General features: G+C 32.3%; 20 protein-coding genes and 4 long non-coding RNA genes across 34 annotated transcripts; 11 read left to right on the top strand and 13 right to left on the bottom strand.

Annotated features, from left to right (window-relative positions):
• Positions 1-509: 509 nt before the first annotated feature.
• On the top strand, positions 510-35,969 carry LOC126740809 (eukaryotic translation initiation factor 4H-like). The gene is made up of 5 exons (XM_050446993.1): positions 510-778; positions 17,540-17,823; positions 17,879-18,042; positions 18,100-18,316; positions 23,382-35,969. Exons 1-5 carry the CDS (start codon positions 741-743, stop codon positions 23,522-23,524), a joined length of 846 nt encoding a protein of 281 aa, XP_050302950.1. The 5' UTR covers positions 510-740; the 3' UTR covers positions 23,525-35,969.
• LOC126740810 (CDGSH iron-sulfur domain-containing protein 3, mitochondrial) lies at positions 35,966-58,921 on the bottom strand. Its single transcript, XM_050446994.1, has 4 exons — positions 58,667-58,921; positions 58,476-58,602; positions 46,184-46,277; positions 35,966-36,180 (listed from the first exon to the last, which is right to left on the bottom strand). The coding sequence occupies exons 1-4, from the start codon at positions 58,730-58,732 to the stop codon at positions 36,045-36,047; spliced, it is 423 nt and encodes a 140-aa protein (XP_050302951.1). The 5' UTR covers positions 58,733-58,921; the 3' UTR covers positions 35,966-36,044.
• Positions 58,922-62,708: 3,787 nt separating this feature from the next.
• Positions 62,709-195,700, top strand: LOC126740150 (sperm-associated antigen 6-like). The gene is made up of 10 exons (XM_050446080.1): positions 62,709-62,911; positions 63,902-64,059; positions 64,154-64,285; positions 64,339-64,618; positions 64,677-64,862; positions 64,918-65,016; positions 65,074-65,254; positions 67,923-68,091; positions 195,057-195,216; positions 195,444-195,700. The coding sequence occupies exons 1-10, from the start codon at positions 62,782-62,784 to the stop codon at positions 195,620-195,622; spliced, it is 1,674 nt and encodes a 557-aa protein (XP_050302037.1). The 5' UTR covers positions 62,709-62,781; the 3' UTR covers positions 195,623-195,700.
• On the top strand, positions 182,613-183,499 carry LOC126740152 (putative nuclease HARBI1). Its single transcript, XM_050446082.1, has 3 exons — positions 182,613-182,978; positions 183,060-183,261; positions 183,401-183,499. The coding sequence occupies exons 1-3, from the start codon at positions 182,648-182,650 to the stop codon at positions 183,402-183,404; spliced, it is 537 nt and encodes a 178-aa protein (XP_050302039.1). The 5' UTR covers positions 182,613-182,647; the 3' UTR covers positions 183,405-183,499.
• On the bottom strand, positions 195,626-203,636 carry LOC126740151 (NAD-dependent protein deacylase Sirt4). The gene is made up of 6 exons (XM_050446081.1): positions 203,341-203,636; positions 203,146-203,281; positions 196,856-197,011; positions 196,666-196,798; positions 195,896-196,070; positions 195,626-195,842 (listed from the first exon to the last, which is right to left on the bottom strand). Exons 1-6 carry the CDS (start codon positions 203,534-203,536, stop codon positions 195,703-195,705), a joined length of 936 nt encoding a protein of 311 aa, XP_050302038.1. The 5' UTR covers positions 203,537-203,636; the 3' UTR covers positions 195,626-195,702.
• Positions 203,637-211,575: 7,939 nt separating this feature from the next.
• Positions 211,576-246,832, bottom strand: LOC126740632 (uncharacterized). Of its 3 annotated transcripts, none has more exons than XM_050446735.1 (8): positions 246,674-246,832; positions 215,260-215,379; positions 215,012-215,207; positions 214,696-214,822; positions 214,472-214,618; positions 212,335-212,561; positions 212,041-212,277; positions 211,576-211,952 (listed from the first exon to the last, which is right to left on the bottom strand). In XM_050446735.1, the coding sequence occupies exons 2-8, from the start codon at positions 215,374-215,376 to the stop codon at positions 211,711-211,713; spliced, it is 1,293 nt and encodes a 430-aa protein (XP_050302692.1). In that variant the 5' UTR covers positions 215,377-215,379; positions 246,674-246,832; the 3' UTR covers positions 211,576-211,710. The 3 variants fall into 3 exon arrangements, with proteins under 3 accessions (XP_050302692.1, XP_050302694.1, XP_050302691.1); XM_050446737.1 differs by lacking the exon at positions 246,674-246,832 and adding an exon at positions 239,419-239,437; XM_050446734.1 differs by lacking the exon at positions 246,674-246,832 and adding an exon at positions 238,355-238,537.
• On the top strand, positions 219,782-220,828 carry LOC126740633 (uncharacterized). Its single transcript, XR_007661963.1, has 3 exons — positions 219,782-220,373; positions 220,430-220,665; positions 220,720-220,828. It is a non-coding gene; the product is annotated as an uncharacterized LOC126740633 (long non-coding RNA).
• Positions 246,833-254,646: 7,814 nt separating the features above from the next.
• Positions 254,647-285,466, bottom strand: LOC126740288 (uncharacterized). The gene is made up of 19 exons (XM_050446247.1): positions 285,300-285,466; positions 285,063-285,235; positions 278,672-278,845; positions 278,444-278,607; positions 275,733-278,384; positions 275,527-275,673; positions 273,115-273,551; positions 272,883-273,061; positions 272,637-272,807; positions 269,743-269,858; positions 269,536-269,640; positions 269,337-269,476; positions 265,473-265,625; positions 265,164-265,350; positions 264,356-264,559; positions 264,133-264,263; positions 259,402-259,783; positions 255,569-255,745; positions 254,647-254,977 (listed from the first exon to the last, which is right to left on the bottom strand). Exons 1-19 carry the CDS (start codon positions 285,369-285,371, stop codon positions 254,850-254,852), a joined length of 5,892 nt encoding a protein of 1,963 aa, XP_050302204.1. The 5' UTR covers positions 285,372-285,466; the 3' UTR covers positions 254,647-254,849.
• Positions 285,467-287,965: 2,499 nt separating this feature from the next.
• Positions 287,966-297,122, bottom strand: LOC126740555 (transmembrane protein 248-like). The gene is made up of 5 exons (XM_050446639.1): positions 296,835-297,122; positions 288,678-288,873; positions 288,421-288,620; positions 288,228-288,353; positions 287,966-288,171 (listed from the first exon to the last, which is right to left on the bottom strand). Exons 1-5 carry the CDS (start codon positions 296,991-296,993, stop codon positions 288,031-288,033), a joined length of 822 nt encoding a protein of 273 aa, XP_050302596.1. The 5' UTR covers positions 296,994-297,122; the 3' UTR covers positions 287,966-288,030.
• A 12,155-nt stretch (positions 297,123-309,277) lies between these two features.
• On the top strand, positions 309,278-310,762 carry LOC126740309 (vacuolar protein sorting-associated protein 37B). Its single transcript, XM_050446272.1, has 3 exons — positions 309,278-309,535; positions 309,618-309,795; positions 309,858-310,762. The coding sequence occupies exons 1-3, from the start codon at positions 309,404-309,406 to the stop codon at positions 310,253-310,255; spliced, it is 708 nt and encodes a 235-aa protein (XP_050302229.1). The 5' UTR covers positions 309,278-309,403; the 3' UTR covers positions 310,256-310,762.
• A 10,268-nt stretch (positions 310,763-321,030) lies between these two features.
• Positions 321,031-329,963, bottom strand: LOC126740458 (dnaJ homolog subfamily C member 30, mitochondrial-like). 2 transcript variants are annotated; one of them, XM_050446490.1, is made up of 4 exons: positions 329,890-329,963; positions 329,482-329,827; positions 323,655-323,945; positions 321,031-321,198 (listed from the first exon to the last, which is right to left on the bottom strand). In XM_050446490.1, exons 2-4 carry the CDS (start codon positions 329,762-329,764, stop codon positions 321,080-321,082), a joined length of 693 nt encoding a protein of 230 aa, XP_050302447.1. In that variant the 5' UTR covers positions 329,765-329,827; positions 329,890-329,963; the 3' UTR covers positions 321,031-321,079. The 2 variants fall into 2 exon arrangements, with proteins under 2 accessions (XP_050302447.1, XP_050302446.1); XM_050446489.1 differs by having other exon boundaries at positions 329,482-329,931.
• A 4,115-nt stretch (positions 329,964-334,078) lies between these two features.
• Positions 334,079-335,857, bottom strand: LOC126740457 (regucalcin-like). Its single transcript, XM_050446488.1, has 5 exons — positions 335,556-335,857; positions 335,302-335,502; positions 334,884-335,096; positions 334,648-334,826; positions 334,079-334,318 (listed from the first exon to the last, which is right to left on the bottom strand). The coding sequence occupies exons 1-5, from the start codon at positions 335,716-335,718 to the stop codon at positions 334,154-334,156; spliced, it is 921 nt and encodes a 306-aa protein (XP_050302445.1). The 5' UTR covers positions 335,719-335,857; the 3' UTR covers positions 334,079-334,153.
• A 19,712-nt stretch (positions 335,858-355,569) lies between these two features.
• Positions 355,570-386,758, top strand: LOC126740339 (protein O-mannosyl-transferase TMTC4-like). The gene is made up of 12 exons (XM_050446313.1): positions 355,570-355,776; positions 378,055-378,290; positions 378,344-378,551; positions 378,607-378,771; positions 378,825-379,037; positions 379,093-379,295; positions 379,352-379,532; positions 379,585-379,734; positions 379,788-379,949; positions 380,009-380,179; positions 386,165-386,438; positions 386,492-386,758. The coding sequence occupies exons 1-12, from the start codon at positions 355,774-355,776 to the stop codon at positions 386,668-386,670; spliced, it is 2,145 nt and encodes a 714-aa protein (XP_050302270.1). The 5' UTR covers positions 355,570-355,773; the 3' UTR covers positions 386,671-386,758.
• LOC126740337 (uncharacterized) lies at positions 355,778-370,690 on the bottom strand. 3 transcript variants are annotated; one of them, XM_050446310.1, is made up of 11 exons: positions 369,943-370,689; positions 369,543-369,892; positions 369,050-369,481; positions 367,515-367,888; positions 367,089-367,458; positions 363,834-364,067; positions 363,432-363,773; positions 363,141-363,380; positions 362,502-362,738; positions 356,308-356,509; positions 355,778-356,244 (listed from the first exon to the last, which is right to left on the bottom strand). In XM_050446310.1, the coding sequence occupies exons 1-11, from the start codon at positions 370,622-370,624 to the stop codon at positions 355,844-355,846; spliced, it is 3,864 nt and encodes a 1,287-aa protein (XP_050302267.1). In that variant the 5' UTR covers positions 370,625-370,689; the 3' UTR covers positions 355,778-355,843. The 3 variants fall into 3 exon arrangements, with proteins under 3 accessions (XP_050302267.1, XP_050302269.1, XP_050302268.1); XM_050446311.1 differs by lacking the exons at positions 355,778-356,244; positions 356,308-356,509 and adding an exon at positions 359,225-359,362 and having other exon boundaries at positions 369,943-370,690; XM_050446312.1 differs by lacking the exons at positions 367,089-367,458; positions 367,515-367,888.
• A 9,018-nt stretch (positions 386,759-395,776) lies between the features above and the next one.
• On the bottom strand, positions 395,777-402,133 carry LOC126740621 (acyl carrier protein, mitochondrial). 2 transcript variants are annotated; one of them, XM_050446724.1, is made up of 4 exons: positions 401,890-402,133; positions 396,373-396,489; positions 396,069-396,214; positions 395,777-396,005 (listed from the first exon to the last, which is right to left on the bottom strand). In XM_050446724.1, exons 1-4 carry the CDS (start codon positions 402,037-402,039, stop codon positions 395,972-395,974), a joined length of 447 nt encoding a protein of 148 aa, XP_050302681.1. In that variant the 5' UTR covers positions 402,040-402,133; the 3' UTR covers positions 395,777-395,971. The 2 variants fall into 2 exon arrangements, with proteins under 2 accessions (XP_050302681.1, XP_050302682.1); XM_050446725.1 differs by lacking the exon at positions 396,373-396,489 and adding an exon at positions 396,525-396,632.
• A 464-nt stretch (positions 402,134-402,597) lies between these two features.
• LOC126740574 (uncharacterized) lies at positions 402,598-402,898 on the top strand. The gene is made up of 2 exons (XR_007661949.1): positions 402,598-402,789; positions 402,829-402,898. It is a non-coding gene; the product is annotated as an uncharacterized LOC126740574 (long non-coding RNA).
• A 2,821-nt stretch (positions 402,899-405,719) lies between these two features.
• LOC126740236 (E3 ubiquitin-protein ligase ZNF598) lies at positions 405,720-442,346 on the top strand. 2 transcript variants are annotated; one of them, XM_050446170.1, is made up of 8 exons: positions 405,720-405,990; positions 410,506-410,852; positions 410,933-411,171; positions 416,036-416,177; positions 416,243-416,463; positions 424,297-424,492; positions 424,604-425,052; positions 440,472-442,346. In XM_050446170.1, exons 1-8 carry the CDS (start codon positions 405,811-405,813, stop codon positions 441,398-441,400), a joined length of 2,703 nt encoding a protein of 900 aa, XP_050302127.1. In that variant the 5' UTR covers positions 405,720-405,810; the 3' UTR covers positions 441,401-442,346. The 2 variants fall into 2 exon arrangements, with proteins under 2 accessions (XP_050302127.1, XP_050302128.1); XM_050446171.1 differs by having other exon boundaries at positions 424,607-425,052.
• A 12,384-nt stretch (positions 442,347-454,730) lies between these two features.
• On the top strand, positions 454,731-463,102 carry LOC126740520 (cysteine-rich with EGF-like domain protein 2). Its single transcript, XM_050446594.1, has 4 exons — positions 454,731-455,202; positions 455,320-455,493; positions 461,521-462,097; positions 462,478-463,102. The coding sequence occupies exons 1-4, from the start codon at positions 455,035-455,037 to the stop codon at positions 462,717-462,719; spliced, it is 1,161 nt and encodes a 386-aa protein (XP_050302551.1). The 5' UTR covers positions 454,731-455,034; the 3' UTR covers positions 462,720-463,102.
• A 184-nt stretch (positions 463,103-463,286) lies between these two features.
• LOC126740521 (uncharacterized) lies at positions 463,287-466,188 on the bottom strand. The gene is made up of 2 exons (XR_007661934.1): positions 466,071-466,188; positions 463,287-465,943 (listed from the first exon to the last, which is right to left on the bottom strand). It is a non-coding gene; the product is annotated as an uncharacterized LOC126740521 (long non-coding RNA).
• A 19,362-nt stretch (positions 466,189-485,550) lies between these two features.
• LOC126740302 (cyclic nucleotide-gated cation channel alpha-3) lies at positions 485,551-923,968 on the top strand. 2 transcript variants are annotated; one of them, XM_050446263.1, is made up of 17 exons: positions 485,551-485,823; positions 532,587-532,821; positions 553,939-554,122; positions 666,838-667,000; positions 667,060-667,231; positions 667,293-667,457; positions 747,322-747,503; positions 758,293-758,534; positions 758,591-758,789; positions 758,846-758,964; positions 759,021-759,111; positions 863,244-863,537; positions 892,576-892,725; positions 893,415-893,582; positions 913,503-913,754; positions 913,833-914,022; positions 919,273-923,968. In XM_050446263.1, the coding sequence occupies exons 3-17, from the start codon at positions 554,102-554,104 to the stop codon at positions 919,367-919,369; spliced, it is 2,505 nt and encodes an 834-aa protein (XP_050302220.1). In that variant the 5' UTR covers positions 485,551-485,823; positions 532,587-532,821; positions 553,939-554,101; the 3' UTR covers positions 919,370-923,968. The 2 variants fall into 2 exon arrangements, with proteins under 2 accessions (XP_050302220.1, XP_050302221.1); XM_050446264.1 differs by having other exon boundaries at positions 892,576-892,713.
• Positions 923,969-929,341: 5,373 nt separating this feature from the next.
• LOC126740512 (ATP-binding cassette sub-family C member 4-like) lies at positions 929,342-938,638 on the bottom strand. Its single transcript, XM_050446576.1, has 13 exons — positions 938,621-938,638; positions 937,817-937,996; positions 937,530-937,763; positions 937,226-937,476; positions 936,992-937,171; positions 936,780-936,936; positions 932,394-932,653; positions 931,343-932,333; positions 931,101-931,286; positions 930,896-931,046; positions 930,692-930,842; positions 930,402-930,632; positions 929,342-930,349 (listed from the first exon to the last, which is right to left on the bottom strand). The coding sequence occupies exons 2-13, from the start codon at positions 937,894-937,896 to the stop codon at positions 929,451-929,453; spliced, it is 3,771 nt and encodes a 1,256-aa protein (XP_050302533.1). The 5' UTR covers positions 937,897-937,996; positions 938,621-938,638; the 3' UTR covers positions 929,342-929,450.
• Positions 938,639-972,085: 33,447 nt separating this feature from the next.
• On the top strand, positions 972,086-1,104,028 carry LOC126740403 (ATP-binding cassette sub-family D member). Of its 3 annotated transcripts, none has more exons than XM_050446418.1 (13): positions 972,086-972,242; positions 1,060,021-1,060,503; positions 1,060,563-1,060,783; positions 1,068,712-1,068,851; positions 1,068,912-1,069,092; positions 1,083,704-1,083,954; positions 1,084,011-1,084,265; positions 1,084,368-1,084,526; positions 1,101,020-1,101,148; positions 1,101,209-1,101,337; positions 1,101,395-1,101,605; positions 1,101,709-1,101,834; positions 1,103,267-1,104,028. In XM_050446418.1, exons 2-13 carry the CDS (start codon positions 1,060,150-1,060,152, stop codon positions 1,103,454-1,103,456), a joined length of 2,346 nt encoding a protein of 781 aa, XP_050302375.1. In that variant the 5' UTR covers positions 972,086-972,242; positions 1,060,021-1,060,149; the 3' UTR covers positions 1,103,457-1,104,028. The 3 variants fall into 3 exon arrangements, with proteins under 3 accessions (XP_050302375.1, XP_050302373.1, XP_050302374.1); XM_050446416.1 differs by lacking the exon at positions 972,086-972,242 and adding an exon at positions 1,022,567-1,023,046; XM_050446417.1 differs by lacking the exon at positions 972,086-972,242 and adding an exon at positions 1,053,128-1,053,290.
• LOC126740405 (uncharacterized) lies at positions 1,005,342-1,007,251 on the bottom strand. The gene is made up of 3 exons (XR_007661898.1): positions 1,006,594-1,007,251; positions 1,005,579-1,005,740; positions 1,005,342-1,005,520 (listed from the first exon to the last, which is right to left on the bottom strand). It is a non-coding gene; the product is annotated as an uncharacterized LOC126740405 (long non-coding RNA).
• A 4,499-nt stretch (positions 1,104,029-1,108,527) lies between the features above and the next one.
• LOC126740404 (choline/ethanolamine kinase) lies at positions 1,108,528-1,150,221 on the bottom strand. Its single transcript, XM_050446419.1, has 9 exons — positions 1,149,876-1,150,221; positions 1,149,411-1,149,523; positions 1,131,131-1,131,321; positions 1,125,326-1,125,471; positions 1,121,645-1,121,799; positions 1,117,570-1,117,694; positions 1,117,357-1,117,507; positions 1,117,155-1,117,299; positions 1,108,528-1,109,695 (listed from the first exon to the last, which is right to left on the bottom strand). Exons 1-9 carry the CDS (start codon positions 1,149,897-1,149,899, stop codon positions 1,109,594-1,109,596), a joined length of 1,152 nt encoding a protein of 383 aa, XP_050302376.1. The 5' UTR covers positions 1,149,900-1,150,221; the 3' UTR covers positions 1,108,528-1,109,593.
• Between the last annotated feature and the right edge of the window lie 3,212 nt (positions 1,150,222-1,153,433).

A 1,153,433-nucleotide genomic window follows, 5' to 3' on the forward strand; every position in this document is an offset into this window, starting at 1 on the left:
TAATGTAATGTGCATTTAATACCAAATAAAGATATATTTATTAACTTGTTAAGAAAAGATGGGGCTTGGAAATGCAGCCAGAAGAATCATTATTCGGTTGGAAATTTTTACCATAAAAGTTTAGAGTAAAATTCAACTTTTTATTAACCCGTGTATAACAACAAATCAGTTGGAAATGTTTGCGTCGATATGAAAAAATCATGGCAATAAAAAAACCCAAAACTCGGAAAAAAATTATCAAAATCGATGCTTTATTGAAAAAGTTATTAGGGATTGAATTTGAACCAAATTTTCGTTGTCTGGTTAATTTTGCGGGCCAATGTATTTGTATTAACTTATGTACATACATCTTGTAATATTTTTTCTTCAAAATAAACTTAATTCGATATTTTTATTATGGTAAATTTCCTAATAATTCCAAATGCGGCCCTGGTGAAAAAGCCTGAACAGTTAGGTTAGCCAACCAAATAAAACAAAAATCCCCAAGAATCTAATTTTTGTTCTGTTAAACAAATTTTCAAAAGAAAACTATTTTGACGTTTCCTTTCCAGTGTGTTTTTCACTGTCTTTCTGCATTTTTCGAGGATAATATTAACTGATCCAGGTTCCGAGCTGCGCTTAAACCAATAAAACCCAAATTCTCGTAAAAATCAAGAAAAGCCCACCATGAAATGATTAGTTGGCCATTTTATCCGCGCCGCTTGTCATCCATTTGCGCACTCGCATAATCAGTATAAAACATGGCCGGGAGAAGTTCACTGGATGACCGGGATAATAGGTAATATTTTTGCATAATTTGCAGTAAATAACGATAATAATATTAGGAAAGTTATACAAAATGAATCTTTAGTAACGTCCGATTGTGTCAGTATACCTCTAAGTCACCAACATAAGGTTTTATGTGATCAAAATCTCTAGTGAAGTTCAAAAGGGCACACATGCTTTCATTCTGATAAAAAGGGACATTTTGTTGTTATTAGTGATAGTTGAGTGTTTTTGGCATGTTAAATCCATTTTAGGCTAACTAGTCCATCCAAAGACAACTAATTTAACATAGTGGTATTTTTTAATTTAACAGTGATATGCTACTTAGTCAACCTATATTGGCTCCTTTTTATAGCCTGTCTTCAAAAACAGGGTTAATTGAGGTGTAGGCAGTTTTGCAGATATCATTAGAACATAGATAAGATATAATTACTAATTTTTGTAGATAGGGCAGTTTTAAGTCCTTAAATAAGATATTAACTAATAATTTGTAATCACTTCTGATGCTAATCACAAAACTCATTAAGCATTGAGCCCTAGTTGTTGGCAACCGTGTTACCTATTTCTTAAGATTTAATGTATTGTGAAATATGAGCTCTGACAAGTTCAGAATGTTTGGATCAGCAGATAATAAAATATTTTATGAATATGTTTTTACATCATATTTACAGTAAGTCTGATGAACTATTACCTAGTATTCAAATATTAACTAACATTGCTTATGGGATTTAGTATAATAACCATAACTCTGTATTTTGTTGATCTCATAACATACACTATGGGGTGAATGAAATATAATGTTAAATAATTCCTTTGATTTAAACATGAAAATATACCAATTGTATATAAATGACTGATTAGCGTAATAACGCTAGTAGTCGACCACTTTGGCAGACTTGACTTTTGCTTGTGTTGTTTTATATACAGTTAATTAATAAAATCTTCTACGGTAGATTCCTTCATGAACTTGTATATTTATATTTCTACGTAAAATACATAACCCGACGATAGAGGTTGCTGGAATAGAAAGGATAATTTTAATTTGAATCTGGCCTAATTTCACTAGTAGTCGACCGAGGAAATCCAGTAGTCGGACGGACATCTTCCTAGTAGTCGACCAGGAAGATCGAGTACTAGACGCCAATCTTCCAATAGTCGACCTAATGTAATTGTTCGAAAATAATATGCTAGTATTAATCTTTTTATTATTTTTATTGTTTAAAATCATAAAAAAATTCTTTGGTATGGTAAAGTTGGTACTTTACTTAACTTAAAATGCATTCTAAAACTAATAGATAGGTATACAAATTATCAGTAAAACTTTTGAACGGGATTCATATAATAATAATAATAATAAGCCTTTATTTCCAACAGGCAACTTGCCCAATAACAGGAAACAGTTGCAAAACAATGAAAAATATAGTTAAAAAAAAAACACACACAAACAAACCTAAAAGAATGAAAAGAAAAGAAAAAGAGTAAAGTAAAGTCACATTCTCAAAAGTTATCCAAAGAATTAGAACAAATAACTATTAATATGATATAAAAACCCAATTATAAAAGTTTAACAAGATAATCACATATTCAACAAAATTAAATTAAATTAAATTAACTGCAATATACCTACTAACTATAACTTAAACACATGGGCCTTAATCCCAAGAGTAATGATCCACCAAGATATCGACAATCACATGAACCGGAGAGAAATTTATATCGCACATGTGACAGATCCGATTAAATATAGCGCATATTGTATATAGTGGCGATTTCAACAGGATGTTAGTATGAGGCCTTGGCAGAAAGAATGTTAGGGGATGTCCAGCATTAAGCCTAGGCACCATGAAACGTACACCGGAAAGAAGTACAGGACTATCAATGAATCCATTCAGTAACCCATGCAGGAATTTTACAGAGAAGATCATTCTTCTGAGTTGTAATGGATGTAGATTGAAGCGTTCCAATAGTTGCCGATGATATATGCCATCCTGCCTGAAGGCCAAAAACTTAGCAAATCTACGCTGAACAGATTCAAGGAGACCAACATGATTCTGATAGAGCGGGTTCCATATAACGCAGCCAAACTCCAGTTTTGATCTCACAAAGCAACAGAAAAGCAGTTTTAATGTAGACTCCAAAGTAAAACTCTGAGAACTTCTAATTATGAACCCAAGCCTTCTCAGGGCTGACTTGACTATGTTATTGAAGTGTAAAACGAATGTAAATTCAGAGTCAAAGGTTATACCAAGATCAGTAATTTGCTCTAATCTACTCAAAATAGTATCATTAATAAAGTAATTAAAATTTAAGGGTGTTTTTGATCTAGAGTAACTGACCACACTACAGTTAGCCGCATTCAAGCCTAACCTGTTAACAGCGCACCATACCTCCAATGTATTTAGACAGTTCTGAAGAAAAACACAATCCTCCAAGCCATATACATTTAAATATAGCTTCAAATCATCGGCAAAAGCCAGTCTATGACAAGTGAGTGACTCAATCAAGTCATTTATAAAAAAACTAAACAGGAGCGGACCCAGGTTCGAGCCCTGTGGCACACCCGACGTTACGTTAAAAAGTTTCGATTCAAAGCCCTCATATTCGACATATTGAGATCTACCAATCAAGTAGGAATGAAATAAATTAAATAATCTCCCTGAAAAACCATACTGAGTTAATTTATACAGCAAAATATAGTGATCTATCCGATCAAAGGCTTTTTGGAAGTCGGTATAAATAACATCGACTTGAGTATTAACATCTAGTGATTCACAGATGTGACTAGACAGACAGGATAAGTTAGTAACACAAGATCGCCCGCTAAAAAATCCATGCTGGTCTACAGAGATGAGTTCTTTTGCGTGACTAAATAGCGACCGATTCAGGATAATTTCGAAAAGTTTTGAAGTTACAGAGTAATGAGATTGGCCTGTAGTTCACGATTAAATCAGAGTCCTCAGCTTTTAAAATAGGTATTATTTTGGCAGTCTTCCAAATTTCAGGGATTTGTTCTGTTGACAGTATTAAGTTGAAAATGTAGGTCAGCGGATCTGCCAGGACACCAATGCAATCTTTAACCAAGAAGCTAGGCACACCGTCTACACCAGATGTTAACTTATTTTTGAGTTTTTTACTGGCCAAAATAATCTGGGAAGCATCAACGTTGGCAATGTCAAAGTGGGGCACATTATCAGACGTCGACGAATGGTTAATGAAATTTGATTGTATAAATGCCTCACCAAAGAACAGTGCAAAAGCATCAACTATGTCTTGTGGGTCTTTAATTACCACGTCATCGGGTAGCCTGATCATACCAGGAATCCTGGTGCCAGCCTTCTTAGAACCAATAAAATTCCAAAAGCTAGATGGGTCCAAAGAAATATTCCTTTCGGTGTTTGATATATACAACTTATATTCATTGCGTATTTGTAGTTTGGTAAGGCGTCTAAGAGAATGGAATTTATTTTGAAAGAATGGAGAATTGTACATTTTAAAGTCCTTGAAAGCCTTTTCTTTCCTATAAATGTTCCTAATCAATTCTCGAGAATAATAATTTGGAAATCTTCTTTTACGTTGCTGCTTAAGAGGAATGTGTGCGGCAAATATGCCATTCAATATATCATATAAGGCTCCACATGCATCATTAACGTTAGAGAATAAATACACAGTAGACCAGTCAGCTTCAAGGATAGAGTCATAAAGGAGATGGAAGTTGGCCTTTCTAAAATTAAAAGAATGAGATAAGTTTTTATTAAGCTGAAAATTATGGACATGTTGGCCTGAGACGGTAAAATCAATTTCATATTTAAAACTTACAGAGTACAATGAGGACAGTTAAAATCTTTTCCTATAATGTCTTCATATAAATTTTCACTAAAAATTGAGCATTTCAAGTGGTACCATCGAGTACACTTATCACATCCGATATTCTTTAGATCTTTTTCTTCGGTGTTGCTTATGAGGTCATTGTCACACAAGTCGCATTAGAAAGAAGAAAGAAAATGTGCTATATTATGTAAGACAACAAAATCTTGTGTACAAGCATCCTAAAAACTAAAAAATTCCAAATTCACTTTAAATTTCAAATTTCAAACAAACATAACATCTAAAACACTTTACCATAAAATTTACACACATTACCAAAATTAATCATAACAAAACAGATTGAGAAAAAAAAAGCATCTTTTTGATAAATTTCATTAAAAAATAAGTAAAGCTGTCAATAAAACAGAATTTAGAACAAGTAAATTAAATTATTTAACAGGAAACAAAACTAAAACACTAAAATGATGTCAGAGCACAGGTTAAAAGGTATCATTAAAAAAATCGTCAAGGCTATAATATGCCCTGGATAATAAAAGTGATTTTAATTCCTTTTTGAATCTCTTAACTTCTAAAATTTGTCTGATACATAGAGGAACATGGTTGTAAATTTTTTTGCTAAGGTATATAAGTGAGTTCTTGGTGAGGGAGGATGTAGGGATTGGTAAGGGAAAATCGTTAACCTGGCGAGTCATATGACCAGTGTTAGAGGGAGGTTTAGGACATTTATGAATAAGAGTAGCTGTTTCTAAGATAAAAAGAGAAAAAAGAGTTAGGATTTTTTGAGATATAAAGAGAGGTTTACAAGAATCTCTTAACCCAGCGGAACATAGGTATCTAATTAATAGAATTTTTCATTTTTCATTTAATAGAAATTTTCTGAAATGAACTCTGTGGTGGTCTCTGGTCCTGGTCAACTGTTTGTTTTGTTGGTCCATTACTTTTTTTATTCACTCATCTCTTTTTTATAGAATTCATTCTTTTTTTTTCATTTTTTTCTGATTCTGTTTTCCGTTTCTGAATAGCTATAATTTTAATTTCTTTGGCACTTTTCTTTTCTGCTTCTAGCTGTCTCCACAATTTGGATGAAATAGCACTTGGTTGCTTTGGTGTTGCCTTACTTTTTTTGCTTTTTTGGATTGGCTTCGGTTAATAAAGTATTTTGTGGATGCTACTGTCCAACGGAGGAATGATTGTGATATTTGAAATTAGATTTAATTTACCGAGAGACCTATCACCATTCAATTTATGTACGTTTTCTGTGCCTACATCATGTACAGAGTCTTCAATTTTTTCTATGGGAATAAGTGAGCCATCAGTTGAAGCAATTTCATTAGGAATTGTTGGTGACTTAATATTCTTTGCAGTATTTTCTTGGACGTTCCCAATATTTTGAACTTCCTCAGGCAACAAAATTGATAAAATATTAGATGAGTTATTCAGTAAAGATTCATCAGTAACTTCATCACTTTTTGTTTGGGGTGGTAGATTCAATGAATTATTTGACAAGACAGTTTTAGGACTACTATTTATAATATAACAGTCATTATTCTCAAAAGCATTTGTCTTGTGTTGAATTTCTTGAGAGAGGAGAGGATCTGAAGCATAGTCTAGTGCAATTTGTGAAACCTGCGTATCTTGAAATAATGGCATTACGGCATCATCGCTTAAAAATCGCTTAAAGTATCTTTAATTTCTGATAAATTAAAGTTTTGTGGTTGCTCTAACTCTTGAAGAACTAGGTTACCCGCTGTATCAATATCATATCATTGGCCATCATTTAATAAAGCAAAAGGTGGTAGGCCATCCAAAGGTTCATGCTCAGGTTGATGTGGATCTGTAGGTTGAACTGTCGGTATCACATTTGAAATTTTATTGTTGTAAAAGGTTTGCACTTTCTAACACCACGCTCCTCTAAATTATTCTGAATACTTTTGATTGTATCCTCAGTGATCTTATATACTAGATCAGTCGCAGGTCGGGAGATTTCTTCTGGTTCTACAGTTCCTTCCAAATCTTCAAGTATATTTTGGACACATTTAGAATAGTCAACCATATTTGGATCGAAAGGAAAAAGGCCGCATTTACGGAAACCGTTCTTAATTGTTTGCGGCAAGTTGTTCTTTTCGAAATTTTTTAGTTTTTAGGATGTTTGTACACAAGATTTTGTTGTCTTACGTAATATAGCACATTTTCTTTCTTTCTTCTTTCTTTCTAAAACCTTTTTTAAAAGTGGACAAAACTTTGATTTTTTTAAGGTCTGGTTTGTGTTTTCTTCCAGCATTTGCCATTCCCGAACTGCTTTATTCCACTCCGTGCGATGTCAGTGTTTTCAAACCACTGACATCGCACGGCTGCATAATATGGGAAGCATTCGGTGGCAGCGCATAAAGAATTATTCCATTTGCTGAACAGAACTGACTTAAGCTTAAAGTTAAATGGCTTTTATGGCCGTCAATGAAAAACAAAACAGGTTTCTTAACCTCATGGGATATTAACCACAACACCAAAACCACCGTACAAGCAACACCGTCAATGCTTCCTTTTCTTTCCCCTTGACTACTTGATAAACGTTTTTATATCCTCTCTGAGCTACAATTTTCCCAGACTTGGGGCACAACGTGAAACTCGTTTCATCTCCATTCAAAATCCTGGTGGAGTCTAACAGGATATCCTCGGCATCTTCACTCTTTAAATATTCTTTTAACTCGCGAAACCATTTCCTGATACTCTCTTCAGTAAGCACTGCACGTCCTTGGACGTTTACCGCCTTTTTTAATGTTTTTTTTTCTGCTCTGAAGCTCTGTTTACTTTCACCATTTTTTGAAAAAAAATGTAAAAAAGCAAGATTTAAAAAAAAACTTCATTAATAATGTAATAAACTTAAAACAATCAGACAATAGGGCATGTGCACGTGACGTCAGCTTTTAGGTAAAACAAAAAATTTGAAAAAATAAAAAGCTTAAAAAGTGCAAAAGGTCAACATTTTTCAAAAGATTTTCTTGCTGTTAACGTTTTTTGTTGTTTCACATGTATGGTTGGTTCTATGATTTTAATGTGTACCTATTTTGTATTATTTTTTATTTTTGAAAATTGTTTTACCTACAAGCATTTGTCATTACTGTCAAAATTAGCGTCATCAGTGTCAATTTTCATTTTCATGCACACGCCCTATAGAGGTAAAAAGACAGTAATAAACACGGTCGACAACTGGTAAAATGACAAAGAATTACTGATAAGTTATTAAAAAAATATAGCTGTTAATTTTCTATTCATTTCTATATGAAATCTGTCTTAAAGCTTCTAAAAACACTTTATACCGGTAGTCGACCGAAGCGGTCGACTACTGGTATAAAATGTGCCGGTTTTTTGCAGATTTTTGTATATCCAGAAGTCGACCTCCTAAAATTAATCGTATTTAGACTAGTTTTTTCATTTTTTTCGTTAAAAATGTGGAAAAAAGCTAATATTTAATAATCACAAGTGGATGTACAAACTCTATCTCAACAAATTCGTTCCTGGTGAAGTAATAAAATAGTGCAAATACTTACCAAATTTGTATATGAGATGCACAAAAAGGTATTACCATTGACTACGCCACATTGATACTAAACTTTGGTTATGTCTCTCCAGAGTAATGCTTCTTTCCGATTGGTCAAATTTGGCGCGAAACCTTCTGATTGCTGGAGAAACGGCGCGCGTTTTAAAATATATAATATTAACCTATTTATTATCAAATATGTCATGAAGTGGCCGACTACTGGAGCCGGTCGACTTTGGGGGACTACCCTATATTAAAATTTAAGACATATGATATTTCTGCAAATAAAAACTTAGCTTTATTTTATTGCATAACTTGGGTTTTTATTTTGTGACATGGAGTCTAATAATTTGGTATAGCGGGTTGGGAAGGACGGGAAGACTTTTCTTCACAAATGAAAATAAATTTTAGAGTCTGATGATGATGAGTGAACTCATCGAAATGCATAACTCTTGACAAAAGATTGGCATTTTCATTTGTGGAGGAAAGTCTTCCTGCCCTTCCCAACCAGCTATATTATAGCCACTCCACTTCAAGAATGTACTACTTACTAATAATTTGATGTTATTATCAATTTCAATTTCAGCTTGGTATAATGCATCAAATACTGCATTACCATTTTCCAAAAATTTCAGGGCAATTAAATGATAATTATATTAAATTAAATTAATATTAAAATTAAAAATTCTTTTAAATAGATAAAATTAAACTATACTTTAAACAAATAGGGTTCAGCCTATTCTATGATGGAATTTTGGAAAGATTTATAGAAAGATTCCATATGTTACTAAAATCCATTTCTACCGTGGACCTGTTTGTTTATTTTGAACACAAGATTAACATCCACATTTTGCTTTATTACTGTCGCATCAGGTAGAGGTTGGCTTCATTTTGTTTTTCTTAAGTACTACTAGTAACATATACCTATATGTTGTATACCATTTTTTTTAAATGGTGTTGTTGCTTTGACAAGTAAGTTGATTTGAAGTTTATATTGATTTGTATATTTGTATCATGTCTTATGTTTTTTCAACCCATTTTGTGACCTTTTTTGTTTTTTTTTTTGTGGCTTATAACAATTTATATTTTAATGATGTTTGTCTAATTCTAAAAATGTTCCTTCCTGTTCTAATTTAAAGTCAAAGTCAAAAAGTAGCTTTATTTGTAACTAACAAAATAATGTTGTGTACAAAGCCTTATCTCTTAATCCTTAATTTCTAAGTTAGTCAATACGCAAAGCACATTCATTATTATTTTATTTTTAAGTTGCATATAAAAAAATAGAGGGTAAACTTCATTTAAACCAATGTAGGACATACAAAGATTTAATCAAATCACGTAAAAAACATTTGAACAAAACTACAAAAAAAGCATCATTCAAACCTTTTAACTAATTGAGAGAGTCATTAAAATATTCCTGCAACGAATAATATGATATTGTTAATAATAGTTTTTTTAATGTTTTTCGAAATTTCCTAGCACAGTATTGTTTTCTTAATGAGAGGGGAAGATGATTAAATAGTTTTTTTTCTGTTATAAATTATGGACTTTTTCACTTGCTCAGACCTCAGTATAGGTAAAGATAGCAAAAAAATCTGTCACATATTATATGGATGAGTAAAATGCAGTGCCTCTCTGAACTTTTTGTCAACAAGGCACACAGTCTCCATAATTAAAATACATTAGAATGTTAGGACAGAGTGATGGAAGGACAACGGACAAACACTCACCCAGTGCCCGTTTTTGTAATAAGAATACTGAGTGAAACAAGTATTCTGAACAAAACCATAATGAAGATGTGATTCGATTAGTTAGAGAAATATGCCATAAGGGCCACTGCTAATACCAGGCTAAATGATATAATTTGAAGAGCATGGCAACCAGAAGAAAGTTTTCTGTTCAACTGAATTATGTGACTTTCAAATTTTAAGGAATCGCCAATGTACAGGTCCAGGAACTTTGCAGTACATGAATGGAAAAATGTTTTATTATTTTAAGAATATGTATGTCACCTAAGTCACACTTAAATTTCAGAATATTAGTTTTGGAAATATTGAGCACAAGACTATTGGAATTACACCATTCCTCCAGACACTGCATATTGCGAACAATTGCACATTTCAACCTTTAAGGACCTTGTAATAATGCTTAAAAAAGGTGTGTTCTTTTTCTATGAAAGAATGGTTATAATAAAAAAAGTTAAAGAACATATTACATTCTCTAGGATGGGATGCAATAGATGATGGTGGGTTAATTCTTAGCTTTTTTTTTAGTTAGTAAATAAATATCCTTATATAACACACAAGAGTGGGCAATATACATCCTGATTAGTATAAAAGTAAACAATTTGTGTAATGATGGTATTTGGTGTTTCTGTATTTTTGTTTAAGCAGAGTAGTCCTTTTGACAAAGTTGAAGCCCTGATGATGCCCTATGGCTGGAAGCGCTAGACAGATGTTACTATATTTCTGATGCTGAATATATGTTTTTGTTCTATTCAACTTTTCCAATAGTCAATTACAGTGTACAACTGATGAAATTTATTATTATTTCAGAGCTAAAGTTTTAAATAATAGCAATGATGAACAAAATTTGTTCACATGTTAATATCCTGGCAACTGGCCTAAAATCTTTTTATGCTCAGAGGTCTGTACAATTATGTTTCTAAGAAGGTTTTAAGATCTTTAGTCTAATTCATTCCCAATTAACTGCACTCTTAATATGAGAACTTGTCATGCATATAAGATTATCAGATGCAGAGATGAGCCCTTAGACTTGTGGATTGAGGATTGGGTTATAGCAAATTAGGGATCATTGCATCTTCACACTAGCATCCATTTGCGTCTTGGAAAACTTGATTCCTGTAAAAAAGGATCAGTCCTTTTAAGTTTCTCATCGTGATGTTTACTCAAATGATATGCGACTTAAATCTAACCTGCTCTTAAACTTCTGTCATAAAGATCTCAAGATGGAAAGCACTCCTTAAGATCTAAATTCTTTAACAAGTGCTGTTAGGTAGTTTCTGTGGAATTAAAAACTACACGAATTTCTCAGAAAAACTTCAACCAAATTACATTCCTGATGTGGCCAATAATAAAAGCCTACTGGGATCACCTTTAAATAATATCTGTTAATGATATGTTAACATTGAGAATGATGCAGATATATTTAATCTTCATTATAATAAATTTGTGTCAAAACTGTCAAATATAAAAACTTTTTGTGTTAATAATTATAGTATACTTTTTTACTATTAATACTTAATACAATTACTTTTACAATGTGATTGCCATTACTACAATACTCTGCTTTAAGATTAAATAAATTCTGGGTCAAAATTCTTTAATAAATTGCCTAGTCAGGTTAGGTATTTTTTTGCTAGATTTTTTGAAGTTTATATGACTTTTTTAAAGGTTTTCTTTGCATAAGTACAAATCAGCAATTCAGTATACTCTCAACAGTGGGAATAGCTCTTAGCAATGAGCAGGTTTAGTCAAACTTGTTACCTTAACTCCACATAGAAGGATCAAGTTTTATTTATTTATTTGTTGAATATATGGAACCTCCATTAAATGTTACAACCTTATATATAGTAAACTTATATATGGTTAATAGTAGTTATCATACAATACAAAGTACTAAATTGAAAATAAGAGAACACTAACAATAAAAAAAATTATAATATGACAACACAATTACTTATCATAATGCAAGCAAGAGATCTTTTCATCTAATTGATACTGAAATTTTTAAATGTTAATATCCAGATGCTTATTTAGAAAACTCATATAATGATTGAGGGCTATGAATATAGCAATATGAGACCTATAAGCACAATGTATCAAAAATGTATGTCAGACCCTTTTAAGGGTATTAATATGAATTGGTTATAAGAACTGTATTTTACCAGAATATTGATATAAGATTGATCTGACCAATAAATGAATCTAGTTTCCCTACCTGAAAGATCATTACAATTTCTAATAACAAAACCCAGCAACTTTGGTCTGCTTGGAAGCCCTCACAGCATTATTAATGTGCTCCACAAAAGACAACCTCACATCAGAAGTGACACCCAGGTCTTTTATAGAAGAGAAATATTTAGTAGGGTGGTTATTGTGTACTTGGTATTGACTGGATTTAATTTGGGAGTCAAGCTGATGTAACAAAATTAATTGAGATTTAGACCAAGCCTATTTATGTTGCACCAAGTGAAAAGGCTATTAGGGTCATCCTGTAAAAGCTTTTGATTAGTAACACTACTTGATGAATTGTGCTTTGCTTGCATTTTAATGGTGTAATAAGAAATTCTAATAATTTGGTTGTAATTTTTACATTCCCTCTCAAGATACCCTCTTATATAGCAAGAAAATTTCCAGAACTATACCTATTTTATAAAAAAAATATGAATTTTTTGGGGTTTTATTATAAAGATTAAACTTAATAGTAGTGACAATATAGCATAGTTCTGCTATTTTTTTTTGTACTTCATTTTTTACATATTGTTTGTAGAACAGATAAAGTTACACTGTACTCATTATATCTATTAACAATTTAAAATATGTAATTTATAGTATAAAAAAAATCAGAAAGATCTGGTTCTCTTGTAAAACATAAAGAACCACCTTACATCTTGGTATTTCTCAAAATATTCCAAATTCTATATTTCACCTGCTATATTGATAATGTATGTTCATATATATATTGAATGTTTATTGCAAAACCATAATAAATCAAATCATAAAATTGAAGCCCATTAACTAAATTAAAAAAAAAGTTATTAATAACAGGTTAACATTTAGATAATGCAAATACTATTAGATATGTTAAACAACCATTTTAAATTCTTGCTTATCTCAATGATTTAACTGTGTGTTTCTGGAATCACCAATATCATTGTTTTATTTAATTGTTTAATTTTAAATTGAATAATGGTGTATTGTTAAAACTCAAAAAAAAGCAATGCAGTTGGTAATGATAATATATCACTAAGAATGATAAAATTGTGAATCCTTTTTTATCTTTTACGAAAACAAACCTAATAAAGTTTAGTTTTGAAACAAGTGTTGTGCCTGAACTATAGAAAAGGGTTCTAATAACACTTATTCCAAAGAAAACTAACCCTACTAGTTAAATATCTCTGTACAATTCGCCCTGTTTGCGGACGACATATCGATATTATGGCCATATTAGGTCATGGAGGGGTTGCAGCAAGCCGTGGAGAATGGTATGAAGATTGTTACTGAAAGGTTCATGACTAATCGTCTTTGTTTAAATCAAAGCAAAACACATATTGTTGGATTTAGGTGTGACAAGCAATTCTGATCATAAATGCTAACCCTTTGCAGAAGGTTGAAGTAACTAAGTTTCTGGTCATTCTGATTGATCAAGAATTATGCTTTTAAAGACCATATACTAACCTAAGTATAAAGTTTTTATCAGGATTGTTTGCTATGCGATTTCTGTAATTCAACATATTATGCTCAAAACTTACATCTGAAGCCCAAGACACGCAAATGAAATCCAGTGAAATCCAGAGTCATGATTTTTGCATGCGACGCATGCGCAAAACGTATTGCTGATTTTAAAAAAGATCCAGTTGCTTTTAAAAATGACCAGGTCCAAAACCTTAATTTAGAAAAGGTTATTGGCATCATTTATCGCACTGTTAACTAAAAAAACTTAATAAAAATGTATCTACTGAACTTTTATTAATCAAAACCGAGGTAGCCAAAACTAGTGATCAACTACAGCAGACGCTGAGGAATGATATAAATATTATTACGAAAACAAATTTGGAACTCAAAAGGTCTTTTTTAAGGGAAGGATCTTTATCCTCAAACAACCAACCCTACTATAGAAACTCTAAACCACAAAAAAAGAATAGGTGAGCTTGAATCGGCAAATAAAAACCAATCAAGAAGATGAAATAATAGCTCTAAGAAGCTTAGTCTCTAAACCTCCATCAAATTTACCCCATGCTTGACACGACGAGCATCGATGCGCATCAATCAACATTGAATATGAGTAAAAATAACAAGTAACAAAAAATAACAAAGTACAGCTTGCAAGTCACTTAAGCAATCCTTCTATTCCTAATAAACCTGGAAGTCTTTCCACTCCAGTCTATCCTAGAAAACAAGACAAACAGTTAGTTATTGACACTGGCCTCAAGAATAGTAATTTAATTGCCGGTGAAGGCAAACAATGGCTGTATCTAGGCAGAGGCAAACCCCTGTAATACAAAAGAGCAGGTTGTTGACTGCATGCAAAATAGCCTCTGTATAAGCAATGTAGTGTCATATTCTTGACGAAAACGAAGATGTAGTTTTCTTTAAAATCGGCGTTAAGGAATCTCTTTTAAGAAGGTTGCTTGAACCTGGCCTGAAGGGTCTTCCTTGCTCAGTAGGACATAACGTGCCTAAGTCACAAAATTTTCAGCAACGACCAACAATGCATCTCAATCAATAGAACCCATTACTATTTTCTACTAAAATGTTAGAGGTCTAAAAACAAAAGTGAAAGACCTTTTCACCTCTGCTCAAGTTGAGTCGAATATTATAATAATCTTAACTGAGACTTGACTGGATTTATAAATTAGTAATGCTGAACTTTTAAGACTCTTATTACACCATATATAGAGCGGACAGGAATTCTACGTCCAGTACCAAACACCATAGAGGAGAAGTACTAATTGCTGTAAATTGTTCTTTTAAATCAACTCTTTTGTGTCTTAGTAATCTCACTGCAGAAGAAATACGGATATCTGTGAAAATTAGAATTTGCACATACTGTATTGGTTCAGTTTATATTCCTCCACTTATGGATATGGCAGTTTATGAAGCCCACCCCACATGGTGACTGTTTCTAACGCCCGTGAGGCATTTGAGAATGTCAAATGTAATGGGTGACTATAACCTTCCAAACATTGTGATGCAATTCTGAAAATATTCTGGGATTCTGGCTTACAAATGTAGGTATTTAAATGTAACTTTATTCTGTGACACTTTTGCATCCCTAGGTTTAGTCCAATATAATGGTACAGTTAACCATAAAAACAACATTCTTGATGTTTATTTTGCTTACTTTGTTTGTCTTAGCTCCATAGTAAAGAGTGTTGATTTGGTAAACATTGATAATTTTCATCCAACTCTGAACATATTATTTTACAGCAATAGCTCTAGTAATCTGAAAACAAATGAATGCCTTTATTCTGATTTTAGAAATGCAAATTATGACTTAATCAATCATTATTTTTTAAGTTTTAACTAGTTGTCTATTATTAGGAGTAAGCTTCTCATAAATTCATACAGTGGTTTTCTAAGAAACCTAATAATTTAATTTATCGAAATAAGATATTACATAAAAATACAAACAGACCAATAGTGACTATAACCACTTTAGCAACCTGAGAATCAGTTATTAAAACATTGCTTTGTACTTTGTACACAATGATGTTCAGATTTATTTGTCTTTCACTACTACAGGTATTATTAAAACTGTAGGCAAAATCAATGATGACTTAATGGTCATGTGTTGGTGGGCAGAGCATAACTCCTTGTTAATTAATTCACAAAATGCAAGCTCTTATTTTTATTCTCAAAAAATCTTATAGAAACTAATAACCTTCATATAAACATTAATGTCAATAAGTACATTGGAGAGAAAAAATACATTACCTACAATAAGTTACAACAAAACTAGATTAAAATGTAAAACATAAAGATTGATTAACTGCTAATCATTTAAAAATTCCATTAAACTATAGTAAGCATTACTGGGGAAAAAATCCTTTGTTTTTTGTATGTAGACTTTTTTCAGTTTTCTTATTTCTAGTGGAAGATCATTAATTAACTTTTTACCTCCATTAGAATAGAGCCACATATAAGTTAGAGTGAGGAATCGGTAGCCTTAGCAGGTAATTTTGTTGAGTCTTGTACTAATTACCTAATTCTAAGTCATTCTTATATTTTTTGAAAACTAAACAAACTGTTTCCAGAATAAAAAGACAATAAAGAGTTAAAATATTATCAGGAACAGAGGGCGATAAGAGTCACAAAATTTAGCTCGACATAATATACCCTGTTCTTTTCAGCAAAACAAATGGTGAATTAAAAAGGTAACTTGAGTATGCACCCCAGAAGTAGATTTCATATCGAAGATGGGACTCAATAAGGGCAAAATATGTTATAATTATCACAGGTTGAAAACCAGTTGAGACAAAACAGTTCATGCTGCTCAGGACGAATAACACAGTAATTTTTAACAGCATATCTCCAATCTCATAGACAGCATGGGCAGGCGTTTCTAAGCTTGCATAATCATAAACGCTAGAGGCGGAAATACACGGTATTAAAAAGTTTTCCAATACCTTTAGTAAGAAAAACTATAATTTGTTGATTTTAATTGGCATTAAAAAATAACATTATATTAAAAAATATATTTTAAGAGTAATCTAGGTTTTTGCAACCATTTTAGTTGTCTTCTTTCTTAAAACTGATCAGTTAATAAGTTTCTAATCTGTTTGTGCCGATAAAAAAAACTTTCGGAAATGTAGGTTGATGCAAAACATTGGAATCTATGATTATTGTAAAATACCTGAAAATTTAAAAAGTTAAGCTGTTCATGGCTTAAGAAGAACCTAAAAGACTTACATGAACAGGAAAACCAATGAAACCTAGTCACTAAGAAATAAAACAGTATTATATTATTGTTGAAAATATTAATTTTATTATTATTGCATTTCTTCTGTTCTCCGTTTAATATTTGGTAATTCGTAAAAACCGCTATGCGGGTCTATTACCTAATGTCTTCTGTATGAGTCAATAAAAGGTTTATTATATCGTTTCTAATAATGGGTTTAGGAATCAACAAAATAAAAGTCCAATCCTATTTAAACTTGTCGACATTTCGCAAGAAATATTTGCATCTTCAGGACGAATTTAACATTGTGGACTTTGGTCAAAAAACAGATTTTAAATGAACGTTTATACCGAAAACATTTAGATACGAGACCAATATACATGAATACAGACAATACTATTAAAATAAAATTTATCACAGTAAAATAATTCAGCTTCTTCTGTGTAAGAAGTGCATTATATACCTAGACACTTATCAGTAGATGTTCTTTCTCTGTCTGTATTCATGTGTTGCATATATTGGTCCTGTACGTAAAAGTTTTCTGTATGAATGTTGATTTTAAATCTCTTGTTTGACTTAAGTCCAAAATTTTAAATTCGCCTTGAAGATGCAAATATATTTTGCGAAATGTCGGCAAGTTTAAATAGGATTGGACCTATTTAAACTTGACCCATTAAACTAAACCCAACAACATTACAAACGATATAACCTTATTTGTTTAACCTTATTTCTACTAAAAGATTTATGATTATCATTTATTTTCAACAGAGACTATGGTGGTCGTCGAGGCGGCAGGAAGCCTCTACCCACCGAGCCTCCTTTTACCGCCTACGTAGGGAACTTGCCCACCGGCGTTGTCCAAGGCGACGTTAACAAAATGTTTAGCGAATTACAAATTAAAAATGTCCGCCTGGTTATGGATAAAGAAACGGACCGCTTTAAGGGATTCTGCTATGTCGAGTTCGATACTTTACAAGATTTGGAAAGGGCTATTGCAATGAACGGAGAAATCGAGGTCGACGGAAACATGATCAAAATTGATGTTGCAGAAGGTTCATAGCTTTAATTGATTTAGTGGTAATTTCTTCACCAACTTTATTTTTCCAGGTAAAAGAAACGATAGAGGAGGCGGGTTTGACAGGGGCGGACGTGCAGGCGGAAACAGAGGCCGAGGAGGTTTTAGGGGAGACCGACCGCAACACGGAGGCTTCAACGATGGTGACTTCGACAGAAGGGGCGGTCAACCAAGGGGTGGCCCCGGGGGTTTTCAAGTAAAGTATTCTTCAAATACATTTAAAATTAGTTATTAATAAGTTGACTTAATTTAGGATCGCGGTGGAAATCGCGGAAACTACGGCAACTTCGCTGGCGAAGATGCTGCTTCCTGGGGCGGTGGCGGCATGAAACAGGGCGCTCCGAGAGGTGGTGGACCGGGAGGCTTTGGAGGTCACTTGGGAGGCGGCGGAAGACCACGGGGAGGTGGTCCCGGCAGTGGACCTCCACCAGACAGGAAGTACACTGAAGACTTACCTAGTGGTAATCCAGGTAAGAGATTATCATTATTTATTTTCAAAATATACTCGACGTTAATACGCACAACGGCCATTTCAAGCATGTGGACGGGACAAATCACAAAATAGGATATGCGAAAAAAAATTTTGCCAATTTGTTAGGTAATATTTCTTCACCAAAATTAGCAAATATATTCTTTATTAATTAGACAATATTTTAAAAAATATAAATGCAAGCAACATGTTTTTATAGTAGAGATAATAGCAATAAACGACGGTTGTGGACGGGACCGGAAAATTCCGTATCATTTATGTTACATAAAAAAAACAACCAGAATTTCTGAAATGGTTGTTTTAAGAAAAAAGATATCGTTTTTAATTTTCAACAAAATACTAGTAAATCACAGTAAATGATTAAGAAAGATTTTTTCTTTAAGAATTCGTAACTAAAAAATGATATTTATTGGTTGTGGACGAGACGGTTGTGGACCGGACAAAAAACCTTAATAACTTTAGAATATTTTTTTATAATTTATTTTAGTATAAATAACAATATACTATGTAATACAACTAAATTAAAGGGAATCATAACGACGAATTAGTTCAACAATAAATAATTAATGATTATAATGTTTTGTTACAGATATCTTTCTTATATTGTTTTGATAGGTCTGACCAATTTCCAATATTTTTTCGGACACAGGCCTAAAAAAGTGGCATGATTGGAGCCCTGCAATGGGCCTGACACTTTCCCATCGAGCGGTTAACATGTTTTTGTTATCCTGAATCTTTTGGCTTGAAACGTAGATAAGATTTATATTGGTTTTACCATTAAGTGCATTAAAAAAGTCTCTACTTTTCACCATTTCCCAGGCTACTCTTTTAAGCTTCCCTCCTACTCCGTCTACAGCCCCCTTCCCGTGAGAAGTGGCAAAGAAATTCTAAAAGCCAGATATATCGAAATCTTCATGAAAATGACATAAATTCGATAGAGTAAACTTATTTTTAAACTGTGCTGCCCAGCCATCAGAACATATCGATACAGTTCTCAAAGTACTATAGGCATTTCTTAACCAATGAACTATTTCTTTTAGAAATGCCCAGACTGCAAACTTATGTGATAACTCATCACTGATGATAGCGAAACGAATGATGGGTATTTTTAGTCCAGGGTACTGCCGTAAATATTGTGACCTGTCTGTGGCTCCAGTGCGCACTTTGTACCTCGTCCTGACTTATAAATGAGTAATTTTCTGCGACGTCTACTTGCAGGACAACTTTTTCTTCATTTATATTGTTTTTTTCTTTCTCAAAATTGCGTTCTTGTGTGGTTTTTACAAAGCAATGAACTTTAAATTTCTCCATAGATTCTTGCAGTTATTAATATCATAAATTTTATAATATCAGAAATTAATATTCACCACAAAAAACTTGAAACCACTGACATTTACTCTGCCATGACAGCGTCTCAATGTATCACTTGTTTTAATCCATGACCGACTATACAAAGTTAACCATTTTTTCCTAAAACAGCCTTCTAATACAAACCTGAAAGTAATGAGTGTCCCATTTTTTTCGGATGTTATTTTTTAAATATTTTTATAAGTTTCTATGACAATTAAATGACATTCAGTAAATATATGGTTTAATAATATACTTTAATGCATTTTCGTATTTTATTAAAAAAATCCAAATCGCTTGAAATGGCCGACAAGGCATGTGGTTTCTAAATGAGCCATATTAATTCGATCCTTCTTTTTATATTTTGGTATTTATTTTTTACGAAGAGTGAATTCAAAACGTTTTTCAAGGGTTTTTCCGCCACTATTAAAACTACAGGGTGTCCGGAAAAAGGAGGCCAATCCGCCGATCACATCTAGGATGGACCAAAATAATGCGACTTTCGTTATGCCATCTTTTAATTGGGCGCTCGGTATTCAACATACAGGGCGTCGAAATGAGAAATATAAAATCGTTTTTTTTTTAAGTATGTCGAGTATTTCATAAGATATTAAATTAAAATTTGGTGTGAGGGGGTTTTTTGGAACGCAAAATGGAAATCCGTTCACGGATTCGCTATACCTTGCAGAGGGCGTCACCTGAGGTATATTGCATGTGTTAAAAATACCAAAACTTTTTGTTTTTAATTGTATAAGGTTATTTTTAATTATAATAAGGTGTAATTGTGGTTTTCGGGGACCAGTATGACAACTTTGCTTTAAAACTTTTAATAGATATGGCATGCCCCATAAATTCCTTTTCGAGACATAGATAAAGTTGTCGAAGTATAATAGATATACTAATTAATAATTAAAGAGAAATTGTTGCCGCCACTGAATTTTTTTCCCTCTTCCCTTGCCTCATTTTATTTTGTTGAAAATTTATTTATTTTTATTTATTTATTTATTTATTTATTCATCAACGTATATAACATTTCAAGTACTTATTAATAATTAACAGTAGTCTTAAGTAAAAACTATAATACTAATAAACAATACTGTGCTAAACATAATCCAAAGATTGGGAGTAGGGCACTATCTCAAGATAGTTGCCCTAGCTGACGACTTAAATTTATTTAAAGATGTACTGAAAAAATCAAGATCTTTTGCAAATCTATTCACTGTAGAAGCTATTCTATTTATAGGACTGTTTAGTAGATAGGATGTTCTGCAAAAGGGAATGTGGAGAAGCGCCTGACCTCGTGTTGTGTAAGAAGATACATGCAAAGAGAAAAGGCACAGACATTCCGGACTTCTAACAATACCATTCAGAACCTTAAACGCAAAGCAAACATCAAAGAACTGCCTTCTCCTTGATAAGGAGTTTATGCTCAGGTAGGACATGGTCTCTGAACAGGTAAGATCCAGGCCTGACTTCATAAGAGTATATCTGGCAAACCTGATAAACTTGTGCTGGATATTTTCAAGCCTCTCAATGTGAATCAGAAAATGAGGTGACCAAACAATATTGGAGAATTCGAGAAGAGATCTCACCAGGCAAATATATAGTGTCTTCAATGCTGACACATTAGTAAAGTCTTTGCAAGATCTTTTGATAAAACCAAGCAGTTTATTAGCTCTATTTACAGTATTTTCGAAGTGGTGGGAGAAAGTAAGACTCGGGTCCAGAAAGACACCCAAATCCTTGACTGAGTCAAGCTCCTTCAAGGGGATACCATCAATAACATATTGACAAGGAGGGGAGACCCTTAAACGAGTAAACCTCATAAACCCACATTTCTCAACATTCAATGACATTTCATTCGACTTACACCAGGAAAACACTCTGTTTATATCTCTCTGAAGCACCAACTGATCCTGAGAGGAGGAAATCCGCCGAAAAATTTTCAAATCATCAGAGCAAAAACTCAGACTCCAGTAGGGAGCCGAGGTGATTGATAAAGAGACTGAATAACAATGGTCCCAAATGGGAGCCCTGAGGGACCCCTGAAGTTGTCAAAAATGGGTTGGACAAAAAACCACCAATTTTAACACGCTGCTCTCTATCCATCAGATAAGACTTGATCCAAAGTAAAAGAGATCCGCTGATGCCGAGATCTGAAATATGAGAGATAAGAATATTATGGTTGACCCTATCGAAGGCCTTACTAAAGTCCGTGTATATCGCATGTGTTTCATTACCGTCGGCAAAAGATTTGAAGATATAGTTGCTAAAAACAAACAAGTTTGTATCCACAGAACGACCTCTGGTGAATCCATGCTGTTGATCTCCAATTATTTCCTGAAATGTGCCAGATAGAACCACCTCTACACAGTGCCCGAACAGCTTAGGAATTGCAGAGAGGATACTAATGGGACGATAGTTAGTTATGTCACTCTTATTCCCAGATTTATAAATAGGACATACATGAGATAGCTTCCAGTTCTCTGGAAAAGTTCCAGAAGTTAGGGACAAATTGAAAATATGAAAAAGTGGAAGGAAAAGGGAATGGCTGCATTCTTTCAAAAGCCTGTTTGGAATTCCATCGGGACCCGCTCCCTTTCTGCTGTCCAGTTTAGCTAATGCTGTTTCAATTGTAGTAGCATTAAGGAACACGTGGTTGATATGGTTAAATTTACATGAGGTATCGAGACCGTCAGAGGCATTAGAAGGGTTAGTATTCTTGTTAAATACAGATAAAAAGTGGGCGGCAAAGAGATTTGCAATAGAAATACCAGTATCGGCCCTGAGATCATGAAGGAACATCTCATCTGGAACGGTAGAATCGCTTTGATTGGACTGAAGTCTTACAAATTGCCAAAAGGTCTTGCTATCGTTCTCTATTGCATTTTCGGCTCTTTCAATGTAATGTCTGTAGCATTCACTAGATAATGAACGGCATTCTGAGCGCAGAACACTAAAACTTAAGTAATCAGTATTTGATCCTGACTGTCTGTACTTTCTATGTGCTATTTTTTTCTGAATAACTAGACTTTTTAGTTCTCTAGAAAACCATGGTGGATAATGTTTCTTGGGAGAGTGTTTTTTTATTGGCACAAACAGATTCAAACAATCATAAACAACAGAATAGAAGTTTGCAACAGTGGTATTTAAGTTATCGTTAACAATTATAGACATCCAGTTGTATGTAGAAAAGTAGTTATTTATAGACACAAAATCTGCTTGATTAAAGTTGTAAAAATATGTTATAGGTAGTTCCAGGTAATTGGACTTACTATTGGGTAGTTGCAGCTCAAGAGCAGGATGGTAAGGATCTGACCCGACTAAACCATTACATTTAGTTGTTAAAGTGGAATGAAAAGTTGTAAAGCAAAGGTCAAGAATTGTTTCATGATCATTAACCACTGCATTGAGCTGCATTAAACCTAGAAAAGTGAATGTGTCACATAAAAGATTTTCTTTATCAGATGTAACATTATTTGGGGTTAAGCCATAATGATCATCACTAGGTAACCATGAAATATTAGAAAGGTTAAAGTCACCAACAATAAGAACATTATTAAAGCTCCCGCAAGCTTTGGTAACAGAGGCACAAAATAAAACCAAAATAAACCAAATTTATTCAGGGCTGTGGCTTTTTAATATTCTATGATAGAGCCGAATGGACTTTGATATTCACTCAAGTATTTCTGTTTCAGATACAACGGGCAGGCCGAAACTTAAATTGCTACCGCGTACAGTCAAAGATCCGGTGAACAGCGTGGCAGATTCGTCGCGGAACGCGGCTATTTTCGGTGGTGCGAAGCCCCGCGAAGAAAACTTGGCGGAATCGCGTGAATGAGACAGACTCAAACTGGCGCAGTCTCTTTCCGCTCTGGCCGCAGCTAAAAAGTAAAAAAATGGCGGCGGTTAAGGGGCCAGAGACTTTTCTGCGCATGCTAAGTGTTTTGGAAATAGTAGTGATGACGGGGTGCACCCGAGGGAGTGGCAAGCTAGGAATAGGCTACAAACGTTTTGAACGACGACCGGCTAAGTTGCGGCTATTTCGGTTTGATTTTACACATTTTTAGAGCGGCAAAGGTAATCACACTGAATGTACGGGGTTATATTTATTATATTTGTGCCTATAACTTGAAGGGGTTACCATAAGTACTAGAGAAGAAAATTCTAAGATATAAGGATTGACTTCTCGTTTATCTGTAGGACTTATTAAAAAAAGACATGAAGATAGCATTTTTTTTGAAGGGTGTATATTTTTGCCTGTTTAATAGGGGGCTATTAGTTCACCATTACAGTAGAGCCTTGTTAATCCGAACTAATTAAAACCAGGGTGATTCGGATTAGTAAAAAAATCGGACTAGTTTATTTTTAACAATTTATAGAAGATGTGATATATACAACTACTGTTTATTAAATAAACACGTACAACTAATATTTCTTGTAAAACTTGAAATTTTTGTTTTTTCTTCAATTTTTTTGCTTTTACAAAAAAGCACTCTCTTTTATTCTTTGCAGAACTAAAATATCCCAGGACCACATTTAAAGTATTACTCGCGTTTTCATTTTTTATAATCTTTAAATGACTAATTTTTTGTCCTTCCAGTGTACCTTCTTCAAGCGGCAATAAAGATTTATAATTTTCAATCCAAACCTTAATTTCTTCGTCATGCAAGGATTCTTGTGATAAAGAACATATAGCATATATGAGATAATGATAAAAAAAAATATAATGATAAATAGAAAAAGATAATGTTAAATAAACCGTAATTTCTTGTTGAATTTTCAACATTTTTCGCCTCACCAAACTCAACGGTATCAAATCACCAGGATCGTCGTCTAATTTCAACATATTCGCGGGTTCACTGAGTAGAATTTTGATCTAGCATTTTTTGCAAAACGTGTAGGGAAACTTTCCAGGTGTTATGTAGCGGGCACATTGCATATTTCTGAGTAATATTCCTGGGTAACTTACCAACGTCTTGTTGATCACTGGAAAGAGTGTGTCCTACTAAACTCTTTCTATAAAATAGCTTTTACTTTTTTAAGCGAATAGCGTTTTGATTAAATGGCTGAATATGAGCTATGCAGTTCAGCGGCAAAAAAAAGTGTTGTAATATATTCATTTTTACTAACAAGTTTCTCTCGACTTCCATGGTTGGTGGAGTTGTCGACAAGTAGGACTTGTGCGGGTACATTTTTTTCTTTTAAATATGTTTTAAGACACATATTTAGGTACCTGAGGCAGGAATTTGTGGTGGAATATGAATATTTCATGAATTTCATTCATATTCACATAAAATATACTAGAAGTCATTCATGCGTTGCACGTTTTCCTTCCTGATGCTGATTTTTCATAAAAGCCTGCTAATGTTTGATCTGACAGGAGTTTTCTCTCCAGTACAAAGCTGAGTTATTCATTTATATATTTGAGAGGAAAAAATTTTCAATTCCCAACTTTCTCCGACGTCAGTATGAAAGGGTCAATAGCGCTTTCATTGCAGGATAATTTTCTCCGCAAATTTGTAATGCTCTTACCAAGCCCGCTTCTTAACTTCGCAATTCAACCTCTACTAATGAGCCATAAAATGATCTTTTCCATAACTTTGGGTATAGAATTGCTTTCTTTTTGACGCCAAGATTTCGTATGACATAAAAATATGCCTCGATCTTTGCCTACATGTTTCTACATTTTTCTATTTCAGGATACTCGGCGAAGCACATGCATAAAAAATTACAAAAAATACTTACAGCCCGATTTTTTATTTGCGCTTATTGATGTCACTCATAATCGATGCACCGACTCTGTACTCGGCAGCTACAACTTTTCTACTGAAGTTGTAGCTGTATTCTTGTAATCAACCTGTTGGGACTACCATTGTATGTAGTTTAAGCTGGTTAAATCTGGCTAAGACATTCGGATTAGCGCATACATAAAAATTGGGATTACAAGATACATTATTAGTTTTTTTCAATTCTGATTATTGTGTTCGTATTAACGAGGCTCTACTGTATTATGTTTTATTTTTAAAATATATATATTCTTTAAAAATAGGTACTTTAAAAATGTAATTTACGAAATCCATGGCTAACTCACTATAATAAACTCAAATACAAGACTATAAAGGTTTCGAAAGTAATTCAAAATATAGTGTTTAATAGCTTTAATATTATATTTGCAATAAAGGAAACTACAAGAATCAAGGTTTTAGAAGCATGCAATTAAACTGTTTGGCTCATCTGGGTATAAAGTTTGTTTGTTGCCCATTAAAACTTAATCCAAAAGATGGTATAATGTACGAGTCCAAAGCCCATCATTTTCCAGATATTTACTTTTTTGTTATTTTTTATAAAGTCTTAGATTAACCCTTAATATTAAAAAAAATTTAGATACAAATTTATTTCAAAAAATGTTTGTATTGTTTTACCTAATAAAACTCTATTTCAAAACTGTACAAGCTAGAAAAAACATTTACCATCATTTTCGATGAAAATTGATCATTATTTTAAAAAACTAGTCCCGAACTTAAGGTGCGTAACATTTTAAAAACATCTACACCTTACTAGCTATCTAATGAAATATAAAAATCAACATGTAAAGAAAATTCTTTATGAACAAATTATAAATACCTTTACAATTGATGTTCGATATGAGAGCCTATATTTCTTAGACAAAGTCGCATTCTTTCTTGGTGGCTTTTTACAACACTGCTAGTCACTTGACGGTGAATAACGTTTGCAGTATTTATTAAGCGACTTCTTAAGTCTTCAACATTTACCACAGGATCCACGTCAAACACTAGACTTTTCATATGCCCCCAACGATAAAAATCCATAGGCGTGAGGTCTGGACTTCTTGCTGGCCAAAAAATGGGTCCACTTCTTCCAGTGCATCGATCAGGAGATTGGGCATCTAACCACTTAGTTACCACTAGACTTACTGTAATATTAAATGTGCAGGACACCCATTTTATTGCCCGAGGCACATCTTTAAGACGTTCAAACAAATGTTCTCGTAAAATTCTCCATTAAAATTGTCGGGGGAGAAAATGTGGGCTAATTAAATGATTGTTGCTAATTACCATCCATACGTTTAATGAAAGTGGCCGCTGTGAATTTGGTCGTTATTTATTAAGATTTTCTAACTCTTTGATTATTTGTTATACTAGTTATGGTATATTGTTATACCTTCTGGATCAAACTTTGATTCACACGTTGTAAAAAACCATTTAACCCATATTTTACCAGGGCATGAAAAAACAACAATTTTTCGAATAGCAATATTTATTTTGTATTAAAATAGGTTAGAAAAGAAGATTATGAGACAAAAAAAAAGTTACATTCAAAAACTTCCAAAAAAGGGCATGTTGCGTTTTCGCATCATTGGCTAAATATATGAACAAAAAAACGTAATTCAATCGGTATGGAGGGGCACGTTGCATTTTTTACATAAAAATACCGTTTGACTACATATTTTGCATCTACGTCTGGAGTGGAGCGATTTAGTGATAATATGACCGATATTATCATATCTTTGCTCAAGAACTGCCTGAGGGGTAGTAATAGATGTACGAATGGAAGATTCAGTTTTTATCAGGCGAAGAGCAATGTACGATTTAAAGTCTAGTTGACTAATATTTTTGTCACTGACAATGTTATAAACCTTCCAACAATTGACTAAAGTGCTATCACCACTTTTTTCCAGATATCCCTATTCTATAATTGGCTATCCCGTTATCGTGGAGATCTACTCCCCCCATGGATTTGTTGTACATCTTGATAACATTAGGTTGCTGAATAGGATTGTCTTTTTTTTGCTTTACGGTCATACCTTTTAGCTCTGTATAATGGTTCGTCATTGTAATGGTTACTTATTACTATGACCACTGAATTATCGTTCCATCTAACTAATGAGACCCCACTGACAGTGTCATGTGCCGAAATGTAGTAGTCGCGTTTTTGTTTAGAAACACTTTTGGTCCCTTCTAAAGGACAGCGGAGGCACAGCATAAAGAAACCAGCAGTCGCACTTCAATAAAAATACATTGGCTTGAATAAGCGAGTTCGGTGGATGTGTACTAACGCAGGCGCGGCATATTTGCTTATAGTAGGGATGCCGCTGACACTCGCTACGGTCCACGCGGCTTTTGCCTTGGGTAGAGCCGGACTTAAACATTTTTTTAGATATTATTATCTTGTAAAATAAAAATACCTACATAGTACAAATATTTATTTTTTAATATTAATAAAGTTCATACATTAACAAAATATTTAAATAAAAATAAACATCGCATTTCTACATCTAACAACGACGATATAGAAGAATACGTGCAGGAAGTTAATTAGGTATGTACCATAAATTTAAGAGACCATTCTTTAAGTAGTTTTAAAACAAAAAGTTCATTTAAACATATGTCCAGAAATTCTTCGTTCTCAATATACAGGGTGTTAAAATTTAACAACAACTAAAATATACGCCACTGACTTTAGTGCAATTATTATTATGTTCTGTGGATTATACAAATAAAACTTTTTTGTCTCTTGAATTTTTTTCGTATCTTGCTTAGTTAATAATAAATTCCAAAAGAAACTTTTCCCCAAATTCCGTGTGTGATCCAGGGATATGCAATTAAGTGGCCTTTTTTTTTTCTCGAAAAATAAGCAAGATACGAAAAAGTTGTATTTTTATTTGAGTAAATCAAATAAGATATTAAAAATGGCACAAAATTCAGGTGCCCCAATTTTTTTGCCACAAATATTTCTTCAGGTCCCGTTCGAGATTACGCTGAACCTCATAAATTTAATCATGTTAGGGGTAAATTAGCTCCTTAATGTTATAAATAACACCGCCAGAGAACTTGCGGACCAAGTACCAATACCCTGAAGTACCAACTAAAGTGAAAGTATACAATTTTGCAAATCTTTTAAATATGGCAACACTGTTAAAATCACCCTGTATAGATCTGTTTTTTCTCTATTATATAATACGAAGTAATTATTATAAATTATAATAATCATGATATTCAAGATAACTTATTGCTATGTACTTACCTTTCTGATTCTCTCGGAAATCTAAAAAAACTCAAATCACAATTATTTGAATTGTTCTTACATAAAACAGCCGCACAACGACCCATTCCCCGCGATTCTGCTATACCGGAGTGCGACTGCTGGTTTCTTTATGCTGTGGCGGAGGGTTCTGTTTTCCCTTATAGTTCCGCTCGCAAAATAACCTTTATCGGTAAGATATGAAAATAATTGAAACGAAGAAAAATAATTATCAAAAAATACTTGATGCTTCATTGGGTCATTCACTATAAACAATAAATCAACAACAACTTGCCCACCCAGATACCTATATACAGATTTTTGTTTATTTGGATTTGCTCCGGCGTATGGAATGAACTGATATAAATAACCGTCAGACGAACAAATACACCATAATTTAAAACCAAATCTAACGGGTTTATCCCTAATAACATTTTGCAGGAGTGCCTGCCAAAGTAAGGAACCATTTGTTCGTCAATGGACAGACAGTGTGAAAATATACCAAACTGCAACATTTTCTGATTTATGAGATCAAAAAATGGCCTAAGCTTACAAAACTTTATCATTTTTATCTAATTGTGCGTTATCTGACAAATGGAGATTTTTTTTAATATTGTAAAATTTATTTCGACTCATACATTTTTTCACAATGTCTATCCCCTTGTCTTCATCAGTTGACCAATATAGTTGTGTTTGTGGTAGCTTATTATTATATTATATATTATATTATTATTACCTGTAAATATTAGCAGTCCTATAAACTTTAGTAATTCATATTTATCCAACTCAAAGTCATGTCGATTATTATCTTTTGCATATTTTTCCGAAAATGTTACAATAAGATTTAATACTTGGTCATCAAAGAACAAAAAGAAAATGTCTAAAGGTGACTTTCCGTGGAGTAAATCTACCAATTTCTCAAGCGAAGGGCCTTCATTCGAAATAGGCTGGGACATCATAGGAATTGAACCCTTTTTCCATTTTGGTTCCCTACTTTGAAATTGGCTGGTGTTAGACCTTTTCCGTTTCTTTTCTGCCAAACTCTCATCATCAGACGAATCCCAGTCAAATTCATTGTCCTGTCTTATCTGTAATTCAAATATGCCCGCTATGTCCACATCATTTTGGCTATTTTTTTCGTTTACAGCAATTACATCGTCATCTATATTTTCTTCGTCAGTCAAGCTATCTGGTTCTGGAGGAATATAAACAGCATCAATTTCAACTAAAATAATTTCCGTCTACATAACAGGCCTAACAAAAATACTTAGTAGATCTTACCAACATCTCCGAAATGTTCTGCTTCCAATTCATCTACTACTTCATATAAAGCACACTCTCCAGCTCTTTTTGCGTAAAAAATTTAGGCATGTTTTTAGAAAATACACATACACTTAGCACCGATTAAAATTCAATATCACTAACAACTTTCTTAAACACAAACACACAGACAAGCCTAGACCGCAATATCTCTAGCTGATACCGTTGGCAACTCGAGCGCTATTTCGACCAAAATACAGATAACGTATTTTGCCAGTGATGCGTTTTCGCAACATTTACAATTTGGAGTCAAGTATTTTGGAATTTGTAAAATTTTTGTGTTGTCAGTAAAAAAAAGGTAAATACACACATGTGTTAGCAATACGATTCAGCTAAACAAATCTCGCCTGTATTATGCTTACCAATAATAAACAATAATATTCGAAAGTATGTTTAGGCATTAAAATTTTGCTTGAATTGGAATAAAAATTTAAAAATCAAAACACTGGTTTATTTATTGAGTGTTTTAAAAATCTTTTTAGTTCAACCTTAGTAAATACTATAGTAACGTTAGATATTTCATTTTTTATTTTGTTTATATTATGAAAAAAAAATTAATATGACTGTTGCGTTTTCGTATCATTGGTAAAAAATGGGTTAAGGAATAAAATGCGACTTTATGTAAAGGTATGTAGAACGTTTTATTTCTTTCATTTATACTATATGGATATTAGAATCCGTTCTTATAGATTATTTTTTCATAGTTCTTCAAATTTTGGTTCGATTTTTATATCTCATTAGATAGCTAGTAAGTTGTAGATGTTTGTAAAGTATTACGCAGATTAAATTCCGTTCAGATTAATTTTCATTGAAAATTATGGTCAACATTTTCTTTTTTAACTTGTGCAGTTTTGAAGCTCTAATTGTCAAATGTTTAGAGTTTTTTTTTGTTTTTCAGAGTTTTATTGGGTAAACTAATACCAATACTTTTTAAATACATTTGAATAATAATTTTTTTAACTTTAGGGATGTCAATCTAATTATAAGAGTTTAAAAAAATAATAACAATATAAATATCTTGAAAACCGTAGACTTTGGACCCATACATTATTAAGCAATTTATTTGCTTATGACTTCTCCTAAGACCCCTTAAAAGGATCCTGACCTGTATGTAAGGAAACTTCTACGCCTACATTGCAAAAATGAAGCTATGTAAGTTTGAAGGCAGTTAAAATCACTTATATTAACACTTAATTTAATCACTAATATTTAAGGATATATTTATTCATCTGATGATACCCAAATGGGTGATTAAACTACGACTTTGTAAACCCTGGAAATATAGGTACAAATATGAAAAATAATTCTGTATCTTGCAGCATTGTTAAAACCTTGGTTGATTGACATATTAGAAGAAAGATCGAATGTCTATAAATATTAATATTTTTTAGTGGAAGAAACCTCACAAAAATACTTGCAGGTTTGTTTTTAATCAGATTTTTTCCTGAGCAACCTGTGACATAAAGTTTGTCGGAACGTATCATATACTTAATTTATTTATCAAAACGAAACATCAAAATAAAAGCAATATTTTACAATATCATTTATTCCAATTTTACACGACTTTTAATGTGTGAATTAAATTTTTTATCGAGTCTACGAACATATTCATAACAAATATAATTCTTACTTAGTGTATAGTTTTTAGCTCATTTCTTGCTTTCCACTCCCTCGACAGTACAAAAAAATTTAACCCGGTAGTGCGAATGCGACGAACTGCCATAGAAAACCAGGTGAAAGTGACAAGTTAAATTGGAACTCTTAAAATGATTGTTGTATCGCACACACCCATACATTTGTAAACATAATACTAGTAGTTTTTTTTTGTTTTATTCCGTGTTTATTATTAAAGGTTTATTCGGTTTTTGTAAATTATATTGTGAAGGAGCGTAACGGATATTTGCTATGCTGTGCGTATGATTTTATTAATTAATTTTTAGTTCAGTTTATTGCCACATTTTTTTTTAGCTATTAACGATTATTGCGGCGTAAGAAAATTTTTACTAACGAAATTTTACAGAGTGTCCATTAAGATGAACCAAATGCAAGAACTTGTTATTTCAACTCTGAGTCTACTTTAAATGTTTAAACATAGCAACTTTTTTTTTAAAGCGGGCAAAAATGGAAATTATATATTGATTCTTGTGTCGCTGTTTAAATATTTTAAGTAACTCAATATACAGGGTGGCTATTTGAAAACGAAACAGAGCCTATTTTGGGTCCCTCAGAACATTTGCGAAAAAATCCTCGGACCCGTCGATTTTTGATTCAAGGGGGAAACATTTTTTTGCTAGTTTCGCCCCTCTGAGGGCAAAGCCCTAACGGGGGTGACAAGGGCCCCCAAAATTTTAAATAGAACGGGGGGTCGAGTGATACCTTATTTTGAAGGTATTTTTTATGTGGATTATAACCCTAAAGTTTTAAATCGTTACTATTTGCCTAGTCGATACAGGGGCTAATAGAAGTTACAAAAAAATGTTAAAAAGTATAATTTTAAATAAAGGGCTTAAAGATAAAGTCAATTAAGTAAATGTTCAAAATGTTGGCCTTCGACTTCCATACAATAATACAGGTTTTGTTCAAACCTTTCCCGTACATTTTGCAAAATTTCTGGGGTGATTGATTTGCGACATTCATCAATTATTCTTTGTCGCAAATGGTCTAGCGATGTTGGCTGACTAGCATAAATTTTAGTTTTTAAATGGCCCCATAAAAAAAAATCTAACGGGCTTAAGTCCGGGGAACGAGGAGGCCATTCAATAGCTCCTCTTCTTCCAATCCATTGTCCTGGAAACGTTTGGTCCAAATATTGACGAACCCTTGCAGCATAGTGGGGTGGCGCCTTATCTTGCTGAAATACTAGACGATTTTCCAAGTACTCGTTGTTATTTTCTAGTATCTCCACTAATGCTGGATGAATTGTATTTTTTAATAACTCCAGGTACATCTCTCCTGTTAAATCGCCAGGTAAAAAAAAGGGGCCTACGGTATGTTTACCAAAAATGCCAGCCTCACGTGAGGTGTATGCACCTCTCGAAATATTCTGGGATTTGAATCAGCCCAATAGCGACAGTTGTGACGATTCACAGTACCGTTTAGGAAAAAGGAGCATTCGTCAGAAAAAACATACATTAAATAGAAAGTATAGATCATTGGCGGCTTGTTCAGATATAGTTTCACAAAATTGTACTCGCCTATCAAAATCGTCTTCGTTTAGTTCTTGTACGAGATGCATTTTGTACGGATGAAACTTGTTTTTTTTTAATATCTTCTGAATGCTGCTTCTCTTAATACCAGACACGGTTGATAACTTCCTTGTGCTCAGTGTAGGTACTTGCACAATATGGCCTAAAATAGCTACTTCTGAAGCTTCATTCACCATCCATTTCGCGCTTTTTATTAGCCACAGACCCAGTTTCCCTAAATTTTTGAACCAATTCCAAAATGTTGGAACTTGCGATGGACCTGTCGATTAGGGTGTTGTAGTGTGTTAAAGAGCTGGGCAGTTCTATTAGCATTTTCATTGTTCGCAAAGAAAAGAGAAATTATTTCAACTCTTTCAGCAAGTGAATAAACCATTATCACACTCAATGTTGTAACTAACTAACTTTAAAGAGCTATTTGTTTGACACACTATGATCTGACAGCAGTAATTGACAACCACTATTAAACTTCAAAATGTTGCTATAATAACAGTCTCAACAATAACCAAGAGTTCCCTTGCAGAATTCGCATAGATACCTACGGGTATTAAAAAAAAAACAACAGAAAGTACGCTTCACAATGTAGGAGAACAAAATTTTTTGTATTTATTTAACTGCTAAATTTAAAAGCATTTTTTTTCATAAAAAATGTTGACATGTTTTTGTAACTTTTATTAGCCCCTCTATCGACTAGGCAAATAGTAACGATTTAAAACTTTAGGGTTATAATCCACATAAAAATACCTTCAAAATAAGGTATCACTCGACCCACCGTTCCATTTAAAATTTTGGGGGCCCTTGTCACCCCCGCTAGGGCTTTGCCCTCAGGGGGGCGAAACTAGCAAAAAAATGGTTCCCCCTTGAATAAAAAATTGACGGGTCCGAGAATTTTTTCGCAAATGTTCTGAGGGACCCAAATTAGGCTCTGCTTCATTTTCAAATGGCCACCCTGTATATAACACTCAATATATTTAAAATCAAAACGACAAATATAGAGGTTTAGTATTACGTTATTCCACTCTAAGAACTTATTTTTACTATTCAAATCATCTTATATTTTTGTCTATTCTGTTGAACGGTATGTATGTAGGTTTTAATTTTCTATTTTTAAAATGTATCGGATGATGCGCAATTTTTTTTTTGTTATTGCCATTGTTTACTTAAGCTTATGTGACTACGAATATTCTGTAAGACTTATCGTTTATACTTGTCGCATAAGTCCTACTCACATTTAGGTAATAATTTTTAGTATGTACTTTTTTACATAACTACTCGAAAAATAAAAGAAACTAAAAAATAGTAAAAATAATAAAAACCTTATAAAATATACTATCGCTGCTGTGTGATAAATGTATTGGACGCTGCTTCTTTTTTTAAATTTTATTAGTTATAAAATAAATGCATTTTAAGGAATAAATAATTATTTATTTTACACGGTTAATTTTAAGTAGGTTCATTTTTGTGAGGTAGGGTCAAGTTACTTGGCATGGACATTTCTCAAATTTAAATTTGCATCCGTTTAAGCTTGCAATTTATTAAAGAATCAAAATCAAGTTTAGTTAGGTGTCAATTAAATAACATGGTTTGCCTATTTTGAAAATGTTAAACATTTTTAGTGAAACAGCAATTTTCACTTAGGTCTATTCTTTAATTTCTAAATAATTTTGTCATGTATAAACCTGTTCATACATACTCTTCTCAAATACTTAACCGGGTGTCCCTCAAAAAAAGTATGTTTGATGAGAAGGTTGCTAAATTAGCATATATTAAACAATTGAATACCATTTCCGGTTTGACCGGAAGTGATATGAACTTGGTTTTTATAATGAAACCCTTTTTCAGAAGAATCTAAATAAGAGATTCAAGTTTTGTTATCTGTACAAGTTTTAAAGGCAAAGTGCTTTGAATATTTACTTTTTGATTTTTATAAGAAAATTTTTTTATTCGTAATTTCCCAATATTTTTTTTAATTAAATGAAATTCATGTCTAATCGATAAGTCGGCACCTATCAAAAGATGCGGCGATACCGTGGGAGTTTTAATGCGAAATATCTCGTAAAAAAATTGAAGATATAAGGAAAGTTTTCGAATAAAAATTATTTATAATCGAATGGAGATTAACCTCAAGCGGTTAAGACTAGTTTGCATTAAAAGTTTTCGAGCCTTCTGGTCAAAATAGCCCCCTCTTAACCATAAAACATCGAATTTTAAAATTATCGCTTGGCTAGTAATATCCGATTGACACCCGGTATATATTTGAGATTGCAATAAAGTTAATGTTCGTAAAATTATTAACCATATAAGAAATACCCAAATTATGGTATTTTCAATCATCCTTTCCCTGTTTAGAAGTTTATCGGTTTATGTTATATCTAGTAGACATTTTATCCAGGGTGGGTTTTTCGGCAATAAATGCAAAATTTGTCTTGTAAATCACTATATGATCCAACAAAGTGCTTATGAAACTCTCAAAATCACTTTTTTGGACGGCTGTAGGGGTGAATGTAAAGTTTTTGTATTTTTAAATTCTACTTTCTCCAGATTTAATTGAATTAAGGAAAACGGGGCTTCGTTGCAAAGTTCCGTTCATTTTTTATTGTAACTAAAACATGTATAGTAAGTTCGGAATTTTGCAATTTGACGCCAAGGGACATAGTTACACATATTGTGTAGTTGTCTGGTTGTATAATATATTAATAATAAAAATGTCTGACTCAATTTAGCATTTTTTTTAATACATTACAGTTGTTTTTTTTTTACTACCTTATATTTACACGTATAAAATAACTAGCTTTATTGCCTAACTATAGATGTAGCATCCTGAACCCTTTGTGATTTGTGTGAACCATCGCAAAAAGGTCTGTTATTTGTTTGTTTGCAGTTGCAGAGCCAATATTCCTTGGTTTCTTCCACCATAAATCTAATAGGCCTAAAAATATGAGAAATATAAAAAATATTGTTTTTTTTTTTAAATTTCCTAATTCAAACAAAAATAATAAAAAAAAGTCGATTCAAAAACATAAAAAAAATAATGTGAATTATTTCTCGTGACCTCAGTTTGAAAACTTGATTAATTTGTTTTTGTTGGATTAAGGTCAGAAAAAACTAATTCAGACGATCGATTTATATATTTTCTATGATCTCTATCAGATTATCTGCAGGACTAAAAGATACACGAAAACACAGATAAAATACATTCTGGCATATTTACAAAGGCTAATGTTCGCACACAGTATGATTGATACTTAATTAAAAGTAAGTTTTCTTCAGCCTAATTTAAGTATTTTGCACAAAATTAATTTTTTTGAAAAATTCATTATTAAGGTGCAAATCACAACTAAAATTTAAAAAAAAAGTTTTTAACAGAATTTCTAATTTTTTTAAATTTAAAAGCCAAAAAGTTTCAACAAATATGAGAATCCTTACATACAGGGTGTCCCGGTTCATGTGGGAAATCTCTCGGATTCAGGTAGAACATCGAAAAATAATACCGAACGTTCCTAAAAAAAAAAATCCTACAGGCCTTCTTTACGAAGATACAGCCTCCTAAAGGACGCTGCTGGAAATTGGTTTTTCATAAATTACTTTTAAACTACCCGGTAGAATTTAATAAAAATTTTAGGTGATGAACACTATTAGGGATCTCTTAAAATAACATCCTTAAAATACATTTACCTTGTTTACTTTACCAGTTGCGGACTAGGTTGTACACTTTAGTGCGTATATTTTTAACACCCTGTATGTTAAAGTCTAAAAAAAAATAAATTTGGATACCTTGAACCCTAGGCTAAAAAAAGGTACTCTTGTTCATTATCGATAAAATGAACCGTTTTGGAGAAAAAAAATAATAATAAAGCCAATGTTTTTTTTTAAATGAGATAAGTACGCTAGTTATTTAAATAACAGAGAAATTTCGATATAAGTCATTTAATTTAAAATAATACATGTTCCCAAAAATACAGTGGTGTCCTAAAAAATACTTTTACAAAATAATAAAAAAAAACCTATGATGAGTATATGTTTTTAACTTAGAAAAAACAACTTACAAAAAAATTTCAAAAACCAAATATGTAAACAAAAGTTAAATTCTTCAATACGAGCAATAAACAATTAATTATTAAAAACTTCATAAGTAGGTTAGATGTGGGCTCCGTGAACTCGTAACACATCCGCGGGCACGACGAATCGAGGACTGCTACACTCGCCACAATAACCCAAGATTGTTTTTTATATTATCACAATGAAATGTAATTCTTTGGGGCAGTTCTTCCCGAGTATCGACTGGGGTGGAATACACCAAGGTTTTGAGGTGACCCCATAGATAAAAATCTAATGGCGTTAGATCGGGAGACCGAGGAGGCCAAGCAACAGGTCCTCCTCTACCTATCCAACGGTTTTCAAAAGTATTATTTAAGTGGTGTCTTACAACAAGGCTAAAATGGGGTGGGGCTCCATCATGCATAAAATACATATCTCGGCAGGTTGCAAGGGGCAAATCTTCGAATAAATCTGGAAGATTGTTCTGGAGGAACTCCAAATAAAGTTCTCTGTTTAAACGTGGTGGCAGTTCAAATGGCCCAATCAAAAAATTGTGAATAATTCCTGCCCAGATATTTATTGATTGGAATTGATGATGAGAAATAATGATATCACGGGGATTTTCATCAGCCCATACATGCGAGTTATGTAAGTTTTCAATTCCATTTTTGGTAAACCCTGCTTCATCCGTAAAAAGAATCGTGCTGATAAAGTTAGGGTTATTTCGCTGCTTATCTAACAGCCAGTTTGCGAAGTGTATTCTAGGAGCAAAATCTCTGGGCAGTAGTTCATGCACTTTTTGTAAGTGATATGGGTACAACAGTTGTTCTTGAAGTACCATATGGACAATTGTTTTGGACGAATGAAGCTGGGCGGCAAATTTTCGGGTACTCGTTGTAGGAGTGTCAGCTACAGCGTCTAAAATATTTTCTTCCAATTGCACTGTACTGCACTGTTCTCCTCCGACCACCATTATTCTTTTTTTTTCAAAACATCCTAAAATTGCATTAAGGGAATTTAACAGTATTACCTTAATGAGTGGAAAACAGAAACCTACCAGTTTCCCTTAGACGTTGATCAACACGTTGAAATGTTTTCTGATCCGGAATAATGCTAATTGGGAAATCTTTCTTCGTACAATCTTTTTGCTTCCAATGCATTGCAAGACGCCACACCATACATAAGATGCATATCTGCATACTCAATAAAAGTAAACTCCATATTTTGACGTAATTTAAATTAAAAGTTAAAATACAAGTAATGTTAATTACAAAAATTAAAAAAATATTATCAAATAAAGGATGAATATGTTGAGAAAGATTAGGTTTAAATGATAGGTATTTGCTAAATTTGGGGTATAGCAACGTTTGTAACAATAATGCGTTCAAAAATGCAAAAATTCCGATAAATAAGTCAGGTACAATACAATTGGTTTACATTATTTTTTTAGTTTTTTTTTATGTTTAGTTTTTATCTTAAGAATAACAAAAAAGAAATAAACGTATAATAAATAAGAAATATTTTGTAAGGACTAACATTTATATAGGAATAATATAAAGGAATAATATTTTTTAGGACACCACTGTATTTTTAGGAACATGTATTATTTTAAATTCAATGACTTACCAAATATGACCAAGAGTACCTTTTTTTAGCCTAGGGTTCAAGGTATCTAAATTTATTTTATTTATTTTTATCAACGATACGCCTCATAATGTATGTGTATGTACACACTCAAATTATATTAACCTTCTTCTCTCAATTTCAAAATATGCAACAGACTTCCCAAAAGCACACCGAGAACTGCTGAACCAGGTATCATGTAGTGTGGATAATGAAGATTGCATGTCCAACAGTTGCGATGTTTGCAAGGAATCAAACATTTGGGATATTACCGTAGATTCAAATCCTAGTGTTAATTGGAAAGCATGGATTTTTCTGCGCCAGAGACCAAAACAGATCGTAGTTAGCAAACTTTTTGATGCAGCCCTAGATGAACTACGTGATAACACCGCTAAATTCAAGCTGCATTTTTTCGTTAAAAATGTTCAGTTCGAGTATTTTCAAAATGCAAAACAAAACATAACCAGCGAGAAAGCCGTTGTACAAATAGACTTTGCCGAGAACTATGGGCTTGTCAGTCAAGACGAAATACAATCAGCACATTGGACTCATGGGCAAGTCACGCTTTTTACGTGCTGTATTTGGACTTTCGACAAACTTCATTCCGTGGTCATAGTAAGTGATGAATTAAACCATAGTAAATACACAGTGTATCTCTTTCTACAGAAAATTTTTGAGTGCATCAAGTCAAATAACGACAATATTAAATCTATATATATCTTCAGCGATAATTGCGCAGCTCAATTCAAGAATCGGTATGTAATGGCAAGCTTAAATACACTCAAAGTAGAACATGGATTCACTCCCAAGAATTCTATGACCTTGCGCGCAGTCTCTCTACCAACCTTTATTTTATATTTGTATCTAAGGAACAAGTTGAAGCTAAAAAGGCTATGTTAGATAAGAGTTGGGAAGGGCTGAAGAATATACCAGGCATTCAATCAAAACATTTCTTCAAATCTAAAGAGGGCAACAGCATAACTGTGTCGCGAACTTCTCAGTCTCTTGTCCAGGACACACTGGTTTTAAAATCTGTCTCAGAAAGGGAAAGTGATTTGGAGGATGAAGATTTAGAGCCTACACTTCTACTTTCAGCAGACAAAGAAACTCTGTGCTCTGATGTTTCTGCTACTACTACAGAAATTGATTGGGACGATGAAGATTTAGAACCACTCATACGTTTGGTTCCCGACAAAAAATTGTGTCCTAATGTATCTGTGCCTTCAGCATCTGATCAGACAACATGCTTCACATAGGACAAAACTTAGCGTTTCCGATGTTTATAGTGAGTCCGATGAGGAATCTTGGGAAGATGAAGCTCCGACCACGTCTGTTGCCTCGAGATTACCAGCAGAAACATTTCCTGAAAGTACGAGTAGTGCTATCACTGGTCTCTCATCAAAAGACATTTGCGCTGTTTCGTATATACTGGTACATCTGCCTTGTAAGTCTGGCAAAAATGTTATACAATATCGCTATGTGGGTGTGTGCCAGAGCGATATAGATGAAGATGGAGACGTTAGAGTACAATTTCTAAAGACGATTGATGGCAAACGCTTCAGTGAAGTCGTAAATGACATAGCAGACGTTCAATTGAAAGACATTATCGCAAAATTAGAAGTGCCAGAAAAGAAGCTTGATGGCAATGACATTTTAATAAAATTTTCGACGAATATTGACGTATTTGAAAAGAAGTAGATACGCGTAAGTGTGCTAGGTGGTAATATATATTATTCTTATGTTATAATCCTGCCATATATATAATTATAATAAGGTTTATGTTCACTTATGCCACAGAATAAACGATCTCACAGAAGCGAAGGCTAGCGCTTTTTACCGAACCGGTTTTTCGTTCAGGCTCCTCCCATTTACCCCCATTCTAACGGGTACAACTGTCGTCGCCCACGTGGGGTATCGGGTCATAATTAGTGTATTAGTACGAGCGTTAGTGTGTATATTTGCGATATTTTGTAATTTGCCGTTTTTTATTTTATTTTTGTTAATTAGGTATTACACATTACCTTGTTTTGGAGTTTAACTCTGTGACTTTGTTTTTTCTTTCATTTGTGTTGTGCTAAAAACTTAAAAAAAAAAAACTAAAATGCCAACTTTTTGTGCGTATAGGGGTCACATTGTTTTGCCAAAAGCGTCGCTGGAAAAAGTTTATTTTCGTTTCCTAGGGATATTAGAAGGTGAGCAATAACAATAATAAAAGAAAGTAGGTATAGAAAAGTTACATTATTTTGTATTATTAATTATTAATTATGGTTGTTTAAAAGCTTTGAAAAGTTCAGAATATTCCCTAATTAATTTGTCGTGTCATGCAAATAAATACAGAATAAACATTATTTAATTTAATAAACATATATGTATATACCTAAACCATATGTATCTATGTATGTGTACATACGTGCAGGTACATAACATTGTACATAGATAAAAATATTAAGGTTGATTTAGGTATACAGTATTTTTATGTGACAAAGAATAATGACTTTAATTTTCAATTATCTGTCTTTTCATGGACTGGTTTACCCATGCAAGTGCATAATATGGTAGTAGTAAAACCCTTAAATATCTTATATTTTATTCCAGACTATCATAATGGACGGCGACTATACTACGTATAATACCTTTATAAAATATGGACGTATGTGTGGTACCTACATATGTATATAATAATACATACATATATCTTTTTATATATAAATATATAAAAGCCGATGACACCTACTCTTAAATGTGTTGTGTTTAAAACATACGAGAAAACATACCTGCGTATAAACCTTCCAGCTAAAATTTAATTTAAAAATACCTACCTATGTACATATGTATATGTATCTTGTTAACATATTAACATCACACAAATAGCAGACTTTTTCTCAGCTAGTACCTTACTAAGGGCAAATATTATTTACCATTATCATAAAACAACTAAGACAAAAATTCCATTCCAAAACAAATTAAAAGTAAACTAACCTACACCTCTATCGTGTATCAAAACTGTCAAATAACAATTTTTATAAAAATAATAATTATTATAATTATTCTAAAAAGCAAGGACCAATATAAGCCTTAACAAAAAAAAATCCTATTTGAAATGTAACTAAATTTTGTAGTTTGTTCCCATATTATATGAATATAACCATTTTGATTTTAAAAATAAAAGCACTTCGTTCAGTGTATGCGTTTACTACAACTTTACGAGATATCTCAGTGTATTTGCGCCGGGTGCATCTGTCAGTTGGGCTTATAAAAAACTGGTTCACGGATATCAAAGGAGCCGACGCAAGCCTTCGCTTCTGTGAGATCGTTTATTCTGTGCTTATGCTAGACATGTTGCACCCGCGATAATTTAAGGTTGCACCCGCGACCGCTTTAAAATTAAAAAATTTCTTGCTAATTTAAGTTTTGTATCATTTCAATGATTAGTTTGGTTAATTATTGTATTGACTTTAAAATATGAAGGCATAATATAATAAAAGTTTAATATTTAACAGAAATTTGTGTTTTTGTTCAGAATCTTGAAAATGGTGGGCCAATTTGGTTGCACCCGCGATAGCTTTTTAAAAATTCCTAGTAATTATTTATGTATTTCAATTGAATTCTTATTAACAAATCAAAATAAAACAGGTTAAAATGTTATACTTTAAAGAAGGCCTCATATCAACTAACACAAAAAAAAATTTTAAACATTAAAAATGTTCATTTAAATAATGACTATCCACATAAATCAATTAAGAAAATATGATTTAAAACTAATCAAAAAAGCTCAAAAACGAATCTAAAAAGTTGAAAAAAAAATCTTTAAAATACCCTATATCAGTAATATCTGAAAAAATTGCAAGAGAACTAAATGACGATGGTGTCTACATCGTTCAAACGTCAAGAAATTTAACAGCTAGAATACTGAGCATAAAAGAAAAAAACCTCAGGTACTTATTAACAATAATTCAAGAACAACTTGAGCTCTTTGAAACGTTTCAACATCCATTTGGTTAAAGAAAAATTATCTAGACAGCAAAATTATAAAAAGAAACTAAATAAAATGATTGAGAATAAAAAACACCCAAGTAACATAAATAAAAAACAGGACGTTGACAATCTCAGTAATGCTTATTTCAACTTAATTAGCAACATAAAAACAAAAAAAAACTAAGAACACTGTACATAGCAACATTCTAGATGATAAAAAATTATACTAGCTAAAGATCTTTAGCAATCAAAAAATAGGCAAGAGCCAGAAAGGCTAGGCAAATTAAAAGACAGTATAGTATAAGGTAGATGGTTAAAAATTAAAAAAAAACCGTAGACCACGAAAATCCTATAAATCTTTGTACTTATTATGGTTTTACAATTATTATTAGCCAAAATGATATAAATAAGTGTATCTGCAGTCTTTTCATTTTGATAAAATGTTTCTCATATTATCTTTTGTAACCTTTTGGCTTTTAAATCTTAAAACTTTAGAAATTGTCAGTCAACTGTGTTCCATCGAACACAGGGGCTCCTTTACTACTGCTGAATAATAACGGAAAATTTGTTAAAGAATTTTTGGCTATTTAAATGTAATTTAAATCAGTTGTTAACTTTCAAAGCTTGTTTTGGCAACAGTGTAAAGAAAATGGAGCCAACGAAACAAATGTTAGAATTCATTTTGATTGAAAACTATTCATCGTGCACTAGCTTCTCAGAAATAATAACTGCGTGTTACATGTTTCTGACTATTCCAGTTACTATTGCGAAAGCAGAAAGATCATTTTCGAAACTTAAAATTATAAAAAAATTATTAAGGTCTACAATGGTACAAGAAAGATTAAGTTCATTAAGTGAACATTGAAAATGAAACTGCACGAAACCTTGATATTTGTCAGTTGATAAAGGCATTTGCAGTAGCCAAAGCAGGAAAGAAACATTTTTAATGAATAAGTTTATTTGTACCTACTGTCAAATTGAATTAATTAAGACAATCATCTTCGGTATTTTTGATTAATACATTAAAACCTATGTAATTATCATTATAAAAACATTTTTATTTAATAAACTATTTTAAGATTAATAAATTATTGTATTTTTAATTTATGATTTGCAAGGGTCAAAAAAACAGGGGGAGGCCGTAAGGGTAGGGAGCTCCGTACGATTTTTCGAACACAGCAAATTTCAGTGTTGTTACGCCACTGGCCAGAATTTATGTTTGTGTTTTTGTGTATATTTTAGAGTTGCCAAAATCAAAACATCGACCAAATTATAAAGATCGATCAGCTGAAGTTGTATTTTTTACCTATATTCAACAAAAAAAATTAACCAAGTTAAGAATATAATAATTATTACCATTAATATTATTACCATCTATTTCTTCAGTACAACACATACCGGATGCCGGAAATAATGAGACACTATACTTTCATTGCTTTTTAAGAGAAATAAATTGACCCAGGGCTCCGACCAAAAGACCGAATATACAACAGAGTGTTAATTAATGTTAGGCAGTTATTTCATGAACTAATAGAACTCATCAAAATAAAAAAAAATAGTCAAATTGAAATATCGAATCTGCGGCTGCGAAAAGAATTCGGACAAAATTTTTCGATGTATGGGTGGAAAATTATTTTATAAAAAAATGTAACATGGTCTTTTAATTTTTATCAAAGTCGTTCTGCTTAGTGTTGTTTTAAGTTATTTTTTTTTTTAAATTTTATAACTATCCAGTAGTTATAAAATATTTATAAGTTTTCTCAAGTACATACATTTTTTCTCTGTTTCCTCAAAATATTTTATGCGGTGTAAAGTATGATAATTAAAGAGTATTCTATTAAAATAATGTATAAGTTCTCAATAATAATAAAAATTATTCCAATAAAAAAAAAACTTTAAACTTAAATAATAAACATAACGCAACAAAAATTGTCCAAAATGGCAACCATCTTGCTGAAATGGAAGCAATTCCAAATATACAATTTGGGGGAAATTTGTACCTCAGGAAGAAATGGGTTTCGTAGTAGGACTAGATATTTTTGGGCATTCAGAGAACCATCAATGAAGAATGATTCTATAACAATAACATACTCTCCTAGGCCCAAGTTTTTGAGGATACTGGGTACTATATTCAAAGAACCTATGCTAATTTTTCTGTGACCAATAACGAACAGTGGAAGGATTTATCTTATAATGGGAAAAATGATTCATCTGTAAAGAAAATGTTTCAAAAAAGTTCATCAGTATTAGCTTTTTCTATAATGATTTCGCAAAATTCCATTCTATGCCACTGTCATCAGGAAATATCTCCAGAGTTTTGAAGTAGTTAAAATATTTGTAACTATGTTTTTCCAAAATTTTAGGCCGACGTTCGACGCGCTGTTATCATTTCCGTCGTCCTATAACTGATCCGAAATATATCTTTGATATTTTAAACACACAAACAAAGAGGCCTGTCTTAATAATTACATGGAATGTACCTTTCTTCATCTACACAAAAAAGTTGAAAAGAGTGAGGCAGGCTTCATGATAGAACCTACATTTGGCTAAACTTTGGGCTATCTGGGAGGCTTTATGATACAATTATTTTAAGACTTATTAGAATCTTAGAACCTCAATATTTTTGTTTTAAATTCACTGGCAGTAAAAGCATTTTAGAAGTCTTAATTAATTGTAATTTAAAAATTCCAGCAAATAATACAACAAAAAATAAAAATTTATCAAAATTCTAAAGAAGTCGCCTTAATCTGTACTATAAAGTCGACATTGGCAGAAACCAAACAAATTTTTAGTGATATTTCTTAACAAAAACAAAGGTATTAATTTAATAATTAGGGATCGCCACTCAGGGGTTGCTTAGAAGCTTTCTTAGGGCGCTCGATATTTTGGATACATTTTTAAATATGATTTATATTGAAAGTTTATTATAGCAAATATATATTATTCATTTATTCTTATTATATAATATTTATCTAAGCCTACAAATCGTAAATACCAAAACCTTCCTCACACATAGGAATGCTCTTGCATGCAAAATAAACTACTTAAGTCATTATTTGCGTATTATGTAAATTATAAATATTTGTTGAATTATTTATATCCCAAGAGAGTAAGTGCGCATCAATTTGATGAAATTTAGTAAAAATTTGAAAAGAAGCTATCCAGAGGTCTACTAGGTGCTCTGTTAAGCTCCAGCACCCCCTCACTGCCATCTAACTATGACCCTGCTCTTAGCACTTTTTAAGAGCCAATCAGATTTCTTTTTTGTCAATTAGTATGTAATCTTTACCACTTACTTTTGTTTTATTTTTAGTTGTTCACCTCTATGGGTTCCATCACAAAGTGGCTGTTTGTGGCTCCTACCACATAAACACCATGAGTATTTTTTACCTGGAATAGTAACATGTAATATGATGAGAAAATAAAGGTGCACTAAACAGGTATACATATAATAAATACATTGGATATTTTTCTACCTCTCTTTGATATTAAGTATTTTAAAATCTTTTACAGAAATTTAACACAAGAAATTTATTAATTAATATTAGTGGTTAAATGTAAAAATATTGAGAAATGTTGAGAAATTACACAAGTAGGTACATTATAATAACATCATACCATAATTAACTAAATCACACTAGTGATCAAATCACATCATTTCAATAATCAAATTAATATTTCAATCATAAATCTCTCATATTCATAATAATTTTAAAGAGCACATTTGCATCTCAAGCCATATCAATTTATTCAAAATTAAAGTTGTCAGAATAGAGTTTGAAACCCAATTTTGATTCTCTACTTGTAAGTGAGAACTTTATACTAAATTTAAATTTTCTACTTAATTTTTTAAATATCTTAAAAAAAGAATTCAAATTATTATTCCATAAACACATCATAATGATTATTTTCATAATCGTTAGCATCTAATCTAGCTTTAAAATCATTAGGATTGAGTGATTTTTAATTTCAATTATCCCATCACTACCCAATATAGAAATGTGAGAATTAAGTGTTGTTAAAATACTTTAAACTTCATAAATATCCATTACAAAATTATATCTTGAATTTAGCGATCCATATGGGGTTAATGCGCTAGTTCTCGACCAGTTTAGTAAAATTTTCACTTTCAAATGTTGTGAAAATTGAAATATTAATCTATCACTTACCATAGTGACTTTTTCTAAATCTCTAAACAGTTTTAAATTACTTTAAATAAATATTTTTAATTGTGGTGTATTCTAAATATTATTTTTTTTACTAAAATAGTAAAAAAGTGCCATTTCGCTAGTTCTCGACCATCCCACATGATTCGCGACCATTTAAATGTTAGTTCTCGACCACTCATTTTTAAACAACTTTAAGGCGATTGGATTGCATAGTATAGACAACCTTAATAAACAAGCCTTAACCAAAAATAACACAAAAACAAATATTTATTTATTTAAAAAAAAACACAAAACAAATAAAAATGCTCTATATAATTAAAAAAAAACCAGATAGGAAATAGGAACAAAAAAGTTAAAGAAAAAAACACGTGGGTTGGCTTAAAAAAAAAAAAATTAGCGCTTACAAATAAAGTAAAAAGTTAAAACTAAATTTGAAAATAACGTACTTTAACATTCATCACATTTGTAGTCTTGAATTGCGGCAATATTATATGGGGTATCAATGAATTTGGTGCATTTTTTGTGATACCATTTTTCACAATAGTCGCATCCTATATTTTTCTTATCATCGTCGTCCGTATCACTGTTAAGTTCTTCGAAGCATGTTGCACATGGTATCTTACTTTGCTCTATCAAGCTTTCAGGATTTTCACCATTTTTTTTTTGTTTTTTCTTCAAAGCCTTTAAAGGTTTTTGCTTTTCTCCCTTTAATTTTTCTCCTTCTTCTTTTTTCTGAATTGTTTTAAGTTTCTTTTCTGTTTTCTCATTTTCTTTTTCCTCATAATATTTCCTCCACTCACTAGATGAAATCGCGCTAGGTGTTTTCAAGAACGGTTTTTTTCTGTTAGTGTTACTACTTCGCTTGATTGGCTCAGGGTATACCAAATGATTGTCAAATGCTTTTGTAAAAGAACATGATGGTTTATTTGATGTTTGCAGCGGTAAGCTGTTGGTAACAGCTGATAATTTTAAGACTTTAACCTTTAGAACATCATCACTATCATTATCAATTATTTGCAAGTCAGGTTTACTTGAGCAAGAGGGTTTTATTTCTACTTCATGAGGCGTAGCTACTTGATTAGAGGGTTGATAATCATCTAGAGCTTTTGGTGCTTCTATTACAGCATTTTTCATAATACTATTGCGTTTTTATGGACTTTGTTTTTCAATATTCTCTTGCAAAAGTTGTATTTCATTTAGAATTACATCAGGGTTAATTCCATAAGATTGTAAATTTTCTTTAATTGTTAGAATTACTTTTTTTGCTGATGTTAAGCCTCTTTGTGAGATCCTTCCCTCACTTGATCGCCTTTGCCTGGGTAATTTGTTTGTTGAAAGAGCTTCAGCTATATCCTTGGCACATTTTGTATAATCAACAGAATCGGCATCTAACGGAAACAACTCACATTTCCGAAACCCATTTTTGATACTCGCTTGAAATTCTTCTACATTGTTCGACAATACTTCATTGAAAATACTGCAGAAATTTATTTTGCTTACTGGACAATTAATATTCTCTGGTCTACTTTGCCAGTTGCGAGCCGTTTTTTCCAATCGGTTTTCATTGGTTTGAACAAACTTACATCTGCAGGTTGCATTATATGGGTTGTATTGGGGGGTCGCGCATATAAAATAACTTGGTTTTCATCACACCATTTACTTATCGACATAGTCATGTGCGATTTATGACCATCAATAAAAATAATTAGTGGTTTAGGAATATTGTTTTCCAATGTCCATTTATGAAAATCATTCACGATTTATTCAAAAAAAACATCTGAAGTCATCCATCCTTTCTCAGATTTCCCTAACACCCATCCTTGTGGCATATTTTCGACAAGAGCTCTTGGGGGTCTCACATATGGAAATAATACTAAAGGTGAGGAAATGTTTCCACTTGCATTAAACATCATAAGAACAGTTACATTTTCCTTTTCATTTCCAAGTTTAATGTCGTAAAGATTTTTGTAACCTTTAGGTCCCAGAACTTTTCCTGATTTAGGGCATAAACAAAACCCGGATTCGTCACAAGTGAAGATTCTTGTGGGCTCACTAAATATTTGCATAAGGTTGTTTTTAGTTAAATATTCTCGCAAATCTAAAAACCACTTTCGTATTGAAGTCTCACTGACCACTGCCCTAGCCTTATTAACGTTTTTCGCTTCTCTTAGAGATATCTCCGGATTCATTTTTAAAAATCCTAAATACCAGCTTTGTCCTGGTGTGTTGTCCTTAAATAATTCCTGGCCAGATTCTTTCGCTATCAGTGACACCGTCTCTATAAAAGTATCTTTTTGTATTGGAAACCCGCATTTAGCAATATTTATAATCCAATTCCTAATACGTTTTTCCCCTTCCTCAGTTAGGAGGGGAGCAGGTCCAGGTTTTTTAAGTTCTTCAGGCCTTCTTCCTGATAACCGATCAAGTAGTGTCGTCTTCGGTACCAGATATTTTCTACTGGCCTCACGAATTTTAAGTCCATTCTCTCTAATGTCTTTTAAAGCCGTTTTTAATTTTTCTTGTGAATACGTAAACATCTTTCTTTTTGGAGCAGCATTTTTTGAGCGAGTGCGAGAAGAATTTTTATTATTACGTGCCACTGGAAAAATAAAACATTTGCAATCAAGATAGAGGACAGTTCCGAACGAGCGGACGTGCCTGAGGCATTCCTTAGAGTTCAACAGTATTATACATTTTTTCTGATATAGTGTGACATACTACAACATAACTGTAAGTACAGACCATTTGCACAAACGACCCTGTTTTTTTCCGCAGGCGAGGCAGTTTAACGCTCCAGAAACACATAGAATCGAGCATAGAATTCATCAAAAAGATGGGTGGTCGAGAACTAAATTGAAGTTTTGGAGTTCTCGACCATCAAACTTTAGCAGTAAATTTATAATTTATATGTTTTGAAAAAGGTGGTAGCGAACTAAACTAATGGAAATATCATATTTTTCTTACAAGATATAAGAACTACCACCACATTTAATTGAAATGAATATTTTAATATTAACGATTTAACAATGGTCGTAAAACTTTAGTTCTCGACCACCCGGCCGAAAACTAAAAATGACTATTATTTTGAATTCAGTTCGCGACCACCTAATATTTAGTATAAAAAAATATATTTTGAGCAAAATTTTGGTGAAAAAGTTATCAAAAAGTCTTTATAAAGCATACAGTGGCGGCCAGCAAATTAAAAACGATACAATTTTTAATATTTTATGCTAAAATCATATGGTATATTTTCTATTTGCACATAAATGTTTTTATCACTTCATGTTAAGCTTGCACATGCATAAATATTTGGATTTGAAACAGGTTTGGAATCTGATATTTTAACAATTTAGAAATACCTTGGACAGCTAAATAAAAACGATTCATCTTTTGTTTTTTTTTATCAATTTTTGTCGAATATGAATGTGTAGCATTTATTTATCATTTAGTTGGTGTCTCACTTAAGTAATACAAGGTCAATATAAAACAAACGTTATGGGTAAAAAAAAGAGTTGTGACCCTGAAAAAAGACAAGTAATTTTAAATTTGATTCAAGAAGGGCATTCATACAGTAAAGTTGCAGCAATGCAAAAATGTTCTAAATTTATGGTTCATAATGCTATTAAACATTATAAAACTCACGGCACGGTTAGAAATGTACCTAGGAAGAAAAGGCCTAGAATAACAACCGCAAGAGAGGATAAAATTATGGTACGTTTAGCAAAAAAGTCGCCCCATTTAACAGCAGTAGATATCAGACGTGAAATGTATGCACAAAACGATCCGAAGCCATCGGTAAGAACAATTCGCCGCCGACTTAATGAGTTTCAACTATTTGGAAGAGTTTCCCGAAAGAAGCCACTTGTCTCAAAGAAGAATCGTAAACTCCGATTGCAGTTCGCACGCGATCATTTGAGTTGGACCCTTACCCAATGGAAAAATATACTTTGGTCGGATGAAACAAAACTTAATCGCATCGGATCGGATGGTCGTACTTACGAAGACCACCTGGTGAGGAATTAAATCCAAGATTCACAAAATTAACTGTTAAACATGGAGGTGGTTCAATCATGATGTGGGGCTGCATGTCATGGTATGGAGTTGGACCAATTTATAAAATAGATGGAATTATGGATCAGGAGAAATACAAATCAATATTAGAAAATGTGATGCTTCCATATGCAGAAGAAAAATTACCTATTACCTGGAAATTTCAACAGGATAATGATCCCAAGCATACAGCACGTTCACTAAAAAGGTGGTTTGAACGAAACGTCGTTGATGTAATTGAATGGCCCTCGTGTAGTCCAGACCTCAACCCGATAGAGAATCTGTGGAATGATCTTAAAAGAATAATTCAGCCAAAGCAATTTAAAAACATGGACGAACTAGTGAAAGGTGTTCAAGAAGCTTGGTATTCCATCCCAATTACTTGCTGTCAAACTTTAATAGAATCTATGCAAAGAAGATGTCTAGCAATAAAAGAAGCTAAAGGATATCCTACCAAATACTGATTTTTTTTGGTGTAAAATTAAAATATTTGCAGAGCTTAAAACAGAAATGACTTCTGTTAAAATATCACTTGAACAGCACAAACCACCATCTTCTGAATCATCAGATATGGATACCTTACTTACTGAGATAAATGACCGGGCTGAGAGGGCCAGCAATATTATTGTTCATAATGTGTGTGAATCAAATTCAAACATGATTCGTGACAGGATTGAGGAAGACAAAAGGAAAGTGGCGGAGATGTTGGTATCGATCAAAGAAGAGGGAGCAGCTAGGGACATTGTTAAAGTTGTTCGACTGGGGAAACAAGTGGATAACAGGACCCGTCCACTAAAGGTAATATTCTCCAATAACAAGATCGCTAAGGATGTCTTGAAGGCTCCGAACATATCTTCTGGGCATGCATTCAAAGTTAAAAGTGACCTTACAACCCCCCTACAACGAAAGTGTTCGGCTATGATTTTTGATGAGCTTAACAAGCGCAAAAGCGATGGCGAAGAAAACTTAACAATCAGATACAGAAACAATATGCCTTATATTACAACTAACAGACATGCTCAGAATCATCGAAAAAACTTGAAGTAACCCCATTACAAGTTTTTTGTTTTAATGTAGGTGCCTTACGTACTAAACTTCAGGAATTACATAATAATATTATATGTTCTAACTATGATATCTTAATATTTGTTGAGAGTTGGCTCTCTGATGATTTTTCGGATGCTGAATTGGCTGTAAAATCTTTCAATCTGTTTCGCTGTGATAGAACGTCTCTTACAAGCAATAAGCGCAGAGGTGGAGGTGTATTAATTTACATTAGATACTTTATAAATGCCAAAAAACTCAGATTACAGTACAATTCAGTTGAGCAGTTGTTTTTAGCTTGTAATGTGGGCGGGAGTAGTTTTGTAATTGGAGGGTTGTATATCCCACCTGGGTCCAATACGGATTCTTATGAAGGACATTGTCAGTCAGTTGATATTCTCAGGCAACAATTTTCAAACTATGACTTTATTATTTTTGGTGATTTTAATGTTCCGGATGCTCTTTGGGAAAATGATGAGTTTGGAACTGTTGTTAGATGCCCACCTAACTCATGTGGATTAATACTTGGGGAGTTTTATTCTTACCTTAACTTTTTTCAAAGGAATTTTGTGCCAAATGATAGAAATGCCTTTCTTGATCTCACTTTTACAAATAGGAATGATCTAGTGGTGAGTGAAGCTGTTGACTGTGTTTTTGATAAATCTGTCTATCATAAGCCTTATCATTTTGAATTAACTTTTAACAATGGTAAAGAAAAAACTTTAAATTTTGTACAGTTCTTCTATGACTTTAGAAATGCAAATTATTTGGGTGTTAATAGTTATTTGTGTGGAGTTGATTGGGACCATGTTTTGAATGTAATTAAAATTGATGATGCGGTTTCAGAGTTCTATCATATATTGAATATGGCTATAGCTTTGTTTGTGCCTCTTAAGAGATTCAAAACCTCGTCTTTTCCCAGTTGGTTTTCAGGGGAGTTAAAGTACTTGATCCAGCAAAAGAAAATTTCACATAAAAAATATCAGTCTAGTCATACTGTTGCAGACTACGAAGTCTTTTCAGATCTTAGAGCTAGGTGCAAAACTCTAACGGAGACTTGTTACCAGAACTTTATTTCAAATTTGGACCAGTTACTTTATACAAACCCCAAAAGTTTTTGGTATAAGTTTAATAACAGGAGAGCAACGAATAGGCTTCCTGATTTGATGACCTATAATGATGGGGAGTTTGCAGGTTGTGAACAAATTGCAGAGGGGTTTGCCAGGTTTTTTTCTACTGTCTATAATGGAGATAATAATGTCTTACCTTCTCGGCAGGCTGGTGTAAACATGACTATACCAAATCTTGTAATAATTTTTCTTGCAAAGAACTTCTGTTAAATGAACAGCATGGCTTCAGTCATGGCAAGTCTGCTATTACAAACTTATTGCTGTATCAGGGTGCTCTGTTAAGTGCTTTGGAGAGGGGTAAACAGGTAGATGTAATATATACAGACTTTTCCAAGGCATTTGACAGTGTCAACCATAGCTTATTATCAGAAAAATAGAGACTTTTTGGTTTTTCAGATTGTTTGGTGGCCTGGTTTGCGAGTTTTCTTTCTGACAGATTTCAGCAGGTACAAATTGGGGATGCTAGGTCGCATCTTATCAGTGTGACCTCTGGGGTTCCACAGGGTGGTCATTGTTCTCCCCTGTTGTTCAATATTTTCATTAATGATATTTTGGTTTGCTTTAAAAATAGTAATTTTTTGTTATTTGCCGATGATTTAAAGTTTTATAAGGTGATCAGTTCAGAACAAGACATGGTTCTCTTGCAAGATGATCTGAATAGATTGTGTGAATGGTGTGTTGGTAACAGTTTGGCTCTGAATGTGGGTAAATGCAGTTACATTAGTTTCTACAAAAGAAACAAACGGGTAACTTCCTCCTATACTATTGATAATGTTAATCTTAGGTACACTGAAGTAGTAAAGGACCTTGGTATCTTTTTTGATGAACAATTGAATTTTAAAACCCATGTAAATACTATTATAACTAAAGCATCTAAGGTCCTTGGTTTTGTCCTGCGCAATTGTAAGGATCTGTCGGTTGAAACTTGCAAAAGGTTGTACATATCACTTGTTGTCTCTTTGTTGGAGTATGAATCAATAATTTGGTCTCCTCTGTACATGAATAATTGTATGGCACTGGAGAGGGTTCAAAATAAATTTCTACGATTCTGCCTTTATAAACTTCGCATTCCAGTTCCTAATGACTATTGTTATGATGAAGCAATGAACTTGCTGAATATGCGGAGTTTACTTAAGAGACGCACTGAGAATGATTTGGTGTTTATTTATAAACTTTTGAATGGCCTTGTGATTTGTCCCGAACTACTTAATAGGATTTCATTTAATATTCCATACCGTAATCTGAGGGCAAATCGATTGTTTTTTTTTTTTTTTTTTTTTTCAAGTACTTTATTGTCGAAAATTTGGTACATGTACACGAATTTTATTGACAAAGCTTCAGAAAATAAATACAATCAAATCAGATTTTACAAAACAAATATAAAAAATTTATACAACATATAAAATGCCTAAAAAAAAAATGCAAGAGAAAATGTTACAAACAAAATCTTTATAAAATAAAATACATGCATGTAGACAAAGGTAGCAGAGATAAAGGGACACATAAAGGTATGTTCAAAATTAAAATTAACAGATTAAAAGCTTAGCATCTACTACACAACATCCTCAGCCTTAAAAAAGTCTTCAATCGAATAAAAGGCTTTTAGAAGCAAATATGACTTCAGTTTACAACGAAACTGGCGCAAAGACTGAACACTTCTTAATTCCACGCTAATGTGATTATAAATCATTAAACCGCGATATATAAATGAATCTTTGATAGATGTAAAATGAGGAATAGGAAGGGGAATATTATTAATCTGTCTGGTAGGATAACTGTGATGTCGGATTGGAAAACTGTTCTTATTTTTGAATATTAAACATGCAGTTTCCAAAATAAATAATGATGGTAGGGTCAAAATACGGCTCTCTTTGAAAAGATTACCACAATGCATTCTAGAATGGGCCCTAAATAAACTTCTGACAGCCCTCTTTTGCAGCACAAAAACAGACTGAAACAGATAATTTGAACATGCACCCCAAAATGGAAGAGCATACCTTAAATGCGACTCGAACAAAGCAAAGTACACATCACGAGCAACATCTCTCCCCAGTTCATGAACGGTTGCCCTAACAGAGAAGCAGCCAGAAGCAAGTTTTTTATTTAACTTTATTATATGGTCAGAAAACTTTAAATCTTTATCAATGACTAAACCAAGAAATGCAGAATTGTCTACCATGTCCAATGCGTTCTCACCAAAATCCAGACTCTCAGCTTGAAAATTGAAACCAATAATGTGGGACTTTGACATATTTAAGCAAAGTTGATTGGAATCACACCATTGCTTTAATTTCAGGAGATCGGCTGCAACATCTCTGACAAGCTGCTTGGGATCTTTATTCGACCATAAAACCGTTGTGTCGTCAGCAAACAATGTAAAATGTCCACATATGCTAAGAGTAATAAGATCATTAATGTATACAAGAAATAGAAGGGGACCAAGAACTGACCCCTGTGGAACACCACAATCCACAGACTCCCTACCAGAAAAGTCACCATTAAGGTATACAGACTGCTCGCGACCAGACAAATAGCACTCAAACCACTTCAGTGCAACACCCCTAACTCCATAAGCAGAAAGCTTCTGAAGCAGTATCCTATGACTCACACAATCAAAAGCTTTGGACAAGTCACAGAACACCGCCGCAGTCGCCTCTCTTCCATTAACACCCTGGAGAAGTTTGGACAAGAAATCAAACATAGCGTCAGAGGTGCTTTTCCCTGATAGAAAACCAAATTGTTCATCTCGAAGAACCCCTTCCCCCAGAAGAAACTTTAAAAGACGATCCTTCATAAGTCTTTCAATTAACTTAGATAAAGTAGACAAAATTGAAATCGGCCTATAGTTGGATGGACTAGAACGATCACCACCCTTATAAAGAGGCAAAATTTTTGCTAATTTTAGGCAAAGAGGAAATGTGCCCAACTGAAATGAAATATTAATAGCATCAGAAAGAGCCTGAATAGCACTCAAAGGAAGTTTTCCCAATAAATTCACTGAAATACCATCGTCACTAGATGCCCTTTTCTTTTTCATCGATCCTATAGTGCAAAAAATCTCCCTGGGAGTAGTGGGGCTGAGGTAAAATGAGTTTCCACTAGTGGTAGGTAAAAATTTGAGAGGGTCATAAGTGAAAGAGAGACCCTTTGTGAGGATATCAGCAACCGAACAAAAGTACTTATTTAATATGTCAGAATCAATCCGCACTTCTTGAGAGCCATTACTCTTGGACACAACCTCATTAACAATTGACCACGCTTCGCGTTGCTCATTGGAGGAATATTTCAAACGTTTGGAATAATAGAGTCTTTTCGCTTCACACACAACTTTCCGGTAAACTTTTCGATATCTCGAGAATAGCGACAATACAAAATTATTTATCGGGTAGAACTTTTTTAAAATACCAAAAAATCTAAGATTACGACCGGAAATGCGAATACCAGGAGTTAACCATCTTTTCCGGTCCCTAAATCGATTTTTTAATGGGTGAACGGGAAAGTATCTATCAACTAACTTTGAAAGAGATGCGTGAAATGAAGCAAGAGCATCCTGCTCACAAAATATTGAGTCCCAATTAAAAGATCGACATCCTGCGTCAAAAGACCGGAAGTTCCTTGTGCTGTAAATTCTACCCAAACCTCTGGATTTGTATCTTTTTCTGAATGGCACCTGAGCCAGGATGGCATTATGATCAGACAAAGCTGGATCAAATACATTACAAATTACATTCTCCTGTATATTGGAGGCAACATAGTCAATGGTTGTTGATGTACCTGTTACACGCATAGGGCTGTTAACATGCATAGAAATATTAAAAGAGGAAAGCAAATTAATTAAATCCAATGTAGCCCTATTCTCCCCATCTTCAAAAGCTATATTAAGATCTCCAGCAAGAATTATAGTATTTTTAGGAGAAAATTTTAAAAGGAATTATTCAAGCCTATCTAAAAAAGTACTTATACTACAATTTGGGGAACGATACATACACACAATATAATTATTGGCTTTACCAGAATAAACAATTGAGAATTCAAACTCCTTTTCGACACTAAAATCATCAAAATCGCCAAAACCAACAAAGTTCCAAACCAACAATTCTTTGCCTTATCATCGTACCAACTATGCTATGCACTCGCCTGTCGAAAGGACCTTGAGGCTGGTAAACTCTACTGGAATTGAAGTTTTAGGAATTTCCTTATTGCATTTTAGGAGTCTTATTAAGAGTTTGTAGGATTTTGTTTTTTGAATTAATTTTGCTCCATGATTAATGATTTGAAATACATTTGATCATTGTCATTGATAATAATATATTTTGTTTTTTCTTAGCTAATTTTGCATTGTTAATTGTTCTGATTTTGAGAGAATATTGTTACTACTTGTAAAACGGTTTAATTATCCTTGGTATTAAGATTAAGTCTGATAATTATTGTTAATTAGTAATTAGTGGTTAGGTAGTATAGCTTTTATTTCTTTTTCAGAAATATATATATTTTTTGTAATGGGGTTGATCCCGTGTATAAATAAATAAAAATATTGAATTCGTTTTTAATTTGTTGTCCATTAATTTTGTAAACATTTTTTTTTCCCTAGATTTTTGAATAGATTACTATTGATTTATGGTAGAATGTGTTTAATATGTCTAACCCTTTTAAATAAATATCATTCGTAAAACTGCATAAAATGGTTTTCCAAAAAAATTAAATTTTGTGTCGTTTTTAATTAGCTGGCCGCCACTGTATATAATAAAGACACACAATTTTTTTTAAAAATCTGTTCACTTACTCGCTATTTTCTGTTGCAACATGCTTTACAACTTTTTTTCAAATATACAGAATAATGCTAATGCTTTTGTGGCACGATGTCAACTGATTTTTTGAGGTAATCCTTTTAGTATCATGTAGGGGGTGCTAAGTGTTACCGATTGATTTTGGCGCGAATAATCTGATTGTTTTCTTATTATTAATGTTTAAACGCTCAAGTGGTCGAGAACTAGCGCATGGTCGCGAACTAGCGCATTAACCCTAAATCACCAAGTCCAATAGCTCTTGTGCTATTAAGGCTAATTAATTACATTAAACACAGTACCTACTACTTGTTAAAAAATATTTAATCACAGTTCTAATACTTTGATAGGATTTCATACCACTTTTATTTAACCTAAGTATGACAGAACTGTGCATTCAAACATACATACCTGCTTCTAGAAGCATCCGAAAAGGTTTCTTATCATAAACAACACCATTCTCTTGTTGTGTATGGGCGGAGATCAAGGGCTCCAACTTATTTTTTGGTATTTCTGGTGTGGGTTTGGAACTGAAAGACTTTCAAGAGTTTATATATTAATAAGCATCATATTCAACGCTTCTCAAGGAAATTAGGGCTTACCATATTTATTGAACTAAGATGCCATGTCCTATTTTTCAGCATAAGATTTGAAAGTTTTAGAGCCATATTTGTAAAGACGAATGTTTTTTATTAAAGAGAAAAACTTGCTTATCTGGGTAATGACTTTAAATACAAACTAAATACTTCATAAGAAAACAAGGTTAATATTCAATATTATCTGTTTACTCTTAAATTATATTTTTTTATTCGCCTTCACAAAGTTTAAATCCAAGACTGTGTGAATTGTGAAAGCAAGGTTATATTTCTTAATTTTTTTTGCTATATAGAGATGTTCTAAAATATCGATATTTAATTTTGAAAAACAGAGGCTCACGGAAGATTTAAATTACTAACAAAATATAGTGAGTACAAATATTACAAAAAGATCATTTACGTCTTTATTTATGAAAAAGATCACGGAAACTAATTTTAAAAAATTAATTGAGACCCAAGGTCATTAAATATGATGAGAAAAATAATATCAAAGGAAATGAAAAACGGTAAAGCCTTATACAGTAACTCTAAAGATATTGTAAATGTTTTTCCGTAGCACTTTTATGAAAAACACAAACACAACCTAAACTGTAGTGAAAGTACATTTAACTTCTTTTAAATAACAAAAATAAACATTATAAATACTATAAAAAGGTCAAACCGAAAAAGTCAGGAGCACATGATAATATTCTTGCCTAGAGAAAGGGTTGACAATTCATCTAAAATATTTTCAAGATGGCGGCATTTCAGGTTACACCGGAAGTAGGTGTCAACCTATTTATTTTACACTATACAGGGTGTCCCAAAAGTGATGGATCAAACTCAAACAGAGGATAGAGGGAGTCATGTTCAATCAAAATCACCCCCTATGTTGTTATGCAATTGTGAATAGTTTAAAAGTTATAGCCATTTTTATGTATTTTTTAAATTCAAGCACACTGTCAAATAAAAGCTTATAAAAAAATTATACAGTGGATTAAACAATGCGTTTTTTTGTTTGTTTTTACCTAGAAGTGATGTACCTTTCTAATAAAAATATTTTTTTAAATATTACTTTTCGAAAGAGCTAAAAAAAGATTCTTTTTGGACTTTTTACAACTTTAAAAATTAGTACCCTTAACTTTGATGCCATTTTTTTCTCAAAAATGTAAGACATAAGAGTGACCCTGTAGCTTAAAAACTTCTACGTTTCATACCGATTCCAGCAAGGCATGACTTAAATACATTATTTCTTATTGGCTAATTAAATTTTGAGTTTTTCAAAAAAGAGGCAAAAAAGAATTTTATGGCTAAATCAGTATTTACCAATTTTTTAAAATAAATAATTGTGTTTTGTTGGGTTGGTGGATTGCAATAAGGTACAAAAAACATTAGAAAATGGTTTATTGTTTTGAATGATAGTTTTGCTATCATTTACACTAAGTGTTCAAAATGTCTGCCGCGAAATCTAATGCATAACCTACATCGGCGTATAAAATTTCTCTTAATCATTCTGAATGAACGTTCATTTTGGGTAATTAATCTAGTTGGTGTAATTATTTGGTGGCGTAGCTCTTCCTCATTACGATTTTCCCTGGCGTATACCAACTCCTTAAAGTACCTTCATAGAAAAAAATCAATTGGATTGAGGTCGGGGGAGCGCGGTGGCCAACGAATTGTAACTCCCCGTCCAATCCAACGACCAACGTAGGTCTCATTTAAATACTGTCTCACCTGAAGGCTGTAATGGGCGGGCGCTCCATCGTGCTGCAGCCACATTGATTGACGAATATTTAATGGAATATCCTGAAGTAAAACAGGTAAGTTTTCTTCCAAAAATCTCCTATAAATTTCACCATTTAATCTGGCTGGTAGTTCAAACGGCCCAATTAATGAACCGTTAAGAATGCCACTCCACATGTTCACACTAAATTGATGTTGAAAGCGGTCATTTCTAACAATTCTGGGGTTAAATTATGCCCAGTGGTGTAAATTGTGAATATTAAATATTCCCGCCCTCTGAAAACTAGATTCGTCTGACCATAAAATTTTGTTAAAAAATTGTGGATCCTGCCTATTACGATGAAGCATTTCTCTACAAAATCCCTCCCTCTTGTCATAATCACCCGGTAATAGATCTTGAACCCGTTGTACATGATAGGGATGCACTTGGTTTCTTCGTAGAATGCGGTGTACTGTTGTTCTCGGAATACCAGACCGTCTTGATATGCGGCGAACACTAGTTGAAGGTTTCTCTAATGCCATTTCAATGATGTCATCTTCTGCCTCAGCATTTTCATCAGGTCTTCCTATTCTGCGAGGATTTCTAGGAATCTGCCCCTCCACGTATGCGTTATGCACTCGTTGAAACACCCTGTAGTCAGGATATCGTTCACGATATTCCCTTTCAGCCGCTCGAGCGTTTCCATTACAAAATCCATAAACATGATGCATTTCTGCATACTCACGGACGGTATAAGGCATTATGTGTTCAGTTGTATAAATAATAGAAAATTGTATGTACTTAGCCAGTACCTGGACAACACAACACTACCTATTTTAAATTATTTTTAAATTTTGTTTACGACAAAAAACACGACAAATCAACATTCTTCAAAATCACCGCAGATAAATTGGTTAGTATTAGAAGTCGACATACTTATGTATTTTTAAACATTTTTGAGACACTTCTAACGAGACACTTCTAACTGAGACACTATCTTAATTTTATTATTTTTTCGTAAAATAATAAAGCAAAATATTGATTTAGCCATGGAATATTTTTTTTGCTTATTTCTTAAAAAAATAAAAATTTAATTAGACAATAAGAAATTTTAATAATCCAAATAACCAGCAAAGTTGTACTTTGCTGGAATCAGTATGATTTAAAGAAGTTTTTAAGGTTCAGGGTTACTCGCATGTCTTATATTTTCTTCGCAAGAAAATGGCATCAAAGTTAAGTACTTATTTTTAAACTTGTAAAAAGTCCAAAAAAATTGTTTTTCTAGTGCTCTTAAAAAGTAATGTTTAAGAAACATATATTTTTGTTGGAGAGGCACATCATTTCTAGGTACAATAAAAAAAAATAGATTGTTTAATCAACTGTATAATTTTTTTAAAAGCTTTTGTTTGACAAAGGTGCTGGAATTAAAAAAATACACATATGGCTATAACTTTTAACCTATTCACAATTGCATAACAACATAAGGGGTGATTTTGATTGTAAATGACTCCCTCTATCTCCTGTTTGAGTTTGATCCATCACTTTTGGGACACCCTGTATATTAAAGCATTTTTGGATTCCATAAAAGAGGAGGGGCTAAATACTGTTTGTGTATAATGTCCTAGATCTAAATCTAATCGACATATTTTTGACATATTTAAGTTTTTATGTCTATAATGTTATTTGCCAACCATACAATCATTTCCCATTTTTCATATAAGGAAACCTTTATTAAGGCTCTATATACAGGGTGTCCGGAAGCTAGATGCAATCCTTTAAGGGGGTGATAGCTGACTTAATTTCAAACATTTTAAGCTAAATAAATGTAGGTCAAAATTTGTTTATAAATTTTTTATGGCAGTTTTTGCATTTTTCTCAAGTAATACCAAAATTTCACACTTAAACGGTAATAGAACGCAAGTTACAATTAGTATCGGAGTTTCAAAGTTTATTTTGTTTTGTCTAATGTGTATTAATAAAAATACGATTAATTTCAAGCTTCTGTGTAAACTTATTAGAAAAAATAGAGATATTGAAACGTAAAAAATAATATAGTATAAATTAAATTCGAAGATTTTTCTAAATAAATGTTTTAGATAGGTCTAAATCTAAAGATGTCTATGCGAAACACGTACACCTTTTTTCCCACCACATTTTTCCCATATACATAAAATTATTATCTTAAGATCGTATTATTTATTAACGTTGACTTTCCGTAGAACAATTATTAGTGGTTTAGTTTTTTAATCTAGTTCAACTCCATTAAACACAAGTTTCTTCAAAACATAAAATAATATTTTCTTAACGCATTGCTTGTCCGTCATTTTAAAATATTACAATACTAATGTCAATACAAAATAATTATGATTAGTGTCAAAAAAATGATCATTGGCTTTGTAGGTGCTTTGCATATCGAAAAATGACTAGCCGAACCATTTTACAAGTTTTCGAAAATTACCAAAAGTCTCGTCTCGTGTTCGCTCAAACCGTAAGCGATTTAGCGTCAAGGCAGCAAAACGTAGAGCTTATGAAAAGTGCGCATGTTTTAGGTAAGAATAGTCATTGCGTTTAATTTCAAAAATATATTCTTTCACACTTAAACTAGCAAGTATCAACCAAAAAACAAAGTTCGTTACCACCAAAACCCATGATATTGATAACCCTGATTTTTTCCTTAGTGGATGCTTTTATTATAAAATAGTTAACATGGAAAAGTCATTTAAAAACATTAAAAAAAATCTATTGGAAAAACTACTGAAAATTTTTTCTGAATGTATAGAGCTACAATCAGTTTTAGGGAATTAAGGTCTATGAAATAAATTTAATCCTCACCATCAATTAATTTTTCAGCTCAAGTTTACCTGGTATAAAAATGGTAAGATAAATTTTTAAGGCTATAAAGAATGTAAAGATATATACTATAAGATGATACGGTAAAGTACAATACTGCAGAGCAGTACATTTTCTAGGTGTCACACTTGATCCTAAACTATCTTGGTATGACTATGTAAATACCAAGAAGGCCACCTGAGTGCTTTGAGCCTTTAGGAGATCTGATCTACTCACCTATCTTACATATATCCTCTTCTCATGTACCGAACTGTCGTTTGGTGATTTTGTAGGCAGAAAGCAATAATTCAAGTACCACTGGATCGAGTCTAATGTCTCACAAGGTCTATGCGAATGATCTTAATTAGTATCCTTAAGAATTTTGAACCTTCCACCCTGGACTTTACGATACAATTCGAGGCTATGAGGATAGATATCCGTAATGCTAAGTAAATGGGTTTTGGTTAAAAATGTAAACACCAACCAAACTAATTTTTAAACAAAGGCCATTTACTTAACGATGGTCTACCATTTTGTTTCCGTTTAAGTAGTCGTCGTTAATTCTGACAAAGTCATGATGATGGCCTGCGACCGAAACCACTAGGCAGATACAATTGACTCCTTCTTACACTGGATAAAAAATCACGTCAAGTCAAGTGACTTTGTGTTTTTTTCACCTGCTTAGTCTATATAAGTTTACCTTATTTTAGATTTATTAAAGCCCCTTATTATCGATGTTTGTCCGCAAATAAAGCAATGCGCGTCTATAGCTCTAGGCAGGCTCGTTCACCACGATCCCCAAATAGCCGAAGAACTCATGGATGTTGGAGTTTTAGGTATTTTACTTCACAATGCGGGAACTGGAAATGTAAGAAACTTACAATAGCATTTATTCCTAAAATAACAAATATAATAACAACTGAGGGACCATATCAATGGTAACATTATTTTTTGGTTTACAGAAATTTCAAAAGACCGCAGTTTTATTCGTCGTAAGATCCATATGCAAGCACAGCGAAAAAATGGCTGAAATGGTAATAAAAAATGGTGGTCTACAAACTTTAATTTTCTGCTTAGAAGATTTCGAACCAGCTGTAAGTTAAAATCAGGAAAAAAATTCATAAGTCTTAAAATTTTTTTAAAAAAGGTAAAAGAATCAGCTGCTTGGGGAATTGGTTATATAGCACGCCACAGCAAAAAATTAGCCCAAGAATGTGTAAATGGTGGGGTTTTGCCACTTTTGATGCTTTGCTTACAAGAACCAGAACTAAGCTTAAAACAAATAGCTACAAGCGCAATAACGGATATAGCCAAACATGGTGAAGACTTGGCTACTGCAGTGGTGGATGCTGGGATTGTAGCTTATCTTGCGAAAAACTTACATAATAGCGATGAGAAGTTGAAGAGGCAATGCTTAGCTGCTTTAAGTAAGTTAATAAGGATAGTTATAATAAGTTTTTCTAATTTCCTTGAGTTCTTTATCAGGTTCTGTAGCAAAACATTCCCCAGAACTAGCAGAGGTAGTGGTAGAAGCAGAGGTTTTCCCTTCGGTATCTCAGCATCTTTCGCATCCCTGCGCAGCTATAAGAAGGAATGCAGCTTGTCTTATAAGGGATGTTGCAAAACAGTCATTAGAGTTAACTCAGCTGATAGTAAATACTGGAGGGGTCGGTAAGAATGTTTAGAAACGCAAATCTTTGTGTTTGCTGTAGATAAATATTATTAGGTGCTTTATTAGAAGTTTTATTTTCTTACCCCTCAAAAGAAGTCGAATCCTCAAATGATGCTCGAATCCCCTGTGTTAGTGCAATAGGATTTATTGCAGGTAAAAGTGCTTTTTTATGATTGAGACTTAATAAAAGAGCTGACACTGCGTATGCAGGCCAGTCTTCTCAGCTAGCAATGACAGTTCTTGGCTGCAGGACAATTCAGGTACTAGCCCGGATTTTAAGTGAATCAAGTAACGATGATCTTCTAACAGTGACTGTTTGGACTATTGGACGAATTGGGAGACATAGTCCAGAACATTCGTCAGCTGTTGCTAGCGCTAACATATTTCCCAGGTAATCATTTACAAATTAATTTTTGTATAACATGTTGAACTATTACAATTAACATTTTAAGATCACAGAAGATCAAAGTACGTGTTATAGTTAGTGTAATAGTGTATAACGGGTTAATGGTTTTTGTTTAGAGACCATATTAGAGAAAATACATCCAGTTTTAGTTACTGGATTTGTTGGATAATTTACAGGATTGTTAGAAAACTGTACAACTTAAATACAACTAATGAATTTTATGGTCGCTTAGATCCCAAATCTTATACTAGTAGACTGCATTTTGTAGGACCATTTTGAATCAGCCATATGAATAGATTCGACAATTTGAAAACAAATGTTAGGATCTCGAGTGAGATATTATGAAGAAGTTTTAGTTCTGGATATATTTTTGTTAAGAAAGTTATTAAATACTCATTGAGCTGTAGTTTCTCTAAAGTTGAGAAATGACGTTTGGAATAAGACTAAGAGAATTTAAATATTGCAACGGTATTGACAACACCGCGAGCATCGATCTAAAGCTGGACCAAAGAAGGAGGCTGAGATATTTGATCCATAGATATGAAGATGTTGTTGATACTAAGAAGAAAGCAAGCTTAAAGAAATGTCTTCTGTTTCAAAGATCCGTGCAGTATCTGAGGCACGTCGTTTCTAGTCAAGGAGTTGCGGTTAACAAGGTAAAGGTCCATACTGGTAAAGATTGTCCAGTTCCCAAACAAGTATGACCTATGGAACTCCTTGGGATTATGCACTTACTACAACGTACATTCATCGTACGATCATCTAAAAGAGGCTCTGATAAGCACACCAATCCTGAGCTATCAGCTACCTAAAGGAAAATTTTCACTGGACACTGACAGGACTGGACCAGGCATCTTTAAAAATCCAGAGGGCAAGTGGCAGGATGGATAGAACGGCTGCAGGAATTTGACTTTGACATCGAATACATGTTCTTACTGGCTTATCGATTGGCCATCCATGAAAGCACATTTTAAGCAATTTCGTCTCCCATGAGATCTGAAATTTGGTTGCCCGCCAGCAACCGATGTTGCCGGGGAGGACTACGTCAGCGAGCTGACTAGAAGAATGGATGTCATTCAAGAGCACATTTCTATTCAAGATGCCAGCTATCGGATGAAGGACGCATATGATGCAATCAATGCCAAAGATCAGTGGTACAACAACTGTGACTTGGTTTGGCTTTACGACTCTAAGAGACGAAAGGGTCTGTCACTAAAACTTCAAACATCCTGGGATCGGCATATAAAGTTCTGAAAGTCATCAACGATGTTCTTTACAGAATACAAAAGCTGCCGCGGGGTAAAGCTCGAGTCATTCACTTAAACCGATTGGCTCCTTATTATGGAAACCACGAAGACGCTGAGCTCCGGCAAATCGAACCAGATCCGGATCTGATATTCGATGAATTCGTGGCCCATCATTCTAATGGCGAAAAGAGTCAGTACGGCGGGAGGTGTAAAGTGCAGCAAAACCTATTTACTGCTCTAACTGAGTATGCTTTGACACATTATTAAGGATTTTCAAATGTCTAGAGAAATAGCTGAGGTTTTCCGTAGAAAGTCCGGAAAAAAATTCACGAGCTGTGTCGGTGTAACCCCAGAGTTGAGCAAGCACTCAATATAACTGATAGAAAGACTAATGAGGAAAGATTCTTCTACTTGGTTATCAAAGAGGCGTCACGTCAGAAACCAACCTATAAATGTTTGGGACGATGTGAGCTCTCTAAAAGACGAGTTACTTGCCGAGGATGTGAGACGCCTAGCCCTCGCAATATGTTAAAGGTGGGTTTCAGTTTTACAGGCGTCTAAGCGCTAGTGTGCTATTATGATAGCAATGTTGTTCTCTGCAGAAAAGCGTGGATTATTATTCTTACGAGAGATCCTATTGCAAGAGGGGAACCTTACGCCGATATCGAGATCTGCCAACCATCTTTGAGATTATTTTGTGATGCTCAGCTGAAATGAGCTTAATGAGGGGGCAGTGTAATGATATTGACAACGCCGTGAATATATCAGATGTTCTCTCTCATTCCGGAATCATCGCGATGACATGGCGCAGGCCGGCACACCGCATGACATCTCTGGAGGCACGTGGAAGTTAAGCGAATCTTCTGAAGCAATGGTCTGGCTGGTATGTAAGGAGCTGTCGTTTCTAGGGGGCCAGTTCGAATTGGAATATTGACGAGACTTTTAAATTTACATAAATAGTAGTGAATAAATACAGTATAAATAAATATTTCTAGTAGTCTTAAGTGATCGTGTTTAAGTTTGTACCTCTAAAATCAATTTCTTGACTATTTTTGTGCATCGAGCGTTTAAATTCACACCTTAACGAACGGTAAAAACGCTACAATTTTACCACAACATCTCTTGTTTTATTTCAATAAATTGACTGAGGGCTTGGGAGGTAAAGCTGTCCACCATAGTGATACTCTTTGATGCTATAGCGCGTTTTTTTCCTATGTATGCAAATATCTATTTATAGTGAATTTTTCGATTCAGAAATCTCATATCACCCAACTAATTATGTGTTAAACTGGGTATAAACGAGATTCAAAATAAATTAAATATAAAAGATAAAATTTAAGAACAGTTATAAGGAAAGTTTACTAATTTAAAAACGAAAATACTTTTAAAGGTCGTATCCATTTTAGGTTGGTTCAGTTATACGAAAGTCCAGATTCATCGCTAGATCTAAAAAACAAAATCCATGCCACATTGAAAGAGTGTCTGCAGAACTGTCTAGTTATATCTGCCTTAGAGCCGTTACTAGCAACAGCCCCTCCAGATATACTGAAATATGTACTTGGTCAGTACAGTAAGGTAAGTCCCAAATATTCATATTTCCGCGGAGCAAGGTCCAGAAAAATAAAAAACATCAGGTACGGGCCAAAAAACTTATACCAGGATATACAGAATTACTTAGTTTTTTTTTAAATTTTGTAATACAGTACTTTTTTAAATAACATTTTATACTAGATATTCTGATTTTATTTTCAATGTTCTAACCGACTGGGCCAAAAATTAAAAATATCTCTGAAATCTTAAAGGTCACTATCTGTGTTGCACGGTTTGACTTTGCACGCCACTTGTATTTACAGCAGTGTGTCTATAAAAAATCATTCCCTAATGAAACAATATATGTATTTAATAAAATTCCCGAATATTTACATAGAATTTTTATAGATGTTTTCAAAAATCTGTACATTCCAGGAACATTTGATTAGTCAATTGTCGTATATTAATCTACCACCGTTGTTGGTTCGATGTTAAAATTTGGTACTTATACATGTATCAAATACATCCACGCCTTCTTTCTGTGAATCTGTTATTAATATCAAGCTAGTATCTAAAAAATAAGTATTTCAGGAAATTTTTGAGAAAGCGTTAATTTCTTAATATGGTTTGTTTTAAAATTAATTAAATAAATATTCATTTGCCCTTAAAATTAGGAACTTGGGTATTCCCCAACCTAATCGATCCTAAGTACTATTATAACAGTTTTTATTACCAAGTTTATATGGTCATATCAGGAATTTATTAGGAAGTGATGTGCATTCGTGATCAAACAATTGCTAACTCTAAAAATATTTCAGGTTTAAGAAATTTCTTGTTTAAAACTAGTGGATAAAAATTACTTGCTTTAGAAGTCCTAAATCCATAACCACTTAAAATCATGTTTTTACTCTTGAGATATATTTTCGAGAAATAAAAAAAAAACAAAAAAATTCAACATGCCATTCAAAACTTCAAATTTGGTAGCCCTTAGCCATCAAACTTGCCTTAAACTTAAATTTTTCAACTTATAATACATTATTGAAAAAATGCCCTTTCTCCTTCTTTCTTTGCACAAATATATTTAGAAATATTCTAGCTTTTTCGTGAAAATATGACTTTTATGTCCCAACCATCCATATAATTTTTAAGTTTAATGCGGTTCTACACTTTTTAATAACAGGATCTAGTGTAATGTGTTGCCTTTTCCATTCAAATGAGTTTATTTTGACGACTGACACAGTGACGTCAAAATAAACTCAACTTCTTTGAATTTGTAATAAAAATGTACGCAGAAAACTAAAACATTGAGCGAATGTGAATAAAGTACTAAAATATTGGCAGAACTTTGGTGGTATGTTCCTTGAACAATGTATATATACATATATCAGGGTTCGTAAGCCAATTCGCAATACTGAGTTTTTTATTACCTTATTTGAGATATGAGGCTAATAATATATTGGGTAGGTAAACTTATTTTGAAGAGCAGAGTCTCATATTTTTAAAATTGTGTGCGTTAACATCAGATTGCTAAATAAAGTCGCGAGAAAAGTAAAATTATGCTTGTGAGTTACGTTGCGAAATAAACTACAAATACCCAAATATGGTATGGTATACACACAAAAAAATCCTATTCTATATTTAAAACTAAAGCCACTCTTGAAAAAATCATCTTTAACTAACTGTAATTATGTTTAAATCTAATGTAACAACATTGAGATAAGAATACCTTAATCTTATTTTCAAATGTATGCTTGTCTTAAAATTTAAAGTAAATCTTATTTTCAATCAAAATAAATTTGTAAGGGCTCAAGAACAAGCTATATTTAACAATAGGGAAAATATTGCCGTTAAATCAACTGTAAGTTCCTGTTATTATAATTACATATAATGTTCTCACAAATATATTTTCAGTGCCTTCACACTAATATTTATTTTTCTTAAATCAAGAATTAAATTTTTTCAAGCGGGAATAATTTACCTTTCTTGAAATGCACAACAGATTAATTAAATTATATCTTCATTCTCTGCAAAATGCCAAATTATATACCCGATATTTGCTATACTTGGATCCAGTTAAAGATACCACGGAAACGTGGTAACACTTGCTTCGAACTTCGACCAATAGCAGAAGCGAGTAAATAAATTTCATTTAGGTTCGATTCGATAGCTTCTCATTTTCCTTTTCAAATTGTTTGTTTAATGATTTGCCTTAAACGTAGTTTGTGATTTGTGATTTCCACGAGTTTTATTTGATCCCGTCAATGCAATTGATCCTTCAAGGTATGTGATAAAAATTAACCCAGTTTTGATTTCTCCATTTACATTATTCTGGTTCTCTGTTCAAAGTGCTTAGTGTATGGGTCACCGGTGTCGGGTACACGTTGCATGGCTGCGATTGCTATCAATCAAAATGGAGGATATTTTAATTGTGTTTCATATATATTAGTCCATTATTTAATAGCAAGTCTATAGATACTATTTTTTTGATAAAATCAGTTTGTTGGAAAAATACCGGGTGTTCTGAAATTTTAAACTGTTTTAATGCAAATTCATTCTCAAAACCCTAGAATAGAATAAATTTTTTTTTGTTATGAATTATTCAGTCGACATATATAGTATACCTACTGTATAAAAAAGAATAAATATTTTTTTAATGTTAATATGAGTTTTTGTTACATAGACTTACGTTGTTATATGCTTTTATTCCATAATGAAATAAGAAGCTTGACCTACATGTTATTTTATTAATGTAAGGATGGAGACCAAATTATGGGGTAAAATTAAATTATAATTAACCAAATTACCTGAATTATAAATTACAGCTAACGTTATCATTTGTATTAATGACTTGTTGACAAAAAAACTTAAATAAAAGGCATAATATTTGAGCTTTTTTTACGTAACCTAATTCATTAATGAATCTATTGAAAAACTGTTGAAAATTAGATAGTGCAGGGCAAAAGTACCTTTTGTTTTTGGGTAGTATTTAATCGAACATCAGTTTTTATACTTTTTAGCACGTTTAAAAACTGGTTGGAGCAACAAAAATACTTATTGTGCATCTAATCTTTAGCATCTAATAAAGTTAATATTGTCAACTGTTTTATACTAATCTGAATAGCTATTTAAATAATAAAGCTTCTAAAAACTGTTCGAACTTATACTATCACTGTTCATACTTTATAATATGACAAAAGCTAGTGAGCATAAAATAAAACAAAAATAGGCATCACAAATATAGTTTATTGTCTTCTATTTATAAAACAAAAAGAACAAAAAATGCCATTTTTAAAACAGTATTTGAACCACAAAACAAAAAAGAGTGAACATTAAATAAATTATTAATAAGACTTCAATAAATTAAAAACATCACTGAATTACCAAAGCAGGTGTGGATTTTGATGGACGTCCACGCTTTCTTTTTTGTCCAATATGGATATTTTTTGCCTCTACAGGCGGAACTGTATATTTTAATCTAATTGCTAGGCCCAGAAGATGTTTGCACATATACATCTTAAAAAACTGTAGACAATTGCAGCTACCATTCATCCAATCATCTTTTTCTTTGGGAATTGTTATATTTTTTTCCACTCTCCAAGTGGAAAAAAAATTCTTTGAATTCATCAAAAGTTTCCCAAGGTTTTTCAGCCTGAACATCCAATACTTGACCTCCTAGTACTATATAGACATTGTTCTTCTTGTCAGCATCTAACACCTTTATTTTTTTGTCTAATTTTGCCCGTTGATATGCTTTTGTCCAATCAGGAAGTTTAATAAGCGGAGTAATTGAAAAGGACTTCTCTGTAGTTCTGCAGGACCATTCGTTAACCATCTCCGATGCGATAACCGGAATACGAGACAAAAGAAATCTTTCGCGTAATGTATTGCTATCTTTTATGGTTCTATTAAACGAATCCAGTGCGTTGGGTTTTCCATTTCCTCATAAAAAGCTGTGTAAAATGTTCAAGAGAAGTAACGGACTGTAAAGCATCAATATCTTGCAATCTATTGTTTCGGGCGTTTTTGTCTGAGCAAGTTTGTTCAAGCCTTATTTGCATTTTTGTTTTTGCATGTGCCCAACACATTCTCACAATGGGTTCAGGACCAAAGACTTCTGTAAAAGCATTTTGGATGCTCTTTGCGGCATCACAAACTAATACCGACGGTTGTAGAGATGTTCCGTAATCAGAACGAATTCCAATCGACTCGTGGTTATGGGCAGCCTCTACACGATAGAGCAAAACAGCATTTGATGTAGCTTCAAACAGTAAATAAATTTGTGCCGCACACTGAGGGCCACGACGTTTTACTTTGTTACAGCGATAAAACCTTATCTTTCCTTCTTCAGTCATATGTGTTATTAAAATAAAACAAGTATTTTCTGCACGAACAACTTCCTCCGCTTCTTTAACACATGCAAATTTTCTTACAAAGAGCCACTGCTTACTCTCGCCACGCTTTTTTTTTTGTTTCTAATTCTTCAATCTCCGAATCACTGTCCGAACGATATGAACGAATTTTATATTTTATTCTCCATTTGAATATTATCATCAGAACTATTCCCGGGTAAAACAGTATCGAGTTCCATGATTATTTAATGTTTAAAACGAATAAAAATAAAAGTAAAAATAAAAACCCTAGCGTTTTGTGTGAAGATGCGTATTTTAAATCAAAAATTATAGTTCCATTCGACTTAAGAATAACACATTATTAATGAAGTATAAGCTATACTTGTTTCAAGTGTAGTTACTTCTAACTAACAATGCAATTAAAAAAATGTATCAAAATATTGCTATTTTTAAATAAAGCTTTTATCCTATTGTAATAATATTTGCAAACGTGTTCTGCCGATTATTGCTATACTAAGACAAAGATTATTAATATTTAAATAAAATTTAATTTTTGCATTGGATTAACACCAATACATTTTCTGGAATAAAATTAGTTATTATTGCGTATATATGAATCTAAGTTTATCTTCAGTCAAGATTATTAGTCTTAGTTATAGTGGGTTTTTTTTTCCGTGTATAGTCAAGGTCGCTTGGTACCCTTTGCCCTTCTACACGTCGATCAGTATTCATCTTTCGTGTATACCCTTGTTCTATGATCCAAAAAATCCAATCGCCCCTGTGATCGATAGAACATTCTGAAAACTGAGTTTTCTTTGAAATCTCTGCTTAAAATTTAAATTCTCTGGTTCAATAAACCCGTTTTCAATCTTTGACAAATCAGTAACTGATACTCGCAGAGTATGTCGCAGACTAGTTTTCCCCATTTTCTTGTGACCTTCATGTACATTCTTGTAAGGAAGTCAACGACTTTTTATGTTAATCTCATTTTTCTATAGATTAAGAACCTTTTTTTGTATATTCCGTTGCTTTCTTGGTAGGGGAGACCGGGGACAATTGAAACAGGGGACGGTTGAAACAGTCGCCATTTTTTTTAGACGCGAAGGTAAAAACTCGTGTACGCAGCCTCACAACGTTTGACTAATTCTACATTTCTGCTCGACAGTGTGAAACTAGCAGTTGAGCAAAGTGGGTGTGTTTGCACTCGGCTCTCTTAATTTATGTCAACAAAGTAATTTTTACGTTTCATCTAAAAAGTGTGGAAACGAGAAATTTAAGTGTAATTACACCACTTTTTTGTTTTTAATAAATTTTTTTATATTTTTGCTTAGATTTAGTAGCCTAAACTTGTTAGTTTTAATTAAAGAGTTTAAAGAAAAATAATATTTTGCCAAAAAAAAAACTGAAGGGGACAATTGAAACAAGATGTAAATAATTTTACGGGGACGGTTGAAACATAATTTATAGAAGGCTTTTGGTATTATTTTTGTATAAACTGATTAAGTGATTGTAACAAACTCATTGAGGGCTATTATTTTGTTATAGAATGCCACGTGAAAGGGTCAGGGAAACAAATAGAGGTACCAAATCCAACTTGGTTTACGAAAATGCGTATAGGGAGGTTATTGAAAATGGAGCATCCGTAAGGTCTGCGATAGATTTGTTTGAACTGAATTATGTTACATTAGGCAGATTTATTAAGAAAAAGAAAAAAATTATTGAACAAGGGTCCACTGAAACTATAACAATGGGATATAGGTGCGTACGACGAGTATTTAACGTTGAGCAGGAAAAACCCATTGTTAAATACATAATAAAGGCATCTCAAATATTTTACGGTCTATCGCCAAAAGAAATACGTAAACTGGCCTACCAAATAGCCGTAAAATATTCATTGAATATGCCGAATACATGGACTAAAAACTCATTGGCAGGAGAAGATTGGTTTTCCGGGTTTATGAGACGTAATCCTGAACTATCAATCTGTTGTCCCCAGGCTACAAGCCTTTCAAAAGCGACCAGTTTTAACCCAGCAAATGTAAAACTTTGCTTTGACAATCTTGCAACGTTAATAGACAGATATAAATTCCAAGCGAAGGACATTTATAATATAGACAAAACCGGTGTTACGACGGTACAAAAACCTGCTAAAATCGTAGCAGAAAAGGGACGCAAACAGGCAGGGGCACTTACATTAGGAGAACGTGGCACTTTGGTTACAGTGAAATAGCATCCCTCCAATCTTTATCTTTCCAAGATTAAGACATCAGGATCATTTCGTTCGTGACGGTCCACCTAGGTGCATTGGAGCAGGAAATGCTAGTGGATGGATGCAAGAAGATGAATTCTTGCTATACTTAAGACACTTTCAAAAACATACCAACAGTTAAAATTGAAAATAAAGTTTTGTTTTTAATAGATAACCATCAATCTCATGTAAGCATACCATGCTTGGACTTTTGCAAAGAAAACGGCATTGTTGTCCTCTCATTTCCCCCACACTGTTCACATAAACTACAACCTTTGGATCGATCGATTTATGGTCCATTTAAAAAAGCTGTAAATTCAACTTGCGATTCTTGGATGAGAAACAACCCAGGCAAAACGATGACAATTTATGACATCCCCAGCATCGTTAAACAGAGTCTCTCTATGGTTTTAACACAATCTAATATTGTTGCTGGATTCCAGTGCACTGGTATATGGCCGTTTAATCGAGATATTTTTACGGCTTTAGATTTTGCTCCACCATATGTAACTGACAGACCTGATCCGGAAAATTTGCAGTTAAATATCCCCCAAGAAGTCCAGGCAGTAGGTTCAAGAGAGAATAAAGATTTAAGCAGCACTGATTCTTTCCCAAAATTAGTAAATTCTAACTCTACGTAAGACTCTTACTCTAAGAGCGTCAACGAGCGATACTGTTTCGTTAGAGCCACCAAGCACCCCGCCTCCAATTGCATCTACAAGTGTCCAGTCAGCCTCTAACCTCTCTTTGGATGTGTTTTCACCTGAGGTAATAAGGCCGTTACCAAAAGCTCTTCCTCGGAAAACTACAGGAAAACGCAACAGTAGAAAATCCACCATTTATACGGACACACCAGAAAAAGATGCTATTCAACAAGAATATGAAGCAAAAAAAAGAAGAAAGTGAAAAAAAAAATTGGTGATCCAAAAAATACATCAAAAACACCAGTGTCTAAAAAAACTCGTCAACAGAACAGTCAGGACGATAGCAGCAGTGACAATGAAGACTGTTTTTGTCTAGTATGTTTGGAATCGTATAGAAATAGCCGTTCAGGGGAAAAATGGGTGCAATGCATTGATTGCCACCAATGGTCACATGTAGAATGCACTCGTCAAGAAGATTTGTATATCTGTCATAACTGCATGTCAGAATAAATATTCTTCTTTGCTAATTTATCTTTATTTCAGCATTAGGATAATTTTTACGTTGTTTAAAACTTTTGAATAAAAAATTTATTTTTAAAAGTTTTATTTAAGTGTAAAAATTATATGTATCATTTTTTTTCTTCGTATTTCTAAATTAAATGTTATTTCAGTATTAAAATAAATATTTTGTTTATTCTTAATGGTGTTTCAAATGTCCCTGGTATGTGTTTAAACTGTCTCCGTCTCCGGGACAATTAAAACAATATACAAGGCTATATGTTTCCTTTAATATCTTACAGGCATTATATAATAAGTAAAATAACCTGATTTAAAATATACAAGGCATTAATAAATGTTCTTGTAAAAAATTTTTTAGCTATGATTTTCTCTGAGAGAAAAAAATAAATATTTGAAAATTGTTTCAATTGTCCCCAGTCACCCCTAGTTGTTTCTATACGGGAGTTCCAAGTTAGTTTCTGGTCAAGAATGATAACACTTGACCTCTTTTGGAAGCTCTACTTTTTAGGATTGGTGTTGTTCTCGTATACCTAGATCATTTACCTAACCTTGGACTTTAAAGCCTGTTTCAGTCAATCTTACCCCTAGGTTATAGACAACTAGGGACCAGAGTAGAGGTGATAGAGCTCTAATTTTAGGACGTCCTTTTGTAACCCTGACTGAGGCGTTTATCTTGCTTGTCTTGGTAGATTAACACTCAATTCCTCTAAATTTATCAATCAGTATACTTTCAATCAATGAAATCAATATTTCAATAATTAAATAAAATCTTTGACAAAATAAAACTAAATGTTTTTTTCTAGTAAAGTTATATTTAAAATAAAAAAAATGTGAAAATAGAGTTATAAAAGTAATGTTTCATTATAATGATTAGGCGTTATAGCTATCCACAATAATGGTTTTATTTTTTTATGCGAATTTTTGCGATGCAACCGTGCATCAGGTGAAAAATTACCTAGAGACCAGATATGCGCTAAAAGAAATAAATAATTCAAAACTATTTTTTATTACAAGAAAAACCAGTGGCGTACCAAGGCCAATGGTGAATATAAAAATTTAAATCCTGTATAGGAAAAACGCTATGGATGCTTAGAAACTGCGTACCAATTTTCAGAAAAATATCTAGAGGGGTATCAAATTTAGCAAAAAAAGGAAGTGTTTTTTCCTACAACTTTACCACCCTGTTCATAGGAACTTTTTTGCTTGATTTCGTCCAAGGAACAAACCCCTGTATTTTTTTCGCAATATTAAAAAACACCCTGTATAATTAGAGCAGAGTATCATGTTTTTCAAATTTATGTAGTTTAAATTGTAGTATTTAATTCAAATTTTCTTCAAAGATTATTCTAATTGCAATCTTATAAGAATTGATATGTAATTTGCTAAATTTCTAAATTTAATATCCTTAATAGAAAATTAATCGATCCGGAAAAGTTATTGATGAAACTATTATTTTGTCGCCTCTCTCTCGTGCTAATTTTCAGAGCACACATTGAGAACTTTTAATTAGGCAGAATCTAATTAGTAGGCAAAATATGGCAGGGTATAAACTGAAAACAAAAGCCTAATGCTGTTTTAGTCAATTGGACACCATCGACGCGAGATTTTAGCTTCGGTTTCAATTTGTAATAAATTATTAATATTTTTGGATACAAGGGGTGAATAATAGTAAGAATGATTTGTAAAATATATTGGCCAGGCAATTAAAGGATTAAAAACTGTTACCAAGTATCTAAAAAAAGGTATGCGTTGATCATCCAAGACATTCAATTAAATAGTAAATAAAATATACTGAAAATAGATTTTTCGAAATACTTTGTTTATCAGAAAGCATAATAAATAAAGGCGGTACTTTTTACATAATAAATAAAAGCAATACGTGATTCTGTTTATTGCCTTGAAGGCAATCAGAAAACCAAAGAAAAGAGAAAAAACATAAAGGGAACGATTTGTGCCATCAGCTTTAATATTTCCGGTTTTGAAATATGAATATACTACGTGTTTACACTTGATAAATATTTTTATTATTATTCTTAAATTTAACACTGACCAGTTAACTTTATAAAGAGTTGGTGAGATATCTTTTGATTTTTAACAAATCGTCTTAGCAATGCTTTCTATGTAATAATAAGTGAATCAAGAATATATTCAAATATAGGTTTTTAAATTCAAATACCATAATTAAGAATAAATATTGCCATCAGAGATTTATAGACAGACAATATATTTATTTTATTAATCCATCCCAGTACCGTAATTTTCATTACTTTATATTGCTCAGATAATACTAAATTATATTTTTTTATAAACTTATTAAGGCCAGTTTATTGTTTCCATTTCCAATACCTATCTTTTTTATTTCTTTCATGTAGTTGAAGTCAGTCATCTTTACGTCTTCTTTGACAGCCTAAGAAAATATGAACTGTCTGGAAAAATTTCCTTAGATATATGAAAAATTACAAAAAATGCTTTAATTAGCCAAAAAAAAATGCAAAAGAAATTGCCAGAGAAACTCAGTGTAAATTATTTTCGGCTGTGTAAAGAAAAATAAGTAACTCTTTTTTCCGAAAGAGTTGAAAGTGCTGTACATAAGATATGTCTGAAATATTCTAAGGATACACCCCTTTAAGGATAATCATCTTATTCTAAAATACCTTCTATAAATACTTAATAGTTATCACAGTAGTTGTAATTATTACCCTAACAATAATGTAAGATTAATAAGGATGTGCTTAAATCCAGGCTTAAGTTAACGTAATTTCTTTGCAAATGGATCAAGTTTATACTGATTATACAATCTTAGAGTTCTAGTACGGGGGGAATAAAGACCGCATAATTAGCATGATGGAAAGGAATGCGGAACAAGCAGGTCTGTGAGCTTTTAATTAATTTAAAATAAAACATAATATCAGAATGCATTCTCCTCAATTATAAGCTGTTAATATTTAATACCTCACTAAATAAATAGGTAATTCATACGATAGTTATTATAATGTAATATAAAACCATACCTCTATTTTTCAATAAAATACAATACAATATCTCTATTTTTTCAGGTTCCACTGTAGTGTATGGACAAGGTAAATTTTTGATAGTGATATGTGTTTTAAAGCTTAATGCAGATAACCCAGGGCTATTACGAAACACAATTCCTATAGGGTTGAGGATGCCAAGAATATCAACACTAAATCTTGGCATCATTAAAATATGCCTCAAAGGTTAATTTAGTATCAAATGACAGGTTTTCCAATAATACAGCGGCAAAAGCTAGATGTTAAGTATTTGAAACTAAAATACTAAAATGTTAAATCAACTAAAAAACACTGGCCCAATATATTGTAGCGTTTTCCCGTTTATTTGGTGTGAATTAAAACAATCGAAATGGTAAAATAATTTATTGACACTCTTCGCTATGAAAACACAATCACTCACGACTACTAGAGATATTTATTTTTGCTGTATTTATTTACAACTATTTAAATCTCGCGCCAATATTTCATTGAACTGACTACTCTCGGCAATGCGGCTCTTTATATATTCGGCGGAAGGCTGTTCTCGTTTACAACTTTCGCCAACTTTCTAGACATCGTGCCATGTGCCACTTGTCATTCCGAAATGACGGAAGATCAGCTGTACAAATGATCCCTGATGCAAGCCAGCAAATAGTTTTAATATCTTTAAAATATACTAAGTTATTTACATAAATATGTATAAATATAAATATACGTAAATATAAATATGTTGAATGCAATCTGTTTGGAAGGTTTGACAGAAATGAATGGGATTAAACCCTGTCACAAGATCTATATAAATGAGAATTTGAAATTATTTTTGAATTCCTCAGAAATTAAATTTGAATTTCTTATCCCCATAGGATAATCTTGATTATTGCGTTCAAACTTGATGCAATTTAAATCGGCTTTATTTAATTGTTAACAAATTGTTATGTCTTTCTTTAAAAAACGTCCAACTATGTCAAACATATAGCAAAAGTTGTTTCTGATTCTGCTAGACTGTTTGGCTTTATTCTCTGGCATTGTCTACACTTTGACCATTTATATACTTTAAAATTATTTTTCTTCTTTTGCATATGTTTTAAACTAGAAGTAATACTGTCAAACGCTTTTGGAAAGTCACCGTACAAGCTATCCACGTATGGATGCTGATATGGCTGCTGAGTCTCGATTTATTTAAATTAAATAAGCATAATCTATAGGATGGTGCTAAGTTTAAATCCGGGGATGCATTGATAGAAACTTCATTGGGAGTCTATAGTGTGACACTCAAATCCCAAAACAATTTTGCCACTAACCAAAACTATTTATTTCATCTAATTGGTTTTACTCATCTATCTGACATCTTTTTCTATCTACTCCTACAACGTGGCCACTATTTGACTTTTCAACCTTCCACACTCCACGTGAGCTACATGTTTTTTTTGGTATATGTATTGCTTATCACAATCGTTACAATAGATCCAGGACTTTTCATGTTACCTTCTGGGATTTCTTAACTTGGCTGAACTTTGATTGACCATTCGACAACTTTGATTCTGTGGGACGAGCAAAGTTAATCACTGTTCAAAGTAGCGTGTAAAAATTATTAGAGAGTTAGATTATAGAGTTTTCATTGCCTCTTCAGGTTAACTAAGAAACTAGAAAATAGTACGCAAATACAAAAAGTAACCAGGTACCAGAGAGTATCAAAATTAGATACAGGAGGCTTTAGATGAAGCACTTACGAAAATTGTCCTTAGTATACAAAAAGCAGCTACTGAATTAGAAATTCTGAATAATAAATTGGGACATATTATTCAGTTATCAGTATTATTCTTATATGCCGCGTATTAAAAGATAGCTTTGCAACAATGGGGCTATATTATTTAAATAAACCATCGATTATACCTATATTATTAAATTGTTATTATTAAATTAATAAATTTATTATTAAATTAAATTAAAAAGTTATTATTAAATTAAAATGTTCTGAAGATACATTTTTTGATGATTTATATTTTTAAACTCACAATTGCCTCTTTAACATCTTATTTATTTTGTAGCTAAATTTTTAATAGTTTTAGGAAATTTATGGCGCGATCCTTGGTCTTTAAAGATCCATTAATTTCATTGTCCCAATATTTGAGGTTAGGAACGAGATTTTAAAAAACAGTTTTGACTGGCTTCTTTGGATGCTATTTGGCTATTTGGAATTTGATTTTAAATTTTTTTTTTTAAATTTTGGATCATGAAGTTCAAAATAGCCCCCTGGTGGAGAAGGATACAACTAAATTAACTATATTTTGGTTGATTATTATTGCCAAAAGAATGCTCTCTTCAACGATACCAAATTAAGATCGGTCAAGCCGTTAAAAAGTTAAAGCAGCTTATTGCAAAAACAATTGAACGCCCACCACGATCTTTATTTTTGGAATAACTGATTTTTTTATGAAAATGATAGATAGACTAGTTCCTTTTTATGCAAAATTTAAAGAAAATGCAATTTTTAAATTTAAGATAGCAGTTACGGTGGTCAAATTCAAATTCAAAACAAATTTATTCATCATGAAGGTAATTAAATAATCATATACAAAATTCTAGCATAATAATATACATATGTTGTACAACCTACCAAATACATAATAAATAGGACCATGCCTCGATTATAGAGAACCGTTTACACAGGTTCATCATAAGATAGAACTTGTGTGGCATAGCCCTTCAAAAACCTTAAAAGTAAAAAAAAAGATTTTCTTAATTAATCGAGACATGCATGTGTTGAGTATCATATTTAAGTATTTAAGTAAGGCGAAGCAGGCGGGGGTTCTGGATATGCAGAAAAGGTAAATTAATTAATATTTATAACAATAATAAGTAGACAGCAATAGAAGATCGAGCGGCTCAGCTCTTTTGATTTTTATTATAGATTAAGTATTGTTTTTTTGAGAATCAAGCAGTTTATTACGAATATATTTTTTAAATGCAGTAAACGGAAAACTTTTGCAATTAGCCGGAAGCAATTCTCCAAAGTTGAGAGGCGACAAAAACAAAAGATTTTTGAAAATTTGCTGTTCTATGTTGTGGTATTCTAAATAAATTTATAAATCTAGTGTTATGCTCATGAAGAAAATTTGTAAAATTGTTAGCTAAATATAATGGCTCCCTAGTTTTTATAACTTTATACACGAAGGAATACATGTGATATTTTCTACGATTTTTCATATTTAGAATTAAGTTATTGTTTAAATAAGGAGAAATGTGACTTCTAGATGGAATTTTGTAAGAAAAACGCATACAACAATTCTGAAGTTTTTGTAGTGAGTAAGCGGAGTCTTCAGTCAATGAATCGGAATATACCACATCACAATAATCAAATAAGGATAAAACAAGTGTGTTACATAAAAAATATTTAGTTTTAGGAGGTAAATGATTTTTTAAGCCGTAAAGTTTTCTTAAGCGCATTTATGCAATTTTGAGCTTATTCTTTATATGTGTTTGAAATGAATTACCGCTATCAAGCTATACTCCTAAGCTTTTGACCTCTCGTACTACTGGTAGCTGCTCATTACGAATTTTTGCATTTAAAGTTGTTGCTGCATTAAGGGCGTTCTTTTCACCACCCAGAAAAATTACACATGATTTAGACGAATTTAATTTCAAATTATGGTCGCAGGAAAAGTTATCTATATTTTCTAAATCCTTATTAAATTGTTCTTCTATTATGTTGTAATTTTATTATGTTGTAACATTGAGTACTTTATGCCGGATTTCATATTTGCAACATACAATGAAAAAAGCAACGGCCTCAAAATAGAACCCTGGGGAACACCGGTAGATACAGGATAATAACTTGATTTTTCAGTTATAGAAGCCTTGTTTATTACTACGCAATTCGCTCTATTATTAAGATATGACTTAAAGAAATCAATCGCGTTATTCGAAAAACCAAAATAATAAAGCTTTTGATAAAGCTTTGAAACCGAAAAAAAAACACCATTTCAAGTTGTTAACTTTCTTTGATAAATTCAACACATTTAGACTTTGAACCTAAGTTAAAAATAAAAACACTGGTCATCTTTGGAACTTTTTTTTTAATATAAAATTTTTATTTTTAAATATTTTTCATCGATTCTTCATGACCGATTTACTCCTCCAATTTTCCTTGTCCTTTCGTCATATGACGAATGGTTCACGAGATATGGCCGAGAAACAGTCTTCTTGGGTCACCCGGTATATCTGTAACATCTTAGCGACCTGAGAAAAATTTCATGGAAGTTGAAACGTTGATGTAATATAAAAGAATGGTTGTCTAAGAACATTTCATTTTTGGTAATATGTTTCCCGAACGATTTATTCTAGCAGGGTAATGAAACTCTTATTTTTATACATATTCTCCATTAAGTCCCTCTGGAAACATTCTTACAAATGATATTACCCGGATACGTATGTCAGCCAATAGATAAAATTTTATTATTCAGAAAAAATAAACGAAGCAAACACCTACCCAAGCCGTGAATTACGCCCCATTACGCCCTCTTAAAGATAAGTGGTCGAAAAAAAAACGGAAACGATTTTTCCGGCCCTAGGCTGACTCTGGAACGAGCACAGGTCAACGTTTTAAGAAATTAAATCTACTTTTCCACATTCTGGGTCTTGGCAATAACACAGCACAGACGGGACGGTCGCTATACACAAAATTAAATAAAATATTCATTGCACTAAGTACAACGGCCTTTCGTGCCAGTTTCTCATTATTTCTCAATTGTTCGGTGGATCGACAAAGCGAGCTGTTGGTCAGCTGTCCCGCCTTCCTGTCCGGTGAAAGTTTGTAGTTTCTAAATCGATCAAATATGCATTTTCCGGTGTCCTGAAGCGGTCGTGAACTTTTGTTGGAAATGTGGAATTGAGTATTGGAAGAAAAAATGCATGAGAACATTCATTTGTTGGGTTTAGGACAATGTCAAAGTATATTTGCTTCATTTTTTTTTAAATAAAAACCTTTTCAGAACTGTTGAATTCAATTATACATCAATTCAGTTCGTGAAGGCTTATAATGTTTATTATCAAACAAGTATTTCTTATGAAAAATTCTTTACTAAATAAATACTGTTAGGTATTATTATAATTTTAAGCCATTCGATTTGCACTCCCTCGAAAGAGAACATTCTCTCTTTTCAGATACTATCAAAAGGATTAAGCAGTGTGTACTAAATACTGGATTGCTAAAATTTTCAGACAGTTTCAGGCTGTTCATAGTTAGGCAGCCTTTTCTAACTTAACATTCTCTTTTAGTGTAGGTCAAGTCCTAGTTCTTTCATGTAGTCTGGCAGGTACAACTCCCGTGGTCGACTTTATAATTAGTATTATTTGGACTGTTTTCATTTCTCATTGTCGCTGTAGTCCTTTTCTATGTTTCTATATTTTATGATTTTCGCTATGTGCTTTTGGTGTTTAGGATGGCAATTTCGATAACGGTAGTGAATGACTTCACCTTAAATCTTAGAACATTGAAAGGCTAGCTATTTGAAAGGCTAGCTTGCTATTTAGCTAAAGCTATTTGAGTTTAACATGTGCACAGGGGCAAGAGGGGTGTTTTTTTACAAACATATTCATGGATTCTCTGTTGTCAAGTTTACACACATTTTCAAAAGAGGAAATTTTTCAGCTGTATATCAACACACATAAAAATGTTAATTTAACTTATTGATGTTAGATTTTGGATTAAAAATAAAAAGTAAAAATAGATATACAGGGTGTTTCAGAACTATGGGATCAAACTTCTGGGGGTTGTTCAGTGCAACAGAAGAATCGATTTGAGTATAGGAACCCATGTCCGGAATTGCGTCACTACGCCACTACGGCCCTAAGACGCGTTAAAATTTATAAAAAACATTAATTACCTAAATAGGATTTGCTGCATTTATTTTTACCTTTTGTACATGATACCATAACAACAATTGTTTAAAATCAACGCTTATCAATGTCATGTTTAAAAATTTTATAGCTTACAATTTTTAAAAATTTATTGCTAATGGAAAACTTTACCAATCAAGAATTAGCGGATATGCATTTGGCATACGGAGCAACATACTGCAAAGCATGAGCAGCATCGCGGTTGTATCATGAACGTTATCCCGAACGACAGCATCCTGGATACAAAAAGTTTATTGCGGTTCATCGGCGCCTCGCTGAGGCAGGCATGTTTAAGACCAAGATGCATGATACTGGTGTTGCTCAAACCGTAAGAACTGTCGAATTTGAAGAAGAGGTGCTTCAGCGAGTTGCCGACGAAAAATAGCACACGTGACGTCGCTAAGAATATGAATACGAGTAATGCTTCTGTCTGGCGGGTACTACACGAGCAACAACTCTATCCTCACCACTTCCAGAAAGTTCAAGCTATGACTGCAGCCGATTATCATCCTAGAGTTCAATTTTTTCGATGGCTTCTGGATCACATCATTGCACAACCAAATTTTTTACGATATGTTTTGTGGACCGATGAAGCCTCTTTCACAAGAGACGGTATTTTTAATAGTAGGAATAGCCATGTTTGGGACGAAGAAAATGCTTATGCAATTTTTCCAAGAAAACATCAGAATCGTTGGTCTGTCAACGTATGGGCAGGCATTGTTGATGATTATTTAATTGGGCCATACCTTCTACCGGAACGGTTAACAGGACCTATTTATCTGCGTTTCTTGGAGGAAGTTCTCCCAGAACTCATTGAAAATGTTCCACTAAACGTTAGACAGCAAATGTGGTTTCAGCATGATGGAGCGCCGGCTCACTTTGCTGTACAAGTACGCGAGTATTTGGCTCAGCGGTTTGGGCACCGTTGGATTGCCAGAGATGGAGCAGTTTCTTGGCCTCCTAGGTCACCCGATTTAACGTCGCTCGATTTTTTCTTGTGGGGACATGTAAAGTCTTTAGTCTACGAAACTCCAGTAACTACGAGCTAGACTTAATTGGACGAATAACAGCAGCATTTGAAATCATTCAAAACGAGGATCAAATTTTTAGTGTAGTCCGCCAAAATCATGTGCGGCGTTTAAATCGGTGTATTGAGGTTGGAGGAAGACATTTTGAACAATTGTTGTGATGGTATCATATACAAAAGGTAATAATAAACGCATCAGATCCTATTTGGGTAATTAATATTTTTTCTAAATTTATACGCGTCTTAGGGCCGTAGTGGTGTAGTGATATATTTCCGGACATGGGTTCCTATACTCAAATGGATTCTACTGTTGCACTGAACAACCCCTAGAAGTTTGATCCCATAATTCCGAAACACCCTGTATGTCATTCTAAACACAAAAATTACATCTTCAAATACGTTATCTACATTCATTTAACATTGAATGTTTACTTCTTTATGGGAGTATCTCATCATATTTTATTAAAGAGGAATAGTATTGTTTTGCGCCTGTCAAAATAAGTGGCAAATTTTTATGATATTATAAAGTGTGTTTTTTTTCCAATTCTACAAGCATTTGGCATCATCGTATCAGAGACGCTGCAAGCAAACAAACTGCTCATAGTTCCACCGCAATGCTAATTCTAGCCTTTCAATGTTCTAAGCCTTAAATGGCTAAACAGCGAACCTTTTTTTCCAAAAAGCATCTGTTTTCAGACTAGCCAATAACTTAGTCCGTATTCTCAACGGACCATAGGGGGCTATATCTTGTCATCAACATCCTAATTTTAATAATAATTTTCTTTTACTGCTTTACCCAGTACATACCTGACTAAGGTTTTTATTGCGTTTTTAGCAGTGTTCAACAGATTCATGCAGTCAGCTACTGTACCGTTATACAAGGTGTTCTATTTACTATGTGTAACTATTGCTATTTCCGAAACTATAGGAGATACGAAGGCGGTTAAATTAGAAAAAAGTTGCCAATTTTTGATGCTTATTCTAAGTCCTTTTACAGCGTTGCAAAATGTTTATTATTTTGTGAATTACAGGCTGATCTATGAAAAACGCCAAATTTTATTTTAATTATTATTTACAAAAATATTGGTCTTAGAAACTTACTTTTAACTACAAAGTTTTATAATTTTTTGTGCTCTACAAAACTTCACCTAATAATTTTTTTATGGCGTTTGGTATCTTGGCAATGGTTAACAACTTCTTTTTTTTTTTAATACGGACTTGCATTTTTTATAACATATTTTAAAAGCTTAAGGGAACATAATTTTAATGAGAAGTACATTGTAAACATATTGCGTGTCCCGTTCTTAGCATTTAAAAAGATGGATAGTGAGCAATAATGTGGTTACGAAAATATTTAGAAATTGTTATTGCTTTGTTGAAACATGCAATCTTTGACTGAAAAGTATACTTTCCATTTTTAATTAGTTTTGCCGCAGTGTTTTGTGCATTTCCCCTTTTATAATTTACAAAGACGTTCATGTGGTTGTCGTTGCGTAATGTTATATACAATTTGAATAGCAAATATTTTAATTTTTTTTAGATATGACGGAAGAACGTGAATTTTATAAGTCTTTCTTTTTTACCATAAGAAACCCACTTGCCTTTATCATTATAAAAAAATAACATGTTTAAGACATAATACCTGGTGGCAGGAAATCAACAGACTTAGCTGTAACAAACTTTGTTACCAATATCAGGAGATCTCTGATGGACTTCCTTGTAAGTGACAGCCATCTTAGACATAGAGGAAGAGATACAACAATGCCCTACAAAACTCCTTCTAGAAAAACCTACATGAAAGAGGGCTCCTTTATCCTCTGCTGTAGTTACTACTTGTTGAGGACCTGCTTGTCGTAATTTAATTATGGGAGGAAGTCCAAGGCTGATGATCTGGAAATCCTTATAAAGGGAGACAATGAAAAAAAAATAATGTTAGAAGAGGTATATAGAACTGGGCATCATACTTAAAGGGTGCACAAGGAAAAAACCAGTCGGCAAAAAATATTCTTCTTGGGGTCACCCTGGATAATGTGCTAAATTGGAAGTGTTATCATGAGAAGAACATCAAAAAAGCAAAATTATCACTCTGAAATTATTGCTGAAAATCGTGAAGAGTAAACTCAAAATAGATACTTTGGCTTAAGTCTCAAGATTATGCCTTATTTTTATGTGATTTGGTGGAGCAACGTTTCTCAACAACTTACTAGAATAAGAGTGAACTGGCTTCGAAGACTGGACTGGACTCAGTGCCGGATTTACAAATATTCGGCCTTACGCCCTGTGTGAAATGTCGCCCTAAATGAAAAATTATGAAAAAAAAAATAGAAAAAAAATTACGGAAATAAAATTCCGTGCCACGCTCTATTTTAACTCCAAAAACGTCACTGAAACTACCATTATTTGTAGTACAGATCAAGGCTTAACTGAGTCAAAACGGTCTTAGCATACTATATTATACCTAAATTAGAAAATCGAGATCTGAAGTAATAATTATATTTTGTTTAAATTTGATACCTATTAGTAATTTTAAGACTGTTTTTTTAAACTTTTTGGGTAGACAATGCATTTAATATGGGATATGTGTAAGGGAATCTGCATGACCCTTTCCCTTGTTCCGGTTTATTCGGGAAATATATAATAAAAAACTAGAGGAATTTGTTATTTATTTGTAATTAAAACCACACTTTACAGTATTTTTCGCCTGGATTTAACAGCAGCAAATGAGTTTATAATCGTACTAAAATCTAAACTGTTGGATAATTCAGATTCTACTGTTAAAATTGTCAGAGCATTCGACCGCTTTTGTTCCATAATTGATATTGGTACGTTTTTAAACGTTTAAGGGTAGAATATGAGCGTTCTGCTGAACAAACTGTGACCGCCATTTAGGCAAGGACTTACGTACGAAATTCGCCAAATAATTCTAGATATGATTCGTAATGTCAAGAATGAATTTTCAAGTCAAAAGAGGGTAAATTTCATAAAGAGGCAAAAAAAAATGTGCCAAACTGAAAATAAAGAGACCTGTGTTCCTTTATTTTTTCAACAAATAAATAGGGTCCCTAATACTGAATTTATTCCAGTTAAAAATTTCTTCCTTAATCGTTACAGTCATAAAACTGTAAATTTAACCTATAGATGTGCTGATGAAACTATAAATTTATATAGATTTTTGTGGATTGTTTTTTTATAACACAAACTTACTTACAAATAGAGAAAAAATTCACAATAAACGCGACTGAAACACATATTCATATAAACTCTTCTAAATATATAAGCGATATATACTCTCTAAGAGTTTACAGATATAAGGAAACACAATGCTCACAGTTAATCATATCGGCAAAGTCGATAATATGGTCGCTGTAAGCTTTGATACATATTCTTTGATGAATATTCGACGTGACTGGCAACTAAAAGGATATAAAATTGATTTTGATGCTGTAGATGACTTTGCTATAAACCTTGTGTAATGCATAATGCATTGTTGCCAAGTAATAAAAAATCTGAGTTTTAATCTTCTCCCGAAGATGCTAACGTCGTTAGCGAAACACGTGTCAAGAGCAAAATAGTAAAAGTTTTGGTCAGTGGTAAAACTGTGTCGTAATTTCAATATAATTCTTATTTTTACGCTTGAATAAGCTTAGCTACTTGATAATAATTATTTAATTAGTAGAATTTATAAATATCTTAATATGAAAAGCGAACTGTCTTCTTTAGGTTTGCCTTTTCACTCAAGACGGGAAAACCTCCAAAATATTGATGAGGACTATTACTGTAGGTATAGCAAAAATGTATAATTAAAACTTAAAGTATAAATAAAAACCTTAGTTATTTTTATAAAAACAATATATATTTTTTATAAAATGACAAAATATACACAAACAAGGCTGGTATATAGTATTATAAATTTTCTAGATATGGCGTGAGTACATATTTTTTTTTGTTAACTGCCTAATATTATACAGGGTATCAAAAACTAGCCTAAATTATATATACAAACAGTTAAAGCATTTTGTAATATGAGATACATGAGCTTAACTACGGCAAATTAATTAAAAATGTAGCAACTTTTTGAAAATAATTTTTAGCAAGTACAAAAGCATAAAATAGACTAATAACAAAGATAACCATTATCATCAATATCACAAGAAAAAACAATAGATTTAAAAAAAAAAAAAAAAACTAACCTACTAAATGATTTTACTGTAATTTTTAAAGGTCCTGTATTTACTATTAACGTCACATAGTCGCTATTTATATGCTCACAGCATCATTTCCTAACCGTTATACAATTACAATAATTACCCAATTGAAAGTCCTTTTATTATTTAGGTTAAAGGTTAGGTACGTATATCCATAAGCACTTAATTTGCAGTGCAGTTGGTGCATGTTATGAGATTTTTTCCTATTATTTCAATAATTAACTGCAAGCTATCTAGTGATGTGTAAAAAATGCTTTAAAAATTGAAAACTTAATTTAAAATTTTTCGAAATGTATTTATGCCTTGGTTATTTAGGCCTTGAATTCAAGTTATTTAATGACCTATAAGTTTAAAATGAAATCGATGATTTTGATGACATGTATGCTTGCCACTGCCAAATAAAATATTAATAAAAATCACTAGTCTAGGAAACCTTGGAGGCAAATAATTTTATAGGTAGAAAATAGGTACATATAAAAAATATTCATCGAATATAAAAGGAAACACATAACGCTTATATGGCTAAGTTGGCCTATGCTAAAATCCTAAACTTAATTAATCTGTAAACGATGTCCCAAATGCTTTTTGTTGGTGACGTTTTCTCAGTGGGACTTAACCAATCTGAAAAAAATAAGATTTAAAAATAAATATCACAGGTAGAATACAATATTTATATTTAACACAATATAGATACATAAAATATAATGAATAACAACAATAAAATTAAAAATAAATGTTGAAAAGATTAAGTTAAGAATTTCATTTTTAATACACTCTAAGCCTAAATACTTTTAAATTAATGAATAAATAAATAATAACTCATCAATTTAGATATACAAGGGGACGTTTAATTTTATATTTGACAAAGTTCTGTCAATCACCTCCTCACCTCAACAACCTTACTTTGATATGTCAAATGGGAACCCCATCGTGTCACACATCATTGTAAGCAGCATTAAAACGTCTATTCAACAGTGCCAAAAAAAATTTAATCGGTTGACATACCAGCAAATAGTGACCAAAAATGTTTGGGAATAATGGATAATTTATTCACCTCAACTACACTAAGATGCATCATTTTAAAGAGCATACCATCTCATATCAAATTGAACTGACAAAAACAAAATCAGTTGATGTATAAACGAATAGCAAGCAAAAATGTGTGGTAATAAAAGACATTTTATCAATATAAACTTTGGTAGGTCAAATGGTTGCTTCATAGTGTCACACATTATTTTAAATGGCAAACAATTTTTCATCTTACTTTACAATCTTTCAACTTTTTAATATTTCAACAGGTTCTGTACAAGAAATTTTGAAAAAAAATATGTTTTTTCCCTACAAAATTCAAATCCTTTAACAACTAGGAGAGGACGATTTTGATTTTTTTTTATGTGAATTTTGAAAACTGATATGCAAGCGTATTGACAAGGAACTCCATTTAGTAAAGAACATCTGCTCCAGTGACGAGTCAACTTTTTTTCTAAATGAACTGCTAAATCATCTAACAAAACTAACTGTAGTACTGAGATAATGAAAATCCACACCTTTTTCGAGAGGATCATAATCAGTATCCTGAAAAAATTTATGTGTGGGCAGGAATTTATGGTATTTATAGAAGAAAATATAACTGGACAAATTTATTTAGACCTCCTCGAAAATACAATATATCCTTCAATCGTCCAATCTTTGGAAAACAAAGGGGATGAAAATGGTGTTGAGATACTATACGAAAATAATTTGTATTTCCAACAAGATGGAGCTCCCCGGACTACGCTTTGACAATTCGAGAGTGGCGTAATAAACAGTTTCCAGGGAGATGGTTTGGCAGGCGTGGCGCAGTTGAATGGCCTGCACGGTCGCCAGACTTAACAACACTAGATTTTTTCCTTTCTTACCTAAAAATATTAATGATTTGAAGAATCGATTTACTTGCGAATGTAGATATATTAGCGGACAAACACTTGTCAATGTTCGTGAGGAATTTGAAAACTTTGACTTTATTATTGCAAGCACATTTTGAGCACTTGTTAAAATAAATTCTGTGAACTGATTAAATTGTTTATTTTTTAAATCACATTTTTTACACCCCTGCTGTTTATAAGTCTATAAACTTACATTTTTTAAACACCGTTGGGTGGTAGATTGTTTGCCCTTTAAAATGATGTCAATCACACTATAGGATAGCTATTTGACATTTGACAAAGTATGACGTCGATAAAATATTTATTATTACCAGACATTTTAGCTCACTATTCGCTGGTACGTCAACTGACTTAATTTTTTTGGCACTGTTGAATATACATTTTAATGCTGCTTACACATCATTGTCATACGATGGCGTTTCCTATTTGACATATCAAAGTGGGGTTAGCTGGAAGTTAGGAGGTGATTGACAGAACTTTGTCAAATATAAAATTAAATATCCCTCTGTATATCTAGATTGACGTGTTTTTTTTGTCAAGAAGAAGTTATTCAAGAATGGTTCGTTTTGAAATGAAAGCACTGTATGTTATATACACATAAAGGTCTAATTGCCAGAGTTTAGGCTTTGACGCATCCTCCGCTCAACTAAGCAGAGGTAAACATGCAAAAATTAAGAGATTGGTAAAGTATAATTCCATATGTCTTATATAACTATTTCTAAATCACAAAAGATAGTAAATATAAAATAATATTATTAGATAATGAATTTGAGGTTTTTTCCAACTCTCTGCGATCGATGTAGTAAATGTAATAAGAAAAAAATAATAAAAAGGCAACTTAGCACACAATAAATCATAATCGATAACATCAAAAGCTTTAGAGCAATCCGATGGCTGCCATTTACTAGCCATTAAGGAGATTTATTGATCTCAAATTAACAGGATTTTGTACTTTAGATAGTAGAGTAACAAGGGATTGTTTCCATTAATTTAGAAAATATCCATGTCCACTGGTAAAATATATGTGTAATATACAGGGTTGTGAATTAATAATGGATATAAATTCATTAAACGGAGGGGTATATTTTTAAAAAATACCTCGGATACGTCGATTTCACTTTTTGATCGGGCATATTTTGACATTAAATGTAAAAGTACAGAGTGTGGCCAAAAAAAGTGACAATAAATTTTTTTTTCTTAAATTGCGTTTTTAGATTTTTCAGAACATTGTGGACATGTTTTATATGTAATCTCCTATACCTTTTTTCAACTGTTCACGAAATAATTACGTTTAAATAATAATTATAACACTTTATTGCAACATAAATAAATTACATTTTACATTCTTTAGTTTATTTTATTAAATACTGAGAGTGGCCTCCATTTAACAGTATTAGAAACCACTTATAACTAGTCATTTCAATGATCTACACCTCTGTGAATATTTGACATAGTATTCAAATAAGTGTCAATTATTTAAAAGTTTCAATTGTATTGTTCATTGAAGATATTTGCAATGGATTTAATACAGACTCAGAGAAATAAAATATTAATTATGATTGGATGTGTTGAGGAAACATACAATGAAGTTCGAATGATCTTCAACAATAAATATCCGAATAAAAAACCTGTAAGTCAGTCTAGTAGGGTTAATGCTTAGTGTAGCGCTAAAGAGAGCCACTGGAACTATTAAGGATCTTTGTAAACCCGAAAGGACGTTCATAATCATAAATAATTGATATCCTGGTTTTATTACACTAAAATCCAAAGTACTGAGCTCACTTTGGATAACACGCTTCATAGTGCGACTGTATCAAAATTATTAAAGAAGGAAAAATTATTCTTATAAAATTTGACTACTTCAAGAGCTGCTAGAAGATGATTCAGATCGCAGAAACGAGTTTTAACAGACCGCTACTAAAAAAACTAAAAACAACCCTAGACTAGTGAAACAGCTTATGCTTTCCAGATGAAGCAACCCTTTGTTTAAATGGACAAGTGAAGAGGCATAATTTTGGGTACTGGTCATTTTCTTGTAATAGTTTCGTCTTTAGGTTATCATGACTTTTTAGTAGATGACTTGATTCCAGCACTGGGAACATTGTATCCTGATGAAAATAACCCCGATGTGCCAAACCAAACATCATGGTTGCAACAGGATGGGGCACTATGATCAATAAAGTGGCTAGAGTTAGGTCACCCGACTTTGTTTGTTGTTTTTGTTTTGTTCAATTGATGGCTCTGCTACGAGGCAATTTGCCAGCATGATTTGGAGATTCGGGAAAACCGTCGGGTATGGACCATGTTCCCCGAATCGACACATTCACTATATTAAATTATCAATCACAATCGAAACTTTTCAATGCACGATGTCGCCTCCTCCACGATGCATCCGGCATCATCCGACCTGGTTACCGGCGTGAATAGGATCGGCTACCATCGGCAAGAGGTTGGGAAGGGTCTGAGAAAGGGATTTAATGGATAGGAAGGACGAACAACGATGTGTTTGATAACGCGGAAGTGGGATAGAAACTTTCACAAAGTTTAACGTTGTACTAACGGCAAGGGGTAGAAAAGGGTCAAGGAAAGGAATGCATAGGATAGGAAAGGACGAGAACAACCACGTGTTGACTGGGTGAAGGATGACGCGGAAGTGGGTCACCCGACTTGATCCATTGGACTATTTTATTTAAGGTTATGTCGAAAAAGAAGTATACAGAGATAAGGCACATGCTTATATACGTATATTTCTCCAGAACAGTTGAAAAACTACAGCAAGAATTTATCGATTATCTGGGTACTGTAGAGTTGGTAATAACGGCCATTTCCAGCATTTGATAAAATAAATTTTAAGAGTGTAAAATGTAATTTATCAATTTATATTGCAATACAGTGTTTTAATTAATATTTAAATTATCTTGTAAGCAGTTAAACTTATTTTTAAGGATATTATACATAAAATATACAGAAATTTTACACACAGAAAATTTAAAAATACAGAAAAATTAAAAATATACAGGAGATTCCATTCAAGAAAAAAATATTTTGTCTGTCTTTTTTGCGAGACCCTGCATATTTACATTTGATGTCAAAATATCCTTATCCAAAAATAAATTCAACGTGTGCAAGGATTAAAAAACCATTATATTGAATTTATCCGTTATTAAATTACAACCCTGTATGTACAGGTACAGTATCATTTAAGGCTTAGCCATTAATACTTTAAACTTAATACAATTTTAATTCATTGCATTCTTTTATTTTATTATTCCTTTATCTATTTTGGAAATGATAAACATTAAGATCTCTCACATTATCATTATATTAAAGATAAGCTAACTTTTCTCTAGGAATAGAGGTTTTATTGAGATTTTCAAATATTTTATAGCCTTGCCTTAGCTCTCTTACTCACAAAACATCTTATTCCATAATGCATGTTATTAAGTCACTCTAATAATAACTCTAATCTTAAAGGAGCATGTTTATTAAACAAGTTTAATATGAGTTGATTGGTAACTTTAGTATCTATGTATATCTTGATTCTTGAAGTATCATTCCACTACATAGTTGCAATTAAAAGAAATGTGAATATCAAAATAGTTAAATTTTTCTAGAGGTTAAAACTATTATTGAAAAAAATATGTCCAAACCATGGAATAATAAAGTGCAATAACGGAGTTTATATTTAAAAAGCCTTAAAAAAAGGCCAAGAGATCCCAAACTGTATCAAGTTAAGTTAGTTCTGGATCACATAATTAAATCGAAACAGATTTTGTCGGAATTATTTATACAAGAAAATTTTTCTTAAAATCTTCCGCATATAGGTAAAAAAAGGGGCTTAGCATATAATTACTAATATCGTTAATGAAACAGTTGGATAAAATTGTTGAAATATGGCTGCTCCAAGGCACATCGGTTGAATTGGAGAGAGTACCTGGAGTAATTAAATTTACTATTTCTTTTTTACTTTTTAAGAAGCTGATTAGTCAATTCAGTAAATACATATGTTATGACGTGTAAACTTTTTAGCAAGTGACATGGTATGATAAACTCGATCGAACGCTTTAGAGAAGAAGATGTAAATCGTTAGAATGCCTCTGATACAAAGTCTCATATATCAAAAGATTAGAAATTGTTGATGTTTTTCTAGAAAAGCCGTTTTTTAATAATAATATTGTTCTAAATTTAGGTGTTATCTATTTTACAAAGATTTTACAAAAAGTGATGGTTTAGAAATATTTAATAATTTTTTAGAGTTGGTGCAATGTATTTCCATATTCTATAGGAAAGTGGATGCGACCTAGTGTATGCGACTTTAGTAAGGAATATTATTAGCAGAATAAATGCAAAAATAAATGTATAATAAAAAATATATTTCTGGGTAAAGCATCAGGCCCATCAGGATATCAGGAGATAAAGCGGTTAACTACATTAAAAATGTCCATTAAGGAATATCAAGACATCCAAGATTTACTGATTTTGAGAAATTAAATATTAAATAGTTTAGAAATTATTCTCAGAGTATGCTGACACAACTATTTTTATGTTCAGAAAATGTAAATTCTATTAATTATCTTAAAAACCATTACAGCAATGCCACACTAAAAAATAAAATCGCAACAAAAAATCATTGTTATTAAAATAAACTATATACCAAATTTATTTTAAAACCAAATTTTGATTTTGCTAAAATTTTGTCTAAATAAATGCAATATTTTCCTATGTATGAATATTTTTAATAATTAATTTTAATACTAAATTCATATACATAGTAGTATATTAAATATTAATATTTAGATGAAACTTGTCAAGTAGGTACCTAATTGCAAATTTCACATATCGTAGCCTAATGTTTTGATTAAAGCCCAAGCCTGAAATGATGAAACGAAAATCTAATTTCCAATCCATGTCATGCTGGAAATTTCATTACCAGTTACACGCGTATTTGCAGTCATAATTTAATGTGCGCGCTTTACTATCATTTAATTCTATTGCAGGATGCTGAGAATATTATAATAAATATCACATTGATCTATATATTATTTGTAAGATTCGAACTTAATATAAATCAATTATTGTTAGTCTTCATATTTTGTTTTCACCTCTCTGAATAAAAAAGCTATTTTCCCGAAATGGCTCACTATTCCATTTCGGCAACATATCGACCGCAATATTTTGCCACAGTCGTTTTGAATAAACCCATTCTGAAATGTTCCATCTCATCTTTATTACAACTTGAAATGTATTCATTTGGGAAACATTTGTCTGGGGCTATAAAGGATATACGTTTTTCTATTTGTGAGAAATATGGTAAATATATTATTGAAAAATATCGTTTTTAACAAATGAAAAAACGATAAATTCCTAATTGTTTTTAAGATAACAGACATTGTCAAGGAAATCCGCTTTTCCAGCGTGTTGCAACTAGAAAAATGAAAATAATATTGATCTGCCCTAAGTGTATTGGCTCAGATTAATATATATTTTTCATCTCTTTCTTCCGGGTGTTCTATATAAAGAAGGAGAGGCAAATAAATAATGAAAAACTTATCAAACTGAGTAGACAGATGAAAAACAGGGCTTAAAGTTATTGGTGGGCCTAAAGCCTAATTTAGTAATGGAATATTTCAGAATAAATGTTGGTTCGTAATAGCGTGAATTCTTGGGTGATATAAAGAAAAGCTGAAATTCTACAGGGTGGTAAAATTTTATGAAAGAATTTGTTTACGCCATCATTATAATACCTAATATAAAAATATTTATTCACTATAGGGCAAATTTAATTTCTTGACATTTTTTAGCCGAGAGATGATTTTTGCATAAAAAAATTATAAAAATTTATAAAATAGTATATGTATATGCAAAACCAGACCTAGAAAAATCGTTTTTCGGATAAAAAATTATTTTTTAATTTCACCAGTAGCGTCGTAGTAGACATAATTGCAGTGATGTAGGGAAAAAATAGGCGGTTAAGTCAGGAAGGCGGCTGAGCCAATTTATTAATTTTTTTTAGTAATTAAGGATGAGTATTTCAGGACATCCTTGATATTTTTCTCCGGATGCTCAAAATTAAATAATTTCGCTCTTGGCAAAAAAGCACAAGATACTACGGAGTTTCTTTTAATATGATTTGAGCCATTAATAGCAAATATTTGAAATTGTTCGATATATTAAAGTAAAAAGAATATGTCCAGGTAAAGAAATGATTTATCGACTTTGACAAAAACTAAGAATGCCGAAAAAATTACTAATGTAATCTGGGTTTTTAAGCGTCTAAGAACGATGGTTTTAATATACATAATTATAGAGGTCAAGCATATGCGATAACCAATCTGGCTAGTATACATACAGAAGTAGAGAAGCAAATTTCAAATAACAATACACTTTTTAGCCGATTTTACTTCATGTTACATTCATTTGCCAAATTTATTAGTTCATGTGGCTAATGTCAATCTACAAATTATTACTTTCTTGGAACAGTAGAGCGAATCAGTTAACAGTTTATTAATTCAGCTCGATAAAATACTGTTGACTCTTGAATAACTACGCCAACTGAAATACTAAAAGAAAGGAGAGCCTTATTGATAATGATTGTTACTATACAATAGCTTATGCAGATCACTTAGTTATTCCGTAAACAGGTAAATAAGAGCTCGCTTTCCGAAAACTTAAAGTGGGTCTGCAAATAATAGAGTAATCAAATAATGGGGCATACTTTCTATCCATTAACCCTAAAAAGGTGCGTGGAAGTTGCACTTTGGAAGTCAACTATACATTTTATATGAAATGTGTACGCGCACAATTGGTGGGACCTGGAGCTTCTCAGGTATATAAGACCTATGCTAACTGGCGCTATTGCCTGAGCCCATAAAGAAAGTGGGGTCACAATTGATCGGAAACTTGACCATGTTCAAAGAATGGCATGCCCCAACATACCATTCTTAAAATATTTGCTTTATCAATTTTTGCATTCAAAAAACCCTACACAAGTGTTCTTCGAATATAACTATACATACCATAACCCTGGCAGCAGACAGGCGACTGTGCAGATGACGCATAAGAGACACAATCACAACAAGACTAATCGGACCGCAGAACGATTAACGGCTGTAATGGCTGTAATGGAGCCAGGATAAGCCTTTCATGAGTTTGATAGCGAATATCAAAGTGCTAACAGAAATTTTAAAAAGTGGTATCATGATATATCGTAAATTGTCTCTGACTAGAAGGGAGCCTTGTAACAGGTCTCCTCACTAGTCACTGTCAATCTCGGGGATTCGTTGGCTGGTGAAGGTGGCTCCTCTCCTCTTTCATCAGAGGCGTATATTGAGTCTACTGAGGCCTAATTGCAGTGGTGTTTGTACCACCTTGTGCATGTTACAGATACAGATTAATAACATTTTATGTAAAATCAACTATAAGCCAAGAAGACTGTCAAATTGAGAAATTCTTTTAAATGAAAGCGAAGTAGCACTATAGATTATCATGATACTACTAAAGTATATTTTAACATATTGTATATTTTAACATGGTACTACCAAACCACTTAGTACCTACCTACCTATAGTGGGGAAGCCAAAGCGGGGATTTTGCACGTTACTCGAGCGCGTCAGAAAATTATATGGGAAGAAACATTGTACCTTGTAATGTACCCCGACTTATATGTATCCTTATCCTATTAATATTATAAAATTGTCGTTAAGAGCAGTTCGTCAGATTAGTAAAAAAAATCGATTCTCAGAAAAACTGGAGCGCATCAGATTACGACAAGGTAAGTTAAGTACAAGAACAATGTCAGTGTATATTTCAATAATCTGACGATATGAGCGTGTCGTAAGAAAATGGGTCAGTCAGAAAGTTGTAAACAGAAAACGTAATCTTGAAATACTCTTTGAGTTATTTTTTATTTTGAAGGAAATCCTTTAATAATTACGGAAAAAAAATTCATTCTAAAGCCATAAATATAGCGTGGAGCGTATAGCTACTGAAAACTGTATTTCGAGTCTCTCTTTCCTTCTGAAACTTTCTCTATGTCTTACTCTCTTGCGTTAATCCCACTCTATCGCCTGCCGCCATGATGCTATTTCAGCTTATCACAATAGTAACGTGTTTGACGCTCCCGTTTGTTTGTTGTGACAAAACAATTATGTTAATCTAATGCAATAAGTTTTATATGCATTACAATAATGAGTGATGTAAGTATGAAATGTGTATTTTGTGGAGAAAAAACTTAGTTTGGTTACCGACTTGGTTCATTGGTAACCAACTTCTAGAGGCATACGAAGCTATACCTGATATTTTCGGAGATACTTTACATTCAGGTACGTTTTCCTTTTGATACTATAATATAAAATAAATAAAAAATTGTAAAGTGCATAGCCATGTTTACTTACAGAAACACAAGAAGACGAAGAAATTGACCAAGTCGAAACCAACTTTGTAAAGGAATCCAGTGAGAATAAAGATTAACATACTTATTTTTATATCAATAAGTGATTAGAATTATACATATAAGTGTATATTCTTTTATTATATCGAGAAATAAAAAAATATATTTTTTTCTAATTGACAGATTACAAAATATGTTCCTCCATATAATTGTCAGATTATTATTTAGGACGACCAGGACATCAAGTTGAACCGTCTGTAGAAAAATCTGCCGCCCTCGAGTATATGAAGATCACATTTTTTTACATCTTCAAAAATCAGTCATGACTTTTGGTCCTGTTCAAATCGTCATTTCAATAAAACACTTTTTTGAGTTCCCTTAATGTTTCCTCTGAATATCTGACACGCTCGAATAACTTTTTCTTTCTTTTTTTTCCTATCTCTTTTTACGACAACGTTCCGCTCATTACTTGTCAGATTAATATCTCTCGGTTATCCGAAGGACATAGCGCGTACACACCATATGAATGTCTGACGCGCTCGAATATTTCCATGTGACTGTTTTTTTTACATTTTTGAAGATTTGTACATTTTGGAAGATTCCCCACTAAAATGGTAAACTTAACATAAACTTTTTTTCGTTGTAGCAACTAATCTTCACAATCCAATGGTCCCCATGACGCTTTAATAACTGCGAATTTAGCATCCCAGGCTCCCCTACTATTACTACTATCATAATACTACCAAAGTCTAAATTTATAAAATTATAATTAAATAGCAATATTGCAATTATACATTTACATTACAAAGCGTTAAGGAATTTGTACAAACAAAAAAATCAGTAAACATAAACATTCAATAACTATTTTTGCAAACTCAATTTTCAAATTATCATCAAGGCATTTTTGCTATGCTATAGTGCTTTAGTTAATCAGTGTCAAAAGTAGAGAACAGTGACAAAAATGCCTAGAGCTGAGATTTTGTTTACAAAGCCACAAATTATTACTTTACGCCAAGAAAGTTTATTGCGGCATCAGATTGCTGTTCGTTTAAATATTGTTAAGACTACTGTTAGTAAAACGATTCAATGATTTGAAGAAACTGGCGATGTTGCTTGGCGACCTATAAGTGGTCGAAGACGAGTTACCAGTGAGCGAGAAGATCGTTATCTTGCTCAATGTGCACGTAGAAACCACTCAATTCCAATTAGAGCCCTAAAATTACAATTTCAATACACATACAATCGTGTTATATCAAGTCGTATGATTTCCAGAAAACTTTTTAATGTTGGACTTCATCGCAGGCGGCCGAAGGCTGAGAGTTCCACTATGAAATCACCAATCAAGCCTGGTTGCTGCCACAGTGGAGATACGTCATTTTTACAGACAAAACAAGAAACGGTTTAATCAGTGACCATTATCGTCAAAGAGTTTGGAGGTAGGTATTAAGACAGAATCATCTTAATACTGCCCGTGAAGTTGCTCCATATTAAGGCGATAGTGAAATGTTTTGGGGGAGAAATTTTTACAATGGAAAAACAGAACTCATTCAAGTTCCACAAACAATGAAAGCGCATTTTTTACTTAGAAAATGTCATCTAGCCTCTTACTTATCCATTAAGGCCAGAGATTGGCAACGATTTTGTCTTGGTGGACGATAACGCCCGCCCGCATATGGCTAGAATAGTTCAAATGGCGCTAAATAAAGCTGAAATTAGCAGATTAGATTGGCCGCCACTGTCGCCTAATATGAATCCAATTGAACATGTTTTGGGACTACCTCTCTAGAGCCATAAACCGCAGAAATAACACCTCCAAGATACCTCCAAGCGCTTTTTTAGCAGCTTAAGAAGAATGGGTCACTTTGCCACGGGACACTATTAATAACCTTATAATTGCCATGCATCGTAGAGTTGGGGCATTAATTAGCCGAGGAGGCAATATTAGCTATTGATTGGACAATGTTTACATTAAGTTGACTTTTCTAAGAATTTATTGCTTTTCTGCTTTCTTTAAATATGTATTTTTTTATTGTAATAATAATTACTTTATCCAAAAACATTTTGCTGAGCTTTTTTCACGTACGTCCAATAATATTTCAAGTTTCTTTTTGCAAAAGTATTGAAATAAAAGTTTCTATGAGTTAAGCGATATTTACCAATATTTTTAAAAACTTTATTTAGGTTTTCGATGAAAAAAATAATAAACTTTCAATGCATATATTTGTATATAAATTCTAAAAAGGATGCTACAGGAATATTTTGATCTGAGGAAAGAATGCGGTTATAATAAGAGAATATCTTAGAATATTTTACCAGTAAATTATTTAAAATTATTCATGCTTCAGCTCCTTATTTCATACATCTCAAGCCCCTTTGAAAAATTGTTGGTATATTTCTGGAGATTTATGAAAATAATATAACTAATTCTTTGAAGTATCGGTTGCTTTCAACAAATAATTAAGTTCACATGAAGTAGTAATGCCTTCTTTTACGAAATCATTTTTTTCAGTTACTTTATAGAACTTGCAAACATAGACTGTACTTTAGGAAATAATGGATTTAGGTAAATAAATTTGTTTGATATTTGACATTTAAATATTGTCAGAATTATCAAAAAAAAAATTATGAAATTATTTTATTTTCATTTTATTTTATTATGATTTTTACGCTGCGATAAAGAGATAATCAGTAAATTAAATTATCTCAGGTAATAGGCAGAAAGAAATGTGCAAACGCGTAAAAACTATCGATTTTATCTAGATACCGTGTTAAAGCTGCTGTTAGAAAAGTGTATATACATATATAACAGAACCGAGTTAAAAGTATACTTTATTATTTTGATAGATGGGAACATTTTTGAGTATTTTTCAGATGATTCCCTAAATAAAGACTAGTTATGATGATTTGTAGAATATCAAAAAAACACTCAACCAGCCCAAAAAGTGTTCTTGTTGCCTAACCAACTTAGGCCTACTTTCCAAATAGCAAGAGAGTATCAGCTCCAATAAGAGTTGATGGCCAATTGTCGGAAGAAGTTCGAACAAGGAGAGGTGCCCACCCGGCTTGTCTCCGCTGTTGTTTAATAGCTACAGTAATAAAATAATAGAAACTGCACTTCAAACCTGAGACGAGAATCTCACTATTAACGGTATACAAATCAACAACCTTAGATATGCTGATGACACTGTACTAATTTCAGACTCGCTGGCAACTCTTCAAGAGCTACTAAATCAAGTTGCACTTAAAACTTCAATTTGAGTTTAGTTCTGAATGTTGGCAAGGCAAAATTAATAACGTGTCGATTCATTCAAATATCTTTCTGCATATTTCTATTTTCTTCGTTGCTATGTGTTTAGTATTTTGTATTACGTTATAAGGGCCTGGACACTAACTGACTAGAATCCTAAAGATACCTTGGATTGATAGAAGATATCTTGATTGATGTTCTACATAGAATTGAGAAAGACCTTTAAATTTTATTCAATGTTAAAAAACGTCAAAACATTTAAAGCTTATAATAAAATGCAAAATCTAAGGAAAAAGAGGCCCAGTTCGTGGGCGTTTTTCATGGTTAAAAAATCTGAGGTAATGGTTAAATGTTAGACAACATCACTTTCAGAAAAGCAGTAGATAAGGTGCGAAATTCGAAGAGAACATAGTACTTAAAGAAGAAGAAATTATTGTTCTCACATAATGAGCTTTGCACCCAAACATACTTTGAAGCTGCTTGATTCTATCCAGCAGCTTCAGACGTATGGCCCTTTTCATCCAGAAGAGGGCCATACGTCTTATAGGAGATCCAGAGATCACTAGAATCTTGGACAGCTTGGCACGTAGAAGGAAGGTGGCGGACATTAGTCTGCTTTATCGAAACCATCACGGTAAATGCTCTTCCGAACTGGCCCATATCATTCCATCTAGAGCTATACATGCAAGATGTAGTCGACAGGCAGATGCGACTCATGAACGAGTAGAACGTTGCTATATCGGGACTTTTTTTAATGGAAAAGTGCAATTATGTGGAGTCAACTTCTAAAGCACGTCTTTCCCGAATACTACAACTTGTCACCTACGTAGCACTGGCGCTACTCATGATACTAGAGTACCGTAGGGTTTGCCCTTTTGTGGCAGTGTATTCCGAAAAAAAAAAGTACATAATTATGATGTAGTTTTAACTCAAATAAGGCACCAGAGGGTACCTGAGAGCTATTGAATCTAAAGTGATTGCTCAGAGGCCATCTGCAAATTTCACTTAGTTTCAAAGGTATATAACGTGGTCTGTTAAAAACAGTTGTTTTTATTCAATAAAATATATTAAATTGCATGCCAAAATTATTATAAATAAATACCAATACTTAAAACATGTTGAAGTTGCCCATTGAATATTTCAAGCAAATCTTGATAAATTTCCATCAAATTTCTATAAAAGTTTAAATATATTTTAAAACAATTATACACATACTATTGCCGCATCTCCATCAAAAAACTAGCGTCATATTTAAAATTTATTTACTTGGATTCATATTATCGACACAAATAAAGAAAAATTAGTCATTTAATGTAAAATATTGAAAATGGTTGTTTACTCATAAAAACTTGTTTAATAAATTAACGATGCATAAATTAATAATTAAAAACAACATTTTATTTGCTTTAATTTTTAATAATTTTTTGCCCTAGTTTACGATCATTTATTTTTTAATTGCGCAAATGAACAACAGTTTTCTATAGTTAATTTAGAACAAATAGCCATACAAGCATACATAAATATTTCCGTATCTGATAATTGGATGTTTATAAAATAATAAATAAGAAAATAAAGATATTTAAAATTAGTATAATTTAATTTCAAGATGCATTATCTTAAATAGATGAAAAAAATGCAAATATATAAAAAATAAAAACAAATTAATTTATATTCATGCCAATTCATGTATGTCACCAACAAATATATTATGATAGAGAGCTTTTTTATTAATATTACGACAAAATTTAGGGATAAATGATATCAAGCAAAAAATTTGCTATGAACATCTGCTCTAAACATTCGATTTTTTAATACACGGTGATAATGTTGAAACAAAAAGTAATTCATTTTTTGATAAGTTTGATACCGTGTAGATATTTTTCTGAAAATTTAAATGCATTTTTCTATCAGTAATTTAAATTTATATATTCGCTATTGGAGTTCATGTAGGCTTTGAATTGGATATTTTCGAAGAAGAAAACGGTACGCCACTGGATTTTCTTACAATAAAACTTATTTTTAAATTCTTTATTTTTATAGTACGTTTCTTGATCTTTTTTCTTTTAATGCACTGTTTCCACATAAAAAAAGTTTTTCTTACAACTTTTTCACCCTGTTAGGAATAAGAAATAGGAACTTTCTTGCTTCATTTCGTCCAAGAAATGCGTTTATGAATTTTGCTTGAGTGTTGTTTGTTAAAAAAACACCTTATATATAAGTAACAGCAAATTACAAAAATGTTCCTATAAACATAGGAACCTGAACGTCTTAGATTTTAGACTACAGGGTGGTAAACTTGAAAGACATTCTCTACAAGCTCCTAATCCTCCTAAGTTAATTCCTTTATCAGTTTCTGTTGGACATTCATGACAAAAAGGATTGTTTTTAAAAATTTATCAGTCATTAATTGTTCGAAATGTTTAACTTGCTATAAAGTATTAGATCTAGAAAATGCAGGTATTTTTGATAGTACAATAATATGACTGAGGTTTTATCTGACAGAAAGATCAAAGAGAGTAAGAGAGGGACATAATAATTACAATAAGTAAGTGTATTTCTATTTCTTAAGGTATGTCCCAAGGATTTGTTTTAGTATTCCTTCTGTTATTGGTCTAATTAAACTGTTTAAAGCTATTAGGATTGCCTTTATAAGAAAAAATATTTTTTCCTGGATATTTTGGGTTTGATATTTTCATATTCCTCCCTTTTTCACTCACCTTCTTGTGAAATTACTACCAGAAACACTACTTGTAAAGATTCAAATTTAAGTCTTTTTTATTAAGGCAGGCCTCAGAACCTACTAAAATAACATTCGATATTTGTATAGGTCAGATAAAGAGAAAATAAAAAATTTACATTACAATTTATAATACTATAAGCGATATAGATAAAGTTTGTATATATTTGCTGTTTGTATATATTGTTTGTAAATATTTGCTATAATTAAAATTGCAAATTACTTTTAAGAAAGTGATTTTATGTAGAAACGTTATGAGACCTTTGTAGAGCATTACATTTCCTTTAGGAATCCGTAATGTTCTGTTCTATATATTTATTTGTATGTTAGTTACAAAATTCCAAAATAAAAAAGATAAATCTAAAAAATATATCTTCTATCAAGCTTGAAACATATAAAGCTTATATGTTTCAAGCTTGATTATTCGGAAACGACAATCAAACTTTTGTGCGCACTAGTGCTTAAAATGTTTTAAAATTCTTGCTTGTGTGTAAAAGTTCCTTTCTTTTAATAGAAATAATGGCCTCATTCATAAGGGTTATTTTATACACTTTATTTAATAAAATAACTAACTTAATCTTTTTGGGGTTGGAGTGATTTAAATGCCTCTTTTTTCAACTTTAGGCCTTAAGTTTAACCTAAGTTTAAGTTAGTTTTTTACTATGAAAATCAATTAAAAATTTCTCTTGTTTTTTTTTTGTCATTTTCGGGTTTCTTATTCTAAAGAATTCTAGCACAGAAATCTTAAAAAATAGTTATTTATGTAACAAGTGTGTAAAATGATCCTTTTTTATGAATGGGAAATTTGTTCGCCTACATTCGCCTATGGCTCATGCGACAATTCCCATGAATAAATAAAAGGGATTTTGCTCACATGTAGATAAAGTTCTACTTTTTAAGCACTAATGTGGGAAGTGTGTAATGTGAGTACTTTACGCATGGTAGTAGAAAAAATAATATAAAGAAAAGGCAAATTATTAATTATAATTGGTTTTAAATGATAATCAATTAATATTTATTATTATTCAAGATATTCATTACTAAAAAAACTTGATATTATAAAATATAAATTAGAAAACCATACATTTTTTGTATAAAACCTTCATTATTTTTTTAACTTATTATTTTGAGTTAAAGTAACCCGACAATTTAAGGTTCTAAAGTTCTACCCTATTATTTTAACTTCTCGCTTCACTATAACTTGGGCGGGCAATACAGCAAATAAAAAGGGAAGTGCCTATATAACAAAATAGGGGGTTAAAGTTTAAGAACTTATATGTATAAAATTTACAAAGTTATGGCAAAGCGAAAAGTTTCGGTTTGTAACTTTTACTTGCGGAAATGTTACGTAACTAAAAAATTGAGTTAATTTCTCATCAGGATTTGTAACGGCATGTATGACATGAATGCATTTTTTAGTGAAGAATTTGTGATTAAAGGTAAATAGTTAGAGTATAGCAAGTTTATAGAAAAATAAATAGTAATTTAAGAAATACTTTACTATTTACACGTATGTAAACGATTAACTGTAGAAAGCGAAAATATAAATCGTCTGACTAATGACAACAGGAATACGTTGTAGGTCATCCAGTTTACAAATTCATGTATAAGTAGTTATTTTCGGATACTTGGACCTTGCACTTTCATTAACTCTTTACCATATTCGGAGAGTAATAAATGTTTAAACTTTCCGTATTGCGTTAAATTAAAGGGAAATATTTTATAGGTATGTATATAAATGCTATAGAAAAAACACTAGTTCATGAATCATTATTTAAATGTAAGTCGTAATGGAGCTTATATTGAGAGGTTCAAATTCGCTTGATGTTAAATTAATTTTTCTATATTTTTATTTGTGACTTGTAATAGAACATTAAGAGTTATTGTAAATATAATTTGATTACAAACGTCTTCTAAAAAGCATTTGTAATTTGAATAGAATGCAGTTGATTTGTAAAATATAATTTGTTGATATATTTTATGTAATGGATTTGAAGAGGAAAGAATATTGATCATCTCTATTTTATTATTTTTCTATGCGATTATAAATCTCTTTTAAATGAAGTGAAAGAAAATGGTATGTTTAGATGAATCCTATCAACAGATCTGGATGAAACATTGTACATGGTTGGCATCTTATACTTCTCATTCTTTTTCAAGAATTTTAAAATAATTTTAACATATAATAGGCCGACTATAATTAGATTAATTTCATTAAATAGGAATATAAATTTAAGACTTAATGAACATGAACTAATTAATTTACTCAAATCATGCATTAAAATCGATGATTATGTATTTTTCCAATAACATATTAAATATGACTTTGTATCGTAAATTATTATCAACCAGAGCTTTCAAATATTTTACGTGCTTTCCATCATTCATGTATCGGTTTATTTCTAATTGAGATTGGAACATACAGAGGATTTATAACCTTTTTTTATCTAAAGGTTTTAATCCATCCACAAGTGAACCTTGAACTTGAAACATTCAACTTTCGGGAATGTACTGTTCCAACATGTATCATTTGCCAAAATAAAAATATCTGCGTAGCAGACAAACTGACAATCCATGACATGTAGTGCAGAGAAAATGTCATTAATAAAGAGGGTAAATAGAGTTTACACAACAGTATCCTACTGTTGTTGTTGCAAGAAAAATAGAAAAGTATATTTCATTTCTTATATAAAAATATTAAAAGTGATCTCAATGAGCTAAAAACTATAATCATCGAAGATCCCTATCTTCAGGCTATCAATTTGATTCATCCTGTGAGCTGATAACAACATATCATATTAAATATTTTACTTTAAGATTTTGTCCATAATATAGTTAAATTGTTATTTTATATTAATCTGCTTTTTCTGGTTTATATTAATTCCAAAATAGGTGCTCCTAGGTATGGTAATTAAGATACAACATCAAGATCGAACAATATTGACCAAACCCATCGTTGTTAATGTTGCATTTCCGTATTTGGTTAAAGCTATTCGGGTTATGTAAAACTTGATTTCAGAACGGTTTTTTTTTTTGGAATTTTAGCATGGTTTTGCTTATAAACAAGTGGACATTATTTAATTTAAATCGCATTCAATAATATCAGTGGAGAATCTGGAGCTATTAGATATACTAATTTTACTCATTTATTTAATAATTCTATTTTTAATTGGGCCAACAGTACCAAAGTGTACAAGCTAGATCCACTTCTTTTTAATCACAATCCTTTGGCGTATTAATTATGAGAAAGACTATTTGTTTTTCCTAGGGTGTTTTCTTTTGAAGGAAGAAGTCTAAATGTCTCATCGAGGTACCGAGGAGAAGGATTGAAGAAAACGAGGATCCTCTTTTTCATTTAAAATTTTAGGGGCTATGTTATTCTGTCTTAGAGGATTGCGAATATGAGTCTGAATATTGTGATTAGTAAGAGTCGTTTAAAAATTAAAATTAACGTAACTTGTTTCGATATCAATTCACTACCTCGTATATTTTCGTTCCCGCGGAAAATTATGATGCATATTATGTAAATCCAATCAGACTATATCTTTTTCCATATTTATGGTGATTTTTTTTTAATAATATTTTAACTTATTTCTTAAATACTTAGATTATTTATCCTAATATTTTTTTTAATGGAGCGAGTAATTTTTTTCATAATTATTATACAATATTATCATCTTACTTTTCCTTCATTTTCCAATAAAAATGCAAAACATTTCGAAAACATATAATTCGTTATAAACTTCGTATTGATATTGATTTTGTAACTTAATCACTAAATAATGCAAAGGAAATACAATAAAAAGTTTTCGACTTAGAAAGAAAATATTATTTCGATGTATACCATTGGATTTGGATAAAATATGTAATTGTATGTATATTTAAAATAAGCTTTCTTATTTCCTTAATTTTTAAGTTTTGACCTACTAAGAGAAAATAAGCCGCTTTTACATTTTTACTAAAATAATACTTCTGCTTCTTAGTCGCTAATTTAACACAGGTATCGTGATATCATGAATTCCTCTTGCCAATGCCTCTGCATTTTTCCCGGTCTTACGTCAATCTTGCAGATTCTGATAGTGAAACGCCAATTATTATCACAAGGTGATCAGCGTATCTTGCCGCGGCCTCTTTTACCCTCCACGCCTCTCTGAATCGCAAGCTTCTTTCAAGACTGTTTCTTCGAAAGACATCTTCCAAATGGGGCTATTCTTTACTCTATTCTGCATTCTTCGTCTTTTCTTAATATTTAATTGTTCTAATAATAACACATTTGTTCTGCGAGATGTGTAACGAATTCTGAAAATACGTATCCAGCAAAACATCTCAAATACATCTATGCTCTTTTTGTTATTTTCCTTAAGAGTCCAACACTTTGCTGCATAGAGAAAAATTGGGAACACCTGGCATCTGACCTTTTTTCGTCGCTAAGGTGATTTCGTGACTTTTTCAGCTTTTAGTCAGTTTAGCCATAGCATTTTTTGCAATAGCTGATCTACGTTTAATATCCTTAGTACATCCGTCAAAATTGGTTATTGCAGATCATAGGTATACAAGCTGACTTACAACGACGATATTATATATTTCCGTTAGTTGCTTTTGGCTGTTGGCTCTATCTATTACCATGATCCTTGTCTTTGTTCTGTTTACCTTGACCTGTCTCCATGCTGCTGATTTCTCTTTAATCTAATAGTTGACACATTTCCTCTTCAGACTTTGCTAAAATGGTAGTGTCATCTGCATATCTCAGATTAAAAATATTCCCTCCGCCAATAGTGATATTGCCATTTTACCCATTAGTGGCCTTTTCGCATATTTAATTTGGGATATATATTGAATAGTATTGGAGTTAGTATGCAGCCTTGCCTCACTCCCTTAGTAACACAAAAATTTCCAGTTAGTTCCTCGTTCACTCTGACTCAAGCACAGCCATCGTTATATAGATTTCTGATAAGTAAAATCAGGTGGAATAGCCATTTGGAGACTCCCATTTTGGAGAGTCTTGTCAGAACTTGTCAGAACTCCCTCCAAATTACCAGATCAAAGGTTTTACTTTAATGAATAAGGCACATGTATGTTATTATCTTAAATTCCCTGGATTTTTCTGATTGATCTGATTGATCTGATTATGTTCAATATTTGCTCTCTAGTGCCGCGTCTTGAGACAAGACCTGTTCTTCTAGAATTTCAGGCAGTAGAAATAATTTTATCCTTGCTAGTATTATTTGTAGCATGATTTTATTGTAATGTGTGATCACTGCTATTGTACGATAATTGCTGTATAAGTTCCTTGAGCATTTTTTTATAAAGTGGAACATAGAATATTGAAAGGATAGAATTAGCATTGCTGGGAAACTATGGGCTGTTTGTTTGCTTGCAACATCTCTGATGCCACGATGCCAAATGCTTATGTAGTAGTCGCAAAAAATGCACTTCACAATATCATAAAAATTTGTCTCATGTTTTATTCCTCAATCTTTTGTTCTATTTCTGAGGCTTGTAGTTATTTTTTTACTTGTATTCTGTCCCAAGTAACATCTGTTACCATTGCTTCCACTTTCCTTTCGTGTCGTAATTTTGTTCCTATCGAAATAATGTTAAGCATTTCTTGTGATTCTGCGGCTTGTTTAGGTCTATGAAACTCCAGTATCATAATCTAGGACGTTTATTTATTGTATTTTTGTACTTCCGTAGTTTCGTCCATAGTTCCGCTGATAGTAATTGATGATCGCTGTTGCAATGCATACCCAGACAGGTCTTAACATCTTAAGCTATATCTTCCTGTTTCTGTTGCTAGGTGATATTGTGGATATAAATTCGGAGGGTGATTAGAAAAAATATTATGATGTATATCATTGGATTCGGCCAAATTATGTAATTGTATGTATATTTAGACTAAGATTTCGTGCTTCCTTAATTCCTAACTTATGACCTACTTAGACGAGAAACCAAGGCGCGTTTAATTTTTTACTAAAACAATACTTCAAACCAAATTTAAGAGTTTTTGTTTTTTTAATAATAAATATTTTAAATCGACCAAGCAATCTAAAATGTGCTTACTTCATTTTAAGGTACTATTTACAATATTTTTCTTACTTTACCAGCTACATTAGTATTGAAAAATAAATAAAAAATACTATTGCACTAGCAGTATACATTTTCCACAATTTTTACATTTTGAGTTTCGCCATTTTTCTAAGTGTATAAGTTAAGTCGAATGATAAGAAAAAGTCAATGAAGATTATCCACCGGGAAAACACTATCTCACTCCTCTGAAGATTAGTAGTTGATAAGACTTTTTAGAGGTAAGCTTGTAGTTTGTTGAAGGTAATACAAAAGAAGGATTGAAAAACAGGTTATCTACTATGGGCAAAGAATCCATATGCAAAAGAGATAAAATATCTAGAGACGTACCTATGCATTAGCGTACTTAACTGAAATGAGCCTCTTAAGATGCAAAGCAGAAAGGTGATAAGAAACATATTTATATAATATAGAACAGGAATTGCTGTAAGTTGGGGATTTCTACCTCAAAAGACTTTATGCTACATCGGTATTATGGAAAATAACTGAACACAAATAATGCTCCTAGATCATATACAGACCGTGATTCTGAGACGAATTAAAAAGCACACCCAAAGCTGCAGTTAAGATGATGCTTGAACTAGACCTTTGTATCAAGGGATGTGCCATCAAGACATCATATACACTGATTTGTATTTAATGAGTAAATGAGGAATGGGGTTGAGCTTACTGTTTTCGAGAGGGTTAACTAAAACTTAGAAGAGTTCAAAAGGTTTTTTCTCCTCGTAAAATACATCAAAAAGAAAATACCAGATTGAGATTACAAAAATAATAAAGCTTTTGGACATTTATTTATTTATTTATTAACGGTATCCACCAATTTTACAAAAAAAATTATACAAAAAATACTAATATTAATATAAGACATAAATCAATGTTACAAATTAATTTACAGAAACCTGTTAAAGTCACGAGTCACTAATTAATTTGAGAGAACTCCTAAAACTGCTAAAAGAAACGTGCAAGTCAAGACTATACCTATCGAAAGAACGTTGCATTCTAGTTATAGGATTGTGCGGTCAATAAGAACTACTATCAAAATCTACATGCAAGAGTTTTTTCAGTCTAGTCAATTTTTGCACCCGAAAATTCAAAATCACAATCAGTCATGCTAGATATAAATTTAAAAATAAAACACAAGTCTGAATTATTACGCCTTAACTCAAGTGGGTCCAAAGAGAGAACTGACATGACCGACTTGTAATCAGTATGACCATTAGCTAATGGAACCTTAAGTTTAAAAGAACAATTTCTTATAAGAATTTATTTTGGACTTTCTCAATATTTTCAATATGCGCTTTATAAAATGGGGACCATACGGAACTAGCATACTCCAAACTAGAACGGACTAACGAACAGTACAAAACTCTATAAACAGAGCATGAGAAGTCTTGACTGCATCTAGTTATAAATCCTAGATTTCTATACGCTTTCTGAACTAACTTTTCAGCATGAGACACAAATGTCAACTTAGAATCGATAATTACTCCAATATCCCTAACATTCGCTACCCTTTTTAAAATAGTGGAACCTATACTATAATCAAACAATGTAAGATTGTGAATTCTTCCAAAAGTTATTAAATAACACTTCGGAACATTTAAATCTAAACCATTAAGGTTGCACCATTCATAGAGATTATGCAAGTCATCCTGTAACAATTGACATTTGACATTATAATCAATAGACAAAAACAATTTTAAATCATCAGCGAATAATAAAAATTCACAATTTCTTACAAATAATCCTATATCATTAACAAAGATTGTAAAAAGCAACGGACCCACCCACATGTGGCCCCTGAGGAACGCCAGAAAACCTGCTAGATAAGAAGTTATCAAGCCGTATACATTGCGATCTACCCAGTAGATAGTCCCTTAGCCAACAAATAACATTTGATCCAAAACCCAAAGCTTGAAGCTTTGCCAGTAGAAGCGCATGATTAACTCTGTCAAACGCCTTCGAAAAATCCGAATAAACAGCATCAACTTGTAAACAAAAGCATTAAACAGATAATCTTCATAACATATTTAGTTAGTAACAGTGAAACGACTTTTTTGAAAACCATGTTGATTGTTAATAATAAGGCTTTTACATTGCCATGACAATTGCTTGGTTACAAGTGCATCCGAAAGTTTAGGCAGGTTTGACTGTATACAAACTCCCCGATAATTACTGGCATCACTAGTATTATCAGACTTAAATATCGGCGTAATATATGAATTCTTCCAAAAAGAAGGAAATACTCCCGACTTTAAAGACCAATTCCTTACCGACGAATCCAAAACCAACAAAAGAAACGGTGCTGTAGACCTTAGCGAAGTGCGGTTGCACCGCACAGTCTGAAAACATTTAGTAACGGAAAACGCGGGCTGCAAGGTCATAGGAATCTGCACTGACAGTTAGACATTAGTTTATAAAATCTAGGAAAACTCGATTATTACATTAGTCTTAAACAAGGAGGCTTAACATACTCGGAACGAACCCGCTCTAAGCAAGCCTATAAACTTGCTAAGCAAGAATCAAACGCACAATCAGAAAGAGAACTTATAATGTTATCGCAAGAAGATTGCAACATTATAAGTAAAGTTACAGGATTCATCCTAGGAGTTACTAGAGACAGGTCATATTAAAAATTAGACCAGTGAGAATATAAATATGAAAAGACATGAAGCATGCTTTGTTTTAGGGGGGTTTGTTTCAATGGGCAGAGAAAATTGCGATGTTAAGCATAAAAGACACAGATGCAATAAGAGAGAGAGAAAGAGGAAACACCAACACACTTTTTCTATAGTTAGCTTTAATCGCACAACTCAAAAGATGGAGGAGCTGGGGAATCTTCTCTCTCCAATTGCTATTCTCTCCAGCTTTCTATAAGGCAGCGGCGTCATGCATCCCACGTGAAATCAAGATGGAAGAATAGAGATTCAATAATGAAAACTCTATGTTAAAAGTTTCTCTGAGCTATACTTACTACTGAATAAGTTAATGAAAGTTTGAATCGTTTTTGCTGAGGAAGCTAATATTAAACCAAAGAGACTGAAGGTAAGGAGACTGATATGTGCGATTCCCAAATGAGGTGACACATATGCAAAATTAAACAATAACTGGGTTCGCAAAGTAGCCACTCCGGCGCTGTTGGTCAGAAGTGTACCTCGCTCTGATTGGCTACTCTGCACATGGCAGTTTTCTATCCTTGTAATTAATATTGCTGTTTTGCAAACAATAACACTATCAACTGTTAAAACGTGGATCGAGCCAATTAGAGACTTCTGACCATCAGCGCCTGGTCGTGGCTACTTTCTGAAACTAGTAATCCTTCATTTTTGGGTACGCACGTTTGGCATACAGATCAGTCTCCTTACATGTAGTCTCCTTGTATTTAACGAAACATGTTAAGGAATAACATTTTATTCGAAATTTTTAGTTTAGCTTTTCTTTCTATTTTTTGTCCTCGTTTAAAATTGAGTTTCATTATTAGTACAGTCGTGCTGTATGAGAATGGATCCAAAAATTAGATTTGAATTTTTTGAAAGTCGAAAAATTCTTACCCGAAGAGATAACTCGAAAAAACTGGTTTCTAATATGCGCCCCTTAATTTTACAGCCCTTAAAATGCAATTTATCACCTCTTTACTGAGGATGAAATGATAGCTTAGACTTTTTGCTTCCATTTCTTGCGTACAAGCAACATCGTACAGTCGATAGTTTCTCCAAAAAAGGTTTTCAAAATTTTCACCCCTCGTAATAGTGGCTTACGTACGGAGTTGAGGGTTGCTTTTACTATTAAATTGAAAGCAAAATTTTTCTCCACCTTCTGTACATCCAACACTTTTTTCTTTGATGTATATTTTTCGAGTTATATCAAAATGAAAATGTTTTGGATTTATGGTAATTTTTTTGGGGGTATCAAAAATTTTTTGCATAATCGATATATATATCAATGTACGCATCTTTTTGAGAGCTATAACTTTGCTATTTGAACAAAATTCGTGGGATTTTTTCCAAGAAAGCTTTTAATTTAAAACCAATTTTTCAAAATTTCACCCACCTTTTTACACCCTCTAAATCAACTCGGATGAATTCGGCTCCGTGGAAGAAAAGGTAGCTCTGATTTTTCTGAACAATTTATCTCATGGAGTCAAAGTTGTAAGTGCAAAGGGGTAGCGCCAATCCAAGACCATTCCCAATCATCCCCTAAAAAAAATGTCCTCGGAATTTTTGTTCGCATTTTTGGTTTTTGCACTCTCTAAACCCATACAACTTATTGTCAAAATTTCATCCTCTATCTAATTTTTGCATCCATTCGACCATTTCTAATGACAGCACGACTGTACTATAAGTACAATTTTGTAATATTTAAGAGAATAAAAGAGAATAGCCGGCAATTTAAATACTGTTTGTTAGGTTCGGATATAGATAACATTAGTTGTTTATTTCTTTTTACGATTATTTGCAAATATGTCTAATTGCGGCATTTAACGTCTGCTGGTTATCATACATTTGCATATAAAGCACCATAAAACTGATGAATATGCTTGATGGAGATTGCAAGTATTGATCATAAAGCTTAAATGTACAAAATACCTACTATAACTCACTATATAAATAGATTAGAACTTTTTTATGTCTTATCGTGTTTGTTTATGGTAAACGTATATTACAGAGGCAACATGTATGTCGCAACATAATCATTAAACTAAATTATGATAATATTAATATATTTATATCAACGTTATGTTGTTAACAAAACATAATAAACAATATCTCTTGTCCATTCGTTAGTTTAAGATATTTAATAAGACTATTATAAATGTATTATCGAGAATTTATTAGATGCGTATTTGTTATTCATTATGATCGTTTAACTTAACGACCCAGTTCCTAACTTGTTTTTCCACCTTATATGCGAGACTTTTATATAAGTTATTATTCATAACTTTTGTGTGAAGTTTTAGGAAGATTTATCACTTATGGAATCTAGATTTATCAAAAAAACTTATATACAGAGTATTTTAGTGCGGAAGGGACGTATTTTAAACGTAAATAGAAGTTTAAAAAATTTAAAAAACCTATAATTGAAACACAGGGTAAAAAAAACCTATAATTGAAACACAGGGTTTAAAAAACCTATAATTGAAACACAAGTTTAGCAAAAATATCATTCTTTTTAATTCACCTATAACTTCTGAACAACCCGGTATCTTTTTTCCACACTTGGTGTACTAAGTTATGGTCGCCTACCTGAAATTTGAAATAACCAATTAAAAATATACTATACTCTATTTCAGAAGTGTGTAGAGCAATAAAACCTCATTAGGTTTGCAAAAGTGGTACCTGGTGATCCACCAATATTTTATGCCACTACCTTAGTTGGGTATTAGTTTCAATGTAAAATTCTTTCTTTTCGTTGATTGCAGGTAGTGCCACCCGGTTTTGGGTCAATTTATGAGTTTTGCCCATTGTTACCCACTGATAAACATTGAAAACGGTTCGCCAAAGGCGTGCAACTGGGACTTGTTTTTTACCTTATAATTAATGTACTTAAATGCTATTTTATTTTAGAAAGTTACTTTTGTTTAAATGGAATAATATATTTTTTTCACAAATTTATTGAACATAATATGTAGAGTAAAACAGTTGAAAATGTCACTTTTGGATCTGGCACTTTTTGAACAGTGTATAACAATTTTAAATTATAATAGATTGTAGTCTTCTTCGTCATCTGACGAACTGTCATCACCTCTTGACATTATAATTAAAGGATCGACTGTCTGATCGATGAGGTTCTTTCAAGGTTCATCAAGATCCCACATTTTGTCCTCTTGCTTAATTACATGCTGGACTGCTTTTCGCCAATTCTCTGGTGTCGCTTCCGTAATGGCTTGATCAAACAGTAGCTTAACATCTTTCATTTTAAAAGTCGTGTTTTGTCTTGCTACAAATCCTTTTACCTGCGCCCATATCAGTTCTATAGGATTTAGTTCGCAATGATATGGCGGTAAGCGCAGTACAGTTATATTATATTTTTCGGCTATATCTTCCACGGCGTATTTCATGAAACGAGTTTTGTGTAAGATTGCTATTGCCAGCAGTTCTTTTTTTATCAAATTTGCTTCAAACGCCATACCTTTTGCAGTCAGCCAATCGATAATTTCTTGCTTTCTCCAACTTGAAGTTGGCGTCTTCTCTATTCGCCGTGAATGATAGCTTGCGTTATCCATAACCACCACCGAATTAGCCGGAAGAAATTTTATCATTTCACCAAAATAGTCCTCGAAAACGTCTGAGTTCATGTCTTCATGGTAATCTCCTGTGCGAGTCGACTCAAAGGTTAGCAGACCTTCTTTTAAAAATCCCTCTTCGCTTCCAATATGTGTGATTATAAGTCTTTTTCCTTTTCCTGAAGGTACTTTAATACCCGTAGACAGGCCTTCTATGAAAGCTTGGCGAGCACTGGTTATATTTTTGTCTTGCCACATTTTTTGGACTATATAACCTTGGTTAATCCACGTCTCATCAAGATAAAAAACTTTCTTTTGCTCCCTGCGGTACTGCTTGATACTTCTCAAGTATTGTCGTCTCCAACAAACAATTTCGTCGCTCTCCAGTAAAAGTGGTTTGCGGTTATGCTTTTCCCAGGCAAAATCCATATTTTTTAAAGTTTTCCATAAAAGTTTTCTACTTATCAACGGAATACTGTCATCTCGGCCAAGCTCCATTCAAATTTTGTCTAGGGTGGGTATTTCCTTTTTAAAATAAAAAGAGTGAACTTTTCTTCGAATTATACATTTAGCATTTTCATCAAGGACTTTTGTAGGTCGTCCTGGCTTTTGCTTGGGAGATTCCACTTGACCTGCTACTTTTCTTTCCCGCAACAATTTGAAAATGGTGGACTTTCCAATTCCACTCATTCGAGAACATTTTTCAACAATTTATTGCACAGTAAAACTAGGGTAATCGTGTTTTATGCAATCATGTACATTTAAAATAATAACTTTTTCACTAAGCGATAGTGGAGAATTTTTAGTACATCTTTTCGTTGGACTGAATACCTCCATTTTTTAAATATTGGGATAATAATATTCTGATTACACTACAGCGTAGCAGTGACTACTAACGTTTAAAATATGATTTAAAAGTATTTATAGTCTGTATATATTACCTGACCCCATTTTTGCATGTTACAAAGCGTTAAAAGATAACCTATACAAAAGGATTAAAAGTATTTATTTAGTATTTAATCTCTTTCAAAATAAAGGCATTTAATCCGTGAAAATTAAATTCATAAATATTATAAGTACCTGCGCCTATGAACTACCACGAAATGTAGCCAAACAGAACGGAATTCCCCAGTTTATTGCTCTATACACTTCTGAAATAGAGTATAGCAAATAAACTTAATATATATATTTTAAATTTGTTTATTTTTCCAAAATAAAAAATGTAGGTCAGGCTTTGGAAACTTTTGAGGGTAAAATAATACCCTAAAAAGTCACCATGTATATTTCAAATTTTAAAATTTTCCTTTGAATAGGCTATTTTTCGGCAGAAAACTTTCGTATGAAAATTTTAGGTTGAATTAATGAATCCGAAAATTTTAAGGGCGGAAAATAATTCAGAAAAATCTATATTTACTGTGCTAAAATAAGTTGTTTAAAGATCATACTTTAAAATATTTCTCAAAAAAAATTAATGTAATTGTTTCATTAATGATTTGTAATCAAAAATAGGTAATGAGAAACATCGACAATGAAAGAATGTAAATTACTTAACTAATAGAAGGGATAAAACAAGAGAATTAATAATTAGGTTCGAAATAGTATTTGCTGTTTACACTTAATTAAATACTGGACAAGAACGTAAAAAAATGACAACTGCTAAATATGTCCACTATTTTGCTCTATGCGTTTCCCAGCTCTTAACTCAAGTTTCGACAAAACCTTAACATATTTCGAAATTCATTAGAAGCATTCTCTATTCGGTAAAAAAACTGCTCCTGACTCGTAATACCTATAAGCGCTCTATAAGCTTTGAATTTTAGATGGCCCAAAGCGAATAGCTCAGGATTAAAATCAGACGAGCCAAAAGGCTTGGAAAATTATCACTCAAAAAGTCTGTTAAAGTTTGTCTGAAATGTGGTGGAGCACTATCATATTGAAAGTACATACCTGCAAATGTTTATATCTACATTATATAACTAAATTGGTAAAACATTTTGAATAAAATTAAAAGAAACTTCGACAGTTAGTCTAGTAAAATATGGAAAATATGGGGTCCAACAAGTTAGCTTTTCATATAGTCTACACCATACCTTAGCAAAAAATTTATGTTCTAAATCGTGTAGTTCTTGGATTTCTATTTTTAGTTCAAGAAACATTCATATTTGGGCTACTCAAATATGCATGTTTCTTGAATTGTACACTCCACCTCTTGTAAACTGAGTCTTATCCGTAAATAAACAATGCCTAAATATTCTTTCATGCTTCGAATCCAGTGCTGCCAACCGTACGGTAATTACCGTACTTGTACGCTATTTTCAGCTAAAATACGGTATACGGTCCAAACATGCTTACCGTACGCAGTTGTACGGTAATTTAACACTATAAAAAATGTACCTATATTTTAACTATTTATTTATAATTTTATACAATATCAAAATGACAAAAAAAATCTTTTTAGGCCATGAAACCAAAAATTATTTTTAAGTAATTATTTTTCCTTATAAATTATAAATATGACAACAGCAATTTAATGTGGCAACATATTGTTTGTTTCTGACGCTCACGTATAATGTTGATGACTTCGGGGAAATACCAAAACCAAACCTAATAAAGAGAACTTGACCCTTTAAGTTTTCGGCGCATATAAGGTCTTAGTAGTTAGTCTGGTTTGTCATAGTTGTGTGTTACCTCTTTTTATTTATAATTTCTGATAGTGATGGAAGTGAATCTATCCAACCAAAAAAGCCGAAAACTCAACACCGTGCTCAGGTACATTTAAAAATAAAAATTAATTTAGTGTGTAGTATTAAAATGTCATGTTTTTTGTTATAGCAATTTAAAAACTCGTGGATTGCATTGCCTGAGTTTAGTTCTTGGCTTCGTTCTGTACAGGGTAATACCTTTAAGGGTTAATGTGTTTTATGCAATGTGCAATTCGTTAGTGAACTGTCCACCATTAAAAAACATAAAAAATCTGCCAAACATAAAAGTAATACTTTAATTAAAAATAAATCTAGTGCAAACATTTTAACCCAGTTTGTACAGTCAGCCAGAACATCATCAACTCATGAAAATATTGTTAAAAGTGCAGAAATTCAGCTTTGTGGGTTTTTAGCTGAGCATAATATTTCTTTTGCAAATTACATCTAGGGCAATTATAACAAATGTTGTTAGTTCAAGCCACAAAAGTATATTATCAAATAAATTAAAAACAGTAAAATTTAGCATTTTAGCCGATGAATCAACCGATATTGCAGCTGTAAAATCGGCATGTGTAGTAGTTCGGTATTTTAATAAGGAGGGTGGAAAAATTATAACATCATTATGGGAACTAACTTCTGTATTTAATAACAAAACAGAACCACAGTCTCAAGGCAATGCAGAACACTTATTCAGCACAATAATGGACACATTTTATAAATATGAAATACCGCCAAGTAACATTAGTGGATTTGGCATCAGATGGTTATAATGTTATGATGGGCCAATACAACTCGGCTGCATCAAGATTTAAAGAACTCTGTCCAGGAATTTTCGTTTCCAAATGTATATGCCATTCTCTGCATTTGTGCAGCAGCGAAGCATGCAAAAGTTTACCAAGATCGGTTGAGGATCTTGCCCGCTTTTTTTAAGGTAGGACAGGTCTTTTACAATACTCTTTTTACAAGTTGTATTTATACATTTATTCTTTATAGTCGAGCAGCAAACGACAGTGTGAATTCAGGCAATTTCAGATCTTTGCCGAAGTTAATGTACATAAAATTTTGCATCCTTCACAAACCCGATGGCTTTCGGTTGCCGCAGTAGTGCAAAGAATGTTAGAACAATGGTCAGCTCTTAAATTGTTTTTTACATCGAAGCTATTAGATCAACGTTTACTGGCAGTCGAGCAAGTACACTAGGCTCTGCATGATCCATTTACAAAATTGTATTTTATGTTTTTAAACCATGTTTTGCCCAAAGTTAATACTTTAAACCAATACTTTCAGTCCGAAAAAGTGTTGGTATATAAAATACATGAAGTTATGACTAACACTTATAAAGAATTCCTGCTTTGTTTTATGGTACGTCGTTACGTCACAACAACCGATCTTAAAAAAAAAAAGATACGATGGCGATGATTCAATCCTATCAAAAATGTATATCTTTTCTCCAAATAATGCCATATCCAATAAAATTCGGGAACAATTTCCATCCTTAGCAGGCATATTAACACAAATGCCACGATTTTTTTCTCCCGAGGCTGCAATAGATGATGAATGGAGGATTCTACCTAATTACAATTTTCCGCCGAAATTCATAACTTTAGATAATGAAATCGATATTTTTTGGGGAAAACTTTATACATATAAAGATGAGGCAGACATTTCAGTTTTCATCAATTTGGCACGTTTTGTTTTAAACATATTATCTTTGCCCCATTCAAACGCAGCTTACGAAAGAATTTTTAGTAAAGTTAATTTGGTTAAAACAAAAACTAGAAATTCATTAATTATAAACACAGTCAATGGCTGTCTTCTGACAAGCCAATGTGTAAAGGAAGAAGGAAGCTGTGTAAACTTTTCCCCAAGCAAGGACATGGTTTCTAGAATGACCAAAAAAAATATGTATCCTCCCAAGACTGAAGAAGTATCGTCTAATGAGGCCGAAAACGAGGACGAATTTTCAATAGAAAATGAATATTAGCACCACGTTTAACTTAATTTTATTTGTTTTTATATTTCTTCTATATTTTTTTGCCATATTAAATATTTTTAGGGCTATTACTAAAAAGGAATATCTATATTTTGTTACTATTTTGTTATTTGTATTTGTTAGCATTAGTTTGAGTTTTGGTATTAGTTTATGTTTATGTTATTTGTGTTTAATTTTGATAAATTAAAGTGTTGAATGAAAATTTGTTTATTATTTTAATTTTTTTGACCATAAGTGCAACTCAAAACACATAAAACTGTATATTACCCAATATTGTAAATTTATTTCAAGTACGGTAATTCTGCTTCAAATACGGTAATTACGGGTTACAAGTACGGTAATACAAAACTCTAAGGTTGGCAGCACTGTTCGAATCTCGTCACCATTTTTTAAGCTTTGAACTTGTTGCATGTGATATGGATAAAGTTTATGTTTTTGTAAACCTTGCTAAATCGTAATATAGGATACATTTAGGGCATAAATCATGTAGGAGCTCTGATTTCTGGATTGTAAGAACAATATCTAAACCATATCCATGATATTTTCTTCAACATCTAAATGATGCCTTTTTTGACGTACATTCAATTTTACTTTGAAAAATGTAGCCTGTTATTTAAAGTATCCAAGCGCTTTTGGAAATTTTTTAGTTTAGTGACTTAATAAATAATGTCAAATAATAAAATTGGTTGATAGTTATTGTGAAAATTAAAAGAGCCACTTTAATTTCTACTTTTTATGTACCTAACTAAAAATTAATGATAAGATGTCTTGACCTGACCAGGATATTTTTTTTTGGCAGTATCAAGTTTTTTAGGTAGGCCACCCAAATTTAAAAAATTTTGATTATAAAGGGCTAGAGACCCATAAACTATAGAATCTCGTTATATAACTTCTATTTGGGTTTAAAATAGGCCTATTTTCAAATAAAACAGCCTGTATATTTAACAATCAAATAATAAACTTTTGTTTAAATAATATTATTTGGTTAAAAGTTACATATGTATACAAGTATTTATCATATCAGTTATTCAATAACTGTACTACATTTAGTATAACACAAGAATTTGCTAACCTTCACTTGTTCGAGATAAACTAAATGGTTATACCAACAAATTAAAAAAAAATATTTGGTAGCAGCACGTGTTTTTTTACTACGTCTTAATTCCTAAGATTCGTAATTTTCTATGAAAAATATAAAAGAAAAAAATTTGATTCCTCTCAATATTCGTTTTCAATTAAAATGCTTACTCTTTATGTTACTGCAAGATATCAATTAAAAAAAATATATTTGATTTTTTATACCCGGTTGTTGACACGGAATTGTCTAACTTCAGAGATCTCTTGCATGTTCATGGTTATGAACATCGTTTGAGGTCGTTTATCGCGGGTATAATTTTCAGGTTTGGTCTAGGTTTGGTTCCATTTTCATGTATCTTAATTCGTTTTAACCTTTTGACCTTGTCGAAGGCACTATATCTATAAGATGTATTAATGAAACCATTTAATTTGTTATCCCTGATGATGCACATGTTATATGTCCGAAACATGTCGGATTAATAATTTTTAAATAAATTTAGTGGAGGATGACCGAAGTATTTTTAGTTACCCATTATCATTTCCAGTTGTATTATTTATTCTAGATATTTGAAGTAACTTTTGCATCTTTCAAGTATTTTTGGCATGAATTTTTAATATCTTTTAGGGAACATTTTTAATATATGGATGTATCTGTCATATAAATCATGTCCTATATATTCTATGCTTTGGAGTCATTATTTTATTCCGAACATTTTAAGTAAATTTTGCATCTGATTCCTCTTTGGTTGTTGAATCACTCTAGTGTTTTTGGATAGAAAGAAATTGGTTTTAAATTCATTATTTGGTGCAATTATTCATATCGTCCAGGCATTTGAAGCGATCTTCGCTAATTTATTTAAAATACTTTGAATGTTTATTTTGTATTAGCTCATTGAGAAGGCGGCACTGCATAAAACATACTTATTGTTTTTAAAGGAGTAATTTGCAATCAATATTTATTATATTTAATTTGTGTTATTTACAGTACCGTGAAACGGGGTTAAATTGATCATTGCGTTTGTAAATTTGCTTGTAACTCTTTTGATAACTGCGTATCGATATTAAAATTAATTATAAATGATTGTGTATGGATACCGTAAAAGGATTTTGCAATCGTATCTGCTCTAAATTTAAAGTTGTTTAAAAAAATGCCAAAATAAGGTGTGATCAATTTCATACCAAAAGGAGGGTGACTTTGATCAGTGCCATATAATTGTATTCTTCTTGCAATGCCTTAAAATGCATTATGAACAATTTAACCCCCGCTTAAGTTCATCACTCCGTTTAAAAGTTACAGATAATTCTAGGTTTTGGGGTGAAATTGATCACTTAGGGGGAAATTGATCAGTCATAAAATTCCACTAATTGGTTATTTTTTTAGGTAAAATAAAAAAGAAACATTGCAGTTTTTTAATACTTTATTAAAAACACTTGTTCAAAAATACAAAAACTTATAAAATTAAAAGTAAAGAAACAAATCTTCAATTAATAGATAGAAGCAGTAATGCGTATAGTAAGGATTTACATCTCCTTAATATCTACTGCTTTTTTGAATTGATAAATGATTTGACCTTTGACGCATTCAGCGGCAGGTTCTGGCAAAATAGCAATTATATCTGCCAACTCTATGGAAAACTCGTCGCCTTCTTGTGGTTTAAAAACAGTTTTTCTTCCGTCGACAGATTTTAGTCCCAGAACTTCGAATTCATTTTCATTTAAATTTTGAACTGTAGCTATGTAACGATAGCTAACACTTTTTCGCATGCCCCCCAACACTTTAACCAATAAAAATATCCCAATTTTGATCTCACTTTGACTCACTTCCAAATATTCAATTTCTTCGTTTTCCTGCCTTCGTCGCTGTCTGAACTGTTGGAATCATTTTGGGCTGTCACACTTTTCCCTGGCTGAACATCAAGTTTTGTTCTCTCTGTTTATCTTTGGATAGTTTACTATCCATTGTCACCAAGGTTTTTTGCAATAAATGTGGGAAATCCTTTTTGTCAATTGATGAATGTGTCGGATACGTATTTTTCCATTCTAGCAAGACTTCTCTCCAGGCCATTTTAAATGGCCTGAAAAACCCTACGTCCAACGGCTGACATAAATGTGTCGCGTTCTTTGGCAGGCATACAAATCCAATGTTATGTTCTTCACATAGTCTAATAACTTCTTCTGTGAAATGTGAGGCTAAGTTATCGCCTATTAGAATTTTTCGCCCTTACTGTCTTTTGGCATGTGGAAGAAACGCAGACTTAAACCAGTCATTAAAAGTTTCGGCGTCCATCCACCCATGTGACGTTCGGTTGTATCGTGATCCAGCTGCACAGCATCTATCTATGCAACAGGGTTCTAATTTTGGTCCTTATTCAGTCCACTGCGCCCACATTTTTTCTGCTCGATAAATTACATATGGTGGCAAAAGAACTCCTGCTGCAGAACCACACATCATCACTGCACACTCGTTCAGGGTTTGCGCCCAGGGTCGTCAAGCAAATTAGTTTCATCATAATTATATACGTTGCACGACGGAATACCATTTAAAGTTAATTTAAGGTTTTCAAAATATTCAGTTAATGTTTGCCTGGAAACATCAGCACGTGCCCTTTTGATATTAGCTGCAAGCTTTTAAGTTATTACATTGTTATGTCTTTTTAACAGCGAAAATACCCAATCGGTACCGGGTAAATTGTCCTTAAATTTTGCCACTGAACGACCTTGGGTATCTAGCAGGTTTTTTGCCATATGCCTTAAATCTGTTAAATTAAGAGGAAACCCCCATTTGCCACAAATAGCAACACAGTTAAGAATTGATTGCTCTTCATTGGAGCTAAAAACGGTTTGCCCGCCGTTACTTTTAACATGACGCCCATCGTATCTATTATTTAAGGTCCCGTAAGAAATCTTGAACCATTTTGCAGCTTTGCGTAAACTCCACCCTTCATTTATGACCTTTTCTAACGCTTTTTCTATGGACTCTTGACCGTAGTCTTTGTACCTTCGTGCTCCAACTTTTCTCTTATAAACTCTCGACATTATGTCAATATTCTAAAACCCAAAATATTATTATTACTAGTAGTACTATACCCTAAAAATTATATAAGCTTTACAATCTGCTGATCAATTTCACCCCATTCAGTTGATCAATTTGACCACATCCAAGAAATCTTAAAATTTGACAAAATCCGGCAACGCCGCAAACTTCATTTTGAGGTTATAAAAATACAAGATATTCAGGATACTAAATATATCACGCACATATCCACAATTTGCATGTATTTTTAAATAGCAGTCAAATTTTGGAAGGTTTTATTTTTGTCTAAATATTACTTACATGTTTGAGAGCCGAAAACTCCAAAAAAAAAACGTTTAACTGACAAAAAACGCGCACATGCACCACTAGCTACACCATTACTGAATACGATTTTTTACCGAACGGAAAAAATCGGCACTTAATATGCGCGGGAAATTTAAATGTAAAATATTTTGATATGGTGATCAAAGTCGCCCCGCGAAATCAAATTCACCCCATTTCACGGTAAATCATTATCACATCATGTTTGATTTATGTACTTAACTTACGTATGTCAACAAAAAGCCTTTTAGAATTAAATGAATATTTTTAAATAAGAGATTATTTGTTATGAAATCGGAACTGTGTTATCTAGAGTTAAATAATGATTTTTAATAATATAAGGGTAAATATGTAATTTTGTTTTAAATACAATGAACAATTGTATCTTTTGCTACAAACTTTTTTATGTACATATTTACCTATGTATAATCTTGTCTTCATGGAAAATTTAATTGCAATTGTAAGAAATTAAATGGAATTTACTAGCTATTATAAATATATATTAAATGTAAGCTTTGTAATAAATGCAATACTTTTTTTATAATTTAAAATTTAAGAGAAAGTAATATTGTAGTCTGCCCATTGGCGACTTAAAAATGTTATCAGTTTTAAAAAGATCTTAAGAACCGCTAAGCGAAAATATTATTATGATTTTTGCAAGATCACTATTTTATAATAAATATCTATACCCTAGTTCTACAACTGTTATGGGCTTTAACTTAACGTTATTTTTGACTTTGCTATTTAATTTTGACTTTTTAATTTACCCGCGCGTCGCATTAATGTAAATGTAATGCAAAAATTACGTAATGTCAAGTGGTCTTCGACACAACGTTTTTCTGTATAAATAGGTTCTGTATAATTTCCTATTTAAAGATCCGTAATTCATTAAAGACTATGAAAAAAGTCATCAAAAGAAAAATTGCAATTACAATTCAGAAAATCGCAAAAGTTGATTGAGCAAAAATTGGCAAATAACTTTAAATGAGTTTCCTGGTAATAATATCTGCCCAAGACCATTCAGAGAGGGCTAAGGAAGGAATAACAGAGATAATTTTTTTGGCCTTAATAAGAACCAGAAAGCTCTATACCAGAGCAAATAATTTTTTACACTGGTCAAATAAAAGTAAATTTAATATATTTAGATCTAATTGAATATCATGGGTACGGTTTTCGTACGAAACGTAAGAAGCGATTAACCTTTTGGACTTAAATATAAATAGAAAATCTATTAGTGATAAAATAAAATAATTAATAAAAGAGATCCGATACAAAATTGTATTGGTAAAATTGTACGCAAAACGTAATTATTTCCTGGAAATAAATAGTTTAAATTTCTTTGAAATATTAAGTTTATATTATGTATCTTTGAGTATGTAACACTATTTGGCTACGCTAATAATAAAAAAATCTTTGTTATTATTATTAAAAAAAAATTGTAATTTTATATATCTTCCACCAGGCGTGAATAACCCAAAATATCCTACAAATAACATAATCACGAGAAATTGGAATATCCATAGAAGTAGGTAACGACTTTTACAAGTCAACAGAACCACTTTTATCCAACTCTTGAAAATAAAATAAATTTCCGTGTAAAGCTAATAGAGTTTAGACTTTTTTTTAAACATCCTGTAAATTCGGAACAAAGGTATAGGTTTCTAATAAAACCACTCTGCTACCATCTTGTACAAATACACAATATACATATTAGAAACAAGTATGATAAATGGAATTAACACAGAACTCACACTTTAAAAGTAATTCGAAGAACAAATACACAGGATAAAGAGTTGAAAGATTAACAATGCAACATTTAAACCGCATTATTAAAATATTTTAATAAAGTTGTGTCGTTATATACAAGTACTTGTATATTGGTGTATATACAGGGTGTTATGTACACATATTTTCAGAGCGGATTATTGGAGTCAAAATAAGTCTTTTTTTTCCACAGCCCGCGCAAGTTATGCGTCAAATCTCCTGAAAATTTGCAAGTCTCAATTTTTTAAGGTGTATTTTCATTTTCCGTTGTTATGTAAGATGATGTAAAATTGGTTTTACATCAAGTTCTTGACATAGTTAACTCTTTTTGAGAAAATCGCTGATTAACGAAAGAGAAGCATTATTAAACCCGATTAAACTACCAAATTAGAAAAAAACGAAGTTTTGTCAAATCAAATTAATTGTAACAAAAAATGCAAGAAACGATAATTTTACGTTTTTTAATTGCTAGTGTGTAATTAGTAAGCTAGTAAGTAATAGTGTTTTAAATTTTCAAAATTCTTATTGGTAACCTAAAATATGGGCTAACATATCACAAACTTAAGCTATCACAAAGGTAAGCCCCCTGAATCAGGGTTTACACGTCTGGGACGAAAAATGTCAAAAGTACTTAAAAAACTAAAAAAATGACTTTTAAATTTTCAAGAGATTTTACGGATAACTGTAGTCACATTTCTAAACAATTGATTTTCTTAAAACAATTTGTACGGGCTGTAAGTCTGAGGAGAAGAATTTTAGGACACATGACTCTAACAATACACTCTTAAAAGACTTTTAAGTATAAGACTTTGGGACAAATAAAATAAATGTAACAATTTTTACCTTTCCATTTGATATTTTTAAGGTGACACCGATTTTTCAAAATAATTGGAGAAAGTTATTGTATACTCGTAAATGTATTAAACACTTTTTCTTTCCTATACCATTAATATGTTTTTTAAATTTTGTTAAATTCCGTTTTTAAACCTTTGTATCTTACCTCGATAAATGTTACACATACAAGTAATTTTATAACGAGCTGATTTTTATCTAGCTAATATATAATTCGTTTAAATTATACTCTGCGACACGATTTTAAAATATCCAGGGTTATAATTTAAAACTTACTTACTTACTACAAACTTATTTTAAGGAATAACTAGATACTTTATCTAAGAAATAAAAAAAATAAATAATCATCGCTGATAACAATTTCTATACTAGAGAGGGAGAAACAAAACATTGCAATATCTTGGTTTCATTTATCTTTTCATTATAGTAGTTTTTTTGTTTATTATAACTGAATTAAATTAAAATTGTATTTTATATTATTAATTTAACAAATATTCAAAATGATTTCCATTGCTTTCAAGACAATAATAGAGTCAGCTGCTCTGTTAGGTCTGGTTGCGTCTTAAGGACAACATATTTTAGGTGGTATCAGAGGAAGGAATCAACAAGCACAAGAGATACGCCTGGAGATCTAGGAGGGCATTCAACAGGCCCTCTTCCAATTCATTGATTAGGATAATTATTTTTGAAAATGTAATAAATTCTCTTCTAAAGATGAATAGCCGCTCAGATTCTTTAATTCAGAAACTAACAAAGGTTCGATAGATCTTTTTAACATGCCAGCAAACATTTGGCCAATTAAATTCCCTGCTATAAATAACGGACTAATCATTGCTCTCAACCCAAACATTAACTTCGTCGAGTTATTACGTTTAATATCTTCATTTAAATAGACCCACAAGTATCCGTCATTCCAGCAACGACAGTTTTGTCTATTTATGTGCCTATTTAAATAATAAGTGTACTTAACACTAAAGCAACTATTTTTGAAAAGAGCCGAGGTTCTGCAGTAGCTCTAGATGTCACATTTTCACAAAATTCAATTCTTCTGAGGAGGCCATCGTCGCCACGTTTTTAAAGGGTTTGCATTTTAAGGATGAAATTTATCTCATTTACTTCATAATTTAAGAGAGCTATGATGCGACACTCAAATCACAAAACAATTTTACCACTAATCAAAACTCTTTATTTTATTCTCGACACGTGTTTCGCTAACGATATTAGCATCTTCGAAGGAATATTAAAGCTGAAGTCAGCGAAACACGTGTTGAGAATAAAATTAAAAACTCTTAATTATTGGTAAATTTGTTTTGTGCTTTTATAATTTAATGCTTAATATAGTCTTAATCTTGATTCATACCTTTTTTATTTACGATAGTACCATTACCGTTTCTTTTCAGAAATTTCGCCACTAGTTGGCTAATTTACTTGTGCCTTATATTTCTCTCAGGGTGTCTCTGGCTGGTTAATGTACGTATAAGCCATTCTTAACAAACACTATCTTCTTTAACATAAATAAAAATCCTTTCTACACAGTCAGCTATGCTGTATACCATTGTTGCAGGCAGCTAAATGCTATTTCTCGTGCAAGTAGTTTTGATGTAAAAATCAAACGTAATAATTGTAATAACAGTAACGTTTCGCCTCAGTAAAAATTGGAATACAATAAAATTAAAAATGGGAATGCAAATGCCTTTTAAAACCGAATATATAAAACATCACTGCTTTTGTAAACTCTACATTTTTTATGTCTTAGCAGAGATCAATATTTTGTCAATTTTTTCAGGTGCGTATAAATTAAAAATTACATTTATTAAATTAATAAAGAAAAATACAATATTAATTTAACTAAATAAAGTTTTATTTATTAAACAAAAAAATTACTATATCAAAGGTATATTTGTAGGCTATCATTGAAAAGGCTTTTTTTAAGAGCTTTCACAGTGACCTTTAAGAGTTTCCGTTTTTCACAAGGAGGAGGTTAGCTTTGAAGATAGCATTAATTATAGTAGATTCACAAAACAAAGAGAAAGCAATAAAAACAAAAAATTTTAGATTTAAAAACTAAGGTTTAAATTGCAAAAATAAAACTTCTACTAAATGGTTCAGAAGATAAAAATAAAATGTAAGACATAAAAGTAAAAACATACATTTAAGGTATTTGCTACTAATTGTAACTTAACTTATATTAAAACTCGGTTTAAATAAATATAAAATGGTATAAATAAAATAGAAAATAACTGCTTACAAAAATATTACATTAAAACTTCAGGTGCAAAAAAATATCTTTTAAAACCATATAAAAAACTTAATCTGACGAGTGAAAATAAAAAAAAACAATTAAAAACACCAATAAAAGGTAAAAAATAAAACCAAAAACTAATGAAAACTTTACAAATAAAAATTTAAAAAATCGTAAAAATAAATTTAAAAAGAACTGCTGCGAAAATAAACTTTTATGACAATAATTAAATGGGTATTTATGTAACAAGTGTGTAAAATGATGCTTTTATTATAAATAGAAAACGTCGATAATTCCCATAAATAAAAAAGGGGATTTTACACACATGTAAGATACAAACTTTTTTCTACTAACGAAGAAAACATTAAAAAAAAATCAAAAATACCAAACTACTTTACGCTCTTTACGACTTCATGAAAGACTTTTTTAGGCACTAGTGCGTAAAAAGTGAAACTTTATATACCCTGGGAAGTGTGTAAAGTGAGTACTTTACGCACGGTAGTAGAAAAAGTATTTTCACTGTCATTCTTCTTTTATTTCAAGAAAATATAAATAAGCCAAAAAATAAATATTTGTAATGACTTTTTAAAAAACCTAAAATTCAAATAAATGTTAAATTAGACAAAATATAATCAATTTTTTTTAATTTCTAGTAAAAACGAAAGATAAGCTTAACTGCTAACAAAAACTAAAATTGAGAGGACAATTAAAAAGATTTAAAAAAAAATTAGTTAAATTTTTGTCTGAGAGAAAATACTAATAAAAATATTTTATTAAACTAATTATAATATATATTATCAAAAAGTAATACGTTTAAAATAAAGAAATAAAATAGGCACAATTTAAAAAAGCATAAAATTTATTATTAAAGAAAAAATGAATTTAAGTTTCAAAAAATAAGAAGTGGTAATAAATAGTAAAAATGACTAGAAGTTCTTTTAACTGTATATAAGTTATCATGGAAATCAAGTTAAATTCTGTAAAAAAATTTCGAAAAATTGTAATTTGCTTAAAAAAAATGAAAGATTAGTAGAATATGAAAATAAATGATAATAATAAAAATGATATTGACCGACTAATAAGAAATACTGACTTTGCCTATATAAAGATAATAAATGATAACGAAAATTAAAAACTATTATCAGCAATTTCTTTTGCCCACTTTAATTATTCGTTGCGTTGATTGTACCTAGCCACCCTTAATGAATCACCCTCTACATACTTTTGTATTACTTAATTCATCAAACTAGTAGTCATCAAAAGCATTAACTTAATATGTATAAGGTACCAAATGTGAAGTAATGTAAAAGGACTTAGTATATTATTTTAATTGCAAATAGGCTGAAAATATTTGAATTTTTTTGACTTCCTTTGAATTTGTATTTTTATTTACTTTTGTACGAGGTCCTTTAAAAAATATATATAAATTTTAATAAAGCCTGGACATTATATCAATTTTAAATCATTATTCACATCTGCAAATTAAAATTTATAATTGTATACTATAGAAACGTTACCAATATACCTAAGACATGCAATTTTTTGACCTACATATTTCACCTAGTTGTAAATCTATTTAATTTTTAAATGTTTTATTTAGACCTTTAAAAATATTTTACTACGAATTTAAAAAAGCTTTTAAATTAAATATTCACCGCTTTTTAATGACTTTTTCATAAAAAATATTAGATATATAGATGAATGCTATTTCTCGTGCAAATAGTTTTGATATAAAAATCAAACGTAATAATTGTAATAACAGTAACGTTTCGCCTCAGTAAAAATTGGAATACAATAAAATTAAAAATGGGAATGCAAATGCCTCTGAATATATAAAACATCACTGCTTTTGTAGACTCCTACACTTTTTATGTCTGAGCGGAGATAAATATTTTGTCAATTTTTTTAGGTGCGTATAAATTACATTTATTAAATTAATACAGAGAAATGCAATATTAATTTAACTAAATGATGTTTTATTTATTAAACAAAAAAATTACTATATCAAACGTAAATTTGTAGGCTATCATTGAAAAGGCTTTTTTTAAGAGCTTTCACAGTGACCTTTAAGAGTTTCCTTTTTTCACAAGGAGGAGGTTACCATTGAAAAAAAAATAGTTTTTACTTGCTAGCTTTGAAGATAACATTAATTATAGTAGATTCACAAAACAAAGGAAAAGCATTAAAAACAAAAAATTTAAGAGATTTTAAAACTAAGGTTCAAATTGCAAAAATAAAACTTCTACTAAATGGTTCAGAAGATAAAAATAAAATGTAAGATTTAAAAGTAAAAACACACATTTAAGGTATTTGCTATTAATTGTAACTTAACTTATATTAAAACTCGGTTTAAATAAATACAAAATGGTATAAATAAAATAGAACTAAAATAACTGCTTAGAAAAATATTACATAAAAACTTCAGGTGCAAAAAAATACAAACTTTTTTCTCCTACCGAAGAAAACATTAAAAAAAACCAAATTACTTTACGCCCTTTACGACTTTATGGTAAAAAAAACGCATTACTGCGTAAAAAGACTTTTTTAGGCACTAGTGCGTAAAAAGTGAAACTTTATACACCTTGGGAAGTGTGTAAAGTGAGTACTTTACTCACGGTAGTAGAAAAAAGTATTTTCACTGTCATTCTTCTTTTATTTCAAGAAAATATAAATAGGCCAAAAAACAAATATTTGTAGTGACTCTTCAAAAAACCTAAAGTTTAAATAAATAAGAAAAATTGTTAAATTAGACAAAATATAATATTTTTTTTTTAATTTCTAGTAATAATGAAAGATAAGCTTCACTGCTAACAAAAACTAAAATTGAGTCCTCTCAATTAAAAAGATTAAAAAAAAAATTAGTTAAATTTTTGTCTGAGAGTAAATACTAACAAAAATATTTTATTAAACTAATTATAATATGTATTATCAAAAAGTAATACGTTTACAATAAAGAAATAAAATAGGCACAATTTAAAAAAAGCATAAAATTTATTATTAAAGAAAAAATGGATTTAAGTTTCAAAAAATAAGAAGTGGTAATAAATAGTAAAAATGACTAGAAGTTCTTTTAACTGTATATAAATTATCATGGAAATCAAGTTAAATTCTATAAAAAAAAATTCGAAAAATTATAATTTGCTTAAAAAAAATGAAAGATTAGTGGTGATTTTATTATTATCATTTATATGGAAACAAATGATAATAATAAAAATGACATTGACCGACTAATAAGAAACACTGACTTTGCCTATATAAAGATAATAAATGATAACGAAAATTAAAAACTATGTCAAAAATCAGCAATTTCTTTTGGCCACTTTAATTCGTTGCGTCGATTGTACCTAGCCACCCTTAATGAATCACCCTCTACATACTTCTGTATTACTTAATTCATCAAAATAGTAGTTATCAAAAGCATTTACTTAATATTTATAAGAACCAAATGTAAGGTACCAAATGTGAGGTAACGTAAAAGGGCTTAATAAATGTGCATGCATCCAGAGCTAGTTGGGCTTTCATGAATTTTAATTTGTATATTATTTTAATTGCAAATAGGCTGAAAATATTTGAATTTTTTTGACTTCTTTTGAATTTGTATTTTTTATACTTTTTTATTTACGAGGGCCTGGATATTATGTCAATTTTAAATCATTATTCACATCTGCAATTTAAAATTTATAATTGTATACTATAGAAACGTTACCAATATATCTAAGACATGCAATTTTTTGACCTACATATTTCACCTAGTTGTAAACCTATTTAATGTTTTATTTAGACCTCTAAAAATATTTAACTGCGAAATTCATTATTTCATAAAGTGGCAGCGGCCTCTAATCCTTAGAATAATCTTAAAAAAATATTCCAAGCTGAATGATTGAACAAAAAAATGTTACTTACCAAATTCACTTGTCCCTCACTCATAAGCAAATGCTATTCCGTTTCAGACTCCCCATCTTGCTTTATCACGTTGTAATTCGACTTTTTAGATTTAAGCATCCTCAAAAAGGACCCCAGCGCAAAAATGCTCCTACGGTGCCTCTCGAAAATTTCCGAATACAGAGTTTGCCTTAACACCCTTCGGTCCAACTCCCTGGACTGGATCTGTGGAGGACTGGAGGCCAGCGGTGGTACCCGGCACTCCATTCTCGGTTGACTGGGAGCCGTTTTGGTCGAAATGGTGAAAACTTTAACTTTTAATGGGTTTTCAAAACGATTCACTTTTTATATTAGCGCGTGTTAACAACAGTATAGTCTCTCACCATATAAATGTAGTACCGAACTGATCGCAGAACGCTCGTGCGTGTAAGCGGTACCGAAACGTCGCGGCTTCCACCACTCCAAAAACTGTATAAAAATCGAGTGTTTTTTTTAAAATTGAAACACCCTGTAAATATCACAGAAGTTTAATTTTAAATGCAAGCAAGGCGGCTGATCTTGAAGGCAAGTTGGATACGTATTTTAATAATTATTACGGTTCGGCGATTGGTTGAGCTTAATAATAAATTATGAAATTTGATTGGCAGCTCTGGCCCCACTAACGATGCTTTCTAAATAGTCAAAGTGCTTCCCGAAGAATTCTTCGAATAGGTCCTCACTTTCCAGAATTTCCAGCACAGTTTCCCTTTTGTTTATGTAACGACGACCGGCCTTAAAAAAATTATCGTTCTGGCATAAGTTTTGCAGAATCCTTTCAAAATCTTCCACTTTTGAGGTTTCCCTGATTTGTTTCAGCACCTTATTTGAAACGTCACTATTAGTATATTCCTTTACCGGTGTGTTAAGATATTTCTTACACGTGATTTTGGGTAGCTCAGAATTATGGTGCAATTGGCACGGTTTTTTACTGCTATACAGCTCCTCCTGTTCCAGCGAGTCTATTTTTATGGTCTTCTTAGTTTTTTGCTGGTTTTTCTTGAGCCTCTCTGGTTGCAGCAGTGTTATCTTATCACCTGTCACCTCTAAACTATTAGGATTGTAGAACTTGTTGCTCTTGGTGCTTAGGGCACTTTTTCTCATCTCCCTGATGCTAAAATCTGGTCCAGGTTTAGTCTCTTAATTTACTAAAAACTAGGACATTCTTATACCAAAATGCTTTGTAACATGTGTGGTATTTATAATTCAATAGAACCTTGTCACTTTTTTTTCACTTAAAACGTTTTTTCTCACAAAACTGCCGAAAAGAAAGTGTAAACAAGACATAAGAAATCTTGGCGTGGCGATTGGAACAAAGTTCAGTCGGTTACTGGTGTGGATATTCCAGCTGATCGATACACGGCTGTCTTGGTCTGGATGTGGAACGCAGACACGGACTCGGGGGGAGAAAAGGATTATTATTTATCCAGGAAGAGCGAGCGGGAAACAGCTTGTTGGATTTCTGGAATTTGTGTAAATGGAAATTGGGTTTTTTTTTCGTAGAATATACTGGCTTTATGTGGGTTGAGATTCTCTGAGTATGATTGTATTATGAAGCAATTTTTAAGTGCAATTCAGGATGATGTATGAAAATCGTTGTGAGTCAATGATACTTTGAAAGAAAAATAATTGTTTAAAATTAGCTCATACATACATTACTGGCAATTTGAAACCTTATAAGAGTTTGGAGATAATTTAAAATATTATTTTACTGAAATACTGCTAAAGTATTATTAAAACGTTTATACGTGAAAAACAAAGTTTTTAAAACTATGTATCTTTAAATATGGCAGAACACATCATTATACTACTGCATTAATCCTAATATATTGAAGTTAAATATAATATACAAAAAGAAAATCACCAAGTTAAATGATTTAAATATCATGAAAAACCGAAAAAGTGTATAATGGAAATACTATAACTATAGCAATAAGTCATTTTACTAAAATGCTAACATAAAACACAAATAAAAACACACCGTTTCAAAAACAAGAAAAAATACATCAAAAGAAAAGTGGATAACCAAAAAAAACTCAAGCTAATTAAACAAAAGAACAAGAATATCTAAGATAACAATAAAAAATTAACAAAACGGCAAAATAAATGAAAAATTCAAAAAAACCCTAAATTACTTTTATTAATCAGATAACAATATTTTTACACTTTTTTTAAACAACTTGTTTAGTTCCCACTTGGGGTAATCTAGCTAATAGCTACATTACTAAGCCAAGAAGAAAAAATTAAATAAGTATATTATGGTGCAACCATCACAAAAGCATATAATCTCCAATCTATTAAATTAAATTTAAAGAAACAAATCATAAAATTATATAGAAAATTAAAGTAATAAGAAATTCCTGAGCAAAAATTGTTTGTATTTAGCCCGAAACTACCTATTAATAAGCGAGGTAAAATCAGCAGACAGGACATTGTATTATTTGACAGCATTATATGAAAAACTTCTCTGAAACATGCCCGTTCGGTGAAGAGGCATAGACAACTCAGAGCCATTCCGCAGAATCCTATTATAAACTTCATCTCTAAATATAAGGCGGTTCCTTAGTGAAGCTGGCAACGGATTCCTAATAATCTTTATGAAGAAATTGCAAGAATGCAAATTCCTCCGATCATCTATTTTCAACCATTTTAGTCCTTTATACCACGGTGTAATGCGTTAATATTTTCTAACATCATATATTAACCGAACACGAATTCTGAACTCTCTGCATACGAGATTTACTTTCTTGATCTAAAGAAAAACCATAAATATTATCGCAATAATTAAAATTACTAAGTACAAGATATTCGCATAATTCCTTTCTAAGCTTGCGATTTAAAAATTATTTAGCATCATATAACGTTTTTAATGAAAAATGCATTTTAAAATAAAGTTTTTAGATAATCTTTAAAACGTAAATTAATGTCTAAAATTAGACTAAATTTTTTTATTTTATCCACCATATCAACCTTATTATCAACAAAGATGTTCAAATGATATTTCAAAACTTCTACTTGGTTTTTATTACAAGAAAACATAAGTAAAGACTTTGTACATTAAATTTTAAATTTAGATTTAAAATTAAATTATGGCCCTTAGATAATAAATTAAGAGTCATAAGACCCTCATTTATAGGAGCTTGAGTTTCCACAAACATAACAGCATCAAAACAACAGTATAACTGAGTGTTATCAGCAAAAACTTGAACTTTACAATACTCCAGTGATCTTAAAATATCTGACGTATATACGAGAAAAAGTAACGGTCCCAAAATCGAGCCTTGTGATAGTCCAGATAAAATTTGAGATGAATTTGATATACTTGTCTATAAAGGGACTACAATATTTAAGCATAAATGGTGATATCTCATCAATACCAGTTGCATTGGATTTTAAGTTTTTTAAATACCAACATCCTCCACTATAGTTAATTGAAAAGAAAATAAATCATTATTAAATTTGTGACCTTTATAGAAATTTACCCTTTTACTGCAATCAGAAACATTTTGAAAAAAAGAGGCAAATTAGCTATTAATTTCATCTGGATCAGAGAGGTTCAGTGGTATCGTATTATATTTATTTGAGCAAATATTAAAATTTTTTAAAGCTTTTCAGGTCTTTCTTAAATGTTGTTCTAGACATAGTAAATCTAAGTAGGTTTTTTCAATCCTCTATATCCTTTGTTTGCTTAAATTTTCTCAATCTCGTTGTTTCATAAATATTTTTACATTTTCAGTCAGCCAAGGTGCTTCTGGTTTGGTAATCCGTGATTCTCGGTAGGGAGTATGAGCATCAAAGAGTGTTATTAGTAAATTATTAGGAATTTTCATATCTATACTACCCTCATAAAGTATGTCATACCATGGAAGGGCATAGGAAATCATTACAATTAAAATTGCGAAGGTTCTTACATCTTATAACCCTTGGCACGCAGGAAACTTTGAAAGATTTAACTCAGAAAATATTATTTTACGGTCTGAAATCAAATCTGCAGACAAAACTCCAGATTTTGTAACAACTGAAGCATTAGATAAAAATATAGCATCAATTAGAGAACTTCGAGATTTAGATATGCTTATTGGTTAATCTATGATTTTTATCATATTGTAATTTTCAGAAAAGTCAATTAAAAGGCAAAATTTGGAGGCCTATGTTATAGTCCTCCATAGATATTACTTTATCAACCATAGGAATTAAACTAAAGAATATATTGTGTAAATCACTCACCATATTATTAAATTTTAAAGTTGGGGGTTTATAAAAGACGCAAAAAGCATATTGCTTATTATGAATTTTAGTCTTAAAAATAAGAAATTCTAAACAAGGATTAAAATTAAAGTCAAGATCTATCAGTTCAACCTTTAGCTCTTTTTTTATATAAGCTGCTCCCGTATCTCCTCTCCCCACTTTATCGTTTCTAATGAATTCAAAGTCGGGAATGCAAAACAAATCCGAGCTGTCACCTTCCGAAAACCATGTCTCTGATAATAGAAATATATCAAATCAATTAGTTATACATAGCTGTATTTTTAACTTCATTTAAGCCAGTAAACATTAATCTAATATTGAAATGCCATACTTTAAAATTACCATCAGCCATAATAAGACAACCAAATACGACCAATAATAAAACTCTAACTTGAAAATAAGTTCTAAGTGAAGTTGTAATTAACTATATCACATACCTACAAACCCATCAGTCGTAGAAAAACTATATCCTCGCTAAAATCTAAAAAACGCACCGGTTCTATTAGTCACCATTATCATTTTAGATCTATTTGGCTAATTTTTAACGTTTCCAAGCTGAGAAAATTTTAAAATACCGATTAGCTGGTTTTCCAACAAAATGTAAGGTACGTTCTAAAAATCAATTCGGTTTTATTTAAAAAAAGATGTTATTCTTAATCTAAATTATATGATTCCCTGAACGAAAATATACCAACTTTCTAGTTTCGTGGATTGCTCAAAAGCTTTCGACGTAGTAAATACTTAGATTTTACTCAAGTAACTAAGCATTTACGAAATTAGGGGGTAATAAAAACACTAATCGAAAGTTACTTGTCCAATAGAAATCAAACTATTAAGGTAAATGTAGTAAAAAGTGCTAACGATAGAGTTTTCCAAGGGACGGGAAATCCTTTTTTTATAATTTCCGTAAATAGCCTTTTAAATATAACAATTGTCGGTAAGATTAGTAGTTATTGTTATGATAGCATTATACAGCGGATTCTTGTGAAAGCCTAAAAACTATCATCGAGAGAGATTATTTCAAAATATTGAAAATTTAAAATTATAAGCTTTTCTAACATCTGATAATAATCTACCCCAAATGAGGCCATTCGCAAAATAAAAGTTTCAAAAAATATTTTACCATTATGATCGACCAAAATTTAAAATGGAATTTGCAAAGTAAGCTAAAAAATTAAATAAAAAACGAATTGAAATCCTATTTATTCATAAAACATAACTTTTTTAGGGTGTATAGGGTTTAAATAAAATTCCGTAAAATTTTGATTAATTTTGTACAGTTTTGTAATTTTGCGTAGTAAAATTTTATGTATGTTTGTGGATCTAAATAAAGAAACATGTACATAATTTATTAATTTTAGCAAAGGAATACGAAAAAACAAAAGTTTAGTAATTTGTTGAGAAAATTTATTTATGATGCAAAAGAAAAGATAAAATGTGCATTCCTTTAGGTTAAATTATATTTACTGATTAAGAGTCAACATCTGACTACAAGTAAGCCATTATGCCTTCAAATTAACAACAGCATTTTATTGACATTAATATTGTATTATGTATATTGTATATTTCTTAAGAATAATTATAGAGTTACAAATATATTACTACCATGGAAATGTCAATATTTCATCACGGTAGTTGTGGTTTTCTACGACTGGGCGTATTTTTATAGTATTTTATAATTATACTGGCTGTCTGCGATGAAACCAGGCATTTCGGTAAAAAACAAGCAATTTTGTTTTTTTTACTCAGACATCAATGTTTCCCCCAAGAGAAACCCTTATTGATTAAAGATTTACCTTTTTACCTGCAACCCCTTTATGATTGGGTGAAATCATTGCTAAAATCATAAATAAGTAATCCAAAGGAAATGCTAGAAATAAGGTGGATTAACAATTCACAAAATCGCATTCGTCTGTCGTAATCGTCTTCATTCAATGAAGGATGCAGTTTGTCTTTGTTGAGTATGAACTTTTGCCTATTTACTTTTGCCTACTCCTGTACTTGTCTCCACTTTTCTGACTCTTTCGGCATAAAGGTGATGTAGAACAGTTACTTGCATCTCCTCACTAGAAAAAAGAGTTTATTGATGCTTTTACTTTTTATTTAGAATAATATCAATTTATCCAAATTGTTGTTTTGTCAATCAATTGTTTGTACCAATAATGCTAATGCAAGTAACAAAGTAAGTGATTAAAAAAATAGTTTTTAATAGATAATGCGGCTATTTTATCTTCGCTGGAAGACCTTGTATAAATTACCCCAATACCTGCTTATATTACATTTTATAATAGACTTTTCACATATTCCTACTGTATACTTAATAGTAAAAATATGCAAATTTGGATTACCTACTTGAACTAATAATTACTGTGAGCACGTGTATGATGTGGTTGAAAACTGTTTAATTGCATTAGCTTTTAGACATCTAGACATTAATATTGATATCGCATAAATTTAAGCGTACCACATATAATTATTGCTTTAGCCGGAGTATGTTTTGCTGAGCTTTTAGATGACGGATTTCGACTTTGAGATGCATCTATCTAAAAAGTGTGAAATATTGATAAATGAACTAACACATACCTGGTCGAGTGGTTGATTTTGTACTAAGGGTAATTTAAGATCTGGATATCTAATAAAATAACGGGACTCCACTTTGCCTGATATTATTGCTAACTATAGTTACGGCAAATTCAAGTACATTTATCGACATGTTGGTCACTTCAAACGTTGACATTATCAGTGATGCAAAGGTTATAGATATCAAATATTTGCTGACCATAAATTTGTTTAATTGAAACTCTTCCTTGGACTTATTTTATGCGTATATTTTTATTCACTTAGTTTTCAGGATCTTTTAGTTTATTCACTTTACTACGACGAAAGGAAAGCAGTTCTTTTAATCTTAAATGGCAGAAAGCTTCTCCTTTAACATTCCGATTCTTAATTTCATGATATGCTGTTCTTATTTGATAGCTGCCAAGTTTCCATATTTAATTTATAAGTAAAGTGGTAGCCATTTACCTGGCTCTTTTTGACCAATCCATCACCCTAGGATATATTCAGCTATCTACTCTTTATATAACTACGCGAAAATAGTGATGTGGAGCTCCATACTCTTGATACTGAATAAGATATTCTTGCAAAATCATATGGTCAGGCATATCTAGTTGATTTTCTGTTATTAATTGATTACTGCTAAAAGCAAATTAGAATATAGCTCACCAACTTTCTTTATTGAATATAGTCCCATTAATAGCATTCTCATGAATACCGGCACAAACATTGCACTGATGTACACATACAATTATGAAGATTAAAATATAAATAATACGGTAAAAAAACTGTCCAGCTCAAACCAATACATTTTTCCTACCTATAAATAGGCTATGTATCAGATTTTAAATGAAAATTATAATTAAATACGAGTGAAACTGAAAATCGAGTACTTATTAGATGACATCTGGTCTGGTTGCGATCAAAATTGGTTTTATTTTTTTTTTGACTTCCGCATCATAAAAACTATTTGATGTTGGCAACTTTTTCTGATGTTGGCAACTGGATTAAATTAAAGTAGATTAACCAAAGGTGAAATAAATGCACTCAATAAGCTCTATTGTACCATATATGTCACACATGGCGTGTTGATGCTGTCAGTATATACATAACGGCATATATACATGTTTGTTCCTTTATCAATAAGATATTTTTTTATTGATATAATGCGACTCAAACCACCTCCAAAAACATTAATTTTAATGCAATTATCTATATTTAAAATTTTTCCCTTGCCTTTAAGAGGAATGATGTAAGACTTCAAAAAGTTTCAAGATTTGGTATCAGTCCCATCTTTTTCCTATTTTTGGTGCGAAGTTTACTTTTACCTTACTTCATCTACTTAAAATGTATTCTGACTTTAGACTGGTTCTAGCTTCTCTAAGTAGATGAAGAGTTACTTTCTTTATAGTATAACAGGAAATATTCCTTTCACTCCTGTTGGGAGGTACTTCTTTAACCTCGCAGCTGCAAAGATGGATTGGACCGGTAGAACCTGCTGAGGCCATTCATATTGGTACGCTGCCTGGAAAGTGAGTGGACCAATACCATTGCTTATTCTTCTTCTTCTTAATTTCTCATATAGCCGCCATCTGGCTTCTTAAGCGTCATTATTGGGTTGTTTTTTAACTGTTGTTAACAATGTTTTTCACAAAAGATTTTGATTCTTACAGCGCTTCTTACAGATTATATAGGTAGCTTAATGACTCTAAAATTAAAACAAAACCGTGCCTCAAATTAAACTTTGCATCTTGAATTTATATTTAATAGTCTAATAGATATCCAATTATTTGATCATTGTCGTCGAGATTGAATGAGTTCTGTGTCAGAAAAATAGCTTTTTTATTACTATCTTCCTTCAGGCGTATCAGTATTCTTCCTGCAATATCCGCAGTTGTTAAAAAACATTATTTCGGATGAACACTAAAACTTTTCGAAAAAGTATACGAGAGGAAATAAATAAGGGTTAATGAGTTGTGAAATCTCCAAAATTATTACAAAGAATATTATTTATATTGTAAAATCACGTTAAAATAGGCTAGTGTATGACTTTCAACTTAAAACTTTTAATTGGCAAAGATCTGATGTGAAGTGGGGATTTGCTTGGCCTCATAAAATGTTCCAGATTTCAGGCGATTTTTCTATAAAAATAAATGTATTTATTATTATTGTAATTAGTTAAGTGATCATGAACATTTTTTGAAAAGGGTTTGTAACTACCAATAGGCATTCTTCCAAAGTTATTACGGTAGGAACTATGAAGATTCTCAATCTGAACAAATATATTTATATATCTGCTCTACAGGACAACCCTTGAACAATTCGGACTTCTTTTTTCTAAATAGTGAAGGCTTGGCAAAGGTATTTCCCTAGAGTCAATGTATGTTTCGGATTCTTAAGATATCCTAAAATGGACACATGAAAATAAGCTAACCGAGCCATAACTGCAGATAAAAACTATATAATGGTTAATGTTAGATTTCCATAGCGAAATATAATAAATGATTATTTATTTAATCATAGTCGTTACATTTTCTCAACGTGCAGTACCGTTTTCCTGTATCTGGATCACATGCGCAGAAATTATAACAATTGCTTTGGTAACGTTTACCCGGGATGCTCACTTTAGGCAATTCATCCTCTGGATAACCTAAAATAAACATAATCAGAGTTTAATTTACGACGAATAATTAGACTCTTAATCACCAATAAGACCAAATAATTTACATTTCCATAAAAAAAACATTTTTTCTGCTACCGTGCGTAAAGTACTCACTTTACACACTGCCCAGGGTTTATAAAGTTTCACTTTTTGCACACTAGTGCCTTTTTTTACTAAGACTTTTTCTGGTGCGTAAAAATTAATTTGGGGTTTATTTGACATTTATTTTATAATTTTTTAAAAATTTGACGTTTTTGCGCACTAACTGGTAAAGTAATTTGGTATTTTTAATTTTTGTTAATGTTTTCTTCGGTAGTAGAAACAATTTTGTATGTTACACGTGTGTAAAATCCCCTTTTTTTAAAAGAAAAGCATTGCATAGACATGGCTTGGTAACATGCCTCAGACAGTCCTTTAAGCCATTTACAAAAATCATCTGAAAACCAAGAGGATCAATATGTAGCACTCTAAACCACTAATTTTAAGAAAACTAAATAGCCACCACAGAAGCCTCAAATTTATTGGATATAAGAAATGCAATATTTGTTGTTTACTGACAAGAGTAAACTATATTAAATAATACACATTTGGATAAAAAAAAAACATTGCATAAACATGCTTAGCAACATGTCTCAGACAGTCCTTTGAGCCGTTCACAAATAGACTAAAAACCAATTTATTGGCAATAACCAGGCATTAATATAAACTGAAAAAACCTAAGATAACAATAGCTTTAAGAAAACTAAACAATCACCCCAGAAGCTACAAATTTGTTGAATATAAGAAATGCAATATTCGTTGTTTACCAACAAGATTAAATCAAACACATTTTAATAAAAAAACATTGTATGGACATGGCTTAGCAACATGGCTCACACAGTTTTTTAAGTCATTTACAAATAAACTAAAAACCAAGGGCATCAATATGGACTAAGGCAATAAGAAATGAAATATTTGTTGTTTCCAGTCTTTTAAATCTTTAATAAATAAACTGAAAAAACATTTTATGGACATGGCTTAGCAACATAGCTTAGACAGTCCTTTAAGTCGTCAGTGGCGAAGCGTGAACTTTTCTTTCGGGTAGACAAACAATAAAAATTGTTAATTAGAAAAAAATGTGTATTCAATATTATTCACTTTAATGAAATAGAGAATGAAAGCGCATGAAATATTAACTCAAAGAGAAAAATATGTAGTGATATAAAAAAGAAAAAAAATATTACTACTAGCATAAAAAGATAGATAGATAAAAATAAATACTACTTACAAAAAAAAACACAACATAGGTATAACCATAACTTATAAATCCATAATATCCATTATTTTAAAATTATTTAAAGACAAATAAAAACACAACTAAAATACAATTGCCAATATCAAACAGTCGTTTATAAATAACCCCTAAAATATCCATTAAAAAAATCTTTTCTATACACCCAAAAATAAAAATACTAATTATTAAATTACAATAGCACGCGCCCGCACCAAATGCCAAATGCAGATTCATCAAAAAACAAAACTGAAGATGTATTGCGGCCGACCAGATCAAGCGTGTCCATAAACAATAACCCTCAAGAGCATAAGAAAATAGCTGGTCGACTTCGATAGACAAAAACTCAAATGTCTTTCCCGCGAGTAAATTTTGTATACGTATAATAGGCTAAATACTGATGCGGCTGGACCTCTGTCATCTGCTTGATGCGTATATGGTTCGATTAGATGCTCCAAATTTCGGAAGACAAATATAATGTGTCTTCCTGGGGCTCGTATACATTAATTGGGTATCAGCCCTGCATTTTTATTTTAATTGGTGCGTCAGGCGGGGCGCGCCTTAGATATTATAGATAGATAGATATTATAGCCGCTTAGATACTATATAATAATAGTAAGGAGAGCGACTACATTCTGTGTTATTTTTTTTTTATTTGAATTTAACAATTACATGAAATAATTACGTAATAAATTAATGAGAAATAACTGGATAATTTTGGGTAGACAGTGTCTACCTTGTCTACTCGTACGCTTCGCCACTGTAAGTCGTTCACAAATAGACCTGAAAGCAAAGGTAAGCAATATGAATTGAACCAACTTGAGCCGGCACTAACTTTAAGATCACTAAACAGCCAGCCCAGAAGTCTTTCACCTTTAATCTGATAACAGGCCAAAAATTTGCAACCAGACCCATTTAGAGCTAAGGCTGTTCCAGTATAATGAAACTATTGGAGTCATTACATATTGGAAGTGGTGAAGAGAGCTTCAATTGTGGTATGGTATATAATAGAGGGCGAAAGAATGGCAAGGCTAAGGGAAGCCATTTTGAGATCTAATTGCTTTTACTAGAATGAAGGGCCACCTGGATATTAGGGTACTATTTGCAGGGAGTGGTAGAAATCGACTTTAAGGTCATTACCGCTACTACTATATATATCGTACTTATAGTATGTCGTTAACTAAATGTATTGAAATTTTTTGCCGTAAAATTTGTACTCGTATTATAGCTATTCAAATTTAGGTCACTTCTTATATAAATCAGCTTGCATCCTTTGTTTCAATAAGATGCCCTTAAAGTAATTAAAACTTTATTATGGCTAAAGTTAGGCTTAACTAAAAATTTTCTATTTACCCAAACTTTTAATTTATGTATATTATGTTTACTCCACAGACATTTTTTTGTAGTGAACTTTTTCTAAAGATTTTAGATATTAATTTTATTACTGCGATAGCTTAAAAAATTTTTATAACAAAAATTTATGAAACAAATTATAAAGTTATATTATAAAAACTGTCTAAAAAGTCTGAAAAAATACCTTTTACAGGTCAACGAATTACCTGGTTGATACGTTAATTCTCTTTTATTCTTTTGCATGTTTCAGATTTCTGAAAAATATACAGGGTACGTCAAGAAGACTGGGTAGCTGTTAACTTTATTATCTTAAATAAAGCACTCCATTTATTAATGCATTTTTGGATTCTATGATAATTTCTAAACATTTAATGTATAATACCCTATATCAATATTGAACTGTTTTCGAAATATAAACAATTGAAAATGAAAATTTTTAAAAACTTTACCAAGCTTTAAAATTTAAATTATTTAACTCTCGGTACTTTTTTGTTTTTCGTTGCTTCACAGCTGGCAGGTGCAGCAATACTTTGACTTTGATTAATAGGTTTGACGTCTTCGCTAAGTGGAACATTATCTGAAATGGCTCAATTAAATGAAAGAAAAAAATTACATTAATAAGGTTAATGGTTTATGGAGATCGTGTTAGACCATACGAAGAGTTGTCGCCAATTTATTTAATGATTTATTTCCAAACCGAAATCCAATTACTTTATCAGCTGCTCAGAAAATAGTAAAGAGGTTTGACGAAACTAGCAGCATTAAAGAAAGGAGGGTCTAATTTCGTGAAACAATCATGGCAAAACTTATTAAATAACATTCTGTATATGCCCGAATGAAGCTACGTTTATGCTTCATGGCATTTTAAACCTCCAAAATTGTGGGTACTGGACCGATGAAAATCTACACTAGATGCGGGAAGTGCGTACCCAGTATCCCCAAAAAGTTAATGTGCGGGCTGCGATATTTGGAATTCACATAATTGGCCTACTTTATTGAGGGAAACCTGACTTCCGTAAAGTATTTAGAAATGCTTCAAAACCGCATTGTTCCTGAAATTAAACGTTTGGTTACGTTGGTAAATTAAACTACAGACAAGTATGGTTCCAACAAGATGGAGCTCCTCCGCACTGTAGTTGAGAGGTGCATGATTATTTCAGTTTTACTTTTCCAAATAGATGGATAGGCAGAAGGGTACCATAGAATGGTCAGCTAGACCCCCAGCCCTTTACCCGGTAGATTACTTTTTTAGGACCATTTAAAAAATAGAGTATTTGTGTCACTAAATCTGAAGATATAAAGGACTTATAAACAACGCACTATAATAAATAAAGCTGCCCAAATTATACAAGAAATGATCGAAAACGTTATTGACAAGTTTTATTTTAACCTTGCGTATTGTAAGGAAGTGCAAGTTATTGTTAACCTATGAAAAGCTTATGAAAGACCAAGATAGGAAAGTGCAACCCGTATTTCTTCAAGTTAAATCATTTATATTTTACAGCCTGGTAAAGTTTTCTTAAACTTTGCTTTTCAATTGTTGATATATCAAAAACAGTTCAAGATTGGTATTATACATGAAATGTGTTTAGAATTTATCATAAAATCCAAAAATGCAATAATAAATGGGGTATTCTATTTAAAATAATAAAGTTAACAGCGGCCCAGTCTTCTTGCCGCACCATGTATATTTTGCAAAAATCTGAAAACATGCAAAAATGTAAAAGAGAATAGAAGTGTCCGAGCGTTTTTCAACTAGGTAATTTGTTTACCTGTAAAAGCGAATTTTCCAGACTTTCTGGACACACTGTATAAAATATATTCTTAAGCAATCAAGCCGAAGTAAGTAAATAAATACCCAACAACTTAGTTGAGCCAAATTTAAAATTTGCCTCCTTTTTATTATAAATATTGCTATAACCAACGCATGAACTCGTCACGAATTGTAAAACTAAAAAACCGCCAATTTACAACCGCGGCTTGCAAGTGGCCCTCAAAATCTCGATGAGGTCAGTGCAATTAACATTCCGCAAATCTCAAATAATATAAAACAGCACAGCTCAAGAAAGCCCTGAATTTTTCTTTGTTGTAGTGTGGCGGCTATTTTTAACCTAGAAGTCAATAACAATTTATAGGGGCGTATGGTATAAAACATTTAGGCAAACTGACGCACTTGGTGCCGTCTAAAATTAGCCGATTTTCATATTTTTTATACTAATATCGAAAGTTGTTCTCCTGTCTCTTAATGAAAAATCAAACCGATATCGACTTATTTATAGATACTTCATTCAACTTGACGTATTATATTAATCTACTCTAAGCTTTTAAGTGTTTTCATATGTTTGAGGAGGATTTTTGGCAACGGATGTCGTCGATCGTACCATCTAAAATAGAAATTACGAGTTTGGAAACCAGTAAAGAATTTGTTTCTAATCTCTTTTCCTGAAAAACTAAATTAAATAACAGAGATTATATATTTGTATTAAAATTGTCACTAATATTAAAAAGATAAAAATAAAAACTTCACATAATTAATTCTACTTTAATTCTAAAAAAGAGCTAAAAAAAGCATTTGCAGGACCATCCCATGCGTTTCTATAATAATACTACATTAATAAATTACGTTTTATACCTTTCTTTCACCTTTCAATATTACCAGGAGGCACCTGAAAGTTCCCTGTTTACAAAAAAGTCGCTAAAGGTTTAAAGGTGTTTAAAGTTTAAAGGTGCTATATTTAAATTGAACATTAGTAACAGCACTTGGTTAACAGTAATTACTTCAGGTATACGCCTAGTACTTCAAAGTAGAATGTTTTTGCATTTATAATATTTAATGAGGTTCGGGTTATTTAAGGTCAATTTTTTTTCTGAATTATAGGTTCTCTTTACAGAGTATTTTTTTGTGAGACTGTCTTGATTGGTAAATTTTAACTGCGTATTTATGACATACATTTCAAGATGTCATACATGACAGCTAGCATAAGATTAGTGCAAAAATCTTCTAAATCATGTTCATGGAAGTCTTACAGTCTGAAGTCGACCAGCAGCGAGCTTTTTGGATTGTGTTATTCAACAAAAGTAAATTTTAAAAGTCGCTTAATTATGATTTAAGAGTCTTTCAGTTTGCCACGATAGAGTCAAAAATTGCGGAAAAACTTGTTAATGGCTTGAAAGATGGCTTTTTCATTTGTAATGCCCTTGGTTAAGATGAAATTAATATAACAACGATAAATTTATTAACTATAATTCAATTTACATTTTACATGAATTACAGACAACTTTACAACATACCTTACCTATGCCAAAAAGGTATTTTCCAACAAATACTTTCAGATTTAATCTAAGTTTAATAATTTTTAAATAAAATAATTAACTTTAAGTTAATTATTGTAACTTAAATAAGTATAATCAATTTTTTTATTTACCCAGAACTTAATGTTTCATCTATCGATCTCTGAGCTCATTTCTTTTTTTCAATATCCTATTTATAGAATATAAAAAGCTAATTTGAACCAACGTTTTAGTAGTCAAATCTTCTATCGTGATCAAGATAAATAATATTAAATTACTTATCCTGTTTGTATCTTTTTAATTCTATTGAAACCCCTCAAAGTAAAATAAAAATTTTATATATTACATTTTTATTTAATTCATTTGCATTAAAATGTTTAGTTTTTGTTACAAGATATCGTAATGTATTTTGCAATAAATAAAATTTGTGGTAAATTTGATTTTATACGCGGATTATCAAAATCTTTAGTCATGTTCAAAAAATTATGTTGTATTGAGATATTTTTATTAAAATCTTTTTTAGTTGATTAATACAAATAATTTTTGCACGATGATATAAACTTTTTACCACTCCTCTCCTTACCATTATCGGATAGGGTCAACCGCGGTAATTCTATGATAACTACCTCGCATCACAAGATAATTGTGATTTATGACACAGGTCTCAATAATCATTGTTAACAAAAGATGGTTTATTATTGCAACAATCAATTTTCGCATTAGTTAATATATTTATAACTTTCAAGACACAGAATTGAAGCGTTAGATTTAAGATTTAACAAATGGCGTACTGCTAAATTTCCACTTTGGTATTTTGTATCACAATTACCCCGATTGACCCTATTTAGAATTAAAATTAAGATATCTATTACTATAAGCTGGTTTACAGTGAATTCTCATGTTAATATTTTGCAAATTTTTTTTAATTACAATATTAAGGAAAAGAACTGGAAAGTGATCAGCCTCCTTTTCAAAAGTAAATTTTATAGTACACTCTTTGGAGCTAAAATAAATTAAATAATTATTAGAGAAAATATCTTTAATATATCGCCACCGTATTAGAGGGCTTTTATCAATTGTATTAAAAATTTCAGATTCAAAATTTTCTATAAATATTTTATTTAAAGTTTGTGAAGAGGATAAAATCTATAGCCATACCAAAATAACTTACACACGAAATATCACATCAGCTATATATCAACACATATCGTTTTTGACAACACATATGATATATGTTAATTTAACTTATTGATGTTAGATTTTGGATTAAAAATAAAAAGTAAAAATAGAAATAATAATAAATAAATATTTAATTTCCATAAAAATGCTTTTTATGGGATAAGTACTTTTACTCAAATGAAGTACAAAAAGAACGCATAAAAAGTTCATAAACAGTAATATTGTGTATAATTTAAAGCGTAATCTATTAATAATAAATATTTATCATGTAAATAATTTTTCACGACGTCACTGGTAGAGATTACTTGTGTCAGTGGAATCAGCAATGCGACGAGCAGCGTTGCAACGTTCTTGCCTTTTTCTCTAATATACGTTATCTACGTTCATTTTACTTTGAAAGTTGAATTCTTTATAGAGTATTTTAGCATATTTTACAAAAAATGGTTCATATTTTATTAAAGAGGAATAGGGTAAAAGGATGGGAGATGGACCAGGAGGGTAGACGGTCCACTCAAAATGTCCGACAAGGTTAGGCAACAGAGCAAGACTAACCTGTCCCGTTCTGTTTCTTAGCGTTAGTCACGTGTATGAAGCTTGTATGGTGAAAATCGGAATCGTCTGTCGGCCATCTTGCTTGGCAAAATTGACAGGGAGCTGACAGACAGTTATTGACATTGACTAATAGAACATCATTTGTCATTGTCAAACTATTTGAGTTTGTTTTTCATTTCAATGAATGCAAGCGTGGGTTGAGTTTGCTATTTGTTTTAAGGATGTTATTTTAAATTCATGACTTTTTTTCTAAAAAGTTCTCTTTCAATATTGAGAGTAATGTTTTAATTGATTTGCAGCAAGCAATTCCAGGTTTCTGATAAGAAAATCTGATTTTATTTATTACTATTATATTTTTGTATTGTCAATCTTTAGTCTTTAATAAAATCAAATTCAGTTGATTTCAATGAAGAAGTTTCACTTTTCAAGTATTTAATTTTTTACTTGATTATTATAATTTTTCCACAATTAATAATTAATTCCACAACAATAATAATATGTTGTTTTTTTTGAAAAACTTTGAAAATCTGTTTAATTTTTCTTTGGGAAACTGATACAAGTACATATTAAATAAGGATAATTCATCCTTCATTGAATCTATGTGTACAGAAAATGAGGATATTATTAATCTAATGGGAATGCCTTTAGATGTATGATGAGAAAATAGCACAAAAATGTTGACAACCTTTTCTAATCTAGGGTAGTTCAGTGTTAACAAAATACTTTAAAACATTTTCAGATTAATTCTAATTTATATAAGGTCTGTTATAATAAATTATTGTATATTATGTATATCATTTTTCAAGAAATTTTTTTCAGGAAAATTAAATAATGAATATATTGTTTATATTATTTATTATTATTTTTAAAGAAAAACATTGTTTTATTTTCATTTGTTCAATTGGTGATATGTCGTACACTATTGTTAATTTCTTGCAGTAAATTAACTCATTTAGATATGTAAAATAAAGCTGAAAAGTTTTATTTTTATTCAGATCAATATCTGATGCTAACACCAAATCAAAATAGCTATTTTCTTTATGAGTACCCTTTTTGATTTGGCGTTTGCTTTAGATATTACGATTAAATGATAAGATTGTCAGATTAAATGAAATTTGATTTCCCGCCTTAATTTGGCAACGCCTTTCTACCATTTTGATTGGTCCAATTAGGCACGTCAAACTGTCAAGTTAGTTACAACAGTTTCCGTTGCCAAGCGAGAGGACGCTAACTGACTTGTCAGAAGAATTTCTATCAGTTTGTATGCAACCACCACTTCTCTATATATTTGTGTTCTGTTGCGTCAGTTGCCTTTGAGACGGCGACTGGAACGCATTATAACGCGAATGTTATTTACGATAGTTGAAATCACCACGTGCAAAAATTTTATATCAGTTTTGAGAATCTTATTTTTTTTTAATAAGGTAAGTTTAACCGATTTTTGTTGGATTAGTGTTTAGATACCATATACAATGTGTACTAGAGAGCACCAATCGTAGCTCTAATAGGAATATTTTAGAAGCTAGACACTGGTCCATCTATCCTCCTATTTAAGGATAGATGGCCCACTTAAGTGGAGGAGAGTTGGACCAGCCTATTTTGTTTTAGGATTATGCCCAACAAATATATCCGAAAACAAAACGCACCTAAAAGAGGTTCTTGGATGGCTAGAGCATTAGGTGATGCAGTTGATGCTGTGAAGAATGGCGGTATGGGCATTAACGAAGCCGCGAAAGCATTTGGGATCCCAAAAACAACTTTTAAGCACAGATTAAAAGCGAATAACATCGATAGTTGTAATCGTCTGGGGCCAGATTGTTCTTTGGGCTCGAACGTCGAAACAAAAATAGTCAGTCACATAAAAAAACTGTAAAAGGCAGGCTTTGCACCCACCAGAACGATTGGAGATTCCAAATAAATTTAATAAAAAAGAAGGTATATTAAAAAAAAATAAACACTTCAATTGCGCGAGCTTTGGGAATGTCAAGAGAAACCGTTAATAATTACTTTTCGGATCTACAGAGAATTATGACTGAACACAATTTTTATGATAAACACGGGCATATATTCAATACAGACGAAACAGGATTACAGCTGAACACTAGGGCTGGTCAGGTACTAGCCGAAAAAGGATCAAAATGTGTTCCAAGCGTAAGCCCTGGGGAAAAGGGTGAGACAATTAGTGTCATAGCATGTTCTAGCGCAGAAGGCACTTTTATTCCCCCATATTGTATTTTCAAAGGAAAAAATAAAAAAGAAGACTGGCATGAAGGTATGCCACTGGGTTCTAAAATTAGAGTGTCGGAAAAATCTGCTTACGTTAATAGCGAGATTGTTTTAGAATGGTTACGAACACATTTTCTACCAAGAAAGCCCTCGGGTAAAACTTTACTAATAGTAGATGGCCACACATCCCATACGACCAACCTGGACCTACTAGAATTTGCTGAGCAAAATGATATAATTTTGTTTTGTTTATCACCGCATACTACTCACTACCTGAAGCCTCTTGATCGCGCCTTCTTTAAATCTCTTAAAAGCAACTTCTATGCTGAATGCCGTTTTATGGTTCAAAATAACCCAAACAGGGTCCTTATTCGTCTTCAATTTGGTAAGCTGTTAGGTCGAGCATAAGGAAACTCAGCAACTGTTCAAAATGCGGCCTCTGCATTTAAATCCACTGGGATTTATCCATTTAGTCCGTTAGTTATCCCGGAATATGCTTTTTTAACACAGACACCCCTTGAAAGTCCTGAAACAGAAACATTACAGACGGCCCAGACTGATAACTTATCAGTTAGAGCTGAGTCTCCTTAACCAGGCCCCTCCGGAATTCAAAATCTAAAAGCCTTACCCATCAACCCTAACAAGTCATCAGTACCTGATGAAGATATAATAAAGATATAACTCCCGGAAAGGCTCTTGATAAAGTAACGCCTGTACCTGTTTTATCTGCAGCAGTGAAAAGAGTTCGTAAAAAAATATCCGGAGAGATAACAGGTAAAAAATTTATAAAAAATAAGAAAGATGCACAACTCAAAAAGAACTTAAAACCTGTAAGATAATTAAAAAGTAAGAGAAAGGTGAGTGAATCTTCAGTGTCTGAAGATGACGTTACTCTTGATGACAGTTCCAGTGGTGAAGAAAACTTTAGTGATTTAGAAAAAGAATGTGTCGGTTGCAAGGAGGACTATAACCAAACGTCTAAAAAAGACGAATGGCTGCAATGTATCATTTGTGAACGTTGGTTACATGAAACTTGTTCTGGCTTCGTTAACCTTTGCAATAAGTGTGGAAAGACTGTAGCCACCAAAAAAAAGAAAGTATAGCATGGTCCGTCTATCCTACCCCTAGTGGTCCATCTCATCTCCACAGAGCAGGATAGATGGACCAATGGCATACCTGTCATTATTTATATTTTTTAGTGCCTAGAATTATTATTTTTAATTCCTAATTATACCAAAAGAAATATCAATGTTATGTTATGTTGTTATATATATTTTTTCCAATTTTGTTATTTTTTTTATTAAAGAAGCACGTTTAATTTTTTTAAATGTGGTCCATCTCTCCTCCTTTTACCCTAGTATTATTTTGCGCCTATCAAAATAAGTGGCAAATTTTTATAATATTATAAAGTGTGTTTTTTTGCCATTTCTACATAAGCATTTAACATCATTGCATCAGAGATGTTGGAAGCAAACGAACTGCGTTCCACGGCAATGCTAATTCTAGCCTTTTAATGCTTTAAGGTTTTTACCTTTTTAAAAATTCTAAAATTGATATGTCATCGGCTGGCTTTTTGTCCTTAAAAATGGCTCTCTACATATTACTGATAATCCTTTAACAGCTTAGGATAAGAGTAAGTTGCTGTCTTATACTCTCTGGTTGTAGTAAGGCCTTTGGCAGCACAGATTACTCAGTCTTGAAAATAAAGCGTAAATATTGGTTTTAGTTGATTATAACTCTTGCACTTAAAGAGTCGTTCTTGCTGATAGTAAAGCTGATTTTCTACAAGTAGGATTGGCTCAACCTCTCATTTATTCTTTAATCATTTCGTATCTTCATTTCGTATTAATTCAACGATATCAATGCTTTCAAGGGGCATACTTTTAATGCTTTCAATCTCGCTAGTTGTTTTTGAAAAAAATTAAAATGATTTGTAACATTTTACTTAGTCCTACTGAACAACGTAAAAATCTTTGTCTAATTATTGATAGTGACCTAGGATTTTGTTCGTTCATTGGCACAGAAGACCTTTGGTTACCTTCGTCTCCTAAATAAATATAATATACATATAGAAATGTATTTGGCATTGCTACTTAGACTCGTTTATGAGAATCTTTAGTGTTCTCTCACCTTACTATACCTTAATAAATGGCTAACCTAAATAGAGGTGGTATAAGCATGAAAAACTTAGTTCATTATAAGTTAAATGCAGCTATGTAATATTACTAATTATGACTGTATGTACATATAAGCTAAATTCCAAACATTTCCTACGTATTTACTTGACGACCGAACATCTAACATCGTTTTTACTACGATCCAATAAAAATTAAAAACAAATGTCGTCGGCCTACCTATATTTATCCAAAGTTCTAATGCGTATCACCGATAAATCACCAGGGAAAATCCAAAACGCATTATTTTTTCGTTCTCTATAAAATTCCAGCGGGCAATTTTTGGACATGATCCAATTCCGAAACGCATTCGGAATATCAAAAAAGCATCCCGTATTGACTCCGATTCGCTAAAATTAGGCTTTTGAAAACAGAAGACGCCTATAAAAATATTTAGTCGGACGGATTTAGATTTTATGTTGTTCTAGGTCATTATATGATCCCACGGATTTTTGATCATAGCTCATTAAAAATTATATGCGAACTAGCTTAAAAATTAATTTTCATCCTTATAACCATTTACAGACGATTATTAATATCAATTTGTATCCAAAAAGAATAAATTGTTATTTAATAATTAATAATTATTAAAATTATAGTTAAAAAGCTTCTATGTAGTTTAATCCAATTTTTTGCTACTTCTTTTTTCACAAAGAAAGCTTAATGCATATACTTACGTCTGACTTACTGTGAGACAATTCTATAATACCCCATTGACCCATTTCTCTAAATACTTTATCCGTTTGATTTAAACCTTTAAACTAGTCTCGAGTCTGGCACTGTAATATATCTGGAAGTTTGTCATTGTTGTATGATTTATAAAGCGAGACAAAAAAGTAGTAAGACTTTTTCGAAATTATAATTTTTGTTAGAGTTACAATATGTGAATTTCAATATAATTCAGTACAAGTATCTAATAAAGGGATTGGTTATGCTACTTATAGAGAAACACGTTTATTGATAATCATTAAAAGGACTCAATTAAGTTCTCAGTCTAAACTTGAAATTATATTTAAATTATGAGCTATCCTTTAATGTTGAATGCCACTGTATCACATCCAGAAGAATATGACAATCCTTAAAAAGATGCATAACAGCAGCATTAACCAAAACTCAAAAAAACAACAATATCATTTGAAAACAACGATGGTTGACACCTAAAACCCTTGCAGTTACTAAACAGTGCAGAGCTCTAAACATCTTAAATACAATTCCCGTCTTAAAAATAGCTAAATATAATGATTTGACGTTTTTAGAGACTCTGTAAACGAGATAAAATAATTACATCCAGGAAATATATAGCGAAATAGAATATCATGCAAACAATCACATTTCAAACACTTGTTTCAGAGACTACTTACCAAAAAATTAAACCATAAATTTGGTCAGTCACACCTAGCGAAGTCAAAAGTCAAAATCAAGCTTATTGTGCATTAATATAGCATATTTACCCAAAAGGTGTTATTCGCGTACCACGATCTTCATAACCCCATACATTATATGTACAATAGCGGTACTGCTAAAAAAAACAATGATAAGAAGCAAACAGTTAAATAAAAATAAATATACAGACAACTTAAGACTACTAACGTATTTTAGTACGTATTGGATACGTATTTTACAAACAACTTTATTTGACATATCTCCATCCTAATAATGACTATGTAAAAAGTCATCAAATCGCCTTTAGCCGGAACTAGACCTTATGTTATCTAAAATACAACCTACCACAAATAATTGCTATTCCGAGTTCAAATAAGTAGATGAAAGATTTTTATAAGCACTTGGTTGCGTTTTCCCCATTTGGTGCATCTTGTATCTTTAACGGTTTCCGATATCCCCGTGCACATCATTTTAAACTGGACACCCAGTATATGCCCTATACGTTTAGGTAGGTATATCCCGATTCTGCCTCACACTTTTACAACAGATTCACCCGACAGACAGTTTGTCCCATTTTATGTTCTTGAATGCTGTGATCTTAATTGACCAAAGAATAGGTATGTGAAGATACATATATTATTCTCTTAATTTTTCCAATAGCTACTAACATTCAGGACTTGCTCTCTTATACCTTTGGCCAACAAAACTTGGGTGCTCAGGTAATATCTCCCAAAGAACATAGTGTCCGAAGTATATATGTTACGGTTAATGTAGTAAAGTGGTTGTATATATATTTTCCAGTTAATAAATATATATACTTAATCAGTAAACACAGTAGTAAATTTGAAAAATGTCAATACATTTATTATTTTCACCGGTCATTCTACATATCTTCCAAGGGGTATTAGAGACCGGTTAATGTAGCAAATTTATATTAATACAAACAAATTTACTACATTCACCGAACTTGCTGGCTATTATGAATATTTACCGGTTATTATATACAATATCCGGATTAATTACATTAGCCGTAACATATATAATATATAAGAAAATAAAATTACTTTTGCTTTGCTGGCAATACGGTTACATATGTACATACTAAAGTATGTCTAGAACATAAGAATTTTATCAGTTTTTATTACCCTTCACAAGAAGGTTAATCTTACGAAGAGGAATAAAAATTCATGTTGAAACTTTTAATCTTCTAGCCATACTCTAGTCAACGGATTTCTCACAATATGGCTGACTAAAATATGGGCACAATACTTCTTTCAAGAGTTCTTCATCGCCTTAATTATTTCAGCAGTGTACCATCCTTTCTAGGAGTTGTGTTGGATATTGACTTTAATGAATCTACAGGGAAAAAAAGAAAAAAAAGTGCATTTTATAAAATTCTTTTAGGATATAATAGGATAGGATACAATAACAAAATTTTCAGGCAGGGGGTAATTAATGAGCAAAAATTTGAAAATAAAGTAGAAAATAATTGAGGCTTACCACGTTGAAAGTCAACTTTTTTTTTTCTTATAAGCGCCATATTGAATTTTTGCATTTTAAATTCCGCTTTAGAAATGCTCTTTAACCATGCATAAGATGTTTATGGTCGGTCACAATAAATAGGTTAACTGTCAAAGTAAAATTTATGATCAGTGTCAAGTGTGTGAAACTAATCGTGAGTTTCACAATGAATAGCTTTTGAAATTATGAACAAAAATACGATATATTGGAGTGTTTTAGTCCTTGTCATCGAAATGAAGCGGAAGCTGAAGAAACGTTTTTAAATAAATATCCAGAAAGACGATAACCTGATAGAGCTATTTTTAGCTGTCTGAAGGATAACCTTATAGCTTACAGGAGTTTTGCTACGCGAAAGCAAAACACACTTCCAGACGAAAATAAAGAAAATTTTGTAATGCAAAGCTTGGTTGTTCTAAAGGGAAATTTGAAAATACAAGAATTAAATATGGCGCCCTTAAGAACAATTAAGTTGACTTCGGCCTCATTATAGTGGACCTAGATTATTTTTTATTTTTTTTTCAAATTCACGCTAATTTTTTACTATTACTCAAATTTTGTCATTATTCTATTTTTTATAATAAGCAAGATTTAAAGGATTTTGTAAAATGCACTTTTTTCTTTTTTTCCCTGTATATCCGTTGCTATTCCGATTTCAAAAAAGTAAATGACATATTATTGATAGGTACTTAATTGCGCAACTTTTGCCCTATTTCTTCCACCCTGTATGTAACGGTTTCCGATATCGCCATGTATATCATTTTAAACTGGACATCCTCTATTGTCAAATGCAAGATCAATAATCAAATCTCATCAAATGATGCGATTTGATTATTGCTTCGAGGGAAGAAATTGACCTTCTGGGGAGACTTATTATTAGAGAGATATTATTGCTCAATATAGTCTGAAAATAAATTATAATGAAACCAGACTCCATAAAATAGGATCCACATCAATATATATATATATATCACTATATATCAATATTGGTGACTGTCAAGCGGTAAGCAATTTCGTTTATCTAAGAGATATAATGAAAAACCCCGAAGGATGTAACGATGAAATAAGTTGATGCACTCAATGTGCCAGAAGAAATCTGTTAACAGGTTACGACTGTGATGTTAAATTCAAACAAATAATTAATTAGTTCCTTTAATTAAATGAATTTGCATTCCTTCGAATCATTAAAGAATAATTGTTCATATATTTTATATACATATAAGATAGCAGATTGTTGTCTTTAATACTAAGCAAATAGTCAAATAGATACATATCACAGGTATCAATATTTAATACCAGTAATATCAGTAAATCTGATTAACAAATAATAAATTAATTAAATAAACTATTTTTAAAATTGTTTTTTTTAGATCTAAAAATTTTTTTGCAAAAAACAAGATTGTGTTTGATACTAGTCATTCTAACACTACCAGCCTACAGCCTGTCCAGAATTCCATTATCATATATAACTGGTAACAAATTAGGTAAATTAGAAAGTTACTTAATTGATCTCCTTTAAATTGAACCTACTTCCTTGGGGAACAGGGCCTACCATAGAACTTATAAAAATACCATCCCATATAGTCAACTTCTAGAGGTGGTATACATTCATCTCGTAGAAAATCCTTTGATTGGTTTTATCCCAGTAACGACATTAAGTGTGGAGATTCACCAACCGTTCGAGAAGACAGTTCACTACTATAAAAAACATATTTAAATGGGAACTTAATAATTAACTGTTCAATCAGAATTTGGAAAAAATTACGATGGCAGGAACTTGTTTTACTTTCAATACTCATTGCAACTTACTGCTATTAATTAGGACTTACCGGATTTTTAGACACCTTGCTTTTTTGTTGTTGACAAAATCCGTTTCGCAACCGATACATAACAGTTAAGTCCGTTTGTCATCAATTGGCAATAATTTCCCCACAATCATGAATTAATCAGGATATTATTTAGGTAACAAGGATAATAATTCCGCGACCCGATTTCTGGATTGTTTTTGAAAAAAAACTAAATAATTTCTTCTTTTTCTAGAAGTGAGTAACCATACGTATTATTGAATTGAAAAGGTTCAACAATTCCAACATGCTTCAACCACAACCGCAAGTCACAAACAGATTTGTAGCAAGTACCTCACCGATCTAAACGTGAAGCAAAAATCTGATCACACTCAGTTCATAGAAACATTGCTTTTAAAATAATATGAAGGACCAAAAATTAATTCGATGATTAGTTGGTTAGAGACTCTCTAGTTCTTTAATTTTTTTTCCAACTACGCCCCATATGTTCACTTCCTCTTTCGGGTTCTAGTCGCCTTTTCTTCATATTTTTTTTGTCTTTCGCACATTTTTATTGCAAACGACGCCTAATCTAACCAGAGAAAAATTATTAAGTAAACTGATATGTATAAATAATCCTTACAGATATATAAATTATCTGAATGAGACTATAAGGTCGACTACGTGACTACATGCAATTATCACTTATATCAAATGGATATATATAAAAATATACTGATGTATATGGATGTATAATAAAAATATACTCTTACCTGTTATCTGAAATTGGAAAATCTGGGTTTGGAAACTTCTTCCCATGCCTTATCTCGAATATTTATCACTCGAATACATTCTTTTCACTATTGAATTAGATAATACTTATCCAAATAACAAACTTTGACTAATCTGAAACTGCCTATTTTGTTCCAAGCTGCTTTTAACAGACAAGTCTTGAACGTATCGTACTAATCTGTGTGATGTGATAAAAATGAACGAAAGTCACTCAACAGTCAGATTAAATCAAGATCACAGATTAGGAATCTACAAATAAGTAAAAAAGACCATTTATTTTTTTAATGGAAATTAGCTTAATAATACAGTTAGTTTTTTGAAGCAAAATTAAATCTCTTTCTGCATTTTTGTCACAAATATTGTTCCAGTGATTCAAAGCTTCATATTTTTTGAAAGACTTTATCGATTTTCAAAAATTAGGCAACAATATATTAGGAATGAAAAGCCTCTTTTATTAAGTATTTGAAAACATTTGAGGAGTTGCAACCCATTTTTCGATTGATTGACTTTAAGTCGCATTGATTTAGTTTACAAAACAAGTTCGAACCTAGAAAATATTGAATGAAATTAGTTGTATCACTTCACAAAAACATTTTATTTATATATTTATAGTTGTAACCCAAATTTTTAGTTCTAATCTTCTCCTAAAAATGTTAATATAAATTACATAGTAAAACGCCTATAACATAAAATGGTTTGGTGACATGGTAAAACTATTTTGTAAGAGTTTCCACCAATGGTTCCAGTCTCATAAAAAAAATCATCTCTTTAAACTGAATTTAACCCGTTTCAAACAAAAAAAATGTAATCTATTAAATAGAAATATTTTTTCAGTAAGCAACCCAAATTAGGTAAAAAGTTAAGCAACCTACATCCGTAAGCCTCCACATTCATTTTTTTAAATAATTTATTAACGTTGTTTCAAAACGAGTTCCAGATAACCGCTGGAATTGGATTCGCTCCAATTTCGTCGGTTTCTCGTTTAAAAAAACAATCCTTCAGCGTGACTGCTTAAACCTGATTACTAAGTATTTCTTAAAATAAAATTATTGGAAGAATCCAAATTAATGAGAAATATTAAATTTTAAACCCATTTAAATTATAAAGCAGTTAAGCGAGTTACCGCTCACCCCTCGCTATTCAATGTAATTAATTTCACTATTTGTTGAATCTATATCTACATCCATTACAGTTCAAATCAGCGTCGTTGTAAATTTAACCAACAGTATAACAATTACAGTGCCATGGTACGTAATACATTTTCATCGATTCCAACATTAAATGGATTTTCACTATCTTCGGTTTATATCGGAATTATTAAGTTACATAATGCGGCGACAATAACGTCTGGTTTAGGGATGTCCAGCATTAAATGAACAAAGCCTGCTAAATTGCATAGAGGGATTATAAACTAAATCTAGTTCGTGTTACAGATAAGATTAATTAATGAGGTCCATCGATAATAGGGATAACGGTATTGAAAGTTAATTATCGTGCCATTCTTAGCGGTTTATAATTTGTGTGTGCGTAAATATCCTTAAGATTTTCTGGTGCAGTCAGTAGGATTGTGAGCTAAATAGTAAAATGTACATTTTGTACATTTCCACCTTACTATACTAGGTCACATGTTAGTTACTGACGATCTGATCTACAATATATATATGGATAACAAAACATAGCCCAATTACACTACGGAAATGGATCCTATATTTTCATATCTTTTTATTGCCCTCCAAAGAATTTGTACCTGCCATTTTTTTCTGGCTCTACAGTAAAAATTTAATTTCTGACTACTAGCAAAAATTTCACTAGACTGCACAATTTTTGTATACATGGGCCATTTTTTCTTCATTAAGATAATTACCTTGATTGATTGGGTATTACATTGTTTCATGTAATTGCATATTTGCCTAATCAGCTGCATAAGAAATACTTCGTAAGGAGCCGATACAATAGTGTCATTTGCAAGTTTACTATAGATCCTTGGTTATAAGTATGGATTCTTAGGGTTTCCAACGCTAACTTCATAGGAATTAATCGATTGAATCTCGTTCACATTAACTAACATTTTTCGTGTAGAAAAGACATAACATTTAAACAATTGCTCTTAGATGGTATAGTTTAGATGGTGTAGACGTCTGTAAATGCCAAAGTAAGGGTTTCAAAAGCCCCAGAGAGTGAAAACCATTTTTTCGTGTTGAAAACCACGTTGCTTTTACCCCTTAATCCTCAAAAATCTTCCAAAGGATCCTATCGCTTTGAAGATTTTTGAGAATACTTATTAATGTGTATCAATGGGATATATATTTAATATTTTTAGATGGCTTTTCTACAATGTTGTGGGATTCAATAGAATTCCTTAAATAAATGTTGACTTTGATGACTTTGAAATGATTTGATATGAATTGCCCATCAGATGACCCCCTATTGATCAGTTGATAGACTTGTAGTTTTTGGTCCTCTCCCATTTTATCATTAAGCTTTTCTTTAATAGAATAATGCTTTTTTATATTCTTTCTGCGTTATTCTACAAAGCTAGAAAAGCTTAGGTTATCTTTTTGTTTCTGTAATTTTGACATGCAATGGGTATTTCCTCCTGGACGATTGTCACTATACAGAAATCTGTATCACTGAATACATGCAACATTGTTCAAAAGTGCCTAAATCTACCATAGAAAAATTCAGGCCGATGAAATTGACAACACCGCTATCAGGGAGCTAAAACAGAATAATAATAATAATAATAATAATAATAATAATAATAATAATAATAATAATAATAATAAAAGACTTGATAGACAAATAAGAAAATTACTCAATTTATATGGTGCTTTACAACCTAGGGCTAATATTGGTCAATTATATCTGCCAAGAAAGAGTAAAGGAAGACGGCTAGTAAACATAGAAACCAGTCACACTATTTATATTCAGTAATATCTTTAACTAAAAATAGGTATATTAGGATGGTCTACAGATAGATTGAAAAGATTAAAGAATTAAGTCGAAGAGCTGAGAGTTCCACCAATCCCACTGGATTTGAAACAAAAATAGTAAAATAGTTTAAAGAAAAGCTAAAAAACACAAATAAACAAAAGTAAATGATCAGATGGAAAGGAGAAGAATTTGGACAAATAATAAAAGAGGCTGACAAACAAATCATTATAATTCAGAACAATAATGAAAGTGGCTTACTAATGCAAATTTTAAGTATTAATAGCAGCATATGCAGAGCAAGCCATAGCAACTAACTACATGAGGGCTAGAATTATAAGAACCGGTATTGACCCTAGATGTAGACTTTGCCGTGATGTGGCCCTAAATGTAGACACCATTATATAAGATACCTTAGTCCAAACAGCTCAAATAATAGCTGGAAATAAACCAGACATAATTATAAAAATAAAAAGATAAAAACTTGTTTACTACTTCAATTTACTAGACTTGCAAATTGAAGTTCAGAGATTGTAGCATATACAGACTTCACTAGTTTTCAATTTGATCGGTGCAACTGGATTGATTTCTAAAAATACTTGCGAGATCGCAAACACTGCACATATATTTGAATCATGCTGTGGAGTATTGAAATACTAAAAGCCAGAATACATATATTAAAAACTATGCTAATTTTAACGGATTTTTAAAGGAGTTTTTTTGCTTAACATTTCTAAAGAAATGATTTCCGTCTCCTGTTATTTTTCCTTATTATGGAAACAGTTATTCCGTGGAATATGTGTTACGATTTTGTATAAACATTTCACAAACACCCTGTAACGCAAATGGTTAATAAATGCGAAAACTCGTTATTTGCGTTTTTATCTCCCCTTGTATAACTTATACTGCTCTGGAAAAAATTCAATTATGGAGGCAAAACATTTACCTGTCTCTTCGCTTCTACCCCTTAAAGTTACCTTGAAATCTATTTTTATATGTCTGGTATGAATGTGATTTGTGACTTTTTAAGAAATAAAAGCATATTGAAACATGGAAAGTGCTAAGAGAAATAAAAATGATTGTCAATGCTTTATAGAAACCTTTATTTTTAGCCTTACAGATCTGAAGATCGCAAACATCTACTTGACAACAAAGTTATCAAAAAGAAAAATATTTTTTTTAATATTCTGTATTTTGCTTATATACTTACAAATGAAATCTAAATTTTAGCGATTCGTATATTTTTCATCGCTAACGTACGATTTACCTAAGGAAAATAAACGTGAATTTTAAATAACTTTTGGGAGGTTTGTTTATTTGAGGAAATGTCTCGGTTGTCCTTTAAATTAATCGGTGAGGCGTAGTATGATATTTACAGATTAAAGTTTGCCCCAACATTAGATCAGAGATGGATTAAGGATACATTTGAAATCTGATACACATTTCATAAGGTTATTGGTTGGAGTATTTTTGATTTGCTCATTTTGAGGAATTTTTGACGTATATTTACCCAGTTACGAATAAAAATATTTTGTTATATATCTTAGGCTTATAAATCATAATTAACTTGAAGTTATAAGACTTTTCACGTATTATTGTAAAAAGTCTTTTACTGAACTTGAACTTACATTTTACTTTTTTTCAAGTGAACTTATAGAAAACGAAGTAGACATTTCTAATGATAAAAAAAGCTAAAAGCTACTATAAAAGACTGTAACAAATGTTAATCATTCATAAAAATGGAGGTAATTTATCAGAATATCAAATTTCAATCATCGCAAATTACGAAATTAGTGGGAACTACTGCAGTTAAAAGCCAATTTTAAGAAATAAGTATTATAAGTTGGTCGTAAAAGTGCAATATCATTTATTCTTGACTAGCGAAATCTCATAAAATCGAATTTAATAGTCATATCTTAGATTGAACCATATAGGATTTTTTTATGAATTTTATAACCTTTGGCATCACGCAAACACAAACAGGGTGATTAATAACTTGATTTTGGCAAACCAAGAAACGATACTACATTATTCGTTTCCTTTGGTGCCTTTTCGTGTTTATATTTTACAAATTGATGTTTAACACGTTTTTCATAATCTTCTGACTCAAAATATTTTGAACAAATCCTCGAGGTGTTACTTTTAAAATGATCCTTATGACAACAGGGAGTAAAGTATTATTTTTAACAATATTAACTTTGGGAAAAACCATGAAATCTGTTATATTTATTATCATTTGTTGTCTGATTACCATTAAGTCAGTCAGCCACAGCGCAACGCATTTTTAATATGTGGTGATTATTTATTGTGTATGTAATAGGTATAACTCCGAAAAAGCACTAAAAACCAAGATTAATACACTTTTACTTCTCTTTGGTTTAATAGCCTTCAGATGCCAGCTCTATTGGGCCGAATTCGGGAATTCTCTGAATCAGTTCAACATAATACTAAGATAGGAGTCCTTAATTAAGTGAATCTAAGACCTATATGTTCCTATCCCTGTGTCATCTAAATTATACTGATATGATATGAGTTGAACAAAAGAAATGCGGAGATGCAGACTTATGAAAATCCAGAAAACGACTATTAAACTCTAATGCCGCATAAGTTCAAATACTCTAGTACTAATGAAGAAGTTGTACCAGATGAAAGAATGATATCTGAAAGAATTGGTTTTAGGCTACCTACAGGTCTTCACATTCACAGTTGGGGGTTAGGTGTGAAAGAAGCATCACTTCTAATCGGTGACATTATTGTGCATTCCTTCCTATGTGAGTTTTTATTGTCAAAGAACCATGGTAATTTTTAGGGTGTGTAGTGATAATTTTCCCTGCCCTTAGTCCGTGGTAGTTTTTAAACATGTTCTTTCAAACTTTGTAGCTTTTTTATTTTTTTTAAATTAAAATCTCTATAGTTCATCTTCAAGTCCTTCACGTAGTCATGTTGTCTGTCGTTAGCAAGGCGGTTAGCCTTTTTGTTTTCTTCAATTTGGGTATCTGGGAAAATCCACGTCGAAATTCCGACTGACAAGATTCAGTGCTTTCGCTTTTGTAGCGACCACTATATCGCAGTCTGTATGACAATGTAGCCTTACGAAAGAATAGAAAAACCTATCTCACCTACTACAAATATCTCAAAAAATCACAGTTTAGCATACTGCGATTTTCCACTCAATCCAGATATAGCTGGCAAAAACCTTTGCCGTATGGTCATGACGTTTGGGAGCCTTAATGAAATCTCGACTTCAGGGCAACTTATCCCTATGCCTACCGGGGCATCTCTTGGGGGAACCTGTGTTAAGCACCTGAGTCAGAGCATAAAAGAATCTGAAGTTATCAGCGTCATTCTTTAAAAACAAAATAACATAGATCTTTTCCCTATGCAATGGAGAGTCTTAAAAATATCATATTGTCGGTTTACAATTCAAAAAGTCCACCAAGTGCCACAAAGAAACCTGAGCTTATAAAATCCAAAAATCTCATCTATTCTTCTTCCAGCATTATGTGAAATCATCAACCTTAGGTATTATGTAAAAACGTCTAGTATATTACTACTACATATGTTACAATGGCTACATACATTAAAAAAAAATTACTAAACAAACTAAGCAAACCTCGTTCTAAATCACTCTCTATCAACGTTAAAACTGTACGAAAGCCTAAATAACTCTGATCTGACACCTCTTAATTTTTATTTATGAAGAAATATAAAGCAAAAAAGTTAAAGCAACATCAGTGCATAGTAAAGAAATTTGTTGACATTGATTTAAAAAACTTGATGTCAATGAGATAAGAAAAGCTACCAGTAGATGATATAAAAGATTTTTTTTACTTGTTTAGAAAACGGTTAAGAAATAGTGGTAATTTTGAATTTTGACTGTGATTTTGAATACGTTTTCCATTTTTGTAACCTAATAATAGATTTATGAAACGAATTATAGGAAAAGGGTTAAATGAAACAAAGGCCATATTTAAATATCGAGGTTAATAATAACTTACGACGTTAATTAAGTCGTATGAATCCAAACTGTTTTGTTCAAAAATTTCTTGTAGTGTCCTGAGCTTTTTGTTTCATTTGTACCACTTTCCAACAATCTTTATAAATTCCTTTGTTTAATTAAAAATGTACACACCAGGTAAGTCTCAAACAAATTTTGTGATGTACAACTTTTGTATCAAACAAGCTGTCTTCTTTCCATTATTGGTAAATTGGGATATATTTTAATAAATATTGTAAATGTTCTTGGTATAATATGATTACACATCCCTTGAAGAGAAAATAAATTCATCAAGAGTTCAATTACTTTCTAAGGTCTTCGGAAAGGGTATAAGAACACAGTAGAGTTTATAATTTAAGAGCTGTGAGTTTGACCTAAAAATCATTATGACATTTTATAATTACCTGATTTATGACAGACAATTCCAATTTTACCTGAAATTATATCAATTTTTCAAACTGAGATACTCAAGCTAAACAAATATAATATATATTTGATTGGCTTTATTTGCTTATCTTAATATCTAATTAATGCCACCATAATTAACAAAGGTTTTGCACATGTATTTATACTCTTAAAATATATAATATACTATATAGGTTGTAGAACTGAAGATTACGATTGTCCAAAATAACGGCAAAATCGTTACCTCTCATTAATGAGCGGCTGTCTCCAGTCGTTTGCTATTTCTATTTTTTACAGAATAATAATAATAATAATGGGATGCCTCCTTTAAAGCGCTATAATTTTTTGCTCAACTTAAACGGCTTTCTAGAGACAATTAGAATGTAGAGATTTGATTTCAATTATACGAGTATATGAAAACAGATCGGTTCCTTGTGAAAAAACAATTTTAAATGTGGTTTCCAATTTTGAGATAACCTTTTGTCTTCAAGATTATCATATATGCCACATTGAACTGCAAAGATTTTCTATCAAAAGAGTTCAAGAGCGACTGGAAGAAATGGTTGTTAGTGTTCTTAAAGTGGATTCAATACGATCAAGTAAAAGTGCTGGAGAGAAACTGGGTATGGACCATAAAACTATTACTAGTATTTTAAAAAGATATGAGTATAGATGTTTCAAACCTTCCCTAAGTAAATATTTCCTGAAGACCACCAGTGGCGAAAAATGAAATTTTATGAGACCATGAACGCGTAAAAATACCTTAAGTGCTGCAAGCCCAAGTTCTTTCAGCCTATATAGATTCCTTCTAGCCTGATTTAGACCTGGGATCGCTAAATTTATAACAAGACGCCTCCTGCTCATAATGCGGTTATGGTAAAAGAATTTTTAACAAACATTTTTCCTAACCGTCTAGTTGCGAGAGAAAATTGTTGAATGTGCCAATTCCATTTTACCAGAAACTTTTTTTTACGTACGAAATAGCTTTTATCATAGCTTATCATTTTATTGTTTGGCCGAAAAAGGATGTCTGTTTGAGCCTTAAAAGCAACGACGTAGACGGCGAGTAGCAGAGCGCATGAAATGCATGCGTGCGCGTTGGCATATTTTGCCATTAAGCGCCCCTTTACGCGTGATAATCGATTCCCCAACCTGTATACCGGGTGACACAGGAAAAAGGAAACACTTAATAACTTACTTTTAAGGATCAAAATGAAATTTGCTATATGGATATAATATTATCTTTTTACATACTCAGTTGTGTGCCATCAGTTTCGGTTTAACTCGAGCCTAACTTTCTTATTTTAAATAGGACACCTATTACATATTTCGATAGAAAATTATATTCTGAGAATAATGACACTGTATTTATTTTCTGTTTTAGAAAATCATTTTTTTATTTAAATTTTAAAATAAGGTGCTATGAGCACTTCATAGGAAAGAATATTCACTTCAATCTTTTACAGGCCTATTTAAAATATCCAAGCTAAAATTTTTTTAAATAGCACGTTATTCGGAACTACTTTTACAATACAGTTTTTTTCCAATAATTTAATATGATTAGTTTTTATATGGGTTAATAAATAAGCCTATAGAAATAAAAAACCACGTACGTAAGCACGCATTTAATTAATAAATTAAATTTAATAAAAATAGCATAGAAGTCTTTGATTAACTCAATAGCGGGGGCTTAGTAATGACACGACTGTCTATTTTTTTTATCTACAACATAATACATCATATTTTTTTAAACGACATTTCTATTTGAGAATAAAACAACAATTTTTTCGAGGCAATACTTTTTTACAATATTTTAATACTACATTATTAATTTAATTAATTTTAAAATAAAAATAGTATTCTATTAACATTTACCTAGCATAACATAGGTACACACAAGCGGTAAACAAACAGGAAAAAGATGTGGTAAATGCTATTTAATGGATATTTTTAATCTAAATGCATAATAAAGTGAGGAAAAAAGTAGTACTTCTTTTCAATTATACTAATATAAAACTATTTACATAAACTGTCGTTCGAAATTACCGCTTTCTTGGCTAATGCACTGTCTGGCTCTGTGAATTACGTTTCCTGTCACCCTTTCTATTATTCCTGGCGTTAAGCTTTGAAAAGCTCTCGAAATTCTTCGTTGTAACTCATGCAGGTCAAGCGCGGAGTAGCACATACACGGTCTTTTACGTACCCCCACACGAAAATATCTACAAATTTTAGTCCGGTGACCTTGGGGGCAAAGGGATCCGAACCATTCTTAAAACTGCCCAGGACGAACAATTCTTTGATTTTCTTGAGACCAATATCTATAATTTTGTTAACTTTTAAAGGTTAATTTGGATGTGGGATCAATAAAAATCCAAGCGGTTCAAAACTTTTTTTCTTTTATTGCCAACATTTCGGCCTTATTACGTCTTCTTCAGGCTGAACAGAAAAATTAAAGCTTCTCGTCAGAAGTGGAACATAGCTATATTTTTTCGATGAGTCCGATTCTTAGTGAGTGTGTAATATCACGCTGGGGAATCGATCATTACGCATAGAGAGGTGCTTAAAGGCGAAAAATGGCCACGCGCACGCATACATTTTGTGTGATTAAGAGAGGCAGTATGTGGTGGAATTATGTACTCAATTCAGATATTAATTATTTCACAAAATTTGATGCTAATCACATCTGAATGTATTAGTTTAAGGAGGTCTTAAATGTTAGTATTAGTTTCAGTTTGTAAGCCTCCATTGTAAGTTTACAAAGTTAAGAAAATAAAGAGTGAAATGATGCTCGAAAGCTTTCATCAGTAGAAGTCTACTGTGGACCACCCGGTTCGAAGTGAAGACCATAAACTTTGTCTATAAAGTATTCAAATACCCTCTTTTTGACACAGACTAGTGAGAGAAAAGAAGAGAAGAAGTAAGAGAGAGTCTTATCATTTTGACGTGTTATAAAAGCTAATGTTGTATCTACAAAAAGGATTATATAGCAGTATTTAATCGAAAAAGTATAAACACCAAAAAGATAATGGGACCACTCCGAGGAACTCCGATCCCGAGCTTTTCCAAGCGCAGAGTTTAGTTTGACTCGTTTTAATCTAACAGCCTACCTTCTACCAAAAAAAATATAATTACTATACAATTTGGAAAAAAATTTCTAGTCACTTTTCAATTAGAAAAATTGGGAACTGTATTTACAATATTTCATGATATTTACTTAATGTTATAAGTCATTTTTTTTAAATAATATGAGGCTTATTTTGCTAATAAAATATTTTTTTATAAAATTTTAACCTAAGGAAATCAAGTAGGAGAAAATTAGTCCCGTCTGTCATAAAATTTCATTTTGATATGCAGACGTCTGAACTATTTAAGTATTTCTATTCTTTACTCATTTAAGACATTATTAATAAACTAGAATTCATCAAAGAGGGTTATATTTAGTAACTTATGAAAATAAAGGTCATGTTCGACATACGAGGGTGGTCCCAGAAGTACCCGGTTTGACCTAGAGATGTCGGTAGTAATTTGAAAAATATCAGTATATTAAAAAGTATACAATCTATAAAGCATATGTTTCAAGGGGCCACGTTGTTGAAAATGGAGAAAATTGGTCATCGTTATGTGATACAATACTTTTATTTTAAAGGCCTCAGCCCAACCAATATAAAAGCTGAACTGGATTCTACTCTGGGTGAGTCTGCTCCTTCGTTAACAACAGTAAAATATTGGGTAGCAGAGTTTAAACCAGGCCGTACGAGCTGCCAAGACGAGCATCGCAGTGGTCTACCAAATAAGCTGACGACTCCAGAAAATTTAAAGAAAATTCACAAAGCGGTACTGGATGATCGTTGACTGAAAGTGCGCGAGCTAGCGGACATAGTAGGCATTTTAAAAAGTGCGGTACATCGCATATTAACTGAAAACTTTGACATGAGAAAGGACTCAAAAGGGAGAACCGGCTCCAAAGAAGGCGAAAACCGTTTCATCTGCAGGCAAGGTCATGACGTCGGTTTTATGGGATGCGCGAGGGATAATTTTCATTGACTATCTTGAAAAAGGTAAAACTATCAACGGCGAGTAATATATGAACTTATTGCAACGTTTGAGCGAAGAAATCAAGCAAAAACGGCCGCATTTGGTTAAGAAGAAAGTGTTGTTTCATCAAGACAATGCAGCAGCTCACAAATCCGTTATTGCAATGGCCAAAATTAACGAATTAAAGTTTGAATTGCTACCTCATGCACCCTATTCGCCAGATTTAATCCCCTCAGATTATTTTCTGTTTCCAAACTTAAAAAACTAGCTCAGTGGTCAAAGATTTTCCAAATGAAGAAGTGATATATGCAGTTAATGGCTATTTCGAAGCGCAAGACAGTTCTTATTATGAAAAGTGTATAGAGCTGAAAGGAGATTATGTTGAAAAATAAATAATTTTTTTTTCAAAATTTTCGTGTTTTCTTTCTTGGGTCGGGTACTTCTGGGACCACTCTCGTACTTTAAAAAGTATTAAAGAAATAAATATGTGCACGATGGCGAGTAAAAGCTAATTTCATGTGCTTATTAAAAAAAACATTAACCATTAGAGCGCGGTATAACTTTTTATCTTCAGGAGCTAAATGTATTAACAGTGGAATTGCTTTTCCAGATCTAGAACGAAAATGGTAATTTAATTCACTGCAAAGAACACTAAACTACATTTATATAAAAAACACTCAATAACCTGTCAAGATATACCCTTAAGCTTAAAACATCAAAGCTAGAAGGACTTTCCACCCAACAAAATAAATTTAGAGTTTTTACCGTGGAAGCAGCTTAATTAAAGTGATTTTATAATGAGAAGTCTTAATAACGTACCGACAAGAGGGATTAGAATTATTATAATTGAGTCAAAGGGTTTTTAAGGGTTCGAAACTGAAGAGGAAACCAGAAAATATGTTTTTAAAAGTAAATGTTTTATTTTTTTTCAGAAGCCTTCAGAAATATGATATCAAAGAATGTAATGAATTTTAAGATGCTATCGCTTTTCTGTAATGTTTTTCTATAAAAATGATGCTAATCAAAAATGAATTAATCCACCTTGCCCTCATTAAAATTAATCTTGTTCTGTGAATACCGCCCAAATTCACAGACATAACAAGACGTTAAAAAATCATAACTAATAATTCCTTTTGAACCTAAAAAGAAAATTTATTTTTCCACTTTCTAAAATCATATTCGGATATTTTTTGATCTAACCCTATTCTTATTAAAAAAAAATGCTTTTTTTATACAATTGAAAATTCAGTTATTTAAAAAACATATATATGTGGATTATTTACGCAGGGTTACCTTATAAATATAGCTATATTTTCCGATTATAAGTAACTTTGAGACTTTGTTCTTTCTGTACATGAACACATGGTGAAACATCAAATGACTTTACGAAAATGTCGCTTTTCCGTAATATTTTTCTTTCATATCGATGTTGATCACTAGTAAATAGTTATGCTCTATTTTATAAAATATCTTATACTACATAAATGCGCAAATATACAGACGAAAAAAATATAATTCAAGTTTGCTTTATTTGAAAAGTTTAGTCAAAATTTTTAGCTCCAAATGTATCAACGTGTAGTTTATAAAAAACGAACTTTTACTAAAGAATTCTTAACATATAAATACATATTCCAGTGGCATATTGCAATAACATCGGTATTTTAAAATTTACAATGTTTAATAGTTTTTTAATAGCTATTTAGAAAAAATCCAGAGATTTATGGATCTATGTAGAGTAATATTTAGCAACTATTCATAACATAGTATATCAATATATATACGTGTTTATTAATGTCATAGAATCTGGAGGAAAGATAGCAATGCGATGATCAGGATTGTAAATAAGTATTTTATCTTAAAACCCCCAAGGCTGTGATTTCTGATTCCATGAGGCATGCTATTCTAAATTTGGACACTTTATATGACACCATTATATGTATACAAATGCTATCACGGCTGCACGATCACATCATCACATATTCAATGGAGCAAATCAATGGAAACCGGTGGTTTTTAGCGATGAATCAAAGTTTAAATTATTTCGAAGCTATGAGCCTTCTTATGTTCGACGTTCTATAGTGCCATCAATAAAAAATTCATTACTCCTACTGTAAAACATGGTGGAGGTTTCATAATGGTATGGAGATCTTTTTTAGCTTGTGGAGTGGTGCCTCTCCATTGGATAGAAGATCATATGTACCGGCAAATTGCTCTCATATCTCGATAAAGTAATGCATTTAAGAAATATTCTTCAACAAGATAACGACCTAAAACATAAATCCAAACTTATCACTGAATGGTTAAGGGATAATAAAATAAATTAAATGCATTTTCTTTATAAACTTAATAATTTTCTTTTCTCTTATCATAAATAACAATATTCTATAAGTAATATAATATTACGATGTTAATCTGATTAAAATGGTTGTTGCCAAATTATTTAATATGTTTAAAAGTTATTATATTTTAGGCCACTACTGTACCTTCTTAATAAGTTGGTGGGCACTGTGATAGATTCTTATTAGTGCAAATATTTTTTCCCTAATTTCATATATGTAAGGCTGCTATGACAATATTTCATCAACGTAGCATTTTTATAATAACAACGTAGTATCAAGTGAGTATTTATTTTTCTAGAATACTTTTGACCCAAGAACCCTGAGGTACGCTGTGATCACTGATTCTGAACTTGTACCATGGCACCTTACGATTTTCTTACAATCCTTTAAATATTCTGAAAACCAAATATATGGTATCCCTCTGACTTTCATACATTCCAACTTACCCAATACAATATCATCGTTAACAGTGTCAAATGCCTTCCGCAGGTCAAGAGACACCACAACAGCCTTTTCACCATGATCTATTTTGAAGAAGATTTTGAAGTTCTGTTATTGCATCAGCAGTTTCTACAGCGGTATCACTTCACAATTACATGTATCATCTTGAACAATCATCATCAACATTCTTTTTTTTATGGGCGTCATTTTGAATTTGTCTATTTTTAATGGCCCTTCTCCATTTAAAAAAAAAATGATAAAATCCAAAATAGTTCAATAAGTAAATGTAAAGTTGATGATGGATTATCAAATAACAAAAAACTTTTAATGACAGTATGTAAACTACTACTACTAAATACGTAGTAGAGCAAAAGCAGCTTGTAAAACGAAAGCTTTTTCTGAAATTGAATTTTGACAATTTCGGATATCTGGGCACTACAGTAATCCCAATAATGAGGCCAAATTGAATACCCGGTATTAAAATTAACTATTTCATTACCTCTATGCGTAAGCGTTTAATATTATTCATACTAAGTATTTAAATGGTTATCAATAAACTACTATGTATGTGCGACAAAAAATGTATCTGGTATATCGCAAAGAAGAAGATGACCGCAGTTCATTCAGTGTTGCAATTTGCAATATATGGAGTAAATTGTGTACCCAAAAAATGCAAAATGCATTTGTCAATGAAAACTACTAAAACCCTTTGATTTTCCATATTTCAAATTTCAGTGTAGTCAAAATCAAAAATATTAATAAAATTGATGGGTGTATCGTTAAAAAAAAAGTTATATCTTGTGGAATTTTCAGTAATATAGTTATAAATATATTTATTAACTATAGATGATATGGTATAGTAAATATTTATTTTATTGGTAATTTGCCTTCTTTAGAGGAAAATCATTTATTTTTCCTCGAGTGTTTGTTGGCTTAAACCGTAAAGCAAAATTTCCTTAATAGAGCGTCTAAAAGAATGAAAAATAAATTTTATCTCACAGTATAAACAGAGAAAAACGATTTTCATGGGTATCGGAATCCGCGACATATTAATGTCCCGGGCATATTTTCCGCCACACAAATAACCAGATCGTAACTTTAACTCGAAAATAAAAATGTGTTTATTTATTATAAATACTTTCTAGAAAATTTGGCAAATTTATGGTTTTCCTGTACCAAGTTTGTATTTTTTTGTAAACAATATTATGTAACTATGTATTACATACAGAGTTTATTATTAAATTTTTAATTATTGTACTACTATGAATATATAATGTTTCCTGTCTAAGTGACAAAAGATATTTTCTAATCTCTATATATTTCTAATACAATCTCAGACCATTATTTGGTTTATTCCACTTTCAATATGATATTACATAAAGATAAAATTAAATATCTAAGGTATAGAAACTATAATATTATTGGCGATTCTTTTATTGAACAAGAAGCTTCTCAGTTATCATGGGAAATGTTGTATCACAAAAATAAAATGAATATTATTATATATCTTTGTAATACTAATATCGAAAATCTAATTAATAAATATGAACCATTCATCATACTTACATATACTTCATGAATTACCAGTCATATTAAATTAACTCCTTTGCTTATTGTAATAATTTACCTAATAGCACTTCAAATGACTTCATTCATTTTCATAACAATAATATTAACTCTAACATTATAGATAACTATAATATTAACGCTAACGTCTAATAATAAGCTTAATTTTAGATTAATGAATGAATCAACTCTGAACTAGTGAAATAATGATTTTAATCAGTTCCAACTCTGTGTTGGAGAAGATGATCTTTTTATAAAATATTTAATCTCATGTACTTTCAAAACCGCATTTATGTAAATATTATTCGTACCTGTATTTTGGGAAATTCATTTGCTTGTGGAAAAAACATATAATCAAGTCACTATACAACGTGTCCAAGATAAGGAGGACCAGTACAAGGATCTCCGTAACCATGAGATATAGAAAGTTGGTTAAATGGAAAGAATTTTGCTGCTTTGGGTGTTCAATAACATGCCACTTTGAAATCTAAAAAATTCCGATTAGTTTCCGAAATATCTGAAAAAAAAACCTTCAGTACAAAAGATTTTTGAAAATAAATGACTTTTTTCGCTCTTTAAGATGCCGTTATTAAATTTCAGATCGGACGTTTCGTCTTCGGGCCACCATCATCAATTTTTTTTTCAAATACGGACTTGGTTTTTCCATATGAAATATTAAAAGTGCTTTTAATTCCAAATTTAACGGTGTATCACAAGTTATCGTTCAATTATGTCTTAGACCTGTTTTAAGCATTATTAAATATCTTCATTAAGCAGATATCTGTATTATAGAGAGTTAGATATAAGTTTTTATATAATTAAGTGAACCAATGAGTTTTTCTAATTTGTTTGAGACACAGGTATATAGGTGGCTGTGAGATAAGAGCCATCATATAACATGAGTACCTTATCCACTAACCGTTATTCCACTCGGAACTTGTGGCTAAATGTGCTCGACACAAGGCCAATAAAAAAATATATCTTCGATATCTCAGAAGAAAGTAATTTAAAACTCAATACAACTAATTTAATGTTGGCTAATAAATTAATTCAACAACATTAACAAACAATAGCAATACAATAATTTTCAACATATTCCCAAAAAAAAATCTAAAGTAGTAATGTCGGGGAAACATGCTGGCCATGGCGTTCTGGAATATGTGCTGATGTGCCTTTTTAGAAATCTAGTTGATCGATATTCCCTAACTACTCTGGCATTAAGAGCAGGTGCTCCATCTTGTTGAAACCAATGGTTTCGAATTTCTGCAACAGGTAAATTATCTTAAGCTTCCTCTAAATCGTTTGGCAGTAATTCAAGGTAACGCTCAGAATTTAAATTATGATGGTAAATGAAAGTACCTAAAATTCTTCCCACAATACTAGCCCACATATTGAATCCAAAATGCACTCTTTGTCAACAAGTCCTTGACAAAGTCTATAGTTATACGGATGAAATTTAAAATAAATTGGTCCGTGGATTTGCTCACGCCTACGTTATTTTCAATTTCCCATGTTGTAATACCAGGGTTTTCAGGAACAGCTAATAATACGTTCGTCCTTTTGTCTTCGTTACTTGGTTTTTGTCGCGAATCCACAGGTTTTTTAAATGCACCGTATTCTTTCAGAAGGTTCTTCTGTTTGGCTGCCGTCTGTCGGGATATTTATTCAAATAAATTTGCTCCGCGTTATAACAATTTCGATAACTTAAAATGTAACAAGCTAGCATATCAAATTTTTGTTCACTCGAAAACATTTTTACATAATAAATTAATATGTAATATATAAAATGTAGAGCGAAATAATTCATAAGTTATTGTCAAACCTCAAGCATCTTAAAGGAAAATCCAACAAGGGGAAAAATTGGCTCTAGTAGCTATAAACTCAGCAGAAAATAGTAAATTTTTTTCGATAATTCGTTTTTTTTTTGGATATCTTCGAAACTACTCGAAATTTTTTAGATTGCAAAGCGGCATAATATTGAGCAACTAAAGCCGCTAAATTTTTCCCATAACGGTGTATAGCTAAAGTTCCCGAATCTAAGAAGGTTAAAGATTTAAGGCCTAGTAGTATTTCACCGGTTGTTTTAAAGACGTAGACAAAATGTAAGTTCCAAAAACTCTTTTATATGATGGCGAATTGAACGACATTGGGTGGTTTTTGATAAAAAAAATAACTTGGTCCAGCGGTCAAAAAAGGTCAAACGGTAGTCAGAAGTTTCTTTTTCCGCTCTAGAGATTGATGCACCTTTAGCCACTGTCAGTTCTTTGACATCTTGGTCATTACTCCCCGGTCTTTTGAACACTTGTAATGGTAGGTTGTCGATATCTGGATCTTAAACTGTTTTTGTCTTAAAAAAATTTCTTTAAATTGAGTAGTTTTTGTGAAAAATAGAATCCAAAAAATTTTTGAGTAAACCAAAAATCATCCAAGAATGATGGAATGATACACAATTTTTTTGGTAAATTACATGCTGTGGGAACGTTAATTGAAACAAAACAGCCTCAGTAAATTATTACGTGCCATTCATATTGATATAATGCGATTTTTGGAAAATAAACGCGCCGTAGCTCGATAACGAGATATTCAAAGAAATGCATACATCATTTTTGTCGTTTTTTTTTTGAGTTCTACGCGTTAAAAATGATTGAAACACCGAAAAAAAGTAATTTCAGTACGAAATTTTGTAATGTTAGCTGACTGATGAGGCAGCCTCTACCTTCTGCGCATTGGATTTTACAGAAAAGATCCTGGAATTAAAATTGTAGGCAATTTAAACATTTTTTGTTTCGGACACTTTTCCCTAAAACCCACAAAAAATCGATTACAAAAAAATTGTACGGAGGGAGGGATCGCAACTTTTTGTTTTTGGGCTCTTTATAAGAAACACTAACTTTTGTCAAATTATCAATATTTCGCCTACTCTTGCCGAAGTTGACACTTTTCAGATGACAAATTGACTGTACTATTAACGCCCGTATGCACCGTATATACTTAATCTGGATTATGGGTTTAAGCTCGCTTAGTTCAAAAATTTGTGATGCACCGTATGAAAAGAATCGTTTAAGCTTTCGATTACAAGATCCATGGAAGAGGAAGGTTTAGTCCCGCGATTAACTGGTTTTCTAACCTAACTTATGTTTTATTGTGGTTTCCTGGTTTGTTCTCAGTTTGCTTGAATTGAAAATATTGTTAATAAAATTGGTGGCATACCGCATGTCCTTTTAGTTTACTGTCTACCCATATCACTTTTATAAAATGGATTTAGAAGATGAACTCTTTGTGGATGATGACCAAGAAATGCTAGATATTATCAATTTCGGTTTTCCCCGACGAAACTATGAAAGAAGTGAATATTTCGACAGCATGGACAATTTTTCATTTTTTCGTCGATTTCGCTTACCTAAACAGACTGTTTTAAGTGAAATTGAAGATCAGATTGAGTACAACAATGACCTGTAAGTTGTTTAGATAAAAAAAAATTGTCCCAGAAATGCTTCAAAGTGTTCTTATGACTATTATTTGTTTCTCTTGTAGCAACAATAGTTTAACACCAATAAATCAGTTGCTAACAACATTACGATTGTATTCTTGTGGCAACCATCAAACGGCAATATCAGATTTTATTGAATGTCATCAAACAACAGTTTCAAGGACTTTCAGGAGGGTTACAAGAGCAATTTGCCTCACAAGGCCACATCACATGAGAATGCCACAAAATGAGCATGAAAAGTTAAGAATTTCAACAGACTATTACAATATTTCCAGGTTTCCTAAGGTGATTGGTTGTGTCGATGGTACTTACATTAGAATTCAGTCGCCTGGTAAGGAGTGCCTTTTATTTTTAAACTTCATCCATTTTAATACCTTTATAGTCTCGAAATGATAATAAATCATGATTTTAGGAGGAGATGATGCCGAGGTATTTAGGAATAGAAAGGGATATTTTTCTATTAACACCCAGGTTGTTGGGGATTCACAGCTAAAAATTCAAGATATTGTGGCAAGATGGCCTGGTTCTGCACATGATTTAACTGTTTTTAATAATAGCAGGATACGTGCAAGATTTGAGGGACAAGAATTCCAAGATTCTGTTTTACTAGGCAGGTATAACAGTTATAAAACATCTTTCCATTATATAAATTTAAAATTACTGGTTAATATTACTTTATAATTTCATTTCTAGTACTCTATGTACGACTTGAATTGTTGTAATACATACTTATATATTGGTTGATAATTTTAGGTGATAGTGGATATGCTAACCGCAATTACCTGTTAGTACCCTTGTTAAATCCCTCAAACCATGCAGAGGAGTTATACAATGAGGCTCATATTAGGACACGCAATATTATAGAAAGGTTGTTTGGTGTTTGGAAAAGGAGGTTTCCTATTTTGGCTTATGGATTGCGATACAAGCCAGAATTAGCCAGTGACATAATAGTGGCCACTGGAATATTGCATAATGTTGCAAAAGAAAACAATGAAGATGAACCACCTCAGCAGAAAATATAAATGCAGAAGAGCTTAATTATTTAATTGAGCTTGGAAATATTCCTGATGTCATTGAAAGAAGAAACCCAGAAAACCGTAATGCTTTTGACCAACGCAGACATTTAATTGAACATTATTTTATACATCTTTAGGCATTAAAAAATAATTTAGTCTATAATAAAACAAAAAATATATAAAGATTTTTTATTAGAATATTTCCCAACAAATTTTATACTTCAAAAATCAAATAAGTTAATAACCAAAATTGCACTTATGCTATAGGATTAAACTTGCTTAACTTTATTAAACTTGTACTTTTGCAAAACCCTAATATTAATGATATATAATTAGTGAGATTATAAGAAATAAATATCCAAATAAACATAAAACTAAGCATTTTTGGTAAATATTAAATTTTGTTAAAACAAGTCCAAAAATATTTAGATGGTTGAGGTCACTGTATTAAACAGTGATTGTTTATATGTAATTTCTGTCTTTAATAGCTCTATTTTCAGTAGCTTTTCTTGCTTTTGCAAGCTCAAATTATCTTCTTCTAACTTTAAATTTATAATTTTTTGTTTATGTTCCTCTTGAGCAAATTGTTTGGCCTCAATTGCCTGTTCAATTTGTTTTTCTATTAAAACTAATCTTCTGTCCAATAAGATATTATACTTTTCACTGACATCAGATGATGTTAAAGCATGCAGGCCTCCAACGGGTCTTCTTCTATTTGATTGAGGGATTTTATTTTTTCTTCTTTCATTTCCAGGAGTGCTCACTATTGTACTACTGGTAGTAGCTTCACTAGTTTCTCTATGAGGTATGAGTTTTGAATTAATAGGTTTTTGTAGTACTGCTGGAGGACACCTAGTACTTTGATTATAATAGATTGACTCAGGTATTATAGCCTAAAATCTTTTTAATTAAACTATTTGTTATGCCTAAAGATATATTGTCCTTACCTTATTGCCATTGTCAGTAACATCTGTTGGAACAAATTCAAAAATGTTAACATCTTCAACATTATTAGATGTGTCCTGAATGTCAGTCTTCTTTTTCTTGGGAATTGGTTCAAAATTTTCTTTTTGTGTTATTGTCAAGCTGTCATCCTGGTTAAAATACTTGTCAGAATCAAATTCAGAACTAAACCCTTTCACAGATTTTTCATTTAGAACTTGTAACAATAGATTGTCTACTCTATTGAGAACTATGTCAGGGGGTGCAGGTCCCCCTCCAGTTAAATAAATCTCCTTCTTGTGTTCTGCCAATTTTTTCCTAATATCCTTTTTTTTATTGTCATACAACCTTTTGAGTTGGTCATGACTTCTAAATGCCAAAACAGGGGTTGAATTGTTAACAATTTTTTTCCATATTTCAGCTTTCTCTTCAATGCTAGTTCTATTGGTTCTTTTATCTTCTAAGACTGAAGCGTATTTCATGACAATGTTCATTAAAGATTCTTTCTCCGCGGGTGAAAATTTGGGGATTCTTGCCACCTTTTTTTCTGCCATTATAAGCAAAAAAATTGACAAAATCACTTAATTTTTACTACAACTTATGTTACAGTTATAATAATAAGTTTTTTTTTGTTTATAATATCGACTTTTATTTTCTTTTTGTAACCTCAAAATCTCATAAATCCATCTGATATGCTTTTTTTTGAAAGCTAACAGTGTTGCCATATCATAAATTTAGATTAGATAATTCCCGTACGATGCATCATAAACAAAGAAGATTAATGTAATCTCAATTAGCTAAGTACGTTTAGGTTTTAAAACGGTGCATACGGGCATAAGAGAGGTAAATATATTATATTAGATGAATAATTACCACGAGTATAGCTAAACTAAAGTTTCAAGATGCCGAGGCATAAGGTTGGCTTTACGGAAGTACGAAGTTCAAATAAATGATTAATACAAGAATAGGGCCAATTAAATGTAAAATTAAACTAATTGTCCTTACACTGCGTCTATTTCAAAAGTTTGATTAGTTGGTAGTTTACGTAATGGAATAATCAATTAATTGAAATTGAACTCGATCTGGGTGGCTTCAAATTGCTTTGTTTGTTTGTGCGGTCGTTTTAAAGGTATTATAGTCCTGCATCAAGATTTACGTAACCGTATATTGCACGCGCAAATTTTATTCAGTAGCGTCGCATATATTTATTTTATTGAAGCAAAATTGGATTGTCCGGACAAATTTGTCGAAAAGATTAAGATCTAATTATTATCGCATTAATGTGTTAAAAACGTAGTCTGGCAAATGAAGTAGCTTAATAAGCAATGGTGGTGTGTGGGCTAATACTGTGGGGGTGTTTATCCACAATAACTACAATACGCCGCAAATAAATTTGCGGTAGGAGGTGAATAAACTTTCAATACTAAATTTAAAAAAAATTTTATGTTGGATCTTAATAATAATGATTATATTATAAAAAGTAATATTTATTAAACATCTGCTACGATAGTGTTTAAAGTAACACACGTGATAATATTCTTATCTTAGAAGTTCTATATTCATTTTTATTAAAAAAATCTTATTTTTTAAATTTAATGGAGAAATTTAACATCTTACTGGAAAATAGTGGCAATAGCCAATAACAAACGAAGTGAATGTTTCGCTAACTTTCTTCAGAAACAATATTAGTTATAATAATAATTAACGTTGGCCTAATATAAATATCTGTATTATCTTATAGCCGAATCAATAAAAAACCAGATACCAAATGATAAAAACCCAGTATCAGATGAAATAAAATTGCAAGGTTATGGAATTTTATATTCAGACGCAATGTCTGAAGGCAAAATTGTGACCTATAATGAGACGGATAATAATGGATCACAAATACTGGGCAAGTTACGGTGGCTTTTGTTCTACTGGCCCAGACAACATTTTAGTATTGAGTCACCAACTTCTTTGGCATTATAATTACATTATAATGGCCAATGAATATTGGAAGTATTTGCACAATAGTTTTTAACCACCATTTTGCCATCATTGAATATGAATTCGCGTTTGAACATGAATTTGAAAAGAGCCATCTCTTGAAAATGGTTTTCGTCAAAAGCCATATGTACGCGCCGATCTACTAAAACCTAGTGTAGTGTTTTTCCCGTTCGTTAGGTTTGAATTAAAATCGAAAAAAGTCAACTAGTTTATTTACACATTATACTACGAAAACACGATCACTCGCTACTACTAGAAATATTTATTTTTACTGGACTGACAGCCGACAACTATCGGCGATGCGGTTCCTCATATACTCGGCAGAACGCTGTTCCGGAAGATTCCCGCTAACCTTCGGGACGTCGTGCGGTGCTCACAATATCGTTACCCTAATATAGGTATTGGAAATTTGTAACTAATTGGAAATTTGACCATCGATGATGAATGGGCATACCTTAAAGAGTATAAACTTGAAAAATCTTCATAAACACTTTTTGAGCTTATGTAATCACCGATCTGGTTAGAATATAGTTAAAGTTGGGCGATTCGCATCTTTATTGAGATTTGTATAATACGAATGGTACTAACTTAAAGATTCTTATAAGTACTAAATCTAAATCATAGAGGACGACAAACTATTGTATCTATGGCTATTAGGTCCCTAAATATAATTTATTTTTACATACAAATTTATAATATTTACAATATTTACATTTCACTAGTGTTGTGTCTGGGCAATTGACTGCGAGAAATTGACCGAGATTTTGACCGGAATCGACCATCTCAAAATCGGTTAATCATTTAATGTTTCGAATATAAAGCAGATGTCGACCATCTGAATGCATTTTATGAAAAATTAAAAAACCAAGTAAAATCTCAAATTGACACTGAAATAGGAAACTATAGTTTCATGAGCGATAGGTGGTCAAACATTAGAAGTGAGAGTAGTATTTACTACATAGTTCACACAAATAAAGATCCATTGTGACAGATAACGCGGTTAATATTAGAGCTGCTTGGGCTAAAGATTAGTAACCAGGTATTCCGTGGATGTGCTTCTCATGGGAAAAATTTGCTTATGAAGGAGAGTTCAGAAAGACGCTTCGGATGTAAACAAAATGTTAATTTTTTAAATTTAAAACAAATATAGTTTTGAAAGAAAAACAATGTGGCAATAGTAAATCGCTAAATATGCCTGTAGAAATCAGATAGGGCAGTACAGCATTCAGGCTAACAAACATTGTCTCAGAGAGTCAATCATGTTGATGCAGAGTATTGCTCGTGCTAAAATCAAGACTTCAATCTTATCCATCGATGTGTCTATTTGTGACAATAAAAATGCGACAAGCTGTACATGTTTCCTTCTCAAATGTCAGTAAGTCCATTTTTGAATGAAGCAGAAGTATCACATATGAAAAATTTAAGACAGTGAATTGAAATAATTTGTACCGATACTAGGAACGCGGCCTATGTGCTAGATCCGAGGTACATAACGAAAACTTGCAGCATGAGGAATTTAAAAAGCTATTGCTCTCTTAGTTGATACCTCTTCAGTAGATCTCAAGGTAATAGAGGAAATCACCAACTGCAGAAGAGGACAAAACCAATTTGATAAACCAAATATTTGGATCGCATCAAAGGGTGTTTCCTCTTTATATAAAACATCATCCGATGTAATGCCCGTTACTTACGCCAGCGGAAGAATTGGATGTCAAATTGCGCATTAAAGGATGTGGCTGTGAAAATGTTAAGCATACACAATTAACAAAAGCACATGCTGATAAAAAAACCATCCGTTCAGGAAAGCTTGTTTATTTTAAATATAACTTGAAGCTATTGAGTTGTCAAGATAAGAAATTTGGACAGTTTTCACAGAACTTCAGCAGTAAGGATGAACATGTCAAATCTGAAGATAGCGAGGAAGATGGATTGAGTGGTGAGGATGATGTGTCATTATCTTCAGTTGCCACCTATCATTAGCCTTTTTTAATTTGTTTTGTATGCTAAGAAAGGCTTGTCTTTCTTAGCCTCATTTGCCCCAAAATTATTGCAATGTGTAAAAAATCGACGTAAATTTATTAAGGTGGGCAAAAATCGGCGTTAGTTTTTGGCACGTGTAAAAATTGGCGTGAAAATTTTTGAAACAGGCAAAAATTGGCTTTAAAAGTTTTGGAGGGTAAAAATTGGCGCTAAAATTTTTGACGCGTGTAAAAATTTGCGTTAACGTTTCCGGCGCGTGTAAAAATTGGCGTCAAACTATTTAAAGCGTGAAAAAATGGACGTGAAATATTTTGGAACGTGTGAAAATTGCCGTAAAAATTTTTGAGGCGTCTAAAAATTGCCTTGAGACATTTTGACGCGCGAAGTTTTGCTACGAGCAACATTTAAATGAATATTTATAGTCTAAAAGCCGTGGTCGAAATTTATTCCTATTTGGCGACAGCTAATCTGGGAAAAAGGTGATTATTTCTGTCGTCTTCGAAGAGTAATTAAAAGACGTGCCACTTAATTTTTTCCAGTAGCTGTATATTACTTGAAACATTTTTTTAAAAAATTCAATTTTTTTCACATTTACACAATACGATGCCGAACCAATATGTCAATACAAAAATACAGATACGAGTTGCGATCGCCGATTTAACAAAACGCAGTTGGTAAAACTGTTGCATGCGATACGAATTTATTCGGAATTCGAAAAAGTTTGTAGGACTCGTATGAATCGACAAACAAGTGAGATTCGTATCATTGGTACGAATCATACGGACGACCCACCTCTACAATAATTGCGAATTACAAGTAACTATTTTATCATTATCTTAGAAAAGTTATAGTACAGGGTCCGGCAATTTTTTGAAGAAGGAGGGGTAACGGTTACCGTCACTGCTGATCGATATGTCGACATGCTACGTAATTTTTTGGAACCAAAACTTAGGGAAACTTAGGGAACTTGAACATCCGAATGTGTGGTTTCAACAGGATGGGGCTACAGCTCATACGGCAAGAAGGACAATGGACCTGTTAAGGGAAATGTTTCCAGGACGCGTAATCTCGTTACGTGGATGTATTGAAAACAGCCATACGCCAAGAAGTTACAGGAATATCGCCTCAAATTACTGCTCGAGTAATGGAAACTTTCAGAAATCAGCTTCGAATGTGTGTCGAAAGAAATGGTCGCCACTTGGACTCTGTAATTTTCAAAACTTAATAAAAGCAAAATGGCATACCATATAATTTTAGTTAATAAAAATAAAATATAAATAGCATTTACATTGGCGTTTTTATTAAAAATCAAAATGTGGGAGATCATTTTGCCGGACCCTGTATAATTAAGATAGAAATATGGACTGGTTAGTATACATGTAGAATGCAATATTTTGGGAAAAAAATATGAATAATACTAGTATTTAATTTATGACAAAATTACCATGAGTTATGCCAAATAGCCTGAGTAGTCGACGCGCCAAATAATACCAGCGCCTTGAGTCACTATTTGGAGATTACACTTATCTAAGGAATAATCTTTCGCGTTTTCTATGGTTTAGGAGTGACGCTTCCTTTCATTTAGATTTTGGATTATTATATTTCATCTAGATTTTAATTTTATTTGGCCATTATTTTAATAACGCTTTCTTAATTTACATATCGTTCCTTTAGTACTACAACTAGGTAATTCGAAATTTGTTAGGAAAGCTATTTTAAATGTTAAAAATTTTGTATTAAAGCATATTTAAATATTTCTTTGGATATACCTCACGGACATAAGATCAATGTATATACTCAATATTTTTAGGAAATGTAAGCCATTGTTTTAGTTTTTTTGTTATTAAAAAATGACACATATAGTTTTGACATTTAAAAAGAAAAATGCAAATATCTAGTGGTTGACAAACTAGTAAAAACAAGATTTTAATATTAAAAACACCTTTAAAAAAATGAACAACTTAAAAAGTAATGTAACTTATGTACTAATCTGTCACTCACCCTCACTTAAATCGGATTCAGGAACAACTCTGCCTGTTTCCTTAAATAAAAGGTTTTCAAAAAAGGCTTTATTTATAATCAGTATTGCGGGAGGTTTACTGTTAAAAAATTTCAAAAGATCTTAGTTATAAGTATTCCGCTATATTTCAAAGACTTAGGCATTTTCTTTTTGACTAGAGATGATTTTGTTTTCCTTTGGCAATTTAAACTCCTAAATTCATCATCAAAATTTTCTTTGAATTTTGATATGAACGGTTCTGATTTAGAAAAGAGCATACAACACATTTTCTGCCAAGCACTCTTAATGCTTTCCACTTTTGCCCTTGCCTTTAAAGATTAAAACTTTATTTTTGACTTTTCCAATTAAATATTTGTTTGTAAGTAATGTCATGAACTATTTAAGGTTTATCACCTTTCCGTCGGGCACATCTAGCAATTGTTTTCCTATCTTTTGATTTAGAGTTTTGCCTACCCTTTTAAATTCTGTCGAAATGGCGGAGTGGATGGAATCACAATCCATTTCGCTATGACCCGAAAGTAAGAAATTAAGTTCAATTTTTTCCAAATTCGCAATATTTTGGACGGCTGTTAAACACATGCTAGCTACGAATTTATTTAAATTTTGCCCACCACTAATCACTAAAACACTGAACCTGATTTGTTGTTTTAGGCAAAGATTCAAAGTATTTATATAAACAGGTCGCAATCTCACAGCTGCCTCGTTTGCCTTCAACTTCTGCCCACATAATCACCTTGGTTGGAGACAATATTGTAAATGGCAAAATTAAATAATTTAAATCTTTGCCTATAAAATAAAGCATTATTATTGGGATCATTTGGCACCAAACGCTCGTGTTACAATTCAAAATTGCAACTTATGAGCTTTTCATTTGAATTTTCCGCCAACTGTCTGCTCAATCGCTTTTCATCACGCGCTCTATCCTTAGCTGCTATATAAGCTAAATACTCAGTTTCTATAGATGGTTTATCACTTAAAGGGGAGTTATAGGCCATACAAATCCGACACTGATCTTTGCGAGGTCGATAAAAACCAAGGTCATACTCCTCTTAAAACAACTCTATATAAATTGCAAGGCTAGCTGGCGCTTGATTTTTTTCATTGCATTATTTTTTATAAAGAGAGTACATAATTGTTTTGTTTAGATCGGAGGCCAAATATTTACGTTGCGTCTTTGAGCAACATTAATGTCAGCTGACTACAGGGAATTTTTTGCACTATTTAATATTTCAGAAGCTTTAAACTTTTTTTATATTTACCTCGCTCGTCTCCCACACAACTTGTGTTTTCTTCAATTCTCTGTTTTATAGGAATATCCACAACTCCCTTTCGTATTCCTAGGGTATTGATTAACATCGTTTTACACACCTGAATTATATTTGAATTTTTTGACAGAAAGGAAAAAATGGTGTTTAGTATTTAGTAGAATTAGTTTTTTTACTTTAGTATGCCACTTTTTATCTTTTTTTCCTGTATGACCATGATTAAAGTTCCGCTTTTTTTCGTACGATTCTAACTGATAATATCTCCGAAAAATCGCCTATCGTTCATCATAGGAGAAAAATTCTCTGCATCTTCGTTTGCAGGTAGCTAAACAAGGATCTTTCATTGTTATGGCCGAAACGTGTTTACCTCTAGATTATATGTATAGTGGCCCACGTTGCCTTTTTAATTTTGCGGCATTTCGTCTCCATCTTTGTTCATTTCTCTTTCATTTTCTCGACTTCTCTGTCCTAACAGGCAACTCTTCTATATCAAGCAAATAAAAAAAATGCAAATAATAAAATTAAACATTATACTTAATTAAAAATGACTTAAAAAGATTATCTTTAAAAAAAAATCTTAATAATAATATTACCAATCGAGTATAAGACTTAAAATAAGGTTTTAAAATTTAATTTTTAAAGAGTATTCTTACCGTTAAAACTTTCATTTCCTAAAGTAACTTCTTGTAGGCCAACAGTAGTGGCATCACAATATGTGGTAATGAAGAAACTCTTTAAAAAAACAAAGGTTATTTATTAGTACCTAGGTACTTGCCGATAGATTTGTCCGGTATACCCTTTTTTGGCACATATTCGTTGCAAAATTTTACAGCTGACGACATGTCATCATTGGCTATTGAAACTAAAAATAAGTTTAAAAATACTCCTACAAAATTACAGTAATACTTTGAAATTATGATAGATTTCTAAATAATACCAGCGGACATTATTTTTAACTTAAATTTAAGAAAATAATTAGTTAATTAATACGTAACATACACTACCGGCCAAAAGTGAAGAAACATTTACAAATTTAACAATAACATCTTAACATACAATATATTATTGTACATTTTTAGTAGAAAATATTTAGCTCTATTATTGCAGCATAAAAACACATCCTTCTTGTTTGTATTGACCTTATCAGTTGATCAAAAAATTATTTATGCTATTTTATGCGGACAAAAGTGAATAAACATTCCAAACAAATCTTATTTGGTATTTAAAGTGATTATTTATCATTAGTTTGATCTTAACGTTGAGTGTTAAACTGTTATTTACGATTTGTGCAAAATGCCTCGCGGAAATTGATCTCCGAAAATTAATTGTTTTAAAATTTCAAGCTGGTGTAAAACAAAGTGAAATTGCTAGGCAAATTAATCGTAATAGATCAGTAGTTTCAAAAACTATTGCTGCTTTTAAAAAATATAATAGTGTGACTACCCGTCCAAGGTATGGACGGCCAAGGAAAACGAATAGTTATTGAGAGAAAAATAAAAATGTTGGGAACAGAACATCCCTTTATGCCCGCCACAGAAATTTATAATGAAATACCTGGGGTTTCGGTATCTGTGCGTACTATTCGTCGTCGTTTAACTGAATTTGGACTTTATAGCCGTCGTCCAGCCAAAAACCCATTCATTTCTAAAAAGAATAGATTGGCTAGACTCCAATTTGCACAGGAACATCTTGATTGGACAACCCAAAAGTGGAAAACGGTTCTATTTTCTGATGAAAGTAAGTTTTGCCTATTCGGATATGATGGAATGAAATGGGTTCGTCGTCCTGCCAATACTAGACTTAATCCAAAGTACACCAGGGCAACTGTGAAACATGGAGGAGGCAATATCATGGTTTGGGGTTGCTTTTCCAGATCAGGAGTAGGACCATTAAGAAAAGTTGAAGGAAAAATGGACAGATTTCAATTTTTAAGAATTCTTCAGGATCATATGCTTCCATACGCAGAAGAAAATATGCCGCTTCGATGGTCGTTTCAGCAGGATAACGATCCGAAGCATACCGCAAAAGTAGTAAAGAAATGGTTTGAAGACAACAATGTGCCCCTTATGAAATGGCCCGCACAAAGTCCGGATCTAAACCCGATAGAAAACCTATGGGACCATTTAGATAGGAAAATCAGACAAAAAAATAAAGATAAATTTAGAAACCAGGATGATTTCTTCACAGCTCTTCAAGAGGAGTGGAATTCCATTTCAGCAGATTATATTGACAGCCTAATGAACCCTATGCGAAGTCGGTGTGCTGAAGTTATAAAAAATAATGGTTTTGCTACACATTATTAGTCTTTGTATGTACAACTAACTAATACATTGGGTATAAAAAATAAATAAAAATTGTGTTTCTCCACTTTTGTCCCCTGTAAAAACAAGAATAAAATATATTATAAATAAATATATAAAAATATATTATAAATATAATTATAAAATATATTATATATTATAGTTGTCACTTGTTTTTTTTTAAATTTTTTATTGAGGTACTGAAGACTAGAAACAAAATTATATTTAAAAAAAATTAAAAATTAATGATCAAATACACTAATATAAAAATAAATACAAAAGACACTTTGTTTCTCCACTTTTGTCCGGTAGTGTATATATAAACAGTCGTACTGTTTTAATAATATTTTATGCATAAATTGTATTTAAATTCACCTTTAGTCTCTGTCAACTGTTACGTTAATATATGCTTCATTCTTGAAAACATTTTTACTCTATTTCCATAAAAAATTACTAGAACTAGAAAAACATAATATCAACAACAATAATATCACACGCAACATACACACTAATAGATATCTTGAAAAATGTCTGTAAGGGGCAGCCGTCAAGTCAAGTTTCCTAAGCGCACAACTAGGTATCTCAAACTAAACACTTGTCCTACAAATCTTTGGGATCGCAGATGCACAGTTAGATAAATCAAGCTGACTAGTTTAACAGGCAAAGTTTTTTTTAAACTATAGACATAACTACATTTTGCCACTGAATTTTCGTGGATTAAACGAAAGTAGGACTTATCTAGTTATAGCATCAAAAAAAGCGTGAAAAATTCTGTAGGAAAAAATTGATAACTTAAAACCGTAAAATTTCGAGTTAGCTAGTTGTCGTATTAAGGGGACGATATTGAAACTTTGTATTCGTGCATATATTTTGTTCTAATCCAGTGTTTTTTTGTAGGTACTTCCAAATGATCCTAAAGCTAGAAGATTGTTCGTTACCTCCGGTGGCCTTAAAAAGGTCCAATTAATCGAAGCTAAGCCTGGTAGTACCTTGATGGAATACATCACTGTAATAAACTCCTGCTTTCCAGAAGAAATTGTCAGATTTTATTCTCCAGGTAAAACTAAAACTAAAACAATTAGAGAAATTAAGATAAGAAAACTGGATATTGAACGAGCTATAGACTCAAAAATACATGTTAAATAGCTTTGCCTGGTAATAATACAAAATGTATAAAGAGAATCGAAAAACAAAACATTTATATCCTTATATCAACCTTTATTCTTTCCTAGATGACATGTATGCTTAGTTAAGAAAATTCTAACTCTTTAAATTTAATTCAAGGTTATCCAGACACTCTCCTAGATAGAGTAGAACAATATGCTCCTCAACTTATGACAGTACTTCGTGAAACTGGTCAGACGAGTGAAGAAATGCAGACTGAAATTGTAAAGTCGGTAGCTAGAGATGATATGAGTTCCGAGTCTGGATCAACCCAAGCTACAGATGTTGCGGAAAAATAAATCTTATACAAATTTTAATATTCATTTATTATTGATTTTCAAAAAATAATGGTTTTAATTAAACTATATAAAATATAATGTTATCTCTTAAATTTAGGTAAAATATCACCACATTTCGCTTCGATTTTTAATTTAATTAGTTTATCGGCCCTGGTGGGCCCTATATTAATTATACACACGTTTTTACTCTCGTCTAGGGCTTGCAAAACTATCCTATAACCTAGAAAGCAAAATAACAATTCAGCATTTTAAAGGAATTTCTTATATATTTACCTGAAAAAACAGATAGGCTAGATCCTAAAACAAGCAAGCTATCACTCTCTGACATCTTTTCCTTTACAAGGTCTACCGTTGCTCTTGGTACATTGTCACCAAAAAAGGTTATATGGGGTTTTAAAATACCATTGCAAGATTCACAGCTTGGTGGTGTGAAGCCTTTTATAAAATCCTAAAAGAATTTTATATATTGCCATTACACTACAATAAAACATTAGTGCTGTGGTTATGCAAAAAATAGTTTTCTTCTTATAAAGAAAACTAAGGAAAAGGTCCATTCTGAAGATGAGTCAATATAACATTGAAAAGTTAGTAGTTTCTCCACAATTTTATTTGTGGAGAAAGAAAAAAGAGAAAGAAAGTTTTTGTTTGCTAATCCTCTAATTTCAAGAGTGATGCATTTCGGCAAGTGTTCTCGCCATCAGACTTTTTAAAATTAAAAAAATAAATCACTCAATCACGAAATGCATCACTCCTGAAATTATTAGGTATTAGCATTTTATTTGCGTGTATAATAATTAAGGATTAGCATTTTATTTGTGGAGAAAACACTTTCTCTACTAACTTTTCAAAGTTTTCTTTCGTATACGTTTCTATTAAGAAATACTAAATTTAGGTATTTTGGATACCCTTATATAATGTTATTATAGTTTTTTTATACACACATGTTATTTGACATGTTTTAAAACTCAACTTATTATTACTTAACTTATAATAAAAATTACTTAATATATACTACTCTTAATGAAAAAAACTAGCATTCTTACCATAGGAATCTCAACATCTCCATCTGGTCTGATCATGTTTGCAGTATCTTCAAAATTAACATTATTATACTCAAGAAGTTTATTTTGAATATAATGTCTATCATATGTTGCTTCACAATTTAAGCATATAACTCTAGAAAATATAAGTTGACAATATTTTAGCAGAAACCTGGTAATTTATTAGGCTTACCGGTAAGCGGTTCCATGGAGCTCAATCACGTTTTTACTGCCAGCCTTAAAATGCAGACTATCAACATTTTGAGTTACTACGAAATGGACCTTTTTATCCTCTATTTCTAAATCTCTTATAAAAACGTGTACCGGATTTGGCTTACTTTTAGAGAACCTGAAGATAACATAACGGTAGGTAATTGACAAATGTAGTGGAAGAACCTTTAAAAATGATACATGGCATAAATTCCAACAATGATCACATTTGCATATTCAACATTTATTTCAGTGGTCATAAGAAATTGTTTATTATTAGAACTGATCTGTGTTTATTGGTTTAATAACTGAGTATGTGAAAAGACTGGTAAAATAAATTAAAAGTTTATTTATAAAATAAACTATTTTACAATTACATTAATTTGGCATTGCAACTTTTTCACTATTTCAGAAAACCAAATGAACGTAACTTAAGATGTATCTAAGGATTTTTCACAGACCTAAAGTTAGTGGTAGTATTCAAAAAAGGTAATTTGACCATTATAAGTTAGTAGGTTCTCACTGCAATCCCCATTTAATTTATAAACGAGAAAAAAATTGAATTGGTACTCATTTGCTGCTAACAATAAGTGCCAATATACAAACTTATAAAATTAGAACTACAAAAAAAACTAACAACCTATTAGTCTGTAATACAATTTCAAGGTGTATGACAATTACAATTTCCAAGACAGGTAGGCTTTAAGTGTCAAATAATAATAAAGTATATGAAATTTTTCATAGTAAAGCATTGAAAATTCGACCCTAGCCCATAATATTTGTGTTTTAACATAACCGCAAAATAAAAGAAAAGAGCGATCTACGTCGTCCCAATTAGCGAATAATCACTCCAAGTCTAAGTTTTTTCGTGATTTGTTTTTTTTCAACTTTCTATACTTTTAAATACTGACTATAGTTATGATGATGTGTATTTTTTTCTATTTGGTGTCTCGGTTTATATGGTAATATTATTATTTTTTAAAATGGAATCCATAGTGGTTGAACGCCTTAAGACTTTAAAAACCACCAATGATAAGAAAAGTGAGAAGGTATTTGATAAGAAATTGTAGAAAGATGAGAAATTTACAAAATAAGCTCACGTAAAAAATGTACTATAAGTCACCACTGTACAAAACAGTGAGGATACCATTGAATTGCGGACATTAAAATTATTATTATTTTTAATATTACTGCCATGTCTAATAGTGTCATTCTCAAACAAGTGATGACATGACATCTAAGTCTTGTGGTTGTGTAAAGAATGTTCGAAACAATGCGTTTGAAACAGGAAATCCTTGTATAGCTGAAAAAATCGTTGTTTTCAAGAATTTAGTGACATGAAAAAAATTGTAATAAAGTTAAATTTATTAGAAAATAGGCTTTCACAGAATATTAAGTTCACTTTTAACTCAATTAATTTCTATGTTCACAATTAGAAGCCATCAGACATGAATGAGTGAAGATAGTACCAATTTGAGATTCAATGCATTTAATTTTAACTTTTGTCTAATTAACCAACAAAGGAAAGTTTATAACCAAGATACAAATCAAGGCAATTTAATGTTTTGTAAGCAGGAAATCTTTCTCGCCTGCCCAATTTTCTAGCACCAATTTATAAGAAGTGCCCATTTTTCAAGAGAAACTTGCATAATACATAATCATCCAAGAACAATAATAATAAGAGAAAATTATAGTGGAGTAACACAAAACTTCTTTATTTCTTGGACAAACTCCTGGATAACTTAGAGCTAAAGAAATTTGTTGTTGATGAATATCAAAATAACTACTTGGAGTTGCTGATCAAAACTACTAGGACATTTTTCTCTTTCTTGCAGAATTTTCAAAGAAACAACACTCAGCCTCACATCTTAATCATCAATCTGTCATTTTGACAGTCTAATAGATAATATGTTCAAAAACCAGTCGCAAATATGCAGTGGAAATGCAAATTTGGAAAAAGTCACAGTGGACATTTTTATTCACTTGAGATCTTAAACATTCGTTTTGAATCACTTTTCTATATTTTTATTAATTAATAATTACGTATTTGTAGATTTTTTTTAATTTAAAAAAATAACTTGGTAATAATTAGGAGATAAATGAGTATTTTGATTCATTTAGCATGTAGTAATAAAGACTGACTGTCTAAAAGACTGTAAGTGGTTAAATATGGCGAAGAGACGCAAATTACATTCTTTGGTCTTATTTCATAAAATTATAATTAATAAGTGGCCTCCTTAAAATTTCGATTAAATACCGAACAGATGTTTATAACTTGAATTTAAGATTTAAGGGGTTAATTACCCCACCTCCTCACAAGACCAGTTTTTTTAGCCATCTTTCTCTTATAACTTCTTTTAAAAGAAAGGTAAAATTACTGCTTTAGTAGCATGGTGTTTGGTTACATCTTATGTGATGCTTTGATCAAGGTTTATAATATGTCAAAGTCAAAATATACTTTATTTGCTAAGTTTACAAACTTGTGCTAAAAGCTTCCTAATCCTAGAATTTATAATACTAGGTATTTATTTGGTTATACAGGATACAGGACAAAAACAGAATATAGAATCGATTTTGATTCTACATAGAAACATATTTTATATAATCAAAGAAAAAAACCAAAAAAGAAGAAAATAAAAGGCAAGAACCAACATAAAACAAGAATAATACAAAATAAATAAAATAAATCTGATCAACAGATATATAATTAATTTTAAATATTAAAATGAGTCGTTAAAATACTCTTCAATGCTGTAGTAAGCTTTTGGTAAGATTAATTGCTTTAGTTCTCTCCTAAACTTTTTAAGGTCTGTAACAGTCCTAATCAAAAAAGGAACATGATTAAATATTTTACGACTAATAAATATAAGAGAGTTTCTCGTAAGTGAGGAGGTGGGGATTGGAAGAGATAAGTTGCCCACTTTTTTTTTTCAAGTACTTTATTGTCGAAAATTTGGTACAAGTACACGAATTTTATTGACAAAGCTTCAGAAAATAAATACAATCAAATCAGATTTTACAAAACAAATATAAAACATTTATACAACATATAAAATGCCTAAAAAAAAATGCAAGAGAAAAATGTTACAAACAAAATCTTTATAAAACAAAATATATGCATGTAGACAAAGGTAGCAGAGATAAAGGGACACATAAAGGTATGTTCAAAATTAAAATTAACAGATTAAAAGCTTAGCATCTACTACACAACATCCTCAGCCTTAAAAAAGTCTTCAATCGAATAAAAGGCTTTTAGAAGCAAATACAGACATCAGTTTACAACGAAACTGGCGCAAAGACTGAACACTTCTTAATTCCACGCTAATGTGATTATAAATCATTAAACCGCGATATATAAATGAATCTTTGATAGATGTAAAATGAGGAATAGGAAGGGGAATATTAATAATCTGTCTGGTAGGATAACTGTGATGTCGGATTGGAAAACTGTTCTTATTTTTGAATATTAAACATGCAATTTCCAAAATAAATAATGATGGTAGGGTCAAAATACGGCTCTGTTTGAAAAGATTACCACAATGCATTCTAGAATGGGCCTTAAATAAACTTGTGACAGCCGTCTTTTGCAGCACAAAAACATACTGAAACAGATAATTTGAACATGCACCCCAAAATGGAAGAGCATACCTTAAATGCGACTCGAACAAAGCAAAGTACACATCACGAGCAACATCTCTCCCCAGTTCATGAACGGTTGCCCTAACAGAGAAGCAGCCAGAAGCAAGTTTTTTATTTAACTTTATTATATGGTCAGAAAACTTTAAATCTTTATCAATGACTAAACCAAGAAATGCAGAATTGTCTACCATGTCCAATGCGTTCTCACTTGACGAGTATTATGACTGGTGCAGGATGGTGGACTTACTGACTTATGTATGAGTGTTGCAGTTTCCAATATAAAGAGTGAGAAAACGGTTAAAATTCTTTCGCTACAAAAAGAGGTTTACAAGAGACTCTCAGACCAATACTACACAGATACCTTAATGCTTTTTTCTGAATAGTAAAAATTATGTTAAGGAGTCCCTTGGAGCACAAACCCCAAAATGGCAACCCATAACGGATATGAGAGTCTATTAAGGCGAAATAAACTGAACGAGCAAACAACCCCCCCAACTCATGCCTGGCAACCCTGACTGCAAAATAACCAGAAGAAAGTTTAGCAGCGAGGCCCAAAATGTGGTTGTCAAACCTTAAACTCTCATCAATGAAGAGGCCGAGAAATCGACAATAATCCCTACCATGTAGTGGGCTCTGCTCATCAAACAAAAAACCCTCTACATTACACTTAAAGCCCAGAACAAAAGTCTTATCAACATTGAATTCAATCCGATTGCAGATGCACCACTCTTTAATTTTGTGAAGGTCCTCTACTATGAGAGATCTGACTACTTTTTGATCTTTGTTATGACACAGAATTGTAGTATCATCATCATCAACTGTGGTAGTATATAATATTTTTTTGTTTTTTTATTTTTTATAATTTGTTTTTGAATTCTTTTTTTTTGTTTTCAGTGTCAGACTTGATCTTTGTTTTGTTTTTGGCTCCCTTTTGTAAATCAACAACAAAATAATATTATATATATTTATGATTAGGATTGTTTTATATGATTTATAAAATAAACACATTATTATTATTATTATTATTATTATTACTATTATTATTAATAAGACACTTCCAAACTTCAAAAACTGATCATTTTCTCCTATGCTCTTCTCTCACAAACACTACTGACACCTTCTCTCTGTATTGCTTTAAATTTTATAGTGTCAAATTTTATTCTTAGAGTGTTTTAAGGCAGACCGAGGAGAATTATATAGGCTATTATTTTTTACCCCTTGTATCCTTTTTGTTTAAATTTTATTTCTACTACTTCCTTGAAAAATAATCATTTCATATAGGTAAAATGCCTTCATTCCTAATTTCATATGGTAAAATTCGCGAAGGAATATTGACTTTACTTTTTATCTTAATGACTGCAAATATGGTTTACAAAAAATATAAAGTATCACTAAATAGCAGAACAGTGCCATTGATAGTAACAAGATTTGGAAATAATAATTTGAGAATACCCATTCCAAAAATTTCCTTGACTAAAAGTTCAATTATATATGAGGGAATAAAAATATTTAACCCTCTGCCTCTGGAAATCAAAAATTCAGATATTGAGAGACTTTTTAATAAACAGGTCAAGAAAGTATTGTTAAGCAAGGCTTTTATTTTCTTGAGAAATTGTATCATGAAGGATTGTATCTTCTTATCTTCTAAGATCAATTTACTGTCTTGTCAGAGTTTACTGTTTGCGGATGATATAAAATTGTTCACAAAAATAGATACTGAAGACGATTGCGAATTCCTTCAGGTAAATCTTAACAAAGTAGAGAATTGGTGCAATATCAATAGACTATATTTAAATGTTAATAAATGCTCTATTCTCTCATTTTCTAGAAAACTGTTGCCAATCAATTTTGACTATAGAGCAAATAATGTTATGTTGGCCAGAGTGGATGAGGCGATTGATCTGGGAATTACTTATGATACAAAATTAAGAAAGAAAGAAAGAAAGAAAATGTGCTATATTACGTAAGACAACAAAATAGCCTGATAGATGATATTGAGCGCATTCAGCGCAAGTTTATGAAGTATCTCTGGTTTAGAGAGGAAGATGTCTTTACAGCCAGAGGTTTGGATAGTCAATTATACTTAAATAAATTTAATATTATACCCTTAGCAAAAAAAAGAGAAATTCTTTCCATAAAATTCTTAAATAACCTTATTCATAAGAAGATTGACTGTCCCACCCTTTTGGCTGGAATAAATTTTAGGGTACCAAGAATAAACTCTAGGCATTTAAGATTATTTTATGTAAATCCTGCTAGGACTAATATTTTGTTTAAATCCCCTATTAATATAATGTGTCAGAATTATATTAATAATAATTTACATGAACAGTTCGATATTTTTGTTGACAGTTTAATGTCCATTATAGAAGGTATTAAGTAAATGGGTGATGCAGAGTCTTTCTAGTATGTATATAGATAGTCTGTTTAAGTGCATAGAATGTTAAGCATTTTGATTTTTCATTTTTACTTATTTTGGTAAATATTTTTTTTTATTTTTTTTTCCTTTTATTCCTGTAATTGGGTAACAAACCTGTTGGAAATAAATTTCCTCTTTTTAACAACTTTGTTAATACAGGAGTGTTAGCTCCTCATACAATAAAGCATAATTGATTGATCAATTTATTGCTTTACCTGAACCACCCAACAAAGTTTCTGGCCCAATACCGTTGTCTCACGGAAGCCGATTTGATGAATTCAATATGCTGAATTGGCTTATGGTTTGTCCGAGCATAAAGTCCAACTCCTTCTGAGCGATAGTCAGGAATACCTTTTAAAAAATTTTTGAAAATAATATTTATTTATTTTCATATTTTTATCAATTATTACCAGATTCTGTTGAGATCCCTGCTCCAGTTAGTACCAGTACTTTTTTCGAATGATCAAGAAAATCTTGTAAAATGTTAACATCAGTTTCACAACAGGGATTATGTTTTGGTACGAATTGTTGGAGCTGCGTTGAATACTGTCTTGCAAGTAGTAGATTCCTTAAAATAGCAATTTTTTGTATAATTTTAACAGACATTTTTTTTTAAATCGTAATGCAAGGTACAAATGTGCAAAAGGGCATTTTGGATGTTTACATAATAAAGATTCAAAAATCAAAACAATAATCATCTAACCTCAAATATATTTCAGAGTATAATGATGGCAGTGGTTCCGCCACAGTCAAACGAACAACATATTTCTGTTTAGCCCTCCGTGAACGTACGATGTATACAGGTTGTGTCGAGAACGATTACGCATTAGATAAAAATAATTAATAGTTATAATACTAATACTTTTTATTTGTGAATAAAATAAATACAATATCAGCATTTATTAAAGTCATAGCGAGATCTGGTTAGGGCTACTCTATCTAACCGTGCTAATTAAAATTAAACGCTAAATGGAAGTCAGAGCAACTTAATTAAAGGTAAGATAAATATATAAATACTAAATGAATCATACTTAACTATATCACGCAAGTAAAAAAATAACATATTTAATTTCAGCAAATTATTGCTAAAAGTTAACAGGAATTTTAATTAATGTATACTCAATACTCAATACTGAATACTCAAATATTTATTTCCATAGACTCATACAAATAAGTATCGGATAATGTCAAAAAATAAAACTAAGTATAAGACCTAAACCATGCTTTAAGAAAAAACAATAAAAAATCTACAATTAACCAAAGGCTAAGAATATAAGAAAACTACAGCTTTTAACAAACAAACAAATACAAATTATGGGAGTTGCAATTTAAATATTCATAGCTTTTACCGCATAAAAGGAATTTTTAATTAAAATTCTTTTCAATGAAGCTTTGAAATTATTAACCTCAATTTTTTTTATTTCAATGGAAAGATTATTGTATAATTTAAATGGTAAAACAACTGGGCTGTTTGCCACTTTGGTTATTTTATGTTTGGGTAAATCCAAATTTAAGTTAACCCTGAGTTCCTAGTGGGTACCTCTAGACAAAGAATAGTCAGACAGGTTACGCTTTATATGCATAACCGAGTTGAAAATAAATAGGCAAGGAAATGGCATAATTTTCAAGTCTGGAAAGAGTGTTCTACAAGAAAATGTATAAGGCTTAAAAAAATACTTCTAATTTTTTTTTGGGCCGTAAGAACTTTACCATTTCTAGAACAGTTACCCCAACACATTATGCCATATGACAAACATGACTGGACATAACCATATTAATAAAGAAGTATCAGGCCAATATCGATTTTATTACGTAACTGCCAGATCACAGGCATAAATTGATAATTTCTTTAAAACTAAGATGTTCATTAATTAATATTCCTAAGTACTTGACAACCTTATTTTGTTCTATAGTTCTGTTAGGCATTTTAACAAGCAAGCTTTTATGCAAATCGGTAAGACAAAAAAATATCATTTCAGTTTTTGACTCATTAAGCACTAGGCTGTTCCTACTACTGATACTTATCATTCGTTCAACTACCCCGGTTGAACCTGTAGATAGTTCTTCTAAGTCACCACTCGACGTTAATATAACAACATCATCTGCAAACGCAGCTATATGGTTGCCAGGAAATTCGTCCAAGATGCCATCAAAAAATATAACAAATAATAGTGGCCCCAAAATGCTACCCTGTGGGACACCACTAACAAGTGGTAGGGACTCAGACGCAACTGAAACATTTCCATTTTTTAATATTGTTTTTTGATATCTACCGGTCAGGTTGGATTTAATCCATTTATGGGCAAGACCACGCATACCACAGTCATTAAATCTATCCAACATTAGGTTAATATTTATTATATTATTGTTTAATTCCAAATTAGACAAAACATATGAGCATAGGGACAAAATTGCATCTTGTGTAGAGCGATCCATCCTGAAACCAAACTGCTATTTACTAAAAAAATTTTCTTTGAGTAGAAAAGAACTTTCGAAAATACCGATAAGAGTGAAATTCCTCAATAATTGGATATCAAATGCTTATCACCTCCTTTATGGATAGGAACAACAAGAGAGTTCTTCAGAGCCGATGGAAATGACCCCTCCTGAAATGACAGATTAACAAGATATGTAATCGGTGTCACCAAAAATTCAAGGACGTGTTTAATAAGAGAGCAGGGAATTCCATCATCACTAGCCGAGTGTTTGTTAGTGACAGATAAGATAATTTTACGTATTTCACTTTCATCATCATCATACGAACATAAAAATAATGAATTTAAAATTATTTTATTATTTAATGTTTTTGGCGACTTATTTGTTAAGGCAAAAAATTCCTATTATTTACGATTTTGTTTTCAGACTCAAAAAAAATGGTTAAAAAGTTCAGTGGCTTCCTGCATATCGTTAAAATTAGAACCGTTTTCGTTAATAAAATATTCCGGTTGTTTGGAATATTTCGAATTGTTGGTATTATTCTTAATCACTTGCCATGCTGTCTTCGAGATATTATTAGATTTAGCAAAAAGTATACGATTTATTAAAAGTACCAAATGACCAAAAAAGAAAAAAAATTACATTTCTTCAACTTAAAATAATGGTTCAAACTTTTTTTTGTACAGGTTGCTACGGAGGAGGATGACTTTAGTGCAGGCGAAAACACTGAGAAGAGCGAAGGTATGACTGTTTCTAGTATCCCTACCACGAACACTAAGGTTTTATGTTTTTTATAACCCCCCGAACAGTTCAGAGAGCCATAGATAGACTCATGAAAATGTATAATCCCCAGCACAACGTGCCAATAAAAGCATACTAAAATGATGTTTGTGAGTAAAATATTGGGAGTTTATTATCCTATAAATAATGGTATAATAAATAATAATATTGGATATTAATATCCTTCCTATCACTAGCTCCCAAGGTATTTGGAAAATTCCATCTGCTTATTTCATTTCCATAGAATTGCTAAACGTATTTCTACGCTGATCTCTGAAAAAATTCTTCTCTCCTGTTTTAACTTAGATATAATATTGTCAAACTGTGCAGGTTACATTCTCCTATATTTTAAAATATATTTCATGGTCCTGTGTTTTAGGTGCTGAAATAAGTTTATAAAGGCATCCTTTTCACTCATTTCTTGAAAGAGTTAGGCCACTTTTTCAAGAACCCAGCCCAACTCATCACCTAGAAAATATTTAAAAAAAGTTACAAGCTTAAAAACCTATACATTTTTTAGTGATATTATAGAGCACTCTATTATAGTAGGTAAGTTTTCTTCTAATTCTCGAATTTTACATATCTTCTATTTATTTGCAGTATATAACATAATAACAGCTAAATAAAAAGTTATAAAGTATAATCATCAGCATCATCATTTACGTAATGCATTTACAAAATATTTAAGAGATATACCGGAAAGCTTTGGCAAAAAAGAAAACAAAAACAAAAAAAAAATCCTAGATACACAAAAATCCTTATTATTGACGATTCATTACCATTCATTGATGAAGAATTTTGTTTCTCGTTTCCATTCTCATTCCTGGGCAATTATGCAGCGACTCAAGGGTCCCCAATTTTGATTCCACAGTACACATGCCCCGCGTAAACAAATCTGCCAGTACCAGTAGCCGTAACATTTCAATAGACAGATTCAGTCAATATTAGGTTGAGTTTCAGCAGGAGAGCGCAGATATATTTGTTTATTATTAAAACACTTGCAAACTTCATAGTAAAACATTAGAAGTTTATTAGAATACTGCCACTAGTAATTTCGATGTAGAGCCTTAACGGTTTTTTCATCTAAATTTATCTAATGGCAGAAAATTTTCAGACGAGGCGTATTAATATCTGTTATTCGCAAGTTTGAATCTTCTGGCTTAAATTTAACTACAGAGGATCTTTCACTGAAAATTGATATTTTGGAGGTTAAAATTCAAAAGTAAATATTTCGCGAATTATCCGTTTGTGGTAAAAATTCCTCCGTCAGTGTTACTGAATTCATTACATTGGAGGATGCTCTTCATCATGCGTTAGTGTTAAATTTAGGATTTAAAATGGGTAATAATGCTAAAAATATTGTGGAGATAATTTTTTCCAAGCGAATTTTCTTATTCTCTATAACTTTGTGTTGAAAGAGTAGCAGTCGGGTATATTTTAAAGGAATTTTGTCAAAAGTAAACAAGAGATTGTACAGTGCATCCGTAAAGTAGCGGATAAATTCAATAAAAATGAAATTGACCGTTTCTGAAAAAAATGCCCGAACCCGTCGATTTTAGTATTGAGTTTAGGGTTTTTCTACGTGGAAATTAAATATATAGGGTGATTCAAAAATAAGATATGACGTCATTAATATATTTTTTAAATGGAAACCACCATTGTTGTATTATTGCAGAATCAGAAAGAACGCATTTTTTTACAAAGGATATGGTATAAATGAATAGTGGTTACATGAGCAATTTTGAACGAAAAATAATGATAAAATGTAAAATTAAAGAAATACCTATTTAAATTAAATGTTCGAATTGTGCACCGTTAACAACCTGACAATAACCAAGGCGATTTAAAACTTCATTTTGAACGTTGTTAATGACATCTGGAGTAATTTGTAATTTCCTGGCGTATTTGTTCTTTTGAACCTTCTTAACTTGCTGTTTTAGTGATATACACTTTACTTTTTAAGTATCCCCATAAAAAATAATCGAGGGGAGTTAAATCTGGCGATCTGGGTGGCCATTCAATAAACCCTCGTCTACCTATCCAACGATTTGGAAAAACTTCATCTAGATAATTGCGAACGGGTAAAGCATAGTGTGGCGGGTTCCAACTTGCTGAAAAAAAGATCACGTTGGTGCATGTCGGGTTCTTCCAAATCTGGATACAAAGTTATCACAGAGGGGATAAAATCATAACTGGGCTTCAATGAAAAAATACACAGCCACGAGGGACCTTCAGACCCCAGCCCTTCTATCTTGGATCCTCTACTGTTTAATATATTTGTTAATGACATAGGCAGGTCGCTGTTTATCTTATGTTGTGTCTTAGTCAAGGAAAAACAAAAAAATGCTCTATTACTATAACTTATATTTAGAACTACTGGTACTTACCCGCTCTGATAAATTTAGGAACAGTAACGTGTCTTTTATACAACACTATCGTATATCAGGGAATGTCGATCTATTGAAACTAGTATTCCGCAATCCTAGTTTTAGAAAAACAAATGTAAATGGATTGTATTAGTATGTATTTACCTATTATTAAAAGAAATTGTTTGTCATTGTTAATCTGTCATCATTAATTGAATCTTGTTGGAATTTATTGTAATTTTGTTGAAATTTTTTTACTTCGGTTTGTACCTATAAGGTAGTGTTTTTTTTAAAATAAATATTGATATATTTATAGTAATATTCATGAGCCCAAAGTAGTGCAAACCCAACATCACCCACAATGAGGAAGTTTCTGATGGGACTGGAATTTTCCAAAGTTAAGAATAAACAACTTTTCGAAAATATAAATAGGCTTGAAAGATATCTGACCAATGTAACTTTGTCTGTTTGTTGACCAGTGTAATTTTGAAAAAAAAATTATACAAGCGACTAGAGCTTCCATAAAAATAATTTTTTTTAAAAAAGTATTCTGATTTGTCGAATATTCATTTTATGGTAATAAATTTAAATTTATAATAAGTATATTATTACTCTATAGTTAGTAAATATAGGATTTGCAATATATTTTTAATAATATTTAACAGAACGTTACAAAATTTTATTGTTATCAATTAGAGACAGTGGAGCTCTATTAACAAACATAGCTAGTTACATTACGTAATCCCTTTATAAGTTTCTCTGATGTTATAGATCGTTATCATAGAACATACAACCAAAGTTAGACAATGTTTGAATGTTGAGAATGAGCAAACATGAAAAGAGATAATCTAGAAACTATTTAAATGTATTTAAGTTCCCTTAAAACAAATTAGAAAGATTTTGGAGGATTAAGATTAGGGTGAAAACCTAGGTTAAGATTTATTAGGACGGTTTAGTTTGGGTGTTTGGTTAATTTTACGGACCAGACGAAAAAATTATTAATAAAGCAAAATAATAGAAATTCTCAAAAATGTCTTGTAATTCTTATTTTTCTGATAAAAAGTTCATCAGCAATTCCGAAAATTTGATATTAAATAGTCACAAATTCATAGGCATGTGATACGAGAATACATAGAATAGGCAACAATGGATTTTTATATTTCTGATGTATATCCTTTTCTGAATTTTTTACTTCTACTTTTACTACTACTTACTACTTTTACTTTTACTTCATATTTCAGAAGATTTACAAAACGTTATTTTATATGAATATTCGGTATACAGTGTGGTGACTTTAACTGGAATAAATTCAGTTAAAACTAATCAAATTTTATCTCGCAAAATTCCTGAGACCCGTCGATTTTTGTTTATTTTTTTTCACATTTCAGGATATTTTTTGTATTTTTTCACCTACAGGGGGGTCCAAATTAACCCAAACTTTTTTTTTCTCAAATGGAAAGCTACTTTTTTTAAACTCTCAATAAAAAGAGCCCTTTTTCCTGATTAAATTGCCCTATTTACTTTTGTGATTATCTAAAGGAAAAATACGAAAAAAAAATAAAAACCATTAAATTATTAAAAGTCTCGAAATATTTTGTGGTGGTAAATTTTTGGCCTGTTTAAAAATGCCTTATTTAATATTTATCCGAATCAGGCAGATTCAGGCAGAAATATCCAGATTTGCCACCTATTAACCAAGGTACGGTTAGTAAAATCGAAAGCAGATTTCGAGAAGTTGGGCACGTGAGGGATGTTTCAAGACAAAGGTCTTCTAAAATCGATAAAAACACCCAATTAAATGTATTGTTAGCGATGGAAGAAAATCCGGTAACTGCAGCCAGAAGAGTAGCTCGCGAAAACTCTATTCATCATAAACCTGTGCTAAAAATTTTAAAAAGTGCAAACAAACGATCTTATAAAATGCAACCCGTTCAAGAGTTATTGGAAGACGATCCAGATTGCAGAGTTTAGTTCTGTGAATTAATGATGAACGCCATTGACGAAAATCGCATATCTTCGGAGTGGATCCTTTTTTCTGATGAGGCTACATTCACCCTAAATGGCCATGTTAATAATCAGAACTGTCGCTACTGGTCTGACGAGAACCCATACTGGGTAAGGGAAACTAATACACAATATCCCCAGAAAACTAATGTTTGGGCTGGCATAATTGGCAGGCAATTTATAGAGCCCATATTCTTCAATGATACTTTAACTGGGGAAAGATATCTAGAATTTCTTGAACATGAACTAGTTCCAGTCTTACGTGCCTTATATCCGAGTCAGTTCGATCCAGATTTGTATGATGAAAGAAACTGGATGCAACAAGATGGTGCTTCCCCACATTATGCCCGTAATGTACGCCAATATTTAGATGACAATTTTCTAAACAGATAGATTGGTAGAAGGGGTGCAATCGAGTGGCCGGCACCTTCTCCCGATCTTACCCCACTTGATTTTTTTCTGTGGGGACATTTGAAAAGTCAAATTTATATGAGCAAACCAGGAAACCTAGACGAACTCAAAGAACGTATTAGGCAAGAAATCCGACAAATATCTCCAGTGTTAGAAAATGTCAGAAACGAATTTTATTATCGTCTTGGGCTTTGCCAACAAGTAAATGGTGCTCATTTTGAGCATCTTATACATTAAACTCAACTTTTAATAATTTAATGGTTTTTATTTTTTTTTTTGTATTTTTCCTTTAGATAATCACAAAAGTAAATAGAGCAATTGAAAAAAAAAGTTGGGGTTAATTTGGACCCCCCCTGTAGGTGAAAAAATACAAAAACTATCTTGAAATGTGAAAAAAAATAAACAAAAATCGACGGGTCTCAGGAATTTTGCGAGATAAATTTTGATTAGTTTTAACTGAATTTATTCCAGTTAAAGTCACCACACTGTATATCTCTCATAGTTAATTTGTGTTGAAACGACAAAACTAAGAATGTTTTGTTCCCCATGTATGATAGGTAAGGACTATCGGTTTATTTATTTCATCAACATATTAGACCTCTGCTTTTGTTGCTTTTTAGCCATTTTTTTATAAAAAAAAATTAAAACTTGTTTACTTAAAGCTCTATATTCGCTAATAAATTATTATCATAAATATCTATACTTAACACTGCAAAAGGCATTAAAGAAGGTAACCAAAGATCTCTTTGAGCTTATTAGAACTGTCCCAGACTCTTTCTATCCTTATATCGTCCTTAGCAACCAACCAATCACAACTGAAAAAGTCATCACTCTAAGAATATCAACTCTACTCCTGCAACTATTATTTTTAGGCTTTCTTAGGCCCAACTGATTGGGTTCATCAACATCGTTGTTCAGCTGGTTTCCTGCCGCAGGATACCAAGTGTCTGGTTCTGGAAGAGTTGAATAGATATATGACGTCGCATCTGTTGAAGAATGATCTGTTGGTCTAAAGGGTGGCGAGGCTAAAATAAGTTTCTTAACTTTTATACCTATGGTCTCTACGTACTTTTTTTACGTTTGAGCAGCTAGAGAATATTTTTTTTTACCCACCTGACACACTTTTTTCCTCAACCTTATTGTTATATCCGGCATTAATATCGTACGACATAGCAGTAGAAAATGTATGTTCTCTAATGCTTCCTGGAGTAGAAGATAAACTGGGAAAATTGGGTAATGTATTGGAAGATAAAGTAGTGCTTAATAATGCATCTGGAAACCAGCTGCTAGCTCTTCCATAGGAGGCGGGACGTGAACGCGTACCAAGGTGCTGAGTTGGAAAGATAGATCCTAAGGAGAAGTACACATTTTTTTACCATAATTTTTTATCTGATCATGACTACGTACCTGATATAGCATTGTTTTCTGGATCTGCTCTAGTAGTAGTACTAGAAGGTAGCCACGAGCTACTTGTAGATAACTTAGGTATTCTCGAAGCTGATAATTCCTTAGCTTCATGTTTTATAGTACTCCATGGATAAACCTCACTAGAGGAGGGGCTCGCGGAAGAAGGTTCTGACCGATCCGAATATGAGGTTTGTGTATCTGAGGCAACACAATCTCCAGAATTGGGACTTGAAATAAAAAAGATAGGTTATAGTTGTTGCCAAACGTCTGCGATTGACCTGTCACAAGTATGATGCAATCAATAAATTAATAGAATAGAAATATAAATTTACCTCACTGGATAATATAAATTACACTTGTGGTGGAATTATCCAAAATGAATTACAATATCAACAAAAATTACAATATACGGAAGATTTAGTTATTAGATAATCCATAGAGATGTGTAGGTTTGACGTAATGAGGAGTTATGTAGTTTGATGGGCGTGATATGAGGCAAATAAGATAAAAATATTTTATGTGCTCTCTAAATTCGTTGTGACCGGATCTTATTCAATATTTTATATTTGACTTTATTCAAAACTTTTTTAATCCTAGTAGCAGATGACTTGTGAGAACTAAACGATATTATTTGAAAGCCATAATTACCCTATTATATAGAATCGCTTTTTTATTGTCTATAAGGGACGTATTTTTAAGACGTCATATTAGATAACACGTGTTTACGCTATTCTAAGATCGTTAAACTCGTTAATTTAGCCGTAAACTTCTATAGTGATGTCTTCAAGGTGTTTTGAAGTCTCTGGTCTAACTTTGGTGCTGCTGACCTTTTCAAGATCATAAACAGCACTAAAGAGAATCATAACATTGGAATAGAAATAAATGTAATCAGTATCCAAGAATACTAGTAAGTACCACCATTGCGATAGTAAAACTGACAGGAAGAGAAAACATATATTCTGATGATTCTATGAGATTTAGTAAAGGCAATTTTAAAAAATCAAAGAACAGTAAAAGTGAAAGAAGATGTTTCTAGATTAGAATTAAAAGATCGACAATGTTTACTCAATCAAAGAATAAAAGCAATTTACATCACATAAAATCAAGGGATATTAAAATATTAATCAAATGTGGATGTTTTTAACATTTGGAGATCTCTACAGGCACTAAAAATACTATATAGACAACCCGTGACTTGAATTTATATACAAGGACTACATACATACAGGGTGTTCATTTGAAAACTTCCCACAACGGATTTATCTAAAACCACGGTTTAAAAAAAAAAACGCCGAAATACGTCAAAAGGTTTGTCAAGGGGGACAACTTTCTAACCTAAAATTACTTCAGCCCCTTTCACCCTCTGCTCCCCAGGGTCATCCCCTTACAAATTTTAAATGGCAAGGGGTATCGAGTAATAGCTTGTTTAAAAGGTCTTTCGAAGTCTTTTATTTTGACGTTCGATTTTTTAAATCGAACGAATCGGTCGATTCGGTTTCGAGAAAATTAGAAAAATCTTTGTTTATCTTAATTTGTTCAGATAGAAAACAAAAACATGAAAATATCAGTTTTTATTTCAATAAGTGTTCAAAATGTTGCCCGTTTTTGGCCAAACAATGATATAGGCGAAGTTCAAATTCCTGACGGACATTTTCAAAAACATGTGGGATATCATGGCAGCTGTCGATGATGCGTTGACGAAGTTCATCCAAACTTTCAGGTTCATCCAAACTAGTAAATACAATAGATTTCAAATGACCCCATAGAAAAAAGTCTAACGGCTTTATATCAGGAGATCTAGCAGGCCATTCTATAGGCCCCCTTCGCCCTATCCATTTATCTGGAAACTCGTCATCTAGCCATTGCCGAACGGTAAGAACATAGTGACGAGGAGCGCCGTCTTGCTGGAAATATATTTCAGACGACGAGTTTCCAGATGGGTTTCAGAAAATCCGTGGTGGGAAGTTTTCAATGAACACCCTGTATATATTAGCCTGTATAATTTTTTTTTTCTTAATTTTAACCTAATGTCCTTAGTCACCTTCGTAGAAATATTATTTATGGATATTTAATGCTGATTTACTACTATGAATGCTTCACTATATGCGCTGCCTGGAATAAACGTAATTTTACTTACATGTAATTGATGCATTGATCTTGCAAAAACTTAAATGCTTTATCGATGAACTGACTGGCAAATCTAGTAGCTTGACCATCACTAATGCCTCTATCGCATAGTCGTTTAGTTTCTTTAAGAACACATTGCCTAAATCTCTCATGTGAACTAAAAATGTTTAGTTAATTAAGTAAAACTATTGAATTTATTTTGAGAGTTTATTTTCTAGATTTGCTTTAACTTACCAACAAAGTGTAGATTTTGATATGATATCGCCTTGCTCTACCTGGTCAACTAGTAAGTTGTAATGTGTTCCGCAATGGATTCTTTTGATCATTGTATTTTTAATACAAGGCGCATATTGTAGATATTCTGTGAATAAAGTTAAATAATATTCATCAATTAATTAAGTTAAAATATTTTAATAAAACAAAAGAGATTGAAGTAAAAAGACTAAACTGAGAAATCTTAAAGTTGAAAGATTAAAAATCTAATCAATAAGGTAGCAAAAAAATAAAAAGCAATTAAAACGTCAATTTATTTCTGGCTTTTATTATAAACCTTTCTGATATCCAGGCTGCATACACATTTGATGAACACTCTCGATTGGGCTCTCAACAGCTCTATTAAATTGTCTCCTTTCTTGATCAGTAAAACAGTGTTCAGTATATGTTTTCAGACAATCTACCAGTTTGTTCCACGTCCTACATACCAAATCAATATCATTCAGGTTGTCTGGAAATACTAAATGAGCTTCCTGAAAATGTTTTTTTTTAAATTTTTATTCCTGTAAGCATATAAACGATTACCTTTACTAAAGGGTCAGCTATTCTGACACATCTATCATGTTCATCTGTTGAACAATCTTTTTGCAGCAGGGCAAAATTTGGTAGTAATAATAATGATACTAAAATATTCCACCACATTTTCTGCAAAAAAAAGATTTATTATGACAAAAAAAATTTATGATTCATATATCCCACTTCTGATTTACATGCTTTCTTAGCAATAACTTTATCTTACATAAACCTGCCTGGCCTTGAATACACAAAAGAATTGCTTTTCGTCAGGGTTTTTAAATATTAAATTGCACGAACTTACTACCCTTTTATCAAAATTAAAGGATTAAAAATGCATACTTTAATTGAATTGAGGTTTGAAGTAGGGTAGGATTTCTTTTTATATAAGAAATGAGTATTCATAATGTTAGTTAGTTCATGTTAGTTATTACAGTGTAAACATGAACGCAAGCATTCACACCACCACGTGACACCGCGGTAATTACTGTAATAATTGTATGTCAGTGTCTTCGTGAAAAAAAGGATGATTTTTTCGATTGCGGGAGTAAGGAAATAAAAATTTTAATCTGATATACTCATATGTCTAAAACGCAATGACCTTTAACTAATCTATTATATGACACTAACAATCAGGTGATAAAAACCCAAAGAGGTATGACCTTTTCAGCGGTAGGTAGTATTTTATCGCGCTCCAGTGCTCTCATTAGCGGAAGCACGGGGCTCGTCATTGTGAGTGATTTATCTAGGTGCCAATTTCCGGAATTTGCACATAGCGCATCACTGAAAATACTTTATTGACTAATGGTATTGTACTAACTAAGAATCTAAAACATGCAAGCAACCTTTTGTTTTTCCAACAATGAAGAATAAAATTGGTTTTCTGTAGAAGTGTTTGTTATCTGTTTTTAATAAATACTTCCCAACTAAATATAACGATTTATTCAAGATGGAAGGACGTTGTTAATGAAATGAAAATGAAATACATTCGTTAATGAAATACAGTTTTCCAGTAGTAAAAGGGCAAAGATTATAAAAGTATTTTATACATTTCTTTGAGAAAAATACCAAATTTAAAGAAACTAATATCAAAAATAAAAATTAGTTTTTTTACCGATAATATTTATTTAATAAATGAAAAATGTAAATTTTCTTTCTAAACATTTTTAGAGTTTTCTAGAAAAGAGCTTGTTAGTAAAATGGATATTTAAATTACACAATTTTAAACAATCTTTCTCTTGAAAATTTAAAAAGGTGGCTATTAAATAATTTTAAATGCATTTTTTTCACGAATTTAAGATAATGATGTATTAAAATGAAGTTGCTTTCATAAGTTAAATTGAAATTGTTTATTCATATCTAGGCTTCCGTCAAAGATGTATCCTATCACCGACTCTTCAATGCCTACGGTGAATTCATAAGGAGACGAGCCCTGGAAAATTTTGAAGGAGGTGTTTCAATCAATGGTAGAAAGATATGTAATCTCAGATACGCGGACGACACTACCCTAATAAAAAGAGATGAAGATGAGATGGTTACACTTATTGATCAGGTCGCTATTGAAAGCCGAGCTCTAGGCCTCGAAATAAATCTAGACAAGACCAAGTTAATGGTCATTGACAGGAGCAACACCATACAGTTAAGAAATCTGCAAAATAGAATTGAAGTAGTAGAGGAATTCATCTACTTAGGGTCCCTAATAAACAGCAAGGGAGGGTGTGAAACAGAAATAAGAAGGCGGATAACATTAGCGAGGACAGCAATGTCAAACTTATCCAAGATATGGAAACCGATCGATTGTCCTTCAGCTGCCGACGCCGCATTCTGGGTTACTTCGGACACATCACCAGGAGAGACCAAGACAATCTAGAAAAACTTATCGTGCAGGGCAAAGTAGAAGGTAAAAGATCAACAGGAAGATCTCCATCACGGTGGATAGACCAAATTAAAGAAATTATAGGGCAAGCCTTGCAGACAAAATATAAGAGTAGCAGAAGATCGACAACAGTGGAGACAATCGACCTATCAGTGTTCATAGACATGACGTCACAACTCTTCAGGAATGAAGATATGACTAAGAAGAAGAATTCATATCTAATAGAAAAGAGCTCAATAAGATTTGAATAAGATTTAAAATTTACTTTACTACTACTAACGAGAATAACGCTACCACTAACCAAACTAAGAAAACGACTACTTATTATTTACTTATATTCAGAATTCATCTACTGGTTGAAATGCCTTTCTAAAAAAAACACTTTTGATCGTACCCTTAAAAGATATGGCAGATAGTTGTTTTTTGTCTTTGGGCATTTTGTAATAAAAAGGGATTCCTAATATGTAACTGAGTAAAACTAGAAAGAAACTGGGTACAGTTGTACAATTATGATCCATCCATAGAAGAAACCATCAACATCGCCAATTGCCGACAGCTGTTTTAAAAAAATATTACTGTTTACTATAATAATCTGTATTATTACTTTTTATTTACTATAATATTCTCTTTTATACAATATCAAAGGCCGTTGATAGGTCTGTGTAAATATAGCCAAATTGATATACAGCCAGTAGTAATTGAAATATTTTTCCCATTTAGATGTGTTAAAGAAGAAAATTTTTAAACAATAAAAAAAGATAATATTATCCTTTCTTCAGAACTAATATATTCCCTCTTTTTCGTATAACTCTTAATAACTGACTATTGTTAAAATCTAAACAGGAATTTTGTAATAATTATTCGCTTGGTATACTCATAGTTTTTAAATTACTTTCGCGAGAACTGAGTATCGAACTGTTAGGCTACTACTAGATTTAAACAGTTTCTTCAGAAATCAGTTGATCAGTGAACGAGGGGTCTACGTTTTTTAGAGAGCTGATCTGTGTATGTATCCAGAATGCTCAAGAACTGTACAGACGGTACAAAGCCTACCTCATAAAATGCTTTTTGTCAGTAGATACTTGTCATTTTAATATCATAAGAAAAAATATATTTAAGATGATTGAGCTAACCATAATTCAGTAATCTCCCTTGCTTCCCGTGACTGCAAGTATCGTCTGCAAATATAGTGTATTGAGATGTAACGTCATTATCTAGCAGACCGTTAATATAAGTTAAAATAATAGAAGCCTATCCTACTTCAGGAACGTCAGTCGTTATACTGCAATAAGCAGATTCAACATTATATACCTCCACTCTTTGAGTTTTATCTCTTAGACAGGTCTTAATAAGATCAAGATGTTAAAGTTGTACCTGCGAGTCATAAAAGTTGAGATAAAGTCTAATGCCTTGTTCAGGTTAGAAGACAAATTCGATCTACGTGAATTCATCAAAACCATCTACAAAGAAGCATCTACGTTCAAACCATGTAATACCCAAAGTGCTGTTTAAGCACTTCCTATAAAGTTAAACTGACTGTTAACAATTTATACGTTTTACACTCTGAATGTATGTTCTAGATCAATACGTTCACAGCACCTCTTTAATGCGAATTATCAAAAAAACAATTATGGTGAGCAAAGCTTTCTTGATAGACTTAAGAAAAATTATAACTCTAACTTTCATAGAATAGATTTATTTGGTGATAGTTTAATTAATTTTATTGAATTAAAATTTGATGTTTGTTGACCGTTTGATTTGCTTTTATAACGTAATAATGAAAATAGTACTGATCGCGACATCTAGTGGTGTAAAATGGATTAACGACCTTGTAAAAAATAACATATCTAGATGGCGCTAGCTGGTCTTCGTTTTGAATTTTAAGAAATTTATTGGAATCAGGTTATTTTTCTCTCTCTCTCCGACTAAAGTGATCTGTCTATCCTTTGTCATTGGTCACACGTACGCCATGATCAATTTTTTTGGTATTGGCATTTTCTATTCTATTTAAAATATAGACAAGACGGAGGAATGTCCGGTAAGTAATTACCCTAATTTTATTTGTCTCTGGGAAGTGCAGGAACTACTAACTGATTCATAATTTGTCATTTTATTTAAGACAATTATAAATAATTGTTTTGCTGAAAGAATATTTTATTTTTTTTCTTAAAATAGCTCTATAGTTGTTCCAATTTGATTGGTTCAATCAATTGACATTTAAACTTTTAAGGACGGAGATCTAAAGCTTTAATTAAAATTTATTTTGACAACTACTGATTTGCCCTTTTGTACCTACTTTGTAAATTAGGAATGTACCATTTGGAATCTTATTTCTGTGAAGTGTACTTATACAATAAATAAATAAAGAAACTTCTATTATATCAAAAGATACTAGAAGATGGTCCAAATTGCGGGAACAAATTTTACCATATCATGATGAGAGAAAGAACTGATAATAACCCCTGACAATGAAACATATTTATATAAGTTTTTGAAATTCAAAATATTCCAGATATGCCAAATAGACTGACTTTACCACCGTCTATAGATTACAAATGTTGTAATTGATAGACGGTGACTACTTTATTTATCTCAAAAATGAAGTGTACAAAGATATACACACACGCTTAAATGATGAATTATTTTCTTGTACGATGACGAAACACTTGTTCGAGTGGGTTTAGGTAAAGTGTTAATAATTTTCAAGTGAAACTGCCGTTAAAATGCCCCTTTCACCCGCAAAGGGACATTTTTTATCCGCAACAAGCGATGAAAAAACAACACAGATCTTCACAATGGACCTGCGGTATATGCGGCAAATAATTTTTCGAAGAAAAATTGCTAGACATGCATTTCGATAATCGGCATGAAGAGAAAATTAACCTGGTAAGTGTCTTAATTTAACCTTGATAACTAATGATGTTTAATTGAAATTTAAATTGAAAAGTGACTAAACTATTGCCTAATATTCCAGGCCGAAAATGCCGTATGTCTGGCAGATTACTGTGATATAATGCGTTGCGACGTATTTGGTCTCAACGACCTCAAATCGGAAACTTCGAAACCAGAGAACACCGACATTGAAATTTGGAGGGAGGCCTCGGCTTACTCAAAAGCCGCCCAGGGACCACGCGAAATTGCCAAATACGTATTGGACACTTGGGTTTGCAACGGAGTGAAAAGAAATGCGCCATTTCTGGAACCCTAAAGTGCCAAAAGGTTAAGGATAAGGAGACTGCAAGTGTAAAGGGTATGACCTATAATTGAGGAAACAAATCGTTAGAGACAGATGATTGTTTTTTTAAGGCGGCACAAACGACGAGGACGTTTTTCAGCAAAATTTCAGCAGCAATAACAATCAGGTTTGTCAAAGCGATCTCGTCGACTCGGCCTTACGAGCACCGGACGAACGACAGCAGCGCATCGATAAAATTCAAAAACTGAAAGCCGACTGTAAACCTGAGGAATACCTCTTTTGAATATGTTTCAGAGTATGGGTAAAAGCGAGTAAATGAATTAATTAAATCCTACGGTTGTAAAAGGTGGATTTTATTTTTAAAGAGTCTTTAACATCCAGTTAGCCAATATTATTTCAGCAAAGATGAGGGCATGTACAGGCAGATAAGGAAGGATATACAGGCTAAGCTACAATTTGAGCCAAGTCAAAATTTAGTGATTCTACTCTCGATTTGATGAACTTCGTCCAGGAAAATTTTTTTAAATATATATCAGGATGTATACTTACATCTTGATTCCTATACTACTACTATCCCACGATGTTCATTAATTATAATCCGCAACACATTGTTTTTTGTGCATTGTTTTTTTTTCAGGCAACGACTTCAAAAGAGTTTCAAAGAGAAAATCAGTAAATACGGTAAACCTAATATCTCAGTTAATATTTTGGTGTCGTTTAATAAGCGATATTACAGTATTGTTGCAAAAATGAAATTTACCACTTTGCTAGACTATTAGCTAGAAGAAGAGAGGTTTTTTAAAAAGGTGCGGATTGAAATAGCTGGATGGGTATAGTCACCCATAAACATAATTTATCTTGGTCACCTATTAAAGAGGCTGCTTGAACCTGACAAAAAATGTAAATAGCAGGTGGCCACATAGATGTGACAAGTAAAGTAGATATAGTTTACTTGCTACATCAGTAGATTTGACAGGTATCAAAATGCATTACTCTAGCGGCGATGCATCTCTATAAGCGAACAATGCGGCTATTTTAATTATTTCAATTCCAACCTTTTTAAAAATTTGCTGGTAAAATATTCGCTTAAATATGTGAAAAAAATTGGAATAAAAAACGTTAATAATTTAATTCAATATTTCTTTGAACCTTGGACATTTGAACCTAAATAAGTAACTATAATCAATTTGCAAATTAAAATAAAACAACAACTAAAAACAACATAAGAGATCATAAATTTAAACAGAAAGTTAATAATTCCTCTCAAAATGTACCTGTACTATTAATTTGATATTCCCGTGAGCAGGATAATAAAAAAGATAATAAGTTTAAGAAAGAAAACCCTTTGCCTCTTGTCCGGCGGTTTCTCTGAAGACCTGGACTAATCTAGAAGGACTTTTACCAGGTTCAATAAAAAATAGCTAGGGACAATTTAATGGCGTTAACTAGCAATAATTTATTGAGGACTAAATTTTAATCGATAATTTTGTTTTTAAGTATATGTGCGAGAATGCAGTTTCAGTGCCAACAAAATATCGCTAGTTACGGGTACCAACCCGCCACCTTATGCCGACCCTGCATACTTTATTTAGAATAGCTTATTTTATATTGTCATCATTTTTAGAACCTATAAATATAATGTAATAGACAAGAGCAATAATTATTATAGTAATCGATGTAGGTAGTCATTATCTATCAATCAAGTTAGTTGAAAGTTAGTGCCTGTTCTCAATAAAATTGTTTTTTAAAAAAGCAAATGCTGGTCGTTGTCCTATAACTCGCTTGAACTTTAACGAAAAGAGAAATTGGCAAGTTTTAAGAATACCTATATGAATAATTCTCTTTTTTTTTATAAAAATTGTTAAATATTTTATAAATACAATAATAAAATAAATATATCAAAACTTAAAAGCATATTATGCAAAATGTAAGCATATTTCAAAAAGTGCAACACACTCAAGATAATTTGTCTGCTACTTTTAGATAATTTCATATTCTAAGGATCTCTCAAATTTTATAACAATCAAGACTGAACTGAAACAAAAAACGAAGAAGAAGCGAATGAATTTATCAAAAAACTAAGATTAAATCAAAAAGAACTTTAAAATAATATTATAGAAGCAAAATTTAATACTGTTTTATAAGCATTTTATTATGCTAGCTAATTTTTTATTAAAAATAACTCCAACTCCATTAATAAGGAAATTATTTGTGACACGGCAATAAAATAATTTACATTTGCCTATTCTCACTTTTTTATGAAGATTTAAGGATATTCAATCATCCACCATGCAACATTAAACAGGTAAAAGATAAACTTAAAAAGTATTTGACAGGAAGGAAATACGCATTCTACGAAAGATCTTTATTGGTAAATTGTATAATAGCAATAAGGTTTGAATTTTAATCAATTTCTTTTTTGTTCCTTCAAAATGATATTCAAACTAAACTACTTACAAGTGGCCTTATAGACGACAAAAGATCTAACTAAAAGAGCAAAGAACCCAATGAAGCATGACTGAACAAAGTTTAAACACTAACTAAACTATACAACTGACTATAAAAGACTGAACCTGTATCCCTATTTAAAATGGTTTTTTTATTTTTGAATATTGCTAAATGTTCTGACTGTTGCTAACTGGCTTAAGTAATATTAAGTTGCCTATACCTACAAAGTGGCCAGTATTTAAAACCTGTTCTGTCAAACTTGATCTTTCAACTCTTCCATATTTCACAAGAACTACATGTTCTTTAAATTAGTTAATCTTCTTATTTGCCCTATTTTCTTGTTATCACAGGCGTTACAATTCATCTCCAGGTTAACCAGATTAAAGGAGATAACAAATTAAATTATAAATTCACTTAACATTTCTAAACCCAAATAAGAAACTACAACCAATCAACCAATATGAGTAAGATCTGTAACAAACAAAGGCTACAATTAAAAAAAAAATCGTGCTATTGATACGATGTACATATCTCTCCTAAAGATAAAAATAGTAAAAAAATTAACAAGAAAGCTAAAAATCTCTTTATAAATGCACTTACATACAAATAGGTTAATCTCCAGCTTTACTACAAGGATAGATAAAAGAGATTTTGATATTTGGATAATCAAGATCAGCGAATCGAAAGTTGCTGAAAACAATGTGAAGGGTAGAGGTGGATTTATGAGTGCCTCCTATATATGACATACCCAATATGTAAAGAGTTTCACCCTTATAAATTAGTCATACGCCATTTTAATAAGAAAGTTGTATTTTTTCGTTTTATTAAAAAGTGCTGGTGAATGAACCCTACGATTGCCAAGATTAATATTAATACTGTTGTTCTAAAAAATGAAAAAAGAAAGTTGCGTGACCTCTTTGCTACAAATTTATTTAGAAATAAAAAAGACGTATGATCTGACCTTTGATAAGGTATAAATTTGCTTGCGAAAAAAGGGCCTATATAATTGTTTTATATATTTTATAAGTCTTAGCGAAATACTAAATTTGTATATAAAACGCCATTAAAAAAATCAAATTGCTTTCAAGTTTTCAGTTGTTTAAGAAAGACTCTTTTATATTTTAAATTCTAAAAAGATATATTCAGCGAAAATTCGTGCCGTCCACTGATAAGAAAAACGTGAAGTTATTCTTGGGACAATAAAACAAAAATAATTAATTTCTTTTCCAGCTTTTCGTGTTTCCCTTCTAATTTATTCATAAAGTCTTTTTATGAAAAGCATTTAAAGACTTTGTAATATCAAGCAATAATTTAAGCCGTCACCAAAAAAGTTATAAATTAAATCGCTATAAAATTTAGGATTATCATGTTTCCGACATTATTTAAGAATGTAAAATAATTAACACTTTTTCATGGCAACTTTTTTTGCCCTTAGAATGCCGATTTAAAATGTATCATACGACTTTTCGTATTTTAACGACTTATAAATAATATTTGTTTTATACAGGGTGTTTCAGAACTATGGGATCAAACTTCTGAGGGTTGTTCAGTGCAACAGAAGAATCCATTTGAGTATGGAAAGTCAATAGATGTCCGGAAATGCGTCACTACGCCACTACGGCCCTAAGACGCGTTAAAATCTATAAAAAACATTAATTACCTAAATAGGATCTGCTGCATTTATTTTTACCTTTTGTACATGATACTACAACAACAATTGTTTAAGATCAACGCTTATCAATGTCAATTCTCAATGTCATGTTTAAAAATTTTATAGCTTACAATTTTTAAATATTTATTGCTAATGGAAAACTTTACCAATCAAGAATTGGCGGATATGCATTTGGCATACGGAGCAACAAACTGCAATGCACGAGCAGCATCGCGGTTGTATCATGAACGTTATCCCGAACGACAACATCCTGGATACAAAAAGTTTATTGCGGTTCATCGGCGGCTCGCTGAGATAGGCATGTTTAAGACCAAGATGCATGATACTGGTGTTGCTCGAACCGTAAGAACATTCGAATTTGAAGAGGTGCTTTAGCGAGTTGCCGATGAACCATCAAATAGCACACGTGACGTCGCTAAGAATATGAATACGAGTAACGCTTCTGTCTGGCGGGTACTACACGAGCAACAACTCCATCCTTACCAATTCCAGAAAGTTCAAGGTATGACTGCAGCCGATTATCTTCCTAGAGTTCAATTTTGTCGATGGCTTCTGGATCACATCATTGCACTACCAAATTTTTTACGATATATTTTGTGGACCGATGAAGCCTCTAAGACGGTATTTTTAATAGTAGGAATAGCCATGTTTGGGACGAAGAAAATCCTTATGCAATTTTTCCAAGAAAACATCAGAATCGTTGGTCTGTCAACGTATGGGCAGGCATTGTTGATGATTATTTAATTGGGCCATACCTTCTACCGGAACGGTTAACAGGACCTATTTATCTGCGTTTCTTGGAGGAAGTTCTCCAAGAACTCCTTGAAAATGTTCCACTAAACGTTAGACAGCAAATGTGGTTTCAGCCTGATGAAACGCCGGCTCACTTACAGCAAAGTGAGCCGGCGCTTGTACAAGTACGCAAGTATTTGGCTCAGCGGTTTGGGCACCGTTGGATTGCCAGAGAAGTCTTTAGTCTACGAAACTCCAGAAGAATCAGAGCTAGACTTAATTGGACGAATAATAGCAGCAGTTTGAATTTAAAATAATTCAAAACGAGGATCAAATTTTTAGTGTATAATTTATATATTATAGTCCAATTATAGTCCGCCGATATCATGTGCAGCGTTTAAATCGGTGTATTAAAGTTGGAGGAAGACATTTTGAACAATTGTTGTGATGGTATCATATACAAAAGGTAAAAATAAATGCATCAGATTCTATTTAGGTAATTAATATTTTTTCTAAATTTAAGCGTGTCTTAGGGCCGTAGTGGGGTAGTGACACATTTCCGGACATGGGTTTCTATACTCAAATGGATTCTAGTGTTGCACTGAACAACCCCTAGAAGTTTGATCCCATAGTTCTGAAACACCCTGTATTTACTACTCGTATTTTATCTGCTTAATATTTCGAATATAATTTAGATTTATGGAAAAATTGGGGGTATGGTATATTATCCCTTATTTTATTATGAACATTTATTTATGACGTGGTTGTGTACTTAATATATTTGTCTCTTAGAAAGGTTAAATTGCTTCTCGAGGGAATTTAAGTAATTTGACGCTATATTTGGAGTCTTCATCCTATTTTTCTTAATGGAAAAAGGGTTATAAGAGCAATAGAAGATAAGGTTTAGGAACAGAAACACTTACTTTGTAAATAAGAAATTAAATTTTGTGAATGTGTTTCTTGCTTTCATCATCTTAATTAGAAAAACGAACATTTTCGAAAAAATTGATCTAATTGAACTTCCCTTGGAACCATCAGTGATTCTGCTACATAATTGATCTTCGTTTATTAAAGAAAACAAGTACACAAAGTCTCCAAAAACTTATATCCAAAAGATTAAGGTCACAAAAATATGGTGGCCGGTGAATAGGTGCATCTTAGGTCCTACCAATCTTTCGGTTATTTTTCTTTTTAGTATTTGAACTATTAAATTTGTTATTCTAAGTCTTTTTTTATTGCCTTCTAGATTAATGATATGTCAAAATTTAACAACCTATGTATTAAAAGGAAAGCGCCAACAATGAAAAGTGACTTAGAGTAAATCATATTTTCATAGAAATAATTTGGTCAACTACTTTGTAACAACCTGTAGAAAAAATTTAAATCTGATATCGCAATACTATTTATATGTAGTATATATGGCGCAATTTAAAAACAATCATTCATATTGCTACAGCAGTATAGTCTTGGCGAAAATAATTGCGGCGCATAATTATTATGTAATAATAATAATAATAAAAAAGGTAATTACTTTTCCTTTTAACGCAATTTGCAAAAACCCCATTATCATGATTTTTGTCAAATTTAATGCATTTTTAGTTTAATTTGTTAATATATGTAATATTATTTATATTTATTATTTGCATCAAACTTATACTTATACATTACCGTCCTCAAAATAACTAATAAAAGACATTTATATAAAAAAACTTAAAACAAAAATACTTAACTTAATTACTATAAGAAAGAAACATATATGGTAAAATTAACCATTAAAGTCTAAAAATGTACAGCCAATTGACTGTAGCAAACGTTGCAGATTTCTTTCAAAATTTCTTAATGTTTTCTGCTTCTAAAAGTCGATAGGCACCTATCCTTTAGTATTGTTTTTTTTTACAACTTGATGGTAAACATAGGCATTTCGGGTGGTCCTTGCTATTTCAGGTGCATGCCATTATTATTTGTAAAAAAGAACGACGGCTTATTTTTAACATAAGTGAACAAATTCACCAATAAATAAAGACTTATAGCACTGTCAGCAACCCCAAAATGGTTTACATGATGTCTGAGGGCATAAATGCCGCATGCCACACCATTCTGCTTTATCCCCCACTGCACAGCAGCCCTATGGCAGGACAGGGATAAAAAAATCTACCAATATGACTGATGCCTATTAGTTTGTCAGCATCTTCAAGATGAACCAACCCAATAACGAGCCATCAGTTATCAGGTTGTGAGTCAGGCAGATCATATATATCACAGTATAGGAAAAGAAGAGCTATTAGTATTAAACCTTATGGTATACTTCTGCATAATACAGCCTGAGAAATAATTGTGGAAAATGGTCTAGGAGACATGGAAAAAACTGTTTTTATTTTTAGGCGAAAAAGTTTGTTTCCAAGATAAATTCTGCTTATTATTTGTCAGACATTCCTTTAAACATACCTTAGCATATTCATCATACTTATTCATACATCATATATTCATATTAAATATTTCTTATTCATTTATGATAAATATTTTAAATTCTTCAAGGCGGTAAACTGAAAAATGTATTCAGTACAATTGGTGCGAATACCTTGCAACACGTCTCTCTTGCAAACCATTCAGGAAGTTAGGCGGTACCCAGGAGGTTTTCGGACTTATTTTTTTTTTCGTTCCAGAAAGGGGAAGACTTGCTGAACTGTATGCAAGAACAATGACTACAAACTGAGCAAATCGACATTGAAAATCTAATTAGGAACATTCCAAGCAGATGTTGAGCTGTTAACAATATTAATATATTATAATATATTAGGACCTTTTCTTTCCTAACAACTTTTTTCAATTTGATTTTCAGTAAGAATATTGCATTGCAGAAATTAATGATATTGCAAGAAAAGTTAAAAGACTAGTGTATATTCATCACTCAAAGATATTTGACACTAATGACAAAAGAGGCAGAAGTTTATAACTGTCATTCATGTTTATCCCCTTTTTTGAAAATTTGCGTCAGGTATAAGCTTTTTTCAGAGAATATGGAAAAATTGTTATTAAAAAGCAATTGATTAATATAAATGCTAGGCTGTGTAGTTTATTTAGCAATGTCAAATTAACTCTAACTGAGTCATGTTCATTATTAATTCAATTATTTACGATTTGACCATTATTGAATTATCAGTTCAAGTTAGTACGATATTTTTTTACTTCTAGTTGTTAATTAATTCATCGTTGTAGATATTCCACATAAGATGATTTTTTGTATTTGCTACATTTTATTTTCATTTTACCTAAATTTGAAATAAGATAGTTCATAATTGTTCATAATTTTTTTCCATTTTGTTCCGGTTTAAAATATTTTATTGTTAGTATGCCTATATAAACTATATAAATCTTTAATCTTATTGGCATAACCTTTTTTTCTGTACTGACCAAAGTAGGTCAGTCACTTTTGATTCTTATTATATTATACTCTTGGATATACTGTGCTAGTGTGCTAAATATATTATAAAATTAAAACTAATAAAAGGTTCTAGGACATTTCTACTTGGCATTAAGAACTTCGACTTTATTGGAATAAAATTTTATAGGATCCCATCCTATTCAAATTTATTTGGATCATAGATTTCATCTAAAACAACAATAAAACCAAGAAAATAATAAAAGTCAGTTCTCATAGTGATTATCCACAGCTAAAATAATAATAAACTTGCATGAAGTGTGTTAAATAGTTAACTACGAGGGTGGTCCCAGAAGTACCCGGCCTGACCTAGAGATGTCGGTAGTAGTTTGAAAAATATCAGTGTATTAGAAAGTATACAATCTATAAAGCATATGTTTCAAGTTTGAAGACGCCACGTTGTTTAGTATTTGTTTGGCAGCCATCAATAGTGAACGTTTTCAGTCAATTTGTGAAAATGGAGAAAATTGGTCATCGTTATGTGATACAATACTTTTATTTGAAAGGCCTCAGCCCAACCAATATAAAAGCTGAACTGGATTCTACTCTGGGTGAGTATGCTCCTTCGTTAACAACAGTAAAATATTGGGTAGCAGAGTTTAAACGAGGCCGTACGAGCTGGCAAGACGAGCATCGCAGTGGTCGACCAAATAAAAATGAGCTGACGACTCCAGAAATTTTAAAGAAAATTCACAAAGCGGTACTGGATGATCGTCGACTGAAAGTGCCCGAGCTAGCGGACATAGTAGGCATTTCAAAAAGTGCGGTACATCGCATACTAACTGAAAATTTTGACATGAGAAAGCTGTGTACAAGATGGGTGCCGCGTTTGCTCACACTCGAGCAAAAACAGTGTCGTGAAGATGTTTTAGTTGAGTGTTTAGCGAAATTTAATAAAGCAGAATTTTTGCGTCGTTTCATAACCATGGATAAAACATGGGTCCATCACTTCACACCTGAGACAACAGAACAATCAAAACAATGGACTCAAAAGGGAGAACCGGCTCCAAAGAAGCCGAAAACCGTTTCAACTTTCATCTGCAGGCAAGGTCATGGCAAATTTTCGTGTTTTCTTTCTTGGGTCGGGTACTTCTGGGACCACCCTTGTATACTGGTAGTCACACTTTGGCTTTTAAAATCCTCTCCTGCATAAATTGCAATTCCTATTTTCCTTCATGTTTAAAAGAGGCAGTGGTTATCCCTCTTCATAAGGGAGGAGATTTGGATCAGCCTTGTAGTTTCCGTCCCATTTCTATTTTGTCTACCCTCTCTAAGATAGTTGAAAAACTTGCAAAAAGTAGAATTTTGTCCTTTTTACATCATAATGGCATTTTGTCTGCAAATCAGTTTGGATTTCAAGCCGGTAAAGGGACTCATGATGCTGATTTTAGCTTTTTGGAGAGCGTCTATGTGTCCTTGAATTCTGGAGAGTCATCGGCGGCAGTGTTTTGTGATCTATCCAAAGCATTTGATTGTGTGGATCATGGAATACTGTTATCTAGGCTCGATAAATATGGTTTTAGGGGCGTAGCGTTGCGATGGCTTGAGTCCTATCTATCAAATCGTACTCAGAAGGTTACAGTGTCTGGACGTTTGTCTGCTTCTAGATCCCTAAAATGCGGCGTTCCCCAGGGTTCAGTGTTGGGACCACTGTTATTTTTACTGTATGTGGATGACTTGAGTTCATTGAAACTGCAGGGCAAGGTGGTTCAGTTTGCTGATGATACCACCATACTATGGAGCCATAAAAATTCTGATTATATTAAGACTTGTATCCTTGAAGACCTTCAGATTTTATCAGGGTGGTGTGCTTCCAACAGACTCGTGTTTAATGTAAGAAAGACGTCTATTATGGGGTTTAAGTGCAATGTAAGTGTGTTATGTTTGACGACAATTCCCTCTTGTAGAATAAAGAGTGCTGCAAGTTCCTAGGAATTACCATTGATAGTCGCCTTCGGTTTGAAGATCATATTTTACATTTAGCTGTGAAATTATCTTCTGGATGTTTTGGAGTAAGAATGGCAAAGAGCTGGGAGGGGTGGTTGCACGTTCAGTGTACTTTTCACTTATTGAATCTCATATTCGGTATGGCTTGCCTTTTTGGGGTTTAACCAATAAGGGGCTACTTAACATTGTCTTTGTTATTAAAAAAAAAGCAGTTAGATACCTGTGTTCTGCTAAGTTAAGAGATTCTTGCAAACCACTCTTCATTTCTGAAAAAATCCTCTTCTTGAAATATGAAAAAACTCTTTTTTCACTCTTTATTTTAGAAACACCTGCTCTTATTCACCAAATTCCCAAACTACCCTCTGACACTGGCCATTTGATTCGTCGTGTAAATGATGTTCATTAATTTACATAAGTAAAAAAATTTACAATCATGTTCCTCTATGTGTTAGACATATATCGGATGTTAATAAATTTAAAAGAGAATTAAAGACGCTTTTTTTACGCTAAGGCATATTATAACCTGGATGACTTAATGATAGGTTTTAACCTTGGACATGTTGGGAAGTTTTTTTTTTCCTTTTTTCTTCTCTAGTTTTGTCAACAAGTTTACCTTTATTTAGTAATTAATTGTTTTATTTAGTTATCTTTAATTCAAGTATGTCCAAAAAGTTTTGTCTTCTTGTGTTTAATTTTGTTCATTGTTTTGTCAATTTTTGAAATTGTATTTTTGTTTTGTTTTTTTTAGCTTGTAGTATGCTTGTACACAAGATTATTCTTACGTAATATAGCACATTTTCTTTTTTTCTTTCTTTCTTTCTATCACATTCTAAAAATATACTCAGAATTAGGACCTTCATTTCTGTCATGACAATTACAAAACGTAATACGTTCGCCATACAAAATGATTTTTCTTCAAGGAAACAAAAGCAAATATTGTATAGCCACACAAAGGGGCTTTTTTTATCCCGACTTTCAATCATTAGGTCATTTCCTGTACTTTTGGCGAGACCTTGTCACGCAAACCTTAAGGGTCGTTACGGCCCTTGGGTATCTAGGACGCATTACAAACAGCCAGTTTTAGAATATGTGTTATAGGTATTTTTAAATAATATTTCATGATAGATTTGAAATAAGTGAAACAAATTAAATGGCCTGCTCATATATTTTAAATTGCAATAGACTTTACCAAATTCCAAGAAACTACTAATGATTAATATCGCACAGATAAATGCATGCAATAGTGTTCGTGATTAAGTCTAATTAAATTTACAATGTATTTTGTGTTTGGCCATATAACTCAGACGGCTCGGTTTACTCAATAAGTGATTCAGCCCTTTATACAGATTCAAGTAGATTAGGGTCAATTTTACATGAAAATCGCCTTAGGAGCCTTATCTTAACCTAGATCTTTAAATCTATAAATCATTGTTAAAGAACTAGATTCCAACGGTCTGAAGTATCTCTTTTGATACAAAATATAAAAAATAAAAGCTAAGCTATTTTTGAAGTCATCTGGTTGGGCGGCTTGAAGGAAAACACAAAAGGCTGTAATTTGGATTAGAAGTGTTGTCAAGAAGGTCGTTGATATATAATAGAAAGAGGGTAGGGGACAAGATGCACCACTGAGGAATACCAGCGTTAGTTAGAAACCTCTGCGAGGTGTGTCCATCAACGACAACCTGGAAGAATTGAAGGAAGCTTCCCAGCCAAGCAATGAAAGGTAGTGGCAAACCATAAGAATATAGTTTGATTAAGAGGTTTTCATGTCAGACCTTATCGAATGCCATTGAAATATCCAGAGCTATTTCACGGGATTCACCATATTTTTCGATATCCTCGGTCCAAACATGCGTGACAATAGACCTATGTTTTCGAAATCTATGCTGACGGTCGCTAATGATGTTGGTGGTCTCCAGGTATTTCAAAGTTTGCTGGTTAAAAAGATTATCCATTACCTTGGAGATTGCCGGGACTAAAGCGATAGGACGATAATTAATGGATACCGTCTTTTTTTCTTTTAGTAGAGTATTGGCTGGAACCGTGCGATCCGTTTCCACTCTGCAGGGAAGAGACCTCTTTTGTATTAAAGAGAAAACAGTCACAGCACAACGGGGGTATCAGCACGACCGCACACTATTTTAGTAATATTGATGGTGTTCCATCAGGGCCGGTGGCCTTGTTAGTGTTCAAGCCCTTTTTTGCCATCTCTGGCACCGAAGAAGGCTTTCTTGATTGGTGGTGTTTTGCATTGTGGGTCTACATTAGATTTTGATGCGAACATCTTACCCAGCAAGTCTGCCTTTTCTATTGCGGTCGTTGCGATGGAACCATCTTCCTTAGTCAACGGTGGAATTTTTGACCTAAAAATATCCCGACCAACATTTTTTTGCTATAGACCCGAATGATTTTGATCCATTAAGATAACTGAGAAGTTTGTTTTTCACTCCCTCATTATATTTTTCTTTGCAGGTATCGATCATCTGCTTGCCCCCATTTTCTAAGGCAACAAAGTTGACTCAATTTGCAGAGCTTTGGTTTTGACGCCATTTGCGATAAGCAGCATTTTTGTTGTTGACTATCTTGGTGCAACTTTTATCAAACCACGGTTTGCTGTCTGAAGAGCTTAGTAGAGTACTATAAAAGGTGTTCGGAATATCAGTTTCCATACATGCCAAAATCACCCCTGAAATCTCGCTCGCCCACGCTGAAGCATCATTGGTCCTGAAAAAGGATTAATCCAAAAAAAACAAAGCGAGAGACTGTTTTAAATGTTTCCAGATATATAGTGCTAAAGTCTACGAGGCCATGATCCTGAGTCTGATTCTAAGAGGATTTTCATACATTAAGATTTACCTTCAAGAGGGGAATATACTCTAGACCCCAGCCTATTCTCATTTTTTTGTATTCGTCAGTGTAGATGTTTATTATATTATAGCTGGTCATGGAACTAGTCCTAATCCTATTCGCCGCTATATTAGGCGAGGTTGAGTTAATTTTAGCTTCAATAGTCGAAAGGAAGTGACAGTTTTTAAGTAGAAACTAAATTGCAAATAACTCAGGGAAGTTAAAGACACTTAATATCAAAAATCAATGGTAATATAGGTGCTGAAGAAGCTATCATTAATGCTGAATAAGTCCGTTCCGCCGACAAAAAGGCGACTCTATAAATTATATTTTGCATTTATGCCATTTAATGGAAAACATTTACAAGAAATTGAACTGAAGATTTTTATTGGAACTTGTTTAAAACTAAAACTTTTAGATGTTCTGCCTGCGTTATTACCTTTTGGACTTATAAGAGAGAACCGCCTCGTTTTAACTTAGAAAGATATATAGTTAGGAAATCGAGTATATCATATAAAATCCTAAGAGTTTAAAATTTAGTAACATCGATCAAGTATAAAAATATATCTACTAAAAATATTTTCAATAATGCGGAATTGCCGTTCTACATAAAACCAATATCTTTGTTTTGTTTTAAATTAAACACTCTGTGAATTATATTTGTTCTTACATTCTACATAAAGTTCTAAATATATTTTAAGTATGTATGGACATCTTTATATATATTTATCGTTAATATTAACTCGAAATACAACATAATGAAAAAATGGATTTTTCGAGGTTCTGCCTTTGAAAGTTCTTAAGTTAATTATTAACTACCCTGAATTTATTAGTTGTCATAAGTCAAAATATTAACACCAACATTTAGTTTTTAGTTTTTTAGATCCTGTGACTAGGCCAAAAATTTATATTTTGATCGTAAATGGAATTTGTTAAAAAAAATTAAATAGGGGATGTTTTAGCAAAAAGACCACACTGAAATTAAAGGAACATCAAGAAAAGTGTCACCTACATGTTGATTTACATATCATGGATTTGGTTTATTAGAACCTACAAATTAGTACCAGAAGAGTGTATAATGCCTTAGATGCGTCCATAGACTCTTGACATAGACTTTATTCATATCACATCCAATAAGTTCAAAGGTTAGAAGCTGCGGTCATAAAAATCGCAGAATGAATTTTAGCACCTGAATCATATAAAATCAAAGAATATGTATGCGCTGTTTGTTTACGGATGAGGCTCAATTTACAAGAGATGAAGTGTACAATTCAAGAAGCATGCACATTTTCGCAACCAAAAAACGAAGAGCTAAACGAGAAATATCAATCTTCTGTTACTGGATGGTTTGGACTCAAACCACTTGGACCACTTGGACTTAAACCAATAAGCATGTTAGATCTCATATTTTTCCAAATAGAATATGTTTCCATATAAAATATGGGGATAGGCAGAGGCAGTTCTAATCAATGGCCTTCTCGGTCGCCTGATTTTTAATCCTATTGACATGATATTCGAGGATATCTAAAATTTATAGTGCAGATATCATGAGTCACGAGCAGCTTTTCACCGAACAGAGAATGCTAGTGAATGGTGATTTTCCGATCAGTAAAACAAATTGTTTTGAAAGCCAGAAAATACATAACATTTTGACCAATTGTTGTGATTTTTTGTAGGTTTTCGACCAGTACTTAAATAAGTACAGTGTAAGGAGCTCATGTGATTAGGAACCTAAATATTAGTGTTCTTAAGCTTTTCGCGTTTGAAACACTAAAGTACATACACCAAATGTGGAAAAAGGTCGGGTTATTCAAATGTTTATTCAAATGCTAAGCCTCCTGTATTTCGGTTTTAAAAAGCGATAGAAAAATCGTGAATTGTTGGCTGTTTGGAACCTGTATAGCTTTTATTTGCGTTTAAAATAAATATGTCTCTTTCCCAATGAAAGACCTTGTACCATATTGTATATTTCTACGATTGGAGTAGAAATTCAATTGTTAATACTAAAACCCAGTTATCTATATGAATTAATTCAAATTAATAATAATTAATAAGCTATAAAAAAATATGAAATGTGGTTACCGAATTTATTTTTTACAAAATAAGCTGTTTTTAATTTTCTAACCCTAACTTAATTTTTTAAACCCTATATTGTGAATCTGGGAGATTATCTACATATAAAGGGTGTAAATAAATAGATGCGAAAAAGTTCAAGGGCTGATTCTTGGGTACATTTTAAGAAAAAACTGTATGTAAACGTATGACCTAAAAGTCCTAACTTTTGAGATACCGGGTGATAAAGATTGAAGACAAATATATGTTTTTTTACAATACCTGTGAAATCCCTATAGATATTTTAGTAATATTTGGTATTTTTTTTATGCATTTTATGCATTTTGTATGCATTAAAAGGCATTTTCTGAGGCTCACTATTTTTTTTATTTGTATCAGTGACGTTCGTGCAAGGTTTAAAGTAAATATATAGACTACGAGAAACTGAAACTTTTCAACCAAGAAAGCATGATTGTGGTCGCCAAAGCGACATTAGAACACCGGAATTGGAAGAGGCAGTACTTAATTTAATTGATGAACAATCTGACACCAGTACTATAAAGTCTGCAGCTACATGTCAATCATATGATGGTACGGACTATTTTATAGGATCAATTATTATATCCACATCACATACAACGAGTCCAGACTCTATTACCACGAGATTTTCCTAGGCGTCTTAAATATTCTAGTTGGATGTTAGAAGTCATTGAGCAAAACCCTCAGTTTTTAAGGCAGATTCTGTTTACCAACAAAGCTAATTTTTTCAGAGAGGCACTTGGACCACTTGGACTTAAACCAATAAGCATGTTAGATCTCATATTTTTCCAAATAGAATATGTTTCCATTTAAAATATGGGGATAGGCAGAGGCAGTTCTAATCAATGGCCTTCTCGGTCGCCTGATTTTTAATCCTATTGACATGATATTCGAGGATATAAATGCTAAGCCTCCTGTATTTCGGTTTTAAAAAGCGATAGAAAAATCGTGAATTGTTGGCTGTTTGGAACCTGTATAGCTTTTATTTGCGTTTAAAATAAATATGTCTCTTTCCCATTGAAAGACCTTGTACCATATTGTATATTTCTACGATTGAAGTAGAAATTCAATTGTTAATACTAAAACCCAGTTATCTATACGAATTAATTCAAATTAATAATAATTAATAAGCTATAAAAAAATATGAAATTTGGTTACCAAATTTATTTTTTACAAAATAAGCTGTTTTTAATTTTCTAACCCTAACTTAATTTTTTAAACCCTATATTGTGAATCTGGGAGATTATCTACATATAAAGGGTGTAAATATAATAAATATAAAAGTAATAAACTGTATATAAACGTATGACCTAGAAGTCCTAACTTTTGAGATACCGGGTGATAAAGATTGAAGACAAATATATATGTTTTTTTTTACAATACCTGTGAAATCCCTATAGATATTTTAGTAATATTTGGTATTTTTTTTATGCATTTTATGCATTTTCTATGCATTAAAAGGCATTTTCTGAGGCTCACTATTTTTTTAATTTATATCAGTGACGTTCGTGCAAGGTTTAAAGTAAATATATAGACTACGAGAAACTGAAACTTTTCAACCATGAAAGCATGATTGTGGTCGCCAAAGCGACATTAGAACACCGGAATTGGAAGAGGCAGTACTTAATTTAATTCATGAACAACCTGACACCAGTACTATAAAGTCTGCAGCTACATGTCAATCATATGATAGTACGGACTATTTTATAGGATCAATTATTATATCCACATCACATACAACGAGTCCAGACTCTATTACCACGAGATTTTCCTAGGCGTCTTAAATATTCTAGTTGGATGTTAGAAGTCATTGAGCAAAACCCTCAGTTTTTAAGGCAGATTCTGTTTACCAACAAAGCTAATTTTTCCAGAGAGGCAATCATTAACCACCATAATAACCACATTTGGGCAGATGCAAATCCCACGTCATAGTTGAAGCTTATTACCAACAACAATTTTGTTTAAATGTATGGGTTGGAAATCCATCTAAAGAAAATTGTAGTTGAATCATTAGAGACCACCTTATTGGCCCACATTTTTTACTACAGAGATTGAATGGGGAAACATACACTCGTTTTCTCCAAAACATACTTCCAGGACTTCTAGGTGTTTAGTTCATTAGAATGTCGTTATTTAGACAAAACATAGCATATCCAAATCGTTGGATAGGCCGAGGCAGTCCTCAGTTTTGGCCACCTTGGTCACCAGATATGAATCTACTACTAGATTTTACCACATTGGACTCTTGCATAATGGCAGAGGGTGGTCATTTTCAAAAAATATTTAATTTCTTTTTCTTTCATTTGGTTTAAAGAAAAATTAGAATCACATCTAAACATTAATAATAAACGTAATATATTTAGGTAGATGGATTTTATTTTTTTAATCGAATACGCAACCTCGGAAAAAAGAAAGTCAAGGGTTCAAATTTGCTCAGAAATAAATGAAAATTACGAAAACAAAAAAAAAATAAAAAAAAGTGGCGTACCATATTTTTCATCAAAAATATTTAGTTTAAACCTTACACGAACGTCACTGGTACAAATAAAAAAAATCAGTGAGCCTCAGAAAATGCCTTTTGATGCATCGAAAATGCATATCAAATTTTGCATATAGGTTTTACAGGTATTATAAAAATTTTCTTCAATCGTTACCACCCCTCAAAAGTTACGCCTTTTAGGACATACGTTCATATAAAGTTTTTTTCTTAAAATTTACCGAAGAATCAGCCCCTGAATTTTTTCGCATCTATTTATTAACACCCCGTATAATCACGTCGTATTTTTATATTGATATATCAAGGAAACTAAGATAAATATTTACGGTTTGAAATTTTGTTTTAGTATTAACTCTCTGTACCTTATTTATTCCATAGAAGTCACTTTTTTTTTCTTTTATAACTGTTTGCACATATAAACAATTAATCACGAGTTATAATAAAATAAAATTAACAAAAAAAAACACAAACCGAACAACGAAATAGTACCATCAACTTTTACTTTCAGATGCGAATGCCGTATATTCGTTTCTGAAAATGCTGAACATAAGCCGTGATCAACAAACCAAAACCAGTCGAAAACAAAAGAGTAAAATTTCCGGTTAATGGACGATGGTATATTTGATAGGTTTTGCAGGACATTCGTGGAAAAATTGTACGGTACACTGATTAAATATAAATAAATGAATAATAGTCTTACATGCTATTAAAAAAATACCAGAAAAGACATATGCTACATTTTCCACTAATTACTCTAGAAATATCATAATGTAACAACCACTGTTAATTTTCAATCAGTAAATTATTTTTCTTGGGCATTCAATGGTTTAAATTTATAAGCTAATAAATTTTAAATGTCCAGGAAAATATTTCAAGTAAAGGAATGTGAGATGACTTGCATGCACTAGAACATTTTAACGGTCGTCGAGCCTACTAAAGACTCAATTACATCTAAACCGAAAATTTATTTTCTTTATCAATGAGAACTTTTTGGATGCATTTAAGAATAAATTCAGCAAAACGTTTGGAAAAAGATGATTATAATTTATTTTTAATCCTGTGACCAAGGATCGTGCAGATTTAATTGATGTACTTAAAATTTACGGTTTCATACAATATAATCAACTGACAAATGACTCCAATAATAGACTTGACTTAATTAGTTTTAATTCTGAATGTATGCACTGTTATGTGATATCCCCTTGTAGTGGAGTACTCATACACCTACCAATTTATTGAACTCCATTTTCAAATACTCAAAATTCACAATCTGAAAATCAATCATCATATTGTTTTTATTTTACAAAAGCAGATTACGCAGAGGTAAACAATGATTTAAGTAAACTATCCTGCTTTTGTTTCTTAAATCAAACTCAAAATACAAGCACATTTTATGATTTTATAACTAAAATTGTAAATAAGATACCTGTTTTGCGGAAGAACGCTTTTCCTGTTAACTGCACACGAGCCACTTGAGAAATAGACCCAGAAGACTTGCAGAATAAGATTTTAAAAAATATATCGAATATGTAGATGAATTCAGTATGGCAGTAAACAATTCTAGCAGCTGATATCAATGAAAGAATGTTTCAGATATTCCCGCTAAAATGAAATACTTAGGTAGGGAGTAAATTTCTATAGGTTTGCTGAATATTTTGAGCGTGTACTTGTCAGGAGTATATGTAAAGTTCATGCTAATGTATCAAACATAAATAATGATCTCTGGTCTTAGCAAAAAATTAAATTTTGGATAATCTTAATTAAAAAAAAGTGCAGCTCCGGATCATCTCCCGTATTTGATCTGATTAACTGATCATTTAAAGTTAATCTATCTACTTTTTAATTTAAAATACTTTGACTGAAGACATGCCAGAGATATCCAGGCAGAACCCTTAAGAAATTGAAAAACAAAAAGATGAAGAAGAATTACATGCGAAACGCTAAAAATAGAACGAGCAGTCATTGATCATTTTCTGCAAATTCTTCTAAACAAATGTCTGCAAAAAGGCGAAAATTCAGACGAGTGGCAAAACGCACAAGTTATTCTGTTATTTAAGTTTTATACTTTGATGTCTGGTCATAGTCAGTCTCCTCAGGAAGCTAGAACTTGAAGGATTCTATGCACAAACATACGCGGACGATGGATTAGTGATGACGGGCAAATTCGTGAATACAGTCTCTGAGCGCATGGGATTTAAAAACCCCCATGTTCTCCAGTGGCTTCATACTGCAGTCATACGACTGAGGGTCTCATACGGATCCGTGGTATGGTGGTTAGCGGCTTTAAAGGTTACCAACGTCCAAAAACTGGCTAGAATCCAACGACTGGTTCGTTTGGGAATTACTGAAGCCATGAGAATAACACATGCGGCACTTCTAAATATTCTTCTTGGGATACCGTAACTCCCAGTCTGGAAAGGGAGGCCATGGCGGCGCATAAGCGGATGAAGGATAACGGAAAATCATGCAATGTTCACTTAGGACAAGGTTTGATCTTGTCATCCTTATATTGTACCAAGGTTGCCTAATTGGCAAGGAAAGGATTTTAGTTTCTTTTGGAAGAGTTCATAGCATACAAATTAATGTAAAGGTCTTGTGACCAGGTACTTAACTTCGGAGTATTAACGGTTAATTTAGAAATTGGCCACTGGCGCCCCTATTCTATTTCAGCTCTAAAATTATTTGAATAATTCTTGTCATATTTGTTTTTTTGATTACGAAATTGAACGACCACTCTCCGGTAAGCAGCTAGCCTAGCAATCTTATAAACCACCTTAATTTTTTTGTTGAAGCTTTAAATTAAGGGTGTAGTAGATACGAAGGCTTCAACTTTTAGATTTGCACCCACCAAGATCTTGATGTTGAAAAAATCAATATTTTTCTGTTTCACCCTTATCAGATCCAAGTAAACAAATAAAAAAATTAATGAAATAATTTGTTTATTTGTGTACTTTAATTTCTTGTACGCCAAATAGACAAATTAATGAAATATTTATAACAAAATACTGAGAAAATTACTTACAAATATACATTTAGGTGTCAGATTCCAGTACCTATTTTAAGCATTAGTAGTATCGAGATTAATTAGATAACTTATCTTATCGGTGCATTCTGGAACTACTGGAAGCATGAAGTTCTTCGAATATAACATTCTTTTAGTAACAGATCCAGAGAACGTGTATCTAAGATTTTAAAAATATCATTGGAAATTCTCTGAATAAAGTCTTTAGTTGATTTGTGAGTTTCCATTTAATGATTTTGATATTATGAACTTTACCAAAATCTATCATAAGGGTTGTTTTAAATTCAGTACTATCGTCACAAGTGATTAATTGAAGTATTCCTTGGTGACTAATAAATATCGATAGATTGTCCAAAACAGTTATTGCATTATAGATAGGCTTCAGTGGGTATGCTTGTGCATATCGTGAAAATACATCAATTATTGTTAAGAATTTAATATTGGATAGCCATATGACGGTCGTTCTCAGAATGTGTAAGAACATATCAATTCTGACATCCAGATGTACTACAGCGAGTGGTAAACTAAGGTTAAAGAAACTAAAAAAGACTTTCCGGTAGAAATTCTGACCAGATTCGGATGGGTCATGAATGGAATGCACCAAGTCAGCCTGGCCGGAGTGTACTGGATGGGAACGAACACAGGAGGATTCTTTCCGCTAGGGAAACATACCACAGTTTTCCAAGCAAAGGTGTTTACTCTATAGCAAACACCTCTGCTTGGAAATAAGCGGGAAACCTTGAAAGGTAACCAAAAGACTTGTACCTACTTTGATAGTCAAGCTCCCTCAAATCGATCCAAGAATCCAAAGCCAGCTCAGCGCTAGTCCAGGAGTGCAAGACGCATGGAAAAGACTGGCAGTAAGAAACAAATTTCCCAGGAACTTAATAATTGGACCTAGAAAAAAAACAAGGAGAACTGGAGAAGAATAGAAGAATGTAAACAGGCTAAGAAGATGATACCAGATCATGATGGCTCTAAAGTAAGGCGAAGAGCCAACCAGAGATCAAAGACTTGGTGGGAAGTCTAACCGGGCATAACTGCCTAAACAGGCATCTACACCTTCTTGGCATAAGAGAAAGTCCGCTCTGTCCAAAATACCACTCTGCAGTAACTCTGAAAAAACTTCAATCCATATATTAGGAATTTGCGCTAGCTGGAGTCGCCTGAGAAGGCAAATTTTTGAATTTACGACACTCCAACGGAAAGGTCTTAAAGATCTGGACTGAGACAGCGGATAAGCCTTTACTAAGAGAACGGGCCGACTCAGTATTGCCCGGATTACACGAGGCTAGTTTTTCAAGCTAGGATAGCAAGCTAGATATTCCGGTGTCCTAACCTGAGTTACTGTCCTGGCTTGGCGCATGCTAGAACGGTTTACATGTGGCTAGGAAATTTTAAGCCATTAGCTAGTACTATTGCGAGATCAATAGAGCAACAAATTCGCTGAAAATGGTAAATATTTCTAAAAAAAACAATGTACGACTAAAAAAGTTACTTCGAAAACTGTGTCAAATTGCATTGGATGAACTAACAGAAGTTTTATTGGAAAAACGCGTTTGGACAAGACCATGGATTTTAAAATGGAATGAACGTGGATCATCCGCACTGGTTTTAGAAGAACTTCGCAATGAAGACTTAAAAGAGTATATCAGTATTTTACCAATGGTGCCAGATGAGTTTGATATTCTGTTGAGTCTTGTGATGCCAAAAATTCAACGACATATTATGAGAGAGGCTTTACCAGCAAGAGTAAAGTTGGAGATCACATTAGATTTTCTTTTATCCGGCATTAGTTACAGAATACTGAGTCACTTTTATCGGGTTTCAAGGTGTTCCATATCTAAATTCATACCAGAGGTATGTGAAGAAATCTTTAAGGCATTGAAAGAAAACATAAAGGTTAGTACTAATAATAACTTTATATTTGTATTTATCATAATATTACAAATACCTAAGGTAATAAAAAAATTATGCATTGGAGAATGCTATAGCAATAGGATTCTCATTGTCCTGGCGTAAAAAATCTAAATTAATCTCGTCGATTGGATTTTATCGTTAATTATTAGCTTCATTTTCTGTAATTATTGACAAATCCGACTCTCCTGATGTAAGTGGTAATGGTACAGTATTAATTGTTGTGTATGAATCTGAAGAGCAATGACTACTAGGCGTCTGGTATGTAAATGTTGTGTTTACGCGGTTCAGATCTTCCATGCAAGACTGAGATAATATGGCATTGATTTTGTCCCGAGCCATAATAGCTCGTGCAGTAGATAACATTTTCAGTTGGCTACTCACAAAAGTTTCAAAAATATTATGATCATTTTGTTGTGCTGTAGAATGCTCACTCGTATGTGTACTATTTAAATTATCCTTTATCGACTTTATTTATGCCACTTCTGCAATTTTTTTCTTTTTCGGAGTCGGAATTTTATCATTTGATTTACTAGTAGTGTTCGCAGTTGGCATCGCAGACTCGTTGCGTTGGTATTACGTGTCGCAGATGTAGATGACCGTGATGAACAATTTTCAGAATTTGAAACATCTTCACTGTCATCACTATTATCATTGCAGCAGTTGTTAATATTATTTTCTTTGCTAGTTTCAATGTTGGCTTGGCTCACTTGGCTGTTATCTTGCTCTTCATCTATTGCTGATTCTTGACTGTCTTACAGCAACAAAAAAAGAAACACTTTAGTAATAATTATTATAATAAATAGGTATATTATTATTTTTTGCAGATACCAAATAATGCTGAAGAATGGGCGGAAATAGAAAATGGATTTAGAAAGAGATGGAACTTTCCTTTGTGCTATGGTGCCATTGATGGAAAACATATTCAAATAATTGCTCCTGGTAATAGTGGAAGTATGTACTTCAATTATAAAAAACTGTTCAGTATTTTTCTTATGGCGTTAATAGATGATGACTATTGCCTTCGTTAAGTTGATGTTGGGGCTTGTGGAATGGCATCAGATGGAAGTGTATTTAAAAATTACTCCATATATAATGAACTAGAGAATAATCTTTTACCAGAGGGTGGAGTGATTGTTGCGGATGCCGCATTTCCATTAAAAACCTATATTATGAAACCTTACCCTGGTGACAATTTAACACTGGAACAGAAAGTTTACAACTACCGACTATCTAGAGCGAGACGAATAGTGGAAAATGCCTTTGGTATATTGGTAAGCCGATTTCGTGTATTCCAGAAACCAATTGCAACCAATGTAGAAACAGTCGACAAAGTTGTATTGGCAGCATGCGCTTTACACAATTGGTTGAGAAAAGAAAATCGAAAATATTTAATCAGCAGTGATGTCAACCGCGAAGATATTGATGCAGGAAACACCTCCCATGACTCTTGGAGAACAGAAACTGCAGGACTTGAAGGCTTATGTCAACAAGAGAGTAATCATTCTTCGATGTCAACAATGGCGAGAAGAGAGACTTTTAAAACCTACTTTAACAATGATGGTGCGGTGCCTTGGCTTACCATTGTTTTCCTTTTCATTGGTACACATTTAATAAAACTGTGCATTTCATCGAACCAGTTTAATTTTGACTTATACTCGTCCTTAGAACCTGCTCCAGACCTGGTTGATTTTTCAATTTCTGACAGTCCCTGACAGTAAGTGGCTCGTAAATTTTTTATCTTCATTTTTAAGTCTTTGATAGACATTTCTATGCCGAGTTCTAATAATCTACCACTTATTTTTTGTAGTGCTGAATCACGAATAGACTTATCTTTATGTGATGGAATAGTGACGTTCCACAGACTTTCTTCCTCACGATACATTTGTACAAATTTTAAATTAATCTCGGCACTTAATTTTGGCATGTTAGTATTAGAAGCACGCGGTTATCTCTTTAAAAAAATAAAGCAGGTCGACACTACGCACTTGCCGTTCGAAAACACTAGCTTTGCCGGCCAGACGAGGGTGGTACAGAAGCCAGGATGTAAAACCAGTAGAGGAAGACGCTAGTAGCTTAACAAAATAGAACTCTATGCTATTAAACTATCCTAGCTTAAGACACTAGCTTACTGTCTTTCTCACTAACTTACTAGTCTACTTCTTCCTAGTCTCTAGCTTCCCTACCCTTACTACTATTAGAAGCAATATAGAAAATGATTACCCCCAATAAGTCTTCTGTCTCAAGTAAAAACTGCTCACCAAGATCATTACCATTAGATTGACCGACAACTGCCTGCAAGGGTGGTTTTGCAAGGGGTTTAGTACAATCGATCATCTGCAGTCCATAAGAACATTAATAGAAGGAACAACAGAATACAATACACCTTTCCTTCTGGAATTTATAGACTTTCATAAGACGTTTGACTTAATTGAGATGTGGGCATTCATCCAAGCAATGGATGATGTGGGAATAGATTGTCGCTATAAAAACCTATTGAAAAATATATACCTAAAAAAATGCCACTATGCATCTCAAAATGAACGGAAATCTAAAGACAGATAAAATCAAAATAAATAGAGTAAGTCAAGGCTATATCATATTCCCAAAATGTCACCTTAGAGCTGAAAATGCCTTTAAATTACTACAATAAGAAACTTAAGGCATAAATATTAACAGGTCGTTTTTGAACCATCTTCGAATTGCCCATGACTTCATCCTAATAAGCAGCAACATGCAACAACTGAGTCCTATGCTGAAAGAACTTAATAAACTAATGATGCGAATGTCGGATTAGAAATAAAAATTTGTGAGGACCATATTTATCTGGGGCATACAGTAAGTTTAAGCAAGGAATACCAAACCACGGGGATAACACAAAGAGTAAGACTGACTTGGATGGTTTCGGGAATATGAAGTATATATTTAAAAATAGTGAAGTCTCTTTAAATTTTAAAGCAAAGTTTTTGATACAGTAGCGACATGTGGCCTGGAAAACAGCTAGGGATGCAAAGAGCGATGGAGTCAATGTTACTTAGCATCAGTGAACAGGACAGGAAAAGGAACGAAGGAATTCGACAACGAACCAAAGTCATAAATTGTAGTGGATTGGTGGCAAAAAAACATCTCTAAAAATTTGTTAAGCAAAATTGAATGTTGCACCAAGTGATTTATGATGTATTTATTTATTTAAGGTACTATTGATATTGGGTTTTGCGCAAAGTTCTCCGCAAGCGGCACCTTTATCAAATAGGCGCAGGCAACTTTACCCTTTTTGTTATCAAAGAATTAATTTTTGCATTCAGGCAATACATACAGGCTAGCAGAAAGAAAGTTGGGCTTTTAAAAGCAAAAAAAATTCTTACATCCCAAAAAAAATTTGTCAGTTTTGATAAAATACTCAAAAAATATAAAAAGACTAACTGATAATTAACTTTTGAACATAGGTATATTGAGGTTGGATATAAGGATTATGTATATTAAAATTACAAATATTTTGACTCAACGAATCTGTTGTTGTGTACCATTAATAAATAAATATCCTGTGACCCGTATATTAATAAGTCTATTTCTAATAAATAGTTATATTGATGAAAAATATAATACAAATTATATTGCAAATTATAATAATTTAAAAAAATCTTCCGTTTGTATTTTAATAAATTAATGCAAAAAAAGCTATATATAAGCTAAAGATAATATTAAGCATTCATAATATTTAGAAATGTTAAATGAAACTTACTTTTTGATTCAATGAATCTTAAACGTCAAAATCCAGTCCACCACAACCGGTTGGCGCCAGTTCAAAAAACCATTAAACGAATTTTCCTGTGACAATAAAGCTCTAATTTAACTTCTGCGCCCTACATTGAACACTACTACACCGCCAAAGAGTAAATGACCCTTTCACAGGTGAATAAGAAACACACAGGTGGATTCTATGCATTTTGTTTGGCAAGAAAGGGGAAAACCGCCATCGTGGGCGCCAATGGGGGTAAATCGCTCTCCTACCCTCGAGTTTTAGCGTAGAATAGCGTGCAAGGGTGGCAAGGAGACAATTACAATTATCGGTTTTTAGATAATTTGATTAGTGTTTGTATTTCTTAATTACTAAAGCATATCGGTAAATGATAGTAATAAAGTTATCACATACTTGTTAAATCAGCTTTTGGCACGCTTAATATTTAAATATATTTTTATGTAAATTACGAGATTCTTTATTTTTGCTCTCGACACGTATTTCGCTAAATTTGTTAGCATCTTCGGGAATGACGTAACTAATAGAGCGGAAAATGCAATGAAGCATGACCGAACAAATCTTAAACACTAACTAAACTATATAATTGACTTTAGGGATTGGACCTTTATCCCTGTTGTAAATGTTCTTTTTTTATTTTTGTATATAGCTAAAGTTTCGTATGCATCTAATTTTCTATTGGTATTAACTGGTTTAAGTAATTTTAAGTTGTCTATCTCTACAAAGTGACCAGTATTTAAAACATGTAGCTCATGTTTCACATGAGCTACATGTTCTTTAAATCTGACATTAATTGATCTTCTAGTTTATCCTATGTATTTTTTATTACAGTCGTTGCAATTAATCTTATAGATCCCGGATTTTTCATTAGTCTTTATTTTATCTTATGGGTTTCCTAAAAGATTTCGTAACTTGTCCGAACTTTGATAGACCTAGGTCTTTGAAAACCCTATCAAAGATAAAGACTTAATCCAAGACCTTTCATAAGGCCATTTGTAAGTATTTTTATCATCTTCTCTTGGAGATGCTAACATCGTTAGCGAAGTGTGTTATCGGAGACAACGGAATCGACTACAGCGGTGTTCAGTGAGTTATCTAAGACCTTTGGCTGGATGAATTAAAATTCTTCTGCAGAATCTTTCTGTATATGATGTTAGATGGGTTACACTAAAGTAATTTAAGAGTTATTTATCTGGTCGGGAACAAACTGTGCAGAGTGGCGTATCTTCTGGCAGGTAGCTTGTGGTGTTGTGCAGAGATCTGAGAAAGCTAACCAAATTTAAAATACGTAGAAAATTTACTAGCGCACAACTGATTTTTCATCTGGGTATCCAAATACGGTGCAGTAAAGCTTCTCAAGAGATCGCATCTGACCTTTCTAAAATCAAGTAATGAGTGCTATTACTCAAATTATCCTTGCAATCGTATGTGAAAAACTCTTTTCTTTTAACTTAAATTTTTATAAAAAATCTTTTTTCGAACGTCTGAATAGGTTAGACAGCAGAAAATTCTAACGTTTTAATTCTTGGTTCGGTCACCGTCCACCGAAATTCGTGTCGACCGTTTATGGTTGGAACCTCAAATTACGAGACAGTTTTACAACTAACCAAGACTCTTTATTTTACTCTCCATCCTGACTACTAACTGAAGAGTTTTAACCTTCTCCCGAAGATGCTCACATCCAGGGCCGTTCCTAGAGGTGAGGGCGCCTTCGTGCAAGATAATTATTGGCGCCCCTCGCCACCACTAAAATAATGACAAAAATTTTTTTCGTATAACAGTTTATTGCACACAGCATATATAGCGTTTATTTTAATAAGCGCACATTAACATAGCATAAACAAAAAAACAACATTCAGTCATAATACATTAACATAAAATATTACAAAACTAAATAAAAAAAAATTTCTAGGAACACTTATTAATAATAAAAGCAGTAAAAAAAATAACAAGTCCCTATAACATAAAAGAAAATAAGGAAACATATGCAGACATATATAGGTTTTAAAAAATACTGAATTAAAATGTTGCCTTTCTTGCCTTTTTCCATGCAAAATCCGATATTAATTCACAATAGCTAATTTTTTCGCCTATGTCTTGTTCAATTGCGATTGTTGCAAGACCACTCAATCTTTCCTGTGACATAGTAGAGCGCAAATAGTTTTTTATTAATTTTAACCTTGAAAAGCTACGCTCTCCTGATGCCACAGTTAAAGGTAAAGTCAGAAATAATCTTATAACAATTGCAATATTGGGAAATAATGAAACAAGATTATTCTTGCAAATATAATTCAAAATTTGTAATGGTGTTAATTTTTCTGTCAAAAATGGTTTTAAAGCTATAATTTCGTTATATAATTCAACACCATCAAAATCACAAGATTGATCTGTCGCATTAACGTATAATGCATATAGATCATTTACATAGGCTTGCAGAATATTGTCATCTAGTGATTGTATATTAAATAAAAAACGAAAGTTGCTGTACTGTTCTCTTAAACTTACAAATCGCTCATCTACAGAATTTATACAAACATCTAGTACAGAGTAATAAAAATTAATTTTAAATTGTTCCTTATGGTCGATAATTGCTTCATCATTATGTTCATACGAGAACTGGTTTTTTACTTTTCTTTGACGAACTTGGGGAAATGCTATATTAATGCTTAGGTCATTTGATAAGTTGACCGCAATGCTATAAAACCTATTAAAATTTTCTTCGTCGCGTAAGTCTTTTAAAAAACTAAGCAACTTCTCTAAAGCGTCAATACCCGAATTTAAGTCCACATTTGAAGTTTGTAAGACTTTACTTACCACATTGACTTTAGAAAGAATTTCATACCAGATGACAGTAGAAATAATAAAATGAAAAGTTTGAATTTTCCAAGTAAAGCAGCAGCTTGATGTTTTGTGCTTAAATCTCTTGAGGTATCATTTTGTAGAAAAGAGAGGGACTCTAATATTTCCTTTAAATTAAACCTTAGGGGTTTAATTGCATTAATTCGGCTCTCCCAGCGTGTTTCGCTAACAGATTTCAGAACTAAATTTTTGACATAATTTTTCAAAACATCCCATCTATAAGTAGAGCTTGAAAAAAAAACAAACAACTCCTGAATTAAGCCAAAATAATTAATAGTTTCATGATTAATTTTTGCCGCATTGTTGATAACCAAATTTAATGTATGTGCGGCGCAGGGCACAAAAAAAGCTTTAGGGTAAATATTTAAAATTCTTTTTTGGAGACCGATGTGCTTTACTTTCATATTTGCGCCATTATCATAACTTTGGCCACGTAAATCTCGTAAATCTAATCCCAGTTTAGGTATTTCTACTTGGATTAAGTTAAAAAATCCTTGACCAGTAGTGTCTAGAATTAAAAAAAACCCAGAAAGTGTTCTTCTATTACGAATGCATTTTCTACTTCATTTAGAAACCTAATAACAATAGTTATTTGTTCTGTATGACTGGAATCTGGAGTGCTATCAACAATTATAGAGAAATATTTGGAAATCTTTGCTTTATCGATAATGGTTTTAATAATTTTTTGTGCCATTAAAGAAATTATTTCATTTTGAAATTTGTTGCTTAGATAATGAGCAGTATGGTAAGTTTTTTGGTTTTTTGACAATTGTATCCTTCTTAAGTGCTCAGCCATGACAGCATCAAATTTTGCCACCATTTCCACTGCCTTTAAGAAGTTGCCATTATTATTTACATATAGCTCATTAGAATCTCCACGAAATGGCAAGGAACAACTTGCCAAATACTGAATAATAGCAATTAGCCTTTCAATTACTGCATACCAATGTTTCTTTTCCATTTCGAAGAGAGTCTGATGAGTGCCATCAATGGTGGTTTTATTTTTTATTGACATTTCGGTCGACTTCCAAGTTTTAAAATTGTTTAAATGGGTTGCAGATTTTTCGTGCTTGGACAACTTGTCACTTATGTGTCGCCAATCAGAAAAGCCGCTATCATTTATTAATGACGACATGTTTTGTGAAGACTGACCAAAAACTTTGCAACAAAAGCAGAAAACACTATTTAACTTTATTGAATATCTTAGCCATTCACTTAAAATTTCCTCCCCGTTCTTTAATTTCCTTTTAAAATAGGCCAACGAAAAACTTCTGCCGTTTGAATTTTTAGGAAACACAAAATTTTTTAAAGTTAAGTCATGGGTTTTATATTGAGCAATTAAAAAATCTATGTATTTTACGGTAAGGGGTGAAGGCCAATTTGCTGGATCACTCAAATCATCGGTATCGCTCACACATTGTTGTGCTATTGTAGCGTTGCAACCAAGTTCAATCTCTTCATCGGATGAATTGGATTCATGGGGATATTCTTTTTCCGTACTTATATCACTTCTGTCGCTCCCACTCGAACTATTATTTAAAGCATTGTCTACCTGGTTCTTGTTTGAACTACACGAAGGAAAGCTGAGTTCATCACTAGCACTGGTACTATCGAGATTAGAAAAATTAACTTTAGACGTACTGGATTCATTTTTGCCAATTTCTTTGGGTTTTAAAAATTTTTGTATGGCACCTTCCATTTTTTTTTCTTCCGACTGCCGCATCTGCTTTCTCTTTTTAAATTCACTTCCGGATAGTTTTTTTCTCTTTGGGAACATTGTAAATTACTAAAAAAAAGTATAATTACAAAAAAGTAGTAACAATAAGAGGTATGCACGTTAAGTATAGGTATACAGGGTAATATTTAATAATTTTTATTTTGTTTGACGTATATTTTAGTGCTCTTTATTTATTTAAATATTTTAAGTAATTAACACTGTAATTAAATATTATTTAATTTAATTTAAAAATAATTAAAGACGTCTATATCAAAAAAATTTATGAGTCTTGCCTAGCTATGCAATGCAAAATGCAATATCCGGTATAATACATTTTACCTATAACTAAAATAAATAAAAATAAACATACCTTATATCAGATCAGACTAGGAGGAGAGGCGTTTTTATTAACTTATTTAACAGTTTTGTAACAAACAAATAAACCAAATTAACAAACTACCGAGTATTAATAAATGATAATGAAGTCATAGTCTGAATCGATCCAATTGCCAACCAAGTCGGGATAAAACACTAGACAGCAAAAATCAAAACAAACAGAAAACAGGCGAGCCGGAGTACGCCAAAAAGGCCAACTAACTTCTGCAGCATACCGTACCGGACAGTATCAGGAGCGAGAAGGTGCGCCGCGCGCTATTTTGGCTAATCCGTTATCAATTTATACCAAAGACAATAGACAGCAAGGATCACTGTCGTCTTGTCGGAACGCTAGCGCCCAAATAGGAAAAGTCATTGTCAGCAAAACACATGGCATACGTTATAATCCCAATAGCAATTACAAATTAATCATGCTTAGTCATTTTTTCTAAAACTGTATAGTGTATAAAAAGCAAAATAATTTTTAAAATAAATTTAAACTTAATTTATAGTTACCAATATTGGAATAATTTTTTTGCGAACGATTTGCTTGGATTTTGGATAATATATGTATTCGCAAATGCATGTTGCTTGTGTCGTTTTTTTTTTGTTTTTTTTATAATTTTTTATTTTTGATTCTTCATTTTGGCGCCCCTGTCGCATGGCGCCTTCGTGCGGGCCACGAACCAGCCACCCCCTAGGCACGGCCCTGCTCACATCGTTAGCGAAACACGAGCCGAGAGTAAAATAAAGAGTTTTGGTTAGTGCGTTGATTGAAAAGGGAAAAAAAGGACTAAATGGATTTGTTAATAAGCATAACTGTAGATATTGGAGCAGTGAAAATTCTCATGCATTTGTAGAAGGGCATACCCAGTACCCTCAAAAAATTAATGTATGGGCAGGCATTTTAGGAAATAAAGTGATTGGACCATTATTTATTTACGGAAATTTAAATGGAGACATTTATGTTGGAAAATACCATCAATCCGCTTATCACTGAATCCATTGAAAACCAAATCGATGATGATGGAAACCCTATACTTGATAAGGCTGAAATATATTTCCAGCAAGACGGCGCTCCTCCTTACTATGTTCTTCCCGTTCGGCAATGGCTAGACGACGAGTTTTCAGATAAATGGATAGGGCGAAGGGGGCCTATAGAATGGCCTGCTAGATCTCCTGATATAACACCGTTAGACTTTTTTCTATGGGGTCATTTGAAATCTATTGTGTTTACTCCCCAACCTGAAAGTTTGAATGAACTTCGTCAACGCATCATCGACAGCTGCCATGATATCCTACAACATGTTTTTGAAAATGTCCGTCAGGATATTTATTATCGCCTATATCATTGTTTAGCCAAAATGGGCAACATTTTGAACACTTATTGAAAATAAAAACTGATATTTTCATGTTTTTGTTTTCTATCTGAACAAATTAAGATAAACAAAGATTTTTCTAATTTTCTCGAAAACGAATCGACCAATTTAAAAAAATCAAACGTCAAAATAAAAGACTTTAAAAGACCTTTTAAACAAGCTATTACTCGATACCCCTTTCCGTTTAAAATTTTTAAAAACGCAAAGCAAAAACTGACCGACTGGTTGCACAAATTTATAGACCATTTAAGTAGAAAATAAATATATTGTTGACGTAAGGAACTAGGGAAAATTCATGATTTTTCAGGGTTTTTGTGCAATTTAGGAATGACTACCCTCTTACAGTTTTACCAATAAAGAATATAAATGTAACCACGCGGCTTTCACAATATTAATTTTAAAAAACTTCGAAATATTGAAATAAATAAATAAGATTTGAAGTAATTAAACGCGGGATTGTAAATAAGTATTGTTGTTAAAATATGTTTTACATACCTAATAAATTTATAGAAATTAAGTTTATAGCTTTTTTTTAAATTTTTACCGGAATATATTCAATACAATAATTTGTTTGGATCCTACCAGCTACTCAGGAAAATACCGAATCGTGTTAAAAAGGGCTTAGGTGGCCACAATTTAAAGATTGGGACTTTTGACAAAATGGCAACCTACCTTGTGGAACCACTGCCACTGCAGATCTCTCGAAAATTTTTAAACTCATACGACATTCGAGAACCTGAATCACCTCGCGTCGATGTTGAAATATGTAGCATAAAATTGGATGCTATTATTACTATATTTTTTTTGGATGTGTATGTATGGTACCGGCATATCAAAGTGAGGTTAGCTGAACGTAAGGAGTGATTGACAGAACTTTGTCAAATATAAAAGTAAACGTTCCCCTGCATAACTAAATTGACATGTTTTTTTTTAAAGAAGTTATTAAGCGTGGCTCGTTTTGGAATGAAAGGCAATATATTTGTATTTTTAGACTAAGGATACCATTTTCGTACGTTAATTATATTTTATATTTCAAAATTTATTGCATACATCTTTTTGTCAAGATTTAAATACTTGCTTTAAATTTTGGACAAATAGGACGCTCATTCATCTATAGTTTAATGTAAAATAAATACTGTTACAGTAAAATTATCTGAAATAATGTGAATTCATGTTATTTCGAATAGAAAATATCTAAGACTGATAATACGTGTATTTATAAATTTCTACTCGTTTTTCGCAATCTTTTTCCATTCTGAAAAGGTACTTAACATCCAAATTACTTGCTATCTTTTTAAGCAATTTACTTCTATCTAAACATCTAATTCCTCAAACGCGCTTGGAAAATTGCATACAGCCAATGCAGCAACGCACTCAACAAAAACTTATATTTCGGATAATACGTAGGACTTTCCGAATCATTTCATAAAAACGGAAAATATATTTGATCTGACCTGGAAATACGGATTTCGGATAATCGCGATTCCGGGCTAATCCGCGATAATCGGGGTTCTACTGTAATTTTCTGTTCACATTTTCGTTGAAAACAAAATTAACCATCGATTAATTGAGTAAACAATAATTAAAAGCTGTTAATTTTGAATATTAGCAATGAAATAAAACCAATATAACGTAAAATATATTTATTTCATTATTTTTAGCAGGCGCAATGGTAGAATCCTCGACTATCTATAAATATCACAGACCTTCAAAATTTCTATAATTTTGTTAAATTGTGTTTAATAAATTACACTCGAAACTTAATTAAGAAATTATGAAAAACTAAACAAGTAAAAGTAATTAAAAGAGTAAGTAAGATAACAAGTTTGTTTTAAGAATGCATTTTCATAATATTTTCGATCCATTTTTTATAATAAGACACTTTAACATAAACTCCTGGCTTATTGGCATAACCGCAACGCTGACCCCATGAGGTTAATCCATACAAAGTAAAAACACCTAAAAAGGAAAAATGTTTAGTACGTGATTTTTGCATGCAATAATTTGCGACTGCGCTTTCGAGTCGACAACATCGAATTGCAGTCAGTCACACGATAGTGCTGTGAGGGGTAAATGTGGTCAGTGAATTGTCATTAGCATATGCATGCTATTTACAAGAAAGCAATTCTCCAGAAATTTTCGACGGATAAGCTAAAATAAATATGGATACCTGAGAAAAACCAGATTTCCTTAGATTAGATTAGAGCTTAATCATTTAAGATTTATGAAACTCGTATCAAAAACTTTGCTAAAGTGTACAGGTACCTACTGGACTTTGTACTTTTTAAAATTTGTACTTAACCCAAGGGGTACTACAGCCCTTTTTGAAGTTAGACCATAGATATTCATCTGGGTAATCTTAAAGTTATTTAAAACAAAAACAGTGGATACATGAATGAACCTGAGAAATTATTTTAAATTATTAAATTATAGGAGAATAATAATACCGAATCATATGTCGATAAATAAGAGACGTTTATTTAACCCTCCCTAACTAAATGAAAAGTTAATTTCCAATGTATGTTGTAAACAAATACAAATTTTGCTTACCATCTTCTAAACACGCGAGTGGTCCACCACTATCACCATCGCACGCATCCACTCCCCCGCTTAAATCACCCGCGCAGATCATGCCTTCTCCAATGTTTTCACCGTAAATATGCGCCATTTTACATATATCCATGCGTTGAACCGGGACCCAGGACGCTCTTAGTTTGTGAGAATAAGCTGAAACAAATACTATTATTAATATAACTATATTGGACTTTACAATGGTCGTCTTAGCACCGGGTCTTTTGACGGATTAGCGCGCACTCTTAGAACATTGAAAGACTAGAATTAGTAAACAACTTTGTTTGAGTTCAACATGTGCTCAGGGGCAAGAGGGGTGTTTTGCTTACAAACATATTCACCGATTCTCTGTTGTTATAACAACAGAGATATATATTAACACATATGATAATGTTAATTTAACTTATTGGTATTAGATTTTGGATTAAAAATAAAAAGTAGCAATAGATATATCTAATTCTAAGCGCAAAAATAACAACACCTTTAAAGCAAAAAAAAAATTAAAATTCTCATTCCTACCGTTACTAAAAAATTAACTAAAACTAAAAAACACCGTAAGCAAAAGCTGATGTCATCTTGCGAAATACCATCTCATCAAACAGCTTTGTGCTTACATTTGACATTTGTGAAGTTCTGTATTTTTTCTTTAGTTTTTGGTTGAAAAAGGTCTCATTTGAGTATTTTTTTAAACTGTTATCATGGAAAAACTTATCCCACAGCATGGCAAAAATGCAATTAAAGTCGATCTTATCACAAGAAAATATCGATATTTTCATAACATCACCTTATGAGGGAAGCATCTTCATCAACGTAGAATAGGGGATCATAGAAATAAACCTAAAATAAACAAAATATTATAAATAAGCAAAACTTTATAAATAAAAACTTCTCGATTTCTTGTGCCATTGGAATCAACAATGCGATCGAGCGGCATTGCGATGTTTTTACCTTTTTCTCTAATATTCATTATCTGCATTCATTTAACTTTGAACATTGACTTTTTTATACAGGGTGTTAGTAAATAAGTGCGACAAACTTCATGGGATGATTCTACATGGAAAACTAATGGCAGCTTGCTATATAAACGTATTTCCGCAAATGCTTCGATGCTTTGCTCTAAAATTACTCTTAAAAATTGCCGATTTATTTATTGCTCTGAAACCGATCGAGATATACAAATGAAATTTAGAAGGTTTTAAGAGGTAGTTATCGCGCATTTTTTGTCATGCAATTAAGAATTGTATGTTCACCATTGGCGCGCATACGGGTCATGATCTTAATTTTTTTTAAGAAAAAAATGGTACGCCAGTCAGATATTTTAAATTAAAAATAATTTTTGAATTCCTCGTTCAATTTGTGACAAAAAACCTTTCTCACCTTTTTTTCGTAAGTGGCGCCGTTTTTACGCAAAAAAAAATCTTGAAGCGTATTTTGCTTATTTTTTTTTATTGTTGGGTACCTGTCAAAATAAGTGACAAATTTTTATGATATTATAAAGTGTTTTCTTCCCATTTCTACATAAGCATTTGACATTATTGCATGAGAGACGTTGCAAGCAAACAAACTGCCCATAGTTCCACGGAAATACTAATTCTAGCCTTATTATTGTTGACCGTCAGAAAAAATTAAATTTTTAAAGATAAAGGATGTGTCCAATAACGGTATTTTTGCCTTTCTTTTTCAATTTTTCCTAATAATCACATAACCAATTCTTGTTCTTATTTATGAAAAAAATGCACTACTAACGTCTTCGTCCTGATATTTTTTTTCAACGATTTATCGGAGTTTATTTATATGTGTCCTTAAGTTGCTTAATTAAGATTTTTGAGATGTAAAAATAAGTAACCAGAGAGAAAAACGATATTACAAGCGCCTTTTATTTAATTCGCTGATCAACATTCAATCGATGGAAAAAATTCAAAGTTCGGCAATTATGCACCCGGTAAATATTAAATTATAATTTACAATCCAGATACTAAGGATGAATGTTAATATTATAGTGTCCTTCAATATTAGTTGGCCCAGAGTTGTGGAAGATGTTTTGCATAGTATTACCTTTATCAAATGGAAATAACCGCTATTAACTCAATGATCTTAGATAAATTAGTCTATTTTGTGAGTGGCCAAGGCCGTTAAAAAATACTGGACGACCAAATCCGATCAACTTTTCTAAGGTTTTTGACTCCATCAATCATGATCTTATTGCAGCACTTTTATACTGTTTGATGAGATTTAATTAATTTATTTAATTCATAATTATCTGCTATGTAGGAACACCTAAAGGCTTTTCCAACTTTAAAGTTTTAAAGTTTTAAAATTACGCATGCAAACTTTTTCTCAGAATTATTAGCTTTTCATCTAATGGATAACCCGAGGTAGCAATAAAAAATTTTGGTTTAAAGCATTCATATTTGACAAAATAGGTTCTAATAGGCTAATATGAAGGTAATAATCCTACTAACCCCGCTAAAAGCCCATATTGACACAATTTCTTCAAACTTAATTAATATTTTCTCTTCGATTAAAAGCTTTGTGAAAGTATAAATGATATTGACCTAATATGTTGATCAATTGATTCACCACTATAATTAGAGAAACAAAACAAATTTGTTGTAAATATAGTTAAACATTGACTGATATAAAATAATTTAATAAATTATAAAATAGTTTAGCATATTTTTGAAAAGTAATATTATTTTTGGCCTGTAATTGATTTCCCGATCAGAATCCCCGACTTTCAATACAGTTTGCTCGATGGACAGGATTAAGTTAAAAACAATAGGCTGGGGTTAATATAATCCCTAACAAAAAGACTATGCCATCGAAGCCAGATGTCAGTTTAGTCTTAAACTCGAAAAATTCATCCATTATCCCAAAGATGCTGGTCATACACTTTTATAAAAGGTAAAAACACGAAATCTACAGCATTGTTTACTTATATGTCAGGTGTTTTGTGTATGTTATGGTCTGATGATGCTCTAGTCGAGCGAAACATGTAACCTTTGTAATTTTATTAAATGTATTTGTGATGCTGTAGATTTCGTGTTTTTACCTTTTATAAAAGTTTAGTCTTAAGACTTCTACCTGTCGAAATTTCTTATGAAATATCAATCCTAAAACATAAAACATTAATATCAACGTGAGGTGAATTACCGGGAGTTGAGACAGATATCGGGCAGGTTTGTGTTTGTTTTTAAATTCTTAAAGATTTTTAAGAAAAACGCTTTCCTTCTTATATATATTATTAATAAACTGTCGGAAATAATAAATTATAAAGTAGTTGTCGTTTGCCAAGGTATATTGCTGGGACCGCCTTTATATACCATGTGCGTTTATATATGTAATAAGATGAAAATAATATTAGCACTTACAAATGAGTCGTACTTATTTGAAAAAATTAGCTGTTGAAAAATCTTTACCGTCTTAGTACAAGGAATGAACTCTTAAAATTCCAAAATACAAGACATCTTTTTTAAATGTTTCTGACACTTGCAATAAACTGCTATGTATATAAGCATCTCGGTATTGTCACCTTTAAAAACGAGGTCAAAAACTGCTTGTCAACATAATCTTAAGTAAATAAGAGAATACAATCTAATGAATTGTTACGCCAGGTGAGTACGAACTGTGCTTTGTCATATATATAAGCAAAGTTCTTTTTTTATTTACTTGTTTTTATATTCTGTATACTTGATAATAAAGCACTTAATATTATTATTCATAATAATAATAATCACTTTGATCTATAGATCTTAAATAGGCTTGGCCTATATTTTGATGACAAATTTTGCAAAAAAAGACATTATGCTTACCACTTTTTCCAGTTTGTATAGTACCAAATCCAGATATCGTACAATTTAAATCCCTCTCATAATCAGCATCTTCATCTGGTAAACAAATAGGCTGAATATCCTGATTCAGCTTGAACCCCTTCCCTTTAAGACGAATCATTGCAATATCGTTGCCCATTTTGTGTCCTTTTCTAAAGTTCTCGTGCAGATAATATTCTTCGATAAAGGCTTGTTGTTCGGTACCTTCATTTTCATCTATGTTGTATTCGCCTGCAACGACTACATATGCCCCTTTAGGATACCCTTCCAGGCAATGAGCAGCGGTTAGAACCCATATAGAATTAATAACTACGGCACCGCACCAATGGGCAGATTTTTCTTGGCCTTTTATTCTTAGGGCAGCCTAAAATTAAAGCGGAATATTCAATTTAATACAAATTATTAATAACTAATATAAATTTTTTTAAATATTTCCACATATACACACAGGAGCTACCATAAGTATTAGAACAACATTTAAAATAAAATTTATTTAGCTTCTCCTCATAATAAAAAAAATAAATGCGCATCGTGAAATCGAAAAACCTCGTATGATTTTGCTTAAAATGAAAAATGTTTTTATTTTAATTTTAAAAACATATATCCGCATTAAATTCTATAGTTTTTAAAATATTTAACAAACATTTCTAATATTTCAACACTTCAAATACATTTTAAATAGTTGTTTGCCTAGTTTTCCTTCCTTCCTCCCTTATTTTCTTATGATTCATATTTGAAATAAAATCTGGATGATCTCTAACTTTGTTATTTTCAACTAACTATAACTTTTTTGTTTAGAAAAATATTTCATATGAAACGATGTTATACAGTTTGAAAAATACATATTTTAAACAATATATTTTTTTGAATAACTTAAAAGTGCAAAATTCAACGGTTTTTCTGCTTCGACTATGTTAATCAGCAGAGAAAATGCCTTACTATCAATCATTACAATCGTCAATAACAATCTTCAAAAATAAAGAAATTAACAATAGTATAGATTTAGGTTTAAAATCCGGAAAGGAAATTTTTAAATTGTGGACACCGCAACAATGTAATTTCTATCTGCTCTGGCTCGGTATAAAGGTCCTAGAGAAACTGGTAAAGGAGAGCTACAGGGTTCCGTTTATCTGGGTGCCTGGCCCCTCAGTTAATGGTACTTACCCTTGGTAGTCTAGGATCCGCGAAACTGTCAGTAGACCCCGAACTTACAATCGACACAGCTAAATGTGTAGCTGTAGAGTCAATAAAGAGAATGTTTAATAGCAAGATACTCCGTGGATGCATGGAAGCACTTAAGACAGGCTATAGCAAAAGCTGGGTACTCTGCCCGTATCATCAGAAAACTAATAGGTCTAAAGAGACGCAGAATCAAGCTAGTGAGGCGTTCTTTTAACTGATACTTAAGACACTATCTCCACATCCTAGGTATTGAGGACAACCTGGTGTGCCATTGGCGTTGGGGGTACTAAGAAATTGTAACCATTGAGAGTACCCAGCTATATAGCCTGTCTCATGCCAAGTGCTTCCACCCATCTAATGCTACGCCTGACAAAAGTCGAAAAAAAAACGAAATCCATAAAACTGGACTAAAACAAAAAGTAAAGTCGAAAAGTAATGTGGTTAATGTATATTTGTAAATTTGCATGTTTGTTAAAAGTATTGTTTTCTTTAGGTATAGACCTAATACTTTACCTACTTATCCAAGGTGTAACCATAAAAAAGTAATTTTGCATGTGAAAATTTATCCATGCATAACATTTGAAGATTTCATCAAAAATTTTACAAAATAAATGCTACTAAAATAGAACAAAATAACTTTATCCTTAAATATACATTACAGAATATTCCAAAAAGACGACGTGCTATAAAAGGACCGAATGAATGAATGTATGAAAGGACGAAATAATTCGGTTTCAATGACACATTTTATCAAAAGTGAAGATGGAACTTTATCGACCTGAAGTAAGGTCTTTTTAACAATTTTGGAAAATTCAAGGTTTGGGGTTTAAAATATTACAAAACCTTATTTTTCGCATAATGTACCACCCAAAGAAGATAGAGGAGGTGATAGGAAAAGTAAGAATTGCATGGATAAAAAAGAAAAAGTAAAGGCGTTTATTCTGAAACTAAAATGTGTCCAATTTCATTATTGTAGGAAAAAATCAGAACAGCAATACCTGCCTACTGACCTTATAAATAAAATAAATATGAATTAAAACAACACGCCTACAAACAAATTACACCTGAACAGGCGTAGTAAAGAAAGTAAAAAATGCGAATAAGATTTTGAAAGGCTGCGATTTTACGATGGTTAGAAGTAATGGCTAATATTCTGGGACCATAAATCATTCAGTGGGAGCTTTCAAACGATGTATCGCGTGACCTCTCTTTCTCTTTCATTTTATTTTTCAAAATGGCGTACCCCGCCATTTTGAAGTTTTGCAAAATAAGGGGGCGGGGGAAAATTAAGAGCGGCACTGTATAAGACAACTATGGATAATAAATACACTATGATGAAAACAAAAACTTGACAGTAAAGTATGCCTATTTTTGGGAAATATATACAAAAGATTTTAACATAGTCGCCAACATAGTAAACCAACAAACTTAAAACATATTCACAAACTTAAGGCAAGGGAATTTTATAAAGTTTTAAAACTAAAACGACTGAAAGAATACACATTAAAATTTTCCTTTGACTTGCCAAAAAAAAATATGATGTTGTTTCGAGTCTCAAATCACTCAGCAGCTTTACCTTTTTAATTTTACAATATGTGAAGGAAATTCAATTGACAAACAATCCAAGGACAGTATCACTTCATATACATGCACAGAAAATGTGGGCGCCAAGGGATCCAATGAAATCTCGTGATACTATCGTAAGCTCTGCATGATAGACTTCACTAATAAAACATTAACTAACTACTATTTTACGATGGATGTCCCGGTCAAAATAAAAATGTAACAATGATGGGTATGCTTATGTACTGGTTATATAACACGAACTCTAGGGTAAATGAAATCACTGTAACTTTTCCCATAATGGGGAATTCATTTTTACCAACAGACCGCGTTTTTGGAAGAATAGAAAAAAAAGTCAAGAAAAGAGAAATCATAATTCATTCTGAGTATAGAAAGAGATTTGCCGAGTTCGCAACTGTTCTTAATTTAGAAAAAGATTATACAGTTGTTTACTTGAAAAATGTTCTCGAATCAATTATAAAGCCTCCTGGATAATGGCATTTCCGATTTGCAGCATCAAAAAGAATTATTATTTAAAAAAAATTAATTTAAAAGGATCAGCTGCAATATTTGTAAAGGGAGTAGTAAATTACAAAAGTGACGTCGGTGCGTACAAACTGTTTTAAAGAAACGAAAGACTTTTTCTAATTTAAATTTGGAACCTATCCTGAAGTAATGCATTGTTAAACCAGCAAAATTAAAAGATGTAAATGTCTTGTTACAGAAACATTTTGGTCTAGATTGGAAAAATATAAAATATTTAGATTTATCTTATAAAAAATGGTCATGTCACTGGTTCATCTGATGAAGTAGAAGTTAAGGAGATTAAGTATCTGGAGGAAAGCGATGGTCTTAGAAAGTTTTAATAATTGTATTCAGAAGAAAATAAAAGCATTTTCTAATTTTTTTTTTAATTTTAATTTTTCAAAACTTTTTAAATCCCACATGTGCTGACACAACACTTTAATACCATAGTTCGGAAATAAAACTCATTAATTCCGTATTATTTTTACAAAAAACTATCTTTTCTACTACTGTGCGTAAAGTACTCACTTTACACACTACCCAGGGTTTATAAAGTTTGACTTTTTACTCACTAGTGCCTAAAAAATAGTTTTTTAGGCACTAGTGCGTAAAAAACAAGTATTTTTAGGCACTAATGCGTAAAGTAATTTGGTATTTTTAATATTTTATATATATATTAAAAATATATATTTTAATTTTTATTTATAATATTTTCTTCGGTAGTAGAAAAATATTTGTATGTTACACGTGTGTAAAATCCCCATTTTCTATTCATGGGAATTCTTGTTCCCATTCACAAAAAAACGATCATCTTACACACTTGTTACATAAATAACTATTTTTTACAGTCGATTTATTATTTAGTAGGAAATATTTAATTAGTAAGATAACAAAATAAATTATTTATTTTTATTGTTATTATTGTTGATTAAAATAAAGAATTTATTTTAATCAACACTTTTTTTTGGTTAAAGGTATACTAATGTTTTTTGCTTCTGCTGTAAAATTTGCATGCAAGGATTGATTCACTGCATTTGAAGAATTTTGGAATTGGGCGCCTCAAATGATAATTACAAGTACTATTTAACGATTTTAGTATAATTTAATATGGGGTTCATAAGAAAAAAAAGGTGTTGATGGATGCTAAAAGATGTAACGTTGTATCATAACGTCATGTATTTTGCTGAACAGCTTTAAATTATCGTCAGAAAGAATATAGGACATTTTCAATTTTATAAAATATTCGGTTAATTCAAAAATGATAAATGACCCTTTAATAATAATACTAAATTGCCCAATTATGTCATAATTTAACCGACCTTGTTTTCTGTGATACCAGTACATATGACTCATAAATAAACATTACAAAACAATAAACAATTTAAATAAAAACGTATATACCAATAAAAGGTACTTATTTTGGTAAAATTATAAATATTTTACCTGCCAAGGATAGTCACCAGGTTTTGCTACTGACCCTTGAACCACCCTGAAATGAACGTCGTCCGATTGCAAGAAAATATTGTCTTTACGGTATCCGCAACTAACAGGTTCTGGTGAATAATTTGAATGAGCTAAAAAATAAAAATTTTGAATTAAAATCGTAATATTTATACTTAAGTACGATATTAAGTACGATTTAAGATTAACGTAAGATTTTACGTACTCGTCTGGCTTTGGTAATCACTCCATTCTCCAGAGTTTTGAGTATTTCTTTTCGGGTCAACTTCAATATAAGACTCGGAACATTCAATTCCAACATCTTCGCTATGATCGCAGTTAGTTTCACCCCAATCCCAATGAGTACATTTTTCTAAGGTAGTTTCGTTGCCTTTACACGAAACTTGGTCAAGCCATATTGGACCAGTGCCTAGAAAATTTAAGAACTCGTATCAATAACGTTAATATAAGCAATACCACTATAATTAAAATCTTTAAGAAAAATTATGAGAATTGTTAAATTTGAAAACGTACTTTCTCAGCTGAGGAATATACCAATATATTTTTTTATTAAGATCTTTAATCGTATGATCTATTTTGTTCTTCAAGTATGTTCTCAATAAACTTTATCACTTTAACACATTTTAAACGTCTAGCACAAAACTGAACTATTGCGTTTTTTTTTCTTATTTGGTACCTATAGCCATTTAAAATTCATATAATTCAAACTTTAAGTTATGAGTTATTTAAGCAAGAGTTTAAAAAACAGTTATTAAACCAGAATTAGGATATCTGCTCTTCTACTTGTCCACCTAACATTTTTTAAGAAATTCTTTTTTTAATTTTTGTTATTTAATTCTCTTTTCTTTTTTTCAACTTAAAATTGAATGTTTCTCTATTTATGTTTTTGGTATATATAATCCGAATATATTCTTTTAACTTATAGTATGCCATTCTTACTTAATGTTGCCAATATTGTACATTTTATATAAAAAAAAAACATTTTTAGAAAGCAATAGAATAGATGATCTTACTCTGTCCATAAAAAGCCTCCTTCCTCACAGAAGTTCTTCCATTAAATCCTAGAGACCTACAAGCAATTTTTGCCGCATCTTCATTAAAATCATCGTCGCATATCGAGCCCCATATGCCATTATGTCTGATTTCTAATCGACCATTTGAGCTGTTGGTGCCGTTGACCAGTCTTAAAGCTGTTGGTAACTAGGAGAAAAAAGTGGTTTATAACAAAATTGTTAAATAAAGACGTTCAAATATATTTTTTAAATTTTTTCTCACAAGTTTTATTCACATAATGATAGTACTGAAATACAATTCCTACTTACATTACAGTGATGAGCAGCTTCATCAGAATTATCACTACAGTCGAATAGTTCGTCACACACAAACGGTAGTTTTACACATTCATTTCCAGTATCACATTTCCAATATCCTTCTTGACAGGATTCTTGTGGGGTTTTGCAGACTACTCCTACAATCTTAAAACAGAACTTTTAGTAATTATAGTAGTATTTTAGGCCAGTTAAATTTGCTGAGTAATTTTATTCATGTTCACAATCTCTTTAGGCAACTCCAGCTTCCTAATCATGAGTAAGTTAGATTTAATTCTTTCAAACATATAAAATGCCTTGGGAACCTTAGTAAATACAGTAACCCATATGCGAAAAAAGACTATTGGTTATATATTGCAATTTTTTCACAACAATGCTATGGTCAAGCAAGTAATATCAGTGTGTCTCTTCTAATTGTGCTATGCAGTTTAAGTATTGTTTGTAGTTATATTTGTTTTAATTTTTTTTTAATCTGATGATGCTTTGTTCTTAAGTGAAATATGTAAGATGTTTGTTTTAAATGTTACTTTTATTATAACTTTTCATGAGACCGAGACTAAGTGTTTCATTTTCAAAGGCCTAGCAATTTTTAATCCAAAAAAAAATTTAGAACTTGCTCTATAATGGCATTCTTCCTGTTCAAAATAACAATCACAAAATAAGTCCACTGTCCCATACCTACATGTATTTAATAAATTATCAGGAGAGGCTATTATGAAGCTCATGTGGAAGTTATTATCACTGACTATACAAGCCTCCATTAGTGAACAGAGTACAACACAACTGTGTCGTGGGATAAGGGTCCATATAATAGCAAGGCCTACATTCGGGGAGAGCATACTTTAAGCACTGTCTACCCGGCTGAAGTCTTCGCTATTTAAAAAAGCGGATAGAAGTTTTAAATTGCGGACACCACAATACAGCACTATCTGCTCGTACAGCAGAGCCGCCATTAAAGCTGCACGATCATGAACAGAAAGTGAACTTTAAGCTAGTACCGGACTGCAGAAAGGTCTTAGAGGTACTGGCGAAGAAAGATTCAGCTTGTTTGGGTACCTATAGCCATTTAAGTAATGCCGGTAACGAGAAAGCGGACACTCTTGCTAGATTCGGATCTTCGAAACTACCGGTAGCTTCGAACCTATATTCGATATAGCCAAATGTAGCTATCAGATTAATAATGAAAAATTGGTACTTTGGAGGGTCTTTCTATCTGCCCTACTAGAGATACCCTCCGAAGATAGAAGGAAGCACATGATATTAGGTATGACATAAAGTTCTTCTAGTGACAGATCTTTTAACTATACAAGGGCACTTAAGATGGCATTTCTACACTTTTAAGTATTGGTTAGGATATGCACTAATATTTTTTCATGATAACCGAAGAGACAACATGGAAACCTTGCATAATCAAATGAGCGATCCAACGATCATAAGGTCCGTAGTGAAGCAAGCTGTAGGACTGTTGAAGAATGGTAAAAATCCAGGACATGATAACATATATGCTGAAGTGCATATGCACCATTTGACACGACTATTTAACAAAATATATGACTCCCACAAACTAACGGAGGATTGCCTTAGATCGACTTTTTAGAAAAGTACCCCCAAACAGTATGAGGAATAATTCATCGTAATCATAATAGTTCTGAAGAAATGAGCGGTAAGACGCAGTTCGGTTTCATTAGAGGAACAAGAGAAGCTTTGTTTTTGCTAAAATTTCTGGTACAAAAGAGCTATGATCAACAACAAGATGACGTCTCTATTTTACTGATTACCAAAGAGCTTCCGATAATGTCAAATAAATATGAATTACTTCTAGAAAGACTACGAGAAATCGGAATAAATGAGAATGATATTCAAATCATAAAACATATTGAAACCAGAAGGCCGAGGTGAAGATAAACGACACAGTATCAACCGAGGCTTTCGATGTAACCAAGGGAATACAACAGCGCTGTAATTTGTCCGCGATGCTTCAATAAATATATAAATCATAAATAATATCAGATATGCTGACGACAACATGGTATTGGCCTCCACTTTGGAGGATCTATTAAATAAGATAAATGACATCAATCGGCAATACGGCGAACGAAATCCATGGTTACCATTAGACGAATCCGAGAGGTTACTCTCGAGGTAGAGGACAAAAACATCAAACAAGTGAAGAGATTTAGGTAACCCAGATCTGTTATTAACAGCGAGTAGGACTTTAACGAGGAATTTAAGGCTCGAATCGGCATAGCCAAAACGGCATATCGACGACTTCAGGATGTTCTTTAACAGCAATGCATGCTCCTGGACCTCTGACTTAGAGGGATGAAATTCTTTGTGTGGCGTGTCCTATTGTACGGGGCTGAAAGATCACTCAACCGCATTGAAAAGTTTGAGATTCTTCGCAGACTATTTAAAATCTCATATATAGAACACATTACAAACGAGGAAGGCGATATAAAGAGGCAACTTCTAAATATAGTTAAAAACCGGAAATTGTCATACCTGGGATACATCCTGAGAGGGCCTCGCTACACTATCCCGAAGCTGATCTTACCGGACAAGATGCAAGGCCGAAGGGGACCCACGTGAAAACAGCATGAAACAGCACACGTGCCTCTGAAACATCAGGAATTGGAGCGAGATGCCAGATGTGGAACCTCGTCGGACTTCGTCAGACAGAAGACAACACCCTTGCAATCATTTGAGGAATGTGCGGCAAATCGCCAACGTTCAGGATGCATATGAGACCGGAAGAAGAAGAAGAAGAAGAAGGTTTTGCGGACAACAAACCATGTCATCGGGAATTTCCCAGCACTCACGCGCGCTAGGTTTAAATAACTGGACACGACTAGCAGTTTTCCCAGCTACTTAAAATTTCTCAGACCAGAGAGCTTTATTCAGTAAGGTATGATCATCAGGAGACTTACTACAAGAGCCCCCTTGACTACCACTAGCCCACAATTCACTACAATATAAAAGCCTTTGATAAAATTAATTATCACAAGCTAGCAGCTCTTCTCTGTGCCATATTCATTAATAGTTAGCCTGAGTGTGTTAAACATTCAAATAGTTTCTTTTACATTGTAGCATTCATGGAAGCCGCAATGTAATTTAAATTCAGCCAGCCAATGGTTCCAAGATAATAAAATTTTATTAATATATGTACGTCTTTTTATGATTACGGAACTGTCGTAAAATTAGAAACAATTAATAATTATAAAGACCCAACAAAATAAAAAATTTGGCATTATATTTAGCACACAAAATTGATTCTATATGCCATTCGAGTAATCAGGTTATTACTCTAAAGGCATAATAGAATCAATTTTATTATGCTCACCTCAAAGGTTTTTTAAGAAATTGACAGCCCTATTTCCCCAGTAAGACTTTATTGCAGCTGTCATATAGCCGCCACAAGCTGATAGTAGTCTGCTATAAAATTCCAAGGGCATACCATAAAGTTTAATTTTAACCCATTAATTACGATCTATAAAGTGTTTTAAAATTCAAAGAACATCTGAGCATCAGACTTAAGGTTATTACATAGTATTCTTTGTATAAGAGTATTCCTTGATAAATACTTTTAAATTAAGTACGCTTAAGAATAAAGTTTGAGATGTTTTTTACTAACAGATCTAATTTTCAACACTTAAGAAAATATTGGAAGAACGTAACACTGGAATAAAAATTTTGAAAGACTTTTCTTAGGTTGGCCATAAGGCAAATTAAGTCTTGAATTAAGAAATGTTTAATTAAATTTAGTGTTTGTTATTTTAAATTTTACTATTTGTTATTTTAAAATTAATTTTTATATAAATAAATTAAATATAACCTTTTTATAAATATAAAAATATTTACCTCTTTATCTGCACAATTATGGATACCCCAGCCAGCAAAGTCGCATTCCATAAGGCTAGTTTCATTGCCAATACATGTTATATCATCCATCATATATTGTGTATTATTTTCTAATAGATCTTTGGCGAAATAGGAATTACCTAGAGAAAAATAAGTATTTGTCTAGACTGTTAGTATATTAGTATTTAATGAATCCTACCTTTAACCTCAAGGGCGCCAAGTTTGAAGCCCAATTCTTTACAAAGAACTTCAGCATTAGTAAGGCTGAATTGATCATCGCAGATGTAGCCGGTTTTTCCAAACACTATAAAAATAAACGTTTACAAAAGTAAGAAGCAATTATTGGCTTTAATTTATGCTTTTTTTCTCTACTAATATTATAATAAATTTCAAATATTAAATATACCTGTTACTTCTATTCGACCTTCATGAGGTGCCACACCAGCAGCCAAATTCACGCTGTATCCGAAATCTTCGGCTCTACACCCTTTTTCGTCTTGTCTGTCACCACAGTCATCGTAGCTTTATGAAGAAGCAAACAAATTTTGATTACTTTATCACATGTTCAAATTCAAAACATTTTTATTTGTATTGTGATAGTTAGATAATAATGACAAGAAGATGACAAATAAGGGCTACCTGGCGATTAAATAACCGAAGCACAAGTCTCGTTTACCCACAATTCTGTTTGAAGTGGCCTTTATATTTATATTAATATAAAATATTAGAATCAAGTTAACATATAAAATAAAGTTAAATATAATTGTGACATAATAATACTAATAATAGATGTTTTTTTATTAGAACCATAATTATCTATAGAGAGCTAAAAAATAAAAATATTACTCAAAATACATTTCTCACACTGGGAACTCAAATTCAAGCAAAATAAACAAGAAACTAATTAAAAATTAACCTTATTAAATTGCAACGTTAGTAGATATTTCTTAAATTTAGTCTTAAAGACATTAATTGGTAAATTTATTCTATACTACTGCTGCGTTATATGAAAAAAATATTTGAAATATAGCACTCTGATAAAGTGGTACCTGTCGGGAAATCTAACATTTAAATTATGAATATGTTTATGGAAGGTCAATTTTTCTTGAAAAGTGGTAGGAGAAGATTAATAATTTTTATTATAAAAACGCGAAAATGCAACAACCTTCGAAAATCCATTCTAAGCCACTTAATATCTTGATATAAGTGAAATATATGGTCGAACTTTCTTAAACCATACACAAAACGTAGACAAGCTTTTTGAATTCGTAATTTATTTTCAAGATCCAAAGAGAATCCATAAACCGAATCACAGTAATTAATATATATAATATATAATATATAATAAGGTGTGATAGCACAACAGATTCATATAGTTGTAACGTCTAATATGTATCTATTGTAAAGTGCTATCTTAAGTGCCAAAAACATTTTGAAAACTATTATTTATGTGTTCTTTAAATCTTAATTGATCATCCAAAATGATTTCCAATTGTATTTTTTTATTAGTAATTAGTAATTTATATTAATAAGTTTTTTTAATTCAATATAAGTGTAAGGTAGACGAAAAACAGTATACATCCTAAAGGTAAGAGGCGCAAAGTGGAGTAAGAAAAAGGATAGAAAGTGTGCAAAGGGGGACGAAAGAAGGATACCGAGTACCGAGTACAAAAAAGCAATGAAATATAAATATCTGTTTTTAAAGAAAACGTTAGATATGCCTAAAGTAGGCGAACATGACATGACAACAAAAAAATAAATAGTGTATAGCATAATAATGCCATAAATTTCTCCAGGGTGAAGTACCATTATGCAAAGCAAAATAATAGATGAAGGGTCCTCTTTACTTCACAATCTTTATTTCAAGAATCCCGACGCGTTTCAGTTGTTAAACCATCGTCAAAGAAAAACTATGTAAGTAAAATATAAAAGAGTGTTATTAAACTAATAAATTAATTTAAAAATCCGTTATTGTTTGTAAATACGGTGTGATAACATGTTTTTAGATTAATGTATTGTAATGTTATGTGTGTCCGTTTTTTTAACCTTTTTATGGACATTTTGTGATAATATCATGTAAGTTTTACTATGTTTTGAATTAATCTATTAGTTTAATAACACCCTTTTATATTTTACTTACATAGTTTTCCATTGACAATGGTTTAACAACTGAAACGCGTTGGGATTCTTGAAATAAGGATTGTGAAGTAAACAGGAGCCTTCGTCTATTATTTTGCTTTGTATAGCATAATAATTTAAATTATAAGGAGAATATACATAACAATGCTGACATATATAATATTGTTAACATTATTTTCTTGTATGTGGCTTTTGATGACCCAATATTTCGTTTCTTTAATAGTTGAGTTGGATTTAAAGTCAAACAAAACTTAACCCTTCATATTATTAACGTTTCGGCTCATATTAGTCTATCCTTAGCAATCAATGATTTATTTATCAGGATTCAAATTATAATATAGGATTTAAATATACACTTAATTTTTTATTAAATTCAAATATTACAAAGTAACATTCAACCCAAATGGGGTATGGATCTTGTTACTATATATTTTTTCCTAACCTAATTTAAATTGTAAATAGATATATAATAAAATTCAATTAAAAGAAAAAAATCACTTTTTATCAGACTACCTAGTATCTCATTATTAGTGCGATCTTCAAAAAAATTAGTTAAATTTAAATTGCTTTAAACAAGAAAAAGAGCATTATCTAAATTTATGGTCTTCAGAATGTTAAAAATTACATTTGGCTCAGGATGTAAAGACCATACAAAGTAAGTATACTAGTTTTCTTAACCAACCCTCTGTAGTAAATCCCCAGCATAATACGCACACATTTCCACCGGAAAACCAAATATTATATTTGATTCCACCGATCTTTCTTAAAATATTATACAATATGAAACTGGCTCCACCCAATATTAAAACTCGGCCTCACGAAAATTTTACTTTACTTTTTACGTTTCATTTTACTTTAATTACAAAAAGAGGTTTGAAAAATTATTATTGCTATTTTACCAGGCATTGGCATATGAAACATCGGCAACTTAGTCCTCTTCTGTCGTTTGTCTGAGTGTGTTACATATGTTAAGTCCTAATTATGTGGTATCTTGTTTTTGTTAAGTTTCTATGCTTTTTTATGTTAATTATTTCGAGATTAATCGTTTTTTTTTAAATTGATTGGTCGCATCATATTGTAAATTTTATGAATCCCTAAGTACATAATAAATGTTTTGAAACTACTTAAATGTAAAAAAACATATCCAAGCTCTGCCCTTACCCATCACAAATCTGCTCTGAGGTCAGGCACTTTCCATTTGGACATATGTGCATATCCGAGCAGTCCATAGATAGTGTCTTTCTTTCATAATAATTGCATGGATAGAACTCCTTTAAGGCTCCGCTTTTCCCAATGTTTCTATCAGTAAGGAAACATGCCTTATCCATTCGCCTGAAAGCATGTTATTCAGAAAACTTTTTCCAAACACATTAATCAGAATTAGATCTTTTTTTTCCATTTTAATACCTATAATTAAATGACTGGCATTCAAAATTTGGATTATTGATACAAAGTAGAGCACAAGTGGCAAGCGACACATTGTTCCACCTTTCCTTTTCTAGTACGTCTAATCGTTGATTCTTATACTCTTTGAATTGGTCTATATATGTTTGGCAGTACAGTTCATCTTTTCCATCCTTACAATCCTAAAAAAAAAACATTTTATCGCAACCATATTCCAAATTCCACATCTTATTACCTCTACTCCATCACATACAAAACTTCTTTCAATACAGCTCCTCTTATCACACATAAAATCATTTTCACCGCACTTAATCTTCTTCTTCTTCTCCACCTGGTAATTTTGAGGAGCCAAGGTAACAGGTTCGCCATTTTCGTACTCAAAAATATAATCAACCTCTGATTCAGTAGGCTTCAAATCTGGAAACGGCGGAGGCCAAATTTGTTTCTGTGGCGTTCTTTGAGTTGTGGTAGCGTAACCATATCCCCTGTTTTCACTAGGGTCAAAAATATCTACATAATCAGGAGACCTATGGTTGTTAAACCCGTTTGTAGTAGCTCGGTCTGATTTATTAATTGGTTGAACTTGCTTATAGCTGGTGACATGTTGAGTATGAAGGTTTGGTATTGTCATTATGTGGCTGGTATCTGAGGAGGCTGTTGGAGTTGGAAAGCCTAAAAAATAACGTCTAATTATTATATTACGGTTATTCGCTCGCAAAATGTTCTTAAATGTTTTAATTTCATTAAAATAGCACTCTTCCATCGATATTGATTGAAGCATAAATTAGTCTACCAAGATGCAAAAGGTCCGAACTGGTATGTATCTCATTTCTACGTCGCATCCCCACTTTTGTAATTTTAGCACCCGATCTCAATGATTATCATTAATTTATCACATAAATTCCATTAATATATGTTATGGCTATTCAATCAAAGCGGGTGTAGGTCTGGTTCGCGTCCGTAGTAGAATACTACACGTGCACCCTGAGTGTGTACACCGAGTGATTACCAGTATAACCAGTCCCTCACTTGCCAGGGAACATCTTCGGGTGGATGAGCCAGTAAGAGCAAGGGCACACTTCTTGTCCTAGGCATAGGAAATCGTGCCTAAAGGCAAACGAATTAAAAAATGGTCAACGGTGTGAAGATCCATAAGGCAACGGGAAACCAATGCATTAAAGGCTCAAAAGGAGCATCGTAGTTTAATTACCATGGCTACAAGAAGTAAAAACTCTACTGATTGAAATTGGATACCAAGGAGGAAGAAAAACTTCAAGGCGGCAAAGCCTCCTCTGCCGTCAATCTGCGAAAACCTTGCAACATAGTGACTTGGAATGTTAGGAGTTTATACCAATCTGAAAAACATAAAAAACGCAATCAGGGAAACGGACCCACTAAATTTAGATATACTAGGCATTAGCTACGTACAATGGCTTGATGCCAGAAAGCTAATCGCAGATAATAAGACTATATACTATACAGAAAGTCAAGACGATTCACATCGACATCGAGTGGGTATAATGCAAGCAAAACGTCAACCCATCACTTATATATCTCGCTCCATATTCAAACTGAATTTTAATGAGACAACTAAACACAAGTAATACAAAAGTGAATATCATAAAAGTTCGGTTGACAAACTAGATAACGAGCTTTTACGAAGATTTAGATAACACCTTCAAACCCACCAAACAAAAAAAATGTGCCAATTATAATAGGAAACTAATGAAAAGTGAGGTGGAGAAAGCAAACGAATGCACTGGTGGTTATGGACTGGGAGTTAGGAATGACAGGGCTGATAGACTTATTAAATTCTGCCAAGACAACAAATTTATAGTAACAAATACATTGTGCAAATTATCCAAATGCATATTTTATACATGGAGATCACCAGCAGATAAAGAGAGACAGATCTTAAGAAACCAAATTGACTACGTGTTGATGAGACAAAGATATAAAGGAATACTGAAGTGCTGACATAGGGTCAGACCATAGTGCCGTAGTGACTAAAATTAGCTTTAGAATGAATACTATGGATCTATATGCATGGATACTATCAGGCAAATAGATACAAACACAAAACAATGTTTGACAGAGGAACTCAACAAAGAACTAATGAATATAAAAAAAGAAATTCTTCAAAACACTGATATACAAAATAAATGGCTTCTAATGAGTACAAAAATAACTAAAACTCAAAAGGAAGTGTTAAAACCAAAAACATACAAAAAGAAACAATGGATGACAGACGAAAACCTGGAATTAATGGACGAAAGACGACACTTCTAAAACAGAGATGGTATAAAATATATAGATACAAACAAGCAAATGAAACATAAAACAGAGCAAGCAAAGGAAAAATCGCCTATTCCACTTAAAACAAAAAATGGTACCTACTCATCATCTATACGAATTGTCTGCAGCCCCTTACACGATTTACCCAGACTACTTTCTCAAGTTCAAAGTAATGGCTTGGCATTTTTACACGACTTCTCCCTCTGGTTTAGAATAATTTGTAATAAAGTTAAGGCTTTTCGTCAAAAAATGTAATATGCCAAAACCAATAATCATAGCGTAAATATGATAAATTTCGACTAAGGTAAAAAACCTATGTTTTTTCTTTACACATTTCTATTTAAAAACTTACCTTTAACTCCATAATTTTGCCTCCTGGTAGTAAAAATATAAGGCTTTGTAGTGGAAGAAGTTCGACCTTCATAGCCAACTGATGTTTGACCTTGATCGCCACATTGATGGCCTCTACATCGATTTGAAGTGCCTGGATACCTACCAGCTAAAATTAATGATCAGATTTATAAATCATTGTTTGTAATTTATTTTGTTTTAATTCACCTTGGCTTTGTGATGAGGGCGTAGTGAATTCTGGATTATTCTGCCCATAAGAACCTTGTTCTTCATAGCCTACTTGTCCTGAACTACATTGCTGACCTACGCAACCGCTTTGGCTATAAGAAGTCTGTCCTCCATGTTGGTTTTGTCCTGTTGTCTGTCCTTGATACCCTGCTTGTCCAAAAGAACCTTGTCTTCCATATTGGCTTTGACCACTTGGCTGTTCTTGATACCCTCCTTGCCCTGGAGGACATGCTTGGTCTTGACAACCAATTTGCCCATAAGAACTTTGTCCTTTATACTGATCTTGCCCTTTTGTTTGTACTTGATATCCTGTCTCACCTGCAGGACATGGCTGGCCTACACAACCAGTTTTTCCATACCCTGCTTGTCCAAAAGAACCTTGTCCTCCATATTGGCCTTGTCCCTTTGGTTGTCCTTGATATTCTGTTTGCCCTGGACGACAAGTCTGGCCTTCGCATCCGGTTTGCCCATGAGAGCTTTGTGCCGGATATTGGCCTTGCCCTTGATACCCTGCTTGTCCTGGAGTACATTGCGAACCTTGACAACCCGTTGGACCGTATGATCCTTGAGGCTCACCTTGAGAATGCCCATAAGAATATCCTTGCCATGTACCTCCTGAGGAACATTGTTGGCCTTGGCAGTCACTCTTTCTATTATAACTTTGACCTCCTCCATATTGGCCTTGAGTTGACGAGGCTCCTTGGGGATTTTGCCCAGAAACTCGTTGTCCTGGCGCACAGTGTTGACCTTGACATTCAGTGTGACCATATAAACCCGGTTTTCCAAACTGCCCAAACTGTTGTCTGCCTCCATAGCCTTCAGTAGTTGTTTGATGTAGAGAATCTTTACAATCTACATTATAGGGATGATCACATACATTAGCAATGGGATTAAATAAGGTCCCAGGTCCACAGTCCTGTATAAAAGTTTGTCCATTTGCGCAATTTAAAAATTTTGAACAATCTGTCGGATGTTTTGTGACCCCAGTAAGTCCATCTGGGCATGTTATTAAATACTCAGATCTACTAAGATTTATCATCTTATTACAATCAACATTAGAAGCATGATCGCATACTTTCAAAACGGGGTTAAACAAAGTACCAGGGCCACATCCTTCAACAGACGTTATTCCATTGGCACAATTTAAAAATTTCGCACAGTCTGTAGGATGTGTGGTAATGCCTTGAAATCCCTCTGGGCATTTTACATCGAAAGAGTTTTCTGAGGTTCCGTGAATGTTTTGATAGCATTCCTCATCTCCTGCAGAACATATTTTGTTATGGTTGACGGAAGATCCAGAATCATATTCATATCCTTGTTTTCGATCCCTTGGTACTTTTGGAGTGGAAAAATCATAGGAGGGAGCTTCGGGTTTATTTTTGGTTTGAGTACAGTCCTGGAATTGTGGATTACAGTTATTGGAGAAACTCTGTGTAGAATGAAAGTGTGTTGTGGCACTTGCAGGACTATAATATCCAGGACTACATTGCTGATATTGAGGGTTGCAAGGGGTTCCTTGACCTTTACTAGAATATGATCCAGTTTGGAACCCAGTTGTAGTGCCCCCGAAAGAAGATTGTTTATTTTGTGTTTCAAGATTAGTTTCAGGATTACATTGCTGATACTGAGGGTTACAAGGAGTTTGATTCACAGGCACAAATATGGAGCTGCTAGAAGAGGGGACAGTAGGACTCCCAGGGCTACATTGTTGAAACTGAGGGTTGCAAGGCTGGCCAGATTTGCCATGTCCTCCAGACACTATTGGACCTAATGGATTTGGCTCAGATTCTTGCACAGGATGAGCACCAATAAGCGTGCCAGGTACTCCATAGGAAGCCTCTACAACATGTTGGGGATATCTGGAGCAGTCCTCTTGACACATAATATATTTTATGAAATAGGTGCCAATTTCAGGATTAGATTGTCCACTAAAAGCTGTCATCTTACTGCTAGGAATATGGTAATATCCTTGTCCACACTGTTGAGTAACTGGATCACATAAAGCCCCTTTGGGACCTAACATATAAGTACCTTGTTGAAAAGTCGCACAATCTTCTTGTGCTGGATTACAAAGGACATATTGTATATATACTCGTCTTGTTTGTCCGGGACAGTTTGGATTTGCTGGGTCGCATGGTTGCCAATTATTTTGGTATGAATTTAAGTTATACAGATCATGTCCTGAGACGACGTAACCTCCAGAGCTGCAATAGGGATTAGCAGGGTCACAAGAGGAGGCCTCTTGAATTAATGATCCTGTTTGTCCACTAGTATAAAAGTTCTGGCTTCCTTTTTGTCCCCCATACTGGCTACCAAAAGCCCCATTTCTTATACCACGAACATCAGTACTACCCCCATACTCTTCTTTCTGTATATGACTATCATAATAACTCGCCTCTCTGCCAGAAAAGCAAGTGACTTTCTCAGCAAAGTTGCACATATTTAAGTTACAATCGAATAAAGTTCCTGGTGGACACTCTTTGGACGTCTGATGTCCATTATTGCAGTCCAAAAATCTAGCGCAGTCCGTGTAATTCGGCATAAGGCCAACAAAGTCTTCTGGACATTTTGCTTGTTCGAAATTTTGGATTTTAGCTGATCTTTGTAAAATTAGGGTACTTCCAGTGGGACCTAAACTCAAAACAAGACGTGAGCTACTTTAGGATAATTTCTGAAAAAAAAATTGTTACCTGTAATGCATTCGACTTTATTAGGGAAATCACATTCCAACGTTTTTGGATTAAATAAAGTCCCTGGGGCGCAGTTTCTTGGACCACCCCTGCCATTCCAACAGTCCAAATATTGATTGCAAGAAAGGTCGTAGACAAATTGACCAGTGAGACCTTTTGGACACCTAATTTGATAGAACGAATATTAATGAGAATTTGTAATACAAAATTCGTTAACTGTTAGCTTACTTGTTGAATACTGCAATATTTTTGGTTTTCTCAATTTTTCGTTTAAAAACAACTTTATCGTTTAGAGTGTCCTTATCTACAATATTGGTATTATATTCCTCTAGGACATTTTTTATTTTATTCCTTTTTTCCTCCGATATGTATACAGGATGAAGTTCGGATTGGTAAGTTGGGCTAAAAATATTAAGATGTGTTTTGTTGTCTTTTTAATTTTCTATTTTCTTGTGATAATATTATACACGGTGTTTAAAATAAATTTGGCACAATTTCTAACTCTTTAAAATATGTCTTTTTTTACTCTAATTACCATGGAGAAACCAGAACAAAAAACAGGAAAATTTTTTTCTTACCGAACTCATTATATCTCAATAAAAGTAAAAAAAACGCTTTCCTATTAACATACGGTATTGTTGACGAAGCTGTAATGAAAAAAGTTTTTCAAGTATAATCGTATACTTCTGGCCTATCTTTGGTATTAGCATAGAAAACTTGAAAAAAAATTATGTCAATTCAAATGAGTCGGCAGTGAAATTTAGGTTTTTATTTACACCGAGTATTTTTATACATTTTCTGGGTGTAGTTATAATGTATCTAGTTTTTTTTTTGTTAGTAGGCTTTTCTTATTTTTATAAAGCTATTCTATAATAGTATAGATTATGTATGTATTGTCATACATATAGATACTTAACTTACGCGGGTGTAGAATAGACATTAATTCTAATGTCGCTACTCTTATGTATCTTGATTACCTATATATCTAGAAGGTAAACCAATGAATAGGATAGTTGATAATTGAAAATATTATTTTTTTTAATTATTTTGTTTTGGTTCACATAGTTAAAGACCAGAATCTCCACTGCAGAAATATTAATGTTTTGCTCCTTTCCTAGTTTGTATTTTATTTGCAATTCTTTTATAGATTGTACTTTTGTAAAAAAAAATTATACTTATTATACAGTTATACTAATTATACATTTAAATTAAAATATGCAGAGAGAAATAACAACTCATTAAGACTGTAAAAGATCTGTGGATATTTGTCTCAGTTCTTGGAGTGCAAGAGTAAAAAAGTTTCTAGAAAAAGATGATATTCAGATGGAAGATTAGTTTGATGCTTACATTTTTCCAAGCCGTTTCGAGATTAAATAAGGAAGCCAGAGTGAAAACAGAAAATAATGGGCAAAAAGGAGTATGAAGTGGAAGTCGGTACATATAGCGGCTAGCAGAATAATAGGAAATTAAATAGATAGGCATTCAAATTTTAGTTCTTTATCTGTTGTTAGATCTAGGGCTTTTATCTGAAAGACTGATAACCACATTTTGAACAGTAATTTTGTTTTTTGACGATTTCCTTTCGTTTTTTTTCGGTAACATTAGCCTTACACATTGTGTTTTAGCCACGAAATATTTGCATAAATATAGGAAATTAAAGGATTATATCTTTAAAGAGAAGTAGGAACATTATAGCTAAGGGTGCTATTAAGGCATTTATTTACATATAATATTGACACCACAGGGGGCCCCAGATAAAAGGAAAAAAATACTATGGTAAACCAAAGAACAGGAAAAACACATATTACTATACTTAATTCATTTATGGGTTTTTTTTAATTTGTTGTTGTTGATCCATCATCAAGTGCCAAAAGAAATTGTATGTTATAAGGAGCTGAAATACTTTTGCTATAAAGGAATTGACACTAAAAAGAACGTGATTTATATCACCATATTCTCCAGAAAAACAGTTTGGATTATCTAAAATTTCAATTTTATGCAAATGTTAAATAAACTTTAATATACACAAAAACTAAACTTTATATTGATATATCCTATCCTATCGCTCTATTTATATTACCACTTTCATACCAGTATTGGCGGTAAAGTCCAGTGCAACGATATATTAGAACGATCACCCGTCAAAACACCAGCATTTTACTTGTCAAACAATGTAAATAGAAGGTGGATGACATTGTTTGGCAAGTGGAATGCTGGTGTTTTGACGGGTGACCATTCTAATATATCGTTGCACTGGACTTTATATTTTTGTGAATTTAATAATACTTCATGTGTGATAATTGCCCAAATCTTTCCCAATCATTTTTTCATTTCTCATGTGAAATATTTTTAATTTTAATTACACTGTCCAATAATATAGGTCTTTCAATAAATTGAACTTTTTAAGACTCGGCAGCATTAACTATTTTATAAACTTTATTGTTTTCTGTTATATCGCTATGTATCTTTACCCAAATAAATTTAATATTACAGAAAGGTTTGATATTTAACATATAGTGTTATTTATATGGTGGAATCGCTCCCTTTCGGTAATCAAAATTCTCCATCTTTCGCAATACCAAAAGAAGAATCTATCAGTACAAGTACATGTACGTGTTTGTATCTATTGGATATTGCCCATTCTAGTGAGTAATATATGGTAGAGACCTCTACAGTAAAAATAGACAATTTTTTTTAATTGTAAAAGTATAATAATAACTTACTGAGGGTACCTAAAAAGCCCCATCCACAATATTGTTACTTTTTGTACCATTTTCACCCCAGAAAGAAAGAATATCTCTCCAAATATTCTCTGAAAATTAGTGAACATTCCCTTCACATGTGTGTTATGGAATCCTTTGTAATATATAATGTTCGTCTTAAAGATATTAAATGTCAACATCTTATACTCTCATGACTTTACCACAATAAGATCTCTATCATTAGTAGTCTCTATCCTGATCGGATCCAAATTTTTGATAAAATGGCACGTTCGTGAATTACTAAGGGATTCTTCGGACTTTTTGCATAGATATTTAGTATATTGTATCCTAAAAGGGATGCTAACTGAACTGTAAGTACGCCGATCAACATGCATAGTCAGCTGAATACATATAAGTGTCCTAACAAACCATAATTTAGTTAAAGAATTATTAATCGAAAATTAGTAGAGTATAAGAAATGCATCCACAGAAATTTCACCTAATATGCATTCGATTTCTAGGCAAAGAGAGAGAGTTCATCGACTTCACATGTTATACAGGTTGGCAAATTGAAGATTTCGCATTATCCAAAATAATCGCAACATCGTTTCCTCTCGCTTCCAGTTTTCTGAGACGTATCTGGTGTGTTTATTTTTCACAGAATTACAAAAATAATATCGACATGCCTCATTTGGCTGTGTGACTGCACGCTGCACTGTTAAATTTTAAAGCGGCAATATCTTTCTCTCAATTTTTAGCTGTGTATACTCCTTCCGAAAGAGTTCAATTTATTAATAAAATTATAAATCAAACTATTGTTTTCAAGTCGATTTTTTCGATTCCTTGCGAAAAAAAATCATTTCAAATATGATTTCGAATTTTGAGATATCCTTTTGTCTCTAAGGTCGTCATAAATGCAACACTTAAGTCCAAGAACCTTGTATCGAAAAGGTCCAGGAGCAACAACGACTGGAAGAAATGATTTGTAGTCCCTGGAAGTGTGATTCAACACGTCTTAAGTAGAAGTGTGTAAGAGGAAATGGGTATGGACCATAAAACTATTAACAACTAGTATTTGGAAAAAACATGGGTACAAATGTTTGAAATATTCAAAAACTTAGAGATATTTCCCAAAGACCATTGGCGAAGAATGGAATTTTGTGAAACCATGATGGAAAAAGAAAATTGTTTATGAAATATTCTATTTTCTGATTCATATTCTTTTCCGTTACATGAGACAACACAATCCTTGTTCGATATTGGCCTTGGGAAAATAAACATATATTCCTCGTACTCAGTACCCTAAACAATTGGATGTTTGGGCTGGAATTTTGGGCGACCGTATTATAGGGCCATTTATTATTGATGGTACTTTAAACACTGAAAAATACCTTGAGTTAGTGCAAAACCATGTTCTTCCTGCAATTTAAATCCTCCCTGATTTAGACCTGGGATCGGTCTATTTTCAATAAGGTGACTGTTCAGCTTATAATGCGGTAATGGCAAAAGAATTGTTAACAAATACTTTTCTTAACCATTTTACTAGAGAGAGTTATGATATTAAATGATATAAAACTTTTATTTTTTTGGTCATCTTAAGCAGACCATTTATAATTACGAATTTAGTAGGACAACAAATTTAGAGTTGCAAGAGAAAATTGTTGAATGCTCCAATTCCATTTCACCAGAAACTCTTTTGGGAGTACGAAATGGTTTTTATGGTAGGTTAACTCATTGTTTAGCCAAATAAAAACATCTATTTGAGCCTTTTATTTAAAGAATTAATTTTTGTTAAGTTTATTTTTAAGAGTTTTAATGTTATTTTTTTAAGAACTTGAATTTTCAATATGCAATACGCAGCATAATAAAGATTTCAAGATTACGATTCTATCTGGGTTGTACAATGATCAAGAAAACTCTAGACAGAAGAGGTCACTCCCTAGATATAAGATGCAGCCAATTCCATAGGCGTGCAATACACGTAGAGCTTCTGCGGTTACTAACACAATCATTGTCTTTTAAACAAGCCTGCCTGAATCAGAAAAATATTTTAGAAATGCCTGAACTTTTACGTAATAGTAATAAGTAATACAGTTACTCCCATGAAAGTCAGAAGCTTACTAAAACCGTAGTCGCACTGAAAAACAACCACCGTGCGTGTTACTATATTTCGCCTTTAAACACCTCTCTATGCGTAATGATCGATTCCCCAACCTATATAGTGACTTATTAAAATTGATATGTCTAATATAAGAACATGACATACCAAATTAGTACTCTAAGTTCCCAAAGTATAATTCCTCTTTTAATTCGTTATGGCTCTAATTATATACAGGGTGCAAATAAATAGATGCGAAAAAATTCAGGAGCTGATTCTTGGGTGAATTTCAAGAAAAAACGTATTCGATTAAAAAACTAAAATCCATCTACCTAAATGTATCACGTTTATTATTAATGTTGAGATGTGATTCTAATCCTGTACACCAAAGTTTTTAAATGACCCCATGTGGTAAAATCTAGTAGATTCATATTTGGTGACCGAGGTGGCCAAAACTGAGGACCACCTCGACCTAGCCAACGATTTGGATATGTTATATTTTGTCTAAATAACGACATTTTAATAAACTAAAATGAGCAGGAGCCCCATCGTGTATAAACCACATTACTCTTCTAACACCTAGAAGTCCTGAAAGTATGTCTTGGAGAAAACGAGTGTTATGTTTATATATGTTTCCCCCATTAATCTCTGTAGTAAAAAATGTGGGCCAATAAGGTGGTCTCCAATGATTCAACAACAATTTTCTTTAAATGTATTTCCAACCCATAAACTTAAAGAAAATTATTGTTGGTGATGAGCTTCAACTATGGGGTGGGGATTTTCATCTATCCAAATGTGGTTATTATGGTAGTTAATGATTGCCTGTTTGGAAAAATTAGCTTCGTCCGTAAACAGAATCTGCCTTAAAAACTGAGTATTTTGCTCAATGACTTCGAACATCCAACGAGAAAATTCAAGACGCCTAGGAAAATCTCGTGGTAATAGAGCCTGGACTCGTTGTACGTGACATGGCTATAATAATTGATCCTTTAAAATAGTCCATACCATCATATGATTGACATGTAGCTGCAAACTTTCTGGTACTGGTGTCAGGTTGTTCAACAATTAAATTAAGTACTGCTTCTTCCAATTCCGGTGTTCTAATATCGCGTTGGCGACCACAATCATGCTTTCTTGGTTGAAAAGTTCCAGTTTCTCGTGGTCTATAGGTATATTTACTTTAAACCTTGCACGAACGTAACTGATACAAATAAAAAAATTAGTGAGCCTCAGAAAATGCCTTTTGATGCATAGAAAATGCATACTAAATATTACTAAAATATCTACAGGAGTTTCACAGGTATTATAAAAAAACATTACTTTTCTTCAATCTTTACCACCCGGTATCTCAAAAGTTAGGACTTTTAGGACATACATTCATATAAAGTTTTTGTCTTAAAATTTACCCAAAAATCAGCCCCTGAATTTTTTCGCATCTATTTATTTACACCCTCTATAATTAATAATTTTTTTATTAATAATTAATAATTAAAGTGTTGCTGATATTCAAAATATTTTAGAAATTTTAAGATATAAATCCTTTGAGAAGAAAAAATGCATGTCCTAGCTCTAATAAGCGACCTAAATTATTTTTTTAAACGTTTTATTCGAATTTAAAAACTTTATACAAAATAGCTGTAGAAAATATCTATAAAAACAGATAATATTTTGCAGAGGACTTCACAATATTTACAGCATCGTAATAACAATTTGTTTCCGGATATATGTACAATATATTTTCCAACAGTCCCGGCTCTTAATAGTAAACTACTAACAAAAAATAATAAAAAACTCTACAAATTAAATTAATTTAACTTACCCACCACCTAAATTATCCAAAAGACTTGATGTGTAATTCTTGTTGTGAACATATACTTTGCTGTAGTTTGTATGATATAAAGGTCCAGAGATACTTGTATATGGCGAAGTTTTAATTTTTATTCCAGCGGTATACGGTTTAGGAGTGGTATTTTGTTCACCCGGTACATATATCTAAAATTAATTTTTAAAGAAAAATATGAGGTACTAAATTATAATACAAGTGTGTTTTACTTACCGTAAGACTCGATTTAAAAAACAACCACAGTAATAAACACTTAACACAAATCATTTGTAGATTTAGATACATTTTACAAAAACCGTCACATTAAACATGGAATAATATCAATGCCAAAATTTACTTCTTTAACTCTTCCAAGCTTAGATTTTACAAGCACTTAAATCTTAAAAACTCCATTATCAAACACAAAGGTCAATAAGTCAATAATAAAATAGGACCAAACAAGATTACGTTTAGTACAGGCGAATTTCTTACTAGAGAAACTTAAAGTATTTCAATTTTCAGCCGTGTGATTTCAATATGATGAAAGATTCTACTAAATTTTCTGAACAATGTGTCATAAAATCCTTTGGAAATAATCCATACCATACCTACCTCTCAATAGTTTTAACCAGGTAGCTAGTCTCGGCGGCGTACATTTAATTAGGGAAAGAGCTCGGCTGTATAAATCATACTTTAAAAGCTTTGTGTTGTTTATTTTAATCCATTTAGTTTTAGGTCACAATAATTTTGCCGTAATCTATTTCTGAGTATTAATCAGGGTGGTTTTTCTCATCTTGCGATGGATTATAAAGTAATTTGTTTAATTAATTTTTTTTCCTGGGAATTTGCTAAGATTAAGATACGTTTATTGGACCAAACTTACATACTTATTAGCCAAAATGCTATATGGTTATTAATATCTAGCTTTGCTAAGATATTAATAACCATTTTTACTCGACATAAACCTAAACTGATTCTATTGAACATTTCTTTAAATAAAACAACGATTCTTCTGTATTTTTTATATTATTTTATTACAGTACTTAGTACCCACATAGCATGCGATATCCACTGTGTATACCTATAAAGTCCAGAAAGTGCAAAAAATATCGTGTATGTTCTATGTATAAATATTACACATTGAGATTAACTTTATTTTTTTATGTTCAAGTATAAATAATATATGTATATATTTTGTGAACATTACCGTCGCCTGCTAATATCTATACCTTCGATATATACATCGACAATGACGTCTCTTGGCGGCATTTTAGGAAGGACTTTATGTCGTCCTTATTGGTAAAAAAAAACAAAATTGTAAAGTAATAAAAGTAGTAAAAAAATAAAAAAGAACAGACAATGTCGAGAATTCTACCCGGGATCACCTGCACCTGTTGTACAACAAATACGTACTAAGGAGGCTTGCTTTTTAAACCAAAGCCAATTAACTTTAACTAAACTATCACGTAACTAAAATAAGATATGCAATTGACTTTTTTTAATTAAGTATACAAATTGGATTAGATCAAGTATATTATTTCATATTTTAGGGGTTTAAATATCGACAAGAATTAATTTTTTTATTTAATTTTAAGTTATATAAGCAATAAAATCATTAATTTCTATTAGAATGCCTTAAGAACAATGTATAATTTTAAATATTTGTTATATAAGTGTATATAAAAAGCTACATTGGTTATAATGTAATATTTACTTCTATTTGTAGTGTTCTGCCGCCCGAAATATACCGGTTATATACAAAAAAGTTTTATTTTATACAGCGTTTACATCTTGATCTAATCTTGTTTATGGATAAAAAAAATTACAGAAAAACATGGCATATTTTATGGCCGCGAACTTTTATTTATTAAAATTAAAAGTTGTCAGTATTTTTGTGCCGAATGTTTCCTCCTGTTCTCCTTCCTCCTTTTTTAGGGTTTCCTTGACCAACGAATATCTGTTTTATTTTGTTATACTATAAATGAATAAATAAATATATATTTGGAATTTAAGTAAAAATATTTTTTCTCGATATTCAAGTCCTAAAAAACTATTTTAAGACCTTAACGTTACTTACTATTTTACTAGGTCATTTTAAATGACCTAAATTAGTCTTTAAACGTCATTCTATGTAAATATTTGACGTCCTCCAGAAGCGTTTTTCAATTCCGTTTAAGCCTTTATTTAGGACTTCATTTTGGATGTGACATATTTTGTACGTTACTTTATACCGGAGCTTATAGCGAAGAAGCTCCTTTTATAAAATTGTCTTGAATTACCTGTATTTCATTTTAGTATCTGATGATGGCTGATCTGACGCAGCCGAAATGCATAATATATTTACCTAAGTGACCTACATGCATTTTTCTTGGAGATAAAGTCTTCCCCATTTTGTAATCTTTATATACACATTCTCCTACAAAATATGGACTTCTATTCCACCAACAAATATTTGTTATATATCCTGGAATAATAAAAATGTATTTGTATATTCTATAAAGATACATGTAACAGATACATAGAATATAATAGATGTTTATGGGACATCTATTGAATGTAACCCTCGGATATAGTTTCAATATCTAGTATATTCAGGATATACACTGTACGTACTAATAGTATATTCCATGTATTACCTAGTGTGTGACAAATGGATATTTATTTCATATCCATAAAATAAACAGAGAATTGAAAATAGACATTGTATGTATATACGTCAGGATATTATGAATATACATAGCATTTACATAAAATATATGTTTGCTATGTGGGTAGTAGGTAATTCAAGATTTGCATGTCATTTTTGTTAGTCTTTAATAATTATAATACAAATTTATGTTCCCATTGTATCAAAAAGAAATAAATGTGATGATAATTAACAATAGTAACATATTATAACGTCTAAGTAAGAATGCACTATATTAAATATTTCAAAGTAACAATAATATAAATTAGAATTTCTCAACTAAAGAAATCTTTCACTTTGTTCCTTTTTATCCAGATAATCTGATTTCTTGATGAGGAAGTACAACAAAATCACAAAAATGATGAATACAACAAAATAACTAAACCACATCAAATGCATGTAGATCTGTATCCTGATATCCTATAATAAAAAATATTAAAAACGCTTGATAATGTGACATATATGCTGCTACTCACATCACTTAAGTAATTCATGATTCCAGGTTGTGTTAGATCAAAGCTTAATTTAATGACATGTTCTTTTTTACAAAATTTTGGATCAACAATTCTGGGTAACTTTGAAGATATATATCCTTTAACAGCCTAAAATATAATATGAATATGCAATTAATCAAAGTAGAATTCTCAAAAAAACAGAACAAAAATATACCTTTGCTCCAGTAATTTTAGTGGATTCTGCTGGTTTGCATAATGGCTCTTTTAACTTTGGCAAAAACTCAGCTGGACCTTTAATAGTAACACAAATATCTATGGACCCATTCGTAACTAAATTTGTTAAAGGTACATCAAAAAAGATTCCCACTTGCTTTGGCTGAATGGTAGAATCATCACAAGTTGTAGAATACCACCCTAAGAATATATTTTCGAAAGAATTCCATAATTTGCCTTAAAACATTCAGTGCTTACCATCCAATGTTAAGGATCCATACACTGCAGAGTATGGTTTTAACATATTATTGTCTTCAACAGTTACAGAGGTAAGTACTGATACTTCAGTCTTAAACTGCTCCTCTTCTTCTCTGACAAGTATTTCATTTGTCCAAGATGAGGAGTTAACACAGTAGTCTAACATGTTAAAGTGTTTGAGCATTTTCATCCAGTCCTTAAAAAATCATTAAAAGTAATGTGTCAGAAATTCCTCTATGATTATTTATAACAAATTTTGAAATTCTTATTGACTAAATAGCTGCCCCAAATAAGGCTGTAGGCAGCAATATGTCTGAAATTGTAGTTAAGGAGGTACAAAATCTTAAATAATATCTTAACAACAACAAGTGGGTCCCAACTGCCAATCTTGAGTTTTTTTTATTTCTATATCTTATTTGGTAAAATTATTGTATTTCATATGCATTAATGCATTTCCTATTTTTTTCTAGATTTTCCTGTGTATGATATTACACTATAAGATATATGATTAGAGAGTGGCATACATATGATATCGAGGGCATTTTATCACATATTTGAGGTGTAGTAATCGAGTTTAAAAACTAGATATGTAAGTCCCGTGTCATTTTTTTAAATTTTTTTTAAAATATATTCCACAGTTTAATAAATATACTTTGACCATATATGGTTGATAAATATAGCAATAGTTTTAACTTAAAAACTGTATTTTTGAACCTAGATAATGAAGAGTTTGAAAAAAACTTAAATTTCTTCAAAACTAATTGACTTCTCTTAAAAAACTAAATTTTTACTTATCTGCGATAAAAAATTACACAACTACTGCAATTTTCATAGCGATACGTCTTGTTTCCGAAAAATAAAATACTTAGGGTTTTTTCACGTTTTACTCGAAAACCTTAAGGTTATGTGAGAAAAGTATAGATACAAAATCTATATATTTTTTACCACCTATAATTTTCTTTAAAAGCATTTTTCTTTCAGGCAATTATTTTCTGCAAAGAAACCGTTTTTCATTACCCCCTACTCTTACCCCCTAACCTGACCTCCCCTCCACCCAGACCACACAACTTACCAGTAATAAATTGTTTAAAAAATCATAGTTTTTCAAAATAATATGCATGAATAACATCTGGTTTTGTGATTAATATCTAATCTAATAACACAGTTTGTTTATTAAAATTTGATAAAATTATATAAAGGCTGTCCGGAAGCTAGATGCAATCCTTTAAGGGGGTGATAGCTGACCTAATTTCAAACATTTTAAGCTAAATATGTGTAGGTCGAAATTTGTTTATAAATTTTTTATGGCAATTTTTGTATTTTTCTCAAGAAATACCAAAATTTCACACTTAAACGGTAATAGAGCGCAAGTTACAATTAGTATCGGAGTTTCAAAGTTTATTTTGTTTTGTCTAATGTGTATTAATAAAAATACGATCAATTTCAAGCTTCTGTGTAAACTTATTAGAAAAAATAGAGATATTGAAACGTAAAAAATAAATATGGAGTTAAAATAAAAATGCTTTGTTTTATGTTTAAATAATTGTTATGAAAATGCTTTCGTCGTTCAAACCTCTCTAAAAATATGCCTAGCTTCTGCCCTTTATTTTAAGATATCACTCATGCCGATGCCTGGCCAATTTTCAAAATTATGGCCTCTTTTGTGCGGCAGGTCAAGTAAACAAAACTTACTGGATTGGTTTTCTATTATGGGACAGTACATGTAAATATTCAGGTAAATAAAAAGTAATAAAAACAAAATTAAGCAGAGGTACCTAATAGTAGATACTGTAGGGGAAGGGGTACCTAGTAGGTACTTTGGGGTGGGGGTTACAAGTTAGGTACTCGCTTAATAAATAAAAACATGTGGGAACGTTATCCAGATTGGAGGTTACCAAACTTCAGGGTGTTTCAAAACACCTTTCGCCGTCTTACTGAAGTTGGCATTGGGAATAATCCGGCACGTGGAGTCAACCCTGTCCATAACAATGTAGAGATTGAGGAGCAAATACTGGAAGCTTTTACCGCAGACCCTACTGCAAACGTCAGAAAAGTAGCTGAAGACCTTGGCCTTTCTAGATGGAAGGTGTGGACGACCATGAAGAAAGATGGACAGTATCGCTTTCATGGTACGGGGGTGCAGGGCTTACAAGAAGAAGACCCTGCAAGACGAATTCAGTTCTGCCGCTTTTTATTGAACATGGACATCGAGGACCCGTTATTCTTAAGAAGTACCTTGTGGACAGACGAGTCCAATTTTTCCAGGGAGGGTATTACCATCTTCCACAACCTCCACGAATGGGCTGCCAAAGATGCAAATCCGCAGTGGAAAAAAAAATCAAAAATAATTTCAGAACAGATTTTCGGTCAATGTGTGGGCCACACTAATAGGCAGGACTATTATTGGGCCACATTTTCTACCAGAAAATTTAAATGGTGCCAACTATTTAGATTTCCTACAAAATGATATCCCCGTTCTTCTAGACGAAGCTGGATTATTGGAACGAGAAAGACCAATAATCGTTCAGCAAGATGGTTAGTCCTTGGCTGTCAGGAATTACTTAGACGACTGCTTTCCGGACGGTTGGATCGGTAGAGGCGGAACCTTTCCTTGGCCTCCTCGATCGCCTGACCTAACTCCGTTGGATTTTTTCATATGGGGCCGGGCAAAGGAGCTTGTATATACCACCGAAAGAAGAACAAAAGAAGAGTTGATTCGCAAAATAAATGAAGCATTTGACAGGATGAAAGAAGATATGACCATAAGAATAACCACCACCGAAGTAACAAAAAGGGCTCGTGCCTGTATTACAAATAATGGATTGCATTTTGAACATGAACAATAAATAGTTTAAACAAAATTGTGTTTTATTTAACATTAAAACCTAAAATAACCCCACAATCGGGGCTCTAATGCTTAGTAGGCTTATGAGAGGTCTCAGTCTAATAATTTTTGTTTACATGACCTGCCGCACAAAAGAGGCCATAATTCTGAGAATTGGCCAGGTATCGGCATGAGTGATATCTAAAAATAAAGGGCGTTTCAATGTCTCTATTTTTTCGATAAGTTTACATAGAAGCTTGAAATCGATCGTATTTTTATTAATATACATTAGACAAAACAAAATAAACTTTGAAACTTCGATACTAATTATTGTAACTTGCGCTCTATTACCGTTTAAGTGTGAAAGTTTGGTATTTCTTGAGAAAAATGCAAAAATTGATGAAAAACAGTGATCTTTCAAAAGAATTTCTTACTGGGCAAAGAAATATGATATATTTTCTCCTCCTCTTAATTTTCAACCAGAACTGAATGAATTTATTGACTATGTGTATATTTATGCTTGTCTATACTTTTTGTTTTATTTGATCACCAATTATGTACTGTAATGCCTTTAGTATTTTTGTTTGTATGATATTTTTTTTGGGGTCTTAATGTAATCATACCATTTAGAGTTCATAATTCTGAACCTGAGTATGTCAAATAAATAAAAAATCTAATATGCATTTCCTCTGTATTAGTAATAATTTTATCATTTAAGCACATACTAGAAAAATTTGCCATTGATTTATTTTTCAAAGATTCAGAAATAATATTCCACACTATTTTACTTTTATTTGTTGACTTATTGTATAGCAGATTTTGTGCATCCTTTTTGTGCCCTAAGCAACATTTTTATATATCCTCTTATAGTTATTATCTTATAACATAATTGGTAATTAAATTATTGTTCGCCTGAATTACATTTTTTTTAAAGTAGGTTAACAACATTTTAAATTATGACTTTGATATGTATACCCTGGGTAAGCTAAGGTTTATTCTTATTTTTACCATATGAAACCAAAGGAAAAAGTGCAATTGATATATGTAGTTAAGAGACTACCAAAAACGATGTTTTTAAAAGTGGTAGACAATGGTAATGTAGAAACAGGTAGTCGGACTAACATTGTCTTTGTTTTCGTACAACACGACGTTTCGGTCGGTAAGTATCTTCGACCGTTATCAAGTGTAAACTATAGCAATTTCCTATTCTGCAGGCTTATATATGATTGATGAGATCAATGAGGCGTGAATTCTGATGATGCGTGAAGAGAGCGTGTGCTAGAACAGGGATCCATATGTTGTGAACATCCACACTGGGTTGGCTGAAGACGCCCTGGTTTTGCGTTATGTAGGCAGCTTCCAGAAATTTCCTTTTTAGCCAGTGTGATTCCTTCCTTAGGATTTTTGTCCCAGACCAGTGAATGTTATGGCCATTTGTTCAAGCATGTTCAGCAATGCCTGATCTGGCTACTTCTTCAGTGGTTGTCCATTTGCGATGTTCCTTGGTCCTAACTGCCAAAGGTCTTTTGGTTTCGCCAACATATGAGTCCCCACACTCACAAGGGATCTGGTAGATGCAGTTTTTGGTGTCTGCTCTAGATTCTGGCTTTGTTTTGGAAACAGATCATCTTATTGTATTGGCAGATCTAAAGGCGGTTTTTAGATTAAACTTCTTAGCAATTCATTGAATTTTCTTAGATGTCCTTTCTTTTATATAGAGGATTGCGAGAAGCCCAGTTCATTCATCCTCTTGCTTGGTTCTGGTTTCCTTCACCTTCGACCTCTGGATAGTTTTCTGGATAAGTTTTTTGATCAGTTTACACTTGATAACGGTCAGTCAAAATGTCAGTCAAAATGTCAGTCTAACTACCTGTTTCTATACCAAAAACTTGAAATCCACTCAATATGTTTACTTATTTCATTTAACTATGATCAAAATATTGTGCTCGCTTGTTCAATTAGATCTGGACTAATCTGGAGTCATATAATCATATAAAAAAGGCCAGGACTCTGATGACCTGTAATATTTGCCATTCTATTTAGTTTTATTTTCATTACACTAGTTAAAGAAGTTATAAAAAATCTTAATACCACTTGTATTAAGATTTATATTTATTATAATTAGGCATAGGCACTATAATTAGTTATAACATTCCCTATGCTTGTTGGAAAATCAATAAAATAAAAATAATACAATGTTAAATGGTATCAAGGATATTACTGTGGGAGTTACAGCCGTGTATAAGCCACCTCCTATTCCAAAAGATCTTTTTATTCAGGATGTGGAAGAATTCTTAAGTTTAAATAACAATAATCAACAACTAGAAATATTTACTGGGGACGTTAATATAGATCTATTAAATCTTGAAGATAATTATGTTATTAAGTATTCAACTGTAATGTCACAATCGGGCTATTTATCTTATATAAATTCAATTACACGACCAGACACCAAAACTAATTTAGATCACATTTTCTTAAAATGTAAAAATATTTCTTCCGCAGAGTTTAAATCATTTGTTTTAGATAGCTGTCTAACAGATCATTTTCCAGTTATGATAAATGTTGCCTTTAAAGATAAAAGTTTCCGAGCTGTCACCCAAAAAACAAAATCTAATAAAAAATCAATAGACATACATAATCTTAAAAGACTGTTAAATGAACAAGACTGGACGTTAATAAAAGAAATAGACAATCCTGACCAAGCAATGAGCACTTTTTTTGAAATCTATACAAAGCATATAAAAAGCTCCGAAAGCCACTCTTTATATTACAAGAAATACAGAAAAATTAAAAAATGGATTACCAATGGTATAATAGCCTCAATCAAACATAGGGACAAACTAAAACGAAAACTATTAAAAAATTATAATGTAGAACTAGAAAATGAATATAAAAATTATAGAAACCATTTAAATAAAATTATATCAATTCAAAAAAGAAATTATTATAGAAATGAGATTAATAAAAAAAAAGATAATATGAAGAAAGTGTATGAAGTAATAAGAGATGCAACGAATCAAAAACAGACAGAAAAACTTCACATTAAAATAAAAAATGAAAATGGGGAAAACTTCCAAGATGAACATCAAATGGCTGACTTTTGTAATCAATATTACACAAATATTGGATGGCAGAAAAAATCCCACAACCTCACAACCCACATAGCCTGGAGAACCCTATTACACAATCTATATATTTGACACCTATTACCCATAATGAACTAATAAAACACATTAACAACCTTAAAAATAAAAGTTCCCCAGGTTTTGATGGTATATCGGCTAATCTGATTAAACAAACACACATAGAAATTCTAGAGCCACTTATTCACATCATAAATCAAATCTATAAGACTGGACATATACCTTCAAGCTTTAAATTAACGGTTGTCACTCCGATTCATAAATCAGGACCCAAAAATGTTGTCAGTAATTACCGGCCGATAAGCTTAATAACTTGCTTTGCAAAAATATTTGAAAAAAGTCTGAAAGACAGATTATTGAGCTTCTTTGTCACTAATAACATTTTGGCTGAAAATCAATATGGGTTTTTACCAGGTTGTAGTACTTCCGATGCATTTCACAAACTCACTTCAGCAGTCACTAATCTTAACCAGAGCAGAAAGTGCCTTGGTGTTTTCATAGATCTCGCTAAGGCATTTGATACTGTTCCACATAACAAACTGTTTGAAGTTTTGGAACATTATGGGGTAAGAGGTACTGCAATAACTCTAATGAAGAATTACTTAAAAAATAGACGACAAGTTGTTAAAATAAATAATACTTTAAGCAAAGAAGAGGTAATACAGATAGGAGTCCCGCAAGGCACAGTGTTAGGCCCGGTTCTGTTTATAATTTACTTAAACTCTCTCCTTAAAACAAAACTTAATAATGGAGAAATTATTTCATACACAGACGACACAGCATTACTTTTTAATGGTACAAACTGGGATCAAACAAAGCAGTATGCCATAGAAGGCCTTAATCAAGTAAAAAATTGGCTGGAAACATTTAAGCTAAGTCTAAATGTCACCAAAACCAACTACATTGCCTTTTTACTAACTGCAGCAAATAGACCCAATTTTTCTCAGTTTTCTATTGATAGATATAAGGAAACAGCTCATACTAAGTATCTCGGGATATATGTGGATCAGAATCTTAAATGGCATGTACATGCAGATTATCTGGCAAATAAACTAAAAAAATTGATTTATAAATTTTATATACTTAGAACGTTTCTAAATATTAAGGAACTTATTATAATTAATAAATCATTCACTGAGTCAATTTTAAGATATGGTATTTTAGTATGGGGAGGATTATACAGTGCGAACGTAAAGGTTGGAATAAATTCATTTAAAATTCAGGGGTATGTTAAAAAAAAAAACGCTCGGACATGTCGATTTTTATTTTTAACTGCGGGTTTTCTTACTATAATTTTATGTATACAGGGTAGCCCAAAAATAAGTTACGGTCATCAACGTAATTTTTTTAAATGTAAACACCTATTTTTTATTTTAGATTTAGGTTTTACATCAAATTCTAAGTACATTTCATGTACCATGTCCTATACCTAAACTCGACCGTTGACGATTGAACACAATAAAAGGCTATTTTTGGAAGAGTTATTTATATCAAAAATAACTCTTCCAAAAATTTAGCACCAAAAACCTATAATCTTCTGCCTTGCACATTAAAAAAATTAAAAAATAAATCAAAATTTAGCAAGGAATGCAATAAGTATGTTCATAACCATTACCAAGATTTTGCCACTGTTTTCTAATGTAGGATAGTTAGTTTTTATACTTGTATATAATATGTAATAACAAGTGTTATGCAATTGTTGAGAGACATAGGTGTTTAGGACTAAAAGGACAAAAATATTTCATTTAAAACTAGGACAAAAAATATAAAATCGAGAGCAGGATTTATCACAATAGTTTTAAGGTTAGTTAAGCAAGTTTATTATAATTCGGAAAATAGAACCAACTTTTTTTTTGAAACAACAGCGCACACAGGTGTGTTATGAACACCTAGGCGTTAATTTAAGATAGATACAGTGTAATAATATATATATTTTTATTTGTTCGTACATAATTTTTCTTTTTATAAAATTACTGTAAATAAATGTGGCAGGGAGTCAGGGTGTACTGATCCCTCCAAATAAAAACAAATAAATTTAAAAATTGAAAATCTGATAAAAACCGAATGGTAAAGAGGTAATCATGGAAGGTGAACTGTGCTGACTGTTTCTCATATGCCTTTTATTGCACCCAACTTTGATCAGGGCAGGTATTCAATTCATACTTCAAAATAATATTGTTGACTTACATGTTCCTTATTACTGTCTATGGTAGGCCCATCTTTTTCAATTTCAAAAGCAAAATAAAAAGTTGAGACCGCAAGAGCCACCAAGCAAAAAAGAAACAAAACTAAGGGAGGACGATTTTTTAGGAAGTCACCTATGTTTTGTACCGGAGATGAGACCATATCGAAGAATTATTGTGGTTCATTTACAAAATAAAATAAATTATTAAAAACAAAAAATAAACAATTAAATCAAATTTCTACATTGTTTACAATTTTTACAAATAAATAAAACACAAAACAATGACAGTTGTCAAAAAGAATCCTAACCAAACAATCGGACTTTAAGCATCTATTACACAGGGCGAGATTACTAGCCAGTCGCCGGCGAGTAAAATTTAAAGCGAGTGAGCGAGTTAGAACCCGCTTAGCGAGCGCAAACTACGCAGGGCTAGTTAAATCGCTTTACTCGTAGGGTATTGAATTTTTGAAAGATGTTTTGTATTTTTCGTTCGAAAATTCAAAATGTCTATTAAATGGAATAACAATCAAATTATAGAGTTTTTAAAAATTTATGAACAATTTCCAGTAGTATGGAATTTTTTTTTTACGGGAAACCCCCATTACAAAAAAAAATAAATTATAAAATACATTTATGTCAATAATTAATAATCCTTACTTAAACTATTAAGAGTTAAATTACTTAACTAAAAAAAAAGACTCTAAAGTAAATAAACAAAAAAAAAATATCATGAAGGAATGGCAAATTGAGTTTAAAAACTGGTTAGTGCCTAGTGCAAAAAAAAATGAGCGGTATTGTACAATATGTAATACAAGTGTTGAAACCCACAAAATGTTAAACTTAAATACTTTTTGTAAGCCAGCAACAGCGTATTTACAGACTAGAAAGTCATGCGTTGCGGGTGGCCTATAAGTAATTTGTAAGTAATAGGTTAAGTACACGTGTGAATATTGCGGCAGGTAGTAGCAAGGTTAAGTTTATGTTTTTCTGTAAATTCTTTTCGGCGTCTTTTTATGGTAAAATAAAAGTTTTTTTCTCTGCGTTAATTCAGTGGAGTTTCATTTCTGAACGGGTAGTTTGTAGTGAACCCACATTTTTATGGCGACCGTGACAGGACGCAGAGGAAAATAGTAGTGAAACGCCGGTAAAGTGTGAAAACCTGAGTTGTCTTTTGTCGCCGTTTGTATTCGAATTACGCCTCAGTTTTTGTGCTGTTTCGGTTTTGAGGCCGGTTTGACCGAATTCGTGTATTAAAAAAGCGAAAAGACAATGTCGGGACTCGATAATAAGAAAAAAGTTCGTGCCGTAGTCCGTGGCTCCTTTACAAAATACGCTAATGAGCTCGATAGTCTTTTGACACAACCTGGAACTGATCCACAAGCAATAGAGGTATGTCGCGACATTCTGAAGGACAGGTTTAACGAATTAAAGGCTGTTAGTTCCGAGTGCTTTTATCTACTGTTAGATGAAAATACAAGTGAGGCAGACCTGACCGCAGACAGGGATTGTTGTGATGGTTATGAAAGGAGGTTCAAGGAACTGAGCATAAAAAGTGCCAAAAGGGTGTCAGCAGTACCTAGAGACGAAGAGGAGGTTCCAGACAGGAGCGAACATGACTATGACATACGTTATTTGGGTAAGAGAAAGTTTAAATTACCTACCATACAGTTTAAACAGTTTGACGGTAACATTAGGGATTGGCTTTCTTTCTGGACCCAATTTAAAAAAGTTGATGAGGATCCAGACATAGATGCAGCAGATAAAGTCGAATATCTAATACAAGCTACTGTGCCTAATAGCCGAGCCCGAAACCTCGTTAACAGTTTTCCTGCCACTGGGGAAAATTATTCTAAAATTGTCGATAGCCTTAAGTCACGTTTTGGTAGGGAAGATATTCAGGTAGAGGTTTATGTTAGAGAACTGTTAAAACTTGTACTGAATAATGCCGTCTCCAAAGCCAAGCCTGATGTGTCAACTCTGTACGACAGTATTGAAACCCAGCTGCGAGCTCTGGAAACCCTGGGCATAACGCCAGATAAGTATTCTTCTATGCTTTACCCTTTAATTGAGTCCTGTTTGCCTGAGGACTTGTTGAGAGTGTGGCAAAGAACTTCAGGTATCCTGTGTGCAGAAATCTCCAATGAAGAGGAGCCGGATGAAAGTGAGTCTGTGTCTGGAGCGTCCTGTATTAATTCTCTGGAAAATAGATTAAAGGCCTTGCTTAAGTTTCTTAGAAATGAGGTGGATAATGAGCAGAGGATTTCCATGGCATCGGAGGGATTTGGTCTGCACAAGCCAAGGGGCCTCACTTCAAGAGAAGGGGAAGGAAAACCAGGGAGTTCTGATTCTCGTGGTGTGTTGCCTACAGCTGCTAATCTTGTCAACCAGGAGCAGAGTTTAGAACTACGACATGGCAATCGAGCTACGTGTATCTTTTGTGAGAGGCATCATGACAGTCCGAGTTGCTTCAAGGCGCAGAGTTTTTCCTTAGAAAAAAGAAGGGAGATTTTGTCTGCAAAAAGGGCATGCTACAGGTGCTTAAAAGTTGGTCATCAGTCTCGCAGGTGTCATGCTCGTCTTAAATGTGTGATTTGTGGTAAATCCCATGTAGTTTTGATGTGTCCCGAATCAGGAACCCATAGATCAGCTAAACCAGGTGAAAATAGCACTCCAAGAGAAAATAACAATCTTGCTGAAATGCAGCTTTCCTGCACCAGTGACTCCAAAAGACAGCATGTGTTTTTGCAGACCCTAAGGGTGAAAATCAAGGGTGAAAATTGCATGAAGGAAGTAAGAGCTCTCATTGATACTGGATCACAGCGCTCATACATTTTGAAATCTACAGTGCAGACGTTGCAGCTTGTGGCCAAGTCGAGGGAAAATATCATGCACTGCTTATTTGGAGGTTTTTTGTCAGAGCAGTCCCACAGTGTTTATGAGATTCATTTGTCGCAGGACAATGGTTTTAAGTGTAGGTTTGATGTGTTAGACCAGCCTAAGATTTGCAGTGAAATTCCCAGTGTTTTTTCCGGAGTGTGGATGGATGAGCTGCAAAACCTAAATATTGAAGTTAGTGATGTGGGACAGTCAGCGACTATTGAGTTGTTAATCGGTTCTGATGTAGCCGGAAAGTTATATACAGGTCGCACACAAAGACTCAGCTGTGGGCTGACAGCCATGGAAACTTTGCTAGGCTGGACGATTATGGGTAAAGTGCCAATAGAGCCTGGTGAAGAAAATGTATCCCACAGCTTTTTAAATTGTATGGTGATGGATTCCAGTATAAGTAATCTATGGGAGCTGGACGTACTAGGAATCACTGACCCCGTGGCTAATAAAAGTAAGCTGGATTTGGAAAAGGCGGCTTTAGAATTTTTTGACCAGACGGTTCAAGTAAATGAAGAAGGGAGGTATGAAGTGAGGCTTCCATGGCTGGATGGACACCCCCCACTACCGACCAACCATTCCATAGGAAAGAAGAGACTTGGAACAACTCTTAAGAAATTGAAGTCAGAAAATGTATATGAGTCATATGATACCATTTTCCAGGAATGGCTTCAAGAAGGTGTTATAGAGCTTGTGCCTGACAGTGATGACAACTTGGGCCATTATCTGCCACACCGGCCAGTAATAAAATCGAGTTCCAACTGCACAACCAAAATAAGGCCAGTTTTTGACGCCAGTGCAAAAGTAAAAGGAAAAGTTTCATTAAACCAGTGTCTGGAAAAAGGTCCTAACCTTATCGAGCTGATTCCAGAGATTTTAACACGATTCAGGCGAAGTAAGATTGGAGTGACCTCAGACGTCAAAAAAGCTTTTCTACAGATAAGTGTACACCCTACAGACCGAGATTTTTTAAAGTTTATTTGGGTTGATTCTCGGGAAAAGGAAATAGTGTACCGACACAGGCGTGTTGTTTTTGGTGTGACAAGTAGCCCATTTTTACTTGCAGCAACAATCAAACATCATCTTTCTTTGGAAATAAAAAAGTGTGATGAAGGTACTTCTGTTTTTGACAGTTCCATACTCACAACTTTAGCTAAGTGCTTCTATGTGGACAATTGTGTGAACAGCGTACCGGATTTTGAAACTTTGCAGAATTTTATAAGTCAGTCCACTAAGATTTTGGCACAGGCAAAGTTTGAACTAAGAGGGTGGGAGTTCTCTAATGCTACACAAGTTGTAGGTGATGGTGCTTCCATTGAAGCCACACCTCTCCTAGGTCTTGTCTGGAATACACACACTGATACTTTGGGTATAAATAAAGAATGTCTTAGAGATTTGGAGTCGCTTTTGGATAAACCTGTTACCAAGAGGATCATGTTGTCATTAGCTCAAAAAGTGTTCGATCCCATAGGATTTACATCCCCGACTACGTTGATTCCAAAATTGTTACTCCAGAACACTTGGAAAGAAAAATTGTCATGGGATGCAGAAGTTGGTCCCGATATTGAGAAGTTGTTTCGAGATTGGACTAAAGACTTACCCATTCTGTTCAATATACAGGTTCCCCGTTGGATAAATGGGACGGGTAATGAAAAGGAAATGAGCCTACACACGTTCTGCGACGCAAGTAAGAGTGCCTATGCCGCTGCCGTATTTATAAGGTGTGTCTATCAAGACAAGGTTTATCTTACTCTTTTGGCTGCTAAAAGTCGAGTTGCTCCATTGAAAATTGTAACCATACCTCGAATGGAGTTGTTGGGAGCAGTCATTGGCACTAGATTGTGCAATTCTATAAAAGAAGCTCTTGAACTTGATATAGAATGTTTTTTCTGGACTGATTCGACAACAGTGTTGTCATGGATCAGAAGAGATGAGGAGTGGGGCACGTTTGTAGGCAATAGAGTGACTGAGATCAGGAAAACCACCGCAATAGACAGCTGGCACCACGTTCCTGGTTCTCAAAATCCTGCAGATCTCCCCTCAAGAGGATGTTCACCTCGACAGCTATATGAGTCGAGATGGTGGGAGGGTCCCAATTGGCTGCGTGAAAATCATGATTTGTGGCCCCATGAAACTGGCACATACAATGAGACAGAAATATTTTCTGAAAAGAAAAAATGTGTGGTAGCTAGCTTGGTGAATTCCGAAGCAGCTAAGGCTTCAGAGGAATGGCATTTATCCTATTTCTCAAGCTATATCAAAACTGTTCGGATGATAGCTTGGATATTGAGGTTTACACACAATGTTCGACAGGGAGATAAGCGTGTTGGTGAGCTGTCAGCTGAAGAGATGGATCGGGCAGAAATTGTTGTCTTAAAAGTTGTGCAACAGGAGTGTTTTTTGAAGAATGATCAGAGACTGAAGACATTGGACATATACCAAGATGATTCTGGCCTTATACGCTTGAGATCACGTGTTGCTAATCGGGAAGACACTGTATACTTTCGCAGGCCAATAGTGTTACCTTCACGCCATGTTGTGACTGAAAGACTCATTTTTGATACCCACAGGAGGTCTTGTCACGTTGGCGCTCAGGGCTTGTTGAGTTTGTTGAGGGAAAAATATTGGATATTGGGTGGAAGGAGATATATTAGAAGTGTTATTTCAAAATGTGTAATATGTCGGCGGCACACACTCAAGGGTATTCAAGTCCAGACTCCACCTCTTCCTGCAGATCGAGTTAATGATGCATCAGCTTTCCAGATCACTGGTGTAGATTTCGCTGGCCCTCTGCATCTTAGGACAGGGGAGAAGGTTTGGATATGTATTTTCACGTGCGCTATTTATAGAGCGGTACATTTGGAAATAGCTACTTCACTATCCACCGAGTGCTTTATGAAAGTTTTAAGAAGATTTGTCGCTCGAAGAGGAAGGCCAAAGGTTGTATATAGCGACAATGGTACCAACTTTGTTGGGACAGAAAATCTATTTAAACGACTAGAGTGGAGTGAGGTGGAACGATTTGCAGCTGTGGAGCGGATAACGTGGCGCTTCAACCCGCCAACCGCAGCCTGGTGGGGCGGGTTTTGGGAGCGGCTTATAGGAATTCTAAAGGGACTGTTGCGAAAAGTTCTTGGACGTGCGGCGCTTACTTATGAGGACTTACTTACGGTAATATGTGACTGTGAACAAATAATAAACTCTCGACCTTTGACATATATATCCGAAGACGCGAACGACTTGGTACCTCTTACTCCTGTGATGTTTACACGCGACTTGTCAGAAGATATGTTACCTGAGTGCGAAATTGTAGAGCGATCTTCATTGTGTCGAAAAGTAAAGCGAATACAAAAACTTCGGGAAGATTTACGGGCAAGATTTCGTAATGAGTACCTTGGACATCTTCGAAACATCTCTTGTGTTAAGTCTCCTAGGCAAGTTAAAATTGGGGATGTTGTACTCGTCGGTAATGACCATGGCAAAAGAATTGACTGGCCACTTGGTCGAATTACCGAGCTTTTACCCGGTAAGGATGGTGTTGTGCGTTTAGTGCGCGTTTCTACGGTAAATGGAGCGATGCTGCGTCCTGTGCAAAGGGTCTATGCTTTAGAAGAGGCCGGAGTACCCGTTGATGCTGGCATTGGCTACTCAGAAGTTCAAGCGGTTCCATCGGAGGCTGTTAAGAGTGTTAAGAAGCCATCCGCGATCGGGAGTGTAAATAGCAGAGCACCCGCTTCGAGTAACAGTGATTCCTCTGATGAGGAAGTGAGTGATGATGTGCCTTTCTCGGAAAATGGGAATGACCAGATCAAGTGTGCCACCGCTAAAGTCACGCGTAGTGGGAGGGCAATAAAGTTACCTGTCCGATATAATGACTAACTTAGGGACTGGTAAGAACATTTTGTTTTAGTTTTTTATGCGAGAAACTTGTGTTTAGTTTCTCGGGTGGGAGAATGTTGAAACCCACAAAATGTTAAACTTAAATACTTTTTGTAAGCCAGCAACAGCGTATTTACAGACTAGAAAGTCATGCGTTGCGGGTGGCCTATAAGTAATTTGTAAGTAATAGGTTAAGTACACGTGTGAATATTGCGGCAGGTAGTAGCAAGGTTAAGTTTATGTTTTTCTGTAAATTCTTTTCGGCGTCTTTTTATGGTAAAATAAAAGTTTTTTTCTCTGCGTTAATTCAGTGGAGTTTCATTTCTGAACGGGTAGTTTGTAGTGAACCCACAACAAGTATTAATGTAAGTTCAGGAAAATTACAGTTAGTAAGGCACCAAGATAGTGAGGCACATAGAAAAAATTGTAGGGCGGTTGATTCTTCTAGTCAGGCAACATTAACATTATTTATTGCTCAAGGCAAAAATAAAACCACAATGGACACGGCAACCAAGAAAGCAGATTTATATATTCCGGCATTTATATCTGAGCATAACTTACCGTTTAAGCTGACCGAACATATTCCTTCTCTTTTAAAAAACATTTCTCATTTCTCTTCAACGTTTCTCATTTTCAACTCGGAAATAGCAAAAAATATAAAATGCAGCAGAACTAAGACAACAGCTTTGATAAAAATGTCATAGGCGTATTCAGTTTTGAAGAAACATGCAGGCTTTTAAGAACTGTAAAGTTTTCGCTAATTATTGACGAATCGACTGACTTAAGCACCACTAAACATTTGGCAATGATTGGTAGATATTTTTATGAAAATAGGTGAGTTCCAATGAAAAATGCAGCACCTTCGGATATACAGTATGTATATGTATATGGAGAAATTGTGAATTTCTTTAAAAATAATAATATTCCCTATTTAGAAAATCTCATAGGATTTGCTTTGGACGGTGCAAGTGTTATGGTAAGCCAACAAAATTCGGTTGTAACAAGACTAAAGAATGATATTCCCAACATTTTTTTAATAAAATGTATATGTCACAGCTTCAATTTGTGTTCCTCCTATGCCTGTCTAAAACTTCCAAGAGCTACGGAGGATTGTGTACGTGATATTTACAATTATGTATGTAATAGTCCTAAACGAGTTGAAACTCTTAAGGAATTTCAGAAGTTCACTCATACTAAAATTCACAACATTTTAGATCCGTCCCAAAGGCGCTGGTTGTCCTTAGAATCTGTAGTGTGTAGAATAATTGAGCAATATAATGCTTTGAAATTATATTTTGTCGATGCCATTGCAAGTGATAAACTTCAAGCGGCCGAAAATATTTATCACAAATTAAAAGATCCCTTAACATTAGCATTTCTGTTGTTTTCGGAACATGTTTTGCCATTATTTAATAGCCTTAATAAGGAAATGCAGTCTGCTGAGCCTAAATTATACAATTTGCACACACGTATGTGTGATACTTATAGAACCCTTTTAGATTTTTTTATTAAAAAGGAAGTTTTAAATCAATATTCTATTGAAAAAATTAATGTTAAAAATCCAAACAATTTCAAACCTTTAGAAAACTTATACAATATCTCTTGTCAAACAAATTATCTGTAGAGCAAAAACATATATTGCAAACCCGATGTTTAGATTTTTATATAGAAGCAGCCCAGCAGATTTTAAAAAGGTATGACTTTGGCAATTATATATTAAAAGCTATGGATATTATAAATCCAAAAATAATATCTAAGGGTGAAAAAGAGTCAATTGTTCCCTTAGCTCAATATTTTCCGAATTTAGTTTCAAATTCGGAGCTTGATATGGAGTGGAGACTTCTTAGAAACTTTCAGTTGGCCAGAGAGCATAAAGATGAAGATTCAATAACAAGTTTTTGGGTCAAAGTTCATAGTGAAAAATATGCAGATGGTACATGTGTATATCCATTATTCCATTACTTTGTTCTTTTGCGTTTAAAATTCTTAGCTTGCATTCGCATTCCTCAGCGAATGTGGAAAGAATTTTCTCGCATATAAATTTATTAAAAACAAAGCAAAGAAATACATTATCTACCAGTTCCATTATTGGACTATTGCACTCAAAGCAGTATATTGAGAATGAATGTTTTAATTTAAACATAACACCAGACTTGATGAGGCTTCACAATAGCCAAATGTACAAAAAATCAGACACATTATCTGATTCAAAATAGTAATAAATATAATAATTATTATCTTAGAAATACATATTTTTTTAGATTAGAATAATATTTGTTTGCGGTTTGCGGATTTATTTGCTTTTGGCGTTTTTCAGTCCACTTTGTTTTTTTTTAAGATTTTATAAAAACAAAATTAGTAAAATGGTCTTTTTATTCATTTCCTTTTCTCGCGAACTTATAATACGTAAAAATATATTTTCTACCGTTTCCTTATTCAAATCTACCGCTTTTTCACCACTCGACTACCGCTTTTCCATACATATACATCTGGCACCACTGATTTAAACCATCATTGGGATTCTAAAATCTTGACTCGATATGACGTGGATAATGTATCACCATCCTTATTTAAACGTATTTGGTTCACTGTCTCTCAACACCAAATTATTGTGAATTGTCTGATGTCTGTCTGTGTTGTTTATGGTAGAATAATATATAGAGCTGTTTATTTTTACTATAGAAACCCTTGCTAATTAGAAAACCTCATAAAATCATCTATATGTTGATTTTTATAGATGGTTGTACCTATTAATGTGGAAACACTGTACATAGAAGGAAAGTAAAAGTCGTAATAGTAAAAATAGAAAGAAAATACGTATTTTTAACTGAATTTGTTAAGTAAATACAAGCAAAAATTTAAATGAAGATCATCATTTTCATGGTATTAGGATTTAAAAGATTCAAGTTTTAGTTTAGATTTATAAGATTCAAGATTATCAGAATAATAAAACAAATATTTTAAAGTGCATGCGTCTATCCCAAGTTAATTGAAACTTTATCTCGTTTTAGGTGAGGATTACTTTCTTTCTTAAATTTTAACGAAGTTCTTAAAGAAGTACAAAAAAAACACAGATCTAACGCAACTATCTTAAAGTCTTAACTAAATGTAACTTTCTATTTTGCATTTTTGTAAGCATAATTTAGCATAACCTCTCAAAAATTTAAATTGTTTTGTTTCCCTACCATTGGCGGCACAACTGAAATTTGTCAGAGAGACCAACATTAAAAGGACACAATCACGCAAAATGGCGGTCCCCTAGTAGTGCCAGTAGTGGTCATTTAGTTTTCATTGAATTGGTAGTCCAAGTAACAAGTGTCTACGTAACAACTTTTCCGATGGAGCGCACTGTTTCGCCCCGTCGCCTGATCGCCCCGTGGCCCCGTCGATTCATTTAAATATGTACTTGCACTTTATATTATTATCCTGTATTGATTGTATTTAGATATTAGGTTTTTGAAGCCTAACGGAATGGTTGTTTTGATTTTGATAGATTTAATTATACTGGTGACACGTTATTGAGTTATTTTACGGATATATCTGGTAGTAAAAAAATATGTTTTGTTTTATTACTACATGCCTACCTTATAAGGGGTTTTAATTTTTTTTTAAGTCTAGTCGGACCCGTCGATTTTTGTTTCGAGAGTGTGGCATTTACTTTCATACTCTTTAGGACAGTATTTTGTCTTTTGAAAAATGTTTTTAGGAGCGTCTTTTGGGGGCCTATACCTATATTTCATAAATAGGAATTCCTACTGATGAGATATACGCCCCTTTAGGAAAAAAAATAATAGATAGGTAGGTACTTTTTTTTCTCGCACTAAGGCATATCGCATTTTTCCTTAAAAACCCTTATTATTTTAATAAAAATTATATTATTTTTATTCCCTATACAGTGCAAAACTATAATGTGTGTAACAAATCCTAATAAGAAAATTAAGTGGGACAGTCAAAATTATGTTTGAACTCGAATTCATTTCAACTTAAAATATCGAAAAAAAGTGTTTTTTATTTTTGCATTTTTTAAAGTATTTTTTATTCAAAGTAAGTATTATTTATTTTTGCATTTATTTTTTGACTTTGACGTTGTCATAATTTTAGGTTGGAATGATTGTTGAGTAAACCAAAAAGAAAACAAAAGTTGATCCAAAAAAAATCCTAAATAACATAAAAATTTCTATTATATTGCCTGTTGTTTACGTTGATTCTATATACCTATAGGTATCTGAACAAAATTTTTTCCGGGCATGAATTGTGCAGCGGCCCTAAGAGCGTAATCCAATTCAGCCAAGAAAATTTCAAAAATAGTACAGAAGGGTTCAAAGTAGTACAGAAGGGGTGACGTTTAGTACGATCGATTATCAATCAACGATATCGATTAGCAATCACTCAACGATATTAGAATTTAGCCGGTAAAAACTGCGTTGAAAGCCTTTTCTGGATAGATGAGATCTAAGAAACTAGCGCTTTTTTAATATTATTTTTTTATAAAATTGTTAGTTAATGGATTAATCTAGACATCTGTAGAATCAATTTTTTGAAATTTAAATTCTAAACAGCTAAAATATAGCGTTGAAAATTACCTTAATTTTCTGTATGTCTAAGCATTGTTTTTGTCCTTTCTGAACAAATATTTTAAAACCCCATATCAAAAAACCTTTTAGATTCTTAGATCTCATCTATCCAGAAAAGCCCCTTTTTGGCCAATTTTCGCAGGCGTATGAAGCCTCTTTTTTTGGGCGACTCTCTGTTTGTAAGGTTGGCGCATCAGCTATCATTTTTTTTGGCGAATGTGCACCTCACGTTATTTTAATAAATTGTTAAAAGTTGATCCAGAGGTCATAATTTTATTTAGAAATACTACCTACATATTTATAAAATCAATACCAAAAGTAGATTATTATATTTTATTTTCTGGTTTTTGGCTTGTCTTTTAATTAGCATTTTATTACTTCTATGACTGCACAATTTCACCTGGTCAAATGAAACCTTTAAAACGAGGTATTTTATTAAATTTGTCCTTATTCTAATTTAAAATCATAAAGCTATCTCCTCCCTCTATTAAGGTACCTACCTAGGGGTTGCTGGTTGCCGATGCCGGGTTAATTCCATAAGGTTGGTGAATATAATAATATTGTATTGTCATAAGGCAAGAACCCAATGTTTGTGTAAAATTTTGTTACAATCGGTTAAGTAGTAGTAGTTCAAAAGTCAAAAAGTTATATAATAATATTTGAAACAATCAAAATGTACATATATTTTAGATACGGGCCAAAGATGAATAAAACTGTTAAAAACAGATTTTATTAATACTAATATACCTAAAATAACTCAATTAATGCGTCACCAGTAAATCTATCTAAATTAAAACAACCATTTCAGCTTTCAGCCTCGAAAAACGTTTTATTTATTATACAGGTAATACAATTTCAGCGATGGCTTGACGGGGCCACGGGGCGATAAGGCGACGGGGCAATACCAGTGCGCTCTATCTGAAAAGTTGTTACGTAGACTCTTGTGTCCAAGTATATTTATTAAGTTTGTGGTGTAGAGCCCTAATTGTAGGCATAGAAAACATATTATAGAGCTGTCCTTATTATTTAGAACAAATTGGCAAGTTGGCAACCATGACTGCCAATTGATAAAGAAACTTCAACTGTCACTTTCACAGGACAGCTTTAGAAAAAAAGGTGACGTCACCGCCAGTTGTATTATTGTTTTTGTTAGTGGATCTGATTTGCATTATATTGTTAAAGATTATTAAACAATTTTCTTCACAAAGTAACTAAAAAAACTCTTTGTGAAAATGTCCATTCCAATTCTGCAGGCGGATGCCAAAAGAGGTATGGAACAATTGGGCAGTTTTTCTAATGAAGAACTGGACACAATTTTGAACAATGATGAAAAAATTGAAGAAATCATTTCTAATATTGAAAATGTAAGTTACTTATAATGAATTACATTTATTTAATAAGTATTCTTTAATAAACTAGGCACTAAATACAATTTTTGAGTTGTAGTCTTATTTGAAAGAAATAGAAGAAGAAAAGGACAATATTATAGCACAAAATAATTCTATGGCAGAGTCCAATTTATCTAGAGAACCAGAATTAGTTGAAGGTCGAGAAAAGCTCAATTCTCAATATGAAGAGATTACAAGACTGACAAAAGTTGTTGATGAAAAGGCTGCAGAATTGAGTAGGTCTTTTTTAGTTGAAAATATTATTGCTATAAAGATATTTTAAATTGTTCTTTTCTAGGACAAAAAGGTGGTGACATGTCAATAGAAACAGCCTTAGCATTACTTCGAACAGCTGCCAGTGAAATGGAAGAGGATTCAGATAACTGCGCTAAAAAGTTCTTGGATGGTGAAGCAGAATTAGAAAGTTTCTTAGATGAGTTCCAGATTAAAAGGAAATTGATGCACATGAGACTGGTTAAGGCAGACAAACTATCTAAAATCCTTCAAAGGGGAGATCCATCACTTGGACAATCAGTGCCTAATTATATAAATGCTCCTCCAATGGCCTTAAATAGAGACTATTTTCCTGGAGTGCCAGTATCTCCTCCCATGGGTGGAGTCCCATATCCTGTTGGACCAATTAATATGCCATTGCCTGGGTCTGCAAACTATTTTCAGAACTTTGGAGGATTATAGACAATTTTTTTGTAAGTTTCTAGAGCTCTTGTAAAATTTTTGAAACTTTTGATTTAATGGCTCATGCGAGGGATAGAACCCAGGAAGACCAGAAATATAGGCCTTTCAGTCTAAACCCAGTGAACATAATATTGACATATTGCAATGCAGGATGCCATATTTTATTTATATTTATTTAGTTGCACTGCAGTTCATATGCATTATTTACCTAATATTTTATATATTTTCTTTGTAAATATTGTGATTGAGGTAATGAGATAGCTTATTCTTATTATAGATATTTTAATTAAATATAACTCATTTTTTTTATTGATTTATTAAAACTTTGATAATAAATGTTAACCATTCTATCACATTAATAATCATAACCACAATTAAAACTTTAAAATGATATGGAATTTTAAATTGATGTTTTTTAGAATTACATTTGACTAAGTACACAAAATGAGTGATAAAATGTATGACGCCTAGTTATGTAAAATAAAAAGTATATTGCATCATGTTAAACTTTTGTTTTAGTATACCCCATTTCGTAATTAGTAGTTAAAAACTGGCGCAATATTATATAGGCGCCTTTCATACTTTTTCATGTTTACATAGACTTAAAAACACTTTTTATTATTATTATTGTTATAATACTTTTATCTGCATCAGCAATAAAAAAAGAATCATTACACACATAACCAAATAATACTTCATCTACATACAATATTTTGATTCAAACCACTGAAATGGAGTCCAATTTCTGAAATACTTGTTGAATGCTTTTGAGAACCACTGGTGGACAGTATACTGACTTCTCGAAGGAATTTGACAGAGTGAGCCATGGACATCTCATTCAGAAGTTGCATGCGATGGGTCTGAGTGATAATCTTTTGAAGTGGATTCATGGATTGTTATCGAATCATATTCAATTGGTGCATACAAATAACATCATTTCTGAAGAAATTCAAGTTTTTTCCGGTGTACCTCAGAGTTTCCACACAGGGCTTATTTCATTCATTCTATTTATTAATGACCTTTGTTGTGTTATACGTCACTCGAAATTTTTCATTATTTGCAGACGACGTAAAATTGTACAAGGTGATAAAATCCGCGATTGATGCGCCACTTTTACAAGCTGATGTGGATAATGTTTTTTTATGGTCAGTAAATAATGGTTTGGAGCTTAATATTAAAAAATGCTTAAGTATTTCTTTTGGTCGTTCTCTAAGATTAGCTGTGCATCATTGCACAATAAATGGCTTAGTTCTCAAATCTGCTACTGTTAGAGACTTGGGTGTGTTATTGGACACTAAATTGACATTTGTGCCTCATTATAATAATAAGCCTTTATTTCCAACAGCCAACTTGTCTCATGAAATAGGAATAAAGGAAACACGAAGTTGCAAAACAATGAAAAATATAGTTTAAAGAAAAAAAACACAAACCTAAAAGAATGAAAGAAAAGGAAAAAAGTAAAGTTGCAATCTCAAAAGTTATTCAAAAAATTAAAACAAATAACTATTAATATGATATAAAAACCCAATTATAAAAATTTAACAAGATAATCACATATTCAACAAAATTAAATTAACTGCAATATACCTACTAACTATAACTTAAACACATGGGTCTTAATCCCAAGAGTAATGATCCATCTTGGTGGATCATTACTGGATCGACGTGGATCGACAATCACATGAACCGGAGAGAAATTTATATCACACATGTAACAGATCCGATTAAATATAGCGGCGATTTCAATGGGATGTTAGTATGAGGTCTTGGCAGAAAGAATGTTAGGGGATGTCTAGCATTAAGCCTAGGCACCATGAAACGTACACCAGAAAGAAGTACAGGACTATCAATTAATCCATTCAGTAACCCATGCAGGAATTTTACAGAGATCATTCTTCTGAGATGTAATTGATCTAGATTGAATCGTCCCAATAGTTGCCGATGATCAAACCCTCTAACTGGATATATGTCATCCTGCCTGAAGGCCAAAAACTTAGCAAATCTACGCTGAACAGATTCAAGGAGACCAACATGATTCTGATAGAGCGAGTTCCATACAATAATGCGGCCTCCAATATAAGACTCTAGTTTTAATCTCACAAAGCAACAGAAAACCAGTCTTAATGTAGATTCCAAAGTAAAACTCTGAGAACTTCTAATTATGAATCCAAGCCTTCTCAGGGCTGACTTGATTATGTTGTTGAAGTGTGGAACGAATGTAATTAATGTAATTCAGAATCAAAGGTGATACCAAGATCAGTAATTTGCTCTAATTTATTCAAAATACTATCATTAATAAAGTAGTTAAAATTTAAGGGTGTTTTTGACCTAGAGTAACTGACCACACTACATTTAGCCGCATTCAAGCCTAACAGCGCACCATGCCTCCAATGTATTTAGGCAGTTCTTAAGAAAAAAATAATCCTCCAAACCATATAAATTTAAATATAGCTTTAAATCATCGGCAAATGCCAGCCTAGCAGACAAGCGATTGACTCAATCAAGTCATTTATAAAAAAACTAAACAAGAGCGGACCCAGGTTCGAGCTCTGTTGCACACCCGACCTTACGTTAAAAAGTTTCGATTTAAAGCCCTCATATTCGACATATTGAGACCTACCAATCAAGTAGCAATGAAATAAATTAAATAATCTCCCTGAAAAACCATACTGAGTTAATTTATGCAGCAAAATATAGTGATCTATCCGATCAAAGACTTTTTGGAAATCGGTATAAATAACATCGACTTGAGTATTAACATCAAGTAATTCACAGATGTGGCTAGACAGACAGGATAAGTTAGTAACACAAGATAGCCCGCTAAAAATTCCATGCTGGTCTACAGAGATGAGTTCTTTTGCGTGACTAAATAGCGACCGATTCAGGATAATTTCAAAAATTTTTGAGAAGTTACAGAGTAATGAAATTGGTCTGTAGTTCACGATTTGATCATAGTCCCCAGCTTTTAAAATAGGTATTATTTTAGCAGTCTTCTAAATTTCGGGAATCTGTTCTGTTGACAGTATTAAGTTAGTATCACAGAATCTTGCAGGAGAAACTTAGAGTGTTTGGTTTCTCCAATCATATAGTTGCCTGGTTCACAAGCTTCTTGTCAGGCCGGACTCAGCAGGTTAGATTGGGTAGTGCTAGATCCAGCAATATCAATGTATGTTCTGGTGTACCTCAGGGTGGACACTGCTCACCATTGCTCTTTAACATTTTCATTAATGATATAGCTACATGTTTTGAAAATAGTGCCTTTTTATTGTTTCCAGATAGACCTGAAATTTTATAGAGTAATCCAGACTCCCAAAGACCAAATTTTGTTACAGAATGACCTGAATAGGCTAAATGATTGGTGTGTCAACAATATCTTATTCTTAAACATAAAGAAATGTAATTATATTAGTTTTCACAAAAGAAGTAAAATAGTTGTAACATCATACAATATAGAGGGAAGCCCTGTTCAGTATTCTGATACAATCAAGGATCTTGGCATTTATTTTGACGATCATTTAAATTTTAATATACACATAAATAATATAGTGGTTAGGTCATCCAGGGTTCTGGGTTTTGTTCTGCGTAACTGTAGAGAGCTATCAGTCGAGACCTGTAAGAGAGTGTACATGTCTTTGGTGGTTTCTTTATTGGAGTATGGCTCAATGATATGGTCCCCCTATTGAACAGCTGTCTGGCCCTTGAAAGGATTCAGAATAAGTTTTTAAGATTTTGTCTATTTAAATTAAATTTGGAAATACCGAACGATCATGTTTATGATGATGCACGGGAAGTGCTGGCTATGACAACATTGAGAGGAAGACGTATTCGTGGTGATTTAACCTTTGTATTTAAGCTTCTTAATGGTCTGATTGTATGCCCCGACCTTCTCGGTAGAATTAGCTTCAATGTCCCCTCAAGACTCTTGAGACGAAACCGACTATTTGCTTTGCCTTTTCACAGTACCAACTATGCCACTCACTCCCCTATCGAAAAAACCTTAAATATTATCAACCATGAGGATATTGAGGTTGTAGGCATTGGCTTGTCTAGTTTTAGGAATCAAATTAGAGAGATTGTGTAAACTCTTCTGTTGATTTTATGTTGGTTTGCCTGTAAAAACATATTTGTATTTTAGCTATTTTAAGTTATGGTTAGGTGTAACTATTGAACTTTGTAATATTTTTTTTGTAATGGGGTTGATCCCGTTTATTAAATAAATAAAAAAATAAAATAAAATAAATAAGTTGCAAATGTAGGTCAGCCGATCAGCCAGGACACCAATGCAATCTTTAACCAAGAAGCTAGGTACACCGTCTACACCAGATTTTAACTTATTTTTGAGTTTTTTAGTAGCCAAAATAATCTGGGAAACATCAACGTTGGAAATGTCAAAGTGGGGCACATTATCAGACGTCGACAAACGGTTAATGAAATTTGATTGTATAAATCCCTCACCAAAGAACAGTGCAAAAGCATCAACTATGTCTTGTGGGTCTTTAATTACCACGTCATCGGGTAGCCTTATCATACCAGGAATCCTGGTACCAGCCTTCTTAGAACCAATAAAATTCCAAAAGCTAGATGGATCCAAAGAAATATTCCTTTCTGTGTTTAATATATACAACTTATATTCATTGTGTATTTGTAGTTTGATAAGGCGTCTAAGAGAATGTAATTTATTTCGAAAGAATGGAGAATTATACATTTTAACCCTTTCATCCCTGAATTAAAATATTTTAGTTTAAGTAATAAATAGTGTAAAGTGTTATTGTTAGGATGCCTAACAATGAGTTTTTATTAATATAAATTTTTGTCAATAGTCAGAGAATGGTGGAGGGGGTGGGTCATATATGTACCAGCAGGTATTTATGGTAGTACACATGTGTACCAACAGGTATGATCGAAAATTGCATAAAAACAGAAAAAAATGCTATACCAACATTTATTTTAAAAAATAAATACAATACGGCTTTGCAAAGTAGAAAATGAACCTAATTAACTATTTGGTATGATATAACATAAAACAGAACTTGCACAATGCAATATTGCACTCTCGGTAGAGAGTTTTTGTTCTTGTTTGTTTTTTCTCTTCAGAACATCTAGTGCATCTTCTTCTGTTTGATTCCTCTACAGGCAGATGTAATGCTGAAGATCCGTATAATTTTCTTTTCCTTGAAGGAGCGCCTTGTTTCGGGAATGGTAAGCTTGTATATCGTATACCTTCTGCTACCAATTCTTCTGCAAGTGTGGTAAGGAAGGAAAGAAAAGAAATGCTCTCATTTTCACGTCTCAGTTGATTATACATTATCCACGAATTTACTGCACACACATTGAGGAATGTGTAAAACACCTTTTTCCACCACTTTGCTGATTTTCGATCATGATCATATAGCCCAATAAATTGATCAACCCGATCAACCCCTTGAATTTTTTTTCTGTAAAAAGAAATGGCCTCTGGACAATCGATATTTTGTTGTTCACCGGTTTTGCTTTTTTTGATAATTGTTGTCAAATTGGGCTTCAAACTTCCTTTGTGTCCTGCCACTTTACACAAAGTAATCCAGAAGAAGTGCATCTTAATTGAGATTCCCCTTTTTGGAGTTTGTCTCATATAGTTGGTACATTCTTGCGATTGGACACGCAAGTTCCCAAGGCTGCATAGTCAAATTCAAATTCAAGAAAGTAACAAATTCACACTTGTAAAAAAAGCGATCAAAACACTTCATTTTCTTTAACTGTTGACGCAAGAGCTGTTACGACTCGCTCTCCTAAAGTTAGGGATTGATTTTTAGCGGGAATTGGGTCCTCCTTTCCAGAATATACATTGACATCATACGTATAGCCGGAATCTGCATCGCAGCGAAGCCATAGTTTTATGCCCCTCTTGGTTGGTTTGAGGGGCATATATTGTTTCAAAGAAGATCGACTCTTGAATTTGGTCATAGATTCGTCGATACTTTGATACTGGCTATCCTGGCGACATTATGGAAATGTGTATTTGAAACAAGATAATAAATCTTCAATATAATATGTTTTTGAAGCATTTGGGGGTGTTTGAGGAGAAGCAAAGTAAATTTTTGAGCCGAAAGGCATGTAACGATCTCTTGAAAAAGTTTTTTGAATTGTGCTATTTCCCAATGACTCCTTTTTGCTCCAATAATTTTTTAGTCTTGGAAGGCGATTGTAGCACATAATGAACATGCAGCCAAATAATTTCTGTATTTCTCCTTTGTCAGTCATTTTCTCATTCCTTTTTTTTAATTGGTTTAGGATTTTCAGACGTTCATTTGTACAATTTGCAATGTGCAAATAAAGAGAATGAGGAAATACTTTATGAAAAATTTGCATAGTTGTTAACTGCTTGGTGATATCTGGAGCCAGCATACACTCTCTTTCAGGAGAAATTTTTCGTCAGGAATGACCCAGTCAAGAACTAGGTTTCTATCAACAATTACCTGTGGTGGTTGCGCAGAGTTTATATCTGAGTTTCGATGCACAGTGATTTGCATTGTTTCCTGTTTTCCATTGTTCTTTTAATTTTTTATTGCCCTGATATTTTGAAAACTACCAATGTCAATAATATATGTCAGCATCCTGCTATGTTTCGTTTGCCTTTCCACCATGCCAATTACGGATTCTTTTCTCTAATCACCGGAATGATGAGAGCATTTAATGAGCTTAATCTTGATCCCTTCGTAGATAGGTCTGTTAATTCATTTAAAATAATACTTAAAAAACTAAAGTGCTGAATTTGTCTGTAGGGTTTTGTTTTATGTTTTTGTATTTTTTGTTCTTTAGTTTTGCTATAGTTAAGTTCATTTTCATATTATTGATTATTGTTACATTGTTTGCCGTTTATTGTTATGCAATTTGTTATATTTTTGTAAACTGACTGTGCCGTTGAAATAAATAAGAAATAGTTCAACTCCAGCACTCAAAAAAAAACTAATATATATTATGTTAAATTATACAATAATTAAAGTAACTAAATTATACAATAATTAATATTTAAGATATTCCTAAAAGAAAATTAAATAATAGATAAGGGCTTCTTTTGCGCTACAAAAAAGTTAAGCATCAAAACTCAAAAACCTAACCTTTAATCAATCAGGTATAATACACTAAAATGCATTATAGGTATCTCTTATAAAGTCATGATTTAAAATATAAGGTTTTATTTTCCTTTTAAAATTGGTTTAAAAAAAAAAATTAAAATTAAAATTATTAATGATCTTATGTAGTCTACTTTCATATTATTATGTCTACTAGCGATAGACATAATAATATGAAAAGCTGCGTTTAAACATAGCCGTTTTGTGCCGAGGAGGAACTATTAAACCTCCATATGGGAGATTTAGACTGTTTACATTCGTTATATATTGGATTCTGTTAAATATGGAGACAGATTAGTCTTTATTATTTTATGAAAGAAATTAATAAATGCAACTCTCTGCGCTTCATCATATCCGGCCATTTTGCATCCAATAGTTTGTGCGAAGCAGGTTGGTGCTTTTTTATTTCATAAATATATCATAGACATGATTTTTGAACTTCTCGAATTCTGTTTTCTTCGTTTTAGGTCAGACAGGGAGCATATTATACTACATCACAGTAATTGAAGAAGCTAAGAACGAAAACATCTGTTAATTAAATTTTTTGTTTCACTGTTAATAGATGTCGATGCAGTTCCAGAAGTTTTAATGAAAAATAGACTCTCTTAATGGCAAGGTTAACCTGTTTCCTAAACCTTAGTTCTGTGTGGGTCATAAGACCTACATATTTAGTGACTTACTTCTCGTGAATCGTTAAATTCTTATAACTTATTTTTGCTAAAGCAGCGCACTGCTGATTTATTTGAATTTATACTTGAATTATGCTTTTAGATGTGTGTTTTTTAAAAGAAAAGGCTACGCCACTGGTTTTTCTTGTAATAAAAAAAATTTTTGAATCCTTTATTTCTTTTAAAGAATATCTGGTCACAAAAAAGTGCGGTATTCGCACACTGTCGCGAAAACCGCATTATGTTAACGTTAAAAATAACGGAGCCCGCAAACGTACCGATACTTTGATCAATTTTTTTCTACATTTAGAATTCTAGCTACTCTAATATGGTTTTACAGTAATTAAAAATAACCTTAGCAATCGGTTTTATTTGATAAACATCCTACAAATAAATAAACTTTGAAAAACTACATATTTTTGAGAAAAAAAATAAAAAATTATGTGATCAAAGATATACTTAAGTTGGGGATACTTTGATCATCAATTTATTTTGTATGGATTTGTAAAGTAACCCCTTTTAAAAAGTGCCTTGAATTAACAAAATGTTTTTAAATTGTAGATTTAGGCTATACAAAAAACAAAAACTTAAAATAAGACCATTTTGTTGATAAAAATAGTTTTCTGTTAATAAATAATAGAAATAAAAAACTCGCTTTACTTAGAAAAATATATTTAGCAGTTACATATTATTGAGCATAAATCATGTCAGAAGTATTATCATTCATTCGAAAACATAAACAAAAGCAAATACCACTTCGAAAATACATTAAAAAAATATTATCTTAACTTCAACGACAGGAATGCTGGAGGAAAATTCATAATAAACATTCAGATCTTCGTCTAATTTTTCTGTGGGATTAGATTGAATTGCAATAATATTCTCATTTCTGATCACAGAAACATCATCCGGCACGAGTTTAAATTTGGTTTTGTTTGTACTAATAGCTTTAAGACCGGTAACTAAAATCTCGGGATCTATTTCAGTAATCTTACATAGATATTTGTAAGTTTTTTTGCCTCTCTGCGAAGAAAATTTTGTCAAAATATATTGGCCAACTTCATATATATCAAGCTTTTCTGAACGTAAAGGCTGTTCTGAACTTTTATTGATTTCCTGTCGAAGCTCCAACAAGTTCATATCGTCTTCGCTGTCAGAAATATTATCCAAGACTGTTGTAGGAAAACTATATCCAGGTGTAATGTTATCTTATCTGAGCTTTTACTGATGCCGCAGATATACTACAACCAGGTGCAACAGCTAACGGTTTCTTCTTCCTTTTTGGTTGATTCGGATCGCCAAATCGCTGCTCCTTTAACATTGTAGTAAGGGCGCTTTCTACGTCAGCAGTAGGATCTATGGCATCGGTATCCCGGGGTAATTTTTTAAAAACTTGTTCTCGGTCTAGAGGGTAAATACCAGAAGCACTAAATGAACTTATTAAATTACGTTTGATCGCTGATTTTATTAAAGTATCAGACTTCTGTCGTGGAAGTCTTGCATCCATGTAGTTCAATGTCTTATTTAGAAGCTTAGCAAATATGTCCTTAGGAACCGTTGAGAGTCTTAAGTTTTGCAACTTCCATTCTGAAAGTATAGCTCTCCAGGATTCTTTTAATGGCCTGAAAAATCCGACGTCAAGTGGTTGACAAAGATGAGTCGAATTTGGAACCAAACAGACGAAATCAATTTTATTTTCTGCACACAACTTCGTAACTTCGGGATCCATATATGGGAAGATAGGTTATCGCCAATTAAAGCCTTACGCCCATCGAAACGTTTTGCATCGGGAAGAAAACTACTTAAAAACCAATCACGAAATGTTGCTCCATCTAACCATCCACTTGGTGTTCGGTTAAATCTAGTCCCTAGACTGCAACATGGCTTGTCACAACACGGGAGTCGTTTTGGGTCACCCTTTTTCTAGGAGTCATATAAATGTAGACTTTTAAAAATCATGGATGGAGGTAATAGAGTCCCATCAGCGGACCCACATTATCATAACGGTAGTGCAACTTTTTGAGTGGTTCATAACCTTCTCAGGGTAATTTACGCCACGCCTATAAACACCACATTTTTTCCCTTTTAATTAAATATATTTGTACTGGGAAGATCTCTTATTACCACTTCTAGATTATCATAAAATATATTTAAAGTTTCTTTGGACACCGCAGCCCTCGCCCTTTTTATGTTAGTAGCTAATCTTTGCCCGTAAGAGTCTTTGTGCCTGTTTAGAAGACTATATGTCCAATCAACACCAGGAATACTTATTGTTTTTAAGTTGATTAACAACATCACCCTTTTGGTCTAAGTAATACTTGGCCAGCATCCTTATGTCCATGAGACTTAATGGAAATCCCCAGTCTGCACATTTTGAAGCCGCCTTCAGTATTGCTATTTCCTCGTGTTTGGTAAAAATAGTAGGACGACCTGGTTTACTAATATGTTTTCCCTTGTACTTATTATAGAGAGTTCCAAAAGGAATATTAAATTGCATTGAAGCTTCTCGTATTGAGCATATACCATCCTTAAATTTAATACCATAACTTAAATTTCACTAAAATCTTTTTGAAATCTACTAAGTAGTACATATTAAAGTTAATACAAGAAAGAACATAATGGTAATATATTATGTACTTACCTTTATAGCCTTGAAGTTTGCTGACTTACAAAAACAGAGCAAACCACGTGTAGACTTTATGATAATATTTTTTAACATCGATGCACAATTACGGCGGTCTGCGACTCTCAACTAACTGGCTGAACTGACACAAAGTATTAACCTACGGAGATTCCCCTGGGTTTGTGGGCTTAACTAATGAACCAAGCAGATGTCCAGTTTCATTGTCGTACTGTGGGGAATGGTGGGGGTATGACGGCGCAACTATTTTATGAAGTTTTGATCAAAGTTTGACCCGTATTTAAAGTATCCCCATGTTACGGTACTCAAAATGCCCTGTACATTGCTTAAAGAAATTAACATTAGAACAAAAAACTGGCTCAAAATTTGTCTTTATTACTTTTTCAAGTTAACACATAACAATCTACTTCTTGTCGTCATCAGGTGTGAATTTGTTTAAAGGTTCATGAAAAGGATACTTATTCTCTTTAATTTGGTTGTAAATATGCTGAATCCAATTGCTGAACTCGTATATTGATGCCACTGAAATATTTAAAAAGAAAGCCATAATGAGTAAGTAAGTTATAGGCAAGACTTTTTCAAACTTCTGTAGAGGAGGGGGGACTGAGAGTTAAGATATCAAATTCTAAATTTGAAATGCCATAAAATATAAAAATATAATTACAGTACAGGATGTCCAAATTTGAACACTTTTTGTAGGATATCTCGGTTGTTTGTATCATCGGTATTATTTAATTAATTAAAAGCGTAAAAAATGATTTTGATCAAAGCTTTTTATTTTTTTCTATATTTTTAAATGGAAAAATACGCTTTACCTTTTAAAATAGCCTACTATTAAAATTATAATATTAATTAATCATTTTACTCAAATTGTCTATTCTATAGGTAGCATAGCAATAAGTGCATAGTGCTATATATTTTTTAAAATATACAGGATTTTCCATTTAAAAAACATATTTTTTTTTAATATCAAAATCCTAAATTATTATAATAAAACAGATTATACATGGTGTTACAAAATTCGATGCAAATATTTTAAGAGCGTATTGTTAGAGTCAAAATAATACTTTTTTTCCTATATACATGTGTCCTTAAATGCACTCCCTCAGAGCTACGGCCCGCGCAAATTGCTTGAAAAAAATTGATGATTTGGAATACTGACTACATTTATGCATTAAATCTTTTGAAAATTTGCTGGTCTCCGTTTTTTTAAGTGCTCTTGACATATTCCGTCCCAAGAATGGTGTAAACGCAATTTTAGGGAATTAATCAGGGTGGCTTACCATTATGAAGCCCTATATCTTATGTTTCCGATAAGAGATTTGAAAATCTAGAAAACCATCTAGTTAGTCATGAAAAAATCTAAAATATCTTTTCTTGCATTTTTTCGATACAATTAATTTGATTTGACAAAAATGAAAGCAGTCATGGCCAACTTCGTTTTTTCTATTTGATAGTATTAGAAGTTTAATAATGCTCCCCTTCCGTTTACGAGAAATTTTCTCGAAAACGGTTAATTGTATCAAAAAAATGCAAAAGGCAAAAATTTTAGATTTTTTCATACCTAACTAAATGGTACATATTATCAGATGTTTAACTTTCTAACCGCAAACATAAGATAGGGACCATTAGAAGAATAAATCCTCCTGAATGCTCCCCTAAAATTGTATTTACATCACTTCTATGACGGAAAATGAAAACAGCACCTAAAAAACCGAGATTTGCAAATTTTCAGAAGATTTGACGCGTAACTGTAGTCAAGGTTCCAAATAATCGATTTTCTTCAAGCAATTTGCGCAGGCCGTAGCTCTAAGGGAGTGCATTTTAAGACACATGTTTATAGAAAAAAAAAACGTCTTATTTTGACTCCAACAATACGCTCTTAAAAATATTTGCACCGAATTTTGTATAATCGTGTTCTACGTCAAAACCATTTCTTACTTTTTGTTAAATAATAACGGAGATACAAGGAGGCTCCCAAAATCCAAAATTTTCAAAATCACTCTGTAGATTAAAAACTATGACAGCTGTTAAATTTTTGACAATGACATCTTTAGTTTCATAAAAAAGTAGCAGTAATGCGGAAACCACAGGGCTCCATCTCCTATAGTAACCGAGATAACATACAAGTGTCCAAATCTGGACACCCTGTATACAGTTATATAAAATCTAAATAAAATTTTACTGAATCATAGCTATCAATTTTTTTTGGATTCTATATTTTCCCAGTTGAGAATAAATTATTATATGCAATGACTGATTAAAAAAAAAATTATTCCAAGAATATCATTTAGGTTCAGTAATGCATATATTTCTAGTATTTTTTCATTTCAAGGTAAGTTTTTTTTTCTGAAATTTGTATGCGAACGAATAAATTGATGAGATATTAATTGTGTGACCAAAGTTATTTTCACTATATTTTTTTTTCATTTCATTAATTAAATTGAAACTACAACAAGATAATGCTTACAAAAGTAATGAAAATATAATAAAAATAATCTATATTTCAAACAATATATCCTCAAATAATAACAAACTAAATAATATATACAGTATATATGATATAATTTAGACAGTGTACAAATTAATGTGAAGCATCCCTAATTCTAATTGTTCTATTATAAAGCAGGATTCCAATTATTGTTTAGATGATTGGTCAAATTAAAGCCGATTCTAAATTCGACAAATATTTAAATTAGAATTAGGATTTTATAGTTTTAAACTATTACGATATTATTAATTTGTGTATCTAATTGGTAGCGATAATATAGAGATATTATTAACATTTTTTCTCTCTATATAATTTCAAAAATCACCAACAATTAATTATCTATTACAATTTAATAACCTAAATTGAAATTAAGAATTTAACTAACAACACCCTCTTCATTAATCCTCACTCTCAGCTACCATTTCACTTCCGTCCCCCCTCATACTTTTTACAACATCAAAATTCTCATAATGAATAAGTGCCATACATAAGCAAAAAATTCCAAGCATGGCAAAAAAGCATTTCTCCTCTTGTACTGCTTCTTTGTGTAATTGCATTTCAGCAGCTCGGGCCGCCCTTCGATTTTTTAGGTCAGTTGCTCTTTTTACAGATTCAGAGTAGTGCATTCTTGACCATTCATCAAAGTTGTACACTGTTTGTCTAGGTGATGGTGGTGGGGGTCTGCTACGCATTTCTCTGGATTTATAGAATCTGTGAAGGGGGTCGTCTGGGGTTGTTTCCCCAGCAGGTCCTTGTGATGGCTCATTACTCAGAAATCCTGTAAAGATTAATTAAAAATTATTGAATTACATAGAATTATAGTTTTAAATCAATGAAAATAAGTTCTACAACCATCTCTGGGAGAATATATTTCATAATGTAAAAAATAAAATCCTACAGTTCACAGTTCCGCTAGTAAAATCTGTCCAAGTTATATTTTGTTTCTCAAGTTTCAATTTAAGTGTTTTGCGTTTAATAAACAATTTTAATAAACAATTATTATATTATTCTGTTTGACCAACAGGTGTAATCAAAGATAAGTGAATCCTATAACTTCTTTGCTTTTTTAGTAAAACATAATGGTATAGTCGCCTTCGCTTTTATCGTGCGGGTTCAAAGGTCACCACGTAATATGAATCAAATTGAAAAATCAGTGGCTGCCAAAATGTTATTTCCTTGAGAGTTTGACAATACATTGAACGCCGTCATGTGACATATTCAAGCCGCGATCATAATTATTAACTGACGTGATGCCTTTAACGCCGTAAAAATGTCTGCGGAATACTACGTATCCGAGATTCGACATGTAAAACATACGTTGGTTATTTCCTTTCATGACGTGAAAAAGCCCATAAGTATAAAGACCGTTGGGTATACGCCTCATCGGTATATGTCTAGAATCCCCGATATACTGCTAAGTTGCCAGACATAATATTTACTTTTCTTTTTTGAAAAATTGTCCGAAATTGACGGAATTCTCAATAACAATTTTTCTTTACGCAATAATATCTAAATCTCAGCATTTTATATTTTTTATGAGAGCAAAAATGCCTCCCTAGCCTTTCATTAAAATTGTACATATTTCAATTAAAAAATGGTTGTTACCTAAATTTTTGAGAAATTAGTATATGATTTAGCATGACCCTATGTATGTGCATAACATACTAATTTGTCGATTTCAGGGCACAGCGTCTAATTTTTAACGATTATTTGATCTTTGTTTATGTGTGATTGTGTTTTTTGTAATAATTATTGGGAAACTATACATTTTGGTATAATGACAAACAATTAATTTGTATTGTGTGTGATGCAGTGCAGTCAGAGACCAGAAAACTACTTTCTTTGTTTAAAGGCAAGTTCATGTTACAATCTCACTTTTAAAATGACATTTTAGTTTTATGATTTATTATTTGTCGTTTGACCCAATCTATACGTTGATGCACAGAAAATTAAAAAAGTTGTGTTATCTTTTCTTTTATATCAGTTAAAAGTAAAAAAAAGATTTAAGACAATTTTTTTTTACACATTACAGGCTACAAGGCAAAAAAAAAAGATTAAAAATAACTTAAAAAAAAAACTGGTGAATGCGGCGGGCATTTCTATCTCCCAGGGCATTCACCAATTTATTTACTTAGCTTTTTTTAAAAAGATGAATACAAGGGGAGCTACGACAGTTCTTTAAAATGTCGTTTTCTTATGAATATTTATTTATTTACACATAACAAGGCAAAAAAAGATTGAAACTAACTATTAAAAAAATTAGGAATGCGCCGGGCAATATATCTCCCAGCGCATTCACCAATTTATTTACTTAGCTTTGTTTAAAAAAAATTGTTGTACTTTTTAATCATACCTAAATAATAAACGAAATGCAAAAAGAAAACTAATTATTTTAATAACGAAAAAGAAAATAAGGGATTGCTTAGAATGTACAAGAAGTAGCTAAAGCGCTTGGAATTAGTTTAAGAATAGTGCAAAAGGTTGTATATGAAAACAAGAATCTTATTTCCAAGCAGGAAACAAAGTGTAAAAGGAAGAAGCCGAAGACTGAAGATTTAAGTGAATGTGGAAAAATGAAGTAACAAATTTGACTAAAAAAAGAAACTAATTATAACTATCATTATCACGTACTATTTCGTCAACAGCATATATTTTTGGTCTTTTCAGCGATTTTGCAATTGAAAGAAGTTCGGATTTTAGCATATATGGCAAGGGATTCTGATTTTCTTTTACTAACCATTCATAAATTTCGCTTTTTCTTTAACTTCCATTTGGTTGTTTATTCAAAATTCTTGAATGATACGACGCATTGTCTAATACTATTAAGGAAGGTTCTTGCAAGTTCGGTATTAACTGTTCCTTTAACCATTTTTCAAACATTTCGCAATTCATATTGTCATGATAATCCATACTTTTAGACTTAGAAGAAAAAATTAAACTTTCACCTGGAACGAATCCCGTTGAAGACCCGGCATGTAAAATAATAAATCGTTTTCCCTGACCACATCCTTTTTTTCTTTTCCCGCTTTTCACAGATTCATCTTGCCAATATTTTATTCCACTCCCGTTTGAAAATATCCAAGTTTCATCTAAGAATATCACTTTCCTTAACTTTGATTTTTCATTTTGATTTGTATATTGTCTTAAAAATCCTATTCGTTGGCTCACAATATTTGGTAGTTCACACAAATATCTTCTATTGCAGTCTTTTTTATAGTGAAAACCTATGCTTTTAATTAATTTTGATAAAGCAGTCCAAAAGTCCAATTTCCAAAGTGCCGCGTTGCTTTAAAACATCCCTCAGAAATGGCAGCGTTATATTTGTTTTTAGCCTATATAGTTCATAAATCCTATCCCTTACTTCCATTTTTACACATTCACTTAAATCTTCAGTCTTCGGCTTCTTCCTTTTACACTTTTTTTCCTTCTTGGGAATAAGATTGTTCTTGTTTTCATATACAACCTTTTGCACCATTCTTAAACTAATTCCAAGTGCTTTAGCTACTTCTTCTTGTACATTCTTAGGCAACCCTTTATTTTCTTTTTCGTTCTCATAAAATAAATCGTTCATATAAAAAATACTTATGGTAACAATCAATTAAAAAAAACTTAACTATGGGTCAGTCACCCACGCACTTAGATTATTACTTGATTTTTGAAGAAAAATTTCTTATGAAACGTAAGCATATTAAAATATAAACTGTATATAGCAAGCAGCAAACATTAGACACTTGGTTTTAAATATCAAATAATAAAAAAATGTACTTAATAACACCTAGCATCTAGTACAGAAAAACTAGGGTTACATAGATTTAGTTCACATTTTCCACATGTATTGACCGTAATTGGTTCATTTTTAGCTAGATTAATTAATTTAAACTACAGATTAAAAGTAGACAAGTATTTCTTAAAGGTACAAAAAGAAAATTCAATTGCTTAACCAGTTCAATCTGTGAATCAATTAAATTGTGACCTAAATTAAACAAAAACAACTGACTCCTTAAAATTGCACTCTGTTCCAAAAATCAGAAGTTAAGCCTGTTAAGAAGTAGGTAGTTGTTGATCAAGACCTGTAGACATGTTATATAAAAAACCTGTACTTTTTTAAGGTCAACATTAGTTTTAAGAGCACAGTCTAAATTTTCCACTTTGGTTTTTATAAGGTGTTTTAATAATAATGCAGAATGCTATAAAATTTTTGTGACTCTGACAGAAATATTTTTGCAAACCTTCAGAGTAAAATATACTTAGATGTTCTTGCGGGTGGTTTTAACCCATGCATAGGCATTTATCTATTATCTTTTCCTATTTAATTACTTATTTTGAAGGATTTTAGCTTTCAGCTAGACTTTGCCTATTATTATCTTAACCAAGACAATTTTTTTTATATATTTACTTCAAAAATTTGTGCTGCACCTATTCACGTGTATAGCATAATAGAGAAACCACATTAATGCAGCATGGAGAAGTTTGGCTTTCACTGAACCATTATAAAGAGTAATGATACTGTCTAAATTGCAAGTTATTTATGCACCATTAAGCCAAGGAGTTGATTATTCTGTAAAATGACATACTCACTGATATTGCTTAAGATTTTAAAGACTTTTCCATTATCAGCAATCATAGACAGTTGGAAGAAATGTAGCAATAGTAATCATATTGCATTAATTATTACAAATATTTGAGGTGCCAGATTGCTATCATGTGGAGCTCTGCTTGTTGACAGGAACTCATACTACTTAAATTCATTATTTTTGATGAAATGAGTTCGCCCAAATAAATAAGCCACATTTAATTAATTAAATAATTTTAACATGTAATGTGAAATGCTTTCTCCAAGAAACAAGCAAGACTTTTCACAGTTGATCTTTTAGAAAAAACTATCCTGTTTAAAAGGAATAACATATTCTAGTTGGTGAATTAAACTATTATATACACAGACCTCAAAAGACCTTCAAGGGATTTCACTATTCCCTCTCTAGTAAGGGGGTTGTTTTATTTTGACACTGCTAAGTTGATGTCAGATAGATTTAGCAAAAAAGCCCAATCAGTTTAAGAGAGAGCTAAGTAATGTTAATGTATAAATAAATAATTTTTAACTTTCTAAAATTGTACTTTCTTCTTGTCTTTAATAATTTTCTTTATGTGAAGTTATTTGTTGGCAGATTCTAAAAGGTTATGCCAAATACATAATAACCAAATTTTTAAAAAACCACTTTTTAAACTTTTAAGGGTAGAAGAGCACAAACTTCACTAATCCATTATATTAGTCAATTAGGTCAATGACCTTCCAATAAATATTTATAAAATAAAAATTATTAATAAATAATTTGAAATGAATAATTTTTTGCTTTTATTTGAAATGAATTTCCCTTCATTATTCATCTTCCTACTTTAAACATGTGGCAATTTTCATTTGCTTTACACCTCAGCCAGAATTGACCACACAGAATTTAATTTGCATGTGGCAATTTTTAGTTTAATCTCGATGTTTGGATCAACAGTAGTTTTCAGTATGTTTTTGTTTGTTAACAGTTTATGACATTTGATAAGAAATTCCTATTTAATATTATACCTGCACTTTGTCAGAATTTTGAAACTTATTAAAATATTAAAGAAGTTAATAGTTATTTTCTCAAAAATATGTATGAGAATATGTGTTCTGTGGCACCAGTAGGTACACTAGGACCTACTTATATGATTGTTTCTTTTAGAAATTGACTACATGACAAGTTTAAACACCTATATATTTGGTATATTTATTTATATAATTAAGTGATGACATTTGGTCTTAGGTATATAATAAACAAACAAAAGAAAAAATGCACACTAAGTGAGTGAACAGGTGTTTTGTGCATTTTACTATACAATAAATAAAATGTTTTTCAACAACTGAATTATTGAAAATTTACATAACAACAGGATGCAAATTTGCCTCTATAGATGTATAAATAGGTTCATGAGAGCAATGTATCAAGGTTTTGTAAACTTACATACATATACTTTATATACATAATAAATCTTAATATCTTTATAAGATTACTTGACAGATTATATTTATATAAAATGTTGCAAATTCTTTATGGCAATTGAAGTTAATTTGTGGAATTTAGTTGTATTTCATGTATAATGTATTTTGCTGTATCCTTTTCCTTCCAAGATATATTGTCATGTTTTCAATTAAATAGTTAGTAGGCAGAATAGATTAATTAGTGAATAATTATTATTCAAACACTGTAAATGGGAGTTTTATACTTTTTATTAAGAAGCATTTTTTGGCTTTGATTTGAGTGATTTAACTATGAATGATATACCTTTATCATAAAGCTTTCTAGTTGTAATATTTCCCAGAACTTCATAGGCCTCAGAAATATCTTGGAACTTTTGTGAATGTGCATCTCTCTGTTCTGATGTATGTCCCTGGTTTTTGTCAGGATGATATACCTTTGACAAGTTGTAATAAGCATTTTTTATCTCGGCTTGTGTGGCTGTCTTTCCAATTCCTAGTGAGTTATAGTGGTTTTTTTGATGTAGTGCTGCACTTCTACTCAATCTTCTTGCTTGAACAAGCATAAACATTGTCAATTTGTAGTTCATTTTGCTTTAATTTGTGAGTGACAGCAAGAAAAAGTTAGAGCTAGTCGTCTATTTTAGATGATTCTATGAAAAAAGTTTTAAAATTTTGATAATTGTTGGTGAAAATTTGAAAAGTTTCAATTTACATTATGCAACTGTCACTAACCTACACAGAACACAAATATAACACTAACCTATCTGTTTTCTTTTTTAAATTTTCTTCGAACAGCTGTTGCCTGATTACAAGTTTGACAAATGACAGCCATTGACTGGCTCTGAATTGTTTAAGGCCAGTTCCCAAGCTCACGTGTTGATTAGTTTAATACTTCTATGTTACTATTGATCTAGATTTAAATTTGTTAATTAAATGACGGCAATACCGTTTCAATATTATTTTAAATCTAAAAGGCGGGAAAATTTAATTAGTTTAATTTTAATTCGCGTTAAAATTAAACTAATTTAAGTCAAGGATGATGAGCTTTCTTTAAAAACATAACTTGTTGAATTTTGTACAGTTTGGTTTTCAAAACAACAAAAGTACATGTGATGCAATACTCAACTTTCTTAAAAAAACTGTACCTTGGGCTAAACCAGTGCTGCAGCAGTGTTCTGCGATTTTTCAAAAGCATTTGACTGCTTGAATAGGGAAATACTGCTGAGGCAGCTTTCCTGTTATGCCTTTAGAGGTGCAAGTTTAAACTGGCTTCAATTCTACTTGAGTAATAGGAAACAATTTGTTAAGGCCCTAAATGATTTGTGGGTAGGTCAGAGTATTGAGCATGGAATCCCTGAAGATTCGGTGCTTAGTCCGCTCCTGTTTCTTATATTTACGTTAATGACCTAGAGACCATTAGCATAAGTGGATCATTTAGACTATTTGCTGATGATTCATCCATTCTACGGCTAGGAACAGACGACAATTATACTCCAAGGGAAATCATTGATCGTGATATTAAGGTGATAGTGGAGTAATGCCATAGTAACTAGCTAGTATTTAATATAAAATTCAGCATATTATCTTTTAAATGCTCGGTAAATAATATAACCTTCAGCAATGTCACTTTAAATAGTAAAAATAGTCATAAGTTTCTTGGTTAGTTTATTGACAATAGATTAGGAATTGAAGAATATGTTCAAAGCGTGAGGAAGAGGTTGGCATCAGCATGTTATGCTGTAAGGGTGGCCAGGATTAATTTGGGGCAACATATTACAAAAAAAATTATTGTGCCTTAATAGAATTAATTACCTTTTAATAGACGCTTAATTTGTAAGACTTTGACTTTGAGTTTACTTTCTCCACCTTTGGTATGTCTTATATTTAAGTCTCTTTGAGAATAATGGATGATTATTTTGAATTATTTGTGAGAAGTTCGTCCTAGGAAACACTGAAGGCCTCTGTTTGTTCATGAGAGGGCTCTTACTTTGACCGACGGATTATGACGGTGCACATGGACCATAAAAAACAAAGGTTTTGTTATTAACGAATGAAGAGTGACAAGACTTAACAGTACTAGCTTAGGATTGCTTATTCCAAGAACCAACTTAACCAAAAATTCAATTATTTATGAAGGGATAAAAATGTTTCACCAAACAATAAAAATCGTTAATTAGAAAAAATGTGTATTCAATATTATTCACTTTAATAAAATAGAGAATAAATGCGCATGAAATATTAACTCAAAGAGAAAAATTATGTAGTGATATTAAAAAGAAATAAATAATTACTTCTAGCATAAAAAGATAGATAGATAAAAATAAATACTACTTATAAAAAAACACAACTAAAATACAAGTGCCAATATCGAACAGTCGTTCATAAATAACCACTAAAAAAACCTTTTCTATTCACCCAAAAATAAAAATACAAATTATTAAATTACTATAGCACGCGCCCCCACCAAATTCAGATTCATCAAAACAAAACTGAAGATGTATTGCGGCCGACCAGATCAAGCGTGTCCATAAACAATAACCCTCAACAGCATAATAAAATAGCTGGTCAATAGACTTCGATAGACAAAAGCTCGAATGTCTTTCCGCGAGTAAGTTTTGCATACGTAATAGCACAGTCTAACTGAAAGTTGAAATCTATATACTTTGGTAATAGGCTGAATGCTGGGGCGGCCGGACCTCGGTAGCCTGCTTGATGCGGATTTGGTTCGATTATATGCTCCAAATTTCGGAAGACAAATATCAATGTGTCTTCCTGGGGCTCGTATACAGTAATTGGGTGTCAGCCCTGTATTTTTATCTTAATCCGTGCGGCAGGCGGGGCGCGCCTTCTATTCGGATAATAAGTGCTTTCTATTCGGATTAATCATGTTTAGATACTATATAATAATAGTAAAGATAGCGACTACGTTGTGTGTTAATTTTTTTTAAATTTTAAATCAACAATTACATGAAATAATTACGTGATAAATTAATGACAAATAACTGGATAATTTTGGGTAGACAGTGTCTACCTTGTCTACTCGCACGCTTCGCCACTGTTTATAGGTAGGGCATATTATTCCCTTGACGAGTTTTATAGTGATAGGATGTGATTTATCATTCAACTTTACCTTATGTTAAAAACGTGATGTAATTGAAAATGAATTTACTTGTATTTATGTTGAACTACTGTATATATTAATTAAATAAAAAGGGGTCTACATCACCCAGCCAGAATCTATCTCCGATCTACGTCAAAGAATAATTGGTGCATGTCGCAATATTCATGCCGCCACTTTCTAAAATTCGTGTAGAGTTCTCCAATAGATTATTTTACTGTCTTGAAGTTAATTGTGCACATTTTTATCATCTTTTGTAGTGAAATAGTTACATTTCTGTGTTACCTAAAGTTTAATTATTTTAAATGGAAGTAAAAATGCGAAAAATAAGATTTTGAAAGGCTGCCATTTTGCTATGGGTAGAAGAAATGATTTAATATTCTAGGAGCATAAAGCATTCAGTGGGAGTTTTTAAACGATGTATCGCATGATCCCCTTTTCTATTTAATTTTGTTTTTCAAAATGGCGTTCCGCCGCCATTTTCAAGTTTTGCAAAATGAGCTAGGAACTAAAAAGTAATATTTAGGTTGCTAATAATGTGTGCCAAATTCAAATTTTCATTTCAAAGGCGTTCAAAAGTTAAGAGGGGGAGGACAATTAAGAGTCGCACTGTATATAAAGTAGTTCAACATAAATATACAAGTAAATTTATGCTTAATGTTATTGCTTACAAAATTATTAGTAAATTAATATTAGTTTTGTGATTTATACATTTTCTTTTATGTATTAGTAGTAGTACTGGTGGAGGGCAGTGTCCGGCGAGTAGGCCTAAAAGTCCCTTTCCGCCAACCCTTAAAATCTCGTCATTACTGCTGGCCAATCTCTAGCCTGCTTACGCAGGCGACCCGTCCTCCTGATGAAGGAGAGCAGGGCTTCCCTTCCTTTAGTTCCTTTCGTGCCCATGGTTTCTCTCCTGATCCTAGCCCTTCCTTTACATTCTCCTATAAAATAATATGCCGTTTCTTCCGTCAGGTGACCCCTAGGGCACAGCAGGCTAGGCTCCACGCCTGAGAAAGCAGATATGCAGATGTTGGTTGAGCCTGCAGTGCCCTGCTAGAACTCCGGTTAGGTCTGCTAATCTATATATAGCTTTATAGCTTTATTTTGATTTGATAGAAGTTTTTCGAAGTCGAGCCTCTACGTTAGCCTATTCTTCCCTGCTTGCTATGTCAACCTTAAAGAAACCTCCTAACGCCTAAATAAAATGTAACCAGGTATGTGGTTACTATATTCTGTTTTTTTGTATAACATTTTAACATGTACCAATAAGAAAACAATCATCTATCGAACATAATTTTAATATTGAGTATCTGTCTTTGATGACAGTTAAAAGTTGTAGTCGTTTTTCTCATCAAACAACTTATGATTGTAATCCTATTTCCTTGCGGGTGTATTAAAAGTTTCAATTTAGTTTTAAACGTCTTAGCTATATCAAAAGTACTAAAGGGATTTGACATTGTTTTAAAAACATTAGCAATGAAATAAAACCACTACAGTTTTAAGAATTTTGGCAAATTCGACCTGTTTAGTGGAAAGTATATTTTTTATAAAACCTAAAGAAAGGAATAAAACACCTAACTTTCGAAATAATGATCATTAACATTCAATATAAATTTGAGAAAGATGAGAATCAATATAAATACCAAAATATTAATGTGAGCAACTTTAATGTCCATAAGCTGAGAAATGTGATTGAATTATAAGTATTGAAAATTGGGCAAGCATCTGGCATCTTCTGCATAAGGTTTTTTTAAAATTTATATCTTAAATAAAATAACCTAAATCACAAAATTATCAAACAATATTTATTATTACGCATTACAATTAAATTTTATGAGGCAAATAAAAAATTAAATGTTCAAAGTTCGAACGGTGCCATAGGTAATCCTTTGGTACCCAGACCTGACACTCTATAAAGAGCACCATGGTTAGGAGGGGACAAAACTTCTCCATCTATTGTCATACTGGCTGATATAACATATAAGATGTCTAGGTCGATGCCACCCCAAGCTACAGAAGTTACCTATAATGAATAAAGAATTACATGAATCTTTATATTTTACAAATAAATAACATCAAAAAATGCGACAATTATATGTATGTGTATGTGTATATAAAGTAATAAAAGCTTTATCTTATTTCTTATGCTTAAAATATATCTTCAAGATAAAATGAAAACAAATACAAAATTGTGAAATGTAAATGATAATCTCGTAATAATAATGATAATAAAATAATAATAAACATCAAAATTAAAAATATTATGTTAAATATAAATTTAATAATCAACTAACGTATGATATAATTGTATACAGATAAAAATTAGTGGCATATCTAAATTTAATAACTTACTTGTTTGGCAGGAATATCTATTTGTTGCAATAAAGTATCGGGTTTTGTAGGATCAACTTTAATAACTTTAGACCCATTAAAGATAGCAACCCACAAATTTCCATCCTTATCGATGGTCATACCATCAAAAATACCTTCTATTCCTACGTTTTTGCTACTGAAAAATGGTGTTCGATTAGCTGAAAAAAAATTTTGTAAATATATAGTAACTAATGCAAAAAATAAGCCAAACGTACAAATTTTTCCCGTCTCAATATCGTAATCAAATGAATCAATTGTGTATGCCAAACTGTCGATATAATACATTTTTTTCAGCGCTGGATTCCATGTCAATCCATTTGAAATTCCAATTTTCTCTGCATGTTTTTCTAACTTTCCTTTAGCATATGAGTAAAAAGATCCTGCTTCCAAAGTAAAATGACCAACTTCAGGCTCTGGACCCATGGAACCTAAAGAAAAAGTGAAAACACATTGAAAAATACATTAAGAGCGAGAGAGGAAAAACTTTAAGTTATGAACAGAAATGGAATGTTTATGGCAGTCTTGCATTAAAATACCTACCTAAATATGCTCTAATAAAAATACGAAAAAACTAAATGTCAGGTAAAATTTTACGATACGCATCAATTAACTAGCATTTGAAAAAAAACTTACCACCAAAAAATCTTCCTCGTGGATCACACTTGCCATCATTTATTCTGTTTTCAGTACCTACATCAACTTCAGCAAGAACTTCAATTTTGGAAGGCTTTTCTGATTTACCATCCCAATTTATAATAGCAATATCCCTTTGCAGGGTTACTAAGTATTGATCTTTCTTACCTCTAACAGGAATAATGACAGATATCGGTTTGTCTAAAATAATTAGCAATTTTTTTTTCGAATATATTTAATTCAAGAGTGCTTACCGAACACAACTTTCGATAGGTACCCCGTAGATGGAATGAATTTATATGCGGTCTTCTCTAAAATATCTACAAATAACAAACTCTGACTTTCCGGATCCCAATGCGGTCCTTCCCCAAGTACCAGCTGAGGGATTTCGGCTATTCTTTCAATTTTTGGAGCCATATTTTTTGTATTTTAGTCGTTTAAAGTTTTATAGTGAACTAAAATAAAACACAGTAAAGAACATATAACACGATTACCGCTTATCTCTGACCGTGCGATTACTGCTTGAACTGGTATAATCGCACAGCAGACTGAATATTAAAAATAGCACTTATAGACTACAAAATTATAACCGATTTTAAGATGACCTTCAAAAGCGAAGCAGTTAAGAATCGTCGTTTTTAATGACTATTAAGGTACCTGTTTTGGTTTGATATTATAAGAGGTTTTTACTTAATGAAACATAAAAGAAAGCAATTTACAGAGAGGCTATAATAATGAGATATGTTAATGTAATGTTATGTTTTTTAATGGAATAACAAGAGAAGCCGTTTTCATAATAAAACGTATTTTTTTAAATTTATTTATTTTTATACATATGTTTTAGAAAATATATAATTTTAATTCTACAGTTTTAGAGGCTCTGTTTTGAAATATGGTTAAGGTTCTTTTTGATAAATAGGTGCCAGTTTTGCTGATTGCGAATCGTATGAGGAGAATGTCACGGCCGGGGTGCCACAGGGCTCTGTCCTTAGTGCACTCCTATTTCTTTTGTATGTTAATAGCTTACCATCAATAGTCAGACATAGCCAGTACACTCTGTTAGCTAATTGCACGACACTTATTTGACATAGCAGAGATAAGATAGTCTTCTTGGAATGATAAATCTGGATCTGGATGGAATTAGAAGATCATGCAACATTAACTATACTTAACGTTTAATATAGGGTGTCCCAAAAATATACCGACAAACTACAATAGGTGGTAGTAGTCGTTCGGGCTCTAGAGCAAAAAAACTGTTTTTGGTACTAATATTTTGCTCATTAAAATTTAATCGCTGGTGTGTTTAATTTGATTGTGCAGTGCAGCTTAATCATTATTTTGCTTATTAACAAATGAATTATTTACAATAGTTGCTCAAAATACCGACCATTTGCTTCAATGAAAAAATTGCACCTTTGGGTCATTGAGTCGCGATCTCTTTGGAACATTCCGGGAATAGCTTCTACATGAGTGCAGCCGGGCATTATCTAGCAGACCTTCCTCATTAGGAACAGGTGTTTTGTAGACCAAACTTTTCAGATAATCCTAAAGAAAAATATTTAGGGGGTTGAGATCAGAAGAACGGGACCTCTTCTTCCAATCCAGCGTTGGGGAAATCGCTGATCTAATTACCGGCGCACATTTGCACCAAAATGTGAAGAAACCTCGTCATATTGAAACCAAAGTATTTTGTAGAAAATGGAGGTAAATATTTGCATTCAAACGGACAAAAACGGTTTTCTGCACTGTAAATAGCGATTCAGTTAATGTGCAAAATATTAGTTGTTTGTAGCTGGGCAAAAAACTTTGTTTTGATGTCCCCTACCATTCCTTGAAGTTTGTCGGTATGTTTTTGAGACATCCGGTATATCAACAACAAATGTTTTAAGTTTTAAATGTATTTTAAAGAGGAAGATGTTTGCTTGTAAAAAGTATTCTTTAGTAATACATTCGCTTAATATGAATAATACCTTTATAATATTTAATATCAACCAGCCAATACCCATACAAATTAGCTCAACATTCAATTTTCTATCAAAGTAAAAAAATTTTTAATCACCTAGCACTGTGACTTCGTCAGATTGTTACATACAAACAGTTCAGGAAAGAGAATACGAAAATGTCTATTAAAAGGCGTATTACACTACAGACACTTTTTAAACTACTTTTAGACTATCTTAAATTAAGCTTTAGATGTAGTCAAGTTAACGTTGTGGTTGTTCCTTTGACTTTGGTAACTTTGTGCGCTTAAATAAACATTTTTTATTTTTACTTTTGTAATATTGTGTTATATGTTATTATATGCGCAAATAGACTACTTTATATTTATATTTTTGTTACAACTTTGTTAAAAACATCTAGTGTTATCTAACAATAAAGCTTTATTTGAATTTGACTTATATTAGAGAAAAACATAAATAAAGAGATGTAGAATTTAAAACAAATTTTCTATGGGCAGCTCCGACTACTGACCTTTTGGAAAAGATACATGGATACTGGATGTATCTTTCCCAATTACTATGTCGTGGATCAATATCAACTGTTGGCGTCTCCTTTGTTCGTGTTCAGCCCTCTATCTTGGAATGAAAATAAAACAAATTATGAAAATGATATTATAATGGCTTTATTTTTATTTTAAAGTATATTTGATGACATTAAGTTTTAAAAATTATATTACCTAAATAACCGCCACCGTTTCGCTGAGTCATTCGAATCCTAGTTCAGTTATTCTTTATTGACATAAAAGTCCTTTGAAAATGTGTTCATTAAATCTCAATTGATCATCTAATCTAGATTCTCAATCGTGAGTAATTCAGGTTCATTACAGCCGTTGTGGTCAAAAAAAATAATAAATTTGCGTATCGTCAGCAAATGCCTGCAGCTTACAATACTTAAGCGAATTTAAAATATCTGCAGTATAAATTATAAAGAGTAAAGGTCCCAAAATTAAACCTTGGGGAAAGTAACTACCAAGTAATACTTAGTCTGTTATCGGAAAAAAAATTGTGTGATATCTATTTGAAAAACACGATTTTAAATGCACTTGTAAATCATGGTTGATAGTGTTAAACGCTTTAGAGAAATCCAACAACGACAATATGCTATGCATATTTTTATCCCAAGCTCTAAATATATCATCAGTTACATCAGAAACTGTTACTGTAGTGTTAGGGTGTTTTCTAAAGCCGCATTACGTATACCAAATACGTATATATATACGTATATATTATATGATTAGATATACAAAAATTATACTTACATCTGATTATAAAGAATTCATTCAAAAGGGTTTGTTATTAAATTATTTAAAATTTGGTTAATTACTCCGTATTTGTTAAATGAAAAGTAAATATAGTGCCGTCCCTAAAAAAATATTGCTTGTAATAAGATACCCTGTCGTAACAGTCCGCATTGATTTAAGCAAGAGCAAAAAAATCTATTTATTTCAGTAGGATCTGAGAAAAAAGATGAAATTAAATATTTTTTGTTTTTACAAATATTAAAAATTACATAAACATTTGAATATTTATATTATTTTCGTAAAATATATCATTTCAAGACCAATTGCGCATGTCGGCATTAAAATTGTTACATATATTAAAGTATCTAAAACAACGATATCTAACAAGTTTGGGAATGCAGCATATTTTTGTTAAATTTAATTCGCAATATATTATTTTATGATCAGATGGTCGATGTGTTATCAGCAGATCACACATCGTTAGAAGATCGTAGAAACCAGCAGCACATTAGAAACAATAATCACATCTAAGAGAATCCTTATATTTGCCGTTACTCTGGTTCTTGAATTAATTGATGTAGGTTATAGTTTTTCAAAAAGTGTAGTAAGTGGATTTTAAAAAATTAATAAATTAATAATAAAATTTCTTAAACAGGAAACTTCATCTACAGCTGGGTAAGGACATGAACATATTTTATCAAAATCAGCAATTCTAACATTTAAATTTAGCATTGGTCGCTTAAGAATAAAAAATACAAAATCCACTATATTTATTATCCAGCATTATTTGAAAAAGCAATAAATTTTAATTGAGCATTAATATAAAAATCGAAAGACATGAAATCATTATCTTTTCAAAACATTTGGTAACCCGGAATCACATTAAATGCTCCAGAATCATCTCCCTCAGAAGGCCATGTCTCAGATAACAAAAAACTCTTCAAAATTATGTATATACTACATGAATCAGCAAAAGCAGTAAAAGTTGATCTTAAATTTTAAATTAAATTAGCTTCACAAGGCCTGTATTATCCAACTCAAATCATCATAATAACGATAATAAAAACACAATTAAGAAACTATACAACGAAATTTTGTAGTAGTAGAACTAAAGGACAAACTTCAAAGTTTTAAAGTGACGGAAGAAAACCTAAAAAAATCGATAGAAGAAATGACTGAAATAAATAGAAAGATGATTACTACCATTGAAGTTTTAGAAAAGAACAATGAATCTTATATAATAGAGGTCTCACAGTTACGTCAGCGTTTCTCGAACCTCAACAATATCTGTCAAGTCTCTAAACTGGACGCCCCGAAACCATCAAGCAAAGACACAATTACTGACAAAGCTTCCAGCAGGAACTTGGTAGGATCTCTGGTAGGAAAGAAGATACTTGTTATGGGTTCGTATGTTCAGGGTTATCTTCCACTTTTAAAATGGCTCACCAAGGGTAAATACGATATAAACAGCCAAAATATCGAAAAAATCACTATTGAAGACATGCTAGACAGCAGTTTACCCTATTGCCGTCGGTTTACCAAAGACGACTATGTATTTTTGTTTACTTGTTCACAAGCTTCTATAAGCTGCAAAGAGCTAGATGAATGCGGCATTAAAGAAAAAATAAGACTATTTGAGCATACAAATCTTGCATTGATTGGCCCAATGCCATTACCTAATCATCCTACATTTAATAACATTATTGCATCCCATAACCTGACACTCCACAAATGCATTCAAGGTGCACCTACAGCCATCTTCATACCTCTGCTCTCACCTTCTCCTAAACAGCTGGTGGCTGAATACCTAGTAAACTGTCTTGCTCTTAATGACGGTAGGATCCACTCACTGGAGGTCCCTCTTAATCCCAACATCCAGCTATCATCAAGAACAAATCCGTCAGGCGTGGAATCAATGCAGGTTCCCAACACAGATGAAAATTTTTTATTGGCCCTTCAGATTCCAAAGGAGTCAAGGTAGCCCCAAATTCCAAGTTCTCGTTAATGTTATTAAATGTACAATCTCTCCGTAATAAAACAGGTGAACTTTCTCTACTTTTGAATGAACTAAAGGAACCTAATATTATCCTCCTCACAGAACATTGGCTTAAAGTGAACGAAATGATGTACATTAGTAACTATGTAGTGATTTCTAGCTTTTGTAGAACTGAATTATCTCATGGAGGATGTATGATCTTAGCTGGCAAAAGTTTTTTAACGGAAAGCACTTTTCAAAAAATTGATAAATTTAACCATCTTCTAAAGGAATCTGTTTTTGAATTTGCTGCATCTTTTTGTGAGGATTTAAACCTATACATTATTTGTATTTATCGGTCACCATTATCTGATAGCTCTGAATTCTGCTTATGCTTGGAAAGTCTCCTGCTTATGATCCCATGTTCATCCTCCATACTGTTGGCGGGTGATTTCAATGTAAATTATAATGAGAAATCTATTGCAACACTGACCCTCCGTAATTTACTCAGTTCATTTAACCTTCAAATGCATGTTAGGTCTCCCACTCGCATCACACGGTTCTCGTCCAGCACCATTGACTATGTTTGCACTAATTATCCCGAACATATGGTGGATTGCACTGTTGTGAATTCTGGCATGTCGGACCACGAGGCAGTGATCTGTGAAATCAGTGAAGGGAAATGCCCCAAAACTGCTGAGTGCTCCTACGGTCGAATTTTCAGCAGGAGGTACTACGACAGATTCCATGACTCGTGTGTGACTGCTGGATGGGAAAGCGTGTTGAATTCGACGGATCTATTGTCGTGCTTCCACCGGAAATTGCTAAACCTCTTTGATGTCTCTTTTCCCATGGTGAAAATTAGACCAAAAAAGAACAAGAAGTCATGGTTAACTAGGGGACTTAAAACTTCATGTAGAAATTTGAGATCCCTTCACACATTAAGGAAGTTCACGCATTGCCCAGCTTTTCATCAATATTTTAACTCTTATAGGTCTTTGTATCGGCGTCTAATAAAAATCGCCAAAAGATCCTTCTACTCAAATTGCCTAAATAAGGCCACAAACAAGTCTAAAGAATGCTGGAAGATTGTTAATGATATCCGTCAATCATACAGCAATTATTCCATGGCAGTCCCTGAATGTTCTGCTAGTCATATAAATGACTTTTTTATTGGAATTGCTGATAAAACCCATACAGATTTGGGTTTCCCAACAACAGATCCACTTACTTATTTATCAAGCACCAGTATTCAAGGATCATTTTTGTTTATACCTACAGACTTGGTTGAGCTTAAGGAGGTATTAACTTCTATAAAAAACAAAAACTCAGCCGGGGAGGATGACCTATCTGCCATCCTGAACATCTCTCTGAGTGTCCTTGTTGAAGCTATAAATGCATCATGGGTTATGGGCACCTTTCCCGCTTGCCTAAAATCTGCTAAGGTTATCCCAATTCATAAGCCGGCAGCCTCGCTAAACCATCAAACTTTAGACCAATATCCCTTCTGTCCACACTTTCAAAGATTATTGAAAAATTGGTTAAAAAACGTGTGATGTCTTATTTAAAATCAAAGATTATTCTTAGTGGTTCTCAGTTTGGCTTTCAAGAAAATAAAAACACAAATGACGCAATGTTTAACTTTATGAGTGATGTCTACTGTCAGATTAACGGTGGTGGAGTTTCCGCTGCTGTGTTTTGTGACTTGTCGAAAGCCTTCGACTGCGTCACGAGGTTCTGCTGCGGAAGCTCTTCCACTATGGTTTTAGGGGCTTGGCGGCGAGTTGGTTTTGTTCATATCTAAAGGGCCGTCGTCAGAGAGTGTGTGTGGGGTCGGAGTATTCTGAATATCAATCTGTTGCCTGGCGAGTACCTCAAGGGTCGGTACTGGGACCAATACTTTTTCTCCTATATATTAATGACCTCGTCCGACTTAATATCCAGGGAAAATTCACGCTCTTTGCTGACGACACCACCGTTCTCTGGCATGGGTATGATACCGACTCTTTGAGAATAGCCATGTTGGCTGATCTTCAACTTATATATGAGTGGTTGAGGGCAAATTTACTATCATTAAATCCAGAGAAGACCAAACTAATTTGTTTTACAAATAATCGTAGTCTTGATAATATTCTTATTGCTAACTGCCCTGTCCCGCCTTATTCTAACAATAAGTTTTTGGGTCTGGTGATTGACAAGGAACTTAAGTTTGAGGACCATATACGGAGTCTCGGCAATAGGGTGTCTGCGGGTTGTTTTGCTGTTAGGGTGACCTGTCGGGAGCTTGGCATGGGGATTGGGAGAGCCGTATACTTTTCCCTGATTGAGTCCCATCTCAGGTATAGTGTCTGCTTTTGGGGTAGTGCAAGCAACTATCTTCTACAGATGTTGTTTGTTCTACAGAAACGTGCTGTGCGTTATATAAGCGGGATATCACCTAGGGAATCATGCCGACCATATTTTATCAGGGAGGGCATTCTTACAATCTACTGCCTATACATACAGGAGGTGGTATGCCTTATTTTCTCCCATCAATACAGGTTTGTCCTACAGAATCCACGATATGTCACTCGCCAGCGGAATAATTTGCGGCTTCCCATTCCAACATCTGCCTTGGTAAAGAGATCAATTTTTTATGAAGGTATAAAAATCTTTAACCACCTACCAGAAGACATTAGAGAGACAAAATCTCTCATCAAATTTAAGTTTCTCTTGAGGTGATTTCTGAGTGGTCGAGCTTATTACTTTGTGGCTGAATATTTCAACGACAATCAGATTTTAATTAATTAAGGGAGACCTAGCTCTTTTCCTAACCTGTTTGTTTTAAATGTTTTTCTTTTTTTAACCCTAGATGTTGAACTGTACTTAGTTAAGAAAAGTTAGATATAGTTGATTTTATTAATTCAAAAAAAAAATGTAAATTTTAACTGTTTAACTTTGATCCGTTATTGTAACTTGTATTTTTAAATATAATTTTAACCTTGTAACTCTGTCTCTTTAGGACTAGGTGAAGCTTTGTTTATAACAATTTTTTGTTCAAACAATAAAGCATATTTGAATTTGAATTTGAATTTCAATAAGTGACAATTTTTAGACTTATTAGTAGCCATTATCAAGTTCTCTGTAACTTTCACTAATTAATATTTAAAGCTATGTAAGTTATGCGATGAAATTTAAATATATCAATAACTTCGTACCTAAAAAGAACAGGAATAAAGAAAAAAAAAGCAAAATCGAAAAACAGTATTCTCCCAGGAATATCATGATATAAAATAATAAGACCTATTCATGTACAGAACCAAGAACAATAACACAGCTGTCTAAATACAGGCATTATTTAAGTAAAAAATATTACACAAATAATAATTGATATGTGCTTTTGCCCTAATCTATAAAAAAAAAATGAGATAATTCGTATTTGATAAATTTTCAAAGAAATCATAGTTTTAATACAACAATTTAAAAAGAAAATGAAAATACCTATATCTTTTGATAACAATAAAAAAGAAAAGTACTTAATAAACTTATTTTAAGTTTAAGTTCTTAAGTGCTCACATACCAAAATGTGAAAAAAATGTGATGTTTACAAAATAAAATTATCATTGAATCACAACATTTGTATTTATATCCGTTATTTGAACAATTAATATAATCATCTTTTATTTTATTTAACTCACTTTCATTAGCTTTACGACGCACTATACCATTAGACTTAATGTACACAAGCCCATTCCTTTTTACCACCAAATAAGCTAACAACTTGATTGCATATATGAAGGCGACTTTTAGTTAAAACTTCCTTTATAAATGCGCCACTGTTTCTCAAATTTACCGGTTTTTAGTACTGATATACGAAACGTATCACTAAAAGTTTACGAGAACTGCCGAAGGTTTGTTGGCGTGTACTTTGGATACAACATGGTAGCACTTTTTTATATTATATTATCAGAACTGCTAATATTTACTTTTTGCTGTCTGCTACACATTGTAATTATTTTTATTCAAGGCATGTTCTCATCTCTTTCCACCGGCAGCCCAAAAATAGAGATATTCATATTTCATTGAGATTGTTCAATGTCGTCTATTATTGTGCGCAGCTTTTTGTTTTTGTCTTCCAGCTCACTGATTCTACCCTTTAAGAGTGAACGATTATTTTTAATGAGTTAAGCTTCTCAATCAATCAATGCTTTATTGTCAAGAAATTGTTACAATTTGTAGAAAAAGCTGTAAAACAAAAAAGACACAAAAATGCAAACAAATAACAATTTAAAAAAAAAATAAATAGAATAGAATATATACAGATTAATACAATTTAAAAACTGTAAGTAGTCAAAAATATTATTATAAAATATACAATTTAATGTATACACTGTCAAAAAAAAATCATTAAAAAATCTCTCTATGTTAAAAAAAAAATGTAAAAAATGTTTAAAAAAGTAAAAAATTATAAAAAATCCTAAAATAGCTACACAAAGCAGTATACCTAAACATGTACAGATAGTAAAAATACATAATCAGGTAGAGCGAAATTTCAAATCAATGATTACAAAAAAAAATCGTTAACTGTGTAAAAAGCTCTCTCCAGTAAGAATGCTTTTAATGCTTTACGAAATGCAAAAAAAGATGTGATGGATTTAATTTCCAATGGCAGATGATTGTGTATTTTTTTTGCATTATATAATATGGAACTTTTGACCAACTCTGAATGTGGGGTAGGCAGGTATAGATCATGTTCCGTGTTTCTAAGTGGATAACTATGGGAAGGCCTATCGGATGCTGAACCGTTTTTGCGTATTAGACAAACGGACTCAAATATGAATAAAGATGGAAGAGTTAATATTTGAAATTTTTTGAAGAAATGCTGGCAATGACTTCTGTATTTAAGTCTCAGTGTATAGCGTAAAGCTCTCTTTTGTAGTCTAAAATTACGGGCAAATTGAGTTGCACTACATGTACCCCAGAATGGAAGGGCGTATCGAAGGTGCGATTCAATAAGGGCAAAATAAACTGTTAGAAGTAGACAGGCTAAGCTCCTTAGAAATTGATCTTAACGCAAAATAAGCGGAACTTAATTTTCTTGATAAAGAGTCAATATGTGTGTCCCATTTTAACGAGTTGTCAACAGTTAGATCTAAAAACTTTACAGAATCAACTTCGTCAATTGTTGCGTTACCAAGTACAAAAGATTGCAAGGTATTTTTATAGGACAACATTTTAGTTTTGGAAATGTTGAGACAAAGGAGATTTGAGTCGCACCATGATTTGATAGTAGTTAAATCACTTGATACGGTTCTGTGAAGTGTAGAAATATCCGGATTACTCCAGGTAAAACTAGTATCATCAGCAAACAGACAGACTTTACCGTTAATATTTAGATTAGCAATGTCATTGATGAAGATAAGAAACAAAATAGGGCCAAGTACGGAACCTTGAGGCACTCCACTTTGTATTGGCTTGCAAGAAGACATAGTCGAATCAATTCTCACAGCTTGACTTTTGCTACTGAGATACGACTTAAACCATTCAAAAGGCGCTCCTCTGAACCCGTAATATTGCAACTTTTTTAATAAGATATGATTAACACAATCAAAGGCTTTAGAAAAATCACAGAAAATTGTTGCTCTAGGGTGTTGGTTGTTTAAGCTAGAGTATACATTATTAAAAAAAGAAAACATAGCATCATTTGTGCATTTGTTATTTAAAAATCCAAATTGATGGTAAGTAAGTATTTTATATTTTAGCAAAAATGATAGAAGTCTTTTTTTAACCAATCTTTCAATAATTTTTGAAAGTATGGGAAGAAGAGCGATAGGGCGATAGTTGGAAAACTGATCTTTGTCTCCTCCTTTATGTAGTGGAATTATTATCGGCAACTTAAGGCAGTTAGGAAAAACACCTTTTTGAAAAGACTGATTAATTAGAGTAATAAGATGACATAATGTACATTCGGGCAGATTTGAAAACATTTTGAGAGTAAGTCCATGAATTCCAGAAGATTCCTTTCCTTTGTTTTTGATTTCCCTAATTGAACTGCAAAGCTCTGGTAATACTACGGGCGTAAAGAAAAAACTGTGGAAATTCTCATTTGCAACGAGAAGATATGAAAGTGGATCATGGGAAGGAGTTATGGTACTCATTAAATTATTTGCCACATTTACAAAATAATCATTAAGGTTCTCAGATGAAGTGGAGATAGTATTCGACCAAGAAGGCTTATTTCTCAAAGCATTAACAATCGACCATGTTTCCTTAGCCACATTTTTAGATTTAGCCAGTCTCCTATTATAGTAAATATCTTTAGCGGCTTTTAAAGTTCTCTGATAAATCTTTTTGTAAAGTCTTACGTATTCATGAAAAAAAGCGCTGTCTGAAAATTTCTTAAGATGAGATAATAAGCGCATGTTCTTAGCAGATGTACGCAAGCCTTGGGTAGACCAGGGGTTATATCATTAAAAATGTTTACTATTTACGATTGTATTTCGCGCAAGCCAATCGATGATAAAACCATTATAGACGATAAAAACAATAGGCTTTGTATAAACTCAACACCAATTTCACAATATACTAGGGCATAGTTTAATTAAACTACATGAAATTATTAACAACTAGAGTGAAACCACAACAACACTTTAAGTAATAAATTTCGCTAATGGCGCCATAAAATACAAAAATATTGGAGCGTGTATAAGCATAATGCTTACTACTCTGATACATTCTGCAGACTCTGATATTTCGTTAAAGAAATCTAGTAGTATATTCAAGTAATCGTCGTTCATGCATATTAATGTTTCAACTGGGTTCTGATCTAGGCCCACTGCGTTCAAATGTTTGCTGTTTGTTAGGGACATTTTTAGTTATGTTTTCAATATTTTCAGATGTGTTTAGTTTCTATTTGTCCTATTCTATTGTCTCCAGTATATTCACTAATGCTTCGCGAAATAAGATAAGAAAAAGACTTAGGTTCCAGTTAGGGTTGCCAACCCTCCCGATTTAGGCGGGAGGCTTCCGCTTTTTTACTAAACCTCTCGGCTCCGGCGCCTTTAAACAAACCTCCCGCTTTTCGGTAAAAAAAACTCTAGTAAAAAAATACATAATTTTTAAATTACGTCACCTAGTTCAATGTTTACCATAATTTTATTTTATTAATACTTATTACTTTATAATCAATCCGGCAACACGGAAACACGTAACACGCGGAACACGCCAACCGGCAACCCTTGATGCCGCTATATTTTTTATTTCACATGTGGATGATGTGGACTAGGAACTAAAACAAAACGACAGCGAGGCGTCGTTTGGGTCAGGATTTTATTTTTGCGCGGCTATCGCCATCCTACGTATGGATTTTACCGACGTCCTTTCTATTAGTTGTGTTTTCTTGAGGTTCATAATATGGATCTTTCTAGCAGTAGTGATTCAAGTGATGAGATTGATTGGGTTGGGCAAATAAGTGTTGACCAAGATGATGATGAACAAGAAAAAAAATTTCCTATATTTGAGACAAATAATCCAAATCAATAGGAGGCTGGTGTAAAGGAATTATTTATAATATTAGGCAAATTCGTTAAAAGCAAAGTAGGTTACATTTTATTTATTATAAACATTAATAGTTGGTTGCAATAATTAGTCGACCTAGTATAGCAGCTATTTGCAAAATAAGCTATATCGCGGCTCGTCTCTAATTAGGTAACTGTGACGCTGTTCAATTGCTTTTGTATGGAAATATTTTTCAATTCATTCAATAAACAGTTTTAGATGGGGAATCTTCTTTGTTTTACTTGCCCTAAGTACCCAGCTATTACATGGCGACCCTTGGCCAGTCGAATCATGGAGAAATAAACAGTTTTAGATGAGGAATCTTCTTTGTTTTACTTGCCCTAAGTACCCAGCTATTACATGGCAATACAATAATAAGTTTTGTTGAGGAAAAAGATTATTCTGGGCTCGATTAAAAGTAAAGTGTTTCTTTTTTACTCATTTTTCCAAATACAGTGTACTGGCGATAAGCAAATCAACAAAATGGGGCAAAGCAAATCCACTCACCAAGATTTGACAGAAAATGGGGTAGTCAATTCAAACTTTGTAGTGCAGGAGCAAGAATACAACATTACAAAGGACGTCAAAGCAGTTTTGTACATAATAGTTATTTTGCTTATTGTGATGGTGATCATAAAGTCCTTTCAAATGTACAAGAAGCATATTAGGAAGCAAATAACTCGTGAGCTTGCTGTTTCTACGATTAACTTGGCCCAGTTAAGAAGAGATGCTGCCGCTTCAAACCCTATTGTTAACCCTTAACCAGTCCAACGACAAACGACACGAGTTTTTTTTAGTGACTAAAATAGTGCGCGTAAATCGAATGCAGCTATAGTAGTGCGGGTATACGAATGCAATTTTATCGGACAACCAAGGATAATCTACTGAGTAAGCCATAATTTTCAATTTTATTTTTATTCCTGTTTTTATAATTCTAGACGGGTGTGTCTAGTGATGCTTTATGTTTTTTGTTTTTTTTTTAAGAAAAAAAGGGAATGCTATTTTATGCGTGTGAATTTTATATATTTTTTAATTGACAATATTATGCATCTAAGCAAACTATTCTAATAATATTGGGTTCTATGTCTTTAAACTGGGAAAGGATTAATAAAACTTTACTGGAATTTAAACAAAGGGCTATAAATAATTCCAAAAGGGCTATAAAAAAGGCCGTACCAAAAAATCCGGAAACAAGAGTCGATATTACGGACAATTTAGTAGAGTTATTCAATGAAACGACAGCCTTTATTAAGGATATTTGGGTGCAATTAGATAATCAGCAAAAGAATCAAACTAAGGACGTATTCCTTTTTATTAGAGATAAAGTAGTTAGGGCATTTGAGATATTAAAAGTTCCATATAAAGTACCATTAAGTTGTATAGAAAAAATTGATCCGTTAATTTTGGACGAGTATTATATATCATCGAGCGACGAGGAGGAAATAAATATGCCTTTGTCAAATTTAGAGTTTTTTAATTTAGCTGGGAAAATAGTACCTCAGGAGTTTGATGGCTCACATGACAGGCTACAATCATTTTTAGATGCTCTTACATTACCTAATGAAAATTCGGGCGATCATGGAGCAAACGCAGTAGCCTACGTTAAAACACGACTTACAAGTAAGGCTCGAGGTTTAATAACTACCGAAGCATCCCTTACAGAAATTATAAACACTTTGCGTTTAAAAATTAAAGTAGAGAGTTCACAGCTGTTAACAACAAAGCTATTAAATTTTAGGCAACATGCTAGAGATACCGTAAGTTATGCTTCGGATATTGAATCTCTAGCTGAAAAATTAAAAACGGCATTTATTAGCGAGGGTGTCCCCGCCGATGTCGCAGCAAGAATACTTTGCTGAATACTGATCAAACAGTAAGAGCCTTAGCTCAAAATGCTAATTCCGAAAGGGCTAGGGTAGCTATAGAGGCAGGTACATTTACCACAGTGCAGGAGGTTGTCAATAAATTTATAAATATAAATAATAATGCACAGGCTTCAACTTCGAACATTTTTTATGCTAAATCAGGTCAAAATAATTTTAGAAATAATAACAGATTTTTTTATAATAATAGAGGTAGGCGACCTAATAACAATAATAATAATAATTATTACAATAACACTCAACGCAGCCAAAATTTCAATAGGCACAATAATGAACGCGGTAGAAATAATCGCGGTTTTAATAATAATACAAGTAACAGGTATAATAATGACAGACAAACTAATATCAATAGAGCCAACAACTCATTTCACAGGTCAGTTAGGGCAGTTAGCACAATACCTGACCAGGGAAACGAAATGGACCCCCAAACCGGGAGGTTGGGGGATATCTCGTAAATAATGTGTTTAACATGAACCTTTCCTTCTCCAACTTTGTTATATTTTTTACAGAAATGACTGGTCAGGAAAACACTTTTTTAATCGATACTGGTGCAGATATTTCTATATTTAAAAATGACACAATTAGTCCAAACAAAATTATAAATTCACACACCCCTAGTCAAATTAAAGGAGTAACAGATGAAGTTATCACAACTTTAGGTATTGCAAGAACGGTCATTTCTGTTAATGGACACGAAGTCGAACATTCTTTTCACGTAGTAGATTCCTCATTTCCGATCCCGACAGATGCAATATTGGGTCGAGATTTTATCGCTAAATTCAAATGTAAATTAAACTATTCGGATTGGACTATGACTATTAGGCCGAATGACAATAATATTATTATACCGATTCAAAATAGTATTTCTGAAGACTCTATAATTATTCCAGCTAGGTGTGAGGTACTACGAAAGATAAAAAGCCTACAATTTGTTAAAGAAGATTCAGTAGTAGAAAATGCGGAACTAAGGTCTGGTATCTTTGTTGCGAGAACTATTGTCTCAAAAAATTCCCCTATTGTTAAGATTATTAATACAACAAGCGAAAACGTTACTCTTAATAATATTCAGCTAAAAACGACAAGCCTAGCAGAATTTAATATCTATAAAATCGATACAGAATATAACGATCGAAATTCTAATCTCATGACGCAGCTTAATGTTAAAGATGTACCTGAGTTTGTCAAAGAAAAATTAATTAAGTTATGCAAAGAATTTTCAGATATTTTTGCCCTTAAGTCAGATAAAATAACAGTTAACAACTTTTATCAACAAGAACTCCGACTAACTGATAGGTCACCAGTGTATATTAAAAATTATAGAATTCCGCATACTCAAAAAAAAGAAATAAACAAACAAGTCAATAAATTACTGGAACAAAATATTATAGAGCCATCAATCTCCAACTATAATAACCCAGTTTTGCTGGTACCCAAAAAATCTCCTAACGGTCAAAAAGCATGGAGGTTAGTCATTGATTTTCGCCAGCTAAATAAAAAACTCATTGCTGACAAGTTTCCACTTCCTCGTATCGATGATATATTAGATCAGCTAGGAAGAGCTCGGTGGTTTTCAGTAATTGATCTTATTAGTGGTTTTCACCAGGTACCCTTATGTGAAAACTCTCGAGACGTAACTCAGTTTAGTGTTGATGCGGGATCTTTCAGATTTACACGTTTACCTTTTGGACTATCAGTTAGCCCAAACAGCTTTCAGCGGATGATGTCAATGGCATTCGCCGGCATTACCCCTGAAAGAGCTTTTTTGTATATAGATGATCTTATCGTGATCGGTTGTTCTGAAAATCATCATTTTGAAAACCTGTATAAAGTTTTTGAAACATGCAGAAAATTTACCTTAAAATTAAATCCTGAGAAGTGCAAATTCTTTAAAAATGAAGTAACATATCTAGGTCACAAAATAACAAACAAAGGTATATTACCCGACGATAGTAAATATGACATCATAAATAAGTATCCAGTACCCAAAACTGCTGACGAGGTCAAGCGGTTCATTGCCTTTACAAACTACTATCGCCGATTTATACCTAGGTTTGCAGAAATATCAGCTCATCTTAATAAGTTAACTAGAAAAAATGTTACTTTTACATGGACGCCAGATTGTCAAAAATCTTTTGATGAACTAAAAAATTCTTTAATTTCACCTAAAATATTGCAATACCCTGACTTTACGAAACCATTTATAATAACAACAGATGCCTCAAAAATTGCATGCGCTGCAGTTCTTTCACAAAATTTTAATGGCAACGATTTGCCAGTGGCGTATGCCTCCCGGTCATTTACCAAGGGAGAATCCAATAAACCAGCCATTTTACAAGAATTAACAGCAGTTCATTGGGCAATTAAACATTTTCATTGCTATATTTACGGTACAAAATTTTTAGTGCGTACAGATCATAGACCGCTGGTATATTTATTTTCCATGAAAGATCCTTCATCTAAGCTTACGAGAATCAGACTAGACTTAGAAGAATATAATTTCGATATTGAATACGTAAAAGGTACGCAAAACGTTTGCGCCGATGCTCTTAGTAGAATTAGTATTCATGAACTTCAAGACGTTCATAGAGGCATTACTCAGGTATTGGCTATTACTCGATCTATGTCTAGAACTACCGAATCAATTAATAAACCAGTGTTGCAACAACCAATATTAAAACCATCTGTGTACGAAGCAGTGCGTAATGTTGACATTATTAAATTACCTTCACTGCATTTTCAAGTTAGACCTAATCATCTTAGGATGCTTATTAGGTACAAAAACAAGTTATATGCACAAAAAACATTTAGAATCTCAAATGGCAACATTGCATTAGAGTATATGTTGTCTCAGTTGGATAATATAGCTAGAGATTTAAATATAAACAAAATAAAACTAAGCTTAGGAGATTCAATTTTTAATTTATGCGCAATTAATAAGTTTAAAGAGATAGGCCTTAAAATTTTAAAAAATACTAGTATTGCTTTTTCGCAAGTAAAGAAATTAGTTACAAATCAAAATGAAAAAATAAAATTAATTGAGGATTACCATGCAAACCCTATATTGGGCGGACATTGTGGCCAAAAACGACTTCTAAAAAAGTTGAAGGCTAGTTTTACTTGGAAAAATATGTCACGCGACGTCGCCAATTTTATAAAAAAGTGTCATAAATGCCAAGTAAACAAAATTAAAATTAAACTCGATGAACCACTAGTAATTACCCCAACCCCCCAAAAGCCTTTTGATATTGTCTGTATACATACAATCGGCAGATTTCCCAAATCTGACGACGGTTTCGAATATGCGGTAACCATACAATGCGAACTAACAAAATACGTAGTAATTATTCCAATATCAGACAAACAAGCTTCAACTGTTGCAAAAGCTATTGTTAAAAATTTCATTCTTATTTATGGTCCTATGCGAGAAATTAGGACAGATATGGGAACCGAATATAAAAACCAGGTACTTGAAAATGTAACTAAATTCCTAAAAATAGATCATAAAATCTCAACAGCTTATCACAGCCAAACAGTTGGAGGCTGTGAACGAAATCATCGCGTTTTAAATGAATATCTAAGGATGTACATTAACGATTCAAAAACAGACTGGTCTACATGGACTCAATACTACGCATTTTGTTACAACACGACACCAAGTTCTTATCATGATTTTACCCCGTTCGAGCTGGTATTTGGGAAAAAAGCTGATTTTCAAGATTCATTGAATGACTCTCAAGTTGATCCATTGTACAATATAGATGCTTACGATCAAGAATTTCGTTATAGGCTACAATTGGCACATAAAATGGCAGGGGAGTTTCTTAAACGAGCAAAGTTGGACAGAAAAGCCCAACTTGACATAAACGCAAAAGTATCCAATTTGAGTCCAGGTGATTTAGTTACGGTTACAAATGAAAGTCGGCATAAATTTGACTCGTGGTACAATGGTCCTTTTTCAGTTATCGGCACAGAAGGCCCAAACTGCACTATAAAGGACGATAAAGGAAAATCAATTACTTTACACAAAAACCGCGTGAGAAAATATTTTGTATAAATAAGATTAATTTGATATTTTTGTAGTTATATTATATTCATGTACTTATAATTTATTGTTTGTGTACTTATGGGAGTATTTTTAAGTAAGAAATGTAATCATATATACTGACTTTGCAAAGTCGCTTATAGGTATTTTAAGGTTTAGGATTAAGTTTTTTATAGGTTTTTCAAGTCTTTTTTTATTAAGTTAAGTTTAACTTTAAGAATCGGTAGGTTAAGTAATAAATGTAATTCAACATTTAAAAAATGTTTAATGTTTTATATTTTCCCGAAGAATGACCTTCACAAGTGGCCATAGTGAAGGTCCTTCTCCAAAAGGGGATGATGTAAAGGAATTATTTATAATATTAGGCAAATTCGTTAAAAGCAAAGTAGGTTACATTTTATTTATTATAAACATTAATAGTTGGTTGCAATAATTAGTCGACCTAGTATAGCAGCTATTTGCAAAATAAGCTATATCGCGGCTCGTGTCTAATTAGGTAACTGTGACGCTGTTCAATTGCTTTTGTATGGAAATATTTTTCAATTCATTCAATAAACAGTTTTAGATGGGGAATCTTCTTTGTTTTACTTGCCCTAAGTACCCAGCTATTACACTGGGCCTTCTGTTAAAAAATCTAAATGGAATGTAAAGTTTAATATTAATTAATTTAATTAGCCTTTTTCCAAAAAAGCAATGCCCCCAATTTTTTTAAAATTTGTTCATTAGTTTTCTCTCTTCCGCATTCAAATGCCATGAGCGAAAGAATTTTTAATTTAATGGGTTTGGCATGGAGAAAAGAGAGAAACTGACTGGACATAAAAACATTAGAAGCCAAATTAATGGTCAAACATAATTACACCTAATCTTGCCAAGAATTTGCTAAATTTTTAAAAAAGGATGGTTCACATATTATAAAAAAGGTAAAATCTAGCCAAAAATATTAATATCGATTAAATCTATGATTAATAAATTAAATCTAATTAGTGTGTTTAGAGTTTAGTGATATTTTATTTTTGCAATTACATAAATAAATTTTGTATTTAGTATAGGTATTTTTTTGTTTAGTTTAAGGTTTTAAAAATATTTTTTTACGTTGTTATTTGTTTTTAGTTATTTATTTTATCCTGGAAAAATTTGGCCAAGACTTGTTAAATAGTTTCCAAAAAAAATTATCTTTATGTTAAGTTTTCTAAGTTGTGTTTTATTATCTAAATTTCCTGCGCCGCTATTTATGTTCCCCTCAAAGGCACTATCCACCTCCCGCTTTTCAATTTTTAAACTCTGGCAACCCTAGTGCCAGTAATATAGGATTTAATTTAGATAGCATTATTTAAGTCTTTAACATTTTAATTGAATTTTAAAGTACTCATGTAAGTTTACTACAACATTTCTTGATTATATTGTAGATTAATAAACGTTATTAATTATTAGTTCATTTATAAAATAAAATAAATATATTGCCTTTTACTTGATTTTTATTTTCTGGTTCGGAAAATGTGTAACGCTTGTAAAGTGGGCCTTATATAACTACGACAAAATCGTCTTTGTCTTGCATAACTGTAAAAATTGACGTTTACTGTGTTGACATTAATTGTCATAATATGTTGATGTTTAGATAAATATTGTTTTCATTAAAAAATATCGATTTTCTTCTATGAAACAATTTTTCTTCTACAATTTAACAAAAATGGTAACAGAGAATACAACTTGATGCTACTGCAAATAACGTAAAACTTGTAGAATTTTATCCCTAAATCAAATATAAGGGACAAATTGCCACAATATACAAAATAATATGGTAAGTTTTTTGTATTTTATTGTAAACAAATATAAAATATAACTAGATGTACATGTGAACCAAAAATTCACTTGCTCATTTTGTGACTCTTCCTGGGCCCATTGGAGGGTACATCATACTTTACTGCATACAACGCCAACACCCTATTTACAGCCATTTGCCAGTCATTTTTCATGTCTACAACGGTTTGCTCTACATTCTGCATATTTATTTGACGACAGTATTTTATGTAGTTTTGTTTCAAAATGTTAAAAAAATTATCAATTTTGTCATTTGTTTCCACATAACTGGTCTCCATGTAACTTGAGGCTAAGTTACCTTCATCTGTACAATTTTCTCCAGATTTTGTTAAAGACAATAGCGATTTATCATTGACTGTCTCATGTGATGGGGAAGGTTCATACCAAGAATGATTAATCATTTCAGTTAAAGTAGAAAACTCTGCTAATGTTGGAACACAGCTACCCCCTAAAAGCAATTTCTCTAAGTTTATAAAATGCTTATAAATTAATTATAAAAGTAAAAATTTACCAATTTGAGGCAGAGTAGAGGAATCAAAAATTGTTAAAAAAGACTTGCAGTTGCTTAAAACTATGTCATTTTTGGAACTTTTTTTTGACATGTGATCTGATGTTAACTGGTCTTCAGATCCAACCAAGTTTCTTAAGATAGTCACTTTGTCATTTAGTTTCCTTGTAAGCTCTAAGATCTCCCTTTGAAAATGTTCTGTCATCTGAAACATGAAGTTTTTTTGTTTTTTTTTTTCCAATTAATCATATTCTTGATTGTTTTGAACAAAGCTGTGTTGTAAACAATGTTGAGAAAAAGTATGCAATTTCCTAAAATACAAGGACAAAATATTTAACTTACAATAGATTTATGTAAAGTGTAGTGCAATCATAAAATGTGATTAATTTAAATCCTATTTTATATATTTTTTTCTAGTGACATTTGCATAGATAATATTATAAGGAAAAAGATGGTTTGAGTTCTGCAGTGATTAAAAAATATAAGGAAAAATTTATTAATACTTTTAAAACATATTCTTGAGTTATGTTTCAGTGCTGGAGTTTTTCGTGATATTGTGAAAACTAAGATTATTGTACCGTTATACAAAAAAAATATTCAAAAATCAGCTACCAATTATTAGTATAAGTACAGTTAGTAAAATTATATAAAATTATTCTAAATGCAAATTACTATTTTATTTGTAGAAAATCTTTTAAGAGTAGGGACAGAACTTATATAATATACAATAGGGTATCCTCAACAAACAAAACACCCTGTATATACAAAAACGAAAGAAAATAAAATTTGACAAAACCTGATAACAGACATTTTACAAAAAAAAAATTGTGTCAAAACCAAGTATCTAACATGTATGATTAAAAATACTAGTTTCTAATAAAATCAATGTATATCTATCAACAATAGCTTTTTTAATTTATTTATAAGATATCTTAGTTAATTACAATAAATTCTTCTGAATGTTTTTTTTTTAATTTATATTGAATTATTTTTTTTTCATTCTGTAAATGAGTCTGTTAATAAACATATATTTATTGAAAGGTAATAAATTTAATGCTACTAAAAAAGGATCTTCACTTTCACATACAGGTTTGCTAGTCACCTGCTACATCCTTGTTTTTCAGTTCGACATTAGTAAGCGTCTGACTTGGATGGGATAAGTATATTACTTGCAATAAAATTTTGCAAAATATTACGTGTAAGTAATAGGCATTTCTAAAATATTTTTCTGATGCAGGCTTTACATACATTTGTGTGCAACATGAACATTGTGTACAAGGATCATAAAAAAATTTAAATGTTAATCGAATAAAAATAAATTATAAACCCTAATAAAAGTAAAAAAATTTAAACACTACAAAAATAAAATAAACTTAACAAAAATTCATTCTTTAAATAAAAGGCTCAAACAGACCTCCTTCTTTAGCTTAATAATAAGTTAACCTATCATAAAAGTAATTTCATACATCCAAAACAGTTTTTGGTGAAATGGAATTGGCACAAAAGTTCAAGAATTTTCTCTCACAATTTCTCTATATTCTTTGGCCTACTAAATTCTTGTTTGTAAAATGGTCTTCTTAAGGTAATACAAAGAATAAAACTTATTTGGGGATAAATGACTCTTGGAGATCTAGGAGGGCATTTAATATCGCCAGTTCCACTAACTGTTTCCAGGGCACTTAGTATGCTTTGGTTTATAAAAAGATGTAAATCTGATTTTGTGAGTATTTTTGCTATTATATTGATTTCTGTACTATACTTTAGTAAAACCCTTGCTTGAATAATAACATTTAAAATTTCTGTAAATTTAAAGAATGTTGTAATTCAATAGACTGGAATGGTATCATACTTGACAACGGTGATCCTTTTGAGAGTTTCCATTTAACTTTAGTGGATGTTTTTGAGTCAACTTTCCCCATGATGACAATTAGGGAAAAAAGGAGAAGACCCTGGTAAAAATCTTCAGTGTTTGCACTCCATAAGAAAGTTTGCCCTAGACAACTCCAGATTCATATCCTACTTTAATAGATATCGCCAGTTCCACTAACTGTTTCCAGGGCACTTAGTATGCTTTGGTTTATAAAAAGATGTAAATCTGATTTTGTGAGTATTTTTGCTATTATATTGATTTCTGTACTATACTTTAGTAAAACCCTTGCTTGAATAATAACATTTAAAATTTCTGTAAATTTAAAGAATGTTGTAATTCAATAGACTGGAATGGTATCATACTTGACAACGGTGATCCTTTTGAGAGTTTCCATTTAACTTTAGTGGATGTTTTTGAGTCAACTTTCCCCATGATGACAATTAGGGAAAAAAGGAGAAGACCCTGGTAAAAATCTTCAGTGTTTGCACTCCATAAGAAAGTTTGCCCTAGACAACTCCAGATTCATATCCTACTTTAATAGATATCGCCAGTTCCACTAACTGTTTCCAGGGCACTTAGTATGCTTTGGTTTATAAAAAGATGTAAATCTGATTTTGTGAGTATTTTTGCTATTATATTGATTTCTGTACTATACTTTAGTAAAACCCTTGCTTGAATAATAACATTTAAAATTTCTGTAAATTTAAAGAATGTTGTAATTCAATAGACTGGAATGGTATCATACTTGACAACGGTGATCCTTTTGAGAGTTTCCATTTAACTTTAGTGGATGTTTTTGAGTCAACTTTCCCCATGATGACAATTAGGGAAAAAAGGAGAAGACCCTGGTAAAAATCTTCAGTGTTTGCACTCCATAAGAAAGTTTGCCCTAGACAACTCCAGATTCATATCCTACTTTAATAGATATCGCAAAATTTACCGCGATACAGTGAAATTGGCAAAAAACTAATACTACTCAAGTAAAATAAACCAATCAAGAAATAAGTCTAGAGAGTCTTGGAAAATTGTTAATGACTTACGAGGCGAACGTGGGAACCCTTCTGTTTCTAATAGCACGGTGTCGGCCGAAACACAATAATTTTTTCCAGGGTGTTGCTTTGGGTCTATCAATATTATTGCCTCAGTCTGTTAGAGATCCGCGCTCATACTTACACAACATTAAGGTGCCTGAAACATTTTTCTTTAGACCAACAGATTCTAGTGAAATAATGGAAGCTCTATCCTCAATTAAAAATAAGAACTCCTCTGGATGGGATGGGCTGTCACTAAAGGTCCTAATAGCGCTACCGCTACCAACCCTTTGATTCTTTGGCTGAGGTGATAAATGTTTCACTTTCAAGTGGGTCCTTTCCACATTTACTTATTTATTATACCATTATTTAAGGGTGAAAACTATGATGACCCATCAAATTTCAGACCTATAGCCCTGCTTCCCACGCTTGGCAATCTTGTAGACAGATTGTTAAAAACTAGGATGATGGAATTTCTGAAACGGCATAATGTTCTTAACCATCAGCAATTTGGATTCTGGAAGAAACTGGGTACATCTGAGGCTATTTTCAATTTTTTGGAGAGTCTGTACATGGGGTTGAACGCTGGGGAGAGTGCGGCGGCGGTGTTCTGTGACTTATCTAAGGCGTTTGACTGTGTAAGTCACAGAATACTGCTGCAGAAGCTAGGAACCTATGGATTCAGAGGAGTTGCTCTCCACTGGTTTCATTCTTACCTATCTGGAAGAACACAAAGGGTATTCTTTGACAATCATGTCATCCCGTCTGGATATGGATGCGGGTGTACCCCAGGGTTCTGTTCTTCGACCAATATTGTTCCTGCTACATGTCAATGATATCTCTCAAATTCCAATTAGGGGCAAATTTACTATCTTTGCGGATGATACAACATTACTTTGGCATGACACTGATACCAAGAGGTTAAAGAATATTGTTGATGAAGATTTAATTCTTGTAAAGTCATGGTGTGAATCTAATAGATTAACTTAATATTTCTAAAACTAATATTTTAACTTTTAAATGTAACCTTGGAACTGTCACTTTGCAAAATGAAACAATAAGTCCTTCTGAAACATTCAAATTTTTGGGCCTGACAATTGATAAGCAATTAAAATTTGAAAATCATATCTTCTCTTTAATAGGGAAGTTATTATCCAACTGTTATGCTATTAGAGTAATAACACATTCTCTGAGACTTGATGTGGCTAAAATTGCCTACCATGCTCTTATTGAGTCTCATCTGAGATATGGTATTGTGTTTTGGGGTGTGTGCTCTCAGTATTTGTTCAGCTCTCTATTTATTTTGCAAAAAGAGCCATACGCTACATGTGTGCAGCTCCCTTTTGTAGCCCCTGTAGGCCACTATTTTTAAAACACTCTGTCCTGACATTGCCATGCCTTTTTATTTTAGAGACTGTTTGTCTTATGCACAAAAAACATCGCCATCAGCTTGGCCTCCCCTCCTCGGGTTACAATCTCGGAACAACCTTCTCTTTACCTCTGCCTATCCCAAAAAGTTAGCAGATTAAGTCCTCTTTTGTGTACGGGGGCAGAAGGCTTTTTAACCACCTACCCCTTTATATAAGGCTAATAAATTGTGAAAAACGTTTTAGGAAAAATATAAAGAAACTTTTGCTTGATAAAGCAGTTTATTCTCTAGACGAGTTTTTAAATACAATTTTTTGACAGTGAAGAGTTTTGCGCAGCGTAATGTGACTTCTTACTACCTTTTCTTTGGGTGTGTTTCTATATTCTATGTATGTAAGAATTGTTAAAACTTTTATATTTTTGTAAAAGATTATGTTGTCAACTATAAAGCTAATTTTTGACTTTGACTTTGAATACTGGAGCCCTAACTATGCTTCTCATATACACAGTATGAAATGGGTGTGAAAAGGGTGATTTCTTAGATATTTATCCTACCAGTCTAGTATTTCTTCAGTTGATAAATATACCTATGATTTCCAATATTTGCAAAATGTATTTTCAGTTCTAACATTCAAATTCAAAATATGCTTTACTATTATAAATACATGGTATTTGTTGATAAAGCTTCTTATAATATAAAACATGAACATAAATCGACATGACTAACACATAATTAAAAAAAAATAGTGGGTTCAACGTACTAGCATAAACAATAACAACACAAAATTTAATTTAAAATGAAATAGGTTCACACAAATAATCACAAGAATAATATAAAATATAACATGACAAAATATCTAACCTTTATATCTTTATTAAAAACTAATTATATCCTATTGGCCTATTCCCAATTATCTTCAAAAAACTCTGTTAGGCTGTAAAAATACTTGCTTTTAAGCAGTTCCGTTAAGGACTTTTTAAAGCGAGGAGGACTTTTAGGGGCTTCAATAAAATTTGGAAGATGGTTAAAATTTTTTATGCTAATTATGAATATTGTAATTTTGTCTGGTATTATAATGTTTTGAGGAGCCATTATTTACAAGATACAATTTATATTTTTTATATATTAGGCAAGCAGACTCTACAATAAAGAAGCAACAGAACGTAAGTATCTTTAAATTTTTAAATAGGGGGCTACATGAGTTCTGTGGAGATTTATGACACATATCTAATGGCTCTGTTGTGCCAAACAAACAGAGAGTTAAAAAGCCCTTGTATTATGAATGCTATCTAATCTGCTAATCTATTATTATGAATGCTGTCCTGCGCGTCTTGTTGAAAATATACCAATCCCAGGTCTAAATCAGGAACGATTGGAATGACAGGAAGAACTTTTTGCAACAACTCATCAATAAAAAATGGCCCTATAATATGGCCCAAAATAATCGGTAATGGATTCCCATGAATAGAGATTTCTCTGAAAATAGAATAATTAAGTCTTCGAGCAATATCTCCTTGTTTGAGTTTTGGTATTTTTGAAACATTTGTACCCATTTTTAAAAATGTTTTTTGCAAGAAATCTGTCTATTTTCAAATGTAATTGAAAACAAATCCCTATATTTTACTGCTGCTCTTTCGAAAGGAGTATAAACAGCCATAATAAGATGAGAAAAACCGAATAGCGCTTTAAAATTCAACAGTGCAGCCTGGAATCACACAGTCACCTTTGTAATGTGATTTTTTTTTTAGACAATCCTTTTTTTAAAATATACATATCTTTTAAGATTATCGTTTGGAATATATTGGCATTTAATTTTTATATATTTAAAATTTATGATAAATTTCCTATGCTCACTCAATTTTATTATTTTAAAATGAGTGTTAAGCTCTTTTTATAATAGTGGTTATTTGATTTGCTCTAAACTTACATCAAGAACTGGAACAAGATTTTCTTTTAGGTCGTTATACTCGAGTATTGCCCTATTATACTCCTGTTCCAGTTTTGCCAAGTATGGATATTTAATATCTTCACACGTTTCCTTGGCTTCACTGGTCAGAATTTCTGCCTCAATTTGAAGTTTTTCCAAAATTCCTCTATGTTGAGGATGTCCATACCATGTCTTCAATTTTTTTTGCAAATCCTCAAATTTGTCTCGTATATCCTCCTAGAGAAATAGTTTTGGTAAACGACTTAATAGAGGAACATAAATAAAATTCTAAGATGTTTGTATAATGTGTATATTTTAAAAAAATCTTATAACAAAGCGCTTTCGGCTGCTAAGCTATCATCAGTGCTATCTAAAAGGGATGTCATTAAAAAACATTTCTTTTTAGGAAATAGGAAAAGGAGAAAAAAAAGAAATGTTTTTAAAGACATCCGTTTTAGGTAGCACTGAAGATGACTTAGCAGCTGAAAGCGCTTTGCTATAAGATTTTTTAAAAATATACACTTTATATAAACATCTTAGTCTTTTATTTAGACTTTACGTGTACGCTAAAACTTCAAAATAAACATGATAAATATATCAAATTAAACTTTTTTAATATATGGTAAAACACTGCCAAACCTTATGCTTTTGCAAATCCCTCTTGATTTCATTTTCAAAAACATTCTCAAAATGTTTCAGAAATTTTCGGGAGTATTCTTCTGGATACATGTCTAAGTAATCTTGCAAAAAAATGATGAATGTTATTGTGAAAAATAAGTATTCCTTTGTGTCTTGCATAATTCGCGTTTCACACTGGCTTTGGTAGTCTAACATTTTGCTATGGAGGTCTTTCATCAGTGCCACAGGACCACTAAAAACCTGAAAGTATATCTTTTATTTAAGCAAAAAGTACTGTGTCTTATCTCTTACTTTGTCTTCCAAATAAATACATCTGGGTAGGTGAACAAAAAATGTCTTTGTGCAGTTGATAACATTGTTCCAATATTCTTTTAGTATTTGATTTAACTTGTTGAAATACGAACTTGTTTGTGAATCGAGATTGAAATTGAATATCTGTGATTCCAATTTGTTGGCATAATTTTCAATATATTGCGGTCCTCGCCCCATTGAGCTCTGGCGTGGTTTGATACTCCGATCTGTTGAGGTGGATGAACTTTTATCAGAATAAAATACCACAGGTTCAGGTAGATCTAGAAAATCACTGAGTAATCGCAGTTTTTTTATTATATCTTCAATGGCTTCAACAAACGTCTGCAAGGTAAAGTACAGTTAAAATCAATTTAAGGCCAAACACACATGTGTATATTTCACCTTAAAATAATGGAAACTTCCAACATTGGCCAGAATCTCCTTTTTAGTCTTTTTATACTGAGTAATAATTGACTTTAACTTATATTGAAATGTACACACTTGCTTAGAGAGATCATATTTTAATTTTTTTTGCATTTCATCCAGATCTCCAACAAATTTGTACTCCTCAAGTATTTTGTTTATACTGTAATATACTTCGTCGAATTTGTTTTTTATCTGCTGTAATTTTTCACACTAAAAATGAGTCCTTTATTGTTTTAAAAAAATATACATTTTTGTTAACAAATCATGTATGTAATTATACACCTTAACAAGATGAATGAAAATTATGAAACCTCAATGCAGTACTAAATATAAATTATAGTAGTGAAACATATGATTTAAGTTATAAAACCAATTATGAAATAGTAAAATAGAATAAAATATCAAAATCTGGTAAAATATAAAGTTTAAAAAATAAAAGGTAGTAAAACTAATAAGTATATCATAAACTATAAAACTACTTAAAAAACACATATAAATAAGAATATACAATATCCTCAAGGACGTCCTGGTAGAACTCTTCTTCCAGGTTATAATAAGGTTTGCTTAACCCATTAAGGCCCAACTTTTTCTTTTTTAAATTTCTATTTGAGTTTTGGTTAACATGTTTGTTTTTACTCAAAAAAATAAAAATAATTTTTTTTTTATGATTTTTGGGTAATTTTTTTGATCATTGGGTCAAAAAATAGACCGTCCTTATATGAGGACGCTGGGCTTATATAATATATGTAATCCCATATTGAAGTATAAAAAAAAACAAAACTAATGTACTGATAAAAAAATCAGAGGTGTTTATAAAACATGAATTAAAAAACTAATTTTTTTTATGAAAATTGTTAAAACAATAAGGTACACAAAGAGTGACATTATATTTCGAACAAAATGTGCGGGGTTTACTTTGGAATTTGTTAAATTAACATCTCCTTTGCCATCATATTTTACGTTTTCTGTAACATCACTCCGAGACGTATTTGACAAACTCAAGGGACAGCCAAAGGCTACTCTTCTTCCATGACCAATCTTTAGGTATGAATAAGCCACATCCATCCTGAAGTCTTTTATGGATTTTTTTTCTTTTCCGGTATGGATCATGTTATAGAGAATTGAGCTTTTTACGATCGACATGTCTATCACTCGAGTAAAAAGGCACCAGTACCATTTTTGCCCCGTACTGGTATGTGATGTTTTTCAAGCAACCAATCATGGTGGTCCACCCCTCCCATATTCTTATGGTAGTTGGCAATCAAAACAGGTTGTGCAACCGGAACACGACCACCTTCTTTTTTGTTCCACCTTTGTATAATAGTGGTTGGTAAAAGTGTATCAAAGTTGGTTGCCAATGAAACGCACCTGCTATCATTCCATTTGACTACAAGAATTTTTTGGCTACTGTCAAAGTGTCAGTCATAGGCCCCTCTCGGTTCCTTCTCGAGTTCTTTGGATGACTTGGTGGGACACTTGGATGATCGATTTTCCCTTATGGTTCCTGTGGCTCAGAAGCCTTTTTCTTTTAGGCTACACAAGAGGTTGTAACTCGTAAAAAAGTTGTCAAAGAAAATAATGTGTCTTTCAGGATTTTTTACAGTTTCCAGCATACTTGTTACGACTCTTGTCCCTAGAGGAATCTTGGGCTCTGCTGTTGATTTATTATCCTTGCCACAGTATAAAGCAAAGTTGTAGCAATACCCATTATCAATCACTACAAAGCGCCCATAATTTGTATCCAAACCGTATAGGCTTTCCTTTGATAAATTGATTTAGGCCATGGTGTCCAAAATATTTCACAATCATCTCATCAATTGATAGAAATGTATGGAAGATAATAATAGCCCTATTCAAAATAATAGCCCTATTTTGAATAACTTGCAAGGGAATTGTCAGCAAAGTGAAGACAAGATTCTATTTCTTTGTAGGCATTTCTGAAAAACGCATTTTTCACTAGAGGAACACCCAAATCTTCTCTTTCAGACCAATAGTCTCTTTCACTTGGTAAGGCATGATAGCCAGAAAAAATCAAAAACCCGATACAAATTTTGAGGTCCTCCGAAGTTAAAAAAAAATCATGTTTATTTTTCTGTTGGGCGTATCTCATGGTCTCTGTTTAAAGCAGATTATAAAAATCGTCATCAAAAAACTTCTCAAATATTTGTAGTGGTGTTAATTCCTGTAATTCTTCTTTTATTTTGTGGAAAGCCATACCGGAGATGTGACTCAAATCAAGAAAAATATACAGTTATAGCCAGTTGGTGACCCAATCCCTCCCAAACTTTCCTCACCGCAAAGCATCCCGAAGAGAGTCTTCTACTTAAAGCCAGGATATGCTCCTCAAAACGCAGATCACAGACAATAAGAATTTCCAGGAACCTAGCCACAGGCATCTCTAAGTCCTGCTAAAGTATCGTCGGCAAAAAGGGTGAAATAACCAGAGATATTCAACTGAACAAGATCATTAATATATAGCAGAAATAAAACAGGATCCAAAACAGATTCCTGTGAGACACCACAGTTAACTTCCAATGATAAGGAACTTGCTTCCGAACACACATCATGTTGATAAGGGCAATCAAGATAAGATTGAAACCAGAAAAGAGCCAGGCCTCGAAAGCCAAATCTCTCGATATGAATTTAAAAAAAAAACATGCTTTAATGTTATTAACAAAGAAAAGTTGTTCTAAACGAAGCTAGCTTAAATTACTACCACTAAACTTAACCACTACACCCCATACACACTCGAGTTCTAAAACAAACATCAGAAAACAATACATAAGAACAGCAGAAAAAAAAATACATAAAAAGTAAATTAAACTCCATAATTATCCCCTCAAGTATAAGACAGCAAAGAATTCTAACCATACAAACAAATCAAATAAAATTCAAATACTGTAAACTTACACTTCCTGATTTCACCTGGTAAACGATTGAAAATTTTGATTTCCTCGTAGAAAATAGATTTTTTAGTTAATGTGGAGGAGGGAATTGGAAGATTTAGATCGTTCATTTGACGCGTTAAGTATCTTGGATTTGGGGTTATAAATTTAAAGCGATTTGCAAAAAGTAAGCAGGCCACTTCCTGAATGTAGAGGGAGAAGACAGTGTGTATGCCCAGCCTAACAAATAGTGGGCGACAGGAATCTCTTGGTTTAGCCCCACAGATGTAACGATTGATTTGATATATTCAAATTTTCCTGAAAAATATACATGAGCAAAACTTACTTTGCATTCTTCAATTTCTTTGTTGATGGTAACTATAGTCTTTTCCACTTGTGCCTCGATTTTTTCCATATTTTTTAAAACATCTTTAATTTCAATAACTGAGAAATTGCCTTGTTCCGAAAAGAGCTTCATGTTTTTGGCAAATATGATGTGTGAAGCCTTTACTGAATTTAAAAAATGTTGACACTTTTCCAAATATTCATTGTTTAGATTGTCAAATTTTTGTATGCACTGGTCCATTTTATTGTTTAGTAGAGGCTTCATAGTAGCCACTTCATAAGAATTTTTGGAATCTACACATTTTAATTCCACATCTGTGCTTTCTTCTTTAAATTTGTTCACTATGTCTCGATATTTATCCTGATACAACCTATTTGAAAAAAGGCAAAATGTTAGCATAAAAATATAATCCTTCCAAATTCTTACTTATATTCGTCTTTTAACTCAATAGTTCTTTTCTCCACGGCTATTTTATGTTCTTCAAACCGCTTCTGATGCAGGCAAAGTTCGTCTAGTCTTTGTTGATAAATAAATGCCATTATTTTTTCTAACCGTTGATCGTGGATTGCCATCCTTATCTTCAAGCGAGTGTCAATATAATTTATATGAGTTTGAATCCACTTATCAGTTTCTGCCAATATGTCTGCTTTGGCATTAGTCATGTAATTGCCTATACACTCCCAAAGACCAAATTGCCAGTTACTGACAGCTCCGATTTGAAATTTACAATAGATAAGTTGGTTTGGAATCAGATTGTCAGTGGAGTTTGTAGTTTCACTTGTTTGGCTGGCACGTTTTCGCTGAAGATGACGAGGTTTTTGTGGACAGTACATTATACAGGGTGTTTCAAATTCGACCCTCAACGTGGGGATCTCGGAATCTATAAGAGATATGAAGATGGTTAAATCAGGACAAGGTTGAGAATTTTTGAGCTTAGCAATTTGCCGTTTAAAAAAATTAAAAATTCTGAGTGGCTCCGAAGATATTCGAAAAAATACAAAATTTTGAAAAATCGATTTTATTTTTAGTTTAGTTCTTATTCGATTGGAAAATAATTTGCACTTTTGCATTGCCACTTTTTTCGTGCTACATGACAGTGTTTAAGAGATTAAGTGGATGAGAAATAAATCGCGCGGTGCTCAATATTCATAAGAGGGTGCAATTTGAGGGATTTTGTCTTGGTACACAGCACTTAATTTAATTTTATTTTAAGGTAAATGTTTGTTAGTGTAACATTTATTTTTTTTTATTTATTTATTTATTTGCCAACGCGTGTTAAGCTCAAGATGAAATAAAAATGTTAGTAAATTTTCCCTCGTTTTTTTGAGTTAATAAGTTAAGAGCTAGTAAATAAATAATTTAGTCACTTTTGAAATATTTACAGGTGTTTCGAAAATATTAAGGGTGTAACCCTGAAGTAATATGCGTACTACTACCTACGGTACTGCATTGCAAGTATTTCTTTTTATCTTATATTGATAACGTCTAACATTTATTGACAGTTTAAATATTGTCTTGTTAGTTTATGAACAAACTACCCCGGCAAATTTAGTTTTTTTTTTTCGAAAAATTGGGGTTTTTACAAAAAGTAAATATTACTTGTGATACATCATTAAAAAGGTAATTTTGCTTTTGATGGTGGTTGCCAAAAGACGAAACGTCGTATTAAAAGTGTAAAAACACCATATAGGACAACAAAAGTGCAAATTATTTTAAAATCTGGTAGAAATTAGACTAAAGAAATAAGCTCAGAAAAAAATAAAATCGTATTTTAGTAATAGTATAGTATAGTAATATTTTTCAAAATTTCGTATTTTGTCTAATACCTTCGGAAGCAGTCGGAATTAATTAAATTTTTTTTAAATGACATATTGCTAACCTCAAAAATTCTCAACTTTGCCCTAATTTAACCATTTTCTTATCTCTTGTAGATTCCGAGAAACACCCTGTATATTACTTACCTGAATCTTTGGATCCTTCTCCATATCAGGAGGATACACCTCCAAAAATCTCTTAATTTCTGCAACTAAAATATCAGCCTTTAGCTCTTGCATACTGTTAAACTTCTTCAGAACATTGACCTCTGCTTGATATTGAGTTTTGTAAAGGACTTCAATAGATGATAAAGACTTTTTAAGATCTTCTAATGTTTTCTTAAGTTTTTCCTTTGATGGTTCTTGTCTTAAAGTGTCAATAAGAATATTTACTTTTGTCTCACAGAGCTCAGATAAAGTATTGTGCTTTTTAACGGTATTCTCTATATCTTTTAATACAATAATTTGCAAAACTTTGGTTCTACAAAAGTGATCCTCCCATAGAGATGTTGCAGCAACCAAAAAGTCGTGTGTATTATCCACTGTTTTTGATATTTGTTCTACCACTTCATCCCAGACCTAGATATATTAGAACACATTAAAAAACTTAATGGTAGACCTTTTGAGATCCAAATCTTACAACTTTTATTCTCTCCAAATCATCTCCATAATTTAACCGAATTTCATCTAAATCTGGAGTGTACATTGATGCTTGGCCTTTACTAATTTGTTCTCCCTCTCCAATTTCGTCTAACGTTTCCTTAAGTACTTTCAACTCCTGAAAGAATCTGTTATATATAACCACAGCTGCCTGCTTGTAGCTCATCATTATTTTCTGAGACTTCTGATCCAGGGTAGCTAATGTTAATCTAATATTCTCCAACCATTCTTCAGGATTTTGACGGTTTGGTAATGATGCAACACTCGGCAAAACGTTTAGCATCTTGTCCATAGTTTCAGTTTTTAGTTTATCTGCCATTTTTGTCATTTCTAAAAAATCGTTGGTTTTAAAGTTGCTCTTGCTTAAAGCATCGTATTACCTGAAACATATTTTTCTTTTAAGTCATCTGCAGCTTGTTGGCTTCTTTCTTTGGATATCTTAATCCAGTTCTCTTTAATGTTTTGTAAATCTGAAATTTTTAATTTTGTATCATTTTGAACTGCCGTTTGAAACTGAGTTTTTAGTTCCAAGTAGTTCCTATTATTACACAGAATTGTTTGATTCAGCTTCTCAATTTCTAACTCAACCCATTCATCATTTTCCTTGGGGAGTTTTAAAGAAATGCTTTTAATTGCATTATAAGTGAATTTCAAGGCAATAGTCAGTTCCTTTGACTTGTTTTTTTCCATTTCGCATAAGTCTTTATAAAACGTTTCAATCAGAGAATGATGCTGTTCAGCTTGCAGCAAGACTTTCTTATAGATCTTCTTAAATTCATATTTATCAATACTTGCCTGATCTCTAAACATTTCTATTTTAAAGTTATACATTTCATCCTTTAGAGTCGTTCTCATCTCCTCTAAGTTGCGGCTTATTTGTTCTGAACGCTTTTCAATTAATTTCTCGTAACGCTTACAAATTTCCAGTTTTTTGTCTTCTAATTCTTTGATTGCTTCTACTTGCTCTCGCTCTTTTTTCTGGTACAATGCTTCTAGCCGCTTGGATGGTCGCGAAATGCCTACAAAATCAGTGGGCAAGCACTCTATATCTGGGTTAGTCATGGTGGATAATAGTTTTTATGAATTTTTATCTGAAGTTAAAATGACAAGCGTCAGTACTAGGAGGTTAAGAGCTGACTGTAGTATTCTATGTCCATTCAGTTTCGATGAAAAGAGCGAGTATATATATTCACACGATCTTCGTTTAGTCTTTATAAGCAATAAATAGGAACCTTAATGTAGTCCTTTTGAACAAAGCTTCATTTCTTTCTACTTTCATAAAGAATATTTAAATATTTATTATAGTATCATTGTTAATCAGGTAAATTTTCAGTACTTTCTTCATAAATACGTTTTCCATTACGTGATATTAATTTGCATTTTAATCATCCTATTCATCAAATAAACTACAGTATGTTAAGGTTAGGGGACAAGATCTTATATTTACACTGTTACCTCTGGTGTTCCTCAAGGGTCCGATCTGGAACTTTATTATTTTTAATTGCGATTAATGATATTTGTTCTGAAACCGGTAGCTCTGAATGCTTAGTTTTTGTCCTTGATCTTGTCAAAATATATTATATGGATATCAAATATGTAGAAATGTATTACAAAATAATTTAAATAATTAACCGTATGAGATAGTATTTTCTAAATTGATATTTACTAAAATAGTGATGTAATACCCAACAAAATAGGTAACTATCTATTATTTATGCAGTGACATAGACCTTGCAGTAAATTTAATGAGTTCTACAAAAATTATTGATAGGCTTTATTATTATTATACAGGAATACTTATTTATTGTTATTCTATTTTACATATTCTTAGCATTTTTATTTTGATTATATTTATGTAGAATATACATTTTTATTAGTAGATATTGAGGTCCCATATTGTTAAGTTAATTTTATAGTTTTGTATCTGTGGGGGTGAGTTCAATAAATTAATGAGAGAAAAGGATAATAAAAATGAACATACCATAGGTTGCTGATTCCTTTTTTCTATATACTTGAGCTGCCCGTCACTCCCGTTACCGGCCGGTATTTTCGATAACTTTGGCAAGGTTTTGAGGGATTAGTTACGGAATTTGAGTACTAGTGAAGCATACACAAAATGCATCGAATACACGAAAATGGTTCCCTTTTAAGTGCTTATCCACTCCTCTCACGCCTGGTTCCTCGTTCATTTTTAGGAGGGGAATGAGGAATTTTGGTGTTAGCGAGCAGACATATTTTTAGATATAGGGGTCATTCAAAATTTACTTAGAGAAGTGAGATTAATATGAGTATTTAAACAATTAGTGCAAGTCATGCTAATACCATTACTGAACATAGCGCCCGCTTAAAATGTGAATTTTACAATCAATATACAAGCCCCAAAACAAAAAAAAATTAAATTTATCACTTATTTCGAAATAAGAACGTGAATTAAAATATTATAAAAATAATTATAAAATTTTAATAAGGGTGTAATAAGAAAAATTAATTGACTGGTAGAGGACATTCTATTCACTGGGCGATCAAAAGTTCCCTTATTAATTTTTAATGTGACAACTCTTGTGATGCCATCGCGACCGGGATATGCGTGAGTAACTCGACCCAAAGACCATTTATAGGGAGGTAAATCATCTTCTTTAATTAAGACTAAAGTGTTTGGTATTATAAATGGGGCGTTGAGTTGCAAAACTGCTTAAATCCATTTTTATTCAAAAATGACATATGTGTGGCGCTGTCTTCTTTAAGACGTTTGACATAAGATGTTAAATTTATTTGGCCACAAAACTTGATAAATCCCAAAGAAATTGCCTTCGAAAAAGTAGTAACGGTAGCAAAACTTTTTTAATCGTATGTAAATAATGTTTCCAAAGTGTTTTAATCCATTAATCTGCAACGTTTTCAAAACTCTTTTCTTCCATTTACACTTATACCACAGTAATAATACGCGGAATCAAAACTGTTTTGTTTCGCGAGATCTTACAGGCATGTGTTCCACAAATAATATTTTTATGGTTTAGTTTTGTTTTGACTGCGGTATAAATAGGTACGTTGATTTTGTTTGTGCAGTGCTTGAAAGTTAATTTGTGCTGTTTTTGTTAAAAATTTGTTAATATAAAGAGTCTTACACACATTGTGATATGGAAGACTCATTTTGTCTTGCTACACCTGGTAAAGGCCGAAAGAAATTGCGAAATCCATCAAACTGGAAGAAAGCAAAAGATAAAGTTCAAAGGTAATTTTTCAAATAAATTTTTAATAGTTAGGTAGGTAGGTACTTAAAATATTTTTTTTATTGCAGGTATAAGCCTAAAACTCTACCTAGACACCCCAAATGTCATCATAAAAAAAGTACTTTTGCCTGTGAAAACTTGTCTATGCAAGATATTCGAAGATTTCATGAAAAATTCTATGAAAATACTACGGAAATTGCGCAAGATAACTTTATTCTTAAACATACAGAACCAACCGTCCAATAAAAGGAACTCGAAATAATTCCGTTTCGTTAAAATATTTTATTAAAGCTAAAGATGGCACTTTCCAGATTTGCAGTAAAGTCTTTTTATCTATCTTGGACATTTTAAGGTTTCGGGTGCAAAATATAGCTAAAAATTATTTGATTGACACAATACCACCCAAAGAAAATAGAGGAGGGAAGAGGATAAGTACAAAATATGCCGAAAGAAGAGAAAATGTAAAAGCATTCATTTTAAAGTTAAAATGTGTTCAGTCTCACTACACTAGGAATAAATCTCAACGACAGTATATGCCAAGTGATCTATCCATAAGGCAGTTGTGGAAAATATACTGTGATCAAAACAGCAGATTGGTTGTAAAATATGACTATTTCCGGGAAGTATTTACAAGGGATTTTAATATTAGCTTCAAGAGTCCTGCCACCGATGCTTGCTCGGAATGTATAAGACTTAAAAGCTTAATAACTGCCGAAACCAACAGGGATAATAAGGCAAAGCTAATATGTATGCTACGTGTTCATAATCTAAAAGCAAAGGCATTTTATGAAGAACTTAAAAAACCTGAGGAAAATACTTTAAAATTATCCTTCGACTGTCAAAAAAATATAGTGTTGCCCCGAGTCCCGGATCAATCAGCTTACTATTCCAGACAGCTCTATCTATACAATTTCACAGTATGTGAAGGAAATTCCAATGACAAACAGACTAAGGAAAGTATCACTTCATACACTTGGACCGAGAATGTGTGCGCTAAGGGCTCAAATGAAATATCTTCACTAGTTAATCATAAACTTTCTATGGTAGACTTGACTGATGTTACATCAATCAAACTTTTTTGCGATGGGTGTCCTGGTCAGAACAAGAACGTAACAATGATGGGTAATGATGGGTATGCTGATGTATTGGCTGTATCACTCTAACTCTACAGTGAATGAAATTATTGTGACATTTCCTGTGCTTGGTCACTCTTTTTTACCGGCGGATCGTGTTTTCGGACGAATTGAAAAAAGAGATAAAAAAAAGGAAGTTATAGTTCATCCTGATGAATATAGGAAATTTTTTTCCGAGTTTTCAACTGTGCTTGATATCGAAAAAGAATGTCAAATTTTTAACTGGAAAAAAGCTATAGAATCGGTTATAAAGCCACCTGGGCAGTGGCATTTTAAGTTTGCTCCATGTAAAAGAATTTCAATTTTAAAGAAATGGAACTCAAAAGGAACTCAAGCAGTGTTCGTAAAGGGGGAAGTAAATTACAAAAGCGATTTCGGGATATGCAAGTCCGTTTTGAAAAAAGGAAAAACCTTGGCTACCTTAAATTTGGAGTCTCTTCCTAAGGAATGTGCAGTAAAACCAGAACATTCAAAATGTTATTTGGTTTAGAGTGGAGAAACATTGAAGAGGTCGATTTAACATTTTGTAAAAAAGTAATTGACAACGCCATTGAATCACTTCATGATACAGAAGTTGAAGAAGAAGAAGAAGAAGAAGGAATGGAACCCATGAAAGAAGACAATGGACTAAGAATTTAATTTTTAAGTTTCATTTAAAAAACATTTGTTTTTAAATTATAAACTTTTACTTATTTAAAACTCCCTAAATCCTACAGATACTGAAACAAAACGTTTAGTTCCATGGTGCGGTAGCAAAACTTGTTATATCCCTATTATTTTTGTTCATAACTACTTCTTTTAAACAAAAATTTACTACTTAGTAAGAAATATTTAAATAAACAGTTGTCATAAATGTGTATTTTCATTTTAAACCAGAAAAATTTGTTCTTACAAAAAAACCGAAGTTTTTCTCTTCTCCTGTAAAATTGGTTAGCACGGATCTAAAGAGTTTTGGAATTGGGCGCCTCAAATGTACTGTATTTTTTGTCCATTTACTGCGTTGCATTAGAGTATGTAAATATTCTGTGTGCCATTTAGCCCAAATGCTTTGATGAAGTTGTTGCAATAATTGAGTATAGGGTGGGTTAAAATGCCATTCAATTTTTTCTTCTTGTGAGGCGAGATGCATAAAAGAACTAATTTCTTTCCATGCAAGTTTTTTCCTTGATCATTATAAATGTGGTTCACCCTACCTCTCCGAGCAATAAAACGATGAAAATAAAAAAATGCAGCACTTTAACATTTCTGAAGCAAGCTTTATATGCAGAGCCTTAGTTGCCATACATATAAAAAGACAAACTGGAACCTGGGTCAGCAGGGTTATCCTCTGAAATAACATGATGCCATTTAGAGGGAAAAATTGATTCTTGGATATGAGCAACTCTATTTGCGACAAAGGTTGTCCATTTTCGTGGCTCATTTTTTAGCCAACACAAAACAATTGTTGAATCTGTCCAAGCAAAAATCTCATTAATTTTAATTTAGAGAAAACTCCCAAAACATAAGTTACCATTTTTGAGAGTAATACGGCCGCGCATAACTCTATTTTATCTTTCTCCAGTGACAATATCTCTATATTTAGAGATATTGTCACTGGAGACAAAAATCCCAGAGGATCAAATATTCTTGCAAGTTCTGATAATAAGTGTCTCTTAGTGCAAGCTATATCCCTTTGAATGTAAAACCATCAAAGTTGAAATTCCATGAGAGTTCTAAAATTTTATTATATAAGTAGATTCATCACTTGAGTTAAATGAAAGAGCATCGAATAGCTTGGAACAGGAAGGTAAGTTTGAGAGAAGATCGGGATGGGTACTGGCCCATTTTCGTAATTCAGAACCAGAAGACCTAAGAATTAATATGAGATCGTTTTGCAACTTTAATGCATCTTGCAAAGAGTTTTCTCCTGAGAGAATATTGTCAACAAAAATATCATTTTTCAATACTTTTGAAGCTTTCGGATAGTCTTTACAACCTCCAAAATGGTTCTGATGACTAAATAGGGACTACAACTAACTAACGCCAAAAGTAACAATTTTTAATTCAAAGTCCTGGATTGGATCATTGGAGGAGAATCGGTGCAATATTCGTTGATAGGGAGTGTGCTTAGGGTTTACTAAAATTTGTCTATGCAACTGCTTTATATCCACAGTAAAGACAATAGAGGGGAATCTAAAATTTAAGAGAATAGTAACAATATTTTGTTGAAGCTTGGGTCCTGCATAAAGACATTTATTTAAACTTTGGCCATTTAAATCAGTTGCGCTAACATCAAAAACAACTCCTAACTTGCTAGTAGAGCTATTTGGTTTGAGAACATAATGATGGGGTATATAGTAAAACCATAAGCAACCAATATTTTTCGAAATATCAATGGGATATATATGTCCCAAATCAAGATATTTAAAAAAAAAATCATTATACTTATTGTAAAGAGAGTTATTTTTTAAGAGAGAGGGTTCTGCCACCTTAAACGGTAGTTCAACAACATATCTGCCATCATTATTTCTAAAAGTGGTCCTTTCATAAAATGCTTGTCAACCAAAACATCATTTGAAGATCACTTGCAGGAACCTCTTCAATTAATCTTCAATCCATCCAAAATAGGTATCTAGTGCTAAAGGTTTATCGAGTGACATAGAAAGAGAATTTCCACTTAATAAATATCAGCACCTAAGAGCATGTCTATGGGTCGAGATTCATAAATATAATATGTAATAATCTTGAGGGAGAGAGACAGTAGGATAATTATTACATATTTTGGGAAAAATAACAAAATCGAGTCTATAAGAGAAGGTGAGTTTTCCTACTGGCTTACAAGTACATGAGACGCCACCTGTAGCCCGTGAGGGAGTTTGACCGATACCGTTTATATCCAGAGAAAGAGAATACCTTAATAGTCCTAATTTTTTAAAACATTTCGAGGTTATAAAATTACTTTGAGAGGCACTATCTAGAAGAGCTCGAACAGGTTTATATATACCCATTGCATCGCGGACTTCTATAATACCAGTGGCTATTAATACTGTGCTAGAAATATTTGAGACTAGTGAGGCTGTGGTGGCTAAGTTACAATCAACATTTGACGTATTACTTGAGGAGAGAGGAACATGTGTTTGAGATCCAGAATTACTATTAATGACTGGAGGATTGTCCATATGTAAGCGTATGTGATGTTTTTTAGAGCAAATTTGACAGAACGTGTGTTTCGTACCCAAACAATTAGTGCACCATCTCTTTTCTTTTATAAGAGAAAATCTCACCTGGATTTTTTGCACTAAAAATTGAGCAATTATATATGAGGAAAGATCATTGATGAGAATTGATCCTCGAGACATAACTGACAGGACATTTTCTTATTTATTACATTGTTCCTGTGATTTGGTTGTGAGGTAACGACAAAACTAGAAGTAGGTTTTGCTTTTTACTGAGAGATTTGTTTTTTTTTTCATTGAGTTTAAAGTGCGTCTTTGATTTCTCATACTTCGATCTTTTAACAGAGCTATTAGAGTAAAAAACAGTTTCTAATGCTGAACATTGTTTATTTGTTAAAAAATTGACAAGTATTTGAAAGTTGTTGTAATTAGTTAATGTAAGTTTTCATCTTTCAGTAATTCTGAACCACATTCTAGTTCAAAACGAGTAGCAGTCGCTTGATCCAATCGATCCATTAACATATTAAATAAAATAAAATCCCAGAACTTGACAGGGTTGATTAAATAGAAAGCCAATGAGTATGAGCAATCAAACACTTATTATCATACCTAGCTTTTAATGCATTATAGGCAACTATATAATTTTGACTTATCAATGGTGTACATTTACCGAGAGAGAGAGAGAGAGAGAAAAAGAGAGTTAAAAAACTAACCATATAATTAAACTTTTCAATATTAGTGATAGAGTCATTATTGTGAATCAAAAAATGCGTACATATCGATAAAGGTCTGCCATGTTTTTAAATGTCCATCAAATACAGGTACAGAAATTTTAGGTTTTAGAAAATTTTAAGTTTGGCGTTATTAAATTTTGATTGAGTTTGAATTGAATTGAATGATGAGCTGTAATTGATCTTTCTTTCATTTCAATCATATTATTTTAATTTTAAACCAAGTATGTTATTTTATTTCAGGAACCTAACGCAAATTCAAACAAATTCATCGCCATTTCTTCCTGTGCATGGGCAAGTCATTTTCTTTCTCTTTGGGGCGGATTCGCATTTGACGACTCCGAGGCCATAGTCAAAAACAAAGATATATTGCCCAGCACTCCAATCGAAAATGTTTTTAGAAATGATTTCTGGGGAACTAACATAGCCTTAAATGTTAGTCATAAAAGCTACAGACCTCTTACAGTATTATCATATAGGTAACACTGCATGACCGATCTTAACAAGCTGTACTCTAAATTATGTTTTCCAGGTTAAATATGTTCTTTTCAAATAGCCGTTTGGACGCTTTTCAGTTTCATACGGCTAACGTTGTGCTGCATGGCATATTATCCATTATGATGGTACCATTTTTTGAATGTTTGCTCAAACGGCGAAAAAAACGAAAATCGTTGTGTCCTTGGGACGATCCTGCATTTACTGCTGCGTTGATGTTTGCTGCACATCCCATTCATTCCGAGGTAAGACAAAAATATAGCCATAATTTTAAAGAAATAAAAAAAAATATCTTTTAAGGCAGTGGCAGCTTTGGTCGGAAGGGCTGATATTTTAAGTGCAATATTGTTTATTTCTGTTATAATTTTTTATAAAATTCCTTCGAGTTTTTTTGGCTGGTTTGTTATGGTACTGGTCTTGACTAGTGCAGCAGTTTTGTGCAAAGAAACTGCTATAACCGTATTGGTAAGTCGATTGACTGACTATGTCTCGGCCCCTAAAATTTCTTTCTATTTTAGGGTGTATGCGTACTATACGAAATATATTTAAGAAAAAAACCCTCCAAATTATGGGAGGAAGTGTTTACTCAAAAGTTATTGATAAGACTCTGTTCGTTAGTTGTTATAGGCTCTATAATAATGTTTCTTAGGCTTAAAATAATGAATTTTGAAGGTCCCACTTTCAGCCCTACTGACAACCCAGCAGCTTTTGCCGATAGTTTTTTGACAAGGGTAAAAAAATTAAAAAATAATCTTGTAGCGATATTAATCTACTACACTTTTTCAGGTCTTGTCTCACAGCTACATTTACCTTATAAACGTAGTTTTGCTCATATGGCCAAATTGGATGTGTTTCGACTGGTCAATGGGTTGTATTCCGTTAATTGAAAGTTATACTGATTTTAGGATATTGTGGGTTATTTGTTTTTGGTTAATTGTTGCTGCTGTTGCCTTTAAAATAATTAAAGATTTATTTTTGAAAGAGAAAATGTAAGTTTGAAGATAAGAATAAAAATCTTTTGGTAATCAAGAAAAACAATTTTTAGAGATGTTTCAGTTATGGGTGTGAGCCTGATAGTAATCCCATTTCTCCCCTCAAGCAACTTATTCCTAAAAGTAGGTTTTGTCGTAGCAGAAAGAACTTTGCTACTACCAAGCGCCGGTTGGTGTTTGCTAGTAGCCGTTGGCCTTGAAAAGCTCAAAAACCGTTACGAAAACATTAAAATCGTAAGCCTATTTTTACAGTCAATTTTACCTCCTAAAATATCAATGTTTTCAGATATTTACAATATTTTATATAATATTAATAAGCACGTTTATAACGAGAAGTATTTATAGAAACTATGAGTGGGTCACAGAGGATAGACTTTTTAAATCTGCCTTGAAGGTTTGCCCATTAAACGCGAAAGTACATTATAATATTGCTAAGGTTTGTTCATAGTTTCTACAGCATCAAGTGTTATTTATCAAGAGCTATTTTAGATCGCAGCAGATCAGGGTAACAAAGAAGAAGCTCTTAGAGGATACAAAAAAGCTCTCGAAATGTATCCAAACTATGAACAAGCAATGAACAACTTAGCAAATTTGCTTAGAGAAAGCGGGCAGCTAGAGGAAGCTGAAGCTTTACTTCGAACTGCGGTGCAGGTAAGTTTGTGAAATTAAACATAATTTTTTAAGTTTGTTAGATATAACCGAACGTTTAGGTTAGACCTAACTTCGCTGCAGCCTGGATGAATTTAGGAATAGTCCTAAGTAGCAAAGGCTACTTAGAAGAGGCCGAAAAAGCCTACAAAACCGCCTTGAGGCATAGAATGAGGTACTCAGATGCCCAGTACAATTTGGGCAATTTATATTTGGATTTGGGAAGACATCAGGTAAGTCCTTCATAATAATTTTTTTAAATGTTTTTTTTTAAATTCATTTTACATATATTTTACTTTGCTTTTACATATATAATAAACTATCAGCGATAATTTATACAGGGTGGGAACTGAAACTGGAATAAATCCGCGAGCGCTCTTGGAAAAAGTATTTCTGAAAAACGCAAAAACCCGTCTACTTAGAGTTTTTGCGTTCTTTAAAAATGTTTTAAAAGAAAAATTCAACCCTCTGAAAGGGTGAAAAATAACCCTATTTAATTTTTTTAATAGGACGTACTTTTCTTTTTGAAATTGATTAACCATTGACTTTAAATTGAAAAAAAGTGTTTAGAGTTATTAAAAACAAAGCATCCCGACGTTAAATGAGTGTATTTTGAGAAAGTGATCAATCGCTAAAAAAACAACTTGAGTCATCCCACTTGGGGTCAGGTCAGGTCAAGATTTTTTAATTGTTTTAAGTCGAATGATACCTCTTGTGCCACCTTGTATGAATGATAACTTAAAATGGAGGATTATGGCACTTTTTGTTTGTCATTAATTTATTAAAAAAATCAAATTGTCTTTCTGGTACTGTTACTGTTTAGGTTTCAAAAGATGATGAAAAGTAATATATACATTTTTTTTTTTAAAGTATTTATTACTTAATAAAACTTATTTACTTCTTGACAAAGCCTTAAACGATCATAAAACTCTGTAAACTTCTTTAAATATTTGGCGTAATTAATTGAACTTCATTTAGGATCATTTCTTTTAGTTCTTTAATATTTCTGGGTCTTGTAGCATAGACTTTACCTTTAAGGTAAGCGCAAAGGTAAAAACCTAATGGAGTAAGGTCAGGTGACTGCTAGATATTCAATTGTCCCTCTCCATCTAATTCACCTATTACAGAAAAAATTATTAAGAAATTGTGAAATATAATGATGAGGATGGTGCACTTGCTAAAAGTAGATTCTTTCGTCAAAATTCCCACTTGAGTACAAATTATAGTGTTAATTCTGGTACCAATAATAATAATAATAATAATAATAAATACTTTATTTTCACAATTAAGGTTAGATTTACAAATAATTATATCCTAAACATAATTGTACTATTGTGAAAAGACGCGAAGTCCAGATGTAGAAAACCTATAGGTTTATACGAGTATACAAATAGGTTTATCTACCCTGCTCTACTTAACCTTAGATATCCATAGTACCTTAATTCAAGAGAAAAATCCTACAAAACATAACTAAATATATGTTATCAATTATCAATAGGGCATACATTTTAAAATAGCAAATAGAAAGGAGACAGATTTAAAAAGTTTGAAGAAAAAATTTTTGAAGTTTTATTATACGCATATTTTTTTTACTCAACTCTTCTGCTGGAAATAATAATTAAAGATTTTATGTTTAAAGATTCGTGGTTCCAAAATCTTAAAACAATCGGGATTACAACTCTATTATATAATAGCTCTATAAAGCTTTGAAATATTATAGGAAAAACTCCGTTCATAAATAGATGTTCGATGTAGAGGAGGTGTTATCAAACCTTTAAATCTAATATTTATATTATGTACATGCGATCTATAGATAAATTTATTGTAAAGATATATAGGTGTCTTATAAAATAATAACCTATTATAAAAAGATGCACGGTGCACTGAACGCCTGGTTTCCATTTTAAGCCAGTTTGTTTCAGGGAGTTTATATGAAATTCTTTCATATTTACGATTCCATAGATATACCACAAACAGGAATTTTGCACTCCTTGTATACGTTTTTTTTGAATTTGTGTCAAGCAGTTTCCATAAACGACATTTCCATAGTCCAACACAGATAGAACGAGAGCATTGCATAAAATTGTTTTTAATCTTTGCGATAGAATGTGTCGATTGCTGTATAATAATTTAAGTCTAAGATAAGCTTTTTGGATACAATGAGATACGTGCTGGTCGAATCGCAATTGACTGTCAAAAGTAAGACCAAGATTTTTCATATTTTCCTTTATTTCTAAAGACATCTCACCTACCCTAACATTAATTTAATTTTTAATAATTTGCACATCATTTTAGGACCAAATATTAACAAACAATACTTGCTTGGACTTAGATTAAGAGAATGCTGTAGGGCAGTGTTACTCAAACTTTTTTCGTGACGAAACCCTTTTGATAAACTAAATTTTTAACGGAACCCTAAACTCTAAACTAAAATCAAAAGCAGTTATATGTGAATTGTTTATTAATAATCATACAAAAAAAAGATAGATACAGTAAGTAGTGAGTTAGTAAGAAAATGATAACACTAAGTTCATTTAATGCGAGGCATGTAATTGTTTTTTATTCCTCATCAACTGGGTAATGTCAGGCTTGATAGAAGAAAGTTGAATTCTCATGTCTGGTTCGGCATCCAATCTATTGCGGTATTTTGTTTTTGTAGCTGTATATGCTGAAAATCCCGTTTCACACAAATACGTTGTTGGGAACGGCAGAAGAACATTCAAAGCTTCTGTGGCAAGTTGTGGATATTCATCACGAACCCTGCACCAAAAATCATTTAGTGAAATTTTTTAGAACAATGATTCCATGCTTGTATTCGATGTCATTTCTAGAAATGATTCATAGATCTGATTTGACAAATTTTCAGGCTTCTGCAATTTACAAGAAAAAGGGTTTTGAATCCGTGAGTTTATTTTCAGTTTTGTATTCTGTTCTTCAGGAAAGTAAGATTCAAAAGTCCCTTGCAGATCATTGAAATGTTGCACCAATTCAACAAATACTTCATTTTGAAATATTTCTGTATCACTAAGACTATGGTGACTAAGGAACTCACTTAGCAATGAAAAGTTTCGATTTCTCTCTTACCAAAATAAGTAATCCAAACATCTAATTTTCTTTTAAAGGCAGTTATTTTGTTAGCATTGAAAGCTGTTGTCTGTTTTCCTTGTAGTGACAGGTTTAATTCGTTAAGTTTTCCAAACATCTGCTAAAAATAATCGTCTAAATAACCAGCTTTTATCGGACAAACAGTCTTCTAAATTAAAAGGAACATCTGTAAGAAAAGCTTCTAATTCTGTTCTTAGTTCAAAAAGCCTTGTCAAAGTTTTACCCCAAGACAACCATCTCACTTCAGTATGGAGCAATAGTGTTTTATGATCGATACCATAATCTTCACATAATATTGAGAACAGCGGGATTGTAGTGGACGTGACTTAACAAAACTAATTATTGTTACTGACTCATCAAGAACCAATTTTAGATTTGGTGGCATTTTTTTAACTGCGAGTGATTGTCTATGAAGGATGCAGTGGCTGGAACTACAATTTGGCGCTTTCATTTTTATTCGTGATATGCTCCTGCTGTTCTACCTGTCATTGCCTTGGCTCCATCGTTACAAATATCAATGCAATCATTCAATCGAGTTGGTTTTCTTCAAAAAATATGTTAATCGTGTTAAAAATTTCTTCTCCGGTTGTGTTAGTAGGCAGCGATGAGCACATAAGCAAGTCTTCTTCGAGTGAATGTTTATATGAATATCGCACAATTAATAGCAAGATAGCCAGTCCAGCAACATAAGTCGACTCATCCATTTGCAAGACGAATTTGTTATTTTGCAGCCGTGAAACCAGTTCTTGTTTTATGTTTGCTGCGATATCCCCAACTCGGCGCGTAACTGTATCATTCGAAAGCGGCACTGTAGAAAGATGCTTTACAGATTTTTCGTCGAGCATACATTTTGTTAGGTCTACCACACATGGTTTTATTAGCTTTTAAGCGATAGTGTGCGCTTCTCCTGCTTGGGCAATGCGGTAACTAACCAAATACGATGCCTCCGTGGCCTTTTCATTCACAGTCTGAGTCGCATACGTCATAGTTTGTTGGCTTCTTAATAATTGTTCTTTTTTACGTAAAAAAGAATCTTTATATTTGTTTTTGAAGTCGGGATGTACAGTTTCTAAATGTTGGCGCATCTTAGCAGGTACCATCGAACTATTAGGAAGGAGTGAAGGAGTTTGCTGCACAACATACAAAGAGGTGGTCCGTTGGAATCAACAAATCCGAGATTAATGTATGATTCGTCATACTTTCATTTTTTCGCCTTCAGTGTGTCATTAGATGTTTTACTACTTGAACTTGAAACCATAAAACTAAAACTTGACGCCGTCATATCACCTTGATTTGAATTTGACGCATCATCCAAGCGAACCACATTTTTTCGAACACCTTTAAGCCAGCGCTCCATTCTTCTTTAACACTAATTTGATTTGGTCAATTTTATGACAAATAGTATCTCTTGACGCACGAAATACAAGATTTTACAACCACTACGAACAACAACAAGACAAGCGAACATAAAATACTGAGCGCGGTGTGAGTAAATTTTGCGGTACGTTGCTTGATTAATACATTCTCTGCGCCAAACAATCCTCCTTTATGTTATACCAGTAACCATCGAATCATCTCGAATCCTCAGAAACTTCGGAGAGCCAGACGATTTTCTCCGAAGTCCGCGTCCGAGGTTATTCGATTGCTTATAGTCCGGGGGCTTTGATGGTGGCGTACGAGTAACGCTGCCACATTTCGATGTAATAGGTCGGGCATTTACTTAATAATATATATATTACATTTTCGTATAATGTACCAGTAGCACCTATAAGTAGGCGTTTCGTTTTGGTTGTTTATTTTTATCTTAGGTAACTTTATTCTTATAGGGTTCACTTTAATACATGCATTCATTTATTATGACTGCTGGCGGAGCCCTACCGGAGGTTTCGCGGAGCACACTTTGAATAACGCTGCTTTAGGGAAATATATCTTAAGTTTTCTAATTCTGTATTAATACATTGAAGCGACTCACTAGTAGTGAACTTTACATGTTTTTATTAACATTAGATGTATATATGGCATATAATAATGGACTTATAACATTCCATCAATCCTAACACACTGACTTCTTCCTGTTAAATAATGTTTAAAAAATTGAATCGCATCTCATAATTTATTGCCAATAATATAATTTATTATTGGCAATAAATTATGATCTATAATATCGAAGGCTTTGGTGTAATCTAAAAGTGTTCAAATTGTAATTTTTCCCATGCCGGTGGCCCTCAAAATATCATCTGTTATATGAGCCAAAGCCGTAGAACAGCTATGGCCGGATGTGTAGCCTTTCGAAATCCAGACTGCACATCCGGTAGTATTTTATTATGTTGAACATGTTTGGTCATTTGGTGGTGAATAATTTTTTCTAACACCTTAGCCAAGCAAGGTAGAACACTTATAATCTTTTGGGTCACTACATTTGGGCAATGAATTTTCCAAAAATTGAGATATTTATCGCCAGTTAAATTATTATGAAACAATATTGGGCCAATAATTGGCTCTCCAAGGATTCCAGTCCACACATTAGTTTTTGTTTGATGTTGTCTATGCTGCTTGACAACCCGGTTTGGATTTGTTTCGGCATACTAACGATTTTGCCTGTTTACCTAAAAAGAAAAGCTGTGCTATAGATAGTTGCAAAGATCACATAAGATGTTGGCTTAAACTTAAACTTTAGTATGAGCATCAGAAACGTGATGAATCCGACAGAAAGGACAAATTCGTGACGAAAATCACAGTGTATGCTCACAAAATAAAAAATACAACAAATACACAAGGTAAAGTCCAGTGCATCGATATATTAGAATGGTCACCCGTCAAAACACCAGCATTCCACTTGCCAAACAATGTAAATAGAAGGTGGATGAGATTGTTTGGCAGGTGGAATGCTGGTGTTTTGACGGGTGACCATTCTAATATATCGTTGCACTGGACTTTAGCTATCTATTCTTTGGAAAACCTTTAAAAATAGTTTTTAACGTTTAATTTTTCAGTATTAAAAATGAAGTTCAAAAAAAATGCTTTGAAAACTGACAAATTTTAGAAAAAATATGGTTTAGGAATTAAAGTTTTTGTACTAACATACATAAATAACTGGCTTATATAAACTCCAGGAAGCTCTTGCGGCATGGAAAGAAGCAGTACGCTTACGTCCAACTCATTCGGCCGCCTGGGGAAATGCACTCGCTCTCTTAGACTCGGACGGACGTACCCATGAGGCTGTTGAACTGGGTATTTTAGCTTTGCAGCACGTTCCCAGAGCACCCGCCATACACTTTGCTTTGGGAAATGTTTTAGGGAAATTAAACAGGTTCCCAGAGGCGGAAACACATTTTTTGCAAGCCATCAAATTAAACGAAAATAATGCTCTATATTATTCCAATTTAGGTAATATTTGATATTTGAACCTCTAGTTAATATTAATTATATATTGGTTTTAGGTGTACTATATCACCGTTGGGAGAAACGAAATAAGGCGGAACAAATGTACTTAATGGCCTTGAATTTGGATCCCGATCTGAAGTCGGCCCAAGTTAATTTGCGCAAGCTCATAACCTCGAATAATAGTGCTCAGTTAAAGAATCATTCCAATAATCATTCCAAGAAACTTAGTACCTAATTTTTATTGTTTTGATTTTGTAATGATCAGTTGTGATATTGTGATATATTGTTTAATTTTTTATTTGAATATATGTATTTTGTTTTTATTTATTAAAGGTAAACTTTTGGAGGACTGGAATCCTTGGTGTAGATTTCATATGCAAAACAGATCTTAAACTTTTCCTGAAGATGCAAGTGGTAAATAAATTAGTTTAGTGAAATGGTAAAACCTGTTGTGGTTAAAGGAAAATTTGTTTTATTTTCTTCCTTTGAACAATCCTATTTTAGTTTCAATTTAGATTAGAAATTAAAAATAGAGTCGCATTATCTATATTACTGTAGTATAATCCTTTTATTCTTACTTCAATGTCTATTCAAGTCTTTCTACCGTAGAGATGTGGCAGTGTTAAACTAAGTAACTTGATAGTATAGGAAAATGTTTTCAATTAAGTATTTTACTTTTACTCAATAATTAAACTGCTTTGACCTGGTTGACTTTTTAACTCCATGAAATTATTAAAACATTGCGTTATACTATATTTAACGGTATAAAAACAAAGAAGCTGGTATTTTTAACATAGAGATTCTCCAGACATAACGCGAATATAATGTTAAAAATTTTCTGTAAAGCCCTAAAGTTCTACGTAAAACAATATACATTGGGTTCTGCTCTACTGTGCCTTTACATATTTATTTATGTGTTTATTAATTCACAAAGTGATATTATATGTTTGATCTAAAATTCTAAGAAAGCATAATAAGCAAAAAATAAAAATACAAATCAACCTGTGCCTTTACATATTTATTTATGTGTTTATTAATTATTCACAAAGTGATATATGTTTGATCTAAAATTCTAAGAAAGCATAATAAGCAAAAAATAAAAATACAAATCAACCTAAAATATAAATTTATAGATTAATCACATACAGATTAAAATTCCTAAAACTATACAACAAAAAAAAAACAACACACACCAGTAAATAACATGTTATAAATATTAGTTGCTATCAAAAAGTGAACCCTTTTTGCAAAGCAAATCTACCAATTTCACTTTAAAGGATTTTGAGTTCAGTTGGCAGATTTTAATATTTTAATGCATGGCATATTTTTAATGTCATAATATGGGGATTCTTATCTTATAATAATCCCATAATATAGGGTCACCGGCTTCAAACTTATAGCCGGTGTTGAAGGAGACCAGAGGCCCAGAACGTCTCTCTTAGCATCCAGGGAGCTTCAACTAACTTTACCACAAGTAAGCTCCAAGGATGCTACGGCAGCTCTGCTGGAGTACACGGTAGGTGGCACAAAATATAAGTTAATAATATGCAGTGGTATGATAATGGACAACTTCCCTCGACGGAAGAACTAAAAAGGTTAATAAAATACAGTAGGGATAGTGGTTTTCCATTAATCGCGGGGTGTGACGCAAACGCGCACAATATTGTATGGGCACAGATTTACAGAATATATTCAGATTTACAGTATTGTGTAAATCAGTGGAGGGGTACGGCATTATTAGAATATGTACGGGCGTAAATGTATTTGGTATAGTGTTAAAAAGTTGAAGGACATGACAAAATATTTACCTGTTTTTTTTAAATTTAATTTCCTCTTATTTTGTACCGCGCCCCCCGGCCCTTAAAAGGGTCAAAATTTCAAGGTAATTTTTTTTTTTGGTATAGTAGTTAAAATTTAGGTATTAACGTATAAAGTATCCACAAAAAAATTCAAGCGAAAAAATGATTTTTCACCACGCCCCATCCCTTAAGTATATAAAAGCAGCTCTTCGCTCGAGAATTTCATGAACCTTTCTAGAAAAGTTTTATTACAGGTGGCTTTATTTGGTAAAGTATACCATATTTCATCAATTACTCAACCCAGAACTCACCACGAGGAGGTGGCTGCTTAATCGAGTTCCACCCCCATCCCCCTCCTACACACCACCGTGCCCTTTGGTTCTTTAATAATCTAAAAAAAAAAAACAATTTACTTAGTTAACTTTACTTTTCTTTGATTTGTAATACTCTTCCTTATTTTCATATGATGGAAGATCACTTCCACCTTCAAATTTTACTCGAATGTAGCCATCTCTTTTGTCATGGCCACAAACTTTCCCTGATGCTTCAGTGATAATTTTAACACATCTCTCCACAGCTTGAGTGTGACATGGAAATTTATTTAACATAATGACCGATTTTTGCTGTATTGCTTCCGTCAAATCCTCATTTGAAATGTCCATTAATAAAGGAGGTTCGGTCACAACGCATCTGTTCCAGTCTATAAGATCGGTGTAGTCAGCAGGTATTTTAAAAACTCTTAGATTTTCTTGACCTTTAGCATTTCTTGACTTTAAAATTCGACGAAGCCCCAGTTCACGTATATGACTCCGCGAGTCAGTAATCATTCCTAACAGACTGTTCTCGGGATGGGCAAAGTAAGCGTTAGTGCTTATGACATTATCAATTATTTTCTTTATGTTTTCGGGAAATTCTCGAGACAAAATTATAGATTGCCATAAATGTTGCGCTCCATACTGGCACAATGGTTTCGTTTTGATATGAAACCACATTGGTGCATAAACCTTCATAATAAACCTTGATAAAACGACCAAGGTGTCAGAAGGTTCACTGGTTGATATATATAAACGTAATACCCTGTTAACCATCGAGCATGACTTAATTTTTCCGGATTTTTTTTGCTTAGAGTATCCGAACAAGTTCCAGTTTTAATGGCACAACATATCTGATATAAGTACTGCTGATCAGTACTTAGATCTTCTTTATTTATTTCAGGTAAATCAGTTTCAATTGAATGAAATTTTTGAACAGGTCGTGGCTAGCAAGTTGTCAAAAGTCATCCAATGGGTCCTGAAAGTGAATGTGGCCCTGTAGTTTTTCCATCCAAAGCTTGCAACAAATGTCGAAGAGGTAACTCGTTGGCGTGAAGCAAACATATCAGCCATTGGACGGGTTTTCCAATCTGCTTTTCCATTAATTTAATCACACCACCTTTCCAGCCCGTGTTAACATTTGTACCATCACAACCGATTGCCCTAATGGAGTTTAAACTTATTGATTTGGCCTTTAAACAAGAAATCATACTTTTTACAATATTGGCAGATGTTCCAGATCCTTTAATTAAATGGTCAAGATACTTGCTTTTTGGTTCTTTTATAAGAGCTATGTATTCTTCTTCTCTGATAACACGGCGTCCTTCACTTAAAACCATAGTCTGATATTTTCTTCCATCAAAATAAATTCCTTGTATCTTAATTTCGATATCACAATTTGGTTTTTTGGTGGATTTTTTGGTTTTGATATTTTATTGGTGTTTCAAATCTATTATTTATGAACTATTTACAGTTATACCAAATCCAAAATAATTTTTTTATTTTAAGGTCATTGAGGCGCGGTCAAATTTTATTTTATTATTTTGAAAAAAATATAATAAAAAAAAATAGATATAAAAATAATAAATAAATTATTTTTAAACCATTCCACAACTTTTTTTCACTATACCAAATAAAATTTCGAAAAAAAAATTTTTTCAGCCTTTTTCGGCCCGCCCTATATCTGTAGTACCGGAAAACCTTGAGGTAACAAACGTAAATGCGGAACCGACTTTTGTCAATAGAGTTAGACAAGAGGTTATCGACATAACACTGTTAACACGGTGATTTGCGGAAAAGGTTGAAAACTGGAGGGTATCACAGGACATAACAATGTCCGACCATAGAATGATCCGATTCGAAATCGGTTCGGATAAGGAGGAACAGCCTCTCAAGAGAAACCCGAGGGCTACCGACTGGACCAAATTTAAAAAAGATCTTGTTCAGTCCATGGGTCCTCTATGTGGACCCATATCCTCCAAAGAGGAACTAGATACAGAAGTAGTACGGCTAAACAATATACTCATCAGTTCTTACGAGTCCACATGTCCTCCCAGGAGAGTTGGCAACAAGAGATTGCCCTGGTGGAATGACATTTTGGACCGTCTCCAAAAAGACGTAAGAAGGTCGTACCACCGCGCTCTCAAGGGGGGAACTCAAGACAACTGGGATTTATACTTAACAGCTAGAAGGAAATTCAACAACGAAGTCCGACGATGCAAAAGAGACTGCTGGCGCAAGTTCTGTAGAGAGATGGAATCTCACACAGCCCGTCTTCTGAAGCTACTGGGCTCTGACAGGAAAACCGAGATAGGATGCCTGAAGAAAGGTGAACTATGAACCTCAAACAAAGAAGAGACCATCGAGCTTCTCCTTAAAACTTACTTTCCTGGAGAAGGAAACGCTGCACCTTGGGGCGAGGAACCAGATCCGGAGCCGGACTGGAACCTCGCCAAAAACATAGTAACAAACGAAGCCATAGCTTGGGCAGTGGGTGGGTTTAATCCATATAAGGCTGCGGGACCTGACGGAATCATACCCATGATGTTGCAAGTAGGCCTCGAAACCACACTGCCTTACTTAAAGAGAGTTTTTGAGGCCACATTGCAATGGGGATGTTCCACTAACATGGAGGGCGGCAAATGTGGTCTTTATTTCAAAACCGGGCAAGAAAGACTACTGTCAACCAAAGTCCTTTAGGGCAATAAGCCTGACTTCATTTCTACTAAAGACTATAGAAAGGCTTATAGACAGGTATATAACAGAGGAGATTCTAATAGAATCGCCACTACATAGGAATCAGCATGCCTACATAAAAGGGAAGTCGACGGAAACGGCACTTCACTCTGTAGTGAGCAAAGCTGAAAAAGCCATAGAGAACAAGGAAATAGCACTTGCTCTTTTCTTTGACGTGGAAGGAGCATTTGATAAGGCAAAAACAGACACTATCTGCCAAGCCCTCCTGACTAGGGGCACTCCGGCTCATCTTGTCAGGTGGGTCAAAACGTCCGAATTGCGGTACAGGGGAGGAAACTTCATACTTCATACCACATACTAGGTATCGGTGATAGGTGGAGTCGCCGGAGAAGGAAAATTGCAACGACACTCCAGCGGGAAGATCTTAAAGATCTGGACTGGGACAACGTGCAAGCCTTTGTTAAAAGGACGGGCCGACTCAGTGGAGACCGCGCATTGGGAGTGGAGGCGTAGGGGTGGGTGATTCTGGGGTTGGCGAAAAAGGACTGCTCAGGCCTACTTGCCGAGCTCTAGCTCCCCCACCCTTACTACTACGGATTCTTAATAACGGCAGTTAAACGGACAGTAGGCATATATTTATATTAAAATTATTTCTGAGTGAATAGTGAGGTGTATCGATCGTGTATCGGTATTATCGATAATGAACAAGAGTACCTTTTTTTAGCCTAGGGCTCAAGGTATCCAAATTTATTTTTTTAGACTTTAACATACAGGGTGTTAAAAATATACGCATTAAAGTGTACAACCTAGTCCGCCCCTGGTAAAGTAAACAAGGTAAATGTATTTTAAGGATGTCATTTTAAGAGGTCCCTAATAGTGTTCATCGCCTAAAATTTTTATTAAATTCTACTGGGTAGTTTAAAAGTAATTCATGAAAAACCAATTTCCAGCAGCGTCCTTTAGGAGGCTCTATCTTCGTAAAGAAGGCCTGTAGGAATTTTTTTTATAGGAACGTTCGGTATTATTTTTCGATGTTCTACCTGGATCCGAGAGATTTCCCACATGAACCGGGACACCCTGTATAACAAGTTAATGAAGTAAATTACAGTTTTCATACCTTTTGGCATTAGTAATACTCTTAATGTTTTTTTTTGTTAGCCAAAAATTACTTTACCCTGTACCTTGTATTTTAACTTTGCCAATTTTCTATTAATTACGCAGTAATTTAAGCAATTGAAATTAAAAAAGAAACCAAATTAGTAAACTTGCTGCAAGTTGAAATTAGGAGTTGTAAGTATCCTAAAAAAAGTAAAATTAATTATAAAACACGCGAAATAAGTTAGTAATTACTATATATTATAGTTTCCTATGCTTATTTGAGGCTATAAGTGCAATATCGGACTAACCCACAAAAATTCAAAATCGGCTTTATTGTAGAATATTATCCGTCAAGTTAAAATCTATTTATTGCACAGTGGACCAAACAATCTATTCCTTTTCGTTACGAGATGGCAGCACTAAACTAGTTAATGAACTTTATTATTGATAAAAGTTTAAAGAACCAAAGTGGACTATCCTCAGTTAGCCCACTGTGCTGCTAAAAGTAAGAAGTTTGTGTGCTAGAGACACCCTAAAAAAACACTAAACTGGCAGAAAGTGGAAACGCAACAGTCATCGGTTTTGATCTAATGAAGACTCGTCCTACACCTGTACTTACCACAGGAATTTGTAAAAGGCAGTTATGGACTTACTGCTTTAATATACATGAAATGGGAACCAATAATTCGTTCATGTTTGTATGGGATGAAAGTATTGCTTCCAAGAGGTCGCAAGAGGTGATATCCTCTATTTTATATTACATAAAAAACTTTGTTACATCGAGAAGACTTATTATGTATTCCGACCAATGTGGTGGTCAGAATCGCAATATAAAAATGTCATTGATATGTAACTATATTACTGCATCTCCATTATTTACTATGGAAGAAATAGATTATAAAATCCTTGTAAGTGGTCATTCCTATTTACCATGCGATAAAGATTTCGGAATCATAGAAAAAGAAAAGAAATTTCATCCACATGTCTTTATAACTCAAGACTGGCATACAGTCATAAGACATGCAAGAAAAAAATCCCTTTACCATAATAGAAATGGATAAGTCAATATTTTTTTCCACTAAGCAACTCGAAAGTAACATAATAAACAGAAAAGTATCTGAAACAAAAACAATGGTGGAGTGGCTCAAAATCCAATGGTTAAGGTTTAGAAAAGATTATCCCAATACTATTTTAGTTTTTCCCAATACTATTTAGTATAAGTACTCTAATAATGAAGAGGTTTAATTTAACACAGTAGATCTTAGTAAAAGGAAATCTGTTTCCAAGGAAATTAAGGATCTGCCCCTTTTATACCCAAATGGTAATGCCATTAATGAAGCTAAAATAAAGATCTCCTTGAGTTAATGGAATTCATATTTCCTATATACCAAGATTTTTATGAAAATCTAAGGTCATCTGCTCAAGCAACTGGAGGTGAAGTAGTTGTCCCAATTGAGGAAGAAGAAACTTTACGTATTTAATAACTACCTACTTAATAAAAAAATAAAGTTTCTATATTTTTTTATTTATTCTCGTGACAATATTATAAACAAATATACAAATATACAAAATAAACAAATTCCGCAAATTTAAGTAACACTCGAGAACATTCGATTAATTCGAACTACAGAAATGTCCTTTTAAAAGGGTTTTGCGCACTTACATTTTAGTATTTTTCCTAAACCTATTTTTTAGCACTTAATAATATTGGGGTTAGTCCGTTTTTGCACTCATAGCCTCATTTTTCCTTTAGGTATTTATGATTAAAATAATATTTAAAATATTCACATTAAACGAATACATTTGATGAATACAAAAGCACATTTTTAGCAGGCCTTTTTAAAAATGAATATAAAAATTGGGAATTATAACGATTAATATACCGCAATTTTTTTTTAAATATTTATTGATAAGCAAAAAAATAAATATTGTTTCTAATAAAATAAATATAGTCTTTTAAAGTTATCCTTTCTTTAAAATAAAACCGAAACTAACCAATAAATAAAGGCTACTAAAAGGGAGTAATCGGTAGATTATGTTAGGGCTTATAAACAGTTTTTCACATGAAATTAAAAATATGTCAAAAACGGTTACACATATATATATTATAGGACATTAAACACAAAATATAGCTAGAATTTCATGTGGAAGCCAAAAATGTTAAAATATATAGGGTGTTCCATTTAAAATAACGAAGTTGACACCTACTTCCGGTATAATCGGAAACGTCACAACTGTCAAAATATTTTAGTTGTGTGGCCCCCATCGACTGTGCGATGTTGCCAAATTTTCAAAATTTTTAGTTTCAGAGATATCGATCGCGTCTATTCGTCGTGAGACACCCTGTATATGTGATTGTGACAACCAGTCAACTGATGATTTGAACCATATTTTATTTGAATGTAAAAATAATTTTGAAGCAGTGATATCTCTGCATAATAAATTAATTAATGTCATACTTCACTTATAGCGAACGTTATTGCGGACGATATCCAGGACGAGAAGCGTGTGACCCTGTCTAAGATCCCCTGAATTAATCTTTCTTGCACCTTTTCCTTTTTTTATATTGGAAATTAGATACAATGAGAATACAATGTCATACTACCCAATAGTATAATTGTTTAAATACTATATTAGCAACCTGTTCTGTTATGAATGAATATTGGAACAAGTAGCTAAATGTGCCAAGCACAAGGCCAAAATACGAAAAAAAAACCATTTCTTATTCTTAAAACTTATTTTATCAAATGCTGGAAGTGGCTGCATTAATAACTCTGCAATACCTCAGGATGATCCGTAAATCCTTGCATTCCTTGCTGTACATTTTCAACTGTCTGGAGAAATATTCCTAATTACATTATGATGACAATCTTTGAGGATACACAGCTTGTGTGGCTTTTCTTTGTACACTTCACTCTATTGATTCTCGTGCCTAAACGTGAATCAATAGTGATAATTTGGGAAAACATTATCTAGGAACCTTCTAACAATTGCAGCATCCTGTTTTCATCAGTGTCACCGGTGCTGCAATCAAGTCGTCTGCTAAAAAGTCAGGATAACGCTGTCCTGTCAAAGTTCCTTCAAAAAAGTATGGTCCCTGTAAAAATAGCTGCCCATGCATTTATCTATTCATCATTCTGAGAATTTTTCATCAGAAATCGTTTCTGCGATCTAAATCATCTTCTGGCAGCTCTTGATTCTTTTAGGTTTAATTTTCAAGTTAGGTTTTGACATTTTATTTTTACTTAAGAATATTTTATATTTTATTATTGCTTTGTCAAGAAGACTTTGTCTTTTGGTAATAAACCTTATTTTGACTTTGACTATACTAGCTTATTTTTAAAATATGAAACATCAAAAATCAATGTTCTATTTTAAAAAAAATATAATGATTAAAATTAATATACTCATGAAAAAAACCGGAAAGAAAGAACAATTGTGGGTCTTTAAAATTTTTATTTTAACAAAACTTCAGAGCTTTCAGGCATATCATTTCATAGCTGGGTTCACCAAAAATAAAAACAAACCCTAACTGGTCTGCTAATTAATAAGACTTTACAATAATTATAATTAGATTCCTAACATAAACAAAATTTAAAGATACTCTAAATTAGGTTGCAGCTAGGAAATTTTATTCATAAATATCTTCTTTATCAGCAACATACCTACAAATTGATATGATAGTCAGAAAACAACAGATTGCTTAAAAAAAAGTGTCTGGTACTTACCTAACAATATCTGCAGGCCTCAGTAGCCTTTCTGCATCAATATCAGGAATTTCGAAGCCGAATTCGTCTTCAATCGCCATTATTACTTCTACATGGTCCAAACTGTCTAATCCTAAATCATTGATGAAATGTGATTCCAATGTGAGCTAAAATGAATTTTCAATAGAGAACACATATCTAACACTAAGAATATAATGATTTAAAAACTCTAATATGGGTATGTGAGCAAACCCAATGAAACTACTAAACATTGCTTTTGCTCAACATGTCCATCACACCACCATCATAAGCAAAATTACTGTACCTTATCGGGATTGACTTTATCAAACAGTTTTAAAACTAACAGTACTCTGTCAGATATAAGGTTTAAAGTCAGTGGCGGTTTAGCACTGTAACTTCGCTCATGAGGGGACGAGAGTCTCTGAAATAGAAAGAACTGAATTATTGGAAGTATACCTTATTGGCTGTCACTTTATCGTAGGAGGAAACCACTTTTAAAACCCGCTCTTGGATCTCTGCTTTTGTTGGTTTTGGTTTTATTACTTCAGGTGAGTAATATCTTGACTGGGGGATAATATATAACAAAAATTATTTCAAAATTTATCTCAGGCTAAATTAATTTATTATAATTCTAAGTTTATTCAGGTACAAATAAGAAAAATACTTATTAAAGGAACTAGAAACCTGCAACTGACAAGCTCTGACCCAAGTATTTTTGTTTAAAAAAAACAGATCATTGCAATGAATATAACAAATCAAGGAGTATCTCTTATAAACTTAGGAAAACTGTTTGTCATTATTTTATTATTTATCATTCTACAAATAATGAAATTTCCTATTTTTTTCAAGATGTCAAAGTTTTTGACATCTTGAAAAAATGTCTTTTTTGATACATCAATGTATTCATGATGTATCTATACCTCTTTGCTTAGTTTTAAATTTGCATTTTTAATTCTATTAAAGATAATTGACTCTATACAGGGCAATATAGTATTCATTTACTAGTTTAGAATATGGATTTATGTATTCAGTTATTTGTAAATTTTAAATTGGGATTATCTCAGATACCATTAATGAATTTTGAAAAATATTTCACACTTTAAGTTTTAAGGTCCAAATGACTGTAATAACTTCTATGCTATTGTTCTGATTAGGTTGAAATCGGAAGTGAATGAGTATTCTATTTCAGCTTTATGCAATTTATAGAACCTGATTTGCTTTCGACATGTCACCTTTAAAGGTTATTTCTGTAAATCTCTTTTGCTTCTTAACACACTTAGAGTGACCATATAACACATTATGGTCCTTTGAAGCACAATACCTCAAACATCCTCCTATTCCTTCCCATTAATATTTGGCCTTATCACTAACAGTGAGGTCTGACTGCTCTTAATAAGTAGTTTTTCCTAAAAATTTCTTCAACTCCTTTTACTGACAAGATCTTGACAATTTAGAAATTATTAACTTTCTTAAGAAAAAGCATTTGAACTGAACATTGGAAGTGAATTTGTGCTTGTAGCTTCTCGGAAGCCAAACTTCAGAAGCACAAATAATGCAATGTTTGTTTGGATGTTTGCATAGAGATGCTTTATCCAGGACTCAAAGCTGGGTCATAGCAGCTGAGATATTTTATGACTTTTCATAAATCATGAATAAACTTTTCAGCTTTGATTTCAGGAGTGGTAGTTAAATCAATCCTATCAAATAAAAAGATTCTTTGATTGTTTTGCTTCATACATAGGTTTTATGATAAAGTAGGTATATTTTGATTTGTTTCAATTTTTTCTCTATTTTAAAGAGAGGCTCTGTCTTGTTCTTGTCTATCTTAATTCTTTTGTATGTAAACAATGTGGCATCTCTAGATATAAAATGACCCAATGTTCTCTACTGATACAACTCAATTATGGTCTCACTATGAACAAGAATTTTTATTGAGAATTATATCAAGCTTAATATCTACAAAATGTACAATATTTATATATCTTTATGTTAACAAAACCAATGATTCCTTCAAGTATATTTTATATAACAATCATCTAACGATTGATGATAAACATTTTGTACTAAATAGCTATAACCCGTTTCATGGAATATTCATTAATGATTATAATGTTCCGCTGGGTTAAGAGATTTTTGTAAACCTCTCTTTATATCTCAAAAAACTCTTTTTTCTCTTTTTATTTTAGAAACAGCTACTCTTATTCATAAATGTCCTAAACCTCCCTCTAACACTGGTCATATGACTCGCCAGGTTAACGATTTTCCCTTACCAATCCCTACATCCTCCCTCACCAAGAACTCACTTATATACCTTAGCAAAAAAATTTACAACCATGTTCCTCTATGTATCAGACAAATTTTAGAAGTTAAGAGATTCAAAAAGAAATTAAAATCACTTTTATTATTCAGGGCATATTATAGCCTTGACGATTTTTTTAATGATACCTTTTAACCTGTGCTCTGACATCATTTTAGTGTTTTAGTTTTGTTTCCTGTTAAATAATTTAATTTACTTCTTCTAAATTCTGTTTTATTGACAGCTTTACTTATTTTTTAATGAAATTTATCAACAAGATGCTTTTTTTTTTCTCAATCTGTTTTGTTATGATTAATTTTGGTAATGCGTGTAAATTTTATGGTAAAGTGTTTTAGATGTTGTTTGTTTGAAATTTGAAATTTAAAGTGAATTTGGAATTTTTTAGTTTTTAGGATGCTTGTACACAAGGTTTTGTTGTCTTACGTAATATAGCACATTTTCTTTCTTTCTTTCTATCATTCTAATTATTTTTTTAACACCCTGTATTACCTAAATAAAAGAGATTTGGACATGTCCAAGTAGGTATATTCAGATTCCTTAGAAGAGTTCAGCATAGGTTCCTGTTAGTGTGTTCCTTTGAAAGTATGTTTAGAGTAACAAACCATGAGCTTCAGTCTTTAGATATATTTATTATGTCTCTGAAGATATTGTATATGTAGAAGTGATTTTTTTTCCAAATTCAATTATATATTTTCAAAATAGACATTACATTATATGTTTGAATAGGTAATAAAATTAAGTATAAAAAATATATTTAGACAAAGAAAAATTCTTATTACAATAAAAGATAAATTAAGGCTCCAAATGGCTTATGAAATTAAACTTTACAAGAATTGTCAAAACTAATAAGGATTAGGTATAATAAGGCCCGACATATTAAAATAATACAAAAGTTGACTCCCTAAAATGCTGAAAAATATTCCTGTAGTGAATAATATTGCTTGGATTCAATATTTCTTAATTCTTTTAATTCTGCTGACACTCTTGCTCAAGGGCATTCATAGTAAAATTGATCCCGTACACTATCTTCAACAAGTGTCGGTTGAGCATTCATTTTTCTTTCATCCTGTCAATCTTACTGAAGTAAAAAATGAAATCAAACACCTAAAAAACCATAAATCATCTGGAGCTAATGGGATATCTTCGAGGTTGTTACTCTTTTAGCCTGATTCAACCTTAAATGCTTTAGTTTCTGCCATAAACAATTCTTTACATATTGGCATTTTTCCTTCATGTTTAAAAGAGGCAGTGGTTATCCCTCTTCATAAGGGTGGAGATTTAGATCAGCCTTGTAATTTCCGCCCCATTTCTATTTTGTCTACCCTCTCTAAGATAGTTGAAAAACTTGCAAAAAACAGAATTTTGTCCTTTTTACATCATAATGGCATTTTGTCTGCAAATCAGTTTGGATTTCAAGCGGGTAAAGGGACTCATGATGCTGTTTTTAGCTTTTTGGAGAGTGTCTATGTGTCCTTGAATTCTGGAGAGTCATCGGCGGCAGTGTTTTGTGATCTATCCAAAGCATTTGACTGTGTGGATCATGGAATACTGTTATCTAAGCTCGATAAATATGGTTTTAGGGGCGTAGCATTGCGATGGCTTGAGTCCTATCTATCAAATCACACTCAGAAGGTTACAGTGTCTGGGCGTTTGTCTGCTTCTAGATCCCTAAAATGCGGCGTTCCCTTCAGCTTCAGATTTTATCAGGGTGGTGTACTTCCAACAGGCTTGTGTAATGTAAGAAAGATGTCTATTATGGGATTTAAGTGCGATATTCAGGGTCTGATGTTTGACGAAAATTCCCTCTTGCAGAATAAAGAGTGCTGCAAGTTCCTAGGAATTACCATTGATGGTCGCCTTCTGTTTGAAGATCATATTTTAGATTTAGCTGGGAAATTATCTTCTGGATGTTTTGCAGTAAGAATGGCAAAACAAGAGCTGGGAGGGGTGGTTGCACGTTCAGTGTACTTTTCACTAATTGAATCTCATATTCGGTATGGCTTGCCTTTTTGGGGTTTAACCAATAAGGGACTACTTAACATTGTCTTTGTTATTCAAAAAAAAGCAGTTAGATACCTGTATTCTGCTAAGTTAAGAGATTCTTGCAAACCCCTCTTCATTTCTGAAAAAATCCTAACTCTTTTTTCACTCTTTATCTTAGAAACAGCTGCTCTTATTCACAAAATTCCCAAACTACCCTCTGACACTGGCCATTTGACTCGTCGTGTAAATGATGTTCCCCTACCTATTCCTACGTCTTCCCTTACCAAAAACTCATTAATTTACATAAGTAAAAAAATCTACAATCATGTTCCTCTATGTGTTAGACATATATTGGATGTTAAGAAATTTAAAAGAGAATTAAAGTCGCTTTTATTGGCTAAGGCATATTATAACCTGGATGACTTTTTTAATGATAGGTTTTAACCTTGGACATGTTGGAAAGTTTTTTTTTCTGCTCTAGTTTTGTCAACAAGTTTACTTTTATTTAGTAATTGATTGTTTTATTTAGTTATCTTTAAATCAAGTATGTTCAAAAAGTTTTGTCTTCTTGTGTTTAAAATTGTATTTTTGTTTTGTTTTTTTAGCTTGTAGGATGCTTGTACACAAGATTATTCTTACGTAATATAGCACATTTTCGTTCTTTCTTTTTTTCTTTCATTTTCACTTCATGCTCTTCCGAGAGTGTGCTGTTAAATTGTTGTGTTTAACAATAGCAAGCACCTTATTTTTTTCCACTGAAAATTGTTTGACTTACCACAGGTTTTATCACAACCATACAAGTATAATAAGAATCATGCAAGTCTTTATTACCTTGGATTCATTTTTAAAACAACTTCCTTAATATGGCAAAAACTATAGGTATCAAAAGTATCATATCAATAAAAAATATCTGATTAGTTGAAATATATACTTTTATTGGATGAGCCATTAAACTTAAGAAAGTTTTACTCTAGTACTAGTTTTTAATAAGATATAATAAATGTGCTGTAACAAAATTTTTATGTTAGAAAACAATTTAAAAAAAAACATGAAAAGCTGTTTTGATAGACTATTAACTTTTTGATACCTTATCAACAAAACTTAAAAAATAAAATTGAAGTGATTATTCTATTGTTGAAGAGGCATTATAGGTATTTATGAGGTATACCATCCATCCCAATTTACTGTTTAAAAAAAATACATTATATTAACTCATAAAAAAAGCAGCATAGTATTGCATTGGAAAAATCTGCACAGAGAAAATATCTCAAAACAATACTTACTGATACCCCATGAATGTTTCAATAATTAGACAAGCGCCCATTTCCCATAGTGTTTGCAAATGTGTGGGGCATATAAAGTGAGGTTAAACATGTAAGTTATGTAATTAAATGGAGCAGTGCCCACAGACAAAGAAGAAACAACAAGATATACAAAAATTCTGCCTTTTAGGTTCTCTAAATATATTTCTCAATTTATCAAATTAAATAAGTAGGTAGGTATTTAACTTTTTTTAAGTACCTGGACAGTGGTGGCCAAAACTCCCTTATTTTGAAGCCTGGGTTGAAGATTTAATTTATTTACAGCTAAAATTGTGGATCTGGTCGAAAAGCATCGTAGATACGAGGCGGTTCTGGATAAATTGCGAATATTTCTCGCTAAAGCCGACATTTTTGATAGGAATATTGAGAAAATTCCCAAAAAGAAGGGATAATAAAAATTAAAAAATAGCCCAAATTACTAAAGTGTCAAAGTAAATGACAAATGACATTTAACATTACGCAACCGAATATTTAACGCAAACGTATTTTTCGTATACGCGAAGATCATAAGAAGGTGCGTATACACTCTTGCGATCAATTCCACTTCAAATTGGAATTGTTTCGTTGACTGAAATAAAACATGGATCGAGATTTATAAATTTGAGGATTTAGAATCATTATGACGAGCTACCTGTGTTGAGAAAAACCAGCCATAATATGTTATTAGAGGTTATTGCTCAAATGTTAAATACAAAAAATCCTTTATTACCCCATCAGGTCATATATATCAGGATATTGGAGTAATGTCTTTACATGTATGATAAGAAAAATCTTTACAATATTTTCTAATCTGTTTGGGTTGGCATAGTTCAGTGCTAACAAAATACTTTTAAATATTTTTAGATTAATTCTAATTTATATAATATCTGTTATAATGAATTATTGTATACTATGAGAACCTCGATTATCCGGGCCAGCCGGGACCGAGCCTTCGCCGGATAATCGAAAACACGGATAATCCAAAGACTCATTTTTATTTTTTTAATACATAATTTATTTAAACAAATACATGTGCCAGACGAAAAGAAACAACGTGATAAAACATAATGCAACAAAAAAAAATGTTTTATTACCTATTTAGACATAATGTATTTGCTATGTATAAACGTATACATACATTATAAAAAATATTATGTAGGTTATACATACATATTATATTACATATTATATGTATATACATACATATGTACATATATAAAAAAATCACTAATTTTTGTTTGTTTTTGGGCCTCGTAACTTCTACACCCTATAATTTCCTTCATTTTTCTAAGCTGAAGTACATGAATGTCATCAGTTACAGGCTGTTCTTCAAAATATTGAATAAGTATGTTTACTGCATCCCTTGCTTCTCGATGACTCGTCGTAATGACGCAATCATTTTTATCAGAACTCTCATTCTCATCACTACTTTTGTCAGAACTTTCTGCAGAGCTCTTGTTATGTAGATAATCGTCATCTATGATCTGATACCCTGTTTCTTGGTGATCACATTCTATCCATTCTTGTATTTCTTTATTGTCTATTTCTTCTAAACCTTTGATTTGTGAGGCAATAGTTGCTATATTTCCGACGGACAGCTCACCTTCATTTAAGTGATTTTTATCTTCAGAACCGTCTTCATGTTCTAAAGTCAATATTTTATAAAATGATTTTTTAATGTGATCCACTTTCACATCACTCCAAGCACGAGCTACAGCATAAATTGCTTCTTTCAAATTTAGACGTTTCCAAAATCCCACAATGTCATCTTCTCCCAACAGTTGCAGCATGAGGTCTTTTCTGTAAAGTCTCTTCATGGTCTCTATAACACCTTGGTCCATTGGCTGGGCAATAGATGTTACATTTGGAGGAAAATATGCTACGAATATGTTCCCATCTGTTGACTTTAGTTGTTCTACATCAGGATGCGATGGCGCATTATCCAGTAACAGTACAGCCTTTGGTGGAAGATTATTTTCTTTGAGATAAGCTCCAACTTGAGGTATAAATTTTTCGAAAAACCACTTTTTAAAAATTACTCGATTCATCCAAGCTGCCTTTTGATTATAATAATCCACAGGCAATCTTTTTATATTTTTAAAAGCTTTAGGATTTTTGGATTTTCCAATGACGGCTAACCTAAGCTTATGGGTTCCTGAGGCATTAGCACAGCATAAAACTGTTAAACGGTCTTTGCTTACTTTAAAACCTAAAAAAAAATACAACTTTGAGAAATATTTTATACGTAAAAAAATATGTATGTAACGCTAACCTGGTGCACTAGTTTCTGAGGCTACAACAAGTGTCCTTCTCGGCATTGCTTTCCAATAGAGTCCAGTTTCATCTCCGTTGTACACCTGCTCAGGTTTTAGGTCATGCTCTATTATGAGATTTTCCAAATCATAGCAAAATTCTACCATAGCTACATCATTAGCACTTAATTTCTCCCCTTGAACAGCTAATTCTCGTATTCCATGACGTTTTTTAAATCTGTAAAGCCAACCAGAAGATGCCGAGAAGTTGCCTTTAATTTTCAACTGCTTGTGAAACTTTTCAGCTTGCCTAGTACACATAGGTCCTGATATCAGAACCCCCACTGATCTTTTCTGCAAGAACCACTTGGTCATAGCATCATCAAGTTCTCGAAACGTAGACTCTTTTAGAGATTTCCTGTCAGAAATAGCTTTTGCACTATCCGATTTTGCTACAAAGCTCTGTAACTGGGATTTTTTCTTCACAATGTCACGAACCGTTTGTTTTCCAATATTATATGTTTTAGCCAAAATAGCAATACTTATGTTATTTTCAGACTGTTTCAAAATTTCCATTTTTTGTTCAATAGTTAAAACATTGCGTTTACGCTTTTCATTAGCACCCGTACGCTGCATTTTGTGCGCCTGTTTACGTTTAACTAATAAGCGATGAGCCGGTCGCCGGTCGCCAATACTCGCCAGTTGGCGAAAATAACAGGTAAAAACATAAACGAAGGATTCCCCGAAAGAAACTTGGGGATTCCCCGAGACGAGCATTTGCACGGTTTCAGCATTCAGGCGGCGCCGGCGCTGTCAATCTCGAGCCGTCAGCCACGGATAATCCGATATCACGGATGATCAATTTAAAATGCCGCACGGAGAATCCGCCGCTCGGATAACGCGCGCACGGATAATCGGGGTTCTACTGTATATAATTTTAAGTAATTATTTTTCAGGAAAATTAAATAAAAGATGTATTAAAGAAAAACATTGTTTTATTTCCATTTTGAAATTGGTGATATCTTGTACACTATTGTTAACTGATTATTGGAATACATTAACTCATTTAGATATGTAAAATAAAGCTGAGGAACTTATTTTATCCTGATCAATATCTGATGCTAAAAAAAGTAACCTTTATGATAAGGTGTTTGGTTTGGATATTGCTATTAAATAATAACATAAGATTTCTGATTAAATAAAATTTGAATTTTCCCGCCTTAATTTGGCCACCCCTTTCTACCATTTTGATTGGTCCAATTAGTTACGTCAAACTGTCAAGTTAGTTACAATAGTTTCCGTTGCTAAGCGAGAGGACGCTAGCAGATTTGTCAGAAGAATTTCGATCAGTTTGTATGCAACCATCACTTCTCTATATATTTGTGTTCTGTGAGCCCCACTTTTACTTTTCTCAAATTTCACAAACGTGAGGTTCCTCTCTTTTATCGTGATAATAAATAAGTTATACAAAAAACGTGTTTTTTCTTAAAACTTTAACACCCTGTATTTCAAAAACGAAGCGTTTCTCGATCTATGTTTATAAAGAATATTAAGGCTTGTTTTGGACACAATTACACGATGTTAAAGTTTAGACTTTGCAATTCGGGATCTCTGAAGACGAACGACATTTTTTTGGAGTTAAATCGGCGTACATTTGCTAAGTGGAAGTCGACCCTAATACATAACAATTTGTTCTTTAGAGCTGGGCGCGCTATCGATATTTCACAGTATATTATTGTCATGGAATTTCACCATGACGTTGATGACATGTTACCATTTGACAGTAGAACGTTTTTGACATAAACGAGCAACTCAGTCCAAGGTGAAAATAGAACGTGCCAAATTTCCAAATTTTATAATTTTTGTTTAATTTCAAATAATTGAACAGGATGGCAACTGATAATGTGAGCAATACCAGCGACTCTGAACTTTGTGTGGTTTGCTACAAAAAAGTCGAGATCTATTCTATAGGCATTTGCGATCATGCAGTCTGTTTTGAATGCTCCACCAGAATGAGGATTTTGTGTAAGCAAAATGAATGTCCCATATGTAGGAGGGAATTACCCAAGGTATTTATTTTATGCTGATTTCAGCTCTAATTATATTAATAAAGGTTATTAAATCTTAATTTGTTTATTAATCTAAGTTCACTCATTGTGAACTAGGGGTGGTACTTATGTAATGTTTTACCCAAAGTGGTTATTACAACTAACTTAAACCCAACCTACTAAACAAGCAAATAGACATACAAGTAAGTGTATATCTGTGTTAATAAAAAAAGTGTACCAAAATCCTTATCTTAGGTAATTTGTGATTTCTTTTCATTACTAATATATATTTTTTATTCTAATATAATTTTTAGGCAACAAGTGATATGCATTTATATAGTGAGACATTGCTATGGTTAATTAACTCCATTTCCAAGATTTGATTTGCCTTTAGGTGACAACTAAAGGGCCTCAAGATATGGGATTTGCTTCTGGGGTTCATGTTTCAACAATACTCTTTAACTCACTTTTTGTGCTGCAGATGAGCAGTGCATTATATCTCATTATATCTATAACCTGGCTTCTAGAGACTCCATATTTGTCATGTCATCCATATTTTGTCAGTGGTGGACTTTTTTGACATTAGCATGTATTTTTATTATGGGAACAGTCTGCCTTATGTATAGGAAACATAGTGTCACCATTTTTGCACCAAACACTAACCTTACCTGAAGTTCTCACCAACTTAGTTTATCAATCCCTCATTCAGCTTTGACTAAAAGGTCTGTCATTTAAGATAGCAGAAAACTTTTTAATCATTTACCATTCGGGATCAGGTGACTTCAAAATTACAAAAGGTTTAGAGTTAGTGTTAAAGAGTTACTTGTATCCTATGGATTTTATCAGGTCGATGAATACCTAAATTGTTCATTTTAGAGCTGCTCTTTGACAAATCAAGGTCTTGTATCTCTGTTTTGTCATTGAGATGAAGGGTTTCTTCATTTATTCTACTGTATAAACCAGGAAGCTTGTTTTATAGTAAAGAAAATGTTTAAGTAAATGTTTGTTTTATAGTGCTTACCAATATAAAACATGTCCCAACTACTTTTTAACTTGAGAATCACTAATAGATGGATCTTGCACCAACAATGTCTTGATATTTCTATCCATCACATTATCAGTTTGTCTTTTTCTGCCACTTTTTGGAACTCATTCCAAGGTATAAAATTAGTAATGGTTCTGGATACTTAACTTTAATAACTATTACATATACTATTACAACTTTTATAACTATAACTTTACATTGCTTGTCACCATTTTTTATTTTTTATGTGCACAGACAAATGTACCCCTTAAATTTAGTTGCTCTGTATATGAACTGGTTAAAAACTTATTCTGCTTATTCTTATGCTTGCTAAAATACAAAGTGACAAAAATAAATTAATGTAAAATATAAATATTTATTAGTTGAAAATCTTAGTCATAGATTAATATGATTAATATTGTGATAATACAAAATAATACTAAATCAAAGGAATTCCTCAAATGATAAAATGTACCCTCAGTTCAGTGTTGCCAATGGTCTGATCATTATCAGAATCTACCATAATTTAGGTCATCTTGATAATAAATAATGCTGTGTTATTAACCATGAAATCTACAATTATTCACATAATTGAACACCAAATTTTAAATATAAATCAAACTCTAACCCAAAGTCCTTTATTAGTCTATTTTAAATTGTAAAAGGCTTTTAGAGCCATCTAGTACCAGTTACATGCATTATTTATCTTTAAAAGGATGGGGCCAATGCCAAATAATAGATGGCATGGGAGGTGAGGGACAATCATTTGTTGTTCCCACATAATGTTCCTAGAAATCCTAAAATAACATTTTCTTGTTCACAAAAATACATCAAGTTATTTTAATCGAATTGCACTGTTTTAACCAGAAAGGCTTAAGAAATTAATAAAGAAAGTAGCTTCTATTCCCCTCCAGTACTGTTTCTATGTTCTGATCATCTATCCCACATTGTGTTAATTTTATAACAATAAGCTTTATTTCCAACAGGTTACATATACCCAGTTACAGGAAAATCAATTAAATATATAAATGTACGAATGCATGAATTGTATTAGATTCATGCAACTAAACTATAAAAGAACTATAAAAGAATTGCCATATAATAAAAAAAAAAAAAGTAGTGAACTTGAGAAAATAAATAATAAAAAATCAACACTAAATTAGGATAAGAATCAAGAATTAATTTAAATCAAAAGAGCAAAAAAAAAATGAGTAAATAAATGTATTCAAGCTAAAAACTAAATAACTAAAAACTAAATAACCTAGCCTCCCCCACTGACCATACGCAGGTGATTCAAGATTAGTGCAAAATCGTCATGGTGAATGTCACAAGAATCAGCAATAGTGTTAAAGTTTTGACACATAAAGTGAATAGGACTCTGGTACAGAATGTTGGACCTGGCTGTGTCCAAGTTAAAAGCTGGACACTGTCTGGATCCTGGGCGTGGTATATGAAAGCAAATCCGTTGCAAAAGGGATGGGCAGTCAATTTTATGGTTAAGTAAATTAAACAAGAATTTCACCGAATGCATTTCTCTCCTCTTTGCAAGTGACCGTTCAGTATATCTAGAGAGCAGCAGGTTATGGTCAAAACCCCTTGGAGGATAGACTCCATCATCCTTAAATGCCAAACATTTAAGGAAATTTAAGTGAAACATCTGATAATTCAGTTTGCATTCCTCAGTTTTAAATTCTTTAATTCTTATCTTAAATACAGTCAGTGGCTGATCCTTCACAGAGACAGACAATGCATGACAGAACTTAACTCCATAATAAGAGAACTCCATTATGAGTTCTAGAGAGCCAAGTGGTGCTCTAGAACATCCAATATGGTGCCACAATGGAACCATTATTCCTGGTATTGTGTGTATGTGTGAGTCTCAGAAAGTTATATGCTTAACACATTTTTTGGGACAGCAATCAGAGAGGTCATGTTGTCATTAGCATTCACCAAAAATCGGCCCAAGAATGGACCCTTGCGACAATTCATGTTGTTTCAGTTCCTAAACTTTTCAACTTCAAACAAAAACAGAAGTAAAAAATATCACTACAGGTACCTTTACTGTTAACCCAATATTTTTTTGGTTTTATTGTATAACAGCAGTACATATTCTTGCTCTATCCAATATTTGGTCTAAGGATGATTGTAAAGATTGGTTTATCAATCTTAAGATAGTAACATTCCTATCTATATTTATTATTGAAAATTTAGATCTACACATACACCAAAATAAAAGCAATTACCCCACAAATGGAGCAATTCATGGAAGTCTATTAAACCACTGAGTTCTTTGAGATCGTCTAAGTATTGTAGTATTATTTGACATAAATTTAATTTTTTTTCTATTAAGATGAGTGTATTTGATATTGTGATTTTTTCTTTAGCTATATAGGGATATGGTATTTTAATTTAGTTTAATTAAAGTAAATGATTGCTAAATTTCTATGTTATCTGTACAATGGTAATTTCTTTTGAATGTTTCTTTATAAATTTCTATTATATGATATGACTTAAATGGCTGACATTTTAATAGTAATTTTTATGGTATTTTCTATTAAATATAACACAGAAGAACTTTTAGCTCACCTCATTTAACTAATCTTATTTCTTTATATCTCACTGGATTGTCAAAATGATGCTGTTGCACATAAACATCTATAAATGTTGTGGGGTTTCCCATACCTTATACCTTAAAGAAAAATTGCATTTGTCACATATTACAGAGTTCAAGATAAAATGCTATTAGGATCAAATTGATATAAGGGGCTGGGACTAATATTTGACTGCTCTCTTAGAATTCATTTTCACATTCAAGATATGGAGTAAGAATATAAGGAGTAATTAAATATAAGGCATTTGCAGAATTCATCTATTCTATGAGATTTTGTATATAATTATATTCAAAATCTTGAAAGCATCAAGAGCACATTTTTTAATGGTTTGTTAAGAATCCTTTTGCTAAAGCTCAAAAATATATTCATATATACAACACACTAAGCAATAAAATGTTGAACAACTAAAATATATATAGAAAGAAGAACCATTGAAACTCAGAATTGACATTAGATAGAAGTTTTCATGTATTATTCACCCAGCGCATATACAATATAATAAGACCTTTATCAGTCTTTTAAATTGAATTTTATACATATATTATTTCCAACTATTTCTATCATTATATATTATTTCTATCATTGATTAATCCCAAAACATTACACAGTTACAAATAATATAGTAGAGGAAAAAAATTGATTTACATAATTGTGTTTAAATAACTTAATAATCCTACTTGTACAGTCACCCTTTTGTTAAGACCATTGCATACATTGTATTGAGATAATTCTCTTAAACCTTTTACTTTTTTCTCTAATTTTAAGGTACCTCCCTCAAAAATATAGTATGGACCTATGCTATATTGACTTGTTAAATTAAAACTAGACGTTTTTTGTTTAAAATTAAGCATAAGAAAACTGAATTATTCAGAAAGTATTTAACATAATCCCACCATTTAGGTCATCTTTACCAAAAACATTGAGCCTTACTCCATTATCTACCCACGCTATGAACGTTCTAACCTTCAAGAAGCTAAATTTGGCATACTGTTTTGCACAACAGAGATTCAAAAGGCCTATCAAAAACTCCTTGAGCATAAGTGCCACATATGCGAAAGAAATGGACAAAACTGGTCTTTTAAATCATTTGTACAGCTCAGGGATCACATGAGAAGGGAACATGAGATGTTTTATTGTGATATCTGCAGCGAACATTTGAAAATTTTCAGTTTTGAAAGGAAATGCTATACTAGAGCCGAGCTGGGGTATCATAGAAGAAAAGGGGATAAGAATAACACTTCCCATAGGTAATTTTATGTTGCATGTTATAATAATTCTTTGGAAATATTTATTAACAGGAAAAATGTATTTGCTTTTGTTATAATAGGGGCCATCCTCTTTGTGAATTTTGCGATATGCGTTTCATGGACAGCGATGATCTGTTTAGACATTTGCGGAGAAATCACTTGTTTTGTCACTTTTGCGACGCAGATGGCAAAAATCAGTATTACAATTGTATGGATGAACTTATTAGACATTTTAAAGCTGAACATTTCTTATGCGAAGAGGGAGAGTGTAAAAGTGTGCCTCTAGCAGCAGTGTTTAGAACTGATATTGATTTAAAAGGTAGTTTTTCTAGATTTTTTTAGTAATGCTGTTAAACAGCCAATTTAGTGAAAATCCCTGAGTGAGCTTTCTTGAGTATTTCGGGCTTGTTGATTTAAAAAATCACCTCCATTTTCTTTTAGGGATATCGTGAGACGATATTTTTTGCACTAATGGAAAAATTCAACTTTTTTTTTAGCAATATTTTTCCAAATCTTGCAAGCACTGATACATTAAATCAAGTTTTCAGTAGCAAGCACAATACTAAATCAAAATTGATTTTAATAATAATAAGCCTTTATTTCCAAACAGAAACTTGCCTAATAACAGGAAACAGTTGCAAAACAATGAAAAATATAGTTTAAAGAAAAAAAAACACAAAACAAACCTATAAAAATAAAAGAAAAGAAAATAAATAAAGTTACAATCTCAAAAATTATACAAAAACATCTATATATAAACATTTTCTATATATATCGCGCGTTCGCTCATCCTTTGCTCACAATAATTAATCTTAATTATTTTGAAGGTTGATTGATTTTACTTATATTCTAGTTGAAATAAGAAATAGTGATATTAATAATTTTAAGAGATTATTAAGAAATTATGTTGTAGGAACTCATGGTATATAAGTTGAAATGTATCTTAAGTTGTTTCTAATCCAAAAATCTCATTCATTATTCTCTAAGAGACCAACATACAAAATTGACGAAAACGAAGAAAAACACAAAACAAAAACTATCAAGTGTGTGGATGGCTTCTAAAGGCCTGATGATGCTCTAACTAGAGCGAAACACGTATAGCCCGTTTATTACATGTTGTGAGACCGTGACTTTGTGTTTTTCTTTGTTTTCGTCAATTGAGTTGTTTCTGTTAGCCAACACTATTAATGAAGAATTATTATCGAATAATATTTGTTGTCAATCAATTTTTGTGAAACTTACAGAATTTTTTATTTAAAAATAAATTTCTTCTATCATCTCAAAAACAATATTCAAGAAATTCACCCATTATTCTCAAAGAGACTTTAATAATATGTAACAAGGAAGAAAATAAACTCGAGTGAAAGTCTCACAAATGTAGCGTCTATTAGTATATATTATTACTTTAGTAACCAATAAAAACTACACTAAATTTAGCGTTTCGCCTAACGGCTTGATCAGACGTCAAATAAAGATTAAAAATATATGCCAGCTATGGTTAGACAATAATTCACAGAGAAAAATTTATCTCATTTTAAGTACAATAACACACATTAAAGAACACTTATGATAACATACAGATAAAAATGAAATAGTAACTACATCATTAACTAAAATATTAATCTTTAAACACCAAATATTATTAGAATCCGATGCATTACCTACATATTTCTTTATAAGAAATAAAAACAAATACAAACATAAAAAATAAAAAAAAGTTTTTAAAATTGAACTCAGGATTTTTTGTATTTGTACTTCACTACACTTCTTGAATCTTGAGGCTAGTAAACTCTACTGGAATTGAAGTTTTGGGAATTTCCCTATTGCATTTTAAGACTCTTATTAAGAGTTTGTAGGGTTTTGCTTTTTTGATATAAATTTGGTTTATGATTATTAACTTGAAATACATTTGATCATTGTCATTAATAATAATATATTTTGTTTTTTCTTAGCTAATTTTGCATTGTTAATTGTTCAGATTTTGAGAGATTATTATTACTACTTGTAAAACAGCTTAATTAAGGTGGTATTAAGATTAAGTCTGATAATTATTGTTAATTAGTAATTAGTGGTTAGGTAGTCTAGCTTTTATTTCTTTTTCAGAAATATATATATATATATATATATATATATATATATATTTGTATAGTCTATTTAAAATGAATTCGAACGGCGCTAAAATTGGGGAACGGTTAAGAATCCACAACAAGGTACTCAAAAAAATAAACAAAATATATGGGATCCGTCCTGGTATACTTCAGGCTGTCTGGCCACGGAATCACCAGGCTCCGGACCGATCAACGATCAATTTTTTGGCAAAGAAAGATACGCCGATGAGAGCGCAATATCGTGTAACAGACGAGGAAAAAGATTGCGAAGTCGAGCTCGAGGGTTTGATTGTTGGACCGGCCCTGGTTTTACATGTGCGGGCGGCTGGGGATGATATTTTATTTCTAATTTCTATTATTTTATATTTAAATATCTGTTTGGCCGGTACTTAAAAGTGTGCTCCCTTATTGTCGTTTCTTTATCGTTTTATTTTGTAGTTTTTGGCAGTTCTTTTTATAAGCTGTTTTTTGTTCTGTTTTAGCTGTTGTTCTTGTTGCTGCTGTGTTGCTGGTTTTGTTGCTAAATACGTTTTTTTGTCGTTAATTTTCGTAAATTATACGACCAAGATGGCATTGCGGAGACCCTTTGATGTGTCAGATAACAAAGCTGAAAGGCCGGATCATAACGAATTTTTAAATAAAGACCTACATGTTCAATCACAGCGGCTAATATTAAATATTTTTAATTGCTTCAAAAGTGAAATGCCTGAAGCCTCACAAAATCAAATTTTAACAAGAATTTGTGAGCTTACTAAGCCGGCTCGTACCACCGTTTACAGTGTGATAAAAGCAGGAAATGTCATTGATCACTCTGTAAAACGAAAAAAATGTGATAAAAAACTTAGAAAAATTGATGATAGCGACAAAAATGTTATTCGTCGATCTATTTATTAATTTTATAGTGAAAACAAAGTTCCATCATTAGAAGGCATTCAAAGAAAGCTACTAACGGATTATCCCGACTACAAATATAATAGTCTTGCTACATTACGTTGTGTATTAGTAGAATGTGGATTTAAATATAAAAAGTTTGATAAAAGGATGGTTATTATGGAATCTCCTCGAATTGTAACATGGCGACAGGAATATTTAGAAAAAATAAAGAAATACCGTCAATTAAACAGGAACATAGTTTACCTAGATGAAACTTGGTATGATACTCATGATGTCGTTAAGTATGGTTGGGTGGACGACACTAAAAAGTGCTCACTAAGTGGACCAAGTTCTCGCGGTAAACGTGTTATAATTTTACACGCAGGTGGTGATAACGGCTTCATCCCCAATGCGTTGTTGTTGTCGGCCAAAAATATAAAGGATTCGTCGGCTGATTACCATGAGGACATGGCAGCTAATCTATTTGAAAATTGGTTTGCTGAGCAATTGATTCCCAATTTACCTGAAAACTCGGTGATTGGACAACGCGTCGTTCGCGTTTACATAAAAAAATCCCAAATAATTCCACAAATAAGGATGAAATTCTTAAATTTATGGAAAGCAAAAATATGAGCATTCCACAAAATGCCACAAAGAAAATTTCATTAGAATCCATAAAAAATGAACATTTTAAAAAAGAATACGTTATCGATAAACTTTGCGAGGCAAATGGCCACACCGTATTACTTTTACCGCCGTACTACTGTATTTTTTAATCCCATAGAGATGATTTGGGCTACTTTAAAGGACCGAATTAGAAAATATAATCAATCTCCAACTAACGATACTTGCGTATTAGAAACTATAAGGGCAGTTGTAGAAGAAATTAATAAAACAGACATATGGAGGAATTGTGTTCGGAGTGTTATTGAAGAAGAGAATGAGTATGGTATTTTACCTCATGTTAACCCCATTATTATAAATCCAAGTTTGGACTCCAGTTCCGAAGATTCAAACAGTGATTTTTCAGTTTTTATATAAACATTTTAATTACTAAGTATAATGAATAATAATAAATATAATAAGTTCATAAATCCTCGTATAAATCATTTGAATTACATTATCCATACATCGCTTACTTTTACTGAATATAACTAGTTTTTATCTATACAGGGTACCTATTCAAATTTAAGTTCAATATGTTATAACAAAACTACTAAAAAAAGTATATAAAATATTAGCTAAATAATAAAACATGCGTAACATTATAGGCAATAACTATCCTAAAATAGTGATTTATGGCCATATGCACCGTTGTCTTTAAGTTCCGCTTTAGGCTTAAGCCACTGATTTTGTGGCTTAAATATACTATACTTAAATGTACTTAAATATACACTAAAGTGGAGCTTAAATACCGCGGTGCATATGGCCATTAAAATTTTAATAAATATAACCAATTAATGGATTTTTAAAATATTTTAAGAAATAATAGCTCTCTATTTTTTGCACGCCTATGCTTTATAAAGAAGATGCCGCTTATTCATTGTGATTTGGTTTTTTTGCTGTTCGAATTCATTTTAAATAGACTATAATGGGGTCAATCCCGTGTATTGATTAAATAAATAAATAAACTTTTCGCCAAACTGGTCTGTGAGAGAATATTATTGGAGATTATTGAAAATAAGATTAAGTTTAAAATTAAAGACGTTGTTGACACAATTTAAGATTGGACTTCTCTTAGCCCTTGTAATTTCAAGCTTTTCCAGAAGATCTAGTTTTTTACTTTTCATACACTTATGCAAAACAATTAATGGATTCCTTTTGCTAAAAACTTTCCTCTTGGTTGAACAGAGTTTTGAGTAGTCACAGGCTTTAAGAGCTGTTTTTCCACCAAAAATTTCATCGAGTTCGTTAATTACTTAAAAGGTATAAATAAACCAGACAACACAATTCCTATTTCTTTAAATGTCAAGAACTTTTTTTCGGCGCCATACGAAATAATAGACGCTACATTTGTAAGACTTTGACTTCGACTTTATTTTTATGCTTGTTACATCAAAAACAAGATCTGATCGAAAACATGGAGGTCATTCTCGGATTCAGCGACCCCTAAATACCCCTGAAAGCAACCTCAGAACCTTGCATCAAATAGAATTTTTTTACTGTATACCAGTGATAATTCATAATAGTGGCATTTTTTAGCTCATATTACAACAGAGCATAGCAGGTTTATGAGTAAGTCTGCTAACAGACAAGCCAGGACTTTAGAGTTAGAGTTCCATATGACGCCTAGGCCAAGAAGCGATAATGTGAGGACTAAACGGAATAACGAACGCAGAGATAGGTAATGGAAATTTATAACAACTGGAATTTTAATTTTTTAAAATTAATTTTTATATAAAATGTTAGATATGAGACTGATAACTTCTATTCTTATGAACCGGGAGGGGCTGAGGGTGGTGGGTTAGGGGGTCCTCAGCCTCAAGTGTTTGTCAACCCCTTAACATCGGACCAGTTTCCTGCGCTCGGGGGCAGTTCTGGTGGCAATTCTAATATTACTTTAGTAACCAATAAAAACTACACTAAATTTAGCAGTGGGGCATTTAACAGTAATGACTTTCCTTCATTGGGTAAATACTTTTTATGTTGTTAACTGATAGTGTATAGGGTGCCCATTTTTATTAGGGGCCTATACCTCTTCTTAGAATCTATAGGGTGTGGAATTTTTTTTTTTTACAGAAGTGTTTTCGTTTTAAGCGAATTTTTAAATTATTTGAGTTTTATTAATACAAGGTGTTCAAACAGTGCTGCACCGACTTTAACACCAGAATTTTTAATGGGACATCCCGTATATTTTTATATTTATAGGTTCCTTGGGAGAAATTCCTAGTAACTTTCATAAGAACTACCTATCCAAATTTTGTGTAGTTTACACAGAAATTGAGGTTTTGCATTTTTTTTAGCAAATTTATGTCCTCGGCATACAGTGTTTGGTAATGCTGGTAATTAAAACTTTTTAATAAAATTCCCACCACGACTTAGGAAGAGTATTGATCGATAGTGTCTGGGTATTCTAAATTTATGCAGGGTGTCTCAGGTAGTAAGATATATTTTTAAATTTTCAATTCGCAATATTAAACTTTTTTTTTAAATGGAATACCCTGTGTTTTATATAGTATTTTTTAAAAGAAAAAAAAAAATTATTTATCGATATACAGTATTGTGCATAAATATAGCAACAAGCGATGTTTTCAAAAATATTATTTGCTCCTTTATTTATTCCATATTATTTCTTTACTTTTAAGTACACGCCTCTGTATTATTTATAAATATACCGAGATATCATAAGAATGCCAATGCAGAGTAAGGAACTTCATGTTTGTTTATTTAGACAATGTGCATAAATATAGCAACATTCTTGCTTCGCATTTATTTTATCAGTTAAATATCGATTTACCTGCTGTAAAGTTGTTATTTTTGAATCTCAGAATTCAGAATCACAGAAAATCACGATCACAGAAAAAGAATTCACAATCACAGAAAAAAACTTAAAATGGTCAACTAACAGGTCGCACAAAAACCGTCTCTGGTCATGTAAGAAAAATTATTGAGGAGCATTACGAAAATGGTGTTAGGCAGAGTGACATTGCAAGAAGCTTACGGCTTCACAGGTCAATCGTATTCAGAGTTCGCAAAAAATTTCGCCGTACTGGAACAGCTGCACCGGCGCCCATTCCTGGTAGACCCAGAAAAACAAATTTGAGGATGAATAGGCAGCTGCTACGAATTTCCAAAGAAAATCCTTTTTTGTCTTCTTCCCAAATTTTGGCGGAAGAGTAAACCTCAGTTCCAGTACCGTAAGGAGAATATTACTTGATGCCAACTTACCTGCTCGTCGCCCCGCCAAAAAACCGTTACTCTCACAGAAGAACGTCAAGGCTCGTTTTCACTTTGCCCAATCTCATGTCCACTGGTCTGTAGCTGATTGGAAGAAAGTCGTATTTAGTGATGAATCTAAATATAATTTATTCAGGACTGATGGAGTGATGTACGTCAGACGCCCCAGTGAACAAAGATTAAACAAAAAGTACATTTGCCCCACAGTTAAACATGGAGGGGGAAATATTCTTTTATGGGGATGTTTCTCGGCTTCATGTACAAACACATTCTGCAAACACATTTAGTGCCATACATGGATGAAGTCATGCCAGTAACAGCCATATTTCAGCATGACAACGATCCAAAACATGCTTCTCAATTTGTTAAGAGGTGGCTATTCGATGAAAAAATAAATGTAATGGTCTGGTCATCTCAATCGCCAGACCTAAACCCTATAGAGAATTTATGGCATTACATTGACACCAAAATCAGGCACCTAACATGCTCTAATACAAATATTCTCTTTGAAATAGTGGAAAAGGCTTGGAAAGAAGTGAACAATGATTATATTATGAAATTAATTGAGTCCATGCCAAGACGATGTACAGATGTTATAAAGGAGAAGGGGTACTACACGAAATATTGAATTGATTTTAATTTAGTTGGGTTATATTTTTTTTAGAATCAAAACTATTTTTTGTTGCTATATTTTTGAATAATAAATTTGCATAAAACAATTTGGTGTTTTATTTATTATGATAATATGAAAATATAAACAGGCTCTAACTATTCTTGTAAATAATATATAAACCTTACTTATAAAATAGATACTAAAAGATATATAACAGGAAAGTTCAATGTTGTTATCTTTTTGCACAATACTGTATTGTTCTATACCAAAATCTATTAGTTTAGAAAATATTTAGAATTTTATTTGAGTGATATAATTTCAACTCTAATTTAGTATTTTACCATAGTAGACTGTGAAATAACAATAGTTAATATCCGCGCTTGTCGTATACATAGCTATAGAATAATACTTTCACAAATTTACATGGTGAGTTTAGTAGTTATTAATATTACTTTTTCAAGCAAGATAGTAGTTTACTCCCAAGATCTAAGAACAGACCCTAAACAGAAGAGTTCTAACAGCAGAAAAGCAGCTATAAATTCTTCTATATTTCGAGGATATACCCGAAACATCCACCAGGCAAGCCGCATTGGAGTGAAATATCAGAACATTCAAGATTATTTAAAAATTAATAACCGTAAATCATTTAAATTTTTACCTGTTCAACATTTAGAAGAGAGATACTAAGATCAATCATCTTTTGTCATAGGTTAATGAACGTGAATTTCAATGAAAATGTCTTTAATAAAATTATTTGGACTGATGAGTCAATTCTTTACATATCAATACTAAGTTTAAATAGGACAAATACGCATTACTGAAGTGATAAAAATAAGAAAAAGATTTTGGAAGTAAAAAAAGCAGGGAAGACGATCCAAGGTGTGGTGGGGAATTTATCGCTCAAAAATTATAGGACCAATTTTCTTTGATGAAAATTTGAATTCAAGAAGATATTTAGATAAGGCAAAGATTGAAATACAACCGCTAATAGAAAATGAAATACCGGCCTACCAATGTGGTTAATTAGCTTTATTAATTCATCTGAAAATACATCGAAAGCACTCGGGCAGGTTATCAAATCTAATATGGGCATTTTTAAATCAAAGGAAAACGTTAATTGTAACATAACTGCCGATGAATTGAACATTTTTTTTCAAATATTGCTCATAACACTGCCGCAAGCATTCCTATTTCACAGAGCGATCCGGTACAGGTTTGGCCATGTCTAAATGCTTCGGGAAATTCATTCTCCTTCTCACCTGTATCTTTTATAGAGGTCAGGGATATAATAACAAATTTAAAAAATAAAGCAAGTCGCGATAACTTCGGCTTAAATGTTAAGCTCATAGAATCAATAAAAAATGTGATAATTGGTCCCCTGATCAAACTAATAAACCGATGTCTCCAAAATAACACTTTTCCAGAAATACTGTAATATACTAAGTCAGCCAAAATAATACCTATTTTTAAAAAGGGGGACCTTAACAAACCGGAAAACTATCGGCCGATCTCATTACTACCAATTTTTTCAAAGATTTTGACAAGTGCATTGCTAGGCAGTTAGTCAATAACACCTCTACAAAGTTCGGCTTGTAGTTTATACCAGAGTGTCAATATGCCTCAAATGTGTTGTGTTCCGGGTTGTAACGGAAACTATAAAAACGGACCTAAAGTGCATGTCGGTTTTCCTAAGAATATACCTAAATCTAAGGGGAAAATGGGTAAAAGCCATACACAGAGATGACTTTGAGCCCACAAACAACACCAAAGTATGTGAAGCTCATCTTTCCTGAAGGTAGTATAATAAAGAGTACTTTATTATGCGTTTTATTATACATATTAAGTTCAAGATTCCAACACAGGTAAAATTTATACAATAGAATTACTAAAACCATGACTGAAACTTTTGAAACTTTTTTATATAGCGAGCCAGTTTGTGTTTTAACATCAAAATTTAAAACTCCATATACTTCCCATAGTTTAGATGATTTATATGCAATACTTGAAGCAATAGACCTTACTATTATTACCCTGCCTTTGGAGGAAAATGTTACCAATAATGACAACACCGACTGTGACTTAAATCTGCCACCTACAAATACTGCTACCGAGTCTGTTACCAATACCCTTGGCAATACTATTCTCGATCATGCCAAACTATCAAATGACATAAATAAAATGAAATGTGTGAAATCCATTTTGTGTCAAACATACTAAAAAGTTTTAAAAACATTGAAGACAACAAAATAGTGCATTCTTTAAATTTTATTTGTGCACAATTAGCTTTGCTTACAATTGCAAAGGAAAGGTACAGATATTCAAGTAGTACAATAATTTTGACTTCTATAATCTATACTATTAGTCCTCATGCATACAAGTATTTAAGAGATTATGGATCCCTAATTTTACCACATCCTCAAACTATAATGGGTATTTGTAACAAACACATGACCGATCCCCACATAGATGAAAAAAAAAATGTTTTTAACTTATGCCCGAAATGTGTTTAGTTTACTAAAGGATCATGAGAGATTTGTGACACTACTTTTTGATGAAATTCATATTGACCCTTACATGGACTATAAAGGCGGTAATATCACTGGAACATCAGTCAATAATAAGTCTCTAGCTTCAACGGCATTTACTTTTATGATTACAAGTGTGTGTTCCAGCTTTAAGGAAGTAGTTCACATAGCTCCCATCTCTAAAATTACATCAGACATACTTTATAATTTTATTAAGACAATTATTGAAAATTTAGAGGAGATTGGGTACATAGTTTTTTAATAGTGTGATAATAATGCCATTAGTTATTTTTCAACTGCAGACCAACTTAGCATTGTTTATCCTCATCCCATAGATAATCAGAGACCATTATTTTACCTATTTGACACAGTTCACTTACTTAAATGTGTATTTAATAATTGGCTTAACTCTAAACCAGACCAAAAATTTTATTTTCCTGATTTTGACACTTCGAAGAAAAAATGTGCTTGTTTTTCTGCAATTAAAAAATTACATGAACTGGAGTATACCAAAAATTTTACCAAAAAAAGCTCTTTAAGCTTTTAAAGTCAATATATGTATTTACGTGTATATAATAACATTTTTTACTACTTGATAGTATAAAAAAATAAATAAAAAAATACCTAAATACATATGTTGAATTTTGGCGCAGATGTAGGGGAGTTAGGAGTCTGCATTTAATATTACACCATAATATTTAACCTGACATTCAACCAGAACTAAAACATACCTTTGAATATTTCCTGAACTCTATTCTATTCCTAGCATTTTTTAAAATAAGCCAAATATTGAGATATTAGCATATGAAATCCCTTGGTTTTTAAAAATCGGTGGCCCACATCGATGACGTCACGCGCCAAGCACTAAGGCCTTGTCTTTGAGTGGGTGTTGAGTTAGTACCTGCCAGTTTGGTTTCCGAAAAAACAGGAATACAGTTATGGCAATCCTGGACCTTGTTGCTTTTGTCATGGATTCTTTTAACAACTTAAATTTTAGCAGTGTCTTGTTCTGTGACTTGAGCAAGGCATTTGATTATGTGCCCCATAGTATTCTGTTGCAAAAACTTGCTAAGTATAGTTTTGGTCCTGATAGTATTAGGTTTCTGGCTTCGTATTTGACAGATAGGGGGCAGGCTGTGAGTGTGAATGGGGTGTCATCAGCCCAAAGTAATATTACCATAGGAGTTCCCCAAGGCTCAATTTTGTGCCCCATACTTTTTTTAATCTATATAAATGACTTGCCTTTAATAGAACAGATCGGTAAGTTCACACTTTTTGCTAATGGCACAACTGTAGCATGTGCAGCTGACTCGCTGGAGGGTGCGGAGCTGGGGATGGATGCTATACAGGCTCAAGTGCAGGAGTGGTTTAACAGGAACCGTCTACACTTAAACGCAGAAAAGACAAATAAGGTCATTTTCACGATGAAACAGTCGGAGATGGCCAGCACTTCAACAGTTAAATTTTTAGGAGTCAATTTGGACCCTCTTCTTCAATGGCATGTACACATTGGCAATGTTTCGGGAAAACTTCGAACTGTTGTATATGCTCTCCGCTGTCTTTCTAGCTGCTCTTCACCCACTGCTCTAAGAACAGCCTATTTTGGAACCTTCGATCCTGTTTCAACTTACGCCATTTTAGCATGGGAGCATGCTCCTTGCATAAAGAGATTATTTGCTCTACAAAGAAAGGCTGTTAGAATCCTGGGTGGACTGGGTTTAGGGATGATTGTAGACATGTTTTTACCAATTTAGGCATACTTACCCTACCATCTGTTTATATATTTGAAAATCTGTTGTGGGTACATAAAAATAAATCACAATATAGAGTGCATGGAGAAGTCCACGGCTATGAAACGCGGAATGTGAACAGACTAGTCCCCATACACATCTCGTGAGAGTGGGGTGTGGGGTTTTTGGCTGTTAAGCTTTTTAATAAGCTACCTGGCAGACTTATAGAACTACCCTTTTTGCAATTTAAATCCCAATAGAGAAATATACTAATCGAAAACTCATTTTATTCGGTAGATGTATTTTTAAACTTTCATTTCGTTTAAACATGGGCCTCTATAGTGTATCTGTAGTTAAGGATTTAATTTTATGAAGAATAACATTTTGTAATTATTATTTTGTTACTTGATAGTTTTAATGCAGCATTTATAATCATATATGTATTTTTTATTTTGTTGGCTTGTGGAAATACTTTGTATGTTGGCACCAATAAATGAATCTGAATTTGAATTTGAAAAAATTAGAATGGCAACAAGATGGTGCTCCATATCACAGGAGCCACAATTAAAGTAACTTTCTAAACCAACAGTACAACCGTTGGATAGGGCAAAATGGAATAATCCCGTGTCCAGATCTTAGTCCGTTAGATTTCTTCTTGTGGGTAACATTAACGGACGCTGCATACAAGCAAAGGCTTAATACGGTAAATCAAGTGCAAAGAAGTATTAAAGAGGCTGTAGCCTACTATCAAACAGATTTTGTATTCAATGCTTTAGAACGTTAAGAAGTTGTTTATACTACATGTATTATTCAAGACGGAGGGCATATTGAAAACTTACTTTAGACTTTAACTAGCGTTATGTTGTCTTTTTTTAAGGCTGTTATTTTTTACAATCATAATAAATGTATGTCACAAAAGTGGTGGATTCTGTATCTATGAATATGACAAGAGCGGATATTAACTATTGCTATTTCACAGCCTACTACGGTGAAATATTAAATTAGCAACATTTGTTCTAAGAGCGCTATTATTGTAGAGACTTGAATAAAATTCAAGACAAAAAAAGACTTGCGATAAAATTCTAAATATTTTCTAAACTATTAGATTTTAATATTGGATATATCGATGAATAGCTTTTTATGCTTTTTTAAAAAATACTATATAAAATACAGGGTATTCCATTCTAAAAAGAAACTGAAACATTGCGAATTGAAAATTTAAAAATATATCTTATTACTTGAGGCACCCTGTATAAATTTAAAATACCTGGACACCGTCGATCAATAGGAGGAGGTCTTCTTAAGTCGTGGTAGGAATTTTATTAAAAAATCTTAATTACCAGCCTTACAAAACACTGTATGCCGAGGACATAAATTTGCTAAAAAAAATACAAAACCTTAATTTCTGTCTAAATTACACAAAATTCGGATAGGTAGCTTTTATAAAATTACCTTTACTTCTTCCAAGGAACCTAAAAATATACGGGGTGTCCCATTTAAAATTCTGGTGTTAAAGTCAGGGCAGCACTTTTTGAACACCATGTATTGACGAAACTCAAATAATTTACAAATTTACTTAAAACGAAAACACTTCTGTAAGAAATTTTTTGGACACCCTGTAGATTCTGAAAAAAGGTATAGACCCCTAATAAAATGGCCACCCTGTACAATAATTATTTCTGATACCATGTATTTTAGGAGGCTCTAATAGTCGTCCGTCGCCGGCGGTAACAATCAGAGCAAATTCGGCAACTGGATCGTCTGCACCCGAAGTTACGATCACTAGGACCGTCCGCAATCCGCAGCCCACGCAGACACAAAAAGAGAATTTCCCAGCGTTGGGAGGTGGATCTAGTAAGTCTTCGGGCAGCAGTACTGTTAGATTAAGTGTAAAGTAAGTGAGTTCATAGAGAAGAGAAGATTGTGGATTATTTAATCTCATAAAATAAATGTTAGATCCACGGAGAATTGTACCTTTTAGTTAGTTAATCTTTTCTTTTTTTAGTAGCGCAAGCAATAGCAGCAACTCTCAACAACCACCTCCGAAAGTCTCAATTAAGGTAAACCAAAAATCGAATGGAGCAATAAGTACACATATAACTGCATCGACCTCATCGCAATCTCGTACAACTGAAGCATTTCCGAGTCTCGGTAAATCCAAACAACCAATTGTGCCTACGGCCCAGTGGCGAGTACAACATAAAAATAAAAAGCCGGACGAACAAAAAGCAAACAAGGTGGCCCCTTGTCCGGTTCTGGAACCGTCTGATATTAATTCTTTTCCCAGTTTGTCCAAAACGAAAAATGATAAGGTTAAGAAGACCTCGAGTGTCACTGTGCCTGTGGACAGCTGGGTGAATTTGAATACCATGAATAGTAATTTGAAAAACGGGAAAAAGTCGGATCAGAACTTAGTTGAAAATGGTGCGCAGAGCAGCAACGGCAATATCAAAGGTAAAATATTTTGTGTGGTTAATATTTCGTATACCGTAAACCGGGGTTACTATGAGCCACTTTTCAACTTCAAATGAGTGTAACTTTTGCCAGTAACGTCTAATTACCATGGTAAATATTGGAAAACCTTGAAGGCTATGTCTACGTTCAATTTCTATTAGTCAAATATGATATATATATTCGCATCTATGAAAAAAAAAGTAAAAACATGGTGGCCATATTCACCCCGCATTTTGGGGTGTCTATGGCCTCACGCTTAAAAACACGGATAGGCTTGTTTGAAGGCGTAAAATGGGTGACTATGGCCATAAAAAGTGTAAAAAAAATGTTTTTAGTGTTTTTTATTTTACTTTAAATAAAAATAATCGTATTTTTATAGCTTTTTATTGAAAAAACAGAAACGAAACTAATAAACCTTTTGATTATTCATAAAAACAAGGTAAGAACCTACAAATACCCACTGTATGTACCTATTTAAAGAAATAACTAAAAAATAACATTCTAAAACTAAATATTTGGTAACAAAAAGGAACTTAAAAATATAATACTCTAGGTAATAAATAGGTAGGTAGGTAAACAAATAGGAACTAAAAATTATTTGAAGAAAACAAAATTTTTGTACTTCATCATTTCGGGAACCACAAAAATTGCCCTTGAAGTGGTAGAAACGGGTTCTTTAATTTTCTCCATTATTTCTATGTTGGGGTACCATAGAACGTCTTCGTTTTTCGGCCACTTCCAACCTTTTGGCCCGGACTCAATCATCGTGGAAATTTGTGCTTCATTTTTATTGGTGGAAATTATTTTTCCTGGATAATATTTTTGATCATATTTTACTATGACAAATTCCCCACGTTGATACATTTTATTGGATGAATTTTCAACCGGTAGCTGTCCCACTTCAACTGCCTCATCATCACTACTTAGATGTGCCCAATTTTCCCCTTCTGCTTCAGATAAAGAAGTGTAGCCTCCAGAAGAAACATCACTTTCTTCATTAAAATTCGTAGACCTTTTTGTGGTTTTTTTTGCCTCTTCGCAGATTTCACACCTTTCAACTTTTCTGCCCCTTCCCTACTGGTTACACATCTCGTGAGAGTGCAATATTGTTATTTTCGGAAACATCACTTATATCATCTTCCTCGTCATCCTCCAAAAGTGTTGGACCTATCCTCAAAAGGTGTTGGATGCTCCAACGGTGTGGGATCCTCCAAAGGTGTTGGGACGTTCAGAAGGCTTTTACCAGGAGTTATATTAATCTTCGTTCTCTTTGATTTGGGTTCAGCAGATCCTTTGCCAAATCTTTGTTTTTCCAATAAATCTAAAACAGAGTCGCTTATCAAAGATTGGTTCTTAAGTGCGTCCACATCTTTCCACATCCACATGCCAGTCTTCTTTAGATTGGCCATTAACTGTTTTAGGAAGCTTGGAAAATGGGATTTGTTAACAACGCATCCATATTTATATTTATATTCCTCCAAAATTTTTCGCCACGCTAACTTCATTGGTCGAAAATATGCCACATCTAACGGCTGAGTTAAGTGAGTTGTGTTGGGAGGAAGGCAAACAAATCTAACATTATTTTCTTCACATAATTCCAACACATGGGAATTTATGTGGGATGATAAGTTGTCACCTATAACAACTTTAGGGCCCTCTTCTTTTTTTAAAACTGGAAGTAAAAGATGTTCGAACCAGTCTTCAAACGTGCAGGAATCGAACCACCCTGATTTTGTTCGATTATATCTTGCATTTGGTGGTCCGCCTTAGACCCAAGACTCATATAGGACCACATACGGTGGTAAAATAGTCCCAGCCGCATTTCCACAAAACATTATTGATGTGGATGTTTTCGAAGAATGAATAATTCTCTCAGGGTATTTTGTCCCTTTCCTTCGCGATAACTTTCTTTTTCCCGGGGTTATCGGCCAAGTTACTTTCGTCAAAGTTAAAAATATTTTGTGGCGGAATATCTGCAAGTTCCTTTTCTAAGTGATTAAAATAATTATTAAGTGTTGCTAAATAAACTGCAGCTCTGACATTTTTGATATTAGCGGCAAACCTAACAGTCAATTCCTTGTATCTTTTAAGAAATAGCTCGGTCCAATCCGCACCCGGCAAATTTTCTTTAAATTTCGAATATGTCACCCCTTTCCTATCCAAATAATTTTTCACTAACATTCTTAGCTCGAATTTATCAACAGGAAACCCAAACTCGGACAACTTAAGAATATTGGCTACTATTACGTTCTCTTCTTCTGCAGACAAAGCGGTCTGCCCCCCATGCTTTTTTTCGCTAAACCTAATTTTAAATTTAGCTGAAGAGTGCTTCTAGGGATTTTATACCTTTTTGATGCCTCTCGTTGACTTATAGTCTTGTTTGTAATTTCGGCTTTCTGAAGAGTGTTATCAGTATATTCTCGATACGACCGGCTGCCCAATGGTCTTTTGTAAGTTCTTGGCATTTTCTAAAAACAAAAATTTGTTATTAGTCAACACCAAAGACCTTTTATGCATAGCCTATTAAATTATAACATTCACCGTTATCTTTAAAGTCTTTATAAAACGAAACACAAAAAAATTTGATCAAAAACATGAACCTAACCTCAAAATGTTGAATCAATCAATATGGTTCAATATATGCCGATAATTAAATGGATATGAAGCCCTATACATTTAATAATATCCTAATTAATGGTTAAAATTGAAAAAAAAACACTTTTTTATTTTAATCGTGATCTGCGAATGTAAACAAACAACTCTTAACGGTCTTTCAAGCCGGCAAACAAGTAACAAACTAACGCAACCCGTTAAATGCAGCGCATCGGTAATAATTTACTAATATTTTCAAGGTCGCCTGGTGGCCATATTGACCCCAAAACGTCTGTAAATCTAAGGGGTGAATATGGCACCCCCCTATTACCTAAGTAATTCTTTTTTTAAGAAAAAAACATACTGAATTAAGGTCACAAGTGTCCAACGATTCTTATTCACCCTTTTACTTGGCCCCAAAGAGAAAAGAAAGACTTCTGGAGACAAAGTTTTTAGAGGTAAAAAAATTGGCAAAAGGTCATTGAACTTTCATCATCCGCCAGAAAAAAGTATAAACGTAACAATTTTTTTTCATGGTTAGTATATTTTTTAGAATGTTTTATTTTGAAATTAAGTACTAGAAAATTTTTGTAAGTAATTGTTTTAATGTTGTAACAAATCTAAACATCTTTCCCAAAATGGCCATAGTCACCTCGGCAGGCCGAAGTCACCCCAGTTTACGGTACCGGGTAACAGGGAAAAGAGAACAGTGTTTTTACTTTTCAAAATTAACAAATGAAATTTGGTGTATCGATAGAATGGTTATAGGGTCCGGTAAAGTTAAAGGGAATTATAAAAACCGATTTTTTTTTAAAAATTTTTACATAGAATGTTGAGTTTAAACATTTTATTGATAAAAAAGTTAGGATGAAGTATAAAATGCAAAATTTTAAAAATTATAAAGGATTTTCTACTTACGTATTATTCACAATTACACCCGGCTTAACTACACTCTATTTGCGAATAGCCATCACGTTGATCATTATATATGCTATTAATTTTAATTTAAAGCCTTAAGTAACCAAATTCTGTAACGTAGAAGGATTTACATCACTTCATTAGGTCGTAAACACAAATTTCAACACGTAAATCAGGAATATCAAATATGTACCGATTAATTCTGTGAATTAATCGGTATTTTGCATACACATTTTTATATATACAGTAGTGGCCATAATTATAGCAACAAGTACATTTTTCCTTCAAATTATATGATGTGGTAGATTAGAAAAAAAACTGGTATATATTATGATGTATTTTTTACAAAGCTTTCTATTTATGTTTATTTTTTTGTTACTTTATAAAATAAATAAAAAATGGGAATTTTTTTTAGGAAACGGGTTGGACAAAATTATAGCAACACATTTTAGAAAAATCAATTTATTTATTCTCCAAAGTCAAAATAAGATTACAATACAATAATATTCTTCAGTATTTAGTATAGTACCCTTTAGCCCTTATAACAGCAATGCATCTTTTTGGCATGGATAAAATAAGTTTGTTTATAACATCATGATCGATTGACAACCAAGTATCCTGAAGAGCTTCGAAAAGTTCTCCAGCATTTTTGAAATTCCTGGTTCTACACCTTTTATCCGCAATTTCCCAAAGATTTTCTATTGGATTTAAATCCGGAGATTGGGAGGGCCACTTCATAACATTAATTTTTTCATCATGGAGAAACTCTTTTATTAGCCTTGAAGAATGTTTTGGATCATTGTCATGTTGAAATTGATATAACAGCGGCATATTTTCTTCAGAATAGGGTAACATAACATTCTTTAATATATCCTTGTACATAAATCGATCCATAATCCCTTCTATTCTGTGAAGAGGTCCCATACCATACCCCGAAAAACAGCCCCACACTAAAACTGAACCACCACCATGCTTAACTGTAGGAGAAGTGTACCGAGGATTAAATCTTTTGCCTACAGGACGTCGAACGTATGCAGCACCATCACTTTTAAATAAATTGAATTTTGATTCATCGCTAAAAATAACTCTGCGCCACTGATCAATAGTCCAGCCCTGGTGTTCTCCAGCAAATTCAAGTCGGGCCTTCACGTTCTTCTTGGAAAGAAGAGGCTTTTTTGCTGGTCTGCGTCCAAACAACTTATTTTCAAATAGACGCCGCCTTATGGATCGTTCACTAAGATCGGAACACCCACTGCCATCCAAAAGCCCTTTAATTTTTGAAGAGGACAAAAATGGGTTTTGCATGGAAATCCGACAATCATTTTGTCACTTTTTTTTAAAGTTTTCCGGGGACGTCCCGAGTTTTTTTTGGGTACTACCAGCCCTGTGTTATTGTATCTTTTCACTATACGTGATACAACTGATCTGTGAAGAGCAAAATTGTTTGCAATGGATGACTGTTTGATGCCTGACTTATACTGATTAATTATAAGTTGCCTCACTTCAACAGACACGGCTTTACCACGACTCATACTGTTATTTAAATAAGTTAATAACTACCAAGAAATCACAATATAAATTGTTTCAATATTGCACTTCAACAGATTGAAAGAGCACTTAATTTCAAATGTTGCTATAATTATGACCAGGTGAAATATTTGCAATTACAAATATTTATTGTCAGCAAAAAAACAGGTAGGCTTTCTTTTATTTGAATGAGAAATTTTGTTTAAATATTAAGAGGCCATCTAAACCAGTGGCGTACTTTTACGATTAAAACATACATATAATAGTTATTATTAAATATTAGTAAAATTCAGATTTGTTGCTATAATTTTGGCCACTACTGTATTTTAACCCTCAAAAAATTCCAAAATTGCCCCAATATATATACACTATCGGACAAAAGTAGAGCAACACTTCCAGAAATATTTGCAAATACCGATTTTAAAATTATAAATGCATGACAATGTATACAAATCCACTAAGTTTTAAAACTACAAAGTAGGCTATGATTATCAATGTTAACAAAAATTTTCGCAATCAAAACAAATGATTTTATTTTGACGTTTAAGTTTAAATGCTTCATAGTAACGCGTCAAAAGTAAAGCAACATTCAAATAATTTGTTCAAAAGAAGGGTTTTAGCAAAAGTAAAGGGATAAAATAATTGTGTAAGGTGATTTTTATGTTTTTTTGAACATTTCTGTGTAAGATTAATCATGCCGAGAGGAATTCCAATTTCAAAAGACTTGAAGCAAAGACTTGTGAATGGATTCATGGAAGGTAACAAAGAAGCCGATATTTCAGGACAGTTTGAGTTCTTCCGGTACACTGTGTCCAAAATAATATCATCGTATAATAAGAGGGGACATTTAGAGAAGTTGCCAAAATCGGGAAGGCCAAGGAAAACATCAGTAATGACTGACAGACGCATCAAAAGGATTTCCCAAAATGATCCTTGGAAGTCCGCACCTCGAATTTTTGCCGAAATTCCAGAAATTACGGTTGGTATACGAACAGTACAAAGAAGGTTAGTAGACGCAAAGTTATTTAGTAGACGTCCAGCTAAAAAGCCGTTAGTTTTAATAAGAAATAGAGCAGCAAGGTTGGCATTTGCATGCCGGCATTTAAACTGGACCGTCAATGACTGGAAAAAAGTTCTATTCAGTGATGAAACGCGCTACAAAATATTCAATTCTGATGGAATGAGGCCTGTGAGGCGACCGATCAATACAAGGTTTAATCCTAAATACGTAACACCTACAATTAAGCATGGTAAAGGTAGTGTATTTTTATGGGGTTGTTTTTCATGGAATGGGGTAGGCCCTATGCACTTTATTAATGATACGATGGACTGATTTGTTTATAGGGATATAATGCAGAATGTTATGCTTCCTTATGCAGAATGGGAAATGCCATTGCGTTTTATTTTTCAACAGGACAACGATACAAAACATTCTTCACAAGTTGTTCAACAGTGGTTTCGGGAAAATAATGTTCATGTTTTACAGTGGCCAGCACAATCTTAACCCCATTGAGAATCTCTGGGAAGAAGTAGAACGTCGTATTCGTACCCAAATGTTTCCAAAATAAACAATCCTTAATAAATAAAATTAGTGAAGTTTGGACAAGTCTTCCCGAAAATGTCATTCAGAAGTTGATTGCTTCAATGCCGCGCCGTTGTCAGCAAGTAATTAGTAATAATGGATATTCTATCAATTACTAATGTATTACTTTCAATTGTTTTTGTTGTTAAATGTGTTAAATATTTTTAGTTGAACTAAAGTAAAATAAAATATTGTTAAATACAATTTGTTGCTCTACTTTTGTCGCCCCCATTCTTATCAATTTTTATAAGCATTAATATTTACCGTTCTTAAAATGATTAAAAGTGCACCAAAATGTACTGAAATATTACTTTCAGTGTAAGGATAGTGTGACATTAAGCTTAGTGAAAAATCACAATCCAATAATTTTTTTTATTCAAACATGAATAAAATTGAACTTTGTTGCTCTACTTTTGTCCGATAGTGTATATTTTAATTATAGCAAAATTAAGAGCTGAAAAACCTTGTGCAGGCTGGCAATAATTACGTATTTAAGTATGTACAAAAATCTTCATAATTTCCAAAGTTTTGTATTTTTATCAATCATCCTCACTTTTTTATCAATATTTACCACACTCGACATTCTATGAAAAAAATTTCAGAAAAAAATCGGTTTTTAGACGTCCCTTTAACTTTACCGGACCCTGGTTATATTTCCGACTTAACCGAAAGTGACTTGAGTTTTTTTATTTCAAACGGGACATGTATATTATTGCGTATTCGATAGTAAATAATATTGTGAGAACAGTGATACCGCAGTTGCAATTTTTGTTTTATAATGATAGAATTAATATTTTTTATTAATTTTAAAGTAGGGTGCCATGAATTCGTTAGAAGTTTAATTTTTATTCAAGTAATCATGGAAGAATATATTCTATCATGTATTTTATTACTTGGATCTTTTACGCTCTTTTTAAAATGCCCACACCAGTATTTTTGGCATTTACTTAATTTTTTTTTAATAGTACGTTATTAAAAATGCATAAATTAGTTGATAAAAAAGGCCATAAAAATAAAAAACTAAGTCATATAAATAAAAGCACTTAATTAGTCAATTAAAGTAGGTAAATAAAAATACACTTACACTCCTTAAGATTTATTTAGAAAAAAATGTGAAACCTAAAAAAAAGATGACATTTCCAAATGGAGATCATAAACTCTACAACTTGCGTTTTGCGGATGACCAAGTAATACTCAAAAAACAACAGCAATGACTCGTCAAAACCGCCTTATATCGTGTAGTAATGCTAGGCATCTATTCATGCTAGCTGCAGAAGTCATATATATTTTTTAAACTTTTACTATACGGGGTGTAAAAAATTGTAAAAGGAAAGTAATAGAGGTCATCTGTCCTGGAAAGAAAAGCTGTCCAGATATGTCTCAGTAGTAAATAGGTTCATTTTAAGGAGGCTTTTTTGCTGCTGCTACTTATCTGATCATCTTTTTAAAATTGCATGAAATTATACAAAGTATTAAAAAGAAAGCATGATTTTATTTTGAATTAACAATACAATACATTTCTGGGTTTGTCTATTAATGGAGCAATAAATTTCGGGGAGTATATTTTAGGTGTTTGTAATAAGGCTTTTTCTGGCAGCTACACTTTAAGGGTAATATCGAAGTTTTTGTGCTTCTGGCAGCTACACTTTAAGGGTAATAGCGTGTTTTTTTATTGCAGAAGAGAGCAGTTTGCTATCTTTGTCGGATAAAGAATATAGACATGGGTTCTGAATCATATCTGAATTGTCTTAAATCACTTGTTAAAAAGCACGGACCATAACACAATTAGTGAAATAAGGCACCACAAAACTATCACATACAATTTTTCTTAAAATTTTGGAGTAGTATCAAATAGGTTCCTTTTTTTACTTTAGGATTACAGCTTGACACAAATTGTCAATAAAATTACGAGGTATGGCCTAAGAGAAAATGCTGCACTTTTAGGAATTACTAAATGTTCATTAGACAGGACAGTTTGTACAATTTCCTTATTTCCGATACATAGCTTACATAAAATAAGAAACCATAGTTACGCTTTTAAGAAATATGGTTTACAAGCCTCCGAAACTAATGAGGTTAACGAATTGAATCTTTCGCATTTTTTATTGCAACTCAATTCTACCTTTTCAGTATTATACAGGGTGTTTCAGAACTTTGGGATCAAACTTCTAGAGGTTGTTCAGTGCTTTATTTATTTCATTATGGTACAATCCATTTGAGTATAGGAACCCATGTCTGGAAATGTATGACTACGCCACTACGGCCCTAAGACGCGTTTAAATTTAGAAAAAATATTAATTACCTAAATAGGATCTGATGCATTTATTATATGCATGTATTGTATGCATTTATTGTATGCATGATACCATAACAAAAATTGTTCAAAATGTCTTCCTCCAACCTCAATACACCAATTTAAACGCCGCACATGATTTCGGCGGACTACACTAAAAATTTGATCCTCGTTTTGAATGATCTTAAATGCTTCTGTTATTCGTCCAATTAAGTCTAGCTCTGATTCTACTGGAGTTTCGTAGACTAAAGACTTTACATGTCCCCACAAGAAAAAATCGAGTGACGTTAAATCGGGTGACCTAGGAGGCCAAGAAACTGCTCCACCTCTGACAATCCAACGGTGCCCAAACCGCTGAGCCAAATACTCGCGTACTTATACAGCAAAGTGAGTCGGCGCTCCATCATGCTGAAACCACATTTGCTGTCTAACGTTTAGTGGAACATTTTCAAGGAGTTCTGGGAGAACTTCCTCTAACAAATGCAGATAAATAGGTCCTGTTAACCGTTCCGGTAGAAGGTATGGCCCAATTAAATAATCATCAGCAACACCTGCCCATACGTTGACAGACCAACGATTCTGATGTTTTCTTGAAAAAATTGCATAAGGATTTTCTTCGTCCCAAACATGGATATTCCTACTATTAAAAATACCGTCTCTTGTGAAAGAGGCTTTATCGGTCCACAAAACATATCGTAAAAAATTTCGTTGTGCAATGATGTGATCCAGAAGCCATCGACAAAATTGAACTCTAGGATGATAATCGGCTGCAGTCATACCTTGAACTTTCTGGAAGTGGTAAGGATGGAGTTGTTGCTCGTGTAGTACCCGCCAGATAGAAGCGTTACTCGTATTCATATTCTTAGCGACGTCACGTGTGCTATTTGATGGTTCATCAGCAACTCGCTGAAGCACCTTTTCTTCAAATTCGACCGTTCTTACGGTTCGAGCAACACCAGTATCATGCATCTTGGTCTTAAACATGCCTGTCTCAGCGAGCCGCCGATGAACCGCAATAAACCTTTTGTATCCAGGATGGTGTCGTTCGGGATAACGTTCATGATACAACCGCGATGCTTCTCATGCATTGCAGTTTGTTGCGCCGTATGCCAAATGCATATCCGCCAATTCTTGATTGGTAAAGTTTTCCATTAGCAATAAATGTTTAAAAATTGTAAGCTTTAAAATTTTTAAACATGACATTGAGAATTGACATTGATAAGCGTTCATTTTAAACAATTGTTGTTATGGTATCATGTACAAAAGGTAAAAATAAATGCAGCAGATCCTATTTAGGTAATTAATGTTTTTTATAAATTTTAACGCGTCTTAGGGCCGTAGTGGCGTAGTGACGCATTTCCGGACATGGGTTCCTATACTCAAATGGATTCTTCTGTTGCACTGAAAAACCCCCAAAGTTTGATCCCATAGTTCTGAAACACCCTGTATAATAATTATGCAATTTCTTAAAAAGTAATTTAAAAAGTTTTTCAAATATCACTATCTAGCCGAAATCACAGAAAACAATGTGATTAGTAATTGATTTCTTTTGACTACCGAAGCCTTTCTTTCTAAATAAGAACAAGTTTATTAAATTCTGTTGAGCTAAACCGTAAATATAAAGAGTTTTATTATGTGGTATTGTCCTTGCTTTACATTGAAAAGCAAAAGTTTTTTGGGATAAAGTATGCAATTAAGAGACGTTATTATTTGAGGTTGATCGACGTTTGAATTCTTTATTGGACCTTCAAACCATTATGGTACATGTTTTTCTTCTGGATATTTTATTACTATTAATTAAAGATATGAGTAAAAATAAGAAAATGTTCACATAAAATAAACACAAGCATAAAATAAAGCAACGAAAAATATTTAAAAAAAAGTAAAGTAATCTAGGAGAACATAACTTTAATTGTCAATTGCTTGAAAACTGCATAGATCATGCCATATGGACATGGCTAACTTTTTTTCAATTTGTCCCATATACACAGAGTAATTTGCAAAATCTTTTTTTTATTATTGGTTGATCTGTATTCAAGATTATTGGGCTATAATTAGAGTAGAAACGTATCATCCATTTTTTCTCTAAGAGACCAAACGAAAACAAAACAAAGGTAAAAACACAAAGTCACGGTCTCATTAAATCCATATAATTTTTTAAAAGCTACACGTGTTTCGCTCCTATCGGAGCATCATCAGGCCTAAAAAATACATTAAGATATTTTTCATAAAAAGAACGCTTATAAAACTTATTACCTAGACCTACACAGATCACATTACAACTAACAACAAAAGAAAAGCTAGGTTAAGTTAACAATTCCCACCATAGATAAAAATATATGCTTAAAAAAATAAAAAAGTTCGTTCCCCACTGGTGACATTTTACATTAACTCAAACTCTAATAAATCTAATTTTAATAATAAACATCTAACTTCTCTTAAAAATAAAATAAAAAATCACGATTTAATCCTTTCGAAAGCTGAAGGGTAATTGCCTGATTATACTTAAGAGGGATGATTACATAGAGAAGGTTTTGGATTTTTTGGGTTCGGGTGACTTTGTTAATGTAAACAAAGATCCTACTAGCTCTTTTTTCTCCAAGGTTAAACAAACCCTTAAGGTGTAATCTGACTTTAGAATTTTTTCATACTAGGAAAGAAAAATTATACCCTATGAATCCCAGAACTCCTCTCCTCTACGGCCTTCCTAAAATCCATAAACCCAATCTCCCTATTAGGCCAGTAGTATTGTTTGTAAACTCACCTTGTTACAACTTGTCAGCCTGGTGAAATACCACACTTAGAGATGTAACTGGTTTCAGAAGTACTTATTCCACAAAAAATTCAGTAGAGTTGACAAATTTTTTAAAAAATATCTGCATACCAGAGGGTTCAAAAGTAATTTCACTGGACGTTAAGAACTTATTTCCAAGCATTCCACCTTTTGCTTAAGTCACCGCTTGACAGATTTATTGTTGATGATCTTTTAACACTCCTCAAGCTAGTACTTGATCAGAATTTTTTCGTTTTCAACAACAGGTTTTTTAGACAACTGGACTAGCAATGGGGTCTTGCCTCTCTCCTCTTTTCAGTGAGATTTTTATGCGCCATTTGGAGAAAAGGATTGTCAATGGGAAGTTTGGTGCTTTTCTCACTCTATATAGGAAATACGTGGATGATATTTTTGTGGTATGGAATGGAAATGATCTGGAATTGGCGGATTTACTCATTTCTATAAACTCTCTTCACGCAAATATCTCGTTTACCATTAAAGAAGAAAGAGATGGAAAGTTACCTTTTCTTGATGTTGTTATTTCAAAAAACACCAACAAACTTGAATTTGAGATCTACCACAAACTCACCACTACGGACAATGTCATCCAATACTCCTCAAACTCCCCTTATTCCTACAAATTTGCCTCTTTTAATTCCCTTTTCTATCGCCTTTTCAACATCCCCCTTTCTAGAGAAGCTTTCCTTGATGAACTAAATATAATTAAACATATTGCTTTTAATAATGGTTTTCCACTTGATATAATTAATCGCCTTTATTCTAAATTCTATAATAAATACAAACTTACTTACAACTTAATCCATCTTAATAATGAAAATAGTCATCTTTTTAGATCAATGTCATTTTTTGGTAATATTTCTTTTCAGCTTGCAAAGTTTGTACAAGTCTACAAATCTTACAATTGCTTTTAAAACTACAAACAGTTTAAAAAGTCAGCTAGTTAGTACAATAGATAAGGCAGATTTCTTTTCAAAATTAGGGGTATATTCATTAAGATGTAATGACTGTAATGCCATTTACATAGGGCAATCGGGGAGAAAAATTTCCACCAGAATAAAGAAACATACAAGTTTGGTGGACAGGTATAGGGATACTGACATGATCGAAACTAAATCGGCGTTTCTAACGCCGAAACTAAATCATTTATTGGCCTCCTCACATGGTGTTTCTTTAACTCAGGGAGCGGATATTTTGCAGGAGTGCTCAAAAGGCAAAAACCTGGACTTGTTGGAAAAAATGGAAATAACTAAAGCTAAGAAGAGCCCTGTCCTTGTGTGTGTGAACGATATTTTCACGTTTGAACCTCACCTCATTTATAACAACCTCTCTTAAAAAGTCTTTTCTTCTTTTTTTCTTTTTCGATTTTAGATATTTTTAGTTTTTATTGTTATGATTTTTTACTTATATTCACACATATTAGTATAGTTCGGATTGTTTCCCATTTTTGATCATGTTACTTGGTGGCCTATGGGTTAGACGCGAGCCTGTGAATCTAAAGGTTGCTGGATCGTTCCCCACTGGTGACATTTTACATTTTACTTTTTTATTTTTTTAAGCATATATTTTTATCTATGGTGGGAATTGTTAACCTAACCTAGCTTTTCTTTTGTTGTTAGTTGTAATGTGATCTGTGTAGGTCTAGGTAATGAGTTTTATAAGCGTTCTCTTTGTGAAAAATATCTTAATGTATTTTTTAGGCCTGATGATGCTCCGATAGGAGCGAAACACGTGTAGCTTTTAAAAAATTATATGGATTTGATGAGACCGTGACTTTGTGTTTTTACCTTTATAATTAGAGTGTTTATTTAAAAAATTATGTGTTGATAAATGAAGGGTAATTGTTGTGACACGAGAGGCAATAGATGGTTTTTAGATTATTGATATTCGTGACTTAATTCAATAGCTCTATGGCACAGATTTTGTATTGTGTTATTCTTATGTTATGTGGGATTAATTAAGAGATAATTTAAGACCCAACTGGAACTTGTTGGTCATTTTATAGCAAAAGGTGTTAAACCGAAAAGTTGTAGAATTATTATTAAATTAATTTTTCAAAACTTTTATGGCAGGTTTTAAAAAAAAAAAAGTTGTTCATAAAAAATACGCTCGCTAGCGGCGGAGTTACGAGAATAATTACTAACAATTTCTTGGCCGAATTTATTACCCAATTTTTCCCCAAAGCTCCTGGATTATTCATTACTGAGATATGATATCTCATTACCTTAATAAAACACTGTATGTATGGCAGGTTAGATGTATCTACAGGGTGTCATTGAAATGGTGTAAAAAAATTCAGGAGGTAATAGTACTCCTAAAAATAGTAAAAAAGGCTCCTATAAGTATAGGGCGGAAAATGCATATTAAAGCAGTTAGGGGCACTAAAAAGGTGAATTTAAGAAATGTTTTTTTTAGAATTGTAGGTTTAAAAAACGAGATAAAATTTGAAAAAAAAAAATCATCTGTCATAAATTTTGATCCTAAATTAAATGGTGATAGTAAAAAAATATTTAAAAAATTGGAAATGGTAGTTTTTGCAAGGGTAGGGGATTGTTTCGTGAATAACTTTTTTAAGGTAACTTTTTTCGCATCGCATTTTTTGAAAACTACATACTTTTTCCTACAAAAAAGGTACTCTTGTTGCACATTGCCCAGAGCGATGGTATTCGAGAAAATTGAAGGGAGTTTGCTCTGATGGGTTGCTAACTGGTTAGTCAACATAAAAATGATAGTTATGACGTTTCAAAAGTAATCAAGTAGTTATCAAATAATTAACTGAAAAATAAAAATTTCATTATTTTTGAAATCATTTTATAGCTTTAAAATATGAAATAAACCAAATACCAAAAAAGTAATGGAATTTTTAATTACAATAATACACATCACTGGTCTGATAAAAACCCTCATGCTGTTGTGGAAAGTCGACACCAAATTCGGATTCTCAATTAACGTTTGTGTGGGATTGGAATTTTTGGTGATAGACTTATTGGACCATTTTTTCTACCCCTGATGTTAATTTTACACCTTTTGAAAAGTCAGTTATTACTTTCTCAGTAAATAATAATGTTTGTGTCGCTAAAATCCTAACTTGGTGTTTGCGCAACATTATGTTACATATTAATTTTTGAAGAGATATTTAGCAACAGAATACACTAGAAACAACATATTTGTTTTATTTTGTAACCTTGGAAACTAATGGATTAGATCTGTCATTTTCATTTCTTTTAATTTCATTTGTAAAAAAAATTATTTAAGACCAGATTCAAGCAATCTTTATTAAATATAACGCGATTAAAGTCGAGACGTAACATCAAATTATTTGAATGAGTTTGTCCTAATTATTTCCTTTGTAAGTTCATGTGTAAACAATAAACATTTAATTGTTACTATTTGTTCAAAATGAGATTGTTTATACAATAGTAACTTTACACTTGAATATTCATTAAATAAGTGCTTAAATAATCCCTGCTGAAATCAGATAATTTTAAATCTGTAGAGCTCTTCCTTTCCAGAAAATGTAATTATTCAATTTTATGTTATAGAACTTACTAATTGACTCTAGAGACCTACAGCAACCGACAAACTTTTCAGTTCAGATAATTAAAAATAAATTTTAAAAGTCATTTCACTGTTTTTTCGTTATTTGAGCTGTTGTCTTTTAATATTTATTGTCAAATTATAGAAGAACTAGAGTGACCATTTATTTTTAATTTTAGGCAGTGGAGATAGCAGCTCAGACAAGAAAAAAACGGACTCGACAAACAAAAAATCCAATTCAAACAAAGGGCCATCTGAAAAAAGTTTAGCAGATGGCAGGTCAAAACTGGATGCGAAGTTAGAAAACCTCACTTTTGTCGAATATAAGAAACCTGATGAAGGTACTAAAACAGACGACAATAACAAAAAATCTAAAAAAAAGAAAGATAAAACAATAGCGGAGACGAAAACTGAAGAGCCGACCAAAAATGAAATAAAAGAGGATAACAATAAAAACGGCATGACGAAAAAGCGCTCAGAGTTAAAAATAGGAAGTCTAATAAACTCGAACAATAATAATGATTTCCCTAGTTTAGGAGGTACTAAGCCGCCTCCTGGTTTCACCTCCAAACCCGCTTCAGTTAAACCACCACCTGGCTTTAATAATTCGAGTTTTCCACCTCTTAGCTTCTCAAATGATCTAACATTCACAAACTCTAGTGGGCAAAGTTACGCGATAAGTCCAACTAGTAGCCATGCATACAAACAACCGCTCAATTTTCAAAATCGAAACCAAAACCTTATAAAATCCTTTATGGAGGTATTGAATAATAATGATTCGATAAAGGAATTTAAAAGTTTATCAGATAAGTTCAGGAAAGGCGAAATCAAAGCCAAACAATACTACGATCATTGTAAGAAAATATTAAACAATAAATTAGACGATTTGCTTCCGGAATTACTCGTTTTATTGCCGGATATTGACAAACAACAGGAATTGTATCAACAAATCAGCGGAAAGTGCAAAGAAAAATTGTTGATATGTGAAAATTGTGGACAGATTATTTTTAAATGGGAGCTAAGTGAACATTATAATCACCACAGGTTGGAAAACCACTTTCCCTCATTGGGTTCTGCTCAGCAAATCGATTCGGCATGGAAAAAGTAGTTATGTTAACTCTGGTAAAGTGTAATTGATATTTAGGTTAATTAAAAATTCAGGCTGACTATTAATGTGTATGTTTTAAATTGAGTAACTTTTCGTAAGTTCCTGTTTATTATAATTGGAATTGCAACTTTAATGATTTATTAGTTTCTTTTGCTATTTTACTATGTAATAAATTTTGCTTGGGGAATGGACTGCATCTACATTTTAAATGTTTTTTCTTCTGAACGAACACAAATTTATTTATAGATTGAAGAAATGTGATTTTTATTTTTGTCTTTGATTAATAAGCGTTTTGTTGATCACAATCAACAGTACGGTGTTGTGTGTATTTTAGAAATTTGATACTAATTTCATAAAATAAACCATAGAGTACATAGATATGTACCTACTAAGTATTTGTAATACTATTTTTTTAACACAAGTAATTTTAAGAAACATGTTACCACATTATAATAATTTTTGTATAATAGTTTTCGTTTGGAATGAAGAATTATAAGGTCCGAAAAGTCTGGTTGTAAAATACAGAGCAATAAACTTTTAATTGTTAAACGTAAGTTATGTTACTAAACCAAAAAAGGACAGCGTCGTAACTTTAAGTTATTCATGACAGTTAATTTGAAGAAAATATATTTTGTAGTTTGATGGTTTTAAAATACTGTTTTAAAACAGTAGTAAAATTGACGTGTGATTATTATCAGTTAGAAGTCTAATGCCCTCTATTTTACGGAACAAGTTTTTTAAACAATGGCTTAATAGATTTACTTGCTCCCGTAATCTTGGGGTACATTCTGTGTAAATGCGTTTTAAAATTTTTATGAAAATCCTTTACGTTTACATTATTTTTGCAAGTATCGGAAATGTAAAAATGTATATAAATGTACTATAACTCGTTTGTTAAGAAATCACTTCGATTTTTTTAATATCTAATAAATTATTTTCTTTAAAATATCGTTTTATTTTTAATAGTGGAATTGCAGAGCAGTCAGTATTAAAGAATATCATTGTAATGATACAATTATTTCACCAACTCCTCAATTCACTTGATACATTTGAGACCTGATATAATAATATACACACGTCGGAAAAGTCTAAGGATATTTGTATAAAATAATAAAATTATAAAAAAAAAATTTTTGGTGATCAATTTAAATCAAATTTGAAGATTGGCCCATCCTGTAGATTTCTGTGAGACAAACAGAATCTTAACACTGATAACAAAACAGAAAAACCATGGTTTTTATATTGCAATAAATATTCTGGTATTCTCGATTTCGTTCATCGTACAGAGTTACTGCTTTGCAGAGTGAATAAAAAAATTGTGTTTTATCATGAAACGACATTTCATCTTTGGACGAGATGAATAGAGCTGTAGGACTTCTTAAGGAGGCATGCGGCAAATTGATGTAGCTGAGCGTCTAGAAGTCTCTCAGAGCGTTATAAGTCGATTGTGGCGGCGTTTTCGTGAAACTGGAAATCCAGCTGAACAACATCCAGGACGTGACCGCGCTACGATAGCTGCTCATGATAGATTTTTAGTTTTAACTGCTAGAAACAACATTACAGCTCCTGAATTGGTTATCAACTTGCAGAGAGCACACAATATTACCGTAGGCCGTGATACTATAAGAAATCGTCTCCATGAAGCCAACCTCCACAATCGAAGACCACTTAGATGTCCACCTCTTTCCAGAGGCAATCGCGCTGCGAGATTAGAATGGTGCCAAGAACATCAAAACTGAAATGAACATGATTGGGCTACAGTTTTATTCACCGACGAATCCAGATTTGGATTTCATCCAGATTCACGTCTAGTGAGGGTATGGAGACGATCTGGAAATGCAGAACGGTTAAGACATGTCCAGAAAGTGTATACATTATTCACATGAACTCATTATTGAATTGGATCAAAAGTTTGCTTGAACAACGAACAATCCAAGTAGCCGTCGATCGACACCTCTCCGACAAATTTAACATTAACGCTGGAGTCCCTCAAGGATGCATTCTATCCCCCACCCTTCTCTTGATATATATCAACGATTTGCTAGGAACCACTGTCAATCCAATCTACAGCTTTGCGGACGATAGCACACTTATTTCCACATTTAAGTCCGCCAAACCAACGACAGCCGCAAGTTCTCAGAATCTTAGGCAGCAACAAGTAGCTTCAACCAACAACGATATTAGAGCAATCTTGGAGTGGTGCGGTAACTGTCTGGTCAATTTTAACGCTAAAAAAAGGCAGGCTGCAGTATTTACTATGAAGACTAACCTTGGTGGTCCGGAGCTGGTTATGGTAGGGAAAACATTGCCAATGAAATCATCTTTACATCTTCTAAGAGTCGAAGTCACCAACAGTGTGTCCTGGCATGACCACGTTGCCGAGATCGCCAGGGCAGCTTCCAAAAAACTCGGAGTGCTTTTCAAAACGAAAAAACTGTATACACCAGAACAGCTGCTGACTCTTTATAAGGCTCAAATACGCCCTTCCCTCGAGTATTGCTCGCATGTCTGGAGCTCTGCACCCAAGCATAGTTTTAAGCTGCTAGATTCTATACAGAAGGGAGCTATTCGTCTTATCTACAAACCAGAACTGACAAAGAGTCTGGATAGTCTGGATCACAGGAGAAAGGTGGCTGATCTCTGTTTATTCTACTGTTATTATCACGGTAAGTGCTCCTCTGAGCTGGCAGGCCTGATTCCACCCAGGGCTGTGAGAACATCTTCTTTGTGGATACCATTCTTCAACCTGTTGTTCGTCCGTTTGCTGGCGCTGTTGGCCGAAACTTCCACCTAATGCGCATCCACATGTCGCACGCGTAGTGAGAGTCTGGTTGGAGAACGAGGGGATTGATGTATTGCCATGGCCACCACAATCTCCTGACCTTAATCCAATTAAGCATGTATGGGATATGCTCCAACGAAGAATGACTCCACAGATGGGTGACATTTACACTGCCTTTCGTTTCCGGGAGCGGAATGGGCAAACTTACCCCAACAAAACATCGACAACGTTATTTTGTCTATGAACAATAGATGTCGAGCCGTCATAAACTAGCGTGGAGGTCTTACTTTGTACTAATTTGCGTTTTTTATAAAGATTTTTTTTGTATCTAATTTAAAAAACATTTTTTTTCATTATACAAAACAATAAATTTTTAAAGAAATTGTACACTTTTTTTTTAAATTTTAGTTATAGGCAGTTCTTTATTTTTGTAATTTTGGTTATTTTTTTAGTATAGTAAAAGAGTCTTAATTACTATAATTCGGCTATTATTTATCCAGAACAATTAAAAAAAATAAGGTCAATTTATAAAAAACATCCCTAGACTTTTCCGATGTGTGAATATATAGAGTGTGGCCCAAATTGGGTGTACATGTATTTCAACGTATTTTTAAAATCTGTATAAACATTATTAGGACAACTTTTTAAGGACAACGCATACCTGAATTCAGTTTTTGCTTTCGACGTTTCGGTTCTGAGATTCCATCCTCAACTTCTTTTTTCTTATGGCGGTCATTTTGTTTTTTTGCTAAATTAAAAACATCTTTTTTGTCCCTTTAAAATGATGTATAACACTTCATGAAATAGTTTATTTTTCGCTGAGTTGGCCATGGTTTTTATTGGCATTTTGTCGTACACACAATTATTATTAACTTACTAACTTTTACTTTTACGTATTTTCTAAATAAAATAAATAACTACTTGTAACAATAATATTAAATGAAACTATTCAAAATGACGGCCATTTTTGTTAAAACATTTTTCACATTTCTTTAAAACACTTCTAGTTACCTTGCGCAGGGTATTTTTATTTATATTATTTAATACAGTCTGAACCTTACTCTCTAGTTGTTCGAGAGTCGCAGGTGGTTTAAACTCGTAAACTTCATTTGTAACATATCCCCAAAGAAGAAATCCAAGGGTGTAATATCTGGAGACCTAGCTGGCCAATTTACAGCACCGCGGTTCGCGATAAGTTTATTGTTAAATGCTTGCGTTAACAAGTTTTGAACGTCCCGAGTATTATGTGCGGGACACCCGTCTTGTTGAAACCACACTTCACTACGTATTTGTTCTTCAGGTATTATAGCTTTCAGGGTAGGTAATATCTGCGCTTCCAAAAGATTTAAATATCTTTGACCTGTCAATATTTGGTGATAAATAAAGGACCCAATAAGGTGATTATCTAAAAAAAATTATAGCATTTTACTTGAAAATAATTTTGTGGAGTGGGTAATTAACTTACCATACATACCACACCATACATTAAATCCAAATGTTACTTGTAGCTTACGTTCAGCCATTTCATGAGGATTTTCACTATAGCTCAAGAATGACGATTATGCCTGTTGAATACTCCGCAGTTGCTAAAAAACGTCTCGTCGGTCTAAATAATTTTCCTGCTGAAATTAGGTATTTCTTAATATTGCCTTACAAACCAGTTTGAAAATTCTAATCGTCTTGGGTAGTCTGTATCCCTTAAACCTTAAACAATAGTAGGCTTTTATGGACGATTTTTTTTTTTAAGGACTCTTTGAAAGGTAGTTCTTGGTATATTCATATCAGTTGCAGCTTTTCGAGTCAATGTTTTTGGGTTCGCATTAAAATAGTCTAAAATGTTTTCATCGCGAGCTTCATTGTCCCTTTGATAATTTTCTGGCGTTAATATTTCAAAACTTTCATGAGTTCTAAGGTTCATGATAAGCATAGCGAATAGTCTTGGACCTGGCAGTTGTCTCTCAGGATACAGTTCCAAATATAGTTATCTTCTATAGTTTTCTTCACTGGTATATCGCATGGCGATTTTTGGAAATTACAATTTTAGACAAAACTCACTAAAAACAAACGAAAAGAACTAGATACGAAAAAACTATTTAACACTAACAAGAACAAGAAACATGAAATGAACAAGATAAAAACTACTAAACAAGATAAAAAGTTAAATCAAATAAATAATATTTTGCAGAATTGTCAGTAAATGACGCTGAATTATTAAACAATAATAATTGTTTATACGACAAATTGCCTCCGCATTCGTGGCCAACTCCGCGAAAAATAAACTATTTAATGTTTTGACGTAAACATAAAATATTTTCATAAAGTGTTATACATCATTTTAAAGGAAAAACAAAGATATTTTTAATTTAGCAAAAAAACAAAATGACCGCCATAAGAATAAAAGAAGTTGAGGATGGAATCTCAGAACCGAAACGTCGAAAACAAAAACTGAATTCAGGTATGCGTTGTCCTTAAAAAGTTGTCTTAATAATGTTTTTACAGATTTTAAAAATACGTTGAAATTAAAAAAATACACTCCTTTTTCAAAAATGCAACTTTTTGATTTTTTTCCAAATATTTTAAAATCGGAAAAAGATAAAATCGTTCTGAAAGCGGCACTTAATTGGTAACTAAATGTCCTACAATTTTCCCTATTTAACCAATTTTCTATCTCTTATAGTTTCCAAGATACCCATACATGTACACCCAATTTGGGCCACACTGTATATACACAAGTCTAAAACTTGCAGATTCATCGTGATTTTCATTCTTATAAAGATAAGAATTACAAATTGCTATGTTATGTATTACAATGTTATTTTGTAACCCAAAAATGTTTTATGCTTCTTTTTAAGTTAATTGGATGTGGGGTCAAATAAAACCCAGATTTTAAATTTTATTATTGCCGATATTTCGGTCTATATAAGCCATCCTCAGGGCGCTACAATGGATGTAAATAGTGCTAATTAAATTTATGAGATTGTAAGCGTTTCTTTAAGTTTAAGACTTATTTAGTCATTTGGTTTTATTATTTTAATAAGGTTGAAATACGACCTACTTAAATTACTTAAGGTTGAAATACGACGTACGAGAAACTAATTTAAAATAAAATAAAATTATATAAAACTTTGAAAAATACTTAAATGCTAATCATTAAAAAATTCACCTAAACTATAGTACGCTTTACTAACAAGAAATATTTTCGTTCTTGTACGTAGGCTTTTTTCAGTCTTAAGTTGTCTTATTTCTAGTGGAAGTTTATTAAACAGCTTTCTACCTCCATATATGATAGAGCTATGGACAAGTTCAAAATGAGGAATGGGCTCAACAAATAATTTTGTCGCGTATTATAGTGGCTTCCTAAGTGGAGTTCCTGTTTATATTTTCTAAAAACTAAGCAAACTGTTTCCAAAATAAAAATACTTTTTTATGTTTATCCAAGATATTTACATCTTGAAAATTTAATTGATGTAGAGCCGTTTTATTTTATGGTCTGACACTTCTTTTATGTTCTGTAATTTTTGTTTTAATGTATCCCCCGGTTTGTACAAACAAGAAATTTTATTAGCTACCATGCTCACTAGTTCTTTAGGAGGAGGTGTTTTTTGCGAAGTGTACAACTGCTTTACAGTATTTTCACATTTAAAAGCTACAGTAAAATATTAATTATTAAGTGTATTAGCCACTCTGACAAATTTATTGCATAAGGAATTAAAAAAAAAGTGTTGGCGGTTTGTATTTCAAAATGTTATTAACTAGTTTTGCCGTTACCCGATATACGTTTTTAGACAGTAGGTAACGTTTGTATGTGTTTAATGTTTTTTGTGTGAAAATTTGGATGTGACTAACTATCTATGTGATCTATGTATGTGACTATGTGATCTAAAGCTCTATGTTTCAAAGCTTTTTATTATGTTTATTTTTTGTTTTAAACAGATGCATGGAAATGAGTTAAGAAGATGTTTGGAAAAGGTAGGTTTGTAATGTCAGTCCGTTCTTATGAATAATACGTACATCTAAAAATGATTTTTTTCTGCTTCGGTGGTAAATTATAATTTAGGGCGAAAAGAGATGAAAGTTTAAACTTCATTAGTTGAGACACAAGTAATAATATCGTCCACGTACCTTTTCAACGAGGAAACTTTACAAGGCAGTTGTGCCAAGCATTTATTTTGTAGTTCTCGCATGATTATACGGCCAAAAATTGGATAGAGATAATTACCCATTCCTAGCCCAAAAATCTGTTTATAGAAATTACCCCCAAAATTCAAAATAAATATTTTCAAAGGTAAAATTTAATAACTGAGGAAACTGATCTATCGTCACATTGCAATGTGGTTGTATTTTTGACCAACGCTTTTTTTATAAGTTAAGTTATATAGTTAGATCTGTTCGAAATTGGTAACTCAGGATACAAGACTTAAGTTCAATTCAAATGAATTTTTGGTATACTGTTCATCAAAGAAAAGAAAAAGAAAGGAAAAAGGTGAAGATGTGATAGTTAAATTTACCAATGGGGTTCCATCAATGTCTAAGAGAATTGTACGAGGTCTAAAAAACGATTAAGTGATTCCTTGGTAATGTATTATTTTAAAGCTGGGGGTATGAGGTCTAGGCTGAAGCATTTGAAGCAAACAATATCCGCATGCAGTTATGATGTAATTTCGTTGGCTGAAACATGGTTGTTTCCGCACATTCTGTCATCTGAATTGGAGTTTACGGCATATGAAGTATTTAGATGTGATAGAAGTGCCCTAACAAGTGCTAAGAGGGATGGTGGGGGTGTTTTACTCGCTGTGAGAAAGGAGTTAAAACCGCGATTAATTAAACACTCTTATTCATCGTTAGAGCAAGTTTTTGTTTCTGTACAACTTAATCTTAAGAATATTGTTTTTGGTGTGGTTTACCTGCCGCCAAAATTTGATATGGGTCAATAAAGTGCTTTCTGTGATACAGTACTGGAGATCTTTAAGGCCCATCCAAATTGCTTATGTACTATTGCTGGAGACTTTAACCTACCTGGCTGTACTTGGTTTAATGAAAATCAAAATCTTAGAGTTAGCTTTTCGGATGGGTGTTTGAATGTCGAACCAGCTTCACTGCTTGGACAGGTATTTAATTACTTAGATGGTAAAGAAATGTTTCAGCTACCAAATCCGGAAGGCACATTTCTTAATCTTTGTTTTTCTAATATTAATAGGTCTTCTGGATTGGCGGATGATTTTTTATTGCCGGTGACTGGCTCTCGACACACTCCGTATGAAAGTGTCTTTTCAGTACCATATATGTCAAGGTCTCTGAAATATGCAGTAAAGTTTTTTGACTTCAAAAATGCTGATTTTGTAGGTATCGTTAAATAATTTCCTTGCATCTATCAACTGGTTCTTTATAAACAACACTTCTGATATAAATATTTCCCTAAATAAATTTTATGACCTTTTGTATGAAGGAATCAGCTATTTTATGCCTTTTAAGACCTATAATACTGGTAGCTTTCCTGTATGGTTTTCAAGAGAGTTAAGAAGCTTAGTTTTACGTAAGAGGATTGCTCATATGAAGTTTAAGAATCAATTGCAAAGTGATTACTTGGTTTTCTCTGAGCTTCGGCATGGAGTGTGTTGAGCGGTCAGTGTTACCGCGATTATATTTTTCGTACCGAGAATAACCTATTGTTAAATCCTAGATTATTCTGGAAACATGTAAGCAATGTTAAAAAGTCAAATATTATTCCTAAACATATGTTTTTTAATGATGAAACTAGTGATGAGGGTGGTGATACTGTTAATCAATTCGATGTCAAATTTGTAGAGTTATATTTAGTAGAGGTTTTTGACGAGATTCTTGGCTTACAGAGCAAGACTTCTGCAGGACCAGATGGCATCCAGCTTGCTACTTCGTGAATGTGTATGTACTCTGTCGAAGCCTATTTGCACTTTATTCAATCTGTCTTTAAAGTCGGGAGTATTTCCTTCTTTTTGGAAGAATTCGTATATTACGCCGATATTTAAGTCTGGTAATACTAGTGATGTCAGTAATTATCGGGAAGTTCGTATACAGTCAACCTTGCCTAAACTTTTGGATGCACTTGTAACCAAGCAATTATCATGGCAATGTAAAAGCCTTATTATTAACAGTCAACATGGTTTTCAAAAAGGTCGTTCCACTGTTACTAACTTAATATGTTATGAAGATTATCTGTTTAATGCTTTTGGTAAGGGTTCACAAGTTGATGCTGTTTATACGGATTTTTCGAAGGCGTTCGACAGAGTTAATCGTGCGCTTCTACTGGCAAAGCTCCAAGCTTTGGGTTTTGGATCAAATGTTATTTGTTGGCTAAGGGACTATCTACTGGGTAGATCGCAATGTATACGGCTTAATAACTTCTTATCTAGCAGCTTTTCTGTGCCATCTGGCGTTCCTCAGAGGTCCGTTGCTTTTGACAATCTTTGTTAATGATATAGGAATATTTGTAAGAAATTGTGAATTTTTATTATTCGCTGATGATTTAAAATTGTTTTTGTCTATTGATTCTAATGTTCAGTATCAATTGTTACAGGATGACTTGCATAATCTCTATGAATGGTGCAACCTTAATTAGATTTAAATGTTCCGAAGTATTATTCGATAACTTTTTGAAGAATTCGCAATCTTATATTGTTTTATTATAGTATAGGTTCCACTATTTTAAAAAGGGTAACGAAAGTTCTTGGAGTAATTTTCGATTCTAAGTTGACATTTTTGCCTCATGCTGAAAAGTTAGTTCAAAAAGCGTATAGAAATCTAGGATTTAGAACTAGATGCAGTCAAGACTTCTCATGCTCTGTCTATAAAGTTCTGTACTGTTCGTTAGTCCGTTCTAGTTTGGAGTATGCTAGTTCCGTATGGTCTCCATTTTATAAATCATGTAATAAAAATAAAATATAAATTGTTCTTTTAAACTTAAGGTTCCATTAGCTAATGGTCATACTGATTACAAGTCGGTCATGTCAGTTGTCTCTTTGGACCCACTTGAGTTAAGGCGTGATAATTCAGACTTTTGTTTTATTTTTAAATTAATAACTGGCATGACTTATTGTGATTATCTTTTAAATACCCTGAATTTTCGGGCGCAAAAATTGACTAGACTGAAAAACTCTTCTATGTAGATTTTGATAATAGTTCTTATGGACAGCATAATCCTATAACTAGAATGCAGCGTTCTTTCGATAGGTATAGTCTTGACTTGCACGTTTCTTTTAGCAGCTTTAGGAGTTCTCTTAAATTAATTAGCGACTCGTTACCTTAACAGGTTTCTTTAAATTAATTTGTAACTTTGATTGATTTATCTCTTACTATTATCTAGCTTAAGTTGTATTAATATTAGTATCTTTTGTGTTATTTTATTTTTGTAAGATTGGTGGAGATATATGTTGCAGTGAAAAGATTTAAAAATTATTTACATTCTAAACTCAAATAATTTTATGTAAATATTAATGAGACATATGGAAAGATCTAGTAGGTATATGACTACTCTATTTAACCTTGATAATTAATATTAAAACCTAAATGGAATACACAGCAACTTAGTAAAAAGTGAGTTAAATTCTTACAGACTATACAGACTGACATACGGTACGCTGTCGGGAAATATTTTCTATAAATCTCATTTTTTAATGCTTTTACCCAACTTCACAGATATAAGAACACAATTAATATTCGCGTAGCGTATATTTATGTATTTTCTTTATTTTATTTATTATATCGGTGCTAATATAAATTCTGCCCACAATAATGTTGTTTCATATTTAAGGAATAAATCTGATTTTAAACTTCTAAAATAAAGTTGTGAGAGGTATAGGAAAAGCTATAATTTCATTTATACGGAAAAAAGGAGTGTAGATTTAATTTTTGTAAACATAAAACATAAATGTTTGAAAAATAACTAATAATTTAAAAAATCAAAAATTTTTCAATCATTTCGCAAGAAACTATAATTTTGCTACAGCTTCAAATTTGATGAGTGGGACAGAGATTCAAACTCAGAGACATAAGTTTTTTCAGGAGATGAAGTGTAAGTCACCCCGGACTACTTTAAAAATCATAGTAAATAATAAAAAAATTGTTACACCTTCAAACTCGATGTATGGGTGTAAGAATATAAAATACATCATATATGATGTATTTTATTTTCCCACGCTTTTTGCTCTGATTTAAATTATTCTGTTAATAACTTTATTATGATTTTTATTTGAGGTAATTAATTATGATTGATTGTCCGACCTTCTACTACTATAATAAAAACTATTTGTTAAAGTTTCTTTCAAAAAAGAATTTGTTAATCCTGGCAGTCCTAATAAGGATAATAGGAAACTGTTGTCAAGTGCCGACTTAAATCAGATTGCTTTGTTTGCTGAAAACCATAACCTCAAATTAAATGCTTCAAAGTCATGTGCAATGTTTTTTTCACAAAATAAAAGTCATCTTCTAGATTGCATGGAAAATTTTAAAATTAATATTAATGGAACAGCTATACCAACCGTTGCGGAAAAACGTAATCTAGGGGTTATATTCGATTCAAATCTCAGCTTTGCCTCCCACATTAAGAACAAAATTAAAATTGCTTACGGTCGTTTAAAAAACTTATATCAATACAAAAATCAGTTACCATCAAACACCAAATATTTGCTTTGCAATTCGCTTGTACTGTCTTTGGTGGATTATGCGGACATTGTGTATGGCGACTCACTAACCGTATCTCTGTCAAGGACGGTGCAAAAACTGCAAAATAGTTGTATGCGTTTTTCCTTTAATATATCGTATAGAGACCACATTACTCCTTATCTAAATTCACATTTTATATTAAATATGAGAAATAGAAGGAAGTGTCATATGTATAATTTAATTTACAAAATAATTAAATCAGGTCAGCCGCCATATTTAAGAGACTTATTTTTTCACCATGATTATATACACAATGTAAGAAATCCAAATTTAATTAGAATTCCATTTCATCGAACATCAGGTTTCAAAAAATCATTCCAGTATGTAGGCATTCATATGTGGAACAGGTTACCGGAATACATTAAAAATAGTTCACCAAAGAAATTTATTGCATATGTTAAAGAAATTCTTCTTGATTCTCAACTAACATAGGCATTTTAACAAATTCACGCCATCAAATTTTTATTAAAAATATAATTTAATTATTTTTATTTAATTGCAACCATATTATTTTTGAATTTTTACTTTTTAAATCAACACTGGTCTTGTTGATCTTGCAGGCATTAAAATAAAATTTTAAATGGTTCATTTTGGAATATCTATTCATTTTTGCGTCGTGTTGCCCTGGTTTTCCAGCCTCGGCTCGTGTTTTTTGCCGCCCTTCCTCCTCTCTGTCTATTGCACAGATGGTACCTATATTAATGTAATTGATATAGTAAATTATTACACTATATTTTTTTTGTTTTTAGCTTTTATATGTTTTTAGGGTTTAATGACTTATTTTCTAAATAATTATAATTGGGAAAGTCTTTATTCTTCTTTTAGTTGTAATTAGGTTAGTATGTTTTAACGGTCTGAGCAGCACATGCGCGCTAGCTCGTGTATGTGTTATCGGTTGTTTTTATAATCGCAGTTCAGTCCGCATTACTCTTAGCATTGTGTAAATTCTTGTAATAAAAAAATGTAATTTTCTATGTACAATGTTTAAGTGGTAATAAAAGTCTTTTGAATTTGAATTTGAAAAAAAAAAAAAGTGATTGCATTGACAACGGTCCTTGATACGTGTGCTAATAAAAGCGTTTAAAAAAAGATGATTAAAATTAAATAACACCTTAGTAAAAAACAGGACGTTGACAATCTAAGGAGGTAATGCTTATTTCAATTTAATTAGCAAAAGATAAAAAAAAAACTATAAACACCGCATAAGATCCTACACTACTTATATGTGAGTCGCCAGGTATATTTATCGTAACAAATTATAACAACATACAACTTATATATTACTGTCTCAATTCATCTCATTCTTATCTGTTAATATTGTAACTTTTTGGTCTTTAGATTTAAAAAGATTAGAAATTATGTTGAGTGTTAGTTTGATTCAGGATTTAATATAACTTTTGCTGTGTGTCAAAATGTAACCTTTGTAACTTTGCCAGAATGTATGATTTTATTTGTATTTTTGTATATCTTTTAGGGTTCTGTAGATCTCATAGAGATCAAAACGTCGACCAAAATATATAAATAGATCGCCTAAAGTAGTTTCTTTGCTTGACCTATATCCAACAAACAAATTTACCAATCCTAAAAAATGCAGTCACGAGGAATAATTCACAAATAATTTTCAATTCATCTAGCTCCTCCCATATTCTTGTGAGTACCTCAATTTTAATTTGTTAAAGGTTTCTTATGCAATTTTGGTCGAAAAGTTATTTACCAGGCAGAATTACGTTGGAATACATATCACATAATTCGCAATATTCGCATGTAAAACCGCCTTAACAATGGGGTCAATGCCAATACAAAGATCACCGTGCTTTGCGACCAATCAAGCTAAAACAGATCAGATAAGTTGTGTCAGTAGATCTGATAACCTGCAAGAATTTGACAGTTTTTGGTTTTGTTATCCTCCAAAATTAAAAATTTGATTAGTTATTATTCTATTATAAATTAACTTAACACTACCCAAATAACATCTTTATAGATTAGTCTGCCATCTAAGGTTTAAATTGGTATATAAATCATAGATTATCAGCTAACACTTTAAAAAAAAATCAGAGACCCTAAGCTCCTTTGAAGTAAAATACCAAGTCTGTTAGTGAAGAGAGATTTTAATATTTTAATTATAAAATTAAACTTTGATTATCACCGTTTTTACATGCCATCTTCAATGATGTTGGTTTCTTATTTACTCCTCATATGCATTTTCCTAACCTCACATTTCTGGGAAGTTTCAACTACTGGAAAAGTTAAAGAAGAAGATGCCCTAAAACTGAAGCTGCCTCCTTGTAGAGCCTGTAAAACATTAGTCGAGTCTTTCAAGAAGGTAATAATAAAATGACTTATTGTCAGAGCTATATTTTTTACCATAAAAACCTTACTTTAAAGAAATCAATTATAGTTTTCCTAGTAAATGAACGCTCACTAGTATTTACATTTTTAGGGCTTAGAAAGAACTTCAAGAGGCTTTGAAGGTGGTGATACAGCATGGGAAGAGAAAAATTTGGGTAGCTATGCCACTAGTGAGGTGAGGTTGGTAGAGATTCATGAGAAATTATGTACCAACATTGTTGAGGGTCGAGATCAGTGCTATGCCCTCTTGGAAGAATATGATGAGGTGAGAAAACTAAATTACAGTCTAAATTAGTAGTTCTAGAGAAATAATAAATAATAATTAAATGCTTATTGATCAGACATTAACAGAAAAGAAAAAAAAACAAATATATAATATCTAAAGCAGATAGTAGAATCATTATAAATAATGACATAAAAACATGTTACAATATGGAAACAAGTATATTAGTCTTTTTTACTTGAACCAAGCACATTGATTTTATCATTAAAGAAATAGTGACAATAAATAATCCAAACAATAGTGATAATTTGCTGAATGTACTGATCAAAATTGTACATCAAACAAATTCTCATATATAAAGAGAAAAGCAATTTAAAGCAAGGTATTTTAGAGAAATCTTGTAAGGTTGTTTTAATAAAGCCTGATTTACCTGTAAAACCTGTTTACCTGGCAAAACCAACAGCATCCTTATTCTCCAGAAATACTCCTCAAGACCCTAAAATAAAACATGTCAAGCCAATGCAATGTCAGGCCTATCAATACACTATCGGACAAAAGTAGAGCAATAAAGTTCAATTTTATTCATGTTTGAATAAAAAAAAATATTGGGTTGTGATTTTTCGCTAAGCTTAATGTCACACTATCCTTACATTAAAAGTAATATTTCAGTACATTTTGGTGTACTTTTAATCATTTTAAGAACGGTAAATATTAATGATTATAAAAATTGACAGTATTTTATTTTACTTTAGTTCAACAAAAAATATTTAACACATTTAACAACAAAAACAATTGAAAGTAATACATTAGTAATTGATTGAATATCCATTATTATTAATTACTTGCTGACAACGGCGCGGCATTGAAGCAATTAACTTCTGAATGACATTTTCGGGCAGACTTGTCCAAACTTCACTCATTTTATTTATTAAGGATTGTTTATTTGGAAACATTTGGGTACGAATACGACGTTCTACTTCTTCATAGAGATTCTCAATGGGGTTAAGATCTGGGGATTGTGCTGGCCACTGTAAAACATAAACATTATTTTCCCAAAACCACTGTTGAACAACTTGTGAAGAATGTTTTGGATCATTGTCCTGTTGAAAAATAAAACGCAATGGCATTTCCCAATCTCCATAAGGAAGCTCATCGTATCATCGCTCATCGCTCCATCGTATCATTAATAAAGTGCATAGGGCCTACCCCATTCCATGAAAACCAACCCCATAAAAATACACTACCTTTACCATGCTTAATTGAAGGTGTTATGCATTTAGGATTAAACCTTGTATTGATTGGTCGCCTCACACGCCTCATTCCATCAGAATTGAATATTTTGTAGCGCGTTTCATCACTGAATAGAACTTTTTTCCAGTCATTGACGGTCCAGTTTAAATGCCGGCGTGCAAATGCCAACCTTGCTGCTCTATTTCTTATTGAAACTAACGGCTTTTTAGCTAGACGTCTACTAAATAACTTTGTGTCTACTAACCTTCTTTGTACAGTTCGTATACCAACCGTAATTTCTGGAATTTCGGCAATAATTCGAGGTGCGGACTTCCAAGGATCATTTTGGGAAATCCTTTTGATGCGTCTGTCAGTCATTACTGATGTTTTCCTTGGCCTTCCCGATTTTGGCAACTTCTCTAAATGTCCCCTCTCGTTATACGATGATATTTATTTTGGACACAGTGTACCGGGGTAACTCAAACTGTCTTGAAATATCGGCTTGTGTGTTTTCATGAATCCATTCACAACTCTTTACTTCAAGTCTTTTGAAATTTGAATTCCTCTTGGCTTGTTTAATCTTACACAGAAATGTTCAAAAAAACATATAAATCACCTTACACAATTATTTTATCCCTTTACTTTTGCTAAAACCCTTCTTTTGAACAAATTATTTGAATGTTGCTTTACTTGTGACGCGTTACTATGAAGCATTTAAACTTAAACGTCAAAATAAAATCATTTGTTTTGATTGCGAAAATTTTTGTTGACATTGATAATCATAGCCTACTTTGTAGTTTTAAAACTTAGTGGATTTGTATACAATATCATGCATTTATAATTTTAAAATCGGTATTTGCAAATATTTCTGGAAGTGTTGCTGTACTTTTGTCCGATAGTGTATATATATAACATAAATAGATATTATTAACTCTCCAAAATGTACAATTCCATTCAATGTAAAACTGACACAAAATTATTGAGACAAACAAATTAAGTAAAATGACATGATGCAAAAAACAAAGGTAAAAACCTTGACTAAAATCTACCTAACAAAAATTCAGTTATTTCATACTAGCCTTTTTGCAACTGAGAGATTTAAAATGTTTTCAAACAATTTTCCAGTTATCTATAGCTTTCAAATCTGCTGGAAGATGATTAAAGAGTTTTTTAGCATCAAATATAAATGTTTGATTAATGATTAATGCATCACAAGAGCACATCAATAGCTTGCCAACTGCCATATTCATGACAGGAAATTTCTTATGAATTAGGCAAACAGATTCCAATATAAATAAGGAAGGTTAGGATTTTATGAGTGATAAAAACCTGAAGAGATGAACAAGACTGTCTCATATGCACATTACACACATATCAGATCACTCTCTTGTGCAAAACAAAAACCCTAGTAATAAAGTAATAAATAATGTGTAAATGTGCCCTAGATACACAAATCATACCTTAAATGGCTTGATTGGTTTCTTTAACTGATAATTCAATTAAAGAAAAATAAACATTTCTTGCTATTTCAAAATCAGCCTTTCCTACCACCTTAAAAGAATAACAATTTGCTGATGTTTCTCCACACAACTGTGTTATATGTAGACTTTCAAATGTTACGTTATTACCAATAAATAAACTTACGAATTTATCTTTGTCCCAATTGTTCAGAATCTGATTTTCCAAAAACACATGTTCTTAATAGAACTTTCCATTAAACCCCAAACCAAAAACATTTATTTACCATTAAAAACCAAAAACACATGTTCTAATTAGCATTCATAACACTAGTTTTTGAAACATTTAAGCAAAACTTGTTAGAATATCTCATTTCTTGATTTCAATAGTATCTCTGTTAACTGCGATTTAAAACCACTCAAAAGTACCAAAACTATTCCACTGAAGTTACTGCTTATGAAAAGAAAAATCTCATTAGAAATTTAAGCTCCCAGGTTATAGATAATCAATACAGATGCTGATTTATTAGGCTTGCCAATCAAAGTTTGAGAAATATATAAAAACTTAATGATTCAATGTTGTTAGATCTAAATAACTAATACTGCATTTTACACATTGTTTTTCTGACTTAAATTTAAATGTGCAAAAAATCCTGAAAAACTACATTAGGGTGACTAATTGCCTAGGTCAATATCAAATACCATTTTCCTACTTAATAGCTGGACTATTAAAATCTTATCATATTTCAATATTATTACGAACACAGTTTTTCTTCACTCTATTTACAGAATTAGTCATTCAGAGTTAGTTTTTAGTAATTAGTACTCTACATAAACATTTCCTATAAAGTTAAGTCTAAACAAACTTTCTATTGGATTATTATTACAGCTAATCTTAACTATAGATACTAGAAGCATATTTATGGCAAATTATTTTGTTAATGAGAACAGGGAATTGGTTGGAATATGTTTAATCTGGGTGTTAAAAAAAGTTCACTGATTTTTCTTAAATGTTGAACATCTTTTTTATTTATATGATCTGCGCCAATATTTAAAGATAGCAAAATCTGTATTGTAGGCTTTTAATCATGTGTAGATTTTTTTGGCATATTTTGGAATAACTTTTATTAGAATCCACAAAAACTACCTTCATAGGAAGAAAATATCTCAGGCATGAGCGTTTTAAAACTAAATGCATAACAGACTTTTTAAATATTAAATAGCATATATTTACCTACATAAGTTCGCATTTCCTTGCTAAAAAAACGAATAAATTATAGATTGTTCCCTTTATCATAGGCCACCCCGTAGTGAAAAATTATAAAATCATTAGAATAGCTTTAGAAAGAAATAGGTTTTGAATATATTTTAAATCCAAAACTTCTAGCTGAAGTATCAGGGTGTTATTTAATAAGTGTCCGATATTTCACAGGGTGATTTATAGTTAAGAAGTATTTTTAATCTAAAACGTTTCTATATATACAAGTGTGGTCTAAAATGTTTGGTTTTCAAGATACAGGATGTCAATAATTTATTTTATTTTTGTTTTTTCTGCATAATTTTCATTCATTTAATGGGAAATTTGAATTTGTCCTTAATTTAGCTCTTACTTGTAGAGGGCGCTATCTACGCGTTTTTCATGACTTTCAAAGGCTCATTATTTTTTGCACAACCTTGTACTAAATTTTTGGTCAAAGAAGTGAACTCCTTAATCATTTTTACGCGAAAAAGGTTCTCTTTTAGATATTGCTAGAAAATTTTGAGTTGAAATAATTGATGCATGTTTGCCCTAACAAGCTTTACCGCTTTAGGGCGTATTTATGTTTATTTATGTATTTATATTTGTATTTATGTATTTGGCTGTATATGGATTTGAAATTATCGTAAATAAACATTATTATAGGGTCTACGAATAAGAATGATATAAGTTTAAATTGCTAACAAATAAAAACGAATTGGTTAATTTCTATGATTGATGTTTCATGTTGTAGTTTATTATGTAACATTATATTTTAAACAAAATATCATTAAGATGTCCACCTCGGCTACGGCGGCAGACGTTTAGACGATGAACCCAATTTTCAATCACTTTTTCTAACAAGTTGGGCTGAATTTCGCGAATAACCGTAGTTATGTTAACTTTCAACTCATTGATGGTTTGAGGATTGTTAGAATACACCTTCGACTTCACATATCCCCAAAAAAAAAAGTCCAGGGGAGTAAGATCACAGGACCTTGGTGGCCAGTTGATATTGCCATGTCGCGAAATTATTCGATCGTCAAAACGCTCTCTTAATAAATTAATTGTGGCTCGGGCGGTGTGTGATGTTGCTCCGTCCTGTTGAAACCAATTCTGTTCGAAGCCTCCACCATCAATTGCAGGTCAAAGAAAGTTTGTTATTATGTCGCGGTAGCGCTCTCCGTTGACTGTCATATTAAGCCCCCCTGCATCCTTCAAACTTATTAATTGTGCGCCTTATTGCAAGCTCAAAAGGACGGCCACGATGGCCAAAATCTTCTCTAAGAGCACGATAACAGGCTCTAACCGATTGCGCATTTTCGTAATACCTATTCACGATGGCTATACGTTGCTCTCGACTTAAACGATTCACGATGAAATGTCAAAGTATACTTAACACAACTGACGCTTGATCCGCGTTTTGACACATATCATTTTGCGTACATGGCCCACTAAACTTCTATCACTTCTATTGGTAGACCCATTATTATTATTATTATTATTATTATGTGTTTTAAAAGTGAAACAATTCTAATTAGGAAAAAACATGAAGTAGGCTACTCAACGCATGCGTTTTGTTTGTGTTAACATGAGAGAATTTAAACATACTACATGTTTGACGTACAGTTGTCATACACAGTACATAATTAATAAGTGAGATTATCTTTTTTTAAATGGTAAGTTTGTCCCATGCTGAGTATGCTGACATGCATTTTACCTATGGTATGTAAAATGCATCATGGTATGTAAATGCATGGACGTTTGTATCAGAAGCGTTATCCGAATCCCATAGTTCCAACAGCTTAGGTGCAGCTCGTACAACAAGTAAGAGCTAAATTAAGGACAAATTTCAATTTTTCATCTCAAAAGACCCTCAGGTAGCAATTTTCGTTCAGAAATCGGCATTATTTAGGAAATTATGCAGGAAAAAATTAAAACAAATCTTGGACACCCTGTATCTTGAAAACCAAACATTTTAGACCACAGATGTATAGGAACTTTTAACCTTGAAAATACTTCACTCTGAAATCACTCTGAAATATCGGACACTTATTAAAAAACACCTTGTATAAGTAAAATGTATAAAAAATATGTAATTACAAAAAGAAAAATCATTTTAATCTTAATGCATTTTTATTTAAGATTCTAGAACAATGGTGGTTTAAAAAACAAACGGATTATCCCGACCTTCAGACCTACCTGTGCATTGACCAAATGCAAGCCTGTTGCCCCGCAGGTCACTTTGGCAAGGACTGTACTCCTTGTGAAGGCTTCCCAGATCACATCTGTTTTAACAATGGCAAATGTAAGGGCGACGGAACTCGAAAGGGCACTGGGAAATGCCAGTGTGACCAAGGATATACTGGTGAAAAATGTGACAGTTGCATTGAAGGATTTTATGAATCATACAGAGATGCCAATAAGGTTTTGTGCACTATATGTCATGCCTCATGTGACGGAGGTTGCATTAAGGCAGGACCTGATGGATGCATTAAGTGCAAGATTGGGTTTATGCAAAATAAGGACAGGGCATGTCGGGATGTCAATGAGTGTATAATGGGAAAAGACACTTGTAAGTCGACCGAGTTCTGTGTTAACACTGAAGGGAGCTACAAGTGCATGAAATGTCATGACTCATGTCTGAGTTGCAAGGGAGATGCTCCAGATGAATGTATTGAGTGTGCAGAGGGGTATAGGAGGAAAGGCAATCTTTGTGTTCGTAAGTATTGTTCTTTTTTTTAAATTTTGGTTTAGTAAATTTATTAACAACCATAAGAATTCGCTTTGTACCATAAATCATTAAATATAATTTGACTTATCTTGTATGTGTTATGGTTAGTCTGGGTCTATATGTGGATTTTTACGTGTTTGTTATCTAACTGAGTTTCTTATTAAACTGCTGTGGATAAAACTTTTCTTTTTCAAAATGGGTTTTACAAATAGAAGTTGGCATTTATTTAATTTGCTCCATACATTACGTTAAAAGATCATATGTTTTCTGATTATTACGGTTTTAGTTTACATAAATAATCGTTCAAGTGACAACTATATTTTTCTTTCATTTATCCTTAAAATAAGCTTTGTTTTTATCTTTTCCAGATATCGAAGGTGAAGACCGCCAAAACTACATTTCAACCACTAGGTACATCACTTATTTCGGCCTCTGTGTGTGTACCTGTATTATTTTCCAGAAAAATACTTACCTTGCAGCTATTGTAGGCATATTTGTCGCTGTATATATAACTTTGTCTGAATATTTTGTCAACTCACCCGGTTTTCCTGTGGATGAATTAAAAGATCAGCTGAACGAGCAGCTGCAAAAAGCTTTTGGTCGGCATTAAGTGATCGAATATGATGACGAAATAAAATGACGAAGTAATGTGTGATGTTAGGTGCAATTATCAGGGTTTAAAAACACTTGTTTTTCGATATAGGGAAATTTAACCCAGGCATGACTCTAGTCCTTAAGTGTAAACAATACTATATTTAAATTTAAAAAAATACAAATTTGAAAAGTATGTAAATATATTTTTAGTTTAATTCCCTATAAGGAATTTCACGTGACAGGTGTATTATATTTTAATTTTGCACGTTACTAGTCGATAGGAAGCAATATACAGGGGTTAATATAAAGTAAGTGTTTTGTCAGTATATTCATGTGATATTTTTTGTTAACTAGTTTTTTCTTAATTTATTGTATAATAAATGTGTTTTTGTTTCCTGACATTTATTTTGCCATATTTAGTTTTTTTAATTTACCTTCATTATTTTTCAAGAGTAGAACAACTTTTGGTTTTGGTATAATGTAATTTTGTATGCTGTAATGATAATATGTATTAACAATTACAGGTCCATTAGTGTGATCAAAAATGTTGACAAATGTATCCAAAAGACCGGTTAGGTTAAAGTATTTTAAAACTATATTTATTATATAATTTTTAACACTTTGATACAATACTACAAATGCCATGTATGAACTTACAAATGACGCAATCGCTTACATAAATTTCAGGATTTGGCAAAGCATATAATAAGGATTTCGCATGCTATTCTAGATATTCTTAAAAATTTAGGGGTTACACATCAACAAGGCAAAAACAGTATTAGGGAGATGCAGGAGACTTTGTGGCAGCAATTGGGACTTGAGCCCAAAAATGATGATAAAACTTATAGCTGTGTAAAATGGTAGTAAGCTCCATGTTTTCGAGTCAAATAATAGATGTGGTCTGGAAAATAAAGGAAGATCAAGAGGTCAAATTAATCTAACAGACACTTTTCTATAAAAATTACAGACAGGCAGGACAAGAAGGGTGGCCTTCCAATAAAACCAAACTAGTTTGGCGCACAGACAGCTCAATCACCAATCAAGGATAAAAGAAGACTGTAGAGTAAAAGATTTTTTGAATGACCTAGACAGTATAGCCATGTCCAATACTAACTCTAGCATGGGTACCAGGTCATGAAGGTCCTCATGGAAAAGAAGAAACCTTAAAAATCACAGACAATAAGTTCTATCAGGAAGGAAATGAAACCTTTTGAAGCACTATGCAGGCTTAGGTTTGAGAGCTTGGGATTATAAGCCAGAACCAAGCAGATACCGTCAATGCGGGTGATAACAATTTTGACATGTTCATCCCTCTAGGAGACACAGAATAAAAAATTGGTTTGCAAAAAAATATGGAAAACTTGCACATAAGTTTGGGGAATATATACATCGGAAAAAAACTTTCAAATGTCTTTTAGTTTTCAAAAAAAAAAAATAGACAGAAAATTTCAAGTCACCCGCAATACGGGTGTCTTGAAAAATGGAATTTAAAGTCGTTTAAAATGAAAGTCACCCGCTCTAAAGGGTGTATCAAAACAAAATTAGTTAATTAAAACTAATTTCTTTGGTTGTACCAATTATAAAACATTATTTTATATAAAAAATATAGCTTCCTGATCACCTGCTCCATAGTAATGTCACTAATATCTGGCTTAAGGGGAAAAACAAAGGCATCTTTGATTTTTTCAGAAGGCCTAAGAAATGAGCAATGTATAAATCTTTGGACTACTTCCATTACTTTTGCCAGATATCTTTTGCTTTTTCTTTAGTGTAGTAAACTCTACCAAGATGAAGTCCCCTTCTACCAAGTTGTCTAGAGCGAATTGCGCTTTCTCGACTTTTTCCGAGTTAATTTTTTTTTTCTTGCACTGGGTTTACAAAGCAGGGCGGCTGAATATCTTCAAGTTCCTCTGATCCTTTATTTTACAATATATCTTCTTCTGGCTCGATTATAGTTTCTTTTTCTGATTCCGAAGAGCTTGAAATCTTTTGATCTGTAACGCTTTCTCCGGGCGCCACTACCAATTTCTTACGGTTGATTTGTTTGGATCGCGGTTTTTTAAATCTGGATTCCTTAAAAAGAGATCTCATTGTCGTCTGGGACTTTAACAAGGACCTTTTCTCGGTTAAGCGGATATAAACCTGTAGCCTCAAATCCAGATTTGATATTTTTACCAACTGTGAGAACAATCGATTTGATTGTCCTGTTCAGAACTCGGGGAAAATGATCTTTCTGTAGCACACCTAGATTTGACATTTTCCATTTTTTTAGCTGCTGTCGTCAGGCAATCTTTATTGGTCTGAAGCAGGACACATCAAGGGGTTGTGTCAAATGGGTACTGTTTGCTGGTAAGAAAATCAATCTAATATTTTCTTCTTTGCATTTTTTTATTACAGCCTCTGACAAATGACTTGCTAGATTGTCCCCAATGATAGCTTTTGGGCCATCTAGACGTCTATAATCAGGAACAATGATGTTGAAGAACCAGTCCTCAAACAAACTTTGATCGAACCACCCAAACTTGCTGCGGTTGTAAATACAACCTTCAGGGCCACTATGAGTCCAAGTGGACCACAAATTTTCAGATTTGTAGACAACGTATTGAGGTAACAAAAGTCCAGCCGCTGTTACAGAGAACATGACTGAGTGAGCAGACTTGGTGGACCAAACTTTCTCTGCGTGCTTCATAGTTCTTCGTATAACAACTTTAGGCCTTCCGGGATCATCAACAAAATTTGTTTCGTCATAGTTTATTAAATTCTCTGGTGGTACGTCTGGTGAGAGAAACTTCCAATTTATCAAAATATTCATATAAATCTTTTCTTGATAGACCTGCCCTAGATCTTTTTATATTTTCAGCCAAACGAACCTTTAATACATCTTTATGCCTTGTAAGAAAGTCCGTGCACCAATCTTTTCCAGGCATGTTATTAGAAAACTTGGTCACCTGTTTGCCGGCTCGATCCAAGTAGTTTTTAACTAATAATTGTATAGCCCCATTCTGCTGCCGTAACAACAGCTGCTACAATGGCATTTTCTTCTCTTTTACTTTAAACAGGTTGTCCCCCAAACTTTTTCGGGTCTTTATTTTTAATCTTCCTCCATAGGGTCACCAAAGGAATGTTATATGTTTGAGAAGCCTCGGAATAGGACATCCCATCTTTAATTGCGGCTAGAGCACTTTCTAGGTTGTCATTTGCCAATTTTCTTTGTCATGTGGCATGATTTTTCAAGTCACCCTAAAAATATAAAAATATAGTAAAAATATAAAAATATAAAAAAAAAAATTGAAACAATTTTTTAAAGCAAAACTGTGATGACATCTTCAAAAAACTATTTTTTCCATCTAATATTAAAAATTCATACCTTTGACTGAATTCCAACTATGGCTCAGAAGTAAAAGTTCTAGAGATTCACAAAATCAACAAACTTTATTAGATACTTTGACCTACGGCTACGGCACACTAATTCAAAATGGCGCGACAAGTTTTAGCCTAAAAGTAAACATGTACCAAGGTCAAATGCGCGGCAGTGCCTATGCAGCGTGCTCCCGTGCATTTAGGTGATAACTTAAATATCCGTCCGACCCCGTAAATTGTTTCACTTCACCCTCTGATTTCAAGTCACCCACTTTGACGGTACATCAAGGATTCAGTGTCACGCCTCTGGAGTCTAATCAAAAAGACGGGCCTAGATAAAAAGCTCTAACAAAATTCGTAGGTGCTACAATAACCCGCTACAGGTCGCAGTAGCATAAGACTTTTGTTTATAAAGTCAACTTTAACCTCCCCTATTCTAATCTAAGGTGTGGGATAAGGGGATCGGGATAGCCAGATAGAGCTCTTTTTGGTAGCGCTTTCCAAAGTAGAGTACAACAAACCGACGTTTTAAATATACTTATGGACATCATCGTGGTACACAAGGTACAGAATTTAATACAATTTTATTTAATGTAAATTAACTAGAAATTGCCATTGACAAACATCTCAAATTAAGCAAAAAAAATTAATTTCTGACATATAAATTTTATTTATTGCGAGAAATTTTAAGTAAAAAACTGATCTCTCCTGATCAACTTATTTGTTTTCAACATAAAAGTTGTATTTTCAAGGCATTTGCAATATCAGATTTAATTATAGGCTTATTCAGTCTGTTATTTTTTTTAATGCAACACTGAAAGCTCGCATTTCTAATTATATGCTAGAGGAAGTAGTAATCCTCATTAATGTACCTACACCGAATACGGTTCAAAATTTTATTGTGTATTATAGACCTAAGTTTTATAACTGAATATGTACCCCAACATATTAGAGATTTATTACAATAGAAAGCTACATGAAGGCCGAATCCTAAGGACAAAATTGCAGCTAATAAGTAGGCCCTCTATAAAACAGCGCTAATGGAGAAGGTGGATAATACAATCGCATAATACAACAGCTCAACATGGATAATATAACAGCTGAACAAAGCCACCCACCTTCTCGGCGTCTCGGTATGGTCCTACATAGGCGAGATCCTCAGGACTACCTGCGATGACGACGCATCCCTCGGCTAAAACGAAGGTAGTGCCACTCAGTGGTGGGCCTTCCAATACTAACCTAGCGGTTGTGGATGTGGGCAAAATGCCGAAATTGACGAAGGCCATTCTCTGGGTGCCTGGAGAGGAGAATTCTGAGCTGAAAGAGGTTATGCTGCATCGGCTTGCAGGGCAAAAAACAAACCTCTCTGCAAAGAGATGGTGTCTCTTCGACCATGAATTCAACAAGACACCAGTAACCAGTCCTATTCCAAGACTAGGACGTGTCCTAGTCTTGGAAGTGTGGACGTGTCCTAGTCTAGGACAAGAAAACGTGGCAACCCTAAAAACAATATCCTCAATGCTGAGCTATGGGTTTATCTTGTTGAGGATCAAATTCGAGGCAGACGCTCCCCCAGAAGCAGAGCCATCTTCTAGTGTCGGCTCCAGGCTGCACAACAAGGGCCTTCAGGGCCAGGCAACCGACGGTGGCACCAGCGTGGAGTGTGTCCATCATTAACTTACCACGGTACACAATATCTCACCTCTGCCAGAGGAGAATAAAATTCATAGAACTGATCCCTGCAACATCGAGACTTATTCAGTGTTATCTGCATCACAGCAGGGCGGCTTCGGAAACACTATGTTACACGTACTCAAGGTTCTCATATCAGGAACAAAATAAGATCGACGGTTTAAGTTCACTAACTGGTCGAAAATCTATATACGGCTATACACAACGCAACCTTTATCGTAGGTCTATATTCAAATTCAAATTCAAATAGTTTATTGTCCAACAGGAAAATTCCCAATTACAAGACAATCGAAATAATTAAAATTAAAACAGTACAAGTTATAAGCACCTTAAATAAGTAGTACAAAAAAAATAATATAAAAAAAATAATATAGGATCCAATATAGAGTGATAACAAAATTTAAAATTTAAAACAATAGCATAATTGTAGGAATATAAGACACACTAACCAAATGATAACAATCACAGAAAAATAATCAGGCATCATTCAAATTAAGAGAGGAACACATCCTTTTTTTAAAAACATATTCAGTGCTGCTAAAGATGTCGACATCCATAGCATTCATCTGATTATACCATGTACAAGCACGGCACAGTGGAGCTTTGCTGGACAGATTTGTTAAGTTAAGAGAGGGATAAAATATATGGTGCCTCCTTGTATTGGCAGGAGGAACAAATAGAGGTAGCCTCTCTAAGAGCTCAGAACAATCAATTTTATTATTGCAAAGTTTATATAAAAATATCTGACTAGAGAGAATAGTATTTTGCTTTAGTGACAAATAGTTGAATCTATTCAGCAGGTACTCCTGTTCCACACCTCTTACTGGATATACGCCATTCCTTATAGTAGCTATACTAGCTCTGGAGTGACCCTGGTAGCTAAAAAACCCAATGTTGAGCAAGAGTTGGAATAGGACGCTACTAGGAACCAAACTACTATCATAAAGTGATACAAAAAGTAATGCCAATTGAGCCGATTCCAAAACACTTTTAAAATCTCGGTTTGATCGTGGCAAGAATTGGACAATCTTAGAGAAGAGTCTTCAATAAAGCAAAAAATTACAGAGTACCGGAGGAGTGATACCTTTAACGTAGCCACCTCAATCAATACAAAAAGGTTGTAAGGCAAAAGCGCAATAGAGAATATGCGGACTGCGGAGACTCATGTCGGGAAATAGGCAAGCTACGCAGGGAGGATGGCACATTTACTGCCAACGTCCAAGAAAGCACACTATTTACTACACATGTTTCTGATTTCACTTCTGGTATTATGGAGGACCGGATACAGCAAGTACCTTGCTATTACCATCGCATGCGGATTGACTACTACTAACTTAGCAAAATAACTTCAGTGTGGCCTGAAACAGTTGTTGGCGCACCTGGTGGGAATGTTTAAAGCGTCTTTGGTGCTAAGGCATGGAGGAAAGTCAGAAATGCGTTTCTTCTGAATCCAGGGAGGCTGAACTCTACAACTCCCAAAGCTTATCGCACTATTAGCCTTTTGCCCGAAATTTTTGAAAAGAACTGTGCGAAAGATACTCAAGGCATAAGATCCTAATAAATAACCTGCTTTGTCCTAAAAAACACGCATACCCTGCAGAGAGATCAACAGACACAGCCCTCCACACAGTGATAGGGTAGGTGGAAAGGTCGATGGATCACATAGAGCCCACCCTGGGTGTATTTCTTGAAATCGAGGGTGCGTTTAACAAAACAAACTTCCGAAAAATCAGCCAAGCGCTAAATACTAGAAACAACCCAGATACGTTGTTCCGGTACATTTTCAACATGCTTTCGAAGGGAATTATACACATAATTCTGCATGACGTCGCTGGACGTCGCTGATGATGGCTGGTCGCAGGGAGGGATGCTATCACTTCTACTGTGTAACATAGTTCTGGATAGACTGTCCACCTGAACAATTACACCCACCCAATAGCCTATGCAGATGACTTCATTCTGCAAACGGATAAATTTGAGCAATCGGTTTGCGAACCAATACGATGGGCTTCAAATCATAGAGAAATGATGTGGGAAGTACTTTCTATCCATTAACCGTAAAAAGACTGAGTTAGTGTTATTCATTAAAGAAAAAGATAAAAAAGAAAAGTAACAACTCTTCTGGCATCCAAACCATTATTATAGAAATTCCAGAAAGCAAATATCTATTACAAACTGTGTAGGCGAACAATAGGTGAGATTTGGGACTCCTCCCTCAAGGTAGTTATGTGGATCTACACAGCGATTATATAAGACCATAAAGTGGATCAGGTCACCTTTCGTCGAAAGCTAGTCCATGTGAATGAGAATTACACCAACCAGAGCTTTGGAAATCATGCTGTGTCTGACGCCCCTGGACCTAAATCTCAAGGAAGTTATTGGACTCACAATGATACGTTTTCCTACTCTACTAGAATAAACATAAGTGTGGAGATACTAACAAATCACTTCCTCTACTGGAAACTTGAGTTGACTCTACCTCGCCAATCTTTGCATTCAACAAGCCCTACACAATCAACATAAAGTTAAAGTTCTTGTGATGTCTTTATTAAAGCTAATACAACATTGATATGGCAACCTCGTGGTAGCTTATTCCATAAACAAGGTGGGAGTGAGCTAGAGTTTATTATGTAGGGCATGCAACCATGAAGAAGACAATGGAGTACTCGTTGAGTCGAATGACGAGCTGAGGGAGAAGTCTCCTAATCTTTCAACAGATTCGCACAACGGGCCTATTGAGGCCTGTGCAGTGGTATTTGCACCACCTTTAGCAGTTCAAGATACAGATACATTTACAATTTTTACAACTTTTGTTTTCAGTTTAAATTTTAATGTTAGTTTTAGTTAATTAGATATTACGGACACATAGAGGTATCTTATACCTAGGTGTCAAAATAATACCTGTATTCTAGTTGGATACTTCCATAGAGTGTATTAAATAATGACACTGGTTGTTATTACATATACAAGTGCAATTTAAATACAAATATATACATTTGAGTATGTATATAGATACTCGAATGTATATAATTATATACATTTTATAATTACATTTTGAGCTAAAATAAAAGGCGTAGAATGTACATAATGCAACGGGGATTTTAGAAGCAATAATTTAATGATGGCTAGTTCTACGCGTTGCTGCTGGATCGATATCACCACAATTTTCCACTAGTTCTTAAGTGATACGACACTATTGATATCTTGGAAACAGTTCATGTTATGATCGATTAAATCAGAAAACGTTGCACATTTTTCTGGCCAATAAATATACGTTTCATAAAATGGATAAGTGGTATTTCTAACGAAGCAGTTTCCAAATTTATATTTGTTTCCAATATACAGGGAAAGTCTAAAACATGCCAAAAATTGTACAAAAACTATTGTGGCTTTTACATATCCAGATCCGTATTTAGGACGAAACCCTGATAATGGCTATTTTTTGTCCGAAACGTTGGTCAAAATATTTAAATCATATATCATTTTAAAACAGTGCTGAAATTCGGCAAACAAAATTATAGTCTCTTTAATAACATAAGATATGCTCTTAGAACAGCTATTGACTGCTGTACAAAGTCAACAGTAAGTCCCGCATTGCATGAAATGTCTATTTAATAATCTAAGTTATTTCTCTCTGAATTATACTCTTTCTGCACAACGACCAACGTAACTTTATTTCTCAAGTCCATTGCCCATAGTCATAGTTTAACCAAATCCTCAGACAGTACTTTTTATAATAGCAAATTAACCTTATAAAATTTAAAAAAAAATAGTAAAAAGTTATTTAAGAATATCGTTTCAAGTGTAAAAAAGTATAAATACTACGTATACTTTAGATCAAAGAAACAAGAACAAAGAGGCGACGAAAAGAATTATTCCGCTATTATTAATATTTTCAGCTCCAATAAAATTAGCTATTATTATGGTATTAACTGTAACGGAATTAATTAGCTTCGGGAAAAAAAACTCTACCAACGCTGCATTTGCATTTCTATTCAATTAAAAATCGAGCATCATAATTAGGAAGAATAACTACGGCTCTTTGTATTCTTTTTTGTGAATAGATAGATTGACATTAAAGCCAAAAAAAGTGTCAGCTACTTATAATATTTATTTAAGGTTTATTTAAAAAATCCCATTTTTTTATGTAAATTTACTAATGAATAATACATTTTATTGAATTTTGACGTAGGTATATCATCCCACACGACCTGTAGAGCAATACACAGCTGTTGTTCTATAATAATTATATTAATTGTTATATAATATTATTTAGTTCATTGGAGAGTCATATATCTGAGGGTTGTTCAACTATCGACCTATATTTCATATCTCAATATCTTTAAACCGTTAGGAAGTGAAAAACATTCAAATAACATTTGAAATGTTTAAATAACTAACTAATTTCACGAACGTCCAAATTTTGAAAAGTAGTTTTCTCAAGCGGACTCTTTATTGATTAAAAGAAATTAGTGGAAAGTTTCAGAGCAAAACTTATTTTTTCTGTACAAATGTATAAAACTGATTGAAAGTTACTCCTTTTATCTATTTTTAGCCAACGTAGTAGAATTTTTACTAATTCTTCCACAATAGAAGAAGAACTTTCACAATAATTCTAAATCTTATTAGTCTTAAGGTTGGAACCTTTAGTGTTGCACTCACATCACAACACAGTTTTACCACTAACCAAAACTTTTTATTTTACTCTCGACACATGTTTCGCTAATGATGGTGAAGAATTCCCGATTCAATGAAGCATGGCTGCACAAAGTTTAACTAATTTTAAATTCTTTATTCCAACAAAGTAGCCAGTATTTAAAAGATTTAGGTTCAGCCAAACTTGACTTTTCATTCCTTGCATATTTAACATGAACTTCTTGTATAGCCTTACCATTTTTAATAGGGCTAAAGGTTCACTACCTTCAATTGTATAGTTTAGTTAGTGTTTAAACTTTATTTAGCCATGCTTAATTGATTTTTCCACTCTATTAATTATAAAGGTGTGATTAAAGGTGTGTATTAAAGGTATGTAAGGCCACTTTTAAGTATTTTTAATTTGGTTTTAATCTTCTTCCGAAGATGCTGAAACATATGTGTCGAGAGTAAATTAAAAAGTTCTGGTAAAACTGTTTTATGATCTTACTATTGAACATTGGCCTTAACTTACATCAGCAAAATCAAAGTATACAGAATATGCATGTTTAAACATAACTTTTAAATTTCCTCTTGCAAATACCTTTCTTACACACATGCTGACATGGTCAATAAACCAAGGACTGCTGTCGTCCAAATATAACCCAATTACTTAGCAGATTCAGTAGTATTGAGTTTATTAATGCTACTTGAATCGCTGATAAATGGTTTCTTTTGATTCTTGGTTTACCAAAACACAAAATTTTAAAAGGTTAAAATCCAAGCAGTGTTTTTCGGATATGGCAAGTAAACTTTCTAAATACTCATTTGGGCTATTAATAGACAGCAACGGTTGATCCGATTTCCTCTTCTTGCTTTTCCTCTTGTAGACCTGCGTATGAACATGCAGATGGATATTGCTGTATTGCAAATGCTTTGCCATCTATGAGGTACTATGTAAAAAGATGTTCAAAATAGATAGATGCTTGTGGAATAGATATAGAGATATAAGTATAGATGTTGCCGATGACACTACAAATAATAATTGCTTTGATTCTGATAATCTTATGATAATATAGATTTTTATCAAACACCTTAGAATAATGTAAAAAGACCAATACAGTTAATTCATAATCCTTAACAGCCTTATATGTATCACCCGTGCATGTACCTATAAAAGGGCGGACTTTCCCAAAAAAAATATTGACAAATCATTTAACAACGTTTTATTTACTACCTTTAGTTTAATATTTTTATTAGTGTACTATTTCGTAAAAAAATTATACTGAGTCGCAGCCGGCAATACCTGTTGCTGACGCCGACGATGATAGGATAATATAAAGGAAAGTGATAAAAAAGGTGACGTAAGAAATGTTCCAAAGGGTATTTTATAAGAGTTTATTGAGATATACATAGCCCATCTTGCTTTATGACAAATCAAAAAGAAACAGCTCTATAATAATCGGAATTTAGAAACAAAGGTTATATGGAATTAGTAAAAATTTGGAAGAAATATAACCCAGGACCTGACTAGAAATCTGCCAAATTAAAAATTCAGTCAATACGGGAATCCTTTCGCAAAGAGTTAAAAAAAGCAAAGATAGAAAGATAGACATACTGAAAATTTTATATAAGTCGATTTTATTCAATCAAATAAATGCATTTTTTCAGGTAGCCATGTTTACCAGTACAATTTATTCCTGCTAAAGTAGGACGAAGGGAATTATATATCAGATTCTATCAAGTTACTTTTACTTAATAATAAATATTTATAAAGTTTTATATTCCAAATTCGAAAATCAGAGAGGGAGGAGGAAGTGATGCTGAGGATGATTATAAATCTTACCTATGGTAATTTAAATTGTTATCGTTTTAAATAGAACATCAATTATCAACAAACAGCATTCCAAAGTTGAGGACAAATTTAATGAATCAACAGAGAATACAATATACAGGGTTACTGGTAATTCGATACATTCCTTTGGAGATGTGATAGGGGAGGGGGTAAGAAGTAAATTGAACCCTAATATGTATTATGCAAAAGTTGATAGTTTTCGACATATTTAATTTTTTCTGTTTTTCTTCAAAATGTAGACCTTAGTGGTTTAAAAGGCAGTTTCCAGAAAATCCGCTGTATATTTTTGTAACTTTTTAGGCAAAATACATGCTCAACACAATAGTGTTACGTTTGTAATGGCAAAAGTCCCGCAAATAGTTGTAACCATAGGTAAATTCTCGATGCAAAGTGTAATTTTTTTTTCTTAAATAAAATACTACACTTTCTAGTGAATATTTTTTGAAAAAAAATTATGCTACATTCTTCAAAATTTCCTTAAAACTTCCTTATTACCTAAGCTAGCTCACAGGATACAAATGCTTAAAAGTTAGGTGACATGGTTTTGTATTTTTATTATAAATTGTAAAGTAACGCATTTATCAGTATTTACCTTCACAAATCTTGTTCAAAATGAGAGCCTCTATTGCGAATAAAGGCTCGGCAGCACCTTCTCATTTCAGTCTTTGTTGTTCTAGTTGTTATGGTATTCCTGATCTGCTGGGCAGCGTTGGTTATTCTTTGGATAAGATCTTCCCGGGTAATTATTGCGGTTGCATAAACCAGTGCTTTCATTTGACCCCATATGCTATAATCAAGCGGGGTTAAGTCAGGGCTTCGTGCTGGCCAAGCTATTGGACCTGACCTACCAATCCAACGATTCGGGAAACGTTCATCCAGAAACTGCCGAACTGATCGCCGAAAATGAGCTGGACAGCCGTCATGTTGAAATATCATTCGTCCTCTAACGGCGAGAGGAATATCGTCAAAAAGATCTTGTAGGTCATGTCGTAAAAAAATTTCATAAATATCCCCGTTTAAATGGTCTGGGAAAAAATGTGGTCCTATAACATCCCGGCCAATAAGTCCCATACACACATTTACAGAAAACTTTCTTTGAAAACTGGTTTCTCTTGTTAAACGGGGATTTTCTTCGGCCCAAAAATGAAGGTTATGAAAATTTGTAATACCCTCATGACTAAACTTTGACTCGTCCCCCCACAAAATATCGGTTAAAAAAGTTCTATTGTCTGCATCAGAATTTATAATAAATCTGCAGAATTCTACCCTTCTTATCGGGTCCCCTTCTTCCAATCCTTGGACAGGCGTATAATGGTAAGGATGGCTTCCCATTTGCCGAATCGTGGACCAAACTTTCCATTGCGATGATCCTGTTTGCTGCGCTACGGCATTAGTGGATGTGGTTGGATCGTCTTCAAAATGTCTTAATATTTCCTCCTCATCTTCTGCTCGATATACGCGAGGAGCGCCAGCGTCACCTCTTCTTGGTTTTACGGATCCAGTTTCAGCGATAGCTCGGTAGGTCGAAGCGAAAACACGGACATTTGGAATGCGGCGGTTCGGAAAGCGACGTTGGTATTCTCGGCGAGACTCCGCGGCATTACCATTGCAAAACCCATAAACAAACATAATATCTGCATATTCAGCGTTAGTAAACGTGGCCATAGCGCAGAAACCAATAGAATACCTTCTTTGAAAACACGAGAAAAATAAACTCGAAACTCGTAATTTAACTACTTTCCACAACAATTATTGCTGTCAGACTATCTATACATCAAATTTTTAACAATAAAATTAAAAAAACAAATTGTTGCTATAGTACTTAAATACCATAGAAGTAAATACCACTTGGCATTTTTCAAGTGCGTTCTTACTATTAATAATAAAAATACAAAATTCTGTTAAAATTTTTGGTAGCATTTATAGCCTATGAGTTAGCTTAGATAATAAGAAAGTTTTACGTAAATTTTGAAGAATGTAGCATAATTTTTTTTCAAAAAATATCCACTAGAAAGTGTAGTATTTTATTTAAGAAAAAAAAATTACATTTTGCATCGAGAATTTACCTATGGTTACAACTATTTGCGGGACTTTTGCCATTACAAACGTAACACTATTGTGTTGAGCATATATTTTGCCTAAAAAGTTAAAAAAATATACAGCGGATTTTCTGGAAACTGCCTTTTAAACCACTAAGGTCTACATTTTGAAGAAAAACAGAAAAAATTAAATATGTCGAAAACTATCAACTTTTGCATAATACATATTAGGGTTCAATTTACTTCTTACCCCCTCCCCTATCACATCTCCAAAGGAATGTATCGAATTACCAGTAACCCTGTATAAGTATTTTTGAGTTTCGTTTATTTTTAGGATGTTACAAAATTAAAAAGTTTATTACTAAGCTTTTCCCTATTCAATAAACGTTTGTTGCCAAGCTATTATATATTATTTATTTTAAATTTATTTTAATATCAGTGGTTGCAAAATAGTGGAGGTACTGCTGTGAGGTATCGCAAAATAGTGGTAAGTCCTGTTTTGTTTGGCATCCCTCGTTACATTTCGAGTTGTATTTTGAAGCCTACATAATTCCCCACAGTCATTATACCAATCATCATTTTTTAAAATTTTATGCCGATCTTCTGCATTAACGACTTGACGATTAAAATACAATGTACTTTTTCGCCGTAAAAAATTTATCTAGTACACGTATGGCCATAAAAACTATTTTCGTATTCTCTGGTTTTAGTGCGACAGCTGTGTGGAGTACTCGAAATCTGAAAGTATAATAATAATTAAATAATAATATTAATTAAATCTCTCTAATAAAAATTTGTCGAGTTGTTGTGTTAGGGAAGATAGATCTACAAGTACTTATCTCATAAGCATTGGTGCTCAAAGGATTAAGAAATATAAAATTTGAAAATTTGCAATTTTTGTGGTTTTCTTTCTTTGGTCCATGATATTGCTGTGAAAACAAATAGCTATCACAAAAGTATATCATTGGAAAGCATATTAAATGCAGTAGTTTTTGCTGAAAAAAAACATGTCCCTATTTACCAAATTTTAGAAAAACGACAACAAAGAAGATACCACTAATTTTGCACATTTCCCAAATTTTACATTTAACTTTTGATAACACCTGGTATAAAAAATTACTCAAAAACTTAAATATACCCATCTTATAGCAAATTTAATTCTCTTTCAGATGGTATATCTAAATTTTATGTGGTGGTAAGAATAACAGATATATTCTTGTTTATATGAAAAAAAACTAACAACTTTTTGAAAAAATGTTATACGACTTTTTTGTTGCAAATGACTTGTTTAATCACCTCTTAAAGTTTGGCGGTTTTTATAGTAGACACCTTGTATATAGGGAGTTAAAAAAACTCGGTGCAAATATTTTAAAAGTGTATTTTTGTAGTCAAATTAGGAATTTTTTTCCTATAAACATGTGTTTTAAGATTCGTCCCCTCAGAGCTAAAGCCCACGCATATTGCTTGAAGAAAATCTATTATTTGGAACCGTGGCTACAGTTATGCATCAAATATTATGAAAACTTGCATGTCCCCGTTTTTTAGGTGCTCTTTTCCATTTTCCATCCCAAAAATGGTGTAAATCCAATTTTAGGGGATGATTTATGGGAGCTTATAATTAGATGCCTTTCTAGATTTTCAAATTTTTTATTAGAAACATAAGATATAGGCCATCATAAGTGTAAGTCCCCCTGAATCTTTCCCTAAAATTGGGTTTACACCAATTTTAGGAGAAAAAATTTCAAAAGGATTAAAAAAAATTGGAACTTGCAAATTTTCAAAAGATTTGATACATAACTGTAGTCAGTGCTTCAAATAATTGATTATATTTAAGCAATTTGCAGGGTGTTACAACATGCGTATATCGACATTTATAAACTACTTTACTTTATCTTACAAAAAAGAGAAAACTATTTAAGAAACTGTGGCGGTATAGCCTGGCAACAAAATGGATGTAAGTCTAAAAGTAAAGAGGGGATATTCTTAGGCTCAATAATAAAGAACCACGCAAAGGCTAAAAAAATGTTATCAGTCTATCCAGACTACGAAAGGCATCTGACTCATTGAAGTGCTTAATATTTATAATGTAAACCAGGGTCTAATTCATTGTTTTAAACAGGTTATGGCACACTGGAAAACCTCACTAAGCTTAAACGTACTAAACACAAGCTACACAACAGAAAAGTAAAGGTTCGTAGAGGCATATTCCAGAGAGATAGTTTAAGCCCGATTTAGTTCTGCCTGGCCCTGAATCCATTAAGCAGCCTGTTAGTGGAAAGTAACTATGGCTTTGTTATATCAAGAAAGCCAAATCTCAAAATAAATCACCTTCAGTTCATGAATAACCTGAAATGCTTTATTGCAAATCTTGAAAAACTTCAGAGCCAGTTAGAGTTAGTGTCGAGCTTTAGTTGATCTATAAAAATGTCGTTTGGATTCGAAAAATGCGCGTTTGTTAATGTCAAAGCTGGAAGAGTTTAAGAAAGGAACAATCCATTTTATTAGACCGTGAGGTTTTCAATTTGCTACAACCAGAAATATAAGTATCTAGGAATAAAAAAAACTTAAACAAAACTAAATATAGATCATATGGAAAAAAAGCCTAGTAGAGGAATCCCTACAGAAACGCTTTAAACTAATACTTAAAACTTACCTGTGCCCTTGGGCAAAAGTCGTAGCAATTAACACCTGGATACTGTTAGCAGTCACGTACATCTGTTATATACTCAAATGGAGTCCCACTGATCTGGAAAGAATAAACAGATACCTAAGAACAATACTTAGAGAGTACAGAGGTCACCACCCTAATTCATCGGTCTACAGAATGTACTTACCTAGAAATCAAGAAAGAAGAGGTCTAAGAATCCTAAAATACGCATATAATAAAAATATAGAAAACCTATATACTTAACTTAAAATAAATCCATACAAAGCTTACAAAGCAATTGTTGGAATAGACAACAGGCTTTCCCCTCTTAATCTTGCCAAAAACGAAACGACCTGCAAATGAAAATAAAAATGATTAGAAACTAAACAAGCATGGAAACAAAAAAAAAACTACTTGTAAGATTTTTTCCAGCACTAGAAGATAATAAGGTGGATCCTAATTCATCCTGTTGCGCATCTGTTAGCGCAGTAACTTAATACTAGAAACGGAGCGATTTATCATAGCCATACAAGATCAAATAGTTTGTATCAGAAACTACAAAAAGCACATATTGCATTAAGAAGTACTTAATAATAAATGTAGACCGTGGGGAGAAATCAGAAACCATACAATATCTAACAACAAACTGCTCGTACTTAGCTACCAGAGATCACAAAATTCTACACGATGACGTAGCAAAAGTTATACACCAATCATCAATCATATGTAATTACACAAATGGTGCCATACTACAAATATAATTCCAAGTATATACTCGGACAAAACTGTTATAGCTGATCAGGAAATAATTCACACCACATATTGTTGTCTTTAATAAAAAAGAAAAAACAGCGAAGATAAATGATATAAGAATACCAAATGACAACAACTTAAAAGAGTACCGTAGCCAAAAAATGATCATATATTTAGGCTTAACAGATGAAATAAAAAATATATACTCACTTCGGTGTGATACGATCCATCCCATAGTTAACTCCGCTAGAGGTATATAGAAGCTCACCTGAAAAAATAACACATCTCGTGAGAGTTCCCTTTCAAAACTGTTCGTAAGCGGAAAGTTTTTTTGTCTTTCGACCGTTCGACACGGCACTTCGCCACGAAATGCCATTTGACTATCCTGTCCCGAACTAAAAGTAAATACTTTAACAACCTGGATAACTATTGTGTAAAATAATAATAATAATAATAATAATATTTATTATTTTTTTACTCTTAATTACTTTTTTATACTCTTAATTACTCTAACTGATTGGGTGTGTCGCGAATTGAATATGTTATAGTTAAGAAAAAAAATAAAAGGAAATTTTAGCTCATTAAAAAATCCGCCTGCAATATTAGAGATTATCTCTAATTCATTGTACACTAATTTATAACTTTTTTATAGTCATAAGTTTTAAGTAAATAAAGTTTTTATAGGAAAGTTATTTTTTGAATATAACATATTTTAACACTCATTTAAACTTTTATAAGTTCAAAATGCGAAGTTTCGAAGATATTCAACCATGAAAATATCCGAAAAGTATAGAGATCAATTAAAAAGAAAAAAGTGCTCAACGTAATAAAGTGGGCACTATCCAGATCCCAACCCTGTTAATTATCAAGTAGAGAACTACTCGTTAAATGCATGAGGATTTTTTTTTACGAATTTGAATTGGTTTTTTTTACGACTGCTAAATAAAAAAAACAAGTAGCAATTCTTTGGATGTAAAACTAAATGGAAACCACGTATACATTTTTTATCGCTATTGAATAAAGATAATGCTCATCAAGTAAATATTGAACAACCAAATAATTCGAAGAAATTTAAAGAGTACGAAAAAAACCTTAGGAGATTTTGCAGGTAAAACTAATTGAAACGTTCTAATGTTCTATAGCTGTGACATGTGCTTTTGCAGACTTTTTTAAATTTATTAATTTTTTAAAGAATCAGATTTTAAAAAGCAGTAAGTCCTGATGGAATTTCAACTTATATATCTATTTAAAAGTTTTCCTGAATTTCGAGTCAAGCCTTATACCTGTTCAACTTGGCAATGGAGTATTTATTTCTAAAATAATTGAGGAGCCGTCTGGAGTCCCTCAGGACTGGCTTTGCGCTTCTGTGTGTTTTTGATTATACAACCCAGCGGTTGAGTAAGAGGTATTAGATAAGATTAGATATTGTGTAGGTTGTGTTGAGCACATCAAAGATGCCTGCACAAAAATCTAGATAATTTTTTGAATGGTTTATGGAAAACGAAATGACTTTAAATTTAAGCTTAATGTTTTAATAAACTTCGGGTTAACATTTTCCACTCACATAAGCTAAATTACAGTTAAGTCTAGGAAGGATCTTGTCAGAGGATCTCTTGAGATTCCTTAGTTTTAACTTTTAGGAGCTGTAGTATACTTTTGTATGGCTGATGCGCAGTTGTTTTCGATATCCTTCATATGCTTGCTATATATGTATGTTATTTACTCCGTTGTTAATATAAATGTTAAAGTAGTATGATGTACTAATAAAGTGCAATAAAAGCAAGTGCTAATAAAGTGCAATAAAATGCAATAAAGCATGGTCAAACAAATCTTTAACACTAACTAAATTATACAAAAGAGAATTTATAATATTACAAGATAATGATGGAGTAATATCTAAACTTACTATGGTAATAGTAAATAATTTTAAGATTATCTTCTTGCAGATTTTAAAGAATGCTCTTTAGGAGCAGTTTAGTTTAGGAGCTCTATACGAGCAGATTAAGGTTTGAGGACGCAAGCCTCATAGCATTGTGTCCTTAAACCTTAATCTGGTGACAAACAGTAAACAATTATTCCAATTTCCTTCATATTTTCAACTTGGTCCCTGAAATGTTGAAAGTTTATAGTGGGGAAAAAGAAATTGCATGATCGCCCCTCCTGGATCAAATATTTTTCCCGTTCGGATATCTGGATAGAGGCTAATCATCAGGCGTGAACCATTTAAAAGTCGATCTATGTAATATAAGAGGTCTGAACATGAACTAACATCTGTGAACAAACAGATCTCACATTTTAGCCCTAACACAGTATTACCCTTGCGCTGTCTATACCTGTTTATTTCAGTCTACTATATTATATTTTACCCATGTACAAATCTTTATGTAATAAATTCGATTTCCCATACAGTTTTCGAAATTTTTTCCCACTGTATGAAAAATTCAAAAATTATTTAATAAATTACACGAAGTAAAAAGTTCTCACTGCGGAATATTTCTTTGAATTTATTGGTGAAATTAAATGTATTAGAATTTTAATAGGACAGAATCAGGAATAGTTTTTTTAACTTGTATCTACAGGTCGACGGATATTAATTCAAAAATTTCAAGGTTAACTCGGAAACAACCAAGGTTCATATGCTGTATTTTGATTTTTACAAATATTGCTCACAAAATCGACGATCTGCAAGCAAACCATCCAAGTGCAGACATTATTATTGCGAAAGACTTTAACATCCACAATGTCAACTGGCTGATGTATTATAAGAGTACTGATGATATGATACCTGCAAAAAATATATTGAAAGAGTGAAACAAAAACCTCAATTGCCCAATTGGATCAACATTATTCTGGTCCTTAGCAAAAGCAGTTAGTCAAGGTTTCTGTAGATCAAAAATTCCACCATTGACTGGAGAAGACGTTAAGGCAGACTTGCTGAGTTAGATATTTGCTTCAAACTCTACCGTAGACTTACAAGTCAAAACATCACTGGTTTTACCAACAAAGGCTTCTTCGATGCCAGAGATCCGTCACAGATATCTTTAAAATGTTCACAAAGCTACTGGCTCTGATGGAATACCGCCAATAATATTAAAAAAGTGTGCGATCGTGTTGACACCACCGCTGTGAAAACTGTTTTTGTTTTCATACAGAAGAGCTGTCTTTCCTGGAGGTTAGGGTCGGTTTGTTGTGAGTGAGGCACCATGTGTTTCTCCACTGCGACCCTAGGTCTATTGTGGCTCACTCCTAAGAGTTTTTGTACTTTTCCGACCAGGTCTGCCCTCTTTCGGAGTTCGGTAATTTGATTGGCAGAAACATTCTTAATGTCTTCCGTCTGAGGTAAGGCATTTCTGATGATGGCCTGCCTGGTCCTCTATAGTACCGGACATCTGCATAGGATATATTCTACAGTCTCGTCTTCCTCTATGCATAATCTGCATTCGGCGATTTCCGCCAAACCAATCCTATTCATGTGGTAGCGCAGTCTACAGTAGCCTATATACATTTCCATTAGGGCTTTTAAGTGCTTCCTGTTAAGTTCTCTTATAATAGTTGTTGCTTTCCTTGTTGCGTCTGGCATGAAAGCTTTCGCATGATTGTGTCCTGGTAATCCCTCCCAGTAGTGTTTTGCATTGATATGCACCAGGGTTGTGATTGTGTGTTTTCAGCATTGTAGGCAATTCCTAATGCTGGTTCTGGACCTATCAAATTAAATTCTACTCCTTTTTCGAGCACCTTATTTCCTGCAAGCTCAGCATGTCCCAGTATTTATGTTAAGGTAATTTTGTTACTTGCGCCAAACAGTATAAGGTCGTTTTTTGCTGCTCCATATTGTTCTAGATGCGCATGAGGTAGAGAATTTTAGCGCTTCTAGAGCCATCTGACTATCGCTGTACATTTTGATGGTTTTGTTTTCAATTTGCATTTGATTAAGCACAAATTTCAATGGCATGTACTTCTGCTTAATAGATTGATAAGGGCAAGATTTCTCAAGGCAGATAGATGTTTTGGTCTTTGAGTTAGTGCAGTATATTCCAGATTCCATTTTCAAATTAATTTTGGAGCCGTCTAAATATACTGGAATGTCCGCTTTCTCCAGCTACATCACTTTCTGATTTCAGTCCTCTCGGTCTGGTATGTTCACCGAGTATGAACTTGAGTTAAATGTTTTTCTTGATATTAGATTTGATGGCATTCCAAGTGTGCTTTTCAATTAGTTTAGTTGATTCCATCCAGACTTTGTTTGCCGAGATGCCATATATGACATGATACAGCCTTTTACTTTTGCCCAAAAACTGGAAACTGGCGCGGATTTAACCTATAACCAAAAAAGGAAAACAGATTGTCCGCCAACAATAAATTTGTCAACAAGCAAATTTTAAAATATCTGGAGTCCAGCAACACATTTTTTCGAAAATACAAGTCTACTGGCAATCTGTTGGCCTTCGTCACGCATGTTTGGTCCACGGCTGTCGAGAAATATGGTGGTTCCCGTACAATAGCTCTGGATATTTCAGAGGAATTCGATAGGGTCCGACATGAAGACCTCTTCAACAAACTATATTCTTATAGTTTATTGAAGGGGTTTTCTTTGAGGACTTTCTCGACAACACTTCTAATCTAATTTACAGCTTTGTATTGACAGTACATTGATGCCTTTCTTCAAGTCGTCAAAGCAGATGATTTGCCAGATGATGACAAAGCCGATACGCAGTGCCATAGCCGTCGGCAGGTAACTATTAATTCCGACCTGAAGATCTTTTTAGAGTGGGTTGAGTGCAATCTGATTGAGTTTAACGCAGTTCAAACCTGGCTAAATATAAGACTCAGATTATTGTATGTACAATGAAAGATACCTCTGCCGCCCCAGGCTTTATTATGTCCGGGATTACTTTGCCGATGTCTTCGTCAGTACGCTTAGGCGTGGATGTTAGATGCAATAGTCTTGGCCTGATAATGTAGCGGAATTAGTAGGCTTCTCATAAACTGGGGATCTCTTTAAAACGAAAATGCCGTATACACCACAACAGCTTCTGACGCTTTACAAGGCTAAGGTTTATCCATCTCTTAAGTATTGCTCTTACATATGGAGCTCTGCACCTAAACACATTTGGGAGTTTATGCCACCAACAGTGTTTCCCGAATATTACAATTTGTAGAACTTTAAGAAAAGTATCCATACTTTGGTAGCACTGGCGGTACAATCGGGTTTGCCTTTTTATGTTAGTGTAATTCGTAAAAAAAAATCTTGGGTACCTCCATCCATTTTTTGTTTCATATTTTCATTTTGATATACAAACACCCTTTATTATGGATGAGACAAAATGAGAGGCTTTCTGGATGTTTTCATCTAGAAAGCCTTTGGATATGCTATTTAATATATTCGTTTGCAGTGATAAATTATTTCTCCAGTGGACAATTTTATTCAATAGTCTTATGGCGGTCTACTTTTGTGACGTTTGTATCATCCTAAAGACATCCATTAGATTTTTTGTGGAAATTAACGGATGTCCGTTGGATCTTTATATTTCCAACAAGAGGATTCACTTTGGATTTCTTTAGGACACATTTGTGCTGATATCCTATTTTTATTAACTGACCTACCAATATTGGCTTATCAAACTTACCATCGGCACCATAATCTCATCTTCCAAATACCGTGCCAGAGAGCTGCCGAATCTCCTTCCGCAGCGCGGCGCGCGGGATCAGCTGCCTGCCTGGATCCGTGCCACCCTCCTCCTCCTCTCCGCGTCCTCCGGTCTCTCCATCTGGTCCCTCTCGCAATATCCAGGCTCTGCCTCCATCTCTCCACGTTCTCGACGTGAATTTTCCTGCGCCAGCTAGCCGCAGTGTCACGACGGCCGTTTGCCGGGCAGCAACGCGTGTCATAGAGCAGAGCTTCGATTCGTCCTGTCTGTCTGTCATCACCTTCTGCAGCGCTCTGAGCCGCAGCTCTATTTTCTCGGGGGTGCGGAAAGTGCTGGCTTGTCGTACTCGACGCGGTTTTTTCACGGTTCTGTACAGGTTCGTTTTCTTTACGAATTAGTTCTTTTTTTATTTTGGTGTGCTAGTGTTTCGAGTGTGTTTTCGGTTGAGCGCCCGGTTGGTTACGGTTTCGGGGAGAGGGGAACATTTGAGACCGGTAGGTTGAGAAGAAATATTTAAACATAACAATTTTATTTATTATTTTATATTGTTGTTTGCTACAGTGTGTAGAAGTCGACTTAGAAGTTTATCTCTAGAGTAATTTTTTGTGGTTTTTTTTATGAACCACAAAAAACCATGAACAAAATAAATAATTAGTTTAATTTGAATTATTTCTCTCATATGTTATCTTATATACAGATTAAAAATTTAAATATTAATAGGAAATGCTTAATGTCCCTATGTGCAATCTAACTTTGGACTTTTTAAGAGAATAGCTTTGCTCTTTTAAACAATAAAAATGTTCTTTATTTGTCAACTTCTAGAGAAAAATGTAATTTTGTAAATGTAAATAATGACAGTCTAACACTCCAGTTATAGTTACAACTAACAGCCTTTTTCTCAGACAGCACAAATGCGTCCTATGGATATTCAAAGGTCATCTCTTTTTTGAAATATAAAGGTCCAACAGACATCTGGTAATTTCTTCTTAAAATTCAATGGATGTCCATATGACGGACCAATGAATGACAAATGTCAGAAAAGTAGGGCGCCATAGGACCATTGAATAAAATCGTTCATTGGACGAATAATTGTCAATGTAAATGCATATATAATATAGTACCTATGTCTAAATTTTGTCTCATCCAAAATACAAGGTGTTCAGAAAATGTAATTTGTATATCCAAGGTTTTCTCTTGTTGGAAATAAAAAGGTCCAAAGAACATTCGTTAATTTCTTTTGAAAATTCAATGGGTGTCCATAGGATAATACAAATGTCATAAAAGTAGACCCCATAGGATCATTGAATAAAACTGTCATCCAATGGATGAGGCTAACTTTGTCTCATCCTTAATACAGGCTGTTCGAAAAATTAAGTCTATATATCTATATAATAGTTAAAGAAAAAATTAATGGAATCTCTCCCAGATAGCACAAAGAAGACTCTAAAAAGTTTTGAAAACCTCTTATGTACGACATAAATATCCGAAAGATTTTTTTTGCAATAAAATACATTACTGAGATGCCAAAAAAGGTATATATTTGAATACTGCAATTCTTACTGTTTGTACAAAAAAAAGATAAACATGTTTTTCTGGATTGATCTATAACTAGAAAATAGGAATGATAACACTTATTATCTAAAATTTCAATACGTACTTTATATTAACTCGTACTCATTATAATTAAAAGAATATTAATATAAAACAAATAACAAAATACTACTTATAAAATGGATTAAAGTTTCTTTAACTCAAATTTTAATTTTAAACTTTACTACATAACTACAAAAGCTCAAAAGTATTTTAAAATTATCTATAAAACGAACTACATGACATTTAATAAAAGGATCCATAAAAATCACAACTTTGCTTTTCAGTTTGAAACAAGTTTTCAGGGCCACTAAGAATCCGACAACTAAAGTGTAGAAAAGGGGCTAGTTATAATCATTTTCACTTCCTAATATGCAAATTTGTAACTCCCATAAAACCTCTTTATAACTGTTTTGCCCTAAACAACTTTAATTTAAAGTTTATCCATTGATACTCATTAATTTTGCAATTCTTGCACAAAAGGCATACAAATTTTTACCTAAAAAATATCTTATCATCTATATTTCAACTCATACTTACTGCTCTATTAAAATTTATTGAATTCACTGAATAATTCCTTATTTTCTTTAGAACTGCCACTGATGTAAAAAACTTTGGTAAATTGGAGTATAATAACTTTCGTTGCCGTCACCAAACACCATAATATAAATGAATTATATGGTTAATATTATATTATTGCATAAGGGTCTTTAAATCTTTATCTACAAAAAAATAAGAAGGAAATTACATTATGTTTCCAACCCTTTAAAATATGGATTGTGAACCTAAGTGAAGTGATATGAATAAAATGGTAGTAAAACTCATATTTATATATGGTTCAATTTCTCCGGGAAGAAATGTTACATGAACTACAGAAATTTAGATACCATATTCCGAAGGGCCACCAGCGAAGAAGCGGAGCAAGTTCAAGCGGAAAATTATTAACCCGGAGCAATTCTGTAAAATTGTAGGACATTTTAAAGCACAGTTAAAAATTGAGATAAAAAACAATCCCACAGCTGGTGGTTCTAGACACTAAGATAGAGGCAGCCTAAATGATTTGTAAAAATCTACAAGCCAGAATTTACCGCAGACCTTCTGCTTCACAACAATAAAGTTGTAAGGATATTAGTAGGTCGTCTCACAGTATACTGTAAGCTTAGCAATAGTAATTGGCAACAACATAAATCTTGACAAACATTCTCTATAGGTTATATCACTAGAAGGAAGAAACCCCTTAACATCTATGGTGCAACTGCAAAGCATTATGTTAAGCTTAGATTGATAAGTCTAGTTTGGAGAAGTTACGATAATCGAAGCTACAATCTTCGTAGGTTACATTACTAAAGATATGCTACCAATTCTAATCTTATCATTACAATCAATAATAAAAATAATTTGCCGGGCAGAAACGCGTGTGAACAGATCTGTCATCACCCTCTGCAGCGCTCTGAGCCGCAGCTCTATTTTTTCTCTATTATTCTCGTGGGTGCGGAAAGTGTTGGCTTGTCGTACTCGACGCGTTTTTTTCACGGTTCTGTACAGGTTCGTTTTCTTTACGAATTAGTTCTTTTTTTTTGTTTTGGTGTGCTAGTGTTGCGAGTGTGTTTTCAGTTGAGCTCCCGGTAGGTTAATAAGAATTATTTAAACACAAAAATGTTCTTTATTATTTTATATTTCTTATTTGGTATAGTGTGTAGTTTATTGACCAACTTAGTTTACCTCTAGAGTAACTTATTGCGGTTATTTTTATGAACTACAAAAAACCATGACCAAAATTAATACTAAGTTTAATTTGAATCATGTGTTATCATTTCTCTCATGTGTTACCTCATATACAGATTAAAAATTTTAATATTAAGAGGAAAAGCTTAAGGTCCCTATGCGCAATCTAACTTTTGATTTTTTAAAAGAATAGTTTTGCTCTTTTTAATAATAAAAATGTTCTTCATTTGTCAACTTTTAGAGAAAAATGCAATTTGGTAAATGTTCACTGTTAATAATGACAGTGTAACACTCCACTTATAGTTACAACTAACAGCCTTTTTCTCATACAGCACAAATGAGTCCTATGGATATTCAGGTTTCCTCTTTTTGGAAGTATAAAGGTCCAACAGACATCCGGCAATTTCTTCTGAAAATCCAATGGATGGATGTCCATAGGATGATATAAATGTCACAAAAGTAGGACGCCATAGGACTATTGAATACAATCGTTCACTGGACGAATAATTTGTCAATGCAAATGCATATACCTGGTGGTGCGTCGCCGAGCGGAACATCGGAAATCCCATGTAAATTTTAAGAGGGTCAATTATTGGCTTCCCTGTACATTTTACAGAAAAAATGTAAGATAACTTTTTGAAGAGACCAATCTGGCAAACCCTCGTGCAAAGTTTCAAAAAATTTTAATAAGCGAATCTTGAATTATTTAATTAAATGTAATTGCAAAATTACCAAATTTTCGGTTCAGGTAAAACCAGACACCAGCCACCAGCAAACAATTTGTTATAAGGCTTTGTCAAATCTGACGTACAGCCGAATACAAGAATTGTTTTTTTTTTCGTTTTATCAATCTCACAACCATACATTCAAAGTAAGACACGTTAACATTACTTTTTTATCTAAACTTATTTAATATAACGATGAAGTTAAACCAATAACAATTATTATTATCGATTATTAAAAAAATAATTTTATCATACTTAGAATTTAAATAAACCAAAAGCAGTATCTGAAATATTTTCAATTTATTTTCCCATCAAGCCTATCTGGTCCATTTCAACCTTTAAACCTATTAGTAAATTCGAGTCCAAAGACATTGCAATAAATAATTGTAAATGTTTAACTCAGAAGAATGAAAATAGATCCGAAAAAAGAGAAAACAGAACTCTTAATATTTTAGTAACTGTGGAAAAATAAAATAAAATTAAATAAAATACAATAACTTTTTTAAAAATTATAGAGAATTACATAAAAACATCAATTAATCAAATGTTCATACAATCCCCCATTAACAGCTAATCAATATCCTAACCGATCATAAAATTCATTTCTAACGTTACTAAATTGGTATTGGGAAATTTTATTACATTCTAACGAAATAGCGTTTTGTAACTGGTTTGGATTCTCAAATTTTACACTTTTATAAATGACACTTTTTAAATGAACCCACAAAAAGACGTCACTCGGTGAAAGATCAGGTGACCTGGCTGGCCAAAGTATCCGGTACCGTGGACCAATAATCTTGCCGTTAAAAGCATTTTCCAAGCACTCCCTAACCATACGGGCATTATGGGCCGGGCAACTATCCATTTGGTACCAGATCATTTGATCTTCCTAAACAACTTCTTCCAAGGCGGGTACAATTTGATTTTGAAATAAGTCCAAATAGGTTTCAGCTGTTAGGTTATAGTCCATAAGAAAGGGTCCAATGATATGGTATCCGATAATTACCACGAATACATTTGTTTTTTGGGGATATTGTGTCCGAGTATGAACAAAGCGATGTTCATTTTCTTGGCTCCAATACCGGCAATTCGGAACATTTGGTTCATTGTTGAGGGTAAATGTACATTCATCGGTAAAACAAATATTTCTTAAAAAATTCGTATCTATATTTGCTCTTTCCATCATTTTTAAACAAAATGCCATTCTTCGCTCTTCATCTCCTTCCTGCAGCTCTTGATGTTTTACGAATTTATACGAATAATATTTGTGTTTTTTTAAAGTGCGCAATACCGTTGTATGATGTTTATTTACCTCTTGCCCAAGAACCCTCGTACTAACCATCTTGTTTTCCTCCACACTTAGTAGAATATTAAGATCTCTGTTCACTCTTTCTTCGGCTCTATTTTCGATATCCTGAGTTGAACATTTACAATTATTTATTACGGTACCTTTGGACTCGAACTTATTGACAATACGTTTAATAGTTGAAATGGACCGAATGGGCTTGATGGGGAAATAAACTGAAAACATTTCAGATACTGCTCTAAAACTGTTTCCCGCATAATGCCACTTAAAACTATTTTTTCGTCGATTGAATAATTCAAGATTCGCTAATTCAAATTTTTTGAAACTTTGCACAAGGGTTTGCCAGATTGGTCTCTTCAAAAAGTTATCTTACATTTTTTCTATAAAATGTACAGGGAAGTCAATAATTGACCCCCTTAAAATTTACATGGGTTTTCCTATGTTCCGCTCGGCGACGCAGCACCCGGTATATTTGTGTAAAAAAATGCGTTCTTTCTGATTCTGCATTAAAAAATGGTGGTTTCCATTTAAAAAACATATTGATGACGTCATATCTCTTTTATGAGTCATCCTGTATATTTAATTTCCACGTAGAAAAACCCTAAACCAAATATTAATATCGACGGGCTTGGGCTTTTTTTTCAGATACTGTCCATTTCATCTTTATTGAATTTATCCGTTTTTTTATGGATGCACTGTATAAAATGGTATGTCTAAAGGCCTTATTAATGAAGTCGTCCAATGGATAAGTCAACATTTTGTCTCATCCATAATACAAGGAGTTCGGAAAATATAACTTGTATATCTAAGGAAAAAAATGTTTTCTCTCATTAGAAAGGTCCAAAGAAAATTCGTTAATTTCTTCTGACAATCTAATGGGTGTCCATAGGATATTACAAATGTCATAAAAGTAGACCGTCATAGGACCATTAAATAAAATTGTCTACTGGACGAATAATATATCAATGCAAAGAGATATAGTATTAAAGAGCAAGTCTAAAGCCTTCCGCATGAAGTCATCCGACTGATGAAGCTAACTTTCTCTCATCCATAATACATGCTGTTTGAAAAATTTAGTCTATATATCTAAATAATTATTAAACAAAAAAATAGATGGAACTCTTCCAGATGGCACAAAGAAAACTTTAAAAAGTCTTAAAGACATCTGATTTACGACATGAATATCCAAAAGATCGTTACTGGAATGATGAGAACCCGCACGTATTTAGTGAAGGGCATACCCAGTACCCCCAGAAAATTAATGTCTTGGGCTGCCCAGACACCACAAACACATTGCATGCATATACCCAGAATATCTAATTGGCGTATTCATATATGCCAGGCATATCTTATATCTCCATTGGCATATGATAGGCATATCTATTTATTTTCTATATACTAGGCATATCTGTTGCATATATTGGGGTTATTTAATTCATATGCCCGCAATATTTTTTTCAAGGTATATCTAACTATGTATACAGGATGTCAATTTAAAAAGTGTCAATGTGAATATTTCGTAAAATATAAAAGTTGCAAAACTGCTGTTTGGAATATTTGCCATAGAGGTTGGAAAAACTAAAACCACCATATTTTTGTTAAGATATGAGCATCCTTAAGCAACTCCTACTCCAATATTCAAATTGCACTACCCTTTTCTCATAATTTAAATTAAGGGTCTTTTTGAATAGTATTCATTTACATAAGAAAAATTGACCCATTTACTACTCAATGACCGTTAATTGAATTGCCAAAGGAGGATCTATAATAAAGATACGGTGGTTCTCTAGTTCCACCAATCTCTTTAAAACTTATTCCAGACTGCATTTTTTCAACTCAAATATTTTCTGAATTAAAAGTAAAATTGTAAGAAATTGAAAATGATAAAAAAAGAACAATTGTCAAATACATGCTTCCTTTTTATTTTTTTTTTAATTTATGAAGACTCAACTTCTTATTCTTTTCTTAAAGATAAATTTAGGTCAAGATTCTTTTGCAATAAAAAAAACCATGTCGAGCAAAAATAAGAATTAAATGTTACTTACTGTAAATTGAGAACATTTGTACATAAAGAAATTGAGATACAAACTACTGTATAACAAATATCATGGCATGTTTTATTATTTTATCTCAAAAGGTTTTAAAGTATCATTAGATTGAAGAGAATAATATAACAAATATTTTATAAATACCACTTTAAATAAACATTGATCTTCAAGACTATACATTTTATAGGAAAAAACTAAAACAAAAATTAAAAAACAATTTAAAAACAAACTCTTGTGGATTAAACTTATAAATTATTAAAACTAATATTTTTTAGACATTTAAACTGGTTATTAATTAGTTGCTTAATTAGCTTTACATTACACAGGTAAAAACAATAAATATTAAAAAGCAATAAATATTTAAGAGTAAAGAAACTAAAAATTAAGAATGTTCAGTTACATTTTTTGGCTATTCTATATGTTTTATTTTTCTTAGAGCTGGCTTTCAAAAGTATCTCTATTTCTAAAAAAGAAAAAAAAATATCAATATTGGTAATTCATTGAATCAGAATATTCAGTTTATAAATAAATAGTAAAAACAGTGAATTAGAATAAATCCTTACATAGTAAATCAGAGTATGATAATGAAGTCAGTCACTGATTATCGTCACTTATATTTTTCTGTGAGATCTGATGCTTTAGCTAAATAAACGACAATATTAGAGCAAAAGAAAACAACTAAGGATATATAACATAACCAAATAATAATTCTTTTTAAAGTGGTATATTAACTGCAAAAATGAAATACAAACATACTTCCCAAACGAAATTTTGAAAATTAAATACATATATAATTTATTAAAAAATAGATTTTTTTTTTTTAAATTTAAAACTCTTGTGTTGGATATCCCGCTGGAATATCCAACAGATATAAAAATTGGATATTCCCTGCATATTTGTTAAATATATACCAGAAATATTGCTTCTGCATATACGATATATGGCATATTCGTGAGATATTCCAGGCATATTGCAATATATTTCGTCAAATGAGATATAGGTGTCATATTCCAGGGATATTAGGTGCGGCCTGGGTGGTATATTGGGAGATGGTATTATCGGCCTAATATTTATACCAGAAAATTTAAATAACATGTATGCTGAAATGCTACAGAGGTCTGTCGAACCACTAATAGTGCGGGAATTAGAAAATCAGAGGTCCATACATACACGGAAATTTACATGTTACCGGAATGTTAACTGTTGAATGAAAACTGTTAATATCGTTAGTGAAACACGTATTGAGAGTGAAAATAAAGTGTTTTTTATTGGAAAAACCGTTTTGTGATTTGTACTACTAATCAAATTAGAAAGAAACGTAAAAAACAGTACAGGATAGAGAAGCTGGGGTTGCACTGGCAAAAGTTTCTTTGTTATGAAAGGGTCAATACCATACATCTCTCTACTTTAAAATAATGGCGGTTTAAAATGTGATGGATTTTATAGGGATTTCCTTTCGATCGATGTTGTTTTGAGTTTTAAGTAATTTCAACTGTATATAGTACCATTTAATATTATTATTGTTTATGTGTGATGGTATCACTAATTGTTTTAATTAGATATTAGTCCTATTATTGCCTCATGTAATGTAATGAAAGTGACACATTGACAAAACTGCTCTTGACAATGGCAATAGCCAAAACGCACCGAGCAAATTAAAGTTTTTAATATACAGTGGAGATTTGGATTTTTTGATTTTCTTACCCTTAATAATGTGACACTGAAAAATACCTCAACTCTCTACTCTTCCCAAACATTATGCCTTTATACTTGCTTGGCCACTTTTTATAATTTTTCTTAATAGTGGAGTTATTCCAAAATTTTGAAAAACAGGTTTTATTACACCTTTTTTTAAGTTAGTGGGCAGGTCGCAAGTAACCAATTATAGACCTATAAGCATTTTAAGTCGTATCTGCAAAGTGTTCAAAAGCCTAATCTGTGATTTTCTGTAAACCGGTCTAAAGGGCTGTTTTATCGACCAAAAGTTTGGATTTCTTCAACAACGTTCAACTGAACTTAACTTACTTTCCTTTACTGATTTCCTGCTGAAATTATTGAAACAAGGTTGCCATATTCACGCTTTTTATACAGATTTCTCCGAACATTTGATCGAGTTAACCATTCAATTTTAATTAACAAGTTAGAGAGTCTTAATGTAGTAATCGTTTATTTGGAAAAAATACTATTAATACAAAGTTTGGTAACATGAAAAATCTTCAGTCTTAGTCCTTAATTAACCAAAACTATAAATAATAACAACAATAACAAAAAGAATAATTTTTTTCTATCTCAAAAAGCGAAAAAAACGCTTTTTTGGGTACTTTGGCGTCATCTATTTACAAAATTCAAGTTAAGCTTTTTACATGCTCTTTTAACGATTTCCGCAAAAAAAGTGTGTAGGTACTTTTCGTCAAAATGGCCTTTTTTTCGACGGATTTACTGTACTATACCATTTTACAATACCAAATACACAATTTGCACCCCAATTTAGAATACCATATTTATTTTAGAATTTAAAGTTAGCTTAGATAGACTTCTGGCTAATATGATTGGATAAAAACTTTATCATTTTAGAGCACAGATTTTCTACAAGATACTCCAATTTAATTGAATATTTCTTTATGCAGGTCTTTTATACGCAAACTTATATCATATTCCATTTAAAAACTATGGTTAAAAAAATTTTATGGTTATTCTTAATACAAATAAGAAACTCTTGTAATAAAACGGTTTAATAGCAGTCATGAGTATAAGCCCATAAAGCTTTGAGATACTATAATATAATATTTATAATGGTCTTAAAACCCCTATATAAATTGCTTTAAGCCATCATAAAACCACGCGAATGTCACATTTTCACGAAAAATCATAAACCCTAATATTATTTTAGTCTTTCATAATTCCATAAGAAAAAGAGAAAACGCATAAAGTACAATACTCTAGTTAAATTTTTCTTGTCTATTTAGTTTTAATTTCTTGTCCAAACTAGAAGACCTTTTTATTTTTTCCATTCCGCTTGCTTTGCCAAGGGCGGATTTAACGAACTAGAACGTCAAATATGAAGCAAAAAGGTCAAACAAAGTAGAATTAAGTTGGGTTTGCTTTAAAAATAAAACTCGACATTTCAGAAACATATGATATTCCTTTTAACTAAAATTTTAATTTTCCGATACTTTAAGTGCATGTTTTCAAATGGATATTTTCAATTTTCAAAGAAATTCTCCATCTCAAAATCAATTCGACTAAAACGCGAAAACGTTTTTCTTATTCCCCCAAGGTAAATTGCTGCTATGTAATTAGTTTTCGGTTGCCTTAAAAGGCAACGTTTGCTGATTTCAGAAATTTAAAGATTTGCTTTTAATAAGGAAATAGAAATAATTTCTTTTTTATATTTAGCCAAATTTTAGGCTTTTTTTTAAATTCTCAGGCAAGGAATATTATTTTCACCAATAAAAAAGGCTGCCTATTTATGCATAAGGCATAAAAAGATTCCCTATAACTAAACAGAATGACAAATTTCAATATTAAAAGAGAGCTATGAAACTAAATGAGTATGAGCGAATTGTTTTTTCTTTTTCAGAGCCTTAAACATTATTTATTAGATTATTACTACATTTGAAATTTACAAAGAATAAGAAACACAATAATGATGTCAACCCCTAGAAATTTTTATTCTTGATATATTTGAATTTTCGACATTAGAAAGTTTGTGATTTGCAAATACATCTGTAAATTAAGATATGAGAATATTGTTAGAATCTTACACGCACCGAGTGGCTCTGGATAAAGGAAACATTCTATAACTTTTTGTTCTTTGATGTATTTACTTGTTTTCTGTCACCAAAAAATCATCTTAATTTTAAATATAATATATTTTTAGAAATTTTGATAGAAAATCATATTCTAGAAACAATGATATCCTAATCTAATTTTTTGGCATATAAAGTAAGTACAATAAAATTATAAATTTTGAACTAAAGTGCTGAGTTGAATAATATAAAATGTTAAATTTGTAATGAGTATCTGTCAAAAAATAATTTTTGGGTGTTGATTTTATGTGTTCTACTGGATTTTTCAAAATAAGTAAACGTTTTTGTAGGGTTAGTTTTTTGAAACACAAAAATAAAATATATAAATAAAGTATAAGCAGTTTTTAATGTGAATTTCAAACTATTTGCTAATAGATATGTCTCATATACCGCAAGACCATTAAAATATCTAAAAAAAATTTTTAAAATGCTCCTATAAAATTAATAATCTTATAGGCAGATATAAATCAGGAAAGTTGTCAATTATTTCAAAATTTTTAGTTCTTAATAACCCTTTTAATCTACTTTAAGTAATAAAGAGAATATTAAATGTAAAAATAAAATTAATTCATATTATTGCTATTCCACAAAGCTTTTAGATTTATGGATTTAGCGGAGCCTAAAACTGTGATATGTCTGTGAGAAATAAAAAAGCCTTACTACCCTACCGAACACTTTACAACTACAACTTTACCCTACTGAAAAAGGATTAAGATGTTTAGAGATTCTACTCTACAAAGGTACAAGTCAATTTCAGCTTACAAGCCAATTTCTCTCTTGCTATTTTTTTCCAAAATAGTGAAGAAACTTATGAAATGCAGAATGTTGCATTTCTTCAAAATGCATAATAGCTTGAAATATTATACCTTCGAAATATTTTTTGGTCATTGTGCTTCTGTGGTTTTTCACGATTTTTCAAACACCTTTGATTTTATAGTTTATAGTATTTTACTGAGAAAGTTGTTAATGTATGAAAAAAAAAACTTTTTTCTTTATAAAAATCTTTTGCAGTGGTTATCAATAACAGAAATGCTGCTTATCGCAAATTGCGCCAAGAATGAACCCCTGCAAATCGTGTCAACTTTGTTACTTTGAGACATGCGTGCCAGCAGATCGATACCTGCAAAAAATTTAATGAGAGAGTGAAGAACGAACTTCTCAAAGGCTTCTAATGGATCAAAACTATAGCCAGTTCCGACCTATAGCCAAAGCAATTGGTCAAGGCTTCTGTAGGTCAAGAATTCCCCCATCTTGACTAGGCAAGATGATTCCATTGCAATGACCGAAAAGGAAAAAGAGGACATGCTAGATCAAATCTTCGCATCAAACTGTACCGCAGACCCACCGGGAAAAAAACCACTGACTTTGCCCATAGTATTAACAAAGTGATCGTCCTAACACCCCCGTTGTGCAGACTGTTTTCTCTTTCACGCAGAAGAGGTCTTTAACGTGGAGACTGGAAACTTGCGTGGATTTAACAAATACCTGGATAAGAAAAAAAAGACGGTGCCCAACAATTACCGTCCGATTGCTTTAGTTCCGGCAATTGCCAAGGTACTGGAGAAACTTATAAACCAGCAAATTTTGAAATATCTGCAACATCATTAGCAACCGTGAGTGCGGTTTTCGAAATTACAGGTCTACTAGTGATCTGTTGCTCTATGTCACGAATATTTGGACCAAGGCTATCGAGACATATGGTGAATCCCGTGCAGTAACTCTGGATATTTCAAAAGCATTCGATAAGGTCTGGCATGAAAACCTCTTAATTAGTCTGTATTCTTATAATTTGCAATATGATTTGCTCTTGTTGCTTGGCTTTAAAGTTTCCTCGAGAACAGATTCATTCAGGTCGTCGTTAATGGATACATCTCAGAGATATTTCAAATTAATGGTGGTGTCCCTCAGTTACTCTCCTCCTATTATATATCAATGACATTCTCAAAGACCTCTAATCTAATTTACAGATGAGAGTAAATTGGTGTCTTCCTTCAAGTCTCCCAATCAGATCAGATTACTTCAGCAGACATCCAGTGCTCTACGCGTCGCCAGGTAACAACTATTAATGCCCACCTGAATATCATTTCAGACTGGGGTAAGTGTAATTTAATCAATCAAGTTTAACACAGGTAATTTACAAAGAAGGTTGCTTCTGTCGCCCTAAGTATAATTATGTTCGAATTTACTTTGCCACTGTCTTTTGCTTGTTTTGAAGCAGGACACGGAAACAGCTAAAACAGCTTCTTAAAACTTGGGACTCTCTTTAAAACGGAAAGGCTGTATACACCGCAACAGCTTATACCGCTCAGATTCGTCCATCTCTAGAGTATTGCTCTCACATATGGAGCTCTGCACACGCACTTTGAAACTATTTCATTTCATCTAGAACAGGGTCTTATAGGAGATCCAGAGATACCTAGAAGCTTCGACAGTGTGGCGTATAGAAGGAAGGTGATCGACCTGACTATTTTATCGATAGCATAACGATAAATGCTCTTTCAAATTGGCCCATATCATTTTAACTAGAGCTATACACGCAAGATCTATTCGACAGGCAGATGCAGTTTGTGTATATTGAATTTATCTACAGATGCCTAGAATATCGCTATACCGGGACTTTTTTTATGGAGAAGTGCGAGTCTGTAGAACCAACTCCCAAAGCACGTCTTTCCCGAGCATTACAATATGCAGAACTTTAAGAAGAATATCCACAGACACCTTCGTATCACTGGCACTACTCGTGTTACTCAAGTACCATAGGATTTGCCCTTTTGTGCCAGAGTATTCCGTAAAAATTATCTTATTTAATACTGTACGCTTTGCTATATCGAGTCAGTTCTGAGTTCTCTTTTATTTTTACTATACGTCATTAACTTGACTCGCGCGAGTATTCGCTGATAATACTACTATCTGGTGGAATTACCAAGATCCAGACATCCAGAGACAAATTATAAATAAAGACCTGCATAAAGTAGAACTTTGGTGTGATTCAAATTCGAAATAACTTTCGCTATTTTAAAAGCAAGTATTATTACATTTTTAATGCCAAATTCAAAATATATCTAAAGGTGATACTCAAATAGACTATTTGGAAGAGTGCACTTTTTTGGGCCTTTGTACTGACGCCAAGTAAAAAATTGAGTCACATATTGATTATGTCAGGTTCTTAAGAAGGGCCAGGAGTGAGGTTGGTGTTGTGATGGCCAGTAATTAAACATTCGCATTAGTGGAATCACGGTAAGAAGTTTCCAAAATGCTGCATTGTTTCATTTTTTTTGTGCTTCAGAAAATAACAGTGCGCTATGCCTGCATCTTTCCTCTCGTGTAGGTCATATTTTATATCTTTGTCAATTTCCCATTTTACTTTAATTGAGAGGTCTATTTATATGACCGTAAAAAGTTATTTAACCAACTGACTTATGATTAGTCAAATCAATAGTTACAAGAAATCAGGATTATTAAATTCAGGTTACTTTGAAACGTTATTTTTTAAAATTTATTTTGTTTGTTTTATATTCACTTAACTTATACAATACACTGTAACTGTATAAAATGTGTCCAAAAAGCCTGGAAAAATACCTTTTACAGGTAAACTAATTTCCTGGTTGAAAAACGCTCGGACACTTCAATTCTTTTTTATTTCTTTGCATGTTTTCAGATGTCTGAAAAATAGACAGGGTGCGCAAGAAGACTAGGCAGCAGTCAACTTTATTATTTTAGATGGAATACCCTATTTATTAAATACATTTCATGTAGAACACCCTATATCAACCTTGAACTGTTTTCGAAATTTCAACAATTAAAAGTCCACATTTTTAAAAACTTTACTAGGCTTTAAAATCTATATTATTTAACTCTTGATACTTTTTTGTGTCATAGGTTGCAGGTGAGACACTTTCACTTTGAATAATAGATTGTATGTGTTCGCTAAATTCAATATATTGTTCAAAATGGCTCAATTAAATGAAAGAAAAAAAAATTACATTAATAAGGTTAAGGGGTTATGGAGATCGTGTTAGACCATACGAAGAGGTTTCTAATTTATTTAATGATTTATTTCCAAATTGAAATCCAATTACTTTATCCACTGCTCACAAAATAGTAAAGAGCTTCGACAAAACTGGCAGCATTGCAGAAAGGACTAGATCTGATCAGCCAAAACTAGTTTACAATGTTTCGTTAAAAATACCCATAGTTCGTTGCGAAAAACCGCTTAAGAAATTTGCATGTCTAAATCATCGGTTGAAATAATTTTAAAATAAAATAAATTCCGTTCTTATAACATTAACTTGGTGCAAGAACTTTTAAAAGATGATTTTCACAAGAGGGTCGAATTTCGTGAAACAATCATGGCAAAACTAGACCAAGATCAGAACTTATTAAATAAAATTGTGTTTTTGGATGAAGCTGTGTTTATGCTTGGTGGCATTTTAAGCCTCCAAAATTTCAGATAATGGATCGATAAAAATCCATATTGGATGTGGGAAGTGCGTACCCAGTATCCCCAAAAAGTTAATGTGTGGGCTGCGATATTTTTAATCCACATAATTGGTTCGTACTTTATTGAGGGAAATCTAACGTCCGTAAAGTATTTAGAAATGCTTCAAAATCGTCTTGTTCCTGAAATTACACGTTTGGCCGGTTTAAACTACAGACAAATATGGTTTCAACAAAATGGAGCTCTCCCGTTTAGATTACATTGAAAAATGAAGTATTTGTCTCTAAATCTGAAAATATACAGGACTTAAAATAACGCGTAATAAATGAAGCTGGCCAAATTACACAAGAAATTATTCTAAACGTTAATGACAAAACTTATTTCAACCTTGCGTATTGTCAAGAAGTGCAAGGAAAGCATTTTAAACATTTAATTAAATAGTTTTGCTTTGTACTAAAGTTTCTACTACAATACCTTTATTAAAAAGTGGCATTATTTGCTTGATATTTTGAAACTAAAAAGTTTCATTTTATATAAGCTTCAGTTAAATCTAAAGTTTTTGTTAAACTATAGCCTATAAAAAACTACGACAGGAAAATACAACGCGTATTTCTTCAAGTTACATCATTTAGATTTTACAGCCTGGTAAAGTTTCTAAAATTTTGATTTTCAATTGTTGAAAACAGTTTAAGATTCGTGTAGGGTGTTATACGTGAAATGTGTTTAGAATTTATCATAGAATTAAAAGTCCAATAATAAATGGGGTGTTCTATTTAAAATAATAAAGTTGATAGCTGCCCAGTCTTCACGCACCCTGTATGTTTTTCAGAAATCTGAAAACATGCAAAAAAATTAAAGAGAATTGTCTTGTCCATGTGTTTTTTAACCAGGTAATTCGTTTACATGTAAAAGGTATTTTTCCAGACTTTTTGGACACACTGTATATCTTGTGTTTTTCTTGCTTTCTACATTTCTCAAAATAATTGTTTTGTCACCTAAGGACGACATTAAATATGTCGATATGTCGAAGTATACGTTGCTGTGACATAATTGGATTTTCTAAGATCTAGACATATCTCAAGAGTAGAGACAAAAATCTGAACAACAGTTATCACACTCATTCCAAACAATATCTCTGATTATCAGATTTTCACCTGAACTATTGGAAAATATGGCCTCTGAACCAACATACAATATCGAGCTTCCACAGCATTAAGTCATGCGACTCATACCTCAAAAGCTTACGCCACTACTGCGTCTAGTTCTGTAATAATTCAATTTTAGGTAGAGCTGTGGAAAAAGAGTAATACCGTTAAAAAAAAAAAGTTTTATAAAAGTGTATGACCAGCATCTTTGGGATAATGGATGAATTTTTCGAGTTAACCGTTAAGAAAAGATTTGATAGTCACTATTATATTAGACAGTATTATATTTGTGGCCGCTCTAACTAAAGGGCATTATTTTAAATTTATGATTTTTTCTTTAAGTTTCTCTCTTGAATTTTCTCATATAAGTATATCTATAATCTCCTAATATATTCCTTTTCATAATTAAATTTACTTCTTATTTACTGCTAAAAATGGTTTTATACATAAAATTAATTAAAAAATGAAATATTATTAAATTCATTCAAGCTTCTAACCAAACCATAACAACCTCACTTAACACCATATTTCATTGGGGGTGCATATGACAGGTCATTATTTTCCTGCCACATTTTACAACAACAGCTAAAAATTTATATTGATAAAAAAGCCTCGCGTCATATCATAATATATCGTACTGGCATATATATTCCGATTTTTATTTAATAAAACTCGATGTGTACACGTATGCAGCAACAGTCGTTTTCTCTTCTCCCTTTTATTCCGATTTTCTAAAAACAACTAGAATCCCAACGAAGCTAAAGACTTGCCGTGTTTGTTCTGCTCCGTTTCTTTTGAGTCATGTGATATGTCTTTTTCTCAAACCCGCATCGCTCGATAAAATGTATGGTTGTGGGTTTGTACTAGTAAGAAGTATCGATTAGGGACGTGCATTATAAAAGTGAGTGTAGAAAAGCTATTTGGAATTAGATATTATACACTTGTATACAGTATTACTAGTATAGTGTTATAGAATAGCATAAATATAAATAGACTCAATTAAACAAGGTCTTGTTTCGTAGATATTAATTTTTTTTTCGGTATTGAAAAAAGTATATTAATAAAACATATATTTCTTTTAAAGGCTATTTTAATAAAGTTTTAGATGTGGATGTTATGAGTTCATCCCACAAGCCATATCTATATTCAATAAGGGAATGTTCGAAAATAAATTCCGGCCTATCATTTTTTATTTTTTAATGCTTTTTACCAGTAATTTCATGTATACAGAGCAGCCCAAAAAATGTATTACTACCACCTATTTCACACTTCTTACTTGATTTTGGAATATTGCATCGAATTTTAATTATGTTTTATCTTATATATTTTATTCTAAAACAAAAGCTGATTAGTTTTTTCTCAATTATCCTTTGGATCTTTATTTAATTTAATTCTTTTTTTAAATACTTACTTTTATAAGTATAGTTTTTAAAAAATAGCTTTTAATGGCTTAGTTAAATAAGGAATGAAAAGTTTTCTATATTTGTTTAGATTCTATATCGGTGGCAAAACATGTGCTTAAACTGAAACTGTAGATTAGAGTAAATATTGAGTAAACTATTAAACTACTCAGTAAATTATTTAATGAAATCCATTCTGATTCTTCTTCCGTATATTAAGAATGATGATAAATTAAGAGAATTTCATCAAATCGCAGATTTGCTTAAATCTGTTGGTCTGCGAAATTAAAATAAACAAATTAACATTTTACTTTCTTTAGAAACATATGTCGTATGTTTCTTTTGTTGATTCCAGTATAAAATATTTTAAAGCTTTTCGACTTTATAGCTCTTCGAATCTATTGAGGCAAGAATTTTCTGACAATAAACTGTTACAATAAGACGATCCTCTTTTATGCTATGATGCAACTATGCATAGAGTTTGATAGAAGCGTTTCCCAATCCGTTAAAAGGAACGAGAGGACGAATCGGATGGTATGCTAGATTACTACATTGAACTCTATGTAGTTTTTTGTAAAGTTACTTCAAATCGAAAAATATTGGATTGCGAAGAAGGAGTTCATTTATTTTTTTGCAAGATGCCAAATATTTAATTTATTCAAATTTATTTTGTTTTATTTTATCAAAGATGGCTCCGTTCTATTATTATTAAATTTTGCAATTACTTGAGGGACGCACTTTGGACTGTATCTGTGAAATGCAAATATCGATTTAACATTAAAATATTCTTATTTTTTTCTACAATACTCTTGTAGCTTCCATACAAAATTGTCTTCACCCTTAAATTCATGTTCTAACTTAAAATTATTGTTTTTTTTCTCTTCTTTCTTGGACTTCTCCTAAATATATTTCTTTTCTTTTTGTTCACCCTAAGCTCACACAAAAAAATAAAAACTGCTTACTGATGACATATATTCAAAGGCAACCTGGCTACCGTAAAATTGTCCCGAACAAGTTAAAAATTACTTAAATAATAGAAATTTCTCTTTTCAATTTCTGTTTTTAGGATCATTTTTATATTAATGATACCATCATTTTTGATGATATTTTACTCGTATATTGTTTTCTTTAATTGCCTCATAATCAGGACCAATCCAAAAATAGAAAGATCTAATAAAATAATATATGGCGCACGTCTTTCAGATGTTATTAGGTACATGTGTTCGACGTCTCTTCTTTGCATAACAACTCGTGTTAATTAATATTTACGTCATACTATTAACTAAGCTACGTATTGGACGTTAAATATTATTTTGGCAAATTACGTGGACTTTTGACCTACATAATTAAAAAGAAATTTACGTAAAATATTTTAAATTGGTTTTCGATTTACATTATACACGTGGATCAATGGATGGAATTGTGGACTAAGTGAGTATTTAATTTAAAGGTTATAAAAGGTGCATGTATTCTAGTTAAATAATTTATTCTTACATGCTAAAACAGAGTAAAAAGCAATTTAAAATTAAATAATCAAATAATTTGTTTGAATAGAGCCAGCAACCCAGTTGCATTATAAAATGGTATTGAAACTATATTAATTATATAGATAGATTGGGAAACAGAATTATATATATCTACACAACTTTACATTTTAAGTTTTAATCTAAAAAAACGCATCAATTTCGGTGATCAAATTCATGCTTTGGTATTTTATTTATCTCGTCTCATAAAATATTCTTTTTTTAAATAATATTTCATTATGTTTGTGCCTCTTATAATGAGCACCACGATTTTATTGATAGTAGTGTATTCACTCCAATTTGTCAAAATTTTGAGACATTTGAATTGGAATAAACGTTTCAATGTGAATTTTTAAATCCTTAATTAAAATAAATAAGGTCTTTATTCATATAACACAAAGATACAATATTAAGGAGAAGAAAGAGTATTCAATCATTAAACTAATAAAAATAAAAAGGTCTTTATTTTGTCCTCGGCGAAGAGCAGCAATGCTCTTAACTTAACTGAGTACCAATAACTACCATAACTTTTTAATTAAATCTTTTCCAAAAAAAGTGAAAAAAGAGATACAAACACTCCACTATAAAAAGAAAATACAAAAACAATTCTACAAAATGGTATAGCGCATAGACAATAAAATTTACAAATAATTTAAAATATAAAAAAATAATAATAGCAACATTCAATTACTAACCATATGGATTTTACAGTTCATTAATATACCTACATTAGGAAAAATAAAATACAACATCTTAAAAATTATAATAAAATACCAGATGAAACAAAATCACTAAAAACTACTGCATGTACTGTTCAATTTATCACATTTCTAGATTTGTTTGCAACTGATCACGAAATTTTGCCACTAAGTTTATGACATACGTATGGCACAAGTGTGCATCTGGATGTAATTCATTGTGGGATAATGTAGTTGTTCTAGCACAATCGTTACTTCTAAAGAAAATTGAAATAATTTTAACTCCCTCTTAAAGCGTATAAGTTATTTTAAATGAAATATTTCGTAGACTAATAACTAGCAATATTTTGTACAGCCTGGTAACATTTCAACATTCCAAGGTACTATTGTAGTAATATTTGGTGTTATTTTGGGTATTAAGACAGAAGTAACACGAGTACAGATAACAGAATTAAGTAACAAGCATTTTAATCGAAAAAATATGTCAATATTTTCTTAAGTTTAAAGTAGCTTTTTAATGATTTTGAGTTTCTGTCGTGTTAAAGTGGATGATAGTAGGAACTTGGGTATTATAATCAGGATAAAATGACCTTTAAAATGAGGTATCGCTCGAGCCTTATACCCAGTTAAAATTTTAAGGGTAGTTGTCACCCCCGCGTAGGAGTTAATGGTAAAGGCTTATAATTGTGAGATTACTTTGTCTCCTTAAAATCAAAAATCGGGTGCGAGCGTTTTTTGATTTATTATAAAATCCCGGAGAAATTCGGGGTGGAAAGTTTTCGGTTCGCCACCTGATATTTAGGTGTGCAATTTTAATTGCTAATTAAACATATTTTTCACAAATATTTACTAAAAATCAGCTTTAACAGAGCCACTATCATAAATTATTAAAAATCAATTGATTGAATTGAACTAGAACAAAATTATTCTTTTAAAGTATGATCATCATAAAGTTTTAGTATCAACTTATAGCTCTTTTCGAAAAAAGTAAATCACAGTTCTTAATTAAGTAATTCACACGTCATTCAGATATTATTAGGTACATATGTACGTTGGTACATGTGTTCGACGTCTCTTCTTTGCCTAACAACTCATGTTAATTAATATTTACGTCATACTATTAACTAAGCTACGTATTCGACGTTAAATATTATTTTGGCAAATTACAAGGACTTTTGACCTCCATAATTAAAAATAAATTTACGTGAGAAATTTTAAATTTTATTTCGATTTACATTATACACGTGGATGAATGGATGGAATTGTGGACTAAATGAGTACTTAATTTTAAGGTTATGAAAGATGCATGTGTCCTTGTTAAATAATTTATCCTTACATGTTAGAAGAGAGTAAAAAGCAATTTAAAATTAAATAATCAAATAATTTGTTTGAATAGTGACCAAACAAGCCAGTTGCGTTATAAAATGGTATTACAACTCTGCCCTGCTTAGGCAAGTTGTCCTAACTGCTAAATAGTAGTTTTGAGAAATCTCTCATTTTAATGTATTTGTATGCACTTTTTTTACTTATTTAATTCGAATATTTTTTTTTCTGAAATATGTGGTAAAAAAAATAACACTATACGTCAATTTAGGGTTAGGTCTATTAACTCTCTTTATTCTCCAAAATATTTCTAGTTAGGACAATTTAAACAACAGAAAAATACAAAATCCTAAGCTCAAATATCACAAGTGAAAAACAAATAATACCAAATTAAATAATAGCAACTCTAGAGCCTAAAACAACTTAAACAAAAATAGATGACAAGGTACATATACAGGGTGTTGGGTTCATTATTTGCTAAATTGAATTGGCTAAAAGAAGAAGACATTTTTTAACTCTTCTTTTAGCCAATTATATTTGCCAAATGATGTACCAAACACCCTGTAATTTTTAAAACTATTCATTTTCAAACACTCGACTACAAAAACAAAATACAAAAACAATTCTACAAAATGGTATAGCGCATAGACAATAAAATTTACAAATAATTTAAAATATAAAAAAATAATTATAGCAACATTTAATCATCAACCATACGGATTATACAGTTCATTAAAATACCTACATTAAGAAAAATAAAATACAACATCTAAAAAATTATAATAAAATACCAGATGAAAAAAATCACTAAAAAACTACTGCATGTACTGTTCTATTTATCACATTTCTAGATTTGTTTGCAGCTGATCACGAAATTTTGCCACTAAGTTTATGACATAGGTATGGGACAAGTGTCTATATGGATGTAATTCATTGTGGGACAATGTAGTTGCTCTAGCACAATCATTACTTCTAAAGAAAATTGAAATAATTTTAACTCCCTCTTAAAGCGTATAAGTTATTTTAAATGAAATATTTAGTAGACTAATAACTAGCAATATTTTGTACAGCATGGTAACATTCCAAGGTACTATTGTAGTAATATTTGGTGTTATTTTGGGTATTAAGACAGAAGTAACACGAGTACAGATGACAGAATTAAGTAACAAGCATTTTAATCGAAAAAATATGTCATTATTTTCTTAAGTTTAAAGTAGCTTTTTAATGATTTTGAGTTTCTGTCGTGTTAAAGTGGATAATAGTAGGAACTTGGGTATTATAATCAGGATAAAATGACCTTTAAAATGAGGTTTCGCTCGAGCCCTATATCCATTTAAAATTTTAAGGGTAGTTGTCACCCCCGCGTAGGATTTAAGGGTAAAGGTTTATAATTGTAAGATTATTTTGTCTCCCTAAAATCAGTAATCGGGTGCGAGCGTTTTTTGATTTATTACAAAATCCCAGAGAAATTCAAGGTGGAAAGTTTTCGATTCGCCACCCTGTATGATAAAACCTTTTCTCCTCTTTTCTGTCCACCCGTATAATTTTAAAGCCAGGTATATTAAATAATGCAGAGGTAATATCCTGTGTTAACCATGATTCCGTGACAAAAACAACATCAAAATTATTTTGTTGATTTAGAAAAGAATACTTATTAAAGCTGGTAAATATGAACCTAATATTTAGGTCTACAATTTTAATTGCTAATTAAACATATTCTTCACAAATATTTACTAAAAATCAGCTATAACAGAGCCATTAGCATAAATTATTAAAAATCAATTGATTATTGAGAAATATTTAATGAGAAATAAATATAATAAAAAAAACAACTAAAACAAAATTATTCTTTTAAAGTATGATCATCATAAAGTTTTAGTATCAACTTATATTGTTGGAACTTAGTTGTTATATTGCACAACAACTCATGTTAATTAATATTTACGTCATACAATTAACTAAGCTACGTATTGGACGTTAAATATTATTTTGGCAAATTACAAGGACTTTTGACCTCCATAATGAAAAAGAAATTTACGTAAGAAATTTTAAATTGGTTGGATAAATGGGTGGAATTGTGGACTAAATTAGTACTAAATTTTAAGGTTATGAAAAGTGCATGTGTTTTGGTTAAATAATTTATCCTTACATGCAAGAAGAGAGTAAAAAGTAATTTAAAATTAAATATTCAAATAATTTGTTTGAATAGAGCCTAAACAACCCAGTTGCGTTATAAAATGGTATTGCAGTTATATTAATTATATAGATAGATTAAGAAACAGAATTATATATATCTATACAATCTTACATTTTAAGTTTTAATCTAAAAAACGGATCATCTAATTTCGATGATCAAATTCATTCTTTAGTATTTTATTTATCTCGTCTCATAAAATATTCTTTTTTTTAAACCATATTTCATTATGCTTGTGTCTCTTACAATGAGCACCACGATTTTATTGATAGGATACACATTTGAATTGGAATAAACGTTTCTAATGTGAATTTTTAAATCCTTAATTAAAATAAATAAGGTCTTAAGGATGTAATTCATTGTGGGACAATGTAGTTGCTCTAGCATAATCGTTACTTCTAAAGAAAATTGAAATAATTTCAACTCTCTCTTAAAGCGTATAAGTTATTTTATATGAAATATTTGGCAAAACCAAAATATGGCAAAAATTAAAATTCTCATACAGACAATTTAACCAATATTTTGTACAGAATGTAACATTTCAATATTCCAAAGTACTATTGTAGTAATATTTGGTGTTATTCTGGGTATTAAGACAGAAGTAACACCAGTTCAGATAACATAATTAAATAACAAGCATTTTAATAGAAAAAATGTGTTACTATTTTCTTAAGTTTAAGTTGTTAAGTTGATGGGTTAATGGTAAAGGTTTATTAATGCAAGATTATTTTGTCCCCCTAAAATCAAAAATCGCCTGCGAACGTTTTTTAATTTTTTACGAAATCCCGGAGAAATTTGGGGTGGAAAGTTTTCAGTTCACCACCCTGTATGATAAAACCTTTCCTCCTCTACTATATCTATCCACCCGTATTATTTTAAAGCAAAGTACTCTCCTATGTTAACCATGATTCCGTGACAAAAACAATATCAAAATTATTTTGTTGAATTAGAAAAGTAAACACATTAAAGCTGATAAATATGGACCTGATATTTAGGTGTGCAATTTTCATTGCTAGTTAAACATATTTTTCGCAAATATTTACTTTCATCTACAGAGCCACCATCATAAATTATTAAAAATCAATTGATTATTGAGAAATATTTAATGCGAATTAAATATAATTAAAAAAAACAACTAAAACAAATTTATTCTTTTAAATTTCTTATGATCATAATAAAGTTTATAAAGAGCTCTTTTCCAAAAAAGTAAATCACAGTTATAACGGCAAAATAGCACTTATTATCATCAACTTATCCCAATTATGGCACCTAATTAACTGACATATTAAATTCACTTCAGTTATTCTCTAAATCCACCACTATCTAGAAGATACACTTAACAATCAAAAGTCTACGTAGAGTTTCCATAAATAGATCTTGCTATACGGAAAATGCAAATTAAGTGGCGATAACTATTCGGAATTGTCACGTATTACGTATATCTTTGATTTTGCATAATTACAGGAAAAATGGATAATTTACACGGCATATTCTTGAAATACCTTTATCTTCAAACTGCACTTGTAATAAACCGATAGTTTCGTTTACAGCATGACATATAGCGCCATCTTGGTTAAACCAGAATTCATTTAGTTGGTTTTCAATGATAATTGGAAAGAAATAATTGAATTTGCTGGTAGATAGCGTTGTTTCGTGTTTTGTCATACGCCCGAGGAATCTGTTTGATCCTAATAAACTAATTTTAATAAACTAATTTTTATATGTAGAGAAAAAGCGTAAAAAGCGTAAAAGATACAAAGGGATTAGGTAGGTTAAGTAAGAGTAGCCACATGGCTAGACTTCGCCTCTCTTATATCTCTATAGAAATGTACATATGTATAATAATCACAACTGTAAACTATTTGTTTGTTAAATAAAAGACGTTTATTATTATTATTATTATACGACGTCGGTTCAAAGAGAACAAAGTTAATTTATTTAAATTTTATTTATAGTGATGAAACTTTTTCATGCCTGTTTTTCCACCCTATGTGGGTATTTAAATTTATTGAAATGACGATTACCAGTAGATTTTTTGGCTTAGTCTTACTTTAATGAACCAATATTTCACGTTAAAACCCTAAAGCACTTATTTGACTACGTTTTATTTTTAAAGGTAATAAAATGTATGGAAAAAAAAACAAAATCGAGAATCCTAAACCCGATAGAATAAGTCATTTGAATTTTTCTATTGGATTTTAAGAAAGTTTGATAATAACACAGTTTATTAATATTTTTGAAGACACAGAAGAATGCTGAGGAATATCCTTAGAGTCAATACACATGATAAATATAATGATGATTATAAAAATGATATATGAAACAAAGTAAGTCGTATTCTGATGTACGAGGGACCAATTCTGAACGTTAAATTATGAAATTCATTTCATTTTTTACTTTTTGGAATTTTACCTTGCTTTGTAATTTTAACTTGCAAATATTAATTTATAATTCTTCTTGTGAATTTGTGACCAGAGATTTTGTATTGGATATATTTTTGTGGGTATATTGGTCAATTGTTAAAGAAAACTATGTTACTCATCAACGTTTCGAATTATATTTAATTCATCTTCAGGGCTCTGAAATAGATAGAAAGAAATGGTGTTCAACATTTTTAATACGTGTTAAAAAATTATAAAAAATAATTAGAAAAAACGAGCTTCATAATGTTAGTTAAGGATATAAAATCTATTAATTACTTGAGATTTGCTTTTCTATCATAAAAATGTAAAAAAAATAGTACATCATTTTGTATTAAATTTTTTATTTGTATTTTTTTATATTTACTTCACCTTTTTAAAAATTATTTTTTCTGTTCTGCAAACATTAACACACGTTTGTTTCATAAAATTCAAATTCTTTCATAAAATATAAAATGGCCAAGTTAAGTTATATAAATTAAATTCGAAAAAGAACTTATCAGATAAATTATAGCTTTTCGATTATTTTTTATAGATTTAATATCGCGACAGGCCTTATAGAGCAATTTTTTCCTTTCGCAAGATTTCTTTTTATATAGAATATTTCATGTTACCTTTCATTACATTCAAAGACCGCCCTAATATTACGCCCGTTATTACGAAACTGGCTCAAAAAGGGCTGAAAGTGACAGTAAACCTTACCCAAATATTTTTATTGAGCACCTTTATATTAGAGCAAAGAAAAAGGTTTTGGGAGCGTAGGCGATAACATTAAATTTTTTTTTACGATAGTCGTTAAGTGTATAGTATCTTGAGGGCGTGATTTTAAGGCAAAATTTATTTCTTTTAATCTATGGAGTTTTGAGCATCTTGGAATATTGAAGTTTTAAAGAAAAAGACGATTTATTATTGGATCATTTGGTTCAATAATAATCCTTATTTGTATAGATATAAATATTGATGTCTAAATGTCTCACGACCCAGAAATTCTGATTAAAGTTTATATAAATTGTGAGCTCAGCGTTTTCGACTAGTTTTTATTTTTATGATTTTTACAAAAAAAAATATTTTTTAACAAAAGGAAATATTGTGAAAAACATAATCTAAGGAACGTACCAATATTATTTTGGTATACATCAATAAACTTATTCACCTTAACATCTCTGGTTACTTAACACTTGCCGATGGCATTTTTTTATTGTAAAAACTAAAAAATTATTGAGGCTAAACATAACAACAACTAATTTAAAGCTCATCGGGTGGTTTAACTCTGATCACCTTTACCCAAACCTAAGAAAAATATATTTTGCTGTTGATGAGCTACAAGACACTTATCCCTAAATTACTGAGCAAACAGTCATCAGATTAATTGTGTTCAGGTGGGAAACTACTGTGCAGTGATACTCTCATCAACATATTTTCCAACTTGACGATCAATTAATTCGTCTAAAATTTTCAAGAACGTACACAAAATACTTGAAAGGAAAGGAAATTCACCAGCGATCACAATATCAAAAAATCATTTTGAGATTTATGACTTTAAGCCCATAGCGTTAGACTTAAGATTCTAAATAGCTTTTCCTGAAGCTTTCAATCTCAGCTACTGCGGGACAAGATATTTCACTTCTTTTATCAACTTCGCTAGAATAAGAAAAAAATATCATCTTACCATGATGTTTGACTTTAAATAAATGTAATGTATCAAAGATAGACGTAGTGCACTGTCTATTTAAAATAAAGTAATATGGAGTAGCTTTGCTATCAGTATACTCCATGGTCAATTATGTTAATCCTGCTTCACTGGCGTCAGCTTAGACTCGAATTATTTCAATTCTTTAGAACAATTGTCTGTAGATCTTTAATACAAATATCAGTTAATATTTTTTGAGAGCCTTTGTTTTAATTGTATAGTCAGTGAGAAGATATTCATATTTTATACGATTTTTTAAACCTGGAATCATACGTGTTAGAAATTTTAAGAAATTGGACTTATTATAAAAAAGTTCAAAATGGCTCATCAAGCCTCAGAACACAATAGCCATATACGAGTAGTTCACCCACTGACTGACTTAAGCGTCAAATTTAGGTGTTCTAAAATGAATTGTTTTTGACCACAGTTAAGGAATGCTAAACAGAACTTCTTGGGCAGAGTAGTTTCTAGGGTAGTAAAATTTGTTAAATATTTGTAAAGCCGTAAATTTTACGATAAAAACAAAGAAAGCAAAGAATGTCTTGTACTGAACTTCATGCAGGCTCTTCGTTAATTTGCAAGTTCTTGATTTTTATCGCAAAATTAGGGCTTTAAAGAATAATTGGCAAAGTAGTTGAAATTATAGATACACAAAAAAATATTTTACTTATAGGAAATTTTAATATGCATTTTGGATCCAAAAATAGGGATGACATAGCTCTGTGTGACCTCATGGGTTTCCCTCAGATAGTTTTTTTGCCTACTACGAACAGTAACTGTACAGACTTTTTGAATTTTCAGCTAGGCGGCTACTGTGTAAATGTGGTAAATACTAGTCAGACCACTTAGCCCAAAAAAATTTTCTAAAGTTCTAAAGTCTTTTCCTAAAGATGTAGTTTACATTTGAATCGAAAAGTTTCAAAACACTATTAAAATGTACGTCTATGAGGTATCGCATTTTTTACCCTGTGTAAAATGTGCGCCTTATAGCCATGCAGCCTCCTACCAAAAATGAAAAAGATCGCTCAACAAACAACCAAGATATTGGCATATATCTATCTTAAGTGTCCCTGTTAAGTGTACCCTGTATTTGTAATGCTTTTATAATACTATCAGTTTAGTAGTAACTCTATAAAAATAATGCAGTCATACTTAAGTGACCGTTCCCGGTAGTTTCGATTAAAGGGGATGTACCTTCTGTTAGAACAGTTACTTATGGAGTGCCTCAAGGGTTGATATTAGTATCTTTAATATATCTTAATGATCTCCCAGTTACTAACTAGATATGTCGATATACCTTATTTGCAGATGATATTCCTATATTTGTGAGTACCTTTGAGGAGACTATGGACAGAGCATGTGATGCACAAGGTTAACAAAGTTAAGAATGGTTCCAATAAAATAGCCTTATTCTGACCAAGGTAAGCTTAACAATACAGTGACCTCCCAAATTCAGAGACATCATTTTTTGAGAAAACGCTCGAATTTTGTTTTTAAGTTGCGCATTATTTCACATAAATTTTTGTATACAGGGTGAAACAAAAAAAAAGATATGACGTCACCGGTCATTTTTTAAATGGAATGCTATATTTTTTATTGCATTTATGAAATATAGGCAAAATTTCAAGCAAGTTTCGTATAATACACCTTATCTCAAAACTCAACTGTTTCCAAAATATTTACATTTAAATAACAAGAAAACAAATAAGTACCTACGTCTATTTACAAATTAAGGTAAAATCGAGGATAAAAACAATGTTATAAACACTGCCAATTGTTTCTATTTCCATGGTTGCACTTGTAAAGAATCTCCATTTTCGAATGTCACTGTCAATTCGAAAATTAATAGTTTTTATTAGAATAAATTATGGCTAATTTAACGGAAACCCAACGAATTGAAATTTTGATGATCTAGCATCAAAATTTCAATTCAAGGTACGGGGATCGAGTGCGCACGCAAAAAGAAGTAAGTGAACTGTTTAATGCCAAATACCCAAACCATCCTATTTCTCAGTCAATAGTTAGTAGAATAAAGCATAAATTCATAACTTCAGGTCATGTTAGGGATTTGCGAAGATTAGGTCGTCTAAAAATTTCTGAAGAAACAAAATTAAACGTTCTGCTCTCCGTCGAAGAAAATCCAAACAATGCAACTTCACAAATTTCAGTTGATAATAATATAGCCGGAACGTCAGTACGACGCTTCTTAAAAGCAAATGAATACCACCCTTATAAAATTATAGACTAATACACGAGTTAAATGAGGTCGACCCTGATCGAAGAAACCAATTTTGCGAGCAAATGATGAACATTTGCAAGAATAACCGTCAGTTTGTATTACGAGTTTTATTTTCGGATAAAGCAACTTTTTGTTTAAACGGTGTCGTAAATCGGCAAAATTGTCGGTACTGGTCAGTGTCAAATCAACACTGGGCAACTGAGGCTCATAAACAGTACCGTAAATTTATTAATGTTTGGGCTGGTATCGTGGAAAATAAAGTAATAGGGCCATACTTTTTCGAAGAAAACTTAACAAGACAACGCTATTTGAATCTTCTTCAAGAAGATTTTATCCCTGCTTTGGCTGCCCCATACGCAGACGAACAAGACCCTGCTGTCCCGACAGATAATTTGTGGTTTCAGCAAGACGCCGCACCGCCACATTTCTCTCGAGATGTCCGTAATTACATGGATACAGTGTTCCCAAGAAGATGGATAGGATGAAGAGGGCTAATAGAGTGGCCGGCCAGGTCACCAGATCTAAATCCCTGCGACTATTTTCTATGGGGGGTACCTGAAAAGCAAAGTTATATTAAGTTATATTATATTGAGAAGCCAAACAACGTAGAAGATTTCAAAAATAGAATTAGATATGAAATTAGACGTATATCATCCGAAATAATTGAAAGTGTTTTACTGTAGCGTTTTATTTTTCTACTTTTATTTTCACTAACGCTCCATTGATATTTCATTAATTTCAATAATTATATTAATAATTTCAGTCAACTTCTTTTATCGATATTTCTTTAAATTCACACTGTCAATGACACATTACTACTGTAACGCATCACTCTCCTGGTTTTATTATTCATGCTTTCTGTTGACGGTCCGTCACTCTTCTGGTTGGTCTTGATTGATGTTTTCTCTGATTGGATTGACATTGACAGCTCAGGCGAGAGGTGGGGTCGTAACTTATTTAGTCGGTACTGCCACCGGTATGAAGGTTGAATGTGGCGGGGCGGAATAGTCTGCCACCCAAGATGGCCGATTGATTCTGATTGTCTAATTTTTGACGTACATCAAATATGACAATAGTGACATTTTAACTGTCGTATTTGACGATTGTTTTTTTAAAGTTTTCTTTGGGGGAAAACAAGCCAAGCCTCATGATTTTCTTCCAATTTAAAGTTTTTATGTAATTTTATACCTTTTTGTAGTTTTTTTGAGTTCTGGGTTGATACATTATTTTACAAACGTGCCAACATCGAATCATCGTGCAACTACATAGAGCAAGAGACAGGTAAATTTCAATTATGACATACCTAAGTGTTTTCTAATAATGTTTAGGTGTATCTTGGATGTATTATCATTTTCCAGGATATAATTATAGATTTAATCCTATTTTGGACATATCTATGTCACTGTTCTCAATTTAACTTTTTTTTTACAATTCAGTTTTAATTCTTGAACCTTCACTGGGAAAATAGGAAGTATTTCCTTTTCCTTGTCTTCATCTAGATTAAGATATTCATACAAATATTCTTTATTCACTAGTTTATATATGAGGAATTGCCCAGACAGTCACAGAAATCATAAATTTTTTTAATTGCCATTGAATCCATCCTTACAAAAATCTTGTCTGTCATGTAAGTCCGACTAAAAATGTTTGCTCCAAACACTTTTCTGGTTCTTTATGGATCTTTATGGAGGTATCTTCTTTTATGGATGGATAGCCATGGTCATTTAGTCAATTTAGAGAAAAAGTTTTGGTTGGTTTATAAATATTTAAAGTATAAAATCAAAAGCCAACTTCAAAACCACAACAACAATCTTTAAGTGTTGGTCATTCTAAAAAACAGAAAAATATTTGACAATCTAAAATGCCTTTAAAAAAACAAAAATCCTGAATATCCTCATTTAATACTCATGATCCTACACCTACACAATCAGAATAATTTTGTTTTTAGCTAACTTTTTAGCTAAGATTTTAGTATGTAATATCTTATTTTTGAAAATACCTAAATTACCTGAGACATTTTGATAGTAAATGCTATGCTTTTTACAGACCTATTTTATTTTTACTGACCCATAATTAAATTCATATTATTAGCTTAAAGTAAAACTATGGACTAATATAAAATCCTTTACGGTATTATTTAGAACCTTAATTATTGTAATCATAACTAATGTGATAATCAATACTTACTAATAATAAAAACTTATGTATTTTGGATCATTAGAATGAAATACTTTTAGATTTAATTTTAACCCGATAGAATATATAATATTGTATACACAATACACTGTCTTAATCTGTTTTCTTATGTTTCATGTTGCATACTTACTGGAGACAACCCCACTGACTTGTGACATCTTTACCCGATTGTGACTAATCAAAAGTCATATTTTGTTTTTATTTGCTTATACTAAAAAAATAAAATGGAAAAAACATGCATATTAACTTGTACATATGTATTTGTGTTATATCTAGTCATTATTAATTAACTTATTTACAATGAAAAGCCAGATTTATTTCAAGAGATAGGTTCAGTTTCTGTCTTTATAAGAGCTTATATTTTGTTTTCCATAATTTGTGGATATATATTATTTTATTGCAATTGTATAGATGGTTAAAAAATATATATGTTTAATTTTTTATTTAGGTATGTTTGTTACATATTTCTTATCATGTTTTATACTTATGGAAACAAAAAAAAGCAGGTAATTTTTTTCTGAACCTCCAGAAATTAGGATTTTCAGTTAAAATATGCTTTATACCTGCAACAATTCTATTTTTTACATAAAAGATGTTATTAATACCATACTTACAGTTTGCAGTATTTCATTTAGAATATATTGTAACTTTTTTAAGCATTTTAAAATCCTTTGTTAAATTTATTTTAATTCTTCTTAAAATAAAATATTTAAAAGACAATTTAGCTTTGTTTTTTTTTTATTTAAAATTTAGTCCCATATCTATTGGGCCAATTTATAATTCTTGGTAAGTATCTATAGCTAAATATCTTAAATAAGCAATGTTTTGAGAACCAAATTTAAATTAAATAATATTTTAGTTGATGTGTTAATTCTTGATTAAAGTGATGAGGGATGTCTGAGATGCAATATTTTTATTTTTTCTCAACATTTAAAATTAACGATTTTAATTAAATGTGGGTATTTCTAAAATGAAAGTATATTGTTTTTTTTTTAATAAAATAAAATTCTATTTAAATATATCTCATCACTCGTCAGTTAACGCATCAACTTTGTAATGCAACTGCAAATTACTTGAAATTTAAATACCAGGCAATAGATCAAGCTTAAATTTCCCGCCACACGCCACCCAAGATGGATGCCCCCGTCTTTGTCAACAACGTCAATAAAGCTGTCAACAGAATTTCTGTCTGTTCATTAGGCAACACACATTTCTCTATATTTGTGTTCTGTGGGTACTGCATCCATTTTTCGAGGACTTGTTCCCGTGTCGCAGGTAGAAGCGCACGTAAAAGGCCAGTTTTTTATTTCCGAAATTTGTGAAGCATGAAGTGGCCAATATGGTTTATAATTTATAGTCCTTAATCTTGTTCCTTTAGGGAAGTGTTTATTTTATAATTCTGGTGCAGAATGCCCGAGATTTTGATGGATAGATAATGAAACTTAGCAGGGTGAGTGTGTCACATTTTGAACGCCATTCGTTTTTATCGACAGTGAATGCAATGGCAACTGTTGTTTTAGGGTTTTACTTTTCCGTTTTCCTCTTTATTCTTCTTCAATTGTTGATGGCTGCAAGATTTTGATTTCCCCGAGAAGTTGCTGTAAGCTGTGGAGCTGGAGCCAGAGTTAGAGCTAGTATTAGAGATTCCCAGTCCAGATAGCTAAGCTACAAATGGCATACATTCACAGCCTCAATTTTGAAGGCAAGCCGTTCATTTCTTGGAGGAATATACAGGCCAGTTTATTCCATCTATTTAAATATCACTAACCATAGATTTTTCTCACTTATTTAAATTTTTACTAATATATCTTTAATTTAAATTTATTGCTACAAATATTTAATCAATATCATATTTTAGTATGTCAATTTCCTATCTATAATTTTAGTTATTTTTTGTTCAGTATTTTTCAGTACCTTTTTTTGGTAGTTAAGTAGATATAAGTCAGTTAAGGCTGATATGCCTTAGGTAAAAAGGTTCATGAACTTTCCCCTGCGTAATACAAATATATACTAAAAACTTTAATAATTGCATTTTATATGTGTGAATTAAAAACAAGTGCTGAAATCTACCTAGTAGTGAAATCATAATTTAAATGTTACTTTTGTCAAACTTATTTTAATCACATCAACATTATTCATATTTTAATTCATAATAAATTATTAACATGTAACAGATTAGAATATGAGGTGTATACATATCTTTGATGTAAATATAATTTGGTTGTATTGTTAAGATATTTTTTTTTTGCCTCTTTAAATCTACTTTATCCAGGGTCATTTAATTGTTAATTTAAACCTATATACCAAGTGTTTTTCTTAGTTTTCTTGCATTTATAAAAAAAAAAAACTAAGTGGCACCCTCTTATTTAATAGTTATAATCAAGATTATATTCTTTAATAGCCAGTCATAAGTGAACCTTCGAACAATCCCAAGCCTCCAATAATTCTGAGCTACCGTCTGCAAACTCTTGGCAAAATAGTAACACTGTAAAGTTAACGCCACATTACATAAGAGTTTGTAAAGCGTCTTGTTTTCTGCCAAGAAGTAAATGGGGATCAGTTTGAACACTTAATACATTAATAAGAATTTTCACAGTTTATAACATTTTATCCACCATTTTATCGTAATTTGTAAATAGACGTACTTACTTGCTTTCTTGTTGGTTAAATGTAAATATTTCTGAAACAGTTGAGTTTTGAGATAAGTGTGTTATGCGAAACTTGCTTGGAATTTCGCCTATATTTCATAAATGCAATGAGGAATATAGCATTCTATTTAAAAAAATGACCGATGACGTCATATCTTTTTTTTGGTTCCACCCTGTATACAAAAATTTATGTGAAATAATGCGCAACTTAAAATAAAAATCGAAGGGTCCTAGCGTTTTTTCAATAAATCATGTCTCTAATTTTTATCGAATTAATACGGAACTTTAGGCGGTCACTGTATATTATTCTCCCTATGTCAGAAAACTGAGGCTTTTTCTGTTGTCAAAAATGCAAAATTTTTTGGTGCCTGTTTGAACTCTGAACTGGATTGGGTCCACAGTAACTGTTAATATGTCCGAAGGCACAAGGGTACCTACACATATGCATATTTTGCACCATAGATTAATACTATTTAGATAGGAAACTCCCATAAGGACCAATAAATAGAACACTGAAACGTCGATGAATGTTGCGCCCTCTGAATTTCGAAGAATAGTACTAACAGGAAACGAAAATAAATTTGTGACGTCATAATGTCCAGAAAAGAATTGATTATATCGCCAAATTTGAATTTCGCTTGATTATACCGTGTACTTAAAATTAGTGGGAAATGTGTGGTTTTTTCGGAAACTCTAATAGGCAGATTATAAGTGTCAAATTCGGACTTTTTTTATCTCTTTATATTACAGTCTTCCGTTTATCACTTTTTCTATCTGCGTTCTATAATTTCTGAAAGGCTTATATATTTTCTTCTAGACACAAGGGTCTGAGTTTCAGAAATTTAACAAAAAATATTCACCAAATGTATTACTATATAATAAAAAGAGATTATAGCAAACAATCTACAAGTTATACAATAAAAAATTATATAAGCATGAAATTAAAAAAAAACTGTTATACATTAAATAAAACTTTAAAAATTCGGAACATACAAGCAGAATTTCAGTAGGCATCAAATTACGCAACTTTGCCCCAACTTAACAGATCTTGTATCTTTTTGTGGTTTCCGAGATCTCAATGGTCACTCACGAATTTTAAACACCGTGTATTAACTAGCGTTACTGCATTACTCATCATTATTATATAAAACCTTCTTACATTATTTTCAAACAAAACGATTTCTCTGCCAATGAGGTCTTGATTGAAGCCCAAATATTTACTGAAGATACGTATATTCATAATTGTACCTGTGAATGACATTATTATATGAGAAGTAAAATCGATTTTTACTAATTTCAAAGTTTCTTATTATAAAATATGAGTCCGGAATTCGTTATTTCTGCAGAATTTTCCTTTAACGAGTAATAAAATAAAATAATGTGGTTTAAATAAAATAACGGTTCATATGCGAACCCTCGTGATACTAAAGACTATTTTGACAAGATAATTACGCAGACGGTAAAGAATGATATCTTTAGTCGTTTCTCTCTCAAAGTTTAATTTAGTGGTGAAGGAGTAATGCAATGAAGCGATATTTATGTGCATTACCGCATAAAGCTTGTTTCATTACAGGGAGGAAGCTTTATCACTGACATTAAAAATAATTAAGATCAACATATAATTTCCCTTAAGAGGAAATGTCCTCTTGCTGCGGCTTAATTATAGAAAATCGAAATCTTGCTACTACTAGAGCTGGTCCAGGCGCTGATCAACCAAAGAAACAAATACCCGAAGAAGTAGTTAGTAATTTCATCCAGTTTGTGATAAGAAGAAAAAAAAATGTCTTTTAAATTGACACACATCTCGTGAGAGTAACAACAAAACCTTATTAAATTGCAAAAGCAAAGCCATTCTTTGAAACCATTTTAAATCGGTTTTCAAGAGGAATCCTAAGAAGCGGAAAATTATTTTATATAATTATAATATAAATATAACGTAAAGCATAAAAATAGAACGTAGACATTAAGTTATGACCCATATTTCGAATAGATTAAATGCCAGAAATAAAAAAACTAAACACCCAAACTAAATGCGTTTTATTTGAGTATTTTGCTATGACTTTTATTATTTTTCGTTTTATTCTTTAATTCGTGCTTATGAATATTAATGATGTTTTACTTTAAAATAGGTATTACCTTTTTGATAGGTAAATTTAACAAGCGGAGAAATATAAGTACCTCGACACTTGGATAATTGAAAACTGGACATCGGAAAGAAGTAAAATATCGCATTGAACAAGCCTGGCAAGCATACCTGAAGTTTGAAAAGGTGACATAAATTTGGCCTTGACTTGCGGCTCAGATTCGTAAAGTGTTATGTTTAGTCGGTCCATCTCTATGGTATGGAAGACTAAATATTAAAGATAAGTGCAATTAAGAAACTGGAGACCTTTAAGATGTGGATGTACTGAAGAATCCTAAAGATTACCTGGATGAAGAAATTGACAAATGAGAAAGTTCTTAGATGCGTCAATAAGAACGCTCTTTGAAATCATTAAGAAGAGGTTAATGATCCAGATATAGCATATCATGTAGAGTGAAAGACACCGATTCTTTCAGTTGATGATCGATAGATTGAGGAACGAAGAGGAACCAGAAAAAAGAAAATGTCATACCGTCATTACGTAAATCGTCTGCGTCATAAATACGCAGACGCGTAACATCAGACAGAGAACATGATATGCAGTCGCTGCTACTCACAGAAAAGTGATGGAAATTGCAAAGCGATTTTAATTGCACACATTTTTAAGAAAAACTACAAATTTTCAAGGTCGATAGATCTGGTTAGTAGGTGGGCCAAAGATTAATGTAAACAAATATGGCAACAAAGTTATTGTACTTCTGTGATCCTTAAACCCGAAATATTACACGTTTATCAAAAGTCATTAATTATATTCTTAATATACCCCAAATGCCAACTTTCAACAAATCACCAATATGAAAAAAAATTGGAATGGTCATGTGATCCTAAAACTTAATATGTCAAATATGTATCAAAATCCACTGATGGTAAATGAATCCCAAACTTTTACATGTTTACATTTAAACATTCAATATTAATGTTTTTAATAGCATAAAACTCACTTAATACATAAATCCATATTTTAAATTATATAGTTGCATACAATCCACCAAATATAAAAATTGGATTATTTTTAAAAAAATGAATTTTTTATATCGCGCCATAGAGAAACCCAATGCTGTCTTAAAAAACAGCATTTTTTGGAGACATCAAAACTCTGTCGAATTTTCCTGACTACAAAACACAATTTCCCTAATCAATATGCATATATTCTGAAAGCCCACATTTTCTGATTAAATACTACTTTTTTCTGATAATTTCCTGTTCATTTTCATTAATAATTTTATAAGAAACTGAAGCAAGTCTCGGTAACCCATCACGAAATAAAAATATTCCTACTCTTGGTTTGAAATCATTGTTCCTACCCACTTTTTCGATTTTAGGTTGGCACCCACAACTACCTAAAAAAATATTTTATCAGTTAAATGCATTTTTTTGGTATCTGTTCCGTAACTAAATTTAGGGGTAGTGAATAAAAATAAAAATAGATTAGACTTAATTTTTTCACAAGATATAGGGACATGAAAAATGAATAAAACACAAAAATTCCAATAACTCTAAAATTATTATAAACTATTAAAGCTTACAAAACTCTAGTTATACGTACATAATTAGCTTATTAAAGTATTTAATATTTAAAAATATAAATCCTTCAAATTACTTGAACATAACGTCGCATCTTTTATAAATAATTTCTTAAAGTTTTATAAAACATAATAGTATGTAAATTGGGGTCTATTCGTAAATAATGCTAAGCTGTAGTTCATTTAGATCTCATAAAGACTTTTTTTCATTGTAACCCATTATTTGGAAAAAATCATCAAAATACGGCAATTTAATTTGGACCTAAATATTATGAACTCTTTCTATTTATTTATAGCTCAATTTTCTCGAAAAATTCCCTCTATTAGGAAAGATCTACCTATATCAACCCTCTTGTCATTGGCATTCAGCAATAATGAACCTTTCGTGAAGGGCTCTTATTATATTTTGAGAAAGGTGCTGATAGTTCCCATATTAAATATAAAATTTTCTTGATGCTAAATGTTGGGAAGGCTGTCATATCTAATTTTTGGGATTTAGTAAAGGCTATTTACTTTTTTAACATAAAGTTACACCTATATAAAAGTTGCATAATAAAAGAGATATTCAAACATTGCAAATTTAAAAAAATAAGAATGTTAATAAGCAAATTTTTCGATATTCTCGGCGTATGTAGTGTAATATATACAGGGTTGTATGTATGTTTATGCATGTATGTATGTATGTAACGGAATTAGAATAACGGACGAAAGTCTGATGAACTTGAAACTTTGCACACGTATCAGGGACCAATGACAATGTAATAATGTAAGTATTTATAACAGTTTTCCCTTATCCTTATTAGGGCTGCCAAGATTCATAAATTCTTTTTTTTTAGATTTTTTTAGATCCTCTGTAGGAGAGTAAGAGAGATAAAGCTAGCGCGCGATTTGCGCATGCCTGTACTCTCAGAGTTACTCTTACTGATTTCTGAAGTCTACAACTTACTCTTGAGACCAAAATGTATTTAGGGTAGTTGCATCTCATTTTGTTTATTCCCTACACATGCGTGGGTACTAATAAGTCTCATAAGCGCAGGTTACTCTAATTAATATTCATATAAGATGTAATATGAAAACCATGACTTAAGACAGGCTTCTTATTGATTAATCAAAATAATTAGAATATACATTTCGAAAATATTTTACGGAATAAATAATAGTTAAAAAAAAATAAAAAGCAGATTATTGCTAATCAAACTAAAAAGTAGAAAATAATTTTTAATTACAAAGAGTTTTTATTACAGTAGTAGAAGATCGGACAATCAATAATAATTAATTACCCCAAATAAAAATCATAATAAAATTTAAGTTATTAACAGACTAATTCGAATTAAAGTAAAAAGCGTGGAGTGCCAATAGAATATTTGTCATATTTAATATATATAGAGTAACCTACGCTTTTTACTCTGATTTGAATTATTCTGTTAACAACTGAAATTTTACTATAATTTTTATATGAGGTATTTAAATTATCCGACCTTTTACTACTGTAATAAAAACTCTTTGTAATTAAAAAAATATTCTCTACTTTTATTCTCTGACTGTTTGATTTGATCAGTTGTACTAGTCCTTTAATAGTGCGTATTTCATTTGTCTGATTATTTTGTGCGGAAAATTCCCATCTTTGCGAAAACAATGAACTAGTGGGACAAAATACTTACCAGATATGATTTCATTAGATAAGCAATCGAGTGTTATCTATCTTGTTCTTGCGGGAAGTCCTATATCGGACAAACTAAACAGTATTTAGGTTAGGGTTAAATAACACATCAACGATTGTCGTATTTAACATGCAACAAAAAGCAATAAAGCAGCCTTAGCGTGCCATCACTTTGAGACTGGACATGATTTTTTATTTAATAAAGTCGGTATTTTATATCGTGAAACTAACAACTAAAAGAAATATTAGCGAAATGATTCATATTTATGTAAAGATAGTGTAAATTTATGAATGGACAACTTAGGCCTGAGTCATATCTACAGCAACCTTTTAAATTATTATAATTCATTTGAATAACTGAGCCTTATACAAGGTATTTCAATATAATTATTATACATTATATTAATTTACTTCTTAATCATAATTGATTAATAACTCTTAAATAATAAATCTAGTAATTAAATACAACGAAAATATTTGCTTTATAGGCCTACGGAATCCATGATTTCTTAATTTATTTGTTTATTTTTGCTTGTTATTATATGTTTTTTTACTACCGGATATCTGTGACCATCGCGTAGATAAAGATAGAACACCAAGCAAGAGTGCATTTTGTTAAACCGTCGTAATTCATTTATTAGTGTCTATTGGTGTGAAGTAAATGTTATTTAAGAAAATGTAATATAGTAAATGTAAATATATAATATAATATAATAATATGTAAATATAGTAATATATCTCATGTGTTTTTGGATTACCACTGATTGTTAAGGTAATCGGGTGCTTGTCTAATGCTAATAGTTTTTTTTTTCTTTTAAATCTTCTCGTTTGTTAAAAATAAATTAATTGATACCTTTTTGTTGTTTTTGTTTATGAACGCGGTGTTTTTCGGTTTCTAATTCTTTTAATTGTTTGGTGAAATTTATATAGATTTTCTTCGATACAATCTACCACAATTATGAAAAGATATGTGGTTTCTACATGCTCCGTCACATTTTTGATGGAAGTTCATGAACATCTAAATAATGAGTTTTTGAATAGATGGATAGGGCGCAACAATATAACTGAGCTAAAAAACAAATTAAATTTGGTATATCGATGAAATTGTTAGAGGAGCTTTTTTGACATATACAGTTTTTTTTTCATGACTTCCAGTTTAACTAAAAGTGACAATAATTTTCTTATTTTAAATAAAACACTTGATATATTATTACGTATTTCGATAAAAAATAATCTTCTTTAAACAATGGTACTGCATTTGCTATTTTTTGTTTTATACTCATAGAAAAAATCATTTTTTTGAATTTTAAAATAGCCTGCCATGAATGCGTTGAAAGTTTAAATTTTTAATCAAGTAATCACGGAAAAATAGTTTTCATTGCATTTTATGACTTAAATTGATAAGAGTGGAGCGATCCAAAGGTGGGCCAATTTTTCGGGTGTTTCGATCGGGTGTAACCGAATTGTTGACAAAATTCGTTGGACTGTCTTCAATTCGTTTAAATTTACTTCTTCCAAGGTCAGTTTTGAGATGTTGTTGCTGCTTGGCATATACGAAAAGTTGGGTAATTCTAGCACATATTGGAACTGTGATGTGCTTTCACCTTCGTAAGTTTGGTTACCTATCTCTACAGGGCACATAGATAAGGTAATGATGCTGGGCTCAAGAACTTTGTATAGTCCTTGTTGACATTCGTCCTGGGCGACTATCTCTTTCACAGGAATTACCAGAATTTGATTTCCATTTAGGCGTTGAATGGTACTTCTTTGGAAGTTAATGCTGGTTAATGTACATATGTTATGTGAGGTTTTAGACAGCTCAAAGAGACAACATTCATCTTTCGTTAGGCTGGTTTGTTTGCACCAAACCATGAATTTTGGAATTTACTTTATTTTTTTTAATAGCACATTATTGGGAAATGCCACTTTTGAAATGCGGTTTGTTTTTCCCAATAATTTGATATAATCATCTTTTAAATCGCTTGATAAATAAGCCCATAAGGAGAAAAAAAGTAAGTCACATAAATTGACGCATTTAATTAATAAAAATAGCATAAAAGGCCATGATTTCTTGAATAGGAGGTTGCGTTTTTACGCGTTTTTCAATTATTTTTCAATTGACATAATACATGACATCTTGTCAAGCGCAATTATTATTTGTTATTTAAATAAATTTGCTAATATTTGAATACCTCAAATAGTAATATGTCGTTTGACAAAATATAATGTGTAATGTCAGTTAAGAAAAAAAAATAGGCGTGCGTGTCATTACAAAGCTTCTTCTTATTGAATAAATCCCTGCTATTTTTATTGACCTTAATTATTAAATTTGTTCAATTTTGTGACTTAGTTCTTTCTTCTTATGGGCTTATTTCTCAACCGATTTAAAAAATAATCATATCAAATTATTAAAAACAAAACCGCATTTTAAAAGTAGTTGCTTCCAATAATGTGCTATTTAAAAAAATAAAGTAAATATCAGGATTAATAGTTTGGACATTTTTAATAGGCGTTTAAACTATTTAAGTAATAAAATGTAAATAAAACTATGTTTCCATGATTACTTGATTAAAAATTTATGATGATTTTTTCCATGAGTAAGACAAAAAGTAGCAAATAGAGCATAATTTTTTTCAAAATATTTTTTCTATCGAGATACGTAATAATATGCCATGTGTCCCATTTAAAATAAGAAAGTTAGTGTCACTTTCCTATTACACCGGAAGTGATGAAAAAGAATAGAATGTCAAAAGATGCTCTTATAACTATTCTATCGATATACCAAATTTCATTTGTTTATCTTGAAAAGTAAAAAGTTATTAAGTGTTCCCTTTTTTTGTGTCACCCGGTTCCCTAGATAACTGAAAATATAAAACTTCTTTAAAAGTTGTAAAACAAAGTACTAAGTGAGTTTAAAACTACAAAATAGAAAGAAGCCTAGGGATATTATAAGAATTTACTCAACTTCAGTCGCACTTCGATAGTCGACATTCGCAATTGGTTTTATCAACTAAAAACAATGCATTTTTAGTAATTAATTTCATATAGTGAGCCGAACTTTATGAAATGTGTGAAAATATGCTTTTGTCATGGGTTTTCCAAAACAAAACAACTTCTACCTTCTTATTGTAACCCTTCCTGTTTTCTTTAAAATACTTAAGAAAATCAAATTTTGCCAGCCATGATTTCATTAAGGTCGCTATATGATTAATTTTCCGTACTTGCGATATAGACGAGTCTATAGCTTCAATTTTACTTGCCTGTATTTAGACCTTCGAGTTGATTAATCATCGTATTTTACTACAAATTTAATTTCAGATTTAAAATATTTTTTTTTGTGGTCGCAGCCAGCGGATAATTCTGCTTGAAATAAAATTTAATGTTGCATTAATATTAATGGAAATTCTTAACCGAAGTATGTTGGGGTCGTTTTTGACGTATGTAATACATTTAAAGATTTTTTTTTTAATTCTGTAATTACCATTTAAATATAGATATACTTAAATGGATAATTACAAATACCTTTATTTTTATTTTTAGTTTAATACTATAGAAATGATTAATATAAATTTGGATTTAAAAATATAATGAAAGTCTTAATAAATCACAATCTGGAGATAGCCAATGATCTCGAACTATATTCGGGGGAGGTAAGAATAATATATCAAGAAGAGGTTATGAACTTAACTTAATATAATGAAAAATTAAATATTATGAATGTTACTATTCCTATAAGGAATACGGCTTAATCTTTAGGGACCAATTTCTCTTCGAACCAAGATTCAAAAGTTCCGAGCCAATATATATTCTCCATTTTATTCACACTACAGTTAGTGTATCATCCCGTATTTTAGCAAGCGGTCTCGTGCTGTGCTGATATAGAGAATTATCATTATTGCGCCTATTTTGGCATTGACCACGCATACTCATGTTTAGTACACTATTTACTATTTTATTTAATACTTATCCTTAATTGATATTGTGATTAAGTATATAGCAAATTAAATAATGTTGTACGATCGCACGAAATACGTTAATGTATATTAGGCTTATTCAATCTTAATAAAAACGATACTCGTCATTATTTACTCAATTTAAAAAGAATATTTGTGAGTCTTTTGTAAAATCCTGTTTAACTATTGTGTTATGGTCGAAGTTTGAATTAGGTCGATTGTTAAAAAATCGGCTGCCTAAATATGTATAAAGCTCCCATAGTCTTCGATTATTTCAATTGGCTATAAGATTAAATATACTCTATTTTTCTACGATAGAGCACACTTTAAAAGAAACATCCATAGTCTTAACCATGGTAGTTTAATGTAAATTAATGACTGGCCAATAAAAAATGAATTTTTGAATGTAATATTTGCCGATATCTTTTGCCCTCTAATATTCTTCTCTGTCTCGGTGCCACAACAAAAAAAAAGTGCTTGGGTCACAAATAATAGCAAGTACTTTATTTCTCATAGGAATATAAAAAGGTGCTAATTAAGCTTAATATACACTACAAGCCTAAAAATTCTATTCCGGGTCACTTAGAGGACTCTGAAATCATAAACAGCTTTTTTGTAAAAGTTGCATGCTTCTAAACTCCTAACCCTGAAACCTTATTATCTTATTATCTTTAAAATGTGTTGAAAACTTCGAATTTTAGTAAGAAACACCAGAGGAAGTGAAGTCAGCTTTATTTATGATCAAATCGGAAGCCGTCGGACAGATAGCATTACCATATCCATTCTGCTCCACTGCTGTCCCTATATTTTACCTTTTTTGGTGCATCTCGCTAATTGTTATATCGTAGAGTCAACTTTCCCAGATTCGTAAAAATTTTCATAATGTTGCACCGAATGAACTCTCTGAACTTAGTCCAATCAGCATTCTGCCGGTCATTTCAATGGTACTGGAAAGAGTTTTTGAGAGTCAGATCAGACCATATGTAAAGAGGTTTGCTATTTTACCTGCTATTGAATCTGGTTGTAGGAAGGATTTCAGCTGTTGAACTGCTCTTTTAGAAGTAACAGATGATATCTTACAGGCTGCTGATCGCAACGAGTTGACAATCCCGGTCTTTATTAATTATTCCAAGGTCTTTCATAAAAATAATCACTATCTATTAGTAATAATACTGAAATTACTAGGTTTTAGAGAAAGCTCTCGGTCTCTAATCAGAGAATACTTGGCAAGCCGCACTCAGCTGGTGAAGTTTAATGGGATGAAATCTTCTGCTTTAAGTCTCTCTTGCGACAAGGATCTATTTTTTGTCCACCCTTTTTTACTGTGTATACGTCTGAGTTATGTACAAATCTTAAATACTTATCAGTTCATATACATGCCGATGATGCTCAAATTTATTTCTCATTTCCTCCTGACAACATCTTGGAAGCTAGTGATAAGATATTTTACGACCTTAACTTACTCGCAAAGGCTTCAAGTGACCTCTGCTTAAGTTTAAACCCAAGTTATTATAGACCTCTTTTTTTACTAAGATGTAGTCTAGGGACACCTTTGAGAAAATTATTCGGATTAATGTGAATGGTTAAGTTATTAAATGTAGTAATGTCGCTAAGAATCTTGGATATTAAATTGAGATGTAATGAGTATATTGATGATTTTTTAAAGAAGACCTTCAATAATCTGAAGCTTTAGCCAGAGACATGTTTGTAACAAAAATTTAAGGTTTAAATTAAAGTTTTACCTGATAGTCTTGTGTTGTCTCATTTCACTTGTTATGATGTTATATATAGTCCGTGCCTCTTAGCAAGCGATTTAAAATAGGTTCAGTTTATTCAAACCTGTGGCGTAAGATTTATAAATGGAATGAGAAAATTTAATAGAAGCGTAAGTAGTGAAAGGCGCAGAATTAGATAGTTAAATATGACTGAAAGAAGGTTACTTCTTAGTCTGGTCCTATTCAATTAAATTGCCTCGATTATATTTATCAGAAAATTAATATTGGGTATGATATTCATAATTTGGACTTAAGAAATTAATATCTCATAACACCTTCTCATTTAGATTTAAAATGTATCTCCTGTAATTAAAAAAAATAGCAGCCACATTACAATTTCTGTTTACCGGGTTAGCCCAAGGTACGGTTTTTGCAGATTAACTGGTTTATATCATTACAAACTATATGGAAATCTTATAATATATTATAAATATTGAAATTTGGTATGCAAATAGGCCAACAGTCTGTAGACTTTAGCAATCAAATCAAATTTATTTGAAAATTCAAATGAATTCAAAAAAAAATATTATTTGGTAATTTAAAGGCTTAAAAGTAGCTTGTTTATCGAGTGTTTAAATAGTATTTGTTTTTACTAGTTTACTACTCCAATTATTTCTTCTAAAAACTTTTTTCTTATTTTTACTATATTTTGCGTTTCGTTGTATAAAAATTACGTTATCGTTGTGTCAAATTTTGTAATTTAGAATAAACAAAACAATTTATTTTTATACCGTTCCTTCAACTTTCTTGAAAATATATTTATTTTTTACAGATGTATCCACGTGATAGTTTTCACACGTTTTTGTTACTAGAAGCAGGACACCTTTCAAACAAAAGCAGTGAAGAATCGCTAGTATGCGCCCTATAAACGTCCGACCTCTGCGCAGAGAGGTCGGACGTTTATAGGGCGTACCATTAAGTACTAAGTACCATGTCATTTTTTCTTATTTTTACTATATTTTGCGTTTCGTTGTATAAAAATTACGTTATCGTTGTGTAAAATTTGTAATTTAGAATAAACAAAACAATTTGTTTTTATACCGTTATTTCAACTTTCTTGAAAATTTAAACATTTATTTTTTACAGATGTATCCACGTGATAGTTTTCACACGTTTTTGTTAATAGAAGTAGGACACCTTTCAAACAAAAGCAGTGAAGAATCGCTAGTATGCGCCCTATAAACGTCCGACCTCTGCGCAGAGAGGTGCGCCCACGCAGGGCGCACAGAGCGCTCGCTGCGCCACGGGCGCGTTGTTGTGGGAAGTGATGTCAACTGCCAGAAGGCTCGTCTTAAGCTTGAGGGGAAGAAAACAATCGCAGGTATGACCTTGTTCTAAATTTTGATTAGATTTCTTGCTTTTTATAAAATGCTTCTCCTACTTACATTTTTATTTACTCAATAGGTTAAAATTGTGGTCTTTAAATACTATTCGCATAAATACTATATTTGTTTTTATTTACAAATTTATTACGAAAACCGAGCCAAGTTGCGTATTTAGCTTCAGTACCTTCGGTTTCAGAGAAAAAATGATGCATCTATGTAAGCGGAAATTAGCACAAACTATTAATATGTAGGTGTCGCTACTTTAATAATTTGGGCATTATTTTGTTTGTGTCTGATGTGTTCGGTTTTTGGATGAATTTTCAATTTTCCACAAAACTATGTATGTTTGTAGGTATGATGATGTCCTAGTTGGATAATACATATAACCTATATTATGCTGTAAATTAAACATACAACCTTATTTTATATACAGGGTGTCCATTTATAAACTGACACATTTTAACTGCTTATAAGTCGAGAACGAAAAATGACAACAATGTGCGGTTTTCACAGAACTGTATCAATATTTTTAAAGTTTTTTTGACAGTGTTGCCAAGTCTCAAAATTTACCTGAAATAGGAAGAAAAAAATTGATGATTTTCAAAGGCCGATTTCTCAAAAATTTTAAATGTAACACCCTGTACTTTTTAATTTCACATGAAAGCCTGTTAAATCCCCTTTCCGAAAATGTATAAATTGTCTTAAATTCATAATTTTTTTTTACAGAGCCAATTTTAGTAAATGACACCTTTTTGAAAATTTTCCTAGAATACATATTTGGTGATTAAGGAACATTTTCAGATAATTGCCTATGTATCGCTTTAGCATGACCATAATTAAATAATTTGCGTTATTGTCATGTCTATAAAAAGTATTTATTCTATGTATTAAATTACAACTATTTACAACAATTTTAGCAACAAACAATTGAAGAAATTAATTTTAATTTATAACTAATAAATTAGCTTTTGAATATGACCCCCATTTTGCTCGGAACAGAAACGTAGACGGAGAAATAAGTTGCCGAAGACGTTTTGTAACATTCGCGGTGTAATTTGGTAGAAAACGTTTACTATGTTGTTGCGCAGTTCATCCAAATTTCTTGGAGTTGGATTGTAGCAACGGTCTTTTACATATCCCCATATACAAAAAATCTGGAATGGTTAGATTGGGAGAATAAGGTACCCACTCGATTGGACCTGCTCGCCCTATCCATCTGTTTCCAAAAGTAATATCTAAGGAATCCCTTGCGACCCTGGAGAAGTGTGTTGGTCTTGCTGGAAGTAGACCGTGTTTAAAATTCCATCCTGCTGAAGTTGAGGATAAAAAAATGTTTCCAACATATCGGTGTAATTGTTTCCATTCACTGTTTCTTCTTGAAAAAAAATGGCCCATAAATTTTAGATTTTGATACTGCACACCAAACGTTCAGCTTAGGAGAATCTCTTTCAAATTCGTTATATACTCGAGGATTTTCATCTCCCCAAATTCGGCAGTTATGCTTATTTACTCGACCACTGATGTGAAATGTTGCCTCATCAGATATTATTAAATTGGTATTTGGCTCATTTCTAAAAAGATCTAGTAGTGTTTCGCACATTAAATATCTTTTTTCAAGGGCGCAATTTTCTATTTTTTGGAAAGTTTGAATTTTGTAGGGTTTAAACTTAATTATTTTTAGAATTTTATGTACTTTACTTTTTGGCATATTTGTCGTTTGAGCTATCTTTCTAATAGATATTTGGTTATTGTTTAAGGACAATACTTCTTTTATCAGCAAAATATCATCCAACAGATTATCTTGTGCATTTAGGTTTGTTCCAACTTTTCTTTTAACTGTTTCCTCCTGGGAAAATTGGCGTACCCAATGAAGTATAGTATTGCATGAAGATGGAGCCCTTTCAAAAATCAGCCTAAATCTTCTTCTCGTCTGCGTAACTGATTTACATTCACTAAATAATAACACACAACGTGCCTTTTCCCGGGTGGTAAACATATTTAAACCTTTCAAAATCTTTAAAAAATGCAAAAATACATATAGATATCAAATTATTGGGACTGCCCAATGAATGACGTTAAAAAGATTTGACAGTAGTTGAAGCCCACAAAACAAATTGTGCAACTCACAGCCTCCTTGACAAGCTACAATTGTTATTGTTGTCACTATCACGAGAATATTATTTAATGGTATTTATTGTAGGAAAATTTTCAAAAAGGTGTCATTTACTAAAATTGCCTCTGTAAAAAAAATAATGAATTTAAGACAATTTATGCATTTTCGGAAAGGGGATTTAACGGCCTTTCATGTGAAATTAAAAAGTACAGGGTGTTACATTTAAAATTTTTGAGAAATCGACCTTTGAAAATCATCATTTTTTTTCCTCCTATTTCAGGTAAATTTTGAAACTTGGCAACACTGTCAAAAAAAACTTTAAAAATATTGATGAAGTTGAAAACCGCACATTGTTGTCATTTTCCGTTTTCGACTTATAAGCAGTTAAAATGTGTAAGGTTATATATTGAAACCCTGTATTATACTGTGATTTTTCCTTTTTGTTATACTATGTCGGTGTCTTCGTGAATAATAGATGTGTATTTTTTTAAATGTTGAAAATGCCTATTACTATATTATTATGATTTACATTTTGATTTTACGAATTAATTAACAACATGTTTTAATTAAACTACACAGTAATATACATAATGAAGCATGCAATCTGTGCGTGTACATAAAAGTAATCAAATATTGACTAATACTAAAATCAATCGCGACTTCATTATTTTGTATTACGGATGTAAACAAACATTTATAGGAAGGTCCGATATAATCTGCAATTAAATCTATATACAGGGTTGTAATTTAATACTGGATAAATTAAATAAAAAGCGGGACATTTTTAAAAAATTGTCGGATGGACGTTGATTTTAATTTTGGAACTTAGATCTTCGTAGACTAGGAAGGACTAGCGTTCGTAATGATAAAAAAGTGGATAGCCTGGTTTTATTATCTGAAAAGACGAACCTATTAAGTAGCTCACTTTGGATAATTTTCTTCATAGAGCGATTGTAACAAAATTCATAACGAAGGAAATGTGACACGCCTATAAAATTCAATTACTTCAAAAGCTCCTAAAAGATGATCTAGATCGCAGAAACGAGTTTTGTCACACTACGACCAAAAGAACTGATGATAACTCTAGATTAGTGAAACAGATAAACTTTTTAGACGAGCCAACTTTTTGTTTAGAGAGAGGTACATAAATCAAGGCAAACTTTTTATATACTGAGTACCTAAAAATCCACACTGGTGTATAATAGGTGGAATTATAAATAGGTGTACAAAGATTAATAATAACAAAGCAATGGGATCAAACTTCTTTAAAGGAACTTTGAAAAGATAGCGTTATCATGACTTTTTAGTAGACGACTTGATTCCAGAACTGACGACAATGTATCCAGAAAAAATGACTCCACGATATGCCAAACCATGCATTATGGTTTAACACAGTATGGAGCGTCTCCTCACTATGCTGCAATTGTAAGAAGATTGCCAAAAATATTTTCCCATAACCGATGGATAGGCAGACTTATATCAAAGACAGTGGCCACCTAGATCACCCGACCTTAATCGATTGACCTATTTTCGTTAGGATTATGTCAAAATTAAAGTGCACAAAGATAAGCCACACTCGCTTCATATCCTCAAAGATCACATTCTTAATGTAATTAGGAATATTTCTCCGGGCATAGCTGAAAATGTATAGCAAGATTTTATCGATTGTCTGGGGTACTGCAGAGCTACTAATGGCGGCCACTTCCAGTAACGTACCGAGCTTGGGTAGTATTTGTTCACTCAAAATTACCAGTACATGAAAAGCAGTTAAGTATGCAGGAAGGAGCTGTTAAAATGTGTGTCACTACGATTACGTAAACGGAGTAAATCATGTTTTTACTGTCCGGCACCAAGAGCTTTTTTCGATGCAGAAGTGGTTGGCAGAATTGAAATTGAAAACGCAAATGAGAAAGTCGATTGAGTTTTGCCAGGGCTCAAATAAAAAAAAACAATAATTTAATAAAGCAACTATACAGAAAAATCTCAGAATGTTAAAAATAAAAGCCCTCAGAAAATATATCCAGCTGGAGAAAGAAAATATTGTTTTAAAATCCCTCCTTATTGACCAAGAATATTATTCAAGGTAGTTGTTGAGGAGTATCTGAATAATAGGATGAAAATGTCATTTCTGCAGTCGGTTGCCAGAGCCTTGGATATCAATATTTTAGAGGATCAGATCGATCACTGTTATTGTATTTGGGAGGCCCAAAAGGAAAAAAAAATCGTTCCATTCACGTGAATTTAATTTCAAAAAATAAAAAAGAGTAATTTCTTCAGTGCTAAACAAGTAAAACGAGGTTTGTATGTGGGGAATATAAGTGAGGGCGTACAAGGTATTTATGCGAAAAAGGACGAGTATATCAATAGATACCCTACAAAGTCTAATCGCGCACTATTTAAAACGTGTCGTAAATATAAAAAGAATAAAAATTAACATTTGGGTTAACACACATATCGGTGAGAGATGGGAAATTTTTTATGCGATTATGACACTTGCAATAAGCTTGGAATATATATAGAAAACTAATTGATGGATACTTAAGACAAAGTTTATATTTAAAAATTCACTATCAAAACTGTCAAGGTCTTAATTTTAAGTTATTTAATCTTAGGCTATCAATTTCTTCTTTATAATATTGTTGTCTTGACGGAGACTTGGATCCAGCAATTTGTCTATGACCATGAGTTCATTGATTAAAGATATGTACAGAAAAATTCTAAACCTAATTTGATCTGATAATGCAACGTGAGGTGAAACCTTGATTGCCGTCAAAACAGAAATATCATCTCAGATGTTACCTATTTCTTGCAATAATAGTAACATAGAGAATATCCGGATAAAATTATGTTTTTTGATACTGCAAAAAAATACCTACAAGGGCTAAACAACAAAATGTTTATTTTAGGGAATTTGAATATACTCTTTTACTTTTTTTTATTTTACAAAAATTTCAAGTAGAAAATAGGAATATTTTTAACAATATAAAGAGTTTATAATTAAAAGTGATAAACCTGAGTTGCGACAATATAATAATATTCTTAACGAAAGAAATATGGTTCTTGATCTTGTTTTAAGCAATTTTTCTGTGACCTTAAATAGATATGACTCTCCTTTTATGAGGGATTATCCGGATCAATCCCACTTTGTTTTGAAAAATCGAATTTAACAATACTTCTAAAATACTAACTACTACTATAGTTTACTTGGGAAATATTAATATTTTCAAATTTAATAAATAATAGTTTAAAAAGACTAAAAAAACACGTTTTTATTTCTAATTGAACTAAAAAATGAAAAATTATTTTTAATTACAAAGACTTTTCACAACAGTAGTAGAAAGTCGGAAAATCAATCATAAAATGAAAATCATAATAAAATTTAAGTTATTAATAGAATAATTGAAATCAAAGTAAAAGGCGTGGGTTGCATTTTACTTTATTTTCATAACTCTTCTCTTATATATATGTAGTTGCCTATAGAATAATTGTTATATTTAATATATCGAGCACCCCATGCTTTTTACTCTGATTTGAATTATTCTGTTAATAATTTAAATTTTATTATTATTTTTATTTCAGGTAATTACTTATGATTGAGTATCCGACCTTCTACTACTGTAATAAAAACTCTTTGTAATTGAAAATTATTTTCTACGTTTTAGTTCGATTAGCAATGAAAGCGTGTTTTTTTAAACTATTAATTATTTAATTCATATTCGTTTATTATACTTAAATCAATAAAACTTTATGAATTAAAATATTTTGATTACGATAAGTTCCTTATTTATTTGCCAAATTTTGTTCGTAAAATAGTTTCAAAATTTATGTTCTGATTATTTTGTTGTAATTAATAAGAAGCCGTTGTAAATCATGGTTATCATATTACATGTTACTTGAATATTAGTTATCAGAGCTTATGAGACTTATTAGTACCTACGCATGTGTAACGAATAAACAAGGTGAAAATGTAACTACATTAAAGATATTTTGGTCTCCGTTGTGCAGAACCACGTGCCCAAGCAAGTTCGAAAGAGTAAGTTGTAGACTCCAGAAATCAATAAAAGTAACTATGAGAGTGCGGGCATGCGCAGATCGCGCGCTTGCTCTATTTCTCCTACTCTTCTACAGAGGATCTAAAAAAAAGAATTTATTAATCCTCGCAGTCTTAATAAGGATTATGGCAAACTGTTATAAAATTATTGCATTGCCATTGGTTCTTGATACGTGTGCAAAGCTTCAAGTTGATCAGACTTTTAGAAACCAGTGAAACTTAAGCTCAAACATTGTGTTGCATAGATACAACCCGAGCTAATAATAAAAGCGTGTTAAAAAAGAAATAAATATTAATAAAAATTATTAGAAGAATTTAAAAAATGTAATAGTTTTACAGACATAGCCAATTTTATTTATGTTAGAAGTAAAGTTAAGAGTAAGAAAAGAACATAGCAAGCAACCCTAGTAATTTCTGGAGGTACACAGAAGTCAGGTATTAATTTATCTAATACACCAATGTTATTTAAAGATCAGGAAATAATTAAGAGTAGGGATGTTGCTGATGCTTTGGTTGGCATTTTTCTGCTTTTCTGCTATAGTTCACTCAAATTCCTTTGACTACACCCTGGATTCTGCTCTAACAGTCCCTCTGACAAATGCAACTCCGTTTATGAAAAACACTACTACGAAATATATTAAAATCTCATTGAAAAAATTGAAACCTAGAAATTCTATCGATAATATTTAACTTAGTTAAACAATTAAACAGTTAGAAATTTGGCTACATTTTTGCAAAAACTGAATATCTGAGTTCAGTGTTTGACTCTAGCGTAGATGTTATGCATACCGATGTTTATAAAGCGTTCGGTAGAGTCTACCATGATATTTTGTTAAGATTATTATTAAATTTTCTGCAGTTGCAAGCTTCATTTTTAAAAGCAAGAATTAAAATGTAGAGTATATATCTTGGAGTTGTGTCGCTTTATCAGGGGTACCTCAAGGGTCTATCTTAGGGCCATTACTTTTTTATGTTTTACAAATAATCTTCCATTATGTCTAAAATATTGTGATGATGAAATATTTACCGATGATTTCAAATTTTACAGAATAAGTAATAGTACGAAATACTGCGACCTTTTTCAGCTGGATGGAGTAATAGTTTGGTCAAAGCAAAACAAATGTATTATCTTCAAATGTTGATGTGTGTTGCCGTAAAATGTACAAAAGAAAAATGCCCATTAATTACAGACAGTTTTTAATAATAAGTTCAATTTTGATGCTCATATTAACACAGTTGTCAATAAGGCATTTAAGGTTTTATATTTGTAATTCGCAATGCCTATAACTTTGATAACTTCTAAATCTATTGATAAAATTATATTTGAAAAAACTTATTTTCAGAAGGACTATGACCTGCTTGCTGTTTACACATTAAATTATTCATAATCACATTATAATCACTTCATAGATTGTTAATTTTTCTTCGAAAACGGTGAGCATTCATAAGAATAGAGGTCCAGGTATTTTTTATATTAAAAAAATAAATACAAATTTAGGTAAAAAGTCGCCAATTTTTCTAGTGTTGCAAATCTACTATTTGATATTGACATATTTATGAGTTATTTAGGTTTAAGTTTTAAAAAACGTATTTAATGTAGAATAGATTTATATATGAATATTTAGGTTTTTTTTTGGTGGTCATAAGTCACTTCATGAGTTATGTAGGGCGAAGGGCCTTTAGCTGTAATCTGTAGCGTTTAATTACTATATTTATTAGATATTAGAAACCAATTGTAATTAAATAAATATATTTAAATATAATTAAATAAAATAAATAAATAAATTTTGCTCTATGGCATATTTTTTAAATTGGTGGGGATATATTATAATAGGATTTACATATCTTTGAGATGTATACATTAGACTCTGTTCATCAACGCTCACTCATCAACAAGATGCACTGTAAGCTAAATTAATTTATTATTTATTACATTGATATATACAATACAATATTATAAACTCTACTAAAGGAACATAAACTGATTTCAGTGCCATTAATTGCATTCATTATCGTAGTTCCTTAAATTCATTTATGAGTTTTCTTAACTTATTTGATGTTGACTCTACCGGTTTAAGTTAGCATTAACTTCTACTCCAAGACACTTGCCTTAAGTTAATATACAATATATAAACTTGTGTAGCGCAAATGCGTTTAATAATATAATTAGTAGCGAAAAAGTTTACAAAAACTAATTTATTTATATTTAAAGTAAGATAATGTTTCATACCACGACTTTATTTTTTTAGGAGCAACTTCTGCTTTAAATGCATTGTCCATCTAGGTAATACGGAAAAGAAGAAGCGCCTTATCGTCCATAAATCACATTTTATTACCCCTATTTTGTTTTAAAACTTCAAACATATTATTTATATACACCGAAAACGTATCAGGCCTTCTCTGCGGTCTACATTTTCGTTCATAATTTTACCAGTAATTCAACTACGATTTATTTTAACATGTTATAATCTATCTCCTATATACGATTCTAGTAAATGATATAATATACCTCTTACATCAATGTATTCCATCGTCCTAAGTATAATTTGATACGTAACATTGTTGAGTCAAGTGAAAGCACCTAATAATATCAGATCATAACCAAATTATTACATTACCGCATACTTAGCAATAGGCGAAATGAGTTATAGCTATATAGTGAGAAAATCATATAATCGTTGATTGAAAAGGGAATCTCGCCTCTTCAATCAACGATATAATCATATTCCACTTGATCTGAAAAGTAACTAAATTTATGTAAAAGAAAACTTATAGCTTTATTGTTCTCAAGTGTTTCTTTTATTTAGTTCGTATGTCTTGCGTTTTAAGGTTGCTCTTATATTTTTTACATTTCTATTTGATAAATTTTGGTATTACTCTGTTCTTTTTAAAAATTTTCTTTTAAGCATTCTTAATGGATTTTATTTTTCTTAGTGTTTTTATTGCTTGCACATTTTACTTACTTGTAAATCTATTAAATGAACGAAAGGTGTAAGTTTGTGCAAAAGTGCGCAGCATCTTGATGATATATAATTAGATATTGTGCCCACTGTTGGTAAATTTATCCTACTTGGTGATGTTAATATGTTTAAGTCCCTGAACACAATGCTTTCATTCTCATAACCCCTCACAAGTAATTGAGAAACCAACTTGGGTCACGCAGAGGTGTCAGACACTAATTGATCCTATTTTTCTAAATTTTTAAGATAAATGTATTATATGATATCGAGTTTTTAGATCACAAACTAGTTTTTTGTCATTTAAGTATAAAAGTCAAAAAATTCTGCATGATTTAGGTCAATTATAAAGTGTCATTTCTATCACAAAGTATTATCAAGTTCTTTGGTGTGTATTTACCGATTTACACTATACGATTTAGTAAATCAAAAGCTCCTTGGTTACCAGATGTTATTAGGATTTTGATGAAAAAGTGGGACCTGGCGATTGTGTAATTTAAAAAAAGTAAAAATTAGGCTGACAAACGACAATAAGGTATAATAAGTTACGTAATTTTGTACTACTAAGTATTAGGAGAGAGAAAAAGCTTACACAAATAGATGTTTTCTCTTAGTTGTAAAAAAGGCTGGAAGACTCTTAGTGACTTAGGGCTGAATAGCAAAGCTAAAGTAGATTTGGCTCCATCAAGTGATCTAAATTTTTTTTTGTCTCAAATGGTTAATAGGAAGAATTCAGAATGTCAGAACACAGCTTTGATGTATCAAAATTAAAATAAATTTAAAAATGATAGTATTCGCTTTCAGTTAGTTACATTATATGGCGTAAGCTCTATTCTTAATTTCATAAAATAAAACGGAGAAATGATAACATAACACTGCGGATGTTCAATTATTGTTTCCAACCACTTTTTCTACAGGTACTTATGTCACATAACAAATTTTTGTTAGGACAAAGGTTGTTTTCCTAAACAGTGGAAAGAATCTATTATATGCCCACTCTCAAAACCTTCAAAGCGAGAAACATTTACGGATTCCATATTATATCTAATTTCCAGGCAGGATTTCGAGTACATCACAGTATTACCACTGAAGTTTTAAACAAAACTGATGAAATAGGTAGAGCTAATGCTAATCAAAAGTAAACGTCCCTTATATTACTTGATTTTTCAAAAGCATTTGATACGGTTAGTCACGATGTGTTAGTTGAACTATATGGAGTTTAATGAAAACCTTTTTGTTCATTTTTTAAAAGATTATTTATGTGATCGAGAACAAAAAGTTATGAAGTATTCATGGTATGTATTCATACTCGTTTCCGGTCACTACATTCCGCAGGGATCAGTACTGGGTCCGTTGTTATTTTTAATTTATAACTTTGATTTATTTTTAGATCTGTGATGAACTATGATCTTAGAATCTGTCAGGTACAGGCTTTCCCTGATGATTTACAATTGTATTTTAGCTTTGAATTTAATCAACCCCTGGAGGCCAACAGTTTAATTACCAGGATCTTATTAAAATGTACAGCTTTTCAAAATCTCACAATTTAAATCTTAATGCAAAAAATCGTATTATATGCTGTTTTAAACCTCGCGGCAATTTTGAACCTCGAATTTTGCAAGAAAATATTCCATATACTACATCAGTACGAAACCTAGATTTGATCCTTGTTCCTGTAAGTTGAAAACGTTATATGCTAATAACAAACTTGCTTTAAGTTTGTGAATGAAACTTAGACCCAAGTTTTTGAAAACCTTATCAAAGCCTCTCGTCAAGATAGGATTGTATGGTATTGCAACAAAAGTTTGCTTATTTTCATCTTTATGAAATGTGGTAGACTTTTTAAGATTAACTTTAAGCCTATGTCTTCTAATCAGCTTATCAATAATTTTATTGTCATAACCATTGACCCTAGCAATTGTTTTAATTGTTGCTTTTTCTTTATTAAATCTGCTATTACTTAGAGGAAATGAGACTAAACGATGTACCAAGAAATGCATGCTAGCCATTTTTTTACTAGTTATGTATCTAAAATTATTTGTTTCTTTTTTATTAATATCAAATTTCTTAAATATCGACTAATTGATCAAATATCAACTTATTACAATTATTATTTTTAATGAGTAAGAATGGAAGATGGTTATTTGTTTCTTGTTCGAAGGTACATTTAATAGATGGAAAACAGTTATTGGGTTGTCCTACAAAATTATCAATATTGCATTTGCTTTTGTCGAACACCGCAAAGGGATCATCAAAATATCTTAACCAAATTCGTGGAAAGTATTGGAATGTATGATCTATATGTACACACATATATATTTTTTATATAACCATTTGTTAATTAATTTTGTATTGTGATTCAGGTTTAACTAAATAAATAAAATAATGTCTGTCTCTTTGTACGGTTTCAGGTATTTTTCTTCTAATGACTCCCGTTGAGTGACGTAAACTTTAAACATTATCATTTTAATTATTTCACAAAACTGAATTTGTATAAAATGTATAAAACTCCCGCACCAGCTGTATTTTGTAAGGATGGAGTTGATGATTCTTTCGTATTTTCTAAATGTTACTTTTAGTTACTTCTATACTTGTCTCATTTTAATTGAATAATATGAAGTTAAGATAAAAGAAGGTAGGTGCAATTCTTGAGGATGAGGATGATAGTTGACTTAATTTCGAACATTTCACACTAAACATGAGTCAAATCCTTCGAAAATCCGGTCGAAATCCGTTTTTGAATTAAACTTTTGCATTTTTCTAGTAAATACTTAAATTTCACTCAACCACACTTAATCATCGGTAATACAGTGCAAGTTATAACTGATTTCTAATTTTCAAAGCTTATTTCGTTTTGTATAATATTTATTTAATCATATACCGTAAAGGTTAAATATCTTGTTAACAGAGAAAAGAAATAGAGACATTGAAATAAAAATTGAAAAATAATTGTAGAGTTAAAATAAAATACTTAATTTAATGCTTATATAAAATAAAATTAAATTGTTTTCATCATTCAAACCATTTTAAAAATACAGATAGGAAAGTACGATCTACGTTAGATCGTACTAAGTAGTACTTATATATACAAGCTCCTTGGCCTCCTTGCTTCTTTGCAACCCTCCGGAAAACAGTCGTCCAAATAATTCCTGACAGTCAAGGTCCAATGCGCTGAATAACAATCTTGTTGGAAGTTTTTTGGCCTTTCTCGTTCCAAGAGTCCAGCTTTCGCTAGATGATCGGAGACATTATTTTGCAGAAACTGCAAATAATTAGTTCTATCTAAAAGCTTTGGTCGATATTCTGGCCTAATACGAGTTCTTCCCATTTTTACGTTGACAGCAAATCTACTATAAAATAAATTTTATTTTTTCCAGTGATAATATCCTCTCATTTTATAATTTCTTTTTAAGATTTTTTTTAAAATTTAGTTTTTAGTTAATAGCATTTTTCCGGTGTTCTTTTTTAATTTTTTTTAGGATTTCAGTGGCAGTTTGTGCAACCTGTTTGGTTTGATATTTATTGGAGTTTATTCTTTCTATATCATGTTTTTAAGCTCCTTATATTATTTTTTTTATATAATTGTTGAATTTAATTTTTATTCAAGTTTTTTTTATGAATCTATTTTGTAGAATTTCTTAGCGGTTTAAGGATGTAGCATAATTGCTATTCCAAGCTAGATCTCCATACTGAATTCTGAAATTTGAAACTCCATACTTACCAGTTTTAAAATGTATTATGTTAATATATGTTTCAATGCCACAAATTCGAAAAACTTGGAATGGTTTTTAAGTACTTCAATTTTCACAATTAAATCACGAGCATACAAGATATAATTTTGTCACTCGCATATCTAGCCTTATCGATTTAATAATTATAAATCAAAATATGCATTGTACAAAATTAGAAACATTGGCTGTACCTCAGAGTATTACAGACCAGAACTTGATTTTCACAAAACTTAATATTCCCAAACTAATAATAAATAAAAGAACTATCAATAATAGAAACAACAGAAATATACATTTATTAGTGATAGTCGGATGCTCCTTGGGGGTAGTTTTTATATAGTATTTATATGTTCTAATACTTTGCAAAAACTACGGATCTTCGATATCCATGTTTAACAAAAAGTAGCAAAACTGAATTCTTGCCAGATCTTTTTCTTATAAGGCCATGGTCTTCAGCTACTTTTTTGATGCTTGTCGTAGGATCCGCGGTTAAAATTTTCAGTATTTGATCTTCAACATCTACATCATGACCATGGTTGATACCATGTGCCGGGTTGTCGCCAATGCCAACTTAAATAAGCCGACGAAAGGTGTTTTAAAACACCCTGAAGTTTAGTAAGCTATGATCTGGATAACGCTCCTTAGCTAAACTTTAGTTTATATGATAACTTAAAATAAAGAGCAGGAGCTCGGCGTATTTTTAAAATGGTTTAAACGATGAAAGCAATTCTATTTAATTTTATTCAAGCATCAAACAAATTAATATTTTATTTTAACTCTCCAGTTCCTGTTTCTATATCTCTATTTTTTCTCTCACTTAACACAGATACATAAAATTTATAATATTTCATTAAACATCAGATAAAACGAAATAATCTTTTAAACTTAGACATCAATTGTAGCTTGCGCTAATTAATCGATTATTGCAATAAAAGAATTAAAAAAGATTTCGACTTATACAGGGTAGTCCAGTTTAAACGTCATAAATTTCAACACGTGATAGAGAATTCAAAAAGAAATAGACTTTTATTAAAAAAAATTTCTTAGAAATGTTTAATAACAAAGATACAAGGTGTTAAAGTTAAGAATAATTAATTGTTTATTTATCATAACTTTCGAACTACTAGCTCAATTTTAATTAAATTTTGTATGCAGGTTGTTGTAGTAAATTATCAATTACTGATGAAGTCAAAAAAATTGGCAGTGGCGTAACATACGCAGCGACTTTTTGTCTGAAATTTGCGAGATGATAAAATTTTTTTTTTCGAATTTTTTCAATAAATCGGAAAACATTTAATATCTCTGAAACAGTTGAAAACTGGTATAGGACATTGTATATGAAATATGAGATTATTCTGAAGAATCAAAAAATTGAGTAACATACAGAGTATTGCATTTAAACTAAGAAAGTTGATATTGAGCACTTCTATATAACACACTCTATATATTTTTTATTAAAAAAAAGTCAAATAAAAATAGCTATAGATATATCTGAGGGTTTTTTCGAGAATATCCCGATTTATTTGTTCTGGAATTTATTCCATTTGGCTGATACACACTGTATAGCTGCAGATAAACCAAAGCTTCTAAGTTTATTAAACTTTCTGGAGAACATCACGGATAAAGCTTATATATTAACTTTAATAATACTAAAGTAATAGTTACTGAGGGTTTAGGAAACCAATCCGGGAGAAATTCGGGTCAAGCGGCTTAGTTACCCCTTCGTGGTATGCTTCTTATTGAAATTGAAAATTACTCTATGACTCATGATACAAATTTATTAAGTAATCTCAAAATTAGTATTACAGAACCATTAAAATTTTGTTATGTATTAAAAGGCTCTAAGTTATACATATTATGTCTCGTAGCCATAACTTTTTTTAAAACGATATATTTGTTTTAGTAAAACTTTTATATAATGCACTCAACTTTGCTCCCAAGGCACTAAACAGGGACGCCCAGAGATAGTAATGATAATTATGGGGTCGCCCAAAAGCTTTTACCAAAAACAATCTACATTACATTGCTATATCAAAGACCAGAAAATTTTTTTTTAACTTTTTAGTACATTTTAAATAAAAGCTTTTTTTATGTTTTTTTTACTTTTAATTTTTTTAAGTAAAAAAAAAGGTATATTTTGTTTCCCATGGAGATATATCTCAAAGACCAAAAAAAAAATAACATTTTAGTACATTTTAAATAAGTTTTTTTTTTTAATATTTGTTTACTTTTCATTTATTTTTTACTTTTTAGTTTTAGCGCCATGTTAAGAACGCCATTTTTAGTGTTGTGTCACTAAATTCGTAATCTCTGGCCCCAAAAACTGAGTTTCATCAAAATCGGTTGGTAAATAAAAAAAATTGTCTGCCATTTTCAATTTCTTTGTTATGATAGCACTAAAATGCATTGTCGCCGGAAATACGTGTGTGCTCCAAATTTCACGTTAATCGGACATCTAGAAGTGACTGAAATTTGAGTTGCGAGATATGTAGCGAACAAACATAGATACATACATTGCAATTTAAATAAAAGCTTAAAAAAACAACTCTTAGATTAAAACTATGCAATAGAATTACAACATAACTTAATGGCTTTATTTTCACCTTGTGAAAGTACAATTTTTCGATCAAAAAAGACTACGCTAGTAAGACAACCGACTAAGCCACTGGTAAAATTTTCTAGCAACGAACAGGATTTAGTTTTAAAGTGAGATGGGAACAACGCATGTTAATGACGCTCCTGGCCCATTCTACTTTAAATCGGATTCTACCCCAACTAAATAAAATAATAAATATCTAAATATATTACTGGTCAACTCAGTTCTGTTTTAGTTAATTTAGTATTATTGTCTTAAACTAATTCAACTAGCTGAATCAATGTCAATATGGGAAGCATACATGTTAAGGGATTCACATAATTATACACTTGTGGAATTCACAAGTTCTAAATGGGAAAACTTTAATAAAGGTTTGTTGATGAATAAGCCAGACAAAAATACTTTTGATAACGAGTGTTTACTCTGTTTAAAACAACAGATAACTGAAAATCTTAGGATAAATTATTTTGTTTTTCAGTATTTTAAAAATGGTGCACAAAAATATTTTATGTCTTCGTTAACTCAAAGAAAGTCTATCAAAAATTCCTAACAAATGATTATTCTCACAGATTATTATTCAGAAACCTCCTTTGAACCCCTTCAACCATTGATATCCAGGCACTGTGCTAGGGACAAAATAATAGCCCCATATTCCAAGATTGGCAAAACCAAATTGTCAAAAAGATGAACGCTCACTTCAACACTTAGTTTCTTGATGGTTCTGGTAATAAATCCAGAGATTTATGCGCATTTTCTACTTTGGATAAAATGTATTCAGCAAATGGGGTCAAAAATTTCTTCAAGATTGCAACATCGCGAAATTTACCTTGAAACGCTTGATAATCATTCTCTGGTTGAATCACAAGAAAACATTTAAAATCGTCGGAAAATAATAATCCCTTTGCATTTGCAATATTGCAAATTGATAAAACCATTGATAGCAGCCAAAAACAAAAGTGATCCAGTATGAACATTATGGAATCCTTGAGGTACTTTTAAAGACATATGACTTGAAACCTTTAATTTTGACACAACATGGAACCTACAACTGAGATATGACCGAATTAGAGAAGTAATACAATAAAAAATATATAAGTTCTGAGAATAATATTAAAAAGATATGCTAATGGCCTCAATAAATGATCATGACCATCTAGACTAATATCCATGTTCCCTTTAACTTTGTTAATGGCTTTTAAAATTTCTTCCTATCCAAGCACAACAAAATGATATAAGTTTAAATAGAAAATTTAAATTTAATTTTCATCATTAATATACACGGAATTAAAAAAATTCTCTTGAGAGTCTAAACAAAATCTGTCCTAAAATATCATTTCGTTAATAATATTTGCCGCATCTCTTTAAAATTTCATAAAGACCCAAAATATTTTGCGATTTCTTCGTAACCCAGATTTCAAGTCTCTCAAGTAGTTGGTGTAGGCAGCTTTGATTTTAGTTTTAATAGAGCTAAGTCAATCAAAAATAATTTATTAAACGTTAACTGGATATCCAGAAAAACGAACTGGATTTGTTTAATTAAAGATTATATTCAGATTATTTAGGTTTATACTTAAGCTTAATAAGTTTGATAATCTCAATGGTAAATTATATTGGGTATTTTTTATTTTTTTTACGTGGCTTAAGTACTGATTTATCAAAAATTCCATTAAGAGTAGCCTAGAAAGCCTCAGTGACTTTATTAACATCTCTAGGTATCTCAAGATGGGAAGGGAGACAAAGAAATTGTAGATCAGTAAGTAGTTAGCTTTTCAAAAGTTAAATTTGGTAGTTGAATCAATCTTGCAGTGTCTAGGATGTTCTTTATCTTTAAGGGATATATTGCAAAACATACACCACCTTCCTGAGACTTATTTATTATTATTTTACTTCTATTCCTTCCTAAAAATAAATCTGTCCCTTACAGTCGCACTTGAAACGGGGGTATTTGCAGTTTATTTTTTTTAGCATTATTAGCTGTTTCTAATTTCTCTGCAAAAATCTTTTAGAAGTTTTATTCTATGTATTTTTTTAACCCGTAGACAAAATATTTGCTGGTATTGGTAAAATGTTAAACCTTTGGCGTACATTTGTATAATGCATAGTATGATCGACATGCCTACGCCTTTGTAAAAATATCGTTGCAAAGCTGAGATGAAAAATTCGATGGCGATCAAGGTAAACAACAAAATCGCTTTTGTTGAGAAACAGAGAAGAAATCATCATCTAGTGAGTAACATATAAGTACATAAGTAACTAGATTCAAAAAATCATAAAAGTTTACTATAACATCGAGCGTTGTGGCAAATATTTGACTGCGTTTATATTCTATATTTTTTGTATTCTTTTAGCTTCAAATATTCAATCAGAGCAGCATGAATCATCTGAAAAAATCATAGATGACAAATCAGATGAGGAAAGTAGTAGTACGGATGAAAATTATGATACTTCTATCTTTAAAATGGTTTATTAGTAGCTTTAATTGTTTTTTTTCTAGATAATACAGCTAGAAATTATCTACGGCCTAAAGCTATAATAAATCTTACATGGAAATCTAATCCTATTGCCCGATGAAGGCAAATTACTGCTAATGTTATAAAATAAGTGGCAGATCTTAAAAATGAAGTAAATCCTAAAATCCCACTCGAAGCCATTTGACTTTTTTTCGATGGCGACACTATCGAATTTATTTCACAATATACGAACCAGAAATTTGACCTTGTAATAGAAAGCACTCCATAATATTTTTTCATACAAAAATCTAGGAGCTTTAAAAGAGAAGAAACATTAGGCTACATAGGCTTCTTGATAACAGCAGGTGCTTACAAGCAAAACAAAGATCCACTTATCGACTTAGTCAATGAAGAGAACTTGCCCATTTATTACACTACGTTTTCACACTACCGTTTCCAACTACTCAAAAAATGTATAAGGTTTGATGATAAAACTACTTGAAGTGTTCCTTAAGATAACAACTTTGCTGCTGCAGCAAGAGATATATAGAAGCGTGTCACAGGCAAATTTCCAAAATTTTTGGTTCCTTCAAAGTCAGTTGTAATAGACGAGGAGCTTATAACATTCCATAGCATCTGCCATGGAATGTTGCATCTGCAAATTTCGTTTTTTTATTTCTACGTTTATATATTTCTACAAAACCTGGTAAATATGGAATTAAAGCTAATGTGCTCTGCGATCAATGATGAGTAACAGAAAAGATGTTCCACCAGAACTAAGACCACAATCGCTGAAGGATGCAACTCATGGCACTATTTGCTTTGCTTTTCGGGACTGTGAAACACTTGTTACTTATGTACCTAAAAAGAAGAAGGTCATCACAATTCCGTCAAGTGAAAGAAGTGCAAGTGAAAAATGACAAGCCAGAAATTATTCTGTACTATAACTCTACAAAAGCCGGTATCGATACGCTTGATAAATGTGTAAGAGCATATAGTTATCGGCGAGGCACAAGAAGATGGCCGATGATGTTTTTTTTAATTTGATCAATATAGTTGCTCACAACTTCTATATTCATTTAATAAAAGCTAACGAGAACTGGGCAAGAGAGAATCCGAAACAAAAATTTGAGAGAAAAGTATTTCTAAAATGCTTAGGCAAGGAGTTGTGTCAAATGAACAATACGAATCGTTCAAAGTACAACGGACTTCAAAATAAATATATAGCTGCCTTGAAGACTTTTGGTTTGGAATGTCAACAGGACCAGCACACAACAAGGGGCTTAGTTCCTCGAGAGGCAATTGGACCAGCTACTCGGTTCTCTATACAGAAGGCTCCCAAAAAAGGAAGATGTTTTATTTGTTCAAGATCGGCTGATAGAAGATACGTTTTAATTGCGAAAAGTATATTTGCCCTAGGCATGCGGCCAGCGAACAAATTCACACATTAGAAATTATATCAGCTGTAATAATATTTAGGTTTTTTGCACACTTGTTTAGATATAAATATTGTATCATTAAAGCCTGTTATAAAAATAAATTGTTTTTTTTTTATAAGATCCTTGATTTTATCACTTAAAAAAAGGACCTGTACATAAAGTCACTCACCCCCCCTGTTCTGATTTCAAGGAAACCTTGGGCTAGTTCCTAACCCCCTTCTTCCATATTTGCCGGGTACAAGTAAAACTCCGCATTACTAATAGATTCAACCACGTCTCCGATAGCGCAACTACGTCAAAGTCATTAAGCAGTCGATATTATGTAGTATGATTCAGTTAAGTATTATATAGGTTGAGCTGAATGACCATCATATCATTAAGCTTAATTTTTGACAGGTTTTTATTGTGGGGATAGTGAATAACTGAACTGATCAGTGACGATGATATAAGGTTTGATAGCCTTTGGCCTTGCGCCTTACAGCTAGTAATAATATTTATTTGGTTGGAAGAAAAATGTGAAAATTACAGACTAAATCATTAAGTTTAATATTAAAATTATAGCATCTACTTGGGCTTACGTAACATATTGATATGATTAATTAAAACTATATTAAATTTATTATATTGAAATTATATTAAATTGATAATATTAAAATTATAATATTAGTGTAGACAAGTAATTTTAATTTTTTTTAACTGAAATTTTAAAGATTTAAACATTATCATATCCGATAAAAAGAATTATAATAATCCTTGCCGAAATCCTATTTTTCAATATTCCCCCAGATATTTTCAAAAAGAGTAAAAGGTTTAATAATGCCTTCGACCACAAATGATTTGTTAAGTTGCTTTCTTAAATTAACATCCAAACCTCTACCCAACTAATCGCAGAGAAGAATTAATCATTTTTGTCCATTGGTGACTTTGAAGCTATGTGAACGTGTATTTTTGAACGTGTTCAATGTTAGTACATCGGTAAAAACAGGTCTGGGAATATTTACCTATACGATCTGACAGAGTATTTTTAAGAAACAGTTGTTTATTTAGGTTTTTAATACTTTGAATATGGTTTTCATTTTCTTCGGGTGGCTATGTTTCTGGTCATCAAGCACATTCTCGAGTGATTTTAACTTATCAACTAAAGACTCTCCGACAACTTAGTATTTTTGGTTTAAGGTTTAATAAATTCCTTTTTAATAAGCAGTTCATCCTTTAATAATTGGATATTGATGTCAAAGTTTTCGTTCGTCTCTGAAGCCGTTTGATATGATCATCTTTCATTTTATTTCTCTGTCTCATATTTGATTGTAGGTCCTTTAGGTCTGCCCCAATATTAAAAATATATTTGGTTTTTTGATCGTAACACGTATTTACAACGTTCTTTTTTATATTTTGGTTATAGGAAGTTGAAACTTCAGAACACAATGTTACATAAAAAACGGCATAAAAAACTGCACACTGTGGTATAAAAATAATATTTTTTATTTAACAAAGACCTCCGGATAATGTGAAAATTGCGACACTTGATTAATTATTTGTTTTTCACGTTTTGTCTGCTGTTCTTAACTAAAACTAAAACGTAAACATTTTAAGACACTAAATTTTAGTACTATTCTTACTGAAATATTTGATTTTTTATTTAGATTTTATACACAAGTATAAAAACGTAAATTATAGATTAAGCTAATAGTTTCCTTATAGTTTTAATCTCCTATGACCTAAAAATTGCTAAACTATGGTATTCTGTTATTAAAACTTAAATCAATTTATTTTTAGGATAGTACCCAGGGACATCTTGTAGGAGGTACGGGATATCCAGGGGCAGCCAGTGCAAGTGGCAACCACGAACTAGACGAAATCGCTGTTGTTTCTAGCAGCGCCGATCCACTTCACCTCAAATATGGTGGAGAGTTAGCTGGTTATCAGCAGGTCAATTGTAATGGACCCAGACTTGTACCAGGTTTGTGATTTACTATAAGCTGAAAATACCAATTTTTAGATTATGTGTCAAACAATACTCACGTATAGTAAAGTATTCACTTATTTATTATTAACTCGACGGTACTTTTAAATTGAAGAAACCGTACCCAGCCATCATTATTAAGTGAAATTTAATTTTATGCAATTTCTTTTTTGTTCAATTTTTTTTTAACAAAACATGGTTTTTCTTTAGAATATAGCTATTTTTGTAAAATTTAAATTTTAAAAAGTGCTATTATAATTTTTCCAAATATTTATTCTTAACTGGAAATCAGATTTAGTAAAGTTATGTACAGATTTTTGATGATACCACAAAGCAATCAATGCCTAATATTTTCGATGATTTTGGATTTTTTCGATGTTTGGTGGTGTGTTTGTGTAATTTGTGGGTGTATTTTTTTGTTTTTGAATAACTTGATTGTCTTTCTGGGTTAGTTGCTCTGCCGTCAGTTCGGTAATTGTGAAGTTTGCGGCGGGATGGAAGTCGATAAAAAAACTATTTAGAATATTGGTTGGTGGGCTAGTATGTTGTTGGTATGTTTGTTTATTGGTGGGTATATACTTTTGTTTTTGATTCAATTATAAGTTAGGTGCTTACGTGGATAGTCACTAAATGATTGGGCATTTTGTTTCAGAGAAAAATGGTCTTACAAAGAATTTGAAAATATGAGATATGAAGAGTACATGAATATATTTGGGGACATACCTTCAGGAAATGAATCGGAGGATGATCAAAATGGGTCAGATGAAGATATCATTGATGTGGATGTGCACCACGCCACTAATAAAAATGATAATGTTGGTATTGACCCTGAGAGGGCCTCTGATAGTGATAGTTCTTATAGCGACGAAGACCTCATATCCCTTTCAGATTTGCAGAAAAAACTAAGTTTAGATAAATTTGTTTGGAAAAAAGTTGCAACAAACTACGTGGCACCCCAAGAATTTACCAAGGATTCTGGACCTTGCAATATATCAGATGACATTAAGCTCCCTGTTGAGGTATTTTTGTGTCTGTTTCCAGACAGTTTGTTTGACTACATCGTCTTCCAAACTAATCTGTACGCAACACAAGCAAGCGCCCGTTCCGGCAAATTTACACCCACGAATACTATGGAAATGAAGATATTTTTAGCGATAAATATACTCATGGGACTAAAGCGTCTACCCTCTTATCGGGACTTCTGGTCGACGCAGACTGAGCTTCGGGATAACTATATTTCAAGTCTTATACCCAGAACAAGATTTGATTGGTTGTTAGGAAACGTCCATTTGAATGATAACCTAATGCAGCCCAAACGAGGAGATCCCCAATACGATAAGTTATACAAAGTCCAGCCTATTCTACAGATTCTATCAGAAAATTATTCGAAATATTATAAACCAACGAAAAACGTTTCCATCGACGAATAAATGATTAGGTTCAAAGGAAGATCATCCCTACGCTAGTATATATGTCGAATAAGCGTGGGTATAAAGTATGGGTTAGAGCAACGGAGAGTAGATATGTAGATCATTTTCAAATGTATACGGGAAAAATTGGAGAAGATGCAGAAAAACATTTGGGTGCCAGGGTGGTAACTGACCTTACAAGATCATTAGTAAATGGTTATCATTATGTCTATTTTGATAACTATTTTACCTCTTTAGTGCTTTTGTGGCAACTAAAATTAGATGAAATATATGCCTATGGAACAATTAGGCAAAATCGTGTAGGAATACCAACTGATATGAAAGAAGACAAATCATTGAAACGAGGCGAGAGTGACTTTCGAGTAACAGATGATGGGATCACATTTTGGAAATGGAAGGATAAAAGAGTAGTTGCAATGGCAAGTACTCTTTTATCCTCCGGGAATAATAGATACCGTTGAGCGAAAGAAAAAGGATGGAGAGAGAGAGAAACGATTGCATGCCCTGTCATTATAAAGGACTACAATGCAAATATGGGATATGTTGATAAAGCTGATATGCTAAAATCAACCTATGAACTGGATAAAAAAAATCGAAAATGGTAGCACAGAATTATGTGGTATTTTATTTATGTCACCATAGTCAATGCATATATTCTATACACTGAAAGATGTAAGGAAAAATCCTTAGATTTGAAAAGTTTTCGTTTGTGTGTAGCAAGTGGGTTGGTTGGTGCAGCTTCTGAAAATCCCCGAAGCGGTAGACCAAGTACTAAGATGCCCTCTAACAAATTCAAAGTAAACATTCCTCTGGAAAAGCGCACTGCTGCTCATATGCCAAAACATTCGTCTTCAAGAAGATGTGCATTTTGCAGCACAAAAGCGGAACAACACCGTACACGATGGTCGTGCAGTACTTGCAATATCGGTTTGTGTCTCACTGACAAAAAAAATTGCTTTGAAAAATATCATAGCAAATAAGTTGTATGTTTTTAGTTTAAACTCCTTTTTATAACATTATCTTAATTAAATAATGTTTCAGATATATCTGCATTGTATAATTTTAGTGCTTGGTGGTATCATGGTGATACCACCTACTAATTCCTTTTCCTCCAAATGGAAAAATGATCTGGGTTATTTTTATGTTTTTGAGGTCTTATTACTTCATTTTTTTCAGCTTTAAATGAAATAGCTTCAAAATTTGAAAATATGCCTTGAAAGGGTTAAATAAAATATATTTAAGTTTTGTTTTGCAGTGAGATGGAATTTATATTCGAGTTTTCAAGATGCTTAATTTATTAAGTAAAACAGGTCACCTGTATTTTAATTAATCTTTAACTTTATTGTAAGTTTGGAGACCGAGGCTCTGTGTTTTTTTGTTTCAAAGTATATTAGGGTCTCTTTGAAAAAAATGAATAAATTCTTTTAAATTATTTTAATAAAGCTGAGATTCTTTTTACAACTTTTTATTAAAAACAATTTTGTTCTCCTTAATTAATTATCTATAGCAGTTCCTTTATGTACAAAACCAACTAAAAATTTATTTGAAAAAATTTTGTTATGGTTAGGCTACTTTTGTAGAGATGATTGTGTTGTTTAATGCATATTTGTGCCATAAATTTAAGTTGTGCGCATCATATCTAAGTAATATTTTTTTATATGCTTTTGATTTTTTGATATATTATTTGACCCGCTAAAAATATGGCGTATGATAGAGATATTCCAGGCATATTTAAGGTCATCATAAAATATATTCCGGCAATACCTTTTTATGTTCTATAAAATATTCTTGACATACACTATGTCCTATTTTAGTTGTAATTGCGGGGTTACTCAGGGTTATTTTTAAAGGTAAAATTTTGCGAATTAAGCTAATTCGTTCTGAGATACACAGTAAAAATGAAAAACTTTACTTTTTAGGACGTTGTCATAGTACCGATAGATATTTTTACGTAGAATTCATTGATTCTGACGTCGATAAATTTGTTCTTTTAAATGATATATAAGCACTTAAATTTTTGCTAAATACTTTAAAAAGCAAAAGCTCCTCACTTAGCTCAAAATTAGTTGGCCATAAAATTTCTAAAAACAAAAAAAAAAGGTTAGAAGGAAAGTGAAGAATTTTATTAAGTTAGAAACTCGTTTTACTAATATATATTTTTTAATTAGCTAAATAAAATAACACATACGCAACGTTCTAAATACACAAAAAATGCATTTATCTGTACTAAATATAAGAAAAAAGCCAATTATCTTAAAATCTTCTAATATTGTATTTATTATTGTATTGCATTCTATATTAAAAATTCAAATTCAATTTGAAACTGCAATTTTGGCAGATTTGTATTTAAACTCCGCAGCGTTTACAAAAACCGAATGATAAATCATACACATCCAAAAAAAAATGCAAATATGCTGCACAGACGTAAATGTCATAATAAACAAAACACCCAAATTAAAAAAAACATTTAAATAAATGTCAGTATGACCCCAAGCCTCTGGAAAAGCAATTAGGTGCAGATCCCTAAAGCAAATTATTTGTAGTAAATTTAGCCACTTTAAACTCTACAACAAACAAACATTAAAAAGGATTAACAAATTTTATTATCCTTATCATTGTTTTTCATGTAAACATTTGCTATGTAGTGTAAGGAAAGGTTGTTTTTTAAAATTTTATGTATAATTTTGACTTTTGATTGTACTTTCGTAAATTTTTGTCCTACCTTCTGATTTTGATGTACCTTTAGTAATTTTAATGTATTTCTTTCAAGAAAAAATAAATTTTAGAGTCTAATGACGATGATAATGATATAATACTCTTGACTAAAAGATAGGCATTTTCATTTGTGGAAAAAAGTCTTTTCCGCCCTATAGCGGGTTGGGGCTAATTTATACTATTTTGGGCCTATTTTGGGCTTGGTTTTAGCATTCAAGTAAGTGGATTTTTTTACATTATCTTCAAATAATTTGATGTTAGACCTAAAGCGTGACCAGAAAACCAAAAAAAAATTAACTTTGTTAAAAGTAACTCATAACATATGGTGTCATAGGCTTTGCTAAAGTCCAATAATTCCAGCAGTGTATTGTGGTTTTGATCTTGGGCGGATTTTGGACTTGGACTTGCTAGTTTAATCGCTCGGCCATGAGGCAATCTGCCAGCACAGATTCGGGAAAATCTTCGGGTATGTACACTGTTTCACGGTGACCCTTCTCCCACGATGCATCCGGCATCATCCGGCCTGGCTACCGGCGTAAATAGGTTCAGCTACCACTGGAAAAGGGCAGAAAAGGGTCTAGGAAAGGGTTCCAAAGGATAGGAAAGGAAAGAACGACCACGTGTTAACTGGGTGAGGATGACACGGAAGTGGGCTTGATACTTTCACTAAATTTAATTTTTAAAGGCACGTTATATCCAACGTTAAGGGGTAGGAAAGGGTTTAGGAAAGGAATCCGAAGGATAGGAAAAGAAAAGAATGACCAAAGAAGAATGAAAGTTGACTGGGTGAAGGATAACGCGGATTTTATTTTATTATTTATATTAACTGGAGTGGTTACTGTACTTCAATGACTACGAAAACCTGACTGATAGCTAAAAATAATTCCAAGTAATTCTGTGTAGTTAGAGATTTGACAACACATGTGTTGTTCTATAATCTTAAAGAAAACTGATAAAGCACTTATATTACATTACAAAAATCTTTAATTTCTTTATAATTAGAAACCTTTGTTAAGGTTTTTGTAACACATGTTTTCTACTTATTAGAAATTAGCCTTTCAAAAGATATAAATTTATATTGTTTGTTAATTGATTTATCTAAAATAGTAAATAAAGTTTGCATCAACGGCTGATAATCCATCTTCTTCCTTAGCCTTACTTTACTTGTCTTGCAAGCTGAAAAGCAAATTCAAGGTTTATAGTATTTGTAGTTTTATTAGAGTTACAGTAATGGCCAAAAGTAGATAGACAAATGTTTTTTTAAAAAAATCAAAGGAAATAAAGATTCTATAGTAAATATATTTAAGTATATTATGGGCAACATAAACATGTATAAAAATAATAAAACATTCTTTAGAAACAATCACCTAATTTGGTAAATAATAAGAAATAACTAAATATACGCTGGACAAAAGTAGATAGACAAATTTAAAAAAATAACCAATACTCTTTTTTTTTTCGAAGTATTTTTTTTAATTATAAACTATACCATCTACAATATTAGTATTTTGTAAAATACCCATTATTGTTCATTACAGCCTGACATCTACGTGGCATTGATCCAATAAGATTGTCTATGAGTTTAAAACCAATATTTTTCCATTTCTGTTGCAAAAGTTCGAATAATTCACCTTTATTTGAATAGTTTGTATCCCTAATATCATGATCTATAATTTCTCATAAATTTTCGATGGGATTAAGATGGGGTGACTGGGATGGCCATTTTAAAACTGGTATTTTTTCTTCTTCGAAAAATTGCTTCATAATTTTGGAGGAATGCTTCAGGTCATTATCTTGCTGGAATTGGAATCTCAATGGTAAATTGTCTTCGACATAGGGCAACATAACATCTCTGAGAATATCCCTGTACATAAACCTGTCCATTATGCCCTCTATGCGATGTAACGGGCCCATTCCATAACCTGAGAAGCAACCCCAAAGCATCACTGATATACCTCCATGCTTAACAGTGGGTTATGTGTACTTAGGATTCAAACGCTGGCCAGAAGGACGTCTAACATATTGAATTCCATCGGAATTAAACAAATTAAACTTCGATTCGTCGCTCCAGCAAACACCTTTCCATTCATGCTTTGTCCATTGTATATGCTGACGGGCAAATTCCAATCGGGCTAAGCGATTCTTTTTTTAAAACAATGATTTTTTGCTGGTCTACGTGCAAATAGTTTCTCTTCTACCAACCTTCGTCTTACAGCCCTTGAGGACACATTGCAAATTCCTAGAGCCTGTAATTCTATCTGAATTTGACGAGAAGTCATGAAAGGGTTATTCTGGCTAATTTGTTTTAATTTGCGTACAGCTCTAATGTCCATTTTTTTTGGTCGACCAGATTTATTTCTTGGCTCTAATGATACTGTCCTTTCATATCTTTTAATAATTGCCCAAACAGCTTTTCTTTTAACATCAAATATACGAGCAATATCAATTTGACGATCACCCGCGCGATATGCATTAATAATGCGTTGTTTTAAATCAAGAGAGGATCTAATTCCGCGTGGCATGTTGCACCTTGAGTTAAAGAGAAGCTATACTTACATATATAATATATAACATATATATTACTATACTAATTTTATTTTATAAATATCTAGACAAAAAATAATTCCAAAATTGTTTTTGCCTATCTACTTTTGACCAGCTATATTTATATTATTGCTTTATCTGATAGCAAGCAAAATATTTAACTGAAATTTATTGGTATCTTTTTATAGACCGCCTTACAAATAACAATAATTAAACATCTAGGGCACCTGTGGGTAAATCTTTAAACAATTATATGAAAATAATACTTTGTCTATCTACTTTTGGCCACTACTGTATATATAGAGATTAATTTTTTCTTATGAGACTGTATGAGTTTTATTGCCAGATTCTTTGAAATATTAATTTAAAAGCTAAAAATTTATTATATTGCTTGGAGTTAATCTATTTTATTACCTCCTATAATGTTTGTTTTCTATGTTCCCAAAAGTCCTTTTCCTCTGTTTGGAAATTTGATTAAAATAAGCAATTTTTTTCCTTTTAATTTCATGCTTAGTGGTTGCATTTTTGAAAATGATTTACACCTTCACGTATGCGTAGGTTGCCATAGATATAAAATTCTTAAAGACTTTCCCTGTAAACTTTTCATAGCACTAATTCTGACAGTTTTAAGTTTCTTCAGATTTTTAGCAGGATTTTAATAAATTTTGGACCGTTGTAAATATGAATGATTTAGAAATGCAAATTTTTGAAGTACGTCAATGAATTCTAGACTAAAATTTAAGTTTAAACTAGCTTTCACGTTATTTATATCTTACAGCGTGCGAGCTATGGTGGCGCCCTAGAAGCGTTAAATTTTCATTTCCACCCTGTACCTCAGAGCCTAAAGCTTGCTTAAATCATTATTAGTTTGATAAAAAAAATTGGCAAAAGTTTGCAAGAACTGCATTTTAAAATAAGGTAAAAGAAATTAGGTTTTGCAAGATATGTTTATGTTACAAACAAAAAAATTACCATTTTAAATTTAAAGCAAATAAAATGCTAACGTACCTCCAATATATATTACTAGGTAAATTACCTGCTTGTAATAACTTACGTACGAGACGCAACACAATTAAAAAAATTATAATTAGTAAGTTTTTTGTAAGTAATTTTAATTTTCGTAAGTTTATATACTAATTATTTTGGATTTGTTGGAACAAAGATTTTATGTGGGACAATTATTACTAGCTTGTAAGTTTTATTAAAAAATTATTTCAATCAAACTTTTAAGCTTTAATGATTTAATATTACAATTTTTACATTTTTATTCTACAAATAAAACTACCTAAACTCTATTGAATACATCTACTTAAGCAATCCCTTTCAGCACTAGACTAGCAAATTAACTAATCATCCTCAAGTGCCTTAATGTGAATATGATGCTTTGGTATTCTGAAATTTTAACTAGAAGAGGGGTGTAGTAGGAGATATAGCAGAGAATAATCATTAATGCTAGAATATGAAATAGTTTTTGGTAGACAAGGACGTGTATGCTAAGTGCTTTATTAAATTGTAGGTGTTTAAATACATTTCTGTAAATTAAACCATTTATGTAAGGAAAAAAGCTAAAAACCTAAATATCCTAAACGTGTTTTTTTAATCTTAATTTACATACGTATTTTTCAAACGCTCGTCCCAAAAAAAAACAATCTAACTTTCCAATTTATTCGCGCTTTTTTGTTCCAGCGAGTGATATTCATTTTATGTTATGAATTTTTAATCCCCCTGCTTTGTATTTATGGAAAATCATAAGTTTTTTAATAAAAAAAAGTTCGTTGTTGATGAAATTTATCATGTGCTAATTAATTATGCAAAAATAAGAAAACGTGACTTAGTATAAATTATTAATTTTGTTTAATAGCATTACCGATATCACTAATTGGAAACACATAAATATTTGGTTAAAATTTTATGGATTTTAATTATAATAATATTTCACTTTAAATTTTAACAGTAATGACAAGATAAATATAGGAAAATTGTATTTTATGGCTCTAATTCATAATATTTTCAGTAATTTTATATGTCGCCACATAGGAACAATAACAATAAAATATCCATTATAACTGTCAATTAGTTTAAAAAGGATTTAATTTATTTTGGCACAACCAACTCGTATTGTGGGTGAGATTTTATTCCAGTTTTTACTTCTCATAATAGTCATTTGCATGTTTGTTAAAGTATTTGCGTTATCGAATTTAAAACCATTGCATGATATAAATTATTAATTATAATTATTAAATATGGATTTGTTAGTTTATTAAAAACGAAAGCAGGAATAAAAAAAAACTTAAATAAATCCAGTGCTCTATAGAGCTGTAAGTTATGTAGCAAATATAGGTAAAATAATATATGTGAAATATATGTTCCGTATGTTAAAAGAGGTTTAACAATAGATATTATGAATGCTGCAAAATCCCTAATTTTAACTTTGGCAGGCAACGACATCTTAATGAAGAATGTTACTCGCATTAGAAAGAAGCATAAAACTTTTTAAAGATCAATTAAGATGACATTACATTTCGCAGAAGATTCATAGGGTAATAAAAATTAAGAATTAAACAAGACGGCAGCACCAATAACTTCATAATTTAAAAAATGATTTCTAGTCCCAATCCAGTATTATTGTGTTAAATAAGACCTGGTTAATACGATTACTGACTTAAACAAAAAGCTTTTTTTGTTTAAGTCGGATCAGGCAATCCGCGCCGTAACTTGTGTATGACTATACATGGACTGATACTTGGTGACTTTAACTTGGCCTATTATTTCTAGTCGGATGAAAAATACAGTTCTGTCGCTATAGCTCAACACTTGAGAACATTCAATGAAGTGATGAGATGCATTGGAAGTGTGTTAATTTTATGGTCTATAAAAGGTAAACAAAGTTCCAAATGAAGCCAATTGAATCTAATATTTGATCTTTTTAGATGATCAAAATCTCGAAATCTTTATGAAAAGAGTACGTAGACAGTTCATCAACACCAAATTGTCTTGTGATTATAGAAATGTCTGTAATGTTAAAGCGCAATATAAATCATTGAAAGAGATTCACTATTATTGATAGTCTTCCGATCAATATATTTATACAATAGAATTTTCTTTAGGTATTGATTTAAAGAACTTCTGGACGTTTATTTGCTGTGAAAAAGCCAATTCGCGCAAATACCCCATATGCTCTCCTACAAGGCCACAACAGATTCTACAAGTGAAATTCAAAGAATTCGGCCATTTCGCTCAAAGAGACCCCAATATGATTTTAAACAAGGCAAAACAAAAAAAAATATAAGACGTTAGTGAAAATTTAGATAAGCTAGACCCTCTTTCTAAATGTGGTATGTATTGTCTACAGTGCGTAGATTGTTCTGCTGTTTATGTATGACAGTTAGGAAGAAAAGTGTGAACGAGAACACCTCAGTCTTATAAATAAATTTAGAAATACAAGCCCCATTCAAACATGCATAAATAATGGTTTCACCTTCGAGCATAATAGGCCATAGGCCTCATCTTTAATAATCTTAACAATCTTACTTAGTCTCATGCTTACTTTATTTTATTCCTAAATAAAATTTCAGTTCTCGATGGCGCAACGGTATAATGCTCTTGCTTTATTTTTTTTCCTAAAAGATATATTATCATATAGTTCTTTGGTAGCGTGTGTGTGTATTATTGGTCTTCCACCGTTCGGGTAAACAAAATCTTGTTTCAAAATTCTACAGATGAAGCCATTGTTAAATTGTTTGCGGATTAATTTATTCGAAATATAGCCAAAAAGCAAGTATTATCCCTTATATTTTGTTTTTTAATAATATTCATATATCCAATATAAAATTATTAACATATATGTTTAGGATAAACTAGTTTTTCCTAGGCCGAATCAGTGTATCCGAAGAGCGATAGGATGAACTAGTTTATTCTAGTCCAAACTGATTTATCCTAGTCTACATATAGTCTCTTCACAAAAGTAACGTTTTTACTACTAATTAAAGAAAATACTATTACTACTAACATGTTTACTAATGTTTATTATTACTTGTTATTACATGTCAAACTATTATGGCATTTTGAGTTGCAGAGAACGTTATTTTTCTTGCAAATGCATCGATTCGACGTACACTTCTTGGTGCAACTACACTTAAAGAAACTTTGGCCTGTTCCAACTGAATTTTTGATCGCTGCGGTTCTCAAACAAAGTTCGATGTTTTTGATTACTTCTTCTTCCAATAAAAACTTTTGAGCGCAGATATCAAATTCATTTCTGAAAAGAAAATATTTAATTTAAATAAAATAAAAACTGCAAGAAAATAATTACCTGCAATATAATTTTTGTAAAATACCATGCTTAGTCCCGATCTTATAAAATCCATCATCAGATGCTTCAAGCACAACTCCAATAACGTTCCGAAGATCTCCTTTAGCCCTGTCTAGGGGTGTTATACTGGTACCCTGATTAGGTATGATGATGTTATCTCCAACTTTTGCTGGTGGGTGCGAGTTCTGAGAGGTTGCTTTCATCTTTTTCGCTTGTTTTTCAAGGCTTTGCGCAGCCTTTGAACGTGCTTCTAACATTTTTTGTGAGGTTCCATACATATCACCATCATCTCCACTCTCTCCATCCTTATCTTCGTACCCATCACTACCTTCATTTTTATGTCCATCAAACAGTTTTTGAAGATCGTCCTCGTCTGCAATGTCCTTTAGCAGTTTCGAAGGCAATGCAGTAGTAGAGAGGCCAACCTTGGGTTCTGCACCAAACATTGCCTTATAATGCGATTGCTTAATTCCAGAATGAAATGCCCGATTTTTCATAAACTGTATGTACCTTAGTTCTGCTGACCATTTAGTTGTCTGACTATCATTCATCCAAGCACTTAACATGTTTTCAATATCTTGGTTTGCTCTTTCGACTGATCCCTGACTTTGACATTTTTTTTCTGACTTTCATCACTTTTTTTAGCAGCTCGTTAGAAATGATCAAACTATAAGTTTAGGTATAAAAACATATTGTGATCATAATTAAAATATATCATCATTTTAATATAATGAAATAAATGAAACTAAAGTCAAATATTACAAAACGGTAGATTTTAAGTATTTTTTTCCCTTATATCCAACGAAATAGTAAAGGAACATTCAAAGTACATTTTCTACCGTTGTCTTGCGAATCTATTCTTTATTTATTATTTTATTATTGGAATTATTTATGAAAAACGTCGAAGATGCTCAAGAAGAACGACAACAATGTTTAATGAAAGATATGTATATAGTAATGACAAATATATCTTTCAAATATTTGCTAAGCTTAATGAATCTGGTTCTATTGCTAAGAAACATGCCGTATTATAAATAAAGCTTAATAAAAATAAAAGTTTTAGGCACATACAGAATCTTTCACATCCCTTCGCTTTATGGCACACCAAACATTAAGGAAAGCACTAAAGTTACATAAATTCCGTGTAAAATTCAAATGTCTCTACAGATTTTTGACTATGATTTCTGCGAAAGGATTGCATTTTGCAAAATAATGATGGATTTTATAAATAAGACTAACCTGTTTTACAAAATATTTGCTATACTGATATGGTAGGGAGATGTTTGCTTAAAAGGGGTAATGACAATCAAAATTGTTGATACTGAAGCGCTGAGCCTACACAGTATCCAGAGAAAGTAGACGTTTCTTGCTAGTGGTGAGCTCGACCTAATTTTGCTAGAGGAAAAATAGAGCTCTTAGTAACAACTAGTTGATAAATCAAATTGATGCTGCTGGTAACGTGATTTTGCAAGATCATATCTCCTTCTAAGAAGATGTAGCTCCACCACACGCCTTTCTTCCATTTGTTGTAGTTTTATTGATAGATGGGTTGGTCGGTGAGGAACAGTAGAATAGCCACTACTATCATCCGACTTATGGCCCGTAGATTTTTGCCTATGGAGGCCTGTAAAAATGATTATTTATAAAACACGGCTTGGAGATTTGAAAGAATAACAGCTGCTGTAGAGAACTTCAGGATAGCTTTTCGAAGACGAGTTTCAGAGTATACTTTAATAATATTTTATTAAATTTATTTTATTATTATTTTTTATTTAGAAAATAAAGAGCCAGGATTTAAAAAAATTATAAAAATATGTAACTTCTTATAATTTTTTTGTTAAATTACATTTGATATTTGATACATAATTATTTTCACGGTTTTATTTATTTTTAAAAAAAGGACTTAACAAAAATATTTTTTTTAGAAAGGTATCTGATATTTAAAAAAAAATAGTTAAACTTCCTTTGGAATGAGGTATCAATCTGTTTAAGATTTTAGGGATTGTTGCTATATCCCTTATTATGAATTCCTCCACTAAACTAGTGCAAAGTTTTGTAATTTGATTCCCTAAATGAGACAACCAGGATTACATAACTTTTGCGATAGAAAGTTTTGGAAAAGTGAAACTAAAAAAAATTATTAAGTAACTCTAGTAGCACTAACTGTTGCTATATTTTGGATTTTTTTAAATTTTAACATGTAATTGGTAGCTACTTGTTTGATACAGTTAGATTTGTCATATTTTTTATTAGATACAAATGAAACGCTATTATAAAACAAAAGTTCTAATTGAAATCACGACCAGGTAAACCTAAAGTTTGCTTTTTAAAAAGATGTTATATGAGAAGATTAATAGGCTTCCTATTAATATTGAAAAGTGTAAAAAGATGTCTATTCCTTTTCTAAAAAATAAAATTAGCTTCTTCTATACATTAAATGGCGAAAATGCAATTCTTTCTAACTGTGATTCTGATCGTGATTTGGGTATCACTAATGACAAGAGGCTTCATTTTTGTAATCATATACATAACATTATAAAATCATCTTTAAAATCTTTTAGTTTTATCATAAGAGCTACATCGGACTTCACTAATATATCAAGTAGAATCATCTTGTTTAGCTCTCTAATAAAATCGCGATTACTTTATGCGGCTCCACTCTGATATCCAAACTATATTGTTTACATTCTTAGACTTGAATCTGTTCAACGTAAATTTCTAAAATATATCGCTTTTAGAACTAACGGAAATTACCCCGAACAAGGATACGATCAGTACTTGTTACTCAGCAGATTCAATATCCTTTCCATCCTTCAGGAAACCATTTGTGCTGGTTTGCTTTTTCTTTCCAGATTATCTAACGGTCATACTAACTGCCCGGTACTGCTAATAGCTCTACACTTTGTTGTACGTTACATTTATACTAGAAGACAAAACATTTTTTATTTACGAACATATATCACACATTTAGCAAAGAAAAAGCCTTTATGTGAACCATGCTCTTGGTTTAACTTTATCCATTTGAATCTGGATGTTGATCTTTTTAATTTAGTTAATGTACCTCTTGTACTGTTTTTGTATATATTTTATGATGATATTATTTTTCATTAAACTTGCATAGTTATTACTTATATTTTCATATAATACCTTAGCTTAGTGATTAGGATTACATTCCTATTAGACAATAAATATATTTGGTTTTAAATCTGAATGATTATGCAGCAAAATATCATGGATTCTGCCTTGGTATGATTTTTAGCAATTGTGAATTTAAATAATTAGACTTAAAAACTTTTTTTTTTGACCCTTTAACACCACTTAACCATCCCTACTTACATTATAATTAAAAAAAAAGCTGCTATATTAAGATTCTTAAGTTGAGGTGCCGAATTATAGCACCATTCTCTTCTACTTTATCAGAAATTACCTTGGGTACCTTAAACAGGTTTTTGGCTTCAATGGTTTGAACATTAATCACTTACAAGGTCAGTTCAGCATCATTAAGTCACTTTTTTACCCTTGGTTTAAAAGGAAATGCTATTATTAAAAAGTGATGACAGCTTTTTACCTGGCGAGTTCTAGAACTTATAGTAGCTTCAGTAGATGGGGTCTTTTTTACTACTCTTCTCTCGTCTCTTTTACGTGCTTCTTTATTCATCAACTATTCGTTTCAAAAAGCTTATTGGGCCCATGATGAATCTTGTCAACTATATAACTTCCTTATGTAAATATGCCTCTAGATCAGTACTTACTACTACAACCTCAAAAAGCGCACATTTGCAATTCCAGAAGATAAGATTTTTTATTTTGTATTACAAATTTGATAGTTTTTACAAAGTTTTTTATTTAACATTAGTAGCGAAATTTATTGAAAACATTAATACCTTATTAAAGTAAACTTTGCAAAATTTATCATATCGTACTGACAGTACTTATTGTAAAAATAGTTTGACCTTAAATTGTGTGTATACTGACTAATTAAATAAACGATAGATCATGTTATCTACTCAACATATTTAAGACATGAACTATTAAAAAGGATCGTGTTGAACGGTCCTGATCTCTTTTCCATACATCAAGCCTTATTGACAGTCCATCATTCTTCCTTTTTTACAGTTACAGGAAAAACTCTCCCCGCTTTTAGGCTAAGTTCTTATCGCATCCGAGGTATTACAGATCATATCCATCATCTGTTGCTTTTTGTTAAGGGTCTTGCGTGAAGGTAGAAAAAACTTGATTTATTTGTTAAAAAAAAAAACGAAAAAAATTTTCATTACAATACATACAATTTTAATCGAGGGAATTTTAATGTAACGTCATATTTAATTATGATTAAAATCATTTTTTTAAACTATAGTAAGGCATTTAAAATTAAAATAATAATGTGTGTGCAGATAATAACATAGTCTTTAACTTTAGTTATGGATGATAGTTTAGGATGATTAAGACAATTCAAGAGTATAAATTAAGGAGTCTTATGTTGCAGTTTCAATAGTTTCTAGTACTTGTTGCTAATTACATACATTTTGGTGTCATTAGCAAAAAATGTGCAGATGTTTCGCCTACTAAAATACTAAAATAACTTCAGATGTCTAAAAATTAAAAAAAAAACTCAAAGTCACCAATCAAAAGAAATCATAATCAAAAAGTGTTAAATGACTGAAATACCTGGAATTAAAACGGAAACTTTCTTTAAATTCGTCAAATATACTTAACGAATACTTCCAATTCCTGGAAGATATAAAAATAACGTTAAATGTCTCAAGCATGTGAACAATTATCTTCAGTTCATGGCAAATAATGCAAAAAATGCCTGGAGAAAAATTTAAAAAAATATCTTCAAAAACCCGAAACAAAATTCAAAATTGATTTAAAAGTTTGATATACGACATTAACTTAAAACGAAAGAAATATTTTAAGATGCCTTGGAGACATATGAATTTTTGAATCATGGAAAATAATAGAGATTTAAAGATTTAAAAATTTCAATAAAAACAGCAGGTGTACATTTAATTATTAAGTTGCTTCTAACTGATGGTATGATTTAAAGTATAGAAAATGCCTAAAATATAAAAACCCATAAAAACTGTTGCTAAAAGCATAAAAAGGGTAACAAAAGATTTTTTTTTGACTTTTTTTTTGTAATAAAAAGTTATATTTGTTTTGAGATTTAAATGCCTGAAGTAAAATAAAAAATTTCTTTAAGTGCTTAAAATGTAAAAAAAACTGGAACAGACATAAATTACATCAAGTACCTGGAAAATATAAAAAAACTACCCCAAAACCCTAATTAAATGCCACCAACAAAAATTTTTTTAAAAGCCTGGGTTCGAATTTACAAATTATTTTCAGCAATTTAGCAAATATTAAAACTTTCAAATGGTTAATTAAGCGATATTCTATATTATATTTAGTACTTGATATATTATTAGATATAACAATAATTCTGCATAATTTTCCGTCCAATATTGAGCCCTTCTCGTCCCTCTCTCAGACCCAAATCGATACCCGAAACCGAATTAACCAACAAACGAAAACGATGAGAGATATAACCAAATTTTAATATCCTAGTGTCGACAAAATGGCGCTTGGCCAGCGTAAATTTAATTTACTGCCAGGTAATTATTGCGACGTACTTTCCGAGAGGGGATGTATGTTATGCGACGGGGGAAATTAGATCCAACTGTCCCTTTTTCGAACACTTGTTTAGTTCAGTTACGGCCATTTCGATTCAATATTTCGACTATCTCGGGAAAATATGGAATGGTTTGAGATTAGTTAACATGTATATTTATATTGTCGTCGGGTATTTAAATTAAAGGCTTTAAAGTTTCCTTTTCTTCAACCATGATAGATCCTTCCTTACCTAGCAACTTTCACCATTCGCCCCTCGCTCGTCATCGTAACATAAATGATATGGTAATTAACCCTTTAAGAGCTTCGAGAGTGAATGTTACCATTCCAAAAATAGTCCTTCTTTTACTAGATCTTTATAAACATGAAGTTACATTACGCTTCCTCAGACGTCTCTATACTTAATTACCCAAGGACCTCTTTATTTCTTTATTAATTTAGGTATCTTCTTTCTATCGAATGATCTAATTACTGAGACACCTGTCAAATTTCGGAAAACGAGGAAAAAATTTAATTATCGGTAAGATAGTAGGAACTGACTATATACATTTTCTATCCATTAGTGTGCTATCAACTATATTCAAAATATTAGAACGCGTATTGGATGTACAAATAAGGGACCATATTAATAGATTCTTAATATTAAGCAATCTGGATTTCGAAGTGGATACAGTTGCGCAACAGCAATGGTAGATATTCTTGATGACCTTTTTCACGCCCGACACAATAATAAAATAACTGCTCTGGTATTACTAGCTTTTGCTAAAGCTTTCGATTTTTTAAATACTCCTGGTAGCCTTACTGCACTACACATGATTCTCAAATCATACCATTGCTTTAATAAAGTAATTTCTAAGTAATAGGTCTCAAATGGGAAGAAATTGATGAAAAAGTTGTGTTTTAGTTCTTAATGGGTTGTCCCAAGGTAGTATATTCGGGCCACTACTATTTAGTATTTATACAACATGCTCTCCTCAATATTTTGAACACTGTTAGTTTTACCTCTATGTAGTTATATCACTCCTTTTTACCTTCTGATTATTTAATTGGCTTAAATCATATAAAATCTGATCTTGATGCACTTGTTAAAGTGATTAGTTAAAATTAAACCCTAAAAATTGTGTAGTTATTCTCTTTGGAAGTAGAGTTCAAATAAAGACTGTTTATGATGATTTTTTTTATTTGTTGGCAATCAAAAACTTTAAGTAGTTGAAAACAGCAAGAGTTTAGGCCTAACACTTGATTCACAACTAAAGTTTAGTGGTCACATAACAAATAATCTTAAAAAGTCGTATTGTGCAAAAACCATGTACCCTCATAGACATTACTTAGATCTAAATATTAAACGTGAGCTATGCGACTCTCTTATGTTGTCAAATTTTAATCATTGTGATGTGGTTTATGAACCTTGTCTAGATGGTCAAGATTCCTATAGAGTTCAAAAAATGCAAAACTCTTCTATTCGTTGTATTTATGGTATTAATAGGCGAGGCCATGTATCACATAAGCTTAATGATCTTATCTAATATGTTTAATAGACATAAGCTACATTCCAGTGGCTATTTTATAAAATTATTAAATACCGCAGTCGTCCCTACCTATACATCAAAATTACATTGTAGACAGACAATCACCATTTAAATTTTAGAAATAAATCTTTACCTATTCCCAAACACAAAAATCTATTTTTTTTTAATTATTGTCTTATAATATTTGTTATAATATTAATGCACACTATCATCTAATACAACTGATATTTTGAATTCCATTTATAGATTTGAAACAAAAGTAAAGCAACTTTTATTAGATTATCAGTAGCGTAGATGAAGTTTGCAGGTTTAGGACCAAGAAATCAAAAACTTCCTTTTTTTGGAAAGGTACCGACGCGACGTTTCGACGTTTATTTACGTCTTTTTGAAGTATATATGCGATCGACAAAAAAGCTTCTTCACAGTAAACTGGTAATTTTTATAAAATCTTTAGTTTGTCAGTTTTATAGATATTGTGATTTTAATACTGTATTCTATTTTATTTATTTATTATTTTTGTCCATTTTTATTACCTATAAATTAACTAAAAAATTAATTTAAATTTTTTATAATATTGAAAAAAGCCAATTTATGTCTATAATTTTCACGTTTTAAAATTAATATTCAGTTACGTGCGACCGCCTAAAGTTCCGCATAAATTCGATAAAAATTTGAGACATATTTTAAGAAAACGCTCGGACCCGTTGATTTTTATTTTAAGTTGCGCATTATTTTACGTAAATTTTTGTATACGGGGTGGAACAAAAAAAAAGATATGACATCATCGGTAATTTTTTTAAATGAAATGCCATATTTTTTATTGCATTTATGAAATATAGGCGAAATTCCAGCAAAGTTTTGTATAACACACCTTATTTAAAAATTTAACTGTTTCGGAAATATTTACATTTAAATAACAAGAAAACAAATAAGTACGTCTATTTACAAATTAAGGTAAGATCGAGGATAAAAATAATGTTATAAACACTGCCAATTGTTTCTATTTCCATGGTTGCACTTGTAAAAAATCTCCATTTTCGAATGTTACTGTCAGTTCGGAAATTAATAGTTTTTATCAGAATAAATTATGGCTAATTTAACGGAAAACCAACGAACTGAAATTTTGATGATGCTAGGGTACGGGGATCGAGTGCGCACGCAAAAAGAAGTAAGTGAGCTGTTTAATGCCAAATACCCAAACCATCCTATTTCTCAGTCAACATTTAGTAGTATAGAGCACAAGTTCATAACTTTAGGACATGTTAGGGATTTGCCAAGATCAGGTCGTCCAAAAATTTCTGAAGAAATAAAATTAACTGTTCTGCTCTCCGTCGAAGAAAAGCCAAACAATGCAACTTCACAAATTTCAGTTGATAATAATATACCCGGAACGTCAGTAAGACGCATCTTAAAAGCAAATAAATACCACCCTTGTAAGATTAGACTAATACACGAATTAAGTGAGGACGATCCTGATCGAAGAAACCAATTTTGTGAGCAAATGATGAACATATGCTCACAAAATTGGTTTCTTCGATCAGGATCGTCCTCACTTAATTCGTGTATTAGTCTAATCTTACAAGGGTGGTATTTATTTGCTTTTAAGATGCGTCTTACTGACGTTCCGGGTATATTATTATCAACTGAAATTTGTGAAGTTGCATTGTTTGGCTTTTCTTCGACGGAGAGCAGAACAGTTAATTTTATTTCTTCAGAAATTTTTGGACGACCTGATCTTGGCAAATCCCTAACATGTCCTAAAGTTATGAACTTGTGCTCTATACTACTAAATGTTGACTGAGAAATAGGATGGTTTGGGTATTTGGCATTAAACAGCTCACTTACTTCTTTTTGCGTGCGCATTCGATCCCCGTACCCTAGCATCATCAAAATTTCAATTCGTTGGTTTTCCGTTAAATTAGCCATAATTTATTCTGATAAAAACTATTAATTTCCGAACTGACAGTAACATTCGAAAATGGAGATTTTTTACAAGTGCAACCATGGAAATAGAAACAATTGGCAGTGTTTATAACATTATTTTTATCCTCGATCTTACCTTAATTTGTAAATAGACGTACTTATTTGTTTTCTTGTTATTTAAATGTAAATATTTCCGAAACAGTTAAATTTTTAAATAAGGTGTGTTATACAAAACTTTGCTGGAATTTCGCCTATATTTCATAAATGCAATAAAAAATATGGCATTTCATTTAAAAAAATTACCGATGACGTCATATCTTTTTTTTTGTTCCACCCTGTATACAAAAATTTACGTGAAATAATGCGCAACTTAAAATAAAATTCAACGGGTCCGAGCGTTTTCTCAAAAAATCATGTCTCTAATTTTTATCGAATTTATGCGGAACTTTGGGCGGTCACTGTATATATAGATATTGTTGTAATCTGCATCAAATCATCAACTACTTAAATAATACATTATATCAGGATGTCCCATTTTCATGCGTTTTATAGGGTATCTCGCTTATGCGCGGAGATAGAAACCTGCAGTTTTCGCAACAGTTTGCTACTTTTTTGTGAAACTTAATATGCCGTTGTCGAAACTTTGACAGCTGTCATAGTTTTTAATTGACAGGATCTTTTTAAAAATTTTAAATTTTCGAACACTCCTCGTATCTTTGTTACTGTATAACGTATTGAAAAAGTAAAAAATTGTTTTGATAGGATTTTTTCCGTAGAATTTGATTCCGGTATACATTTTATTGTAAGGTTTTTTATTTTTGGGAAAAAGAATAAAATATAGTTGTTTTAAATCATACATCCTGTATATTTATAGACCCTTAAATTGGTCGTATTTTACCATTTTTAAAAATATATAACACTATGCACTTTTTTCAAAAATTAGCAAATAAATAACGATTTTCAAAATTTAAATACAAATTTTGATATACGAGTAGTACCTCAAGAATTAATAATAAAATTTATAAAAATAGGTGCTTATAATTGTAATTACACCGATTTGTATTAAATATATCTAATTCTACATAAAAAAGAAGAAAACCTGTAACTTAAATAAAACATTAAATAAATTAACAATAATTATTAAGGAAATGGCTTTACATATATCAAATTATAAACATTGCTCAAATTGTAATCCATTTCCTTCAATACACAGCCAGCATAACTTTTGGATTCTTTCCAAGGCGAGATACCTCATAAGACGCATGAAAATGGGACACCCTGACACTGTATCTAGTAGTTAATTTAGTTTAATTTATTAGTTGTTAGTTTAATCTGTTAGTTTTATTTAAAATTTAGTTTAGTCCAAAAGTTTCTTATGTTGTAGGTGTGTAGGTAAAATAGAACCTGCATTTTCCATGCAGGAGTCTGATACATTGGCTTTTATTTACGTCAATTATTATACACACCTGTAAGTTTATTATCTATGTAATTTCCATGGTAAATAATAAACGCTGTTATTATTTTAAATAAGTATGAAATTGTGATCTCGATTCTCAAATTCTCGTGAATGTTTCTTTTGGATTTGTACACGAAGTTAAGATACATTTTTAAATTATTGGACAAAACAACGCTAAAACAATACTGATATATGTACCAGTGAATCTAGACAAATATAGACCTATATGTCTTCTGTCACAATTATACAAAATTTTCATGAGAATCGTAACTAACAGATGTGATTGACAGTGACATAATTTAAATATTATTAGAAAAAACCAATGACTATAATCTACCTCTATATCTAGCCTTGGTGGAGTACAAGAAAGCATTCGACAGCGTAGAACTATGAACTGTTGACGAAGCAGAATAGGCTCAAAGTAAAAATCTGTTGCATAATACTTACTTAGATATACCGATGATAGTACAACTTGACGACGAACTAAAAACAAACCGCATACCAATTAAAAGAGGAGTAAGGCAGGGTGATACAATCTCGCTTAAATTATTTACGATATCCCCAGAAATCTTGTTCGAATCACTGAATTAAGAAAATAAAGGCATACATATTAATAATAGATTCCTGGATAATTATTATACTTAGATGGTATTGATTGCATCCGGCTGATAAAGTGGAGGATAAACAACGTCCATGAAAAGTCGTACCAAAGAGGACTAAAAATTAATATTAAAAAAAAGTAATGTCAAAGTCAGATGAACAATACATAATAACAATAAATGCAACTGAAAAAACAAGTTAATGAATATATACAGGATGTTTCACTAAGCGCGGCTATACCCCGGAAACTGTTAATGTGACACGTTTTTTTTATATTATAACTGTGGCCAAAAGAAAATGCTGCAAATTATTTTTGAGTTTGAAAAGTTACAAGCGTAATTAAATGGTCAATGGTGTAGTTCTAATTTTCTGCAGTAAATATCAGCTTAATGTACTTTTTTTAACATAATTAGAAACCTTGAAATATTTTCCATCATTTTGGTCGAAGACTTATTGGTGAACCGACCTTAATAAAGTAGGAGAAGGTAGTGTAAATGTTTAAAGAGCTATAACTTTTAAAAAACTCATCCGTTTTTGTTTAAAAGATAAATGTGAGTACTTTTACATATTGTATTAAGTGGTACGCAAATGTTTTTAATAAAATGGCCACGAGGCGTCATTTGAAATAAAAACTGTTACTTTGAATTTCCACAAAAATTGAAATGGCAGGGTATGATTTTGATACCAGAATCGAAATATATTAAATTTACTAAAAAAACTGAATACTGGAGTTATCTTTCTTTTTTATTTTTCGAGTTATTATCGAAATAAGAATTTCTGACACTTAATACGGGTATTTCTCTTGGCTTTAATAATTATCAGGCTTCTTTTGTTTATTTTACCTTTCGAAGTTTATCTAGGCATCTGACGAACCTAACTTTTGTGAAAGTAACAAAATTTCGTCAAAACTCGCCCCCCTAAATAATAGTCTAACACAGTTAGATCAGGGGATCTAGATGCATATGGGAACAATTTCATTTTCTAAAAGTTCTTGGTGCAAGTTTTAATTTGACAAAAGTGGGTGGAACTTTGGCGCCCAACATATGAATATGTCCAATAGAGCATATTCCACGAATATCCCAAAGAGTATGAGATAAGAATATTTAATTTTTGATATTGAAACTATAGGCGAACCAGGGAAAGTGGGTATCCCCTTTCCCTGGGGACTGGATATCTTAAGTACCAGTTTTATTCATTGAAGGAGACAATTAATGAACGTGGAAAACCTTGATTTTTTTAAAATTTAAGTCATTATATTGACTTACTACTATACTATCTTCTCTAGTTCACCTAATTACCTAATCCTATGGTGTATATACATATCTATAGACAAACCATGCACACTAACCTAAATACCAATTTACTTGGAATTTATATTATTTAATAGCGATTACTGAGTACGAAATCTAAAGGTTACCTTAGATGCTTGGAATAAAAGATATTTAGCAATAACTATATATTGTTTATACTAATCTATAAAATATCCATTACACCTTTTAGTATTTTAAAATACTAAAGCTTATGATAATTATGTCAATATAAAAGTAAAATATGGCAGTTACAGGTTAACGTCATTTATTATGATAAAATGCAACTTTGCTACAAAACATGTCAAACTGTCTTTAGTATATTTTACTTTAGTAGCAAATATTTTTTAACGCCGATTTTCGATTCAATTACTAAATAGAAAATGTGTATTAAAAATCGGCATCATTTAGATACATTAATACAGATATGCACTAACGGTTTTTTACAAAGAATGATAAATATGCAAAAGTAGTTCCAAATTATAATTTAGGTACCCACAGTTGCCATATTACAGAAATATTTATAACTAAAAGATAATAATGTGTTTTTTAATGAAGTAATAATGATTATAAGGCAGGCTTCGTGTATTAACTAGAGCGATTTAAGATATAAAGGAAACATTAGTTTAACCCTTGCGTCATTTTAGCAATAATATACACCCCAAAGATACAACTACGAAAGCGAATTAAAATAATGAATTTGAATTAAAACAATGAACAACTGTTAACAAAAATTATTATTTGCAGTTTCGTTTGTTTATCTGCATGGAAACCTGCCGATATTTTTGCATAACTATCTAGGTTTACCTCACATAATTGTAATTAGATTAGGAATATAATGTTTAGATTAAATTACCTTTTTATTATAATTACTTCAGAATTTTTAGAAATTCTGCTATTTTTACATAATTTGGATTAGTCCAATACATAGATATACTGCAAGGAAGGTGCCAGATAAACAAAAGAAACCTAATAATTATTAATGCCAAGTGACATTCCTATTTAGCGTAAAAAATTCTTATTTCTGTAGTAACTCTAAAAAGATTTAAAAGTACTTACAAGGATTCTAATCATGTTAAAAAAAAGTATTTTAAGCTGACATTTTTAATTTAAATTGAATTATTGACCAGTTAATTAGGCCCTTTAGAGAACAATAATGTCGATAAAAAATCCAATGATGTAAGATTGATAGTTCCCAAGATATATCCGCAATCCAGGCTTAGTGAAACACCGTGTATACTCATATCAGGCCCGAAAAGCAGGTAAGGATAACCAAGTAGCCTAAAAAACACGAAGAACTTGATTAGGATGGACGTCGTTCGGAATATTCTCCTGTGTTTTAAAATACCAAAAAATAGCTCTACACCTTAGAACTAAATTGGTTCGTGTATATTACGTGCGGTAGTAGACCTTTCCAAAATCAAATTTGGACAGAATCCGTAACCGTAAACCTTGAGCTTTACGGATAAGAGCTATAGAAAGACATATGCTAGTAATATCACTCAGGGATAAAAAAAAACGTAATGAGTGGATAAGAAAGAAAACCAATGCAGTTGGCGCTATAGAAAGAACAGCATCACTAAAATGGAAATGGGCAGGCTTTAACGAATGTATAACTGGTGAAATTTAGAATTTGAAAAATCGCGTGCATATGAAGGAAAAAGGTCCAGTGTATCTTGGACATCCATCCGGATACCAAAGATATACCACACATCCGCCCTGATGTGGGCAAAGAAGAACTAAAAATAGAGAGGGGTGTAAACAATTAGGGTGGCCTATATCATAAAGGAAAAATGTCTTACTTAAATAATATCTTAAAAACTATTTCTATTATAATATTAATACTATTTATGTTTCAATTTTTAACAACCCTACAATTTTTACATGTACACATTTCTAGTCTATTAAAAAAGAAAAAAAAAGTACTAGAATGCATAGGTACTATGTAGCAGGAAGAACTCAATTAAAAGTTACTTAGTATAACTGATTAAATAATAATCAATATTGTGATCAATTCTATTGTGCCTCTCTGTAGCAACGTTACAAAGTCAATTAAATTAAAGAAATACGTATTTATCTAAAATAACATGAATGTATGTGTTCACTGTTTGTGTCATTTTATTATTTATTTGCACCACCACCAGTTCTCGTTGGGATATTATTTTACGAACGGTTTGGCTTTGGATAAATATAAAAAAGTAGTGTAAGAATATTCCCCGACTAAAACTTGTCAGAACATCATGCTCCTCAATCTTAATTAACTTCACGTTAAGGGCGCGTTGTTTGAGTCAACCGAGAAAAGGGGTGCTCATTTATCCAATCTGTAGAAATCAGTCGGAGCAGGAATAGCTGCTATATGACAATTTCTCTCTTTTATCTTAATCAAAGAGTTGACGAGGGGGATAGGGAAAATATACAAGCGCGTAGTGATGCAGGCCGCCTTTTGTCGACGTCATTTCCAGGGACTATCAAGATTCAAAGAGATCTGATTTATTAAATATCAATAAAGATATAAAGGACTCTCTTAAGCTCGCTTCTTGCAGAATAGCTTTTTGGTACCAATCAAAAGGAGGTTCTTAAAATCAAGAAGCCCATATTTCGTGTCAGCAACTTAAAACTAAAGAGGCTGTTAAAAAATCCTTTGTGTCCCATGTTATGACAACTTTCAACAACAACATCAATTATCGATTTAGATAAATTCGAGGCGTCATTAGAGACAGGTAAGGATAGTCTTTGGTTACATAAATGAACGAATTATTTTAACAGGTGATACGATTCCCTTCTCAAAATTCTAAAGCAGGATTATGTATGCAGAGAGACTTGGGAATTTTTTCAAGAAAAGCTGTGAATTAGTAAATACATACATAGATGATTTTTTGTGATCGGGTGTTATTAGTCGCACACCTGGACGGTCTAACATATACCAAAAATATGGTATATACAAAAAAAAAATTCAAAATCTTATAAATTATGTAGACTGGCTTTAAATGAAAAGAAATGTATTAATTATGTATCAACCAGATATTTAGAAAATTAAAGATCGAAAAGTATTTGCCAGTTTGGTTAAAGACAATTACAATATTGACTTCAAAAAGGCTTGCTTTGAGATTATTTACTTTATCAATATAATGCATTGCTTTTTACATTATTTCAGTTTAGCTTCCCTTCATATTCTCTAAAATAATGAAGCCAGTCATATTGGACATACAAAAAGAGTACTATGTCTGTATAAGACCTCTTGTTACTAGGAAATGCATTTAAAGAATTCTCAATTAATATTAACGTGTGAATTAGTCTTTTCAAATATGTTAGTTTTATAATAAATTATAACAAATTAAATATGATGCCTTCTTAGTTCTGTATTAACTATTTAGAGTTCTTTTAAAACTCTTCTACAATATATCCTATAGAAAGAAAACGAAAAGGAGTTTTCACAGCTAGTAGGCAAACTAGTTACGGTTTTTCTATAGTAACAATTTGAAACGAGTAAAATTTAATTAGAAAAATTATAGTTAAAATGATTTTACCGCGTTCTATTGCGCGTTCTTCCGCATTTTATTGCGTTCTTTTAAATTTAGGATGGTGGTTGGAACACCCACCGAATGCAGTAGGTTGTATTGGTATCGATTTATTTTAATAATAATAATAATAATAATAATAATAAAATGTCTTTATTCAGCAAATGTTACAATAATGCCTATTTGCTTACAAAGACGAAGATTAGCTACAAGCTACTCTCAAACTCTTAACCTTCATTAAAAAAACTAAAAAACAAATTAATTAATTAATTTTGTATGAATATCACTAGTATTATCCAACATAAATCGCAAGGGTCATGTTTAAATATAATTTAAATATATTTGCAAGATAGATTTGGCTTTGATGCAAGAAAAGATATATTTTTATTAATGGGTGAATCATGGTGAACGTTGACGCTGATATCATCTTTTGTCACTTTAAGATCCAAATAAGAGAGTAATACCACTCTAATCCGGGCGGAAGCATTTGAAGATGCTTCCGTTCTTCAACTTTCTGAGTTTCTGTCCATGGATTTTACGAGATAAAAGATGTGAAAGACTTGTTTTCTTAATTGAGAGACCCGGAAACCTTCTCACTTGATGTTGTTACTAGTCAATTACGGGAAATGTGCCCGTCATAAATGCAACTCTCGAATAGTATTCGATTTAGATCTGAAAATGTAGTAGTTTTAAAATTTTTGTCGGAGCTCTTTTACAAATACTTATGAGTCTGCCAAACCGAAAGTCTCTGATCCAGATCTAGAACAATATTTTCAAATAAAATGGTTTTTTAAAAGAGCTTATGAATTATTTTTCGTCAATTTCTTTAACATTGCTTTCATAGAAATGTTAAAGAAATTGAAATGATTTACAGGGTCCGGCAAAATGATCTCCCACATTTTGGTTTTTAATAAAAACGCCAATGTAAATGCTATTTATATTTTATTTTTATTTAACTAAAAATATATGGTATGCCATTTTGCTTTTATTAAGTTTTGAAAATTACAGAGTCCAAGTGGCGACCATTTCTTTCGACACACATTCGAAGCTGATGTCTAAAAGTTTCCATTACTCGAGCAGTAATTTGAGGCGATATACCTGTAATTTCTTGGCGTATTGCTGCTTTCAATTCGTCAATGGTTCAGGGATGATGTTGAAAAACCTTCTCTTTCAGGTAGCCCCAAAGGAAAAAGTCGTATGGGGCAAGATCGGGTGAACGCGCAGGCCACTCAACGTCTCCACGTAACGAGATTATGCGTCCTGGAAGCATTTCCCTTAACAGGTCCATTGTCCTTCTTGCCGTATGAGCTGTAGCCCCATCCTGTTGAAACCACACATCCGGATGTTCAAGACCCCTAAGTTTTGGTTCCAAAAAATTACGTAGCATGTCGACATATCGATCAGCAGTTATATAACGGTAACAATTACCCCTCCTTCTTCAAAAAAATAGGGACCCCAAACACCAAAAGAATCAACAGCACACCAAACGGTAACACGTTGGCTGTGAAATGGCCTTTCATGGGGCTGCCGCGGATTTTCTGGTGCCCAGTATCGAAAATTCTGCTTGTTCACACAGCCAGACAAATGGAAATGAGCCTCCTCACTCGTTAATAAAAGCGCATTTTGTGGGACGTTTTGAAGAATATCATTGGAACATTCTCGGCGATTTTCCCAGTCCCGTTCACTAAGTTCTTGCACGATTATCATCATTGTATGGGTGGAACTTCAGATCGGTGTGCAAAATTCTTCTGACAGAACGATCTGACAAACGCAAAGCGAAGGCAGCACGTCTAGGAGATCGTTCAACTGCTTCTCTTACAGCTGCAATGTTTTCAGGTGTCCGAACACTTCTGGGTCTACCAGTTGATTTTCTTTTTAAGGCTGAACCTGTAGGTCTAAGATTTGAAACCCACAACAGCATTGTTTTGCGATCTGGAACTGGATCATGTCTACCAAGCGCGAAGTGAGTACGAAAATTTCTTTGTGTCGTAATCACAGATACGTTTCTTTTAAAAAATGTTTCGATAACGAAGGCACGATGCTCGCGCGTCCAGTTCAAGGCATAGAGTAATTAAAAGTATATTTAATATTAATTTCTCTATGGTTCATGGCGACAACTGAAATGGCAAGGCCACAGATGTAAATAGCTTCGCATGACTCCGCATGGAGCTATTTACATCTGTGGGCAAGGCATAGAACAATATAATAAGGGGAAAGGCAAGGCGCGCGCAGCCAACCGACTACGCTAAGCTGGCTCCCTCTTTAGTGATTCGGGCTTAGTGGCGGCGCAAAATGTAGGAGATAATTTTGCTGGACCCTGTATTAATAACGTTGCACATTTTACTTTTAGCTTAGCTTGCATATCATTTTACTTTTTATTATTTCGTTTGTTTCATTGTGCTTTTGTAGTAGCAGGAATTTTATATTTTAGTACATAGGTTGTGTTTTAAAGAAAGGAGTTTTAGTATTATCAATTTTTAATTCACGCGATTGGAAAGAAACATTTTACCAAATTTAAGCATTAATGTGGTCATTAATGTTTTGTACCATTCGAAATTATTGGAAAAAATTCTTAATACATCAAGTAATAAGCAGCAAATCCAAATATAATTAGCGAAGCATGAACTTACATAAAAAGTTCTTGATAAATCGTCGGAAAAGTACCAGCCAGACAAAATTAATGAATGATATGGTCATAATATTTTAAAATTACGTTCCTACTATTCTGTATAAAAATAATTAAGGCAGAGAATAATGATATTGCGAGAAATCGGTGAATAAAATGTGACATAAACAAGAATATAGGAGATTACACAATTATATTTTTAACTAAAGAACATTGATTTATCCTAATTTTGAGAAGCTAATTAAAGGACCAAGAACAACTTCTGAAAAAGATGGATTTAGAATTATTTTTTTCGGTTAGACAATTATTACATTTAGTACAAGTCTTTAATTTAATTTTTTTTTGTTTTTCATATGTAGACGACCAGGGTTTTATATTAAACCAATTGCAATCATCGAGCCACAGAGACGCCTGCTTACCGAATTATAATAAATAAAAAGTTGAATTAAAAACTGACAGAGTTTTTAAATATTTTTTTTACCTAATCTTTACAATAAATTGACAAAATTTAGAAAAAAATAATTGAAGAACAACAATACATCAAGAGTATTTCTAGAAAAAAAATTAGAAAAGCAAATATATAAGCCATCTAAGAAATAAAATTCTGCCCGTATTTAAATTCAATTAAAAAAAAAAAGTTTATTTGCCAATATCAAAATTACAAAACAGTTGTACTTATGATGTAAGTGAAGTTAGCAAATAGGAATGCATCTCGATTATAAAAACCGTTTCTCAAAAGTACCTCTGCAAGAGACACTTTTAGGTGACACATCCTCAAGAAAAAGCAACAAAAAAGGAAACAAAATAACAAGAAAACTAAAAAAAAAACCTTACGTAAGAATATTTCTTCGATACTTTTTGATAATGAGAGCTTGAAAAAAAAATATAATTTATTTATATTTATGTACACAGGGCAGGGGTAGGCAGCGACTGAATCAGGGAAGCGCAGGAGAGGAAACACATCCAATATATATGAATATAAATAATATGATACAGGTATGTCTTGTTAAATGCGAAACAAAAATGTTAGTGAAGACTTGACCCAGTACAGCTATATGAATATGACACAACCTGAATGAAAAAAAATGGAAAAAGTCCTATTGACATCCATTTCAATACATATTTAATTATAAGGCATCATATTGTGACTGCATAAGCATATTTCTTATGTACTTCTTATACTTATAAAGAGAATAATCTTTAACACAATGAGGCAAATTGTTCCACAAATGAACGGCAATGTAATTAAATGATTTTTGAAAAACTGCTGTTGTATGCTGAGAAACCCTAAATATATTAAACCGTCTGGTATTATGGTTGTGTTCATGCACATTGAAAAGTTTTCTTAGATATGGTGGGTTTCCCGACTTTAAAATTCTGTATATGAAAGAGTACATGTGATATTTGCGTCTATTTGACATTGAAACAATAAAATGATTATTAAGATATGGGGTAATATGACTTCTGTAGCAAATATTAAAGGAAAAACGCATACAGGAATTTTGCACTTTTTGAATAGAAGATGAGACTGCCGAAGTAATTGCATCATTGTAGATTACATCACCATAATCAAACAATGATAATATTAAAGAGTTGCACAAAAAATACTTGGTTTCACTCGGTAAGTGCCGCTTTACATTATTTAAATAATGTAAACGCATATAAGCAGTGGCAATTTTTTTGTTAATGTGGGCTGAAAAAGACAAAGTATTATCAAAAATAATACCCAAATTCTTTGCTTCATTAACCACCAGTACTACCGTATTGTCTATTTTAATCACAAAATTAAATTTTGTCGTATTATTGTTAAATTGTATTGTCTATTTTAACCACTAAATTAAATTAAATTTGCCTTTACTTTTATAGAATTTTTGTTTGCGTTTTATAACAAATATAAAAATTTAAAGTAAAACATATAATAATTGTATAATAATTTTAAATATGTAAAAAGTGTAAGACGGTTAACATTTAAATTATCAAAACTTTTAAAAGAATATTGTTTTTTTATAGTTTGAACCGATTTTTTATAGCCGATTTCTATCAAATTCTCTCTCGTTCTTCTTTTAAGGAATTTTGGACGCATATTCGAATAGGTAATATACATAATATAAGACACATTCTATATATGTATTTGTAGACTGATTAACCTTTACCTTTTTAACCTTAACCTTTAATCATTATTTTTTTTATTACATTTTTAATCTTAACCTTTTTATTGTTCTTAAATCAGAACTGGATTTATAATTTTCGTTTTTGTTCAGTATTTAGTTCTTAATTATTTATCCGTAATATGAATCCATTGATATAAAGTTGAATTTGAAGATATTTTATTCATATTTTACTAATTTTTGATGCATAATGTCATTAATTGAATCACCTATATTTGTACAAATAATAAGTGTTGGTCAAATTTTAGGCAGTCAGGAGTCTAATATAAATAATTAGAGATCAGATATTTCAAATTCGGATATGTATAGCTGATTACCTCAAATAAGCTTCAAAAGTCTAAATAATAATACAATAAGGATTTTCAGACGTGATTTATATATTTGTTAAATCATTGTAAAAAGTTCTATTTTCTTAAAAATTCTTAAACGTTTGGACTATACCGCAAATATCAAAGAAAATATATTATCGTAACTATTATCGCAACTTTAACTGCAGTATCCGTATGTTAGTAAGTTAGTAAATTAGAAGAACATGGTATTTGTGGAGATATGTTGCTGTGGTGTGGTTACAATCTTATCTTACTAGTAAGCCTCAAATAGTTTATGACCTAATTAAAACTTTATCAACTTTCAAGTTAATATCAGATGTTCCACAAGGTGAACGCCGTGTTCCATTGCTCTTAAACATTTTAATTACTTTTTGTTAATGATATTATTTAGTGCTTCCCTCATTGTTTGTTTCTTTTATATGATGATCACTTGAAACTGTATGTTATTATGGAATGTTCTTAGTTAAAATTAACTACATCAAATAAAAAAGGAAAGCATGATCAGAACCATAAAAAATAAAAGAAAATAATGTAATAATTAACTAAAACTAAAAATATTTTTCTTTGAACCAACAAACTTATTCTATTCGTTCCTTTTTTTTAACCAAATCAAATCATGACCATTTAATATACAACAGGAAATACGGTTCTGAAATTATAAAAGGGTTTTCCCACAAGCGTATAGCATACAAACAAACTTTCCGAGTTCCTGTACATAACTCGATCGTGTAGCGTTACGGCTTTTTCTAAATTTATTTAAAACGTTTTCAGCTTATCGATAACATATTTTCCAGTAGTTTATTTTCCGACAAACAGTGCCAATGTAAATGAATGTAGATGTAGAAGTTTTAAATTGGCGGCTGAGCGTTATTTTAATATCTGAATATATTATGAATTTGTAAATATATTATACTCTAAAAATACATCTATTTGTTAAAAATATGTTATTTTTTGGATGCTTTTATTGTCTAAAAAATTACTAATTATTTAAAATTTTTATTCATATGTATTTTACACTTATAATAATGACATTAGTTTTTTAAGTGACAAAATTATACGAAATAAAGAAGATTTTATTCATGAGAAAATAACATTTAAATCTGAAAGAGCCAGGGTAATTTAAAGATTTCTGGATTATGGAGAAGGCGGCTTCCCGATGACAGAGAGCTAGACACGGACAGATTACAGTGCAGAGGCAAAAACAGTTTAAAAATTAATGCTTTATTTCCCGGCATTATGACTTTATTTTAACTCATGGAAAAATAATATTTTATATAACAAAGATGTTTCTAATAGCACAGTGTTGTAAAAAATAAAAAGAATACAAAATTTTTATCGAGTGGAAACAATACTAACATATGCTATTTCTTATAAATTATATTTAATAAGAAGAGCAACTTGTTAAGAGACGCTAAAGACCATTGTCATACATGTAGATCTTTTTGTAAAGTTAACTTTTGATATTAGATAAACTCAAGAGATTTGTATACATGCATTCAAGTTGGTTGTGAATTTCATTATTAGGTCTCAAAATGATGTCTCTTAACATCCGAAGTTTGACAAAAAAATTGGAATTGCATGAGTTGAAAATCCAGATTAAAAACAAGAATTTTGATATAATATGTCTATCAGAACATTGGCTTCCTCAACAAGCAGTAAAAAGTTACTCTCTGCCTGGATACCATCTATTCAACAGTTTCAGCCGTACTGAAGCAGGAGGAGGTGGAGTCCTTATCTACACCACAGAACCGTTTCTTGTAAAGAAGATCCCAACTATAGATAATATGTCAATAGAGACACACTTTGAAGTCGTTGCGACTGGGATTGAAGCCTTGCAGGTTGTAGTTTTGAGTGTCTACAGATCTCCATCAGGTAAATTGGACGTGTTCTTTCAGAGTCTTGATACAGTTCTAAATTTCTTATTTCATAGACGCAAACGTACCTTTATTTATAGTGATTTTAATATAGATCTACTAGCGGATAACCTCATTTCAGCCGAGTTCACCCAACTTGTCAGCACATAAAAGTTTGCTTAAAGCCTAACGAATGTTTCTTAATATCTGATTATATTCCTATATCAATTTTTTGTCGGCAACACTCCATACATGGAGGAACAGCTATTTTAGTTAAACAAACAATTGAAGCTTTTTTCTGTAAAATTAATAAGTATGATAGCTTTCTGTTGGAGAAGGTTTTTGAATTCTCCCTTTGTTTTTGTAAGCGATTTAATTTATATGTTCTTTGTGTTTATAGACCACCCACAGGAGATATTGGTATGTTCCTGGACAAACTTGATTCTCTATTATCCCAATTGTCTCTACACTCCATAGTTATATTGGCTGGTGACTTTGTTATTAACTTCACTGATGTAAGCTTGCCATCATATCATACATCCCTTTTAAGTATATTGGAATCTTATGACTTGAAGATGCATGTTCTTTCACCCACACATATAACATCCTCATCTGCAACTACTATTGATTATTTGTGTACAAATTTAAATGATGTGTCATGTAGAGTACTCTCATCTGGTATTTCTGACCATGAAGCCATTCTCGCTAGGATTCCATACAACACTGTATTTCCTTCATCTCATTATATAGGAAGAATTTTCAGCAGAGCAAATTTTAATGCTTTTTCTTCTACTGCAGCTTTGGTTAATTGGAATGCAGTTGAAATGGCTCCTGACCCGTTTACTTTGTTATTTCATGTGCTATGTGACAAGATCAATCAGTGTTTTCCTAAAAAAAAACTTAAAATGAAAAATAGAAAACCATGGGTCACAGCAGGCCTCAGAACTTTAGCTAAAAACCTCCGTTTTCTGGCTAAGCTGTGCAAGTTTACAACTAATGCAAACATTATTCTTTATCATCAGAAATATCGTAGTCTATATAGAAAGACGATAAAAGCAGCTAAGGTTAAATATTATAGTGACCGCTTGAATATGTCCACAAATAGGCAGAGAGAATGTTGGTCAATTATAAATGACTTCAGGCATTCTCACAAGAAAGTTTCAGAACCAGAAGTAAGACCAAATAGTGTAAATGATTATTACTGTAATATTCCTCATTTATTGCTCAAGGATGTGAATACTAATATTGATGCTTTGCATTATATTCAACAAGTGTCAGTTCAAAATTCTTTTTTCTTTTATCCTGTTAGCCTTACTGATGTTAGAGATGCAATTAAAAGCTTAAAAAACCATAAATCAGCTGGAGCTGATGGAATATCATCAAAATTACTACTCCTTTTGCCTGACTCAGCATTGAATGCCTTAGCTTCTGCCATAAATAATTCCTTTCATAATGGCATCTTTTTTTCAGCATGTTTAAAGGAGGCAGTGGTTATCCCTCTTTATAAGGGTGGAGATGTGAGTGAGCCTTGTAATTTCCGTCCAATTTCTATATTATCTACCCTCTCCAAGATAGTTGAAAAACTTGCAAAAATCAGAATTTTATCTTTTTTGCAACATAATTGCATTTTATCTGCAAATCAGTTTGGATTTCAAACGGGAAAAGAGACTCATGACGCTGTTTTCGGCTTTTTGGAGAGTGTCTATGTGTCCTTAAATTCTGGAGAGTCCGCGGCGGCAGTGTTTTGCGACTTATCCGAGGCATTTAATTGTGTAGATCATGGAATACTGCTGTCTAAGCTCAATAATTATGGCTTTAGAGATGTGGCATTGCAATGGCTGGAATCCTATCTGTCGAATCGTACCCAAAGAGTTACAGTATCTGGATGTTTATCCGATTCCAGACCCCTTAAAACTGGAGTACCTCAGGGTTCAGTGTTAGGACCACTATTATTTTTGCTCTATGTAAATGATTTCAGTTCATTAAAACTGCAGGGCAAAGTGGTTCAGTTTGCTGATGATACCACCATTTTATGGGATCATAGAGATTCTGATAATGTTAGAGCCCAGGTTTTTAAGGATCTTAAGATTTTATCGGAGTGGTGTGCTGCAAACAGGCTTGTATTTAATGTGGGCAAAACCTTTATTATGGGATTTAAGTGTGACGTTCAGGGCCTTATGTTTAGTGAAAACTCCCCCTTGCAAAACAAAGAAAGCTGTAAGTTCCTTGGTATTACCATTGATGGTCGCCTTCGCTTCGAAGATCATATCCTAAATCTTGCATCAAAATTATCCTCTGGATGCTTTGCAGTAAGAATGGCGGGGCATGAGCTGGGAAGGGTAGTTGCACGTTCAGTGTACTTTTCTCTTATTGAGTCCCACCTTCGTTATGGCTTGCCTTTTTGGAGTTTAAGCAACAAGGGATTATTAAACATAATTTTTGTGATTCAAAAAAAGGCAGTTAGATACCTATGTTCCGCTGGGTTAAGAGATTCTTGTAAACCTCTCTTTATATCTCAAAAAATCCTAACTCTTTTTTCTCTTTTTATCTTAGAAACAGCTACTCTTATTTATAAATGACTCTAACACTGGTCATATGACTCGCCATGTTAACGATTTTCCCTTACCAATCCCCACATCCTCCCTCACCAAGAACTCACTTATATACCTTAGCAAAAAAATTTACAACCATGTTCCTCTATGTATCAGACAAATTTTAGAAGTTAAGAGATTCAAAAAGCAATTAAAATCACTTTTATTATCCAGGGCATATTATAGCCTTGACGATTTTTTTAATGATACCTTTTAACCTGTGCTCTGACATCACTTTAGTGTTTTAGTTTTGTTTCCTGTTAAATAATTTAATTTATTTCTTCCAAATTCTGTTTTATTGACAGCTTTACTTATTTTTTAATGAAATTTATCAAAAAGATGCTTTTTTTTCTCAATCTGTTTTGTTATGATTAATTTTGGTAATGTGTGTAAATTTTATGGTAAAGTGTTTAAGATGTTATGTTTGTTTGAAATTTGAAATTTAAAGTGAATTTGAAATTTTTTAGTTTTTAGGATGCTTGTACACAAGATTTTGTTGTCTTACGTAATATAGCATATTTTCTTTCTTTCTTTCATATGACTTTAAATTCCTGGTAAATAGCGCAACTAGAATCTCAAAAACCACAAAAAGTAGTTGCCTTGATAACTACATAACAAATTGTGTAATTAATTGTAAATGTACTCTATGGGACACTTATATGTCAGATCATATGGCTATTACTAATACATATGAATCAATAAATGAAAGTACTGAAAACACCCACACAACGGTCTTAGTTCAGACCGTATTGTGGAGAGAGATTTTCTCGCTGTATTACTTGTTGGCACTTGATAATTGTATTGTTGACAATTCTTTTGAAATATTTCTCAATATTCTAATGTCTATTATAGACTTTCATATTCCCAAAAAAACAATTCTCACCACAAATAAAGAAAAACAATGGTTCAATAATGAACTGAAGAGATTGAGAGATAACTTAAACTTCTTTTCTACCTTAAATAAACATAACAGTACCCTAGATCTCTCAGAATGGCTAAAAACTCGTATAAAGGAATATAAAACTAAAATAAAACAAGCGAGACACTCGTATTATACAAACAAAATAGGAAATAGTCATAACAAATCCAAATCCATCTGGAACATCATTAAAGAAACAAAAAATAATGATCCTAGTAATTCGAAATGTAATGTGACTCCCGATGAGTTTAACAAATTCTTTGTGAATATAGCTGACTCAATTACAAATACACTGCAAAAATCTAATGACCCTGTACAATTTACAGCAAAATATGTACATAACAACAGTATTTCTCTCACCTGTTACCGAAATAGAGGTCATTGATCTTTTAAAAAGTTTAAGTGATAGTTCTGCTCAAGACATCTTTGGTTTGAGCAATAAAATATTGAAACAACTTGCAAATGGTTTGGCCCTACCACTATCTCTAATAATAAACAAATGTTTTTCATCTGGTACATTTCCACAAAAGCTTAAAATAAGTAAAGTTGTTCCTATATTTAAAAAGGGTAATATGGATGATCCAGGAAATCATCGACCCATATCAATAATACCGATATTATCCAAGCCCATTGAGCTCTGTCTAAACCAACGTCTCATATCTTTTTTTGATAAACATAATTTACTTTCACCAGTGCAGTTTGGCACTCAGGGTAATGGTAGACTACCTGGTTGATGCATTTGAGGGGGACAAGACAGCGGATGCAATTTACTGCGACCTCTCAAAAGCGTTCGACTGTGTCTCGCATAATATTTTGTTGAGCAAGTTGGATTTTTATGGTATCCGGGGTATTTGCCTGAAACTTATCTAGTCCTACCTTTGTGAGTGTCAGCAGATGGTGACTTGTGGAGGAAGAACATCCTCCATACTTTCAATAACAACAGGGGTGCCTCAGGGATCAATCTTGGGTCCTCTTCGGTTTTTACTTTATGTAAATGAATTACCCGCCCACTTCTCAGAGGTGATATCTGTACAATATGCGAATGACACAACTCTTCTCAGTCGGCATTCAGATCTGATTTCCCTACAGAATGGAACTAGTGCAACTCTTCACAAGTAAAAAGTATGGTTTGCTGATAATAATCTATGCGTGAATCTAAGTAAAACAGAAGTGGTTAATTTCTCTTTAAGGGAAAGACATCAGAGAATAGACGCGATCAAATTTCTGGGTGTTTATCTAGATAATAAATTATCATGGAAGAGCCATATAATAGATCTGGCAATAAAACTCTCGTCAGTTCTTTTTCTGTTGCGTAGAATTGTTCAATTGGCGCCTCCAGTAGTATGTAGAACGGCGTATATGGGACTTTTTCAATCAAGGTTGTCATATGGACTGTTATTTTTGGAGTAACTCGGCTGACTGGCAGAGAGCATTTTAATTGCTAAGTAACGAAAAACCTGATTTTGGAGATCTGTCCATACTCTTTGAACGAATTCTACAATAGTCTTTAACCTAGTCTATCAAAATTTATCGAATATTATACTTTCATACCTGTATAACAAATGTTTCATACATACTTGTGAGCATTTCTGATGCGAACCAAAATTGTATTTTGTTTTATATTGTGAACAAAATATAAGTTTTTTTTATTTGCTATGTTATATAGGTAAAACTATGATAGATTAATGTCTCCCTTTATGCACTGTATTATTGGCGTTTAACAGTCTATACTTTTTGACGATGCTAAGCTGTTGAATGTAGATGAGCAAATAAAGAAGTATTATTATTATTATTATTATTCTTATTATTATTATTATTATTATTATTATTATTATTATTATTATTATTATTATTATTATTATTATTATTATTATTATTATTATTATTATTATTATTATTATTATTATTATTATTATTATTATTATTATTTTTAAACCGGTGTTGGAACGAAAAACTTCGTTCAGAAGTCTGCTTACTATCTGGATCTACTTTAACAGCTTCATACCTTATAATAAATTTGTCAGCTATAATTTAAAAAAATTCTATATCAACTCAAGTGTCTCTTGAGGAATCTCTAAATATCATCAAGGACAGTGCTTCTTTAACTTGTATCATACTGCCGCTAAAGAAACTGAAAAAGCTTTTAGGTAAATGTCTTCGTAACTCTTACTTTCAAGTAAAAGACACGTTTTATCGCTTACAGAGCCTTCAAATATGGAAACACAATCAAAGACTCAGTATCAAAGGTAAATACTGAGAGTGTGATAGGCAAAAACAGCTTGTATCAGATTCTCTGTGAGTGTAGAGGCGAGATAAACGCAAGGACAAAAGAACATAGGCAATGAATACAAATAGGGAGGTCGCCAAATTAAGGATAGTAGAACGTGCTTCATGTAAAGACAACAATATCATTTATGGCTTTGAAGACATCATTTATCTTTTGCATGGGAGCAGTACTGGAAAAACAGAGTTCCTACATATCGTAGGATCCAGCAGTCTTTATTCAACTAAATGTAAATATTTCAAACGTATGTCAACAATTATTAGCCGGTTCCTATGAAATATGATAATCTACATTAGCTTTTGACATCTTTACCAAATATTAACCATATTTATATATTTCATAAATCTATAAATAATCTGCTTTTAGCATACATTTGATATCGATTGGCGATATGTACCAATTAAAATGACGTTAAAATATGGACACATCACATGACTAAAAGCTTAAAATTTTCCTTTAAATTAAATATTACTGCTGATTAGTTGCAACAATCTTTTAGCTAAAAGCTACATAATCCCGTTAGAATTATCTTTTCTAAAAAGTTATAAGTTGTCTTACATATTTATCCCTTTAAAAATTATCCCGATATACAAGATATTCACAAAAAAGTTTCTAAGAATAAAGATCTGCAGTATCAAGAATATTAAAAAAATATATATGGGATGTAAAAATTAAGGGAGATTACTTAGTCGTACAAGTCATACGTTTTAATATATTCTACCAGAAAAGTAAGGAAACAGGAACGTGCAAGATGTATTCAAAACCCTAAACAATTAAGAATTACAAAAACTATTTATAGATTAATAAGTTCAAAAGCTTTTGTGCAATCTAGCAATTTGAGAATTAATACTTTACGTTTTTTCTGATCCAGTGACCAGTAACAGGTGCCGTTGCTATTGTATATAAATATCCCAAATGAAACGATATGGATTTAAAGGCAATATACGACATTTTTATATATCATGTCATATGATGTATTTCGTTAATGATGTTGCATAATATTCTATGACTAATATTCTAGTTAATAATCATCTTAAATATAATATGAGCGATCTTTTATTATAGCAATGCCATCTTTATTTCAGCAATTTGGTCAAGAAATCAGAATCGATATAATTAAAGAGCAGTTAGATAGATAAATGATTAATTAGAAGGTTGGGCAATAATTGATACGCTTGAGAAATACATACTTGTTTATGACCTTTATCAGTTTTATAATGATATATTTAGCTCTTTCTCTGACCTAAAAAAATCTGTTTAATAAAATATTATAATAAAAATAAACTATTGTTATGAATAAGTAAATGCGTTAATTATTATTATCGCATAATTGACTGTAGTGTGTTGATCGTATTTTGTAATTTAAGTTGGTTAGTTATGTTTTAGTTATGTTCATTTAGGGTTCTATATTTACACTTAAATAGTTTTACTTATACAGTCTAGTTTTTAGCAATACATCTTATTTAAGGGTCCCATTTGTCCATTCATTTAGGTTATTTTATTATAAATTCTAGTAGCTTAAGGTTTCTAGACTCTCTTTTCCTACCTGCTTTCACTGTCAGTGTTCTCTTAAAATAATTGGTCTCCATTAGTCAAAACAGTGTAAAAGCGTCGTGAAATTTTAATAAATTTTGTTATTTATCTTGAAAATAACCCAAAAATAGAGAGTCACACAAGTCAGATGAAATTTGATCTGACGTTGCGATAAAAAAGTTCCTTCTGAGAGAGATATTTTGACATAAATGTATATTCCAGGCAAAAGTGTATTCAAGGAGTGTATTCCTATATATACGTACTACTATTCTTATCGGGAAGCAGAAGATACAAATAGTACTTGTCGATTTGTGTTTCTGCTCATTGGCTTCTTCAGGCAAGGCCACCAGAAAACCAAAGAAAAAGAAAAAGATAATTAAACAGGAGCGAAGGACCAGTTTATGTAGTTCTAGTACCTTAGGTTTGGAAGGAAACAGAGCATATAGACTAGCGAAGCATATGCTCCTTAATAAATCCATAATACAAGTGTAGAAGATTATTACGAAACGCTATAAAACAAATTTGTCAGTCAGGAAGCTGAAAAAAACAAGGATGGTTCGTGCCGACACGTGTTTTTGGTTATTGGTCTCTTCAAGCAAGTTGGCGTGGATTAGGTGCTACTTTATTGTGATGAGAAAATAATAAGCACGCTTAGATCAATCACTTTTAAGGAAAATAACTTCACCGAATCTTTATTAAACCAATCTGGAACATAATAAAAAAAATATTGAAATTTGAGTTTCTTGAGTTGAAAATTGATTTTGAACTGAGCTCCGTTTTACTGTTGCTTGTACTTGGGAGTAATGGCCTCAAGAAGTTATCGAAAATTATATTTTCAGTATGCCCTCTGGTCTAAATTTTGTCAATTCTTTTTTTCCAGATTTTGACAAAACCTATTATTTTCAGAATTAAATTAAATCATTTTTAATTTTATTGTAATGTCTAAAACTTGGTTTAAATTATACTTGGTTAAAGATATGGAATCACATATAATTTTTTTGTTCTAACGATATATGTATACGATATAATCGATAAGAAAAACCTTAATATTTTCAATTAAGTTTTTTTTTAAATAGTTTTACTAACAAAATTAACTTTGAATGCTTTGATCTAATTAAATTTTTATCAGCTCTATATCTATTTTTTTTTTGGTTTGGCAGATTTAAAATTGATACTATTAAAATGTATTTTTGTAAAGCTTACCTATATACGTTATATAAAATTTTAGGTTAGGAATCCAAATAATTAGTTATTTTTAAGATAGAAATAATTTTCCAGATATTAGGTTTAATTTAAAATACAATGTGGTTTAAAAATTCACCTATTATTTTATTATAAAATACTTAAATATACATATACTTACCAATATTTAATATTGTAAACGAGTTTCTTCAGAACTAGAATCGTCATCGGCAGGACGAATTATTATGTTGAGGTGTGGATGGTAAACTGTATATTCATTTTCTGTTTTAATCATGCGTTCTACTTTCTGCAATAGCTTGGTGTATGTTGTCAATAGCTACCGCACTCAGTATTGCTGAAGTATTGCACTTTTAAATCTGCTTTCTAATTTACTTTAAGCTAAATCAATCAAATTAAAAACACAATAATGTGGAGGCAATCTTAAAACAGTATGTTTATTACTTTTGGCAATATTGTCAGTAAGATACTAATTTTGTTAAGTTATAATATTTAATTATATTTATCAACTGCTTTTTTAATAGATGAGATATAAAAAACAATAAAACTAGTATTTGGTATTTTACTTAAAATTCTTGAATGGCAAGATGCATTATCCATAACATTTTACTAAGTTTGGAAGAATGTTAGCTAAGAGCTGATTAGAGAACCATTTTTCAAATAATGCCGCAGTTATACCATTATACTTCTATACAAGGTGTTACAAAAGGAAAGGAAAATATTTTGGGAACATATTCAGAAGGTCTAATAAGATACTTTAACCCATATGTTTTAATTCGATTCTTAACATTTCTGAAATATATAAATTGAAATAATAACTCACGTTGCAGGTATTTCATCATTGTTTGCTAATACCTATTTTAATCGACTGGTAGTTTTGATAAGCATGGTTGTCAGTTTGATTGATTCTGAGCCTTTCAATTTGAAAAGAGCAAAGTTTCCATTACGTAATGTCTCACACATTCACCCATAAAGAGTATGCTGACATAATATTCGTGTATGGTTTCTGTAATAGTAGCGCCTTGCGTGCTGTTGGTCAATACCGACGTCGTTTTCCAAATCGAAGAATTCCTATTCGAAAAGTTTTTTAGACAGTTTTTGCAAATGCTCAGGAAACAGGAATTTTTTCAAGCGTAAGAATTAATTCTGAACAAGAGGCGGGATTAAATGTGGAAAATGAAGAAAATATTCTGGATATGGCTGAAGAGAACCCGGGTGTTAGTACGAGGCGGATTACAGAAGAACTTGGATTAGCATCACATGTTTGGAAGATACTTAGAAAAACGGTTTTAAGTCTTTCCATATTCAACCGGTTCAACATCTTCAAGAGGGTGACTATGGCTTAAGAGTTCAATTTTGCGAATGGATTCAACATTTACCCGCAATTGAATTAATAACCGACACAATTAACATCGGTGGTCAGATGAAAATCCTTATGCTATGTTTGAACGAAACTTTCAACATCGATTCAGTGTTGACGTGTGGTGTGGAATGGTAAACGACCAGTTGTTTGGTCCTTTTGTATTAGATGAGCGTCTTACTGGAGAAGGATACTTACGCTTTTTGGAAGACCATTTAATACACATGTTGGATGATGTTACACTAATTGTTCGACACCGAATGTATTTTCAATACGATGAAGCCCCGCCTCATTTAAGTCGCCGAGTGCGTAATTTCTTAGACAATCGTTTTCCTAATCGTTAGATTGGCAGAGGAGGACCTCAAGTTTGGCCACTGAGGTCACTAGACTTAAATCCACTGGATTATTGCCTCTGGAGGTGGATAAAAGCTCTAGTGTACGAGACACCAGTACCGAAACCGTAGAAGGACTCTACAATGAAATTTTGAATGCTTCAAATATTATTAAAAACAATCCCCAATTGAATTAAACGTGCAACACGAGCGCTTGACAAAAGTGCTGCAGCCTTAAGGTTGGTGGGGGTATTTTCGAAAACATTTTAAATTAGTGGAATTTTGTTTTTTTTTCTAGTATTTGTTTGTGTTGCTTTTAAAATAACAAATCTTACAAAAAACTTCAGGGCCGATTATTTCAGAAACGGTTGAGAATCGGATTAAAACATAGGGGTTAAATTATCCTATTTTGACCTTCTGAATATGTTATTATGAAAATATTTTCCTTTTCTTCCGAAATACCCTGTATACGCAGTTATAGTAATCAGCCGAAAATTGAGAATTATTTTAAGCAAACAAAAGTAACGCATTTTTAACATATCCTTCTGTACTGCTGGCATGAAGTATAATGTCTCGTTTGACTCTTGAGCGAAGAGAGCCTCGTTGCAAATACGCTGCGGCTTAGTATGCTGCCGGTGTACCGTAATCTGATAATTCTGGAAAAAAAATGTAGGTTTAAAACTGGCACCGGTCTATCAGTATTTTCGTCGGCATGCTTTCATCGTCTTTATCGTCATTCAAGTGATAATAAAACGACTATACTGGAAAACTTTAATATCGTGTGTTTCCACCTCTTGCTTTTATGCAAGCTTGGAGACGTTTGCTCATACAGTCTATGAGATTGGAGATATGCTGTTGAGGAATATTGTGCCATTCTTTCCGAGCAGCATGAACAAGTTCTTGTAGTCCCAGATGGGTTTCTTGCAGGTGCTGCCACTGCTTTGGAAATCATGTCCCAATCATGTTCTATGGAATATATGTCTGTGCGGCTCAGTCCAAACGATTGATGCTTTCCGATTCCAGATACTCATTTACAGCTCTGGTATAGTGAGGTCGGTCATTATCATCAATAAAAACGAAAGCCTCAGCAACAGCTTCTCGCCCTAGTCTGACGTAAGGGTCTAGAATCTCCTTGTCACCAGTCATTGTGCCTTGAATTATATGCGACTATTAAATATGGTACCTGCTTAGAACAAGCACTTCCTCCTGCAAAGAGTAGTACGGGGCGAGCAAGCTAGTCCTCTCTTGGCTCCCTCCATACCCGTATCCGATGACTATCCTGCAAATTCTTGTTTCATCGGAGGAAAACACCGAGTTCGAAAATTCTGCTGGTAACGCCATGTGCTCTTGTGCCCACTGTAGTCGACAAACTTGGTGCTTAGCTTGTAGTCGGGGTACTCTAAATGGTTAGCGACACCTCAAGCCTATTCCCAGTATTCTCCTCTGAAATGTGGAGAGCGATACTTCAACTCCCAAAGCATCACGCATATCTCTTTGGAGTACTGGTATTGCCATAGTTAGGTTTATTCACTATTCTTGCATGGTTAATGTTACTTGTCAAGCCATCTTTTCACATGAACTGTCTGTAAAATGAAACTGAGCCATATGTTCGAAAGTATATTTTAAGGAGAGAAAAATTATTAAAGAAGTTCGTTCGTGAAACTTTAACAATGTACTTCTTTATTAATTTTAACGGGGTTTCTCAAATAATAATACAATATTTCGCTGAGTTATAGGGAAATTACTTTTAACTTGGGTCGAGTCCGTAAAGTTATTATTAAATATATTTATCTTATCAATCTGTCTCTCTTATGTAACTTTAATAATTTTTTTTAGAACTTACATATTTTAATTCTTAGAGAGAGCTCTTTGCAGAAAACATAATATCAAATTCGACACATATAGTGTGCATGTATTATTCCGATATAACAAGACGGATATTAAATTCGCCACTCCTCAGCGGCGTTACAATTCGAAATCCAATTGTCGAGACCGTGACGTGTCGTGAATTTCGCAGCCTGTTGTTTTTACCGGAAATTGTGACTTCTCTGTCTCATCTCCTCCCACTTGGGTCCTGCGAGGCACTCCGCAAGGATTCGATTAAATCAAAAATGCGAGTTCGGAAATTTTCTGTTTTTATTTTTTTTTGTTTGTTCTAGAAAGATTATTACTATTATTAAATCAGGGAAACAAATCGACGGAATCGACAAAATGTCAAGGTTTTTAAAATTGTTATCAGTTAGCTTGTTAAAAGGTTTATGTTAGGGAAGATAAAGTGCTACTCCTATTTTCGTTTTATACGGCTTTACTTTTACCATTTACTGGAAACTTTTGAGGACAAAAATAAATAATTTAAGAAATAAAAGTTAGTAAAAATCTGTAATTGGTCCATTAGTTACTAAGATAAAATAAATTTGGCGTTATTACTGCATTATATTACTAATAATAATTCGTTTTTAAAAAAATTAAACGTATTTTGATTGTTGTTAATAAAATTAATATTGAGCACTCAATATTTTAAAACAATTAGAAATAAGATGCACCTTACACTTAGCATATACAGTTCTGTTGATGTGTGATCTTCGTGCCTCTTTTTCCTCCCCTATTATCGCGTGACCGATATTAACAAACCGAATATCTAGAGACAATGCGCTAGTGTGTGCATAATTTGGTTTTGAAAAAAAAAATTACTTGATTACTGGATCACACCTTAAAGACAATTTTTTTGCCTTCAATACAATAATTTACGGCTAATTCATCCATTTTTATAACTGCTTTATATGAAGTGCAAAATGCTTAATAGGAGTGGATAGACAGAGAGTGCGAAGTGATCAAAAAGCACAAATAAAACTACGACAGCTAGAAAATGAACAAATAGGTATATAAGATGACTTCAAAAAACTCATACTGCGCAAAAAGATGCCGCGAAGTGAATTAAGATCTGTATCTATACTTCTTAAATTTTGAGAAAGCTTTCGATAAAACACCACGTACTTGTGGAAATACTTACAGATAATTCGGATACCATTATATTTTTAGTATTAGAACCAGACAGAAAAAAAAGTTTTGCAAGGCTGTTCCGAGGACTGTCTTCTTTATCTACTTTTTCAATCTATAAAGTAAAATGACATTACGAAGTGGTAAATGACCAAAAAGGCAATATTACAATAAATTTTTAAACAAGTTGTAAACATGCGATTAAATTAAACCTAATTAAAAAAAATTAAACTTATTTTCATTTTTGTTAATAAAATTAATATTGAGCACTCGATATTTAAAAACAATTAGAAAGAAGATGCACCTTACACTTAGCATATATAGTTCTGTTGATGTGATCTTCGTGCTTCATTGTCCTCCCCTATTATCATGTGACATGGTCACACCTTAAAAACAATGTTTTTGCCTTGAATATAATCATTTACGGCTAATTCATCCATTTTTATAACTGCTTTGTATCAAGTTCAAACTGCTTAATAGGAGTGGATAGACAGAGAGTGCGAAGTGATCAAAAAGCACAAATAAAACTACGACAGCTAGAATATGAACAAATAGGCATATAAGATGACTTACAAAAAACTCATACAGTAGACTACGCAAAATGATGCCGCGAAGTGAATTAAGATCTGTATCTATACTTCTTTGATTTTGAGAAAACTTTCGATAAAACATCACGAACTTGTGGAAATACTTACAGATATTTCGGAAACCATCATATTTTTAGTGTTAGAACCAGACAGAAAAAAAAGTTTTGCAAGGCAGTTCCAAGGACTGTCTTCTTTATCTACTTTTTTAATCTATATGCCCAAAATCAGTTGCATGAAAATAACAATTTCTTTCTGCGCGCCTTATTCACTTCATTTACAAACTATGGTGTAGTTAATCGTCATAATATGCATTATTGGGCAGTTGAAAATCCCATGTAGTTTCGAGCGATAGAACATCAGCGGCCATGGTCTGTGAATGTCTGGTATGACATCATCAATGATAAAGTCAAAGGACCTTAATTTAATTAATGGTGTTCTTACAGGCCAAAAATACCGTAATTTTTTGCTGGAGATTCTACCAGTATTTTTGGAAGATGTGTGTTTGAAGTGAGATTAAATATGTGGTATCAGTATGATAGTTGTCCTGCACATTATTCACGCGTTGCGCGCCAAGTGTTGGATCGTGGCAGTCCACTGGTTATTTAAAGGAGATCGTATATCGCGATCCACCAACGACTCCCGAAAATATGAAGCTGCGAATCACGGAGGTTTGCAGGCAGATAACTCCACAGTTACTGCACTCTGTTCATCGATCGTTTAGAAAGTGAGTAGAAAAATGTATAGAAGTGAAAGAACACTTTGAACATTTATTGAAATAATTTTCTGATTTTTTTGTTTCAATTTCTTTTATTGATGAAAACTTGAAAAATAAAACGTATTTTCAAGTTTTAGATTCTGTTAATAATGAAATTCTATCATAAGATACTTTCACTTCTTTTGATAGAACATCAGATACTACCTACTTACAAGGGCAAGTTACTTATATCTTTAACGCTAAATCAGATACTATTAAAAAAAATAGAGGTTTCTAGGCAAAAAAGTGAAGTTGACCTTCATTTGACCTTAAAGACGTCCACTCAAGGTCAAACCAATGACGTCATTTAATGACCCCCTGGAAAACATTCAAACTTCACATGAAACATTTTCTGGATACATGTTTAGTTTTCGAGATATTGCGATGTCTCAAGTTAAATGGACCACCCTGTATAAAAAAGTAATCTTACAATAGACGTTTATAGAGAGAGAGCATATACACAGAGATACTCCAAGAACTTCGATTGAATGAACAAATTTCTCTGTAGCAAAAACAATATTTATTTGTTCTTTTAATTCTGCTATAGGGTTTGGAAGATTGGACCCTCAAAAAGAGGGAATATTGGTTTGTGCTACAAATATAAAAGACTACTTGGTATATATGTATAGGCATAAAGGTTGCAGTGGAGGGACACAAGGTGCCCCACTCACAACAAACCTAATATATATTATAATGTATTATAACTACAGTTATATATAATGGACTGTATCAACATAAATAACGTCATCCAATTTATTATCAGCATGTTGAAAGAATCAACACACTGAAGAGGAGAAAACTTGGATACTTTGGGCATCATGAGGAGGCCTAAAATATTCGCTACTACAAGAGACAATGGAAGAGAATATAAAAGAAAATTAAGGAAGAAGGACAACTTCTTGAGTGGGATAAAATTATCATGGTTTATTGAGTTTGGTGTAACCAAAAATTACCTTAGGTATAAAGATTAGTCTCAAACAAAATTAGAATTGCCACGATTAAAACTTTGATCAAAAGATGGAACTTTGAGAAGATAGCTATGTATAACTTCTACATGTGACTACCACTACTACATTTTTGCCTTTTCAATGATTCTATATTTAGATATTCTATTATTATCCAGATGGGCACCTTTATATTTGGCAATATTTCTACTTGTTTGCTGAAACTATAGATTTAAAAATAGTTCTAAATAAAAAAAAAATGCGTACACATACAAATGGTTCTTTCATTATATAATTAAGCCTAATTATAAAATATATCAATAATAAAGCCCGACCTTAATCAAAGTTCAAAAAACCCAATTTTCTTGTCAATATCGTACAACAAGAGCATTTATTTCTAATAATCCTCCAATTTTAAACAGAATCTCTTGTCCACAAAGCAATATCTCGAACTCAAAGGCAAGCTACGTTTTAGAAATTCCTTTGAGCGGCAGATAATTTCGCAAAAAGAAAAACGGCGCCTTGTTTTATGTTCCGCGTTGTTTTTTCACAAAGGGACCTAGACGTATTTTTGTTTGATGCTAGATTCTCGACTAATTAAGATAGACAGTTGAATTTTCAGTCTAAAACGAATATGCTTTATGAATAATTATTATTATATGCGAGTACTATAAACCTTTAACTGAAAGCCATATAAGTTATAGCTTTAAAATGAATTAATGTATGGTAGAAATATGTTAGAAAAGGCACCTTTTAACGTCAAGGATGCTAATTAAATGTTCATTTGACTACGCTTACTACACTTGTAAAGCATACATTGGTTTTCTTTTTTTATCAGAATTTAAATAACATCGAGTTTGTATTGCATATTTACTCTTTTTTTTAGTTTTTCATTTATTTTTTTCTGCCCTTTCCTTCTTTTATTTCAGGATAAGCTTCGGGATAAATCACGTCACACTGTTTGACTTCCTTCTACTATGACTCGACAGAAAAACTTCACATGATAAATCCACCTTTTTGGGAATAATATGTCCTTTATACTATCAGTTGTATTTATACCCATCTTGAGCTGCGTATCGTACGTGCCTAGTGTTAAGCACTTTCTAACTTCGAATTCCAACCAACAATTCGTCTTCTTTTCCAATTTTCAGCTACCGTCTGCAGCCCTAGTATACAGGGTGTTACTTAAAGGGATATCATAATTTAAAAGGGACATTCCTGGACCGATTTTAAGTCGAAAAGTTCATATAAACATAGGTCCTAAAATGCTTAGTTTTTAAGATACAGGGTGTTAAAGTTTGATTTTTTTTTCGTTTTTAATAAACTTTTCAAATACGGTTTAAAATATTGAACTGAATTTTGGCACAGGATATTATGGCATAAAAACACATGTTTTAGATGTTTACCTACTTTTTTTAAGCAACCAGTGGCGTAGCTATGATAAATTTTTAATACAATTTTACAAAAAAAATACTACGCCATTGACTTAGGAAAAAATATGATTTTATGTTAATTACCAATTAATTATAAACAAAAAATTCCTTTATGACTTTTGCCGTAAATCTTACCGTTTGGGTGTAATCGTTAATTAAAAAAACGTCTTTTATGCATAAAATGCCTCTATAAAAATTATGGAAATAAATCAAGTTAGCTTTGCTCGTTGCCAGAAATTGTTTTTTGTTGTTTTAAACATTATGACACTTGCGCTAGTGATTATTCTTGACACTTTGGTTTTAGTACCCTTTGGATCTTAAAACGTGAATTGTACTAGTTAAAAAATGGTAGATTATTCTAATTTGGAAATGACGCAAATGCATTTCCTTTATGGACTTGCCAATGCTATGGAGGCGCGGCGTTTGTATCAGGAAAGGTATCCTAATCGCGCTGTCCCAGATAGAAGAATATTTATAAACATTCATCGTCGTCTGGCTGAATCTGGGAGTTTTAAGGCTAATTCTGCCGAGGGAAGTTGAAGAGGCTGTCCTACATGCAGTCGAAGAGGATCCGACCACAAGTACACGAAAAATTGGTATGGTATTGAACATCTGCTACAAGACGGTATGGGAAATTTTAAGGGATTCTTTGTTATATCCTTTTCATATACAAATGATTATGAACCGCGTACGCAATTTTGTAGATGGTATCTCCAAAAAGTAACACAAAATCCTCAATTTGGTGCGAACATCTTGTTTACGGACGAAGCTAATTTCTCCAGAAATGCAATAATCAATTTCCATAACAATCATTACTGGGCTCAAGAAAACCCTCATGCGATTACAAAGACACATTTTCAGGAACAATTTTCAATAAACGCTTGGATCGGTATCATATCCGATCATTTAATTGGACCATCTTTTTTAACAGGACGCCTTAATGGACAAAATTATTGTAATTTTCTCCAAAATGATTTGCCTTTTCTTCTTGAAGATGTTCCTCTTCAGTTACGGCAACAACTTTGGTTTATGCATGATGGTGCTCCAGCCCACTTTAGCATATTGGATCGTGAGCATTTAAATAGAGTCTACCGAAATAAATGGATATGCCGTGGAGGACCACAGTTTTGGCTACCTAGATCACCTGAATGAAATGTGTTTTTATGCTATAATATCCTGTGCCAAAATTCAGTTCAATATTTTAAACCGTATTTGAAAAATTTATTAAAAACGAAAAAAAAAATAAAGCTTTAACACCCTGTATCTTAAAAAATAATCATTTTAGGACCCATGTTTATATAAACTTTTTGACTTAAAATCGGTCCAGGAATGTCCCTTTTAAATTATGACATACTTTTAAGAAACACCCTCTATAAGAATTCTTAGCAGTAGTCAATATCTCTTTAAATCAATCTGAAAGAATAACACTATTTGAACAATCTCATTTTCTGTTATGCATGCTTGCCACCGGAGATCGATATTTTACTCTGTAACCCTATGTCGAAATTTCTTGCCAAATTAACACCAGGAATTAATGCAAACTGATAATGTAGCATGTTATAGTTCCTTGCCTGCTTTTACAATTTGGGAGCCATCTGTATTACATGAGGAACGATTCATCGATATTCAGCACAAAGAATTATTTCTTTTTGATACCTTTGCATTTTCTGCAGTGAAACAGATATTTTTAATTGATATAGTTTGAAGCTTATTGTCTTTCTACTTATTTGGTATTGGTTGTTCTCATACACTCCTGAGTGAATTTTATATACAATTTTTATTCTTCCCTTTTCTTATAAATATTGTGCCAATAGTGCTATACTGCACACTTTGGTGGTGTAAAAATTGGACCAACATCATCTCTCCTTTAGCAAATTAACGTTGCAATTAGTAAATGTGGTAAATACTGGCATTAAATCAGGAACTTTTAAAAGAAAAGCTCCGTGCTATAATGTTTTCAAATTTGGCCTTCTCTTCAAATGAAATTACTAAAATATATATGTGAAGCGATCGTCAACCACATCCATATCTTTTTTACAACTTCTTTGTCTGCATCTTTTTTTTTAATATTTTCTATAATGGTTCATACCAACCCAAGTTTTCAACAGTTTTACATGAATAAAGTCTCTATCAAGATAGTAATCTGATTTTGCATCAATTAGTTGGTCACACTCTGGTATTTAACATTTATTTCTTATTTAACATAGTTTTTCTATTCATTATTAGTACTTTAAATTTGTCCGTTCATAACTACTACTATAATGTTCTTTGAAAAATAGTCTCTGCAAATTGGGATCTAAGTTAATTTCTCCCTTTATTTGCAACCTTAATGCTCTTAATTCGTATAAAACATTTTTGTTTATATTTATCCTCTATCAAATCAGCCTTTATTTGAATATATATTTCGATATGATATTTTTAAAGGAAAAGGACTTATATTTCGAATAAAATTGAAAATTGATTATGTTAGAGGCGTTTTATATGAAGCAATCAGAAAGTTTAACACTCTGGCCCAAGAATCGTAGTAAAATAAGTAGGATACTGAAACTGATCAGTAATAGTAACTTAGCTTCCAGAAAAAAGACATAAATAAGAATCCCTCAAAAACTCCTAGCATTTGAAATTAAATGAACAGAAAGCACGAACTATAAAAAAAATAATCGGAGAACTTAATGAACTTTAAATAATTTCAAGAATCAAATATACCAGAAAGAAACCTTAGTCTAATAAAGCTGTTCCACTACTTAAAATAAATCGAAATTGAACAAAACCTTAATTAAATCAGGTATATGTTCTGGAAAAATGTTAAAGGGATCCTAAATAAAAATAAAATGAATAAAGATACGATCAAAAGGATTAAAACAAATGATCAAAGTAAATATGACAAAACACTTTTTATTGCAACTGCTTGATTTTTCTTCAATCTGCTGCTTTAAATGTTTGGAAAATGAGTACTTTACAGAAAAGATTATGCAATTGTAGAAAGCTAATGTTTATTAGAACTTATTACTAATAAGTTTTAATCAATCTTAGTCCTAAATATAATCAGTAATATTTGAAGTAAATAATAACGAATATGAAACTCCGAATAATCTGTGTAATACATATCATATTATCAAATAGACAATTACTTTGTTTTGCAAATGGTTTGATTTAAATACATAAAAATGCTTCAAAAAAATCATAAAATAGAAAAAATAAAACTCAGCATAAAAAAAAACAATGTAAGTTATAGTTTAATAATTTAATATTAAAAAAATGAATGCAGAAAAAACTAATTATATGACTTTTGCCTGTTGCTCGAAAAAACTAGCTATACAATAAAATCACTAGGTATCGTCGTTCTTGATACTAATCATAGATGGAACTAACAAATTATGTTACTCGCGTAATGAAAAAGTCTTAAATGCTTTTGTTAGAAACATTCAACAAAAATTTGAAAAAAAGTTTGAGTATCAATTATATGTATATATCTCTGTTAAACAATCTCATTAACCTTCCGGCATATTGGTATAAAAGAAACTCATCTTTAGGACGTGAAATTATGCAAACGGTTGCCTGGGATTATTCTTGACAATAATAAAAAAACAATCTATATCTTTTTAGTCAAAAACAACTATTTTTACTATACGAATTACTATGAGAAAAATACTTATCCGATTAAACATGCATATCAGACTAAGGCAAAATATAGGTTATATAACCAAAAGTACGCATAACTATTTAAGAGAAAAACATAGAAGCGTTTACAGAAACACACAAGACTTAAAATTGCGCAACTAGTAGATAGGAATAAAAAGGAAAATCTAATAATTCGTCATAAGTGGCAAACTCAAAGGCCATCTCTATCATCATCTTATCTCTCTCTTATGGTAACTATAGGTACTTGAATTGCTAGCTAAAATTTAATTACGGGAAGTCGATGTCCAGGCGTACAACACTAATGATCTTGTCAGATTGTTAAGGGGACATAATGAGATGGAAATCTCATTAGTAATACGAAAGCAATTCTGCGTCTATGAAATTTCCAGAAGATATGCGGTAAATGTTGATTAATAGCTTTTAAAATGTCTCAATTTGTTAAAGCCCGACTCATATTACGCAAGTCTAATGGCCAGACTCATTATAAATACGAAACTAGATTATAGTCTATTCAATATTTTGGTTTATAATGTTATGCAATTTAAAATTTAATTCTAAGAAATTGATAACATAAGAAGATATACTGTATATTTAAATACTGCATTTAAAATATGTACATTAAAAAAAAAACGCACTTATTTTCGATTGTTGGTAAAACAATATACATAACTTTAATAAACTTTAAATATGTTATTCCCGTTTACACATAAATTGTTATTTTACTTTTTATGTTACTTTACAAGATATCATTTTTTATCAAAACATTAAGTGGTTACACATTAAAATATTTTACTTTATATAATAATAAAATATAATGTGTTCTATTGGAGAAATATCTATGACATTTTTTCTGTTTTTGTTTTTGTCTTTATTTTTTATATTTTTATTTGTCAAAAGCAAATAATGTGAAAATTTCTAAGTTTTAAAATAAATTAAGAAATAAGTTTAACTTCGCTAAACCTTTTATATCACTCTATATCATATTTATATCTCATTTCATGGCGGCAGTGAAGGAGATTTTAGAGCTTAACCCATTAGGTTATTGTCATCGCGGGCGATTTTTACATCAGTTTTAATACAAATTAACCTGTTATTCTCTTCTCTGATTTTATAGGGAGTTCCTGCCTTAAACTTTCTTGAATTTTGTTTGCATAATATTTTCTTGAGTGCTAATGCAAATGTATGTTCTGTTATGATCTGTATGTACATACCTGACCATAAATCACAAATGGTATCGTCCACCTTCTATTTACATTGTTTGGTAGGTGGAATGCTGGTGTTTTGACGGGTGACCATTCTAATATATCGTTGCACTGGACTTTAACAGTGTCTTATTATATGATATCAGTAACGATTTAATTGTGTTGTTAACTCACAATGTACAATTTTTCTTAAAAAAACAATCTCATTAAAAAACTGATCGACCGAGTGAAAGTATTGCAAAATATACTTTGTTTGCCAACAACACAATTTTTCTTACGGATACTACTTTTAAAAAAACAATTTGTGAATTGGAAACAGCACAGGAGAGGGCTAAGAGTTGGTTTTATTCAAATCGACTCTTGCTAAATGCAGATAAGACGAGTCTATATAAATATATTGCGGTACAATTATTAAAGATATTTTTAGAAAAATTCATAAATAAGAGCAAAATATAAAAAACTTTCAATAGGCAAAATATGAAGAACAAAGATAAATAAAAAATTAAAAAATATTTGACAAGTATGTATGTATATTTGAGTCATAAGATTAGAATAACCAGAGACAACCGAACCTGCAAACTAAAAAGACAAATTACCCTGGGATGGGCGGCGTATGGAAAAATGAATGACATTCGGAAAGCAAATATCTGAATTTGCTTGAAGCAAAAAGCATTTAACTAGTTCGTATTACTTGAATAAAGAAGATTAAAGAAAAAAGAATAACAAAGAGTAACACGACAGTGAATGCAGAAATCGATGCGTGGCCTAAGCTTAAGGGATAACGGAGGAAATGATATTATACAATGAATCACTATAAGGAAATGTATATGGGCTGGGCACATTGCTAGAACAATGGACATGCGATAACCCAAAAAACTGTTGCAACTGAGCTCAAGAGCTGACAAAATGTAGGCGAAACAATCCTTCCACTCGATGTACGAATTACGTGAAGAGGATAGCAACAAATTAAATTGCAACAGCCAGAGACAGAGAGAACTGGAGATGTTTAGACGAGGCCTATGTTCAATAATAGAAGTAAAAGAGCTGATTTTTATTTATTCATTCCAAATAGTACAAACTCTTACATAAGTCAAAATTCAGAAAAAAAAGTATATAATTAATTAAAATTATAATAATAAAATCCATCCAGTAGCTATATAATAAGATAAGATAATCCACAGTTAAAGGAAAAATACATCAAAGCACTAAGTAAAACTAACAATTACAAAGCAGCTTTAACAGAAATATAATATAAACATGAAAAACACAATACTCCTAAAAAGCCACAGTGGAGTGAAGAAATTTCTTAAATGAGTAAAAAGAGTTATTAATTAAAAATCTTTAACTTTATTTTTGAATATACAAAGTGGCAGAATCTTTACAGAGGCTGGCAGGGCGTTAAAAAATTTCACTCCGTAGTGCGAAACCCCAGTTCTTGATCTGAAGAGTCGATGGAAAGGTGGAATTAAGGAGTCATTATTTCTGGTAAAGTGCCAGTGGGTATCAGCATATATCGCATAATCAGTCACATTTTCCCATTAACATATAATAGGCACACTAGAATAAATGTACAGGGTACAGTGAGAATTTTCAATTTCCTAAAGTGAGATTTACAACACTCTCTGTAGCCCAAACGAGCAATCACCCTGACACATCTTCTTTGCATTAAAAATATTGTGCACCGAGTACCCCCAATGATTGAAGATAGTATGTCATTATAGAATGAAAATAGCTGAAATAAGCAATCTCTTCAACGTGACTCAGCCAGATTAAACCACCATCAAGCAAGGAAATTTACTGTTACATTCGCGAGAAACAGGAAAGAACTAAGATCTCGAAAAGGAAAAAATAATCTGCTGGGTTTTGGTTCCGTTCAAACACAATCTGTTTGAAACAGCCCAGTCTTTCAAGTTAGCACATGACTCTTAAGATATGCGAAAAATACTCTATTCACCAGCATCAGCAATTAAAGAAGTTGTGTCATCCGCATAGAGATAAAATACAGAGCCAGTATCGCAAATAGGCAGATCGTGGACGTAAACCAAGAATAACATAGGCCTCAGAACGGAATCTTGTGGAACTTCATGTTTTAGTAGTAAACTCTGCGACTCATACCCTTCCAAACAATACACTGACAAACAAAATACTAACCTCTATCATTCAGATAGCACCGAAGTAAATGAAAATCACTGGCGTCAAATTTGTAGTAATTCAATTTTTGTAGAAAAATATCATGCTCAACAAAATCAAAGTCTTTCGATAAACCATAAAATGTAGCATGAGAGTGTAAGCCACCCTCAAAGCTCTCATGCACCTTCTCACACAAATCCATAACTGGCAATCTGGTTGAATGCGATTTCCTTAAGCTGTGCTGTTTTTTATAGAATAATAAATTCAAAATAACTTACTACTAAAATAAAGTTTTTTATGATTTTAATAAGTCTAGTGATTAAATCAAAAGGATCCGTACTTTTACTATTTTTTAGACCATTAATCACCTGTCAAACTTGATCATAGCTCACCTCAGTAAAAGAAGAGCGTGGTCCACAACTACCTGTCAAATAACTCGAAGGATTGGTATGAGCCGAGGAAAGCGACTCTTTCAGTTTAGTAGAATCATTAACAAATGATTCATTAAAAAGGCAGGCATTGATTTAGAAAATTTGAAAATAGAAAAAGGCGTTCCTTAAGGTTCAATTCTATCACCATTACTTTTTTCAATTTATGTTGCTGACATGAACAAATCACTAAGACATTCTCAAATTCTTCAGTATACAGATGACTTTCAACTGTATTTACCCGTAAACTTTAATAATATTCAACAGGCAGAACTAAATATAAATACTGATTTAAATAATATTGCTCTATATGCACAAGAACACGATTTAAACATTAATCTCTCTTAATCTCAAATAATGATCTGTTATTCAAATCGTCAGTTTAAATAGCTCGTCAAAGACAATTTAAATATTAAAATTGGAAATGTTTTAATACCAATTACGGATGAAATAAAAAATTTAGGAATTTTTATGAACTGCGAACTAAGATTTGAAAGTCATATCAAAAATAAATTAAAATTGGCATATCTTAGATTTCACACTTTTATGCAACTCGATTTCTGGTGTATTTTGTAGAAAAATTTAAAAGTTACAGCACTCATTTATGTTATTTGCTTACTCTATACCTTATAGACATAAAATATCACCGTATCTGAAAGACAACTATATCCTCAATATGTCAAACAGGCGAAAATATCATATGTATCTTTTTCTGTTCAAGGTTATCAAAAACCACCTTACATTTAAAAAAAAATTTATTCCATTTGTTCATAATCACTATACTAGGAACACACATCAAATTTGCAGAAGTGTTTTCTATATAATGCCACAGCGTTATGGATTAATCTCTCAATAAATGCTAAAAATATGTCAAAAAAAAATTTTGCAATATATAAAAGAGTTTTTGCTAGAAGGACCATAACACACAAAAGTTATTAAAATAAAAATATGCACGTTTTTAAAATGCTATAATATATACAAATACTTAAGAACTTCTCAGTATTCCCGAAGGCCCTCTCGGATGTCGCGGATCAGTCCATCCTTGTCTGTTGGGTTACAACCGAGCCAGTTTCAAATTTTCGCGCATCATACATGTGACTTTTTATTTTGTTTCTTTTTCTTTATGAATGCAATTTTTTATCAGATATTTTTTAAGCCTTTCGTTCTGTTAAGTTTCGAAGTTTATTAAATATTAAGTATTAGTAGTAGTAGTAGGGTTGTATCACTCCTGACATACTTAATGCCAGGTGTCAACGGTTTTAAAAATCGCGATACCATCATTTCTGTCTAAAGAAAACCATGTGATTTTTCTGCAATTAGCTTTTAGATAGAATCGTTTTTCTTTTTATAGGCAAATAAAGTATTTTGAATTTGAATTGGCCAGGCTCGGTTTTTTTAACATTAGAGTTAAACAATTTTATCACTTTTTAAATAACTTCGGACCAACTACTTGCCTGATTAATAAATTTATCATTCGAATCAATCTTTTTAACTCGGATTTCTCTGCGGTATCTACTTCGGTAAGTGCACAGTTTCAGAGGTAACTAAGTTTGAGCGAAGTGTGTTAACCTGTCTCAAGAAACAAAGCATGTCCCCATATCTCTGAGAGAATCGTCAAATCATGCTTAAGGATGAGAATGATAAAATAAAAAAACAATTGTGACAAATAACAGAAATTTTAATACTGTTTAGGCAATTTTATTGTATAAAAGCAAACTTCACTTTGATTGATATGAATCTAGCAAATATTTATTATTTAGCTATTAGCTCATATAAGTAATTTTTAATTGTTTAGGTATTTCTGCGATTCATTGATAATCTTAGAGAAGGACTTATGTTTAAATATCGATGTTTCCACTTTTTATGTATTAAAAACATTTATTTATTATTTAAAAATATTAAAAATCTCAACAAATATCTTACATAAATTTCTTTTAGGTAATATAGATCTACAGTGCATTTAAAACAGGATCAATATTTATTTAACATATAGATAGAGATAAATGGGACCTTGCTTTTTTAGTGGTTTTAAATATTTAACAGTGATAGAAGATCTCACCATTTTTTTAAAATTTAAAGCTTATACAACCCAAATTACAATAATATTAAAATACATTATACCATGCATAACAAAAGTGGATACGATAATTACAAATAACCTGAAATAACCACTTGAATTTAATAAATCATCGAAAACATCCCACTTTTTCCCAAACCATTAAAGATTTTCAATTTTTAATAAACGCTGCTCCCATAAACTCCAAATACCGCGTTGTAATGCTCATAAAACCGTCGTTCCTCTCGTAATATCAGGCGGACCCGTTGCGTAAAAAAGCCTTAACAGTTCAAAAAGCGATTCGCGCCTCATTCAAAACCAGATATTTTATTTCTAATTAAAAAGTTCCGCTGGTTATTTTTACGACTTTTAATTACACGAGAACGTTAGGCGCGAAGTGGTTGGCGCAGCGCGGAGAAATCTTAAATAATTAAAATTATAAGCCGCTAAGAAGTCTGGCTAAATTTCCCTTTGAGTTCGGGGAGCTGTTAAGTAAAGTTTCGCTGTGAGGGGTGTGTGGAGGTATGTCGTGGGGTTAAGAAGTTTTTGAAGTTTGGAAACTTTGAAATATCTCACAAACTCAGTGGAGATTGTGGATGAATAGAGCGAAAATTATTACATTTAAAGGCTCTTTTCCGTGATGATACAAAGTTCTGATAGTTTACGAAGCTACATAATTTTACTATTCTTAGAGATAGTAATTTCGGTACCAAGCTTAATAAAAATTTAACAAAATCACTATTCTTATATTAGAAAAATAGATATATGATTATTTAAATAAAAGAAATTTAAAAAATATCAGAAAAGTTAAAAGTCTTTCGACATTTGTTTCTGTTTATAGTTTTCTTCAAGGCAAGGATAAAATCGAAGAGCAAATATAAAAGCAAACATATTATGAACAGCCATAATAAACATATTCAGTTTTCGGACAAGTATATTTTACTCTGAAGAAGCTAATGGATTATTTTAAGACATTACTTTATCCGCTTCTCTAATCCTCGATGTGAAAGCAGAAAATTTAGAAATCATTTTTTGACATGTTACCTGTTTAATTTTATTCGTGCCGGCCCCGGCAGCGCGGTGGGTATACTCGTATACCTGCATTGCAGTCGTGTGGCCCTGGGTTCGAGTCCCAGACTTAGCATGGTCGTTTAGGTCAATAAATAAATAAAAAAAAAAATAATTCGTTTAGGAACTCGAAATAATTCTAAATATTACGGAGATTATATTTTTTATTATTTACTTGAATATAATTGAAATGATCCTTCCTGGTCTGAAAGATTTTAAATAACATCTATTATACTCTATTTCAGAAGTGTATAGAGCAATAAACTGGGGAATTCCGTTCTGTTTGGCTACATTTCGTGGTAGTTCATAGGCGCATAGATACGTTGATAAGTAGAAAACTTTTATGGAAAACTTTAAAAAATATGGATTTTGCCTGGGAAAAGCATAACCGCAAAGCACTTTTACTGGAGAGCGACGAAATTGTTTGTTGGAGACGACAATACTTGAGAAGTATCAAGCAGTACCGCAGGGAGCAAAAGAAAGTTTTTTATCTTGATGAGACGTGGATTAACGAAGGTTATATAGTCCAAAAAATGTGGCAAGACAAAAATATAACCAGTGCTCGCCAAGCTTTCATAGAAGGCCTGTCTACGGGTATTAAAGTACCTTTGGGAAAAGGAAAAAGACTTATAATCACACATATTGGAAGCGAAGAGGGATTTTTAAAAGAAGGTCTGCTAACCTTTGAGTCGACTCGCATAGGAGATTACCATGAAGACATGAACTCAGACGTTTTCGAGGACTATTTTGGTGAAATGATAAAATTTCTTCCGGCTAATTCGGTGGTGGTTATGGATAACGCAAGCTATCATTCACGGCGAATAGAGAAGACGCCAACTTCAAGTTGGAGAAAGCAAGAAATTATCGATTGGCTGACTGCAAAAGGTATTGCGTTTGAAGCAAATTTGATAAAAAAAGAACTGCTGGCAATAGCAAACTTACACAAAACTCGTTTCATGAAATACGCCGTGGAAGATATAGCCGAAAAATATAATATAACTGTACTGCGCTTACCGCCATATCATTGCGAACTAAATCCTGTAGAACTGATATGGGCGCAGGTAAAAGGATTTGTAGCAAGACAAAACACGACTTTTAAAATGAAAGATGTTAAGCTACTGTTTGATCAAGCCATTACGGAAGCGACACCAGAGAATTGGCGAAATGCAGTCCAGCATGTAATTAAGCAAGAGGACAAAATGTGGGATCTTGACAACCTCATCGATCAGACAGTCGATCCTTTAATTATAATGTCAAGAGGTGATGACAGTTCGTCAGATGACGAAGAAGACTACAATCTATTATAATTTAAAATTGTTATACACTGTTCAAAAAGTGCCAGATCCAAAAGTGACATTTTCAACTGTTTTATTCTACATATTATGTTCAATAAATTTGTGAAAAAAATATATTATTCCATTTAAACAAAAGTAACTTTCTAAAATAAAATAGCATTTAAGTACATTAATTATAAGGTAAAAAACAAGTCCCAGTTGCACGCCTTTGGCGAACCGTTTTCAAAGTTTATCAGTGGGTAACAATGGGCAAAACTCATAAATTGACCCAAAACCGGGTGGCACTACCTGCAATCAACGAAAAGAAAGAATTTTACATTGAAACTAATACCCAATTAAGGTAGTGGCATAAAATATTGGTAGATCACCAGGTACCACTTTTGCATACCTAATGAGGTTTTATTGCTCTACACACTTCTGAAATAGAGTATAACTCTATTAGGCTATTTAAATATTTTGGATTGTGACCTTTAATTTCGAACTTTTTCTAGTAGAGAAAGTAAAATTGCTCTAGTCATTAATACAATTATGAGATATACCTTAAACAGCTGCCCAAATTTCTTGCAAGTCACTATTCTTCTTTAAGGGCCATTAAGTAATTCAGGTACCCTTTTTTTCTAATTTTCATAAAATAGCGGAATTCAGAAATATACTCCTGTCTAGAATATACTTCCGCCAGGTATACATTTTTATGTCAGGTATATACTGTTTTTATTATCAACATCAGATCACACAACATTCAACTGATTCGCATTGACTGTTTACATTTAATTGTTTTGAAGATAAACAACAAAACTGAATAATTGGTACATAACGGTCTCATAAATTCTGTTTCAAACATAGTATGACCCTAAAAATTAGACCCTATAGGTGAAACTATTAAACTTAACGTAAGTAGAACCCTAAATAAACTAAACAAACGATCCTAAACTACCAAAAGCAGTAAAATATTTATGAAAATAAGTAACGTTTTTTGTAGCAAACTAGTAAATTTTTTTAATGAAGGTAACAATTAATTTGTAAAAATATTTTTTTGTAAATGTTGCTATTGTACTATCTTGACTATTTATGATTTTCTATTATGTTATAAAACAAATTTTGGTCCCATAGTTTCACCAACAATGTTTGTTTATTTTTTTGCGCTAATATCATCCTCGTACCTAAATATAAATTTTAAATAGTACTCTAATAAATGTTCTTTGCTGCTGTTAATTGCTTTTCAGTAAAGAATCTTTTTGCTCAACGATGGGCATAGCCGTAAGGGAGTGTCTGACTTTCCTATATACAGTTGCCAAATAGGTCTAGTTTCAATAATTAATATTACACCCGAAGTTTTTATTAAATCTTGTATCAAATCTTCAAGCAGTACCTTTTCAAATAATTTTTACCAGGAAATGACATCTGGGAGGGAAATATTATTAAAAATATATTACGGATACTATAGCCTTACTTAAGCACACCCTTTGCTGTTTGGGGTAATATATTCGAGGGTATTTGCATTTAAAAAAAGATTCATCAGGCTGATTTTTAGTTTGAAATACAATGAGAATTGTTGTGAAACATTTAAAAAATATAATAATTTAACTATGCCCAGACTTAACATGTTCAAATTATTATTGTACATATTTAAAATTAAAAAACATTTCTTCAAAGTAAGTGATTTTAACAAATATAATGTTATATGTACGGATGCTTTTTAGCAGTCAAAGTTTAACTTTGTTAATTCTTAAAAGATCCCTTTTTATGAAGATGTAATATTTATTCAACTACATGCCAAAATATTTAAAAATAAAATAAAAGGGCTGATTATAAGCTATGTGGATTATGATATTAACGAATGTCGCTCCGGCCTATTTAACGTCTGTACTTTGTTAGTACTATGTATATTGTTGTACATATATAAAATAAAAAAAAAAAACATTTCTCCAAAGTAAGTGATTTTATTAAATATAATGTTAAATGTAAGGATGCTCTTTAGCTGCCAAGGTTTAAATTTGTTAATTTTAAAAAGATCACTTTTTTATAAACGTGTAATATTTAATTAACTATGCTGCCAAAATATTAATAAAATAAAATAAAAGGGCTAATTATAAGCTTTGTGGATTCTGATATTAACGAAAGTCGCTCCTGCCTATTTAACATCTGGACTTTGTTAGTGCTTGTTTAGTTATTATAGTTTCTGAGTTTTATATATTTATAATTAGGTTTTTTTTTAATTACTTACAATGTATCAGATGATCAGCTAACATCGTTTGCGAAACACGTGTCGTGAGTAAAAATAAAGAGTTTTGGTTAGTGGTAAAACTGTCTCGTACAAGTCACAAATATTAATTTGATATGGTTTGCATGTTGCCTAGTACAAATAAGTACAACTGGTATTTTGACGGTTCAAGTAATCTAATTTTCCAAGCCTCGAATACCCGGGCATAATGCAATCAATATACCTCTCTTATTCTTGTATGATTGTAATAAGAGCTTTAGTTTCTCTTTTAATTTTCTATCTGGTAACCATCTAAATAGCCACTTCTATTATTGTTATTATTAAACATCCATTATTCTATTAACGAAGTTCGAGCAATACCTTAACTAATGGACCATAGTTGTAAAAAGTTGTCGACTGATATTCATTAACTGTAGTTGTCAAGATTAAAAGACATTAAGTTGTAAATGTTTTAAAAACTATAATTTCGGAATACGTCTCTTTATACAAAATTACCCTTATTTTTAATGCTTAATACGATTAAATCATAAAATAGGGGGTTTCCATTGAAAAAACTCCTTTTGGACAATTTATTAATCCTCGTTATAATTATCGACATTTTATACAGTCTATTAAATTTGGTTTTCTTCTACAAAGAACCCTAAAAAAACTTAATAATTAAGTTTTGGTATTAAAATTTTCTTGAAAAAATGTAAAATTGTTATATGGTTTGAAGTGTTACTTTTGACTTACTTTTACTTACTTAATAATAATAATAATAATAATAATAATAATAGGCTTATTTAAAAAAATGAGCAACTTAACCAACATGTTATTGTTTTTTTTGTAAAATTGTATTTATAAACAATAATGCTTTTCTATTCAATATTTTTTAATACAAATCAGTATTTTTTATGAGAAAAAAATTTTGTAAATTTTATCCATTAGCCCCTATGCAACGCAACATTTTCTCAAAAAAATACAATCTAAATATATTTTATCGAAGTTATACGTTTGGTTTAAGAGCTAGAATTGTAATGTATGTTCTAAAAAAAATTCTCAATTATGTCTTTGAAGAATAGTGTTATTTATATTCTCTTGGTTTAAAATTTTACTTGAGATCTTGCTTATTTTCATTTTGTTATAGAAACTTGATTATATTTCAACTGCCTTTCTTATTCAACTACATTATGAGTATGCTATAGCTGCATACTTTATTTTTTTGTAGAGTATTTTCGAAACTTGAATCATTTTAGAATTATTAACTAAGAAGTGTATTAATGATTTTATCAATAATATTATGGTACATGAATTTTATAGTATATAATGTATATAATATGTCATATTTTATATCTAAAATTTAAAATTCATCCATTATTTTAGGCAAACATGTATTTAAAATACTTCTTAAAAAACAAAATTTCATCCTCTTTTCTCATTCAGAATAACCACCTATTGAATACTGTTTTAACAATGTAAACAAAGATAAATTTATCCAATCAACGTCAGACAATGAGATAGGTATAATATCAAAGACGGGTTTGACAAAACATTGTAATTTGTGGCCGATGTGGCTACCCTGCCATATATGTGTATGCGGTTGAGTATCACAGGCAAAATGATTAACTTTGTGTTAGTCAATCAACTCCTCATTAGGGTTGAGGTTTGTAAACAAAATGTTTAATTTATCTTAAACATTCTGGTTAAACCAGGAGAGGGATATATTCACTGTTCGTTGTAATATCACGTACTTTAAAAGAAGTTAGTCAGGTAAAAGTGCTTTTATTTTTTTAGAAAAATTATATATTGATTTTTTTATAGTCATGAGTGGCAAATGAATTACGTACTTTTAAAATTTTAAAAGACAAAATTGGTAATACTATTCAAGTCAATGTATCAATAAATCTGTTTAACTCGGAAAATCTGATAGAGCTTTAAATATTTACTTTTTTAATAATCAATGATAATAATCATAATAAAAACATTGAACTATTTATTAGAATTAACAATAGAAGTAAATGAAAATGGCTAAGTTGAAACTTCCAATTTTTATATATTAGATTTAGCAGATTATTTTATACAAAAGCATATTTTAATAATAATATTCAGTAAAATTATTAAATTATTAACCAGTCACAATTCATATTTATTTTTAAAACAATAATGTGTAATTTGCATTTACATAATTTATTTGTAATTACTACTATTTTAATTACTAATAATCTTGATTAAAGAAAATGAGTAAAAGCTAATGCGACTTAGGAATGCTAGTAGTATGAATATTATTTTGCTTCTAAATAAATAAACTTGTCTTAAGTCACGGAATTTGTTTTTTTGAAATCCAAACCATGAGGACAATATAATTCACATTTATTCTTTCAATTTTATTTCAATTCATTCTTTTCATCCAAGAGGCTTACATTTACCAGGATTTTAGCTGATGCTCCTTGATTAAGGTTATTGCAGGTAGATCAAGGTCGCTAGATTTCTTTTCGTTGATCTTCTACATTCATGTGTAAATTACATATATATATGTGTGCTTTTGCGATTAACAATTCAATAATTAAAAAAAAAATAATAAAGGTAGTGTAAGTTTGGAACTCAACAGAATCATAAGTACTAGCAAATTAGGCGCTTCTAAGACATCATCAATTAGAAAAGAGCAGCCAAATAACTGTAAGCTCTTCTCAAACCAACTGCATAGATAAGCAAAATAGCAGATATTGATCAATATACTCTCTCCAAAATTGTTTCTAAAAGTCCTTTGAGATTGTAGGAATATGGACAATTTAGATATTTTATATGGAAAAAATACGAAATAGACAGTCATTGTAAGATAATAACTGTACCAATATGTTTTGAGCTAATGAAAAATAAAGTGGATTTTTCATGCTAACCGAAATTCTTCTGTTTCTGTTTTCTTCATATTCTCGTAGTATTTATTCATGGTGTTAGGGTTAGAAACGTCTGAATATAGGGTATTCATAAAAAAATAAATCATGTTATTGTGTATTTTTATATTCCCGCATATATTTAAAAACTTGTAAAAAATAATAGCTTCAGTTTCGAATAAAAAACTTTTTCCGTCAATAAAACGCATTTTACTATTAGCTTAAAATAATATTAATGGGCAGTTATTTAACTCAAAATAACATTTTAATAAGTTTTCTTTCAAGAAGTCAACTTTTTTTATAGTTATACAGTAAAGGAAAGTGTTATAGTTCTGAGATTATCAAATAATTTAGAATAAAATCACAGTTTTTATTTTAGCCTCTACATTAAACCCATTAAAACTGTTTGAGTCAACTAAAGTAAAAAAAAATTAAAAACCGCTGGTGAATGAAGCTGCTTCATTATTTTTAATGACATGTTTCTTATAGTTAGATCAAACAAAATGCAGGATTATCCGTTTAGCTTGGGACAGAAAAAAACAAAAACAAAATTTTAGTAACAGTTTTCAGGGATTCTGAATTTATAAAACACTGATTTTCAAAACCAGTATTCTATGAATTTTGCAGCACTACAAATTCAATACATATCTTTACATTAAGAATTTCTTGTATGGTGAGTTTGATAATAATATTTTGTCATTATACATAAGGTCAATTTGCCCCCAATCTAACCGCATAAAAACTTGTTCGTTGCGTTATATCCTAGTTCTACTAATTACGAAAAGATTATTCGTCATAAACGAAGTGCACACGATCACTGGTTAAGTGAAATAGTTTATCAACCATTGATGGTTACAAAGAGACGAAATTTGAAGGCATTTCTTTTCTTCTTCATTCTTCTTTCTTCTCATTTTTTTTCAGGTAATAATCCGTTTTGGCAGTCATGGTAATCATGTTGGCAGTTATAACTTTTTTGGTAACAGCTTTTTTGCCAAACAGTTCTACTGAGCTTTTCCCAAACTAGACATTCTGTTCTTCTGCTTATGGTCCCTCTTTTACCTTTCCTTTTATTATAATATGCAGAAGGGAGTATCGATCTTAATTTCTCATAACATGCTCCAGGTATTCTAGTTCTTTTTTTTAATAATATACATGATTTTCAGATCCTTCTTCATTCTTCTTAGAGCTTTTATTTTTATAATATATGTTGTCCAGGATATGTTGAGTATTCTTCTATAGATATCTCTATAAATGCTTCCAGATTCTTCGTGGTGATTTCTATGAGTGTCTGTGAGAATTTTACGCTATTCATTAAAACACCAAAGACATAGAATATTAAATGCCTTACTATCGTTTTCGAGATACGTTGCCTTTTTTGCAGATGGCACTCATTTTGTGAAATACCCTTCTTGCTTTTCAGAAATGACATTTTATTTCTTGTGCACTATTCCATTGTTCATTTATAATGGTTAAACATGTTCAATTTGAGTTTCGGGGATATGCAGTGACCGCCTAAAGTTCCGCATAAATTCGATAAAAATTAGAGACATGATTTTTTGAGAAAACGCTCGGACCCGTCGATTTTTATTTTAAGTTGCGCATTATTTCACATACATTTTTGTATACAGAGTGGAACAAAAAAAGAGACATGACGTCATCGGTCATTTTTTAAAATGAAATGCTATATTTTTTATTGCATTTATGAAATATAGGTGAAATTCCAAGCAAGTTTCGTATCACACCTTATCTCAAAACTCAACTGATTACGAAATATTTACATTTAAATAACAAGAAAACCAATAAATACGTCTATTTGCAAATTAAGGTAAAATCGAGGATAAAAATAATGTTATAAACACTGCTAATTGTTTCTATTTCCATGGTTGCACTTGTAAAGAATCTCCATTTTCGAATGTCACTGTCAGTTCAATAATTAATAGTTTTTATCAGAATAAATTATGGCTGATTTAACGGAAACCCAACGAATTGAAATTTTGATGATGCTAGGGTACGGGAATCCAGTTTAATGCCAAATACCCAAACCATCCTATTTCTCAGTCAACAGTTAGTAGAATAGAGCACAAATTCATAACTTCAGGTCATGTTAGGGATTTGCCAAGATTAGGTCGTCCAAAAATTTCTGAAGAAACAAAATTAAACGTTCTGCTCTCCATCGAAGAAAATCCAAACAATACAACCTCACAAATTTCAGTTGATAATAATATAGCCGGAACGTCAGTAAGCCGCATGTTAAAAGCAAATGAATACCACTTTTATAAAATTAGACTAATACACAAAATAAATGAGGACAATCCTGATCGAAGAGACCAATTATTTTGCGAGCAAATGATGAACATTTGCAATAATAACCGTCAGTTTGTGTTACTAGTTTTGTTTTCGGATGAAGCAACTTTTTCTTTAAACGGTATCGTAAATCGGTAAAATTGTCGGTACTGGTTAGTGTCAAATCCATACTGGGCAACTGAGGCTCATACACAGTACCGTAAATCTATTAATGTTTGGGCTGGTATCGTGGAAAAGAAAGTAATACTTTTTCGAAGAAAACTTAACAGGACAACGCTATTTGAATTTTCTTCAAGAAGATCTTATCCCTGCTTTGGCTGCCCTATACCCAGACGAACAAAACCAGATAGTGTTCCCAGGAAGATGGATAGGACGAAGAGGGCCAATAGAGGGGCCGGCCAGGTCACCAGACCTAAATCCCTGCGATTATTTTCTATGGGGGTACCCAAGAAGTAAAGTTTATATTGAGAAGCCAAACAACGTAGAAGATTTGAAAAATAGAATTAGATATGAAATTAGACGTATATCACCCGAAATAATTGATAGTGTTTTACATGAGTTTGTAAGCCATCTTGCTTTTTGCCAAGAAGTAAATGGGGATCAGTTTAAACACTTAATACATTAATAAGAGTTTTCACAGTTTATAACATTTTATCGTCTATTTTTCTTAATTTGTAAATAGACGTACTTACTTGCGTTCTTGTTGGTTAAATGTAAATATTTCTGAAACAAATGAGTTTTGAGATAAGGTGTGTTATACGAAACTTGCTTGGAATTTTGCCTATATTTCATAAATGCAATAAAAAATATAGCATTCCATTTAAAAAAATGACCGATGACGTCATATCTTTTTTTTGTTCCACCCTGTATACAAAAATTTATGTGACATAATGCGCAACTTAAAATAAAAATCGACGGGTCTGAGCGTTTTCTCAAAAAATCATGTCTCTAATATTTATCGAATTAATGCGGAACTTTAGGCGGTCACTGTATAGATGATCTTTATTTATATCTTTTTTGCTGATCATTTATTTCCTTTCCTTAACGTTGATATTAAGACCGTATTGTTGACTCTACTGCGCAAAGGTCCATTAACTTCTGCATTGCTTTCAAGCTATATGCTATCACCATGGTATAGTCGGCGGAGGCGTATCGAATATTATTCAGTTTGACTGGATACCTTCTTCTACTCTATTAATGGCTTCGTTGACATTTTTTAGGAATATAAGTTAAATATCAAAGGCGAGACGACATCTTTGTCTGACTTTACATTGTATTTTTATCAGTTTTGTTCGATCTCTCGAGAGATTTGAAGTTAATCTGATATCTTTAACGTCTAAGCCAGCCTCTTCCAGGATATTGATCGTTTTATAATGTTGAACGCGATCATCAGTAAAGTTGACGTCTTTGCATCTCTCCATTAAGACTTGAACTCCAATGCATGCCTCTCTGATTCCGACTGCAGTTAGAAAACGACATTGGTTCCTTCAAAAACCAAGTTCTTCGCATTTGTTGTAAATTGTTCTGTAGATGATTTTAATAAATAATTTTAGCATATATTCCTCGCATTTCTTTGCTCCAGCTCTTTTGGACAACCCTAAAAAATTAAGCTTGTAGCCATTTTTCAAAAATATTTGAGCAAGTTTTTCAATATTTATATACTATAAGACTACAACTTTCTCTTTTTATAGTCTTTCGTATGCAATATTGACTAGTGTATAAAAATTCATAAAATTTGAACGTTCAGGCTGTGTATTTTCATTTTCTCTAAGGTAAAATTTATCTAGTTAGATACGGCTTCTGATTTTTAAATAATCTTACAGCTTCCAATAATCAACAGGTAAGAAATAGAAAGCGGTGAAATAATTGACGATTGGGGAATACGTAAATCCGCTTCAGTATTCTGCACATTCTTTTCATTTTTTATTTATGAGGAGAAGTAAATGATTTTTAAAAAATATCATTGATTTAATATATGGATTCCAACCATGCTTATAATTCAAATAGATAAAAAACTACATTTTATATAATTGGAAAGAAGGTTTTTTTTTTAATTTGAAGTTAGGAAAATTTAATATTTTTAGTTTTTATTTGGTTAAAAATAAGCATATTATATTAGAAATATTGATCAATCCCCAATTATATGTAATTAAACATTTTAATTCTTAGTATTTCTGTTTTTTTACATATTCAATAACGTGTTTAATGTAAAATGAAAAGTGTTATTCCATATTTACTTTACGTAACAGATTAAAGGTAAATTGGAAACTTTAGGTAATTTATAATTTTTATTAATCTATCGTATTTATAAAATAACAAATATATATTTTTTTCGAATATTAAAACAAAATATTTTAAATATTTAATCTCTATTATTTCTGACATTTTAAAAATATTTAAAAGGTTTTTAAAACGTGGAATTAAATTACCATTTCCATAAACATAAAAATCTGCTTTGACTTTTAATGTCCACATGAAAATACAATTTAACACATAAACTCTATTTTACACATTTAATTTTTTGCTTTTGTGTCAAGTGGGGCTTTTTATAAAATAAACGTTGAAAATATTAATCACACACTTTTTTTAAATGACTTAATATGCTTTTTTATTATAGCTAATATTATTATTTAATTAGAACGAAAGATTTTTAAAAAAATGCAATAAATTAAGAAAACTTTCACTATATTTTTTTAAATTATATCTCTCGTTTATTAATCTTACCACTCTATTAATTAACACTAGAATATTTATTATTTCGTTAATATACAGAGTAAAATAAAAACTCCTTTTAAAATCGATTGATTGAGTGGATTGGTTCATCATATTTGCCACAATGTCTTAAAGTATTTAATTTTTCATAAGAGTTATAAATGTTGGTTACAAATATTAGTTCCTCAATAAATTAATCGGTAATTAACTTTAAGCTAGCTCCAAAATATGCACACAAGTATACCTCGCGGCTGATGCATTGGTTCTTCAAGTATTACATCAGGGTTTTTGAAATACCAAATTTTGCAGTTTTGTTTATTAATGTACGGGCTTAATTAAAAATGTACCTCATCAAAGAAACTGATGTTCTTTGAGAGGTCAATTTGGTGCATCAAGGCATCAACATGTTCTCATCCACCAATGTAAATTTTGTTTTTATTTTTTTAGTTAAGAGGAGACCTGCCTGCGTGAGATTTGCTACTGTTCGTTGCTGTTCCATTACTGTCTGTATATACTGCATATATTAAATTATATAATAATCTGAAATCCGAAATATACTTGCCTGAATTCTTGTAAGATCCAAACAATTAATTATACTTTAGCACGTAGGCCTGGTATTACTGATAAAGTTCCTGTTAAAAACTTGGAGTATATTTTAATTCAGATATGAGTTAGTCAGGGCAGGGATAATTGTGTAAAAAAACTGTCCAGTGTCAACTTATAAGGAATCTTTCAAGAGTTGTGTCTGCAAGGACTTTGTTAGCTACCTGTTACGGGTGCTTCGATTCTTGACTTTCCTATGCTTTTCTTGGCTGGATGCATTCTGCACATATCAAGAGAGTATTTGGTCTCTAGGGTAGGTGCATTAGTATAATAGACGGGTTACAATATGAATCTTGCTGCAGAAAAAGCTTTATTGAACTCTGCGTACTATGACTGTACCATTATTGTACATATACAGGGTGTCCCAAAATTATAAAAAAAATTTATATATTGTTCTTTAAACTTTTTTTCTGGTTACTTTTTAATTATTTGGATAGTAAAATTAAAAAGAACCAATATTTTTACATAAAAACTCCGAAGCTCCGAGAAGCCTTCGGTTTCAAGAAAAATAATTATTAAGTTTTAAGTAAACCGTGACTTTGTATTGAATAAGTAACTATGCATAAAAAAAAATACTTAATATAAAAAATACTAAATAACTTATGTGAAAATTGAAGTTTTTAAAAAGCTCGTTGACAAGGCAGGGCCACAAGCAAATCATAACTTGGAAAACGTCTCAAACTATTTCGAAGAAAATCCTGGAACAAGCATCAGAACAGTGTCACGAATTATTTAAAAAAATACTGCCGACATTAGGTAATAATAGAAATTAAAAAATATTTTTTTAGATAGGAAGAATGCTAAGAATCCAAAGCTTATATCCCTATCATTACCAGAGAGTTCAAGAGCTGGTACCAGATCATTTTACGCTAACGGTCCAATTTTGTAAATGGATAATTAACAACCCAAACTTAGTGGCTTTTATTTTATGGACTGACTTCACTAGAAATGCTTCATTTAATTTACATAATATGTATATTTAGGCAGATGATAATCCAAGAGCGATACGGCGTACCAACTTTCAGAGGAGGTTTTCAATAAACTTATGGGCGGGATTAATCAGGGAACAACTAATTGGCCCGATAAAGTTCCCCAACAGTCTTACCTCTGAAAACTATTTAAATATGCTGGAACATAATCTTGGGCAGCTTTTGGAAAGACGTTCCCCTTAAGATATGACAGAATTTAATATTTCAGCATGACGGAGCGTCTGCTCATTTTGAACGTAAAGTTCGTCAGTGGGCGAATATCCATTTTGCTGAAAGTTGCGGATTGGTCGAAGAGGTCTTATAAATTGGCCTCCTCGATTTCCAGATCTAACTTCGGTAGATTACTATTTATGGCGTCATTTAAGCGAATTGGTATATGGTGTAGAAATTAATACTCGTGAAGAATTAATTTAGGGGATTAATTGGGAGCTTAATGAGATAAGGGAAAATCCATTTTTTATTTTAAGAGCTACTCGGGCACTAAGGCGTAGGCCAAGATTATGTCTCCGACAAAATCGCAACCACTTCAAAGACTTGCTATAATTTATTTGTTTTGTTTGGTATTTTCAGTTTTTTTTCTTAGCTACTAAATTAATTGTTTTAATTTTTCTCAATTATTTACAGTTTTGAAATAAAATTTTCAACAGAGAAAACAGTTTTTGATCTTAAGATAAAGTATTTGTAATAGTCTTGTGTCATATTTATACCTGATAATTTGTAATATACTTTTTAAATTTATTAAACGTGATCAAAAATACTTTATGAGTGTAGGTTGCAAAACATTTGTCTGGTTATTTAAAAAAACGGGCGCTCTATAATATAACAAGATAAGACAAGAGCACCTTTTTTATTTAAAAATATTGATTCTTTTCGATTTTATTACCAAAATAGCTAGAAAAAAAGTTCTGACATTTTTAACCTTGCTGACCACTAATTTTAATCGGCTCTGTATACATTTTAGCATAAAATATTATAAAATCAGTTAGTAACAATAACACTAATATATGATAAAAATTTCGAAAAATGACGACAAGGCATTTCGAAAATATCAACAAAAAACCATCTTCAATAGGAATTATAAAACACCCTGGAACATGAAAACGATTCACTTTTCAAGATTCCTGTATATGAAGTTTATGTCTTATTTTCAGACAAAAATGCGGCGGGTAAAATATTGCGATGTAGTTTTGGGACACCCTGTATATGTACATATGTGCTTGTATGTATTGTGCTATATCAAGGCTAATCTGAGCCAATACCGCCTCATCATAACTTTATACTACGAATTTTTCAACCAGTCAAAGCGATAATAGTGTCCGAAGTGTCCATAATGCTCGACTAAAAAAACTTATCCATTATTCTCACAATGACCAACATATAAAGTTGACGAAAACAAAGAAAACACAAACTCACGGACTTACAACATATAATCACAGGCTACACGTTTTTCTTTAAAAGCCATACACAAACCTTACACTGGGGCTTTTAAAGGCCTGATGATGTTCTAGCTAGAGCGAAACACATCCTTCTTCAGCTCTGATTTTGATTTATTTGACGAAACTCGAGTATTGCGAGTAGCGTCAGTGCTACAAAGGTGTCTGTAGATATTTTTCTTAAAGTTTTGCAAGTTATAATGTTCGGGAAAAACGTGCTTTCGGAGTTGATTCCACAGACCTGTACTTCTCCATAATAAGGTAGGTCTAGCCGTCTGCAGATGCACTCGATATTGATGAGTCGCATCTGCCTGTCGAGTGGATCTTGGATGTATAGCTCCTGGTGAAATGATATTGGCCAGTTTGGAAAAGCGTTTACAGTGTCGATAGAACAGAGTCAGGTCCACTACCTTCTTTGTATGCGCCAAGCTGTCCAAGCTTCTAGTTATCTCCTATAAAACGTATGGCTCTGTTCTAGATTTAAGCAGCTTCAAAGTGTTTTTGGATTCAGAGCTTCATATAAGTGAGTGATAATAATCAAGAGGTGGATGAATCTAAACCTTCTAAAGCATTACCATGTGAAACCACCTATTACCATGTGAAAAAATACGTTTTTTCTTTCAACTTATCACCCTCTAATATAAAATCTAAGACGTTTAGGACAAATGTTCATAGGAACTTTTTTTCAATTTGGTCGCAATATTAAAAAGACAACATGTGTACTGTATATGTATTGACAAAATAATATTGGTAGGTAAGCAATTAAAAATAAATAACGTAAGTAAGTTTTTTTATAGTTTATATTTTCATAAATAACATTTTTTACAATTAGTATGAGTATAATTAAAAATAAAAAATAAACATTATTACTACTATTGTCGTTTTTGTAAATATAAATTTATAATAAATGCCGTTATTCATCAAAAACCTTAACATAAAATACAAATTCTTAACCTAATAAAAACATACATAAAATATTATAAATGCGGAACTATCCATCTGAACACTTAAAAAATGCCTTTAAAAAAATTATCTTAAAGTCTGATAAGCATTTTTAGAAGCGGACTATAATATTTGTTAAATTATTCTTAACGATTCCTTTCTTTGAAGAAAGGTGACGTTTGTTCTTCAAAATTAAATAATAAAATATTTATAAAAATTAACACAAAGCATACAACTTTTTTATACCCCCGGACTATTTCGCTTAGATCAAAGAAAAAAGATTATCATTGACAGCAACTATACAGAGACAAAATAAAAATATTTAAAAGCCTATTTCCACAGGTAAATTAAGTAGAAACTGCTTAATTTACTTAGGCGCTAAGATTTTTAATCTTCTCCTTAAATATTATGTCAAAACTACAGCTGCATTCTTGTGTTTTAAGGAAAACCTATTAAAAGTAACACATTTTATGCAAAATATGTTGTAGATAATTGTAGCAAAGTCTATATATTTTAAAGTTGAAATATATAGATTTTAATTGTACCTAACTTGCTATTTTATCTTTTTTCCCAGCCAGTTGTTAACACTTACAAAAATAAAGTGATGGCTAATTCAAATGGGGTGCTTTTATTATCATCCTTGATTTAACACAAAACACAAATTATATAATTAATGCTAAATAACGTGTAACTTATCTGCCTAGACATTATTTTAATAATGATGTTTCACTAAGCCCCGACTATGTTAATCAGATTTCTGAACCTACATATCCAAAGCACGGAAATTTTACATAAAAAAAGCTTGTTGCGGTATTTTAACACTTTAACTTAATCACCTTAAATACACCTAATCATATGCCAATTAAGCGTCCTCCAAGTTTATAGGTGTAAATTAACAAGGAATTAGGGCAAATGGTCGTTTACATAAGTTATAAGGGCCTTATCTCTATGCCCTGGTCGTCGGTAGTGAGTCCAGGGTCGACTCGGTACGTTTAAAACGTCCAGCATATTGACCGAACAGCGTTTCCTTGTGTACATTCGCTAATAGGGTACAAGATATTTGATGTTTACTTGGACATTGCGGTCATTCTGCTTAAATATATGGGAGGACTTTTTAACCGAATGGGGATCAGCTTTCAGGGATAAAATCGACCGCCGAAAAATTAAATTTGATAAATGCTGTTTCTAAAAGGTATGCCAATTATAGCTATGTTTATCAGTTTTTCGTCGCATCAGTTTTAAATTACGTCTTAAACTTAATTAGTTATTATCTGTTAGATTATTAACGGTATTAAAAGATATTAAATTAAATTTATTAAAATTATAATTATTTAATATTAATTATATTATACCGGGTTTTGGAAACCCGGAGACTGCCGACTGGCCATCAAAATAATCAGCAACGCAACTACAAGTTCAATCACGAGTATACAGGTTGATAAATCGATGATTAAAAATACGTCTTAAAATTCGAAATGACATTTAAAACTGCCTCCATAAAACCATTTAATAATTTGAACTCTCTTGAAAGGATTATGAACAGCCATAATAAGTTGATATAATGTATAAATTCAGATGTCGTTAGCCTCTGAAAGCCTGGCGCCTTTTTTTACCATTTCAATGACATTTGACGAGTCTTCTAAATGTCTTATTATATCTGTAATGGCACACTTCAAATCTTAACATTTCTGTCTTCAGTCTGTCAAATTTGATTGTATCCAGTGTCAGGTATTTAGAAAAACTAGGTGTGCACATGAATAGGGTTTTATGTCATAAGTATGACATTGACACTTGGAAGTTTTAGTTATATAGGGTGTTTTAGAACTATGGGATCAAACTTCTAGGGGTTGTTCAGTGCAACAGTAGAATCCATTTGAGTGTAGGAACCCATGTCCGGAAATGTGTCACTACGCCACTAAGGTCCTAAGACGCATTTAAATTTAGAAAAAAGTATTAATTACCTAAATAGAATCTGATGCATTTATTTTTCCCTTTTGTATATGAAACCCTCACAACAATTGTTTAAAATGTCTTCCTCCAACCTCAATACACTGATTTAAATGCCGCACATGATTTCGGCGGACTACACTAAAAATTTGATCCTCGTTTTAAATGATTTCAAATGCTGCTGTTATTCGTCCAATTAAGTCTAGCTCTGATTCTACTGGAGTTTCGTAGACTAAAGACTTTACATGTACCCAGAAAAAATGGAGCGACGTTAAATCGGGTGACCTATAACGTTTAGTGGAACATTTTCAAGGAGTTCTGGGAGAACTTCTTTCAAGAAATGCAGATAAATAGGTCCTGCTAACCGTTCCGGTAAAAGGTATGGCCCAATTAACTAATTATCATCAATGCCTACCCATACGTTGACAGGCCAACGATTCTGATGTTTTCTTGGAAAAATTGGATAAGGATTTTCTTCGTCCCAAACATGACTATTTCTACTATTAAAAATACCGTCCCTTGTGAAAGAGGCTTCATTGGTCCACAAAACATATCGTAAAAAATTTGGTTGTGCAATGATGTGATCCAGAAGCCATCGACAAAATTGAACTCTAGGTTGATAATCGGCTGCAGTCATATCTTGAACTTTCTGAAAGTGGTAAGGATGGAGTTGTTGCTCGTGTATACCCGCCAGACAGAAGCGTTACTCGTCTTCATATTCTTAGCGACGTCACATGTGCTATTTGATGATTCATCGGCAACTCGCTGAAGCACCTCTTCTTCAAATTCGACCGTTCTTACAGTTCGAGCAACACCGGTATCATGCATTTTAATGCATTTATAAATTTTAACGCGTCTTAGGGCCGTAGTGCCGTAGTGACGCATTTCCGGACATGGGATCCTATACTCAAATGGATTCTTCTGTTGCACTGAACAACCCCCAGCAGTTTGATCCCATAGTTCTGAAACACCCTGTATAGTGTGGTTTAAGGCTACAATTATGTGCTCTTTGATAATAATTAAAAATATTTAATAGCAAATTAATAAAGTGTTCTTTACTGCTACAAAGAAATGTAAATATAGCTTTGCCTCCAAAAGGCTAAATAACATGGCGCGGTCGAGGTAAAACCGTAAAAAAAAATAAAATGCGATAAGAGGTTAATGTATGTCACGTGCCTCTTAGAAACTGGACTATTTTTAGTTTTTGTTCAGTTTAGTTAAAGTCCAAGTCCAAGTCCTGAAGTTACCAAGAAGTCTAAAGAACATCTACTATATAGGCGAAGTTTTTAATATTTTTAGAACCTTTACTATTAGTCAACATATTTGAGGTTCATTTTAAACCTAAGGTCAATCTTTCATACGACAGATTCCTCTTTTTCTTAAAAAGGCAGCAAACAGGGCAACACTAGAAAAATTTATAGTATCATTGAAACAACAGGCACAAAAATGCAAGCGAGAGAACTATAAAATGTCTATTTATACTAATTTAATCTTTCAAGCAGCAACTAACTTTATCAAACCCTTTATTAGATAAGTGTACTCGTGACAAATCACTGGTTGGTTGGTTGGTTGTAGCTGAACGAAAGTCATATGGTTCTGAAGGAATGTTTTACTTAAAAACTGAGAAAAGGTAGTACAGCTCTATAAAAATAAAATAAGTAAACCGAAAATGAAACATCATTTTACTGTTTCTACTCATACTCTTAGATTTTTTTGTACGATTATAATTGTAACAATAATAATTTGAGTAAAGGAAGAAAAGTAATTAATATATTAGATTCAGTGAATTTAAATGGTTTTAAAGAGTCAATAAAATTGAATTATTATGTGATATAAAAATCATAAATGGAACTTCCTATTTTTAATGACTTTAGGGTTTTTACGACACTTTGCACTGCAAGTAATGAAATGTTAGAATATTCATTTTCATTTTTCCAGAGGTATAATAAGTTATAAAAGCAGGTACTTTTGCAGATAATAATCTCCGTCGGACTGCTATAAAACTTTTGGTGTATAGAAACTTCTACGTTTAGTAAAACCTTACTTTCCGTTTATTTTATTTTGCAGTTATTACTGCTTGCGACAAAAATTTTTACTCAAAGGATTAGGAAAGGCTTCTATAAGGGATCACTCTCTAAAAGCCAAATTTGGCCGTCAGAAAATGGAATTTTCCAATATTTCCAAATAAAGTGCACCATATCCAAAATTAATTTTTTAAAATTGGTAATCAAAAATCGGGACGCGATGAGCGATTTTTGATGAATTGCTGAAATATGCGGCATCGTATTCGCGCGCATTTAATATGCAAATAGGAATGGCAGGTATGTGTATAATGATTTTTTAACTAAACATGGGGTTTAATTTGCACTTTTACTATGGAATATTGTATAATGAATTGCGTCATTATTTGACTCGATAATTGTTTTTAAATTAAGTCGACTAACAAAAATTTAAACCAAGTTATTAATTGTTTTGGTTGTATTATTTTCTATGGGTTAATTATAAAGAGTTCTAAATTAATACTTAAAGCTTAAACTGATTTTTCATTTTCCTACCTTCCAGAGTCACCTTATTTAAGGAAGAAGGGGTGTCGAATAATACATTGTTTGCAAACCTTGAACAACTTCATTGTTTAATTTTTATACTCTTATAAAAAATTAATTGATGAAATGCGGCATAGGTACATACATATGTATATATTAATTAAGTTGATCTATGAGTTCCGAAAAGTCCAAAATTCGAAAACAACTCAATTAAAAATTGATTAAGATATATAATATACTGTGACATATGGAAAATCTATTTAAAACTGACATATCGAGATTTTATGACTGAAGTAAAACTTCTTTAGCTCCATGTATATATATATATATATATATATATATATATATATATATATATAGATATATACAGTGCTTTTCTTTGAAGTCCCCCCCCCCATTTATTTTTTGAACGGGTCAAAAAAAAATATTGAAACTTGGCATAAGTAAATTGGTCTATAGATACTATTTTTCACTGTAAACTAGGTAGTTGTAAATTCGAAGATGGCGGCTGGGCGACATCTTGAGAAAAAATTTTAAATAGAAAGGGGGGTCGTGTGGTACCTCATTTTAAAGGTCTCAATGAGTACTTTATAACCCTGAAATATTAGACCCATATCTTAACTCGCTTCAAAATGGCGGCCTAATAAAAAAGTATTTTTTTTTATTTTAACGTTTTACATTTTTATGATTTTTTTAGAGTAATTTACAAGAGTATTACTCTTGTAAGAGTAATTTACCGGTTAAAGAAAAATATCTTAAAATTTTTTTTCAAGTTTTTTTAATAGCTATTTGGTTTTTGGAATGTCTAAATAATGTTCAATAACCTTTAACGCGAAATGTGACATACGAGGGCGGTTCAGTAAGTCTTTAGAAACCAAAAAGTTAATCTTTAAATCCAAAATTCAAAAATTATAAATTATTTTTATATTATTATTAAAAACGTTAATAAAATCGCAACAGTGTATTTTTTTGGCTGTTACTTTTAGACAGGTCAAAACGGAGTCCACCGAGACCATGTAATAAATATTAAAAGTACTCAATAAAACCTTTTAAATGAGGTAACACAAGATTTCTATTTAATGCATTTATTCAAGATGGCGCTTATGTGTTATTTTGACATTTAGAACTGTCGTTTTTATATCAAAATAAAATATTGACGCATTTATTTTCGTACACTGATTTTTACCTATTCAAAAATCATAAAAATGTAAAACGTTAAAATAAAAAAAAATACTTTTTTATAAGGCCGCCATTTTGAAACGAGTTAAGATATGGGTCTAATATTTCAGGGTTATAAAGTACTCATTGAGACCTTTAAAATGAGGTACCACACGATCCCCCTTTCTATTTAAAATTTTTTCTCAAGATGTCGCCCAGCCGCCATCTTGGAATTTACAACTACCTAGTTTACAGTGAAAAATAGTATCTATAGACCAATTTACTTATGCCAAGTTTCAAAAATTTTTTTTGACCCGTTCAAAAAATAAATGGGGGGGGGACTTCAAAGAAAAGCGCTGTATATATATATATATACTTGCATGATTTCCGTACGTAATTTCTTCTTAGTTGATGGTCCTACAGCACCACTTTCATATTTAGAGTCTCTATGACTTCCTGTCATAATTTCTTATTATTCACCCGAAATTTCACAAAATATGAACTTTAAGGAAACTAAAAGGAATTTATAATTATATTTACTTTAAATTAATAATTCATACATTGAACAACAAAAAATAGTTTATAAAATTGTTCAAGAACAAGGTGAAATTACGAAATTATCAAGAAATCACCATTCGCGTAATGCTAGCAAACTCGCAAACGAACTACTGACTGAAATATATATAGAGATATATATACGAGACGGTAGTTGAGAAGGAGATATAAGTTAGTGGAGATAGAAAGAGGGAGAGTTGCCGTTTGTATATTACTGTAGGATTAAGAGAGAGTCGTGCGCGCGCACATTTTCTTTCTCTCTTCCTCTCATAGCCAGTGCATGAAATATACATATATATATATCTATATATATATATATATCTATATATATATATATATATGTATATCTATATATATATATATGTATATTTCATGCACTGGCTATAAGAGGAAGAGAGAAAGAAAATGTGCGCGCGCACGACTCTCTCTTAATCCTACAGTAATATACAAACGGCAACTCTCCCTCTTTCTATCTCCACTAACTTATATCTCCTTCTCAACTACCGTTCGCCTCGCCAGCTTGCTCCCTAACTCAGGGGTGCGTAAAGAAGTTTTACTTTAATCAACCTACAATTATAACTGAAATAACTTATATCTAAATTACAAGAAAATAATAATATTTGTATTGGAAAATTTGAAAAATTGTTTGCCCACAATTTAAATGCATTACAAAAGAACTATTTTAGTAAAGGCAACGCATTACAACTTTAACTCGAACTAGTCGAAGGCACCACTACGTAAATAGTAAAATCTCGACGATTACGATTAAACTCATTAAACTGTAGATTTTAGTTATTTCGAAGCTATTCTATTTTATTCGTTTTTTTTTTATTTTAGCTTGGTTTTATACTATAGTATTTACCATTAAGTCCATATGAGAAAGTCGAGGTGGCGAAGTTGCTTTCAGACTTTAAATAAAAATTATAAGAATGCTGCCCTTTGATGCTTCAACTAAGTATTTGCGATTATCCATTAAAGTTAAATTTTAAATACTTTATTACTCATATTGCTCTTATCTCTTCGAGTCCTTTGACTGCATCGAGATTTAGCTTTGTTTTGTTATTCCCATTTATGGTAAAGGTAACCTATATTAAATATTTAAGAGAGTAAACACAAAATTATTAAGTCAATGTTTTCAGTCATTTTAATTTTCTCAGCTGGTGGAACCTTACTTTACAAATGTAGCTCTACCAGACGCTATATTTATTTCCAATAAACTGGTGTTTGGCCCAGCTTGCCATATTTTAGATCATTTTTGTGTTTTAGTATTTGCTGCATTAATTATTATGGTTTATTTTCAAGGTATTAAATTTAAAAAACATAGAACCCCTTTTAGCTTAGTCATTTCAGGAATGCCTGAGGGATATTTGTGCTAGATCTGTACCTGCGTTTGCACCTGATATTCAAGTAAGTATGCTTTGCACCTCATAAAGCCTTAGCAGCGTCATCTAATCTGTATAAATATGAAAATTATAAAAACGGAGACATCATGGGAAATGCTAGTTGAAAGCAGTTGTTTAATTTTTAAAGAAACCTTTATTATAAATTGAGACTTGGTTGGCGTGGTTAAATTTTATTTGAATTAATGAAAAAACCTATAAATCATGCTAAATAATATATAGATCAACTGAACCACTACTAAAACTTACCTCTCCCTAACGCTAACACCAAAAGACCAAAAGAACATACCAATTCTCGCTCTGAAACATATAAAATAAAATAAGTTACACGTGTATTTCCCCTAATGGAACATCATTAGGCCTTAGACCTATACCTCTACCGTTCAGATTATAATTACAAAGTATTTTTTTTAAATAGTGACTGTTTCCGGCAACTTAAATTCTTTTGGAAATTGGCTACTGGTTAAAGCATTACCTATGATCTTAGGTCCTACGATATTAAGCAGTATTTCTACGTATTTTTTCATACTTCTCAGGTCTCAAGAAACAATTTTTCAAGACAAATTTTTCATGTCTTTTGCTATCTTATTGATTTCATCCAGATCAATTTTTCTTTGGCTAAGACTTTGTTGTACTTCTTCTTTAGCAAAATTTATTTCTGTTTTTTGTTTACTAATTTATATCCAAAACTTGAAAAATATTGATTTATTCATTTATTGGCTCTGCCTGCCTATACCTCTACCGTTCACATTATAATTAAAAAAGCTAACTTACTTGTAAGTAAAAATGAGCTCTTTGTAGCCTAATCTCATTACTCATATTAACTCACATAGAGCGTAAGCATGTTATTGTATCCATTAGCATCCACAAATATTCGTAAACGTTCGGAGACGTCAAACACAGTATTACTTCCAAAGCTCTAATTGGTTAGGTTCTCATGGCTCCCATTATGTTGGGTAAGTCATTCTTTCAACATGGTCTAATATTCGACAGTTAGTCTTCTTTTTTGTGGCTACAGACAATTGCCTCTTACTTGAGCATAGGTTTTATGATAGCTGTGTAGATCCACGTAGCTGCTCTAAGGGTAGTGAAAACCTCTGGTTTTACTAATTATGAGCCACACGGCTTATAGGAGATTTATTCATCTTTATTTTATTTCTGTTAAATAAAAATTCTTATTTTTATTTTTATTTAATTTAGTTTGCTATCGAGTGCCATACCAAGGTACTTGACTTTTGAAACAAAAATAAATTATGTATTTGATAATGTAAAACAAGTGCGCGAATGTTAAAAGATCTAATTACTGAGTAAGCTGTTGCGTAGTGCATTTTAATTGGTACTTTACTGTAAACAAAATTTGATTAAGCTTAGAGATCATTAAAAATTATGTTTTAAGTAATGCAAACAAGCGCTACTCGAAGAGCACCCGAATAATGGATGACCAAAACAACATCGTGTGTGTGCATTTGGCTAATTGCGTTTACATTAATTACTGAAAACGCGCTGGCAGATCTGTATTTTCCCAATTTTCCGATATTGTAGATTTTGATCGATACTTTGGAAGTTTATTTTCTAATAAAATGGTTGTTAGAAAAATATTCCCAATTTAAGTTAGCGGTTTCAAATTTCACCAACATAAAATAAAACTATGTTTGGCATGGATATCATACTGTTTTATCATCTATTTTTGCCACAGAATATCGATTTTTTATCTCACACAGATTAGTATGTTAGTAGTATTTATTTATAACCAATATTATAAAAAAGGAAAAAGCTTATTTTAAATATAATATTTATTTTCATATTCGTCGATATTTTTTATACTATTATTAGTAATGCAAATGACCTATAAACCTATAAAACTGAAAAAAAAACTACGAGTATGTTCATTCGAAGATCACTTTAAAATTATAAAATTGAACTTAGGTACCCTAATTCAATTTAAGATAATGCAGAAGTTTAATTTCAGTTTCAAAGTTACTTTACGGTTTCTAAAATGACAAAAGGTTTATTTGGTATTATTATGCATAACTTAAATGTATATGGCGTATATTCAATTTAACATAAGACATGATTCATGATTTTCACAAAAAAAATTAGTATAGTATAATTAAAACCTAAATTTATTCCACCAGTTAATATTACTATGTACCTAGAAAACGTTTCTGTATGTAAAATATACCGACCTTAATTTCTCAGTGAATATTTTATTATTTAACGTTCGTTGGTATTAGTTTAGTACAACCTAATTCATATTGTTTCTTTTTTTATTGTTAATAACTATTATCTTATATTTACCTAGCTATAGTTAATTATGTCGCCTTATAGATATTTGAATAAGGATTTCACTTTCTGTTTTTATTTTGTCGACGATTACAAAATAATATACAAAATTCCGGAATACTTTTTTTATAATATGATATCATTCTTAGTTTTGTTTCTGCTTTTTTGTTCTTCATTTCTTAGTCACTACTTACTATTGATTTTCAGAAACAAAATAAGTAAGTTTTTTTTTAATATTTATTCTCGACCTCAAATCAGATTAGGGTAAATCACCGAGGCTTTAGACTTTTTCAATATAACAAAAATAATTTTTTTTAAATTACAATAACAAATGCTTTAACAATTTGGTTTTTTTGTTTTGCAGTCTCTGTTCTTTTCAGAAAGTATATGTTACGATATACAATCTTTTGAATTTTTTATTATGTTGTTTTGATGACTTGGTTAAATTGAGTTGACTGTTAAGGGTTAACTTGGATGTGGGGTCAGTTAAAATCCAAGCTGTTTAAATCTATTTTTCTTTAATGCCGGCGTTTCGGCCTATAGAAGGCCTTCTTCGGGGCTCTACAGTTTAAAAAAATATAGAGGAACACAATTATAAAACAAAGTTAAAAGCATTCATGGTATGCAATGGTCAAAAACAATATTAAATAAAATTAATATTATTAAAATAAATTAAACCAGACTATTATTTTATTTATTAACTACTATAATTATTCAAATATATTTTTAAGATATAGAGCTAAAAATCAACAATAAAATTTAAAACTTAAAAAAATAATTAAAATTATAATTTTTAATTAAAAGAAAAATTAAAGCTTTTCGTTGGGTAGTTCAGAGTAGAACATAGCTGTAGTTTTTTAATGATTCCATTTGGTTTATTTAGTTTTGGAGGATATCGGAGTATTGCGGTGTAAGCTTGTTGCTTAATGCGTGAACACTTAGCTCTTAGTTTAGCTAGAACTATTTTGTTTGTTCTTATATTATACCCATGACAGTCTTTATATTTTTGTTTACATTTTATTTATATTTTCATTTACCCAAAAGCTATTATTTTTTTATTTCATTTTTTTTATATATAATTGTAGTAGTTTTTGTGTACAGCATTTTTGTATTTTGTCAGTTTCTCAAATGTCTTAACATATTTTTATATTATTTGTATACAAGCAATGAATGATTAAATGAAGAAGCTTATTAAAAGTTCTTACAAAATCCCTTTTAAAATTTATGAAATTACAACATCGGCTAGAAATGTGCTTCATGCATTATGGAGTTCCATAACTTATTTCATTTAATATTCTATAATATTGAAACCACAAACTCCCAAATAAGTTGATAGGGAAAAGCTATGACGTAGTTATGCAGTGACCACCTCGTTTTCTGGGTATAAGCCCTTTGAACTATTTCTTTTGGGAATATATAAAATCACTAGTTTACAATAAATATACTATAAATATTCAATCAATTATTAAGAGTAATATACTCTTCTGGAGAATATCTGTCACAGCTAATAATATTTCTAAGTGATAAAGAAGGATTATTTAATATACAGTGCATCCCAAAAGTTATGACTAAATTCATTTAAAATTCAGAGGTGTGTTCGAAAGAAATGCTCGGACCCGCCGATTTTTATTTCAATTTACGCAATTTTGTACGTAAAGTTTGTATATACAGGGTTGCTAAAAAATAAATTACGACCATCAACTTAATTTTTTCAAATGAAAGCACCTTTTTTTATTTTATTTTTGAATTTCGCGTGGAATTCTACGTATGTTTCATGCATCATGTCCTATACCTAAAGTCAACAGTTATCGAAAAAAATACGTATCATGTAACAAATAAAAAAAGAAGAAAAATTAAGTTAAATGCTCAAAATGGATGCCATTCACGGCTTGACAATATCCAAGGCGATCAATAAAGTCTCGTTGCACATTTTCAATCATTTCCGGAGTTATCGCGCGCACTTCTCTGCGAATTCTCTCTTTCAAGTCCTCTAGATTATTTGGCCTATTAACAATAAGCCTCAAGTCAAAGGTATCGACTTGAGGTATCCCCACAAAAAAAAGTCCATTGGTGTTAGGTCAGGCGACCTAGCAGGCCATTCGATGGGTCCTCTCCTTCCTATCCACCGATTGAGAAAGGTTTCATCCAAAAATGTACGCACAGTGGCAGCATAGTGTGGAGGAGCGCCATCTTGCTGAAAAATTAGTTCTTCGTCAGGATAGTCTGGGTCCAATGGATTTGGAAATAAAGCTAGTAATGCTGGAACTAATTCAAATTGGAGAAAATCGAGACACACTTGTCCCGTTAAAGTCTGTAAAAAGAGACCTATTACCCTTCCGCGCACTATTCCACACCACACATTTAGTTTTTGAGCGTACTGGGTGTTTACCTCCATCATCCAATGCGGATTTTCTGTTGCCCAATATCGACAATTTTGTCTGTTCACACTATCATTCAAACAGAACGTGTCTTCATTGGAAAAAATAATATTTGTTACTAAATTATTATTTAGATTGCGCATGTTTTGTAAGCGTTCACAAAACTCATTTCGCCTATCGAAATCGTCATCAAATAACTCTTGCACAGGAATAACTTTGTAGGGGTGATATTTGTGCTTTTTAACTATTCGGTAAACTATAGATTTCGCCATGTGTAAATTTGCCCCAATCTACGACAGAGGAGTGCATGGATTTTCTTTCAAAGAAAGCAAAACGTCAAGTTGTTCATTTTTATCTCGAGCAGGACGACCAGATTTCAGCAATTCTCTAACATGACTGAATTCTCTAAATTTAGCCTCTATTCTACTCACCACCTTTTGACATATCGGAGGATGATCAGGATGGATTTCATTGAATAATTGAGCAGCTTCTCTTTGAGTACGTGTTCTATCACTAAACCCAACCATGCACAGAATTTCTATTTTTTCTCGTTCCGTTAACTTTACCATTGTGAAAATCGCAACTTTGCTCGTACACTTCACACTTGACAATATTTGTTTGGCGTACAACTGTCAATGTACAGTATACAGTTTCTATGAAAATACACGGTCACCAGCCAATAATAAAAAAACACGAATGAATGGAATTTTGCTCTGTATAAAAATTCTGAGAGATAAGGTGACTCGTAAGGCAAGTTTCAATAATAATATTTGGTCGTCTTTTTTTCGATAACTGTTGACTTTAGGTATATAACATGATGCATGAAACATACATAGAATTCCACGCGAAATTCAAAAATGAAATAAAAAAAGGTGCTTTCATTTGAAAAAATTAAGTTGATAGTCGTAATTTATTTTTGAGCAACCCTGTATATACAAACTTCATGTACAAAAATGCACAACTTGAAATAAAAATCGACTGGTTCGAGCTTTTTTTTTTCGAACACACCCCTGTATTTTAAATGAATTTAGACATAACTTTTGGGATGCACTGTATATGTAGCTGTATATTATTATTATTATGATTTCAGGGTTTCACGCTGTTGTCTATGTCTATTATTGGTAATGTGGCTGTGATATACTAAGGTGCTAGCATGCGATCAAGAAACCTTCGATCTCAGAGAGATAAGGTTAGGGGTGTCTAGATTTCTGTAAAATATGGCATGCTGCGGCGTGTTTATCGTCTAAGACAATTGTTATCCAGCTTTTTCTAGTAAACATCTTAGTGCCTTATATTCAATCATAAAGTTATTATTTCCGTTAATTCCGAATCTGAGACCTCAGCTACCTTAAATAAAAATGCTCAGACATTAACGCAAACTCGTCAGGCTCAGAACGACGCGATCGTGCATATACTCCAGATTTAATCGGTCTTGACCTCGTTTGAGTGTGATGTAATAACGGGGCACCGATTAACGAGGATGTAAGCAACAACTGAGTAATCAGCAAGTTGCTCTTTCTTTAAAATATTCTTGTACAGGTCTTTTTCTAACTATATCTCTAGTGTATTTGTGGACTATTTTAAGAGACTGCTGTAGATCTTACTTGCTAGTTGCGTAGAGCTTTAGGCCACCATATGTTATGTATTAAGTTTTATGCTGCTCAGCAATCTCGCACTGAACAGTAACACCTGACACTGTCGCATAGTTTAGTATGGTAATAGCTGTGTGTTTCAAGCTCTTTTATGTATCTAACTTAAAATAAATAATTTACAAATATTACGCCATATAAAACAGATTTTCATATGATCCCATAATCCAGGTACTCCACAATAATAACTGTGTGTATTGTGAAGGGATTCAGATGTAGGTAGCAGGGATATAGACAAGAGTAGGGAACTAAGTGAGTCTTTATTAAAATAATAATAATTATAATTTTTTTTATTACTATTATTATAATTACGGAAGCAGAATTATGGCATTGTACGTGAGATGCAGAAAAGATAAATTTGAATATTCTATGTTGCATAAATCTCGGTATGCGGGAAAATGGTGGACATTTTGAGCATCTTTTTTTATTATTTTTAAAAAGTTTTCGTGTGTTAATGTGTAAAGAAAGAGTTGTTATGTTTATTAATTTATTGCATATCTTATTTTTAATAAATCGCGGTTCTTGATCAATTTATATTTGTGCTGTGTATGCGCATCCGGAAAAATTATTTTATTCCTCTTAAAAAGGGTTTCAGTTTTTGTGTTTAGCCTCTTTTTTTAGTCAGATTTTAATAAAGAAATATTAATTCCCTATAATTTCTATGCTAAATAAACCTTTAAGCCGCTTCTGTAGCTATGGCTATATATTAAGAAAATACCCATATCGTCTGCTTTTTTTATTTTAATTAATAGTATAAGAATAAATACTAATGAACATAATGTTTAACTCAAGCTAAGTTTCTTTCGCACGACTTCGTAACGGAGCATACAAGTTTGACTTGTTTGTCTATTTCGACATCAATTGCAATAGGAACTGATCACTTAAACCCATTAGAAAGTTAGCGAAGCGATATATCAGCTAATATTAACGTGTCAAAGATGTCAAGAAACTTAGAGGAGGGTGTCTGTATTGTACATGTAAGCTCTAATATCGTCTGTAATTATTAATTATTAGTTAGTTAGGTTTTTATAGTTTAAAAACTGGTTTAATTTTAATTAAAAGTTTATTAATTCTCATATCTTAAAACTGTAATACTTTAAGGAGTTATATAAAAAAAATTTTAATATAATATTTCTCAGAACTAAATAAACTTGTTTACAACAAAATGAAACTTTCCTTGCAAATGGAAAAAATATAGATGAAAGCATTTCGATTACGAATTTAATATCCATCAGAAGCGTAGACTGGCTGCGCTCACTTTAATTGGAAACTGAAATAATTTATTAGTGTCGCCAGCCGTTTCCGAATGATTCTTTCGTTTAAAAATGCATCGACCGATGATATGCTGAATTTTTAAAAGGGTTTTCGGTAAATTCCCACTTGAATATTTTACGGGAAGCTTGCCAAATAGTAATGAGTCTTTTGATTCTAGAAGATGGGTATATTCTCTCTTTCCAATAAAACTGAATTGTACAGGGTATTTAATATTTATGTGCTGGGTGGTCAAATATCATAAGCAGTTGGATCAAATTACGAGAATCATGAAAACTTTTTAAGGCAATGAATTCGAGTTTGCGTAAAGAAAGGATTATGCTGGCAATCAATAGGTCTCAAGCTTTGAAATAAAAACTTTTTATGTATGTCTGTAAAAATCAGAAGCAAACAATAAGGTTAAATTTAACTTGGCCACCGGTTATCTCTAAAAACCTAGTCGATCGCAATATCACAACTATCGTAGTAAAACATAACAGCAGAAAAATAGTCTCCTAATAAAATAAAAATTGGAATACCTAAGCATAACAAAATAATTGGAAATAGTATTACCTACTATGGAAGTCAAACCTCTTTATTTGACATCATCATTAAAAAAGGCAATTGATTGACACTGTATTAAAATGAATATAAATAACCGGATGTGAATGACTATGGACTTCAGTTCACCAGCATTTCATAACGATGGATCGAAGACGAATTTAGCAGGAAAATAAGGCCTTAACCTCAGAGTCAATTGGATTTTAATCACTGGGATATTGCATCTCAATAATCGGCAATATCTTTAATAAATGTACAATATGCGTGCAGTCTGTATCGATAAATATTTATGGTAATTTAATTTGTCACTCAGAAATGTATGTGGTTAGAAATATGTGACCCTGTATATGAACCATTATTCTTACCCAAAGTGTCATGAATCCTAAAATTTCTATTCTTGCATAGAATTATATAGCGTGGCTCTTAATTGTTCTCCCTCCCCCTCTTATCCTTTTAATGCGTTTATAAAAATTTGAAATTTGGCGCACATCATTAGCAACCTAAATACTACTTTTTGGTTCTGAAATGGCGGCGGGATGCTATTTTGAAAAATAAAATTAAATAGAAAGGGGAATCATGCGATATCTTGTTTAAAGCGTCTACTAAATACTTTCTGGTCCTAGAATATTCGGTCATTACTTCTACCCATAACAAAATGGGATTTTTTTGGCATTTTTATTTTTTTTACTCTACCTGTTCAGGTGTAATTTGTTTTTAGGTATGTTGTTGTTTGTATTTTTTGTCAACGTTAATCAACAAAAAATAAGAATTAAAAAAAATAATAAAAAAAACTTTACAAACAACAACACATCTACCAACAAATTATACCTGAACAGGTGTAGTAAAGAAAATAAAAATTATTAAAAATGCGAAAAATGAAATCTTAAAAGGCTGCCATTTTGCTATGGGTAGAAGTAATAACTTAATATTCTAGGACCATAAAGCATTCAATGAGAGCTTTCAAACGATGTATCGTATGACCCCTTCTTTATTTAATTTTATTTTTTAAAATGACATCCTGCCGCTATTTTGATATGTAGAATTTAGTTTGATAATAATGTGTGCCAAGTTTCAAATTTTTATATAAATGCATTTAAAATATAAGAGGAGGGGGAAACAAATAAGAGCCGCACTGTATATTATTATTAGATATAAGTCATCATATATTTTTGTTTCTTAACCGAGCACAATCCTCTACTAGTTATTTCCAGTTTCAACTTTATTTTATGTGATTTGATATATTAAATAGTCTCCCAGATCTTACAAGCTTTTTTTTTAAATCAAAATTAAGTAATATACATCATTACAACTAATTTAAAAATTATTTAAACTTTTTTAATGTACATATTATTTACTTCAGATTTAAGATTTTTTTCAGTAAAATATTTTTTGACCTAATTATTTCAAAAATAATAACATTACTTTTGAAAGGTAAAAACATTACTTTACCTTGAGATGTTGGTATAAATTTGCCTTATGCAAGTGCATAACTTAAATGGATACTAGTTTTTGATTGAATTGAATACTTAAAAAGTAAACGTACATATTATGTGTCAATGATTCATTATCCACAAATCTTTTTCTATATAATATACATATGTATAGTCACAAAGCATATAAAAAGTCACACATTCTTGACTGCACTATTCATTGTTGAAAGGGGGTAAAATACTAACCCCTTCTGTCAAAACTTCGTTGCTTAGAAATAATGCCAGCAAGTTCTTGCAATTATAAAGGTCTTGTTTTGCCTTCAAGGGTCCGAATAGAGCTAGGTTTCATTATGAAATTTATTAGCACAAAAAGGGAAGCATAGTTAAACCGCTAGTAAAACTTCAAAGTTAAGGCCTTTACTGGAAGTTAAGCTATGCAAGGGTCAAATTAAAGGGGTATTCTTTAGTTTTAATATGTGCATTTAAAAATACAAGACATAGTAATAAAAAACGAAAGCAAAAAGTTTAAATTGTATAATAAATGTCATTGAATTATTAAACAAAACTAAAAATTTGAAAATTTGTAAAATTCCAACAAATAACAAAAAACACATTTGAATTCATTTTAAAAGAGCTGCTAAACATTAATTAATTAGAAATATAAAAATTCATCGTAGTATACTGGAGGATTAATAATATAATCTTTTCAACATATCCCAAACGTCCTGATAAGATATAAGTTAAGAAATTCCTCAACTTATAGCGCAGGCCATGGAAATACCTGCATACTATGCTGCTCCAAAAAGTTTGTAGCGATTTTTGCAAGATGCACACTTGCCTTGTCGTGCAAGTACAAAATTTTCGCCAAATTTTGTAGCGCGTGGATGAACAGTGGCATCCAGAATTTGATTCTGATATTCGTTTGCTGTTATACCAGATAAATCTAAAACCCTATTGAAACTCCAGCTCAAACCAATAAAGTTTCGCCTCGGTACCTGTCAGGGTATACGTCATATTCTCAGCCTTTTTGAACCAAGGACCTTTTGAGCTAGCCAGCCTTTTTGAGGACAAAAAAAATCAAAGTTTAATTCATTGATAAAAATAAGGCCTACTCATTCCTGCTCTAGCCAATTTTGATATTCTTCAGCCAATTCTAATATCCTCCTGGATATTACTGGAGCTCTAACAGGACGTCTTGCATAAAGATTGTTTTCATGTAACCTATTCTTTATTGTTCGAGTAGTGACACTAACGCCATGAACACTTTTAAGCTGATTTCGCAGTAATATTGGGGTTTTCGTAATGCCTGAAGCCTATCATGTAAAAGCTCTATTGCTCTTATTGGACTAGCTTTTCTCACATCACCAGTCTCTTTAAATATCTGCCACAACGTTCCTATAGTGCTCTTGATAGAATTTACAGCTTCTGCGACGTCGCGGATGTTAAGAACATTTTGTAGCTTAGTGTTTCACAATCAAGATGTTGTCTGTATATTTTAATTATTTATTTAATATAAATAATAACAACTAAATGTGATGAATATGCTAAGGTATGTTTTAAGGCATATGCAACAACTAATAAACACAATTTATCTTGCAAATATCTTTTTTCGTCTAAAAATCAAACACATTTTTTTCTTGTCCCCTTGACCCTTTTGTTGTATGCATATACCTTAGAGGAATTAAAGAATTAAACGATACACAAAATAAATAAAATTATTAATAAATATAACTATTTTTATGCACTGTTCCATTCCCAATAATCTGGGAATCAACTCAAACTATTTATTATTAAATTGAAAACCCCTCCTAAACAGATCGTTTATTCTGTTAGAGAAGACAAAAAAACAGAAATACCTTTTTTCTTCTTTTTCTTCTCATGATAGAAATCATGACTTCTTTTATATAACATTATTCCAAACAATAAATTAAAGTATAATTAGGTCTTTAATATTAAATAGAAATATAAGTCGCCATTAGCAGCTAATATTTTATACAAATTCCATTACCGTATTAAATATTGGTAAGTATGTTCATATAGTTAGATTTTAGTATTTTTTTAGACTCACAATGACTTTCATGCACAAGTTGCTCAGTAATCTACAAGTAGGCATCAGCCACGAGGTATCTATTTTCATCTTCAGCAAACTCATAGCATTTACACACACATTTCTGAAGCTGGGAGTTCCCAATAGACCAGAAAATTATTTAGGATTACTTTTAAAAGACTATTTATAAAGCATATAAGCAAAATGCAAGGAAAAAAAAATAAATATATATATAAAAATAGAGAGTTTGCCAAAGTTTTTTGAGGGATATACTCTGATAGGTTGTTGTTTTTTTTCTCTTTATGCTATAGGGTCTAGGTAGTGAGAATCCCCTGCTATATGATGCTGGATTTAGACATATACACATTAAGGAGAAGAGCATAAAAAATATATATTTTGAAAACTACTAGAAACCATCTGGAATAACAATGTACTTTTTTGTTCTTCTTTATTTTTTTTAGTTTTGTAAATTTTTACTTCATGGCCTCGAAAAAGTCTTTTCATATCAATACCGTAACAGTAAATATCTTGGTTTTTATTGTTTTCAATGTAGAATTATTCAATATATTATAAAGACCTGTCTGCGAAGCTTCAGTAAGTATGTCTTCTCATTTGTATCTTAAAGCACTATATATATATATATATATAGATATATGCGTGCGTATATATATATATATACATATATACATATATACTTGTTACTAAATTGCTTATAATAAAATTAAATAAATTGCTTATTCATCTTAAATAAATAAATAGAATAAATTTTACACAATACAATAATTGTACGATCTTGAAAGATTTAAAATTGTAGAAATATTTTTTTCTGTAATATTAATCCTATATCGTTTTTGTAAAACAGAAAGATCCTTTTCCCCTAGAAATCCTTTTTTTATTAATTACAATTAATTATTCATTGGTAACTGGTACAATTATCAGCTTTAGTATAATTTAAAATAGCAAGCTTAATACTACTATCAGATAATACTGCAAATGGCATAATTGAAATTGAATTTCTAGTTCATTGTGCTTTATTTAAATTAAATGACTGTAGCTATTAATCAAATTTTAGTCTTTAATGTTATTTTAGAATATTGATATAAAATTAATCATTAGATAAATAAGTTAGTTCTATACAGTTATTCTTCTTTAATGAAAATACCTTTCAGTTAATAAAATCTACTTCTAGTACTAAGTTCATTTAATGAGATTTTTGAATTGATAAATAAGGTTGCAACAAGTGCATTCTAAAACCGAGAGAGTTCCAGATTTTTTTAACATCAATCCATATTTTCTATATCCAATAAGATTTTATTAGTGTCAGTTTATCAAGAACTTAATTTAAAAATTCTGCTTAGGTAAATCTACTACGCATTTAGGCTTTAAATGCGCCCAATAATTTCAAGTTTCAGATTCAGCACTAACTTACTTATGTATACAAATACGTACTCTTTTATTAAATATTAATTATAATTTTCTATCCAACTATTAAATTATTAAATAAACACAAAGTATATTAATACAAATAAAGTTATATTGTTCTATATTTCACGATAAGTCAGTTGCAATTACTTATGCCTCTAATGACTTGACGATGGAAAAAGATTAAGAAAAAAGTATAAGAAATAGAACCTGTAAAATTATTGCGAATTATTTCTTATATTTTTTTTTAAATATGAAAAAGGGATATTTCTACAAAATTATGATAAAAATGAAAAAAATTGATCTATTTTGTTAAAAAAATCTATTTTAACAGATATGATTCTGAGATAAAAAAAGAATACTATACGACGATATTATTTCCAGAGACTGTGTGTTAAGATTTTTTAATGCAAAAGGATACTAGTATAAGTCCTTTGTTTTTATTAGATTCTTTAAGAAGGATCTTAATAGAGTCACAATAATTAAATGAGCGAGGTGCGTTAATTGCATGTTGGCACAAAGGAATATGATATTTGTTATTACATCTGATGTTCTTGATAATTTCTTCAAAGTATGATCTCCAAACAATCAATTTTATAAACAATATTGTTATGTAAAAGTTTTTTAATAGAATCTTTAATTTTAGTTGAAAAGATGATATATTGATTTTTGAAATTTGCCGGTGAAAGCTGAAATACAGAAAAGTAGCTTTTTATATTAGTTTAACAAATTGTTTGTTACGTAATTCAATTATTAATTAGTTAGATAATTTCTTCAGATTCTACTACTTAAAATTTTATATAAAAACTCAGGATAACCATTGTTAAGTAAAGTGTCTTTAATAAAATTTAGATTTTTCTGTCTTAAAGTTAGATCTAAATGTAATAAAGTTCAATCGACCAGACCATGATTTTTTCAATAACAATTGGTATAAGTATATAAAGATATAACTTTAGTCATTATCGAATGAGATACAGCTTTTTTTTTAAATAAATTAATATTTAATACAAATAGTGTCAATTAATCAGTTAATTAATAATTTTAAGTAGTCGTTTACATTTTGGTTTAAAAAACATAATTTTAGCAACATGTTTTAAAACAGTTACTAATTATTCAAGGGCAATTTAATAGGGCAAATAATATTCCAACGTATTATTCCATCATTTTATTGTAAGAATTAATATGCTCTTTGCAGCGTAAAAATGTATCAATATAAATGCCAAGATAATAAACTGAAATACTTTATTTAATTTAAAATAAGCAAAATGGATTTTTATCCATTTGTATAATTTTTATCTTGAAAAGTAATAATATAACTATACTTTACCTATAGGATCTTCATCTTTTCATTTAAATGAATATTTATTACTTTTGCCCACGCTGTGTATGCCTTTCATTATATGTACGTAAATCATATACTTACTGATCAGCAGAATAAATATAATAAATATAAATTATTTTCTATTAATGAAGGTAACTTTTTTTGTGTTCGCAATGCTTTTTTGCATTATTTTAAGCGCAGCTTTATTTCGATCAAACCCTCCCACTATAACTAATACAATTGGCAATTATTGACCTAGATACGTTTATATTTCATTTCGTTTAAAACATTAAAAATATATACTTTTTTTATTTTATACAATTTTATTGCTGAATAAATATTTTAAGTTTTCAGAATAATGGAAAATATTATTGCTTTATCAGTTAAATATTAAAAAAAATTGGCCTACTCAACAATGCGTAAAATGTATTATATTCAAAGTGATTGACGACCGATGGTATGTTAGAAGTATATGGAAAATGGAACGTAGCATTTTTCTGAAAATTTGGTAGCCATGGTAACAGATAGATTTTCAGCACTACAGCGTTGCCACTTATATAAAAAATTACAACAATTTTAATTTTTTAAATAAAACATTTTGATTTGCTGCTTCATTTTAAAACTTTTTTGATCATACTTCCCTATACAGATCTCTAGCGGTTCTTGAGCAAAAAATAATTGTGCGTGTTTTTTGTTAAAAACCAAGGTATAACTAATTGTTTACTTCTCAGCTATTTAGGTTTCTAAAAAGCTCAAATTTTCACTTTAAGAGACCATTTTGATTAAATTTCCATAGCTTGATTTAATCAGCATTATACAAGGTCGTCAAAAATTAAATTATAATGTGTTTCATTTACTAAAATGGCGAAAAATCCATTTTTTTTAATAGAACACTCTATATTTTATTCTATATTCTAATGAACAGCTAAAATACCTTTATTTAAATAGAACACAGTCCTATACCTAAGTAGCCGCGTTTTAGAAATTATTACTTATTTTCGTAAAATTTGATAATTTTATTCATTTTTATTTTGTAAATTATTTAGTTAACCATGAAAGTGCCACAAAAGTTTAATAAATGATAGTGACTCATTAAGTTAAAACACTAACATGTGTGTTTTATGATTGACTTAATTAAAAAGTCTAAAATGGAAGATTAACTACTCAAATGAGATTTTCATGAGCTTATTTATTTCTCATGAACAATGGGATCAAATAATAGCAAGAATATGTAGAAAATTTAACAAAATGTATCCAAATCTACTATTATTAATGAATCGGCGAAAGTATGTCAAGTTACAAAATAATTTTGTTAATTATAGTTCTAAATTAAAACCCAAATTAAATAAAACAAAGTCAGTTGCCAAAAACCCAATGAAAAACTAATATTATGAATGTATTGGCATATTGTACTGCATATCCACAATCTTCAATAAGAAGTACTAAGAATGATTTAGGTTGTATTATTAGTCAATTCAAAAAACATTAGCCAATTATAAAATGTTTTCATATATTCATTTAAGTCATACAAGTTCACCAAAGCTCAGGCTTTGAATCCACAAGACTATCATAGAAGAGTAGAATTCTGTGAAAACATTTTGATCCACGGTAATGAAGACGCTGACTTTCTAAGAATTTTCCAGACAGGGATTTTTCAATAGAAGAAATATTCTTTCTTAGGCCAATTTAAATCGACACGCGACAAAAGAAATAGGTTTTTAAGAAAAATTTATTTTCAACGTATTTTGCCTTTTAAAAGATAATCAAGTTAAATTTTTAAATTATGATAAACCATTAAATTCTAGCAAATTCTTAAAAATTTTCAGAAGTAGTGTAAGTAATTTTTTGGAAAATCTGCCCTTGCAATATTTTTATACTTATTGGCTTCAACTTGATGGAGCCCCGGCTCACTGTGGAGACAGTGCAACAAGAGAACTACGAAATGTTTGATGATGGTTTAGGCGTATGGGAATATGGGATTGGCCGGCGAGATCGCCAGATCTGAAACCTCTTGAATTTTATTTCTGAAATAATATATGGGAAAATGTGTATGCAATACCAGTAAACAGTAAAGAAGAGCTCCGTCAGTAAGTTATTACCTGTTTTAAAGAGCTAGATGAAAGCAAAATTAGATCTACTAGAAAACGGTCTTATAAACCATTTTCATAGCTAACTAAGAAATTGTATAAAAAAATATTTAAAATTATCAAATTTCACGAAAATAGGTATTTTTTCTGAAACGCGGCTACTTAAGTATAGGAATGTGTTATATTAAATTAAAGGTATTTTAACTGTCTATTAGAATAAAAAATAAAATATAAAAGTTCCATTAAAAAAAATGGATTTTCGCTATATTAGTAAAGGAAGCATTTTTTATTTAATTTTTGACGACATTGTATAATACTGATTAAATGAAGCTAGGGGAATTTAATTAAGATGGTTTCTTAAAGTGGTGTTAAAAATTTGAGCTTTTTAGGAACCTTAATGGCTGAGAAATAAACAATTAATTATCCCTTAGTTTTTAACAAAAAAACATACTGGAGATATAATTTTAAAAAACTCAAAATGAAACAAGCAATCAAAATATCTAAACGTATGTAGGATGTTCCATTTAAAAAATAAAAGGTCTTGCCATTTTTTTATATAAGCGGCAACGCTGCAGTTCTAAAAATATTTTAGACCGATAGAGCATTGTCTAATATCATGGCTACCAAATTTTTAGAAAAATGCTTCATTTTATTGCAAATTCTGGTTGTTTAAATTTCCTATAATTTGTATACTTGCTTGATTTGACTGTCAGTATTCTCTTGAAATTATTAACCTCCATCGGCAAAAACAATGTAGAAAATTCTAAGCATTTCCAGATTGTTCCATGAGCCTTTAAAAGGGTCCGCGTTTTGTAATATTTTAATCAGTTTTGTTGTTTACCTTAAAAATAAACCTTAAAGTGTGTGTTCCTGACATAAAAGTATATTACTGGAGTTTGTTCCGAAAAAGAGTGTGCTTCTGAATTACGGTATATTTGGTGTCTTGGTTTAGTGGATCTCTTTGACAAGAAGTCAGGCCGAGAGGACGAGAAATTAATGGAGTTAATGTTAAAGAAGTTTGACGAGCAAAGAGTATAAGAGGAACGAGACCATAAACAAAGAGAAGAACGAGATAGAAAACAAAGAGAAGAATAAGAAAAAAGCATCAAGACCTGAATAAAACTAGGAGAGACGACCTGAAGAAAGAAAATGATGAGCGAGATAAGAAACAAGAAAACCTGATAAAGATCATAAAAGAAGAATTGCTCAACTTAAAAGCAGATCTTAAAAAGAAGCAAACAGAACGTGATAGAAAAATCAAACCAGAACAAGAAGAACGAAACCGACAACAAGAAGAAGGAGATTCACAACTTTGAGAAGATTTTAAGACGAAGCAAAGACAGTTACTGACCCATTCTGAAACAATGGTTGAAGCAAAAATTTGTAGAAGTACATAAAAAAATACGAGAACTACAAATAAAAGTAAAGCGTCACCTTGTTTATTCCGATGTTGGAATACAAAGTGTCGACTTGAATTAGTTCGAGGCCGCTCCCAGAAAAAGCCTCTGGGATAACAAAGAATAGGCATTCAGTTTTACACTATAAGAGAGAACAGAAATACTAAGAATGGTTCCATATGAAGATCAGCTTAATTTCGACGTACTGTTGCGTACCTTAAAGATGAGATACGGTAAAGCCAATCTTAAAACCAGTATGCTAGTTGCTGGGAATCAATAAGATCCGCACCTGAAAAAAGTAATAAATCCTGGTTGCTCAAATTTTCTAGAATTTGGATCCTTTCTTGATTTAACTGTCGGTATGTTCTTAAAATGTGGAAAATTCAAAAGAAGAACTTCTAAATTGTTTCGTAAATCTTCAAAAAGGATCACGTTTTTTGGTATGTAATTAGTTTTGTTGTCCTTATTTACGTTACAACATATAAATTTTAAAAGTAAATTAATAAGAAAGCTCCTTTTTTATTTATCTAATATCCTTAATGTAGTATAACAGTATTAAAGTATATTTGTATACCAACTCATTTTACATTATTACTTTTTTTTAATAAAAATTATAAGAAAATACCTTCATAAAATTCAACCTGTTGCGTTTATCAAGCTCAAGATACACCATCTAATACTTCAATTCCGTTCCTACTTCAAGATTATAACGAAAACTCTCGTTTTACCTCTACGACCCATTTTCTTAAACCCTTTTCACCTGACTGTAACCCTTTTGCCTAAAAATCCGAAGCATATCCAGATAAACTCTCGCCTGCTGCTGCTCCCGCTGCTCGCTTAAAAGTGTTTTGACCTACAATGCAGCACCCTCGTAGCAACGTATGGGAACGTTCAATCAAAAAACAAAATCGAATCGGCGGCGCTCTGCAACCTGTTGTTTCTTCTCCTGGATTATATGTTGCCAGATTGAGCAACTTAGGGTAGAGTAGATTATTGAGGAGACTATAGGACTCAAAAATCAAATTATTTTTCTTTTCTTTATTTAATTGATTTGTGAAAAAATGGTTAAACTTTAAAATGATATTATTTCATACCTAATAGGAAGTCTCATTAGTACTTAATAATTACTACATGTTGATACTATAATATATAGAGCAATCTTCCGAGAATTTTATGGAAAGATAATAGAAAAATATTGAAAAATTTGTTTTTATTAAATTAAAAGTATTCTTTAAGAAAAATCAGTTCGCTCCAAAAGAGCCAATTTCTATATACCCAATATCCTCTTCTACATATAGTGCCCTTGCTATAGGTTCTACAGGTGAGGCCATTCTTAATTTACTTGTTCATTAACTTCTCCAAGACCTTTGACACGGTAAATCATGGCTTGTTAATGATTTACCCTATCAAAGAAACTTAAGAAAGCAGGCATTTAGCCGTCTCTTAAAATGGCTTGAGACTTACCTAAGTGATCGAATACAGATTGTTAAAGTGCGTGGTTATGAGTCACATGAGATTCAGGTATTGTCTGATGTTCCACTTAGGGCCTCTGCTGTTCAACTTTTATATAAATAATATCTCGAAGTGCTTTCAGTACAGCTCTTTTCTCCTTTTTGCTAATGATTTCACATTTTTTCGTAAAGTTTCATCCACAGGTAATATTAATTAAGTTAATAAGTGTAGGGAACCTTGGAATTACTTTTTTTAATAGATAATATCATACTGGAATATATTATTCAGATCAGAGATCTGGAGGTGTTCTTGACAGTGGTCTGAGCTTTATTCCACATATTTCAAATGTATAGGTTAATCGGTCTAGATACTTGTTTTATTAAAACGTGTTCTCGGGATTTTCATAATATTACTTCTCTCCGTTTGCTTTACTGTTTACTGGTACGTTCACATCTCGAATACAGTTCTTGTGTCTAGTCCCCTTACTATAGTGAACATATTACCAAATATAAAGACTTAAAGGTGTTTTATGATATTCTTTATCCTATAAACTTTTGCCCTTTACTTTTACATAAAAATCTTCGTGTTCAACCCAGATAAACTAGAAAGGCGGTTTTATTCTACTTTACTTGTGAAATGGCACCTTCTAAACGTGAACTAGTGTGTTACTTAATATTACTTCTATTGCTGAGTTATTGCTTAATTACATTAAAAAATAAAGGTTTTAGGTATAACGAAAAGGATACACGATGAGGCAATCTAATTATAAGCTATCAGATCGATTCTAACTGTAAACTTATTTTTTTTAATGATTTTGTACGTTCTTAGCTTATTAATTTCTCTAGCTTATTCAACATCGTCAAAAAGCTTATAAAAAAGGATTATATGAATAATGCTTGTTCATATAATGCTTTTGTAATGATCTCTTGCATCACTTATTATTATTAGTAACCATTGTACCACCATTCTATAGTTTACTAGGTCTGTCTAGTACCTTCTAAGTCTCTCCAAATTCAAATTCTCGACTAAAAAACTCGACGACGAAATTTGCCTATTATGGCTCAGCGTGTATAATATACTCGCCCAGAATACCATCCAAAATATTCAATTTTTGAGAATACTGAGTACGGAATTGAAAACTGCTCTATTTAATTTCCCAAAAAGACAATATTGAACATTGAAAGAATTGTTTATTCCATATAATGAAATAGAAGAAGATAAGATAAAAATAGAATATTTCGTGAAAAAAAATCATTTTTATTTGCTTTTGCCATCATGGTTTAATAAAATTCCATCAACAACAGTCATAATAAGATGAGAAAAAAATAATAGCGCTTAAAAATTCAACAGTGCAGCATGCAGCAACACAGCAAAATGAAGCATATTATTATAGGCCGATACTAATATTCTTATTTTGTAAAAAATAAAAACAACAAATACCTATCAGATGACCAAAGGCGGCCGCTCATCGACAAAAAGAAGAGGCGGTGTCATTATTTTGGAAAGCGCGTAATCTCCGATTCCCCAACTTGTATATATTTACTCACCACCAATTAAATAAAATCTGTATTGTTGTGACCAATTTATAATGAGTTAATTATTTTATTGGATATTACGTCAGTATTATAAAAAAAAATCAATTTAGAAAATAGTATCTCACACGCTTAAGTATTGAAAAGAAAAAAAATAGACTTATTCGCGTATTTAAAAGAAATATAAACTTAAATCTTTAACGATACGATTTATAATTTCATGCTCCTTAAAGCTTGATAAACGTTTAATGCCAGAAGCATCCGGAATCTGAGGAATGTTGTCAACCATAGGCAAAACCTGGCTTTAAAAAATCATCGGTTGTTTATCTACTATCATGAACTTCATTTAACCACGTGTTCTCGTTATTAACAATTTGTTCAAAAACTTTTGATTTCTCCTTGTGAGATAGTATTTTCTAAATTGATTTTTACTGTGGTAGTGACGTAATACCCAACAAAACAATTAACTCATTTAGTTCATTAATAACTACTAAACGAAAGGTATAACATTCACGTATGTGTGCGTAGCTCTGTAAAGGCATCTGAGTTGATTCTGGAGTTTTTATACTGGAACAGAATTTACAAAAATCTCTACGGAAAGTATGTATAGTTTTGCAAAGAAAAATTTAAGGCGTAATATTAGGGGCAACTAAAATTAAAAAAGCAGTGTATATTACTAATAAACATACTATTTAGAACCCGTATCAAAGCAAGCACTAAACAAAGTAAAAAAAGTATTTAGTTAATGCATACGTACTCTAAAGATGATTTCCTGGAATAACGATAATCATTAATTGATATAGGGAGAATCCAGGAAACGGAATGGGATATATAATATCCAATAAAGCGTCCAGTAACACTTACGTTGGAAACGGATGGAACCAAACCAATCCTTTCAATAGCCCTATACAATATCTAAGAACAAATGAGTGTTGATGCACTAAACAAAATAAATAACTTTAGAAGATATGTATCTGACCAAAGCTTTCCTAAATGTACCAAAATAGAATTGGCTCTAAAGACGTCTTTTAACTGGCAAAAAGATATTAAAATCGTAATAGAAACAGTAACAGGCCAATGCAGACTCAACTATATCACTTAAATAAAATTGGCGATAGCTTATCGTGCCTTTTTGTGAATGCCCAGTACTTAACGCAAGATTAACAAATGCACAAGTAGTTAATAATGGCCAGAACTACCCCATATTTATATCCAGTATTTTAAACTTGCATCTTGCTAGAGAAGCCACTGATTATTATATTCCACTGTTCTTTGTTCTCTGTACTTCTCTAATTGAATTGGAATTGGGATACGTGGCAACCTCGCTTCAATTTCTAACATTACTTCGCACTTCTTTTGTTTTCCCCGAAACAATTGCTAAATCCTGCTGCCGCTCGATCCAATGGCAATTCCGCCAATTAGCCGGAAAGTTTCCTCGGGCAGTGATCTTTAGTTTTCGAGTAGATTTTCAATTAGGCGCTTTTAATGAAGAAATAAGGGGGTTAATAAGCTTTTGTGACATTCCTTCTGTCAATAGGTGGTAAAACGAGGGATCATATCGTTCGTTCGGAACGGCGCCATTATAGGCCGTAAACTGAAAATATATTCTAAAGATAAGCCCGCGATCAAAAGATGATTTAGGGCTATGTATATTACATAGACAGTAGCGTATAATGTATTAATACCCTTGGTTTATTTATTGCTCTGTAGGGACGTGTCCCCATTTCGGAAAGATTTTGCAAAAATAATTGAGGTTCTAAAGAAGGATTTGTTTTAAGGAGAACTGAATATTTAAGTCCTTGTTTAATTAAATACGCTGGTTATTATTACGTGGTAAAACTTTAAGTTATGATTCTTTGATATCACGAAAAGATATAAATTTCTTAAAAAATCACTCCTTGAAATATGAATATCTACTTATTACCTTATATTCTTCTCTTAGAAAAATTAACTAACTAAAAATGTACTATCTTACGGTGCCAATGAAATTAGTCTAAGCAAAATAAATTGAATTAAAATAAATATTACTTTAAACAGGTTACACGAAAATACTAAAATTCTATTTATAACTTTATTTTAAGTAGACTTGCAAATAAATTATCCATTTATATCGCTACTTTTCTTTGCTATTCGAAGTGGCTTTCGCGCTTTCAGATTTATTATTCGACGTTTTGTCTTTCGGGTCGTATCATTAACTTTATTTTTCGTGATAGAGTCTTTCGAATACTTGAAGACAGATTTCAGTCAGAAATTATTTAGAAAAATATGCCATTTCTTACAATAAGTTAGTTGAACCTTTACCGGCTTCTAAATCAGTAGGTATTGAAATATACTTAACTTAATAAAACCTGCATAAGGTAACAATACTTGTAGAGTATAATTTTGATGGGCGCATTTTCATTTCATAAGTAGGTATTGATGTGGCGGGTATGTTCTATTTACTCCAAAATCTACCGAATAGGACTAGTGCAAAATTGACTTACCATGATGCGCATATTAAATATTAAGAAGTTACTTAATAAACTAATCTGGTTATAATAATGCCTTTTGAGAACTCTCATCTTATATTTCTGTTTAATTAAAATTTAAAAAAAACACAAAATTTGGCAAATCCCAATGATATCAATAACTATTTCGCTACCTACTTAGAAAATTAATCGAACTGCACAAATAATTTTTACGACAATAATTTAAAATTTAATATCAAAAGATCAGACGTATCGACAGTTCATAGAATATTAAACAATATAAAGAGTAATGCTACTGGAGTAGATGAAGTATCACCACTAATGCTGAAATATTGCAGTCCTTACATTGATATGTATATGTTACGGGTAAAGTTAGAATAACGGTTAAACTTAGGTTTACCCGAATAAACTGCAAAATACCCAGAAAACATGGGTAAAGTCCGAAATAATATTGAAATTACACATATTTCGGATTTTACCCGGGTAAACCGCGTTCTATTCGCTTTTGCGTGGGTAAAGTTGGATGTACGAATTATTATTGCATCATGTTTCACCACGTTCAGTTCAGTTCTAAAATGGCAACCGAAGACAGTGGACGTGCGCGTTTTTATAAAGTTTTTAACGAGTTGGTGTCTACGAAAAGTGCAAATAGTTTTTATTTTAATAATGAACAATACCAAGAAATGTTAGAATCAGTCATGTTGGCAAAAAACTCTAAAACTAAGACTACGCTACAATATCGGCGGTTAAAGAGGTTTGACATATATGTTCTGTTAGAGGCGTTGAAAAGCTTATTGCTCGTGTATCGTCAGGTGAAACTAGCATTAAATATTACGTTACAAACGACGAAATGTTTGACATTTTGCATGATGCACATTTAGCTATAGGACATGGCGGTAAGCACCGTATGGAAAGCGAATGTAAAAAAAAGTACAAGAATATAACTCAAGATGTTATTAAGTTATATCTGCGCTTGTGTGAAGGGTGCCAAAAGAAACTGAAATCTGCCAAAAAAAAACTTGTTGTTAAACCAATGGTTTTTTCGGAGATGAACAGCCGTTGTCAAGTGGATCTAATTGACATGCAATCCCATCCGGATAGAGAATACAAATTTATTATGGTGTATCAGGACCACTTAACTAAGTTTGTTCAAATATGTCCATTAACGTCGAAAAGGGCTGAGGAAGTAGCTAAGAGCCTGGTAAACATATTTTATATTTTCGGCGCCCCATCTATACTACAATCGGACAATGGCCGGAAGATCGCCAACCATGTCATTGAAGAGTTATGTACGATATGGAGTGGCTTAAAAATAGTCCATAGGAAACCACGTCACAGTCACTCACAAGGCAGCGTGGAAAGAGCAAATCAAGATATACAGAACATGCTCATGACGTGAATGGACGATGAAAACTGCACGCGATGGTCAGAAGGTCTAAGATTTGTTCAGTTAATGAAAAATAGGGCATACGATGATGGGATAAAACAAGCTCCTGATGCCGCCATGTTTGGGCATGATATTAAAGTCGGCCTATCCAGATCAGCTTTTCCAAAAGAAGCTATTGAAAATCTACGAACCGAAGAAGAGCTCGAGAAAGTGGTAAGGGAATTTGGTTTAGGTGAACAGCCTCAACAAGAAATAAATATAAACCAGCCGTTGGATAGTGACCCAGAACCAGACAATTTAGATATTACTGAAGGTGGCAATATGGAAAATGGCAACAATAATTATCGAGAAAACGCTAATAATGCAGAAACTTCAGAAAATCAGAGCAAGTGTGTAGAGTGTGACAATTTAAATACATCAGGAAATATAAGGTGTGAACTTTGCCTGTACCAAAGGAATATACTGTCAAACAGACTAGACGCAAAAAGAAATGTAGGAAATTAAGTAAAGAAGATGAAAGCTTTATCTAATTTAAAGTTTCCCACATGTTCTGTTGGAGATACAGTGAGAGTAAAAATTCCAGACGTTGATCGAGGAAGGGGTGATTTTAGAAACATTCTCATGACAGTTATCGAGAAAACTGACGACGATTTGTATAAGCTGGCGAACAAGATAGGAACTATCAAAGAAGTGTTTTCCAGGAACCAATTTTCTGTATGCAGTGAGAAGCTTATTGAGATGGAAAGTGTATCACCGGAAAAGAAAAATTTAAGACAACTTGCAAACGAACAGTCACTTTTAGGAGGTCAAGGTTATAAACGATGCAACTGTAAAACTAAATGCATGACCAATAAATGTAAATGTAAAGCTATTGGAAATCTTTGTAACTCAAAATGTCACAGCAGCTTGTCTTGTTTGAACAAATAGATTATATTATCTTTTACTTTGTTAGGATACAGTTTTAGTGAAACCTCTATTTTTTTAATTAAATAAATTTCTCCAGATATTTATGGCGTTATTTTTTAAATTTAGGTTAACTAACATTAACCACGCCAAGGCGGATAGAACGCGGTTTACCCGGGTACGTGTACAATTTTATTAATATTTTGAACTGTTTTCTGGGTATTGTGCAGTTTATCCGGGTAAACCTAAGTTTAACCGTTATTCTAACTTTACCCGTAACATATATAACCCATATGATAAATTCCTGTATAGAAATTGGCTACTTTCCCGATCAATGGAAAATTTCTGTAGGAAAACCGCTGCCGAAAACACCAAATCCGAGTGGCTTTAATGAGTGGCTTCGCGTTATCAATATCCTTCCGGCTTTGCTAAAATTTTTTGAAAGAATTCCGTATGAACAAATGTATGAGTATTGCATGAACAATAACATTATTCCTAACACTCAATGTGGTTTTAGAAAGGTTTATGGCACATCAGTAGCTTCGATAAATGTACTGGATAATATATTTAGAGCACAACATAAAAAAATTAATACGATTTTGTTGTTGTCGGACTTTTTGAAAGCATTACACACTGTAAATCATGATCTATTGGTGGCCAAATTGCAATATTATGGATTTTACAACGAATCTTGTATGCTTATAAAATCGTATATATCCAACAGATTACAATCGCTGTGCTGTAATAATATTTTTTCTGATAGAGCAGCTATATCATCTGGCGTTCCCCAGGGGTCAATTTTGGGCCCCTTAATGTTCCTTATTTATAGTTCAGATTTTCTAAAATCATAGAATTTTTGTAAGATTCAGGCTTTTGCTGATGACGCGCAGATCTACATGTGCTTTGATACGAAAGATTTTAAAGAAATGGAATTATTCATTAATGAAGATCACAATTAAAATCTGAGGGTCACAATTTAAAGCTTATTCCGGAAAAATCTAATGGTCTGGCTTTTGGTAACAAGAAAAATTGTAAGTTTTTAAAGCATAATTTAAATATTATTATAAATAATTCGAAAAACTATAATTTATCGACAGTACTAAAAACTTGGAGGTTGTTATCGATAATCAACTAAGATTTTAAGAATATTTAAGAAAACTTTTTGAAAATTTTATACACTAATATGAACATATTAAGTAAATCCTTTAAAAAAGCTGAAGTGAAACTCTTGTGTTATCTAATTTTACATACTGTGACTACGTTTATGGTTTTTCTTCGGATTTGGAGAGCAAGAATCACATACAGAAGGTGCAGAATGCTTGCTTGAGGTTTATCTGTGATTTGCGCAAATTTGATCATATTTCACACTTATACAGCAACACCTCGGGTGGTTAAACATGAATAATCGTAGAATTTTGCACTTTTCTTGTTTCTTATTAAAGCTGCTAAATAATCCTTCTTCTTCCAATTTAATAAAAGAACGTTTAGCATTTCGACATACCATTCACAATGTTAATATTAGAAATTTAAAAAAGTTAACTATGCCGCTGCATACCACTGCAATCTTCCGGCGATCTTTTTTCATATAACGCTGTAAAGCAATACAATTCAATACCGGAACGTTATCTTACTCTAAGCCCTAAAAATATTAAGAGGAAGTACAAGACTTACCTATTTAATCAAAGTAACCAAATTTAATAACAATATTAAGATTTCTTTAACCTTAAGATTATTGGAATATTAGCATATATATATTTTTTTGTTATCTAATAATTAATGTTTTTAATATATTTTCTGTGTAATAAAAGAATCAATGAACTAAAAGTATAGTAATTTGGTAAAATTTATATATTTCTTATTTTAGTTTAGCTAATAGATATATTCAAAATATTATTATAGTATTTATGTCTGGTTCAGTTGAGTAGCTTTAAACTAGACTTGCACCAGACTTAAACTGCATTAAAAGAGAAATGAGGTATTGTATGAGCATTTATTCATTATGTAGATTTTTGTTTTAATAGAATTCATTATTTACTTATTTATTTATAATTACCCGACAAGACAATATGGACCCAAGACCCAGAAACTACTTCTCGCTGAGGCATTTATAGACCAACAGACTTAGGTTCTTTAAAAAAAATTTTATAGGCTAACTGTATAAATAATAAGTTGTAATAAAATGGAATAACTCTGTTTTACTAAGAGATTTACAAAGCTTAATTTAGCAAAATAGAATTCGGTCTTTTATTGTGTCTTTAGACTCAAAAGAACGTTTAAAGAATTTGAACTGATTTTAAGTATGTTCCTGCTTTTTGAAGTCAGTTTTCATTGTTTTTGTATTTCTAAAGTTATTTCTTATTAGTTACAGGCATATGGACTTCATTTTCCATCTTATTTCACATGTTGACACTAATTGAACATTCCTAGACTAAACTCTTATTCCCGAGTTCCATACTGTTTCGTATTATACCGTTTTAAAGGATTTATCAAATATGAAATATTCTCAAATAACACCAACGTTTTACATATTATTCTTTAAATCTACTTTTAATAAATAACGGGCATGTGATCCGTTTATGTTATGCACAATATATAACTTAAAAGGATGCGATTTTGATAAAAGCCTTTTGTTGCTTGGGGTATTAACAAAAAGCCGTTTATCGTTATTGTCGACAATATACAGATATTCGATTTCTTTATTTTTCATGTTTATACTTTCAATAAATAAATGTATTATTCTAGTTGTAATTTTATAATTTTTTTTTCAGGTATTATTACTTCGGGGGGATGCATGGTGGGGTGAGCGGCTTAGGGGAAGTGGCGGAGGGCTCGACATGGCCCTCAGTCCCCCATCTCGGCCCACCGCTCATAAAAACAGCCAGGAAAGTGTCAATAGAGTACTTAAGAGTGTCAGCAAGCAAAGTCTGTTGAGTAAGTATTGGGTTTCGGTAAGATTATATGGCTCTACTATGTCAATATAATTTTTACAGATTTAGTAGGCTGTAAGCTTGGAATGAACAAGTGCGGACCCTCCGAGCGTAGCAGCTTTCATCAGGAAGGCTTTTTCTCGTCGTCACGCGACAGTTTACCTGCCGCTTACGTCAACAGAGCTGCCAATGTTAGCTCGGCCAGCGAGCTAGATCTTTCTAGAAAACATAGAAGGTTAAAAGATTTTTATATAAATGTAAAAATAAAATTAATGTTATTGTTATTTTTTTTACAGAAAAGACTTAAGGAGCCGTTTAAAGCTTCCAACTAGCGTTACCCTCGCCAGTTCAGGCGAAGGACCTCTATTAGGAGGTTGGCGGACAGGGCCAGGTTCCACTGCCGGCACTAACCCCCCTTCCACTAACCATTTAAGTAGCAGTAGCTGCAATGGAACTGAAAGGTAAGTTATAACGTTCTTATGGTTTATATTTTGAACTATTTGATATAATTTATTACGTGTATGATAAGAAAAATTATGCATTTAAAATATATAATAACTTTACGTATAAAACGAAAACAAACTAGTAGTCATATTCTATCATTAGAATATAATAAAGGGCATTGAAAACACTAATATTGTATTAAAAATAAGCTTTTTGAAGCGTTATACTCCCATTTTTTTATTGATGTTTTTAATTTTTCATTTTAATTTAATTATTGCTGATAAATAAAATTTATATTATTTTATTCTGTACGCAATCCACTTTTTTAAAAGATCTAGAGAACAAAAATTTTTTTTAGATCTATTTGGATTTCATTAGTAGTAGATATGCAGCGATAATTCTAATTTTTTAAATGCAATTTAATAAATAAAAACTTATGGGTTTTGCTGGAAATTTACTCTCATATACTCATTTTTTCATGTGAAAAGCTATTGTGCATTAAAATAAATGGCCTATAACTGCACAAAAATGAGGCGATCTTAGATATACCTTAGGGTTTTCACTGTGACCTCTTATCATTTTTATCATCTACTCAAGAAATGAATGCTGTCAAGAAATGTATTGATTGTAAATATTTTTGTCCTGGACGCTCAAGCCCATTGATTAGACTGAGATCATTTGTTAGAATGGTCTCTGGAAAATTGCATTGAATGTGTCAAAATGCACTGTTATGTGCTTTCCTAGAAACAGTCACTTGCAGTTGATGGTAACTTGAGGTTATATTTCATTAGCGGGTATCAATTAGTGAAAACCCCCTATCAAAAGTCATTAGTGATCAAACCATACATGTCATATTTACTTTCTGATAAAGTTTATTAGGTTACTGGATTTTATTTTCTTTACATAATACTGATAGTCCACAGATTATTTTCAAGCTCATTTCGAAATCTATTCAGTTTTGTTGGTAGATCCAAACTCTGTGTTCCAAAGAGGTTATTACAATATTGGTAATCAAACTGATATCTTTAGGCTCTTTGGAGAACTTAGTTAACTGTACTTTTTATTTTAAATAAGTATATAAAACTATTTATTATTTTAATCAATTAATAATCTAATTCGATCATGGGTGCATAAGATTAATTAACTATATCTTTCTTCTCCTTTTCTATCTTAGCCTGACGTTACTTATAACTTCTTTTTCTTTAGAATAACTATTAACTCTTGATTTTATTTTAAGTATGGTAAATGTTATGTATTAGTTCAATATTTGTTTTCTCTATATTAATATTCATTACTAGTTACACTATAAAAGATAAAATTATCTTATACTTAATATTTCTATTTCACTATAATGTTCGATGGGCGTATAATATTTAAAATCTATAATTTTATCGTTGATTGAATATTTGGTATATTCAATCAACGATTTTATAAAAATGATCATGTCAAAACCATTATTAAGAATTCCTCCTTCCAGAAGTTATATGGTGCCGAAGGTATTAGAAACTCTAAAATATTATTTTTAAACACAAAAAAAAATATCTTTTGTATATGACTAGGCAATTTATTTAATAGTTTTACACCCATATAACGAGGATTCTTTTCAAACAGTGCTAGATTGTGATCAGGCACTTGCAAATTGGTATTAAATCCTGTATTATATTCGTAAATATCTTCTATGGCAGCAAAACTGCTTAAATTTTTCTTAACATAAATCAATATTTCTAGTATATAGAGGGCGGGAAGAGTGAGAATATTATATTTTTTTAATAGGTTTCGGCTAAAATGCCCAATACCTACACCTATTTATCCCTGTACACTTCAACATAGGGAAATTTTTTTTGTCTTTAAAAATGAAGTAAATTACTAAAAAAAAGCTCAAAAAAACTAGGTTTTTGTATCCTAGTAATTTCTTCTGAATAGTCACAAAACTGCAAAAATGGTACATAAAAGAAAGGAATTTTCTTCTGCAAAAAACAACTTGCCACAACCAAACAACTTATTTGCTTGCTAGGTCCCCTGGAAATGCTGGATAAAATCTAATTAGTATAGTAGATGTTTGTTATTTGTTTAAATCACTTTTATTCAACATAACTATAAAAGTTTAATTTAAATCTCATTGAGAATTTGTTATATGATCCTCGAATATATTGCAAATACAGGATGGTCCAGTTTCGAAAGCGGATACTTAAATGACAGATTAAAAACCTCAAAATAATATGAGTTTGTAATATAAACTATATTCGAAAAATGCTTCGTTACAATGATACAGGGAGTCAAAATTTTAATTAAAATATTTAGGCGTGCGTACGGACACATCTTCGCACAATTTTCGCACGAAAAAAATGATGCGTTACTGGTTTGTTTTTCTAGTATTAAAAATTATCTCTAGAATCCTTATTAAGTTAACAACAAAAAATTGTCTTTATGTTTTTTTTTGTTTGCCTTACTGTTTGCGACAAAAAAATTAAAATACATACTGACTGAAAAAAAAATTAAACAAAAATAAAAATAAAAAAATTATTAAAACTAGTGAGTGTTGTTGAATAACAAAATGAAAGAAAATTAAATGTAAAATAACAAAAAATTGCTTAAAATGTAGTCTATTCACATCAATATATTTTTGACATCTTCTAACTAAGGCATGTATTACAGCTGGCACTTCATGAGGATTTTGCTGCATTTCATAATAAGCTTGCTAAATCATTAGATTTAAATATTCACTCGCAAATACAGCATTTGCGTAAACTTTATCTTTAATGGTACCACATATGTAATAAGTAAAAATAATAGCGCGTATAGCATGTTTTAAGTAAAATCTGTATTATTGTGACGAATTCATAATGAGTTACTTATTTTATTGGGTAGTACGTCACTTTTAGCAAAAATCAATTTAAAAAATACTATCTCACACGCTCAAAAATTGAATTTTTAACGGTTTGTATTTTGTTCATTATTACCATGCAGGCAAAAGTTTACAAAAATTCTGATGAGTTTTAATAAAAATGCGAACATCTGGAATTCTTGTATTAGGGTAACGTCTACGATATTTACGAACTGCGGCTTCCGCATTTCCATTACAAGATCAATCACAAACATAAATATTTACGTATTCGTTTTTAGAAAACATCATTGTTTAGATTAATACCTAAATACAAACAACTTTAATCGCAATGTTATTAATAATTATTCTGAAAATAAATGACCTAAAATTCATGTTAAAATGCAAAAACACTAACAGTAATAATTTCTTTGGTTTCATATACTACTCGAAAATTTGAAAAAAAAATAGGTCCTATTGTCTAATTAATTAATTTTATTTTTTGAATATACGTATTAAATGAAAAAAAAATTATAGTAACTTTTTGGTGTAAACTAAGCGGGAAATCCAGAAATAATTTTTTATGAAAATGAAATCAGTGATCTAAAATTTTTTTCAATAAAATTGTGCGAAAATGTTTACGTATGCACGTCACTAGTGGAAGTCAAATAATAATTTTTGCATAAAAAGATGTATTTTTATTATCTAACTAAATGTGCCAAATTTAATTTAAATATCTAAGTAATCTAGAAAATTTAATAATTTTCACAAAAACTTCGACATCCTATATCTTTGAAACGAAGCATTTTTTGAATATAGTTTACATTACAAACTGATATTTTGAGGTTTACTATCTGCCATTTAAGTTTCCGCTTTCGAAATTTGGACCACCCGGTATATGTATATGGTCTTATTTATAGATATTTTTCTTTTATTTGAAAGATATTTTAAAAGCATATTAAATTTGTAGACATTCGTATCAGTAGCAAAAAGAGGCCTTTATGAGTGAATGAATCAATTTAAGATTCTAGTGATTATTTTCAATTTATTAAAATTTTATAGTATTACGTTAGAAGTTATGGTCGGAATTTTAATAAATGTGTTTAAGATTAGAAAAAGTTCACATTTATTAATATTTCATTGGGGTACCTACTTAGTTACAAGTTGTACTATATATAGTTCGATCAATATATCTTCGCGTTCACGTCATCATTCTTTACATCTATTCAAGACAATCAGTATACTATTGTAGTAGCTTTAATATATGTCGAAAACTTAGGAGAATAATGAACGTATGTCTTGAGTCGAAAAGATAATAGTTTAAAACATAATATTTTGAGTCGAAATACGTATTCTAAAAACCATGTGTCAAACAAGGATAAATGCCATATGTTAAACAAAGAAAAATAATATTCGTGTTTTCGACATTTGATATTTGACACACACCATTGGCGTTGTTAATTTGTAGTTTTATTTTTTGATATTTGGACTTTCAGCAGTTTGTTTGCTTATTTGCAGTTACAATTTTATTTCTTTTTATTATTATATTTAAACAGTTGTTTTGATAATTTTTACTAGTGTTTAAATAATAATCAGGAGTTGCTACTCTGTTATAATTATTATAACATGCTGGGAAAATGCTTAAATTCTCAAGCACGTGTCCTTGTTGGGTCCGCTTATTTCTCTAAACCCAGTCCAAGAAGTAAATAATACTATTTTTATTCGATATTTGATAATATGATAAACTGAAAAACTTTGTAGGGAGTTGCTCATGCCCTGAAAATCAGCTTAAGAACTGTAACCGGCATCAAAGTATCCAAAGATCAAAATGCGCTGCCTTCAACACCTGGAAAAAATACGTCTCGACGAAAAAGGAAAACCCTCGACCTGAATGAGGATACTTAAATGGAGGTTCGGAATGTATTATATAATATGTATGCACAAAGTATGCAAAAATTGTATATTGTTATTATACTTTCAGAGAAACATGTAACCATACAACGACTTAAAGAAGAGCTATGCCAAAAAGAAATAGTTGATATAAGCTATGGATCTCTACGAACCCTACTTTGTCATTTGGGGTTTAAATACAAGAAATATAATAACCGAAGAGCACTAATGGAGACACTTAATATAGCTTCAATGGAAGCAGTATTTTCAGAAAATATATGGAAAATAAACATTCAAAATTTATAGGTCAACTAGTTTTTCTCGATGAAACATGGATTTTCTCAAAGGGTAACAAAATGAAATCATGGCAAGATAATAATGTAGAGTGTTCGTAGACCAGGTAGATTTGATGGAAAATGCTTCATTGTATTACATGCTGAACACAAAGGTGGTTTTATAAAAAATGCCAGTTTGGTTTTTGCTAGTAAATCGAAACTGATGGATTATCATGGAGAAATGAATAGTGAAGACTTTACAAAGTGGGTAGAAAGTCAATTAATTCCAAATTTTGAATAACCATTTTTAATTGTAATGGATAATGCTCCATATCATTCAGTTTAATTGGAAAAGCAACCATCATGTTCTTGGAAAAGAGGTAAAATTGTTGAGAGGCTCGAGAAGAATAAAATTCCATTTGATAAGCAGATGTTTAAAGCAGAAGAGTTGAGCTTAGCAAATTTACACAAATAATCGAAGAAATATAAAATAGATCAATTGTTACAAGCAAATGGACATGAAGTTTTAAGATTGCGACCCTACCATTGTCAGTTCAATGCTATTGAAATGATTTGGGCAGATACAAAACATTATTATAATACACATATTGGTGAAGTTGGGCATACAGATGAAATCGTTTTAGAAATGTGGGAGAAAGCCTTAGAAAAATATACGCTAGAAGTATGGCAAGCGAAAGTGTGTCACACCGACAAACGAATTCAAGATTGGTATGACCGTAATTTCATATTTGAAAAAGTTCCAGAGCTTATTGTCTACCTAACTAATGAAGAAAGTGATATTAATGAAAGTTCTAGTGAATCCTGTAAATCATTAAATGAAAAATTATAGAAATACATCAGACGAACATTTGCACAAATGTTGAAATTTAATGTAAAATAAAATTTAAACATTACTAGAAAATATTAATAACCTAAGTGATTTACCCAAAGTGAAATGTTATATGTATTTTTAAAAAAAGTGATTAAATATTTTACATACTACAATTCATTATTTCATTTTAGAATCATTAAAAAAAAAACTTGTGATTAGTATGATTATAAGATTTTTAGTTTATTTCCAAAGAAATGCATATTTTTTTGTTTGATTTTGTACTTTTAATTACTCTGGTCACAAATATGGTATTACGAGAGCTTGATTAAATCAAATTATGTATCCATTTATCAGTTTTATCACTAAAAATAGAAGTAACACATAGATTCAATTGTCGGTTATCATCAAGAAAAACCTCGCTAAATTTGATAAAATCATTTTGTCTAGTAGAGCTTCTCAGTACGATTATAATCCATTTAAATAATCATACGAAAATATTTCATAATTTGAATGTTTTATAATTATGAATAGTTATGAATATTCATGATTTTCATAATAAAAGCAAAGAGTAACAATATATACTATATAGCTACTCTTTGATATAAGATTAATGCGACGAACCAACGAGCCTGTTTTTGGATTTGAGGTTAGCTTAGACCATTGACAACATATCTGGTAAACAAATATCATAAGCGAATAGGCAGGTATATTTAAAATCAATATAGTCGACTTCTTTAACTTTTTCAACTAGATAATATAGAAAACAAAGCACTTTTTAAAACTTAATTAATAGTTTATTTGAAGTAGAAACCCTCAAACCGACGACACTGAATTGACCGATGATTGAATCGGATGAATGTCGGCCATGTTTTAATGATGACGTAAACGCAAAGATTCGTTGATCGAACTATACAAAATATTCGTATAAGTAGCAAAAATAGGCCTTAATGAGTGAATGAATCAATTTAAGATTCTAATGATTATTTTCAATTTATTAAAATCTTATAGTATTACGTTAGAAGTTATGGTCGGAATTTTAACAAATGTGTTAAAGATTAAGAAAAGTTCACATTTATTAATATTTAATTGGGGTACCTACTTAGTTACAAGTTATACTATATACAAATTTTTATATTTTGTATCTCAATTTACCTGAGTAGAAGAGATTTAGTAAATTACTTGTCAAAGCATTGAAACATGTTTAAACTAGTTATAAAGTAATTTAGCTTAACGGACAACTCTAAAGTGTCGTGGTTGGATCAGTACCAAACTATTACTGCATTTAAATATATGTGTGAATTATAAAGAGCAGCTTTTGTATAAAAAATAATTAGTTAATTTCTCTCATTATTAACATTGATATACTCAAACTATTTTCTTGTAAAATACAAGTTACTAAAAATGAAACGTGTAATATTGAATAGTATATTAGGATCTGTGCCACCTCTATCGAATCAAAAAAATCAGGATCGTGAAAAGCTTGAGAAGCATATTTTTAAGAAAATAACGGGTTGCATTAAATGAATTAGCTTTAATATTATATTTTTATTGATAAATATTGCTCTTTAGTAGGATCTTACAGGATATTTCTTGGCTTTTGTTATTCTCATTAATCCTAAAAGATTATGTTATTATTTCTGAAATATTCAAAAAAGCCAAAATATAAATAATGTTTTTCTATATGACCAACTTAGATATATAATTATTAAAGTTTTGTCTATTATATTATTTTGTCTACAATATAACTAATATTCAAGGAATCTAATACCAAAAAAGTCTTGAGAAATCGCTCTCTTAATTCGTTTGCATAATATATAAGAGAAGTCTGTTTTTGAAGGTGGTAGACAATGGTACAGTGAAAACATCTTGTCGGACTTGCATTGTCTTATTTATTTAATGTAACACGACGTTTCAGTTGGTAAGTAAGTGTAAACTGACTGTCAGACAGTCAGTCAGTTTACACTTGATAACGGTTGGAGATAATTACCAACCGAAACGTCGTGTTACATTAAATAAATAAGACAATGCAAGTCCGACAAGATGTTTTCACATAAGAGAAGCTCCAAAGACGAGGACTTTTACAGGGTTAATCACCGATATTACCTTAAACGTAAAGAAATATTAAATGTATCTTAGCGTACAACATTGCTGCTTAATTTTTGTAATTTTCTAGTTTTAACTGAGTTTTAACTTGATTTTTTAAACATAGCCTATTTACAGTCATTTTTGAGAAAATAAATAATTTATGTATGTGAGTGATGGAATATCAGAATTGAAAAAATAAAATTTATGAAAAAGAAAATTACTAAAAAGCAAAACAAGTCCTTTTTTTGGCCGTATTTTGTAATAAAAATATCGTATATTTAAATTAAAAAAAAATCTTCTTGTAAGATGTATATGACCCCCGTATTCAAACACTAAACTTATCAAAACTTTATAAATCAGTGTGTAAGCTATGGCAATTTTTTTCTAAAGTGTAAAGGCCATAATTTAGATGCGAACAAAGCGAAATTTCCAGCTACAAATCTCGCAGAATGGGATCGAACGAACCCCAAAATGAGTTTATCGGTCTCTGCAGACGATCTCGACGCCGTCGCCGCTTGCACGGCGTCGCGACGCTATATTGCATATTGTGTATATGGTTTTTACCCTCTATTTCGCATCTCAGTTTTTATGGCCTGTATTTGATGTCCGGTATATTGTAGTTATATTAATAAATTGATTAGAAAAAAAATATTAATATTTTTGTGAAACCTATATAATCATATAAGAAAATTAATTTTATTTTTTAGTAATTACATGATAATATTAATAAAATAATATTCTTAATATTTCGTAAATGGTGAAGCTTCTCAAGCTATCTTTCGATTATACGTATTTAGCCATGCCAATTCCCACAAATGAAACATGGTATTCAAATGCGTGAATATTGGAGTTTTCGAAATTTGGGCTTATTCAAAGACTCTAAACTATAAACTTGTTATACACGTCACAATAATTACACTGCAAGATATAAATATAACATATATATAGAGCAGAAGTAGTTATTTTGCAGCCCAAGAATATATGTAACTAATATAAAGTTACTAAAGAGTTTAAAAACCTTTATAAACACAAATACTCGTCTCTATTTTTAAGTCTTATTTTGAAAAATATACAGAAAATTTTAACTGGATACTTCTTTTATGCATCTTTTATCCAAAAATATTAGATAATTAGCGCAAAACTCAGGACTAAAGTATAAATTGTATACACTACAAATGAGCAACTCCAAATCAAGACCAAATTCCATCCTAATATCTTCGCTGAAGCGTTTCACTTGCTGGATTTACTCTGTCAGATCCTCATCTGATTTAGAGATAAGCTTGAGGTCGTTAATGTGCAGCAGGTGATATATTTTCTGTTTGTCGTTCATTCAGGCGTAACTTGTGCCACTCAGTAAGGGGTTTAAATTAAAGGGTATAAAGCTATGCAAAAGAACAAAGGAGATAACCCTATATAGAATCTTCTTGATAGATACCTTATCGTATATGTATGTCCTTGATGGTTATGGTTTTATTATTTGTTCTTTTTCAGGTTCAGGTTTATCTTCCAGTTTCTTATAGATTTTGTAATGAAAGATAGAAGGCTAGCACTTGTTCGGTAAATGTTGGGTGCTTCTATTAACCAGGTGTGCGGCACGCTATCAAAAGCTTTTTTAGAATCTACCCACGCGATAGAGATATTCTTTCTATTCTCTCAGCTATTTTTGTATAAGGTCAGAAGGTGATCTTATTGACACAACCTTTCTATTCAATCGGCATTATGCTGTTTTCCGACAAGTGGTGTTGTGTTCTTTGGACTCTAATCTTCATTAGCAGTTTGTAGGTGTTATTCGTACAAGTTATTGGCCTTGTGCCTTTCGGTTGATTGGCATTTTGAGTTTTGAAGATGAGGTACGTCTTTCCTTTGGTCAGTTTGGACAGTTGGACAGGCATTTCCAGGGGCTTTTTAGTTCGATGTGGGTAATATCTGGCCATGCTATTATTTTTACTGATAGTGTTCTTTTATATGCTACCTGTACCCATTGAGCTTTAGTGTTATGTATTATGTCCTTTTCCCATATATACTTCCAGTAGCTTTTTACTTCATCAGATGGTGTATTCATTTCGTGTTTGTTCCCTAGTATGCCATTGAAAAACCTTGTCGTATGGTTTATCTTTTCGTATAGTTTATCTTCGGTGTTTTTTATATGTTCGGATAGTTCTGCCTTGGAGCGTTCGGTGAGTTGGGATCGATCTTTCCGCAGTTTCTTTATTTTGGTTTCGATCCGTATTTGCCAAGGTGGGTGAGTCGGTTTTAGTTGCTGTAGCTTTTGCCACACAAGTATTATTAATATTAGTATTGGGAATAGTCACTTCGATAAGAGATGTTATCTTATGTTGCTTATCTACCAAGTCAGGTCTTTTATTACTTACAGTTCAATCAGTTAAAATAGAACGATCTCAACAAAGCTTAAAGTTTGCATTTTACAGAATCTTTTCTGCAGCATACTTATAATAAGGATGCTTTTCAATCTGCAGAAGTTTTAGTCTTAAAGCGAGTTCTTGATGTATAATTTTTGCTACCACACCGTATCTCTCTGTAATCCGTGGGCGCAAATATTTGGCAACCTCCTGTTGCTGTTCCGCATTACTATTGCTCCTCCTGGTGCAACGATCTTCAATAGCTGGATCTCTTGCCATGAACTTCAGATAATTACGCGTTAGAATAACTTGATCTTGGATGGGTAAGAGTGAACCCTCTGTTTTGGGATACATTTCTCCTGAGATCAGCCAATGCGATTCTCTTATCTTGGCAATGCAGCTCTGCTCGACCTACACAATGAAACAAAAGTAAAGAAACTTTTAAAAATTAGGTTTTAATTGAATATGCCGAAAGTCACAATATTTTTTAAGATTATATTTCGGTAAAGTAATAAACTATATAACAAAAACCAAAGACTTTATTTAAATATACAAAATACTCTAGGTATAAAAGTAGACAAACCAAATTTTTTTACTAAATATTTTAACATAATAGTTATTTCTAAACAAATATAATAGTGGGTAGGGTATCCCTTATTAGCAATAACCTCATGATATGTTTGTCAAACAATATCCTACCTCCACATCAGTCTGGATTCAGAGTTAAGGACAGTGCCACAACAGAACTAACTGATCTTGTCGATGATATATAACTATCAACATTGGTAGAAAGATTATTATAGCCCTCGTCCTAGATTTTTTCAAGGCATATGACATCATAAGTCACAACGTATCGTATTAATAGCTAAATTAAAATATTATTTATACTTCTTGGTAATTTAATTGGATTATCTATCAACGTGATAGAGAGATTCTTTCTATTCTCTCAGCTATTTTTGTATAAGGTCATACTGATCAGAAGGTGATCCTTACATCCTTAGGTGTTTTTGACACAGCCTTTTTGTTCAATTGGCATCAGGCTGTTTTCCGACAAGTGGTGTTGTATTTTAGGCTATAATCTTCGTTAGCAGTTTGGAGGTATTATTCATACAAGTAATTGACCTTATGTTTTTTGCTTAACTAGCGTTTTGAGTTTTGGAGATAAAGTACGTCTTTCCTTTGGTCAGCCACTCAGCTAGGTTTTTCTCATCTGTTACTATCTCATTGTACGCCTTTGTTAGTTTGTTGTGTAACGCCGTTAGTCTGTTCAACCAGAAGTTAGGCATTCCATCACTTCCAGGGGCTTTTTTACGAATTTTTAAAGTGCTATAATTCCACTTGTTCTGGCCGAATTTTGTTATAATCCGGTGTTTTCCTAATGTAGGTGATGGGAATAAGCCGCTGATAGGAGTTTCTATAGCTATTTTCGAGTTTAAAGAAAATCGATTTTTCGCATTTTCAAAGTGCTATAATTCCCTTAGTTTTTCTCGAAACTCATTATAACCCGGTATTTTCGTGTTGTAGGTGATGGGAACTAGCCGCTGGTATAGTTAGTTCAAATTCGAATAAAATCAATTTTTGGTGAAAAATTCGATACGGGGGGTATACCCTAAAAATGAAAAATCCCAAACTTTGGAAGTCCATATCTCGGCTTCTATAGGCACTATCGGGAAAATTCCAACGGTTTTGACTTAGTTTCGTCCTTCTGAATTCAACGAGATCATCCGCAAGGTCGTAGCTCCCATATTAGCTGAGATCTCGCATTTTTGTGGCCCATTTTTGGGCTCAAAAACGAGGTCGAAAATGCACTTTTTTACGAATTTTCAAAGTGCTATAATTCCACTTGTTCTGGCCAAATTTTGTTATAATCCGGTGTTTTCGTAATGTAGGTGATGGGAATAAGCCGCTGATAGGGGTTTCTATAGCTATTTTCGAGTTTAAAGAAAATCGATTTTTCGCATTTTCAAAGTGCTATAATTCCCTTAGTTTTTCTCGAAACTCATTATAACCCGGTGTTTTCGTGTTGTAGGTGATGGGAACTAGCCGCTGGTATAGTTAGTTTAAATTCGAAAAAAATCAATTTTTGGTGAAAAATTCGATACGGGGGGGTATACCCTAAAAATGAAAAATTCCTAACTTTGGAGGTCCATATCTCGGCTTCTATAGGCACTATCGGGAAAATTCCAACGGTTTTGACTTAGTTGCGTCCTTCTGAATCCAACGAGACCATCCGCGAGGTCGTAGCTCCCATATTAGCTGAGATCTCGCATTTTTGTGGCCCATTTTTGGGCTCAAAAACGGGGTCGAAAATGGACTTTTTTACGAATTTTCATAGTGCTATAATTCCACTTGTTCTGGCCAAATTTTGTTATAATCCGGTGTTTTCGTAATGTAGGTGATGGAAATAAGCCGCTGATAGGGGTTTCTATAGCTATTTTCGGGTTTAAAGAAGATCGATTTTTCGCATTTTCAAAGTGCTATAATTCCCTTAGTTTTTCTCGAAACTCATTATAACCCGGTGTTTTCGTATTGTAGGTGATGGGAACTAGCCGCTGGTATAGTTAGTTCAAATTCGAATAAAATCAATTTTTGGTGAAAAATTCGATACGGGGGGGTATACCCTAAAAATGAAAAATCCCAAACTTTGGAATTCCATATCTCGGCTTCTATAGGCACTATCGGGAAAATTCCAACGGTTTTGACTTAGTTTCGTCCTTCTGAATTCAACGAGACCATCCGCAAGGTCGTAGCTCCCATATTAGCTGAGTTCTCGCATTTTTGTGGCCCATTTTTGGGCTCAAAAACGGGGTCGAAAATTGACTTTTTTACGAATTTTCAAAGTGCTATAATTCCACTTGTTCTGGTCAAATTTTGTTATAATCCGGTGTTTTCGTAATGTAGGTGATGGGAATAAGCCGCTGATAGGGGTTTCTATAGCTATTTTCGAGTTTAAAGAAAATCGATTTTTCGCATTTTCAAAGTGCTATAATTCCCTTAGTTTTTCTCGAAACTCATTATAACCCGGTGTTTTCGTGTTGTAGGTGATGGGAACTAGCCGCTGGTATAGTTAGTTTAAATTCGAAAAAAATCAATTTTTGGTGAAAAATTCGATACGGGGGGGTATACCCTAAAAATGAAAAATCCTAAACTTTGGAATTCCATATCTCGGCTTCTATAGGCACTATCGGGAAAATTCCAACGGTTTTGACTTAGTTTCGTCCTTCTGAATTCAACGAGACCATCCGCAAGGTCGTAGCTCCCATATTAGCTGAGTTCTCGCATTTTTGTGGCCCATTTTTGGGCTCAAAAACGGGGTCGAAAATTGACTTTTTTACGAATTTTCAAAGTGCTATAATTCCACTTGTTCTGGTCAAATTTTGTTATAATCCGGTGTTTTCGTAATGTAGGTGATGGGAATAAGCCGCTGATAGGGGTTTCTATAGCTATTTTCGAGTTTAAAGAAAATCGATTTTTCGCATTTTCAAAGTGCTATAATTCCCTTAGTTTTTCTCGAAACTCATTATAACCCGGTGTTTTCGTGTTGTAGGTGATGGGAACTAGCCGCTGGTATAGTTAGTTCAAATTCGAATAAAATCAATTTTTGGTGAAAAATTCGATACGGGGGGGTATACCCTAAAAATGAAAAATCCCAAACTTTGGAATTCCATATCTCGGCTTCTATAGGCACTATCGGGAAAATTCCAACGGTTTTGACTTAGTTTCGTCCTTCTGAATTCAACGAGACCATCCGCAAGGTCGTAGCTCCCATATTAGCTGAGATCTCGCATTTTTGTGGCCCATTTTTGGGCTCAAAAACGGGGTCGAAAATGGATTTTTTTACGAATTTTCAAAGTGCTATAATTCCCTTAGTTTTTCTCGAAACTCATTATAACCTGGTGTTTTCGTGTTGTAGGTGATGGGAACTAGCTGCTGGTATAGTTAGTTCAAATTCGAAAAAAATCAATTTTTGGTGAAAAGTTCGATACGGGGGGGTATACCCTAAAAATGAAAAATCCCAAACTTTGGAAGTCCATATCTCGGCTTCTATGGGCACTATCGGGAAAATTATAACGGTTTTGACTTAGTTGCGTCCTCCTGAATCCAAAGGGAACCATCCGCAAGGTCGTAGCTCCCATATTAGCTGAGATCTCGCATTTTTGTGGCCCATTTTTGGGCTCAAAAACGGGGTCGAAAATGGACTTTTTTACGAATTTTCAAAGTGCTATAATTCCACTTGTTCTGGCCAAATTTTGTTATAATCCGGTGTTTTCGTAATGTAGGTGATGGAAATAAGCCGCTGATAGGGGTTTCTATAGCTATTTTCGGGTTTAAAGAAGATCGATTTTTCGCATTTTCAAAGTGCTATAATTCCCTTAGTTTTTCTCGAAACTCATTATAACCCGGTGTTTTCGTATTATAGGTGATGGGAACTAGCCGCTGGTATAGTTAGTTCAAATTCGAATAAAATCAATTTTTGGTGAAAAATTCGATACGGGGGGGTATACCCTAAAAATGAAAAATCCCAAACTTTGGAATTCCATATCTCGGCTTCTATAGGCACTATCGGGAAAATTCCAACGGTTTTGACTTAGTTTCGTCCTTCTGAATTTAACGAGACCATCCGCAAGGTCGTAGCTCCCATATAAGCTGAGATCTCGCATTTTTGTGGCCCATTTTTGGGCTCAAAAACGAGGTCGAAAATGGACTTTTTTACGAATTTTCAAAGTGCTATAATTCCACTTGTTCTGGTCGAATTTTGTTATAATCCGGTGTTTTCGTAATGTAGGTGATGGGAATAAGCCGCTGATAGGGGTTTCTATCGCTATTTTCGGGTTTAAAGAAAATCGATTTTTCGCATTTTCAAAGTGCTATAATTCTCTTAGTTTTTCTCGAATCTCATTATAACCCGGTGTTTTCGTGTTGTAGGTGATGGGAACTAGCCGCTGGTATAGTTAGTTCAAATTCGAAAAAAATCAATTTTTGGTGAAAAATTCGATACGGGGGGGTATACCCTAAAAATGAAAAATTCCTAACTTTGGAGGTCCATATCTCGGCTTCTATAGGCACTATCGGGAAAATTCCAACGGTTTTGGCTTAGTTTCGTCCTTCTGAATTCAACGAGACCATCCGCAAGGTCGTAGCTCCCATATTAGCTGAGATCTCGCATTTTTGTGGCCCATTTTTGGGCTCAAAAACGGGGTCGAAAATGGATTTTTTTACGAATTTTCAAAGTGCTATAATTCCCTTAGTTTTTCTCGAAACTCATTATAACCCGGTGTTTTCGTGTTGTAGGTGATGGAAACAAGCCGCTGGTATAGTAAGTTCAAATTCGAAAAAAATCAATTTTTGGTGAAAAATTCGATACGGGGGGGTATACCTTAAAAATGAAAAATTCCTAATTTTGGAGGTCTATATCTCGGCTTCTATGGGCACTATCGGGAAAATTCCAACGGTTTTGACTTAGTTGCGTCCTTCTGAATCCAACGAGACCATCCGCAAGGTCGTAGCTTCCATATTAGCTGAGATCTCGCATTTTTGTGGCCCATTTTTGGGCTCAAAAACGGGGTCGAAAATGGACTTTTTTACGACTTTTCAAAGTGCTCTAATTCCACTTGTTCTGGCCAAATTTTGTTATAATCCGGTGTTTTCGTAATGTAGGTGATGGGAATAAGCCGCTGATAGGGGTTTCTATAGCTATTTTCGGGTTTAAAGAAAATCGATTTTTCGCATTTTCAAAGTGCTATAATTCCCTTAGTTTTTCTCGAAACTCATTATAACCCGGTGTTTTCGTGTTGTAGGTGATGGGAACTAGCCGCTGGTATAGTTATTTCAAATTCGAAAAAAATCAATTTTTGGTGAAAAATTCGATACGGGGGGGTATACCCTAAAAATGAAAAATCCCAAATTTTGGAAGTCCATATCTCGGCTTCTATAGGCACTATCGGGAAAATTCCAACGGTTTTGACTTAGTTTCGTCCTTCTGAATCCAACGAGACCATCCGCAAGGTCGTAGCTCCCATATTAGCTGAGATCTCGCATTTTTGTGGCTCATTTTTGGGCTCAAAAACGGGGTCGAAAATGGACTTTTTTACGAATTTTCAAAGTGCTATAATTCCCTTAGTTTTTCTCGAAACTCATTATAACCCGGTGTTTTCGTGTTGTAGGTGATGGGAACTAGCTGCTGGTATAGTTAGTTCAAATTCGAAAAAAATCAATTTTTGGTGAAAAGTTCGATACGGGGGGGTATACCCTAAAAATGAAAAATCCCAAACTTTGGAAGTCCATATCTCGGCTTCTATGGGCACTATCGGGAAAATTATAACGGTTTTGACTTAGTTGCGTCCTTCTGAATCCAACGAGACCATCCGCAAGGTCGTAGCTCCCATATTAGCTGAGATCTCGCATTTTTGTGGCCCATTTTTGGGCTCAAAAACGGGGTCGAAAATGGACTTTTTTACGAATTTTCAAAGTGCTATAATTCCACTTGTTCTGGCCAAATTTTGTTATAATCCGGTGTTTTCGTAATGTAGGTGATGGAAATAAGCCGCTGATAGGGGTTTCTATAGCTATTTTCGGGTTTAAAGAAGATCGATTTTTCGCATTTTCAAAGTGCTATAATTCCCTTAGTTTTTCTCGAAACTCATTATAACCCGGTGTTTTCGTATTATAGGTGATGGGAACTAGCCGCTGGTATAGTTAGTTCAAATTCAAATAAAATCAATTTTTGGTGAAAAATTCGATACGGGGGGGTATACCCTAAAAATGAAAAATCCCAAACTTTGGAATTCCATATCTCGGCTTCTATTGGCACTATCGGGAAAATTCCAACGGTTTTGACTTAGTTTCGTCCTTCTGAATTTAACGAGACCATCCGCAAGGTCGTAGCTCCCATATAAGCTGAGATCTCGCATTTTTGTGGCCCATTTTTGGGCTCAAAAACGAGGTCGAAAATGGACTTTTTTACGAATTTTCAAAGTGCTATAATTCCACTTGTTCTGGTCGAATTTTGTTATAATCCGGTGTTTTCGTAATGTAGGTGATGGGAATAAGCCGCTGATAGGGGTTTCTATCGCTATTTTCGGGTTTAAAGAAAATCGATTTTTCGCATTTTCAAAGTGCTATAATTCCCTTAGTTTTTCTCGAATCTCATTATAACCCGGTGTTTTCGTGTTGTAGGTGATAAGAACTAGCCGCTGGTATAGTTAGTTCAAATTCGAAAAAAATCAATTTTTGGTGAAAAATTCGATACGAGGGGGTATACCCTAAAAATGAAAAATTCCTAACTTTGGAGGTCCATATCTCGGCTTCTATAGGCACTATCGGGAAAATTCCAACGGTTTTGACTTAGTTTCGTCCTTCTGAATTCAACGAGACCATCCGCAAGGTCGTAGCTCCCATATTAGCTGAGATCTCGCATTTTTGTGGCCCATTTTTGGGCTCAAAAACGGGGTCGAAAATGGATTTTTTTACGAATTTTCAAAGTGCTATAATTCCACTTGTTCTGGTCAAATTTTGTTATAATCCGGTGTTTTCGTAATGTAGGTGATGGGAATAAGCCGCTGATAGGGGTTTCTATAGCTATTTTCGGGTTTAAAGAAAATCGATTTTTCGCATTTTCAAAGTGCTTTAATTCCCTTAGTTTTTCTCGAAAATCATTATAACCCGGTGTTTTCGTGTTGTAGGTGATAAAAACAAGCCGCTGGTATAGTTAGTGCAAATTCGAAAAAAATCAATTTTTGGTGAAAAATTCGATACGGGGGGGTATACCCTAATAATGAAAAATTCCTAACTTTGGAGGTCCATATCTCGGCTTCTATAGGCACTATCGGGAAAATTCCAACGGTTTTGACTTAGTTTCGTCCTTCTGAATCCAACGAGACCATCCGCAAGGTCGTAGCTCCCATATTAGCTGAGATCTCGCATTTTTGTGGCCCATTTTTGGGCTCAAAAACGGGGTCGAAAATGGACTTTTTTACGAATTTTCAAAGTGCTATAATTCCACTTGTTCTGGCCAAATTTTGTTATAATCCGGTGTTTTCGTATTGTAGGTGATGGGAATAAGCCGCTGATAGGGGTTTCTATAGCTATTTTCGGGCTTAAAGAAAATCGATTTTTCGCATTTTCAAAGTGCTATAATTCCCTTAGTTTTTCTCGAAACTCATTATAACCCGGTGTTTTCGTGTTGTAGGTGATGGGAACTAGCCGCTGGTATAGTTAGTTCAAATTCGAAAAAAATCAATTTTTGGTGAAAAATTCGATACGGGGGGGTATACCCTAATAATGAAAAATCCCAAACTTTGGAAGTCCATATCTCGGCTTCTATAGGCACTATCGGGAAAATTCCAACGGTTTTGACTTAGTTTCGTCCTTCTGAATCCAACGAGACCATCCGCAAGGTCGTAGCTCCCATATTAGCTGAGATCTCGCATTTTTGTGGCCCATTTTTGGACTCAAAAACGGGGTCGAAAATGGACTTTTTTACGAATTTTCAAAGTGCTATAATTCCACTTGTTCTGGTCAAATTTTGTTATAATCCGGTGTTTTCGTAATGTAGGTGATGGGAATAAGCCGCTGATAGGGGTTTCTATAGCTATTTTCGGGTTTAAAGAAAATCGATTTTTTGCATTTTCGAAGTGCTATAATTCCCTTAGTTTTTCTCGAAACTCATTATAACCCGGTGTTTTCGTGTTGTAGGTGATGGAAACTAGCCGCTGGTATAGTTAGTGCAAATTCGAAAAAAATCAATTTTTGGTGAAAAATTCGATACGGGGGGGTATACCCTAAAAATGAAAAATTCCTAACTTTGGAGGTCCATATCTCGGCTTCTATAAGCACTATCGGGAAAATTTCAACGGTTTTGACTTAGTTTCGTCCTTCTGAATCCAACGAGACCATCCGCAAGGTCGTAGCTCCCATATTAGCTGAGATCTCGCATTTTTGTGGCTCATTTTTGGGCTCAAAAACGGGGTCGAAAATGGACTTTTTTACGAATTTTCAAAGTGCTATAATTCCACTTGTTCTGGCCAAATTTTGTTATAATCCGGTGTTTTCGTATTGTAGGTGATGGGAATAAGCCGCTGATAGGGGTTTCTATAGCTATTTTCGGGCTTAAAGAAAATCGATTTTTCGCATTTTCAAAGTGCTATAATTCCCTTAGTTTTTCTCGAAACTCATTATAACCCGGTGTTTTCGTGTTGTAGGTGATGGGAACTAGCCGCTGGTATAGTTAGTTCAAATTCGAAAAAAATCAATTTTTGGTGAAAAATTCGATACGGGGGGGTATACCCTAAAAATGAAAAATCCCAAACTTTGGAAGTCCATATCTCGGCTTCTATAGGCACTATCGGGAAAATTCCAACGGTTTTGACTTAGTTTCGTCCTTCTGAATCCAACGAGACCATCCGCAAGGTCGTAGCTCCCATATTAGCTGAGATCTCGCATTTTTGTGGCCCATTTTTGGACTCAAAAACGGGGTCGAAAATGGACTTTTTTACGAATTTTCAAAGTGCTATAATTCCACTTGTTCTGGTCAAATTTTGTTATAATCTGGTGTTTTCGTAATGTAGGTGATGGGAATAAGCCGCTGATAGGGGTTTCTATAGCTATTTTCGGGTTTAAAGAATATCGATTTTTCGCATTTTCAAAGTGCTTTAATTCCCTTAGTTTTTCTCGAAAATCATTATAACCCAGTGTTTTCGTGTTGTAGGTGATGGAAACAAGCCGCTGGTATAGTAAGTTCAAATTCGAAAAAAATCAATTTTTGGTGAAAAATTCGATACGGGGGGGTATACCCTAAAAATGAAAAATCCCAAACTTTGGAAGTCCATATCTCGGCTTCTATAGGCACTATCGGGAAAATTCCAACGGTTTTGACTTAGTTTCGTCCTTCTGAATCCAACGAGACCATCCACAAGGTCGTAGCTCCCATATTAGCTGAGATCTCGCATTTTTGTGGCTCATTTTTGGGCTCAAAAACGGGGTCGAAAATGGACTTTTTTACGAATTTTCAAAGTGCTATAATTCCACTTGTTCTGGCCAAATTTTGTTATAATCCAGTGTTTTCGTAATGTAGGTGATGGGAATAAGCCGCTGATAGGAGTTTCTATAGCTATTTTCGGGTTTAAAGAAAATCGATTTTTCGCATTTTCAAAGTGCTATAATTCCCTTAGTTTTTTTCGAAACTCATTATAACCCGGTGTTTTCGTGTTGTAGGTGATGGGAACTAGCCGCTGGTATAGTTAGTTCAAATTCGAAAAAAATCAATTTTTGGTGAAAAATTCGATACGGGGGGGTATACCCTAAAAATGAAAAATCCCAAACTTTGGAAGTCCATATCTCGGCTTCTATGGGCACTATCGGGAAAATTCCAACGGTTTTGACTTAGTTTCGTCCTTCTGAATCCAACGAGACCAACCGCAAGGTCGTAGCTCCCATATTAGCTGAGATCTCGCATTTTTGTGGCTCATTTTTGGGCTCAAAAACGGGGTCGAAAATGGACTTTTTTACGAATTTTCAAAGTGCTATAATTCCACTTGTTCTGGCCAAATTTTGTTATAATCCAGTGTTTTCGTAATGTAGGTGATGGGAATAAGCCGCTGATAGGAGTTTCTATAGCTATTTTCGGGTTTAAAGAAAATCGATTTTTCGCATTTTCAAAGTGCTATAATTCCCTTAGTTTTTTTCGAAACTCATTATAACCCGGTGTTTTCGTGTTGTAGGTGATGGGAACTAGCCGCTGGTATAGTTAGTTCAAATTCGAAAAAAATCAATTTTTGGTGAAAAATTCGATACGGGGGGGTATACCCTAAAAATGAAAAATCCCAAACTTTGGAAGTCCATATCTCGGCTTCTATGGGCACTATCGGGAAAATTCCAACGGTTTTGACTTAGTTTCGTCCTTCTGAATCCAACGAGACCAACCGCAAGGTCGTAGCTCCCATATTAGCTGAGATCTCGCATTTTTGTGACCCATTTTTGGGCTCAAAAACGGGGTCGAAAATTGACTTTTTTACGAATTTTCAAAGTGCTATAATTCCACTTGTTCTGGTCAAATTTTGTTATAATCCGGTGTTTTCGTAATGTAGGTGATGGGAATAAGCCGCTGATAGGGGTTTCTATAGCTATTTTCGAGTTTAAAGAAAATCGATTTTTCGCATTTTCAAAGTGCTATAATTCCCTTAGTTTTTCTCGAAACTTATTATAACCCGGTGTTTTCGTGTTGTAGGTGATGGAAACTAGCCGCTGGTATAGTTAGTGCAAATTCGAAAAAAATCAATTTTTGGTGAAAAATTCGATACGGGGGGGTATACCCTAAAAATGAAAAATTCCTAACTTTGGAGGTCCATATCTCGGCTTCTATAGGCACTATCGGGAAAATTTCAACGGTTTTGACTTAGTTTCGTCCTTCTGAATCCAACGAGACCATCCGCAAGGTCGTAGCTCCCATATTAGCTGAGATCTCGCATTTTTGTGGCCCATTTTTGGGCTCAAAAACGGGGTCGAAAATGGACTTTTTTACGACTTTTCAAAGTGCTATAATTCCACTTGTTCTGGTCAAATTTTGTTATAATCCGGTGTTTTCGTAATGTAGGTGATGGGAATAAGCCGCTGTAGGGGTTTCTATAGCTATTTTCAGGTTTAAAGAAAATCGATTTTTCGCATTTTCAAAGTGCTATAATTCCCTTAGTTTATCTCGAAACTCATTATAACCCGGTGTTTTCGTGTTGTAGGTGATGGGAACTAGCCGCTGGTATAGTTAGTTCAAATTCGAAAAAAATCAATTTTTGGTGAAAAATTCGATACGGGGGGGTATACCCTAAAAATGAAAAATCCCAAACTTTGGAAGTCCATATCTCGGCTTCTATAGGCACTATCGGGAAAATTCCAACGGTTTTGACTTAGTTTCGTCCTTCTGAATCCAACGAGACCAACCGCAAGGTCGTAGCTCCCATATTAGCTGAGATCTCGCATTTTTGTGACCCATTTTTGGGCTCAAAAACGGGGTCGAAAATGGACTTTTTTACGAATTTTCAAAGTGCTATAATTCCACTTGTTCTGGTCAAATTTTGTTATAATCCAGTGTTTTCGTAATGTAGGTGATGGGAATAAGCCGCTGTAGGGGTTTCTATAGCTATTTTCGGGTTTAAAGAAAATCGATTTTTCGCATTTTCAAAGTGCTATAATTCCCTTAGTTTTTCTCGAAACTCATTATAACCCGGTGTTTTCGTGTTGTAGGTGATGGAAACTAGCCGCTGGTATAGTTAGTTCAAATTCGAAAAAAATCAATTTTTGGTGAAAAATTCGATACGGGGGGGTATACCCTAAAAATGAAAAATCCCAAACTTTGGAAGTCCGTATCTCGGCTTCTATAGGCACTATCGAGAAAATTCCAACGGTTTTGACTTAGTTGCGTCCTTCTGAATCCAACGAGACCATCCGCAAGGTCGTAGCTCCCATATTAGCTGAGATCTCGCATTTTTGTGGCCCATTTTTGGGCTCAAAAACGGGGTCGAAAATGGACTTTTTTACGACATTTCAAAGTGCTATAATTCCACTTGTTCTGGCCAAATTTTTTTATAATCCGGTGTTTTCGTAATTTAGGTGATGGGAATAAGCCGCTGTAGGGGTTTCTATAGCTATTTTCGGGTTTAAAGAAAATCGATTTTTCGCATTTTCAAAGTGCTATAATTCCCTTAGTTTTTCTCGAAACTCATTATAACCCGGTGTTTTCGTGTTGTAGGTGATGGGAACTAGCCGCTGGTATAGTTAGTTCAAATTCGAAAAAAATCAATTTTTGGTGAAAAATTCGATACGGGGGGGTATACCCTAAAAATGAAAAATTCCAAACTTTGGAAGTCCATATCTCGGCTTCTATAGGCACTATCGGGAAAATTCCAACGGTTTTGACTTAGTTTCGTCCTTCTGAATCCAACGAGACCATCCGCAAGGTCGTAGCTCCCATATTAGCTGAGATCTCGCATTTTTGTGACCCATTTTTGGGCTCAAAAACGGGGTCGAAAATGGACTTTTTTACGACTTTTCAAAGTGCTATAATTCCACTTGTTCTGGCCAAATTTTGTTATAATCCGGTGTTTTCGTAATGTAGGTGATGGGAATAAGCCGCTGTAGGGGTTTCTATAGCTATTTTCGGGTTTAAAGAAAATCGATTTTTCGCATTTTCAAAGTGCTATAATTCCCTTAGTTTTTCTCGAAACTCATTATAACCCGGTGTTTTCGTGTTGTAGGTGATGGGAACAAGCCGCTGTTATAGTTAGTTCAAATTCGAAAAAAATTAATTTTTAGTGAAAAATTCGATACGGGGGGGTATACCCTAAAAATGAAAAATCCCAAACTTTGGAAGTCCATATCTCGGCTTCTATAGGCACTATCGGGAAAATTTCAACGGTTTTGACTTAGTTTCGTCCTTCTGAATCCAACGAGACCATCCGCAAGGTCGTAGCTCCCATATTAGCTGAGATCTCGCATTTTTGTGGCCCATTTTTGGGCTCAAAAACGGGGTCGAAAATGGACTTTTTTACGAATTTTCAAAAAGCTATAATTCCACTTGTTCTGGCCAAATTTTGTTATAATCCGGTGTTTTCGTAATGTAGGTGATGGGAATAAGCCGCTGATAGGGGTTTCTATAGCTATTTTCGGGTTTAAAGAAAATCGATTGTTCGCATTTTCAAAGTGCTATAATTCCCTTAGTTTTTCTCGAAACTCATTATAACCCGGTGTTTTCGTGTTGTAGGTGATGGAAACTAGCCGCTGGTATAGTTAGTTCAAATTCGAAAAAAATCAATTTTTGGTGAAAAATTCGATACGGGGGGGTATACCCTAAAAATGAAAAATTCCTAACTTTGGAGGTCCATATCTCGGCTTCTATAGGCACTATCGGGAAAATTTCAACGGTTTTGACTTAGTTTCGTCCTTCTGAATCCAAGGAGACCATCCGCAAGGTCGTAGCTCCCATATTAGCTGAGATCTCGCATTTTTGTGGCCCATTTTTGGGCTCAAAAACGGGGTCGAAAATGGACTTTTTTTACGAATTTTCAAAAAGCTATAATTCCACTTGTTCTGGCCAAATTTTGTTATAATCCGGTGTTTTCGTAATGTAGGTGATGGGAATAAGCCGCTGATAGGGGTTTCTATAGCTATTTTCGGGTTTAAAGAAAATCGATTGTTCGCATTTTCAAAGTGCTATAATTCCCTTAGTTTTTCTCGAAACTCATTATAACCCGGTGTTTTCGTGTTGTAGGTGATGGGAACTAGCCGCTGGTGTAGTTAATTCAAATTCGAAAAAAATCAATTTTTGGTGAAGAATTCGATACGGGGGGGTATACCCTAAAAATGAAAAATCCCAAACTTTGGAAGTCCATATCTCGGCTTCTATAGGCACTATCGGGAAAATTCCAACGGTTTTTACTTAGTTTCATCCTTCTGAATCCAACGAGACCAACCGCAAGGTCGTAGCTCCCATATTAGCTGAGATCTCGCATTTTTGTGGCCCATTTTTGGGCTCAAAAACGGGGGTCGAAAATGGACTTTTTTACGAATTTTCAAAGTGCTATAATTCCACTTGTTCTGGTCAAATTTTGTTATAATCCGGTGTTTTCGTAATGTAGGTGATGGGAATAAGCCGCTGTAGGGGTTTCTATAGCTATTTTCGGGTTTAAAGAAAATCGATTTTTCGCATTTTCAAAGTGCTATAATTCCCTTAGTTTTTCTCGAAACTCATTATAACCCGGTGTTTTCGTGTTGTAGGTGATGAAAACTAGCCGCTGGTATAGTTAGTTCAAATTCGAAAAAAATCAATTTTTGGTGAAAAATTCGATACGGGGGGGTATACCCTAAAAATGAAAAATCCCAAACTTTGGAAGTCCGTATCTCGGCTTCTATAGGCACTATCGAGAAAATTCCAACGGTTTTGACTTAGTTGCGTCCTTCTGAATCCAACGAGACCATCCGCAAGGTCGTAGCTCCCATATTAGCTGAGATCTCGCATTTTTGTGGCCCATTTTTGGGCTCAAAAACGGGGTCGAAAATGGACTTTTTTACGACTTTTCAAAGTGCTCTAATTCCACTTGTTCTGGCCAAATTTTGTTATAATCCGGTGTTTTCGTAATGTAGGTGATGGGAATAAGCCGCTGTAGGGGTTTCTATAGCTATTTTCGGGTTTAAAGAAAATCGATTTTTCGCATTTTCAAAGTGCTATAATTCCCTTAGTTTTTCTCGAAACTCATTATAACCCGGTGTTTTCGTGTTGTAGGTGATGGGAACTAGCCGCTGGTATAGTTAATTCAAATTCGAAAAAAATCAATTTTTGGTGAAGAATTCGATACGGGGGGGTATACCCTAAAAATGAAAAATTCCTAACTTTGGAGGTCCATATCTCGGCTTCTATAGGCACTATTGGGAAAATTCCAACGGTTTTGACTTAGTTTCGTCCTTCTGAATCCAACGAGACCATCCGCAAGGTCGTACCTCCCATATTAGCTGAGATCTCGCATTTTTGTGGCCCATTTTTGGGCTCAAAAACGGGGTCGAAAATGGACTTTTTTACGACTTTTCAAAGTGCTCTAATTCCACTTGTTCTGGCCAAATTTTGTTATAATCCGGTGTTTTCGTAATGTAGGTGATGGGAATAAGCCGCTGTAGGGGTTTCTATAGCTATTTTCGGGTTTAAAGAAAATCGATTTTTCGCATTTTCAAAGTGCTATAATTCCCTTAGTTTTTCTCGAAACTCATTATAACCCGGTGTTTTCGTGTTGTAGGTGATGGGAACAAGCCGCTGTTATAGTTAGTTCAAATTCGAAAAAAATTAATTTTTAGTGAAAAATTCGATACGGGGAGGTATACCCTAAAAATGAAAAATCCCAAACTTTGGAAGTCCATATCTCGGCTTCTATAGGCACTATCGGGAAAATTCCAACGGTTTTGACTTAGTTTCGTCCTTCTGAATCCAACGAGACCATCCGCAAGGTCGTAGCTCCCATATTAGCTGAGATCTCGCATTTTTGTGACCCATTTTTGGGCTCAAAAACGGGGTCGAAAATGGACTTTTTTACGAATTTTCAAAGTGCTATAATTCCACTTGTTCTGGTCAAATTTTGTTATAATCCGGTGTTTTCGTAATGTAGGTGATGGGAATAAGCCGCTGTAGGGGTTTCTATAGCTATTTTCGGGTTTAAAGAAAATCGATTTTTCGCATTTTCAAAGTGCTATAATTCCCTTAGTTTTTCTCGAAACTCATTATAACCCGGTGTTTTCGTGTTGTAGGTGATGGGAACTAGCCGCTGGTATAGTTAGTTCAAATTCGAAAAAAATCAATTTTTGGTGAAAAATTCGATACGGGGGGGTATACCCTAAAAATGAAAAATCCCAAACTTTGGAAGTCCATATCTCGGCTTCTATAGGCACTATCGGGAAAATTCCAACGGTTTTGACTTAGTTTCGTCTTTCTGAATCCAACGAGACCATCCGCAAGGTCGTAGCTCCCATATTAACTGAGATCTCGCATTTTTGTGACCCATTTTTGGGCTCAAAAACGGGGTCGAAAATAGACTTTTTTACGAATTTTCAAAGTGCTATAATTCCACTTGTTCTGGTCAAATTTTGTTATAATCCAGTGTTTTCGTAATGTAGGTGATGGGAATAAGCCGCTGATAGGGTTTTCTATAGCTATTTTCGGGTTTAAAGAAAATCGATTTTTCGCATTTTCAAAGTGCTATAATTCCCTTAGTTTTTCTCGAAACTCATTATAACCCGGTGTTTTCGTGTTGTAGGTGATTGGAACTAGCCGCTGGTATAGTTAATTCAAATTCGAAAAAAATCAATTTTTGGTGAAGAATTCGATACGGGAGGGTATACCCTAAAAATGAAAAATTCCTAACTTTGGAGGTCCATATCTCGGCTTCTATAGGCACTATTGGGAAAATTCCAACGGTTTTGACTTAGTTTCGTCCTTCTGAATCCAACGAGACCATCCGCAAGTCGTACCTCCCATATTAGCTGAGATCTCGCATTTTTGTGGCCCATTTTTGGGCTCAAAAACGGGGTCGAAAATGGACTTTTTTACGACTTTTCAAAGTGCTATAATTCCACTTGTTCTGGCCAAATTTTGTTATAATCCGGTGTTTTCGTAATGTAGGTGATGGGAATAAGCCGCTGTAGGGGTTTCTATAGCTATTTTCGGGTTTAAAGAAAATCGATTTTTCGCATTTTCAAAGTGCTATAATTCCCTTAGTTTTTCTCGAAACTCATTATAACCCGGTGTTTTCGTGTTGTAGGTGATGGGAACAAGCCGCTGTTATAGTTAGTTCAAATTCGAAAAAAATTAATTTTTAGTGAAAAATTCGATACGGGGAGGTATACCCTAAAAATGAAAAATCCCAAACTTTGGAAGTCCATATCTCGGCTTCTATAGGCACTATCGGGAAAATTCCAACGGTTTTGACTTAGTTTCGTCCTTCTGAATCCAACGAGACCATCCGCAAGGTCGTAGCTCCCATATTAGCTGAGATCTCGCATTTTTGTGACCCATTTTTGGGCTCAAAAACGGGGTCGAAAATGGACTTTTTTACGAATTTTCAAAGTGCTATAATTCCACTTGTTCTGGTCAAATTTTGTTATAATCCGGTGTTTTCGTAATGTAGGTGATGGGAATAAGCCGCTGTAGGGGTTTCTATAGCTATTTTCGGGTTTAAAGAAAATCGATTTTTCGCATTTTCAAAGTGCTATAATTCCCTTAGTTTTTCTCGAAACTCATTATAACCCGGTGTTTTCGTGTTGTAGGTGATGAAAACTAGCCGCTGGTATAGTTAGTTCAAATTCGAAAAAAATCAATTTTTGGTGAAAAATTCGATACGGGGGGGTATACCCTAAAAATGAAAAATCCCAAACTTTGGAAGTCCGTATCTCGGCTTCTATAGGCACTATCGAGAAAATTCCAACGGTTTTGACTTAGTTGCGTCCTTCTGAATCCAACGAGACCATCCGCAAGGTCGTAGCTCCCATATTAGCTGAGATCTCGCATTTTTGTGGCCCATTTTTGGGCTCAAAAACCGGGTCGAAAATGGACTTTTTTACGACTTTTCAAAGTGCTATAATTCCACTTGTTCTGGCCAAATTTTTTTATAATCCGGTGTTTTCGTAATGTAGGTGATGGGAATAAGCCGCTGTAGGGGTTTCTATAGCTATTTTCGGGTTTAAAGAAAATCGATTTTTCGCATTTTCAAAGTGCTATAATTCCCTTAGTTTTTCTCGAAACTCATTATAACCCGGTGTTTTCGTGTTGTAGGTGATGGGAACTAGCCGCTGGTATAGTTAGTTCAAATTCGAAAAAAATCAATTTTTGGTGAAAAATTCGATACGGGGGGGTATACCCTAAAAATGAAAAATTCCAAACTTTGGAAGTCCATATCTCGGCTTCTATAGGCACTATCGGGAAAATTCCAACGGTTTTGACTTAGTTTCGTCTTTCTGAATCCAACGAGACCATCCGCAAGGTCGTAGCTCCCATATTAGCTGAGATCTCGCATTTTTGTGACCCATTTTTGGGCTCAAAAACGGGGTCGAAAATGGACTTTTTTACGAATTTTCAAAGTGCTATAATTCCACTTGTTCTGGTCAAATTTTGTTATAATCCAGTGTTTTCGTAATGTAGGTGATGGGAATAAGCCGCTGATAGGGTTTTCTATAGCTATTTTCGGGTTTAAAGAAAATCGATTTTTCGCATTTTCAAAGTGCTATAATTCCCTTAGTTTTTCTCGAAACTCATTATAACCCGGTGTTTTCGTGTTGTAGGTGATGGGAACTAGCCGCTGGTATAGTTAATTCAAATTCGAAAAAAATCAATTTTTGGTGAAGAATTCGATACGGGGGGGTATACCCTAAAAATGAAAAATTCCTAACTTTGGAGGTCCATATCTCGGCTTCTATAGGCACTATTGGGAAAATTCCAACGGTTTTGACTTAGTTTCGTCTTTCTGAATCCAACGAGACCATCCGCAAGGTCGTAGCTCCCATATTAGCTGAGATCTCGCATTTTTGTGACCCATTTTTGGGCTCAAAAACGGGGTCGAAAATGGACTTTTTTACGAATTTTCAAAGTGCTATAATTCCACTTGTTCTGGTCAAATTTTGTTATAATCCAGTGTTTTCGTAATGTAGGTGATGGGAATAAGCCGCTGATAGGGTTTTCTATAGCTATTTTCGGGTTTAAAGAAAATCGATTTTTCGCATTTTCAAAGTGCTATAATTCCCTTAGTTTTTCTCGAAACTCATTATAACCCGGTGTTTTCGTGTTGTAGGTGATGGGAACTAGCCGCTGGTATAGTTAATTCAAATTCGAAAAAAATCAATTTTTGGTGAAGAATTCGATACGGGGGGGTATACCCTAAAAATGAAAAATTCCTAACTTTGGAGGTCCATATCTCGGCTTCTATAGGCACTATTGGGAAAATTGCAACGGTTTTGACTTAGTTTCGTCCTTCTGAATCCAACGAGACCATCCGCAAGGTCGTAGCTCCCATATTAGCTGAGATCTCGCATTTTTGTGGCCCATTTTTGGGCTCAAAAACGGGGTCGAAAATGGACTTTTTTACGAATTTTCAAAAAGCTATAATTCCACTTGTTCTGCCCAAATTTTGTTATAATCCGGTGTTTTCGTAATGTAGGTGATGGGAATAAGCCGCTGATAGGGGTTTCTATAGCTATTTTCGGGTTTAAAGAAAATCGATTTTTCGCATTTTCAAAGTGCTATAATTCCCTTAGTTTTTCTCGAAACTCATTATAACCCGGTGTTTTCGTGTTGTAGGTGATGGGAACAAGCCGCTGTTATAGTTAGTTCAAATTCGAAAAAAATCAATTTTTGGTGAAAAATTCGATACGGGGGGGTATACCCTAAAAATGAAAAATCCCAAACTTTGGAAGTCCATATCTCGGCTTCTATAGGCACTATCGGGAAAATTCCAACGGTTTTTACACATCTCGTGAGAGTTGAATCCAACGAGACCAACCGCAAGGTCGTAGCTCCCATATTAGCTGAGATCTCGCATTTTTGTGACCCATTTTTGGGCTCAAAAACGGGGTCGAAAATGGACTTTTTTACGAATTTTCAAAAAGCTATAATTCCACTTGTTCTGGTCAAATTTTGTTATAATCCGGTGTTTTCGTAATGTAGGTGATGGGAATAAGCCGCTGTAGGGGTTTCTATAGCTATTTTCGGGTTTAAAGAAAATCGATTTTTCGCATTTTCAAAGTGCTATAATTCCCTTAGTTTTTCTCGAAACTCATTATAACCCGGTGTTTTCGTGTTGTAGGTGATGGGAACTAGCCGCTGGTATAGTTAGTTCAAATTCGAAAAAAATCAATTTTTGGTGAAAAATTCGATACGGGGGGGTATACCCTAAAAATGAAAAATTCCAAACTTTGGAAGTCCATATCTCGGCTTCTATAGGCACTATCGGGAAAATTCCAACGGTTTTGACTTAGTTTCGTCCTTCTGAATCCAACGAGACCATCCGCAAGGTCGTAGCTCCCATATTAGCTGAGATCTCGCATTTTTGTGGCCCATTTTTGGGCTCAAAAACGGGGTCGAAAATGGACTTTTTTACGAATTTTCAAAGTGCTATAATTCCACTTGTTCTGGTCAAATTTTGTTATAATCCGGTGTTTTCGTAATGTAGGTGATGGGAATAAGCCGCTGATAGGGGTTTCTATAGCTATTTTCGGGTTTAAAGAAAATCGATTTTTCGCATTTTCAAAGTGCTATAATTCCCTTAGTTTTTCTCGAAACTCATTATAACCCGGTGTTTTCGTGTTGTAGGTGATGGGAACTAGCCGCTGGTATAGTTAGTTCAAATTCGAAAAAAATCAATTTTTGGTGAAAAATTCGATACGGGGGGGTATACCCTAAAAATGAAAAATCCCAAACTTTGGAAGTCCATATCTCGGCTTCTATAGGCACTATCGGGAAAATTCCAACGGTTTTGACTTAGTTTCGTCCTTCTGAATCCAACGAGACCATCCGCAAGGTCGTAGCTCCCATATTAGCTGAGATCTCGCATTTTTGTGGCCCATTTTTGGGCTCAAAAACGGGGTCGAAAATGGACTTTTTTACGAATTTTCAAAGTGCTATAATTCCACTTGTTCTGGCCAAATTTTGTTATAATCCAGTGTTTTCGTAATGTAGGTGATGGGAATAAGCCGCTGATAGGGGTTTCTATAGCTATTTTCGGGTTTAAAGAAAATCGATTTTTCGCATTTTCAAAGTGCTATAATTCCCTTAGTTTTTTTCGAAACTCATTATAACCCGGTGTTTTCGTGTTGTAGGTGATGGAAACTAGCCGCTGGTATAGTTAGTGCAAATTCGAAAAAAATCAATTTTTGGTGAAAAATTCGATACGGGGGGGTATACCCTAAAAATGAAAAATTCCTAACTTTGGAGGTCCATATCTCGGCTTCTATAGGCACTATCGGGAAAATTCCAACTGTTTTGACTTAGTTTCGTCCTTCTGAATCCAACGAGACCATCCGCAAGGTCGTAGCTCCCATATTAGCTGAGATCTCGCATTTTTGTGACCCATTTTTGGGCTCAAAAACGGGGTCGAAAATGGACTTTTTTACGAATTTTCAAAGTGCTATAATTCCACTTGTTCTGGCCAAATTTTTTTATAATCCGGTGTTTTCGTAATGTAGGTGATGGGAATAAGCCATTGTAGGGGTTTCTATAGCTATTTTCGGGTTTAAAGAAAATCGATTTTTCGCATTTTCAAAGTGCTATAATTCCCTTAGATTTTCTCGAAACTCATTATAACCCGGTGTTTTCGTGTTGTAGGTGATGGGAACTAGCCGCTGGTATAGTTAGTTCAAATTCGAAAAAAAATCAATTTTTGGTGAAAAATTCGATACGGGGGGGTATACCCTAAAAATGAAAAATTCCAAACTTTGGAAGTCCATATCTCGGCTTCTATAGGCACTATCGGGAAAATTCCAACGGTTTTGACTTAGTTTCGTCTTTCTGAATCCAACGAGACCATCCGCAAGGTCGTAGCTCCCATATTAGCTGAGATCTCGCATTTTTGTGACCCATTTTTGGGCTCAAAAACGGGGTCGAAAATGGACTTTTTTACGAATTTTCAAAGTGCTATAATTCCACTTGTTCTGGTCAAATTTTGTTATAATCCAGTGTTTTCGTAATGTAGGTGATGGGAATAAGCCGCTGATAGGGTTTTCTATAGCTATTTTCGGGTTTAAAGAAAATCGATTTTTCGCATTTTCAAAGTGCTATAATTCCCTTAGTTTTTCTCGAAACTCATTATAACCCGGTGTTTTCGTGTTGTAGGTGATGGGAACTAGCCGCTGGTATAGTTAATTCAAATTCGAAAAAAATCAATTTTTGGTGAAGAATTCGATACGGGGGGGTATACCCTAAAAATGAAAAATTCCTAACTTTGGAGGTCCATATCTCGGCTTCTATAGGCACTATTGGGAAAATTCCAACGGTTTTGACTTAGTTTCGTCTTTCTGAATCCAACGAGACCATCCGCAAGGTCGTAGCTCCCATATTAGCTGAGATCTCGCATTTTTGTGACCCATTTTTGGGCTCAAAAACGGGGTCGAAAATGGACTTTTTTACGAATTTTCAAAGTGCTATAATTCCACTTGTTCTGGTCAAATTTTGTTATAATCCAGTGTTTTCGTAATGTAGGTGATGGGAATAAGCCGCTGATAGGGTTTTCTATAGCTATTTTCGGGTTTAAAGAAAATCGATTTTTCGCATTTTCAAAGTGCTATAATTCCCTTAGTTTTTCTCGAAACTCATTATAACCCGGTGTTTTCGTGTTGTAGGTGATGGGAACTAGCCGCTGGTATAGTTAATTCAAATTCGAAAAAAATCAATTTTTGGTGAAGAATTCGATACGGGGGGGTATACCCTAAAAATGAAAAATTCCTAACTTTGGAGGTCCATATCTCGGCTTCTATAGGCACTATTGGGAAAATTCCAACGGTTTTGACTTAGTTTCGTCCTTCTGAATCCAACGAGACCATCCGCAAGGTCGTAGCTCCCATATTAGCTGAGATCTCGCATTTTTGTGGCCCATTTTTGGGCTCAAAAACGGGGTCGAAAATGGACTTTTTTACGAATTTTCAAAAAGCTATAATTCCACTTGTTCTGGCCAAATTTTGTTATAATCCGGTGTTTTCGTAATGTAGGTGATGGGAATAAGCCGCTGATAGGGGTTTCTATAGCTATTTTCGGGTTTAAAGAAAATCGATTTTTCGCATTTTCAAAGTGCTATAATTCCCTTAGTTTTTTTCGAAACTCATTATAACCCGGTGTTTTCGTGTTGTAGGTGATGGGAACAAGCCGCTGTTATAGTTAGTTCAAATTCGAAAAAAATCAATTTTTGGTGAAAAATTCGATACGGGGGGGTATACCCTAAAAATGAAAAATCCCAAACTTTGGAAGTCCATATCTCGGCTTCTATAGGCACTATCGGGAAAATTCCAACGGTTTTTACTTAGTTTCATCCTTCTGAATCCAACGAGACCAACCGCAAGGTCGTAGCTCCCATATTAGCTGAGATCTCGCATTTTTGTGACCCATTTTTGGGCTCAAAAACGGGGTCGAAAATGGACTTTTTTACGAATTTTCAAAAAGCTATAATTCCACTTGTTCTGGTCAAATTTTGTTATAATCCGGTGTTTTCGTAATGTAGGTGATGGGAATAAGCCGCTGTAGGGGTTTCTATAGCTATTTTCGGGTTTAAAGAAAATCGATTTTTCGCATTTTCAAAGTGCTATAATTCCCTTAGTTTTTCTCGAAACTCATTATAACCCGGTGTTTTCGTGTTGTAGGTGATGGGAACTAGCCGCTGGTATAGTTAGTTCAAATTCGAAAAAAATCAATTTTTGGTGAAAAATTCGATACGGGGGGGTATACCCTAAAAATGAAAAATTCCAAACTTTGGAAGTCCATATCTCGGCTTCTATAGGCACTATCGGGAAAATTCCAACGGTTTTGACTTAGTTTCGTCCTTCTGAATCCAACGAGACCATCCGCAAGGTCGTAGCTCCCATATTAGCTGAGATCTCGCATTTTTGTGGCCCATTTTTGGGCTCAAAAACGGGGTCGAAAATTGACTTTTTTACGAATTTTCAAAGTGCTATAATTCCACTTGTTCTGGTCAAATTTTGTTATAATCCGGTGTTTTCGTAATGTAGGTGATGGGAATAAGCCGCTGATAGGGGTTTCTATAGCTATTTTCGGGTTTAAAGAAAATCGATTTTTCGCATTTTCAAAGTGCTATAATTCCCTTAGTTTTTCTCGAAACTCATTATAACCCGGTGTTTTCGTGTTGTAGGTGATGGGAACTAGCCGCTGGTATAGTTAGTTCAAATTCGAAAAAAATCAATTTTTGGTGAAGAATTCGATACGGGGGGGTATACCCTAAAAATGAAAAATTCCTAACTTTGGAGGTCCATATCTCGGCTTCTATAGGCACTATTGGGAAAATTCCAACGGTTTTGACTTAGTTTCGTCCTTCTGAATCCAACGAGACCATCCGCAAGGTCGTAGCTCCCATATTAGCTGAGATCTCGCATTTTTGTGGCCCATTTTTGGGCTCAAAAACGGGGTCGAAAATGGACTTTTTTACGAATTTTCAAAAAGCTATAATTCCACTTGTTCTGGCCAAATTTTGTTATAATCCGGTGTTTTCGTAATGTAGGTGATGGGAATAAGCCGCTGATAGGGGTTTCTATAGCTATTTTCGGGTTTAAAGAAAATCGATTTTTCGCATTTTCAAAGTGCTATAATTCCCTTAGTTTTTCTCGAAACTCATTATAACCCGGTGTTTTCGTGTTGTAGGTGATGGGAACAAGCCGCTGTTATAGTTAGTTCAAATTCGAAAAAAATCAATTTTTGGTGAAAAATTCGATACGGGGGGGTATACCCTAAAAATGAAAAATCCCAAACTTTGGAAGTCCATATCTCGGCTTCTATAGGCACTATCGGGAAAATTCCAACGGTTTTTACTTAGTTTCATCCTTCTGAATCCAACGAGACCAACCGCAAGGTCGTAGCTCCCATATTAGCTGAGATCTCGCATTTTTGTGACCCATTTTTGGGCTCAAAAACGGGGTCGAAAATGGACTTTTTTACGAATTTTCAAAAAGCTATAATTCCACTTGTTCTGGTCAAATTTTGTTATAATCCGGTGTTTTCGTAATGTAGGTGATGGGAATAAGCCGCTGTAGGGGTTTCTATAGCTATTTTCGGGTTTAAAGAAAATCGATTTTTCGCATTTTCAAAGTGCTATAATTCCCTTAGTTTTTCTCGAAACTCATTATAACCCGGTGTTTTCGTGTTGTAGGTGATGGGAACTAGCCGCTGGTATAGTTAGTTCAAATTCGAAAAAAATCAATTTTTGGTGAAAAATTCGATACGGGGGGGTATACCCTAAAAATGAAAAATTCCAAACTTTGGAAGTCCATATCTCGGCTTCTATAGGCACTATCGGGAAAATTCCAACGGTTTTGACTTAGTTTCGTCCTTCTGAATCCAACGAGACCATCCGCAAGGTCGTAGCTCCCATATTAGCTGAGATCTCGCATTTTTGTGGCCCATTTTTGGGCTCAAAAACGGGGTCGAAAATGGACTTTTTTACGAATTTTCAAAGTGCTATAATTCCACTTGTTCTGGTCAAATTTTGTTATAATCCGGTGTTTTCGTAATGTAGGTGATGGGAATAAGCCGCTGATAGGGGTTTCTATAGCTATTTTCGGGTTTAAAGAAAATCGATTTTTCGCATTTTCAAAGTGCTATAATTCCCTTAGTTTTTCTCGAAACTCATTATAACCCGGTGTTTTCGTGTTGTAGGTGATGGGAACTAGCCGCTGGTATAGTTAGTTCAAATTCGAAAAAAATCAATTTTTGGTGAAAAATTCGATACGGGGGGGTATACCCTAAAAATGAAAAATCCCAAACTTTGGAAGTCCATATCTCGGCTTCTATAGGCACTATCGGGAAAATTCCAACGGTTTTGACTTAGTTTCGTCCTTCTGAATCCAACGAGACCATCCGCAAGGTCGTAGCTCCCATATTAGCTGAGATCTCGCATTTTTGTGGCCCATTTTTGGGCTCAAAAACGGGGTCGAAAATGGACTTTTTTACGAATTTTCAAAGTGCTATAATTCCACTTGTTCTGGCCAAATTTTGTTATAATCCAGTGTTTTCGTAATGTAGGTGATGGGAATAAGCCGCTGATAGGGGTTTCTATAGCTATTTTCGGGTTTAAAGAAAATCGATTTTTCGCATTTTCAAAGTGCTATAATTCCCTTAGTTTTTTTCGAAACTCATTATAACCCGGTGTTTTCGTGTTGTAGGTGATGGAAACTAGCCGCTGGTATAGTTAGTGCAAATTCGAAAAAAATCAATTTTTGGTGAAAAATTCGATACGGGGGGGTATACCCTAAAAATGAAAAATTCCTAACTTTGGAGGTCCATATCTCGGCTTCTATAGGCACTATCGGGAAAATTCCAACTGTTTTGACTTAGTTTCGTCCTTCTGAATCCAACGAGACCATCCGCAAGGTCGTAGCTCCCATATTAGCTGAGATCTCGCATTTTTGTGGCCCATTTTTGGGCTCAAAAACGGGGTCGAAAATGGACTTTTTTACGAATTTTCAAAAAGCTATAATTCCACTTGTTCTGGCCAAATTTTGTTATAATCCGGTGTTTTCGTAATGTAGGTGATGGGAATAAGCCGCTGATAGGGGTTTCTATAGCTATTTTCGGGTTTAAAGAAAATCGATTTTTCGCATTTTCAAAGTGCTATAATTCCCTTAGTTTTTCTCGAAACTCATTATAACCCGGTGTTTTCGTGTTGTAGGTGATGGGAACAAGCCGCTGTTATAGTTAGTTCAAATTCGAAAAAAATCAATTTTTGGTGAAAAATTCGATACGGGGGGGTATACCCTAAAAATGAAAAATCCCAAACTTTGGAAGTCCATATCTCGGCTTCTATAGGCACTATCGGGAAAATTCCAACGGTTTTTACTTAGTTTCATCCTTCTGAATCCAACGAGACCAACCGCAAGGTCGTAGCTCCCATATTAGCTGAGATCTCGCATTTTTGTGACCCATTTTTGGGCTCAAAAACGGGGTCGAAAATGGACTTTTTTACGAATTTTCAAAAAGCTATAATTCCACTTGTTCTGGTCAAATTTTGTTATAATCCGGTGTTTTCGTAATGTAGGTGATGGGAATAAGCCGCTGTAGGGGTTTCTATAGCTATTTTCGGGTTTAAAGAAAATCGATTTTTCGCATTTTCAAAGTGCTATAATTCCCTTAGTTTTTCTCGAAACTCATTATAACCCGGTGTTTTCGTGTTGTAGGTGATGGGAACTAGCCGCTGGTATAGTTAGTTCAAATTCGAAAAAAATCAATTTTTGGTGAAAAATTCGATACGGGGGGGTATACCCTAAAAATGAAAAATTCCAAACTTTGGAAGTCCATATCTCGGCTTCTATAGGCACTATCGGGAAAATTCCAACGGTTTTGACTTAGTTTCGTCCTTCTGAATCCAACGAGACCATCCGCAAGGTCGTAGCTCCCATATTAGCTGAGATCTCGCATTTTTGTGGCCCATTTTTGGGCTCAAAAACGGGGTCGAAAATGGACTTTTTTACGAATTTTCAAAGTGCTATAATTCCACTTGTTCTGGTCAAATTTTGTTATAATCCGGTGTTTTCGTAATGTAGGTGATGGGAATAAGCCGCTGATAGGGGTTTCTATAGCTATTTTCGGGTTTAAAGAAAATCGATTTTTCGCATTTTCAAAGTGCTATAATTCCCTTAGTTTTTCTCGAAACTCATTATAACCCGGTGTTTTCGTGTTGTAGGTGATGGGAACTAGCCGCTGGTATAGTTAGTTCAAATTCGAAAAAAATCAATTTTTGATGAAAAATTCGATACGGGGGGGTATACCCTAAAAATGAAAAATCCCAAACTTTGGAAGTCCATATCTCGGCTTCTATAGGCACTATCGGGAAAATTCCAACTGTTTTGACTTAGTTTCGTCCTTCTGAATCCAACGAGACCATCCGCAAGGTCGTAGCTCCCATATTAGCTGAGATCTCGCATTTTTGTGACCCATTTTTGGGCTCAAAAACGGGGTCGAAAATGGACTTTTTTACGAATTTTCAAAGTGCTATAATTCCACTTGTTCTGGTCAAATTTTGTTATAATCCAGTGTTTTCGTAATGTAGGTGATGGGAATAAGCCGCTGATAGGGTTTTCTATAGCTATTTTCGGGTTTAAAGAAAATCGATTTTTCGCATTTTCAAAGTGCTATAATTCCCTTAGTTTTTCTCGAAGCTCATTATAACCCGGTGTTTTCGTGTTGTAGGTGATGGAAACTAGCCGCTGGTATAGTTAGTTCAAATTCGAAAAAAATCAATTTTTGGTGAAGAATTCGATACGGGGGGGTATACCCTAAAAATGAAAAATCCCAAACTTTGGAAGTCCGTATCTCGGCTTCTATAGGCACTATCGAGAAAATTCCAACGGTTTTGACTTAGTTGCGTCCTTCTGAATCCAACGAGACCATCCGCAAGGTCGTAGCTCCCATATTAGCTGAGATCTCGCATTTTTGTGGCCCATTTTTGGGCTCAAAAACGGGGTCGAAAATGGACTTTTTTACGACTTTTCAAAGTGCTATAATTCCACTTGTTCTGGCCAAATTTTGTTATAATCCGGTGTTTTCGTAATGTAGGTGATAGGAATAAGCCGCTGTAGGGGTTTCTATAGCTATTTTCGGGTTTAAAGAAAATCGATTTTTCGCATTTTCAAAGTGCTATAATTCCCTTAGTTTTTCTCGAAACTCATTATAACCCGGTGTTTTCGTGTTGTAGGTGATGGAAACTAGCCGCTGGTATAGTTAGTGCAAATTCGAAAAAAATCAATTTTTGGTGAAAAATTCGATACGGGGGGGTATACCCTAAAAATGAAAAATTCCTAACTTTGGAGGTCCATATCTCGGCTTCTATAGGCACTATCGGGAAAATTTCAACGGTTTTGACTTAGTTTCGTCCTTCTGAATCCAACGAGACCATCCGCAAGGTCGTAGCTCCCATATTAGCTGAGATCTCGCATTTTTGTGGCCCATTTTTGGGCTCAAAAACGGGGTCGAAAATGGACTTTTTTACGAATTTTCAAAAAGCTATAATTCCACTTGTTCTGGCCAAATTTTGTTATAATCCGGTGTTTTCGTAATGTAGGTGATGGGAATAAGCCGCTGATAGGGGTTTCTATAGCTATTTTCGGGTTTAAAGAAAATCGATTTTTCGCATTTTCAAAGTGCTATAATTCCCTTAGTTTTTCTCGAAACTCATTATAACCCGGTGTTTTCGTGTTGTAGGTGATGGGAACAAGCCGCTGTTATAGTTAGATCAAATTCGAAAAAAATCAATTTTTGGTGAAAAATTCGATACGGGGGGGTATACCCTAAAAATGAAAAATCCCAAACTTTGGAAGTCCATATCTCGGCTTCTATAGGCACTATCGGGAAAATTCCAACGGTTTTTACTTAGTTTCATCCTTCTGAATCCAACGAGACCAACCGCAAGGTCGTAGCTCCCATATTAGCTGAGATCTCGCATTTTTGTGACCCATTTTTGGGCTCAAAAACGGGGTCGAAAATGGACTTTTTTACGAATTTTCAAAGTGCTATAATTCCACTTGTTCTGGTCAAATTTTGTTATAATCCGGTGTTTTCGTAATGTCGGTGATGGGAATAAGCCGCTGTAGGGGTTTCTATAGCTATTTTCGGGTTTAAAGAAAATCGATTTTTCGCATTTTCAAAGTGCTATAATTCCCTTAGTTTTTCTCGAAACTCATTATAACCCGGTGTTTTCGTGTTGTAGGTGATGGGAACTAGCCGCTGGTATAGTTAATTCAAATTCGAAAAAAATCAATTTTTGGTGAAGAATTCGATACGGGGGGGTATACCCTAAAAATGAAAAATCCCAAACTTTGGAAGTCCGTATCTCGGCTTCTATAGGCACTATCGAGAAAATTCTAACGGTTTTGACTTAGTTGCGTCCTTCTGAATCCAACGAGACCATCCGCAAGGTCGTAGCTCCCATATTAGCTGAGATCTCGCATTTTTGTGGCCCATTTTTGGGCTCAAAAACGGGGTCGAAAATGGACTTTTTTACGACTTTTCAAAGTGCTATAATTCCACTTGTTCTGGCCAAATTTTGTTATAATCCGGTGTTTTCGTAATGTAGGTGATGGGAATAAGCCGCTGATAGGGGTTTCTATAGCTATTTTCGGGTTTAAAGAAAATCGATTTTTCGCATTTTCAAAGTGCTATAATTCCCTTAGTTTTTCTCGAAACTCATTATAACCCGGTGTTTTCGTGTTGTAGGTGATGGAAACAAGCCGCTGGTATAGTAAGTTCAAATTCGAAAAAAATCAATTTTTGGTGAAAAATTCGATACGGGGGGGTATACCCCAAAAATGAAAAATTCCTAACTTTGGAGGTCCATATCTCGGCTTCTATGGGCACTATCGGGAAAATTCTAACGGTTTTGACTTAGTTTCGTCCTTCTGAATCCAACGAGACCATCCGCAAGGTCGTAGCTCCCATATTAGCTGAGATCTCGCATTTTTGTGGCCCATTTTTGGGCTCAAAAACGGGGTCGAAAATGGACTTTTTTACGAATTTTCAAAGTGCTATAATTCCACTTGTTCTGGCCAAATTTTGTTATAATCCGGTGTTTTCGTAATGTAGGTGATGGGAATAAGCCGCTGATAGGGGTTTCTATAGCTATTTTCGGGTTTAAAGAAAATCGATTTTTCGCATTTTCAAAGTGCTATAATTCCCTTAGTTTTTCTCGAAACTCATTATAACCCGGTGTTTTCGTGTTGTAGGTGATGGGAACTAGCCGCTGGTATAGTTAATTCAAATTCGAAAAAAATCAATTTTTGGTGAAGAATTCGATACGGGGGGGTATACCCTAAAAATGAAAAATTCCTAACTTTGGAGGTCCATATCTCGGCTTCTATAGGCACTATCGGGAAAATTCCAACGGTTTTGACTTAGTTTCGTCCTTCTGAATCCAACGAGACCATCCGCAAGGTCGTAGCTCCCATATTAGCTGAGATCTCGCATTTTTGTGGCCCATTTTTGGGCTCAAAAACGGGGTCGAAAATGGACTTTTTTACGACTTTTCAAAGTGCTATAATTCCACTTGTTCTGGCCAAATTTTGTTATAATCCGGTGTTTTCGTAATGTAGGTGATGGGAATAAGCCGCTGTAGGGGTTTCTATAGCTATTTTCGGGTTTAAAGAAAATCGATTTTTCGCATTTTCAAAGTGCTATAATTCCCTTAGTTTTTCTCGAAACTCATTATAACCCGGTGTTTTCGTGTTGTAGGTGATGGGAACAAGCCGCTGGTATAGTTAGTTCAAATTCGAAAAAAATCAATTTTTGGTGAAAAATTCGATACGGGGGGGTATACCCTAAAAATGAAAAATCCCAAACTTTGGAAGTCCGTATCTCGGCTTCTATAGGCACTATCGAGAAAATTCCAACGGTTTTGACTTAGTTGCGTCCTTCTGAATCCAACGAGACCATCCGCAAGGTCGTAGCTCCCATATTAGCTGAGATCTCGCATTTTTGTGGCCCATTTTTGGGCTCAAAAACGGGGTCGAAAATGGACTTTTTTACGACTTTTCAAAGTGCTATAATTCCACTTGTTCTGGCCAAATTTTGTTATAATCCGGTGTTTTCGTAATGTAGGTGATGGGAATAAGCCGCTGATAGGGGTTTCTATAGCTATTTTCGGGTTTAAAGAAAATCGATTTTTCGCATTTTCAAAGTGCTATAATTCCCTTAGTTTTTCTCGAAACTCATTATAACCCGGTGTTTTCGTGTTGTAGGTGATGGAAACAAGCCGCTGGTATAGTAAGTTCAAATTCAAAAAAAATCAATTTTTGGTGAAAAATTCGATACGGGGGGGTATACCCCAAAAATGAAAAATTCCTAACTTTGGAGGTCCATATCTCGGCTTCTATGGGCACTATCGGGAAAATTCTAACGGTTTTGACTTAGTTTCGTCCTTCTGAATCCAACGAGACCATCCGCAAGGTCGTAGCTCCCATATTAGCTGAGATCTCGCATTTTTGTGGCCCATTTTTGGGCTCAGAAACGGGGTCGAAAATGGACTTTTTTACGAATTTTCAAAGTGCTATAATTTTACTTGTTCTGGCCAAATTTTGTTATAATCCGGTGTTTTCGTAATGTAGGTGATGGGAATAAGCCGCTGATAGGGGTTTCTATAGCTATTTTCGGGTTTAAAGAAAATCGATTTTTCGCATTTTCAAAGTGCTATAATTCCCTTAGTTTTTCTCGAAACTCATTATAACCCGGTGTTTTCGTGTTGTAGGTGATGGGAACTAGCCGCTGGTATAGTTAGTTCAAATTCGAAAAAAATCAATTTTTGGTGAAAAATTCGATACGGGGGGGTATACCCTAAAAATGAAAAATTCCAAACTTTGGAAGTCCATATCTCGGCTTCTATAGGCACTATCGGGAAAATTCCAACGGTTTTGACTTAGTTTCGTCCTTCTGAATCCAACGAGACCATCCGCAAGGTCGTAGCTCCCATATTAGCTGAGATCTCGCATTTTTGTGGCCCATTTTTGGGCTCAAAAACGGGGTCGAAAATGGACTTTTTTACGAATTTTCAAAGTGCTATAATTCCACTTGTTCTGGTCAAATTTTGTTATAATCCGGTGTTTTCGTAATGTAGGTGATGGGAATAAGCCGCTGATAGGGGTTTCTATAGCTATTTTCGGGTTTAAAGAAAATCGATTTTTCGCATTTTCAAAGTGCTATAATTCCCTTAGTTTTTCTCGAAACTCATTATAACCCGGTGTTTTCGTGTTGTAGGTGATGGGAACTAGCCGCTGGTATAGTTAGTTCAAATTCGAAAAAAATCAATTTTTGGTGAAAAATTCGATACGGGGGGGTATACCCTAAAAATGAAAAATCCCAAACTTTGGAAGTCCATATCTCGGCTTCTATAGGCACTATCGGGAAAATTCCAACGGTTTTGACTTAGTTTCGTCCTTCTGAATCCAACGAGACCATCCGCAAGGTCGTAGCTCCCATATTAGCTGAGATCTCGCATATTTGTGGCCCATTTTTGGGCTCAAAAACGGGGTCGAAAATGGACTTTTTTACGAATTTTCAAAGTGCTATAATTCCACTTGTTCTGGCCAAATTTTGTTATAATCCAGTGTTTTCGTAATGTAGGTGATGGGAATAAGCCGCTGATAGGGGTTTCTATAGCTATTTTCGGGTTTAAAGAAAATCGATTTTTCGCATTTTCAAAGTGCTATAATTCCCTTAGTTTTTCTCGAAACTCATTATAACCCGGTGTTTTCGTGTTGTAGGTGATGGGAACTAGCCGCTGGTATAGTTAGTTCAAATTCGAAAAAAATCAATTTTTGGTGAAGAATTCGATACGGGGGGGTATACCCTAAAAATGAAAAATTCCTAACTTTGGAGGTTCATATCTCGGCTTCTATAGGCACTATCGGGAAAATTCCAACGGTTTTGACTTAGTTTCGTCCTTCTGAATCCAACGAGACCATCCGCAAGGTCGTAGCTCCCATATTAGCTGAGATCTCGCATTTTTGTGGCCCATTTTTGGGCTCAAAAACGGGGTCGAAAATGGACTTTTTTACGACTTTTCAAAGTGCTATAATTCCACTTTTTCTGGCCAAATTTTGTTATAATCCGGTGTTTTCGTAATGTAGGTGATGGGAATAAGCCGCTGTAGGGGTTTCTATAGCTATTTTCGGGTTTAAAGAAAATCGATTTTTCGCATTTTCAAAGTGCTATAATTCCCTTAGTTTTTCTCGAAACTCATTATAACCCGGTGTTTTCGTGTGGTAGGTGATGGGAACAAGCCGCTGTTATAGTTAGTTCAAATTCGAAAAAAATTAATTTTTAGTGAAAAATTCGATACGGGGGGGTATACCCTAAAAATGAAAAATCCCAAACTTTGGAAGTCCATATCTCGGCTTCTATAGGCACTATCGGGAAAATTCCAACGGTTTTGACTTAGTTTCGTCCTTCTGAATCCAACGAGACCAACCGCAAGGTCGTAGCTCCCATATTAGCTGAGATCTCGCATTTTTGTGACCCATTTTTGGGCTCAAAAACGGGGTCGAAAATGGACTTTTTTACGAATTTTCAAAGTGCTATAATTCCACTTGTTCTGGCCAAATTTTGTTATAATCCGGTGTTTTCGTAATGTAGGTGATGGGAATAAGCCGCTGATAGGGGTTTCTATAGCTATTTTCGGGTTTAAAGAAAATCGATTTTTCGCATTTTCAAAGTGCTATAATTCCCTTAGTTTTTCTCGAAACTCATTATAACCCGGTGTTTTCGTGTTGTAGGTGATGGGAACTAGCCGCTGGTATAGTTAGTTCAAATTCGAAAAAAATCAATTTTTGGTGAAAAATTCGATACGGGGGGGTATACCCTAAAAATGAAAAATTCCAAACTTTGGAAGTCCATATCTCGGCTTCTATAGGCACTATCGGGAAAATTCCAACGGTTTTGACTTAGTTTCGTCCTTCTGAATCCAACGAGACCATCCGCAAGGTCGTAGCTCCCATATTAGCTGAGATCTCGCATTTTTGTGGCCCATTTTTGGGCTCAAAAACGGGGTCGAAAATGGACTTTTTTACGAATTTTCAAAGTGCTATAATTCCACTTGTTCTGGCCAAATTTTGTTATAATCCGGTGTTTTTGTAATGTAGGTGATGGGAATAAGCCGCTGATAGGGGTTTCTATAGCTATTTTCGGGTTTAAAGAAAATCGATTTTTCGCATTTTCAAAGTGCTATAATTCCCTTAGTTTTTCTCGAAACTCAATATAACCCGGTGTTTTCGTGTTGTAGGTGATAGGAACTAGCAGCTGGTATAGTTAGTTCAAATTCAAAAAAAATCAATTTTTGGTGAAAAATTCGATACGGGGGGGTATACCCTAAAAATGAAAAATCCCAAACTTTGGAAGTCCATATCTCGGCTTCTATAGGCACTATCGGGAAAATTCCAACGGTTTTGACTTAGTTTCGTCCTTCTGAATCCAACGAGACCATCCGCAAGGTCGTAGCTCCCATATTAGCTGAGATCTCGCATTTTTGTGGCCCATTTTTGGGCTCAAAAACGGGGTCGAAAATGGACTTTTTTACGACTTTTCAAAGTGCTATAATTCCACTTGTTCTGGCCAAATTTTGTTATAATCCGGTGTTTTCGTAATGTAGGTGATGGGAATAAGCCGCTGATAGGGGTTTCTATAGCTGTTTTCGGGTTTAAAGAAAATCGATTTTTCGCATTTTCAAAGTGCTATAATTCCCTTAGTTTATCTCGAAACTCATTATAACCCGGTGTTTTCGTGTTGTAGGTGATGGAAACTAGCCGCTGGTATAGTTATTTCAAATTCGAAAAAAATCAATTTTTGGTGAAAAATTCGATATGGGGGGGTATACCCTAAAAATGAAAAATCCCAAACTTTGGAAGTCCATATCTCGGCTTCTATGGGCACTATCGGGAAAATTCCAACGGTTTTGACTTAGTTTCGTCCTTCTGAATCCAACGAGACCATCCGCAAGGTCGTAGCTCCCATATTAGCTGAGATCTCGCATTTTTGTGGCCCATTTTTGGGCTCAAAAACGGGGTCGAAAATGGACTTTTTTACGAATTTTCAAAGTGCTATAATTCCACTTGTTCTGGCCAAATTTTGTTATAATCCGGTGTTTTTGTAATGTAGGTGATGGGAATAAGCCGCTGATAGGGGTTTCTATAGCTATTTTCGGGTTTAAAGAAAATCGATTTTTCGCATTTTCAAAGTGCTATAATTCCCTTAGTTTTTCTCGAAACTCATTATAACCCGGTGTTTTCGTGTTGTAGGTGATGGAAACTAGCCGCTGGTATAGTTATTTCAAATTCGAAAAAAATCAATTTTTGGTGAAAAATTCGATATGGGGGGGTATACCCTAAAAATGAAAAATTCCTAACTTTGGAGGTCCATATCTCGGCTTCTATAGGCACTATCGGGAAAATTTCAACGGTTTTGACTTAGTTTCGTCCTTCTGAATCCAACGAGACCATCCGCAAGGTCGTAGCTCCCATATTAGCTGAGATCTCGCATTTTTGTGGCCCATTTTTGGGCTCAAAAACGGGGTCGAAAATGGACTTTTTTACGAATTTTCAAAGTGCTATAATTCCACTTGTTCTGGCCAAATTTTGTTATAATCCGGTGTTTTTGTAATGTAGGTGATGGGAATAAGCCGCTGATAGGGGTTTCTATAGCTATTTTCGGGTTTAAAGAAAATCGATTTTTCGCATTTTCAAAGTGCTATAATTCCCTTAGTTTTTCTCGAAACTCATTATAACCCGGTGTTTTCGTGTTGTAGGTGATAGGAACTAGCAGCTGGTATAGTTAGTTCAAATTCGAAAAAAATCAATTTTTGGTGAAAAATTCGATACGGGGGGGTATACCCTAAAAATGAAAAATCCCAAACTTTGGAAGTCCATATCTCGGCTTCTATAGGCACTATCGGGAAAATTCCAACGGTTTTGACTTAGTTTCGTCCTTCTGAATCCAACGAGACCATCCGCAAGGTCGTAGCTCCCATATTAGCTGAGATCTTGCATTTTTGTGGCCCATTTTTGGGCTCAAAAACGGGGTCGAAAATGGACTTTTTTACGAATTTTCAAAGTGCTATAATTCCACTTGTTCTGGTCAAATTTTGTTATAATCCAGTGTTTTCGTAATGTAGGTGATGGGAATAAGCCGCTGATAGGGTTTTCTATAGCTATTTTCGGGTTTAAAGAAAATCGATTTTTCGCATTTTCAAAGTGCTATAATTCCCTTAGTTTTTCTCGAAACTCATTATAACCCGGTGTTTTCGTGTTGTAGGTGATGGAAACTAGCCGCTGGTATAGTTAGTTCAAATTCGAAAAAAATCAATTTTTGGTGAAAAATTCGATATGGGGGGGTATACCCTAAAAATGAAAAATTCCTAACTTTGGAGGTCCATATCTCGGCTTCTATAGGCACTATCGGGAAAATTTCAACGGTTTTGACTTAGTTTCGTCCTTCTGAATCCAACGAGACCATCCGCAAGGTCGTAGCTCCCATATTAGCTGAGATCTCGCATTTTTGTGGCCCATTTTTGGGCTCAAAAACGGGGTCGAAAATGGACTTTTTTACGAATTTTCAAAGTGCTATAATTCCACTTGTTCTGGCCAAATTTTGTTATAATCCGGTGTTTTTGTAATGTAGGTGATGGGAATAAGCCGCTGATAGGGGTTTCTATAGCTATTTTCGGGTTTAAAGAAAATCGATTTTTCGCATTTTCAAAGTGCTATAATTCCCTTAGTTTTTCTCGAAACTCATTATAACCCGGTGTTTTCGTGTTGTAGGTGATAGGAACTAGCAGCTGGTATAGTTAGTTCAAATTCGAAAAAAATCAATTTTTGGTGAAAAATTCGATACGGGGGGGTATACCCTAAAAATGAAAAATCCCAAACTTTGGAAGTCCATATCTCGGCTTCTATAGGCACTATCGGGAAAATTCCAACGGTTTTGACTTAGTTTCGTCCTTCTGAATCCAACGAGACCATCCGCAAGGTCGTAGCTCCCATATTAGCTGAGATCTTGCATTTTTGTGGCCCATTTTTGGGCTCAAAAACGGGGTCGAAAATGGACTTTTTTACGAATTTTCAAAGTGCTATAATTCCACTTGTTCTGGTCAAATTTTGTTATAATCCAGTGTTTTCGTAATGTAGGTGATGGGAATAAGCCGCTGATAGGGTTTTCTATAGCTATTTTCGGGTTTAAAGAAAATCGATTTTTCGCATTTTCAAAGTGCTATAATTCCCTTAGTTTTTCTCGAAACTCATTATAACCCGGTGTTTTCGTGTTGTAGGTGATGGAAACTAGCCGCTGGTATAGTTAGTTCAAATTCGAAAAAAATCAATTTTTGGTGAAAAATTCGATACGGGGGGGTATACCCTAAAAATGAAAAATCCCAAACTTTGGAAGTCCGTATCTCGGCTTCTATAGGCACTATCGAGAAAATTCCAACGGTTTTGACTTAGTTGCGTCCTTCTGAATCCAACGAGACCATCCGCAAGGTCGTAGCTCCCATATTAGCTGAGATCTCGCATTTTTGTGGCCCATTTTTGGGCTCAAAAACGGGGTCGAAAATGGACTTTTTTACGACTTTTCAAAGTGCTATAATTCCACTTGTTCTGGCCAAATTTTGTTATAATCCGGTGTTTTCGTAATGTAGGTGATAGGAATAAGCCGCTGTAGGGGTTTCTATAGCTATTTTCGGGTTTAAAGAAAATCGATTTTTCGCATTTTCAAAGTGCTATAATTCCCTTAGTTTTTCTCGAAACTCATTATAACCCGGTGTTTTCGTGTTGTAGGTGATGGAAACTAGCCGCTGGTATAGTTAGTGCAAATTCGAAAAAAATCAATTTTTGGTGAAAAATTCGATACGGGGGGGTATACCCTAAAAATGAAAAATTAAACTTTGGAAGTCCATATCTCGGCTTCTATAGGCACTATCGGGAAAATTCCAACAGTTTTGACTTAGTTTCGTCCTTCTGAATCCAACGAGACCATCCGCAAGGTCGTAGCTCCCATATTAGCTGAGATCTCGCATTTTTGTGACCCATTTTTGGGCTCAAAAACGGGGTCGAAAATGGACTTTTTTACGAATTTTCAAAGTGCTATAATTCCACTTGTTCTGGTCAAATTTTGTTATAATCCAGTGTTTTCGTAATGTAGGTGATGGGAATAAGCCGCTGATAGGGTTTTCTATAGCTATTTTCGGGTTTAAAGAAAATCGATTTTTCGCATTTTCAAAGTGCTATAATTCCCTTAGTTTTTCTCGAAACTCATTATAACCCGGTGTTTTCGTGTTGTAGGTGATGGAAACTAGCCGCTGGTATAGTTAGTGCAAATTCGAAAAAAATCAATTTTTGGTGAAAAATTCGATACGGGGGGGTATACCCTAAAAATGAAAAATTCCTAACTTTGGAGGTCCATATCTCGGCTTCTATAGGCACTATCGGGAAAATTCCAACTGTTTTGACTTAGTTTCGTCCTTCTGAATCCAACGAGACCATCCGCAAGGTCGTAGCTCCCATATTAGCTGAGATCTCGCATTTTTGTGACCCATTTTTGGGCTCAAAAACGGGGTCGAAAATGGACTTTTTTACGAATTTTCAAAGTGCTATAATTCCACTTGTTCTGGTCAAATTTTGTTATAATCCAGTGTTTTCGTAATGTAGGTGATGGGAATAAGCCGCTGATAGGGGTTTCTATAGCTATTTTCGGGTTTAAAGAAAATCGATTTTTCGCATATTCAAAGTGCTATAATTCCCTTAGTTTTTCTCGAAACTCATTATAACCCGGTGTTTTCGTGTTGTAGGTGATGGGAACTAGCCGCTGGTATAGTTAGTTCAAATTCGAAAAAAAAACAATTTTTGGTGAAGAATTCGATACGGGGGGGTATACCCTAAAAATGAAAAATTCCTAACTTTGGAGGTCCATATCTCGGCTTCTATAGGCACTATCGGGAAAATTCCAACTGTTTTGACTTAGTTTCGTCCTTCTGAATCCAACGAGACCATCCGCAAGGTCGTAGCTCCCATATTAGCTGAGATCTCGCATTTTTGTGGCCCATTTTTGGGCTCAAAAACGGGGTCGAAAATGGACTTTTTTACGACTTTTCAAAGTGCTATAATTCCACTTGTTCTGGCCAAATTTTGTTATAATCCGGTGTTTTCGTAATGTAGGTGATGGAAATAAGCCGCTGATAGGGGTTTCTATAGCTGTTTTCGGGTTTAAAGAAAATCGATTTTTCGCATTTTCAAAGTGCTATAATTCCCTTAGTTTATCTCGAAACTCATTATAACCCGGTGTTTTCGTGTTGTAGGTGATGGGAACTAGCCGCTGGTATAGTAAGTTCAAATTCGAAAAAAATCAATTTTTGGTGAAAAATTCGATACGGGGGGGGTATACCCCAAAAATGAAAAATTCCTAACTTTGGAGGTCCATATCTCGGCTTCTATGGGCACTATCGGGAAAATTCCAACGGTTTTGACTTAGTTGCGTCCTTCTGAATCCAACGAGACCATCCGCAAGGTCGTAGCTCCCATATTAGCTGAGATCTCGCATTTTTGTGGCCCATTTTTGGGCTCAAAAACGGGGTCGAAAATGGACTTTTTTACGACTTTTCAAAGTGCTATAATTCCACTTGTTCTGGCCAAATTTTGTTATAATCCGGTGTTTTCGTAATGTAGGTGATGGGAATAAGCCGCTGATAGGGGTTTCTATAGCTGTTTTCGGGTTTAAAGAAAATCGATTTTTCGCATTTTCAAAGTGCTATAATTCCCTTAGTTTATCTCGAAACTCATTATAACCCGGTGTTTTCGTGTTGTAGGTGATGGAAACTAGCCGCTGGTATAGTTATTTCAAATTCGAAAAAAATCAATTTTTGGTGAAAAATTCGATACGGGGGGGTATACCCTAAAAATGAAAAATCCCAAACTTTGGAAGTCCATATCTCGGCTTCTATAGGCACTATCGGGAAAATTCCAACTGTTTTGACTTAGTTTCGTCCTTCTGAATCCAACGAGACCATCCGCAAGGTCGTAGCTCCCATATTAGCTGAGATCTCGCATTTTTGTGACCCTTTTTTGGGCTCAAAAACGGGGTCGAAAATGGACTTTTTTACGAATTTTCAAAGTGCTATAATTCCACTTGTTCTGGTCAAATTTTGTTATAATCCAGTGTTTTCGTAATGTAGGTGATGGGAATAAGCCGCTGATAGGGTTTTCTATAGCTATTTTCGGGTTTAAAGAAAATCGATTTTTCGCATTTTCAAAGTGCTATAATTCCCTTAGTTTTTCTCGAAACTCATTATAACCCGGTGTTTTCGTGTTGTAGGTGATGGAAACTAGCCGCTGGTATAGTTAGTGCAAATTCGAAAAAAATCAATTTTTGGTGAAAAATTCGATACGGGGGGGTATACCCTAAAAATGAAAAATTCCTAACTTTGGAGGTCCATATCTCGGCTTCTATAGGCACTATCGGGAAAATTCCAACTGTTTTGACTTAGTTTCGTCCTTCTGAATCCAACGAGACCATCCGCAAGGTCGTAGCTCCCATATTAGCTGAGATCTCGCATTTTTGTGACCCATTTTTGGGCTCAAAAACGGGGTCGAAAATGGACTTTTTTACGAATTTTCAAAGTGCTATAATTCCACTTGTTCTGGTCAAATTTTGTTATAATCCAGTGTTTTCGTAATGTAGGTGATGGGAATAAGCCGCTGATAGGGGTTTCTATAGCTATTTTCGGGTTTAAAGAAAATCGATTTTTCGCATTTTCAAAGTGCTATAATTCCCTTAGTTTTTCTCGAAACTCATTATAACCCGGTGTTTTCGTGTTGTAGGTGATGGAAACTAGCCGCTGGTATAGTTAATTCAAATTCGAAAAAAATCAATTTTTGGTGAAGAATTCGATACGGGGGGGTATACCCTAAAAATGAAAAATTCCTAACTTTGGAGGTCCATATCTCGGCTTCTATAGGCACTATCGGGAAAATTCCAACGGTTTTGACTTAGTTTCGTCCTTCTGAATCCAACGAGACCAACCGCAAGGTCGTAGCTCCCATATTAGCTGAGATCTCGCATTTTTGTGACCCATTTTTGGGCTCAAAAACGGGGTCGAAAATGGACTTTTTTACGAATTTTCAAAGTGCTATAATTCCACTTGTTCTGGTCAAATTTTGTTATAATCCGGTGTTTTCGTAATGTAGGTGATGGGAATAAGCCGCTGTAGGGGTTTCTATAGCTATTTTCGGGTTTAAAGAAAATCGATTTTTCGCATTTTCAAAGTGCTATAATTCTCTTAGTTTTTCTCGAAACTCATTATAACCCGGTGTTTTCGTGTTGTAGGTGATGGAAACTAGCCACTGGTATCGTTAGTTCAAATTCGAAAAAAATCAATTTTTGGTGAAAAATTCGATACGGGGGGGTATACCCTAAAAATGAAAAATCCCAAACTTTGGAAGTCCGTATCTCGGCTTCTATAGGCACTATCGAGAAAATTCCAACGGTTTTGACTTAGTTGCGTCCTTCTGAATCCAACGAGACCATCCGCAAGGTCGTAGCTCCCATATTAGCTGAGATCTCGCATTTTTGTGGCCCATTTTTGGGCTCAAAAACGGGGTCGAAAATGGACTTTTTTACGACTTTTCAAAGTGCTATAATTCCACTTGTTCTGGCCAAATTTTGTTATAATCCGGTGTTTTCGTAATGTAGGTGATGGGAATAAGCCGCTGATAGGGGTTTCTATAGCTGTTTTCGGGTTTAAAGAAAATCGATTTTTCGCATTTTCAAAGTGCTATAATTCCCTTAGTTTATCTCGAAACTCATTATAACCCGGTGTTTTCGTGTTGTAGGTGATGGAAACTAGCCGCTGGTATAGTTATTTCAAATTCGAAAAAAATCAATTTTTGGTGAAAAATTCGATACGGGGGGGTATACCCTAAAAATGAAAAATCCCAAACTTTGGAAGTCCATATCTCGGCTTCTATAGGCACTATCGGGAAAATTCCAACTGTTTTGACTTAGTTTCGTCCTTCTGAATCCAACGAGACCATCCGCAAGGTCGTAGCTCCCATATTAGCTGAGATCTCGCATTTTTGTGACCCTTTTTTGGGCTCAAAAACGGGGTCGAAAATGGACTTTTTTACGAATTTTCAAAGTGCTATAATTCCACTTGTTCTGGTCAAATTTTGTTATAATCCAGTGTTTTCGTAATGTAGGTGATGGGAATAAGCCGCTGATAGGGTTTTCTATAGCTATTTTCGGGTTTAAAGAAAATCGATTTTTCGCATTTTCAAAGTGCTATAATTCCCTTAGTTTTTCTCGAAACTCATTATAACCCGGTGTTTTCGTGTTGTAGGTGATGGAAACTAGCCGCTGGTATAGTTAGTGCAAATTCGAAAAAAATCAATTTTTGGTGAAAAATTCGATACGGGGGGGTATACCCTAAAAATGAAAAATTCCTAACTTTGGAGGTCCATATCTCGGCTTCTATAGGCACTATCGGGAAAATTCCAACTGTTTTGACTTAGTTTCGTCCTTCTGAATCCAACGAGACCATCCGCAAGGTCGTAGCTCCCATATTAGCTGAGATCTCGCATTTTTGTGACCCATTTTTGGGCTCAAAAACGGGGTCGAAAATGGACTTTTTTACGAATTTTCAAAGTGCTATAATTCCACTTGTTCTGGTCAAATTTTGTTATAATCCAGTGTTTTCGTAATGTAGGTGATGGGAATAAGCCGCTGATAGGGTTTTCTATAGCTATTTTCGGGTTTAAAGAAAATCGATTTTTCGCATTTTCAAAGTGCTATAATTCCCTTAGTTTTTCTCGAAACTCATTATAACCCGGTGTTTTCGTGTTGTAGGTGATGGAAACTAGCCGCTGGTATAGTTAGTGCAAATTCGAAAAAAATCAATTTTTGGTGAAAAATTCGATACGGGGGGGTATACCCTAAAAATGAAAAATTCCTAACTTTGGAGGTCCATATCTCGGCTTCTATAGGCACTATCGGGAAAATTCCAACGGTTTTGACTTAGTTTCGTCCTTCTGAATCCAACGAGACCAACCGCAAGGTCGTAGCTCCCATATTAGCTGAGATCTCGCATTTTTGTGACCCATTTTTGGGCTCAAAAACGGGGTCGAAAATGGACTTTTTTACGAATTTTCAAAGTGCTATAATTCCACTTGTTCTGGTCAAATTTTGTTATAATCCGGTGTTTTCGTAATGTAGGTGATGGGAATAAGCCGCTGTAGGGGTTTCTATAGCTATTTTCGGGTTTAAAGAAAATCGATTTTTCGCATTTTCAAAGTGCTATAATTCTCTTAGTTTTTCTCGAAACTCATTATAACCCGGTGTTTTCGTGTTGTAGGTGATGGAAACTAGCCACTGGTATCGTTAGTTCAAATTCGAAAAAAATCAATTTTTGGTGAAAAATTCGATACGGGGGGGTATACCCTAAAAATGAAAAATCCCAAACTTTGGAAGTCCGTATCTCGGCTTCTATAGGCACTATCGAGAAAATTCCAACGGTTTTGACTTAGTTGCGTCCTTCTGAATCCAACGAGACCATCCGCAAGGTCGTAGCTCCCATATTAGCTGAGATCTCGCATTTTTGTGGCCCATTTTTGGGCTCAAAAACGGGGTCGAAAATGGACTTTTTTACGACTTTTCAAAGTGCTATAATTCCACTTGTTCTGGTCAAATTTTGTTATAATCCAGTGTTTTCGTAATGTAAGTGATGGGAATAAGCCGCTGATAGGGGTTTCTATAGCTATTTTCGGGTTTAAAGAAAATCGATTTTTCGCATTTTCAAAGTGCTATAATTCCCTTAGTTTTTCTCGAAACTCATTATAACCCGGTGTTTTCGTGTTGTAGGTGATGGGAACTAGCCGCTGGTATAGTTAGTTCAAATTCGAAAAAAATCAATTTTTGGTGAAAAATTCGATACGGGGGGGCATACCCTAAAAATGAAAAATCCCAAACTTTGGAAGTCCATATCTCGGCTTCTATAGGCACTATCGGGAAAATTCCAACTGTTTTGACTTAGTTTCGTCCTTCTGAATCCAACGAGACCATCCGCAAGGTCGTAGCTCCCATATTAGCTGAGATCTCGCATTTTTGTGACCCATTTTTGGGCTCAAAAACGGGGTCGAAAATGGACTTTTTTACGAATTTTCAAAGTGCTATAATTCCACTTGTTCTGGTCAAATTTTGTTATAATCCAGTGTTTTCGTAATGTAGGTGATGGGAATAAGCCGCTGATAGGGTTTTCTATAGCTATTTTCGGGTTTAAAGAAAATCGATTTTTCGCATTTTCAAAGTGCTATAATTCCCTTAGTTTTTCTCGAAACTCATTATAACCCGGTGTTTTCGTGTTGTAGGTGATGGGAACTAGCCGCTGGTATAGTTAATTCAAATTCGAAAAAAATCAATTTTTGGTGAAGAATTCGATACGGGGGGGTATACCCTAAAAATGAAAAATTCCTAACTTTGGAGGTCCATATCTCGGCTTCTATAGGCACTATCGGAAAATTCCAACGGTTTTGACTTAGTTTCGTCCTTCTGAATCCAACGAGACCAACCGCAAGGTCGTAGCTCCCATATTAGCTGAGATCTCGCATTTTTGTGACCCATTTTTGGGCTCAAAAACGGGGTCGAAAATGGACTTTTTTACGAATTTTCAAAGTGCTATAATTCCACTTGTTCTGGTCAAATTTTGTTATAATCCGGTGTTTTCGTAATGTAGGTGATGGGAATAAGCCGCTGTAGGGGTTTCTATAGCTATTTTCGGGTTTAAAGAAAATCGATTTTTCGCATTTTCAAAGTGCTATAATTCTCTTAGTTTTTCTCGAAACTCATTATAACCCGGTGTTTTCGTGTTGTAGGTGATGGAAACTAGCCACTGGTATAGTTAGTTCAAATTCGAAAAAAATCAATTTTGGTGAAAAATTCGATACGGGGGGGTATACCCTAAAAATGAAAAATCCCAAACTTTGGAAGTCCGTATCTCGGCTTCTATAGGCACTATCGAGAAAATTCCAACGGTTTTGACTTAGTTGCGTCCTTCTGAATCCAACGAGACCAACCGCAAGGTCGTAGCTCCCATATTAGCTGAGATCTCGCATTTTTGTGGCCCATTTTTGGGCTCAAAAACGGGGTCGAAAATGGACTTTTTTACGACTTTTCAAAGTGCTATAATTCCACTTGTTCTGGCCAAATTTTTTTATAATCCGGTGTTTTCGTAATTTAGGTGATGGGAATAAGCCGCTGTAGGGGTTTCTATAGCTATTTTCGGGTTTAAAGAAAATCGATTTTTCGCATTTTCAAAGTGCTATAATTCCCTTAGTTTTTCTCGAAACTCATTATAACTTGGTGTTTTCGTGTTGTAGGTGATGGGAACTAGCCGCTGGTATAGTTAGTTCAAATTCGAAAAAAATCAATTTTTGGTGAAAAATTCGATACGGGGGGGTATACCCTAAAAATGAAAAATTCCAAACTTTGGAGGTCCATATCTCGGCTTCTATAGGCACTATCGGGAAAATTCCAACTGTTTTGACTTAGTTTCGTCCTTCTGAATCCAACGAGACCATCCGCAAGGTCGTAGCTCCCATATTAGCTGAGATCTCGCATTTTTGTGGCCCATTTTTGGGCTCAAAAACGGGGTCGAAAATGGACTTTTTTACGACTTTTCAAAGTGCTATAATTCCACTTGTTCTGGCCAAATTTTTTTATAATCCGGTGTTTTCGTAATTTAGGTGATGGGAATAAGCCGCTGTAGGGGTTTCTATAGCTATTTTCGGGTTTAAAGAAAATCGATTTTTCGCATTTTCAAAGTGCTATAATTCCCTTAGTTTTTCTCGAAACTCATTATAACCCGGTGTTTTCGTGTTGTAGGTGATGGAAACTAGCCGCTGGTATAGTTAGTGCAAATTCGAAAAAAATCAATTTTTGGTGAAAAATTCGATACGGGGGGGTATACCCTAAAAATGAAAAATTCCTAACTTTGGAGGTCCATATCTCGGCTTCTATAGGCACTATCGGGAAAATTTCAACGGTTTTGACTTAGTTTCGTCCTTGTGAATCCAACGAGACCATCCGCAAGGTCGTAGCTCCCATATTAGCTGAGATCTCGCATTTTTGTGGCCCATTTTTGGGCTCAAAAACGGGGTCGAAAATGGACTTTTTTACGAATTTTCAAAAAGCTATAATTCCACTTGTTCTGGCCAAATTTTGTTATAATCCGGTGTTTTCGTAATGTAGGTGATGGGAATAAGCCGCTGATAGGGGTTTCTATAGCTATTTTCGTGTTTAAAGAAAATCGATTTTTCGCATTTTCAAAGTGCTATAATTCCCTTAGTTTTTCTCGAAACTCATTATAACCCGGTGTTTTCGTGTTGTAGGTGATGGGAACAAGCCGCTGTTATAGTTAGTTCAAATTCGAAAAAAATCAATTTTTGGTGAAAAATTCGATACGGGGGGGTATACCCTAAAAATGAAAAATCCCAAACTTTGGAAGTCCATATCTCGGCTTCTATAGGCACTATCGGGAAAATTCCAACGGTTTTTACTTAGTTTCATCCTTCTGAATCCAACGAGACCAACCGCAAGGTCGTAGCTCCCATATTAGCTGAGATCTCGCATTTTTGTGACCCATTTTTGGGCTCAAAAACGGGGTCGAAAATGGACTTTTTTACGAATTTTCAAAGTGCTATAATTCCACTTGTTCTGGTCAAATTTTGTTATAATCCGGTGTTTTCGTAATGTAGGTGATGGGAATAAGCCGCTGTAGGGGTTTCTATAGCTATTTTCGGGTTTAAAGAAAATCGATTTTTCGCATTTTCAAAGTGCTATAATTCCCTTAGTTTTTCTCGAAACTCATTATAACTCGGTGTTTTCGTGTTGTAGGTGATGGAAACTAGCCGCTGGTATAGTTAGTTCAAATTCGAAAAAAATCAATTTTTGGTGAAAAATTCGATACGGGGGGGTATACCCTAAAAATGAAAAATCCCAAACTTTGGAAGTCCGTATCTCGGCTTCTATAGGCACTATCGAGAAAATTCCAACGGTTTTGACTTAGTTGCGTCCTTCTGAATCCAACGAGACCATCCGCAAGGTCGTAGCTCCCATATTAGCTGAGATCTCGCATTTTTGTGGCCCATTTTTGGGCTCAAAAACCGGGTCGAAAATGGACTTTTTTACGACTTTTCAAAGTGCTATAATTCCACTTGTTCTGGCCAAATTTTTTTATAATCCGGTGTTTTCGTAATGTAGGTGATGGGAATAAGCCGCTGATAGGGGTTTCTACAGCTATTTTCGGGTTTAAAGAAAATCGATTTTTCGCATTTTCAAAGTGCTATAATTCCCTTAGTTTTTCTCGAAACTCATTATAACCCGGTGTTTTCGTGTTGTAGGTGATGGGAACTAGCCGCTGGTATAGTTAGTTCAAATTCGAAAAAAATCAATTTTTGGTGAAAAATTCGATACGGGGGGGTATACCCTAAAAATGAAAAATCCCAAACTTTGGAAGTCCATATCTCGGCTTCTATAGGCACTATCGGAAAAATTCGAACTGTTTTGACTTAGTTTCGTCCTTCTGAATCCAACGAGACCATCCGCAAGGTCGTAGCTCCCATATTAGCTGAGATCTCGCATTTTTGTGACCCATTTTTGGGCTCAAAAACGGGGGTCGAAAATGGACTTTTTTACGAATTTTCAAAGTGCTATAATTCCACTTGTTCTGGTCAAATTTTGTTATAATCCAGTGTTTTCGTAATGTAGGTGATGGGAATAAGCCGCTGATAGGGTTTTCTATAGCTATTTTCGGGTTTAAAGAAAATCGATTTTTCGCATTTTCAAAGTGCTATAATTCCCTTAGTTTTTCTCGAAACTCATTATAACCCGGTGTTTTCGTGTTGTAGGTGATGGGAACTAGCCGCTGGTATAGTTAATTCAAATTCGAAAAAAATCAATTTTTGGTGAAGAATTCGATACGGGGGGGTATACCCTAAAAATGAAAAATTCCTAACTTTGGAGGTCCATATCTCGGCTTCTATAGGCACTATCGGGAAAATTCCAACGGTTTTGACTTAGTTTCGTCCTTCTGAATCTAACGAGACCATCCGCAAGGTCGTAGCTCCCATATTAGCTGAGATCTCGCATTTTTGTGGCCCATTTTTGGGCTCAAAAACGGGGTCGAAAATGGACTTTTTTACGACTTTTCAAAGTGCTATAATTCCACTTGTTCTGGCCAAATTTTGTTATAATCCGGTGTTTTCGTAATGTAGGTGATGGGAATAAGCCGCTGTAGGGGTTTCTATAGCTATTTTCGGGTTTAAAGAAAATCGATTTTTCGCATTTTCAAAGTGCTATAATTCCCTTAGTTTTTCTCGAAACTCATTATAACCCGGTGTTTTCGTGTTGTAGGTGATGGGAACAAGCCGCTGTTATAGTTAGTTCAAATTCGAAAAAAATTAATTTTTAGTGAAAAATTCGATACGGGGGGGTATACCCTAAAAATGAAAAATCCCAAACTTTGGAAATCCGTATCTCGGCTTCTATAGGCACTATCGAGAAAATTCCAACGGTTTTGACTTAGTTGCGTCCTTCTAAATCCAACGAGACCATCCGCAAGGTCGTAGCTCCCATATTAGCTGAGATCTCGCATTTTTGTGGCCCATTTTTGGGCTCAAAAACGGGGTCGAAAATGGACTTTTTTACGAATTTTCAAAAAGCTATAATTCCACTTGTTCTGGCCAAATTTTGTTATAATCCGGTGTTTTCGTAATGTAGGTGATGGGAATAAGCCGCTGTAGGGGTTTCTATAGCTATTTTCGGGTTTAAAGAAAATCGATTTTTCGCATTTTCAAAGTGCTATAATTCCCTTAGTTTTTCTCGAAACTCATTATATCCCGGTGTTTTCGTGTTGTAGGTGATGGAAACTAGCCGCTGGTATAGTTAGTTCAAATTCGAAAAAAATCAATTTTTGGTGAAAAATTCGATACGGGGGGGTATACCCTAAAAATGAAAAATCCCAAACTTTGGAAGTCCGTATCTCGGCTTCTATAGGCACTATCGAGAAAATTCCAACGGTTTTGACTTAGTTGCGTCCTTCTGAATCCAACGAGACCATCCGCAAGGTCGTAGCTCCCATATTAGCTGAGATCTCGCATTTTTGTGGCCCATTTTTGGGCTCAAAAACCGGGTCGAAAATGGACTTTTTTACGACTTTTCAAAGTGCTATAATTCCACTTGTTCTGGCCAAATTTTTTTATAATCCGGTGTTTTCGTAATGTAGGTGATGGGAATAAGCCGCTGTAGGGGTTTCTATAGCTATTTTCGGGTTTAAAGAAAATCGATTTTTCGCATTTTCAAAGTGCTATAATTCCCTTAGTTTTTCTCGAAACTCATTATAACCCGGTGTTTTCGTGTTGTAGGTGATGGGAACTAGCCGCTGGTATAGTTAGTTCAAATTCGAAAAAAATCAATTTTTGGTGAAAAATTCGATACGGGGGGGTATACCCTAAAAATGAAAAATTCCAAACTTTGGAAGTCCATATCTCGGCTTCTATAGGCACTATCGGGAAAATTCCAACGGTTTTGACTTAGTTTCGTCCTTTTGAATCCAACGAGACCATCCGCAAGGTCGTAGCTCCCATATTAGCTGAGATCTCGCATTTTTGTGACCCATTTTTGGGCTCAAAAACGGGGTCGAAAATGGACTTTTTTACGAGTTTTCAAAGTGCTATAATTCCACTTGTTCTGGTCAAATTTTGTTATAATCCAGTGTTTTCGTAATGTAGGTGATGGGAATAAGCCGCTGATAGGGTTTTCTATAGCTATTTTCGGGTTTAAAGAAAATCGATTTTTCGCATTTTCAAAGTGCTATAATTCCCTTAGTTTTTCTCGAAACACATTATAACCCGGTGTTTTCGTGTTGTAGGTGATGGGAACTAGCCGCTGGTATAGTTAATTCAAATTCGAAAAAAATCAATTTTTGGTGAAGAATTCGATACGGGGGGGTATACCCTAAAAATGAAAAATTCCTAACTTTGGAGGTCCATATCTCGGCTTCTATAGGCACTATCGGGAAAATTCCAACGGTTTTGACTTAGTTTCGTCCTTCTGAATCCAACGAGACTATCCGCAAGGTCGTAGCTCCCATATTAGCTGAGATCTCACATTTTTGTGGCCCATTTTTGGGCTCAAAAACGGGGTCGAAAATGGACTTTTTTACGAATTTTCAAAGTGCTATAATTCCACTTGTTCTGGTCAAATTTTGTTATAATCCGGTGTTTTCGTAATGTAGGTGATGGGAATAAGCAGCTGTAGGGGTTTCTATAGCTATTTTCGGGTTTAAAGAAAATCGATTTTTCGCATTTTCAAAGTGCTATAATTCCCTTAGTTTTTCTCGAAACTCATTATAACCCGGTGTTTTCGTGTTGTAGGTGATGGGAACAAGCCGCTGTTATAGTTAGTTCAAATTCGAAAAAAATTAATTTTTAGTGAAAAATTCGATACGGGGGGGTATACCCTAAAAATGAAAAATCCCAAACTTTGGAAGTCCATATCTCGGCTTCTATAGGCACTATCGGGAAAATTCCAACGGTTTTGACTTAGTTTCGTCCTTCTGAATCCAACGAGACCAACCGCAAGGTCGTAGCTCCCATATTAGCTGAGATCTCGCATTTTTGTGACCCATTTTTGGGCTCAAAAACGGGGTCGAAAATGGACTTTTTTACGAATTTTTAAAGTGCTATAATTCCACTTGTTCTGGTCAAATTTTGTTATAATCCGGTGTTTTCGTAATGTAGGTGATGGGAATAAGCCGCTGTAGGGGTTTCTATAGCTATTTTCGGGTTTAAAGAAAATCGATTTTTCGCATTTTCAAAGTGCTATAATTCCCTTAGTTTTTCTCGAAACTCATTATAACCCGGTATTTTCGTGTTGTAGGTGATGGGAACAAGCCGCTGTTATAGTTAGTTCAAATTCGAAAAAAATTAATTTTTAGTGAAAAATTCGATACGGGGGGGTATACCCTAAAAATGAAAAATCCCAAACTTTGGAAGTCCATATCTCGGCTTCTATAGGCACTATCGGGAAAATTCCAACGGTTTTGACTTAGTTTCGTCCTTCTGAATCCAACGAGACCAACCGCAAGGTCGTAGCTCCCATATTAGCTGAGATCTCGCATTTTTGTGACCCATTTTTGGGCTCAAAAACGGGGTCGAAAATGGACTTTTTTACGAATTTTTAAAGTGCTATAATTCCACTTGTTCTGGTCAAATTTTGTTATAATCCGGTGTTTTCGTAATGTAGGTGATGGGAATAAGCCGCTGTAGGGGTTTCTATAGCTATTTTCGGGTTTAAAGAAAATCGATTTTTCGCATTTTCAAAGTGCTATAATTCCCTTAGTTTTTCTCGAAACTCATTATAACCCGGTGTTTTCGTGTTGTAGGTGATGGAAACTAGCCGCTGGTATAGTTAATTCAAATTCGAAAAAAATCAATTTTTGGTGAAGAATTCGATACGGGGGGGTATACCCTAAAAATGAAAAATTCCTAACTTTGGAAGTCCATATCTCGGCTTCTATAGGCACTATCGGGAAAATTTCAACTGTTTTGACTTAGTTTCGTCCTTCTGAATCCAACGAGACCATCCGCAAGGTCGTAGCTCCCATATTAGCTGAGATCTCGCATTTTTGTGGCCCATTTTTGGGCTCAAAAACGGGGTCGAAAATGGACTTTTTTACGACTTTTCAAAGTGCTATAATTCCACTTGTTCTGGCCAAATTTTGTTATAATCCGGTGTTTTCGTAATGTAGGTGATGGGAATAAGCCGCTGTAGGGGTTTCTATAGCTATTTTCGGGTTTAAAGAAAATCGATTTTTCGCATTTTCAAAGTGTTATAATTCCCTTAGTTTTTCTCGAAACTCATTAAAACCCGGTGTTTTCGTGTTGTAGGTGATGGGAACAAGCCGCTGTTATAGTTAGTTCAAATTCGAAAAAAATTAATTTTTAGTGAAAAATTCGATACGGGGGGGTATACCCTAAAAATGAAAAATCCCAAACTTTGGAAGTCCGTATCTCGGCTTCTATAGGCACTATCGAGAAAATTCCAACGGTTTTGACTTAGTTGCGTCCTTCTGAATCCAACGAGACCATCCGCAAGGTCGTAGCTCCCATATTAGCTGAGATCTCGCATTTTTGTGACCCATTTTTGGGCTCAAAAACGGGGTCGAAAATGGACTTTTTTACGAATTTTTAAAGTGCTATAATTCCACTTGTTCTGGTCAAATTTTGTTATAATCCGGTGTTTTCGTAATGTAGGTGATGGGAATAAGCCGCTGTAGGGGTTTCTATAGCTATTTTCGGGTTTAAAGAAAATCGATTTTTCGCATTTTCAAAGTGCTATAATTCCCTTAGTTTTTCTCGAAACTCATTATAACCCGGTGTTTTCGTGTTGTAGGTGATGGGAACAAGCCGCTGTTATAGTTAGTTCAAATTCGAAAAAAATTAATTTTTAGTGAAAAATTCGATACGGGGGGGTATACTCTAAAAATGAAAAATCCCAAACTTTGGAAGTCCATATCTCGGCTTCTATAGGCACTATCGGGAAAATTCCAACGGTTTTGACTTAGTTTCGTCCTTCTGAATCCAACGAGACCAACCGCAAGGTCGTAGCTCCCATATTAGCTGAGATCTCGCATTTTTGTGACCCATTTTTGGGCTCAAAAACGGAGCCGAAAATGGACTTTTTTACGAATTTTCAAAGTGCTATAATTCCACTTGTTCTGGTCAAATTTTGTTATAATCCAGTGTTTTCGTAATGTAGGTGATGGGAATAAGCCGCTGATAGGGTTTTCTATAGCTATTTTCGGGTTTAAAGAAAATCGATTTTTCGCATTTTCAAATTCCGTTAGTTTTTCTCGAAACTCATTATAACCCGGTGTTTTCGTGTTGTAGGTGATGGAAACTAGCCGCTGGTATAGTTAGTGCAAATTCGAAAAAAATCAATTTTTGGTGAAAAATTCGATACGGGGGGGTATACCCTAAAAATGAAAAATTCCTAACTTTGGAGGTCCATATCTCGGCTTCTATAGGCACTATCGGGAAAATTCCAACGGTTTTGACTTAGTTTCGTCCTTCTGAATTCAACGAGACCATCCGCAAGGTCGTAGCTCCCATATTAGCTGAGATCTCGCATTTTTGTGGCCCATTTTTGGGCTCAAAAACGGGGTCGAAAATGGACTTTTTTACGAATTTTCAAAGTGCTATAATTCTACTTGTTCTGGCCAAATTTTGTTATAATCCGGTGTTTTCGTAATGTAGGTGATGGGAATAAGCCGCTGATAGGGGTTTCTATAGCTATTTTTGAGTTTAAAGAAAATCGATTTTTCGCATATTCAAAGTGCTATAATTCCCTTAGTTTTTCTCGAAACTCATTATAACCCGGTGTTTTCGTGTTGTAGGTGATGGGAACAAGCCGCTGTTATAGTTAGTTCAAATTCGAAAAAAATCAATTTTTGGTGAAAAATTCGATACGGGGGGGTATACCCTAAAAATGAAAAATCCCAAACTTTGGAAGTCCATATCTCGGCTTCTATAGGCACTATCGGGAAAATTCCAACGGTTTTGACTTAGTTTCGTCCTTCTGAATCCAACGAGACCAACCGCAAGGTCGTAGCTCCCATATTAGCTGAGATCTCGCATTTTTGTGATCCATTTTTGGGCTGAAAAACGGGGTCGAAAATGGACTTTTTTACGAATTTTCAAAGTGCTATAATTCCACTTGTTCTGGTCAAATTTTGTTATAATCCGGTGTTTTCGTAATGTAGGTGATGGAAATAAGCCGCTGATAGGGGTTTCTATAGCTATTTTTGAGTTTAAAGAAAATCGATTTTTCGCTTATTCAAAGTGCTATAATTCCCTTAGTTTTTCTCGAAACTCATTATAACCCGGTGTTTTCGTGTTGTAGGTGATGGGAACAAGCCGCTGTTATAGTTAGTTCAAATTCGAAAAAAATCAATTTTTGGTGAAAAATTCGATACGGGGGGGTATACCCTAAAAATGAAAAATCCCAAACTTTGGAAGTTCATATCTCGGCTTCTATAGGCACTATCGGGAAAATTCCAACGGTTTTGACTTAGTTTCGTCCTTCTGAATCCAACGAGACCAACCGCAAGGTCGTAGCTCCCATATTAGCTGAGATCTCGCATTTTTGTGATCCATTTTTGGGCTCAAAAACGGGGTCGAAAATGGACTTTTTTACGAATTTTCAAAGTGCTATAATTCCACTTGTTCTGGTCAAATTTTGTTATAATCCGGTGTTTTCGTAATGTAGGTGATGGGAATAAGCCGCTGATAGGGGTTTCTATAGCTATTTTCGAGTTTAAAGAAAATCGATTTTTCGCATTTTCAAAGTGCTATAATTCCGTTAGTTTTTCTCGAAACTCATTATAACCCGGTGTTTTCGTGTTGTAGGTGATGGAAACTAGCCGCTGGTATTGTTAGTGCAAATTCGAAAAAAATCAATTTTTGGTGAAAAATTCGATACGGGGGGGTATACCCTAAAAATAAAAAATTCCTAACTTTGGAGGTCCATATCTCGGCTTCTATAGGCACTATCGGGAAAATTCCAACGGTTTTGACTTAGTTTCGTCCTTCTGAATCCAACGAGACCATCCGCAAGGTCGTAGCTCCCATATTAGCTGAGATCTCGCATTTTTGTGGCCCATTTTTGGGCTCAAAAACGGGGTCGAAAATGGACTTTTTTACGAACTTTCAAAGTGCTATAATTCCACTTGTTCTGGCCAAATTTTGTTATAATCCGGTGTTTTCGTAATGTAGGTGATGGGAATAAGCCGCTGTAGGGGTTTCTATAGCTATTTTCGGGTTTATAGAAAATCGATTTTTCGCATTTTCAAAGTGCTATAATTCCCTTAGTTTTTCTCGAAACTCATTATAACCCGGTGTTTTCGTGTTGTAGGTGATGGGAACTAGCCGCTGGTATAGTTAGTTCAAATTCGAAAAAAATCAATTTTTGGTGAAAAATTCGATACGGGGGGGTATACCCTAAAAATGAAAAATCCCAAACTTTGGAAGTCCATATCTCGGCTTTTATAGGCACTATCGGGAAAATTCCAACTGTTTTGACTTAGTTTCGTCCTTCTGAATCCAACGAGACCATCCGCAAGGTCGTAGCTCCCATATTAGCTGAGATCTCGCATTTTTGTGGCCCATTTTTGGGCTCAAAAACGGGGTCGAAAATGGACTTTTTTACGAATTTTCAAAGTGCTATAATTCCACTTGTTCTGGTCAAATTTTGTTATAATCCGGTGTTTTCGTAATGTAGGTGATGGGAATAAGCCGCTGATAGGGGTTTCTATAGCTATTTTCGGGTTTAAAGAAAATCGATTTTTCGCATTTTCAAAGTGCTATAATTCCCTTAGTTTTTCTCGAAACTCATTATAACCCGGTGTTTTCGTGTTGTAGGTGATGGGAACTAGCCGCTGGTAAAGTTAGTTCAAATTCGAAAAAAATCAATTTTTGGTGAAAAATTCGATACGGGGGGGTATACCCTAAAAATGAAAAATCCCAAACTTTGGAAGTCCATATCTCGGCTTCTATGGGCACTATCGGAAAAATTCCAACGGTTTTGACTTAGTTTCGTCCTTCTGAATCCAACGAGACTAACCGCAAGGTCGTAGCTGCCATATTAGCTGAGATCTCGCATTTTTGTGGCCCATTTTTGGGCTCAAAAACGGGGTCGAAAATGGACTTTTTTACGAATTTTCAAAGTGCTATAATTCCACTTGTTCTGATCAAATTTTGTTATAATCCGGTGTTTTCGTAATGTAGGTGATGGGAATAAGCCGCTGTAGGGGTTTCTATAGCTATTTTCGGGTTTATAGAAAATCGATTTTTCGCATTTTCAAAGTGCTATAATTCCCTTAGTTTTTCTCGAAACTCATTATAACCCGGTGTTTTCGTGTTGTAGGTGATGGGAACTAGCCGCTGGTATAGTTAGTTCAAATTCGAAAAAAATCAATTTTTGGTGAAAAATTCGATACGGGGGGGTATACCCTAAAAATGAAAAATCCCAAACTTTGGAAGTCCATATCTCGGCTTTTATAGGCACTATCGGGAAAATTCCAACTGTTTTGACTTAGTTTCGTCCTTCTGAATCCAACGAGACCATCCGCAAGGTCGTAGCTCCCATATTAGCTGAGATCTCGCATTTTTGTGGCCCATTTTTGGGCTCAAAAACCGGGTCGAAAATGGACTTTTTTACGACTTTTCAAAGTGCTATAATTCCACTTGTTCTGGCCAAATTTTTTTATAATCCGGTGTTTTCGTAATGTAGGTGATGGGAATAAGCCGCTGTAGGGGTTTCTATAGCTATTTTCGGGTTTAAAGAAAATCGATTTTTCGCATTTTCAAAGTGCTATAATTCCCTTAGTTTTTCTCGAAACTCATTATAACCCGGTGTTTTCGTGTTGTAGGTGATGGAAACTAGCCGCTGGTATAGTTAGTGCAAATTCGAAAAAAATCAATTTTTGGTGAAAAATTCGATACGGGGGGGTATACCCTAAAAATGAAAAATTCCTAACTTTGGAGGTCCATATCTCGGCTTCTATAGGCACTATCGGGAAAATTCCAACGGTTTTGACTTAGTTTCGTCCTTCTGAATTCAACGAGACCATCCGCAAGGTCGTAGCTCCCATATTAGCTGAGATCTCGCATTTTTGTGGCCCATTTTTGGGCTCAAAAACGGGGTCGAAAATGGACTTTTTTACGAATTTTCAAAGTGCTATAATTCTACTTGTTCTGGCCAAATTTTGTTATAATCCGGTGTTTTCGTAATGTAGGTGATGGGAATAAGCCGCTGATAGGGGTTTCTATAGCTATTTTTGAGTTTAAAGAAAATCGATTTTTCGCATATTCAAAGTGCTATAATTCCCTTAGTTTTTCTCGAAACTCATTATAACCCGGTGTTTTCGTGTTGTAGGTGATGGGAACAAGCCGCTGTTATAGTTAGTTCAAATTCGAAAAAAATCAATTTTTGGTGAAAAATTCGATACGGGGGGGTATACCCTAAAAATGAAAAATCCCAAACTTTGGAAGTCCATATCTCGGCTTCTATAGGCACTATCGGGAAAATTCCAACGGTTTTGACTTAGTTTCGTCCTTCTGAATCCAACGAGACCAACCGCAAGGTCGTAGCTCCCATATTAGCTGAGATCTCGCATTTTTGTGATCCATTTTTGGGCTGAAAAACGGGGTCGAAAATGGACTTTTTTACGAATTTTCAAAGTGCTATAATTCCACTTGTTCTGGTCAAATTTTGTTATAATCCGGTGTTTTCGTAATGTAGGTGATGGGAATAAGCCGCTGATAGGGGTTTCTATAGCTATTTTTGAGTTTAAAGAAAATCGATTTTTCGCTTATTCAAAGTGCTATAATTCCCTTAGTTTTTCTCGAAACTCATTATAACCCGGTGTTTTCGTGTTGTAGGTGATGGAAACTAGCCGCTGGTATAGTTAGTGCAAATTCGAAAAAAATCAATTTTTGGTGAAAAATTCGATACGGGGGGGTATACCCTAAAAATAAAAAATTCCTAACTTTGGAGGTCCATATCTCGGCTTCTATAGGCACTATCGGGAAAATTCCAACGGTTTTGACTTAGTTTCGTCCTTCTGAATCCAACGAGACCATCCGCAAGGTCGTAGCTCCCATATTAGCTGAGATCTCGCATTTTTGTGGCCCATTTTTGGGCTCAAAAACGGGGTCGAAAATGGACTTTTTTACGAATTTTCAAAGTGCTATAATTCCACTTGTTCTGGCCAAATTTTGTTATAATCCGGTGTTTTCGTAATGTAGGTGATGGGAATAAGCCGCTGTAGGGGTTTCTATAGCTATTTTCGGGTTTATAGAAAATCGATTTTTCGCATTTTCAAAGTGCTATAATTCCCTTAGTTTTTCTCGAAACTCATTATAACCCGGTGTTTTCGTGTTGTAGGTGATGGGAACTAGCCGCTGGTATAGTTAGTTCAAATTCGAAAAAAATCAATTTTTGGTGAAAAATTCGATACGGGGGGGTATACCCTAAAAATGAAAAATCCCAAACTTTGGAAGTCCATATCTCGGCTTTTATAGGCACTATCGGGAAAATTCCAACTGTTTTGACTTAGTTTCGTCCTTCTGAATCCAACGAGACCATCCGCAAGGTCGTAGCTCCCATATTAGCTGAGATCTCGCATTTTTGTGGCCCATTTTTGGGCTCAAAAACGGGGTCGAAAATGGACTTTTTTACGAATTTTCAAAGTGCTATAATTCCACTTGTTCTGGTCAAATTTTGTTATAATCCGGTGTTTTCGTAATGTAGGTGATGGGAATAAGCCGCTGATAGGGGTTTCTATAGCTATTTTCGGGTTTAAAGAAAATCGATTTTTCGCATTTTCAAAGTGCTATAATTCCCTTAGTTTTTCTCGAAACTCATTATAACCCGGTGTTTTCGTGTTGTAGGTGATGGGAACTAGCCGCTGGTAAAGTTAGTTCAAATTCGAAAAAAATCAATTTTTGGTGAAAAATTCGATACGGGGGGGTATACCCTAAAAATGAAAAATCCCAAACTTTGGAAGTCCATATCTCGGCTTCTATGGGCACTATCGGAAAAATTCCAACGGTTTTGACTTAGTTTCGTCCTTCTGAATCCAACGAGACTAACCGCAAGGTCGTAGCTGCCATATTAGCTGAGATCTCGCATTTTTGTGGCCCATTTTTGGGCTCAAAAACGGGGTCGAAAATGGACTTTTTTACGAATTTTCAAAGTGCTATAATTCCACTTGTTCTGATCAAATTTTGTTATAATCCGGTGTTTTCGTAATGTAGGTGATGGGAATAAGCCGCTGATAGGGGTTTCTATAGCTATTTTCGAGTTTAAAGAAAATCGATTTTTCGCATTTTCAAAGTGCTATAATTCCGTTAGTTTTTCTCGAAACTCATTATAACCCGGTGTTTTCGTGTTGTAGGTGATGGAAACTAGCCGCTGGTATAGTTAGTGCAAATTCGAAAAAAATCAATTTTTGGTGAAAAATTCGATACGGGGGGGTATACCCTAAAAATGAAAAATCCCAAACTTTGGAAGTCCATATCTCGGCTTCTATGGGCACTATCGGGAAAATTCCAACGGTTTTGACTTAGTTTCGTCCTTCTGAATCCAACGAGACCAACCGCAAGGTCGTAGCTCCCATATTAGCTGAGATCTCGCATTTTTGTGATCCATTTTTGGGCTCAAAAACGGGGTCGAAAATGGACTTTTTTACGAATTTTCAAAGTGCTATAATTCCACTTGTTCTGGTCAAATTTTGTTATAATCCGGTGTTTTCGTAATGTAGGTGATGGGAATAAGCCGCTGATAGGGGTTTCTATAGCTATTTTTGAGTTTAAAGAAAATCGATTTTTCGCATATTCAAAGTGCTATAATTCCCTTAGTTTTTCTCGAAACTCATTATAACCCGGTGTTTTCGTGTTGTAGGTGATGGGAACAAGCCGCTGTTATAGTTAGTTCAAATTCGAAAAAAATCAATTTTTGGTGAAAAATTCGATACGGGGGGGTATACCCTAAAAATGAAAAATCCCAAACTTTGGAAGTCCATATCTCGGCTTCTATGGGCACTATCGAAAAAATTCCAACGGTTTTGACTTAGTTTCGTCCTTCTGAATCCAACGAGACTAACCGCAAGGTCGTAGCTGCCATATTAGCTGAGATCTCGCATTTTTGTGGCCCATTTTTGGGCTCAAAAACGGGGTCGAAAATGGACTTTTTTACGAATTTTCAAAGTGCTATAATTCCACTTGTTCTGGTCAAATTTTGTTATAATCCGGTGTTTTCGTAATGTAGGTGATGGGAATAAGCCGCTGATAGGGGTTTCTATAGCTATTTTTGAGTTTAAAGAAAATCGATTTTTCGCATATTCAAAGTGCTATAATTCCCTTAGTTTTTCTCGAAACTCATTATAACCCGGTGTTTTCGTGTTGTAGGTGATGGGAACAAGCCGCTGTTATAGTTAGTTCAAATTCGAAAAAAATCAATTTTTGGTGAAAAATTCGATACGGGGGGGTATACCCTAAAAATGAAAAATCCCAAACTTTGGAAGTCCATATCTCGGCTTCTATAGGCACTATCGGGAAAATTCCAACGGTTTTGACTTAGTTTCGTCCTTCTGAATCCAACGAGACCAACCGCAAGGTCGTAGCTCCCATATTAGCTGAGATCTCGCATTTTTGTGATCCATTTTTGGGCTCAAAAACGGGGTCGAAAATGGACTTTTTTACGAATTTTCAAAGTGCTATAATTCCACTTGTTCTGGTCAAATTTTGTTATAATCCGGTGTTTTCGTAATGTAGGTGATGGGAATAAGCCGCTGATAGGGGTTTCTATAGCTATTTTCGAGTTTAAAGAAAATCGATTTTTCGCATTTTCAAAGTGCTATAATTCCGTTAGTTTTTCTCGAAACTCATTATAACCCGGTGTTTTCGTGTTGTAGGTGATGGAAACTAGCCGCTGGTATAGTTAGTGCAAATTTGAAAAAAATCAATTTTTGGTGAAAAATTCGATACGGGGGGGTATACCCTAAAAATGAAAAATTCCTAACTTTGGAGGTCCATATCTCGGCTTCTATAGGCACTATCGGGAAAATTCCAACGGTTTTGACTTAGTTTCGTCCTTCTGAATCCAACGAGACCATCCGCAAGGTCGTAGCTCCCATATTAGCTGAGATCTCGCATTTTTGTGGCCCATTTTTGGGCTCAAAAACGGGGTCGAAAATGGACTTTTTTACGAATTTTCAAAGTGCTATAATTCCACTTGTTCTGGCCAAATTTTGTTATAATCCGGTGTTTTCGTAATGTAGGTGATGGGAATAAGCCGCTGATAGGGGTTTCTATAGCTATTTTCGGGTTTAAAGAAAATCGATTTTTCGCATTTTCAAAGTGCTATAATTCCCTTAGTTTTTCTCGAAACTCATTATAACCCGGTGTTTTCGTGTTGTAGGTGATGGGAACTAGCCGCTGGTATAGTTAGTGCAAATTCGAAAAAAATCAATTTTTGGTGAAAAATTCGATACGGGGGGGTATACCCTAAAAATGAAAAATTCCTAACTTTGGAGGTCCATATCTCGGCTTCTATAGGCACTATCGGGAAAATTCCAACGGTTTTGACTTAGTTTCGTCCTTCTGAATCCAACGAGACCATCCGCAAGGTCGTAGCTCCCATATTAGCTGAGATCTCGCATTTTTGTGGCCTATTTTTGGGCTCAAAAACGGGGTCGAAAATGGACTTTTTTACGAATTTTCAAAGTGCTATAATTCCACTTGTTCTGGCCAAATTTTGTTATAATCCGGTGTTTTCGTAATGTAGGTGATGGGAATAAGCCGCTGATAGGGGTTTCTATAGCTATTTTCGGGTTTAAAGAAAATCGATTTTTCGCATTTTCAAAGTGCTATAATTCCCTTAGTTTTTCTCGAAACTCATTATAACCCGGTGTTTTCGTGTTGTAGGTGATGGGAACTAGCCGCTGGTATAGTTAGTTCAAATTCGAAAAAAATCAATTTTTGGTGAAAAATTCGATACGGGGGGGTATACCCTAAAAATGAAAAATCCCAAGCTTTGGAAGTCCATATCTCGGCTTCTATAGGCACTATCGGGAAAATTCCAACGGTTTTGACTTAGTTTCGTCCTTCTGAATCCAACGAGACCATCCGCAAGGTCGTAGCTCCCATATTAGCTGAGATCTCGCATTTTTGTGGCCCATTTTTGGGCTCAAAAACGGTGTCGAAAATGGACTTTTTTACGAATTTTCAAAGTGCTATAATTCCACTTGTTCTGATCAAATTTTGTTATAATCCGGTGTTTTCGTAATGTAGGTGATGGGAGTAAGCCGCTGATAGGGGTTTCTATAGCTATTTTCGAGTTTAAAGAAAATCGATTTTTCGCATTTTCAAAGTGCGATAATTCCGTTAGTTTTTCTCGAAACTCATTATAACCCGGTGTTTTCGTGTTGTAGGTGATGGGAACTAGCCGCTGGTATAGTTAGTTCAAATTCGAAAAAAATCAATTTTTGGTGAAAAATTCGATACGGGGGGGTATACCCTAAAAATGAAATATTCCAAACTTTGGAAGTCCATATCTCGGCTTCTATAGGCACTATCGGGAAAATTACAACGGTTTTGACTTAGTTTCGTCCTTCTGAATCTAACGAGACCATCCGCAAGGTCGTAGCTCCCATATTAGCTGAGATCTCGCATTTTTGTGGCCCATTTTTGGGCTCAAAAACGGGGTCGAAAATGGACTTTTTTACGAATTTTCAAAGTGCTATAATTCCACTTGTTCTGGCCAAATTTTGTTATAATCCGGTGTTTTCGTAATGTAGGTGATGGGAATAAGCCGCTGATAGGGGTTTCTATAGCTATTTTCGGGTTTAAAGAAAATCGATTTTTCGCATTTTCAAAGTGCTATAATTCCCTTAGTTTTTCTCGAAACTCACTATAACCCGGTGTTTTCGTGTTGTAGGTGATGGGAACTAGCCGCTGGTATAGTTAGTTCAAATTCGAAAAAAATCAATTTTTGGTGAAAAATTCGATACGTATACCCTAAAAATGAAAAATCCCAAACTTTGGAAGTCCATATCTCGGCTTCTATAGGCACTATCGGGAAAATTCCAACGGTTTTGACTTAGTTTCGTCCTTCTGAATCCAACGAGACCATCCGCAAGGTCGTAGCTCCCATATTAGCTGAGATCTCGCATTTTTGTGGCCCATTTTTGGGCTCAAAAACGGGGTCGAAAATGGACTTTTTTACGAATTTTCAAAGTGCTATAATTCCACTTGTTCTGGCCAAATTTTGTTATAATCCGGTGTTTTCGTAATGTAGGTGATGGGAATAAGCCGCTGATAGGGGTTTCTATAGCTATTTTCGGGTTTAAAGAAAATCGATTTTTCGCATTTTCAAAGTGCTATAATTCCCTTAGTTTTTCTCGAAACTCATTATAACCCGGTGTTTTCGTGTTGTAGGTGATGGAAACTAGCCGCTGGTATAGTTAGTGCAAATTCGAAAAAAATCAATTTTTGGTGAAAAATTCGATACGGGGGGGTATACCCTAAAAATGAAAAATTCCTAACTTTGGAGGTCCATATCTCGGCTTCTATGGGCACTATCGGGAAAATTCCAACGGTTTTGACTTAGTTTCGGCCTTCTGAATCCAACGAGACCATGCGCAAGGTCGTAGCTCCCATATTAGCTGAGATCTCGCATTTTTGTGGCCCATTTTTGGGCTCAAAAACGGGGTCGAAAATTGACTTTTTTACGAATTTTTAAACTGCTATAATTCCACTTGTTCTGGTCGAATTTTGTTATAATCCGGTGTTTTCGTAATGTAGGCGATGGGAATAAGCCGCTGATAGGGGTTTCTATCGCTATTTTCGGGTTTAAAGAAAATCGATTTTTCGCATTTTCAAAGTGCTATAATTCCCTTAGTTTTTCTCGAAACTCATTATAACCCGGTGTTTTCGTGTTGTAGGTGATGGGAACAAGCCGCTGGTATAGTTAGTTCAAATTGGAAAAAAAATCAATTTTTAGTGAAAAATTCGATACGGGGGGGTATACCCTAAAAATGAAAAATCCCAAACTTTGGAGGTCCATATCTCGGCTTCTATGGGCACTATCGGGAAACTTCCAACGGTTTTGACACTGATGGTGTTCTTTTATATGCTGCCTGTACCTATTGCGCTTTAGTGTTATGCATTGTGTCCTTTTCCCATATATTCTTCCAGTAGCCTTTTACTTCGTCTTCAGATGGAGTTTTTTCTCCATTTCGTGTTTGTTCTCTAGTATGCTGTTGTAGGACCATGTCGTATGGTTTTTTGTTTCACATAGTTTATCTTCGGTGTTTTTTATGTATTCTGGTAATTCTGACTTGGAGCACTCGGTGAGTTGAAATTCGATCCGTTTTTACCAAGGTGGGTGAGTCCATGTTGGTTTCTGTGGCTTTTGCCACACAAGTATTATTAATATTAATATTATTATTAGTATTGGGAATAGTCACTTCGATAAGAGATGTTATCTTGTGTTGCTTATTCACTAAGTCAGGTCTGTTATTACTTACAGTTTGATCAGTTAAAATAGTACGATGTCAACAAAGTCTAAACTTTGCATTTTCCACAATCCTTTCTGGAACATACTTATAATAAGGATGCTTTTCATTATGCAGAAGTTTTAGTTTTAAAGCGAGTTCTTGATGTATAATTTTTGTTACCGCACCGTATCTCTTTGTAATCCGTGGGCGCAAATATTTGGCAACCTCCTGTTGCTATTGTGCATTACTATTGCTCCTCCTGGTGCAACGATCTTCAATAGCTGGATCTCTTGCCATGAACTTTAGATAATTACGCGTTGGAACAACTTGATCTTGGATGGGTAAGAGTGAACCCTCTGTTTTGGGAAACATTTCTTCTGAGATCAACCAATGGGATTCTCTTATCTTGGCAATGCAGCTCTGCTCAACCTACACAATCAGACAAAAGTAAAGAAACTTTTAAAAATTAGGTTTTAGTTGAATATGCCGAGAGTCACAATATTTTTTAAGACTATATTTCGGTAAAGTAATAAACTATATAACAAAAACCAAAGATTTAATTTAAATATACAAAATACTCTAGGTATAAAAGTAGACAAACCAAATTTTTTTACTAAATATTTTAACATAATACTTATTTCTAAACAAATAAAATTAATAGTGGGTAGAGTATCCCTTATTAGCAATAACCTTGTGATATGTTTGTCAAACTATATCCTACCTCCACATCAGTCTGGATTCAGAGTTAAGGACAGTGCCACAACAGTACTAACAGATCTTTTCGATGTTATATAACTATCAACATTAATAGAAAGATTATTATGGCCCTCGTCCTTCTAGATTTTTCCAAGGCATATGACCTCATAAGTCATAACATATCGTATTAATAGCTAAGTTAAAATATTATTTATGCTTCTTGCTAATTTAATTGGATTAACTATCAACGTTATAGAGAGATTCTTTCTATTCTCTTAGCTATTTTTGTATAAGGTCATACTGATCAGAAGGTAATCCTTACTGTGTTTTTGACACAGCCTTTTTGTTCAATCGGCATTAGGCTATTTTCCGACAAGTAATGTTGTATTCTTTCGGCTATAATCTTTGTTAGCAGTTTAGAGGTGTTATTCATATAAGTTATTGACCTTATGTTTTTCGCTTGACTAGCGTTTTGAGTTTTGGAGATAAAGTACGTCTTTCCTTTGGTCAGCTTTTTAGTTCGATGTGGGTGATATCTGGCCATTCCATTATTTTCACTGTTGGTGTTCGTTTATATCCTGCCTGTACCTATTCCGCTTTAGTGTTATGCATTGTGTCTTTTTCCCATATATTCTTCCAGTAGCTTTTTACTTCATCTTCAGATAGTGTTTTCTTAATTTCGTGTTTGTTTCCTAGTGTGCTATTGAAAAACCTTGTCGTATGGTTTATCTTATCGTATAGTTTATCTTCGATGTTTATTATGTGTTTGGATAATTCTGACTTGGCGCACTCGGTGAGTTGAAATCGATCTTTCCGCAGTTTATTTTGGTTTTGATTCGTATTTGCCAAGGTGGCTAATTGATCGGTTTTGATTTCTGTGGCTTTTGCTTGTTGTTTTGGGTTGTTAGGGTATTTTGCCAAGTCTCTGCTGCAGCGTATGCCTGTTTGTTTCGACTCGTTTTACTTTTCTAGTTATTAGAATTTTTCTTCTTATTATTATTATACAGATTTTATGCCAAACGGCAATTGCACTCTCCCCTGGAGAAGGGGGGATCATACATTTTTCCCCGATATCTCAGATATCAGAAGGATGAAGCCTTAGAGAAGAAGTCTTATAGCGAGTTCTTGCTGTATAGTTTTTGCTACTGCATCGTATCTCTTTGTAATACGTGTGCGCAAATATTTGGCAACCTGCTGTTGCTATTCCGCATTACTATTGTTCCTCCTGTTGCAACGTACTGGATTGTCTCAGATGTTTGACATCCATATCTACTTCAATAGCTGGATCTCTTGTCATGAACTTTAGATAATTACGCGTTGGAATAACTTGATCTTGGATGGGTAAGAATGAACCCTCTGTTTCAGGAAACATTTGTCTTAAGATCAGCCAATAGTTTGACGCATATTTGTCAATATGTTCTTGTACGGGGTCGTTAATATGTCTTCCGTGCAGAGTTTTCTGTTTCCAGTTGTGTATTTTGTTATTTTCTGTTTAATAGTTTATTACATTTTCTTCGTTTTTCAGTTTAAGTGATGTAAACTCTATTTGGCAAACAGGTGCATGGAGAGATAAGTCTACAGACTTTCTAAAAAAATAATTTCCTAAATTATTAATTTGTTGGTCCAATTGCTTTTCTAGATCGATAAATCTTCTTCTTCCCTCGCATCGTCGTAGCGTTTCTCTTAACCGCACTTCTGGGATGGTAGTATTTATACTAGTGAGGAGGGTTATCATTTTCCTTTTTTTCTTTGTAAATTCGTAATATCTGTTCTACTCTATGTAATTACATCAAACAGGCGTATGTGTTAATTGCCTTATAAAGATTTTTGCTATTAAGTCTACTACTTAGCAACCGTCTTATCCTTTTTTGAAATTCTGTTCTAAGTTCTTCTTTCTAGTATTATTAATATTATTATTTATATATTTTTTTAATTAAAAAAGTTTCGCAAATAGGTGGAAATTCGTCAAACGTTAACGTTACTTTTTTATGCCAATTTCATAATCTACGAACGTTATATGTAGTTAATTAGCGTCACCGATCTCGCGCAGATTGTATATGAGGCAACGCTCATTTCGGAAATAAATAATATCTTAGAAGTAGTGAATCGTAAAAAAACTAAATTCAGAAGTTGTTAAGTTTTCCCCATAAACCGCTAATAACTGATAAAAAAACAAAGGCTGCATGGATTTTTTTATGTTTAAATGACTATTCCAAACTTAAGAAATTTGATTTCCTAATATTTTGCCATATATTCATAGCATCTACTAAACTTTCAGATTATTATTTTTACAGGCTTCACTCAAAAAGCGTTTTATATAATATTTAAGAACTGATTAAAAAATAAGTAAAGTTTTATATGTTTGAAAATCGTGATGCAATTTTGTTTTTGCTTTGTTTGTGCAACTAACTAACGACTATGTATTTTCAGTTATTTAAATACATTTAGGTTTAGATACGCAAACTGTTCAGCACAGATATTTCTCTAATATATGAGTTAAACATTTCCAGTTTTCCATTAATATTCCATCGGCTAGCCTGGGATCGGTTACTAGCTATCTATTTATTTATTCAGGCCGGTTGTAGAAGCTTAAAACCTCCACAAATCGGTTAATGTATTTATCCTCAATATCCACAATTTTTTCCATTAAAATCCTTTGGAACCACAAATATTTTTATAAGACTTCTATTGAAACAAATCGAGTTTGCGACTAGGAAGTGGTTTTGGATAATTGCATGCCTCTTGCTCACGACTTTTTAACGCATTTTTTTCTATGAAATTTATAGAAATATTAAATAGCAAATAAATAGAAAAATAATTAACGAAATTTGCTTTATTAAAAGCTTTAAAATCCTGATATGTAACAAACTTTTATTTAGACACGTAAAGCTGTTTACCCTACAAACATGACAAGTACCCTAGAATGATCCAAGATTGAAAAAAATTAATATAACCGCCTGAACCAAGTTTTTTATTGGACACAAACATTGAGATGTAATAAATAAAATAGTTAAAGGAAATATACGCAGCAGATAAAACTTTTTGTTTATTATTAAAAAGAAAACACTACCGTAGTTCTATAAACACCACACTGAGTTCTATCACTCTATCAGACAAAGGAAAAAGTTTTATTTATAGCGTGTGCATGGTCTGGGGAGGCCAGACGAGGCGTGACAAGTGTAGTTTCGAAACAACAGAGAAGTTTAACGAGTTTTTAGACAATTCTCGAGATTCTATTAGCGTTTTCTCTTTAGTTACTTTTTTTTGGGATATATACTAAATTTTAAAAATCCAGAGAAACTTTAAAAATTACTATAAAATATTATACTTTTATAGTTCCTCTTTATTTTGATATGTTTTTAATAAATGTTAGCACAATATTCCAAGGAAAGTTGGGAAAAAATCGCTTAGTCGACGCGAGTTTCGCGTTGCCGTATTCTACTAACGACAAAAAATCGGAACTCACAATAGAAAGGCAAACGCGTACCCTGGTAGCTGGTGTACCTTGTTCTGGGAACGCAATTTCAAAATCATGGCGTAATGACGCCCGATCTCGCACAAGAGGTTTCCAGTGTTATAGAAACGAGATGCACGGCCCCGAAGAGCATCCCAGCTTTTAGCACAATCAAAGTGTCTGATATCCCATGTTCTGTTTTTATTCGGGTGACATCATCCATCCACTCATTAATGCTGAAAGGAGAGTCATCTGGGTCGAAACTCAATAAACGTATTTGTGCTGATTTGTGCTATCGCGATTTTCACTTTTTTTTTAGTCTGAAAATTACACCAAAACTAAGGTTCTTCCTTCGATTTTTAGCACAAAAAGAAGGTATCCCACTTCTGATGTAAGATTTAATTTATTTTCACCTAGAAAAACACACTATTTTCAATAAACTGGTATATTAATTAACAAATTTAACAAAATATGTTGCCGTCAAACTGATCGCGGTCCAACTGACTATACATTTTAATAAAACAACCGAATCTGCAGCGTCGGCATACCGACATGCCAGGAAATCGTAGATAAGAACCGTGTTGTGCTAACATAATTTTTTTTGTTTTGCAGTAGATACGGCTTTCGTCGTGTAGATTCCTATTCCGGTCGTCTACGTGGAGGTCCTACAGGGTGGTCCTTCGTGTTTGATCCAGCTGGTAGACTTTGTTACTATTGGTCAATGATAGTATCCCTAGCATGCCTATACAACCTTTGGGTGATCATTTATAGGTTTGCTTTTAGGGAAATTGATTGTAAGTACCGATTAATTAATTTTACTAATTTTATGTTTGACTATCTTTACGTGGTAGTGCTGCCACTGCTAAAATAGTTTAAGACCAAAAATAGAGCTTAGAGCCTATTAGCGCATTCAATAAAGAAAGGGGAGCTCTTAAGAGCACTTAAATTGTTCGTTACCCCGTAGGTCGTAAAAGTAAACGGGGAAATAGGAAATAAAGGATTTGGTGAGCGGGTATTCGAATCTGTCCGTCGGTTTAGTATTGCGTGGGCATTTTGAAACATTAATAGTTTGAGTTATAGTTTTTAATTTATTTTATTGGTGTTTGGCAAGTTTAGGTAGGTATAAAATAAAAACATTTAGTTTTATAACGTAAAGACAATTACTTAGATCAAATAATTGTCTTTAAATTTATTATAAGTTATTATTCTAAGAAATTGAAGTCAAAATTAAGAAAAAAAATCAAGCCAGCCGAGTTAAAGGCTCAACACTCAGGTTTTTTATTATGTTATTGTTTAAATTGTTCTAAAAAAATATTAAAAATATATTTTGTGCTATATATGAGTTAAGGCCAGAGGATAAATCTCTTGCCGTAAGCAGGATTTTAATTTAAGCTTAATGCAGATTAGCTTTTACCCAAGGTAAAAATTTTAATGCTCTTAATGCGGGTATTTTTTGTATTTTTCAAGATATAAGTAAATAGCAATTTTAGAAAAGGCTTATTGCTAGGAGTGTTTAAACAATTATTGTCTCGACTGATTCTTCATTAAACTTGAAAAATCTTTATTATATATTTATTAGATATTCTATATAATATATTTTTCTTTTGTAGTCTAGATTAGTTTGGTGTATATACAGGGTGTCCCACAATCGACGTCACATGCTATAACTTTTTTATTTTTAAGAATCAAAATTTTTAAGGAAATGTATTTTTAATAGTTATAGGACCACTACCCAAAATTACTATAGGGGAAAGGCGGGCAAAATGGAGTAGTTTGTCTCCAAATAAAGATAACTTTAGTATTAATTGAAGTAAAGTAAGTTTTGAATTGAAGTAGAGTAAGAGCTTAAAATAACATAAAAAATATATTGTTTTTTGTTACAGTAATTTTACCAAAACAATGCTAATTGCCCAGTTTTGCCCGCACGGTCAGGCAAAATGGGATTGGATCTTACTTGCATAACTCACAAACTAAAACGGCTTCGTCATCTTCGTCTTCAAATCCTGCGCATGAGTTAGGGCCCAGTGGTGACACATTGAGCATGCTATTCATCCTTCCGTTGACGAAGAGTAAAAATCTCCATAGTAGAGGCACTCCGCATCACTAACTTCACTGTCACTTGAGTCATTATTTTTCAAAATAGTGGAGGTTTTAGTAATTTTTTTCTTTTCTGGTGATGGTGCAAGGTTGTTCTTCACAAGAGTTTTCCCTTTAGAATTTTTATTCTTTTTTTGCTCAGCTTCCTCTAGCTCGTTTTTGTAAGGCGAAGACGATAAAATAGCAGTCTTTCCTCTTTTACGAGAAACTCTTTTCTCAATTTGTTTTATTTTAGGGATTGGAATTATACCCTCAAGTTGACTAACAATCTTAAAGCTTACCTCTGAATCTTTTGATGTACCTGGTTTGCAAATATCAATTGATTCTAAAATTTTTTCTTTAACTAAATTAATTTCCAATAGTTGTGTTTCATTCATAGTTTCACTATTATTGTTTTTAGGTGGTAACTTTTCATTTTGTTCAATATTTGTTGTTTCGGAAGGCAAAAAGTCTGCATCAGTGAAAGCATCCTTATAACTGCCCAAACTCCAGTTTTTAAAAATCCATTCATGGCAGTAAGCGGTGTAGCTGCTCTGAGGTAAGCTACACAAAATAATTTAGTTATTTGTTGTAAAGACCAGGATTAGCTCTAAGCCATTTGCGTACTTCTTTAGCGTAATAGGTACTTATTGGTTTTATTACAGCTACATCTAGGGCTTGTAGCCGATGGGTGCAATGGGGAGGGTAGCAGATCGAAATAACTCCATGTTCCCTGGCATAATTAATAACTTCCAGGTTTTTTGTGTAAGATGAATGTCCATCCAAAAGAAGCAGAATTGATCGGTCTTTTGAGGGCTTAGTAAATTCAACAAATTTTTTGAACCAAATAAAGAATAAATTTTTATTTATCCACCCACTATCATTTAGCTCTACCCAACCTCCAAGAATAATTCCATCCATGAAAGCTTGTTGAATTTTTTTTCTACCAAATATAAACATGGGAAACTTGTATGCTCCTGAAGCCGAAAAGCATATTTCAACAGTGACGGTCTCACCCCACTCCCCCGACGTCAAGCCTCCGACTTGTCTTTTCCCTTTAGTGGCAATAATTTTAGACATTTGGATTAACTGACACTCCGATTTCGTCCCCATTATAGTTTTTATCATTGGCTGTCAGTTGATATTTATCAACAATATCGATAAGTAAGTTAAAAAAATTACCTACAGCCACTTTATTAAACCCCATTGCTCGAGCTCCAGATGTTGCTTCTGGTGTTCTGATTGAAAGTTCTGGATGTCGACGGAAAGATACTCTGCATCCAATCCATCCCAGCCGTGGCAAGTTCTTTATTAAACGGATGATCAAGTTCATTGAGCTCAGCTACTTGAAATTCTAAACGCCTGCATTCAGTCATCGTTAATCCAAACAATCTTTTTTCCATGGCATTAAATAATTTGCAAGGTCTTGTTCCTGTTCAGGAGTGAATATTGCCTAAAATCGTCCCAAAGATTTAGTAACAACATACCCGGGATTTTCCATAGCTTTTTTAACGTGGCGCTCTAATGTAGATTAAGGTACATTAAAACTGGTAGATGCTCTGTAGTACCCCATTTTGCCATTTAATACTACTATTACATCATTCTGCATACTGTCCGTGGACCATCCGTATCCGTGTCCGGTGGTACTTAAACACCATCTGAAAATAATAATAATTATTATTGTTTTATATTGGACGGGTAAAATGGGGTAGTACCCCATTTTGCCCTACATCGTTTTGCCGGTATATTTTTTGCCCTGCTCGATTAAAAAATTACTAAACATTTTTACACAGAAATATGCCTAAATGTGTATAATTTTTCATACAGAATAACAATTAAATATAAATTACAATTATGGTTCACTTACCTTTTATTAAATTATTGACGAAAATATACCTGCACCTCTAAAACAAACACCGCTCGACTGACCCATATTCACGCAGCTTATGAAGTGACACCGCTTTTTGCCATCGATCGGGCATGGTCTTAAACTAAGCTGTACGAACTTTCGGATTGATGGAGCTGGCTGTACTAAAAATAATCACGGCACCCCGTTTTGCCCGCCTACCCCATCTTGCCCGTCTTTCCCCTATCTTTAAATAACCCCAAATAAAAAAAATCCATTGAGGTCATATCTGGACAGCGGGCTGGCCACCTAAGAGGAATCCTATTTCTAATCCACCTTTGACAACATTTTTTGTCTAAATAACCTGTAATTATTAGGGCATTATGGGGTGGAGCGTCATCTTCTTGCCAAATTATTAAATTGCGCTCTAAAATAGACACGTCTTCTTATATGTCACAGAGTGAATTTTGAAGAAAATTTCAATACCGCTCTGCAGTTGTTTAATGTACCTTCCTAAAAATACGGTCCAATAAAATGTCCATTAAATATACCGGCGTATACGTTTATGCCAATTATAGTTTGAAAACAAGTTTCCATAAACAAGTTTTCAGACCAATAATGTGCATTATATCTATAAACTATCCCATTATTATGGAATCTACTTTAATCAGTCCAACAGATTTGTGACAAAACTTCGGGATTGTTATGAAATAAAACTCGAAGGGATGCAATAAACTCTAACCTTCGTTGGTAATCAGTCAGGTCGAGTCCTTGTACTAGGTGGATTTTAAAAGGGCGATATTGGTGTTGTCGAAGAATTCGCTGAATAGTACTTCTTACAATTATAATATTACATTATATATTATAACACATATATAATATTTTCCTCATTTCTTGCTGCCATTTGATAATGGGAATGTTTTAAATTTGGAAATGATTCGGTACGCATTTTATCCTTCACTTTTGAAAGCGACTCATATGAGAGTGTAGGGGGATTAGGAAAATGTTCTCGATAAACCATTTCTGCTTTACGACAATTTTTTCTACACTCCCTGTAAATATGAAGCATATTGATATATTTATTCATTTGGAATAAAAAGTCTTAGCAGCATTATGCAAAACAGTAGTTAAACTAAACAGCGAAAACTATTGAACTAAAATGTTTATGATATATACAAAAAGGCAACAAAACTGAATAATTAAAAGAACAGAATACCAAAACGGATATTGCCAATATCTTAGAACATTGAAAGGCCTTTCAATGTTCTAAGGCCAATATGCATGTATTTGGCGATACAATTTTTTTATAGCATTTGAAAATACCTTACACCTAAATATTTTATACTGAAGAACAAGTTAAATTATTTGTTTACACAATCAAAAATAAGCTATGCGGGTGATAATTTTCAACTAGTGTCAATAGTCTTTGGAGCGTTATTGGCAAATACTTTGTTCTTTTTAAGTTGTTTGAATTACCTAAATAAAATACTAATAACTTGAAGATTTGCTAAGGTTTTTAACAAAGGCTTGAGTGAACTAATAAGAAAATCAATAAAAGATATTCTGTGCCTTACGTTAAAGTTAACACATAATTTTTTAATAAAATTGAAATAATAATTTTACATGCATTCTAAACATAGAAGAAATAATCGTTAAAAAAAATTGGGGTGGTTTTTAGGGGATTAATTTGTGAGGGTACTTTTTTTAATTATATTTGATCAGCGGTCCTATATATAACTATTAAAAATAAATTTTCTTCGAAAATTTTATATTTAAAAATGAAAAAGTTATAGCTTGTGACGTTGATTGTGGGAAAAACATCTAGATAGATACCGGATTGAACAGGAAAACAGCATCGATGGATTATCGAAAAAATATTATTATGAAAATATTAAATATTAAAATTTGATGACGTGGCATGATAATTGGGCGATTGGGGAATTTCAAGTAGAGGTAACATGTATCTTCTTCTTCCGGTACCATATGCATCCTGCACTTTATGAATCTTCTGCACATTCCTGAAATTATTGTTAGGGTGTTGCCTCCTGCCCAACGAAACATGGTGGCGACATCTGGCACTCTGCTCTAATTCCTGATGTTTGGCAGCTACTAGTGCTATTTTTGTCCAGGTCTCCTTCTACCTTTCATATTACCATGTAGGATCAACTGCAAGATGGCATAGCAAGGCCCTCCCAGAAAGTGTTCCAGGTCTGACGCCTTTTCAGTTTTTAACTATGTCTTGGAGTTGGAGTTGTCTCTCTATAGGCCACACATAGCATTTTATAAGTCTTAGTCGGACATCCAGGGGCAAATCTTGCTTTAGCAGGATACCCTAAAGTCCTCGATGTGATGTCGTTTTGCCATTGCCAATTCGAGCTTTAATTGCCTCGTCACAGTCCGACTTGCTGTTAACAACAAATCCGAGGTACCTAATTCTCTTAACTTGTTCGATAATCTCGGCCTCTAGCTCGTACAACCTCTCGGATTCGTCTACCAATCATGCATTTGGCTTTGTAGATGTTAATATGCAGGCTGTACCTCCGGCCGCTGTTGTTTATCTTATTTGAATGTTATTTATCTTATTTGATGCTGAAGATCCTCCAAAGTCGAGACAAACACCACGGTATCGTTGGCGTATCTGATATTCTTGATGGGTGTTTCATTAACCTTGATACCCCTGAGTTAATTTTCAAGAGCAATCTAAAATATTCTCTCGACATTGATGGTAAAAAGTATCGGACACAAAATACAGCCCTGTCGCACTCCCTTGGTTCTCTCGAAAGTTTCGATTGATACTGTCCCGTTAATCTTTACCTTGGTCTTATAGTTCCAATATATTTGTTTTCTGACTTTAATATCTCGTAGTCTTGCTAGAAGTAAATCATGTTTGCTTGCACTTTAAAGCTCTTTGGTAGTCTCTAAAGTCTAAAGGTCTATTATTGTTTGGCGGTAATTTGATCTAAGCCAATCCATTGGTAGTTTGTTAAATATATGTGTTAAATGCTGCAGATCTACTTGTTTGATTACTTCAGTATATATTTCATCATGTCTCGAACTTCTAGCGTTCCTAGGAACAAAAATTTTTCTTTTTTGTTGAAAGATGTTATTTTTACTCTTAGAATAGAGCAAATCTATCAGCATATCTAATTCTACTTTTTATTTTAGAATCCAAGACAAATAAATTAAATTATTATTATTACATGTGTTAATATATAGGGTGTTTCAGATCTATAGGATCAAACTTTTAGAGGTTGTTCAGTGCAACAGTAGTTTTCATTTGAGTATAGGAACCCATGTCAGGAAATGTGTCACTACGCCATTACGGCCCTAAGACGCGTTTAAATTAAGTTAAAATATTTTGAAATTTAATTGTGTCAATTTCCTTGGGCATCACAATAGAAAAACAGAATGCATAGAATGCATAGTCCGTCATTATAAATATCTAAATTGACTATATTAATTTTTCATCGATTTCTTAGAACATTGAAAGACTAAAATCAGAAAACAACAACCTTTTTTGTTGTTTATGTGGCCTTGGGTATTTTGATTACAAAAATTTTCACCGATTCTCTGATGTCAAGGTTACGTGCATTTCGAAAAGAGAAAATTTTCAGCGTTAGAGGGTGTTTCAGAACTATGGGATCAAACTTCTTGGGGTTATTCAGTGCAACAGAAGAATCCATTTGAATATAGGAACCCATGTCCGGAAATGCGTCACTACGTCACTACGACCTTAAGACGCGTTAAAATTTAGAAAAAATAATTATTACCCAAATAGGATCTGATGCATTTTTTTTTACCTATTGTATATGATACCATCACAACAATTATTCAAAATGTCTTCCTCCAACCTCAATACACCGATTTAAATGCCGCACATGCGGCGACTACACTAAAAATTTGAGCCTCGTTTTGAATGATTTCAAATGCTGCTGTTATTCTTTCAATTAAGTCTAGCTCTGATTTTACTGGAGTTTCGTAGACTAAAGACTTTACATGTCTCCACAAGAAAAAATCGAGCGACGTTAAATCGGGTGACCAAGGAGGCCAAAAAACTGCTCCACCTCTGGTAATCCAACGGTGTCCAAACCGCTGAGCCAAATACTCGCTTACTTGTACAGGAAAGTGAGCCGGCGCTGCATCATGCTGAAACCACATTTGCTGTCTAACGTTTAGTGGAACATTTTCAAGGAGTTCTGCGGGAACTTCCTCCAAGAAACGCAGATAAATAGGTCCTGTTAACTGTTCCGGTAGAAGGTATGGCCCAATTAAATAATTATCAAAAATGCCTGCCCATACGTTGACAGACCAACGATTCTGATGTTTTCTTGGAAAAATTGCATAAGGATTTTCTTCGTCCCAAAAATGGCTATTCCTACTATTAAAAATATTGTGCCTTGTGAAAGAGGCTTCATCGGTCCACAAAACATATCGTAAAAAATTTGGTTATGCAATGATGTTATCCAGAAGCCATCGACAAAATTAAACTCTAGGATGATAATCGGCTGCAGTCATACCTTGAACTTTCTGGAAGTGGTAAGGATGAAGTTGTTACTCGTCTAGTACTCGCCAGACAGAAGTGTTACTCGTATTCATATTCTTAGCGACGTCACATGTGCTATTTGATGGTTCATCGGCAACTCGCTAAAGCACCTCTTCTTCAAATTCGACCGTTCTTACGGTTCGAGCAACACCAGTATCATGCATCTTGGTCTTAAACATGCCTGTCTCAGTGAGCCGCCGATGAACCGCAATAAAGTTTTTGTATCCAGGATGCTGTCGTTCGGGATAAGGTTCATGATACAACCGCGATGCTGCTCGTGCATTGCAGTTTGTTGCTCCGTATGGTAAATGCATAACCGCCAATTCTTGATTGGTAAAATTTTCCATTAGCAATAAATGTTTAAAAATTGTAAGCTATAAAATGTTTAAACATGACATTAAGAATTGACATTGATAAGGGTTGATTTTAAACAATTGTTGTTATGGTATCATGTACAAAAGTTAAAAATAAATGCAGCAGATCCTATTTAGGTAATTAATGTTTTTTATAAATTTTAACTCGTCTTAGGGCCGTAGTGGCGTAGTGACGCATTTCCGGACATGAGTTCCTATATTCAAATGGATTCTTCTGTTGCACTGAACAACCCTTAGAAGTTTGATCCTATAGTTGTGAAACACCCTGTATATCTGAAAATTTTCTCTTTTTGAAATGCACGTAACCCTGACAACATAGAATCGGTGAAAATTTTTGTAATCAAAATACCCAAGGCCACATAAACAACAAAAAAGGTTGTTGTTTTCTGATTTTAGTCTTTCAATGTTCTAAGAAATCGATGATTAAATACAGTCAATTTAGATATTCACAATGAAGGACTATGCATTCTGTTTTTCTATTGTGATGCCCAAGGAAATTGACACAATTGAATTTCAAAATATTTAAGTTAAAGAAAATGTCTGCTGGTCATCAAATTACTACTTTTAGAGCTTATGTTCTGAGTTTGTAGGAACATGAAAAGTATCATAGACAAGCGAGTTCTGGTTTCCATGAGGCTATTATAGATAAAGTGTACACAAAGCCAGGATTAAAATTAATATAATAAGATATAATTATATGACTGGCACTACATTATCTGGCAGCAAGACAAATCGAAAAGTAATTCAAATGTTCAAGATGAAACTGGCTCAATTATGATTTTTAGGCTACAAATAATAAGATTAAAAACAATTAAAATATACGTGTTTTAAATTGTAAGTTTCGTTAATGTAGATTAATGAAGAGTTTATAAGAAGAACACTAAAATTTCGTAAATAGAAATTCATTGTGAAAACATTAATAGGCTTATATTCTTGATCTAAATTTCAGATATATTTAAAAAATGTCATATAATACACAAGCACAAATTATATCTGCTAAAAGTCTGGACAATTTTTCCATATTTTATTTTTTTTCTTCAAATGCGTATCTTTTTCCAATAAACAATTATTTAAATTTAAGATACTTTTTTAAGACGTAGGCAATGATTAAAAGACCTTTATTTAAATAAAATTTAAATATTTAAAAATGCGTTTATAATTACTATTTTGTAATACAGGGTGTTTGTTAACCTATACGCATAAACTTGGGAAATTATTGCTGACGGCAAATAATGACTAATAGTGAAAAAAAAATTTAGTAAAATAGTTTTAGTTACGGAGATAAACGACTTATTAATTAAAATTTAAAAAAAAAAAACGTAAATTCTGCAAAATAAATGTTTATTTAACTATTATAGTAACTGTTCGAAGTTATTTCCATGACTTTCAATACATAATTGAGCACGCCTAATCCAAGAGTTGCAGACAGAAGCTAATCCAGGTTGTAGTCGAATTTTCTCGGCGGCAGCAAATATCCGATTTTTTAATTCTTGTTCATTGTCAACTTCGGTTACATACACCAGAGATTTTAGGTGGCCCCAAAAATAAAAGACAAGCGGATTAAGGTCGGGTGATCGAGGAGGCCATCCAATTGGACCACCTCGGCCTATCCATCGTTCGGGGTATATTCGATCTAAATGCCGTCGCACTGGTCGCACAAAATGTGGTGGAGCACCATGGTGAAGAAACCACTAATTCTGCCTATTATGAAGAGGGACTTCTTCAAGGAGTACCGGCAAATTTTGTCGCAAGAATTGTAAATAAAGAGCACCAGTTAGACGATTATCCAAAATGAAAGGGCCAATAAGTATTCCGTTTACAATTCCAGCCCACACATTTACTGAAAATCGTTGTTGAAAGTGTGTTCGCCGAATGGCATGCGGATTTTCAACTGCCCAAAAATGCGTGTTGCGAAAATTGTGAATACCATTGCGTGTGAAAATTGCTTCATCCGTAGCTAAAATGTTCCTGGTAAAGTTTGGGTTTAACTGCTGCTGATGTAACAACTACTCGCAAAAGTTTACTCGAGGCGCATGATCCCTTGGAAGTAAAGCTTGTACCCTTTGGACGTGAAATGGATACAGTAATTCATGCCTTAAAATTAGCCAAACTGTGACTGGTGATAATCCAGTTCTAGTGCTTATGTCAGGATGCTCTTCGATGATATCTAAAATCAAATTCTCCAGATTTAAAATGCGCCTAGGTCTAATGGCTCCACCACTGGCACACATGTTGCCCTGGCCTCGGCCGCAAATTTCCAGTTTTTCTACCCTGTTAAACCACACGCAAAAACGCTTCACGCGACGGATAATACCTAGGAGGAAACCTTTGTGCATAAAGATTAGCTGCAGCCACACTGTTTTGTCTTGATTCCCCGTATGCCAGTAACATGTCTATTAGTTCCTCATTTGAAAAATTATGCGGCATAATTTTAATAAAAAACGAAATACGACCACAACTGTATGAACTGATAGCAAAGTAGGTACTACTAAGCATAATAAACATCATCCGGACTTGTTTACTTCTTAATTTGAAAACAAAATTCCACCTGATAAAGTTATTACATTTTTGTGAAAAAAAAAAGAATTATCTCAGAAACTATAAATATTTTACTTAAATTTTTTTTCACTATTAGTCATTATTTATCGTTAGCAATAATTTCCCAAGTTTATGCGTATAGGTTAAGAAACACCCTGTATAATATTTGAAAGTTTTTTTAATCAATAAATTTCTTTTTTTTCTAGCTAACACGATATTAGTGTGGTTTTGTCTGGACTATTTCGCGGACTTTTTATATCTAATGGACATTTTAGTGCATTTTCGTACCGGTTATTTGGAGGACGGTGTCCTACAAACGGACGCAGTTAAATTACGGCAACATTATATGAACTCAACAACATTTTACATCGACTGCTTATGCCTGCTACCACTGGATTTTTTATATCTTTCCATTGGTTTCAATTCGATTCTTAGGCTGTCTAGATTGGTATGAAACTACGATTCAAATTTGTAGCTCTTATTGATGAAATAATTTATTTGTAGATTAAATTGTACAGATTCTGGGCTTTTATGGATCGAACTGAAAGGCACACTAACTATCCGAATTTTGTAAGATCTTCCTACCTTATTCATACCCTTCTGGTGGTCTTTCACTGGAATGGCTGCGTGTTTCATTTAGTTTTAAAAAATGATGGTTTTGGCAGCAAAAACTGGGTTTATAGTGAAAACACATCTGGTGAAGGTAATAAAACTTGTGTAATAAGTGTAATAATTTTTTAACGAGCACATAAACTTTAGGTACTGATCACGTAAAGGCTTACCTACAAAGTTATTACTGGTGTACTCTTGCATTAACGACCATAGGAGACTTACCGAGACCTAGAAGCAAACCGGAATATATTTTTGTAATATTTCAGGTATCATTTAAATCGAATAATTATATTATAAAGGATACTGATTTGTACATTTTCAGCTTCTTTTCGGCCTTTTACTTTTCGCCAGCGTGATGGGCCACGTGGCCAATATTGTAACATCAGTATCGGCAGCCAGAAAGGAATTTCAGGGTAAGTGCTTCTTTGAATATTGCTTGGGTATATGTGGTGGAATTTACAATTTCCTGAAATAATTATTAATTTATTAACAAGTGTTCTTATATGTTCACTTAATAATTTTTTCTATTACTTCTTTCTTCAAATATCCTGATTGCTAAGTATTGCATTAGGACGCGATAAGTGTGTGTAAGAAATTATTTCGATTTAAAAGAAAAAACTGTAATACCGTTATATCAAAAGAGTTGACTGAAATTCAACTTTTAAATGTGCGCAATAAACTTTATTTAAAGTTCTTTTGAGAGTCTTTTAAAAGATTCCTGTATAAGTGAGCTAAAATATAAATAGGAACAAAGTTCCGAAAACATTTTACACTTTAGTGCAATTAATTAAACTAACTATCTATTAAAGTAATATACAATAATTGGAAATAATGAAAAAATGTCGAACATAAAAATGGAATGAAATAATGATAGTAAATTCAATAATACGGTATTATCACTTCTATCTATATAAACCCAGCAATTGACATTCTACATAAGATTTTCGATACACTACTATGTATATTATTACTAATATACTACTCTATTTTCCAATCGTTTTCAGTTGTGCTAGATTTTATGTAAAAACTCACATATTTAAGCTGTTACATGTCTAATGTCTACTTTGAGTGAAATCTATTGCCACAGTTTAAGTGTTATTACAAGTTTTAAGTGTTATATGAAATAACATCTAAGGATATTATATTTATATATAATAAATCTAAATCGAGACAAAATACTAAGTTTTGTCCCTTGCATTAGCTAAAAAGTAAAAAACAAAACTATTAAATTAATCGAGATTTCTATAAAAATTAGTTATAAAAATATAAATAAAACTTATGAAGAAATACTTATATTTTGGATTCTCCTACACCAGAGGACTCAAGGCAATTTCAATCAATCATTTATTAGTATTTTACACATACAATGTTTATAATGGTAAAAGAGTTGAGTATACTAAGATATTCTGTTAACAAGAAAACACACAACTAAGAAAAATATTTAAGTAATAAGTTGTCATTAGGGTTGACTCACATTAAAGTACATATTACATATTAAAATAGATCACTTAAGTGATATAGACGATGACAGAAACTTTTTACCCTCTAGCAATCCTACATGTTCTAAAAGACAATTAGAAAACTTAATTAATTAAAATACCCAAATAGTCAGAGTTATTACGGTTCCGAGTAAGGTTTTCATGTGAATCACTGTGTAATGTAAATTGAGACATTCTCTTTTACATAGGCAAGACAGTCAGAAAAATTCCTAAGGAAATAAAGTGCTGCTGATCTCTAGGTAATCAAGTCCAGCCAAAAAATGCACGCAAGCTTTAAAGTTGAAAATTTCTTTTCGAGTAAGCACTATATTACCAGTTTAAGATAGGATAAGACACTTTTGACTATTTTTTGAGACATGGACAGATTTGTTCAGGGGGTATTTTAATTATTGTAATAAAATGTATAAATTACAGACGCTTTCCATTTTCAGGGGATTTTTTATGGTTACAGATTTAAAAATTAGATACTAGTGAGCACTCAAGTGTTCTCAATATGATAACTAAATTATATTCAAAGATTTTTGACTATTTTTTGAAATATGGACCGATTTGGCCAGGGAATATTTTAATTATTATATTAAGGTGCATAGATTAGAGACGCTCTATTTTCAGGGGATTTTTTATAGTTAGAGATTTAAAAATTGGAAACTGGTTGGACATTATTAAACATGAAATATCCATAGTAGGCTGCTAATGAGTATCAAAATAAATACTTTTCTCAATAGTGCCCTTATAAGAAAAACTATTTTTGATAACTGGTTACATAGCTGTGAGACACGTTCCTCCCAAGTGAGGCCAGGGTCTAATATGACTCCAAGAAATTTAACATATGGATCACACGGTAAGAGGTTGAGAGTATCCTGGTGAAAAACGAAGTTTAGGTTTTGAGACTTAGGTGTGTTGAGGCTAAGCCGATTCGCAATAAGCTAATCAAGCAGATTTGACCTATTGTCTCATACACAATATATTCCACTTGATCTCTGGCACCTAACTATGTTGGTAGTATCATCTGCAAAAATAATAAGCTTAAGTATGTTAACAGGTCAAATAATAACAATTCAAATAGCAATTTTTATAACAATAGGCAAAATCGACATATTTCTAATTCACGCAACTTTAATAGATCAAATTTCAATAATAGACTTAACCGAGGAAATAGCCGTGTAAGCCACAATAATGGCCAGCGCGGATATTTTATGCAAAATTCTAATACTACAAATTCAAGGGCACAATTTAGTAAAATAACAAACACAAATTTAAATAATACAAATCAGTTGTTTTTTCGAGACTAAGGGGAATATAGAAGATCAGAAACTTAAGTTACTACTAAATTATATAACAGTTGGTTATCACGGTAAATTTTTAAAACTTTTACTAGATACACTGCCAGTGTTAGCGTAATTTTTAAAAATCATATTGATAAATTTGAAAACGTTAATTATTCAGAAAGAATTAAAATAAATGGAATTTCTGGTTCTCCTATTTTGCAAGGCTCAGCAAACGTATGTTTAAATGTAAATAATACAAATGTATGCCATACAGTTTTGCTAATTGATGCATTTGATAATAATATTCATAGTGACATAGGTTTAGATCTTTTCTTTAAATTCTTTGCCACTATAGATTTTAAAAAGTTTGTATTTTCTTTTTATTACAGTGATAAGATTATCAAATTACCTATGCAAAGTGAACATGAGATGTTGACTTTAATTCCAAAACGAACTGAAATAATAAAATATTTTAATGTCGAGAATAACCATAAAGATTATGTTTTTTTTGCAGATGAAGCAAGTGAAGGTATTTTTATAGCGAGTGCAACATCGAATATGATACCGGTAAAATTTCTTAACGTAAGCGACTAGGATATTACTTTAAAAAATTTTAAACCAAAAATTGATTTACTTGAAAATTATGATTTATGTAATTTTGGAGATAGCGATAATTGTTCCGTTAGTAGAGTGGAAAAATTATTAGAATTAACTAATTTAAATCATTTAAATGAAAAAAAAATTGCTTTACAAAGGATATGTGCTAAATATTCTGACGTATTCCTTTTAGAAAATGATCCGTTAACCACCACTAATATATATAAACAAAAAATTTATTTAAAACCAAATGCTTCTCCTGTATACAAAAAACAGTATCGGTTACCTTTCTCTCAAAAAGAAGAAATAGATAAACAAATTAGTAAAATTTTACAGGATGGTATTATTGAAGAAGCAAGATCTGAGTGGTCTTCACCTCTCTTGCTAGTTCCAAAAAAAGTTGACAATAATGGCAACAAAAGTTTTAGGGTGGTAATAGATTATCGAGGTTGTAATTCCCAGTTACAGGATGAGAACTGGCCCTGACCCTGTATAGCTGATATTCTTGATTCCTTATCTGGTGCAACTTATTTTTCACATTTAGATCTCTCACAAAATTATCATCAAGTAGACCTAGATAAAGCTAGTAAACCATACACAGCATTTACAGTAGGCAGTAAAGGACAATACCAAATAACTCGTTTTCCTATGGGTTTAAACATAAGCCCTAGCGGTTTCTCCAGAGCAATGACGATAGAAATGTCCGGCTTAAATTATGATCGATGTTTTGTATATTTAGATAATCTTATTGTCTTTGGAAAAAATTTTTGTGAGCATAATATAAATTTGGTAAAAGTACTCCAAAGGATGAGTGAGGTTAATCTAAAGTTAAACCCAAATAAATGTGATTTTCTTAAGAAGGAGCTCCTGTACTTAGACCATATAGTGTCTTCAAAAGGGGTATTACCTGACCCTCAAAAATTAAAAGCTATCCAGCATTATCCAGTACCAACGGATGCAAATGAAGCCAGAAGATTTGTCACTTTCGCTAATTGTTATAGAAAACATATTAAAAAAATTGCTGAAATTGCTGTACCTTTAAATTGGTTGTCGAGAAAAAATGTCCCATTCAAGTGGACGTATGAACGTCAAAAATATTTTATAGCACTAAAAGATGCTCTGGTTAACCCTCCTGTCTTGCAGCATCCGAACTTTTCTCCAGATAATACTTTCAGTTTAAAGACTGTAGCATTTGTAAGCCTATAGCTTACGCGAGTAGAGCATTAAATAAAGCAGAAAAACAATATTCTACAATTGAAAAAGAGCTCTTAGCAATAGTCTTTGGTATAAAACATTTTTCTTGTTACTTGTATGGTAGGAAATTTATTATTTATACCGATCATCGTCCATTGGTTTATCTGTTTAGAGTGGCTAATCCTTCTAGTAGGCTTACAAAGTTTAGGTTACTTATAGAGAAATATGACTTTGAAATAAGATATATTAAAGGTAAAAGTATTGTAGCCGCTGATGCATTATCGCGCTTGCATTATACAGCTTTCTTATAATAAATTAAGAAATCTGTCGAAAATCGCCGAATATACGATATTTGCCATAACAAGATAACAAAGTAAAAATATAAATAATGCGGATGAGAATGAGAACAATTTTAATAGTTCTTTAAACGACAGGCTTGATCACCCTGGAGTTGTGGAATTGTTAAAACGCCCAAAAGACTCATATGAACTATGTTCTATTCTACAAGAAAATTATGAAAAATTAGTAAAGCACGGAAAAGTTGATTTCGAGTTAGGCAACTTTATTCTAAATGAAAAAGAAAGAGTAATTTATGTAAGGCATAACGATTTAGATTGTCGATCGGCGCTCGTACACAGTTCCTTAGGTAATCACAATGGTCCTTAGGTGAGATACAAACGAAAAATGCTCTCACTAGTTATGGGTCAATGTAGCCCATAGGAATAAGAATATAAATATGTCAAATGTAGCCCATAGGAATGCATCACATCCTCAAGCTCAGTCGTCCTGGTCATGAAGCCGCCTTATAACATTCAAGCATTATTAAGGAAAATTAATTAGAATTTAACCAATATTCATTTATAATCAATATTAAACAATTCTTTGTTAAGAAATATCTTTAACTCTGATACTTTCTTAAAAATACTTTGCATAATTATATGAAAAACAGTAAAAATTTTTTTCGCTATTAACCCTAGTTAATGGTTTCTTCCTTTCTAGCTATAATTCAGTATCTAGTATTCTCTCTACCTGGTTTTTAGGTACCCCAAGCTTTGTTGAGCTGAACTGCTTAGACTTAATTTACATCTTTGGTTAGGTTGTGTCACAGTGATAACTAGTTAAAAATTCCAAAATAGTTTTACGGGTCAGTATTTTTGATTTTTGAGTCCAGAAAGGAACAACCAATAGACTGAATGGGCGACCTGAAGAATGTTTTGGTTTTTCTTTACACCTTCGATAGGTTCATGTCTGTTTTCAAGTCTTTTCTTCTTTTTTGGGTCATTTTCTTTGTCATAATTTGCGATTTTTCAGGCAATCGTTCTCCTCTTGGCCTTGGGAGTCTTGAGAAACAATGGAAATATTATGAGTGTTTTGTTTTGATTTTTAACTCGCCATTACTATACGGCTGCGGCTGGTACCGTTCTCTTTACGTCGGCTGCAAGAAAGGGATTTTATGAGGGAGTTTTTGACTCTCGGTTATATTGGAGGCTGACGTGGTTGTGGAAGCGAGGGCGGCGGCAGTGTGTAATTTTGTGTGCAATGTTGCTTATTGATAGTCGTTGATTTCTCAAATTTAATACTTGTGGAGTTTTCACCTCCTAATCATGACCGATTTTCTCCTCGTTATTTTCCAGTTTTACTCTTAAAACCTAATAGCTACATTTTCATGAACGTACTTTTGGCAGTGTACATTCGCAGTAAATCCGCATATTCAACCATAAACGCTCCATCAACTTTGAGGTTAATTTATCCCTCGTCGTAGTTTTTGACTCTCGGTTATATTGGAGGCTGACGTGGTTGTGGAAGCGAGGCCGATGGTAGTGTGTAATTTTGTGTGCAATGTTGCTGATTGTTGCTTATTAATAGTCGTTGATTTCTCAAATTTGATACTTGTGGAGTTTGCACCTCCTAATCATGACCGATTTTCTCCTCGTTATTTTCCAGTTTTACTCTTAAAACCTAATAGCTACATTTTCATGAACGTGCTTTTGGCAGTGTACATTCGCAGTAAATCCGCATATTCAACCAGAAACGCTCCATAAACTTTGAGGTTAATTTTGTTTATTTTTGTCCCTCGTCGTAGTTTTTGACTCTCGGTTATATTGGAGGCTAACGTGGTTGTGGAAGCGAGGCCGGCGGTAGCGTGTAATTGTGTGTGCAATGTTGCTGGTTGTTGCTTATTGATAGTCGTTGATTTCTCGGATTTTATCCTTGTGGAGTTTGCACCTCCTGATCATGGCCGATTTTCTTCTTGTTTTTTTATAGTTTTTCTCTTAAACCCTAAAAGCTGCATTCTTATGAACATGCTTTTGGCTTAGATCAGTGTACATTCGCAATAAATCCGCATATTCACCCATAACGCTCCATCAACTTTGAGGTTAATGGGTCCCTCGTCGAAAACATGTTTGCAGAGAGTCTTCTTAGCAGCACTGGCAAACAAGCAGGGTGAATTAAAAATGAATATAAAAATGAGACCTACGCTATACTGCTAAATTATAAATTGGTGAATTTTGCAATTTTAAAAAAATATCAGAAATACCACAACTACTTATTTTTGAGAAATTAATGTTTTTAGTTTTTGCAATTAAAGTTTTACTTTTTAATTAATAGTTAAATTAAGTTTCAAGGCTTTAAACGAAAAATGAATTCAGAAATTGTTGGCGATATTAGATGAAATGTAAAGATTTTTTTTCTTTATTTTTAAATAAAGAATTTATAGATTCATGTTAAATGTCGATATTTTTTGACATCTATTCGAATCGTCGAGTTTTTGATTTTTTTATTAAAATATGCTGCAGGGTAAAGTTAGTCAATAATATTGTAAATAAAACGACCAAAAGCTTTATAAAATACTAACGGGAATTAACGCATTTCAGTTACAAACCTATTCAAGGGGCTTTTCATAATCTTTTATAAAAACAATTTTTCCGAAAGTTAGAAATACGAGTAAATAATAACAGTTTTTAAAACCTGTGTTACATCTCGAGAAGGTCACTATTTTTTGTAAAATACATTATTTAAAAATGAAATGCAGTGTTATACCACATAGAATATATATAAAGATATTATAAATTAAAATGCCAGTGGCTAGGAATACATGGTACCATGAAAGTAGGTCGGGGATTAATAGCATCATAATAAGAGGGGTAAAATATATAAAGAGTTCATAAAATAAAAAAAGTGTGCTTGTGAAGCATTACGAATTATTCGGAAAATTGTAGAAATATCAACTCCGTTGAGTTTATTTACAATGGAACCCAAAGGTGGATGTAATATCATTTGGAAAACGTTTGGAATTTAGATGTTCTTTGATGATTATTTTTAGATTGAAATTTTTGCTGATTTACATATTTTGAGTTGGATTCCTCGAAATTAAGCTTATATAGCCCATGTTTTGTAAAATGTCAGTCTTATAGTTAGTATAAGAAAAGTACATCGTTTAAGTTCTTGGACTGTGTTCTTGAATTGTAAACTATACAAATATCATATGAAACATTAGCTAAGATAGAATTAAGGTATATTGGTAGATGTTAAAGTAATATAGATATTTCTTTAGAATTATTGATTAACCTTTTCTTAAGCTTTTTATGTTTCCAGAAGAGAAAGATTCTTTCTCTTGAATTCTGAAGGTAAAAAGAGAATATAGAAGCTGTCACTTAATGACTAAACACACCCAATTTATATGAAATATATTAATTTAAATCTAATAAAACACAGTAGTTTGTTTGAATTGGTTTTCTAATATAATAAAATAGATTATTATTGAAATAATTTATAATTGATAAACTCATAGAACCTATTGAGCTTCAATTCATTTAACAACTTTAAACCTAAAATAACATGATTTATATACAATTAATAAATACAACAATATTTATATCTGTTGGAGGACTACAAGGACCTGTAAAAATTCTTTGACAACTTTCGCTCAAGTTATTAAATTATTTTTGAAAATTATGAATATTATCAGTTTTAACTAACTTCAAAGTAAAATCTCATCATTTAATAATTCAAAAGTGCTTAAAATGTTACCTTACGAGTATTGAACAATTTCGCTCAAATGTCAAGTCCTTTAAAACGTATTAACGAGGTGAAACGAAAATTGCATTGGCATATGCGCACGAAAATTTATTATAACATCCGAGAGGCAAAATTGTTCTAAGCGAGATTTACCTCCCATAAAACGGGCAAAACCCCATGAGAACAAACTTTGGCACCGGCATAACTTTCCGGCACGTATGATGGGTTCGGGATATTTCAAGTCAACTATGTCGTCGAGTATATCCGAGAGTGTTTTAGCAATTTTCGGAAAGCGATGTGCTACGGAATTTTGACGGTTATTTAATTATTGTTACGGTGACATACTTGTACAACAGGGATTAATGTGTTTGTATTAAGTTTAAAAGTTGCCCGTAGGATTACATATAGTTAAGTTAGTTTGTTCGAACTCCCCAAAATATTGTATTGGCTTAGTGTTAAGCTTTGTAGTTAGCGCAATAGATGATATTTAGCTTAATTGCTATTCTTACATATAACATTTTATTGGTTTTAAACCATTACGTAATTTGCTAAACTATATATAAACACTAATATTTACCACCACAGTAAAACAAATATATTTATATTTAACATTTTTTAGATTATTTAATTCGTTTTACAACAATGCTAGATTTAGCTGTTAGTGTTGCCTATAAACAATTTTAATACATGGATATCATCAGGGCTAATTTGTTTGAAAATAGAATCTATTAATTTTGTCACCACCTCTGCCACATTTCACTTTTCTATTACGCCCCTGTTGTCATTACCCAATAAGTGCACGAAAGTTTTAGGGTAATTTGGTCAATAAAATAAGTTTACATAGACCTCTTGAGGTATGTCAAGTTCAGCTCTTAGATATTTGTTTTACTTAATGCGTTTAAGGGTAGAGCTGGGGTGGCTGATAGTTGTGATATCAGATATAGTACAATATATATATACAGGTTGGGGAATCGATCATTACTCATAGAGAAGTGCGAAAAGGTGATATATGGTAACACTCGTGCATGCATTTCGTGCGCTCTGCTACTTACATTTTACGTTGTTATTTTTTAGAACGACGTTAGTAAGCGTTTGAATTTTATGTTTTTATAAACATTTTTCTGATGCAGGCTTTATATTCATCTATGTCCTACCCACATGGAATCGTAATCTCTAAATGTTTATGCTGCGTATTGCATAATGAAAATTAAAGCGTTATTCTAACAAACTTAACCCCAAAAAAAGTTCCTTTGGTGACAAATCTGGGGATCTAGGAAATAATTTAATCCGCCAAGATGGTTAGGAAAAGTATTTATTTGAATTTTATTTCTTTTTTATCATAACCGCATTATGAGCAAGACAGCCATCTTGTTGAAAATAGACCGATCGCAGATCTAAATGAAAGAAGATTTGAATGGCAGGAAGAACTTCATTTTGCAGCAGATCAAGGCATGTTTGGGCGTTTAAAATACAATCAATAAAAGTGGCCCTATAATGCCATTTCAAATATTCAAATTTTACGGAATTTCCATGATCATTTTTCAGAGACTAATATCGAAAAACTGAAGGATTGTGTTTCTTATGTAATGAAAACGAAGATTCATCAAAAAATAAAATATTTCATAAAAAATTCCATTTTCGCCAGTGGTCTTCGGAATTATCTCCTGAATTTTGGAATATTTGAAATATTTGTTCCCATGTTTTTTCCTGAAATGATTTAATAGTTTTATGGTCAATACCAGTTCCTTTGCAACATTTTAATTTTATTGTGTTAATTCATTCTTTATTTAAGAAATTTACAAATCAATACTTACATACTAGTAAACATTATTATTATTATAAATTCTTACAAGTTTAAATTGCACCTAGGTAGGCATACCTGTGTGTGCAATAAATAAATATTGTATAACGAATCGGATCAAAATTGGAATCTATATAATATGTAAATATCAAAACAATTTAATTATCTTACACGAAAATAGCGTACTACATACTTATTGATGTATTAGAGAAACTTCAAAAAAGACTTAAGTTATTACAAATGAATTGTTTGACATTTTTATTAAAAAGTTTTTTTGTTTTTTAAATTCCTGATATCTAGTGGAATTAGGTTGTAAAATTTATGTGCTAAATAGGTGGCAAATCTGAGATTTAGATTTCTTTTTGATGAAGGTATTTTTAGGTGTTTGTTAATGTTTTGCCTAGTGTTGTGTTTGTGTTGTATAAAATTTGTTTTAATCCAATCTTTTAAATAAGTAAATTTACAAAGAGACAATACGTACAGTGCACGAATACTGCAGGTTTCAGTAGAGTACAGGTGAGAGGTTGAAAACAGTCTTGCTTTTTTAAAAATATCTTTAAGAATATAGTTTTGACTAGTACTTAGCTGTTCTAGATTGCTAGAATACATACCGCCCCACACCAATATCCCATAGGCAACTAATGGTTCAACAAATGCTTTGTATGTCATAATAGTTGTTTTTTTGTTTAATATTTCATGCAAAATATAAAATTTTGGAATTAAACTTCTTATTTTATTCCGCAAATATAGCACATGTTGATCCCATCTTAGGTGTGAATCAATTACTATACCCTGGTATTTTATTAACTTAGTTTCTTTAATTTGTGATTATTGTGTTGTTTATTTCTATTGAACTATAATCCGAACGGTTCGCTTCGGTTAGTGAAAAAGCCATATAGCAAGTTTTGTCTATGTTAAGTGATAGTTTAAATGTGTCAAAATAATTTTCTACAACTTCAAAACCGGCCTTAAGTTTTTCTTTAGCATCATACCACGAGTTTTCCCAAAAAATAATGGCGGTGTCATCTGCATATGCAAAAATTTTTGCGTTTAGTATGTTTAGTTCACACAAGGAATTAATATATATATTAAAAAGGGTTGGACCCAGGACGGTTCCCTGCGGTACTCCACATGTTATAGTTTCCGTCTCACGAATAACGCTTCCAATCTTTACATGCTGCGTTCGACCAGAAAGGTAGCTGGCAAAGACATCCAACACAGAGCCACACAGAGTCATGTGGGGTGACTCCAATGTTTGAAGGAGTATGGTATGCGACACCGTGTCGAATGCCTCAGCCAGATCCAGAAATAATACCAAACATTTATCTACATCATCAAGTATTTGTGCTATATGGCTAGTTTAATTAAATAATGCATCGTTCGTGCTTACTCCCGGGATAAAACTAAATTGATTTTGTCATAAGAGATTATTGGCAGTAAGAAAATTAACCAATCTCTCGTTAAGACACTTTTCAAATATTTTGGCTATATTTGATATGACACTTATAGATCGGTAGTTTGTTGTCTTCTTTGTTGCCATTCTTAAAAATTGGTGTAACATGTGAGACTTTTAAAATACTAGGGACTACACCTTTTTTAAAAATTAGGTTAATAGCATGTGGCAGTGGGCCCGCTAGGAATGTATGCAATAACTTAATGATAGAGGTAGAAATATCATCTGGCCCCGCTGAACAACGATTCTTTAAATTATTAATATATTTTATAAGCTCATTACTATTTGTAGGTTTAAGAAACATAGAAAATTGTAAATTTGGTACTGAATTAAATGGTTGTGTGGGGTTAGGAATTTTTTCAGACATTTTCTTTCCAATATTAGTAAAGAAGTTTTTACTTTGTTTTGCTATTTCTTCCGGAGCTGTAATAATTGAGTTATTTATATTCAATTTATTAATTATTTCTTTTGGTTTGTATCCTTCTGTAGCATCTTTTAATATTTTATAAAGCTTTCTTAGGTCTTGTGAATTATTATTTATTTTATTTTTATAATATTTATTTTTAGCCGTTTTTATTATTTTATTTAGAGTATTTCGATAGTTTTTGTATTGTGCTTGTCTTTCATTGGAAAAATTATTTTTAAGTTCTTTTTTCATTTTGTCTCGTTTTTTAATTGATGTTATAATTGCCAAATTTATCCAGGGTTTTAGTTTTTTATATTTTTTGCTTGGAACTGTAATTAATTCAGATTGCTTGATAATCGATATTAATGAGTTAATTATATAATCACAAACTGGTATGGGATTATCAAAGGAAAATACATAGTCCCAGTTTATGTTACTTGCAAGTAGTTTTAACTTATTTAAATCAATTTTTTTTAAAGTTGGTAACATTACAGGCCGACTTAAAATTACTCGCAGCTTCTAGTATGCTTAAACTTCTACCAGGGAATAAAGCATGTTTAATTGTGAATGAAATATAGGTTATAAAATTAATCCAAATATTGGAAGACACTTAGCTATCACTTCCAATATCATAAAAAGTTTAAAATATATTTAACGTTTTTGACTTCTCTTAAAAATGAAATGCCTTACCTGATAAACTTTCAATGCCAAGAATATAGTTTTTTTTTATTAATATTATCATTGACCATTGATAATTAAATATTAAAGTTTTCCCCAAATAAATAAATAAATAAATGTAGACATGAAGCTTGAAAAATAGTTATATGTATATTTGCTTTCACACATAAGATAAAACGTAATACGCTTTATCGTTACGTACCAAATTTATAAATCACTTTCTCGATATATTGCTCTTGCCAAACTCATTTTAGTTTGGTGATACTAAGGTTTCCTAAAATTATACTATTTTTACGTAACTATCCTTATATGACATAAAACAAGCATTGTTTCATACGAACATATCGTCCAAGATAATGTAATCTGAGACAAGTTCTAAGTCTTTGTCTTTATTTTATTTTTCTACCCACGATAATCATCGATTCATTACAATCCTCCATATTACTTGATCCTGGGATGGCATACCATTGTCTCTGTTGCATTTATGTTTCGAGCTTGGTTGCCCTTCTTTTTTATATATTTATTTATGTATTTATAAATGCAAAGCCCAATAAACTTTGTGTTAAATTTACATAAAAAGATAAAGTTATAATAATTAACAAGTTGACCCAGGAATCTGCTAGAGGTTTCAAAAAGGTCAATGTCATAAAGTTGGTTTGCTAGTCTGATTATACTAGTAACGAAATGATTAAGACCATACTTAGACCGGTAGATTGGGTATCCTAAAAGGTAAAGTAAAGTGTAAAACTATCAGTAGCTCTTAGTGTTCTCAGTACATAAAAGCACCAAGAGCTACTGAATATTGAATGATTATATTACTGAACAATTAAATTTGTTGATATTTTAAAAACAGTGCCTTAAATCATAATTTTGCGAGAGTAACTTTTTTTTCAAATTAAGTGGAGAATCTAACAGTTGATTTTTTATTAAATAATATTTTATTACCTCGCAGATTTGAGACAAAAAAGACAAAAGAGACAAAAAAGGACAAAAAAGTCCCTCCGTATGTTACGCCACTAGCAATTTTTTTAAAAATTTTCTTTATCAGTAATTGACAATTCACTACAATAATCTGCATGCGAAATTTAATTAAAATTGAGTTGGTAGTTTAAAAGTTATGAAAAATAAACAAATAATTATTCTTAACTTTAACACCTTCTATCTTTATTATTAAACATTTCTGAGAAAAATTTTATAATGAAGTATATTTTTTTTTGCAATTCTCTATCACCTATTAAAATTAATGATGTTTAAACTGGACCACCCTGTATAGCGTTTTTAAAGCGGCAGTACTTGTAAAGTCTTAGGTACACCTACCAACAAAACCAACAAAGCATTCGAAGAGACTTATTGATAACATTATCTAATTGAAAAAATTCGTCCATTTCGCTCAAAGAAATCTTAATATATTTTAAATAACCGAATCTTTAAAAAGAGGAGTTTGTTCAAGGGTATAGTAACCGATATACTGATGGGGCGATAGTTGAAAGCACTGCTTTGGTCGCCTGACTTATAAATAGGTTTTAGGAAACTCTCTTTCCAATAATCCAGGAACACTTCAGTTTGAAGTGTCTTCTATTATCTTCTATTCTCTTGATAATATTCAAATCAAATCAAATCAAAATCAAAATATGCTTTATTGTCATAAGAGATAATATTATCGACAAAGTTGTATGGGAAGAATAGTATTACCATACATAGGTACAAACAAAAAAAACACACATACAATATATAAATCATACATAAGTATAAAATAGTAACTAAAATAATGCTCAAAAAAGAAAATCTCTTACAGCAAAACTTAAGAATTACATACACATTTCTGACAGGGCACAGACAAATATTCGTTAGAAAAATATAAAATATATAATGTCATATGTTAAAATCTATCTAAAAAGAAGTCATTTACTTCATAGTAGCCTCTTGCAACCAACAATTTTTAACTCTTTTCCTAAAGACTCTATTACTTTGCACTTCCTTAATATCCGCTGGAAGATGATTAAACATTTTTTTACCATCAAATATAAATGACCTTTTTATTAGTGAGCTTGAGGGTACAGGCAAAATCACATCATAGGCCCTTCTGCTGCTATAATGGTGCCTATCTCTAACATTGAGATGTCTGTACTTTTTGTGAATTAAGATCACCGTTTCCAGTATAAATAAAGAAGGCAAGGTAAGGATTTTATGAGTAATAAAAAGTTGTCTACATGAATCTCTTATACCTACTTTGCAAATATATCTGATAGCCCTCTTTTGCAAGATAAAAACACTCATAAATAATTGATTGGTACACGCACCCCAAAAACACAAACCATACCTCAGATGTGACTCAATCAGTGCAAAATAGGCATTCCTGGCCATACCAAACTCTACTTCTCTTGTTATGATAATCTGATATGATTTTCAAACTTCAATTTGTTGTCAAGACTTATTCCCAAGAACTTATTCTCATTTAAATTATTTAAATCAATGTTTTCAAGTCAAACTCTGCTCAAACTACATTTAAAGTTTAAGACATTTGTTTTAAGAACACTTAAAGTTAGCTTGTTACAGTCACACCATTTTTTAATTTTGGCTAAATCCCTATTTACTGTATTATTTAGGTTTTTAACACTAACATCATGCCAAAGTACCGTTGCATCATCTGCAAATTGAATAAATATTCCTTGTATATCAAGGTTTGCCATATCATTTATATATATCAGAAATAAAATGGGACCCAACACTGATCCCTGTGGGACACCATGTGAAACAGGCTTCAAGGATGAGAGTTTAGTAAATATATTCGATATTTTAGAGTGAAGGTAATGTGAAGGGATATGAGTATGATGCGGATAATTCATGAGTGGGGACATTAATACTATGGTGTGACTATATCGTAAAAGAATAATTAACAAACATGTTAGCAATCTCCTCTTCTGCTTATCTTATCCCGTCTAAATATCTTTCTAAGTGTATTTCTAAAAGAGCTATTTTTCCTTTCATGGTTAACAAATAGCCAAAATTTTTTATGATAGAGCCAATAGTTGCTTCAGTGCAGTAAATATATTATGTATGGCATTCCTGTGTTAGATCCTTGCATAGCTTTCTCATCCTAGAAAACTCCCGATAGTCGTTAACTGCTCGTTTATATATATTCGATAGGTAAATATAAGTAAGCTTAATATATTTGAAGTCATTCTTAGACCTAAGTCTTTGAAAACCCTATCAAAGCCTCTCGTCAAGATAGGTTCATATGGAATTGCAACGACAGTTTGCTTACTATATATATTATCAATAATCTTATCGTCATAATCATTGACCCTAGCAATTGTTCCTTTTTCTTTATTAAATCTGTTGTTACTTAGAGGAAACGAGACCAAATGATGGACCAAGAAATGCATGCTAGCCATTTTATGTTGAAAACAATGATAAAAGTCGTTGTGTCTAAAAGTATTTGTTTCTTTTCTATAAATATTAAGTTCTAGTTTTAAGGGAGTAAGGCAATTACCCATGGCAATTCCTAACAGAGCTCTTTATGAACCGTTTTGAGTTAAATGCAAAAAATACATTCGAATACTTTTCATGAGTTTGGTTAAAATATGTTGATGATGTGTTTGCCATGTTCGACAAAAGCAAATGCAATATTGATAATTTTGGTGAACAACTCAATAACTGTTTTTCATCTATTAAAATTACTTTCGAACAAGAAACAAATAACCATACTTAGATATTCTTGTCATCAAAAATAATAATCAATTATCATTGTGATCAATCACAATTATATCTTTACAAGAGGCTTTGATAGAGTTTTCTTAGGTCTAAGAATGGTCTATCAAAGTTCGGTCAAGTTACGAAATCTTTTAGGAAACCCAAAAGATAAAATAAGGACCAATGAAAAGTCCGGGATCAATAACATTAATTGCAACGATTGTGAGAAAAAGTGCATAGAACAAACCAGAAGATCAATTATGTGAAATATAGAAGGGTTGAAAATCAAGTTTTTAATACTGGTCATTTTATAGAGATAGACAACTTAAAATTACTTAAACCAGTTAATAACCACAGAAAATTAGATGCATATGAAAGTTAAGCAATATTCAAAAATCAAAAAAACATTCTCAATATGGAAAAAATTCCAGGCCATTAATTATAGTCAATTATATAGTTAAGTTGGTGTTTAACATTTGTTTGGTCATATTTCATTGCATTTTTCGCTTTGGTTAGGACTTTAATTGGTTACATCTTTAGTATATAAGGCCACTTTTAAGTAGTATTAGTTTAGTTTTAATCTTTTCCCGAAGATGAGCGACTAACATCATTAGCGAAACACGTGTCGATAGTGAAATAAAGAGTTTTAGTGGTAAAACTGTTTCGTAGTTTTCTAAATATAAGTCTATTGTTTGATATCTGTTGAAATGTCTTGTCGAGACCAGATCGAGATGGCTTTTGTGTGAGGTTACGTATAAGTTAAGGTGAAATAAGTTATGGAAATGACATGTATTTGACATAACTTGTGCACTTAAAGTTTCTTCAGGCCGTGCTCTATTTGTTGTTAGTCTCAAGCTAACGCTGCTTTTTTTCCCATATACCATGAGGCAAGTTGATATTACCCATAATATGTAGGGTAAAATCTGGCATTTAAAGAGCGAGTGAGTGAACCCAATGTTTCAGAAAAAATAATGTAAGATTGTGCTGACGAATTGGGTGCTATAATATGCAGCTTTCATAATAATATTGAAATTAACAGATTTAACTAAGATAAAAACATAATCAATATTTTCAGGAAATTGAAGACGTTTACTAGGTATAGATTTGTATATATAGCAATTAAGACTCCCTTGTATTGCTTGAACGATCCTGAAGGTAGATATTAAAGTCAGTGAGGCTAAGTTCTGCATCATATATGCCGCTATGCAATTAATTTTCTGTAAATGCAATTATGTCATATTGACTTTGCCAAAATTTAGCTCTTACGATCGCTTCCGCTTTTGCTTGCATCTTGGTCAGATCAATGTAAATATTTCTACCTTTTAGTTTGGTTTCTATTCTGGCAGGAATAATAAGCCGTGCTTCCTCTTGCTTTTGAAAAACGACTTTAAGAAATTTGTGGCGATTTTTGTTAGGCTTTCTCGTTCGGACTGTGTTTTTCACTTCTTCTCCATTGATGATATTAAGAGAGTATTTATACTGCTTAAATCCTTATTTTCAAAAGAATCATTATTTAATTCATCTAGAGGTGGTATTCACGACACGTGTAGCTATAGGTAGTTTCTTTTTGAGGTCCTCCTTTAACTGTATTATTTCCTGATTTATTTGCTTAGTAGCTTTTAAAATTAAGGGTATTTGTAACAAACCAGATTGGCAGTCCTCACAAAGAAATTTTACATTTCGAGTACGCCGACCTTTGAGTTGCTGTCATTGCAGTTTGTAAGAAAAATTGAATTAGCTTCATGCAGTTTATATTTGAGGCACTGCATTTTTATATTATGAAGTAAAAAAAATAAAATTTTATTACAAAATGTTGACACTGTTATTTCAAATTTTTATTAGAGAATCCGATACGATATAAATGGTGTATGTCTATACAATAGGACTAAATATTTTGTTACTAATTCGGTTTTTTATACGTAGAATGAATTAATCAAAGATGGCTCAATTGCGTTCGTTACACTACAACACATATTTTGATACCAAAAACAATAATTAAAACGAAGAGGAATATACACAAAATTTCGTTTTTACCAGAGAATAGTTTTAACCAACACACCAATAATAGGATCTGTTATAGTCTTGTTTTCTATTTAATATATGCGCAATGGCTTTGTTTACGAGATGTTATGAGACTATCATAAAAAAAGTTTCAAAAACATCTAACGACGCTATTTTCACAAATTATGTATCTACCTACTGTATGACATTACACATTATATATTATGATAGTCAGCAATTTTACAGCTTGCAAGTCAGATAAAATACCGAGCTTTTTCTATTTGTCAATCTAGAAAGGTTATATTTGTTTAGCTTTTTTGTTATTACCTTATTTTTAGTCTAAGAACAGTTCTCATTAAATGTTTGTGCTGGCAATATTAATAATTATTTGATAGGCCCATTTTTAAATCACAACAAATATATTTACCATTACTTACAATTTTACCACACCTTCTCAAATTCTACTTTATAGCTCATTTTATTAAAATAGAAAGAAAGCATTGGTAGTTTTTCCTCATTAAATCAAAACAAGTAATGTGCCGCCGCTAAGCTAAAAACGGTCGGATGGTTTACTGCCGGGTCCGATGCAAACGAACCGAGGAAAATGTAAGGGAGTTCTATTTAGGGTAGCTGTAGCTACTTTTATGTGTCTCAGCGATAGAGTTGCCAAATTGCAGTTTGAAAGTTGCAGTATCGTAAAATGCAAATCTGCTGGGGAAACGTAGATTCTCCGTGTCTGAACTCAGATCGAACGCTTTACTTTGGCGGACGGCTAAATGGATTTTGAGGAAAAAGATTGGATTGTCTACAAGTTAAGTGAACGGCCTTTTATTCGGGTTCATAAAAAATTGTTATTGTATTTTACGAAAACTAGGTTTTACCGGAATTGCTAATTTAAGAAAGTGTTTTATAACATAACATATATGTTGTTTTTCACAAAAGATAAATTATTAATCTTTTAGTCATATTTTTGGGATCGTAATAAATATACTAATCCCTTGACCCATTTTAGTGGAATCGTCGAGATAAGCTCAATGTATCCAGACATATTCCATAAAAGTCAATATTTTATGAACCAATATAAAGGCCTTGTGGATAATTAATGGCCATTGTCCAATTATTATCACACACACATGGACTTATTCAGTAAATTTAGTTAATTCCTAAGTAAATTTATGTGACAGTAAATTTAGTAATATATTTGTTTTTCTTTTTTGCTTCATAGTTGCATTGTTTTGTTAAAAGCAATGTTTAGTTTTTTTTTATATATAAAGGGTGTTCCGCGGGGTAAATGAAAATTCCATTTTGCGCTTTAATAGCAATAAATTCGAGTAAAAATATCCAATAAACATAGGTCCGTAAATGCTTTCTTTTTTAATATTTAATACTTTTCCTGGTCCCTCTGTTTACCGTTTTAAATTTTTGCTTATTTAAATTCATTTTTGACTCGAATTTACTCGTAGAACACGTAGTGATATTTTGTTCCTTACCTCCTGCGACCTCCTTTATATCTTTATTCAGTATTATGGTAAAAATGTAGGTAGCGGGATTAGAGACAACAAATCAAACCTTAAGTTTTTAGTTGACCGACGGTTCAACGATATATATTTTTCATCTTTATCAAGACTAAAAAGAGATAAAGTTCCTTTATTGGTTTCATTAAAAATAAGTTCCTTTCATTCTCTTTTCCTTTCTTTAATAAATAAATAAAGTTAGCAAAGACACAAAAAAACACAACGAAACGAAAAAAAGAGAAAAAATTTAAATAATAATAAATTATCCCACAACTCATGCCCTTTATACATTATAAAACACAAATTAAAATGAAACAAACAAAAATGTAAATAAATTAGATGCTGAGGTAAATTTTCAACAACAATCTAATTAGCTATGTGTAATGAAAATAAAAATTAAAAGTTGATATTTTATGTATATACACATAAAAACAAACAACCACATAAAAACTATACAATGTTCAATGCTTAGGAACTTACGGGTATGCAACAAAACATACACATTAAAAAAATTAAATAAATACAAAAAGGTAAAACATAACCAAAATTATTAATAATTTTCGCGTAAAAAATGACTTAATATAAAAAACTTGACTGACCTAATATAAAAAACTTTAAGAGGTTTTCGTAAAACTTATGACTAACAGCCTCCATTGCATACATACAGATAACAACGACCAGGAACATTAATAACATTAACGCAAAACAAGATACATCAATAAAAATTGTATATACATAAGGCAATCTGCGATCTTTTTTTTTTAAACAGAAATTATAAAATACTGTACGCAGACAATAACAGATGGAGACGACTAAGGTACCATAATCTCAAACAATTTGAAATTCGAAAATTACCGGGTACCATTGTTAAGTACTTTGCCTTTATACGTATTTAAAACTGTTTTGCCTATTTGTGTTTATTTTATTTTTTTTTAATATTAATTTATTTTTATGTGTATGTTCTGTTGCATACAAGTTTTTAAGCGTTCAACATTGGATAGTTTTTATGTGGTTTTTTGCTTTTTTTATGTTTATACACATAAAATATCAACTTTTAATTTTTATTTTTAATATACATAGCAAATTAGATTATTGTTGAAAAATAACCTTAGCATCAAATTTATTTTCATTAATGTTTGTTTCATTTTAATTTACAAAGGGTATGAGTTATGGGATAATTTATTATTATTTATATTTTTTCTCTTTTTTTTTGTTTTGTTGTGTTTTTTTTGTGTTTTTGCTAATTCTATGTATTTATTAATAATAATAATAACTATTATTATTTTTAATGAAACCACCAAAGGAAATTTATCTCTTTTTACTCTTGATAAAGACGAAAAATATATATCGTCGAAATGTCGGCCAATTAAAAACTTGAGGTTTCATTTGTTGTTTCTAATCCCGCTACCTACATTTTCACCATAATACCTAATTGAGAGACACTATACTCAGTCAACATGCCATTTATTCAATATGTAAAAAGATACTAAACTTCCAAAATATAATTTATGTCACCGCCTTAATATTAAAATAATCTTAAAATATATATATTTACTCTTAAACTGATGGCAGTAGGATTTTAATTTCTTATCAGGTTCCATCGGAATCACTTGGAACACAATCATTATTTTTTTTGAATCATTATCTTTTCATTTGTATTATTCACACGGTTGTTATTTTCATAGCTCCTTTTCCAGTAGTGGCTGATGCCACTTGAAAGCACATATTACTGCGGAGTTGGTTTAGTAAAGGAAACCCTCAAACCCACCTCAAATTTGTTGTTTCTTAACTAAAAGATGTGTAAAAAGGGTTTTTCTTTCGAAGTTTTGTATAAATAGGCTAGCACTTAGCAGCTACTAAAGACTTGAAGCAATTAATACAGATTTATGCACAGTGCTAATACTTTAAATGTCTACTGAGATTTTGCCCTTAACTTAATCTGGTTTCAATAAAATATTTTATATTAGAGTGCAAAAAAAACGTTTTTTTTTATTTCTTGCTTTTTAAAATATTTAACACTGCTTAGTTTAATTTCGGTTTGAAAACTAAAAATTACTGTCTCTTAGGCTCGAAGAACTACTTCCTATAAGAGTCACTCTCAATCAACCACCTTATGTATGTATGTATATTTTCATACAAAGTTTCTTAATAGTCTTCGAATTAAATTATGATACATAATATTCATTGGAAAAAAGATTAAACCAGAGACTGTTGCTATTATGCCAACTAAACCAAAACTATGCCACTAGCAATAAATGTTCTTTATCCTTAATGTGTCATGCTACTTTTATGTCCTATGTATTTTATTATTTACATTATTGGTAAAATTGATATACTAACGATTTTTAAGTTTTATAAACAGATTCGAATCACATAGTATTAAACATTTTAAAAACAAATATCATGCACTTCAAATGTCAAATATACGGCATTAACAAAATTATTAAAATTTTAATATTTTCTATTATACTTCAAATTGAACACCTCATTAACTTTCTTATCCTGAAGCTATCTACATTTATGTACTTTGCTTAGTTTTTTCGAACTGTAATCTGAATACCAACTGTAATAATTATTTTTTTTTCTTCTAAGCTAATAGAAGCTAAGGAAGTTTAAACAATTTTGCATGAGCATATAAGATGACGTGGGTAATAATGATATTTCTTTGAGAATGCCCAAATTCTGTAGTACGATATTTTCCTCTTGCTAGAATCGCTTAACCTATTGATCCTTATGACTTTTCTGAGATGTGTATTATAAGTATCAGCGACTAAAATTAAAAAAAAAATCCATTTTTTTATATATTCATTGATATAAGATCTAAGGAACTTTAGGACTTTTGCTGATGGAAAATCAATGATTCTCACAACCTCCCTTCTGTCCTTCTGGCTTTACGCCATAGGGTTAAAATTATCTTTTATTAGTGTCTGAGTCCAAATTAACTGTCTAAAAGAATAAAATTTTTTCTAGAAATTAAATAAGTTTGATCAATTCTCAAAAATCTTTCAAAGTCAAGATCTGCGTCCTCTTTCTCGTATACTGGTGTAACTGACACAAATTAGATAAAGGGGCAAACAGTAGCTTAATTAGTGGTAAAAAGAGTACATTTATTATGTGCTTTAATAAATCATACACGCAGACCAAAAATTTCATTACTTTAAAAATCTTGAAATTATTTATTACATCTTTTACTTTAATAAAAGTTCTTAAAGCGATGGAATGTAATATCTTTAACGTTGTTACAATGATGAACTAATGTCATACAAGTTCATCTTGACTTTAATTAGATTATGTAGTAAGTGTGTTATTATAAAAAATACGTGTTAAACTTGTTTAGTGCAATATTTGGTTTTATGTCCTTTTTAATTTTTATTAACATCCCACTAAAGTGATCAAATTCAGGTACTAGAACGTTTAATAAAATAAGTGCGTTCAATGCACTGATATGATGATGTTTTTGAAAGTTATTAAAACTACAGCAGAGAGACAGGAAATTGACTATTTCTTCTAACTTCTGCGCTATTTTCCTAATTTTTTGTCTAACAATTTAATTTCCACACTATAAGAAATAAACTATTTTTATTATCAACTTCTGATCAGTACTTTAACCTTACTCGCGTTGACTTTTTATTTTCATATCTTAATTTGTTGGCATGTAAATAATAAAACTGTTAATAATAAATATAATTTACAAAAAAATCATAGCAAACTAATTTCACAAAACTTGAATTTTTTAAACTATTTTATTCCTGATGAGCAATAATTTTAAGAAATCACTCACAAAGACAGTACAAAAGCTCATCACGTTTTTTTTTTAAATCTCAATTTTTCGCTTGATTTCTGAATTGGTATAGAATATTTATAAGTTGGTTCTATCAGGTCTTCTATAAACTTACTTTCCTCTTCCAGTGCTAAAAGACCACGCACACAATACATAGTATTTGCATGAAATGCAAGGCGTCGTCTTAATTAGGAGGTCATTAACTGCATACTGGATTTTTTGAAAAAAAAACACCAACTTACAATCTGCGTCCTAATCTTCAAATATGATTTTGTAAGCTTTAAGCTAGAGCATAAATCATAACGCTTAGGGGGGTTAAAATTATAATTTATTATCTTACTTAGTAAAATTTGGTAAATGACAGAGTCAAAAGACTTTTAGAGATCATATAAAATAGCAAAGTAATGTGTGTATAACTGATGTGCTATGATTGAGGAATAAAACCATCTGTGAGTTTCATAAAATAACTATATAATACATTTTTATGCTGTTGCCATGCTGGTATTATGTAAAATATTGAAATATGACAAAGAAAGCCAATTTTCACAAGGCTGCCACTGGACGTATTGCTCGTAAAATTAAGGAGGCATTTTATGGCCCATCCTATTGGGAGATACTTTGAACGGTTTTACTGGCAATAAAAGTAAATTGAATACAGAAAAATAACCGGGGTGTTAAGGTTTTAATGGGCGTTGGATCGTTACATTTAAATGAGGTGTAGATTTTAATCAAAATAATATTTTGTACACGTTCCACTTCATGTTTCGTTTACTTATACTGTTTTTTTCTTATCACCCTAGTTTGTAATAAGTAGAAATATTAATTGTCCATTTGAATGCATTTGACTATATATGTTCAAGAATTATTTAAATTGATTTAACATCAATCCTGATGTTAGTTTTCATGATAGAGAGCGACCCAAGTCGACCAATCATGGCCTGAGAAGAGGAAGCAGCCTGCATATAGAGACAAAATAATTTTGCACTGAATATAATATAATATATGTATATTAAATATCTTGCTCTGATTGATGTTGCTCAGTAGCGTTTCCCTTTTTAAACACATCTCGTGAGAGTGCTATTTATTTTTAGTAAATCTGGATGTTTCAGGTTGGAAAAGAAGGACATTATTAGAAATAAATGTTTCTAAAGAACTACTCCTTGAGAGTTCTACTTGGAATAAATTTAATAGCTTATGTTCGGATGGATCAATTTCTGATTAAAAATTCCAGTTCTTCTAAAGCTGAACAGTGCCTTTTACCAAAGATTTCTTCTAAAAGCTAAAAAAATTACATTCAATTGCTTAGGTATAAATCACATCGTATTGTTTTGGTGATCACATAAGCTGCGCTAAGAGCATTCTATAATCTTCTATTTATTCAGATATTTTTTGTTTCTGATACTTTTTTCTCAAATTTAATTATCCTTGGCATATAAATTTTTATATTCTTCTCCATTCTTCTCCCTTACTATCTTCATCAAAACTAATACCTCTTATTCCTGCCATATATTTCTACTTGCGACGTTTCCATTATAAGGGTAATAATATGGGCAGTTACCAAAAGTCCGGGCATGAAATTTGGCAAATATCAAAAGAAGTACATTAAACAATAGACAATTTTAAATTGTCAATTGCGTAGAGTTTAGAGGACGATTTAGCTATGCTTATTTTTTGGTACAATATTTTTCTTGTTTAAAAATCTGGCACGAAAAGACCTAATTCGTATAAAAGCAATAATTTTTCCTGAGAAAAAAACACTCTTTCAAAAAGTAGCTTAATCCTTTTTTGGCAGAGAGCGTTTGAAGAAAATCTAGTACCATGGTCTCTTCGAAGGTTACCTATCATCAGCGCTATTAGCACCCTATTGCACTAAAATCTGTCATGCAAAAATGAAATTCTAATAGTTGATCAGAAAAAAAAAAGTTGGAAGCCATGGAAACCTTTTAAAATCCCTGTTCCTCTCTCACCAAAATGCTTTTAGAAGAGGGAAGTGGCTGTGTTGCTCGAAGGACATACAAATTAATCAAACCAGATGTATTCAGAGCAATTTTATTTTAAAAGCTTAGCAGAGCGCTTTCGGCGTATGAGCCATCATCAGTGCTAATTGTCAGTTCAGCCCAGAAGTTACCATAGTGGGAACACATTTGATATTATTAAAATTATACATAACATTTAAACACACTTAAGACTATACAAAACACTAAACAGGACGAACAGTATTTAAAAGTGGAGAACATTGATCTCCTTTGTATTTTGTTTACATTTAATAAAATGTTTTTACAAAATTTTTATATTGCCCACTATGGTAAACTTCTGGGCTTAACTGACAAATTAATTAGCACTGATGATGGCTCATACGCCGAAAGCGCTCTGCTAAGCTTTTAAAATAAAATTGCTCTGAATATATCCGGTTTGATTAGTTTGTAAAATGCTTTTAGTACAAATTGAAAAGTTACATTAATACAATTGTCAATTTACAATAAGTTTTACAATTTTTTTATTTTTTTGTTAAATACTCCGTTTCGTTAACAACAGAGACTTGAGCGCGTACATTAAAGCAAATGCTTAAAGTGACTGCCACCTGTATTAATACCCGTATCCACACTGTTTTCTAACAGACGTCTTTACTTTTTGCAAATACCTGGTGTATTGCAAATCTGATTGAATCTATTCAATTCGCCCACGACCATCACTCATATTATCAATAGGTGTGGAGCAAATTGTTTCAAATGACCCCACAAATACAAGTCCAACAGACTAAGGTCGGGAGATCTACCTGGCCAGGGTATCCACCATCTTGCTTTATGCAGATTAACTGCCTTGCAATCAGTTGAAACATTTTGACCTAATATGTGTAAGTTTATTTCTAAAAAATGTCTGTATGCTTCTTCTGTCATTCTCTAAGACAAAAAAAAACAGACCAATTAAGGTCCTTAATTATACCTTCTCAAACGTTGAAGATAACGTTGCTGATATCTCGATTGAATAATGGCACGAGGATTTTTTAATTTGCCACTGATGCAAGTCCATTAAAGTTACTTAAACTATTTCGTGTGAATATCAATTTATCGATGAACGATATAAATGTTGTGAACTTCTAATAATTCCACTCACTTCTGCAATAGCAAATTACAAAATTGCTATTCTTGGAGCGTAGGACACAGAAAAAAACCTTGAACTCTTCTATGTGATTTGTTTCTACCGTTAAAGCAAACTACCATATTCAACATGCTCCAAGGACACGCTCCTCTAAGTTAGTATCATCCAGGTTTGGTCTTCCAACAAGCTCGTGTTTTGAATTCTTTTCGAAAAATTCTGTTTCACATATGTGAAAATGAATTTTACCTAAAAAAAAAAAGTATCCTGGCAGACGTTTGTTGGAAAAAGCTACTCTTTGAAAGAGTAGCTTTATTTAATTTTCTAAATGTTTAAGCAACAAAAAAATTTTCGCAAAGCATTTGTGGCCCTCTCTACGCCACTGACAATTATTTTAAAATTTCGATTTATGAGGATATTGCCTAATGCAATTTTTTTGCTGTTCCAAATTTTATGATTTTGAATGGTTGAATGGTTATAGTTCAAGAGCGAAAAATCACTATAAAAGTACCATCTTTAAATGATCATCTTTTCCTCAGGAAGTTCTTTAGTACAACAAATTTGTTTAAACTTTTGTCTTAAAACAGCCTCTGAAGTAGCCGCGCGGATTTTGTAACACCCTGTATATTTATAATATATACAAATTTAACAATAATTACTAATTCTACAAATGATGATTATGGCTAGTAAATTAATTAAAAATAAATAAATGACTAAATGTAATTTATAAAAAAGGACAAGTGACGTTTTAGGACTGCGTTACGGATTTTTTTTTTGGCGAGGGTTTTTATGACAATTTAATCCGCGAATCAAAAAACGGCGAAATGGTTTCAATAACTCGACTTTGATCCTTAATCATGGGGTTTTAAAATTAAATCGGGATTTAAATCGATTTTAGTTTTTTATGAAAAGATATTGTAACTGTATTATCCTCAGAATGCTTTACATTGACAATGAGGTTAAAATATGGGTGCTAAAATTACAGTAAGGACAGCTATTATTATAAGAAGTATTCTGTACAACATTTTTCGAATTAAAAAGATTTCAAAGAGATTTATTGGTTTGGAATCCAAATCAAACAAAAAACTTTTCATTTAATTTTCGACCTTTTGATCTTTATAAGTTTATTCTCAGTACAATACAAGATGTTTTAATTTAACAATAATAGCCATTATTTAGACTGAAACATCGACACTAATGAATGGTGAATGAATCAAAAGGTAATTTGCTATAAGCATCCCAATCATCAAATGATTTTAGTAATTATAAGAACTTTCTTGTTTCTTTTTACATACATTGTGAGTCGAAAGGAACAAACCAAACTCCAGATGAGTATTGTACCTACACATGAAAATAATTTAGAAAAACTGATGTTTCCGTTTGGTTTTCCGACTCTTATTTGTTTTTAAATTATAGCGTAATTAAAATGTTTTAAATAGTTTACTGCTTTTTATCACAAATGATGTAAGTACCGGTTGTTTGGTCCGTTTTATTGTTCTGACAAAAATGTTAGTGTCAGGGTCAGTTTCGACGCGTTTATTTTCGAGTGTGTATGATTACAGTGGTATAAAATGCCACACATGTATTCTAATTTAGAATATGCAAATATGGTTTTTGTTTACGACTTTTGTAATAGGAAAACTACACCTGCTGTTTAAGAATACCGTAAACGATTTCCACACCGGAGAAATCCGGACAAAAACATATTTATCAGAGTTTTAATAAACTTTGCGAGACCGAAACTCTGCCCAATACTAACATAACACCTGAACGAGTCACTCGACATGGTTTAGAAGAAGTAGAAAATATTCTGAATTTGGTAGATGATGTAAGACCAACTTACGAAGAATTACTATTCAATTGGTCTCTCCACGCGCAAGACCTATATTTTATTAATATAGGCCCATAGATTTTACGATAAAGCAACATTTCACCCATGATGGCATCAATAATACTCACAATGCTCATATCTGGTCAGACGAAAATCCACACGCAACAGTCGAAACTTATTATCAGCAAGTTTTCGGTAAACATGTGGTGTGGTGTAGTATTGCCCACGCTACACGCCAGGTCAAGTAATATTTGGACGAAGAATTTTCAGAACTATGGATTGGTCGCGGTGGTCCTACTAGTTGGCCTCCAAGATCTTCAGACCTCACATCACTGGACTATTCTTTGTGGGGCTGGTTCAAAAATAAGGTGTACAAAGTAAAAGTCGACACTCGGGAGGTCCTAATTCGACGCATTGGAAATGCAGCAGTGTTTTTCAGAGAAAGAAATAAATTACTTAGAAAAGCAACAAGAGTCCTTTGCAGTTAAAATAGAATGTGTTTAAAGGTTAATGGCGGTATTTTTGAACATTTGGTAAGACATCATTTTAAAAATGGTGTCCATGTTTTAAATTAAGTTTGGTGCATTCCTCTTCACTCACCCTGTATATTAAACATGCATGATCTAAGATTTTAAGAAAGGCATTATTACTATAATTTAAGTACCTTACTTTAACCCTTATTTTGAGCATGATGACAAAATATATTGTCGATATGTACATAAATCGATAAATGCAAAATAATGTGTTTTAATTTCTTTTTAATTGACCCCAATCCATCTATTGCAAAACTATATTTAAGTATCAATACGTCTAATTTCACAAGTTATGAGAGTAAAGCAAGTAAGTAAGTAGTAAAGTAAGGAAAACTTTGTTTTCAAAAGTGGAAAAATGTACTTAAAGTATCACTTAATCCTATTATTTTCTATTTTTTGATGTAAGTAGTTTTTTTTAATTCGTTAAAATATGCAAAGTTGAACTCTCTGCCAAAATGTATTTTCCAATTTGCGCTTTTAACTTTAAAAATATATGCAGGGTATTTTTTTTAATATTGCGACAAAACTCATCGACGAAATCAAGCAAAAAAGTTCCTTTGAACATCTGTCCTAAACATCTTAGATTTTACACTATTGAAAATAGAGTTATCAAAATAATACTTGATTAAGATAACCGGATTTAGGCATTTATAATTAGGCTATAACTAAGGCAAGTAATAACCGGGTTCATGCGATGTTTAATTACCGTTAAAATATTAAGAGAGAAGGGGTAAATGCTGACTTATTTAATTTATCTTACTTTGCTTGTTGAGTTTCTGGCTTTACTATTTGAATGTTACCCGCATCCGTAACCGCTTGTATATAAAATGCATCACCCCGTCCCTTTAATCATACGGCTTTTAGTTATTCTTTGACAGTAAAATGCTTCAGTTTGCGATACATTTTTACCGATAAACTGCCTGTGCTAGATCATAGAGATTAAAAACTGGTGCTGTTAGATTTTAGAAAATGATATTCTTGTATTTTAGCATAAAAACCATGTTGTATTAAGTTGTCATAATAAATTTTGGGTCACTACCTGATTTCTCCATTGTTTAAAAGCGTAACCGAGAGGCAATAGGGGACTCTAAGCTCCTTAAATTAGTTAGAGTGGCGCCTGAGACATTTTTTTTGTCGATTTTTTTCTAAATCTGTAGATAATCGTAGAGCAAAGATTATGGAGTCGACAGATACTCTGGATCGCCAAAGTTAGAGCAGTAAGACTGCCTCACTGCCAAAAAAATTAATTAGTTGAATAAATTATTCCTTCTGGGTGTAACACTTCTTATATCAGTGAGTAGAGTTTGTCTAGCTAAGGAAAGGTACACCCTCTGTTTCAAAGCTGCGCCAAGTTTTGTCCCCTAATAACGCGCGATTAGCGACAGTAGCGCGCCTTTTTTTAATTTTCATTTTAGAAAAGTTAATTTATATTATTTTAAATAATAGTGTATTGGGTTTTGTTTACATTCGTTAGGTGCGCTGCTTAGTCTGGAATATGAGACAAATTAATATTTAAATTTTCCTAACTAAAATTTAAAACAGCTTGTTGGCTGCCTCTCTGATTTTGTGCAAAGCATAGAATAAATAATTAACAAAATTAGAAAAATTATAATTGTCTTATTATCAGGATTAGGATATAGAAGCCCAAAAATACACTTCTTAAATAAGACCATAAGAAAAGATAGACCATATAAAAATTATTCACTCTAAAAAGACATAAACACTAAAAGGCACAGAACACAAATATAAGAATTAACGCAACGGCACTGTTTATATGCAAATCGGGGTGATCGATACCGTTACTTTGGCAGCGGCGTAAACAAATTTACTGCGCAACCGAGCCGAATAACACGTGCTGTACCTTTCCTTAGCTAGACAAAGTCTATATATAAAGACTGCGATTAACGGCTTTTTTCAACCAATTTAAAATTAAATCAATTTTTTAAAATCAAGTATAAAATAATAATACCTTGGCATATGAAATTATTATTTAGCACGATAGTTATATTGTAAAACAAAAATCAATATATTCAGAATCCAGAATATATTACTCTCACTCTTATTTTCAACCGCAAATCAGTCATGAAACTATTATAAAATAATAGGAACTTTATTAGATGCTTTTATATTTACTTTTTGTATATTCATATTTTGGTTTTTCATATTTATTTATTTGCCTTATTCCGATTTTTTTTTAAATTTTAGGCTGGTTTAATTTTGTAATTTTTCTTTTATATTTTTGTGTTTTAATATTAGTTTTCTTTTTAATTTAGAATATTTGGTTAGCAACAGGAATATCTCTCCGAAATTAAAATAAAATAGGTTAATTTTAGATCAATTTTAATTGCTATTATAAAAAATAAATATAGCGTAAACTTTAGCTAAAAGGGCAATAGGTGACTCCGTATCCTGGCAAAACCCTTTCACCAACCTTTACTTATATCAGCAAAAAAAGACAAGACCGTCACACAGTGTCCCTTTCGTAAACCTCCGTCTCGACCGACACAAGAAACCGCAGAACGGACGTCACTCCCAGAAAAGGGATTATAAAGGTACAGTCAATTTAACTCGGGGGTGTTAACTGGACTATTTATTGCCGATCCAGCTTCCGATAGCTTCCTCTCGTAGCCAGCGCACGTAGCGCGGATTAAAATGGGACACGCGAGTGGTTAACCCTTATTCTGGCTTCGAAAGCCACTGCGTCAGTGCGGGAGTTGAGTTTTTTCCACACAACTTTTATGCCGATTTTTTGGATGTAAGAGAGTTGGATCTAGTGAGCTTTTACTGCTCGAATAGATAATCAAAGTTGGGAAAAACGTGTACCGAACATTACGCAATGAAAACAAACTACTTGAAAAAGAAAGAAAGTGAACTTCTAGATCTTGGAACATCAAATATCCTTGGAATTTTATTGATAAATGGACATTTTTATGTATTTAGATTAGTCAAATTTTCTTAATAGCTTCCTTGAGCATCGTTTCTATAAAGATGCAAGATTCTTGCCAAGTTCTTTATATTATCCACTTGGAAGTATGTTTTGAATATCGCTCACATACTCTGGCATGCCTATCAGCACTGTTGTCTCTTTGATAGCTTTTAAAACAACCAAATCCTTGTTAGATTTAATAGATTTTTAACGCCACAAATTTTGTAATTGTTTAGTAAATTTAAGATTAATAAACTTTGATAATTGATTTTTTTTATTCTATTAAGTCCTTGAAGAAGTCAGTATAAATAAAATCTATCTGATGTCCCTTTCTAAGGCTTCAAGCAGATCAATTTGATAAACAACAAGAAGCAACAAATAAAAGTGCCAAAAACTTGGACTTTGATGATTGTATGTAATTGCTTCTATAATTAGGTACATTTTTTCGTACAATAGTTTTTTTCATAGCAAAGAGCATGGCTATTAATTAGTGACAAGACCGCATCAACACACCCCTTTTACCTTACATTCTTAGTTTAACCGATAGGGACAATATCTTTAGAAAAATTTTAACTATAAATAATATCCAATAGTAAGAAAATAACTTTAAAGATTGTGTTAAAATCCTTAAAATTTCTTTATAGTTTCTCCTCCACGATTGTATAACAGAATTGTAAATAAAATGACTTCCCTCTAAAGGTTCTGATATAGTACATATACAATTATTCTAAATAGTATTATTAGGTTTGTCCTTGCACAATTGTTTTAAAAAGGTAAGCTATGAATTTTAACAAACACATCAGTATTAGTGAGGCGACGGACATTTACACATCCATTGGCTCCAAAATAAAAAGCAGGAAACCGACAGTCAGATCCATCATAGACACTTAAGTGCTTGGTTTTCTTAATTTATACACTAAAGTCATAAACGGGTTTTCATCAGCTACCATGAACTTATTTTAAATTTAGGTTATTAAAACTAAAATTTAAAATATATACGATTATTTTTACTCATATAATAATAGGAGTATGTACCTTTATTTGATCTGCTTTTTTAGACCCTTTATTAGTCATAAAGCGGCCAAAATTGTTATTTTAACTGTCAATAAAATTCAGAATCTGACCGGATATGTTCGCTATATTTTGTTTTTTTTTGTCTATAAGGTTTAATTTTAACCAAATTATATGAATCATAAAATGCCTCATTTCCATCTTAAAATAATGTCTAATTAAAAAAAAATTACTCTTGCCAACATACTTTTGCCTCAATTTGTATTTAAAGACCAAACTGTTTTTTTTTTTTTAATTTGCCTTATATATTGACTATAATTTTATAATTTTAAAGAGCATGTTAAAATTCTCTAAATAGTTTTTTTTAGTTTTTGTTAATGTTAATACAACATTGAATTTTAAATTAAAATTACTTCCAGCCCAGCTTAATTGCTCTTTTGCAACTGAGCTCTCGCCAAAGTCGAAAATTTGTGTCCCAATTCTTTTCATAGCCGCAGATCGGATAGCTAAACAATAATTTCTACGTTATAAGGTCGTTATAGTTCTGAAGATATTTTTTTTAATTCGCTTAAATTAAAATTCAGATTTTTTATATTCTGTTAAGAAATAAGTTTTGCTACTCGTAAGATTTTAATTACATCATAATGTAATAACGAAAAGTTGACAGTTAAAGTGTACTTCAGCACCCTTAGATCCTTAACTTTAAAAACTATATGTAACTTGACGCAATTAACAATAAAATTTTAATGAATTGGATGGAAAGGTTATGTTACTATTTTCTTTTAATATAAAATTCTCACTTATTCAAAGTTGATAAGTAAGCAAGCGATTAATATCACTCTGGACAGATGCACATCCGAATCAGATATGGAAATGGCAAAGCGATTCACAAGCCAACGGAGAATCAGCTACATAAGGGGATTTGAATTTTGTAATTAGTAAATCATGACCAGCTCTGTCAAATACCTTCAAGAAGTCAGTAAAAACGGCATCAGCTTGCTTGTTATTCTCAAAAGCCCCCAATAGAAAATCCTGATATAACATCTACAGGGTGTTTTCAAAGTTAGGTAATTTATTTTAACACCTTGTAGAACCCGTCAAAGGAAATTAATATACCGAAAAACACCGAAAACAAAATATATTTGTTTTTGAAATTTATTTTTAACAAATTCCTATTAAGTTAAATATTTAGTTACCGTTTTTACAGAAATACAATTTTGCTCGGCAAATCCACGACTCTTTATAATCTTCGAAAATTGAAAGATTCATGATGTCCACGAATTATATTATAAGAATTTTCAATGCGCTCTTGAAGTTCTTCCATAGTATTTACTGCTCATCAAGATACACTAACTGTTTCAAATAACCCCTTAGAAAAAAAATCGCAAAGCGTTAAATTTGGGGAGCGAGGATGCCCAGAAATGGCTCCATTGCACACTATCCATCTATTCGGAAACTCGTTATTTAGATAGATGTTCATGAACTTTTCATCTGAAATGTGATGCAGTCCCATCATGTAGGAACTACATATTCTGTCTCACATTATAGGAACATCTTCTATTAATTGTGTTAGATTGTGTCAAGGAAAATCAAAGACAAAATAAGAAATACATTTTCCCATTCAGTCAAGGTGGAAAAGTAGGGTCTAATAAGCATGACATTTACCAGGCTAGTCTAAAGATTTAATAAAAATCTATTTTGACTATATTGAAAATTAAATCATTTTATAGAATACGGATTTTCTACTGCCCAAACATGATTGTTGTGGATGTTTTGCACTTCATCTCGTGTAAATGTAGCATCGTCTGTACACAAAATTAATTTCGTAAAATCTTTGCTTCTGTCGAACTGTTCTTAAAGCCCCTGGCAAAATACAACTCTTCTAGAATGATCGTCCGATTATATCGCTTGTACTTCTTAATAATGATAAGAATAATACTGTTCTTGTTGTATTTTCTTCCACAATTTACTATGAGAAACTTCAACTTGAGCTGCTATGGCTCTAGTACTCATTGGTTGAGTCGTCTTTGACCATGCACTAGTAAAAGACTAATATAACTGATAGTGATCGACCCAAAGATTCGCACTAAAAACTATACAATAACACAAATTTTGATATTACTAACATAAACAAATAGAATTACAAATAAATTATTTATATTATTACGTTGACACATGTTACTGTAATATTACGATATAGATAAATTATCTTTACAGTTGGCAAAACATTTTTATTCAGCAAATATGTCGACAGTAAAACGTAATTGGATCAGGGTACCTCGGATGAGTAGGATAATATATCCACAATCCTACACCGGTTAACCTCATGGATTCTGAAAGAGGCAGCAAATTACAATATACGAGCAGTCAACTAAAAACATAAAAACTTTAGAAATAGACTTTATTAAACGTATAATATATAAAATCCCTAGCAAAGAAGTAACAACTATTTGATGATTCCATTAAGTGTCTAGCTTTTGAGGATATATGCCCAAGTATTGGTGCTCAAGTAACGAGAATAAAAGTATTCTACTTTGAACTATCAAACCAAAAGCCTTTATTTTTTATTTTCGCCCTAAAGAAGGTCTAATAGAAGCCAAAATGTTGGCAAATCAAATTGCTTATAGTGGGATATTTAGAAGTAAAGAGAAAAATGCATAACCCTAAAACAAAAAATAAACTCTGCTATTAAGGGAACGAGAACGTAACATACAGAGGCATTGAATTTTTGGCCAAGAGACATTTCTTATAGTCTTAAATCTACACGCCGACATCCATATCTAAAATTCTAAAGAAAAGCAAATCAATTATATTACTAATCCTAATAACCCTCTTGTATAAATGCCTATGCAACTCTAAAATTTCTAGAAATTTGATCATACTGGATAAAAATTAGACAAGAGCGACATAAGAAGATATCGTTCCGTAGCTCCACTGTCCCAAAACTCCAAGCTATTCATAAGGATTATCACCAATTACCTAATGCCAAAAGTAGAAGCTTATTATCCAGTTGGGCACGTTGGATTTTGAAGAGGATATCTATATCTATAAAAAAATTGTTCGATAAGGTGATGTAATATCCCTAAAACTTTTTACCCTGGACTAAACTAAAAAAATAAAATATTTTAAAGGTCCTTAACTTATAATACGCCAATGAATTGCTCCTTGTCTCTTAGTTTTCTTCAAAAAACGGATCGAAACCTTTGTATTTTAAATTCAGCAAGTATTACTAATGCTAGTTTTATTCTTTATTGATTTACTTTATGTGTATGTATAATAATTACTGACTGTTATTTAAAGTTCATTTGAGTTTTAACATTTTTATAGTTTAATCTCTATGTTTTTAATCTAATATTTGTCCTTTTTTTATTAATATTTGGAAAAAACTGACACTCTGTTTTCTATCAATACTAATTTATTTATCAAGGTATTTTCTGAATGAAATATTGTATTAATTGTATACAATTGTAAATAAATATAAAATCATGACGAAGTACCCAAAAAGCAGAGTGACCAAGATTTTGCTTTCAACAACTTTCAACAACTCAAAACTAATGTCAATATTTTTTAAACGCCACAAAACATACAGACCTTTTATAAATAGAAAGTGCAAAGGGAAATTAAATATTTTCGAGTCCATTATTATTTTTATCCAGTACAGTTAAAATACAGGCGAAGTGGCGCATTTTTTTTCGATGTCGCAGCGAAACCCGAAACTGACAACGCGCATTTCACAAAAATTAAACCGAATATAAATTTTTATTCCACTTTTTCCACGGTAATGGAAAATATTTCAGGCTCTGCGCTAACTATGATTAATTCCGCTTTTAAAACGGCGCTTGGGCTGTATTGTCGTTTTTTATTTTATTTTATTTGTTAAAAGCTTAAATTGCTACATATTTTATTAAGCAGGAATTGCACCATTTTTTTATCGTTAATAAAATAACTGTTATACAGTATGGCTCATTGAAACCGTACCATAACGTATAACAGGGTGGATAAGAACTTTTCGGCAAGATTCAAAAATACGTTAACTTTGCTTTTTATGTGTGCCATAAAAAAATCCTGGTGATCGAGGGCGGCTCTGAATAGCACCCCTTTGTTTAATCCCTCATCCTGAAAATGTGTGATTCAATTAATAACGCATATTTAGAAACTTTATTTTTGGAAGTCAGTTCTTGCTCATTTTATGCAGAGTCGTTTTGGTGTTAGTGCTGTCAGTTTGTTAGAGTTGAGTTGACGGCATTTTATAATATATGCAAGAACATATCGCTTATTAAATTTCCAAGAAGGAGAAAATAAAGTGAGTGTGAAGTTTCCAAAGTTACTAACCCTTAACTGATGGCGGTGTGGTATGTGTGCTTCGGATTGATAACAGCCCAGTAACGATAATTATGGCGGTTCACTAAACCATTTAATAAGAAACTACACTTATCCGAAAAACAGATAAATAATTTTGCAAAATTCCCAGCTTTGGACGGTAATTATCGTCTTTATTGAGTTCTTGCTTCAACCGAATCTTATGATGATGGAACGGATTATTTTAATATTCGTTGGACAATTTTAAGAATCACTCCGAGGCATTAGCCAATTCTCGCATACTTATCATAATATTTATCGCAATTTGCCATAATCCTCACATTTTCGTCGGTTCAACTATTATGGGATTTATAAGCTGCCAACAGAATTTTTAGCTTCCATTTCGCGAACTATTTTAATAGAAACTTGTTTCATTCTTTTTGAAACAAAATTCAATAATATCTTTCTGCAATTAAGTACACCATAATTAATAAATTTAAAAGGTTCAATGATGTCTAAATACTTTAATCATAACTTGTAAAGTAACTGGCCTATATAAATGTGAAGCACGAACCCGAGAACTGTTTACTTGCTAAAATGAGTCCAATTTATTTGTAGATGAATAATAGAGCATTCTTTTGAACAAATTTACCTTGATCAAGAAATGAAGCTTTAACGCAAAATCATTTTTGGGTTTCTGTCGAACATACTGTCAAACCCACTTAGAGAGTTGCCCCCTTCAGAATCAATTTAATATATTTTTGGATCTTGCTGAAAAGTTTTGTTAGGCTCTATAATGCCTTGCGGTACATTTGTGACGTTTTTTTTGACCCACCATGTAAAATTTAACAGCTTAAATTTAAAAGACCTGAGTAGGCTGGACCTGTCAACTCGAATCAACAGTGGTAATAAACCTAGAACAGTGGTAATGAACTTAATGTTAAGATAAGATAATTATTGGAGGAATCTATAAAATACTAAGAAGTATTTAACGTATTTTTTAAGAAACTTTGCAGTAATCTTACACCATATTATAGCAAGTCTTTACATCTCTATGACTCACCAAAAATTCACGTGGAACTAAAACCTTTATGATGATTTCAAGGCATTAAGTCAACCTAACCAAACCTCAAAACTTTTCAGAAATTCATCGCATTTTATAAAGTTGCTTCACTTAATCAATATTCAACGTAAAGGTATGTTAAGATAATTTCAACGATGAAAGCATTTATAAGTAACAATCTGTTAATAGAAGAATCCTTCAACATGATCTATGACACACTACCAATCAGTCTTTCATTATCTCCAATGGTAACAAATATCTGCAAGAAGCAGTTAAAGGACCAGACAATTAATGTTAGCCAATGATGTTTGGATGATACCTTTATTATATAGGAGAAAGACGAGGATGTATTTCAGGGCCTAGAAAATATCTATAGCAAACCGATATATACTAAACAGCATCTCGAGTTTGACAGAGAAAAATCTTCCGCGTCAAAAATTGTAATAAAATTCACCATTTACAATAATAACAAGAACCTGAGGATGGAAGTAAAGAATTTAAATAGAGATTTGCAGCAAAATGGTTATTTAAAAGAATTTATAGGAAACATCACCCAAGAATTAAGGCAAGGGAATCAAGCAAAAGAGTAAACAAGGTATGCCGGATTCCATGTATAAGTGGTACTACTGAGAAAATGAGACAAATTGCTGGTACAAGTACAATCTCAAAACAGTGGTTAAATCGAGGACTTAGAGCAAAGCCTTATAGATACAGAACAGCAACTATTAAATACCCTTTAAATGCGGTGACTCTTACATAGACGTGATCAAACGCCTTCTATCAATAAGACCCAATAAACATAGAAAAATAATGATAATGAGATACTGTGAACCACATCATCTTTATAATTCAGCTTATATCATCCGGCACTTTGATTTCCATTTCGATGACCTTAAGAATAGTAATTAGCTGTTAATTGAGTACGGTTAGATATATTTACCAACGGGAATGTCTGGATGCTGGTTTGTCTACACAGTTTTTTTTTCGCCTGAACATTATTTTTTAATAGTTTCTATAAGTTACCAAGTTTTTGTAATAAAAGTTAAAGTAATACTCAAAAAAATTTAAAACTAAAAACTTACCAGTATTAACGTCGTCGTTTGGCTTGCGATTTTCGTAAATAGCGCTATCATAAGAAATTATAGAGCGAAGATTTGGCAAAATAGATTCGAATTTAATGTCACACCAAATTAGCTGAGGAAATAATATTTATTAAGGAAATATTATTATAGTCATTTTATAGTAACTTAGTTGCAGTTGCAAATGTTACAGGATAATCATGTTTTGAAAAATAAGTTTATTATTTTTAGCCTCAGATTCGGAAGGAGAAATATATCTCCAAATACAGCCTGTTTATCAATACCCTCAATAACCTTTTATCCGTTTATGGCAAAATATCTTCCAGAGAGTATTTGTTTAGTATGTATGTAGTTTTAAACAATCTTCTTGATATGACATATTTTTTGCCTAAAATGCCCTCTCATTTTTCCTCTCAGAACACAACAATTTTCAAATTGGGAATCCGAGCTAAGAAATCGAATATTTTTTCGATCTCGTTTTTGAGGCCAAAAATGGGCATCAAAAATGCCATATCTCGGCTATCGTAAAAGCTACGACCTTGCGGATAGTCTCGTTGGAGTCAGAAGGACGAAACTAAGTCAAACTGTTAAAATTTTCCCAATAGTTCCCATAGAAGCCGAGATATTGGCCTTCAAAGTTTGGGTTTTTTCATTTTTTGGGGTCATTTAATATTGCCAGTCTCACTAATAAGGCTATGCGGCTTTTACTCTAACAGCATTATAAGCAGGACAGTAAAGTGCCATCAATGAAAAATGACCCAATAATATGGTCGCCCAAAATAGCAACTCAAACATTGAACTTTTAAGGGTACTTCTGTGCTCGTTTTCCTGAGACCAGTAACGAATAATGGAAGGATTATGTTTACCATGCAATGGAAAAGAGCACTCATCTAAAAACAAAATATTTTCTAAAAAAATTTTCATTTTTATTTGCCCTTTCTATCATGGTTTCACAAAATGCCATTTTTCGTCACTGGTCTTCAAAAAACACCTCTTGGGTATTGGAATATTTAAAACATTTGAGCATTCCAGTTCCTCTCCAACACTTCTGCTCGATCGTCTTGAATCTAAGACTAACGGACTATAAACCATTTCTTCCCGCCGCTCTATCTCCCGGATCCTTTCAATAAATTGGTTAATTCTTATGCGCTAAGATGACAATTTCTATATTTCTTGGAGGTAAAAAGTGACATGACATTTAAAATAGTTTTAGCAAAAGGGATCGTTGTTTAAAAATTTACTAAATTTACCAAATACCATGTTTTAAAAATTGACTAAAAATAAATCCCTGCAGTTGCGGCAGTACAAACTGCCGAATTATCTCCATAAAATTAGTTAATCAATTGAACTTTTTAGTAAGGGGTATAAACAGCTATAAAGATAAATATTTAAAAAATTAAAATAGCGCTTGAAGATTCAACTTTCTTACGGTAACTTATCCACCTTTCGGTATGAAGTTTGAAGCATCCTTTGCGGCAGTAAATAGCCACCCACTATTCTGTCGAAACCACTACCAGGCAATCCACCAACCTCCGCCTGAGGCGTGACCAGTTTCGGCGAAAAAACGCTGCCACTGTTCACGCCTCTCTAAAAATTAGCGAGGAAAGAGGACCTGTTTTTTTTTATTTCCAATTTATTTCTTTCATTTTCTGTTTACGAGTTTGCTTACAATATTATTTCCTTATTTTCTACATACATTCTGCTAAATTTATTGAAGGGAGCTTAATATTACTTACATACATTTAAATTAAATGCTGTTAAATGATGGGATGGCTGTCATTAATCACTTTTTCTGTGCGTAATTTAATTTTCTGTATATCTGTTTGATTTATTTTACCATTTTTCTGTCTTAATTGTATTTGTAAGTCACCGTATTTATTTATTATTGTTTGTCTGGTTTGTGTTCTTAAGTCTTTCTGGCAGGTATACATTATGTGTTCGCTAGTTTCTATTCCGTTTCTGTAGCAATCGCAGTAACCCTGTTTCTTTCAGGTTAATTCTAGCCAAGTATCCTCGAAGTTTCCGTATCCAGTTAATAATTATGTGGCTTTGCTGGACAGGCTAAGCTGATCATGGCTTATTATCTTACATAAATTATACATATGTCGTCCTTGCTTTACTAGTGGTATTCCAGTATTTTTGCCAAGACGTTATTACTTGATTCGATCTGAGTATTCGTCTTTCCTTTTCAGTTTTATAATCATACTGTTCGTACGGGTCATTTGTAATGTTCATTACCGCGATTTTCAGATGTCTTCTTTGTGACTACTTGAGTTGTGCATACCTGCCATCTTTTCTTAAGTTCAAAATCTGTCTTAATAGATGTGAAGTAAGTCTATCTCGTGGTCTGTTGTTTAAGTTTATTTTGGTTGCGCTTTTACAATCCGAGTATATTATCATGTTTTGATGTCCTTGCTCTTTTGCCACTATCAAGCCATTTAGTATTGCACGCATTTCAGCCTTTTTACTGTTGTTTGTTTTTGCGAGCGTTCCACCGGTTTCCATAATTTTGTGTTAATTTCGGTAAACTACCAGTCCCAGACCGTTGTTTCTGTTCCCGTTACAGGCGTTTACCCAAACTTCTACATTGTCCTGTCTGCCGGTTGGTATTTGTATGCCTACTAAACTCGGATGTGGCCTGTCTGTCGTTCTAGTCTGTATTTTCTGTATGCGTATGTATTCCGTCTTTCTCTTGCCTCTATCCAGGCTGGAGGGATCCCCGTTATGGCCTAGATAGCCGCGTTAGAGGTCGTCCCGTACGCTCCACTTCACAGTAGCAGAACTGGGCGAATTGCAGCGTTCAGATCACACTTTCCCAACACCGTATCTGCCCTCTGCCCCCACATCTCTGGCAGTTCTGAAGCATACAGAACTGCCAGCATTATTACCTTTTGGGCTATATCCCTCACTATTTTTTAAAAACCATATTTTCTAATTATTTGTCCAGTAAGTTTCATGCTGATTCTTTTTATTTTTCTTCGTACTATTTTTATGTGTTTGTAAAAATTTAATTGTCTGTCTATTATTAAGCCCAGGTATTTTATGTTTTCTTTATTTCCTAGTTACCCTGTACTCTTATCGTTGGTTCTTTTATATTTTTTCCTAGTGAAATAAAGATTGTCTCCCATTTTTTGCATGCGTCTCAGATGACCTTCTACTTTCTTTCAATAATTTTTACCGATTTGCCGGTTATGACTATTAGCTGGTCAGCCGCGTACGCCTGTGAGTACGCTAACTTGTCTGTTTGGATTACGTCTATGTCGTGTTTTTTAGACAAACCGGCCCTGTATTGGTTTTCAGTTTGCTCCAACTCTCTGAACCAACCCTTCATGACTAAAAGCCTTAGAGTTGGCCCGAGGCTGGATCCTTGTGGATATATTATGTTTATTTGTTTTATTACGTTGCCGCTTTTGTCGGTCTGTCATAAATTCTTCACACAACCTCTGCAGATCGCCGCAGACCCCAGCTTTTTCCAGCTCCATGCTGACATTTGGTTTCCATGCGCTGTTAAACGCATTGAGTTCTAGGGCGACCACCTAGAACTCAATGCGCTCACTCGATTGGTGTGTTTTATTCTCCTTGTTCGTCTTTATCTCTGTCATCAGGCTGAAGACTCAACTGTGCAGTATGCAATCACACAGAAAAATAAGAAAAAACCTGTATAGTATAGGCTTTAATAGCTGTCTTGTAATATAGAGAAAGCTGATAATTTGGCCTTTTAGCCTATCTGATGGTTTCTTCTTTTATACTTAAAACAATTATCACAATGTAAATGTTTTTTTTTTGATGGCTTAATAAACGTTATATTATTATTATTATTATTATATTGTTGTAGCTCTTGGTACATTCTTCGTATTTTTACCAAATCATTTAAACCAATTCTCCTATAACATTTAAGGTAAGAAGACTCGTTAATCGGATATGTTTGCAAACGGCCTTTTTGCAGGTGCTTGCGCGCTGCAAACATGCTGAATAGAAGAGATTTTCACACTTTACCATTGAAACTACTTTTTATCGCTATGAAAACAAATATTTTCCACTTTTTTATGCAGCAAATTGTAAGTTCTTTTCGTTTGCCACGTTATCGCTACTATTAATGAAAAAGTGTTCTCCTGACAGTACAGTTTTGTTAACCGAATTCTTTCGTCAAAATTCGAAAAACTTGTATAAGATTTTTTTTAGGTTAATTATTAAGACATGTTATCACATATTATATTAAATAGACCCTCTAAAGCTGTCTCTCCTTCAAGACGAACAACATTTTTAATAACTAAGTAGCATAAAACATCACGGAATGATGACGCGAATCTCTTGTCGTGACGTCACGAATGATTAATTCGGCAGTGACTAATGGCCTAGCGCTGCAATTAGCAAGAATCTGTCCAAATAGAGCTGACAAAAAAAAGAGATTGATAGTTTCAAATCCGGATTTCGTTTTGTATGTTTCCTCGCGATATAAATTCCCGGACAGCCGGGCGCGGGCCAAGGAGAAAAATTGGGGGCGACGGGACGGAAAATTGGGTCGGTTGAGAGGCCGGAGACTATGTTCTGTAGTGTATATTCGAAAAGGAAAACGCGTTAGGTTTTAAGGATCTCAGTTTAAGTGTTGATCGGTTGAGACATGTGGAGGAATAAACCAGTTACAGGCCCCCTAAATCGAAAGCGTTTGAAATTATAAGTTTCCTGGAAGAACTTGTTCCACATCTTTTAGTGACCTATGATTATTCAGTAATTTTCGGAGATCTGAATATTGATATATTAAAACCTAATTCATTGTATTCTATGCTTAACTCTTTTGGGTACGCACAACTAATAAATGAACCAACTCGTATAACAAATACTACTGCAATATGCTTAGATCCCATTTAGAACTATATTTTAGAACTATAAGAGTCAGTAAAAAGCCAGCTCCCTGTTTGACAGACACCTTAAGACTTATTTTAAAGGAACGTGATAAGGCTTTGACTAAATACAAAAATCACAAGTGTTTAGAAAATTGAAGATATTACACGGAGTGTCGTAATTTTGCGTTGGCATCAATAAGACGAGTAGGATATTTTCCCAGTGCCTGGCATGAGTATGTCCGAGTCTCAAATCCTCCAATCCTGAAAGTGTTCAAGATTTGCGTCCGATAAGTTTGGTTCCCGTAATCTCCAAGGTTCTCGAAAGAATAGTCTATATGCAGCTGTCATCAATTTTAATTTCAAATAATATCCTTCCTTCCCATCAGTCTGGCTTAAGGAAACATCATAATACAGCTAGTTCACTTCTAAACATCACCGATATTATCATGCAAGGTCTTGACAAAAAGATTTCAGCCATTATGATAGCTCTTGATTTCTCGGAAGCATTTGATGTCATCGATCATGATTTGCTTGTAGCGAAACTAAAATATTATGGCTGTAGTGATGTTGTTTTGTCCTTTTTTAAAACTTACTTGTGGGTAGAACCCAAAAAGTGAGGGTGAATAATGAATATTCTTCGAAAAATATTATTTTTGGTGTGCTACAAGGGTCGATCCTAGGCCCATTATTGATTACAGAGTGATTCATTAGGATTGGGCAATCTCTGAACTGGAGATACTACATACTAAAATATGGCGATTAAGCGTGACATGTCTTATACAAATGTTGCAGGTTTACGAGATACAGGGTATTTAAAGTTGTAATTTTAATTTGAAATTTCTTAATAATTTTGTGATTTTAAGCAGTATCGTTTTGAAAATTGGCGATTTATGTGTTTTGACATGAAAATTACAAATTTTGTGGTGAACTTGTGCATTATTTATACAGGGCGTTAGATACACTTTCTCACTTAGGTAAATTACAGCATATTTTTTTTGCCTAATCAGTTATGGCTAAAAGACAGTTCAATTTTGAACTGTCTAAGGTACTCTTGTTTATTTCATGTATGAATGAATCGCCCTGTATATACTTCAAATTTACCAGGTCTTTTCAAAGATTCTGAAACACATCAGTATGCTAATGACACTCAATACATACATTATTTTGACTCTGGTAATTTTGATAACGTGGCTGATACTATTAACGCTGATTTGAACCTAATAAATCAGTTTTTAAAAGGGCATAACCTTGTCATTAATCCTAATAAAACAAAAATGATTTTATAGTTTGGAGAATGGTGTCCATGTTCTGGGATGTATTTTTATAGGTATTTTCCAGCAAACACAGTAAGAAATAAAGGTCTTATTTCACCAGAAATTCCTTTTATTATGACGACCGGTTTCGCGATTACAATATCATCGCATCATCAGGTCGAGGACTGATAAACTGACTGTTTTTAACAATGTAAGTACGCTTTAAAATTCGTTTAAAGCGTAAAATTAAATTTTTATTCAGCATTTTACCAATTTTTGATAAGCGGAGTATCTATGTAAATTCTGTCTTTTACTTTTAGTCTTCGACCTGATGATGCGATGATATTGTAATCGCGAAATCGGTCGTCATAATAAAAGGAATTTCTGGTAAAATAAGACCTTTATTTTCTACTGTGTCTGCTGGAAAATACCTATCAAAAAAAGATTATTTTATTTTCAAACTGAGGATGACATATAATAGAAACTGTTCACATTCAATTGGATAGCGAAACTATTTTGTTCTCCGATACTGTGAAGGTTCTGGAACTGAAAATAGCCAATCCTTTAAGGTTTAAGGAACATGTTAATACTCATGTTATGCAGATGTGTTATTTACGCATGCCTATGCTTTATTCCAATAAACAATTTTAAGACTAGGAAAAAACTCGTAGTGGCTCTTGTTTTGTCTTTTTTAAATTACTGCCTTACAGTTTATTATCCTTGCTTAGACCAAATAAACCGTTACCGCCTGCAACGCGTGCAGAATACTTGCTGTAGATTTATTTTTTAACCTTAAAGTTTGATCATGTATCCGACTCTATATCTTAGTTGAGGTGGTTAACGCTACCTATTCAAATTCTTTAGTTCTACTTTTCTTTGTTGATTATATATTAGTCAAAGTCCTGAGTATCTTTTTGAAAAGTTAAAACCAAGAAACCAGGTTTACACTTGAAATATTAGATACAATATCTTGACCATGCCGCACCATTCCACGGCTCTGTTCGAGCGATCCTTTACTTATAATGCCGTTAAGTTGTTTAAACTATAAACCAATATTTAATACTTCGTTAACTCTGTATAGAAAATATTATAGACTTTTGTTTTAAAATCAATCCAAAGTATAGTATAATTTTCTAGAAAATAAATACTTTATATATACTTGCTACTTTTTCCTTTTTTTTTCGTTTTTTTTTCATTTAAACTGTGATTGTTAGGAAGGTAAAGAGTAGCTCTAAGCTAATCTTTACCTTCTTTGGCAATGTAGTATTAACTAATATTGTAAGATTATTATTGCTTTTTTTTTTAATAAGGACATATTATTATTAGTTAAAGGCCTAAAATGTTTGGGTATGGATTGATGATATTTGTGTAAATGATCCCAATAAAATCCAAATTTTTAGATTTTATTTTTTTTAATGGTGTAGGTTGTTAAAAATGAAAATTAAAAACCACTAAAAATCTAAATACGTCAGAATGTTTAAAGTGTGTAAAACATGTTATTTTTTTTATATTTAAATTAATGTAACATACTTGTTAACAAATTAAAACTAATACGTAAAGAAAAAGATCATTACTTTGTTGCTTAGGCCATCAAGCCAGGTGAGTGACACTTTCTTAGATTTACATCTGCAATGAGAGAAAAGTAACCTGGTTCATTTTAAAACATCAAATAAACTGATTAAACATTTAGAAATATAATAATAAAAGAAAACAAATTTGCACAAAATATAAAAACATCAACAATACTTTACTAAGCCAACATCGAGCCGTGCAATGATACTAAGGGATGGACGCGCAAAGTGCCTACTCCGATTTCAGGTATCAGGGGTATGGCACACAAGATACTTCGTCGCAAATAATTACTAAACACTGAAGGGACGGACACGCGACAGTACCCAAATGACAGAACAATCATGTACAATTAAATTCACTAAACATTATACTAGAATTTTTAATTGTAAATAAACATTTGTTTTACTTCTCTGTACTTTAAAAGTTCATTACAAATTAGGATCCAATAAACTTGTTGAAAATTGTTTAAAGCAGATTTTTAATAAATAAATTAATAAAACCAGTAAATAAAGCATAAAGGTATACTCTGCGAGAAATACTCACCCAATTAATGGATTTTAGGAAAACACAAAGTTTATCACAAAATAACATAGGAATCAACTAATCACTTTCAAAACTTTTTAACTAGTGAATATCTAAACTCAATTTACTAAACCCGTACTCCATAAAAATATAATATCGGTTCCTGTTAGTGTTTATACAACATAATCTCTAAGAGGCCGCTAAAATATTAAAAGTTGACTTTTTCTTTTTAGTGCGACTCTGCATAGCTAATAAATCATCTGGCTTTTATTTGTTCGTTTTAGTTTCGACCATAATATTAAATCTATAAAGGCATTATTACATTAAATAAAAAAAATAGATGTCTTACAATAGAAGCATGGAGGCATGCATAAAAGGATGGTAAACAAAATACAAAACTCTTGTTTGCCCTCCTTCATAAAACATAAACTATTTAAATAATTCATTGTCGGAAATCCTCTATGATTTAAATCTGGAATCATGACAGCTGTCCTACTCGTAATACGGTTAAGATGCAAAAGATGTAAGAAATAATTTTTTTAACCATCTTATTAGTCAGACTGGTGATATAAAGTGGCCTCCTAGATTTTCAAATTTGTTCCAATATGATTTTTATTTTTGGGGTTATTTAAAGGAGATCATTTACAAACGGGACGAATTTGAAGAAAGATGTCTGTTTGAGCCTGTTATTTAAAGAATTAATTTTTGTTAAGTTTTTTTTAAAGAGTTTTATTGTTGTTAGAATAATGCTTTAATTTTCGTTAAGCATATCACAGCATATTAAATGTTGTGATTGCGATTCTACTTGGATTGTACAGGGTGGCCAACTAAGAATGTGAGGTACTGTTCTCGTAACGTACCAATCGCAGAGGCTTGCGGTAAAAGATATTATTACTTAAATGACCTAGAGAAAAACCTGGAAATTAATTAATTAATTAAGTTTCTATAATGACCGGTAGGGGGCGTAACTGCAATGTTGAATCTAAAAAAGTAAAGTTTTTGTGAATTACGATATTTTCACATAACAAACAATTTAAAGTAGAGGACAATCCAAAAGTTTTTTGTTGGACAGTTATTTCTGAAAATAAAGTGGTGAGAGGGTATTCGAAGGTTTCCGTAAAAAACACCCTGTATCTTAGAAATGGCTCAGTGGACTTAGACATAATTGGGTTCTTTAAAAATAGACATTTTTGGGCTTTAACTGTTTTAGTATTCGAAGTTTTGATAGTTTCACATGTCGCCGCCAGAGGGCTTTTTTGAAAATTTTGGCTGAAATGGTAAATTTTCTCAAAAAAATTAAATGCATTGGTATGATTTTTGATGATTCATGAAAAAAAAATGCCCAAATATGATCGCGAAACCGTATCTTAATATCTTATTTCTAACCTAAAATTTAGGCCAAAGAAAATTTTATACGAAAATCCTATTTTTTTGGCAATTATTAGTATGGAACCAAAAAAAAAACAAATATTTAATCAAAACTCAAATATACCTCCAATTGTCAATAACTGCCAATAGTTTCGCTTATTTTTGAATAATTTTTGTCGTATTAATGCGTTTTACGCACGATGAAGGTGTGGATTTGCTTGCAATTTATTTTAAATCTCTATAGAATGCCGCAGTACGCAAAAGAGTTTACGTGGCTCGATATCCAAATTGGCCTCCTTGTGATGTGAAAGTTTTTCCCCGATAAGTGACTTACTTACGAGACAATGGTAATTTTCTGCCTATATTTTAACGGCAATGAATTGGAAGAACCCAAGGATATATTAATTAAGTGCTAGAATACATTTAAGGAAATCCTTTTACTAGTAATTCTAATTAATTTTAAAATGCACCTATATCATGTCGTTTTGCATCAAGCCTTAAAAGAGGAAGACTTCGATCAGAGGTTGGACTATTGTCATTAGATGGGTATGATTTGAGAAAACAGAGAACTTTTATTTAAAATTCTTTGGACCGCTAAAGCCACCTTTAATAGCGATGGTAGAGTCAATCTGCACAATATGCATTACTGGTCTGCAGAAAATCCGCATTGGTTGTATGAAGTTTAGCGCCAAGGTCGCTGGAGCTTAAATGTGTAATGTCGGATACTGGGACGCAGAATTATTGAGACCCCCTATGTGGCATGTGTGTCCCTAAATGGCAACGTCTGTCTTATTTTTTTGACCAATCAATTGCCGTTGTTGCTGGAAGATGTGCCTTTGGATTGGGGCAAAACATGTTCTTGCAGTTAGGTGGTTGCCCCGCACTTTTTGCTATTACTGTGCGAGAGCACATTAATGCAGTTTTTCAACAGCGGTGGATTGGCAAAGGAAGTTTGCCTCTTTCCATGGCCTTCACGATCACCAGATTTTACTTGTCTTGATTTTTATTTATGGGGTCGAATAAAGGATTTCATGTCAGACAATCTACGACCAGAGAAGATATGAGAAACCGGATTCGCAATGCAATTAGGAATATACCCAGAGCCGAAATTGAAGCTGAAGTTATATCGACCCATGAGAGGCTTCAAGAATGTATAGAGCATAATGGTCAACATTTTGAACATCTACGTAGGCATTAAAAACCTCTTTCTCTTAGATTGGTCCTTTTCAGGGCCACAAATTAATATTAAAAAAAATTGAGAATAATTAATTTAAAAATAATATTTTCTTTGGACTAAATTTTATGTTATGAATAATATATCAAAATGTCGTTTTCACGAGCCTGTTTGGATATCATTTGGCTACTTCTTCATAAAAAAATATTCATACCAATGCATTTAATTTTTTTGAAAAAATTTATTATTTCTGTGAAAATGTTCAAAAAAGTCCTCTGGTGGTGACATGTGAAACTAACAAAACTTCGAATACTAAAACAGTTAAAGCTCAAATATGACTCTTTTTAAAGAACATGTTAAAGTCGACTAAGCCATTTTCAAGATATAGGGTGTTTTTTAAGGAAACCTTTGAATACCTCCCCACCACTTTATTTTCAGAGATGCAGCAAAAACTGTCGATCAAAAAAATGTTGGATTGTCCTCTACTTTAAAGATCAAGTATTTTTTATTAGATTAATATATCGAAATTTACAAAAAAAATCCTTTTTTAGATTCAAGATCGCAGTTATATTTTTTAGGTTTTTCTGCTAGCCGTTTTAGTAATAAAATTTTTTACCGTAAACCTCTGCGATGAGTACATTCCAAAATACAGTACCTAGCATTCTTAGTTGGCCACCCTGTACACTGATGTATGTAAAGCCTGTATCAACAAAAAATATTTTAGAAATGTATAATTACTGAAGAGATTTGAGCCTCCTAGATAAAGAACTGAAGAAGCTTAAATTTTTCTTCTTTTATCGAAGCTTACATTTTATTTTTATTAGGATAACGCATTAATCTTTATAATAAACATTTTGATATTAGGATCTTGTTGTACACTAATGTATTAGCGATGGAATCCTGTATTGGAACTATATTTTAAAAATACCTTAGAGCGTAATATTTTGAGACAAATTATAGTAATAAAGTTACTGAAAACATTTTAGAAAAAAGATTAAAGAACCAAGTTAATTGATTAAAGAAAAAAATTATATATGTAACAACAAAACGTTTAAATCCTTGTTAAACTTTCAGTAAATAATGATACCTCTTATAAATATATTATTTTATAAAACATAGAATTTCAATAATTATATTATTTTCAGTTTCGTGTTTGTGACCCAATAGCTTCAATATTGCGGAGGGTTGTTGGGTGGGGTCAAAAATAAAACAGAAACCTGTTTACCTAAATGTCGACGTTTCGACTTATATTAAGTCATCCTCAGGACACTAAGTCTAGGTTTCTTTAGTTATAATTAAAACACATTTATAAAAGAAGCGTAGAATTATTTTTAACATGGATTAAATTGTAGGTGTTATTGTGGGCAAACTAGAATCAACAATAATGTGTTTTAATTATAACTAAAGAAACCTAGACTTAGTGTCCTGAGGATGACTTAATATATGTCGAAACGTCCACATTTAGGTAAACAGGTTTCTGTTTTATTTCTGACCCCTCCCAACAACCCCCCGCAATATTATAATATTATTCATACTGCTTTAAAACGTCAACCGGATCTGATAAAATTTCCATTAAATCCTTAAATTTGTATCTTTCAGTTTTTCACCCTTCCAAAACAAATCTACTTAATTATTGCATTAAATACGAGTACATTTCTGTCTGCATGCCAGAATGCTTTGGTGATACTAACCCTCAAAGTGGCTAAAATTTAATAATTTAGCTATTTCCCTTAAGCATTTTGGCGATGATGTCAAAGGTTCTTAAACTTTGAAACTATTCCAAGTACTCGACACAGGTTTATTAACCATAACTAATGCTATTATCAATATTCTTTATGCGTCGTAGAGTTTAAAACTAAATTAACTAATGGATCTATGTAGGATGTATACTAGATATTTTTAATTTTTATTTAAAACATTTTATACGCCACTTCTTTTTTTAAAAATATTTGTATTAAATTCTCATTTGCATAAAAGCAAGGGTTTTATTCTTCATAAAAAATTGCTTTGCTTAAAAGTTAGAAACCATGATATTTGGAACATACAGAGAATATGAAAACTCTGGCACCGCCTGGAAAGATGCGAAACACAATTCAAGAGATAAACCGACTTAGAAAGAATGGCTCTCCTTCAAATTAAAAATCTGTAACTTAGTCAATTTTATCCAAATGTATGCTCCTACTACGGGCTATAGCAACTAGGACGTAGACCAATTCTAAAAGCAAATATCTAAAAACTTTGCCGCAGCATGTTATAAATACTAACTTTGATTTTATTGCCAAGCTTGAAAGAACTGGAAGCACATTGGAGACCTTGGACTAGGCGAAATAAATGAGTATGGTGATACTCTAAGTACATTCCCAGCGAAACGTAATGTGATTTTAATCAATAAATTCTGTCAATACCAATCTAGAAAATTGTAGAGGTGTAAATCGAATGATGGGAAAACTAGGAATCAAATAGACTTTGTACTCATTAATAAGAGATTTAGAAACAGTATTCAGAAATATCAAAAACTTATCCAGGAGAGATGTACAATCAGATCATAGCCCGTTGATAGAAAGCAAGATCAAACTGAAGAGAAAAACATGTACGGAGAGATACGATTTGAGAAAGCTAAAACAATTTGAAAAAAAAGGGAACTTTTGATAGAGATTAAAGAGAGATTTAAACAATAGACATGTAGAAAAAAAATTTGCATCAAGAAGGGAAACATAAAGTCAAAGAAAGTACTTAAAGCCTAACAAACAGATGAAGAAATCTTGGATGACCAGATAGGACCAGATTTTAGAACTGATAAAAAAAGGCGACAGTTTAAAAATAAAACAAGAGAATACATGAACATATAGAATTAAAGAATGTCAAGCCAAATTTGATAGCTTTAATTTGCACAAGAAGGAAAAGGAAATAGCAGAAACAGTTAATGTACCCAAGGATAATAAGGAGCGAGTTATAGTAAAGCAGACGAAAACTAAGCAAAACTGGAAAGAGTACCTTAAACAACTATTTGACGATATGAGAACGGTGCCGCTTAATATTAATAAAACAGATGGTTTTCTGTAATCGTAGAGGTTGAAGTGCAGACAGACTTGATCGAAGTGAAGAATTTTAAGGCTTACAAAAGTGCTTAATATGAACTTATGATACAAGCATCATACCCACGGGATGGCTCCAATGTATGCTCACTTTGTTATTCACCCCAAAAAGCCTACTGCTAGGAAATGTACCCACTTTCAAATGGTAAGCTTGATGAGACAACTACTTAAGATACTTCTGAAGATAATTTACAGTAGAATATTTAAACTATGTGAGAAGTGCTGTAGGGACAGGAGAGGCTCTATTTTCTCTAGGTGCTGTTCCAGCGATACAAAGATGTCAACTGCGATGTATAATCATGGTTCCTAAATTATCAAAAGGCGTTTGATCAAATGTGATACACGAAAATTATAAAGGTTGCTGTTACGTCATACAGTCAATAATATGGTTTAAAAACAAACAGCAACAAAACAAAACTTATGATAATCAGTAAAAACCAAAACATTCGCGGTATTTGATTGTCAGACGATACTGCTTTATAAAAAGTCAATAAATACACATACTTGAGCATGAACATAAATGATAGCTGGGTCTATTCTATGAAGATCAGACCAGACAGCGTATTGAAAAGGCTTGATGGATTCGATTCTTTTGTATATGGTCGAATCGTTGACGCTTACGGAGGCTTCCTTTAAAAAACTTAAGAAATCCAACGAATACCTTGAATATAGAGAATAACCAATATGTGCTAAGAAGGAAGGCGAAAGAAAAAAGAAGTCCCAAATACAGTTAAGAATCGAAAACTAGATTATTTTGGACATGTAATGTGTAATGAAAGCCAATATGTGCTTTCGCTGAAATTCCTTCAGGGCAAGGTATATATAGCTAAAGGAGTGAGTAAAAGGAAAACATCGTGGTTAAAAAATTCAAAAACATCGTTTAACCAATGAACCACCCAAATATTCCACGCTGCTGTTACCAAAGTTGGATTAGCCAACAAGATAGCCAATATCCGGAACGGATCTAAGAAGTAGATGAAAAATAAAATAATTTACAACTTCAACATCCGAGAATGTTCAAATTCTGTTAGATTTGTAATAAGTTTAACCTATTATACAACTCAAGTTCCCACCCTTAAAAACATGATAGTTGATGTTAAAGATTTGTTTATCTAATATTTTTTGTGCATGGTAAAAAAGTTTTACATTTTTTTATTGTTTGAGCGGGTTTCTTTTATTATATTATACTCTTTAACTATCAACAATTTTATTTAGAGCATTTGTTTGTAGTGCACTTTAGTATTAGTGCATTAATCTAGAATAGTACGTCAAAACTACTTAATTTTTGGTTAATAAATGGAAATACTGCTAGTTATACATTCACATCATAATAATAAGTAGGCGAACTACCTTTTGGCTTGCCTTTGTTTTCGTTTTAGTAGAGTCGTCCTTTTAACTAGTAAGCAATCTGTTATTTTATTTTATAATTTCGGCATATTTATAAAACCTTATCTTAAAAGTTGCCGGATCAGGCAAAATTTTATATATTTGTCTATTATCACATTTTTGTTTTTACAATAACAGCATTTAACTATTTAATTTTTAATAATAAATATTACTTACATTTTGATATTCCTGGTATATATTTAAAGATGGTTTTTGTATCATTAATCCGTCTCATGCTTTTTTTGTTACATGTTTTTCTTAAGTATTATAGATTAATTCGGATATGGATGCTTTTTCTTCTATTCAATAGAGCAATTATTAAATATATTTGAAAAGGCTGAAATTATTCTTTTCTTTCTTTGTATATACGGTACAACTAACTGTCTTTCATTTTCAGTTTAGATTCTAATATTTCTATACGAATTAGGTAACTAACATAATTTATAAAATAATAAATAAATACATTAAAAAAAGAACAAAACAAGTAATATTTTTTAGAGCCATCGTTTCACCAAAACAGCCAATTTGAATTTTACCACTCTCTCTCTTCCAAAGTAAAAGTTTTGTCTGTGCATAATTTCACCGGCTATGACGAACCTTTTCATATTCAAGAAGGGGAAGGTATACGAGCTTTTAGGCCGTACATTTTATCTCAAGTGGAATAATAACAACAACCTCTTTCCCTCACTCGACTCTTATTTAATTTAGTATTTGAAAATATGAACTTGTATAACTGAGAGCTTGTTTGTCTTTTTTGTGCTTCATGATTATATAAGGTCTTGGAATTTTAAAAAGATCATCCAGCCTTAAAATTTCATTTAAATTTATGATTGTAAATTAAATTTTCTTTTTATTAAAAAAATAGGCACTTTTATTGGGTAAATAGGCTAATTGTTAAAAAATACATAAAAAACAATCAACATTTCGTTTAAACTTTTATCGGAAAATTGTAAAAAATTGAAAATTATTTATGTTAATGCCATTTAGTTGATTTTTATTATTTATTTTTTATTTATGAATTTAGTTGATTTTTATTATTTACTATTCTTTATATAAATCTCAATGCACTGATAAAAAAAACAAAGCCAAAAATGTGACCTAAATAAGTACAAAAGCGCGCAAAATGAATTTTGCATCTATAATCATTTTTAATTTTTTTACCCTTGATAATCATCCACATAACAAGTAAGCCTCATAAAATAGCGAGTAAAAATTCATGCAAATTTTAAGACTTTTTTCATATTACCCTTCATTATCTCAAGAAGATAATTAAGCCGCCGAAGGATAAAGAAAGCTAATATCCGGTTTTTATAAAACTTTTTAGGTATAACACAAAGACGGAGCCCGGGTATATTATATCAATATTTTCCTCCATAAATCTTTTGCTTAAGTTAAGGCTTTTGGGTAACTAATTCATTAATTAGTAACGGCCGAGAGGGAAGTTCTTAATAGAAAGGTTGTTTTATTTTTTTTCTTGCTCCTTTGTATTTACAGGAGGGAAAGATTTATAGTGTAAGTATCTAACAAAAATTAAGCTAAATAAAAGATGTTCCTTCTTGGCTCGCAAATTTATTGAATTATAACGTTTGTCTTTAGTAAAAAATAAATTTCTATTTAAGGACATTTGGTTAATAACATAGCATATAGTTTTTTATTAAGTTCCATATTGTTTTTTTTAATTTAAAATTTGTTTAAGAAATGTCAATATCGCAATTATAAGACATACGCATTATTGCTCTATAATTAGTGGTTGCAAAACGTTTGGAAGACTTGAAACTGGAGATACTACAGATCAAAATATGTGAATTTTGACCCAAACATACCTTAGTCCAAAAGTTTGTAGTAAGTTCTAATGCAGTATTTGCATCATGATGATAAAACAGATGTTTAACATAATAATCAATATGCTTTGGATAATATCTGAGGTGAGGATTGCAACAAAACAAATAAAAGAAAATACTAACCACAGAAGATCGTCTTCAGTTTCGACTAGTGTATCGTAAACGCGTCATTTCAAATCATCCCAAAAGAAGAAATCCGTAGGATTTAAATCTAGTTATCTAACCGGCCACAATACAGGTTCTGATCGGCCTATCCATTGATCTTGATAATCTCTATTGAGATACTCTCTGACTAATAAACTAAAATGAGGTGGAGCGCCATCATGCATAAACTACATATTCATGCGTGTTTGTAATGGAAGATCTCCCAGTAGAGTGGGCGTTATAGTTCTTCAAGACATTGTTAATATCTTTGACGTTAGTCTAGGTGGTAACTCAATGGGTCATACTAAATATTGTTTATTCCTGCCCATAAATTAATATGAAATTGTACTTGGTGGCGAGTCTGTTTTATTACATGAGGAATTTGTCTGCATAAATGGGAAGATTATGCGAGTTAATCCCCATCCCTGAATCCTGCTTTGTCCGAAGATACTATTAAGGAAGTAAATTTACGGGGTATTCATTCGCGCTTAAACCATGTACTTTTTGCAGGTGATATGGATGGAGCAGTTGCTTTTCAAAAATGGTATTTACTGTACATTTGGAAACTTGAAATTCTCAAGCTACATTAATAACTCCAACGGCACGATTTTCAACGATATTATCTAAACCATTTTCTTTAACTTCAGCTGTACGTACAATTCTGGGAACTCCACTATGCCGGCCTATATTTGAAGCAAAACTACCTAAAATTCAAATCGTTTTTACTACTCAAATCTTGACTCAAAATAAGTCTCTAATCATTTCTTCCCAGTTTCTTGTAACCGCAAATCAAGATAGTTTATAGGATTATTAATACCTATATATCATTTGTAAAAATATGAAATTTAAAATGTAGTTTATTACTTGTCAAAAATGCTCTAAGCCAATGGGTGTCCACAGTCCTCCTCATCTTACAGTCAGACAAAAATTCGAGAAACAACATAAACAATTACTGTTCCGTCAAGTTTTGGAATATTAAAATATACTCACCTGGGAACCTCGGTCCCCTTGCAGTATCTCAGTTTACATCAATTAACATAATGTTACATTCCAATATTTAGATATATGGCATTAGGATTTCTCTTTGTTCGACAACTAGCTAGTGTCGCCTAAAAGAGTAAGGGCTTCTCCAGACGCTCCACTGTCGCTAAACAGTAACCATCTCAACAAATTAGACAGAGAAAATATTTCTATTATAATCTCATGTTTATTTGTCTCAATCGAGCACCAACTAAGGCCCCCAGTCTTACCAGCCAGCACTCGTTGAGGAATTGTGCATTCGTTCCTAATTCAATAGAGGCTTTCACACCTAATTGTGCGAGCACCAAAAGTCCGCAAAATAAAGCACCTTATATGCGCGGGCACCAAAAGTGCGCCATATAAAACAGATCTGTAAAAACTTACTCATAATGGCCATACTTCTAAAGATCTACTATTTCTCTCATATTAACCCCTAATTAATTCAGCACCCTCATGCCACCCGTAATACCTTTTTTACACACATTCTTTCAAACGCTACTTTCTAACTGACTCACTCGTTAACCTTTTTTGTGCATCCTCTGGACCAATTATTAGCGAGCTTTAGCCATATACAGTTTATTAAATATATAAGGTTATTTATTGATTATAGCATCTATCGACGTAGAATAAATATAGATTAAAAGAGTTTGGTTTTAAACGGCAAACACATGTATATTAAAATTGAAAAATAGAATAAAATAATAATAAAACAGGTTTTACATATTATTATTCTAAATTATATTTAATATTAGAAACAATAATAACAATACTCGATATTATCCAAAGCAAGTTAATTATTATGCTATAACACTGTTATATCATTATGACACTTCTATTAACTTTTGACACTTCTAACAAGTGGACCTTTCAGATGTTGTATTCAGTGGTAAGGTAAGTAAGTAAGGTATAGTTGGGCCAATTCACACAACTTAATCTATAGTATCTCCAGTTTCGAGATAACCTTTCGCAAACACCCTGTATATGTAGCAATAAATATTATACCCAAATATTGTAAATAGTGGTAAAATATGCCTTGGTAAAAAACCATGAGAATGAGATAATGCAAAAGATTTGTGTCCTTCAAGTTATTTTCGAGAAAAACAAACTTGTTGCTATTCCATACAAGTGCCTTTGTATGGAATAGCAATCAAACAGTGGCTATATAGCAATTTTTTGACTTTTTATAAATGAGAAACTCAAATTTTTGGCATATATTCGAACGCAGTAAGACAAAAGGTCGTAACTCGAATTTAACTTTTTACTAATTTTTATTTTTTAGTAGCTTCTTAAATCTTCCAAGTTTTACTGAATAGAAAATAAATAATTTGTGTTTATACTCTTTACAATGATATACGATGTGTAACACAAAGTAGTAACTTGCCACAATTCATGACTTTAAAGGAAAATAAATTAAAAAAAATATATTTTTTAAATTTTATGTATTTATTTCAAAATTATAAATTTTGTTGAAACTGCGCTCCCCTGGGTCTTATACATGCCCTACAGTGCCGTCGCATTTCTACTGTCGTAAGGCGAAGTCGCATCTCTTCTCTGACGGTTAGAAAAGCGGCATTGATTCTTTAAATTAAGTGATCTAGATTGTCAATTTCCACCTCGTACACGAGTTCTTTCGTACGTCCCCATACGTAAAAATCGAGAGGGGTTAAATTAGGGGATCGTGGAGGCCATGCGATGGAACCTGCTCTTCCGATTCACGGATTGGGAAAAGTATTGTCCAGAAATTCTCTAACGGCGGCGACCCGATAGTGTGCAGGACACCCGTCATTCTGGAAGACGATTGGTCTTCATTAAATATGTGTATATCAGCCAATAATTGTGGGAGATCATTTTGTAAAAAATGTAAGTAATTGTCCCCGTTGAGGTTTCTCGGCAAGTAGTATGGACCGATGAGGTGTCTCCCAATCACACCTGCCCAAACATTAACACTGAATCTTGTTTGGAAAGACTTGGCTCTGGTCAAATGCGGATTACGTTTTTGTTTTCCCAATAATGTAAATTATGTTAGTTAAATATCCCCGCACGTATACATTGTATACGTTGATTCATCTGTCCATAAGATGCTTTTTAAAAAGTGTCCATTTTCAACGTCTGCGTGAAGCAAAAAGCGGCAAAATTATACCAGTCGCTCATAGTCGGCTTGTAGAAGACCTAGAATAAAGTATCACGATGCCAGTAAAAATTGCGGAATTAAGTTGTTGATGTAGTATAAAATTACCTTGCACTGGGGTGTAATGGAAATCCCTTCCTTCTGCCTTGAGAACTGACCATGCTTTCTATGTAGAAATGTTCAGATCTGTAGCTACTTTTCTTGTACTAGTGATGGGATCCTCATCAAATGTGCGAATTACGTTTTCATCTACAGCAACATCATACTGCCTCCAATTGATCCTCGGTTCTTAAAAATTTAGATTGCCTGTTTCCGTTAATCGACGAAAAGTATTAGCAAAAGTGTTGTGGTGGGGCACACGCCTATTGGGGTATTGCTCCTCATAAATTCTTTGTGCTTCTCGCGTATTACCATTGGCTCTTCCATAAGCAAAGACAATATCGGCGTATTCTTCGGTAGTGTATGCAGCCATTGTGGCGATATTGATATGAAAATAAGGATAGTCACAAAAACAATATAAAATCTCAATTAACAGCAACAATAACAACAGTATTAACAATAACAACTACAGAAACGATACAGTACTAAATTAACGACTTGGGTACGTAAGAAAGCTAAAAAGTTACACCACGACAAATGACAACAACAATATGTAGCACATATTGTTGTTATCACAACAACAACCCCATAGCATGTTCCACGATCTCCTCATTTGACCATTCAAAGAATCGATGCCGCTTTTCAAACTATCAGAAAAGAAATGCGGCTTCGTCTTACGACAGTGGAAATGCGACGGCGACGTAGGGCATGTATTAAAGCCAGGGGAGTGCAGTTTTAATAAAATTTGTAATTTTAAAATAAATACATAAAATTTAAAGAATTTTTTTTTACTTTATTGTTCTTTAAAGTCATGAATTGTGGCAAGTAAGTCGGCTTTGTGTTACACTTCGTATATCATTGAAAAGAGTATTAACAGAAGATGTTTTTAAAACTACCTGAACATCTTGATAGATTTTAGCTTTTTTTTGCGTCAAGTTAAAGTTACCTTTCATAACTTTTTTTACTACTTGTATTAACTTTTTGAGCTCAAAACGAATTATTTCGGTATTATCTGTACTTGATATTGATTTTTTTAGATTCAGGATACATTACAGACTAAATACAAATGTAAAAAATACGTAAAAAATATGCTGAAAAAATTTAAAGATGTCAAAAGGCATAATTTTTTGAAAATCCTGAAAATAACACAAAATCAATGATATAAAAAAACCCGAGACTTTTAGAACACAAGTTTATTAAGAAAATATCTTCTATCTGAGCCTATCTATATGCCCACCAAGTTTGGCTAACCCTCCGCCAAACACCCTGTATATCTTACCTGTAAATAATATAATTGTATTTAATATTACAGGTAAATTTTAGGTTATTAAAACTTTCTTACTATGGATGATGATGGGCATGTCAGAGAATGTTAATCTGGTTAGCAAGAAAAGATGATTTAATCGAAGTAAAATCTGTATTATTGTGACGAATCCATAATGAGTTACTTATTTTGTTGGGTATTAAGTCACTTATTGTAAAAGTCAATCATGCGCTCAAATATTTTAAAAAAAGAAAGAAATAGACTTATTCACGGATTTAAATGAAATATGAACTTTTTTTAACGATACGTTTCATTATATGTATTTTAATGTAAGTTCAATAAGTCTAAAGTACAATAATTTGCTTGAGGTATAATAAATTTTTTTTATATACTCAGGAGCTGAGATTTAATTTTTGAGCTTGTTTCTTCTTTTTAATATCCTACCTAACTTTAGTATGACTATTGAAATTGAAAACGATAAGAAAACCTACTTGCTTAGTAAAAATACCTAATTTGAACCAACGTTTCGGTAGTTGTATCTACTACCGGTATCATGGTAAATAAATTAAAGTTAAATTATTATATAAAAAATGTGAAAACACATATTTATCTTTTCTAATTTCTCTTCTGCCTTTTGTTTAAATCTTGTTCTTAATTGAAAAATAATTATAATACTTTTTAATTTGCCGATTAATTGATACCTTGATAAACTGTTTTAAAATAGCTATAACTATTTTCGAACAAAATTAAAACAAAGGGCATACGAGAGATTAGAAAAAGTAGTTATATTTTTTTATCATTTATCTTGTTAAACAAATGCTTTTTTTCCAGTGATTTATTCATTTTGAATTATTACAATACCAGGACTTGGCATATAGAAAATCAGCATATAATGTTTGAGAATACACAACAAGGACATGTTTTAGTTTGGCAGACAAATAGTTTATAGGATTTTTGAAGTACATCTTCCAGCACGTATATCCTAGACTAGAAATCCTTGAGGAAGTTATTTCAGAACCGCTTGAAAATATTCCATTAGCTCAATATAATGCTGTTTACCTCCAGCAAGATGATAAACCAAGTTATAACTTTAGACTCTTAAGGCCGTTTTTGTTAATTCTTGATGATAACTTTCAAACAATTCATGACAGATGGATAGGTACCAACGGACCTGTTAGATAGCCTCCATGACCTCCAGATCACTTTTACATTTTTTTGATGGGGCAATATACAAAATGAAGTATTTAGACCACGATACGATAGCAGAACTTCGAGAGGCAATTCATTTAGCCTTTCAAAATCAAGGAGACCAATGATTCTATTTAATTCAAGGAATTACAAAGATGTTCCAATTTTGCGTTAGAAAAAATGGCCGTCATTATGAATATCACTTTTAAAAATTAGTTTTTTATTTTTTTTGTAATAAAGGTATTTTTTTGTGTTTGTTATATTGTTACTTTATGCTATAAAATAGTTAGTTGAATTAGTGGAACCATAAATGGAACGGTCATCAAAATCGTATAAAATGGTTGTTAGTAACATGTTATAAAGAAGCTCTTAAATATTCAGATAATGCTTTTATAAAATATACCTATTTGTTATGTATCCAATTCTTCATTAGTAATATGTAACCATCTATTGTTTATTATTGTTATTCATAATGTACAATTAAATTATGCATCTAAATTTAAAAAATTATCATTTATTTGCGTACTTAGAAAAAGTGCATAATATTATCTAAGAGGCTCAAATCTCTTCAGTAATTATATTTTTTGCATTAAAATCTTGCAAAATATTATGTCAAAATTCAGGCAATTTCTAAAATATTTTTTTTGATACAGGCTTTATATACATCAGTGTAAAATCCACGTAGAATCGTAATCTCAACATATTTATTATGCTGCGATAAGGTTAATGAAAATTAAAGCAACATTCTAACAAAAATAACACTTAACAAAAATTAATTCTATAAATAAAAAGCTCAAACATACCTTTTTTTTTGGGTGGACAGAAAGTTTTAACCTATCATAAAAGTTATTTCATACTTTTAAAAGAGTTTTTGGTAAAATGGAATAGGAAGATTCAACAATTTTTTCTCGCAACTCCTCTAAATTCCCATTTGTAAATAGTCTCCTTCAGAAAACACTTCGCTATCGCCAGACTCACTATAAGATGATTAAGAAAATTATTTTTTACATTTTTTGTATCTTAACCGTTTTTCGCCGAGTCGTCGATTTTCAAATCTAATTAGAAACAAATTCCTATATTGTCCTTTCAAATAGACATGCGAATGACCAAAGGTGGTTTATCAATTGCTGCCATCATTTTGGATATTGCGTAATCTTCAATTCCCCAACCTGTATACAAAACTAAACCTCTTAGTTGTGTAAACCTGAAAAGACGAATCTCGCTTTTATAATTAGATCGTTCTTGTCTAGATCTTAATAATGTGAGCAGAAAAAAAATATATTTTTTTTTTAATTTAATTTTTTTAATGTTTAAGTAATTTCTGCAGTAGGACAAAAAAGATCCTAGAAGAGGTAGTCCAAAGTTTTCTTAGCTTTCTGAAAATTGTACAGGGTGTTCTATTTAGAAAAAGGAAGTTTATATTGCTCATTGTTACATCACACACCCAATAGAGAGTTTTTGTTAAAAAAAAGGCCCGACTTAAAAAATACCATCGATACTCTATCGAATGACTGTTATATTACGCTTAGTTTAAGATGACAAAAGAAAAACTAGTATTACGTATAAGGAAAAGTCCTTACTTTTAACCTTTCTTATCAAATTCAAAACCAAACACACCACTTGCTCCAAAAACAGTTAACTCATGCACTGAAACAACCTAAATTGGAAAATAAAATTCCCAAATAATAATTATATTTAGTTAAAATACTCAACAATTTACTCCATTAAATGTAATTTTTATACAAGATCGATTAAGACACATACTTTTTTACTTCATTACCTAAAGCTGTTTTCTATTACAAATTCATTAAGGATGTTAAGCTTTCTTTGCAGATCCAGCAGCGTACCACTCAGCAGAACTAGGTTCTCCGTATAAAGAATTTCTAAAACATTGTTGACAACTTTTCTAGTGTCAGGTACTAAAATATAAAACATAATGAGCACAAAAATATTAAGAGAAGTTACTGATTTGGATCATCCTGTATTGAATATAATATTATTGGTGATATTTAAAATATATTTTGTGGCATTTTAAAAATTATATTAAATTTTTTCTCCTCATTTTCTACAACCACATATTTACTCAGTAAAAATTAAGAAAGAATTAACCACTTATTCTTATAGAATTAGGTTTTATAAACCGTAGTTCCTTTTGTGACTTGCAAGATTCTAACGGAAACAAGCTGTCCCATAGAAAATCCTCTGCTAATTAAAGTAAAGAGAATTTGAGACCGAAAAAGGGGAAATTTGGGAAAAAGCGACTACCATTTTTCTCAGTAATTAGTTTATAAAAGTAACAAAAGACCGGAGGCCAAGTTACCGAGAAGAAACTCTGTATATTAATTAGGGTTGGGTTTAGGTTTTTTATTTATTACTTCATGATAATGTCACCCATATTGTCTTGCTATTTTTAAAGTTTTTTTGCATCTTTTTTTTTCGAATAATTCATTAAAAATTATAAAGACTTTACAATAAGTAAAAAAGAAATTTCTAAAACCCTAAAAATGTTACAACGGCGCGTGATCTTTTCCAGAATCATTAAATGGTTTTCTATTTTAATTAGAAACAAACTTAGTTTAGTCAGTTACTGCAAGAAATTAGTCACTTGAGCCCTTCTAAAATTGCCTAAATTGAAAATTTAGTTAGTTTCTCTCGAGTTGCTAATTAATAATTGCCGAAATAACGTAGATTAACGACAGCTTGAGAAAGGTTATGCTCTGTGAATAGGGTTGTACTGTACCAAATAGTGTCACTTGAGTTTTGCTTTTATGGCATTTAGGTTAGATTAAATAGAAACAACTTATAATATATAGGTAGTAACAACTTAGTTATATAGGTATACAGGATAGAAGGGTGTAACTATGGTCAAGAAAATTAGGCGTTTTTTTTAATGTTACAAGACTTATTACGTCGATAATTTAGGTGGTTAGTTTAAGAGTCTTAGGTAATGTAATAAAATTATTTTTCTGTTATACCGGGTATCATAAGAAAGGTAATACTTCAGATAGATACTTAGATACAAGTTTTTAAAGGTGTCTTTCGGTACATCAAAGAGATAGTGGGCTCAGTCAAAGAAACCTTCCTTAATTACTGTCAATTTCATTTATATGTAAATAATACACAGCTGATTTAACCTTCTGAGTACCTAACTGCCCCAACCCACATAAATTTCGATCTTGATGCTCTTGTTAAAATACATTGTTTAGTATTTATAAATAAATAAATAAATATTTTAAAATTAAATTAAAAAAAAGTCTGAATAAAACAATATTTCCGAGAAATTTTCCTTCTAATCTACGAGAAATGAACATTTTTAGTTGTTGAAAACAATAAAAGTTTAAATTTAACAATCACAAATATTTTGAGTCAGGTTTCAAATACTCTTAAGAAGTCGTATTGTTCTTCAAAAGCCATGTACCGTCATAGACATTATATCGATCATAATATTAAACGCGAGTTAAATAAACCCTCTAAAAGACCAAAAAAAGGACAAAATTTAACAACTCACAAAAAAGATAAATACGACTGTCAAGATAACTGTTTACATTCAGGTAGTTATTATTTAGGTCGTTTGCGATATTATTAATTTTACTAATCTAAGGGCAGAGCACCGTTATGCTGCAACTATATATGTTGTCTTCTTTTAAATATTTTTGGAATAAGAAAATTAATTTTACAATGTAGGTAGAATAGAACTTGGATTTTGTGCAAGAGTCTGATTCATTGGCATTAATATGAATTTTTATTTTTTTACAGAAAATTGTGCATATTGTATAAAAAAAATTATTCCTGTTAAGCATTATAAATCACCTTAATTTCCTCTCTGGTTCAGTCGTAGATTACAAAAAGTAATCATAGAGAAAAAAAATAGCACATCAAATATACCAAACTAGAAGTGAACTACATAGCATTGTCTACTTTAAGAAGTAGGTACAAGGTTATAAGCGATAATTGCTATAAATTCTACATTGCTAAAATTAATCATGATATAGCCCAAAATTTAAATAGTTTTGGAAACACGTAAACAAGTTATAAAGATTAAACTCCTATACCAATAGTATGCAGCTGAACGGCAGATTTTCTGAAGAGAGTCAAGATACGTTAATTTGTTTGCCCGTCATTTTTTAGCAACTTAATATGAAGGTGCAGTTCAATTATAATTTTGGTTACAATTTAAATTTTGATTCTATTTACCTATATCTTACTGATGTTTTTAAAGCAAGCGACGGCCTCAAAACTAAATATTCTTATGGACCTGATGGCATACCATTAGTCTTATTAAAAAATTGTGTATGTTCCCTAACCAAACCCCTACATTATCTGTTTTACCTTTCGTTTAATTTAGGATGTTTTCCAGATTACTAGAAAACAAGTTTCTTGACTTTGACATATAAGAATAAAAATGACATTGCTAACTACAGTGGTGTAAGCATTGAATCTTAATTATCCAAAATTACTGCAGCCTTTTTGCTAGAGAACTCTCATGGCGTAATCGGATCATAATTATATATCAGCAACACAGTTTTTCTGAGGGGAAATCTACCGTCACTGATTTGCTTGCATATTAGCAAGATAGTCAGGTGAAGAGTATTAACATTGACTTCGCGAAAGCGTTTGACAGAGTGAACCATGGACATCTCATTCAGAAGTTGTATGCATTGAGTCTGGGCGATGGTCTTTTGACGTGGATTGATGGATTTTTGTCGAATCGTATTTAATTGATGCGCGTATAAATTAAATCATTTCTAAAGAAATTCAAGTTACCTCAGGATTACCTATTTATTAATAACCTTTGATATGTTAAACGTCACTCGGAACTTTTATTATTTGCAGACGACCTAAAATTGTACAAGGTGATAAAATACGCAATTGATTCGTAATTTTTACAATCTGATTTTGCAGTATTTTTTATTGTCAGCAAATAATGGTTTAGGGTTTAATATTAAAAAATTCTTAAGGATTTCTTTTGGTTGTTCTCTAAGATTACTTTTGCATCATTACACAATAAATGGCTTAGTTCTCAAACTGCTACTACTGTCAGAGACTTGGGTGTGTTATTAGACAGTAAATTGACATTTATGCCTCATTATGATGAGATTGTCAATAAGGGTATGCGTAACTTTGGATTTGTTGTGCGTAACTCTGGTAAATTGTCTGTCCACCTGTATGGTCACCTTTTTTATTCTAAGCGTGTGAAAGCTGTTGATTCGTCCAAAAAGAATTCCTTCGTTCTTTAGCCTTTAACGCTGACATTAACATTTACCAGAACTTTTATATAAATTATAAGCTCTATATATTTAAAAAACCCATCTTCTATTTTTTAGTGGGTACTTTTAAATTTTTTAAATTTTAATTGATCACCCTTTTAAATCCAATTAACATAATTAAATCAGCAATAATACTACAGGCACATCATCAAATACGTATTTAAATATAATGCTATGCGTTTTTGAAAAAGCTGCAATTTTAAAATATTCATGGGCTTGTAATTGCTGAAATATTATTCATTGAAATTTTATCTCTGTGCAAGGTATTTCTATATGTATAATTCCTAAAATATTGTTCATTTATAATATGTAGTTTTATATTTATTACCAATGAAATAAAATGGCCACCTTTAAAAGAAACATAGGCGTAAAAAAATTAATTGTTATGATGTTAATAATAAAACTTTAATACTGTAAACATAATTTATGCAATATTATTATTTGTTAATTGTTCTTTAAACGGCAAAAGAAAATTAGATTTATGACAATAAATATACTTAATTCGTTAATATAATAAAGGATAAATAAAATACTGTTAAGGTATTATAATGAAAACTCAGATCCACCCATGCCACGCAGAATTTGGCATTAGAGATCAGCATCGAGATATTTAAACAGTTTCTTTTTTCGTTTCCTTAGAATGAAGTCTGTTTCAGGGTCAATGATCTTTTAGCGTGTGCGACCGAGATTTCAGAAGTGATTTTGGCAGGCTTGAAGGCTTGTATTCCGATCACCTTGAAAACTCTTCAGACAGCAAAGCATGATCCGATAAAAGCTGCACCAGTCATTAAGAAAAATGCTTAGACCCAAGCCTTTTAAATCGTGTTAACTTTGTTGCCATGAGAAATACGTGCAAGCAGACCATTGATATCGGAAAAGAAAAATATAATAAAAGAGTGAACCATAAACTTCTCAATTGCCAAATAGATTAAGATCATTCTGGTCTAAAGCAAAAGCCGTTAGTTAAGGTTTCAGTGGGTTAAATATTCTTCATTAATCAGGGAAAATGGTTCCATTGGAATGAGTAAAATGGCAAAGGCATACTTGCTGAGTCAGAAGTTTGCATCAAACTCTACCGTAGATCCACAAGCCAATACACCACCGACTTTGCCAAGAAAGGCTTCTTCGATGCCAAAGTTCTCAAGGATTAAATACTAGCAAGGCCAATCGGCCTGGATATAGTATTGGAGGAGTGTACGGTCGTCCTGCCACCACCATTGTGCAAGCTGCTCTCTCTTTCATACAGGAGGCTGGGAACTTGCGCGGATTCAAGCGATACCCAAAAAAATTAACGAAAGAAACTTATATACTGTCAATATGGTTTTCAAAAATACAGCTCTACTGGTGATCTGTTGGCCTATATCATGCATGTTTGGATTGAGACTATTGATTAATACGGTAAATCATGTGCAATAGTTTTGAATACTTATGGTTTGCCACTATCTCTCATTGCTTGGCTTGAAAGCATCCTGGATAATTGCTCCATCCAGGATGGCATTGATGGACGCACCTCGCAAAGGTTTCAAATTAATGCTGGTATCCCTCAGGGATGCATTTTGTCTCCTGACCTCTTCCTGTTATATGTGAACGACCTTCTCAACAAAACTTCTAAGTCGCCCAACCAGATGACTTCGGCCGACACCCAGTGCCAGATGTAGTCAGGTAACAGCTATTAATACTATGTTTAACATATGTAGTTTTGGAGTGGGTTGAGTGTAATCTGATTGAGTTTAACAAAGCTAAGAAATATTATAGCCTAGTCAAAATAAATTTTGGGTTTGCAATAATTCAGGGAAAGCTGAAAATTTACATAGATGTTAAAAAAAGTATTACAAATAAAATGTCAAAAATTCCCATCGATCCTCCTTGTGCTAAAAATTTTATTCAAGGTCAAACGTCAAAAAGATTGGTTTTTCGCGTTTATCTCGTAAAAGGTAAATTTTATCATAAAAATAGGTTAGATAAAAATTGTAGATCAATAATAATAATAATTGTAGAATCACCGACACAAAATGTCTCTACACTTTTTTCATGCGAGTCATCATTCTTGAAATATTGCGGTTCTAAAAGTTTAAAAAATCGTATTACACATAATATGCACACATTTCCGCACCACCTGTAGTATACGAGGTAGTGTGCTCGACGCGTTTTTTTATTTATTTACTTAAATTCATCAAAAACGACGTCAGCAAATAAAGATGTTTTTGTAGTTCGACGAAGTTGCTCTGCAGCTTTAATATTTTTTTTATGATCATTGTATCCATTGAATATAACGATCACATTATTACCAAAATGTATATGTACATATTGAACGTACTTTTCAAAAAGAACATTAAATGTTTCTTCTCGGTCCCACACAACACGATGTAATAGATATCCTCCGTCTATGATATAGGTAGCGTTTGTTTTATCAATTTCAATATTGATACATTCAAAGCAATCATAAATTGCTGACTTCTGTGTTTTACGCATTCCAGCATCATCGAAAAGAGATAAGGGGGAAGGGGATAATTCGTATTCGAAGAATTTTTTAAGTTCATTTTGAAATGCCTTGGTAACACTCATGCATTGAAATAACAACACAGGATCTACAGATACCTTTTCGTCATGTATTTTATGGTACTACTGATAGTTAAAAGAGGAAGTACTTTATCACTATATTTTAATTTAATAATATTGAATGTTTGACCAGTCATTTTAGTTATAGAAGAACTCCAACTTCATAAGCGTTATGGCAATTTATTGTATCATCGTCGACGACTCCAGTCTTAGGAAAAGGGTCATGTAATAGTAACCAGTCAACAAATTTTTTAACGTCTTCAATATCTCTTTTCCTCGAGAAAGACCTCCATCTGTCTTCATGCATCTCATCATTGATTGTTCAATCACCATATTTTCTTCACCATACGTCCCACAATTAAATTTTTCAGAACGTCGAACAGTAAGAAATCCTTCCGTAAATCTCCTCTAAATACTAGGATCAATAGAATCCTTTAATTGTGTCATATCCTGTAGGTACAGGTTTGCAGATTTAGCATAAGAAAGGTGACTTGACGCATGAAAAAAAACAGTTACTTATTGTATTGAATGTTTCATAAGATACATGGTGGAGTAAGAACGTATATCAGTATTTTTGAAGAAAGAGCGTATATTAATATTTATATATCTCAAAAATGGTGACTCGCACGAAAAAAGTATAAAAAAATTTTTTGTAGATAGTTTTATGATCTACAATTTTTGTCTGACCTATTTTTATGATAAAACTTACCGTTTACGAGATAAATGCGAAAAACCAATATTTTTGACGTTTGACCTTGAATAAAATTTTTAGCACAAGGAGGATCGATGGAGTTTTTGGCCATTTTATTTGTAATACTATTAACATCTATGTAAATTTTCAGCTTTCCCTGAATTATTGTAAACTTTCATTTTTTTCTACTTATTTTGACTGGACTATTATATTAGATCTCCGTACATAACTTACACCCTATTATTAAATTCACTATTAAAATAGAATAGAATAGTTGCAATAATTTTCTTGACTTAAATATTTCAAGACCTTAAACTAAAACTGACCACATTATTTGATTTAATTCGAATCATCTTTACTCTCTCAAAATGTCTTGACAAAATTGTTACGTTTATAGAGCTCTCAATAGCCCTTTGAACCCTCTTTACTATAATAAAAAAATTAACAGTACTAAACAGTTAACAGTTAATTATGGTTATAATTCAAATGTTGTTGATAAGATAATCTTAGATTCAATCACTTATAGCAGCAATACCAAAAACACAATTTATGAAAACTTACAAAAAAATATATTTAAACCAAAGCCAGTTATGTAACGACGGTCTAGGATTTCTCTTTGTTTTCGTGTTAGTGGAGAAGTCTTTTTTACAAGTAATCAATCTGTTATCTTGTTTTATAATTTCTATATTTTTATGAAACTCTATATATTATTGTAAAGAGTACCATTTCTTGTTCTTCCTCTTCTATCTTTCATTGTCTTTGTTCTATAATTTTAATTTCTACACGTTTGTTTAATCAAGCTCTCATGATGACAATTAGATGGCATTAAGATGATATTATTAGTAGGTTCTTTCTTACGCTGAATGCGGGTTTTATTTCATTTTAACTTTCCCTATAGTTAATAACATCATACAACTGACGAAGTCTATTTATACTTTTAATATTCAAAGAATAAAAACTAATACCGTTTAGAGTGTGATTTTATTCGAAATTCGGAAATAATTCGGAAAGATTAACTTTGAGTTAATTCAATTAACTCAAAGCTCTTAACCATAAATTCCTTTTCGAAAACCAATTTGGAACAAAACTTTAAAACAAATCTCAGTTAAAAAGACGTAAAACCTTGCGGTATGTTAATGCAAATGCCAAGAAAGCGAAGCAACATAAAAATAATATATAGTTGGCCATTTCGTGGGGTAGTAAAACCTACTCCATCACGACACTCGTTTCATCCGCCTCCATTTGTCATCATTCCGTAGAAAACAAATGTTTTATTTGTCTTTTGTTGCCCCGTGGAGGTGCCTCTACCGTCGCTATATAGTATATTTATTACCAATAGAAGTTGATTTAGATATCGTTACTATCTTTTGTACAAAAAGTAGATGTAATATCTTGAATTTACCAAGTAGGTCAAGATTTTTATATTAATGTGCTCTCGTCTCTAATATGAAAATTAAATTGTCCGCAATAATTTAAAATTTCCTGACTAAAAATTATCGTTATATTTCAAAAATAGGTTTAACGAAAATCGAATACACTCCCAGGTTTTAACAGTGTGAGAGCAGAAACGTTGAAAATAGTCTCCAAATATATCTTTAGTAGTACTTTAAGAAAATCAATTAGGTTTTCGTAAAAAAAATACTGAAGATGCGATTATTAAGCTTATGTTCATGTTGTTATAGTTTTTCGATAAAAATGTACCAACTCTTTCAAAGTAAATCTTGACGGACTCAACATATGATATTATTTCAGAATGGAAGGTATCGAAATAAATATTTTATCAGTAGTGTAAATATTATTATTATTATCTTACCACGATTTATAGAGGTGGATAATATACGTGCAAATATAGCAATTTGTGATATACAGTGCGTCCCAAAAGTTATGTATATTCATTTACAAGTTAGCGATAATTTTTTTTGCAAAAACGCTTGGATCCGTCGATTTTTATTTTATGTTGCGCCTCTTTGTACTTAAAGTTTGTCTATACAGGGTTGCTCAAAAATTAATTTCGGTCATCAACTTAATTTTTTCAAATAAGAGGACCTTTTTTATTTCAGGTGAAATTCTACGTATGTTTCATGCATCACGTTCTATACCTAAAGTCAAAAGTTTCATGTTACAAATAAAAACAGAACAAAAATTAAATATTCAAATGGTTGCCGTTTACGGCTTGACAATATCCAAGGCGATCAATAAATTCTCGATGCACATTTTCAATCATTTCCGCAGTTACGCCGCGCACTTTTCTACGAATCCCCTCTTAACTAGTAAAAAATAAAAAGGCCAAATAATCTAGTCGTCTATATTATTTGGCCTATTAACAAATACCTTCAATTTGAGATATCCCCGCAAAAAAAAATCCATTGGTGTTAGGTCAGGCAACTTAGCAGGTCATTCGATAGGAATAGGTTAGGATATATCCATTGATTGGAAGAGGTTTCATCCAAAAATGTACGCAAAGTGGCAGCATAGTGCGGAGGAGTAACGTCTTGCAAGAAAATTTGTTCTTCGTCAGAATAGTCTGGGTCCTATGGATTTGGAGAAAATCGAAATACACTTGTCTTGTTAAAGTTTGTTCAAAGAAAAATCGACGTATTATTCTTCGTCGCACAATTTCACAGTAAACATTTAGTTTTTAAGGGTCCTGGGTATTCATCTTATGGCGGTCAGTATCCAATACGGGTTTTCTATTGCCCAATATCCAAAATCTCGTCTGTTCACACAACCACTCAAACAGAACGTGGCTTTGTCGAATAAAATAATATTTGTTACTGAATTATTAATTAAATTGCACATGCTTTGCAAACGTTCACAAAACTTATTTAGCCTATCAAAAGCGTTATCAAATATGCTTTTTATCTATTCGGTGAACGTCAGATTTCACCATGTGTCAATAAGCCTCAATCTGCGACCGAGGAGTGCATGGATTTTCTTCCAAGAAAAGCAAAAGTTGTTCTTTTTCATCTCAAGCAGGACCACCAGATTTCGGCAATTCTCTAACATGACCGAATTCTCTAAATTTAGCCTCTATTCTACTTATTACCTTTTGACATATCGGAGGACGATCAGGATGGATTTCAATGAATAATTGAGCAGCTTCTCTTTAAGTACGTGTTCTACCACCAAACCGAATCATGCACAGAATTTATATCTTATTGTTCCGTTAACTTCGATAAGCTTTGACCTTTAATAATAATGTTCGGCCGTATTTTTTTTTAATTTGCTACTATTGATTTTAGATATAGGACATTATGCATGAAACATACGTAAAATAGCACGCAAAATTTAAAAATGAAATTAAAAAAATGCGTTTGATTGAAAAACTAAGTTGATGGTCGATATTTATCTTTGAGCAACCCTGTATATACAAAAATATCAATAACTTGACAGATTTGAGCGTTTTTGCAAAAAAAACATCGCTTAATTTTAAATGAATTTAGACATACTTTTGGAACGCACTGTACTGTACTACACTGCACGCGATATACTTATTAAAACAAATAACAAACAACATAATTACTTCTATTACTAAATTTCTAATAAAGAGTAATATTTGTAGAAAAACATCTAGAGAAACCAGTGCTGACCTAAGCCTTTAATCCGATTTTATATACAAATGTCTGTAATATAAATCAGGTAGACAGACATATTTAGCATGTATTTTTGTGCAGTAGAAAATCACCAATAGAATCGAACGATCACATTCAACGGCAGATTGGTATTTATTTTTGAGAGCATATGATAAATGGCACTATAATTATAACATTTGAGCTTATGAGAGATGAGTTAGATGGTGCTTTAACATATTTTTCCATTTTGCCAAGTGTGGAAAATTTTTATAAAAACTTTTCAAACTAAAGCAAAAATTTTAAAAATTAGATAAATGGATCTATTGACCACTTTGAGCCTTGATCAGATGAATCTTCTAATTCTGTATAGGAATTGCAGTAATAAATTTATCATTTTAATTTAAAAAATACGAATTTATCTGCAAGTATTTAGATGTTTTTACATATATACTATATATAACAACAGTCATGCTACTTACCTACTTCATTAAAAAAAAATCGATATTTAGGCTTTCTACAATATTTTTTTTATAATTAAAACATGTTTCTTTTTACCTCTTGCTGAGAAATATTATAAAAGTTGCATAATCGTTAGTAACAGTTAATGGAAAATTTCGTATTACCTATGGCTTTTGCTTTAAATTTTTGAGCTTTAGTATATATATTGCCCGTAAGTACATTTATCTACCAGATTGGCCAGATTGGTGCTTGATAGCTTCTACGGTTTCGTAGCTCCTACTTGAAAATGCAAATTCTAATGTATATGAGATATATGTGTAGATATAAAATGATGTAATTTGGAAATATATATTAAATCAAAACCATACATTTAATAAATAAACATATACAAGGTGTTTCAAGAGGAATGGTGGATAATTTTGTATGTTGTAGTATCCATAATTATGAATAAAAAAGTGCATATAAACATGTATCCTAATTTCAATAGTTACTATGATACAGTTATGTGAAGTTAGTCTAGCATAGCAGAAGGAAATTGATCATACGTGATTAAGTAGGCGGTGAATGACAAATGTCGTCATGGGTGACAGTTGCATTAATCAAGTAGCATTTACAGTATTGTCACTGCAAATTCTCTAAGTGTTAAGAATGCCTCAGGTCTTAACAGACGCAGAATATGCCGGTGTTCGTTTGTAGTGCCGGCAGCGGACGTGACGAAGCATCTTGTAGAGAATATGATCGACGATTTCCAAACAGTCGATTACAGAGTCCAAAAGTATTTACTCGTGTCCTCGTCATACTGCGGGAGACTGGTAATGTATCCAGCAGGTATAAATCCGAACGTGCAAATCAACAAAACTTGGATAAATTAGAACAGATCCTTAAATCGGTGAAAGGTAGTCGTTGTACGAGTACACGGAGAATTACTATACGCATCGGTGTTTCTCACATCGAACATTCTATGAGTAAGGTTTGCATCTATTTCAAGTATAGCGGGTACAACACCTGAAACCCAATGATTTCACTAGTAGACTGGAATTTTGTCATTGGGTAAATGTATTAAAGTGGCAGTGAGATTTTCGAACCATTCCACTAAACTATTAAGAGCGAATTTTTATTTACTTGTATTGAAACTTATTAAATAAAAATGATTATGCTCTAAACCTAGCATTAAATTCGTAGTAGTTGTATTTCAGCAACTATTAAGATTAGGATGCATGCTTATACGAATCTTTTTATTCCAAAGCTATGAATACTACAACATGCCAACATATCCACCTATTCTCGTGAAACACTCTGTATAAAAGGCAACCATACGGAAATAAAATAGAACAAGTGACAATTTTAAGTAATATATATTTATAGGAAGGGTCATTTAAAAATAACAATATTTATGAAAATATAACTTTATATTTGAACTAAGCTATATAACACATATAGATATTAGTAGAGTGCTAAGTTAGTAGTAGCTAAGTGAATTTCTAAGAAATCAATAACGCTATCCAGATAAGTCAAAGAATTATAAATTCTTGCTTCTGAGTTCAATAGTATTCCTATTGAACTTCTAAAAGAGGGCGATCCTGTACTGATTTTTAATCTAGATATAGTTTGCAAATAGTTTTAATGCGATTAACGAGGAATACAATAGCATAAAACCAATACTACGTAAATATTGTACCAGTTCCAAACACAAAAACAGCACCTTTCACGATAATTATCGATTGGTCAAACTCATAACATCAAACATTTCTTATATGTCTGTAGTGACCTCAAAAATTAAACATCGATACAGATGTATAAGTTGCATTTGGCCGACTGCTGAAATAAGTTTACAATAACCTTGAAATCAGTATTAAAACTAAGCTCCTTGTCTACTTTCTATATCAACTTTAACATTCGACCGTAAGATCTGGATAAACTACAGAACACCAAGAAAGCTCCTTTAGAAATAGCACCAGCGTTATCTCAGGCGGATACTGGGAATAAAATAGCAGGATCGACGACCAAACATCAGTTTATTGGGAGAAACCAACAATACCAAGTTTGAGGCAATAATCAAGAAACGCCAGTTACAATAGGCAGTCACATGCCAAATACAAGACTGCCAAAGGAAACTTTTTTACTGCCAGATAAAGAAACGGCGGAAAATTATGGCAAATATAAAAAAACCTTGTATAAATATACTAAATACCCATGGAAAATTGAGAAATTTGACTGAGAAGCAAGAACCCTTATCCAATCTTTATGGCGAAGTCATGTAAAGAAGGGTTTTTGGTGCTTCAAAAGGAGAACGACGAAAATTTAAAAACAAATCTTAGAGGAAAACTAAGAGGCCAATAGCATCAGATAGATGAGCAAGCCTGCTTCTACCAACTGGATCTACCAGTTTATTTGCGGCCATATTTGTGGTTTTTCTATCATGCGAAAGGCCATAACCGCTTGTGAATTAAATAACACTTTTTGGTAAACTTTTTAATTTTTCATTTTAATAAAACTTTTCCTATTTAATCTTAGTTTCTCTACTTTACTTACTCTTAACGAATTTCAATGGATTTGATTTAAAGATCTATAATAGAAAAGATTTTAGTTAATAAGAAGTTATTAATTTTATATTTAAAAATAATATAAGTATAACAAATTCAAATTAAATAACTAAAATCAATAACTTATTATCCATAAGTTGCTTATCTAAAACACCTATAGAATATCCGTATAAATTTGATTTTTTATGAAAGGAAGCTTTCAATGTACTTTAAGCAATAACAAACTGCAAAACTACAAATTCCAATTTCTATAATTAAAAAAAAAACTCTTTACGTTCTAACACATCGAGTTTAAAAAACAGGACCCGATGTAAGTTCACAAAATCGAATCAACAGTTCAAAAAGAAAACCCATTAGAACGATAAAAAGGCAACATTGCGATCGTAGTCCTTTGCACTTCGATCGAGAAGGCTATTGAGTCTTGCAGGATTGCTTGCCGATACTTGAGGGCCGGTTTAAGGGTCGAAAAGTGTCTCTTTGTAAACTTTTTACCGTGAGAAAGTGTCGAGAAGATGTGAAAAGATCTGACACCTATATCATTTTTTAATGGGGTGCTAAAAAGTATCGAGTTTATGTATAAGAAAGTTGGTTCATTTTTAACGGAAAACATTTAGAGTACTTTTGCTGTTTTATACTTTATCCGCTTGTTGGCGGTATTGGTAAAAACTTAATAATTCAGTCGGCAAGATAGTATTTAATTAATAATGAAAATACATTTTATATAAAAAGTTAATACATTTATATATATTTACTATTGATGATATTATAATAGATAATTTCGAGAGTGACTTCGTGATTCAAAAAAGATCGAGGTGTGTTAAATTATGGCTAAGTTGCGTTATTTATAAAATGCCATATATAAATTAAAAAGTAGAGCAAAATAAATCACTCATAATCAGTCACTTTTTATGACCACCATCGCGTACCGTAGTGTTTTAAAATTGATGATATTCCTTTTTTGGCGATTATTTACTTTTTCATTCTTATCAAAACTATAATAAATTTTATTAGATTTAAATATTCTAACATCCAAAAAAATTTTACAATCTTTTGACGATAAAAATTGATTTATATGTGATAAATTTGGAAAAGAAACTTGCCATCCGTCAATAAAATTAATTAAATTGTTACTTGAGTTTTTAAAATTAATAAGCTTGTGCATAAGTTTTCACAGCATCCATATTTTTTCTTTCCATTCAAAATCTACTTGATAATTCTAAAACTCATTATCTACAAGGAAACTTGAAATAGCCTTGATCATAATGAAATACTCTAAAAACTGAGGAAAATCAATTAAACAAATAATCCTTTAAAAAAATATTGGCCACCCAAATTGTGCATTCATCTGAAACAAATAATCTTTATTTTGTACTGTCAATTTGGATTTAGACAGAACAGAGGCATCATACATGCTATGCTTAAGGACCGTCTCTATCGGCCCTGTTCTGTGATCTTAGCAAAACTTATGATTGTATGTCTCATGAGCTGCTACGTCATAAGCTAAAATATTATAAATTTTATCTTAGAACATTGAAAGGTTATAATTAGTAAACAACAATTTTGTGTGAGTTCAACATATGCACAGGAGCAAGGGAGGTCTTTTATTTACAAACACATTCATCAATTCTCTGTTGCCAAGTTTACATGCATTTTTAAAAAAGGAACTTTTCAGCTATATATCAACACATATAAAAATGTTAGTTTGATTGAAAAAGGAAAAAGGTTGAGTAATTTCAGTGTTTTTGTGAACTGTTACGATAGTAAAAACTTGTGCCGTTTGTGCCGCACCATGGAAAAAAGGCGATTTAAGCCGATCTTTTCACAAGTAAAAATCGATTTGTCATAACATCATAACAAGGGACAACCGTCGTCATAAACGTAGAATAATAAAACCTTATTAAAAAATCTATAACAGTTATAAAATATTCAATTTCCATAAAAATACTTTTTATTATATAATTACCTTTACTCTAATGAAATACATTAAAAACCCATAAAGAATTCATAAACGGCAATATTGTTTATAATTTAAAGCATAACCTATTAATAATAAATATTTTTCATGTAAAAATTTTTTGGCGACGTCACTAGTAAAGATTACTTGTGTCAGTGGAATCAACAATGCGATCGAGCGGCGTTGCAATGTTGTTGCCTTTTTTCTATAATATACATTTTCTTCATTTATTTAACTTTAAATGTTGACTTTTTCATAGAGTATTTTATCATATTTTTAGAAAAAAAAAAAGCTTCGTATTTGATTAAAGAGGAATAGTATTGTTTTGCGCCTACCAAAATAAGTGACAAATTTTTATGATATCATAAAACGTGTTTTTTTTGCCATTTCTTGGTGTTCTACTCCAGTAAATATTAATGTGGATATTCTTTAGAGGTCTGTGATCTGCCCCCTGAAAATTAATCAGGAAAATTGGTACTTTTTGCTGATGACGCTTTTTAACTGGAGACTCCAAAGCAGGAGCTTATCCCAAGTTAAATATGACTAAACAACAGGCTGAAGACTAGTTTTTTTTACACAGGTTTCTGTTAAACCAGAAAAAGACACAGAAGCTTACATTGACCCTAAGAAATATATTAGTCACCGATAAAATATCTACAGTGAAATGTCTTCCTTTACTGGATGAGACATTAAAGTGGGATGCCCATGTTGAAAGTGTTTATGTGAGGCTTTGAAGAAGTGTGTTTTTGTTACGTGACCTACTTGAAGAATAAATCTCTTAAGAAAAGTACACACTGAGAAAACCAAGGCCTCTTTGGCATACCTATAATCTAATAAAGATGATTGAGTTAAAACACAAGGTTTTTTTCTAAATTCAAAACTCTTAAAACTTTTGAAAGTAAATTATGCTATCTTCAGTTGAAAGATTATGTAGCACATGCAGTCAAAGCTGAAAAATTAAATTAAATTAAATCGTGTTTACCCTTTTATTTGAAGCGTTTAGTTATTATAATAAATTTCTTTACAATCAGGCACTGTACTAGCTCTCTGGAAGATGGCCCTTATTACTTCATTGTTAAAAGTAAATAATCCATTAAAATTAAATAAGTTGAGGCAAATAAGCATATTACCGGCAGCTTTTAAAATCCATGAGGAATATACTGCCGAAGTTTCAGTCAGGTCATATTATGGATGTGCTATCGCTTTACTAAGAAATTTCCGCTGCTTTTGACAGTCTATGCTGTTCTTTGATGCTGGTGGATATGACTAAAGCTTTTGATAGTTTGGATATGAAGCTTCTACTTGCCAAGTTACATCGTTACAACATAAGAGAGTGTAACTGCTTTTTTGAGTTATCTGTGTAAAAAGCGGAAGGGGGTCAGGTTAGTTGAAGTTTGGTCTACTGGGAAGAGTGCTGAGAAAGGTTTAACAAAGGTTTGTCTTTTCTTAGACCACTCCTGTTGACTCTCTTTACATCGGACCTTGTTCATCAGATATCCAATAATTGTAAGTACTACATGTATGCTGATCAGCTCGAGCTATACTTACGTCTCCAGCTCGTCTTTGTAACAATATTCATATGATTGGTCAGGATTTGCAAAATATATCAGACTGGGAACTTAAGAATTCACTTCTTTTAAATCCTAAACAAATATCAGCTTTTAGAAGTGTTATTAATGTTTCTGGTTGCCAGGTAATACTACCCTTCAATGGACTGACTAAAATATGGACCGATGACGTCAGGAATTTTAAACTGAACATGGACAAGAAACTTTCATTTAACTCGCATATTGATAATGTTTGTCAAAAAGCATACTATAAATTAAAACTAATATATGAATTTAGGAATACTCTTTCACCAGAAATTAAAAGACTCCTGACAGAACGTTTGGTTTTGTTTATCCCTAGGTATCTTCATGTAGTATAAGGAATCTCTTCTTACGAATTATAATAGATATATAGAGTGCAAAAAGTTGTAGAATGCTTGATAAGCTAACCCTAATTTATAAATTCCTGAAGTCTAAAGAACCCATCTATTTGGCTAAGTTAATAAGCTGCAAAGGGGATACTCATCAGCTCAACGTTCATTTCATACATAACATGTCAATCCCACACCACAGCACATAATTTTTTAAATGTTTACATACAATTGTTTTATATATTCATCGGCCCATATATTATGCAATGATTCTCCTCCTGTCGTGAAAAGCTTAAGCGATAGTACTTGAAGCATCTTGTTTCAGATAGATTGTTGTGTATATAAATATTATATTATATTGTTGAGCTATCATATGCTCAGGTGCTGATTATGATTGTGTTACACTAAGATGATCCATTTTCATGCAATACTGATTGCGTGTTGTACTTATCTTTTGCTCTATCTCATGCACAGAGGGTTTTTGGCTTTCAAAGAAGACAAAAAAGTGAAAAAGTGACAGCCAATTGATATGGATTTCCCACTTCAGTCTTCCATCGATCAACAATTAAAGATATTTATATTTACCTAGTGTCTGAACAATTGTATTGTCAATATAAAATAATATTGTAGAGGACATCGTATTTGATATCATATATTTAGTTTTGTCACATTAATTTTTATCCTGTCGATAACTTTGCTATGTCATCAACTTTTACCTCAAGAGTTTTGTTTATTTATGATTGCGGCAGGCAATATCTAAGTTATTCGTTTAGAATTTCGCTAATAATTTCTTTAAAGGGCAATCAATGTTTAGCTGTTCTTTTCACAGTTTTTAAAATAGCTTTGTATTTTTTGACAGAAAAGAATGTTTTTATTATTTATTAGAAGCAAGTAAGTAATTTATGACATATTTATACCGCCCTCCGCAACATAAATATAAATCATATATAATCGGGCTTTACATACTATAAAGTATTTTTCAATCGATTAATAAATGTCCATTTTGAAATATCGCACCTGAAAAATCGCATTTGATATAAAATATTTATTATTTCTTTTGGAAAATTATGTACGGCCAGATGTGGCCTCGAATAATGTCAATAATGGTCAGTTTTTGTTTTGTTTTTTTTTTTTGTTTCGTTCATTTGACATGCTTAAACTTGATTTATTTTATATTTTTAGCAAAAAAACTGATTGATTGTTTTTTTAAATTTATACGTTAAAATTTGCCTATTCAATATATAAAAATATTAAAAATAAACGGCAATAAAATAAATAGAGGAATTTTTAAATATCCACATCCTATATATCTAAGTTTATGATTTAACAGGCTTATATCATTCTTTGGTGGGATCTCAGGCGTAGATTGCATAACGGAAACAGAAGATCAGACTTAAAGTTATCGTTATAAAACCTAATTTATGCCACGTAATAGTCAACATTTCTCCAAACGGACTACGTCATATCATGTGAGCCAAGGCGATCATTTACCTGATATTTTCCCATACATAATTATAAAAAATTTGTCGTGGGGCAAATAAATATATTTTTTAATAATTTTAAATGAATTTATATTTACATGCCTTTAATTTATTAAACTAACCCAACCACTACCTGAACTCTCTACTGTAACTTTTAAATACATCTTACATTTAAATAATTCTACCCTTTTGATCGAAATAGATGTGAGAAAATTATTTTTATTATACAGGGTATTTGGAAGGTGAGTAGCCAAACGGAAATGGTGAATAGGTGAGGTTACTGGCTATTTAAGACGCATATTATTTTTTTGTTTTTCCTTAAATTTAAGGAGTAATATATTTTTTTCCTTTTTTTATTAGATTTTCCCCGTTTTTTTACTTTAACCTTTAATTTTTTTTTAATTTTTGGCCAAAATGGCGCACACTAAATTTTATTTTAAAGACTAATGTTGTCTCATTCAGATTTAGGTAATAACTGAGAAAAATATTTAAAGAGAAACTAATAGTAGAGTAACAAACTTCCTCAAATCAATAGAAAAAAAATGTTACGTCAACTTTACAATGGAAAAAATAATAATGAAAAAAAGTTGTGGGTTTTTAAAATATGTTAAAAAATTTCTCTATTTAATAGCCTTTCTAACAATATGACACATGTAACAAAAATAATTAGGTAACTTACAAAAAACAAATAAGTTTGTCTTCAAGGACGCGTGAACCAATTTCTTGAAAGCAATCTAATTGAGCAGGTATAAACTTATGCCTCTTTCTAACACAGCTAAACCTGTTACGCTATAATCTCCTTTATAATTCGGCGACACTCTCTTTGTGCCCTGCTACCTTAAACTGTTACCTGTCACTAACCATAATACGAGTATTATTTATTCGAGACTTGTCTTTTTCCGATAATTCTTTCTACGCATATTGTTTTTGTTGTTCAAGTTTTGTTTATTTTCGTTAACTTTGTTTTATTGTTACTGTTGCCTACTACGGCTGGTGCCTTTACAAATGAGGAGTACGCCGATATCCTAATGGCATATGATAGAGCTGATGGAAATGGACCAGAAGCAAAAAGAATTTACCAAGAGCGTTTTCCCAATAGACGCCAACCTAATCGTCATACTTTTGAAACGACCTTGAGAAAAACTGGTAGTCTAAATCGCCGTGAACCTGGAGTTCGCAGACAACGTAATTTTGCTGATGACGAACGAATTCTGGAAGCTTTTGACGAAGATGCCACAATGAGCATCGGGACTGTAGCTGCCAATTTAAACCTAAGTATATGGAAGGTCTGGTTTGTTCTTTATGCCAACGGATAGCATCCCTTTCATTACACTCCCGTGCAAGATCGTGAAGAAAACGACTACCAAAGACGCATTCAGTTTTGCCGCGGAAGGCCAAGGGAGGGAATTACCAACTTTCATAATTTGCATTATTGGGCCCCAAAAGAAGAAAACCCAAAAATGAAGAAAGTCGTGTCCTTTCCAAGGAAATTTTCAGTAAACATTTGGGCAGGCCTAATTGGTAATTCCCTTATTGGTCCACATTATTTACCGGATAATTTGAATAGGGATAATTATCTAGATTTTTTATTCAATGATCTGCCCGAACTCTTAAACGGGGTTCCAAATTTTTTCAATGAAGAACAAATGACGTTCCAACAAGATGGGTGCTCAGCGCACTGGAGATTGGCGATCCGGGAGCACCTAGACAATACATTTCCCAATACTTGGATTGGCAGAGATGCCCTATCACATGGCCTGGAAGATCACCGGACTTGACGCCGCTTGATTTTTACGTCTGGGGCCGTGCAAAAGAACGTGTGTATTTCGAACCCATAAATACAAGGGATAACAATTGATAGGAAAAATTAATGACGCTTTTTTAATAATGAGACGGGAACTAACATTACAGTATACCACAAGATAAATAAAAAAAAAATGTTACGCGTGTATTAGAAATAATGGCCATCAATTTGAGCAAGACTTATAAATAAACGATTTGAAGTAAAAAATATGTTTTTTTTTTAATCAACCTGTAAAGGAAAGGGTCATGGAAACGAAAGGGCACAATAGGTTTAGCTGTTTTAGAACGGTGAAAGAGATAGCGCAATAGATTTAGCAGTGTTAGAAAGAGACATAAGTTCAAACCTGCTCAATTAGGTTGCTTTCAAGAAATTGGTTCACGCGTCCTTGAAGACAAACTTATTTGTTTTTCGTTACCTAGTTAAAGTTACCTAATTATCTTTGTTATATGTGGCACATCGTTAGAAAGATTAGTTAACTAGAGAAGTTTTTTAACACCTTTTGAAACCACACAACTTTTTTTGTTATTATTTTTTCCATTGTAAAGTTGACGTAACATTTTTTTTCTATTGATTTGAGGAAGTTTGTTACTCCACTATTAGTTCCTCTTTAAATATTTTTCTCAGTTATTACCTAAATCTGAATGAAACAACATTAGTCTTTAAAATAAAATTAATTGTGCGCCATTTTGTCCAAAAATTAAACAAAAATTGAAGGTTAAAGTAAAAAAACGGGGAAAATCTAATAAAAAAAAGAAAAAAATATATTGCTCCTTAAATTTGAGGAAAAACAAAAAAATACTATGCGTTTTAAATAGCCAGTAACCTCACCTATTCACCATTTCCGTTTGGCTACTCAACTTCCAAACACCCTGTATATTTGTATTTTTCATAAACTCTCCAAGGTTACAAAAAATAGACAATAAAGACTATTAATATAACCATAATGCTAACGTCCGAACGTAGAGATAAGAATGACCTCTTAGCAATTAATGATTAACTGAGAAATATTGCATGCTGTTGAATTGAAGATATATCTTCTTTGAAATATATCTCAGAACCAATTATAGACAAATTTTTTTTTTAAATTAGGCTAGACCGTAATTTTAGTCAGCATTTAAATAACATAGAACATATTTGGTACAAGTAACATATTTGGTATTACCTATTAGGAACCTTTAAGGATTTTATTAATTGTTTTATATATTTAATGGACTAATTCTTTTAGTGCCACTTTAGATTTTAAATAACTATATATAGCAACCTTGTCACATCACCAAACTAGATTCATAAATCTTCAAGAATATTTTTTGAGAAAATCTTGCTTTATCTTTTGGCTCTATTTTTATGACATAAGCCATGGCTTACGTCATTACTGATTTGTATCGATTATTTCGCAACTGTCGCGCTAATTTATCAATATTTTGCAGTCAAGTCTTAATTGAATGAGCTTTCGTGCTTGCTATTATATGCGAGTTTATCGCTCTGTAAACCACATTGCAGTGTCAGCAGGCCCTACTGAACTCGCAAAAATGAGTTTCCACTTGTTTATATTAATACCAAGTTTTAATTACAAAAATATTTATCATCGTCAGGACAAGTTACAATTTAAAACTTCAAGCGATTGTCACCAGTTACAAGAGTAGTATAAACATGATATTGTAAGAAATGTTCATACAGTTGCAGAATACAAAAGATCCATTGAGAATTGTATATGTCCCTCTCGAGCAATTTTCAATGCTTCCTTTTCATGTCTTAAAGCAACATTTTTTGATGCTGATTTCAATGCACGCGAAAGATCGCAAGTTTTTCCAAGAATGTCTTTGTAACACACTCGCTCTTTCGTTCAACTTTAATGGTCATACGCTCTTCATCGTTTTTTGATTATTTTATCACTTGTGCACCTTTTGTATTGAAAGAAGTCGTTCATATTCTCATAAAGACCATGATATAAATAAATCAAAAGAGAACAAAGTCTCGGTCCCAAAAAATTCTTTTATTTATTAAAGTGGTGACACGTGTTTCGCTCCTAAGAGCATCATCAGACCTAAAAAATAATGCAAACAAAACCAAATAAAATTACAAAACCTTAATGTAAAATGAAAAAGTATTAAGAAGGTTTAAGCTTTTTTTGCTGTGAGGTTTTAGGTTCAAATCTCGATAGTTCCCTTTTACTTTTTTATTATTTTTTTGTATTCGAGTTCTATATTATTATTTATTATATTTTTGTGAGGTCAGTTTTTTTAAACTTATATTTTACCGTTCAGTGTGTGTGTATATTTGACTCAGTCAGGCGTGTTTTTAACCTTCTTAAAGTATAGTTTTTCGTTTTACTTTAAGGTCTCTGTATTTAGTTTTTTTGCATTATTTTTTAGGTCTGATGATGCTCTTAGGAGCGAAACACGTGTCACCACTTTAACAAATAAAAGAATTTTTCGAGACCGAGACTTTGTGTTGTTCTCTTTTGATTCAACTTTTGTATAACTAGGTAAATCTGTTTTGGACCGAGAATTTTCTACATTTACATACATACACATATACACAGCAGCAGCATGCTTACAGAATCACCTGCCTTACAAGTGCAATGACGATTTTTAATAGAACGATTTACTTCATTTTCCTTAAAAAATAATGTGAAAATGTTATATTGTATGTATCAATATGTATCATGTATAAATTTATAGTATTCACAAAAGAGAAATTTTATTTTGATTATACAAAAAAAGTACATCAATGACAGAGGAGTACAAATCATTCTTCTTACGGGTGCTAGTTACCCCAGAGGTTTCACGGAAAACTCTTTCTTGCATAAAGACAAAATTTTCTCGTTGCTCTTCAAAAACTTCTCTGATATGGTGACTCTTCAATTGTTCCTTTGCTTATCGATTTTTGTCGGAAACAATTTATTTGGACTGATTGGAAATGATTTTTATTAACAGGCATGTTTTGGGTTTTAATTAAGTGAAACTTTTAAATGATTGCCTAAATGAAAGGATTATAATGATGCATATAGGCCTCACCAGGTAACAGCTATTAATGCCATCATTTTGGAGTGAGATGAGTGCAATTTGACTGAGCTTAATGTAGCTAAAGCTTAGGCTGCTTTATTTACAAAAAATATTGCCTTTGCTGCTCTTAGTCTTATTATGTCTGGACTTACTTTGACGCTGCCTTCATCAGTTCGCTTGTTACGTGTAAAAGTTGGAAGCATTATGTCTTCGAATGATCTTGTACCGGGAGTAGTAAAAGCGGCTTCGCAAAAACTTGGCTGTATACACCGCAACAGCTTTTAACGCTTTACAAGGCTTAGATTCGTCAATTTCTTGACTTTTGTTCTCATATATATAGAGCTCTGCATTCAAACATTTTAAAGCTTCCTGATTCCATCCAGAAGAGGACCATACGTCTTAGAGAGATTTTGAGAGAGCTGGAAAGTTATACAGTTTGTCGCATAGAAGGAAGGTGGCAAAACTGACGGTAAATACTTTTGCGAACTGGCCCATCATTTCACCTACAAGGAAATGATCATACATTCATACACGTAAGATCTACTAGACTGGATGTGACTCATGAATATCAAGTGCATCTGTAAATGCCTAGAACGCTATATAGGACCTTTTTTTTAAGAAGCACTGCTCTGGAATTAACTCCCAAAACAGACACTGGCGTTACTCGTAATACCCCAGTACCAAAAGTTTCCCTTCTTGTGCCAGTGTATTCCGTAAAAAAAGCAATAATTTAAATAAATAACTTGACAAACTTGAAACATTATCTTTTGGCAAGGTAGCATTTTAACCCAAATATACTAAACACGAATATCTAAAAATGTTAATGAACTCACTACCACTTTACCAAAACTCATTTTCACACCGTCCACCCCTTACCACTTCTTCTCCAAATCTTACCCGAACCCCTGGCACCTCCGCTACGGAGCGAGCCATAACAATCCCCAGTGTTGAAATTCCTGAAATAGCCGCATAGGGAGGTTGGCCCCCCGATCGATGGCCCCCTTTAGCTAAAAATAGCACAGGGGGAAACTACGGCTGCCCTATATTCTCCAACGCCGCGAGAGAGAGGCTGCGGGTGCGAGCGAGAGGGCGGGCTTGGGAAGAAGTGACATTGAATTTCGCTATGTGAGAGCGATACAGCCGCATTGGGGGGTTGAAGTTATGTTTTTTTGTTGTTATTATTTTGGAGAAGGGGAAACCCGGGGGTGTTCATGTAGGGGGTATCGAGTAATGTGAACATATTTAAAAGGCTTGTTCGAGGGTGGTTGAGTAGGTTTGAAAACTAGTATTGTGAAAATAATGTTTTTCTTTTTGTATAAATCGAATATCTTATTTAACAACGTTTTTTGATAATTGAACTTAGAAAATAGATACTTAAAATAGATAAATGAAAAAACTGCTAGTATTTCTAAAATTATTTTCTAACTATACTTAGGCCTGTTTAAAATGTTAATTAGTATATTATTTAAAACAATAGTAATAAATAGAGGGTTTTTGATAAGTAATCAAACCCTGGGGCGTATGCCTGTTACCAATTTTAAACCTTTTACCGCCTGATGATGGACACCACTGTGTCCGAAATATGTAGGAAATGGGAGACTGGAGGATTTTCATTTTACCTTAACCTATGACTCCACTGCAAGTATGGACTATTTCTTCACTATTATTTAAAAGGTTACAATCATGCTAATAAAATTGTGGACTCATAGATTCAGACGACGTCAGTTTATTTTATTGTTTAGTTGCCTTCAAAAATTCGAAAATTCTAATGAAGTAGATGGACTTCCTTAAGGCTTTTGACAGTATTAGCGTTATGGCTGTCAAAGCTTGAGTAAATATAAAAAAAAATATTTTTACGACATATTGGACTCTCTGAAACCTGGTTGCAAGAAGAAGATTCCAGTTTAGAAACTCCTTCAAATACATACCGTGTGTATCGAGCTATATCGATTTTGTGTAATTTACAATCAAATTTATTAAAAAAAAAAAACTATTTATCTCTCCTGACCAACATGGGCTTATGAAGTATAAGTGAAGACTAGATTCATCACTAATTTGAGATGTCTTTCTCAGCCTATATGCTCCACTCTTTATAATCAGGGACAAGTCGATGTAATTTATACCGATTTTCAAAAGGCATTTGATCAGATTGAGAAGGGTGAAAGGTTAAGAAAAGGTTAGGATTTTCAGAAAAATTAATAAAACTTCTTTGATCTAACCTACTGAAAAGATATTAATTTCTTGAAGTAGAGGAATTTAAATAGCCATATAGAGGCAGAATATAATAAATAATTCATACCAAATGAATTCTTAAGAAGTAATAAGATGCACTATTAAAAAACATTTCGGTAATACTTTTGAAACTTATAGTTTTAATAAAAATTTTGAATTAGTTACGCTTTCAGCTGTAAAGCAAGGATTCATAATAGGAAATTGCACAGCATTTAAAAATTTAGAGGTTTTTTAATTCTTATTTAATTCTTTGGTAAGATCAAAGGTTGAACACTGTACAATTGTTTGGCATCCAAATTTTCAAATCCTATAGAGGTTCTCTGGAATCAATACAAAGGAAGTTTGTTCAGTATTTGGTATTTGAACACGATGTGATGACTATATCCATTAAGGGCAACTTTTCATGCTCTTCTTTTAAATAGATTTAATTAATAGCTTGGACAATCAAACAAAATTATTGTTATAGCAGTTTTACATAATCTATTTTATAATAAAATAAATTTAATTTTTTTGCTTAATCATGTGAGTTTTAAGATGCCAAGATTAAATTTAAAAAATTCATATTTGTTTTACTGCTAGCATCTCAACACGAATATGCTACTTAGATCTCCTTTACACTACGTCTACAAAATACAACCACTTTGGTAATAAAACTGGCATACTTGCAGATCCTTTATAGTCTAGTAAACGGAAACTGTTATGACAATGTATGGATTTATTCTTTTGTATTTGTTAGATGCATTAATATTATGCTTGACTCTTCTTTTTCTTAATATATAATTTTATTTTGTAGTTTAGATTAAAAAAAACTTTAGTTTCATTAGCTTCATTATGATTTATTATCAATTTTTGTATTTCCTGTAAGTGGGTGACTCTTGAAAATTCAAAATATTTATTTACTTATAAATAAGCTATTTCCTAGGGCGAAATTACAAATTGTAGGTAAAATGGCTGTACTTTGAATTTTGTTTTATAGTAAGTACCCTATACTGCTTGGGTAACTTTTCAGTAAATTTCCATACAAGCTTTTTCTATTTCTAGTGTTTTTCTTCTATCAAAATATCACTAAGATAATTGAAAAACATAATATGCAACAAAAATGTTAAATCAAAAAACTCTTCAGCATTCCTAGGAACTAAAATATAAATGTTTCAATTTTACCTCTTGAAAGTTAAAATTGTTTCACAATGGCCAAATCGATCGACCCTTATTTTATATCTCCATTTTATCGGTTTCTCATTGTCAATATTGGAGAAAAGTAGTTTAAACTACATCTGAAAAATGTTTGGTACATCATTTTTACTGAAGAATAGGTACGTTATAAAAAATATTTTATAATAAAGATAAATTAATAAATTAGAAAGTGTTTATTATATTGAATATTTATGACAAAATATTTCGGAAAAAACGCAAAAACTCATCTACTAAAACATTTTGCGGCCTTTAAAAACATATTACAACATTTTTAATTCAACCCCTCCGAAAGGGTAACTCTACTCAATTTTTTTAATGGGATGATACCACTTATAGCACCTTGTTAGAAAGCTCATTTAAAAATGAAATTGACAGTGTACTTATTTTTGAAACGAATTAACCCTTGACTTTAAATTGAAAAAACTGTTTAGAAGTATGAAAATTAAAAACAAAATATCTCGACATTAAATGCGTATTTTCTTGGTCTTGAGAAAACGACCAATCGCTAAAAAATAATCTGAGTCATATCATACGAACTCAGATAAGGTCAGGACTTACTCCACATATTTTTTAAATTCTTTTTAATTTTTGAAATGAAATTAGGTCATTTCTGATAGTGTTACTACTAAGATTTAAGATTTAAAAGATGATAAAAGTGATACTTTTTTCATTTAAAAAAAAACTATTTGTTACTTAAGTAACTGTTCGAAATGAAAATTATTTATTTTGTGACAAAGCTCTAAACGAGGATAAAATTCTTAAAACATTCGGCGTAATTAATTGAATTTCGTTTTTGATTCTCTGTTTTAATTCTTCAATATTCCAATAGTAAAAAGCTAATATAGTAAAATCAGGTGACCATGTTGGATATTTAATTCTACGTCTCTTTCCAATTTATCTATTGCGGAAAAAATTATTAAGAAATTGTGCTACATTAGCAGCATTATCAGGAGGTGCATAATCTTGCTAAGAGTAGATTCGTTTGTCAGTATTTTTTTTTAAGTAGGAAATACCCGTGTTAATTCTGGCACTAGTGTACTTTGTAAGAATTCAAGATTTCCGTCACTAGTTAAATTGTTATCAAAAAATATTAGGTGAATACTTTAATCTCCGATATTTTAAGCCTACAGTTTTTGCTTGATTTTGTGTGTGCTGCTCGACCACCCACTTTGAAGTACTGCGTTTTGGCGTAAATAAATACTTAAAATAAACAGTACTTACTTCACGAAAGAGCACTTTTCTAAAAGTACCTATCCATTCTTTAACTGGACCTCACAAAAACCGTTCTGTGCGTTTTTTTATTAAATACAATTTTAAATTATTTTATTCACATAAATGTTGTACGGTGGGATCTACATAAATTTGGGGCAATTATGTCATTTTATAGCGACTAATCAAGATGAACGAAATACGCATTTAACCTTAATATTTTGTTTTTAATTTTCGTTCCTTTTGACAGTTTTTCTCAATTTAACAGTTTTTTTTTCAAAAGCATAAGTACACTCTTAATTTCCATTATAAAAGAGCTTTCCAACAATGTGCTACAAGTGACATCTTTTTTTATCATAATCTTTTTACACATTTTTAAAAACGGAAAAAAATCTTAGTAGACTTGTTTTTGTATTTTTCTGAAATATTTTATTCAAGAACCCTAGCGATTTTATTCCATTTACAGTCCACACCCTGTATAAGGGTCAATCATCAATTGCTTTGATTAACAAAATATAAAAAAGTGAATTTTAAGGATTAACTTAGCAACAGTAAATATTTCCTATTTCCCACCTGTACTAGACGAGGGAAGACTGCACTAACAATTATATAGTGCTTGGAGCTGAATAAGTAATCCCTGCCACAAATTTCCTTAGCTGTTACAGAGGCCTTTGTTTTGTCAGCTTAAGGACTCAAGGACATTCCTTAAAGACATTGACACGAGCCATCTTCCTCTAAGGCAGCATCAATAGCCTGAGGCGTTTAGCATCCTTTGTTAAGAGTTTGGGAGGCTAGGGTTTTAAAGTGTCATAAGCCTCAAAGTATCCTGCGTTTGATGTTGAAAATCGGTACCCTCACCCCGTAGAGACGAACAAAAGGTGATTGAGATAAGGTTAGGCATTTTTTCTAGCAGAGCCACTTTAAACTATTGAGCAGCTTAACTACAGTCAAGCCACTAGGAGGTTGACCTTATCAATTCCAAGCATAAGAGACCGAGGTCTAAGCCCCTTCAACAGCCTCAGCTTTCTACTTCCTCTTTTTTGGCATCATATATACATAATACAGATACAGATAAGTGTGATTCTCGTCTCACAGTCAGAAGCGTTACTGCCTGGGGCTTTAACAATTACGCAATATCGATAGATTCGCAGGGTTCAAGTTTGGAACTTGAAAACTGGGCTTGGGTCAAGTAGTAGAACCATGTAACAGACATTATTTGTATACTCTCGACCCATGTCGGGGGTAGTTTAAAATCTCTTCATGTAAGTTCAATAAATTCAAGAGAGGAGGCGTACGGCAGTTCAGTCTGTTTAGCCCAATACCGAATGAACGTTAGACTATCTCTTTGGTCCAATCTCATCAGTAGGCTATTTGTCTTTGGCAGGTTTGATTTAATGGCTTGGTCAAGTCCCTAATTGCGATAAGGACATATCATAATTAATATAGTGAAGGTATTGTTTTGCTTTACTCCTGTATTAAGTTTCTCGAGCATCTTATATAATCATCTTTTCTTAGTTGCTCTAAATTTTTGGTGTGCCATAGGGGTGGCAGGTGGTTCACTTGCTTTGTTGGTTTATGGTTTCGAGTTTTTCTCAATCGGATATTCCTTTAATTTACGATCTTCAAGAAAATTGATTAAGAATGCATGCTTGGATCTGAATCATTGATATTTTGGATTCATGCATACTTACTTATCAATAATGTCCTTCTTCTTCATTCTTATTGTAGATAGTCTAAACATAGCCCTTCTGGCAGTCTTCTCTATAGACGGATGCATAGGTGTACGATCAAGTATAGCCTCTATTGTTGCTGTTAAATTTTTTTTCGTAGCTCCTGTACTATACATAGTTGCTAATCTTTACAGTTTATCAAGTCTTTGCCTTGTTGTACTCAGCTTTATCCAAATTCTATCTCATATGTAACTATGGGTTTCATATCATGGTATTAGTATTTTGAGAACGCATAAATACTAAGCTTCAGCACTCTACGGTGCCTTTTTTGAGTCTAGCTTCTAGATTACTTTTTCAGCTTTGCATCATCACCTTCATTTTTTACAATGACAAACATAAAGAAAACCTGTATGACTATCAAATGTATGTTTTACCAAAGTCCATATATTTCAACTGAAATATACAGTGTCTCTAAAAGGTCAAAATCCTAGGACATATTCCCGGTCAAACAAGGTCAAAACAAGCTGATCTAAAGCAACTTACTTTAATCTAAAGTTGCTTCGTTTCGCAGTTATAGGGTGTTAAATTTAAAATATAAAAATCTCTTTTATTTAATTTTTTTAATATTTTGCGACATACCACTTTAAAAATTGCTTGTTAAAAATTGAGCCTTGGGGTCTTTTGGTATGAGAAACTTGGAAATGGGCATCTTTTTACTATGGCCGATAGTGAGTGCTCCATACTGCACTGTTGATGGTATAAAATAACCATCACTTTTTTGCAAGTGTGGTTTTTTTTTGCAAAGAAAATAAAAACCAAGATATTATCTGTTACCAAGATATTTCGAGTTTTAGTTTTTGATGCCGCATTGGAATAACAAAGAAATGGAATTCAATTTTTTGTGTTGTCAATTTTAACGTAGTTTGCAGGTAGATTTTTTACATTTAATGAGAAACCAAATTTATAAGAAGTATTATAAGTAATTTATTTAAAGTAATTTTAATTATTATAAACTTTTAACGATTCTTCAAAATGACTTCCGTCAATATGAATACACATATTAACACGGCGTAAAAAGTTAAGAAGTACTCTTTGCATCAACTCCCTATCGTTCTTCAATATGTTGGCTGCATTTTGATTTCTTGTCCATAACTCTTCTTTTTTAGTAATTGTGCAAGAGTACAGCATCGTTTTTAAAGACCTCCCACAAAAAATAATCTAATGGAGTCAAGTCCGGTGAGCGTGGTGACCAGTTTACAGAAGCATCATTTCCTCTTCCAATCCATCTATTTGGATATTGTTGATGCAAATAGTTCCGAACATTGAAAGTGAATTGCAGTGGAGCACCATTATGCATGAACCACATATCTTGCCGAAGTTGTAATGGCAATTCTTCTAATAAATCTAGCAGCGTATTTTTTAATGTTCTAAATAAGTCACACCAGTTAGCCTTGGTGGTAAAATTACAGGACCGATTATAAAATTGCCAATGATTCCCGCATTGACCACACATTGACCCTAAACTCATGTTGAAAATGAGTTATTTTAGTGGCATCGGGATTCTCATCAGCGTAAACATGTTCATTATGAATATTAGTTACACCACTTCTCGTAAAGCATGCTTTATCTATAAAAAAAATTTTTTTGACAAAATTTAAATTTTGTCTATTTTCATTGACAAATTGACAGAAGCCCAAACGTTGTTGAAAATCTGTACGCAAAAGGTCTTGTACTTTTTGGATATAGTACGTTCTTTGAACCACATCCTTTAGATGCTCATACTTCTAAACCTAAGCGTCTGGTGGTTAATGCAGGATCTTCATGGATTCTTTCCAAAATGTGTTCCCTTATCTGAGGAATCCTTATCATACGGTGCATAATTGACAGTTATAGGAGTAACCTACCCGTTTCACGAAGGCGTCCTAAATAGCAGCAAATGCTTGATGATTTAGTATACGCTGATTTGGAAATATTTGCTTATATACCCTAAAACTTTTCGGCCATTTCACAATATTCAAAAACTAATAACGTATACGTCATTTCTGCAAAACTGTATCTTTCAGCTATTTTAACAAATTAGAAATTTAATTTTTACACACAAGCTTAAAACACCTTATTTATTTCCACACTGGCAAATTCTTACTGAAACACTTATCGTACCAAATCAAACGATACTTTTTTCCGAACATATGGGTTCTAACAAGAGTACCTTTTTTACTCAAAATTTTTGACGTCAGGAGTATGTCCTAGGATTTTGTACAGACCTTTTAGGTATGGTCAATTATTCAAGTTCAAATATATAGACTTTGGTTTTACCCACCCGAATTTAATTTATTCTGACCGTAACTTAGGAATTCCTAAAATAGCAACAAAAATAATTAATTATAGAGATTTCAAAACTTTTGACGTCAAAAGTTTTGACTCGGACTTAATAATATTTGAGAAGCCTCTTCACCTACAAATAGTTGCTTAATTATATAAATAAGCCCATGCTTGTATGCCAATCAGATTTTCGAAAACAACCTACGACATCCATAGCATTTGGTTTATGAGACGGATATAAAGAAAACATCTGGTACTCTCAACAATACGAGCAATAAGGATCTTAGAAATATTCATTTTAAAATAATCCTAAACTATCAAATTAAAATTGTAGATATAGATATAGAGTTAAATAATTCGAATATAAATTTTGTAATTTTTTAGTCAAACCAAATTTAAACAAATTGGCTCTAAAGATAAAGAAAGCATCGGCTTCCGGTTGCTTGCTTAAAAATTCGCCTCCATGTTTCGAAAACATCTTTATCCCCTTATTTACATATAAAGTATTTTGAGATTTTGCATTTCCAGAAACAACCTCTTTCTTTGATTGGATTTTTGTTATTCTTTACCTGTATATGGAAGTCAGGATTTCTGATCGATTTTTTTAGTTATAAATAAATAGTGGTACATCCCATTGAACTGCATTTAAATATTATGTTATAGCATCATAAAATTTTGCAAAATCATGTAGGACTTTTAAAATACTAGTGGATAATTAATCCTGTTTGAGTTGTTCATATGAAAAATTATAAATTAATTGGCTTAATTAAAATGTAAAGTTACGCAAAAATACTGGAATACACAATATTTTAATATTATTTTAAGCTTTAAATGAATTGTAGCTTCATTTGTTATAATTTATTTAGGAGCCCATATTATTTTAAAATAATGTTTGTATATTTTTTATATATATTTATTAGAGTTTATGTTATTACGTTATTTTATATAAATAGTAAGAAAATTGTAATATTTTATTTAAAATACAATAATTTAATTTTTATATTTTATAGTAGTTTTGTTATAGGTGGTTAGAAATTGAAAAAAAAAGAAGTTTTATTAATTTTCTTCATAAATTATTATGGGATTTTTGCAAATTTTAATCACTTCATTCAATTTTAGTACAACAAAAATTGATACATCAAAGAATAAAAGGTCTGTTATTATTGAGTGTGTGGTTTATTTAGACTGTTTTCAGTAAATATACATATCAGATGTTCATGGAAATTTTCCATGCCTAATGTCTTCAGTTGATAAATATACGAGTAAAAAATATAATTTACATTACAAAAATGTAAACGTAGTTATCCTACATATAGGCGCTGTTTTAAACTGTATACATTTAATGTCTCTCTTTCATATGCTGAAGTTCATCTCAGTTTACATTCTTTCATTTTAGCCTACCTTTTGTTATTGAATTTTTATCATTGTCTAGATCCGTACGGTAAATTACACACTGATGAAAGTGGTAGTTGAGTGATGCAATAATATTGACAAAATATATCGGTGGTGCATAAGAATAACACAAGACCAAGCACTATACAGTCAGTTATATTTACTCTTTTAAAATTACACGACCTGAATTTCAAGACCAACCCTGTTGGGAATAACTTTACTACTTGACTGATAAGAAAAACGAGTTCCCGCCCGAAGTCTCGCTTTCTCGTCTTTTACACCTTTTGGACTACAATAAGTCATACTTAATCGTCTTGACTGTCTTAATTATATTTATCGAGTGTTTTTCCTTGGATCGGTCTCCTCAAAACCTTCAGGGCGCTAGTTGAAACAGCGTTGTTACGTTTAATTAAAGTCAGCAAAATATACCAAACCGTACAATTAGTTAATTATAAATTAAAAGCCAGAACTAAACTAAGAAAAAAATAACAAAATAAAAGTACAACTACATATACATATATAAGTACATATATATTTACTTCTTATTATTTTGATAGAAATGTTCAAAAAATATGCATACAAAAAGTCTTCTTATAATGCTGAACTATAAATTTTTTTAGGATTTTTTTTCCTAATAGTTCTAATGTTTGGGACGAATGCTAAGCGAAACTAAATTAAATAGTTCAGACCAAAATATGTCATATTTTTTGTTTAAAGCAAACTAGGAATCCTGACAGCCTCCACTTTTTGTCTGATCATTTAACATAGGTTATCTTAATTAAACAGACTATATAGACATAATAAGACAATGGTACTGATAATCTTATGTCTTGGTTATTTAAATTTTATTATCCATAACCTAGTATCTACACATACGCTGAGATTTATTTCTTTTCTACAGATTTAAAATATATCTCGTAAGTCGTAAATAAATCAACTCGTTTACAACTCGTCATGTTGTAAACGAGTTGCATGTTGTTCCAATTTTGCAAATGTCCATTGCAGTAGATAGATCATTTTGTTTTTTTCTACCAACTTGGAGTCTTAATTTCTAAGCCGTTCTCTATTTTATTGACATACAGGAACTTTAGAAATAAAAAAAACGACTTTTAAAATGATTTTATTAATTTACATTTAGTTTATATATTTTACTTGATAGATATTAAATAACAAGGTTAAGGTTTTTAATGCTTGTATTCTTACTATTTTCGATAAACTTGCACCATACATAACAAATAAAATAACAAAACGAAAGAGTCCTTGGATTACAGACAATAGAAGATATATTATGCTTTTAGAAAATAGTACTCTTTTAAAATGTGAGAAAAAAACAGTAAATAGTTAGAATTACCATCGCCAACTTCGAAACAAAGACACAATAGCTGTTGACCGAGAAAAGAAGTGCTACCTTCATCAAACATTGCGCAGAGTAAGAAAAAAAAAGAATGAAAACTGAAAGGCAAAGTATTCACTAAAAACCTCGTATTGAAATTCTTAGCTAGTTAGCTGATCTCAAAACCACTCATAATTTTTTCATAAATTTTGCCATTTACAGTTGTCCAAATCCAAAAACTTTGTATTTTATCTCCAAAACTCTGAAGCCGTTGGTAAAGATGGGATAAATTTGGCTATGCTGCTAACTGTTGTCAATTTATTCTCTAATTTATTTGTAGTCTACTTTTCCAAAGGCTTAGAAATCTTCATGTCTACTTCCAATATCCGAAGTCGCATTACCGAGTCAATTATCCGAACAGCATTCTTCCTACCAGAAATTTATTTATCTTGAAAATATTAGAGAAAGTTTTGGAAAACCAAATAGGAAATTCTGCAGATAGATTTGCTATTTTGCCTCCTGTTCAATCTGGATTCAGAATGGACTACAACTGTTCCGCTACCCTCCTCAAGGTAATATCTGATATACTTTAAGCGGCTGATCGTAATGAATTAATAACTTTAGTATTATTGGACTATTCCAAGGCTTTAACTAAACTAAGTCATAAACTATTTTTAGCGATCTTAATCTATTTGGGCTTTGAAAGAAATGCGTAATGCCTTATCAAGAAAAATTTAATCAGTCCGTAAAAATCAATGGCCAGTTGTCTTGTTTTTTGATCCTTGCTTGCAGGATGCCACAAGGACCCATCCCTGGAACTTTGTTCCTCACTTTATCATTTATCTCATTTCCTTTTTTTTATCTTAGTTGTTACTCCATATATACTGATGACACAGATATTTGCTTGTAATTTTTACCCGATAAAAGTGAAGAAGCTAACGAACGTATTCCTCGAGATCTAGCACTACTTACCAGAGCCGCCAAAGATCACTGTTTAGCATTAAATCTAAATAAATGCCAGAATCTTCTCTTTGGTAGGATTTAGTGTAGAGACAAGTATAAAAACCTTGTAAAAATTCATGCAGATAGCAGAAGGATTAAATTTACTGCATTAGTTAAAAATCTTGGTCTACTATTGAATGCTAACCTAAGATTTCGAGAACATATTAACAATTGCATTAAAAAGGCATTTATAGAATTTATAGAAATTACTTTACAGTTAAAGACATCTACTTACTAAAGGACTTAGAATAAATTTGTGCGACAGTCTTGTATTATCCAACTTTACTTATTGTGATGTCGTATATTGCCTTCTGGCAAGCGTATTCAATACGTCCAGAATTGTTACATAAGACTAGTAAATGTAATAAGAAAGCACGATAAATGTGTGAGTGATAAGATGAAGTGGTTAGATATGGCTAAAAAAAGGTTAATACATAGTCTTTTAACATTCAACAAAATTAACATTCAACACGTGTCGAGAATAAAAATAAAGAGTTTTAGTTACCGGTAAAACTGTCTCGTAATTTAAGTGTCACACCAAAGATTTCAACAATAGGACAAAACATGTTTATTTAAAAAGAACTTTCAGTTACTATATATATAGATTCAGATGTATATTTAATTACAGTTATTATCCGAATTATATTACTGTAGGTTATGCTTATTCAATTTATATAAAAACAATATTTTAGGTCTTTGCGGGTTGTCTCCAGTAGTTTTTTGCCGGCCAGAATATTCGTCATTCATGCGGCTTATCTAAAACCACTTTCTCGAAGTCAGAGAAACCATTCGCGTTTTTGCCGAACCTTAACCTCTGAGTTTAAGTAATTAGTCAGACAAATTTTACATAAAACTGTTGCAAGTTTAATTATATCTCAGTAATATGTGATAAAATCAATGTAGGGACTACTTTCTTATATTAATAAGCCGTATCGAGACACTTTCTGACCCAGTACAATATATTATTTAAGTATATCAATAAGCCTTTGTGTATCCACAGACAATTTGTTGGAAAATATCATCATATTCAATGCTGTCTCATTTCCTTGAAGTAGTGAAAGATGATTCGGGGATTTGCTAGGGAACAAAAAGTGTCCTTACGAAAAGAATGCTGAATTAAAAATATAAAAAATAGATATAAAACCTCTTTTAGTATTTTTATAAAACTAACTAAATACCTAGAGATATATACATATGTACATTAACAAAGTACAAGTCCTAGAGCCTCTTGCTATATCACACATTCAAGAACTAATAAAATTGCATTGCGAGAAGAAAATGCCGTCTGCAGCTCGGTTATAATACAGATTTTTTAAGACATCAATATTTCTTCTTTCGATATTTCATCTACCAAATATGTCGAAATGAACTTACAACAATGCACTTACAACAGCTGCATGATACTCTATAAGTTGCCTGGCTAAGAATGTTCATTTTACAATGAAAATCTAATCATTTTATATTATTTACCTCACAGATTAGATGTACTTTTTCAAATCACAAAATTTATATGATCTTGGCAGACCTAAACAATCATAAAAAAACATTCTTTGACCGCTAAAAAGAATCAGTTATTAAGATTATTATTTATTCAAAGCGAAAGGTAGGTTGCCACGAGTTTCATAAAACCATAATTTTCACAATCAAATATCTTAAGATAACAGGTGTTAAGGCTAAAGAAATTTGCTACAGGTAAAAAGTTGTAAAGTTGTTACAGGTAAAAGAATGACCTCTAGAATATCAATTAGTTAAGTATAGTAGAACCCCGTGCTCAACGCGACCGAACGTGGCACGGATAATTGAAAAGCATAGATAATCCGAACATTTATTTCTTATGTTTCTACTATAAAAATATAACAGAAAAATAAACAGATTTCTACATAATTAAACGTTGACTCTTGATATGTATGTGAAAAAAAAATATAGATAGGTTACCTTGCATTTATCTTAAGCAAATACATATTTATTTTATGTAGCTATGCTTTTAAAAAAGAGTTAGTCTTTGTGGCCTGTGTAAAAATTATTTGATTATTTTTACATTTGATTATCTTCTGATGTATTCTGCGCAAGTTCAAAATGCATACAAGGTACAAAGTTACTCGTTGCACCAAATAGTCTAGTAGAATGTCGGCAGCTTCCTCGGCCTCCTGCTTAGTTGCTATTTTGAGTTATACCATTTTCTTCTTCTTGTCTATCATTTTCGGATTAATCAGATTGTGACGTACTGGATTGTTCGACAATATCATCGTTGCCGAGGAGCTGATAACCTGATCCATGTTGGTCATACTATGTCCACCTCTCAACCATGATTCTATGAATATCTTTAAACTCATCGGCGCTGCACACCTATTTAGTAAATTCAGCTATAGTAATCTTCATGATCAGATTACGTTATATACACTCTTATATTATATTATATTATCTTCTTTTAGTGTAATTTTTTTATAAAAAGCTTTTTGGAAGTTAACTCTTTCACTCCACTCCATGCATTTGCAACTGTATAAATGGCGTCTTTGATCGTAAAAGATTTCCAAAACTTTATCAGCATTTAACAAGTTCATCTTCGTTAAGTTCTCTTCCGAAGAGCAGTTTCATTGTCTCAATAGCACCATGATCCATAATTAGTTGAGCATTGAGCATTTGGACATTGAGCAATCGATGTAACATTAGGTGAAAAAAAGAGCAAAGAAGTTTCCATCATCAGATATTAAAACTGCCTCTGAAACGAGAACGCTTATTATCCAGAAAAAGAAGCGCCTTTTGTGGCAATTTTTCGTTTTTCAAAGGTTTTTTACTGCAGTAATAAACCTTATGTACCCAATTTTGGAAGATGTCACAAGTTATCTAGGCTGCTTGGTGATTATAATAGTGAACTGAGAAATAATGCACTTATATGTTTTTTAAAGCGTGAAGATTTTTTGACTTACCAATCGTAGCCAGGTTCATGGGTGCCAGAAGCATTGACACAACAGAACACTGTTATGTAATCTTTACTTTTTTATATCCCGGGGTATTTATATACTCTTTGTTTGCAACTAAGGTTTTTGTATTGAAGCAACCAATTACTGGATCTACTGAAAAGTTCTTTGATTTTTTAAGTCTTCGGGAAAAATCTCTGCTTGCCCAGCAAACATTTGACCAGAGATTGGTACGTCCTATGATCTTTTCTGCAAAAACCACTTGGAAAGTACTTTATAGAGTTGTTAAAAAGTAGATCCTTTTAATCATTTCAGTACAGTTATGTTCTTAAAAGAGTTGAGTTGAAAGAAACTGAAATATGAAATTTTGTCGTTTCACTTTGTTTTTATTGATATTGCGTATGGTTTGCTTGCCAACTCTATAGGTTCGTGATAATGACGTGACAGTTTCACCCTTTTCATTTTTATTTAAGATCTCTCAATATTGTTTTTAAATATTGATTCTAAATATTATTTTTAAATATTGTTTTTGTTCAATCGTAAAACATCTCTCTTGCGTTTGACACTGGTTTTTGCCATTTTAAAACCAAAGACACATGTTACGAATATAGCAGAATAGGTGACTCATAGACTAGCGCGTAACTTATTCTTGCACATTCGGTCTAACCCTCATGGATAATTGAGGTACTTCTTCTTCAAGAATAGATCACTGTAGAACCTCCACAATATGCAAGCGACCACAATAATTAACATTCATATTCTACTCCCGACTAAATAAATAAATTTCAAACTACTTCAATGAAATACCTCTACAGAAAGCTTCTGCACCAGTATTAGTTAGTATAGTTACTCACACAATTAAAAGCTTTAGACAAGTCATTACTATACATAGAATATTACTGCAGTCGCCACAGTGCAAACTTAGTTTTTACCTAATAGGAAACCAAATTGATTAATCAAAATTATTAAAGAATATTTTCCTTATAAAGAACTTTGATGATGTAATTATGTAGAGAAATTATTTTGCTAACTTTAGGCATAAAGGATTAAGAAGAAATTTATCGCATCCAAAAGAGCGTAAGTGGTATTGGTGTTTGTCTAATAAACGAATTGTTAAGATATCATACACCAGTGGGATTAAAAACTTTAAATTAAAAATATTAATGTAGTTATATAGGACTAAAAGTATGGCTCAGTATATTTTTTCTCTATTATTGATATGTTATTTACTTGTGTACATTTCATTATGTGTATATTTCAATTATAACTTGAGGAAGATTTTAAATGGCCTTCATTTTAACTGTTACAAAATTTTTTTATATTGTAAAATAATAAAATCTAAGTAAGTTCATAATAATTAATAATACTTTACATTACAGCTAAACTCGACGGAGTTAAAACTTACATGCGTATGCGTCGAGTACCTTCACACCTTCAAGTAAAAGTTATCAAATGGTTCGACTACTTATGGCTAACGCAAAAATGCTCTGATGAAGAAAAAGCGGTGTCCTGTCTGCCGGATAAGCTGAAGGCCGAAATAGCCATTAACGTTCACCTGGATACTCTCAAGAGAGTGGAAATATTTCAAAACACCGAGGCTGGGTTCTTATGTGAATTGGTGTTAAAATTAAGGCCGGTCCTATTTAGTCCTGGAGATTATATTTGTAGAAAGGGTAAGTCCCTAATTAGTGACATTTAACAATTAAGTTTTTTACAGATATAAGATTCTTATAAGTAGCTAAAATTTTTATTCTTCTTCTGATTTCCTAGTATTATAATTTATAGTTTTAATAATATTAATATTATTAGCAGAGCTCATTAGGCTTAGAAATAGCTACCTAAAGCAACAATTTATAAAAACAATAATCTAGTTTGTTAAATAAAAACTACTTCAAAAAAATTAAAAAATAATTTTAAACGACTGCGAAAAGTAACACAGTAGTTTCAACAGTTTAGAAAAAATGAAAACGAAATCAACCTGGAAGTAATAAAAAATCAGGATATTTACCTGGAGAAAAGTTAAAACATTAGTTTAAAATGTCTTTTTTACTCATTAATTACTGATTTTAAAGTGTTGTAAACGTAGTTTTAGGGACTGTTAAGATTTATCTAATTTATAAATTATCTTTAAAGAAAGAGCCTTTCTCTCTGTTCTGCTAAAAAACTGGGCCAAAAAAAGCCAAAAACTGGGTTTCTTATTACCCTTGTACCATCTTTGTTGTAAATTATTATTTTAAGCCCGCTTGACATAATCAAACGTTTAAAATACGAGTCGACTCGCATATTAAGCAGTTAAAACTGGACCAAGCATACGTGGCATTAGACGTCATTTAGATAATGGTATTCCACGCATATTTAGTAAGTAAGTTAATACTTCTGTTAAATGAATAGATTTTAAATGGACGTTTGTATTTCATTTTCTGGCTTAAAATGATTTTGGTTTAAATCGATTTGTAATATGTGATTTAAATGTCGACTAATATTTTACAAGTAGTATGTTAATAACCATTTTTTATAGCAACTAGTGCTATGATAAAAAAATAGTAGGAAAAGCATATTTTTTTTAACCTTTTCGCGTCGATTGGGACATACTTGTCCCATCAAAAATTTGGTTTTAAAAATACGAATTTTTTTATTTGTTAAACTTTAGTGTCTTTTAATTTATTTCTTTATTAGTACCTACCGCAATGACAAAAATAGCTTTAGTTTATTTTTTTAACGTAAGTATAGTGTGGGCTATATATGTCCCAGCCGTATAATTATTTGGGTTTTATATGTCCCAATAGTAAAATAAACCAAGATCAAGAAAATCATATTATTTATTTTTTTCAAAGAAATAGAACATTAGGAGTGATAAGATGAGAAACATTCTATACATAGTGGTACATGACAGGCGGAGCATAACATGTCCGTCCTTTTTTTTACTTTTTGCTGGGCACAACGACGGTATCTTCTTCTGGTTTTTGAAAGGATAGGTAGATGGTCTCCAACATTAATCATATTTTTATAGGATAGTGTGGTCCTACCAAATGATCTCTTGCGAATTAAAGCAGCATTTTCATGTCCAATTCCTATCAGTTATTCTGCCAGATTTACCAAGTATGTCAGAAACGGACTATCTCTGTTACGAAGTTCCTTGAAGATTATCTAAGCATTAACTGCTGTGGTTAACAATAGCTTATAATAAACTTTTTTCCACCATTTTAATGACTTGCGGTCAATGTCATATAGGCCTGTAAGTTGATTGGCCAGGTCTACGCCCCCCATAAAGGAATTATATGTGTGTATTGCTTCGGGACAACTTAGTGTAATTTTTTTACCATCTTACCAGTCCTTGCAACCTCAACTATATAATCAGTATGACAGTTACTCACGACCATTACTTCTTTAGTATCCATCCAATTGAATGCTATTGTATCATAATTATTGCAAAGACACTGCATGTCTCCTCTTTTCACTGTCTTTTTATCAAATTGCTCAAATTTCCTGGTTATCTCCTAAAGTTTCTGTCAATTTTTTTACTACTCGTTCACCTAGGGTGCCGTCAAGGGTACCTGGTTCTCTTCCAGAATAAATATTAAAATCATAAACATATCCCGGATTAGAGTATCAAATTTGTATGCCTCTTTTGATTGGTTTTAATGGTAAATATTGTTTAAATGATGAACGACCTTTAAACGTTGTCATAGACTTATCTATGGATTGAAATTTGCTTTCGGTTCTTGCTTTTGGGAACGTCGATTTGAGGCACGCAACAATATCTTCAATATAATAAGTTTTACTGGCGTTATTTGGCTTTTGTGGATGGTTAAAATACAGTATACTAGCCAGAAGTCTAAATCTATCTATAGAGATAGGTTCTTTTATGGCCTGGTTGCCCAAAGACTTATGGGAAGCCCAATAATGCTGCATTTGGGGCAATTTATTATAAGTCATTATAAAAAAACACCCTGTTATAATCATTATTTCGTGTGAATCAGTTAGAATTTCTCTCTTATTTCGAACCTCTTCAAGAATTTTTAGACTCTCATTGGTACACTGGGCAATATAAATAAATAAAGAAGGTGGCATTAGTTTGAGAAAAATATCCAGCTCTGTACTTCCACGATTGACCTGAGCTATTATTGTACAGTTGGCCTTTTCTGGGACCTTATACCGGGGTGAAAAATTATCAATTTCTTTCCAGATCACAATTGAACTGTCAGCAGGAGAAGAGGCCGGAATATCAGGTTCGATATTTTCGTCCGAACTGTTAGATGAATCAGGGGATTCATAGGCACCATCTGGATTGAAAGATGACGTTGATGGTTCATTAGAATCAATTTTCATTTTTTTGATTTTATTTATCGCAATTTTTTGTTCTTGCATTTTTTACTAACCTCAAGAAAAACTGAATTATCACTGTAATCCATTTCTTCTTGCTCGTATTCGGATCCACTGCTCTTAAAGGGGTCTTCCTCTTCATCTGATGATAAACCTGCTTCTGCTAAAGCCTCTAGTTCTCTTTGTGTTAAACGTTTCCTAAAAAAGAGTTTTATATAAAAAATGCTGATGGGACGATAATAAACCAAAGTAAAAGTCGGTGGGACATATGTGTTCCACAAGAATTTCCTAATTTACATGTAAAATATAGACACTTAACTTAAACAAATAATTTTAAAAACTTACCTAGACATATTCGAAAAAATATCCGTAATTATTTTAAGCTGTATAACACGATGTTTGCTAAATTTAAAGCAAAAACAATAGCACGCTGTCGGTTAAATGACTGTACTACTACCTATTGTAAAACAATTGACTGCGCTGCTTGAATATTTTGTTGACAAGCATTGCTGAATGCGGATGGGACATCGGGCTATATAAGAATCATTGCATAATGTACCATCAGGATTTTTTAAAAGTTGGATGGGACATAATATATGACCCAACAGTAATTTCAGGCTATTAATTTACAAAATAAAGTCGACGCGAAAGGGTTAAACATGCTCGTGCCAAAATAACTAGGTTTAAGTTATTCGAACTTTTTTTTCATACCAAAAATACCTCTGTTTCGTTTTCGCTGAGACACCCTGTATAAAATTATTATATAGTTTTGGTGCTAAATATTTAAAATGACGCTGACCAATATTTTTTTTGTTCCCACCAACTCGCGCATTTTGATTTAGCCTGCTTCTTGTGGGATATGTGTGCGATAAAGTTTCACGAATAATTTGTTTCCTCTATATATTTACACTTAAATTAAAACAGTAAAGTTTCCTTATGGCCATTATTTTTGTTTCCTTATAAAGTAAATTGGTTGGAAATACTCGGTTTTTTTAAAATATAATTTTTAGTATCCATTTTTGAATGAAGCCTAATTGTGGCAAAGTGGCAATCATGGGATGGTGTACATCCCACCCGACCAATCCAAAAATCAAATGCGATTAAACCAACGAATAGAATATCTAATGATAGGTATTATTTAAAATATTTAAAAGTTGAAACTAAACCTCTAATTTCATTGGTCATCTGCTTTAAATGTAAATCCCATTTAAGATGCTGGTACAATAATCCTCAAATATTTTATGGACGATGATGCAGGAATTGACAACTAATGACCAATTTGTAAAGCACCTATTTAAGGAAGATTCTAGATGATTAGTGTAAGAAATAAAACTAATATATTTTTTTTTTTAAATAAATGCAACTAAAAACTTAAAATAATGAATTATCCAGCTTCAAATATGGTTTTCAATTAAACGTCGATACACAGGACACTTAGAAGAGCAATAAAGAAGTCATGCTTGAAGATCTGCTTAACCCAAACTTTTAAATTAACTAAAACATTTCAGAAATCAAAAATGGTGAAAGCCAATCAAACAATGTGTGCTAATGCGATAGCTGATCAAGTGACAGTTTCTTAGAATAAATTCATGCAGTATAAATGTGCAGAGTAAATATCATTGTTATTGCATCTCTCTATTTTCCACCTCGATTGACATTAGAAATTTATTTACATTTTGTTTTCATAAATATTACAGAACCCGTTTAAATGTAAGACAAAATTTGTGGTTTCTACCTAATGAGACTCCTGTAAGTCTTAGGCGAGAAATTTTTGCTATCATACATTAAGTTTGATATTTATAATAAGTTTCCAAATAGATGGTTAGGAGCGCATTTCTTGACCTGCATTATGCAGGTTTATCTATATATTTATATTGTCTATTTAAAAGAGTTGATAAAGTGTAATACTGTAGAAAAATTTCATAAGAAGTAAAAACTGTAGAAGAATTTCAACAACGCGTTGCAAATGTTTGTGATGTTATTCGTGGACACCATATGCGACTTTTCAATCGAGCAGACAGGGAAAATTTACAAAAATTTTTATATAATTGTAGAAACGTTGCTGTCTGATGATGTGATTATACTGTCTCTCGCTGACTCGAGATGAATATTTTTATTAGTAACACATTTTTTTTTCAAACCAAGAAGTAAAAAACAGGAGCAATGTGTAATAGTGTAGAATAAAGACTTCGAGAAATGACGCAGTGCTTTTTATCATTTGCTGTTATTATATCATTACTGATATAATATGGTAAAAGTAGCCAAGGTAACGCCACAGCTCAAACCCTTACGTAAGCCATACTGCGACTCAGACATAATCATATTAATATTGTAGTACATTGTATTAGCTGGTTATATTAAACTTTTTTAAAATGCCTCGATAAAAAGGGTTCTAATTGTTCTTAAATCATTAAAAGTCATTGCTTAGGGAAGTATACAGCAATTGATTATATATATAATATCACAATCTTTATAAAAAAATGCAATACTTTTGGATCTACCCCTGCTGCATTTATATGATTCCATATACCTTTACTGCATTTGGGGTGTTATTTTACTAAAATAAATCATTCAACTTATTTTCAGATCTATCCATGATTTTACAGAAAGATTTATTCGATAAAAGACCATATGTGCATATAAATATCCATTTATATGTTAAAATAATATATATTCTGTATATCTATTACATGAGCAATATAGAATATCGCTCATGGAATTATACCTTTTTCAGGTTTTTTATAGTCGTGTATAGTTTTGCTTTCTGAGTTTAAATCACAATTCCAATATTCAAGTAAGTAGATATAATATTATTCGAGTATTTAAAATTAGAACTGTTACTTTTTAACATAATTTTACAAAATGTATAAGAAGTGGTGCATAAAAGACTTTAGAAAGCCCTCCAGATTTATATAGCCAATAATTATTCTCTTAGCCAAAAACTTTTCCTAGTTCCCAGAAAAGATTTTATGAATTACTAGGGAGCTACTTTATATTTTGGATGGCTAAAAAAGGTTTAAAAAAGTTAAGGGATTTTTAAGTAATCTTTTGAATTAAAGTTATTAAAGCTGCAGTTTTGATAGTGTCAACCATTAAAGAGTTTATCTTAGTTTAAAGCAATACAATATATTATACTTTCTTATTTACATTTTCATTGAATTGGTTTAAAAAAAAACTATATCAAATACAAAATATTTTATAGCTTCAGCTTATATAAAATCAATTTATTTGGAAATCCTATTGATATATCTTTCTCTCTTGCACTCAGGGAGTTCTTATGGGAAGTACTAGAAGGAGTAATCGAACATGCGAGTACGCTACCTCATTTTAAAAATACTTTATAAAAATAAGAAAATCCAATATGGCGCCCATAAGAAAAAATAATGTTGATGATGATCGAAAAAAAACGAAACATCGGATTATTTTTTTTTGCGTCGTGTTGTAGAGCATAACAAGTGGCGATGAAAAACTGTTTTTAGTTTTCCGATATCTAGTTAAATAAAGTCGGTAGAAGGTAAAAACGATTTTGACAAATTTCGGTTTTTCTTGGATATCTCCGGAAGTATCCGGAATTTTAAAATTTTTTAAACGTTATTTTAATAAGCTCTAAATTGCTCAACTTTGCCTCTATTTAACCGACCCCATAACTCTTAGTTCCACTCTCCGTTTCCAAGATCCCAATGGTCACCCTCGAATTTGGGACACCCTGTGCAAGGAAGTCACCAGCCCAATACACCTAGTAATATTGTTCATACCAAATTGACTATATAGGATGTCCCAGGGAAAACGACACAAAGCCATTTTCGGTGTAAAAAATTTTTTTTTTCATAAACCTCGGATACGTCGAATTTATTTTCGGGGGAGACAATGTTTAATGAGCAAGGTACCCTCAAACCAGCAACCCCCTTACGACGGGGTGGAATTATTCCTAAAATCTTAAATAAAAACCGGAGTCGTGTCATCCCTTATGTAAGGCCTTTTTTGCTATCAATTTATTAATTATAAGCAAAGGGAATATTTCCATACTAAACATAAAAACAAAACAATGAAAAAATGAAAAAAACAATAAAATATAAGTACAAGTACCTATCTGAAGAATTTGAATTATTTGGTTGCTAAAAACTACTGGTACTTATTAACTAATATTTCTTTACATAAGGCTTTTAGGTGTAGAAGTACTGTATCAACAATGGTTTATTCTACTGTAGAGAGAGTTGAGATATTTAATGACTTTCATCTAGAAAAATGGGTGGACAGAAAATACATTCTGGAATTAGTGGCTAAATTTAACTGGAAGTGCGTTAAAAAAAGCGTAAGGTTCAACATGCTGTTGTTGCTAATAAAGCAATGCAAATAGCTGTCCTAGGTCACCTCCATGCCGAACCCGTAATAAGGGTCAGAAAAGACGACACAGGTGGCGACGAGTACAGGAGTGAGCAAAAGTTGCGCTCATAGGATACTTAAGAAAAACAAATTCCATTCTCATTCTGTGCATTTTTACTTAGTGGAAAAGTAAATCGTCATGAGTGCCGCTACTAGTCAGATGTCAATCCTGAACAGTTTCGCGTTCATATTCAGGTCCCTGAGAAGTTAGATGATTGTGCGGGAACTTTAGGGAGCTGAATTGTTGAGCCGTTTTTTCTACACCGAAATTTAAGTGGTGAAACATATCAAGTTCTGTTCGAAAATGCGGTAATCCAAGAATAGTAAAAATAATTAAAGGCGGAAACGATTAAGATGAATATCAAATCGTTTTCCAACAAGATGGAGTTGAACACCTCCACACTATGCTAAACAGAGACAAAATTTTTATGAGATATTTCCTGATCATCGAATTGGAAAGAGGCGACCCTTTATGGAATGGCCAGATACCTCTCCTGATTTGACGCTACTTGATTTTTTTATGGAAGCATTTAACAACTAAAGTTTACGCTACCCAATCAGAAACCCTGGAAGACTTACGCCAAAGGATCATAAATAAGTGATGCTAACACCTGAAGTTCTAGAAAATGAAATTAACGCGTGTAAGATTAAAATAGATAAATTACTCAAAATACCTGTGTTATATTTTTTGCTATTTACAGATTTTTGAAAAGCTCTGATATCTAGAGAAATGATAGCAAATACTTCAAGGTTGGCAGTGGTATTAAGAATTAAAAGACCATTAAAATAAGGTATCACATGTGAACCTTCTTTTCATTTAAGATGCACCTTCTCCTAGGACGTTACTGGCATGAGGAAGCCTTGCTCATTAAAAATCCGGGTTTCTGGAAAAAAAAAATTGTTTTTCATACCTATAATGTTTCTGTTCCGTTCTCGCTGGGATGTTAGTTGACAAGAAGTTCAAAAACTGCTTTAATTCAGTTAAAACATATCCTGGGGTAGACGCAGAATTAGATCATATACCTCTAGTAGAAGTGATAAGAGTGAAGAAAGTTAAGAAGAAAATGATTCCGCAATATGACACAAAACGAATACATTAACCAAAGATGAAAAAAATAAAAGAGGTGAATGACATGCAGGCAGAGATTAACGAATTCCCCAAGATAATAGATTCAACAAAGAAAGAATTTTTAAAACCAGAAAACGAAATGGAAAAGGAATCTTGGATGACTCGTGAAATTCTAAAACTAATGGAAGAGAGAAGAACACATAGAAGTAATGATGAAGAGTACAAAAAGATCAAGACTCAGTTTAAGAAAAATTGTAGATAAGCCAAAGAAAAAGAAGCAGCAGATAGATGCGCGAAAATAGAAATACTGCAAGCCAGACACAACAGCTTAAATCTACACAAAAAAATAAAAGAGATAACTAGAACCTTTAAAAAGCGACAAGTTATGAAGATAAGAGATACAAATGAAAAAAATTACCATTGACAAAAATTATCTAAAAAACAGTTGGAAGTCATACTTTCTACATCAGAAAAGCTTTTTAAGGATCAAAGACTGGAGGTCACCTACTTACTATTGGAAGGAGCTAGAAACTCAACGATACTAATCCACGAGGTAGAAATAGCAATAAAACAAAAAAGTCAGACCAGACAACATAGAGGCTGAATTTCTGAAGCTGTTGAATGATGAAGGAATTGCCTGAATTATCAACATCAACAGAATCTATAACTCTGAAAATATTCCCGCAAAACGACTGCCATCAGAATTTATAGGGTTGCTCAAAAAACCTAAACCAAGGAAGTGTGAGGAAGACCACATATCCGAAAACCAATTCGGTTTTATATATGCAGTCGGAACCAGAGAGGCTCTTTTTGAAGTCGAACGCCTGCAGAGATAATATTAACTATGATGTATACGCATGTCTAATATTTTTTGACAAACCAGTTAATCGCGTTCAAAATCATAAAATTATCAATGCCCTGGAAGAGGTCGCCTTAGACCATAAAGATATTAGATTCATTTAAATCTCTACTAGAATCAGACAGCATGCTTAAGACTTGATAGACATCGAACAGAACAGGTGAAAATCCGATGTCGTTAGATAAGGAGATGTTCTCCTGCCTTTGATATTCTAATTACATTCACAACATATCTTTCAAGACAACATATGTTCTTATCTTTTCTATTTTATTATATGGCGTAGAATCCTGGACAATCATAGAAGCCACCATTAAATATCTGAAAGATTTTAAGATATCGCTGTATAAACGAATGCTCAGAATACCATGAACAGTTCACATTACAAACATAGAGGTGCTAAGAAGAATAAAAAACATGTAATAGGTAAACAAGTCTGTAGATCATTAAACAAAGATCAAACTAAAGATTAGTGGTAGCGTTTAGTTCATTCATAGTAGAAACAGAAAGTCTTCTTACGTAGTAGTATTGTATGTAAATATTATACAATTCAATTCTTTAAATGGCCCCAATGTTGCCTTTGATAATTTGGGCATTCATTTTTGAGAAAGAAAATAAAATAAGATGATTGAACAAAAGGTGAAGGAATAACGAGTTGTCAGAGCCAGTGTTGTACTTTAGCCAACGGAAGCTAAAGACCCTTATTTTTTTTTAACACAGATAGCACAACACTCGTAGTATAAGGAATACTCAGAGAGAAATTAAAACTCATAAACAAAATTTAAATCTAGTCAAAATAAATAATATTTCAATGCAGATCTTACTTAGTTTTTGAGGCTTTGCGCCCAACATATATAACATAGAGGTAGTAGTAATCTATTATTAAGATATAATTTATATTTCCCCCGAAATTCCTGCTACTTAAACCTTTTGAGAAAGTTCTTTAACTTTCTCACAAACCCTTCTTATGATTGATTTTATAGTCTATATATAATTATTCTAAATATTTATCGAATGGGAAATAAAATCTAAAATATTTGCACAACAAACCACTCTAAAACAGCCTTTTAAGTATTTCATACCAAACCAAAGTTAATAACGTGAGAAGGTGCCAGAGGGGCCAAAAGTAATTTTAAAATAAATCGTAGCTTAGCCAAGGTTCGTTTGGCTTTTCGCATCCAAACACTGCAGCAGTGAGCCTCATTTTCCGACGCTTTAAAACTTCCGCAGCCAAAGCTAACTCGATTAGTGTCTCTGGGTGTTAAGAATTGGTTGTTTTTAAGATACTTGTTTTCTTATTTTTCGACGTGCAGTTTAGGAGGTTAAAAGGGCGGAGAGCCTGTTACCATATCCGTAAACAAGTCGAAATTATTCAGTGGCGTGCCTAAAGTAGAGGATTGAAAGATAAACTCAAGTAATATAAGATTAGGCTCAGATTGCAGTTCTGTATAAAGAAGTAGAAACCCTAGATGGAAGTTTGTTATATTCATAAAATCTTTACTTTTAAGACTAGAAAGTAGTGCCAAATAGCGCAATGCTAATTCTTAGTAGGCGCGCTAATATAATACTCTTCTATCTTCTATATGTTGAATGTCAAATTCACTTTCTATTCCTTGAAAGTTAAAGTAAATTATATTTATTATTAAAACATATTAAGAATTTTTAGACTTAAACAATTAAAAATAAAATAAAATAAAATTAATTAATAAAATGGTACGTTTTCTATTTTGAGAGTAAAAAGTTCCTTAGCAATTTAAATATATATAGCGCTCATCCGACATCTAATTTAACCGTTTAATTAACTGTATGGCACTTAGTTCCTGCATATGAATTGCACATTTTACATGACCGCCAGAAAGTTTTTTGTGTCTTGTAAAAAGATACTATTGACTTAATTAAAATTGGATTTATTTCTTAAATTGTTACATATAAAATGCAATTTATTAAGATTTTATGATTATTATGATTTTTAACTAATGATGCGAACTTAAGATATTGAACAAGGAATTTAGTACTTCAGTATTTGAAATTTTGAAGTGAGGAAAATGGCAGGCATTACTTTAAAATATTTCTTACATTTTGTTTGTCTACCGTTTGGTTTTTAAATGTCAGTATTAAAATAAGTAAAAGAATCTGGGGAAAAAAATGCAAACTTTACTTTTAATGATCTTTTTTTACTTTTAACGATGAAAGCACTTTACAAAATTAATAAAAAATGAATGAATTGACGTTCTATAGATTATAAATAGACTATTGGTATAAAGTATTTCCCATTTTTTCTGACTTGCCATTTGAAGACTTGGCTGATTAAGTTAGATTAGTAAAAATTAGTAAAAAGCAGACCAACTGTATCGCCAAAATAGTAGAGAAACATTTCGACAAAATGAAGCAAAAGCTTTCTTCAATTGTTGTTGATCATTTACTTATCCCAGATACCACCGATATCAAAAGGATTAAGCTCTGTGGTCTGTGGGGGCTTTTTCGGTGCACTTAAGTGACCTGAAATGTAGAGTTATCTCCTAGGAATTTTCGGGTGCTGCGAGCAGTTGCCAGTAGTACTGCCTTTTGCATGTGCTTATATAGATGTTCGCCAGTTCCTAGTTGTTTAAGGTATTCTAGTAGGCTCTTTGATATTACACCCGTTGTCGATATAACAATTGGGATGGTATGAACATTATCCATTCTCCATTGCCTTTCGATTTGAATTTCTAGATCTCTGTATTTGGCGATTTTTTCAGTGTGTTTCTCTTGCAGATTATTGTTGTTCGGTATGGCTACGTCAATTAGAGTTGTTTTCCTGGAAATTTTATCTATTAAAATAAGATCTGGTCTATTATGCCTTACATGTTGATCGGTAAGTACACTGCGGTCCCAATATAACTTATATCGGTCATTTTCCACTACGGGTTCTGGAGTATAATTATAATACGGAACCTTCTCTGTTGTAATAAGTTCCAACTTCATTGCCAGCTCCTGATGTAAAATTTTCCCAGCGGAGTCTTTTAACTCCCAGCTGAACACTTTTAAAATGTTTATAAGCCATTCGTGTGGTACTCGAAGGCTTTCTTATAGTCGACATAGGCAGTAAAAATATTTCTCTTGTTGTGATATGCCTGGTTGTTGATGACAGAGTCGATAATAAGTTGTTCTTTACAGCCCATAGAACCTTTAGCGCATCCTTTTTGTTGTGCGGCTATGATGTTGTTTTCCTCACAGTGTTGATAAATGCGCTGTGTTAAACATGAAGTGAAAATTTTGTACAAAGTAAGTAGGCACGTTACCGGTCGGTACTTAGACGGCTCTTGTGTGTTGTTCTGGTATTTAGGCAGTAGATAGGTTACTCCTTGCGTTAGGAACGCTAGCATTTCCTGTGGGTTAAGAATAACGTGGTTAATTAATTCTAAAATTAAGAGAGTTTAGAATGCGTACTCCGTAGTTTCTTTAGCCAAAAGTTATGAACTCCATCTGGGCCAGGTGATTTCCAATTATGCAGTTTTTGGATAATCTGGTTGACTTCCTCGATAGTGAGTGGTAGATGTTCCATCTGGCTATATTTATTACTGTTTTGTTTCTCTTCAGTAACCCAGCTTGCGTTGATATTGCGTGTTGTTTGAGTTGCAAGTTGTTTGGCCCAAAAATCTTGAATTTGTTCTTTCGTGGGGTATTGCTTATCTGGGTGATCTGATTTTGAATTTAGTTAGCTTTCTATAAAATTGTTTTTCGGCCTTTTCAAAATTTCCATAATTTGACCTAGTTTTTTTGAAGAGTTTACTTTTGGAAGTTTGGGTCTTATCAGTGGGTTGGTTCCGTCAAATTCTAGCATCGCACTTGCCATTTCTGCAGATAGTTCGTGATATAGCTCAGAATTGTCCTCTTGGGTGTTTTCGGTAGTGTTAGGTTCCTGTGTGTTATTTAATACGTTTTCTATTACAGGTTGCTCCTCAGCTGGTTCATTGTTAGCGGAGTTTTGTTCGTTGTTAATTTGCGCTTGTATTTCTTCTTTAATGGTATTGAGTCTTGTCTCTGGAATTAGGTGATTACACATTATTACTCGATACTGATCTGCTACTCTCTTCGGTGACTTGGAGTTGTGGATAGATTCTCCTAAATTCGGCATGTAGCCGATCATTTCTCGTCCCAGGTTGGTCACTTTATAAAAGCTGCGCATGACGGTTTCATTCATCGCAGATGTCCATTTCATGCGCTGTCTTTGTAGTCCCGCCTGGGTGAGCGCTGGCTGAATTTCCTGCGCAGCTCCTTCAGCGAGGGGGGCTCGTGATGGTGTTGGGCCCTCCTGGTCGTTTTGTTGTTGAAGAGGAGGAGGTGTAGTTTCTTGAATGACAGGTTGCCGCCTCCTTAACTCCCTGCCACCGACGGTCCGCATACTGTCATGTCCAGCGCCGGCACCAGACATGCCCTGGCGATCCCCAGGCAGCGACCTTTCTCCGAGGCATCTTCCGCTTCGTGTCTCCATTTCCATGGGTGTACCACCATTTAACCCTGGTGGTCCAGGTTGTTCTTTTAGTCGCCTTTTACGACAGGCAGAACGTACCAGGAGGCTATTCTACCGCGGCCCCCCACGGGGTTATTATTATTATTATTATTATTATTATTATTATTATTATTATTATTATTATTATTATCATATTGAATGTACCTATATATTTTTTCCAACGTTAGCACGCCGATTTTTATTGACATTAATATTAAGATTGAGTTCTTTCGAAATAATGTATAATATATACTTTCAGAAACCTGTTCTATGTCGTCTAGATTCAAATAATGAATTAACTGAGTATCGTCAGGGTACTGGTACACCTCAGGACTCTTTACGACTAAAGAAAGATCCGAAGTATATAGCAAGAATAAAAGAGGTCCCAGAATCGATCCTTGAGGAACTCCAAAAATTATGTGTTTCGAATCGGAGTAATTGTTGACACGTACTCATTGAGTACGATTCCAGAGATAGGACTTAAGAAAGAACAACTATTGCAACCATGAAACCTTAACTTAGCGAATAACAAGTCATGATCGATTACATCGAAAGTCTTTGACTAATCTAAACAACTAAAATTACGGCCAGTTTTTTATCGAGAGCCCTTATTATGTTGTCTATGATATTCAAGAGGGTGGTAGCTGTACTGACTGTTAAAAAGTATGTTATTATCAGTAAGATGAAGTGACAACTGTGCATAGATAACTCTTTCCAAGACCTTCGATATTATTGGCAATAAACTTATAGGGACGTCCCTACAGGACTTGCGTGCGGGATTACATATTTTGGGTATCACGGAGCCGGCGTTTTACTTACTCTGACACTTTTATAGAGTGCATGTATATTAAACAATAAAACGAACCTTATCGTTATTATTACATATATAAAATATAGCATTCCATTGTATATTAGAAAGATCATTTTGAAAATTTTCGAGATTAAAATTTGGAAACTCGCAAATGTCAATAAGTTTTTGTCTAGGTTTTTCAATTTTTTTATTTAAAACACAAAATGGCATTTTATTATGATCACTTATATATGACCTATTAAAGATTCTTGTAGATGCGTTAATCAACTGACAATAGCCGTAATTATATAGTTTTAAATAGTTTAATATCAATTTGGTTTAAGAAAAGAATTTGGTTAACATCAACTTTCGACACAACTCTTAGCTTTATATGCTAATAAAATAGACATATCTTTATCAAAACAGAATTTCGAGAAGTATCACCGTATTGCGTCTTATTAAGCAAGCAAAACTCACCCACTTTTGGTACGATTCCTTAGTCTACTTACTAGATCATAAATATATCAAGGGAAGAAGTTATTAAAGATGACTTTGTCATCTTACTGCAGAATGTTTAGAGCTTTTCAGAAATGATGTAGAGGAGTACGAGGTAATAAATGTATGGATTCTAATTAGTAAAATCTGTGCTCTTAAAAATAGTGACTTGTGATTGCTATTTTGTCGCGCTGGTGGGACTATTTTTAAACTTAATACCACAGTCTGTTTTTTAAATAAGAAATCTTGAATTAGTGCATTATCCGATATTTTTTTTATTTATTTACTCCTCGTTATTAACTGCTTACACACATCTAAAATATGTCTTTACTCGAATATGATGTGGTAGATGAAGGACTTGACGATGCATGATCTAATAAAATAACCGCTTACCTAGATGTGCGATTTTGATACAATCTGTTTTTCAGAAGTTTGATTTACCGCAAATATTGAAGATTTCCAATTATACAGGTCGGCGAAATAAACACAATGCATAATACGACGTTAAGAAGTGTCTAACATTGATGAGGGTAACTTAGTTACTTGCAATAAAATTTCGGGACATATAACGCGAAAAATTAGGCCTTTTTAAAATACGTTCCTGATGCAGGCTTTATATACATCAGTGGAAAACCCCACATAGAATAGCAGTATTTACTATTCTGTATCTTGCATAATGAAAAATAAACGTTATTCTAATAAAAATAAAATTTAAACACTATAAAAAAATAAAACTATAACTTTTAAAAGTAAACCTTACAAAAAATAATTCAAATAAAAAGCTGAAACAGACCTCTTGCTTTGGCTCAATAATAAGTTAATCTATCATATTTCGTACTTCTAAAAGAGTTTTTGATTAAATAGAATTGGCACTTGGCACAACAATTTTCTCTCGCAACTTCTCTAAATTTATTGGCCTACTAAATTTGTGCTTGTAAATGGTTTTCATTAGATAACCTCAAAAGTAAAAGTCATTTAGGGACAAATCTAAGGGGCCATTTAATATCGCCAGTCCTACTACTAAAACGCTTAGGAAAAGTATTTGTCAGGTCTAAATCAGGGAGGATATGAATGGCAAGAAAAATTTGATTCTGCAAGTATTTTTGTGCGTTTAAAGTATCATGAATAAAGTAACATTCAATTTTTAGAGGATATCGAGTACGGGATTAAAAACTTCTGAGCTTATTTTACCGAGACCAATTTAAATAATATTTCGTAAAAAAAATGCATTTGCATTTGCTTTTTTCATAATGATTTCACACAGTCTCATTTGTCGCCACTGGTCTTCGGGAATAATCTCCTGAGTTTTCAAATATTTGATGAATTACGGTCCATACCCAGTTCCTTTTGAACATTTCTACTTGGTCATAGTGAATCCACCTCTAGGGCACTAGAAACCATTTCTTCCAGTCGTTCTCGCTCCTCGACCCTTTCGATAGAAGATTCTTGCACTTACGTGACTTTTAGGATAATATTGATAACAAAGTTTCAAAATTCAAAAGCCAATTAAAATTGGTTTTTTCGTGAGGAATCAGTGTATTTTTAAATATAATTAAAATAAATCCCTACATTGGTAATAGTTTGAAATCTGTCGGAAGGACAATAAACAGCCATACAGTCGTACAGCAAAATTACGCGTGCCGATATTATTATTGTTATTATATATACAGAAATGATGGCATTCTAATTTATTATATTAAAAACATAATCGTGGATTATAAAGGATGCTTTCAGGAAGTACAGGTTGTTTGATTACATACACTAAAATAACAACTGAGTAAATATTAGTTGTATATATCTCTCAATATGAGTAACTTTTAATGCTTTTTAGGTATTTGATAACGTCTTATCTATATGTTTCACTGATTCTGATCTTTTGGTTTAAGAAAAATCATTCATTTTTTCGACCATTATGCTCCTGTTAAAAAATTGCGTCTTCCTAAAAAGCTTTGTTTTTAGATAATGCGCTCTCTAGTTATCGGCAGTCTTTAAAGAATATTTATATAACTTTTAATTAAGATTTTTTATCAATTTACTCCCTTGGCACATCCCTAACGATAAACTTTTAGCTTACTTTAATAGTAACAAGTTTAACAGTCTTACAGTATAGACTTTCATTTTGCACTGGTGGATGAAAACGATGTGCGTCATATGACTCAGAGTACAAGAACTAATGCCTGCGGAAATGATAGAATATTTCGGAAATTTTAAAAATGTGCCTACCATTCTATAGCAAGGCAAGTATAATTAATAGCTCACTTCTGATATCTACAGTTTCTGATCATGGGAAATAAGCTGTTGAATCCCTTTCCCAAAAACAACCCAACATAACGGAATTCAATGAGCTAAGACCCATAAGCAGTTAAAATATTGTTTCCAAAGTAATAGAGAAAATTGTACATAAAAAACTACATTTATAAATTGATTTTCTTAACATTCTAACAAGTAAGCAATCACAGTACAGTATGACCGTTATCAGATTTGACTGATGACCTTCTTCGGGCAATACAAGTTTCTTATTCACAAATCAAACTAAAATTTTATGGACCTCCTCAAAATGCAATCAGACGGTTTAAGTCATACTTGACTGGTTGGGAAGAGCGAGCCGATGGTGTGTAGTTGGCGCCTAAAACTCTCAACATAGTAAGTGGGTCAGTTTTGGAACCTTCGCTGTTTACATTATTCACAGCTGACTTGCCTAAAAATCTTACAACCTCGTACCATCTCTATGCCGAAAATTTCCAAATCTACCTATAGTTTCCCCATCTTCTTGAGTTTCCATCATTTATCACTAATAATGAGAATAGAAAAGGCAAGCCTGTGGTCCAAGAAAAATGAATTATTATTAAACCGAGGAAAAATGGTTACTCTGCTTAGGACTCCAGAAAGGCAACAAAATAAGGTACTTATAGGTTATTTCTGTGCCTTTTAAGACGAGTGAAAAAATCTTGGACTTACATTTGCTCAAGATTTTACATTTTGAGCTCATATAACTAAAATTATTTAAGTTATGGTAGACTAAGATGTATTTACAGGTTTAAATTGATATTACATATAAATACTAAGGTAAAACTAATTGAATCGACAATATTGTCACTTTTGGACTATTGCGATGTTGTTTAGAATCCTTGTTTTTCTGGATCGGATAAGCATAGAATTTAGATATTAGTACCTATCTGAAGAGAAGGAATCACGTTACTCCTTCATTTCTGAAAAATGAGCGAAAAATGTTCATTTATCTACTTTTCTAGTTTTCTTTACAACTCTTTACTTAATAATATTAGGGATATTTCACATTACAGGTCTTAAAAAAACTGCATATATTATGGAAGGATCGTTTGATCCAAAATCTATCACTTTTTCTTTCTTCGTTAAATATTTAGAATTACTTATTATAGAAAAGTTAATTTTTTCATTTGGGTGTAATATTGAGTTAAGTTGATGTAAATTTTTAGTCTCTTTTCTATATCGTGTATAAATTTATACAAATATCACAGGGTCAAATTTAATTTTTATTTTCTCTTTACCGTTTTGTTATATTATATGTAATTTCAGATTGGGTCTAATTAGCCTGTGGCTAATCCCTGCCTTAATAGAACAATTATTAACAAAGAATGAAAACAGTGACGGTTTACAATATACTAGCCTTAAAAGAATAATATATACGTACTAGCAAATTATATAATTCAGGCATTCTATAAAATTCCTAGGTATTTTATAGAATACCTAGCAGTTTCAGGTAATCTATCAAATATTCTTAATTTTAAATATTTTTACGTACTTTGCCTAGTCATTTCATGCAATGCCTAGGAATTCTATAGAATACCTATTTATTATTAGGAAAAGTGTTAAATTATAAAAATATAAAGTTGGAAATTAAACGTTTATTTGTACAAAAACACATATTTTTGATTATTTTTGAAATAATCGTTATGCTGTATCACCGAAGCCATATTTTAAATTACTAGTAATAGGTTTTGTTTCATGGTATCCAGAACCTTACTATAATCAACTGCATTACACAATAAACATTACTTTATCAAACACAACTAACGCATTAAATCGAATAATGATTAATCTCTGATCAAAAACAGCAACATGAAACCTTCAATATTTGTCCCAATCAATCCTGCGGTTCTAATAATTTCAATTCGAGAAAACCACTTTAATAAATCCCTTTAATTATCCGAAACTCAAACATGCGGGGCATGGGAAACTTCGTTGCAGCAGCGGCCGAACTTTTCCGTTGGCTGGCTACCGACCAAACCCGCAAATTTTCAGCTTCGACCTTCTAATTAGTTTGTTAATGGAAGCTTTCGGATTAGTATAACAACTGTAACTGTAGTGCAAAACCGTAAATCGAATTTGGTCGGGTCAATTTTGGGTTTTTGGGAGGCCAGGAACCTGTAAATTTTGGGGACAAAGTTTAAGCATCGTTAGGTTTTCGATTTTGATGCACGTATCGCTTGCCTAGAGTTACACAGTTGTAAGGACGACGCAAATTTTTTAGGAGAGTGGTTTGAAATTTTGGTTGTCCGTAAACTACTCACATTGTTTGAAAATATTAATTAGAGAAATTTGTACTTAAGCCAGCATAATTATATAAGAATTTGATAGAAAAAAATTAATAAAAATTCACTGATTACAAAAATATGACTTTTCAAAAAATAACATGCAATTTTGTTTCTCAAAACAAGATTTAATAAACTTTATTCTTGACACATACAACTTATTTAAGCTAACTAAAATATTCAAATGTCTAAGAAATAAGTATAAAAACACAAAAATCGATATGAAAAATTATTATAAACACTATTAGCAAAGTAAAATTTACAACTTCAAAATAGTGGTGTAATATTGTCTATCAACTTCGGGGATATGGGTAGTCATTGCTTTAATAGCAGATATTTTTTCTGCAGATATAAAAAACTTTGGGATTCGCAGTATTGATGCAGATTTGGTCCTTGTTTTAATAATAGAAGATTTCAAGTAAATTTTTTTCTATGTTTCTTTAGTAAAAGAAGTCTTATATTCCAAATCAAAAAATATTTGTGAAAGCATTTTACTTTGGAATACGGTACATTCTTATAATTAAGTAATCCTGCACATGTCTTAAAGTCCTTGAAGTCTTTAGCTTTCATCTGAATTACACAGTAAGGTTTTTTGAGACTTTTCAATAAAAGTCGTAGCAAAGATACTGAAGAGAAAAACTCACTTTTTTTAAGCTTTCGTTTAATGCAGCTATGCACGTTGTCAATTTCTTGGATAGAAGAATGTCCAGGTGTTGAAAATTCCATTATAACAGTGCTCAAATTAGGGTGTTAAAAAAAAAAGCTATAGCATAGGACATCAATGAGTTCCTTCCTGTTTTGCGAAACACAACTATCACCATACAAGACTAGGTTAGTGATATGTTTTCAAAATTGTTACCACAGCACTGGCAATATCATTGCCAGTTCGTCCCATAAATATTTCGTGCGAAACAGCGCAGTATACTTGCTTAGTAGTTGAAAGGATAGCTGTGAGATTGTATGCATTAAACTTACTTTTGTAGTAAGAACTACTGATTTCGGCTCGAGGGCATGACAAAACATTTTGCATCAAAACATGAAAAAACAGTGTTTCCATTTTCCCTGTCATATTTTTGTTTTATTTCTGGAGGCAGTTTTTTCTGTGGTATGCCTCAAATACTTTTAATTTTTTTCAGTTGTTAGTCTACTCTCATTTGCTAATAACTTCACTTCCTCACACAAGTCACATCTATCCTTTTTTCGCTTATGAAAAAAAAGATGATATTCGTTACAAAAAATATATCTGTAGAACGACTATTTAACCTCGTTTCTTTTTGACTTGCAGAAATCCACGTAGAGCAAATACATTTTTGAAATGCTAAGGTTTGATTCCAGGTACTCTCTACTACTAATCTCCCGGTAGTAGTGCGATTCCACTTTGAGAAAACTTTCGATGTGCATTTTAACCAGATTTTTGTCATCGTCGTGAATTTTGTATTTTACTTGTTTACTCTGTTTAGGTGTATTCGATTCGACTTGTTTTCCCAAACGTGCATTATAGATTGGCGCTTGACTTATACATAATGTCCCCAAGTAAAATAGCTTGCACACTTCAATCCTCTGCTGACGGACATTAAAAAAGTAACAAAAACTGTATTTTCTGCGACTGTTTTGTGCATTCTCTCCTTTTCTATGTCTTTGTACAGCAAATCTTTCGGTAGTGGAGATAAAAAAAATGTTTTTCTTTCTTTATCACGTAGTGAGTCGTAGTCTTGAAATATTTTATTTCTTTCCTCCTCAGTAATAAATTTTTGACATCCATGAATACAAATTATTAAAACATTTTTTTTGGTTTCTTACGCTTTTTGCAGGTACTAATTTTTTTCGTGTAAATATATATTATTTTCCTTTATTATGAACTTTTTTTCTTATGTTGCATTTCCAAGATTTTGGATTTCTAGTTCTTTTACGACTATTTTATTTCACTTCGATTTCACCATTTTCTGCGGTAACATGATCCGCAACTTCCAAAATGTCTTGCTCTTCTGAGCTAAAAATACATAATCATAATCAAGTCAAAAAAAAATAAAACCATTTTTTATTATATTTATAACAAACCTGCTAGTTTCTGCAGATGAATCGAGAAAGTATTCTCGGTCAATATCAGAATCATAACCTTCCCAGTCCAATCTAGCATTTTATGGGCCCTATTTCGTTCTAAAAAATGGCTTATTCCATAGCGGCCTGAATTTTTCCCTATCTAAATATCAAACTTACCTATCTTGTCGATATCGGCGTCTTTTCTCTCGCATCATAATAATTTTTAGATCATCCTCCCTATCAGAAGTACTATGTATATTTGAAGCACTATTAATATACTTCTAATAAACACAACAACGTTTTTATTACTCAAACATATATTCTTCAACAAAACTGACTACTGGGCTCAAATAAGATAGTAAACAACACAAAAGATGTAAATACACTTTGAAACTTAAATCGTAAGATTTCAGAAAATAACAAAATTGTATGTGAGCACATGCAACTTTACGTTATTATTTTAAATATTTAAATTCATACATGTATGTATTGTTGGTTGCATATCCCTAAAACAACCACATAAAATTTTATTATTCTAAGCATAGCTAGAAATGGGCACATACTACTTAGTTTTTTCAAAATGTCATTTTTCAAAAAAGTGGCGCTTACCACTGTGTAACTTTAGGCAAGTGATATCTATATAAGCCTTCTTATAATATTAAATAATTCCGACAAATTTACAAAATTTTAAAAAACACCAAAATAAACAAAAATTACTTTAAGGTAAATAGCAAGATTTTCTTAAATATTCTTCTGGAAAAAAAAGTAGGAAATATGAAAATAAAGTTTAATTGAAAATAGATAATTTATTTAGAAGAAAAATATTTCACCTTACTTACAAGTCGCTTACCTTTCTCGTAACACTCGTAAGACTAAGGTAACTTATACAAAGAATTACTACTTAATTCAGCATTCATGGGCACTATTTTCAATATACAGATGTGGTAAATGGTCTAAGGAGCAAGGAATCAAAGTCGTTTTAATTTTATATGAAAAAATTTGCTTCCAAGATAAATTGTGTTTAATATCTGTTTAAAGTCTTTAAGGCTTATTTGGTAAGCTGAAAAATGTGTTCAGTTCAATTTTTTTAGCCAGTGTAGTGATTATTTGTTTTAATGGTGCATGCAATATAGTCAATATGCAAAGGCAGCATCTTGATCGTGAAACATAGGTTCGACCTGCTGGTATGACAGAGGTTGGTATAAGCTTCCTCAACGCCGCAGAAAAAAAAATTATCAACAGAACTATAGGAAAGTTGGTATAGGAAGGTGGTAATGTGAAAACAAGATATACTGGTTCAACAAGAGCAACAGAACCTAAAAATGATAGGTATATTTGCCTTCGGGTATTTCAAACTCCAATATTACTTCCAACCAGCTAAGAAGTAAGCTACAAATTATTTATGGTGTTAGTGTCACTGATCAAACAATAAGGAATAGGTAGTATGGTAATAATTTTTACGCCAGATGTTTTGTTAGAGCTTCAGTACTATTGCGTCAACATCGCGCAATGAGATTAGGATGTTTCGAAGAATATCAGAAATAGCAAGAGTATGAATTCTTTTTACCGATGAATCAAGATTTTTACACCCATTATTCATCCACGCACTACAGAATTTGGCGCCAACATTTTATATTTATACAGGGCAGTGCACGTTCGCATGTTTTTTCTACAGAATACACTAGCACAAAAGGGCAAATCGTATGATACGCGAATATCTAGTGTTACAGAGGTATCTGTGGATATTTTCTGTAAGTTATTAGTAAGGAAGTTCTGTAAGTTATAATGTTCGTAGAAGACGTGCTTCGGGAGTTAATTCCACAAACGATTTAAAAGAGCATTTATCACGATGGTATCGATAAAACCGAACCAGATCCATCACCTTGCTTCTATGCGCAAATCATTCCAAGCTTCTAGTTATCTCTGGATCTGCTATAAAACGGATGGCACTCTTTTGAATAGAATCAAGCAGCTTCAAAGTGTGTTTAGATGCAAAGCTTCATATGTGAGAGCAATACCTAAGAGATGAACGAATCTGAGCCTTGTTGTTGCGAAAACCCTTAGAATATTTTTGGAGTAGCACAATACTCACGTATGGCCATGCGTAATCGCCTGATTTAACTCCTATCGCGCACGTTTCTGATATGTTGAAAAAATTTATTTAGATCGAGGAATAGTGCTCCAGATAAGAGAAGAGGTGCTGAACTGTATGAAAAAGCAATGTTTAGAAAGTAAGCAAAAGGACATTGACAATTTAATTAGGAGCATGCCAAACAGATGTGGAGCTGTTAATACAATAGTGCTGGTCATACACTCTATCAACTTTTATTTCAAAATATTATTTTTAAATGTTGTTATACTATAATAATTTTTTGTGTTTTTGATCAACTAATGTGTTTATGTTTCCAAAATTAAACTCATTTTGGATTCCAAAAATGTAAGAATGGATTTTCATTCAGCATTCATTGCCCTTTAATATCTTTGTCCCCTAAACCAATTTGATGCGTATATTTCAAAATTCGTAGTGAAGTAGAATATTGAAAGGAAAAGCACTTTGACCTGAAAGTCGCGGATGATAACGTTACCTTCGTGAGTACGATAATGGTTGCTGTATCTCAAATTACTCTTAGGGTGTATCCACGATACGTGCGTGTAATATTATACTTAAATAATAAAAAATTCAAAATTATGATGATTCAAGAACATAACCTCAAATATCCCAAATAATAATGACTACAACTTTTTTTTCTTCAAGAAAAAGGTTTCCTACAATAACTTATTTATCTAAATTTATATCAAATCGATTAGTCCATAATCCTATCTATAATCTTTTTCAAAGACATTATTTCGCAAAAATTAGACTTGCTTTTAAATATTATCCGTATTTAAAAATAACACATTACCTAGTACACTATTGTTATGCACAAATGCGCCCAAATTATGTACAAATGCACAACTTAATTGTACTTTGTAATTTCCATTAAGTTGTAGCTACCTAAAGTTAAAATTATAATAAAGTATATATAAAACAATAGAATATATATAAGTATACCTATTAATCTAAAATCGATTATTTTCCATATTTGTCCCAAAAACTCAAAACTCAAGAACTGCTTTATTGTCAATATAAACATAGAAGTAGCAGACGAACTCAAAACATAATATAAGTCACAAAGACGTTACAATAAGTTACCACAAAACTAGATTCAAATGTAAAACATGAAGAAACTATAGTAATATTTCCTGGCAAGAAATTTCTTTGTTTTTATACGTAGCCTTTTTTAAGTCTTAAGTTTTCTTATTTCTTGTGGACTTTTACCTCCATATACAATATAGTCACGTATAAGTTCAAAATGAGGAATCAGTAGCCTCAGCAGGTAATTTTGTCGAATGTTGTTCTGATTACCTAATTCCAGTTTATGTTAATATTTTTTAAAAACTAAATAAACTGTTTTCAAAATAAAAAGATAGCATAGAGTTAAAATATTGTGAGTCGGGAATAGAGAGCGATAAGTCACAAGGCGTAGCTCCACATAGGTATCTATGCTTAGCCTTTTTCTGAAAAACAAATAATGAATTAAAAAGGTAATTTGAGTATAAACTCCAGAAGTGGATTTCACATCGAAGATGGGACTCAATAATTGCAAAATATGCAAATCTGGCAATGGAAAAGTTTAGATTGGTGGCAATTTTAGCAAGACAGGAATACTCTAGATAGAAATTAAGAGTTAATTGTCTCAGTCAAAACCTGCAGGACAACAGGAGATAAGACCAAGAATATTTTTAGGGAAAGTCCATCCCAACCTGATAATCTATTAATAATTATATTATTGAATAAGCTTTTAACTTCTTCTTTATTTGTTGGAGCAAAGAAGAAAGATTAAGCTACTACCATATTGTTTAGATAGCTGCTGGGGTCGATTTCCTGCAAGATATTTGCTGAAAGTTTACTAGCAAAATTACAGTACAACGAATTGAAATGAAAGACATTATTTTTGTTTATCAGGTTATTTTAAATTTTCCAAGATTCTCTTGCTCCATTGGAGGAATTATTTATTCTTATTTGAAAGTAGTTCCACTTTGTCATGTTATTCAAGTTTTTGTAGACCCTGCGGTATTTATTAAAATAATTTTAAAATGAGACATTGTTCATAGGGTTCCTTATGTAGTCTACAGAGCTCCAAAATAATAATTCCTTTACTAATAACCTATAGTTTAAAAACTTTACTTCTATACAACCGGCCATAGTAATCTGGTATTCAAAGTATTCTGGTAACATACAGATGTATCTGAGTATATAAGGAACTCAGCTATTAGCTATAGCTTAAGTTAGTAGCTATTTGGTACTATAAGAGCAAATTACTATAAATGAAATGAATATCAAAGACAAAACAATTATTCTCACATAAGATTTTAAAAGCTCCATTGATTTCCACATTTTCTAGAATGTCAAGTATTTTATCTTATGACTGAACTTTTTTAGTTCGTCAAAAATAGATTAAAATTTTATATAAAAATTGTATCTGTTAATAAGCCTAAAATATATGTTATTAATTATATGTGATATAGAATAAAAGTTGTTTAGATATATGGAATAATGGCGTCAAAAAATCACCATTCGTATTAACAGTAACATGAATTGCAGTTTAATAAATATAAAAACATTTACATTGAGGTCAGCAAATCAGCATTCGCCAACTGATTTTATGTCAGTCTAACTTTCTATTGGAGGATAAACTTACAGTTATTTACTATTGTGAAAACAGTAACAAGCTTAGCATTCTGGAAGTTCATCGAGCCTTAAAAGCCCACACATTACCTGTGTCAGTAATTTTGGCTTTAAACTTTACCCTATCTATAAAAAAATGGTCCCTTTAATCCTTAATAACGGCTATGTTTTTTATATACTCTATTTAAATTATTCATATATATTTTTATAGCTTTTGCTTCTAGTCAATTTTGTTATTATTTTATATACTTGTTATCATTATAGTTCATGTTGGGGTAAGCATTTGAAACTTTTTACAACTTATAATGGATTTGTAACTTATACATAATATATACAGGGTGTTTCATTAATATTGCGAAAATATTCAGGGGAAGTTTTCTTGCTTAAAAATAATAAAAGAGTCCTTATTAATCTATGTCCGCAAATGCTTAATTTCTAAGATACAGGATGTTACAGTTTTATTGTTATTTTGAATTTTTCTTAATCATTATGGTAGTTACGCAGATATTTGAATGAAAATTGGCATCTGGAAATTTTTTGATATGGTAAATGCAAATTTAATATTACGAATGTTCGTACTTGTAGAGGGCGCTACATGTACGGTTTTTTATACTTTAAAAGTGTCATATCTTTTTATAGTTGGCTAAATTATTTTTTTTTATAAAAAAGTAGATTGATCTATTATTTTTACGGAAAAAAAGTACATTGGTCGAAGTCACTACAAGCTACCGTTTTCAAGATATTTAGACTTAACATAATGAATTCATTACATTTTAAAAGTCACAATAATTGTTTTTTTTATGTTGTGTAAAATTCCTTTAAAAAATTTAAATAATAAATGTAAAAGGACTGTAACAAATTCCTAAAGGCAACAGAATTACTAAAAAAAATATGTATGAAAAGACCTGTAACGTACATACATTTAGTAGCCATTAATTTATCCATTATACCGAACATAATTAATAATGTTTAAATTACTAATTTTTTGCAATAGTTTACACAAATAGTAAGATGTGCGATATGCATTTTGTTTATGGTTTAGCCAACGGCAATTCATTAGCAGCCTGGCGTCTTTATGAGGAGAAATATCCTAATCGTGTTATCCCGCATCATACGATATTTGCCCGTCTCCATCAACGCCTTTGTGATACTGGAAGTTTTCAACAACAAACTACTGGTAACATGAGACCACGCAGCAGCAACTCCACGAGTAGATGAAAATGTGTTTCATGAAATTGAGAAAAATCCTGCAACAAGCACTAGAAAGATTGCTTTAAACTTAGATATAAGTCCTTATACGGTTTTCAGAATTTTAAAGAATAACTTTCTATACCCTTATCAGCGGGTACAAGCACTATTACAGACTGATTTTCCGTTAAGACTAAATTTTTGCCGTTGGATGCAACAAAAAAATTGACGAAAATTCCCAGTTTTTAAGACAAATATTATTTACGGATGAAGCAAATTTTTCCAAAGAACCAAGATGAACTCACAATAATCACCTATGCATGCATATTTAGAAGGCCATCATCAACATTAATTTTCTCTTAGCGTGTAGGTTGAAATTGTTACAGACCATTTGATAGGGCAATTTTTTTTGCCATTAAGGCTTACTAGAAAAGTTAATCATCATTTCCTTGCACGTGAATATTTGAACACAGTGTATCCGAGTCATTGGATAGGCCGAGGAGGAATTGAGCCTTGGCCTCCCAGATCTCCAGATCTTAATTCCTTGGGCTTTTTCCTTTGAGGCCACCTTAAACATTTGGTTTATACAACCCCAGTAGATACTGTGGAAGAATTACGAAATCGCATTATCTCATCCTGTGAAACAATTAAACACACACCCGGCATATTTGAACGAGTTCGCCAATAGATGCGTCGTAGAATAGAGGCCTGTATTGCAGCTAGGGGTTCACGTTTTAATTAACTTTTATAACTTATGTTCCACCAAGTGGCTCTTTTAAAAGTAGATATTTGTCGTAAGACCTTGGGTAATTTTTTTTCACTAAATAAAAAATATTTTGTAACAAAAAAATAAAACTCTCAAATTAAAATATTGACATTTATTTTAAAGTTTCAAAAGAGCATTGAATAGTGAATAAAAAATCCATATTTTATATTTAAAGCTGATATTATCTCGAATCTAAAACGTTAAAATGTAATGCATTTATTATTTTAATTCCAAAAATCTCGAAAACGGTGGCTCGTAGCGAGTTTGACCAACATATCTTTTTTACGTGAAAATGTTAGATAAATTTATTTTTTTGTAAAAAAAAATATTTAAGCAACCATAAGAAAATTATCACGCTTTGAAGTATAAAAAACCGTGTACGTAGCACCTTCTGTAAGTAAGAACCCTTGTAACATTAAATTTGAATTTACCATATTAGAAAACCTCCAGATGCCAATTTTCGTTCAAATATCTGCATAACTACCAAAATTATTAAGAAAAAACAAAAATAAATATAAAACTTTAACGCCCTGTATCTTAAAAATTAAGCATTTGCGGATATAGGTTTATAGGGACTTTTTAAATATTTTTAAGCAATGAAACTCCCCCTGATTTTTTTCGCAATATTAATAAAACACCCTGTATAGGTGCGATTTTGTAACGTGGGGCTGCCTATGGTGCCAATATTATATAAAAATGCCTTCATAACCCTCTTGGCGAGAAACAAATGATCCTGTGTTATTCCTAAGTCCCTTTAAATATTAATTAGGAATTAATATAAGATATTTATGCAAATATTTCGTGGCTAAAACACAATGTGTAAAGTGTGCTACCGAAGAAAAAAAAAATTTCAACGTAATTTTAGATCTGATGATGCCTTTGTAAGGGAAAACATGTCACCCGAATAATATTGAAAGAATATGATACAATTGATTTGTGTCTTTATTGGTTTTATTGATACATTAAAGAGTTATTTTAAATACAATAAAATACTTTTCTTTTATTCTAGGTGAAGTAGGTAAAGAAATGTACATAGTAAACAGAGGTAGACTGCAAGTGGTTGCGGACAACGGGCGGCAAGTCTTAGCTACCCTTAAGGCCGGTAGCTATTTTGGTGAAATTTCCATATTGAATATGGGCACAGCAGGTAAATGGTTGGGTAAATATCAACGGCAGGCGAGGCAACATGGGACACGGCCGCCATTTTCAAGTTTTTACGATTTTTCATATATCTCCCTCCCTATTTTTTATCTTTTTTGCAAACAACGCTGGTCAGTCTGTAATATTTGAGAAAATTATTCATCAATATATAAAATATAGTAATTATAGTTGCTTGTAATCTTTTCACTACTAAAAATAAATAAATTAGATTTTGCAAGCACTGGCTAGCGTAAATTATAATGTTAATGCTATTTTCCAAGTAAATCAGTTTTATGCCTTCTAGTAACAATTTTAATATTCTCTATTGCTATTGTTCGTCTCCCTTTTTTGATTTTATGTGCGTGATTTTTTTTGATTCATCTTTCAATGAAAACCACGTGCTGAATTTTATATTCTTGTCTGCATGTCGGCATGTCGTATATAACCGATCCTGCCTGGCTTTTACCCCGAAATATTAATTAAACTCATACAAGAGGTACCAACTTTTTGTTACCTCTTGTATGTTAAAAAACTTTGCTGCAGGACATACTTTCTATGTACGTCGCTTAATGCAGCTAGGTTATTTAGATGTAGAAGTAAATTTATAAAGTAGTATTCAATAGATAGATCGTTTTCGCTCTTAACTAACTTTCTTTTTGAATTATAAATCTCTTAAGGTTTTAAATATATTTGAATATATTTTTATAGGAAATAGGAGGACAGCTAGTGTAAGATCAGTAGGTTACAGTGATCTGTTTGTATTAAGCAAAAAGGACATGTGGGATGTGTTAAAAGAGTATCCAGCTGCCAGGGTGCGCTTAGAGGCTATAGCGGTTAAACGATTAGAGAAATACAAAAGAGCACCGCTAGAAAAAGGTAAGATAATTTTATTTCGAATTGTAAAATGATGACATCTTATTTTTAAAGTTGTGTAAGTGTTTTAAAAGTTAAAACTGAGTCGCCCCAATGTGAAATAAAATATAATTCAATTTCAGATGATTTAAAAAGTAAATAAAGTTACTTTCTTATCTTTCGTATCTCTAGAATTTTGTATGTCAACGTTTTTTATTAAATACGGTCAAATGTATCGGAAAATCAATTTTGAAAGTTTTCGTTTAAAAAAAAATTTTTTTACGAAAACTTATCAAAAATAATAATATAATTGACACGTAGAAATCTAGGCTCTGGACTTAATAATAATGAGATCGAGATATTTCAAACAGCCGTCTTAATCATACTAATTCATTATACCCTTACATCTCTCTTCAGAGGTCTTACAAAAGAAAAATAAAAATCTACGTGACATATACTTGGACGCACACGATTTGACATATTTCTTATAATTTCCCCTTTGGTCGTGAAGTCGTGATTATATTTAGAATCATAGTGATACGAAATTTTGGCCAAATTTTGAGTTTTGCCTATTTTTCAGTTTTAAGTATTGATGGGTTTAGTGTGCTAGTGAAGTGACTGTCTGCAGGTAGTAGTTAAATCAAAATACATAATAATGAACACATAATATCTTCCTGTCATTTTACGTCATTTCTTTCTGTAGAATTTACTAATTCAAATAATATATGTATTTTTAAAAATTAAAAAATCTTAGTTCTAAATCATTTTTTAAGCTACCCCAATGTAAATTCAAATATTATTCGACTTTAAGTTTTCGATTTACCTTTTCTCCCTTTTTGATCGAATCGATGATTTTGATTTTATATTCAATCTTTAGTACCATTCAGATTTTTTTTATTTATTTATTTACCTATGAACGGAATTTATTTATATTGTAATTATAAAAATATATTACGTTACATCCAAGCTTGGTAAAAAGTATCACACTTCCTATTACTCAATATAAAAACTCCATATCATATCGCTTAAAGTCACAGTAAGCAAAGAAATTCTTTTAACAGAGCCACAAAAAACTAACAAGATTAGGATTGTTCAAAAAAAATTACGAAATTCATTTTAGTTTTTGCTTAACCGTGCTAAATTTAGAGTGAAGCAGATTTATTTGTCCTAGCAGGCCACTATCGCTGTAAACCAGTCATATTCATTAGTCTGTAGTTAGTAGTATAGTGAAATAATACTACAAAAGTTCCAGACCGTCTGATATTTTGAGAAGGAATTCTAAGTTTAAAAAATAATAACAACTGAGGATAGTCTAAACCATTTATTACTTTATGTAAAAAACATATATCTAGTAGAATTCTTTTTGACTCTAGTATAGGCAAATTAAGACTATCCTTCACCCAATGATAGTTATATTCGTCCCTCTGATATCCATTTCTAAATGCAGTAATTGCAAGCAATAAGCAGCAAATGAGCTGCTCCATATAACAATTATACGATGGGGACCAAACAACTGACCCACACTCCACAATTGGTCTAACAAGGAGCAACAAAACACTTTAAAAGTAAACATACACAAGTCAACACGTCCCTTTCAATGAAACTAAGCACCTTCATTGCCCTATTTGTTACATGATTGATGTGGCTCTCAAGTAATAATTTTGAGTCCATCCAAATTACCAAGTCCGAAACCAGATCAAAACAAAATGTAGATGTTTTCTCTGTTGTGAAAAAGTAATTTTAGGGCATTTAATGATATTAAGTCACATCCTGTTTAAATCACACCAATTAAAAAATGATTGAAGATGCTCATGTAAAAGAGCAGCATCATTGAAAGACTCAATAATTCTAAAGAGTTTAGGATTATCTGCAAATATTATAATACTGGAATTTTTTTATTTCTTATCAAATCAATTAAAAACTGAAGCAAAACAAAACAGGGCCACAATAGGATACTTGTGGTAGCCCTGATAATAAATATATTTTATCAGATAATGATTCTACAAAATTGACCACTTTAGCCCTCCCTCTAACACACTGAGCCTCTATTTCTACTGAAGAAGAGACTCTGCTTTACCTAAATAGAACCAGTTTTCTAGTTCTAAACTAAAAGTTTCCCTAATAGAACCAATTTGGTCCTGATCCCTCCTCTAAACTATATCAGCAGATCTGCCCTTTTTAAATCCAATTTTTTTCAGATTAAAAACAGTTCTTAAACTTCAGCTTAATCTTTTACTAACAAGACAATCTAGAAATGTTGGTACTTATGATTGACTACATACAGCACGATAATCATATAATTTCTATTCGCAGATTTAAAAATATGTTTTAAAAGGCTTTTCGTCCAGTAGGCAGAAAAACAACTTAAATTAAGAGATAAATTAAATATTAACAGTAAGAGCTGAAATAATCCATATTGGTCTTCTAATTGTACTCAAGCATTGTTTAAGAAAAAATTCTGTAATTCCATTTGGTCCAGAACATATCCTATTCTTAGAGGAAGCAACAGCTTCATATACGTCTGTTATCTTTCAAAATACAGTACTCAAACTAATTGAATTTTGAATATCAAATGTGACTCTTACTTTGGAAAAATCGCAAAAAATAATTCGTATCTGTAGAAATGTTTTTTATTTACCTAATGGACTGACTATTCATAACAATCATCTCCACCTGTAGTCTACGATATTTAAACTTTCTATATATTTGTCTTTTTTATATAATCAAACGACGAAGTTTTGAACAAAACCAAAATAAATGAAGTTTTGTATTTCTTTAGAAGGATAAATTATTTAAATTCATATTTCATTAGTTCTTGTATTTCTCAGGAAAACCTTCCAATCTATGCTGGCCAATTCATTATAATTCAAAAGAAAAATCACCATTTTTAAAATCATAAAAATATTCCTCATAGTTCATTACCCCGCAGTCTCCTCACAATAAAGGTTAAAGCTAACGGCCGTGTGATGTCAACTATCTTCAAAAATTGTTCTTGTGGCAGGTTTCATATCAATAAAACTTGAATTAGTAAATTTAAAAGAACTCCATTGTTGTTAAAGATTTTTTTTTAAATTATCAAAAACTAAAATAGTTGCGAATAATATTTACTGAGTCAGATCAAGATCATCATTAGCTCACCCAGCTTGAGGCAAGTTATAATCTCCTGCCAAGATAAATAAACTATCTGAATATTCATCTTAAGCACATAGTTTACAGAATTACAATGTGCTACATAAGTATGATAAAGTCATGCAAACAGAACCGCAACAAAAGGTTGATTTTTTACACTGAATGTTGCGTAAACTGATAAAGATTCCGCAATTCGATAGTGTGCCGCAATTAACACACTACCTCGACGCACCTTAAAGCATTTTATACCTGACTAACGGTTATGTTTTTATAAGTCATAATTTAAGTGTCCTTCTTCGGCATCAGAAAAATCAGATGTTAACCAAGGTTCTACTATCATAATAATGTCATAACTCAATGCTCCATGAATACTTTTTATTTCAGTTCTCATACCACCTGTATTGATAAAATAAATAGACAGGCAAAGAGTCATTCATTAAACTATGGTTTGATTGACCGGATCTCTTTGAAAATTGTCTTGCTTATTCTTGTTTACCCAAAATTTTCTTAGAATAATCCCCAAATATAACTGGGTACTACACCCATTTTAACGTCTTGCTCCTGCAAAGTCTTCATCTCTGGAAATTTGCTTTTCTCATAATACACTTATTATTTTTCCGGTGTTTACTATTTTGAACAGGCGTAAATCTTTGCCGGTTCTCAGCTGATTCATTGTTTACATCCACTGAATAATAATACTCTTTAGATTTTTACTTCTCTTTTTCTTCCTCCTGGCATATATCACTGACCCATTGACAGAAGAAGAAGAGGAAAATTTGGCAACGTTGGTGTGTATCGCAGAATTTCGATCAGGGCTGGGATTCTAAAATCACGATTCGACACGATTACTCGATATGCCTGATTCTAAATAAAATTTTCAGTCGTGAGTGTCTTGCGGATTGCCTAGTTTTTAACGATTTGTCGACGACACGCTTGGGTATATCGTATACACCAGACGATATAGCTTCTTGCTTTTTCAATACGTGCATAATGTGACAGCATCCTTTTTTAAACGTATTTGTTTCATTTATTGTTTACCAATAGTCATACCAGTTTTCATTAGCAGAGACAACCAAAAACCTTGAAAACAAAAAAACCTTGGTTGTCTCTGTCATTAGTATATCAAGAAGCTTTCTTAAACACAACAACTAATAGATTTAATTCGACCCTATTTTCCACAACCTTCTGTTAATAATAGAGGCAGAGGAAGTAGAGTTATCATTGAATGAGCAGTTTTAGTATGTCAAGATTTTATGCCACAGATTATCACCGAAGAAGCATTGGACAAGATTTTAAATTTGGAAACTACTGCAAGTCATTTAATCCATAGAATTACTGAAATTATTGACAATCACCTTGCTGACCGATTAATTTTTCAAATAAAAGAGATAAGAGAAATTAATAAATTAATATTTATAGATAGATTCAATTTCCCTGGTGTTATAGGTCCTATTGATTGCACCCATGTTGCCATATTAAAACCAAAAGTGGATGAACACAACAAGTTTTTGTAATTTTCCTTGAATTGAATTATTATTTTCCAATGGATAGTGATGGCTTTAAACGATTTTTTTTTTATTTTAAAGAAATAATATAGGCATATATTTAAATAAAAAAACACGAAGGCGAAAAAAATTAACAAAATAAATGAAAATTCTTAATGTTGTTTATCAATAGAAAAGAAAATTGACGTTTCCATCTGTCAAATATTAGGGAAAATAACAAATAAATACTAAGAAATCAAATCGAATAAAACGAGTTTAGCCGACGATTGAAATTTAGAATCACCCTTGTCGTCACGACTGAGTCGCGATCGAATTCGAAGTCGTAATCGTATCGAGATCGAATCGTGATTTTAGAATCCCAGCCCAGTACTGGGATTCTAAAATTACGATTCGACACGATTACTCGATATAACTGATTCTAAATAAAATTTTCAATCGTGAGTGTCCTGCGGATTGCCTAGTTTGTAACGATTTGTCGACGACACGCTTGGGTAGGTATATCATATGCACCAGACGATATAGCTTCTTCCTTATATAATATGTATATAATGTGTTATTGTTTACCAATAGTCATACCAGGTTTCCATTAGTATATCAAGAAGTTTTTTTAAACACAACAACTAATAGATCTAATTTGACCCTATTTTCCACAACCTTCTGTTAATAATAGAGGCAGAAGTAGAGTTATCATTGAATAGGCAGTTTTAGTATGTCGACATTTTATGCCACAGATTGTTACAAAACAAGCATTGGACAAGATTTTAAATTTGGAATTAGCAAAACTACTGCAAGTCGTTGGATCCATAAAATTACTGAAATTATTGATAATCACATTGCTGACCGATTCATTAATTTTTCAAATATTTATTAATTTGTCCTTGAACCAATTGCACCAATTGCCCTGGTGTTATAGGTCGTATTGATTGTACCCATGTTGCTATATTAAAACTAAAAATGGATGAACACAACAAGTCTTTGTGATTTTCCATGAATTCAGTTATTATTTTCCTATGGGTAGTGGTAGTTTTAAATGACATTTTTTTATTTTAAAGAAATAATATAGGCATATATTTAAATAAAAAAAAACACGAAGGCGAAAAAAATTAACAAAATAAATGAAAATTCTTAGTGTATATCAATAGAAGAGACAATTGACGTTTCCATCTGTCAAATATTATTAAAAATAACAAATATATACCAAGAAACCTAAATCAAATCGAATAAAACGAATTTAGCCGACGATTGAAATTTAGAATCACCCTTCTCGTCACGACTGAGTGGCGATCGAATTCGAAGTCGTTATCGTATCGAGATCGAGTCGTGATTTTAGAATCCCAGCCCAGGTGATTTTATTTCTCACATGACATTTCTCACGACACTTCTTGTCTTCATGGAAAGAGCAGGCAGCATTGTCACATTAAAACGAACATCTTGTGCGCACAGATTTTCGATTTGCCTGTCAAACAAAAATCTTACCAGGTTTGTTTGAAACTTATATTCGAGACGTTCTTCAATAACCTCTAAGACCCCATTGAGTAGCTACTTCCTGGTCATTCAAAATATCTTTGCCTAAAGCATGATTCTCACTATTGGCTCTGTAGACCTTAACTATATTGTCCAAATTCTTTCCATAATTATATTTCGAAAATATTCGTTTATGCAGTCGCTGCACCAAATTAAGATTGTTCTAGTTTTAGTAACTGCTCATCTAATCTCCTAAATGTAAGCACTATAAAGATAAAATTAAATTTCCTAAAAATTGTTCTCTTCTTAAATTATGATGTATATTTGTAAAGAACTAGAAATGCCATAGTCACCAGTTACCATATGTAAATAATTATTATATTTTGTAATAAATACAAAACTGAGCCCTATACATATTCTACGCTGATTAGTAAGGTTCATCTTTCGGCTGCCTACCACACGAAATCCTTTTAACCCTTTGAGGCCGGATTTTTTTTTTTAACTTTTGGTGAAAATTTTTGTTTTGCTCAAATAATTAAAGATTATTTAATATGTTTTTAATTTTAAATCTTTTTTTTTTGCATATGAGTTAGTTGTAATGAGGTGTGCTCACTGTAAGGACACTAGGCAGATAAACAAAAAAAAATTGGCAAAAACTAATTTTTTATTGCTAGAAAAATACATTGATTATAAAAAATTTATTTGGTATGATATTGACAGAAACAGTTTTTCTTATCTGAAAGGCACAGGGCAACATCACACCTAAAAAAATAACAATAATTAACTATGTTTATTTATTTATCAATGTAATATCAACAGCTACCTTGTACAATGCCATCTTGATTTGTGAGGTTCCGCCTTGGTACTACAAAAAGCACATCTTCCAGGCTTGCCATATAGAGGCATGTGGGAACAAGAGTCGTACCGAATTTCGTATGGTACGGTACGTTTGAAATGATTCACCGTTGCTGATGGCCGACCCCTTTTCGGTAAACTTTGTTCAGCTCCCACAAGTCCTAGGCCCACTGAAAGTCAAAAAAGTTTTAGCGAAAGTTGCGCATTGAAATCCGTTCTTTATTGATACAATATGAATGCATTTACTAAGGATAAATCTATGAAATAAAAAAATTCCATGCCACCACTTTTCTTTTCGACTTTCGGTCAACCTCATAAAGAGTTTTTAGCATGTCCGTCTAATCCACGTATCCCATATGCGTATTCTATTTCTTTACTAGTTCAGGACAAGTAACATCTTCGGCGAAACCATATTTTTTTTGCGGGAAACCCATTGATTTTTGCATGGATCCAGATAATTAGTTAAAAAATAGACTGGCCTATTATCCATCCATTTCAAAAATGTCAACCCATCAGTGCTAACTCTCCAATCGAATTCACCCCTTGTTAACTGCTTGTTATCTAGTAGATCTGTTGGTAGATTCTTTCGATCTTTTCTGATGGTACTATAAGCGTAAATCAACTCAGTTTGCAGTTGTTTTTGCAGCTCGACCGAATTAAAATAATTGTCAAAATATATTTCGTACCCTTTTCCAACTAAGTTTCTCGTAAGGTCTCTAACAACTCTACCACCAAGAGACTTTTCGGTCATTTGACCTATTTTACCAGTGTAAATCTGAAACTGACATACGTATCCTGAATTTTCGGAACGAATCCAAACTTTATAGCCACGTTTTACTGGTTTCTTTGGCATATATACTGTTTTAGGGAGCTTCGTCCTTTGAATCGGATCATCGACTCATCAATAGCTTGATGTTGACTTGGTTTCAAAGCATTTTTATATGTATCAGATAATACATCTAACAAAGGCCGTAATTTGTAAAGCTTATTAAAGTTTTGGTGATCACGGCCAGGCTGTACAGAGTTGTCGTTTAGGTGCAGGTTGGCTAACATCCATGAAAACCTGTCTCTTGACATTATTGAACTTATGAATGGATCTCTCATTTCCAATCGTGAGGACCAGTAATCCTTGTAGCTGGGTAGCTTTTTATGCCCATTATCAAATTTATTGCAATAAAACGCTTTATTTCCTTTATATTAGTAGGCGTAAATGCATGACTATTACCTCCGTTTCTTTGCAAGGCATATAAGTTAGTTTGAAAAGCTATGTGGTCTAACAGATGCTCAGGGAATATATGCAAAAACATGTCGGTAGGGGTTTCTATATCGGTGGGAATGTTTGGTCCTATTTCTTCTCCAAATTCTTTAAAATTTTGAACATAGTGTGAGTTGGAGTTAGTCCATATAGTTTTTTTGCGAATTTCCTGGGCTCGTATTAGTGACAAAGGTAGCTCATCCTCAGTGCTCCATTCGGCTAAGTCAGCATCAGCGTCTTGGGACAAAATATCATTCCCAAATATAATAGGCATATTTTCTATGTCAAACAAATCAATTGCTGGCGACGCCCCTGCCGTTGGGCCTACTATTTCTGCATCCCCTTCAATCTCATCTTCACTAACATCTCCTAACTCGCTAATGTTGTCACAAGGAATTTCTTCCAAATAATCATACAGGTCAGTGGAGTTGAGATTTATAAGCTTGTTATAAAATTTATCTGTAAATAAAAATAAAATCCTATAAAAAAACCGTTAAAAAAATACTCATGAAATTTTGAGAACATTATTTGCCTAAGAGACTGATGTCACCGCCCTGAGCACACCATATATTTTCTATAAAACTAATACCTTTTTCTCAAAGTTGCATTCTAGCGATAACATAAATATCATCCTAGATATTTTATTTCTAATATAAAAGCAAATCTTACCACCCATGGTCCCAAAAACTACTCTAACAACCAAAAAACAGGGAAACTTGTTACCACAACAATACCTCGTGCGAACATTAATATGAAAACTGTCCAAATAATACTCGACTCTTATTAGCGCTTAAATTTAGAGGAGCGACACGCTTCCGCATATGTCATCAATGATATCTTCGCTGTAAGCACACCAGGACCGTCAGTAAAAATTAATTTGTAAAAGTATCTTCACCGCAGGCACACTAGCACACAAAGGGAAGATATCGAATAAGATTGGTTGAAATATAGAACAAGAAATAATTAAATAAAATGCATAAATAAATATTTTTGTTGTGTACCAAATGTGTACCAAAATTTTTTGGTTGGTGCAAAGAGAAATAATAAGAAAAAGCTGGAAGTAAACATTTTTTTTTTTAAATTTCACACAAGAAAATCAATTTATAAAAAAAATATTTTTCTTTTGACTCCAATGCTTAAACGTAAATTCGATTCTTCTGTTTTTATTTACAGAAAATTTATCAACAACAGCTTATTTAAATTTGGGATTTTCTCTATAATTTTTTTTTCGATAGATAGTATTGCTGGGCTAACAGTCTTCCTTCATTCATAGAACTTCGTAACAGTCTTTATTCTCTTCAATGTTGAAAAGCATCGTTCATCTTCGGCCGTTGTCATGTGTATGTTAACAATTATTTGTAAAAGTGTAAAGGTGGCAAAAAATATGTTTTAAAGATTATTTTCTATAAAAAACTAATGGCACCACTGACATTTCCGAAATCAGGTATTCGATAAATTAATTCTAATTCAGCCTGAAAGCGCACTTTATCTAAAAACGCTTATGCTTGTACCACATTTTCCAAGTATTGCAATGGAAAATGTTCTTCATTATGTGAACATTTGTCACAGTAAAGAAAAATAACTGCACTTAAATGATCTGGAAAAGAAAATCTATCTTTTACGTGTGTAATTATGGTTTTCCTTTATAAGGCGCCTTTTAGTTTGAGTCATACTAGTCGGCTCTCTCTTTTTTTGCATACAGTTTCTAAAACACTTTACGGCTATGTGTATTTGTACTGAGTAAGTCTCTGTTTTTTGTAATTGATTATATAAAATATCAGCATGTGGTAATATTCACTTCAACTTCAATACTTTTTTATTTGTCCTTAAGATACAGAGTTATAGTTACAACACAATAATAATAAAAAAATATGACAAATAAGGACTACCTCGCGATTATATAACCAATCCACAAGACTCGTTTGAATACAAGCTTGTGTGAAGTAGCCCAGCTTTCTATAATACTTTACAAGTAATATAGAGGTATAGTTCAATTATAAAATATTAAAACTAGGTTAACACATAAAATAAAATTACATATAATTCTGAGATATATAAGTGTAAGTTAGAAAGAAAACTTATACATCCTAAAGGTATGAGGCGCGAAAGGGAGCAATAAATACAGAAAAAAGTGTGCAAAAGGGAAGAAACGACTACCGAGAACCAAGCAAAAACAAAGTAATGAAATGTAAATTTCAATTGTTAGTGGAAACTCAAGATATGCATAAGGCAGGCGAACATTAACAACAACAAAAAATTAATAATGTAAAAAAATAATTTAAATTACGAGGAGCTTTTTTAAACCACTTAAGCAGATGCAATACAAATATATGAACATGCTTAAAATAAATAAGTTTAAATTATCTCCTTTGCTCCTCCAGAAGACGCGATTTAATAAAGTCCTTGTAAAGGTTAGGCGATATTTGTTTTACATCATGTAGAAGACTATTTCACATCAGAATATTTAAATCAGCTATATTTCTAGTAGAGTGAGTATGGTCACGAGCACTAAAAAATGCCCTTAGATATGGTGGATCTCCACTTTTTATTACTCGGTATATAAACAAAAAAATATGATTTGCGTTTATTAAACATTGATGAAATCGAATTATTATTCAAATGTGTGGTAATGTGCTTTTTGAAAGCTATATGAAATGAAAAACGCATGCATCTATTTTGTAATTTTTGAATAGATTTAAAGTTAGCTAATGTAAGAGAGTTGTGATAAACGATATCTCCATAGTCGAAAATTGATAAAACAAGAGAATTGCATAGATAATATTTAGTTTTTGGTGGAAAATATTTTTTTAAGTAGTTTATTTTTTTTAAACGAATATATGCTATACCAAGTTTTTGTTTAATGTGAGTTTGAAATGAGAGGGCATTATCAAAAAACATTTCCAAATTTTTCGCTTTAGTAACTACTGGCAGAGAGGTGGAATTTATATGAATATAAATAGTGTCAGATAATTTATTTTCTGTTACTTGATTTTTATTGTTACCAAAAAGAATAATCGATGATTTGTTTGCATTAAGTCTTAAGTTATGATTTTGTACATACTGATGAATCATGTTTTCTCATTAAAAGTTTGTTGAAATATGGGAAAATCACTCGGAGAAAAATAATGAGGGGCATCAGCGTATTGCTGTATGTGCATATCTGCTACATAAACAAAGAAAAGGAGTGGCCCCAATATAGATCCCTGTGGTACCCCTGCATTCATAGGTAAAAAGTTGGATTTGATGGTATTGCCAAATTCTGTTCTTAAACAAACACAGTGCGCTCAGTTTTAAAGATACGATTTAAAAAAATAGATTGCATCTTTAGACAATCCAAAATATGTTAGTTTGGCTAAAAGCATTTCATGATTAATAGTATCAAAAGCCTTACTAAGATCTAAAAGTCCAACGCATGTTATTTCTTTTTTATCCAGATTAGTTCTAATATCATTGATGAATTTTACTAGAGATGTGGTAGTACTGAAATTTTTTCGAAAACCAGACTGACAATCAGGAATTACGCTCATTAATTTTAAAAAAAATGGTTAATTGATTAGATTTGTGTTTTTCTAATATTTTTGGAACTGCAGGTAAAATAGTAATTGGTCTCAGATCCTTAAAATTTACAGGATTGGATATCTTAGGTAACGGTATAATATTTGCTTGTTTTCATATATCTAGATATACGTTTTTTAAGATACAAGTATAATTAATTGCGATCTATCTGCTTGTTTAAAAGAGGCTTTTGACAAAATGAAAAACAAAGCTTAATATCACGTATAGAAATTCCATCTTCACCGACTGCATTTGTTTTTATAGAATTTATAATTTTATCAGACTTGTTTCGCCTAATAATGATATAAAAAAATATTTGTGACCAAGTGAGGATGAACATCAGGTTTTGTGTCTTGAGTAATGTTAAGGTTTTTTTGCGGTTGCTCAGAAATCCTTCCCTTTTTTTAAACTGACTAAATCGAAATATGCAATTTTTTCCCGTACAATGGCGTGTTTGGTATAATTTCGCATTTCTCGATAATATTGTAAACGTGAGTCTCTTTTATCTTTCAGGTAATTATTATTAGCTTTATCCCGCAATTCCATTAAAAATTTAATATTAGGAGTAATCCATGGTTTATTTTCCCTTTCAGTAGTTTTTTTCTGAACGATAGGAGCATGCTTATTGATTAAATTTAAAATGTTGGAGTTCGATGAAATACAGTTAGCCAGAACACAAACTTAGAATCCTGTAACATAAGGCCTATACCAATAGCTTGGTTGATAGAACAGTTTGTTTTGAAGTAGCTTCTATTTCTCACATGCATTTTATTAACAATTCGCGATCTATCTACTTTTATAATTCCATCTTGTAGCAGACCATCTAGGAGCTCTTGCTCAACAACACAACTTTATTTATTTATAGTTTTATCCAAAACTATAACTCGTTATGAAGAATGATAGAAAAATTTGAAAAAAATACCCACATTTTTTGATTTTGGCTAGTAGCTTGAGATAAGATTAAATTTAGCTCGTGGGCATAGCAGTGAACGAAAAAAGTATAAATATAATTACGTTAAACAAGGCTTGAACATCTCCAAGACATCCACTTAATATCTAGCAATTATAATTAATAAGTTTTTATACATTCTAGAAGACTTACTTCATCGTGGTCAGCTGAAGTGACAAAATTCCAAAAACGTTCAACCGGTCTTCCATCTAGACAAATATACCTAAATACTATAGTCATGGTAATAATTAACTACATCTCTTGTTTCGTTAGCCATGACAGCAACAATATGAGGTTTTAAAATTTATTTTCTTGAACCACTTACAACATGCAATATAACAAGTCATTTTGAATGATTTTTAAAATCCCTTTCGATACTGTAGATTTTTCAAAATACTCTTTAAGTGTCATGTCTAATTCGGCCGTAAAATTTATTAAACCCCTTCGTTGTGACCGTGGATCTAACTCAAAAGCTGCAAAATTTTATACAATCAATAATTTTTGAAAGCTGATACATGTTCTTTCTAACTTAATCGTTTTGCTGTTAAGTAGTCCGTCTATACCAAACTGCTATCATATATCTACTTTTTCCAAAAGCTGTATTTCCATTTGCACATTGATACGAGCTTGAGTGGTCCTATGGTTGGAATCTTTGGTGTGACACTCAAATCACTGAATAGTTTTACCACCAAAATTCTTTACTTTACTCTTTAAAACTTAAGTTTTAATCTTTTCGTGAATATGTTAACATCGTTAGCTACACGTGTCAAGAGTAAGATAAAGAGTTTTGGTTAGGTGTAAAACAGTCTCGTGATATGAGCTTGAGTGTTTTTAGGCTCCCCAATTTTGTGTGATTAATGTCCCAAGTTGGTTATTCAATTTTTGTCGAGGCAGACTCTGCAACCTCGTGACTAAACAACAAATCGCAAAAACAAAATAAACGGTTAGTTGTACTGCATCCACACACCTAGATTTTTGTCATATATTTCAACTCTAGATTTACCCTTTGTGGATATATCGGGTAACCAGAATAGTGAAGAGAAATGTCGTATATCCCGTGTACATGATCCCATTTTCCCATTCTACATTTAACTGGTTTGACGTTATGCGATAAAATATTAGAGAGATTCAGACTTTATTTCAGAAATAATTATTAAATGGATATTTCTTAATATTTAATTTGTGTACGTTCTCATGTGCTTCTACAGTCACGCCACTGGTCTGACTACATTAACGTTGAAAGCCATTTAAAGCCATATTTCGAGGCATCTTCATAAACTGTAATATTCTCTATGACCCAAGGACGCTAAGGTTTCGTTATATTTTTTTTTTTAAGATGCGTGCTTATGAAATTGTCATAGCACTTTATTACTTGTTTTCAGAATTCGTCATACATATACTTATAATCTTCTACCGCTTTCAAATTTAAACAAGAGTATGCTAGTAAATAATCTAGCACTGATGATAAAGTCGCCTAATCATAAAATTTTATGATCCTATGAGTATCCTCAAAATAAATATCTTTTAATTTTTTAATGAACGAATTAAAATTGCCTTTTAGCGGTTTATGCTGATCTGACAAGCTAAACACTTGGAAAGGAGCGTCGAAAGTCTAAATATTAGTCCAGTAAAGTTATTTAGAGTGAATTATTATATTTATTGAATTATCGTATTTTTTTACAGCAAAGAATTTTTTTTGTTTAATATTAATTTTATGCTTTGGACTATTGTTTCATAAAAATAAGGATATTTAGAATATAAGAGTTTATATATTTAAGTCTTTTAAGTAAAATCTATGCCAAGAGGCTGCGAAGTATTTAAAATTTAAAGACATATTACGGCCTAAGAAATAAAAAATTAAAACAACAGTTTTTTACAATTAGTCCTTCTATGTCTGGAGCTTAAAAAAAGCAGTAAAAACCTTCAAGATATTAGGCAAGGTCTCGAAATGTAAGGGCCCCTCGGATTCAGGCCTCTTGTATTATACATAGGAATTAAATTGGAGTTCATGAAGGCAAAAGATTATATGCAGCCGGCATGGAAAATGTATGAGGCAATTTTTCCAGGGTCCTGATTCGCGGCGTCTCGGGCACCTGGAGCAAATAAAAGGGATCTTTTCGCAGCCCTCCAACCCACACTCTCACCACCCGAGGCCGAAACTCGAGAAAATCATGCGGATATGCGAGAAATATTAGCGTATATCGAAGGAATTGAAGTTTACGGGCTTATTATATATATGAAATTGATGTTTTATGGGTATGAAAACTGTTTTCTTTTTCTGAGGGAATCGGAAATGCTTGGTTTCAAAAACTGTTGGTATTTTAAATATGTTATCTGCCTAAATAGATGTTATGCTAAAATACACATAAATAGAAATAAAACGAATCAATTATAAAAAAGAATCAATGATAAGCGTCAAAAAATCTTTAAAACTTTAGCACAAAAAGCAAATAAAGTACCAAAAATATGTTAGTTATAATAATAGTCAGAGCTTTATTCAAAAAATCAACTCGAACCAGAATACTACTAGGTCACTAAAAAAAAACGCTCAAGCGCTCTGCTACTTGCCTGCTACGTCATTGTTTTTCAGTACGCGTTAACGTTTGACTTTATTGAGGGTAATTGTATATATTCCAATAAAATTTTGAAAAATATTACGCGAAATTTCAGGTATTTCTAAAATATTTTTGTGGTGCAGGCTTTACATATATCAGTCTATAACCTACATAGAATTGTAACCTTAAAATGTTTATTATGATCGCCTGAGTGTATCGCCTGATGAAAATTAATGCGCTGTTAAATAAAAACAAAATATACATTTTGATAAAAGTACAAAAATGTGAATCTTATTCAAAAATACAGTTATAACTAAACAAAAATTAATTCTTTAAATAAAAGGCTCAAATAGATCTGCTTCTTTAGCTATCCAATAAGAGTTTGCATCTTGAATTTTCTTTCACAGCTCCTCTAAATTTGTTGTCCTACTAAATTCATGTTTGTAAATGGTCTCATTGATGCTTTCTATGATAACCTTAAATAAAAGTCATTTGGGGACAAATCTGAAGATCTAGGAGATCATTTAATATCGCCAAGCCTAGTAATAAGATGGTTCGGATTTGTTCAAAATTCTTTTATCCCAACCACATTATGAGCAGGACAGCCGTCTTGTTGAAAATAGTCTAAATCAGGGAGGATTTGAATGGAAGCAAGTACTTGGTTTTGTACCAACTCAAGGTATTTTTGAGCGTTTAAAGGACTGTCAATAAAAAATGGTCCGATATTATGTCGCTCAACATACCAGCCCAAACATTCAATTTCAGGATACTGAGTTTGGAATTGAAAACTTCTGTGCTAATTTTTCCGAGACCAATACCGAATAATGGAAGAATTGTGTTTCTCACGTAATGGAAAAGAAGATTCATCTGAATAAAATAGGATATTTGGTAAAAAAAAAATAATTTTTACTAGTAACAAACTAGAAAGGGTCAGAAATAGAGCAGATCCAGGCCTACTGGTGGCAAAATAAGGTTCAGAACAGAAACAGAAAACTGAGGTTGACAACACCCTTGCACAGCAATTTTTCCAAGAAATCCATAGATTAACCCGCATTAACCCCCAATTTCTTCACCCAAAGAATAACTTACCTTTTTCCAAAAAATGACAGAGATCCCAAAAACTACAGAACAATAACTTATCTTCCTATTATTTATAAGATCTTTACAGTGGGCACCACATAAAAAATAGATAACCACATCAAAAGAAGCAACATCTTGGTCAAAGAACAAAACGATCTACATCAAAAGCTCGGGGCAGCAGAGAATGGCTAGTAGTTGACTTGGCAGTAACCAACAATGTGAGGCAGAAGAGAAGAAACCTTTCGGTAGCCTGGAAGGACTACCATATGGCATTTAACTCTGTTCCCTATTCTTGGCTAAAGAAAGTTTGCAAACACTCATCGGAAAATGGGAAACTTACTTGACGTTCAGAGTACCATCAACCAGCTATACAACGAAAGCTCTTAAAGTAAAACGCGGAATTTTTCAGGACGATAGCTTGAGCCCGCAATATGTTGTGCCAAGGGGTACGTACAAATTAGAAACCCGAAAACCATCAGCGATTGAGTGTACATGAACAAACTAAAACTTTATGGAACTAATGAAAACCCACTCAAAAATCAATTCAATCAATGATATTAAAATGATATTTGGAGCTGAGAACTTTACCTTTATGAACATAAAATCGGGCAAAATGTAAAGCTTAGAGAACATCATACTTGAAGATTTCTCAGAGTTTACAGCAACAGCGGCGAACATCGAATATACAACAGTAAACGATCAAAAAGAACAAGACCTGAAAAAGAGATTAAATATAATACTAAAAGCAGAATTATACTTCCGCTCAAAAATTGAAGCCATCAACTCCTGGGACTACCTGTTGTCACGAACACCTTTAAAATGAAGCCAAACAGACCTTAGGAGACTGGATCGCCTGAATATAAGAACGTCACTAACAAAGCGCCACTTCTATTACCTATACTCCTTTATCAATAGACTATACCTGCAAGGAAAAATGGGGGGGGGAAGTATAAGGAACCTAAAAGAGAATCACGCAAAAGATATAGGAAATATGCATACTTACTTACCTTAGATCAGTTCAACATCCACTGCACCAAGCACTCTTCTCCATAGATTACCAATTGACTCCTCTAAATCTCACAGACAACGTGGCACCTGAAAAGAAAATAAAGATTATTACAAAAACCTAGAAATAGAGGGGAAATAAAAACATCTACATGGAAGATTTGCAGCTGCCTTATACTCGGATAATGCAGACGCTAATCTTTCGGCATTATATTTAAATGACAGCTTTCCACGAATGGAGACTGAAGGGTTTATTGCAGCTATAGGACCACGTAATGGCATCAAAACACTATCGATAACCAAATAATAGATGCAGACTTTGCAATAACAAATCCGAGACTATTCAGCACCTAGAAGCAGGTTGCACTTACCTGGCCCCAAGAAATTAGAAACAACGAAATTACAATGCAGTCAAAATCCTTCACCAAGCAATATGTCACAAATATAAACTTATAATCCAAAAAATTTCGTACTACAAGTACAAACCTAAAGACAAAGTTGAAAACGAAAAAGCAAAAGTCGACTGGGACTTAAGAAATGTAGCAGATAAAGAAACTATCCACAATCGTCCAGATATTTTGATGTTTACCAGACTAGAGAAAACGGCTCCGATAATTGACATAACGATCTCGGAAGACAATAACATAAAAGAGGTATGGAGCAAAAAAATTACAAAATACATCGATTTAGCATGTGAATTAAAAGCCATCCATCAACTGAGAACAGTAACCTTCCACTTTTTTATAGTATCTGAAAATGGGCTGGTCGAAAAACATCTCCTGGAAGAACTAAAAAATCTACAAATAGAAAACCCAAAAAGATGTAATTAAAAAAGCCCAAATTGCTGTTATTCTAGGTAAGTGCAGGATGATTAGACGTGCGCTGACACATAAGTAATATTTAAAAAATAAAAAGGTCATACCAAAATATTTTAGAAAATAAAAGCAGCCAACGAAACAGCAACCAATGAAAGTCATTCAATGCTGAAAATAAATATAAGGCATAAAGATAATATTTATTAAGATACACCAGAAAATACAAAAATTTTAGAAGCTCAAAGATAATATTTAACTCTTTGAGGCAAATTACTACAATCCCTAAAATGTTAGTCCGGCTAGAAGCGATATTCAATACAGTTAAGTAAAAAGCAGCCCATAATTAGGAGAAATGAATCTCCCTGATGTGCAAGACAACAAAAAACAAATTCATTCAAGCAAGGCGAGCAACTCAAATCTAGAAAATTTCCAAACTTTGCAGAATCAGTGAGGTATAAATTAATTCTGTTTTACCATCTCGTATTTTTCAGTTGGAATTTTGTAGTTTTTGCTTTTTAAAAATTATCCATTTGCTGGACAAAGAGTGACTTTTCGCCATGGTTACCTTAGAACTTCAACGGTAACTAATTTACCTATCATGAAGACCACGCAAACTATTGGAAAATGCGTTAAAAATATAAATGATTTTACTTAGAGAAGCTTGATGCAACCATGATTATGCATAGTATATCATAGTTGCATATTCATATACACCATAATCATGGTTGGATGTTTTTGATAGTAAATTGCTAAACACAGAAAAAATTATATAGTTACAGATATTAGCTCATATTAAATATCCGATCATCCAGTAAAGTCCACACCAGCGCGGAAAATCATTATTTTTTTGGTAAATGGTTTTTTTTTAAATTTAAAATAGTATTTTTGTCTTAGTATCAATGAAAGTACTTTAAACTGCTTGTTACTAATTTACTCTTATCGAAGAAAACTTATGCGAGTTATTTGCGCTAGCGTAAAGCACTAAGAATAATTGTTGTAATGTGGTAAGTATAGTTTACATAACTTAGTTTCAAAATTTCTAACATTTCTTCTTCTGGGAAATTTAAAAAATTCAGCTTTTTACAGAGAATAATTTTATTTGCAAAAGTTGCAATACCCACATCAATAATATATTTTAGGCTGTATTATTTAATATTGTATCACTTATATTCAATATTTATTCTTAACAGTGTGACCTCAAAAACATCTTAAATTAGCAATTTATTATTAGGGAAACTAGTGACCCTCCCACAATTGATTCCCGCTTCTCAACCCTTTAATATCCTCTTATCCCCCCTTTAATTTTGTTACCCCTTGTCCTAGATTATTTACCGACCCTAAACACTAAATCATGTCTTTGCTATTCGGGGCTGTCAGTTACTAAATCGAGAATTGGAAATCAGTCAGACTAGTCGAGAGGAAAATTGACTGTCGGTTCTTGATATAGCGCTTATCTGTAAGCATTTTATATGAATCGGTTGGCATTTTTTTACGGAGTTTGATTCAAAGACCTCGATGTATAAATTTAAAATTCTCTGCACTCCCGCTCTTTCCTGCAATCTTGAAAGGATTTTGTGCGGTAAAAGGGGTTTTACGGTCTGGTTTTTAAATTCCACCGGCGGTATTTGCATGACTTAGGTTTAAAATGGTCTCTTGAAAGCTTTGCGTAAGATGTTAGCTTAAAATCCATGAAGAGGTTCATTTAAAATTTTTCAATGATCCTACTACTGAAAATTAAAGCAATTCTTACAACTTTTATCATAAATAATATTTTTAGCGGCTATGGGTCGAAGTCAATCAACCCCAGGACTAGTAGAATCACGTGGTAAAGTGACTTTGGAAGATATGTGGATTCCTCCGATATCTTTAGTAGGTCCGCTTCCCATCTTTAGCAGACCTCAGGGCACCATCTCTCCCCCTCAGAGCATACAACCCGTACAGACTCCGGACAGCCCTGGTGGTTCGACTAGTAGCGACAAAAGTCGTCAGAGCCGACAAAGTCGACATCAGAGTTCACATGCGAGATCAGGTAATGAGATTTGTATTCAAGCCATCGTTGTTAATCAAATTTGATATAAATAACATTAAAAATATTAATTTATCTCAGGTACTACGATTAATGGAGGAGAGAGTATGACTCAGCTGATGTCAGGAAGAACAACTCCTCATGAGACTGCGTCACATGAAATCCTAGAGCAGGAAATTAAAAGACTTAGGGAGCGACTTCAGATGGTGGAATCAGAAAATGCCGCAATGAGTCTGAAGCTGAGTCAGCAACAATGGGAACTAGAACACAGGTAAGAAATAAGTTTCAAGGGTTCCAGATAGAATTGGCTTTTCACTAAGTTTGATGATAAATGATTCATACACTGTGCTCTAAAATTAACGTATAATTATATAAGTACATAGATTTACATGCATTGTTAAAACTGGAATATTGACAATTGATTTTTGATAAATTTTAAACAAATGCATGCCTCTTTAGAGGCAAAAAACGAACAAAGATAAAAAAGTTTATGTTCATATTTTTTCAGTCAGAATTGTATGCTTTACTTCAGTGGAGTTTCGATATTCGACGTGATATTAACTTTGCATATTGAGTTCTTGCAAAATAAATCCGCCACAATGAGAAAACCGCAATTTGTGAGCCGTTCACTATATTAGAGTTGTTATTCTTTACAAAGAAGGGTATACCCAAATTCAGCTTGCTGAAAGATCTAATGTCAACTAGTCAACCATCTCCAGAGTTTTGAGTCCGTTTTGAAAAAACTGGTAGTAGCATTAAAAGACCTGGTCAGGATCATGTAAAACTAACAATGTTCCAATGAGAACCAATTTTTACGAATTTGTACTTTAAGACAATGGTTTGTGACTACACTTCTTTACAAAATGAATTCCTGGAGAGTTACAATTAAATTAAACAGGAAATTAAAAGACTTAGGGACCGACTTCAAATGGTGAAATCAGAAAATGCCGCAATGAGTCTACAGCTGCGTCAGCAAGAATGAGAACTAGAACATAGGTAAAAAATAAGTTCCAAGGGTTCCAGATGGAACTCGGTTTCAGTTGGCTTTTGACTAAGTTTGATGATAAATAATTCATACACTGTGCTCTAAAATTAACGCATAATTATATAAGTACATAGAAGTTCATGTATTGTTAAAACTGGAATATTGACGGTTGATTTTCGATAAATTTTAAACAAATGCATACCTCTTTAGAGGCAAAAACGAACAAATATAAAAAAAAGTTTATGTTCATATTTTTCCAGTCAGAATTTTATGCTTTACTTCAGTAAAGCAAGTTTCAGTCGGTTTGCAAAAACTGATAGTAGCATTAGAAGACCTGGTCAGGATCATGTAAAACTGACAATGTTTCGTTACCTTAAGACAATGGTTTGTGACTACACTTCTTTACAAAATGAATTCCTGGAGAGTTACAATTTTAGAATAAGTCAAAACAAAATCAGGATAAGGCTAGCAGAGACCAATATAAGCCTGCTAGAGTAGCTACTAATCCATTACTCACCAGAGTAAATGAAGATTACGCACAGATTATGTTTAGCGATGAATCTTGTCTTTTTTCTGACGATAGACTTAATAGAGTGAACCAAAGGCGAGGAGAATGATATGCGCAGTGCAATATAGAGGGAACCGTTAGTTACGGTGGCGGGTCAGTAATGGTGTGGGATGGGAATAATATGGAGGGCCGCATAGAACTAGTACTTGTAGATAGAGGATGGCTTACTACACAGAGGTATGTACATTACAGACATTTTAGAAGATCATGTGGTCCCATTCGCCCCCTATCTTGGAGATAATTTCCTGCTTATGCACGATAATGCGCGACCACATGTGGTAAGGGTGGTACAGGAGTACATTGAAGAAATCCAAATCGCTACCATGGATTGGCTTTCCAGAAGCTCGTATATGAATCCAATAGAGCAATCAATCCAATTCCGTCATTGATTTTTTTTGAATGTCAAAATTTATATATCTTGTAATAGAATTATTTGAGTTATTTTGGAATAACATTTTAAGACCACATTATGTATTTTTATTTTAATTATTTATATATTAAACTAGAAAAATAAAAAACGAGCTGGAAGGACAAAAAAAAACATTTGAAGAAACTAATGCAATTTCTAAGATTATGCGTTAATTTTGGTGCGCAGTGTATTATGACGTTAATATATATTTATACTACATATAAAGTGTCGATTATAACATATATATGTATTCGATCCTATCAATCCTATTAATTTGCACGTAAAGTACAGTAACCTTACGCTCTGCAACGAATGTGCTACTTACTTCGGAACTTGTTTGCAATTTTCCGCCAAACAGTAATATTATAAAGCATAACAAATTTAAATGTTATAACTTGCAAACGACCCAAAAACCCTTTTTTTTAGGGAACCCAAACAAAGGGAATGGTATTTAGTGAAAAAGTGTTCTTCACTAGATAATTAGCTATCCTATATAATATATAATAATAATAATAATAATAATAATAATAATAATAATAATAATAATAATAATAATAATAATAATAATAATAATAATAATAATAATAATAATAATAATAATAATAATAATAATAATAATAATAATAATAATAATAATAATAATTCTATTCTTTTTCTATAACTCCTATTCTTTGGCAGCTAAATATGAATTAAAATTAAATCAACAAGACTGTTGTCTTATTCATAGTGCAAACATGATTGGCAACTTTTTATAAGCCACCTTCACTGATCTACAAAGTGGCCTTTGAGGAATACTTCACATGAACCTACTCCTAATTTACATAAACTTCGTGCCAACTAACATTATTTTAGTTGAATGGTTGAATCCAGGTACTACAAAAAGCGACGAATGCACATTGCTTCATATAACGTGCGAACTCTTATATTGTCCACGAATATAATGGAATTGGAGAAAGAACTGATAAAAATAAAGTGGGACATCTGACGCCAGTAATGCCCCACCCGAAATAAGAAGAAAAGGAAAAGACCAAATTTTACTTAAATCAGGACTTATATTTCATTTTAGAGAAGAATAAAACATCTCAAATGATGGAGTAGAATTTATCATACACAGAAAATACACCCGAAATTTAATAAAAATTGACAGCATAAACTCCAACATTAGATACCTTGTCTTTAAACTAATTATAAGGTATAGCTTCAAACTAATAGACATACTCCAAAGTCTCTAATCCACTCAGACGAAGAAATTGAAAATTTTAATCAGGACCTGGAATGGCATTTCAAGCAATACTCACAGACGATTTTAATGTGAAAATGGTTTTCCAGTGAGATCCTGCAGCGGTAGCAATGGGTAAATATGAATTTGGGGAACGGGATTAGCGAGAAAAAAGATTACTCAACTTTTTGCATTAAGAAAATCAATATATGACAAAAAACTCCAACGTAAGTCGACAATAATAGGCCCAGACGATAGACCCAAGAATAAGATGATTTTTATTATAAGAAACAAAAAATAAATAATCAAAGACATCGAAGTGCTTAACAGATTTTCGATTCGACAGAGGTAGCGATCTCAGATTAATCCAAGTAAAGATACGATTGAATTTTTGTTAGGTAGATTTTAGTCAAAATTTTTACCTTTGGTTTTTTGCATCATGTCATTTTACTTAATTTGTGTATGACATTCATTTTGTTTCAGTTTTACATTGGATGGAATTGTATATTTTGGGAGTTAATAATACCTATTTATGTTATATATATGGATAGGCCTGGCATTGCATTGGCTTGACATGTTTTATTTTAGGGTCTTGAGGAGTATTTCTGAAGAATAAGGATGATGTTGGTTTTGCCAGGTAAACAGGTTTTAGAGGTAAATGAGGGCTTTATTAAAACAACCTTATCAGATTGCTTTTCTCTTCATATATGAGAAAAAATAGAAAGAACTCAGATGATCCTAAAATCAGAAAGAAGAAATAGATTTCCCCAGAGAACAACTATAAATATAAAGATACACTAGCAAGACATCTATACAAAATTTAGAAGGCTGCCTAAGGGATGTTGAGGAAATAAGTAACAAAATAACAAATGCACTAAAAGAAACAGAAAAAAAAATTGTCTGGCAGTCACAAGTCACAAAGAAAAACTAAGCTAAAATACTAATGAGCTTCTAAATAAAAGAGGACAGCCGACCAAAAAATACGACTTCAATTACACAACACTAAAGGAATTAAATAACGACATCCACCGATAGATCCGAAGTAACCGAAGAGAAACCAACACAAATGAGATAAAAAGATCAATAGCGAATGAACATGAACAATACAAGCAGCAAAAATAGATACAGGATAAAACATTACTACAGATAGAACTGAAATCCTCGAGATTGTTGAGTCTTTTCATTGCGCAATGTGGACAGGGTGGACAAGTACCTCAGGGTCTGTACCTGTGGCAACAATGGTTTTTTTTTATTATTATAAAAGTGGCCATGACGGGAGGCTAGGCTCGACTTTTATCGGCCCAGAATACAAGCTGGATTCAGATCGGGGTATGGCATAAATGACGATCTAATATTAATAAAGAATTTGCTACAGAAATCTGCAGATTACAAGACGCTGATATTTATATCCATTTAAAATAACGAAGTTGACCTCTACTTTCGATATAATTGAAAGTGCCGCCATCTAAAATTCATCGATCCACAGATTCTGTGACAAAAATTATCTATACTAATAGTTTTGGCGAATGGGCTACTGTCTTTCGGCTATTACTGCATTTTGAAAGCACTTAAAGAAACCCGCAATCATATCAACAGCTTCATCATCTGAAAAAAGGCATTTTACAAATAATCGAGATAGAAGTATTCAAAAACCAAATTGATAAGAATTAGAGTGGGTCTATTAAGTATTTGATACGTAATTACACTTTCTAAGGCCAAACGCTAGATGACGATCCATAAGTTTTAACTCAGTGCGTAAAAAAATTTAATTCGCTATAACTTTAAAACGTACAAAGAATATCATTGTCCGGTTTTCATCATATTTTTGCAAATTTTATCTACTTTTCAAATATGCTGTATGTAAAAAATATATTATTTAATCTAAACTTTTGGAATAAAATGAAAAAAATTGGAATTGTTACAAATTGCCGCCTCTAGCTCTTTTATTAAGAAATATAGAGTAGTAATGAGATCAGACATTTAAAACAGCTACATTGATCTTGCAAACAAATTTTGAATTGCTAAAATCGAATAAATGGTTTAGAATTTTTAGAATTTTCTCATGCTCCCATTTATATCAATGAAAAAAACCACCACGCTTATTTGCCCACCCTGTATATATAAAATCCATCCCTATAACTTCAACCCCGTAATGGCATTTACCCATATTTGTTTTAAATGGGGTATTTATTTATTTATTCCTTGCTAGGCTATTTTTGATGAACCACCATATACTGAATTTGCTACTACACTTAATAATACTTTAATTGGAAAAAATTTAATTTTCACATTTTTTTAAATTTTCGTTAAAATGTAAATCACCGATTTAAAAAATTACAGATTGGCTGAAATAGAAATGCAAATATGTGGATCTCCGACTACCTCTTCCCTGGACGAAGAAGACGAACTGGATAAAAATCGGGAAAGCATCATTTAACGCATAGGGCCGCCGTCACACCACCACGACCAATGGGACCACGCCGTTGGACATCATCCGTCGAACTTCCTGGTCCAGTTCGTGGCGTGACGGCAGCGGGAGTGCGGAAAGTGGACATTTTGCGTGCATCTACAGATTTCTTTATTTTAGTAGTACAGCTGATTGATTTTCAAATAATTTCTTGCTTCTATTATATGAATTTGATAATTTAACAGTTCAACACTATCAATTAGTTTAAATACGAACATAAACAAATTCAAGTTTTATTTATTTTTTACGGATTACATTGGCACAAAAGGGCAAACTCTATGGTACTCTAGTACCACAAGTAGCACCAGTGCTATGAAAGTGTCTATGAATATTTTTCTTTAAATTCTGCAAATTGTAATATTCGGGAAAGACGTGCTTTGGGAATTGATCCCACAGACTTGCACTTCTCCGTAAAAAGTCCCGATACAGCGACGTTCTAGGCGACGCGACGGCTGATGTACTCGATATTCAAGAATCGCATCTGCCTGTCGAGTAGATCTTGCACTAGAGCTATATCTAGGATGAATGATACGAGCCAGTTCGGAAAAGCATCTACCGTGATGGTATGAATAAAAGGAACTTCCTTCTATGCTTCAACCTGTTCAAGCTTCGTGTGATCTCTGTATCTACTACAAGACGTATTTACTTTTCTGGATGGGATCAAGAAGGCTCAAAGTGTGCTTGAGTGCAGAGTTCTATATGTGAGAGCAATAATCAAGAGATGGATGAATCTGAGCCTTGTAAAGCATTAAAAGCTCTTGCGGTTTATACAGCCGTTTCGTTTCAAAAAGAGCCCCAAGTTTTTGAGAATCCGCTTTAGCTACTCCCGATACATGATCATGCAAAGATATATTTCTTCCAACTTCACATTTAACAAAACAACTGAAGAAGACAGTGGCAAAGTAAGTCCAGATATAATAAGGCTTGGGGCAGCAGAGGCAACCTTCTTTGTAAATACAGCAGCCTCTCGTCCTACACCAATATAATGATAAGGTCGGCATTAATGGGTGTTACCTGGCGATGCCTATGACACTGGGTGTCGGCTTAAGTCATCTGATTGGGCGACTTAAAGAAAGACACCCATGTACTGTTATCAGCAAGTCAAAGATCGGTTCTCAAGGAAGATTCCAAGCCAAGCAACGAGAGTTGGTGGCAAACCATAAGAATGCAGTTTGTTTAAGAGGTTTTTATGCCAGATCCTATCGAATGCTTTTGAAATATCTGGAGCTATTGCACGAGATTCGTCATATTTCTCGTTAGCCTCAAACCAAACATGCGTGGCATAGGCCAACAGATTGCCAGTAGACCTGTGTTTTCGAAAACCATACTGACGGTCGCTAATAATGTTGGTGGGCTCCAGATGTTTATTTTTATCCAGATTATTATTTTTCTGGCTGACAAATTTTTTCATTGCCTTGGTGATTTCCGGGACTAACGCAATCGGACGGTAATTGATGGGCACCACCTTTAAGGAAGAGACCTCTTCTCTATGAAATAGAAAACAATTTGCCTAATGGTGTGAGCATGTGGCCTTATTAATGTTCAAGCCTTTGAGAACTTTTTTAGGATATCTGTGACCAAAGATTTCTTTGCAAAGTCAATGGTGTTTTGCCTTGTCGAACTACGGAAGAATTTGATGCGATTATCTGACCAGCAAGTCTGCCTTTTCCATTGTGGTCATTGCAATAGAACAATCTTTCCTTAACAATGGCAAAATTTTTGATCTACAAAAATCTTGACCAAGTGCTTTTGCTACAGACCAGAATGATCTTGATCCATTTTAGCAATTGAGAAGTTTGTTTTTCACTCTCTCATATATTTTTCTTGCAGGTATCGATCATCTAAATGCACGCATTTCTCAAGGCACCAAAGTTGACATGATCTGCAAGCCTTGGGTCTTAGCGCCATTTGCAATAGGCAGCATTTTTCTTGTTTGTTGCCTTGATGCAACTTTTATCGAATTACGGTTTGCTGTCTAAAGAGCTTTTCAAAGTTATGTCGGAAATGTCCCTCATGTTGCGGTCATTAATTTGTGATTTAATATACCTAGTGATGTATGTAAGCTAATATTGTAAGGATCAGGATCTGCAGTGAGAAACAGATCCAGGAGGCTAGCAAAATCTCCCTATAGGCTCCCTTATAGGCTGCGTTAGGTTGTGATTAAATGCAAAAAATTCTCAATCCAGAATACGTCAACCAATTGACATTGTGAACGCAATAACAAATTTTGCACTTGGATGGTTTGCTTGCAAATCGTTGATTTTATCAGCAAGGTCGGTACAATGCTTTTTGTAGTGTCTATCGCAGGGTGGTATGTAGAGGACGCAAAAATACCTTGATTTTTAGTTGTTATTTTGAACCACAAAACATCGAACCCTGGGGGTTCCAGAGCTTCTTCCGCTGGCAAGATATGTCGCTTTTAATGAAGACGGTTAGTCTAAAGTTGTACCCAAATCGGTGTCCAGGATATAACATATGTACCGTGGTTGGTTCCGAAATTACTTTCGTCTAGGCTAGACTTAAAATGTGAGGTCTGTTTGTTTACACTTGTTCATACACGGCATTTATGTTCATGTTCAGACCTCTTATATTACATAGATCCTCTCTTATATATTTCACGTTTGATGGTCCTTTCAGATCAGCCTCTACTCAGAGATTTGAACAACAGGCTAGTTTAACTCCACAATATTTTAATCCAAGAAGGGACATTACGTTTTTTTTCCTTCTTCACCCTGGAAACCGGATTAATCGGCATAACATTACACGTCTACCACTTTATTGAATAAATTATTTCGTAGGAAGTGTCGCAACGTCCAAAGGGGTTTTAAATATAAGGTACAATCATATTAGTTAAGTTTGTTGGTCATTGTGAAAAAGCCGTGAGGGCTGGCGGATTTCAGGTTGTGTCACGTGAAGTATTCACTATGCAAAAATACATTTTGCAGCAGCCAGTGCAAGCGGAGAATCCGTTAAGCATTGCAGTTCTCTCTTTAACTTAGAGAAAAAGAACTTTGTATTTCGGTACCCATGAAAGAAATTGACCAGTTATATAAATGAAAGTTGTGTAACATCTCCACTGTAATATCTTCAAATATTTCTCTTAAAATCTTAAGGTACTCTTTTGTCAATGCAAAGTAAGGAAAAAAAGCCACACAATTTTTTTCTCTTTACGAATAGTTATTTAAATACAAAAAACTAGTAGGTTAATTCGTTACTTTTTTATTAGTTTTATTGAACTTTATTGATCACTTTTTCATAAGCTTTGTCAAAAACTGCGTAGTTTTAAACACCAAAAAATAAATCAAACTATTTTTTTTAATTTACGTACTAGTTGCATTATCTATAATCAGCTATACTACTAACAAAAAGTGATAGTGTCCACAAAGACATAAATAAAACAAATATTTCCTACGACTGCCATATTTACATTTAAACAAGAACTTTTAAAGAATTTATAAATCGTGTCTTGGTGCGAAAGAGTATTATACATAGATAGTTTTTTATGCCCTCTAAATATAGATGTACAAGATATCTCACTTGTTGTACGCATGTAAGTATAAAAAATTGTTATGAAAAATACGGGTATCCTTTTAGTAATTATTTCAACATAGTAATTATATATTTTTTGTCTTCCTATGTGCCGCTTGTCTTTTTTGGCACTGCCTGTATATTTCTGTTTATATTGTCACCCTATATTTAAATATTAAATGCATATGAAATTTGAAAATGGTGCTTTAAAAATATTTATAATATGCGTTCCCCAATTATTATTGTATATATGATATGAAATTGAACATGATGGTACTATGAAATAATTGTATATTTTAGTGTATATAGTTGTTGTTTTACCATTTTAAGACTAAATATCAATTAATTTTTAACAGTATCGTATATCTTTTTTTAGGTACACTTGTACTGATTGTAATGCACATATGGACCAAGTAACGTTTATATTGTCCTATTTGTATAGGGCGCCGCAGTAATTGTTTTTGCTCACACTATATTATAGGGTGGCACTAAAAGACATGTACGTAAAAACATTTGAATTATGGTTTTGTACAGATTCTTTTAGTATCTCTCTATTACCTTGAACTTAATTCCATTTTGCAGTAGATTTTTTAAATAATTTTGTTTTCCAATTTATTTTTGGTGAGAAATAAGAGAAATCCTATGACCAAATAAATTTTAAGAAAGCGAGAAAAAAAACTTTCTCCCACTGTACATTCCTAGCTTCGTTCGCTGTACATTATTGGATTTAAACATGTTGTCACGTGTGAAATTTGTAAATTTTTTCTTTGTTAATTATCAATTGAAAATAAAGTCCTATTTATATATTATACGATTTTGACGTTGTGTTTTGTATGGTTAATTTATTAAGATTTTTATGGTTGATGTGTCATATCAATAATTAATTAATAAAATATACCTTTGTGCAAAAATCTGTTTCTTCGGACAAAATTATAACGATGTAAATTTTTAATCTTGTTTTTGCTTTGTGCCAAATTTAAATAAAAAAAAACTTTTGTCGTTGTTATATCTAATTATTAAAATATAATTCCCCACTTATTATTATTCGTGTTTTATTTTAACCTACTGTAAAAAATTAAAAATATTTCTTTCTAAGCTTATACTTAATATAATTTTGCAGGGTGTTTATTAAAGCTATAAAGTTATCATGAAAAAAATTTTTTTGTTATAACTAAGAACTTCCTAAATGTTAAGAAATTTGGAATATATGGTAGTGGTATTTTGATAAGATCAAAATCCAATACTTAAACAGTGTTAAGTTATGAAAAAGTACGGGCGGAGCAGCTCTTCCAGTGAGAACTGCTGCAAACTCTTGAACCAACCCTGGGACAACCCCAACGTCATAAGGGTAGTTTTACTTGGAGACCATCAAAAATCTGGATCAATGCATCATATTGCTTAGAGACTGCTAATTTGATAAACGACAGAAAATAACTTTATAGTTTTAGGTTGTAGTTCTAGCGTTTTTGCACACTGAGAAAAAAAGGCTGCCATAACTAAAAACTTTGTAATAGTAGCTTGAAAGTGTGGATAGCATAGAGGACAGGTCAACAAATTAGTTATAAGAGCAGGTATAAAATAGTACGAGGAACAGGACGGTTCTATCGTTACGGCAACTAAAACTCTAGTAGCTTTTTTAGAACTCTTACTATGGTTTAGGTAACTAAATTTTTTGGTTATTTAAAATAAAGAACATTGTTGCAGTACTTTACAAATTTTATTAAAAATTTTAAGTTTGTTGATAATAGAACTAAGTGTTTAAGGTATCATAAAGCAAAAAGTGAGTACACAAACTGTAGTTCTTCTTCACTGAAACTAATAAGCTCAGTCTTCACAACTAACTTTTCTGCTTTCTTTTAATATTATTCATCGCATCAGCAACCAATAATTTTTGTTATGACAACTAATAACTTTTGTATGACCATCAATAATTTTGGTCACAATAACCAATAAATTTGTGACATGATAAAGAACTGTTTTTGTTCTAACAAAACAATTTTAGTAAAAAAAAATAGTTTTTGTTATTATTTTGTTTGTGACAAATTATAATCTTAGTAATGCTAACTAATAATCTTCGTTAAGGTCTAGTGCAAATTACGAGCCAAGCAAAATGTCTTTAAGCCTTTGTAAATATTTTGTGCACTTCATGATGAACAGATTTAAGTCCACAAATTCGGGAGCGTCTTTCCTCCATATCATGCAGGGCACAAAATGTATGCACACGTTTGAAGACAGTTTGCTTGCTTAGTTTAGACTCGTCTTAAACCAAAATACTATATTTTTTCAATCATATCATAACAAAAAGTATTAATTGTTATACAAAAAAAAGTAGATGAAAAAGCACTGGACTAAAATGATTATTAAAAAAATATTTATTTAAAAATTAAATACACAACAATGCACTTTTAACTAAAAATCAATAAAAAAACATTTACAAAGAAAAAAACAATATTTCAGCTACCAAAATTAAATATATAAATAAAATTCTATTCAACTAAAAAGTAACTAAAAACATAGGTAACACCTCACTCTTGCCTCCTCTCTGTTGAAATGCCAATCGCCAGTCACCCTACATAAACACTATTTAAAAATGAAATGCTATAAAAGTAATGCTATATTTGAAAAATCAGAGGTACTTACCTGCAAACGCATCTAAATAAGTTTCTAGGCACGAACTTATTAGCTGGACTTTGTAACTATTATTGTCCATTTCAGTAAAGGTGATTTCTTATATTCACTATAAGCGAAGGGTAAACGTATATGCGCAGAATACGAGATCATATAGGGTTACAAACGACCGCACCAAATGGCATTAGAGACTAATGATGTAATGACCACAGTGCTGCCAACCTTAGAGTTTTGTATTACCGTACTTGTAGCCCGTAATTACCGCATTGGAAGCAGAATTACCGTACTTGAAATAATTTTATAACATTGGGTAATATACAGTTTTATGTGTTTTGAGTTGCCCTTATGGTCAAAAAAAATTAAAATAATAAACAAATTTTCATTCAGCACTTTAATTTATCAAAATTAAATACAAATAACATAAACATAAACTAATACCAAAACTCAAATTAATGCTAACAAGAGGTATTAAAAAAAATTAAAATTAAACCAATATTGTAATAATAATGCAAACAAATACAAATAACAAAATAGTAACAAAATATAGATATTCCTTTTTAATAATAGCCCTAAAAATATTTAATATGGCAAAAAAAATATAAAAGAAATATAAAATTAAGTTAAACATGGTGCTAATATTCATTTTCTATTGAAAATTCGTCCTTGTTTTCGGCCTCATTAGACGATACTTCTTCAGTCTTGGGAGGATACATATTTTTTTTGGTCATCCTAGAAATCATGTCCTTGCTTGGGGAAAACACAGCTTCCTTCTTCCTTTACACATTGGTTTGTCAGAAGACAGCCATTGACTGTGTTTATAATAAATGAATTTCTAGTTTTTGTTTTAACCAAATTAACTTTACTAAAAATTCTTTCGCAAGCTGCGTTTCAATGGGGCAAAGATAATATGTTTAAAACAAAACGTGCCAAATTGATGAAAACTGAAATATTTGCCTCATCTTTATATATATAAAGTTTTCCACAAAAAATATCAATTTTATTATCTAAAGTTATGAATTCCGGCGGAAAATTGTAATTAGGTAGAATCCTCCATTCATCATCTATTTGTTGCGTAGCCTCGGGAGAAAAAAATCGTGGCATTTGTGTTAATATGCCTGCTAAGGATGGAAATTGTTTCCGAATTTTATTGGATATGGCATTATTTGGAGAAAAGATATACATTTTTGATAGGACTGAATCATCAAAATTATATCTTTTTTTAATTTCGGTACAAAGGACACTATAAAATTGTTGACATCGTTCGAAAAAGTGCTCTAGCAAATCAGGCCTATCTGAAATTTCCTTCTTTTTTATTTCATTTAAAACTTCTACCCCGAGGTACAATTGATTTGAAGGCATAAAATAGGTTTTGTTTGTTGGATCAATTAATGAAAGATCGGTTGTTGTGACGTAACGACATACCATAAAACAAAGCAGGAATTCTTTATAAGTGTTAGTCATAACTTCATGCATTTTATATACCAACACTTTTTTGGACTGAAAGTATTAGTTTAAAGTATTAACTTTTATTAAGGGCAAAACATGGTTTAAAAACATAAAATACAATTTTGTAAATGGATCATGCAGAGCCTGGTGTACTTACTCGACTGCCAGTAAACGTTGATCTAATAGCTTCGATGTAAAAAACAATTTAAGAGCTGACCATTGTTTTAACATTCTTTGCACTACTGCGGCAACCGAAAGTCATCGGATTTGTGAAGGATGCAAAATTTTATGTACATCGACTTCGGCAAAGATCTGAAATTGCCCGAATTCACACTGTCGTTTGCTGCTCGACTATAAAGAATAAATGTATAAATACAACTTGTAAAAAGAGTATTGTAAAGGACCTGTCCTACCTTAAAAAAAGCGTAAACGTTTCGGGCAAGATCATCAACCGATCTTGGTAAGCTTTTGCATGCTTCGCTGCTGCACAAATGCAGAGAATGGCATATACATTTTCAAAACGAAAATTCCTGGACAGAGTTCTTTAAATTTCGATGCAACCAAGTTGTATTGGCCCATCATAACATTACAACCATCTGATGCAAATCTAATAATGTTACTTGGCGGTGTTTCATATTTATAAAATGTGTCCATTAATGTGCTGAATAAGTGTTCTGCATTGCCTTGAGACCGTGATTCTGTTTTGTTATTAAATACAGAAGTTAGTTCTTATAATGATGTTATAATTTTTCCACCCTCCTCATTAAAATACCGAACTACTACACATGCCGATTTTACAGCTGCAATATCGGTTGATTCATCGGTTAAAATGTTAAATTTTACTGTTTTTAATTTATTTGATAATATACTTTTGTGGCTTGAACTAATAACATTTGTTATAATTGCCCTAGATGTAGTTCTTCGAACAACCAAATCTTTTGCAATTTTTGAGTCCGGAAACATTTTTTTCAACAATGGACATAGATGATCCATTATTGCATAAGAAATATATACTAAATTTATTTTTAATTAAAGTATTACCTTTATGTTTGGCAGATTTTTTATATTTTTTAATGGTGGACAATTCACTAACGAATTGCACATTGCATAAAACACATTTATCCTTAAAGGTATTATTCTGTACAGAACGAAGCGAAGAACTAAACTCAGGCAATGAAATCCACGAGTTTTTAAATTGCTATAACAAAAAACATGACATTTTAATACTACAAACTACATTAATTTTTATTTTAAAATGTACCTGAGCACAATTTTGAGTTTTCGGCTTTTTTGGTTGGATAGATCACTTGAATCACTATCAGACATTATAAATAAAAAGAGGTAACACACAACTGTGACAAACCAGACTAACTACTAAGACCTTATATGCGCCGAAACTTAAAACTATCTTTATTAGGTTTGGTTTTGGTATTTCCCCGAAGTCATCAACATTATACGTGAGCGTCAGAAACAAATAAGATGTTGCCACATTAAATCGGTGTTGTCATATTTATAATTTATAAGGAAAAATAATTACTCAATAATTTTTGGTTTCATGGCCTAAAAAGGCCTTTTTTGCCATTTTGATATTGTATTAAATTATAAATAAATTGTAAAAATATAGGTACATTTTTATAGTGTTAAATTACTGTACAACTGCGTACGGTAAGCATGTTTGGACCGTATACCGTATTTTACCTGAAAATACCGTACAAGTATGGTAATTACCGTACGGTTGGCAGCACTGAATGACCATGATGAGACTCAAAGTGATCCGACAAACTGAGGTTTCGGTAAACTTCGGGGCTGAGGTACTACTTGTAATAAGTATTATTTCCTAAAATCTTGGGTTCGAAAGCTTCCGAAGAATGAACAAACAAACATTAGTTGCTTGAACCAGGTTATCACAACTAAATTTGTAGTAAGATACGTTATCAAAAAATAGTCGTTATTGGAGCTGATAAAGTCAGTTGTATAACAGTTAGTTGTATATTATAGTAGCTTGCAAGGTCCAACTAATTTAAAATAGCTGGAATAATAGAGACACAAAAATTGAATCAACTAAAAAATGTCAACTAACATGTTTAGCTAACCTGTTTTTTCTCAGTGCAGTTGTTCTGTTGAAGTAATTATCAGTTCAGTATCATTGTTCTTCTTAAATAATTATCAGGAATTTCTATCTTAATGATATAAATCGTTTTAATATTATACATATGATGATAATGATAAAGATGCAAAGATAGTTATGGAGCTTCATATGGCTTAAAAATGCATGCACTTCATTCATTCATTTTAAAAGAATTTACAAATTTTATTCTAATCTATTATTAAAAGTATGTCTTCTGAAATAATATTTTAACATTTTTTTATTCATTTAGCCATAGCTAAAATTTTATTATTCAGTCTTATACAAACAAAAACCAGAAAATTAACACACTTAATACATATATTACAAACTTTCCCCTGGCAACATTTTAGCCAGTATTCCATTGGAATCCCCAATTAAGACCTTAGGCTCATCAAACTCTACTATTCGTCCATTATCCAAGACCAATATCTTATCACATTTCATAACAGAGTTTAATCTATGAGCTATAGTAAGCACTGTGCATTTCTTAAAGCATTCTTCTACAGTTTTTTGTAGTAAAAGGTCCGTCTCTGGGTCAATATTAGCTGTGGCTTCATCTAAAACAATAATTTTGTTGTTTTGAACTACTGCACGGGCTAGGCACAATAACTGTTTCTGTCCAGAGCTATACATGCTTGCGAGGTCTTTTACTGGTTGACTTAATGTCTTTATAAATGATTTTATATGTACTTTTTCCAACGCACTCCAAATTTCCTTATCTGAAAACTGCTGAAATGGGTCTATATTCGAACGAATAGTTCCAGAAAATAATATAGGATCCTGAGGAATAATACTGATCTTTGATCGTAAGAAATCTAGCGACAGCTTTGAAATATCTTCACCGTCAATGCGTATGAAACCTTCATAGTCGTAAAGTCTGAATAGGATGGAAATTATGGAGGATTTTCCGGCTCCAGTTCGTCCAACAATGCCGAGCTTAGTACCGCCACTTATATTAAAACTAACATTGTTAAGAACAGAACGGCCATCAAATTTATATGTCAAACAAACATCTTCAAATGTTATGGCACCTTCTAAAGGCCAATTTTCAAGTTTTTTTCCCGTTTTTGACTCAAGCTCAGCATCCGCATACTCAAGTACTCTTTCCACTGAGGTCATTACATTTTCTATTTCTGTTAGTTGACGTACAGCATATTGGATAAGACCTGCTAACATTGTTGATTGAGTTAATGCAAGACCTACATCACCTGCAGTTGTACCTAAATAAAAGTTATATAGTATAAAATGATGAAAATATCGTAATAAATTTACCTTGACTAAATATTAAGAACTTAAGAGCGATTCCACCCATAAAAAAGGCTCCAAATAAGTCTAATATAAAAGTAAAAAATCTCATGGTAGTTTGGTTCATAAAGCAAGTTGATGTAAAGACATCCTGGTGCATGTCAAATTCAGTTCTAAGTTGGTCCTGTTGCTCAGAAGCACGTACTATTGCTAAACCTTCAAGGGTGGAGTTGAGGTACCCTATAATTGGGCTGCGAGCTATAGAACAAAAGATAATTGATGACAAGTTATGACTATTTTTTTAAATTAGTTCTTACTAGCAGCTTCCAGTCTTCTTAAACTTCTACCAGCAGGCAAATATAAGCGTTGAACGAAATATAGTTTAATTATAAAAAAAAATGAGGGTATAAAAAGAATCCAATTCACAGAAGCCACTAAAGCTATTACTCCCAATATCATGAAAACTAGCTGAAATATATTTAACAATATATTTACATTAAATAGCAAGTTTAATAGTTTACCCTATAAGCTTCCAATACTAAGAATGGCATATACTCATCAATTATGTGAAAATCCTTACTCAGTCTATTGATAATATTACCAATAAAGTGGTCGTCAAAGAAATGCATATAGGTGTGAAGCATGGCTTTTACCATAGCTCTATGTAACTTTCTACAAATAATTTAGTAACTTACAAATCATTACGTTTTAAAAATAGCTTTTTACCTTGCTCCATTCATACAGAAGAAGAAACTGGAGTAGGATCGTAATATAATAAATACTAAGCCAGCTAAAATAAGAATTGTGTATATATTTAAAAATTGTTCTCGCTTCTGAATCAAATTCATATATTCTTCAGTCTCAGTTTGGTTACTTTTGACTAACTTAGTTATATTTGGTTCCAAATTTACCCTATAAAATATATTTACTATAGACAGCTATATCAATAAATAAACGTAAATACGTACCAAATGCTGATCATTTTTTCCGAATAAGAGATGCAAAACTGGGCTATTAAGAAAACGACGAATAAGTAAACGGTTACGAAGGCGCCACCAATAAACCTGTAATATCTGCTATAGTTGCTCCAAAGAACTTTGCCTTCCTTATTTTTTTCATGATATAAATTTTGGTCGACCTTAACACTACCATTAAGTAATAAGTCAGTTTCTTTAGCTTCTTCCATAAAGCTACTAATAGATTCATCACTTTCAGGAACTAAATTATCTCTACTGCCCTCCTCATCTATATAGTATGTAATCCTTTTATCTAAGGCATCTTTTTGTTGCTCCAAATTCAAAGTACTTCCATTTTCTACCACCAAAATTTCACTACAATCAACCGCTTTGATATTATTAATATTATTGGTCACCAAAATACATATCTTATCTCTAAGCAGTCCTCTAATACATTTTTCAAAAATATGTTTATTTACATGATTGTCTAGGGAAGACAACACATCGTCTAAAAGATATATATCACTTTCTCGATATACTGATCTTGCCAAACATATTCTAGCCTGCTGCCCCTTACTCAAATTAATTCCTCTATCGCCTATAATTGTCTGATCATGCTTTTCAAAATACTTTAGGTCATAAGTAAGTGCGCATGCTTCTAAAACTTTCTCATACCGACTTCTATTAAAGGCTTGGCCAAACAAAATATTTTGGCGTATAGTAGAAGGAAAAACCCATGGTTCTTCGGTGGCATAAGATAAAGAGCCCCATACATTCATACGTCCTGAAGCAATAGGGTACTCTCCAAGAATCGCTTTAAGTAAAGCCGATTTGCCACTACCTACATTTCCAGTAATTAATAAAAGGCCTTCTTGGAGATTGAGTGACACTGATTTTAGAACTTCTTTTCCTTGAATAGTAACTTTAACATTATCTAAATAAATTGAGGGTTGCGAAGAGTAGAATTCTTGATCTGAAACTGGTTTTTTGTATTCTGCTGCATCTGGAAACAAAAATATGAGTACAGTTTTCATAAAGAAAATAGAATAATTCTATGAGCTACCTAAATAAGTTTGAATTCTACTAAACGAAGCAAACATATCAGCAGTCTGAGCAATTCCCATAGGCATAAGTAGTCCAATTGATAATTTGATAGCTCCCAAGCAAGTTTGTACATAGTACACAGTTTCAGGATCTACGGGATTTCCTCTCGCAATGTAGAAAATAAGGAGCACGTAGAAAGCTAGATTTATAGTAAAGGTACCAAAAGTCACTATAAATGCCTTAAGGTAGTAAACTATTTTAATTTGATCCGTTTCTTTTCTGTAAATATAAATATTAAAATATATCCAGTTTGCCTAATAAAAACTGAAGTATTATAGAGTTAGGGTTACTTGATTGAGGTTTCATAGGAAATCTCATATTCTTTTGGACATAATTTAACATCGCATTATTAGACAAGTATTTACTTATAATTTTATTATTAAATAAAAAAACACTGAAAATCGAAGTTTAAGAATAAAAACTTGGGTACTAAGTATTCTACCCAAATAGTTAACTAAACCTGAATAATTTAGTACTCATCCTTATCGAAGAAATCAAATATTAAAAATTGATTAAAAAAGGCACATACTGCTAGGATGTTGTTGAGGGGTAATATAACTGATACCTTATTGGTTATCTAAAACAAATCTTTATGGGTAGATGTTCATCTAAGACTTAAAAATTATCTATAGAAACCTTATTTACTTTTCTACTACGCCATCATTGCGTTGTACTTAATGTGCACACTCATTGCAATGAGTTTTTCATTTATCGATATTAATACATTTCTTTTAATCAACCAGATAAAAGACTGAACTTGACAAAGCCTTTTTCTCACTAGATTTTTCTAAAAAGTGTGAAATCAGAAATATAGGTACAGCAAGCCTACACATTCCTTTAAGAAGGCGGGACAAATCACGTATCAAAACTGATAAATAGGGGATAGTTTGTCTAGAAGTTCAAAAATTATTAATTTTTGAAATATTAAAAAAATCGTCAGTTTTTGTTCCCAACATTTTTGGTCACTATTCGCTGGTACATCAACCGATTTAGTTTTTTTAGCACTTATTAGATTAAAGTATTTAGACATTTTAATGCTACTTACAATGATGTAACACACGATTGGGGGTTCCCATGTGACATATCAAAGTGAGGTTAGCTGGAGGAAAGAAGATAATTGACAAGACTTGTCAAATATAAATTTAAACGGCCCCCTGTATATGTAAAATGATGTATTTTTAAGAAGTTATTAAGGGTGGTTTGTCTTAACAGCACTGTGTATTTATTCAAATAATACGTTTAGGTAAGGTATGCCATATTAAGATAATTATGATATTAGATCAAGATGACGAGATGCCAATAAATTATACATATGTTTTTGTTGTTACCGCCATATCCCGTCGGCGTAGGAAAATATTAGTCAATTGTTTTAAAATTAGGTTATAACTTAATCCAGGAAAAATTATTTTTATATTACACCTAGAAAAATCGGGATTCAGGACGTCAAAACTGACGAAAAACGATCAACAATACATCCGAAGGCTTACTGAAATTACAAAGGCAGATCAAGATGGCAAGAATTAACAAAGACAGATCTTAAGATAGTGGTTACTACCAGAAGGCGTTCGATAGAGTAAGGTTTCATGAACTTATATCAGTGCTAAAGAGATTGGCTTAGATGATAAAGATCTGAGAATCATCAAAAATATTTACTATAACCAACATGCTAACCTAAAAGTAGACAACCAGTTGACAGTAGGAATTTCAATAGAGCATGAGAAATATCATAAATATGTAGTATCCCCCATGTTGTTTAATGTTTACTCCGAACATATTGTCAAACAAACATTAGAGGAATGTGATGAAGGCATACTAATTAACGGCCAACGTTTGAACAACTTGAGATATGCAGACGACGCAGTGATATTCGCAGACAGTCCAGACGACTTACAAAGAATGATGACACGTATAACTGAAATTATCCAACAGTACGGATTAGACTTAAACAAAGAAGATAAAATATATCGTCATTAGCAAACGTCCAGTCTTAAATTCACAGCTGACGATCAACCAACAGTCAATTGAAAGAGTTGAATGATTCACATATCTTGGCCCGAATGTAAACAGTTAATGTTCCATTCCTTGGAAATAAGGCAACGTATAGCAAAAGCCAGAGCAGCATTTACAAAAATTAACACCGTCTTTAGAAGCTATGACCTGACGCTGAAAACCAAGATCCTTGTACTAAAAAAGTATAGCACTGTAATACTTCTTCAGTTCTGCTATACAGAGTGGAGGCTTGTAGTCTCTCGGAACTAGTTACAAAAAACTGAAAGCGTTTGAGATGTGGTGTCACAGATGCATCTTAAGAATCCCCGGGGTCGACCGAGTCACAAACAATAAAGTCATACGCAGAATAGAAGAGAAATGCGAAGTTATTTCCACGATTAAAAAATGTAAATATTATGAGGAACGAATAATGATATGGCCTCCTCCAATTAATTCTACAAGAAAAAGTGTACGACAAGAGAGGACCTGGACGAAGAGGAATCTCCTGGCTTCAAAACCTCAAAAAAGTTTTAAAATGACCATGACTGGACTGTTCTGTACAGCCACCAATAGAGTACGAATTGCCGTGTTAGTCGCCAACATTCGAACAGAAAAGGCACGACAAGAAGAAGAAAAAAATATAACTTCCAAGCTCAAGAAATTAAGAGGGAATATTTATACTGACAATCATGGTTTTTCCTAATACTTGCAATTCTAAATGAAAGAAGCAATCCATGCATTGAAAAAAACCCAAGACCACCAAAATAATAAAAATCAGAATGATCTAACTGAAATAACGTTTTTTAAGATTCGTTTCGAGACTGGATTAATAAAGGTGAAATGGTCAATAATCAATCCTATATAGTGGTCTTGACGATTCTACATCAGCGTTTGAGAAAATGAAGATCTGATTTGTGCAAGATTAAAGCTGGATTCCTGACCAAGATAATGCACCAGCAAGTCTGCCTACTCTATAAAGCGTTCTTCTTAATACGGCGTTACGGTCTCGGAATATCCAGCGTCATTGCTCGATCATGGCCTCTGCGTTTTTTTTTATTTTCCCAGGATTTGATGTATGAAAGTGGTTATAAACAATTATAACCTTAAAACATTAAAGGACTAGAATTAGTAAGCAACAACTTAAATTCAAAATGTGATCACGGGAAGGGGGGTATTTTGTCTATAAATATGTTCCCCGATTCTCTGTTCTCAACTTTACACACATTTTCAAAAAAATAAATTTTCAGCATCTAATAATGTTAATTAAACTTAATGTATAGATTTTTGATAAAAAATAAAATATAGAAATAGATATATCTTATTCTAAGTGCTAAAAAAAACATCTTGATAGCAAAAAAAAAATTATTAACATTCGTATTCCTAAAACCGCTTCTAAAAAATTTGGAATGACAACACCGCAAGCAAAAATCATTTTCAAGCAAAGTCATCTTGTCAAAAGGCTTTGTATTCGATATTTGTGAAGTTCTATGTTTTTTCGTTAGTTTTTGATTGAAAAAGGAAAATAGTCTGATTTGAGTATTTTTGTGAACTGTTATGATGGTAAAAACATGTGCCGTTTGTGCCATGCAAAAAAGGCGATTCAAGCCGAACTTTTCACAAGTAAATACCTATACTGTCATAACATCATATCAAGGGAAAACCGTCATAATAAACGTAGAATAGGGGATAAACAGAAATAAACCTAAATAAAAACTTGTTAAGATATCTAAAATAATTATAAAATATTTAATTTCCATAAAAATGCTTTTTATTATATAGGTAACTTTACTTTAATGAAGTACGTTAAAAAACGTATACAGAGTTAATAATTGCTTATAATTTAAAGCATAGTCTATTGCTAATAAATATTTTTGACGACGTCACTGGTAAAGATTTCTTATGTCGGCGAAATCAATAATGCGATCGAGCGGCGTTGCGATGGTGTTGCCTTTTTCTCTAATATTCGTTATCTGCATTTATTCAACTTTGAATATTGACTTTTTTATATAGTATGAGTATTCGATCATATTTTATTTAAAAAGATGCTTCATATTTTATTAAAAAGGAACAGTAGCATTATTTTGTACCTGTCAATAAATGTGACAAATTTTTACCTAATATGAAGTGTTTTTTTTGCCATTTCTACAAAACATTGTGCATCATTGCATCATATATGTTGCAAGCAAACAAACTGCCCTTGGTTTTACGGCAATGCCAATTACAGGCAATCAAAATAACAATAATAAAAAATTAACTGATATCATTTTTAAATGAAATTAATAAAATAAAAATAAAAAATATTTTAATAAGAATTCAAACCTGATTTAAAAATTTCAGCTAATTCAAAAGGACTTACAAACGAGCCGCATGAATAAGCCTCTCAAAGAATGTTTCCCAAGTATACATTTTAATTATTTTAATGGCACTCAGTGTTTCTTGCAGTAACCTAAACCTCTCGTCTGTTCTTTTTGCTGTTATTATGCGTCGGTCAGTGGTTTTTTTACCAATAAACACTAAAATAGCTTGGATAATTAGATTGTAATTGTAAACTATGTTAAATAAACTAACATTGCAGTGGTATTATAACCAAAATCACTCCTAACGCTGGGAAGGCTGATACCCCAACTCGTTGGTATAGTAAATAACTTGCTACAGCTAGCTGAAGCAAACCTATAATTATTTCCTTAATAAAACCCACACCCGAATCAATGGAAAATACATCTTTCGACATAAGAGTAACAATTTTTCCTAAAAAAATCAACAATTGAATGTGAACATATTAAAATAAACATTAATACATACCAATCGACATCTGAGAAAAGGCAACCGAGTCAAGTCTTAACGCCTTTCGATAAATTAGGGAGCAAACAGCAGTGCGGACTTTTATTGAATATTCTGTAATAAGTTGTTGAAAGTTGTTTGTATAAAAAACGTTAAACAATTGTAGGCCAAGAAGCGCAAAGGCATATTTGTACGCATCCATTGTGGTTATTACATTTTGCCCAGGCTGGAAATACGCTACGAATTTTGAAAATATTGTTGGAGTGAGTAGCCTGAAAATATTATGAAGTTGATAAAAATGAAACAGTTTAATTCTTATTCCTACAAGATAACTGTTCCAAACAGCAACTGTACCAAAGTATACATAACATAAGTCCATCCAAAACAGCTGATCAGGCACTTTATAATAGACGCTTTGGATTTTTTTTTTCTTTCCTGACGCCATTTGGTTTCTAGTTTATTACCAAGCCTTTCAGCGTCAAATTCAGGAATAACATTGTATATATCTTTTTCTTGTAAGTCTTGTTTTTTTCCTTGTTTCAAAATCCTATAGTTATAACTAAAAATGTAGATTTTTTTAAACTAAAGCTGAGCCAAAGGTATTGTACTTACAAGAAGGTAATAATAGAAAAAATATTAGCAGTCTCTCTAGGATTATAATTATCCCATTTCTTAAAATTGGCATAGTCCATATTTAAAAGTGGACTTATACAATAAAATACTTATAAACATAATTTGCGAATGAGCACACTTTAGTTTTCCAGACCGCATATAGCAGGTGATAAAGATACACTTAAAAAAAGATAAGATAGTAGAATTATTTTCAGTAAAATTAATAAAAATCAGGTTTTTTTAGTAAGTTTATTCCGTATACACTATTTATCGACAAAATTTCAAGGTAGTATTTAAAAAAATAAAATTGCCTAATATTAAAACTTTATTAACTCATGTCAGTAATCAACTTTTTAAAAGCATATCGCCAATATTCCTGACGCAATTCAACCAATTATCCTGAGGTATTGTTGTTACACTCTCACACGTTATTGTTTCAATATGTCGATTGTCGATACAGATATAAGCTCTTTAACATTGTTATATTTATAATTTTTTTGATTTTATGCTCTTTAAATATAACAATCACTTTAACATATTAATTAATTATATCGGTATACTGGATGATTTTTATTTAAATTTCTACTTTAGCACAAATGATGAAGGTCAAAATTTAACATTTAAAATTGTAATAATATGTTGACTTTTTTTATTTAATATATGCAATTTACTGATGATTCCATTATGTTGCAAAAAAATGTAAAATAACTCGATGAGTGATTAAAGTTGAAGGAAAAATATAAAAGATTAAGAACACACAGGAGCGAACAATTAATTTGTGTAATTACTTTATCTATTATTTACCTTCCCATGGGTAATATCGGGATTCAATTGCCATATCATCTAAATATATAAAAATGAATCCATATTTTCCTTGATCATTAAATAACTTGAAAATGACTTTACCGATTTTATTAATTCTTTTTTCTTGATGTATTTTAGTTTGAAGAAGGATATTATAGAATAAATTATCAGGAAAATTGCACCAGAAATTGGAAATTTGCAAAAAAATTAAAAATGCTTTGCGCGACATCTATCGGTTTCGATTAGAATAAGACAGTCAGTAAAGAAATCTATCGGTCAAAGGAATTTAAGAAATAAAAAATAGATGGCGCTTGGGTGGCAGTAGGTGACATTAATATTAAAAATAGATTCGCAGAAAGCGCTTTCAGCAATTTCTATTTAGCATGCATGCATTCTGAAACATAATAAGTCAGTTTTTCGCGTTTGACAGTTGCTTTTAATCAGAGACAACCAAAGAGACGTGCAACTAGATAGAACTTTTTATCCTATTGTTGTTGCTCTCTTTAATCTGTATATATTGTATTTCGTTGTCTCTCTCTTCCTTTATAAAAGGTGAGCTAAGGTGGCGCCACAATACTAATCTTTCGCAATGCTAAATGTATTTAATTATCAGAGTAGTCAAGAGACAACATTCTTCCATCTCCATCTAAATGAATGCAAAAATACGGGATAGCTTGTGTCCAATTCTCTAGTATTTCTAAAATTATAATTAAGTACGGCAACAGTGCAATCCTTGCTCAACATGAACACGTGAATTTCAATATGGCTGAATAGTTGTTGTTGCTGATTAATTTTGTTTTGTTTTACATCATTAGTTGAGATTTTGGACGAGTGCTTAAATTTTACGTATTTTATTACCTATCGGATTCAGGTGAACTTGGTTACAGTAGTTAGTAGTTGTAGTTTTTTGTGGGATACAGATTTTAGTGTTTTGACTTATGTTAGGAATAGAAATATGTTCCATAAGGTAATTGTCAAGGCTGTAGTTAAAATAGGTATTCCATAGAGTGTTACACCAAAGGATATATTTTTTGGAATATTATTATAGTACTGTGATAATTAAAATCTTTCTATATTTTAATTGCATTTATGTGTATGCATGTTACTGTAACCGTCTTAAATTATAAATTATGAAAATACTTAAGAAAATGCATGCACATCTTATAGTTATACCAAAGTATATAGATTTCAACTATATGTATATTGTTAGACTGTGGTTATACCATATACTGAAAATACAATACAAAACGTTTCAGAATTATATTTAGTTTATTTAGTTCCCCAATTTAAATGTTATTAAATTGCATTGTTTTAATTAAAGTCTGCTATCGTTCTGAGCAATTAAAAACATATCAATAACTTTTTATTTGATTTAATTAAAATCAGCCGTTCTGTCTCAGAACATAATTATGATGTTCTGACTTGTGAGACATAACGGCTGATTTTAATTAAAATAATTCATTAAATGCTTAATAGCCGAGGTTTGAATTATGGCGGCAAACGCTATCTGCGCCATCTACGTTCACAGTTGCACGTCTCTTTGGTTGTCTCTGCTTTTAATGCTTTGCGTCATTCGAAAGAAAAGTGTATTTGTTTAGCGAGTTATTTTCAAGTTTGTTTAGCGAGTTTTCGTGAGTTTTCTTCTTAGTTCAGCTTAGTGAAACTTTTTAGTTTGTTGAGTGCAACAGTGGTTGTTTAGTGTTTAAAGACAAATTATAAACAGGGTGGCATAAAATATTAAAAATGTTATCAGGTATTAGACTTTTAATAGACTACGTGGTATGCACAAGTTATATGTAGAAACATGTTTTAGGGATTATTTATTTGACATATAAATCTTAAAAATGCAATAACTCGACGAACCGACTTAAGTCGTAGAACGCGAAATGCTGCAAGCCAACAACATATACGGACAAGTCAAACCAACGAGCAACGCGGGATGCGAAATGAAGTTGAAAGGAATAGATGGAATAGGAATAACCAAGAACGTAGAAACGTTCCGTTCAGGTTTAATCAAAATCGAGCTGCATTTAGTTACGACGCACCAATCGATTATAGTTAGCAGCAAATCGTTGCTATTGGACAAATGAACGTTGTGTGTCCACATTGCAAGTCAATGAACTTAAAAAATGAAGCATTTGGATTGTGTTGTGGAAGTGGTCAAGTCAAATTGACACCATTGGTACCGCCTCCAGGCCCACTATATTCATTAGTTTCCGGAAATCATCCAGATTCAAAACATTTTTTAAATAATATCCAGCAATATAATAATTGCTTTCAAATGACGTCATTTGGAGCAACAAAAATTTGTAGAGATAATTTTATGCCTACTTTTAAGGTAAGTAGCTTTCAGTAATATGGTACGGAAAGTATATTGGTAACTATAAAAAAGCCACCAGAAGTAAGAGTGTTATAGAAGTTGCTTTTGCCAGTATTTACTTTGCCAGTATACAGACAATACCTACATTAAATATATTTCCTTTTGCAGATTCAAGGCCAAATATATCATAGAACAGGATCTTTATTGCCAACGCCAGATAGTGACTACCAATTTTTGCAAATTTATTTTATGGGTGATTCAACACAACAAGTTAATTAGCGTTGTGCATACAACAATTCGGTGAAAAGACCATTAGTGGAAAAACTACAAAGATTTTTTCATCAACACAACGAATTGGTTGCATTATTCAAGACCGCTTTAGACCGCATGCCATCTGAACACAAAATTGTTATCAGAGCCGATAAGAAGCCTGCAGGAGAACATGCAAGACGTTTTAATGCGCCAACAATTGATGAAGTCTATTGATGATATTATTTTAAATAACGATCAACTGCAGCGTGTGTCCGAAACACATCGATCATATGATGCGTTACAATATCCTATATTATTTTGGCGTGGTGGAGATGGGTATCATTTTACAATCAAGATGATAAATCCACTTACAGGTAAATAACCAAATATACTTCTTATTATCTAATATACTACATTTTATTTACAGGTGCTGAAACTAACAAAAAAGTTAGTTCAATGAATTATTCTTCATATAGATTGATGGTTAGGTGTAAAGGTACAAATTTACCGTGTATGGTTGACGGAAATTGTTCTAAACGCTATCCAAGAAAATTAGTACCAGAGACTATTACTGGAAATGATGGCTATCCACTTTATCGCAGCCGTTCCACCGATGACAATGGAAGATTGACAATTGTCAAAGTGAAACAACAGGACATTGAAGTTGATAATCATTGGGTTGTTCCATTTTCGCCATTATTATCCAAAACATTTAAAGCACACATTAATGTAGAATATTGCCATTCTGTAAAATCTATTAAATACATCTGCAAATATGTGCACGACGCATTTAATCAAGAGTTAAGACGCGAAACCGAATATGATTCTGAGGCGTTGACGGAAATAGTTCAACGAAACGTTCCCCTATTAAATTAACAACAAAAACATGCCTATGATACGCTGATGAGAGTAGTCAACGATGAAACTGGGGGACTGTTTTTCTTAGATGCTCCTGGTGAAACTGGAAAAACGTTTTTAATCTCATTAATTTTGGCACCAATTCGATCGCAAAATGGAATTGCACTCGCACTTGCTTCATCAGGTATTGCAGCTACGTTGTTAGAAGGCGGTCAAACAGCTCATTCAGCACTCAAGTTGCCGTTAAACATGCAAATTATCGAAACTCCATTTTGCAACAATTCGAGGAATTGTGCGATGGCCAAAGTCTTACAACAAAGCAAATTTATCGTTTGGGATGAGTGCACAATGGCAAACAAAAAATCTCTGGAGGCATTAGACCGCACAATGCAAGATTTACGACACAACCAGAACCGGTTTGGTGATGCGATGATTCTATTGGCAGGTGATTTTCGACAAACATTGCCGGTAATGCCACGATCAACACCAGCCGACGAACTTAATGCATGTTTGAAGTCGTCAAATTTATGGAAGTATGTCAAAACACTTAAATTAAATATAAACATGCGAGTCGAATTGCAGAACGATCAATCTGGAGAAGCTTTTTCAAAACAATTGCTTGATATTGGTAATGGCAAAATTCCAGTAGACACATCGTCGGGATACATTAACTTACCTCCCAATTTTTGTAACTTTGTTGAATCAAAAACCGAACTTATCGAGGAGGTGTTCCCAAATATTGTTCAAAATTATAAAAACCACGATTGGTTAAGCGAACGAGTTATATTGGCTGCGAAAAACGTTGATGTCAACGAAATAAATTTTGAAATTCAAAATAAGATTGCAGGCGATCTGATATAAATATCCATATAAAAGTGTGTTCAAAAGTTTATAAACATATGGGTTTTACCTGTCGTAGTAGCAGAGATCTTTCTACTGCTGAAACCAGTTAGGATGCCTCCTAATCATGATAACAAAAAACTCTCACCTACAAAATACATTGTGATCCTTCTGTGAGGCCTTCTGCTCTGGCTACGCGGCCATGTTGGTTATTTTTTAAGACATGGATGATGCTGCCAATTATATTTTTATTATTATTTTTTAAACATACAACAAACACAGTGGTGTCATTTAGGTGGTCAAGTCAACTTATGGGTGGAAGCATGTTCTAACGAGTTTTACGGCAAATTTTATAAACAAATAATTAATTACTTACCAAAATATGTTTTTGAGACAAAAATAATTAAAAAAATTTATAAAAAGCTATTTTTTACAAAATTACCAATAAAGCTTAATACAAGTTAGTCTATTAATTCCAACAACAAACATGATGTTTTCTTCATTTTGTGTTCAAGAGGGTCAAGTTTTTAAATAAAAAGTCTGTTGCATCTAATTTACTAAAACCTAATATACAAAACACATGTGGGACAAATTTTAAGATATAAGTTGGTTTCATAGTAATAGTAGTCACAAGTAGGTTATTACAACTACACTTAAAACTATAGAAAGTTTTGCATAATGGTTATAAAGGACATCTAAAATAAGGATAAGCAGTATGGATCTCGGAAACGGTAGAAGATACGAGGTGGCATAGTTAAAGAAAAGTTGCGCAATATAGTTTTCTTTTATAATAAAGTAAGTATTATAAATTCCAAATACTTCCTAAATTTTGGGAAAAACTAAAATTTAGCAAAATCTTTTAAAATCTCTCTTTCGCTCACAAAGCTATTACCAAAATTACGTGTTGGAAATGCAAGTGTGATACACTGTCGAAAGGGTAATTAAAAGGGTTGTTTAAAATTTTAAAATTCTAATACGGCGCCCATAAGAAAAACCAACTATTATAATGGAAATTGTATACAAGGCTACTCCTTTGGACAGGCTGAGGTACACCCCTAAAATCTTAAATAGAAAGATACATGGTGAAATAATACATTATCTTGAAAAATGCTTTCCAATGATACTGTAGAAAACCACATATTAGAAAATTCTTCTCTGGTTGTCAGGGGAACTACATTTTTGACATTTGTAATTATTATTTAATTAAATGTTCAAAGAGAATCAAGTATTCAATATATAATATTTACAATATAGAATATGTATAATATATTCAAATATACTGCCAGGAATCAATCAGAAAGGTATTTAAATTTCATAAGTTATATCCCTATAAACTGCAAATACTGCAACAAGTTAAAATTTGTTCAAGAAATGAAGCTATATAGGTGATGCAAAGAACAGGTCCCATTATATTCCCTTGAGGCATGCCGATTTTAATTATTTCTAGGGAACTTAAGTTGTTATTTACTTTAGTGTATTGCTTTCTTGAGGATAAATAACTTTTAACACTTCCAACACAATGCATCTCACTCCGTAATGTTCCAGAACATCAAGGAGCTTTTGGTGAGACACTGTGTCGAAAGCCTTAGCAAGGTCCATAAAAACCACTAGCACCTTTTCATGATCGTCAAGGCCTTTGGCGATCTCTGAAGTAAATCACTCTATAGCATGGGTTCTTCTTCCGTCTAAAAATCCGTATAGTCTCGATAGATGACAAATAAACAGCTGGCAACAGGTCTTAAAAATAAACTACCACATAACGCCCAGACTGGATTTAGTTATAAACTTTAGTAAAAATTCACAAGCGACTAATATCTTTTTTAAATAAATTTCGACTAATAAATTTTTTACTTGGGTTGACCTACGAGCAGAAAAAGAACCTCTTAGCAGACCATCGACTTGAAAATGGGTTACAGTTCTTCCAGGGTTTGACTGGAGCTAACGAAATAATTCTGGATTGTAGTATGTCATAGGTGACCAGAAAAAACAAACATCTAAGGGTTGCACCTGGCGGATGCAATGAAGGGGGAAGCAAAATACAATTATCCCGTTTTCTTTGAGATATGTTATCATATAACTTTTATGGCTACTGTGCCCATCTAAGAGATGAAAAAAATTATTTGAAACAGATGTCGATGGCTTGACATACTTGACAAAGTGCTTAAGATACTTAAGAAATCTTTCTCCAGTCATCCAACCATATTCTTGAGCTGAACCCAAGGCTCCTAAAGGAGCATGGTCCATTAGTGCGTTCTTTATATTTTTGTTAGGACGATGGGTACATAAGTTCCAACAGCGTTAAAGCAGCATGCAATTATAAGATGTTGTCCTCTTTCCGCACCCGTTAGAATACTTATTTGCTTTCCACCCTTTGTTGCTACTATTTTAATATTTTTGATGGTCCAGACTCGTCCAAAACTGTCAAGATCATTAAAGTACTTATTAATCTGAACTTTATTAAAAGTAGGAGCTTGCAGTGGATGTTGCCTATGCTATTGGATTCGAGATTGTCGGATTTCGTAAGTGAAATCCTTTAAACCAATCTCAGCCTGCAGATTTTTTTTTAATCTTGAAAATGTCCATTGTTGTAAGTACAAAAAACGCACTTCCATCTCTTTTATGTGGCGAAATAACTCATCTTTCAGCTCAATATCAAAAGTTGGAATATATCCTCCTAGGTAAACTTTACTTGCTCCACGATCGTTTCTAGTCTTCTCCTAAGAGTTGTTTGTACCATGTTATAAGTTTTTGAGGCTAAAAGCCATCCCATTTTTTGGCTTTTAATAGCCTCTAGTGTTGCCGTCATATTCTGTTCAGTCCCAATTTGTTCTGATTTTCTAACGTATTTGCTCACCATGTTTTTCGCAATTATCTACAATAAAAAAATATATTAATACCTTAGTCAATTAAATAACATTGGGATAAGTGGCATACTAAGTCATCTCACTCTCCAGGATTATATGCCGTCTCACCTTGAGCTGACTTTTTGCTTTCAACGTACATTTCTTAAATTCTGTTCTTATTTTATCTTACTTATAAAGGCATATTAAGTAGTTATTGTATAAACACCGTTACCGGTTTCTCATTTTTTTTTCAAACAAAAGCTCTGATTATCGCACATATTTATATGATGCTGGGTAAAAAGTCTAAACTTCCCTTTAGATGCAAACAGACCATACCGTACTCTTATTCGACACTCACAAACTAAATTTTCGCAGGAGCCCACCTGCACATCCACGTACACCTAAATCGGGGCCCGCTGTTGCCAAATTAATTATAAAGTAACAAAAGGGATCGTTATGCCATCTCATCCAAGTGATAGGCTAATTCTTTGATAGGCCTGTATTACTAAACAAGCAATTATCTGGTACTTACACGGCTCCAGAGTAAAAAACGGAAGCACGCCACTGTCTTCCATGCTAAAGTATTTGCTATGTTATAATAGACATTAAGTCAGAATTATAAATTTTATATAATTAATAACTTCTAGGTTTTTTGTGTGGGATGAATGTCCATCCAAAAGAAGCAGAATTGGCCGGTCTTTTGAGGGCTTGGCAACTTCAACAAATTTTTTGAACCAAATAAAGAATAAATTTTTATCCATCCACCCACTATCTAGCTAACCGCCAGGAACAATTCCATCCATGAAAGCTTGTTGCATTTTTTTTCTACCAAATATAAACATGGGAGGCATGTATGCTCCTGAAGCCGAAAAACATATTTCAACAGTGACGGTCTCACCCCTCTCCCCTGACGTCAAGGCTCCGACTTGTCTTTTCCCCTTAGTGGCAATAATTTTAGACATTCCCTTTGGATTAACTGACACTCCGGTTTTGTCCACATTATAGATTTTATCGGCTGTCAGTTGATATTTATCTACAGTTTCGATCAGTAAGTTAAAAAAATTACCTACAGCCACTTTATTAAATCCCATTGCTCGAGCTCCAGATGTTGCTTCTGGTATTCTGATTGAAAGTTCTGGATGTCGACGCAAAAAACTCTGCATCCAATCCTTCGCAGCAAGTTCTTTATTAAACGGATGATCAAGTTCATTGAGCTCAGCTAATTCAAATGCTAAACCCCTGCATTCAGTTATCGTTAATCCAAACAATCTTTTTTTTTGTGCATTAAATAATTTGCAAGCTCTTGTTCCTGTTCAGGAGTGAATATTGCCTTAAATTGTTCCAAAGAGTAACAACATACCCGGGATTTTCCCTAGCTAAAAATTCCCTATAATAAAATTCCCTACAATAAAAAAATATATTAATACCTTAGTCAATTAAATAACATTGGGATAAGTGGCATACTAAGTCATCTCACTCTCCAGGATTATATGCCGTCTCACCTTGAGCTGACTTTTTGCTTTCAACGTACATTTCTTAAATTCTGTTCTTATTTTATCTTACTTATAAAGGCATATTAAGTAGTTATTGTATAAACACCGTTACCGGTTTCTCATTTTTTTTTCAAACAAAAGCTCTGATTATCGCACATATTTATATGATGCTGGGTAAAAAGTCTAAACTTCCCTTTAGATGCAAACAGACCATACCGTACTCTTATTCGACACTCACAAACTAAATTTTCGCAGGAGCCCACCTGCACATCCACGTACACCTAAATCGGGGCCCGCTGTTGCCAAATTAATTATAAAGTAACAAAAGGGATCGTTATGCCATCTCATCCAAGTGATAGGCTAATTCTTTGATAGGCCTGTATTACTAAACAAGCAATTATCTGGTACTTACACGGCTCCAGAGTAAAAAACGGAAGCACGCCACTGTCTTCCATGCTAAAGTATTTGCTATGTTATAATAGACATTAAGTCAGAATTATAAATTTTATATAATTAATAACTTCTAGGTTTTTTGTGTGGGATGAATGTCCATCCAAAAGAAGCAGAATTGGCCGGTCTTTTGAGGGCTTGGCAACTTCAACAAATTTTTTGAACCAAATAAAGAATAAATTTTTATCCATCCACCCACTATCTAGCTAACCGCCAGGAACAATTCCATCCATGAAAGCTTGTTGCATTTTTTTTCTACCAAATATAAACATGGGAGGCATGTATGCTCCTGAAGCCGAAAAACATATTTCAACAGTGACGGTCTCACCCCTCTCCCCTGACGTCAAGGCTCCGACTTGTCTTTTCCCCTTAGTGGCAATAATTTTAGACATTCCCTTTGGATTAACTGACACTCCGGTTTTGTCCACATTATAGATTTTATCGGCTGTCAGTTGATATTTATCTACAGTTTCGATCAGTAAGTTAAAAAAATTACCTACAGCCACTTTATTAAATCCCATTGCTCGAGCTCCAGATGTTGCTTCTGGTATTCTGATTGAAAGTTCTGGATGTCGACGCAAAAAACTCTGCATCCAATCCTTCGCAGCAAGTTCTTTATTAAACGGATGATCAAGTTCATTGAGCTCAGCTAATTCAAATGCTAAACCCCTGCATTCAGTTATCGTTAATCCAAACAATCTTTTTTTTTGTGCATTAAATAATTTGCAAGCTCTTGTTCCTGTTCAGGAGTGAATATTGCCTTAAATTGTTCCAAAGAGTAACAACATACCCGGGATTTTCCCTAGCTTTTTTAACGTGGCGCTCTAATGTAGATTGAGGCACATTAAAACTGGTAGATGCTCTGTAGTACCCCATTTTGCCATTTAATACTGCTATTACAGCATTGTGCATACTGTCCGTGGACCATTCGTGTCGGTCAGAATGGCGGTTGTACTTAAACACCATCTGAAAATAATAATCATTATTATTGTTTTATATTGGGCGGGTAAAATGGAGTAGTACCCCATTTTACCCAAATGCACATTTTGCGGTTAGGTATATTTTTTTCCCTGTTCGATTAAAAAATTACTAAACATTTTTACACAGAAATATGCCTAAATGTGTATACTTTTCCATAAAGAACAACAATTAAAAATAAATTACAATTATGGTTCACTTACCTTTTATTAAATTATTGACGAAAATATACCTGCACCTCTAAAACAAACACCGCTCGACTGACCGATATTCACGCAGCTTATGAAGTGACAGCGCTTTTTGCCATCGATTGGGCATGGTCTTAAACTAAGCTGTACGAACTTTCGGATTGATGGAGCTGGCTGTACTAAAAATAATCACGGCACCCCGTTTTGCCCGCCTACCCCATCTTGCCCGCCTTTCCCCTACATTAAATTTAACAAAAATGCTTCAATCAGTTAATTTAGATCTTGTGGCATGTATTAAGCATCTTGATTTAAAAGTGCTATCCATTAAATCATGAAGAATCACATTTGAGTAATCATGTACTGAAATTTACAAAAAAACAGAAAAACTGGAATATGGGTGGTAAAATAAAAAACCTTAGAACTGCATGACGCACATCACCAACTAAATCAAAAATTAATTGGTTAATTAAAGTTTCTTATACCAGAAAAATGTTTTGGCAATTAAAGATAAACCCGAAATCTTAATGTTAAAATTTGTGAATTATACGATAAAAATTGCTTAATCTTCGGCAGAGTTTTATATCTGGCAAAATAGGTGGATAACCTTTAAGGATAGTAATGAAGTAATAACGTAGGTACCTAACCTGCGAAAAACGACTATAGACGGTTTTCTAAACTAAACTCTACTGCGGTACCAACCTGAAGGCGTCTTAAATCGTGGCTAAGAAATTCAATAAATAACGAATGACTTAACGGCTTAACTCTAATGTCTTTACATACATATAGACATTATTATTAAAAAAGCGTAACATAACCATTTAAATTTTTCCATGTAACATATTGTTTATGAATTAAGTGTTACAATCTTAAAAGATTTTTTTTCTTATCAAGTCCCAAATCATCGCATTTAATACCACGGCAGTTTTTCTTGTAAGGAATATTTTTGTAACTTCAATAGCTGCTCTAAAAGTAACTCGAAATAATGATGTTTTGGTGAAGGATCCCCAAAAATTTAGTCCCCAAAAGTTTCCTTGTCGTGGTGGTCTCGCTCCGTCTTCGAAATAAAAATCGCCAAATCCTGACTCTAGAATTTTTATTTATACCTGCACATTATTCTATTGACTATGACTATTCTATGATTTAAAAAAAGTGGCGGAAAATCTCTTAGGTGGTGAAGCTAAATAAAAATATACGTGATACACAATGGAAAACTCCCTAAACCAGAGGCGTTTAGTGCATTTTGAAAAAACAAAGCAAAAGCAAAGACAAAATAATAACAATTAAAGGCAGTGATGCAGACAATGAAGGTGACAAATTGGATTATGAGACAAAAAAGAGAAAGAAAAAAGAAATGGAAAAAAAACAACAAACAAGGTAAGTCCAAGGGTAAAAACCGCAATCCTTCTTATTTTTAAAAGCATCTAAACCTCAAGTGACAATCCAACAGCATTTAACAATACTCTAGAGCAACTTTTAGCGGCTCATCAGGATAAAGAAAGTGAAACCGCGGCCGTATAAACGTTCGTAACGGGGAACTAGTGTCGGAAATTGGCGATCTTAAAGCAAAAGCTGCTGATGTTAAGTTTTCATTTAATTTTCATTTAGTTTATTTAGTTCATATTAATTCTTGTTCTTTTATCACTCGGTATTTTTCTTTAGTTAAATTTAATGCCTTTGGTTGACTCACCTTGTTAAGGAAGTATTTCATTTGTTTAAATATTTTATTTTTTTTGTTGAATTTCAACACCTCGTTTTGAGGCCTTAAACAGTGCGCGACACATTCGAGCTCTAATCGTCAAACAGTTTAGAGTCGCGACTCAACACCGAAAAATCGCTAGCGTGAAAGTGTAGATAATTCGCAAATCTCGGCCACCGATAATAGAAGGTAAGGTCTCACAACAGCGTTTTCCAAGTTTTTTAGTTAATTTCATTAAGTGTTTACAGTCCATTAAATTACCTTTTTTTCATCGTGAGTTAACTAACTTTTTTTATTTTATTTTTTTATTTAAACCCAGCGCAATTAATCAACATTATTTGTGGTCACTTCGAACCGCATTTTTGCTATTCACACTTTGGCCTTTTGAAAATTAACTTATAATTTTATAGAATAAACCGCCCAGTTAATTCAATCATATAGGCTTAAAAAGTACAATTAATTAGTTGATCAATTTTCTTCTCTTTTTTAATTTCAAAAATACATTGCATTATTCATTTCATCTTTAGTTGGTTTGCAGATAGTTTAAATATCGATCGCGAACATTTCATATTTTCTTAACAAGAATTTATGAATTATCGTTTAAATCAACACAGGTCGTTTTTCAAGTTGAATTCTTTTGCAGGATTATATCTAAAGGTAAACAGTGCACATCTTTTTTTCCAATAGGTTTCATTTTTATATTGGTTTTAACAGGGTGTCACAAGTTCATTCATTGGAGTTTTTTAATTGTTGCTTGTACTGTATACGCAACATCATTCTCGTTTTTTTATAGTCGGTCTAAAGTCGGTCTTGAGACTCCGTTTCTTGCCTTGAACTTTTCTTCTGTTTTCTTCGTTTTTTTTTCGGATATAGTAGGATGTCCGATAAACTGAAAAGAGCCAAAGTTCTTAGACAAACTGAATTTAATCGTCTATCGGATATTCTTAATATATCGAGAAGTGCTAAAGAAGACACTTCCCAACACATAATCTTTAAATTGAGTTATGATATTTTGGAATCAATTAGAACTGAGTTTTTTAAGCAGCATAACGTTGTCATTAGTTGCATTCTAGATGATGAGGATCAATTCACCGAACAAGACGCGGTACGAAGCTCATTTGAAAAAGATTTTTGGTATATTAAATCGATTTATTTTGAGCTGTTTGGAGAATCATTGACTACAAATACTTCGTCTTCATCATCTAGTAATCAGTCCCATGTAACACTGCCAAAATTAGAGATTCCATCCTTTTCTGGAAATATTACACAGTTTGCCACTTTTAAGGATATGTTTGATGCTTTGATTCATAATAACAGTACTTTGCGTAACATAGAAAAATTTAATTATCTTTTGAGTTTCTTACGTGGTCAGCCTCTGACCTTGATTCAGAAGTTACCGATGACAGATGTCAATTACACAACCGCTTATGAAATGCTAGTTAAGCGATATGAAAACCCTCGTTTAGTTGCGGCCACACACTGGGCAGCTATCGAAAATACCCCCAAACTCACAACTGAGAATCCTGCCGAGTTAAGACAACTTTTGGATACATTTTCTGATAATCTTGCTGCATTAGGAAATCTTAACTTTCCTGTAGCTTCATGGGATTTCATTTTGGTTCAGATGTTGCTTAAACGCTTACATGTTTCTATTGCTACTGAATTCGAATTGCAATATGATTCACATACTACTCCATCATTTCAACAGCTTACAACCTATCTACATAAGCGTTGTGCCGCTCTCGACAATGTTTGCTCAGCCCTTCATGAAAAAGATAAAAAATCACTTAAGAGAGAGGATCGCTTCTCAAATTCCAAGGTTGCTCTTCTAGGCACTGAGCAATCTAAATCTAGCAGTTGTGCTATTTGTAAAACAGCACATTCTGTTTATCGTTGTCCTATCTTTTTAACAAAAACTCCTAATGATAGATACCAACTTGTAAAATCGCTGAAAATGTATTTAAATTGCCTAAGTAGTAGTCATTCTGTCAAAGAATGTAAATCGCCGCATGTTTGTCATAAATGTAGACAAAAACATCATACTTTACTTCATTTTGAGAGAAATTATTTTTCTGGTAGTAGCAGCAGTACTACACCACCCGCACTCTCATCAACCAGCTCCATCCACAATGATCAACCATCTAGCTCTCAGGCGGACTCCAGGTCTACCAATTCTTCGCATCTGGTAGCGAGTAGCCTTAACAATTATAATTCTAGTAATGTGCTGCTTTCTACGGCTCTTATAGATATGTTAGATGGGTCAGGAACGTTTCAGAAAATTAGAATATTGCTTGATTCTGGCTCGCAACTTCACTTTATCTCACAAAATTGTGTTAAACGTCTTGGACTTACTTCCTATAAGACGCCTTGCTCCGTTCAAGGTATTGGAGAAGCTCATGTACAAAACTGTGCAAGAAGTGTATTTACCAAGATTCGACCTTGTAATAAATTCACTCCCAATTTTGATTTGGAAGCTGCAGTTCTTCCAAAAATTTGCGGGCTATTACCTAGTCATCCTATTTCTACCACAAACTGGCCTCATTTACGCAGCGCGTCCTTGGCTGACCCTTTCTATGATACTCCTAGCTCTATTGATGTATTAATAGGTGCTCCATTATTTCCCTATATTTTACTGGAGGGTAGGCTTACCGGTGACTATAATGAGCCAGTGGGAATTAACACTGTTTTTGGTTTTATATTGATGGGTAAAACGGTTTCCAACTCTTCACCTATCGCTACACAATCGCTTCTCTGTTATCAGGCATCAGTTAATGATACTTTGCAGAAGTTTTGGGAAGTTGAAGAAGTACCACATGTCAAAGTTTTATCTCCTGAGGACGAGAAATGCGAAAATATTTTCCGTAAAACTACGTATCGCAATCGGGATGGCCGATTTGTGGTTTCCTTGCCCTTCCGAGGTGATGAGCCTATTTTTTATGGAAGTAGAGAATTAGCTCTTCGCAATTTCTTATCGTTAGAACGCAGGTTACAGCAAAATCCGAAGCTTTATGCAGATTATGCTGCTTTTATAAAGGAATATTTAGATCAGAACCATATGGAATTAGTATCTTCAGATTTAATCCCAAAAAAATCGTTCTATATTCCACATCACTGTGTTTTAAAGGATTCAAGTCCCACTACTAAGCTTCTTGTCGTATTCAATGCCTCTGCCAAACCATCAGATGGTATGTCACTTAATGATCATCTTCTGTCTGGCCCGAAATTGCAAGCTGACATTTTTGCGTTGCTTCTTGGTTTTAGAATTCATCGCTTTGTTTTCCTAGCGGATATTCGTCAAATGTTTCGGCAAATTATTGTTAACCCTGCCCACACTGATTATCAGAGAATTGTTTGGCGCTTTTCTAAAGATCAACCTATAGCTGATTACCGCCTTCTCACGGTAACGTATGGACTAACATGCGCGCCTTATTTGGCTATCAAGTCATTGTTTGTTCTGGCTGAAGAGGAAAAGGATAATTTTCCTGAGGCCTCGCAAATTATTTTAAATTCATGCTATGTTGATGATCTAACTGGAGGTTCATCAACAATTGAAGATTCTAGAAAACTTCAAAAAGACTTAGTACTGATGCTGCAGAAAGGAGGGTTCGAACTTCGAAAGTGGTGTAGCAATGATCCTCGCTTGCTAGCTGATTTACCCCCTTCTTATTTGTATAATGAGGACATTTCTCTGAATTTTGATTCAGAAAGTCCGCTAAAAGTTTTAGGTCTTTATTGGAACCATTCCTCTGACGTGTTTCAATTTTTCGTTAACTCTGTGGATAGGGGTTGTACTAAACGCCTATTGTTATCTAATTTGGCAAAAATTTTTGATCCACTGGGCTTTCTTTCACCTTTAACGTTTCTCGTCAAGTTTTTAATTCAGCGTTTGTGGAATTTAAAGTTGGATTGGGATGCAACGCCTCCAAATGATATTCTTAATCTTTGGAAACAATATGTTAGCGATATTTTAACCCTTTCTAGCCTCAAAATTCCTCGCCTACTATTTCCCTATTCTCCTGTTGAAACTTTGGAACTACATGGTTTCTGTGATAGCTCCGAAAAGGGTTACTGTGCCGTTATTTATTTTTGTAGTTTACTACCTAACGGTCAGGCAACCACTCGTTTTAGTTGTGCAAAATCAAAAGTTGCACCACTAAAGACACTTTCTATACCACGTCTAGAACTTTGTGCGGCCGTGCTATTGTCTCGTTTGCTATCACATGTTTACGATATTTATAAAACATCTTTTGTTATCAATAAAATATACGCCTGGAGTGATTCTACAATAGCACTTTCTTGGATTAAAGCTTCTCCGCATCGGTGGAGTACTTTTGTTAGCAACCGCGTTTCTTTTATCCAAGAAAGATTACCTTTATCTTGTTGGCATCATGTTTCATCTGAGAATAATCCAGCCGACCTCGGTTCTAGAGGTTTGCTCCCTATGGAGTTATGTAATAGTTCGCTTTGGTGGGCGGGTCCTAGTTTTTTAATTAGCTCAACTCGCAACTGGATCCCCTTCATAAACACTCCTTCAACTTCACATGATTTACCTGAAGAAAAGAAAACATGTCTCTCAATTTTTTCTTCTAAGGGTTTTCTGGATAATCTTATTTCAAGGTTCTCGTCGCTCGACAAACTGAAACGCATTATGGCCTATATTCTTCGCTATAAGCATAATATTTCATTGCCCCGCAAAAAATATGAGGGTAACCTTACTTTGGTAGAACTCCACAATGCATTAATGCTTTTGGTTAGACATGTTCAGTCGCAAACCTTTTCCTCGGATATAATGTTAATTCAAAGAAATAAAATACCTTCGAAAGCGTTTAGAAAATTGAATGTTTTCCTAGATAGTGCTGGGATACTACGTGTCGGTAGTAGATTAAAACATTCTTTAAGTTTTAACAATAACTATCCCGCTCTCCTACCCAGTAATCACGAGTTTACAAGGCTTGTAGTTACTTTTTTTCATTTAAAGTATTTTCATGCTGGTGTGCAGAGTGTTCAGTTTCTTATTACACAGCAATTTTGGATATTGTCATCTAAAGCCGTTATTCGTCGTATTCTTGGTAAATGTGTTAGATGCTTTAGATGTAGGCCTCAGTCAATTCAACCTCCTATGGGTGATTTGCCTGCATCCCGCGTATCACAGGTAAAACCTTTTCTTCATACCGGCGTTGATTATGCTGGTCCATTCAATGTCATGATGTCTCGTTACCGCGGCTATCGTACCAGTAAGGCCTATTTATGTTTGTTTGTTTGCTTTGCGACTAAAGCTTTGCATTTAGAATTGGTATCCAGTCTATCTACGGAAGCTTTCTTAGCTGCTTTGAGACGATTTGTAGCTCGCCGAGGTCGCTGCCAACATTTGTACAGCGATTGTGGTAGCAACTTTATTGGTGCATCCAAGCAGTTAAATAATTTTATGTTAAAATCCGCCGCATCTGAAGGTATAACATGGCATTTTAACCCCCCCTCTGCGCCCCACTTTGGAGGATTGTGGGAGGCCGGAGTGAAATCTGTAAAAACTCATTTATACAGAGTCATTGGTATGCAGTGTTTGACCTATGAGGAGCTAAATACTGTATTGGTTCAGATTGAAGCCTTTCTTAACTCGCGACCTCTTACACCCTTTAGTAATGATCCCAATGATATGACTGCTCTAACCCCGGGTCATTTCCTGACCCTGGAACCTCTGAGTGTTCCTCCTGAATTGGATGTCAACTCACTTCCCGTTCGTCAATTGGATCGTTGGCAAATGCTTCAAAAAATGCACCAAGATTTTTGGCGTCGTTGGTCTGGTGAGTACTTGCATACGTTGCACCAACGTGCTAAGTGGCATAAATCCAGTGGTAATCTTTCACCAGGAACTTTAGTTTTAATTCGCAATGATTTGGCCCCTCCTCTGCATTGGTCAATGGGCCGCATAACTGAGGTACATCCAGGTTTAGATGGAATAGTGAGAGTTGTTACTGTTCGCACTAGTAATGGGACTTTAAAGCGACCTGTGGTGAAGCTCTGTCCTTTGCCACTTTCGGAGGACTGAAAAATGCAATGCATTTTGGTGGGCGGTATGTTAAGTTTTCATTTAATTTTCATTTAGTTTATTTAGTTCATATTAATTCTTGTTCTTTTATCACTCGGTATTTTTCTTTAGTTAAATTTAATGCCTTTGGTTGACTCACCTTGTTAAGGAAGTATTTCATTTGTTTAAATATTTTATTTTTTTTGTTGAATTTCAACACCTCGTTTTGAGGCCTTAAACAGTGCGCGACACATTCGAGCTCTAATCGTCAAACAGTTTAGAGTCGCGACTCAACACCGAAAAATCGCTAGCGTGAAAGTGTAGATAATTCGCAAATCTCGGCCACCGATAATAGAACGTAAGGTCTCACAACAGCGTTTTCCAAGTTTTTTGGTTAATTTCATTAAGTGTTTACAGTCCATTAAATTACCTTTTTTTCATCGTGAGTTAACTAACTTTTTTTATTTTATTTTTTTTATTTAAACCCAGCGCAATTAATCAACAGCTGAATACTATCAGACAATAAATTCACTAGAATCAGAAAATGTCATTTTAAAAGAAAAACTTCATAAAATAAAAGAAATCAACAAAGATAGGATAGAGCTCGCGCTGTTCCCAGAAAAAATAGAGGACCATAGAAAATTCGTTTACTAACTCAAATTTACTAATTTCCTTGAGAAACAGAATAAAGTAAACCTCATTATAAGAGGTCTAGATACAAATTCCAATTTAAATGATATTAAGAAGGGGCTTGAGTCTATGGGTTTCCGCCCAGAAGAAATAAACTGTTCATAGGTTACTACAGGAAGGATAGCTCTTTAGACTCCTTTAACCCAAACCAGAATCGCATACTTACAATATACAATAGCTCGGTATCATGGCAGCAAATATTTCAGAAAAAGTGGATAATATCACAGCGCTTATATTGTTGCTTCGTTAAATGACCCAAAGGAAGCAAAGGATTGCAGATTTTGCAGAGTTCATAAATAACCAAAATATAGATATTGCTCTATTTCAAGACACCTTTTAAAAAACTCCAAGTTAAAATCCAAGGTTAAGATAGACCAGATAAAATAGGCAGAGGTACTACAATGTTCATTAAAAAAGTAAATAGCACCAACTAATGCAATCATCAAATATACTAACCGAATCGTTTTAACAGCTGCGATAAATTTTGACTAATTTCTAAAGCTTATTAACAAAGTTAAATTTATTTTATCTCAAAAGGTATATATTTTATGCTAGTAGGTGCTAACAAGTTGTTTGTTTCCTGGAGAACCCGTTACTTCTTATTGATTCTTGGATCTTCTGTGTGACCTGTGTTTATTAATGTTAATACTCAGTACTCTAAAAATCGATATAGTTTTATCAGAAAATGATAAATCGAAGGGAATCTTTACCGATTGATGTCTACAAAATATTGCGGAAAAGGTATCTAATTATGACCAAAAAGTACGCTAATAAATTTAAGGAGCAGGCGAAGTACATATCGAGTCTTCAGCAGGAGGTAATTAAGCAAAAAAGTAATAATCAAAAATGGCGAATGCATTGGACAACTTGGTATAACAGAGAGCTGGCTTAATCTAAATGTAACTCACGACAGTACTTCTGTAAGTGGATACCATCTGGTTAGAGAAGACAAGATCGCATTGATAGTAGACGAGGGGATGGGGTTGGAATTTATATAAAATCTAACATTCAGTTTTCTATATTAAAAATTGCGGGGCCATAATAATTGGACATATATGGGTAAACGTGGAAATAATGGGTGAATCAATTATTGTTGGAAATATTTACAGACCTCCTAGAACCAACTGTCAAGAATTTTTAAATTATATTGAGGATGTTTAAATTGATTTTTATGCCGGTTGCGACCGGATTTTTTGTTTTGGTGATTTTAACATGAATGTGCCAAAGAGAATATCTCTTTTAACTTCTACAATTACCGATTTGATCTGCTGCAGTCCTAACATTATACAGGATGTTGGTACTTCAAATGTTAATATTTAATATCACTTATTTTTTTATGTCCATCTGAACCTAGTTAATGCCGAAACATCCTAAACTTCATATTTGTTTAAATCCCTAGACTGTATTAATAATGTTCAGTTTTAACCCGACATCGAAAGTGCATCTGGGAATTTCATTTATCTTATTAACAACGTTGATTCAAAAGTAGATTTTTCATAGTTAATAGAATAAAAAATTGTATAAAAATGTCGTAACATCAGGTTTATGAAAAATCTTCGTAAACCATTACTTAATCGCTTTAAGCGCACTAAGTATCCTGTCCATTGGGATTAATATAAAAATCTATAAAGATATAAGATCTCTATAAAATTATAAGAAATCTTATAAGATCTATAAGAGCTGAAAAAAGGCAATCTTAACCACAAGTTGCAGAATTGTAGTTTAAAGGTAAAATGGGCTGAGCTTAAAAAATTAAGATAACTAAATTTTAGATCACCTAAAACATTTGTTGACCAATTAAACAAATAGTACCTACTGTTCTACTGATATAAAACAAAATAATAGAAATCCTAAGCCTTATTTGCTGAATTTTTATAATAATAATTTATTACATAATATGACTTTACAGTTTACTCCTGTTGATGAAGAATTAATATAAGAAATTATTCCTTATCTAAAATCCAAAGATTTTGGTGCAGAAATTAAATATTACACCTTTCTCTTTGCTGTCCTTTTATAATACCATATATAACATACATTATAAATAATTGTATTGAGAACTCATAATTTACAAGAACTCGTACTGAATTAAGTTAACTAAGATATTAATCAATATTAATAGTTCAATATTAATCTTGCCAACTTTCTCAACAATTTTGGAAAAAGCTATGGAATCTCAGATAATCAACTATGTTCATAGATTTAATATTAGTCCTTCTTACAGTCGGGATTTAGAACAAAATCAATGTTTGATTTAATCTGCTTGCATTGCCTTTCCTGAAGCCTCTTGCTTGCTATGATGTGTGTCCAAATCTATACCTGCTTCACAAGTTGAACAGGTGTTAATACAAGGCATTCTGAAGCTAAGATTAAAGTTGGTCAAAAAAATTTGGTTATAGCATTGCCTTAAAACAGGTCGTTGAGGGAGCCTTAGCAATACTTTTTTAAAAATGCCCTATACATTTTTGAACCATTGGGGTCCAGAGAGATTTAACGGGATTATATATTTTTGGCCTATGTAATGGCTTATTTTCGAAGGGAAGGAAGAAATATGTTCGATAATTTTAGCTCTCCATTGCTTTATGTTTCGAGCAGCTCTCGAACCTCCACTTTTTTTCTTAAAATTTGTACATGGCAAGAAGTAATCCCAAACGTGTCGCGCATATACCCATGAACTATAATTAGGCAATCAGTACAACACTCGACAAAATTACCTGCTGAGGCTACCCATTTCTCACTGTGAACTTATACGTGGCTGTATTGTATGTTTATATTAACAATATAGCATTTTTTGAGTTTGAGTTTTATTGGAAAGAATGTTGCCGTCTGCTTTCTCCAGGATGGTCGCAATCACCAAAACGGCGATATTTTATTAGCTGCGGATGGACGAATCTTTGAAGATAGGCTTGCTGTTTTTTCGTATTCGAATTATCCCAATTCATCAAATTTTTGAAACATACTTCTCCAACAATTTTAAAGAAGAACAATCCAGTTGACTTGACATAATCACTCTCACTTTTATTCACCGAATTAGGCTCGCTCTCTCGTAAAGTTTTCCGCATCCCCAATGCATATTTCATGATAGCAGATCCTTTTCTAGCACGTTTACTAGTTTTCTTAGCTCTAAACCTGATGCGAAAGTTCCGACCGATAAGTATTTATATTTCCTATATCGTCCACACTACCCTATATTAACCCCTATATAACAGCACCCTATATTTTAGCAGGTGATCTTATGTTAACTATGAGAAATATTAGACAGTTTTCGAAACCATGTGTCGGTAACACTAATTGATATGTATGATATTTGAACTGTCATTGATCGTATATCCCTACCGGCACCCTCCGCTATCTTACGATGGATAGGCATAGTCATAAACATAACGAATCGCATGGGCATTCATGTTGTTTACATTATTGTCAAATAATAATAATTAAGAATACAAGTTTATTTTAGTCTCCTTTTATCTGAAACGGTAAAAAGAAATTTGTGTTTTTTTTTTAATTTTGCATAACAATGACCACGACCAACCCAGTAGGGTCAGATTTAATAATGAAGACGATGAAATACTTTTAATGGACATCCTAGCAAATAATCTTTATGTTGATCTAGCAAAATAGAACATCATACACAATAATTTTTGTCTGATTCTAGAGCTGCCAAATGAATCATGATTGTAACTTTAGGTACTTTTCAATTTTTAAATAACGCTACCTAATTAAATTAGATATAATATTGTAGGCCAAACAATAATAAAATATCTATAGTTTTTTTAATATCAAATAAAAATGTGTTTAGCAAATTTAAGGAGTAATAATCAAAGAAAACAATAAAAACGAATTTCTTGGAAATAAAGCTTTTTGCTATCGTTAGGTTAGCGGTAAACGTGTCATCTATTTCGAAAACAATTTTTGGGAAGCTGTCAAACAGCGGCTAAGATACTGTTTATGTCTATGTTAAGCGTCAAAACATATGCATCTTCGAAAACTGTCTATTATTTGATCTATGTTCGTATAGACCGAGCGCTTTTGTCAATTTATTCACATGCTATTTTATTGGTTCATATTGACTATAGGCTTAAGTGTATAAATATTTAAGGTGTTTTGTGCCATCTAATCATCACTTAATCTGTAACAAATTAATTGCTTCAATGAAATATTAAATCTAATAATTAAAGACATCTCACCTCGGATGGTAAGCTTCTTAGAATAACTGTGCGCCTCTTTGACACAGAACACAAATATAGCTCTTTGACGAAATGTATTGATTTCCACTAATTCTTTTTACCTTGTTTATATTTTTGACCCACTTTTCAGAGCTTCTTAGCCTCTTCTTCTTTTTTTTGCATGATCCCTTGAGTGCCACTAACACATGGTTCATAGGATAGAACATAATTCTACATTAATTTCCGCACCCATGCGGGTCAATCACGTCGCTTCGTCTGTGATTGGCTCACATAATTAAGGCGCGTATTTCAAATCTGGTTATAAGAGGAATTTATGGTATTCAAAAAAAATAAACATACGGAACACTTTACTTACGTAAAGAACTTGTTTATTTTCAGCAAATGACGGAAAATACTTTTCTCATCTCATTTCAGGCACTTAATGGATAGTTTTCAATTAATTTTCAGGCTCTAAACTCCGCTCAATTAAAATTTGGTATAAAAAATTAATAATTTTATTAAATAGTCTAAAAAGAACAATTGTTATTATTTTATCCAGTAATCCGTTATATTATTTAACATTTTCATTTTAAAATAAGAAAGTTTAGAAAGGTATTATTTTTTTATGATATACCTATTACACTTTTTTGTCTCATGTGATCCATACATCAGATGTAATTGCATACTATGAAAAAGAGCCATAATAATGGAAAACATTTCTTGTATTCTCTTTCAACAATGAAAAAAGGCTAACATATATCAGGATCTGAGATTATTACATATGAATAAAACAACCAGATTATATTTAAATAAAGTAGGTATATTCATAACACTAATGCAGAATATTCAAAATTTATTACATCAACCTTATATATTAAACAATCTACTAATATATAACATAGCTGCTCAAAAGGTTCTACTTGTAAAAGTTGCAAACAAATACCAATAAATATGAAAGAAACACTAATATATTATTATGAAAATGTAAATACGTTAATTATTCTCCTAGTTTTTGTACTATTTCATTAGTATTTTGTAGTTAAAGTTGATTCTTAGGGTTTATGTAGGGTTCTACTTACGTTTGGTTTATTATTTTTATCCATATTGTTTAGTTTTTAAGTAGTTCATCTTGTTCGAGAGCCCCATTTTGGCACCAATTTAGGTTATATTGTTGTAAATCCCTGTAGTTTTAATTTTCTAGAATTTGTATACTTGCTTGCTTTGACTGTAACTGCTTTGAAGATAATTCTAAATAATTCGAAACTGTTCCATCGGGTTTTAAAAAGGACGCGCTTCGTGACATTTCATTCAGTGTTAATTGTTTAGTCAGTTTTTACCTTGGAAACAATTAAACGACAGTCAAGGCGAGTTAGGTTAGTGTTTTTTTAACGTTGACAATAAAAGTGTGTTCCCGAATTTCGTTACAATATTATTTAATATTACCAAAGGCAAAATTAAAATTTAAAAAAATATATTTTATAAGTATCCTTCACCATAAGCCAATGAATTACATGAATACAAAATATAGCCAACACTACTTCTAAAATCACCCATAAACTTTTCTAAATCATGTTCACCCATAATTATGAAATTATGCTATAGATAATTACAATTTTGTTAGCCCTTTGCTTCTTAATTCATCAGTGGGTCCTATGTGGGTCAAAAAATCTTACTCTAACCACTCCTGAGAAAATATAATTTAAATCTTTTATTTTAATAATAATCAAGCAAATAAATATCTACATCAAAATTTTAACTATTATTTTTGATAGACAAAGTCCTTGAATGCGAATGCTTCCTGTAGACTTTAAATTCCGTTGCAAACATGTACTGACACATCCTAAAACATGATTAATTATTAAAAAATTACCAACTTAAATAATTATAAAACTAACTAGGCACCTTTTGAATCACTTGTATTACAATTGAGTGCCCCAGAATGATAATTCGGTTAAAACCAAAAAAGTAATTTTACAGGAGATGAAAATAACAAGTGTATTAAAACTAGTTGTACTTTTACCTGCAAATTATTATTTAAATGCCTATGACAGTGTTTTGAAACGTTTTTCAATCTAGTTTTTTTGTTCAATACTATTAATATTAGAAAAAATAATAAATTAAAGACAGATATACCTAGTTGTCATTCTGTATTTACAAAACATCAAATTAAATTGACAATAACATTTTTTTATTCATCACTACTCTCAGATAAGTCGGTTTCACTTTCCTTCTGCTGTTGCTCTGTTGTATCCAAAGAGTCATAAAATCCATGATATATTGCAGGAATGAAATCTTGAAATTCCTTTAAGTTTTGAAGTTTTTTTTGGATTAACTTGAAGAGTCTGCTTTAGATTTAAATGCAATAAAAGTTTGGTTTAGACTTTCAATATTGTGGCATACAGAAACGGTGATTTTTTTATCCTCATACTTAATACTTTTGTATTTTGAGACGGTAAAGTTTTTTATGTTTTTTTTTAAAGAAAGATTGGAAATATGAACGAAAGTCTCCTATCATCCGTGGCAGTACATTGATAACAGTAAAAGTTTTTGAGGTTCTTGCCACTTTTGATTACCATTCTTCCGGCAAGTAAAGGTATATGCGTTTTTCCTTTTCAATAAGAGCAAATTTGCGATCGCATGGTAGAAACGAATGACCTCTTTCAGGAAATCGAATGTAGATCATTTTAAATCTTCCAGTGGCGACCAACGAACATAACATCTGGACAACAACCATGTTTTTATTTTGCCCAACACAGTTATCTGTGAATAAGTACAAGGTCTCCACTGAAGGATCAACATTGTCCACATAATGTTTTAAGAAAGATGTTGTCTCATTTGCACCTTTTTTTCCTTCGACTTCATTGTACATGTACATATAAGAATGGCCCGTTTGTGCCGAGTAAAAACACTGGTTATAAACCCAAAGCTGCCTTTTATAAAAAATATCACCTATTGGAAGTACGGGTACTGGTAAATTTTGTTGATAGTCAAAGCTAATAATATCCATTTTTTCGTCCGTTTTAGCTTGTTCACTGAACCGCTTAAGGTTGTCGTAAAATTTCTGCTCCTTGGCTTGATGTACAGAGTGCTCTTGATTGAATCGAGCTTTTCCTTCTGGATTTTTCGTCGCATCTATTTGATTCTTGAATCTGTCACATGCATTGCAGACGTCCGTTTTAGGTTTTCCAAATGAAAGATTAAATTTAGTGTTAAATATGTGTACATAAAAATCATAGTTGATTTGAAATTTTGTTTTGTTATCAGCTTCCCACTGTCGATATTTCTCACTTTCGTACTTTTCCACGTACAGCTCATGAATTTTCATAACACTTAAGTCGGGCGAAAGAAACTTTCTTTGACTGCTATTTCTGGTGTAGTGCGAGATGCGAATAGGAAATGACTTTATATGTGATTCAATTTGTTGGATTAGAGCTTCTGGTTTTTTAAGTACCCTGGATCCTTCTGATAAACCCCTTTTGTCTGTCGGAGGAGCCGAATTGCTTTTTTTTAGCTTGCCCAATTCGATCAATCCTACCAAATTTTATGCCATGAAGCCCCGCTAAAGCTTTTTTGCAAACCAATATTTCACGTCCGGCTGCTAATATAATCTAAAATACAAAATATTGTTACATACGTACTATCAGTAAATAGGTATTCACATAACTAACCTTATAATCAAAGGATGAGTTTCGTTTTGATTTTTGAATTAATTCATTATCAGTTAAAATATTTTCAATCGGATGGCCCTTTCCAAGAAGTCGCTTTTTCATAAAGTCTGGTCGCCTTCTGAATAAAAAAAATATTTAAAAAATTACCTAATTATTGCATCTTTTGTTACTTATATTTTCTTACCTTGCAACAGACCTCACTGTTATTAATCCAAAAAGATAGGAATCTTGCACATGTTTATCAGCCAAGTTGTTAAATTTATCAAGAATGTTTGCTTTTTCTTCAACTGAGATTTTACTTGTACATCTATTTTTGCAGTCGCATTCATAACCTCGCCTTGCAGGCATATTTATTCCGGATTTGTGTGCTAGTCCTTTATTGAGGTTAGATTTCCTTTGAACACTTTTCCAGAGATGTTTATTTATTTTTCTTTTTCTGGTTTTATTCTCCTTAACTTCATTATCACTGTTAGCACTATAATCTGGGTCTAAATCATCGCTCATTACTTCGATATCACTGTCACTAGACATCATGAAAATGCTAGCAAATAGTCAGCCGGTAAAAAACAACAACGCAGTAACCAAACACTTTAACGACTTCACTTAGAATGAAAACTGGGTAAAAACCGGATATACCGACTTTTCATTCTCAATGACAGAAATGGATATATATTTGCGCTATCTACTGGCTAAACTATTAAGCTAATACGTTCAGTTCTCACTCTAATACGTGTATTAGGTCTACATGGTTGGAATCGCGCAAAAACCAGATTTTCCTAAAAAGTGGTTTAGACCGACTTATCATTCTGGGGTATTCAATTATAGCAAATACATTCTTTTCCATTAGCAGATTTCTTTCTTGGGTGAACAGCATAATCTACCTCTCTGTTTTCTGGAGACCTTCAAACTCTGCCAAATTCCTAAAATTTAAAGCAGATTCTTTAATATGTATATGTCGGTAAAATTATATTATTTGCTTTGTTTTGTTAATTTAACGCATCTAGTTATAAAAAGTTGAAGAATTTTGAATGAGTAATGCATAAATCCCTTTTTATGCAAACGTAGTCACAAGCCCGGCATTTTTTGACCTGAGAGAGGAACACGACGAGTTTAGTTTGAGTTGGTACGGTCGAGGCGTTCGGAGAATGGGCTTGTGAATTCGTTCTGCTCATTACGGATTCATTTATTAAATTTAATTTGTTCTTTTTTGTGAATTTATTTAATAGAAATAAATCATAATGTCTGAAAGTGAAAGTGAGTTTATTCCGACATCAGAAGTGGGATCTAATTTACACCCACAAGACGAAGGACAATGGACTAAAATTTTGGAGGTGCAAAATCGTAATTTACTTGAGTTAATTAAAGCCGTTCAAACACCAGGACCAAGCAATAAAAATGTGACACCTCTTTTCCTCCCTAAGTTTAATCTGGATGACGACACTGATCCCATTTCCTGGTGTTCTACAGTTGAGCTTTGTCTGGCAGATAATCCATTAGAAGGTAGTGCTCTTATAATTGCACTAAGCAAAGCTTTAGAAGGAAGTGTCTCCCAGTGGCTGTCGCAAGTGTGCTTCCCTGGAATAACATGGAACCAATTTAACGACTTGCTTATTGAACCTTTTCGTGGTGTTGAAACAACAGCTGGTATGTTAATTAACTTACAGAATGATTCTCCAAAAAACGGCGAATGCCTTAGTACATATGGCAGTAGGCTAATGACATCCATAATGTCAAGGTGGAAACAAATAAACATTGAAGAAATTGCTGTTTCAACTGTTTTAGCTCATTTAGCAAAGTTTGACAGTAGATTACATCGTTTATCTTTTATCACAAAAATCACAACAAGGGCTGAATTGCAGCAAGAATTAAAGGTCATATCATACAGTAAACGAAAAGTTGAATCTTCTCTTGAGATAACAGAGAAAAAAAAGATGAAATTTATGACTAGCATCAAATGTCATTTTTGTGGAAAAATGGGACACAAGGCCATTGATTGTCGATTGAAACTGGAAAAGAAGCAGCTATTTTTTAAAGGAGACCAATCCACGTCAAGAGTGCCGCCGCCAAAACGTTCAGTGGTGTGTTTTAAATGTGGGGAACACGGGCACTTCGCCTCAGTATGTTTAAAGAACAACGGCAACACGGCGACGACGACGGGACTCAAGAACAAGGATTCCGAAAGGCGAATTGATATGTGTGAGGTTGCGGCTCCATCAGGAGTGCTGATTCAATCCGGTGAGTCATATTCATTTTGTTTTGATTCTGGTGACGAGTGTTCTTTGATAAAAGAAATTATATCTGTAAAATTTTCTGGGAAACGAATAAATAAACTTGTTGTTTTAAAAGGCATTGGAAATAGTACGGTAAATTGTACCTTGCAGATATTATCTGAAGTTAAAATAAATAATTATTCTATAGAGATTATATTTCATGTAGTTCCGAATGAGTATTTATTTAAAGCACGATATAATGGTTGGTCGTGAAATTCTTAGTCAGGGTTTTGGAATAAACATTACTTTAAATAATTTTAGTATTTTTAAAACCAAGATGATTAATATTTGTGATAAGACTAATCAGAAAGATTCTTTTAATATAAATAATGTTAATACTGACATTATTGGTAATGAAAAAACACGCCTGTTACATATTTTAGAAAAATTTTCTGATTCATTTATAAAGGGTTTTCCTTCAACTAGGATCACTACTGGCCAATTAGAAATACGATTAATTGATCCAAATAAAACCGTTCAACGACGGCCCTATCGACTTAGTCCGGATGAAAGACAGGTTGTGAGGGATATTATTAATGAATTGCTTGAATATAAAATTATTCGTCCTAGTTGTTCCCCTTTTTCTAGTCCAATTTTACTTGTAAAAAAAAGAATGGCTCTGACCGTTTATGTGTTGACTTTCGAGAAATAAATTCTAATACTATTCCTAACAAATTTCCCCTGCCATTAATAACCGATCAAATTGATCGACTTAACGATGCCAAATATTTTTCATGTTTAGATATGGCTAGCGGATTTCATCAAATCCCAATACACCCTGATTCGATAGAGCGTACTGCTTTTGTCACGCCCGATGGCCAGTATGAGTTTTTGACTATGCCGTTTGGACTCAGAAATGCGCCGTCTGTGTTTCAGCGAAGTGTTATGAAAGCATTGGGTGATTTGGCTTATTCTTTTGTTGTGGTCTATATGGATGATATCACGATTACAGCAACTACGGTGGACGAAGCATTAGAAAGGTTAACGTTAGTACTAAACACTTTAACAAAAGCTGGATTTTCCTTCAATATATCTAAATGTTCATTCCTTAAAACTAAAATAGAGTATCTCGGTTATGAAGTTTCTTCTGTTGAAATTCGTCCTAACCGTCGTAAAATTGAGGCTTTAACTGAATTACCCCCACCACAAACAGTTACCCAATTAAGACAATTTATTGGACTTAGTTCTTATTTTCGACAATTTATTCCCAAGTTCTCCCAGGTTATGAGACCTCTCTACTTGTTAACCTCAGGTAATAAAAATCTGGATTGGAAACCTGACCACGAAGAAATTCGGAAGAAAATAATTTCCATATTGAGCACTGAACCCGTGCTCATGATTTTTAATCCAAACTATCCTATTGAGCTTCATACCGATGCTAGCTCTGAAGGGTATGGGGCTATTTTACTTCAAAAGATACATAATAAAAACAAGGTTATCGAATATTTTAGCAAAAGAACTTCGCCGTGCGAGTCAAAATATCATTCGTACGAATTAGAAACTCTGGCGGTTGTCAACTCTGTCAAACATTTTCGCCACTACTTACAAGGACGGAAATTTGTTGTTATTACTGATTGCAATTCTTTGAAAGCTTCACGAAACAAGATGACTTAACACCGAGAGTTCATCGTTGGTGGGCCTTTCTGCAATCTTTTGATTTCGATATCCAGTATAGAGAAGGCAAGCGAATGGCCCATGTGGATTTCTTTTCCCGAAATTTATTAACTCCTAAATCAAAACCTTGTCCAAATAAAATAGAAGAAAAGCATGTAAACCTTGCAGAAATTTCTAGCGATTGGCTTCTTGCTAAGCAACGACGTGATGATGAGATCTCTACTATCATGAAAAAACTTCTTGAAAATGAACTTCCAGATGATATCGCTAAAACATATGAGTCACGAGCAGGTACCCTGTATCGAAAATTCCAAAGAAATGGTAGAACTCGGAGCTTACCTGTGGTTCCTCGCGCTTTTAGGTGGTCGATAATAAATCAAGTTCACGAATCTGTTATGCATTTGGGGTATGATAAAACACTGGATAAGCTCTACGATTATTACTGGTTTGAGGGAATGTCAAAATATGTTCGTAAGTTCGTTGATAATTGCATTACTTGTAAATTGTCAAAATCTCATTCCGGTAAAATTCAAGCCGAACTTCATCCTATTCCAAAAATCAGCATACCTTGGCATACCATTCACGTTGATATAACAGGGAAATTAAGTGGAAAAAGCGACCGCAAGGAGTATATTATAGTTATGATCGATGCTTTTACAAAGTTTGTGTCCTTGTATCATACTTTTAATATCGATACCGATAGTTGTATTAAAGCATTGAAATCGATTATTTCATTATTTGGCAATCCATCTCGTTTAATTTGTGATCAAGGAAGGTGCTTTGCAAATAAAGATTTTCGTGAATTCTGTATGTCAGAAAATATAGCTTTACACTTAATAGCTACGGGTTCGTGTCGGGCAAATGGTCAAGTTGAACGTGTCATGAGTACTTTGAAAAATATGTTAACCGCAGTAGAAAGTAGCCAAAGATCATGGCAAGATGCTATTGGCGAGATCCAGCTGGCATTGAATTGCACGACCAATCGCGTTACTAAGGCTAGTCCATTAGAATTATTAATCGGTAGGGTGGCACGTCCGCTAGGGTTAGTATCTGTTAATAATGATGATGAAGTTATAATAGATATTCAGGGAGCTCGAGACCGTGCTTCGGAAAACATGAAAAAAGTATCAATTTATGATAAAGTTAGATTTGATCATGGAAAGGCTAAAGTAGTTCGTTATAAAATAGGAGATCATGTGCTATTTAAGAATGAAGAGAGACATCAAACAAAATTAGATCCTAAATTTAAAGGTCCATTCGAAATAACAGAAGTTCTTGAGGGTGATCGATACACTTTAAAGTCATTAACTAATAAAAGATCGTATAAATACTCTCATGATAATTTAAGAAGTATGCCGGGAAGTCAAGTTCCCGTGGAATTAGATATGTGTGATGATATTGAGGATGAGAATAATGAGTTGAAGGGTTCTCCTAGGATAGTTGACGTAAGTGGAAATGTAGAGTAATGGCAGAAGTAAATCAGGGCTAGTGGTTGCACCACATACGTTGTGCTGAAGTCGCAAGTGCACACTTGAATGTGTGATCATGGTGCGATGTGCGGTACAAGTTGTGGCGGGGACCTGGTCACCCGATGGTGATAGTGTTGCTCTAGAGCTAAAACGAGCATGTAATCGCTGTGGTATACAGCAAGAGCCTTGTGTATTTTTATAATTTGGGCCTGATAACTTCCTCATACGTCTACTATATAGTTTTATTGTTGATTTTGAGCTATATACTTCTTGACTTCATTATTCGAATGCACCTGTTGATGCTAAAGTTGATGTACTATAACAGAATCTCTTCATTCTAGGATCACCCGAGGACGTGTGTAAGTCAGGATAGCCGTGTCGGTAAAATTATATTATTTGCTTTGTTTTGTTAATTTAACGCATCTAGTTATAAAAAGTTTAAGAATTTTGAATGAGTAATGCATAAATCCCTTTTTATGCAAACGTAGTCACAAGCCCGGCATTTTTTGACCTGAGAGAGGAACACGACGAGTTTAGTTTGAGTTGGTACGGTCGAGGCGTTCGGAGAATGGGCTTGTGAATTCGTTCTGCTCATTACGGATTCATTTATTAAATTTAATTTGTTCTTTCTTGTGAATTTATTTAATAGAAATAAATCATAATGTCTGAAAGTGAAAGTGAGTTTATTCCGACATATATTATGAATACTATGAAAGTGTCTTATTAAAGAATCATAGGATGTAAACTTCTCTTGGCCCAGCCAAAGGGGGCAAATAATGTGTTTGCTCTCTTTTTCACTCTGTTTTTTATTATGTATATCCCTCATATGCCAATACAAGTAGAAGAAAATTACTTTTCACAATCTTCACATATTAATTTATTATCCCTAAAAAAAATGTATACTGTTAAATAAAATTTTACAAAGGTACTTAATTTTAAAAGCACTTACGTGTTTATATCCATGTTCACCAAATAAACGTGTAGTAAATTAATGTAAATATAAAGTGGTGTTTTGAATTTACAAGGCAACAATATAATATATAATACAATATAAGTAATAATAATTACTCTTGGTCGCACAAATTGTAAATAAACAACAAAACGTTGATCCGTGATTTTATTGGTCCGCATGGGTGCGGAAATTAATGTATCCTATGATTCATCCATAATCAATTGAAAACCAAACTAAACACACACACAAAAAAGCGTAAATTCTACTAAAAACGTTCTTTGCATACGAGCACCTTGCGTTCACAGTTAACTGGCAACTTGTACATGGCGTTACAACGTTTCGACGTTTAGAGGCACCTAGACCACGTGTTTTTTAAATTTCGATACTATTACTTTTACAACAGATGAAGCATGGCACTCACAACTCAAAAACCACAGAGACTCCTGTTACGGCATTTTGGCACTTAACAACGTTTTCGAAAGGGAGGCGTTAAATGTAAGAAATCCATGTAAAAAATAAAACCAGCAAATATTTATCAGATGACCAAAGTGGTGTTGCCATTATCTCGGACAATGCCTAATCTTTAATTCTCCAACCTGTAGATTTTACTTATAAATAGGTTGCTGGCAAACGACATGTGCTGCGTTCTATACTTAGTCGCTGGAAACGATCGACATTAGTTCAAGTTCATACCTACATATTGAATTTAGAGGTTAGGTAGGGTTTATTATTGTTTCATTCTTTGTTGATATTTTGATTAGAGTGAAATCTGTGAAGTAATGCTAGAAAAATGGCAATAAAAAGCTGACTAGGGACAGTTGATGTGGACATTATTATCCGACTACTATAGGTAAGCACAGCAAAAAATTTAATTATATCAATTAAAACATAGTTTATTCAATATTTAAAATTAAATTGTGAAACCTAAGTGGATTTTACTTTGATACACCTGTATTAGGTTGGTTCTATTCTTTATTGCTTAATTTTATTATTTTGTTACTTCTTTTTGGTAATTATTAGTAAAATAACAAAACCTGTTCTGTATAGTGACTAATTGGTGAATACAATAATTATTGAAGTGAATAAGATCTTTCTGGGTAAAGTTTGTAAATGTTTGGTAAATTTGTTCAGTTAACAATGTAAAGTTAATACACTTTACGCTCCATTGTAGTAGAAGTCCCAGAAACTTCTGCAAGAGCAATATGGCCTGTACTTAACCAAGGCATAATAAATAAGTCATCTTTTTCTCGAGAGATGTAGCTAGGCATGGAGTCCATGAGGTTCTTAGGGGCTCGAGTGGACTCTGCATTGAGGCGAACATAGTAATATTCTCTATGACTTAAGTAATATAGAGTTTTTTGTTTCTGAATAATTAATGCATTCTCTATAGAAAAGGTAGGTAGCATGAATTTATTAAGCTTGGTCCTCCTTCTCAGTAGTGTTTAAAAATCTCAGGTATATAATAACAAGTCCATAATTTTAAAATAAGCTGACTGCAACAATTTGAATTTTACAGACAAATGTGATACCAAATGTGAGTTAAAGATACTACCTTAAAAAACTTTGTAAGCATGCTCTTATCTTATGTATATCTAAATATATGATAATAGCAAAGGAATGTTTTTACAAACACTTAACAACCTCATAGTTAAATATAAAAAATAGGAGAACATTCAATAGAACAAGTAACAAAAATCAAATACTTAGGCATATGGATAGATCAGGACTTAAATTTTAAACCTCATGCACTTGAGGTAATTAAAAAGAGTTCATAATAATATAATGTTTATCACTTATCTAGATATTCACCTTACTTAGACTTATGCACAAAAAAAAACTATTTCCAACATATTCATCCTGCCTCATTTTACTTATTGTTTTAGTGTATTATTTTTATTAAAACAAAATGAGTTGTCCTGACTTCAAAAGTTGGACAATAAGGCCATGCCTATAATACTAGATAAACCAAGATTGACCCTAATAAAAGACATGCTTTAGAATGGTTATTAGCCAGAGAGCCTCTTCTACTCAATATGCTGTCATTTGCCATAAGATTAAAATTGGTCATGCTCCACAGTATCTATTGAGTAAAGTCACATTCTCTGCCGAAATACATGACCATAACATGCGATCGAGAAATAATTTTTATATACAAGTTTTTCAAGAAGGTGCTCAAAATTATTTTTTGATGGTCTAAACAAATAAAATATGTTACCTATAGAAAGTATGCAGTTTTTTAAAAGGGTTTATAAAATTAAGTATTATACTAAATGTACATTTAGTATAATAATTCACTTCTAAAAAATTTTTCATCTTGGTCATTGTCTAATTTGTGTCTCGTTTTTGTTTGCATAATATAAATCTGTTTTTGGTAATTGTATGGTGTATAGGTGACAAAAAGTATATATAGGTATTCTATATTAAATTATTTATTAATTTTTTTCAAATGTTATATGCCAATTATTAAGTAACCTTGTTGTATACCTTGTATTAGTTTTTTTTACTAAATAAACAGTTTAAGCATAAACTAACATAGCAGTCATATTAGGATTATCATCTCTGATTCATTAAAAATAGTAGGCTTTAATTTTTGAAATTGCAGGTCGTTTATTACAAATATTATACTATGCCCTGGTAAGAGCAAGATTAAAAAAATTAAAAAGATTAAAAAGATCGGAAATTCGGAAATATACAGAGTTTCTAAAATATATAGCATTTAAGCAAGTGGGGTATGCATACCATTACCTTCAATAGATAACATTATATTGGTAGCAAGATTGAATATTTTCAACCTTTAAAAAAGGAGTGCATGCTTATTTGTTTATAAATTAATTAATACCATTGTGATTTGTCAAAATAGATGTTCTTACTAGGGGCTTACAAAATAGGCTCGACATTTAATAGGAAATCAAATAGCTGTGGTCTCAGTATGCCTTTGAAAGTTTTAAAACACTCTTGATATATATAACTATTATATTTATTTATTTATTATGACCCCAAGTTAATAATATAATAGCAGCATTTTACAAGCTAATTTAAAGTTATCCAAGATAAGCATCATAAGTAGTAATTCAAAAACCCAAAACTAGTCCTCTGTACTATAACAAAAACAAATCAAATTACAAAAATATATAATATATAAACCGAGTAAATCAATGTTGTAACTATTTATGAGATTACAGTAATGATCCCTGGGAGAATTTTGGCTATAGTTAGTATGGTGAAACAGAATATGGAAAGATTGAAAGACACTCCTTCTAATCCTAGCTGGTAAATCAAAGTTTATGTACTCCAATAAGCTGCTACAATCTATGTAACCATTAATTAGCTTAAGTATGAACATCATACCCAACATATTCCGCCTATGTTCCAATGTAACCAGATGTAAATGACTCTCAATTAATGAATCATGATCAGCAATAAACAAACCCATCCAAAATGCGCAAAATCTTAAAAAATTATGCTGAACTCTTTCCACAGTCAAGTGGTGTACTGCCTGAGAAGGTGACCAAACTATGAAGGCATATTCAAGCTTTGAACGAACTAGCAAGCCATAGACACCCTTTACAGTATCCAATGAAAAATTCTTACAATGCCTGAGAAGAAATCCAAGCATTTTTGATGATTTAACTATAATTTCGTTCAGATATTCATTGAAAGATAGATTTTCTTGAAAAATGACCCCTATCTCTTGTTTTGGTTACATATTTCAACTGTTTCCCATCAATTAAATAGGAAGTAGTTTGTTTTCTGACCCCCTTATAAAAGCTAATAAAACAGCACTTCAACACATTCAGACTAAGCTTACTATCCCTACACCAGTAGGCGAGTCTATACAATTTTTCCTGCAAAAGCGTCTGATCCTCTTGACAGTGAATTGTTTTCATAATTTTAAAGTCATCAGCAAAAGCTAAAGCAAAACTGTTCTAAAAGCAATTAAAGATAGTATTCGCAAATAAATTAAAGAAAATAAGAGAACAATATCCGCCTTGAGGTACCTCTGAGGTAACAAAAATTGCTTCAGACTAGCATAAAACTAGCGATCCAATCGAGAGTAGCCGCACCAAAACCTAAATCAAACAATCTACTCAAAAAAACCTCATGATCAACTCGATTGAAGGCCTTTGAAAAATCTGTATAAATTGAGTCAACCTGTTTAAAATCCTCCAAGGCTTTAATTAGCCTATTTTGATATAACAACAAATTAGTGACTGTCGATCGACCAGAAAAAAATCATTCTGCTGCATATTGAATAAATTGCGGCACATCCACCTCAATTGATCACTTACCAAGCTATCAAAGAGTTTGGGAATAGAGGACTGAATGCAGACACCCCTGTAGTTTCTGACCTCACTCCTTTTCCAATTTTTAAAAGCAGGGATTTCAAAACTATACTTCCATCTGTCAGGAAATAGACAACTTTTGAATGACATATTGAACAAAATGCGAAGAGGTTTAACAATTGTGCAAATATGCCATTAGGACCCAAAGTATATCTGTTAGGCAAGCAATAAATCTTAGTTGAAAATACTCTTGAACATTTATTATATACTACGACATTACTAATCATCTGTCTATTTTGATACATATTTCAAATCCCGACATAGAAAATCAAGATACCACTGACTTAAAAATTCTTATAAAAACTGATTACATGAGACTTGTCAAGTATGGTATGTTGCGAATCTCATTAAATCCATTTTTAAATCGCCCACGAAGATTATTCATATCGTGAATAGATATGGAGTATTGTAACAATTTGTTCAATTGCGGGTATACACGATCCGGTTTCAACCGCATGGGATATACGCGATACACACTGCGTTACAAACGGATATGCACTAAGAAAAAATCCAAAATTTAATTGCTTCGAGACTTTCATCGAGAATCGATGTCTTCAAAGCTAAGAATTATTTGTGGTCTTGAAGCAGAATAATGTTTGCGAGAGTGAGTATAACGTAAACATTGAATGCATCCATATTTTGAAAGTGGTGTAGAAAAAAAAATCGTGAAAGGTGGTGAAAATTACTAAAAACGCGCGTTACAACCGGACCGTGTAGTACGTGTGTTAGCTAGGACCGTCCCGTCGTTCGTTGCTACCGCAGCAAGCTGCGTTTCTCTTCCATCGAAGCGGTGCTAACGCATCGTGTATCGCCTCCTATTTAAACATAGGTGTTGTCGTACCAATGCGGTACCGCTCTGTTTCTACCGTATACGTTGAAACCGGATCGTGTATACCCGCACTAAATGACATCACAAATAACAGTCCAACAGATTGAGGTCTGCCTCGTCATTAGTGAAACATTTTAAAGTAATTTGGGTAAGTTTGTTTCCAAAAAATTTCTGTGTGCTTCTGCTGGAAAGAAAACGATAAGATTGAATAATAATTATACCATGTCGTGTATATCTCGATTCATCAGTGAACAGTATAAATGATGGATAGTTCTAATTTTGGATCAACTTCTGCAATATCCAATTGCAAAATGCTATTCTGCCATTGAAAGCATAAAAGTGGTTAACTGAAATTTTTGTCAAAGTTGAGTTTTTTACATCAATGGATTGGTTATCGAATTCTACATGTCACTTGTTATGTTAATAATATCGATACAAAGTTTACTATGTATGAGAGAATTGGAGCACACAACTTGAAAATGCCACTGTCTAAGGAAATGATTGGTTAGTGCACTTACGGTCTTCTTGTGTTGCGAAATTCCAAAGAAATAGTAACTTTATGTTCTGGGATTTAACTTAAATGTAGTTAACCACTTTTATGCTTTGTACGGCAGTATTTTTTGGAGCGTAATCCACAGAAAGTCGACCTTAAAATTTTTTGACTTTTTCCACTTTGAGAATGCCGAACACCTCCATTTAAAAGTCCGTCGAATGTCTCCCAAGCAAGAAAGCTTGCCCTCGGTCGGTATCGTTCCGGCTCCTGACAACTCTGTGTGGGCCATTCTAGAACCGTCTATGTACTATATTTGCAAATCCTTTCGACATTGAGCCTTTGTATTAGACCATGCATCCCTGCGTCCTTTCTGAACCTTAAAGGAAACCTTTAAGATTGTTGGGGAATTATAAAATGGCAATGCCTTTATTGACTGCCTCGTTGACGTGTTAACTTGATGTCCAAGTACACGCCTACTTAACAGTTTTGTGTAACTTGAGTTATAATTCTATGTTCAGATTGGTTTGATTATTGTTATTAAAGTTTCGGAATATTCTTCAGTATTCATAAAAAAATCACGGAAATTCATGCATTGGTAGCCTATTTATTAATTAAGTCAAGTCAGTAATTAAAGACAGTATTTTTGAAAATTATATCCAAGACAGCTTGGGGTAAATTCATGACAGGTAAGAATGATATGGCCATTTCCAGTTCTCATATAGACCTGATTTTGGTTTTAACACTTTTTTGGAGTATTCTTCAACTCCTTAAAAAAAAGTAAATTCCTGAATATTATTAAAATCTTTAAAACACCCAAATCTGATTATTTTTTAAGTGCTTATATTCTCTGGCAATCTAACAATGATGGCCTGACCTACGAATGTTATATTATTTCCTGGAACAAGATTACACAGATCTCAATAATAGTGGCTTAATTGATGCATAATAATAATAATAATTTTCCCTAAATTGGATACATATCACAGATTAATTTTTTTTTAGATAAATTTATATTTTGTTGCCAAGTATCTAACTGCATGAAAGGCATGCAGTTAGGATATAGCGTAACATGTTCAGTAGCTAACAACTATAATATTTAATTAATAGATAACTATCTGCATTTTGAAAGGAAAACCCTTTAAAACGAAGGGCAAACTACGAATGTGATATATTGGTGGGTCGCCTTGTAGTCTTTTTCCGTATCTAATGAGTTTTTATTAGTATAGCGACGTCAATGTGAAAGGTTTTTGTATTAGACTATACGAGGTGATAGAGGAGATCATTTGCAATCAAAAAAACCCTATATACTATTATCCGATTGTTGATGGTTTAAAAGTTATTTCCATTTTTCTCATTTTTGTAAAAATCATGCACAAAATTTATTAAAAAATATCATAATTTATTTACTTAATATTTAGTGCTTTGACTTTAGAGCTTGACCTTAGTGCTTGACCCTAGTGCTTGACCTTAGTGCTTGACCCTAAGGAGTGCACCCTTTCATAAATATGATTTGGATGCATAATTGTTTCTTTCACTAGTAAGAAAAAAATAATTTCTCAATATGTTTAATTTTTATTTAAAAATTATTTGCCTTTTAAGTGAACCTGGCAGAAACAAATTTACTACAAAAAGTTAAAAATTATCAGGAAAAGTTACTTATTTAATGAAGATTCTCATATGGCGAAATACTTTCAGATAAGTGATACGAGTCTTTTTTGATTGACATGTTTATTAAATTAATCGTTTTTGGACAAAAATCAAAATATTTTAATACTAAATAATCTAATTCTAAATAATGAAAAAAATAATAATTTATTGCTATTAAACATCACAATAAATGTTCAAAAAGCGAACCACCTGCCCTAATACACATTCGGCAACGGCGGATGAAATTACTTTTTATGCGCCGAGAGGCTCTGTCATTGTTGGTAATAACGTTGGCCGCTTGTCTTATTTTTCTTCGCAGTTTTACTTCAGTCTGGCTTTCATTGATAAAAACAAGTTCTTTGAAATATCCCCATAAAAAAAAGGCTAAGGGGTTCAGGTCAGGCGAGCGCGGCGGCCATTGGATGGTTCCTCCCCTTCCAATCCATCGATTATTAAAAGTAGTATCAAGATGTTGCTTTACGATTCGGGCAGAGTGAGCAGGAGCTCCGTCGTGTTGCAGCCACATGTCTCGCCGTGTTGCTACAGATACGTCTTCAACTAAATCGTTCAAGTTATGTTGCAAGAAATGTAAATAATTTTCGCCGTTAAGTCTTCCTGGTAGCTCGAATGGTCCAATTAATTTGCCTTCAATGATCCCTGCCCATAGATTGACTGAAAACTGATGCTGAAAACGATTATTTCTCACTATATTAGGATTAACATAGTCCAAATAATGCAAATTGTGTATATTAAATGTCCCTGTTCTTTTAAAACTGCTTTCGTCACTCCACAAAATGTTTTAAAAAAAATTAGAGTCTTCTCTACTACGCTGCAGCATTTCCCGACAAAACTGAATCCTTTTTTCATAATCAGTGGGCAGAAGTGTTTGAACACGTTGCACATGATAAGGATATAACAGATGTCTTTGTAAAACTCGATGAACTGTGGATTTGGGAAGTCTCGAACGTCTTGCTATGCGACGAACAATTGTTGTTGGATTCTCTGTTGCAAATTCCAGAATATCATCTTCATCGTTATCATTTCTAGGTCTTCCTACTCTCCGTGGCTGACCAGGAATGATGCCTTCCAAGTAACTCTGATGCACATTTATGAAAACTCTATGGTCAGGATAGCGATTTCGACCGGGAAAGCGTCTTTCATATTCTCGGGCAGCAGCTCGAGCATTTCCATCACAAAGCCCATAAACATAGTGCATTTCTGCATAATCGTGGGAACTATAAGCCATTTGTGAAGGTTTACTTGTAATAGTAGCAAAGGAGAACGAAAAACTCCGAAAATAGAAACAGCAAACAGTCTAAGTATAAGAAATAAAGCCTAATTTGTTGAAAAACCAGAAAGAAACTAACTACATTCGCGACAGGGAAACGATGTTGATCTTAAAAATTATTTGAAAAAGAATGTTTGGTTTTCTTATCAAAATATTTGTCTGAAAAGAATCTGCATAAATAAAGCAACTTTTTCTGATAGCTGTTTATTTTTGGTCGAACACGTGCTTTGTAGCAGCATCAATTCAGACGCAAAAATGTGTATGTAAAACTTAAACACATTGGGAAATTATCATTTTCTAAGTAGTGACAGAAGCAATTGTAAAAGTACACTATTTAAGGCAACATTCATAACAAATACCACGCAAATACGTGAGGATATTCTTTCTATGAATTCTTTACAGAATTCATGACACTATTTTTATAAAAAACAGAAAAACGGTAATAACTTTTAAACCGTCAACAATCGAATAATAGTATATGGGTTTTTTTTATTGCTTCTGACCTCCTCTATCGCCTCCTTTCGTTTGGACGTCTACTTTTGGGATACCCTGTATATAAGTGAGTTAAGAAATACTTTTCTGAAAATTTTTAAAGAATTTCTCCTAATATATACAACTTTAATTTCTGTTACAAATATTGATTGTTCGCAAAACTCATTATTATTATTAACGACCCTGTAGTCGAATTACAAATTATAATCAAATTAAATATTGATGAGCGTTGCTATGCTTAGTAAGGACGACGAGTTTTATAAGGTATACGGGACATGCTTGAAAAAAGAACCCGAAACAGAGACCAACGTGGTTCTCATATGGAATATTTATGAAGGTTATGGTTGCTGCAGCTTTTGTTTAAAGTTGTAGTTCAGGGTTCGATATATTTCTTTAAATTTTAATGCTACTCGAGGTTAAAAAAATTAACAATAAGTATACAGGGTGTCCGGAAGCTAGATGCAATCCTTTAAAGGGGTTATGGCTGACTTAATTTCAAACATTTTAAGCTAAATATGTGTAGGTCGAAATTTGTTTATAAATTTTTTATGGCAATGTTTGCACTTTTCTCAAGAAATACCAAAATTTCACACTTAAACGGTAATAGAGCGCAAGTTACAATTAGTATCGGAGTTTCAAAGTTTATGTTGTTTTGTCTAATGTGTATTAATAAAAATACGATCAATTTCAAGCTTCTGTGTAAACTTATTAGAAAAAATAGAGATAATGAAACGTAAAAAATAAATATGAAGTTAAAATAAAAATGCTTTGTTTTATGTTTAAATAATTGTTATGAAAATGCTTTCGTCGTTCAAACCTATCTAAAAATATGCCTAAAAGTTGTTTGAGAGTTGTTATGTTTCAAAGCACCTTTCGCCGTCTTACTTAAGTTGGCATTGGGAATAATCCGGCACGTGGAGTCAACCCTGGCCATAATAATGTAAAGATTAAGGAGCAAATACTGGAAGCTTTTACCGCAGACCCTACTGCAAGCGTCAGAAAAGTAGCTGAAGACCTTGGCCTTTCTAGATGGAAGGTGTGGACGACCATGAAGAAAGATGGACAGTATCCCTTTCATGGTACGGGGGTGCAGGGCTTACAAGAAGAAGACCCTGCAAGACGAATTCAGTTCTGCCGCTTTTTATTGAACATGGACATCGAGGATCCGTTATTCTTAAGAAGTATCTTGTGGACAGACGAGTCCAATTTTTCCAGGGAGGGTATTATCAACTTCCACAACCTCCACGAATGGGCTGCCAAAGATGCAAATCCGCACTGGAAAAAACAAAAATCATTTCAGAACAGATTTTCGGTCAATGTGTGGGCCGGAGTAATAGGCAGGACTATTATTGGGCCACATTTTCTACCAGAGAATTTAAATGGTGCCAACTATTTAGATTTTTTACAAAATGATATCCCCGTTCTTCTAGAAGAAGCTGGATTATTGGAACGAGAAAGACCAATAATCTTTCAGCAAGATGGTTGTCCAGCGCATTGGTCCTTGGCTGTCAGGAATTACTTAGACGACTGTTTTCCGGACGGTTGGATCGGTAGAGGCGGAACCTTTCCTTGGCCTCCTCGATCGCCTGACCTAACTCCGTTGGATTTTTTCATATGGGGCCGGGCAAAGGAGCTTGTATACACCACCGAATTAAGATCAAGAGAAGAGTTGATTCGCAAAATAAATGAAGCATTTGACAGGATGAAAGAAGATATGACCATAAGAGTAACCACCACCGAAGTAACAAAAAGGGCTCGTGCCTGTATTAGAAATAATGGATTGCATTTTGAACATGAACAGTAAATAGTTTAAACAAAATTATGTTTTATTTAACATTAAAACCTAAAATAACCCCACATTCGGGGCTCTAATGCTTAGTAGGCTTATGAGAGGTCTCAGTCTAATAATTTTTGTTTACATGACCTGCCGCACAAAAGAGGCCATAATTCTGAGAATTGGCCAGGCATCGGCATGAGTGATATCTAAAAATAAAGGGCGTTTCAATGTCTCTATTTTTTTAAAGTTTACATAGAAGCTTGGAATTGATCGTATTTTTATTAATACACATTAGACAAAACAAAACAAACTTTGAAACTCCGATACTAATTGTAACTTGCGTTCTATTACCGTTTAAGTGTGAAATTTTGGTATTTCTTGAGAAAAATGCAAAAATTGCCATAAAAAATTTATAAACAAATTTCGACCTACACATATTTAGCCTAAAATGTTTAAAATTAAGTCGGCTATCATCCCCTTAAAGGATTGCATCTAGCTTCCGGACACCCTGTATATTTATCGGCGTTACAACATTGTTTGATCAATTTCAAATTGTTGATATACTGGAGCTGGGTTTACTAGCGATTAGGCAAAATTACAATCAGCATAGGCCTTTATTATAAAATGATCTAATATTACTTAATTTTCAGATCATCTACTTGATATGCTATCCCAATAATTATAAGGCATATAAATAAAATACACATAAATGTAAAAAAACCTGAGTAAAGGAGAATAAATATTTGAAAAAATGTAAATGTATCCAAACAAAATAAAATAACAAGATTTATACTTTACCGGGTGTTTCATTAAGGATGACGAGGTACCATAACACAGCAAAAGGTTAAAAGAAATTACTGGAAATAATCTTGAAGTTTGCCGCTAGAGAGGGTAATTGCTAGAGTCAAGAATAAACGGCGTTTTTTTTTTAATATAAAACGCCCCCCAAAAAAAACTATATTAAATAGGAAAAAAATCGTCTGTTAAAAACCATTAGCTTCTGTCTTGTGATGCCATTAGTATACTCGTATAAAATTAACCAAGTGAGCCCTTGTTGGAATTCCCTAATTTAATTCCAATAAATTATTTTGAAATAATTAACAAAACCAAATAATTTTTAATATCATAGCAGACGAATGCAGTAATAAATATTTAAGTAGTTAATATGAACAGTCCAGCATCCATTTTTTGTATAAATTGGAATATGACTGAGGCACTATGTTACACCCATGCATAGAAAACTGTATTAATAAATGTTTTTCATAATATCTCCGACATTTTAGATGATCATTTAAATATTTAGATATGAATAAACTAAGTTATAAAAGGTTTAAAAAAGCAAACCACTCTATCCGAAAATCCAAAATACTTTAATTTAGCACACGAAGTTTATGATCAACACAATCGAACGCTTTTGAATAATCGAGTAAGACTAGTATAGTAGCCAGCTTTTTATCCATTGCTAAAATTATTGAATCATTTAAATTCATGAAAGTGTTTGTCGTACTAAAACCGGGACGAAAACCTCACTGGAAGGCAGCAAACCGGAACTATCAACAAAAGAAAACATTTGTCTGGACACTACCTTCTCAAGAAGCTCACTCAAAACAGGCAGAGACTCACAGGTCTTAAATCGGTAATTCGAGATGGTAAAGTTACTTTAGGTAAAGAAAAGATAACAGCAGTCTTCAAAGTTGAGGAAAAACATCCCTCTTCAAGGCATACATTAATTATATGAGTAAAATGATCCAATAGAACCCGGCGCATTTGACTTTAACTCGTAAATGCTTCTGCGTATCTCTGCCTGAGTATGTAACGAAAAGTCAAAAGCAGAGGAATCATGTCTATTTGACTCAAAAAAAATCTGGATCAGCTTCATTTTGTTTAAATATTGATAAAAAATAGTCATTTATTTTGTCAGGATCTTGTAGCTCTGTAGGCAATTCCGGCTTTGACCCTGTCATGACTCCAGCTATCTTTAAAAGTTTTCATATATGCGGTTTTGTTTCGTTTAAATTTAAGCAATATCACGCTGTTTTAAAATAAGTTTGAAAGTATCTGTAAGCCAACGAGCTGGCGGTCTGCTGAGTCTTACAGTTCGTACAGGCGCGTGAAAATTAAAAATATTGATTAAGTTTACAGTTAAAAAGGTAATTTTATCATTAATGTCCTGAATCTGATATATGTTGTTCCAATCTACGTTTTGCATATCTGTATAAAAAATATCTGTGTTAAATTGTTTAAAACATCTAAAAGTGTAAAGTCTTTGTACCGACCCACCAGCCACCCCAAGTTGACAATAAGTAAGGCTATAATCTGAAATTATGTCTGTATTTATAACACCATGACTAATAACGAGAGATGAATCGCTAACCAGTATTGGATCCAGTAAAATGGCTGTTGTTTCAGTAATCCTTGTTACCACAACATGATCAAAACCCGGAGTAACCTCTGATAAAATGGAGTGGAATTGCGCAATTGATTCTGTTACAGATGTTTTGGGAGGGCGATAAACCGCTGCAATGAGAATATGGCATTTTTTAGCTTTTAGACACGTTAACAAGTATTCTATAGGACCCTGATCCATATTTATGAGGTTATAAACATCAGAGACAAACTCATTGCGAATGTAAACCGCTACCCCTCCCGTCCTATTCATACGATCTTTGCGAAAAATTTTATAATTTTTTATATTATAAAGATTAGTAGGTATATCAGGCCCTAACCAAGTCTCGGTTATACAAAATATATCAAAATCATGATTAAGTATGACGTTACGTACATAAGGAAAATGAGCAACCAATGATCTTACATTTAGATTCCCAATTTTTACAATTTTAGTGTTACCTGCTATTTTGCTGAAAATATTTGCAGCCATTAAATTATAGCACATTACACTGATTTGTATTTCTAACCTCTGTTAGCACTTTCCAGGAATGTTTTCACATGAGCACAATCCTTTATTTTAATCGCCTGATCTTCATCGGTGCTCTTTATGAACACCAAATTACTCCTGCTTCAAACATAGAAAATCGCCGCGTTAGCTAGACATGTTGGTGTGTTGGCATTTCGGCCTAATTCAGAATAATTTTGTTAAATGTTCATCAGACTTCTTAAACAAAATTATCTACAATTTCAGTGCTTTTTTTGTTAGTTTATTTATGTTATTTTCTTAATTTGTTAGTATTTTTGTTTGCTAGAGGCAAATGGCCTAAACTTAGGATTAAAGACATTAGGATTCCCAAAATGTATTTTATGCATTTGGTACAAACAGAAATGAAGTTTTCTAAGTACCTATTAATAATATAGTTTGTAAATTAGGTGTATAACATATATATATTGTAAAGCTTTATATGACATTTCTAGTTCTGTAATATATTGAGTAAATGAGTAATTAACAGCCAATTCATACTTAACTGAGCATTTTTGGAATTGTTGATGCGTGAAACTTTTACTTTTGACTTCTCAATCTCTAATAGCTCTATAGTATAATATTAGGTATCGTATTCCGCAATCGATAAAAAAAACGAAACAAAATTGATCAATATATCAAAACGAGCATCTAAAGTTTGATCTGATAATATTGTATAGCATTGTGCAATTATGCAACTTAAAAAAGCGTTTAACTACAATGTATTCTTTTATTTATTGGCTTTCTTCGTTATTGTGACTTTTATCGCGGGCAATTTCTTTGCGAAAGTCATGGTCTGATAAGCGAGTATGTGTGTGCGTGTCTCGAATCGTATTACACTGTATGTATGTACAATATGTGTAACAATGCTTTCGAAAATTACTGTGAAAATACGCAAATCAGAGACTTTATTATACCTAACAATTTGCGTATTAAATGACTGTATTTTGGTAAAGTATATGCTATTATATTGGATTTCAAAATTTTCTTTATTATTTTTTTGGTTGTTAAAGTTGTAAGTAGATATTTGCGTGCAATGGCCTAGAGAATAATATGAAACAGGATTTCTCTTTGGGAAATGCGACAAAATAAATGTAATATATTTATAAGAACATATATTATGTTTTCAAATTCACTTACAGGAAGTCTCTTAAAAAAGCGAAATTCGTAACTAAAAATAGTGACCACTAATAATTTACGATTTGAAAAAGCACTATTGCTTAATGTGTTGAGTTTTTGTGTTAGTCTCTATAGTTCCTAAGACTAGTCTTAAAACCATAGTTGCGTTTTAAACCCGAGTCGAAATATGACCTTAGTTAAAAATCCTCTATAGAAAATGCACAGACACAAAAAAAAACCGAAGGAGCCAACGATTATAACGATTAATATTTATAGCTCAGAAAAGAAATTACCCTTGAAAACGTTTAGATTCTTGACTTAAATCACGTAGCATTTTAAATGAATACGAGAAAAAAATAGAATAAGCGGAAATCTTTAGGCGGGTATATATCTGTCTTTTAATCTATGTAAGTTTTTCAATATTCAGTTGCTTTACTGATCATAAATATTCTAAGAAGCCATGAATTGAAACGATCTGCATTTATTTGTAGCAACAAATAATTTCTAAAAATATACTTTGATTATAAGTGGAATTCTTGTTCTTCGAAATTCTTATTTCTGTAGATTCATTAACTCTTTCGACCCAATTTGGCGAAAATGAGAAGGCAGAATAAAGAACAACTATTGGAATTAATAGAGTTTGGTAAACCTAGTTACACCAGAGAGAAATAGCCAGGCTACATGATTAGTTGTCTTTTTTCCTTTATCTCTGCATAACCTGTATGCAATCCGAAAATTGTAATTAATAATCGTCTTTTATAAAAAAAAAACAATAGATTGACAAATATTACGAGTGAAAAAGGAAAAGAAAAAAAAGGGCGAAGTCTATCTAAAGGCTACTCAAACTTAACCCTAATAAATAATTGTTCCCACTAAAAAAAATACTTATACACTTCTTTAACTTACCACCTGCACCAAAACAAAACTGTACACAAACAAATACCTTTGTATGCTAATCTTAAACAACCATCATGTTATCTCTGGAGCACACCATACTAGTGAGTTAAAAAATAGGAGCTCAAAGGTTATCTAAATTAATACAACCTAAATCCTGACTTAAACTTAATTAAACTATGAAGTAGTAAATCATTGTTTGGCAAGGAATTATACGTTTTAATTATATTATAAGTAAAAGACTTCTTGTATGTTCTTGTATTATGTCGAGGAATAATATGTTTAAATTTATTTCTGGTCTTTATATAAAGGACGCTTAGATTGGTTTTAAATTTATTTTTAGAGATTTAGATATAAATTTTGAATTAGTAATTAAACCATGCATAAAAACACCCAAATGTTGAGTTCTCCGGTTTGACATATTTTAACCAGTTCAACTCATTCATTTTATGTGAGACGTGATCTGATTTTTTTAAATTAAAAATTAGACGAATATATGTCTTCTGCACCTTTTGAATACGATATTGTTACGCTTGACGATGACAAGGACCATAAATAAAATCAGCATAGTTAAAGTGGGAAAGTACAAGAGTTTCACAAAACATTGCCATTAACTTCGTACTTAAAAGGTTTCTGTTGGAATATAGTTGTTTAAGCGATATATACGACCTTTGTAGAAGTTGCTTAACATGATCAGAAAAATTAAGCTGGTAATCTTATCGAATCTATCGCTGACAAGTATAACATCCAGATTACGAGCAGAATTACAAAATAGTAATATTTGGTCATCTATTTTAATTTTAATATATATTTTTTAATTATATTCGTTTTGATTTCTTTTGTCAAACAGAATAAGTTTTGATTTTGATGGATTAAGTTGAAGGCCGAATTTTTTAGAGAGATCTTTAAGGTTGTTTAGTTCATGATTAATAGTTTCGTTACAAGTAACAAAGTCTTTTGAAGAGAAGTGGTGGTACATCTGGGTATCGTCAGCAAAAGCTTCTATCTTTCTTATTTTTTTGGTGGTAGATGTTTTCCACTTGCATCGCCCGGTTCAATACCATCACATAGAACTTAGGCGGCGTGAAGTGGTTCCATGGAACTCACGTTTCGCCGCCATGTCGATGTGTCCGGTTTCCAAAGGGGAAATAGAGTAGTAAAATTAATGCATGATGGCGCCCTCACGATCAAAACTTTCCGGAGGTAAACTCGCCTCCCATTCGGATCTCCGGGCGGAGCCTGGTCGGGGGGTTCCATCAGGCGGATTTAAAAGCCTAAAAATCAATTTCTGCAACATCAGAGGCCTAAACACCAATATTAATGCAGTACACCAACACCTGCAATCAAATAAGCCTCACATTTTGGCATTGGCAGAAACAAAGGTGAAACCTTCAACAACAAATGTTCACCTCATTTATCCTGGATACGATCTACACACCCGATTTCGACTAAACTTTGGATTGGCAGTATTTGCCAAGAGCGATTTGAGTTGCCAGCGGGAGGAAACGCTTGATCCTGCGGACTTCGACGTTATGTGGTTCAAAATAATAGCCAGTGGAGCCACGAAATTTATCTGCTGTATCTACAGACCACCAAGCGACACCCACTATAGGCGGCTCTTTTTGAACCTGGCTGATTGCATTAACCAATTGCAAATTGACTACCCAAGCGCAGAAATCATCGTCATAGGTGATTTTAACGTTCACAATATCAACTGGCTGCGCTTCTGCAACAAGAACGACGATGGAGGACGAGAACCTGAGCTATTTGCCACCATATGCGGGCTTACGCAGCTTGTGGAGGAACCTACCAGAATCCCCGATCGAGACGGCGAGTTCGCGAGTCTCCTAAATCTGGTCTTGGCTTCAGACCCTGACTCGTACACTGTATCAGTACAGGCCCCCCTAGGAACATCGGACCACAAATTGATAATAGTCTCTTGCCAGTTGGATGTTAAAACGCAGGATCCTCCGATGCCGCGGAAGGTGTGGCACTATAAATCAGCAGAGTGGAACCATCTTCGGGAATTTTATCGCTCATTCCCTTGGAAAGAAGTCTGCTTTAGAACCAATAACATCTCAGAATGTGCAAACCAAATTACAGAGACGATCTTGGCAGGAATGGAAGCTTATATCCCTTTTTTCTACTAAATGCAGATCAAACAACAAGCAATGGTTCAACCTGAATTGCAAAAAGGCAGTAAACACTAAAAACGCAGCATATCGCAAATGGCGTCAACATCCTTCCATCGAAAATTGGAGGAACTTTTTAACCTCCAGAAATAGCTGCAAGCGAATTATTGATGAATGCAAAGAGAGTCACAACAACAACTTTCTGGTCGGTATCGAAAGCCGTTAGTCAAGGATTTGCTAAGTCGGCCTTGCCACCCCTAACAGCAGATGATGGTTCTGTCGCGGTAACAGCAAGGGAAAAAGCCAACTTACTGGGTAAACTCTTCGCCTCCAATTCTACTCTGCACTCGCAAGGCAAAACACCGCCATATTTGCCAAGGGTGAATTCATCGATGGGAGAAATTTCGTTTCCCCAATGAATTATAAATAAAATTCTTAAAAGCGTAGACACCAACAAAGCTTCTGGACCCGATGGAATTTCAGCCCTAGTACTAAAACGTTGTGCAGACGAATTGACTCCTCCCTTATGTAGACTGTTCACGGCATCGTATAAGCAGGGCTCATTTCCAACAAGCTGGAAAACTGCTCAAGTGCAAGCTGTACCCAAAAAGGGTAAGAAGACGATGCCCTCCAATTACCGTCCGATTGCACTAGTTCCAGTAATATCGAAGATTATGGAGAAAGCAGTCAACCAACAACTGTTAAGATATCTAGAATCATCTGGACTAATCAGCGATCATCAATACGGCTTCCGAAAGCTTAGATCCACCGGCGATCTTCTGGCTTACGTCACACACTTGTGGACGGAGGCCATGGAGAAGCACGGCGCGTCCCGCTCAGTCGCTCTTGACATTTCCAAGGCATTTGACAGAGTGTGGCATGAGGGACTACTAACCAAGCTCTCCTCAATCGGCATACAAAACTCATTATTGAATTGGATCAAAAGTTTTCTTGAACAACGAATAATCCAAGTAGCCGTCGATGGACACCTCTCCGACAAATTTAACATTAACGCTGGAATCCCTCAAGGATGCATTCTATCCCCCACCCTTGTCTTGATATATATCAACGATTTGCTAGGAACCACTGTCAATCCAATCTACAGCTTTGCGGACGATAGCACACTTATTTCCACATTTAAGTCCGCCAAACCAACGACAGCCGCAAGTTCTCAGAATTTTAGGCAGCAACAAGTAGCTTCAACCAACAACGATATTAGAGCAATCTTGGAGTGGGGCGGTAACAATCTGGTCAATTTTAACGCTAAAAAAACGCAGGCTGCAGTATTTACGATGAAGACTAACCTTGGTGGCCCGGAGCTGGTTATGGCAGGGAAAACATTGCCAATGAAATCATCTTTACATCTTTTAGGAGTCGAAGTCACCAACAGTATGTCCTGGCATGACCACGTTGCCGAAATCGCCAGGGCAGCTTCCAAAAAACTCTGAGTGCTTTTCAAAAGGAAAAAAACTGTATACACAAGAACAGCTGCTGACTCTTTACAAGGCTCAAATACGCCCTTCCCTCGAATATTGCTCGCATGTTTGGAGCTCTGCACCCAAGCATAGTTTAAAGCTGCTAGATTGTATGCAGAAGAGAGCTATTCGTCTTGTCGACAAACCAGAACTGACACAGAGTCTGGATAGTCTGGAGCACAGGAGAAAGGTGGCTGATCTCTGTTTATTCTACCGTTATTATCACGGTAAGTGCTTCTCTGAGCTGGCAGGCCTGATTCCACCCAGGGCTGTTCCGGCAAGAAGAACGCGTCTAGCCTTAGAACATTGAAAGGCTAGAATTAGTAAACAACAACTTTGTTTGAGTCCAACATGTGCACAGGGGCAAGAGGGGTGTTTTGTTTACAAACATATTTGCCGATTCTTTGTTGTCAAGTCGACGCAAATTTCCAACGGAGGAAATTTTTAGCTATATTTTAACATCCATTATAACGTTAATTTAACTTATTTGTGTTGTATTTTATAGGAAAATTTAAAATAAAAAGTATAAATACTACAATTAACCTATTTGAAGAATAAATATAATATCCTTAAGTAAAAAAAACAAAATTATTAACATTATTATCCCTAAAACTGCTTCTAAAAAATTTGAAGCGACAACACCGAAGCTTAAGCGCCTGAGCCATACGCGTAGTGTCATCTGTCAAACAGCTTTTTGTTTATTTTCGGGATTCGTGTATTTTCTTTAATTTTCGGTTTCAAAAGGAAAAAGGCCACATTTTAGTGTTTTTTTAAATTACTAGGATGGGAAAAACTTGTGTCGTTTGTGCCGCATCATGATAAAAAGGTGATTCAAGCCGATCTTTTCACAAGTAAGTACCGATACTTTCATAACATCACATCATGGGGTAACCATCATCATAAACGTAGAATAGGGGATCTTATAGATAAACCTAATAAAAACTTGAATGTGAAAGTGTGCGTAAAATACCAAAATATTTATATTTTTAAATCTAAATATTTTTTTGAACATATTCATCTATCAATAGGCTATAAAAAATATAAAACTAGAATTTTGTCCCTGGTTTTATTACAGGATTTTGTGTTTTTTTTTGTTGTTTTGGCAGGAAGAAGGCATACCTAATACCCATGTACCTATCTATGTATAGTTATGTTTTTTTAATATAGACATTAGGTAGATAGATGAAATTATTAATTTTTTATTGCCTTTAAAGAATTTTGAAATTTATTTAGATATTGATATCTATGTATAAAGTTAATTTTGTCTTTCCCTAAAATTTGGTCGATAATTTTTTTTGTTTTATCACATTGCAACTTACAATAATATATATAGTAATTAGCACCACATATTAATTCATTACTGTAATTTTTTTTGCTTTTTGAATAAATATCAAATACTTATCATAGATTGCCTAATATATGCCCAAAGGGAACAATGGATTTCATTAATGGAAATCAACACAATTAAACAGAACATATTTGTTTGTTCAGATCACATCCTTAGAAGTGATTTCTTATATAAGGAAGATAATATTATCAGTAGCCAGACTTTATTAAAAAAATCAGCTCTACCTCAAAGGTAATTTTTTTTTAAATATATTTTTCTAGTATAAAAAAATTGTCAAAAAAAGGATTAGTGTTACTCATATAGCTTATTTATACCTAATACTTATTAAATTAGGTATGTATGTAAAACTATTTTTTTACTAGGATTTCTGATGCACTGGTTAAAAATACAGCAGCCAATAATTCAGTTAATTTACCAAGTGATTTACCCTTCAAAGCTGCAGGGGTAGCTTTCCTGAAGAGTGCAAAAACTTTCTTTTATGCTTCCAAAATGGTATATAGTACAAACAGTGAAGCTAATATAGACAAGTATGGATAATTAAAATAGATTAATATTCTTGATACACCAAATTTTGTATAATTACAGATCTGATCATTCATCATCAACAATAACTGCATCTGAGATTAATAGTTCTACAGTAACCATGGGGTCTAGGTAAACAATTACCATTTCTCATCCAAGCCCTTTTTGTTTAACTGCTACACATTCCCTGACTCTGCCAAGGAAAAGGTAAAAATACACTCAAAATAGACTACTAGTTTTATGCCATGTATCATCCTATTCTATATATCTTATTTAAAAGTGATATAGTATTTTATTATGTTATATTTGTTTAATTAAATGCAATTTATCAAATGTCTGATATTACAAAGATTCTTTATAATATAATACATTTTATTGATCAATTGGATTATTATAATACATTTTTTTTAATTTTTTCTTTTTAATTTTGCTAATACTATATTTTTATGTATATTATTCTAGGGTAAAATCAAAATGATATCCTGAGGACCTAAGCACTGATGATTCCACCGTTTCAAAAGCTAAATCACTTGTTACCAAATTATGGAAAAAAAATAATGAACAAAAAATTAAAATTCGAAGATTGCAATAAACAAATTTGTCCCAAAGAAATTGAATTAGATGTCTCAAGTCATTATTAAAATACTTAAGAAATAATAACATGATTTTCGAAAAAGCCCAACATACTACATATTTTATTTGACTTGTAAAAGTACTTGTTTGTATATTACTACTAATAAACTAATCTAATCTATTGTACATAGTCTTTATTCTTAGGTAAGCTTTGTTTTTTAGTATAAATTAATATGATATAATATTTGGTATTAGGTAATTAGGTATTATATAGGTCACTGTTAAATGTCTCCAAACCATTGTACAGGCTAAATACTCATAATAAAAATCTTATAACCTATAAAAAACCTGCAACTCCTTCACAATTTGAACATCCTTGTAGTTTTAACTCTTTCCGCTGAATCAATACCGTCCCTTTGAAAAAGTCAGCACCATAGAAGTATATATTATGTGATATAAAGTAAGTGATGTGAAACTGAGTTTTGTCCAATACAATAATAACAATAAAATTTTGCAAAATGTTAATAATTTGTGTCTTAAAACTTGATTTATTAAGAAATCTATAATATTAATAAAATATTTAATTTCCAGAAAAATGCTTTGACAAAAATGGTGCCTTTTATTAGGACCTTCCTCTAACGAAGTCCGTTAAAAAAACACATAAATAGCTCATAAATGGTAATATTACTTATACTCAAACTCTATAATAATTAATAAAAATTTATCAGGTAAATATTTGTTGACGACGTCACTGGTAGAGAGTGCTTGTATCAGTGGCAACAACAATGCGATCGAGCGGCGTTGCGATGCCATTACCGTTTTCTCGTTTTTTCGTACTTTATTTTCATTTATTTATAGTTAATATTGACTTCGATATAGAGTATTTTATCAAATTAATTAAAAAAAAATGCTTGATATTTTATTAAAGGGGAGCAGTAGTATTGTTTTGAACCTTCGGAAACAACTGAAAATTTTTATGATATTATAAAGTGATTTTTGCCATTTATCTATAAGCATTTGGCATCATTGCATCAGAGATGTTGCAAGCAAACAAACCTGTCCATAGTTCCACAGCATGCTACTTCTAGCCTTTCAATGTTCTAAGCGTCTAGCAGTTGCGGCTTATCAACATCGAGTCCACCTGCCTACCCCAAGGACGTCGCTGTATCGGGACTCATTCATCTGGAGAACATCTTCTTTGTGGAACGGGCTTCCACCTCACATATTTCCCGAGGCATACAACCTGCAGTGATTCAAGATAAATGCCCACAAATATCTTCGCGCAAGCACCACTCCAAAAGTGACATAGGACTTTCCTCTTGTGCTTGTGTTTACCATTAAAAAAAAAAAAATCTTTCCGACATGAAGAGAGCTTATAAGTTTAGACGTGTAAATAATAAAGAAAAGAGGACCAATGATAGAGTCCTGAGGTACACCTGATAGTATGGCACTAGACTCCGAGTACAAACCAGTACAAACCACAAAAACAAGTAAATAAATAAATAACAATTACAATGTTAAGATCGAAGGCTAAAGAAAACAATTCGTAGAAAAAAAAAACAAGTAACTACACGTATAATATTTTTATTGTTTAACAAATAGGGATAAATATAGTGAAACCGTGTTTCTAAAAATTAAAAAAAATTTTAGCTATAGGAAAAATTACACACTTAATTATATATCTGAATTATAACTTTAAGTATTGTAATTATGAAAGATTTTGCAGTTTTCATTTATTAAAAATTATGTTAGGGGTAAGAATTTGTCAGTTAAATTAATTGAGAATATTTTTATTAGGTCAACAGGTGAATATGGTTATCGGCGTTCCAATTACTCACTGTGTAATTTTTTTCAACATTACATTAAGTTCATCATACCCTAACAACAAAGTTACAGTAAAATCAATTCTTGCAACTTACAATAAATATATAGGTCTAGAGAATACTTTAAGTATTAAAGGGAAAAAGGTACACAGAGTCGAGAATGATTCTCATGAAAGTGCTTTACCTACACTTGGTGTTCATGGTTCGAATTCATTCACCAAGACTGTCCTTTCTTAGTTCCAAATTTTCGACATTTAATCTGCTTAACAGAACATTGGTTACATCTTGGGGATTGCACAATTTTAGTATAATTTCAGTATTTTTTAGATCAGATTCAATTCATGGTGGTACAATAATATTGGCAAGCAAGGACGCAGAATTAATATCTAATTTTGTCTCTTGTATGTTCAGAAATTCAACCGTAAATTTCTCAGTACCTGTTGACACTAACTAGCTAGTGTCAACAGATGGTTTTAAAAAAGCTTCGATTAAAAGTGCAAACCGCATTTGTCTATATCTAACCGTTTGAATTTTATAACATGTCAAAAGTGCAAACATGCCGATCTTCAACTGTCAATAACTCAAAAACAAATGAAGATAGGTATAGGACATTATACATGAAATATGTCTAGAATTTTCTGTTCTTTAAGAATACAGAATAAAAAATAGGTATTTCCATTTCAAAAATTGAAGTTGATGGTCGTAACTTATTTTTGGACCACCCTGTATACATAAAATTATAGTAAGAAAACCCGCAGTTAAAAATAAAAATCGACGTGTCCGAGCGTTTTTTTTTTTTTGAACATGCCCCTGAATTTTGAATGAATTTATTCCGGATTTTTGGCTCTCACTGTATGTATTCAAACTTTAAGGGCTGTTTCATGTAATGTTCTCAATCTACCTGAACACGAGGTGCTGTATTCAAAATTTCCTTTACATAAAGCCGCTTGTCCGTCAAACAAAAAGCGTGGTCGTATATTTAGTAATATACGACCATAGAAAATTTTATTATGGGAATGAGTTCTTTCACCATGTGATTATAAGTTATGCCGGGTTATTTATAGAAAAGTTACTAATTGGCAGCAAAAAGAAGATATTATGCTTCAAGGTTGTCTGGTGCAAAGAATGTATATAAAAAATATGGTCAATTATCAATGACATTAGACAAAGTCATGGAAAATCTCATATATTAGACTCAAGTATTAATACACCAAATGCGCTGAATGATTTCTTTTGATCTATTGGGGCAAGCCTATCTTCTAAAATTGTACCAGTGGTTGATCCACTAATGTAAAGGTTCAGGAGACATTCTTCTTAGTTCCAACTGACATTATCGAATTAAAATCCATATTTTTTCTAATAAAAAAGCTTCTGAGTGGTATGTCTATCAGGATATTCTGGATGGTTCCAGTTTGAACTCTTTGGTTGATGTAGTAAATGCTTCTTTTTTGAATGGCTCTCCCCTGGATATACTAAAAAAGAGCGATAGTTCTTCCATTGCACAAGGGTAATGGAATTCATTGCGGCGAGAATTGACGCCTAGTAAACTATAGCCACATATCTTCCTTTCAACTCTCTCTAAGATCATAGAAAGGCTAGTTAAACTTGGAGTCCTTAAAATTTTGAGTAACCATAACATACTACACTCAAACCAATTTGATTTTAGGAAAAGAAAATTGGTCGGTTTGAATCAAGGTTAGGTTTCTGGAGCGGTGTTTTGTGACCTGACAAAAGCTTTTGACTCTGCCTGTCATGAAATACTACTTGGAAGCCTGAAATATATAGTTTTAGAGATGTGTCATTGAATTGGTTCAGATCATAACTTTCTGACAGAGTTTGGAGTGTTTCTTATGCAGATTCCGATTCATACAAGATGACTATTAATTGTGGTGCTTCACATGGGTCAATCCTGGGACAACTGTTGTTTATTTTATATGTCAATGATATCTGTTCAGTAGAAATCAATCGTCATTTAACTCTCTGCTAATGGTACCAGTAACCAGTATCTTGTGACATCATTCCGATTGCCTCGCGTTGCAGAATATCAATAATGATTTGCAAAAAGTAAAGGTTTGGTTCGATAGCAATTTACTCATATTTAATATTACAAAAAATAACATTATTACTTTACCATGAAATTTTGCAGATGTTCTCGATACAAATAAGTTAAACAATCCAGGCAGTTTAAAATTTTGTAGGTGTTATAATGGACAATAGACTTAGCTTTGAAAATCACAGCGTTGCCTTTTCAAGAAGAATGTCTTTCAGTTGTTTTTCCTTATGGGTTATTTCTGGAGATTTGGACCAGAGCGCAATGAGAATAACATATTTTGATCTGATTGAAAGTAAACTGAGATGTGGTCTTCCCTTTTGGGGTTGTTGCAGTGGTTACCTATTTTAAACTATCTGCATTTTCTAATTTTGATTTAGCTTTAATTAGACTTAATTTTAATTACAGCTTTGTCAATGAGATTTATTTGAGCTTTTGATAAATTATGTTAAAAAAATTAAAAAAAAAAACATGCAAAACATGATCAACATGAATTAATGATGGTAACGTACATACAGGGTGGCACATCGAAAACGAAAGGCATTTACTGGCAGTTTTTGAAAAATGCTCAGACTTGTCGATTTTGTTTTCGAGGGGGGCACAAGTTTGGTACATTAGATTAGTTTCTACTACTTTCAGAAAAAAATTTTGTAAAAGCATTTACTTAATAAGTGCTTTTCTTCACTACGTCCGTGGTTTGTTATCATCTTATTGTTAAAAATAGCGATTGGAGAGTTTCTTGTGGAAAAAAGGTTGTTTTTTAATGAAAGATAAGAAGGGAATGTCTTCTACATATTTTAAATAGGAATTTAGTACATAGCTTGCGATTGAATCGACCAAATTTTGTTGCTAAAATACCTTTTAACACTTTATACATAAACTAACCATAGTATATTCCATGGCAGAAAGGGTCGAAATTATCGAAACATTTTTCGGTTTTTGGATTCTAAGAGCCCATAGTTTTCATCCGTATAAAATTCACCTTGTACAAGAACTTAATGAAGACGATTTTGATCGACGATTACAATTTTGTGAAGATAGGAGTGAACGAATTATAAACGATGAACATTTTTTATTCAACACTTTTCCGTTGAATGTTCTTTTTTATTAAATAGAGTAAATCGTCATAACTGCCGATATTGCTCCGATTTTAATCCCAGAATTTATCATGAGGTACACACACAGCAGCCACAAGAATTAAATGTTTGAGCGGGTATTTTTGGCGATCATTTAGTTGCTCCCTTTTTCTTCTGGAAATGTAACCGGTAAAATGTATTTGGAATTACTTGAAGACTCAATGACGTCTGGCATTAATTGTCATAATTAAAAACCAGAATAGATTGATGTTCCAACAGGATGGTGCCCCACCACATTACGCAATATATGTTCGATAATATTAAGATAGACCATTGAATGGCCTCCAAGATCGCCAGATTTATCACCTTTGGATTTCTTTTTGTGGGGTCACTTAAACAGCAAAATCTGCTACTCAGCCAACAAGGCTAGAGAAGGATTTGCGACAAATAACTGTGAAGGAGTGCCTTTTAGTTATTCTTCAAATATTGCATAATGTGCGACAAGTTTTGAGCACATTTTTCCTGCCAAATGTATTGATCTCCATAAATGATGATGTATTAGTTTTATTTAAGCTTTAAAGTAATAAATCTCCATAGCTACTGAATTGAAGTACATGAATTTCACATCATTATTAAGAGAATTGAAAGACCTTTGAAATAAGATATCACTCGGCTCCCCTTTCCATTTAGGATTTTAGGGATGGTGTCATCTCCGCCCAGGCGGCTGCACGTGTTAATGTGATTTTTCACCAAACTTGTGTCCCGTCAAAAGCAAAATCGACGGGTCTGAGCGTTTTTCCAAAAAAACTGAACTGCCGCTAAATGCCTCTATTTCGGTTTCGATGCGCCACCCTGTATATAATATAATAATGTATTATAATAAAATTATCATAATAACAATATATTTTATAAATTCCAATAACGGAAAATTACCAATAAATGTTACAAAACCGCCCTAATTCTCATAAAACGTTTCAGAAGAAAAAAGCAATATATATATAACTTGTTAACAAATAAGTTTTTTGACTAAATTGTGCAAATATACCACAAATGAAAATATCCTTGTATAGCATCAGAAATACCGTAGTCTGTACAGAAAGACAATTAAAGCAGCAAAATCTAATTATTATAGGGATCGCTTAAATATGTCATCAAATAGGCAAAGAGAGTGTTGGTCGATTATTAATGATTTTAGACATTGCCATAGAAAAGTATCTGAACCGGAGTTAAGACCTGACATTTTAAACGACTATTATTGTGATATACCTAATATCTTGCTCAAGGGCATTCGTAGTAACATTGATCCCTTACACTATCTTCAACAAGTGTCGGTCGAGCATTAATTTTTTTTTCATCCTGTCGATCTTACCGAAGTAAAAAATGAAATCAAACACCTAAAAAACCATAAATCATCTGGAGCTGATGGGATATCTTCGAGGTTGTTACTGTTTTTGCCTGATTCAGCCTTAAATGCTTTAATTTCTGCCATAAACAATTCTTTACATATTGGCATTTTTCTTTCATGTTTAAAAGAGGCAGTGGTTATCCCTTTTCATAAGGCTGGAGATTTGGATCAGCCTTGTAATTTCCGTCCCATTTCTATTTTGTCTACCCTCTCTAAGGTAGTTGAAAAACTTGCAAATAGCAGAATTTTGTCCTTTTTACATCATAATGGCATTTTGTCTGCAAATCAGTTTGGATTTCAAGCCGGTAAAGGGACTCATGATGCTGTTTTTAGCTTTTTGGAGAGCGTCTATGTGTCCTTGAATTCTGGAGAGTCATCGGCGGCAGTGTTTTGTGATCTATCCAAAGCATTTGACTGTGTGGATCATGGAATCCTGTTATCTAAGCTCGATAAATTTGGTTTCAGGGGCGTAGCGTTGCGGTGGCTTGAGTCCTATCTATCAAATCGTACTCAGAAGGTTACAGTGTCAGGGCGTTTGTCTGCTTCTAGATCCCTGAAATGCGGCGTTCCCAGGGTTCAGTGTTGGGACCACTGTTATTTTTACTATATGTGGATGACTTGAGTTCATTGAAACTGCAGGGCAAGGTGGTTCAGTTTGCTGATGATACCACCATACTAAGGAGCCATAAAAATTCTGATTATATTAAGACTTGTATCCTTGAAGACCTTCAGATTTTATCAGGGTGGTGTGCTTCCAACAGGCTCGTGTTTAATGTAAGAAGGACGTCTATTATGGGGTTTAAGTGCGATGTTCAGGGTCTGATGTTTGACGAAAATTTCCTCTTGCAGAATAAAGAGTGCTGCAAGTTCCTAGGAATTACCATTGATGGTCGCCTTCGGTTTGATGATCATATTTTACATTTAGCTGGGAAATTATCTTCTGGATGTTTTGCAGTAAGAATGGCAAAACAAGAGCTGGGAGGGGTGGTTGCACGTTCAGTGTACTTTTCACTTATTGAATCTCATATTCGGTATGGCTTGCCTTTTTGGGGTTTAACCAATAAAGAGCTACTTAACATTGTCTTTGTTATTCAAAAAAAAGCAGTTAGATACCTGTGTTCTGCTAAGTTAAGAGATTATTGCAAACCCCTCTTTATTTCTGAAAAAATGTTAACTCTTTTTTTACTCTTTATCTTAGAAACAGCTGCTCTTATTCACAAAATTCCCAAACTACCCTCTGACACTGGCCATTTGACTCGTCGTGTAAATGATGTTCCCCTACCTATTCCTACGTCTTCCCTTACCAAAAACTCAGTAATACAATTCACTTAATTAATACAATTCAAAATTACACTCATTAATACATAAGTAAAAAAATTTACAATCATGTTCCTCTATGTGTTAGACATATATCGGATGTTAAGAAATTTAATAGAGAATTAAATACGCTTTTATTGGCTAAGGCATATTATAACCTGGATGACTTTTTTAATGATAGGTTTTAACCTTGGACATGTTGGAAAGTTTTTTTCTCTAGTTTTGTCAACAAGTTTACCTTTATTTAGTAATTGATTGTTTTATTTAGTTATCTTTAATTCAAGTATATGTTTAAAATGTTTTGTCTTCTTGTGTTTAATTTTGCTTATTGTTTTGTCAATTTTTGAAATTGTATTTTTGTTTTGTTTTTTTAGCTTGTAGGATGCTTGTACACAAGATTATTCTTACGTAATATAGCACATTTTCTTTCTTTCTTTCTCTTTCTAACTGTAGAAGGCATGTAGGAATAATAAGCAGACATATTATCTTTATTCATATATTCACTTATTACTATAAAGGTATTACAATATTCTGCTATATTACCAGTCAAATAATCTATGATTTTTCCAGTAGAGACAACTTATTGTTATTACAACTATCAAAGATCAGTGTAGTGCCATCAGGGAGCACGATGATATATTCAAATGTTACTGGAACAAATTCATTTACATACATGGCCTATAGCCATAGACCCAAGATTTATACCTGTAGGATACCCTTATGAAAAACAATTTTAATTGATTTTAATGTTTCAATGTTATCTGGCCCAACAAGATAATAAATTCTGTTTGGGTATTGATCTAATTAAAATTTATCTATAGAAGTAATGTGACATGATTACAGGCATCGAATGCTCGTCATATCTACCAGTAACTAAATCTATGATGTATGATTTCATTTTGTTGCCAAATAGTAATTGCATTTTAAATATTTAATATTAATACAGTATAATACTGCTATATCAATTAAAAAAACTAGCAAACAATTCCTATAACAATCTTATTCTGTTTGTATTCACTGCCCACCACATTCTTCTCTTCCTGTTTTGTTCGTCTTTTCTGGGGCACCCTGAACCTAACAGATTCTTCGAGGTTCATCCATTATGTTGCCACTTCAACAAAGAAAAATACATTCAGAGGGTCATGGATTAACCGTTTAACGGAATCTTAGATCGAAATCACAGTGACCTCGATAAACCCGGCCAGTATGAATCTTTAACAATTCGACATTGGAAGTTGTTAATTTTACTTGAACGTGACTTGACATTGATCGGTTTGGACGATTTGTTTTTACTAATTTTCATTGTCCAATGTATTTCTTAAATATATTCTTAAAAGAAATCACCGTAATATAAACAAATAAAATTTATAGCCGACAACGCAATACCGAAGTGATGCTGTAATCCACCAATAGGTCAACAAAGTTTTATCTTAACTTTCTCCTCCTTCCTGCTCGGTTTCGGATGTAATAATTCGGTAATATCATTATCTTCCAACCTGAAAACGGTCGACTTAAACTTTCGTTTTCACTGTGGTTATACAATATGTTAATGCCCTCTGAAAATGTAAACAAACAGCAATAATACATAGTTTATTAGGAACGAATGAGTATGTTGTGAGTTAGGAGACTTTGTTTAGGAAATTTTAGTCACGGATTATGGCAAAGCTCTTTTTATTAACGCATTCTCAACAATTATTTATTTTGCAACATAGATGCAACAGCCTATAGAGATAATTTTAATGCCTTTTAATTTTATTATTTAACTGTTGCAAAATGACCAATAAAAAAGGCTATTAGGCACAGCATGTACCGTTTCACGTAAAAGCAATGTACGCATACTTTCTTCATTCATTGCTTATTTTGAATTTGGCAGTTCAGACTATGGTAGTTGGCTAATATACAAGAGCTTTCTAATGTATAATTATTAAATTATGTTGATTAATTATGTAAGATATGCAAGATGGGTATTACAAGTTTAAAGATATGTCGAGAATAAAATAGTTTTGATTTGTGGTATAACTGTTTTGTGACCTGGTTGTCAAAGTTGCGTTACAAATAGTTAGGGCTACTTAACTGAGATACTCCTATAATTCCAACTGCAAGCTAATCCAGATCTTATAATTAACTTCCAGTTTTTGAAATTTTATTGTTTTAAATTATTAGATATTTATAACAAAGTTGTAGTGACAAAAAATTATATTAAGCTCAAAAATAATAAGTTTAAATATTCCAGCAAAAGCCAATATAACATAGGTAAATGTCAACTTAATGGTCATAGTGTTTTTATTTTAAACTGCTTTAATGAATGTGACCTTAATTTTCAGATATAAATGTATTTTGTTTTTTTAATCATAACTTCTATTTCCTTATCTGTGTACTCATTAACTGGTGTTTTAATTGTGGGGCTTTTCAATCAGGTCCCGATTATTGTCTATAAGGTCTTATTTAGAAGAAGCTCTTTCCTGCTTGTAGTTTTAAATCTCAGAAGGAGTAGTATACTGTAGGTCCCAAATCATTGTTTTGGAATCTTTTTTGGCTTTAATAATATGTATATTTTTGTTTTCTTATTCGTGTTGATATACAGTTTCTGTTCGACAATCAATGTCCTCCAAAACCATGGATTAATTTCCTTGCACTTTACTTTTTATGTGTACAATTTTAGTTTCTAGTATTCCAAACACTTTTTTGTGTTGTTTAGGTACTTTTTACAGAATTCGCACATCTATATTAAAACTTTGCCAACATTTTCTTTAATTCTTCTGTATAGCTACGAGCTAATGTCCAGACGGGAATCTTGCAGAAAAGCCTCTATTCTCATCTTTCAACTTATTTTTTGCAAATCTTGCACTTGGCATTTTCTTGATCACTTTTTGTTGTATTTTGTATTGGCATTTTGTTATTTTCCTAACTGGGATTCTGGAATGCAGCACATCAGTACACTACTATAGAACATATGTCATTAATAATGGGATTGTTACTAAAATTAGCTATACCGTACTACACTTAGAACATTGAAAGGCTAGAAGTAGCATGCCGTGGAACTATGGGCAGGTTTGTTTGCTTGCAACATCTTTGATACAATGATGCCAAATGCTTATAGAGAAATGGCAAAAATCACTTTATAATATCATAAAAGTTTTCAGTTTTTTCCGAAAACTTAAAACAATACTACTGCTCCCCTTTAATAAAATATCAAGCATTTTAAATTTGATAAGATACTCTATATCGAAGTCAATATACGTGAAATATGAAAATAAAGTACGAAGAAACGAGAAAACGGTAATGGCATCGCAACGCCGCTCGAATGCATTGTTGACGCCACCGATACAAGCACTCTCTACCAGTGACGTCGTCAACAAATATTTACCTGATAAATTTTTATTAATTATTATAGAGGTTAAGTATAAGTAATATTACCATTTATGAGCTATTTATGTGTTTTTTAACGGACTTCGTTAGAGGAAGGTCCTAACAAAAGGCAGCATTTTTGTCAAAGCATTTTTATGGAAATAAAATATTTTATTAATATAATATTATAGATTTCTTAATAAATCATGTTTTAAGACACAAATTTTTAACATTTCGCAAAATTTTATTATTGTTATATTGGACAAAACTCAGTTTTACATCACTTACTTTAAATCACATAATATATACTTCTATGGTGCTGACTTTTTCAAAGGGACAGTATTGCTTCAGCGGAAAGAGTTAAAACTACAAGGATGTTCAAATTGTGAAGGAGTTGCAGGTTTTTAATAGGTTATAAGATTTTTATTATGAGTATTTAGCCTGTACAATGGTTTTGAGACATTTAACAGTGACCTATATAATACCTAATACCAATTATTATATCAGATTAATTTATACTAAAAAACAAAGCTTACCTAAGAATAAAGACTATGTACAATAGATTAGATTAGATAGTTTATTAGTAGTAATATACAAACAAGTACTTTTACAAGCCAAATAAAATAAGTAATATGTTGGGCTTTTTCGAAAATCATGTTATTATTTCTTAAGTATTTTAATAATAACTTGAGACATCTAATTCAATTTCTTTGGCGCAAATTTGTTTGTTGCAATCTTCGAATTTTAATTTTTTGTTCTTTTTTTTTCCATAATTTGGTGACAAGTGATTTAGCTTTTAAAAGGTCCTCAGGATATCATTTTTAATTTACCCTAGAGTAATATACATAAAAATATAGTATTACCAATACTAAAAAGAAAAAATTAAAAAACTGTATTATGATAATTCAATTGATCAATAAAATGTAAGTTATTATAAAGAATCTTTGAAATATCATACATTTGATTAATTGCATTTAATTACAAATATAACACAATAAAATACTATATCACTTTTAAATAAGATATATAGAATAAGATGATACATGGCATAAAAGTCTTATTTGTACTTAGAGAAAGAATTGAACAATAATTTTTAAATGTGCTATAATGATGTCTATTTTGAGTGTATTTTTACCTTTTCCTTGACAAAGTCAGGGAATGTGTAGCAGTTAACCAAAAACGGATTGGATGGGAAATAGTAATTGTTGACCTAGACCCCACAGTAACTATTAATCTCAGATGCAGTTATTGTTGATGATGAATGATCTGTAATTATACAAAATTTGGTGTATCAAGAATATTAATTTATTTTAATTATCCATACTTGTCTATATTAGCTTCACTGTTTGTACTATATACCATTTTGGAAGCTAAAGAAGTTTTTGCACTCTTCAGGAAAACTACCCTTGCAGCTTTGAAGGGTAAATCACTTGGTAAATTAATTGAATTATCGGCTGCTGTGTTTTTAACCAGTGCATCAGAAATCCTAGTAAAAAAATAGTTTTACACACATACCTAATTTAATAAGTATTAGGTATAAATAAAGCTTATATGAGTAACACTAATACTTTTTGTGACGATTTTTTTATGCTAGAAAAATATATTAAAAAAAAATTACCTTTAAGGTAGAGCTGATTTTTTTAATAAAGTCTGGCTACTGATAATATTATCTTTCTTATATAATAAATCACTTCTAAGGATGTGATCTGAACAAATATATTCTTTTTAATTGTGCTGATTTCAATTAATGAAATCCATTGTTCCCTTTGGGCATATATTAGGCAATTTATAATAAGTATTTGATATTTAATCAAAAAGCAAAAAAAAATTACAGTAATAAATTAATATGTGGTGCCAATTACTATATATATTATTATAAGTTGCAATATGGTAAAACAAAAAAAAATTATCGACCAAATTTTAGGGAAAGACAAAATTAACTATACATAGATATCAATATCTAAATAAATTTCAAAATTCTTTAAAGGCAATAAAAAATTAGTAATTTCATCTATCTACCTAATGTCTATATTAAAAAACATAACTATATATAGATAGGTATATGGGTATTATGCCATCTTTCTGCCAAAACAACAAAAAAAAACATAAAATCCTGCAATAAAACCAGGGACAAAATTCTAGTTTTATATTTTTTATAGCCTATTGATAGATGAATATGTTCAAAAATATATTTAGATTTAAAAATATAAATATTTTGGTATTTTACACACACTTTCACATTCAAGTTTTTATTAGGTTTATATCTATAAGATCCCCTATTCTACGTTTATGATGATGGTTACCCCATGATGTGATGTTATGAAAGTATCGATACTTACTTGTGAAAAGATCGGCTTGAATCACCTTTTTATCATGATGCGGCACAAACGACACAAGTTTTTGCCATCCTAGCAACTTAAAAAAACACTAAAATGTGACCTTTTTCCTTTTGAAACCAAAAAATTAAAGAAAATACACGAATCCCGAACATAAACAAAAAGCCGTTTGACAGATGACACTATGCGTATGGCTCAGGCGCTTAAGTTCCGGTGTTGTCGCTTCAAATTTTTTAGAAACGGTTTTAGGGATAAGAATGTTAATAATTTTGTTTTTTTTTGCTTAAGGATATTATATTTATTCTTAAAATAGGTTAATTGTAGTATTTATATTTTTTAATTTAAATTTTCCTATAAAATACAACACAAGTAAGTTAAATTAACGTTATAATGGTTGTTAAAATATAGCAAAAAATTTCCTCCGTTGGAAATTCGCGTCGACTTGACAACAGAGAATCGGCAAATATGTTTGTAAACAACACACCCCTCTTGCCCCTGTGCACATGTTGGACTCAAACAAAGTTTTTGTTTACCAATTTTAGCCTTTCAATGTTCTAAGGTACTACAGTACAACTTTACCATTAAATATTCACTATTCCATAGTAACAGTTCGCTATTCCATAGTATTGTATTTGTCATTTGATCCACAAATTCTATTTTATTATTCATTTCTCATTGTTCTGACACAAAAGTGTCTATTGTTCACGCTTGAAACACTTTATTCATTACTCAAGTGCTGCAGAAGAAATTGGGGTTCACCAGGCAAAAACCCCTTTTAAAGACCACAATGTTTCCACGCAAAAATAAAGGCACAATAGATACTAACGTATCGGGTTAAAAAATACCACTTAATTTGTGTTAACTATAATGCCTACTAAATCTACACTTGGCTAGTCACTTCACTTTGACATTAATTGAACTAATTTAATTACATACTTTCCAGAACGACCTTCTTAACAATTTATTTTTATTATATGGTTACAATTTTGATGCACCAAAGTTTAAAGAATAAAATATTTTTTTTATTTGTAAAAATGTAATTTTAAAATTTTTTTAAATTTTATTTTTAATTTTTAATTTTTTTTTAAATTTCAGTTTTTACTGTTGCATTAAGTCAAGTAGACCTGTGCGTATATACATTATTAAATTTAATTAAAAAAATCATTAATTACTCAACATAAAATAAAATTAAATAAATTACCCTTTTCTGCTTATTTACCTTATTAATTAACCTACGAGGTAATATTAAAAATTGAATGTGCAATTCGAATAGGTGTTTATGAATATGTTGAAATTATTTTACTGTAATTATTTATTGCTGCTACCTCAGTATCATCATCGTCGACAATTAATACAACCTACTGTACAATAACCAACTGATTTACTGCCATATAACTGTACACGGGAAGAAGGACCTACTAACACAACACATACTTTTATTTGCAATAAAACAAAGTGAAAAAGCCAGTTAGTTCGTTAAACTGAGTGCAAAATGCCTATAAAAAATCTAGGCCAATACATGCAGTTTAACTCGTAAAGTAAATTGTATATTTCGTCTTATTTGGTAACGTTGAAGAGTTCAAAAGTTTAGGAGGTCATGAATATGCAAGCAATATATTTTTAGTAGGTTCTTAAATTTGGAAATTCTTGTCTTCTGCAATCTAGTTGTCTTAATTATTCGACCTACCTTGGCTTACTTAAGAAAACTTCAGGTTTAGGATTGCATTTGTTTTTAATTATATCAAGGTGCGTTATTATTTAGTTTTTGAGATATTAAAGCTTAATTGATACCCTGATTTTTGTCACTAAAACTACTAATACACTTGTTTTACACAATAGAAAAATATAAATGAATAACGAAATACAATTTACTGAAAAGATCATAAAATTTCGATATTCAAAACAGCTTTGGTTTATCACCGAGTGAATTGTGGACTGCGTGTAAGATGTAAGTTTTTTTTTTCCCTTTAAAAAATATTAAACTAGACCAAACACTTCGTCCTATTTCTTTTAACGCCGCAATAACTAATTAAAAATAACTAATTAAACGCCGCTTGTCCATAAATTCTTTCTTAATCTTAAGATTAAGAAAGAATTTATGGACAAGCCATACAAGAGTAATTCGATACTTGAGGTTCGATCGTATAAACATCCAGTCTAAGAGCCCTGAGATCCAAACTTTGCTTAAAAAATCTTTTTAAAACGTATTCGACTTTTGAAGTGAAAGTAGCGTGCGTGAATATTATTTGTTTTAAGTGTTTGTGCCTTATTTTGGATTATTTTTATACTGGTGAGTTTTCTCACGGAGCATATCCAATTTCCATTATCTTTTATTTCCTATTTTTATTGTTGTTGCTATTTACATTTCAACATTTTATTTTAAATATATGTGTTTTACAAGATATTAATAATATTTGACATAAAACATTTAATACCTGTTTAATCTACATAAAATATTTACAGATAATTCATTTAATAAAAGCAGAGTGCTAGAGCTGCATATCATCTTTTTCCTTTTACCTAAAATGGCCATATAACGTAGATTTATTTACCAACAAGTTGCTTATTGTGGAGTGATTGAGCCACAGAGCAATCTTTCTGTATTGTGGAGTGTTTGAGCCACTTGCAGAGCAATTATTTTATTTATTGCTATTGTGGAGTGCTAGAGCCACTTAGCACTGTATTGTGGAGTGTTTGAGCCACTTACAGATTTGAATGTTGCAAACTACGTTTTCCTGTACTATTTATAGTATGAAACTCTACCTTTCCAAATATCCTATTTTACTATCTGTTTAAGCAGTTAATAGCACATTTATATTGCGCTAGTGGGTGACAGACACAATGCGTAATAATATTCCAAATATAATAAATAGCTATTAAATAATAATTTAACTAGTTATAAATGTTTAAATCTTTTAATAATCAAAATATCTAAATACTAAATAAAATAACATAATTAGGAAATTGGTTGCTCAACACATTTATTTTTACCAGGTACGTACGTTATGTCATCTTACACTTGACTACATGTATCAACATATTTATCAACATAATCAACAAGTAATTTAAGTATCGTGGTTTTTAAATATATAATGTAAGTAATTATCACTAAGATTAGTATTTGATTTATTTGATTAATATTTTTTTTATAATAAAAATTGGTAAACGCCCTATATATTAAAATTAAAATATTTATTTACCGCCACCGGATTTGAATTTAGCATTTTTGGCCTGACATGCGAACCAAACTATTAAAACAAACTTGTCAGCGAGATGATTTATAAATGTTTCTAATAAAACTATGGCTTTACATAAATCGTGTAAATAATCCAACTATAGCAGAGCAAATCAAAGAATATGTAGGATAGTATTTTTTTTATAATTAAAATAACATAATCAGTTAGTGTAAGCTTTTCTTTATCTTTATATTCTAAAAGTATTTTTTCTTTCAAAATGATGATGTGATATATAGTTTGCGCTCGTTAAAACAATATTTAAGGTTCTCAGAAAATTGATACTGCCGAACCGAATCTGTGGAAACTGCTGACTCAAAAACCCGATTGATTTCTGTTAACGGTACGACGGTGATTAAAGGGGAATAATAAAAAAGCTGACTCAGTACTTAATACTTATTAAAAAATGAGGACACGAAAAACAGGTAGTCAGTCGAAGTCTTTGAAGAGTAAAAGTCGATCTAATCTGCCGGTTTAAGTCGCGCGATCACCAAAAAAGACGGTTTTGGTGCCGTGCAAGAGCTTTATAATTATAACGGGAGAAGACGGCTTCCGGTTTTATAATTTTGAGTATTTTAAAGACAAATTAAGACGTAACTAAGACGGATTTTTTTTAAATAAATCGAAGACGTAAATATAATAAGACGCTGTCGTGTAGTGTGAAGTTAATTAAGCGGGTTTTATGTAAAACAAGTCTTATCATCACACTTTATTATTCATGTTATTAACTCTACTTGATTCACTTATTTATTAAACTCTTTCTTTTGTTGTTCTGCCATCCAGACTTTCATTTCCTAAAAGAACCCAATAATATCTCTAGCGATAAAGAAAAAACCTACAAATACATCACAAGAAAGAAAGGTTTCCAATGCTGACCAAGTCTTGTCTGAATTGCCAAAAAACAACGAACAATGCATTCTAAAAAGTTTTTGTGTTTCTGCTGCTTTTAGCAAAAAAGCTGAAATGTATCACCCGAATTTTTGGCCAAACGGTGTTGCTGTTGATAGGTTGTCACTTATGAGATATAGAAAGGTGAATAAAGGCGGAGATTTTTTAGTAGAGCAATAACAAAATATATCCAACCTGAATCAACTAAACCTACACAAAAAATCAATATGTTGCAGGTCTATTGCCTTGGAATGTACAAAATTTAACAACTGCGTTGAGTCATAGGAATTGGATTGGAAAGTACTCCAGAATGTAAAATTTTGTGGATTACAGAGCACTAGACAGTAAAGAGCAACTGAAGTTAAGTTTCGGTTTGTAGAAAAGAAAACAAACATGGGGAAGCAGGACACCTTTATACAAGGTGTCCTGCGAGGTAAGGGACAAAATTTTACTAAATGTTCTTCTAGATAAATTCCAGTCGAAAATGTCCTATGAAAATAAGTCTGCAATTGCTTCCTTACTGTTATTGTGCCGATTAGTTTAATTTATTTCCTTCAGAAAATATTTCTGTTAAGTAGCCTTCAATATTATCCTAATTATGATTATTCTAAAATGAAAACGATAAATCCATTTTTCTTAAACCAACTACACCTGATGAAATAATTCCCCTCTCAGAGTCTTTGAAAAATAAGTTAAGCAGTGGGTATGATGAAATTCCCACATCAATTGTCAAATGTTGCATAAATAAAATAAACACTATATTACTATACATTATATTAAGCAATTCGCTAAAGTTTGACATTTGCTCAAAAAATCTAAAAGTAGTACTAATAAGCCTTTATTTAACTCAGTTGTTTCTCCCGAGATGAGCAATTACCGACCAATGGCATTTTATCATGGTGAAAATCTCTTTAGTAACACCCAACATGGATATCTGGCTGGCCAACTGCTGTCTTCTAATTTACAAATACCATGATGGTGTGATGCCATACCATCAACTTATTGAAAAAAAATACTCTGGATAGAGATAACATAGTTAAAAAACTTTTGATTTCTATGGCATAAGAGGCAATACGAAAAGCTTATTTGACTCTTACCTTACAAACTGGTACCATTCTGTCGAAATTTGCCAAATTGCAATAAAAAAACGCCCATAGGACTCAAAACTCTGTAGGGTGTGTCAAACAAGTCTGACTCAAAACTCTATTAGGCAGACTGGGAAGTTAATTGGTATCCGTTTTATTCATAATTTTCATGGAGGGAGCAAATGGAGTGATCGAAGGCATCGACATGAAATAACATAAAAATATCAAATTTTTTTACGTAGCTTCAAACTTGGTTTAAACAAAATTTAAATTAATCTTAAATTAGAAAAAGCACAAATAGAAGTATATGAGAACGACCAATATATATAATAAATTAAAAGATTTGTCAATTTCAGTCTCCTATCAGACCAACTCAGACAATAGATATTCAGGGGGACATATAATTTTATAGTTGACAAAGTTCTGTCAATCACCCCCTCACCTCCAGCTAACCTCACTTTGATAAGTCAAATGGGAACCTCTATCGTCTCCAATGTCTTTTATTATCACACGCTTTTTGCTTACTATTCCCTTATACACCAACCGATTTTGTTTTTTTTGGTTTGGTTAAATAGGAGATTGTATGGCCTTTAAAATGATGTATCACACATAGGGTAGCCATATGAAATACAAAAGTTTGAGGTGGATAAAATATTCATTATTCCTACACATTTTTGGTCACTATTCGCTGGTACGTCAACCGATATTTTTTGGCACTGTTGAATATACGATTTAATGCTGCTGACACTGATCTGTCACATGATAAGGGTTCCCATTTGACTTATCAAAGTGCGGTTAGCTGTAACGTAAAATGTATATCTAGATTGATTTTTTTTTTAAGAAGGCATTTAGGTAGAATATAGTTCGTTTTGAAATAAAAGCACTCTATGTATTATTTATTTTTTTATTTCGTATATCTACATACATTAATATAATGATAACAAAGACATACGAAATTTTTGAATTATGCACCTAGATAACCGAATATCTGCATGTGCTCCTAATTATTTTTACAATTAAATAAAACATATGTTAACTAATATTATGACACTATGCTTTGACATTTGGAGAGTGGCTTAATGAACAGTTTTCAGGGATGTGGCGTGGTGCAATTTAATAGCCCGCACGGTCGCCAGACTTAATAGCTCTAGATTTTTTCCTTTGGGGGTATTTAAAAAGCAAAGTTTATAAAACCCCACCTCAAAATAATAACGATTTAAAGGATCGAATTACTCGCGAATGTAGAGATATTAGCGGACAAACACTTGCCAATATTCCCGAGGAATTTCAAAATAGACTTTTACTAAAACAGAATTTCAAGACAGAGCACAGCAGAGGACATTTTTACACCCTTACTGTATATAAGTCTATAAACTTAAATTTTTTATGCTTTTTTTATAATGACATACCAAAGTATGACGTCGATATAATTAATATTCATTATTACCAGATGTCTTGCTCACCAACTGTTACGATTTAATCTTTTTTGGCACTATTCAATATATATTTTAATGCTGCTGACACATAATAAAAATATCTGCATGTGCTCCTAATTGTTTTTACAAACAAAATTAAATAAAATATATATTAATTAATATTATGACCCTACGCTTTGACATTTCGAGAGTGGCTTAATGAAGAGTTTCGCGAATAACGGAGCACACCGGAGAACACTAAATGTGTCCGTCAATCTTACAGCAGTATTAACTGTTATAATTAAAGCAAATTTACCATGTCAGAATGTGAATTTACTATATTTATTAAATTAACCTAAATGATACTAGATTTTGGAAAATGACAGCTTTTTTACTGTCGATATAGTCATTTTGCATAAAAATTAATTCATATGGTTAAAACTTACTCTTACAGAACGTCACGAAATTTACAGGAGCCCGTAAAAATGATTGAAATACGGTTAAAATTCCCTGCTTACATTTTTATAACATCACAGGTACCTGTAAATTCGAATGTTAGGCAGCTTGCATCTTAGAAAGCCAAATGCAGGATCGAAATTGTGGAAGTACCAAGAGAATAAGTTATTTTATTAGACCAAACGTTCCTGCAAAAAAATTCACAAAAAGAAACTCATTAATAGAAATGCTGGGTGCTCTGCATTAACGTGGAAACCACTAGTAGAAGGTGATGCTGGTAATTCGAAAGTAATTATTAATAGTATTGGACCACACCAAGTTTAAAGATTTGTTAGAAGAAACAAACAAAGAGATTTCCTAACAAATACTGATCCGCCTACAATTGGGAGTATTAAAAAAGTATGGCCTGTGCTTTTTACTACATTTTCCGAAGCTGACCCAAAAAGCTAAGTATAAGAAGTTTACCATTCTTGACGAAGATCAGGACGAAATCGTGCTGCAGTCACTGAGGATACTGGCACATTACTTTAAAGAAGATTTGTCGACCTTTTGTTATCAGTTTGACGTAAGTACAGGCTGTAAATATATAATTTTTTAATAGCTTACGGTTTTTTCTTTTTTTTTAAGAACATCAAACCTGAAATTCAAGAAATATGGAATCGCGTAAGTTTTGGAATTATATTAAAATTTGTATTAATATGGATGTTAACGTTGTTTTGTTTACATTCGACATTAACTTAACAAAACATGTAGTTCAAAAAGCAAACACAATAAGGGGCCCATATTGTTTTTCCTGCATGTAAGCATGTTAATTGTTTATAGCTTAATGAATCCTAATATTTTAAGGTTAATTCCATTAAGCTTATCTTTTATCCTTTGTTTCACTACAAAATAAATTTGTTATGTTAAGATATGTTTAAATAAATGTATAAGGAAATATATTTTTATTTTTTCGTAAAAGCTTTTAGTTTGGGATAATCTCACAATTTTTAAACGAATTTTATTTAAGAAATATTACAGCAAAAATATATTATATCTAAATATAAAATAAAAACACAGAAAACATACCAGCATTTTTTAACCAAAAATATTATATTAAATTTACAGGGTCTCTGAAAAATGCTTAACCTTTTTTAAAGGATTTCTACGGATATAATCGTTGAATTTGCATTAAAATCATTGTAAAAGTACAAGACTACAGTAAATCTTTAGTAATATTGCTTAAAAATTACTATAATTATTGCTTACATTTTACAGAAGGCCGCAGTAAAATTACAAATAAAAAAATTCACATTTTTACAGATATTTTAAATTAACAGTACTAAAATAAGTTTACTACTTCTTTTGCTGGCAACATATGACCTACTAAATTTGCTGTAAAATTACCACATTTTGATTTTCAGTGAACACCTTTTTAAACCCTTACTGTATATAAGTCTATAAACTTAAATTGTTTATCCTTTTTTTTTATAATGACGGTATGACGTCGATAAAATATTCATTATTACCAGACATCTTACCTCACTAATCGCTGTTACGATTTAATTTTTTTTGGCACTGTTGAATATACATTTTAATGCTGCTGACACACGATAAGGGATACCCTTATCATGTGTCATTTATTATTGTCATGTGATATTTTATTATTGATTTTTTTTCTCTCTTGAATTATGTCAGTACGTGTACAACAAATGCCATGAATAAACAGTTTTAATTATATTATCATTGAGTTTAAGTTTTAGCTTTACTAAGATGGTTCGCCTATTTTCTTTTATTATTTATACGCTTATGCTACTAGTTAGATGGCACGTAGAACGCGAAGAACCTTCGTTAAGATCTGACAAATGCATCTAACAGCTATCATAAGATCATAAAACGTGTTTTTAAAATGGAAACAAATTGTCTCGAAATCGCAGATGATGTGCTTATAATTCGCATTCATGGCGGCCTTCTTGTTATGGTACTTGGATTACAATATTGCAATTCACAGGTTCCTGTCTACGTGCGGAATAGATCGTAGGATCTGTTTTGAGATTTGACCATGAGACTAAAAAGATCGAATCTTTACTGCATTGGGATTTATGGAAACGATAATAAAAAATTAATACAGAGTGGTTTACCTGGAACATTGATCCTAAAAGACTACAATTGTAACAATAAATTACATTTAATACAAGTTAAATCTTTGTGTATAATCTCTAGTGGTTTTATCTATTTTACACATTTTAAATGTTGCTGACTGAAAACGTTGCAAGATATTCAAATAACTGTAATCTAAATTGAAGTAGTTTATAATGAGCTCACTAATTTAATTTATAAAGCTGAATAGACAGTGATAGGATAATAGGGATATGCGTATATTATTTATAGGGTACTTTAAGGGGGCAAGGGATAAGAAGATTGTTCTTTAAATGGATCAATTCTGCTTTATTACAAAGATACAGGGTGGTTTTTTGTATTTTAGTAAAAACTGTTTTTAACCTTGTAACTAAACCCTGTACTTACTTAACGGCTTGAAATGCTCTTGGGACATCATAAATATAAAAAGTAGCCAAATTCCAGGGCTGGATTCGGCAAGTTCTCAAATGGAAAACCTTCATTGTGACACACCTTATACATCGAAATATGGTAGTAAGTCTACATACGTTATTTTAGCGGTCTGGACATCTCTTTGTAGCATGTTTATTTCTGTTATTCCTAGACTTTAGCACTACATGATGTTTTGTGTCATATATCTGACCGTAGTTTTTGTAAGTGGTTCACAAACACTTCAGTTTTTACTTCACTAAAATTCAATGAAGATCTGCAGGGAGAAAACTTGTAGTAGCAAACGTTCACGTGAGTGCCCGGTAATTACTGTGAATGAAACTGTTTTAGTGTATTGGTATCAGTCATAGTTTATTACAAATGTTGATGGTATGATATATAGCATACTGGAAATTTCTTTGCTTTGGTTTTTAGCCAGGAATCATTTAACAATGAACAGGAACTAGAAAAGTATAGGTCTATAGCCTATAGGATGCAAGATTTAAAGTATAAAACCCAGTGCCAAGCATACAAATTAAATATTAACAGAGACTTACTCGAAATATAACAGTTGGGTTACCTCTCAAGTGGAACTGCGAAAAAAGCTAAGAAATATGAAATTTAGTTGAATATAGAAAATGCTGTGCTTGAATTGGGAAATTTATAAGGCATTGTGAATAAAAATGTAATTTAATATTTTCAATAAGCAGCACATAAACTAGTAGAGTACAATCTTAGATTGCGTCAGTGAATGTATTTTCATAGGTCAGTTGCATGCTCAGATTCTAAATATAAATGTTCTTCCAATTCAAGTACTTTAGGATAACAACCAATTCTAGCATAAGAATGGCTAATACTTTGGAAATATAGACAACTCAATATATTGGTGTAAAATAACACTTTATCAGGATTGTGTTGACACTTGAATACGAATAAAATTAAGTTAAGTTTTTGATTTTTTTACTAATATTTCTTTTCTAAAAATATCAGTAATAGCCTATCGTAAAACTTAAATATTTCAAGGACAAGTTCAATGTTGTGGAATATATTGATATTATTTTGAGTGTTATGTTGATATTTGTGTTCAGTTTAACTATTGCAGAATGTAAGGAGGGGTCTAAGAATGATTACGTAATGTTATTTATACCCAACATTATATTTATGGCGTGTTCTAATTCATACGTGATAGTATAATAGGTTAAAAATGTAATAATGATTCAGCAAAAACGTGTTAAAATAGTTATTTATATATCGAGTATGTAACATGATCCTTTTTTTCTGAATGATAATTTTCCTATGAATAAATTGTCTACTATCGAAGAGATTAAAAAATGTAGACCCAAATGCCAAAAAAAATCAGAAAAATCTCAGAATGATATAGTTACTTAATATAGAAAGAAGTATTGTTATGTCCATAATAAGGTTTTTCCTTTTAGCGTAGCATGTTTATTCTACAAATATATTATTATGTATTAGTATTTTTTAATAATGCGTTTTGTTATAATATATTTTATAATAAAGTTATTAAAAATTTCTAAATATAGGCCTAGATACATAATTATTTTAATAAATTTATTCAAATATTTTATCAAAATTATTAATTAAAAAAAAAATAGTTTACATTATTACATATCGTCCCTTCAATGTTAAAACCGTGAATGTGCCAATTTGTAGTTTTGAGAAAACCCCCATTTAATATTGAAATGAGGACTAAAAATACGCCCTTTTTTTTAGAGTACCGATGTATAATTAGGATTGGTTCGAGTTGCAAATTAAATTTTTATCGATTTTTAATTTTATTTATTTATTTTTTTTAAAAGAGCACATTCATTGTTTTGGCATATGTATAATGTAAATTGAAATTTTGCACATTCGTGGTTTTGGCATTGAGGGGACGATATGTGAAAAATAATCAATATGAATGAATACTAGAAAAACAATTTTTTTTCAACCTAACTAACATCGCAAAAAAATAATAAATGTTTTTTATCCAATAATTCTTTGTGGGTATTTTTCTGTAAAGACAGACTTCTCTAAGAAAGCAAGATGGGTATATAATTATTACATACACGGAATCTCGAAAGAACGGAATATTGCAATTTTCTCGACAACCCTGTATATTTCAAATCGCAAAAACCCTCGAACCCGTTAGTTTTTATTTTTTCTTGCACATTTTTTTATAGAAAAAATGAGTATACAGGATAGCCGAAAAAGAAGTTTTTTTTTTCAAATAGAACACCTTATATATTCTTTCAAATTTAGATTCTACGTAAAATTCTAGACACATTTTATGTACTATACCTATGTCCTATACCTAAATTTAACCGTTTTTGACGTATTGACTGTCGAAGTATAACCACTTTGCACATTTAACATTCTATGAAATTGATGATTTGGATAAAGAAACGGAGTGCTTTGAAGAAAACCTTAAAAAGGGAAACTGTCAACGTAACTATCAAGTATCACCATAATAAAGCGATTAACACTTAAATTATGACTATAAAATATCCAAATATGAACATAACGCAATCAACGGTAAGCAAAATTCAGAAAAAATATCGAGAATCTGCCAGTGCAAAAAATTTACGGAAAGACCGTTCTTTCTGAAGTAGAACATAATTAAGTTACATTAAAGATTAATACTCCAGGAATATTCTTGTAAAACCTTGTAAACAATAAACAACATACCATATTATTGAAAAAAATACTCAGTATCCGCAAACGGATGTGGATGATTAATAGTATGATCTTAGCACTATATTTTTTTAAGGAAATCTAAATGCAGATTTGTATTTAGATTTCTTTTCTTTTCAAATCAAAAGCATCCGGATATTCCACAGCAGCAAATATAGGGTAAGTCCGGGATAGTTGGCTCACTTTTTTAAAAATGACATAAAATGAAAACCCAAAAGTTAATCAAACCAAAGAAAAGAGATTTAACATAAGCATTTATTCCAGTTAATGTCAAAAGTAACATTTAAAGAAAAACTAAAAAATCTAACTCTACAAACAGTTTAAAAAAAATAAGCTGAATGGGCCAACTCTCCCAGGTGCTATGGGTTAGTTGGCTCACCCATGCTGGGTGAGACGCCCCATTAAAAAAACTTAATTTAACATTGCTTTTTTGATAAAATTTTTCCACATAGGTCACAGAGATTCAAATATTTAGAGCAGCTTTCATGGAACCACCTTGTGCAGTGAATACATTGAATCCAGTCATCAGTTTTAGTTATGAGTTTGTATATCTCGCCACATCCAAGGCATTCTGTAGAATCGTTTTCTTGAGAGCAATCCTCAGATTCGGAAACATAGTCGTCTGATGTGTCAGTATCTGTGGATGAGTCGTATTTATTTAATTTAAGTTTTTTCGCTCTTGGTTCTTGGGTGGTTAGGTTTAATTTATTTTTCCCTTTTATGTTTTTAGTTTGTTCCTTTACTTTATGAATCATTTGACCCATCATCATTATTTTTTTGTTTTTGCTTGTTTATAATCGTCGTACTTTTTTTTATTTCTTTGTCCTTCTTACGCGCGTTAGCCAATTTTTGTTTTTGAATATTTTCCGGAGATCTTAGGATGCAAGCTACCTGTTTTGCTCTTTTTCGTGCATTTTCAATATTAGCTGATGTGCTTGGAACAGGCGAAAATTTGTTTAACAGTGTTCCGGGTGTGTCCTGATTTTGATCTTCATCACGTTCCGATGGTATGTTATTCAATCCTGACGTTGACGTGGATGGTATTGCTTGTTCTTGTTTTGGCATTTGATTTTCATCATTATTAGCTCTATTTGCATCATTATTAACTGTTGCCGTGTTATCTAAAAATGTTTTTTTTTTATAAATAAATAAAAATACGTTTGTTAGAGGGACTTACCCAAATTTATCATTTCCTCTACAGATCCCAAATATGCGTACTCTGGTATGGCTAAAGGATTAAAGGTACAAACACCTGTTGACCTAAAAGCAGTTACAGCATTCTCAACTGTCGCAGCTTTTGACCACGCCTTAGATAGCAGCTCGCCAAATTGTAACCGGTTAATTTTCCTAGTTGGATTTGTTCTAATAAATGTGTTGCAAGCAATATTGAAGAAAGCTTTAAGGCTCTTAAAAAAACATCTATCTAAAGGTCGGAGAAACTGTGTGATATGACTAGGCAGGCAAAGAGGAATAACACCATGTTCATCAGCGTATTCAAGCATCTCTGATGAGCTGCAATGGCTAGCATTCCCATCCAGTAAAAGTAGAACTTTTTCTTGCGGTTTACGTGGTATAAATTGATTTTTTAGCCAAGCAAACATTATATCAGTGTTAATGTAAGCTGATTTTTCATTCATATAAACAGTGGAGCCAGGAGGCATTCCATATTCAAACTCAGCTTTTTTATTTTTTCCCTTGAATATACAAGTAGGTGGTATGTAATAACCTTCTGCATTACAACATGATATTTTTGCAACATTTTTTGAGCCTTTTGTAGCAATAACATAACCAGGTTTATTATTTAATTGTAAGCCCGTTTCATCCATATTAAATATGTGACCAGCTTTGTTCGTTATTCCTCCTTCGATTAATGTGGTTTCAAGTAAATTAAAATACACAGAAACATCTGTCTTATTCATTCATTTACAATAGGCTAGTGACACCCCTTCAGCTTTTCTAACACTTAGGTCGGGGTTTCGTCTTAAAAACATAGTTAACCAATCATATCCAGCCAGTTTTTTCTCTCTATTAAATGTGTGTTTAATTTTCAACTGCTCTGCCAAGTTAAATGCCATTGCTCTGACGCATTCACGAGTTGGTGCAAATCCATGTTTCTGTAATTTCTGGATATGTAGCTTAATTTTTTTCTCATTTTCGATACCAAGAACACAAGGTGGACCAAGAGCTCGTTTCTGGAAATCTGTTTTTGAAGCGCCTGCGAAATGTTGGTGGTGGAATGTTGTTAAAATTACGGCATGCCTCTCTGATACCCATAACGCCATTTCTGACAGCTTCTGCAGCATTGACTAAATCTTCTTCAGTCCAGATTCCTCTTTGCACTGAACCTTTTCTAATGTAGTCAGTCGGCATGACTCTAAAATATACATTTATATACTTTGGATGTCTAAATTGTATACTTAAATGCCAATTTTAGACTTAGATTTTTGTAAGGATTAAATAAAAAAATTATTTTTTGTTTTCCGGGATAGATGGCCCATGGGCCAACTAACCCATTTAGTAGTTGGGCCATCTATCCAAAAAGTCAGGGTGTGAGATGGCCTACTAAATATTTCCTAAGATTTATTAAATTTTAGAGGTACGGGTGCATTAACATAACCTCAAAAATGCACAAACCCAAAAGGAGTAACAAAAACTTGAAAAGAAACAAAATTTTCAGAAAAAAACTATACATTACTTTAAAGGTTAAATATTTTTAATGCTTGTAAAATATTTTTTTTAGCACTTACCTTAAAGTGTAGAAAAAAACCGCAAACCTCGATCACGATATATACAGCACGTTGAATAGGATGTGTCTAAAGCTACAGTGCCGTAAATCAAATATATTTAGGAAATATTAGAAAGAGCCATCTCACCCGGCGGGCCATCTCTCCCGGAATTACCCAGTTTCAACAGGACGGTGCTCCTGCTCACTTTGGAAGAAGGGTATGGCAATGTCTTAATGAAGTCATTCCGAATAAGTGGATAGGGAGAGGGGCGGGGCTGTGAATTATTCGGCTAGATCTCTGGATCTTAATCCAGTAGAATCTTTTCTATGATTCTACATTAAGGGTAATACATACAAGCTAATTCGGCCTCAAAATATCGAGGAATTAAAAGGGCGCATAATTGCTATATCTCGCAAGAAATATATCGCCAGTGACAGTTCGGGACTCTATAAAACATTTTTATGATGGGCTAGAATTTTGTCAGTTTGTTAATGGTGGTGACCCCGAACCATTTCCGTAGATTCGTACTTGTGTATTATTTTAATAAATAATGATCATTATCATATCAATCTATACTCCTTTTTGATTCACCCTGTATGATATATTCTTTTATTAGAAAAGCAGAAAAAAAATAAATTAAAATCGACCGGTCCCAGCTTTTTAAAAAAATGTATGGTGTTTAATTAATTAATGTTAATTGTCTGTCCCTGAATTTCGTTTTATGGCACTAGACACCATGTATATTATGTTTCTAGCATAATTAAACCATCAAACCACGAAGCGAATATTAAGGAGTCCCGTGACGTCAACTACACCCAATGTTAAACCAGTAGAATACAAAATTGGTCAACCTAATTAAACAACTCGTTAATGGTCAGGTTGGCGAAGAGAAGGTAGAACCAACCATCTGGGATTTATATTCAATTCATCTGGTGTTGCCAGTATTACCGCAAACGTCAAACCAGTTACTATTGAGACGCGGTTGCTCGCGAACGCAAACTATACGCGCTCGATTTTTTTAATGTATTTTTGTTTTTTGTTCATTCTATAATAAAACATCAGTATCGTGAAAAGTGTAATTTTAATGCACTTTTAATTCCCTTTTTAACAGCAACATATCGATCAATTATTGGTTAAATGGCGTAATTTGGTAATTGATTTGGCCGGGGCAAGTTGTTATTTTTGGCCAATCGTATCGGTCCGTTTTATCGTTTGAATAAAATAAATTATCTGTAACGCGGTTTCTTTTGTTTTGCCATGGTTCAGTTCTCAGTTGGCCACTCCACAGTTTAAGTTGCTCGTTTAGCATCAGTGCATACGGTGGATTTTGAGTACGGTTGTACTTGACTCAGATTTTCAAGACAAAGCTTTTTTAGAACTATCACAAGTGTTGAAATAGTTTTTTTTTGAGAATATTGATCGGTTCATTGCAGGTAAGCTCATAAATATCGTGGTTAAAAAATAATTTTTTTCAAAGAAAAACTGTGTTAGTTGTGGCAGAGTATCAAGATCTCGGTTATATAGGAGACTCCAAGTCTGCTTAGTTGCATCATTTAATTTTTAATAAGAAGTATTATATTTTGAACAAAAACTAATTAAAATTTGCAACCAAAAAACGATATGTTGCAATTAGTTACTGATTTTATTTGATAAGATTTTTTATTCCATTTTTATTACCTTTCAACCTTTTTTTTTTGGAAGAATACACTTTAAAGGTTCGAAGTTTGGAAAATACTCTTTATGAATATACTCTCATCTCTGTGTAACCCTTTACATATTGTCACTAAATAAATCCAGTTTTTCCAAACACGTGTTATGGTGGGGTTTCAGATATCCGAACTCTAGATTCATACTATACATTACTATACTATACTACACACTAATATACTAGATTCATACTATATACTAGCTTCTGAAGGCCAAGAATAAATATAAAGAAGAATAAAATTACAGGACTGTTTTCATATATTTTTAATGAAAGATTCCTAGTAATAAAATAAGTAAGAAATCACGAGGTCTTGCTGGCCATTCCCTATCTCATATTTATATTTAATTGACCTTGAAAGGTACAGTTATGACGTTTGTGTCGGAATAATTCTCATCCCATTAAGGATCCGATGACCTAAACCTTTTTATTAATTGTTTATTGCTGTTTCACCTTATTTTTCGGCTAGCTTCTTTTTAGTACAAATTCTAGCACGTTCTCTATAGGATTTGCTTCGAAGTTCTTTTTAAAAAATAGTAAAATAAAGTTTGAAAATTTTTAATTACAATCTTTATATTATAGATGTTGTATGAAATATTACGTGGATTATACCCTTAATTATAGTAAAAAAGTGCCGCTGAACATTTCCAATAGATAATCAACTACCTATTTTTTTGGCTTTAAAATCATTAGGAAATGCATCATTTATTACTGAATATAACATTGACAGTTTTATTCAAGTTAACTTACTTTTTTGTACTAATTAACATTTGGAAAAAAAACTACGTTTTTTAATAATTAAATACATGTCAAGTATCAACATACTTATTTATTTTTCATTAAATAAAAACAATTTACGTATACTGACTTCCGTTTGTCAGTAATTTATAATACAATAATCTATTTTATGGTTTCTGTTCAGAATATTGATGTAGGGAATTATACTCTATTGGATGAAGTTGGAGGGTATAATAAAATTAACCCTTCTACCATATCTAATTTAAGCATTTCTGCTGTTTTTTTTTGTAATCCTAATTATTCATTAGCTTGTACTCGTATATAGTCGACTCGTTTTACCCTAACACATACGGATTATCTCGGGGTATAAGTGGACCGGTTAAACAATGAATACCTTATCGCGGTATTATTCACTATTTATATTGAGTACCGGTTTGGACGACTGTTACCAGCGGTTTAAAAACATTTTTGGTTTTTAATGTAATATTGGCTATTATTTTAAAGGGTACTAATATTTTTTAAAGGAATTTTTTTTATACTTAAATAATTTGTTTATTTAATATTATTATTTATTAGTGTAACCTAATATTTATTATGATTTAATAAGGTAAAAAAAAGGTAGAATTGGGTTAAAAAAGGATTATAAATTCTGGGAAATGTACAAAACCAAATATAGTGATTGGGCAAATAAATACTTTGATGGTCTATACATTCTATTCCTTTTGGTATTTTGAAGTGATATCATCAGGCTAATAATTAAATTTACTTTGTGATTTTTTAATTTTTGAATTATGGATTCGCAAGAAGACAAACATATTGCTAAATATCGGTTTCCATCTTCGGATGAACGTCGTTTAGTTTTAAAAGTACAAAATTATTTTAAACGAGAAAAAAATAACATGGAGCGATTGACATCTGTTTTGGCAGTAAAGAAGCGGACATGTGATGCATGCCAGATCTTAAGAAGCACTTTACATAAGATTTGCAATATGGACGAAGAAAAACTGGACAAACCAAATAAAAGAATCAGTCGGCATGCAAAAAGTCTGGACCTACCCCAAACAATTAAGAGCGAAATTAGAACCATTATTTATAACATGTATAAAAGTAAACAACACGTGACAATGGCTGCCGTATTACAAATAATAAAGGAAGAAGAACTTTGCGACTAGTTTGGCAAAAGTTCTAAAGAGTTTGGAATTTCGTTACAAAAAGACGAATAATCGGACGGACAGTACTGTGTGAACATTACATGTAGTGACAAAAAGATGGAATTTTCAGAGAAAATATCTAAAAAATAAAAACTCGGAGAGAAAATATCCCAAACAATTCGTGTTTCTAGACGAAACTTGGATTTTTGAAGGGGAACTCATCAAAATCGTCATGGCAAGATAGTAGCACGCAATGCTATCCCAGCAGCAGTTCTAGTTGTGGAAAAAGGTACATTGAGCTATATGCAGGAAATGACGAGGGCTTTATCTCCGACGCTAGTTTGATTTTCTCTTCGACGAAAAAAACAGACAACTACGACAGAAATATGGGTGCCGATATTTTTGAACATTGGTTTGAAGAAAAACTCCTTAAACGGTTGGAAAATCCTTCTATTATAGTCTTGGACAACGCCTCATACCATTCCAGACTAGAAGAGAAATTTCTCACTAGCAGTTGGAGGAAAGAGGAAATAAAAATGTGGCAAAAAAATATTGCTCATGACGATATGAGCCGCTCAGAGGAAAAGTGGTATATGTCAGTATTTTTAAATTTTTGAGTTATACCATTAATTATGTTTCTACTGGTCTAATATATTCAGTCGAAAACTGGTATAAGTCAAAATTTTAACTTAGCTAAGATAAGAGCTTCCTAACGTTATTCCTCTCAACATAATGGATTCGTTCGCTGGAATAGTGGTATAAGTCAAGGCACCACGCTGTTCCGATGTCGCGCCAGGTCCTATTAAACTCGCTTTTTCTTGTTTAGTCAGGTTTTTTTAGTGTTATGGTACGTAGTGTGTAGATCAGTTACTGTAGCTAAGAAAAAAGATATGATAGAACTTCTTCAGTGGATTCCCCCGATTCAGCATCAGTTCTTACTGACAAAAGAAGATGCTGTTGACATTGACAGTGGTCCATTATCCGATTCTGATGAAGATTAATTTGTTTAATAACTTGTTCTTACTCTCCTTACTGTAAGTTTAGTATGTAAGATAAGTAGTAGTAATGTTTTGCTCTTCAAGCTCTATATTTTTTGAACACTTTTATCAGTAATAGATATCATAGTAAACATACTACAGCTATTATTTTTCTTTGGTTCATCAGTTTTGTGAAATTTGGTTAACTTTTACGAGGAAAAGTGATATAACTCTTCAAGTTATACCACTGTTCCGCTATGTTTTTGAAAAAAACTTACTGGAAGAATGACATCGGGCGGCAAAAATGTAATTAATGGGCGCAATCAGTAAAAATGTTTACCATATGAAATTTTAGTACAGGGTTATTATAAATATGTACAAAAAAGTAAAGAATATGTTACTGTGATTTTTTAATTCATGCAGATGCAAAATATCAACTTTCTAAATTTCTACTTTAAGGGAGTTAGACCACTTTTCCGCTGAACGGCTCATTTATTTTTAAAGGCTGATTTGCTGCAGGATGTAAAACGTACAGGTATATTAAGAAATACGTGATCAATGAGATGGCTCTTAAATATGGGCATGAAGTCCTGCGATTACTGCCTTACCGCTGCCAATGTAATCCAATTGAGTTGATTTGGGGCATAGCAAAAAATTATTATGATAAGCACGCTTCTAAAACAACCGATGAAGCCAATGTCTTTAATTTATGGAAAGAATCCTTACATCAAATAAATTAAGAAACATGGAGAAAATCTATAAATCACACACAAAAAGTTATAGCTGAACACTATCAAACCGAGCAAGTGATAGACGAGGTACGACCCCTAATTATACGCCCAGACGACTATTCAAGTAGTAATAAATCTAATTATTTCGACACTGACATATCTTCAAAATCAGACTAAACCTAATTTAATGTATTTAATTTCAGAATAAACTTCCTTTAATGTTTATATTTTTTAACGTTTTTTTTAAATATAATAAGTCTTTTTAGCCTATTTAGGTCTTTTTTTATTATTTTAGTAAAAAATAAAATATTATTACTTACACCCATAGAAATTAATCCTAATACCCTATCAAATTAAAAAAAATCTTATAAAAATTAAAATTAAAAAATTGTTTGATGAGAAAATTGAGCTGCTGGTTTCTTAACCGGGGAACTTTTATTACTTATGTGTCAGGGTAAAGCCTGCCGACTATATTACAATTTCTGGCGCCTATGGAAGAAGCTAAAGGATTTATTCCTATATTAATGGTAAAAAATTTCATTTATTAATAAGACAATCCAGAAAATTCGTGTTGGCACTTGTCTAATGACCGTACTACTATTTCTGCACAAATTTGATAATTGGCGATTAGTATTAAACACTAATTAAAGCATGATAAAATTCTGTATTTCAGCTAAGAAAAGTTATTAATTCTATGACGATTTACTGCACTAAATATGTATCTATCTATTTATACAATCCTAGGATTGGAACCTTTGGTGTGATTTTATTCTCATGAACCGTTTTGAGTTAAATTTAAATAAAAAAGTACTTGTACAAATACTTTGCACGAGTTTGGTTAAGATATCTTGACGATGTGTTCGACAAAAGCAAATATAATATTGATAATTTTGTAAAACTAAATACCTATTTTTTATGAATTAAATTTACCTCCGAACAAGAAAAAAATAACGAACTTCCGTTCTTAGGTATTCTTGTCATCAAAAATCATAATCGGTCAGAATTTGATATTTGTACAAAAAAAACAAATACTTTTAGATGCATAACTAGTGTTATAATAACTATTGTTTTCAACATGAAATGCATTTCGTGATACATCTTTTGGTCTCTTTTCCTCTAACAGATTTAATAGACAAAAAGAAACAATTAAAACAATTGCTAGGATCAATGGATATGAAGAGAGGATTATTGATAAGCTGATTAAAAGACACATTTAAAAACTACCATATTTGAAAAAGATGAAAATATGCCAACTTTGACAAAGGGCTTCGATAGAATTTTTTAAGGCTAAGGTCTAAAAATAGTCGTCAAAATCAAAGTTGGGTCAAAAATTAAAGATCTTTTCGAGAACCAAAAGATAAAATAAAGACAAATGAAAAGTCCGGAATCTATGAGAATAATTGTAACTATTATTATAAGAAGTGCATAGGGCAAAAAGACGATCAATTAATGTTAGATTTGAAGAACGTGTAGCTCATGTGAAATATGGAAGAGTTGAAAAGTCAATTTTGGCTGGACACGTTCTAAATACTGGTCACTTTATAGGAATATTTAACTTTAATTGATTAAACCAGTTAATAACACTGGAAAATTAGATGCATATGAAAGTTTAGCAATATTCAAAAATCAACAAACCATTCTTAATTGGAATAAAGATCCAATCCCTTATTGATTGAATTTAGAGTTTAGTTAGTGTTTATTGCTCTAATATTTACATATTTAGTATATAAGGCATCTTGTAGAATAGTAGTTTTAGTTTAGTTTTAATCTTCTCCTGAAGATCCTAACATCATTAGTGAAACACGTGTCGAGAATTGACTTTTGAAAATCTCATCGATATTTAAATAATATTAGATATTCTAAGAACAAAAGCACTTTATTTTTGACTACTAATAAGGACATACTTTTAAATACCCTGTATTTTTTTTTGTCAGTGACCCCAGATTACGGGTTTTTCAGTTGTGCTGAAACAACTTATAAAACTGCTAGTCACGTCGCATTTTTTTATTTCTTCCGAGGTCTCCGGAAATATAGGTGAGCGAAACACCATAAACCCATAAAGCTCAAGTTCGTTTTAGCATAGGTATACAATTGATTATTGTAAGAATGTAAAATAAACCCAATTAATTATTTTTCGTTTATACATTGCTTTTTATTCTACGGCAATTTGGAAAAAACAAAAACATTGATAAGAATTTAGTTAAATTAAATTGGTACTTGTACGCTCTCAAAAACATCATTGACCTAATTTTAGAATAATTAAATAGTTACGTATATTTATACAAAAAGAATAGAGGTTACTATTGTTGAAAGAATTCACGACCTATCAGTTTGATACTTGTAAAGAACTGGTTTATTGGTGTATACTGCAGAGAGTATAGAAAACCATCAATTAAAAATTTTAATTATTACACGAGAAGATTGTTTAAAGTACTTAAACCCATAAAAGTAGAGCATAGACATTGTCTAAATATATTGCTAATCTTACTATTTGCAATCTTGGTGTACCATTTTTTTTAATACACCAAATCAAAATACTTTTATTTGCCTAGTTAAACACAAAAAATAAATGTTAAGTATAGTAAGCAACTAAAGAAATGTTCATGAGACAAATTAGGAAGACATCGCGATTATAAAACCGATACACAGACACAAATGACACTGGGAAGTCACCAATGTTGGCGTTACCGTGTGATGCCACCCTTCTAAACACTAAAAACAATACCTATTTTATAAACCCTAGCTTATTTACAAAAAAAAAATAAAAATAAAATTAAACAAAAATATTGACCCGGGAAAGAAAATCGGATACAAAAAGTATCTTCATTCCATAATTTAACCCCCTATAAAACTAACGGACTTTTGAAAAATTGATGTTCTATGTTGTCGTATAGAAAACTTATTTAAATACCGTGTATTGTGAATGTGTTGATTTTGATAAAATAATCTGTGTAGGTATGTCGGTTGACCTGTATTTAAAATCTTATATATAAAAGTCGTTAAGTGATGTTTTTGTCTGTTCTTCATTGTTAGAATGAAAAGTTTGTTTATATGAAAATCATAGATAAGAATTTTGTAATTTTTGAATCGATTCCGCCAAGTCTGCTGTTAAAGAACTACCATATACCACATCCGCATAGTCCATAATCGACAGAACTAAACTGTTGCATAAAAAATACTGTTTTTGGTAGTATATGCTTTTTAATATTCCACAGTCTCCTCAATCTCATGTAGGCAATACTCAATTTGTTTCATGTGAGCTTGAAAAGATAGTTCGCTGTCCAAGGTCACATCCAGATTCTTAACTTCAGTAACAGTTGGTAGAGGTATGTCATTTATTTTGGCGACAAAGTTTTCGGATATCTATTTAATTCCACCAAAAAAATATAGTTAACGACTTTGAAGGGTTTAATTTTAAGTTGTGACTTTTTGCAAATGTATTGATTGATACCCTCTAGATCTTTATGAAACTTTGTTTCTGCAGCGTGTAGGTCATATTCGGGAAAACATAAATAAATCTGTGAATCGTCTGCATACTGTTACAGCTTTTAATATTGTACAGGGTGTTTCAGAACTATGGGATCAAACTTCTGGGGGTTGTTCAGTGCAACAGAAGAATCCATTTGAGTATAGGAACCCATGTCCGGAAATGCGTCACTACGCCACTACGGCCCTAAGACGCGTTAAAATTTATAAAAAACATTAATTACCTAAATAGGATCTGCTGCACCTTTTGTACATGATACCATAACAACAATTGGTTAAAATCAACGCTTATCAATGTCATGTTTAAAAATTTTATAGCTTACAATTTTTAAACATTTATTGCTAATGGAAAACTTTACCAATCAAGAATTGGCGGATATGCATTTAGCATACGGAGTAACAAACAAATGCACGAGTAGCATCGCGGTTGTATCATTATCGTTGATCAACGTCGAATGTTATCCCGAACGACAGCATCCTGGATACAAAAACTTTATTGCGGTTCATCGGCGGCTCGCTGAGACAGGCATGTTTAAGACCAAGATGCATGATACTGGTGTTGCTCGAACCATAAGAACGATCGAATTTGAAGAAGAGGTGCTTCAGCGAGTTGCCGATGAACCATCAAATAGCACACGCGACGTCGCTAAGAATATGAATACGAGTAACGCTTCTGTCTGGCGGGTACTACACGAGCAACAACTCCATCCTTACCACTTCCAGTAAGTTCAAGGTAAAACTGCAGCCTATTATCATCATAGAGTTCAATTTTGTCGATGGCTTCTGGATCACATCATTGCACAACAAAATTTTTTACGATATGTTTTGTGGACCGATGAAGCCTCTTTCACAAGAGACGGTATTTTTAATAGTAGGAATAGCTATGTTTGGGACGAAGAAAATCCTTATGGAATTTTTCCAAGAAAACATCAGAATCGTTGGTCTGTCAACGTATCAATGCCTGCCCAGCATTGTTGATGATTATTTAATGGGGCCATACCTTCTACCGGAACGGTTAACAAGACCTATTTATCTGCGTTTCTTGGAGGAAGTTCTCCCAGAACTCCTTGAAAATGTTCCACTAAACGTTAGACAGCAAATGTGGTTTCAGCACGATGGAGCGCCGGCTCACTTTGCTGTACAAGTACGCGAGTATTTGGTACAGCGGTTTGGGCATCGTTGGATTGCCAGAGGTGGAGCAGTTTCTTGGCCTCCTAGATCACCCGATTTAACGTCGCTCGATTTTTTCTTGTGGGGACATGTAAAGTCTTTAGTCTACGAAACTCCAGTAGAATCAGAGCTAGACTTAATTGGACGAATAACAGCAGCATTTGAAATCATTCAAAACGAGGATCAAATTTTTAGTGTAGTCCGCCGAAATCATGTGCGGCGTTTAAATCGGTGTATTGAGGTTGGAGGAAGACATTTTGAACAATTGTTGTGATAGTATCATATACAAAAGGTAAAAATAAATGCATCAGATCCTATTTAGGTAATTAATATTTTTTTCTAAATTTAAACGCGTCTTAGGGCCGTAGTGGCGTAGTGACACATTACCGGATATGGGTTCCTATACTCAAATGGATTCTACTGTTGCACTGAACAACCCCTAGAAGTTTGATCCCATAGTTCTGAAACACCCTGTATATAAGCTTGCATATCTGCGACATATATCGAAAACAATAGTGAACTCAAAATAGAACCCTGTGGTACGCCCTGAGATATAGGTAAATAACTTGATTTCAATACGTAAAAATTATTTTTATTTTCATTATTATTATTTTTATAAACGGCAACACAATGAGGGCGATTTTTAAGAAGTGATAAAAAAAATGTATGGAATTTCTTGACAGGCTAAAATATTTTAATTTTGCTAAAATGTCATAATGACTAATGGTATCAAACTATTACTAAAAAAAAAAACTATATAATAATGTTGATAATATGCTAATTAATCTTAAATCAATTAAACTTGCGGGGTTAGACATTTTTGCAAAAGGCTTAATTATAGATTGTTTCCAAATAAAGGAATATACATTTTCTATAATATATGAATTTATTGTATTTATAAAAGGCTTTATACAAAATGCCAAACAAAACTTAAGGTCCTTTATCGAAATTCCATCTTCTCCGGAAGCATTTGTATGTATGAAATTAAGCCCTTAATAGTTCCATGTGCTAAAATAAGTTTGATTCACTCTTTTATTTTGCATATTGGCACTGAAGCCTATGACTCATTTTCTTCAAATTAATTTAGTTAGTCATGGATCTCTTTCTTTAATTGCTCACCATTAGGCCGTGGACTTGTTCATAGTGTAATCGTTAGAGTTGATCAAAAAATATATATACTGCATAGCAAAATTTTTTATTACTCATTTATTTTTTGTCAGCAACAAAACAAACAAGAGCCTTAAATATCACATACATTTAAAAATTCGACATATCATATCGTAAAGGTCAGCTAGATTGTCAGATTTGTTAATACACTGCCAAGCATAAGAGAAAGAACAGTAAAGACTTGTTTATACCATGAGTCCGTGAACACCTGAGCATTATAGTACGCCTGATGAATTAGGATCCTTTTAACTTAAAGCAAACGTATGCTTTCTGGTAAAAAAAAATTGGACCAAAATAATAATTTGACTTTTTACGTCTTTCCAGACTAATTTGACTATCCTGAGAAGTTGGATAAGGATGATAATTTGATTTGATTTTTATACTCTGAAAAAGTTTATGGCAGTAGACAAGGTATTTATAAATATACCTACATTCTTTGTGAATTTTAAATGACTCAAGATTCCACGGAAATCTGTCTCACATCAACAGTATAGCTATTAATTAGAGTCAACAAAACACCATAAATTATTATTTATATTAAGTATTCAGAAACGTTTATACGCAGATTTTAATTCTACGGCGATTTGAAGAAAACAAAAATATTGATAAGATTTTAGTTAAAAATTATACGCATTTATTACGAGATTTAATTGTATTCAATTATGGTCGGATGGATCATTCTCATTTTTATTCTGTATTGTGCGTCTCGTTACACCTGTAATACATACAGGTTGGGAAATCGATTATTACGCATATAAAGGTTCTGAAAGGCGAAATGTGGCAACGTGCACAAATGTATTTTCTGCTACTCGCCTGTTACGTCGTTGTTTTTTAGACATTAGTAAGCGTTTGACTTTGATAGAAGTTACTGTATTATTTGCAATAAAATTTTCCAAAATATTATGCGAAAGTGCTGGCATTTCTAATATCATTTTCTGATGAAGGCTTGAGGTATATTAGTGCAAAACCCATGTAGAATCTTAATCTCAAATTTCCACGTATTCTTTGTGAATTTTTAATGACTCGAGATTCCACGAAAATCTATCTCACATCAACAGTATAGGTATTAATTAGAGTCAACAAAACAGTATAAATTATTATTAATATTAATTAGTCAGAGACGTTTATACGCAGATTTTAATTCTACGGCGATTTGAAGAAAACAAAAATATTGATAAGATTTTAGTTAAAAATTATACGCATTTATTACGAGATTTAATTGTATTCAATTATGGTCGGATGGATCATTCTCATTTTTGTTCTGTATTGTGCGTCTCGTTACACCTGTAATACATACAGGTTGGGAAATCGATTATTACGCATATAGAGGTTCTTAAAGGCGAAATGTGGCAACGTGCACAAATGTATTTTCTGCTACTTGCCTGTTACGTCGTTGTTTTTTAGACATTAGTAAGCGTTTGACTTTGATAAAAGTTACTGTATTATTTGCAATAAAATTTTCCAAAATATTATGCGAAAGTGCAGGCATTTCTAATATAATTTTCTGATGAAGGCTTGAGGTATATTAGTGTAAAATCCATGCAGAATCTTAATCTCAAATTTCCACGTATTCTTTGTGAATTTTTAATGACTCGAGATTCCACGAAAATCTATCTCACATCAACAGTATAGGTATTAATTAGAGTCAACAAAACAGTATAAATTATTATTAATATTAATTAGTCAGAGACGTTTATACGCAGATTTTAATTCTACGGCGATTTGAAGAAAACAAAAATATTGATAAGATTTTAGTTAAAAATTATAGGCATTTATTACGAGATTTAATTGTATTCAATTATGGTCGGATGGATCATTCTCATTTTTGTTCTGTATTGTGCGTCTCGTTACACCTGTAATACATACAGGTTGGGGAATCGATTGATGGAAAATATTATGCGAAAGTGCAGGCATTTCTAACATAATTTTCTGATGAAGGTTTGAGGTATATTAGTGTAAAACCCATGTAGAATCTTAATCTCAAATTTCCACGTATTGGAAAAGAAGATTAATCTGAAAATAGAATATTTCCTAAAAAATTTTAATTTTCATTTGCTTTCCATCATAGTTTCACAAAATTCCATTTTCCGCCACTGGCTTTCGGGAAATTTCGGAAAGTTTGGAATGTTTGAAACATCGGTACCCATATTTTTCCAAATAATGGTATCAATTTTATGGTTCATACCCAGTTCCTCTCCAAAGATTCTATTTGATCGTGTTAAATTCACCTCTAGGGCACTACAAATATCTTGAAGACAAAAAGATGTCTTAAAATTCGAAACCACATTTAAAATTGTTTTTTTCGCAGGGAATCGATCTATTTTGAAATGTAGTTTAAAACAAATCTTTATTGTACTGCCGAATTGCCTCTCATCGACGAGAGTAAACGGTGTTGCCGTTATTTTGGACAATGCGTAATTTTTAATTCCCCAACCTGTATATTAGAGACTCAAATACTTCTTTAGTTATTCCTAACATCAACTTAAAAAAAAAAGATCTCTGGATATTACAATTTTCGCCTTTTCTGTTGCTACTACCAAATAACTTTTTGAAACATCAAAACCATCTATTTAGTTAGACCTTCTAGTTTTGAGTGCATTAGTTACGCCAATATGATCATTCTGTTTCTGCATTCACTGAACGTCCCCGTATAAATTGCAACTTATTTTTTTGTAGAAGCACTTTCTTAAAAGATAATATGGTAAGAAAATCTTCCAATCTCCAAATTGTCGAAAGCTTTTACCATCTCTTTTGCCAAATTATCATGGGGTTTTCCAGTCCTCATCTACAGTTATCAACCTCACAAAATTTTTTTTTATAGTGCATAAGAGGTTATATGTTGCAAATATCAACTAGAGATTTATAGGGTCCTTTGCTAGCATCTAATATATACTTTTTTTTTAAACAATAGAAATTAATTTAAGCTGGTCTTAAAAATCTAGTAGAATTCTTCATTTCTTAACAAGATGATACATAGGCTCCATTTTGAAGGGCTCAATTGGTTTAGATCATAGACAATCCTAACAGTCTAAAGTAACTTTTGGCATATATCATTTGTAGAGTATGTAATGGTAATAAGTAAATGGTTAACTTGAAATTTTAGTGCAACTTCTAATTTATGAGTATTTAGGACATAAATAAAGTAGTATACGTAAGTAAGATTCATATAGTATTACGGTATACACAATTATAATAATAAAACATTTTCCTGGAAATATAATACATGTTTAAAGTTTTAAGGTGTAGAGATGTCATGAGCGATTAAATCGAGAGTAGATTTAACAAGCTTTTTGTAAAAAGTAACTAATAATTCGGCGATTTCTGTAGCGATAATACAGAACTAACTGGTATTTGTTTTTTGTGTTATTACTTTTTATTATATTATATAGCCAAAAAAGAAATCACTGTTATAAAACGACAATTGAATAAAAAGGAGCAACAAGAATTAAAAAATAATGTTATTATACATGGAGTTTAAAAATACTGAGAATTTTTCCGAGATTGTAAAAAAATTGCTATGTACTAAAGGGTTCCTGAAAAAAGTGTACAGAAAGCGTACAGATTATGAAACAAGTGAAGAAGGTATTGATTGCGTACAAGATAATTTTCTTTTAAATAATAGAAAATTATTAATTGATATAAAACTTAAAATGAAATAAAACGATTAATACAGTACACTAAAGCAATAAAATACCATCAAAATAATAATAGGGGTCAATCTTTAATTTTCACAATTAATTAAAATGAGATATAAAGCTTATATAGCTTATAAAAATTATCGTTATAATATAAATCTGAAACAAACCTTTGAAAACCTTAAAAATTTAGTAAAATATAAAATTAAAAACATAAAAAACTGCATTTTAAAAATAAATGGCTGGAATTAGATGATAGCTTAAAAAAACCAGTGAAAATTCGAAGAATCAGAATTAAAATTTTGAGATTTATTATTAAATCAGAAATCTAATAAATCGTTCAGATATTTATAACCCTATTTTTCACAAATAGCTTAAACATATTAGGACAGAGACTAAGACCTACTTTTGAATCCAATAAAAGAAACTGAAATTAATGATACTTTATTGCACCCTAAGATCAATCCTTCCTGCACATAACAATGTTTCTGGGTATGATCTAATTACTGTTAATGAACACATAAATTACTTATTAGCTAAACTCATAAATCAACACTTAAAATTTACCAAATATGTAAGTCAAGACAGAAAACATAAAAAAATAACTATAGACCTATATCATGAACAGATCCTCAAAAATAATAGAAAAACTAATAAAAACAAAAACGCTTTTTTGTTGTTGAAATATTTATCGACTATGATTCATTTAAAAATGACTTTCTTCTTTCTTTGTTGTACTTTAAAAGGCATTTGAAGTTTCAATCATAATATATTAATTAATAAACTTGAATAAATAGGATTTAGTGATATTATACTTAATTTAATTAGTTCAAACAGTATAAATGTAGATACTTGCAATAATGACAAAGCATTAAACAATTGTGGAGTACCCCAGAGCTCAATTCTGGACAACTTTTCAAACTGAAAGAAACATTTAATGAAGTAGACATTTTACAAATAATGATTAAAATATTACCATAATCTAAGAATGAATATACATAAAAAATAAAGTATGAATATAAAATTACATTAATAATTTTTATATTTATAAGAGATATAAATATAAAAATTAATGTGAGCTTATAAATCAGAAGAAGATCTAATATAATTAGGACCATTTTTGGATGACCAACTAAGCTGAAATGATCATATTAAACATATTAAAAGTAAATTAATTTCATTACAGTTACAAATATTTTCTAACTAAGAATGCTTAATGTAAAATTAATTATAAGTTTTCCCTTCTGCAGTAAGATATGAAATTCCAGTCTGGCGAATATATTACTAGACCACCTTCAATAAAATAGAAATTTTGCAAAGGAGAACTATTAATTATTTGAAACCCATAAAGTCCTTATTTATTCAAGCAATAGTGAATTTATTTAAATTGGACTAATGTTAATTGATCTAGGAAATTATAAGTCCTAAATATACATTTAACACAAAAATAAATATATGTTAATGAAAACCTTGACTATAATTTAAAAAACTGTCCAAATATACGTTTAGACAATGTTAGAATGAGAAGCACTTCTTGCTGCAGCAACACAAATTTATAACATGTTATCAGTAGACCTGTTTGTAGTAAAAAGACTAAGTTTTTCCTTATTTCAGATTTTATACCATATTTTAACTGTATTTTGATTTCTGAATAAAGAAATTTAAAAAAATATTCATTTTGCCTTATGTGCCTTATATTTCTATATAAGTAGCAATAGCAAGAATTTTTGCACTGCACATTTTTACAAAATGATTTTTCATATAGTTTATGAATAGTGTGAATCGAACAAACTTCCACTCAACATATAGGGACTGTATACATACTTACCATACTTAACATACTTACCATGTTGGGGTAATAAGTTATCTATTTACTCAGAGATTAATTAACTTTAACTTATGATAGATAGTACCAAATTTCTAATTACGACTCTGTTCATGATTTGAGAGATCACTCATGGAAAAAGTGATACTTTTATTAAGCCACTCATCAATTTTAAATATTTTGCTTAGTTCTCTTATTGTAAAATCACGACTATTAAATGCTTTTTCACTTCCTAAATATGATGCTTAAATTACCAGACTTGAAACAATTAAGAATTTTGCAAATACTAAGATGGTATAAATCCTGAAGGGGGATTCAGTGAGCAGTGATTGCTTACAAGAATGTGTTAATTAATAATTATCAACGTCGTGACCTACTTTAATTCAAGAAGGCATAATATATTTTAGTTGTATAAGCAGTATAACTTACTATCTTAGTTGCTATGTTAATGTAGTTGTTTATATTTCAATGATTGTTTTTTTTATTAGGATTTGTTCTCTGTTAAATCGATGCATTTAAGGTACAGACAACAAATATGTTGTTATTGACCTCAAGTTTATCGCTACATAGGCGACTGGAATCGCTAATAAGAAGAAGAAAAGGTGTCTAAATTCTTCGTTGAATATTAATTTAAATGGCAAAGTAAATTTTATAAATGCCGGATAATTAACACTAACCATCGAGAGCGTCGAAATAATTTAATAAACTCATTTTTATTACCGTCAACTTTTAAATATTTTTTTATTAAAGTGTAAATATTTTTAGTGCTAAAACATTTTCTTTACCATACAACTAAGTCAAATTTAAACTAACAATTCTCATGAAATTGCCTTGACGCTATACCATCCGTAATTCAAAATAAATTAAATGTCCATAAAGTTGTAATACCTGTAATATAACTATAGATTTAAATTGCCAATTTTGTAATTTTTTCCAGTCATGTTTCTCAATTACCAGTTCATTAGCCAACACGATTTATACCTGTTATGCATAATTTGAACATAAAAATATATGTCATACTTCTTAATGCAATTTTTATTTAAACTTTGTACTTTTGTGCAAAAAAAAACTTTTTTAGTTTTACCTTTTTTAAAAAATAATGAATAAAACAGAAAACGGGGATAGTTCTAATTGAGAAGTGAAAACCTTCCGAAAATGTTAAAAAAGTAATAATAATAGAAGTAATATCTTATAGAGTTGCGATATGTGCAAGATATTTTAGGAAACAGGAACGGGAAATACAGTAAAAAATAAATTTAGTCAAATATTATTCGAAAAATTAGTTACCGATTGAACATGTGCGGAGCAACTTTTCAAATCGCATTTTGTCAAAAAAATACTTTTTCGGGTATTGACGGAAAACGATTTTCTTTTAAACCCTGCTATATATTTTTACAACATGGAGTTGTTTTGGAGTTGTTCATGGAAAAATCGAAAAAATGTTTGGACTTAATGCGTGTTGATTCGTAACAATATATAAAATTCGTTTTGATTCGTTCAAAATTGGACATAATGCTGTTTGTTCCAATTTATTCGTTTTACAAAAAACTCGTATTGGTAGTGAAATTATTCGACTTTGCAATGAATGCAAACTTACAAAATAATACTAATGTTAATAACATACAAATTCCACTTGAAAAAAAAATCAAATTTGTTCCTGGTTAGGGTCTTCTTCGAGGCAGTCGCACATGGAATTTTCTTCACCTACATCATCTGCAGGATCTGGAATTTCAGCTTCTGGTTCCGTCGTAGTGTTTAAGGCATGATCAAAAAACAAGAGCGAAGAAAGCGGGACTTTAAATTGTCTAAATCTTGCACAAAGCAGCTTTCGCACATCAGTTTTCTTTTCTTCTTTGATGTTATTTACCTGTGGTATGTTACAGCGATCTGCATATCCCTTATCAAAGTTTGGCCTCGTTTTGTTATTGCCATTGGGTGCTTCGAAGCGTCGTCAAACATATAGGTGGGCTCAAGTTTTATCTTAATATCAACGTTTTTTTTTGTAAAAATATTCTTTTCATGTCACTAATTGCATCAGTTTTTTTCAGTATTTCTCTGAGATCTTTGTGGTTTTTAAGGAACCAGTCTTCGCCTAAAACCCTGACAATTCCGTATTGTAAGTAAATTTTGATATAAGCTATGGGGCTCAACACCTCTTCAGTTTTTCGTAGATGTTTCTCAACTCGACCGAATACCCTGTCAGCAGGTAAATATAGTGGCCGCGAACTGGGAAATATATGACTATCTGTTTTATGTTTCTTGGGGACTTTTTATGTAGCCAGTATGTTAAGGCATGAATGACGTGTTGGTTTTTGTTTTGGCCTGCGCAGCAGCAAATATGTACTTTTTCTAAAAAGTCTATCAAAGCTGAAGAAATTTCTTGAGCACCTCTTGCAGCTTGTGTCTGGTTTCAGACATAAAAATGTGGGTTTTTAGTGGTAACATCAGTCACACAAAAAGAGTAAAATGAAATTTGTCTGGAATAAAAAGCCTCACCAATACTGACTTTGGGAATTGCCTGCACTTGTTGCAAGTCAAACACGTACGTTATGCTCGCTTCTGGGATTTGCTTCATCAAAGTATAGAAAGCTTTAGCTCTCTTTTTGTGAATTACGATGTTTCAAATTAAACCTTCTTTGATAACACCATTTTCACAAGACTGAATTTCACTTTTAAGTCTAGCGCAATAGCTACAGGTATCGGAAGCGGGAGAGCCAAACCCTAGATTAAACTTTGTCTCAAAATTTTTTACGAAAAACGTTTTTTTTACTTTCAACTCGTCTTCAACGGTAGTATTATAAAGGTGAAAAAGTCGATTTATGTTCAAAGATGAATGCAAGTAAAGTCGACGTCTTTTATTCGTGCATAATGACTTTCGCAACCTCGCAAATTTGAAATAAATTCGTACACTTGCTTTCTTTTTGCAGAAAATTTCCGAAGTTTATGATCCCCTCCTCGTTTCTCTACGATCCCGATTCCAGATAAAATTCCGTCAGCAATTGTGTTTAGTCTTCGCTGACCGACCCCAAACAACTTAGCAAAAAACTTGGAGCATACAGGTAGTCTTTATTTTTCTGTAGATATCAAGAAATATTTAACTGCAACGCGATGTGGCTTGTTTTTTCTCACCTCACCACGAATTCGGCTGCGTTTTGGTTCAGCAACATCCAATAAAAAGGACAGTCTTTTATCTTGCTCCTTTCTGTCTGGCTTATAAAAAACTTTTCTATTTGCTTTTGCTAGGATGCTTCTTGAAATACTGAGACAGTTAAATTTTCCTTCTCTGTGGAGGCAGGGTGGTTGACAATTAAGCAACAAAGGGTCGGGGTCTTGATATCTGTACAAAATAAGTATAGGTGTGAATATTTTTTATTGTAACAAACGAGCAATACTTACCTCTTCTCATAATCCATTTCCTTTTTTGTCTTTTGTCGTTGCCGTTTCCTTGACCCTTCATTATACCTGCCCACAATAACACTGTTATCGAGGTTTTCCATTATAACGCACTTTAGCACCTACACTTTCTAGTTCCTAAATATTTTATTTAAAGAATGTAACTGGACAATATACACCTGTTCCACTGCAGAAACTTACTGAATTGCAGGTTATAACAAACAAAACTAACACAACACTAGCTTTATATATCAGCTGTTTTGTTCGAGACAGCGCCTTTAATATATCATTTAAAAATCATATATCATTTTAAAATTATAATCATCATATTCTAAAGCAGCCTTTGACCGGTTCCTAATTTGCAATCATTTATATTGAGTTTTGCCTCTTATAGATTCAAAAAGTAAGGTTCAAAAGAAAAAATCTTATTTAATACGTTTTTTTATATTCATACACTCCCAATGATGTAGTAATAAATGGCTTTCATCACATGTTCTTGAATCGAGTTTTTTGCATGATCACAGATCGCTTCAATAAAGAGATTGCGTTTTAATGATTGCTTCATTTTTAAGGAATAATTTTAGCCCAAGGCCATAAAAAACATGATATTTATGCAATCATTAAATATATATGTACTAATGTTGCAATGGTCTTGCAGTTGCATCTCATTTCAATGAGTATCGTTGATTAAGTGTATTGTGAATGTAGTTGTGCTAATATTGCAGTCCAGGTATGGTAGATAAATAGTTAGAGAAAAATATATAATTGAGCTGGTACTTTATGGAGGCATGATCAGTTACAATTCAAATAGTACAAATAGAAGGATTAAAGGGAAACAAAGTAGTGGAAATTGATGTTTTGGGCTACCTCAATATGGACCAGGCACTATTTTTAATGTGTGACATATTTTACCCTTACAAAAATCTTCTTGTACAACAACTAAACAAATTTTGTAAGATTATAACTGAACGAATACTAAATAATGCGAATTTCGTGTTCAAAATTTGTTTTTTCGGTTTTTTTTTCTGCATGGAACTGTTAATCATCACAATCCTCGACATTTATCTATTCTGTGAGGTTCACACTCGAGAAATTAAACGTCGGAGTTGGAATTTATGGTAATTGTTCAATTTTTACAACCCTAACAATTATGTCAAAGTGATAATAATTCAAGAAGAACTTCATTACACCTTACTTCGCCCCTTAGATTTTTTGTTATTAATTATAAATGTTAGATTTATGAACTCAGCCACATTTGCTCCATAGCTGATCCGCTAATTACGTTAGCGGATCATTGATAAATATCACGTCAATTACACCAGAAATGGTTAGTAATGTCCAGGACAGTATCCCTTTTAATTACTACAAGCGTTTCGGTTTACCTCTTTGTGAGGTTCAAACGATAGAGTTTAAAATACGAACGGAGATTTTGTTCTTGATAAAGATGTTTATCAAGAACAAAATCTGAGCAAATATTTTCTCCTACCATTATTTTACAAAAATAATACAGTGTGGCTCAAATTGGGTGTACATGTATGGGTATCTTGGAAACTATAAGAGACAGAAAATTGGTTAGATGGGGTAAGTTCTAGGGCACTGAGTTACTAATTTAGTGCCGTTTTTAGAACGATTTCATCTTTTTTCCGATTTTGAAATATTTGGAAAAAATCAAAAAGTTGAATTTTTGAAAAAGGGCTGTATTTTTTTATTTTCAGCGTATTTCTAAAATCTGTAAAAACATTATTAGGACAACTTTTTAAGGGACAACGCATTCCTGAATTTAGTTTTTGTTTTCGACGTTTTGGTTCTGAGAATCCATCCTCAACTTCTTTGTTTCTTATGGCGGTCATTTTTCGGGGAGTTGGCCATGACTACGGAGGCCATTTGTCGTATAAACAATTATTATTGTTTAATGATTTAGCGTCATTTACTGACAATTCTGCAAAATATTATTTATTTGATTTCACTTTTTATCTTGTTTAGTAGTTCTTATCTTGTTAATTTTTTGTTCATGTTCTTGTTAGTGTTAAATAGTTTTTTCGTATCTAGTTGTTTTCGTTTGTATTTAGTGAGTTTGTTTAAATTTTTAATTTCCAAAAATGGCCACGAAGTGAAGAAAAATTTGACATATTGAAATGTTATATTAGATGTAGTAGGAATGCAAATCTTGCAATCGCCAGATATTTGGAACTGTATCCTGAGAGACAACAGTCCAAGATACTTTACCAAGTACCAAAATACTCACTAATTTAAAAATTGAAAGAATGATATGAATGATTGAAGGGTCTGGTGCAATAATTGGTCAACACCACTTTTCTCCCAAAATCCTTTTATGGATTATATCAAATCAATCATTCTGCATCTTTTGGTGTAAGAATCAGCCAAATCCGTCATATATAGATAAAGCAAATAAATAGCTAATGAAGCTGACTGAATAAGCTATTAGGTGCAAAAATCAGTCAAATCGGGCGTCGTTCATAAACAAATCGTTAAATTATGGATAGTACTTCAAGTAAGGAAGACCCTTTTACCGATTCTGGCAGTGAATATTGTCCATCTGAATTTGATGTTCTGGGTCCTAGTCGGAAGCAAATGAAATTATTAGCCAAAAGTACATACATTCAAACGTAGCAACAAGCCGTTTTTTAATATAGGGCAGTAAAATAGATCTGGTTGTGGTAATTTGGAGACACAACTAAATGTAACTGAGAAGAAAAAGGGCAAAAAACGGATTCGAAATAAAAAGAACTGGAAACGAAACGTAATGAAAATCAAAAAGGCGAAGAATAGATAAACATGAATAAAACAAAAATTCCAAAAACTAGCGCCAAATTGCAACTGCAAAAAAGCGTGCTTTAATAAAATAAATGACGAACAAAAGCCAAATTACTTCGGCAATTTTATGACGTGGGAATAACCAAGATATCTATTTGGGTGGTTTAATAAGTGTTTCTAATGTAAAATGTAAGAGGCCAACTACTGAAGAAGGAAAATAGAAAACTCACATATACCTATCTTGGTAAGGTATTAAATATTTATATTTTTCGTATTTATGTAGGCGTGCTACATTTTATACTTTTTCAGATACGTATAGCAGCTCAGGAAAGAGTAGTATGGAAGAAGGCATTTTATTCTTTGTATGGGATTATCAAACATCGAGCTTCTTGCATTGCCAAAAATATAGCAAAGGTCATATTATGTTACCAGGTGATAACCGTTATTAACATTTAATAGAGCAAACAAGATTAACGAGGGCATAGTGGCTGAAATTGATGAGCCTATTCGGAGCTTTCCTAAAAGAAAGTTCCATTGTGGCAAGGACGATATTCGAAAAAAGTATTTTTTTGTCAAATGAGTTAAATATAGCCAAGAAGTATAGACTTAGAAAAATATGAGCCAAACATTACCCTCTGTTAGAAGATTGCCAAGAGGTTAAATTAAAAGTAAAGTATGACTTTTACTGCCGACGATTTAATTTGAACCATAACCTCAGTGTTGGAAATCCACGAACCGATAGTTGCCGAAAGTGTGATTGCCTCAACAATCTATAGCTGCTGAGGAAATCCCAAAAAAGAACTTCTGGTTACTAAGAGGAAAGTACATCTGCAAAAGGCTAACTTTTTCTATGCGACATTAAGAGAATTTTCAAATCTTGCTAAGCATGATAAAACAGTAAATGTTTTGTGCTTTGATTACAATCAGAACTTACCACTACCACACATTTTATCTGGAGATGTTTTCTGTAAGCGTCAGTTATGGATGTACAACTTTTGTGTTTATTAAGCTTAGACAAACCAGGCAGCATTTTACATGTACGACGAGTTAATAGCAAAAAAAGTTTGAAATTAAGTTGTAAGTCTCTTGCACCATTATTTAGAAAACAATATTTCCAAGACTGTTACAAGCGTTTATTTATTTTCCGATAAATCTTTTACTCAGAAAAATAATAAAACACTAGTTCAGAACCACCTTTATACATATCTTAGAAAAAAAAGAGATAGTTTATTTACCTTCGGATTGTATAAATTTAGTTAGACAAAGCTCCAAAAAATTTCGTATGGTAGAGATTACTCAGAATTAATTCTTTGATATTTCTGGTACTTTTCACCCTATTTTTAAAAAAGGTATCACTAATACACAGAAGCAAAGCTTTGCTGTATCTAAATATCGTATATTTAAATATGAAAAAAAAGCCATATCATTAAATGCAGCGAAACTGCAGGTCTTGCGGTCTTAGGGCCGGTATTATAAAACTATTTTGACAGATAACTTGAAGTTAACTTTGTCGGGTGGATGGGGTATCAGTTATAATTAACTTCATAAAAAAATCCTGGTTTTTGTCATATATTCTGTGAATAATTTTGAATATAATCTAACACTGAAAAAGCTTCTATTTTCTCGATATATAGATGGCGGTAAAAAAACGAAATTACCTCCTCGAGACTACCGGACTGTCTGATCTGAGCATCTGATATTTTATATAAAATGCCGCCATTTTTAGTAGTTTTTTAGCTTATAGAGGCTTTCTTTAATCCAAGCCAAAATAAAAACACGAAAAATCCATCTTTTGACAGTTAATGACCCTAAGAACGCCTCAAAGATGAAGAAGAAGAAATGGGACGTTTATAAAACTGACATTATGTTGCTAAGGGTAAGTTGATGGTTAAAGTTAAAGTTAACTTTTGAAAAATATTTATAATACCGGCCCTTAGTATTAAAAAGCAAACACTGTTTTATCACTGCCAAATACGAACCTTTACAATAAATTTATGTTTGACACCAATATAATATATGTGGTACTATAAGTTTCTGATCCATAGGAAATTGAAACAGAAGACATATTTTGTAAAAATGCATTAATTTTATGTTTTTTTTTTTTTGTATTTTGTATCAGGCGAAGTGTTTTGTTCTTTTATTTTTTACAATAAATTAATATGATGACTAAACTTTTCTTCTTTGAATTTAAAAAGCTTATTGCGAGAAACAGTCAACTTCAAGTTATTCCTTTTTTTTTCTCGCATGTTTCAAAAGTGCTTAATTCCTTTTCTTATGTTAAAGCATTACTTGAAGATTATTCACAATTAACTAAAATGTTTCTATACGTTAATATAATATCTTCTAGCTTATCATAAAATATTTGCTTATTAGCACCCTTACAATAACTTTTCAATATTTAATTTTAATAGCACTCCATTCTAATATATCTATCAAATTTAGCCTATTTATATTATTGCTTATCTTAATATTAACACTATTATTTATATTAATGACACTTTCACCATGTCTGTTTGGTAGCTTACAACGAAAAACTAGTATCTAAACAGTCAGTAACGTCAACGTTTTTTTAACTATTCAATTGTTTGTTTTAAAATCAGGATTTTTATTATATCAAGGTTAAATGTCAAAGTTAAGGGAGTGTCATAACTGGCAAAAATCTTATAGTTAAGGTAAATGTGTCATTATTACTATATAAATTTTAAAAGGAAGGAAAAGGGAGGAATAATGTACCAAAATAAATTTATTCTATTTTGCTACTTTATTTACCTCCTTATGGTTAACGTCCTGATTGTTGTTTTAATTTTTTAATTTTACTATTTACCTTATAGTTGAAAAAAATGAATCTTCCTTGTATAAGGCATCCAATTAATAATTTCTTTTATTTCCTAAAAGTAGGTAAAAATCAATTTTCATTTAGGACAATCTGGCTATAAACTTCTATGTGACAATTTCTTAGAACTACTTTACTACTTAGAACTCTTTCTTCTAATATGACAATTTCTTAGAACAAACCCAAGTTTCTTTGAGCTTCTTACAGATATGGACTTGACCTGGTCAACAAAGGTTAACCTACTATCTAATAGGACACCCAGATCCTTAATATTAGTGACACAATAAAGGTCTCGACCATTGATAGAATATGACGCTGGGAAATTATTCACTTTGCGCGTAAAGCTAATAAAAACGCATTCCTTCATATTAAGATTCAGCTGAAGTAAAGAGTAGAGACAGTGTCCGTTCTGGAGGAACACCTTAATTGACGTCTGTGATATTAGACAAGAAACCACCAATATCAACTATACCAGACCAAACAAAGTGGAAAACCCAGTTCCGCCAACTTCGCCAAGTCAAAATGAAGGTTAACTTGATGGAATGCCTTGGAAAAGTATACAGTATACATAGAGTCTACCTGTTCATGCCCTTCTATGCGCTTCAGAATGTCTGATTAGTAGGTAATCAAATTCGCAAAAGTTGATTCTCATTGAAATTTTGCATAACCAGCAAAGCTGTTGGGCAACTAGAGAGTCAAACAGCTTAGGAATGATGGATACAGACACTGCGATAATTTTCAATATTATCTATAGCTCTACAAATTTGAAACTATAAAACTAACCTTCTAGACATCAGGAAACACTGAAATTTAATGGCAAGGTAATTGTGCAAACACATTATTTTAAAAAGTAGTAAGGTACATCGGGTCCCAAAGAAAGCTTTGAGAGAAATTTATCTGCTTGAATATATCCCAAAAAAGGAGAACCCTCGAACCATTTATTACCATTTTATACCAACGTTATTGTCGGTGACTGTTTCACCTGAAAATGGTAAATCTTGCTTATCATTATAAACTGTCTGAAAAAAATCCCTAAAAAGATCAGCAATATCTTGACGAGTGGAAGCAGACTGATTATTAAAATAGATTGTATTTGACAGATCATAGCTTGATCTCCTGTCATTGATAAATTTCCAAAAAGATTTGGGTTGCTCTTGCAACATTGTGACAAAATCTAGTTTGAAAAACAGGCATCCGAAAGCATTTTACATTCTGTTCGCAGATCTAAAATTTGTTGTAATTTACATGTGTCAGATCTTGTGTATACACGAAATAAGCTCCTTTTTCTGCAGAGTTAATTTTGAAGAGAACCACTTAAGAAATGAAGATATTTCTACTATTTGGGATTTTATTAAATTGAAAAAGCTTAAGATAACTAAGCGATTGAGCCTTTTGAAGAGCGGAGCCTTTTGGATCCCCCTATTGGGAAATAACCCAACAACACCCTTTTCTGTCATCGAGATGTATTTATTTTTTAATTGCTCTATGTTCATAATTTTAAGAACATCGTCGATACCTAGAAGGTTTCCACAGGTTAGAAAATAATCAATTTGAAGTGGTGACTTTCAGACGTTTCAAACTTTTAAGGAAAACAAATATAACCCATAAATTGCCATAAAACTTTCAGGCTTTTAGGTCTTAAGCCCGTTTTCACATCCCTTATTGATGAAAGAGGCACTTATTGAACATCTTTACACCCACTAAGTAAAACAAGCTGGTAAAAGGGTCGCACGGTCAAAATTTAGAAACACGGTCGATCTCAGTTGTTGTAGAAGTCAGGTTGAGTCACGAGTTACCCGTATACCCTTTACTTGTTGAATCCTAATATGGGTTTCTCTATCTCCAGACTCTTGGTGGCTAAATACTAGTCCAAGAGTTGCAGTATACAGTCAAGTTGAGGCACTGTCGTCGAGAAGTGTGTGAGTAGAGTCGCGAGTCGTAGTCGCGATCGGAGTGAGAAGTTGCTCACGGAAGTTTTCCCTATTATCCCCATTACCCCTAATACCCAAAACGGGTTTTTCTCTTTCTCTCTCTCTTTACACCTTTGGTGAACTAGAAAGGTGCGTAAGTACTCTTATACTCTAAACCCAGTTAAAACTACCTGTATTATTGTCGCTAGTTATGAGTTCGGTCGTCGTGTGTTGATACAATAGGTTAAAGTAATTAACCCATTGTAATTAGAGTATAAGAACCATTGTTAGTAGTTAGAAAGAAATAAGTGAAGTTACCTGCTAACAAGCAAAGTGAGTGTAAATAAGGTAAAATTAAGTATGTAAAAAGTCACCAAAGACAATCCATAGTTCACAACTGCTTTAATGAATAACTGTTCCATTTTCCCATCTTCGGATCTAATAAATGAGCATATTTTGTATTGTAAAAGTTTGTTTCATTTATTAAGATAATTGGTTCAGCGTCATATAAGCTGTAGTCCTTCGATGAACAAACAAAATAAACAAGTACAGTCCACTAGTACTCTCCAGTGGCACAATTAAACAATTGTGACCCCTCTATTTGGGGAAGAAGCCAGGCAGCAGTTCTCCCCCGAATAGGACATTGAACTGTTAGACCAAATTCATCATTCGACCATAGAGATATGCTCAACAGATTCGTAGTGCCATTCATATGCGTCCCTGGATGACTGTGGTATTAAATATACACCTCCAATAATGAGCTTAGTATTGTTTATTTGACAAAGAACAGAAAGTTGTTCTATGCGAGATATATGAATGCGTTGAGAAACTGTAGAATTTTTTACAAAAGAAACAACCTTTCCATTATTTAAAACTCGCCAATTTCTTTATTTTGCTAGTTTATTCCTCCTTTTGGTTATCGTTCTGATTGTTGTTTCAATTTTTTTTAATTTTACGTGAAACCATGCTTTGAAAATATATTTTTTTACATTAAAAAAAACACCTTTGTATTAGGCATCTAATGAATTATTATTTTTTTTTTTCTAAAATTAAGTAAAAAATCAATTTTCATTTAGTACAAAGTGGCTATAAATAAGCTTCTAGAAATCCTTCTCAACCGGTATGGTTTAAATGTGAAAATATATTCCTTTAATTCATAATTAATTAGTCTCTTCTATACTGACTGAAACCAGTTTTAATCTTCTCCTGAAGATGCTAACATCGTTAGCGAAACACGTGTCGAGAGTAAAGGTAAAGAGTTTTAGTTATTGGTAAAGCTGTCTCGTAATTTGAGTGTCATACCAAAGGTTCCGACCATATGATTATTTATTAGGGTCAAATTTCTATCGATTCCTATCGTTGGTATCTTGGCCATTAGTACGGTACATTAAAAACAATTGAATTTAAAAGAATAGGACAATCCAATATGCCATTCACAAGTTAAGTTTATTTGTTGTTCTATCGCACTTTAATCATGGTTCTCTATTCACTAATATTCACCTTAAAATCACATACTCTGAGAAATTTATGTTAAACACGCTCTAAGGAAACTGTGTGATTTTGAAAATATGGTGACCACACAACTGAGCAGCATTTCAAGACAGGCTTTATTAACGCACAGTAGACCAATCTGGTAGCCCTTACAGAAAAATACTGGAAATTTCTTAGAACAAACCCAAGTATTCTTGAGCTTCTTACAGATATGGAATTGACATGGTGAGCAAAGGTTAACCTGCTATCTAATAGGAGAGATTTATTAAATTTTTCAATATTATCTTTAGCTCCACTCTTGAAAATTAGAACCACATAACTAACTTTCCCGGCATCAGGAAATACTGAAATTTCCAACGATTTATTAAAGAGAACATACAATGACAAGGTCATTATGCAAACACATTGCTGACCTGTGGAAACAAATTGATAATTATAATAGAGTGTATTTGACAGAGTCTGGCTTAATCTCCTATCATTGGTAAATTTCCAAAAGGATTTCGGATCCTCCTGCAACATTGTGCCAAAACCCCTGATAAACTTGGAAAAAAAGGCATCCGAATTTTACATACGCATTTTACATTCTGCTTGCAGATCTAAGAATTTTAAAATTAGATTCAAATCCTTCACATTTAAAGACTCATACAAGTCAATAGAAGCCAGAAACTTGTTAATTTTCCTATAGTTGGCATTTCTAAAATCATAGTATGTCAAGTTGTTGACCCTTATTCCCTTAAAATAAGACACAGTACACTGTATCAAAATGATGAACACTACCCTGAAATAGTGGATCGGGGGCTATAGAAATCACAGATAATAGAGAATTCTAAATATAAGAAAACATTTCTACTGTAGGAGATTTTATTAAGTTGATAAAGTTTCGACTGAGCCACTAAAAGAGTCAGATTTCCCATAGGACATCAAACTATTTTGGACCAAATTCATCATTCGACCAGAGAACATTGAGTCTATTAATTATAGTCGCCAAAAAAGTCAAAATTTGATGTGGAATACTGCTGATAGATCTGCTCAACAAATTTGCAATGCCATTGGGATGGCATTGGCCATGGGAAGTGTATGACTTCCCTGGGTGGCCGTGGTGGAAAATATATACCTTCAATAATAAGCTTAGTATTGTTCATTTGACAATGAACCAAAAGTTGTTTTATGCGAGTTTCTGATATATGAAACCGTTAACAAACTGTAGTACTCATAACGAATATTAAACACACCATCACCAAGCTTCTTGCTAGTTGATTCTTTTTCAGGTTCTTCAGATTCTTTTCCAAATTTTTTTCGCCCCACTATGTTTGTAAGGTGAGCTATTCATAGTATTCTGAGCATTCTTCTATACGACACATCTCAAATGCTTCCAGATTTTTAGTGCTAGCTTCTGTGAGTATCCAGGATTCTGCGCGATACAATAAAACAGAAAAGTCATAACATCTTAAGTGCCTGACTTTCGTTTTAGCAGATATGTTGTGACTTTTGAAGATGGCAATTATTTTGGGAAATACCGTCCTTGCTTTTCCTATAAGATATTTTATTTATTGAGCACTTTTTTATTGTTAATTTATAATGTTAAGGAAAATCTGAACATGAATAAAGAACAAAAGCCAAAAAGAGCCTGGTTATCGTATGTGTGACTGATTTATTTATATTTAAAGCACATCCTGTATTCAGTAATATTTTCGATTAGTGTAATATCGTTATTATATCAGTATTTCGGTTGTATGTAGTATTTAGATGTTTTAAATTAATCACGTATAATATTCTTATTAAGTTTGAGACTTTGGAATTTGGTTGTGCTATCACTGATTTAAATATTTCTAAAGGATATTGGATCATAGTGGGTAAAGGAAAATATACTTAATACACGGAACGTCGTGTTAGGCCTTTTTCAAAACTTAAAGACAACGCAAGCCAAAAATTAACTGCTAAAAAATCCCTGTTCGTAAATTATTTAAATATAATTCTCCACTTTATTTATTCTAATTTTCTCTTAAGATTGTACTACTGATATTCATTGTTATAATTCTTTTATTAAGCTTATTAGAAATAACCATAATAATTTCCTAAAAACTTATGTTGTTGGTGGCCCTACCTCACTTCCTATAATTTAAGCTTTAATAAATTAACAAATAACATCTTTATATTGCCTAGTATGTACTTATATTTAGTTAATAAATGTCACGTCATATAAATATACTCTTAAAACAAGGACGAGTTCAAATTTCAAACTTTTTTATATTCAATAATTTATGTATGATAAGGGAAGTCAAGCGTGTTTGATGATTAATTATATTGCCTTACGTAAAAACAATTACACAATTTGTTGTGCATTTAAATGAAAATATTTTTTTAAGAGATTTGTTTATTCTATAATATATTTGCTGCACACCCTATATACGTGATCTACCCAGATAAGATAATTTTCATTTAGATAATAAATTTCGCGATTTTTTTTCGAGAACTAAATTCGAGGTATTAACTTCGTGACTAATAAACGTAAATTGCTAATCAGTCAGTCTTTGTTTCCGCATTCCTTTAATCTCATTTAAAATTTGAATTTTGATTAAGTTGCCAAACTTGTGTATGATTTTTTTTTATGTTGAATGACAATGTGCAAAAGTTTGTGTTAAAAATTGACGTATTTGGCTATATTCACTATTCATCTACAAGGACAAACGGTATTTCATTTATTATATATTTAAATATAATTTATTCAATAAGGACGGAATTTTTTTAATAAATTCGTACTTATGTAAATCTTTTAGTATGACTTGTTTTTATAGGGAAATTAATAGGTTTTACCCTGGAGCATAATCTTTGACGCAATATTCATATAATGTTGTGAGAATCTTGTTCTCTTAATTATGATTTCTTGATATATTATTTAAACAGAACTGGATCTTTTTATAATCGGCCAGTTTAATCAATCAGCTTGAATTTCGCACAAAAAAAATCATTTACTTAACTTTTAACTACTTGACCTTAGCTCTTAAACAAATTAAGATTAATGTTTTAAACAATGGTTTATTATTATGTTAAGTACCAAACATTTATGATAAACTTTTTTATATCGCAAAGATACGTAGAGTATAAAGGTTTAGATAAGCTCAAAAAATAGTTTTTTTTAGCATAACACAGGGTGATTTAAAAAACGAAACAAGGTTAATTGTGTGGCGCCTGTAATTTGTTTTGAATAATTTTAAAAATTTCACTATTAAATGTAACAATTTTTATTATCGTTATAGGTATCATAGGTTAAAATATTTATATATTTATTAAAAAGAGTTTACAACAGATACATTTAACTAACTATCCAAAAAACGAAAAGCACAGATTAACACAAACCAATTAATAAATAAACAGACATTATTAGTATTTGACTTAATTTAAAATACTCAAGTAACAATATTATATATAATTTAAAAATATGGAAGTGGGTACAAAATTTAACGATATCGAAGTACAAAGTAGTAAGAACCTATGACAATGCTATGGTTACCTAAAAACGAAAGAAATAAAATTAACCAAAACTAAGCAGCCAGTTAAAGCCTTAATGATCGCCTAAATACATTAATACTGTCAAAGAATAAGTTTGCGTTGGAATTTGAAAATTCAAATGCATTAAAATTTCTAGCACTAAATAATGGAAAGTTTGATAAATAGTTGGAAGAGTACCTGGAAATATTAAAAGTTTACCTGTTACGCAGAATGTAAGGGCTATTACTAATAAATAAGTTTTCTAAACAGAAAGGGGAGAATTTGAATATTAATAATCATATGTACAAAAATTAAATAAAAAAAAATGTTCCTTTTTCCAGAGACTCTATATCGTAAAATTGTAAGTTTATAACTGAGAAAATGCCTAGGTTAATTGAATCTAAAATTTAATATATTTACAAATTTACGTTGTACCATACAGTGCGAGTCTGTAACTTGGAATAAATTCGATAATAAATAAATGGAAGCGTATGTTCGGAAAAACGCTCGGACACGTCAATGGAGATTGTAAGTAGCGCATTTTCTACAATAAATTTTTTTATACAGGGTGTGCCATGTAGGCGGGGCTAATACCAACTTTCTTATTTTAAATGGGAGACCCTATATATTATTATATTTTTGGATTTTGCACAAACTTCCAAACATTTTGATGCATCACATGCCATACCTTTAATCACCTGTTTTTAAGTTTTGATTTTTATTTTAAAAGTGTTTTAAATTAAAAAAATATGAGTTTTAGTAAACAGTTTTTCTTCGTAATGTATTTTATGAATGTCCTATAAAAATGTAGCATTTTTATTATTTTGACATTTTATAAATTTTTACATTACTACAAGACGTGCATTTACTGTCGGATAATCAGATTCAAATTTCTTTTAATTTTTCGAAATGGGCTATTTAAGTGAAAAGCACAAGATTGAAATCTTATTGACGATTGGGTACGGAGATAGAACAAGAATCCAAAATGAAGTTTTGCAATTATTCAGACAGAAGTATCCTGATTTACCACCCATAACTCAAAGTACTATAAGCGCAAGATTGAAAAACAGTTTCGGGAAAATGGTCACGTAAGAACAATAACTAGTTCTCGTCGATCTGCGCTTAATGAAGACACCAAAATTAATGTGTTATTAGCCATTGAAGAAAATTCTAATATTCCCACTAGGTAGGTACCGCGCGAATTAGAAGTGAGCCAGTCTTCAGTAGTAAAGGTTCTTGAAGCAGAAAAATTGCATCCCTATAAACTAACAATTCTCCAGGAAGAGGATGCAGATAGAAAAATTGTATTTTGTGAACAATTTATGAAATTAATGCAGAATAATAATCTTATTACAGAACACATTCTCTTTTCCGATGAATCGACATTTATGCTGAACGGAGAAGTAAATCGTCAAAATTGCCGTTATTGGACACAAGAAAATCCGTGTTGTATGAGGCAAGGCACATTCAACACCCAGAAAAAATAAATGTTTAGGCAGGAATTGTAGGTCAGCAAGTTATAGGCCCAATTTTCTTCGAAGAAAATTTTAATGGCGCAGGGTACTTTTTTTTTTACTACAGTTTTTACAAGAAGAACTAATTCCAAATCTAGCTGTTCTATTCCCTGATCCAATAGAAGGTGATATGCCGAATAGAAACATCTGGTTTCAGCAAGATGGTGTGCCTCCTCATTTTGCAAGACCTGTTCGAAACTATCTGGATACTATTTTTCCAGGCATATGGATTAACAGGAGAGTGGGTATTTCCAAATCGTTGGATAGGGGAGGTACAGAACATTGGCCTTCTCGATCGCTAGATTTAAATCCTCTAGATTTTTGCATTTCGGGTTTTCTTAAGTCATTAGTTTATTCTACTCCCGTCGAAAATGTTGGTGACCTGAAGAATCGAATTATAGCCGGGTGTGAGATAATAAGAAATACATTAAGAATATTTGCGCGAATACGAGAATCAATGAGGCGAAGAGTTGAATCTTGTGTAACGTCTGAGAGAGGTCATTTTGAACACTTGTTGTAGCTTGCGCCTATATTTAAAATTTTAGTATTGCTATTTTCTATTATTGTTCTGGTTTAATATTGTATTAGATAGTTCTTGATAATACAGGGTGTTTCAGAACTATGGGATCAAACTTCTGGGGGTTGTTCATTGCAACAGAAAAATCCATTTGAGTATAGGAACCCATGTCCGGAAATGCGTCACTACGCCACTACGGCCCTAAGACGCGTTAAAATTTATAAAAAACATTAATTACCTAAATAGGATCTGCTGCATTTATTTTTACCTTTTGTACATGATACCATAACAACAATTGTTTAAAATCAACGCTTATCAATGTCAATTCTTAATGTCATGTTTAAAAATTTTATAGCTTACAATTTTTAAACATTTATTGCTAATGGAAAACTTTACCAATGAAGAATTGGCGTATATGCATTTGGCATACGGAGCAACAAACTGCAATGCACGAGCAGCATCGCGGTTGTATCGCGAACGTTATCCCGAACGACAGCATCCTGGATACAAAAAATTTATTGCGGTTCATCGGCGGCTCGCTGAGACAGGCATGTTTAAGACCAAGATGCATGATACTGGTGTTTCTCGAACCGTAAGAACGGTCGAATTTGAAAAAGAGGTGCTTCAGCGAGTTGCCGATGAACCATCAAATAGCACACGTGACGTCGCTAAGAATGTGAATACGAGTAACGCTTCTGTCTGGCGGGTACTACACGAGCAACAACTTCATCCTTACCAGTTCCAGAAAGTTCAAGATATGACTGCAGCCGATTATCATCCTAGAGTTCAATTTTGTCGATGGCTTCTGGATCACATCATTGCACAACCAAATTTTTTACGATATGTTTTGTGGACCGATGAAGCCTCTTTTACAAGAGACGGTATTTTTAATAGTAGGAATAGCCATGTCTGGGACGAAGAAAATCCTTATGCAATTTTTTTCAAGAAAACATCAGAATAGTTGGTCTGTCAACGTATGGGCAGGCATTGTTGATGATTATTTAATTGGGCCATAACTTCTACCGGAACGGTTAACAGGACCTATTTATCTGCGTTTCTTGGAGGAAGTTCTCCCAGAACTCCTTGAAAATGTTCCACTAAACGTTAGACAGCAAATGTGGTTTCAGCATGATGGAGCGCCGGCTCACTTGTTGTACAAGTACGCGAGTATTTCGCTCAGCGGTTTGGGCACCGTTGGATTGCCAGAGTTTCTTGGCCTCCTAGGTCACCCGATTTAATGTCGCTCGATTTTTTCTTGTGGGGACATATAAAGTCTTTAGTCTACGAAACTCCAGTAGAATCAGAGCTATAAGCTATTATAGACTTAATTGGACGAATAACAGCAGCATTTGAAATTATTCAAAACGAGGTCAAATTTTTAGTGTAGTCCGCCGAAATCATGTGCGGCATTTAAATCGGTATATTGAGGTTGGAGGAAGAAATTTTGAACAATTGTTGTGATGGTATCATATACAAAAGGTAAAAATAAATGCATCAGATCCTATTTAGGTAATATTTTTTCTAAATTTAAACGCGTCTTAAACGGGCCATAGTGGCGTAGTGACACATTTCCGGACATGGGTTCCTATACTCAAATGGATTCTACTGTTGCACTGAACAACCCCTAGAAGTTTGATCTCATAGTTCTCAAACACCTTGTATATTAAAGAAATGAAAAATACGCGTCAAGATTTCTTTTGCATAAAAACTTTTTGCAGAAAAAAAGGTGAGAGAGGTTTTTTGTCACAAATCAAACGAGGAATTATTTATTATTATATATTATATATTAAAAATTATTCTTAATTTAATCTGCGTTTAGTGGTAATTCACGTTACAAATTTTGGGTTTCAAGTATTAATATTGTTTCAAGTATCAAGGATGTTTCAATGGTCTTTGTCACTAATGATCCCTCGGAATACGTAGCTTTGCTATATTTTTCTCCTCGAATTGTAGCAAAAATAATAATTAGTCACATGATCGGTAGGATTTCTCCACTTAAATGGCTTACCAAAAGTTAAGCATGACCGTAAACCTTTACTAAATTCAACGTCAAAACATGTAGCTCAGGCAGATTTTGAAGTCTACATTTTCTCTACTTTTGCTCGGAAACTAAATATTGCTCGTAAGATGTGTGTGGTCTGCTTTTTTCGGACACTTTCTTTGAATATGTACAAACGACAAATTAAGCAGAACCTATCTGGCGCGTGCTTGCAAATTTCGGTGTACTATCTTATGACACAGATAAATGGAAACAAATGCAAGCACCAAGGTGATATATAATTCAGTTGCTTTATCTTTAAAACCCAAAATTTACTTAAAACAAACGCTCTGCCAACTCAGGCAATACTAAAACAAGAAATAACAGTAATTTCATAATTCCAAGACGTAAAACAAGACTTTATGAAATGAATCCCTTTTATATGCGCATAAACACTTATAATGCATATAGTGGCATAAAAAGTTAAAAAAACATGAAAACCATTCAAAAATGAAGGAAAAATATTTTTAGCATACATCCATTTTATTCGACTCATAAATACTTTCAGCGTGCACCGAAAGACCTTATTTGGTTACGTCTACTCTCACTGCGAAAGCAGTAGGTAAAATAAATTTTTATACTCTAATAGTGATAATAGCATTAACATTAATTTCTGTAGGAAATATTGCTGAGATAAACTAACTACCTTTGGAAAAACACGAAATTGTTTGTAATTGCCGTCTGAATGTTGGTCTACTTGTTATCATTTTACTCCTAATGTTGGCAATTTATAAGCAATTTAAAACAAATGTAGCTGGTTTTTAAAATTTTAATACTGCTTAAGATTTTAACGACTTAGATTTAGATAGGATACAATTAGGATTAGTTATGTAAAAATTTATTATGTAAGCTTGACAAGAAAGATTTTGAATTTTGACTCTCACCAAGAATCTGGTCTTGATAACATATACATCCAATGCTATCTGAAAATTTCTGCTTTGGCCTTTCTAAACCACTGCATATTTTATCTTCAATTAGTGTTTAAAAATTATTTAAAAAAAATGAGTTCAGTGGTTTTCATCCAAAAATATGCAGAATGCAGTTACAAAAATCATTACTGCCCCAATGGGTTCTCCATTATTTTGGGTTGAATTGACAAAGCAAAATTCAAAACAGAACTAAACTTACTTATATACGTAGACATATTAACGGGTAATTTGAATAGAGGCGAGGATTCATTCTATGTTACTATTCAACTTCTTGGTCTTGGCATATCGGGTTTATTGTTTAACTTGGTAAAAGAATGCCACAGCGATATCAGTTGTGCATATTCTGCTATTCAATTTTTGAAATTTGACATTAAACACATTTTAACCACAATAATTTTAAAAATTAAATTAAAAAGTGCCTTGGCGAGGGACTTGTACTTTGAGGAATCTTATTTATCTAGCACTTTGGGACGACTATAAATTACATTATAAATAAATCTCTGAAATCGCTAGGATTCATTAAATATATTAGAAACTTAAATAACATTAACTTAATTATGGTATTTTGTCATAACTAGAGTACGTTTCTTCTGGAGCCCAATATATATTTATCATATTCATTGTATAAATATTTAATGTCTATTCTGTAGATATAATTATTATGAGATTCTCTGCTTAGTAGTTAATCTCTAAATTCTATCACATAGAAAAAAGGACAAACGAGGCCAAAAGTTTATTAATTTCTAAGACCAATGAGCTATTTAGACATAATTCCTTTGGACCTTCGAAGCTTTTTCTGAAAGCTTTATAAATTACTTTGATAACCATTAATTTAAAAATTGTATTGCTTGACCCGTTGATAAATAAAAGGATTAACAATTTAAAAAAAGATTACCTATCTACTAAGTACTAACTATTATTCCTTTTTTTCAGTATTACCATGAAAATATCCAGTGCTTAGAGAAGATGAAAATTTTCAAAATAAGAAAAAAATATTAACTTTTGCTAAATAAAGTTAATACACGTATATTCTCCTAACGCCGCCCAAACAACTAACTCAAAATGCCGTCAGTAGTATCAAAGTTCCTAGAAAAGAGTGAGCAAACGTTCGTCAAGAACCAGTCGCTTTTATCCAGTGTCGTTATTGGTGCAGCACTGGCAACCTATGCCTATAAAGTTGGTTATCCATTAGTGGAAAGTCTGATCCACAAGCCAAACAAAGAGGATAGCAATCTAAATAATAATCTAGTCAAAAACGGGGTTAGTAAACCGCAACAAAACGGCTTTAGTAAAAAGCAAAATGGCGTGGTGCAGACTCATGGAGATCCTAAAATTGAGTCTGCTATTACTAAGAGGAAACTGATCAGTGGGATACCGAATTTCAATTTGGCCTTTATATTTCAGTTCATTAAATTGGTAAGACTTTATGTTAATTTTCAATAAATAATGAGTTTTATATAATTATTTTTTTATAGGTAAGGATAATGATTCCTAGTCCGTTTTGTACGGAAACGGCACTGTTAAGCGGTCACACGATGTTCTTATTGCTAAGGACGTTTCTTAGTATTTACGTAGCTAATTTAGAGGGTGCTATAGTTAAATTTATAGTGAAAAAAGACCCCAACAACTTTATTAAGCAGCTGATGAAATGGTTCGCAGTAGCTATACCAGCTACTTTTATAAATAGTATGATTAGGTAAGTCATCTTTTAAAATTAGCGTTTTGCTATAAGCTTTGGTTGGCCGATTATATTTTTAAACGATCTCATAAATATTCGTTTATTGCGGCTTTAAATAAATATAGAAAACTGGAATTTAAACTGAAAGAAATTACATTTTTAAACTATGACAGTTATCTCAGAAAAACATATCAAGAAGTATAATATTTCTTATCAATTAACTACTAATTTAAGCAACACGTTTATCATCCGAAAAAAAATACAGCTTTATATAATCAGTCACCGAATTATCTTAAAGCTTTAACAGATTTTTGTTATCAAATATTACCTAATTATAAAAAAAAATTAGAAACAACAAAAAATAAATACTTAAAGAAGGTTTATTACATAAGGAGTTGCTTGTTTTATTGGTTATTTTTCTGAAAGAGCAAAAACATGTATGTAGTAATTATTGGGATAATGGGCTAATGAATAGGAATAATAATTGCTTCTCAAAATTTCTTGACTATGTTTAACAAAAGTTTTATATCAAAGTTAGTAGATGTTTATATGTCAGTTCGATAACAAACCTTTCTATGTACGGGGTGATTAGTTTATGAGGGGCCTATACTTTTTCTCAGAATCTACAGGGTGTGCAAAAAAATTTCTTACATAAGTGTTTTAGTTTTATTTGAGTTTCATTAATACAGGGTATTCAAGAAATACTGCACCGACATTAACACCATAATTTCAAATGGAACACTCCGTATATTTTTATATTTTTGGGTTCCTTGGGCGAAATAAAGGTAACTTTCATAAAAACTACCTACCTATCCGAATTTTGTATAGTTTAGACAGAAATTAAGCTTTTGTATTTTTTTAGCAAATTCATGTCCTCGGCATACAGTGTTTTGTAATGCTGGTAATTAAGACTTTTTAATAAATTTAGTATTTTATTATCCGTGCTTGTCGTATCCATAGCTACAGAATACTAGTTAAACCACTTCTGTGACATAAATTTATTATAATTGTACAAAAAAACCGCCTTAAAAAAACAGCAACATAACGCTAACTAAAGTTTAAAGTAAGTGTTCAATATGCTCTCCATTTAATAGTGCATGTAGTATTAACAACTTCTAAAGGTTCTATCGCATTGGATACAAAATCTGTTTGATTTAAGTAGCATACAGCCTCTCTAATACTTCTTTGCTTGTATACAGTGTCCTTTAATGTTTCCCACAGGAAGAAAGCTAACGGAGTAAGATCTGGACTTCGGGCTATCCAAGAGACTGTTCCATTTTGCCCTCTCCAACGGTTGTACTGTTGGCTTAGGAAATTACTTTAATTGTGGCTCCTGTGATATGGAGCACCATGTTGTTGTCATATTAATTCACCACGTTGGTAGCCCGGTATTTTATTTTCTATTAGCGATTGTATTTCAATCCTTGCCATATCTAAATATCTTCTTGATTTCAAATTTTCATTAAAGAAAATTGATCCTATAATTTTTGAGGGATAAATTCCCCACTACACCTTTACGGATCGTCTTCCCTGTTTTTTCACTTCCAAAATCTTTTTTTTTTATTTTTATCGCTCCATTAATGCGTATTTTTCCTATTTGATAATTAGATGTATGAAAAATTGACTCGTTAGTCCAAATAATTTGATTAAAGACATTTTCATCGAAATTCATCTTCATTAACTTATCACAAAACTTTGATCTTCCATCATAGACTCTTTTTTCTAAATGTTGAACGGGTAAAAATTTAAAAGATTTACCGTTATTAATTTTTAAACAATCTTAAATCGCGCTTTTTGTGACATTTAACTCCAAAGCGGCTTGCCTGGTGGAGTTTTCGGGTATATCCTCGAAATGTAGAAGAATTTCTAGCTGCTTTTCTTCTGTTAGAACTCTTCGGGGTCTGTTCTTAGGTCTTGGGAGTAAAGTACCATATTTCTTGAATTTTTCATAGATTTTACCAAATAACTTCTTTTCCGGAAATTGCCGTAACGGAAATTTTCTTCTATACTCTTTGAGCGCCAAAACTTGACCTTTTGAATTTATTAAAAAAATGTTCAAGCATATCTACTTTTTCTTCCCTTGTATAAATTTTTTTAAGAGAGATTTCAATTTAAGGAATATTAATAACTACTAAACTTACAATGTAAATTTGTGAAAGTATTATTCTGTAGCTATGGATACGACAAGCACGGATATTAACTATTGTTATTTCACAGCCTGCTACGGTGAAATAATAAATTATTTATTGATTTATTTATTTACGGAATACATTTACAAAAAGTTTGTATTCAAAACAGTTTGAATATTTATCACAGGAATGTAAATAGTAAACAATGTTTTTTTTACTTAAGGGCATAAATAGAGAAACTTTTTGTATTAAATATTTTAAATTAAATAGGTCTCGTTTGAAGCAGTTCGTTTTCAATTGTGAAGAAGCCTATTTAGTGTTAAAATGCCTCGAGGTATAAATTTATCTGAACAAATAAAAAAACTTATAATTAAGAAGCACAATGCGGGAGTGAAACAAGTAACAATCGCTAGAGAACTTGATCTTCATAAAAGTGTCATTTGTAAACAAATCAAATTGTGGCAAACTAGAGGCACTACTGCCAGCATCTCTAAGCCAGGTAGACCCAAAAAAACAACATCTGCAACTGACAAGCTAATTAGACGATGTTCTATAAGAAATCCATTTTTCTCCGCCGAAGATATAAAAAAGGCATATCCCAGCATTTCCCTTTCAGTTCGATCTATTCGAAGAAGAATTTATGTGACGCCAACTTAAAAGCCAGGAAACCAGTAAAAAAACCTTTCTTTTCAACGAAAAATAGACAAATTCGTTTAAGATTCGCAAAAGAACACTTACATTGGACCTATAATCAATGGAAAAACGTTTTATGGTCAGATGAAAGTAAGTTCAATTTATTTCGGTCAGATGGTATGAGATGGGTTAGACGTCCCGAGAATGAAAAATTCAACCCAAAGTACACTATTCCCACAATCAAACATGGAGGCGGTAATGTGTTGGTGTGGGGATGTTTTTCCGGGCATGGCGTCGGTCCACTGGTGAGAATAGATGGTATCATGAATAGCCAATATTATCTAAACATCTTAAGGAATAATATGCTTCCATAGGCCGAGGATAATTTGCCGTTAATTTGGAAATTCCAGCATGATAACGACCCCAAGCACACTTCTAAAATTGTTAAAAATTTCCTAACCTCTCAACAAATTCAAGTTCTGAAGTGGCCAGCTCAAAGTCCAGATTTAAATCCCATCGAGAACTTGTGGGAGTACCTAGACAAAAAAGTTCGACAAAAAAATCCGAATAAGTTCCGAAATAAAGACGAATTATTCCAAGTCCTAAAAGAAGCATGGAGTGAAATTTCCGGAGATATTATACACAATCTTCTTGAATCTATGCCAAGACGGTGTAGTGAAGTTGTGAAGAATAACGGTTATGCCACAAAGTATTAGTGTGCTTTTATCCACATTTTGTATTATAACATAATTATGTCATAAAAATAAAAAGTTTCTCCGTTTTTGTCCTTAGAGAAAATAAATTTTGTTTGCATATTTTGTAATAATTTATTTGTTTTCATTTTTTTTTCTAACTATTTTCGTCACTACTAGATATAACCATAAACATTATTTACAATTACTTCGAATTAGTTTTAATAAGAAAAAAAATAAAAATATTAAAAGTTTCTGCACTTTTGGCCTGCACTGTATATTCAGATACAAAACTATCTATAAATCAATGAAAGGTGTAGATGAGTTAATTAATTAAAGCCCCTATGAAATAATATTCTTTAACTGCCCCTTAAAAGATGTAATCCTAGAGTCAAAAAAGCTTATCTGTCCTGACAGACCATTAACACTAGCAAAATTTATTCAAAGAGCGTTATTATTGTATTGGATTTGAAATTATATCTATATTTTTTTTTAAATACTATATAAAATACAGGGTATTCCATTAAAAAAAAACTCAAGTATTGCGAATTGAAAAATATATCTTATTACCTGAGACACCCTGTATGACTTTAAAAGACCCGGACACCGTCGATCAATAGGAGGTAGTCTTCTTAAGTCGTGGTAAGAATTTTATTAAATAGTCTTAATTACCAGCATAACAAAACGCTGTATGCCGAGGGCATAAATCTGCTAACAAAATTACAAACCCTTAATTTCTGTCTAAACTTTACAAAATTCAGATAGGTAGTTCTTATGAAAGTTACCTTTATTTCTCCTAAGAAATATAAAAATATACGGAGTGTCTCATTTAAAATTCTGGTGTTAAAGTCGGCGCAGCACTTCTTGAACACCCTATATTAATGAAACTCAAATAATTTAAAATTTTGCTTAAAACGAAAACACAAAGAAATATATAGGCACATCCTGTAGATTCTGAAAAAAGGTATAGGCCCCTAATAAAACGGCCACCGACTAAGCAGACTCTTTCTCTTAAAGATACGTTATTATAAATACCTTGCCATTTTACCTCTTCTACTAGTAGTTAACATAAAATAGACTAAAAGATATGATTTAAGACAAGAGTTTTGAAGCTTTTGTATTCTATGTATCTCTAGAGGAATCAAGAGATTTTAACTTATGATCACATAAATTTAATGGGGATATCACATTCTGAGCCGTTTAAATATTTTTCTCTTTATTCCCAACGTTTTGGCCTATATTAGGCCTTCTTCAGGGCTAACAGAAAAAATCAAGGCTTTTCGTTTGACAGTATAGTAAGTCGAACATTAGTATGTGTTTTGATGATTCCATTAAGTGTCTAGTGAGGATAGTGCAAGCAACAAGATTAAATTATGTTAATTTCCACTAAAGAAGGCCTGATATATGCCGAAACATTGACAATAAAAATAAAAAGATTTAGAACAGCTTGGATTTTACTTGACCCCACATCCAACTTAACCCTTAAAACTCATAACAATTAAACTGGGTCACTAAAATAACATATTAAATTACATATTGTGTTCCTGAAAAAATCGTTTTTAAAGCGAAATAGTGAGTACTAACTTTTTAGACTTTTTAGATAAAGGGAAACATATTCTTTGAATCTCAGTTTGTGATCCATTAAAAGTTAGAAGAGTTTTTAAAAACAATATTATCATAATTCATTTTAAGTCGTAGGTGATTCAGAATATTAAAAATATTTTGCCCAAATAAATTTCTTTGAAATTAACTTTTAAAAAATTCGCTGTGAAAAACTCCCAAATCATGCTTGACTTTTTTGGTTTTAGAAAAAAAATAAATAAATTTTAAATTTTACCACGCTGTTTTTCAATTAATATCAACTTTCAGGCTGTAATTCTTCTATGTACCATTAATTTACGGACACCCTGTACACTTTAATATTCATATTTGATGATATGCATTCAAAAGCTTTTGTAAATTAAAGTAACTTCATTGCTATCTAGTGCTTTAAATAGGTGATCAGACACTTGTGATATTGCACTAGCTTAGCTATATCATTTTCGAAAACTTAATTGGTATTCTGGAACTAAATTATTATGCTTTAATTATTTCACTCTGAATTGTTAGTTAGTAAAGGTAAAAAGATAATATCAGCTTGCTTTTATTATTCTGGAAATTGGCTTTTATTTCCTAACAAAAATTTACTATTTGAGTAAATGGACTGGGTAAACTTTTTTCTGCTCTTATTGCACTCTGCACAAATCTGATTTTAGGATAGTAAGCTTTACTAATAATTTTAATTGAAGGAGCATGCATATCTATTATATTAGGTAGTTATTCGTTAAAAACATCTAACTTGGTGCCTATTCCTTTCATATTAAACATGTATATCTAGGGCATTAATTAAACGAAGTGACCCTGAAACTGTTCATGATTCATATTATACAAATTTCTATATGAATAATCTAATTTAAGTGACTCACGTATTTTAAAATCAATTTGACAATAAACAAGCCTGGTCCGATATTCTAATGTTTTTTTTAAACTTTGCAATCCCTAACTGAGTCGATACTCTATATTAAAAAAATAAATTCTTTAAAGAAATTAGGGTTATGTATTCTTACGTAATTTAAGTATTTATTTTTGTATTTGTTTCGTTCATCTATTAAGATAATGAAAATAAAATATCTAAAGAAAAGTAAAAATTCGAATTTAAGATCCAATCTACAGCAATGTGTCATAATTTCATATTGTTAGAATTTTTCTTGAAGGTAGATCAGATTTCCTCTTTAGCATTTTTTTTTGATAGTTGATATATAGGGTATTTCAGAACTATGGGATCAAACTAGGGGTTGTTCAGTGCAACAGTAGAATCACTACATAATATACTACACTAAAAATTTGATCCTCGTTTTGAATGATTTCAAATGCTGCTGTTATTCGTCCAGTTAAGTCTAGCTCTGATTCTACTGGAGTTTCGCAGACTAAAGACTTTACATGTCCCCACAAGAAAAAATCGACCGACGTTAAATCGGGTGACCTAGGAGGCCAAAAAACTGCTCCACCTCTGGCAATCAAACGGTGCCCAAACCGCTGAGCCAAATACTCGCATACTTGTACAGCAAAATGAGCCGGCGCTCCATTATGCTGAAACCACATTTGCTGTCTAACGTTTAGTGGAACATTTTCAAGGAGTTCTGGGAGAACTTCCTCCAAGAAACGCAGATAAATAGGTCATGTTAACCGTTCCGGTGGAAGGTATGGCCCAATTAAATAATCATCAATAATGCCTGCCCATACGTTGACAGACAAACGATTCTGATGTTTTCTTGGAAAAATTGCATAAGGATTTTCTTCTTCCCAAACATGGCTATTCCTACTATTAAAAATACCGTCTCTTGTAAAAGAGGCTTCATCGGTCCACAAAACATATCGTAAAAAATTTGGTTGTGCAATGATGTGATCCAGAAGCCATCGACAAAATTGAACTCTAGGATGATAATCGGCTGCAGTCATACCTTGTATCGCAGTCATACCGGATGTTGTTTAAAATCATTTCAAAATGTTGTTTGGTATCATGTACAAAAGGTTAAAATAAATGCAGCAGATCCTATTTAGGTAATTAATGTTTTTTATAAATTTTAACGCGTCTTAGGGCCATAGTGGCGTAGTGACGCATTTCCGGACATGGGTTCCTATACTCCAATAGATTCTTCTGTTGCACTGAATAACCCCCAGAAGTTTGATCCCATTGTTCTGAAACACCCTGCAGATTTGTTGTATGTCTCTAAATAGTACAAATAAATACTTTTGTTCAGTCGAAGAGGTCAGGTCTTTTGTCTAAAAATTTTTTAGACCAATAAAACATTAATATTAAAGTTTGTTTTCCAATGCTATCAATTTATGGTAATTTTTTTCGTTGCAAGCAGTTGATGTTTTTGTTTATTTCTTAGACATAGTTAAAGTACTCTTTACTTATTAACTAATTTTATAAACCAGCCAATTTAAGTTATCTTAGATCTATCCCGAGGAGTCAAAGAAGCAGTTGCTAACTATTCAACAGAATAACACATAATAATTGAAATAAAATATTAGGTTAACTGTCTGATAAAAAATGCAATACTACCGCGAAAAATAGCTTAAATCATCTTAAAAATGTGTAAAATGGCCGGAAATTCAACTACCTGGAACAAAGGAGAATGATTTTTCTTAAATGGTTTAGGTTTAAATGCTCCGAAAGGGTGTAATTTAACATAACTTTACTAAGACTACCTGGGACAAAGAAAAATTGCTAGAAATTTTCGGAATAAATTTTTTTACTGGAAAGCAATGACTTTTACTTGTTTTTTTTAATAATATATTTGGAATAAACCACTTAGAAAATCAATTAAAAACTGTAGTTAAGAATAAAGTGTGAAACAAGAATAGGGTCACCGAAAGACAATACAAAAATTAATGAAAGTTCAAACAATAAAAATAGTCTTTTAACGGGTAAATTTTTATATTGCAGATATTTAGAAAGCAGAATAGCTTTAAGTTTTCGTTCAAGACTGGTAGAACATTCATATAAACTCTACTTCAAAAACCAGAGCTACTATAGAGTAACAGTGCTGGATGGTAGGTTAGATAATTGCGCGCAGCGACTTACAGGTGAGATTATTACTAGTTTGATCTTTGTAAAAATTCAAAAGTGAATGCTGTATATTCTAGATGATATTGAAACTGTCGCAAGCACAGTTTCGCACCTTTACGGACAAATAACGAAACCGTGTTTCGACATTCTACTGATGGCCGTTGCCTTAGCCAATTTGGTGAAGTCTAGGAATTCCAATTTACTTGCTGGACCAGTTATTATAAGCGGAGTAGTAGTTGTTTCTGCGTTATTATTAAGGTAAGATTGACGGTATATGTTTTTTGTATTTTAATTGGGGATAATTGGAAGGATAGTTGAACCAATATTTTGTATCTAATGATTTTTCGTATTATTAATGAGAAGTTAATAGGTTGATAAGAATACTCGAGAATTTTAGGAATTAGTTTAATATCACCAAAAAACGCAGAATTTTATTATGCAAAAGTATATTCAATCAATTAAATGTTTTTCTAAATTGACCATTTATACAGTAAGCGGCGCAAATATGGAACAAATTCAATAAAAAATAAATGAGGGCGTGTTCGAAAAAACGCTCGCAGACGTCGATTTTTTTCAACAAAAATTTTGCTTACAGACTGTCTCATGTAGTCGTGGTCAATACCAACTTTCTTATTTTAAATGGAACACCCTGTATGTGATTACATTTTTGGATTCTAAACAAAATTATACAAATTTTGATGTAGTCTTCACATGCCATACTTTTATTCGACTGTTCATCTAAATTGCGCGGTTTCTTTTATAAATTGTTGATTTTAAATACCCCCAAAGAAAAAACTCCAGGGGTGTGAGATCTAAGAATCATGCAGGCGATTCCATAGGACCCCCCTTACCAATCCATTGTCCAGGAAATGCCGCATTCAAATATTCGGGTACCTGACGAGCAAAATGGGGTGGGGCACTATCCTGTTGAAACCAAATAGATCTATTTGGCAAATTAAGCTGATTTGGATTTAGAAAAGAAATTGCGAGAGTTGGAATTAAGTCATTTTAAAGAAATTCTAAATATCGGTCTCCGGTAACAATTTGAACGAAAAAAAGTCCTATAATTTTATTATTTAAAATCCCTGCCCAATTATTTTTGACGTCTTGGCCGCATACGATTACTCATTGTCCCTGTTTCTCTCAATTTTCTTTCAATTTTACTTACTGTACTTCTTGTACTGTACTTCTTGTACTGTACTTCTTGGCCTTTCGGGATATTTTACGTTAAGCAAATTACAAACTTCTTCTCGAGTTCTTTGTTTATCTCCGTATCCAATAAAAATTAAAATTTCAATTCGTTGAGTTTCATTTAAAAGAACCATATTTACTTTAAATACGCAGTGACATAAGTCGTATTTGACAATTTACTTACCACGACCATATACCTTTTATACCTTAAGACATGCTTTAGATACTTAAACCATTTTAAATGCATTTTTTCCATATTTTTTGACATGCGTGTATCATATTTTAAATGGTTTCAGAAAAAAGGAATTAAAAAGTGAAATCCGTTTTTTTTTTTTTAATTTTTAGTAGAATAAGTTTTAGAGCCTTTTAAATTCATAAAAACAGAAATTTTCAAAACCGCGTATCTTAGAAACAGTTGAATAAAAATATGGCATGTGATACATAAAAAGGTTTATAATTTTGTGTAGAATTCAAAAAATGTAATCACATACAAATGAAAAGAATGCGCAACCAAAAATATTAATCGACGTGTGCGAGCGTTTTTTCGAAGACGCCCTCATTTATTTTTTACTGAATTTGTTCCATATTTTTGCCATTCACTGTATATGGCAGACATTTCAACAGATCGAAACGCTTGCATCCGAGCAATTTTGCATTTACAATTTTTTATGAATGACAATAATGTACAAGAGACCGATGATGATGACCGACCATCCTCTCGTTTTGTCCCTATATAAGATCATGACATTATTAATTATTAAATGAATATAAAGTTATATAAAAATAAAATTTTGAGCGGCAATCACGGCAAAACCTGCAATATTTTATGATTTACATTAATCTTGTTGAGTATTATTTTATGTTAAATTTTAGTATCACAGTGTAGTTGTCACATTATACCTATGCAAAAGGGCATTTATAATCAATAAAATCACTATATCAAACAAATCACCCCGGCACTCGGGTGAGCTGGAAGACCGTATTTTCTATGGCTCCCTATTTTTGTATATTTCTATATTAAGCCTAATATAAAAAATTCATCCCTAATCAAATTGTCCCACAAAAGCTGTCGCCAGCTCCCGTACTATAAGTTTGATTACAGTCGCGATTTAAATTGTATTTCTCATTCTTGATTAGACATATTTGATGAAATTTTACGCCTTCATAATAGAAACTCTTTGGGCTCTGATCGTATCCTATCTGTTTTTTTAACTATGTGTGTACTCTGAGAAAGCCTTTGCATCACCTTTTCAATATTTGCGTGACATCAGGCAAATGTCCCGATTGTTGTAAGGTAAACTTTATAACACTAATTCATAAAAAAATGACAACAGAACTGATATTTGTAACTACCGAGGTGTGTGTATTCAGTCTGTAATTCTTAAGTTATTGAACAGGTTGTTTTCTGTACAATTTTCATGGCACTGTAAGCGATTACTTAGCGATTATCAGCATGGTTTTTCTTAGTGTTGATCTGCGGTAACTAACTTGTTTACTTACCAGCATGATCTGATCGGTGCTTTTGAGGGGTCTGTACAGGTTGATAGTGTGTATATAGGCTTCTTAAAGACCCTTGATAGGGTTGGTCATGGCAATCTGATTAGGAAATTTGTAGCTATAGGCCTTAGTGAGACATTCGTCGAATTTTGTCATAGTTTTTTATTACTTACAGTGCCTATCTGGTGTACCTCAGAGTTTGCATTGCCCTGTTTTTTTTAAATCGTTCATGAGAGATTTAAGTGTTGTAATTGTTCATTCAAAGCATTTTGCTTCTGCTGATGGTTTTAAACTGCATAGATCCATTGAGACATATCTGGATGCTGAGCTACTTCAACTGGATTTAAATAATATTGCTGAGTACAGCACTCAGCGATAGTCTGGAACTGAATCTAAATAGTGTGTATGTATTTCGTTTGGTCGTTTTAATAAAATTATTAATTGTCAATACACAGTCAACAATAATGAACTTAGGTCAGTTGATAGAGTCAGTTGATTTAGGTGTTCTTTTTGATGCCGAGCTAACTTTTTACTGCTCATTTTGGACATTATTAACAGGAGTTTGTGTAGTCTTGGATTTATCACTAGATAAATATATAGTGTATATATTTCACGTTACTATTTTAAATTACTTAATTGCTCCTTGATTCGTTCTTTGCTTGAGTATATGTTTGTAATTTAGTCCCCTTATTATGTTGATCATATTGAATGCATTGAAGCTATACAGAGAAGATTCTTAAGATTCCTTGCTTTTAGAACTGAAGTGAATATTTTTTATAATTATTATAACTACTATAATGTTATCAGTATCCAGTTTGATATCCCTAATCTTGAAATCAGACGGCATCATTCTGGTGCTTTAACATTTCATAAGATCATGAATGGTTTATTTCATTGGCCTACTATCTTGGGAGCAATTTCTTTTAACATCTATCAAAGAAGGGTTATTTCTCCTATGTTTCCTTTACTCAGTTTTTATTCAGCCCTCTATGGGTTTTTTTATTCATCCACTTTGCGACTTTGCGTTTCTTTGATGAAAATAGCTTGGATCCATTTGCCAACGGCTTACGGGCTTTCAAATCAAAAATAGGCTTTAACCTACGTCCCTTGTATAAGTTATTTTTCTGTGAAGTTTTTAGCGTTGTTAATAACTATTTGTTATATAATTAAGATACAGGTTGTTAAAATTTATTTTTTTGTATTTTCTCTATAGCTCAAGTTGTTTTTGAAATATCGACATAGAAACTGGGAATCGGAGGTTTTTTGGGGATGAGAAATATTAGTTTTTTCTATTTTTTTACATTAAGTGTAGAGGGCGCTAGTTACACCATATTCACACGCTGTTTAAGTCGTAACTTTCTTACTAGTACTGTTCTATTATTTTTTATTAAAGTAACCAATAGAATGACGATTTGTAAGAAAAAAAGGTGTACTAGATTTATTTGGGTCAAACAAGGCGTTTTATAAATATTTGAATTTAAACATTCTAAAGCATAGTTAAAAAAACACTTAACTGAGATACAATTTATAATGAAAAACACCACTTAAACAAATACGCAAAACGTCTACCATTCGCTTACAGCCATTTTCTTAATCCTTCCACCAAATAGCGCCCTACTTGGAATAAAGTTCCTTGTTTATTCCTGATAACATTGGTGGAATTATAATTTTTTTGCAATAGTTGCTCTCGTGCACGGATTTGTTCTGCATAAAGTAATGACTTAATATAACCTAACAGAAAAAATCAAAAGCATTAAGATCCGGGCTACGCGGAGGCCATGTAAATGCACTGCCATGACCAAACCATCTGTGAGGCAACCATTATCTAAAAAATTGCTCTCATTTCACTATTGCAATATTCATTTTAATAAGGCTTTTATTTCCAACAGTCACCCACTTACAGGAAATACAGAAAGAGTTGTGTACAACAGGTTTAAGGTTTAAAATTAAATAATACAATATAATATTACGCTAAAGGAGAAGTTATGGAAGAGGCTTATAGGCTAATAAAGATTTTAGAAAACATACATTTACTCAAAGTATTACCTACCTACAAAATCTCTAGGAGAAATTCAAGATTTAAGATTATTGATTAAAAAATCCTACTAAGAAAGACATTGAAGCAACAAAGATCAAAGTTGTAGTTACAAAGAGTATTAAATAAGTTACGCATATAATAAATCGGCGACCTTCTAAAAATGTTATTTATTGCTCTATTACACTGAAATGTTCGAGAGTTTCTAGAGTTTAACCTGGGAACAACAAAGTAAATTTGATTTAACAATGAGCTACAGTCGATTTTATAATTAACTAACTTATATAAAAAGACCACGGCCGCTACCATACGGCGGTCGGCTAAGGCTTTCATGTTAAAACGTGCAAGCATTATATCTTGACATGTTCCTCTTGCTGGATAAACACCATCGGTCTTGTACATTAAATATTTTAAAAATCTACGCTGAATTGACTCAATTTTATCAATCTCCACCTGATATTCTGGATGCCATATAATTGAAGCGTACTCAAGCTTGGAGCGAACAAATGAGCATTGTGTTTAGGCATTATTAATTATCTAAAGTTATTCCGTTTTTAATTAACAGACCTATTTTTCAAATTAATAAGTTTTAAAACTAACGTCAATATTCCTGACATTAGTTTAACAAATAGATTTAATGTTAAGTATTCATAACTATATCCGTGTCTTATCTGTAGTTTCATGTTTAGAGTTTTTGATTCTGTAACAACGTTTAAATGCAAATATTTCGAAAACGGATTTTTTAACCGAAATAAATGTAGTAGTCTGTAGTTAGATCATTTCTAAAGCTGACATCAAAGTTCTATGTTAACGTGTGACTTATCACTGAACAGAATATTATTAAGTCAATCAGATTAAAACAGATGGACTATTATTGTTTTGACCAACGTAGGACAGTTCTTAAATCATTTTTGATGAATGCTTACGTTATTTGGATTTTAAATGAAATAAATATTTTCTTAAAATTTTGTAAAAAGATGATTTCCACATTACACCACTTGTGATATTTTGCAATCGGATTCTTTTGTTTTTTTTTTAAATTATTGTGACACAAATCTTCTACATTCTCAGGAGCAGTTACAGTCCTTAAACGACCATAACCACTTAAGCTGGACCTATTTCTTTAAAGGTTTTTACCAAACAATTTGACCGAATACTTTATGTGCCATTCGTAAGCTATACGTTAAAGGCCATTATTGACCTAATATCAAATGTAAATATACCATATTTTGTAATACAATTTTTTTCACATATTCTCGTTTAGGAACTGACCAAACAAAGGCCAAATATTGCAATTGAATCTCTTTTACTAGTTTGTTTGCTTTTTTTCAACATTGATATTGTTATTAACATTAAAAACACGCGTTTAATATGTAACATAGACTGGAATATTTTTGCCTAAGTACCATAGGTTAATGACACAATACGCAATTTCAACCATGAAGACATGTGGTTTAAATAACATGATAATTAAATGTCACTGTAAAATTACCATAATAGATATCAAATTGAAAGCAATTTAGTGCAAGTTCGAAGCTATAAATGAGGTTATAACTTTTTGATGCTAAAAAATCATCGAGCGTATATCACGCCCAACCTTGGTGAACGGAAAGTACGTTTAACAGCCGTCGAACTTTGAACATTATTTTTGTCAATTATTTTATTAATTGGGGGATATTGATGTTCCTGTGTCTTGTTTTCACAAACCATTATACATAATTTGTTTATAGACTTTTTAATTATGTAGTATCGATAAAATTCTCATCTGTAATCATCAGATTCAACAAATTAAGTTTACAAGGTTAAGGTTTATCCAAAAACTAAAAAATATATTTACTGAATGAATTATTAATTAGAATAAGTGCAATAAACATTTTTACCTTTTTTCCGTTTTTTACCCTTTTTTCAAGAATAAAAAAAAGTTGTATTTAACTTTTAACAGTTTGCAACTTTTTTGCACCATTTTTTAAATCTTGTGATCATTTTATCCTAATCTTTTAAATCACGTAAATCTGTAAAATAATATAATGTCTATATTATAAATCTATATTTTAATAAGAGAGGGTGAAATCTTTCTAGTAGTAATAACTAACTAGTAGTTCTATCCTCCTAGATGGAAAATGTCCATTTGTTTTGTAAACAATAATTTTAACAAATTTTCTTTGTGCACTCTTAAGTTGATCAATGTATTTAGCCTAAATTGGTGACCATATAAAAGCACATGTTCGATTCTTGATCTTACCTAACTAAGGTATAGTATTTTAAGTGCTTAAATGTTCACAAATTAGAACTTCGAAACATGAATCGTTGAAGTATTGTTGCCTCTGGCCAGACTATGTGACGTTCAAATAATAGTTTAATTAAGTTTAATGACATACGTGACTCCTAGTGTCTTAGAATGTGTAGCACATGTTTATTAATATGTTATTCTAGGTTATTAAAAAAATATTAAAAAAGTCGTGGCAAAGTACTCAAATCTATCAAGATTAAGCAACTGGTTATTAATAATAATAATAATAATAATAATAATAATAATAAACAAAATTTATTACTTTTCATAAACGAGTACAAAATATAATATAAAAATTAAGAAATACGCAATGTCTATGAAAAATAAAAGGCCGTGTTACGTCAGTATTCTGGTACGCAGACCAGATACTGTTTAGGCGCTCTCTAAAAAAATGTAAAAAATATTTTAAATTACAGATCATAACAGTTGAAACTTAAAAATACAAAAACACATTCAGCGACATCACACAAAAAATCAAAATCAAAATAAAAGACCAACTTTATTTACTGACGTAAAAACAGAATGTCTTTAGTTTTTCTTTGAAAAGTAGAACAGGCCAGATCAAATAATGTAATCTTTTAGGAATTCAAACTGGAAGCCAAATTATATGAAAGGCTTCATTTAAAAAGTTCTTTTCTGTGTCGAGGAATAGTAGGAAGGTGTAAATTGCGTAAGTTACGATTATTGTTGTTAATTCTAAAATCTGCTCTATTATACAAATATTGGGGAGATTTAAATTTTATTAGCTTGTAGCCCAACAAAATGAAGTGTAGTTTTCTGCGGTTATACATATTAAGCCAGCCGATGTCTATAAGCTTATGAGAGATCCGATTTCTGCGGCGTATCCCAAAAATAAGGCGAAGGCACGCATTTTGTACTTTCTGAATTCTACGAGAATCAAACTGATCAAAACATGGGCCATATACTGTGTCACAGTGGTTAAAGTTGGATAGCACTAAGGAGTCACATATGTAGATGTTATTTTAATTTTTGCCTAAATGCCTAATTGCTTAGAACGGCGCAAAACAGACACATTGTTATTCACGTCAACACTTTCTCTTGCAGCGGCGATATTTTCAGCGGTCCTTGCACTTTTTTGTCGCGTTGGTGGCTTATTATCCAGAAGAGTGTACTCCCGTTCAAACTTATTAATTGTGCGCCTTATTCCAAGCTCAGAAGGCCGTCCACGATGGCCAAAATCTTCTCTAAGAGCACGATAACAGGCTTTAACCGATTGCGCATTTTCGTAATACCTTTTCACGATAGCTATACGTTGCTCTTGACTTAAAAGATTCATGATGAAATGTCAAAGTATACTTAACACAACTGACGCTTGATCCTCGTTTTGACACATACCATTTTGCGTACATGGCCCACTAAACTTCTATCAGTAGGTGGTAGCTGTAGTGGTACATAGCTTTTTAATGGTAGACCCATTAAAAAGGCTTACACTGAAAATAGAAAAAAATTACTAACTTTTTAATATCTCATCTCAAAAATTTGTATATATTACTCCGTAAGTGATTTTACTACTTGCTTTGTATTGGCAAGTAGTAATGCTCTTAAAATTAAAACAAAAATAGAAAATTGTATATATAAAGTGTAATACATGTTAAATAAAATATACAAAAAAAATTTATTACAAAAGCACTTAACTTAAAACGTGCGACAATAAAACAAACTCGTGCCGCAACTGCTTGACACAAAATACTTTATTTAACACTTAAAGTGTCTATTTAAGGTTCACTTAATAAATGCAGCTTAAATTAGCCGTGTTGTTTCAAAATTACGATCCTTTCAAAAATTAACAATTTCATTGGTATAATTAACATTAGAAACATTTGTATAGTTAGGACCACTATTTGACTAATGACTTTCACAAAGACTAGGGTAAACCACCCAGTTATTGGACATTTAAGGATTTTACAAAGTTTGAATTTACGCAAAAAAAAATATTTTTTTACCTAGAGACTTGAGTGATTGCTAGTTTGGATCGAAAATATATTGGATTTATACACTAGTATTAACAAGATTAAGATAAAGGAGTAATTATTATTTACAAAAAAAAATCTGGGACTATGTCAAAAATCTGAGTTATTGGACAATAAAAAAACAATACGCAAGGTACGATCTTTTAATTTTTTATTTAGGTAAAAACGCGTTAAACTCAGTTTTTTAGTCTACAAACATGTAATATAGGCAAATTCCATTATTAATCATTATTAAAAATGTGTATATTCATTTTTATATAAAGCAAAAAGTTCATCCACTTCTTGATCCTCGTCCTCATCATTTTGTTTGTCTGCGTTTAATTCACTTAGATCATCGTCGACTAGTTGCTCACTATAAAATTGATTATTTTCGTATATTCCCTCATTTTCTGTTTGATTTTGGTCAATTAAAATATTCTCCGACATGTCAGTCGGACATGTTACTTCCTCCGAGTCGATAGCTTTTACCATTTCATCTTCTTTTTCTTCTAGATAATTTATATTTGTCATGCTCGCCAGATCCTTAAATCTTCGTTCGCCAATGAAGACATTTTGTTCTGTTTCTAAATCCTCAAAATTCTCCTCACTATTAATATCTTCATCATTTTCTTCTTAGTAGCAGTTATGACATAAGAATAAATCGTTATCATCTACATCGGGGACATGCTCCTTATGTTTTTTTGGATACATATGTTATGAAACTTTTTATGGCAAATATTACATATCCATGTTTACTTTTGGCTATGCGTTTCTTACAGACCGAGCAGAGGGCATCTTGTTTATTTTCGGTTGATTTACAAACTTTTTTATTTTTTAGGTTAGGTTTAGTTGCAACCTGTTGTTAGGTTAGCAGCTTTTTCTTTCCTTTTACGTTTTTTTTCAACCTTTTTATTTTCTTCCTCCAACTTAAGAGCCTTTTTAGCCTCAAAATTTTCCTGGTAGGCTCGTGAAGTTATAGCAAAAGATACACGTTCAACTTGGCGCTTATTTTTGCGCTCAGGTTTATCAGGAATTTTAAGGAAGTCACTAATACATTTACCTATTGGTGAAAAGCTAGGTGTCTTGTTCTTCGAATCGGTACCTATTTGTTCGTTTGAAGGCGCTATTATCCCATTGTCAGGAGAAATGGTTTGTGTTGAATCATTATCTTTCGTAATAAGTACATTAGCAATTACATGAACTTTCTTACTGTTTGAAGCTTGACTTGAAATCGAATCAGTTTCTCCATTGAAAGTTTTCCTGCCTAGATTCATAATTTTTTTCAGTGTCATTTTTAAAGTTATTTGGTTCATTCATTGGATTGTGTTGATTAGAAGATTCCTCCAATTCTCTGACATTAGGTTTCTTGAAGAAACTCCACATCTTATGGAGGGCTAAAAACTCAGGAGTAAATCCTTCTTTGATGAGAATGGCGTCATATGATTCGAATTTAGTAATAAGGTCAGCCCCAACAAAATTACTAAAAGTCTCTTCATCCATCATTACAGGAGCAGATATCATTTCCTAAATATAAAATAAAATAATATGAGAAAAAAACGGAAGTAAAGTAAGAATAACTTATAAGCTTACCTCAACAGTTTCATGGAGCTTTCCCAAGCATTTAGAATAGTCAATAGCATCCGGATTAAATGGATAGAGTCCGCATGCTTTAAAACCATTGATAAGCATCTCTGTTTTGACTGCTTCTGTCACCACCTTTTCTAATAAGGGAGCAAAAGAGATTTTATTTAAAACTTGTCCTGGATTTTGCTCATAATAATTTCTAACAACTTTTTTCCAGCCCATCTTTATTGATCTAAATACCGCAACATCACAAGGCTGCAATAGTCGAGTTGCATTAGGATAAAGGGCAAATACTTCTATTTGTAGGTCATTGCAGAGAATACTTAGATCATATGTTAAGTGGGACTTATGCCCATCCAAAAATAATACAACTGGAAACTGAATATTGTTTTCAACTAAGTATGGATGGAACATGTTTTTAATATAATCATAAAAAAGTATCTGATGTCATCCATCCATTATCGGATCGCCCGATTCCCTAATTTGGATTCACTGTAACGGTTATTTTTTTCCGGTATTCTTTTGTAGGGATATATTATCATTGGTGAAGCTATCATCCCTGAAGCCGAAAAGCAGAACATAACAGTAATATTTTCTTTCTGTGATCCTTTATCTATTTAGTACACGTTTTTAACACCTTTTCCAGCGAAAACTTTTCCAGTGCTAGGACAAATCTGAAAACCTGTTTCGTCCCCATTAAAGATTCGGGAAGGATTATTCATATTAATATTTTTTATCGTCAGGTAATCTTGAATTTCTCTAAACCATTTCCTTATATCTTTTTCAGAGACACAAGCACTTGCGTTGCTAACTGCTTCACTGGTTCTTTGCACGATTGTCGGATTTCTCCGTAGGAAAGCCTAAAAAAGCCGCCAATGAAAACTTTAAAAAAAGTCCTAAATAAGCATAAAAAATGTTTTTTAAATACATTTACCTTAAACCAACAGTCGACGGGTCTGTTATTGTTAAACGGATTTGGTCGTGGATTTTCGATTAGAAACTGTTGAACAATGTTGAGAATATCTAATTTTTTTCTTGGAAATCCTTTATTTGCCAACTCTTCTATCCTCCTGTAAGAATAATCGCGTATGCATTTACTATATTCATACGGTTAGATGGTAGATATTTAACCTACTTTACAAGCTGTTGTGCCTCTTTTAAGGTTAATATAGGTGATGGGCCGCAAGTTTCCTTATGATCAGGGTTTTTGAGTTTAAATTCCAAGGTGGACTTTGGAACGCCATATTTTTTAGCCGCCGTCCTTAATCCCAGTCTATTATTCTTAACCTCGTTAATTGCGGTGTCCATAGAACTGGTATCATATTGACCCTTTTTAGGCATTCTAGCAATACCTAAATTCAAAAGTAGCTATTGGACAGACCAGTACCATTTATTGGACAATGTCCAATAACTGCTCGACAAAAGAATATTTCAGGCAAACCTATATTAAATTAACCAGAATTAAAGATTTGAATTTTCAGCCAAATAACCAAAAATAACCGCCAAATTCAGTTATTGGACAAACGTCCAATAATTGAAAAAAAAAGGTTACTCATTTCAGGTATTGGACACCCCTTATATTCTAACCTAACTAATAATACCTTCTGTCATGAGCCTTTAAATTCTTACCTTAATTAGGTCCTCAGGTATTACGAATATCCTAGACAAAATAACCACACTTTTGAACAATTAAAATAAAAAACTTACAAAATTAAATAAAATTAGGAATCTTGTTTTTATTTGTTTAAATGAATATGTCCAATAACTGCAACATGTCCAGTAACTGGGTGGTTTACCCTACGTTATTTTATTTTTGTTTTTTCTTTTTCATAAAATTTATAAATTATGTAGTTTTTACCAAAAAATGTTGTAGTCCAGAATATTAGACAACTACTCTTTCAAACGTCTTTATTAGGTCAATAAAGTCGCATACGGTTATTATTTTATCTGTCTATAATAAATAAGAGATCAGTCGTTATCTGTTCTTTTGTCAATGTTGGTGACCAGTTGTTAGATGGTTCAAGCAGTGTTATTCCTCTGTAGTTATCGTGGTTGATTTTTTTCTTGGAAAAAAGCGAATTCGTAAGTTTTATCAGATATGCCAAAAATATTGCAAATGTGGAATATTATTCAACGAAACAACATATATGACCTTCTTCAAACAACTAATCTCAAAAAAACTTTAAGGTCTAAAGTGGTAATAGATAACACATAAATCCAACAAGTCATGAGCTTCCTTTACTTACAAAGCTTTAAGTGTCTGCTACATAAAACTTTTAACAATCCGACAAACGATGTCAAACCACAAGTCAATAAAGCTGCAACAATAGGTTGTTTAAGAGACATTATCTAGAAAAACAGCCAAATGCCTTTTGACGAGAAGTCGGATACTGCATTAAAAATAATTGCGTCTTATTCCTCTCTCCAACTCATGTAACAAGTTCTTAGATTATAATTCAAGTAAAATCGATATAAATGAATTGGGAATTTTTCGCACAAATAAAAAATAAGTTGAATCGTACAAAAGATTTTCAGGTTTAAAATATTCTATTTATTAAGATTTTAAATTCCACATCCATTTTCTAGGTTCCTTATAAAAAGTCTCAAATAACATCCACATGCAATATAAACTTAAGAAAAATATAATTTGAGTAATCCTCTTCGATGCACTTAATGGCTTGGTGCGTTGCTGATTTAATGTTGAAAAAAATATAATAGTCTCGAGTATCTTTAGTTCTTTGTACAAAAGTGCTTCGTTGATCTCAGTGAGAAAACTTGAAAATATTAAGCAAGTGTCAGAGCGAGCTTTTTGGTAGTCGCCACGATTCAGATAGAGATTGGATCTTTCTGGGTATTCTTGATACTTTGGAGTACAGTGATTGACCACTTCTGAGACAGATCTAAGCTGGGTGGTTGATAATGACGTGTTACTTTCTATGTTGGAGTACCTTGCCCAATTTTTCTTCTTTAGCCAAGTTTTGTAATCATCCTCGGTTATAGTCATGTCGTGAAGGCTTTCACGATAAAACTTAACATTTTTTGAGGCAGTAGAATTTGGTATGAGATTTTCCCCGACGGCAGAGGATATTTCAGCTCTAGAGTTGCATCTCAAGTTAAATTCTTTTGGTTTATTTATTTTCGATTCTGCAGTTTTTTGCTGTGCGTTAAAAATGTAATCGTGATCTGATATGTACAGTTGATGATTAATATCAGTTTCGGATTTAGATTTTTTTATCGCTATTTCATTATCGAAGGGTAAATTTATTGCAAGATCGGAGTAACTGGAATCTATATCCTTTTTTGTTTTAAAATATTCCTTAACGGTACCTTTTCTAGACATACGTTTTTTTGGTGGATTAACCTGTACGCCTTTACTTTTTGCCGGTTTTGCAGGAGAAATTATTACATCTTCATAACATTTCTTATCAATACACGGATAATTTAAGTGCTTTGGTAACTTAGCTGCTTGATATTCAATTCTTTTTATGGGACGTTTTATAATTTCGTTAGGCACTTTTTCTTTAGCCTGTAAAATAGGCGAATCGCCAAACATTTTCTCTGAATATTTTATTCTTGACTCAGTGTCTTTTTTGCGGTGTTTTGGAGTTGCATGCATCTTACTTAATACTTCTAGTGACTTTTTGGTTGATTTCGGATCAATTTGGGCTGAAGCGGTGTGGTAATTGACAATAAAATTTTTTTGCATTTTGAAATCATTTTTCACCCTATTTACTGACATACGGTCTGAAGAATCTTTTTCCACTAATGTATTTTTGAATCTAACATCTTTACATATGTTTGAACCATCTTCAGCTTGCTTTAAGTCGATTAAAATATCACTTTTGTAAAAATTTAATAATGCATCCAGTTTATTGTTGTCTCTGGCATCTGTGGTTATAAGTTGCGGCTCTTCTTCACATTGTTTGCAGATTTGCTTGAAATCCTCATCATTTTGTCGCATATATTTTCTTTTTGTCATTTCTTCGATAAATTTCAACGCGTTTTTGTTATCTTGTGAATCATTAAAATCATCATTTAATATCAAAATTGAACCTGATTCTTCTGAAATATTATCAAGATTAAAGGATATATTATTATTGAGTTCTTGGTCAGCATCATTTGAAGAAATATCGCTGTAGCGCCGCTTCGCTTTGACGCATCTGGTGAGTGGATCCATTTTGGTAATATTTTATTTTTAATATAAAAAATTGCAGGTTTACAAAGTGTCAATTTTAAAAATATGCGTCAAAACCTTTGATATAGTGTTCTGCAATCAGATTTGATAATTTGGTTAAATTTTAGGCTGGTCTCTCCAAGATTTGGACATCTAGTGGCTCTAGAGGCTGAAAAGAAAGGCTACCTACGTCACGTCCATGGACGTATCGTTCAAAATGCTGAAGAAATTGCCTTCTATAATGGACATAAAGTTGAACAGAGTCACCTTCGGAGCGCCTACAGAATCTTAACCCAACATTTAGAACACATGTTTGCCGTAAAACTGTGGTTCGTTATGCTTGAACAATTTTTGATGAAGTATGTGTGGTCTGGAACTGGTAAGCTGAATTGCAATAAGTTGAAAAAAATTTTGTACCGACTGTTTTATTTATAGGTATGATTGTGGTATCCCTTCCTGTCTTTTTACCGCAAGTGATCACATCAGCTAAACCAAAGAAGCGAAAACTTTTACCTTTACCATTGCCAGACTCCGGTTCAATAGAAATATCTGCAGATCCGAATGTGGAAGTCGGAAATACTGATGGAGTGAGCGACTCTGTTTCGGAGAGAACTCATTACTTTACTACTGCAAAAAATCTTCTGCTTACTGGCTCAAATGCTGTCGAGAGGCTTATGAGTAGTTACAAAGGTAAGAACAAATTTTGTGTGGACGTTTATGTTATCAAAGGGGACATTTTTATAGTTACTTTACTCCATCTTTTAGATGTTTAATTTATCTGTGGGTTTTTAGATATTGTGGAACTGGCAGGTCATACCGCACGTGTGGCCAACATGTTCACTGTTCTCGAAGAGGCCAGCCATGGAGTTTATCATAAAACTGTCGTAGCTAAAAAGGAAAAAACTGGCGACTTCGAGGTTGAGTTTAACGGAGACCAACCCGTGGCTAAAGGTAATTTATAATTAGCATTAATTGTACTTATATAGTTCATACGTTCACGTTATAAAGCCTGACATATACAGTAGTGCGGATTTTACATATTTTCCTGCAATTAAATAAATACATTAACATGTGTCAACAGTTCCTCTACAATCAAAATGTTTCAAACACAATTTTCTATTACAAGCTGATATTTTCTTTAATAAAATTTACTTAAACGACAAAATGCTAACAAACAAATCGAACTTGGCAAACACACAACAAAACGTCGTTTGTCATGTTTAAATTTCAAATTGGGAAATTTAAATAGTTAATTGTACTACAACTCAACCATATCCAAGTGGCCGATGACATTTGGATACGCAGTGGCAAAACCCTTTGACGAAGACCGTAGCTCATTTAAAGAACTTCGGACGTAGAGGCCTGTTAGTTTACATCGCGGTGTTATACTGGTGTTTTTTGTGTATTTTCGAAACTTGTTAATTTTAAAATGTCTTAAAAGTAAAATAAAAAAATTAATTATTAATTGGTCAAAGTCAAGAATAAGTAATTATACTCTATTTCAGAAGTGTATAGAGCAATAAACTGGGGCATTCCGTTCTGTTTGGCTACATTTCGTGGTAGTTCATAGGCGCAGGTACTTATAATATTTATGAATTTAATTTTCACGAATTAAATGACTTTATTTTGAAAGAGATTAAATACTAAATAAATACTTTTATTCCTTTTGTATAGGTACCTATCTTTTAACGCTTTGTAACATGCAAAAATGGGGTCAGGTAATATATACAGACTATAAATACTTTTAAATCATATTTTAAACGTTAGTAGTCACTGCTACGCTGTAGTGTAATCACAATATTATTATCCCAATATTTAAAAAATGGAGGTATTCAGTCCAACGAAAAGATGTACTAAAAATTCTCCACTATCGCTGAGTGAAAAAGTTATTATTTTAAATGTACTTATTTTAAATTTAATTTTCACGAATTAAATGACTTTATTTTGAAAGAGATTAAATACTAAATAAATACTTTTAATCCTTTTGTATAGGTACCTATCTTTTAACGCTTTGTAACATGCAAAAATGGGGTCAGGTAATATATACAGACTATAAATACTTTTAAATCATATTTTAAACGTTAGTAGTCACTGCTACGCTGTAGTGTAATCACAATATTATTATCCCAATATTTAAAAAATGGAGGTATTCAGTCCAACGAAAAGATGTACTAAAAATTCTCCACTATCGCTGAGTGAAAAAGTTATTATTTTAAATGTACATGATTGCATAAAACACGATTACCCTAGTTTTACTGTGCAAGAAATTGTTGAAAAATGTTCTCGAATGAGTGGAATTGGAAAGTCCACCATTTTCAAATTGTTGCGGGAAAGAAAAGTAGCAGGTCAAGTGGAATCTCCCAAGCAAAAGCCAGGGCGACCTACAAAAGTCCTTGATGAAAATGCTAAATGTATAATTCGAAGAAAAGTTCACTCTTTTTATTTTAAAAACGAAATACCCACCCTAGACAAAATTTTAATGGAGCTTGGCCGAGATGACAGTATTCCGTTGATAAGTAGAAAACTTTTATGGAAAACTTTAAAAAATATGGATTTTGCCTGGGAAAAGCATAACCGCAAAGCACTTTTACTGGAGAGCGACGAAATTGTTTGTTGGAGACGACAATACTTGAGAAGTATCAAGCAGTACCGCAGGGTGCTCCCTGCGGTTTTTTATCTTGATGAGACGAAAGTTTTTAAAGAAAGTTTTTTATCTTGATGAGACGTGGATTAACGAAGGTTATATAGTCCAAAAAATGTGGCAAGACAAAAATATAACCAGTGCTCGCCAAGCTTTCATAGAAGGCCTGTCTACGGGTATTAAAGTACCTTCGGGAAAAGGAAAAAGACTTGTAATCACACATATTGGAAGCGAAGAGGGATTTTTAAAAGAAGGTCTGCTAACCTTTGAGTCGACTCGCACAGGAGATTACCATGAAGACATGAACTCAGACGTTTTCGAGGACTATTTTGGTGAAATGATAAAATTTCTTCCGGCTAATTCGGTGGTGGTTATGGATAACGCAAGCTATCATTCACGGCGAATAGAGAAGACGCCAACTTCAAGTTGGAGAAAGCAAGAAATTATCGATTGGCTGACTGCAAAAGGTATTGCGTTTGAAGCAAATTTGATAAAAAAAGAACTGCTGGCAATAGCAAACTTACACAAAACTCGTTTCATGAAATACGCCGTGGAAGATATAGCCGAAAAATATAATATAACTGTACTGCGCTTACCGCCATATCATTGCGAACTAAATCCTATAGAACTGATATGGGCGCAGGTAAAAGGATTTGTAGCAAGACAAAACACGACTTTTAAAATGAAAGATGTTAAGCTACTGTTTAATCAAGCCATTACGGAAGCGACACCAGAGAATTGGCGAAAAGCAGTCCAGCATGTAATTAAGCAAGAGGACAAAATGTGGGATCTTGACATCCTCATCGATCAGACAGTCGATCCTTTAATTATAATGTCAAGAGGTGATGACAGTTCGTCAGATGACGAAGAAGACTACAATCTATTATAATTTAAAATTGTTATACACTGTTCAAAAAGTGCCAGATCCAAAAGTGACATTTTCAACTGTTTTACTCTACATATTATGTTCAATAAATTTGTGAAAAAAATATATTATTCCATTTAAACAAAAGTAACTTTCTAAAATAAAATAGCATTTAAGTACATTAATTATAAGGTAAACAACAAGTCCCAGTTGCACGCCTTTGGCGAACCGTTTTCAATGTTTATCAGTGGGTAACAATGGGCAAAACTCATAAATTGACCCAAAACCGGGTGGCACTACCTGCAATCAACGAAAAGAAAGAATTTTACATTGAAACTAATACCCAACTAAGGTAGTGGCATAAAATATTGGTGGATCACCAGGTGCCACTTTTGCATACCTAATGAGGTTTTATTGCTCTACACACTTCTGAAATAGAGTATAGCAATTTATTAAATTTTATGGAAACTAAAGTAGTCGCTGGAAAAGTTAATTGGTCCGTCCACATTTACTTTGTGAACGTCCAAATAGGTTAATTTTTTTTTCTTTTTATAGTATTTATTTGTTTTTCTCTCCAAATTAAAACTACCATTTTAATTTAAATTTCTCCTTTTATTATAACCAATTTAATTAATATTTTCTAAGTCTTAACAACAACAAATCTGCGTGTGTACGATAACCTTTAAATTTCTAAATTCCTTTGGCTTCTGCTGAACGGAGACCAGAGAGATTTACTTTCTTGTTAGCACCTTTACGCACCGCACATTCCAGTGTCGGGATCTATACGTTTATTTTCGCAACTGTTGTCTTAATCTTACCGCATCACATATCGTGATTTACTTATCCAACCCGCAACCCCTCTTAGTGATTAAACCCGAATTAGAAGACCCAAGAAGTCCAGAGCAGGCCTGCTGAAGCCGGATACAGACACCTTAAGATAAGGATCTTTAAAGGCTGGTTTTTCGACCTTTCCACATTTACTTTTAATCACAAACATACACTCCACTTTAAATCTCTTACTGAATTGTCTAAATCCACCTTGTGCTTAAATACAAATATAAGTAACAATTTTAATTAAAAAAAAAGAAAAATAGTTTTTTTCTTACTAGAACAACCATTAATATTCCTCTTAAAAAGTTTTTTTCTAATAAATGTTTTCTTTAATGTAAATACTTATCTACCCATAATACAGTCAACATCATTTTCAACCCCCACAAAAGAAACCCAAACAAAAGCAGTAAAACTCTTCTTGACGATGTAGTTTGGGAATTTTGCGAAAAACTGTTATTATTCATCATGTGGCGACAAAGGAGAGTTTGGAAACAAGTCCACAAAATTGGTTTCTTTTAGAGAAAATTTCGAAACAATCGAAAAATGTTAATGGAACAAATATTAACCCATCAGATCGCTTACGATTGAATTTCTTAGAAAAATGGGTCAGTACAGAGAAGAAAAGCGCTACATATTAAACATGGAAGAAAAAATTCATCTCATAACATGCTAAAGGATGGAATCTGATTCCAAATTTAAAACCAAGAACTGTGGTTGTAATCGTTAACACCCCATACCACAATACAATAAGAGAAAGCACCAACAACTTTGTCAAGAAAAAGGGAAATAAAGAGATATGTAACAAACAAGAACGCAAACTTTAATTTTAATCAAGTTGTGGGATACGGTGATGACTTTTTTAAAGAATTTTCACCCAACCCCGTTGTGAGCATGCAAAACAAATTGACAAGAATATATTTCAAAAGAACCATCAGTAGATATTGTTGGGGATCAGCTTCTTATTAATATAGATGAAACTGATACAGTTTCAAATGGACCCGATGATTCCACCGCACTATTGGTGGTTGTCCCAAAGTTCGGATGCTGATAATGGACGTTACTTGCTGGCTAGACTGAGAGACCCATCTATCTTAAAAACCCTGAGGCTCTATCTGGCATACCTCCACGACCAACCCTCGAATGTATGTTTTGAAGGGCACACCAACACCAGTGTCAAATTAATGCTGGCATCTGACGGACTACCTACTGACTTAGATTCCCTGCGACGTCTTTATAACCGCTTCCACGACGTCTATGGTATTGACTCGGATGAAATTGAAGAAGACCTCTCTGCTTTTAGATCCTTTTTTTCATCTGAAAGACTTTTACGGCTTCAAAAAGTTAGGGAAAGTCATGCTAACTATTTTTCTAGCGGTTCCCCATCTAGAAATAAAATTTTTTAGATAAAGTGACGCGAAAAGAGGATCAAACATCCTCTGATAAATCGGACAATAGCAAGCTTAGTGTATTTCTACTTAATATTCAGTCGTTAAGACAGAAAACTAATGATCTATTTCTTTTATTGAAAGAGCTAAATTTTCCAGAAATTGTTGCTATAACTAAACATTGGTTAAACATATATGAACCTGTCTTTATTAGAAATTACACTACAATAGCAAGATTTAACAGAAGTAATTTATCCCATTGAGGTACTATGAAAATGTCTACAATCACCGATTTTTCACCAGTGACTAAGTTTGATAACTTATTATCTGAAAAAGTTTTTGAATTTTTCATCGTTCACCATAAGTTATATGACCTCTATATTGTTTGTGTTTATAGAACACCTGACGCTGATGTACAGACTTTCTGTCTAAAACTTCTAAGCTTGCTAGAATCCATGCCTCTAAAAAGTAAATAAATTTGGTGTGGCGACCTTGACTACTGCAGTGTGTGTGTTGCTCAAGAATCTCTTCAGTCTATTTTCGATTCAATGCGTTTTTTAATGCATGTAAATTCACCAACCAGAATAACTAAAAATAGTTCCAGCACCATTGACTATATCGTGTCATCTTGTACTCTGAACTTCGTTGATTGTACTGTTCTCAATTCAGGTTTTTCTGATCATGAAGCTGTTTTGGCCAGACTTACTATTGACACTTTCAGCAAAAATAATTTTCGTAAATTAGGCCGTATTTTTGGTAAAATTTTTTTTTAAGTTCAAGAATCTATGCCAAACAGCTGACTGGAGTCTTATCTCTGATGATATCGATGGTGAGTTTTCTAGATTTGTAAAGACCTTGTCAAGTATTGCGAATAAGTCCTTTACTTATAGACCCTTCAAAATTAAGCATCATAAACCCTGGTCCACTAAAGGCTTATAGACACACATAAGCAAGGAACATGCGCTCTAACGCAAGCAACATGCGCTCTTTATCATACCTAAAAAAATTTTCGGACAGCATATGTTTTCATAATAATGTAAGGCTATACAGGAAATTATATCGAGAAGCAATAAAAGCCGCAAAAGATATTTATTATAATAACAGGCTGGCTAATTCTGGTAACGTTGCTAAAGAAACATGGTCTATTGTTAACGAATTAAGAAATAAGCCTTTTTCAACTAGCACTATCCCTTCTTCACCTGAGAATCTTAACGATTACTTTATAAACGTGGCTAAAAACCTAATGACTACGTTCAGAGGAACGCCTCTCGAATGGTTTAAGTCATATCTTAGCTACAGAAGTCAGCTTGTAAAGGTTGATACGACCATGTCGTCTAGCAGACCAATATAATGTGGGGTACCTCAAGGTTTAGTTCTGGGCCCAATTCTGTTTCTGCTGTTTATTATTGATATGGCCCATCTTAACATTAGTGGCAAAATCTGTCTCTTTACCGATGATACTAGCTTTACATGGAGCGATCCGGATAATGCGGCACTTCATGCAACTATTGCTAAAGACCTTATCGACATTAAATCGTGGTGCGATTCGAATCTTCTCTGCTTAAACATCTCAAAAACTAAAGTCTTATCTTATAAAGGTACTATCCAACCCTTTGTACTTAGCAACACCAGCTTGGACGTTGTTGAATCTGTGAAATTTTTGGGACTTATTGTTGACAGCTCTTTGAAGTGGGAATTACATATCGATGTTTTATCTAAAAAAGCTTGTTAAAAGGTCTGCTTGTTTTGCCATAAGATCCGTTTCCAGGGAATTAAATCTTTAGTCATCAAGAACAGTGTATTATGCCCTTTTTGAGTCCCATCTTCGTTACGCCCTTCCATTCTGGGGCACATGCTGTGCGACTCAGTTTGAGCTCATTTTTAAACTACAAAAGAGAGCGGTTCGCTATTTACCAAGACTTAATAGTAGAGCTCACTGCCAAGAAATGTTTAAAAGATTTAAAATATTAACTCTTCCATCTTTATTCATTCTTGAATCTATTTGCTTGGTTCGCAAGCATATATCAGAAATTCCTAATAGACCCTCTCACAATTATCCACTTCGAAACGCAGAGCATGATCTTTATGTGCCAATCCCAAGCTCAGAATTAATATAAAGCTCTATTCTTTACGGAGCTAAAAAATGCGCATCTGCCTTTGGAAATTAAATCATTGACATCTTTTCCTCGATCTCGCAATAATTTGAAATCATATTTACTGGAGAGAGCTTTATATGCAGTAGATGATTATTTTTTAATATTAATTTTTGAGTATCATGCACGCACTGGCTAATTATTAAATTTTTATGATGTAGAATAGCAATATTTTGTATTGCTAAATTTCTATAATTTTTTTTATGACTTTTTAAACATTGTATTAATGTTTTTGACTGTTTTTGTTACTTTTTTTACTTTTTTTATTTTTACTTCCATGTTACTATTTTTATTTACTTTCCTATTTTCTTACTTTTTACATTTAGTATTAGAAATTTGAGCAGGTACATTTATGTCTTTTGTACCCAGTTTTGTATGTATTTATTTAGTACTTGTATTTTGATTTATATATTTGTGTGTTTTGCTTTTTATGTATAGCTTTGTCTATAAATTTTTATAAATTTTTTGACAATAAAGCATATTTGATTGATGATAGTGAATCAGAAAGTGATGGATTTTGAATATAATAGTGAATTGAAATTGAACATGAGAAAATTGCATACCACAAAACTTCACCGTTTAAGAGGACAAAAAGCCTATCTTAGTTTGTAAATTTGACTTGAAAATATATATCATATATATAAATAATATTATTTTGCCTTTTATTGACTGAAAAGCAATATATGAATTTTCAAATATTTTGCTTTTATTAGATAAATATATTACATTTGAATTTAATAAAAAGTCCAGTACAAACAGGGTAAAAAAACATTTTTACCTGGGAAAATTTTACATTGTAGAGTAAACTGAAAAAATAGATAAAATAAAAAGAATAAATTTTATACATTTTTGTAAAAAGAAAATCGTTGTTTATTTAGGACAAAAAAATATGTAACACGGCCGATTTTTTATAAGTTTTGAAAATAAGCATTTTAAATACACCTTTTATGTTCAGGATATCTTGTATCTGTTGGGTTATTATAACTGGTTTAATTTTCTTTAAATAAAAAGTAAAAATTATTTTTTTCCTGACGCCTAGAAAAATTAAGATTTTCAAAAAGAATAAAAATTATAAAATGTAATGCCAAGCAATTCAAAAATAATCAACTTCATTCAACAAAATATATGAAATTAATTTTAAAATATTACTAAAAGGTGCGCAAATTCGTAAAGTTCACGGCTAAAATATATCAAGTGTAAACTGAGTCAAAAGTTGGGAATTTAAAATGTTCTATTAAGTTTATCGTTTTCTGTCCCTGTTGCATACTGACTCTTACATTTGCGTCTCTCATCAGCTACTTAGATATGGTTGAGTAGTAGTTAGTTGTAAGATGTATATGGTTGGCAACTAAATTACGTCACATGTATTCATTGATGTTTTTTAGGCATGAACTAAAATTAGAATTATATTTAAAAACAATGATATTAGAAACTCTCTTAAGAGTTTTCCTGACTTCTATTAAACTTGTATTTTCTTTTCAACTAACTGTGGAGGTTAGTTATGATGCCCGTAAAAAATGTTTTGGAGAAAACTGTTTTATTTTATTAAAATCTTCCAAGATTTTAAATCGACTTTTTAAAGTTCACTCTATGATTTAAAAAAATAAATATCATCTGTCGGTCTGTATCATAAAATAAAGAAAGCTGAAATAAAGCAAGAATATCTCAAAATGGAGAAAGCCCACCATCACAAAAATCAGGTGATAATCAAAGGAAAATTCTTAAAAGATTTAGATATTAAGATTAAAATTTGTTATTATATTAGAATCCATGTTTTTTACAAGTCAAAGTCAAAAATTGCTTTATTATCATAACATTATTCTTGACAAAATCATTAGGTAAAATAAAAATATAAATGTAGATATTAAATAAAAAGCATAATACTTATAATAGGAATAAAGAAATACAAAAAAAAATGAGAAAATATAAAATGCTTAAAATTACTTAATACAACATTATACATAAGTCGAAAGCTTTCAAATAATATCTTTATTTAGCAAGAAGCTACATTAAATAAAAACATAGGTGAAAAATAAACTAAAAGTGTAAATTGGCTATAACTGTATCAGGACACTCCGGTTTGTCCATGGATGGTCTCGGTAATCCAGAAACAGCATCCCGGTTCCAGAAATATCCTGTCAGAGGTAGACCATAAATTAAAACTAGACTTAACCTAAACATTATTTCCTTGCCCTACTAATTAAAAGCACAGTTAATTATTGTTTGCCTTATAGTAATAAAAATAATGTCGACTCAGGTTGATCGAGTCGGTTCGGTTGCAATCAGCCGATGACACACATTTGGAACTTGATTGACCTTGCCGACTAGACACATTGGTCCCCCCGTGTAATACTTAGAAAGGCTTCGGTAGTTCCAAGAAGCTGTAACCAGTATCCCGGTTGGCCCAACAATACCCAGTCAACAGATAAACCAACAATCAAGATGATGATTGGATTGGAAACAATGCATACTATAGTAAAACTTAATAAACTACATAATTAAAATAAAATAATAAAATAACAAACACAATTTTACTTATTCATAATAAATTTTCTCAAGAGCCCTCTGAATTGATTTAAAGTAATACAATTTTTGATGTTAGCAGGCAAGTTGTTAAATAGTATTAAACCTTTGTATAGAATTGAATTATGCATTTGGGTTGTGTTACATCTGTCGACTAGTATGAAGTCTATACGATTTCTCGTATTATAGTTATGTATATCTCCAAAAACTCTTAATTTATTACAAATATAATCGGGGAGCATCTGATGTTTTAATTTAAAAATAAACAAATAAACGTTATACAAAATTCTTTGATGTACAGACAACATATCTAGGACACCCAACATAGAGATAACAGGCGTGTAACGGTTACAATTTAGAATCAGTCTCATAGCTCTATTTTGAATTCTTTTCAGTTGGTCAATTCTATACTGTGGCAAGTTAAACAATAATGTTGAACAGAACTGTAAATGAGGAAGAGCAATGGCGTTGTAAAGTTTTAATTTGATGTACATTGACAAGTTTTTTCCAATTCTTGTGATAAATCCAACTTTTTTTGAAAATTTTCTCATTACATAATCTGCATGAGCATGGAAATTCAGATTGGCATCGAAAATTGTTCCCAAATATTTAATTTCTTTGTCGTACAAAATACTTTCCCCATTCACAGAAATCTGTACATTGCCCATGTCTATAGAACTTAATCTAGATCTCTTGCCAAATATACAAAACTTGGATTTACTTGCATTTAAACTTAGTTTATTTCTACAGAGCCAGATGAATAAGTTATTGAGTTCAACGTTCATGACCTGTTGCAGTTGATGAATGTCTTTACCCACCACATATAACATTGTATCGTCCGCAAACAACACCACATTACACCCCCGCACTACCTCCACCATATCGTTAACATACAATAAAAATAGCAAGGGGCCCAAGACCGTTCCCTGCGGTACACCATGCTTTACATTAACACTTTCAGATGAACTATTTTTGTACATGACTCGCTGAACTCTACCACTTAGATAAGATTGAAACCACTTCAATACATTATTTTTAAGGCCTAACCGTTCTAATTTCCTAATTAACATTTCTCTACTCACGGTTTCAAACGCTCTCTTAAAATCCAAAAATACAGCAAGTACTAGATTATCAGAGTCAAGGGCCTTGAGAAAATTATCAACTATATTAATAATGACAGACTCACATGAATGATTCTCACGGAACCCCGATTGGTTAGGCACAACTATTTTATTTATATTACAATGTTCGAGTAGCTGTTCCTTAACACATACTTCAAGGAGCTTCTCATAAATAGGTACGGTGTTAATTGGCCGAAATTCATTACACAATTTAGTGTTTTGCACTTTTGGAACAGGAACAACAGTAGAAAGTTTCCAGGCTTGCGGAAAAATTCCAGTACTTAAGGATGTATTGATAATATCCAGAAGACGATCACCCACAACATAAGCAACATCGCAAAGAACCTGCTTGGAGATGCCACTCTCCCCACCACCAACGTTTTTTAGATTTCCTTCATTTTAGTCATCGAAACTTTATTAAATTGTGTCAAGGTTTTCTGGACTGAAGGTGGTTCAATGAAATATGTTTGGCCATTTGCTGCTGGTGGAATATCTGCAAGAATAAGATCAATACTATTCACGAAATAATTATTAAATCTATGTGCAATATCATCCTCCTGTGTAATGATTTCATTTTCAAACTTTATTTCATTAGGCATGATTTGGTTTTTTCCTGGCAAAAGCGTCTTCAGATTTTTCCAGAGTTCTTTTTGATTATTTTTATTTAGATCTATGGTATTCGCAAAAAATCTATCCTTTTCTACTCTTATCTTGCTTACTATGTTATTTCTTATAGCTTTATATTCATTCCAAACGTTGTCGTTGTTTTCTATGGCAGCCCTTTTATATAATCGATCCCTTTCCTGCATTTACTCCCTTATATCTTGAGTTATCCATTTTTTATCGGCATATTTCTGTTTTTGCACAATTTTAATCCTTGGGCACATACTGTCAAGAATTGTTCTAATATCTCTGACAAAAGTATTAGCTAGTAAGTCAACATCTGAACTATTTCTATTCCAATTGCATGTAAGCAGTTCTTCCTGAAGTTTATGGCATTTGTAGGTCTTAAAAGACCTAGTATAACTTACTACATCCATTGGCTGTTCCTTCGATTGATCTATAGAAATTGATATAATAGAATGGTCACTAATTTTAGGAGTTTGATGGACTTTATGCGAGAGAGATTTGTCATTTGAAATTAAATAATCGATCAGAGTCTGACTTCTTTGGACTATTCTAGTTGGAGTCTTAATTATTTGACTAAACCCATTGGTATAAATGATACTTAATAATTTGTTACTATAAAAATTGTTTTTTAATAAATCAAAATTAAAATCCCCAAGGATAATGTTGGTGCCATTAAATCCACTAAGTTGCTCTAAATATCCCCCAAAAAACTCTATAAATTTGGCATCTTGTTTCTGAGGCGAATGGTACAGAACAGAGCACAAATATTTACCTCCACCCATAGATAGCTCAAAAGACAACAGCCAGACATAATCATCAATAGACAATACAGACCCCACCTTATATCTAATATCGTTTCTAATAAGGGCCAAGACCCCACCTGTTCTACTGTTGTTACTAGTGCATTGCTCCAAATTGTACCCATCAATAATCAACTCACATGGCTCAATAACCGGGGTTACGTGAGTCTCACTCAAAAGCAAGATCTTAGGCCTCCAGTCATTTACTAGTAAAATAATGTTATCTTTGTTGTTTAGATAACCTTGGCAATTAAAATAAACAATGTTGGTGTTAAGTGCAATATTTAGGTCTAATTGCTACTTAATATATTTATTCCTTTGTAACTCTTCAATTCGCTTATAGGAATCACAACTAGTTACATCCCAAGAAACGTGATTGACATTTAGCCTAAGACCATACTTTTCATTAGATACTACACAATTAATACACTTAACGCTACTTACATTACATTCTTTAACATCATGGGATCCACTACACTTTGCACACACTTTATTTTCTTTACACTCTTTCAGTAAATGACCATACCGACAGCACTTGAAACACCTTCGGATACCATATTCGTTAAAGACAGGACAACGGTTCCAACCAATGTTCATCTTCTCCTTTTCAATAAACACTGCATACGTGGTAGCATCAACTTCCAAAATCATATTGAACTTTTTGTTTACGATTTTAGTTTTTCTCACAATTTGAATTTTCCGGTTTGGAGATTCTGGAACATTATTTTGACTCTTTATTTTGGCCAAAATTTCATTATCTGATAGGTTGTACTCAGACTCGTTAATGCCCACCACCTTAATCCTGTGCTCTAAAAGTTTTGGTACCTCAACACTGTAGTTGTCACCCATGTTGTTCTGGATCTGCGACTGTATCGAAGTTAGCTCCTTCTCATTGCCACACTTAATGATAACGCCGCCACTTTTGGTTGCTTTTCCTAGAGATAAACCGGCTCCAATAACAGTAGGATTGACTTTCTTTCTCAAATCCTCCTTCACTTGCTTTACATCTTTCTCCGGACACTTTTGCTTTACAACCAAAACTTTGCTATCATTTTTGGTGCCTATTGCTGCAGCATATGACAACTTGGAGTTCACACTTGATGGGGCTGTTGACGGCTTACATTCCTTCAGGCTGGCAATTTCACGTTTCAAATTCTGGTTTTCGTTTAACAGGAGATCGACTTTTTGATTTAACTCGTTAGTTCTACTGACTAAGAGCTGCAAGGTGGCCATAATATCTCCTACATTATCTAAATCAATAACAATATCATCTGTGCGGCTTCTTTTCCTAGCGCGCTCTGTTTTGTATGCACTATCACTAGATGCAGAGGGATCACACGATTCACATTTCCATGTCGATTTTCTCAAATGAAAACCGCGCATGTCAACATTAACACACTTTCCATGAAAATACTTAGCACACCTGGTACATTGTATTATCGACTTAATGTCATCAAATACTAAATTACATTTAGCACAATTACTTTCTGGATCACCGTCATCCGTAGTACTTCCTCCAGCCATTATTTCATTAGTTAATCACAATTTCAAAATCACCCCGTATATGAATTAAATATAAGTTAATTTAGACAAATACTGTTTACAATAGAACACCCGTTAATGTAAACACTGTAATTATCACGTACGTGCACTATATTTATGTTATACTTATTACACAAATTAGAGAAATAAAAATTAAATTTTACTGATTTATGGCAACCGTGATTCTAAAATAAGTCAATACTTAGCTTGAAAGATGCAAAATTTTAAAAGACTTATTTTGATATAAATTATTAATCAAAAACTGTACTTTAACCCTTTGAAACACGCGAAAAACTATGGATCGCCTATCATACGTGTTAACTGCTTGGACTACTACTAAATCACAAAACACCACTGCATTACCGGTATTTAACCTATCATAGAGCACTCGAAGAAATGCGAAAATTCCGTCCCCGGTGCTCGGATCCTGCCGAAATCCAAACTGCTCAATACTCAAAATATCATGTCGTTTAAGAAATATATTTACTCCTACTTTAACAAGTCTTTAAAGGGCGTTTGACAAAAAATACGCAAAGATATATCCCAACCTGAGCTAGTTTTATTTTTAATTTTAGAAAGAGAGAGAGAGATATTTATTATAGACGCACCGGTAACTTAGACCTTTTGGTGTCTATCAGAATTTTTTAATAGTTATATAAGTAAGCAACTGAAAATATCTGTAAAAAGTCTATGTACAATACAAAAGTATGAGCATGTGTATTTTAGAAAAAATTTCCCTAATTTCTAAAGAGGCAGTGGGAGCAGAAAGGTATATTATATTCAGTTTCATGTTAGTAATATAATCATGTTAGTAATATAAATCATGTTAGTTTCATCAAAGAATAGGAGCTACAAGAAGTTTTAAAAGTATATTCCATCAATAATAGAATGATAAATATGGACAATATCATCTATATCCAAAAACAATTGATCATATTATATCTGTTGTAAACTCCTGGCAGGAATTGCTTATGCCAATAGACATACTTAATTTTACATGAAATATTAAACAAAGATATAAATATCACCTACTTCACTAATATAGCTATACCTTCCGATTCCATTATGCTTAAAAAAAATATTATTTACTGTATTTATGTTAAGTGAACGAGTGTCTGAAAAAAAAGCCCGAACTCGTCGATTTTGATATTTAATTTAGGGTTTTTCAACGCAGAAATGAAATAAACAGGGTGACTAAAAAAAAGACATGATGTCATCAATATGTTTTTTCAACGGAAACCACCATTTTTTAATGCAGAATCAGAAAGAACGTATTTATTTACAAAGGATATGGTACAAATGAATAGTGGTTACATAAGCAATTTTAAACGAAAAATGATGATGAAATGTAAGATTAAATACCTATCTAAATTAAATGTTCGAATTGAGCACCGTTAACAACCTGACAATAGGCAAGGCGATTTAAAAATTATTTTTGAACGTTGTCAATGGCATCTGGAGTAATATTTCTAATTTACTGGCGTATTTGTTCTTTTAAATCTTCTAAACTCACTGGTTTAGTGACATACACTTTACTTTTTAAGTATCCTTATAAAAAATAATTGAGGGAAGTTAAATCTGGCGATCTGGGTGGCCATTCAATAAACCCTCTTCTACCTATCCAACGATTTGGAAAAACTTCATCTAGATAATTGCGAATGGGTAAAGCATAGTGTGGCGAGGCTCGATTTTGCTGAAAAGAAAAGATTACGTTGGTGCATGTCGGGTTCTTCCAAATCCGGATACAAAGTTATCAGAGCGGGGATAAGATCATTTTAAAGAAAGTCTAAATACCTCTCTCCAGTGAGAGTGTCATAAAAAAGTAAGACCTTAAAACTCTTCCTTCCACTACACATTGACTTTTTGTGGGTGTTGTGTATACCAATAAAGGTTTTCGGTCGCCCAGTATCGACAATTCTGTCTATTCACATGGCCGTTTAGATTCAACGTTGTCTTGTCAGAAAATATTATCCGTTTTACAAAATTATTGTTATCATTACATAATTGCTGCATTTGCTCACAAAATACATTTCAGCGATCAAAATCATCTTCCGATAGCTCTTGAAGTAAGAATATTCTGTAAATCGTGATAAATTAACATTAGAACCCGCGCCTATGATTGTGGCTTTGGGATTATCTTGGACCGTTAACGGAACGTTAAGCTCATCTTCTTTAGTTATTGAAGCCCGAACAGCTTTTTGAGTATCCCGAACATGCCCGAATTCACGAAACTTTGCTTCAACTCGGCTTACCTTGCTTCGGCTCATAGACGACCGATCAGGATGAGTTGCATTAAACAACTGAACCACCTCCTTTTGAGTACGCGACATATCTCCGAAACCAATCATGCACAAGATTTCCTTTCACGTTCTGTTAATTTTCTCATATTTCATACAATAACAGTAGGTAATAAAGTGTAGTGTAATTACTAATTTCACTTTTTGACATTGACAACCACAACTAAAAAACCAAAATGCTAACATTTATTTTAGATAGGTATTTCTTTTATTTTACATTTTATTATCATTTTTTGTTCAAAATTGATTATGTAACCACTATTCATTTGTACCATCTCCTTTGTAAAAAAATGCGTTCTTTCTGATTCTGCATTAAAAAATGGTGGTTTCCATTTAAAAAACATATTGATAGCGTCATATCAACTGTATAATTAATTTTCACCAAGAAAAACCCTAAACCCAATACTAAAATCAACGGGTTCGGGCATTTTTATCCAGAAACGGTCCATTTCATTTTTATTAAATTTATTCGCTACTTTACGGATGCACTGTATAAAATTCAATTAACATAATCGAATAATATAATAAATATAGTTTCGACATAGTTAATATTTTTTTTTTATGAATACGTGTATGTCAACCGGTATTTGTTCTGTATATACTGGACTGCAGGAGCAAGTCTACACGACGATTTTTTATATGTTTATATCTTTTAGGCAAAGTTCATCCTTCGACAAATTTCGAAATCATTTTGAAAAATGTTCCAATTGTGACGCCCAACTGTGACGTAGTATGTCCCTCATTAAGTTTCCAGTTAAAACCAGGACAACATCTGCTTATAACTGGTAATAAAGTTACTAAGATTTATGTGTGGAATCGAAAGTATTGAATTAATATTTTTATAGGGCCCAATGGCTGTGGTAAATCAAGTTTATTCCGCATTTTGAGCGGTTTATGGCCTGTTTACGGTGGTGAGCTCACCACACCGAAAAATTCGATGTTCTATATTCCTCAGAGACCATATATGGTGATAGGTAAAAGTACATTTTAAGTTTTTTCCTAACAATTTTATGCAATGGTTAATTCTGCAGGTAACCTAAGAGACCAAATTATCTATCCAGACACCTACGCGGATATGATCAATAAGCAAGTGACTGAAGATGATCTTAGAAGAATCATGCGGCTGGTTCATCTGGAACACATAGTTGAAAGGGACACTTTCCATGAAATTAAGGACTGGACTGATATATTGTCTGGTGGAGAAAAGCAAAGGATGGCGGTTGCCAGGTTGTTTTATCATAAGTAAGTAGTGTTTAAACATATTTTTAAATTGCATTTCAACATGACGTTTTTCTAGAGAGTAAATTTGGCATTTTTATTTATCTAAAATATCAACTTTTTGTAGACCCAAATATGCGCTTCTGGACGAGTGCACTTCAGCGGTTTCAATCGACGTCGAGAGTCAAATGTACCAATCAGCCATTGATATGGGAATCACACTTTTAACTATTACACACAGGCCGACATTATGGTAAGTTGCATTGCATAGTTTATATTTATATTTTTTCAGTTCGGGTTTTTCATTTTTTTTAGTTCTCAACTATCTCACTTGAGGAAAGTTTTTGCAAAGATTCCCGCATAAATGCATCTGTTACATTAAGAGTGAACATAAAAAAAGCATAGCAAATTTCAACTTTTTTCCCGTTAATAGTAAAAGTGTAATTCATATTAATTCATCTTGTAGGATTTCCAATCTGCCTGGTCACTCGTTTTAATTTTTTTTCCATTTATGCATATTCTATAATATGTGCACTTAAGAAATTTACTCATCATCAAGTGACGAAATTTTAATTTCGTGACGAAATTAATAATTATTTGACGAAATTTTTCATACACTTTTCGTCGGTTTTTCTTGCTAACAAGCGCATCATATTGATATTTTAGTTTTTGCAAACATGGAGACGCCAGCGTGGGACGTAATTTTTAAATTTCGAGCACAACATTAACTTCACATTTCAGTCTTTTTTGCTTTCTAATATTTTTGTTTCCTTTATCCAGAAAAAAAATATTTAAAAATTATTGCGTGTGATTCTTATGTTTCTAATTTTCTTACCTAGCTCATATTCAATTTGTTTGTCAGATTTTAGGTGTCGTTAGTGCTGGATGAAGAACTTCTGGAAGTTGAGTCATATTTATTTATCTTTCAGGATCATATTTTTTTGAAGATCAGGATGATCATTTTCATTTTAAATAACTTCACCAGCATAGGTTCCGAAAATCTCCATTAGCGCCTAAAACAAGTAATAATATGAAAAAACTAATTTGTAATTTGAAAACTTTTGGTGACAGAAGGTACGTTCTCTTATCAGAAATAAGACAAATAATCGGTAAATTCGGATAATTTCTATTACCATGCCTCTTACATGATTGCTGTCTATGACCTAATAAAAAAAATTATTGAATAGTTTTGTATTATTTTTAAATGCACGTAGACGTACCTCAAACCACCTTGCAATGGATTTTCTGCAAGTGATTGACTGTTTGCATCATTGTTTTTTCAGTTAGCTAATAGAAAAACAAATGGTTATTAGTTATGAAACAGTTTTGTCTTATCTTAAAAATCTACATCACCTACATCAGCTTATCTTGAATCCAGTGACCTTGAATCAATATGTGTGATTCTAAAACTTTCAAAATATTTTAGCTGTATTAAAGTTTATTATGATGCACTAAACGTCTCTTAGAGACCAAATTCAAATACGTAAGTCACTAATTACCAAACCACCATATACTTATGACTAAGAATAATGACTTCTACGTAGGTCTCTTTGAGATAATGGACGAGTTCTTTCAATATGTGAACCAAGACACAAAATTAAATTTAATATTTTAAAAATAATTTCATCAGAATAAACTGCCATCTAGAAAATAGATTTTTTTTTAAAGCTTAACCTTTGTTCCAGGAAATTCCACAGTCATATTTTACAATTCGACGGACAAGGCTACTGGGAATTTTCAGAACTGAACTGCACCAGCCGACTAGACTTAAAGAAAGAGAAAGATTTACTTTTGGAACAACCAAAGAGTGAAGAACGCGACAAAAGGTTAAAAGAAATTAATATGGAACTTGGAGAAGACGATACTTCTTTATAATTAAGAGAAAAGCCTTGCTAAACCAATACAGATTTTACCTGAAGCCTCTCATTAGAGAGGTTTAGGGTGCGTTTAATCTTTTAACTATTCCATCCTTTATTATTTGTTTGTATATATATGATATAATAGTTATAAAGCAATATAAAAAGAACATTTTACAACTTTATATTACAACAAACTGTACATAACATGAGTATGTAGTTATTTACTGAACAAGACCAGGTATCAATTATAAATTCAACTTGCCAGTAACATTTTTTGGATTAAGTATTTATAAATAGTTATAGGTTATTGATCAGTAATTTGTGATTAAAAAATATAACAGGCGAGTGATAATTTTAAGTTTATTTCCGAGCATATTACTATGTTATTTTTAAAATACTTTTGAAATAATAATTAAGAACTACTTGTGATTTATTGGGTAAATATAAAGTTGTTATTCGTGTACTGTCTTTTATAGTATCAAAAAGTTGTGATTCTTTGTTTTTAGTCATATACTCTTATTTTTAACAAATCAAATATATTATGTAGAAAATTCTTAAGGAAAAATTATTAAATGTATTATTATTAAAGCTATTTTTCTGATTTATCTCATTAAACTTAAGGCTATTAGTTGAAGAACAGGTGGTATGTACATACATTGTAGCGTCAATAATACAACGTTTTAATGCAATAATTTTTTATTGAAATCAGCTAAGCGCCTTCGGTCTGTTAGACCATCTTCAGACCCGCTCTGTGACAACAAACAACAAGGTTATGGAGTGACAAATATAACAAAATTACTTATTTGTTAAAGAGTTCACAGAAAACACATTACATAACAGGGCCCGCAAAATACATGACATTAATTGATGTAAAAACAAATTAAAATTGAAACGCTTATTTAAAATCAATTAAAAACTAAAAATGAGACATTCCAATTTTATTTGTTCTAATGATGAATTATCATTACTTAGTAGACGCTTGCATTTTTTTCTAAAAACCCTAATTGATAAAAAATAACTTGAAAATTATTCGACCGAAATAGATAATGGATATTGTCACCAATATTAATGAAATGTAAATCACAGTAAAGTCTTGGCTTTTTCAAATTCTCAAGCAACGGCTTAATAAACTAAGTAAACTTCTGCATCCCTCAAAAACCAGAACAGTTCGCGTTGGCTTAAAAAATAAAATTAAAGATAATAATCTGGTTATTTCCAAAGATGATAAATGTACTTGTTTAGTCATTATCGATAAACTAACATATTTTCAAAAGGTAGAAAATTTGAAGCGTTTTTCCCGTTAATTAAGTTGTGGATTAATTACTTGCGTCCACCAAAAATAGCCAACTAATTTATTTACACACCTACACTACTAAACTCAATCACTTACGACTACTAGAAATATTAATTTACACCGTATTTATTTACTACTATTTATATCCGATTTGAATATCGCGCCAATATTCAGAACCTAGCTGCACTGAATTATCAACCGACTGATATCCACGATTCCGGAAGATTCACTGACATTCGTCTTTTGGATTGACATCATAGGCGTCCTTCATTTCATCGCAGGCATCTTGAAAGAAAATGCGCATTTGATTATGAAAGACATTCATTCTTCTACGCATCTCTCCGACGTAATCCTCTCCGGTAAAATCGGTTCCTGGCGGGCAACCAAACTTCAGATCGTATGGGAGACGGAGTTGCCTTCCCATCACTATTCGAGCTGGAGACTCCTCGAAGATAGCCGATCGATAACCCAGCAGAAACAAATGAATAAACCTATCTTAGTATCTTTGCTGGCTGGAGACTACCGATGGCCAGATACCGATTAATAGTTCTATTCATTCGTTTCATCATGTCATCTGACTACAGGTGGAATGCAGGTAGTTCTCGTTTTCTTGATTCCAAGCGTTCTGTAAATCTTCTGAAACAAGCTGGATTCGAAACCTCGTTCTTTTTCCTCAGATCCATTCTTTTATTCAAGCATCGGCGACAGTAAAAGCTTCTTGGTGGCGTAGGGGGTCCAAGGGTAATCCTCAAACCATTTGCTGCAATAGTCTATAACGATCACTACACAGTGTGGTGACTTTAACTGGAATAAATTCAGTCAAAACTAATAAAAATTTATCTCGCAAAATTCCTGAGACCCGTCGATTTTTGTTTATTTTTTTTCACATTTCAAGATAGTTTTTGTATTTTTTCTTACGTGCCTTATATCCGAGTCAGTTCGATCCAGATTTGTATGATGAAAGAATCTGGATGCAACAAGATGGTGCTTCCACACATTATGCCCGTAATGTACGCCAGTATTTAGATGACAATTTTTCAAACAGATGGATTGGTAGAAGGGGTGCAATCGAGTGGCCGGCACGTTCTCCCGATCTCACCCCACTTGATTTTTTTCTGTGGGGACATTTGAAAAGTCAAATTTATATGAGCAAACCAGGAAACCTAGACGAACTCAAAGAACGTATTAGGCAAGAAATCCGACAAATATCTCCAGAAGTGTTAGAAAATGTCAGAACTCATTTTGAGCATCTTATACATTAAACGCAACTTTTAATAATTTAATGTTTTTTTTTCGTATTTCTCCTTTACATAATCACAAAAGTAAATAGAGCAATCTAATCAAGAAAAAGGACTCTTTTCAATGAGAGTTTAAAAAAATTGGCTTTCCATTTGAAAAAAAAATAGTTTGGGTTAATTTGGACCCTCCCTGTAGGTGAAAAAATACAAAAACTATCTTGAAATGCGAAAAAAATAAACAAAAATCGACAGGTCTCAGGAATTTTGCGAGACAAAATTTGATTAGTTTTAATTGAATTTATTCCAGTTAAAGTCACCACACTGTATACTTATTACTTGCTGCACATACAACGCATTTCCCGCACCAATCACTTACGTCTGCCTTGCTATTGATCCAGTAAAATATTTCTTTTACTTTTCACAGGGTTTTTGTATGGAGTCGTTACTCCAAGATGTCCTCCTGAAACATTGGCATGGATTTTCTCCAGCAACTCCAAAATCTGACATTTAGGTAGACCGAAATTCTTTTTTCTTTGCCATCGTGGTCAACTACATATATTCCACCGCAAGTCTGTCTTCCAAAATTAGGCAGTTCCACTGTGCCCAGTATAACTTGACAAATAGTGGCAACTTTTTCCCAAGTTGGCTTTTTCCATTTCTTTATCCATGTTAGGACTATCTGAATATCGGGATCTGCATCTTGATCTTTTATAAGATTCCCATTTTGCTAATTTTCATCGACAATGGTGGTTCTTAGCAAACTGAGCCTTCTCCTCTGCCTGCTGACAATGATTGCAGTCCTCTGGACAGGGTCTTCTTGATAGGGCATCTGGATTTGCACAGTCTCCCTGCTCGGTGTTTTATTTTAAAAGCATTTTTGATTTTTTTATTTTATGAGCTAAAACTTTTCACAGCTATGCAAAAATGAATTAGTAAAATGTATGACCATCCAATGAGAATCATAGCAGCAATGTTTTACAAAAATCATCGTTAAAATTTACAATCACAGTTACAAAGTTAAACTTATTTTTTAATGATTCGTCGCCATTTTTGTCATGATTTTTTTATTAATTGGTTGAGGTTCTTGAAATCTAGATACTGTATGTGTGTAAGTGAACACTGTGCATAATTATGTGCTTGTGTTTGTCAAGGCTAATCTGAGCCAATACTGCACTCACTGTGACTTGCACGATTATCCAAACAGACAAATGGATAACATTGTCCGAGGTTCAGGCTTGCGAGGTTTAGAAGTGGTACTGGGTATCTGGGCTTGTTATTCTTTAATGTTCTTCCATCCAAAGGTCGCTCTTTGGAAACAAATGCTTTCAAGAAGCCTCTGGAAGCGTTTTTTCTTGCTTTACTTATTTAAAAAATTTGAAAAAAGAGGAAATGTTTCGATAGCCCACAAGCAAGGAAGACCAAGAAAGTTGTCCAAAAGGGCTATGAAGGTAATGAAAAGACTATCGATGAACGACTCAAAGAAAACTTCTATATATATTTCTGGAGAAATGAGTGAAATGGGGATTTCTGTGTCTGCTCGCACAGAAAGCTCACACTCTTGAAATTTGCACGAGATCATCTTACCTGGTCTCACCAAAATTGGAATACTGTATTGTTTAGTGACGAAAGTAAGTTTTAATTATTTGGGAGTGACGGAAGAAGTTATGTTCGGCGACCAAAAGGTACAAGGTACAGCCACAAATACCAAATGCCTACGGTAAAACATGGTGGTGGAAGCGTAATGGTGTGAGGTTGTTTCTCCCGATCAGGTGTTGGCCCCCTGGTTAAAATTGATGGAATAATAGACCGTTTTCTATACAAAGACATATTGGAGAACAACATGTTGCCTTATGCTGAGGAGGAAATGCCATTGAGATGGTTGTTTCAGCAAGACAACGACCCTAAACACAAGTCCCAATTTGTGAAAAACTGGTTAAATGAACAGAGTATTGCTTTAATGGATTGGCCTTCACAGTCCCCAGATCTGAATCCCATAGAGAATTTATGGGATCGTTTGGACAGGAGGATTCGATTTCAAACAAGGCTCAACTGTGGGAAATACTGCAAACTGAGTGGGCTGCCATTTCCAGTGAAGACTGTGCAAGACTTGTCGATTCTATGCCACGAAGATGTGGAGAAGTAACAAATTCGGAGGGATATGCCAGAAAAAATTAGCAGATTTTGATTTAGATGTAATTTATATAAATAACTTTCTTCAGTTTCCAAACTTGTGGCCAAAAAAATATTAATTTTATTTCATGTTCTTTTTATTTCAAATTAATATGTTAAGTTAGGTAATATATTATATATACTTTATCAAAATATGAGTAACTTTATTATAGTTCCTGGTTTCTTAAAAAAAATACAAATTAAAAAAGTTTCCATAATTTTGGCCACCACTGTATAAGTAGGTTGATTTGATAAATAACGTATTTTTCACTTCTTAAGTTATTTAATCTTTTTAGTAGGGTTCCTTCGGAGGATATACTTAGGGGTATAGAATGAAAATTTTAATTTCCATTTACCGTAAATCGCGTAGTGTAAATAAAACTAGGTTGTTTATTATTATTTATTTATTTAATATAACTATAAACACAAAATCGAACACTAAAAATACATAGACTAAGAACCAACGGCTATAGTCTTAAATGCATTAAAATTCAGGCCTCCAGCCTGAAAAGTTAAGTACATTTCTAGCTCTGTAATTCTACTAATAATAAAATAATAATAATGAGTGTAATTTGCACCATTCAGTTGTAATAAATGCTTTGCAAAAATTAGGTATAAAAACAATATAAAAATCATACAAATATTAACTTGCACTACATAAAAAAAGATAAAATATAGGAGTTTTACTAATAATAAGATTTTAAAATGTCATAAATATATAAAATAATAGGAAAATGATTATGGTTGCAATACTTAAAAAAAACTTTTACCCCGTTTAACCTTAATATAAAATAGTATCAGATAATGTACTTTTTGGCTGTAGAAATCTTAATACCTACAGTAGATACATCGAAAATAATACTTAATATGAGACTTTTGGGTGCAAAATCTAAATAAATTTGTGTGCAGTATATTCGGAAAAAGGAATCACACCAACAATACGAGAGAGACTAAGAGTGTTTGTAAAAGTTACGTCCATCTTCACTCTAAAGTCTTTCACTAGCGATTTGGCTATAGATTAATAGTCGTAACTTCGCCCAAACTTTGAGCTTAACCCTAGTACCTAAATATATCGACATAAAATATCACAATCCGTGATTTTCTTTTCACATAACTCACAGTCAAGTCATTACAATTAGATCAAAGCTTATATTGAAAGTATGTTATATATAGACTCCTTTTGATTAGATCTCAAATCATTATTCGATGAATATTGCAATTTTTGCTCTGACCGAGCTACCCTAGTTGCTCTAGAAGTTTACCTAACTAAGAATACTTTATAACTGGTTACTGAGCAATCCTCCACGGCTTATTGTCTCCTTCGCTGTAAATCGGGCAACCAATCATGTATCTTTTTGGTTCATTGATAGGTAACTTCTTTGGCAAATCGAATCTCTTCAGAAGAAGAGGGAAAACTCATAGAGTATTCCTAATCTGTTAAGTCGACTCAGTTCAGTCGAGGGAGAGGCATTCAACCTTTCTCTTAATTTGCATGTTGCAGCTTAAACGCTCCTTCAGTTGGAAGTATGCTTGGAGGCGAGAGCAGCCGAATTCCTGAAATAAATAGAAATTATGATAAAAAAGGACTAGTTAATCTGGAATGCTTTGTTGTGACTTTTGGTCATAACATATTTTGGTCACAATAAAAAAAGGCAAAGAACACGGTTGAATTCGGTTTTAATTTCCTTTAATGAAAATATTTGAGTTTATTAGAAAATGAATTTCGTACTATCAGAATATGAGTATGGCTTTGTATCTTGCGGGTTCACTGAGTTGGTTATATATGACTTGACTTTGACTTGTCACAACAAATTTGACGTTATACTTTTACTCCATAGCATTGAAACGCCCTGAAACTGATAGATAGTATTGCCTTACTCGCGTATCTTCTTTTTGTACAAATGGAGTTAACTTAGTATTTATATTAGTCATTTTTTTTAAATTTTACTCCATATTACTTGAGGCGGGTCATTCCAAAGTGCGTCTTGTCCACTTTTTTTCAAAATTGAGTTTGATACCTATTAAAAAATATACGTTGACATTTTGCAGCTGAAACACATAATTTTCGTCCAAATTGCTTCTAATCCCATTAAAAATGCATTCATATTTTGCGTGTTATTTCAAAGCGAGTCATATCCAACTAACCAATCACAAAGTCGGATTTTAAAGCGCGCGAAATCTAACGTGGACATTATTGTTATTGTAGTTATAATGACGTCTTTGTTGTGGTACGTTTTTTATTCCTATCGTCATTAATATTTGTAACTTTTTATGCGAGTAAGACGTTAGCAGAGTGTGTGTCATTTGTAAAATTTAATAATGGCGGAAGAAACAATTAAAGCTGTACCACGTGGTAGAGGACGAAAAAAAATATCCGATCCAAATTTGTGGGAAAAGAATATTAAAAAAGAAAAGAAGTAAGGCTTGTTATTCCTAGTTTTTTGTTGTTTTTTTTTTGGCTACATTATTAATTTGGTTAAGGGTTATTAGTTATTGTTAGGTCTTTTCAGTTAAGATTTTTTTCAACTTGTGTTTCTTTTTAGGTATTCTGCGAATAAACCACCGGTTTACCCGACTTGTAATCACTCCACCAAAGCTACTTATCGATGTCATTCGCTAAAAATGATAGACGTGAAACATTTTCATGAAAGATTCTACGAAGTTAAGAAAAAACAGGTACAAGATGCATTTATTTTGAAATATATTTATATAAGAAACCCAAAACGTGACAGAGCTACAAAACCAACCTCATCAAGAAAACAAATTACAATAAATTATTTTGTCAAAGTGTAAAATACTGATAAGTTCCATATACAGGTCTGTCAAAAAAATTTTTAGGCATTTTACATGCAACAAAGAGCAGAGTTCAAAGGGTTGCTAATCGCTATATTAAAACTGGTAAAATGCCTGTTGAAAAAAGAGGTGGCGCTAGATTAAAGGAATTAAATATAGTGAAAAGGAACTCTGTGAAGGCTTTTATTGAAAGATTAAAAGGTGTAGAGAGTCATTACTGTAGAGGTAAAAGTATGAGACAGTACCTTTCTTGTGATCTTTCTATTAAAAAAATAATGGACATGTACAATAATACTGCGCCCAATAACCCGCTTTGGGTCACCAGTTACCAATGCTTGCTCAAAATGTATCTCGCTATCAGAGCAAATAAAGACAACAAAAGATGTTAATCTAAAAAACCAACTTATTATTGAAAAAAGGGTACATAAGTTGCGCAGTAAAACATTTTATGACTTTTTGAAGAAAGAGAAAGATGGGATGTTGACTTTCTCCTATGACTGTCAAAAAAATTTAGTAAATCCAAAAGTACCTGATCAAGTAGCACATTACAGTAGGCAACTATATACTTATAATTTTTCTGTTGTAAAAGAGACGTCTTCTTCTCAATTAACAAAAACAAACGTATTTTCGTTCACCTGGATAGAGCACGAATACCAAAAAAGCTCAAATGAAATCGCGTCTGCAGAATTTTACTTGCTTTTATTTATTGATATGAACAACATTAAGAAACTAAGACTTTGTGCAGACGGATGCGGAGGACAAAATGGAAACTCAGTAATGGTTGGCATGTTGGTCTACTATTTGAGTAAAATTTCTTCAATTTCTTTAAAAGAAATTGAATTAGTTTTTCCAGTCAGGGGTCACTCTTTTTTACCATCCGACCGTGTGTTTGGCAGAATAGAGAAAAAATTAAGAAACATGCCTACTAGAACAAACCCAAACACCTATATAGAACTCTTTGCAGAAAAAGCAACAGTTTTTAAATTAGAAGATTGTCAGGTACGAGATTGGCGAAAAACAGATAAGCGATAAAGAGTGTTTTAAAGGAGTGCAGTCGTGGCATTTTAAAATATCTCAATGTAAGAGGATCATTCTTACGAAGAACAAGAAAGGAGATGTGACAGTGCGAGGAGAGGAATTCTATAGAAGTGATCTTGGCAAGTCTGCGAGTCTATGGAAGCGCGGAAAAAATAGTTCCAACATAAGTCTTTACAATCTTCCAAAAGGAGTGCCCATGAAACCTGCGAAAGTTAAAGATATTCAAACCTTATTGAGCTCTCATTTTGGTGACCAGTGGATGGACAATTCTGAGTGTGAGTTTTTTATAAACTTAATGGAAAGCTGTATTACATCGGAAGAAAGAATGGAAAACTCTGATACTATCCAAGAGGAAGAAGATGATAACTTTTGCCAATTATCAGAGGAGCCTAAAGACCTTAATATTTAGTTTTTTAAAGCGTTTTTTTGTTAACAACCACTTTTTTTGTTTCTCAGTTGATAAATGAAAATTTGTCATACGAAATAAAATGTTTAATTTAGTTTAATGCTAGCCTTTTGTTTTATTTTGAGTTTAAATAAACAAAAAAAAATATGGGTATAATACTACAAGATTTGTCTAATTTGTTATTCCATAATGCGTCTAATCCACAGCGGTGTTCCAAAATGCATCTTGTCCAAAATTCAATTTTATTTTTAAGGTATTCCAAGCAAAACTGATTTATGGGACAATCTTTGTACATTTTCGAATATCAAAATGTATAATATTAAAGTGTTAATTAAAGCAACAATGCTGGTCAACCTCAACTTATCCGTTTTTTTCAATCTGCCAACAATTCTTCAAAGTAGACAAGAATCACTTTGGAATGACCCGCCTCACTTGATGATAATGTAAATCGTCCAAAAAACTTAAATAAACGAAAATAAAAAAATGGTATTTTGACTGAATATATAATTCAAGTTATAATTTAATCTAAAAAGTAGTAATAGTTATTCTTTGGCTATAACAGGATAAGTGCAAAAAAATATATTAAATTATTCAGAATCTGAGAGAAAAATTAAGAATTTGTGAACAATATAGTGGTATGGACATATTCTAGTATTATACTAAGTTCAAGTTATGTTTTTGTGATGAGGAGTACTATTTTTTCTAACAGAAGACATTCCTGTGTTATGTAAATACATCAAATGTTTATTTAACTTTCAGCTTAGAATAGCTTCCAGTTTTAACTCCCTGGTAATTAGTGTATAGATCCCATAAGTTCGTAAAAGTGCTGGGAAGCTTATTCGATAATACACCCTAGGAGGGTGAAAACTCTGTGATGGAAATACTGTCCAAATTGACATTTCTGTGCATGGCCGTGCAATTTCGGTCTTCTCATATGTTGCTATATTCTACTAGTTTAATTGGTCGACGGATTTTTAATTTTTTCAATATTATTTTAGGTACATTCTTTTCTTTAACAACTTCTTGGCAAGCTTTTAGTGAGTAACTAATACAACTATACAGAATTAAACTTTTGATCAAAGATTATTGAAAATGATCACATCCATAGAATAGAGTTTTGCGAAATAATCATGAATAAATGTAATGCAAACCCACAATTTTTAAGACACTGGAGTATGGAAAGTCACACACAATTTCCCAAGAACTTAAACGCATGGGTAGGAATTGTGGCACGTCAATTGTGGGTCCCTATTTTATTGAGGGCGCACTTACCTCTGAAAAATATTTTTTTCTCAAATAACCATAATGAACAGTAATTGGATTAATAGTTACAGATACAGATGATGCTCTCAAAGATCCTAATCATTAAGATCCATTGACATTCCTTCAGCTGAAGTAAGCAAAAATTTGCTAAAAACCTTAACAAGTTATAAATACAAGGTGTTACAAAATTCGGTGCAAACATTTTAAGAGCGGATTTGAGTCAAAATAAGACTTTTTTCCTATAATCATGTATTCTAAAATGTATCCCTTCAGAGCTAAAGCCCACGGAAATTGCTTGAAGAAAATCGATTATTTGGAACCATAACTGCAGTTATGCGTCAAATCGTCTGAAAATTTGCATGTCCCCGTTTTTTGACTGCTCTTTTCATTTTCCGTCCCAAAAATGGTAAAAATCCAATTTTAGGGGATAATTACAGGACCTTATCCTTCTGATGGTTCCTATCTTATACAGTGCCGGCCAAAAATAGAGAAACTTTTAATTTATTTTCTAATTTAATAATCTATTCAAAATTTTTGTGACTCCATGTATTAAAAATGTTTATCTTAGCCTAAGCCATAAATTCATACCAAAACAGTTTGAATATTTATCACAGGAATGTAAATAGTAAACAATGTTTTTTTTACTTGAGGACATAAATAGAGAAACTTTTTGTATTAAATATTTTAAATTAAATAGGTCTCGTTTGAAGCAGTTCGTTTTCGATTGTGAAGAAGCCTATTTAGTATTAAAATGCCTCGAGGTATAAATTTATCTGAACAAATAAAAAACTTATAATTGAGAAGCACAATGCGGAAGTGAAACAAGTAACAATCGCTAGAGAACTTGATCTTCATAAAAGTGTCATTTGTAAACAAATCAAATTGTGGCAAACTAGAGGCACTACTGCCAGCATCTCTAAGCCAGGTAGACAACATCTGCAACTGACAAGCTAATTAGACGATGTTCTATAAGAAATCCATTTTTCTCCGTCGAAGATATAAAAAAGGCATATCCCAGCATTTCCCTTTCAGTTCGATCTTTTCGAAGACGTTTATGTGACGCCAACTTAAAAGCCAGGAGACCGAAAAAAAAACCTTTCATTTCAACGAAAAATAGACAAATTCGTTTAAGATTCGCAAAAGAACACTTACATTGGACCTATAATCATGGAAAAACGCCAATATTATCTAAACATCTTAATATGCTTCCCTACGCCGAGGATAATTTGCCGTTAATTTGGAAATACCAGCATGATAACGACCCCAAGCACACTTCTAAAATTGTTAAAAATTTCCTAACCTCTCAACAAATTCAAGTTCTGAAGTGGCCAGCTCAAAGTCCAGATTTAAATCCCATCGAGAACTTGTGGGAGCACCTAGACAAAAAAGTTCGACAAAAAAATCCGAATAAGTTCCGAAATAAAGACGAATTATTCCAAGTCCTAAAAGAAGCATGGAGTGAAATTTCCGGAGATATTATACACAATCTTCTTGAATCTATACCAAGACGGTGTAGTGAAGTTGTAAAGAATAACGGTTATGCCACAAAGTATTAGTGTGCTTTTATCCACATTTTGTATTATAACATAATTATGTCATAAAAATAAAAAGTTTCTCCATTTTTGTCCTTAGAGAAAATAAATTTTGTTTGCATATTTTGTAATAAATAATTTGTTTTCAATTTTTTTTTCTAATTATTTTCGTCACTACTAGATATAACCGTAAACATTAATTACAATTACTTCGAATTAGTTTTAATAAGAAAAAAATAAAAATATAAAAAGTTTCTCCACTTTTGGCCGGCACTGTATTTCCGATAAAAAACTTCTAGCGAAAAATCTAGCGACATTATCTAGTTAGCCATGAAAAAATCTAAAATTTTCGTTTCTTGCATTTTTTCGATATAATTAAGCGTTTTCGAGAAAATCGCTGATAAATGAAAAGGCAGCATTATTAAACCCGATTAAACTATCAAATTACAAAAAAAAAAAACAAGTGAGCCGTGACTGCTTTAATTTTTGTCAAATTAAATTAATTTTATCGAAAAAATCCAAAAAACGATAATTTTTTCATGGCTAACATACTAGATTTTCACATTTTCTTGACCGATAACTGTAGTCAGTGTTCCAAATAATCGATTGCCTTTAAGCAATTTGCGCGAGCTGTAGCTCTGAGGAAGTGCTTTTGATGAAAAGTATAATTTTAACTTCAACAATACGCTGCTAAAATATTTGCAATGAATTTTGTATATAATAATACAGTAAGAAGGCGGAGACGTTTTCAAAAACCGCTGGTCAAAATAAAAAAGATTGCCAAAAAGAACAAAGCACTCAATAAAACCCTGCTGTAAGATCTAGAAAAGATCTGCATTTTTTCTATTACAACAAACCATCAAAAAGTAATAATCAATAATGACAAACTACTATGTTTATCCTAAATATTATACTATTTATCCTAAATATAGCAGGAAAACATAACATTCCGAAACATCAAAATTTAAGAACTTTATTTAAATTACATGTGGAGTCATTCTAACCAACAGTCTCTTATTACCATTTACATACTATATGAGGTGTGTGATAAAAGAGTTTTATGAAAGTCTCGGCCCATAAAGTATGTAAAGCAAAAATTGAATACCTGATTTGCTAAAAGTTCTTATACTGCCGAGATAGACGTATTTAAAAAAAAATTGTTAAAGGATCTATATGAATTAACAATCACGACAAAAAGATACTTAGTACTGTAGTAAGCTTTACCCAGGATGGTAAAAATATTTTTCAAAACAAACGGTAATGGAACAGTATAAACCATAAATGGTTTATTGCGGGTTCTATTAAATGAGAAAACTAAACTCTAGTCTTATATCTAATCTATATTGAAGTATGGTATAAGGCTCTAGGTGTTTGTTTAGTTTATCATTTGCTGCCTTTAGCCTTTCACCGAAAAACTAATTGTAGGTAATATTTTTTTAAGACTAGGAGTTTTGACCGATTACATTTTCTACCAGAACTAGCATTTACTAGGATTTTACGTATTTATTTATATAAATGTTTCTACTCGTATGCCAAAGTCGAATCGATTTCTGTAACCTCAAATAAACCGCATGGATGTTAAACATAGATTTTATTAATAAACTGAATAAGCATAACCTACACTAATGTAACTCGTATGATGGTACAAAAATATTTAATTGCTAATACGCCACTTAACAAATCAAATAGTAAAAAGCATCCGAACGTAGATGGAATAATGATAATTCTCGAATATAAGATCATATGCTATTGATTTAGTAAGAACAGTACTAGTAATAAGTACAAGATATTAAAGACTATCTTCACCTAATTGAAAAGCGTGTTAAATTAACTAAAAAATAAATGATTTTAGCGCTTACACTGTTCATCCAATAATGCGCCATCCAAATATTCCAATAATAAATCCAAATAATCGCGAAGGTCAAATATTTATGTTTATTTAGGGATCTTTAAAATAGTAAAAGCTAAGTTTGCTACTCACCCAATATCCAAAGGGAATCTGGGATGTCTCGGCATTTACAAATGCCCACAATGTCCATAAAAGGTGAGAGGCCAACGTGAAGATTTCCACCTCTTTCAAGATTTTCTTCGGGTTTTCTTTTGATCCCCTTGCATGTAGATATGACCTGTAAAATAAGAAATTTATCACAAATTACACGCCATATAAATCAGGTTAAACGTACTTGATAAAAGTTAGCCTCTGTGTCTCACTTGGGTAGTTTGAACGATTTTCCCTGAAGTACGGGTAGTTATCTTCTTTATAGTCATACACCCATTCCATGAAATGATTGGCAATATCAAAACCACGGTAGTTATACGAGCAATATTCAAAATCTGCGAAACGAATTACAAGAAATAAATAAGAAGTCTGTATGTGCAAAATAACAAAGTGTTACCTATTATGACAAGTTCTGGATCTTCCTCTGCGTTATTCTCTTTGTCCTGATCCATGCTCATTAAAATATTGCCTTCTTGCATGTCATTGTGACAGAAAACGACTGGGCTGTTTTCTACTTCCAGTCTGTAAATAAAAGTTTGCATATTTAAAAATTCTTAATATCAATGAAAATTTTGAAATTATTTTTAAAGACTTGAAACCATTATTATAAATGAAATATAAAGTAAAAAAATTACTAAAATATCTCAAGTAGCTTTTAAATTATACAGAAAAACGTCTAAGAATAATAAATGATTTAATAATTTCGAATTTATTCAAGAAACCTCAAAACTGGTGAGCAGAAAAAAGAACAAAACATAATCGTTATGGCGGGCAAAAGTTATTCTAGCTCAGAGTATTATACCCATAAAAATGGTTTCAATAGAGGTTTATCAAATCGTTTACTATTATGTTGCTAAAATTCTAAATTTATTTATATGAACTTGGGGCTTCCAGTTAGTAATTTTAAGCCAACAAATATGAAAGAAATAGAAAATAAGTAAATTATAAAGCCATCATAGTTTGGATTATAATTAAATTTGTAGTCGATTTTCGTCTAAGGATTTCTCTGAAAAAAATCTTCCAACATTTGGTCACTTTTTCAGTTTAATAAATCAAATTAACATTACCTAAGTCCTATAATAGTGAATTCCTCTAATTTATCCCAAGATTGGAAAATTAGTTATAAACCAGAATTTTAATGTAATTTTTGTATCAGGTTTAAAATACAAAACAACTAAATTCGCATGACCACAATCGCATTTAATATTTAAATATTTTTTTAGCAAAAAGACTTTAATGAGCCTTCAAGATGGCTTAAATATTGACCATGTAGTTAGTTATGCTAAATAGTGGTAAAATATATACATTTTGTTTGTCAAATATCACAATAAATCTGAAATATTGAGGCAATACTAAACTTGCGTGCATAGAAATCGGCCCACTGTAAACTTTTGACTTTAAATATATTTTTTTTTTAAATTATCTTCAGATCAAAAAAAGAAATATGCTGTTTGAAAGACAATTTAATATCCTTTAATGTGAGTAGAAATTTATCAAGAAGGCTTATCGTTTATATGCGTAGCAACCGGTAAACAAATGAACCGTGTTTATGTGGTGATTGTAACGAATATAACAAATTTGTCAAATAATAAAATTATTGCGTTTGCAACTGAAATTTGCATATTATTCGTTTTTCATAAACTCAATAGTGTTCAAGCGTGTTAATTTAATGCATACTACACCACAAAAAGCCGCCCAAGTTATTGCTTTAATCGAAAATGGACTTAGTCAGCGAGCTGTTGCTAGACAATTGGATATGACTCGCGCAGCGGTTCGAAGAGTGTGCCAACGTTATGAGGAGACTGGATCCTTTCATAGGCGACCTGGAACAGGTAGGAAGCGATTTACAACCGCTCGTGATGACCGCTTTATTGTGTCAACAATATTAAGAAATTGTCACCTTAATGCCGTTCAAGTGCTACGACAGCTCCGTGAGGTGCGAGGAGTGCCTATTAGTCAGTGGACAGTAAGACGAAGACTGCAGGAAAATAACCTGACCCCTAAAACACCTGCGATTGGTCCAAAACTTACTCCAGCTCGTCGGCAAGCACGCCTGCGTTTTGCAAAGGATCATTCGAATCGGACGTTGGAACAATGGGGATCTTTTCTGTTCTCAGATGAGTCCAGAATATGCCTCCATGGTAGCGACCGAAGAAGGAAATTGTACCGAAGACCAAGAGAGCGATTTGCAGATTGCTGCTTTGAAGAGCGAAGTGCTTATGGAGGTGCAATTTCTATAGAAGCACGAACCGACCTTCAGTTAATTCGTAGGAGCGACCGTGTTCACGGAAGAAGAGGTTTAACGGCTGCTAGGTATATCAAGGAGATTTTAGCAATTCATGTGGTACCTTACGTCGACTACATTGGAGATGAATTTACCTTTATGCATGACAACGCAAGGCCGCACACCGCAAAAATCGTGCAAGATTACATTGCAGAAGTCGGTTTTCGGGTTATGGAGTGGCCAGCATACAGTCCTGACCTAAATCCGATCGAACATTTATGGGATGAGCTAAAACGAAAAATTCGAGCTAGACTTCGTACCCCAAACTCGATCCCAGAGCTTATTGTTGCAGCATATTTCTTTTTTTGATTTGATGTATAATTTAAAAAAAATATTTATATAAAGTCAAAAGTTTACAGTGGGCCGATTTCTATGCACGCAAGTGTATATATTATTATATTTTTTTATGTTTTATATAACTTCTAATCACAAAAAACAAAAGTAGTATAAATTGATGATTACAACTTTAATTTACCTTGTCAAATTTTAACGATTTAAATTTGATAATTTCTCAAGCTGTTGATACAAAATATACGGGCATCGTCGAGGCAGGGCTGTGAAGTATGACGGGACAAACATACAGAAAAACCTGATAGTAAACACAAAGTAGATTATATTTCCTGAAATATATTATTCTTATGTGTAAACCGACCAGAAATAAGCAGTGATAGGAATGTTTTCTTTTTTTATTAAATACAAGGTAATTGGAAACGATTCTTTAGTGCGTTCAATGTCAGTTCACATCTTTTACTAACTATTTTATAATTTTTGGGATTTCATAAATCAAATTTTTTAACAAATCAAATTTCATAAAAAATAACATAATCAAATTTCAAAATCTAATTTCAAATTATTTACAGGGTTAGTTAAAGTTAAGAAAGTAAAGTTAATTATACAGCCTCAGCACCCAGATGTTACAGAGAAAAGAAGTATATATAGGAGCCGAAAGTACCATAGCACGCAGTTGCAACTGAGAAGACCAGCAAGAGCAATAACAGCTAGTCCGGAAGAACCCAGTGTAACAAAGGAGGGATCTATTATGGGAGCTTTTTTTTTTATAATATATATCTCACAGATGGCAAAGCATTTGCAATGTTCATCTGTATGCGGATCGACTGTTGCTGACAATATAAGAACTTAATCGAGATTTAGAAAGTCTATATGCTAAATCCCAAAAGCAATGTTTGGATCTCAATCCTTTAAAATCCCAAATAAAAGATCAAAAAGAAATAAGTTAATAACTAAACAGATAAATCTAAATGAACGAATTGTAATTCTAACTGATTCCCTAAAGTGACTATCGCACGGATTGTGTCAAATTACCTGGCAGTGAAGAAACAGTAACAATATTTGTTACTTTAGCACTAACCAGCCAAAAAATGACTTCTGTATTTTGTTTATTTCATATTTAGTTTAGATTCAAGCATCTTATACTAAAGAAAACAAATCCGTCTCGCAAAATTGACAAACTGAAGCAAATTAATTTTTTTCAATAAAATACCCTGTATATAAACTATTTTTAAATTTGTCTTTCTAATACATAGGGTGTCAAATTTAAAGAAATCTGACCACAGTTAAAAAAAGTTTGTTTTTTTTAATTGTAGGATTAAAAAACGAGATAAAATTCCGAAAAAAAATCCTCCGCCATAAATTTTTACCCTAAATCAAATGGTGATACTGAAAAATTATTTGGATAATCGAAAAGAGTAGTTTTCGCAAGGGTAAGGAACAGTTCGTGAATAATATTTTTAAGATTATTTTTTTGGCAACGTGGCTTTCTCCTACAAAAAAGGTACTCTCAATTAAATAATTAATTGAAAAATCAAAATTTCCGAAACTTTAAAACATGAAATAAACCAAATACCAAAATTCCTTATTAATTGCATAATTATTTGATTCATTGAAAGTCTTATCACTTTATTCATTTTGCATGTACGAAAAAAAATGTTCTGGTTCACAAGTATTTTTGTTAGTTTACTGTTGTTGAAGTGTGCGTAAACATAAAATTTGACAAACTATGGAATACACTGTTTATGAACTAGCAGGTATGCATTTTATTTAGGGAAGAGCGAGCGGAAACGGTCTTTTACCTAAACGCTCGTATGTCCAAAAATATCCAAATCGCAGGGCACCTTTTTACCGGATATTTGCGAAAATTCATCAGCGCCTAAGAGATAAAATAACTCACCTCTTCCTGAGCCACTTGGCCTCGCTCTTCAAATCAACGTCTCGCAGCAGAGTAACGACAAATTCCGGGATGTCTCCTTTGAGTTTTTTGTCACAAGTTTTAAGCCATCTACCGATGGTGTTCCACAGCCACGTAGGTTCCTTGTAAAGGGGCACCTGAAAGAGTAAGAAGATATTATAGGAGTGAACTTAAAAACCCTACTAGTTACACAACACTTGTGAGTTAAGTTTTATTTTGCGTTTAAAGCATTTGCGTCTAATTAAAGATTTTGAGTTTATGTATTTTCCCCTAGTTAAAATATTATCGCAAATTTTTAAATTGCGTCAAAAAGGAATGTAAAATAATAAGTTATTTGTAAATGGTCCCTTGTCACAAAATATTAAATGCATTGCATGATATGTCAAATCGATTTAATAAACCAATAATTTACATGGTTAATTCTTATATTTGCTCCTATATCTCCAGAGGTTAACATGATTCGCTTCTCTTTTATTATCTTTTGGATTTGTCCGAAGAAAAATATGCCCATCATGAAATTGAAAAACCGTAGCAAATTTACTTTTTTCAGTGGACCTTTAATACTTGTCTATGCTGCTGGTATTTTCTATTTTAATTTTGGAATTCACAATAAAAACATCTTTCTGACAAAATATACAAGTGTGCTATTAAAAAAAAAACTTTATGCTAACCCTTGTAGGTATTGGTGCAAATATAAAAAATAATAACCCTATATTTTATTATGAATATAAATCGATTAGACAAGATAAAATGAATATATATATTTTTTAAATGATTTTGTGCATTATGAATCTACCCACCCGATCTTACTTAGAGATCAAGGCAAAGAATACGCGTCCCGATTCCAAAATGAAGATCAGAAAAACTTAAAAGTCTCCTCCAACAATTTAAATTTGATTCGTATAATAATGCGAGTTAGGTAGCGAAAAAGTAAATAAATCAAAATAAAACTTGAATATTCCTACTGCCAGAGCAGGTCCGTACTCAGCCGTGTGGAACGAATGTCTCGAGCCCCATTTTTTGTCATATGGTGCCTCAGCTCCCGAATGACACGGGTTGCCGATATTTCAACGTCGACTCGCTAGAACAAATAATAACAACATACCCCATATGTGTGATATGCGGGAAAAAGGAAACATATTGCCGCTTTAATGTTAAAGAAACGCGAATGACTCAAATTGACTTCAGCTGGTTTTGTGCTGGTTCCAAAACTGTTGGTTGGTGTTATTACAACTTTACTAATGTTCCTTTTATTTTATCATTGTATCATTTATTAGATATGTTATAAACATCTTACAATTAAACAAAAATTTATTTGTATAAAATGTTTGCCACACATTGAATTGTCTCTGTTTATTTAAAAAAAAATATATATATATAATGTAATAAATGTGGCAACGTACGTTTTTTATCATAACAATTTTAATAGTAATTTTTTGTGTTTATCTTGTTGCTATGCCAAAGTGTTTTTTCACTCGTAAGTTTAATAATCATATTTAACGACAATTTAGTTTCCAAAAATCTCTTATTATCATGGCTTTTAGCAACAATACGCAAATAAATCTAGCAAATTAAGAAATTAAATAATGATAATGTTTAGATAGGGATTTTCTACAAAGCCATAAATTTAGGTTTTATTAGTATGTTTAGCACTATATTTGATGTAGCATTATCAGTTTTTTATAAGTTTAATATTGATACTAAAAGAGGCTTACATTTCTCACTCACCCACAATTTATTAATTTTAATCGTTGTATTATTGCAATATTCAAACAAAATAACCTTCAAAAATAATAAAATGTAATATTCCGTATAACTAACACTCAAATGCAAAGCAGTTTTTTTTATCTAGTGAAAAAAACTAGTATAGGAAATTAATTAAAACCGCGTTTAGTTGGTACCAGTGCTTATTAGGTACGATTAAAAAACTTTAGATTATTTAATATTAATTATATAAATAATATATAGCCTGTACATTATTTAAAAGATTTTTTTCCTCTCAACAAAATTATCTATAGCTTATTACAGGAATATCTGAAGAAATGTGTTTAAATAATACAAATTTTAATAGTTATATATTTTACCTATTTTTCAATTAAGGATACAATAGCATTTATGATCATCAAAATAATAACAGTAAAGGAAAGTTTATTTCAAGAAGCATAATATGTATATGAGATTTTGTGGAAATTTTAGAAATGCAATAAACATATGTCACATGCGAAAAAGTAGGCTAAACATTAGAGGACAAAGAGGACCAATAAAATGATGAATAACAAATATTTTACCTTTGCATTACTTACAAAGTTCATTTAAAAAATACCAAGATACTTATACCAACAACGAAATGTAGTTTAACTATTACATTGTATGTTTACTGCGTTTTAAGTTGACTATTTATTGCACAACAATTCAATAACAAAACACATGAGAGAATAATTATTTTAGTGTCATAAATAGAAAATGTGGAGGTTTATTGATAACCCCGAAGGAAAAGAGTAAATATGAAAACTTTCCGCTGTCCTCATTTACAATTTATACGCACTAATGCTATTTTTAAATAAAAACATGAAAACATCAACAACGGGTAATTAAACCCTATTTTGAATAAACGTTATTATTTTTCATAAAAATACATAATACAATAAGGTTTCTTAGAATATCCATTAAACAACGGATTTTTCCAGAAACTAGAAAATATCTTAATCATATAACGACTTAAATAAACATTTGCATAGACAATCATTTCAAGACAATAAAAAGGTCTTAATTAATTTGCGGAAACAGGTGGCACGTGTATATGGGGAAGATTCCATTCAAAACATGTTACTCATCATGTTAAAGCTCATTTGAATATCCTGTTTGATGCTAATACTGCGTCTCGAATAATTAACATTATAAGTAATTTACAAGTTCAGGAACGACAATTGTCACCCAATATTGATAAATCAGTTCACACCAGACACCTTTTATAGGTGCCAAAACATCATTCTTACTTACTCCAGTACTAAATAATCTGCAAACATATTAAGCAATTTAATTCCTGCAAATCCACATTAACTGGTAGTATTTTTTAAAAACATATACAAGTGCAAACCATTTAATTAAACAAGTAAAGATGCACATTATTTGTTATACATGCAAAACAAAGAATCATCATCATTTATTGTCCCCAACCAAGTTCATACCATTACAGTGTCAATGAAACATATTGTTAAACAGTAATGTAAAAATATTTATTTTGCGGTCAAATAATAATGTTAATTATTCAATAAAGTTGACGTTTGTAAGCAAATTAACCAACAGCTTGGGAACAAAAGCCTCAAAACAAGCACCTGATAGTATCATATAACTTGAAACGTAATAAAATGTACGTGACTCAAAACCAAACTGGGAAGGAACCGCTAAGGTTATTGAGGTAATTCACATGACTTACCATACAAAATTAATATTTGGATAAATATTAATTTCGTCAAGACTCCTACCCAGTTTCAATGAAAGTAACATAATTTTGAAAATAAAATAATCGACAAAAAAACATAAAAGATGTTACCTATCCCTTTCCTTAAATTCTAATATGCTTCACCACGACATGAGTGATCATAATTGCCGTAATCTAAAAAAGATGATCAAAGTATAAGGTGGCGTTGGCAAGGTACTTACCTCCATGGAGTGTAAAGCGGCCATTTTCTCGGCAATTTTGACAGATAACTTCTCGTCTGCTAGTTCTTTGTTTAGTAGAGGGCGCGCGTTGATGTACTGCTCAATGCGACCGCCTGGGAAGATCCCGTGTAGTTTTGGTCCCAAACCTAACAAAAACATTATTATGTGTATATTTTATATTTTAAGATCTGAACAAGGGGCACACAAGTTCATGGGTTATGTATGCAAATTGTCTTAATGAAATCCAACATTTTTTTCTTAAACGGTTCCGTTCAGAGGGTAAATGTAATGAGCAATTAGCATTTAACATAGATATCATACCTGAGCAAATTCACATTTTTATAAATAGAAACATCCCTTAACCCGCCATGTGGCGTCTGACAGACTAGTCAATAAATGTAATTGACTGTATTTCTTAAAACGAAGCGCCCCCAAAACTGTCACCCCGCCTAATCCTTCTACTATTGGTCCATTATATATCGCCTGACTGGCATTGTTTTATGCCCTTGTGCAAGAACAAGAGTTATTTTCCATGACCTCAGTTTTTCAGTTTGCTTAATTTTTGCTTATGAGATCATCCTCAGGACTCAAATACAAACATAATACTCAAAATATACATAAAAAACAATTAAAATAATTTAATTAAAATTGAATTAAATAAAATTAATTATATTGAAAAATTGGTTATAAAACTTAAAAGAAAAAAACTAACATAATTTCTAAACCTTCCAAATTTAAAAACCAAAAGGTCACAGTAGATAACATTAGCAAGATTCTACCAAAACGGAAAACTGCATAATGCATATACACTTGCATATATTGTAGATCGTCCTCTTTAAAAATAATAACTGTAATATCATAATCAATACAAGAATCTATAAGTCTTTCCGTGCTCTAGTTTTTAATTTTTTTTGTTATTTGTTTTTTTTGTTTTTTATTATATTTAACCGTCTATGTTGGGAGATGAATTTGGGCAATAGCTGTGAGACAATTGTTTCAAGCAGCTAATCTTCTTATTAGTTCTTTAGAGAGGAAAAAAGTAAAACATTGATAAGATTTGTTGTTGTTTTTTTTTTGATAAATATACCTGGGGCTCATAGTGTTGTATCTTAGCTATGTACAAGGTGTTCATTGTTTTTTTTTCCTTTTTTTAATTTTTCCACATTTATATAATAATAAGCCTTTATTTCCAATAGGCAACTTATAATAGCCCAATAACAGGAAACAGTTGCAAAACAATGAAAAATATAGTTAAAAAAAACACACACAAACAAACCTAAAAGAATGAAAAGAAAAGAAAAAAAGTAAAGTCACAATCTCAAAAGTTATCCAAAAAATTAGAACAAATAACTATTAATATGATATAAAAACCCAATTATAAAAGTTTAACAAGATAATCACATATTCAACAAAATTAAATTAAATTAACTGCAATATACCTACTAACTATAACTTAAACAGATGGGTCTTAATCCCAAGAGAAATGATCCACCAAGATATCGACAATCACATGAACCGGAAAGAAATTTATATCGCACATGTGACAGATCCGATTAGATATAGCGCATATTGTATATCGTGGCGATTTCAACAGGATGTTAGTATGAGGCCTTGGCAGAAAGAAGTACAGGACTATCAATGAATCCATTCAGTAACCCATGCAGGAATTTTACAGAGAAGATCATTCTTCTGAGATGTAATGGATGTAGATTGAAGCGTTCCAATAGTTGCCGATGATCAAACCCTCTTACCGGATATATGCCATCCTGCCCGAAGGCCAAAAACAAAAGCAAATCTACGCTGAACAGATTCAAGGAGACCAACATAATTCTGATAGAGCGGGTTCCATATAATGCAGCCAAACTCAGTTTTGATCTCACAAAGCAACAGAAAAGCAGTCTTAATGTAGATTCCAAAGTAAAACTCTGAGAACTTCTAATTATGAACCCAAGCCTTCTCAGGGCTGACTTGACTATGTTGTTGAAGTGTGGAACGAATGTAAATTCAAAGTCAAAGGTGATACCAAGATCAGTAATTTGCTCTAATCTACTCAAAATAGTATCATTAATAAAGTAATTAAAATTTAAGGGTGTTTTTGATCTAGAGTAACTGACCACACTACATTTAGCCGCATTCAAGCCTAACCTGTTAACAGCGCACCATACCTCCAATGTATTTAGATAGTTCTGAAGTTCAGTGAAAAACACAATCCTCCAAACCATATACATTTAAATATAGCTTCAAATCATCGGCAAAAGCCAGCCTATGACAAGTGAGTGACTCAATCAAGTCATTTATAAAAAAACTAAACAGGAGCGGACTTAGATTCGAGCCCTGTGGCACATCCGACGTTACGTTAAAAAGTCTCGATTTAAAGCCCGCATATTCAACATATTGAGATCTACCAATCAAGTAGGAATGAAATAAATTAAATAATCTCATAATAATAGTTGCTTTTGATCAATTTATGTTGCTAATTAAGTTGAAATAAGCATTACTTAGATTGTCAACGTCCTGCTTTTTATTAATGTTACTTGGGTATTATTTCAATTTCAATCATTTCACTTAAGTCTCTTTTTATAATTTTCTTGTCTAGATAGAATATCTGTTTTTTCAAAATCAAAAGGATGTTGAAACTTTTAGGTCGACAAAAAAATATAATTGATCGTCTGAAGTATTCTTTTTTTATATACAAAATTCCAATACCTTGCGAATAAAACTGAAAAGTATTAGGTAGATCGAAAATAACCTCAAAAACGAATGTTATAGCAAGTAAAACAAAATACAGGAGACATTTATTTTATTTTGTTTAATGGGACTACAAAACACTAGTCTAGTTTTATATTATAAATCCTACTGAAATATCTCATCAAATAAACTAAAAAATAAGGCATTGCAGTAATATCTTATACTCATTATATCGAGGGCAGATAATTAAACTATACTTAAGATGGTTTAAATTAACTAGGAACTAATCCCATATAAACTGAATTCACTTTCTCCGCTATTCAAATCCCTTAGCTATATCATTTACTTTCGAGTTTCTGTCCAGGTATTGTTTAGAAAGATTTTATTTATTCACATATTGAATGATATCTGAAAGCATTTATCAATATGGAAATCAAATAAATTTCGTTTATCCCATAAATAAGGACTATCTAAAATTATAGGTCTTCTTATAATAAACCAATGTCAACATCATTAAAAATAATAATTTGGAATCTCGAACAAGCTGGAATCTCGAGCAAGCTCGCAATACTGCAATTAACTTTTGAGATTAATAACAAATAAATTAAACTGCAAAGAAGATCAGTGTCCATTCATAACAACAACCATTGTCACGAAATTACCAACTTAACTTGCAATATTCTATTACTAAGAGAACAAAACAACCAATTAATTAGCCAATCTATCAGAACCTGAAACTTATTAACTTATCAATCAACAATATAATTATGTATTAATTCTTTCCATCATTCAAAAAATTAAAAAATTAATTTAAAAACTTGGTATTAGACAAAATTAATAAAATAAATACATGTTTGCTCTAATGAAATTCTTTTTTATAATAGTCAGATTTATCCAAGATATTAATTTCATTTCATTTTACAGCAATAATTATTTTGCGTTTTATACAGGGTGTCCCGAAATTATACGTCAATATTTTAACCACGTATTCTATGACCCAAAATAATGTTAAAATTTTATATAAAGTAGGGTCAACAACCTCTCAGTTTTTAAGATACAGAGTGTTAAAGATGAAGAGGTGATGGCGTTTTTTTTAATATTTTTAAAACACGTAGATTTTTAACTAAAATTTGGTACAATTATTAAGCTTTTTATGCCCTATTTAAAGAACTTAAACTTAGTATTGGATTGCCTTCAGGGATGGAGAACACAGAGGAGGCGTGATTTGATTCTCGTTCCCCGGATTAGAATCCATTAGATTACTATTTTTGGGGTCGTATAAAAAATATAGTATATGCAACAAAAATCAACAGCGAAGAGGTGTTGCACGAAAGGTTACGTTTGGCGGAAAATCAAATTTAACAAACCCATTTCGAAGTTTCACATGTATCACATGCGATTACCCGAATTTGTCTTCGTGAGCAAGGCAATCTTTTTGAGCACCTTGTTTAGAAGTGTATACTTTTTATTAGGTTACTATGTACCAGCTTTGCAGTCGATTTTTTGATTGGTCTTTGCTTATTAAAACAATTTCTGTATAAAAACAATCTACGTAAAAACTATTTTCCATCAATAATCAATACCTAGCAACACAACCAAATAAAACGTGCCATTGGCTTCCAAGGCCAACTAATTATCCGCACCTCGATTGGACACGTTAAAGTAAAAAAAAAAATAATTATAATGAATTCTCAAAAGCATTTTTCTCGAAAACGGCGAGTTCTAGTGAAGTGCGACAAGAGTACCTTATTTACTCAACAAATTCAGATTTTCAAATTCTGTAGCTCAAATTACGAAAAATCTATAAACTACAAATTTGGGGCAAATTTTTCACATGCCCTCCTCTGTTACCCACCCCTGAACACAATCCAATACTAAGTTTTAGTTCGTTCTAGCATAAAATATTTAAGAACGGTACCAAATTTTATTTAAAAATCTTTACGTGTTTCGAATATATTTACTTAAAACTGCTATCACTATTTCATCTTTAACACCCTGTATTTTAAAAATGACGACTTTTCGACCCTAATTTAAATAAAATGTTGACCTTCGTCATAAAATACGTGGTTAAAATATTGACGTCTAATTTCGGTACGGTCTGTATAAAAGCACAATAGAGAAATTTGCATTCATACATACCTTAACACTTTCGATTTACCATTTAGAAACCGTTCAAAATCTACGTCAACTCAATTTATTTTTCCAAGGCTGGGATTCTAATCTAAAATAATCACCGACTAGAACGCATTACAGCAAATAAATCCCCTATTCTTGGCAAAAGTCCGAGTAATATTCTGATTAAAGTCAGATTTTAATCAATTTTAATGTCTGGAACGGGATTCCTTATATACCGTTCAATAAAATCATTATGCAAACGTTTTTTCAGGTGGCGTTACAGTTGGCACCAGCCTACTAAATTCCACGTTCATTAACGTATAAATATAAAACATCACACCACACTGGAGTTTGGACTTTAGGCTTGCGGCAATTCTATTAAAGCATGCAGTGTCTCTGATAATATCAATTTAAAATTTAAAAAAATACTAAAACTCAATGAACAGGCTAATAAAAATTGCTACTTATTTCGTTGGATAAGTTAGTAAAATTTAATTTAGTTAATATTAATAAAAGCCTCAATTAAATAATTCTAGACATAAAATCGGGTGAACCTTAGTCTGGTTTGAAAACATCAGACATCGCTGCCAATAATACTTAAACGATTATTCATTGAATGATGTAACCCCATGCGTAATTTAAGAAAGACCAGTGGTCTGATCGCTCCTGATGTCACACAAATTATTTATTTTTATATGTTCAAATTGTTATTTCATTTTAAAACACATAATGTTGAACTGTAACCGCATGGTACGATATCTAACATATTACTAATCTAAAACCTAAAAATAATCGCCATCAATTTATTAACGTTACCCCCATCAAAATACGATATCAAATCGAATATCGCAATACTTAAATGGGAATTCCGGTTTATTACACTTTGGATTATTGCTAAGGTATCGTTTAATTTGCCTGACAAAAATTTGCATATTAATTAATAACTTATTATCATAGCTATAATTTTTTAACCTGCTTCAAAGTCTAAGAAATCAGACTTACCTCTTTCACTCAAAAGAGTAAAAATCACACTCTCGGTTATGAGGGCCTCAAGCGCACCTTCTCCATGAGTTTGTCCATAAATGCGAATTAATACTTCTTTGGGTTCTTGACTGTGATGCTTTTTCGTATAATAGGACTCATAAAGATCGGTCGGTAGAGAAATGTGGTAGAGTAAGTTAGAAAGGCCACCACTGGAAAGAAAAATTACTTTGTTAAAAACGTGGTATTTTACTAAATAATTGCATTTTTATTAACCTTGATTTTAACCTTTTATTCTCAGGAAGTCCAACAATAACAGTAATATAAAGCTTATGATGCCTTGACTATTAAAAAACATGTTTTGGTGTTATTAATTAAAATTCTTCAATGTTTTCAATAACAATAATATTATTTGGTCTTGAAATAGGTTATTATTAAAAACATTGTGATTTAAGAGAAAAGCGTAGGTCTATGGGTTACTAGGGTTAATAGAGTTATTAAGATTTTATTAATTCATCTATAAAAAAAATCCAATAATCTTTTATTTATATATACTTTATAGACTTTTATAACGAGATGGCATTGTAAATCATCGGGACATGGCGCTAAAGATAAGTAGGACAACGGAATCCTTGAAAAGATACTTTGACCTCGATTTTTATTGTATTATACTTAATTTCTTTATATTTGATTAAGATAACAATAGTAATGATTAGGTTTGTATACGGATAATAGGTAAACAATATTTGGGAGTCTTTTTAAGCATACAGTATAGGCTTATTATCTTCGTCAATCTGATATTAAGCACATGCTTGAGAACCAAATATGGATTTCCTCCATAATACTATTATTACGTGAAATAACATGACCATAGTCTTATAGAATAAAAAAAAAGAAGGAGAACTTCAGGTACCAAGAATAAACTCTAGGCATTTTAGATTATTTTATGTAAATCCCGCTAGGACTAATGTTTTGCTTAAATCCCCTATTAATATAATGTGTCAGAATTATATTAATAATAATTTACATGAAGGGTTCGATATTTTTGTTGACAGTTTAAGGTCCATTATAAAAAGTATAACGTAAATAGATGATGCAGAGTCTTTCTAGTATGTATGATAGTCTGTTTAAGTCCATAGAATGTTAAGCATTTTGATTTTTCATCATTCATTTTTATACATATTTTGGTATTTTTTTAAAATTCTTTCCTGTAATTGGGTAACAAACCTGTTGGAAATAAATGCCTCTTTTTTTTTTCAGCATTCATTAAGATGTTCCCTTCTTAAGTATAACACATATCACAGATTATTGTACTAATCACTCCAGTGAAGCCTTATTGTTCAAAGATCATGTATCTTACCTACTTAATTAATCTTTTAATAACATCTTTATCCAACCATATTACAATAAAAACAAATATAAATATTGTAAAAAAACCAGGCCGGTATATTACCCAATTTTAATGTTTATGACTATAACACTGATTTTGTATCAATTTTTGAAGCTGTTTTTATTGTAGTAATAAAAAAAGTTATTTAAAAAAAAAATTAATAGAGCAAATTTTGAAATATACATTAATATTTATTCATATAACTTTTTTATATTTTTAGGGAACTAACTAAACATACTGTAACTAAAAGTGTTCATATTAACATGAGTTCCAAACAGCTTTGTCTTTGAGCACTATCACTAAATAAATGTAAGTAACATTCTAAGTACGTCCAGAATAATGAAACATATTTATTGAACAGTAGATATAACCTATGATCTATATTGCATGTTTTACAAGTTGCTGAGGCTAAATATGAAAGTAGATGAAAAAAAAAATATTTTTAGAAAGAAACTAGAATAATAGAAAATATAGAATATCACTGAAATATCTCATTTCTTTAGTGCTGATATAATTTACCTTAAAAACAAAGCCGTTGCTGACTCATAATATGAATATTTTGAATGACGAAATTGACCGAGGATTCGATACCCTATAGATAACATAAGGATAAATATGTATTTACACTTTATATAAGGAATAGGGTTATCCCACTGAAACTAGGGAAGACAATTTAAAGAACAAAATATAAAAATATTAAAACAGAAAATATAATTCAACATCATCAAAAAAAAGTATTATTCTTATATTATTTTTACCTTAATGGAAAATGTATAAGTCAGTTCGTAAATTTATGCCTTTACGAAAGCAATCGGAAAAATATGACTTTTATTAAATGAAACTAAGTAAATTTGTCTTGAGAAACGCAAATGTTTGCTTAATTAATTTGTGCGTGTGAGAATATATTCCGTGCCAGACCAGCTAGATTCGAAACTCAATAGGGCCCTCTTCATGAAATCGTCACCCGAGCCATTAGCCTTATTTATTTGACATTATGGGACACCTTATGATGACGATTTATGGATGCAGAGTGTTTGTGTTAGTTTTAGGTTTTAAGTTTTAAGTAAGAGTTTTGCTATTAAAAAGAAAAGGGGGACATTCGAATTTTAGACATTATTTCTGGAGAGAAATTTGTTCTGTTTTATTTTAAGATTTTTCGTTTTATTAAATCATAATTAAATTAAAATTCGGTGTTTTCTTACATCAGAAGTGGGATCGGCTTACTAAAAGTACCACTTATTGTTCGATATTGTTTTCGTGGACGGCTTTAAATCAGTAAAATAAAAGAAAAACTTAATCGCGTCTTGTGGATACAAGAATTATGGAAGAATTCGCGAAAATTTTAACCGACTCTCTAAAAGCGCTTAGAGATGAAAACAAAAGTGCTGTGTCGACGTTAGTGGACATTCCGACGTTTAATCCGGGAAATGACGATGACGGTGCGGTAAGGTGGTGTAACGAATTGGAAAAATTGGGTGAAACTTTTAAGTGGTCTAATCATGAGTTACTTGCCAGAGGTTCGAGTGGGTTGGCTGGAGAAGCAAGGGACTGGTTATTGACTTGGAAGCCGTTACAGCGAACCTGGGAGGACTGAGTTATGCAATCTTTATCCGGCCAAGAGAAATCCAAGCGAAAAGTTGTGAAGAGCCTGTTTGTACACCAGCAATGACGCTACCTCGTACTGTGAGTATGCCAGAAAAAAAATTATTCTTTTAAATTCTCTAGATTTTAATCTAACTGATACTCAGTTATTAGAGATTGTCATTGGTGATATCAAAGACATTCGCAAAGATAAATCATTTCTTCTTCATTGATTCATTCTTTCTTCTGATTGTGTGGGTCCGTTTCCTGTGTCTATCGAGGGGTTTAAACATTTATTACTCATCATTGATTCCTTTACAAAATATATTTTCTTTGTGCCGCTTAAATCCTTTTCTGGCCCCAAAACAAGTGCCGCTCTTAAATTGTATTTAAGTATGTTCAGTGTCACAAAAACTTTGATTTGTGATCGAGGCACTAATTTTAGGGACAAGTCTGTAAAACAGATGTTGTTAGAATTGGACGTACGTCAACACTTAATTGCTAAGGGTACACCTCGGGGTAATGGCCAGGTAGAAAGGTATGTGGGCACTGTTTTGAATTTATTACGCACAGAAATTGAAATTAAGTCCGAATGGTCAAAGCATGTTATAAGGTTGCAAACCACTTTAAACACGACGGTACAAAAAACTACGGGATTTTTACCAATTTATTTACTAACTGGGCTAGAAGGTAGTAATGGCGATATACAAACCCTAACTGAGTCTCTCCCTTTAATTAATGCACCGGCGAGTTTAGAGAAAGATCGGCAACTGGCATACGAACGTATGAGAAAACAGGGGGATTATGCAAAAAGTTTATTTGACAAAACAAAAAGGCTCAATAAAGAAATCTCAATCGGCGATCTTGTCTTTCATCCGTCGGGTGACAGTCATTTGGCAAAGTTGGACAAGAAATACGAAGGTCCATTTGAAGTTATTTCTATTTTGCCGAATGACAGGTTTGAGTTAAAAAAATCTGTTATTCATAGTCTGTTATTATGATGATTTATGGATGCAGAGTGTTTGTGTTAGTTTTAGGTTTTAAGTTTTAAGTAAGAGTTTTGCTATTTAAAGGAAAAGGGGACATTCGAATTTTAGACAACGTCTGCGACGCATTATTTCTGGAGAGAAATTTGTTCTATTTTATTTTAAGATTTTTCGTTTTATTAAATCATAATTAAATTAAAACTCGGTGTTTTCTTACATGCGTATATCATCGATATACTTAATTACAGCGTCATGAAAAGACCGATAAAAACGATATTTTTTACATAATTTACTATCAAATAATCAGCAAATATACTGCAAAACTTTAACTGTTTTTTTGACCTATTATTACCATAACTTATATACAAGTTCTACTTGTATATTATCAAATATTTTCTAAAGCTGATAAAATTATTTTTTGTAGTAGTTTTGAATATGTATTTAAATGTTTACATAACTACATAAAGAAGAACGAGAATTTATTCTTATATGCGTTATTTTGTCAATAAATTAAAACGAACGAAAAAAAAAGACGAACTTTAATATCTGACTTTTTTCCAAGAGTCGCTGAATCTTGAATCAATACTCACAGGTATCATCTACCGTCTATATTTCTATAGGGTATATCTATCATGATGTACAAAGGCCATTTAAACTTATTAACTTAGATCTATTTAAAGTACATAATTTAGTTTTTATGGAAAATATGCCAATAGTTTAAATAATCAAAATCTCAAAACTTACTAAATTAATACAATTTTGTTGTATATACATTATGTTCTAAACATATTTTTCTAAAATCTTTGACAGTTGGTGTTAAATAAACACAATCCTTTAAATAGGTTCTTACATGATTTTTGCACTGGAATATACACTGAAACCATAGCTGTCGAGCTGATTAACTTTATAAGAGAACATTGGATTGGAGTATTCTTTGACCTTTCTAGCGCTTTTGATATCCTCAACTTGAAATTTATTTGTACTCACATGGGAATCATATTTGTACTCACATGGGAATAATAATGTCCTTCCTAACTGAAAGACAAATGTTGGATAGTGTGCAAGATGCCTATTCTTTATGTCAACATTACTTTAGCCCAAGGATCTATACTGGCACAACTAATATTTTTCCCATTCATTAATGATCCATCTTTGTCTAAATTGTATAAAACATTGATATTTAGCTACCTAAACATTGCTATTTATCTCACTCTAAGTAAGGTGGAAACAGTGCACATTTTTGCAAAAATATGTCAATTACATCATATGTTGTAAAATTTCTTGGAACATATACACATGAAAATGGTCTCAGGAACACTTAGAAAAATAGTTTTTTTCGCCTTATAAATTTTTATATATTTATATTTTCATACGGAATAGATACTACCTTTAATATTAAGAAAAAAAATAATAAATATTTGGGTACAAAAAATCATGCCAGAACAGCGTTTTTTGCTACAGGCACATTTTGTCGAAATAACGCAGATTATAATTTTTAAATTCTAACGCAATATCGCATTTTCTGTGGTTCCAACCGAACAATTGTGATTTAGTTTTTATTCAATAAAAATGGAAAGACGACATTTAACTCGAGAGGAAGTGCTAAGAGCAGTCGGAATGTTTGAGGCAGGAACAAGTCAAAGAGACGTTGCAAGAGCTTTGGATACATCTCCCAGTGTAATTAACCGTTTGTGGACAAGATATAGAGAGAAAAATGATGTTAGAGAACGGCATCAAGGCTCGTCACCTGCCCAAGACCGTTTTATAACTTTGCAAGCTCAAAGAAATCCCACGGTAACAGCCTCTGTTTTGGTTCAGCAGCTCTCACGAGTGCATAACGTCGAGGTTTCGGGTCAAACTATTAAATATAGAAACCGTTTGCATGAGAGAGGACTTCATGCCAGAAGACCCCTAAGGGTTCCTCGGTTAACTTTAGGAAATCGAGGTGCAAGATTAACGTGGTGCCAAGAACATGTTAATTGGAATCAAGAAAGATGGGCCACAGTTCTTTTTACGGTTGAGTCTCGATTTTCATTTTATCCTGATTCTGGTAGAATTCGTGTCTTGAGAGAGAAAGGAAATGAAAGTCGTTTGCGTCATGCCCGGGAAGTAGTAATGGTTGGCAACGTGGTGGATCACTAATGTTTTGGGGTGGCATTAGACTTGACGGAAAAACGAACCTCATTTTTGTGGAAAATACAATGACTGGAATAAGTTATAGGGATAATATACTACCGCTTGTAATTGTTCCATATTTACGCGAAATGGGCCCAAATTCGTTGTTGCAACAAGTTAATGCCCCACCACATCGAGCACGGCTTGTACGAATCGCTATTGAGGAAAATCAAATCGATCTTCTACCCTGGCCCTCTACCTCACCGGACCTTAATCCAATTGAGCATGTTTGGGATTGGTTAAAAAGGCAACTTCTTCAACGATTTGACTTTTTTCAAAGCGCTCTGGAGCTTGGTCTTGCTGTGTCACATGTTTGGGAGAAGTTGCCCCAAGAATTAATTAATAATTTAATTTTAAGTATGCCTAGGCGATGCCAAAGTGTTGTTAAGTGGACCATCTGGCTACTAGTTTAATTTGTATTTGGTAAATTTTTATTTTTATAATTTTTTTTAATAAACGGTAATAAATGGGATTTTGTTCTTTATTTTTATTTGGGCCCTAAATTATGAGTAAAATATAATCTACAAAAAAAAGTTAATAATTATATTGTTATTTTATTCGAATAATGTAAAAAAATTGCAATAACTAACTTTTTTCCAATCTTCTCAAAAATATTAACATATTTGTATGTGTTCCCTAGACCATTTTGATGTGTGTATGTATGTGTAGAGCCAGCCCAATGCATTGGCGAACTCAGCTATATTACGGATTTGTACTGGTTTAGAAAAAGAATATTAAGCACTATAACATCACAAAAGGACTTCATAACTTAGTTAGTAGGAGCCATTTATATCACTGTTAATGTTGTATATAGGGCTGAAAGAATAGTAATGACCCGAAATGCCCTATTAAATGACTTGACACACTGAAATATGGAATTTGAATTAAACATTCATTCATGCAGCAAACAACAGTCAAAAGTATTGGTTGTGCTACTAAAAGAGTAAAAAACAAATATTAAACTATGATACTTGATAAATGTTTAGCATCAAATTCAAATTAAGCAATTATAATGGGTAACAAGCCACCTTTAAAAGATCTATTTTTAATCTTCTATCATTAGAAATATAAATCCCTTAATTAAGTTTGTAAAGGAAGGTTAAAAGCTTTATTAATTGTTATTGCCTTGCTACACCTGAGAAATTTCTTTATGTTAATTTTTGTTTTTCGTGGATGTTGGTTTTTATTCAAATTCAAAAATGCTTTATTAGTCAAAAAATTAAAAATTCTCTTGATCAATCAAGATTCGTATATAAGTGAACAAAAACCACAAAAATTAAATGAAACAATTCAAAATAATAATCTAAATATAAAGAATTAAAAAATACAAACACTGATATCAGACATATTTTTACATTATAATAGAAAAATATCAAAATAAAAGCAAAATGAAGTCAAATGTTTAAGTGCATCCTGGTAGAATTCTTCCATACTATAATAAGCCCTACTCAATAGTAAAATCCTAAGTAAGTGTCAAAAGGTCTTTAAAAAATTCAATGTTTGTTCTCAGATTTGTTGGTAAAAGGTTGAACACTTTCCTGCTTTCATATACAAATTACTTTTTTCCAGTGCAGATCTTAGAGGCAGTGGTACAGAGTCACAGGACATGAGTGCAAGCATTTTTTTAAAATAAGTATAGAAGCTTCTAATATGAACAAAGATGTAAGAGTTAAGATTTTAGTATTTTTAGTTTTATTTTGTTTTTCAACACATAATTATGTATTTGTATTGGAAAGATTTAATATGTTTGCAGTTGTTTGTGTTGTGCTTTGGATTCATTTGTTTACAGAACATTTCCGTTTAATTTGAAATAATAATGGGTATTTTGAATAATAAATATTAGTCAAATATTCCTCGATAAGTATGAAAAAAGATTGGTCTGATTAGCAACCTATGTACATGAAGGATTTTTTAAAATGTGAAGGTAATACCTAATAAAAGCAGATTAAAAACTTTAGAAATCCTCAAATATATAATATTGTAATAAAAATCTACATTTTGAATTTACTATGTTCTTTTTAAGTTAAGCGAGATTGTCATTCTCACAATAAAATGGAAAACATCTTGAAACGGGTGTACTATGTATTTTACCTATTGTAATAGCCATCATCAGATACAGAACTATATGTACCACACCACCAAAGTCTTGAAACTTACATAAACACTGATTTTATAATACTAACAATAACAAAAACAATAAAAAAATTATTAGTATCAGTAACATATTTTTTTTTTAATTTTGAATTGATTTTTTTTAGTTTATGCAAGTTCAGTCTCTAATTTAAAGCTAATTTAGATAATTACATTATATAGATAACATTTAAGGTACTTCACACTTCATGAATCAACATTGTATTTGCTCTTAATTAGTGATTCATATAATTTTTAGAAAAACTTCTTATCATTTGTTTTTATTTATTGGGTATTAATGATAATTCCAGGATTGCAAATCATAGTAACAGATTCCCAAAATAATTAAAACTAAAATTGTAAACAAATAATACTTCTTCTTATCCCATTTAGTCACTTTCTGGACCTCAGGAATTCAAATTGAAAAATGTTCTATAGTATTCACTATATTTTTTTACTAACTCTGTAAGTCATATAACTCAATCCATATCATAAACCATAAAATAATATATAAGACTATTAAGCTACAAAAATCAAACCAATAGATTTACTACACCTAATATTATTGAAGTTGCTTTATAAAGCAATAAATCTAATTAGGTTACAAATAAAAATTTATTTTGTCCAATTGCCTATTTATCATAAAAGGTTACATTACTTGTCTTGCCTGCTGGATAATCCTTTAACAACCACTTTATTAGACTAAAAATAAAATGTAATTTAAAATAATCAAACCGGGTTTTTCTATAATCTAAATTGGGTGTTACCCGTGAAAGATTATGTGATATGTACCTTTTTTAATTATTTTATTATACTGTTAAAAGGATAATAAATAAAGCCTATAACTCTCTATATAATAATTAATTTCATTAGTTATTTTATAATTAATTAAAATTCAAAGCTAATTTAAGTGACTGAATCTCATCATCAATTTGTTTCAATTTTTAATAAAAAATTTAAAAAAATTCTGTCTCGATTTTCTTATTTAAACCTTTACTTAAGGCCAACTTCAGATATTTAAATATGTTCCCAAAAGTTTCCACAGTTCTAGTTGAAATAAAAACAACCAAACCACATTGCCACATTCGATTTTTTTTAATATATTCTAGACTAAAGACATCATGAGTTCAACTATTATACAAACCATGTATAAAATTTGCAATATATACTAGACACAATTGATAACCTTTAATCAGAAAGTAAACCACTATCTTTAAAAGACGCGATAACGATAATTTTCACTAAAATTTTCATGTTTTATCATGTTGAAAAATATAGTACTATTGTATGTAAATATATTACTTTTGTGAATGTTCAAGTAAGTGCTTGGATAATATATGTAATTACTGTCATTAGAATCAACAAACCAGTTGTTGACTCTCTCCAGAGAACATTTTTGTTCTTTTTCTTACAATGACAATTGTTTATCAGAAGCCTTATAGTAAATATGTAAGTAGTTTAACACAGAATATCAGGACAGTTATACCGGGTATTATAAAATTCAGTACAAATATTCCAAGAGGGTATTAAGGGCGTGAAAATAAGACATTTTTGCTAAAAACACGTCTTCTAAAATGCATCTACTCAGAGCTACAAACAGCCCGCGTAAATTACTTGAAGAAAATCAATTATTATGACTTTATATAAAGACCAAATATATATTTGTCATAATTTTTTTTTGAAGCAATAAAAGTAGTGGGAGCTATAGATGTATTGTATACAGAGATAGATGTATAGGTATTGAGTACAGATGTAGTATAATATTTATTAGATATACTGGCAAAGTACATTAAACACACTGAAGCTTTACCAGCTTAATAAGGTCTCCAGCGTTCAACACCTAGTATGTATTTACACTAGTGGGAAAAAGCATGGAAACTTTTTAAAATGAATTGGTTTCTGCATATTATTGCAGCCTTGTACAAATATTTAAAATATAAGTTATTCATTTATTTTTTAATCTAAATTATCTTTGTTTAGATTTTTCAAGTAAAGGTTGGAAATAAGTATGGGAACTTTTCTTATTTTGTAAAAAACAAGTTATAAACATATTTTTTTTTGGATTTTGCAGAACATCCTTTAGATTTATTAAAACACATCCATTTTACCCTGCACTTGATTGGCCCTCTCCCAGATTGAGAAAAACATCTGCAGACCATTATATACCATCCCCTATGTTTCACAGAAGAAATTTGGTACTTTGCTTTAAGTCTTGCACTGGTGGCCTTAAACATTTCCTGCCATCAGATCTAAACAGTGAAAATGTGCTTTTATCACTCTACAGAATGGTATTCCATTTTTCTTGAGGCCAAGTAAGATAGCAAAATCCATTAGGGCTTTTATATTTTTCTTAGAAAAAAGCAACTTTTTAACAGTGATTTTGCTTCCATCAAGTAGATTGGTTTCTTATGGTTCTACTGGTCACTTTAACACCAAATTACTCGAAGATTTCATTTATAACTGGCCTGGAAGTTTTTCTGAAGTTTTGAGATCCTTAAAATAGTTTTGGCAATTTGAGAAGTAGTTTTAGAGATCTTCTAGACAGTGCATTTTTTATGTCATCAAGACTATAATTTTTTTTATATAGTGAATAGAGTTTTAGGGAGACAGTTTTAATTTTAAAGTGATTATTTTAGGCTGTACTTAGGTTTAGTTTTGTTTTATATCCTGTTTTTATTGTTCATTGTTTTTTTTCTTTCTTTTAATTCTTGTTTACAATACACCTAAATACTATGACATGTTTGTAAAGTTTTTCTAATAAATATTTGCTCTGTAGATCTAAAAGAGAATTGTTAAAAACTCAGAATAAAAATAGTTTCCATACTTGTTTCCAACCACACATGCCTTATTGCAAAAAAAAACATAAATAATATTTCTTGTTGAATGCCTAAATGCAATAATATGTACATCAGTAGGATTCCTACATTTTAGTCCTGTTTAAAAAGTTTAAAAACATAAGCTTGTTGTTTATTCAGATGAACATTATTAAAAGATGCCATACTTTTTCCACTACTGTATCTGGGGCAGGTCGCCAAATTAAAATAACATAAAAGATATTAATTAGAACCAAATGACTGTGGTAAGTGATAACTAGAGTTGGAATTGTTTTTAATAGAGTTGTAATGAATGCTATCACAGTTCATTTGATTGATAAGATAGCTGGTTAACATTCTCATATACACTAAAGAATTTAACTTTCACTAGATAAGATTGACGGAGAAAGTTAGTGATTAAGTTTTTCTGTAACTGAAGCTAAGGCTATATGATAGAAATTATCCTGAATAGGACTAGAAGGGGATAATATTAATGGGTAATTTTAATAAATAAAATATAATATGATAAGTAGTAGTTGGCAGGTCTTAAATGGAACCCTAAGTTATTATAAGCATCATTAGTGAGATTTGTGATAAATTGATAGAGATTTGGATGTATTTATGATTTAATAAGATAAGAACTCTTGAGGAGAAAATCCATGAAAATTAAGATCCAAATAAAAAACTTTAATTCAACCACTTTGAAATTTTAATGCAAATATTAAAAAAATCTAGGATAGATTGCCCATAAAATAAGTCAAATTTACTGTAGGCCCCATTGGATGATTTTTATCAAGTGGAATACCTACAAAATTTGTGACTTTTTCTAGTATTGTGACTATAAGCAGTTATATTTTATTTAACACGTTCACTGCCAAGCAAAATTTGCAATTATTTCACTAGCGCCACAAAAGTAGGGGCCAAGAAAAAAAAGTTCTCCTGAAGCCACATTGTCTAGTCAAAGGCTTTTAGTTATTATCACGTCACCTGCAGTTAATTTTTTTGTATAGATGGAATTTTTATGTCAAAAGTGACGAAAATGGAGTCTGTGGAGTCTGCTCTCTTTCTAATTACATTTCAATTAGTAAACGTTTCAGACGGAATAGGTGGTTTTTGTTGATATTTTTGTTTGTACTTTGCGTTTCTATATTCTATATTCTATAATGTCCAGGAAACGTGCTTTGACGCAAAAAGAGTTACAAGACGAAATGGATCGAATTATGGAAAACATGTCAGATGAATCTTCTCAATCAGAAGATAATGGTAAGAGAAACTTATCTTTATTCCGTAAATCGTGTATAGTCGTGCTGCTTTTTTTTTTTGTAGTGGGTAGATTAGGTTATTATGATATAGGCATATATATTTTTTGCTTTGTTTACAAATCAATTATGATGTCTAAAACATGTTTTAAATTTGAGCTAGTAAACCTAAACTGAGTTAACTTCTGAAAATAACTGGACTGCGAAGGTGTATAACCTTTTATGGATTTTTTTTTAGACGATAGTGTTGCAGATAGTAACTATGAACCCAGTGATGATGACACATCTGGAAGTTCCGATATAAATTCTACCAGCTCCCCCGTGCCTGCTCAATACACAAACAACAGTGACGATGAATTATCTGGTAATTCTGGTACAAATTCTCCATTGCCAGGAAGTAGTGCTGCCTCCGTGCCTACGCAAATCACAGATACAGATCACGGTTTAGCTGATAACGCCGCCTCAGATAATATGATATGGAGAATTCCAACAGGTAAACAACCAGTTTTATTACCCTTTACAAAACAAACTGGCACTGAACCCCATCTTGCTGAGCTTCTGTGCGAAAAACCTCTTGAAATGTTCTTTTTTTCACTGGTTGATGATCCTATTTTCCAATACATTGCTGACCAACTGAATCTTTATGCCACACAAGTTATTACAAGTGAGGCAGATGTAAGTAGTAAATCTAGGTTACATAACTGGTTACCCACAAATAAAAATGAAATCAAGAACGTTTTTGGCTTGCTCCCCTACATGGGTATTGTAAAAATGCCTAATATACAAGCCTATTGGCGCCAAGAAGATATGAATATAAAAACTCTATGCCTCCCAAAGTTATGACACGTAATAGATTTGAGCCGTTACTATGAGTGTTGCACTTTGCAGATAATCAGGAGAATCCAGAAAATGACAGACTCCATAAGATTCAACCATTGATTGACAAAATAGTAACAAATTTTAAATCATCATATAAATCTTCTGAAACTTGCTGCATTTATGAGTCTCTTATTCCATTTAGAGGGAGATACCTAGAGGAGATACCTAAGGAGGTTATACCTACAACTTTAAAATTTATGCAGGAAAATACTTAGACCAAGGTCGTGCTACTCCTACATCTGTAGTTATAAGTCGTTTTGAACCCATATTAGATTCAGGCCGTACTCTCGTAACAGATAACTGGTATACAAGTGTAGATTTGGCAAAAAGACTGATGGATAGACAAACATATTTGATAGGGACATTGCGAAAAAACAGACGCGGCCTTCCAAAAGATCTGGTAAACAAAAAACTTAAATCTGGAGAAACAGCCGCTCTCGAAAACCAGGTTGGTGTCACAGTAATTTCATGGAATAATAAACGTAACGTTTTACTTCTTTCTACAAAACATAGCAACACAACAGTAGACACGACAAACCGCAGACAAAAAACTGTAAATAAGCCTGAAGCCATTGCAGCATATAATGCAGGAAAGTCATCAGTCGATATATCTGATCAAATGACAGCTTATCAGACGCCTTTACGTAGAACCTTTAAGTGGTACTGTAAGTTAGGCGTGGAGATTATCCTGAATACTGCGATGGTCAATGCATCGATTATGTATAAGGAAAGTGTGGATGCCACAATTCCCTTACTTCAGATTCGAAAAGCTGTTACATATAAGTAGTTATGTGAAGGGCAGGATCCTTTAGAGCAACCGGATGCAGAGATTACTCCAAAAAGAAAACGCCAAAAACACGAAATGAGCAAAAGTGACTATAAGAAACGAACACCTTGCAGTAAATGCTAAGAACCGAAAAAGGATGGAAAGAGGCACGAAAACTCACTAGAGTACGTTTTTATTGTAAAGGTTGCTTCAATAAAGTTCATAGATATAAAAATCCATTGTTCATACATTATTACGTAAACTACTGGTTTTTGAAATCTTCTCATTTTGCTTAAGATAAATAAGCCTCAAGAGTGAATTGAGAAAATATTCATGGGTAGATAAACAACCAAAAGGTGTTGAATGAAAATCAATAGTGTCACTGATAAGGCATAACGTCGGCGCTAAAACATTAGGACTGTGTTTATGTAAATTATAGTATGTAAAAAAATATTAGGTTAAGGTATATATTATAAATAAATTTTGCCTACAAAAAATTCATCAAGGGAAATTTTAGCAATATCGAATATTGCTACTAATAATAGACTCACTAGTTGCGATGGTGAACCGTTTTTCTGCTTAGACTGCTTCAATAAAGTTCATAGATATAAAAATCCATAGATAGGATTTTTTTTTATTAAGTTTGTTCATACATTATTATGTAAACTACTGGTTTTTGTTTAAGATTATTTCAAAGATAAATAATATATTATGTAAAATATTCTTATTTCTCTAACCTACCTTATCTAGAAATAAAATATGCAAAGTAATAAAAATCATCTCAAGTTCGGCATATTTTTAAAAAACTAATATGTTTCAACTATCGTCAGACGCCAACTCAGTCTATTAAAGCCCTAAATAAAACAGTTGGCGAAGGAGCATTGAATATTTAGCTCGGCCCTATAGACTGCATTGGCAAGGGTGCCAAAATTTCTTTTCGGTCTTATAGACCATGGTGGCGAATAAAATTAATTCGTTTTTGGTCTTATAGACCGAGTTGGCAGCGAACATGTTAAAAGTTGTGAGTTGCTTCAAAAGTGAAAATAGTAAAAAAGTATAGAATTTTTGAAAAAAAGATTGTTTTCGTTTCATTAAAATATATTATTTGGTAAGGTTGTTTGGTAAATATAAAATATGTAAGTTCCTTCTCTGTGTTCGTCAAGAACTATTTAATATTAAGTGACCACCATTTTCTCTCTTTAAAGTTTCATAAACATTTTTGAAAAATGTTTTTTCTAAATATGTGTTAAAAATGTTTTACTATTTTTGCACATTGTGTAAATACTTGTTAGACTTGCATTTAGGGCAATATTATAGTAAAAAATTTTTTTTGTATCATGTTACTATTTTGCAAGAAAGTTTTATAGATAAATTGTCCCGTCCGCAACCCATGCATTAAAAATATATAAAAATAAGATCCTATTAATATATATATCGAAAATATTTAATTTTTAATGCAAAACGGGCTGCAAAGTACTTATTTTAAGTAAGTTTTTTTTTATTTTTGGTGATCTATATGTATATCGCAACCGATTCGCTGAGGGCTGATACTCCACGAAGCCAAAAAAAAAACATTTTTTTTTAAATTAAATTTATTAATATTATTTAATTTTAAGATAATTTTTCTCGGTCAATCTTATCCCAACTTATGAGTCCATATTTTTTTACAGAAAATATGGCACCTAATACAAATAAAGAAAAATCTATAGATCTTAGAAGAAAGCTCAAAGTGAATGTTGAGAAGCACATGCGTTTTAAAGAGAAGGATGCCAAAAGAAAAGGAGACAGCAGAAAGAAGCAGAAGATATTGATTCAAGAAGGTTTTTTTACGAAAAATATGATAAATGCAAAGAAAAGACAGGAAACTTTAAGAAAACGGTTGTATCGTCAGAGAAAAAGGGAAGAGTTGCAAGTTGAGAAAATCCAATCATCAGATAATATCAGCTCATTTAAAACGGCACAATCGATGGGAAAGGTGGAAAAGAAAATTAAGTCTGTATTGCCGAAGTGTGCGGAGCAAAAAAAGGAGGTTTTAAAGAAATTTTTTTATGCCGAATTTCCAAAAGAAACAAGTTTCGTCTGTGCAAAAGTAACACCTTGGAACAAATTGGAAAGACAACTTAAGGAAAGTGTTGAACGGTTTTACACCAGGGCTATGATAAGTATACAGGCGCCAGGGAAAAGAGACGTTATCGCTGTAAAAAATGAATCAGGAATCAAAAAAAAAAAAGCAAAAGCGGCACATGACTGTTACTGTAAAGGAAGCTTATCAGTTGTTTATACATGAAAATCCCGAATTAGATGTTAAACTAACAAAATTTTACGAATATCGACCCAAACATATCTTGCTAAGTTCCCAAATGCCTCACGACGTTTGCGTTTGCAAGTACCATGCGAACTTTAATTTTTTGGTTGAGGCTATTTGCAAAAATGTACATGAATTTCCAAAATCTTCCAAGGAATTACTTTCAGCCATATGTTGCAATACAGATAATTTCGACTGTATAAATAATTTATGCCTAAACTGTGATACTGATATTGAATTTGCTTTGGTGCCTTTAAATACCGATTTGGAGACCGAAATAAAATGGAAAAGGTGGCAAGTCAATCTTCATAAACCCCAAGTATTAGAAGTATTTGGTACTTTAAAAGCTGCTTTGGATCAACTGCAAGAATCTATGGAGAAATTTAAAGTTCATTGCTTTGTAAAAACCACACAAGAACGCAATTTTGAGAAAGAAAAAAATAATATAAATGAAGAAAAAGATGTCCTGCAAGTAGACTTCGCAGAAAATTACTCATGTATTAGTCAGGACGAGTTACAAAGTGCGCACTGGAGCCACAGACAGGTCACAATATTTACGGCAGTAGCCTGGACTAAAAATACCCATCATTTATTTGCTATCATCAGTGATGAGTTATCACATGATAAGTTTGCAGTCTGGGCATTTCTAAAAGAAATAGTTCATTGGTTAAGAAATGCCTATAGTACTTTGAGAACTGTATCGATAATTTCTGATGGCTGTGCAGCACAGTTTAAGAACAAGTTTACTCTATCGAATTTATGTCATTTTCATGAAGAGGGCTGTAGATGGAGTAGGAGGGAAGCTTAAAAGAGTAGCCTGGGAAATGGTGAAAAGTAGAAAACTTCTTATTAATAATTCCAAAGACTTTTTTAATGCACTTAATGGTAAAACCAATATAAATCTTATCGATGTTTCAAGCCAAAAGATTCAGGATAACAAAAACATGTTAATCGCTTGATGGGAAAGTGTCCTGCCCATTGCAGGGCTCCAATCATGCCACTTTTTTAGGCCTGTGTCTAAAAAAATATTGAAAATTGGTCAGACCTATCAAAACAATATAAGAAATATATCTGTAACAGAACATTATAATCATTAATTATTTATTGTTGAACTAATTCGTCGTTATCATTCCCTTTAATTTAGTTGTATTACATAGTATATTGTTATTTATACTAAAATAAATTATAAAAAAATATTCTAAAGTTATTAAGGTTTTTTGTCTGGTCCACAACCAATAAATCCAATAAAATTCCAAATAAATATCATTTTTTAGTTATGAATTCTTAAAGAAAAATTCTTTCTCAATCATTCAATGTGATTTACTAGTATTTTGTTGAAAATTAAAAACGATATCTTTTTTCTTAAAACAACCATTTCAGGATACAGAATTTTCCGGTCCCGTCCACAACCGTCGTTTATTGCTATTATCTCTACTATAAAAACATAATGCTTGCATTTATATTTTTTAAAATATTGTCTAATTAATAAAGAATATATTTGCTAATTTTGGTGAAGAAATATTACCTAACAAATTGGCAAATTTTTTTTTCACATGTCCTATTTTGTGATTTGTCCCGTCCACATGCTTGAAATGGCTGTATTGTGTTTTTCTAGTATGAACTGGATTTTATTAATCATTTGAATGAATTTCATCCTATCCTATATAAGTATCATTCTGTAGGTAAATTTGTCTCTGTTATCGCTACCACCCTTAAAGCTGTGTAAAATAGGTGGTTGAGAATTATTAAAATTGCAATTTTTGAATGAAGAATAAGTATTTACTCAGAATAGGATTTTAAAAAAAAAGAATGATTTAAAAAAACCTTAATAGTGTTGCTAAGTTTTAATTATTATAGCATTTGAAACTTGATATTTTAGTTAATTGGTCGAGAACTAATGCATTGACTCTAAATTCAATTTTTTTTTATTCATAAGTGGGTTTAAGTCATCGCTATTATGTAATTTATTTAAAACTTTTGATATATATATAACTATAATAATAATGCTTAATCTTACCTAATATGTTTAAATCCAATATCTTCAGCAGTAACTTTTCGCCATGCCCCATGAAGATAGTCTCGACAGATCCTTGCAGCCACTTCTCTCATTTCAGGGGTGTCTCCATGCAACTGTTTAGAATTAAAAGAAGAGACAAGTTTAGAAAATATGGTTTTTGAAAATCTTCTCATTTTGCTTAAGATAATTGAGCCTCAATAGTGAATTGAGAAAATATTCATGGGTAGATAAACAACCAAAAGGTCTTAAATGAAAATCAATAGTGTCACTGATAAGGCATAACGCCGGCGCTAAAACATTAGGACTGTGTTTATGTAAATTATAGTGTGTAAAAAATTATTAGGTATATATTATAAATAAATAGAAACATTTTGAAAACAAAAATTACAGATTCTAGAATATCATTCTACTATTATAATTCATCAAGGGAAATTTTAGCAATATTCCTACTAATAATAGACTCACCTTTTTGTTTCCAAAGTTCAGCATTTTGATAGATAATTCGAAAATAAGTAAGTAATAAGAGAAGGAAACTTCTATTATTTATAAAATCAATAAAATTTTAATATTAGGTTATGCGTAACCACTCAATAACGTATTGTAGGGGAAAATTACAATAAGTTTATTTGAGAAAAGACAACGACAAAATGCAAAAAACGAATGAAATCTCGACGGCGAGATTTCCCTTTATATAATGTTGCAAAAGTGCAAATTATGTTTACAGCTTGTCTGATAAGAAATCCGACAATAACGAACGTTAATAACCGTAAGTAAACACGCCACCAGCTCCTAATAAAGTCAGTCTACCAATGAAAACTGAAGCTTTTACTGGTGCGGTTGGTCGGTCGAATGGAAATATCGTCGTTGAGGGTCTCTGTCTAGGCAGTGGGTGAGTATAGCGCGAGATATGGGCAAAAACAAACTGACTTTTAAATCATAATGTATAATAATAATAATAATTATAATAATAAAAAGCTGTGAGCGTCATTTAAATAATTTTATAATTTTTATTACGCTAAATAAATTCAAAATAGTCCAAAATAAATCATAAAAATAGAATAAACACCTTGTAAAACAACTGGGCGCTTGGACGACTCCAAAGTAGAGATGGTGACGTGTAGACCTGAAATAATAAAAGTAACCTGAGAACACTTATTCCCGTAAAATTAATTAATAATAAAAATATGAAGCAAAACACATTAATATGAAAAATATGAATTAATATGTTTTAAACTTGCTCAGTGATTTTAATTTTACGATAATCATTTAATTCATGTTCACCAACATTTAACCACTTTACTTTAATATCCCAAAATTCATTATTCACCAATTTATTACTTTTATCCGATTGTTAAATGTCCCAATAACGACAACGTACTGATATTGAATAATATACAATCGTTCAATATGCCAAAACGTGAGCACTACATTACTCACAAACCGTAGCCCACAGATGTAAATAGCTCCCTGCGGAGCTATTTACATCTGTGCCGTAGTCAAAATGCTACCAAAAACATTATCATAAAACATGAGATTGAGACAGCAATCTCCGATCTAGACCACTTGACGATAACACACTTTGTATGAGGGGTGCAATGGACACCAAAACGCGAGGGTCCTCTCCAGATACAAAGCCTTGTTAAATACAACGTGCTGTGCAGTGGTCCCAGACCAGCTCAGTATCTTAACAAGAAACAATAAACAATCGTCACAACAGCACAAGCAAGACAAACAACAATCGGTCATTAAAACATTTCATTAATCACATTTTTAATTAAAAAGGTAAAATATCGGTGTAATCAATAAGATAGAAATAAGCATACTCTGTGATAAGACCTCACACTTTCTTGTAGTAAAACACTACACCAAACCAACACAGCTTATTTCACGTCGCAATACCCTTTATTGTTTTTATTAAATAACTTCACTCTTTAGTGACCAAAACTCAAATGAATTTTATAAACCAAATATTTATCTCACTCTTATATCGAAACCCATAAAAATAATTCCCGAGGGGAGACGCTAAGTGTAAACCGTATTTGGTTACTTACGGTACCGCTGAGCTAGCTTTAGTTTTGTAAATATCCTGGACCTCTTTTCGGTCAGACCGATAAATTTCATTTTAATGACTAAGAAAAATATTTCAATTCTTTAGAGAATAAACAGGGTCTTACATAATAAAGGCCTTTTTATTTAGGAAAAAAAAGACAATTAGAAAGTTAATTTAAAAGCGTTATTTTAAAGGCGAGATTCAGCGCACAAAGATTTAGATATCTAAATGCATGTTCTTCCATCTAACCTAATTATCTATACTATACTAAGTTTCAAAATAGGAATAATATAGACGCTATATATTATAAAGAGTACATCAACCAGCACACAAAAAGAAAATCTGACAGCATATTTACTTACACAAGGAAAAAGAATCAAATTCAACCCCACAAACAAAACACATCACAAAGCAAAATATACAGTCCGTTATATGTATGTATATCATAATATTTAGTCTATTGCACTAATTGAAGAGTGGAAGTGCCTTTTTTCCGAAATTCAGTTTTTTTTACATAGAAACGTTCTATGTGCCATGCTTTATGTCCTATGAAAAGTGCCAAAATTATATTTTTACCTTTATAAGTGTCCCTCGTAAATGTCGATATTTTTATGTGCGCAAGTATTTTCCTTAGAAATTAGGAAGGTCCTAAGTCCCATATACTTATTACCTTAGTTATGTCTAGACATTTGCACGTGTACGTTGTGTGTGATAATTTCTTGATTTTAAATACATTATAATGTAAAAAACCCAAAGAAAAAGGAGAAGTAAAGGCAGTGGTTCATTTAGAAGTGAACAGAGTCGTTTAAAAATAAGTGGAAAGTCATACAAAACTTATAAAAAGAAGATAGTACCATTAGTACCTGAAAAAAACTATCCAGAACAGCAGGTATGGGATACAAACTTATTAGCTATTTTCGCGGAGATTATTCCGAACCGGTTTTCAACGCTAAGGCAGGAATTAGACTAAGAAAATGGTATGTGTGTTGACGTTGGTTTGTGAATGTATTTGTAGGTTAGGCCTTAGTGTTCAGAACCGGTTTGGGATGATCTCCGCGAAAATAGCTACTGTTTTCTTTCCCGGTTATAACTTTGTTTATTTTTTTGTAGATTACATGCAAATGTAAGTTCGGCTGCAAAGGTGTTACCCACGAAAGAAGACGTTCCTTTTTTGACAAGTACCATGCACAAAATATGAAAACACAAAGCACTTTTCTAATGGGGCTTATAAGTGTTTGTGATGTTCAAAGAAAGCGACATGGTTCGTATGAGGATGAGCAAAATAGCAGACGTCAAGCAACAATATATTACTCCCTTCCTAATGGCCAAGGAAAATTTGAACGGGTATGTAAGAAAACATTTCAGAATACATTCGGTGTTAACGATAAAATGTACGGGTCCTCATTGAAAAGACGAAAATGGGTGAGACCTGTTATAATGATAAACGTACCAGACATGCTGCTCCAAAATTTTCTGAAGCTGATCGTCTTCTGGTAAAAAATCATGTAAACATGATACCAAGGGAAGTTGGTCATTATTCAAGGGCCAAATCCGAAAAAGAATACCTTAGTCCTGACTTAAATATCCATAGACTGTTTAAAGTTTTTACGCAATTACACCCAGATTCGCCAGTCACATACAAATTTTACAGATCTGTTTTCATCAAGGATTTTCCCAACCTAAGTTTCCACAGACCACGAGTTGATACGTGTAGCACATGTGACAAAATAGAGTGTCAAATTAAAGCCAACATTAAGTCAAGTCAATCTGCGAAAGATCAGCTGAAAATCCATCATCGATGCAAGTTTTAAAGAAAGGGAAAACTTTAGCTGGACTCAGACAGGCTAATATAATGAAGCTGCCATCAGAAAGCAAGGTGTCGGAAAATCAAAAGGTATCTCTTCGAAGCATTCCTTATCTTCAAGATCCAGAACACCAACGTTATTATAAACAGCTACTTCAGATTGAAGACA

The sequence above is a fragment of the Anthonomus grandis genome, chromosome 9 (assembly GCF_022605725.1).
Source record: "Anthonomus grandis grandis chromosome 9, icAntGran1.3, whole genome shotgun sequence".
Taxonomy (NCBI): domain Eukaryota; kingdom Metazoa; phylum Arthropoda; class Insecta; order Coleoptera; family Curculionidae; genus Anthonomus; species Anthonomus grandis.

What these genes read in the sequence shown, in the direction of transcription:
- LOC126740236 (XM_050446170.1), top strand. Translation starts at nt 405,811, where the DNA reads ATGGCAACTGATAATGTGAGCAATACCAGCGACTCTGAACTTTGTGTG. An exon ending in TAATGACTTTCCTTCATTGG is followed by an intron (nt 416,464 to 424,296) that starts GTAAATACTTTT and finishes CATGTATTTTAG; the next exon opens with GAGGCTCTAATAGTCGTCCG. An exon ending in CAGCAACGGCAATATCAAAG is followed by an intron (nt 425,053 to 440,471) that starts GTAAAATATTTT and finishes TTTTAATTTTAG; the next exon opens with GCAGTGGAGATAGCAGCTCA.
- LOC126740288 (XM_050446247.1), bottom strand. Translation starts at nt 285,371, where the DNA reads ATGTATCTAAATCTACAAATGATTTGTGTTAAGTGTTTATTACTGTGG. An exon ending in TGCCAGTCATTTAATTATAG is followed by an intron (nt 272,808 to 272,882) that starts GTATTAAAATGG and finishes ACATGCTTTCAG; the next exon opens with GCGAATGGATAAGGCATGTT. An exon ending in TGGCGCCCTTGAGGTTAAAG is followed by an intron (nt 269,477 to 269,535) that starts GTAGGATTCATT and finishes ATTTTTCTCTAG; the next exon opens with GTAATTCCTATTTCGCCAAA.
- LOC126740403 (XM_050446418.1), top strand. Translation starts at nt 1,060,150, where the DNA reads ATGCCGTCAGTAGTATCAAAGTTCCTAGAAAAGAGTGAGCAAACGTTC. An exon ending in TTTATAAATAGTATGATTAG is followed by an intron (nt 1,060,784 to 1,068,711) that starts GTAAGTCATCTT and finishes TTTATATTGCAG; the next exon opens with ATATTTAGAAAGCAGAATAG. An exon ending in ACACACAGGCCGACATTATG is followed by an intron (nt 1,101,835 to 1,103,266) that starts GTAAGTTGCATT and finishes CCTTTGTTCCAG; the next exon opens with GAAATTCCACAGTCATATTT.
- LOC126740151 (XM_050446081.1), bottom strand. Translation starts at nt 203,536, where the DNA reads ATGTCTGTTAAAATTATACAAAAAATTGCTATTTTAAGGAATCTACTA. An exon ending in AGGGATCTCAACAGAATCTG is followed by an intron (nt 203,282 to 203,340) that starts GTAATAATTGAT and finishes ATTTTTTAAAAG; the next exon opens with GTATTCCTGACTATCGCTCA. An exon ending in TAGCCTATCTGTTTTTTCAG is followed by an intron (nt 195,843 to 195,895) that starts GTAAATATATAA and finishes TTTGCTTTCTAG; the next exon opens with GTTATAGGATAGTTTTGCAA.
- LOC126740512 (XM_050446576.1), bottom strand. Translation starts at nt 937,896, where the DNA reads ATGGACTATGCCAATTTTAAGAAATGGGATAATTATAATCCTAGAGAG. An exon ending in GGTTATAATACCACTGCAAT is followed by an intron (nt 936,937 to 936,991) that starts GTTAGTTTATTT and finishes AAGCTATTTTAG; the next exon opens with TGTTTATTGGTAAAAAAACC. An exon ending in AAGAAGACTGGAAGCTGCTA is followed by an intron (nt 930,633 to 930,691) that starts GTAAGAACTAAT and finishes TTTGTTCTATAG; the next exon opens with CTCGCAGCCCAATTATAGGG.
- LOC126740809 (XM_050446993.1), top strand. Translation starts at nt 741, where the DNA reads ATGGCCGGGAGAAGTTCACTGGATGACCGGGATAATAG. An exon ending in CTGGATGACCGGGATAATAG is followed by an intron (nt 779 to 17,539) that starts GTAATATTTTTG and finishes TATTTTCAACAG; the next exon opens with AGACTATGGTGGTCGTCGAG. An exon ending in GTGGCCCCGGGGGTTTTCAA is followed by an intron (nt 18,043 to 18,099) that starts GTAAAGTATTCT and finishes GACTTAATTTAG; the next exon opens with GATCGCGGTGGAAATCGCGG.
- LOC126740339 (XM_050446313.1), top strand. An exon ending in AAACTGCTATAACCGTATTG is followed by an intron (nt 378,772 to 378,824) that starts GTAAGTCGATTG and finishes TTTCTATTTTAG; the next exon opens with GGTGTATGCGTACTATACGA. An exon ending in TACTTCGAACTGCGGTGCAG is followed by an intron (nt 379,950 to 380,008) that starts GTAAGTTTGTGA and finishes CCGAACGTTTAG; the next exon opens with GTTAGACCTAACTTCGCTGC.
- LOC126740150 (XM_050446080.1), top strand. Translation starts at nt 62,782, where the DNA reads ATGACTAGCCGAACCATTTTACAAGTTTTCGAAAATTACCAAAAGTCT. An exon ending in AGCGCTAACATATTTCCCAG is followed by an intron (nt 65,255 to 67,922) that starts GTAATCATTTAC and finishes TATCCATTTTAG; the next exon opens with GTTGGTTCAGTTATACGAAA. An exon ending in TGTCAGATTTTATTCTCCAG is followed by an intron (nt 195,217 to 195,443) that starts GTAAAACTAAAA and finishes ATTTAATTCAAG; the next exon opens with GTTATCCAGACACTCTCCTA.
- LOC126740302 (XM_050446263.1), top strand. Translation starts at nt 554,102, where the DNA reads ATGGACCCAGACTTGTACCAG. An exon ending in TGCTTTTAGGGAAATTGATT is followed by an intron (nt 747,504 to 758,292) that starts GTAAGTACCGAT and finishes TTTTTTTTCTAG; the next exon opens with CTAACACGATATTAGTGTGG. An exon ending in CAATGGGAACTAGAACACAG is followed by an intron (nt 914,023 to 919,272) that starts GTAAGAAATAAG and finishes AAAAAATTACAG; the next exon opens with ATTGGCTGAAATAGAAATGC.
- LOC126740458 (XM_050446490.1), bottom strand. Translation starts at nt 329,764, where the DNA reads ATGAACTACAAATTGACAATGTTTATGCTTGTTCAAGCAAGAAGATTG. An exon ending in TAGAAAGCTTTATGATAAAG is followed by an intron (nt 323,946 to 329,481) that starts GTATATCATTCA and finishes TAATCTTTACAG; the next exon opens with GATTTCTGAGTAATGAGCCA. An exon ending in GCTTGGAATTTTTTGCTTAT is followed by an intron (nt 321,199 to 323,654) that starts GTATGGCACTTA and finishes TAAATATTTCAG; the next exon opens with TGGCATCAATATACGAGTTC.
- LOC126740555 (XM_050446639.1), bottom strand. Translation starts at nt 296,993, where the DNA reads ATGGTCTCATCTCCGGTACAAAACATAGGTGACTTCCTAAAAAATCGT. An exon ending in TGGATCCTTAACATTGGATG is followed by an intron (nt 288,621 to 288,677) that starts GTAAGCACTGAA and finishes ATATATTCTTAG; the next exon opens with GGTGGTATTCTACAACTTGT. An exon ending in TCATGAATTACTTAAGTGAT is followed by an intron (nt 288,172 to 288,227) that starts GTGAGTAGCAGC and finishes TTTTTATTATAG; the next exon opens with GATATCAGGATACAGATCTA.
- LOC126740152 (XM_050446082.1), top strand. Translation starts at nt 182,648, where the DNA reads ATGCTTCAAAGTGTTCTTATGACTATTATTTGTTTCTCTTGTAGCAAC. An exon ending in CATTAGAATTCAGTCGCCTG is followed by an intron (nt 182,979 to 183,059) that starts GTAAGGAGTGCC and finishes TCATGATTTTAG; the next exon opens with GAGGAGATGATGCCGAGGTA.
- LOC126740621 (XM_050446724.1), bottom strand. Translation starts at nt 402,039, where the DNA reads ATGTCGGCTTTAGCGAGAAATATTCGCAATTTATCCAGAACCGCCTCG. An exon ending in TTTTGGCCACCACTGTCCAG is followed by an intron (nt 396,490 to 401,889) that starts GTACTTAAAAAA and finishes TTTCTATTTCAG; the next exon opens with AGACTCTCGTCCCCTCATGA. An exon ending in AGGCCTGCAGATATTGTTAG is followed by an intron (nt 396,006 to 396,068) that starts GTAAGTACCAGA and finishes ATCAATTTGTAG; the next exon opens with GTATGTTGCTGATAAAGAAG.
- LOC126740810 (XM_050446994.1), bottom strand. Translation starts at nt 58,732, where the DNA reads ATGGCTCTAAAACTTTCAAATCTTATGCTGAAAAATAGGACATGGCAT. An exon ending in ATCTTAGTTCAATAAATATG is followed by an intron (nt 58,603 to 58,666) that starts GTAAGCCCTAAT and finishes AACTCTTGAAAG; the next exon opens with TCTTTCAGTTCCAAACCCAC. An exon ending in CAACTAAAAATAAAACAAAA is followed by an intron (nt 36,181 to 46,183) that starts GTAAGTGGTAAA and finishes TCATATTTTTAG; the next exon opens with GCCTATTAGATTTATGGTGG.
- LOC126740337 (XM_050446310.1), bottom strand. Translation starts at nt 370,624, where the DNA reads ATGACTAACCCAGATATAGAGTGCTTGCCCACTGATTTTGTAGGCATT. An exon ending in GTATTTATTTGGAAGACAAA is followed by an intron (nt 363,381 to 363,431) that starts GTAAGAGATAAG and finishes ATATACTTTCAG; the next exon opens with GTTTTTAGTGGTCCTGTGGC. An exon ending in CTCTACTCTGCCTCAAATTG is followed by an intron (nt 356,245 to 356,307) that starts GTAAATTTTTAC and finishes AATTGCTTTTAG; the next exon opens with GGGGTAGCTGTGTTCCAACA.
- LOC126740457 (XM_050446488.1), bottom strand. Translation starts at nt 335,718, where the DNA reads ATGGCTCCAAAAATTGAAAGAATAGCCGAAATCCCTCAGCTGGTACTT. An exon ending in CCTATCGAAAGTTGTGTTCG is followed by an intron (nt 335,503 to 335,555) that starts GTAAGCACTCTT and finishes TAATTATTTTAG; the next exon opens with ACAAACCGATATCTGTCATT. An exon ending in TATTGAGACGGGAAAAATTT is followed by an intron (nt 334,827 to 334,883) that starts GTACGTTTGGCT and finishes ATTTTTTTTCAG; the next exon opens with CTAATCGAACACCATTTTTC.
- LOC126740404 (XM_050446419.1), bottom strand. Translation starts at nt 1,149,899, where the DNA reads ATGCTGAACTTTGGAAACAAAAAG. An exon ending in CCGCTTTACACTCCATGGAG is followed by an intron (nt 1,121,800 to 1,125,325) that starts GTAAGTACCTTG and finishes TTACTCTTTCAG; the next exon opens with GTGCCCCTTTACAAGGAACC. An exon ending in CAGAGGCTAACTTTTATCAA is followed by an intron (nt 1,117,300 to 1,117,356) that starts GTACGTTTAACC and finishes CTTATTTTACAG; the next exon opens with GTCATATCTACATGCAAGGG.
- LOC126740632 (XM_050446735.1), bottom strand. Translation starts at nt 215,376, where the DNA reads ATGTGGTGGAATATTTTAGTATCATTATTATTACTACCAAATTTTGCC. An exon ending in GCAGCCTGGATATCAGAAAG is followed by an intron (nt 214,823 to 215,011) that starts GTTTATAATAAA and finishes CTTTATTCACAG; the next exon opens with AATATCTACAATATGCGCCT. An exon ending in AGAAAACAATGCTATATCAG is followed by an intron (nt 212,278 to 212,334) that starts GTACGTAGTCAT and finishes ACTTCTCCTTAG; the next exon opens with GATCTATCTTTCCAACTCAG.
- LOC126740309 (XM_050446272.1), top strand. Translation starts at nt 309,404, where the DNA reads ATGTCCATTCCAATTCTGCAGGCGGATGCCAAAAGAGGTATGGAACAA. An exon ending in TCATTTCTAATATTGAAAAT is followed by an intron (nt 309,536 to 309,617) that starts GTAAGTTACTTA and finishes TTTGAGTTGTAG; the next exon opens with TCTTATTTGAAAGAAATAGA. An exon ending in TGAAAAGGCTGCAGAATTGA is followed by an intron (nt 309,796 to 309,857) that starts GTAGGTCTTTTT and finishes GTTCTTTTCTAG; the next exon opens with GACAAAAAGGTGGTGACATG.
- LOC126740520 (XM_050446594.1), top strand. Translation starts at nt 455,035, where the DNA reads ATGCCATCTTCAATGATGTTGGTTTCTTATTTACTCCTCATATGCATT. An exon ending in TCTTGGAAGAATATGATGAG is followed by an intron (nt 455,494 to 461,520) that starts GTGAGAAAACTA and finishes TTTTTATTTAAG; the next exon opens with ATTCTAGAACAATGGTGGTT. An exon ending in GAAAGGCAATCTTTGTGTTC is followed by an intron (nt 462,098 to 462,477) that starts GTAAGTATTGTT and finishes TATCTTTTCCAG; the next exon opens with ATATCGAAGGTGAAGACCGC.